The sequence below is a fragment of the Thermobia domestica genome, chromosome 3 (assembly GCF_964235325.1).
Source record: "Thermobia domestica chromosome 3, izTheDome1.hap1.1, whole genome shotgun sequence".
Classification (NCBI taxonomy): domain Eukaryota; kingdom Metazoa; phylum Arthropoda; class Insecta; order Zygentoma; family Lepismatidae; genus Thermobia; species Thermobia domestica.
The window spans coordinates 139,198,664-140,173,381 of record NC_137456.1 but is presented as its reverse complement, the minus strand read 5'-3'; the positions used below and the strand labels follow the sequence as shown (position 1 = coordinate 140,173,381).

Sequence of the window (974,718 nt, the reverse complement as noted above, 5' to 3'; positions counted from 1 at the left end):
AAGTGTTGTTAAATATCAGACACGTCTGTCTTGGAGGGGTAAAAACGAGAAATTTCTGTTTTACTATGCTCACTTAGGCTGTAACTTATATATATATATATATATATATATATATATATATATATATATATATATATATATATATATATATATAAGGGACGATCAACTGAAACCCGTTCAGTGGTCATAATTCATGAAATAAATTTTATTTCGAGCGGAAACTTGTACACTATCTACAGGCGTCTATGGTTAGGATGAATAAAAAATATTGTTCAGAGGAAGTCACCATAAGCGTTGAGACACTTGTCCCACTGTGTCACTAACTTATAAATGCCGTCCATGTAAAATTTGGACGGCTATCAAACCAATCACGCACATCGCACAGCGTCCTGAACCTCAGCGTCAAACTGAAATCTCTGATCTTTCAATGCCTTTTTTACAGGCCCAAAGATGTGAAAGTCACAAGGTGAAAGGTGAGGGCTGTAGGGCGGGTGCCGCAAAATTTCCAACTTGAATCGTTGAAACAAAACCTGCACTTGGTTTGCAACGTGTAGACGCGCGTTGTCATGCAACACAATGATTCCAGAGGCCAATAAACCAAGGCCTTTTGTTTTTGATGGCTCTCCGTAATTGTGTCAAGGTCTGATAGTAGCGTGCGGCGTTGATAGACTGTCCTGGTTCCTTGAAGTTGAGCAATAATGGTCCATGGCAATCAAAGAACACACACACCATAACTTTCCCCGAAGATGGTTGCGACTTGAACTTTTTGGGACGCGGAGATGAGGGGTGTTTCCACTGCATACTGGAAGACTTTGAACTCGGTTCAAAATGATGGCACCAAGTTTCATCCTCAGTAACAATGCGCAGCAAGAAGTCGTTACCATCCAGTCGTTAACGTGACAAACGTTCAGTGCCGCATCCCATACGCTCGAACTTTTGGCCTTCCGTCAACACCCTGGGGATCCACTGCGCGCACAATTTATGATACCCCAGATATTTCAAAATTTTCTGAGCAGTACCATAACTCATGTTTAACCCGTTCGCTATGGATTGAAAACTAATGCGTCTATCCGCAGCCATAGCCGCATTCACCTCTTCACGCATGTCTTCTGTGGCGACAACATAGGCTTGACCAGGACCGGGATAATCAGTAGTTTGTTCAAGACCCTTCCGAACATTCTGGCCCAGTTCACCACCGTTGTTCTGGAGACGCATGCATCACCATACGCGTTTTCCATACACCGGAACACTTCAGCTGGTTGACAACCTTCCGCACGCAGAAACTGGCTGACGGCACGTTGGTCCTGTTTGAACGGCTTGGGGATCTTAAGCGCTATCCTTGACTCGTTATACCTGCAAAACGGAAACACCTATCAACAACATTCCTACACCTAACACACAGGAACATTAGCCATTACACACTATTAAACAAACAATATTCTCCCACTCACTATACCAATAATGCATGGAATGAACGGGTTTCAGTTGATCGCCCCTTATATATATATGATGTTTCTAGAGCTTAGTCAATGTTATCTTTTCCTGCAATCATAACAAAATTTACTGAGACTGGTGCCTCCCTGGAGCCAACGTGCTCTGTTTCCAAGCAGCTCCAAAAGCTGGGCTACTTGGAAAATATATTGTCCTTTTTATTGTAGTAAGAGCTGTGTGAAAGATGGAACTATTTGAAAAGAACCATTTGCAATATCACACTTTCCTGAGAAGATTGATGTGCAACATGGCTACGTTTCTTTCAATAGTAATATGTTCCTACGCTGTTTTAAATAAAAAGGAGACCTTTTTTTTTTTCTTTCTTTTTGCTTAGCCTTTTAGTTAAACACAATAAATTGTTGAACCAATCTAATCTAACTACAGTGGTAAGTTTGTCTTCCTGAATGTCTACAGAATCAGTAAAAAAAATGTTTTTGCAACATGCTTTTATAAACGGTAGTATTTCAAACAATGCAAGGGAAATTTTGGCAAATGGCAATACACGAATAAACTCTTGAGACTTCTTTAAGACACTAAAACTTGTCCTACATAATTACATGAAATTTATGTATGTATCAGATCAGTAATTGCCTTACATTTGGTATACAAAATTACCTGGTACCAATTTTACAAAGTTAACTCTTTGAAAAATATCATATGGTACTGTTATAACAATAATAATGTAACACAGTACGATAAGGACAAAAATTCACATATTGAAATTCTTCGCAGCAAAATCATATGGAAAAACTTGTTCTCTGCGGTTGTAGGTAGGTTCATGCAAAACTTCAATAATGTCATCGTTGTCTATCCCCTGATCAACATCATCAATTTTAGTAGATAAACGGAAGGAAATAAAAAATGGCCACAGATTGTCCCAGAAAAAAAAATGGAAATGTAAAACTAATTCGTCTTGTTAGGAAACTTCTGAAAGCAATGATATTTAGCACAACCAGGTAAAAATCACTTTTCGTTACGGAAACACAGAGACGATTTACAGAAAATTTAAAAAAAACACAAAAACGTATCAATTGCTGTGAGATTTTTTAGACCAGTCTATGAATAAGACGCAACACTTATGAAAATCCGTATTGTTTCTTTTAGGTGCCTACTTTTCATTCGTCTGGAAGGAAAGGACGTATCTGTCATAGTTCTCTTATTATTATAACACAAAAAGTGTCTGCTTTCCAAATAGCTCCATGTTTCCCAAGTAACCCCAGTTTACGGTATATATACCTAGATATATATATACTTAGGTTTACGGTATATATATATATATATATATATATATATATATATATATATATATATATATATATATATATATATATATATATATATATTGGTGGAAACACCGGCGAAAATCCTCTTTTGGTATCTTCCGAAGTTCAGCCCTCGCGTTGGTTTGAATCTATTCTACAGTAGCAAAACAGATAACTTTTAGACCCATTTCTAGCTTTAGGAAAAGTCAAACATTCGATGGTGCTAAACTTTAAGGCTAACAAAATCTCTGAAGCAGATTTCCTCCCAATTTGCAGATGAACTTGGTGTTTGCACGATTGCTCCATCCGTGAAATTACGTCTACTAATCATCACACACTCATGCGTTCAGCTACATTATTCGTACACTAGCTGTTATGGCCTGTTCACACTTGTCATATTCATTACAGCCTGAGCCTAAGAACAGTACTGTACAAGATTAATTGTGATTGCAACACAAATGCCGTATATATATATAGGGTGGAAAGTAAGAACATTAAGAAACTTTGGGAGGCGATTCCTTATATGAAATGAAAGGAAAAAGTTTTAATAAACGTGAGTCGAAAAACGTCTCCTTTCAGAGTTATGAACCACCGAATATTCGAAAAAAAAAATACATGTTTCAAAACACCCTGGTTTAGAAACTATAGGGCCTATCCCAAGCGATTTAAGGAATTATACAAGAAGTAGTATGCATTCTGTCTAAATATCCATATTTCAGAATTCAACGGTACCAGCGTAACGAGCACCATTTGTATTTAAAGGAGTATCTCTATACCTCAACTTCCTTTTTACAGTTCGTTTCGCCGATAACGGAGGATGGTGAAACAAATCACCATATTTAGACAGAACACATACTAGTTCCTGTGTAATCCCTTAAACCGCTTGGGATAGGCAATATAGTTTCCAAGCCAGTGCGTTTTGAAACGTGATTTTTCGGATATTCGACGATTCATAACTCTGAAAGGAGACATTTTTCGACCCGTGTTTATTAAAACTTTTTTTCTTTCATTTCATATAAAGAATCACCTTCCAAAGTTTTTCGGTGTTGTTACCTTCCACCCTGTATATACACTGTATGTTCTTCTACATACCTATTTCTAAATTCAAAATATTGTACAATACGAAAATGATAATTTAAGGACAAAGAAGAAATGGAAATTGTTTGCATCGTTGCATTAAAAAGAAAAATCAAATCCATAGGCTATCTATTAGCTCATCTTTGATTTTCTTTTCATTTCCTTAGTAACAAAGATAGAAAACTGTACTGTGTTTGGTTAGTAAGCCATCGTATTATCTTCAAATGTTAACCGGGTAGATTTTTATGAACAGGTGTATCAGTTGTTAATAATAATAATAATAATAATAATAATAATAATAATAATAATAATAATAATAATAATAATAATAATAATAATAATAATAATAATAATAATAATAAAGGTAAGCTAATTGAAAAAAGGTGTGTATAAGATATGAAAAAGGAAATGTATCATCTGACGATAGATGTCTGGTGTAATAAAGAGTAAGGGTGGTCTTTATATACTTCCTGCAATTTCTCATTAGACGTGTTAGCACCATTATTAGATGGCACAACTAATGACTTACATCAATAATGATTTTTTTTGTTCTTCGTTCGTGTAATAATGCGTGAGGTGCTAAAGAAGAGATAACACACAATAGTCCACATAGAAAAACTTATACCTTTATTAAATTATCTTCTAATAGATCAGTAAAACAAAAATGATTCTGATGATTCTCCGTGTTTATTACCTAATGGAGATCTATAAAGTATATCTGCAACGGACGATGTTTAAAGATAAACTATTAAAGAGTTTTTCGTAAATTATTATATACTGTATCTGTTTCTTGAGGGAACATTGATTTCCAGTAATCAAAAAATCAATATGTAATAATTCAGTTACCAAGTGTGACTGTGCTGAAATAGTACAGAAATGTTGCTCTCTATTCGTTGCTTGATAACCGCTAATAAAATTAGTGATCAAAAGTTTTGAACTTTGTACGAGTTTACTTGTTAAATTAAGTTTCTTTTCTGTTCGAATTTATTGTTTTACTTACAAGAAATGCTTTCAAACTCTGGAAACAATAATAAAAAACATACTTAAAATTAAAGTTTCCGAATTAATATGGTAATTGTAGATGATTACGAATCATTATCTATAGTGTGAAAAGTGCTATAAAGAAAGACTTGATGTAGCATGTTTTAGTATCGTTTTTTTTCTTTAACTAGTTGTTTTCAACTAAGCAGTCGTTCCACTCAGTTTAGATTCAAATCATAGTTAAAAGCTCTAATTGTTATTTATTTATTTATTTATTTATTTGTTTTTGAGTTAGTTCATTAACCAACCCAAACTCCACACCAGACTGCTTTTCCTGCAATTATTTATACCTTGTTATACACAACATTATGTGATTTAAAACATTCAGTAGCAAACAATAGCGTTAGTAATTAGTGTTGTAAAAAAAACGTTTTTTTTTCTGTGAAGTTTTTTTTCAATAAAAAACATCGTTCTTTTTCATGTTTTTTTTCAAAAGTCTGTTTTTTTTCTGGCAACTATTATTTATTGATTTATGTTGCAGATTATTGAAATAATCAACAGAACTTGAGTCGAAGCCCTCGTAACTTACAAATCTTTTGTTTCTTTGAACCTATACGAGCAAAATTGTGTGATTATTCCTTTCGGCCCCAGGTCATTTTTGGCGTTTTCCTACATTCCCAGTTAGTCACTTATTGCTCAAAAACTATTCATTCCATTGATATGGTTAAGGCCTTGTTTTTAAGAAAATGGATGTGGCTATTTTTTGGTGTAAGTTGTATTACAGTGTTGCCAACGGGTGGGAAATTATTGAGGGAAATATAGGGGTGAAAATTTACAAAAAATCCCTAACCGAATTTCAAAAATTTTTTGTATCTAGTATCACTGCTGCTATATGGGTTCAAGTCACCTAACAAATATTTGGTGTGTTGACAAGGTACAGTGAAGTCCTGAAGTCGCTGGCTTCCATTCAAAGAGGGAAAGAAAAAATTCTGTCATACACATTAAATTTTGACACTTTTTACGCCTCAGAAGCAAAAATCAAATATGCCGGGGTACAGCTTCTCTAATTACCCTATTGAAACTTTTTGTGGTGCGTTCTATAGGGCAAAGAGGAAGCTTTCAGGTAGTGGTACGTTTGTTTCAATGTAGCCAGTAAGAGGGTAATAATAGAGGGGAAAAGGGAAATTTTCCGAATTTTTCACCTAATAGCGGAAATTAATTGTTTTGGCTGGAAACACTGCCATCAGACAGACGTAAACTATCTGAAAATAAACCTTAGTGCATCAAGAATATATCCTACAAGTATCATGGCAATATATAACAAAGTAAGCATGAAATTAAAAGAAAAATCTCTTCTACCTCAGAAATTCACCATTTTCTTACCATTTCCAGAACATGGTTTATTATAAACGTCAACTTTACTTCCCCTAATTATTCTAGTAAAAGTTTTTATGGTGTGCAGTGTAGGCTAAGAGTGAGGCTGTTACACACTCGTACATTTGTTCGAATGTAGCCAACAAGAAGGAAATAATAGAAATAAAAAAGGGCATTTTTCCCAAAATTTGCCCCTAAAATCTGGAATTAAAATTTGTTGTAGTTAGCAACACTATTATCAGACACACACAAACTATCTTAAAATAAGCTTTGGTATCCCTCTAATATATCCTACAAGTATTGTGACGATATCTAATAAAGTAAGCATGTCAATTAAAAATATTTCATTCTACCTTTAAAAAAATCACAGTTATCTTTCCAATTAGAGGACAAGGTCCACTGTAAACCTCAACCGTACTTCCCCTAATTATTCTGTTGAAACATTTTATAGTGCATTGTGTAAAGCAAAGACGAGACTTCCAGACACTGGTACGTTTGTTCCGATATAGCCAACAAGAGGGAAATAATAGAGACAAAACATATAATTTTTCCAAAATTTCCCCCTAAAATCTGGAATTAAAATATTCTGTAGCTGGCAACACTGCTACCAAACAGACGCAAACTATCTTAAATCAAACATTGGTACACCACTGATATATCCTACAAATATTATGGCGATATTTAAGGAATAAAGCTTCTAATTACCAAAAATATATTACGGTAAAAAAAAAAGTAAGGGAAAACTAGAAAAATCAAGGGCTAGAACCTAAATACGAATTTTACGTGCGCCCCCTAATTACCCATTGTAACGATCTGTACTTTCGTTTGTTAAGTAAGGACAAATGTTCGATTGGCGTAAGTTGACTTGCACTCGGACGTACAGGTACGGATTTATAAACAAAAATTTCTAATTTTTTGTCCAAATATAGGAGAATTTTAATTTTCCTAAATGGCAACACTGCGCGCAGGCCCGTCCAATTGATGTCAACAGTTAGGTATCCATCCGAGGTATCTACCTGGCAAGTCTTAAGGATGTCTTTCTACAACGAAGGAAGCTACAGGAAAAAAAAAGTAAAGGAAAATCGAAATTCGAAAATTCTCGAATTTTTGACTGGGGTGAAATTTGAGAAAGAAATTCGACACCAGAAGAAAAAGAAATTAATATGATAAACTATAAACCAACCACATTTTGCAAGAATAATATCCCGATATCTTAATTAGTGTCCACACTTGAGCGGATTAAACAAGTGACACACCTGTGTGTGCCACTTTGGCCACCTGGGCCACCGAGTATACATTTGATTACATTTTTTGACTACTAACTCGTGTTGTTGTTGTAGTTATAGTCTCGACTAATAATAATATCGTTGTAAACAATAACTTTATAAGGAAAATTTTCTCTTCTTTTTACATCTTAGTTCCAACACTGTTGGTGAGAAATGTAGGGTGTTTCAAAATAAATTTTGGGGTTTTAAGTCTTAGTAGTAAGCAATGCATCAAGTAAAAGAGCACCTCAAACAGTTTTTGCTACAAGTGTTCAACGTGAGATTCATTCGTCACACGGCACACATCTAGTCGATAGGCGAGAAAGGCCCATAAACTTTCCGCCATATGGCACAAAACACATTCAATTTAGGGGAGTTTCGTTTCAATTGTACCATCTCCAAGGTGACCAGACGTCCCGTATTAGCCGGGACAGTCCCTTTTTCTCAACCGCTGTCCCGTTTTTTTCTGATTCTCAAACGGGACGCCTAAATGTCCCGTTTCTAAGCAAAAGTGACCCAGGTGTCCCGTAATTATTATTCAAAATATAAATGGTCAATGCAAATTCTACACCCTTTCGTACCAACACTCATTGGGAAGGTTCAGCTGTGTCTGGAATTTCTGAATGTTCCAAGCATGGCTTTACTTCATCAGCCATCAACTTTCCATTCCGCAGTAGATAAAATGCCAGGTCAAACATTTACAGTTTTTGAGGTAATTTTTGTTTTATATGATTTAAAGAAAAATTTAGCTTCAAAATCTCTAGATTGCTTCATTTCGGTAGCTGCAAGGAAAACTTCTGAGAATTAGGATAGGGGAAGTTTTATTTCTGAAGGAGCTAAGATTCGCCAGTATGTTCACACTTTCTATCAAACTGCAGTGGAATATTTACATAAGTGAATAAAAAGCCCATGAAACTTTTGAAGCAATTTAGTTAGATTACGCTTTAAGGTGTACCATGTTAGCAGGATATACAAAAACTGTAGACTTTATTCAGGAAAATAGTCCTTTCGTTCAGAATGATGCTACTGCTCTTTACGACGACTGCATGTATTTAAAAGAATACTTGACACCAGAATTATTGACTAAGTGGAACTCAAATAGAGTATGCTCTCACAAGTTCTGGGTAGAAGTATTTTCCCATTTCTGTTCTAACGTACCGTACTCAAATCTTCTAAAAGTTGTGGAGTTCCTTCTCTGTTTACCCGGGACTAATGATCCAACTGAACGTGTATTCTTGCACATGAATGTTTGTGCCCCTCCCCCAAAATACAAATGAAAGTTACGATAGATGATATAGTAAAGAATAACGGATGTTCAATAATTAGGTAAGTAGTTTATTAGTAGTTGCAAGTACTGTTGGATAGTACTTAAGTTAGAAACGATACTCGTACTTGTGTATTTTATAATTGAAAACACTAGTGAGTCCCAAAATGCAACCTGGAACTCAGATATTTAACCCCCGTCGCCGATTCGTAAGCGTCCCGTTTTTGCAAGTAAAAATTCTGGTCACCTTGACCATCTCCTGAGGATTTGCTGACGGTCAGATGCAAACATTATGAGTGTTCACATTAGCTCTTAGATGAAAAGTCGATTTATCACTGAAGACGACACGATCCAGAAAATCTTCATTGTTATGCAATAATATTTCACTTGCAAAATTGGCACGTAAACCGTACTCTGTAGGCTTTAGACCTGTAGCAACTGCAAACAATAAAGACGTAGTTGCAAGCGTCTCCTTAATATTCTTCACACAGACGGTTGCACTGTACAGGTTCTGTCTTTATTAAAACAAAAAGCTTTCTGCTCTCTAGTCTTCATCTTTGCTACTTGCTCTTTCTAACGGCAGATAGAAGAAACAACGCATGTATATGCGTGCGTACAAAACTGTTTGAGTTGCTCTTTCATTTGATATAATATTTATAATTGTAAGTTAATTGTAATAGATACTACAAAGTTTCAAAACCCTAATATTAATTTTGAAACACCCTGCATTACTTCAAATTGAGTCATCCTATATTCAGGTCCTAGTCAATTTGTCGCCTCCCCCTTTCTCCAGAAACAACAAATCTTAGAAGTCATGATTTTAAGTATGCTACTCCAGCATGAACAACAAAGGTGAGGGTAAGTGCAGTCGCACTCAGAAAGGCTTAAATACTTACTAAAAATGCAATTCCGTTGTGTCTGTTTTTTTTCTTTAAATGTTAATCTATTATGATAGTGAAAGATAAAGCAGAGGAAAGATGGTAATCCTTTTTATAGAATTCACTATCGAGCTTCAATCTCAATGTATCAGTTTGCAATTCCAGTGCAACTAGCTCTTTTATCTTTATATCTTGATTTTTCTTCTACATCTTCTAACATTTAAAAAAAAAACTTGTTTCTATCTTCAATGATAAGGAACTTGCTTCTGACAAAAAACAAGATTACTTTCATATCAAAACTGTGATAACTTACTAAATGGAACAGATATTCGCTACTATTCGAGAATTGAATTTTTGCAGTTGACAACAATCAAGCAATTTGTGCTCGGATTTATTCGACCATTTGTTTTAGTATTGTCCATGTGGCCTTAAACTAATGCAACCTAAACATAATTTATGAATGTTGTATTCAAATAGAAGGTCAGTTTAGTAAATGTAACTATCATCATCATGAAGTCTGTTTCCAACAAGAAATAATTAATTTAAATAATATACTTATGACAGAATTTGTCGTACCATCCAAGCTTGCCGTTCCACGCAAATGCACGTATTGCATATATACAGTGGCGTATTTAGGGGGATTCCGGGCTTAAGCCCCTCCCGGAATCTTACTATAGTAAAGTATATGAAATATTTTGCAGAATTTTCACATTTTCAGGCAAATGCCCCCGAAAGTTAGCAAAGCCTCTCCCGAAACAAAATCGTAAATACGTCACTGCATATGTGGTAGAGCCGGCTCTGCATATCATATATATCTAGTCGACAAGTTATTTATATATGACATTTAGAAAAATACTATTAGGCAAATTAGTATTAGTTTCTATCTTTAGTCAAATTATTGGAATTTTATACTGTTCGTAACATTATTTTCGTACTTATTAAAGGCCTGCATTCACGAAAAAACAAAATTCCATTTCTACTTTTATTTCTTAGTTGATATTGATGAAAACTGCTGAAACCCGAATTGTTAATAGGTATGGTATTCATGTAAATTGTAAAATATTTGTAGCGTATCAGTATCTAGCGTTTAATTTATGTTGCATTTTACGGTGATTACACCTACATAAAAATATTTCATACTTAAATAGACGTAAGATGCATTACAAATGACTATTTGAAAAAAAACGAAATTTAGAAAAAAAACGAGAGGCAATGTTTTTTTTCTAAAAAAAACGTACATTTCTGAAAAAATACGAACCGTTTTTTTTCTATTTACAACACTATTAGTAATAACATCTCTTAGAGTCAAGAAGGCAAATGATAGCCTAGGTAGCGAGAACTATTAGTATGAATATTAACTTTTAAGAATTAGCATGAAACACAATTGACGTGTCTCACGTCGTTGAAGATGTGAACCCTCGTATGTATAATTTTTTTCCGATTTTGAGTTTTTGGCATATACCTAATGAGATAGCAATAACCCATGTTTAAGCAAACCCTCGTGCATCACAAGATATCGATTGCTGAGAAACAATCGATTACAGCATTTGCTTGCATGTCTATTGTTGGCAACTTCAGATGATATCAAGTATAACAGTGAGTTCAAACAGCCATATTGAACGTATTATAGCCATATGTGCTGTGATGAGGGCAGCTGTATCAGTGTGTTTTCAAAGAATAAAACGCCTTTTAGAAGATCTGAAATGTTCATGTTGTGAATAGATATAGTGACGTTTATTCCGACTCCTGAAAAACTAACAAATTGGACATGCGAGGTATCACATCTTCAACGACGCTATTATTGTTGATCACGGATTACATACTTCTGGCGACGTAAAATTCCATTTTTATCGATTTTCTCCAAAACTACGTACATGTTGACACCTGTTAGCGTCACTCAGGCAGTTTATTTGAAAAAAAAAATCGTGAACCTAAGATAGAGTCGTAATGAGTCAAATAGAATCGATTGAACCTAAAGTTTCAAATGACACATCTATCTTAAGTATTATTTTCAGTAAGAAGAAAATTCCGCCCATTGCCGCATCTGACTCATTTGAACAGGAATTTTCTCCATGGTCGCAAATGACGTGGCCGCAAATGACCTTACATCTATCTGTTAGTAAATTCATCAGGAAACATAAAGCTGTTTTTATTTTCTTTCTTGATGACAGTAATGCCCCTCTGTATCTGAAGAAGAACTACGAAAACCTGTCTTCAGATTTGGAATCAGCGTCCTCCATTTAATCTGGAATTTAATTTCTGCTATTTAAAATTAGACGTTTTTATAATTGCTTCTCTCTTGGTCCCTTGAAGTATAAAAACAATCCAATCCTGCTTCTTAATATACCAAAATATCAAGTCACTTATCGCTAAGCAACTACAATAATAAACTTATTAACGAAAGAATAATACTATAGCATTAACAATAAATTTGGAGTTTCTACAATTATGTGACACTAGTGTCTGACATTTATAGCCAATGAAATATGTATCAGTTGTTGCCAAAGGTACATTGAAAATGAAATGAAATCTTTCAGTTCAACGTCCCACCATTATACCCTTTAGGCTAAGGGATACGGATGATTAAGGCAAGTGCATGATGATGAAACATTTGGTGAAATGAGAAAGTGGGAGAAAACGAGACTTATACCGAAAAATCCCACGGACATGATGTTGTCCACCACAAACTTACTTTGCCGGAATCGAACCAAGGATCCCAGGTAATAGAGGTTGAGCCTTCTACCACTGAGTCACCGTAACCCTAAAAGGTAAGTTAGATTGAAGATATGGAAGTAACTATAAAAATAGTTAAAATTATATTATACGAATTTTCAATATTATAATAACAGAATTCAGGGATAACCATAAGAATACAAATAAAAATACACGAAAACAATGGAGGAAATCGGAGGAAATCAAGATAAATAAGAAACTTAATCTGCGAGAGGAAAAGAATATAATATAAAATAAAATTCTTTTAATCAAGAGAACGTCTCTAAAATAGTATAGAGGAATAGAAACCACACACATAATATAGGAAAAAAAATTGTTTCTACTTATGTAAGTTGAATCATTCCTCAGAGATTAACTAAATACTATTCGATTGGTTCCGACATCTATTGCACATTAATAAATCCACACTCTAACTAGAAGCCACTGCTATAACCAGTGTTTCTTTCAGAAACAATGTTTCGGGGGGAGGGCACACTTAGTATTCCGGGGGAAGGGGCACTCCAGATACTATTCTATTTATTATTATATTAAAAACGTATTATTTTGGTCTGCTCCGGGGGAAGGGGATACTCTGAGAGCTTCCGGGGGCCAGTGCTCCCCCAAAAACAGGTCTGGACGAAACACTGGCTACAGCAAATATGGTTGCCGTTCATCCTGATTTTGTCGGGACAGTCTTTTGCTTCGAAAAAAGTTTCGACTTCCATATTTGTTGATAAAGTTGGTAACTATTATTATTATTATTATTATTCAGCTAATGTTCTTCCTATTTTTTAAAACAATATCTGAAAACGCGCTTCGTATTCGGGATGTGAAATCATTAGATTCTTAAAACTTTAAAAGTCAGCTAAAATGAATGACAATGGAGGTGTTATATTAATTTGTTCTCTGATCGGTTTAGCTGGCTCAAAATGACCAAAAGGTTCAATATAACGTTAACAGCAAAGAATTGTTATGTATATCACCAATTGTAGGTGACAGTGATAGTGGAGGGAGTGGTAGCTACGGGGAAGTAGTATCAATGGAAAGAGAGCAATTCCTTACACAGCTGGAGATTTTAGCCATAACTAACTGGAAGTGCAGTGACAACGTAATAATATGTTACCATTGATTGGCTTTGTTCGGCTTACCCTTATTCCTACAAATCAGTGTTCAGCAAATTTTAAACCAAGAACAGACAAATAAAACACAGTTCTGACCAGAGCAGAATGAAATATATTAAAAACTATACTTACAATGTGTTACAGTTTCAAGGACCTAACGTCCTCTTCATCAGACACAAACACTCTCTGATGTTTGTGTCTGATGAAGAGAACGTTAGGTCCTTGAAACTGTAACACATTGTAAGTATAGTTTTTAATATATTTCATTCTGCTCTGGTCAGAACTGTGTTTTATTTGTTACTCTACTTATCCAGAGCCATGGAGCTTGCTCATTAAGAACAGACAGCAATCTTGAAAAAGAAAATGAAAGAGGAAAATTTTAAAAAGAAAATGAAGCGAATGTGCACATTTAGAAAGACATGACTGCAAAATCATAAAACGAAAACTGGCTAGCGAAATGTCATGACGTGTCACTTTGCGTTCCAAAACATCCCAAAGGTGTTCTATAGGATTGAACTTAGGACTCTGTGCAGGCCAGTTCATTACTGGGATGTTATGGTCGTGTAACCACTCCGCCACAAGTCATGCAGTATGAACATGTGCTCGATCGTGTTGAAAGATGCAATCGCCATTCCCGAATTGCTCTTCAACAATGGAAAGCAAGATGCTTAAAACATCAATGTAGGCCTGCACTGTGAGAGTGCCACGCAAAACAACAAGGGGTGCAAGTCCCCTCCAAGAAAAACACGACCACACCATAACACCACCACCTCCGAATTTTACTGTTGGCACTACACACGCTAACAGATGACGTTCACCGGGCATTGGCCATACTCACACCCTGACATCGGATCGCCATATTGTGTACCGTGATTCGTCACTCCACACAACGTTTTTCCACTGTTCAATAGTCCAATGTTTATGCTCCTTACACCAAGCGAGGTGTCGTTTGGCATTCACCTGCGTGATGTGTGGCTTATGAGCAGCCGCTTGATCATGAAATCCAAGTTTTCTCACCTCACGCCTAACTATCATAGTACTTGGAGTGGATCTGATGCAGTTTGGAATTCCTGTGTGATGCTCTGGATAGATCTCTGCCTATTACACTTCACGACCCTCTTCAACTGTCGGCGGTCTTTGTCAGTCAACAGACGAGGTAGACCTGTACGCTTTTGTGCTATACGTGTCCCTTCACGTTTCCACTTCGCTATCACATCAAGCACAGAGGACCTAGGGATGTTTAGGAGTGTGGAAATCTCGCGTATAGACTTCTGAAATCTCGCGTACAGACTTCCAATCACTTGACCACGTTCAAAGTCCGTGGCCCCATTCTGCTTTCTCACGATGTCTAATAACTACTGAGGTCGCTGATAATGAGGACCTGACAGCACAATGCACCTAATATGAAAAACGTATGTTTTTTGAGGTGTCCGGATAATTTTGAGCACATAGTGTATATGTATGTAGTGTAGCCAAAACCCAAACTATCAAACTTAGTATGATGTGCTTATTCCGCAAAAAAATGGAAAACCCTCTTTAGGGGCCGTTAAAAATTTTGTGGCCCCTGATGCAAAAAATCCAATATATTTCATTCAATCAAAAATTTTCTTTTACGCCTTATATCTGAAGAAGTACATATAGTGTAGTCAAACCCAAACTATCACTTAACTCAGTTTGATGTATTTATTCCGTAAAAAATAGGAAAACCTTGTTTAGGAACCGTCCAAAAATGTTGTCGTCCCTGATACAAAAACTATTTATTGTCCAAGGTTGCAATTTTTATTGCATTTTTTGATCTATTCTTAAAATTCTTGGCCAAGACCGCAATCTTTTGATCTTTTTTTTTTTTTTGGATCATTCTTAAAATTATTGTTTCCTGCAGCGTATCGTCTGCTTAAAATCTATGAATTTCTTTGCGGATATTTTCTACCTAAGGCCGAGGAAACACATCCTTTCATTTTTCCTGTTGCAAAAGACCAAGAAAATCGAAATGATGCTGAGCTGACACTTCTTGAAAGTTACATAGCCCATAGCTATTTCTCACATCATTATACGAATCATGAAACGAAAGCTATTGCAGAATTGGAAGACAGCACAACGAAATCATCTGACGTGTACAACAGTTTATAAAATTTACATGCAAGTCTGAAGTTGAGATTTCAAGATGCCTTGTACGGTTTTAAAGTGAATCAAAGTTTAAAAGAGCCTTTTCGGTCAGATCAAGATTTCTTTAAGATGGATACACCACAAGTTTATCAGAGAGCTTGGAATATTTGGAAAAGTGATTTGGTTTTGAAGTTTCTCCTTAGACAAGCTTCTGTATGTTAAGTCTCAATAAAAATAATGCAACTTTAGGAGGAATGATTGTGGAAACAAATGGACTCAAGAGTTGACGGTGATTAGCTATATGATGCATATAATGTGCTTCGAAATGTTGCTGAAGAGCTAATTAAAATGGATTTATAGACAGACCAGAAAATGCTTTTCTCCAACTCCAGTGCATCAGATTTACTGAAGATTGTGAAATTTGTTCTATCCATTCCAATAACTAACGCCTTCTGGAACCGGGTATTTTCGGCAATGAAAAAAAAAAAAAAAATTATGAACAGACGAAACAAACAGACTACAAATTAAAACAGTGGAAAGTGAGACCATGTGGAATACAAACTACAATATGACATATACGGTGACCATAAAATTTTCAGCTGAAAATGGAACAGGAAATGAGAAACAGGACAGTGCGTAAATTAGTTCCTGTTTACTTCAGCAATACCTAATAGATTTATATTGAAATATAGCATATAAACCATAAAATATAAACAGCATTTAACTTACAATATAGTAGAACATGATGTTACCTGCATTTACTCCTTTGTTCTAGCTCGAATCCTTGATATTACATTGGTATTATAATTATTATTGAATTGATAATATCTCTGATATTATGATTATTAATACTTTTACAAGGAGTAAGGATGTTAGGTTTGTTATATACTTCTTTTACTTGCATAAAACGTGACAAAAACTATTACTTTTTTCTATCTACTGACGGGACGGCCGGAACATGCCTCTAAATTGGGACTGTCCCGGTCAAAACGGTTACGTATGGTCGCCCTACATATACGGAATATTATCACTTCGTAATCGGTAAAGATCGAGTTCTCAAGGCCAACAAATAACCAGAAATATACATTTGAATTGGAGTAGGGGTAGACCTGGGAGTGTCAGCATCTGAAGCAATAATAACAAAAATTGGCACTATTCCTATAACAAAAAATATATTAAAGTATTAAGATTATTAATTATTTCTATTTTTTACTTTACATGTTTGTAGGTACGTAACCATATTTTTTATTACATGTTATATTTCATTGGGCCTACATGATTTGAATTGTTTCACTTGCCTTTTATCAATTAGATATTCATGGGGAGTCCAGGACACAATCGAACGCAGTTCAAGTACCAAAATTGTGTGCACGAGTATACGTTCAAGTACATGGAAATGCTAACACTTAAAAAGAAAGTTAGGAAGTTATTTATAATATCTGGACATAAATCTTTAAAACTTTGACAGAAACTTCGAATAGAGATCTTAAAGATGAAATATGTCCAAAATGAGGGAATGGACTTGATTCTCTTGTGCACTGAACGCGCCATATGATTTGCTCTTCATTATAGAAGTATTTACGGAGAAAGAAACACTGCTTTTTCTCCTCCTAATAGCTGCGTTAAACATCTCTATATTTTGTTTGATAAAATTGCAGCTCATATTGAGCATCGCGATGGTTTGTTTTGGAAAGGTGGCAACTCTTTGAAGTATGAAAATATGAGGTATGCCTTAAGATATCATATGGTTCAATAGATATTTATAATTATAATTACAATTATTGGTCCGAACTACTTGTATCGACCAGGTTGTGATAGTAAACAAGTGTAGATTTATTAAAGAAACAGATTCAGAGATTCGCTTGATGTGAGCTTATGGATATGCTCCATATCCATAAGCTCTCATCAAGCGAATATCTGAATCTGATATTTAGAGAACACTAAATAACCTAAACAGCAAATATTCGAGTGAACAAAAGTTTAAAATATAGATTAAATATAATATGCAGGGTGTTTTAAAACAACACCGACAACATTTGGGAGGTGATTCCTGACACCAAGATAAGATAAAAAGTGTTGACCAACTTGGGTGCACAATTGCTTCCTTTTGGAGTTATAGACTGCCGAAAACATGGAAAAATTAACTTTAACCCGGCAGAACTCGCACTATTTTTATAACGCGAGAACTCGCACCAGTCTTTTAGACCGATTCCAATAAAAGATGTTGTAATACGTAGAAAATGCTTGTCTTTTGTTAAAAAGAGTACACGTAAGACATTTTTATTTTGAGGTACTGATATGGAAGTCATCAATACCTTTTTCTTGCTGAGAATACCCACGAGAGTTAAATTCTGATCTATTAGAAGTGCTTCTTCGAGAGGTATGGACTTGAACCAGTTGTCGGTTGTTATATTACGTCCACTATTAGAAATGGGCTGGATCAGTCATTCAACTAAACTCTTGGAGCTCTTATCAACTTGAAAGGGGCAATTTGGCTGCTTAATACTGTACAATTCCATGTTGTATGCGTAAAACGTAGGCAAGTCTGCTAGCACAGATAATTTCAAGCCATGTTTGTTCGGAATATATTGCCTAAACTTGCATTTTCCAAGAAAGGTTTCCAAGCATTCGTCAATATTAGACATTCACTTGGAGAGTAGTTTGCCTTGCACCTTTTTACAAATCCCCTCTGATGGCCGATAGGTTGTCCAACTCTTCCTTTCTTCACGATTTGTGACATCGTCTAAGTGTAATGCTCGCAACAGAAATTGAAACCTGCTCAGGGGCATGATCAATTTCAACCTTTAAACTCCTGTTCCATCACAGAGCTCCTTCTTGGCTTCCCGGCGGGAGTTCATGTGGTTCGGATTCCACGTTAATCAGTAGGTCCACGTCTCATATAGCCTCGCTGCTGAACGGGACGTAAAACTCAAAGTCAGTCAGTCAGTCAGTCCTTCTTGGCTAAGCGGTTAGCGTACGCGCCTTTGGCGTGGGAGACCCGGGTTTGATTTCCGGCGGGTGCTCATGTGGTTTGGATTCCACGTTAATTAATAGATACAGTCTCACATAGCCTCGCTGCTGAAAGGGACGTTAAACTCAAAATCAACTCACCTCAACTCCTGTCCCATCACTAGTCCATAGGTCCTTCAGATTGGTACGGTTACATTTCAAAAGATCAACCAAATAAAGAAGACCCATGAGAACATTTTGCTATGCCAAATCTAGATGTTCAGCATCTCGTTCTCTAGAAAATTATTTTTTATGCCCATTAATCCAAATATTGTTATATTGTACTATCTTCGCAAGAACATCATCTGGAAAAAATAAGTTCCAGGAATTCAATGGAGCTTCAACATTTCGAGCTTGATGAATGGATCCTACTAAATGTGTTACAATGTTTTACACAAGCAGGAGAAGATTGTACAATGTTGTGACGCGAGAACTCGCACTCCATCGAAACGACCGAAAACAAACAATACAGCTCTCTAATTATCGTAGAGGCAGTGAACAATGTTTACCTGATAATGGGGTGGTAGGGGAGATTGCAAAGAGCAAAGTCACGGCTGGCCATGAACCTGTGGAGCATTTCCGAATAGTAGTACCAACTTAAATACATCTTCCGTCTTTCCCCCCATGCGAGTCGTCGCGGGTTGAAGAACCATAGCTTTCAAACTATGAGACCTACCGTAGTTGGGTCAAGACTTCACTTAGGAAATAATATGAGCCCTAACCAAAAATCCATGTTTCAGAATCCTACGGTACTTCCACAACAATTTTTATAGAGGGAGTTTTTCTAATGTAATGGCATGTAATTTGAAGTACTCACCAACCACCTCTATAAAAATTGTTGTGGACGTACCGCAGAATTCTGAAACTTGGATATTTGGATAGAAGACATACTAGTTCCTAAATAAAGTCTTGACCCGACTACGGTAGGTCCCATAGTTTTGGAGCTATGGGCCATTAAATTTCACTTTTTCATGTTTTCGGCAGCCTATAACTCCGAAAGGAAGCATTTGTGCACCCAGGTTGGTCTATACTTTTTGTCTTATCTCTATGTCATTAATCATCTCCCAAATGTTGTCGGTGTTGTTTTGAAACACCCTGTATATTCTCTTCCAATATGATGTTATATAACAAAATAGAAGATTATTAACTTCTTTGAATTATATCCCAAGAGTGGCAATGCGTAGCGTAGTCGCTAACGCTCTCGCCTTGGTGCGAGCGATCTCGGGTTTGATTCTCGATGGGGGCACTCAGTCGAAAAAGTATAAAAAGCTTTTTCAGGCCAGCCATCCTGAATGAGATTTTCCTGGTTTTTCCTCATTCCCACCAGGCAAATGCCGGAGTGGTACCTAATATATAGGTCCCAGGCCGCTTCCTTCCTTTCTTTCCCCGGGCAGCGTAATTGCCGAGGAGCGTCATCCCTCATACATAACAGGCTAACATGGCCATAGATGCCGAAAGCCGAGAAATCTAAATCCTAAATCCTAAAATCCTACATCCTACGACTCGCCATATATATAGTTATGTGTGAAATTCTTAACTTGTTGATTTCATTTGAAACGTTGTACAGAAGAATGCTGTGTGAACGATTTTTACTATCTTTATCGCTACTTTTCATTACAGTGACACTCTCGCCACATAACATGATCTAGTTCGCTTAGTATGTAAAACATCGAAACCATATTAATATCAATGGAAATAACAGATTCTACTCTACAACTTTTATTATGGATGAGTTTTTGATATCTTTAACGGTTTCATAGTTATGTGCCAATTACTATAAGTAACAAACCGATTAGAACGAAATTTTGGGAAGAACAGCCGCCATATTTCAATATGATGGCATCATTGCAGAACTTTACGAGCTTTTCTCACTTCTATGATATATTACCATCAATTTGATACAATAACAAAGTTCCTATCTTAATTCTGTGAGAAGATATACCTGCGGGTTCAAAGTAGGGTGTTCAGTTCCAATATTTAATATGGCGGCTCAAAATGGCGGGAAAGTACAAGTAAGATTTTGCTACACTTTTGATATGTTGTTTAGATTGCTTTTCTCTATCATCAAATCGAGAGTTTCTGTTACAATCTTTTTCCGGGTCAAACCTGATTTTGACTGGACTACCTGGCTGGTTACTGTAAGACGGTACCCTATCATCTGCATTTTCTGTTTGTGTTTTTCGTCATACCAGTAGCTAATTTTGTTTGTGTATATTGAGTGTTCACGTATTATGGTTGCTGCATATATATATCATATTATATGCCTAACAGAAGTCTTACTAATCACAAAAGCTGCCAATTCCAGAGAACCATTTTCTGATCCATGGTATCTCAGTGTGAATGTTTTCTATAGATACATTCTAAATTGACATCTAATATCGTTTTGACTTGACAACACTTGCTAGTGGGATAGCTCAAGAGCCTCGTTGTTTATTTCATTTTATTATCTTTAAATTATTAATTTAAGTAGCAAGTAGCACAACCCTTTAGGAGGCAAGCAACTTCACCGGGAATCGAACCCGGGATCAATTGCACATATAACACACACGACTGTGACAAAAGATAAAGGTTAGCAGGATTGCTGGGAAAGATGTAATCTTTACAATTAGCAGCGGTGATCAATATCTATTCAGATGCAAAATCATTGTGGTGGGATGCAAAGTCATTACGTATGCTCTTTACCTCATGTGTTCTTTTATTAAATTATACTTACGAAAATCTCGATTCAATTTTAAAGTGCCTAAGTTAACATTGTGCTAATCTCTGCGTTTGTAATTTAAAACATTGATTAGGGATGTGCACGAGACGAGTCGAGACAGGATTTTCCTGACAAAATTCGAGTCGAGACACGGCTCTTCCAATAGAGAAATATACATTTTTCAAGTTGAGACATCACTTTTACAGCACATTTTCGAGACGAGACAGACACACACATCTTGTCTCGTGCGCATTCCTAACATTGACTGATACAAATAGTTATCTAGTTAGCTATAAAGAGCAAGGGAATTTAACGAACTGTATCAAGTAAAAGATACATATATCAAAATTTTGAAACAAATTTGCAGAGAAATGTCATTCCATATGGATGGATGAAATGGGATGAAATAGATTAGTTTTCTCACCAAAACATCACTTATACACCTTGTTACGGTAACGTTTTGTATAACCAGCTGCAGGCTGTTAAAAATATTGAAAGCATTACAACATTTGCTTATAGTTTATAATGTTCTGAAGAAACACTGCAAGTTAATTACAGACAACGTAGTCTATTATTGCTGAAGTCATATCACTTAAGGGAAATAAATATGTCATTAGGTAAATATATATGTTTTTCCATTTAATTATCTACTTCATATAACACTGGATTAGCCAGATGTTCATTTCTGAGAATGCATGCCACAGAGAATCTGAGAAGTGCAAATCAAAAAATGTTCTTTTTAATGAGGCTTCAGCTGAAATATACCATCGTCTCGCACCTATTTGCTAATGACGGTTTCTTTTACTTCCTTTCACTACAGCGTTTTCTTCATGCTATTCCTTTCCTTGTTCTTCTTCTTCTTTTCTCTTTTTAAAAGTTTACACATGTATGCTACATAATTTTCCATTAACTTTTTCTTAGTGAAATAACTGTAATGCTCTTTATTTATTTTAACCGCCTCATACATAAAGTTAATATGATGTTAATTTCTGCCTTAATAGTTTAAAAGACTGGCTAGTACAGTTCATTACTTTGCTAACTACAAAAACTACTGGGATATTACAAATTGCATCAAATAAAAGTTAGTGAAATAAATGATATACTTTCAAAGAAATGTGATTACATGCAGATGGATGAAGTGGAATGAAATAGATATCTTCTTCAATACATGCTGGTTTATAAAGTGTGTATTTAGATATCATACCCAAATAAAAGACTCATGTACTCGTGTACGCTTCCAATTCATTCCCAAAATAGTGAGAGTTTTTTTTTTTTTTTTTCCAAGATATCGTGACTATATTTAATTATTATCTTACAAGATGGTAATAAACATGAAATTGAGCCTTATAATTTATTTCTAATATTTTTTACTTGTCGTAAAGGCCCTCTTATAAGGAGCAGACCCTCTCCCTCTAAATTTAGCTTGGTTCCCCAGAATTTGAATACACTTCCTTCGATCTTTGCTTGGATACCTGATGATGAAAAATACCTACTATAGGGAGCTAGCTTGTTTACCAGCGGGGGCTGAGGTAGAGGGGAAAAAATTCCAACATGCTTTCTGCCTGACTCTTGCGACACTCCCTTACCCTCCTTCTATATGCCAGCGTTGCCAGGGGTAGAAAATTGTCACGTGAATGTCATTCTGAAGAGTTCGTGTGAGTTGGTTATTTTTTGAGTGCTGTTGTGGTTGCGGTTTTATTGCTTGTTAATCATTTGACAATGGCTTCACAGCGTAAGAGAGGGCAAACTATACACAGCGAAGCTAGGGAAGTAATAAGGAAGGTCATAGTGCAGTGCGACGAAGAAGCGAGGGAGAAAAAACTGAAGCATTTATTATCAAATCCTAATTTGCGTGTATCCACCTATACAGGGATCTCTGTGCGAAGTGTGACAAACATACGGAAAGAGGGAATGGACGCTGGTGAATCATCACTCACCACTCCAGGTAAAAAACGACCTAAAGCGGAAAAGTATAGGTTTCATTGTGATGAATTTGACAGGCGCGTTATACGCGATATTATACAAGACTTCTATTTGCGGAAGAAAATTGTTCCAAGTGCACCAAAGTTATTGCCAGTCATCAAACAAAAAGTTGATTTCCCGTGGAAGGTTCACACTTTACGGCGGTTGCTTCATAGTATGGGGTTTCAGTGGAAAAGATGCAGGAGTAATAGGAAGATTCTCATCGAGCGTCCAAATATTGTGAATTGGAGGGGAAGGTATTTGAGGGTCATTAGAAATTACAGGTCACAAAATAGAAATATCGTTTACATACACGAAAGTTGGGTAGACAACAATCTGACTTTTGGGAAATGCTGGCAGAGTGAAACTTTACACGGTGTGTCTTCAAACCCGAGTTCTTCGAACAGGTTGATCTTAGTGAATGCTGGAGCAAGTAGTGGGTTTATTGATGGGGCAAGTTTAACTTTTAGAGCAGGAAGGGCTTCTGGGGACTACCACGGACAAATGAACTCACTTAATTTTGAGAAATGGGTTACGGAAAAACTTGTCCCGAATCTTCCTAAAGAAAGTATCATTGTTCTTGATAATGCTCCCTACCACAACATACAAATTAACAAACCACCATCAAAGTATGCTGTAAAACAGGAGATGATGAACTGGCTTCAAGACAACCAAGTTCCATTTTCCCAAAATATGAAGAAGTTTGAACTACATCAGCTGATTGAACAACATAAGCCACAGGAGAAAGTATATCGCATTGATGAATTATTGAAGATCAATGGTCATAACGTACTTCGCCTTCCGCCTTACATGTGTGAACTTAATGCCATTGAACTAGCTTGGGCAAAAATCAAAAGAATTGTTAGGGAAAATAATCCAACAGGGGATTTGCCTTTGACTAGATTGGAGGAAGTGACCAGAGATGCTCTGAAGTCTGTGACACCGGAGGATTGGGAGGGGTACAACAAACACGTGATTAGAGGGGAGCAGCAGTTCTGGGAGAAAGATGGATTAATAGAGGATACCATAGATAATTTTGTAATTGAACTTTTTGGTATTGACAGTGATGATGATGATGATGATATAAGCGAAGAGGACGAGAATTCGTCTTCGGATTCTGAACTTGCTCAGCGCATGTCCGATAGTGATGATTAGAGACCGGATGTTAGACAAAATGTCTGTTCTTTAATATTAAAAATATAATCAAAAATAACGTTTTGAAGTTTAAATCGGAGGTTATAGTTTCAATTTAAGACAATTTTATTTTGCCTATTTCGCCCGTTCCTGCCTAAATAATTGCTTTAGTGCCTAATATTGCCTATTCTATGAATTTTCTTCCAAATTAGACTTTATTGGGAGAAAGTATATAATTTAGAATGTCAAGAAAGGATTCTGCCTCTTCCGAGAAATATAAGTGTTGTTTATATTGATAAGATGCCGTAAAACTTTGGACTGCTATGCGTACTGATAAAGTGCTGTAAAAGTTTGGATTGCTGTGTGTACTAATAAATATATAAAATTTGGACTGTTATGTACAGTGAAAAAGTGCAGTAGAGAATGTATTTACCAAATATACTCGGAATATATGGCAAGCTTCGTTTTCATATATACAGGAAAAGAAGATATTCACAAAGAGGTAGCCTATGTTTCTATATTCTTTGAACATTATCTAAGACGTGAATTTATTTTTTTAATTGTATTGAGTACGTATCTTCATTATTTTGAGTTACATTTTAGTGCCTATTTTATAAATTTTAAGTGCCTATTTGCCTACCTATTTTCTAGGTTTTTAATGCCTAAACATCTGGTCTCTAGTGATAATGATTAATTGAACGTAAACATAAAACATACCGGTATATTCTTCATTGCACTTGTAAACTGTTACGTGTTAATAGGAATGTATAAATTTATTTATTTCAAGTGATATTTATAAGCTCTGTAATTAGATTGTAAATAGATATATTATACAAAGACAATGCTATTTTTAGAGCCATCTTCGAAAGAGGGGAATATTCTTAGATATAATTATTATTAATAAGAATTAAAATTATTATTATTATTATTATTATTATTTATTTATTTATTTACTTATTTATTTATTTATTTATAAGAATTAACGCTCTAAACGAGCTTAGAAGCTTCTAAATGTAGAACCTACACTTTTTCTTGCATAAAGTGGGATTTGAACCATTCCATTCAGCTGTCCCCAGGGGAACTGACCCCTTTATATTGGAATCGGGGACTAAAATGCTAGACCACTCCGCCACGCGAGTGGCTATAAAATACAGAAGTGAATAATATGCAAAATGTACCCAAATACGGTAACTGCTTATGCAAATTTGTAAATGACGAGTTAAAAAATCTTTCGATAGCGATTGCATGATGTGCATAAACTCTTTGAATTAAGTGAGTATTAGGTGATTTTTTTTACAACGAACTGGCAACCCTGCCCAGGACCGTCGAGTGACCGTTTCGTGGTGACGTGAGTGGGGCACCTGTCAATCAACTTTGAATTCCTCAGCCTCGCATTAAAGCTAGCTCCCTACTTTACCTGAATTGGAGCACACAAAGTAATACAGAAATAGGCGCCGCTAAAGACCCATTGATAATCACTCGATAAAAATGAAATTTTGTTTGAAATTGGGTTAGCAGACTTCCCGTTTTCAAGGGATTATTATTATTATTATTATTATTATTATTATTATTATTATTATTATTATTATTATTATTATAATCATTAAGAAAGTCGTCTGGTATCTCAAGAGAAACGGAAACGGACGCAAAACGTTCCTCTTGAAAAAAAAAAAAAACTCTAGTTACATCGTAAACCAATAGTTTCTATGGACTTCAACTGTGTTTTCACGGAAAGAAGAATTTCAGTCATCACAAAAAAATAATTCAAGAGACAATCGTTTCTGGTTTCTGTTAAATGTTAAAAGATAATATAAAAGCTAAAATCGGAAATTCGGATAATATAAAAACTAAAATAAATAAAATAATCTGGTCACTTTAAGAAACTAGAGACTTTTTTCCCCACTAGCATGATAAGAGGACTGTCAGATTATGCCAGTTTACTGAGTGTTACTTTTTTTTTTTTTTTTTTACTTTCTAAAATCTAGTCACCTTATTTTAAATTTGTTTGAATCACTAGTTTTTCAACTACTTCTTTTTAAAAAATAACTAAAATCATTTAAAATAGGAATAAAATTCCCGTTTTTAAAAAACGTTATGCATTTAAAGAATATGAGCAAAAAAAAAAAAAAATCTTATAATTACAATAATGGTAGAATTTCAGGTGTAACTAATAGATAAACCATTTCATAGAAGACAAAATCTATATTTTGTAGTTTGTTTCATAAAATCTGTCTATTTTTAAAAGTATGCTTTTCAAAAACGAAATAAAATTTAATGAAAATCTTCTAATAATAATAACAATAGTGAAATGCATTTAGTCTGACTATGTAGGTTATCTACGTTTTTTTTTTAAATATCTTTCTCTCTCGATACGGAGTGTTTTAAAATTCCATTCTGTTTTTTTTTTTTTCCTTCCGTAAGAGTGTTGTTACAAGATTTAAGAAATTGATAAACAAACAATTTATCTTCAAATTTGTTGATTAGTATCTTCTGGTTTTTACGGAATGTATTATTTCTCAACATACACTCACTGTATTTTTTAGGTTTATTAGCAAAGTTGGCATAATGTTTACTGTAAACTTATATCAAGATTCTACTATGTTAATTGTGTAGCAAAAAAGTCCAGAAATGAGACATACACCACTAAAGAGAATTAAACCGAATAAAATTATATGAGTGATTGTAAATTCTCATGTGTAGTTTTCGAGAAAATTAAGAGAAACGAATGTTTCTATAGATGCGCCACCTACAGATTGAACCAAAATAAGGTAATCTGTTTAACTTTCTCCAACTTTGGAGTTGATACAGTGTCCTTCAATTCAGACCATCATTTTACAGTTAAAATTCAAATATCCCAACTTCAGTCATCTGAATCAGCAATTATTCAAGTTCTAAATCAAACATTAAGAAAAAGAAAACTTAATTGAAATCTAAACTGTATGTATTCGTAGAAAAAACTTTTTATCCCCTTTGAAATTGCTATTTAAACTAATGTTAAAACTTTTGGAATTTTCTATTTTTTTTAAAAAAACGTAAGAATCATTTTCAAGGTATGTTAGATCTACTTTTTTATTAAACACAAGCGATTCTAAAGAATATTTTTTATCTCACAACCTAATCATTAAAAAAAAATGATTTCGTTCGTATTCCTGCATATCCGAATTCGATCCAGAACTCATTAAATTTAAATAGTGAGCTAATTAACTAGTTTCACTATATTTGTCTTCCTAACAATTATTGAAATCTGATATTTGCCAGTTTTAGTTTTTAAAAATTTGACGTTCTGTTATTTTCTGTCCAGACTTCGCTGCATTAGCGTCATTTCAGATTTTGCTAGAATGGGGACTAGATTCTCCATTTGTACAAAAAATATCTCGCTTTTTATTGGTATGTACTTCTCAACTTCAAGAGGGCTACTGCCCCGATTCCTTCCCCAAATAACGTCCCTGTTCCGCTATAAGAAACAATTCATCTACACAGAGAACAGGATTAACCCCGTATCAGACCCGTAGCCAGCCCAAAAACTTAGGGGGGGGGGCTGAAGTTAGGGGGGCCCGTTCCAACCATATGACAGTTCATCACCATATTATAGTTCTTTTGCAAGCCTACTGTAAAACTTTTAAAGGGTCAGGAAAAATTTAGGAGGGCCGGCCCCCCTAGACCCCCCTAAATACGGGCCCGCCCCGTATCTCCCATTCTAATACCGTATTCAGCATATTGATTTTTCTTAAAGTCTTCGGCTAAATAGACAGTAAATAACGGTGGGAGAAAGCCAATGCTTCTGTTAAATTCTCCTTCAAGCTACACTTGCTTCTGTCTTTCCTTTATCTCAGGGGTAAAAGTGGATATGAAAAGGTAGGGGGACGCATGACGTCAGGCCGTACCCCGTTCCTATCTTTGCCCATTGTAATTTTTAGGTAGCGGGGAGACGCCATAGATATTTTTGGAAGTGGGGTAAAGGCGTTTCCCCCGCGTTTTCCTTCACTTTTACATATGCTTTTTCCTATACTAAACTTTCACCATTTGTTTACTTATAAATTTCTTATAAGTCTCCTGGTTTTCCAATCCAGACCAAACAACCTGCTTTAGCACTGCCATGAAGTTATCAAAGGTGACCACAGGTGGTACCTTATTTCATAATGTGACTTAAACATTTTTATGAGATTGAGGAAACATCAGTTTATACATTGAGAGCTGCAATAAATATATATCAAAAACTTATTAAACTGATGGCGTATAGAGTCGAGTTTTAAGTTAATTTTAGGCACACAAAGGAGTACTTTGGGGGAATTCGTACAAACTTTTGTTTTTAATTCTTTTAAAAATTGAATTACCAAACTGGTTCAACTGAACGAACAAATTTCATCATTGACCGAGTCCAAGCCATAATTTATTTACGTAACGTCTAATATAGTGGTATTATTCTGCTGGTTAACTTGAACCAGCAACTAAAATTTACGAGTTCCAAGAACGTATTGCAACTGTTCCACCTTTATAAACCAATAACTCAGTGCGTATTTAGCACCGGGCCGGGTTACCTACTTACCCCATTTTTTCAATGAGAAAAATAATTTAAGCTATTATTTTTATACTTCTTGAAAGATTACAGGGCTATTGTTTAGTTTTGGGGGCCCAGCTTTTTCACCTACTTTTCTGCGATATTCTATTTCGATTCGATTTTATGGTTTCATAAGTTTAATTAGGTACTGACAGTGGCGGATCTAGAAAGTAAAAATTGGCAGGGCTAACCAGACCCCCAACCATGATAGGTATATCATACGGTTTACTATAGAACTCAACGAACCCCTGTGGGGCTTTTAACTCGTTCCTACTACTACTACTACTACTATACTACTTTGAGCTCCGTGCCTAAGCAGTTAGCATAAGCGCCTTTAGCGCGGGAGACCCGGGTTCGATTCCCGGCGGGAGCTCATGTGGTTCGGATTCCACGTTAATCAGTAGGTCCACGTCTCATATAGCCTCGTTGCTGGAAAGGGACGTTAAACTCGAAATCAACTCAACTACTCTACTACTACTACTACTACTACTACTGCTACTACTTATACTATGGATCCTAAGAATGGTATTATCAGGTTTTTAATGCAGTATTGCATTGCAGTTTGCGACACAAAATCATAAAAATGCGATGCAAGCAAAATTATTGCATCACAACATGCGATACAGTTTAAATCAAAATTTATTTCAGAATTTAACTTCTTTTACAACAACAACAAGTATATATTTGTCTTTCCTTCAAGACAGAACAGTTCCCTTTCCATGTCATATACTATTAAACGTCCAGTGCTAAAAATACCTCGCTTCAAATCCAAATATTGTCTCTTTAAATGTATTTTATGTTTCCAATCACACAAGTCAATCCACTACCACTAGACACCATATTACTGAAGAGTCATAGAATTGACGGCGAAGATACCTTGTGTACCTCGACATTATATTGTGTCTGGGTATAAAAGCGCCTTACTGAGATTTTGAGATGCAAAGCGTTTCGGAACGGAACTTTAGCAATACCCTCTTTTCTGCCCTTCTATCTTCTCAAAGTTGTTTCCAGCTCTGGTAAGAAGTCCATAAATTACGCATCTAGTTTATTAAATAACATTGGTTCAGAAATATTGTTTTTGGATTCCATTGAAAATGAAGAAAGAGTTGAGTTGAGTGGATTTTGAGTTTAACATCCCGTTCAGCAGCGAGGCTATATGAGATGTAGACCTACTGATTAACGTGGAATCCGAACCACATGAGCTCCCGCCGGGAATTGAAAAGCAGCGTTTGATTTAGAACTTTCGGAAAACTGGGGAAATAAACTGTATTCGGGTAGTATTTGGCTACAATATCTGTTACAAAATGAACATTTGTGAGAAATTAACATATTATCTCTATAGTGTAAAATGATTTTCTTCGTAGATAACACAGTTCCAATAATCCGTTTTGTGATAGCGATACTGATTCAGCACTTAACGAAAAGCTCGATATGAACGCATTTAATACAAGCTAGCCTATCAGCTTGCACAATCTATAGGACAAAATTATCACTTTAAAAAAAAATAGCGCAGCTGGAATCACTTTTCTTGTGTTGCTTTACATTATCACTATTGTTAGTGACAAACAAAAATGGTCATTTTTATTATTTCCTATCCACATAAAACAAGAAAACATATATTATTATTATCTACACTAGCAAAAAATTTTCTTGGCAAAAACCAAAATCTAGATAAATAAATAAATAAAGTGATATATTTGCGGTCATTTTGCGAGTATACAATTATATGTAGGTCTATAGTCGTAAATGACTCTACACGTTACTGTCGGCAATATTTTCAATACTTTCTTCAGTATCTTGCATATGAAATTCGTATGAACTCAAAGTCTCGCACAGTGGCGGATCTAGCCCCGGGGCCGGGGAACATAGGCCCCTCCAGTTTTTTTTAGAGAAAAAATAATTTAAACTATTATTTATATATTTTTGGAAGTTTATAGTATTGTCATGATATACCTGCCATAGTGTGGATTCTGGCTGGTCCCCCCAGTTTTCACCTTGTAGATCAGTCTCTTGTCTCGCAAAAAATTTGAACCAACTGGACTATAAGCTGAAGTGATAAAAATCTACTACCACTTCCGATTTCAATATTAAAAGAGAAAATATTACGCCATACATACCAAACTTCTTCAAGTAGTGTACGCCTGAGGCTGGTCTTTAAAAGAAAAGTCTTTGAAGTGTGTGGGTAAAAACGAAATTTTGCTCTTCAGCGCAAGACAATAATGATGGATCTTGTAAAAAATTCATATACAAGAGAAACTGAAGTCAAGGGGGTTGTTTACATTTGCGATTGTACGAACACCGCAACTATATCCAGTAACATCGAGTATATAGCAGAGAGCCTCAAATTCTTACCACTTACAAACCACATTTACAAATTCTATTGTTTCTATTATCTCGTATTGTTGCCAAGTGGATAAAGTATACTTCCATAAAGTTTCGAATTTCCTCACTTAACAGCACTTTACTCGACTTTTGTGGCATTCCTTGTGACAAGTGACGGAGGAATGGGAAGAAAGAAGAGAATAAATGATTGACAAAACAGAAACACACTTTGCAAAATAAAAAAATAAAAAAGAGCGTGGTAGTGATGCATACAATTGAAGTAATGTATTTTTACGAGGGCAAATGGAGTACTGTTTAAAATGTTCCGTGTCTGTTGCAGGGTTGTTTTGTTTAAAACAAAATGTTTAAAACAAATGATTAAAACTTGTTTTAAACAATTGATTTTGTTTAAAACAAATTTTATATACATTTTAAACATTTTGTTTTAAACACGTGTATTTTTTGACCTGTTTTAAACATTTGTTTATTTTTATTTTATTCTATTTTTGTAAAAAAAAAAACTGCCAGAAAAAGAAAATGGTGAAAAAGTGCTTCCAGGTCCGTGGCCAGGGAGGGACTAGAGGGAACACAGCCCCCTCTAAATTATTTTTGCTCCCTCTAAAAAACACGCTGAAGAAAATTTTCAAACTGACACAAAACCAGTGAAATTCTTGCTATTATAATTACCAAATTAAATTCAACTTCGCGAATTCTACCCATTTATGTGTAAAATTATATGTTTCTTTCCTAGATGCACCAAACATATTCAACTATCTTTAGCCATTTCAAGAATTTGAAACCATGCCATGTTATTGCAACCACGACAAGCATCCAAGAATACCAGGTGCACTTCCAAACAACAGTATCATAGTCCACAACGTTAGTTGTGAATATAAATAACTTGTAATGTCTCTCTTATTTTGGAAGGTAGAAAATTGAGTACAAATGTTCAATAAAACACATACTTCTATTTTGTATTGATATAATCTAAAGTTACTGTAATATAATTTTGTTCTAATGTTTAAGAAATAAATACTTCAATTTTAATTAATATGAAACAAATTACCTCGCAAAGAGCTCGTATTAAGCACACAAAAATGAAACAAAAAAATTACGTTCGATTATACATATATAATAATATTCTCTTTTAAGTTTTTCTGTTATTAAATGCAAGTGTTTTAGTCTCAGTATTTTTATCTCACCATTCTTAGGAGTTAATACAAACAAAAAGCTGTAATAAAGGCTTACGAGAAATTAATAATTTGTAAAACAATACTATAAAATAGCCGTACCCGTAGTCTAGTGAATAGAGCGCGCGTGTTTGAATGTGATCTCAGGGTTTGATACCCGTGGAATTCTTGAAATCGAGAGCAATGTGGTGGTTCGTATTCCACTTTAACCTGCAAGCTTCGCGTTTCTTATAGCCTCAGTACTGAAAAAAAATGTGCTAAATTTTAACAAACAAACAAACAAGTTGGCCTTCTACAAAATGAGAATGTGAAGGAAAATATTTTTTTTTTTTTACTTAGAAACATAAATCAATTTTAATGAGTATATAATGATGCCATTATACAATAAAAGTTAATTGGAGTGTTTTGTTGTGACAAAAAAGTCTATGTCAAAATATTCTGTTTCTGCAAATGGAACAATCCTGATTAATGGGAAGTGTGCTCACTCTAACATTCAGTTAATTAGCTTTTGTTTAGTGTAAATACGACGTACAATGACGTTCCTCATCTACGTTTACCATAGGACTATATTGCGCCAAGCACCTCAATTGTATTGGATCGGAGTTTTTTTTTTTTTAATCTTTGTATGTTAATGATCAATGTTCTTAATCTTGAATTTGTGTACTGTAATATTGTCAAAACAGGATATTATGTATAAAAGAAACTATAGCTGTTACAAATTCTGTAAATAATAAATAAGTATGTAATTTTATGGTGTTGTGTCCTGTCTTAATCATTGCCCCCTCAGTATTCACTTCTGCTCTCCTAAGAAATCAGGCTCGTCATTCAAAAGACTATTTTCTCATTCAAAAGACTAGGCTATTTTCTTCCCATCTGAATGTTTTGATTTCTTGTAGCTACAGCAAGTCAATGTGGTGATCTACAATTTATTTTGTCTCCTTTTCCCCTTGTTTTTAACGTTTCTTGTATTGTTTAAATGCTTATCAGTTAACTTGCGAGAAAGTGTCGTGGTTGAAGGTTAGACTACTTATAGAACTGATATTGAAAAATAAATAAAAGCATTATCATGGAAACAAGTTTTTGTGTTGTATTCAGAAAACAAAGGGTTCTTTGCTAAATTGCGCCTCTGAAATATCGCAGGCATTCGTTGACACAGTACATGTTGGTTCTCAGTTTCCATGCTACATACTTTAAAGAAAGAAATAATCCGAAATGAAAGAAAGAAAAACTACGTGACAAGGTGCAATCTAGTTTCATATGATTGTCGCTGGAGATAGGCGTCCGTTTAGAGGTCGTCCGCCCACTATTCTGAATTTCAGATGTTGGGAGCCTAAGGGTAGAGGCATGCCGAAGATACCTTGCGATCGAGGTCGAGGTCGCGATGGATGAAGGGCGCACATAGCGAGGAGGTCGCACCCTCGCTGTGTGACGCATGTGAAATTATTCCGTCAGTGCATAAAAATCACTGCAAAACCACATTTTAAAATTGAAAGGATCAGTGTATAAATAGGGATGGACGCGAGACGAGATATGAGAAATACCAAGGTCTCGTCTCTTGTTTCGCAAAAATATTTTAGTCTCATCTCCTATTCATCTCTATCAATGTTCTAAACCAAAAACTTTTACCTTTTATTCAATTTTCTGTGAAGAAAATGCCTTCTTTCAGCACTCAGGCGAGAAATCGATCCTAGTAAAATTTAATAAATAAATAAATCAAGTATGTCTTCAGGTTTCGAGGTGGAGGGGTATTAACTGCACCAAATGAAGTTTCGGCACTGCAATTCCATTATTCGACATTTCCTCTCTATGGATACGTGCCTGTCTTTACAGGCATTTCTTTACCTTATATCAATAAAGAATTTAGAAGAAACCCTTTTTATTAATCTCGGAATGGGATGGTCATGGAGTTTTTAAGCATAGATATGATTAACAGTAACTTCTTTTTTTTCTTTAAAAATTCTACAATTTACGGACATAAGCCCCCAAGTTCCCTCCCTGTGACTGCCACTGCCTTATATAATACTATAGTACTCGCGCCGAGTCGTGAAGCTTGACCTAGATCTACCGATTTCACCACCCAATAGAACGCGAGGGTGTGTTCCGGTCGTCAACCCCCACCCATCAAATTTTGTCAGTGTCTTCTCTCGCGCTACACGGAAAACATCTCCCGAGAATTCAATGTTGTCGGATTGGCGTCAAGTTCTGTTTTGTTAAATGTTTTTGTTGCGTTATGTTTTCGTTGTTACTATTTGTGCTATTGTTACCATTTTAGAATAGTTATTACAGTAGTTATTGTTATGCAGTGTTATTATTGGTAAGTTTTAAATGCCTTTTTTATATACTCGTTTACTATGTCTTCAAAGTTTGGCAACATAGTTGGTGAATTTCAGCTGTTCGACATTTCCCCAAGTGTGCGCTTGGGAAGCGGCTCCACGAATTGTACCGAAATTTTCCGATGTGTTGGAGCTCAAGCAAAATATTTCTATGATTGGTTTAAAGCCCAAGCTTCACTACTCGGCGCGAGTACTATAAGCTACAGTATAATTTCCAAATAAATAAATAAATAACTTATCTAACATTCCCATTTCAGTTGCTAATTTCTTCCATTCTCTATTTAATACGTGCCTATTATGATGTTGTTTGTGTTTCTTATTCAATATTGCTGGAACATTCCTCATTAGTTCTATTAATATGTCTTTCATAATCAAATATAATAGTGCAACAAAACCTCTCGAGTATAAACACACACAATCCTCTGCAAACGAAATTCTAAACAAATAAAGACTTTATTCCGTGTAACGCTTCAGGGAGAATCAATGAAAACACAAGCCACAGTGATGCTTCCGCTGAACATCGATGTAAAAACAAACTCAGTTGTTCATCATCGCGACCACTAATTCACCCTAGCGGTCGACCTCTAGGTCACGATGTAGCGTACATCTTCGGCATGCGCTTACTCATTTGAATCCATGGGTTTGTGCCAGTATCGATTGTGCGACCGCGACTTAAACCTCGAAATCGATCGCGAGGTATCTTTGGCATGTCCCTACCCTAATGCAGATTTACTGAGTAAAGTCTACACAAAAAATTGAAGTCCTTATACCGAAAAAATATGGACTTTGATCACCATATCTATTGACCGTAAGGAACTATAGGCCTAAATTGTTCTCTTGTATATCTTTCGGCCTAGGATTCCAAAGGTTTCACTACTTTCGAGTTTCGGGCCTACTTAAAATTCTGGAAATTGGGCCTAAGCAACTTTCCAGTTTTGATCATACATATTTCATCCGTATTTATTCGGTGTAAGGACCCCAAACTTGTTCTGTTGGACTTTGCTTATCAAAAGGTTTTTAAACTGCCTTACTGTCCCCAAAATCTGAGATTCATGGTAGGCTGCCCTCTTGCTCCCCACTGACGCCCCTGTCTAGTGACAATCATATGAAACTATCTCACACCCTTTGACGTGGATTTAGTTTCATTTATTTCGGACTCTTGACTGCGAGGATATTACGTTTTGAAATAGAATTCATTTGCTGAGCGAAACTGAACCTTATTGAAAATGGACTTGGATCCATTGTGTTCTGAACGCCCCAAATATTACTTTTCTTCAATAAATTATTGACTTGGAAGAAAGGCAACCAATTATATAGGCTTGCAGAAAATATCCTAAAGTTAACACAACGTGAAATGTGCTTCAAATATTACTTTTCGAAAATTTATTATTTTAAAATAATTTTATTAGCATCAGTGTTCTGAAATAGTAATCAAATTTTGCAATTGAAATCTCCCCCGCCTCCACGAAACGTGAGTTTAGCCCCTAAGGGCATAACTAGGAAACGTTCGGAAACAGTAACCCAAAAATGACTTGTCTTAGGGCTAAATAACCGCACAAGCGTATTTCTGATAAAATTCTAGCCTTAAAACATGTAAAATGACTCCCTTTGCATTTGAAATTACGAATTGCAATCAAAGATGGCTGCAATGATATTTGCCATCGCACCATCTGATGTATCAGACCACTTTCAAGTTTCATCATCCTCCCTCAACCCGTTTTCAACACACAAGGGTGCTGAGGACTTTTATTTCACTATGTATATCGATAGACTGTAAATAGACTGGAAATCTCCATAGTAAATAGATTTTAAAATCTACCTAAAAAGCTTATTACAACCAAGTAAGTACTTATGAGAGTTACTGGCAAGAGGGTGTAATAAAAAGGGGTGTGATATGAAATAAGTTGAGAATTACTAATCTATACTGAAATATTCAGTACCCAACACAGTGTAGTCTTAACCGGGATAAAATAAATTAAAAAGTCGGTTCCAACCAGTGGTGCTATTCAGATGGTTCCGACCAGTTCGCAAGAACCGGTTGTTAAATATTTCGAGTTCGCAGAACCGTTTGTTATAACCAGACATAATAGTAAATTTTACCCAGTTATACCCAGGAACTGTAAATTTTAGTTTAACTATCTTTGTTTTTAAATTTCTCACAGCTAAAAGGTTAAACAAATGATTTCGTAGAACAAAGTATAAGCGGTTTATTTCTTAATCTCAAATGCTCAGATATCAAGAATAAAAACTGGGATCATATGAGTGTAGTGATGAGGGTGACTTACGTATATTTGAAACCCATGCATATTATCAACACTTGCTTATCCATTGCTATATTCTTTGTGGTGGACAAACACCGTGCTCGTGGGTTTTCTCGGGGTTCTCCCTTTTCCTCCCACTTTCTTCGTTCCACCATTTCATTCATTTCTCATCATCACCGTCTCCTTTAGCCTAACCGGCATAACCGTGGGACGTAAAACTAAAGATTTCATTTCATTTTTTCCATTGCTATATTAAGGACTTTCCGATACTTTTCGACGACCATCTATATTGGGTAATTTGTTTCCTAGATATTTGCAGTAGTACCTAATTTCGTCACACCACCTTGTATTAGAATGCTGTGTAGGCCATTTCTTGTCATTTGTGGCATTCAGTAAAAAAATTGCTTTTGTCTACCTTGTACGGTTTGTTTCCTAAGAGTTATATTTATCTATCCATCTACTATCTCTCTGTGTGTATATATATATATATATATATATATATATATATATATATACAGAAACGGTTGTTAAAAAATTACAATAACATCACTGGTTCCTAGTAAAGGGCAAGAAATCTTAACAAATAAGTCATTACACGATTTTGAAATATATGTTTAAAACCATGTTTTAAACTGTTCAATTTCTTTTTTGAATGTTTGTTTTAAAACATGTTTTAAAACATTTTTAACGTCTTTTTCATGTTTTAACACGTTTAGTTCTTTGTTTAAAAAACTTTTTTTTTTTTTTAAAAAAAAAAAAACTGGTCTTACCAGCACAATGTATTGTTATCTTACCATACAGTGTGTCCATAAAAATACCACCATATTTAAAGTGGTATTACGTCGCTTTGGATAACAATATTTAAATGAAATTGGCCACATTTGAAGGAAAAACTCAAATATTTTTGTGTATGTCAACAATGGACAACAATGTCGATAATGGAGGGGATCAAGCATGGAAAAAGTAAATTTATTCATGTTTACTTTGTGATTAGTCGATATGGGTTCATTGTTGGATATTTAACACCCAGTTGCTGTTTCTGCTAGAGGACACTTGGAATACTTTTATGTTTCTGTACTGTTGTGGATGCCATAATATGCTAACATACATTTATTTTCTTTGGTTGTGTTGTCCTGTTATTAAAGAATAAATTTTAAGGAGTTATGGCGACCTCACAAGAACGAAGTTGGTATATTTTGGAATATCACAGCACGCTGAGTCTAGTGCAGGTTCAGGTGCTTTCAGGCGAAGGTTCCAACATCAGGCTCCTACACAGATTTTAATTTTGAAGTGGTATCGTGATTTTGTGAATCGTGGCTGCATATGCCATCAAAGGAAAGACCATTCAGGGAGACCAACTGTCAATGCGGGAATTGTGGAACAAGTGGCCTCCTATGTCGCCTGACGTACCGTCTGTGACTTCTTTTAATGAGGTTACGTAAAGGATTATGTCTATGTACTCCCATTTCCTCAAAACCTGCAAAAGGTGCAAGTTTGTATCAGGACTGCCATTCAGTCTATTTCATCAGATATGTTGGAGTGTGTGTGGTGTGAATGAGAATATCGTCTTGATGTCTGCATCGCCACTCATGGGGCCCACATTCAATGTTTATAAAGTATAGTAAAATATATTTGAGTTTCTCTTTCAAAGCGACGTAGTCACTTTAAAATATGATAGTATTTTTTATGAACACACTGTATTACAAGTGTGCGCAGAGAATGAGGTAGTGCTTTAGCTTTTAATTCCGTAAATAAAATGATACACGTGTAACTATAAAAATATACTTTATGAAGTACAACATTTACCTATATCTATTTCATCTAGAGTTTAGTAAGATTGATTTTTAGAAATTAGTATAGAAACCATTTTTATATTTAAGTTGAGTAACAATTGTTCATTACGTTTGAAAGTGAATAGTAATTTAGTATTACAGTAACAATAGTGATAATAAACTTAGGCAAATAAATATGGAAGTAGAAGATAAGATTTTCCTTTCCGTGCTTTCTAAATACTGAACTAAAACCTCGGAGCAGGAAGTGCACCCACTTGTACGCACTTATATTGCAACCTCTGCTTTTACAGGCCCCCAACCGTTGCAATTAGGGTTGCCAGACGTCCGGCTTTTGGACATAAAAATTGATGTCTGGTTTTGTACTCAAGTCGGATGCGCTTTTGTCCTTTTCGAGTTTTGAGACTAATTAATGAAAAACAATGAAATGAAATAAAATATTTGAGTTTTGATGAGAGATGAATGAAATGGTGGAATGAAGAAAGTGGGAGGAAACGGGAGAATTCCGAGAAAACCCACGCACACGGTATTTGTCCACCACAAAGTATTAATGAAACAAGTCACTAATTAATGAAACAGGGATGATTCAGGAGAAGAATCAATAAAACAGGTTTTCAAGATGCTTAAAATATTGCCAGAATGGAGATAGGATAAATAAGTTGTTAGTACCATGACTTTATTAAATATCACGACTTAAAGTATTATTAGTATTGCTGCCTGTGTCAATTATCATTTTATAGTTGTACTTTTTCTATTAGTTTACTTTAATAATGTGTTATTTTCAATATTATTTTTTCTTTTTCTTTAAAATGTGTTGTTTGATATACTTTGGGAGCAAGCTTATGTTTCGGTAAACGCATTTTTTTTAGTGATTTTTTTTAAAGTCAAAGTGTCCTCCTCTTTGATTTTACAAATCTGGCAACCCTAGTTACAATGTCTTTGTTAGACCAAATTTCATATATTTGTTGTCAGAATTTTACTCAAGATTTTCGCACATTTGAACATATTATTTATATTGGGGTTTAATTAAAATCATGTACGAATTACTTGGTTTCAAAGTTACAGTCTTCATCAATAACTCGTGCCTAAACGTTAAGAGAGAGAAACAAGAAGAGGAAAATACGATATAAAAGCTTTTTCTTTTCTTTAAATAAAAGCTTCAAGCCAACAAGTTGAGAATTCCATTGGTTTCTTCGGTTATACATAAGCGATTTAAACAACAAAGCTTAGAGGAATTTAGTGGTGAGAAAAGCTTTCGTGCAGCCAAACACTAACAAACATTAATCAGTAGACAGTCATTTGTCGAGCGTCGTGGCGACGTTGGAATAGGAGATGTGCATTGTAGGCGGAAGATGTCGTGAACGGTTTCACTGCACGCAGGGCCAATTATGGTCGTCACACTTTTATAATAATTTACCACCACTGGCTGCTGGAGCCACTAGTTACACAGGCAACAACTAACAACAAACTCATTTTCTTAATAAAACGGCAACAAACATGGGAATTAAAGGCAACGTATTGCTTGATTTCCTATTATTTTAAGGATTTTTGTTCAACAGAACGTTTGTGTGCAACTTTACATAACACCATGTAGAGTTAAGTTTTACAAATTACTTTTGAACATACAAAAGACTTCAATCTGTTATCTATTCTGTTTACATAAAATCAGTGTACAGTCTAGGGGGCCTAACAGGATACTGAGGTCTCAAGGTGTAACAATTCAAAATGGAGGAATGACCCTCTTTCCTCATCATACACAACTGTGATAATCTGCAAGCTGTAATAAACAATAAATTTATTAAGTTAATAAATAAACAAAGTTATTAAACAAGAACTTAATATCTAATTCAACTGTAAGTGGCCCCGTGTGGCGTAGTCGCTAACGCTGTCACCTTTGGTGCGAGCGGTCCCGGGTTCGATTCACGACTTCTTGTAAAGATATAATTAATAATAACAAAGAGGCAAAAATTGAACTGAATTTCCCTATTTAAACATGATCTATAGTTCATAGTACTGCTAAGTTTAAGAGTCAGCTCCTTACCCAATGTAATGTCAAGGATTCGAGCTAGGGCAAAGGGGCAAATGCAGGCAGCATCATGTCCTACTATATTATACGTTAAATGATGTTTATTTTATAGCTTATATACATTATCTCACAATATAAATGCGAAGGTAAACAGAAACTAATTTCCGCACTGATCTGTTTCTCATTTTCTCATAATTTTTAGAAAGAAGAAACCTGTCCGTTTTCAGCTGAAAATTTTATGCTCACCATAGTTGAGGGGGGAAATAACCCTCCCGTCGGTAATTCACACCCAGCTGCAGAAACATACACTGTATTGCTGTACTAGTACTGTACTATATAAAACACGCCCTATGCTACGCGTAGCTTTTTAATCATAGGAAAACATAATGGTAGAGTTGTGTAGTATGGACAACTTGATAAAGTTAAGGGGGACGCAATGGCTCAGTGGTAGAGCGTTCACCTCTGAACTTTGGGGTGGACAAACATTGTGTGCGTGGGTTTCCTCGGGATTCTCTCGTTTCCTCCCACTTTCTTCATTCTACCATTTCATTCATTACTCGTCATCATAGTCTCCTTTAGCCTTACCGGCACAACCGTGGGACGTAAAACTCAAAGATTTCATTTCAATTTTTCATTTTTGATAAAGTTAAGAAAAAGTAGATCTTTTTACAACTTTCATGAATATAGTAGATCTAAAGGTTTAGATACCAACTTCCATATTTTAGCTATCTTATGATAAATAGGAAAATAAAAGTGAAATGAAATTTCTAACTCCATGTTTCACGCTTATTCTTTTTAACTTAAAAGGAGATGGATGGTAAATGAAAGTGAACGATTATGGAAGAATTTGTGGAATGTGAACTAATAGCGGATCTAGCAAGTAAAAACTGGGGGGGGGGAGCCAAAACCCATACTATAGTATATATATATATATATATATATATATATATATATATATATATAATGTGTATACTATAAACTTTCAAAAATATATGAATAATATCTTACATTATTTTTGTGACTCAAAAAAACTTTGCGGGCCTAGCTCCGCAGCCTCAGGCTAGAACCTCCACTGATTTGAGAACATGGAAGAAAACAATAAAACTCCGTTAAAACCTGCGAACACGATGCTGTTCATTACAAGCACACATGATATGGAATCGAGCAGCACACCCTTCGCAAAAAAGGTGAGCATATTATCACTTTTTAAAAACAATGTTTATTGCAGCTTGTTACTTACAAATCATGAAATAGTAAGAAGTCACAATCTTTTACTAAAATAACATAGTTTACTTGTAAAATCGAAGACGCTCACCTTGGATACTAACGTATTGAAAACCTCTGATTTGTTAAATGATAAATAAATTTGTAGATAAAACTCTACTCAGTGAAACATTGTGACACGATCCGTGGATATTAACTTATGACCTCTGAGTTAGAAGTCCACCATTGATCCATCGTGCTCCTCTAGGGAATGATTATAGTTTTTTACCTTCGTATATCATATCTTCACGTCAAATGAGAATATTCAGAGATGTCCAAATAGTTTCGCCTGAACCTTAGTTACATAGAGTTAAATTCGTCACATATCTCATTTAAAGTAACGTCATTACTTTCACACATTTTAGTACTCACGACTTTTGACATTAAGGGATTAAAATACTAGCGTTATCTCTAAATTGAGTATTCACCACGACAAGGGGTACGGGACATAGAAATACAACCACAAAGCTCTTCAGCATAAATACACCTGCACATTAAATGAATCTGTGAGTGCAAGAACGGCACTAGTCCAAGATCACATTTCATGAATGTGGAAACTATGTTATGCTGTTCTATGCACGAAATTCTTTTTTTAAATTACGTAACAACTCTTACAATCCATAGGAATGTGTTGTATCATGCATTCAACAACTCTTTGACGTTCAGTATAATGGTTTACTTTGCACTTGTACTGATTGCTCTTCCACCCATCAATTCAAATAAAATAAAACCTCATATACAAAGTGTTTCAAAACAACACCGACAACGTTTGAGAGATGATTCCTGACATCAAGATAAGATGAAAAGTATAGATCAACCTGAGTGCATAAATGCTTCCTTTCGGAGTTATAGGCTGCCGAAAACATGAGAAGATGAAGTTTAAGGTCCAAAGCTCCAAAACTATGGGACCTACCGTAGTCGGGTCAAAACTTCACTTAGGAACTAATATGTGCCCTATCCAAAAATACATATTTCAGAATCCTAAGATACTCTCGCAACAATTTTTATAGAGGCAGTTTGGCTACTGGCATATAATTATAAGTACTCACCAACAACCTCTATAAAAATTGTTGCGAAAGTACCGCAAGATTCTGAAACAGGGATATTTGGATAGGGCACTTTGGTCAAACTACTGTAGGTCAAATGGGCTATGGACATTTAAAATTCACTTTTTCAAGCTTTCGGCAACCTATAACTCCGAAAGGAAACATTTGTGCACTCAGGTTGGTCTATACTTTTCGTCTTATCTTGGTGTCAAGAATTACCTCCCAAACGTTGTCGGTGTTGTTTTGAAACACCCTGTATAGGTAGTGGCGTCGCCTTGTGCAGTTCGCAAGAGCATGTGAACCATCAAATATCATGCGCTGTTTGTTGCTCCTTAAGATATTTAATAATGTTTAAAATATTTATATTGTCATTTCGTTTCTATAAAGATAACCAAGAAAGTTCTGTCACTTTTCCACCCATCACATCCGAACAGCGATATGTCACCTAAGAATAACCTCTAAGATAAAAGCTAGTCCCAAGAAGTATCGACGACCTTCTGCCAACGTTCTGGAAGGCCAAGGATTCCATCACGATAGAACTTGGTGGGCCATGAAGCGAAGAAGGTATCAAGTGCATTTTGCACTTCTATTAAGGATTTGAACTGGCGTCCTCTAAGGTGATTGTCCAAGGAATGGACCAGGTGATAATCGGACGGTGCAATGTCCGTGGAGTATGGCAGATGCAATAGTGTTTACCATCCAAGGCGTAGAGTAGTGTCCCGGGTCATACTAGCCACGTTGTCCTGTAACAGGAGGACCCCTTTGCGATTCAGAAGTGATGGCTCCAGAGTTTTGAGGTTTTTGTTTTTTTGAACATGGCTCAACTGCTGACACAGTTGCTTTGATGCTTAGATCAGCTGGTAGCAGTTTCCGATGCACGATGCTGCGAGCAATTCACCAAAAACACAGGAGGACCTTGTTCTGGTACCGTGCTGGTTTCTGCTGGTTTTGAACCGGTTCATCGAATGCTAACCAATGATGACAGTGCAGTGGAGCTTCGTACAGGACCCACTTCTCATCACATGTCAACACCCTGTCCAGAAATGGCTCCTTCCTCTGACGATACAGCAAAGAAACACAGGTGTTTCCTCGTGTTGCTTTCTGGCCCGGAGTCAAATCGCGTGGAATCCATCAATCCAACTTGTAGTGCTTCCCAAGTTGATGGAGGTGCTGCCAAATGGTTTCTCCACTCACACTGAATTGTAGTCCCAGTTCCTCAAATGTCTGACCACTGTTCGCCTCAGTTGCTACCTGAAGATTTTCATTTTGTATATGTGTTGGTCTTCCGGCACGTGTTGCGTCTTGGAATGTTTCATCACCGTCCTTAAACTTGTTAAACCACCGATGCACTGTCCGCGTAGTTACGACACCCTCACCAAAAACCTGGCGTGTCTTCCGCCCCGCTGCAGCGGGTTTGACTCCAGTTTACATTCATACAGCATACACGCCCTTAGGACGCTCTGTAGAGGTCCCATGTTCACTCTGCCCTTACGCGAGTTCACAGTGTAAATGAACTGCCACAACCAGGTACTATATTGGATATATCCACACCAATAACTGATCTTCGCCTTATCTCCAGTCGTATTCAACTTACGGTAGGAGAACCAATTGAACTCGGACCTCCACAAAAGCGACAGAACTTTCTTGGTTACCTTTATACTCTCCGCTTGCTTTACCCCTTGGATATATGCATTCCATCATCACACCACGTTCCCAACAGAGCTGCGAGCTTGGTCGATTCTTCTGTATGTAGTACAGAATGGAAGCGCAGGCAGCTCAGAGGATAAACTGCGGTCTCCTGCATTCAAATCATGATTTGAACGTACAGCGTTGGCAGCTATTGTTGACTAATTTCCAGTACGTAATGTGGCACTTTAAACAGAATCAAAGAATAAACTATAATTTAAAATATAAGCATATAGTAGTATATAACTCATTCTTTCAATCAGTTATCTACATTTCTTATTATCATTGAAATTAATCAAAATAAACTAGTTCAACAAACAAAATTACGGCTTTCCGAGGGGAATGGAAGGTTAAGAATTCTTCCACAGAGATTCTTAAGTTAACGCAGAAGAAAATTTAATTTATTTTCAAAATATCATTTTATATAAATACGTATAATCTGAGATTTTTCTTTAAACTACGGTTTTCTTGCCTAAATAAACTGAATGTTTGTAAGAAAAGCGAATAGCATATCAAAACATACTGTACTTTGTAACATTGCCACAATGGTAAAATCTTACCTACTGTATTGTGGGAACCTGAAGGAAATTTTGGAACTGATTTTTCTATTTCAACATTCATCTCGAACACATGGGGAAAAGGAAAAGACGAGTATTGGTATGTGCAGTAACGTGCGTTCAGCTGTAACTAGTGATGTGAGGTGGAAAATTTTCCGCGGAAAATTTTCCGCTATATTTTTCCGGAAAATTTTCCGTTCTAAAAAAACATCAGTAATCAAGTAACAATTCCTCAGCAATCATAAAAGTTTTTGAATTCATGTACAGAAATGTAAAAAAAATGAAAGATCGTTTAAAGAATCTGAAAATTTTCATCTCTCAGACAATTTTCAGTACTATGTAGGAACATGTGAAACAAATTTTCATGAATCGAAGAATTGTCTGTCCTGTACAGTGATGAAAATTTCCGGAAAATATTCAAACGGAAAATTTTCCGATTCATAAAAGCATACTCCATTTATTCCTACATCGTTGTTTAGCCGTGATGCGAGGTGGAAAATTTTCTTCTATATTTTTCCGGAAAATTTTTCGTTCTTAACACACATCAATAATCAACTAACAATTCCTCAGTATTCATAAAATAGATTGAAATCATGTATAAAAATGTCAAAAAGTGAAAGATCGTTTAAAGAATCTGAAAATTTTCATGGCTCAGACAATTTTCACTACTATGTAGGAACAAGTGAAACAATTATCATGAATCGAAGAATTGTCTGTCCTGTACAGCGATGAAAATTTTCCGAAAAATTTTGAAACGGAAAATTTTCCGATTCATAAAAACATACTCCACGTATTCATCTATCGTTTAGCCGTGATGTGAGGTGGAAAATTTTCTTCTATATTTTTCCGGAAAATTTTCCGTTCTTAACAAATATCAGTGATCAAGTAACAATTCCTCAGTATTCATAAAATTGATTGAAATCATGCATAAAAATGTTAAATAGTGAAAGATCGTTTAAAGAATCTGAAAATTTACATGGCTCACTCAATATTCAGTACTATGTAGGAACAAGTGAAATAATGTTTCATAAATCGAAATATTTTGTGTCTTGTATGGAAAAATTGAAGAACATTTTATTAGTCGGAGAATTTTCATAATTTTGAAGAAATAAGTAAAACAACTTTTTGTGAATCGGAAAGTTTTATTGCTCTGTAGAAACAAATGAAAGAATTTTCATAGATCGGAAAATTTTCATCACGATGTAGAAACAAGCGGATGTAATGGAAAATTTTCCACCTAACATCACTATACTTAATATCCAAAACTGTCCGGATTATGAAAAGTGTTTTCACTTGCTTCTACATCGTGATGAAAATTTTCCGATTCATGAAAATTCCTCACATTTGTTTCTACAGAGCAATAAAACTTCCCAATTCACAAAAAGTTGTTTTACTTTTTGCTTCAAAATATAAAAATTTTCCGACTCATGAAATGTTCTTCTATTTTTCCATAAAAGACACAAAATATTTCGATTTATGAAACATTGTTTCACTTGTTCCTACATAGTACTGAATATTGTGTGAGCCATGTAAATTTTCAGATTCTTTAAACGATCTTTCACATTTCAACATTTTTATGCATGCTTTCAATCAGTTTTATGAATACTGAGGAACTGTTACTTGATCATTGATATATGTTAACGGAAAATTTTCCGGAAAAATATAGAAGAAAATTTTCCACCTCACATCACGGCTAAACAACGATGTAGGAATAAGTGGAGTATGCTTTTATGAATCGGAAAATTTTCCGTTTGAAAATTTTCCGGAAATTTTCATCACTGTACAGGACAGACAATTCTTTGATTCATGAAAAATTGTTTCACTTGTTCCTACATAGTACTGAAAATTGTCTGAGCAATGAACATTTTCAGAGTTTTTAAACGCTCTTTCACTTTTTAACATTTCTATAGATGATTCCAATCAATTTTATGATTACTGAGGACCTGTTACTTGATCACTGATATTTGTTAAGAACGGAAAATTCTCCGGAAAAATATAGAAGAAAATTTTTACCTCACATCACGGCTAAATAACGATATAGGAATAAGTGGAGTATGTTTTTATGAATCGGAAAATTTTCCGTTTCAAAATTTTCCGGAAAATTTTCATCACTGTACAGGACAGACAATTCTTCGATTCATGAAAAATTGTTTCACTTGTTCCTACATAGTACTGAAAATTGACTGAGCCATGAAAATTTTGAGATTCTTTAAACGATCTTTCAATTTTTAACATTTCTATACATGAATTTAACCAATTTATGAATACTGAGGAATGTTACTTGATCACTGATATTTGTTAAGAACGGAAAATTTTCCGGAAAAGTATAGAAGAAAATTTTCCACCTCACATCACGGCTATACAACGATGTAGGGATAATTGGAGTATGTTTTTATGAATCGGAAAATTTTCCGGAAAATTTTCATCACTGGCTGTAACACTTATGAAAGAAAGGAAAGTTTTTTTTTCTTGGAGGTGGGGCGGCACAGACACATTAGTGTCTTAGTGGATTTCAAAGTGGCAAAAGGGAAAACGTGTTTTGTGGTTATATACTGATTGATTTGTAAATGCTTTCTCTAGTATTTATTATTTCTTTTCCATAATTCCCATCAGCTATGTACTGCTAGAATTTTTGGTAGGTATACAGTCTACACTTTTCAAAATTATAGCTTATACTCATCCTTATATCTCCATTACATCCCTTAATTAAAGTAAATATAAATATATATGCTGAATTATAAAGATATTAGGTGGGCATATGCTATACACTCTCCTTGGTAAGTTTATAATGTTAGGTTTTTCCAAAATACTTTCTCAATACTAAAATACTTTCTGAATCTAAAGCTTGTTCGATACAGAAGTATTTTTCTTTTTTCTAGATTTCTTGTAACAAAAATTGTTAGCCTATTTTGTAGAGAATTCTGTTGAGCGATTGCAAACTACTGCATATCATTTAGTGCACTGACGGATTGTGAAAGTTTAGAAAGAACTTAGAACATAATTGATCAAAGTTAACTATCAGCTGGAAGTGAAAACTAAACTGTGTAGAAATTTCAAAGTTCAATTTAAAGCAATAAATGGCTGATAGATTATGAAATGAAAATATCATTGTTTTGCTTCTTTCGCGTCTTATATGAAGGGAATTAATTAGCAGTGGATCTGAATTGTGTAACATATTTGAAATATCTGATTGAAGAAAATAAAGGAGTATAAGAACTGTAACAAACACATTAAAACTATGCTGAATTTAACTAGTGTGAGCACCAGGGACGCACCCACAAGGAGATTGTAGATATTGTTATTGTTATTGTAGATACAGTAAACACAAGCTTGTCAATGCGGTTTGACATGAACAATAGTGCTTTTTTTGCTGACCTAGCTATTCTTGATCCAAAATATTTCCAGGATATTAGAAGCAGAGGACTTCAACCAGCTGCACTTGAACATTTAGCTAAGACATTGACATATTTTAAGTCGCATATCACAACAGATATATTAAGAACGGAACTGACCAGTTTAGCTGATCCTTGGGAGAGAGTGAAACAGTCCCCTTTAGATAAGTATGATGTAATGAAATTAGGAGAGGAGGTTGAAACCACGCATATCTCTCCGGATGACTTCACTCAGAAGAAAAAGAGTATTTGTTCATGTCAGGACTGTTGTGTTTGTTGCAGACTTTTGTGTATGTACGTACATATATAATCTTTTGACAGAAGCTTATTGTAACATAGGATTTGTCTACAAGTACATGCTCACACTTTCTTTTACACAGGATATGAGAGAAGCTTGTCTGTGTTAAAATTCATCAAAAAAACACTGAGAAAGTTTTTTTGACCCTATCACAGGATAAGTTGGAATTCCTTATGCTTGTGCGGAGAAGGAAATGTTTCAATATAATGAGGTAGACATGATAGATAGTGTATAGCCCAGAAAATGATGTCCTAAAAAATTACTCATAACTTGAAAATGCAATCTGAAAGATATGTACGTATGTATCAATGTTTGCCTGTAGCTATGTGTTCATATTTCTAATTCACTTCACTACTTCATAAAACTTGCTAAAATATACAACAGCCAGCCAACTCCGAAAATTTTGTTTTGTATGAAATTGAAAATAAAAACCTAAATGCACAAATCTTTCTCTTAAAACGATTGAATACCTATACTATTGTGACGATTGTGTGCTAAAGAACATTGAGAATACAAAGCACAAAGTCGACCTATCTCGAATTAAATATAGTTTCATTTACAAGAGCATATATTCCTTAATTTATAAAAAGCCAATTTAAAAAATATAAAATTATAAAAAGTATTATTGGATAACAAAAAAACAATTGGGGCTACTTTTTTTGAAAGGGGCCGATTGATGGAATTGTTCCACAGTGAAATTTTCATCCCAGTCCGCCCCTGACCGTCCCGTCGTGGAACTAATGTCCACTAGCACCAACGATGAGGAATAGATCGTTCTTTGCTTTACATTCTTATTGCGAATTAACATTCGTTGTACCTGCTGTGTACATTTCTTTTAGCACCATTTCGTTCAAATTTTAGGCGCTAGATACCACAAGTACGTTTTTTTTTTTTTTAAAATAGAGAAAGCTTACTTCGACACATGTCACATTCATGTTTATGTTGTTGAACAGAGAATTGAGCAATGTAGATACTGATGATATTTTGGAATTTTTTCACAAAGATTCTGGACCTAATAATTTTCTAATACAGTAAAATATATATATACTCATAGCCGTATATATGTGTATATATTTTAAGGCATTTCTTCTGTGATATGTATATGTTTTAAGGCATTTCTTCTGTGATTGATTGGTTAATGTTGATTATTGTTTATTGCTTTCTGGATATTTTCAATAAGAAGAAGCTTTGTTTTGTATATAATTAAATACAGACTAATTATTTCTAAGCAAAACCATTATACGTATTTTCATTAAAAAGTAAATACGTGTTACAGTTTCACGAACCAGCGTTGCCCGATCTAGCATTCACCAACCAGGAGCTATGGGGGCCATTCTTCCCCCAACTTTTTGACAACTTCACCATCTTTATTTCTGACTTCATGACCATCTTTGTTTCTGAAATGAAAGGTCCGAGATCGACCAAAATTCTGCACCCCCCCCCCCCTCAGTAGACAATTCCCAACTCCGCTTATGCTGCGAGGTAATTTTCTTTCAAAATATGTAAACAAACACTTTGCATTCATTTTTACGATATATACGCCATTGAGTCTGGCAACGGCTGCACTAGTTTAGTTGAGTTAAAGCTTTGGAGCGTAAAGTATTGAGTTCTATCCACGCATTCTTGCGCTCTGCGTATTTTAAGTTACGTTATCGTATCTCAACTTCGTTTTTTTTTTTTTTTTAGAACTCCTGAATTAGTAATTATGAGGATCTAGCATAATTTGACCGAATCTAGCATAATTTCGATCAGGTTTTGGAATAATTCCGAGCTGTGAGTCTGGCAACGCTGTCACCAACTCTTTGGCTTCATCAGACACTATGAGTTACAGAATAACTGTACAATGTTATATACATACACCAGCTAACGTACGACATCTTTATTCTCTTCTAAGATGACTTAGCTGGTATAAGATTGTACAGTTATCCTGTAACTCATAGTCTCTGATGAAGCCAGAAAGTTAGTTGGTGAAACTGTAACACGTATTTAATTTTTAATGAAAGTATAATGGTTCTGCTCAGCAAATAAGTAATGTGTATTGTTTCCTGTTATTTATTGATCGATTCTTCCATAATCATCTCAGTTGGAAAGATCATATCAATTTAGAAGTTAATATATGGCGAAAAATCAATTTGTTTCTCGATTTACGAGGAACCAACTGAAGCCTCACTATGAACCCCATACTTTGTACGTACCAGGTCTTTGTTCGTCTTACTCTTACTCATGGATATATCACCTGGCTATCCACTCCACCAAAGTTTTATGACAGACTACAAGTCGTCGAACGTCATGTCTTCTGCCTTGTCTATTCACTACCTACACGAACTCTAAAAATCTATCGCCCTGCAACTATCCCTACTCTTTTATAGCATTTCTACCGTCTCCGCTGTCGCTACATTCAATACTGTATCAACGCTGCTTACCCGATCTTTCATGAACTATTAGATCAAACTCAAGCTGTGCCACGTTACCCATATAGACCAGTTTATCATCATGCACTCCACGAACGTGATGAGACCACTCCTCTCTACAACCGAGATCGTCGCATTTACTATCACCATCTGCACATCTATTGCGCATAAATTTATTCATGCACTCTTTTGTACTCACTAACAGAGCTCCATTGTCTCAAGCCGCAATGAGTAGCCCCAAAGCAGATAGGGATGTGCACGAGAGAAGATTTGTGTCTGTCTCGTCTCGAAAATGTGCTGTAAAAGTGATGTCTCGACTCGAAAAATGTATATTTCTCTATTGGAAGAGCCGTGTCTCGACTCGAATTTTGTCAGGAAAATCCTCTCTCGACTCGTCTCATGCGCATCCCTAAAAGCAGAAGATTCAAAATCCTCGTCTCAGATAACATCACGTCTCCTTATGTTATGTGAACAACATTTCATTGCTACAATCACTTCATCTTTCCTAGTATTCTTATGTATTAATGGCAATAAATCAATAAATAAATAATTCCTTATATTGACTCCTAATACCTTTTTATTACACACAAATTGATGTCACTGGCACAAGAGAAGGCGTTACCTTCTGTGCCTGCCCATGTATAGATGGGAATGAAAGTACACTTTTAAAAGAAATCTTATTTATTGTCACTATCTGTATAACAAGTACGAACAAAATATTTTCTTTTATACTGTACTAAAAAGTGTTAACGAAAAAGATCTCTAAATGTTAAAACAGTTACTGTAAATATAACAAATGATATATCTTTTGAAAAAGTGTGCTTTGTAAGTTTTCAAAAAAAGTCTTTAAAACTAAAAGAACCTTATCAATATTTTTTTCTAGGAAGTTTTGAAAACAAAAAATAATACGTCTGCTGAAAAGAAAAATGTATTTTAAAACCCATCCGCAAAAAGTTTACTCATTTACTCTAGAAGCATTATGGTAATAATAATTATACCGCTAAAAGGCCATTTTGTCGGGCATTCAGTGAATCTTTGTTAACAAACAATAAGGTAAGACTAGCAATGACCGAAGCATTGGAAGTAATTGTAATAATAATAGCAATAATAAACCTTATTTTCTAAGCAAAATGTACTTTACTATCAACGTAAGGAATCTTTTCTACACTAAACAGGGTAAAAAAAAATCAGTAATTACGAATGTTTCGTGAAGGTCTATGTATACACCAAACATATTTATTGCACGCACCCATTATTTGAGAAGTTACTTACCTTGGTAATGTCGGTAAATTGTGCAAATGAAAAAAAAAATCATACATAAATAAATGTTTGTGCTTTACAAGTTATATGTCGCTCATATTTCAGAGCACTTTTTTCACTTATTTTTTTGTTGTTAGATTACATATGAGAAACGTGCTTATAATTACTCCACACAACGCAATTGTGGGTAATTGCGTGTGGCATGAGTCTTATGGTGTACAAATATTCATATGAACATTTCCATGTATATATATATAAATATGTGTAATACCATCATCATCATCATCATTCTGTTTATTGTAGTCTCTCTTTGCTTTTTTGTGGCTCTAACAATATACTTTTAACAAATTAGTTTTGTCAAGAATTTTATACGTGCCAGTGCAGATGCCAACACGCACGTGACGCTGTAAAGTTATTATCGACCAATTATTACAAACTTCTGCTACATACATACAATTGTGCTATATTTCAACTTTCTTATCCCTTAATTGTGCATTGTACTTTCACAGTTTTCATACTTACTGTCAAAAATTTAGTACTAATAATAATAATTTAGGACCATAATAATTTTCATCTTTGGTTCTGTTGACTGAGTGCAAAAATTTTACAATATTATTAATGTTAAACGATATTTTTTTTAAAAAAAATCCAAAATCCATGGGCACCCGAAGGGGGCAGGGGGCCCGGCTCCCCGGTCACGAAAATGAATACGTAATATAATAAACCACGTATATTAAATACCAGAATACAAAATGTAATATAGAAGCCATGGAGATGCTTCCCCCTAGAAAATTTTCTTCCGGCACCACTGGGCGTGCATATAGACCCTACCTATCGAAAGGTCTTATTGAACCAAACAAAATTATATTGGTGAGTGTAAAATCTCGTGATTAGTTTTCGGGAATGAATTTCTTACCGACAAACTTTAAGAGGTGATTCCTCACATCAAAATAAGAGAAAAAGTTCATACGGACCCATGGCGAAAAGAGAATAGATTTCAGAGCTAGGGCTGTCCAAAATCACGAAAAAACAAAATTTCAAGAGGCAAAATTTCGAAATGCAGAGGCTGTAGATGGTGGTCCTTATCAGCGTAAAGGAAGTCTTGCATATGCAATCCAAAAATGCATATTTCATTAATATTCAATGGGTTTACAGAGTATTCCCTGCAGGGTGAAATTCTCAGACATGCCATCAACCGAATTTTGAGATATGCTCTGACTTTATATTGGTCCAAAGTAGGCAAACGATAAGCCTTGATAGTAGTGAACACGGAATCCTTTGGCGCGATGTCCGAAGTGTTAAGGATCGTCAGCAGCCCGGTCTCTCGTACTCGGGAAAACGCATGCTGCGATGTTTTCTTTCACGCTTATAAGTGAAGAAAACGTGAAATATACCGTGACAAAAATACATACACGTTATTCCGTACACAAAAATCATGGAGCTGCTGGGTCTTAACACTTCCGCCTTCCCTCTGAAGCATTAGGTATCCATGTTGTCAAGGCTTCCTCTTGCTGACTTTGGACCCTTCTTCAAATCAGGGTGTATCTGAAAAATCTATTGAGAGCATATTTGAGAATTACCGGTATACCCTGTGGGAAATACCCTCTCTTCCTATTGACAATTGATGAAATACGCACTTTTGGATTGTGTATGCGTGGTTTCCTTTACGCTGATAAGGACCACCATCCACAGTTTCTGGGATTCAAAATAGGGCCTATTGAAATTTAGCTTTTTCGCGACTGTGGACAGCCCTAGCTCTGAAACTATGCACTTTTCGCCATAGGTCCATATGAACTTTTTCTCTTATTTTCATGTGAGGAATCACCTCTTACAGTTTGTCGGTATAGTTCATTAACACCCTGTATATATATATATATATATATATATATATATATATATATATATATATATATATATATCCTTTACGCGTTGCATAGTCGCTACCATCTTGAACTCCAACACAAGAAGTCTATCGCTGCATCGATATACTAACACTCATACCACATCTCTATCGTTTTCGGTCTCGTTATAGCAACCAACTGTATTAGAGACGCTCACTCGATTCTCTACGAACTTCTCGAGCAGACTACAGTCTTATCAATTTATACTTATTCGCCAGTTGACCATTTTCGCTTAGGCCCGAGCCCGTGCAGACCTCTACCATACATCCTGTTTAATCGGGATCGCTCCATCATTAAAAACAAAATATTGTCCCCGTGTTTTTAAGAATAACACATTTTGTCTTTTTTTGCCTGTAACAATACACGTAGATAATCCCTTAATACAGCACAGTACTTCTTGTCACTGCAAGCAACCACACGATACCAATATAATTAGACATTTTTCAGTATTATCTCTTTACACTCTAGAGACAATGGGAACAGATTCACTATTACGATTAATAAGGAAGCTTTACTCACCTTTTTAGACTTAAAAACTATGCTATGCATAAGTGTCACTATGCATAAGGAAGACTTAAAGAGGGGCTTTGTCCGTCCGTCCATCCGTCTATCGACAGGTATCAGAGGAAAAACGGCAAGAGATATTGAGACTTTTTTTAAATTCTATTAAACGTGCAATATATAAGTCCCATCTCTGTAAAGTTGTAAGGTGTCTCCTGGTTCGTATTTAGTAATCTTCAAAATAATTCAAACGCTTTAATTAGCTGGTTTTTAATACTTAACCATGAGAAGCGTACGTACATAATCAACTTTCTGCATATACAACAAGATGTCTACATACATGTACACTTATTTACGACGTTGCTATAGCAACAACTCTCTTTTTAGTTAATGATTACAAAAAATAATGTCTCGAAGTCTCTATATGTCTTTCTTTTCTTTATACATAATATTGCTCAAATAATTCGCCTCTGATCCCTTTCTGTAAATTGGCACAGATTGCTAATATTACATACAACGTTATCGTTTTAGATGTCGCTCGGACGGGACTTCCATAATAGTTCTACTATGAAGGAAAGGACCCTGGCTTAAATGTCATGAAACATTTACCTTTTGAATAGCCCTCATATATTTAATATCACCTCTAATACACATATTCAACTTTTCCATTTATATTATATAATATATTATAACATTACACATTTTTATATTTGTCAATATATCTTAATATTAATAACGACGAGTTACAATTATCATGAATAAGGCTATTCAAAAATTAAACCTAACTGATAGTTTCATTCTAGGGTACAAATTAACTATTCCTTCATATACAAACAACATTATTTACAAACAAAGATCTTCATAATATTAAATATTGATAGGATCAGAAGGCAACAAAATTAGAACAGATAAACACATTGATGATTATCATTTAATACATTAATAAACTTTGAAAAATTAAGAGATTCGATATTCGTTATTCTTATTCTTTCCATATAATAAGGTGCATCTATTTTATATAAGTTTGTCATTACCTTCATACGTTTACATTAAAATTATGATCTTTTATTTTTAAATATTTATAATATTCATATAAGTAATTATGAGATAACTTTGCAAAAGACATGAATCACAAACATAATTACATGACTTAACATACATTATAATAATAAATCGAATAAAGAACATAATAACAATAGACGTAAGCAAAGGTCGATTTAATACAAATCCATCGGACGCCTTTTTGATAGTTCAGGTTATACGTTCAAAGGGTTCAATTAAGCAACATTGTATAGCACAATCTTGTGTACGTGCTTGTCTTTCATAGGATGATACCATATTTTGATTCCTATTTACGAAATTTCTGCCATCTGCGAATCGATTTTGTGAAGATCGGCGGTAACTATTACTTCTACTGAAATTCCTGTTGTTATTTCTAAATTTCCTAGCTCCATTTCTATAATTAGGTTGCGTTTGATTTCCGGTACTATTATAACTACTCATTCTATTATTGAAACTACGAACATTAGAATCATTTTCAGGTTCTATATCTTCATTACGAACAGGAGCATATTGTGTCTGATTACGTACATAATTACCCTGACCTCTATCCTGCATTTTATTATTATTCTGAATTGCAGACTGACTCTCATAACTCTGAATGAGCATAATTAAATGGTTGAAGTTAATGCACTGTGCCGACATTAACAACTGTTGTAGTCAAAATGGCAATAAGATTCTAATGGAAGCTATAATTCGGGATTCCGGATGGTTTGGATTTAATGATCTTAACTCATGATATGTCGATACTATGAATTCAGTAATGCTCCGGTGTAATTTTGGATTGTAGTGCTTCGTTCGCAAAACGGCCTCTATTCGCTACCATAAAATCGTTTTCATAATTTGATAGAAGAGCATTCTTAAAATCGGAATATGTATGAAGACTACCTCTAATAGCTTTAAACCATGTTAAGCAGGGTGGTAACAAGATGTGCGGTAATAATTTTAAAAACTGAGACTCATCTACACCCATGAGCTCACATTCATCCTGAAATTTTTCGAGAAATGCCCGAGCGGGTATATCTCCTGGCACGCCACTAAATTTTGTAAGCGACTTAACTTCGCTAAATCGCAACTGTTTACCTGTGTACGTCTTCATACCTCTATTGGAGATGTGTTTGCGCCTGGATGTTTGCCTTACTCTACCTTCTCTTTCACTACTCTCTGCACCACTCGAAGATTCATCAAGTTCTAAAGTTGTTCTGGGAGGACGATCAGGTACCCAACCTGTGGCTGTAGGATGATTCGTGCCTTCGTTATCCTGAAATGGAGTTTCGGGAATACACCTTTCCTTGATGAAATTTACTTCGTCTCGCAGTAATTTAATATGATTTTCATGGGCATTAATCGTTGATTCTAAAACATCCATTGATTCTTGAATTTCCGTGTTCTTTTGTACTACTTTTTCTATTTTCTCATCGTACTTCTCGAATTTTTCCACTACATGATGGTTCATCTGATTTAATTGATGTTGAACACGGTCCCATCTGTCTTCATTACATTGATTTAACTTCACTATTTTTTCGTCAAAGTTGTTAGCTAACTGTATTATCTTCTGGTCCAATTTTTCTTCAAACTGTTGAATTTGTTCGGACTGATTCCTTACTTGTTGCCAAATCCTTTAAAATGTCTGTCAAATTTTCACTAGGAGTCGATTCAGGATACACATTCTGTATTATTATTTGTCGTACTCATGGCTATATTTCGATGAATTACTTTTCCACTTCTCAATAGGGTAATACTAAGGTCGCGTTGAAAGCTTGCCGTTTTTACTATCCTTCGAAACGACAATTAAACTCCCGGTGGTACAACGAGATACTTTGTATAAATTGATAATTACTTGTATTTTTGGGCAGAAAGTGCTTCTACATAAGCACTATACCAAATATAATGTTATTTTAAAAATAACAAAAGAAGAATGTTTTCAAAATATATATAAAAACATACATTATAATATAATTAGTTGCTATGTTGTTGTTTATAGTTACCTAACAAACATGTACGATTGCAATACAGTCTATGTACACCTTGTCTCAAAAAGGTTGAGCGCATTCTTTATTGGTGTTTTGAGGCAATAATTTTCTAAGTCCAGCTTCGGGTATCTTCGGGAAAAAGTAAGCCAGGTTCGAACCTCCAAGCCAGCCTTTGCAATCGGGAAAAAGTTTGCAGATGTGTTTTTCTTCTTTTCAATATAATAGGACTTGTTACCAAGTGTTTAAAAAAGCAACATTGATTGAAATACTTAATGATACAATATTTCGAAATTTTTTTTTTTTAATGTCAGCACATGCTTGTTTGTCATTTAGCTCTCCATACGTAATGGAACATTTAAAGACGTTAAAGAATCTTTCCATACGTAAAAGAATGCTCAAAGTTAAGAAATATAACATAATTATCGCCTGAGTACTAAAATAAAAGTCAAAGTAGAATAGAAACAGCGTTTGTAATGGATATGAATGTCATAATTATCTTGAGATCCATTATACATCGCTAGAAGCAGAGTTCTGGAAGTCCTTGTGCTAGCTCATTGGTAAGCTGTCGGATTTCAAATCATAAGGTTGTGAGTTCGAATCCCGTCTAAGTTAATCTTTTTTTTTAAATTATATTTTCCGCAATGCATGAAAAATTATATAAAATAATTACATTAGAATACATAAGTTGTGTATATATAACATAATCATTGCAGAACATAGTAATTATTATGTTTAAAATATAACATCTGAGATAATTTTCACAGTAGGTCGGTATTATATATGAGGATGTAAATACAAGTTAAGAAACTCGTTCAATAGCAATAAATAAATCATGTAGTGTATTTATTTGCAGCTATTTGTCATATAGAGGGTAATTCTCAACATTCATAATACAGAATGCCATTTATGTTCTTGAAAAGGTATTCGATGCATAAACAGAAGGTATAAACAGATAATCCAAAGTCGGAACGCTCGCAAAAAAAATTCATGAACCCCAAAGGTCACGTGAGCAGACTGGAATTGTCCTTATGAAGCATGCCACAGCAGAAAGTCTTTACATAGATTTTCAATTCAATTCCTGATATATGCTTTTGCAATGTGGAAGTGCCTTGAGTCGCCCTCTCTCGCTCGCTCGCTCGCTCACTCTCTATTTATACAGAATATAAAAGTGGATTTATGTGTGCATTTCAACATAATTCTGATATATCTAGAGCAATTTTAACTATATTTCTTACAGTCTGGAAAAAGAGTACTGTCGGGATACATATCAAAAATGCTAGAAACGGGTCGATATTAGTATCGAATCCATAGTTTCGTGGTCGCTTAGGTGAATAGTTCTACTTTCAATTCAAGTCCAATTAAGCTCCCATTAGTACCCAGGGTGGTTACGTAGCGACATAAAGATATCGAAATCATTCGATATTAGAATCGAATCGTAAGTTTTCAGCGCCGCTAACAGTGCAGCATTTCCCATTAGTCCACATTAATCCACATTTCACATTGGTCCCATTGCCTAGAGGGCAACATATTTGCAGAGAGCAAAGTTTAAAACTTGAATAATATTTTATTTTTTTCCGTATGAAAAAGTTATAAATCAAGAGCAAATATACTATTTCACGAACAATCCTCTTTTACTATTCTAATATGTTTAATAATAGCGTAAGAAATCTAATAGTAATTCAGAACATGTTTCACAGTTGTTATTTTTTGTTACATAGTTGTAGCTGTAGCATGTAGTGAGTGGAATTTAACTGTAATAAATTCACTAATTAACCATATTCGAATTAAGTTTTATTTTTAAGTTCGGGATGAAGGGGCGGAGAAATATGTAGTTATTGGGGGCACCGAGCTTTTCTACATTTTACTTTCAAGATCTCCATTTTTCTTTTGTCATTTGTTCTTAATAAAAAAGTTCAGTCACTTTTGGATTGTCATAGGATAGTAGGAGTTGGATTTTGGGATGCAGCCTGTGAGATTCTAGAGGAGCTAACTGCTTGAAAAAATATTTTTGAATCATCTGTAACATATGAAATAAGGATATGCATCATAAAAAATTGAAAGTAACTATGTCTGCGTAATCATCACGGTCAAATTGCAAAGTCAAATGAATTGACGTTTGGTATATAATCAGGCTCCAATCCCAACTGGGAAGTTATCATACGCGTGTCACTTTCATTATAATACATATCCTTAGGGGGAGTAGAAGTCCGATTTTTTGCGAAAAATTTAGTATCTCACAAGCCGTTCAACTGAGAGCTGAAATTCAGCATATAACTCTTTATTTAAAATAAAGAGAATATGTCCTGGCATTTTTTAAAATTATCTTTTATGAGCGGGGGGACGGGGGTGCACTTTCTATATATTGGAAATTGGTAGTGGGTTGATTTGTAAAAATAATCGAAAACGATTGATATTAGTTGAGAAACAGATTGAGTAATGCAAACTAAAGTTCTTTTTGAATTTTATACCCACTGCTTTCTATTTATAATTGTTGAAGCTGGTGTTTAATATATGGAGCGTTCCGAGCATAAGGCAATCAAGCCATAAAGTTAGAGAAAAATGGCCATAAAATTTGTAGTCTAAACTTAATTACATGGGCATTTTCAATTAGTACGGCGTGCTTAATTATATAGAAAATTAGTTTCTCTCTCTCTCTCTCTCTCTCTCTTTTTTTTTTTTTTTTTTTTTTACGTTGGTCTACTTTTCCTTGATTTGAAACTTTCAAACTTCACCCTATTTTCTACTAAAATGTGTCTGTAAGGCAACAAAGAAATAATTATATATGATAAATTTAAATTCATTTTAATTTGGAAGATGAGAAACACTTTGCCATTATACAATATCGTAAAGGTCAGACCCACCAGTATTGTAACAGAGAGGTGCTTGAGCCATTAACGGTAGAAATTCAAACTCCGATAAGTGATAATTTCACAGTCTTGTTTTATTACAAGTGTAACCTCTTTATTTAATGGAGAGCAGGGGCGGATCCAGGACCGACTTCTGGGAGGGGCGGTGGGTTGTCATACTGCTACTTTTAAGGGCTTCAAACTTTGGGATGGGTTTTATTTATATATGTAAAATAAGAAAGTTTCCTCTTCTGGGGGGGGCGATCGCCCCCCCTGAATCCGCCCCTGATGGAGAGGAGGACGTGGGCCATCGGTCAGAGTTGATGTCGATGGATTTTGGTGGGTCGGAGTTGGTCACAATGGTTCAGAGTGGTTCATAGTTGGTGGTGGGTCAGAGTGGATCACGATGGTTGATGGATCAGAGTGGGCCAATGGGGCATTTGGGTGGTGGGTGATAGTGGGTCATGATGGGTCGTGGATCAAATTTTCATTGACCCACACCATCTCTGGTTAAAATTGTACTAAAGATAAGAGGCACCGAAGATGCATGTCGGCTATTATGCTCAAATTTTGCGCATGGATAGTACTCCACCAGAAAGCAATAAATCTGAAACGGTTCACGGTATGACCTCCTAGAATTCGAGATGTAGGGGTTTGTCTGATTGGCTAAATTAAGGCGTCAATGATTTATCCTTCAACAACCAAGCTTTTTATGATCGTTTCCGTGAGGAAGTCAGAAGAACACGTGCCTAGTAATCGTAATATTGATAGTTTGCGTCCACCCCGGGTATTTGTTTTGTGTGTTTTTTTTTTTTTTTTTTGATTCACCTAAATATAAACAAATCACACATATAGGCATTAGTGATGAGCAAATGCAAGACCAAGACCAAGACCCGGGTGGTCTTGGTCTTGGTCTTGGTCTTGCACATGCGGTCTTGGTCTTGGTCTTGCACTGGAACCCTCGGTCTTGGTCTTGGTCTTGGTCTTGCACACTTAGTCTTGGTCTTGGTCTTGGTCTTGCACACCCAGTCTTGGTCTTGCTTGCAAGAGTCTTGCAAGTTTTGCGTTTAAGAAATCTATGATTTTCATAAGTAAATTTTACTCTGGATATAAGGGATAATAAATCCTACATTGCGTCAATAGTGAGGGAAATACAATGTATGTTTCTAAATGTAATATATTTTACCTTCGTGTAAGTATGATGATACTGTACAACATAGGCGATGACCTTTACTTTTTTTTTCAATGGGTGATTACGCTTCACTATTTATAAGATAAATCACAACATTTCGTAATATTTTTATATGTTTTAACAGATCCAATACTCCACTGGTTCCCAAACTGGGGAGGCTACCCCTGACAGTGAGACGCATGAAAGAAAACCAAGACAGCACAGATTACTGAAATACCATAAATTGCAAAATTATTTTTACACTCTAAAGGCGTCAGATTTTTTTCTTTCCAACCACGATTAGCTCATCTTTGTATTGAACAAACTCCCAATTAAATATTGAAATTTCGTTTTACGGATTCTAATATGTACTGTATGGGGCAGAAACAAGGACATTACGCAAAAACGATTAAACAATCAGACTTTCGAAATGTGGGCATGGAGAAAAAAGGAGAGAATCAGCTGGGTTGAACGGAAAACGAATGCGAAGGTTTTAGAAATAGTAGCAGTAGGGGATAAAAGAAGAATTTTAGATGTAATTAAGATGAGGACATTGGCTGAGGAGGAACTGTATTATGAGGGACGTGCTAGAGGGAGGGGAGGAAGGAGATTTAGTTGAAGAAAGACATTAAGACAGAAAATTGCTACGTTAAGACGAAGAGACTAGCTGAGGACCAGTCATCGAAGCTTCTCAGCTGCAGCAAGTGACCTGCCAATAATGACAGAATAGCTATTATTATGACGATGATGATGTGAAAGTGGAAGGAAACGGGAGAACCCCGAGGAAACCCACGCACACGGTGTTTGTCCACCACAAAGTTCACTTGGCGGGGGCTGGGATCGAACGAGGGACCCCAAACACCAGAGGTGAACGCTCTACCACTGAGCCACCGCGGCCACAATATTTTAGAATAATTTGAGTGTAAACTGAAAACGACTGAACTGTCTATGTCTTTTGTGTAAATTCAATTTATATAAATACTTTAGACCTACATTAGAAATACATAATAACGGCATCAAATTTCAAGTTATTTGAAATAAGTACGAAATCACTCTCAGTTGTGAATATAGATTATTTATTATTGTATACTGCTATATCGTTGAATCCTAGATATGCCGTATACCTAAGGGGGCTATAAGTTATATTATAAGTACACATTAAAAATTTCCAACGGATGCTTGAACCTCAGAGCCAAGGCCATACCCATGTAGGCGGCACCTATGGTGTACGGAATTGCCGATGTTCAATACTACATTTCTTTAGTTTTGGAAGAAGAACACTACTAATATGTTTTGAAATGAAATGAAATATCTACTTTAACGTCCCACGTTTTTTACACTGAGGCTAAGGGAAACAGTAATGATGAGAAATGGTGGAATGAAGAAAGTACGAGGAAAAGGAAAAACCCACGCACAGGGTGTTTGTTCACCAAAGAAGCTCACATAGCGTAAGCTGCGGTCGAACCAGGGCCCCATGTACTAGAGGTGAATGCTCTGTCACTGAGCTACCGTGTCCATAACATGCTCTAGTTTATTTTTGCTTATCCACTTCTTATGGACACAACTATTCTTCGTATGATTTCCCAAAATCCAATCATGGGCCGTCGTGAATGATCAAATGATGACCAAGTAAATCAGACACTGAAGTTATTAGCTTGTAACAATTCATAGAATTATGCTGTCGGTCGTCTCGTGAACAACCGATTCAAAAAACGACATACTGTAGCTATATGTTACAGGAGCAGATCGACTCACATGCATTGCATAAACTACTGGGAACACATTCACTCCGGCGGTATTTTTACTGAAGCCAAGAAGTTCACGTGAAAGATGTAATGATTTTCCCCCTTCCTTTTTACATTCTATAAAAAATCAAGTAGTACCATACTTGTGCAAGACTCTTGCGCAAGAGTCTTGGTCTTGGTCTTGGTCTTGCAGGTATGGTCTTGGTCTTGGTCTTGGTCTTGCACCCCTTGGTCTTGGTATTGGTCTTGCATCGGGATTCCTGGTCTTGGTCTTGGTCTTGGTCTTGGTCTTGCATGCAAGACTCTTGCAAAAACTGCAAGACCAAGACTCTTGCGCTCATCACTAATAGGCATTTTGACATATTTTGGGAGAGTAATTTTGTGGTTCGTTGGCGTTTCATCGCGTCTCTGCTGCTGGTAGTAAAGTTTTCAAAATGGAACTTGGGCCACCACGGATCGTCGCTGCGGGGCCACCAATTTCTGGCGAGAGGTCAATAGTTGATCATCTGTAGTCCACCGACGCTTACAGCTTAGAGTAATGAACGATGTCTTTGCCTTGTAGAGTTCATGACTACCGACGTCGGCAGTCAACTAGCTTTTAGTATTCCTTTACTAACCATCTATTGTTCATGTTTGTACACGGTGTTGTCATAATAATAATAATAATAATAATAATAATAATAATAATAATAATAATAATAATAATAATTATTATTATTATTATTATTATTATTATTATTATTATTATTATTATTATTATTATTATTATTTATAGTAATAGTAGTATAATTGATGATAGAATAATTATTGTCTATGTATTGTCTAGGTAGGACTACACACAGGATTTGGCTCGTTTTGGTTCGACTTGACTCTAATCCGAGTCGAGTTGGAAGACATTTTTCGCGCCGAGTCCAAGAGTAGACCTCAAAGATGTCTGTTTCGAGTCGAGTCTAGTTTCAAAGAAAAATCGTTCGTGCCCATCCCTACTAATGAGAGCTTAATCGGAGTTAAGCGAAATTGAAAGTCTCACTATTTATCTAAGCGACCCCGAAAACTATGAATCTAATATCGATCATTTTCTAGCAATCTTTTATATGTATCCCCCTCCCATTCACCATAGGTAACCCGACAGCACTCTTTTTGAAACCATAAGAAATGTGGTTAAAATTACTCTAGGCCAGTGGTTCTCAATCTAATTCCTATCACGATCCCCTTTTATCACACGCTCTTGCCAACGACCCTTTTATAATATGTTTTATAATAAGCTAGTGTGGGATTTTTAACATACCTATTTCTATAATAGTAGAATCCATTTTTTTGTTTATAGTGAACAGTGCCATGGGAAATCAGCGCCCGGGGCGAGAGTATAGTACGATGTCACCGTATATATGAGTGACGTCGACAGACTAGCTACGAAGCGCCACCATGGTTGGCACGAAGCTCAATAACATTTTCAAAATAAACCCTACCTTTCCTTAATTTTGAGCACATTTTATTACGTTTTTCCTTCTATTTTACACATGTGCACATGCACTTTCCTAACATGAGTAACACACTTCCTCCGAAATTTGTGGCCCCTTTTTTCGGCGCCCGGCACTGACAGTGGATACAGTAACTGTAATATCTATATTCCCAACGACGAAGGTGCTGGTTCAAGATGGATGTTAAACTCCTTCATTGAAGAGGCCATTAACGTATCCGATCTAAGCCCACAACTTCTTGACCAAATAATAGAATGATCATGCGACAAGTCTTTGCAACTGTTTTTTTGTAACGAAGACTTGGACAAGTTCTGCCTGATGAGGAGAGAAGAATATCCTGGTCTGGGCATTGCTGCTTTAAAAGTAATAATTCCATTTGCTATATCGTACTTGTGCGAAAGTGTTTTTTTTTTTTTTATGGTAAACATTAAAACAAAGATAAGAAATCGCTTATCAGTTGAAAATGGCTTGATAATGTTCGTCATGAAGATTGAACCGGACATTGCTGCACTAGTGAAATTACACCAATCTTAGGTGTTTCATTAGGTTTTAATTTTAATTGTATTTCAATGTGCAGATTTTGTTGCATGTGTATTTTTCTAGTATTTCTATATACAGTTCTTATTAGTTTTATATCATACCTCTTTGATTTAAATTCATTTTTAAACAACTCTACTAACTAACTAACTCTATGGCCTATGGAACCCGGAGGTTTAATGCCGCGTTCACAAAAGCTCTACACTGACTTCTATCCTTAGCTAATTGGACCCAGTTTCTACTTTGTATTCTTATCTCAGCGAGATCCATCTTAATATTGTCCTCCCATCTGCGCCTAGGTCTTCCTAATGGTCGTTTTCCGATTGATCTTCCAGTCAAGATTTTGAAAGCATTTCTACTTGCTTCCATTCTAGCTACATGACCTGCCCACCTAAGCCTTCTAGACTTGACGACCCTAACAATGTTGAGTAAACCGTATAAATTATGTAGTTCCTCGTTATGAAGTTTCCGTTCCCCATTCCCGTTCCTCTTGGGTCCGAATATTCGTCTAAGGATCTTGTTCTCAAATACTTTCAGTCTATGTTCTTCCCTCAGATTAAGCGACCATGTTTCGCAACCATACAGAACAACAGGCATGATTATCGTTTTGTATATTTTAAGCTTCAAATTTCTCGACAGAATTCGCGACGACAAGATACTTTGAACCGAATAGTAACACGAATTCTACACCCTTTGATAATGTTCAGTATATCAGAACAAAATTAAAAGTAATATTTAAAAATAATTTCTGGTATTAGATTCTAACTATATTTATATCTTCCGCCTATCTTCGCGATCCCCTAGGGGCCGCGACTTCCAGGTTGAGAAACCCTGCTCTAGGCATACATGAGTTATGTTGGAACATACATACATACACTTTTATGTGTATAAATGCAGATAAGAAAGAGTTGAGAGAAAGCGATTAAGGAATTACCGCTCTCAATCTCTTCACTTTACTTTTGCGATTCGCGAATTTCTTACGTGACAGTTTGGGGTTAGCTAGTTTTTTTTGTCTTGGACCACGATCCGATTTTCGATATGCTCTACCTAAATGCTGTAATGCGAATATTGAGAAGTTATCTGCGATGAAAGTAGCTGCAAATAAATACATTACATAACTTATTTATTGCTATTACACGATTTTTTAAATTTGTATTCAATATTCACACATAACACACCGACGTTCTGTCAATACCTCAGATGTTATATTTTAAAGATAAGAATTACTTATGTCGTGAAATGATATGAATATATATATTCAACTGATATATACAACTGATGATATGAATATATATATTCAACTGATATATACAACTGATGAATTGTAATGTAACTATTTTACATAATTTTCATGCATTGAGGAAAGTAGAATATCATAAAAGAATTTCACCTGAACGGGTATCGAACTCACGATTTTAACGCTTGGTGGTGTACCACTGAGCTAACATGACCGCTTTTCGGAAGTTGCTTCTGAAATATAACTGAGCTCATACGTAAATGCTCTTTTCCGTATGGAAATCACAATGACGAAACGAGAGTGGGAATACATAGTCTCGAAATATTGTATCATTAAGTATTTCAATGTTACTTTTTTCTACACTTAATACCATTTCAACATGTCTTATTATATTTAACAGAAGGAAAAACATATCTGTACATCGTTTCCCGATTACTAAGGTTGGCTTTGGAGGTTCGAACCAGCAGCTTTAGTTTACTGTTTTCCGAAGATACCCGAAGTTGGACTTCGAAAGAGTTTGTCTCAAAACAGCTATTATCATATCGCTCAATCTGTTTGGTATATGGTATATGTTTTTATACGTGTAAAGTCAGTATAACAATTCATTCTTTAAACAGCTTTTCGTATGTATTAATATTCCTTTATAAAAACTGTTTTTTATATCATTATTACGGCGCACCATTTTCAGATTTCTTTCGCGAGTCGTTGACCAAGTCGTTCCCCACTAGCGTTGCCAGACTCACAGCTCGGAATTATTCCAAAACCTGATCGAACTTATGCTAGATTCGGTCAAATTATGCTAGATCCTCATAATTACTAATTCAGGAGTTTAAAAAAAAACGAAGTTGAGATACGATAACGTAACTTAAAATACACAGAGAGCAAGACTGCATGGATAGAACTCAATACTTCACGCACCAAAATTTTAACTCAGCTAAATTAATGCAGTCGTTGCCAGACTCAATGGCGTATATATCGTATAAATGAATGCAAAGTTTTTGTTTGCATATTTTGAAAGAAAATTACTTCGCAGCATAAGCGGAGTTGGGAATCGTCTGCTGGGGGGGGGGGGCAGATTTTTGGTCGGTCTCGGAGCTGTCATTTCAGGAATAAATATGATCATGAAGTCAGAAATAAAGATAGTGAAGTTGTCAAAAAGTTGGGGGGAGAATGGCCCCCATAGCTCCGCCCATGCCTCGGAGTTAAAGGATTAGAAAACCCTGGGTGGAGCCACAAAATAGCCCAAAGACGTTTCGAACTTACTTCGGAAAATAAGACTGCCTGTATGGTTTACCGACTGTATGAATCAATGGAAGAGGATACATTTCTGCCGTTCTTTTTCTTACCACGACCAACTTCTTTCTCATCTCCAGGTTTTACGGCTTTTTGATAAACTTGCTGAAATTGTGCTAGATTTGGGCAGGATGCTAAAAGCAAGATGCTAGATGCTAGAGAAATGCAAATTATGCTAGATCTAGCATCATTATGCTAGATCTGGCAACGCTGTTCCCCACAATAGGCGTGTCGTGCAAGTAACCAATCACACGTCAGGTACTAGCTTTTACCTATTGCTTCCTTCTCACAGCTCAGAACATTGGTAACTATGGATAGACGTACAGCAGTAATTACTTTATAGGAGTTGGAAGGTTATTCTGCAACTGCAGCTAGCAGGCGAGTAGGTGTCCCGGCCTCTACAGGAAGGCTATGGATTCGGAAATATGGCGCTACAGGTCAGACTGATAATTTACGATCTCCTGGTCGTCCGCATGTGTCAACCGAAGCCCAAGATGCGAGATTAGTAAACGAAGCCCGGTTAGAACCACTAAGGACGTCTAGACAGCTAAGGGAAGTTTCTCTCTTTCCTGGTAGTAAGCATACAGCTCTGCGAAGACTTCGTCATGCTGGGTTACGTGGCCGTGTTGCTGCCGTGAAGGAAAAACTCTCAGACGACCACAAAATTTACCGTCTCGCGTTTGCACAGGCGAATGTGGGTCTCAATTGGGAAAACGTAGTTTTCTCAGATGAATCCATATTCACAACATCAAAGGAGGGACGCCGTTTTGTGTATCGTCCGAGAGGCACCCGATATGACCATGGATATGTGGCTGCTTGTAATCGCAGTGGCCATGTATCTATTTTATGTTGGGGTTGGATTTCCAGTCGCGGAGCAGGACAGCTTCATAGAATTGAAGGACATATGGACAATGCTCAGTACTTAGACATTATCAGTAATATCATGGTGCTATCTGTACGGGTATTTCAGCCTGATGGTGTAATTCAGTTCCAGCAATACCAGTCGCCAATACATACTTCCCGTGTGATTCAGGAATGGTTCGCAGGGCACCCTGAGATTGATTTAATCGACTGGCCGCTCGTGGAGCAGACCTCAATCTCATGGAAAATATGTGGGCAGAAGTGAAGCGTACTCTAAGGGAAAGTTGGCCTGAGGCAGATCCACCAAGAACTCAGGATGACCTGTGGCATCTTGTTTCCGAAGCATGGCTGGAGGTAGGGGAAGGAGATAGATTTGTCACCCATGTAATAGATTCCATGCCCAGAAGAATGGAGCGTGTAATAAATTCAGAAGGGTCTTGGACACAATATTAATGTCCCCGCCTTAACTCCCGAAAACAGCCCTTTTCAGGGCTACCTAAACGCTTCTGAAAATATTTCTAGAAGTAAACCACTCCTTGTATCCGATTTCTGTGCAATCCTACTAACAAAAGAATGATAATTAGCTGTAGGCTTTGAACTCAAGACCTCTTTATTGGCAAGTCAGTACTCTACCAGTGAGCTAACATGAACACGCAAGTCCAAGCTGAAGAAACACGACTTTCAATTTCTGGTATTCGATGACAATGATGCTCATATACTTGGCAAATGTTGTATTCAACTTGGGATATTCCGCAACACACACACACACACACATAAACAAAGCGAAAGAGAGAGAGAGAGAGAGAGAGAGATGAATATACAAAAGCATATTCAACGTATTGGAATGAGACTCTAAGTAACGACATTCCGTTCTAAAGAGAATTTGTGTTTCTTCCCGTGACGTTAAGGGGATCGGGAAAAGTTATGTGTCTTGAAGCAGGATACGACTTTGGATACTCTGTTTATACACTTTCTATATCCGTAGGAATATATTGTATTTCACGAATGTAAATGACATGCTGTAATGAGAATATTGAGAAGTTACATCTGTATGACAAATAGATGCAAATAAATACACTACATAACTTATTTATTGCTATTAAATGATTTTCCTAACTTGTATTTACATCCTCATATATAATACCGACCTACTGTGAAAATTATCTCAGATGTTATATTTTAAACATAATAATTACTATGTTCTGCAATGATTATGTTATATATACACAACTTATGTATTCTAATGTAATTATTTTATATAATTTTTCATGCATTGCGGAAAATATAATTTAAAAAAAAGGATTAACCTAGACGGGATTCGAACTCTTAACCTTATGATTTGAAATCCGACAGCTTACCAATGAGCTAACACAATGACTTCCAGAACTATGCTTCTAGCGATGTATAACGGATCTCAAGATAATTATGACATTCATATCCATTACAAACGCTGTTTCTATTCTACTTTGACTTTTATTTTAGTACTCAGGCGATAATTATATTCTATTTCTTAACTTTGAGCATTCTTTTACATATGGAAAGATTCTTTAACGTATTTAAATGTTCCATTACGTATGGAGAGCTAAATGACAAACAAGCATGTGCTGACATTAAAAAAAAAAATTTCGAAATATTGTATCATTAAGTATTTCAATCAATGTTGCTTTTTTAAACACTTGGTAACAAGTCCTATTATATTGAAAAGAAGAAAAACACATCTGCAAACTTTTTTCCCGATTGCAAAGGCTGGCTTGGAGGTTCGAACCTGGCTTACTTTTTCCCGAAGATACCCGAAGCTGGACTTAGAAATTTTTTGCCTCAAAACACCAATAAAGAATGCGCTCAACCTTTTTGAGACAAGGTGTACATATTCGTTCAAAGAGAATCAACGAATAAAATTGTTTAAAACGTATCATCGTTTTGTAATTTCAATATAAAAGGTGAGAATACTAGTAAATGTAATCACGGAAGATATTTTAATATGTAAACAAATACTACCACTCAAGATCTACTTATATTATTAGCCGAACCAGGTTGATGACTACCTTTGGTGAGTCGTTGTAAAAATTTTGGTTTACCTCACCCGGGACTCTTGTAAATTCATATCCCGAAGTAAAGTAAGGGTGAATTTACTTCTGTAATAAGGTTAATGACTACAAACTTGACAAGACTTAGAAGTGGTAGAATAATCACGAGAAAAATGAACGGTGAGACAATGGAGAAAGGAACCAGTGATAGTGATAACGGTGAACGAAGTGCAGCACCAGGAATGACATTAGAAGACCGAATTTTATTAGTCTTACAGCGGCAAGAACAAAGCCGAAAAGACGATATGGAAGCCATGAAGCAGGAATTAAAGCAGACGATGGAGCAGAAGTCCGAGGAATCCAACAGACAATATGAAGAATTAAAGCAGACGATGGAGCAGAAGTCCGAGGAATCCAACAGACAATATGAAGAATTAAAGCAGACGATGGAGCAGAAGTCCGAGGAATCCAACAGACGATTGGAGCAGAAGTCAGAAGAGACGAAACAATTTATTATTCAGGCAATGAATGACATCACCTCGCAGTTTGATGAAAAGTTAAAAAGAATATCTGAGGATTGCCAGGATAATCAAAACCATCTAATCCAAGAAGTCAGTGGTGTAAAAAGGGATTTGGAAGTAATAGAATCTTCTGTACAGCAACAAAAGATTCAGGTCACTGATAACTCCAACCAGATACGTGTGAATACACAGTTGATAGCTACCTTACAAGAGAAAATCAGGACACTACAGATCAAGGACAACACATACCACAACAGCATGGATAATGATCGTGTAGAATTCCCTTGTTCACAAGAGATGACTTCGCCTTCACCTGTATCTTATGAGGACATTATTTTGGAAGAAATTCATCCGAGAAGTACAGATGGGCGGAAAAGAGATGGCACAACTACACATCACGCCATAGGTAGGAATTGTCACTCAACAAGAACACGGAATGATAAAAGGAAGGTAAAGTTAAGCGTAAAGATGAGTGAAATACGTGCTATGAGTAAGTTCAGTGGTAAATGTAATGAGAATGCTACTTCTTTCCTAGAAAAATTTCAGGACGAGTGCAATATAATGTGTATAGATAGATCACAATATATGAAACTAATCCCTCATTTATTACTCCCACCATGTTCTTTATGGTTTAAAGCAGTACGAGATCACGTTAGTACGTATGAGGAATTCAAAGCAGCGCTAATCGCAAATTACGAAAATGACTTTTTGCTTGCAAATAGAGATGCCACGATTAGAAACCAACATTTCAATCCTCGTTTGCACAAATCTGTTGTCGAGTTTGTTGTAAATACATACAACGAATTAAAAGTCGTAAATCCATTGCAATCGGAATCTAGAAGCATAGCATCAATTCGAAATTTGCTACCGTTTAAGTTACAACAGATCCTGTTTTCTACCCAGTGTATGAGTTTTAACCATTTATTAATGCTTGTTCAATGTTATGAAACTCAATACCATGCTCTGAATCAACAAGCAGAAATAGGCAAAAGTAAAAATAATTCAGATCATTTTGTACCTGTTCGGAATCTAAATATCCGTAGTGTGAACGATACGGAACACAACCTAAACCGAATAAATTCAAGCAATCAGAACGATCAAAATAGGCAAAGCTATGTTGGTAATCAACCTAACCTAAACAATCGTGACAATAATTATGTCAGACCATTCAACCGAAGTAGACACAAAAACAATCGAAATACATGGCGAAATTCTAGAAATGCTACAAATTCTATGTATAGACATAATCGTTGTTCAAGAGATGGCATGTCGTATCAAAATCAGAATCACGACGCAATACATGTACAAAATATTGCGGAACCTAATCATGATAGTGCAGTACAATGTACTTTATTAGAATCATATGCTAATACAAATTTAAACTGACTCTAGTTAATGAAGTAAGGGTTAAACTCATACCAGCTATAGATTCTTGTGAATATTTATTTTTAAGTCTATGCGTTAATATCAATAATGAAAACAATTCTTATGACTTCGATATACAAGCATTATACTTGATAGGATTAGTTAATGAACTCATAAATATTTTTTTCACATTTGTTCCAACAAATGATAATTTTCAAATGATTTTAATTCTTTCTTGTTAATATGAAGAATTATAGTTCGATTCATTAAAAGCAAAGGTTATTTATAGTATATTTGATTTATGTTGAAACTTAATTGTCAAAGATTATGTTAAGTATATGATTCATTCTATTAAGCTAATTATTCAACGACTGTCTTTATGCGCTACTTTATATATTACCCAAATAAGATTCTTCTATATTCTGATGCCTTATGGATACAATGTATATTTTAAAACGTCATCTAACGTAGTTATTATATAATGCGCCCTGGAGAGATCAAATATTATTTCCATAACATAACCGTTTTAATAATGATTGAAACTGCTAATCATTGCGACTTATGTTTTTAAAAGTAATTTGCCTCTTACGATTTTGACTTCGCACCCTTCGTTAATTATATAAATAAGCGACGACGTTTTAATAATAAAATATATATATTAATGTAATAAAAGATAAATGATAATGAAATGAAAGATTAATTATAAATATATTTATATGAATGAAAATAAATAATGTTATATATATGCGAGGGTCGATCAAAATGTATGGGACATAATTAATGGAATATTGTTCTTATAAACGGACCAGTGGTTCTTAAATATAAAAACCAAGCTCCCTTGTAACTTTTATATTCAGTCCCATCGTCGGGCGACATTTTTATACAACGAGATACTTTGTATAAATTGATAATTACTTGTATTTTTGGGCAGAAAGTGCTTCTACATAAGCACTATACCAAATATAATGTTAATTTAAAAATAACAAAAGAAGAATGTTTTCAAAATATATATAAAAACATACATTATAATATAATTAGTTGCTATGTTGTTGTTTATAGTTACCTAACAAACATGTACGATTGCAATATAGTCTATGTACATATTCGTTCAAAGAGAATCAACGAATAAAATTGTTTAAAACGTATCATCGTTTTGTAATTTCAATATAAAAGGTGAGAATACTAGTAAATGTAATCACGGAAGATATTTTAATATGTAAACAAATACTACCACTCAAGATCTACTTATATTATTAGCCGAACCAGGTTGATGACTACCTTTGGTGAGTCGTTGTAGTGGTGAGGCACCAATTTTTAAGGGGTTTTTCCTGGTTCGTACTTAGTAATCTTCAAAATAATTCAAACGCTTTAACACTTTCTTACCTGGTTTTTAATACTTAACCATGAGAAGCGTACATAATCAACTTTCTGCATATACAACAAGATGTCTACATACATGTACACTTATTTACGACGTTGCTATAGCAACAACTCTCTTTTTAGTTAATGATTACAAAAAATAATGTCTCGAAGTCTCTATATGTCTTTCTTTTCTTTATACATAATATTGCTCAAATAATTCGCCTCTGATCCCTTCTGTAAATTGGCACAGATTGTTAATATCACATACAACGTTATCGTTGTAAAGTCTGTTTTCAAACCAGTCACTGATTCAAATTAATCATTTTCGGTTTCATCGTTCATCGCCATAGGGCAAAAATGGTAACAGATAGTGAGAAGCAATTTTTCGCATATCGATTCAGCATCTCAAACAAGATATCATGGGCACCCACAGCTCTCTACTAAAAACGGAAATGGTTCAAATTTACTATTACTTCCAGTTTCAATATCGGTTTCAACGTTTATTGCCATAGAACGAAAACGGTACCATTTAGTCTCAAGGCAGCATACCGTCACTACTCAGAACACTGTACTGAAGCCGAAAGTAGTTTTAATTTACTATTACTTCCAGTTTCAATACTTATTTCCGTAGAGCAAAAACTATAAATGCTATTAAGATTTTTTCAATCGATTCAGTGTTCAAAGAATAGGTTCCACCTTCTGCATTAACCTTCTACTCAAACCGAAAGTACATCAAATTACCCGTTTTCGGTTTCAATGTTTATTGTCATAGAATGGAAATGTTAATACAGTAGATAGCGACAAATTACCATCAACATTATTTTCGGTTTCAATCCTGATATTCAGGAGAAAAACGGTAAGAGATATCAAGATGCGGTTTCTCGCAATTGATTCACAGTTCCAAAAATAAGTTCCATTTTCTACATTAACTCTATTAAACCTGGAAGTGGGTAAAATGAGGCACTTCTATTTCAACGTTTATTACCATAGAATGAAAACGGTAACAGATAGCAAGAAACACTATCAATTCAGTCTCCAGGCAACATATCATGATTATCCTAAATATATAACCCAAAACCAAAATTAGTTTTAAATTTACTGTTACTTCCGGATTCAATATTGTTTTCTGTAGAGCAATAACAGTAAATGCTATCACGATACTCTTTTTGCAACAGATTCGTGTCCCAAGAATAGGTTTCATATGCTCCAATAATACTCAATTCAAGTCAAAAGTAGTTAAAAGTAGCCATTTCCGACTTCAATGTTTATTGTCACAGAACGAATACAGTAACAGATAGCAAAAAAAAAAAAAAAAAAAAAAAGCTGTTTCTTGCAAACGATTGGGCGCCTGAAGGCAATATAACACGACTATTCAGAATGCCCTACCAAAACCGGAAGTGGTTCAAATTTACTGGTCTAGTTATAATACTGAGCAAAAACGGTTAATACTATCAAGATACTCACGGACTTTATGCAATCTAATCAGCAAAGAATAAGTGTTTCATTTCCTTCTTTAGAACTCTATTCAATTTGAAAGTAGTTGAAGTATATAAATACCTTTATTGCCATAGAAAAAAGACAGAATGGATAGCGAGTAATTGCTTCTTGATATGGATTCAACGTCCAAGGGACAGGTTCTTTTATCTTAGTACTGTATTACAACCAGTACTTATAGATACCAGTAGTTATAGGTATACTAACTACTTCAAGTTTGAGTATTGAATTCACATAGTTCGAAAGAGTTAGTTTCACACTGTAAAACGGTAACTTGTTAGACTTCTAAACTATGTTGTGCATAAGTATCGGAAGTTTTATATAGATTGGCTTCGTCGTTCCATTCGTCTATCGACAGTTATCAGAACAAAACATTTAAGAGATATCGAGATGCTTTTTTGTTTTAATCGATTCAAGGTCCCAAGCGTAGGCTTTCATTTCCGTCTATTCAAACCCGAAGTTGTTCAAATTAGCCATTTCCGATATTAACATTTACCGTTATAAAACGGAAATGGTAAAAGATAGCGTGAAGTAGTGTTTTTGCAAACGATTAAGTGTCTCAGGACAACATATCATGACTATTTATAACATTCTTCCCAACCAACCGGTTCAAATTTAATATTACTTTCGGTAAATCAGTACTGATTTCCATACAACAAAAACGGTAAGAAAAAACGAGGCGCATTTTTGTGCAATAGATTCAGCGTCCAAGAAATAAGTTCTATCTTCTTTTTTAATCCTCTATTTGAACCGGAAGTGGATCGAAATAACAATTTCCGGTTTCAACATATACCTTTAAAGATAGAAAGAAAATGGTAACAGACAGCGTGAAGTAGTGCCTTGCAAACGATTCAGTGTCTCAAGACAATATAGGCCTATCGTAAATATTTACAACACTATCCCAAAGCGAAAGTGGTTCAAATTTACTATTATTTCCGGTTTCAATACTGATTTTCATTGAGTTGAAAACGGTAAGATTTATCGCGTTATAATTTTTTTTCCAATCAATTCAGTTTCCTAAGAATAGACAGTATCTCTTCTGTTAACCAAATACTCAAACCGTAAGCGATTCAAATTAATCATTTCCGGTATCAAAATGTATGGCCATAGATCAAAAAATGTTAATAGATAGCTACAAGCTGTTTTGTGCAATCAATTCAGAACCTGAAGAGAACATATCACCACAACTTGCAACATTCTACAGAAACCGGAAATGGTTGAAATTTACCAATACTTCCGGTTTCAATACTGATTTCCATAGAGCAAGAAAGGCAAGAGATATCGACATGTGGCACTTTTCAATCGATTCAGCGTCCTAGAAATAGGTTCCCTCATTTCCTTAACTCACCTTTCAAACCTGAAGTAGTAAAAATTAGCCATTTCCTTTTTTCAAAAATTAGCCATTACCCTTATAGAACGGATACGTTAACAGATAGCGCAAAGCGGTTATTTACAAACAATTCAGTGTCTCAAGACAACATATTAAAACGGGTGTGTCTAATTTACTGACCAGAACATTTTCTTGGCCACCGCCAAAACTATGAGGGCCACCAACTTGAAATTTTCACCAAATATGCCCCTCAACACCCCCAATATATCCAGCAAATTTCATTCAGATATCTCAATATTTACTATATATCTATATCAAAAAATTGTTAAAATTTTGGTATAACTTGGCCACCGCCAAAACTATGATGGCCACCAACTTCAAATTTTCATTAAATATGCCCCTCAACATCCCCAATTTATCCAGCAAATTTCATTCAGATATCTCAATATTTACTATTAATTTATATCAAAAAATTGTTAAAATTTTGGTATAATTTGGCCACCGCCAAAACTATCAGGGCCACCAACTTCAAATTTTCACCAAATGTGCCCCTCAGCACCCCCAATATATCCAGCAAATTTCATTCAGATATCTCAATATTTACTATATATCTATATCAAAAAATTGTTAAAATTTTGGTATAACTTGGCCACCGCCAAAACTATGATGGCCACCAACTTCAAATTTTCATTAAATATGCCCCTAAACATCCCCAATTTATCCAGCAAATTTCATTCAGATATCTCAATATTTACTATTAATTTATATCAAAAAATTGTTAAAATTTTGGTATAATTTGGCCACCGCCAAAACTATCAGGGCCACCAACTTCAAATTTTCACCAAATATGCCCCTCAGCACCCCCAATATATCCAGCAAATTTCATTCAGATATCTCAATATTTACTATATATCTATATCAAAAAATTGTTAAAATTTTGGTATAACTTGGCCACCGCCAAAACTATGATGGCTACCTACTTCAAATTTTCATTAAATATGCCCCTCAACACCCCCAATTTATCCACCAAATTTCAATCAGATATCTCAATATTTACTATTAATTTATATCAAAAAATTGTTAAAATTTTGGTATAACTTGGCCACCGCCAAAACTATGATGGCCACCAACTTCAAATTTTCAATAAATATGCCGCTCAACATCCCCAATTTATCCAGCAAATTTCATTCAGATATCTCAATATTTACTATTAATTTATATCAAAAAATTGTTAAAATTTTGGTATAATTTGGCCACCGCCAAAACTATCAGGGCCACCAACTTCAAATTTTCACCAAATATGCCCCTCAACACCCCCAATATATCCACCAAATTTCATTCAGATATCTCAATATTTACTATATATCTATATCAAAAAATTGTTAAAATTTTGGTATAACTTGGCCACCGCCAAAACTATGATGGCTACCAACTTCAAATTTTCATTAAATATGCCCCTCAACACCCCCAATTTATCCACCAAATTTCAATCAGATATCTCAATATTTACTATTAATTTATATCAAAAAATTGTTAAAATTTTGGTATAACTTGGCCACCGCCAAAACTATGATGGCCACCAACTTCATATTTTCACCAAATATGCCCCTCAACACCCCCAATACATACCCCAAATTTCATTGAGATATCTCAATATTTACTATATATCTATATCAAAAAATTCTTAAAATTTTGGTATAACTTGGCCACCACCAAAACTATGATGGCCACCAATTTCAAATTTTCACCAAAAATGCCCCTCAACACCCCCAATATATCCACCAAACTTCATTCAGATATCTCAATATTTACTATATATCTATATCCAAAAATTGTTAAAATTTGGTATAACTTGGCAACCGCCAAAGCTATGATAGACACCAACATCAAATTTTCACCAAATATGCCCCTCAACACCCCCAATACATCCACCAAATTTCATTCAGATATCTCAATATTTACTATATATCTATATTAAAATATTGTTAAAAGTTTGGTATAACTTGGCCACGGCCAAAACTATAATGGCCACAAACTTCAAATTTTCACCAAATATGCCCCTACAACACCCATTACATCTACCAAATTTCATTCAGATATCTCAATATTTACTATATATCTATATTTAAAAATTGTTAAAATTTTGGTATAACTTGGCCACCGCCAAAACTATGATGGCCACCAACTTCAAATTTTCACCAAATATGCCCCTCAACACCCCCAATACATCCACCAAATTTCATTCAGATATCTCAATATTTACTATATATCTATATCAAAAAATTCTTAAAATTTTGGTATAACTTGGCCACCGCCGAAACTATGACGGCCACCAACATCAAGTTTTCACCAAATATGCCCCTCAACACCCCCAATATATCCACCAAATTTCATTCAGATACCTCAATATTTACTATATATCTATATTTAAAAATTGTTAAAATTTTGGTATAAATTGGCCACCGCCAAAACTATGATGGCCACCAACTTCGAATTTTCACCAAATATGCCCCTCAACACCCCCAATATATCCACCAAATTTCATTCAGATATTTCAATATTTACTATATACCTATATAAAAAATTCTTAAAATTTTGGTATAATTTAACCACCGCAAAAACTATGATGGCCACCAACTTCAAATTTTTATCAAATATGCCCCTCAACACCCCCAATATATCCACCAAATTTCATTCAAATATCTCAATATTTACTATTAATTTATATCAAAAAATTGTTAAAATTTTGGTATAACATGGCCACCGGCTAAACTATGACGGCCACCAACTTCAAATTTTCACCAAATATGCCACTCAACACCCCCAATATATCCACCAAATTTCATTCAGGTATCTCAATATTTACTATATATCTATATCAAAAAATTCTTAAAATTTTGGTATAACTTGGCCACCGCCAAAACTATGATGGCCACTAACTTCAAATTTTCATTAAATATGCCCCTCAACACCCCCAATTTATCCAGCAAATTTCATTTAGATATCTCAATATTTACTATTAATCTATATCAAAAAATTGTTAAATTTTTGGTGTAACTTGGCCACCGCCAAAACTATAAGGGCCACCAACTTGAAATTTTTACCAAATATTCCCCTCAACACCCCAATATATCCAGCAAATTTCATTCAGATATCTCAGTATTTACTATATATCTATATCAAAAAATTCTTAAAATTTTGGTATAACTTGGCCACCACCAAAACTATGATGACCACCAACTTCAAATTTTCACCAAATATGTCCCTCAACACCCCCAATATATCCACCAAAATTCATTCAGATATCTCAATATTTACTATATATCTATATCAAAATATTGTTAAAATTTTGGTTTAACTTGGCCACCGCCAAAACTATAATGGCCACCAACTTCAAATTTTCACCAAATATGCCCCTCAACACCCCCAATATATCCACCAAACTTCATTCAGATATCTCAATATTTACTATATATCTATATTAAAATATTGTTAAAATTTTGGTATAACTTGGCCACCGCCAAAACTATAATGGCCACCAACTTCGAATTTTCACCAAATATGCCCCTCAACACCCCCAATATATCCACCAAATTTCATTCAGATATCTCAATATTTACTATATATCTATATTAAAATATTGTTAAAATTTTGGTATAACTTGGCCACCGCCAAAACTATAATGGCCACCAACTTCAAATTTTCACCAAATATGCCCCTCAAACCCCCAATATATCCACTAAGTTTCATTCAGATATCTCAATATTTACTATATAACTATATCAAAAAATTCTTAAAATTTTGGTATAACTTGGCCACCGCCAAAACTATGATGGCCACCAACTTCAAATTTTCACCAAATATGCCCCTCAAAACCCCCAATACATCCACCAAATTTCATTCAGATATCTCAATATTTACTATATATCTATATTAAAAAATTCTTAAAATTTTGGTATAACATGGCCACCGGCTAAACTATGACGGCCGCCAACTTCAAATTTTCACCAAATATGCCACTCAACACCCCCAATATATCCACCAAATTTCATTCAGGTATCTCAATATTTACTATATATCTATATTTAAAAATTGTTAAAATTTTGGTATAAATTGGCCACCGCCAAAACTATGATGGCCACCAACTTCGAATTTTCACCAAATATGCCCCTCAACACCCCCAATATATCCACCAAACTTCATTCAGGTATTTCAATATTTACTATATATCTATATTAAAAAAAGTTAAAATTTTGGTATAACTTGGCCACCGCCAAAACTATGATGGCCACCAATTTCAAATTTTCACGAAATATGCCCTTCAATACCCCCAATACATCCACCAAATTTCATTCAGATATCTCAATATTTACTATTAATCTATATAAAAAATTCTTAAAATTTTGGTATAATTTAACCACCGCCAAAACTATGATGGCCACCAACTTCAAATTTTCACCAAATATGCCCCTCAACACCCCCAATATATCCACCAAATTTCATTCAGATATCTCAATATTTACTATATATCTATATTAAAAAATTCTTAAAATTTTGGTATAACATGGCCACCGGCTAAACTATGACGGCCACCAACTTCAAATTTTCACCAAATATGCCACTCAACACCCCCAATATATCCACCAAATTTCATTCAGGTATCTCAATATTTACTATATATCTATATTTAAAAATTGTTAAAATTTTGGTATAAATTGGCCACCGCCAAAACAATGATGGCCACCAACTTCGAATTTTCACCAAATATGCCCCTCAACACCCCCAATATATCCACCAAATTTCATTCAGATATTTCAATATTTACTATATACCTACATTAAAAATTTTTAAAATTTTGGTATAATTTAACCACCGCAAAAACTATGATGGACACCAACTTCAAATTTTTATCAAATATGCCCCTCAACACCCCCAATATATCCACCAAATTTCATTCAAATATCTCAATATTTACTATTAACTTATATCAAAAAATTGTTAAAATTTTGGTTTAATTTGGCCACCGCCAAGACTATCTGGGCCACCAACTTCAAATTTTCACCAAATATGCCCCTCAACACCCCCAATATATCTAGCAAATTTCATTCAGATATCTCAATATTTACTATATATCTATATCAAAAAATTGTTAAAATTTTGGTATAACTTGGCCACCGCTAAAACTATGATGGCCACTAACTTCAAATTTTCATTAAATATGCCCCTCAACACCCCCAATTTATCCAGCAAATTTCATTCAGATATCTCAATATTTACTATTAATCTATATCAAAAAATTGTTAAATTTTTGGTGTAACTCGGCCACCGCCAAAAGTATCAGGGCCACCAACTTGAAATTTTTACCAAATATTCCCCTCAACACCCCCAATATATCCACCAAATTTCATTCAGACATCTCAGTATTTACTATATATCTATATCAAAAAATTCTTAAAATTTTGGTATAACTTGGCCACCACCAAAACTATGATGACCACCAACTTCAAATTTTCACCAAATATGCCACTCAACACCCTCAATATATCCACCAAAATTCATTCAGATATCTCAATATTTACTATATATCTATATCAAAATATTGTTAAAATTTTGGTGTAACTTGGCCACCGCCAAAACTATAATGGCCACCAACTTCAAATGTTCACCAAATATGCCCCTCAACACCCCCAATATATCCACCAAACTTCATTCAGATATCTCAATATTTACTATATATTAAAATATTGTTAAAATTTTGGTATAACTTGGCCACCGCCAAAACTATAATGGCCACCAACTTCAAATTTTCACCAAATATGCCCCTCAACACCCCCAATATATCCACCAAACTTCATTCAGGTATCTCAATATTTACTATATATCTATATTAAAAAATGTTAAAATTTTGGTATAACTTGGCCACCGCCAAAACAATGATGGCCACCAACTTCAAATTTTCACCAAATATGCCCCTCAACACCCCCAATACATCCACCAAATTTCATTCATATATCTCAATATTTACTATATATCTATATTAAAAAATTCTTATAATTTTGGTATAACATGGCCACCGGCTAAACTATGACGGCCACCAACTTCAAATTTCCACCAAATATGCCACTCATTACCCCCAATATATCCACCTAATTTCATTCAGGTATCTCAATATTTACTATATATCTATATTTAAAAATTGTTAAAATTTTGGTAAAACTTGGCCACCACCAAAACTATGATGGCCACCAACTTCAAATTTTCACCAAATATGCCACTCAACACCCACAATATATCCACCAAATTTCATTGAGATATCTCAATATTTACTATATACCTATATCAAAATATTGTTAAAAGTTTGGTATAACTTGGCCACCGCCAAAACTATGAAAGCCACCAACTTGAAATATCCACCAAATATGCCAATCAACACCACCAATAAATCCACCAAATTTCATTAAGATATCTCAATATTTACTATATATTTGTATCAGAAAATCGTTAAAATTTTGGTATAACTTGGCCACCACCAAAACTATGATTTCCACCAACTTCAAATTTTCACCAAATATGCCCCTCAACACCCACAAAATATCCACAAAATTTCATTCAGATATCTCAATATTTACTATATATTTATATTAAAAAATTGGTGAAAGTTTGGTATAACTTGGCCACCGCCAAAACTATGATGGCCACCAACTTCAAATTTTCACCAAATTAGCCCCTTAACACCCTTAATATATCCACCAAATTTCATTCAGATATCTCAATATTTACTATATATCTATATCAAAAAATTGTTAAAATTTTGGTAAAACATGGCCACTGCCAAAACTATGATGGCCACCAATTTCAAATTTTTACCAAAATTGCCCCTCAACACCCCCAATAAATCCACCAAATTTCATTAAGATATCTCAATATTTACTATATATCTATATCAAAAAATTCTTAAAATTTTGGTATAACTTGGCCACCACCAAAACTATGATCGCCACTAACTTCAAATTTTCACCAAATATGCCCCACAACACCCCCAATATATCCTCCAAATTTCATTCAGATATCTCAATATTTACTATATATCTATATCCAAAAATTGTTAAAAATTTGGTATAAATTGGCCACCGCCAAAACTATAAGGGCAACTAAATTCAAATTCTTACCAAATATGTCCCTCAACACCCCCAATATATCCAGCAAATTTCATTCAGATATCTCAATATTTAGTATATATCTATATCAAAAAATTCTTAAAATTTTGGCCTAACTTGGCCACCGCCAAAACTATGATAGACACCAACTTCAAATTTTTACCAAATATGCCCTTCGACACCCCCAATATATCCACCAAATTTCATTCAGATATCTCAATATTTACTATATATCTATATTAAAAAATTGTTAAAATTTTGGTTTAACTTGGCCACCGCCAAAACTATGATGGCCACCAACTTCAAATTTTCACCAAATATGCCCCTCAACACCCCTAATACATCCACCAAATTTCTTTCAGATATCTCAATATTTACTATATATCTATATCAAAAAATTCTTAAAATTTTGGTATAACTTGGCCACCACCAAAACTATGATGGCCACCAACTTCAAATTTTCACCAAATATGTCCCTCAACACCCCCAATATATCAAGCGAATTTCATTCAGATATCTCAATACTTACTATATATCTATATCAAAAAATTGTTAAAATTTTGGTATAACTTGGCCACCGCCAAAACTATGATAGACACCAACTTCAAATTTTCACCAAATATGCCCGTCAACACCCCTAATACATCGACCAAATTTCATTCAGATATCTCAATATTTACTATATATCTATATCAAAAAATTCTAATATTTTGGTATAACTTGGCCACCGCCAAAACTATAATGGCCACAACTTGAAATTTTCACGAAATATGCCCCTCAACACCCCCAATATATCCACCAAATTTCATTTAGGTATCTCAATATTTACTATATATCTATATTAAAAAATTGTTAAAATTTTGGTATAACTTGGCCACCGCCAAAACTATGATGGCCACCAACTTCAAATTTTCACCAAATATGCCCCTCAACACCCCTAATACATCCACCAAATTTCATTCAGATATCTCCATATTTACTGTATATCTATATTAAAAAATTGTTAAAATTTTGGTATAACTTGGCCACCGCCAAAACTATGATGGCCACCAACTTCAAATTTTCACCGAATATGCCCCTCAACACCCCTAATACATCCACCAAATTTCATTCAGATATCTCCATATTTACTATATATCTATATCAAAAAATTCTTCAAATTTTGGTATAACTTGTCCACCACCAAAACTATGATGGCCACCAACTTCAAATTTTCACCAAATTAGCCCCTTAAAATTCCCAATATATCCACCATATTTCATTCAGATATCTCAATATTTACTATATATCTATATCAAAAAATTCTTCAAATTTTGGTAAAACATGGCCACCGCCAAAACTATGACGGCCACCAACTTCAAATTTTTACCAAAATTGCCCCTCAACACCCCCAATATATCCACCAAATTTCATTCAGATATCTCAATATTTACTATATACCTATATCAAAATATTCGTAAAATTTTGGTATAACTTGGCCACCGCCAAAACTATGAGCTTTCCATTTAAAAGGTCTAAATCCACTTAAATTTTTCGCCACTAACAGCTCAAATTCTGAAACTCGGTGCAGAATTTGAGTAGAATTTGAGCTCTCAGAAGAAACAACTCCCAAAATTTGAGCTTCCAATTTAAAGGCTCTAAGTCCATTTCAAAGGTGGTCCTGCAAACTTCACGCTGCAGGACCACCGAAAACTCAAATTCTGGAACTATGTTCAGATATTCAGTAGAATTTTAGCTCACAGAAAACCAACTCCCAGAATTTGAGTTCTCGATGTAAAAGATCTAAGTCCACTTAAAACTTGCGCCACTAGCAGCTCAAATTCTGAAACTCGGTGCAGAATTTGAGTAGAATTTGAGCTCTCAGAAAAACTAACTCCCAGAATTTGAGCTCTCAATTTTAGTGATCTAAGTCCACTTAAAACTTGCGCCACTAGCAGCTCAAATTCTGAAACTCGGTGTAGAATTTGAGAAGAATTTGAGCTCTCAGAAAAACCAACTCCCAGAATTTGAGCTTTCAATTAAAGGCTCTAAGTCCATTTGAAAGGTGGTCCTGCCAACTTCACGCTGCAGGACCACCAAAAGATCCACCAATCAAGATAATGAATCATAGATTATCTTAGAAAGCACTGTTTCCTTCAACATTTCTTCTGCACACACATTAGGGTCTAGTAAAACAATCATATCTGGGACTCATGTTTTACCATCTGAATATTTGGAAGTAATGGTAGCCTACAGTAACTAAAGGTTCAATAATTCGAGATAAACAAAGAAAAAGAGGCAAATATAATTTTAAAATATAGTTTATAATGTGGATTTCTTGTGTTTCATGCAGTGGCGGCGATTGGACTTTAAAATTTGGGGGGCAAGACATGATCCGAATATTTCTATATAAATCTTAGTTCCCTTGTTGTTTCTAACACTTTGACGAAATGTTGCATAACTAATAGGATACTATTTTTTTCTGTTAAAATACCGTATATCGTATTTCATATTTTATTAACTAAATTGACGAGAGCAACGCAAGTAGGTACTAGCCCTTTGTACTCTTAAACAACAAAAATGTAACAAGAGATTTGATTCCTTGCTCATGAACATCCTAAAATTCAGTCTGGAAAATTGTGTGATCAGATTATTTAATAACAAATGCAAAACAAATAAATAGAAATAATAATATTAATCATAGTAAAGAATAATGAGGATTGTTTTGCAAATGTTATGTTGATACTGTGGATAAATGAACAACTTAATTTTTAATTCCACACAGGTTATTACTCTTAGAAAATGAAAGACAGTAAATACTACAAGCATATACTACAACATTTAAAGAAATATTTGCCTCTGCAGCTTCCAGAAACATATTAGTTGTCATTAGGTGCAGTCTTCACCTTCTTGTAACACATCAAAACATAATACGAGGGTCATTTAACTCGAACTGGCAACACTGCTACGATTGGAGTGTCATGTGGGCAGGAGACAAATGACGAACATAGTGTGTTCCGTTGATGTGTACGAGTCAATTCAACGCTATTACGGTACCATATTACGATGTGTGTGGCTAGTAGACATTGTTAAAGTGATTGTTGTGTGAAATACCGCCGTAACGCAATGTTCACGCTTGCAGAACAGTGTGTGTTTATGAAATTCCAGATGGTACGAGGGCGAAATGCTAGGACGATTCACAGAGCATTAGTACAGGCCTGTAGTGAAGATGCTCTACCGTATCGGATAGTGGCCAGATGGGTTGCAGCATTTCAGGCGGGACGACAGTCAACAGACAAAATGCACGGTGGAGGGCATATGCGAAGGCATACAACCAATCCAGTACAGACTCTGTTACGACGATGGGGTTAGGAGGTACTGGAGCACCCGCCATATTCCCCGGATATGAGTCTCTGAGACTCCACAAGAATGAAAGAATCTCTCAGGGGCAAACGTTTCAGAGACATTCCCAGCATTGTTCGTGCCTTATGGCGCACTGTCAACACCTTCTCACAAAGTGGGGCTTTTGATAGGTATTCAACGGTTACCAGACATCTGGCGAAGGGTTCAACAGGCTGGTGGAGATTACATCGAAGGACTATAAGCTTCTTGAGGTGAGTGATTCACTGCATTCCATTTCACAACTATGTTGCCACTTCGAGTTAAATGACCCTCGTACTTAGCATCACTCCACACTCCAGTTATACAAAATAATCCTAAAACATAGAATTATGTTGAATTCACTAAATTTAATTGTATATGCTCTCGTACACCCCTAAACACAGCACTTAACTCGTATATTACACTGCAAAATAATGGAAAAGGTAGAAGTTGTTTCTTATTACTCTCCTTTTAATCAATAATCCTTAGTATTAGGAACAAAAGAAGATATTTTAGAAACTGTCGATTTTTTTTTTTTTTTTTTTTTTTTTTTGCAATTAAAGCATAACTTGTGAAAGATTTTTTTTTTTCGAAATATTCTCTCAATTTGTTTCAAAGTGGCTGACTAATATATCGAGCCCTTGTAAGAAGTAGTGAAGACTATGCTGCAACTGTTGTGCTCCACGGGAAGACAATCAATACTTATTCATGCAAAGACAAGCATTATATGGCACCATTTTTTTTCTATGGACCAGTAATACACACAAAAACTTTACATTTCCAAATGAAACTATATACATTAATGGGCTACTTCAAAAAAGTGGGGGGGGGGGCAACTGCCCCCCTTTGCCCCCCCTAATCGCCGCCCATGGTTTCATGTTTTTGTTCCCCTTTACCATCCGTCTTATCGTTTCCTTTTCTAGACCTATTGTAACCCCTAACATTTTCAATCGCATCACTAAGACTAATGTATAAGAAATAAGACAGAAAAAATTATGCCAGTGAAGATAGAATATTTGTATGCTGCGACCGAATTAAGTCAGAGTGTACATATAAAACTACGGTATATAGTATAAGAGTGTACTAAATTTCTGAAATGTTTTCGTAGCCATATTTCACAATTGTATAATTTATTATTAGTCGATATGAGTTTACAAGAAATTTCAAGAACTGGATAAAAGCCTTTGTAAAAATTTTGTTGGTTGCAGTTCAAATTTGTATCTTGTAATTGAAACTTCTAACTTGTAATTCTAAAAAAGTCTAGTTTGCTGCTTGTAGTATAAATAAATGGCGTAGAATCTAAATTGTAGTAGTATTACAATCATTTTGTACTTTAAATATATAGCTTGACAGCTACCTATTTGAAGTTGCCGTATTACAATATTTGTACACAATAATGTGCTGAAGCCGTAACGATACGTGCATATTTTTGTAAGTTTCGAAGTATGTTTAAAACATATTCTTCATGCATTCAAAAGATTAAAATAACTGCTCACGTTTAGTTTCAAACACTGTTTACAAATCCTCAAGGAAGTATTTTAATTGGGCAGAACCTCTCATACAAATTTCGAGGTAACTGTACATATAGTAATCCAGGCTTTTAGGAATTTTAAGTTTACTGGGTAAGAAGAAGTAAATTCCTGGTTTCCAAAAATGTGTTCCACTTGACTACAACAAAATGAAGTGGTTTGGAAACAAAGTGTTTTTTTTTTTTTTCTTAAAGCTTATATTCTACTCAAATTCTGGAACGAGTTTCTGAATTTGAGCTTTTGATAGTCCTGGTACGATGCGTTCAAAATTGAATCGATGAGTAGAAAAACGAGAACATTCCAAAAATAAAGGATAACATTCCATGATAACAATTTCTCTATAACTAAATATCCAATCCCATTACGTTTTTGGATTTTTGCGAAATGAAAGGTTTTAACATATGCTACAAATCACCCATACAGATTTTTTGTACGTAAACAATGGTATTTCCGGTAAGCAGTTTTACTTTTCGTTTTTCGAAAGTAACGTGTTGGGGAATGTTCTCCTTTTTCTACTCACTGATTCAATTGCATCTTTTAAGTGGACTTAGACCCTTTAAATTGAAAGCTCAAGTTCCGGGTCTTTTTTTAAAGCTCAAATTCTACTGAATATCTGGAAAGAGTTTGAGAATTTGAGCTTTCGGTGGTCCTGCAGCGTGAAGTTGGCAGGACCACCTTAAAAATGGACATAGAGCCTTTAAATTGAGAGCTCAAATTCTGGGAGTTGTTTTTTTTGAGAGCTCAAATTCTACTAAATATATGGACATAGTTTCAGAATTTGAGTTTTCGGTGGTCATGCAGCGTGAAGTTGGCAGGACCACCTTTCAAATGGACTTAGAGCCTTTAAATTGAAAGCTCAAATTGTGGGAGTTGGTTTTTCTGAGAGCTCAAATTCTGCACCGAGTTTCAGAATTTGAGCTGTTAGTGGCGCAAGTTTTAAGTGGACTTACACCTTTCAAATTGAAAGCTCAAACTCCGGGAGTTGGTTTTTTTGAAAGCTCAAATTCTACTGAATATCTGGACAGAGTTTCAGAATTTGAGTTTTCGGTGGTCCTGCAGCGTGAAGTTAGCAGGACCACCTTTCAAATGGACTTAGAGCCTTTAAATTGAAAGCTCAAATTCTGGGAGTTGGTTTTTCTGAGAGCTCAAATTCTACTCAAATTCTGCACCGAGTTTCAGAATTTGAGCTGTTAGTGGTCCTGCCAACTTCACGCACCTTGTCTGTGTATGCCAACATAAATTAAATTCATTAACTGCGCATTTTGTGTCTCGCTTATGTTTGGGCAGCTTCACATCTCTAAAAATCTAAAGTTCGGTTCCCAATCAAAACCCTTTCTTTTTAACAGTATTTTAGTCAAAAACTATTTTTTTTATACTCATTGTTTATTCTATAATATAAAATATTCTCTTCTCTCTTTTTTATTTCAAAATACTAACGAAAAAATTACTGCTAATCGTTACTGCATCTTTAGTGCTTCTAGAAAACATATAGTTCAGTAAGTGTTTCACTATTAATGTAGTTATGGCCAATTACATGTTATGAAACTCTCATAAGATATACATGGGGAATTATTCATTGCCTCAAATTCCAGCAAAATTCAAAAGCACTGATAATCTCTTCTAGTGCAATCGTTAGTGCATTGTTAGTGCTTCTTAGTGCACCAACATCTAACTTTAATGCTTCATTAGTGTAGGTTCTACGAGTAAAAGAAACATTGGGAGTAAGCGTGAACTTTGCCACCGCACTTCAAGCACTGACAAAAAGAAATAGTGAAATTCGTTAGTACATCGTTAGTGCTTCTAGAAAACACTAATAGTTTGGTTATTGCTTTAGTACTAGTGAGGTTATGGCCAATTACACGTCACGAAACTCCAATAAGAAATACATGGGGATTTTTTTATTGCGTCAATTTTCCGTCAGATTCAAAAGCACTAATGATCTCTTCTAGTCCAATCATGAGTGCTTCTTGGAGCACAAACACCCAACATTAGTATTTCAATAGGTTGGACGCCAGAAGCGAAAAAACATTAGCTTCCCAAGAAAGCACTAACGATGAAACCTAGTGCAATCGATAGTGCATCGTTTGTACTTATAGAAAACACTATTAGTTTCGTTAGTGCTTCAATATTAGTTTAGATATGCCTAATTGTATGCAAGAAAAACAGGGGAATATTTCATTGGGTCAAGTTCTCGTGAAATTCAAAAGCACTAATGATCTATTCTAGTGCAAACGTTAGTGCTTCGCTAGTGCTTGCTAGTGCACCAACTCTGAACATTAGAGTTTCTCATCTTGAATGTTTTTGTGGGGAGGAGCTAGCATTGCTAGAGCTTTATAAAACACTAAGAATTGTCGTTAGTGCTTTAATGAATAATGCTGACAGGACTAAATTTAAATTTATGGAATTTTACACTAATTGTCCAACAAAGGTGTAACTGCCAATGGTTAGTGCACTGTTAGTGCTCCACAAAACGCTAATCTCTAACGTCTGTGCCATCACGGTTTAAGAGTTATTAGATCTAATAAATAACTTGGGCGGGGTTAACTCCAGGTTTTTCAACTTTTACACAATTATTGTAAAATTTGATAAATTTTAATTGAGTTCCGTCCGAGTTATTCACTAATACCTCTTAAACTATGATAGCACTATCATGACTGCTTAGTATTTTTAGAACACTAAAAAAAGCACAAACCTTTAGCGATTACCCTACTTTTTGATGGACAATTATTGTAAAAATCGATAAATTTAAATTTATCCTAATTAATAACTCCTAAATTATGATAGCACTAACATTAGTGCTTAGTTTATGGAACACTAACCGCGGGTATTGTCTTATTCTGCCTGTCAATTAGTGTAAAATTGTATAAAAAATTGAATGATTTGAAGCCCGTGTTGTTCATTAATAACTCCTAAACTATGGTAGCAGTAACGTTAATGCTTAATGTCATTTGCAGCGCTAACAGTGCACTAACCTTTGGCGTTTATTGCACCTTTGTTCGACAATCATTGTAAAATTCAATCATATTAAATTTAGTCCTTCAGGAGCGAGGCTATATGAGATGTGGACCTACTGATTAACGTGGAATCAGAACCACATGAGCTCCCTCCGGGAATTTAACCCGGGTCTCCCACGCCAAAGGCGCGTACGCTAACCGCTTAGCCACGAAGGAGTTTAGGGCTAAAAAAGTTGACGCTAAATATTGTTAAATTGGCTTCAGCTCACCAAGCTCTAAGTAACCATTAATAAAGAGAGGGAATATTAATATTCCAAAAAATAATCTTACTGTAATTTGTTATATCTTTAGTTCGTACGAGCTCGTAATTTTACAGAAAATAAGTCAACAGCGTCGAATTTTTGACACAGTGAACAGCCAGTGCTGATTTTTTATTTCTTTTATTTCTATTATTATTTCTTTTCGTTAAGAAAAGTCATCTACAGGCAATAATGCGAATTATATGATATACTTTTAAACATGGTAATTCTTCTACTGGTTCTATCAGAACAGAGGTTAATTGTTCATGCTATTGTATTACAGTGGACTTTATGTTCCTACAGGTTTCCATCTGTTTTTTTGCGATAAGGTGACTAAACTATTTGCTTTTCTTACAAAAATGTTATATATATTTTTGCTTCGTCCAATGCTTATATTGAACCTTGTGCCTTGGTAGATTGGGTTAAGATGATAGGGGGCGTTCAGAACAATCGAATTCACCCAAAGGGGCCCTACACTCGAAAAGGTTGAAAGCCACTGCTCTAACGAATGGCACTATTTTTTCTTAGTACTTGAAGTAGGGGCGGTCAGCGTGTAATTACTCTCTATTATTGCTTTGGTTCTAGAGTGCTATACTGATGAAGTACAGTGAAACCTGTCTTCAGCGGAATCGAGCGGGACTCGCAGAAATTTCGGTTAAAGACAGGTTTCCGCTTAATGGCGATAGACCTTTCCTTTAAAAAATATATATATGCTTATAACGGATATATTGAGAAAATATATTGATGTACGGAACTTGTTCAACTACAGTACTTTTTCCTTCTACGGATTAATACCCCCAAAAAAACTTAAAATAAACACAAAATATGCTGTGCACATTTTCCTTTATTTTTCCCAATAGTCAAGCAGGATTTTTTGCATACATTGCTACTACTTGGCTGCGGTATACTTCAGGACACAGAAAAGCTTTCTCTGGAATTTTGAAAGTCCTCTGAGCTCTTTCCTCCTTGTTTTCACGACACGTGATGGAGATATATAACTTCTGCTTTACCTCAATTCCTTTTTTCCAGAACTTTGTTTTGTCAGTTTTCTTCTCATTTTTGTTGGCTGTCGCTAGTTGCTACACAAGCGGAACAGAAGTACGCCTACAAAGAAGACTGACAGCTGACATGCTACGTAGGACTAGCGAAAAATTGTGGGAGCTGAATATGAGTAGTGATTGACGAAGGTCAACACTACCCATAAAGATTTAACAAAGAACGAAGTATTTATCGCAGACAGTATATGTTTACCCTCTCACAGGATGGTTAAAAATTTTCTAAACGATGTAGTCTGAAACTCAGAATTTTCCGTTAAAGGTTTATTTTGCTTTCCGTTGTCCGCATAACACAGTTTCCGCTTAATGAAGGGACTTTTACATGTCTTTTACTCCAAAATCCATGGGACCATGAAATATTTCCCTTTAAGACAGTTTTCCGTTTAATAAAGGGTCCGTTGAAGGCAGGTTTTACTGTACTAGAGGTTGGTGCACTAAGAAGCATTAACGACGCTCTAAAGCATGGCACTATTCTTTCGTTAATGCTTGAAGTGGGAGCAGCGTGAACTTGGCCCCTAAATGTTTTTTACTTGTAGCACCGACACTAATGAAGAACTAACGTTAAGTGTTGGTGCACTAAGAAGCACTAATTATTCACTAACGAAATGCACTAGAAGAAATCTGGCGGGAATTTGACGCAACGAGAAATTCCCCATGTATTTCTTTGGGAGTTTCGTGATACAATTTTTCCATATCTACACTAATGATGAAGCACTAACGAAACTATTAGTGTTCTCTAGAAGCACGAACGATGCTCTAATGAATAACACTTTTTTGTTAGTGCTTAAAGTGGGGGTCAGCGTGTAATTACTCTCTATTATTGTTTTGGCTTTAGAGCATACTAACGAAGCACTAGTGTTAGAGGTTGGTACACTAAGAAGCACTATCGATTGCATTAAAGTGATCATTAGTGCTTTTGAATTTGGCGGGAATTTGACGCAATGACAAATTCCCCATGTATTTCTTATGGGAGTTTAGTGACATGTAACAGGCCATATCTTAATTAATAATGAATCACTAACGAAACTATTAGGGTTTTCTAGAGGCACTAACGATGCACTAACGAATACCACTTTTTTCTAGAGTCTACACTGATCCACTAACATTAGGGTTTGTTGCATTAAGAAGCACTAACAAATGGCACTAATTTTTTAGTGCTTGTAGTGGGAGGCAGCGTAAACTTGGCCTACAAAGGTTTATTTACTTGTAGCGTCTACACTAATCAAGCACTAGCGTTTGAGCTTGTACACTAAGAAACACTAACGATGCACTAACGAATGACACTAATTTTATCGTTAGTGCGTCATGTGGGGGCCAAGTTCAGGCACCTCACCGTTTATATTAGTTGCCCTTACATAGAAATACATAAAGTTTCTAACAAATCATAATAAACTTATTCTAACAATACCTTAGTGTAACAATTAAATATATAATTCATATAACGATATAAAATCTAACAATATAAATTTTAAGATTGCATTGACAATTAACATATATTAACAATGTAATTATATGATATTGTTACATATTATAAATTTAAATTTTTGCAGATAACAAAATAACTAGATTTAATTAACATTGTTTGAGAGCTATCTAAGAATGGGTATATCGGATATCTCAACACTACATTTGGGTAATTACACATAGGCTATACAAACGAAAAACAGTTACATTGAAAAGAAAAGAAAATATTATGATAATTGTAAATGCACAAATCAGGCCCATTATTTGATTTTAAGATATTTAAATTCAATTATCATAACAATAATATATTCTAATAATTATTCAAATATTTGAAACTTTCTATGGTTAGAATGAGGTACTTATCATTTGTTGCAAACTATAAGGTATGTATAAATGCAGTCAGGTAATAAACAAAGAAACATGCTTATTAAGATTTACCATTTTTTAAATAAAATAATTGTTTACAACGGTACGATAATATCTGTCACAGAACCGAGATCTGAAATTGTAGCATTTTCCAATAACGCTTACTTACTAGAGTAGGGTTGCCATATTTCAATTGAAAAATGAAACGATTGTTTTTTAGTGAAAGATTTAATCTTAGGGTACGGTTATGCTGAAATTTTCCTTTTTAATCCTTTGTTTTTGGTTTCCTATCAGGAATCTTTCTTCATAGGACATCAAGTTTACGCCAAGTTTAGCGATCAGTTTTTCTCACTCATGGCAAATCATGGCTGCCAGCGAAAACCTTCCAAGAGTTTCTGCAGATCAGGCATCAACAGGATATTTGAAAACTTTTATGCTGCTTATTCCTTATTGTGCGATAATATTATGAATCAAACATGTTATTATGGTCTTCACATCATTCATTTTCAGAACACAACTCTGAAATTTAGTTTAGAAGTGAAGAAATTACAGCAGCGAATGCCCTGAACAATAACTTGAAGTAAAGATAACATCGCTGAGCTACTATGTGTGAGAATGAATAGCCAATCAGCGGGCTGTGCACTTGATCTTCCACTGCAAAACACAAACATTTTTTCTTGAAAGAGGAAAGGAGTTATGAAACTTCACTCGGAATCTGTATAACGAAGTTTTATTTTAACAGTGTGTTCGTTTTGCTTTTTCTGTCTCGTTTAAGGAGGAAAAGGGAAGGATGAAAAATTAAATTTTTGGTATAAAAGTACCCTAATAAAACTCTTTGAAATAAAATGCCATATATTTATTTATACCAAAAACTAAAATAATAATGTTGCATTTCACAGAATACTCCACTTCTAGGAAGAATAAAATTCTCACTCGTAAGTACACATTCACAGAATCCACTACACGTCGTGGTTTAATTTTGACAGATTTGAAGTTCAACTTCCAGCAGTTTCAACGTCATTTTACCCCTTTCTTTATTAAATCATGGATTGTCGCAAGTTTCATTTGAAACAAGAACTGAGAGCAGAAATAATACTTTTCTTAAGTAATTCATTTGTCACATAATTTCGGGAAATACCAAAGCTTGTCCGAGAGGTCGGAAGAGTAAGTTGGATTTAGAGAGACTCCCGGCTATTTCGGGAGAGATGACAAGCCTACTATTAACATCAGTTTTACAATTTACCGTTGAAGTTACTTCTCTCGTTTGTACACTGAATATACAGTAAAGAAACTTTCAACTGCAACATAGTATTGCAAAAGGCAAAGACATACTAAACTAGCCTCTTCAGTTTACTGCAATTCTTCTTTAGCAGTACTGCAATTCTCCGCGGTGGCTCAGTGGTAAAACGTTCACCTCCGGTGCTTGGGGTCCCTGGTTCGATCCCAGCTCGCGCCGTGTGGACTTTGTGGTGGACAAACACTGTGCTCGAGGTTCTCCCCTTCCTCCCACTTTCTTCATTTCACTCATATCTCATTATTACCGTCTCCTTTAGCCTACCCGGCATAACCGTGGATTTTCACTTAAGGATTTTTTTCATTTCATTTTCCACATTTACAACATATACATTCAAAACAATTTATACAATAATGTAAAACAATATTCCTATATTCATAGAAATAATGTAATTAAATTATCCATTTAAACGTAATTTAATTGATAATTTATTAAATTGTAAATTGGAAAAAGAAATTCTTCATTTCTCTGAATAATAAAAATCAAAATTTCCTTTTCTATAAAAAAAATCGAGGAATTGCTGAATTAATTTTGTCTCTTACTGCTAAGAAACATTTTTTCACGTTTCAATGCTGAACATGAAAATCATCTACAAGTCGGAGACATTAAAAAACGTGGTGAACAAAATCGATAAAAAATAACCGGTAAAACACACTGGTATATGGTAAATATTATGATAAATGAAAAAAGAGAATATATTGGGGTTATTGAGTGATACATTTTCGCCAAATTCCAAAATGCAGACCATTAGAGTTTCGACTGAATCAAAATTTTAACCGGATTCTGATATACATACCGTAAATATTATGATAATTCACTGAAAGTTAGTGGATATATTCGCAGTACTCAGAGATATAATTTTTTGATATAGGTATATAGTAAATATTGAGATATCTCAATGAAAGTTGGTGGATATATTGGGGGTGGCCATTAATCTATTTGGGGAAATTTTCAAGTTGGTGGCCCTCACAGTTTTGGCGGTGGCCAAGTTATACCAAAATTTCAACATTTTTTATATAGATATATAGTAAATATTTAGGTATCTCAATGAAACTTGGTGGATATATTGGTGGTGTAAAGATATATATTAGGTGATAAATTAAAGTTGGTGGCACTTATAGTTTAGGCGGTGGCCAAGTTACACCAAAATTTTATTTTTTTTTAATATAAATATATAGTAAATACTGAAATATCTCAATAAAATATGGTGGATATATTGGTGGTGTAGAGGTATATATTTGGTGAAAATTTCAAATTGGTGGCTCTCATAGTTAAGGCGGTGGCCAAGTTAAACCAAAACTTAATTTTTTTATATAGATATAAGTAAATAATTAGATATCTCAATGAAAATTTCAAGTTGGTGGCCCTCATAGTTTTGGCGGTGGCCAACTTATACCAAAATTTTAACAATATTTTAATATAGATATATAGTAAATATTGAGATATCTGAACGAAATTTGGTGGATGTATTGGCGGTGTAGAGATATATATTTGGTGAGAATTTCAAGTTGGTGGCCTTCACAGTTTTGGCGGTGGCCAAGTTAAACCAAAATTTTAACAATATTTTAATATAGACATATAGTAAATATTGAGATATCTGAATGAAATTCGGTGGATATATTGGGGGTGTTGAGGGACATATTTGGTGAAAATTTGAAGTTGGTGGCCCTTATAGTTTTGGCGGTGGCCAAGTTACACCAAAATTTTAACAATTTTTTATATAGATATATAGTAAATATTAAGATATCTGAATGAAATTTGGTGGATATATTGGCGGTGTAGAGAAATATTTTTGGTGAAAATTTGAAGTTGGTGTCTATCATAGTTTTGGCGGTGGCCAAGTTACACCAAAATTTTAACAATTTTTAAATATAGATATATAGTAAATATTGAGATATCTGAATGAAATTTGGAGGATATATTGGGGCTGTTAAGGGGCATATTTGGTGAAAATTTGACGCTGGTGGCCATCACAGTTTTGGCGGTGGCCAAGTAATTCCAAAATTTTAACAATTTTTTAATATAGATATATAGTAAATATTCAGATATCTGAATGAAATTTGGCGGATATAATGCGGGTGTTAACGGGCATATTTGGTGAAAATTTAAAGTTGGTGTGCATCATAGTTTTGGCGGTGGCCAAGTTAAACCAAAATTTTACGAATATTTTGATATAAGTATATAGTAAATATTCAGATATCTGAATGAAATTTGGTGGATATATTGGGGGTGTTGAGGGGCATATTTGGTGAAAATTTGAAGTTGGTGGCCATCATTGTTTTGGCGGTGGCCAAGTTATACCAAAATTTTAACAATATTTTAATATAGATATATAGTAAATATTGAGACATCTGAATGAAATTTGGTGGATATATTGCGGGTGTTAAGGGGCATATTTAATGAAAATTTGGTGTCCATCATAGTTTTGGCGGTGTCCAAGTTACACCAAAATTTTACGAATATTTTGATATAGGTATTTAGTAAATATTGAGATATCTGAATGAAATTTGGTGGATATATTGGGGGTGCTGAGGGGCATATTTGGTGAAAATATCAAGTTGGTGGCCTTCATAGTTTTGGCGGTGGTCAAGTTCTACCAAAATTTTACGAATATTTTGATATAGATATACAGTAAATATTGAGATATTTCAATAACATTTAGTGGATATATTGAGGGTGTTTAGGGGAATATTTGGTAAAAATTTGAAGTTTGTGGCCATCATAGTTCTGGCGGTGGCCTAGTTTTACCAAAATTTCAACAATTTTTTGATATAGATATATAGTAAATATTAAAATATCTGAATGAAATTTAGAGGATAAATTGGTGGTGGAGAGATACATATTTGGTAAAATTTCAAGTTGCTGGCTCTCATAGGTTTGGCGGTGGCCAAGTTAAACAAAAATTTTACGATTATTTTGATATAGGTATATAGTAAATATTGAGATATATCAATGAAATTTTGTGGAGATATTGGGAATGTTGAGGGGCATATTTGGTGAAAATTTGAAGTTGGTGGCCATCATAGTTTTGGTGGTGGCCAAGTTACACCTAAATTTTAATTTTTAAATATAGATATATAGTAAGTATTGAGATACCTGAATGAAATTTCGTGGATGTATTGGGGGTGTTGAGGGGCATATTTGGTGAAAACTTGAAGTTGGTGGCCATTATAGTTTTGGTGGTGGCCAAGTTAAACCAAAATTTTAACAATTTTTAAATATAGATATATAGTAAATATTGAGATACCTAAATGAAATTTGGTGGATATATTGTGGGTGTTGAGGGGCATATTTGGTGAAAATTTGAAGTTGGTGCCCCTCATAGTTTAGGCGGTGGCCATGTTATACCAAAATTTTAAGAATTTTTTGATATAGATATATAGTAAATATTGAGATATCTGAATGAAATTTGCTGGATGAATTGGGGGTGTTGAGGGGCATATTTGGTGAAAATTTGAAGTTGGTGGCTATCATAGTTTTGGCGGTGGCCAAGTTATACCAAAATTTTAAGAATTTTTTGATATAAATATATAGTAAATATTGAGATATCTGAATGAAATTTAGTGGATATATTGGGGGTGTTGAGGGGCATATTTGGTGAAAATTTGAAGTTGGTGGCCATCATAGTTTTGGTGGTGGCCAAGTTAAATCAAAATTTTAACAATTTTTTGATATAGATATATAGTAAATATTGGGATATCTGAATGAAATTTGGTGGATGTATTGGGGGTGTTGAGGGGCATATTTCGTGAAAATTTGAAGTTGGTGGCCATCATAGTTTTGGCGGTGGCCAAGTTATACCAAAATTTTAACATTTTTTGATATAGATTAATAGTAAATATTGAGATATCTGAATGAAATTTCGTGGATATATTGGGGGTGTTGAGGGGCATATTTGGTGAAAATTTGAAGTTGGTGGCCATCATAGTTTTGGCGGTGGCCATGTTTTACCAAAATTTTAACAATTTTTTGATATAGATATATAGTAAATATTGAGATATCTCAATGAAATTAGTTGGATATATTAAGGGTGTTAAGGGGCTAATTTGGTGAAAATTTGAAGTTGGTGGCCATCGTAGTTTTGGCGGTGGCCAAGTTATACCAAACTTTTAACAATTTTCTAATATAAATATATAGTAAATATTGAGATATCTGAATGAAATTTGCTGGATATGTTGTCGGTGTTGAGTGGCATATTTGGTGAAAATTTGAAGTTGGTAGCCATCATAGTTTTGGTGGTGGCCAAGTTATACCAAAATTTTAACAATTTTCTGATACAAATATATAGTAAATATTGAGAAATCTTAATGAAATTTGGTGGATTTATTGGTGGTGTTGATTGAAATATTTGGTGGATATTTCAAGTTGGTGGTCGTCATAGTTTTGGCGGTGGCCAAGTTATACCAAATTTTTAACAATTTTTTGATATAGATATATAGTAAATATTGAGATATCTGAATGAAATTTGGTGGATGTATTGGGGGTGTTGAGGGGCATATTTGGTGAAAATTTGAAGTTGGTGGCCATTATAGTTTTGGCGGTGGCCAAGTTATACCAAAATTTTAACAATATTTTAATATAGATATATAGTAAATGTTGAGATATCTGAATGAAATTTGGTGGATGTATTGGGGGTGTTGAGGGGCATATTTGGTGAAAATTTGAAGTTGGTGTCTATCATAGTTTTGGCGGTGGCCAAGTTATACCAAAATTTTAAGAATTTTTTGATATAGATATATAGTAAATATTGAGATATCTGAATAAATTTTGGTGGATATATATATGGGGTGTTGAGGGGCATATTTGGTGAAAATTTGAAGTTGGTGGCCATCATAGTTTTGGCGGTGGCCAAGTTATACCAAAATTTTAAGAATTTTTCGATATAGATATATAGTAAATATTGAGATATCTGAATGAAATTTGGTGGATATATTGGGGGTGTTGAGGGGCATATTTGGTGAAAATTTGAAGTTGGTGGCCATTATAGTTTTGGCGGTGGCCAAGTTATACCAAAATTTAACAATATTTTAATATAGATATATAGTAAATGTTGAGATATCTGAATAAAATTTGGTGGATGTATTGGGGGTGTTGAGGGGCATATTTGGTGAAAATTTGAAGTTGGTGTCTATCATAGTTTTGGCGGTGGCCAAGTTACACCAAAATTTTAAGAATTTTTTGATATAGATATATAGTAAATATTGAGATATCTGAATGAATTTTGGTGGATATATTGGGGGTGTTGAGGGTCATATTTGGTGAAAATTTGAAGTTGGTGTCCATCATAGTTTTGGTGGTGGCCAAGTTATACCAAAATTTTAAGAATTTTTTGATATAGATATATAGTAAATACTGAGATATCTGAATGAAATTTGGTGGATATATTGGGGGTGTTGAGGGGAATATTTGGTGAAAATTTGAAGTTGGTTGCCCTGATAGTTTTGGCGGTGGCCAAGTTACACCAAAATTTTACGAATATTTTGATATAGGTATTTAGTAAATATTGAGATATCTGAATGAAATTTGGTGGATATATTGGGGGTGTTGAGGGGAATATTTGGTGAAAATTTGAAGTTGGTTGCCCTGATAGTTTTGGCGGTGGCCAAGTTACACCAAAATTTTACGAATATTTTGATATAGGTATTTAGTAAATATTGAGATATCTGAATGAAATTTGGTGGATATATTGGGGGTGCTGAGGGGCATATTTGGTGAAAATATCAAGTTGGTGGCCTTCATAGTTTTGGCGGTGGTCAAGTTTTACCAAAATTTTACGAATATTTTGATATAGATATATAGTAAATATTGAGATATTTCAATAACATTTAGTGGATATATTGAGGGTGTTTAGGGGAATATTTGGTAAAAATTTGAAGTTTGTGGCCATCATAGTTCTGGCGGTGGCCTAGTTTTACCAAAATTTCAACAATTTTTTGATATAGATATATAGTAAATATTAAAATATCTGAATGAAATTTAGAGGATAAATTGGTGGTGGAGAGATACATATTTGGTAAAATTTCAAGTTGCTGGCTCTCATAGGTTTGGCGGTGGCCAAGTTAAACAAAAATTTTACGATTATTTTGATATAGGTATATAGTAAATATTGAGATATATCAATGAAATTTTGTGGAGATATTGGGAATGTTGAGGGGCATATTTGGTGAAAATTTGAAGTTGGTGGCCATCATAGTTTTGGTGGTGGCCAAGTTATACCTAAATTTTAATTTTTAAATATAGATATATAGTAAGTATTGAGATACCTGAATGAAATTTCGTGGATGTATTGGGGGTGTTGAGGGGCATATTTGGTGAAAATTTGAAGTTGGTGGCCATTATAGTTTTGGTGGTGGCCAAGTTAAACCAAAATTTTAACAATTTTTAAATATAGATATATAGTAAATATTGAGATACCTAAATGAAATTTGGTGGATATATTGTGGGTGTTGAGGGGCATATTTGGTGAAAATTTGAAGTTGGTGCCCCTCATAGTTTAGGCGGTGGCCATGTTATACCAAAATTTTAAGAATTTTTTGATATAGATATATAGTAAATATTGAGATATCTGAATGAAATTTGCTGGATGAATTGGGGGTGTTGAGGGGCATATTTGGTGAAAATTTGAAGTTGGTGGCTATCATAGTTTTGGCGGTGGCCAAGTTATACCAAAATTTTAAGAATTTTTTGATATAGATATATAGTAAATATTGAGATATCTGAATGAAATTTGGTGGATATATTGGGGGTGTTGAGGGGCATATTTGGTGAAAATTTGAAGTTGGTGGCCATCATAGTTTTGGTGGTGGCCAAGTTAAACCAAAATTTTAACAATTTTTTGATATAGATATATAGTAAATATTGGGATATCTGAATGAAATTTGGTGGATGTATTGGGGGTGTTGAGGGGCATATTTCGTGAAAATTTGAAGTTGGTGGCCATCATAGTTTTGGCGGTGGCCAAGTTGTACCAAAATTTTAACATTTTTTCATATAGATATATAGTAAATATTGAGATATCTGAATGAAATTTCGTGGATATATTGGGGGTGTTGAGGGTCATATTTGGTGAAAATTTGAAGTTGGTGGCCATCATAGTTTTGGCGGTGGCCATGTTTTACCAAACTTTTAACAATTTTTTGATATAGATATATAGTAAATATTGAGATATCTGAATGAAATTAGCTGGATATATTAAGGGTGTTAAGGGGCTAATTTGGTGAAAATTTGAAGTTGGTGGCCATCGTAGTTTTGGCGGTGGCCAAGTTATACCAAACTTTTAACAATTTTCTAATATAAATATATAGTAAATATTGAGATATCTGAATGAAATTTGGTGGATATGTTGTCGGTGTTGAGTGGCATATTTGGTGAAAATTTGAAGTTGGTAGCCATCATAGTTTTGGTGGTGGCCAAGTTATACCAAAATTTTAACAATTTTCTGATACAAATATATAGTAAATATTGAGAAATCTTAATGAAATTTGGTGGATTTATTGGTGGTGTTGATTGGCATATTTGGTGGATATTTCAAGTTGGTGGCTTTCATAGTTTTGGCGGTGGCTAAGTTATACCAAACTTTTAACAATATTTTGATATAGGTATATAGTAAATATTGAGATATCTGAATGAAATTTGGTGGATGTATTGGGGGTGTTAAGGGGCATATTTGGTGAAAATTTGAAGTTGGTGGCCGTCATAGTTTTGGTGGTGGCCAAGTTATATCTAAATTTTAATTTTTAAATATCGATATATAGTAAGTATTGAGATACCTGAATGAAATTTGGTGGATGTATTGGGGGTGTTGAGGGGCATATTTGGTGAAAATTTGAAGTTGGTGGCCATTATAGTTTTGGTGGTGGCCAAGTTATACCAAAATTTTAACAATATTTTAATATAGATATATAGTAAATATTGTGATATCTGAATGAATTTTGGTGGATATATTGGGGGTGTTGAGGGTCATATTTGGTGAAAATTTGAAGTTGGTGGCCATTATAGTTTTGGCGGTGGCCAAGTTATACCAAAATTTTAACAATATTTTAATATAGATATATAGTAAATTTTGAGATATCTGAATAAAATTTGGTGGATATATTGGGGGTGTTGAGTGGCATGTTTGGTGAAAATTTGAAGTTGGTGGTCGTCATAGTTTTGGCGGTGGCCAAGTTATACCAAATTTTAAACAATTTTTTGATATAGATATATAGTAAATACTGAGATATCTGAATGAAATTTGGTGGATGTATTGGGGGTGTTGAGGGGCATATTTGGTGAAAATTTGAAGTTGGTGGCCATCATAGTTTTGGCGGTGGCCAAGTTATACCAAAATTTTAAGAATTTTTTGATATAGATATATAGTAAATATTGAGATATCTGAATGAAATTTGGTGGATATATTGGGGGTGTTGAGGGGCATATTTGGTGAAAATTTGAAGTTGGTGGCCATTATAGTTTTGGCGGTGGCCAAGTTATACCAAAATTTTAACAATATTTTAATATAGATATATAGTAAATTTTGAGATATCTGAATAAAATTTGGTGGATGTATTGGGGGTGTTGAGGGGCATATTTGGTGAAAATTTGAAGTTGGTGTCTATCATAGTTTTGGCGGTGGCCAAGTTACACCAAACTTTTAAGAATTTTTTGATATAGATATATAATAAATATTGAGATATCTGAATGAAATTTGGTGGATATATTGGGGGTGTTGAGGGACATATTTGGTGAAAATTTGAAGTTGGTGGCCATTAAAGTTTTGGCCGTGGCCAAGTTATACCAAAATTTTAACAATATTTTAATATAGATATATAGTAAATATTGTGATATCTGAATGAAATTTGGTGGATATATTGGGGGTGTTGAGGGGCATATTTGGTGAAAATTTGAAGTTGGTGTCTATCATAGTTTTGGCGGTGGCCAAGTTACACCAAAATTTTAAGAATTTTTTGATATAGATATATAGTAAATATTGAGATATCTGAATGAAATTTGGTGGATATATTGGGGGTGTTGAGGGGCATATTTGGTGAAAATTTGAAGTTGGTGGCCATTATAGTTTTGGCGGTGGCCAAGTTATACCAAAATTTTAACAATATTTTAATATAGATATATAGTAAATGTTGAGATATCTGAATAAAATTTGGTGGATGTATTGGGGGTGTTGAGGGGCATATTTGGTGAAAATTTGAAGTTGGTGTCTATCATAGTTTTGGCGGTGGCCAAGTTACACCAAAATTTTAAGAATTTTTTGATATAGATATATAGTAAATATTGAGATATCTGAATGAATTTTGGTGGATATATTGGGGGTGTTGAGGGTCATATTTGGTGAAAATTTGAAGTTGGTGTCCATCATAGTTTTGGTGGTGGCCAAGTTATACCAAAATTTTAAGAATTTTTTGATATAGATATATAGTAAATACTGAGATATCTGAATGAAATTTGGTGGATATATTGGGGGTGTTGAGGGGAATATTTGGTGAAAATTTGAAGTTGGTTGCCCTGATAGTTTTGGCGGTGGCCAAGTTATACCAAAAATTTAACAATTTTTTGATATAGATTAATAGTAAATATTGAGATATCTGAATGAAATTTGCTGGATAAATTGGGGGTGTTGAGGGGCATATTTAATGAAAATTTGAAGTTAGTGGCCATCATAGTTTTGGCGGTGGCCAAGTTATACCAAAATTTTGAGAATTTTTTGATATAGATATATAGTAAATATTGAAATATCTGAATGAAATTTGGTGGATATATTGGGGGTGTTGAGGGGCATATTTGGTGAAAATTTCAAGTTGGTGGCCCTCATAGTTTTGGCGGTGGCCAAGAAAATGTTCTGGTCAGTAAATTAGACACACCCTATTAAAACTATTTACAACACTAGCAAAATTTTACTCAGCCCCTAGTGACCTAATTACCAACCTCTGGATAGCCTTCATCAGCTTTGATGAGTTGGAAGCCTTATCAATTCTTCGTCCTTACAGCGTTCTTTGAGAGAGTGAAATTTCCAATAATTTCAGGCAAATTTTGTACAAGACTAAGCAAATAGGGAAAAAGAGGGATTTTAAAGGTAAAATGCTGAAACTCAAATAAATAATTGGGTTGAGTTGCAGACTAAATTTTATGGATTTACTTCCCTACTGTGTGATATTCAGTGTAATTGATAATACACAATCATAAGCGGGCAAGAGAGGGCAGTTGCCTCTGTACTTTTAGAAATGACCCCTTAATATATATAGTTTCATTTGGAAATGTAAAGTTTTTGTATGTATTACTGGTTTATAGAAAGAAATGGTGCCATATAATATTTGCCGTTGCGTGAGTATGTATTGTTATTTTGTCTTCCCGTTGAGATAAGAATGCTACTGGAATTGCGTTTTAATTGAAACTCAAAGCAATATTAATATTGGAATAGTGTACTTCTTTAAATACTTGTAATTTTTACTGTGCTTCATTTTCTAAAAGTAATAACATACATTTAATAGCATGTGTGCAATTAAAAACATAAGCTGTTCATTAATCTCCAGTTTCAATACAACTTCTATAAAACAAACCTCATTATTTATTACTGTGAGTAATATTACCTTTTCTATTTATTTGATTTGCAAATTTGATATGAAATAATTTGATCATATAATTTTCCAGACAGAATTTTAAGATGTTCATGAGCAAGGAATCAAATCTCTTCTTACACTTTCGTTGTTTAAGAGTTCAAATCGTGTTAATTTACGAAATAAAATATGAAATGAGATATACGGTATTTTAGCTGAAAAAGATAGTATCCTATTAGTTATACAACCTTTCGTCAAAGTGTTAGAAACAACCCGGAAAACTAACATTGATATACAAATATTCAAATCATGTCTTGCCACCCCTCTTTTAACGTCTAATCGCCGCCACTGTACACAATCATTCAGTTCTCTGAGAAGACACCTTTTATGTTGATATTCCTAAATAACCTTCATTTCCTTTCGCGTCATCACGTTAGTATTCATGAAAAAAAAAATGTTGCTCGCCCAATTGAGGGCACGAAGAGGTAGCCAGGGAGCGCAAGCTACTAACAGAAATAAACTACATTCGTAATTACAAAGATTACGAATGTTGTAACCAAGAGGTGTTACCACACAAACACAAAGTAGCTATTGAGTAAGAACTGTGGTTCCATTAACAACAAATATGATAGTACACTACAATGCTATAAAAATGTTTTGCTGGACATAACATTAATTCATAATAATAATAATAATAATAATAATAATAATAATAATAATAATAATAATAATAATAATAATAATAATAATAATAATAATACGGTAATAATAATAATTATTATTATTATTATTTATTTATTTATTTATTTATTTATTTATTTATTTATTTATTTATTTCTCAAGCCTACGGAGCATTGTATGATATAGTTTAAAATCGTGCTTAACCCTGTATAATTTCAATTGTTTGCATTTTTTATTTCTGTCCAACTAACTTGCAATTATACAAATGAGAAGCTCATACGGGTCTAGGACACTTCGCCCAATGGACAAAACCCTTAATGGACAGATTATCCAAAGGACAAATCACGTAAAGGGAAAATCACCAAAGGACAAATCACGCAAAGGACAAATCACCCAGTGGACAAAGCTCCCAAAATGAAAAATCACTCGATGGACAAATCACCGAATGGGCAGATAACCCAAAAGTCAAATCCCTGAATGGACGGATCACCCAAAGAACAAATCACCAAATGCATAGATTCACCCAAAGGTCAAGTCATCCAAAGAACAAATCACCAAATGGACAGATCACCCAAAGGATACATCATCAAATCGAAAGACCACCCAAAGGACAAATCACCCAAACGACAAATCACCTAAAGAGCAATCCTCTCGATGGGTAAACCACCCAAGGGACAGATCACTCAAAGGACAAAATCACCAAATCGGCAGATCACCGAAAGCACAAATCACCCAAACAACAGATCACACAAAGATAGATCCTCTCGATGTGTAAACTACCCAAGGGACAAATCACTCAAAGGACAAATTACCAAATCGACAGATGAACCAAAGACAAATCTCCCAATGGACAAATCATCCAAACGACAGATTTCCCAAAGAGTAATCCTCTCGATAGATAAATCACCCAAGAGACAGATTACTCAAAGGACAAATCACAAAATCGACAGATCGATGAACCAAAGACAAATATTCCAATGGATAAATCACCAAAACGACAGATCACCCAAAAGAGCAATCCTCTCGATCGGTAAATCACCCAAGGGACAGATCATCCAAAGGTCAAATCACCCAATGGACAGATCATCCAAAGGTCAAATCACCCAATGGACAAATCACCAAATGAACAGACTACCCAAAAGACAAATCACCCAATGAACAGATCACCTAAAGGTCAAATTACCCAATGAATAAATCACTAAATGGACAAATGACCCAAAGGTCAACTCACCAAATGGACAGATCACCCAAAGGATAAATCTCCCAATTGACAAATCACCCAAAGGACAGATCACACAAAGGTTAAATCATTCAACGGACAAATTATCAAACAGACGAATAACTCAAAGGACAAATGACCCAAATGACACATCACCCAATGGACAATTCACCCAATTTTCAGATCACCCAAAGGTCAAATAACCGACTGGACAAATCACCAAATGGACAGATCACCCGAGGACAAATAAATCAAATGATAAGTCACTCAATGCCCAAGTCACCCAAAACTCAAATCAACAATTGAACAGATCACCCAAAGGACAAATCACTCAAAGGAAAAATCTCCCAATGGATAAATCACCCAAGGAACAGATTATTCAAAAGACAAATCACGGTATGAACAGACCATCGAAAGGACTTACCCAAAGGATAAATCACCCAAAGGACAGGTCAACCCACGGACAAATCTCCCTATGGACAGATCACTAAAGGACAATTTACCCAATGGACAGCTAACCAATATCAGATCACTCAAAGGACAGATTACCCAAAGTACAAATCTCCCAATGGACAAATCACCTAATGAACAGATCATCCAAATGACAAATCACCCAATGAACAGACTATCGAAAGTACAAATTACCCAAAGGATAAATCACCCAAAGGACAAGTCAACCAACGGACAAATCTCCCAATGGACAGATCACTAAAGGACAATTTACCCAATGGACAGTTAACCAATATCAGATCACTCAAAGGAAAGATTACCCAAAGTACAAATCTCCCAATGGACAAATCACCTAATGAACAGATCATCCAAAGGACAAATCACCCAATGAACAGACTATCGAAAGTACAAATTACCCAAAGGATAAATCACCCAAAGGACAGGTCAACCCACGGACAAATCTCCCAATGGACAGATCACTAAATGACAATTTACCCAATGGACAGCTAACCAATATCAGATCACTCAAAGGACAGATTACCCAAAGTACAAATCTCCAAATGGACAAATCACCCAATGAACAGATCATCCAAAGGACAAATCACCCAATGAACAGACTATCGAAAGTACAAATTACCCAAAGGATAAATCACCCAAAGGACAAGTCAACCAACGGATAAATCTCCCAATGGACAGATCACTAAATGACAATTTACCCAATGGATAGCTAACCAATATCAGATCACTCAAAGGAAAGATTACCCAAAGTACAAATCTCCCAATGGACAAATCACCCAATGAACAGATCATCCAAAGGACAAATCACCCAATGAACAACCTATCGAAAGTACAAATTACCCAAAGGATAAATCACCCAAAGGACAGGTCAACCCACGGACAAATCTCCCAATAGACAGATCACTAAAGGACAATTTACCCAATGGACAGCTAACCAATATCAGATCACTCAAAGGACAGATTACCCAAAGTACAAATCTCCCAATGGACAAATCACCCAATGAACAGATCATCCAAAGGACAAATCACCCAATGAACAGACTATCGAAAGTACAAATTACCCAAAGGATAAATCACCCAAAGGACAAGTCAACCAACGGATAAATCTCCCAATGGACAGATCACTAAATGACAATTTACCCAATGGACAGCTAACCAATATCAGATCACTCAAAGGAAAGATTACCCAAAGTACAAATCTCCCAATGGACAAATCACCCAATGAACAGGTCATCCAAAGGACAAATCACCCAATGAACAGACTATCGAAAGTACAAATTACCCAAAGGATAAATCACCCAAAGGACAAGTCAACCAACGGATAAATCTCCCAATGGACAGATCACTAAATGACAATTTACCCAATGGATAGCTAACCAATATCAGATCACTCAAAGGACAGATTACCCAAAGTACAAATCTCCAAATGGACAAATCACCCAATGAACAGATCATCCAAAGGACAAATCACCCAATGAACAAACTATCGAAAGTACAAATTACCCAAAGGATAAATCACCCAAAGGACAGGTCAACCCACGGACAAATCTCCCAATGGACAGATCACTAAAGGACAATTTACCCAATGGACAGTTAACCAATATCAGATCACTCAAAGGAAAAATTACCCAAAGTACAAATCTCCAAATATACAAATCACCCAATGAATAGATCATCCAAAGGACAAATCACCCATGTGTATTGACAAAGCTTTGGAGATTGAGACGGGCTTCGTTTGTCCACAAAATATTCCATGGCCATTCATTTGTCAACCTCCATGCGAGCAAGAGATTCTAGAGTAAAAATATGTCTCACTGGCAAGTCAGCAGGAAGCAACTCCTGAACATGCGTAATTTTGTATGGATTGCAATGCAGGATGTTGCGTAAAATTTTGTGCACCGTGATCACAGGCATGTCTAAAGATCGGGCAATTCCCCGTGCACTGCAGCTTTGCACACCACTGCTCGTGCCTTCCTTAATGATGTGGCGACATCTACTGACATAGAAGCAATTGATTTCCTCCCTCTGAAAGATTTCACTTCAAAGGAACCTGTCTCTGGAAAAACATGGGAGTCCTCCCGGCAACAGGACAGGGGCGATCCTCGCACCCCGAGTCACCATAATACTTTTCCCTCTCCTACAGCTACAAGACGACACTACTACAACGACAGAGACCATGATAGCAGCAGCAACGCCCTCCCCCATGCCCACACGCAGAAACAACCAACACAATAGACGACGGATTCCTCCAGCCCTTTCCCCAGAAGTCAATGAAATGGGCAGCGTCTGGGCCAGTTTCATTATGGTGGAATTTAGAACTGCGTGCCGCAATCGCTACTCAGTCCTGTCTTCAGTGGAACAGGATCAATCAACATTTTCCCCAGATGAATCATCCACATCAACGCAGAAGTTATCATGAAAGAAGAAGAGACCGCAATTTCCCACCCCCTCGAGCCAAACATATCTTCCCCATATTCATTTATAGTGTCACCAAACAGAACGCGTTGGTGAAGTCACTGGCAGCAACCCTGAAAGCCCCCGCAAGGCATTATTCGACAAAGACTATGTTAAGCTGCACTGTGCCACAATGAGGGACCATGCAAAAGTCGAGGCGTACTGCATGCAGCGGAACCGTCCATATCCCACTGAGCTCCTTAAGACATCTCGCTCCCTCAAAATGGTCGTCATTAAACTTACTATTGACACGGGCCCTGAGGACATCAAGAAAGAACTTCAGTCACTGGAACACCCTGTCCTAGGTGTCCACCAGCTAAGAGAAAGACCAGATGTAGAATGGTTCTTTTTATCAAATTAGTTGCTGTGCCATTAAAATACATCAATGTATCCTTTTATGTACTTATCTTTAAAATGGAGAAGTGTATATATACCTTTTACACAACTTTCTGTTATGTCTGCCAAACTCACTCAATAAAACTATTTATTTTTGGTTGTCCTGACAACGACATTCCAAAATCCTATTATTTAAAAACATTTGAATATCTTTTTATAGACATTATATCTAACTTATTTCTTTTCCTTTCTCTTTTTCTAATAGTAGAATCAGCCTAGTACATATTTAAAATACCTTACGGCCCAAAATTACAAGTTAATAATCGTTACAAGTAAAAATATACAACATACCGTTGTAGATGCACACAGGAATAGGCCCAATTTTCCCCTATTTCTCGTCTCGTTCAAACGAATAGCCGACAAGCCTAGCATCTACGAGCTCAACCACCTGCTCTGGTACCGAGTAGTAGTACAGGCGTACAAGGAGAACGTCATACTGTAGTACCATTGCAGCCAAAGCGTTGGATACTCCCAACAGATCTGTCGTGCAACAGCCCGATGCGTTAAGTGCGGAAAACTCCATGTCACCCAGGAGTGACCAAAGAAGAACCGCGACACACCAGCAAAGTGCGTGAATTGTCAAGGTGCACACTCTGCAAACTATCAGGGGTGCCACTACATTCCTTAATGATGTGGAAGAAAAAGAGAGCAGGCAAGAGGCAGCAGATCTCACCCCTGGCTGCCGGCCACTCCAGCTTCGCCCTCAGCAACGAACAAGCCAAGACCACCGAAACAGACCACAAAGCAGCCCCACAACAAACAACCACGAACAGCCAGTCTCCAACGCCAGCAGTGCTGCCATCCACATGCGCCGCAACACCTGCACCAATGCATCCACCATAATCAAAACCGCCAAAGGAAGCTGAGTCCAGCAGACCGCAGACCCAGACCGCACAGGAATCCCAACAGGCCACAGACACCTCCGCGTCGGATACACACACCGCAGCGTGGGATTCCAGCCTGGCGTCATCGATTAATGACATCCTCAATCTTCTGACGGATCTTAACGTCAAGAGCTTCCTCCAGAATCTCATGGAGGAGCTCAGAAAGATCGCCGCAGCAAAGGACACAGGCACGAATCTGACTACTCTCCAAGACGTCGCTGAATCCCTCATCGATGATGGCATACACTAGTTCCGCTGTACTTCGAGCTATCCGAGTGGTCTGCTGGAACGCAGAAGGAATCCATAAGCAGAAGACGGAGTTCAAGTACTTCCTGGTTCGTGCAAATTTAGATATAAACTTGCTCTCAGAAACACACTTGAAGCTCCACCTTCCCTCAGGGTCAGAAATTACACAACATACAGGAACGACCGACAGGACAGAAAAGATGCAACGACGATCCTAATCAAAACACAGGTACCACACGACAATCTACAGCTTCCAGCAATGTAGTCTGCTGAAGCGACTGGCATCACGCTGCACTCATTAGATGGGCCACTCCACATATCGTCAGTGTATAGAGCTCCAGACAACAGACTCCATCTCCCGGATCTCATTCTTCTTCGCAAACTTACACAGAGTACTCCTAGCTTGTGACTTCAACTGTAAGCACACGGCGTGGCACTCCAGCGTGTCAAATGAAAACGGCAGAGCTCTCCACCGAGCATTCAGGCATACCGACTGGAATGAATACACTCGCCAGCTGGCGGCTATGATTTACATAAGGCTCCCAGTGAATACACCGGAAGACAGGATTTGCTGTGCAAATCATCACCACAGCCATCAAATCAGCACATAGACTTGCTTCAACTGTCCAAAAGAAATAAATTCAACAGCAGCCTGAAGATCTCCGCACAGCACCCTAATCCGTCTCAAGCGATGTTCCAGACGAAGATGGCAGAAAACCCGACACCCGCAATAGAAGTCCTTGTGTAATGCCTTGACAAAACGGGTGAAAAACCGACTCCAGGGACTGGCATACACTGTCTGGGATCAGAAGATTCGAGCCACGGATGCACCTTCAAAGGACTTCTGGCAAGTACTGAGAGCCAGGGTTGGCAAGGTAATTTACTTGTTACGTATTTTACATAAATTACGCGTAATTTACTAGTAATATACGTCATGTAGAAAACCAGTTTTTTACGCAGACGTAGAAAACTATATTTCTTTCATTAAAACTAAGATCATTTTGAATAGTCGGTTATATTATAAGCTTAGTTTTCTTATTTAAGCATTAAAACATTATTACCTTCTAAACATTATATTTAAAAGTAATGATTTCATGCCAAATCATAGTAATAAAAGATAATTTTGGATAGCCCCTCGCCGTCCCACTACTACTTTCCACCTATTAGCGCACGCACAGGCACAATCACCCAACATATAAGTACACACATTAAAAATATGTGTTGGTTCGGATGTGAGGTGCCAGGTAGCCAGAGCCGAAACTACTGTTACCTAACATCACCCACACAAATAAAATAAAAATAATTGAATTGGAGTGGCTGGGAATATTTAAATCAAAAGAGACATTTGCATAAAATGCAAATTACAAGACATCTAAATATGATTTCTTCCCTCTTGGAGATAAGGTACTCTCCTGCAAGAGCCGCCACTCCCTTATGAAGTCGGTAGAGCAATTTTACTTTAATGGTTTTGGAACAGCAGATCTCAGGGTCATCTGCATAACAGTCATGCTCAAAGACGCTACTATAGTGAGTCAGTTAAACTTTTCTAAAATAGGTTAAAAAAAAATCTATACTTTAGAGTTTACAGGTAGCAGCCTGTACTTGAACTCACTATCTCATGACTGTTATATGGTTCCTTGGGCAGTAATTTCTCTCTGAGGCCCCATTCAGAGAGCCGGTCCGACATACACAAATAAGGGAAAAATGCCTCCTTGTATCACTCTCCTGAAAACAAACATTTCATTAGTACAGGTACTCACCCTACAGCAAATTGAACAGACAGGAATTCTAGTAAGAGATAGTAGTTTTATTTTCATATGGACCAGGAACATAAGATGTAAGTTGTGAAGAAACCACACTCCAATACACTGATATTTTATAACCTTTCACGTAGTGCACTACCACACACACACATTTTAGATATATTGATATATTTTATATATTCATCACTATTTCATTTCTTTAAAAAAAAATAACAAAAGGAAGGTAGGATGAAACCTGATGTTAAAAAGGTCTGTCTGACCTTTAAAATAAGTAATAAAATATATATATATATATATATATATATATATATATATATATATATATACAACTTCTTATCTCCTCATTTTGTGAGTTTATAGTCTCTAAGCAGTTTAGAGAGGAGAGAAATATATCACATTTAAAAGCATATTTATATCACTGTGTAAATAAACACACAGATTGAAGATAATAAAAAAACTTAATACACTGATCCACTGTTCATATGTTCACTAGTGCTGTTTACAAGTTCTAAGTTGAATGTCGCAGAGTCCTTCTACATTGTCATTCCACTGAAATGAGAAAGGTTCCTAACAAGATTATGGTACACTGGATACTGTCGTTTCACAAGGGGACGTGTAGTATCTCTTATAAACAAGCACATTAAATGCTTGAAGCCTTGTTCACAATGTCCAAGGACAGGCACGGCGTAAAAGCTTTACCAGCCTAGGTTTATATCTCTACTTGAGATATTGTACATTATGTATTTCTCCCATACTAGAAGAAGTAGGTTTTCCCATATAAAAGAGGGTTGCTTGACAAGAGTCAAAATACGTAGTCTCTTTTGAGTGTCAGTAGCACTCAGAGAATGAGCGAAGATTAACTGAATATAAATGTTAACTTTCCATTGTCACTCGTTGAATAATCACCACTGATTAGTATGCACTACAGAAATGTGTATGGCTTCACACATTCTGTGAATTTATTAGAACTTGATATAAAAAGTTGAGTTCTACACACTCGCGTATACTGTTGTTCACAGGACCTCCACGGGAACCGGAAGATTTGTTCTCACGCTGTCCTGGGTTAGAAACAAACTCTCTGTAGGTGAAGTCAAATGACTTCCTTACTATGAAAAGCTATATGTTGTCGCCACTCGATACTAACTTGAACTCCCTGTTCTCTCCCGAAAACAGGTATATCTAATCACCACAAACAAGGAAACGAGGAAACTCGCTTCCTCCAGTCTCTCTCACAAAAGGTTTTGTCCCTTCAGGCTATTCTCACAGGTGGTCCTTACTGCAAACACTAGTTCAGTTGCTTCTCGAAGCAACATCAACCCTTCAACCCCTTTGATATGTGCTGCCCTAAGTGACTTGCGGAGAATTTTGAACTTTCTGCTCCTAGCAGAAATCTTGAAGAGTTTATCAAAACAATAAGTTTCCTTCACTTATTTTACACATATGGAGGTAGAAAAAATATGTTAACATACACAAAAATGAATAACAATACTTATACAATACATTGACATTATACATACACACTGTCATCTCTCCCAGAAGCCGAAGTAAGCTCAATTTCCATTGGCTGTCCTTCAAAGCTGTCTGCAACTAATGCCACCATGTTTGCTTGGAGAGGGATGTAGGAAACATCTTTGTTTTAATTTACTTTTGAAAATTACAAGATCCAAATGTCTTGTACGACTAGGGATTCACGCTGATAAAATAAATCAGAATTTTATGCGGTATTTCCAAGAACGTGTTGAGCTTAGTACGTAAATATTAATATTTTTCGTAGAAAATAAGTCAAAACAGAGTATACATTTTTAAACTGGTGTTGCATCTCGGGAAACAAGCTAAAGGCTCGCTGGCTGACTTTACTGGTCTTCTGAGAAGAGGGGGGAGGAAGTGACGCTAGTGCTCGCTACATAGAAAATCACACCTATAGAAAACTAAAATCTCGCATGTAGAAGCGAAAAAGTTTACGACTTTTGAAACAATACAAACGGTGTGCTTCGACCCACTGTATCAACGTCAGTGTGGTTCCACCAAGGAAGTACATAGGCTACTTCCTGTGTATAGGGATTCTTATTTAGTTTCTATTCTGGTGATTTCTTCCATGGTGAGTTGTGAGGACCTCACATCTTGAATTCTTGGCGACAAAAAGTCGGGAAAGAAAAAAAAACTTCTCTCAGCGTTTGCTCTATCTTCCAGCGTTCTGAAATTCATGTATGATTCCCATAGAATCTGCTTATTTCCTTTTTCAATTAATCCTTTCATATATGATTTAAATATCATTTCTTCCTTCATCCCCTGTAAGCTATGCATAATGCAAACGACTCAGTAATTAGATGCAACCCATAAATACACTATAACTTGCCTATAAACAGGAATAAACATAAATGAATTAGATACAATATGATACAATATTGTATTAATATTTACATACTATGCTCGGTGTTTTTCACTTCATTACTCATAATAGCTAATTAATATGCACTGAAGATGCTAAATAAAGCAAATAATTATACCACAAAAATATTATATTTACATATCAATATTTAAATGTGCCCTTCATCTGCATTTCGATATGCAGATGATGGAGAAGGACATGGGCCTTCTACAGTATTTTCCCCCCTATGATTCTAGGTGCTGTACTTTCTAGTACAGGACGTAGATCATAAGGAGGGCACATTTCTGTTCCTGAAAATATTGGTACACAAGACATCCAAGGTTAAAAAAAAGTCAAAGTTAAACACACAGTAAACATAATAAATGAAATAACAATACACAAAAGCTAAATAGCGAGAATTCAGTGTTCCCTAAGCTTACATAAACATAAATGACATAGGTTCCCATATATACACTAATACACTAATACACTAGTTCACTGAAATATACACTAACACTAACACTATTTACACATGTTGTCAAATCCAGTAAGTGATGCATAGATGTGTGACCTGTTTCATCTCTATTGACCAGTACCACTGTGATCCTTTTCTTCTCTAGACGTGTAAGGCTTCAAGAGAAAAGCATTCCTCGTCATCTTAACTTCTTTAGTCCTGGATCCCCTAGTGTGTACATATTATGACCAGTGGCGGCGACAATCTGCCATGGTCCCGAGTACAAGAGTAAGAGCTTCTTTGACACACCTGCTAGAGCATCCGACTTGGGGAAAACTCTAGTTAGAACAAGGTCACCCACTTTGTACTCTACAGTACGGTGTGACTTGTCGAAGTTACGTTTTCGTGCAGCAGCATTCCTTTTGTGGTTCTTTCTAGCAATTTCAATGTAGTACTGCACGTCATGGCGCTGATCCACTTCTTGGATTTCAAACAGCCTGGCTATGTCTCTAGACATAGACTGCCCAAAGTGACACTCAAAGGCTGACACGCCAGTGGTCAGGTGTTTGGCCGAATTTAAGCACTTCTCAATTTTGTCCAAGTATTTGGGCCACAATCTTTGGTTATCATGGCACAATTTACGTAGTAAACGTACTGTTGCCTTGACGGCGACTTCTGCCATCTCACCCTGGGGATAATATGGCGTCGAAGTGATGTGCCTGATACCAAGATTTGCTAACTCAGTTTTCCAGCGGTTAGACTGGAAAGGTGACCCTCTGTCTGTTAAGACTAGTTCCACACTAGGGTTAACTTTTAGGTACTCCTTCAGTTTCCTTATGGCAGTGGTAGTGTTTGCCTTTCTACACGCGTACAAGCCAATGAGCTTTGAAAATGCGTCATAAAATACTAATATATAATGGACTCCCCCAATTCCCTTGGTTAGAGGCCCTAACCAGTCAGCGCAGGCCAAGTAGCCTGGCTTCTCAACTACAACGGGATTCAGTGGTCCTGGACGATAACATTGGGGAGGGTTGCTTTTTTGACATAAATCGCAGGAAGCACAAAATCGCCTCACACTTGCCCTCATCTTCGGCCATACGAAATATTCTGATAGAAGTGGGAGTAGTTTGCTGGCCGACATGTGCCCTCGATCTGAATGGTAATAATCGAGCAGTGGAACTACTAACACTTCTGGGATGCATATTCGGACTCCTTCCCGGTCACGCTTGCATAAGCGCCCGTTCAAAACTTCAAAACGGTGACAAGCACCATTCACCTTTGGTGAGTCCGTCTTCTCTTCGACATCTTTCTTGATCTTGCCGTAGACAGGATCTGAAGACTGCATCTCCGGTAGTATGGCTATCATCTTCCTCAACTCACATGGGATTTCCGTCAGGATGGACATCAGCGACTCCTGGAGGATAGGCTTCCGTGCAACACTGAGGTCTTCTTCTGTGTGAGGAGGGTACCTAGAGTGATAATCACTCAGATTCTCATTTGACTTGACAAACTGAAATTCGAAATTGAAGTTGGAGAGCAGCATCGCCCACCGGGTGATGCGCTGGTTTGTAAGTCTACAATAGAGAATAAACTTAAGTGCAAGGTGGTCGCTGCGTATTATGAATTTAGTACCAACTAAGTACTGTTTAAACTTCACAACCCCATCTATTAGTCCATAAAATTCCTTCTCAGTTATAGAATAATTTCGCTGCGCTGCATTAAACACACGTGATGTAAAAGCAATGACACGGATATCATCATTATCATCACGCTGGTACAACAGAGATGAACACGCTATGTCACACGCATCACACTCTAGAATCAGTTGTTTGTCAGGCAGGACGGTCTTAAGCACTACTTCCTCCTGGAAGATCTGCTTGATCCTCTCCATCGCTGCCTGATGTACTGGTTCCCACTTGAACCTCACATTCTTCTTTAGAAGTTGGAACAACGGATGGAGAACTTCTGAGTACTTTCTGCTAAAACAACGATAGTACTGGCAGTAGCCAATGAAGGAACGCAGTTCCTTTACGTTCCGTGGTGTCCTAAAACCTAACACCGCCTTCACTTTCGCCGGATCTTTGCCGATACCGGATTGCGAAAGATGGAAACCAAGTATGTTCAAAGATTTTCTGGCAAAATTACACTTTTTCAGCCTGAGAGTTAGGCCGCCCGCAGTGAGTAAACCCAACACTCTGTCGAGGTGTACTAAGTGATCATCGAAGCTCCTGTCGGCTAAAATTAAATCATCAACATAAGCGCCGCAGTACTCTCTAGCTTCAGATCCAATCAACATATCTAATGCTCTAACGCAAGAAGCAAGGCTCTGTTTTGTCCCAAACGGAAGTTTTTGAAAAACATACGAAATGCCTTCATGTAGGAACCCTAGATATTTCTGGTCACTCTCTTTCACTTTAATCTGCAAAAATATCTCAGTTGCATCGACGCAGCTGAACCAAGAATTATCGCATATGTCTTGGAGAACAGATAAGGGTGGCATTGGTCTGTCGGAAAGATCACCTGAAATTTTGGCCAGAGCTCGACCATCTATACAGACCCGAATACGTCCGTCACTCTTTGGTGTCACTACCAGAGGGTTAATGTATGCTGTAGGCATCTTCTTGATCACACCCCAGGCTTCCCAACGCGAAATTTCATTCGATACTAAATTCCTGAATTTCTTTGGGTAAGGATACAATTTTGTCTTGATGGGACGTTCGTCCGTTACTCCAATCTCATGCTCGTAGTTAGCTATGCAACCTGGCTTGACATCAAAAAGCGCCTGGTGCTTTAAAAGAACAGCTTTCAAACTTTCTCTTTGGGAGGCTGAGAGATCTGAGTAGTTCGAGACAAACTCCTCTATATCTGAATGGGAGGCACGTGTGTTCACTTTCATCCACTCTTCTGGTGGGAATACATGAACTGCCATTTCTTGGGCACTTGGGAATCTACCATCATCCAAGTTTGGGGCACGAGCGGCCTTTTCTCTGCAGGTCTTATGCTCATTCTGTGCGCTAACCCGTATGGCCTTCCGTCTTTCGTCTGATGGGGAAAAATTACACTCAAAAGTATCTACTTCCTCTATAAAACTATAAGGTTTCTCGCACTCGCCATTCAATTCTAAACAACGAACTACTAGATCCTCAGTCTCGCAATCTACTGATCTAAACTTCACTTCTACATCATGAGGATGTTTGAGATGTAGAAGGCCGGTGTCATAATCTAACACGGCACGAGATTCTGTAAAGAAGTTGGAACCTAAAATCAAGGATCTGTTCAGACCTGAAATAATAATGCCTAGAGTATGAAATTCCTTCCCATGTATCTGAATGACTAACAGCGTTTGGCCAATGATCGTCGCTGATTTACTTCCAAAAGCCGACGTAACCCGTATATTCTTCGCACTCAAAAATGCGGGTGTGGGGTGGCTATTTGAGACAGTGTCCCAAATTTCTTTTGAAATAGCTGAGCAAGTAGCCCCTGTATCCAATAAAGAATTAACCTCTTTTCCAAACAAAAGTACTTTTATCTCTGGTAGTGAGATGACGTTATTGGAAGGTAGTTCCTCATTACTAGAATCAAATAAATTCTTAAAAATGCCATTCGCCTGTTCATATATAGCCCTATCTAAATCGATGTGTTCTCCTGTCTTACTCAATAAAGTTAACTTATTTTCCAACATGCCTTCGCTGAAATGCTTCTTTGCCTTAATTTCTAAACAAATTTTACAATTTTCTTCTTCTTTTCCTTCTACATTTTCAAAAATTTGTTTTACTGCGGTTTCACATGAGTTTTCATCTAAATGTATATTTTCTACGTTTTCTTCTAAATATCGCACATACTCGGAATTTAAATTTGACAACTCAGATGTACTCGTTTTCTCCATTTCCATCTTACCGTTGTTCCAAGCACATGCGGACAATCCTCATTCTCTGGGAGCAGAGGAAGAGGATTGGTTACTCCTGGTATTGTTTTGGTTTTGGCTGGTAAAAGGAGGCGCACGGTCATATCGTTCTAACAACTGAATTTCCTCGTCCTCGTGACGGAAGGAATTTCCTTGTGGTCTATCCGTGTTGCGCATTCCACCCCTCCTACCGCGGGCTCCACGAACGTTTTTGTTGTTGTGGGTGGAGTGGGAGTTCCCCCCACGTGACCAGCCAGACGACCCACTTCCGCTGCTCTGGTTGCGAGGCGGGGAGCGCTGGTGGTTGTTTTGGTTCGTGTTGGAATGTCTCTGTCTCTGGTAAGGACGCTGGTTCTCTCTCGTTCTGTTTTTCTTTCGAACAGCGTGCTTACCACTGTGGCCAGAGGGGTTATTGTCCTCATTTTCCACGCTCACTTGGAGCATGTTGACCCCTTTCCTCTGGTTGTTTTGGTAAAACTGGTCGCGATTCGTCATCGACGACTGCAGTTCCTGTACCAAATTCAAAAGTTCTGCTATGGTCTTAGGGCGAGACGAGACTATCGCCCTGAACAGCCAATTTGGGAAGTGCCTCGGAAGTACCTTTAACAAAGTCGCATCAGACATGCGGGGCTCCAATATACTATTTTTGTGTAACAAATCCAGCAGATATTCTGCGGGGGATTTGTGTACACGATTGTCGAAGTGGGAGGTGAGAATGTTCGCTCTTAGGTTCGCCAGCCGCTCTTCGCTAAGGTAACACTGCCTAAAATTGTGTACAAATTCTTCATAGGTGCGGATTTTGCTACGGTTGAGCTGGAACCACTGATAGCAAGTATTCCTGACCGCTCTAGGTATGAAACTTAGTCTCATCTCGTCCGGTACTCCCGTGACCTCAAAGTACCGGTCGAGATCTTGAAGGAAATTAAAGGTTTCAGTCTCTGATTCGGTCCACATGTACACAGGTAAAGTGACGTCCCTGTGAATGAGACCTAGGGCAGTAGCTAAGCTGTGTCTCGTCTCATGGGTACATGAGCGAGACTTCGATGGAACAGGTTCTGTCTCGTGGGAAGTAGCGAGGTTCTCAGGTTGAGAACCGGGCAGATCGCGACTCGAGGTGTTGTTTGGTGACGTAGGACGTTCTTGTGCACTGGAGACAGAGATGTTTGCGAGTCTCCCCTCAATCACCTCGCTCGTCTCCTTTTGTATGGAGTTCTTCCACTCCTCCATTTTCTTTTCAAGTTGTGTGCACACCTCTTGCACGGTATCTTGCATCTGTTGGATGCTACCGTTGCATTCAGATCTGATCTCCTCGAGTGGCGTGTCCTGCTCTAGTTCCCCCCTGATCCTGGCTAGTTGGGAAGCGAAACTCACTTCCACTCGCCTGACCTGATTATTCAGTTGGAGTGTGGTCTGTTCGACACGCGACGAGACCCGTTTTACACTTTCAGAAAGCTCTGAGTAATTTTCTTCTAATTTCCTGGTGGTTTCAGTGACACGTGAATTGAGATCTTCCCGAGCGCCTTCAATCTCCCCCCTAAGCTCGACAGTGGTGACCTCTAGTCGCTCAGTCAACTCCCGTTCACACTGCTCAAGTCTTGACGTCATGGACTCTAACCGGATTTCAAGACGAGCATTGACCGCCTCTATAGCCTGTTCAATCCTCTCGCTATTGTGTCTTGTTTCATTTTGAACCTGTACTAGACTTCTATCTAATTTCTCTAACCCTTTGGAGCTTTCTTCTAGTTTCTTTTCTAAAGTTTTCGCATTTTCCTCTTGTCTTCTCGTACTTTCTTCTAGTTTCAACTCTAACTTTTTCTCTAATCCTTGAAAAAGCTCCCTTAGCATAGCTGCTAAATGTTCATGACTTCCTTATTCCCTAGAGCTACCATCAATTTCGGCTGGGCTAACTTCGCTTTGATTTTCTCTGACTTCTTCCCTTTCCTCCCGCAATGGTACTTCCGGTGCCCTTCTTTTAACTGGTGGGACCGTTTCTACCGCATCAGCATCTCCCACAACGCTGACCGGGCGCTCGCTAGCGCTCTGCGCTTCAACAATACTATTCTCTTCTGAGAGCTCACCAGCTCTCTGAGCGAACTCTTCAAATACAAATTCCGTGTCCATTCTTTCTAATCTTCGAGCCTGTGCTCGCGTTAAAACCATTTACAATTAAAACGGAATTACAAGGTTTCTTCCCCCCAAAGTTAAAAAAAAAAACTGAATTCTCTAAAACACAGTGATGGTAATCAATAATATTCAAACACAAATAAATTTCAAACACAAGACACCTTCGTTCTTGGAAATTTTACGGGAAGAGAAACAAAATATATACCGAAAATTTAATACAAACTGTATGTCGACCAGTGAGTATATAAAGTATACTCCATGCCCTTAACGCTGATGGCGCCAATTATTGTGTGGTGCCAAAGCGTGAGATATCATGCCCTCCAGCTGGGTAGCCACTTATTGTGAGGTGCCAGGTAGCCAGAGCCGAAACTACTGTTACCTAACATCACCAACACAAATAAAATAAAAATAATTGAATTGGAGTGGCTGGGAATATTTAAATCAAAAGAGACATTTGCATAAAATGCAAATTACAAGACATCTAAATATGATTTCTTCCCTCTTGGAGATAAGGTACTCTCCTGCAAGAGCCGCCACTCCCTTATGAAGTCGGTAGAGCAATTTTACTTTAATGGTTTTGGAACAGCAGATCTCAGGGTCATCTGCATAACAGTCATGCTCAAAGACGCTACTATAGTGAGTCAGTTAAACTTTTCTAAAATAGGTTAAAAAAAATCTATACTTTAGAGTTTACAGGTAGCAGCCTGTACTTGAACTCACTATCTCATGACTGTTATATGGTTCCTTGGGCAGTAATTTCTCTCTGAGGCCCCATTCAGAGAGCCGGTCCGACATACACAAATAAGGGAAAAATGCCTCCTTGTATCACTCTCCTGAAAACAAACATTTCATTAGTACAGGTACTCACCCTACAGCAAATTGAACAGACAGGAATTCTAGTAAGAGATAGTAGTTTTATTTTCATATGGACCAGGAACATAAGATGTAAGTTGTGAAGAAACCACACTCCAATACACTGATATTTTATAACCTTTCACGTAGTGCACTACCACACACACACATTTTAGATATATTGATATATTTTATATATTCATCACTATTTCATTTCTTTAAAAAAATAACAAAAGGAAGGTAGGATGAAACCTGATGTTAAAAAGGTCTGTCTGACCTTTAAAATAAATAATAATATATATATATATATATATATATATATATATATATATATATATATATATATATATATATATATATATATATATATATATACAACTTCTTATCTCCTCATTTTGTGAGTTTATAGTCTCTAAGCAGTTTAGAGAGGAGAGAAATATATCACATTTAAAAGCATATTTATATCACTGTGTAAATAAACACACAGATTGAAGATAATAAAAAAACTTAATACACTGATCCACTGTTCATATGTTCACTAGTGCTGTTTACAAGTTCTAAGTTGAATGTCGCAGAGTCCTTCTACATTGTCATTCCACTGAAATGAGAAAGGTTCCTAACAAGATTATGGTACACTGGATACTGTCGTTTCACAAGGGGACGTGTAGTATCTCTTATAAACAAGCACATTAAATGCTTGAAGCCTTGTTCACAATGTCCAAGGACAGGCACGGCGTAAAAGCTTTACCAGCCTAGGTTTATATCTCTACTTGAGATATTGTACATTATGTATTTCTCCCATACTAGAAGAAGTAGGTTTTCCCATATAAAAGAGGGTTGCTTGACAAGAGTCAAAATACGTAGTCTCTTTTGAGTGTCAGTAGCACTCAGAGAATGAGCGAAGATTAACTGAATATAAATGTTAACTTTCCATTGTCACTCGTTGAATAATCACCACTGATTAGTATGCACTACAGAAATGTGTATGGCTTCACACATTCTGTGAATTTATTAGAACTTGATATAAAAAGTTGAGTTCTACACACTCGCGTATACTGTTGTTCACAGGACCTCCACGGGAACCGGAAGATTTGTTCTCACGCTGTCCTGGGTTAGAAACAAACTCTCTGTAGATGAAGTCAAATGACTTCCTTACTATGAAAAGCTATATGTTGTCGCCACTCGATACTAACTTGAACTCCCTGTTCTCTCCCGAAAACAGGTATATCTAATTACCACAAACAAGGAAACGAGGAAACTCGCTTCCTCCAGTCTCTCTCACAAAAGGTTTTGTCCCTTCAGGCTATTCTCACAGGTGGTCCTTACTGCAAACACTAGTTCAGTTGCTTCTCGAAGCAACATCAACCCTTCAACCCCTTTGATATGTGCTGCCCTAAGTGACTTGCGGAGAATTTTGAACTTTCTGCTCCTAGCAGAAATCTTGAAGAGTTTATCAAAACAATAAGTTTCCTTCACTTATTTTACACATATGGAGGTAGAAAAAATATGTTAACATACACAAAAATGAATAACAATACTTATACAATACATTGACATTATACATACACACTGTCATCACTCCCAGAAGCCGAAGTAAGCTCAATTTCCATTGGCTGTCCTTCAAAGCTGTCTGCAACTAATGCCACCATGTTTGCTTGGAGAGGGATGTAGGAAACATCTTTGTTTTAATTTACTTTTGAAAATTACAAGATCCAAATGTCTTGTACGACTAGGGATTCACGCTGATAAAATAAATCAGAATTTTATGCGGTATTTCCAAGAACGTGTTGAGCTTAGTACGTAAATATTAATATTTTTCATAGAAAATAAGTCAAAACAGAGTATACATTTTTAAACTGGTGTTGCATCTCGGGAAACAAGCTAAAGGCTCGCTGGCTGACTTTACTGGTCTTCTGAGAAGAGGGGGAGGAAGTGACGCTAGTGCTCGCTACATAGAAAATCACACCTATAGAAAACTAAAATCTCGCATGTAGAAGCGAAAAAGTTTACGACTTTTGAAACAATACAAACGGTGTGCTTCGACCCACTGTATCAACGTCAGTGTGGTTCCACCAAGGAAGTACATAGGCTACTTCCTGTGTATAGGGATTCTTATTTAGTTTCTATTCTGGTGATTTCTTCCATGGTGAGTTGTGAGGACCTCAGATCTTGAATTCTTGGCGACAAAAAGTCGGGAAAGAAAAAAAACTTCTCTCAGCGTTTGCTCTATCTTCCAGCGTTCTGAAATTCATGTATGATTCCCATAGAATCTGCTTATTTCCTTTTTCAATTAATCCTTTCATATATGATTTAAATATCATTTCTTCCTTCATCCCCTGTAAGCTATGCATAATGCAAACGACTCAGTAATTAGATGCAACCCATAAATACACTATAACTTGCCTATAAACAGGAATAAACATAAATGAATTAGATACAATATGATACAATATTGTATTAATATTTACATACTATGCTCGGTGTTTTTCACTTCATTACTCATAATAGCTAATTAATATGCACTGAAGATGCTAAATAAAGCAAATAATTATACCACAAAAATATTATATTTACCTATCAATATTTAAATGTGCCCTTCATCTGCATTTCGATATGCAGATGATGGAGAAGGACATGGGCCTTCTACACGGATATGTTTGAAAGTATCAAGTAACCGTTTGATTATAACCATTTATTGTTATACCTTTGCAGCTTTTAATATAAAACTAGAAACATTTCAGTATACTTTGAAACTTCTATTAGAAAAGAAAAAGAAAAAATGAAATGAAATCTTTGAGTTTTACGTCCCACGGTTATGCCGGTTAGGCTAAAGGAGACGGTGATGATGAGTAATGAATGAAATGGTGGAATGAAGAAAGTAGGAAGAAACGGGATAACCCCGAGAAAACCCACGCAGACGGTGTTTGTCCACCACAAAGTTCACTTAGCGGGAAAAGAAAAAGAGATTGATTGTTAGGCTCATTTCACCTTCATATTACACACTAACACACACACATAACTGATACGAAAAATACTGAACAGAATATTGAAATAAAAAAAAATTAGAATAAACTGATTTGTTTTTCTTCCACGTCCCAACGATACTACATATACCACTTCACTTAGCACTAGGACATATTGAATTTTCGATGTAAAAGTTATTAGATTCTCATTTTAAACACACACAACTGAAAAAATATAAAAGCACCCAACAGAACATTATACTACATTTTTCGGAATGAACTTATTTATTTTGCTCTTTTCTTCCAAGTCCAACAACAACACTAAATATATTACTTCCCTTAGCACTTGACTATCATTTGAACTTTTAATATAGATATTTGTCATGCTCATAATAAATAGACAAAACTGAAAAACATACTCAACAGAATATTGAACTACTTGTTTCTTCGTTGTTTTTGGAAAGAAACAATTTGTCTCTCTTCCTAGTTCGAATACTGAATAGGATATATTTCAGGGGTGCCCACAGAGGGGGGCTATGACGCAAACTGCGTCATTGAAATATTTGGGGGAGGGTTTAAAATCTATATAAATATGTTTGATGGGGTGTAAAAATTAATCGAAAAGTTTTTTTCATGGAAGAACACCCACGGATAGACAATTGAGAGGGGGTGCGTCATGGATATGAGGGGGGCACCACTATATATTTCACTTGGTTCCAGTAACACTGAGTATATAATTTCATTTAAAATTTAGCCATTATTTTAATTCTAAAAAAAATGTTACATGCCATTTCAATTATAGTTTAGTACAATTCGAACACAATACTCTTAATCACACTAATATTCATAACTTGAGTGGTCTTGTAATTTGAGGGTGTAGTATATTTGAAGTAGTTTCTTCAAACGTTCGAAACCGGTTCCTTGTGGCGTTATGTACAAAAGATCAATTTGATAAAAGTCTTTCAATTTGCACTGAAGATGCTAAGATGTTCAGTAACTTCATAGCAAACTCCGACAACTTCTTTTGTTGCCGAGTAGCGAAATACCAGAATGTGCGTGGTGTTGTAATTCCCTTCTTCATAAGTTCTTCAAATTTTGCACATTTTCCCCGATATTGCTGGTAGCTAGTTATTCCTGAAGGACCGAGATTTTTCAACAGAAACTCCTCTACTTGTTCGTAATGCTTTTCACAGACATTGCAGAAAGTCGTTACAAATGGAGACCACGAAGGCTTACCATTGTTGTTGTATTGCACAATAGTTTCTCCCACGGTTTCTCTGGCATAAAACTTTTCTCGATTACAGAGGGTTTAAAACATGAAACATGATGAAATGGGTTTTGAACAGTCACGAGTGCAAACCGTATTATACAATGCTACTTTACAAAGCCAATACAAAATTCCCAGTTTATGCTTACGGATTAAGTTTTGCAAAATCCAGCTAGATTCCATACTATTTTAGGAAGAATTTTTTAAAGCTCAGCGCGTAGAAGGTTTTCTTTTAATTTGTAGACCTGTTTCTAATTTTTTACGTACTTTACGTATTTTACGTAAATTACACGTTTTTTACACGTATTTTACAAGTCACGTAGAAAACCTTTTTTACGCGTAATTACCCAACCCTGCTGAGAACTATGTCACGTTCTTCAGTCCCGCGCCATACCCAACCGATAAAAGGCTAGCAGGGACTAGTCTACAACCCAGAAGAACAGGCAACAGTCTTCGCAGACCATCTGCAAGCTCGAGACGTTCAAGCTGAACTACGCCCAACCGGACGGCACTACAGAAGCAGAAATACAAGACAACCTGAGAACCCTTCAGAAGGAATAAGACCTTCCGCCAGAAGACCTGGCCATTCCGATGGAACTGGTGAACATCATCAAATGGCTCCAGAATCGCAGAGCAACAAGACCAGATGCAATACTACTGCTTAACACTGAGGCATGCCCCGAAGTAGGCTGTGGTACTCCCTACAAGAATTATCAACGGGAACATGAGGACTAGACACTTTCCCCCGCATGGAAACAAGCACGGGTCATTATGATCCCAAAGGCCACATTACATAGGACGGAACCAAAGAACTACCGGCTTTCCTGTTTATTTTCCCACCTGGGAAAGTTAGTGGAACGAGTCTTCAAAGAGGAATGTTCAGGAAAACAATTTAATCCACCAACACCAATTTGGATTTAGACCAAGCCACAGCACCACCCACCAGCTTGTCAGGGTAGTGGACAAGATCATACTACAATACAACGAAGGAGGTCACACCCTGGGTCTATTTCTCGATATCAAGAAAGCTTTTAACAGGGTGTGACACGAGGACTCGTCCACAAACTGTGCCAGGCGGGACTACCACCATATGAAGTCCGAATAATTCAGAGCTACCTGACGAATCGCCGTATCAAGGTCTTCCGAGCAGCTGCTCCCCTCACTGATAGCAGACTGATTCAAGCAGGAGTACCACAGGGTCTTGTCTTTATCTACTTCTGTATTCACACAACACAGCAAACATTCTGACGAACTACGGGACCTTCTTTGATACCTATGCCGATGATAAAGCAGTCTTCACACAAAACCTCAACGTCCGATATGTCGAAAGGGCAATGCATCACAAAACTTGAAGAGTGGACACAGAAGTGGAAAATCAAAATAAATCCAAACAAAATTACTCTGGTTGGCTTCACCCGAAGGTACACGGTTAGAGCTTGTAACAGAGAGATGTATAGAAACATACTACAAGTAGTCAATGAAGTCAAGTACCTCGGGGTCATCTTGAACCACCGACTGATGTTTGGACGACACCTGTCTGCCACTGTAATCAAGGCAACGAGAAGACTCGGAGCATTGATGTCCATCTTACTCAGTGCTTGATTCTCCCATGAAACCAGGAAGAACATTACTCCATCTACCCATGACCACTTCTTCTGTATGCCCACCCGACCTGGAACACGCTTCACCCTACCACCATAACCAACTCCAAACCGTGCAAAACAAAGCTGCAGGGTAAGACATGAAATAGGTACAAGGATAGCCCAAATCCACGAGGATCTAGAGTTCACGTTTCTCCAAGATGTCTGAAATCAGCTCTCAGTCAGATTCTGGGCCACCATCTGCAGCCACACCAATGACAGCGTCGCAGCCATTGGAGCAATCAGGCCACGACGTGAAGCATTCAGGATGCCACGACAACCGTAGGGACCCCATAATCCACAAAGAAGAAAAAAAAAACTATTGGGTCTCTGCAACATTTGCAACCCTATAACAACACATAAGCAGTACACAGAAGCCAAGAGCATCAGAAATGCAAGGCAAGTGCTCAGGCTCGAAACTTGAAACACTAAAACCCACCAAGACAACGAACGATGTCTTCAACATTTTCTTCAGACATCAGAGCTCTATTCACTCAGCAGAATTCCTGTCGTCTCTTCTTTCTGAATTGATGTCGACGCGATATTACAACATATTTATCATTATCAGATGTTTCTTAACGTCTTAGCAATTGTAGTTTTTTTTTTTTTTTTTTTTTTTTTTTGTTCTGCTGATCGGTTGCTAACCCCATTGGTCCTTCTTAAACTAGACATTTTCCATCCTCCCATGCAAAAAGCCGTTCTATTGTATAGACATATAAATGCATTGAAAATAGGAACTAAAACTGGATTTATTCCATGCTATAAGCATACATCTTAAATTAAAACTTATAGAATGTACATTTAAGCATTAGTATATGCTCTAACCTTTGAAATATGCATTTATATGCACTACAAAGCTTTAAATTCGAACTGTATTATTGTTGTTAGAAACTCCTTAAAAGTTTAACAGAGATATATATAAGCAAACAAGATATGTATTTCCATAAAAGTCCGATGTGTATAACAAATGCAATGTGTCGTGCGCATGAATATCTTTTAATTTGCATAGTATGCCGCATACAGCACCAAAGTGAAAGTTCCAGAGTGTATCAATAGAACGTGAACCTTACAATAAGAATCTCAGCAAGAAACTGTATTTCCACAGGCTAATACTAAATTATATACCCATGTAATGTAATATTATATATATATATATATATATATATATATATATATATATATATATATATATATATATATATATATATTCTATAACTTAAGAGACCAGAGGGCTTATGGTAGGAAATGCAAACGCTAGCCACTGGTCCATATCTTATGCCATGGCAAATCAGTTGTATTAGTGTTATATACTACATGTCTCCTGAGTTACTGCATTCGATTTCTCATGTAGCTGTTCTTGTATTTACATGATGTTGTTGGTTGAAGGGGATAGAGGGAAGATAAATGATTTACTGCATTACTTTACAGGGTTGCCAGAATATAGGAGTAATAAAAATCAGTATAGGTAGTCCTGTATTCTGTAGTTTAATCCCAACCATTCCAGCTAACAACCCAATTTTACCGAAAGTGGCATTTACCATTATGTCCGATTTGTTTATTGGGCGATTTGTCCTTTGGGTGATCTATCTATTGGATAGTTTGTCCATTGGGTGAAGTGTCCTAGAACCAGCCGGAGCTTCTAATTTGTATAATAGGAAGTTAGTTGGTCAAAAAAAATAACTAAGTAAATAAATAAATAAATAAATAAATAAAACAAATAAATTTGAATAATTGAAATTTTTAATTAAGCACGAATTAACCTATTCATACAATGATCCGAACTCTTGGGGAATACCTAGTAGTAATAATAATAGCAATAATTATTATTATTTCCATGAATTCATCTTTATTTCCAGCAAAGCATTTGCATACTATCGTAGTGCACTATCATGTTTGTTGTAAGTGAAACTACAGTTCTTACTCAAGAGCTAATTTTTGTTTGTATGGTATTTAACACCTCTTTGTTGCAACATTCATAATATTTGTGCACCTTTTGCTTTCTCTTCACGTCTCTCAGTGGAGGCGATCTACAAGTTGGGAACTTTTTTTTCTTTTAGAATACTAACGTGAAAGTGATAACGCAGAAGGAAATGATGTGTCATTTGCAACTATCACCTTAAAGGGTGTCTTCTCAAAGAAGTGAAGGATTGTGTATTATCGATTACTCTAAATATCACGTAAGAGGGAAACAAGTCCTTAAACTTTAGTCTGCAACTTAACCCAATTATTTCTATGGGTTTCAGCATTTTGCCTTTAAAATCTCTCTTTCCCTATTTGCTAAATGTTGTACAAAACTTGAAATTTTGGGATATTTCACTCAATATGCGAACCCCTGCTTATGTAAAGATAAAGAATTGAAAAAGGTTAGAGCACATCAAAATTGATTATGATTATTCAAAAGTCACTAGAGGCTGAGATGTAGCCCTACACATTTCAAGACCTCTACAAGCCCAAAACTAATTTTTGTATGTGTGTCTGTCTGTTCGTCCATCCTCCGGACACAAATTTGGTCCCTCCTCTAGAGGCCATAGCGTTCAACGTATTCGTAACAAAATTTTAAACTTAAGATTTTTTAATTAATATTCTGCAGGTTGTTTTTCGAATCTTCTTCTTACCCAGAAATTAAGGATATCTTATAAAGGAGGAAAACATTTTTAAAAAAATGCTATTTTCTCCGGAACGGAACTAACTATTATTTAAAAAAATCATACATAAGTATTTAATTAGCAATCCTGTATTATGGCATAGATAATTTCTCTGGGAACAATCCAGAAGGAGTGGTTTCTTCTTAAGGATGAGCTTTTCTCGGACGATGTTCTCAGTAACGACTCAGACGATTTTGTTCATATTCGATAAAAAAAAAAGTGAATCATTAATAGATTGATAATGTTTCTTTTGCCCTAAAACAAATTCACTAGAGGTAATTTACTCTTGATAGGAATTATTTTCTTGCGATTTTCTCTAAAACGACTGAAATTGTTTTGTTTATATTTCATAAATAAAAGTTTCATTACTTACCTAATATTATGATTTATTCACTTATCCTGAAAAAAAAGAAATTAAATTAAAAGTAGTGTAAAACGACTCAGAAGATTTTGTTTATATTTCATTAACACCCTACAACGTGATATAACTCATTTGTCTTAAAAAAAAAAAAAAAAAAAACTGCAAGAGATAGTTTACTCTGAGTGACTTTTTTTTTCTCAGGCGATTTTGTTTATATTTCACAAATAAATATTCCATTAATAACTTGAGAATTAATTCACTTCTTTCTGAAAAATCTATAAGAGGTAGTTTGCTCTTCGGGGGTGAGTTTTATAGGGTGATTGTCTCAAAAACGACTCACACAATTTTGTTCATATTTCATAATTAAATATTTCATTAATAATCTAAAAATAAGGCATAACTCATTTGTCCTGAAAATTCCACAAGGAGTAATTTAGTGTGAGTTTTTAGGGAGGGGGGTGGTCAGGTGATTTTCTCAAAAATAACTCAGACGATTTTGTTCATGTTTCATAAAGAAAAATTTCAGTAATAACCTCAGAATGTGACATAATTCATTTGTTCTGAAAAGATAGTCAAGGGATAGTTTCCTCTTGGATTTGAGGTTTTTTTCTGGAGATTTCTCACAAGTAACTGAAGTGATTTTGTTGATATTTCGTAAGTACATGTTTCATTAATTATCTTGCATTTCATTAATACCTCATTTGTCCTGTAAAAATATGTAAGAGAAACTAGTTTACTTTTGAGGGTGAGTTTTTCAGGCGATTGTTTCAAGAAGAACTAAGGATATTTTGTTCACACAATTCGCTTCACATTTCACAACTAAGTACACGGAAAAAAATGAATAATCCAGTCGGCATGTAAATGCTGTTTTTACCAGGTTACGCGGGTCACCACATTAATTAATGTTGTTTCATCCGTTGTACGATCTTCACCACCGTCCAGCAAAAATTTTGTATTGTTGGACCACCATTTCAAATCTAGAATTAACGCCATACCCATTCCGACGGTGGTAACTTACCTATATAATGTTGCTACCACCTTCCTACGACTGTCCCCTCTTGGTTCTTTCTAAATTTGTGACTCCCTACCTTACGAGCGTAATAAGACGTCATATCACTCTATGAGAAGGAAAGATGTTTCTAACACGAAATCCAGACGCCGAACTCCAGACTTGGCATGGTGTTCCCACCTGCTGTACTTTTATACATGAAATTACATTACTTAACGAGCGCACCCGCGTAAATACGATGTATCCACACGGAAATCCTAGTCCTTTTTTTCTCGTGTATTTCATTAAAAACTTATGATGTAACGCAAAATTACTTCTTATGAGAATACCCACAAGGGGTAATTTAGTTGTTCGGAGAAAATTTCTCGAAAACGCCTTGTAATTGTATTCATATTTCACAAACAAATGTTTCAGTAGTAACTGCAGCATAATATGATCTAGTTTAAGATATTGAGCAATAAAGTTTACTGAGGTAGACTGTTCCTTTTATTCATTATATTGAGACAATCCATACAATTCTTAGTCGTACGAGATTTGAAACACTCGAAATCTAAATAAAACACAAAATTTAAAAATGTATAGAATAGATAGACCTTCCGCTCTACTCACTTGACACCAGTGATGCTATTCAGTCGGTTCGCATCAGTTCGCCGGAACGGGTAGTTAACAACGGCGCTGACTTTCCAAAATTTATGTGGGTGCATATCAATGGCGGGGCGTGTTAGCCTATATGTTTAAAAGGAAGTCCCTATATTTGATTGATTTATTTTCAGTTAAAATATTTTATGAACACTGTCATAAAGGGCTGTGCTGTGATAAAGTAAAATATGCCTGTACTGTAAGGATAAGTTGGGGCTGCCCTATCTCAGTTGTTAACATGGCTGACTTAAACGCAAGAGAAACGGGTTCAAACCCAGGACAAAATTAACATTTTGTGGGTGCGATTTATCCATAAGATTATTTGTGTGGGTGCCGGAGTCCCGGAGCACCCACGTAGTCGGCGCGCATGGTTATTAAAATATTTTGAGTTCGCAGAACCGTTTGTCATACCCAGACATACACACACACACACACACACACACACACACACACACACACACAGACACACACACACACACACACACACACACACAGACGCGTAAGATATCAAGAATGAGTGAAGTGGTGAGGGCTATTTATATTACGAACACTATTATCAAAAAATGTCGATCCATTACTGGGTTAAGGTCTTTCCAATACTTTTTGACAACAATCTATCTTGACAACTCGTTTCCAAGATATTCGCAGTGATACATAATTTTCTCATACCGCCTTGTATTATGATATCGTGTATACCGCTACTAGTCGCTTGTGGTATTCAGTAAAAAAAAAAAAAAAAAAAAAACATTGCCTTTGTATACTTTGTATGGTTTGTATGGTTTGTATGGTTTGTTTCCTAAGAGACTTATATTTATCTATCTACCTATCCATCTACTACCTCTCTCATCTGTCTCTCTCTAGACCAGCGTTTCCCAACCTTTTTCAACTTGCGGCACACTACGGGTGGAACTTGATTTGTTGTGGCACACTCATAGATGATATTAATATTATTATTAGTTCTAAATATAAAATACCATGGTATATATATATATATATATATATATATATATATATATATATATATATATATATATATATATATATATTTGTAATTACTGATCTTCTCACAAAAAGAAAGCTCGATCACTGTTTTGTTCCCTATGGTAAATCATTATGCTTAATTTTCATTCTAATTTAAAGATAGAAAACAATTGAATGAAATATAAGACACGGGTTTTAAAAACACACTTTTTTTTTTCGAAAACAATATCCAACCTTTCACTAAAAAGGAAGACCACTAAATAACGAACGAACAAACAAATCTCTTGTACTTTGAAGATACAAATGTAGGTAAATTGTATGCATGTTTGCTTTGTCGAAAGAATTGAATGATATTTTAACATTTAGTTAAATAGTCTGCAATAATAAAGAAGCAAAATGATCATAATAATAACAAATACTTTTTTTTTACAACTTTAAAATGTACAGTAAAGTAACACAGCATGAAACTTTATAATTCAAATATGCTTCAAATATAATTCAAAAATTGATTAACATGGTAAATAGTGTATACGTTACAATTTTTAAATAATATATGAAGGTTAGAATTGTTCAATAATATTAGTAATGTAACAATTTTCTCAAAACATTTATTGAAAGTTACAATTGTTCATCAATGTATGAAAATTACAAATTTTGAAAAATAAGTAAGACAAGTTAATGCACGAAGCAAAATTAATGTGCAACTATCCGTCAATTGTGGACGGATAGTTGATAAACAAACCCTCATATATCGTGTCCCGGAGTTAACAGTTGTAACCTATTCTTACACTTGATTGTGTTCATTGCAGAAAATCCTGCTTCAGTTAAGCAGGACGTTGAAAAGGGAATGAGAACTTTCACAGCCTTTGTAGAAATAGCTCGAGATTCTCTCCGGAGAGAAATCCACAATGATGCCATGTCTTGCTGTGAGTGCTGGAGCTTCAAACCTCGGCCATTCCTCACATCAAACAATGCACTTTCTTCCTGGACATTTAATTCTTCTGACTGTATGACAGAATGCGCAAAGTCCTTCACACAGTAATGTATGTACAATAATATATTACAATTGCAGTAATTTTTTTCCAATGTAGCGGTTCATAGTAATGTGAAATACAAATATACATTTTTTTCATGTCTTTCAATTTAGTTGCCACAGAATTAATAATTTTCTTTCGATTTTCTCGCGGCACACCAACGGCCCATTCGCGGCACACCAGTGTGCCTCGGCACACTGGTTGGGAAACGCTGCTCTAGACAGAACTGGTTGTTATAAATTAAAATAGCACCACTGTTTGACACACTGGAGATAGGGGAAAGTTTTATCCTGCGGTAAATAATTCTATCAATCTTTTCTAATGTTAAAGAAAATCACAGTTCGAACTGGGTTTTGTAAAGTTGTTTGTGAACCGAAATGTCCATACCCGAAATTGTTTCTCCTATGGAAATTAATGTAAATACAATTATATAAATGATTCATTCTGACACAAACATGGTACTGGTATTTTTTTAACATTTTTATATTTTGTGTTATAAAAAATACAGAATGAAAATAATGTTATCCTTTTAAAAGGCTAAAAACACACACAAAAACACATAATAGAACACAAAGTACTTTTTGATCACAACACTCTGACAGATAATATGTACGGCAAACATGCAAAAGCACTACTGGTTGTGTCGCCAAACATAAGGAGCCAAGGGGCCCGAACCACCCAAAGTAAATTTGGACCCCCAGAATTTGAATTATGTTTACTTACATATTTCAACAAAACTAAAATAAATTAACGCCTCCCCAAGAAAAGTCATTCAGAAATCGGCGCCACTGACTAATGGAAGTGTGGAATTATAGGTACATGTGTGTGTATGTGTGTCTGTGTTTGTACTCCGAAATATTGTTCGTAAACCAAGAGAAAAGTTGCTCACGAAACGTGTTCCTTAAACCGATTTGTTCAGCTACCGACAAGTTCATCTCATCGTCGTCCACCTTTATAAATATGTGATATTGTCATCTTTGCTTAAGACAATCGTACTTTGTCGTGTAATAACATTTAGGACCAATCTTATTTTAAAGCTTGAATTACAGTTCTACCTATGACTAAAAGCTATTTCGGTAGCTTAGTCGGTTAAAACGAATCTCTCAATCCACTTAGCGACCCGGTTGAATCCTTGGCGGGTGAGATTATTTTCTCGTTCCGATCCGATTCAGAAATTCACATTACCTTCATAAAGCGAGTAATCGTGTGGAAATACAACCTGAGCGCTGAACTGACTACATGATCTTTCTATCTACGTCGAGGTCTATTATCTGTTCCGGCTTACCTCTAAATGGAGATAAACAAAATTATTCGTATCCTTCCGCTGTTGTTAAACACTATGATTGGCTGCTGATGCGTTATTCCCAGTCTTTCACAGGGAAGAATAAGTTATATACATACTTGCATTTTAACAATCCTGTAAGGTACGGAGTGCTTGCAGCAGAAAAAAAAATCTCTAAATGTTATTTAAAACACGCGCAAGGATTCTTTGAATTTCGTTAGTAAGAAGAACTTATTAAAACACGTTTAGCACAAGCTGATTTAAACTCCTACGTAAAGATTTTCTTTGCTGTGTTTTACCACAACACTCGCGGAGCCAGGATTCATACCAGCCATCTTTCTGACTTAAAAGTAGGGATGGCCAATTCCGGAATTTTTACTTTCCGGAATCCGGAAAGTAAAATCGGAAAATTCCGGATTTCGGAAAAATTCCGGAATTCGGAAAAATTCCGGAATTCGGAGAAATTCCGGAATTCGGAAAAATTCCGGAATTCGGAAAAATTCCGGAATTCAGAAAAAATCCGGAATTCGGAAAAATTCCGGAATTCGGAAAAAATCCGGATTTCGGAAAAAATCCGGAATTCGGAAAAAATCCGTATTTCGGAAAAATTCCGGAATTCGGAAAAATTCCGGATTTCGGAAAAAAATCCGGAATTCGGAAAAATTCCGGATTTCGGAAAAATTCCGGAATTCGGAAAAATTATTTTTTCTTTTTGTAATCCTAAGAATTTTGTTCAAATGCAAACGAACAAATTTCCTTTTTGTAATCCTAAGAATGTATGATGCAAGTTAAGCTGAAACTTATATCTTAAAGTATACACTACTCAATCTTCCCATGGTTAATGAGATGTAGTCCAAAAGTACGATGTACTCCTAATATTTAATTTTTGTTTTACTGTGATATTGTCCAGAGGTAAGACATATATTACACTGAGATAAACAACTTGACATAATGAAGATGTTATCATACGTAGTTTTCCAGAAAATCATGAGAAACGATTTTTTATGAAGTTAAAATATGCGTCGCTTGTTGCCAGTGTAATGCAATTGATAACTTTAATGCTGGAATAGTCTTCTTCTTCTTCTTCTTCTTCTTCTTCTTCTTATTATTATTATTATTATTATTATTATTATTATTATTATTATTATTATTATTATTATTATTATTATTAATCGTTTATGTACTGTAAAAGAAAAATATGAACCGTTAAGTAGTATATTTTATCTTGTTTTTTGATATCTTCTAACAGTAATAACAAATTGCTTGTAAATACGCAATGATTATCAAGGACAATGGCATATTAATGTAAGGACTACTCTGCAGACTAGCAATAAACAATAAACAATAACATAAACAATAGTCCCAAAAAAAAAGTAACTAACTTGGGCACGTCAGAATATTCGCGAGAATATAGGGACGCATTGAGACTAGCAAAAAACGTGGTGTTATTATTACTCAAAGGGCCGTACGATGGAGGCTTTAACGTTAATGTTAATGGCACCAATGAGCACTTACTTGCTCTAATGGTTAACCTCACTTTTGAGATGATTCTTAGAAGTGGGCGTGTTGGCATGCAGTTGGAGTACTAACGATTTGCGTCACTATCGAACACTAACTTAGCACTAGCGACGTTTAAAGTCGAAATTGGAGTCTGACATAAGTGGCTTGTCAACTTCACGGACATTATATTTTCCTTGAATGCGAGAATTTTGCGCCCTACCACAAAAATAGGAAAAAATGCACTCGCAATATATTTGCACTGGAATGTTTGCGCCCTACCCCAAAAAGAGGGGAAAATGCGCCGGCTATATATTTGCACTGGGATGTTAGCGCCCTACAATTCAACTTATTATTGTATTGTGTAAAGTAACTTCCACTCGCACTTGAACTAGGCTTGCCTCTCATCGTCTCAGTGAGTTACTCCATCCGTTATAATATTCCGAACAAATGAAAAAAAAAAATACAATTTTAGTTCACTAAAGGGCAATCCATACAAATACAATTTTTCATTATACTACAAAATTTACAATAAACGTATAAATGACTGATATATAATTATTTATTAATATAATCAAAGAGTATAATTTAATCTACAAAAGGCTGTTTGGCTCTACCCAGATATCTCTGTTCACAATCCTTGAGAGTTGTTTGGCTTTTCAGGACACAAAATATAGAAAAGAAAATGTAAAGTGAATGTAAAATCAGTTCAGTAATATTATCAAGAAAACTATGTACAGTGTGTTTACTTGCTGGAATTACACTTCAAACACACAATTGCGTTCAGTCGTTCTTTCAGGAAAAATGTTCCGGGGGGCACATTTAGTATTCCGGAGGGGGGTCACTGCTGGTACTATTCTATTTATTATTATATTATAGACGTATTATTTTGGTCTCCTTCGAGGGGGCACTCTGAGAGCTCTGGGGAGGCCAGTGTTCCCCCAAAATCATCTCTGGAAGAAGCAGTGATTGCGTTGATCCGTTGTGTTCTTTTGGCTTATATTGAAGTTTATTCTCCCCTTATATAGCCACAATGAAAATAAATCACAAATGGCATGGTTGTGGGGGGAGGATTGTTTATGCTGTAATGTCAGCCCCTCCGAGGAAATGCGTAAGCTCCAATAGGTTCTTTTATTTCGCAGGTCTCAAACTTCCCGGTGGAGGTACATCGCAGGCGCAATTTTCCCTGTTCTTGAGGTAGGGCGCAAATTTCCCAGACGCAAAATTCTCGACACCGTTCGAATGACCTCGGAAGACTATATCTTTTTCAATACTTTTTTATAATTTTTTACTCGAGATTTCTTCATAGCTTCTTATTAAAATACTTACTAATATATCCTCATTTTATTGTCCTAACCAATCAATATGGGTATGGTGTCAGTAAAATATTTAGATTGATCGAGCCTCTGGTGTGTAACCACAGTATCATGCCCCCATTAGAAATCTTGGCTAAACGAATCAATATATGTTGCCAATAAAATAGTTTAGAATGATTGAGCCCCTGGTAAATAACCATAGTATTTCGTGACAGACCCCCCCCCCTTCCTATTACCATATTCTAGCTACGTGCCTGACTCAGCTAAATCTCTACATTCTTTACCAAGCACACATTTTCTAAAGCGGAAAATGCTCTCTAAATACCTAAGCTCATTATTTTCAGCAGATGCACAAACTGGGTAACATGCTATCTACATGAATGTTATATATGTCGATTACTGGAAACCGCTTCTCGCTATCTATTACCATATTTACTATATAATGATTAACGTTAAAACCGGAAATGGTTGATTTGTACCGCTTCCGGTTTGAATATTACATTCATCAGGGAACTCGATTCTTAACTATTGACTCTGTACATCATGGCCAAAATTGATTGGTAATCCATCAGATAGTTCTTGAGACTGTTTGTTTCACTGACGGACAGAATGAATATATGGCTATAGAGTTTTGATAAACTAAATTCGTTAATGAGTGATGATGGAACAAATATAAGAAAGGGAACCAAGAGTACCACCGGGAAAATTTTCGAACACAAAATTAGCCATCGAAAACCCACATGTCCTGGGTTAGAATACCATAGATGAAAACTCTACCACTGAGTCATCAATCACCCGCTTATTAGTTTTGTTAACTATTATATTAATATAAATTAATGAATGCCTGCTTATGTTAATTATTGAACAATTACATTGTATACTTCGTAAAGTCAATTTGTATTTACTGTACATACAGTGAGCGCAGAAAGTGTTCGTACACCTATGCTATTGAAACGAGAATGCCTGCGAAAAAGAAACAGAAAATTTAAGAAGTGTAATAACACACACAATATGAATAATGAAAACTAAGCTTTATGAATATATCAATAAAGAACCACAAAGACAAGTTTAATGGTCAGAAAGTAAATAAATTCCGTAGAAAATATATAGAGTAGACGCAAAAAGTGATCGTACACCTGACGTACGAATACGAAACAAAGATACCACAACTGGGGTTCACTAGTATTCACCTGAGTATACACCTCTGTATAGCATGACGAGTAACAGAATGAGTTTAGTTGTGAATAGGAGTGAAAAAACTGCACGGTGGGCTGTCGAAATGGGAAGCAACCGAACAGAAACAAATGAGGAGACAAGAAAAGTAATTATTAAAGTGCATAAGAAGGGTAAGTCTTTGAGAAAGATAGCAAACCTCAGGGGCAGATCCAGAGGGGGGCGATCGGGGCCATCGCCCCCCCCCCCCACATGAGGAAACTTTCTTATTTTATATATAAATAAACCCATCCATAACAAGTTTGGAGCTCTTAAAAGTAGCAGTATTACTGCCGACCGCCCCTTCCCCAGAAGTCCGTCCTGGATCCGCCCCTGTATAGAGTAGCCACAATCGAGTATTTTCCGCTGTATGTTTGGAGTCGTTGTCTTGCTGAACAATAAATTGTTTTCAAGAACCATCTTCTGCCCACTAGTATGGAGATATTCCTTTAATATGTTAATATACACTTTGTAGATCATCACTCCATCGATAAGGTGGAGACGACCCACTCCTGAGGCACTCATACAACCCCAGACGAGCACGGACCCTCCTCCGTGTCTTACTTTAGAGACGAGATTTTGAGGATTCATCTCTGTATTCACCTTGCGCCATACCATACGCCTCCCATTGGACTCGATAAAATTAAATTTATTTTCGTCCGAAAATATGACCCTATTCCAGAAAGAAGCCTGATCCCTTATCTTTATACTCTTTTTCAAACTTTAGTCTCTTTATACGATTTGTCTTGTTCACCCAGAACATTTTCCTGGCTATCCGACCATGATACCCTGCAAATATTCCGCACTGTACTGGCTGATACTTTAACACCGCGTGTTTCCAGATCCGTTGCCAATTGCACAGCACTACTTTTTGGAACCTTTTTTCTTTCCCTAATAATGTAACGTTTAACTTGTTCACTCAACACTCTTGGTCTTCGAGTTCTTTTTTTATTATTTTTTTTATGGTTTCGCACAGTGATAGAAACATTATACATCGCAATTATTGTTTGTACTGTTGAACAAGGCCTGTCTGCAAGGTTTGCCAGGGGCGGATCCAGGACGGACTTCTGGGGGGGGCGGTCGGCGGTAATACTGCTACTTTTAAGAGCTCCAAACTTGTTATGGATGGGTTTATTTATGTATAAAATAAGAGTTTCCTCTTGTGGGGGGGGGCGATTGCCCCCTCTGGACCCGCCCCTGACTCTATAATACCTTGAAACAGCTTCGCACACCTCCCCAATCCCCAGACATGAACCCCATAGAACATCTATGATCTGTTCTGGAGACAAGAATCAGAAGGCACAGCTTGTCTACTAAAGAAGGCCTAAGAAAAGCTATTCAAGAAGAATGGGACATAATCAGTCCCGAAGCTACAGAACTACGAACTACTACAGGTGAAATCAATGCCACGAAGATTACAGACAATCATTAACGCACAGGGTAATCCCACAAAATATTAAATAACGTAATATACTTTATAAGCATTAATTCAAGCATAAGTGTACGGTGACTTTTTGCGTTTACAAAAAAGGAATTCTCTCTTTTCTTCTGAACAAAACAGTGATTGTGTTTGTTTGGCCTTTCTCTTGTATATAGAAATAAAATGTATGAATGTGTAGTCTTAATTCTGGTTATATATATATTTTTCCACCTCCCGTTCTCATGCTAGCTGTTTTCAATATAAACTATGCACGGTGTACGAACACTTTCTGCGCTCACTGTAGGTATGTTGACAATAAGCGAATGTTATTAGAATATTTGTTGAGATTTATTTTCCTTCACTGCCTTTCGCCTGATTAAAAAGTAGTTTGCAGTGCTTTGGAGCAGCTGCAGGTGGGAACGCGATAATGTTTGAGACATACCGGCGACTTTTTTGTGTGTGAAAATAAGATCTTTCTCATAAAGTAGTAAATAACTGCAGTAGCAATTGTCTACGTAAATGATAAAGACATATCCAACTACAAGAAATTAATACAGTATATATAGCCTATTCATTATTGTGTTTCTCTTTTAACAACTACTAGCTAAGGATGGCCAATTCCAGAATTTTTACTTTCCGGAATCCGGAAAGTAAAATCGGAAAAATTCCGGATCTCGGAAAAATTCCGGATTTTTTCTGAATTCCGGAATTTTTCCGAAATCCGGAATTTTTCCGAATTCCGGAATTTTTCTAAATTCCGGATTTTTTCCGAATGTCGGAATTTTTCCGAAATCCGGAATTTTTCCGAATGTCGGAATTTTTCCGAAATCCGGAATTTTTCGGAATTCCGGAATTTTTCCGAAATCCGGAATTTTTCTGAATTCCGGAATTTTTCCGAATTCCGGAATTTTTCTAAATTCCGGATTTTTTCCGAATGTCGGAATTTTTCCGAAATCCGGAATTTTTCCGAATTCCGGAATTTTTCCGAAATCCGGAATTTTTCCGAATTCCGGAATTTTTTCCGAATTCCGGAAAGTAAATTTTCCGATTCCGGAAAACAAAATTTCCGGAATCCGGATTCCGGAAAATTTTGGCCATCCCTACTTAAAAGCAGAGGGTTGGCTGGCATCATAATCTCTGTACATGTTTAAGCGTAATGCTTCCATTATTATTTGATTATATATATACACACTCGATTGCAGTATTATTATAGTTTGTATTACATTTTTGTCACTTTTATAAGAATGTCGTAGTCTTATAAGCTTGTTTCTTTGTAAAAGTAATAATTAAAATTATTTTGCTGAGGAGTACAAGCGTCGGTAGGTCAACAGTAGGGATGGCCAAAATTTTCCGGAATCCGGATTCCGGAAATTTTGTTTTCCGGAATCGGAAAATTTACTTTCCGGATTTCGGAAAAATTCTGGAATTCGGAAAAAATCCAGAATTCAGAAAAATTCCGACATTCGGAAAAAATCCGGAATTTTTTCTAAATCCGGAATATTTCCGATTTTACTTTCCGGATTCCGGAAAGTAAAAATTCTGGAATTGGCCATCCCTAGCTAGTAGCTGTTAAAAGAAAAACAATAATGAATATATATATTTGTATTAGTTTCTTGTATTTGGATATGTCTTTATCACTTACGCAGACAATTGCTACTGAAGTTATTTACTGCTTTATGAGGAAGGTCTTATTTTCACACACAAAAAAGTCGCCGGTATGTCTCAAATATTATCGTGTTCCCACCTGCAGCTGCTCCAAAGCACTGCAAGCAAACTACTTTTTAACCAGACGAAAGGCAGTGAAGGAAAAGAAATCTCAACAAATATTCTAATAACATTCGCTTATTGTCAACATACCTATGTACAGTAAATACAAATTTATAATATTTGACTTTACGAAGTATTCAATGTAATTGTTCAATAATTAACATAAGCAGGCATTCATTAATTTATATTAATATAATAATTAGTAAAACTAATAAGCGTGTGATTGATAACTCAGTGGTAGAGTTTTCATCTATGGTATTCTAACCCAGGAAATGTGGGTTTTGGATAGTTAATTTTGTGTTCGAAAATTTTCCCGGTTGTACTCTTGGTTCCCTTTCTTGTATTTGTTCCATCATCACTCATTAACGAATTTAGTTTATCAAAACTCTATAGCCATATATTCATTCTGTCCGTCAGTGAAACAAACAGTCTCAAGAACTATCTGATGGATTACCATTAATTTTGGCCACGATGTACAACAGCGTTTCCCAACCGGTGTGCCGCGAATGGACCGCTGGTGTGCCGCGAGGAAATCGAAAAAAAAATATTAATTCTATAGCAACAAAATTGCAAGACATAAGAAAAAATGTATATTTTTGTATTTCACATTACTATGAATTTCTGCCACGGAAAAAATACTGTAATTGTAATATATTATTCTACATCTATTACTGTGTAGCAGACAGTATTTTGGCTCATACACATTTCCACGGTTAGCTGCTATGTTACGCTTTAATTGAGAGTCATACTAACACCGAGAAATGGAAGCACTTGTACGGTACGCGTCAAGCGAACGTTCGTAGAACACTCATTCGCACGTGAATGACAGAACAACACTTTGTTCAACAGGTGTGATATGACTTCGACGCATCGCAAACTGCACCAGTTTTGGTTAAAACAGCAAAGTTAAAGGTACAGCTCAGATGACGAGAAAAACCCTAAAACAGGGGAAGCAGTGAAAGGTGAACGACACGGTCAAGTCCATCTTCGGTTTTTGAGGTGTGGTCTATACTTACAAGTAAACCTTACGTTTGGGTGAATCGAGTTGCTGACTGAGACACATATGAGAAAATAGTACTAAATGTGGTCAGTATTTCAGTGAAGTTGTAGGTGCGAAGCTCCAGGGGTTAGGAGATACCCACGTTGAAGTTATGGTCAAATTTCCTATTAATAAGGTGTCAGTTTTATGCGTTTTGTTTAAAACTTTTGTCTGATTCAAAATGGCGGATTTGAACATGGCCGCCATCAAGGTAACTCTTACCATAGACCTAATATTTATCCACCTGCTTTTAATTTAATTATTATCATTAACATAAAATTTAGAAGGTGGGGTAAAGGAATAATACATATGCTGCAACAATATTTAATTTCCCTTTAACTTTTTACCAATTACGCGTAAATCAAAATTAACATCACCATTGTTCTTCTAATTAAATTTGCGCCTTAAATCATGTATTACATGACCTATTCCTATTTTAAAAATTTAACCTTAATTCAAAATGGCGGATTTCAAGATGGCCGCCGTCAGGTATACCCTTACTATATGACTTCCCCCTAGTCCTAATATGTACCCACATATTTGTTATACACCTTTTGTCGTTACAAGAGGTCTTACAGAGCTTTCACCTCCAACTGTATGAAGACTATTCTGTACTTCCATGTGATGTTCTGGTAGCTGTATCTCCTAAACCCCTGGAGCTTCGCACCTACAACTTCACTGAAATACTGAACATATTTAGTACTACTTTCTCATATATGTCTCAGTCAGCAACTCGATTCACCCAAACGTAAGGTTTACTTGTTAGATGTCATCTGCTACTATCTGTGTGCTATTCCGTGGTGTCATTTGAAATCCCCGTGCGAAAAGTGGGCGAGCCCATACCTACATCACACTACTTCTGTTAGGGTTCTTCTCGTCATCTTTGAGCTTGTACAAGACATTTGTTTGTTCGTTCGTTATTTAGTGATCTTCGTTCTTAATGAAAGGTTGGATACTAACTAACTAACTCTATGGCCTATGGAACCTGGAGGTTCAATGCCGCGTTCACAAAAGCTCTCCACTGACTTCTATTCTTAGCTAATTGGATCCAGTTTCTACTTTGTATTCCTATCTCTGCGAGATCCATCTTAATATTATCCTCCCATCTTCGCCTAGGTCTTCCTAATGGTCGTTTTCCTATGGGTCTACCAGTCAAGACTTTGAAAGCGTTTCTACTTTCTTCCATTCTAGCTACATGACCTGCCCACCTAAGCCTCCTAGACTTGACGACCCTAACAATGTTGGGTAAACCGTATAAACTATGTAGTTCCTCGTTATGAAGCTTCCGCCATTCCCCATTCTCGTTCCTCTTGGGTCCGAATATTCTTCTCAGGATCCTGTTCTCAAATACTTTCAGTCTATGTTCTTCCCTCAGAGTAAGCGACCATGTTTCGCAACCATACAGAACAACAGGCATGATTATCGTTTTATATATTTTAAGCTTCAAATTCCTCGACAGAATTCGCGACGACAAGAGATTTTGAACCGAATAGTAACACGAATTCCCTGCTTTTAGTCGACATTTAATTTCTTCGTGAATATGATTTTCGTCTGTTAATATTGATCCTAAATATTTGAAAGTATTCACTTTATCAAAAGTATTATTTAATATTTTAACGCCTCCACAATTTGCCGTATTACGGTCCCGACGCACTTCCATGTATTTAGTTTTCTCTGCATTTACTTCTAAACCCATGTCCCTGCAAGCGTTTAATAATATCTCTGCATTTATTTCTACTGTTCTCCTATCATCCCCTATTAAATTTACATCATCAGCATATGCCATAACCTGGTGAATACCGTTCAACTCTAGGCCCTGGTTGCTATCTCTAACTGTAGGAAAGGTTGGATACAGTTTTCGAAAAAGAAAGCGTATTTTTAAAAATCTGAGTCCTATATTTCTTTGCAATTGTTTTTTTATTTTAAAATTAGAAGAAAAAATAATCATAATGAATTAACATAGAGGAAAACCAGTGATCGAGCTTTCATCTCTGTGAGAAGGAGATCAGTAATCACAGAAAAAATAACATGGTATTTTATATTTGCAAATAATAATAATAATAATAATAATAATAATAATAATAATAATAATATCTATGAGTGTGCCGAGAGAATTCAAGTTACACCCCTGCGGTGGCTCAGTGGTAGAGCGTTCACCTCTGGTGCTTGGGGTCTCGGGTTCGATCCCAGCCCCCGCCAAGTGAACTTTGTGGTGGACAAACACCGTGCTCGTGGGTTTTCTCGGGATTCTCCCGTTTCCTCCCACTTTCTTCATTCCACCATTTCATTCATCACTCATCATCACCGTCTCCTTTAGCCTAACCGGCATAACCGTGGGACGTAAAACTCAAAGATTTCATTTCATTTTTCAAGTTACACCCGTAGTGTGCCGCAAGTTGATAAAGGTTAGGAAACGCTGATGTACAGAGTCAATAGTTAAGAATCAAGTTCCGTGATGAATGTAATATTCAAACCGGAAGCGGTACAAATCAACCATTTCCAGTTTTAACGTTAATCATTATATACTAAATATGGTAATAGATAGCGAGAAGCGGTTTCCAGTAATCGATATATATATAATATTCATGTAGATAGAATGTTACCCAATTTGTGTATCTGCTGAAAATAATGAGCTAAGGTATTTAGAGAGCATTTTCCGCTTTAGAAAATGTGTGCTTGGTAAAGAATGTAGAGAATTAGCTGAGTCAGGCACGTAGCTAGAATATGGTAATAGGAAGGGGGGTCTGTCACGAAATACTGTGGTTATATACCAGGGGCTCAATCATTCTAAACTATTTTATTGGCAACATATATTGGTTCGTTTAGCCAAGATTTCTAATGGAGGGGATCATATGAAATACTGTGGTTACACATCAGGGGCTCGATCAATCTAAATATTTTACTGACAACATACCCATATTGATTGGTTAGGACAATAAAATGAGAATATGTTAGTAAGTATTTTAATAAGAAGCTATGAAGAAATCTCGAGTAAAAGAATATAAAAAAAGTATTGAAAAAGATATAGTCTTCCGAGGTCATTCGAACGGTGTCGAGAATTTTGCGCCTGGGAAATTTGCGCCCTACCTCAAGAACAGGGAAAATTGCGCCTGCAATGTACCTCAACCGGGAAATTTGAGCCCTGCGAAATAAAAGAACCTATTCGAGCTTACGCATTTGCTCGGAGGGGCTGACATTACAGCATAAACAATCCTCCCCCCACAGCCATTCCATTTGTGATTTATTTTCATTGTGGCTATATAAGGGGAGAATAAACTTCTATATAAGCCAAAAGAACACAACGGATCAACGCAATCACTGCTTCTTCCAGAGATGATTTTGGGGGAACACTGGCCTCTCCAGAGCTCTTAGAATGCCTCCTCGGAGGAGACCAAAATAATACGTCTATAATATAATAATAAATAGAATAGTACCAGCAGTGACCCCCCTCCGGAATACTAAGTGTAAGTGTATCCCCCGGAACATTTTTTTGAAAGAACGACTGAACGCAATTGTGTGTTTGAAGTGTAATTCCAGCAAGTAAACACATTGTACATAGTTTTCTTGATAATATTACTGAACTGATTTTACATTCACTTTACATTTCTTTTCTGTATTTTGTGTCCTGAAAAGCCAAACAACTCGCAATGATTGTGAACAGAGATATCTGGGTAGAGCCAAACAGCCTTTTGTAGATTAAACTATACTCTTTGATTATATTAATAAATAATTATATATCAGTCATTTATACTTTTATTGTAAATTTTGTAGTATAATGAAAAATTGTATTTGTATGCATCGCCCTTTAGTGAACTAAAATTGTATTTTTTTCATTTGTTTGGAATATTATAACGGATGGAGTAACTCACTGAGATGATGAGAGGCAAGCCTAGTTCAAGTGTGAGTGGAAGTTACTTTACACAATACAAAAATAAGTTGAATTGTAGGGCGCAAACATCTCAGTGCAAATATATAGCCGGGCATTTTTTCCTCTTTTTGGGGTAGGGCGCAAATTTCCCGGGCGCAAAATTCTCGCATTCAAGGAAAATATAATGTCCGTGAAGTTGACAAGCCACTTATGTCAGACCCTAATTTCGACTTTAAACTTCGCTAGTGCTACGTTAGTGTTCGATAGTGATGCAAATCGTTATTACTCCACAGATAACGTATGCTTTTTAAATAATGGATATAGGTCTTCTAACTGCATGCCAACACGCCCACTTCTAAGAATCATCTCAAAAATAAGGTTAACCGTTAGAGCAAGTAAGTGCTCATTAGTGCCATTAATATTAACGTTAATGTCTCCATCATACGGCCCTTGGAGTAATAATATGACTTTAACAACTTTATACATCAGGCTCGCCTTATTAAAATTAGCCAAACGAACACGATAACACCACGCTCTTTGCTAGAATCTCAATGCGTCCCTATATTCTCGAGAACATAATGCGCATTGTGGATATCCCCTAACGTGCCCAAGTTAGTTACTTTTCTTTTGCAAATATTGTTTATCTGTTATTTATTGCTAGTCTGCAGAATAGTTCTTACATTAATATGCCATTGTCCTTGATAATCTTTGCGTATTTACAAGCAGTTTCTTATTACTGTTAGAAGATATCAAAAACAACAGATAAAATCTACTATTTAACAGTTCATATTTTTCTTTTACAGTACATGAACGATTAATAATAATAATAATAATAATAATAATAATAATAATAATAATAATAATAATAAGACTATTCCAGCATAAAAGTTATCAATTACATCACACTGGCAAAACGTTTTCATTATGTCAAGTTGTTTATCTCAGTGTGATATACAGTATGTCTTACCTCTGGACAATATCACAGTAAAACAAAAATTAAATATTAGGAGTACATCGTACTTTTGGACTACATCTCATTAACCATGGAAAGATTGAGTAGTGTATACTTTAGGATGAAAGTTTCAGCTTAACTTGCATCATGCATTCTTAGGATTACAAAAAGGAAATTTGTTCGTTTGCATTTGAACAAAATTCTTAGGATTACAAAAAGAAAAAATATTTTTTCCGAATTCCGGAATTTTTCCGAAATCCGTATTTTTTGAATTCCGGAATTTTTCTGAAATCCGGAATTTTTCCGAAATCCGGAATTTTCCGATTTTACTTTCCGGATTCCGGAAAGTAAAAATTCCGGAATTGGCCATACCTAGTCAACAGCAAACCAACGTGCATTATTCTTTGCGCAACAAGAGTTCGCCTCTGACAGATAACTGCATCTGTTGTTGTGAATAGTGTGATCAGTGACGTATTTACGATTTTGTTTCGGGAGGGGCTTTACTAACTTTCGGAGGGGGCTTTGCCTGAAAATGTGAAAATTCTGCAAGATATTTCATATACTTTACTATAGTAAGCAAGATTTCGGGGGGGGCTTAAGCCCGGAAGCCCCCCCCCCTAAATACGCCACTGAGTGTGATGTATTTACAAAATAAATATAACGTCTGAAAATTCTAAAAAAAAAACTGTAAAAGAAAAGTGATTTAACATAATTTATAGAAGTGGATCACAGGAAATACTCGGCGCTTTTTGAAGACGAGGAAAAGAATGTGGGAAGCAGCCTATTTATAAAAAGAGGGTTTCGATATAAGAAATTTTCAGGAAGGAAGATTTTATTAGAGAGGAAGAATACATTTGTTATGCGCTGTCGTTTCGGGTTATATCGAACCCTAGAAAATAGTATGGCTTGACGAAACATGAATCAATTCTAACCACTTAAGTAGCAAATGTGGACTGACTCGACAATTAAAATTACAATGTCTGTCCTGATTGGTAAAGGAGGGAAATTGATTTTATTGCATACAGGCAAATGTGAGGGCTTCATTCCAAACTGTCATCTGTTTAGATCACATAAGACAACAGGCAACAGATATTTACGAGACGAGATCATTTGGTGCTGATAATTTTCTTTTCTGATGCCTGTCTTCCAGTAATTCTAAAGAAAAAAGATCTTTTAAGTGCATGTTAGCACAAGAACTCGTATTTGAAGTATATGAAAGCAATAACTTGCTACATTTTGGGAAAGTTGGACAGAGAATATTTGCATGTAGCTTTGCGTATCGTTGTTTAAAGGTAAGTTCGGAGAGATCGTCTCCATACAGCCTTCGAGGCACATACGAGAGCCATCTTTTAACCTTATCATGACTTATGATTAAAAAGTTATACAAACTTAAGATGTCGGCAATAATCAGCTCTGAATACTTTTGGAAGTTAACAAGCAAAGAAGAGTCTATAATTAAAACGTAACACTTATATATGCAGTATCCGGGGCACAAAACACATGAATGTATTTGCATAACAATAGATACGAGAAAGAAATTGGACAAATTACGTGAGAAAGATGATAACACGAAAAGAAAGATAAGCAATTAATACTAAGAAACAGAGATTCTTGCACGATTCATACCTTTTTAAGGTAATTACAATAACTGTAGCACGTTAACTTATTTTTCCCTTCCTAAACAGATTGAACAAAAGAATTAATGGTACAAATAATGATACTGTATATATGGTTCAAAATTTTTGAGGTGAAATGTATACATTTCGCAGGTTGGTTTGTGCACTGACTGTAAGTAGATTTCACATAGGAAAGTTTAGGTGTCTTTCTTTACATATATAAAGTTATGTTTTTGTGCTCATTTGTATTAATTAGGTATAAATATTTGTTGTTGAGTTTTGCGTAGACCAATTAAGTTAAAAAGAAATAATAATGTAAATATGTCGGAAAAGAATTAAACCTTTGTGAAGTGTCACGAACTTTTGTAGATTTTTTTTAAGAAACTTCTTTTTTCCTTTCAAAGACATCAGGAAATCTCCGCCGACCTTCTCCACGGAATATCTACGGTATTGCGCACATATCAAACCTGAAATATGGTTTACTGCTTAGCCAATTCAATTTGCGTTGTAATTATTAGGCTTCTAAATAAACTGTGCTATGCCTAAGAATCGAAAGTTTTATTGAACGACTATATCGATCTGTCCGTCCGTCTGTCTCTCAATAGATATCAGAGTAAAAACATTAGGAGATATAAAAGAGCTGCTTGTCAGAATCGATTCAGTGTTCTTACAATAACTTCTATCTCATAAGTTATTCAAACCAGTGCTGGTAGAGATTTACCATTTTTAATTTCAATGTTGATCGCCATATATCAAAAACGGTAAAGAGGTAGTGAGAAGCGGTCTTTTGACGATTCAGCGTTCCAAACACAGGTTCCATCTCATCTATTAATTCTCTATTCCAACGTTTCCCAACCGGTGTGCCGTGAATGGGCCGCTGGTGTGCCGCGAGGAATCGAAACAAAATTATTAATTTTATAGCAATCAAATTGCAAAACGCAGGGAAAAATGTATATTTGTATTTCACATTACTATGAACCTCTACTAGGAATCTACAATTTTAAGTTGCATACCGGCTTACTGTTATGTACATTTCTAATGTTTAAAAAAAAGTATTTATAATTGTTATGACCATTATTGCTTCTTTATTGTTGCAGACTATTTCGTAACCTGAAAATTTAAAATCTCATTCAATCCTTTCGACAAATTACCTACATTTGTGTTTTAAAAGTAAAAGAGATTTGTTTGTTTGTTCGTTATTTAGTGATCTTCCTTCTTAGTAAAAAGTTGGATACAGTTTTTAAAAAGAAAGAGTATTTTTAGAAACCTGAGTCCAATATTTCATTGCAATTGTTTTTTATTTTTTAAATTAGAATTAAAATAAGCATAATGATTTATCAAGGGGAAAAACAGTGTTAAAGCTTTCTTCTCTGTGAAGAGATCAATAATCACAGAAAAAAATAGGCTACCACTGTGTTTTATATTTACAAATAATAATATCTAGAGTATGCCGCGAGAATCCAAGTAACACCCGTAGTGTGCCGCAAGTTGAAAAGGGTTGGGAAACGCTGCTCTATTCAAATCGGAAGTGGTAGAGATTAACCATTTTTAATTTCAACGTTGATCGCCATACAGCAAAACCGGTAAGAGGTAGAGCGAAACAGTCTTTTGGCGATTCAGCGACCCAAGAATAAGATTCCTTCACTCCATTATCTAAGTTAACTAACTAACTCCACTATCTCTCTATTGAATCCGGAAGTGGTTGAAATTAATGATTCTTTGGAGAAGTGTGTTCCGAACACATGCGTCTTTATAATCCAAGAAGTGTATGATGGATGTAGGACAGGAATGAAGAGTGCGTTTGGAATAACAAGAGTCACAGTTAAACTGGTACTTCATCAGGGATCGACTCTTAGCTCATGCCTCTTTGCAGTTGTGATGGGCGAGCTTACAAAGGACATCCAAGAGTTAGTACTTTGGAATATGCTTAATATACTCTGGTGCTTGGATCCCGGGTTCGATCCCAGCCCCCATCAAGTGAACTTTGTGGTGGACAAACACCGTGTGCGTGGGTTTCCTCGGAGTTCTTCCGTTTCCTCCCACTTTCTTCATTCCACCATTTCATTCATTACTCATCATCACCGTCTCCTTTAGCCTAACCGGCATAATCGTGGGACGTAAAACTCAAAGATTTCATTTAATTTCATATGCTTTTTATGGACGAGATCATGCTAGTGAGTGAAACGAAGGCAACATCGCAAAAGAGATAGATACCTGGAAAGGAGTATTGAAGAACAAAGAGTTTAGAGTTGGTTTCATTAATTTCATTAATCTACATTACCCATTTAATAGAATTGTAATCGAAAATACAAGAGCAAGACCGGACAAAAAAGAAGTGGTAACGATGAGGAAAAGAAAATGCAAGAACAGAATATGTAAACAGCAGAATTTGCAGCAGTTAGACAAAATAGCGAGAAACGACAGGCGTATTAAATAGGGCACCAATATTCCTTGATAAAGTTTACAAAACGGAAGTTAAACCCCCTAATTATGCGGAGCGGAATGTTGAACGACGAAGAAGAAAGAGCAAGAGGAGTTGCACGTTACGGAAATGAAGATGCTGCTTAAGAATGAAATCATCCGAGGAACAGTAAGACCGGAAGTAGAAAAGCTACAAGAAAGTGGAGTTCGATGTTTTGAACATATAAGAAGACCTTCGAAATACGTAGCTCACTGAGTCTATGGGAAACGAGCACGAAGCCGACCAAAGAAGAAGTGAAGAGAATGTGGGAAGAACGACATGATGCAATGTGATGTCACAGTAGATATGACTCAAGATAGAAACAGGTGGAGAACAGTGAATTGAAAAGCCGACATAAGCTAACTGGGGAAAAAAAGGTATAGAAGAAGGTAACGTTGTCATACAGGCCATCATAGATAGCAAGAGCAGTTTTCTGAAATTAATTAAAAGTCCCAAGAACATATTCCATATTTAATCCATTCTCATTACTAAAACCGTTACTTGGATCTCTTTACTCAGACTAAAAAAAAAGGAAGGGTGTAATGAAAAATATTACCCGCTGTAACACCCGGGGATATTTGCTAGATTGTGCTAACAATAGACAGAGAGCAGATTATTGGTCTACTATGTTGACAGAAAAATACTTGGCTCCAGTGGCAGCTCGTGCTTTGAATTTTAGGTGGTGCACATAAATAACGTCACCTTTTCCATTATTATTATTATTATTATTATTATTATTATTATTATAAATAATATTAATTTAATAATAATAATAATAATAATAATAATAATAATAATAATAATAATAATAATAATAATAATAATAACAGCGGTTTCTTCATCGCATGCTTCAACCATGCAATGGAGAAGCTCATTTTGTATGATTTTTGATCTACTCTTGAAAATTGTTGCGCTTTCTAAATTATTCTTGAGAGCGAGAGACTTAAACTAATTAAACCACGAAATACCTGGATTTGAAGAAGAGTCTGTTTCATCATGTCCTCTTAAAGCTAGTTCTAAGGTGCCACGAAACCGAATGTAATTGATGATTCTATTGAGCACGTACCTGTTTTGCATCACTTTTTGATTGTGATTCTCAATGGACCGACTATAACCAGCATCTAGTTAAGCAGCAATACTCACATTTCCCAACATAGTGAGATTAAGAACGTGTTTTATATGAGCTGACGAATTTTCATGTTTCTTGATTTTGTCGTGCAGATGCTGGATATCCACACCTGTTTTACTCCATACATCTTGACTTGACTTGACTTGATTTTGAGTTTAACGTCCCTTTCAGCAGCGAGTCTATATGAGGCGTGGCCCTACTGATTAACGTAGAAAAAAATGAAATGAAATCTTTGAGTTTTACGTCCCACGGTTATGCCGGTTAGGCTAAAGGAGACGGTGATGATGAGTAATGAATGAAATGGTGGAATGAAGAAAGTGGGAGGAAACGGGAGAACCCCGAGAAAACCCACGCACACGGTGTTTGTCCACCACAAAGTTCACTTCGCGGGGGCTGGGATCGAACCCGGGACCCCAAGCACCAGAGGTGAACGCTCTACCACTGAGCCACCGCGGCCCCCTGATTAACGTGGAATCCGAACCACATGAATCCAGCCGGGAATCGAACCCGGGTCTCCCACGCCAAAGACGCGTATGCTAACCGCTTAGCCACGAAGGAGCTCTCCATACATCTTCCCCCGCCCCGAACAACAATACGGAAAACAAAGAATTTTTATTTCACATCCACATAACCACTTAAGCTGTTCGTACAAGTTGGGATTAAACTTCGTTGTAAATGTTCGTCTCTGATTTCTATCCGATGGTTTTCTTAAGTAGCTCCCTTACTGAAGTTCTTTTTGAAAATGGCTCGTTCAACAGAGACGTTACAGAATTCATTGCCACTTCACGTATATAAGGGACAGACACGTAATTATGCAATTACAGCAACCATGTTCCAATGAACAACAAAGACGAACGAACGTACGAACGTACGAACACACACAAACATAAAACACTACAAAGTCTGCTTTAAAATCTCACCCCCTCTCCCAATTAACGCCGTTTTTCTAAAACCTCCTTTCCAACTCTCTCATCCATCCATACACACATGAAAAGGAAAACATTCTATCTATGCTGCCAAATTTCTACTCATTCAGATACGACTGTATTAAATACTGACACCTTCAATTTGTCTTCTCTCTTCACGGGGTCGCCTTTACTGTCTTCATAGCTGCCTTCACCTTACTTGCTTGACAGAACCAATAGTTATAACCACTTGCCAATCTCGCATTTAGGCAAGGTGCAAGGTTGTTTGCCCCTTTTGCCCGTAGTGACTTGGTTACGGCACACAACATTGTCACAAAGAAGCAGACCATTCACTTTCAGGCAAGAACCGTGTCAACCAATACAGTAGGGGGAGGGACGGTGGAGAAGTTCCAGTTTCGAAGCATTTTCTTTTGGAGAAGTTGTTTTTTGTTTGGCAGACTTGCTCGCAAAAGATCTGAAAGCATATGGATTCTTATGAGGAAGTGCACGGCGTGATAATCCCTTTACTGCCCAATCCCCACAGTGGCCCAGATGTGGAGTTTGTCAAACTCCCAAGCAGAAACAAGTAGCCATCCTTGTTTCAAATGCTGACAATAAAACGAAAAGTGATTTATCACAAATAAAAATTGAAAATATTGGAAGGAGGTTTGTATATACAAACATGCAAACATTAAGAGAAACCGCCACTGCTTGGCTCATCTCACTTCGTTGAAACAAAATAAAAAAGTTATATTTTTTCTTGAGGGGCGCTTGACCCCTTCTAAATCCACCAGAAGCCTAAATAGTTTAACATGAAATCCGCTGAACTAGATACGCTCCATCTTAAAATAAAATCGTCACGAAAATTTCACCCAAGTAATGGTCATCCTCTCTGGTAAGCTTTTTAGAGTAGACTATCGACCATATCGTCCAATAGTATATTAGATTTTTTTTTTTTTTTTTTTTTTGAGGTAGTGACTTCTAGTGAATACCGCATGAGAAAAAATAGGCTAAGGGAGACGGATGATTAAAGCATGTGAATGATGAAGGAAGAATTAGTAGAATGATACTGTGGGAGGAAAATGGAGTTCCCCGAGAAAACTCACGAACACAATGTCGACAACCAAAACCTTACTTGAGCGGGGATCGACTCCACCTACAAGAGGTAAACACTTTATCATATAGCCACCGTGCCTTTCACCACATGGGCAAAGCGTACGGCAGATCAATGGTAGAATGCTCACCTCTGGTGCGATGAATTCTTGATACGTTCCAGGTTACGTGCGATTTTTCTCCAGATTCTCACGTTTCCTCCCATATTCTCATTTGACCATAATTATGACCAATTTGACCATAGTTATGACCTTTTGTTCTCCTATCAAAAACAATCATATTATACTTGGAGAAGATTTTTTCGGCATCAACACTCGAGACCTGAAATCATATTGAATGAAACGAGCTGACAGCAAATGAAATGATACAATGTCAACTTCCTTATCCTTACTGATGAGAACTTCAATAACCTTACTTTTAAATTCACTGTAAGCAACCAACAGATCATGAACATTTCCACCACAAAACACAGTCAAGGATTTAAACAACAGTTCAGTTTTGTTGATGTCTACATCTTTATGAAGTGAAACAGTTTCTGGATCAAATATCTCACAGAGCTTTTCGTAAACTCTCCACACAGAATTGTCATCACTTGTTTGAGTGTAATTTTGCAGCCTCATCAATACTTTTGATACGCAGGTTTTCAACTTTACTTCAACTTCAGTCTAGTGAGAAGCACAATCCTTTTTAATTAACTCTGCAGTGGCATACCCAAATTTTCCTACTTGAGCTAACTCTAACTTATTTTGCAAGTTTTTCATTTTCCCGACAATAAGGTAAGCATATCGGTCCCGACTGGCCTTAGTGACGCACAAAGAGACGTTGAAAATCCTAGAAAGTGACATCACGCCATTCCAGCTTACGGATTTTATAGAGCACTTAATTTAGCGTCGTGCACGTTTTCGGTAAAAACGCAACGATTTTTAAGTTAAATAATGTTGGAAATGCACTTTTTAGTTATTATTGGCAATAATTAGCAAGAATACCACTTTTTCGCTTTTATCCGGATTTATCGCTAGTAATACCAGATTTTGCAAAAATTCGCGATAATATGAACGTGATTTCTGGCTCTGAAACGAAAAGTTTGAGGTTTTCGTGAAACATATAGGGTAAATGTGCCAGTCCTCGACCACCTAACTCATTTTCTTATCGTCCTTAATTGTTTTTCACTCAATGGAACAACTTAGGAGGATGCAAGTAGCTCACACGTGTTCCTAAAACTAGAGTTTATCTATACTTTATCCAAAACTGAGATAACTTATACCATTTATGTAATATTAGTCGGAGAAACTCCAGTAACTGATTTCTTTTAGTGTTCGGCCATTTTTCGTTAATGTTCGACCGCCTACTGCTTAGTCATCGACCACTACTCGGTTAATGTGCTTTTAATTACAGTATGAAGGCTAAAGCATAACTTTACCAAACTAATAGCATCTGTAGATGTTACATCACTAGTTTTTCAAGTATCACTTCGCAGTTTCGCACAATAGTCGCTGAGATTAAGTAACTTTGTGATAGTTTTATCAAGAAAGGGCCCATCAAATTCATTTAAGGTTCAGTGGAATGCAGCACCAAACATGCTTCGTCTTCTCTGGGTTGAACGGCTATAAACCCCATCTTCTAAATTAGTTTTTAATAACTAATTGTGTTGCTACCTTGTATATCGCTCTTTTAATTAGTGGTGCAGAAATAACACGTGTAACATCTTACTCAGTTTCCATGTAGAACTCTCGAAAACGATTTGAACACCGATACGTCGCAGGGTTGAAGAATATGTGTGCTGTTTGGTGGAAGGCAGTAGAGTACTATAGCATGGCTGGAACAAAATTCGCTGACTTCCATTACCAAGTGATTCTTGTGGCCGTTGATTAGCAGAAGGACTGGTTTCCTAATAGAGGGATCATTTACCCATTTTAGGAAGCCGTTTGCTATCCATTCGTAGTGTTTCACTTCGCATCCAGCCGCTATCTGATCTGACCTGTCTATGAAAATCTCTGAAGAAACTGCACTGATGACTTCCTTTGGAAGATGTCTTACATACAGATATACGACCATCGGGGATACAATTTCTCCTGCTGCGGAAAAAGTTCAAAGCAGTGTTAATGTTTCTTTCTCGTTGCCCTTCACCTCGTACATATTTTTCCACGCTTTGGACCCCAACGCCTTTCCTGATTTGTGACATAGTTTAAAGCTGGATTCATCAGCATTAAATATTCGCTCAGAATCATTTAGAATGTCAGATTGTCCCGTTTGTTTCAAGTATTTCTCAAGGTCCTAAAACCACAAGCGAATGTTTCCCTCGGTTACAGCGTATCGCGCCTTGTTCAAAGTTTAAGGACACGATTTGTGGGTGTCTCCACAAGTAAATGTAGTACCAGGTTTCACCATCTCGATTGTCTTTGAACGGCGTTTTGCGTTTTTCTGAATCGGGTCTATTTTTCGCTTTTTGGGACTGTGACCATGAAATTTATCCACCAGCGTTACCCGAGGAATTCCATAGATTACTGATGCCTTTCGTATAGAGCGTTTTTTTTTTTTTTTTTTTGACAAGCCTCCAGAGCTTTTTGTAGTTCCTCGTTTGAATAAGCTGGCAGTTTAAGCTTAGGCCTACTCACTCATTATCTCTGAAAGAAACAAAACTTCTTAAGGACATGCAAGGAAAACAGATGTATTCCAGACGTAAGCTGATAGTAGCTATTCCGCTAACAATATCTGAATGCGTTCCACGACGAAGCGAGAATAGTGTAGTACAGTACTAAACGAATTTGGCCAAATATAATAAATTTATTATTCAAATTAAATGTCATACCCTAACCGTGCCGTTAATTTTCCATGAAAATGTTGGGAAACTACATGAATATTCAGTTACTTAAATTTGAATTTACTTTATGGCCTTTAGGCATCTACGGTTCCGACCGGGATAGGGTGGGGGAGAGGATGTTGGAAGTTAGACGGCCAGGCCCTATTTTGAAGATACCATCCCAGCATTTGCCTGGTGTGACTGAGGAAAAACCCGAAAGAACTCAGTCAAGATCGAACTGAGGACCTGGGATCGAACTGAGGACCTGGGATCGAACCGAGTACCTTCCGAATGCTAAGCCAACGCTTTACTATTTTTTCAAAATTCATCTCAGCCTGAATGCTCCTCGAGCCGATTGGAGATAACCCAATCCTGACAGGGACACGAACACAGAAATATCGAGGACAATTAAAAATACCCTTGCTCTTGAGAGGGATTCGAACCCTCAGTGGATTGCATTACCACTGAGTCACGGCCATTCGGTGAATATTCATGTGTTAACGGTAAGACTCAACAGATGATTATACAAATGTAAATTGATCACTGAATTAGTGTTTGAATTAAGAAATTGTGCGAGAAAGTACAAACGCAAAGCATGGTCGAACACTGAGAAACAGCTTATCTTCGACCAGTACAAATGTATTACGAAAAGTAGTGGTCGAACACTAGTAAATGTCTTCGTTTCCATTATAACTTCAGAATTGGTAACTAGGTACCAGGCACGTAGCCAGGATTTCGTGAAGGGGGGGGGGGGTCCGTCACATGTAATACTGTGGTCATCACACCAGGGCCTCGATCATTCTAAACAATTTTACTGGAACATATATTGGTTCGTTTAGCGAGGATTTCGTAACCGGGGAAGGGGGGGGGGGAACATGAAATTCTGAAGGCCCAGGAGCTCGATCAATTTAAAGTACTTTACTATCAACATAAATTGGTTTGTGAGGATATGTTGCTAAATATTTTAATAAACTGTGAAGAAATCTCGAGTAAAATAATACCAAAAAAAAAAAAAAAAAAGTATTGAAAAAGATTATACAATATTTACATTCTTCCTCTGTTTCTTCAAATATGACAATTTTCCTTTCAGTATGATCTCAACTATTATAAAAAATAGATATTCACTATAAAAAGTACATACTCAAAAAATGTCTTCTAAAATATTTTGCAATATCTGCGTTTCTTTTTCTGTTGAATCAAATGTTAACAGAATTTTCTTTCCACACATATTTTTGTTTTTATTATTCCGTCATCAACTGTCTGTTTCAAATGACAGGTTAAAGGAGCAGTAGAAAATTGTTTTTGAAATAACATGTTTGATATTGTAAGGATGCGATGACGAAAAATTATGATAAAAATAACGTCCACGCTGTTACACACGGCACTATGCTTTCGGAAGCTTGAAATCTCCCTGACTAGTAGCAGAAATTCTGAGAATTCCGCTACTTTTCTAGAAATTTCAAATTCCCTGACTCTTCCAGGATATATCGCTCACCTCGCAACCATGTATTTCAAGTAATACAAATTTCCTCATAAGAAAGAGTAACCAAAAGCTTCCTGTAGTTTATTTTTAACGCTGATCCTTCTTTTTCTCATTTCATTTTGTTTCATCCTTCTCTAAGTTTTTTTTCATTTTTGGACTCGAAGGGGGGGGGGGGTCCGGACCCCCCTTGGCTACGTGCCTGTAGGTACTCATTTCAAGCAGATGAATCGAAAATAAGTCGTTATCGACATTTCTACAATTTTTCAGTGCTCGACCACCCTGTGGTCGAACACTAGTTAACAAAGAATATTTCATAAGTCATTGTCCGACCACTACATTTTATTGATTTATTCTTCATACCTTACAGTTATCACTAAAATTTAATTTCTAAAATGTGCTCTACAGTTCCATATAACAGAATAATATGTGCATTTCTTACCTGGTGAGATAAAACTATGGAAAAGCACGAAAAACAGGGTGCTGTCGTTCCCATTTGCAACAGATTAAAGTTGTCAAAAACTCCGTGCGTCTTCCGTAGACATACATTTGATTGGCTATTACCGAATGCATGTGCAATATATTTTGACAGTATCTTTGTGATTGGTTCAGAATACGCTGCAATTCAATTATAACGGAAAAGCATGTTTTTTTTTATCAGAAAATAAGCCTAATATATGGTTTTAAAGTGAAAAGTGGTCGGCAACTTGGGGGTGGTCGAAGACTGGCACAACCACCCTACATATTTTTTTTAACGTTTCGCACATATCGCATTAGCGAAAAAAGTTTCGTCTCTAAGTATGACCAATCTAACCAATTCAACCATAATTATAACCAATCTGATAATATTTATGACCAGCCTGACCTGACCATAATTAATTATGACCAATCTGACCATAATATTTCATAATTTGAATAATCATTCATAATTCATTCATTAATCGTACGACTGATTTTGCCTAAAGGGCATACGCGTGGTACATTAAACTATAAATTTCATTTCGCTTTAATAATCGTAAGAGTGTTAATTCATATTGTTTGTAGGTACAAAAATATGACTTCAACATTAGCTACATTTCTTCGTTTGTGTATGCGTGCTTCATTATGAAGCTCCGTCAAACAATGAAGACGAGAATTTAGCAGAGAAAAAAGAGCCTTAAATTCCGTGACAAGCAAAATTTTTCAGTTTCCGATAACGATCAACAAGGTATCACTAACCACACATGCATGTAAGAAGCCACAGATAATGAGCAAACACATTTAAATATTCTGTTTCTTCTTTTTTAATTCTAAAAAAAAAGAAGAAGAAGACTAAATCTCATTATAATGAATCAGTTGGTGTTTCATTACATTTTGGGAATTAATTCCAAGAAAAGACGTCAACAATAATAAATATCACAAAGGTGTTAAACATGGAAAAGTTTTACTCCAGGGCGTGAGGAGAGGATTGTGTAACGCTTGAAGAGTAACAAGGATATTTTAGACTTATATGGAAATTTAACTCAATTATATACGATTAAACTAGCTTTTTGTATTCTTACACTACAAAATCTACAAGTTCCAATGTTGCAAACACATTATCATGTTTTCCCACCAAATCAAAAATATAAAACTACTAGAACACCACTACAGTACAGTTTACGAAAGCTAGCTTCTGACAATCCGACAGAGCTAGTGGTGTACTGATAGCGCTGTTGTAAAGGCTCTGTATTTTGTAACCACTAGCCGAGCATGCTAGTGATGAAAGTCACTATTGGCGTGGGTTCAAATCCGGCCCAAAGAAAGCTCTTTTCATAACCCTTTTTTTTCTCATTAAAACAAGACTGGAAATAATATTCAAAAAAGTTATTTACCGAGCGGGTTAGAAATAAAAGTCGCTTTTGGAATGGGATTCAAACCTGACCCAAAGAAAGTTCTTTAAAAAAAAAAAAATTCATAACACTTCATTAAAATAAGCGTGCAGTTTTACTATATGGATCTAAATATAAGAAGTAGTAGTAGTAAAAGTAGTAGTAGTAGTAGTAGTAGTAGTAGTAGTAGTAGTAGTAGTAGTAGTAGTAGTAGTAAAAATAGTAGTAGGAGTAGTAGTAGTAAAAATAGTAGTTGGAGTACTAGTAGGACAGAGTTACAAACCCCGTAGCGGTTGGTTGGATTCTGTTCTCGATATCAAATGGGCAAATTAAAGACTTGCCCAAATTTTTCTGTATATTTTACATGACAAATTTAAAACAGCTAGCTAGGGTAGCGTGCGAAAAAAAAAAAAAAACAGGGTAGCGCGTGGATACTGAAACGCTTGGGATCTGCGAAAATGCCTCCGACGACACACTTAGGACGCTTAACAAGTCTTAATTCCATAATCGCAATAGTGTGATAGAAAGGTATGACGTCTAAATAATAAAAGACCTAATAATATTATTATTGCTTGTAACAATGGCGTGCGTAAGGGATGAATTTCGGGATTCATTTTCCTTTCAGCCAGATATTGTGGAAAAATAAACGTTTACTAAATTATGATTTTAGCACGACCTGAGAGGACATGAGATTGTTTCACTCTTCCTCCCCTTCATTTACCAGGCCAACATGTTTGGCTCTACATATGTTTGTGAAATTTCATTTTCAAAAATGATATTTTTTGAAGAACCAATATCGCTCATGATTAATTTCCACTCACTTTGAAAACATTCTTCGCATAAACTGCTCCCCGTGTGAACCTAAGTTTAAGAAACTCACTCAAACCCACAAATGTAATTTCTTCCATTGATTTTTCAATACCCTTACACCTGTCTATTAAAATGAAGTGAAATCTTTAAGTTTTACGTATGACGGTTATGCCGGCTAGGCTAAAGGAGACGGTAATGATAAGAAATGAACGAAATGGTGGAATGAAAGAAAGTGGGAGGAAACAGGAGAACCCCGAGAAAACTCACGCTCACGGTATTTGTCCACCACAAAGTTCAATTAGACCTAGCTGGGATCGAACCAAGGACCCTATGCACCAGAGGTGAACGCTCTACCACTAAGCCACCACGGCTGCACCTGTGTCTATTGTATTTCATATTATTTTGTGAGCGAAAATTAAAATTAAAAAAATTAGTAAGGAATATGAATTGTTTTTTAACCGCGATAAAAAATTTCAAAATTCGGAGCCCCTCCCTTCTGCACTAGAGTTTTTCATTAGCCATTATACTAAAAAAAAGTTCCCTACTAATAAAACATTAAAAAGGCACCACATTTGGTGTGAAAACCATTAAATTGGCAACATTGATCAGTTTTCACCTGTTAGAACAAGAAAAATTCTTCCAAAGTAGAGCTTAGTTAAAAAGAAAAAAGAAAACATCGAGAAAAGATGAAGAGATAAAACGGAGCAAATTCTTTTTTGTTGGAAGGAAATTTTCTTGTTCAGGTAAGCAAACAGAGGCAGAGCAAGTTTTGTGGTAGTTTTGGGTGACAATTAAGATTTATGTATGTTTTTCATTGTCACATAAATAATCTGTCGACAAAACTTTTTTAATCACATGTTAAAAAAGAAAGACAAATGAATCCTTCAACTAAAGATTTATCAATGCCACAAAGAAATCGATTCAATTGATTCTGTCTGCTATTGATAACCTAATCGGGTTTCATCCACCCAGCACTGTTCCACACATTGACGTGCTCAGACCTCCAGATTAGTGGACTTACGTCTGAACTTACCTTCGGGTGCGTTATCTTTTAGCAAAACAATCAGAAAGACTGGGCTGGAACTTGTAATTGGAGCGGGTTGAAGTCAATTGTTTCTAGGACAATAGATATATTACAACCAAATCCTTCTGGTCAATCAGCTTCTTAAGCCGATCATCTCTCGTCAAGAGCGATTTTTACCGCAACAGAAGAGTTCCATTTACAAGAGCAATTTATATGAACCCTCTTCACACCGAACACCTCTCCGCTCGAACGGAGACCACAGGTTTTCGTTAGAAAATATTATTTTACTCTTATTATCACGTTACTAAGAAATCGTGATTCGTCGAATTAAAAATATTTAAAATTTTAACAAATACCGTGGTAGCCAAGAAGTGTTAATAATCTGAGTTGATAGGAACGGCCGGTGAAAACCAGGAAGTCAAAAAATATTTGGTGCAACCCTGCAGGTATACTTCGGGTTTTACTTGAGGAGGCGAGATTCTCCGCCGATATAAATAGTTTTCCGCCTTTTCCATTAGTAAGGCCCTGTTTAATAAAACTCAAAGTATGCATTTAAATATGTACTGAAAAGTTAGAAAATATTCACTATAAACAATATGATTTACTATGTTCACTGTGTGCAGGATGAATTTCTTCAGTATGCTACCAAGATTAAAAAAAAAAAAAAAAAAAAACTGGTGTCAAACTTCGTCAACTATGTGTTTCATAAAGTTTATTCAGAGAGAGAGAACCACAGAGAGAACAAATCAACATATGGACACAGAAACTGAAGAGCCAAAAATGGAGAACATATAATTCTGTATTTGTTAAATATATTTTCCCCACTATTTTCTCGGTTATCATATGCCACAAAGGAGAAGTTTTACTTTACAGCGGTGATCCTATCGCCGCGAATTCTTTCTTGTACACAGGCTTCGCTGTTTAGTTGAAACTACGTACATTTAAGTAGTTAGAAGATGTTTTATTAAACTGTTAGATTATAAACATTGAGATTTAAAAAAAAAAGTTTCATTCCAATCCGAGGATGGGCAGGTCGTACAAGGTAATACCTACTCTGTGGCCCGAATGTTTTCAATATTATGGTACTTAAAGTTTTAGAACATGCCACTGAAACTTACCCTTTTCTTTACCACTTAAAAAGTTACTCTTGAAGTTAGAGTGAGAATTATATTAGAAGTAAACTTCCGGTAAAATATTCTTTCTTTCGAGGAAAGATTTTGTTTTATAACATTTTTTTCTTTGACTTACTTTCTTCCTTTCTTTTTCTAGGAAAATACTACCTTGAGAGTCGCCTACAGGTAGGTGACTAGACTCCATCTTCCGAAGCACTAATTCATTTCTGTCGATAAACAAGGGCAATAAATTCTTAGGAGAAAAATTAGGCATTACAACAGTTCGACATTTCTCCTTCAATGCATTAATCTTTTTCTAAATTCCCAACCAGAACGTTTCGGTCACAGAAGTATCTTTTCCTTTCCCATTAACACAGATTTAAACAATATTATTAAGCGCTAAGGAAAAAGAAAAGAACGTCCTAAAAATGAAACCTCTGTCAATCTTAAGTTGAACAACGTGATATACTTTGTGCAGCCGCGGATCCAGGATATGATCAAGGGAGGGGCTAACTATAGTTTACCCCCTTATCCAATGTAAAGAAAGTACAATTGAAGCCCTTTTTATCCAGTGTATACATGAGCGTCAAGGGCGGGGGGGGGGGCTATAGCCGCCTGACTGTGCGCATGAATATCGGAGTCTGCAGCGGAGAGAATTATCCCGTCCTGCTGGATTTTTAAAAAAATTGTTCTAAGTATAGAATTACAAGAAGAAAACATGTCTTGAGGGTGTCATCTGTGGCATCTTTTAAGTACTGCGAGCCTTAGCATACTGAAAGTAAATTGCTGGAAATCAGAATGAAATTTTGTTGTGAAATGACTTGATGTTAGACCGAAGTAAATTCGTTTTGTGTTCGTTTCAGCTGCAATGCCAGATTACTTTCTTGCAACTGAGTCAATCAATTTTCCGTTTCTCTGCAGGTATTTAAAAATCACATTCATCTTTACAAAAGCACAAGTGAAAAATACTGCTACTCTGTATCATAGTCACTTTTCCGGTAAGAACAAGCAGAATCACACAGAAAATATATTATGAAACTTAAAGAAATAGTTATTCTTCTTACAGAAGCTGTTTAGAATTACTAAACAGTTTATTATAGCCATTAAAACAAAATATGAATTCTGCTCTGCCTAAAAACGCGCTTTTAGGTGTGAAGTTTGGAGCTGCACTTCCCTCAAATAATCCTTACTTGCATATTAATTTCCTGTGTCGAAAGATTAGGCAGTAGGGGAACTAGGTAAAACTGGAATTCTCGTTCTACCTAAAAAATAGGATCATTGAAATATTTTCTACAAACAGCTGGGGAGGCCTTTTTGCAGAACGGGAATGAATCATCTGGATAAAGGCAGACGTCGATTGCATCTTCTATAAAATATCTTTATTTTTAGAGCTAATTCGGACAGTATATTTTCCTTGATATTTCTTAATATTGAGAAGTGTTTGAGGAAATATCATATTTTAAAGGATATTTTACATCAATACTTTACATTTATGTTTGAATTTAAATATTAAGTCCGTAGTTTAGTGGAAATTCTAATTTCAGTGGAAGGATGGCAAGTATGCTTTGGTTGTTTCAAAAATGTTTCTTTTTTCTCATTGCCTCATATTACTTCCATATACAGGGTGGCCCAAAAGTAGCTATACATCCCTGCAATGATGAAGTATACCATTCCAGTTTATTGGTTTATTCGCATCGGTTGTTCCGAGCTTAAAGTATAAGTAAAAAGACATTAAGAACAAATAATAAGGAAACTTAGTCTACCTGATGGATAACAAATATTATATCAAATATAGTGAGCTGATCAGTCCGGAACATATATTTACTTTTGGGCCACCCTGTATATTTATTACGTACTTGAGGAGTTAATGTATTTGTTTTATAGAGTCGATGCGGATTTATTCTTGTTATATTATGTATTAGTTGTCGAGGGCGTCTCTTTCGTTTAGTTTTGTTATCATATACGATTGTTGAAGTTAATTTGACTTGAAAAGAAAATGAAAATAACAGAGAAATTGCTGCACAAAGTAATTAGTTGCTATTCTGGAAAATACATAACAGTAAATACATAAAGAATTGAAATTATGTTGAGAAGAAGAACTCTACATGACAAGAGTATACTTTTTAATTGTTTGAAAATGTTAACACTTTAACCGAAACATGAGTTTTAGGAACGTTATGAGAAACACAAGGTCTCAGAGACCCATTAGTCAATTTTGTATTATATTTACTTTCAAATATATTTAAGGTCTTTTATAATAAAAGGGCCAAATAAATTTAAACTGTGACAAGCAACCAGGGTTGCCACCATTGCGTTTTAAAATTTACCACTGGATCTTTGAGACCCATGTTTCGTAAAGCTCCTTTGTCACATATAACAATTTATTACAGCGATGGAATGATTTAATGTTTGTTTGTTTCACAAAAAAGTTTTACATTCAACGGAAAACAACTTATCACTAAAGTGTGTACACGAGTATTCTCACACAATTTTGATTAGGTTCCACTTATCTTTTCGTTGTCTTGAAAATCTTACGCGTATACAAGAAATTTCACGTAAAATCAGTACCTCTGGCCACATTGCTATATGTCTGACGTCACTTGTAACCAACGAAATATAGTTTATAATATTGCCGTCTGCACCAGGGGCGCACCCACGGAGGAGTCCACTGGGACGGACCCCTCCCCAAAATTTCTAATTCAATATACATTTGTACACTTTCTCAATGAAACCCGGAGATTCAATGCCGCGTTCACAAGTGCTCTCCATTGACTTCTCGTCTTAGCCAACTGGATCCACTTTCTGCTTTGTATTCCTATTTCTGTGAGATCCATCGTAATATTGTCCTCTGTAATCTCGAGATTAAGGATGAGCAATGGTAATAGTGGTGAGATTAATGATATGTATAATAAAATGAATTTAAATATGATAATGAGTTTAATTTTGAATAGCATGTAAATTATTTAGCAAAGTTGGTAGAGCAAATAATTATAAAGTTGGTAGAGCAAATTTAAATTAAAATGGTAAATATATTACGTGAACAAAATGAATTATTATTACTTTAAAATTTTGAGAAAATATGAGACTCTAATTTACAAGGCCATTAACGTGGTTTTACTTCAGGTGAAACGAGACAATACTATCCCCCACTCACAAAACAACATGAGTGTTTTGCTTAACCATGTTTTGCTAGGTTGGAACAACTCCAGGACAGCTGGAAAAGACATATGGTACTGACACATTTTACATACCTTGATTGACCTCCTGGTGAAGAAATGATGAATTACGATTTTATTGAGATAAATGAATTTAATATGCAGTAGGCACACGTTAAGAAACAAACGTTAAGAAGTTACAGAGAGAGAAAAACAAATACTTTTGTTTACGAATTTCGAGGTTAGTTTTGCCGAAAAGTTTTATACTTGTTATAGGCCTTTTTTGATTTTGTTAAAAGTTTGTGCACGTTACATCATATTTTTTTGATCCTGGTTTCTGGTGCTTGTTTTGGATTCCATGTTCTTTGAATCCCGCGTTGGCCTCACTATCTTCCCTTTTAGTGAGACGTATATTCAACGTAGGCCTCGTTTCTCTTCCCATTAAAATGAGACTTCCTGCAACACTGATGTTTCACCTTGTTGACCGCTCCCGAAAGGACTGTAGCGTTCTTACTGCTGTGACTAGTCCTTCTTGCAGTAAGAAGCTAGTCTTTTAGGAAATAAATTCACGTTTCCCATTCTCACGGTGTACGTAATTTAGTTTGCCTGCGTGATAAATGCTCGTTTCGCCTAACTAGCGCGATGCAGCCCGTTAAGTGGCTTATGAGCGACTAGCTCATTTTCATTACCCTAATACAAAAGGGAAGATGACACTGACTTTATGCATAACTTGTTTAACAATTGTTCGTAGTTTCTGTTTTCAAAGTTTTTGCCTTAAACTCATTGTAAAAGTTCTACGTTGACAAAAAGAAAACTATCATCGTTCTGTACCAATGTACATTTCTGGATACGACGAACTTCTAACTTATAGCGTCGAATAGTTTAGAGCATGACCAAGACTTTTATGCTCTTAAAATTTGTAATAATCAGTCCCCTTTGCTTATTCGCAAAAATACTATCATGAGCAAAGCACCGCGATCACTTTTATTTTCGACGTAATAGTACTGAATTTCCAATACTTGAAGAGCACGGCGAGCGTTACTTCCCCTATCGAAGTCAAGACACGAATTACCAATACTTGAAGAGCACGAAGAGCGTTACTTTTCTTACCGAAGTTCAGAACTGAATTACCTAGTCTCTCCGCTGCTATTTTCTTTTAACAATCCCTTTGTAGTTGCCAAAATTTGTTCTCGCTTCCCACCGCGATTCTTATGACGGGGATGTTTCCGCGAGAGGGGGTTTCACCACTGGTTGTTGTCCTTCCTGACCTCATTAGTACATTTTGCCTATTTTTCACTTCGATTACATAAAACTGGTATTCGATATTTAAATTCTATCCCCTACACTGTAGTCTGCAAGGATCAGGCTATCAACTGATATATTACACTTATAGGAACATTCAGCAATAAAGATACAAATGAACTATTAACACTATTTACATACTTTGAAGTTGAGTTGTTTTCAACCTCACACTCTATTTACGTCGTGCTTCCACCTGTCGGGATTTCTCGTAGGCATTTTACCTGTATGAGAGGTTTTCTCAACTCAGGTATCCACCCGATTTTCATTGTTTTTCAGAGAATGAAATGTTTGTTAATATACAACACATTAAAATAAGTAACTATACGTACAAATACACACCCTAGAAACATATGACAAGCTGTCATTTCATTATTAATATAACATGATTTTGTTTGACGTTGGTGCTAGTTTTCTCCCCAGGACGTCATCTGCTTCGACAAGAACATTGTCGCTATTCCATCTATCATGTCTCTTCCCCAGGTTCAAACTGTTGGACTTGCTATCCTGAATCGAAATAAGCCATTCTTTTACCAGTTTCTAAAGCATTCAAGAACGCGACTAACTTATCCTATATACTACAATACCGAAAACTTCAAGAAAATGCTTACATCAATAAAGAATTATTTGCGGAAGCATATTTACAAACAGGGGTGAAGGTTTCTACAAGGAATGCTCTCTCCCTACTTTTCCTCTTCCAAGCAGCCGAGAAGTTCAAAAATCCTTGATCCGTCCTGGCTGGCGGAAAAGTTCGTTGAAAACCCAAGCCAACGCAGATATAGGTGTGAGAAATGGACAACTTCGCATTTTCTTACACCTCTTTGTATTCCTTATTTCCACATGTATCTCTTAACTCCAGCAAACGTTTTAACAATGGCTGTTCTCGACATCGTGTCTCCTGTATACAACGTCTCCGACTGCAGTAAAATTGTCGACTATGCCTTTTGTGTTACTTTAGGTATATGAAATCCAGCCATGTATACTCCTACTTTGATTAATAGAGTTAGCAACGAGGGACCATATGCTTCAAACTCAAGTGTGTTCTCCTCATGTAGACAAACGCTCTTGTCTTTAAACTCTTTTCCTTTCTGTGCTGCGCTTCAAAAGAGCTGAGTTCTACATCTTTATGTGTTTTCCTATATAGAATATTTCTGAAGCTTTGCATTGAAATTATCTATCAATTTAAATCAAGATTAATAAGATTCTAACTCATTTAAATCCTTCACATAAATCAAAATGATATAAAACACTAACAATAACACACATAAAAATGAACTTAAATCTAAATTGTTGCTTCCACAACTAATCCTTTATTTAACTACCTAAATCTATACTAAAATAATCATATGCAAAAATGAACATTCCATACGCAAATTAATCAAAATAATTATATGCATGAATTAAATACCTAAATATATAAAAATTTACATATGCTATTGTATGCTACATACACATCCCATCTACCTATGTCTCCCTAATGGACGTTTCCCGATTGGATTTCCAGTTAAAACTTTCCCCATTCCCATTCCTCTTGGGTCCGAATATTCTTCTCAGGGTCTTGTTCTCATATTCTTCTCAGAGTCTTGTTCTCAAATACTTTCAACCTGCGTTCTTCTCTCGGTATAAACGACCATGTTTCGCAACCATACAGGACAACAGGTATGATTATCGTTTTATATCGGGTCTATTTTAAGCTTCAAATTCCTTGACAGAAATCGCGAAAACAATAGATTTTGAACTGATTAATGATACGAATTATCTACTTTTAGTCGATATTTAAATCCTTCGTGAATATGGTTTTGGTTCTTAATATTGACCCGATACTTGAAAGTGCCCAGTTTGTCCAAAGTATTATTTGAAGTTTTAACGATTAAGATCACGACGAACATCCATTCAAGATAAAAACATTAAAAAAATGAAATGAAATCTTTAAGTTTAACGTCCCACGGTTATGGCGGTTAGGCTAAAGGAGACAGTAATAATGAGAAATGAGTGAAATGGTGGAATGAAGAAAGTGGGAGGAAACGGGAAAATCCTGAGAAAACTCACGAGCACGGTGTTTGTCTACCACAAAGTCCACACGGCGCGAACTGGGATCGAACCAGTGACTCTAAGCACCGGAGGTGAACGCTTTACCATTGACCCACTTTCAATTGCCCATAAAAAGACTGAAAGTTTTTATTATTGGTGATTTACTTAAGTAATGATAACGAAACCGTACAAGCATACCAAGTTTCAAGTTGTTATTCCAATTCCAGATACTCAAAATATGAGATTATAGGTTTAAAAAAACGCCCATTTAAATAACATGGGGGAATAAAAGTTACCATCATGCCAAATTTCAACTTTCCATGTCAACTGGAAGTATCCCTTTATTTTATGTCAGTCAGGATAGGTTAGGAGGTCTCGTCTACGTTTGAAAGCCCCTGATACTTTATGAGGCGTCGTTTTATTTACATCTATTAAACCCTTTTGGTATTGTCTATTATAACTGATCATCTGCGAAGATTTTCTCTACATTTTGTTTCACACCTTTAAATGTCGAGAACGAACATTTTCTCCTCTTTATCCCTTTACATTAAAAAAAAAAAAAAAAATGTGTACTGGAAGGTAGTGTCACCTGTGGTTGTAACCGCCATATCACAGACAAGACTTTTCCTTGTCCCAATAATTATCTTCTATTTACTCCCTATTAGTAACGTCATCACAACAATTAATAGTATAATAATAACAATTTCCTTTTGTCACTTTCCTCCCATTGTTGTAATTTCCTTTTTTGCTCGTGGGTGTCTGCCTATTCCTACTTCCTTCAACAGCATCCAGCAGTTGTTGAATGGTATCAGCTCCTCCACCAACCTTCATTAAAGAACTCTTGTTCGGCGACAACCTGGTTATTCATTGGCACCTGAATTCTGTTGTTATTTCTCTATTGTTCTTCTGAAAAGCCTCTGCCATTGTTCTTGTCGTTGGTGTCACATTCTGTGGTCCACCTTTTTCTTCCTTTCTTCAGTGCAAAGGACCATTGGTAACTTCTGTTAAGTTTGGTTGTTGATGCGAAGCACTGCAATCAAAAAAGAAACAAACACAGTGTTACCATAAGATGAAATTTTGTGTGTAATCAACATAATAAATAGGTATTGGGCAAAGTAATTAGTTTACTGGGTTGGCTGCAAATGCTACAGTGTTATAGTATACGCGTAGATTCTAATAGGAAAAGCAATTTTCATTCTAAACGGATATATTCTGTTACTTGCAGTTATAAATTAAGTTGTAAAATAGTAAAGAAACCTTGTATTGTGCACTGGAAATTAGTTCTGAGTACATTAATATTAAATATGTGCATTGGGTTATAAATTGTGGGTAGCAGGGCCATAACTTGTGGGGGGGGGGGGGCAGTGGGCAACTCTCACCCAGGTAAGTTCCCTGCCGTTCGAGGGGGGCCTATTTTAAGACAAAATTTTCTTACTCCAGATACGATAGGAGCATGAAATTATAAATGAAGCATCAAACAGGTTCACTACATTACATAAACAAAATAGCACACAACAGGTAAATAAAACAAAAATGAGTCGTGGTTCCATTTCAGTAAAAAATGTCTCTATTAGGGATCCTAGAAATAATATTTATTCGGGACCCTAGTAATTAATTTATCATGTATGGAACGAGCCAGACCTTGCCGTGCGGGAGGGCCCACAGGCACAAGATGGAAAGGGGGGCCCAAAAATTATAAAATCAACTTTCTTTAGGGGGCTCAAATACACGTACTAATGCTCGCTCCTCCAGAAAAAAATCTAAATTACGGTGCTGGTGGATAGTCTATTAAACAATAATATTCTAGATCAGAAGTTTTTGTTATGACAACGTTAACCGAGTCATTATTAGTTGTTTCTCCCCAGTCTTCGACTAAAATTGCTTGTCAACTAAATAGCGGTTACACAAATATTAATAGAATTAAATTGAAGGAATACAATTGAAATTACAAAATATAAATCGTCCATTATTGTAGAAAATCTCAAATATTAAAGCCCAGATCTAAATATGGTTACAAGGCTCGGGTTCAATTCTCGGTGGGAACACTCGGTCGAAAAAATGTAAAATCTTTTCCAGCCCAGTCATCCTGAATGAGGCTTTCCTTGGTTTTCCTCATTCACACCTGGCAAATGTCGGGATGGTACGTAATATAATGATCAAAGGGCACTTCCTTCCTTTCCTTATTCCTTAATTCCCCGGGTAGTATGATCGTCGAGGGATGGTCATCTTTCATACGTGACGGGCTCTCATCGTCTCAGATGCCGAAAGCCCAGAAATTCAATTTCTAATCCTGAATATAGATACAACCCTTGTTCTATTTTCGAGTAATTAAAAAGTAAAAAATGCAGTTTTTAAGCTACACTACACTGTTAAAATACATTCTTAAATCTGAGAAACCCTTTCTTATCTCTGCGCCGAGAATATCTTTCCTTAGAAACAAGAGTTTGAAACTCTCATTAATGAGAAATGAAGAAAAGTAAGTGAGGTTGTATAAAACGGAATAAGAAAATATACTGTTACTTTCTTTATGAATGAGAATTTCCAAATCTCACTTCTAAGAAAATATTGTCTCGGTGCACAGATAAGAAACGGTTTCTCAAATTTAAGATGTTATTTTTAACAGCGTAGTTTAAGTCTAGAAATTACCTGCATGCTAGCGCGATCTATTGACGACAGGCAGGCAACGCAGATACTGATACCTATTACTACGACTACTAACAATTATGAAGTAGTGGTACTGACAAACTGAGACATTTATTTTTTATAATAAGGGTATTGTAGGTAAATTGTAAATGAAATGAAATCTTTAGTTTTACGTCCCACGGTTATGCCGGTTAGGCTAAAGGAGACGGTGATTATGAGAAATGAATGAAATGGTGGAATGAAGAAAGTGGGAGGAAATGGAAGAACCCCGAGAAAACCCATAAGCACGGTGTTTGTCCACCACAAAGTCCACACGGCGCGAGCTGGGATCGAACCAGGGACCCCAAGCTCTACCACTGAGCCACGGCGCCCAGTAGGTAAATTGTATTATTATTATTATTATTATTATTATTATTATTATTATTATTATTATTATTATTATTATTATTACTATTATTATTATTATTATTATTATTATTATTATTATTATTATTATTATTATTATTATTATTATTATGCAGATCCTAGCTTGATTCGTGGTAGGCCCCTTCATCATGAGGAAATGAGAATACCATTTGAATTAAGAGAAAAGAAATTCGATCTAAAATACTGGAAATAATGATGTTAGGAGTCGATGAACTGACCACACATTTCTCATTTAACCTCAGACATGGGTTGTAGTGCAGGGAACTTTTTTTGTACTATGCACTGTAATTCTGTATTGTCTGCAAGAGTGTTTTGACCTGTAATTATATTCACACGTTAATATTTATGTTTAGAAAATGCCAACACGATCATTTTAACTAAAGCAGATTGCAACGCTGTCGGATGACTGTCATACAAAGGTGTCAAAGCCAAGCGTTCTAGTTCTTTATACTCCCAACTGGGTGTTTATAGATTTGAATGAAAATTCTTGCGTTATTCAACCATGTTTCCCCTTTATTTAATTATTGTCCTCGATGAACAAGGAAGAGAATCAAACTTCACAAACCATCACTTTAAGTTGTCTGCAAATGTCACAACGCCATAGCATTATTACTTTCATAAAATTGACTTCTTTTTGTGGGACATTTTTCTTTTCTCAAGAGCATATCAACCATTACAACAAACACATCCGTTTATTGAAAAAAAAAAGTCTCTCATTCATTTCCAATGTGTCACCCAAAGGCAGGTACGTATATTTTCACAGAATCCAACAGCTAATATTGAGCTGCCTATTGTTCCCTGATATTGTTTACCTTATCCTGTTTGGTTACTTACATCGTGTACACCTTCTGTAATACCGGATAGGTTATAAATGGCCTATTCTTGTTTTCTTTGTAACAAAAAAAGAAGTGTAATTACATAACATTGAATATCAATATGCTGTATACCCATATTCAGGGAGTTTTGTAATATCATTTGGGTTTTATTGTCAACTCCAAAATGTCTACTTCCGCTGCTCACACCATATACTAATATTGGAAGACAAAATTTTGATCAACAAAAGGAGTCTTTTACAGACCTTTTATATCCAAAGTAATTCATAAACACTTTCCCCCCCCCCCCCCCCCCGAAGTTCAGGTCTAGCTAAATTGCTTTTTTTTCACATTTGGAAACTGTATTTATTTACCTCGTTTTATCAAGATTGCTAGATTCGTTAGCGATATAATGGAAATCAGTCCCCGTATAAGCTAACAAACACAGTATTGACACGATAATTTGAGTTCTCGACAATTAGACAATCCAATGTTCTGTGTTCTTGTTAATCTGTAACATCCAGAAAATACTTAACCTTTCAAATTCGTTCGCAAACCGTCTTTGAAGCCAGTTAGGCTGTTGTATTTCTAACAATGTATTGCTATACCTAGGTATGATCCGCCGATTTGATCCTTCAGCTCACTGCTTCATCAATTCCGACATCAAAATAGGTGCTTGCTCAAATAGCACACTAAATAATATCGTACTTTTCTTCTCTCTTGAATTCATGAACAAAATGAGAGTACTCGTAGAAACTAAACTATACTTATACCAAATACTGTAATTAGGTTGTAAGGTGCCAAAAATAAGGTTCATGTAATGCCGAGGAAAATAAGACGTGAACATGTTTGGTTTGAATAATATGAGGTATTTTACCATGCGACACTATAAATCCTCTTTTAGCCGGATTGGTTCTCTTTTCGAGTCTCAAAGATGACCTGGTCAGCTATTTATTTATTTATTCATTCATTCATTCATTCATTATTATTATTATTATTATTATTATTATTATTATTATTATTATTATTATTATTATTATTATTATTATTATTATTATTATTTTCGTTCATAAACGTATATTACCAACAATTAAACGGGTTGAATTTGTTACTGACAGACTTTCTTTTATTACTCTTAAGGGACGGTGGTGTGATATTATTGTTTTAAATGTACATGCCCCAACTGAAGATAAGGATGACGATATAAAAGACAGTTTTTACGAAGAAGTGGAACGGATATTTGACCAACACCCGCGATACCATATGAAAATTCTATTAGGGGATTTCAATGCGAAGATAGGACGAGAGGATACTTTCAAACAAATTATAGGGAACGAAAGTCTGCATAAGGAAAGTAATGACAACGCTGTTAGACTCGTGAACTTTGCAACATCTAAAAACCTAATCGTGAGGAGTACAAAATTCCCACGTTGCGACAAACACATAATCAAATTGATCACGTTTTAGTAGATAGAAGAAGGCAATCTAGCATAATTGATGTCCGGTCGTTTAGAGGGGTTGATTGTGACACTGACCACTACCTGGTAGCAGCGATAATACGAGAGAGGTTATCGTTGAATAAAGGTAATATTCATTGTCCGAAAACGGAGAGATTCAATTTAAAGAAATTAGAAGAGAGCCAGGTAATAGAGAAATACCAGATTGAAGTTTCGAATAGATTCTCGGCTTTAGTAGATTCGGAGTGCACTAGTGTTGAGGATACCTGGGTTGAAATTAGAGATAGCATTAAAATTTCAGCAAAGAAAAATTGGGACACGCGAAAATACGTAGGAACAAACCATGGTTCGACCAGGAATGCATAAAGCTAGCAGAGAAGAGAAAACGGGCAAAATTACGCTAGCTACAAAATCCGAATGAAATAACTACACAAAATTTCGCAGATATCAGGCGGGAAATTTCCAAAACTTTTAGAACAAAGAAACGCGATTTTCTGAAAGCTAAAATTAAGGAACTTGAAGATAATAGTAAAAATAAAAACATCCGGGACATGTATAAGGGGATAAGCGAATTTAAGAAAGGCTATCAACCTCGTGCTTACATATTAAAGAAATCTGACGGTACAGTTCTCACTGATACGGATAGCATCTTAAATAGATGGAAAGATTTATTTGACGATTTGCTTAACACACAACCAAAAACTAGTGTGCGTGGAGAAAAGGAAGTACACACCGCAGAACCGTATATTCCAGGACCCAACCGAATAGAAGTAGAAACCGCTATAAAAAATTAAAGAAACACAAATCTCCAAGTGTAGTTGAAATTCCGGCTGAGTTAATTTTAGCTGGAGGCGAAGTATTGTGGAACAAGATACACAAACTCATTCTCCTTATCTGGAACAAGGAAGAATTGCCACAAGAGTGGAAACAATCAATCATTGTTCCAATTCACAAGAAAGGCGACAAAACTGATTGTAATAATTATCGAGGCATTTCTCTTCTGTCAACATCCTATAAAATTCTTTCAAATATTCTATTAGCAAGACTGACCCCATACGCAGATGAAATTATTGGAGATTATCAGTGCGGATTTAGACGAAATCGATCAACTATCGACCAAATATTTACCATTCGCCAAATACTCGAAAAAAGTGGGAATACAATACTCCGGTACATCAATTATTTATTGATTTGAGAAAGGCGTACGACTCGGTTAGGAAAGAAACATTATACAACATTTTTATAGAACTTGGAATATCGAGAAAGCTAATTAGATTAATTAAGATATGTTTAAATGAATCCCAAAGTAAAGTCCGAGTAGGAAAATTTTTGTCCACGAGCATTCACGTCGAAAATGGCCTGAAACAAGGAGCTGCGTTGTCGCCATTATTATTTAACTTCGTTCTGGAATACGCTATAAGGAAAGTCAAAGATAGCAACCAGGGCCTACAGTTGAACGGTATTCACCAGGTTATGGCATATGCTGATGATGTAAATTTAATAGGGGATGATAGGAGAACAATAGAAAGAAATGCAGAGATCTTAATAAACGCTTGCAGGGACATGGGTTTAGAAGTAAATGCAGAGAAAATTAATTTATTAATGTTAATATTGTTATTGGTATATTATGAAACGTTCAATTTCCAAGGAAATGCAACACATGCAGCTGTAAGCTTTACTATAAGGGGTATAATACGGTTTCCGGGGTTGATGTATTTCAATCAATTGCACATATGCAACCAATCAATCTACTCTTCTTGACGAAAGAAGCGATAAATACCAGAAATGTTCGCTTCTGGTAACCTACTTTTAGTAGCTGAAAAAGCTGAAAATACACAATCCCTGGAAATTGTACACGTGTACTGGTAGTGGGTAATCAAAAATGACTTATTCCAGTATCGATTACTTTCCTTCGTTCATATATACTATGTGACGTATGTGTGCAGTAGAGACCTGCACGGGCCGAATTGGGATCCAGCCCGAACGTACCTAGGCCCGGCCCCGAAAAGTTTTGGAGATTTTCGGCACGAGCCCGGCCCGGCCCGGGCCCGATAAATTTTAAAAGTTTTTGGCCCGACCCCGGCCCGATAATTTTTTTAAAAAAATTAGCTCGAGCACGAATCTTTCTCAAAATTTAGTACTAAATTTGACCTAACCCTCAGAAACATTTTCTAAACTTTGGTTCACAACCTGACGCTTGCCTTCCGAATGGTACCATTGCCTGTTAGAACTTTGCCTGTCATCGAGGGAACAAAAACTCCATTCCCTGTAACAAAAATCTAACTTAATTGATTTTTAGCATAAAGTGAAGATGGCAATATTGTTTAGCGACAGGAAAACATTCCCACCCCGTCTTGTCATATTTTGGGTTCAGTGAAGGTCAAGGTCAGAGCTCAATTTACCGCATAATGCCTGCAATCCTCTATAGTGAAAGTGGAGCCGCTAAGCAACACAAACTGTAAATAGCTATTGCATTCTTTGTAACATTTTTCACGGACACGCTTCTTCAACGTTTGGCTTTATTCCAATTATCGTTTAACGAAAGTCAATAATTATTAAAGAATTGCAATTGATCAGCCCCAGCCCGGCCCGACCTGAAGAGAAATCAGTATCGGCCAGCCCAAGCCCGGCCCGTGCAGGTCTCTAGTGTGTAGTCGCTGGATATAACCCATCCCCGGAAAGTAAATTAGGTACCGTGTACAGAAATGGGTCTCCGCAAGTGACCAATTCCGATACTTTCACCGACTACACTACGCGTGCTTCTCTTGGGACTTTTACTGATGATGTCAATACTGTCATAGTTGTTGCCTCGTTTGTTGCAATGTGTGGTCTACAAGTTTTAAGTCGATCTGCCATAGATACAATTTCTTGGAATGCCTTCAGTAATTTGAACACAGTACCATTGTTAATGGGAGTCCTTTCCAGATGATGGCAGCTACCTGTAGCTTAATTCTCCAGAGATCAGCACAATCTCAATGCGCTTTGCATGCGTCAAGATTATATTCTACTAGTAAGTCACCTGAAACGATACAAAAGAAAAAGGGTTTGGGTACAAAACCTCGCGGCCAGAACCTCGCGGCGACAACCTCGTGGACCAAAACCTCGCCTGGCCAAAACCTCGCCTCCCAAAACCTCGCGGCCCAAAATCTCGCCAGGCCGAAACCTCGCCTGGCCAAAACCTCGCCGCCCAAAACCTCGCGGGACAAAATCTCGCCGGCCCAAAACCCCGCCTGGCCAAAACCTCGCCGCCCAAAACGTCGCGGGCCAAAATCTCGCGGGGCCAAAACCTCGCCTGGCCAAAACCTCGCCACCCAAAACCTCGCGGGCCAAAATCTCGCCGGGCCAAAACCTCGCGCCCCAAAATATCGCCATACCCAAAATCTCGCCTGACCAAAATGTAAATGTTCCAACAGATGATAAGGATGACGGTATAAAAGACGCTGTTTCAGAAGAAGTATCACGGGTATTTGACCAAGTCCCTCGATACCATATGAAAATTCTATTTCTGTATTAGAGGATTTCAATGTGAAGGTAGGGCGACAGGATGTTTTTAAACTGGTTATAGGGAAAGAAAGTCTGCATAAGGAAAGTAATGACAACTAACGAGGTTAGTTTCGTGAACTTTGGAACATCCAAAAACTTAAAATTTTAACAAAAATCTAATAATATTTATGAAAATATGAAACAATATATGAGTTTTTACGACGTCCCTTGATTATGTCCTATAGGTTAAAGGAGACGTAGATGACCAGGATGAAGGAAATGATCGAATAAAGAAAGTGGGAGGAAACGGGAATAACCCAAGAAAGCCCACGCAAACGATGTTTTGTATCTTATTATTATTATTATTATTATTATTATTTGTAATGTGGAATTGCATAATAGGAAACACATTGGGTAAATTTTAAAGAAAAGTTTCATTCGCGGCGAGGTTTTGGCACGGCGAGATTTTGGGCGGCGAGGTTTTGGCCCGGCGAGATTTTGTCCCGCGAGGTTTTGGGCGGCGAGGTTTTGGCCACGCGAGGTTTTGGGCGGCGAGGTTTTGGCCACGCGAGGTTTTGGCACGGCGAGGTTTTGTCCCGCGAGGTTTTGGGCGGCGAGGTTTTGGCCACGCGAGGTTTTGGGCCGGCGAGATTTTGTCCCGCGAGGTTTTGGGCGGCGAGGTTTTGGCCACGCGAGGTTTTGGCCCGGCGAGATTTTGTCCCGCGAGGTTTTGGCCGGCGAGATTTTGGGCGGCGATGTTTCGGCCGCGAGATTTTGTCCGTATACCAAGAAAAAGTCATAGCTTCGTAATGGTCAGCGCTAGACCTAAAATAGCAGTGTCATTTGCTACGAAAGTTTCCTATTAAAATGACATTAATACTCACCAGCCAAATTCAAGATGACAAACGTCATTGTGATATGTCCTCGAACATTTTCCTCATCGCTATTTCCCACTTAACATTGTTACTTTGGTTATAATTTGCAGCGTTTACCACTTATTAGAGTATTTCCGCACTTTCTGGACCTTCCTGCACATATTAATTGGTCTACGCGTTACAGAATTATACATGAACATACACATATTTAATGCTATCATTTATTGAAGAGTTTTACGGTCTAATTCCAAAGACTGTAATCAGCTTCTGATAAAAAAGAGTTACTGGAACCTTTGAAAAAGTACACTCTTTGAAACTGCAAAAAAAAAAAAAAAAAAGGATAATCAAAATCGGTACATATCTATTTTGAAGGTATAATGAGGCCGGTTAAAGACGATATTGGCACTTTCAGCCATTGAAGAGTTTCATAGCAGTCTAACTCTGAAAATTATTGTTAGATCCTTATGATATTCAGGAAGTCATGACCAGGTGTAGATAGATTATCATGTTTCCTCAATGATTTGCAAGTTTCTTGTTTGTTTGTAACAGTCTAACAGTACAGTAGTTGGTAGCCATCCAGATGTTAACACCGCCCAGTACCGTTAGTGTTGCCATATTACGTCATAATGCCGGTAAATAGATGTTTTTTTTTTATGACACGCTATTATCACGGCAGTGTTATGTCTTCACTTGGTGTCAATGTCGTTATTTTGAGAACGATACATTCCTGCTCAGCATACCAATTAGCATTCTCATTTGTCCGAAGAAAAAAAGCCACAACTGACTTTAATTTCTGATTTTTCAGGTATCATGAAAACCAATCTTCACCTTCGTATGTTTATAGCATTCGTGAGAAGAAGTATCGAACACACACCTCACAATTTACATCAAAACCATCTACAAGAACAGGCCTCTGGGTGGGAGTTTCATTTCGTTCGCACTTATTATTCAAAGGTTCTGATACTGCAAAGTTCGTGTTGCGCGACGTCATGGACATCCTGTAACTCGGAAGACTATCGTTAGATCCTTATAAAGTTTGTATGAGACCACAAGTAAAGAATATCCCTTTAAAAAAAAAAAACATTTAACAAAATCGGTGAAAGCTGTATGATCATATACAAAATTAATAATACACACCGTCAGCCGTTCAGGAGTTTTATGCTCTAGCTCCGTAGACTATCGTTAAATTCTATTGAAGTTTGTGTAGGACAACAAAGAAAGAATATACTTTGAAACAAAAAGAAAAAAAATATCAAAATCAGTACACCTTTGTTGACTTTATGCGTGATGATACAACTATCCTATGAATACTGTCAGATATCGAAGAATTTCATATTCTAGCTCTCAAGACTGTCGTTAGATCCTTATGAAGTTTATATGGCATCACAAAGAAACAATACTCTTTCAACCAAAAAAGAAAGAATAATAAAACTTGGTGTATCTATATCGAAGTTATGCTTGAATATATGCATATTATAGTCTTTTAATTACAGTTTTCACACTACATACATTGATGTGTTTCATATCCTAGCTCCAAGACAATCATACTAACGAACTTTATTTTGACCACTTTCGGTATATATATAGTTATGTACCACGTGCTTGTGTTTATAAACACCCAACATGTGCTTGTGTTCAAAAACATGTCCTGTTATTTATAAACAACAACCACGTGCACTTTACTATAGAGAACTACAGTTGCAGATGGCGGAGACAACAGCGACACCTCCAGTTACATGACGACGAGAGGACAGCAGTGCCACCGCCACACTCGAACACCTATAGAGAATTGTATGGACAGCTACCAGTCTGCGATTGTTCACCCTTCCTTTTAGGTTGCTCGGAGCTCTAGAAGATATTCAACTCAAGCCTCTAGTTTGCTTTGAATTCTAGTCGTCCCTTCCTCCCGTTTCGGGATTCCCAACCTCAGTAGCTTAGCTTATTGCGGAGCTCTGTGACTTTCAACCCCCTCTCTGCTTGCTTGGGAGCGTTGGAGATTCCTAATCCACTCCACTTAGCTTGTTGCGGAGCTCTGTGGAAATCTTGCCTTAGGCTAATCGGGCCTAAGGTCACCTACCTCTACCATATATTAGAGGGGAGACAATTTTGGACTATAACTTACTCTGTCAAGCTTTGTCTACAGAGGGAACTTTACAATATAAAAGGGTCGAATTGATTCCTCCTCCTTTTTTGAAGTAGGTTAAAAATATATTACGTTAGTTAAGACGAATGTAAGTGCGATGTATAATAACAGTATAATAAATATTAAGAAATAACAGTGTTGTCTTCCTCCTAGTTACTGAAATTATAATTTTAATCGTGGACCACTCAGTCTTTTTTTTTTTTTTGTTTGTTTGTTTGTTTTGAAAAGGCAATTCTCCTACATTATTTGTAATCGTTCATTGGTACGTTTTATAATTTTGGATGCTGTTGATAAGTTATAAAGAAATTAAAATGAGTCCACTTTTCCGTACTGAAACCAATTCTTTATGAATTAAAGGTTTGAAGGTTCCTCAACCGTCCCAGATGAACCATAATGGTTAACATTTTTTAGTTCAAGTGGTCACGGGCTCGATAAACGCATTACGGTAGTTCGGATTTTGCCTTTAAAAAGTAGGTCCATGTGTCATATAGCCATGATGATGAAAACAGACACTAAACTTCAGGCCCGAACCTCATCTATGTTGAAAACTTGATCAAGATTAGTCGGGTAGTTGAATAATCACTTAACATTTGGACATTTTCGACACTGTGCATATATCATCCTGGAAATTATGTTTTACAGCTATTCATTCAACATGAAGACAAATCCATTGAATGATATTTTGCGATTAGGAGTAAAGGTCAAGGAATATTCCCACATACACGATAATCAGTGGTGAGGTGTGGAATATTTGTCTGGTCATCTCAAGTTTTCCAAGCAACGGGGCCCTTCTTTCAGTAAAAGAATGGGGACGGTAATTTTTCTCTGCAAGTTGTAAATCATTACCCATTCAACTATAAAAGTTGAGTGAAATTTCTGAAACATTTACTATGTTGATAATTAGCACCATCTTTGGTTTCTATCAATTGATTTAAATAGAAAATCATTTTTCTACTTTGAAATGAACTGCGATTTGCAATAGTTTTGTTGTATTCATTTCTTGTTCGTGTCTATTGAAATATATCTTACTTCTTGAAAATTAAACTTCGTGATATTAATATTCACTAATCAAGTTCAATTTACTATTTCAAATAGGAAGGAGGATTTACCTGGGGCTAAGATTATTTTTGGAAAGACTCGTGCCCAGCACTTTTCATTTTTCAGTTTTTAAGGATTTTAGCACACTGTTAAATATAAAATTCTATGACACTTATAAAAACAGCATTTCTTTATTATTATTATTATTATTATTATTATTATTATTATTATTATTATTATTATTATTATTATTATTATTATTATTATTATTATTATTATTATTATTTCAGTGTTGTAAATGAGCGCACTCATTTGAGCTAGCTCAATACAGCGCGCTCGTTTTTCTTGAATTTTGTCATGAGCTAACTCGTTTTGAAAATGTGAGCGTTGAGTTAACTCGAAATATAGGTGAGTTTGAGCGTAAAAGACGCTCAATTTCACGCTCAACACTGGATATTGTTATTTTCACAAACTAATGTAATCGTCCATTTGTACGTTTGCTGTCGTCCGATCTCTGAGAAAAGACTTTAAATACTAGTTTGTCATTAAACAAATGCTGCAGGTTAGGAAGGTTAGGGCTAGAAATAGCTCGAGGCCACTGAGAGTGCATCTTTCAAGTAATATTCGTTTACTTGGCGTCAGTTATCATATCACCTCAGTACCTTAAAATATAATTTAGTTTTTGAATTTCTCCATGTAATAACACAACGTAAGTAGTAGGACAAGAGGTTTTACATTTTTTTTGTTTTCTTTTGTTTCCATTGTAATGTTAACTTCTACCGTCTTCCGGATTAAATTATTTATTTTTTGCAACAAATGAATTATGCATCAATCGGATTTTCGTTTTTTTTTTTTTTTTTTTTTTTTAACTTTCGGGGGACGATAGGAGAGAAAAATCTATGGCGATCGAGATTAACGGATTTACACGCTTCATGGTCCCTATATACCGAGAAATTGCTTTTTAGAATATCCATCTGTCCATTCATTGATTTCGATGTATGTATATACATTTGCCTAGAGGCTTTATTGTTTTAGATAAGCACAAAATTTAAAATGTAAGCTTTTTATAAGATTGTTAGAAGAGTCTTTATAATTTTCTTCCTAACCCCCAAAATAATGGTAGATTACTTAAATATATATATATATATATATATATAAATGTGATTTTCAAAAAATTGTTGTAACGATTGTTTATATTGCATACATGAATACTTCATTAACAGTCCTATACTGTGGTACAAAAGTCATTTCTTTCGAAAAAATCAAAAAGTAGTAATTACTTTTGTAAGTGATTTATTATTACACTATTTTATCCAAAATGATTGAAGCGATTTCGTTCATATTTCATGAAGTTTACAATATTATTAGAATTTCACGAAAACGAAATCCAAAGACGAGACATCTCTCTCTCTCTCTCTCTCTCTCTCTCTCTCTCTATATATATATATATATATATATATATATATATATATATATATATATATATATATATATCCTTTGAATTGAACAAAATAATATGTATGAGTGGAAAACTCATACCGTACGTAGTCTCTGAAAAATAGGAAAAACTAATTAATTTGTAAATCTAAAAATTGACGCCGTACGAGAACCGTTCTATACTTATTAAAGTGAAACTGATGTTGAATTATGTTCTCATTATGCTCTTCATTATGATAATAGGAAGATAATAGCATAGTATGCGTAATAAGATATAGTCTAAAAATATCATAAACTCTGAAATTTTAATTTCTGTCGAAATAAAATATTGTCCAAATATAAAGGATATACATAAAGGATACAAATATAAAGGTATATTATACAGTTGACAGATAACTCCAAGTGAGCAAGATAACATCCTTAAGGGTAAATTCTAATGTGTAGTTTTTGAGGGGAAAAAGTAACTTTTGTAGCGCTAAAAAAAAAAAAGTGTCATTCGTTTCCAATAATAATTAAAAGGTTTAATTTTACTAAAATAAATTGTTATATAGGCCTATTTGTGCACCGTATGTGTAACAAAGTACAGTGTTAACTAAGAAATTGTTATCTTATCTTCACGATAACACAACTACTCTTTACGCACATACTACCGGCAAATCTTTCACTAACAACCTAACAATAACGCAAAACTTATTTTTTGCTTTTTAAAAAATCCGTAACAAATAATATACGCTTGAGACTGAGTTTTTCTCTGTTGATAATTCTCAAATCGAATCAGGCGATTTTGTTCATATATCACAGATAAATATTTTATTAATAACCCTATAAAGATGCATATATTGCTTGTAATGAAAATATTTACAAAAAGTAGTTTACTCTTGGCAATTTTTTTTAGACATTTCCTCAAATTTGGGCAAACAAATGTTTTCAATGTTTTAATGTTTCCAATACATTTACTCTATTAGCAGACTGCTATTACGCTAAACACATTTGCTATTTCGCTAAACACAAATATATTTGTTTCATAACACGCAGGAAGGTGCAAGGGCTGAGAAAGCAAAGGCAACTGAGGCTTAAGATGGATCATCACCCGGAAGTCAGTACATATTTTAGCTCATTCCCTTAACCACTACGCAATAAAACGTTACATATTATAAATATTGTACTATAAGATAAAGTTATGTTTCAGCTAGAACACAAGACGCTGATTCATTTGGTTGTGTCTTCTGATATCGAAAAAGATAACAAATAAAAGAAAATATTTGATTCGTTTTACAATGAGCACACAAGATGGCACTTGCTGTTAGATCTTACTAGAAGTGCTCAATTTTATGAAATGTTTATTTGAATGTATAAAGTACTTTAAAGTAACGACCTTATTACAAAATAGATATATTGTTTGACCGTTTTTAGTGTTATGTTTCACATTTTATTTAAATATTAATTTACATTTAAGGAAATAGATTTTGAGAAGAAACTTGCGCAGAACGCCATAATGCGTTGTTGCCAAATTTGTACTTTTAATTCCTGGATTCTAGCGTTGCAGTTCGAGGAGCGGAACTTAGCTGTGAATTCCGGTAAGGGTCGAAAACTCATTTCTCCAGTACGTATCCAAACAGAATTCTATGATTACTTCTTTTATTATCTGGCACCAGTAAACACTCGACACTACCTGGCAACGCCGCACTATTCAAGCAGTGTTTAGCATAGCACCGAGAACATCTAGTGTAAAGATGTCGAATTCACACAGCTTTACAATACTTCAGACAAGTGTTTATTATGTGTTAGGGTACATAAGATGAGTGGAGTGCTTCTCTTATGTAGCCACATTTGGAGGTCATTCTACTTTATTAATGTAAATACAAATTTGCTTGTTTTATAAATCCGGACCTTTTTCAATCTATATCATTGTAAATATTTTTAGTTATTAAATGATCAGAGCGTGTTTTCCTTACGTTGAGCGTCAGCTCAAAACCAAATGAGCGTGAGTTGAGCGAGCTCCTTTAAAAAGCTTGAGTTCGAGTTTGAATTAACTCATTTTTTATACTCTGAGTTTGAGCTGAGCTAAGCTCGTTTTAAAAGTGAGCGTTTACAATTCTGATTATTATTATCTGAGTTATTGATAAGTAATGAAACACTACCTATAAATCTGGAACTGTCTGATTTTCAAATAACAAAAACTAGTTATTGTTACCGTTTTGAAAGATCTAAGTACTTTCTTTTTTTCTATAAAATGTCCACTGTATTTCGTAATGTTCTTTTTCGCAGTGGTTCCTTCACGGTATACTACTTTGCCTGTGTACACCATTTGAAAATGGCTGCCTTAGCCCAATTTGGATTGCCGTAGGATTTCTCTGTTATAATCTAAGACAAGAAATTGATTTGGAAGGTTTGCTATCTTCTGTTTTATATTTAATTAATGACGGATTGCACCAAAATCTACTAAACTACTGGCAACTGGGTTTACGTGGTCAGTAAGGCGTCTCATCTACCAATTAAATGGACCAGCTATATTAATCTAGTAGAGCTGGTATTTGTTGCTGCTTGGAGTCATTCGGCCTCAGTGTTGCATACGAGACATGAACAAACAAGAAAATAAGGTTTTATCGTTTCGTCTCGATTTTTAAAAAACAATTTCTCGTATTGTTTTGTAAACTAATGTAATTACAAAATGCCTGATTTTTTTTTTCTTAATTTCGTCTAGAAGTTATCAGATGCCTTAGAGTCACGAGAGGTCTACGAAAGTAGTGACATAATAACGTTTAAACCATGCTTATTATGTTATTATATGTTGCAATGACTTGAGGTACAAGTACTTTATCAATTTATGGTGTTCATACAACAAAATCACGTAGTTCTGAAACAGTGCTTGAGATCTAAAACTTGAGCGCATTATTACTCTACGAAACTCGAGAAATGTATTTAAACTTATGTATCATCATTACTCTTACTGGTTAACTGGACATAAACACTAATGTTAACCTTCTGTAACTGGAGTTTTATACTCTGTTGAGGGTACAAATAAATAAATAAATAAATAAATAAATAAATAAATTGATTCTCTTTCATTATTGTCTCGAAAATGAGTCTAGAATTTTCATGCCTCTCATTTCGTCTCCAATTTAAAAAGCTAGCCTACTTCTCTTGTCTCACCTCGTTTTCGAAACTAGAATCGAGATGAGAAATTTCTATTTCCGTGGACAACACAGTTCTTCCTCTGTGAAATAGGTAACCGAGGTTAGAAATAACATCAAACTAATATACGGGGATATGTATAAATGCATTAAATTATGAAATGAAATCTTTAAATTTGACATCCTACGGTTATGCCGGCTAGGCTAAAGGTGACAGTGATGAGAAATGAATGAAATGGTGAAATGAAGAAAGTGAATGGAAAGAACCCCGAGAAAACATACGCGCAGAGTGTTTGTTTAACACAGAGCTCAATTGGCGCGAGCTATGATCGAACTTAGGACCCCACGCACAAAAGGTGAACTCTACCACTGAGCCACTGCGGCCTGGTTTTAAATTATATGAAGGTGTAGTTAGTCGAATTATTTAGTATTATTAAATATTTCATTACAATTTTGTATATTAGTTGCTTCTGTGTTCCATGTCCTTCTGAAAACTTGCCTAAGAAGAAGTTGCTTGAGCAATATACCATACACATTAAGATAATAATGAAACTGTGATGTATGTTCATAAACAAGTGTTGCGCAGATCGAGAAATTATTTTATTTGAAGAGCGGATTAACTGATAATGCACAGATCAGAAAGCAGAAAAGACCAAACCTTACAATCTTCCTGTGCAGCTGTCATAAATTACCAGTATGCAGACCAGAAATTCAATTAGTTAAACAGCACTCAATGTCTGCTTGTGCTTTGTATCCCTAATAATCTTTCAGGTGCTCTATTGTTTAGATGGGAGATTGCTAACTCACCATTCAGGTAGATCCGTTCTCTTTTCTTTCTTTCTTTTTTTGCGTACGGTATTAGGCAGGTGGTGGCCTACTTAGAGGTATTTCGGAATGTTCCTATAATTCTGGACCATTAAAAATATCATGTCCATTAACTCATCATTTAGCGTAAGCAACAGACATTTAGCAGATGTATTGTCGTGTTTTTGGTCCTATTTTGTTCTTTCATCATTTACTACGGCAAATAACATAAGATAAGTTATTAGTTGTGGAAATAAAAGCTTTTAGCACAACCTGTACAAATGTTTGAACTCATAAGAAGTAGAGGGTTGCAGCCAATGGGGGAGATTCAAGGATCATTTTACGAGATAACATCAAAGGCATATTATTGATTGATTAAAATAGTTTAACATCTTTTTTAGCACCGGAGGGTGGCAAGGTGGTTCGGTGGTAGAGCGCTTACCTCTGGTACGTGGAGTCCCTGGTTCCATCCCTGTCCAAGTAAGTTTGTGGTGGACAACATTGTACTCGTGGGTCTTCTCGGGGATACTCCCGTTCCCTTCCACTTTTTTATTTCACCAATTATTCATCATCATTCACTTGCTTTAATCATCGTCTTCCTTAGCCTAACAGACATAAGCCTGGGACATTAAATTCAAAAATTTCATTTTCATTTTTTTTTTACCAGCGAGGCAATCGGGCCAAACTATTTAAAGTGAAACCCAAACTGACACTAGGACTTTTTTTTTTTTTTTTTTTTTTTTTTTTACTCAAGGTAAACTTCCTCACTCGGAATCAAGGACGGGGCAACGCTTCTAAATACTACTTGTGATAGCTATTACTAAATGATATGATACTAAAGAGACACAGGTGAAATTTATAAAGGAATAATTAAGAAGTTTGGTTTACCTAAAAACTGCTTTATATATTTACTTTGTCGGTACGACCGTCCGGAAGACACAAAATCTCAATAACTACTTGAGGTATCACAATTAATTTTATCCAGGATGCACAGGGGCAAGAGTTAAGAATAGCGTTCATTTGTAGAGGTAATCCATCCTGTTAATCCAAGATATGAACAAAAAATTCCATTTTCCATATATTCTTGTGAGAGTAATTATGGATATCATTCTTGCTGGATAGATTATCCGCAATGCTTTTGAGATTACCGGGTTAGTATAAGTCAGGATAGAAAATAGTCTGTTTGTGGAAATATAACGATAAAATGAAACTGAAAAATCTCGTCAAATCTAAAGATTTAAATATTTTCAGTTTCCAAATATTCATTCGCCCTAAAGTATATTACATTTAATTTGAGATAATTATTTAAACCTGAGCTTAGTAAAGTTTAACTTATTAAGGAGCTTGGATTATCGAAAATCTAACCAAACAGTTTCACGTGGTGGAATTAAGAGAGGAGATTAATTCATTTCGTCATTAAGATCAAAAAGAAGAAGAACACTTAAAATTCTAATCTGAGGAAATCGTCTGTTTATCACGTAAAGTTTAATAAATATGAAACGAAATCTTTAATTTAACGTTTCGTGGTTATTTTGTTTTAGGTTAAATGAAACAGAAAATTAATTAAATCTTCATTATTATAATAGAAATGAAATGAAATGAAATCTATGAGTTTTACATCCCACCGTTATGCCGCTTAGGCTAAAGGAGACGGAAATGATGAGAAATGAATGAAACGGTGAAAGTTTGAGTAAACGAGAGAACCCCTAGGAAAACCCACGCACATTGTGTTTGTCCACCACAAAGTTCACTTGGCATGAGCTGAGATGGAACCAGGGATCCCATGCACCAGAGGTGAACGCTCCACCACTGAGCCACCGCAGCTTATTACAAAAGAATTGGTGAAAATTAGAATAGAGAAGGAAAGGGGAGAACCCCGAGAAAAACAGGGATAAAATGTTGTCCACCATCAAGTCACTTGTGTATCTAAAGAGGGACATGGCAGCGCTTTCCTCTTGTGTGGTGAGGTTCCTAGTTCGATCCTCGGCCAAGTAAGTTTGTGGTGGATAACATTGTGTCCGCGCGTTTTCAAGGGGTATTCCCGTTTCCTCCCACTTTCTCATTCCACCAATTTTTCCATCATCATTCACTTGCTTTAATCATCGTCACTCTTTGCCTAATGGACATAAACGTGGGACACTAAACTCAAAGATTTCATTTCATTTTCATGTATATCTAGAGGAACTGAAGGAGCTATGGAATATCACTTTGTATCTCAGATGTAAGTTGGTAAATTTTTATGTGAAATAAGTAGACCTACTTTTTGTGCAGAGTTATGATTGATTTAATGGTTTGTAGTCTAATATATAGAAATGAAACTGATTTTGTGCGATATCGAATCACAAGAAAACCTCTGAATGGTTTGAAAGGAATTTCTGAATGTAGATAGGTGATAGCCTACCTACAAATTGGACTTTTTATCAAGACATTTTTATAAAAATGCGTATCCTAAATGGAGTAGGCTATAGTGACTAGAACTTACACGAATAAATTGAGTATCTCATAAAACTGTCAAGTTTTCGAAGATGAAATTCGGTACATCGGTACATAAAGTTCTCATTAAATGTAAGCGGAAATCTGTCCCGGTGTTTTCGAAACTAATTTCCATTTTAAGAGAGGAAGTAACCACTATAGTATATATACATACATACATATATATATATATATATATATATATGTAAAATGAAAGTCACTATGTTTGTGACTTAATAAATCTTTAACCACCCAACCGATCTCGATAAAATTTTCAACATAGATGAGGTTTGGCCCTAGAATGGTTTTTATCATTTCATTTTGATGGTGTAACTTACGAGAGGGGGATATATGTATAACAATGATCGAAATGACCGATATTAATGTCGAGTCGATAGTTTTCTGGGTCCCTGAGATGAACAATGACACTTCCGTATGCATTTTAAATCGAAATTTAGCCCCGCAACTTGGGGGAGGGTATATATATATATATATATATATATATATATATATATATATATATATATATATATATATATATATATATATATATGTGTGTGTGTGTGTGTGTGTGTGTGTGTGTGTGATCGAAAATGGCCGATATCAGAGAGCGCTTAAGTAATAGTAAAAAGTGAGTGATTAACGGAACATATTACTATTTTTTCTTATTTTAATCTCTCATATTCTAATTATTCTTATACATAGTTTGAAGCGAATTTTTGAACATAGTATCCACCTCAAGTTGGATTTTTATCATGTAATTAATTCGCCCATTGAATCAGGATACGCCCATTTGATTAAAGAGCGCATCCTAAGGGAAGTTCAAAACATATCCCAAAATTAAAATATCATATGGAGTTTTAAAATCATTTCACTGTCAATGATTTGCGTATTCTAAGGGGGAAGAGTGTTCAAATAATATACATAAATATATTCTTCCCCTGCGAAGAACAGTCATTTTAGTTAGTAACTGGAGGACCACAAAGTTTTGGAAAATAATTATTGAAAATGTGAAGGAAGATAAAAGAATGGAGTTCTGTCATTATACACTGAGAAAAACTCGTTCTCCGGACACCGGTATATTGTACAAATATACGGAATCCTCTTTCTTACTACAGAAATCATAATGGAGCATACGTTATCCATATGCTACATACGCACTGCCCTTAGATGTTACATCATGCCGTTGCAGGATGTCTAACATCTAATAGTTTTCCGTATATCACATGCTTATACATACTTATGTTACATTCTTCAGCTATATGTTATATACGTCCATTTGTATGTGAGATCCTGACCGCCTGTGTTGTTTCATACGGAATGTACGTACAGATGGAACACTTATACGGAAAGTATTATAAAACATGGTTTTCAGGTATACGTTTGCTGTACCTTAAGTCCAAACAGTATAGGATTTACAAATGTAACATACGATTTTAGGTACGCCACATACATTTTTTTCTCAGTGTACTCTGCTGTTTGTAAACATTTCAACACCAAAAAAGATATATGAGAGAAACAAATTTATATTTGCACCACGGATTTACTATAGTTTTAACAGAAAATTATCAACGTAGTATAGACTTATTTCTTACGAACAGATTTTTTTTTTTTTTTTTTATAAGTCTATATATCCCATTGAATTCTCTACACTTCAGTAACGTACGCAGAATTTTGATAATATGGGTGCAGATTGAGAGAGGAAATCAAAAGTACCTACATGCAAATAATAAACATATTTATGCATATATTTAAGAGAACAGCATGCATGGATACGTGTACCTGCAAACTATGGATGAGTTAAAGGAAATATCTGAGAAAATGGAAGTGTATAAGAGTACTTGTTTTACAATGTAAATTACTTACATAAATATATTCCCATATATGTCCGGTTATTTCCCCGAAACAACATGGCTTCTTGCCAAAATAAAACTCAACAATAACAAACCTTGTTAAATTTACTCATTATTTAGCTACAGAAATTGCCAACAAAAATCAAATGGATGTAGTGAGTATAGACCTTAGCAAGGCTTTTGTATGTCATCAATCACGATATACTGTTAACTAAACTCACTATATTTAACTTTACATATAAGTTACATTAATTTATAATACCCTATCTTCGTGAACGTTAACTCCGTGTACGTTACAACAGCGCTTTGTCTGAACCATACACAACTTACCCTGGTATTCTGCAGGGTTCGAACGGGGGACCTCTGTTGTTCTAATTACACATAAATAATTTACGTGATATAATACAATCGCAGAAATTGTTATGTACAAGTGGCTTTAACATTTATTATAGGCCTACTATAACTTCTGAAAGAGATGCTGTCGCATTACAATGTGATATTAGCCCACTTTATGAATGATGGAAAATCAACGGGCTAATGTTAAATGCTAAAAAATGCAGCTTAGTTTCGTACATTAGAAAAAAAAAAAGCTTATTTCAGTTTCAATACCAAATCGATAATACTTTATTAAAGACAGTTGAACATATCCGCGTTTAGAGTAACAATAAAATCAAATCTTTCATTTGACCTTCATATTAAGCAAATAAGTGAAACATATAGGAATCTCGGATTATAATGAGGTTCGGAAATTCACTTGAAAATCCCGATGTTCTTAAAATACTGTATTCTGCTTATGTACGCTCTAAACTAGTGGTTCTCAACCTAATTCCTATCATGACCCCATTTTATCACATCCTCTTGCCAGCGACCCCCTTATAGTTTCTGGTTTGTAATAAGCTTGTGTGGGATTTTTAATAGAGGGGGTGAGAGTGAGATGTCTATGCGTCGAAGATGCCTACAAATGCACTACTTGGAACTTACGCAATGAGATGGTAGGGGAATGCCCGCAGCAGAGAGAGAGAATTGTATGTCTGTTATTTTACCAAAACCATAAGGTGATTGAGGTAGTGTATGAACGAAGAGAAGAAAAAGTGCGGTAAGTATCCTTTGCTATAGCTAAAAATAGTTGGTGAAGTGCACATAAGTCGTGGTTAATAAGTAGCTATTAAAGTTATTATTCTGAAACTGGGAACGAAACATGAAAACAGGTTTTGCCATGAACTGATATGAGTCAAATGCAGTTTGAGGCACATGGCGTGTAGATAAGGGATTAGGCATCTTGAACCGCTCAATGGGATAGATGCCTAAAAAAGTGCGGTGCAAGATGCCTATAACGTTTGAGTTGCATGCTGTAGTTCAAGATCCCCAAAGCAGCAGAAAATGCAAGAGAAATATGTGGATACCTGCAGATTGATACAAATGTAAAGCTAATATAACAGTTGCTTTTCCCATTCGATATACACGATTATACTGCTGTCATAGTGACTAAATATTCCCCATTTTGTCTTTGCAGATAATTCCACGGATATATCAACGAATGTCTCAACGAGCGGAGTGGTCGGAAGAAAGCTTGCAATTCACAGTAGAATAACTACAAACAGGAGGAGTGGATGCATTCTAAGCATCACAATTCTACTAAATTCCGTCGATGTCAATGAAACCGTCTCCAGATGAACGCACGTGTAGAACACTTTATTGGTGTTAAAGGATCTCCAATGAACCAAGTTAAGTCTGGCGAAAAAGGTGAAACCATTTCTGTCATTAGAGCAGAAGATGTCTTTCTGCCTCCTACATGCATTTTTAAACGTAAGGACAAAACGCAGGAGTGGGCAGACTCTATACCCAATGGTGCAACCATAATAACGAACGAAAAATCTGCGTACGTCAATTCTGACATTTTCATGGCCTTGTTACAGCAGCACTTCATTCCGCATAGACCTGCGCAGACTGGGAAGGTATTATTCATTCTTGACGGCCACACTTCCCACTATACAAACCCAGATATGCAAAAAAAAAAAAAAAAAAAAAAAAAAAAAAAAAAAAAAAAAAAACCTCCCATCTGCTGATGCTGAAGACATCGCCTGACCAGCTTTCACACGAAGATAACGCCAACAACTCTGATTCTTCGAAAAATGTAGAGTTGACCACTGCAATTCAAACGTCTCCGCAAGTATCTTCCAATGATATTGGTCCTGTATCAGTTCTCACTCCAAGAAACGCCAGATGCAAATGACAGGAGTGTGTATTAAATTGGGATGTTCCAAACACGCTTGCGAAAAATTATCCACCAAAACTATCAACACCTGGGAAAGAAGGAAAAGTACTTATGCTGCACAATCGGATAACTATTGCAGTGTTTGTGAGCTGTATTATTTTGATCCAGATAGTCCTAACTAGTAAGTGGATTAGATAAGGAAATTGCCTGTCAGAAATGCTCTTATGCTACATGTTCTGAAGATCCTGCTAAGTGCTCTAGTTGTTTGTAATCGTACGGACTAAGGAATCTTAGACCTACTTGTTTTTGCTTACAGGTTAACTAGTAGTTAAGGTTGTGCTCATGTCACACTATGTTCCAAAATAATACACCACATTACGTTTACAGGTGTCTGTTTGTACGTTATAGTTTTCTGAACATTTCTAGTGCCTAACGGTTTAACATTTCTGACATTGTATTCATTGTTCAAATGTTTATTGTGCTTTCTGGTATTGCCTTAATGTTTACTTAATATATTATAACTGTATAAAAATTACTTTGTTTTCGTAGTAAAGGTACGATTTTCTTTACGTTCGATGGTTTTTCCTATAGTGTGTTGACTGTTGTATTATTTACACGCATTCCATATAGTTTTTTGTGTACATTAGACTAAACCGTTTTCAGTATTGTATCGGTACATAATTTACTAGACATCAGAATAAACAAAAGTCGTTCTATTTCCAATCTTACGGTAATAGCCATGCCAAAAAGGTGTGGCATCTTATCCACAAGAAATAGACGTCTTATACTGACAGTGCGACAAAGATACCTATTTGGAAATGTTTACTTATCCGCCCCTCTATCACTTGTTGTATCTAGTTCTTTCACGACCGTCACACAGGGTCTAGCGGAAGGACTAAGCTACTTATCCTGTAAGTTTCAGTCTTCAACTCGTATTTTTCTGTTTGCTATTATCTTTAAAAACTATGGCATCTTCCCCCAACCCACTCTATACCTATTGCGGAGATCTCACGATATCCATCTATTTCTATAATAGTAGAATCCATTTCTTGTATATATTGGATACAGTAACTTTCCTAAAAGCGAATGCATTAAAATCAAATTTCGTCACTTCGTTTATATTACAAATATCGAATTCGATCCGTCATATTGTTTCAAAACAGAGGCCGTTTGAAAATTTTAAAACTTCATAACTCCCGTAATTTTGGGTCATATGATATAAAAGTAAAATGATTTCTTAGTTTGGTTTAAAAAAACTTGGACAGTTGTTAAACATAGTTATTGCCTATTTTAAATGACTTAATAATGTGCATCACGAAGATTGAACCGGACGTTGCCACACTAGTGAAATCACACTATGCCCACCTATCTCATTAGCTTTCAATTTTAATTGTATTTCAATATGCAGATTTTGTTGCATTTGTATTTTTCTTGTATTTCAATGTGCAGTTCTCATTAGTTTCACAACGTACTTCTTTCATTTAAGTTGATTTTTTAAAACTCTGCGCCTATTGAAAATGTTTAGTAGACCTATTTTTTGTTGTTCTTAACAGTATGCCCAAAGGCGCCCATCAGGGGGAGCAAAGTGGGGCTCTCGCCCCCCTAAGAGGAAATTGTACTTGGGAATATCGAAAACCCAATAGAATTTTTACATTAGTTACAGCAAAATTTGAAACTATATTTGAAACGTTGCTTATACTTGCCCTCCTTGGAAACCACAACATGGGCGCCCTTGAGTATGCCTATGTATAAAAATAAAAATGTGCCTATCAGAACAAAATTCAAAATAATACAAAAATATTTTCCTGCATTAGATTCTAATTATATTTATCTCTTCTGCTTATCTATGCAACCTCATGAAACCCTCTTGCGACTCCGTAAGGGTCACGAACCCTAGGTTGAGAAACTCTGCACTAAACTAGAGTACGCAGAATAATTTGACATCTCTATGTACTAAAATCGATTCATGTATACTTAAAGTAATACATTTTAAATTTGCACGATTTATATCCTATAAAGAATCAAGCATCTCTCCAAGATATGAAAAAATACAAAGACCTTTTACAACTCTACTTACTAGAGTCACTTGAAACTCGGAGAACTCTCATTTGTGCTTTATACATAAGTTTATATATAGTTACATTGATTCATGATACCTACTATTTGAAAACTACAAAGTGTCCCAAAAGTAGGTATACAGTCCCGTACTGATCACTCATGGCATTTCATATCATTTCCTCTTGTTATCCATACAGGTATTGATTTAGTTTCTTCCCTATGTGTTCTTAATTTATTTTCACTTATACCTTAAGCTCGGAACAAACCAAAGCAAATACATTCAATTTATTAATAAATTAAAATGTCATACTTGATCGATGCTGGTCTGTATACTTACTTTTGGGCTACCCTGTACTTTCACATTCACAACGACAGAACCTCGCCTAATAACTTTTCATCTGACGAAACAACGCACAAATTTAGATATATTGCCTGTTAGAAGAATGCAATTCCAGCAGAATCAAATTCGACACATATTTAATTCATATAGAGCGTCATATTTATCAAATGCAGATAATGTATAATATGTATAATGTATGCTAATTGTTTATTAGTAATGTTACAACATATAATTGGATTCTATTATTAGATGTACTCCTATTGTGTTCAAATAGAAATAAATAAATTTTATTCTCTAAAAAAGAAGTACATCAAGATATTTTATAACTACGGAATGAAACCATGACCTTAAATTCTTCAATGAAATCTCCAAAATTATGTTAACAGAAATCAACTTTTCGAGAAAAAGCAATATGATTGAGCAACATGAGGCAAACACAGAAAAAAAAAATAGATATTTAAAATTTAATGAATTGTTGAAAACATGAAGACTGGTGTTCATGTGAGTGCAGCGGCCGTCTATCTTACATCGACATTTCACATAGCTTCAAAAAAATTTATAACCACAAAAGATTCAGTTCGAACTTCGTTGTTTTGTGATTGAAAATATATAGAGTGGTCTTTGATTAGTCATTAGAATCTTAGAGATGTACAGAACCTGTCGGAAGGGATTATGGAAGCCCTGGAAGTACATAAACCTCCTTTCCTAAAGATTTTTAAAGAGTTTGGTTTACCAATTAAAACTCGTCATATTTACATTTCCTGCTTATGTGCCTGTCCGTGTGCCCGGGAGACAAAGAAAAAAAAATCTCAAGAACTTACTTCATGGCTCACCATCAATTTTGCCATGGGTGTACAGGGTCCAAAGTTAGGAATCGAGTTGGTAAGAGTGATCTACAGACCGGAAGTAGTAGAAATCATCCATTTCTAACTTTAACATTGATCATTATAAAGTAAAAACGATAATAAATAGCAAGAAGTGGTTTCCTGTAGTCAATTATTCATATCAAAGATGTATATATATATATATATATATATATATATATATATATATATATATATATATATATATATATATTATCTACATTTTAATAACTCTACTAGACCCGGAAGTAGTAAACATCTACTACCACTTTCGGGTCTAATCTTAATTGAGAAAATATTACACCATATAAACCAAACTCCTTTACGTGGCGTACACATGATACAGCTAATTGTTTTTCCTCTAATACCTGTCGACGAATAGAATTGTTCAATAGTCTTTTTATTCCCCTTATTTATGTATAGTATAGTATAGTTACGAGAAAGAGTTAAAAAGTGCACAGTTTTAGCATGAGACACAGACATATTTCGTCTATATGTGTCTCTTCAAATATTAAGAAATTAATAAATAATATTTTGATTTGAAACAAACAAAACTAAAAACTGAAAAATTCAAATTATTACATTCTGTTCTTCAATAGTTCGTAAGTAAATATATTGTATGTATAAGTATGTATGTTTGCAAACTGTAAAAAGCAATATATAAAGTTAGAGCTAGATACAAAAATACTATTTATATTAATGGAAACTATTGCTTAAATCGTGATCTATCATTATATATAATTTTGGGACTTTTCACAACTGAATTTTTGCTGCACCATCTAGTACTACTATATAGACCATATTCATAAAAAGATTGCTTCCAGGAGCGAGTTTTCACCTTATTTAAACTATGCTCATATACTGAGATTTCCGTAATTTTATTAGTTCTTCAGAAATCGTAATGATCGCAAAGAAGATAAGAATATTTTATTGAAGTTGTTGCTAGATTCCATATACCAAAGGAATGACGAAGCAGAGAAAATTTCAACGATAACTTCTGAAGAAATCTCAGAATTTTTCCTGCAGAATTTCACTGTCTCTGCTGCCGGTCCTATACGCAAAACGCTTCACAGTTACAGTTCTCGTTTTGTTCGAATATAGATGCCCTTACTAAAACTTATATAAAATTTACCATTTTTTTTTGTTTGTTTATTCATAAGTGAAAGGAGATAATAAGATGCAACTTACCACAATCATAGGTAATGTTAAATATGAACCTGAAGAATATTCAGTGTTGCCATGCATAGAAATTACAGTGTTGCCAGAAAAACAACGCCCCTAAAATCTAAGCAGCGACTAGAGGATCGACCTCAACGGCATTTCACTACGTAGGCCTATTATGTTGTTTTCGTTTGCTGTGAATTACTTTTTAAATAATAGGTGTATTTAGTTTGTAATAAACAAAATAGTTTTAACATACAGTTATTAAAATTAAATAATAATGTTATTTAAAAAGTAGTTATTGAAAACCAAAACAAGATTATAGTAACAAAATGCAGTTGAGTTCGTTCTTCTACCTACTGCTTTCACTTAGATTTTTAGGGGAATTGTTATTCTGGCAACACTGTAATTTCTATGGATGGCAACACTGAACATCCTTCAGGTTCATATTTTCTGTTGTAGAATAACATTTTCTATAATTGTGGTAAGTTGCATTTTATTATCTCCTTTCAATGGTAAATTTTGTATTATTTTTAGTAAGGCAGGCTCTTAACAATAATGAATAGAATCGTACCAAGTTCACACTTCTTTCAAAAGTTTCACAATTTATGCAGAATAGAGGGCATATTCGAGCTACGGGATTTATAATTTTGAATTAGTTGTAGGATCAGGCCCAAAACCAGCCAAAGAGGTTTGGGGGGCCATGGATATGCTAGGGAGGCCAAGTCATTAAAAATTCAGTTACAAATATCTAAATTGTGTTTTTTGTATTAATAATAGCATTTGGTATTGAGGTCTGAAGGGGCCACGAAAAGTTTAGGGGCCGCCCCCCTACATCCCCTCTGGTTGCGGGCCTGTGTATGATTAGATTTTTTACTGTCTTTACTCGAGTTTATTATTGTCACGCATGTACTGATTTTCTTTCGTGGATGTCGTTATATGTATACATATATATCTTCATTTGATTTCACATGATTCCTTGCACAAGAGTTAACATTGGTTTTGGAAACTTTCGTTTCGAATCCTTTATGAAACATGATAAATAAATAAAAGATCGTGTTTTATATAATACGGTATTTCCTATTGGTATACTATTCAGGATCAACATAGAAAATAGTTACGTTTATTGTTGTCCTAGCTAGAGATCAATGTTGCACTATCAAATGGAGTACCTAAGTTCGGATTCCATCTTAAACCGTAGATTCACACAATACTTTACGGCTCATGATGATTTTATTGTGTAGTCCGGAGTGATTCATCTCCCGGAGCAACGAATTTTTTCCTGGGGCAATTCTCCTATCTTGTTCAACTAAGGTTACCAATACATATTTCTGCAGTTCTACTTTTACCCTTTCTGTGTTTAAAATCTCTAGGGATAAATCGTCAGAAATAATCACATCAAGGTTTACAGTGACCCTGACAAATCATCATTATAAATGCTGTTCCTCTTGAAATATAGGATTTAAAGATTAGCGGATAATTGAATTTATACTAATTGCTAATGCACCAACTAACTAACTAACTCTATGGCCTATGGAACCCGGAGGTTCAATGCCACGTTCACGAAAGCTCTTCACTGACTTCTATCCTTAGCTAACTTCATCCAGTTTCTACTTTGTATTCCAATCTCTGCGAGATCCATCTTAATATTGTCCTCCCATCTGCGCCTAGGTCTTCCTGATGGTCGTTTTCCGATTGGTCTTCCAGTCAAGACTTTGAAAGCGTTTCTACTTTCTTCCATCCTAGCTACATGACCCGCCCACCTAAGTCTCCTAGACTTGACGACCCTAACAATATTGGGTAAACCAAATAAATTATGTAGTTCCTCGTTATGAAGTTTCCGCCATTCTCCATTCCCTTTCCTCTTGGGTCCGAATATTCGTCTCAGGATCTTGTTCTCGAATACTTTCAGTCTATGTTATTCCCTCAGAGTAAGTGATCATGCTTCGCAACCATACAGAACAATAGGCATGATTATCGTTTTGTATATTTTAACCTTCAAATTCCTCGACAGAATTCGCGACGACAAGAGATTTTGAACCGAATAGTAACACGAATTCCCTGCTTTGAGTCGACAGTTAATTTCTCTGTGAATATGATTTTCCTCTGTTAATATTGATCCTAGATATTTGAAACTATCCACTCTATCAAAAGTATTATTTAATATTTTAACGCATTCATAATTTGCTGTATTTCGGCCCCGACGCACTTCCATGTATTTAGTTTTCTCTGCATTTACTTCTAAACCCATGTCCCTGCAAGCGTTTAATAAAATCTCTGCATTTCTTTCTATTGTTCTCCTATCATCCCCTATTAAATTTACATCATCAGCATATGCCATAACCTGGTGAATACCGTTCAACTCTGGGCCCTGGTTGCTATCTTTGATTTTCCTTATAGCGTATTCCAGAACGAAGTTAAATAATAATGGCGACAACGCATCTCCTTGTTTCAGGCCATTTTCGACGTGAAAGCTCATGAACAAAAATTTTCCTACCCGAACTTTACTCTGGGATTCATTTAAACATATCTTAATTAATCTAATTAGCTTTCTCGATATTCCAAGTTCTGTAAGAACGTTGTATAATGTTTCTCTCCTAACCGAGTCGTACGCCTTTCTAAAATCAATAAATAGTTGATGTACCGGGGTATTGTATTCCCACTTTTTTTTCGAGTATTTGGCGAATGGTAAATATTTGGTCGATAGTTGATCGATTTCGTCTAAATCCGTACTGATAATCTCCAATAATTTCATCTGCGTATGGGGTCAACATTTAAATTTATAGAGAAAATTTCTGACCTTGAACGTATTTCTATGAAGACCAGATTTGCGACATTTTGGATTCGGTTATTCATTCATAAGGATTAGAAATCATACTTATCATCTACATGGTCGAAAATGCATGTACTAAAGCTGAATAATGTAAAAAGACTAATATATATATATATTAAATAGTATAAGTCTCATAAAAGGCCAAAATAATACTTTTGAAAATACTAAAGAATTTATCACTATGTATACTAATCAATGTGTAATATTTTAATGTAATGATTTGTTTATAAACTTATTTACGTATACTGGCTGCACCTGTAGGTAATACAAGTCAATGTTGTTACATATAAAGTAGGTACACATATTACACGAATTACTTATATTATTCCTATAAAGATTTTCCAGACTTTTATATTTTGAAAATCACAGAAATATTAAATAAATTTCTAAGCCAGTAAATCTTTCAAAGTCTTAAAATAAATTGTACATCTACTAGCAACAACTCCATTCCTAAAAATCACTTAAACTCAGCACAATTTTATGTGTATAACATTTTAGTTTTTAGTTTCTTTTCAAAATCATTTAGAGACAGGAATTGCAATTCTAACAAATATATCAGTTAAAGAATCTGAACTTCCAGTGAAAGCAACACCCAGAGACACTCATTTTGCTATTTAAAATTAGAGCAGCATTTCACGCTGTCATTAACCAGTACTATCAATAGTTAATGTAAAGTTTAGAATTATTGTTAAAATTTAAATTTCTATACTAATTGGTATATTACTATTAACCATATCAAAATACGAACTCAAAACTTTGTATACCAATTCAAAATCAATTTTCAAATCGTCAAATCAAGTCTGTCTATACAGTACACGTGCAATCAAACACACAAAAATATCACAAACACTTTCATTACTTTATTTTACATTCACTGTATTTAAATTAAAGCTAGTTTCTTTACAAAATCACATCCTCCTATACATGTTTCAAACTTACCATAAAAGTTTAATTTGAAGAAATCTATGTAATTAGGAATAAATTACAAAAAAGAAAGAACAGAGTTGAGTTTAACGTTCCGTTCAGTAGCGAGCACATGAGCTCCCGCCGGAAATCAAACTTGGACCTCTCACACCAAAGGCCCGTATGCTAACCGCTTACCCACGAAGGAGCTCAGAAAAGAAAAGAAACAAAGCTCCTACAAATGCTTAACTTATTTATTGTTCCTTTAAACTAAACAGTTTATAAACACCACCACATCTCTTTAGTAACTTAAAAGAGAAGTAATTAAAAATCGTCATAAATATTGATTGTTTAATTTCGGTTACTAAGTTTGTAATAATGTTATCCAAATCTCTTTTCAAGAATGCCTTTCTCAATGTTTAGAGTAATTTAATGAAATAAATTTGAAGTAAATTTCTCTCTGTAATAGGTGAAACACTACAAAAAAAAGGTCCTCTCTCCCAAGCCCACGAAGGGTGCGATATAACAAAATTGAAAAACAATTTTTTTATTGGAGTATATTATTTAATGACTTCCGTTCTTTAAACGTTAACAAATGCTCTCCATCGTATTCCTAAATCACTTTATTAGTTTGTTGATAATATGAATCATGTAACACTAAGACAATCAATCACTTTATTAGCTTGTTGATAATATGAATCATGTAACACTAAAACAATCAATCACTTTATTAGTTTGTTGATAATATGAATCATGTAACACTAAGACAATCAATCACTTTATTAGCTTGTTGATAATATGAATCATGTAACACTAAGACAATCAATCACTTTATTAGCTTGTTGATAATATGAATCATGTAACACTAAGACAATCAATCACTTTATTAGCTTGTTGATGATATAAATCATGTAACACTAAGACAATCAATCACTTTATTAGCTTGTTGATAATATGAATCATGTAACACTAAAATAATCAATCACTTTATCACTTTGTTGATAATATGAATCATGTAACACTAAAACAATCAATCACTTTATTAGTTTGTTGATAATATGAATCATATAACACTAAAACAATCAATCACTTTATTAGTTTGTTGATAATATGAATCATATAACACTAAAACAATCAATCACTTTATTAGTTTGTTGATAATATGAATCATATAACACTAAAACAATCAATCACTTTATTAGTTTGTTGATAATATGAATCATATAACACTAAAACAATCAATCACTTTATTAGTTGGTTGATAATATGAATCATATAACACTAAAACAATCAATCACTTTATTAGTTTGTTGATAATATGAATCACGTAACACTAAAACAATCAATCACTTTATTAGTTTGTTGATAATATGAATCATGTAACACTAGAACAATCAATTATTTTATTAGTTTGTTAATAATATGAATCATGTAACACTAGAACAATCAATCACTTTATTAGTTTGTTAATAATATGAATCATGTAACACTAGAACAATCAATCACTTTATTAGTTTGTTGATAATATGAATCATGTAACTCTAAAACAATCAATCACTTTATTAGTTTGTTGATAATATGAATCATGTAACACTAAAACAATCAATCACTTTATTAGTTTGTTGATAATATGAATCATGTAACACTAAAACAATCAATCACTTTATTAGTTTGTTAATAATATGAATCATGTAACACTAAAACAATCAATCACTTTATTAGTTTGTTAATAATATGAATCATGTAACACTAAAACAATCAATCACTTTATTAGTTTGTTGATAATATGAATCATGTAACACTAAAACAATCAATCACTTTATTAGCTTGTTAATAATATGAATCATGTAACACTAAAACAATCAATCACTTTATTAGCTTGTTGATAATATGAATCATGTAACACTAAAACAATCAATCACTTTATTAGTTTGTTAATAATATGAATCATGTAATACTAAAACAATCAATCACTTTATTAGTTTGTTAATAATATGAATCATGTAACACTAAAACAATCAATCACTTTATTGGTTTGTTGATGATATGAATCATGTAATACTAAAACAATCAATCACTTTATTGGTTTGTTGATGATATGAATCATGTAACACTAAAACAATCAATCACTTTATTGGTTTGTTGATGATATGAATCATGTAACACTAAAACAATCAATCACTTTATTGGTTTGTTGATGATATGAATCATGTAACACTAAAACAATCAATCACTTTATTGGTTTGTTGATAATATGAATCATGTAACACTAAAACAATGTTTAAGATCTACGACTTGAGTGAACTAAAATTTCCAGTCTACATGTAAAATGAAAACTTACATTATCGCACTTGTTTTGGGACCTCAAACTTACATTACCGTAACCTGAGACCGGATCGACATTAGCCCTTATCTAGAATCGAACCCTGGCCTCGCACTCTAGAGTATAATAGAAGAGTAAAATACTTGATACCCTGTTCATAGCTATGACATTTCACATATACAATTCTTATAACATAGTTTCCCAATAGAATTTCAAAAAAAAAAGGGTTAATAAGGGCTTATTAAAAATGTTCTTAGCTTCCGTGTATAATATAAGCAAACAAGAAGAAGAAGGAAAAGAAGATCCAGTACAGAATTTGAACACACGAACATATAATTAACAATCTATTAACCCAAACCCAGAACTATTTCCTACGCTACTTCAAATTTATTTTGAATTAAATTGTTTCCTAGTACATACTAGATTTTGTTTACAGTCAAGTGTGAGTTTGTGGCGAATAATTGGAAATTACATCTCTTACAATGTACAAACTTATTTTTCAAACAAATCACAGTTTTTACTTCACAGGTTTTTACTGATGTAAACATGTTGAATCTGTAAAATGATAGGCGTTGCTATGATCGTTATTAATAAATAAGCTACAGTAGAATTGTAATAACAATTAGTTAAACAATTACATTTGTTGAAGAAAGTTAACTAATGATAATCTCTTAACGGGGTTTTAGTGGCTCATCGAGATTTGCTTTTTTTTTAAAAAAAAAAATAGCTAACATGTTTTGTATGTGCTCAAGAAACTTATTAGTGTAACTAAGTGCATTTGCAAGTTGAGATCTGGGTTCCAGTCCCTAAAAGTTGGAATTCTTAAACATGTTGCAATTTCAATTTCAATCTATATTCAATGTGATAAGCAATTAAATATAGTGTGAAGAAGGAATGAGTTGTTGAAATGACAAAAGTGGCGGGGAGTTGGGGAGGACCACAAATGAAGACAAAGATTTGCAAATTTATTTCATTCAATTTTTCCAGCTTTGATATTTTCCGTTTATTTCAATCAATTTCTAACTCATGTTTAATCATTGGTGTTTTTGTTTCTTGTCTTAGTGAAATAATACGTTATACACACAGCGAGTTATAATGTTTTGATATGGGACTCTCATTGGAAAACATGCTTCAAACAATAGAGGCTAATCTTTAAGTAAACAGTTTTTAAATCGATTATGCACCAAGAGCCTGTTGCAGAGGAACTGCTTAAAAAGTTACATTTTAGTTGTGTTGTATCTATCTAGCGTTTGTGATTCCAGCAAAGATACTTAATTCGATCTAATGGAGTTATGTCAGTCAGAGGTTCAATAACTTTTGTTGGTGACTGTACAAGAATACCATATCATGTAATATTCTTTACATAAGGGTATTTCAAATTTCTATATAAGCAATAAGAGTTTTCACTTCTTGGCAAAATGTTTGTTAACTTGTAAGTAACGTATCTTAGTAATTTGAACTGGATTTTTCCTACTTTAAGGATTTGCCTGAGTTTCAAACAAACATTGTATATTCATGCTTGGAGTGAACATAAGTTTGTTACAATTTTTGAGTAGTAGTAGATTTAGTTGACGTTCTACTGTTTCTTAGAATGAACCCAAGATTTTTGTCTGTTTTATTTGTTATGCTATCAATATAAGTTCCAAATGGAAATGTCGTATCTCCTGTATTACACAATTGTACGATATCAGAAAAGAAGTTTAGCTTAAGCAATACATGAAAGAAATATCTGTACAGAATCAAGTAAGGAATATTTAGGCAATGTAAGGAAAGAAGTATTTGGACAACATGAGGAAAGAAGTATTTGCAAAATTTGAAGAAAGGAATATTTGCACAAAATCAAGGAAGGAATATATAGTCAATGTGAGAGAAAAAGTATTTGGACAAGACGAGGAAAGAAGTATTTGGACAATAGCAAGAAAGAAATATTTGAACAAAATCAAGAAAGGAGTATTTTGTCAATGTAAAGAAAGGAGTATTTGGACAATATGAGGAAAGAAGTATTTGGACAATAGCAAGAAAGGAGTGTTTGCACAAAATCAAGAAAATAATATTTAGTCAAAATCAGGAAAAGAGTATTTGAAAAATATGAGGAAAGAAGTATTTGGACAATAGCAAAAAATATAACGACTCACTAAGAGTAGTCGTCAACCTGGTTCGATAAAGTAAGATGTATAAATCTTGAGTGGTAGTACTCATTGACAAGTAAAAAAAATATCTTTAATAATTATATACCATTATTCTCACCTTTTCTATTAGAATGATAACGTCGATGAACGTTGCTAAAATGGTTTATTAGCTGATATACTTTATAATATATTTTTCTTCAAACTGTCAAGCACACAAACTTGATGAATAGGTATCCATAAACATTTTCATAGCAACAAGTATCCCATAATATATATTTTACATATATTAAAAACATTCTTCTTTTGTTATTATTAAATTAACATTCTATTAAGTATAGTGCACATGTATGAGCACTTTCTGCCCACGGTACAGGAAATTATTACTCTATCCAAAGTATTTTGTTATATAAAAATGTCGCCCGACGATGGGACTGAATATAAAAGTCATGAGTGGGCTTGGCTTTTATCTTCAAGAACCACTGGTCCGTTTACAATAGTGTTCTTAACTTACATATGTTCTTTATATTTTGATCACACCTCGTATATATCTTCATTACATTTCATATATATATATATATATAGATACATTTATAACAAATCTTTTCACTTCATTAATACTTATCTTTTATTATATTAATTATATTTATTTCATTATTATCAAAACATCGTCGCTTATTAATATAATTAACGAGGGTGAAACACAAATTACTAAGATTAATAGTTTTGAGCATTATTAAAACTGTGATGTTATAAATAATGTTTAATCTTTCAGGGCGCATTAAATAACAAATAAGTTAGATGTTGCATTTTAATGTATACATCGTGGCACTAAAATGTCATAATAAAGAAGAATCTTGTTCGGATAATATATAGGATAGCTCATAAAAACAGTCGTCGAATAATTAGTTTTATAGAATGGATCTTATTCTTAATATAATCTTTGACAGTTAAGTTTTCAACACAAATCGATCTAATATAAATAACCTTTGCTTTTAATCATTTATGAATCGAATTATAATTCTTACATATATTAAAAACATTTGAGAATTATCATTGATTAATGAGAATTAAAGAAAATTAAATTGAATAAAAATAAAATAAATGTTCATGAAAATCTATAGCTGATATGAATTTAACCTAATTTCATTAACGGTAATCAGGTTACGTTCGTACTTGCATACGATTCTAATAAAGTACATTGTACTGCACAATCATGATTAGGTTCCGTACTATTGTGTACATGTATTTCATCGTGATTCTGATTTTGATATGAAGTGCCATCTCTTGACCTCCAATTACGTCTATTCACGTAGTTCGCTGTATTCCTGGAATTTCGCCATACATTTCGTCTATTTTTAAACCTATTTTGATTATATGGTCTAACATATGGATTGCTACGATTAATTAGGTTAGGCGGATTCCCTACATAACTTTGCCTATTTTGCTCATTTTGATTGCTAGAATTTATTCTGCTTAGGTTGTGTTTCGTATTATTCACACTTCGGATATTTAAATTCCGAACAGGCACCAAATGATCTGAATTATTCTTATTTTTACCCATTCCTGCTTGTTGATTCATGGCATGGTATTGAGTTTCATAGCATTGGACAAGCATTAATAAATGGTTGAAACTCATACACTGTGTGGAAAATAAGATCTGTTGTAACTTAAATGGAAGCAAATTTCGAATCGATGCTATTATTCTCGATTCCGATTGCAATGGATTAACGACCTTTAATTCATTGTATGTATTTACAACAAACTCTACAACAGATTTATGCAATCGAGGATTGAAGTGTTGATTTCTAATGGTGGCATCTCTATTCGCAAGCAAAAAGTCATTTTCATAATTTGCGATCAGTGCCGCTTTGAATTCTTCATAAGTACTGATGTGATCACGTACTGCTTTAAACCATAATGAACAAGGTGGGAGTAATACATGAGGGATTAATTTCATATATTGTGATCTATCTATACACATTATATTGCACTCGTCCTGGAATTTCTCTAAGAAAGAAGTAGCATTCTCGTTACACTTACCACTGAATTTGCTCATAGCTCGTATTTCACTCATCTTAACACTTAATTTTACCTTCCTTTTATCATTCCATGTACCCATTGGGTGACAGTTCCTATTCATGACGTGATGTGTCGTTACATCATCTATGTTTCGCCCTTCTGTACTTTTCGGATGTATTTCTTCCAATATAATATCCTCATCAGACACCGGCGAAGGTGAGTTCATCTCTGGTGAGTGGGGAAACTCCATGCGATCACTACACATGTTATTACGGTATGTGTTGTCCTTAACCTGTAGCATTCTAATTTCTTCCTGTAACGTAGCTATCGACTGCGTATTTGCTCGTATGTTGTTAGCATTATTGATGACCTGGATCTTTTGTTGTTGAACAGAAGATTCGGTTACTTCTAAATCCTTTTTTATATCACTGATTTCTTGTCTCAGGTGATTGTGATTACCCTGGCATTCCTCCGATATTCCTTTTAACTTTTCCTCGAACTGCGAGGTGATATCGCTCATCGTCTGGATAATTAATTGTTTCGTTTCATCCGACTTCTGTTCCATCTTCTGTTCTATCGTCTGCTTCAATTCTTCGTATTGCTTGTTAGATTCATCAGACTTCTGTTCTATTCGTCTACTTAATTCTTCGTATTGCTTGTTGGATTTTTCGGAGTTCTGTTCTATCGCCTGCTTTAACTCGGTAGACGTCTGCTTCAATTCTTCATATTGCTTGTTGGATTCTTCAGAGTGATGCTTCATCGTCTGCTTTAACTCGGTAGACATCTGCATCAATTGCCGCTGTAAGACTAGCAAGATTCGGTCTTCCGATGTCAATCCTGATGTTACACTAGGTTCACCGTTGTCACTATTAGTGGATTCATTCTCCATTATTTCAGTGTCCATTTTCCTTACAATTATTCTACCACTTCTCAGTATGGTCAAATTTGTATTCATTAACTTAATTGTAAAAGTAAATTCACCCTTACTTTACTTCGGGGTAAGAATTTATGAAAAATCCCGGGTGAGGTAAACCAAAATTTTTATAACGACTCACTAAGAGTAGTCGTCAACCTGGTTCGATAAAGTAAGATGTATAAATCTTGAGTGGTAGTACTCATTGACAAGTAAAAAAAATATCTTTAATAATTATATACCATTATTCTCACCTTTTCTATTAGAATGATAACGTCGATGAACGTTGCTAAAATGGTTTATTAGCTGATATACTTTATAATATATTTTTCTTCAAACTGTCAAGCACACAAACTTGATGAATAGGTATCCATAAACATTTTCATAGCAACAGCTATCCCATAATATATATTTTACATATATTAAAAACATTCTTCTTTTGTTATTATTAAATTAACATTCTATTAAGTATAGTGCACATGTATGAGCACTTTCTGCCCACGGTACAGGTAATTATTACTCTATCCAAAGTATTTTGTTATAAAAAGGAGTGTTTGTTCAAAATCAAGAAAATAATATTTAATCAAAATCAGGAAAGGAGTATTTGAAAAATATGAGGAAAGAAGTACTTGGACAATAGCAAGAAAGGAATGTTTGTACAAAATCAAGAAAATAATATTTAGTCAAAATCAGGAAAGGAGTATTTGAAAAATATGAGGAAAGAAGTATTTGGACAATAACAAAAAAGGAGTGTTTGTTCAAAATCAAGAAAATAATATTTAATCAAAATCAGGAAAGGAGTATTTGAACAATATGAGGAAAGAAGTACTTGGACAATAGCAAGAAAGGAGTGTTTGTACAAAATCAAGAAAATAATATTTAGTCAAAATCAGGAAAGAGAATTTGGTCAATCATACCGGTAGAGGTATCAAACGAGTAACATTAAACAAATAGAGAAATTAATTCTTCCTTGTTACCTTCCAAATCATCAACTGAACAGAGAAGATATATTCGGTTTTAAAATACGACAAACACATATAATTGTTTGTTTCCAGTTACAGTATTTTTGCCTTAAGGACAATCATGCACCGGTGCACTCTACTTATATTTCCCAACTTCTATAATTTTCTAGTAATGTCGTGCATATTTGTTTCACCTTAATTACTCATATTTCAAGGAAAGAGAAATATGAGCATTTTTAGCAACAAAAAAAGTAGGAAAAAATACAATTTTAAGAAAGCTTATAAGAAGAAGAAGAAAATAGGTAGGAAATTTAAAAGCAAGAGAAAGGCAGGTAAAAAGGCAGTTAATTATGAGATGGCTGTAAAGTGCTCGTTTAGAGAAATAATATTCCTTCTTATCTCTGCAGCTGTCAGCGCCATCTATGATTTTCGACTGTTAAGCAATTCTTTTCAATCAGTGTTAAGTATATTGCAGTTCATGGTGACGTGTCGTTAGATAGGACCACCAAGCAAGTAAAAAAAAACAACAACCCTTTCTTTCTCTGTCTTTTTTTCTAATAATCTGCTTTTAACAAGGCTCAAATGAGAATGTTCCTTTTAGCCTTTTTAAGACATAACTGTGCATTTATGCACGTGGAAGGTTTTTTTTCTCCTTTCTTTTGTTTTACGTTTTATGTACAGGAAGTAATAAAAAGTAAGTACTTGCACATAGCACTGCCATATCTATAGAACTTAAAATTGTCTACATTACATCTTTATTATTATAAACTTCTTTTATTAATTTTGACAAAATAATGACTCTAATCATTCTTCTAAATTCATGTCATACATAATATTCCCTTTCAATTGATTACGTTAGCTATTTAATAACTAGATTATCAAACAATTTTTAGTAATATTATTTAATTTTATTAGTGCATATTTTAGATTACCAAGCTATGCTATTTATGAAAATGGGAAGAATCATAGAACGGATATGTCCGTTCATCCGTCTGTCGATAGTTACCAGAGCAAAAACGTCAAGCGATAATGCAAAATTGTCTTCTAATATAGATCCATATTTAGCAAAAACATGTTTCAACCTCCTCCCTTATCCGTCTATTCCAATCGGAAGTGGTAGAAATACAGTTTCCGGCTTCAATATTGATTAACTAAAACAACATTGACATAAGATATTGAGAAGTTATTTTTAAAGATGTATTCAACGTCGCAAGAATGAATTCTGCTTCTACCTCTATCACTCTAGTGGAACCAGAATTGGTTTAAATTTAAGAGCACTTCCGTTTTTTATTTTGGTTCTTTTGTGACCAGAAGTAGCATAAATCTACTTATCCAGTTTCAATGGTATTCGTCTTGGAGGGAAAACTATAAGAAATATTGAGAAACAATTTTTTGACATGGGTTCATTTACTTAATGTTACTTGTTTGATACGTGTATTGGTATAGTGTACAAATATTCCCTTCTTGATTTTGACTCAATATTCTTTCTTGATTTTGTGCAAGTATTCCTTTCTTGTTATTGTTCAAATACTTCGAAGCTACAAGTTTTCTTTTTCTTTTCTTTCTTTTTTCTTTTTATTTTATTTTATTTTATTTTATTTTATTTATTTATTTATTTATTTATTTATTTATTGTCGTTGTTGAACTCGTGTTTCATGCGGGTAACAGGTATACAGAGAACATGTTGAGCACTATTAATTGAAAAGTGGTTCAACAGTATTCGTTGAAAGGTACCAGGATCGACCTAAAGGCAATGAAGGTACTGATGTATGCTATCACATTCAATTTACCGATCATCAATCATTACTTGGATTGTTCATAAAAGTGTGAAGGAGAATTGACCTGTGCTTTCAACATTTCAAGGATAAATTATTTTCAATGTTTACAGTATGGGAGTGTTTTTATGTATCTCCTTTCTATAGTCCAGGTCCAGCCCCGAGCGACTTTTTGAACGCACGATATAATAACTAAAACACTTATTCATTCTAATAGTATAAATATTTCATCACGTAGAAGTATAATACGCCAACTATTTAAAGAACATTAAGCTTATTAAGTACATTTTGGAATCTGGTTTCAAAAGTTGACACGAGACTGATTCGATAAACAGCACAGTAAGCAACTTATTGTATAGAACTTATTTCATTACGGTTAATCAAACTATGAAAATGGCATTTGGATAAAATCACAGAAAGACATTTTAAGAAAATCTATTATCTTTGATTTAACAAAACTGCATAACAACAAATAGAGATATCGTACATTTTTACGGCATTGAAAATAAATAAATAGATAAATAATAACTATAAAAAATTGGTTTATTCATGCGTTTAAATCTCATTCCACAGTTTTATTTTGTACGACTCTTCTTTTACATTTTTACATGCTGGTACTATTTATTTTTAGCCAACAACATCTTGATTACGGTTCTAATCTTTGTTAAAAGAAAAATCGTAATATATATATCAGAAAGCCTGAGCATCAAGTGGAGTTATAGCCCCTATAGTCCCCATTATATATATATATATATATATATATATATATATATATATATATAGACAAGCGCAGATCCAAGGCCCCACCCCTTGACGCTCAGGTGTACACTGGATAAAATGGGCTTCAATTCTACTTTACATTGGATAAAGCAGCAAACTAGGGTTTAGCTCCTCCCTTGATCATATCCTGGATCCGCGGCTATATATACACTATGTGATCAAAAGTATCCGGACACCCCCCAAAACATACGTTTTTCATATTAGGTGCATTGTGCAGCCACCTACTGCCAGGTACTCATTATCAGCGACCTCAGTAGTGATTAGACATCATGAGAAAGCAGAATGGGGCGCACCGCGGAAATCATGGACTTCGAACGTCGTAAGGTGATTGGGTGTCACTTGTGTCACAAGTCTGTACGCGAGATTTCCACACTCCTAAACATCCCTAGATCAGTGTGTCTGATGTGATAGTGAAGTGGAAACGTGAAGGGACACGTACAGCACAAAAGCGAACAGGATGACCTCGTCTGTTGACTGACAGAGACCGCCAACAGTTGAAGAGGGTCGTAAAGTGTAATAGGCAGACATCTATCCAGACCATCACACAGGAATTCCAAACTGCATCAGGATCCACTCCAAGTACTATGACAGTTAGGCGTGAGGTGAGAAAACTTGGATTTCATGGTTGAGCGGCTGCTCATAAGCCACACATCACACAGGTAAATGCCAAACGACGCCTCGCTTGGTGTAAGGAGCGTAAACATTGGACGATTGAACAGTGGAAAAACGTTGTGTGGAGTGACGAATCACGGTACACAATGTGGCGATCCGATGGTAGGGTGTTGGTATGGCGAATGCCCGGTGAACGTCATCTGTCAGCGTGAGTAGTGCCAATAGTAAAATTCGGAGGTGGTGTTGTTATGGTGTGGTCGTGTTTTTCTTTGAGGGGTCTTGCACCCCTTGTTGTTTTGCATGGCACTCTCACAGCACAGGCCTACATTGATGTTTTAAGCACCTTCTTCCTTCCCACTGTTGAAGAGTAATTCGGGGATGGCGATTGCATCTTTCAACACGATCGAGCACCTGTTCATATTTGAGCGGCCTGTGGCAGAGTGGTTACACGACCATAACATCCCTGTAATGACTGACTTGAAGCCTATAGAACACCTTTGGGATGTTTTGGAACGTTGACTTTGTGCCAGGTCTCACCGATCTACATCGATACCTCTCCTCAATTCAGCACTCCGTGAAAAATGGACTGCCATTCCCCAAGAAACCTTCCAGTACCTGATTGAAAGTATGCCTGCGAGAGTGGAAGCTGTCATCAAGGCTAAGGGTAGGCCAACACCATATTGAATTCCAGCAGTACTGATGGAAGGCGCCACGAACTTGTAAGTCATTTTCAGCCAAGTGTCATGATTCTTTTGATCACATAGTTTATATATATCTATATATAAAACCATGTTCAAAACTTTATGAAAACACTCATTTTTGTTCTGAAAGTTAACTCTCCAATATAACTTTTGTTTAATTGCTTAGTGAAGTCAAGAGTCCTTTTTCGACACTGAGACTGTGTAAAACATGGTCCTACAGTTTAGGGTGAATTCCGAACCTTCGCCAGAGGGTTGGGGGAAGGAGACGGGTGCCCCTCAAATGGCATCAACAGCCCCCAAACATGTTTTGCAATGTAGGTCAAGTAATTTAAAACTATTATTTTCGGTACATAAAAAGAAAATAGCTGCCAACCCAAAAGTGTCTCTAACCCTCAGCTTACACCCCGTCAAAATAAAGCTGACATCATCAAAACTGATTGGACTTTTTTATATATTATAATTAGTAGCTATTTATACGAGACACTGAAGTCCGTGACACGCAGGAATCGGCACCAGAGCCTGGCTCCTGATGGGATTGGATTTTCAATAAACATTAATCTTTTTAATTGACTCTTGACAATAGAGCTGATTATCATTTGATTGATTGTAAATCTTTGGAAGTACAGTTCTATACAAATTGAAGCAGTGCGTCCTTCATATTTCGTAGTTCTGTTCATATTTCGTAAATAAACGTTCCCTTAATAACTTCAGCATAATGAGTCAGTTTAAGAAGTTTGAGCGAGAAAGTTCAGTGTAGTTCCCCGTAACTTTTATCATTCATTGATGTCGAAAAGAAAGGAAGTTTCATTTGCAAATTTCACGTTTCTTGATAGGCCTGGACACCTAAGAGTAAGTCACTTTCACTCTTTCATGTAATAATACGATTGCCATCCTTTCTCCTTTTAGGGGTGGAATTTTAAAAAGAAATGCTGAAATATACATGTTTCCCTTATTTTTATTAATAGTTAATATAACGAGTTTTACAACTCCAATTTAGGCTAATTCTTACATTAAGCATTTTCTGAATAAATAGTGGGAGATCTTAATATTATACATATTGTACTCGACAAATCATCTTCATCATATGTATTCTGCCATCAGATCATTGTCGCAACTGAGAAGCTTCCATACAACACGGTCTTTCACTAATCTCTTCGTCTTCACATGCGATTTTTCTGTTTTGATATCATCCATTAAACGTAGTATTCTTTTCTCCCTCCCTCTCTTTTCTGGCACCATGCCCTCTAGCACATTCCTCATGATACAATTTCAATTCCTTTTTAGATAATGTTCCAACCAGTTTCTCTTCCTCTTCTTAATAATATCTAAACATTTTCTTTTCTCTCCCACCGTGTCTAAGGCTCCCTCATTCGTTTTGGTCGACCCAGTTATTCCCTCCATTCTTCTTTACACCCACATTTTTCTAATGATACATTGAATGACAACAACAACAACAACAAAAGTTTATTGGACTCTGTCTCTCCTACTTAAATCGTACAGCCTCTAGGAGTTCTTTTTAAACTTAAGATTCTGCAAGGGCAAGGGTAACCCAGTACAATTGATATGTGCCGTATAGAATGACACTATATACATAAAAATATTTTAAAATATAAACCATTAGCTTATTTCAGAACAAGCCTTTGGCCCGTCTGCAAATTACCTTCACGCTAGGCTGAGTTGTACTATTCTAATTAACGTGAATAAGTGAGACATCTTGCATTTGTAATAATTATTAAGCATATGTAAATATTTGCGCCTAGATGTTTATGCGAATCTTTATCTTTTAAAAGATAATTGCATATGAGCGTTACTTACAGACTGAAAAGGTTTCTGCATTACAAATAGGACACAACAATATTAATACGTAATGTGAACTATAACATAAAACAGAAACACAGTATAGCTTAGTTGTACAGATAAAAATAACTTGCTTGGTAGATCTTTTAAAAGCTCTTGCTGTCCAAATATTACGTATTAAGAAAGCTGCTCTGATTAGCAATTTGCGTGATGTTGAGTCGTTACAACTTGGCGACACTAAGAATACTTATTACTAAGATGACATAAGTGTAATTTTTAACTATTAGAGGTTAGCGTAGAACGTCAATTGGTACTTTGAGTTTCTTTATTGTCACCGCGTGTGTACTCATAACCTTCGTGTTGTTCAGTTTTCAAATGTTCTTGTCGTCGTCGTGCATACAGTGAATACAGAGTGTTATTCACGTATCTTATATATATATATATATATATATATATATATATATATATATATATATATATATATATATATATATATATATATATATGGTAGTACGCAACGGTACGGCGTACTACCATCTTTTTTTTAATTAGAATGGAATATTCCCTCTTCTGTCTTAGAAAAAATGGGGTTGACGAGCAATTTCGGAAATATCAAATAGTAAAAATATAGTTTTATTGTAAATGAGAGATTTAATTGTTTTCCTTTTCCTTTTTTTCTCTGGAGTTTCGAATCTTTGTTTCTCCTTGAAGGTAGTTAATTGTATTCAGGGACTAGAAATATTTTATCCATCCTATCTGTCGCTCACTGGTATGCCCTCGCGCCTCCTTGTTTTTTTTTTTTTCTTTTTCGCACGTTAATACGAACAATAAAGGCTCTGAACCAACCAGATTTCTTTTTACTGAAAAGACTGACCTCCCATAACGAAATAATCCCAACAAATTTGTCTGTCGCTGAAGTTCGAATAAACTGAAAGCCAATGGAAAAGTTCTATTTGGATTCTAACTCTGTATTTCCTCGGCAGAGCGAGCGTTTGCTCAGTTCCTATTTTAATCTATCCAATTAATTGTTTTTATTAATTAGTAGGAATTGGATTAAGTGAGAATATCTCCTCCTTGATTCTTTTTCTAAAAGTTTATCGACCATTCCATTGTAACGGATGTTACATTTGGACGAATAGAAATTGTTATAGAAATGTCCTTACTGGGTCAAGATATATCAAACTGCCTCGAAACATCACCGTTTGTCTGTGTATTTTAGTAAACACTTAATTCGTTACATATACATGATACCACAACTCAGTGAGAGTGAAAATGTGGCGTAACGGGCGTTACAGCAATTGGACATGCACTTTCAAATGCATGTAAAGTTAAGCCAAACTCTGCGAACGTCCAGCTCAAAATTTGTTTCCAATTACACTAGTTAACAAAGGTTTTGTTACATAAAAGGAAATACCTGTTCTTAAAGGAACTTTTTGCGCTGAATTCGAATATGCACTCGGTTTTTCTCCATCACATACGATTTTCCCATAACAGACGGATTTTCGGGAAAATCCCTCAAAAATTTCCCTTTTCGTTTCTTTTACACCCCAAGATCTTTTCCCCTTGCATATACTAACATAGAAATTATACCTGAGTATACTTTGATTCATATTTAACAAACCCTCCAAGTTTCGTAATAATCGCTTTATTCTTTCTAGAGAAATAAATATGTTTGTATGTATACTGTGTGTACTGTTTATTGCACCTTATAGTAATGCTTCCAGATCTCTTAAGTTGAGGTAAAACGTTTTGCTTTATTACCACAAACACATATATAAAATATAATACAATATAATTTACAAGTGTGACAATTTACAATAAACAATAATACAAATGTACCAAAAGGTCATGGAAAGACAATCAAAACTATCACAATATATGAAACTTCCATTTGGTTACAAAAACGTACACTACTTCCTTCTTTTGTAAGAAATGTTGCATTCTCTAACAAGACCCCAACAATAGTCCCCCATCATTGAAGGATCCCATCGTCCCTGGTACCTTTTCTCCATTGCCATTATATCTTGGTGGAATCTTTCCCCCTGTTCGTCGCTGAGAGCACCTAGGTTAGCAGGAAAGAAGCTGAGGTGGGAGTGCAAAAAGTGGATTTTTAAAGACATCCTACAACCCAACTCTTTGTATTTCTGTATCATGTCCTGTACGATTTCTGTGTAACTCTCAGCTTTCTTATTGCCCAGAAAGTTGCGCACAACACACTTAAATGCTATCCAGGCAGCTAGCTCAGCACTGTTTAACTTGCTGTCAAAGCTATCATCAAGCATTAATTTCCTAATTTGGGGACCAATAAACACTCCCGCTGAAATCTTAGCATCACTCAGGTTAGGGAACTTATCTCGCAAATACTTGAAACCTTTACCAGATGTGTCCATGGCTTTGACAAAGTTTTTCATAAGTCCTAACTTGATATGAAGTGGCGGTAGTAATATCTTATTAGGATCTACCAAAGAAGCGTATTTGACGTTGCATTCTCCAGGTACGTAATTCACTCTAGGTTCCCATTCCTTCACTTCATAATGTTTGTCATCAGCTCGGCTATCCCATAAACATAAAAAACATTGGTACTTCGTGTAACCGCACTGCAGTCCTAATAAAATACCAACTACCTTGAGATCACAACATATTTGCCAACAATGGTCCTTGTAATTTATAAGATTTAGCAAAGTTGACATGGTGTCATAGGATTCCTTAATCTTCACTGAGTGCGCAAGTGGTATAGAAGGTTTTATATTTCCATTATGTAAAAGGACAGCTTTAAGGCTGACCTTTGACGCGTCGATAAATAACCTCCATTCTTCTGGAACGTAAGGAATTCCTAACTCCGCCATCAACCCATTTATATCCGTACATACGCACACATTATCTTGCATTGAGAAATAGCTTGAAAATTGAACATGCCTTTTCCTGTACACTGATATGTTCGTTTCTGCATCCAATAAGTTCCACTGCTGGAGCCTTGATCCCAGAAGTTCCGCCTCTTGTTTTGTCAGGTGCAAATCACGGACTAGGTCATTAAGTTCACATTGCCGGATGAAATGTGGCTCGCAAACACAGTCAGGGATGAACGTTGGATCCTTGGATGTACATGTTGATGTCGATGGTTCATCAAAGTCATGATCATCATCAGAGTCTTTTGGCCATATCTCTTCCCAGTTGGTAGGGGGCTCGGGAAGTGGAAGTTCATCCCCGTGCGGAATAGGTCTAATTGCGGATTTAACGTTGGGATAACTTATTGTGTATTTGCTTTTTTTTAGAATGTCCCTTAACTACTGTGAGACAAAAATAACAATCATCCAGATGGTTGGTGGGTTCTCTCCACACCATTGGTACAGCAAATTTCATGAACCTCCGTTTCCCTTTCGTCCATGCAAGTAAAGTGACGTAGCACGACGCACAAATTATGTTGGGTGCCCAAGTTTTGTCCTGATCTCCCACACGACATCCGAAATATATATAATATGGTAGTTTCACCGATGGCGTAATGGATCTACACTGTCCTTTAACTACAAACTGGCCACACACATAACAAAAACTATTTGGTGAGTTAACACACGAACGCCGTCCTCTTGACGCCATTGTACTGATCACAAACTAAACTTCTGGTCTTAGTTGGGTATAATGCCGTTAAGATCAAACATGAAAGCACTCTTAGCAGCAAAGACAACTTTGAAACTGAAGTAGTGTTAAACCACACGTCAATATAAAAATGTTCAAAACTCCCTCACCAGGTGTCAAGAACACAAGAAAGAAAGAAATGCGCGGGGGTAGGGGGGAAACGATACCGTAGTGGAAAATTCAGACTGCATTAGTTCATTGTTGTCAACAATGAGTCTGTATTCCATTCTTTCTTTCTTTTGCATTCTGTTACATTTGATAACAAATATTGATAACCATTTCATGAACAAAACGAAAAAACTTGGAGAATTGTATATATATGTATTAAGATATACATATACTGTACGTTTAAAAAAAATATACGTTGGAAGTACATTCTATTTTTATACACGTTTCTAATTTACAGAGAGCAATACAAGTGTGTTGTTGACTATTGTAAATATTCATTTTTATGTCTGTGTTTGTAGTAATAAAGCAAATCGTTTTTACCCCAACTCAGGAGATCTGAAAGCATTACTATCAGGTGCAACAACAGCATTACTAACAGTGCACACAGTATACATACAAATATATTTATTTCTCTAGAAAGAACAAAGCGATTTTTACGAAACTTTTAGGGTTTATTAAATATAAATCAAGGTATACTTAGGTATAATTTCTATGTTACTATATGTAAGGGGACAGGAGCTCGGGGAATAAAATATCTGAAAAAGGGAAATTTTTGAGGGAATTTCCCGAAAATCCCTCTGTTACGGGAAAACTGTACGTGATGGAGAGAAACCGAGTGCATATTCGAAATTCGAATTCAGCGCAAAAAGTTCCTTTAAGATCAGGTGATTTTTCTCATGTAACAAACAAAAAGTTTAAATTTGTTAACTAGTGTTATTTGTGCACTTTACTGAAAGTATGGTGTTGTGAATATTACAAACAGAAATTTCATAAGTGTAATGGCTTTTTTTTAAATGTTCAATACCGTAACGGGTGTTACACAAATTGTAACGGGTGTTACACAGTGCAAATGAACTTAAACTTTCACTTTTAATGAACATATTATGTAAAGAACAAAATATTACAATGTTAATAGATAAAAAACACAAAAATAGGAAATAGGAAATAAAAACACAAAATAATAAACATATAAATCAGAACAATATAGGAAGGTTCAGTATTAAATATGTAGGTCTGTTGATACACTGATCATCAACAAAGGTAAATTCTTCTTATGTTTCAGTAACATTAACTCTGGAACTAAACTGCTACACAACTTTACGTTATTCTTTAATTTTCATAATCAGATTTGGCAGTTTACCAATCACGTCATGAAAATGAATTATATTGTGCCGTGCTGGGAAAATCAGTGCCCGGGGCGAGAGTATACGACGGCGCCCCCGTACATATTAGTGAGGTTGACAGACCAGCCGCTAAGCGACGCTATGGTTGGGGGCGAACCGTAAGAAAATTTTCCTTCTATTTTATATATGTGCAAATGTATTTTCCTAACATGTGTAATATTATAGGACCAATTCCTAAAACAGGAAGAGAATTTAAGTGCATACTAATTTGTACTGATATGTGAAGTATTTTCTCTCTTTTTTTCTTTCCTTTTCGTTTCCTCCCGAATTTTTCGCCCCTTTACTTCGGCGTCCGGGGCGGTTGCCCCGCTAACCCCTCCTTACGGCATGTCACTAGTATACTTTCTAAATTTCGGCGTAGTTCAAATTCCTTTTCGCCACAAGATTTCAAGAACATAACTCAAATATCACCATTTTCATCCGTAAGTCCTTGACAAATTCCAACTTGACGATAATCTTTGTTATTTGTTTCATCTTTCATTGCCAGCAAGACAACATTACAACACAAACACCTTCTTTCCGCAAAGGGCTGATCACAACTTCATTCGGAGTCTGTGTACACATAATTTTAGTGTAGGTTTTTTCTGGTTTCTTGATGAAAATCTGTCGCGCAGCAGCCTCTAATGATTTGCTACACGAAGACTTCTAATAGCATCGTATTGGACTTCTGATAAAGAAGTAAGTAGACTTCTAGTATGTTATGAGTATTCAATTGAAATATGACGATTTTATGATATTTAATCACTACTCTGAGTGTGCGATTAACGAGGGCATGAGAGGGAGTCCCCCATCCCACGATATCTCCTAGATGTTATTTTCTCTGGAGTGCACCTCATCACCTCCGGTTCAATGTCCCTTAATTTGCACATTGTTCACCCTTACCATAATTCATGTTTTCAGAAGAGGACTCTCTATAACTTTACTAACTTCAAATTCCCTCTTTAGAGTCTTAGAGCTAGCCTAAGTGTACAAAATGTCACTGTCAAACCAAGCTAACAATTCACGTGTAACACCCGTTACATTGGCAATGTAACACCCGTTACGCAGTTATTGATTATTAAATGATAAGTATAATGATATTAATTTTCCTGTTGTATTCCCCGTGTGCTCATTTTTTCTTTTGCAAAAGATAGACTACTTCTGACTTTTAGTACAAGTTGTATAGAAAGAAATATATATATATTTGTAATGGGCGTTACATAATTACATTGGTACAAAATGTAGTCAAATAGTAGACTACTTAATATACTAACAGCTTTAAAACTCCTGAGATTCAGTTCCTAAGGTGTACGTGTTTGTCTACACTGCAGTGCAACTGAATCAAATGCTTATCATGTGTTGATTAGGGGTGTCCAACAACGTTGGTAAATTCTCCCTTCGACTGGCTTCGTACAGCATGGAATTTCAATCGCTCAAAAAGACAAAAACAAAACTTTTTTAACAAGAAATCGATCTGCATAGTAAATTTTGAACCTTTCTGGTCATTTTTATATAAATAACGAGCAAAATATATTTAAAACCGTTTTCTGTCCTTAGGCTCATATTTACGTGAAATGGCCGTCATCCATTAATTTAGTAGAGATTTGTATAAGAACTTTTTGGTAGCATGATAAGTATCCTGAAGAACATTATGTGAATAATGTACACTGCATGCGTGTTGTTACTTAAATTCAGAATTTCTGGATCTCTTGATGCCTTTTGAGAACAAACAATTGCAACTTATTTTTACTCGTTTACAAAAAGAGGAAACAGAAAGAAACAAATCACTAAGAAATATTAATTATCATTACGTTTATTGTATTATAAAACTAAGATAAAAGAATCAGACATTTTAAAACATCTTGATATATATTTACGCAGTGGCGTATTTAGGAGGGTGGCTATCGGGCTCAAGCCCTGCCCCCCCGAAATTCCAGGTACAACAATAATCCTTCTTACCATAGGAGAAATATAAGTGCTTATTCACGTGTTGTGCACAGCTCCCCCCCCGAAACAAAATCCTAAGTACACTACTGTATGTAAGTAAGAGTTTTCAGTTATATGACCGCAGTGTTATGCTAAAGGTATGCAACTTTTTAACCATTATAAATATGAAGTCCAACGCACCAGCACCTCAGATTTATAACGGTTAACTTTTAGAAATAAAACGCTGTACAAACACACACAAAATATAAATCTAGAACTATATCTATCTATCTATCTATAGACAGATAGATATAGATATAGATATTTTTAATAGATAGTAGTAGATGTTTTTTTTATAAGATGTGAAAATTATAGTGTCGTTTCCAGCAATAACATTATGAAGATATGAAAAAAAAAAGGTAAAACATGATATATTATTTAAAATTACATATTATTGGGAATTTTGTGAAATGTATATGTACTTTATTTCTATAACATTATAATAAGAATTTTGGTTGATGTATTACAAGTTCTTGAAATTTCATAATTTTAAGCAGCGTTGCAAACTTTGCCAGTATATGCCATATCTCAAGAACGATTTGAGATATCAAATTGCTGTAAGCGGCAGTATGATCTTTACGTCCGTTGAAAACCATCGATATGATTAGATGTGGTACTAGTCCATGCTCTTTTTGGATCAAAAGATACAATATATTTCAGACAGAAATTTTCTTGTAGGCCTTATATCTAGAGAACTACATATACTGTTGCCAAACCAAAACTACCACTTAACTCAGTATGATGTGCTTATTCAGTAAAAAATACCAAAACTCGATTTAGGGGCCATTAAAAATTTTTGTGGGCAATGCTCCAAAAAATCCAATGTTTTTCATTAAATTATAAATTTTCTTGTAGACCTTATATTTGGAAAACTACATATACTGTAGCCAAACGAAAACTACCACTTAACTCAGTATGTGCTTATTCCATAAAAAGTATGAAATCTTGATTTAGGGTCCATTCAAAATTTTTGTAGTCCCCCATCCAAAAAATCCACTATTTCATTCAATCAAATATTTTTTGTACGAGAACTACATCTTATCTCGAGAACTACATATAGTGCAGCCAAACCAAAAGTACCACTTAACTTAGCATTGTGTGCTTATTCCGTAAAATAAAATGAAATCTCGATTAGGAACCATTCAAAATTTTTGTGGTCCCTAATCCAAAAAAATCCAATATATTTCATTCAATCAAATATTTTCTTGTACGCCTTATATCTGGAGAACTACATATAGGGCAGCGAAACCAAAACTACCAATTAACTCAGTAAGATGTCCTTATTCCGTAAAAGAAAGAAAAAAAAACGAAATCTTGATTTAGGGACCATTCAAAAATGTTGTGGGCACTGAACCAAAAAATCCAATGTTTTTCATTCAATTATAATTTTTCTTGTAGGCCTTAAATTTGGAGAACTACATACACTGTAGCCAAAGCAAAACTATCACTTAACTCAGTATGGTGTGCTTATTCCGTAAAAAATATGAAATTTCTATTTAGGGTCCATTCAAAAATTTTGTGGCCAATGATCCAAAAAAATCAATATATTTCATTCAATCAAGTATTTTCTGGTACGCCCTATATCTCGAGAACTAGATATAGTACAGCCAAACCAAAACTACCACTTAATTCAGTATGATGTCCTTATTCCGTAAAAAATAGAAAATCTCGATTTAGGGACCATTTAAAATTGTTGTGGCCCCTGATCCAAAAAATCCAATATGTTTCATTCAACCAAACGTTTTCTTGTACGTCTTATATCTGGAGAACTGCATATAGTGTATCCAAACCAAAACTACCACTTAACTCAGTTTGATATGCTTATTCCGTAAAATATACGGAAACTCGATTAGTCTAAAGACCGTTCAAAAATTTTGTCGCTCCTGACCCAACATCTAATTATTGGCCGAGATCGCAATCTTTTGATCCATTTTATGGATCATCCCTAAAATTCTTGTTTGATACATAACTTTTTATAGATAGAAAAGATAAACTTCGATGGAAAATCAAATATTCAAACTCTTTTAACCTTCTTTCTATTTATTCAAAAACTCCCATACTAATGTCACAGTATTGAGTACTAAGGTACTTTGAATATTCATTGTCCCATCCCTCTCACTGGCATTATCACTCTTGTAGAAACCTCAAAAAGTTTGGACGTTTGTTGATGTTTGTCATACTATAGTGTCCTAGTTGCAAACGCTGAACAATAGGGTTAATAATATATGATTTCGTTTAATATGCAGATTTAAAAATTATAATAATGTGATATTGATAGAAACATAACTTTATGATGGCTGGCAATATTATTAGTCTGGTGGTATTGTAGATTATATCAAAATGTACCTCTTATTATATTTGCAGGGTTCAAAATTTCAGTGTTTTCTGTTTATTAGTTTAAGAATTATAAGGCGTTCCAAGGTAAATGGTCCACCCTGTATATAACAATTCTTGCGGCGGAATGTGTGCCTGTCAAAAGTACCAGATTAGCTATCACTGAAAGTTTTCAGGATATTCACTGGATACATACTCTATACATATGAATGCAGTTTCTACGTTAAAATTATTCTACAGAATTCTTATTTCTTAAATGTTTATTTACACATTCACTCAAACAACATTAAACAAATATTCCACATACAGTAAACCTAACAATTTTGTACAAAATTAAGGTATCTTTTATGTAACTGGAAAGTTTCGGCGATAAAACAGAATAATTCCAGCTATAACGCCATAAAATCTATCTGAACTATTTTAGGTGTACTCCTAACAATAGGTGTTCATTTTACTCCAACCTCACTCACCCTCGCACTCGCAGTGGCAGCTGACCCTCGCTCTCGTTCACCCTCGACGTCGCGTCATTGTGGGCGAGGGAACTGAAGGGTGGGAAAGCCCTCGGGAGGGTCACCCTCGCGAGGATGAATATCTCTGCTCCTAAGTATGTAAAGGTAAGGGTAATTATATTAAAGAATTCACTTAATTTTGTTAATACTTGATATAAAGCTAATTACATTGTAGGATCCACTTAATTATGTTAAAGTAGGTGGGTTAAAACTTCTCTTTGGCTCAAATACTTAAGCAACACTATAGCAAGAATTATCAGTAACTCAGTGGCGTGCCGTGACTTTTCTCACAGGGAACTAGGTTCGAAGAGAATGTGTGCTGTAGAGTGGACGTCCTGAGTAGTATTGTTGGCACCAAATAACACAATGTTTCTGTAAACGCTTCTTCAACCAAGCCTCTTTGTAATTTCAGTCACAATTTTATTTGAAAAATCTAAGAGTCTGTAAACCTATATTAATTCACTCCGCAAATTGTTAAAATTAAAAAAAAAAAAAACTCCCGTAAATTGATTTAAACAAGCAATCAGGAAATCGAGATTTCAAGCACTGAAAATTCTTTAAATCTAACAGCTCAAGAAATTGTAACTCACTGAGATCTTGAAATCACAGTATCAATAATGTCATTGAAGATACGCACGTATTTAATTTCTGAATCTTTGAGTCATCTACTTTACGTCTTTTATTAGAAGGTTCCCATTGTCATTCAATTCTACTTTTCTATAAGTCTTCAAAATCGTTTCTTGCATTTCTAAGTTGAGATACCATCTTTTGTACTTTTGGATGCAATATTTCACATCCAAGGTTTTACTTTAAAGAATGTTGAATAGTATATCCGTGCGCGAAAAAAAATGACTGAAAACTTTTAGTATAAATGCAAAATCGAAATCCTTCAATGATAACTCACACATTTTTTTTCTTTTTTTCTTTTTTGTAGTCATGAAAGCTTCGGTGTCGCAATTATCTGAATCTTCTACAATGTTCTCAAAACACCGTAAGAGTTATATTTGATTTTCATTTACTGCATTCACAATTCTGGATTTGTAATTCTATCTTATATTGGCAACCGTTGGAAATCGCTTAGTTACTTCTGATTCAGCAAGCGCGTTACTGCGTTTCGATGAATTTGGAATGCCACTTATTCTAAAAAAAAATATTTTACATTCCTTGATGTGATTAACAGACTGTGGAACAACGAGATTGAGTCTGTGAGCATAGCAGTGTATGGTGAGTGCACTCAAACACCATTTCACAAAAAATTGTAAACCGTTCAAATGTCCAGAAAATATGGCAGCTCCATCCATAGCCTAGTGCTAGAAGCTTTTGCTTACAATTAAAGTGAGAGAGAACTTCGAAAGCATGCTCACTTCGAGCAGTCGCAGTGCAATCACTAGTAACATCTGCAAAACAAATAAATCTTTCATGTATTACCATCTTTCACGTACCGATTGAATGTTGAGAGATCTTTGCAATGTCCGTAGTTTTGTCCAACATTATTGCTGTAAGAAATGTATTGTTTATTTCTGACTTAATTTTATCCAGAATTACTCACCAAAACATTTAATAATATAATTCTGAATTCTGTTTGATGTTCCTTTAAACACTCCCATGCTGTGAAGATGACAAGTCAACATGGGCGCCCGAACAAGAGGGCAGGGTGGGGCCCGGACCTTCCTCTGGCTCACGAAAATGCATACGTAATATAGCAAACCACGTACATTAAATACCAGAAATACCAGACGCAACATAGCAACCATGGAGATGGGCCCCTCCCTAGAAAATTTTCTTCAGGCGCCCCTGCAAGTCCATTTAGTGTCGTACTTATAAAGTAACTGAATTACTTCAATATAATTTCCCTAATTGACAGAATCTTCCTGTTTGTTATGACTTCTAAATGATAGCTCTTGTTTAGCCATAAAACAAGAGGAATAAATCAATCGGTTCATTAGTTCTCGGTTTGAATCAACTTCTGCATTGCTTGCTCAATTGAAAATCAATTCTGGATTTCCCGAAAGTTTTCAATTTAGTTATTTTGGGCAGGTGTGAATAACATTTTTCTTGTGAAAATTGTTCATGTCACAAAAGCCATCATTCTTGCACACGTCCTTTTCTATGCGGAACAGAATACAAGGCCAGCAATACAGTTTGTTTCTTGTCTTACATGCAGTTAACTATTACGAAGAAGCAAAATAATCCGTTTTGATATTATGTATATAATCTTTCATTTTTGTCTAAATGGAAATGCTTGGAGTTGTTCTACCACTGGTTATTATTTGTTGCATTTCTTGAAAATTAAGGAATCCAATGGTCCAGAATACAAGACTGAAACGGCCGATCCCCACCCCTACTGTCCCCTATACCAATTGAAGTAATATCACTGCTTGCGCCATCGCTTTGCTGCAAGGGACTCGATTTCTGAGACGAGTCCCCTTCCATACTTTATTCTTCGAGTCATTTGCAAAGTATATCGATAATCTAAAAATTTCACACTTCCCTAGATTTCTTAAAGTGTCAAGATTAATACTGTAAATTTAATAGCGTTAAAACTATTAACTGTAAAAAGCAAACGAGCATTAAATTCGCTTACGACAGAACGCCCGTGCTTAGAGCTTAGACAACATAATATGAGGACTAGCTGGCTGGACCCTGTTCCCTTCCCCGAGAAAAGCCGATTAAAACCCGAGCGTTTCCGATATCCACTTCGCTGTCGCACCCAGCACAAGGGCGTTGACTATAGTTGTGTCAGAACAATTGAAATAGTGTTATTTTACGAAAATGGAGAAATACAAACAATGTTTTCGTTTTCTTTGGTATATATTTATCACAAAATACTTTAATTAAAATGCCAGAGGACTAGCCTAGTCCCCTAGTCCCCTTGACGGCACGCCGCTGCAGTAACTGTAACACAATGTAATAATACATTAACTAACAAATTGCACTTCTTTGAGACTCTAAATGAAAACAATTCAAATTGTTTTCTTCATCTTAAGAAAAAAGAAAGACTATTCGCTTGTTCATATAATGTTAAAGTCGTTAAAACATCTATGGTAATTGTTTAATGAGCATTGAGGAACCGAAGGGTCATTGAGTTTGTTGTGAGGGCTTTCTGCACAATTGAGGGTTCAACGGTTGGTAATTGCTTGATCAATATCTTAGTATATGAACATCCATAATCATGACTGATGGTAACCTGCAATTAACATAATTTCCAGTTCACCATTAACATAGTTTAATTACCTATAAATGCTTAAATTATATGTTTTAATTAATCATCCGTTTTTCTTTGCCATTTCTTTATTGCTTGTTAATAATCCTTCATGATTCTTGATGGTTAGATAGATATACTCTCAACTGACGTATGAATTACTCTGAAGGTTTCTTTGGTGTTGAGTTCGTATATGCAATTTTGCAAAGAAAAAAAATGGACAAAAGTTATTAACTGATATTATGTAATAATTAGGAACAAGTAAATACTAAATCATAAAAGTTATATTTGGTCCTTTTTTCCATTACTCCATTTTATTGACAAAAGTCATCGCTTTAAGAAGTGCTCTTTTATCTATTTGAAAATAGCTTAATACTTTACAAACTACTAACAAAAAAAAAAAAAAAATCACAAACCAAAATTTCAATACACTGTATTTTAAACTGTGGTACAGTTTCGGATATCTAACGTATCCTTCATCAGACACCATATAAACCTATATAACATAAATGAAGATATATATATATATATATATATATATATATATATATATATATATATATATATATATATATATATATAGTCATTCTTATGAAAAAGTCTAAATTTTATTGGCTGAAGCCTTTAACCAATCCCGTAGGTCTCCGTGTCCATTTTCCAACCAATCACGTTCCGCCATTTTTGGTTCTTATTAGGGTCTTTTTCAATTTCATCTTGTCTACGCTATCCAAAATTCTCTGCCATAATTCATTAATAGGTAAGCCCCCGGTCCAGTTCATCAGCTTATGTCTTCCTACCTTCTTTATCCAATCTGCTTCTTTCCACTTCCTTATTATTATTCTCTTATCCGTCTCCAATACTTTCGTCTTATCTTAGTTAATTTCGTGATTAGTCTCCTTAACATGTTTGTATATCGCATTTGTATCTATTGAAGAAATTTGGGGTTTCAAGAGTTGGATAAAGGCACAAGGAAGGATACCAAGAATGAAAGGTTTCTCAAAATTACATAAGAAAGAAGTGAAGCTTAGACCCGTGCTGGACTGTAAAGGGAACTACTGGGAGCCACTAAAGAAGGAGTTGAGGGATATTTGTGAAACTATAAGAGAAGGACAAGAATCGAGCTGCGTGAGGAACACAGAAGAGACCAAGGAAGTGTTAAGGAGAGTGGATCTTAAAGGAGGCAGAATACTTATGTTCAGTCTGGATGGTAAGGCTATGTTCCTGAGCCTTAGTAGAGAATCAATAATAAGTGTCATAGAGGAAGAGATGGGAAGTAGTAGTATCAAAGGATGGACAAAAGGGAAGGTAGTTTAGGCTCTGAATGTACTACAGGAAAACAGTTATTATGTAATATTGAAAAGATGGTAAGAACAGGACAAAGATTGAGTATAGGTTCAAGCCTGAGCCCAGTACTGGCAGAAACACTTATTAACAAATGGGAGAAAAAGGTGAAAGAAGAAGGGGTAAAAATTTAATCATGTTTTGTAGGTATGTGGATGACTGCCTAGGCTTGTGGAAAAGGACTAGGAGACAATTAGAGAAGTTCAAGGATAGTGTGGAGGATAAAGAGAAAGACATAACCTTGGACATAGAGTAAGAAGAAAATGGAAGCATAAACTTTTTAGACATGAACATAATGTAACAGGGAGAGGGGCTGGTTGCAAAGTGGTACCAGAAGGAGTGCACAGCGGTAGTGTTCTGCCACAAGAGGAGCGACACAGATAGGAGTACGAAGAGGAATTTAATAACCAATATGATAAGAAGAATAGAAATGCTGGAGAACAAAGAGGGAGGGAGGAAGGAGAGCGTAGAGAAATTCTACAGACAGAGAAGAAATGTTACAGCAGGAAGGAGTTAGAGAGGGAAGAAGAACGCAGGAGGGGAAAGAAGAAGGAAGAGGATGAGAGTGGAAGATGGCATGGTATAGAAAGCATGGGAGAAGAAACGGAGAAACTGAAGAAGTTACTTAAGAAAGAGGGGTCAGAGCTTATAGAAGGAGTTTAGATAACTTATTGAGATCAATAAAGAAGAAGAATAGAAAAGGTACCAGAAAGATTAATGAAGAGGAAGAAGGAGTCATCTACAGTTTATGGTATTTAGACTGCGATATGTCATATGTAGGAGAGACGGGAAAGAGACTGAAAGAAATTATAAAACAACATAAAGATGATAAAGATGATGTGAGGAGGAAGAAAGATACCAATTCGTTATATACGGTAAACATGTTAAGGAGACTAATCACAAAATTAACTGCGATAAGACTGAAGTATTGGAGATAGAGAAGATAATGATAAATGGAAAGAAACAAATTGAATAAAGGAGGTTGAAGAGATAAGCTGATAAACTGAACAGAGGGTTGACCTATTAATTAATTATGGCAGAGATCTTTGGATAGCGTAGAGAAGATGAAATTGAAAAAGGCCCTTATATGAACAAAAAATGGCAGAACGTAATTGGTTGGAAAATGAACACGAGCACCTATGGGATTGGCGATAGCGTCAGCCAATAAAATTTAGACTTTTCATAAGAATGACTATATATATATATATATATATATATATATATATATATATATATATATATATTAGAGTGGGCCGAAAAAAAATCTTTATTTGAAACGCTATACTGCGGAAAACTTGTCTCTATGGTAGATAAATGAAATGCAAAAGAAATATATATATATATATATATATATATATATATATATATATATATATATATATATATATATATATATATATATATATATATATATTTTTTTTTTTTTTTTTTTTTTGCTTACGTCTGGCGGTAGCGCAATGACCCTAAACTTTGAAAAAATATAGATTTTTATAACTTTTCCAATACATGAAGAAAATTCAAATAACTTCTATAACAAGTATCTATAGTCAAATTTCAATAGAGAAAATTATAGAAAAAATAAATAAAGGAAAAGGAATACATTTTACAATGTGTTAGTAGCGCATTACACTTATTAAAACACTTTTGTTTTTAACAAAAATTGACATTTTGAAATATATGACTGATTGAAACCTACAAACTGTTTAGTGATTTTATTATATTAACCACAGTCAGTTTTTCTCAAGTTTCGAATATTGTGGCAGACAAGTTAAATCTGTGTTTGATAAAGCTTCAATGCCAACAGCAACGCCTTACAGAACTGTTCAGTTAATAAATGCATACCATGTCAGTTATCGTAATCTTATGAAGTCCTTTGAGCGGGATAAGGAAAAGTTCAAAAGGAGAGTTGAACACTTCAAAAGACAATCTTTGTTACTGTTTGATGTCTCTGCATGTAAGTGCAAAATAACATTTGACTGCAATTGCCAAAAGGTCACTGATACTGAGGTCTGTGAGTGCCCACTGTCTATTATCTGTAACTGTGAAAAACCAAAAAAGATACCCATCATTGAATTAAAATTCTTGTACTCCAAAAGAAATTTGGGCATAGGTAAAATTAGAAGTGTAACAGAACAAAAGAGATTACCCAAAGATATGAAAGAAAATTGTCTGAACATAAAAGAACTCAGTCCAATGTTAATTTATTATCACAGCCATCTTGTTCAAAATACACAGATACAGAAACTCTCCTGTCAAAAGAGGTAGGCAGTGATTCGTCTGAAAAGATAGAAGATAGCAACGATGAAGATTTCGAAGAATTTAAGCCTGAGAGTAAGTCACCATGGCAGATGCGCATTACATTGAAAAATACTGCTCTGACTAGTGATCGTATTGGAGTATCAGATAGAGGAACGGCGGCTATCACTTCAAGTGTGTTGCAAGATTTTAGTCTCGTAATTGATGAAGACCACACCCATGTTATTGACAAAAATAAACTTAGAAGAGAAAAAGTGTTAACCGCTCAGAACTCCAAATACAGAATAAGGACAAACATAACCCACTTCAAGGTATATATTTTGATGGAAGGAAGGATGACACCCTCGTGAGTGAGAAAGTAAACTCAAAGCAGTTTCGAAGAACTATAAAAGAGGAACATTACTCAGTTTTACAAACACCTAATTCTGTGTTCGTTGGTCATGTTTCATCATCTTCTGTTTCTGCTCAAAACGGTGGCTCAGTGGTAGAAGGTTCACCTCCGGTGCTTGATCCTCGGAGGCGAACCCTGGTTCGATCCCAGCTTGCGCCGTGTGAATTTTGTGATGGACAAACACCGTACTCGTGGGTTTTCTCGGGTTCTCACGTTTCCTCCCACTTTCTTCATTCCACAATTTCACTCATCTCTCATCATCACCGTCTCCTTTAGCTTAGCCGGCATAACCGTGGGACGTAAAACTTAAAGTTTTTTTTTTTTTTACAAAATAATTAGTGGGTTGGTTGATAGTCAAGAACTCTTACAATCGTTAAGTTTTCATGTTAGGAAGCATAGTCTATCATTTTACTGTTGCAAATCTAATACACTTTTACATTAAAACTCACCAATAATAAAAATTATTAAAAGAAAACATAACCTATCTATATATATAAAAGAGAACGCACAAATCCTTTGTTCCCTCATCACGCTAATACGGCTGAACCAATTTCTTTCATTTTTGGGGGGTTATTATGATTTGGACCCTAGATGGTTTTTATCATATCACTTTAATTTTTAATTACCAGTGTCTTGAGATAATTGACCATTCAAGTGTCCATACGTACAAATCCTTTGTTATTAGTTCATCATAGGTAAAAATAAACGTATTTATATGCAACCCGCATGACCATGTGACTCGGCGGATTAACATAAATGACAGGCGCTATAATTTTAACATTTACTGCAATTTGAAAGCGAAAAAGTAAAAATTATCTAAGTAACAAAGTTTATTGCGTTCCGGGGTGACCGCAGCGAAGCGGGGTGAACGCTGCTAGTTACTTAAAAAAAAACTTTTGTGATGTCGACTTTACGATAATGATTGAACATTATACAATTATATTAAAAAAATGTATTAACAAATGAGACAATAAGTTTTGTATGTAATGTTGAACAACTTATTTGAAATGAAGAATGTACACTATCCATATGTGTACTTTACAAAAGTAATGTAAAATAAATGCGAACTGTTATACAGGTATAGCTACGGTTTGCACTTTGTTCATATATTATGGACTTTTAATGAAACTATGTATTGATTCATGTTATGTAATGTTTGAATGTATATACAATTTTGTTTCATTTTTCTGTATATTTATTCTTTCTTTTTCTTTTTTTATTCTGTTATTCATTTTACTATTTAGTATACATACCAGAGTAATGTTAAAATTTAACTGTAATACCTGTTGTGAAGGTTGCAATAGTTCTGTAATAGATATGGTGATAAAGAAATAAATTAAGAATGTGTAAAAATAATAGTTTTATTAAATTGTTTCTTATTTCACTTTTGCAGTTCATTATACATCATGCTGTTGGTTCCTGACGTGATTCCAATGTATTTTTAACGCACATGAGCTGTGAGCAAATGTTTTTGTAACAGAAATATACTCAAGGAAATACAGTGTATGAAATGCTGTATTTTTCCGTATGGTGTGTGAACTTTATTCTCCATTTTTTTTTAAAGAAATATAGGGATGCAAACTATAAATGGATTTATTTATTCGGGCTTAACAGGAACGTCAGCGATGAGGCGATTTGTTCCAGTCACGAATGGATAGTACAAATTTCGAATCTATAATATATATAGGGTCTATATATATATTTAAATTATTATTTTATCTGTTTTTGCTTTAAGTATGTTAATGTAGAAATTCAAGTTCGAATCCAATAGAGAACGTTTGCTACTGCTGAGATAATCTGGTTTCGATAAGTCATAAAATCAGAATTTAATCTAAAAGAAAGTAGCGGCATCCTTATACATAATAATATTCTGGAACATGGTAATCGGATTTTTTTTAAACTTACACATAGATAGCAATTGTTGTCGATCAAGATATCAAACAAAAACAGGGGTATTGCTATCAACAAAAGCGACTGTGTTCATGATAGGTGCTAGAGACTTTATCATTATAGATGAACAGCATGAACAGCACATTATCATTATACACTTTAGCGAGAGATAGCAATATGCCTATTTTTGGAAAGAATGTTGGAAAACCACTGAAAATTAATCCCGAAAGAAACAATCAATTGAAACAATAAAATTTGCATTAAAAAGTAATACTAAAAATTTCTTCTAAAAGTTTAACCCAATAACCTGGAGAGTGAATTATATACTGCAAAATACAGTAATTTACAGGGCATAACTGGAGCACTGCAGAATTTATTTTATCACGAAAAGCTGTATGTGCATAAATTTGAAAACTTCTGAAAAAAATAAAAAAGGTAAGTGCAAAATAACAAACTTATCTTGTTAAGCATTATATCAGTTTATTATTTTCTAATTTTTATTGCATTATCTAGAATAGATGACAAAACATTACATATTAATTGTTTTCTCTTTATGGAATTATTTTTATTTATATATTTCTGAAAAAGTGAGATTTTAGAGATACGTTCCCTCAAATCGTTGACGAATGATTAGCTATTTTATAAATGCAGTTTGTACTTACAAATAAATAGTAACTAAAATTAATGGAGTACAAATGTTTCAGCACTTGGAAAACATACTAATGCGAAATTTCTAATTAAACGTCCCATGGTTATGCTCCGAGGCTAAGGAAGATAATGAATAAATTAAATGGTGGAAGGAAACGAAAGAACCCAGAGGAAACCCACGCACACGGTGTTTGTCCACCACAAAGTTCACTTGGCACGAGCTGGGATCAAGCCAGGGAGCCTACGCACCAGAGGTGGACGCTGTACTACTAGCGCATCGCGGCCCCCACTTAGTAGTTAGAATGAATCCAGATTTACATTTACATATAAATTCCCATGTAAATAATCTTTTCCGGAGTATGATAACTTTGTATATCAGGCGCACCATTTGGGGGTGGGCAATACCCCACTATGTGTAGGACTATGAATTATTCAATGTATAATCAGTGAAGCATTTAAGAGCTCGGCGCTCCTAGGCACTTTTGCTATCGGCGCCCCCAATAATTACACGTTTCACCACCCCTTCATTCCTAATTTGATACTTGAAGGGTCGGGGAGACCACGCTCACAGAGGAAGATAACCATGCTGTATCACTACTGCGTAGATGCAGAGCGGTTTTAAGTTAATGTAGATGACAGTTTCTTGTGTTCATATTTATTACCGCATAGAATCAAAGTGCACGGCACTTCTATCAAATGTAAAAACCCTCTATTTGCTCTTATTTTTTAACTTTTCCACACGAAAAAATTTTAAAATATTTAATTTTTAAATTTTGCGCTCTAGGCACGGGCCAAGTTGGTCTAATGGGAAATGTGGCACTATGTATACTAGTGAATAATTATACACTCTTATCGGTGGAAAATCTTAAATCAAAATTAAACCTAATAAGACCGCTGCTTTACAGGCCCATATCCAAGGGGATTTTAGGGGGGCAAGCCCCCTAGATTTTTACAGCCCCCCTAAAATTTTCACCGTAGGCTTGCAACTGAACTATAACATGGTGAAATATAATCAAGTTGGATCGCCTCCCACACACATATTTTTGGGCTGGCTACCGGCCTGCTGCTTTATATAATGTTATAAATAACCTTTCTTTCAATTCAAGATAACGTATCAGAAACTTTAAAGCCTAATAATAAAATTACATTTTATAACCTAGCTTATGAGTAATTAAAAGATTCTGCTTTAAATTAAATCGTGAATTGTTTTTCAGATCTATTCCTAAAATCGGATCATTAAGTTTATTGATGAAGAAACGCGTGAAGATCTGTTTCATCAAAAAAGTGCGTAACTTACAGCGTCGAAAAATGTAGGTGGAAATCGTGATTTGATCTCTCTTACACAGAAACTTCCTAATTTTACTTACTCCCCTCTACCTTCTTTTTAGTTTTCTATAAAAATACATTTATGCATAGCCTATTAAACGTTTTGTTAAATTCGTGATTGCTCTAAGGAACTCAAGTTAGTGTGTCTGCCCAACAATAGATAGACTCCACTTTTTAAAGAAAGTATCATGATTGTTAGAGCAACAACCATGCTTTTCTTAAGAATACATTTCTAATTTGTGGTATGGCATGCAATGATCAGAATTAAGTTATCGGAAAATAATTGAGGTCAGTAAATACTTGTAACGCATATGTTCATTTCTCAGAACTTACTACAGAGGTTGATCCCTTTCCATCGGAACCAGTGACGACGCCAGCTTTGAGTTCTTAGGGGGGCAAAGGAGGGGCAGATACAATTTTCGGGGGGGGGGGGCTATTTGCCATACCAAAAATGACATATTTATTACGTTTGACTTATTTTACATTACACTGTGTATTCCGTTGCTGTTTTCATATTAGACTTATATGATTATAAATTAAACTTATTTCAAGTAAAATTTGTAACTAACAAATAAGTAACGTCTGCACATGAAATATTTTTCAATGAAATTTTTGAAGCCTAAACATAAATTGAATTACTTTAGCGTATGCAACAAGTAACACATGCATCTAGTACTACAATGCTACGTCTCTCTCTCTCTCTCTCTCTCTCTCTCTCTCTCTCTCTCTATATATATATATATATATATATATATATATATATATATATATATATATATACAGAGAGAGAGAATTTGAGGAGCTGCTGAAAATGTCGTAGTGCAATCCAGAAGGAGTGTAGGTACTAGGTAGAAAAATGAAACCTCGTTTAGAAAAACATATCTCTGTATGTACAAATATAAATTTTCATATTAACACTTAAAGACCCGGAGGGGATTTAAATGTAGAAACGCTTGGATCCCGGCCATTTTAAATGTATTTTTAAAATTTTGTTACTCAGAAACTACCCTTTTAAAGTGAATGAAACTTTCAGATTCAATCGAATAAAAATGTACTAATATAACAGAAAAGCAGTGATGCACTTAGCATTGATACCGTTGAATACAGTGTTGCAAACTTTAAGGAATATTTTTTGTATGTTGGAAATCCAATTGAAAGATACATTGTCCGATAATTTCGTGCAAATTGCAAACGACCATACAACTAAATGTAAATAAGTTTAAATATACACTACACATCACAATATGTCACTCCGCCCCCTCCTCTCCCTTTTGATGACATGTTAGGTGCGAGGACGTTTAGAAGCGCGGCGCGATGGTTGAGAACTAGTGCTAAGAACAGCATCGAGTGTTGTTTTCGTGTCACTGTCGGAAGATTCTAGTTGTTTTAATATTGTAGCAATGTCTAAACATTAGATTCATCGTCCGTTTCAAAATCATCGGAGTCAAACTCGCATCTATTATTTCCGTTATTTCTCCGGGCGAAAATACGCCACTATCATAAGAACGACTTGTTGCGGTGGTATTCATGGCCAGAAGCTCAACTAAAAAGAGGAAGTGAAGAATAAGCAAATTACAAGAAGGATGTTGAAACAACTACACACACTTCCATTGGCTTATAAAACAGGAGAAAAAAAATAACTACATGATTTTTTTCCTTCTGAGTACGCATATCTTTTTGGGGAATATACACTTGACACAGCATGTCATATAAATCTACGCAGTACGTGACCTGTAGGCATGAAGGTAATAAAGATTAGTGAAAAGTAAACAGAAGGGACTAGCTGTATGAAGCTGTTGGCTTCTTTCGTCAACTGCGTGCTGAAGTGCGGGAGCTGGCCTTGATGGGTGCACGGCAACTAAAGTTGTCTCCGGGACTGAACGCCTCGTAACAAGAGGGCAACTATAGTTGTCCATGGGTCTTTAAGTGTTAATAATGAAATTCTTATTGTTTCTCAGGCCTCTGAAGTGATTATGTGTACCCAAACAGATAATTTCACAAACATCCAGATCCTAACTGTTATAACATTTTTGTTCCACCAAGGAAAGTCACTGAAGTAAATTAATTAGGAAATCATTGAAACACCACGGGACTCCCCTCAGTTATATACAGTGGTGAAGAAGTAAGTGGCTGAGTATAAACGTGACGATTTCTCAACAAATTATGCTTTACATCCAAGATGATTAAAAGCAATGACTCTTCCCAAAATAATGGATGCAATTTGTGACATTATTCTTGAAAATTGCAACATTTCAGCCAGTGGTGGATATAGCCCGGGGCCGGAGGGCCTAGGCCACCCCAGTTTTTGAGTGACAAAAATAATTTAAGCTATTATTTATATAGTCTTTAAAGTGTATAGTAAACTCACGATATACTTATTATAGTCTGAGGTCTGGCTGCACCCCGCTTTCTCAATTCTTACCTTCTCAGCAAAACTTGTGTCAGAGATTGTGAGCATTTCTTTTGAACGCGTCGGTAGCATAATTCAGAATGGCTTGGGTATGCGCAAGTTCTAGGCATAATGGGTTCCCAAAAAATCTGTCAGGAGAATAAAAGAGTGACGGCATTAAGAGAAGTCTTCTTCCAATTTGACCGTAATGTTGATCAATTTCGCTCACGAATAGTAACCATGGACGAAATATGGTTCTACCACTATGATCCTGAAAAGAAACAACAGTCAATGGAGTAGTAGCACTCATTTCTCCTTCGCCCCAAGAAGTTCAAGACACAGAAGTAGGTTGAGAAAGTGTTCGCAACATTCTTCTGGGATAAGTATGGAGTCGTACTCATAGACTACTTCCGCAACGGTCAAGAATTTAATCCAGAATCTCTACATTACTTACAAAACTGAAAGAAAAATTCCAAGTTCAACACCACGGAAAATGAAAAGAGAGGAATTATGTTCCTTCAGGAGAATATACCTGTCCATCAAGTCCCTGCGAACACAACTGACATTGCATAATCTAGGATTTCAGTGTCTAGATAATCATTCTTATTCCTCAGATTTAGTTCCATCTATTACGTGTACTTATTTCCCAAACTTAAATAACACTTGAAAGGACGCCATTTTAGATCTGATAGGGGTAGTACTACGAACAGTTGTGCGAGGAAATCTTCAGATTTTTTAACTTTTCTGCAAAAACTGGAGCACTATACAAGATACTATATTGACTCTCGGGGGAAGTGTAGAAGAAGTAAAATTTCACCATTCCACGTGCACTCCTGGGTTGGGCTACGAATTTTTCAGCAGTTCCTAATCAATATAGTAGACATCACGTCAGTACTTTGAAACAAAATAAGTAAGGGAGCACTAGTATATACCAATTACCAACTAAAGATTAGCACTCTGACAATACGTTTTAATGGGAATCAATTTAATTCCATAAATTTATTATCATTTGGAGGAAGGGAAAACACAACTCTTTTTATCCCGTTCAAAAAAATAAGCCCTGGTAGTTGCAAACTAAGCTGTTATAAGCACATCCTCTGAATAGTGAAAGCTGAGAATAATGTTTCAGAAAAAAGAAGTACAGAACCTTTAAATAAAACAAAATATGAAACTGAAAACTTAAAACCTGGATAAATATAAACAAGTTACGTAACTGGTTTTACCTTTCTTTTATTTCCAATCGAAGTTGATCCAATAAGAAGAAAACAAATCAACGAAATCTAGTATTGTTCGCTAGGCACGATAATTAAAAATCATAAGAAAGAAATATAACTAAAATTTACCTCAAAAGACGCTAAATTAGAGAACATAAATATGCGTGCATACCCAGACGCTCAAAGAAGAAAGCTTGAGGACTAATCTACCACATAGTAAATGCATGGAAAGTAGACTACAATTTGACAATAAGATTGGTTATGATACTGATATAAAATACTACATGTAGAATGTTTAAAGATTGTAGAAGTCTGGGGGGGGGGAGCAGTCTAAGTGGCAGTCAGAGGGGCAGAAGTAGCTACTAGGGGGGCGATCGCCCCCTTGCCCCCCCTCTGGCGTCATCACTGATCGGAACAAATTGAAGTTTACATTATTCCATTAAGGACCATTACACAACAGCACAGTTTTCCTGCGTTAAACTTATTGGTTGCTGATGCATAAGAGGCATTGTCCCAGTCCTTGGAGGCTTTCCAGAAGTAATTTAAGTGCGAACTCGAACCCGACGCCGTTTGAGATATCCAAACCTAAAACAATCAATGAAATCACATTTGGACTCTTCATAAGAATACTCTTGAACGGAATAGCATGGATTGCGGCAGCCATGCATCGGTAGAACACCAACGATATTTTAGTCATGCGACTTGTAACGTTGATCTGGTGCAGTTCAACACGATGAGTGTCGTCGCCATAAAATGCTGGTATTTTGTCTGAGTGAACTTGGGCGTAAGACATGTTGTTGATAATAAAGATTAATTTTTTGATAGTCTTTTCGCCCTTACGAGTTTTGAGCTTCCTTCTGCAGCAAAAGAAAGTTATAACTTTAAAACATTTCGAGAAACTTTCTTTGCATTGACTGCATTGCACAAAGTTAAAACAGTTATCACTATTTGAAAATTATCAACATCGTTTTTTCATATAACTCTACGATTAGTAGTATATATTTACTTAACTATCAAATATATATAATTATGTATTAACAAATTATTTTCTTTATAGGTACGAAGATTATACAAGAGTCATTTATACCTATAAGCCATCTACCCTATTTCTGGAAGGAATTGGTAAGTCAATACTGTAACCAAGGTAGGTAAATATCACCCCATGTTCTGCTACGAAATAGTGCCTTACTAGAATTTTACTTATTATATACTACTGTATAATTTGAATCAATTCATGCTACTATTATTGACATCGAGTTTTGGCGAGAGAATACAGGAAACCGATGGGTCCAAACCCGATTGCTGTTGCATATTTATTGTAACTTCCATGGTATCAAAAAACTTACACAAGTAATCAATAACTAAACAGTATGGTTATGGACAGGGCCTTCGCGTGAGCGGGGCGACCGGGACGATGGCCCCGGGCGGCCCGACCAGGGGGGCACCGGGACGACAAATGAAGAAATTCAAGGAATTCACATTATGTTGGTAAAAGATTTTTTTAAAAAAAAATAATGCTAATTCAGATATTTTAATAATGATCAGGCTACGTGTGAGTAAAATTTATTTACTTAATTCACAAGGACAACATAATAGGCTTAATGCCCAGTTATAGTGTCGTGTATAATATATACATTATTATACATACGCAAATATACGTCGTCTAATTATACAGAAGTTATTGCTTGGCAAATTCTTTTAAACTTGTTTCCTGACATACTAAATACATCTGCTACATGAAATCTAATCATTTCGTTATATGAAGCACACATTCTCCAGAGAGGAGACTTATGTAATATGTTAGTTGTTGCTTTTCTACAATAGAATGTTCCAGTGTTTGCTGTTCTTCTTACATGTTCGAACACTTAATAACACTTTTGAAACTGGGCCGCGGTGGCTCAGTAGTAGAGCGTTCACCTCTGGTGCTTGGGGTCCTGGGTTTGATCCCAGCCCCTGCCAAGTGAACTTTGTGGTGGACAAACACCGTGTGCGTGGGTTTTATCGGGGTTCTCCCGTTTCCTCCCACTTTCTTCATTCTTTAATCATCATCACTGTCTCCCTTAGATAACCGGCATAACCGTGGGACGTAAAGCTCAATTTACTTTTGAAACTAATTCTGGGCAATCAATTTTACAGTTTAATAATTTATATAAGTACAACAAATCAAATATTCATCTCCTTTTTTGTAATGTTCGAAAACTAAAATTCGTTACTAAGTCTTCATAGGGTACATATTTTGGGTAGGAACAGGTTTCCTTATATGCAATCATTAAAAAAAAAGAAGAAGAAGAAGTTAAACTGTATATTTTCTATTGCATCAGAGTACTTACTGATGTTTGGTGTCCAAACAGTACAACAGTATTCCAATTTTGATCTGACATACGAAAAATATAACTTTATAAATGTTGATTCTTTATAGAAATCCTTTCTTATCCTATAAATTAAACCTGGGTTTCTATACGTACTACTAGTTATTGCGTCAATGTGATCAGCAAAGGTTGGTTTGCTATCAAATATAACTCCTAGATTTTTGATAGTATTTGGAGTAGACAAGAAAGTGCCGCCTATTATATAGGTAAAGTTTTCTTTTCTCGTGAAAGATACAGATTTACATTTTGGACACATTCAGGACTAATTTATTATCACATCATATTTGAACTCTTCGTAGATTCTATTAAAGTTTCACACAGTCATCAATTGAACTGACTTCGGAGTATAATTTGAGACTGTTGGCAAAAAGAACTTGAGAAGTTTTAATAGACAGAGGAATATCATTAATAGCAAGAAGAAAGAACAGGGGACCTAGATTACATCATTGAGGGACTCCCGATAGAGTATTAAACTTGAAAAATACCAGCAATGTAAAACATTGTTTAGGATTATTCAACTGTGACTCTCTCCAGCCCTCTGTGAGATTTTTTTGTTAAATCCTGGAATTTAATATTCATATCGTTGTCTGTGTATTCTATGCTATTACTTCGTTGATGTTTATCAAGTTTAAAATAAACAAGAATAACACTTTATTTCAATAATTCAAAACCTGTTTTCATTAACTTCTATGTTTTAATTGCAAAAGCCATTCACTTTTTAAAAAATGACATAATACTAACTTATTTTATCTTACATTATGATCTCACATTCTATATTTAAATCTAGGAGTACAGAATAAACTCTGGTTGTTTCTCATAACACAGTGAGGGGGAGGGGCGCCTTGGAATTCTCGCCCGGGCGCTTACAAACCACGCGACCGTCCTGGTTATGGAAAGCTTGTTCACTTCTACATTGCGTTAACACTAGTAAATACACCCTTTAAGTTTTAAACTTGAAATTGCATATTATCGTGCTATATGTACGTTTTTGTTAGTATTTACGATTCCTTACAACTTCACTTCGTTTATCTTGTTGATATGAATTTATCTCTCTCTCTATCTACCTATCTATCTATCTATCCATCTATCTATCTATCTATCTATCTATCTATCTATCTATCTATCTATATATATATATATATATATATATATATATATATATATATATATATATATATATATATATATATATATATATAATATTTGTATTTGAGTTTGCGTTTGTGTTTGTTATATAATTTAATTTGTTCTTCCTTTTCTTCTCAGATCAAAGACGTCATTTTTTTAGAACCTTATTGGCAACTTTATGAATCAATCATATAGATTATTCTCAATAATTTCAGAAAGAGAATATTTAAAATAACACAAATTAACATAACAAATAAGTAAAACACTGGAATACTCGTAAAGATGAAAAAAAAAAAAAAGGAGCAACATTCGTTTTGAAATGACAAGTTATACGAGAAACCGGTTAGTTTCAACTTGTAACTGGTGGTAATGACAGCATTTAAAGCGTTACATTACACTTAACGTGAGCTCCAGATCATGATTTGCACTTGAATCTGTTACCGTTGATATGTGCACAGACCACCTTGCAAGATCAATTCTCTCAGTATGGACGGTACTCACCACAGTATCTTGCCTTTAACTAGACAGGACCACGCTACCAACCGCGGATTCGTAAGAATAGAGCCCGAAGAAGATTTGTTTTGTTGAATTAAGTCAAGAGAAGCAGGATGCGACGGCACGGTTGCTCACCATCCCAAAAACTGTGTTCCAGGAGTGTTTCCAACAACGGCGGAAGCGCTGGGAGAAGTGTGTGGAGATTACATTGAAGGAGATTAGTGTTTCGGATTTCCAAATATATATATATATAATTTTGTCAACTAAAGGTTTGAACACACCTCGTATAAGGTGGTTTTGTTGAATTTTTTCTTGATCCAAGAACTTTCTCTTCGGTAGTCCGGCTTTCGTGATTTTTAAAGGCTTTTAAGCCGTTAGATATGAGATTTCTTACTTTTGGATCGTTTGAAAACAGACGTGTTAGAGGTGTCGTGTCTTCCGTTGATTAAATGCACATGTCTATTCTGCGTTTTTCATTTTCGTTTGCTTGAGAATGGTGTCTTAGTCATCTTTGAATGCTTTTAGTCCGAATTACGGACGCAAAATATCTGATAAGAACACTCTTTCTTCTAATTCTTTGAACCGTATTTGGACATTATGATCTATTACATAAATATTTCTGTCAAACATAGGTAGTTTCTTCTTGAGACATGTAGTAAAAATACCCGATGATGTACTCAATGGATTTAATTTTTGCATACGAACGAGTAAATTAAACTCATTTCTTCATGTTCTTTAGTAAGACTATTCATGTTCTTCTTGAACAGATTCTACTGGTGTAGTTTACAATGAGGTATATTAATGAATTTGTTATTTCAGAGATTCAAGATGGTTTTTCTGAGTTTTATCTATTTCTTAATTGACATGTTCAACTTTCTTGTCTTGCTCTGATAGTATACCCTTTTTTCCTGATAGCAGGAGTTTAGCTGGATTTGATAGCAAATTATTATATCCCTTCCTTTCCAACTTTGAATCAAATAAACTCATGGTTGTGAGAGAAGGAAATCTACATTACGGGGCTATTTACCTAAGTAGGTCACCGAGAGAGAAGCCAAACATGAAAGTCGTAGTGTATTTACAAATGGAGGATTTTCTTTAAACAGGGACAACATACAATGTTGCCTCCTTGCAGTGTTGCCCACGAGATGAGGCAAGAGAAAATTCTTCGTGTCAAGCTACGAAGCAGACAAAGCTTTTCCAATACAAACATATACACTCTTCGAGATGATACTCTACTTTCAGGACATCTTTTCGAGACGAAATGGCCCCAAATCTCATTTTGTGGGCAACACTAGCTCCTTGCAACAATCATTCTGACATTATTTGTTAACCAACATGGAAGAAAGTTATCCATAATTTCCTGCGTTTTGCTGTGCTTTGATTTCGTTACTTTTAGTTGTACTTTGTTCATCTCATTATATGTTGATGCATGGGATGTTATGTTTTGCTATGGATATGTTCTATATACATTTCTTTGAATTTAAATTATGAAAAACTTTTGTGATCATTCTAATTTATGTATTTTACATTTGTAATAAACAAAAGCAATAATTCAACAACTGTCGACATCTTGGGCCTTATGCAGAGTCGTTTTGACGTATGATTAGCGTCATATTAAAGGCCTGATTACTGCAGGAAACATTTTTAATGGAACCCTTTAGTATGTCACTAATCAAGCGTCAGAACGACTCTGCATAAGGCTCCATATATATCTAACATTTAGTTCCACAGTGCTAAGTGGTTCCAGGTTCACTTTCCTGCGATGTCACTGCTTTTCGGACAAGACTTAACTATAGGCCCATATCTATAGTTAATTTATTATATTATAATATTCATTGTATATTATTATATGTTTATTATTTATCATATATGGGCCTATAATTGTAAGTTGTTTTTATTATAGGTTGTAACTATAGGCCCATATCGTCATTGCTGAAATGGAATGTTAAATTCGAAGCATCTAAAATACATGTATCGACCAGAAATACCAACTATAAATACAAATAATTTTTTCCAAATTCAGATTTCTGCATCTTTTTTTCATTTGTTGTTCAATTACACAAATATATGCTACGAGCTCGAATGTTCTTTCGACAATCGCAAAGGACCTTCATCTACCTCCTTTAACTTCTCTCTTCCCACATATACAAACAAACAAACAAACATTCCTTCACAGACATACACAAAAAAGTCCCATCCATTAATAAAATGTTTTCATCTTTTAAACGGTATAATGGACACCTCAGCGGAATACTTATGAAATGGAAACAGGCCCGCAACCAGCCACAGAAGTTTGGCGGGCGGGGGGGCATATGTTAGGGGGCCTAAGTCATTAAACATTCTCTTACTAATAGCTAAATTGTGTTTCTTGTATTAATAATAGCATTTTGTGTTAAGGTTTGGAGGGGCCACGAAAAGTTTAGGAGAGGCACGACGACTCCCTAACCCCCTCTGGTTGCGGGCCTGAAAGGAAATAGGGTAGACAATGTTTGCTCCATCAAAAGACAATTCATTTCTTGCTATGGTCTTAGTATAATGGTCTCGTCGGATTCTGAAACCTTCACAAAGGAGCTACTTCTTGGCTAAACAGTTAGCGTACGCGCCTATGGAGTGGGAGACGCGGGTTCGATTCCCAGCGGATCTCATGTGGTTACGAATTCCACGTTAATCAGTAGGTCGATGTTTCATATAGCCTAGCTGCAGAAAGGAACGTTGAACTCAAAAATTCAATAGCAACGAACCTTCACAGAAGATATATTTTCTCCATTCCAGGTGAATATTACTCCGGTTTCCGATTAAGAAATTTAATCTCATTTTCTTTCTTACACGCTAATATATTTGTTTTCTTTAAAATATATTCGTAAGTTGCGAAGTCAATCCACTAAAAATATTAATGTACATATAAAGACAAACTAAATTACCGCAAAATTGCAAAATGTTTGAAGTTTATAATAATGTACGATCTTAGGCCTCCCAATTAGTTACTTTTCATGGCGCCCGATTAAGTTACAAGAAAGAAACTATTAGTTAACCAACGAACAGATTAGTCAAAGATAAGCACCTGACGCCATTAACACTAACCTCCATACAAACAAAAGAAGAACGAACAAAAAAATAATGTATCTCTCTCACACACGAGACCTTGAGAATCATTTTCATGCAATGCAGATATTATGGAGGGCAAGAAAGTAGAAAAAATGTTTAAGTGAATAAGTGAATTAACTTATAATAAAAAATGATATCGTTAAAAAATTGTATAGGGAAGAAAAAAAATCTTCCATTCTGTACTCATTATTCTTAACGAACATTAGTGCTAAAAGAAGGGAAAAAATATTAAGTCTGTTAAAAGATACCGTAATAATAAAATTTATTTAACACTTATTAGGCGAAAGATCTCATTTTTGTTTTTAAGAAAGGGGGGATAAGGAAAAAAGATCAAGAAATAGCACACTTTCAATTAAAGCAGCATTAATTTTGATCTCAAGTCAACGTCGCTATATGAGATATGTATCTCTCAAATTGGGATATCAAGTTTATATTCTTTAGAGATAGGGGGAGAGGGTGAAGGAATTAAAAAAGTAAGATCGTCTTTTGTATAATTTAGAAAAAAAAAAGAAACTTGGTAAATGAGAATCTATTATAATTGGCGTATCAACTCCTGCTTTTTTTCCCCCTTGTTCCAGTATGTTTTTTGGTATACAGATAATTTTCACGCTTTGGTGTTCAAAAATGAAGAGGAGAACAGGAGGATGAACGAAAATTATATCTGAGGAGGTGATCTTGGGTTTGGCATGCTTGAGCTGTTGTTATACAGATGTGTATCTCAATACTAATTTTTGCTCTTTTTTTTTTTTAATCATTTATATACACACACACACTCATTAACATTAAAACGTTTCATCGTTTAGTTAGCACGAAAAGAGCTTCTTGGTATGGTCTTTTTTAAAAGGAAAAAAAATGTTTCGTGTTTATCCTTACACTTGAGTAAACGTAATTTGGTGTGAAAACAGAAAAAATCTGACTATTTTCCAACTTTTTTCTTCATTTAGAATTATTGTCATTATTTTAGCCAGCTTTCATTAATTCATTACTTACAACATCGAATAAAACAACAATATTTAAATTTCTCGGAGTTGGCTGAGTATTCTAACGAGTGCATTATGTTGCATTGCATGTCTATATAAAAAATATACGAGGAAAAAAGGCGTTGCACTAAGTTCCCTTTTCTTTCTGTAAATGAGCATATTTGCATATAAGCAGTTTTGCTTATAATTTGTTCACATATTATATGAACAAAAATGAAGAAGTCAATGAAACTCCCGAGCAACAATTACTGCCACACACATCTTCAGAGCCATTGTTGCTGCCCCTTTGTTTACTGGCTCGTTACGCTGCATTACCTTGCATTATTTTACTCTATGTTGCTACTCTATTATTATACAGCATAAGAGTTTTGAAGATCGGTATTTTCTGTGCTAATTTACTATATAATACCTCCTCATATGAGGCATAGAACTACTCTTTGATACTAGATACCAAACGAATTATTACACAGGAGCACTATTTAAGCTGAATTAAAAGCAATAAGGGGTCATCGTCCAAGGTAAGTAGTTGCTATGCAAATTTCTAATCTAAATATAGCGAAGATAAATGTCCTCGCTACTGGTGATCACATTAAAACATAATCGATCTCAGAATTTAACATAAATACAAGTTTGGACGCATACAAAGCAAAATAAAGCAGTTTTAATTAGTATTAGTCACAGGAGTGTCATTAGGGAAGGCCATCTAGGCCCGAACACTCCCTGTGTTTTGCTTTCAGCAAAGGGAGGGAGGGGGGTTCTAAAGACGACACAGAAGCACAGTAGTGAATACAGACATACTTCGACATTATACATTCACATACAGGGTGCGGAAAAGTCCCGAAACGATCCAATATCTCGCGAAGTATAAAGATCAGCGAAACAAAACTAACACGTGTTAAATAGTTTTGAGAAAGCTATCCAATTATACCAAACGTAATCCCCTATCCCCAACCCTCTTCGGGGATACCGGGGTAACTTTAAAATTTTAAATAGGAACCCCTATTTCTTATTGCAGATTCGGATTCTCCAGAAAAAGTGACAGTGATTTGACCCAAAATTGAAGTGTCTTCGCAGATGGTGCTTGAATCGACACACACAAAAAATGGTAGTGATGAGCGCAAGAGTCTTGGTCTTGTAGTTTTTGCAAGAGTTTTGCATGCAAGACCAAAACCAAGACCAAGACCAGGAATCCCGATGCAAGACCAAGGGGTATAAGACCAAGATCATACCTGCAAGATCAAGACTCTTCCGCAAGAGTCTTGCACAAGTACCGGTACTACTTGAATTCTTTTATAAAATGTAAAAAGAGGAAAAATCATTGCATCCTCACTTGAATTTCTTGGCTTCAGTAAAAATACCTCTGGAGTGAATGTATTCCCAATAGTTTATGTAATCCGTGTGAGTCGATCTTCTCCTGCAGCATATAACTACAGAATGTAGTTTTCTGAATCGGTCGTTCGCGTTTTCTGTAGTTATTACTGGTTTTTAAGCCATATAGGTAGGGTTGCCAACTCTGAAAAAATAAAAAAACGGCACCCCCTCAAAATCTGCTATGATATACCTCTGTTCGGAAAAATGAAATGAGATCTTTGAGTTCTACGTCCCACGGTTATGCCGGTGAGACTAAAGGAGAAGGTGATAATGAGTAATGAATGAAATGGTGAAATGAAGAAAGTGGGAGGAAACGGGAGAACCCCGAGAAAACCCACGCATACGGTGTTTGTCCACTACAAAGTTCACTTGGCGGAAGCTGGGATCGAACCCGGGACCCCAAGCACCAGAGGTGAACGCTCTACCACTGAACCACCGTGGCCACCTATACCTCTGTTTGGATCCATCCATGGGAAGAAAATGTACCATCGTGAACAAAAGCATTAGCACCTGTATTCTGCATATCCTTAGTACATTCACTAATAAGCTTAATAGATGCATTGTTCGATAAATGAGAAACTGAAATCGGCATTGATCATTTTATTGCATTTACCAGTAATTGCCACTTCTTTAAAATTATCGAAACAGATGAAGAAAAGCATATTAATCCTTATGTAACAATTTTGTGTTTGGAAAATGAAATTTGTTCTTTAAACTTGTACTTCAACTACAGGAAATTACTTTAAGAAGTCTTTTTTCACTCTCAATAAATGTGTAAAATTCCTTACAAGTTAATTTCAAATTTTCCCTGATACATCCCTGTTTTCTCTTTAAAATTATCAAAACAGATGATGCTGAAAGATGATAGTTTGGATTTTCACAATGAAAGTTACTTCTAAAATCTATACTTCGAACTAGATGAAATTGCTTCGAACTAGATACAAATTTGAAAACAAAAACCGGTTATATAGGGACTGGTAAGAAGTTTGTCCGGTCACCGGCTTTAATCAAAATAACAGCAATATTTCCGGCCAGGCCGGTCATTCATTCAAGTCAAAGCCTGTTGCACACAAAGAAATGTATCATTTGTGCTGGATTACGATGCATTCCTGAGTTTTTAAACAATGAGGATTACTTATCGGGAAATCAGACACTATTCTATAGGTGTGTTTAGGAGGTACTTAAAAGTTAGCAGCAAATTTAATATAAAGATCAATAAGAGAAAAATAAAAGTTATGAGATGCGTTAAAAAAGAAACAAATAAAATGAAGATTAACAAATAAGATCATCTGGTGGAAGAGGAATATTAATTTTGTTACTTATTGTTAGAATAACAAGGGATAACAGAGGCAAACAAGATGTGAGACCCAGAATAGATCACTAGAACGAGTTTAAAGAAAAACAAGAGCTTCTGACCGGAAACATTGAATAGAATTGAAGATAAGGCTAATGAAACCATATGTATGGAGTGTGGCGTTGTATGAATGTGAGGCATGAACTCTAGAATAAGAAACACATAGAATGAAAACGTTCGAAATATAGTGCTACAGGAGAATGTTGAAAATTGGGAGGTTAGATAAGGAATTACATGAAAAATTATGGACATGGTAGGAGAGAAGAAAGAGGTAGGGCTGAAGAAGGTTTTGAAAAAAAAAAGAGATAAACTGATTGGACACTTATGCGACATAGAAGAATCGAGCTGCGGTATTAACTATGGAGGAAATGTAAGAAGGGAAAATACCCAGAGGAAGACCGCAGTTGAAATGTACGGACCAAATAAAGAAAAATGTAGGGAAAAAGATATGAAAATGGAAAGTCTGTCTCAGGATAGAGAAAAATGAGAAGCTGCGTCAAGCTCATCGAGATATTGATGATCCGATAACTAACTAACTAACTCTATGGCCTATTGAACCTGAAGGCTCAATGCCGCTTTCACAAAACCTCTCCATTACTTCTGTCCTTCCTTAGCCAACTGGATTCAGTTTCTACTTTGTATTTCTATTTCTGCGAGATCTATCTTAATATTAACCTACCATCTACACCTAGGTACTTCTAATGGTAGTTTCCGATTGGATTTCCAGTTGACACTCCGAAAGCGTTCTTACTTTCTTCCATTTTGGCTACATGACCTGCATATCTGAGCCTCCTAGACTGGATGATCCTAACAATGTTTGGTAAACGGTATCCTACTGAACACTGGTTGCCAGCTCTAAATTTCTAGCCGCTAATGGCGACCTGGCAACTTTGAATTTTGCGCCCTGGTATATGGTATATTTTTTAATTGACACTAATCATTGAACGGTTATCCTTAAGCAGAATTTGAATTTCCTCCTACTAAATGAAAACTTCCACTAAAACTACTTCCAAAGGCCAAGTATATGCATTTTTAAAATGAGATGAGGAAAACTAATCCTGGAGGCGAGCAAGAATTCTTCGATAACCGAGATGAGACTAGACTTCTATAAAAGGTTATGAGACGAGACGAGAAAATCTTATTCCTCGTCTCTTCCCTTCTCGTGAGCAACAATACTCTGAGCTGAACATTTTTGTTTAGTTGTAAGTTGGAATTCTTTGAAGGGCATGCCATATAACAATACGGGTATACATATAACCTCACTGCTGAAAGAAACGCTAAGCTTAACTCAATTCGATCCAATGCACCACTGAGCTGTCTCGGGCTATATGATTAGCGTAAGCACCCTCGTAAGAGAGATCTGGATATGATTCTCGATGGGAGCTCATGTGGTCCGGGACTTATGTTAAACTGTCTCATATAGCCTTGGTGGTAAAAAAAAAAAAAAAAAAAACAGTAAGCTCCAAACCAATTAGGGGCACGGTAGCTAGTGGTGTTAGAGGTTCTTCATTCGATCTCAGTCAATGTGAGTTTCTAGTGGTGTCTGTGGGTTTTCTCATTTCCTACGCATTCTCATGTAACTCATTCACTTTAGTTGATCATCAGTCTTCTTTAGCCTACAGGGCATAATCGTCAGACAATAAACTACAAATTTCACTAAGTTTTCCAATCCAACCAACCAATTTATTTCGGCAGCAACGAACATTTGTGTTTCTGTTAGATGTGCAGAAATATTATAATATATTAGCAAGGCGAATAGCATAGTAACACATACGCATACATTGCACAGTACTGCGATACCGTAGTAACCTCCGGACATTACTACAGTATTATCATCATGCTCTCTCTTTTTGGCTACCATATCCTATTGACAACTACTTCTTCTGCCATTTTCGTTACTTTTAACCGCAAGGAACTTCCTTGATGCGGTTGACAATCTTTTCGTGTCACAAAGTTTTCTCACTTCTTGTGACAACCCAGTTGTTGACTAATTGTAAAAGTCTCTGGGTTTGAAAGAAAGTAAGCTGTTAGTAACCTTGTATGAGGTAGTTCCCAACCATTTTCAGTTTGTGGTAACTTTAGTTTATCAACAGCCTTCTATAGCTGTCCAAACATATTACATTCTGAAACCTAATAAACTTGTGTGTAAAATTAAGAAAGACAAAAACAAAACGTATCCAGCACTGTTTAATTCCACTGTTTTCACTGTGAATTTGCTTAGTGTAAATAATAACAATTCATCATTACAAGCAGAAATCATTGTGTTAATGAATTTTTTTTGTTAACTTATCCTAACTGATGTGTCTACTCGAAGTCAACTTTGGTAGTCATCAGCATTACTGATAAATGGTCACGAAAGCTGACGGAAACTCGATCCTCTTGTCATACAAAATTACCATCATTAAGAATTTTTTCTTTCTTTTGTGAAAGATAAAAATATATGCAATAGTGTTTCGAAAGGCCGAGTATGTTTAGGCTTCACAAGGTGAACAACACTTGTTGGAAAAATTTTTTAGGAATGTTTTTTTTTTCTGTCTGATTGTAATCAAGTGTCTTTAACTACGCGCAAACATCGTATGTAGTTACCCATATAGATATAATAATAACAAAGAAAGAGGCAATAACGTCAACAAAGGCGAGAGATAAAATAAAAGACGAATTGCCAGCATTTTTAGAGTGGCCGTGCGTGTTGTGTAAAATGTTTGCCTTTTCAGAGAAAAAAAAATCTTCTTTTGAGTTCTCTTGTCTCTTGTTCAAGAAAAAAAAAGCGCATGAACAACACCCATTCTTGTTTAATTGAATGCAAATTTATGCTCATGTCCCGATATCTATCTTTTCCCTTGGTTGCTTTTGGTGTGCGTAAATGTCTGTTTCCATAGTATAGTATGGTATGTGTATACTGTGTATATGTAATTCTTCGCAACAAACCATTTACTTATCATACCATGCGTGATCATATAAGAAATATCGTAAAGAAAAAAAAAAGAACAGCAAAAATGACGGTACCAGTTTTTTTTTCCTTTTATGCTTAATGTCTACTTCATCTTGGAAAACATAGGTAATTAAGAGCGTCTCCTAACTATACACCCTCGCCAATCCCCCTCCCGCTCATTTTTTGACGCATTTTTCTAAACTGTGAACGCAAAATGGTATAATTGCTTCTCTCCAAGGTTTAATGAGTTTTATATTGCAACAAAATTAGTTGTAATAATAATTATAAAAAAGAAGAAGAAGAAGAAGAAGAAAAGAAGAAAAACTTGTCTGTCCAGGTTTTGTGACTGTGCAGCCAGTAGTGGCTTTTGACAATCACCTTGGCCACTAAAACAACAATTGTTCACTGAAGCTTGGCGTCTTGAATTCAGCACTCTGTAATCTGTGAAAATGATTAATGTTTATTGTGTTTTATGTTGGTTTACATACGAAGACAAAAAATAAGAATAATAATGATAATTTAACGTCTGTTGTTTATTATTCATTTTAATTTTCTGTAAACTCTTTGTTTTTTTATTGTTGTAAAAGAATCACAATATACTTTTAAAAAAACTAAAGCGTGATTATTCCAGTTTTCACTGGTATAATTAAAAATGACTTCAAAAAATAATTTTTCTTCTATCTGGGGCCTCATTCCGTCGCGGTTAGCTTTAAACGCAACGAAAATTTTGCGTTTTAGTATGCGATTATCAGCATAGAAGTTATAATTAATTGTTGCATTATTTGCGATTTGTTGCGATCCGCAAAGTTTGCGAATATCGTTACGGAATGACATCCCTGGTAACTCAGTGGTAGAACATTCAATATAGACAAGCAGGTTCAAACCAATAGTTTAAAAACAATACTATACATTTAAAATCATTATTTTGAAAAGAGACAAAAATAAATTCATAAATGCTCTATAACTTTATAGAGCATCGAGTAAGAAATGACTTGTTTAAATAGAAAATAAATATTGTGTCTCAAGTTATCCATATTGAAGTAGCAAACTTTGTCCGTTACTGGTGAAAATGATAACGTTATATAGTGGCTGTCCGAAAATCTTATTAGGGAAATCCATGATGAGAAACGATATTCATATGCCAATGATGCCATAGAAATCATAAGTAGACTCCAGGTTGGCTGAAATTGAAGAAACTTCTTCCAGAAATCGGTGACAAGCTTTCTGTGACCACAGCATCAATATTCAATGATGATGACTATCATCAAATGTATTCTGCCATTACTATCAGGACACAACTGTGAAGCTTCCATGCTCAACGGTCTCCTGCTAACCTCTTTGTCTTCACGTACGATCTTTCTGTTTAGTTATCGTTCATCAATGGTAACCTCCTCCGGCCCCCCTCTCTTTCCTGCCACTATACCCTTTATCACGTCCCTCATGATGCAATTCCTTTTTTAGCCAATGTCTCAACCAGTTTCTCTTCTTCTTTTTAGTAGTATCTAAATTGTTCTTTTCTCCCCCATTTCTAACATCCTCTCATTTGTTTTCAGCTCAATTTAGATAATTCCCTCAATTCCTTTCCACCCCTGCTGAGCTCCTCCGTGGCTAAGCGCCTTTGGCTTGGGAGGCCCGGGTTCGATTCCCAACGGGAGCTCATGTGATTCGGATTCCACGTTAATCAGTAGGTTCGCGTTTCATATCGCCTCGCTGCTGAACGGGACGTTAAACTCAAAATCAATTCCTCTTCACACCCATATTTCGAAAACTTCCATCATTTTCCATCACTTTTTCGTGATGTCCATATTTCTTCCTCATACCTTTCAATGAGGCTCTTTTGAAATGTAAGGCCAAGACACTCTACTTCATAGGGATAGAACATACCTTCGGAGTGATACCTCCTTCCAAACTCCTGTTAGAACCTTTCTATTTCAACTGTGCCCTGCTGGCGCTGCTGTCGATATGTGTTTGACCGTAACTTCCTCGAAAGAGGATAGACGAGTTGGTCTAGTCGAGATCTTTTGGTTGTTAGATGCGGAAGAGTTGCCGCAAAGATTTATTTTTCAAGGACTTCGTTGTGCACTGTCTTGTTGGCCATTCTAAGTTGCCTACGATCTTCATCCGTCAAGACCAAACGACTGAATGACAAATTGGCAACACAGCCGAGGTCATTCACTTCTTTCCCCTAAGCAAAGGGAGAGTTTCCTTCATAAAAGAGTTGCGGACGTGGGACCAAATTATGTTTCACATATTTTGCGAGGGCACACTTGAAACAGAACGACTCTAATCTAGTTCACAGCAATAGTATTTATTCTCTAGGTCAGTCATTTCCAACTGATCACTGTGTAACGTGAGTTTGCTGCCATGATTTCTAGTAAACCTCACAAAGAGGACGAGGGACAGAAAAAAAGTTGGCGTTGATGAAAGGCAGTGGTGACAGATAAACGAGAAAGTCGAAGGCGTAGTCTATGGTTTTGCAGATATATCATTCGTTAATCTATGACTACTTATACACAGCTAATCCTTGTCATTGTGTTCGACTTCCCTCCTCTTTTTTGCTGTCCCTGATTGTCTCTATCATTTCACCGATCCAAAATATGTGCTCATAAAGTGGTGAGTTGGAACTGGCATTATAGACACTAAGAATAATTGCAAAGTTTTGTTTTACTTTTCGTCAATTATGAAGGAAAATGGTGCCAATTTTACAGTTAAGAATTCCCGTTCATAAATAAATAAATAAACAAGTAACAGTGCCATGTGTACATTACGGAAAGAAGTTTGGTTTGTAAGGTGTAATATTTTATCAATATTGAAACTATAACTTCTTAGTAAAGATATTATAGGGGAGAGCAATAAACTTTTGAAACGCTTTGCTGATGGTAGAGAACCGCTTCTCTCTATTTAAAGGGTTGGATCATAAATCTTGGCATACGTCTGATCCACGACATACCTGTATTCGTTTCAGTACAATGAAAGCAGGTTAAGGTTCAAAGTATGGTCTTTAGAGTTGGACTGTCTGCAGCCACCTTTCTGCCAGTTCCTTGATTCCAGGTATTCTCCTTAAATGTAAAGAAGTCCACCTACTGTTGTTTCCACCTCTTGCTGGTTGGTGAAGAATCGTGATTTCAGGAAGTGTGCCATGGAGCAATACACGACGGAGCAAGGTCAGGATTATATGCCAGGTGTAGCATCAGTTCGATGCTATTCAGTTCGCTGAACTTTTTGTAGCGCTTCTCTAGCCGAGTGTGGATTTGCGTTACGCAGTTCCAGTAAGGCGCACTTTCGGTTCAACAATGGAGGATATTTTTGGTGTAGTTCAGCATACACCTGCTCCAACTGTTCGAAATAAAGATTGGCATTTATGGTAGGACCCTTAGGAACGAATTCGAAAAGAATTATCCTCTTACACGTATTTATGGTCGGAACGGTCTTATTTAACGACCGGTTCTGGAAGATGGTTTTTGCTTAACCACTGGTTGAGTAAATCGGATTCGGGAAAACATGGCTTTTTATCACATGTGACGATCCATTTCAGAGAACGCGGATTTTTGCAGTGATTGTCGGCACCTATTCATTTTCCTCTTGATCTGACAAGGGAACATTCCGATTTGGTTAATTCAATTACTGAAAATGATTGCTAGCACTGGATTCACCAGCAAAAGAAACAGAGAAAAACTGGGTGTTTAGTTGCAGACCGTATACAGGGTTGGAGATAAGTGAGGGCAAAGTGCGAAGGTAGAACACAGAATATGTCTAGAAATGCCATATTAGTTATGAAACGAGTAGAGGGATTGAGGTCAAATGTTGGATATGAGGAGTGTATGTACAGCTCCACCGAATAGACATAATGTGAATCATGGGCCGCCATGTTGGAATTAGCGCAATTAGAATATACGGGAAAGGGGTCATGTCGTATATCGCTCTTGACGCACACCGTCTATTGAAATCAGTAGTGGCCAATACAGTTTGAGATCTATGCAACAGGAATCGCTATGGCAATGTAGTAATACTGTCGTAAAGGTGACGTAAATGAGGAACAACCACAAACGTGAATAATTTCACTTTCCAGTCAACAAGCTTTCCGATCCATTAAATATTCGTTAATATTCTGGCAAAATGCAAATACGACCAAGGACAATCTGAAAGACTTCATGACTGGCGTTTTCTAGTCTTCTATAGAGCAAACAAAACTTCTGCTCCTCGTTAATTCGTGGAGAATCAATAAAGACGAAGAGTTGGTGCAGAAACCGGACAACGTTGAACTTACCCGACTTCTTATCTCTGATGGTTGGCGTCACTCATACAACCGTTGGATGAGTTCTTCCGCCCATATAAGAATTTCGTAAAATATATAGCACACCGTTTTTCTGTCATCTAACTTCAAAATATAACAAGACAACTGTATTAACTTGCAATCACTCACACTAACATCAAGGTTCCAAGTTATGATTAATTTACTTTAATTTAATTTAATTTATTGACATATAACACAACAGGCACAGGCCTAATTACAGTGTTACATAGTATATCGTTATACAGATAATATAGTTTAATAAAGCTATTGGTAATAATTACATTTGTCTTACAAAATTAATAGACTTCTTAAAACTACCTACATCCATTGCCAGTAAACCCAGGTTGAAATTTTCTTTAACTAACCTGTTGTAGGTTGCACTAACTCTCCATATAGGAGATCTGCTTAAAACGTTTGTTTTCGCTGTCATACAAAAAAAATGTATTTTTCGAAGCCGTGCGCAATTTAATGGATGGTGCTTCGATACATATTTTTTCGTTAAGATCAGGACAGTCTATTTTGCCGTGAAAGAGTTTGTGTAAAAACAATAAATCAATATTTCTTCTCCTGAGTTCTAATGTTTCAAAATTAAAATTTTCAACAAGGTTAATGTAGCTTTCAAATTTTGGATAGAATTTTGTTTTCTTAAGGGTAAGAAGCCTTAAAAACTTATTTTGAGTACGCTCAATCAAGAATGAGTATTTCTGTATATTAGGGTTCCATATATTACTACAATATTCTAATTTCGACCTGACGTATGCATAATACAGCACAATTAAAGTTTGATCATTTTGAAAATCTTTACTGACTCGATAAATATATCCAAGATTTTTGTAGGCTTCTTTGCAAATAGTTTCAATATATTATAAAGGTTAATTTTGAGTCAAAAATAACTACCAAATCCCTTATAAAATCAAGCTTTTTTAGTTTTTCCCCTAATATTGAATAATTATATTGAATATATTTTTCTTTTCTAGTGAATGTTAAATAACTGCATTTACGAACATTTAACTTAAATTTATTGTTTTTACACCAAATTTCAAGATTTAGTAAGTCACTCTGAAGTTCTAAACAGTCCTGAATTGTTTCAATTCTGTTGAATATTTTAAGGTCATCAGCAAACAGTAGATTTTTAGAAAATTGAAAGCACTCAGGAAGATCATTTACCGCCAAAATGAAAAGTAGAGGTCCCAGATTCGAGCCTTGAGGGACTCCAGATGTTGCATGAAAGATTTGAGATTTATGATTACGATACAGTACAGTTTGTTTACGATTTTGAAGGTAGGAAGCAAAATATTACAGAGTTGATTTCGAGAAGTTAAAGGATGCCAGTTTGTTTAAGAGAATGCCATGGTCAATGACGTCAAATGCTTTAGAAAAATCAGTATATATGACATCTACTTGTCCTTGCTTGTCAAGTTCCTTCGAAATGTAGTCTGCTATTAGTGCTAGATTTGATACAGTAGATCTGCCCTTCAGAAATCCATGTTGACTGACAGATAATGCAGGTTTAACATGATCCATTATTCGCTTATGCAGTATATATTCATACACCTTGGCAAACGCAGATAAGATAGAAATTGGTCGGAACTGTTCAATGTTACTAGTTGAGTTGTTTTGGGTATTGGACACACAACTGACTCCTTCCATTTTTCAGGAAAGGTACATGTTTTTATAGATAAATTAAATATAATATTCAGAGGTTGTAAGAATATATCTGAACAGCCTTTCACAATGTACGTTGGGATCATATCTGGGCCACTTGCTGTTTTCGATTTCAACTTCCCTACTGCTTCTTTTATTTCTTTTTCAGATATGAGAGGTAGTGAAAATATATCAAGAAGAGCACTGGAACGGTCATTTAGAGACATGCTCGATAAGTCATAGTCCGCTCTTAAGGAGCCATAGACTGAACTAAAATGTTGCCCGAATGCTTTAGCTATGTCCCTATCATCAGTAAGGTCGTGACCATTGTATACTGTATGCGATCAGAAGACAAGTGACGCGATTTATTTTTAATGAAGGACCATAATAATTTCGGATCATTCTTCAATTTATCTTCTGTGCTGCTTAAAAACTCTTTATAAGGAGCAGTTATTTCTGCTTTAATTTCCCTACGCAGTTGACGAAATTGCTCTTCATGGTACTTAGTGTTGCCTACACTGAGACGACTTTTTTTTACGATGATAAGTTTTACGTTTAATTTTATTAATAATATTCGGGGTAAACCATGTAGGGTAGATTTTATTAGTTGCTCTTTTACGGGGAATGCAGTCATCAAATATTTGATACAATACTTCATAAAATAGATCGACAGCGTGATTGACATCCTTAATATTCTCCAGCATCCCCCAATCTACAGCTAATAGGTTTCGGTAAAGTTTTTCAAAATCTGCTTTCCTAAAATTATAACCTACTGTGTTAGGCACTGTTTTAAGTTTGGTTGAATACAATGCTGTAAACTGAATAAGAAGGGGAGGATGATGTTTATCTTCTATTACCAGTGGATCGCATTCTCTTTGAACTGTAACTTTTGAGAGATTTGTGAGAACAAGATCTAAGGTTCCGCCATTGCTATTAGGAATATTATTAATTGAAATCAAATTAAAGAGGGACATAAAATTGTCAAGACTTTTACATTTAGCTGATGTCATTAAATCGAAATTTGAACTAGTTATTTGTCGTAGATTCAGATCCCCTATACAAAAAATTGTGCAACCCACAGGACAATTTGATTCTACAAATTCAAAAAACTGTTCATATATATGAAGTGGTGAATCAGGCTCTATGTAAACACTACAAATATACACGGTAATTGACTTCAAAACCAGTTTGACAATTACACTTTCAAAATTAGTGTCCCAGCTATTTACTTTTTGAATATTATATTTTTTAAGCGCAGCAAACAGCACTCCCCCACCCTTAGCCTTTTTTTGTAGTTCAATATTTCTGTCTTGCCTCCAGACCACATACCTATCATCAAAGAATTCTGAGTCAGAATTATTTGTCGTTAAAGAAGTTTCTGCCAAGCTAATAAAGTCATAAAAGTTAGATAAAACAGCATTATGAAAACAACTGGCTTTAGTACGCAGGTCATTGACATTTTGAAAGCACAAAGAAAATGTTTGATTTTGATGTTTTGATTTTCGTGGGTCACTGATTCTACCAAAAGAATAGCTACTTACTGGAAATGTTGGCTTTTGCTGTCTCTGATGGCAATTTTCCCGGCCATTTATTTTGGCGCTTGAGCTGCACCTGAGTGCGAGGGTCCTGTTGTTTCCCTGCCCCGCCTAACACTGCCTTCCTTTTGTACCCGAGGGGTCATCCACCTTCCGTGTTTTCCGCCTTTGGATTTCTCTTGAAAGCTGTTTTCAGTATTGCTAACCACGCGCACTTTTTCTCTATCCACACTCTTGCCTTTATCTTCGTTACTGGTACACACCACAGAATTATTAGAAACACTAGCACTAGCACTAAATTCACTTCTCTTGTCATTTTCATCACTGCTACGACTTTCGCGGAAAATTTTAAACACTGTATTACTTGTTGTGTCAGCACGATAGATATCCCCTTCAATCTTCAGTTTATTAAACACTAACACTGCGCACCTTCCTTCCTTCCTTGCCTCTTGTAGTTTTCCAGACAATAATCGTCTTTCAGCAAGCACTTTTTCTGAAAACTGCTCATGAATATACACATGGGATCCCTCCAACTTGGATTTCGCCTCCAAAATTTCTGCTTTCTTTTTGTACCGCAGAAATTTCACAACTATATCCGACTGGTTACGGCCCCTACCTAAGAGATGCGCACGTTCTATGTTATCATGTTCTATGTTAATCCCCAACTTTTTCTCTATAATATCTTTCACAGCCGCCTCACAGTCTTTCCATGATGGTCGCAAGCCTTCACATTTGACCTGCACATTTCGGAAGATAAGATTGTTTCTCTTGCTCTGATTTTCGTTATAGTCACACTTCATTTCAAGTTCATCAATTTTCTGTCGCAAATCACTGTTCTCGTCCTGCAAGTGAGCCACTTTTGCTTCTAGATCTTTCACTTCCTTTGAAAGGTAATCAAACTTCGACTGTAATTTGTCAATTTTTGCATCAATTAATCCAATCTTGTTCACGTTCGGTTCCATGCTGTTTAACTTTAGAAGGATGTCTTCTATTTTTTGTTCAAGAGCTTTGCTCACTGGCCCTGGATTTGTTTCAATGTTACCTATCAACAGCGCTATCAGCACAATTGCTAGGCAGATCGCCTTCCCACTTCTATATTTCTCCGTTGTTACGAGTTCTTCCTTCGAAACTTTCATTTCGAATGCTGCACTGAACCTCCCTATAGCAGCGCGCCACTGCTGAATTGTAATGCCCATTGGGATGGAAACACTGATCACTCAAAGCTAATCCAAGACACGTCTGTTCTCTTCGACGACTCAATTCTTTCTACAAAACTGAATATTTGCAAACAGAACCTGACACATTCATGACACCTGTCGATTACTGCTACAATTTCAATACATGAGACAGCTGTGACGAGCCCGATTGTCCATCTTTATCGTTTTTCAAATGTGCACACTATTGTCTTCCTTTTTGTATCAACTTCACAATCACTCTTAAGTTCCATAACAGTTGCAATTAAACGGAGGTCTCAAACTGTATTAACCACCATTGATTTCAATAGACGGTGTGCGTTAAGAGCTATATGTCGCGTGATCCCTTTCCCGTATATTCTTCTTGCGCTAATTCCAACGAGGCTTTTTAGATGTCCTCCATGATTCACATTACGTCTAATCAGTGGAGCTCTACATGCATTCCTAATATTCATCATTTGATTTCAATCCCTTTCAAAATGAACATGGCACTTCTAGACATTTTCTACGTTCTGTCTTCGCACTTTGCCCTCACTTATCTCCCACCCTGTATACGGTCTGCCACTAAATACCTCTTTTTCTCTGTTTCTTTTGGTGCTAAATCCAACACTAGCAATCATTTTCAGCAATTTAACCCTAGGACTCCCGGTGGGGTCCAATGGATCCCAAAACTATGTTTGACAGTTCGTCAGTATTATTTTCCGGGATTCTAAGGGTTAAATCACCATGAATGTTCTCTTGTGAACTGGGGTTAATCCACATGACACAAATGCGCCAGCTTCTAATGGTGTTCCCGAGTTCGTGCAAGGTGACGCACTACAGTGGACTGGGACGTGTCTAGTTATTTCGACAATCATCGTGTGCCGGTGGATGGATTCTTGTCAATGATGTGTCGTATGATTTCAGAATCTCTTGCTCTGTTGCGGCCGGATCTTGACTAATCTTCGACATTTCTACAGCTTGAACGAAATTTCTGAAATGTACGAGTTGCTGAGCTGTGTGCTTCACTGCATCTTCCTCTTTCGCATAACAAATGTTTTGGGTTGCTGTCGCAGCCTTGTGTTGAACACTCATCTTCACTGCCAGTGAATACTGATTGAAGATGTGGAGTGGCGGCCTCCATATTAGATAATCCACTTATCACACTACCTCCTGGTCAGTTCGACCTTGTATTTACGCTCAATCGCGGAGTATACACGTGTCTGCTGTTTGGGTTGTGGAAATATTGCAAGATGCATTACTTACCATTGTATTTATGTTTTTAATCTATTGCAATCAACCTTAAAACCGGATGGAATTGGTTGACTTCTGCCACTTCCGTTTTGAAAACAGAGTTAAGCGAGAAAATTATTAGAATTCTTAGGTTAGGTTAAGTTAGGTTAGATTCGGTGAATCGATTTCAGAAACCGCTTCTCGCTATCTCTTATCGGTTTTTCAATCTGTGGATCATTATTGAAACCGGAAGTTGTAGTGAATTTCTATCATTTCCGATTTTAATAGATAGTTAAGAACGGAGATGAAATGTATTCTTAAAACGCTTAATCGATTGCAGAAACCGCTTCTCGCTATCTCTTATCGGTTTTTCAATCTGTGGATCATTATTGAAACCGGAAGTTGTAGTGAATTTCTATCATTTCCGATTTTAATAGATAGTTAAGAACGGAGATGAAATGTATTCTTAAAACGCTTAATCGATTGCAGAAAACCGCTTCTCGCCATCAGTTGCCGGTATGCTTTTATAGTGGTTAAAGTAAAAATCGAAAATGTTAATTTCTACCATTTGTGATTTAAATATCTACAGTATCTTAATCTTTGACCGTCTTTATACCGATCAAAATTGATGATGATCTATTAACTGTTTTTTGAGATTTCTTGTCTTCCTAACGGGCACACGGACAGGGTAAACCACACTCCTTATAGTCCGGGTACCAGACAGAAAACTTCTTTATGCGTTATGGCAAAAGTTTTAAATGATTAATTTTGATAGTTTAATATGCGTGGATTTCGAAACTGCTTGTTGCCATTTTATCACCATTGGACAAATTTAAATATTCAAGATGGCGTCCACAGGCACGTAGCCCAGGATTTCGTAATACGGGGGTCCGTGACGAAACACTGTGGTTATCACACCAGGGGCTGGATCATTCTAAACTATTTTACTGGCAACATATATTAGTTTGTTTAGCCAGGATTTCGTAATACGGGGGAGGATCGTGACATGACATATTGTGGTTACACACCAGGGGTTAGATCAATCTAAACTATTTTACTGGCAATATACCCATATTGGTTTATTAGGACAATAAAATGAAGATATGTTAGTAAGTATTTTAATAACAAACTATAAAGAAATCTCCAGTAAAAGAATATTTTTAAAATATTGAAAAAGATATAGTCTTTCGAGGTCATTCGAACTCGGTTCGTCTTGTCTTCTTTCTCCTTATCTTCGTTTAAATGCCGTCAAAGATAGCAATGAGATCTCTTTGACGGTAAAGACATCCTATAAAATGGATCAGTGTTGCTGCGAAATTGGACGCGTAACTGGAATTTATATTGCCAGGCTCATATTTTTGGTGATTGTGGGTATTTCTTAAGTTCTACCTGAGAGTCTATCTGATCGAACCGGTTTATCGATTGTAATTTGTAGTCCATAGGATTAGCATGGAGCTATAGGGAACTCGTAATGCTACGTTCCAATAATGTCCATTTTAAACTTGAACCCCTTCCGTTTCCTCACACAAAGCTCGTCATTAGAAAAGAGTAACCAAACTTTTGCTGTAGTTTTATATTTTAACGCTGATTCTTCTTTTTCGCGTTTCTTTTCGTTTCATCGTTCCTTAATTTTTCCATTTACGATTTCGAAGGGGTGAGCCGGATCCCCCGGACTCACCCCTTGGCTACGTGTCTGGCGTCCAATATGGCAGATCAAATATACATATTGTAAATGTAAAGCGACTTCTGTAAACAAGGTGTCATTTTCTCTGTTTTCTGGGTCATTTAATTAAAAAATGAAGTCTATTTCTTAAACGAAGCTATAGAAATCTAAATATTCAAGATGGCGTCCAATATGGCGGATCAAATATGCATATTGTAAATGTAAAGCGATTTATGTAAGCAAGATGTCATTTTCTATGTTTTCTGGGTCAATAAATTCAAAAGTGAAGTCCATTTCTTTAACGAAACTATGGAAATTTAAATATTCAAGATGGCGGATCAAATAAGCATATTGTAAATGTAAAGCGATTTCTGTAAACAAGATGTTATTTTCTATGTTTTCTGGGTCAATAAATTCAAAAGTGAAGTCCATTTCTTAGATGGCGGATCAAATAAGCATATTGTAAATGTAAAGCGATTTCTGTAAACAAGGTGCCATTTTGTATCTTTTTGTGGTCGAGAATTAAAAGCGAAGGTTTCTGAATGATAAAACGAAACTTTTATTTTCCAAATATTCATTGAGTATTTATTTTTTACGGTATTCATGTAACAGTCAAGACAACATGAATATTATTATAAATATCTTCTTCTATAACATCACACATATTTTAAAATGTCCTCAACATTAACTAATTAATCCTCGTTAGCTAAAGGGTCAATCCATGCTAAGTGATCGAGAAAAAGAAAAATTGCTTCTCGACCTTTTCAAAAAAGTCTAATTCGTTCAGAAATGTTGAGTCGATATAAGAGTACTTCAAAACCACAATTAATTTTTTTTGTACAACTAATGGCGACGCAGCGGCTGCCGCCATTTTGCGTTTTCTCGATTTCAGGCGTTTGCGTTGTTTTGAATATCTCAATATGTATTCCTAGCAAATTGAAAATCGCTGTCCAACTTGTGCACAGCTAAAACTTTGTCCTCTTAATATTTTTGCCTAAAACCACTTGAAAGGGGTCAAATAAGGGCCTTCAGTTAGCAACATTTTTGGACATTGAAGACATGTTTGGGAAGAGACTTCTACATGAAGTAGTGCATAAAATCCATCTGGAAAACTTTGCTCAAGTTTGAAGACCACAGATTTTCCTATTTCGTAAGCATTCTCCACGTATGCCTCTTGAGATGCTATTTTTCCGGATACAATATTTACTAATCCTTCATGGTAATCTACTGGTCTTAAAGGCTGTATGAACATCTCTAACTTCCTTGCCAATTTTTCCTGTCTTCATATTCACGAATAATCCTTCCTTTGCTCTCTTCTTTGTGATACAACGTCTCCTTCGGTCTGACATTGTTCCTCAAATTGCATAGATCGTTCTGTAGTTGGTTTGTTACAAGCATATTCAAAGCCTGTCGTTTCACAGCAGCACAATTCATTGTTATATCTCTTAAGGAAGTTTTTCTTTCACCATGTCCATATCTCATAAAAGTGTTTTTAATCATCATGTCTGATCATATCTTAGGTGCATGCCTCTTAACATGTTTTCCACTCAAGAAGTGTTCAAGGCATTCTTTAGGCATTCTTTCCATAAACCTAAGATATGTTATAGCATATTACAAATAGTTCCACTAACTAGCAGCGGCAAAGTAACACGAGATTTCAGAAGGCAATCTTTCAAATGTGTAGACACCAATCTGCTTCCCTTTCTGTACTCACAAATGACATCATCAATAAAATAGCCTTAGTAAGGCATCAGCAAACCCACAAGCGAGTAGCGTGACTTTGTTTACTCTTTTTCTCCAAATATTCCATTATACTTTCGAAATTTAAGTATGTTTTCAGTCATACTTTCGTTTAAGAAATGTGCTTCATTTTTGAATTCATTGACCCAGAAAACATAGAAAATGACATCTTGCTTATAGAAATCGCTTTACAATTACAATATGCATGTTTAATCCGCCATATTGGACGCTACCTTGAATATTTAGATTTCTATAGCTTCGTTTTAGAAATAGACTATTGAATCCTTTGACTCAGAAAACATAGAAAATGACACCTTGTTTACAGAAATCGCTTTACATTTACATCATGCATATTTGATCTGCCATATTGGACGCCATTTTGAATATTTAAATTTGCCCAATGGTCATCAAGCATCAAGCGGCATCAAGCGGTTTCGAAATCCACACATACTAACTATCAAATTGAATCATAAAACCTCTACCATACTGCAAAGGCTACTCGCATTTTCCCCGTTTGGCACCCGGACTATTAATAAAAAACCTTAGTCTATCCTCTTCCCTAATTTGTGTTATTGTGAAAGTTAGCAACACTTGATAGTATTTATTTTATCTCGAAGCAATTACTAAGAATGTAGAGGCATGTTTCTTCAGTGACAGGGTGTTTTATATATGTTGTTGGTGGTAACAGTAGTCATGGTTTTAAATTAGAGAAACAAAAAAGAAGAAAGACCTGCTCCAGGGATATAAAAAGGATGGGGAAGGGGTCAAGACGAGAATTCAGCACACACACACACACGTAAAAGTACTAACAGGATATATATATATATCTTACATATGCGCTTGTAAGCACATATGTGTAGATTAGTTTCAGGAGCCAGCTATTTCATTCCAGACTTGTCTGATAGAATCCCTTTGCGTGATGAGTCGAGCGCCAGCATTCCATACACTCGTTCGGCGCACGACATATGAGCTACTGGTCTTACGCCTTCTTTTTAACCCGATGAATCTGTTCTTCTCCCATGTACGTTAGAAGAAGAAAAAAATACCGCCTCAAGGGATTAAATTGAGGGTTGCGCCGATTTAATTTGTTTGAATGATTTTTCCCTTTAAGTTGGTATAATTTTGATATTACAGCAAGATATTTTAGTCTTGTGAACAACAACAACAATAGCAATAACAATTATTATTATTATTATTTCATAGAAGTACTAATTAATTTTTAAAAGGAATGTAACCAGGCCCGTATCCATGGGGGTCTAGGGGGCCGCACTCCCTAAAATTTTCACGTTAGGCTTGCAAATGAACTATAGTATGGTTAGATCGGGTCCCCCTAACTTCTACCCCCCTCCCTACATTTTTGGGTTGGCTACGGGCCTGAATATAACCTATACCGAAGGACTCCTTCGAAGAAGTATACAAAATTTGACATTAATTCATTAATAGTAATGATAGTTATGATTATGTGTATACGTTTGAGAGAATGTTCTAAAGTATCTTCTGCTTTGTTACTGCAGGACACTTCACATGCAGGGTGATCTGTCTTCGTTTTTTCATTCCTTTGTGTATGTCGACTTTTACTTGGCATTCAACCAGTCCTTCTCATGTTTCATGTACATATTACTATGTTCGAACTAATTGAAACATTTCTATATTACACATTTTGGCATGTGCTAAATTACTAGTGGAATCATGCTATACGGATGATGGTTGACATGCTGAAAGATTTGTTTCTCCGTTCCCAAAAATAAAGTCAATAGAATACTGGCAAACTGATCTCTGAGTGGAAGAGTGCTGCATGTGCAAGCAAGATGTCGGACTGCAGCAGAGTCATGTTATTTGTTAGAGACATGTATAGTCAGTGATGCTATTCTAATCTTTTAACAACCGTCTCTTTCTCTCTCTCTCTCTCTCTAGACTATATATATATACATAATTATATAATATGTAGGGTGTCCCACCAGCAAAGTGCCATATTTGAGGAATGATAGTATTGGTCATGACAAGCAATCGATCGAGATATCGATGAAAACACCACTTTATTTTGTACACATTGCTTCGAGGATACATATCTCGAGAACTAATGAAGACATTGAAGTCATTCAAAAACGTGTTGCAGATAGGTAGCACACGTAATAGGCATTACGGGTCATTCACATATTACGTAACGCTATTTTTGATCAATTTTACCTCCTCCCTTTCCCTTATCCCTCTTCGTAATGCAAGTCTAAACCCTTTTCCCTTTGCTACGTAACGCTTTTTGATTTTTGTTTTTTCACCAATCTTGCTTATTTTGAGGTTTATCACAATAAAGAAAAGCAATTCTAATGGCAGAACTTTTCGTTATAAAAGCTTTTATTTTGAATATAGGTCTATTTGTAGTGTTTTTTTCACCAACAGATCAAAATATTAGAAAATGGTAGTACGGTAATAATATTTTGACCCCATACGGTTGTTTAATTACCCAGTCTTAATTCTTCGAAATTCCATACTGCTATTTTCCCAAGAAGATCGCCCCCAACCTCTTAGGTCATCGATGATTGGCAAGGAGGAAGTTCTGCAGGAAGATGCAGGTGAAACAGCATCTACAGAATTGACATTGACATTTATTTCTGGAATCCAGGATGTTTCCCGTATTTGAAGTTTCCCAGTGTCGATGGTACAAAGAAGTTCTCTTCCCCAGATATCACAGATTCGACGTGGCTGCACATGTGAAGGAACAGGGACATCTCGTTTGTGAATTTGTTTTCGGCCATCTTCTTTAGACTTCAGTTTACCCCTTTTTAATTTTTTCTTGTCCTAAATCAATGCCAGGATGCGAATAAACTCGATTTCTCTTGTAAAATTCAAATCTAAAGATAAAAAAATTCAATATGAGATGAATATCCGACGAATTCGTTTCTTAATATATTATTTTGCTTGGATCGTTCTGTCGCGAAAAATATTATTTCACGAAAAAGAGTTTCTTCTTTTTCAGATGAGAAACTCCTTGGAAGAATAGAGTGGATAATGATTCAAATCTAAAGTTTTAAATCATATTTTCAGAAATAGCAATACGAGTGGAAACCGATGGATTTTGAAGCGGTAATTACGATCGCTAACAACTAACTCCGGAAAAGCGTGTACCGCAAATGCATTGCAGCGATAACCACGAAACATAGCTTTATTGTATGGCAATACACTCAGTGATGCTGGTGTCTAGTAGTCTTCAAATCCCTTCTGCATGATTCTATTTATACAGGCTATATATTGTCAATTTGTCCAAAAAATATAAATATTTATTTATAAAAAATGAAAAGAACTGAATAAAATTATTTGTTTAAAAGATTGCATATAAGCCTGAGAATAAAAATAAAATTACAGAAAAAAAAACACATCTAACGAAGACATTAACCGCCTCCTCCCTCGTGTCATACTTCATAAGCAAGGCCGAACCCCCTCTCTCCCTTTGCCGCGTTACGTAATGCGTGGACCCTTAGATATGTATCACATTCATTACACTCACAGATCCCAGTATCCCGGAATGCATATTCAAATATCTATCTGCCCATTCAAATTTCTGTGCGCCCATTGAATTGGAAGAATTGAAAGTTGTTTGTTTTCACAACAATATAAGCGATCGGGAAAAGTATAGAGGTATAGAGGTGAAAGTATAGAATGAATTTTCACTAATTTATTTGGTTTCTTTCTAACGTTAAAAGGGAAAAAGTTACGGGGTACAGGAAAAGCATGCTTAAGTAGAAAACGCAAGAATGCAATAACATAAAGGTAACCAACTAAGGTAAGTGGACCAATTTCGTTTGGCTAAATGGTACTATAACACGAGTGCAGTAAACGGCAACGTATACATGAAACTTTTCCCTTTTTACGTCATAGAAAATCTTTTGAATCCACTATTTAACAGCGGTGGAATTCAGGGTAGCGATTACCGTGTTACTGACACAGAATGGCATTAATCCCCTTTGGGGATCCTATGGTACAATTTGTACCATACGTGTTTTTCATGGTACATTGCGTTATTTCTCTTCTATTTGAGCTTTTTCGTCCGGTTTTTTTTTTCCAAGTCCAGAGGCCTTGTAGAAGACATTACGTATGGTTTCAGACCGCCCTGCCTCCAGACATAGCAGGTGTTGACGTCATAAGTCAAAAATTTCTTTTCTCATTTACTAAGCCTATGTTCAATATTTTTTGGCGGGCTTATTTTTCCACGTAGAAGATTGAAATTTTGCACAAACATTCAGTCCACCGAGTAGTATTTACCAGATTTTTTTGTTCCGATGTCAGTGCTAAAACGGGGGGGGGGGACCAGAGGGGCAAAAGGTTGAAAAAGGGATATTTTTACCCCCAAAATCCCGTTTTTCGTCATTTTCCCGCCTCACATACATGATGGGGACACGTGAGTCATACCGTCTGAAAGGCAGTTCCATTCTGAAGAGAATGACGGTCGAATTATTATTCTAGAGTAATTAGGGACGTCTCAGTGAATTTTTTTCAAAATATACTTCTGTATAGGGTAACATGGGAAATTTTCTGAATTTTTTTGGCGGGCTTACTTTTGCACCTAGAAGATTGAAATTGTGCAGAAACATTCAGCTCACCTAGTAGTATTTCTCAGATTTTTTTCAGATCTCTGCATTAAAACAGGGGGGTCCAGAGGGGGAAAAATTGAAAAAAGGGATTTTTAGACAAAAAATCCCGTTGTTCGTGATTTTCCCACCTCACATACATGATGGAGACACGTGAGTCATACCGTCTGAAAGGCAGTTCCATTCTGAAGAGAATGACGGTCGAATTATTATTCTAGGGTAATTAGGGACGTCTCAGTGAATTTTTTTCAAAATATACTTCTGTATAGGGTAACATGGGGACATTTCTGAATTTTTTGGGGGCGGGCTTATTTTTGTACCTAGAAGATTGAAATTGTGCACAAACATTCAGTCCACCGAGTAGTATTTAACAGATTTTTTCAGATTTCTGCGTTAAAACAGGGGGGTACAGAGGGGCTAAAAGTTGAAAAAAGGGAAATTTAGACCCAAAAAATCCCCTTTTTTCTGGAATTTCGCGCCTTAGATACATGATGGAGACATGTGAATGGTACCGCCTGAAAGGCAGTTCTATTCAGAAGAGAATATGGTGGACACATCTCCCTAAGGTAATTAGGGATGTCACAGGAAATTTTTACCCTGAGATCATAGTGTTTTGTGGTAATTTGGGGCATTGTGGGAATTTTTGATAAAATTTCTCCCGCCCTTACTATTCAAGATAGAGACTTGAAATTTGGCACACACATTCAGTATACTAAGTACTATTTATCAGTTTTTTATATGGCTACGTTCACACAGGGAGGTCCAGGGGGGGGGGCAAAGTTCGAGAAAAAATTTCCCTCCGAAATTTTCACTTTGACATTTTTTATGGTATGAGGTACCATACCATACATGGTATATGGTATGAGCATGCAAGTGGTACCATTTGAAAGCGAGCTCTATTTTGAAGAGAATGAGGTATGAACCATGATCCTAGGATAAATAGTGATGATACAGTAGCTGCTTGACTGAAAGTCTAAAAAATAGCCCAAAAAGCCCGGATCCGGAAAGGTTATACAATCCATACTGAGCGACACATTCTTGTTCAACATCATTATTTGTAACCAGCATCATACTTGTATGCAGGGATAAAGGTGGATCCGAAAAGGTAGGGGGAAGTATGACGTCATGCTGTCCCCCAGGCCTATATTTGCCCATTGTATTTTTAGAAAGTGGGGGGACGTTCCATATATTTTCTGGAACTGGGGGACGACGTCCCCCGCATTCCCCTTCACTTTTAGCCCTGCTTGTATGAACTAATGCGGTTTACGCTTATAAATGTTTCACAAGAGAGAAATTTACTCACTTTACTTGAAGAAGATTAGGTGAAATTTGGAGCACTTTAAAAAGGGGTTATTTTAAATTATATATGTTTTCTTATGTTATTCTTATGTGTTAGCACGTAAGAACAGAAGATGGCGGAAGAGCTACTTGGGTAACTGTTGTTAGATAATTCACAAGTTTACAAAACTATTATTATGACCGATTACAGAAAACAAAGAATGTTATTCGTTGTTTGGTATAATCACCAAATATAGTGCGTAAATCTTTGCTTATCCGAAAAAATAAAAGCCAGCAAATTCTCGCAGCCAGTACGTAGTTATTTCTAATAGCTCAGAAAGCGATGTCATTGATGTTAAATTAACACATAACTAACTGTTAAATTGGTCTCATTTTGTGTGTTTCAAATAGATATAGACTGATAGGTAGATTTATACAATGTAGGCCTAAATCTGATAGTTGCAACTCCAAATTCTGACACATTTTAAAAATTTAAATCTACACAAAAATTATAGTTCTACGAAATATTTTAAATTGATTTGATTTGATTTTCAGTTTAGCGTCTCTTTGAGCAGCGAGGCTATATGAGACGTGGACCCAAGGGCGCCAAATTCTCTGTAAATTTGGGGGGGGGGCATTCAGATGCAGAAGGTGTATATATATGAAGATTTTAAGACAAATTACACTCAAATTATGCCAAATATTGTACACTCATAATAACAATAGGGGAGCCCACAGGAGCTTTGGAGGGGAGCCCCCTCGGCCCCCCCAGGATCGGCGTCCTTGCATGGACCTACAGTTTAAAGTGGAACCCGAACCACATGAGCTCCCATCGGGAATCGAAGTCGGGTCTCCGACGACAAAGGCGTGTACGCTAACCACTTAGTACGACGGAGTTCATATTTCTAATTAAGTAAGTTTCTATATAAAGAAGTCATATTTACATCCATAATGTATTTATGCTTAAAAATGCTAGATTAAACTCAATGGTTGGGCACTGCACAATCTCAGTTGTCAAAAACGTGAGCAAAAGTAAAAATTGTAATTTAATCTTCCTAGTACATTGCTGTTTTTGAGATCGCTCATGTGGATTTGATATATGTAACCAAATCGCGGATCCAATATGGCGGACTTAAAATGAAAAATACAGGGTGTTTCAAAACAACACCGTCAATATTTGGGAGGTGATTCTTGACAGCAAGATAAGACAAAAAGTATAGACCAACCTGGGTGGATAAACGCTTCCTTTCGGAGTTATAGGCTGCCGAAAACATGAAAAAATGAACTTTAAAGGTCTATAGCTCCAAAACTATGGGACCTAGCTTAGTCGGGTCAAGACTTCACTAAGGAACTAATATGTGCCCTATCCAAAAATTCATATTACATAATCCTAAGGTACCCACGCAACAATTTTTATAGAAGGAGTTTTGCTACGGGCATATAAGTTGAAGTACTCACGAACTACCTCTATAAAAATTGTTGCAGAAGTACCACTGGATTCTGAAACATGGATATTTGAATAGGGGACTTACTAGGTCCAAAGTGAAGTCTTGATCCAACTACGGTAGGCCCCATAGTTTTGGTTCTATGAACCTTTAAACTTAATTTTTCATATTTTCGGCAGCCTATAATTCCGAAAGGAAGCATTTGTGCACCCAGATTGGTCTATACTTTTTGTCTTATCTTGGTGTCAGGAATCACCTCCCAAACGTTGTCGGTGTTGTTTTGAAACACCCTGTATATCGATTTCATTAACAAATTATGTTGCGGGTCTCCAAGATCGCTTATTTTTAAAGCACAAACTGGTGGACTCAAATGTCGGTCTTAAAATTAAATAAAAAATTCGATTTTAAGAATAACAATACTTGGTATGAAGAGTTTCCGGAATTGCCGATTTTGAATTTTAATTAAATTAAGCATTATGACAAAATAATTTCATTACTACATTTTGTTGATTACTTTTATTCATTTTACATTAAACGCAAAGAAATCGTGCAGTTGGCTCATAAAAATGAATTTATGCATTGCCACAAAAGAATTTCGATAAAATTTCTTAGTAATACAACAAAATCGCTAAAAAATGGAAAATGATGAAAGTGGAATAATAATAATAATAATAATAATAATAATAATAATAATAATAATAATAATAATAATAATAATAATAATAATAATAATAATAATAAAGCTCTTAAAAGCACAAAATAATTCAGTACTATTAGCTATCTATGAAATAGCTACTTTTTGTTCTACAATGATGAAGAACGATTTATTGAAGTCAGAAAAGTATTGTTTGAGGCTGGTTTTCGTGGGAAGTTTGACTTATACACATTTTCTACTTTTATTATTTAAACTGGGAACGATTTTAAGCGGGCAGACAACTAAATATTTTTCAAAAGCTAACAATTTTTCTTTTGCCAGTTTTTCGTAAACGAAAAGATATAATGAAATGTAACTTACCTCAATAATAGATAATGTTATTCTACACCCGAAAATACGAATCCGAAGAATTTTCAGTGTTGCCATCCATAGAAATTACAGTGTGACCAGAATTTGAATTACCCAAAAATCTAGGTTAAGGCAACGACTAGAAAAATGAACTCAACGGTAATTGATGACTTATCATGCTGTCTTTGTTTCTTGTTAACTACTTTTTAAATAATATTTGTATTTATTCTGTAATAACTTACATACGTTATTACAAAATAAATATGTTATTACAAAATCAATACTAATATTATTTAAAAAGTAGTTAACAAGGAACACATACAGCATGATAAGTCATCAATTGGCGTTGAGTTCATTTTTCTAGTCGTTGCTTTAACCTAGATTTTTGGGTAATTCAAATTCTGGTCACACTGTAATTTCTATGGATGGCAACACTATGGATTCTTCTGATTCGTATTTCCGGGTGTAGAATAACATTATCTATTATTGAGGTAAGTTACATTTCATTATTTCTTTTCATTTACGAAAAACTGGCAAAAAATGCAAAATATTTAGTAATATGCCCCCCTTAAAAATAATAATAATATTATAAATGCTCAAATAATTTAACAACATTCACATTTTATTTGTACAGTCGAAGTATACTTACTTTTCTTCGTTGATTTCATTTGGGAAAATTGAATTAACTACAAAAGCAAAGAAATAAAACACGATTAAAAACTGCACTTACTTCCATTCTGAGAATCTGAGTTCGACGCTCAATTAAAATATAGATAGATTGTGAGTCAAAAGTCTTTGGACACCCTTTGAAGCTGAAAGGGAACAAGTAAAAAGTGAGCATGGCAACTGATATTGGGTGTGCGGTCGCAACTTTTGGAGTGTATGCCGATCATTGCCGCCATCTTGGATTCAAGTTGATCTTTTAATTGAGAAGGGGGACATCTGACATATTAAATAACACTAACTCCAGCTCATAAATGCAGTGGTGTAGTTATATTTTGTCAATGTTGGAGGGTTCGGGAGTTGTAAAGGCCCAAACGTGGAAAATGATATTGAAACTGACATAATCTCTCTTTGTTGCAGATTATCAAAAATGGGTCTGATAAAGGCACAAAACTTGGAATTCATCCTTATATCCGGGCAACGCACAGCACGGTCGCTCACATGATTACCAAATTCCAGGAGACTGGTCTGTTGAAGATAGGCTACGTAGTGGGCGATCAAAGACTGTCACCACTGAAGAAACAGCAACGAAGGTGATAGCATCGTTTCTGAAATGTCCTAAACACAGCACGTAGTGTGCCATTGGAATGTGAAGTAAGTCAATCCTTAGTCATCCCCATATTGCACACCTATCACTGGCATCCTTACAAGCTGCACGTGCTACATAAACTTAACTAGGATAACCCTGATCGCCGGTTGGAGTTCTGCATCTGGTCTACCGAACAAAAGGAATAGGATCCCTCTTTTTCCAAGGGCATACTGTTCAGCGATGAGATGTACTTTACTTTGAACTGGAAGGTCAATCGGCATAACTGTCGAAACTGGTGTGACACAAATCCCCACTGGGTCTGGGTTGACTCGAGTAGAGAATATATTCCAGAAAAGGGTGTGGTGTGGAATAGGAACACCCGCATCTATGAGCCATTTTTTTTATCAACACCTTAATGACAGTACAGTACCTGATGCTGCTGCAGGACCTTGCGTTTCCTAGTGTACCAAATGCAGACGGCAGCTTTCCATCTCATTTTCAGCACGATAAACCCCCCACATTATGGAGTTGGGTGCATGAATGGCTAGATACACCTTCCAGGAAAGTGGATTGCTCCCGTGGAGTGGCCACTCAGATTCTCTTATCTAACGCCCCTTGATTTTTATCTGTGGGGACATCTTAAGAAGATTGTGTATACTTAAAGAATCCACTATTTGAGACACCTTGAGACACGCATCAAGCACACCTGTGACCAAATTTCATTCGGCATTCTTCTCCGTGTGCAGTCCGAGTGGTTGCGGCAACCACAGTTATACATTGCACGGACACCACATAGAACCTAGGGGTCGCAATGGCTCAGTGATAGAGCGTTCACCTCTGGTGCATAGTGTCCCTGGTTCGATCCTAGCTCGTGCCAAGTGGACTTTGTGGTGGACAAGCACCATGTGCTTGGGTTTTCTGGGGATTTTCCTGTTTCCTCTCACTTTATTCATTCCTCTCACTGCATTCATTTCTCATCACCATCTCCTTTCGCCTAGCCGGCATAAGCTTGGGGCATAAAACTACAAGATTGTTTATTTACCGCATAGAACCTATGTTGGTCTATTGTCTATGTCAAAGATTTTTGATTCACCCTTATTTGGACTGTCAGGTATATTCATCTGGTCGTTTCTAACGATTAATATGTCAACATAACTATCGTATTTAGGTCAACATAACAAAGCCTGTAAGTTAAAATTTTGATTAAGAGGGTTTCGCCATATTTTTGGCTAATCAGGACAACTGTACGCCAAAGGGACCAGGATGCGGGGCTCATCATATAAAATAATACATTTTATTTTAGGGTACAGTCGCGTGAGGAATAGAGCACTCATCTTTGGTGCGTGGGTTTTCTGGTTTGATTCCCGTTTGTATCTAGTGGGCTTTGTAGTAGATAAGTACCGTGTAGATTTTTCTCGGGGTTTTCCCATTTTCTACCACTTTCATAATTACGCCATTCATTCATTGTCATGTCACCTTCTCCCTCAACCTCGGTGCATAGCTCTCTTTTATGAAATACTATAAATAAATTTTGTTTCTCATACTTTATTGATGCTGCCGCTTCATTCAGTCTGCACAATAACGTTCTTTGCAATGCTCTCAATCTGTGGACAGTCACCTTGAACTAAGTTTCTTACATCCAACCCAGTTTGCATCTTTCTCGCCAGTCTTTATTCTATCACATATGTATGAACACCTAATATTGATTACAAACTTAATCAAGGACTGAGCATATTTAAGCCAAACCAAATAAATAAATAAAATAAAAAATAAGTAAAATCGCAACGCTAGTTAATTCCCACTTACTTTCTTCTTTCGCTTCTTCACTATTTTTCTTGAGAACAAAAACCGAGGGGTGGGAATTGTAATGGAATTCTGTTAAAAAGGCACTATTTCTCTTTGATCGTGACCCAAGGACGATTATAAACAATTTATCTGTCTGTGTTTTGACCTTGTAGTTCTCAGGGTTTCTCCTATACATGCTTCCAGATATCCATGCGTCTGAACCCAATGCTAATCACTGACACGATCTCCAGTTATTTCATGCTTTCCTTCAAAATGACAACAAACTTAATAAATACAAATGCGCATTTTAGTCATTAATACGTTACCATTTACAAAGAGAAACATGAATGTAAACCGGCAATTTACGAAAGAAATAACAAACTTCGCAGTTACTTATGTGATTCTTGGAGCTTTTAAAATATTGCTTTCTATCTGTACCTATCTTGCGTATTAATTCTACAGCATTATTAGTATTTAACGGGAGGGGAAAATATCCATAGACGTCACATATCCCAAACAATAGATCTCTGAGCTGAATAAAATGATACAGAAGAGCGTAAATCCTTGTACTTAGCTTTCACGAAAACTGAAGAAAAGTTGTATTTTGTTCTAAAACTAAAAATTAATGATGTGGGATAAGCAAGTCACAAATAAACAGAGAAGTAAAATGAATTTAATACTGAAGTATACACTAACCATGCTTAATGTGTGAAGTGAAATGAATCTAATACTGAAGTATACACTAATAATGCTTAAAATGAATTTAATACTGCAGTATTCTTAAAATGAAAAGTAAAATGAATCTTATACTGAAGTATACGTTTCTCATGCTTAAAATGACAAGTAAAATGAATGTAATACAGAAGTATACACTGAGCATACTTAAAATGAGAATTAAAATGAATCTAATACTGAAGTATACTCTAACTGTGCTTAAAGTGTGAAGTGAAATGTATCTAATACTGAAGTATACTCTAACCATGCTTAAAATGAGAAGCAAATTAAATCTAATGCTGAAGAATACACTAAACATGCTTAATATGAGATGTAAAATGAATATAATACTGACGCATACACTAGCATGCTTTTTATTATGAAACTACCAAGACGAGATTGTAGATTGGCACCTCTCTTCATAAATTCTGCATACTTCAAGCCCTCTTTCATTCCAATAATAAAAACAAAAGGTGGAACGTGTAGCATCTATTAAATTTTCCAAAGCTTAAATTTAACCGGCCATTACAAGTAGTACTTTATTCATAGTGTCAAGGTTTATTTCTTCTAGCACCTTGTGCACACCCTTTCCTCGCACTTTAGGCTACCCAGGTTGTTAATCACTGGTATAGTGATATATAACCAACGAGATTTTTGAGGGTAAAATTTTCATGCGTAGGCCTAGTTTCCGATGAATTCAAGAAATCGATTTTTTATTGTGCCAGAAAATTTGTGGTTCGTTGCTAAGCTGATACAGCTAATAGTTTTTATTATTCTGAAATATATTATTTATTAATTTATTTATGCACTTACATAAAAATGCACATTATTAACTAGCAGGTTGCAGCTATTTGTTTAATTTCTCCCAACAGTGAAGAAACATACTACATGTAATATATGTGGAAGCGTGAGGAAATCTCAACTATATCACACAGGTATTACAATAGGGGCACCACCTACTTGAATGACTCGCTCTTCTCTTGCTCCAAATTACCTATCGAAAGAACGTTTCATTGCGTACGACAAAAGCAAAAATTACCGCTAGGTGGCAGAGTCAGCCGAGACGTGTTTTTTTAAAAATAATTTTTGATGGAGCTGATCTACTTACATAGCATTAATTTTATCTATTTTCAGTAAGAGTTTTACTTCCAATCAATAGACAAGCAAATTCTAAATATCTATTATCACAAAGTAAAGGAAAGACAACACAAAAAACAGCGCAATATACATATAATCGTCATCAGCCGTATCAAACAGTAGTAGCAAATTATTAATTTTAGCAGTGCTTGCAAAGCAATGCATATTTCGATCATTAACTAATTATAATCAAATATCTTTTGTAATACTAGCGTAAAATATGCAGAGAAATGTTTAAAAAGTCTCATAGTTTTGTTATATTTATTTTTGGCAATTGATTACAGAGAAAAGTAGGTAGTAAAGTTGTATAATTTATATATTAATCTTTTGGTAATTAATTAATGAACTTCGGACAAAATCACATTTGATCATATATAAGTCAATATAATGTTGCTTTGGAACAAACAGAGCATAATTAATGCATAATGCATTAATATTGTCAATCTTAAACAGAAAAATATCTCTTTGATGTATATATATATATAAACACCTGAAATTATATGAACTCGGGAGCTTGAACTTTCCTTTGGTGAACTTCTGCGTACGCCTCCAATGATAACAAGTATTTACTACGTGTATTTTATTTAGTATTTTGGGCAAAAGTGCTTTAATGTATGCACTAGCTATACATTAATAGAAGAAGAAGAAGAAGAAAATTATACAATTGATGTCATGAATAATGTTGATTTTGGTAGTGTTTTTATATTTCTGTCGCTAGATATAAATATTAGTTTACTCGTTGTTAGGACAATCCGTTGCCATGTATCTCTTTATATATATAAGTGAAGAAGACGCGATATAATATAGCCTAGAAGTGTATTGAATTGCTGTTAAAGCAATTAATAACAATTTTGAAATATAGTGCAATTTGAATGATTGAAAATAGTGTGTAATCACTGAATAATCATCGTAGTAAGTAGCAACAATATTTTATATGGTTATACTACGAGATATTCTTAAATAATTCGAACTGAGGTGTTATCGTTATTCACCACTAAGAGGAAGAACCATGTAATATCTTGTAGAAATTTGTCACATATAACGAAATATACAAGAAAAATAAATTGTTAAGCATGTACTTATTACTATATTAAAAAAGGAAAATGTATTTATAATATACTGTTTAATCTAAGGAAAACGGGTGATTAATGGAAGTGAATAAATTGGAAACAATTTGCTAAAAGGAGAGCGTAGGAAGGAACGGGAAAATCCACGAATACGAGGTTGTCTACCACAAATTGATAGGACTTAGGATCGAGTCAGGGACCCCGTGCAGCAAAGACGAGAGTTCTACCATTGGGCCGCCATCGTACTCTTTTTTTTTTTTTTTTTTAATAAGTTTACACAACAGAAGCAGGAGAATCATACAATGCAAAATCATATATGCAAATATAATTGCTGATTCCTTTTCAAAGAAAATAATTTGATATTTAAAAAAGAGAAGATTTAACAAACATTTGAACATTTAAAATAATCATTTTCCTTAAGATTTTAATTTTATGCTTCTAATTTTATAGCATTCGTCAGTTTTGTTTTGTATGAACCCGTCTTTTTTTTTTTTTTTTTTTTTACAGTATAAGGGAATAAGTAAAGAACATGAAAAGGAAAATAAATAAATAAATAAATAAAAATTTATGTAGTTTACACACGAATTGTCTTATGACATTAAAATGGATTTTGTGGTAGCTAAAGGAGTGACCTTTAGAAATTATTGCTTCGTTGCTTTCAAAACATCCTATAAACAAAAGTTAATATCTTTTTTTTTTTTTGTATCGAAAAGAAGAAGAAAGAGACAGGGAATTAGAAGTGTTAGAAGATAAAAAATATTTAGAAGAAAAAGTTTTGTAGCATTGAAGACCAGATGGGGGAAAAATCATTAAACGTTATAATAATAGCAAAAGTTTTATGATGCTTAAGATTTTATGATGGAACTTCTCAAGTACGGATTTTTTTTTTTTTTAAGTGGACACTGTGACCGCCTACAATTGCGTCGAAATGGTACAGCTATTTCATATTCTTCCTTCTTTTTGTATCTTCACGGCAATAACAATAATAAAAGTATCTATCCTCTTTCTTCATAATATTCTACTTCTGAAATAATGATGGACGTTCTGGTTATTATTTCGGAATCCTTTTCCCCCCAGTATCCAACCGAAGAACAGTTCATTCGGAGCAGGTTTGATCAATTTACGGTACTAGTTCCATTTTTAAACCCACCTTTTTACCTCTATTTCCAAATGAAATGAAATCTTTTAGTTTCACGTGCCGCATTATGTCGGCTAAGCTAAAGGAGACAGTGATGACGAGAAGTGAATGAAATGGTGGAATTAATAAAGTGGGAGGAAAACGGGAGAACCGCTAGAAAACTCACGCACATGGTGTTTGTCCACCACAAAGTCCACTTGGCGCAAGCTGGAGTCGAATCAGGGATCCCATGTATAGAGGTGCACACTCTACCACTGAGTCACCGCGGCCCCAAGCTCAATTTCCAAAGCTTATAGTATAAATATTAATTCACCAACAACACTTTTTTTCCCCTTACTTTAAATCTCTCAAATCAAATTTCAAATTTTTCCCGGACAATGAGTGTCATGTGAAGCAGAGCGAGAGAGAGAAAATGAAATTACTGCACTTGACCCATTGTCGTACTCAGGAACTTTTTGAGGGGGTTGGAGCCAGCGCCGACCTGAAAATATTTTCTTAAGGAGCATACCGAACTTCATGCACTAACTTAGATAAAGAAATATTAAATATATGGTTGCGATATTAATTTGGGTGCGATCTTCAGTGTTACGTCATCTTGGTGGAATTTTTGAGCTATGTGATCATGTTTCCGTTTCTCTTTATCATTGTTTGAGTAGAAGCCATGACCTCTTGGATAATTTTCGGTACTGTAATAATATAACGTTAAAACCATACGACTATTTTGATGAACGAAATAAATAAAAATCCGTACTTTCATATTTTTAAATGGCGAAACACAGAATATATAAAATCAAATGAAATCTTTAAGTTTTACGTCTCACGGTTATGCCGGTTAGGTTTAAAGGAGACGGTGGTGATGGGAAATGAATGAAATGGTGGAATTAAGAAGGCGGGAGAAAACGGTAGAACCTCGAGAAAAGCTATGCATACGGTGTTTGTCCATTACATAACTCACTTTGTGTTTTGTCCATCAGAAGTGAACGCTCTGCCACTTTCAATTCATCATTTGAATGATAATTTGTTCAAAATACGTTCATTTATAATGGCATTCTTTGCACTTTATAGAAATAATAATAATACAATTACTGTGCCGTATTTGGTTTGAATGTATTTGAATGTTCCCTGTCGCTACTCGAGATACGAGCCAAGAATACAATTTTCCTGAAGAAATACAAGAGAAAACTTATTTTTACCAATAAAAACAGATATACTTGCTGAGACGAGAGAGTCTTGTAGGCAATCCTAGAATATAGATAGATCCTACTGTACAACAACATATCTAATAGAATAAAAATATAAATCTGCAATATCTACGCTTAGTACCGACAGTAGCGTCACCATGCGCCGCAGCTGTAAAATATTTTGCTTCACCGTAGTCGACGGCAATATCCTCAGTACTTAATAACCTTATTAGAAGATAACCCATTAGACAGTACACTTAATCCCGTCTCTTACATGAGAGAAGTTTGTATGTCTGGGGGAGGTAAGTAGTACATGCATACTTTAATAACAGGCATTGATGATTTGTTGCTATAGTGTTGCTATAGTAACGGTTGAAACTGTCTCGCCTCGTATTATTATCGGAATAGCTCTGTCTCGCTCCGTACGTTGTTATGAAAATCCAGTCTCGTCTCGTCTCGTCTCATAGGTAGCTCCAAGTACTTAAAGGTTTGCGATGACTCAGTTTCAGAACGCTCACTTCTGGTATATGGGGTTGCTAGTTCGATTCCAGCTCCCGCTTTTCATCTCATCATTATTGTTTCCTTTAACATCGAAGCATAATTTTGAGACGTTAAACTAAATCCTACTTAATAATCCTATCTTCCTACGGCCCCTGTGCTACTTATACTAATGTTGCCTATGATTGGAGATATCGGAGCTATGGAATTAACCAAAATAAAAAAAAAAAAAAAATACATTACAGAAGATGCGAAGTAATACCGGATAGTAGCTAACAGTGACAGTCACTGTTCCGAAATACGGTACAGTTCCATTTTTCAGTCCTTGTTCTATTTCTCGTTTCTGTCACTTATGTTTTTTCTTTCTCTATATTGCAAAGAAATGAAGAAAGGCAAGAAGAAAAAAGGTCGAAAATAAAAAATACATAGAAGTGAAAGGTCACATCATAAAAATCGCTTGTTATCTTGTCCTTTTTCCAACAATTAACGCTATTTATACCATGCTTTAATCAGATGATAGCCCACAACAATAAACTATAGAAAAGTCATCACTGTTCAAGCTTAATTGCTATTATTTATTTCCAAATGCATTTTCTTCTGGTTGAATTTTACGAGTTCGAGAAATGAAAGAAGATCGTTAAAGCATTAAAAAAATATATATAAATATTTAATGCTTGAACTTCTTAAACAAACTCATTTCAAAAGAGAAATAGAAATGTGTAAAGAAGAGGCTTCATCTCAAGTGTGACCAATTGATATTCGTGGTGACGTGGCTTTCATAATCTAAGCCACAACAAAAGAAGGACAGTTAAGCAAAGATTCATTTCTTTAGAGAAATTTCCAGTTATTTAGATAACAACTGCATTAACCGACCAGCACTTAAAGTTTTCAAATATTACTTCGTCATTGTCATTCTAAATAAATTGCTACTCACCTTTCCTTATATAATTTTTGTTTGTTATGAGTTTCTTCCTTTGTAGGGTGGAGGTTGTATGAGACGGGCTTGGGATCTAAATTACTTACCAGTAGTAAATAATGATCTGTCAGGTAACGGTTGAAATGTCAAAAAATGTGTGCATGCTCGTAGCACCTGAGTTTTATTTAATACTAGTTGAATATACCTATTCTTCGCATTGGATAGATAAAATATGTATGTAAACAAACCGAACGAAAAAAAAAAATAGGGGTATGGGTCATTTTCTACTACTATTACATATCCCGGTATGTAATACACCTGAAACACCTCTGGCCCCCAGCCGATGAAGGCTGTATTTGGAAGTCAACGCCTATGGGATTATCACCATTCATCTCAGCGAACGCGAAAACTATGGATTTGACACTAATATCGGCCATTTTGGACAATTTTTATATGTCTCGGCACCCCCTCCCTTCCGATGACCCCAGGTCTGCAGCCGAATGGACTGAATGTGTTCGAAGTTTCACCATTAACCTCAGCGACTCCGAGAATTATGGATTTGACACTAATATCGGTCATTTTGGATAATTTTCACATATCTCTGTAACCCCACCGCAGGTGACCGCCGTACAGTGGAGTATTTAGTCTTGAAACCCGGACAAAAATATTTACCTTTTAGTATCATAAAATAATCAATTAAATTAAATTAATTTGTGTTTGCCTACAGTTCTAAAGATTCATTATAGCCAAAACCTGGTCCTGCAGTTTTGAACAGTCAGGAAAATCAGGGAAATTATATTATCCTGTGTATTAATTATTCTTTTATTGTTTTAAATTGTCTCTGGTAAATACTTTGAAACTTTTTAAGAGAAAATTCTTAGTTTTGCTACTAATTAACATTTACTACATCAAATAATGGATAAAAAAAGGAACATAAACATAAAATAGAAACAGCAATACACTTTTTTTTAGATATACTGTACAGGGTGTGGACGCGGGCTGAATATATGGGCCGGGCTAAGTATTTGAGAAACTGTAAATGTTGTCGATCCGAAGTCAATTGGGATCAATGTTGATGGTAGGGGGAAACATTATGACGTGGTTAAGGTTGTCGTCCGCCATCTTGGTGGCCGCCATATTGGAATCAATTTGTTTATTTTAAATGGCAATATGGTCATGTGACATATTAAGCAACACCCCCGTTTGAAGGGAAATCCACTGGTAAAGTCAGTTTTCCAAAAATTGGCAATGGTTTTGAAGTTGTAAATTAATTTAGGATAGGTTATGTCATCTTTGAGACTTGAATTTTCTTATGTGTAGAGCATTGTATGGACGGAAACAGACTGTCTCTACTTTTTTCTTGTAGGTAGGATGGGATGTTAATTCGAAAGGAAAGAATCGAAATTATCCTTTTGGCTGGAGGACGCGATTAGGATGTCGCTCATTGAAGACGGCTGCTATTATTGCTAAACTGCGTCCTCTAAATCGAAACTGTTTCTTTCCAGCCTCAACTGCCTCTTTTCAGAGTTGCTCAATAGGCAAAATAGCATGTTTTATGATTGCTGGGCCACGAATTAAAACTTTGTGTAGGGCTGGAGTCATCGGATACCAATTATTTAGTTTCACATAAAGTTCTGCAGTGGCAGTAACGAAGTTCTGAAATTTCTCCACGTCTATTTTATGGCCACTTGAAATTGCCTACAGAATAATCTTGAATTTTTTATATCAAGTTTAAATCCACACCAGTTATTCGGGCAGAAATTTCGTGGTCAGCAAAATACCTCCTTGAAGAGTTCGTATTGTCATGGCCTTGCTTAGGAACGTCCACTAACAAACTCATGTTTTCTCTGAAATTGGCTTGAATTTCTTTTCTTCGTCTCTTTAACTATGGTTTTCTCTTCTTCTGATTTACCTTGCCATTGTTTAATAGGGATTTTGTAGGCTAAGTGTAATATTGATTCGAAAAACCTGATTCTTCTATGAAGGACAGTCAATCCAAACAAGGACAAACATTTCATGCATCATAATTCATGGTGCAGTTTATGAACTTAAAAGTTTCAGTAAATGTCATTTATTGTAGAATTAATTGCATGAAGCCCTACTTGAATAAATTAATTCGACTTTTCTGTATAAACTCAGTCAACTAAAGATTAAACTCATAGGTTTATATCAGGGAACTGCTGTAAGGCCTTCTGAACTCACGTAAGAAACAAATTAGGTAAAATTTATATATATATTTTTTTTATTTTTATGGGGCAATTTTGGGCAAGATTTTATTCTTGGACTAAGTTAACAAAAGATTGAACTTTTAAATGCAAGAGGAATCATTGATTAACTACAATCAGAACATAAACAAAAACACTTGGCAACTTATAAATTTTATATTTTTTTCTCGCAAAAAGCTCTTGACATTTCATTACTTATTTAACCATTAAGACTTAGAGCTAAAATGTTCACATATCATAAAATTAAAACTTCTATCAATGTCCTTTAAAACAATACAGTTTTTGTTGACAATGATCTTAATGCAATTTATAAAATTAATACCTGAAAAACTGTAAACGCGCCACACTAATTTAAATTCGCATGGCCGTAAAAATTGAATGACTTTAGCAATTATTATTTATGTTCATTTCATATTTTAATAATGGAATTTATGTTTACAAGATCCGCCAGTTATGGAAGAACAAGAAATAAACTGTATTTCATGTATTTTTCAAATTTTATTTTTTCGACTTTTGTCCGGGTTTTAGGGTCAAATACTCCACTGTGCGCCGGCCCACATACAATGGTAGCTGAATTTGTCATCGCTAATGGAAGTGTCACCATTGATTTCAGCGACCGCGAAAACTAAGAATTTGATACTAATATCGGTCATTTTGGATTATTTTTACATGTGTCGGTATATCTATTCCATTCCATCCTCCCCAGTGATCTCAGGTCCGCAGCCGAATGGGATGAATGCGATCGGAGTTTCACCATTGATCTCAGCGCCAGCGGAAACTAAAAATTGGACACTAATACCGGTCATTTTCTACTACTTCTACATGTCCCGGTAAACGATCCCCCTGAGACCTCCCTGGTTCGATTAAAAAAAAAAAAAAACGCTTCGTCTTGGTCTGGAGCCTGCACCAAGGTACCCGTGATCAAAATTTGGTAACTCTCGGTCCACTCGTCTGGTCCCCAGACCGCACACAGACAGACAGACAAACACATAAACAAACTCCTTATTTTTTATATATTAAAAGATATATAGGAAATATGGACAGAAAAGCACATTCTTAACCAATTTGTTTAGGAACTAAGAGTCTGTCTTATCTGTAGTATATTCTTTAATGAAATTTATAGTACAAATCTACCTAAATAGTTGACACCAAAATTGACAAATTTGCGGTGTTCGAAGGTGTATCACCCAAAGAAAGGAATGTAATCTGAAACTTGATTATTTGAGGTGTGTAGCTACTTAAACGTACTACCTGAAAAACAGAAAATAAATACTGAGAGGTGCTTCTTTTACAAGTTACAATGTTTCAAAAACGGAAATTTTCAAAAAGATCAAAATTTGAGCACCCTGGGACAAAGTTTTTTTTTTTTTAATTGAATGTTGACATAAGCCCATTATCTTGTACTACAAAGCTGTGCAAACGTCATGCTTGAGATTTATCTACAAGCTAAGTTATAGCAACAGCAAAGTGGTAAATGGACAAGCAAGTGCCAGACTTGGACCGAGTCCATAATTTTATTATTGATTGTTATTGTTAAGTTTAAAATGAATTTGCTGTTGAAAATAGATACGGTAATGTTCAGTGTTTGAACTATGATAGTATTTTAATGTTGTCGCCAATGGGAATAGATTAATAATGTATAATTTATTTCTAAACGCCTACTAAAGAGCATACTAAACAAGTTTTAGCTATATAAGTGATTAATTTCATACCTCAACAGTGGTGCAGTCGGTAGGATCGCCAGTTGATAGTATTTGCCTGTTCAACGTGTCATACAATATTGGCTAAATCGTTCTGCAAAGATACAACTAAGGATGTAATTTGGAAAGAGTATAGTGGCATTTGTCCCATCTGAGTTCGAGAAATACATTATTTTTAATGAATTGTATAGTTAGTATACTACGAAAAACGTGAAACTCTTATGTCGGTGGAGAGTCTTTGCTCTCCTGGCAAAATCTAAAATGACCCTACCGAACACTCAACTTTAGAAAACAATACCAGATTCGTAGTGAGAATCTAATACTTGTATTTAAACTCAATAACAACGATATCAGTCAACTGGTAACATTTTAGTACATTCTACGAGAACGTCATAGTTCTTCCCTTACTTTAGAAACTACATTATTTTGCAATAACTAATGACAATATCCTTCCTAACATACGTTAGAAGGTTTAATGTTTCAATTTTCCCAAGACCATTTAAAAGGAATCATCTTCACTTATCATTCAACACCACAAACTAAGCTCCTTGACCGATTTGGAAATTATGTGACAATTATTGGTACAAGGAATTTATTTTTATTATTTTCGTCCCCGTGTCAGAGAGAAACTTTTAAGTGTTTCATTACTTTACAAAATACAGAATATGAAATTCATTCCACTACGAAAAAACTGTACAAATTACACTTCACAAAAGAGATTCTATCGCATGAGTGTATGATGGTCAATGGTACTTACAATGACATTAATTACAAACTTAAAGAAGTACGTACGTGTAACATTTTATTATCCGCAAGGAACATGAACTGCTTTTACGAAAAAAAGAAAAATAAGACTAGACTTGAATGCTCATGAACAATGTTCTTAGGAAACCAAGTGCCTTAGAATCTACAACAACTACTGGCAGGATATATATATATATAATATTACCCTGGAATTAAGCTAAGAAATATCTCAACTACTTAATGACTACAAATAAATCACAGTAGGATCATAAACAGGACCAAGAGTGGCAAATAAGTTGTAAATCATACAGCAATAATTTTGTTTCAACCAAAACATGTGTGAATGGTGTTGACAATTGTAACTTTCATACAAACTTTGTTATAAACTAGCGGGTGAATAAATCTGAGTTATTTATTGAGTGGAACTTTTTTTTTTTAAATTCAAAGCTAAATGAACTATAAATAATTTTCTAATTATCCATAATTTCAAGTTATTCACGTTAATTTAAGATTTACATTATGTCAGCTACTTCACGAAAGACAAGTACGTTTAAATGTAGTACAATATATTTTTTTTCACTTCTGGACGACATTTTATTCATCTCTAAATTGTGTTAATATCGATATATGTTAAACATCAAAACATGTATAATATATTTAGCAGTACGACAGCTTTTTTTTTACAAACATATGCATTCGAAAAAAATAAAAATAGCTATTTCTATTTTTACAATATATTATCTATTCTATGTACAATATATTATCTAGTTGAGACTATATTTTCACTTATTATTGTTGAGTATAAAACATCGTTTCTTTCGTTTTTGTGAGTGATTTGTAAAGTCATTTAGCTTGGCTTGTGGATAAATCTCAAACACGAGATGCATACAGCAGTATAATACGCGATAGTGGGTTTATCTGTCAAAATGCAAGGTTTTTAAACATTGTTCCTAGGTGTCCAAAATTTTGCCTTTTTTTGAAATATTTCTTTTTTGAAAATTGTAATTTGTAAAGGAAACAACTCTCAGCGTTAATTTTCTTGTTTTTCATATAGTATATTTAGGTAGCTACACTCCCCTCTCAAACAACTATGCTTAAGAATACGTTTCTCTTTGGTGTGAAATGACTTCGAATATCAAAATTTAGTTAATTTCGATGTCAACAGTTTAGATAGATTTGTATTATTTCGCGTACACGTTTCATTTAAGATGTACTACTAAACATAAGATAGACTGTTTTTTTTACTAAAATTGGCTTTTGTTTCATTAGCATAGGGCTTACCAGGCTCGAGGAATATAAGTTAATGTAAACTTTTACAAACGCAAGAATTAGTACTTGTTGTCAAACAAAAATGGCTGCCATTGAAGTTAGAAACATGATACATAAAAATGAAAATTATTATTTTTGGACTTTGTAATCATGTAGGAATCCACAAGGAAAAAAAATCATTTGCTTATAAAATGGCCAAGCAACTCTCATTGGCTCAATTCATATGGATTGACAATATACTTAAGTGTTTACCTCTTAAGTGATAGCGATACAAGCTTAATTTCTATCGATATGACCTTCCTGAAGAGTAGCCAATGTTTCAAAATATATTGATTCTATACTGAAACTGGAAAATGATAGATATATCATCCTCAGTTTTAATAGAAGGATAAGGTCGGAGACGGAACCTGTTCCAGAAACGCTGAATCCGTATCGAAGAAACATTTTCTCAATATCTCTTACAATTACTGTCCTATGAGAATCAATATTGAAACCGGAAGTATAGAATTAGATTTGTACCACTTTCGGTTCAACAGAAGAATAGAAACTAAAAGAGAATCTAATTTGATCTAATTTGGTATCCTGAATCCATATATACATATACATTATGGTCAGTGGCGGCGATTGGACGTTAAAAGTGGGGGGCAAGACTTGACGGGAGATTGTATAACTAATAAGGATACTATCTTTTTTGGTTAAAATACCGTATATCGTATTTCATATTTTATTAAGTAAATTGACAAGACCAATGCAAGTATGTACTATAGCGCTTTGTACGATTAAACAGAGATTTGATTCCTTGTTTATGAACATCTTAAAATTCAAAGCGGCTGATTAATATATTGAATTCCTGTAAGAAGCGAAAGTATGCTGGAATTGTTGTGTTCCACTAGGTTAATTTTTGGGTTATTTTCCGTGGCAATTAAAACACAATTTCTGCAGCTTTCTGAACTCCACAGAAGGACAACCATTACGTACTCACGCAACGCCGAATATTATATGGCACCATTTTTTTCTATGAACCAGTAATACATACAAAAACTTTACATTTCCAAATGAAACCATATACATTCATGGGTTACTTAAAAAAATGTTGGGCAACTGCCCCCCTTCGCTTCCCCCCTAATAGCCGCCCATGATTATGGTAAGAAACTATTTGAACCAACTTCGGGAGCTGATTTCCGACACCGAAAAACCAGCGTGAAACTTTGGTCATTGAGGGATAGTTTCGGCGATATAAGGTGTCGAAAGCATGGGAAAACGAACTTTAGAGAGCTGCAATTCAAAAACAACTCAACGTAGAGAGTGTAGCTTAGAACATGACACTCGAAATCGTACCTCCTCGATTGAAAAAATGTATGTTTCAAACCTCCGCAAGATGTGTGAAAGGTATTCTCCAAAGGTACTTATGGATTCCCTATAACCTGGCAAGTAACCCTTATGTTCCTTCGGGGAATTCCTGTCTCAATAAAAATGCGAGAATTGACATGTTTACTCGTCTAGTTTGAAATTTAAAAATGTTTCGGAAACGAGAGGAGGATTTTTATCGTCTTGTGCGCTACACTATTTGTGAGATGGCAGAGAGGAAATTGCCTTCCTCGGGTTTGATGTATACATACGTTTTTGTTTAATCAGTAATAAGAATACAGTTAATGAAAAAAATTGCGAAACCTCTACTTACTCGTATGTCTTAGAGAATTTTGTCCTCCTTAAAGAAAACCTGAAATGACGTTGCACTGTTCAATGAACTATATAATTGTGCCAAACCTCCAATCAACGCCTTTCCCCCCCCCCCTTAAAGTGTAACACGTTTAATCCAAAAGAAAATATTTCGTGCTAAGGTCATGTTCCTTGTAATATTCTACTTATAGTTGATTGCTTATGCGATACAACAAAAAAGTGTCACCGTACAAATTAGTCAAAAAGAAAATTATCAGAATAAAAACAAACCATAATAATATTCCAAACTAGTTAAGGCTAACAATAGGGAAAAAAAAAGAAAGAAGAAATGAAGCAAGTCGCCCAATAACAAGAATACGAGAATGACCACAATAATTATTAAGATCACAGGGACAAAGGAGGTGGAAGAAAATATTACATGGGTTCGACCACGAAGTAACCATTCAACCAAATTGTCTGGACACGCGATACTTTTTTTTCGCTTCTTTTTTGTTGTTTTGTACTAAAAATATAATGCGTGCGAATGCCAGTCTGTCCATCCATACCTTTTATATATACTTACGTATTATATTGCGTGCAAGTTTTTGTTAAGTTCAATGAAATTCATATTCTTTTTTATTGAGTTGTTTGTTCCAATACACGTAATTACGCATTACGGGCACACAAAGCAGAAATTTAGTCTTATACAAGGTATTTTTCTTATAGCATTTCCAGCACCTGAGCTTTGTAATCAGACATGTAATTTTTATTGGTGTTTGAGATCCTAGTACTAATAATTACACACTACTTACTTGTGTGGTTTTTCATCTAGACACACACATACACACAAAAATTAAAAATCTTGTATTGTAGATCTTGTGTTATTTTTCACACTTTGCAATTTTCGACGTAATCACATCCTACAATAATAAGTGTCGTTTCCTGTCACTGTGTCGTTGAGTCTTGTTTAGGTAGACAAATTGAGCATTTGTTACTCCCATGACGCCACAGAGTCAGTTCTAAAACCCCATTTGATTTTCAAATATAAGTTTCCATCTTTAAAATAATAGAAACAAGGTTAATCTAGCTTTGCTATCTTAAATAACTTAAGCTAGAAATAGAAATCGCTGAGCAAAGTAACGTTTATTTTAAAAAAATAATAAATGTGTAACAGTTTCGCTAACTAAGTCCTGTATTCCGTCAATTTTAAGTCCTGCATTTCAATTCATGACACTGTTTTGCTCTTTTTCAATAAATATGGCTTCTTTCCACTTTGTTACTAACGTCTTTTGTTAAAGTTTTAACATTTCAACCTCACACCAATTAATATCATGTCCTGTGTCCCTCACGTGATTAAAAATGGCATTTCTGTCTCTTCCCAATCTTATATCATCTTTGTGCTGTTTTTAACACTGCAGTGGTCGCGCGTTCTACTATTGTAGAACAGGTGTTTTATTTTTAGAATCCTGAGCAATTGGCAACACGCTCGACCTTAAGCGGTTATGTACCTTTCTCCGAAAACCTTCTGTACATTCGAGTTTATTTTCAGCGCTTGTTCTCTCATATGCTCCGATTTGTTAACATGATTTCATAAGTGTTCTACTATTGTAGATCGCGCGACTATTGGCGTACAAGTTTGTTTCGTATTAGTGCTTTATTTCGTTTTACATTTTCACGTTATTTTTGTGCAATACGTGTTTGTAATATATGAAATGTCAGTGCATGACAGAGAACAAGTGCGTCTTTAGTTAGAAGAGGCAGAAAGTGACTGTGAAAGTGCATTTGGGATTGAAGACATGTAGGAGCTCGAGGAAGATTTTGATGAAGAAAAAGTTGAGTGCAGTGATACCGAAGATGTACGAGGACATATACCGGAAGAAGAAAAGGAAGAAGAAAATATACCAGTACAAGCCAGTGTTGAATTCATGGATCTTGCTGTACCACCTTCTGTCGATACATATGCATTTTATATCGGTAGAGAGAAGAAAGTAGAACCTTCTCACTGCTATGTAGATTCCATAATGCCAAGAAAGTCACGAACTCGCAATTTGAATATAATACCAGCTTTTCATAGGCTTGGCCCACAAAGCATCTTTTCTATGCCTAATTGATGATGAATTGATGAAAAAACGTAGCTGGTGTTAATGCTCTTAATATATTTAGAACAAATAAGAATAATGAGAATGGCAGACGAAAGAATTTCCTCCATGGTCTAGGTTTTGATCTAGGTGATAAAACCAGCAATAAGTCAACGTTTAGTCATGGAATCCTTGCCAAACGACCTTCGACGCTGAGGAAGATTTCTGTTTGGCTTCAGTGAAAGTGTTCCATTACCACAAGACGGAGATTCTGGATTTGGAAAATGTTTCCTTTGTCGCCATTCTCGCAACAAGTCAACAAGTAAAAACTTTTGGAAAATGCCAGAGATGGGTATGAACAGACCAGCAGGAAAGCGTGTGTGACGATTGCTTGGAGTAGGCAGTCATTCAAAAAGAGTACATGAAATCATTCTACCTGTACGATGTATAATAGGAAAAGACTTATGCTGTTATATTAACACTTATACTGAAACACTTGTTCGATTTTCAGTTCAACATTGTTATATATTAAATACGATATACCAAATGTTTATTTCTGTCAATGTTCTTGTATTAATCAAATAATGTAATTTTAAAATATTTTAAAACGTGTATACTACTATAACTAACATACCCAAGACAGAATATCGCCAAAAATCATAACGCTATAGAAAAATACTGATGTTCTACAATAGTAGAACGCGCGACCACTCACGTAAAGGTGGAGGGCGCGACCAACGCAGTGTTAACCTTTCTTTCAGTTCTTTTCCCGTTTCACCAATATAACAATTGTTACATTCACTACACTTTATTTTGTAAACTTGACGAACAATGGAGCAAATTATTGGAAAAAACTTGGTCTGTAGCTAATTTTTATGCCTGTCCAGGAAGAGAAAGGGATTTATGGTGTTTAGTTTCACTTTTGTCAACTTTTATGATTGGCTGAATCCGTTTTAATCAGCGTTCAGATCCATTTTCCGGGATCCTGTTATATTTAGAAGCAACTCTCTCTTGTTTTTAGTGTCTGATGAAGCTAAGTTCGCGAAACTGTTATACATTTATTATTTTTAAATGAACGTTGGTTTGCTCAGAGATTTTTATTTCTAGTTTAAGATTAATCTATTCCTGTGTCCACAAACTCGAATTTTGAAAATGATTTTAACAATAATACAATGAGTTTTAACCCTTATCCGGGCAAGCGGGGCCTCCCAGGCCCAGTAGCTGCATATATATTTTTTTCGAATTTCTCAATAACCATAAATATTTCGATAACATAAAATTCTGAATTCTTCTATCTTTAGTCGAAGTTAAAGTCATGAACATATCGAGTTGGTAAGGCTAATAGAGTTGGTAAGGTCCCGGTTGCCGTCTACGTTACAAAAATAGCTTGCCCGGACAAGGGTTAACGAAAATAGTACTGTATTAACAAATAATAACAACAATAATAATAACCTATATCATTGTATAAAGAAATAGAAGTGAATGACGCACTATCACCTAGGTCGTAGGGGACACGGTAGCTCAGTGGCAGAGCGCTTATCTCTAGTGCGGGGGCCCCTGGTTCGATCCCGGGTCAAGTAAGTTCGTGATGGGCAACATGGGGCTCGTGGATTTTCTCGGGGTAATTTCATTTCCTTCCACTTTCTAATTCCACCAATTCATCCATCATCATTCACTTGTTTTAATTATCGTCTTGCTTCACCTAGGGCATAATCGTGGGACATTAAACTCATAGACTTCGTTTACCTTGCTCATACTACTATAGATAGGATGGTCATACTACTATAAGTAGAAATGTTAACCTTGTTCAGAATATCCTTTTTTACACGAAAGCAAGGAAAAGGATTTTTTTTTTTTGGAAATGTGTATCCTAAGAAATGTGGAAAAAAGGTTCATTTTGTTCCCTCGAGAGTATGTATCTCATAAATCGCTGAAGTTAGAGGGATGAAACACGGAATATAAACTCTTCATTACAATAAGGCGAAACGTGTTTCAGTGTTTTCAAAAATTCTGCTTCTAAGAGAAAATGAGGAGCTTTTTCTACAATGCTACACACTTTCACACATTGCCCTAATTTATTCACAAAACACCGATTGTAAGAATTCGCTTAAGTTGAAAATATGAAATTCCGTATACAAATTCTTAATTAAAAAAAAAAAAAACTCGTAATAGAACAGGTGTTTCAGCATTTTCGAAAATTCCGTCCTTAAGGTGGAAAAGATGAGTAATTTTTCCGTTCTAAGTATACTAGATTTTCGTTGTTGTTGCTTCTTTCTAGGTCTCCTGCAAGACGTCTATCTCCGATGTCGTCAGTATTTCAGGACAGTGTCGCCGGTATACAAATACAGGGTGTACCAAACTCCATATTGATTTATTTATTTACTTTACAGACATGGTTTCGGTGTCATTTTAGATTCAATGTAGCTTCCATTGGTGATACCGCACATATCCCATCTAAAGTCTCAGTTACTCTACAACGTCTTCAGACGTACGGTGATGACTTAAAGACTTATTGTGTCTTACCAAACATGCAGTTACAATAAAATACTTATGCCACTGATAAATAGTAGGTCTACTGGGATTACTTTTACCATACTTTGTACGAAAATTACGTTGTACAGTTGTCACAGATTTGGATTCTTCAAAACAAAACACACAGTTAGCACGCTCGGGAGCAGTAAAGGCAGCTACTGTATCTTTGCTGCAACTGCAGCTAGCGCTTGCGGTGTCTTGTTTCTGAACTAATGTACCACGTGAGTCATAATTTGATGTATTTTGCTACGAAATGACACAAAAACCATGTCTGTAAGATAAGTGAATAAATCAATATGAGTTTTCAAAATTGTAAAGTCCTTTTTCATATACTTTGTATAAGTGCAAGTAAGATTTCTAGTGCCTTAACGTGAGAGAGTGAATTGTGTTTGTGCTTCTTATGTTCTTGGTCTCGGGCTCAGGTGCTTGTCCCGGATACAAACCCGAGAGGTGGTGCAGATCCCACTTTTAATTACGGGCCCTGTCTCATATAGCATTGATGCTGAAAAGAAAAAATCGATCCATTTACATGCATTGTGAAACAGGTCACATGTATTTTGAGAAGGATCTAGTCAAGTTCGTGGGGATTATAATGTCATCTGCTTGGCCTTCAAGAGTACAATGCAAAAGTTTTCTTAAATGTTGCCTAAAGGTTTTATGGAATCACACACTGTTAAATATTTTCCCCTTCTTAGTTTTCAAGATGTCAGATTGATATTTTGCACACGCATTGCGTATACTACTTAGTGTTTTCAAGTGATTTTGAGATCTGTACGTTAACACAGGTAGGGATGGGCAGGAGCGAATTCGAGCGAGTTGTCTTTGAAACTCGACTCGACTCGACTCGAAACATACATTTTCGAACTCGGCTCAAGCGAAAAATTGTTAAAACTTATAGGGTGACTGCCAAACAGACTCAGAACTGATCGGCCTGGGTTTAGGGTTGTAAACGGCTCTGCTCTCAGCTCATTTACTATTGAGCCGAACCGAGTAGTGAGCCCAATAACTCACTCAACCGAGCCGGCTCGTGACCTCGGCTGAATTCAGCAAATCCAAGCCGATGGCTCATCCCAACCAAGCTGACTCGAGCTGATAACTGCCCTGAGCCGAATCGAACCTAGCTGATGGCTTACCCCAACCGAGCCGGATCGAGCAATCGGGTCAATTAAGCCAAGTCGAACCGAGCCGATGGACTCGTTTCAACAGAGCGGTTCGAGCTAATGGCTCTCCTGAGCCGAGCCGTTGGCTCATCTCAACCGAGCCGGTTCAAGGCATCGGCTCAATTGAGCCAAACCAATGACTCATCCCAACTGAGCCAGCTCGAGTTGTTCGCTCAGTTGAATCAAGCCGAGCCGGTTGACATCAGTACCTGGAATGGGGTTCTGCTTGGGCACAAAAATTCGAATTTGCAGATCTCAGCCTTGATGGTAAGAACTACAATACATACTTATCTCTCGTTATAAAAATCTATTGTCGTCTCGTTATTGAAACGAGATGTGATGCGAACACTCGAGCAGTGTCCCCTCTCATGAGCAACACTAAGAGTATTCCACATTACTGCTTATATTTATCATGGCTTTTGCTTTCCATCCTAATCACGAAATAATTTCAAAACGATATAAAACGAGCTGAACGAGCCAACCATTTATTAAGTTTCGAATTGAAACTCGACCTCAAAAGTAGTGACTCGACTCGGAACTCGACTCGAGAAAATTACCTTTGACTCGACTCGTTCCCATCCCTAAACACAAGGCAGGTCCAGAGGATCCTAAACCTTTGAAAAAGGGATTTTTCCAGAAAAAAATCTCCATTTTCATCGAATTGCTCTTTTCAAATAGGCCCTATACGATAAAAACATGCGAATGATACCATTCGGAAGGTTGTTTTATTCTAAAGAGATTGAGGTACGAACATGATCGTAGGGTAATAACTGATTATACAGTAGCTGCTTGACTAAAAGTCTAAAATCTCAAAATCCCAAACTCTTCCGATAATAATCCCTCTCGTGATCCTGATACCTTGACTTCGCTATCTGACAACGAAATATACTTAACTTGAATTCCCTCTACCCCACTCCACCCCCGCAAAAGTTACATAAAAATCAACAGAAGTGCCTCTTTTCTCTCCTTAATCCCAACGTGGCTACCTCATCATTTACCTATCAATTCCATTTAAAGAAACTGAACGTCGTGAAGATTTAGCGGGAAAAACTGAGATGTGAATATAAGCGCGTGAAGAAATTCAGTGACATCACATTTTTTAATCATAAGTTTTGTGATACTTCGAGACACACGTGTGTACTTGATGTGGTCTCACTACAGAGTAAAAGGAAGTTTCTTGTAACACTTCGTCTCTTATATGTTCATTATTATTATTATTAAGCCTACTACTACAGAGATATTCATGGTTTTTAGGTAAAATCAAACAAGAAAGAAAAGTCACGAGAGCATCTACAATGCATCAGCTTTATAATATGAATGCAGTGCATGATTACGATTTACAGTGTTATTCACACGTTTCTCGTAAAGAAATTACCAAGACAAAGAATTAACATTTCGTACCTTGTGGAAACAGAAAATATGGAGACTGCTTCAACAAGAATCCATAGACTTTCAATGTCTTTCATTATCCTAGATCTATTCCTTTCCTTCTTTCTCTCTTTCTTTTATGTTTGGGAAACGGAAATATTGACAGTTCAATCAATGGTACGAACACGATTAAAATAAAACACAATAATAACCTCCCACGGCATCTTTGCAAATTCTTCCTTGCGTGCAACAAAATAATTGCAATGCATGAGTAAGAAGACTTCCCACAATGCAGTTTAATACTCTTTTTCTTCCCGTCTATATATTTCAATACAGAACATTTCTTTATTTTTATTCCACGATTTATTTCCAGTCAATAACCCATTACGAAATTTATAATATTAAGCCTTTTTAAATGTCCTCTTCTCATAAAATTTTAATTATTGTGTAAGGAGCATGATGTACTCAAAAGGATTAGGCTTTACTCACAAGGGAACCTTCCGAAAATGATAGTTGCAGTGAAAGATGTGATCTATGCCAATTGAAAGAGCTGTAACAGAGATGTTCATTCCCAAAAAACTAGCTGCCCATAGCAATAATCTTAAGAAATATAAGGGGTGGAAGTTCGGGAAACAGCAAGGTTGGACAAGGGGGGAAAAGTGCAAATTCCGCAAAAAAAGGGGACACGGCAAAATACAATGCTGACAAGTGATGTATAGAAAGAGACTTGCCATAATAGGGAACAAATGAAGGCCACCAGTGGGGTTAACAGTGTTGCCAACTGCAATGAAAAGTACATGTTTTGCAAAGAGCACTATATGAAGTGAGTGCAATATGCAGTGTCAATCTGTCATGTAGAGCATAAGATATGACGTGTATAATCAGTGGTACAATCTAACAAAAGAGAATAGAAAAAACAGAAGGACGAAAAATACGGAAAAGACGGAGTTGGCCATAATGCGCCACATTTGATCACGAGCTGTGCATATTAGAATGAACAAAACAAGAAAGCACCAACTATGCAGGAAACCGACGTACCTAGAGTCGAAAAGAAAAACGAGCTCCAAAGTTGGCAACACTGGCCATGAAAATCCAGACAATTCTAATATAGTTAGGCCACTCGATTCACAAAAAGAAAATTCCGGCAACAGGCATTAGCCTTTGCATCATTTGTACATGCTTGTCCACATTGTACGAGCAATTGTTCGATGAGACAATGGCCCAAACTGAAGATACATTTGCAGTGAGAACAGCGGAATACTGCCAATCCGTCACACATGGTACAATGATCGGCTGTGAATGTCTCGAAACAGTACTCTAGAGGTGTCGCAACCTTTGGTGGTCTTTCTATCACATATCCACACCTGTAGAAAGCAAACATAATCAAAGGCTTGATCTGCTGTGTGTTGCTGTCTGCAGTACTATCACCGCCTATATGATATATCCAGAGTATCCCACCTAACGCTGCGACTGAAATAGTTTCAAAGCGAAAAAAAAATGTGACACATCCAGTTGCTCAGGAATGTACCCATGTCAGCGGGCGACAAACTTCTGTGAGACGCAAGTGCCCCCAAGTCCCCCATCATAGGGTCCCAGGGGCCAATTTCAAAATTTCAAATAGCACCATCGGTCGAGTTATATTTCTTTCGATAAATCTTGGAAAATGCAACAACGCATATCAGAAATATTTACTATATGGGATTTCAAAATAGCCACCAAAAATATCTGCTCTGTGACAAGAACAACGTGCATTTTTGGCGGCCATTTTGAAACCCGTGCTTCATATAGCAAATGTTTCTTATAGGCGGTGTTGTATCTATCCAGAGAAATATCATCCGCCCCCCATATCCCATTTGAAATGTTGCGGTTTACCCCTCGAGCCTTATGATGGGGGCCCTGGGGGACTTGCTTCTTACAAAGTTCTCTTGGCCCTCGACATGAGTACATTCCTGTGCAATTGGATTTGCAACATCTCTTTTCGCTTCGCAGCAATTTGAGATCGCAATTTTCGATGCCATGTTAAGACACAACATATATTTGTGGCGGCCATTTTGAAAAACATGCTTCACAAATGTTTCTTATAGATGTTGTTGCACATTCCATGATCTATCGAGAGAGGTTCCACTCGGTCCATGGTGCCATTTGAAAATTTGAAGTTGGCTCCTGGGGCCCTATGATGAGGATCCTGTGGGCACTTGCTTCTCACAGATTTTTATCACCCCCTGACATGGTACATTCCTGCACAACTGGACCCGTCACATTTTTGTTCGTTTCGCAAATCTTTCAGGTCACAAACTTTGGTGGGACACCTTGTATATTTCCACATACGACCCAACCATGACATAATGTTTACTTCTATTATCGGTTGTTGGCTCAACCCAACCATTTCATGTTCCCCGACTTGACATTGCCTCAATCACTCTAGATTGATGCATTCCGAGTGATGCCTGTTGCCGGACTTTTCTTTTTGTGAAGCGAGTGGCCTAACTATATTAGACTTGTCTGGATGTTCATGGCCAGTGTTGCCAACTTTGGAACTCGTTTTTCTTTTCGACTCTAGGTACGTCGGTTTCCTGCCTTATTCGGTGCTTCTTGTTTTGTTTATTCTAATATGCACAGCTCGTGATCAAATGTGGCACATTATGGCCAACTCCGTCTTTTCCGTATTTTTCGTACTTCTGTTTTTTTTCTATTTTCTTTTGTTAGATTGTACCACGGATTATGCACGCCATATCTTATGTTCTACATGACAGGTTGACACTGAATATTGCACTCACTTCATGTAGTGCTCTTTGCAAAACATGTACTTTTCATTGCAGTTGGCAACACTGTCAACCCCACTGGTGGCCTTCATTTGTTCCCTATTGTGGCAAGTCTCTTTCTATACATCACTTGTTGGCATTGTATTTTGCCGTGCCCCCCCCCCCCGTTTTATTTTTTTTTTATTTTTTTTTTTTTTTTTGCAGAATTTGCACTTTTCCCCTTGTCCAACCTTGTTGTTTCCCGAACTGAGCCTATTGCTATGGGCAGCTAATTTTTTGGGAATGCTCATCTCTGTTACAGCTCTTTCAATTGGCATAGGCCACATCTTTCACAGCAACTATCTTTTCGGAAGGTTCCCTTGTCAGTGCTGTATTTACGATTTTGTTTCGGGGGGCTTTGCTAACTTTCGGGAGGGGGGTCTTTGCCTGAAAATGTGAAAATTCTGCAAGATATTTCATATACGTACTTTACTATAGTAAGTAAGATTTCCGGGGGCTTAAGCCCGGAAGCCCCCCTAAATACGCCACTGGCTTTACTTATTATGGTTAATCAGTCTCAGTACTGAAGCCCGTGTGTCAAATTGTAATACTTGACTTTACACAGGATGCTAGGATTCTCTCGTATTACCCATCTGACAAGTCAATGCGTTTGTTTTGTGGAGTCACTGTTTTTATGTTTCTGTGGTGTTATTGGTTGCAGAAGTTGTCGGAAGGAAAAGTATAGTAAGAGTAGTTTTCTGCAGTACTCTATAGCAGTGGTTCTCAAAATAATTCCTATCACGACCTCCATTTTATCACAACCTCTTGCCAGCGACTCCCTTATAATATCTCGTTTGTAATAAGCTTGTGTGGGATTTTTAATATACGTATTGCGGAGAACTCACGATATCCAGGGGTAAAAGTGGATATGAAAAGGTAGGGGTATATGACGTCACGCCGTCCCCCTTGCCTATCTTTGCTCATTGTAATTTTTTTAGAAAGTGAAGGGGACGTTATAGATATTTCTGGAAGTGCTGAAAGGACATCCTCCGCGCTCCACCTGACTTTCACTCCTGACGATATCCATTTATTTCTATAATAGTAGAATCCATTTCTTGTATATAGTGGATACAGTAACTTTTCTAAAAGCGAATAGATTAAAACGAAATTTGGGCAGTTCATTCATATTACAAATATCGAATCCGATCCGTCATACGGTTTCAAAAGGGAGGCCGTTTAAATTTTTTAAAACTTCATAACTCCCTTAATTTTCAGTCATATGATAAAACAAACAAAGTGATTTCTAAGTTTAGTTGAAATGTTGGACAGTTGTTAAAAAAGTTATTGAGCATTTTAGTTGAGGTGATAATGTGCGTCACGTAGATTCACGTAGATTGAAATCACACCATGCTCACGTATCTCATTAGTTTTCAATTTTAATTGTATTTCAATATGCAAGTTTCCTTGCATTTGTATTTTTCTGGTACAGTATTTCAATATGCAGTTCTTATTAGTTTTATATCGTACCTCTTTCATTTAAATTGATTTTGAAACAACTCTGCACCTGTTGAAAATGTTAAGGAGACGTAATTTTTGTTGTTCTTAACAGTATGTAGCCTATCGGAACAAAATTCAAAATAATATTTAAAAATATTTTCCGGTATTAGATTATATTTATCTCTTCCGTTTAACTTCGCGATCCCAATGAAACCCTCTCACTACCCCCAGGTTGAGAAACCCTGCTCTATAGGGTTGCCAGATCATAGGAGCAAAAAAAGTCAATACATATGGTCCATTTCTTGTTTTTTGTGTTATAATATTGTTAAAGAAGTGGTAAACAGGAAAAAAATCCCCACACAAAGTGTTGCATTCCGATATTCTGTTACGATGCCTCATCCCGGCGAAATTAAAATACCGCTAATTTTACAGTAATTATGTGATATCTTGAAGTAGAGAAAAGATAATCGAAATGTGGAACAAGAGCGCCCTAGACAATATCATTTTACATGAGATACCGTTATCATGACTCACTTATCTGCTTTCGATTTCGAACAATTTTGAAAATCGGCATTTATTTTCCCGTTTCTAAACAGCTGAAAACGGAAAGCCACTAGGTGACTTGTGATAACGGTACCTCACGCAATATAAAATTGTCTAGGGCGCTCTTGTTCCACATTTCAATTATCTTTCATGTATCTGAAGATATTACATAATTACTGTAAAATTAGCGTTATTTTAATTTCGCCGGGATGAGAACTCTTAAATTGGAACATGTTAAAATTGTACAAAGGAAAGAAAAAGTGGACTCATATTGCATTTACTAAAAGGACAGAAAGAACAGCTTGTGCGATGGATAGAAATTTGAGAACTATTATTAAAATTTGTATATTTTATTCAGTCATACTATTCAAACTATATGCATATAAACCAACAATATAGACCAGTGGCGTAGGCCAAGGGCTGATGCACTCAGGTCCACAATCTTTTAAAGTCTTTCCAGCCTGAGAACAAAGTAGACAGAAACAAAGCGAAATGTATTACTCTGCGGCCCACACGTGCTTCAGCAGCGAGAGACGTGAACAGCAAGATCGTCTGCTTACTTACTGTCGTCGCATAATTTCCAAAGTGTAAGGCTACAGTTGGTTGGTAAATAATTAACGCACTGCTACTGACTACTCCTATGTTGGAAATAAGATTTTCTTACATCGTTATATAAACGAGATTGCCTCTGTCTCTGTTGTCCTCTTTTGTGTTTTATAACACGAGACGAAAATGGATTATTGTCACACATCGTTGCTATGGAACTCTGTATTCTACAATAATTTTAAATGAGTTGGGTAGGCGTGCGAATGCATACGCATGCGCAGTAAATACTATATGTCCAAATAGAGGTGAGGTTGAAATAAAGCTACATCTGTTGTTAAATATCACATACATTGCGTATATTATCACAAAATAGAGGACAAATTCAGATATCTTTATTTTAAATAAATATTTTAGTAGGGATTATATTGCGGTAGAATACTAGTGCAGTGAGACCAACAACCAATCATTGGTCATCAACCCACTGGTAGTCAAGTGGTTTTGTTTACATCTACTTTTTTCTAAGGCTGGAAAGAGAATAGTATAGTGATATCAAAAATTGATTCTGCTAGTATGCAGTATATTGTACAGTCATGTTAAAGAAACACTTCCCATAATCTCGCTTTAACTTTACATAAGACTTCAAGAATTTACTTACTAATACATTATTCTAATATTAAGTAATATTAATATATTACTTATTCATGTATTATTCTTCTTTGGGGGGAGGAAGAAAACTTTTGCGCCAGCATATACATAAAAATTTACCTACTGTGGGTGCGAGTAGAGCATTAAAACAGAAATATGATGCTCATTTTTTTTAATGTTGGTGTTGACCCATCATCATGAAGGGCAGCGGTAGCGTGGTACAACGCTTGCCTCTGGTGTGTGCTGTCCCTGGTTCAATCCCAGCTCGGGCCGTGAACTTTGTAGTGAACAACCATCATTGTGTCGTTTTTCTAGGAACTTCTCGTTTTCCCCACTTCCTTCATTCTGCATTTTTTTTCATTATTATAATAATCTCCCTTAGCTTTCAAGCCATAATTGTGGGACGTAAAGTTGAAATATTTCAATTCATTTTGTTATTATCATGAACCAATTGGAGAACTACATGAATTAAGAAATAGCAAAGCCAGGTCCACAAATAATGATACCTGAGAGCTTGATGCGCTGACCAGTCATCACCCAGTTGAATGTGCTTCAGCTCGCTAGTAATTCCTTCATGAATTGTAACAGGAGTGAGTTAAATATGTCTTTCTGTCTGTTAATTAATTTCGTCAATGTTTAAAAACCATATGACTAAATACCTGAAAAGAATAGATATAACGTGTTTGTTATCTGTCTGCCCGCAATTCGGCTAACCTTTATGTAATGAAATAAAGTCGCTACTTAACGTATTGTCGCAATAGCACGTGAAACTCTGTCCGGCAATGCGGTGAACATTTTAGCCGGTGACGCATGGTTCGTGCGTTGGCTTATATCTATATAACTACATCTATATCTATGTATGTATGTATGTATGTATGTATGTATCTATCTATCTATCTATCTATCTATCTATCTATCTATCTATCTATCTATCTATCTATCTATATATATATATATATATATATATATATATATATATATATATATATATATATTGATGTAGACCTTGTTCATTTCAGCGCTATGACTAGCCGAATATTTGTACAGGAGAAAGAAAGCAAAAGTAGCCATAACTTAAGAATATAAATGCAGCTGATATCAGAAAAGAAGAAATTAAAGACAAAATAGAAAGAGCTTAGGAAGAAGAACAGATACATAATATTTATATCTAATTCGTTTGGTTCGATTCAATTTCTTACCGGCTTTTGGAGTTTATTTTATTTGTTTGGCAAGAGAAGGGTGGGGGAGTGAATGCTGAGATAGAGTTACGACTTGCTACAATTTGTTTCGTCTTGTAACAAGTTATAAGACAATTGTAGCTTCCGTAAGGAAGTAAGGATATTAGTTAGCAAATAGGGTTGTTTATTAGTTACAGAATTTAGATTTAATGGCAATATTTCGACGAATAAGTTAATAAATCATACGCACATATAAAACATTGATTTGTGGTATCAGTGATTCAGCTGCTGTCTAAATATTGTGTTCTGTTTATATTCAATGAGTTGATATAAAATGGATATTATTGAATTAGTATTCCATATAAAGGCGAATGTATATGAGTCGATAGTGTACCATAGTACATTTTTTAATTGACTACAGTGGTCCACTCTGTATTATCGTCATAACACTCAGTGAAGGAAAAAAAAATCTTATAATCATGAAGTAGCCAGTTGAGAATGCTCGAAGAGCATTGACAAAACGAACTTAAAAATAGTTAATTTTTATTATTAGCTTCTATAGGCTTTATACCAATTGTTCTAGGTACTTTATTATTATACTCGTTAAACAATTCTTGTAATATATTTATACATTTACAATATCCGTGAGTACTAAAGTTTTTCCACATGTTTTGTTTAAGAGATCTATTAAAACGTTCTACTTATTAGCCTATATGTTGTTTTACGAAGAGACATGCTCAAAATGGAGAGCTTGAAATTAATAAAAAAAGAAAAAAAATCACAAAACATCATCTCTTTAAGATTTACGGTTCTCGAGGTATATGGCTTCTTAAATCTCCCGAAATCCGAAAGTTTTTGGCCACTATCTCGGGAATGGTAATAGTGACGCGAAAAATTCCATCACTTCTTCACATTGTTTTTGTTGCTCTATCGAGTGGAAGGCTCAAAATTAAAAAAAAAAAAAAGAAAAAAACGTAAATAACACACACACACACACACACAGAGAGAGAGACTTAGAGAATTCAGTAACGATTTTTTTTGAAAATGCCATTTCTACTTTAGTAAATTTAAAATAAACTACTCAAATAATGAAATAGTAGACTTGCTAATTTTGGTGCCTTTCAATATAAGCTAGCCCATTTGGTTTCTTCATGCTATGCAATCATATCATTTATTTATCCAATATTTCTTATACTAAATTATACTTTTTGCAACGTAATTTGCGTTAAGATGCGCAGTTAATCATCTTGTGATTTTATATGATGTTCTACGCGACTGGTGTAGAACAAAGGAATACAGAAAGGGGAAAATAACGTAAACATCTACATATACAAGAAAATGAAGTTGTAAGAAAACAAGTTATCCCTATGTTCTTCAGATTATAAGGAAAATAAAAAAAAATAATAAAGGAAGTATCCACAAAATATGACCAAGACACACCAACAGTAAATGTGTTTCTTGTTTTTCCACAAGCTTATTTAAGACAGATTAACTATGCGATAAAAGACGGCTTTCTTTGAAGCTTTCTGTACCTATACATGTTTTAAAATATATGGAGAGGAAGTGTAATGAAATGATAAGATCAACACACAAAAAAGGGGATTTGCAGTACCTGGGGGGTGTTAGTGTAATAATAATTACTAAACTAAAATTAACTTTACAAATGAGATTGACGATTTAAAAATGAAATTGCAAGCGCTTAAGCACTGAAACGCTTAAGGTTAGTTCGACTAAATGTGAGAAATCTCATATGTATGTGTTATAAGAATATATTTCTGTTAGTTTACTAAAAATAACTAACTGAGAATACTCCAGAACGAGCTTTAAAAGAATTATTTATTCTTATTAACTTCTACAGGCGTTATACCAATACTTCTATGTACTTGATTATTATACTCATTAAGCAATTCTTGTAATATATCTATCGATTTTTAATTTCCTTGAGTACTAAAATTTTTAAACATGTTTTATTTCAGGGTTCTCTATAAACGTTCTACCATATGTTGTTATACGGAGACGCATGCTCAAAATGAAGCGCTCAAAATTGAAAAAAATTAGCAAAATATAATCTCTCCATGACTTACGGTTCCCGATGTATGGCTCCTTGAATCTCCCGAGATCCGAACTTTTTTGGCCAATATCTCGTGAACTATGGCCAGTTGGACAGTGGCCACCGGTACCAAAATGTTCACCATCCTCTTGTGTATTGATCAACACCATTATCATCTCGTTATGACTTTATGGTTCCGGAGATTTGGCTCCTTAACTCTCACAAAATCGGAACTATTTTTGAAAGGAGGGGCAAGATCTCGGGGACGGTAAGAGTGACGCCAAAAATTATCTCCTTTTCTCAGATGGTTCTTGATGATTTATCGAACGGAGGGCTCAATCTTGAAAAATTCGTGAGCAACACACACACACGCACCTCCCCCCCCCCACACACACACAGACATAGAGAATTCAGTAACGAACTTTTTAAGTTCGTTGAAAATAATAAAAAAGAAAGAAAGAAATATAACGATATGTGTATTTTTATACTTGTATTTTATACTTGTAACTGATATTTCAACAACATCTTTGGGCAAAATGTGCTTTCAATCGATGCATAAGCTATTAAAGAAAAGGAAGAAGAAATATATAGAGAAATAGGATATATAAAAATGTAATTGGTTAGCTGTTAATATATGTTGCTGCTTTTGTATTAATATAGAGACTAATTGTCATAGCAACAAAATATAAATAATATATAATTCCAGAACCATCTTGTAAAAAACTACACGCAAAAATCTTTAAGGTGTGTATTTATTGTAGTGATTATATGCCATAATAATAAAAAGGGAAATATTATAATGCAATGTGAAATGTTTTGTGGTGTTTTAGTGGTCTTATTTATATACAAATATTAACTGAGAACCTTTATATAAGTATCATCGTTATAAAATGTTGGTGGTTTGCCGCCAGGAACCTTAAGAGATCCGGACGAAGTTTAGTAGACAATCTCTTAAACAGTAAAATACAAGTGTGCAGATTGATTTTAAGGCTACATAGTAATTTTGATAAAACAAATATCAAGACGGAGTATACTTTAATACGGAGTGGCACAAAAATTTTCAGGGATAGTAAAATGAGTCTTCCTGATATTGGAAATACATCTGAATCAGATGGCAACAGGGAAATGAGCTTTTCTGACCTGGCCGATATCATTAAACAACAAATGGAACAATCGAAGCAACAAATGGAATGAATCAACCAACTTGAGGGTCAATTAAAGCAAAATTTTGGTAACCAAATGGATCAACAAACGGAACAAATGAAACAACTCGACAGATAGGACAATTAAAGCAGGATTTTAGTGGTTGCATGAATCAACAAATGGAACAAGTGAAACTTGATAAGAATTGAACAAAGTGACATTAAAATGGATCGTATTTCACTGAGATGCAAAATTCCATCGAAGTGGAAGAAACTGTAGTTAATGATACCCAAATAAGTGAACCTGAACCTTCCACAGAAACTATGGAAAATACAGATCCTGAATTTGCATCTACGAAGAAGTATGACATCATTGATTTAAATGTACTAATGTGCTTTGCTGAGTGTTCACAAAATATACTGCGGTATTGATTGAATTAGATTATCCCGACTTCTCTCTTCATTCGAATGTGTTTGATGCCTGACTGATACTGTATGTAATGAAGATTTTAGTATGTATCAATATGTGGTAAATTATGATCATCTTCGTCTAGTGAATGCTATTGACTGCTTGTATTCACGATATATTCAATATGATATTAATCCCGGAGATGAAATAATGGTAATACAACCGTTCAATGATATGTACACGACTTTGGTTCATGTAGCAGGAAGAAAATTGATCCCAGTATCCGTGAAATTCAGAAAGAAAACGTGTGTTCCTACCAATGTTTGTAGTGATTGGCTGATTGAGTTGAACCTGTTAAAATGTTCACTCAACGAAAAGACCAAAATGATAGTAGTGAACGATCCGATGGTGCTTTTACAGAACGTGATGCAGTGTGTTGACTTCAATCATCTAGGTATGACATTGCAAAGTTTTGAAAATCTCTTAATGGTGCAATACTAACCTGAACAAAACTAACCTTAATCGAAACCAAGTTCGAAATATCCATGTGAGATTAAAGTGTGATCCCAATGTAAAAGGGGATGTTAAATTCACGTGTACCGGTAATGTAACCGACCTTAATTACATAAGAACAAAAATCGTGGTAGGACAATTGACCGTGAATATTGTGGAAAGAATAGGTACAGATCTGTTAGGAGACACGACATTTCTCCACCAGTAAAACGAATGAGAACCGAACCTAATTTTACCGGTAAGATAACCGAACGTAGCCTTAGTGGTAACAGTAATAATAATAGCGTAACCTAACCTAATCCTAGTGGTAACAACAATAGCAAACGCATTACACTTAGAAAACATGTAATCATTAGATCTAATTTACCTCGAAGTGAATTGCGTGGAAATTCCATAGATGGTACAGATTCTCAAAATAGGTAACAAAGAACTGTAGATGTAAATAACACGCAAGATTGTATTCCGATTTATGATTTTCAATGCACCTTAAACGAATTCGTTGGTCATGTAACTTAAGCTAAAGTTACGGCGTCCGAGGAAACCGTATTCAGTTGATTTTTGTTGTACTTTACTGTAAATACCGTTATGATTTCGTTTGTTATTTATACTTCATTTGAATTCTATGAAGATATAAATAATATATAACAAAAAATTCGGAATGTGAATAATACTTATCAAAGTTATGATAACTATACTAATTCCTAATATGATAATTTCTATATTTATGTTAGTTTATGTTATGATATTGATTATCGTGTTTTGTTCTAGATGTCGATATTTCGTTTATAAATTGCATTTTGTTTGAATATAAAGTACCTCGTGTTTTGTTCTAGATGTCGATATTTCGTTTATAAATTGCATTTTGTTTGAATATATAGCACCATTGATCCTTTCTCATTTAAGAAAACAATCATAAAAACATCATAATAATATCATTTTCGCAATCTTCTTAGTTTTGCCCAAGAAAATGACATAGATTTTGTTAACTTTCAACTTGTAACACGTATCAATGGCCACAAAAGGATCTAAAATCGAACAGCTGTTATGCCGTATTCCGAATGTACCTTTATGTTCTACGTTAATGTATATATTTAAAGTGAAAATAATTAAGATGTTATAGTAAAATACAAAAATAATATTGTTGTGAAAATGAAATATGAGATATACTGATGATGGGAATTATAATTTTATATATAGAAGGGTCATTCGGAAAGTTCAGTACTTCGTATGTAATAGTTAACGACCCAGGATTTCTCTTTTTATTTTCAGAGAAAAAAAATAAAAAGGTCCATTTCTTCAAGGCGCCATTATATAACGATATGTATATTTTTATACTTGTAACTGATATTTCAACATCATCTTTGGGCAAAATGTGCTTTCAATTGATGCATAAGCTATTAAAGAAAAGGAAGAAGAAATATATAGAGAAAAGGATATATCAAAATGTAATTGCTTAGCTGTTAATATATGTTGCTGCTTTTGTATTAATATAGAGATTCGTTGTCATAGCAACAAAATATAAATAATATATAGCTAATTCCAGAACCATCTTGTAAAAAGCTACACGCAAAAATCTTTAAGGTGTGTATTTATTGTAGTGATTATGTGCCATAATAAAATGGGAAATAATTATAATGCAATGTAAAATGTTTTGTGGTGTTTTAGTGGCCTTATTTATATACAAATATTAACTGAGGAAATTTATATAAGTATCATCGTTATAAAAGGAAGGAAAAAACACGTAGTTTGCTATTTATATGAGATTATTATTGAAGTTTCCTGATCGAAAATAAAAATCTTTTATTGAAACAGGGAAATTTCCATATCTTTGTGACGGTGAAGCGAGGCCAGCTAATGCCACAAATTTAGGATTTCTCTCTCTCGCACACACACACATAATATATATACCTGGTGCAGTCAGGGACGCCCGCAGCATTTTTTTCAAAGGGTCCAAAAGTCTGATTCCACGAGGAAGGAAAGATGGAGGCCAATACACAGCAGCGCAGTCGCGTATATACTTACACTTTCATGCGTGCATTCATATAATACATAATACAAAATAACAATTATTTAAGTACATATCCTTATTTTAAGGTAACGAAGAAAGTTATGTCGCTTTATGTGGAGGTCTGTGTTCAATTAGCCCTCACACTGTAACTTGAAAGCTAATGGAGATAAGGCGAAGGTCAGTTGTTGGTGTGAGTATATCCAACATACTACCTGGTTGTGGTAATTCAGTTACACCTAAACTTGCGTAAGGAGAGAGTGAATATGGGACTTCCACTGAACGTCATAAGGGTGCATATGCTGTACGAGTTCAAACTGGAGTCAAACGCCGCTGTAGCGGGGAGGAAGAAATGCCAGGCCTTTGGTGAGGGTGTCGTGACTACGCGGTCAGTGCATCGTGGACTAACAAGTTTAAGAACGATGACGAAATACTCGAAGACGCACAACGTGCCAGAAGACCAACACATGCACAAAATGTACATCTTGAGGTGAACAGTGAACAGACATGTGAGTAATTGGCACTACAATTCAATGTGAGTGGAGAAACAATTCGGAAGCACCTCCATCAACTTGGGAAGCACTACAAATGGGGTCGATGGCTCCTACATGATTTGACTTCGGGCCAGAAGGCAACGCGAGCAGACACCTGTGTTTCTTTACTGTATAGTCTGAGGAAGGAGCCATTTTTGGACAGGGTGTTGACATGTGATGAGAAGTGGATCATGTACAAAGCTCCACGGCGCCGTCATCATAGGTTAGCAATGCACGAACCGGTTCCAAAACAGCTGAAATCAGCACTGCATCAAGAAGTTCCTCCTGTGTGTTTGGTGGAGTGCTCGGGGCATAGTGCATCGGGGACTGCTACCAGCTAGTCAGAGCATCAATGCAATTGTGTACTGTCAACAGTTGAGTCGTGTTCAAGAAACACTCAAAACTCTGGATCCAGCACTTCTGAATCTTCCTGTTACAGGACAACTCTAAACCCTATATGGCTAGGATGACCCGGGACACCATTCTACAAATTGGATGGGAGAGAATATTTCATCTGCCATACTCTCCGGATATTAGACTGTCCGATTATCACGTGTTGTATTCCTTGGACAATCACCTTAAAGGACGCCAGTTCAAATCCCTAGTAGAGGTGCAAAGTGCAGTTGATAGTTCTTTGCTTCACATCCCACCAAGTTCTACAGTGATGGAATCCATGGCCTTCCAGAACGTTGACAAAAGCTGATGGGGACTATTTTTTATCTTCGTGGTACGTCTTAGGTGACATATCGATGTTCGAATGTAGTAAATGAAAAAGTGACGGTACTTTCTTGGTTACCTTCATCACTACAGGAAATAACACATTACTCAACAAGTTCGTAGGATGATTGATGAAACAACAACTCTTACGCAAAATTCGACTTTGTTCATCAATATAGTCTCCTTCAAGAAAGATACATTCCTTCCTATGCTTCTCTAACATTTCAATCTCTTTTTTTATAGAACGATTTATCTTTAGTCTCAAAATAAGGTTCAATTTGACAAACACTTGTTTATTGAAGACAAATCTCTTTCCCTGGAGCATTCTTTTTAGATCCACAAACAAATAGTAGTGGCTGGGAATCTGATCCGGAGAATACAGTGGATAGGGAAGAAATTCAAAGTGCAATTCGCGCAATTTTGCCATTTTTGAGATCGGCTTGTGGCACTGTGCATTGTCATGGTAAATGAACTCTTTTGTTCTTATTCCTTTCCGGAATTTCTTTCTTCAAACGTAAAAATAATATCATATAATATTTGCTATTGATGGTTCTTCTTTTCTCAAGGTAATCGATGAATACAATTCCGTGTAGATCCCAAAATATGGAGGCCAGAAAGCTTACCAGCTGACATTTGCGTTTTTGGGAGCTTTGGGTGGCTTTCGCCGATTGCTATCCACTCGGCTGACTGCCAATTCGACTCTGAAGTGTAGTGAGGGATCCACGTTTTGTCCAATGTCACATATTGCATGAAGAAAGTCCTTTTAATTGCGTTGAAACAGCTCCAAACAACGCTCTGAATCGTCGATTCGTTTTGTTTTTGGTTGACTTTGAGCAAATGTGGTACCCACTTCAAACAGGGCTTTCTCATAAACAAATATTCCTGGAAAATAGTAAGCACACTGCTTCTAATATCTTTAAGGCGTCAGCTATCTCACTCAACTTCAATTTACGATCGGGAAAGAAATATTCCTGGAAAATAGTGAGCACACTGCTTCTAATATCTTTAAGGTGTCAGCTATCTCACTCAACTTCAATTTACGATCGGGCAAAACTATTTTAGGTATTTTTTGTTTTGTTTTGTTTTGTTTTCTGGAACAACTGTACTGAAGAGTTTAGGCGACCAGAGCTTTCAGGATCATCAATGCTTGTATGGTTACTTTTAAACTTAGCAAACCACTTCTCTACCATGTGTCTCGATGGAGTAGAGTCTGAATAATACTTGTGAAGCCATTGCTTTACTTGAACGGCATTTTTTTTTCATTAAAAAGCAATGCTTTATCAGTAGACGAAATTCAGATTTCCCATCGTTTTGAAGACTACACAAGAAACTCACTGAAACCATTGTCACTTGTGATCTAAACGTCAGATTGTTATGAAATTTTGACACGTATTATTATATGGTCAGTACTTCTTCAAGACCATATGATTTGTGAATAGTAGCGACATCTCTATGTCGCCCTACGAACTTATGGAGTGATGTGTTAAACTTTAGGTCTAGTATTTAATAGAAATATATTAAGTACAATATCGTATGGGAGAGCAAATTAATATGTCTTGATATGTATTTCCAAAAGCTGAACAATTGGAAAATCCAAGAGGAGGGACAATTGCAACTTTTGACTCCAATGCGGGCGGTCATGCACCCAGCCAAAGGCGTTTGCAAGGAAGGGGTTTCCGTGTTTTAAACTCCCTTTCAACAAGATTGGTTGGTTGGATTGAAGTTAGCATCCATTTGAGCACCGAGGCTATGTGAGATGTAGACCTTATACAGTTTATGGTGGAAACCGAATCACCGTAATGCGTTCAAATTTATCAAGGCTGTTTCATCGGAAATCGAATTCAGGACTCTGCGCACTAAAGGAGCGTGCGCTAGCCACAAGACTAGCAGAAGAGGGCCGCCCCTTTCAGCAAGAATACCATATTATAATATGTGTATAAAAATGATTACGTACAGTTTGCCACGGTATCATTTGCCATGGTATTGTTCTTGCTAATTTATCTTATATCATAATCGTGAAGATTTACACAAAATCGACTCGTAAGCTAAGGATTGCGAGATAACCATATTATAACATTCAAATCCATTATATTTATAAACAAAATATTGACAAGTGGTCTCAAGCTCGCTATTTGATTACTGTGCTATCGGTTGTTAACACCGCAGTTAAATTTATTCAAGTTGAGTTCAAGCACTCGAGGTAATCATTTATGTGTTTATAAACTCGCCAAAATTGATATGAGATACCATTTGTGTATATTTGAATGCACAGACAACTTTTAATCTAGACATATCATCAAGACTGTCCATAAGGGGGGTAGCAACCCCGACAAAAGTCGAGAACCCCAGACCTTCGGATGGGGGTTACAAAAGTTAACTTTTCTTTTAATTTTTCGTAACTTTCTTAGAGGTTAAATTAAACAGAAAGCGCAACACTTGCGGTATCGACATTTGCGGTAACGTGACATTTGTGGTACTTTGTGTATCGACATTTATGGTACCGGGACATCTGTGGTACCGTGAAATTTGCGGCACTTCGTGTATCGGCATTTGTGGTACTGGGACATTTAAATGTATTGATATAAGTAAAGAGTAAAGGCTAGAATTTACTTTTTTGTTTTACGTACTCACTCATGGGTACCGAAATTCTGAGTAGGTTGTTCCAGGTTCTTCATTCCGGAAACGGAATTAATACTTTAATCATTACGGAATCTTGGAACTATAGCTCAGCATTTCAGAATTTCGAAAACTCGGAATTCTGGAATCTTGGAACTTCATTTAAGGTTTTGGATGGTCAGAATTAAGGAATCTCGGAACTTTAGCCTAACATTTAGGAACTTCAAACATTCGGAATTCCGGAATCACGAAATTTCGAAAATAAGAATTTCCGAAAAATACCTATTACGTTTTATTTTTTCTCTTTGAAACGAAATGAATACGAAGCGTGCGCAGTGCTACGTCGTGGAAATCATCAGAACTTTTGAGTACCTATAGGACTTCAAACGAGGAAAAGTGGCTTTATTGTCATCTGAAGAGCAGAATGAAGAAGGAAATTTTGGAACAAAAGAGGAAGGAAGAAAGAAAGAAACGTCATTAAGCAAAGAAAGTCTGGTAAGAAGAAGGAACGTGATTCCGTTTCTAGACTAAGTTGTGAGGTAGAGTCGTAACTATTTCAAAAGTTATCTTAGAATATTATCAGAACGGTGAAGAACCAGACAAAATCCATTTGTCAGCAGGTATGGGTAACACGGAAACAAGAGTTAGAAGGATGTGACAAATTAAGGGAGAAGAGTGTGGAAGTTAGAACACGAAGGTCATTTTGAAAGCAAGAAGTTAGCTTCCAAATAATAAGCTGGAGATGATGTGGTAAATATTTGGACAAAGTGTTCTTTAAGAATACTAATTATGTATTATGTGATTTGTGTTTATGTTGGGTACAGATTTAATGCTTAGTTATGGTTTACAAATGAACTGTTACCTTTTCGAAATAATAACTCATGGTCAAGTTGTGTTGGGAACCTGTGCATAGTTCTGGTCAATGGTTGTTAGAGAGTATAGTTGGAGAGATTGCAATTTGCACTATAATCGCGTAATAAAGAGCGATATTGCTATAAACCTAATTGAATGTTGAATAGTAGGCTTAGTGATACTACAAGTATTGGTTTCTTGAACATCAGCAGAGTAGATTTGAGATCAACCAAAAGAGGATAATGATAATTGATTTAAAAAAAAAAAAAACAATTACGTATCTAGTTCTGAAAATATGTGTTGAAAATGTCCTTAATTCCAGTGAAGGTAAAATAAATAAATACATAAATAAAAGAAAAAGGAAAGAATACGTGAACTCAAGCTTGCAGCAGCAACTAATACTAACAATCTTTTATGGTCTTTGGAATTTGCAATAAAATTAATGACATGCAAACCGCAAAACACAATATAATGAATTTATTTTGTTGGGTGAGCATTGTTTCTACTGCTACATAAAACTCTAAATGATAAGCATGTTTGTTATGCTTTTAGCTCAAAGCCTAAAATAAACGAAATTCGATTATACCTTTATCGATGCCTTCAATTTCCACGACATAATAGTTTTGAGTGAGCAAGATTGTTCACAGGTTTTTAAAGAAGTTTCAGAGAAATTAAAATTGTTACCTTTAATTTACGTTGAGTTTGATTTATTATGAACCATTTGCTTTTACTTGGGGTTAGAGCACATTTTCCAAAATACAAGAAATTGAACACAAAGAAATCATGAAGGAAAAGTGTTTGATGTTTTAGTTATAAACAAAATACTTATGTCCAGAATCTTAATGATTTCTGAACATTATAAGAAGTACGTGTGCAGAATGATATCAAAGGAACATCAGTTGACGTGTGCAATTAAATATCTTGGCAACAAAACTTTAACTGCTCAATTATTGTACCTAGGTAGATGATATCTAAAATCATAATTCTCAATCTATTCCTTCAACTTTCCAAATATCATTTTGAATCCAAACAGGGAAGAAACTCGCCATCATGCATCTTTCGTGTTGCAGTAGTGCCCCATTAGCTATGATACATGTTTAAAGATTTCTACCAGGGGAGGGGGAAATTGCCATACACTACGACTTACAGTGAGAGCAGTACTACAAAAATACTAATACCGCACACTTAGCGCTATCGGTGATATGTTCCAGGTGAAAGTTTCCCCTGTGCCATACACTGAAATCATCACTGGTTCCAGCATTTTCGATTTCGACTTTGCAGGACAGAGAGAAAGATCTATTGTTGCTACTAATAATATGCGAAAAGTAATAAGTTTCATCATAACAGCTAGATTTGTCTCTGTTTTGATGTAGATTTCGTAATGTTATTTGAAGATTCAAGAATTATGAAATTTTGTAGTTATGAGATTAAGGAATTCTAAAATTCGAAATTCCAAAATTCCTTAGTTTCGATGCCGAAGATACGAAATACCAATGTTCCTAGATTCTGATATGCTGGACCAACGTAAGTCGTAGAACATTCCAGAATTTTAAGATTATGAAATACCGGACTAAAGTTCAATTCTTGAATTTCCAAATTTCGAACTGCAATATCGTGATTGTGGAATTTAGAGTTTTCGAAATTACGAGATTTCGAAAATTCGGGCTTAAGTTTCCAGAGTTCAGAATTCCGACCTTGCTAAATTCCGAGATTATTCCGAAGTGTGGGGCTAAAGTTTCAAGATTTCGAAATTCCAGAATCCGAAACACTCCTAGTAAATAACTTGTTAGTGGGTGACTTCTTTTGTAGCCTGCTGGTTGTGGACGCCACAGTCAAGTGATTACTTCTAGAAGCGCTGATCAAATAGTGGAACCCCAAACAACACAATGGGCCCTGTAAAATTTATGAGTTTAAATAAGGCAGAAACGAAAATAAAAAAAATATGACAGACGTTCGATAGGAATACTGTGTATGAGTGAGTGGACAGTACAACGGTACAACGGTTAAGCAATTCTTTTTTAGAACTAGGTATTCTATCAGTTCACAAGCCCTACACATCGAAGTATTCTCTGGGGTTTTCCTTAGTGCGAACTCGACTTCCTTCGGATAATTTCTTTTCCATATTTCACTATTAATCATATCCGGGATAAAATATTTTCACAGATTCTTCTACTAAAAGGTCAATAAATAAACTATATTATACGAAAGTATTTCCAAAAATTTGCGGCCAGACATTAAAATACCGCGCCACTGACAATGAGCCGTTCATGGTAAATATAGTGTCATCTATGGAAGAAATAATGTATCAGTTTCAACTGTTTGACTGTAGTAATTTGAATCAGGCGCTACGCGTTGAGCTCACATACTGTATGACAATGCTCCAGTGCACACGCCGTTGTTGCCAAGTTTTGCCGTGCTAAATCTGGACTGTAAGGTGAATGCTGAATCTTCTTTCTCGAGGTCACAGTCTGTCGCTGCTACCTTGGCAACAACAGCCATGTGAAGTAGGTCATGATCATGCGGTAGGTTAGGGGAAGACAACGCACTGTGATTGACTCAAGTTACTGCCTCCAATGAATTGACGCAGCTAGACAGTTGAATCTTATACATTACTTCTTCCATTACACTTAAAATATCCTCTCAATCAGCAAGTACTGCCACTAAATTGTGGCTCACAGTATCCAAGAGCCAACGTTAATGTTGAAGGTAGGCAGACAGATCAAAACATGAACTTTCAACCTGCATGAACTTTATTACATTTCAACTTTCAGACCTGCTGTTGAAATAAAGTAACAAAGGATTCATCGCACCATATTACGTGTTTTCAATCATTTGTGGGCCGTTTTGCATGTTCTCAGCACTATTGTCCCTCGCTAAAGCATTGTTGCCAGTGATCAATAGGTTGGAAATCGTGATCAATAGGTGGATATGATTACTGCAATACGCTGTTCTAGGTGTTCTTGGGTACAGTAGTTACTTTTGCCGCATTCGCTCTATGGTTCTTGATGGCAATATTTTCAATGGTCGGCAGCTCCTATTGTTGAGGCTACTCCTCTCCCTCTCCAATATTACTCTTCGCCGATATTATTTTGAATGAATTTTGTAGGTCGTTATTATCTTGGACACAGTTTCTCGAAATACACATTGCACACTTGTCACCTTAGATACAATTACGCCTACAAAACGAGCAGGTGTATTATATTTTGCAACACCACCACCTGCCTGCTTTAACGCTCGCTTCCATTCTACCCTGCCTGACTTACTACGGCGAGGAACTGCGCATGTATTCTTGATGTTATCATTTCATACGTATTATGTGCTGCAAATTATAGGTGTTTGTATTACTTTGATAATCATCTGTATACTTCATCTTTCTTCGGCAGAAAGCCTGCTGTAATTGGAGCAACATCGGTGTCCTAGACAACAGATAGGTCCATGGTTAACAAAATTTAATCACAACGAGAATAAATAAATATACTACAATATTTACACTAATTGAAATTAGCGTTATAACCTGCACGAAAATAGAAAATCCTTCAGAAGAACTGTTCCATCAATATTTAAATATAGTAATCTCCATTCACCGTCAAAGGAAGTTGGAAATTTTGGGAAAGTCCGTCGTTCATGTTAACCTCACATTCATTACTTCTACTTTGTTTGTGCATAGATAATTAATCCAAAATATAAAATTTGCAATTTTCTAGAAACTTCAGTTTTGAAGAAGTTCTTATCGTCTTCTAACAAAACTTAAATGCTACTATCTTTTGAGCTTTACTAAACTAATTGAGTTTTTTTTTTATTATTATTATTTAATGCAATTCTCGAATAGTTTCTTTACTTTAGTTGTTTTAGATCTCGTGAACATTAAACGGAAAAGCAAAAACAAGTTTTACTGCAGGCTGTTTTCATAAGTCTCGAAATGAGATGAGAATATGCATGTGTTGCAAACAATACGTTTTACGGATCAGCAGGCATATACGAGGGGCTCATAATAATTAGGTTGAGGCTAAGGGCAAACATAACGATTGCAGTAAGCACCATCATCTGCCACCTTCGTATTGGCGATATTGTATTCAATGCTTTTATCGGGGGCACGGTGGTTCAATGGCAAAGCGCTTACATCTGGTACGTGGGGTCCCTGGTTATATCCCCCGCCAAGTAAATTTGTGGTACACAACATGGGTTTTCACGGGATATTCCCACTTTCTCATTCCACTAATTCTTTCATCACCATTCACTTGCTTTAATTCTTTTCCAATGTTCTTATTTCAAAGGAATATGGTGGAACGATACATCATCATTGTCTTTCAAGATAAAACGAATACTGAAAAACGTTTTATCTACCTGCGAGAGTTTAGAAATAAGGAATGTTTATTGAAGTGTTTTCTTGAATTCTGGAACTGAAACGAAATGATATTATTTCTGTGAACTTAAATGATTTGTTAGAACAAATGTGATTCAAGCACACAAAATGCGAGTATTGACAATCTGGAAATTGCTTATCAAATATAATACTAATGTTCCCTTCAGCACTATAAGCTTACACGTTTAACCCAGTTCACTGGTATTTCACCAAGCACAAAATTTATTAGCCATTAATTATCTTTATCAAGTGAGGAACATCACGAATTTTATACTGGTGAATAATTGTCTTTTGATGCCTCGGAAGTAAAAGTCAAAAAGCATAAAATCAGATGACCGTGGTGGACATTCAACTGGTACGCTTCAGGGCAACGACTAACCTGCAAACTGTTAAACACAGGCGTACCATCAGTCGAGGAATAGTTCATTCAATAGTAGCAACATGATTTAATTCGTCATCATTGATTTAAAGTTTAAAGTAGCCTTTTTACATTCAAGGAACATATGCGTCACATTTATTTAAACTGGCCTAAAATTGTCCTGGATCATTTAAAATGTTTCACTTTTCGTCTGTCACAAAGTCAAGGTGTAGTTACCAAGGTGTCTACTAACCGGAGGACAAGGGTTCGGTCCCAGCGAGATGGACGTTGCTCGTCAATACGTTACAACAACATCTTCATAAGTCTATCCGATTGTGTCGTCGTTCTATCGTGTTATATTTTCTTCTGAATGCCTATTAGCTATGTCAGGTATTAAAATATAATAGGACATGCCAACTAGGTCAATTAAGGTAAGGCTCTCACACTTCGGCTCGGGCGGCAGATTCTGTACTACTTAAGGTAATGTAGTTAGCAACACAGACTGATTTTCTTTACCCCCACGTTTCCTCAGGTGAATTTCGGTAATTGATCGATATATCGATATTTTTAGAATATCGTAATATTAATACTGAAAACTTTTAGAGATCGATATACTGTTTTTATTTCCTACGTAAAGATGTACAATATTTTCATATATCGATGGAAATTTTTGAAATATCGATGTTAAAATCTTTTACTGATCGATATATTGTATTTACTCTCCACGTTTCCCCAGGTAAAGATAGGAAATATTTCGATATATCGATGGATATTTTTGAAATATCGATATTAAAATGGTTTACTGATCAATATATTGTATTTACTTCCCATGTTTTTCCAGGTAATGATGTGCAATATTTCGTTATATTGATGAATATTTTTGGAATATCGATAATGAAAACTTTTACTGATCGATATATTGTATTTACTACCCACATTTCCCCAGATAAAGATTTGCAATATTTCGATATATCGATGGACACTTTTGAAATATCGATATTGAAAACTTTTACTGATCCCTATATTGTCAGTACGTTTCCCACTTTCCCTAGGTAAAGATATGCAATATTTCAATATATCGATCGATAGATCGATGTTGAAAACTTTATGCCGATATTTTCAATATATCGATAATGTTTCGACATTTTGTCGATATCAATCTTCGGTATCCAAATCCGTATACCACGCATCCTTATCCTAAGCGATCCATCCTATGAAGGACAGATCAATACCTGATCGATTTTTAAACGAGATGTAAATCCAATCTTCATCGGGGATCCAACCTAGACAGTCAGATTAATAAGAATACGGCTTATCAACTACACCAACGCTGTTTTAGTGTAGGTGTTTACAGTATAATATTTTATGGGTTAAAGATACGCATACGCTTGTTTTTTGTTTTTTTTTTAACTCTTCGTAGTCCAGTTTCATACACATGTAAATCATTATTATTTTCGGAAAGATCAATACAAATATAAAAGATACAGACAAAGACACAAACAACTAATAAACCGTCCTGTTTCGAAGGTGGGTCAATCATGCCGCTAACAATATAATATTACAATGCACTTTTTGTTGAAGTTAATTCTTCAAACAACACCTGTCAGCAAATTAGTAATACAACTTAAGGGCCATTACTAGATACTAAGGATCCTCCCCCCATCATCTAAATTTATCAAGACACAAAAGATGGAAATGGATAAGATATAAAGACGGAACAATTGATTACTGTTGACATTAGATACAAAAAAATATATTAATAGTATGATGACAACTGATCTGTCTTTTGCCAATGTAGATGCAGGTGGTCGCATGAGAACAAAAACCTACAAAATCCCAATAGCGCACACCACCTTTTGTTCCTCAATGTGTACAGCTGCTGCTGTATCATAAACGGTATGGCAGCCTTCGCAGAATATGTAGAAGGTATCTGTTTGGTTTGTTTCACCTTTGACTATTAACCTTAAATTACTATGGTATGAGTCAAAAGGACTAATACTTCCGTCCCATTTCCCTAAGTTAGGTAGTTTTGAATTTGCATCATATATTGCTAGTAAAATTTATTAAAAACGTAAAAACTCTACTTTACTCACTGAAATGGCTCAGTATGTATAACGGTGTCCCTTATTTAGGGTAATTTCGTGTTGCGATACACACACCCGCTAAATGTATTTTATGTGACCGTAAACAGCTAGTTATTAACCCGTGTTAACTTGACGACAAAGTCATGAAAAGACATTTCCACATTATAATATAATTTAGAATGTCAAAAAGTGATAACGGAGAAACTAAAAGAGACAGAGAAACGAAACTTTGCAGGAAGCAACTAGAGAAAGAACGGCACGTATCCGTGTACAGACGAACATCAAGGAGTGAACAGAGTTGCTAACCGAAGAGAAAATTCTGATTTTGTAAATCGACTGACATAAATTAGATATCATTATTGGAAGAAACCACAAAAACGACGAAAGAGATGGTAAACGCAGATCAGTGTAGCAAACTTATCGGGAAATAACGTGCAATATGTGTTTAGTGCAAACGCCGCGGCACACACAGGGAGTGAGGTAATAACGTTTTGTACACCTTAAAATAAATATTGACAAGAACTATTTACTCTGACTCTAAGTCTAGAAGGGTCCGTTGAACAATGTTGCCATCAACAGAAGAGAAAAGTTGAGTTTGGAAATGTACAATAACTCGGAAAATGTCACTAATGCAGTATGCTTTGAAACGTATAATGCAAGGCGGTAGAGCATGAGCAGCAGTACCGTAGTTATGTGAGATGGATAAGTCATGTACTGACCGAGATATTCGGTATCTTGTTACAGCTGAGAAGTAAGGTTTTCAAAAGATGGCAAAGCTGCGTACTCCAACGGCGTTTTCATTTAACATATGTGCCACCTTATTTCTCGAAACGTTTGCAACAGTGATCTGCGTTTACCATTTCTTTTGTCTTTATTTTCATTGTTGCTTCCAATGATGATACCCAATTTAGGTCATTCGATTTACAAAAATAAAACTTTCTCTTGGGTTGGCAATATTGTTCATCCAGTGATGTTCATCAATACACAGGCAGATGTCTTCCTTTCTCTAGTTGCTTCGTGCAAAGTTTCGTTTCTCTGTCTCTTTTAGTTTCTCCGTTATCACTTCTGGACATTCTAAATTATATTATAATGTGGAAACGTCATTTCATGATTTTGTCGTCAAGTCGGCACGAGTTAACGTTCTTGTAGGGAGTTAGCATACGCGCCTTTGGCATTGGAGACCCGGGTTCGATTCTCGGAGGGAGCTCATGTGGTTCGGATTCCACGTTGATCAGTAGGTTCCGCAGAATACATATAGCGGGAGTGCGTACCGCAACACGAAAAAACCCTAAATAAGGGACATCCTAATATATATATCAGCGTCTCCCAACCTTTTTCAACTTGCGGCACACTACGGGTGTAACTTAAATTCTCGCGGCACACTCGTGCGGATATTATTATTATTATTATTATTATTATTATTATTATTATTTGCAATAATAAATAATAATAATAATAATAATAATAATAAGATATACATGGAAATCACCAATAGACGGCGGAAAATATAAGATAGACTATGTTATGATTCAGGACAGGTATCGGAATAGCTTAAAGAACGCGAAGACCCTTCCCGGGGCTGATATTTTCTCTGATCATAATCTTGTGCTGGCCGAAGTAGATATTCAACTAAAAAATGTAGGCAGAAGAAAAGTAGGTAACAAAGTGTTGAATACTGAAAAGTTGAAAAACGAGGAAATAAGAAATCTTTTCGCTGAAAAATTCGAAGAAAAATGTTCAAACGAGGAAAGAATAGGCGCAGGTAGTAACGCACGGTGGGAACATATTAAACGTTGCTTACAGCAGGCTGCAGAAGAAGCAGTAGGTTACCGCGAACACAAAACTGCTAAGAAACCATGGGTTAGGGAGCAGATGTTGCAGAAAATGAGGGAGAGGAAGATGTGGAAACAGGTTGATACAGAAGAGGGCAGAAAGATGTACAGAAAGTTAAATAATGAATTACGAAGAGAAACAGACAAAGCGAGGGAAGAGTTTTACAAAAGAAAATGCGAGGACATAGAAGAATTAGAAAGAGTTGGGAAATATGAGGAAATGTACAAGGAGGTGAAATCTATGGAATTTCGGAGGAAACAAGGGAGTATTATGATGGCAGTAGAAAATAAGAATGGGAAGGTAGTCAGCGAGAGAAATGAGGTCATAGGAAGGTGGAAAGAATACGTTGAAGACTTATATGAGAGTAGGGATAGACCGTGTAGCCTAAATGTTGAAGTGGAAAATGAAGTAGGCGAGGATGATAAAGGATTTAGTATTCTTCGGGATGAGTTTGAAAAGGCTATATCCGAGATTAGGAATGGAAAGGCAACAGGAATAGATAACATTCCAATTGAATTCATTAAAAATATAGGAGACAAGGGAAAGAAAGAATTGTGGCGACTATGCAGTGAAATATATGAAACAGGAGAACGGCCAAGAGACTTTCTGAAAACGATCTGATACCGATGGCTAAGAAATCGAACCCAAAGAGATGTGAGGATTATAGAACTATTAGTCTCATATCTCATGCAGCTAAAATTCTGCTCCGAATACTGAACAGAAGGTTATATGGAAGAACAAATAAAGATGTTGAGGAAGAGCAGTTCGGGTTCAGAAGAGGCAAGGGCACAAGAGATGCTATTGGATTATTAAGGGTGATCGGTGAAAGGTTTATAGAAAAAGGGAAAGAGGTGTATGTTGTATTTATTGATCTAGAAAAGGCTTTTGACCGCGTAAATTGGGAATTGTTGTTGGGAGTTCTAACAAAGATAGGGTTGGAATGGAAAGATAGAAGACTAATGAGAAACTTATACATGAACCAACAAGTAAGTGTTAGGATAGGGGAAGAACTGACGGAAGAGAGTGCAATTGGAAGGGGAGTTCGACAAGGATGCTGCCTCTCGCCAACACTATTTAATGTCTATCTAGAAGAAATAGTGAAAAAGAGCCTACATGATGATGATGGTATTTCGCTAGGAGGTAGAATGATTAGATGTATAAGATTTGCAGACGATATGGCGCTTGTTGCAGAATCTGAAAAGAAAATCAATAAAATGTTAGAAAAATGAGAAAGAGCTTTGAGGAATATGATATGAAAATAAATGTTAGAAAGACAAAAGCCATGGTAATTGGAACGAAGGGGTCTGTGTCAAATATAAAAGTAGGAGGGAAGAAAATAGAACAAGTGAATAGTTTTCGATACCTGGGTAGTGTTCTTAGTAATGACATGAAATGCGAACGTGAAATAAAAGCAAGGATAGGAATGGCGAAAGAAGCCTTTAAAAGAAAGAGAAGTCTGTTTTGTGGGACCTTGAACAAAGAGTTGAGAAAAAGACTCATAAAATGCTTCGTGTGGAGTGTTGTACTGTATGGGACGGAAACGTGAACATTACGTAAAGGTGACGAAAATCGACTGGAAGCCTTCGAAATGTGGGTGTGGAGAAGAATGGAAAGAATTATTTGGGTCGAGCGGAAAACGAATGAGAGAGTGTTAGAAATGGTGGGTGAGAAAAGAACACTTCTAGATATTATTAGGAAGAGGAATAGAAACTGGTTGGGACATTGCCTAAGAAGAGATTGTATCATGAGGGACGTCCTAGAAGATATGGTGGCGGGAAAGAGAGGGAGGGGGCGAAGGAGACTACAATTAATGGATGATATTAAAACAGAAAGATCATACGCGAAGACGAAAAGCTTAGCGGAGGACCGTGGAGCATGGAAGCTTCTCAGCTGCAGCAAGTGACCTGCCAATAAAGGCAGAATATTATGATTATTATTATTTGCAAATATAAAATACCATGGTAATTATTTTTCTATGAGTACTGATCCGCCCACAGAGATGAAAGCTCGATCACTGGTTTTCCCCTATGCTAATTCATTATGCTTATTTTTTATTCTAATTTTAAAATAGAAAACAATTGCAATGAAATATAGAACTCAGAGTTTTAAAAATACCCTTTCTTTTTCGAAAACTGTATCCAACCTTTCCCTAAGAACGAAGATCACTAAATAACGAACGAACAAACAAATGTCTTGTACTTTTAACTTTGCTGTTTTAACCAGAACCGGTGCATATTATTGCAATCACACAGCTTGCGATGCGTCGAAGTCAAAACACAGCTGTTGAATAAAGTGTTGTTCTGTCATTCACGTTCGAATGAGTGTTCTACGAAAGTTCACATGACGCGTACCGTGCAAGTGCTTTCATTTCTCGGTGTTAGTATGACTTTTAATTGAAGCGTAACATAACAGCTAACCGTGGAAATGTGTACGAGCCGAAATAGGTGTCTGCTACACAGTAATTGATGTAGAATAATACAATTACAATTACAGTAATTTTTTCCATGGTAGAAATTCATAGTAATGTGAAATACAAAAATATACATGTTTTTCCCATGTCTTGCAATTTGGTTGCTATAGAATTAATAATTTTGTTTCGATTTCCTCGCGGCACACCGGTTGGGAGATGCTGATATATATATATATATATATATAAAATTGATTTTAAATACGTTCAATTAATAAAAAACATTAAGTTCATTCTACCCTATGTCATACTGGTTGTAGGATATGGTATTCTCACCGAACAGCTTGATAGGACCCATACTTCATAACGTCTGTGGTGCGTAACATAGAAACCTATTAACCAAGTTATTCAATTAAAACCATGATCTTATATGGTCTGAAATAGAACCAGGGACAGAGAGAGTAATATGCTTAGATTTGACAAAAGATAACATTGGAAAAAAGTGCCAGAAGATTTGCCATTGGAAAAAAGTGCCCCTATCTTAACTAAAATTAATAATTAAGAAAACGAAAATACGCTTTAAGAACTTTGATTTACTGAAACTCTTTTATATATTTACCATACTGCCTATGTATGTGTGTAAATGTGTATGTTCGTGTGGGAGACAAACAATCTCAGCAACTACTTCATGGATCAGCTTCAACATTGGCCAGGATATAGAGAGTGTCAAACGTTAGGAACCGAATCCATTAATGGAGGCAATATTCAAACCAAAAGCGTAGAAATCAAGTTTTTTCGATTTTAACGTTCATCACTATAGAGCAAAAATGGTAATAGATACCAAGAAGCAATTTTCCTGTAATCAGTGAAGTGTCTCAGGAAAATATTTTAACTTCATCCGTAGATCTCTATTAAAAACGGAAGCGATAGAAATTTAGTATAACTTCCCAGTTTCAATATTGATCTATACAGAGGAAAAGTGATCAGAGATACGAGAAGTGTTCTTTTTAAAGAGATATATTGTTCCAAGCATAGGTATTACGTTGTCTTTTAATCCTCTATTTAAACCGGAAGTAGTAGAAATCAACCACTTCCGGTTTTGATGTTGATTGTTAAAGAGCAAGAACTGTAATATATAGCAAAAAAGTGGTTGTGCAATCAAGTGAGTGCCTCAAAAATTTATTTCATCTTCATTCTAATCTCTGTACTAAAGTGGTACAAATCTACTACAACTTCTGGTTTCAATATTAATTGATAAAATATCATATGCTATACAAACCAAACTCCTTCATGTGTATACGTGATATTCTTACTTGTTTCATGCTATAATGGTGGTTAGTCCACGTATTGTTCAATTGCATTCGACAGAACGTAACAAATTTAAGACATTGACAAACCTTTCCCTGTGTAATTCGATCAGGAGTTAAGGATGTAGCCATAGCGTCATTTCAAATTGCGGAAAAATGAGTTTCACGTTTTGTTACAATTTATTAAAAAGTATGTGTTTCTCAAACTTAGGTAATCATTTTTCCTGCTGCCCTCTTCAAATAACGCCCCTGAGTGTAACCTTCGTTATTCTCTTTCTCATTATGTACCTTGTTGCAAGCTAACAGTTATCGATATTAACCGGGAAGATCTCTCGGCGAATAGCTGAAAGAAAATAAGGTTTGTGGTATTCATTACATTTTAATTACAAAGAATTCCAAATTAAATTATTATTTAAAACATTTATATATTCTAGGTCTATTCGATTCTCAGCGAGAGCTCATGTGGTTTGGATCCCACGTTAAGCTGTAGGTTCTTGTCTCATATAACCTCGCTTCTGAATGGAACGATAAACTAAAAATAAAATAAAATCAGCTGCCATGATTACTGTATAGTCGTGAAATTGATGGTGAATCCGTAGAAAGAAATAGGATCTTCCAGTACACACACACACACACACACACACACACACACACACACAAGAAAACTCGTGAAAATCATAGTGAGTAGTCCACTTTAGAAAATCAATATTACTTTATTATATTAGGAATTTAACAACATTTTAAGAAATGTCATAATTCAGAATAATTTCAGTGCATTAACTATAGTATAAATAAACTCCATGGGTCTGGATTTCATTTTTCTTCTCTATCACTTCTAATAATTTCTCCCATTGCTCATGTATATTTATACCACTTGTCCAGTTCATTAAGTTCTCCTCTTGTTCTTTCTTTATTCTTCTCGCTTCCTTCCAATTCCTAATAATCTTTCTTTTTTCTCTTTCTAAACCTCTAGCCATTTCCCAATCTATCTTAGGTCCCGTTTCTTTCACATGTTTGTAAATAGCATTATTTTCTCTTTTCATTCGAACATCATCTTTATGTTGTTTCAATCTGTCTATGAGCCTTTTTCCCGTCTTCCCTATGTATTTCAAGTCACACTCACTGCATTTCACTTCATAGATAACTCCTTCTTCTTCCTTCTCTATATTGCTTTTCCTCCTTTTCTTTTTCTTCCTTATACACCTCAACAACGTTTCTCCTCCTTTTCTATATGTCTTAATACCTCCTTCTCTTAATAACTTCTTTAGCACTCCCGTCTTTTCTCCTGTGCTCTGAATTCCATACCACTTCTTTTTCTTAATCTTCTTTCTTTTTTATATTTGCTAAAGAAGAAGTGCTCTACCACATTTCTGTGTGTAACCATGTGTAACGCATACATTTGTGCTCCAGTTTCAATGGCACACACAGCACAGGCCTTCTTGCATTCAGTCCTACTCTATTGTGCCGCCGACGAACAGTTTCACGACTCACGCGTTGTCCTGTAGCCTGAAACAACTCATTGGCCAGTTGAGAGCATGAAGCTTGAGGGTTACGTTTGGCAGAAATTGTGAGAAATCGGTCCTCGACGGCCGACGTCTTCTTCGGACGGCCTCCTCCATGACGTCTACTGACTTCACCTCCATTTTGCAAGCGACCCCACAGCCTCGTCACAACACTTTTGTTCATGTTGAATTCCTGTGCCACTTCCACTTGCGATCGGCCCAATTCCAACCGTCCATTTATTCGCCCGCGGTCAAAGTCACTCAAATGTCGCCTACCAGCCATTGCAAGGTGTGTACCCCACACAAGAACCACTAACTCAATGCTTGGAGCCTCGGACACTACTGGGATGTGAGTACGCCTCATGGCATAAGTTGTTCACCGCGCTTGCAACGATGCTGCTAATGCGATAGAGTGGGTGCTCGCCTTGCCTGTGTGTCTGTGTATATGCATGCCACTAACCAGTGTTGAATGGGTCCCACACGTCACTTATACCACGTTCTCTCGGGTTGGTTAAGTTTTGTGAAGCAGTGTATATTAAATACATGATTACCTTAATTCAGTAAGTACGCCAGAAATTTTTACTTAGGGGGGTGTTCAAAATAAAAGGGGGGGGTGCTCTCAGAATAGTGATATAATTTTTAAACAAACTCAAACAAGAAAACAGTATATTTTGTTACGCAACTATTGCAATATTATTATTATTATTATTATTATTATTATTATTATTATTATTATTATTATTATTATTATTATTACTAATAATAATAATAATATCAATTCTTTACAGTGGTAGGTTCAATAAAGTAAGATCACACATTTGAGTATTTAATATTATTACTAAACTAAGTAATACAGTGAAACCGATTCCGTGAATGAGAGTTCTCCCTAAAAGGAAGGTTCTCTCTCACAACACCACGTCACACATATTTATGGCATGGAAAAATAAGAAAGTTTGTTCTCTTACGAAGATGTCCACTATTGAGAGATGCCCGTTAAGAGAGGTTTCACTGTATTAGGAATTAATCTCCACTATTTTACCTAGTAATTACATGTGAATTGATTACACACGCATTATTGTAGTTAATTATTTCGCAAAATTCTGCTATTTTTTCAATTAATTCACCCCAGCAAGTTTTAGTGGGTGATTTTTTCCCTATATATATATATATATATATATATATATATATATATATATATATATATATATATTAGGAAAAAATCCCTCGTCCCACGCTGAAATCACATTCGTTTAGTAATTAACACATTGGCTACCAACGTCCCATATATGGGACACAGCGGATTTTAAGAGAAACCGATTCATAGACAGAAACCGCCACTATAGACCGGTCATAAGAAAATTACTTTACCCACAGACCATCTGCTAGAACGAGACCGAGCGTCTCACACATGGGACGCTGGTCCTTGGTGAAAACCAATGCGTCCCAAATATATTTTTTGTGTCGGTAGCGAACGTGTTAATAGTGCACATAGTTCCAATTTCATTTCATTTAATATTCTAACACTGTTGTTAACGTTAATTGTTGTAATATTATTTGATCTCTTAATCTCTGTTCCTGCCCCTTCCTGGCTACGTTATTGGCTCTGAATATCTTTCATAAGAAAATTATTCATTGATTTAGTTGTTTTCCAGAAATCCAGTTTTTCAATTTACAAATATGTTGTATCTTCCTGTTTTGTCTTCTTTAATATACCCTAATTTTAATAATCCCTGGGCTCATAGTGGTCTGGTCTCTTGTAAATAGTTGAAAAAGCGACCAAACAATGGCCAAAAGCACATGAAAAAGTGACCAAAATCTCATCATGCCCCTTTTTCCCTTTGTCAATTTCTGCATCACATCTCTCTTTGTTTGTTCTTTTGTTTCTTCTTTACTTCTTTTTGAGCTTCCTTCTTTCTTAGGTTTTCAAAGTATGATTTGTAGTTACGGTGAGCAGACTTAGCAGTAAGCTTCTGAGTAAGTGGAACCAGTTCTGGCCTATTTCCGAATTTCTTCATCCCAGACATTATATTTAGCTTCGCATTAAGAGTACTCAAAATCGTGAAATATTCAAATTCATCACCTACTCTTAAGAAGAACATACAAGAAGCATAACACAAGACGGACATAATGAACCACACAAACACACTCACTCAACGTTGAACGGAGCGTTAATTATTACGAGAGAAAACTAAAAGATTATGATAGAAGAAAGAGTAGACACAGAAGGGTTCTCGGCCCCACCTTGAGAGCTTAAGCATCCAACAACCGTCCACTGTGCTTTAGAAAGAATAAAAGCTGAAGTGAGAATAAAGCTTGACTGTTTCACATGTGGCAGCAAGTTCTGAAGTTTTCAGAAGGGTAATGAGTAGCAAATTTCTGCCTTTTTCCATTTGTTTTTATATTTTGCTTAGAAAACTGCCAATGCAAAACATAAATCACACGATAAAGTCACTTTACCTTTCAAAAAAGTAACTTTTAGTTACAAATTTGAAAAAAAGAGTAACTTTTAGTGACCAACTTGAAAAAAAAAAAACAAATTTTAGTTTTGAAAAAGTAACTCGCTATGAGCCCTGTTCCGCTCAATGAATTTACGTGAATAAAAATATACTTTACAAAAATTAAGCTAGCGCCAAATGCGTTCCTGCATAACACTAGACTCAGTCTAAAAATATATATAATTCTTACTTCGATCGATCTCTTCATTTCTAAAAACGTCTTGACTACACCCTTGTAACGTCCGTCCGTTGATACACCACTTGCAGAGCAGGCTCGAAACAAGTCACAAAGCTTTGGGGTCCATGAATATGTTAGGAGGTGTCAAGTCATTAAAAATTCTCTTATAAATATCTAAATTGTGCATTTTGTATTGAGCTCTGGACTGGACATGAAAAATTTAGGGAGGGCCAGGCCCTCCTTAGCCCCCTTCTGGTTGCGAGCCTGTTCCAGAGTAGCACTTACCATCTGGTGTAGGCTTATTACTATATTGTCACATTTTTCCTTATTGAGGAGGAGGTAGGTGAATGACAGCTCAAGACGTTGCCAATTTCATTAATCTGCATCTGTCCATCAATCTCTTTTCTCGGAAACGACCGCGGAGCCCAGGAGGGTAGGTATCAGCGGTTTGTTTTGTCAATTGTTTCGATCGAAACACTGTCCGAAACAATGAGGTCATGTGGTTCTCGAAGCCATACATGAGAAAGAGGTCGCTTCTTATTTTAAGGTGAAGTAAATAAATAAGAATATTGCCTTCTTTCCTAAACGCTAACCCTTTTTTTAACTTGATGTAATAAATAACCTATATGATACTGATAGATACAATTGGATTTGGGGGAGTATTCCTTTCTTATCCAGGGGTGTGTGTAAAGAAATTTGGAGGGGTGTTAGGGGGGTGTTGGGGGGGTGTAGATTACTCCCTGCCTTAATTGATTTTATTATTTTCCTTATTTAGAATACTGAAAGAATTCTAGAATTAGAAATTAGAATTCTAGAATTAGAACTATTAGAACTAGAATTCTAGCGTTAGAAAATTCTTCTAACGACTGTGAACAATCGAAAAATAATGTCCCGAGACGCTACTGCTATGCATACCTTCTTGCGAATTACGTCTGCATGACAATTTGTGATGTAAACGAATGCTAGATAGCACTCTTATGTGTTCTTTGCGATTTGTGCCAATTTCATTGTTAACGGATTTCTTTTCTATTTCTTGAATACTCACTTTCTAAGTCAAGATTTGAGAAATGGAAATCTAGTTGATTTTTTAAGGGAAATGCAATTTGTGTCAGATGATAAGTCGCTGCTGGCGTGTTCTTCCATTCATTCAGTGACAGTTCTCGTATTTAATTGAAACACAATTAATAAAATTGAATTATTTAAATTATCTGTTTTATAGTTCTGATTAGCGTAATTACTAATATTAAATCCTGTTTTTTTCCGGGGATAATATTAAGCTCTTTCCATTTCGTCTTCGATATTGAATGCAAGTGAATTATTCAAAAATATCCCAAAAATCTATTTCGTTTCCCTTAGGATATGTAATTCCCAAAACAACAGTTATTTGCAGCCTAGGATGTAAGGAGAATAATTATAGAAAACTACAGTTATTGAATGGAAAAACGTGTTACCCTTACTATGTTTAGAAAGACAAACACAAAAGTAACACCAGGCTCCCAAGTTCCAAAATTATGTGAAAACAGTTAGTAGAATTAATTCTTTGTTACTTGAGCGCTAGAACCAGAGATCAATTCAGGGAGAGTCCAGGGAAAATTTCTGTTCTCATAAATAAAAGTTCTGAATTTATTATATACTGAACGAATGACACTTAGGGTACAGCAGGGTAATTCGAATAGGCGGGGAATTTGAATAATGTTAAGCATTTTGCCAGCTGGAGTGGAAACACGGCTCGCCATGTTAGTGAACCTGTGGTGGGTTTGTAGGTGGTGGTTTGCGGAAGTTGCTCTCAAAAATACAAACTATTCCTGCGGTTCTGAAAGCTTACACTATTTTTTGCTAGCTGCAAGATAAGTATGAATATGTCTATTTTTAGGTCGTTATAATTTTTAACGTTGTTTCTTTAAGCTTTCCTTATTACTAATTGGATAAAATGAAACCGCTCTGGATTATAATCATATCAGTAGCATATGGGGCATTAATATACCGTACGCTGGCGTCAACTAATTAGCAGTTTTCATGCCACGTTGTGAACGGCATATTTGTCTACTGCGGTTCAATTTGGATAATTCAAAACGGGGCAATTTGACTACGAGTGAAATTAGAACTATAAGCATACTATTTTATATTTGTTTGTCAAAAGCCAGAGCTTCTGGTATTAACAAGGAAACTGCGAATTTTTATTTTGACTTACTGGAAAAATGAATGAACGAGTATGATCTCCATAAACCATCCTAACCGTATTTATAATATGGACGAAAGTAGACTCCTTCTAAATAACAGACCCCTAAAATTCTTGCAGAAAAGGGCAGAAAAGCGGGCGCGGGGGAAATGTAACGGTGTAGCATGCTGCACTGCCAGGGGGTCTTTATACTTCCTGTAGTAATATTAAAAGGGGTATGCCAAAATCCGAACTTTAAAATCCAAAACCTCACTCACAACGTTTGTCCTTAGAGTTCTGCCAAAGTCATCACATCGAAACGTTTTATCTACCTCCACACACAACACACGTATTACAACCACTTGATCGCTCTGTTTTTAAGGTCATCAAGAGACAACTACCTGGATTTACCAAAACCCGAGCTCAGTGATTAGTAAATCTCAGTTCTGCATTTTTTTCACTGAAGCATGGAAGCGAACAGCTTCTGTTGGACTGGCAGTTAATGGGATTTTATGTACCGGTAGACTATATACCCCTTTAATCCACAAGATATTGAAGAATTTCGATTCGCCCCTTCGGAAACGTGTGGCCTTGTTACACATTTTGAGGAGCAGTCTTCTCGGGAAGAAGATCTTAACAACGCGCCTTCTTTTTCCGGTCATGGCTCTCAAAACTTTGTCCCAACGAAGCGTATAGATGAATCCATACGATAAGTGCTTCCTAGCCCAGAAAAAGTTTGTGTGCAGAAGGGAGACGTCGTGTCACAGGAAAATCATGCCACTCAACTTCTCAAAATATTCGGGTATTGACAATAAAACAACTCCGAGGAAAGACGCAAGCATCGGGTGCAACAAACTCCAAGGACACAACAAGAAAGAAGAGTGCTAATACAGAACGTGCCAAGAAAAAAAATGAAAGCTCGGAAGAAACTGATATTCTCTACCCCTTCCAGTGACGAAGATGTAGGCCTAAGTCTAAAGATGCCTGCAGGCAATGAAAGTCAAACATGGAATTGCTGTATTTGCCTTCTTAATTACTATTCAGAACGTTCTGTTAGAAACGGAGACTGGATTCGTTACCAGCGTTGTAAGACATGGTTCCACGAAGTCTGGTCGGTCAGTAGGTCGAAAACAGTTTATCTGTTGTCGTTGTCGTTAAATACGAACGATGGAATATGAATTAATCTATTACGGCTCTTTGCCTTAGACAGTGTTCCTAACATTTTTTAGTGTAGGCTACAGGTAACGCATTTTACAATTTATGTACTTCTTTGCATTCAAAATTAGCATATTTCAACTACCGTAGAATTTGCAATCTAACTATTAAATAGTTTAAACATTATTTCTATAAGACTTGCTTATTTTGTTGGTTATTCATATTACCTTACTTCACTGTTATATTTAATGATAATAGTGCATTTTAAATCTGTGCAAATTTGTGTATCGTGCTACTTATAGTAAAATATTTTTATGCTGAGTTGGCAACACTGCTTCACCTATGGCAACAATATTTTATGGTTTTTGATAGGACATTTTGTTGTCATTATATTGTGCAACTTTTGTTTTGATTGCTTTAACGGTTTTCAAGATATTTACTTTAAACGTACATAATTTCATGATATAATTGTTTGGCTATTCAAATTTTGAATCCCCATAGATCCTATCCTTCTGGTCCATAGCACCTTAAATTTTGCTCATGTTCATTTTTCATGATGCTCTATCATATGTGCTATGTAGCAATCATATTTTAGCGACAACTTGTGGGACCCTCCCGTGTCAGATACTATCTTAAGAAAAATTGTTAAGTAATAGTAAAATTCAAAGTTTTTGTTCACAATTTTGTATTTGAATACCAATTATAGTTTCTGAGATATATGAGAAAATGTCTGAAATTATTCAAATTACCCCGCTGTACCTATGTTTACATCACCCATACCATCAGTTTTATCAAATACTTTTTATTCCAACTCACAAAAAGGCTGGATTTCAATAGTGATCCAAAATTGAAAGGTGCACTCTAAACCAATTTTACAAGTCAGTCTCGAAAGACAAGCTTGCTAATCCCATAATCCTTTAAAAAGTGCAGAGACAATTTCTTCTTTCTAATCTCCCTTTTCTCTAAAGTGTTCACATTCCTCGATTTTTTGTTTTAGTTTGTTTTTTGATTTACGTCTGATGGTTATCCCATGCCCTTTAGGTTACAGGAAACAGACATTTAAAGAAAGTGAATGATTATAAAAGTACATTTTCTGTGCTCTTTCACTGGAAATCGAACACGAAACCACTTGAAACCACACGAACACACGTACTAGCCACTAGATAAGTAGATAGCTTTTCACATTTCCCGAGGGAAAACAAATTAGAATTCTCTCGTGGCTGAAACTAGATGCAATAAGTTATGATTCAACCGATAAACGCACATTTAATCGACAAACGCAATCATTATTAAGTTCCTTGAGCTTGTATAATAACACTATCCATGGCTTTGGATGGAATATTGTAACAAAAGAAACACTGACCAAAGCTTCCACACACACACAGTATTTTAAACTATAATATGCTACAGTTTCGGATTTCTACCATATCCTTCATCAGACACTATATGGACACTTACAGACATATATATAATCATCCTTATGAAAAAGTATAAATTTTATTGGCTGAAGCCTTCTCGACATCCAAATTGGGAAACTCTGCTCCAAACTATCAATCCTAAATTAATCTATTAGTCATTCCTGCTTTTTACAGGTTGTTTCTGTTTTATTATGAAGTCGAATAAAAAGTACATTTTTTATACAATCTGCTTAATGTACAGTAAAAGCTCTCTGAATTGATAGTTGTGCTATGTTGTTGTCGCATTGATAACTTCCATGCATGTGTTGCTATCCACAATACGATTTCATTACTCTAGGAATAGTGGACCATTCATACATCCAATCAGTGGCGTTAACGCACAAGCACAGTAGGCACGTGCCTAGGGCGCCAGCGCTGAAGGGGCGCAAGAAAAATATATTTAAAACATCAGTTATCGAAAAATCGGTCTTTGTTTACAAAAATCATCTAATAGTCTTATTTTATAATTTTAGGATAAGGCACTAATCTAATATTTCACTTGCACTTTTTTTTAAAAAAAAACACGCTGTGCAGTTTTGGTGGCAATAAGGCAACAGTTTCATTTGCTGAAGCGCCCATCTGTGTACACATCGTATTCGCTTCCTTTCTGTTCTCTAACAGATTAAAAAACTAAACAGAGGGCGCTGTCGATTTGGATTTTTTAAAGGATTGTAGTTGGAGCACTGCATTTCAGTGTTTGTTTGAAGTACACCCACATAACAAAGAAAGAGACAGTTTATCTAGTTGTATGTTTACGTTGTTAATATGCCCACGTCGTGTCGATAATTGAATCAGTATCAGGCCCGTAGCCAGCCCAAAAATTTAGGGTTGGCCCGACCCAATCATAATATACTTCATCACCATATTATAGTTCATTTGCAAGCCTACCGTGAAATTTTATGGGGGCCAGCCAAAATTTAGGGGGGCCCGGCCCCCTTTTGCCCCTCGTGGATACGGGCCTGATCAGTATATGTGGTTTAAGAAAGAAATCAGGTGCAGAAACACGCAAGTTAAACAGAGAGAAGGAGGAAAACGAAAGAGAGCAACTGAAGAAAATTTCTAAACTCGAAACGTTCTTTAATGGCAGGTTATAAGACAACGAATACATCAGCATGATACAGTTGCGGATGGTATCCAGAAAGAATACAACTTGAATGTATCAATGACAGTGGCCCAGATGGGGTTTATGCTTTCAGTTCTCCAGAATATCCAGTGACTTTGAAAAATACCGAAAGTTCGACTGGCCGGTAAAAGAAACGACACTTTGGACTCACAGGGAAAAGTTTCAAACGAAATAGTGATCACAGATTTTGAGAGTAGGCATACCGATACCCATGTTGCAGCTCACTCTACTACTACAGAAAGGAAGGTAAGAAAATTACTGGTAATCTGATACACGTAACTTCTTCGTACAATAGACCTACACATGAAAATTTTGCAAATTTGTTTGTATGTCTTCGCATCTTCCATATTTAGATTCAGTTATCCGGTGCCTTTATAATCTAAGCCCTATTATAAAGATAACAATAAAACTATTCATAGTAGGATATAAGTAAGGTCAAATATGAACACTATTCATAGTCTCTCTTGACTGGCACGGTGTCAAGTTTTGTGCAGATGGACAACCGCCCATCCAGTAGATACTCTTGCCCACTCCTCCGCCACTCTTAACAGAATTAGAATAATGTAGGGCAGTATACTATACTTCAAAATAAATAATTTTGAAGAATTAAAGATATTAGTCCTTTAGCAGAACACATACCTGTTTTGTGCCTTCCCTAGATCTTGTATGAACTTGTGCCGCTGAATCTTGTCGTAACGCTATTTCGTTTTTTGGTTTACTGCAGAATCAATATAACTTCTCAGCTTCAGACAGAAGGTGGCAATTCTACTAAAACATTTGAAGCCAGGATCAACTGTCCTGAAAAGCTTATCAGTAACTTGATCAGCAAGGATAGATGCGTGTAAAGCATTTTCCACAAGCTACACTGAAATTTGTGTAGCCCTGGAGCAAATTGCAAGTGACAACAAATTCGAATAGTTGAGGTGCTACGTGTATGAAAGCTGCAAATTGTGATAAGAACATCCCCGTTGGTACAAATAATGTTTAAGGTTTTACAATGAAATTAATTCGGGGAGGCATCGTCTGAACGCAAAGAAATTCAAGATGGAGGCCATATTTCAAAATGGCTACGCGGTTACAGTTTTTCTATTATACGTAGCAGGAATTGAGTGTTTGGTGTCATTTTATAGGTTTTTGAGGTCAAGGATTACATTTTTTGTGTTAAAAACGTGTTAGGAATTATATATATAATTATACTGTATATATATATATATATATATATATATATATATATATATATATAATATGCTTTGCGATAAGGAAACGTTATGATCACAAGTGCAGGATTTTATATTTCTGGTTCCTTTATAAAATAGTAAACTTGTTGTAAGAAATGCAACACCCAACAAATCCCTGTTTTTATTTCTTTATTTTTATTTTCAGATTTGAGTACGTGAAGGTGGCAATCGAAAATGGCAAAGCGTCTCCAACTAGTTCCTGCATGTGACCTGGGAGATAAAAAAACTAAAAGTGTTGATTGGACAAAGTGTATACTGTGTCAAAAGATATTTGATGAACATCTAGTATGTCCTGCAAATAACCGAAATGCATCTTTTCGTAACACTGGATACGCAACACTTCCGAATAATTTCGAAAACTTTCAATCTATTTGTGCCTTACCCAGTAATATGGGTATAAAACTATTTGATGAAGATAACTGTGGAGTAAAAAAACATTTTTAAAACGACAAGCTAAATGGCACAAAAATGTATCTTAAATTATAACTCTACAATGTTCGAATGAGCAAAGAAACGGAGGCTTAATGAAGGTGACAAAGAGTCTACATCATTATCACATGATCGTAAAGACCGATCAAATACTTCTAAAGAGATGTGCTTCTTTTGTGATGGTTCTGCGAAAAGCAAGGATCAATTGTTTAATGTAACCACGTTACAAGTAGATCAAAAGGTGAGGAAGTGTGCCATTGAACAAGGAAATAGTGTTCTACTAGCAAAAGTTAGTGGTGGTGATATGATTACTCTAGATACAAAATACCATGCAAAGTGCCTAAGAGGATTGTATAACAAGTGTCGGAGTAGTCAATCGACATCAACTTGTAATGTTCGTGTATATGAAGGAGTAGTTTTTGCAGAGTTAGTTAATTTCATGAAGGGAAGTATGAAGGGTTCAGATGAAACGCAACCAGTTTTCAAGATAAAAGTCCTGACAAAAATGTACAAGACAAGACTAATGTAACTACTAGGAACGGATGAGAAAATGCCAGATGTATACACCTCAAGATTACGACAGAGGATTCTTGCATATTTCCCGTATATGACGGCACTAATGTCTGGCAGAGAATATATATTAGCATATGATAAAACTGTTGATGATACCATGTTGGAGTCTTGTAAAAACGACCAAGATTAAGACGCCCTTGCTCTGTTGCGTGTTGCTAAAATAGTAAGGAAAGAAATACTACAACAAAAGAACGCATTCAATGGTGATTTAGATGCTGAATCCCAACGTAAATCTGTTCCTCGCTTCCTACTTGCCATTGTGAATGTGCTCTTGTATGGATCCAAAATTGAAGACAATTAAGTTGTTACACAGAATCTTTAACAATATCGCAATTGCTTTGTTTTAATATACAATCCCGAAAACCAACTGGAAACATATTGAGGTATGAAACTGATAGAGAACCTCCGCTGCCAGTTTACATCGGTCTTTCAATATTTGGAAAAACAAGAAAAAAGAGATAGTTTAAAAGCTACATTCACTTGAACTTTCAATCTCCTACATTCACGTGCTGGAACTCTCAACAGCGATGTGTGAACTTGTAAATGTCAGGTACCAAGAAGAAAAGGTATTGCGTCCATCCATCAAAGATATATTCTCAGTTGGAGCGTACGATAACATACACCACAATCCTAGTAGTTCAACTTCAGACCGTTCGTTTCATGGGACAAGTATATCAATATTTCAAAATCAGACACCTTAATGTTTAGGAACAGTAAGGCTTATATAAGATATACAGTATGACATAAGTAACTTCAAAAAGGGAAGTGTGCCTAGTCTCCCGGACGAGTTTGCTTTAGTGGAACCAGTAATCCTCAAGTCAAAAGAACCCACTATTCCAAGTTGTTCTGATGTTACATTGAAACTCATGCTGACACCCACTGCTACGAATGGGAAGAAAGAAGAAATTGCATGGCTAAAACATGTTATCAGCGAGGATATCGACATTGGACTTGATGCATCGTGGGCTGCCTACCATGCTTGTAGACAAACAGGTTCAACTGATTTTGTTCCAGGAATATAATCACTTTTACCATTATTCTACAAAGATTCATCATCAATAGCTATGATCAAGCATGCGATGAACGTAATAAAACGAGTTAAACAATTTCTTAACGGAAATCAAATTCCTGTCATGGTAGTGGATCAACCACTGCGTTATCAAAAGTGATTCAGTGGAATTATCCAGACATGTATGGTGAGAAAAATTTCATGGTGATGTTTGGTGCCTTCCACATCAAACAAACTTTTCTTAGAGTTTTGGGTCAGTGGATGTCAAGAAGTGGATAAAGCGCTGCAATTTCCAGTGTTGATATTGCATCTTCTAGCGCTGCAGAAAGCTATCTCAAAGTAACCCACGTAAAGAAAGAAAGATGAATTTACCAAGTGACTGCAGCAGAACTATACCATTTGTTGCAATATGCTTACCACCAGTCTGGTTCCGAGCTTGAATTTGACATATGGTGACGAGCTGCAGACAGTGTCATGTTCAAATATTGGATGACTTGCCTTGATATGGAAATCCTATTGCTTCTCTTTGTTCGCTCAATTAGAGAAGGCAACTACTTTTTGTATCGTCACTGCTTAAAAGACATGATTCCTTGGTTTTTTGTCCTGGATCATCATAACTATGCCCGTTGGTTACAAGTCCATCTGAAAGACCTTTTTGATGCAGAGTCTCAACTACCAAACATACATCGCTCCTTTTCTTCTGGGCAGTTTGTGGTAAGAAAATCAAACAGAATCTTCATAGCAATCAGCATAGACCAAGCACATGAACAAAATAACGCAATAGTGAAAAGTGATGGTGGTGCAGTAGGGCTGACTCAGAATCCATCAGCACTAAGACGTTGGATGTTGCCGGGCCAGAAATCTGTCAGTTAATACAGGAATTTGAGAGTGGTATTCAGCTAAAACCTGAAGTAAACAATCGACGCCATCATGAGCAGTACCAGTCCTATCAAGTAAAATATGTCGCGAAGGTTCAAGCATTTTACAACACATTGACAGAGTTTGGAAATCCATTTTTAGAAGAAGGTGAAAATCTTATTGTCATCGACAACAGAATTATCGTAGATAAGCAAGTTAACGCGTCAGTTTATTCGGCACAGTCGACTGGTATTAAGCTATTCCATAGTTTCATAGAGGAAAAATTAGTAAAACCGTCTACAACAATATTTCAACCTTTGAAGAAGAACAAAATATCCCTGTTTAGCACTCCTGCAAAGGACGCTAACAAACACAATAGTATACTTAAGACTTTAAAAACAGATATTATGCTGTTTTCTAGACTCTTTATAGCTACACAGAATCGTCAGTTGGATATGAAGAATTTTTTAAAGCACAAAAAGTAACCATTTCCGCCTGCATTTTCAAGTAATGGCGAATTTAGATTAGGCAGTAAATCTGACTTAGATTCTGTAGACAAGAATGATAATGCTTTTCCTGGAACTTGTGATGCTATAGTTTATGATGGTGCAGTTCTTACTAACATTTTAAAACCACATTCCTCAAGAACATTTGGTGACTACTATATGAACACATTTCATCTTCACATTTGTAACGACATTGAAATTTTGCTTGTCAAAGAACTGATTTGATTTGGGATAGATACATTACACCAAGTATTAAAGGTGAAGCTCGACAGAAGAGAGGAGCTGGAACTAGGAGACAAGTGTTTTCGTAGGTTACCTAAACATTGGCAAGATTTCTTGCGGAATTCCAGTAACAAAGAAGAGCTTTTTACTCTACTTGGAACATTAGCTGTAAATAATATTACAAATATTCAATTTCTAACTACTACAGGAGAAGAAGTTAAAGGCAATGTTACTGCACGAAGTTCTGTAATTGGTGCTCATTGCCTTAGCCATGAAGAAGCGGACACAAGGATAATACTTCACCTCCAAGACAATGTAGAAAACGGCTTCAAAAATATTGTTATACACATTGTAGATACCGATGTCGTAGTCTTAGCAATCGCTTACTTCTTTCCCTTGTTAACAAAGGACCTGGATAAACTTTGGGTTGCATTTGGAATAGGAAATAATTACAGATTTATTCCAGTTCATGCTATAGCTGAAGCAATGGGAAGCGAAAAGGCTATAGCTTTACCAGGATTCCATGCTTTTACGGGTTGTGACAACATTCCAAATTTTACAGGGAAAACAAAAAAAAATCAACTTGGAAGACATGGATGCTGTTTAAAGAAGCCACTACTGCATTTTCTTTCATCTCACAACCTCAAACTTCCATTTCAACAGCAATTTTTGACATTCTTAAAAGATACGTGGTGCTACTATACTGCTCAACCAGTAACAGTAGAAGTGTCAATGATGCGCAACAGGAGTTGTTCATGACCAAAAATCGTCCCCTTGAAAGTCTGCCACCGACAAAGAACGCATTACAAAAACAAGTGTTACGTAGTGCTTTCCAAGCTGGACACGTTTGGGGACAAGCAAACGAATGCACAATATGTTTGAGTTTTACGTACCACAGTTATGCCGGTGAGGCTACAGGAGAAAACGCACAATATGTGTACCTTCTCCAGCCGACTGGGGATGGTGGTTGGATGATGCATCATGGCACGTGAAATGGTCGGATTTGTCAGAAATTTCGGACTCATGTAGAGAACTAATAAAATGCACGTTCAAAAACTATAGAAACAAGTGTGGACATGTTGGACTGTATTGTACACTATTATGCAACTGTAAGAATGAATGTTAACAATGAATGAATGTAAGAATCAATGGCTGTGGTGCTTGTTGATGTGTTTTCGTTATGGTCTAGAAACATTGTTCAACTTCAGAAATATTCAGTTTAAACTTAGCATTACATCATATATTTTTGGATAAAAATAGTGTATAATGATTTCGCCTATGTTTCAATTTAAAAAGTATATGTAACAGAAAAACACCTATAGCAATTCCTAACTTGTTTTAAACATAAAACTTGCAATCCTTGACCTCAAAAACCTATAAAATGATACCAAACACTCAGTTCTTGCGACAAATAACAGAAAAACTGTAACCGCGTAGCCATTTTGAAATATGGTCGCCATCCTGGATTTCTTTGATTTTAGACAATGCCTCCCCGACTTAATTTCATTGTAAAACCTTAAACATTATTTATACCAACGGGGATGTTCTTATCACAATTTGCAGTTTTTCGTTGATTTCTGCGATGTAGCACCTCAACTAGAAGTGATGCTGATGATCACTGGTGAAAACTACACCTGTTAGAGTCGGCATTGATGCGTAATATCTGGGCAAAGATCATGGAGAGATTCGATAAAACACTACAAGCATTGGTGTGAGTGAAGTAACAGAAGTAATTGCAGTATTGGAAGCATATTTGCAAATTGTTCGTACGGAGTTCGATGGATACGAAGAGGAAGCAAAGAACATTAAGTGGATGTCAGGAATATCTGCATGGCAAGGGACGGAAGAAAAGTACGAAAGCTGCTCCCCATGAGGCAAAAGAGGGAGAACATGTGTTTACAGGATGAGAGCGATTTCGTATGGAGACATTTAACGCAATTGTGGATTTCCTCATGGCTGAATTGTGCAGAAGGAAAAAGGCATACAACATGATAAAATGAAAAATGTAATTTTCTCGCAAAACTGGATAGTGTGGACTGTGAAACCATCTGAGCAAAAGCGAATGTATTGGTTGGCCCTTACAAAGATAACTTACATAGTTTTTCGAATGAATGTATTCATTACAGAGCTCACTTGAAAGTGTGTGATGTAGCCATCAAAACTGCATCTGAAATGTTGAAGTACATTAGGATAAAGAAACTTGAAATCATCTTTCCCAAGTAGATATTTTCATACGAATGTTTGTATCTGCGTCATTTACGGCCCAGAATGCACAACGAACAACTTTCAGCTCTTAGTAAAATGTGTAATGAAAGCGAACTGTTAAGAAAGATAGATTTTGAACCAATTGTTAGTATATTTGCAGACACTAAAGCCAGGAAGAAGTGTTTACCTCTGTAACAAATATCGTACTATTCCCAGTAACTGTTGACGTTTAAAGGTAAAAAGTGTGTGTTACTGTCCATATTATGACATTTCAAGATAGCCTATAACCACTAAGATTCAAAGAGTAATAAATGATTGTTTTATGTAATATGATGAACGGAGGTTTCGTGTACTGCTATGTATATATTTTACATGAATTGTGCAGGTGTTTTATGAGAAGTGCGTAGGTGATCTTGGGGAGGGGGCGCCTTATATCAGAGTGCCTAGAGGCGCCAGAAACCTTAATCCGCCCTACATTCAATAACAACTATATCATTTATGGCGTTCTTTATTAAACGCAAACAGATCAGGCGACTTATAACCATCTTCACTCTCAAATTCCCTCGCCCACAATGACGCAAGGGTGAGTACAAATTCTTAACACGAAGGCGAGGGCAACGGTCAACTCCCTTCGCGAGGGCGATCGACAACTCCCTTCGCAAGAACTAGGATAAGTTCCCAATACGAGGGCGTGGACCAACTACCACTGCGAGGGTAAGGATGCACGAGGACGAGGGCAATTTTCTAGTACGAGGGCGAGGACGAGCAAAGTCGATGAACAACTCCAAGAGGCTGAGGGTGACGGAGGATGAGGACCAACTGCCGCTGCGAGAACAAAAGTGAGGTTGGAATAAAACGAACACTTATGCTTATAATCTAAACTACAACTTTGAAAACCGTTCGATACACTACAGCAGTGAGACTCTCTTGTTCTCCGCATTCTCGCAGTAACTGTGGTAAACACAACACGGACGCCCCAGCCAACATCGGCACTAAATCGTTGTCAGGTAATAACACACCATCCCGATTTTATGTTTCTTTTTCTCACAACTTTGATAATTGGACCTCATTTCCTTGTGTTCTGAACGCCCTAACCATAAAGCTATTTGGAATTAGGAATACCGCTAAAATAAAGGATACATATTAATTACATATGAACTACTGTAATTAATTTGGAAACTTCTGACAACTGTTACACTTTATTCATCCCAGTAACTTAGTGGTGAAATTTTATTCCAAGTGGTATAATTTCACCCAACTCCTTACGATCTCACACCCTGGATGTGGTCATCTAGCCCCCAATTATTAGCAATTTGCTGAAATTTTGACTCCAACTAGTGAATTTAGGAGTATCTCCGGGGGGATTTTGAGTAAATGGGATGGGACTGAAAGTAGTACTGCGGAAATACTAGTAACTGGTGTTGAGCATGATAAGAAAAATTTCCTCGGGGGAATTTTATAATTCCGGGGGTAGTCTTCCTTAAGTGACCCCCGAAATTATCACTGTATTCAACTGTACCATATGAAAAACCAATATGGCTGCAATATAAGAACTGTTTTCATAGTACAACGGAAAACTTTTTTTGTGAGTGCACTTCATGGAATAGCTTTTCTAGATTATATCTGTGTAAGCAACAACTAGTATTAAGGCACTGATAATATCCGGAGCAAACCTTAGAGCGAACTTGTAATCTAAAGAGAAGTGGCTCATCACGATGACATGCAGAAACAGAGGCGTAAAGAGCAAATAACTGACCCCGCTGAGTCGGTTTATTCATTCTTTACTGATATCAGTAGCAGTGCTTTGAGATTGCAATATACATTCAACACTTCTATGCACGTGTAAATGTGTTTTGTGCTTACACGCATCAGACAACTTGTCAAATAACCAGTTTTATTGTTTATACGGTTTCCTTTGTTGTTGGCATTTCGACGTCCACCTTCGTTATCAATTGCTATTACTGCTAGTTTATTTCAATTATCAGCAAATAAAAAAAGGAGAGAAATCACGTTTCTTAGAATCAGTACAAGGCCATTGCACTAATGGAAAAGAATTACTGCTACACTCAATTCCATTAACAGCCCAGGGCTGGATCAGCACACCATATTGATCTTACAAAGTTAAACTAGAAGCAGACAACACGTTCATAGAATATCCAACGGATGATAATGGCGGATCTAGAGGGAAATCATATCAGTAAGAATTAATTTTTTTAGGACAAACGAAAGTAGAAGCTTGTGCAGGACAGTCCTTCAGCAAAGAGTGTCCCAGTGCATCTTCCCCTACTTTTCCCCATGTAACGAGATTTTTTTCTTTCTCGAAAACGCGACGAAAGTCAGGACGAGAAGCATCTTTATAAATTTGAATAGAGACGAGGTCACGGTCAAAAATTCTCCTGTATTTTTTTCCTTTTGCTTTTTAGTTTTCTTAGTTTAGTACTTCCAAGTGCCTACTGCTGGTTCATCGGATCCTGGATTGAACGCACTACCGTGATTAGATCCCATTTTAAACGTAGATCTGGTCTTATATATACCTTTGCTACTGATACAGGACGTAAATACAAATCAATCCTTTATTCTATTTCGCCTAACTGTACTTAACCCTCGAGTAGTCGCGCCGCGGTCAAAAGCACCGCAGGGAAATTATTTTTGATCGTGTGTCCATTCTGTTCGTCCGACAGACATCTCCGTCTACTTAATCTTACCCCTCACCTTCCCAAACATTCCTGCTCAATCACTCCGTTATCCGTTGTTTAGTTTAAGTACTAGTGATTGTTTAGTGATTCTGCGGTGCTTTCCACCGCGCGCGACTAACCGTGTAATGTTTTTTCTCAGTGTTTCGCTCTGCACGTGACCTTTGCTTTGGAGATGTTTTAAGGTTTTTAAATATACATATTATTTTAATAGACGGAAGAGAGGTCGACAGAGTTAACAAACTGATACCAAGTGTGAAAAAAGAGAAAATTAGACATGAACAGCTTAAAAGAACGATATATATATATATATATATATATATATATATATATATATATATATATATGAACACGAATGATGAAGTGAGGAGTCTGCGAGCGAGTCTGAAGATCGTAAACCCAGAAATGACCAGCAATTCCCCGAATGTAGTCACAGCAGGAGAGGACGAAATAAGCGACGACGAAGTGTAGAACAGTGTAAATTTGAAGATAACCTAAAATAATTCAATATAGTGCTGTATAGGTGGAGTTTCAAAATAACAGGACCGTAAAATAATTCAATGTAAATTTGATTTGATTTCAATTTAGCGCCCTTTTCAGCATCAAGGCTATGTAAGACGTGGACCTACTGCTTAACGTGGGATCCGAACCACATGAGCTCCCACCGGGAATCGAACCCGGAAGTCCTACGCCAAAGGCACGTATGCTAACCGCTTAGCTACGAGTGAGCTCTAATTCAATGTAAAATGCGCTGTGAAGCTTTGTTTTAGTTTTATCTTTATACAGTATATTTTTTACTAATTTACTATTGCATTCCTAATTTTAGACGAACCAGAGTTGACAAAAACAAAAGATCGTCATCAGATTTAGAATTTTCAATAAAACCAGTGCGTAGCTATCTATCTAAAGAAATATGTAACGAAAAAAAAAATTATTACAAATAAGAAATAAAAAAACAGTACATGCCTAATTGTAGGTTCCTTTAATAGTTATTACTGTAAAACGTATTATAATAATAAAAATGTTATTCCCTCTTAGTCAGAAAATATACAAAATTACGTTTCTAATACAAGAAAAATGTTTAAAACGATATTTGCAACACATTATGTTCGTGCGGTCCTTTTGACCGCGCGCGACTACTCGCGTTACTTTTTCAGCGCGACTTCTCGAGGGTTAATATGTTCTATTTTGGAGGGCAATGTACAAAAACAGACCAAAAATTTATCAAAACAACATGTGGAAAATGTAAAATATTGTAATTTAGTTACCATATTCTTTTCTTTACATTTTTGAAAACAAGTGCTGGGTAATTTTACTACGAATACGTTAAAATGTACTAAACACAATTAATTTCGTGTGAACGGAAGTAATAGATATTTCGTTGTTACATTACGAAATGCGGCTATCCAGGCGATTACCAAAACCCCCCTTGTTCTTCCCCCTTGTTGGGAGATTAGGAAGATGTGTTAAGTGCGTTAGTAGGTACCGACTCATGGCAATATGAAAATTTAGAGTTGAGTTAAGTTGAGTTTGAGTTTAACGTACCTTTCAGCAGCGATGCTATATGAGACGGGACCTACTGATTAACGTGGAATCCGAACCAAATGAGCTCCCACCGGGAATCGAACCCGGGTCTCATGAAAATTTAGATTAAAGGAAGAAAGAATTACCTTCACTGTTCATTATTCTGTTCGTTTATATGACTTTTGTAGGATTATATTAATTATTCGCTTATGTTGTCTAAATTTTATGTATGTGTTTATATTGACGCCATTTTAAGTGAAAATCGTATTTGGTATTAAAGTGCATGTCTAGTGATATGTTTTGATAATTATTTGTTTGCAGTATGGATATAAAACTTATTTATATGTGAAAATGTTTATGTGTAGTTAGGCCTATCTAATAAGCCTAACGCTATATACAAAGTTCTTGTTGAAATATCTACTGCAGCACCTAATAGCAGGGGTAAAAGTAGATCTGAAAAGGTAGGGGGACGGTAGGTAGCGGTATGACGTCACGCCGTACCACTGCCTATCTTTGCCTATTGTAATTTTTTAGAAACTGGGGGATGCCGTACATATTTTTTGAAGATGAGGACGGCGTTCCCCTTTACTTTTAACCTGCCTACGAGAAATTTAAATACATGTAACACATGATTGAGCAGAAAGCTTGGAGGTTCTCGCAGATATTTCGCGGTCAAATTACTTGCTATATGGAACGTAGCCTATTGTATCTCTTCCGCGGCGCGTGCATTGATACGCATAGGATAGTTATTCGCCTTAGCGATATACTTGAATACTTTTTGTTCTTTATGCGCTAGAAGGTGCTGGTGCTTTGTTTTACAAGGAACGGACATGAACCTGTCATCCGGACATCCCAATCATACCCAGTCCATTCAATAAACATAAAGATATGTTCATACACAAAACATTAGGTGCCGTGGACAACGGAGTAGATCTAACGAGGAAGGTCCATAAACCGTGAGAGTTGAATTTTGATGAAAATTAGTGACAAGATTCAGTTCGAGTTACTAAGTAATGTAGTAATAGTCACTCGATGCGCAAATGCTTCGTTGAGCTGCTACACCGACGCCATCTTGAAATCCTGTAGGCAATGTCCAAGAATACCCTTTTAGCACAAAAATGAAAAAGCTTTTGATATATCTGACTTCAGTATTGTAAACCAAGGTAAATCATCTATATGTGAGAGTACTTCCAGTGCATGACCGCCATTTTGAAAGGCGCCATATTGAATCGCCGTCAAATATGATAAATGGCAAGGGGGTCATGTAGGGTATCAAATAGCACTGGAATTTACTCCTGAATTCATTTCCGTAACCAAAATTTAGATATCTGTTTTCACTTCAGAGTTAAGAGCTCTCTCGCTCACAGGAACATACAAAAACTGAGCAAGTAAAATTTGTGATATGAAATGCGGTCGTGCAAACACTTGCATGATTTTAACTAATGCAATAGTAGTTATTTGATCTACAATAGCTACTATACTAATCAGATCTTGAGATTAGTGAGAGATATCGTTAATTAAATTGAAATGCCCGTAGTGAAAAATGGAATAGCAGCACTGTAACAAATTATACCTATTTCAAAATCGCTATATATATGAGTCTGTGTGTGTTGCGATTATGGATAGCATTTAAGTGCTGTAATATAAGTTAGGTGGAACGGCACATATGGTTTTAAAGAATCTGTCTTGAAGTTATTAGAAAATTAATAGAAAAAAATATTAGCCTACTAACCTTTTGCTCTTCAATTGTGATGATGGAGATCCAAAACGTAGTGATTAGCACACAGCATCATGGAGCAGTGCAAACACTTAACAAATACACTTTCGTCACAATTTTTATGACCACAGACACTATTTTCTACTACTCTTCAGGACATTTGTAAATGAACCAACTATTGCTCCTGTTACGTACTCACATTTCTGCCATGCAAATGCAAGCATGCTCTTTAGGACTGGCGCACAAAATTGATGATACACAACAGAATGCATTTTCTTTATGAAAATTCTGCCATATAACTTGTACACCGAACAAGTGAACACCTGCTACAATCAGTTATTTATCACAGTCTTGATATGAAAACTAGTCTTGCCCTTATTATAAGCAAGTGTTTTATCGTTAAAGGTGGAAAGATGCAGATATTTAATTATTTTATGTTGAAGGGAAAGGGAAGAAAGAGGCTTGTTTTATGGATTGTAACTTGGAATTGAATCTTGTAATAATCTTTACTGCCACATATTCTTAGCAGTTGTGCATGCATTCTCTTATCACTAATAGCAGAACAGACACAAGAAAGTGAATTCTAAGTTTCCAGGTGTATCTTCTAAGAATTGGCTGTGAACTAATAATTTAAATCTCCTTCATTGTTCAGTGTGGCAGCAATAAATCGATTGTATTTAGAGAAACTGTCAATAAATACATTAAAGTATTTTAACTTCGTAATATGCACGGTAAATTATAGGTCGTCAAATATGAGTATTGGAAAGGAACGCAATATTCTGCAACAATGATGGTCTTTGCGTTAGGTTTCTAGATTGGAGAATAAAACTTAACACACTATAATGGACCACGTAAAAATGCCTAAAAGAGATTTTTGGTTTGATACAATTCAATGTCCCACACGCCTGCTACGCTAAAGAAGACGTGGACCTACTGATTATAGTGGAATCCGAACCATTTTGGTCGTTCAACTAATATATACCAGTTTATATAATTTTCTAATATATATCCGAACAGTCCTTTTGGTATTCTCTGCTTGTCAGTACTATTAGGCATGTGTTTCATCGACCAACAGTCTGTTCCATTGCACTTTGAAATAGGTATAACTCGTAGCATGCTGATATTCCATTTTTCACTACAGAAATTTCAATTTAATTAACGATTTCTCTTACTAGTCTCAAGATCTGATTGGTATAGTTGCTATTGTACTGCATTAACTACTGCATTAGTTAAAATCACGCAAGTGCTCGCACGACCGTGTTTCATGACAAGTTTAACTCGCACAGTTTTTATATGTTCCTGTGGGTAAGAGGGCTCTTAACTCTGAAGTGAAAACAGATATCTAAATTTTGGTTACGGAAATGAATTCAGGAGTAAATTCCAGTGCTATTTGATACCCTACATGACCCCCTTGCCATTTATCATATTTGACGGCGATTCAATATGGCGCCTTTCAAGATGGCGGTCATGCACTGGAAGTACTCTCACATATAGATGATTTACCTTGGTTTACAATACTGAAGTCAGATATATCAAAAGCTTTTTCATTTTTGTGCTAAAAGGGTATTCTTGGACATTGCCTACAGGATTTCAAGATGGCGTCGGTGTAGCAGCTCAACGAAGCATTTGCGCATCGAGTGACTATTACTACGTTACTTAGTAACTCGAACTGAATCTTGTCACTAATTTTCATCAAAATTCAACTCTCACGGTTTATGGACCTTCCTCGTAAGTCCTTGAGGCCCATTAATCCTGTTAGTATAAAGAAAATCGTAGGCTCGCAGTCTAATAGCTATTTGCATTAACACTGTTCATTGGAAACTCATGGTTTATATTTTATTCTCTTCAGTATGAAACAAGCTTTCCAGAGCTGCTAAGATGTATTGGAGCCCCTAACGTACTTAAACCGGGAAAATTGAGAGAATGTTGGGAAAATTCCCTCCAGAAATTCCTCCCATCAGCTTTGGGTCCCTCTGGAGTGGCCCTGGATAAAAACACACAATCCAAATGTATTTAAAAAATAGTATAGGGGACAAAAAATGTGTATACCAAGTTGTGTATTGCTAGAGAGAATAGATATGAGGGGAAAGCGTGTATTGGTACACGAACTTTTCCTTCATATCTATTCAATCTATCAATACAAAACTTGGTATACACATTTCTTACTACCTATACTATTTTTTGAGATACATTTGGATTGTCTGCTTTTACCCGGAATCACTCCAGAGAGGTACAAAGTTGATGGTAGGGATTTCTGGACGGAATTTTCCCGACATTTTCCCAATTTTCCGTGTTCAAGTACATTATGGATCCCAATACATCACACCTTTAGAAAGTTTGTTTCATGCTAAAGAGAATGAATTATAAACCATGACTTTCCAATGAACAGTGTTGATGCAATAGCTATTTCACTGAGAGTCTACGATTTTCTTTATACTAACAGGGTTAATGGGCTCCAAGGACTTACTCCTTTGTCCATGGCACCTAATTTTTGTGCATAAATATATCTTTGTTATGTTTATCGAATGGAATGGGTTTGATTAGGGTGCTGGACAGGCCCGTATCCAGGAGTGCTAGGGGGGCCGGGCTCCCCTAAAATTTTCACTGTAGGCTTGCAAATGAACTAGAATATGGTTGGATCGCCCCCCCCTAACTTCAGACGGTTCCCCCTACATTTTTGGGCTTGCTACTGGCCTGTGTCCGGATGACATGTTCATGTCCTTTCCTTGTTAGATTAAAGCACAGAGGATATCGTGAAAGCAAGAAAGATATTTTTAAGCTGTTTTAAGAAATATCCTTAATAAAAGAAATGTTACCAGCGGTTAATGCTGTAACAAAGAAATCGGCACTGGTTTAAAGATACGCACATCATTACACAATATACTGCAATATTAAATATTGTTTTAAATATGTTGTTGTTATCACAGTCTTCACGAGATGTGCAAGGATTCTGATAACTTCTAGATAAAATTAATCAAACAATGAGATCATAAATTTTGCACATAAAGTTACAAAACGCTAGGAGAAAACTTTCCGTAAATCGAAACAAGAGGTGAATGAATCCTTCGAGAAACAAATGAGAAAAGATTTCTGCAAAATTTACCAGAACGAGACGAAAATAAATCCTTATTTCTCAGCTTGGCTCATGAGCAACTCTAACTCCTCACGTTTTGACTTTGCCTCTCTCATCTTTCAGACAAAAGTTTCTGGAAGATAGCCTGATTGAATTGATTCAAAAATTAAATTAAGACTTGCTTTAACTCTTATTATGGTTTAAAACATAAAATGTTCCACAACTTTCGTTTTTTTTTTTTTCCTTTTGAATATTGCTTAATTTTCCTTGCAAGTTTCCAATTATCTTTACTGCTTGGAGTTACAATGGATCAATAATGAGGGAATGAATTCTTTCCCCAATGATATAAAATATAATAGTATATTCCGTGAAAATATCGTAAAAATACTTCAATTTTATAAAACATAATTTATGTTTATTTCGATGTTAGAAACCTATTCGTATAGTTTGTGATTGAAGTTATTAGACTTCCAAAGAATGCTATACGTAAATATCGGAAATGTTATAGAACGGTTACATCATTATGTCTGTCTGTTGACATATATCAGAGCAAAAACGGTAAAAGGTATCGAAAAGCATTTCTTTGCAAACAATTCAATGTCTCAATCCATAGGTTGAATAGGCTTCAATAAGAATTGCGAATAGGTTTCATTTTCTCCATTAACCTCTTATTCAAACCAGAAGTGGTTGAAATTAGCCATTTCCGGTTTCAACATTCTTCGCTGTATAACAAAGACGGTAATAGATAACGATATATATATATATATATATATATATATATATTGGTAATCGATTCAGCGTCTCAAGAAAACATATCATCACAATCCCCAACTTTCTATCAAAACCGGAAGTAGTTGAAATCTACTGGTATTTCTGGTTTCAATACTGGTTTTCAAAGAGCAAAAACCTTTTTTTTTTTTTTTTTTTTTTGCAATCGATTCAGTGTTCGAAGAATATGTTCCATATTCTAGGCTTTTTCTTTCAAACCGGAAGTGATAGAAATCAGTCACTTACGGTTTTCACGTTTATCGCCGTAGAACAAAAGTGGTAACAGATAGCTACAAGTTTTCTGTTACAATTGGTTCTGTGTCTCAAGAGAGCAGCAGGTAATCACTACCTCCAACATTCTACTGAAACCGGAAGTGGTTGAAATGTGCTAGTATACTACTATCGGGTTCAGTATTAATTTTCATACAATAAAAATAGTTAGGGATATAATAAAACAGTTTTCGTCACAAATTCACCGTCCCAAGAATGAGTTTTATCTCGTATTTCATGTATCTGTTGAAGCTGGAAGTGGTGAAAATTACGTTTTTTTTTCGGTTACAACACTGATTGCATAATGGTTAAAATGAAAGTAGTTAGCGACAAAGAATTTTAAGTATGGATTCGGCACTAATACTATGTTTTATCTCTGATTCTTTTCGTGTATTGTAACCGGAAGTGAGAGGCATCAATTACCACTTCTGGTTTGAAACATAATCTCCATTGAGCAAAACCAGTAAGACAAAGCAAGTAATAGGTTTTTAATAAGGATTCAATGTCGGAAGAACAGGTTCTATCTTCGCTCTTATTTCTCTATTGTTACCAGTAATTATGGATGTACCATTTCAAGTTTGAGTATTGAATTCGCATAGTTTAGAAGTCTATCGTGGTTTTACACTGTGAAATGACACTCACTTGTTAAAATTTGAAGAAGGAGACTCATTTGCTTCTGCAATTCACAGTATCACTAAATATGACGTTAGAAAACTAGAGTTAAAAGCTACGAAGAATATAGGATCAAACTAAATGCCAGAAAAACAAAAGCAACAGTGGTTAGAAAGAAGTGTTCATCAAATAGAGAAATAGGAGTAGATAAAGTAGAAGAGTTGACTAACAAGCGTTCGGTGCCTTGGTACTAAGTCTATTATTAGTGAGGATTTCAAGTTGGGATCATGAAATGATAGCATGGATAGGAATGACGAAAGAATCACTTTAGAAAGAGGAAAGATATTTATGTTTGGATTATTGAATGCCAAGGTAAATAGTCCCCCCCCCCCAAAAAAAAAACTCTTTAAATGTTTCGTGTGGAATATGATACTTTATCGCGCTCAAACATGAAAATTACGCAAACGAGAAGAAAAGAGGAAGAAGCTGAAAGATTTTGAAATATGGGTGTGAAGAAGAATGAAATTAAGCTGAATTGAATAAATGAAAAAACGAAATGAAATCTTTAAGTTTTACGTCCCGCTGTTATGTCGGCTGGTCTAGGCTAGATAGAATGAAGTGGGAGGGAACGGGGGAACCCCCCCAAAAAACACGCACACGGCCACAAAGTTCAGATTGCAAGTGCTGAGATCGAACCAAGAACTCCATGCTCTAGGGGTGAACGCTCTATCACTGAGCCACAACGGTCCTACTGAATGAATGAAAAAGTGTTAGAAATTGTAGAAGGTAATCACAATTTTAGATTTTATTAAAAAAAGAGAGAGATAAACAGCTTGGAACATTAACTGGGAAGAGAGTGGAAGCTGTAAGGGACGTGATAGAAGGTACGGTGCCACAAAGAGGAAGAGGGAAAGAAAAGGGTTACAGGCGATGAACTGAAGAGGTTAGCTTAAGTATATGGTACAGGGAAAATTCTTAGCGGCAGATGACCTGCCAATAATGACAGAATACCTATGATGATAATCAGCAGATCCCGGATTTCCATGCACAAACTAACTTCGAGATATGCATGCAATATGCACGAAAAGTATCAAACATATGAACTGAAATATGCATTAAAAATTAAGATATGCACTGAAATATACACTAAGAAAATAAAATTTCAATTTCTTACAAAAATATCTTACCTTAGTGATCTCTGTTGCAATGAACTATGAACGCCTTCCTTAGGTTTTCTTCTGTAAACCCTCTGCGCTTATCAGTGAAAAACGTTTTGTACATAAGAAAGTTCCTTTCTACATCAGTAGAAGTCAGTGATGCATTGAAAAACACCACATGTTTTCTTGTGTTAGAACTTCTTCCAACTCCATGTTTTCACCATTAGGGTTAGGCTATTTAAGAAAGCGTTTTTGATGCGTTACCCCCTGTAGCGAACATGGCCAAGATGGCTATTCAGTAATTTTACTTTCACCAGAGTTGTATATCATACTGTGAGCCAGTCAGGGTTTCCGGGTCTTTTTGGCAGGTCCAGGTATGTAATAGCAGACTTCCAATACTCTGCACAAACCATCTTCCAAGCAACTGTTTCTTGCTACAACCCCCTTGCCTCTTTCCTTTTTTTCCCCTTCCCTTTGAAATCTTTTATTTGAAATCTTAGCAGGCGGTCTATTGTTCCGAAGCGCACTAAATACGCTCGAGCTGATGTTTTCTCCGCGTTTTTATTGCTTTCGCGTTTGTGATTAGCCATCTACATTTAAATACATGGTCAGCGTATTCCAAGCGTACGCATGAGCAATAAACACGTTTTGCGATCGCCTCAAATAGCCGGGTACTTAATTGCATTTGCAATATCACAGATTGTTTTGTACCCGAGATTTTTGCCTAATAGGGGAAAAGTTTATCTGATGCTATTTTCGTAACACCGTGAGTTTCACTGGATAAAGTCTGCTACAGTTCACCGACAAGGATAGTGAATCCTGCAAAGCATTCTAACGGGATTCCAACTATCTGATAATTTCAGGTACCCTCGAGAAGTGGTTGTGTTGTCAGTTGCAGAGAAATATTTTTGTGACACATAAACAGCGGTTGCATCATCGGAATTTAGTGGGTGTACAACTGACTTCACTTCATTTAAGTTATCTGCATAATACGACACATCTTCTAGGCACGAGCTATGTCGGGTTAAAACTGGTTGCGGAGGTAGCAGTTCATTCTTCGCAACTTGGCGAAAGATACGTACGTTTGATGGTGCTTTCACAAATGCTTTCTTTACATTTGATACAAGCGCGTCTACTTCCGAATATTAGCATCTGATTGTTCCTACTACGCGATAAAGACAGTGTGAAAGACAAGTCAAATGGAGTAATTTAGAATACAAAACTTTTTTCTATTAGGTCTATTCTATACAACATTTTATTTTACATCTGCGTTTACAAAGTGATTCGGTTCACTTCAAATATAACGTACTCTCTTGTGATATACTCTGAGATATGCTGGTATGCCGCAATAAAATTCGGAAATATGCAGTATCCTGCAAAGTTTACGAAATATGTATGCACATCGAAATTCACTCAAAATATACACTTATATGAGCTATCATACGCGTTTCAAACAAATCCAGGGGCGGATCCAGGACCGACTTCTGGGGGGCGGTGGGTTGTCATATTTCTACTTCTAAGGGCTCCAAACTTGGGATGGATTTTATTTATATATATAAAATAAGAAAGTTTCCTCTTCTGGTTGGGGGGACGATTGCCCCGATCGCCCCCCCTGGATCCGCCCCTGAACAAATCCTTACAAGTCCGTCGAAAAGGGAAACTTTCCATACGTTTCTGCATATTACTATAAACAAGCATTTTGCATATAAATCCGGGTTGTATGATCAGATACGCCTACAGGAATTTTTTTCCAAGGAAGGGGGTAAAAGACCTACAACTGAACAAAGTCGCCAATATACACATCTTGATGTATAAAGTACTTTTTCATATAAAACAATTACTGACGCACATTGCATAATTTCATTAACTACAGTGGATGACTAAAGACATCTATTTTCTTACAAGTATTTCAAAGAAAGGAATGCGTTTCGAAAGTTGAGCAATGCGCTCCACTGAGGGTTTAGGTATATATTTAAAAAAGACATTACTTCTTAGTGTGAAAGAAAGCCGACTACTGGTATAAGCAAGAATATACACTCACACACACGCACACATAAACACACGTAACCAAAGGAGGAAATTGAAAACTAGTTATTGATTGTCGGATATAAGCAATGTAAGAAATATTCAACCCAAAGGCTAAAGAAATAATGATAATAAAAAAGGACAAATTGAAGGGAAAAAGAAGGTGGAGGAATGAAGAAAAATAAGAAGAAACGCCGATTAGAAGAAGATAAAAATGGAAGATAAAGATAAAGATTGAGATCTGGGAGTGGCTAAAAGGTCCAATAATCACGTTACTTTGAATTTGGAAATTACACACCAGATCTTGGTGGCTGGATAATGATCAACCTTAACGGATGGAACTCTACTATACTTGCTTGGTCAGGTGTAATAGAGTCATTAAGATTGCATTCAGTTTTCCTTACAGGGAGGGTGTGAGGGAAATAAAGGAAAAGAAAGACTGTCTGTGGATGGAAAGAAAGAAAACAAAAGGACACAGAATCAGAAACAAAACTGGAAAAGGAGAAGGAGCAGAGACCATTTCTGGAGAGTGTCCAACTTGACCCCGCCTCCCTTTATGCATGCCGGCAATCTTTGACTTCGTCCTTCAACGCACAATTCGGTTTGAATTAAGCACCGACCACTACAGTTTGTCAGAGCGAGTCTTTTATTCCTAGGCCGGCTGTCAAATCAGCTTTTCGCATTCGATTGTAAAAACTCGGCGGTCTATTTATGTATGTTATGCACTATGCCTTCGTAACGAAAAAGAAGGATATGGTTTTAATCCGTATGTGGCTACTGTATAGTACACTGCAAGTAACATTTATCTTCTCATATACACACATGCATAGGCATATCTATATGTGATACACTCGTATCAAATAACAGTATTAAACAGGACATATTCTTCTATCATAATTCATAAATACAAAATGGTCTCTGAGTAACATAGTCGGAGATGTAGCTGAAAGTAGGCTAAACATCAATCATGAACTCTTACATACACACACACACACACACACACACACAAAGTAGAACAGTTTAATCTTGTTGAATGATGATAGTCAGTAATGATTTCAAGGGATAGCCAAGGGAGGAAATTCCTCGCCTTCCAGGTATCTCTCCAATCGATCTCAACCTGAGTTATATGCATTTCTTAATGTTACTTTCACCCCCCTGTATATTAAAATTTTCTCCGGAGGAAATCTGAAATCAACACTGATGTTAGTATTTTTTTATTTTTTATTTTATACAATTGAAGCGTTTGATGCAATAAGGGCGTAAGTCTGAAACATGCAGTTGGAGAAAAACGATGTTGAAAATTTAAATAGTATTTTTTTCTTTTTTTTCTTTTTCTTTTTTTCTTTTTCTTTTTTTTTTTTTACATGAGACAACGTAATATGCAGCATTTTATTCCGATATTGAATTGAAATGTTCCCAGAAGGCTAAACAAGCATGGCAAAAGCCACAAATGCGTTTAATCCAAAAAGGGCGTAAGCTAGCTTACGCCCTTATTACATCTAACTCCTCAATTATTTCATCTCGTGTGCATTAGGCAGGACGCTACAGAGAAACTTTGGGAAGATAGAGTACTTTTCAACTTAAAAGTGGTGTTTGGTGTCCCGGGTATACTTCCGGAGAGGGGAGGGGGCAGACACAACCCTCTCGAAGTTGGTCAACCTTCTTCCTGGAGCATTAATTGTAATTACGCAGGACCATACTGGCCAGGCGGGAAACCGGAAAATTTCCCGGTGGGTCCTGGACGGTGAATATTTTGCTGGCCCGCCGATTCGTATACTAAGTAGTGGTTATAGGTACAAAAAGTCACATGTCACGCACTCCTCGCTGACGGGAGTAATGGAACGGAGGATGATAACTCGTCGAGTACCGGCAATACAATCAGCTAATCCCATACCAACATTGCAGCCATGATGTTGCGAAAACAGCCTTTCACATTTTTCGTAATTCAACCCTTGAAAAGGTCCTGATTTTCCAATCTGTTATATAATTTTGCTAATATTCAAATATTCAGCTAATTTGAAATCTCAAATGATGCCATAACTTGAAACTAAATAATAATTTACATTTCACAGCACCATTGTTTTCCGTGCAGAAAATATAAAGGATCGGATTAAAGAACATTGAGGACCCTGAGTGGGAAAATAAAAGGGAACCCATCAAAAACTTTTATGATGGGTCCTCTCTCAACATGGTCAAAAGGGATAGGTGCTGACTGCCACAACCAATTATTGGTGCTGACTGCCACGACTGTCGCTGATTGCAAATATGAAGGTGCTGACTGCCACGATGGCGTGCTGACTGCCACGAGCCTGGGAGAAACTGTATTTGGAAAGAGAGGAATTAATCCCTCATACAAAATTTATGATTATTAATTAATTTAGTAGGGATTAATTTAGTAAACATCACAGCAAATCTATGTGGCATCCTATAAGTTACAAAGTTGCTCACTAAGTGGAACGACATACACTTGGATGTTTATAAAGGGATTGTCTTTTCTGTTATATGTACAATTTGCACATTTCATTGTTTATATTCAATGTTTTATTGTATTATTTAATGGATATGATGGTCTGAAGCCAGCTGACAAGGGAAGTTTGGAAGAAGCACTCGCCTGCAGAGAAATAAGCATGTCATTTGAAAGACCAATTCATGCTTATTACAACAGGTAATAAAACTCCTGTACGTTGAGAACTGTTTGAGATCTTCAGCTTGGAAATTTATATGAGAAAATGAGTGGATGCACGTTTCAACGCGTTAAGTATTCTCACCCATGGCGAAGCCTGATGGTTTGAACTTGCTATTGCTTGATCACTAGGGTTCATTTACAGACAAATTGTCCATTACAAGTTGCATGACGGATGGCAAAGACCTAATGGTTGAGAAGATACCAAAGAATTGCACATGATGTGTTTTGATGTGTTTTGATTCCGATCAATCAAAGATTATGCAGGAGGTTGTACATAGTATGAATCTTCTTCATCTGGACGTTATAATGTACCAACGAAACAATCAAATCAAATAAAGTTCGTGTCCATACAAATCACTTCCGATCACCGCGATACATTGAATTGTTTCAGTTTGCGTTCTGCAAGGCAGGTTACGAACAAATTATAGGCCTATAACTTTTGAATCACTTGTCGAATTTGCTTTTTGCTTTGGTTCTGCGAACTGTTCTCTTGACGGATGCAACACAATTCCACATATAAAATGTTCATGGTGCAAGGGAATATTTTGCCTGCGTCATTTCTTCATAAAACAGAAGAACAACAGTGATCAACTTTCATCTCTAACCTATGATTATTGTAAACAATGTAATGACTAATTGTATCTAACAAAAGCGTTAGTTATTGCAAAATACTTTTTTTCTGTTTTCCGATAGCTTTCAATTCATATGTCAATATTCGTTACTAATTATGTTGTACTTGGATAAGCTTGCATATGTGCATTATTTTTATTCATATTAGTTTCATTTTTCTTGTATATAGTTTAGTGGTTTAGTGAATTCTTTGTGATTCTTTTAGTGATTTTTCTAGTGAGTTTTAGTGAGTTGTGTTTGCATTGGCTGGCAACAGTGCCTTCAGTGTGCTATTCAAGTGGGTCTGTGCATTCGACAATGTGCTTCGAAGTTCAACTAGACAAGCATATTCATTAATAGTTTCAGAAAAGCATATTTATTCATAGGTTTTAGAGAAATACTCATGTTCATTAATATACAAGATTCACATGTTCTTAACAGTGTTTTAGAGTGCTACTCAGTTTATGTGTGATCGAAGACAAAGTATGATGGTTAGCAAGCAACATGTGGTTTAGCTAGCAGCAAGCAACGATTACTGCAGAAAGATGTTAAGATAAGTAATTCATTGTACTAATATTTAAGTATTATATCAGCATATTAACATATGAACAAAGCATGTTATATTTATCATATTAACACATGTACCTTTAAATAAGAATTGAAGCAAGTAACATCTAAAATATTCGTCAAGTCTTATTTCTCGTTCCTTCATGATATCTGGGTAAATCAGTAATATGGGTTTAATCATACAGTTCATTTGCTGTGGTTGTGATATGCATGAGTTGTAAATAAAGTACATAAACATATCACCCCTTCATACATCAACATTTTTTGGTCCTCCGTCCACCGGATGTCAGAACGAGAAACGTGACTTTGCATTGTTTGTTCTCGTGTGTGTTTGTGTGGGTGCTGCTGTCATAAGCAGGACAAAGCTGTTCATATTAGTACAGTGGTGTGTGTGCATTCAACCCAGCTGAATTCAAGGTTACATGTTTGTAGGTCACTCAGAAGTAAAAAAAAAAAAAAAAGAAAGACAAACAATGGCAGAAGTGCAGTTGGGTCAATTAATTAAGAAACGTGCTTCGGTCAAAGGTCAGGCAACAAGAATACAGACATTTCTTCAAAAACTACAGAATGAAAATAAACCTAGCATACAAGAAGCAAGAACGAGGCTAGTTGCACTTGAAGGGGTTTTTATTAAGTTTGATGAGATACAGTCAGAAATAGAGCTCTTGGATGAGACGGGTGAACAAGAAACGCACAGAATTACATTCGAGGAACTGTATTATGATTCAAAGGTTAAGTTGCAAGAATTTATTGATAGTTTTGAACAAAAAACGGATTCAGGGACAGCAAATAACAAAGCTGCAAATTGTGGTAGTAGTTCAGTACAATTGCCTAAAATTTCTTTGTCCATATTTTGTGGTAAATACGAGGAGTGGTCGCCATTTAAGGACATTTTCATTTCCCTTATTCACAATAACGAATCATTAAGTACAGTTTGTAAGTTTCAATATTTGCGCACATCGCTCAAGGGAGAAGCGTTTACATTAATAGCAAATCTGCCTACAGTAGAAGTTAATTACGAAATCGCATGGAAGCTTCTTGTTGAACGCTACGAAAACAAACGGTTGATAGCTTCGACATATGTACGAGGGTTGCTCAATATCAAGCCAGTAACGAAAGAAAATGCTAAAGACATTAGACAATTTGTAAATACTGCACGTAGTAATTTTCAAGCCCTTGAAGCATTGAATTTGGACAAACCTTTGCATGACGTACTACTAACACAGCATTTAGTAGAAAAACTTGATTCGGCAAGCAAAAGGGAATGGGAAGCTGAGCAAAGTAGTGACTCCTTTCCATCGTTATCGGAATTATTTTCATTTTTAGAAGGTCGTTGTCAAATGTTAGAAAATATTCGTCCTACTCAATCTGAAAGTACTTATGACAACAAAAGTGTAGATTCCAAAGCAAAAAGAAAGAATAACAGTCAAGTGAATGCGTTTGTTACTGTGCTTCCAAATGCATGTAATATTTGCCGTAGCAAAGAAACGCATGCTGTTTTTCGCTGCCCAGAATTTCTGAGTGCCAACATTAATCAAAGAAAGGAGCTCGTGAAGCAAAATAAATTATGTTTTAATTGCTTAGGTAATAAACATCAAGTAAGGGCATGCAAATCAAGTGCTTGTAAGAAATGTAATTTTAAGCATAATACACTGTTGCATGAAGATACTACTAAAGAGGCTACTAACAAAGACAGTTCAAGCAAAACAAATAACAATACTACTAACGTACCTAAAGTTAAGGAACAGAATCAGGTTCAAGTTCAACCACAGGACTCTTATTGCTCATTTAAGATTAATTATGGTCAGCAAGTCTTATTAGCAACAGCGTTAGTTAACGTAACAGACACTAAAGGTCGTTTTCAACAATGCAGAGTGTTATTAGATGCAGCGTCTCAATCGAATTTTGTAAGCGAAGCTTTAGTTCATAGATTAGGCCTCAAGAAAACGAAAAATCGTGTTCCCATTAGAGGTATCAATTCTGTAACCTCCGAAGCTCAGTACAGTGTTAAAGTTCATATTTATTCAAGAACATGTGATTTTAGTGCAGTGGTCGATTGTTTAGTATTGCCAAACATTACAGGTTGCATACCTTCTAAGGATATTGATTACAGTAATTGGAACTTGCCAAAGGATATTTGCTTAGCCGATCTAAATTTTCATCGCTCGTCGTCAGTAGACATGCTTATAAGTGCGGGGTTATTCTACAGTCTCCTTGAGCCAGGCCAGAAGACTAGAAAAGGAAATTATCCAGTTTTGCAGGAAACGAAGCTAGGATACGTTGTCGTCGGAAATATGCCTTCAATACCCGAAGAAGCCAACCAGTCGGTAATTTCATGTTTTGCTCAGATGGAGACAGACTTGGATACACAATTGAGAAAATTCTGGGAACTCGAAGATCTTCAGACTAAGATTTACACGCCGGAAGAAGAAAATTGTGAGAAGCATTTTTTAAAAAATACAACCAGAAATGGAGATGGAAGATTTATTGTCAAATTACCAAAGAAGGAAGAGAATGCAGCTTTAGGAGAGTCTTACAACATGGCACTACAAAGATTTAAGCAGCTTGAAAGAAGATTGCTACAAAATCCTGAGTTTCATAAACAATATGCCGCCTTCATGGATGAGTATTTAAGTTTGGGTCACATGCGAAAGGTTACAGAAGAAGACGTGAACAGCAGCAGCAGTTGTTATCTTCCACATCATCCTGTATTCAAGATGGACAGTACAACAACTAAATTAAGAGTGGTTTTTGATGCAAGTGCAAAAACGTCTAATGGCAAATCATTGAATGACATTCTTCAAGTTGGGCCAATTGTTCAAGATGACTTGTACTCCATTATTTTAAGGTTTCGGTTGTATCCAGTTGCATTCACAGCAGACTTAGAGAAAATGTACCGCCAAATATTAATTCATGATGAGGACAAGGGTTTACAACGCATCCTTTGGAGAAATTCAGTAGAAGAACCGATCCAGTCGTATGAGTTACAAACAGTGACGTACGGGACTTCGTCAGCATCCTTCTTGGCAACAAGATGTCTGAAGCAAATAGCGGAGGAAAATTCCAAGGAATTTCCAGAAGCAGCAGAAGTAATAAAACACAATTTCTACATTGATGATGTGTTAAAATCAGTACCAAACGTGTCAAAGGCCTTAGAACTACAGAAGGATCTTATTAATATTTTAAGCAGAGCAGGTTTCAAGCTTTGTAAATGGAGTTCTAACAAAGAAGAAGTACTTCAAGGAGTTCCTGAAGACTTCAGGGAAAAACAACAGCCAATCATACTTGGTCAGCAAGACGGTGTTAAGACTTTAGGAATAGCATGGATTCCATTAACAGACAAACTTATAATTTCGAACAAAATTTGTAAACACGGAACTGCAGTAGAAAGTAATGTTGCAATGACAAAAAGACAAGTCGTCAGTATAGTGTCATCTATCTTCGATCCATTAGGTCTAATCGCTCCAATTGTCATCAAATACAAGAATTTCTTACAGAAGTTGTGGAAAACAGGGATGGATTGGAATGACCCATTAGACACAGTCCTACAAGTTGAGTGGAATCAATTAATGTATTGGTTACCTGCGATGGCGAAGATACAAATTACAAGAAACGTAATGTCTTCGGAGAACGTTAAGGAAATTCAATTACATGGTTTTTGCGATGCAAGTGAAGAAAATTTTGGAGCAGTAGTGTACATCAGGGCTACAGACGAACAAGGAAACATTGAAGTCAATTTACTTTGTTCAAAGTCGAAGGTTGCACCACTGAAGAAGCAGACTTTGCCTAGATTGGAATTATGTGGAGCACTGTTACTTTCGAAGCTAATAGACAAAACGCTATCCATATTAAATATAGAGGTCAGTGGTATACACCTGTGGACAGACTCGACGATAGTTTTGTCATGGATCAAATCACCTCCCAATCGTTGGAAGACATTTGTATCCAACAGGGTGGCTCAAATTCAGAGAATCACATCAATCAATCAATGACACCACGTGCCTAGTAAAGAAAATGCGGCAGACATAGTTAGTCGAGGAGCGGATCCCAACACTCTTATTCAGTCTCGAGAGTGGTGGCATGGTCCAGAGTTTCTTCACAGAGCGGAATGGCCATGTCAAGAACAAAATGAGCCGGCTAATATTCCAGAAGAGAAGAAAGTCATGATAAGTTTGGTGGCAGTTCATGAAACAAGCTTTATGAAAAGATATTCCTCGTTAAACAAAATGTTGAGAGTAGTAGCATATTGTTTGCGATTCAAACATAATTGTCTTTCCAAGAAATCAGAAAGAAGAACCGATAGTCTTGACGCTTCGGAACTTCGTTTAGCGTTACACAGATGTATCAAGATAGTACAACATACTACCTATCATCAAGAAATATTGAACTTGCAGCAACAAATGGAAGTTTCAACAAAGAGCCCAATCAAGGATCTTTTTCCATTTCTGGACACGGAAGGAATGCTAAGAGTAGGAGGAAGATTGGAACATTCAAACTTATAGTACGACAACAAGCATCAATTCATCTTACCTGCAGGACATCATTTCACTCACCTGATAGTCAAAGAAGAACATAAAAGGTTGCTTCATGCAGGACCACAGCTTCTTATTGCATCTTTGCGTACAAGATATTGGATTCCAAGAGCTAAAAAGATGGTCAAGGCAATAGTACACAATTGTTTGGTTTGTTTCAAGTGGAGATCAACAAGTTCATCACAGTTAATGGGACACTTACCCAAGGAGAGAGTAAATGAAGCAAGACCATTTGTACACGTGGGAGTTGACTATGCAGGATTCTTTTATGTCAAGCCCACGATTCGCAGCAAAATTCAAATGAAAGTCTATGCAGCGTTGTTCATCTGTTTAGCCACTAGAGCAGTTCACATAGAAATAGTTTCAGACTTAAGTTCTCAAGCCTTCATCGCCGCATTGAAGAGATTTATTGCTAGGCGAGGAAAATGCTTATCTATCTGTAGCGACAATGGTTCAAACTTTGTTGGCGCCAATCGAGAATTGCAACAATTTTTTGAATCCAAGACTAACCGAAAGGACATCCTGGAATACTCAGCTCAAGAAGGTTTAGAATGGAAGTTCATTCCTGCCAGATCTCCTCACATGGGGTCATGGGAAAGTTCAATAAAATCCATGAAGTACAACCTACGGCGTGCAGCAGGAACAGCAAGTCTGACATACGAAGAGTTGAATACGTTACTTATTCAAATTGAAGCCATTCTAAATTCAAGACCATTGACAGCCATTTCCAACGATCCTACAGATCCAATGTATCTCAGTCCAGGACATTTTTTGATGGGAGCTACACTTCTCAGCCTTCCGGAACCAGATCTACTGGACGTACCTATCAACAGATTAGGAAGATGGCAACGGATTCAACAAATGAAGCAGCATATTTGGAAACGTTGGTCAAGGGATTACCTCAACCAGTTACAACAAAGAAGAAAATGGAAGTCAGCTCAGCCTAATCTACAACCGGGCATGGTCGTATTGTTAAAAGAAGACAATGTTTCTCCTCAAGTGTGGAAGTTAGGTGTGATTGAAGAAGTTCATCCGGGCAGTGATAATTTAGTGCGAGTGGCAACTGTGAAGTGTAAAAGTGGCATTTTTCGGCGTAGTGTTGCTAAGCTAATTCCTTTATCCCTAGAATATTAATTGATTGTGTCCAATCAAGGAGGGGGAGGATGGATAAGCTTGCATATGTACATTATTTTTACTCATATTAGTTTCATTTTTCTTGTATATAGTTTAGTGGTTTAGTGAATTCTTTGTGATTCTTTTAGTGATTTTTCTAGTGAGTTTTAGTGAGTTGTGTTTGCATTGGCTGGCAACAGTGCCTTCAGTGTGCTATTCAAGTGGATCTGTGCATTCGACAATGTGCTTCGAAGTTCAACTAGACAAGCATATTCATTAATAGTTTCAGAAAAGCATATTTATTCATAGGTTTTAGAGAAATACTCATGTTCATTAATATACAAGATTCACATGTTCTTAACAGTGTTTTAGAGTGCTACTCAGTTTATGTGTGATCGAAGACAAAGTATGATGGTTAGCAAGCAACATGTGGTTTAGCTAGCAGCAAGCAACGATTACTGCAGAAAGATGTTAAGATAAGTAATTCATTGTACTAATATTTAAGTATTATATCAGCATATTAACATATGAACAAAGCATGTTATATTTATCATATTAACACATGTACCTTTAAATAAGAATTGAAGCAAGTAACATCTAAAATATTCGTCAAGTCTTATTTCTCGTTCCTTCATGATATCTGGGTAAATCAGTAATATGGGTTTAATCATACAGTTCATTTGCTGTGGTTGTGATATGCATGAGTTGTAAATAAAGTACATAAACATATCACCCCTTCATACATCAACATTTTTTGGTCCTCCGTCCACCGGATGTCAGAACGAGAAACGTGACTTTGCATTGTTTGTTCTCGTGTGTGTTTGTGTGGGTGCTGCTGTCATAAGCAGGACAAAGCTGTTCATATTAGTACAGTGGTGTGTGTGCATTCAACCCAGCTGAATTCAAGGTTACATGTTTGTAGGTCACTCAGAAGTAAAAAAAAAAAAATGAAATTTGACATGAAATTTACCACATACTTGTCTTTGCCGAGTATAATTATACACATACTAACATTATAAGAAATACCGGGCGAATTCATTATCAAATTATATTACTAGAACAACATAATTATAATCATGTGACAATAATTTTGGACATGAGTGTACATACAGAGACCTGTTTACCTTTGTTAGATGTTGGTCTGAACAACAAGCTCCTAAGGATCATCTAGTTTCTTTCATGCTTCTTGGCGTCCAGTAATGTTACGTCTAGCAACTTTCTCTCAGGCTCGTGGCAGTCAGCACGCTATCGTGGCAGTCGGCACCTTGATATTGGCAATAAGCGCCAGCCGTGGCAATCAGCACCAATAATTGGCTGTGGCAGTCTGCACCCGTGGCAGTCAGCACCCCACCGTCAAAAGAGCCCATAAATTATATAGGAGTGACTCATGTCATGTTTTTAAAACTTTTATGGTAAAAATGTTTTCAATGATTTAAAAAACATTTTGAAACCCATTGGTCACTGTTAATACAGGACAATGGAGAGGTATTGTATTTGTATAAAATAAGTTACTTCTGATGATCCATATATGTGTTTGCATATGCAACAGGGGATTCCTCTGCCGTGTCGTGACAAAACGCTGTAACTTTGGCGAAGAAGTTTTGCGAAAATGAGCCTTAAAGTTTTCATCCGAAAATGTGATCTGTATCGTGTAGAACCAGTGTAACTAGGCAATAATGGTCAACCAAACAATTTTCACCAAATTTAATCACACAACATGCATTTACGTAACATTACATGTAACCACGTGTTTCCAAAGTCAAGATACACTATTTTTACACGATACAGATCACATTTTCGGATGAAAACTTTAAGGCTCATTCTCGCAAAACTTCTTCGCCAAAGTTACAGCGTTTTGTCACGACACGGCAGTCCTATGAGGGGTTCATAGCACAGGTGCACCATTGTTATTTTAGAGGGAGATGTGAAGCAATGGAGCTTGTGCAGATGATTGTGCAATTGCAAGAGAAGAATGGGAGATTTGGCATTACGTCAGAAATTACTGCCTAAAAGAAGTTTTAAATCTGCATTTTAAGACTTTTAAGTATATTTGATCCGAGTCACACTCCCGGACCCCCTTTTGTTGTCGGGAGGGGGCAGTACGTAGGTCTATATATGAGTAGGCTCCCTAGGAAGTACCTTTCTGGTGGGTTCTTGGGTTGCAGTACGGCTCTGCAATTACGTGTTACTTCTGTTCAGGCCACTTCCTTTAGTACACAATATCAAAAAGACGATTGTCTATATTCCTCGTTCAACCAAACTTGTTGAAGTCCACCATTTTCGAATTTTCAATATTTCTTGTGTTATAATAATATCTTAGTGGATATTTTATATTTAATGTAAGTGCCCTGGAAGGGTAGATGGCCAACTTCTTGGTTGTCGGTGACTGCAATTGAAAAACTGGGAATGTTTCTCAATCGAAGGCTCCTTTCGACCTAGGTCCCGAGGATACATATGCAACATTGTAAATGTTACGTTAACAATCTGAAGCTTCTTTGTGTGTAATGCTCAAGTTTTATGGTTTCTGAGGATCACCTGGTCACGAGTCTGTCCAGGATGCCAAGTATGGTGAGCCACGTGGCTGGTGACTTCTGGATCACGGATCAGGAAGATGTTGACCCGTTTCACTGCTGTTCGGCAAACGACTACGCCACCTCTTTAATAGTAACATTGTTTATATTGTGTATTTCACTGAACTTGTCGTGTATTTCACTGGAGTGAGATGATCTATGGGACTTCAAAATTTAAGTTCCTGAATATGTAGATTATAAACATGTACATACAATCGTAATTAGATCGAAGTGCATAAAAGGGAATTACGAGGCAAGGGCGCCCATCAGGGTGGCAAGGTGGGGTGCCCGCCCCCCCTAAGAGGAATATCGAAAACCCAATAGAATTTTTACATTAGTTACAGCAAAATTTGAAACTATATTTGAAACGTTGCTTATAGGCCTACTTGCCCCCCTTTGGAAACCCTTGTTACGAGGTGAATTACAAGAGAGGAAAAAGGAAAATAAAACGTGAGAAGATTGAATTAAAACAATGAATATCATTTCTTCTAAATGTATGTTCGATAATATTGGTAAACAACTGCACGTAATACTTCGAAAGTTTTCTCTATTATTTCTTCTATTCTAATTTATCCCACATTATAAAATTCATCCAGATTGAAAATAGACCAGCATCAGCATCTACATGAAAAGTAGCACTTCTTGTCTGAACTAATCTCTCAATACCATAAAAAGACTTATTCTATAAGCAGATTGCACTTTTCCTAGGCAGAGGAAATTCGTTTTTTAACCCACAAGAAAGCCTAGAGACCTGAAGGAGCAAAGTCATGATAATAGCGCAGAGGGTAAGGTCGCTGTAGTGCAGGGGCGGAAGCTATTTGAAATAACTGAATACATACGCTAGGCAAGTGTATATTAGGTGTTACAGTATGCAGTGCTTTCTGGCCTATGACAGACACGCTTATATGTTGTATTTACCTTATTACACACTTACAGATTTGCATCTTGTATGAGATCTATAGACGCTACTCTTTCCTTGTGAGTAATATATTTTATCCGTAAAATGTATATTGTTCTCAATGTCCACCATAGAATTTTAATCAGTTTAAATTCTTACATTTCATCCTAGCACTTCGATGAAAACACCCAATTAGATTTAGTAAAAAACTATTCTCAATTAATAAATTCTCCTTGGAAAACGTACGGTACGTAAGATTGATTCCGCAGTACAGTCTTTTAAATTTCATGCCTATTTATGTATTGCCCAGAACTCCGTTAATATGCTAATTCCTATCTGAGGATTTTATTTCTTCTGTAATCGATGTTCAGTGATAGAATAGAAAAAGGCGACTTTTTACGTATGTCTATATTACATCTTCTTTAGCATTAAACACATTCCGAAAAACAATGAATCAGGTTCCTTTGTATTCTTCTTAGCCACTTCCACTCCATTAAATTTAATATATACTGCAAATTAGCCGTCAAAAGACTACATTCCATTCACGCATTTTGCCTACCCGCCTCTTCTCGTTCTCACTGTTGCACAAAGAAAGCAGATGAAGAAAAAAGTGAATTATTAAAAGAAAAGAATTCTTTTAAAAGAAAGAGTACGTTGGAACAAGCAACGCATCCGAAAAAATGATTGGTCGTCGCCATATAGCTACTGCTTTAAACCATAGCTTCATCATCTTTCCAATGATCTCTGGTTGCACCAGAATTTAGAGATAACATCTAACAGTGTTCATTCGATTAATCACGGCATATTAGGCGCTCAGACACTAATAACCTAGCGGTCTCTGTTTCCTTTGTAAAGAAGAGAAGATGCGGCTTGTATGTATAGATGTGTGTGTATATATAGATATAGATAGAAAAGCGGCTTCCAGTTCAAGGGATAAAAACCGAAAGAAAAAAAAAGTTGATAGGAGCTACTATATAACTAGCCCATTGGCGCAAGAAGCGTACGTCGGTAGACAGTTTTGTTTCGTCTTTACTTAACTTATCTTGATGTCCGAATCAACATGATCACTTACAACACATTGCTTCTCTCTCTCTCTCTCTCTCTCTCTCTCGTATCCTTTTCTATCTTTCCTCTCTTTCTACTTCTTCATAAAAACCTTTTTCTCTTCTCCTTACTTCCAATTCTTACAATCTCTCACTCTCTCGGTTATCCCTTTTATTTTCATATATACAATCAAAATATTTTTTAAAAATTAATTTTAAAATATATCGAACTCATACGTGGCTAAGCGGTTAGTGTATGAGCCTTTGGCGTGGAATATCCAGGTTCGATTCCCGGCGGGAGCTCATGTGGTTCGGATTCCACGTTAATCAGTAGGTCCACGTCTTATATAGCCTCGCTGGTGGAATGGACTTTACACTCAATTAAACTAATTCTATAATATTATTATATTGCGTATTACGGGGAGAAAAATATCCAAACATGAGATATACCAATTGATAAATCCGATTAAGCTGAACAAAATATGAATATGTGTAAATTCTCATGCGTAGTTGACGAGTAAACTAGTATTTTGCAAACCCAGAAACTGGTACACTGTGAGTTAACATGCCATCTATTAAGATGGAACTGATACTGAGGTATACCCTAATCAAAGTTTTGTTAGGTAACATTTTGTGGCACTAATAAACTTAATCTGCACCATATCTTATACTGCCTTGCCGAGACATTTCTAATATTACTACGTCAATACAACAGCCAAGAAAATGTTAACCAAAGCAGCAGTGTCCCTACAATTGCATCCTGTGACAATTGTGATCAACTGAAACTGACATAACTAAATTATTATTATTATTATTAGACTATTATTATTATTATTATTATTATTATTATTATTATTATTATTATTATTATTATTATCAGTAGTAGTAGTAGCAGAAATAGTAGTAGTAATAGGTAGTAGTAGTAGTAGTAGTAGTAGTAGTAGTAGTATATAGACGCAATATTAGTGATTTCTCTCGCACTTTTTTCGTGTCTGAGACTGGCAAAATAGTTGGAACCCCGGCCTATGCTCAATTGTTTGGGCGTGTATATATTCAGTGTTGATCATCAGTTTGTGGTATTTTTTTATTTATTTATTTTGACACTTTCTTGTCTAGTACTGCTATTACAGACCATATATGAACATGAAGTATCAGTATAATTATGCATCGTCAGTTTCACGGTGAACTGTGCATAAATCCAGATTCAGAGCATGGACAAACACAAAAGATCTCAGGCATTTTCTGAAATAACCAGTAACTTCGAACTTCTGAATAATTCTCCCGGTTGCCTCATGTGTCTTTCATACATACACATACTAACTTGGTAAACATTCCAAACAGTTCCTTTATCTTGTATTCTCGTACCATGTTTTTAATCCTGCGTCTTCACTGGTAGAACAACCATTTACCCACAGGAATATTTTCGTTTTCTAGCTACTGTTGTACAAAATAATTCAAGAGTTCTACTAACTCTCAATTACTAGGAGATTCACAGGTGATGAATAAACTGCTTTCACCTGGGTTGTTTACCCTGGAACTACATTAATTTCATACTTGGTGCTTTCGAAGTCAACATGAATAGCAGGCTCATAACCACTGAGGGGTTAGAGTAAGCAGTGTCTACCCTAAATTATTTTTTGTTTGCTCTAAAATAGAATGCTGTAAAAAAAAAAGTTTATTTATGAAATTTTATTTATGAAATTCAGTTTAGCACATTTTACTCATTTCTACGTAAAATTATATGCTTATTGCTAGATGTAGAAAACATTTCCCATTAGCCAGGCCTTTTCTCACTCTAAGAATTTCAAGTACCCTCTTATTGCATAATCAAACATCAAAAGCTTGGGGCCAGGTGCATTTCCAAAGCATAGTTGCAATTTATTTAATTTTCATTAAGTGCGAAAATAAATAAACTGTAAAGCTGGCCCATATTGCTAGGAAGTGATCAGGGAGACTTAGCAGCCCCTGAGCCCAACTTAGGCCCCATTGTGGCCATCTTCAGCTACCTTAAACTTTCAGTTGTTTGTTTAGACAATTATATGTTCAAAAAATAAGCAGGTAAGATTCTAAGGCGAAAAGGACCTACAGCTGTTACAGATTGCATAAATTAATAAACAGTTTCATGGTGTTCCTTGATATGTGTCATTGCCCTTTCAATATTAATTTTTGTCCTCTCTAAGAAATCAGGCTGGTTGTGGCCCTGATGAGTAATAAAAACTTGGGTAAATTATTTACTGTAGCTCTTAAATGCGTTGAAAACCGTTTGCGAATCCTACTGATGTAACTTTCAATACTATACGTACCAAATTAACTTTAGTAAGTAATTTTCACATTCAACTGTCTTCGGATTTTAGCTTCAATATTAGTTATTAATCCTAAATTTCACTGCGTCTTCTTCTTTCACCGAATGCCTTTGGCTACTAAATTATCGCACATCTGGGCAAGTGACCATGTTCGGCGAATCAGGAATTCCTGTTTGGAAAACAAGCATCCTCTTCGCCTACCAAATTTTCCGTTCTACGGTACTTATTCCCGCCTCTTGATTTTCTTTAATTCAAACATTTACCTTTCTTTATAACTAAACGATGTAAATATTCTTTTGCTTTAATAACTCAAGTCCCGTTACGTTGATATCCGTGCAAGTTGGTGTGGAACGCGAGTTTCACTTACCTTAGTTTTGGTGTTACTGAAGACGGCCGATTTGAATCACAAGTAACAATGGTCAAAAGTATGATAGGAAAAACGATAGAAACCAACAACTAAGAAATAGAAACAGAAGAGTAGAATGGACGAAAGAAAGAAAAGAAGAACGCAGTTCTTACATGGAATGAAATTTGACAAATACAGTATTATTTCTGTACAAATAGCACAAGAAAATGGAAATTCAATGAAATTCTTAGAAATGGTAAGAAGGATTATTGTTGTATGTGCAATGCGAAAAACTAAAAAATTTATTTCGGGGAGCCTTGAGTCCGATAGCCCCCCTAAATACGCCACTGATTCTGTATAATCCATTACATCATTCCACACGTTGCCAATATGCATAAAAATAATTTGACAACTCAATCTAATAATTATTCAAAAAATAATTTGAGAAACAATCTGTGGATAATCTTAAACAATTACATCAGGCAAAAAAGCAGTTACGAGTTATGAGAAAAAACTTTCATCATTTCAATTGTCGAAAGACTGATATCAAATTCGAAAAAAAATGTATATATTATATGTAACTGAGTTTATTGTATGTAACTTGTGATATTTAAATTACTGCTCAAAATCAAACTCAAAGTATAAAAATACATCATACGACTGTGCCTTCTAAACAGCAAAAATGTTTTACATCTAGGATCACTACCTAGGTACGCTATATGTAAATAAAAATTATCAAATAAAATCATATTTCAAAATAATCGTATTTGCAAACTCAGCTAAGAAAAATAAAATAGAGACTCAGTGGTTATTATCCAAAGTGGTGATTGCGCGAACGTGAATTTTGTGGACTTTGCCCGAAAGAAGAATATTGTCGTGGCTTTCCCCTAAAAGAACTGGTTTTTGCTCAGAGGCACAAAATTAATCACAGGACAATGAAGTGGATACCTTTTCTAATGTATAATACTAATCCTCATTGTAGTGGCGTAGCCAGAAAAATATAATTATTATTGATAATTTTTAACTTAATCTTGTTTTCAATAGCAATTTAATACGATAAAAATATATAACAAATCTTTCTCCCCAGTAAATAAGATGTAAACTCAAATATAAGGATCACTTATAGAAAAGTGGAAGGGCAGTTACTAGGATGCATGGTAGACTCACATGAGAGATATAAACAAATGCTTGTTTATGATTAGCCCAAACTGGCAAATATAAACAAATCCTTATCTCTGATTGGTCGAATGCCTGTCTACAATATTTATAAAATAGATTCGGCCTCATGATTTTCGTCGAATGAACACGAGTAGAAAATCAGTTCGGGCAGAAAAAGACGACAGGGAATCTCCAAGTCGGGCGGAAACCATGCAACGTAAATAGAGTCTATGTGATTACAAAACTAGAATTATGTAATTCTCCAAAATATGCAACATGAAAAATTAACAGAAAGTAACCGTTGAGTGATATGTCGACACAGGCTGCAGACAGTGCAAAATACTCTGTCAGAACTGCCTATCATACAGCTTTAGACCTCTTCTCCCGAAAGATGATGTGTCACGTTATCCCTTTTACTGCTCTTTGCACTGGTCTGCTCTTTGCCAAGTTCCATAAAGGGAACTTTTCTCAAACCATTGTCGTAATAACACGTCAAATCATTTGAAAAACGTGCTGCGGATGTGTTTAAACAGTAACTTTAGGCAAATAATCAGATGCAGCTTCGAAATGACGCCTTGTCTGCTACAGTAGTCAATAGGTGCGCTATATAAATTGAAAGAAAAAACTTCTACAGCCATGGACACACTACACGTATATGTAAAATAAAACTGATTTTTAAATTAACAAAATAACACTTTTGCTGCTTCCGAAAAGGAATCTTGTCCGTTACAGTAGTCAAGAAATACTGCAAATCGAAATAAACATATACAGTCGCTGTAAACCGTAGGGCCTTTCATATAAACCGAAAGAAACAAAGTTCTACAACTATGAACAAGTTGCATGTAAATAAGTGATTTTTAAATAAACAAATGCAAAGTCATGACATTAAAATAAATATTCATATATACAGAGTAAATTGAGAAAATGAAAATTATTTGTGGTCACAGTCAGGCCCGTGCTGGCCCACCGGGACACCGGGACGTGTCCCGGTGCGCCCTCCGAAATATCACAGTATAAATAAAGGTACAAGTTTTTAGTAATAATTCTTATAGTTTTTATTGGTAAAGAACCCTGAAAGATGGAGTGCGCCCTTTGCATTAGGCGCCCTTCCGAGACCACATTAAAGATGAACGATTTTATTTACTCTTCTGCATAGCACAGTTCTGTACAATAAATACACACAGTTACTGTTGGCGAAGAACCCGTGAAAGGTACAGTGCGCCCTTTACATAAGGCGCCCTACGAAACATCACTTCGCACCCCCACTAGAAGAGTGTTACATCTCCGAAAATAGCGATTTTGAGATAAACCTATAATCTAGTAAAGAAAAGTGCGCTCTTTCACCTGTAAAAAAATTATAATGATATCTCGTCTGGTTTCCGCTTGGGAGCGTTAATAACGGTCATCGGTTTTGGGTAAATGACATCCTACGAGTGTCTAGTAGTGTTGCATCATCTATACGTCAGTAGTGAGCGAGCTTCCGAAGGGTGAACGTCGCTGAGGACAGTTACATCTCAGTTGCAACTGTATTCGGCTGAAGGTAAGTTACTTTTTGAATTCTCTTCAACAGATGACCGTTACATATGCAGATGCAACTGTATTCGTCTTATATTGTTAAATGTTCAATTGATTGCATTTTGTAGAACAACGTTATTTATATAGATACACCCATATTCGACTTCTTGGAAACAGTATTTATTTCCCATCTCACTCTTCTTGTTGTAATCTAACATTATGTAACAGTCATCTTTTACCTAAATGGGAGGTAAATGTAGGGTATATTAATGTAAAAGAATATTGATGTTTCTAATAATGTACCTACTTTACAGTTACATCACTTAGCATTATAACACGACGAAATATTATTACATCTTCAATAATGTCACTTTAAATTTATCGTAATACTATTTTCGATTTTCCAAGGTATGCTGTTTCCGACAACACATTTTTCGTAAATATCCCTTCTAAAAATCAATTAAATATCAGAATAGTATAAGAGTATCTAAACTTCGCTGAGGCTCACGAAGAATTATTATTATTATTATTATTATTTTTACAGGAATAGCATTGTTGTCTGTTTTCATCTGCATTTTCTAACTTACAGAAGTGGGATTGTTTCTGGTATTGGGTTACTGTCTGCTGTTTATTCCTCCAACCGCAAATGTTGTAGGGAAATTTAACCATAGATATTATGGAGAATTAAATCCTCGTATTTCCTTTTATAAGGCCCTTTTTAGACGTTATGATAAATCATCAAGGGTGGAGATTTTTTTATCATATGCAAGAGAGATATTTTCTATTCACACACGGCGATATCGCTCGGAGATATTCCTCACAGAGGTCAATAGGGTCTGACATCTTTCGGAGGTTATGTGAACTATTTCAGAAAAATACAGGGCCACGATGTTTGCTTGAGGTGTGTGTGTGTGCGTTTCTACCTGCCACTTGTGAAAGGACAATTCCTGTTTCTTGGTAATTTGTGTTCCCGCCGTAGTAAAATAAAGAGCTTGAAATGGAAAAGAACTATTATGCGGCTTTTGCAATTATCATGTCCGTAGCAATGATATAATTGTGTTTATGTTTAAAAAAGAAAAGAAATATAGAACGGTGTTGCCTATTTAGACACTTAAGAATCGTTAATAGTAAGCTGAAAAACGAGTGTCATTTTATTGCTGGGGTTTTTAATTCATTTTTTGTATTTGTGTCCACAGAATATATCTAAATTAAAAGATAAAATATACATTCTTGTCCCCAGTGGCGGCTCGTAAGTATATGATATGGTAGTGCCAGAACGTGCACAATGAAAAAGCGTATATACGTAAAAAATGTACATGTAAAGGCATAAATAACATTATTTTATTACAATAACACACACACACACACACACACACACACACACATATATATATATATATATATATATATATATATATATATATATATATATATATATATATATATATATATATATATATATATATATATATGTATATATATAAATACCCTCCATTCCAAAAGAAACCGAACGTTTTAAAAAAAACAAAAAAGCAATGTACATTTTGGAACAAATCATTTTTATTAATCAATGTATTCCCCTTCTGCATCGATACACATATTTGCACGCTCCAACAAGTTGTCAAACGACTTCTCCATGTCCTTTATTGGAATGGTCTTTAGGACGGCGGTCGTCGCCTTCTCAATGGCATCAATCGATGCGTGCCACTTTCCTTTCATCGCCAAATGCAGTTTCGGGAACAGATAGAAATCGCACGGAGCGAGATCTGGTGAATAGGGCGGATGATGCAACCGAATAATGTGATTTTTGACCAAAAATTCAGTTACAAGTCGCGAACGATGTGATGGTGCATTATCGTCCAAAAGAGTCCAACTGCCGATTTCGCGATATTCGGGCCGAATACGACGAATTTTTGCCAGCAAACGCTTCATGACGCCCAAGTAAAACTCTCCAGTGACTGTCTGGCCGGGCTGAACAAATTCATTGTGGATAATTCCTTTTGAATCGTAAAAACAAATCAGCATGACCTTAACTTTTGACTTCACCAAGCGACTTTTTTTGGGTGTTCCTTCATCCGGCGCTCTCCATTCAGCACTTTGCCGCTTTGCTTCGGGCTCATATTCAAAACACCACGTCTCGTCACCAGTTACAATCGATTTCAAGAAGTTTCGATCCTGCGAGCACTTTTAACGATGTCTTTGCAATGCGCAATTCGATCAACTTTTTGGTCTTCGGTGAGTTTGTGTGGTACAAACCGCGAATTAACCTTCTTAAGGCCCAAAACTTCGGTCAAAATGCGGTATGCGGTTGTTTGAGGAATGCCTAATTCCATTTCACTAACTTTCACCTACGATTTTTTGTTATGTTTGATGAATTCACGCACTTTTTCGATGTTTTCTTCCGATAATCCGGTTCTGGGATGGCCTGATCTTTCGTCATTATCCAGCGTCTCTCTACCCGATTTGAATCGCCTGAACCACTTGAATCGCTTGAACTTGCGTACGGGATAGACACTCATCACCATATGCAGTTTGTAGCATTTGGTGCGTTTCACTAAAAGTTTTACCCAGTTTAACACAAAACTCAATTGCAGCTCGTTGTTTGAAACTCATTTTCCAACCGATGTACACAACACACTGACAGTTGAAACGCAATAACTTTGTTGCCGTGCATCCAAATGTCATGACATTTATACCAGTTGTCAATGAGGGACTACGCCATCTACCGGTAAAATATTACAACAGATGGCACTAGTGGTACTATTTGTTTTCAAAAGTTCGGTTTCTTTTGGAATGGAGGGTATATATATATATATATATATATATATATATATATATATATATATATATATATATATATATATATGTGTGTGTGTGTGTGTGTGTGTGTATTTATTTACTTAGAATAAAGTTGTATGTGTAAACTTATAAACATAAAGCAGATTTTGTCCCCCCTGCAAACACACACGGAAAACAAAATAACGCATACATCACAACCAAAAATTCAAACTGTTTTTCAAATATATGTTTATGTTAAATTGATGTAATCTTTCCTTATTATGGATCACTTACGTAACACACAATTTTAAATTAGGCATTGACTTTCCTAAATTTTTAACAGTTAGTTTGTCGTCATAGGGACGAAAAAGGATATTTCAGTATATTACTTCCCGCATTCATCGTAATGTATTGTCCTGGTTTCAATACAAATATAGAGAAAGAAAACAGCACTACACTTAAATACACAGCATCAAAACTTCGCAAAAATATATAATTGACAAGTTACATACACACACCACATTCAATACCACTCAGGCGCACAATGTGTTTATGTTTCAATCAGGGGGGAATCATACCTGCGTTGGCAACACAATAATGAAATAAACTCCAAATCGATTTTTGGGAGGGTCAAATCTAGATGGTACATATTGATATGAAATAAGTAACTAGTTTGGAAACACTGCAATGGGAACAAGTAAATCAGGAGTCACGTGTTAGAATTCCAGGCGACTTTACCTCCAAACCCAAGATCTCCTTTCCTAGAGCATCAAAATATAAGACGAAACAAATCTCCCGCTTCGAGCCACCTTCGATCGTGGCACAAAATGCTAGTTATTTCTCCGTACTTTCCTCCTGGTCTCCAACTACCGAGCATGCGCACAAACCATTTTTAGAACAGTCGGGAGAGCACGGGAGAACTTGGCACCAACACAGTAGAAATACATGTTGGTATACGTACTGCTAGCGCGCGAGTAATTCTGAGCGCATTCAATCACTGAGCGCTACTCAGAGCAGCTTCTCGTGAGCAATGATGACGTTGCAAGGAAAGTATTGTGCATAAAATTAAAAAGTTTCTTATTTAATAAGATGCAAATATTATTTATATTATTTTTTTGTATTATTTGTGGCAGTGCCATGGCACATTGGCTCCCCCTCAGCAGCCGCCGCTGCTTGTCCCAAGTATTTAAACATACAACACCCTCCCCATATATATATATATATATATATATATATATATATATATATATACCTTGTATACTAATCCGTAACTACGCAACTTCTCGTTAAATCTTTTAGGATTCATGGTATCTTTAGATACCATGGCGTAAGTGTTGTCTTTGACCGCTTATTTAGGTTCTATAACAGATATTTAGGCCGGCTTTTTTTATTGGTCAAAAAAAGGATGCATTTTGGAATCAGATGGTCATCTTGGTGGCGCCAAGTGGGGACAGAGGGAAGTGACTTATCCTTGAGGAAATTTCAAAACTTTTTCAAGCCTTTAGTTTCTAACATACCAGATTGAAACTTTGCACACGGATTGTGTGCACCTTTGAGTAGGCCTGTTTCTCAATTCTTTAGATCCATGTATACTCGGGCCCGAGGCTGAGGGTCGCAACTATTCCGAGGGGGCGATTTTTTCAGAAAAAATTATGATTTTTATCAATTTTTCCGCTTTAGGTGTACGATACGCACATGTGAGTCATACCGTTGGAAAGGGCTTGTTATATTGAAGAAAATAGTGTTTGAACCATGACTCTAGGCCAAATAGTAACGACGCAGTAAATTTTTATAATATGATTGAGTTGATTTTGAGTTTAATGTCCTGTTCAGCAGTGATGCTATGTGAGACGTGGACCTACTGATTAACGTGGAATCCAAACCACATGAGCTCCCACTGGAAATCGAACCCGGGTCTCCCACGCCAAAGGCGCGTACGCTAACCGGTTAGTTATACGTGCGTGTGTGGCCTAAATTCAGACTTTCAAAAAAAATTTCATCCCTTTGCTTTCAAGATACAAGATTGAAATTTAGCACACGCATTGTGTACGTAATACGTATTTTCAAGAAATTTTCAGATCCCTACGTGAACCCAGGGCCGGGCCAGAGTCAGTGTCGGATGTAGAAGGTAAAAGTCGGGGAGCCAGCCAGACCCCAGACTATGATAGGTATATCATGACTTTACTATAAACTTTCAAAAATATATAAATAATAAATTATTTTTTGACTCAAAAAACTGGGGTCCTAGGCAGGGCATGATTTAGGGAGGTGCAAAAGTGCACGTGCACCCCCGCGTTGTTGTAAATATATCGGCCGCGGTGGCTCAGTGGTAGAGCGTTCACCTCTGGTGCATGGGTTCCTGGTTCAAACCCTGCTCCCGCCAAGTTAACTTTGTGGTGGACAAACACCGTGTACGTGGGTTTCCTTCCACTTTCTTCATTCCACCATTTCATTCATTTCTCATTCTCACCGTCCCCTTTAGCCTAACCGTTATAACCGTGGGGCTGAAAACTAAAAAAGTTCATTTCATTTCGTTGTAAATGTACACTACCTAAAGTAAGAAGCTAGCAGAGAGCTTTGCAAAATAAATAGTTTAAGTCAATTTTCTGAAGGTTGAAGGAAAAGAATTCATCGAAATCAGACACTTAGCATTTCCAAAGGAATTTCTCATTCACATCACAGATAAAGCATTTAAAAAAACTCAAATTTAATTCAAATGTACTGGTAGTTATTGGTGCACCCCCTCAGAGAATCCTAGATCTAGGTCCCCCGGGCTAGAGCCGCCACTGGCCAAAGTGGTGAAGTGTTTCGGGGGGATCCTTTTAAAAAACCGTGTTTTCCCGAATTTTCCGGCCCAGGTGTATGATACGGACATGTGAGTGGTATCATTGGAAAGGGTTTGTTATACTGAAGATAATGGCGTTTGAACCATGACTCTAGGCCAAATAGTAACGATGCAGTAAATTATATATATAATGTAAATTTTGCAGGATTTAAATTTAGCACACGTATTGTGTACATAACTACGTATTTTCATAAAAAATTCATATCCCTACGTGAACCCAGGCTCGAACTAGAGGGATGCAAAAATTTCGAAAAATCGAAAAATCTCCCAGTTTTCCTCGATTTTACAGTTTCTGGTGTATAATACGGACAAAGGAGTAGTACAGTTGGAAAGGATGTTCTATTCTGAACAAAATGAGATATAAAACATGATCCTATGATAAATGATCCCATGATCTTAACATATTTCAAATTCTATCGAATATCAAATTCATGGTGTATATTTCAAGGTGAAGTTTCCCCATCTATTCAATAAACTTGTATTTCAGCTCATAGAGGCAAATATTTTTGCTAACTTCATATACCCTGCATTTCATTGCAGTTTATTTTATTATAAACCATTACTTAATTCTACATATTATAGAACTGTTCATAATATTTGTCAAATTACCTCCGACATTTTCAACTATAAATGTATTTTTTTTTTTTCATTTCTTTATATAACGAAATGTAATGCCATAGTGACATTTTGCACTATGCTCTCTCTTTCGTTACGAGCTAAAGGTGACTATTTTATTTCTAAACGAAAAATAAAATTAGTTATATTTAGTTCCAGAATTAAAGATGATGGAAACCAATGAGCTGACCACACACAAAACAACTTAAATCCATCTTCTTGACCATAGCTAATTAAGGACTACAATTGAATAGCATTCAATTTATTTTTGAGCTGTAAACATATTCGTAGCTTTTATTAATACTAAAATCTAGAACAGTTTTACGCTTGTAAAATTCTACTTCATTTTGTTCGCTTGACAATAAATATATAAATACTTGCAGAATATCGAATCACATCTTAAACTGTAACTATATTTTCCTGTTTACTGGAGTCCTGTCTGGTCAATGAAAAAATAAAAATAAAAAAAAAGTGGGACCCAATGAGCTACGGAATAAAATACACAAGTCACCTACTATATACAGTATATATACAGGGCCGGATTTAGGGGGTGCAAGGGTAAACGTGCACCCCCTTCCGTTGTAAATATACACTACCTAAAGTGAGAAGCTAGCAGAGAGTTTTGCAAAATCAATAGTTTAAGTCAATTTTCTGAAGGTTGAAGGAAAAGAATTCGAGACCAGACACTTAGCATTTCCAAAGGAATTCCTCATTCACATCACAGATGCCTAAAGGCATTTGAAAAACTCAAATTTAATTCAAATGTACTGGTAGTTATTAGTGTACCCCCCTCAGAGATTCCTGGATCGGGCCCTCTATATATATCCGGGCCAGAGGTGGACAAAAAATCTAAAAACACTTCATACAGGACACGTAAGTTTGGCCCTCCACTGTACAACACGTGTTCCGGTTGCCGATCGTTCTTTTGTTTTCAATGTGTCATGTGGACCTTCCTCTTCCGTTAGCAGTAACAAGTTCACCTGTGAGTGTCGTGGTGTGAAAGTGGTGCGGTAAAATGGGCGACCTGACAGACTTCCAAAGAGGCATGATCGTTGGTGCCCGTCTGGTTGGGGCTACTGTCAGATAGGGACCGGAGAGCATTAAAAAGGATTGTAGCAGCTAAAAAAGAATACCACTGCAATGAAAATTACGTCTGAACTCAATTCCGGCCTATAGAACATGGTTTCATCGAAAACAGAGCCCGACGGGAACTTCATAAAACGAAAATTCATGGCAGGGCCGCTATCGCCAATCCCCTAGTCACAGCAGTAAATGCGAAGAGGCGTATCCAGTGGTGCAAGGACCACAAGGCGTGGACTTATGAGCAGTGGAAACACGTAATGTGGTCCGATGAATCGACCTTCACCTTGTTTCCAACAACCAGTCGTGTTTATGTATGGAGAACACCGTCGCAGGCCTAGGATACAGACTGTTGCTCCCAACTGTAAAGCATCGGGGTGATTCTGTTACAGTATGGACAGTGATATCGTGGTTTTCTGCAGGTCCCATCATAGCCCTGCATGGAATGATGAATACTAAGGAGTATGAGGCCATTTTGGGGGACCAGGTTCTACCCATTGCCCAAATATTGTTCCCTGGTGGTACAAAATTCCACACACCACGATTCAGGAGCTCTATACGTCCATTCCACGTCGGATCCAATCTGTTTTGGACGGAAAAAGAGGCCGCACACCATACTAGGTATGATTTTCACACTTTTGTAAACGTTTTAGATTTTTGTCCAATCCTCCCTATATATATATATCGGGTGAAGCATTTAAAATTGTTTTTGGGAATATCTTGAAAACTGCAAATCGGATTTTAAAAAAGTTGCAACAAAAGTTGTTCGCCTCGAAGGGGAACATCCAAAGATACCACACGCGACCCCCTGCCCCCACCACCCGGGGGAGGGAGGGGCAACTTTGAAATCTTAAATAGGAACCCCCATTTTTATCGCATATTCTGATTCTCCGTGAAAAAATACGTAACTTCTGTATTGAACATTTTTTCGGTACGTGATAGATGGCGCTGTAATCGACAAAAACAAACATAGTACAAACGAATGACCTAGTTATTGTTTCAATTTTCTAAAGTCGGGGCTATCTTGCCAGATTATTAATATTCAAAGTCTAGTTTGGATTTTAGTCATATTTTCCGTTTACCATTTTTCCATTGCTTACTTGTATTTATTTTATTCATGTTTATTTTCCTTTGCAATTAGTATAAATTAGTTAACGTATAAGTGTAATTAGTTATCATTATTGTATTTTTTCCTTTCATTAATTATTTCATAATACAATTATATTATTACTGGTGAGCTTATGTCAGCGACCCATACCTTATATATATATATATATATATATATATATATATATATATATATACAGGCGCGGATCCAAGGAGGGGCTATAGGGGCTATAGCCCCCCCCTTCTTGACGCTCAGGTATACACTGGATAAAAGGGCTTCAATCCTGCTTTACACAGGATAAAGCGGCAAACTATGGTTTAACCCCTCCCTTGATCATATCCTGGATCCGCCAGTATATATATATATATTTGTATACCTTTCGAGTCGTCGTCTGGAGACATAAATTGCACTATGTAGCAACGTCGCAAATAAAGAACCATAGATTTAGATGTATCAATCTATCAAATAGTTATATCGATTCTTTTCCAGATGGCAACTAAAGTCGATATTGATTGATACTGGCATCTCTTATTAGTGAAGCAATCGATTTAACGCTTTGTTGTATTCGTAGAGTAAGCTAATGGCTTCAAGTTACTCTGCGACGTTGCCACATAGTAAAATTTTGATTCCCCATAGAGCCTGAAGGAGGCCCCGGTGGGCATTTCATCATACAACATTTTCGCTTTATTGTGACCTGCAGAAGAGTGCTCTGTGGTCCGTAGGCACCATTTTTGGAACACCCATAGTTTATATTATAATAATCTTAAGTGTTCTTGGAAGAAGATAAACCTTTCTAGCCTAATGGTTACTATTGGTTAAAGAGCTCGCCTTTGGTTAAAATATTTAATCTGACATTGTAAATTAAAATACAATTTATATAGAAGTGAAATAAGTATGAAGCATATATATATATATATATATATATATAGAAGTATCTATATACGATTTCTGAATTCGGAATTGAGTCGAGTTGAGTTGATTTTGGGTTTTACGTCCCGTTCGGCAATAACAGGAGGTAAGCACTAAAACGCTTGATTGACAAACCAGAGTAAGAACTGAAAAATAAAACAATATTGAATAGCTTTACAACAAGGGTGGCTAACCTTTCTTAAGTTTGAGCGCTACTTTTCATTTCTGAAATCACTAGCGATCTACTGATTAAAATATAGACTAATAATGAGGACGTAATGGACAGTAAAAAAAAAAAAAAAAAGGAAATACGATTCATAAAATTAAGATTATTTAAATATTTAAAAAAATAATTAATTCATTTTGATTTTCTCAGAAACGTTCATTTGTTATCAGAAACTAGCAATCAGACCATCGAGATTGGTATGCTTGATTGATACAAACAGTAAGACAGACCAACGTGGGCTACCTCTCACAATTACTTGTAGACTAGTAGACCATGGTTGATGTGTCCATCTCTGGTCCCCAATAAATTTATGTGGAAGAATTATTGCAAATACTGTATTTAATTTTAGGTTTATAATGACTTGTTTCGAAGATATGGACAAAAGTTTCAATCAAGGACGTGCCGCTTCTGATGTATGCGGTCTAGGTTTCAATTCTCGGTGCTAGTCGGTTTTATCTCATTTTAAACTATGGATCTACCTTTGCTTTAGCCGAGGTTAAATTTCATAAATCAAAGCAAACCAAATCGAACGGCTAATTTGTTGTAGTTTTCGTAGTTTGGAAAACTATTCGCATTTCATGAACAGAAAATGGGGAAAAGATATTTCTTTCCTTTTTGTCAACAGAGCAGATCACAGGACGACAGGTATAAGCAAATTCTTAGCAAAACCTGTTTTTTCCGCTTTCCTTCCAAGAAGCTGGCAGCCAAGGAGGGTTGGAAGCGGTGACCTATTCATTCCTTTGTTTCTCTACGGGGGGCTATACCTGGCTTGCATGCGATAAGTTGAACATGTCGAACTTATCGCATCGTATCATATGCAGGAGAGATATCATGAGATAAACTAATTTAGATGTGATGATTTCTGAAATTTATCTCTACCCTTGATGATTTATCATAACGTCTAAACGGCCTCTAAGGCATTGCGCATGTTGAAGCCGATAGAAACAGCCATAGTTGCTGTGGCTGGTGCTATGAAGAACTAAAGCAGATAATGACGTTACGAGTGACATTACGCTGACATCTAGTTCATGCCTTGACGTCTGCCAATTCCAGCTTCAAAAGCACGCCTCCATAAGTGCTCTATTATGTTTTCTCTGTGAATTTAAGTGTATTTCATTTTCGTAGAATCCGAATCACTTTTGTCTCCACCGGACATAATGGTATTAAAAATTATCAGAATGCCAAACATATGTATTTTTTTTTTCAGATCCATTATTATAGTTTTGTTTTTAATAAATACTACCTTGATTATTAAAATGCAAAATTGTAATTTCAATTTGAGACAAAATAATCTCAATTCCCGTGTGGAGCGTTCATTTCATTTTTAACTTTCTCTATTCATTTCCAGGAGCTTCAGGTTCATTTTGTATGCTACATGACATTGGTAATTTAATGTAAAATAATACTAATCAATATTAGAATTTTACGATGTTATTTTTTTATATCTTTTCAGAAAATGGAACGCGGACGACGTATAGTGGATATGGTTTATGATGGGCTATCCAGTGCACACAAGAATGAAAGTTATTCTGGTAATGATTGTAAAGAAAACCTAGAGCAGACTGAAAGAACTGAAACTACTGGTTTAAGATTTGAAGAAGGAGAGTGTTGGAAACCAATGCCTTTTGAATACGACTCTTTTTTCCAATCGGTTGATTATCGAACTATTAGAAATTTGCAAAACAAGTTTTTCCCTAAGTGTGACAGTTCCGTGCAACTTCCAGCAACACATTCTATCGAAAAAAGGTCTCATCTAGACCAACAACAGTGGCGTGATTATATTTTGGATAGTGATGATCCAGATAAGGATCCAGACGTGCTTTCAGAAGATCTTAGTAGTTCATCTTCTGAAGATTATGAGAACTATAGAAAGCAGCCGCCTTCAAGAAAACGGCGGTCGCAAGAAATTAAAAATACTTCTGCCTTACTATCTCCCATAGATCATGCGTCGACGGAGTCAAAGAGCAACGATGACTCTGGTTCATCCGATACCACGAAACGAGGAAGAAAACGAAAGGCAGATCCATCATTATCGAAAGAAAATGTTGTAAAACAACTTAGAAATGCTGGTCAAAAATATGTATCAAGGACTACACATAAGGAAGTCGCAGCCAGATCATTGAGAAAAACTTGTCAGAATTGTAAGTTTGCTTGTTCAACTAAAATGGATGAAGATTATCGGAGAAAGATATTATCAGATTTTTGGGAAATGGGAGACATTAACCGTCAAAGAGAATTTATTGCAAGATGTACCACACAAGTAAACAGAGGAAGAAGAACTACAATAACTAAAAGAGGTTTATATGTGGCGTACTATTTCTTCAAAGGGGAAGAAAAAATACGTGTATGCAAACATTTCTTTATGTCCACGTTAGATATAAATCACAGATTTGTTAGCACGGTAATGAAGAAGAAATCAGAAGATGGTGTTATTGAGCAAGATTTAAGAGGGAAGCATGATCGCCATCGGAAAATACCCGACGAAATAAAAGATGATATGCGGAAACACATTAACTCAATCCCTAGAATTGAGAGTCACTACTTGAGATCATAAAGTAATAGAGAGTATATCGATGGAGGAAAAACTATTGTAGGTATTTACCGTGATTATGTCGAAATGTGTAAAAAAGAAGGAAAACAGTACGGGACACAATCACTGTTTGAAAAAATTTTCAATTTCGAATTTAACCTAGGCTTTTTTGTACCCAAAAAAGACTTGTGCGAGTTGTGTGTAGAATATTCCAATGCCAAATCTGCTAATTGTGTTGACGCAGAGCTTACATTAAAATATGACATTCATCTAAAAGAGAAAGATCTCTGTAGAGCAGAGAAAGAAGCCGATAAGAGAGTGGAATCAGCTGGAGTCATCGTCTGTTGCTATGATTTGCAAGCAGCTCTGCCAACACCTAATGGTGACGTATCACTCTTTTATTATAAGTCAAAACTATCGACATACAACTTCACCATTTATGATGTCAAGAGTAAGGAAACTGTTTGTAATGTGTGGCACGAGGGAGAAGGAAAAAGGGGATCTATTGAGATTTCAACTTGTGTATACAAGTACATGGCAAATATTTCTGAAAAGTCTCCAAATAAGGTAGACTTTATATTTTATTCAGACAATTGTGGAGGACAACAGAAAAATAAGTACTTATTTGTGATGTACATGTATGCTGTTTACAAACTGGACAATGTAAATAGCATCACACATAAATATCTTGTTAAAGGTCACACGCAAAACGAGGGTGATGCTGTCCACTCTGTGATAGAAAAAGAAATTAAAAGATCACGTAAGGCTGGTGCAATTTATGTTCCTTCCCAGTATTACCAGATAATAAGGAACGCCAAAAAAATAAGCCATATTTCAATGTTGTTGAGTACGCTCATGAAGATTTTGTGAATTTCAAGGATCTAGCTGATAAAGTAGGCAATAATTTCAACGTGAATAGTAAATTTGAATGCTTCAGTTTCAATGACATCAGAGTTTTCAAAGTTGAGAAGGATAACCCATTGAAGTTTTACTACAAAACATCTTATGGTGCATCTGATTTCGAAGAAGTGTTTGTTGACCAATCTAAACGTACGACTCATGAAGCAAGAACCACCCGAAAGCATACTGTTTCTGCGACCCCAGTTTCCTATTCTGGGATTGAGAGATTCAACGTATGGGGAATAAAACCAGCATACAAAACACCTCCGGGCATTCCTGCACGAAAGAAGGAAGATCTTATGTCTCTGGTGAACTGCTTCGCCATACCACAAGCTTATAAGGGTTTTTATGCATCTTTGAACATCACAAAATAAACTCAATTCTTAACAATTGGAATTTGTAAATTTTATAATAGTCTGTTTCAAACTATTGTACTCTTTAATGTTGTGATTATGTTCCATTAAGGTTACACCTCAGTGATAACGAATTGTGTATCCTTTTATTAAACTGCATTACACTCAAGAATTATTTTTAAAATCTGTTTAAAATTATCACACACTTTAATGTTGTAGTTATAATATATTTTATTAAGTTTACACGTTCAGTGATTCCGAATTGTGTTTTTATTGAACTGCATAACACTTAAGAATTATTTTTAAGGAAAAAATCCTCATTATTCTACTATTGTAAATAAATAGAAGCTGCATAGATTTGTTAATAAAAAGAATGTGTGATTCATGTTAGTTTTCACTTCAAGATTTTTTTAAAAATATTTTTGAAGATACTTATAACAAAAGTTATACTATATTTTTTGTTTATTTTTTTGTAATTCACCTACTATATTTTTTAATATCTTACTTGCACATCACCATCTTTCACCCCAATCATACATTAGACGTTTAGAGAGAGAGAATTGGAGCGGATGTGGATAAGAGAGCCATAAAAATGTGAAAATGTCATGAAAATTCCATTATATTTTGTATGTTATATCTGCAATTACATGAAAAGTCCAATTCGAATAGTGTTACATCTAAGATTATTACATTTTTTTAAGTAATAAAGTTGTTATACTGAGGTATTTTCTGTTAGCGCATGATCGTTGATGTTTAGGAAGTCCCCTTGCAGCTATACAATCACCGGCTACTTGTACTTGTAGCCAGCAGAAAGAGCTTAAGCTTCTTGAAATTTCAAACGCCGTTTTCTAAAAACATTAAATTTCGAGATGTAACACTCTTCTAGTGGGGGTGCGACTTGTAGATAAGTGGTTTTAGTTATCCTGTATACCACCTTTGTTATACCTTTGTTATCCTGTATACCACCTTTGGTATACAATAAATTCAAATACTGACTGGTAGTACAGAACCTGTGAAGAATACAAGGCGCCCTTTACATAAGATGCCCTGCGAAATATCACATAATTTTTTAAAATTTTATTCTTCTGTATTTCAGTTTTGTATTATAAATTCATACAGTTGCTATTGGCAGAGAACAGATAAAGGGTATAATCACTTACAAAAATATTATAAAGTTATATAGCTATAAAGCGAAACAATGTGATACATCAAGAATAGTTCGGATAGTCAAACGTACGATACATTTATGTAATCCTACACTGACACTAGTCTCTAATTTACGGTTTTTACGGCATCGAAGCTTTCACAGTCTTAATATGCATCCATATATTCGAGCATATTGACTGTTCCTGTGTGTTTTAAAGCAGTGTTCGGATAATCAGTACCTGTTGTCACTAGCGTGCGCAGGACATTGGGAATGTGGGTGCCAGATCTAAAGTACCACCAAATGGAATGTCGTCCTCCCTCCGCCTTTCCCCTAAGAAAAGATAGCGTCATTGCACCCGACGCTGCGTCGGCGACGAACGGCACACATGCAGACGGGAAATAATTTACACGTAATCTCTTCTCAGTTTGTAATAATTCTACATAAAAAAGTTTGACTAATGGGGGTGCCAAGGCACCCATGGCACCCACGTTGCGCACGCCTATGCCTGTTGCATTTCTGAAATATAGCTGTATTAATTTCCGTAAAATGTGGTCTTCCTGTCACTACGACACGGCGCGTCCTCAGGTTGTGGATCGAGGAGAAGGCCTCTGGGATATAGAGGTTAGCTGCGAATATACTGAGTAAGCAGTCGCGGACAGACAAGGGGTGATAATCCAGCTTGAGAATTGGGTATGAGGCTAACAACCTCATCCTGTAAAAAAAGGATTGTTCAGATAAGTTCGCAGAATCCTCGGATCAGAACTGATAACTTGGCACGAACTCGGCAAAGTGAAATCGACATGAGATTTGGAACATGGAATATAAGAAGTCTCTATAGGGCAGGCGCGTTAAAATTTGTAAAAAATATGAGTTTAGAAATAGTACCTAGTAGGATATCAGGAAGTTAGGTGAGAAGGAAATGAAGGAGTCAAGTCGGAAAATTTTACGTTCTTTTACGGGGAACAAATTAAAAATTACCAACTAGAAACAGGGCTATCAGCAATTACATAGGTTGAATTTGTTAATGATAGATTTTCTTTTACTTCTCTTAAGGGTCGGTGGTCTAATATTATTGTTTTAAATGCACATGCCCCAACAGAAAATAAGGATGGCGATTAAAAAATATAGTTTTTACGAAAGAATAGAATGGGTATTTGATCATCTGCAATACCATATGAAAATTCTGCGAGGGTGAGGGTGCGCGAGGGCGAGGAAAAGCTTCGACGAAGAGGGTGAGGGTGCGCGAGGGCGAGGACAAGTTTCGGCAGCGAGGGCGAGGGTGCGCGAGGGCGAGGACAAGATTCGATGGCGAGGGTGAGGTTGCGCGAGGGCGAGGAAAAGCTTCGGTGTCGAGGGTGAGTGTGCGCGAGGGCGAGAACAAGTTTTGGCCGCGAGGGCGAGGGTGCGCGAGGGCGAGGACAAGCTTCGATGGCGAGGGTGAAGGTACGCGAGGGCGAGGAAAAGCTTCGACGAAGAGGGCGAGGGTGCGCGAGGGCGAGGACAAGTTTCGGCAGCGAGGGTGAGGATCCGCGAGTGCGAGGACAAGCTTCGATGGCGGGGGTGAGGGTGCGCGAGGGCGAGGAAAAGCGAAGGCGCGAGGGCGAAGAATTCAATAACGAACTTTTTAAATGAATTAAATGTAGACACCGTAAATTGATAACACTTAGTGTAATCCACTTCATCGAAGTCAGTTATTAGTTGATCAATAATTTTAATTGATCTTAAATTAGGATTATCTTATAAATCACTACTGTTAATGGTTTAATTGAATTGTCAATTTTGTAAATAAAATCTCATTCTAAGATAATTACATTAAGTGTAAATCGCAACTATCTAGACCAGCCCACAAACTGTTTTTAATTGAAATCCTATCCGTTTTCCAAGTACCCAGTTGCAAAACTACTAAGTCAATACTGAAAACTAAAAACGAAAATATTTATTGCAATTAAACGATTAACACGATTGGTATTATTGGACGGGAACACATTGGCTCAGTGCTACAGCCAATCTCTGGTTTCAGGGGTCTCTCGTTAGATCCCAGACCAAGTGAGTTCGTGGAGGACGATAGCGTATACTTGGGTTTTTTCGGGATTTTCCCGATTCCTCCCGTTTTCTCATTCCACCTATTCTTTCATCATCATTCACTTGCAATTCCATCAGTCTCCTTTAGCCATCGAAGGCATAACCGTTGGATGTTAAACTAAAGATTTATTTTTTATTTTATTTTATTTTATTTTATTTTTTTTTAATTTTAAGATTGGTATCTCTGAAAGCGTTTTTAATATAGTGTAAGAATATGCAGCGCACAGTCTTGAAAAGGGAGACTATTTTGGGCGTCCAGTAGGCTTCTTTCTGTGATCTGTTACCCTTCATTATCGACGTTTTTATTATTTATTATTATTATTATTATTATTTATTTTTTTTATTTTTTTAATTTATTTATTTATTTATTTATTATTATTTTTTTTTTGCTGAATAGGATATTAAAATAGAATGATTTGTTTCTATATCGCAAGTTTTAAAGCTCCCTGACAACTGATATTTAGTCAGCAAAGCATAGGAAAACTTAGAAATAAAGAAGCAAAACTACCTGAAGTATTCGGCTATGGTTCATCTAATCATGGGCGTCGTAACGAGGGGCTTGGGTGGTCGCGTTCCTCCCAGATTTTCGTCACACGTATGTAAGCAAACTAAGAAAATAAAAACATATATTCAGGGGTGTAGTCGAGAGTATACGAAGGTGTATTGCTCAATCTTAGTCATTTGCGCATACTTTCTGCTTCAAGGCGTGTAGTACTATATTCAAAACTAGCATATATAACCTGTGAAATTTTTAAGACTAGCGTATACTCTGTGAAAATTTTAAGACTATGGTGAACGCCGTGTGAAATTTTAGGACTTGAGCAGGAAGTTTTTGATAGTCTATTATTGCAACACAGCCCCTGCCCGCTGCAGCCCCTAGTTATTCGCCTCTACTTTCTAAACATTTTTCTATATATTTTACATCCTTGGAGTTGGTGGCCCCGCATCGTGGAGGATGTGGGGACATTATCTAAGCCTTTGGTCAAGTGACCTTACATTTGGACCTGTCAAGTGACCTTACATTTACATAGATTACTATTGAGATAAGTGGGTAAAACTGAATTCAAGTTTACACCTATAATTTCATGATTCTTAGTGTTCATCCTCCCGAAGGGGAACTTTCGAGAATGTCCTCAATTCTAACTATAGAGAAACGTTCTCACACAACAGAATAAACAATTTCAAACCGTTCATGATCTATATTTAGAAAAAAATAGCACTCTACTAACGTAATTTGCTGTTTTGGAAAATATAAGTTTTACTTATTAATATCTGGGAATCAGTCGATCTGTCTGTATTTTGACGTATTAGAGTTAATGTCCCTTTATAATTCATCACCGATGCCGATGCTAAATGGTACGTGAATCTATAGTTTATGGTAGGATCCGAACCACCATAATGCGTTCAAACTTCACTGAAGGGAATCGAACCTGAGACTTTTGCTGCAAAGCAGACATGCTTGCTAGACACTATACTAACTTCCTTTGTATATTTCAATATCATTAACTTTCAGTAATCACCGGTAACCGACCTATAACCAGAGTCGAAGTCTAAGAGGGAGTTATTGAAAATGTTTAATTATCCTAATTTTTATGTAAATATTTCACTTTAGAATATTAGCGTTTAAATACTCCTCTCCCTCATACAACCATTACACACGATAATACTATGTAACAAGCAGTAACGACTACATATTATCAGGTGCAACATTTAATCAATCAACATATAACACATAAAGCTTATAAAATTTTAATTAGTCAGCTGGATTACATCTTATGAAAAAAGTTGAATAATTTCCACCTTATATGTTAGTTGTTTGACGTAACGTAAGCATGAAGATAAGCTTAGATCTCTGTTCGAAATTCACATTGAAATGATATTCGCAAAGAATCTTCAGTGGGCTGAATCTCTTTCGTTCCAGGTTGGCTACAAGACTGCGATAATCGTAGGACGTAAAAATGAAGATTTTATTCCCTAGTCAGAATTTTTAAACTATCCTATCTCTTCAAGTCAATAATTGTCTGTTTTGCATTATTACTTTTCAACCACAGAGCAAAATAATTCAGTCACTCTACTCCTGCTTTAATGATGTACCGTATGGCAGCGTGTAACAAATTGTTGCGAGGTCCTGGGCAAGAAAAGTTTGTGATCGCCCTTTCAGTTTTTAATTGCTAATTATAATAAAATTTCTGGAAATCAATTAATCTACACATTTAATTATTTGTGCTAAAGAAAATAAAGGTTTGTTCTCTTACTTTCCCGTTCCACCATTTCTTTCATCATTATTCCCTTGCAATTTCATCCATCTCCTTTAGCAGTTACATAACTCTGGGGCGCTAAACTAAAGATTTCATCTTTTCTTTCATTACTACAATCTTAAAGTTTGCACGTATTAAAGTTTGCACGACATTATTAATTGTTGAATTGGTGGATTTACAAAAGTCAGTGCTAAATCATTTTAGGCTCGATAATAATCTTTCCAAGGCCCCTGGAGGCGCTAAGCTCTGAGCGTGCCATTTAGGGAGGAACGGTGGCTCAGCGATAGAGAAATTACCTTTGTTCGAAGGGTCGCATGTTCGATTCCCGTCCAAGTAAGTTCGTGGTGGAGGACATCGTGTTCGTGGGTTTTCTGGGGATTCTCCAGTTTTCTACCACATTCTCATTCAACTATTTCTTTCATCATTCACTTCTGTCTCCTTTAGCATTTAGCTTGCATAATCGTGGGATCTTAAACTAAATATTTCATTTTTCATTTGCCTTTACGTATTTGTAGTGTAAGGAATCCTTGAGACAACGTTTGAAAGATATCATTTCATAATTGTGGGAATTACTGAAAATAAACTTTCCAACAATGATAGCTGCCAAAAATGAACCAAGACCAAAGTGATAAAGTGCACAAATTGGCCCCTAGGGTAGTTTCTTAAGACAAAGTTTCATATTTATGGCAATTATTGAAAAAAATTCAAAATTTTAACATTGTTAAGGTAGGACAAATGTATCTCTATTAGTGGTGAATATTAACAATATTTGAGCATCGAAATTAACCTTACAAGCACGTTGACACATTTCAGTTTATATTTTAAAATACCAATTAACTTAGATTCACATTCAAATCAATGAAGTCATTCATGTTATAGGTTAGAGTGGGTATATATTTCCGAGTGATAATTCAACAATAGTGTTCTGAAGTATTTTATTTGTTTGCTGACGAAGTTTCAAAATTAAGCTCTTTAGATCTTTCCCTTTGAATTTGTTCAAATTCCTCGCCCCCCCTGGATCCGCCACTGACGATAAGGAAATAATTCAACAAATAGGTTGAATAATTGATGCTCTGATCCTCACGAAGGAGGCCCTCTCGAGGTCTCCTCACCCTCAATTACCCTCGCCCTCAATGATATGAGGGCGAGGGTGCGCGAGGGCGAGGAAAAGTTTTGAGCACGAAGGCGAGGGCGAGCGAGGATAATAGACAACTCCTATCGCGAGGGCGAGGGTGCGCGAGGGCGAGGACAAGCTTCGATGGCGAGGGTGAGGGTGCGCGAGGGCGAGGAGAAGCTTCGACAGCGAGGGTGAGGGTGCGCGAGGGCGAGGACAAGCTTCGATGGTGAGGGTGAGGGTGCGCGAGGGCGAGGAAAAGCTTCGACAGCGAGGGCGAGGGTGTGCGAGGGCGAGGACAAGTTTCGGCAGCGAGGGCGAGGGTGCGCGAGGACGAGGACAAGCTTCGATGGCGAGGGTGAGGGTGCGCGAGGGCGAGGACAAGTTTTGGCCGCGAGGGCGAGGGCTGTCCACCGCCCTCACCCTCGCTGTCCACCGCCCTCATTAGTATCCCAGCACGGCCCTGGTCACAGTTACTAACCATCTAATCCTCTATATAAACGCAGTGTGCCACAGCAACAACATAGTGGTTTAAGTCAATGTGACCAGTACGAAGTCTATCCTTGAGTACTTTAAGGCGTTCGTTTATACGATTCCGTTTCATCTTTTGTGGCTTAGAATAATATCCAATTTCCAACATGGACGGTAATGTTTTGTTTTCTGCTGGTTCCTCTTGCATTAAGGTAATAAACATGAATATATTTGGACGATCAGTAATTGACTTTCTCCTCAACTTCGAATGTCATCCTTTCAAATTATTATTTAATTTAATTTAGAAGTTTTTTGGAAAGGAAAAAATATTGGGTACCTAACAACATCTAATTGGAGTGTAACGCTCGATGACGATACGCATGGCTTTCCATGAAATTTGACAACATCGTTGTGTGCCTATGCTACTGAGGCACAGCGCACACTAGACGCTCTTTTCCAGATGAGGTTTCCATACCTACAAATCTAGAACGTATCCTCATGTTTATTCTACGAAGGAGATTATGAAAGTAAATGAAGGGTACACAAATTTCGTGGAGAAAATTGTGAGCAAAACGAAACATTCATTAATAGCAAAGGTAATGTGTGAGGCTCAATGCGAGTACCTTTGTTCTCTAAAATGAATCTAATTTGGAGTTTAGTTTCTAGGAAAAAATTTGATTAGTGTCGGAATGAAAAGAACATTTAGCCTCAAAACAGACATTCAGACGGGAGAGCAGAGTTATAAGCATTTGTAAAGAAACTGCAATGGATTCAGATACATGTCAATGCGGACTTAAACTTTTCCATCCCAGTTCGTCGTAATTGGCACCAACACTCACACAAACACTTCACTACTACACAGTTTGTAGAAGTTATTCGGTGGCACTTATTTAGTCCATAAAGGTGAATGGAAAGTCCTCTAATTCATTGGACATCAAAATTGCTAGAAGATCAATCCTGTGCGATGACCAATAAGGAGTCGGGGTCAAAGCATCATAGGCGGCTAGCAATCGTCTTTTCCCTTCTCTTCTGCGAGGGCAATGTTTTTCGGGAGGACTTCCCTCTGTTTGGGAGGATGTCGAGGGTATCTTCTAAATACTCTGAAGGCTCCAAAGAATTGTAAAACAGTCTTTTTACGTATTGGATATCTTCTTCCTCATATTAAATTTGTCTTTCGATGATTAAGTTAAACAAATAGGATGAGCTCGCACACGGAGATCTTGCGCGACTGAGTTTTAGAGGCAGAAGTCATCATGTTACAAATCTTTGGTCCTATTTGTAGCTTCGTATGGCGTTCTTCGAGGGATGAAGTTTCCATATCTCAGTAAATTGATTTCCTGGCGATGGGAACGGTCTCTTCAATGCATTTCTATCTTAGGTTTGCAGTTTCGTTGAATTTTTTCAATCTTCTGCTCTTTCTGCATGTCTGTTTCCCGGCTAATGTTAAAAGCCGATTTAATGAAGTAAGAAAAGTAATTGTTGCTATGCAATGAAAATTAATTTGGAATAGTTGCGTTTTTCTCCGATTATTTCCTTTTACTCGTTCTTATTTATTTTTGCTTTCTTTCTATAAATTACATTTTAGATGAGTTTTACGACATTGCCCAAATTATCCATACGAAAATGAAGATTTAGATGAGGAAAATCTCTTTCTGTATACAAATTCCCATTAACTAGTTTTCGGCCAATCAAGATTTGGCGAAGCAGGAATTCCTGTTTTGCCAAACATGGGCGACTGCTTACGCGTACGATAATTTCGTAGCTTAAGGTATTCGGCTAAACAGTCAGGAAACAAATTTCACATATCATTAGAACTAATATTATTCACAATTCGAACAGTTCATATTTATCAAATGTCCTTCAAAACAAAATTATTTTAATTGTCTCTGTTTTTCACTTAATCGCAATTGTCGCTGATCGCAATTATCATATATTCAGAACAGTAATCTTCAAGTTGGCGATACTATTTTGTTTTTTGTTTTTAAAAAAAGAAAAGCAAGGCATTTTTTCCACTTTCATTTTCTTAAATATATATATACACACAAAGTTGTATTCATACCTTCCACACATCTTATTCCAACTAAGGGGGTATCCGATAATCACCAATATTAAATATTTAACACAATATCAGTTCATAGTCTAAATACCTATCCGGACTTGGACTAGGATTTGGATTAGTAACCGAGCATGTGTTACTAATCTAAAATTGCTCTTGGCTTCGGTGCCAGTGGTCCCGGGTTCGATTCCAGGTGGCGACACAGTCGAAAAGTTATAACAGGTTTTTCAGGTCAGCTATCATGAATGAGGTTTTCCCTTTGTTTCCCTTATTTACATTAGGCAAATGTCAGAATGGTACCTAACATACAAGATCCCAGGCCGTTTCCTTCAATCACTATTCCTTTCTTCCTTTCCCATTTCCCGGAATAGAGTACTCACCGAGGGACATCATCCCTCATACGTCACGAATTTGTAAGTATACAGTAGGAGGTAACCAACGTAAGGGAACGAAATACTAAAATATAGAACATACGATCCACTTGAAATTCAATGAGTAACGTTCAAATTTGTCCTGCATCTTGTTCATCTTCCTGCTTTTCAATGTCATTGCTGGGAGACTGTCAAGTTGATCATGATATTGTTGGACCTCACAGATGACCTGGGTAGGTCAACACCACTTTGAGTAATGAGTATTCTTCGGAACTCCCAATCTTGAGAGAGAAAGTGCTATGCTTTCTGCATGCGTTGTACTTGAAGATTAGTGTCAATTTACATGGCCACAAATTGGAAGAGGCTCCGATAAAATAATGCACAGAAGAAAGAACTGGACCGTTTTCAAATCATCTAACGACTGTATCAAATGCCCTAATACACGTAGAAGAGCTACAGTCTTCTAAGGTCTGCTCATTTTTCGAGAAAGAAAGCCTTTTATAAATTAGGAAGAAAGTATTTATATTTCTTTAGTTTTCTTTCGGAAGTCAAAGTTAGATCCACTTTGAGAAACCATAAATATGACTTTAAAAAGACTTAATTATTCCGGTAAAAATAAGTTACACTTACACTTCTATAGGGTCTGACAGACGTGATTTTTTGGGGCGAATATTGACTTTATTTTTTATTTTATTTTTTTCAATTCCATGGATAGGTTCCGTTCTTTGTTTAATACAACGTTACCAATATGTATATGAGCTCGTTGAAGGATTAAACACATAGCTGATGAAAAGTTACTAGTATCATGTTTAATATGATACTGGATGAGATTTTTTTTCACGAAGACAATGACTTATTTTCTTCTGCCCTTTTTGCTGCTTTCATCTCCAGATATGAAACGTAAAACTGCACTCAAAATAACTGTCACCTCCTTCTTCAACATCTTCACTATCCATATATTTCCTCAAGACAAGATTTGTTACTAATGGCTGAGTGACCAATCTTTTCCAATTGGTCTTCGCTTTCAATTTCTTCGTCTGTTTCCTCTTCCGACAGTCTTCAAGACTGAGCAATCTCCTTGATACTTAGTACTTGCTTTGATGTTTTCAAGTAAATTGTAATTTTACATACACACTGCACCAGATATTTGTAAAGTGTCATGAATTTTATTTATTTAAAATAATGTAATTTCGTTCACATTGAAAGATGAACTACCTGGAAAAAGTAATGCTTTCTCTAGGATCAGTTTCATCTGCTTTATCGTTTTGAGAGTTCTATGTATAAAACACAAAATTTATAAAAACAAAAGCCAAAATGTATATGTAAATTGAATTTATCTTACAGTTCAATTTTAAAGAAGTACTAACGCTTATACTGTAATGAGGAACGTATATTTCAGACTCCAGATAACTCACATCGCGAAAAAGTCTCAGTCTTTCTGTGTGTGTCTAATAATACAATGATAGTTCACGCCAAACTATGAAGGTAGACAAGAACCTAAAGACGTCATCTTTTTAGCATTTTTAAATTCAAAGAGGAACATATGACGGCTAAAGTCTGTGAGACCCCACTTGAGTTCAAAGTAACTGCAGTTGCGTGTAGTGTTGTAAAAAAAGTTTTTTCTGTGAAGTTTTTTTCAATAAAAAAACGTTCCTTTTCATGTTTTTTTTTCAAATGTCTGTTTTTTTTCCTAGGAACTATTATTTATTGATTTATGTTGCAGATTATTGAAATAATCAACAGAACTTGAGTTGAAGCCCTCGTAACTTACAAATCGTTTGTTTCTTTGTACTTATACGAGCAAAATTGTGCGATTATTCCTTTCGGACCCAGGTCATTTTAGGCATTTTCCTACATTAATGACTTATTGTTCAATATATCTAATCATTTACCCGATTGATATGGTTAAGGCCTTGTTTTTTAGAAGAGGGATGTGGCTATGTTTTGGTGTAAGTTACATTGCAGTGCTGCCAACGGGAGGGAAATCTAGGGAGTGAAAATTTACAAAAAAAATCCCTAACAGAATTTCAAAATTTTTTTTGTATCTAGTACCACTATTGCCATATGGGTCCAAGTAACCCAAAAAATCTTTGGTGTGTTAACAAGGTGCAGTAAAAATCTAAAGTTGCTGGCTGCCATACAAAGAGAAAGAAAAAATTCTCTGTCATCATATAGGGTCTACATGAAATTTTGATACTTTTTACGCCTCAGAAGCGAAAATCAACGGATATGCCGAGGCTATAGCTTCTCTAATTATCCCATTAAAACTTTTTCTGGTGCGTTCTGTAGGCCAAAGAAGAGGCTTTCAGGTAATGTACGTTTGTTCCAATGTAGCCAGCAAGAGAGAAATAATAGATTGGAAAATGGAAATTTTCCAAATATTTCACCTAAAATCGGGAATTAATTGTTTTGACTGGAAAGACTGCCACCAAATAGACACAAACTATCTTCAAATAAACCATGGTACCCCAAAAATATATCCTACAAGTATCATAGCAATATCTAACAAAGTAAGCATGAAATTTAAAAATTATATCTCATTCTACCTCAGAAATTCACCAATTTCTTACCATTTACACAACATGTTTTATTATAAACCTCAACTGTGCTTTGCCTAATTGTTCTACTGAAACTTTTTATAGTGCGAAGTGTAGGCTAAGGACGAGGCTTTCAGACAGTGGTACCTTTGTTCGAATGTAGCCAACAAGAGGGAAATAATAGAGACAAAAAGGGAATTTATCTAAAATTTCCCCCTAAAATCTGAATTAAAATTTTCTGTAGCTTGCAACTCTGCTAGCAGATACACACAAACTATCTCGAAATAAGCTTTGGTATCCCTCTAATATGTCCTACAAGTATCGTGACGATACCTAATAAAGTAATACATGTCATTAAAAATACCTCATTCTACCTAAAAAAAAAAAAAAAAAATCGGTTATCTTTCCACTTAGAAAACAACGTCTACTGTAAACCTGAACTGTGCTTCCCTTAATTATCCTATTGAAACTTTGTATAGTGCGTTGTGTAGGGCAAAGACGATGATTTCAGATACTGATACATTTGTTTCGATGAAGCCAATAAGAGGAAAATAAGAGACAAAACAGATAATTTTTCCAAAATTTCCCCCTAAAATCTGGAATTTAAATTTTTTGTAGCTGGCAACACTGCTACGAGACAGACGCAAACAATCTCAAAATAAACATTGGTGCACCACTAACATCCTGCAAGTATCATGGCGAAATTTAAGTAACAAAGCTTCTAATTACCATAAATATATTACGGTAAACAGAAAAGTAGGGAAAAACTAGAAAAATCAAGGTTAGAACCAAAACCCGAATTTTTCGTGCGCCCCCTAATTACCCTATTGTAACGATCTGTACCTGCGTTTGTTCAGTAAGGACAAATATTCGACTGGCGTAAGTTGACTTGCACTCGGACGTATAGGTATGGATTTATAAACAAAAATTCGATTTTTTGCCCAAATTTAGGGAAATTTTAATTTCCCTAGTTGGCAACACTGCCCACAGACCCGTCCAATTGATGTCAACAACTAGGCATCCATTCGAAACACATACCTGACAAGTCTTAAGGGGGTCTCTCTACAACGAAAGAAGCTACAAGGAAAAAAGAAATAAAGAAAATTCGAAAATTTTCGAATTTTTGACTGGGGGTGAAATTTGAGAAGGAAATTCGACACCCAGAAGAAAAAGAAACTAATATGATAAACTATGGCCCAACCAGGCACGTAGCCAGGATTTCGTGAATGGGGGGGGGGTCCGTGACATGAAATACTGTGATCATCACACCAGGGACTCGATCTTTCTAAACTATTTTACTGGAACATATATTGGTTCGTTTAGCCAGGATTTCGTAACGAGGGGGGGGGATTGATATGAAATTCTGAAGGCTCAGGAGCTTGATCAATGTAAACTACTTTACTATCAACATATATTGGTTTGTTGGGACAATAAAATGAGGATATTTTGGTAAGTATTTTAATAACAAACTATGAAGAAATCTCGAGTAATAAAAGAATAAAAAAAAGTATTGAAAAAGATTTTACAATATTTACTTTCCTTTCTTTGTTCATTCAAATATAACAATTTTCCTTTCATTATGATCTCAACTATTATGAAAAATACATATTCACTATTATAAAAAGTACATACTTAATAATGTCTTGTAAAATATTTTACAATATCTGCGTTACTTTTTCTGTTAAATCAAATGCTAATAGAAGTCCTTTTCTACACAAATTTTTGTTTTTATTATTCCGTCAACTATTGTCGGTTCCAAATGACAGGTTAAAGGAGTAGTAGAAAATTGTTTTTGAAATAACATATTTGATTCTGCAAGGATGCGATGACGAAAAATTATGATAAAAAATGTCCATGCTGTTACTCAACGGTACTATGCTTTCGGAAGCTTGAAATCTCTCTGACTAGTAGCAGAAATTCTGAGAATTCTTTAACTTTCCTATTAATTTCAAATTCCCTTACTCTTCCAGGATATCTCGCTCACCTCGCCACCATGTATTGCAAGTAATACAAATTTCCTCATAAGAAAGAGTAACCAAAAGCTTCCTGTATATATATATATATATATATATATATATATATATATATATATATATATATATATATATATATATATATATATATATATATTTAATAATTTTTAACGCTGATCCTTCTTTTTCTCATTTCATTTTGTTTCATCCTTCCTTACTTTTTCATTTCTGGTCTCGAAGAGGGGGGTGTCCGGACCCTCCCTTGGCTGCGTGCCTGGGTCCAACCATATTTGGCAAAAAAAAAAAAAAATATATATATATATATATATATATATATATATATATCCCGATATCTTAATTAGTATCTACACATGAGCGGATTAAAAAGTGGTACACCCATGTGTGCCACTTTGGCCACTTGGGTCCGAAATTGTTATTGAACACATTGATTACAGTTTTTTGACTAATAACTCGTTTTGTTGTAGTAGTTATAGTCTCGACTAATAATAATAACGTTGTTGTAAACAACAAGTTTATAAGAAAATTTTCTCCCCTTTTTACATATTAGTTCCAATACTGTTGCTGAGAAATTCAGGGTGTTTCAAAATGAATATCGGGGTTTTAAGTCTTCGTAGTGCTTATTACATTTTAGGTATATCAAGTAAATAACATACATCAAGTAAAAGAGCACCTCAAACAGTTTTTGCTACAAGCATTCAACGTGAGCTTCATTTGTTACACGGAACACATCGAGTCGATAGGCGAGAAAGGTCCATAAACTTTCCTCCATATGGCACAAAACACATTCAATTTAGGGGAGTCTCGTTTCAACTGTACCATCTCCTGAGGATTTTCTGACCGCCAGATGTGAACATTATGAGTAGAGTCCGGATTTTTATGTAATATCAACTCCCTAAATATGTAACAAACAATCGCTTAAAAATGTAAGAAATATGTAATATGATATAAGAATATGTAATATTACATATGTTACATATTTATAAAAAAAACGTAATATTAACAAGCGTGTGACTATGCAATATTTAAACGAATTATGAAAATAAAAAGAAAAATCTACTACACTTTATCCTGCTTAATGCAAGTCCCACAATGAAGTGAAATGCTTGAACGGCTGAGACAGCCATACGTCACTAACGTGACTGATTGCAGGATATTAAAAATCAGACGCGAATGAAGGAAGATGTGAATCGACTAGAGAGAAACAGGAAAGCCCCGAGAAAAGCAATGCATACGGCATTTGTACGTCAGATATCTCATGTGGTGTGGTGTGATCCCGTTTCAAATCTAGAACGTTTTACACTAAATGGGCATCCGTCATAACGGCCCAATCTTCAAATGTATTATACGCAATATACAAATTTAAATACTAAAAGCAACTTAAGACGAAATGTATTGTTATATATATATATATATATATATATATATATATATATATATATATATATATATATATTTCATGAAGGAAAAGCAGTCCTATATCTTTTAAACAATACTAGCTGAACTAAGATTGAAGAATATTTCCACTAATGAACATTATTAATTCGAAATAAAGTACTTACAAAAGATGTGCCTGCAGTTCAGCTGTATCGGAGTGTTTCACTTTGCTTGCTCGACACTTGACGGGAAAACAGACATTCGTATATCAAACCTTGTGCCAATCTGGTCCCTCTGTGGTTAACTTCATCAGACGTTTTCTCGTCACTGAAATATCTGCGGTACCAGCTAGGCACCACTTATAGAAGTAATAAAGCTCCTCGGGCACAATATTAGCTGTGTTTTCTAACAGAGACCCAATGAATGTCCATGGATTTGACGGGAAAACAGACACTCGTATATCAAACCTTGTGCCAATCTGGTCCCTCTGTGGTTAACTTCATCAGACGTTTTCTCGTCACTGAAATATCTGCGGTACCAGCTAGGCACCACTTATAGAAGTAATAAAGCTCCTCGGGCACAATATTAGCTGTGTTTTCTAACAGAGACCCAATGAATGTCCATGGATTTGCACGTAAGACGAAGTTTCGGATAATCTTTGCTGCTGAATTTAAATCCCTCATGTTTCCGCTATCTTGACGTTCCTCTGCCTCTGCTAATGCCATGTCTTTTATTACTTTAAGCGACACTCTGTGAGCTTCATTCTTTCGTTTTGGGGCACTAAACTCTACCTCAACGTGCTGAAGCTCTTTCTCTAAGAAAGTCCTAAGTTGCCTCCTGTTCTTCATTTCAGTTTCCTCTAATCCGTTGGATATGCATATACGTTTGTACGTGGACTCCAGTACGGACATTGTAATCACATTGCGTTCCTTTAAAGCATCTTCCACCACTTCTATAAACTCAACGTTCGAAGCCAATTCTGGCTTGACTTAATTGTTCTGACCTATCATCACCTGATTTATCCGCTCGAAGCTTGTTAATAACATGAATGTTCCAACAATTCTTGTGATACATCTTCTATGACATGAGCATCTGCAGGATTAATGCTCGCATTAATTCGAACTCGAAGCTTGTCGTCGTTGGTTAGTTTAATCGCCTTTAATAACTACTCTCCAGCAATATCTCTTGCCACTAGATGTAAGGAATAATGCTTAGTCCCCCCACGATCACAGAAGACGCAGTTACCTTTGTTGTATGTTGGTGTCCGGGCTCTGGAAAAAGGTATAGCTGATCCACCAGCATCCTGTTGTTCATTATTATCTTTATCAGACTGAGAATTCCCAGATGCTCTTAAGACGTGAAAGTCCACTGTTCATATATTTATGTAAACAAGGCTACTAACTTATCAAAAACCATTTTCACACTGCGTTATGACATTACCATTTTATTGCAGTACGTAACAAATTAAACTTTTACACTCCTTAAAAATTATACATACAGTCTTCACGAGATGGATCCTCTATTATGAATTGTTTATTTTTCGTTACCATGACAACTAAAACTCACATCATCAAATCACTATCTTAACAAAATATCATCGCATAACGATGGAAAAGAAATTAGTTATATTTCTCTTTTTCTTATTGTTTTTCTTCCTTTCTTGAGCAGCTTGTGCATAATTTAAAAGTACATTTTGCCCATTAGCACAAATAAAGATATAATAAAGATGTTAAAAATACAATATCGTTGTACTTTCTAGTGGTGTTTTGGTAGCAAGTTCGATTCCATTGGGCATTATTCGATTTAAAATCCTCATCAGTTACATCACTCAGCAACCTTTTATTTCACGTTAATAGACTGTCTGTGATTCAATTCTGCTCTTTGAGAGATGCAGTTGTAGAGTTTTTCATAAATTGAATCCGTTTTCATTACCACCAGAGGTTCGCTTGTTTGTGTTTGACACACAGTGCATAAGTCCCAATCAAATTCTGTACATCGCCACCTTTTTGAACTCGACTTTTGCAGCTGCCTCCATTTGAAGAAATTCCACTTCTATTTGGAAACACAAATTTTGGTCCACTTTATTCCTGCAATGAAAAGAGAAAAACAAGTTTTAATGTGTGAAATTCAGAAATACAACAACAGCAAAAATTATTATAATATTACTATTACATTAGGCAGTTTATTGCGATTTCAAAACAGCTTTTCGCAACTCCCTAGCACAAATAGTTTTTCACTTTATGACAATTTCTTCGAAACGAATAATGTTTTTGAGGTCCGTCATTTTTATGACGTCATCACGTGATCAGACGCGATTCCCAAGGTAGCATCAAGTGATTTTTGTATCCTTAGACTTCATAGAAACTGAAAATCTAGGTGTGTTGCTTTCTTCGCGAAGGAGCACACGGGATGATGTAAGGTACTCCACTAAGAATCGTGACGTGTGAGTTACATGACTCATACAGCCAAAAACGGTAAACAATATCCAGCCGGAGCCTTCTTTCCTCTCTTGCTGTGGCTAGATGGCTTAAATCCTTAAGGGTGACCACTCGGGTTTATATAATTACAAAGCAAGAGCTGTTCGAATCGTGTAAATGAACTCAAATTACCACCACGATTAGTTTACCCTAATTAGTAACTCAAAATCTATTCAACGTTTTTGTAGCGTGTGATCTATCAAGCAACTCGCCTAGATGAGTAGTTGACTAATATATAATTAACGTACTGATCTGACAACGTATATAGGTGAAATCGTGGAAAATGTAGAAATTGAAATACGTACACCGAATGTGTCACATCTAGCCATAACAATGAGTCACATTTTAGTTCTGATACCAAAAGACTTACTGTTGACTAAATATTATTGATATGCTTTTCTTAACTTTATAAGTCTACTAATATAGGATATTTATAGTGAAATAATCATCTTTTGTGATCATTACTATAGGATATCTAATTGAGTAGTGCATATTATATTCGTAATCTACTAGTCATGAAGGTCACTTTGATATATAGGATATATAATTCAAGTTGTCCGATGTATTTCAAACCCTGAAGGGAGTGGGATTAGGGATGTTCGATAAGGCTGAAGACCTATCGAACTTCGGGAGTGAAAATTTATCGAGTTGTCATCGGTTACTCGAAACCGTTCGAGTATCTGAAATTATCGAAATTTCGGGTATTATCGAAATTTCGAGTATTATCGAAGTTTCGGGTATTATCGAAATTTCGAGTATTATCGAAGTTTCGGGTATTATCGAAATTTCGAGTATTATCGAAGTTTCGGGTATTATCGAAATTTAGAGTATTATCGAAGTTTCGGGTATTATCGAAATTTAGAGTATTATCGAAGTTTCGGGTATTATCGAAATTCCGAGTATTATCGAAATTTCGAGTATTATCGAAGTTTCGGGTATTATCGAAATTCCGAGTATTATCGACATTTCGAATATTATCGAAGTTTCGGGTATTATCAAAAGTAGTGATGAACAGTTCGGTTCCTTCACCTCTCCAATGATTTCTTCTTGCAGCCAAAGTAGTCAAACAACTTTTTTCATCTGATAAGTTATTGCAAAGTTGTATTTGTCGAAATCATATGTAAAATTATTTTTCTGCCTGCCCGTTATTGGCGCAATCGGCAAAGTGACTATTAGTAGACTAATGTTGTCTTGGATTCCAATTCCATTCGGGTCATGCAAGTTTTCTCTTCCTCTTTCTCTCTTCTGACAGACTGCTTAAACCTTGTACAGATCTGTAGGGAAAAAACTTTTCCTTCACTACATTGCTAAGGAGAGAAGATATAAAATGAACACTCTGCATATATGTAATACATATTATATACAACTATGATAACCTCGAATACATCGTTTCTTTCGAAAACTCCGATAATCCCGAACTTTTCTAAATATCCAAGAGACTCGACAAATGCGATCATATTGATATATTTCTGTATTTGCTGCTTTCAAACAATTCGACATTCTCGAACAGTTCGAGTGTCTCGAAGTTGTCTAATGGTTCTTACATTTCGAGTGCCTCGAACACTTCGAGAGTCCCGAACATTTCGGGAGTCTCGATGATTTCGAGAGTCTCGAACATTTCGAAAGTCTCAAACATTTCGGGAGTCTCGAAAGTTCGATAATTAGATAAAATTAAAATTCTTTATCGATTAAACGGTTTTGACATGTTATCGAATTGTTATCGATTACTCGATTATCGGAACATCCCTAGGTGGGATGACTTCCGGGCAAGGAATTGAAACTTGTTTTGGAACTTACACGACAAACCCTTTCAGGAATTATATTAGGTTATTCCCAGATTAAATGTTCAACTTTGAAATCAGCCCTGGTGAAATTAAGAAGGTGGGAAACAACAATAGAAATGATTTCTCTTAAACTTTCATCTGAGGCATCTTACTACTGATGGGCATACACCACCTTTGGTATTTTATCTGATAGGTTGTAATCACAACGGTGTTCAAACTATGCGTATGATACATGAGTACTGTGTTAGACTATGGTGAAACTGCGGAAGAGAATTTATGTAATTTAGTAATTTAATACGTCTGCATCCAGGGCCGTGACTTGGGGGGGCAGGGGAGGCAACTGTCCCAGCCAAGGAAGCTCCCTGGCGTTCGAGGGGGCCCATTTTAAAACAAAATTTCCTTACTCCATAAATTATAAATGAAGCATCAAACAAGTTCACTACATTGCATAAACAAAACAGTACACAAAAGGCAAATAAAACAAAAATGAGTCGTGGGGCCATTTCAGTAAAAAATGTCTACTACTAGGGGTCCTAGAAATAGTATTTATTCGTATGGCTTTGAGATTTGTCAATATTGTCCACTTAATTCATTTGTCATGTAGGTCTATGAAACGGGCCCAGAGGCGTAACTAACGGCCCCGCAGATATTGCCGTGCTGGAGGGCCCACGGGCTCCGGGGGAACATAAAGATTAAGAGAAAGACGGAAAGAGGGGGCCCAAGAATTAGTAAAACAACTTTCTCTAGGGGGTCCAAATACGCGTATTAGTGCTTCCCCCCCGCCTTCAGAAAAAGATCTAAGTTACAGTGTTGCGTGCATCTACTGGAATTTGGTTGAATGTTTTACCATATTCCAAACTAACGGTTACAAATTGATATTCATACAATCATTAGCATGTTCAAAGTACCGGTACGTATTCGTATACGTAATTCTTAGATATTACTCTATGGAATGCAGTTCAGCTTTAAGACAAAGTATTATAATAGACGCAACATAAAGGAACATTCAGTTTAATTATGTTTCTTCCCGGCATTCTGGAGACAGATTTTTTGATTTATTTTGTATTTATTTTAAAATGTAGACATTTCTTCTAAGCATCTTCCGGGAGAGACAAATATAATTAAACCCCAAAAAAGTAAACTATTAAAACCAGAAGTAAGAGCAGTTTTTGAACAACAGGAACAGTTTGAAAAGTCTTTATTTTTTTTTTTTTAATTTAAAGACTAGTTACAAACACGCACTTTCTTTCTTTATATATATATATATATATATATATATATATATATATATATATATATATATATATATGGACATCAAATTTGCAAGCAAGTTCTTGTGGCAAAGAACTGTCGGAGATGCAATTGCATATTTTAGAAAGAAGGAACCGGACTGCTGTAATTACTGTAATCAACCCAGGACATAATTTTGTCTAATGAGTCAAAAAAGAAATCATTTTTAAAAAAAAAATTTTTACAAAGGAAATTAAACTGCTTCATGTGTGACTCGGAGTATCCCTTTTGTTTAGAAAAAAAAATTCACTCAATTATATAAAATGAACGCAAACGTATCTAAAGGGGAGCTTATTGCTGCTTTATTTGCAGTATTTAGTGCAGGTGTAATTGTGACTGCGTATGTAAAAGATGTTGTTTTAAAAAAATATAATTGTAATATTTCCCGTTTTAAGTAATAGTTAATTTTCTGCATTGTCCATATGTCTCGAAGGGTTACAGAAGAACATTGCCAAAGGTTAACAACGAAGTCACGCTTCTACTATCTTTCAGATGGAACAAAGGCTTAAATAACGTTAATTGTTGGACTTAAAGTTAGCGGCAGGTCATGACAAGAATAATGTATATCGTTGGGATAGGTTTGATTTTTGGTTTTCGACACGCTAATCTACGTAGGAATATCAAGAAAGAATAATTATGGAAACAGCCATTAAAATCACAATGAAGAAAATTACAATTGATTGGAGATGACGAAACGTAAATGAGCAAAATTTACAGAAGAAAAGACAGAGATTTGTTTTATAATGCAAATACATAAAATTACTGGAAAATTTGAAAATATTCAAATAAATATTGAACACAGCAAATTGTTTTTATTATTATTATTATTATTATTATTAATTTTATGTCCTACGATTCGTCACTTTAGGGTAAAGGAAACTATTACAAGTGATTGGTAACCAGTGACAGCGAAACTGGCTTTCAGACCCTCGTAGAACTATATATATATATATATATATATATATATATATATATATATATATATATATATATATATATATATATATATATATATATATATATTAGTAGCTTCATTCCATCCTGCTACGAAACGCGGGATTTCCGGGTCCACAACCACCACTGGTGATAATGAAATAGCTGGTGAAAATACAATACATTAGAGAACATCTATGTAATGAATGGAATTCAAATAGATATTGCTATGTTTAGCCTAATGACTTATAATCTCCCACTACTATGCTTGAAATCATTTGTAATATCAATACCTTTTCCTCTTCTCTCCATTTGCTCTGATATCCGTCAGAACTCCAAATTATCTTCAAACAACAAACACTTATCTTCATTAATCAAGGTAAGACCGACACCCATGAATTCACACACAGACGTTACGTCTGTGAAATTGTCCCACACATCTAATGAATTTATATTTTTTATTTCTACTTCGTTAATTTATTGAGTTTCGCAAAAATACACTTTTTTATTGTAGGATGAACGAGCAGACCAATATCACGATTAAAACAATTTTTAACATTTCTTCATTTAATATCGTTAGTTTTTCATTTAGTTTACGCTAGTTTTGCTAAAACTATTGTTAGTTTCGCAAAAGTGCACTTTTTATTGAAAAAATAACGTTTCCTGCTAAGTGAGAAACTAGCCCTCCTATAAAAGATTTTCATAATTTTCCACCTCATATCGTTAGTTTACGTTAGTTTTGCTAAAACTATCGTTAGTTCCGCAAAAAATACATTTTTTATTGAAAGAATAGTTTACCTCGAAGAGTGACGTTAGTCTGGCCACAGTCAATTGTCATAATTTTCCACCTCATACCGTTAGTTAACGTAAACCAACGATAAACTAACGATATGAGGTGGAAAATTGTTTAAAGGCGGGCTAACTCCATATTTGGCGAAAAATGTCATTTCTCGAATAAAACGTGCACTTTTGCGAAACTAACCATAATTTTGTCAAAACTAAGCGAAACTAACGATATGAGCGGGAAAATTATGAAAATCATTTATGGGCAAGCTAACTTTACGCTTATCGAGACACTTTATTCTTTCTTTCAAGTGTTAATTATAGTCTTAGCAAAACTAACGTAAACTAACGACATGAGTGGAAGAATATTGACATTCGTTTGGGGGTGGGGAACCATGAAGTTGGTCTGCCCATTTATATTTCGAATAAAAGTACATTTTTGCGAAATTACGATAGCTTTAGCAAAACTAATGTGAACTAATGATAAACTTACGATAGCCTATCAGGTCCAATATTTCTTCCAGACCTTTTTTCACTGAAAAAAAGGGCTTGGTCAGGAATACCAAATTTGTTTGGTCAGAGCATTTGGTCACTTTTTTTGGTTAATTTAACCAAAATTTGGTCATTTTGACCAAACGTGTTTGGTCATGAACACTATATTTTTTGGTCAGACCATTTGGTTGATTAATTTGGTTATGCGAACCAAATTTGAACTGATTTGGTAATTATTTGGTTTTCCTGACCAAAATGTTTAGTGACAACGTCACATGTGTTTATTTGCATTCTGTGTAAACATTTCGATTACGAAAGTGTGGATCGCATTAGCGCTTTATACCGTAAAAATAAAAAGGAAAAGAAAACGTAGGGCAACAATCATAAGGGACATGTCTTGGAAGTAAAAGAACTGTGTGTAAATGAGGTTGGTTTGCACTATACAACTTTCTCAACGAGTAATTTTCACTTTTCAACGACGTAATGGATGCCTATGTTATAAATTTATTAAGAAGCTGGAATTTACCGCAGCTAATCGACATGTTTCAAAGTAAGTGTACTTTTTCGTATATAGGCTATTAATTTTGCTGTTAGTTCATATGTACTTATTCTATTGGCTGTAAATTTGGCGTATCAAATACACCTTTGGTAAACTTTACAATGCACGCCCCAGCTGCGCATCGATATGTAGAACCGCTTTCAAAGGGTGTAGAATAGAGTAGGGTAGGGTACATTAGAGTAAGGTAAGAGTAGGAACGGGTTAGCTTAAGGTTAGGGAATTTTTGATCCATTTTCATAGAATTAATAGAGAGGAATTTCTCGCTTCAAAGTGAGTACCGGTATACCACCCGGAGCGGGCATTATTAAGTTAAACCTAGGCCCTTACATATAGATAAGGGGGGCATTGACGACACTAGAGCAGGGTATAAAATTGCAGGGGCAAGAGTTGGGGTAATTTCTATTACCACTAGATACTTCCGGAAAGGGGTAAATAAAGTGACACTAACGCTGGTAGTTTGCAAAATAAATTGGTCCATTTATAGTTTACAGATGAACAAAATTCTAAAGTTTACGGAAGAAATATGGTGTATTATTTAGTTTCTCCTCCAGATCACTTGGTATTGACTCTGACTTACTTGGTAGGGGTTACCATTCGTTATTTGTAAATATAAAGTAGTCATGAGTATAAGTACAGTGCGAACGTATAGCATAAAAAACTACGCATAAAACACTAACCAACTTGTGCTATATGGACACGGAAAACCATTTATGCTATCGAACAGAGTCAGAACAGAAGCGTAGCAGCGGGGCCCCGACAGTTAGAAACGATTTGCGTCCGTAGGGAGCAAACGCGTCAGCGACGGTGGGTATTCGCATAAACGAGGTAGTTAACAACAGCTTACTCTAAGTCACAGTACTGGGTCCTGAGCCGTCGATGGATTTGGGAAAGATACTAAATGTCATCCGAAATATAGCCTAAAGCATAATTTTGAAAGAACATTTCATGGAACCCAAATATAGAATCCTTACCTTTGAAATCGATATTTCTCGTGACATACGCTGATAAAAGCGTGCATTTAGCGGGGCGCGGTGGCTCAGTGGTAGAGCGTTCACCTCTGGTGCTTGGGGTCCCGGGTTCGATCCCTGCCCCCGCCAACTGAACTTTGTGGTGGACAAACACCGTGCTCGTGGGTTTTCTCGGGGTTATCCCGTTTCCTCCCACTTTCTTCATTCCACCATTTCACTCATCTCTCATTATCAACGTCTCCTTTAGCCTAACCGGCATAATCGTGGGACGTAAAACTTAAAGATTTCATTTCAAAAGCGTGCATTTTTATTTTCGGTACACCACTCGAAATAATCGTTGAAAAAAATATAATTTTTACTAATTTACTTCTTAGTGACCCCTAAAACACTTACGCTGGGCGACATGAAAATATCTCACTTAATCACAGGTAAGTATCGATGGCCCCACCAGAAGTAATTGTGAAAAAGTCACAGTTCTTTTACGATTTGCGTATAAATAAATCTTTCTGATTGTCATAAATATACAGTGCATAAAAGTAACCTGTGCTAGGTGGGCACTAGGGGGCGCGGTGGCTCAGTGGTAGAGCGTTCACCTCTGGTGCTTGGGGTCCCGGGTTCGATCCCAGCCCCCGCCAAGTGAACCTTGTGGTGGACAAACACCGTGCTCGTGGGTTTTCTCGGGGTTCTCCCGTTTCCTCCCACTTTCTTTATTCCACCATTTCACTCATCTCTCATCATCACCGTCTCCTTTAGCCTCACCGGCATAACCGTGGGACGTAAAACTTAAAGATTTCATTTCATTTTTTTTTTCATTTAGGTGGGCACTAAAAAGTGCGAATGCTATCTAACAGTCAGGGCAAAGCAAATTTGGTGGGCCGAAGCGGCATCGCAGGGAGCGGGCACGTCAGTGATGGTGGGTATACGCGTAAGTAAAGATATGAAAAGAAGTGGGATATTGCAATGATACGAGTTTCAATAGCACTTGTCATACTTTGACACTAGTAACGCTCCACTTGTAAACGTAAAATTCAGCTTGTGTACACTATGTCATATTTCTTCTGTAAATTTTACAAAATTGTGCTTCCGTAACATGAACCACTATCCCCTCCCTATATATATTCGAGTGTATACTTCTTATTAGGTAACTTCTATTAGGTATTCGGAAAATATTACATTCTTCAAAGCATTCAGAGAATAGTGTATTATCTCCAAAAGATAATTCTGTGGTTTGGAGCAAAACGACCAATGTCAGAAATTGCAAAGAGGAGAGAGAGAGAGAGAGAGAGAGAGAGAGGAGACAGGCTATGATTTCTGCATAGAACCTTTCATTGTTTGTTAGAAGTACATAAGTCGTTGAAAACAATCGGTTAGCATTAGACTTATTGTTATCCATAGGTACTCGTTATGCACCAAATTACAAAATTATTTGCATGAGTTAAAAATGCTCTTAAATTCTTGTTGTTGCTTCTATACCATTGTAACTTTTACAGTATGAAGCTGAAGTATGAAGTTACCATGAACATTTTTCTCTTTAGCTTTGCCCAAATACACCCATTTCTGTAAAGCCCAAGAAAAAAAACTGGGGTGAGCAACTTCCTATACTCTTTGTGTGGCACATGATCGCGTAACATACCAAATTTCGCTTGGTAGTGTAATAAAACTTAAATGCTTTCACCACTGTATAATTCTTTTTTGATATTCAGTAAATATCTGGTTACTTATAAACTTTCAATCTACATTTCAGAACAGGAAATCGACGAAGCAGCATTTAATTCATTAACTGATGAACTAATTACTCAGTTAATTCCCAAAACAGGGATACGTGCAAAGTTCTTAGCAAAATTTAAGGAATTTGTAGAAACAAACACAGTTGAAATTTATGATGTGCTAGATGACGGTTCTCTCTCATTTGCTTCACCATCAGTGTCAACGCCAGATGACTCAGTGTCAGTTCGATCTGAAACTACAGAAAGCAGTTGTTCCATGCCAGCACCAACTAAAAGAGGAACTGATACGATGCTGAAACGAGAAACAAATTTCTCTACAGAGTCTCGGAGTCCGAAGCTCTTCAAGCTGACAGATTTTGTAAGTGTTCTGTCTTTAGTCACTTGAATATCAATTGATACAGTGATACTTATGCTGCACATATGAACTGTGCAAATGTGATTCATTATCAGTCGAAATGTAAAAGATTTTTGCGTTCACTTTTCAATCTGGTGACAGCCTGCGTGTTATTTATTCCATCTTTGTTGGTGCAAGTAACTTTTCTCGGGATATCAATCACGTGTGCTCGTTGTCCAAAGTTTCGAGAACAGACGTTGTTCTCATCATCAGGGTCAGTATCATGAGAACAATGTCTGTTCTCGAGACTTTGCACAACAAACACATCACCTGGCTGATACCCCGAGAAAATTTATTTGCATCACGATACGAGGAAAGCATCAGATGCATTGAAAGAGTTTTTGTAACGTCCCACGGTTATGCCGTTTAGACTAAAGTAAACAGATGATTAATGAAAGTGAACGTTCGCAAATGTTTTTGTGCTCACACCGGGAATTGAATCCGGACCACATACATCAATGATACACCCGTTATCCACTAGAGTAGCTGGGAGGGCGAGGAGATTGGTATTCAGTTATATTTTCGGTTATTTCAATTTAAGCGAAATGACACCACGATATGCAGGATCTTTAAAATTGTAAAGGAACAGGAGGAAAAGGTGGAAACCTTAAAGGTACTACCTCAGTATTTATTAACTACAAGTGAAAATACCCGGATTCGATTTCGTATAAAATTTGATCTAGGTAAACAGCATCTCTGCTCTTAAGTTCCTAATCATAATTCGTTTGTATTTATTCCGTCTCCTTTAGCCTATGAAGCTAAATCAACTGTTGATATATGGTCGGGAAACATTTGACAAGTACTTTTGACGAAAAAGATTTGAATGAAAAGATCTTCTCGGGAGAACTCCGACAAATCCACACACACGGTGTCACTTAGCGCGATACGGAATCAAACAAAGTATCTCACACGTCAGAGGTCAACCCTCTACCACTGAACCACCGAGGCCCCGATCATGCTTTAAAAACTGCCAATGATTTACCTATTTTGTGCCAGGGTTTGCAAGAACCATGTTTTAAAAAATGGTTTAGTTTTTTTGTTTTTTCCTGCTAATTGAACGTATGGAACACATTAATATAAGTCGATACTAACCTGAAAGTGTTCCTGTAAGATTAAAACGTGGTTCTTCAATGTTCATATGTATTTCTGGCAAAAATATCGTGTGCCTTTCATCAGGATGGCTCAAAATGTAAAGTGTATATGCGTTCAAGCTGAGTATTTCAATAGTATAAGGTAATAATGGGACTGTGTAGATATTCTTACTGTTTACAACATGAAACTACAGTCGAGAAATTTTTCACCTACTCTTCAGTTAAGCAACCAACTAATCTATTAAGGATTAAATAATGCACTAAATTAATCGATACTTAGTTTCTATGTGTTTCTATTTACAAGACTGAACAAGTCCAAATTTTGTATGCTTAATCTTCAAATCCTTCATTACAAGAGTTACTTTGTTGATAAGAAATCATAAGTAGCATTTATTAATAAATATTTTTGCGACTTTCTTCGTCGTAGATAGTCATTATACTTATATAGTACCACTATTACGTTATACCATTGAAGTACTAAGCTAGAACATGTAATTTACATCAGTTCTACATGTTTGAAGAATTAAACCATTCTGATGAAAGGCATTCGATATTTGTGCCGGAAATATAGATTACCATATGAAGGCAAATTTCAAGTTCAGCTTCACAGGAACAGTTCCAGGACTTTTTTTTTGTAAATATATTTCTTTCTTTATTATATATTACATATGGATATAAATACTTGTACAGAAGACTTATGAAAATATAGAATCATTTTAACTGATATTTGAAAAAATATAGGAATTTATTTATTGAGTTTTTAATGTAATGCAGATCTGTTTGGTAAGTTTATTCTTCTCTTTCAGAATGTGGCATAGATATTGAAAACAGCTTAGCGTGGCTAAAGCATAGTGTCGAGCCCTGGTAGGAAGTACTTGATCACTGGAAGAAAACGTTGAAAGTTCGATTCAAGCAAGAGGGCAAAACTGTTCATGAAATAATTTCAACTTGGCCAGCATTGAAGCAGCCTTTGGGATATACATTGGTAAGATTCATTTAATTAACCTGCATTCTGTTTTACTACTAAGGACTGTGTTGTTACTGAATAGGCCATAATTTACAAGCATTGAATTATTCTTTGGGGCTGAGAACACTCATACAAAATCTTTTGCTCACGTCCAGAAGTTGATTTTTTCATAACGTACTTTTTAGAACAGAAGTTTTCTTTAAAATTGTGTCGCGTTTGACAAGAAAATAGTAAAAGCCTTCAGGATAGTCATACTGAATATTGAAATGACATATACTAGTGTAGGTATTTGTATGTGTGAGCTAATAGACCTTAGTTGTCATAAAACCATAATAAAAATATATATAAATGGTGGACATGAATTACTTCCTTGTCCTCTTATGTAATATCTGTTCATGAATGTTGAGATATCTTGAAGCAGGTCTGAACTGCCTGTAGGTTGGTGGTTATCGGTTCGATGCCCGGTAGGTGTATAATTTTATAAAAGTAATTCAGATTCAACTACAAACTATAGATTCCTTCCTGTTTAGCTCCGGTGATGAAAGAGGATAGAGGCAATCAATGAATCTGGAAATTTTTTGCAGTTTCCTTTTCAAAAAGTGAACATTTTGCATTGTATTTAGATTGCATATTAAAAGAACTAAAACATGTCTAATAATCTTTTTTGCTGGTTCTTTATAACATATTCATCCACATGCATGTAACACAAAGTGGGAAAGGATTAAGTTCAGTTTATTAGCAACTCGATCTTCCTTTGAACAACTAGATGAAAAGCTCAATCGCAAGTCTGAAAACAAATACTCTAAACCTAAAATTATTGTTTTCATTTTTAAGACGCATATGATTACGTGGCCATACATTACGAACACGTGCACTGACTTTACCTTGCAATGGAAAGAAACGTATCATATTCAGTAAAATAACAATTGAGAACTGAGTTCTTACAACACGATGTCACTTGCTTATGAAAGCGAGATCTCAGAAGAACAATACTTACATGACTGATAAACAATCTTTCTTGTGATTGCGTACCAACCAAGCATATACGTACAGCAATAGAAACTTTGACGGTGATTTTTTTAAATGCATGAAGTACTTTTGGATTCAATAAGTCTTTTTCTTTTACTCAGTAGATAGCAAATAGTGGTTTTATTGTCTGATAAACGCTAACAATATTGTAGAATTTTCTTCACTTTGTCCTTTGACAAATTAATATGAAACCCTAGCGGCCTTATTTCAGAAAGTAGAACCTTGGCTTTACATTCGGAAGCTTCCGGGCTCAAATCCGGTCATCGTGACTGAAATTTCCGTGGATTTTTCCTCAGTCATTCCAGCAAATACCGGGATGGTACCTGTAATATTAAGTCCAGATCAATACTTTCCCCATCCTTGCCTAATCTATCCGAGTAAATAGACCTTTGTTTACATTAACCTATATAACCAAAAACCATTATAACACGACGAAAGCCCGTGATGCCACAACCTCAATATGGGTCTAACTGGCAATTATCGTCAATGTAACATCTTCTTGCACTACGTTTCTGGCTTTTGTGGTCTACTTATTTAAGCTACCAGTAAGTCAATTTCCTCAAGATGTTGGACAACACCAGAGGAAAGCAGGTTGAATTTGAACCCAAGTCCAAGTCCATAAAAGTACACGCTGTAACTAGTAGTTTGTATTGAAATTGTTACAGTTAAGAAATTTCATTTATGCACGTAAAGGAAGTTGTGATTCTTAAAAATTAATGAAATATTGTTATTAATGTAAATGTTTTAATGCAATGGAATTCCATTTCCAGATTGATCAAGATTTCAAAGACTTATATCCTGATCATACATCCTTGTTCGTGAAATGGGATTCTGTCAGTAAAAAATTGGAAAAACTAATGAAGAAACGGCTACATGACGCTCCAGCAGTCGAACTTTTAAGTCTGTTAGACACAGAAAGTGTTACAGAAGGTAATATTATTTTTGTGTTCTTTAATTCTTCCTTTGTTTCTGTTTCATTAACTTGAAATTGTAATTACTTGTATGAATGAAGTAGATTTTTCTATCTGCAACAAGTATGCTGTAATGATCATATTAATAATTATACATTGGTTGTAAGTAGTAGACACTATACGTACAATATATACTCAGTTGTTCAGCATTGATTCAAAGAGTAGATCTCATTTCTCCAGATAAGCCTCTATTCAAACCGGAAGTGGTATGAATCAGTCGTTTAGGGTTTCAACATTGATCGTTATAAATCAAACATGGTTATTGATAGTTAGAAACTGTTTCCCTGATTCGATTTAGCGTCTCAAGTAAAGTAAACACATTAACCGGTGTTTCTGTACAAAAACCGAAAATAGTAAAGCTATACTACTACTTCCGGTAAAATAGTGGCATCCATACAACATCCGATTTTTTTTTCTACTGAAACCGGGAGAAGTAAAAACTAGTAGTTATTGTAGTTTCAATTTTGATTCCTAATAATTATAACGGATAGCAGAAATCTGTTTTTCTTATAGACTCAGCGCACGAAGAACAGATTATCTCTCTCTCCCTGTATTGGAACCGAAAGTTATGTGTCTACTACTTGCGGTTTTGTTATTAAATTGGCATAGTTTTTAAGTCTACCATAGTTTCAACTGTAAAACAAAACTCACTCATATTTAGTTACTAATGATTAAAGATATAATTTTTATAACACTGCAAAATAGTTCACTACTAAAAACAAAATGACTTTCATTCATATAGTTCTTTCTTATCCATCACAAACATTGCAGATTTGTTTCAAACCATTACGCATTAAAATTAATATAGAAAATAATGGAATTGATTCACAGAGCTGTAATGGGTGGGGCATTTGCCACTGCAAACTACTGTCAAACGTCCGGTAGGCATTTTAATCGAAATAGTATATAATTTTTAAGATTTTATATGGAAGATATAATAATGCAGGAGTCCGCGTATAAAAAACAATTTCGGTAAAAATATTTTTTATTTTATATTCTATTGTATAGTTTTCATTTTTATTTTTAGATACCAGATCCAGTGTACTACTTTTATTGCTTGGTACCCTGTGTAGGTCAACATCACATATAAAAACATCGAAGAAAATTTGGAAGCCAACTGTGAAAGAGTCTCAGGATAGTTTCTTCTGTCATGTTAATGTAAGTAAAGTATATTTTATTCTATTGATTGATCATGGTCAGCCAGATCAGGTGTCAACTACGTATGTTTTGTTAAGAAAATAAAGTTACGTCTTTTTATGGATCTGGCATGGGCATGAATAATATGAGAATTAGATCTGTTAAATCAATATTTCGGTGGAGAGAGGCAATGAAAATCTTAAGAGGGGCAGAAGCGGGGTCGCACTTGCTATTAGCCAACTAGGCCCATCCCTGGAGTGCAAAATTTAAAAACTATTGAGATAAACTCTCACATTTCATTTCAAACTCTTTATAAACATCTGATTGGCATTATATTTCATACAGAAACATAACTTAGTTTATTGTTAATTTCAAATAACGTGAGGAGGAGAGAGAAAGAAAGAAATGAAGTGAAATTTTTAAGTTTTACGTCCCGCGGTTATGCTGGTTAGGCTAAAGGAGACGGTGATGATGAGAAATGAATGAAATGGTGGAATGAAAAAAGTGGGAGGAAAGGGGAGAACCTCAAGAAAACCCACGAGCACGATATTTGTGCACCACAAAGTCTACACGGCGTGAGCTGGGATCAAACCAAGGACCCCAACCACCGGAAGTGAGCGCTCTATCACTTAAACACCGCGCCCCCGAGAGAGAGAAGTAGATTATTATCCATTGCTGGCTATCCATAATTATCCAATTGTATCGGGCGTGGACGAAAGGTTCAGTTTTCTAGAATACGTAACACAGTTCGTAGTCCGACTGGGATTTTGGGCTATGCTTGGAGATCACACAGCGAAGGTTCAACAACTTGTTTATTAATAGAGTTGGTCTTCTTCCCCTATCTCCGATCATTAAGTTCGGAGGACTGTAGCGTAAACTAAAGTAATTTGTGCCAATCAAAGTGGTATGAAAATGTTCTCGCCAATAATTCTCCCCCCACACACACACACACACTCTTCAAAGACACACGTTGGAAAGAAAATTAAGGTTACGCCAAGAACCCTGTTTTCGGAGTGTGAAGCTGAGCTACGACGTTTCATTACATGTGAACAAATACGAACTCGATACATTTATTTAATAATAACCAAACAGTGGCCGCGGTGGCTCAGTGATAGACCGTTCATCTCTGGTGCATAAGGTCCCGGGTTCAAACCTTGCTCCAACCAAGTGAACTTTGTGGTGAACTAACACCGTGTGCGTGGGTTTCCTCGAGGTTCTCCAGTTTTCTCCCACTTTCTTCATTACACCATTTCATTCATTTCTCATCACAGTCTCCTTAAGCGTAGCCGGCATAACTGTGGGGCATAAAACTCAAAAATTTCATTTCATTTTAATAACCAAAATCACTTACTGAGCATAAATGTGATCTATTCTATATTCTCTGTTGGTAAATGCTAGTGAGGAAGTTCTTAAGTCTATTTGAGGACAAGTTGTCGAGTTTTCGTAATTTAGTAGCTTCTGTCCTTGTTTGAACGTATCGTTTTTGTAGTCAGATATAAATAGCTTTTGAAAACCTTTGCAGCTTTTAAAGCATTTAAGAGCTTTTAAAACTTTGCAGTATTAGTATTACTTACCAATTTTTTAGCTTCAAAATAACATATATTTATAGGCGCAAAATGCATATGTCATTGTAAATGTACAATAAATAATGCTTCAGACTATTGAGGAAGCAGAAATGTCTTTGTTCTTATATGTAAGAAAAATTATTTAAGTATGTAACATGATCAGTTAACCTCTCTCTAATTCCAACAGGTAATGGGTGATGTTCAACCCTTCATGGAAACGAGAGACAAGAAGTTATCGATGTTGGGTTTAACACGCCAACCCTCAGTAATTGTTATGGGCTCTTCTTTAAAAGACATTCAAGGAACGTACGTGATAATAGACAACACCCTTTATCTGCTAGACAACGTGCTCAAGGGTGTGGACATATGTTTTAAAACTTTTTTTGTGTTTAACGCAGAATACCCTAAAAAAGGGGAACATCTTTGGCTTCTTCTGCAAAAAGCGGTATATGACATAAGTACTCCTCACGATAAACAGATCATGAGTGTAAATACACTATTGTTGGACATGATTGGTCTTTAAAACAAACTGATGTGAAATACCGGTATTTACTGCTCCATCTTTTCAAATAGGGTGTGATATACTGTTGAACATTTTGATTCAAGAACATCACGAGTTGTTCCTAAAAGTTTTCAATGAACCTTTGAAACCAAAGTACCATTTTATGTGTCATTATCCGATGATAATGCGTCAGTCAGGACCGTTAGTTCACTTATGGAATATGAGATTTGAAGCAAAACATAACATTTTTAAATCTGCGTCATATGTAACTACGTCACGAAAGAATCTTACATATACTTTAGCTTTAAGACACCAGTTAATACAAGCAGAAAGAATGTTAAGTCAACGAGGACTAAAGTCTTCCACAGTATCAGTCGGGCCGGGAGAAGAAATACTAGTATCATCACATACTGATTTTATACATATAAATGACATTCTTCCTAGCAGATCTTTCGAGATGAGTTATATACCACGATGGGTTTCAATTAAAGGAACAATGTATAAACCAGGCATGATTCTTGTTCTTGATATTCTCAGTCACTTTCCTGTGTTTGGTAGTATTACAACTATTTTAGTTAATCGAGAAGAAACTGTAGCTTTTGTATGCAAAGAGCTAGAGACTATATCTTTCAATGAACACGTGTATGCATATGAAGTAAAAAAAAACAGAAAAGCTGGTCTGTGTTCTTCATAATAATATAGTTGAGGTGAGTCCTACTTTTCTTGTAGCATTGGGTAACAATATGCTCTGCGTTCCTTTACGAAATGCGCTTTAAAGGGATAACTTGAAGGCAATCTTGGCTTGATTGTGTAGCAATATTAAAACTTCCAGTTAATTTAGAATTTGTCCAAGCAAAGAATTCTATTCTGTGACTAATAATACTACATTGCTGTTCCTAAATGAACGGGCTGTTATCAGAACAACATATTTGTTCAGTTATAGGATGATTGTCACACAATAAATAGTTATACGAGAAATTAAGAATGGTAGTAATAAGTTAGTAGGAATGAATGATTTTTTAAAAAAATGTGAATGTTGAAGAATATATTCTCCTCTAACAGCAATGAAGAGCTTTCAGGTAATGCACTCATGAAACCTACATTTCAGTTGTAAAACTTGAAAAGTCGTAAATTATGTATCTCCCAAGCTTCCACTGTGTTTATGTATCGTCCAATAGCTTAATTAAGACTAGTTTCTTGCTCAGTTAAGAATAGTTCATAATTTATTTGAAAGATCTTCAATGCTGTTTGCTGGGAGTAAAATTATAGCTTAAATTTTCCTATATTTCTTTATCTTTTTTTGTTATAAAGATTTATATTTGGCCTAAAAATGTTATTTTATTTTCAGTAAACAGTTGATAAATGTTAGTATCATTGTTTAATTTTGAAAAGATTTATATTTGGCCTAAAAATGTTATTTTATTTTCAGTAAACAGTTGATAAATGTTAGTATCATTGTTTAATTTTGAAACGATTTATATTTGGCCTAAAAATGTTATTTTATTTTCAGTAAACAGTTGATAAATGTTATTATCATTGTTTAATTTTGAAACGATTTATATTTGGCCTAAAAATGTTATTTTATTTTCAGTAAACAGTTGATAAATGTTAGTATCGTTGTGTAATTTTGAAACGATTTATATTTGGCCTAAAATGCTTTTTTATTTTCAGTGAACAGTTGATAAATATTAATATCATTGTTTAATTTTGAAACGATTTATATTTGGCCTAAAATGCTATTTTATTTTCAGTGAACAGTTGATAAATATTAATATCATTGTTTAATTTTGAATTTAATATTTTTGTTTAATTTTGAAGTCTGTATGGCTCAGTTGCTATACTCAATTATAATAAAATTCTTGTGTAGAAAAGTATTTTATGTACATTCTTTATATCTTAAATTCGTTCTACTTTTCTCCAAAAGTTGATTTATAACTTTGTTCATATATGTGTGTACATGTATTAGAACTTTATGAAAATGTAGATGTATTTATGTTCATGCATGATATTCCAGGAATAAACCGACAAGCCTCGCATAGTGTGTTCAGGACCTCCGTATAAGAAAAAGAGTTTATTTGCAACTTTGATCGGAAGCGCCTAATTATGCAGATGGAACCAATTTAAGGTAATTGAAGACATACAAGAGTCAAAAAATGCGTCTGAGCCGTGAGTGGAACCCGGGATCTTCATCTTACCATGCAGACGTGCTACTCAGTCCGCTCTCAGTAACAACTATACATTCTTTCACTCTTTATAACGATGTTGTTCCACAAGGTGGAAGAATGTATGGCTGTTCTGGGAGCGGACTGAATGGCGCAGTGGTAGCGCATCTGCATGGTAAGCGGGAGGTTCCGGGTTGGAGTTCCGGTTCAGTTATATGTTTTTCAGTCTTTGTATATCTTTGATTTCGTACCTACAAAGGGTCTGGTGTGACAAAATTGGTTGTTTTCTCAATTTATCAATATATTAATGTAATTATTTGAATTGATCGTAGGATACTACATTGAATGAAACAATCGAGGAACTTTGCACACGGTTGAGTACCTCGATACGAGAGGGTTGTTTTAATTTGATCTGAAACGTTTAATTACGGAAAAGTATGTATGTTCTACTTACCTTAAATTGGCCTAATTTCTGTAATTAGGCTTTTCCAACCGAAATCGCAAATAAACTCTTTATTTATAGTGAGGTTCTGAACACGTGTGCGATGTTTCTCGGTTGTTTTATTCATTGTAGCCACTCCTGCGATCATTTCTACTGATTATCTTAAATTGGCCCCAGTTCCGTAAATATGTATTTCCGACCAAAGTCGTAGATAAACTTTTTTCTTGTATTAACATTTTAAATACGTATGCGAAGTTTTTTAGCAACTAATTTCTAATTTATTTTCAAAAATCTTCAATGTTGTTTACTGGGAGTAAAATTACAGTATAAGTTTTCTTTAAGTTCTTTACGTTTTTTCTTGAAGTTTTGAATTTGATCTAAAAATCTTACTTTCAGTACTTTAACAGATGTTAATATCATTGTTTAATTTTGAAACCTGTATGACTCAGTTGCTGTTTTTTTACTATTATTATTTACAATAAAATGATTTTGTAGAAAAATGTTGTGTGTAAATTCTTTATATATTAAATAGTTCTATTTTCCTCAAAAAATTGATTTGCAACTTTGTGTACATATACATAGAGTTTTAAATTTACATGTATTCGTATACATATTTCGTATGTTGCTTCAAAATGTATATGTAAATCTTATTTTTGAAGAAGTTCTTAGTAACTAGAAGCAATAACTTCTAACTTTATATGTGGGTTACCGCAAAAGTCATGGCAACTTTTTTTTTCTTTCTTACGAAAATGGTCACGCATCAAAAACTTCTGAAATATCCAAATGAAGGTTAGCATATACGTAAACGTTACATGTAAGGAATTGTGTAAACATACACATCTCCATCAGAATATAGAACGAGAAAAAAAAGTAAAAATGATTGTTCGTATTATGGGAATATGTATTTATATCCAATCTATACGTAATATTTACATATGTATTAACTTTCCATTTGCATGTTTAAAAATTTCTTGCTTTGTTACCATTTTCGTTAGAAAAAAATTTCCCATGAATTTTGTGATAACCCTCGTATTATTTTCAGTTTAGTACCTATAGCAACAGTCTTTGGTAATTGCTACCAAATGGTTTGGTCAAATTCACTAAATACGCGTTTAGTATTTGCAACCAAATTATTTGGTTCCAAGAACCAAATTTCGTTCATTTTAACCAAATTTTTGGTATTCCCAACCAAATTCTACTTGTTTGGTCATTATTTGGTCAAAATTACCAAATGCATATTTGGTACTGGTAACCAAATAATAGATTCCTGCAACCAAACAAATCGTGACCAAACGATTTAGTGCTGGTGACCAAGCGTTTGGTTGGCGCTATATTGACCAAACGATTTGGTACCCAGGAACTATTTTTTGGTCAATTTGACCAAACTTTTTTTTCAGTGTTTGGGGGGCACTGCCCCTTTCCGGAGCTCTGATAGTGCTCCCCCGGAGCAGACAAAAATAATACGTCTATAATATACTAATAAATAGAATAGTATCAGCAGTACCCCTCCCCGGAATACTAAGTGTGGCCCCAGAATGAAAATCATTTATAGACGGGCTAACTTAGCGGGAAACTTTTTTTTCAATAAAAATTGTATTTTTGCGAAACTAACAATAGTTCTAGCAAAACTAATGTAAACTAACGATAAACCAACGACGTAAAGATATAAAAAGATAAATTTATTTGGTGGGTGGGACGAATTCACAGACGTACACATCTTGACGCATCCGTGCACATAATAAACTTAATGTAAAACATCGATTATTTAAACATATTATATAACTTCATTGCCTAAACAGATGTACCAGTTTACCCAGTACAGTCCCGGATTTAAATAATTTATCCTGCCAGGAATTGTTCTTAACTCCAAATGACTCGATTTCCCTCCAAAACTTAAGTTAATATTAGGGTAGCTATTCGTCCCGGAATCCTGAATTGTCACGGAATCGAGATCTGTGTCCCGAAAATATTTCTCGGGACGCTTAAATGTCCCGGACTTCAGCGAACAAGAAAGAAAGGGAATATTACAGTTTGTTTTTTTTTCACAGGATTACGTATATAATTATTCTCTTCAACTTCCGAGTATGGCAATTCAAAAGTTTAAAAAATAAATAAATAAATAAATAAAACTTGATTACATAAAACATAGATTTAATTAAGTTCACGATTTAACTACTTTGACAAACAACGAAGCATTCGTATCACTGGGCCAGGGACAAAAGGTTTTACTGCTCAATCTTCTTGTTATCTTTAGTACTATGTTTCAATCTGCATCTTTCTTCTGAAATATTTTACTCAATAATACTGGTATACAAAATTTTGCTTATTAGTATTTCTTGATGAATTTTTATGTATTTTGACCCCCTGACCCCCCTGCCACTTATTTTTATGTAGTGTCAATATTTTCAGTGATATAAACGTTTTAATTTTTCTATCTATACTAGTTTATGCAGATGAATTTGCGTGCATGGTGTATTTCGATACTCGCTAGGTGTTAGTGCATTTGTTATTAAAGATAATTGTTCTGAGTAGCAAACAGAAAACATAGATTCTAAAGATTCTAACAGAATTGTAAACTGATTAAATAGTCTAAGCAATAATTAAGAAGTAGCCAATTCTGGTAGTAATGAAATGGTCGCAAAGTGCTGCTTCCACATTTTCCACAGTTATGTTACCGTATAAGTCTTTCTGAGTGAACGTGCATGTAGTTAAATGCCAGTGTGTAGTTAATAAATTTTAGCAACGTCTTGTTGGTTAGGAAGTGCAAGTTACGTGCGGATTCCTTTTGTTATGTGTGTTGATACTATATTGGTCCGAAAAAGGTGAAGCATAGGATTGTGCCTGGAACAAAATTTTGTGCAGCCTATAAAGTTTACTTCGAAATGGCGGTTGGGGATCTTGACAAGCGTGGCGGAATGGCGTGGTAATTGCAGGTCGACGTTGGATCATTGGTTGTGTGGGTACAACGATAACGTTGTATGTAACATTAGCAATCTGTGCCTATTTACAGAAAAGGATCAGAGGCGAATTATGTGAGCAGTATAATGTATAAAGAAAAAGAAAGACATATAGAGATTTTGAGATATTATTTGTGTAATCGGTAACTAAAATAAGAGTTGTTGTTACTATAGCAACGATATAAATAAATGTACATATACATAGACATCTTGACGAGTAAATAAGTGTGTGTATAACAGTAGCGTATCGTGGTATTCCGAAGTAGGGATGCCAAAGTTAGTCACTTGCACGATACAATATTATTGCAATCAGCAATGCATAGCTATTCCGAGGGGAAATATAGGGTTATGAAAAATTTAGAAGGGAGGCCGCCCTAATTGGTGGCCTAGTGGGACATATTAGGGTAGAAGCCAATAAGCAATTATCTCAGCTTCTTGACACTACCGTTGTGACGAGAAAACTCGACCCCACTGTTGTATAAACATTGTTTCCAGTATAGTTCCCTTGGGCAGCTTCTTTCTCCCCATACCATACTTCAATCTCGTTTTTGAAAAATTCGCCCCTACAAATTTGTCATCTTGGTTCCGGAACTCAGGCCCCCATTCGTGAATATGGGTCTGAGTGTATATCATTTGTAGATGTAAATAGAAAGTATTTAAACCAACTCTGGGGGCCTGTTTCTGCGTATGTATTTCGTTGTCAGATATCCAGATAATGAAGGCAGTGAAGTAAATCTGTCTTCAACATTCGGTGGACGGGGAAGACCGTTCCCATATTTTTTTAAAAAAGCGATGTTCAAATATTTATGAAGTTGAAAAACAATGCTGTGGAGGATCAGGGGAGCAGAGTTGTCTTCAACATTGGGAAGAGGACATATCTGAGGGTTTTTCTGGGGGGAAGGGGAGATGAGACTTAAATTACAGTAGGTGAATCTGTAGGTGATTTCTGAGGTGAACCTGTTGTATATTATACGAACAGGCGATGTAGATGAAATTGTAGTACATATCAGTATTAAAAATCAGTGCCGTGAACACATTCTGTAGTCTGAATACATGCATATTTATAATTGATATGTTTCTACTTATGCATCCACAATGATCCAAATTAAAATTTTAGGACACTTGTTTTGTAATAATATAAATAATGACTTCCCCAAAAGTATGGAAGAAAATCAACTATGTATGGCGCAACAATACTCTTATTTGAGCAAAATTATGATGATCACAATACAGGAATTAAACAAATAGCTGAAAATAGACTAACAATAATTAACGACAATGAAATATTAAAGAATACGATTTTTTAAAAAATGAAACAAGTGAAGGTACATCAATTTCATCTCACTTTCCTTTGTGACAGTCGTATACAAATCTTCACAATTTCAAATCGGATTATTAGGAAACACAGTCCCCTTGTTCCAAGATTGGAGAGGACATGCTCCCCTCATCTTCCCGGGATATGTGCTAGTGACTGAAGGGCCCAAACAATCTTTGCGAGGAGCGGGCAGTGCTGGCTCTCTTGACCTACCAGATCGGTGACCGTGATTCTACAGAATGTTTTATGTTTATGCTTGTGTGTGTGAGCTCCCTCAAAGAGTTTCTGGCAACGCCACTGGACATACTTTATATTTATGAAGAAGATTAATAATTTGCCTTTAATTACGATGCATTTCATTACGATTAAAGCATAATTATTCTTATACTATTATTTACATAACTGACTTGCTTCAAAAAGACAATTAACTAACCATTTCTGTTTTGTTCTATCTCCTTGATAGCGCTCGTACGTTCTGTACAGAAACTATAGCTTAGTTCAAAATAGATAGAGTTGGAAATACTTGAATACACCAGCGTATAACTAAAGCAAAATGTAGGGTTGCAAGGGATGAGGAGAGTAAGAAAGCAAGTAGTTGGGCATGCGCATTCAACAGAAAGCAGACGAAAAACCCGATGCTTACAGTAGGCTTGGAAGCCCAAGGAACATAGCATACGACAAGAGGAAAGACAGAAAATGTGCATTTGAGTGACGCGAATGCGTAGGTTCCGCTTGTCACAGTAAGGTGAGACGGTGAGAGAGCGCATCCAGAAGATTGCAGTGGGAATAATTGTGATAACAACAAGCAATTTATATATAATGAAATACGTATTTTTTTCTTATTAATAGGGGATGCCGGGCATACCGGCGTTCCCTTACGCTACGCCGCTGGTGTATAAAGGTCTAGATATTTTGTTGGATGTGCAGAAAAGTTAATTATGTACACTTCTCATGGTCAAATATTAAAAACCAGTTAAGAAACGCTTTGAATTATTTTGAAGATTAACTTAAGATACGAACCAGGCCCTTACATGGGGATAGGAGAAGCATACCGTTTTCCATTCCGCGACTGTAGAGAGAACCTACCAACCATCATGATGATTGTTATTTTTGCATGATCGACTTGACACACACAAGAAAGGCAAGAACAGACGTCAGCTACAATACCCAAACATACCATCGTACCGACCACCTGTTCCGCATAGTGAAGAACTCCCTATTCCCTCACCTCTGCCCCAAACGGTTTTCATTCCGACAGTTCAGATAGTTCGTTCGTTTTGGAAGAAAGTGAGAAATCTCATTTACTGAACCAAAAAGAACTAGATGATCTCATAAGAGATCTACAATTACCGAAAAACAAGTCCGAATTGCTAGCATCACGACTCAAAGAGTGGATCTTTCTACTTCCTTCCTGCAAAATATCTAAGTACAAAAGCAGACACCAACGTTTCTTCGTTTATTTTGCTATTGAGGATTCATTGTGCTATTGTACAAATATCGGTGGTCTTTTTAGGGCCAATGGGTTTCAATATAAACCAAAGGAATAACAACTATTCATGGACAGTTCGAGTACTATTCTGAAGGCTGTTATTTTGCACAATGGAAACCAGTATCCTTCAATCCCTGTTTCATATTCCATCCACATGAAGAAAAATTATTTAAGTGTGAAGCTGATGGAGAAAATTAAATATGAGGAACATCAATGGGATGTGTGTGGGGATTTCAAAATTATTGGTTTTCTTCTTGGGTTGCAAAGAGGTTATACTAAATATTCCTGCTTTCTATGTCTGTGGGACAGTCGGGCAACTAACCAACATTATGAAGCCGTGTGGCCTGAAAGAACGGAGCTTATTCCAGGATCACATAATGTGATAAATGAAGCATTAGTGCCCAGGGAGAAGATTCTCATGCCAACGTTACATATTAAGGTGGGATTGGCAAAACAATTTGTGAAAGTTCTGGATCGCAATTCACCTGCCCTACAATGTATCAGACAAATGTTTCCAGCTTTATCAGGGGCAAAAGTTCTGGATGGAATTTTCATTCGTGTCATGCTTAATAGTGTTACACGTAAAACGGAGTTGGCAAGAAACGCTTGGGAGGCCTTTCATAAGTTGGTGACGGGATTTCTTGTTCATAACCGAAGTGAAGCGTTTAAGACACTCATTGATCAATATCGGGCATTGGGATGTAGAATGTGTTTACAATTGCATATGCTTCATTCACACTTGGATTTCTTTAGGGAGAATTTAGGAGGTTAGCGAAGAGCACGGGGAACGTTTCCATAAGGACACTGAGAAAAAAAATGTAGGTGGCATACTTAAAAACGTAGGTTACATTCGTAATTCCTGTAGTTTCTGGACTTAACGTACAACCGTATATAACATCCTGCAGCAAACGTATAGCTGAAAAAGTATGTATTATACGTACTGTCTGCACAAGTGCAATGACGTCATTCGTGTGACGTTATCTGCAGTAACAAGTATATACGGAGGTAATATCTAGCTTTGTGACGTCAGGGTCGTATGTAGCATGTGGGTTAATAATGACGACATACACTGACTATCAGGACGGAGCATGATTTCAAGAAGTATGCAATATACGTTCTGTACGTATGTTTCTTGCGTTCAACCCCGAGACAGCATCTATATTGTACTTGTGCCCCATACGTACGACTAGATACAGTATACGTATTGTACGTATGTATTATACAGATTTTCCTTATGTCGCACACAGCTTGTCCAGATACAGCATACAGAATATCCGTATGCACCATACAGAGTGCATATATGTAGCTTACAGACTGTCTGCATGCAGCATATAGATTATACGTATGTCGCGTACAGGTTGGCCATATGTAATGTATAGATTGGATGTATATAGCTAATAGGTTGTCCATATGAAATATACAGATTTTACCTGTATCGAATACGTATTGCCTTCTTGTAATGTATGGATCGGACATATGCAGGATCTAGAGTGTACGTATAGTGCACCATTATTAAAGTGCTGCAACATACTGCAAAGTGCATGATACATTCTTACTGTAATGTTGTCAAATATTGTTTTACTCTGTATGAAAACAAAAATAGCTTAAAATATGGTTGATCTCCTTTGTGCCAATAATAATAAAATTAACAATACTACACTTTTCAAATCTTAGTTTGGAGCAGTGAAACTGTCCAAAGAAATGTATTTACCTGCAGGGTGTCCTATAAGTTTGGGCTTCCTGCTAATTCGTTGGAAAGCTACTGCAAAGTCAAGTGTTGAAAAGTGACACAAGCGTTAATTTTAAAATTATGGGCACAAAGCAGGGGCGGATCCAGGACGGACTTCTGGGGGGGGGCGGTCGGCGGTAATACTGCTACTTTTAAGAGCTCCAAACTTGTTATGGATGGGTTTATTTATATATAAAATAAGAAAGTTTCCTCTTGTGGGGGGGGGGGGGGCGATCGCCCCGATCGCCCCCTCTGGATCCGCCCCTGGCACAAAGGAGGTTAACCATATATTAAACTATTTTCGTTTCCATACAGAGTAAATCAATATGTGATATATTACTGTAAGAATTTATCATATGGTTTGCAGTTAGTTAGTTGCAGCACCTCAATAATAATGCAAAATGCACAGCCTTATACAATCCTATATTCAAACTCAAACAAGATTTACGTACAATCATTTATTAAGCTGTTATAATCCATTGCTTGTACGATATAAAGATTATTTTACCTCATTCTTTTCCTTAATAGTATCTTCTACTAAAGTGCAGTTGTTACCACAAGAGGCCTGAATAGAATTTTCCAGAAATAACTTCTCTGTACATTTTAATTAACAGGTATGTCTTTTTTTTTTTTTTTAATGTCGCAGTAATTAAAAGTGTGGTGTCAGCCGGAAACGTATTCGCTTACAATATGATTCCTACTCAGTACTCGCCATTAAAAATGAAACACCAAGAAGGAGACTGGGTAGATGCGCCAAAGTTCCCAGGCCGATACCTAATAGTAAGTGCAGAATACTCTTAAACGTTCGCTGTATTCGCTGTGTGACAACGTGGTGACAGCGGAGGCGTTGTGCAGCCATCGACTAAACATATTTATTCTTCCCTGCTATAGACATTCTGCAAATTTGGACTTTCCTTGATGCATCCTTCTTAGTGCAACATTTTAAGGAAAGAGCAATTTAACAGTCTCATACATTGCTTAAAGAAAGAGCAATAATTCTCAGAATTACTCGGAAGATATATATACACAATAATTTAAAACGGTTATTTCAAACTTTGCAATTCAAAGCACGAAAAGAACTATAGATAAAGGAACACTGATTTTAGCCAAATAGTAATTAGTAAACTCAATCACACTCAGTACCATTAGTTGCTTGGTGTTATCCGTAAGTCAGAGATCACGGTATCTCATTTCGTGTAGATTTTTGCATTTGTTTAACGCTAAAAATGTATTTTATCGCTAATTGAACCCAGTACCATATATATACCGACAGGACGTACCTTAGTCACAAGGTGACATGAGTGAAACACTAAACTATTCGATTGACACCTGCGGCCTACAGCGATACATTCCTATTATAATTAATCTGTACCCATTTTACCAACACTGATCAGAGGCGCAATAATTAAGCATATAGCTTAGATGTAATTAAAAGAAAGAACGCTGTTATTGACAGGACATGTTGTCATGGGAAAAGACTATGACAAAAACTATCAGTTTGTTATTGACAAGATTATTAGTTGTTATGGGAAAGATCATTACTGAGTTATACACACGAAATTGGAAGATATGTACAAAAGCTATGGTTGCTGTTGATATTTCATGTACGTATAAAACAGAAGAATAAATCGACGATATCTGGACACAATTCATGTTTATGGTTAGTAATTAGTAGTTGATATATTTATTATAATAACGTAGTGATTTAAAGGTACATAAACGAATCAGGGCTAAAGCGAAGTGTTTTTATAATATATTTCGTTTTATCTGGTGCCGAAGACACGGGACTATACTATACTATTTAGTTCCGAAGAATAGTAAGAACTGAGTTTATGTGTATACGTATTTTATGAGTTTCACTACTTTGAGAAGTGGGAAGAGAATCCAAAGAATTAGCAATATGCAGGATTCCGAGATTGAAGAAGTACCCAGTATTTCAAATGAAACCATATCTGGAAATGCCGTAACTGTGTCTGAACATTCCTATTCTAATCTTATTGATATGTTTAGTCAACTACTAGATGAAAAGCTAGAACAGAAATTTGATCAACAACAAAAATTGTACGATGAAAAGCTAGATGAAAAGCTAGATAAAAAGCTAGAACAGATACTAGTGCAGCATAAATCTCTTGCAGATAAAGTACAAGGTGTGCAAGAGAATTTTGACCGCTTGCAACACAATTTGAAAGAAAATTTGCAAGTATTAGCTGATGAAGTTACCATCAAAATTACAAATGATATGACACGAGAAGTTGATACCAGGTTTCAACAATTTAGTAACAAATGGCAAGATAGACAGGATCAACTAACTCTAGAAACCGAGTCGATAAAGAAAGTCGTTGAAAACATGGAATCGACGACAGCCCAACAAAAAAGTCAGATAGCGAATATTACTGCCCAGGTCAATTCACATAGCATACTGATATCCAACATACAAGAGGAAATCAGATCGTTACAAGAGAGGGAATGTGACTACAATAATCCTATGTATAAGGAGGCTTTGGGTACTCCCAATCAACAGGAAACATTGCATCATCAACAGGAAACATTGCATCTTCAACAGGAAGCATTGCATCACTGCCCGAGAACTCCATTAATAGAAACTGACGGGATATCTTCTTCTAAGAGTTCTACTGATGATGGTTTAGTTGTGGAAAACCACAGAAGGCGATTCCAAAGTCCAGATCGCAAAAGGAGAAAGGAGATAAATAAGTGCGAAAGGGTTCCAGACCATTATCAACGCCAACAAAAACATAACTATAGCAAAATAAATGTTAAGGTCAGTGAAATTAAGGCCATGACTAAATTCAGCGGTAAGTGTGACGAAACCGCAAGCTCGTTTTTAGAAAAATTTGAAGCAGAGTGTGAAATTATGGGTGTAGATCAATCTAAATTTATGAAGTTGTTACCACATCTGTTACTTCCTCCTTGTTCCTTGTGGTTTAAGGCTATTCGCGACCATATAAAATCCTACGAAGAATTTAAACGGGCCTTGTTGGCTAATTACGAAAATGATTTCTTGTTAGCTAACCGTGATGCGATGGTGCGAACTCGACACTATTCACCTCGGGTCGATAAATCTCTTACGGATTTTACAATCAATGCATATAATGAACTTAAACTCGTCAATCCGTTTCAGCCCGAATCCAGAATAATCGCTTCCGTACGCATTTTATTGCCGTATAAATTACAACAAATTCTGTTGTCAGCTCAATGCGTAAACTTCAATCATCTCATAATTTTAGTTCAAAACTTTGAGAATCAATTCCCGAATCCTAATGGGAGTAATCGTAATCCATCGAATCCGATTGCCGTCAGAAACTTGAATATAACTAATGAAAATACCGAAAATCTTCGCAGCGATGAGAGATCACGTGACAATACTGGCATTGGAATTAGTGAGAGATCTGTTATACGTACTGGAACTGGAGCCAATGGAAGATTCAATTCTAGCGGTAGAAATGGAACGAATTATAATAATCCGAGGAACAGTTGGACGAACGGGAGAAACTTTCGTGGAAGACGCAATTACAGTAACAATGTCATGCATACCGGTGTAACTCAAAACAGATGCAATTGGAGATCTCGAGATGGCAGGAACTGTCGGAATAGGACCGAAGTAATAAATGAAACAGGAAATGGATCAAGAGAAAATAACCAAGATTGTGGTGTTCAATGTACTTTAATTGACTCGTTTATTAATCATAATTTAAACTAAAACCCGCTGTTAACTAAATTAAACTTGGATAACAATTCTTAATTTATTCTCTCAGATGTTATGAGTTGTGTTATGAATACTTCATTTGGACTTTATATTTGAGCAACATGTTATGATGTGATTAATTTATCTTACCTTTGTATTAACTTTGAATGTTATGTTTACCTTTATTTTACTTTACATGTTCAAAAGAGATTTGATTGTGTTAACTTGAAATCCATGACAGTGAACTTAAATTGAAGCTTTTAAATGTAATTATTACCTTCTGATCTTGTTGTTGACGTGTGATATGATGGCAATCTTAATTGTAAATAATGTTGTTTGTATATGAATGTTATCGCTCGATGTAAAAGAGGAACAATTAACTAGTAACTCTGTGTAAGTCATCAGTTACTTATAATTTTGAATAGACCCACAAATAATATTTTTTAATGAATCGACGCTTTATGATATGTGATTAGTAATAAAAGAAAAATGTTGTTATAAATGAATTGATATATATATGGAGAAAGAAGAGAAGAGAAAACTACTTATATTGATGTAATAATAATAATTAATAGGAGAGTTGATTTAGTAATAATTAGTACGAGGGCTATTCAAAAGGTGAATGTTTTGAAAATATACAGGGTTCTTTCCTTCACTATAATACTGTTACGGAATTCCCGTTCTGGGCGACATTCATACAGCGATACATTCCTATTATAATTAATCTGTACCCATTTTACCAACACTGATCAGAGGCGCAATAATTAAGCATATAGCTTAGATGTAATTAAAAGAAAGAACGCTGTTATTGACAGGACATGTTGTCATGGGAAAAGACTATGACAAAAACTATCAGTTTGTTATTGACAAGATTATTAGTTGTTATGGGAAAGATCATTACTGAGTTATACACACGAAATTGGAAGATATGTACAAAAGCTATGGTTGCTGTTGATATTTCATGTACGTATAAAACAGAAGAATAAATCGACGATATCTGGACACAATTCATGTTTATGGTTAGTAATTAGTAGTTGATATATTTATTATAATAACGTAGTGATTTAAAGGTACATAAACGAATCAGGGCTAAAGCGAAGTGTTTTTATAATATATTTCGTTTTAGGCCTTGTCAACACTAGAGAAAGTTACAAAGTGATTAAGTAAATACGGAACATAGTTCATACAAAGTATAGCGATGTATGAAGTCTCCGTTTCATACGACTTGGATAAAGGATACACCTGAAATAGCAATAAAGAAATATATAATGATTTCTCTGGATAATTTGGATTAGTCCAGAATTCGAACACACACACGCTGGTAAGTCCAACATTTTTTTTTAACTTCTTTCTTCGGATTCCCAATAAAGTTGACTACTGAAAAGCTGAGTTATAGATTCTGTATTAAAACAACACCTTCGCTAGACATGTTCAGTATACACATTGTCTTACATACAGAACAATACATTAGTTATTAATGCATGTCTGAAATAATAGTGCTTCGTATAGAATTTTACTTCATCCAATCGCAATAGCACAAAGATAAAAAATATTGCTAGGGATAATGTTCTTATTACAGAGAAAAAGAATTAAAATGACTTAACATTAACAATCATTTTCTTTAAACAGAGACAATATTTTATTATAATTTATGGAAGAAAGAAATAATTTGTAGTACAGTATCTTTATTAGGGTTATATATTCGTACAAAATAATGTAAGTACAACTGAGTCTGTCTTCAGAAAGGGCGTACTTTTAGCCACAACCTACACTGCTTCTTTTGACTGTCTTTCAAGCAGAATCCTGGTTTGATGCACGAAATACCTGCAACAAAATTCAGAAAATATTTAAAATGTTATATTCAGTGTGCTTAATTTGGTTGTACTTAACAATACAAAGTATCTTAACATTTTTGAGATTAAATGGACAAAATCTGTTCGGTCAGGTATGGACTTTTGGGTTGCACGTAAAAAAACTATGAAGTGTTTATTGATGCTGAACAACAACTCAAAATGTATTACCATTCAAAAGTAAGTGGGTACCTCAATGGTGTTCGGGCTACCATGGGGTACCTAATGTCTGTATTTTTTAGATATATGAAAATATATGTCTCTAAAATGTAAGGAACTGACATCTGTTTACCGAAAACCTCAACTCGGTAAGTCTTATGGATATCGAGATATGGGAAAATAAAGAGCGACACTACAGAACTGTGGAGTTTGCGTACTAGATGGTGCAGTTTCGGAAACGTAATTACGAGGGCTTACAACAACCTCAAAAGTAGTTTCAATTAAATACACTACACACGCCCTGATGGGGGTTTTCGGGTACCATGATATTCCCAGAACTCTCATTTCTAAATATTCTAAAATATGTCTTAATAACGTTTTAAAGAACGTTAGAGGTGTGTGTTTACCGAAACCGCAAGTCGGTACGCCTAACAGTTACCGAAATATGGTGAAATAAAAAGCGACACCATAGGTACGTGGAGCTTGCATATTAGACAGTACAATTTAGAAAATTAATTAAAATATTACTATCAAGATATTGTCAAATAAAGGGAGGATCCATATAGTTATGGGGTTTTCGTGTTAGGTGGTAAAATTTCCGAAACCGGTCATGTAAAGTTAATAAGCATCAGTAGCAATTTCATCTTAAAATAATTAGGTATTTCCATGGAGTTTAAGAACATCATGGGGTCTACCAAGATTAAATTTTAAAAGTTTTGTAAAATATATTTTGACATTTGTAAAGAGTATTAGAAATATGTATTTACCTAAAAGTTCCAGCTAGTACATCTAGCAGCTAGAGAGACACCATACAATAAAAGCGTATTAGATCTTGAAATTTCAGAAAACAATTATTGATCCTAACAAAAGTTAAATAAGATGGTACTTATATGGATTAAGTGAGTACCTCAGACTCGTCAGTACAATTTCGATCGAAAGATTAATTCGGCTCTAAATTTTCTTTGGACAATTCCAAGCGTTCATCGGGCTCTGAAATAAAGTGAACATTTTTTGTCAATATCTAATATAGCAAGCGAGATATAAGGAATTATGCATTTTATGACGTCGTAAAAATAGAGACCCACATGGATTTGTACTTTTGAGTATTTGCTGTAAGAAGAAAAAATTTCAGAAAACAACCGTATATACCTTAATAGACAATTAAATGGGCGAGGGCACGATGGCTTAGGGGTAGAGTGCTTACCTCTAGTGTATTGGGTTCTTGGTTCGATCCACGGTCAAGTCAGTTTGTAGTGCACATCGTATTCGTGGGTTTTCTCGGGGTACTCTCTTTCCTCCCACCTTTGCATTCCATCAATTCTGTCAACAACATTCACTTGCTTTAATCATAATCTCCCTGAGACTAAAATGCATAATCGTGGGTCGCTACACTGAAATATTTCCTTTTATTTAATTTTAAAATTAAATAGGGAGTTAAGTATGATCGTATCTCTACAGGTTAAGTGAATACTCCAATAGTTTCTGCAAAAAAAGATTAGTTAAATACCCTACCACTAAGCTACTGTGTCCCCGCCCACTTAATTGTCTATTAAGGTATATACAGTAGATTTCTGAATTTTTTTTCTTATAGGAAAGAGCCAAAAGTACAAATCCGTAAAGATCTCTATTTTTACGTCATAAAATATATAATTCCTTATATCTTGGTTACTATCTTACAAGGGAACCTTCCGAAAATGATAGTTGCTGTGAAAAATATGGCCTATGCCAATTGAAAGAGCTGTAACAGAATTGTGCATTCCCCAAAAATTAGCTGCCCATAGCAATGGGTTCAAGAAATATAAGGGGTGGAAGTTCGGGAAACAGCAAGGTTGGACAAGGGGAAAAGTGCAAATTCCGAAAAAAAAAAGGCACGACAAAATACAATACTGACAAGTGATGTATAGAAAAAGACTTGCCACGATAGGGAAAAAAGGAGGTCACCAGTAGGGTTAACAGTGTTGCTAACTGCAATAAAAAGTACATGTTTTGCAAAGAGCACCATATGAAGTGAGTGCAATATTCAGTGTCATGTAGAACATAAGATGTGGCGTGTATAATCAGTGGTACAATCTAACAAAAGAAAATAGAAAAACAGAAGTACGAAAAATACGGAACAGTATTCCGCTGTGTTCACTGCAAATGTATCTTCGTTTGGACAATTGTGTCATCGAACAATTGCACGTATATGGACGAGCATGTATATACAAATGATGCGAAGGCTAATGCCTCTTGCCGGAATTTTCTTTTTGTGAAGCGAGTAGCCTAACTATATTAGAATTGTCTGGATTTTTTATGGCCGGTGCTGCCAACTTTGAAACTCGTTTTTCTTTTCGACTCTAGGTACGTCGGTTTCCTGCATAGTTGGTGCTTTCTTGTTTTGTTCATTCTAATATGCACAGCTCGTGATCAAATGTGGAGCATTATGGCCAACTTCGTCTTTTCCGTTTTTTTCGTAATTCTGTTTGTTCTATTCTCTTTTGTTAGATTGTAACACTGATTATACAAGTCATACCTTATGTTCTACATGACACTGAATATTGCACTCACTTCATATAGTGCTCTGCAAAACATGTACTTTTCATTGCAGTTGGCAACACTGTTAACCCCATTGGTGGAATTCATTTGTTCCCTATTATAGCAAGTCTCTTTCTATACATCATTTGTCAGCATTGTATTTTGCCGTGCCTCCCCCCTTTTTTTTTTTGCGGAATTTGCACTTTTCCCCCTTGTCCAACCTTGCTGTTTCCCGAACTTCCATCCCTTATATTCCTTGAACCTATTGCTATAGGCAGCTAATTTTTGGGGAATGCTCATATCTGTTACAGCTCTTTCAATTGGCATAGGCCACATCTTTCACTGCAACTATCATTTTCGGAAGGTTCCCTTGTTAGATATTGACAGCGAATTTTCATTCTTTTGCACAGCTCGATGAACCCTTGGAATTGCCTGAAGAAAACCTAGGACTGAACTAATCTTTCGATCGAAATTGTACTGAGGTACTCATTTAACCCATAGAAGTACCATCTTATTTAATTTTGTTGCCACCAATAATTGTTTCCGAAATTTCAAGATCTCGTACGCTTTTATTTCACAGTGTTTCTCCAGATGTTAGATGTACTAGCTGGAAGTTTTGGGTAAACACATATTTCAAATACTGTTTACAAATGTCAGATTATATTTTCAAAAGCTTTTAAAATTTAATTTTGGTAGACTCCATGATGTTCTAACACTCCATGAAGATATCTAATTACTTTAAGATGAAATTGCTACTGGTGTTTATTAACTTTCCATGACCGATTTCGGAAATTTTAGCATCTAACACGAAAACCCCTTAACTGTGTTGGTCCTCCCTTTATTTGACAACATCTTGATAGCCGTTAGTCATATTTTAATTCAATTTCCGAATTGTAGCGTCAAGTATGCAAGCCCCACATACCTATAATTTATTCCCCCCCCAAAAAAAAATCAGTTCTTTACATTTTAGAGACATGTATTTCCATATATCTAAAATGCAGAAATTAGGTACCGCATTGGAACCCCATTGGAGTACTCACTTACTTTTGCATAGCAAGGTAAAAACGCCAGTGGTTCTCACTTTAAGTTTGAAAACATACTATTTTGTCTCTTCTCTGAGCATCGTGAATCTGTCGGAGCTGTACCATAGTTGGAAAGACTCACTGATCCTTCCTATAGTGACCATGTAGTCAGAATTCAAAAAGGAGTAGCCCTTGAAGGAAAAACAATATTTTAAAATCCTTGCACCAGTAGTCGTCACCTTAAAATCAAAATGTTCCAGTAGTAGTCAGGATTTTCTACCAGTGTTCATCACTCAAATAACTTGACAATTTATTCAAAAACGCACTGTGTATCAGTTTAGGGTTGAGAATACAATATAAAGTAGTAAGCTTAATAACTTTGCATCACTTTTAGCACTCAAGAAAGAAAATAAAAACGTTTTTACATACTTTTTAAAGCAATTTCAGAAAGAAAAATGTTAACTGAATTCAAAAGTTAACTGTATATCACTTCCACGTTAAGAGTACAATATTAAATACTATGTTTAATAACTATACGTCACTTTAAACTCTCGAGAATGAACATAAACGTTTGTACATACATTTTAAAAACAATCTGAGAAACAAAATAAGTTAACTGAATTCAAAATTTAATTATACATCACCTTAAGCTTAAGAATACACTATAAAATGCTGAGATTAATAAAAAATGAAATCTTTAAGTTTAACGTCCCACGGTTATGCCGGTTAGGATAAGGAGACGGTGATAATGAGAAATGAGTGAAATGGTGGAATGAAGAAAGTGGGAGGAAACGGGAGAACCCCGAGAAAACCCACGAGCAAGGTGTTTGTCCACCACAAAGTCCACACGGCGCGAGTTGGGATCGAACCAGGGACCCCAAGCACCGGAGGTGAACGCTCTACCACTGAGCCACCGCCCCCCCTGAGATTAATAACAATGCATTACTGAAGAATGAAAACAAAAATGTTTTAGCTACCTATATTGTATTTACATGTTATTTCTCATTAACATTTTTTTTTTGATAACTCATGATCAAGTCTAGGGATGCGCAAGAGAAAAGATTTGAGGTTGTCTCCTCTCGAAAAGGTGCCGCGAAAGTTGTCTCGTCTCGAAAACTGGATCCGTTTCTATTGGAAAAGCTCTATCTTGTCTCGAATTTCGTAACAAAAATTGTCTCGTCTTGTCTCGTGCGCATCCCTAATCAGGTCCATAGCCAAAAACTTCATTTCGGAGGGTGCTCGATAGGGCTTTGGGATATCCGAATTTAGATATAGATAATCGATGTCGACAAACTATCGAAACTTGTTCGAAATATCGAAAAATACAGCAATATCGAAATATAAACAATATCAAAAATCGAAAATATAGAAATATGAAAGAGATCAAAAATATGGATATATCGAACAAAAATGGATATATGATCTTGGAATACGATTTGGTGGAATAATGAGGGAGAAAAATAATCATTGATTAAATATTAAATTGAAAAGAAATAAGAGCCTGACGCTCAAATACTTATCTATCCGGCACTCATCTTGATCCCCATAAAATATCATGAAGTGCTTCATTGATTCTAAACCCAATAATAGTAATTTAACAATAAACACAATATATTATTTACTACGCACCTTGAAATGTAGAAATTAATGATTGTAATCCCCAGCTTTCCAATAGACCTTTGATTTCTCCAAATGAAGATTCGGATATCTTGTTTCTTCTCAAGCAATAATGGGTTACAATAATCAGTTGCAGTCCAAAGCCAAGTCACTAAGTTAAGCATAAATATAAAAGAATTCATTAGTTAGATGCATACAAAATCCTACGCATGTAAATCCGAATCTACTTGTATTAAATTGTAAATTTAAACAAACTAAATTATACTACAGTTATAGTGACATCAAACATACATTAAATAAGGTATACAGGGTGTCTCAAAAGTCCCCTGACATAGGGAAACTCTGTTATTATCAGAGTTACAACAGAATGTAGGAGGGAAAAGCATATCCAATTATGATGTTTTCAATCTAAAGTGAAGGAATTTTTAAAATCGGATGACCCGTTTGCGCTGTACACTCTCTATGCGCCCAATGTGAAATGAAAATGCAACGCTGCCATTTACCTGGACCCACAACAGAAGTGAGTGAAGTTACTGTCTTTTACGCTAACATGTCGATGGCCAACCCCCGTTTCAAACAGTAACTTCATTCACTTATGTCGTGGGTCCAGGTAAATGACAACGTTGCATTTTCATTTAAAATTGGGTGCATAAAGAGTATACAGCACATTCATCTTGTCCGATTTTTTAAAAAAGTGTTCACTTTAGATTGAAAACGTCATATTTCGAGATGTTTTTCCTCTTACATTTTCTCGTAACTCTGATAATAACAGAGTTACCCTATGTCAGGGAACGTTTGAGACATCCTGTATATATCATAAGAGGTTCCTTTCTTAATTCTACACGGATGTGGTTTCATTGAATGTGAGGTGGGTGATACACATTAGGCCTTTTGGGAGTACGTCACACGGACGACCGTAATTTTGTGTTCAAAATTTTTATGAACTGGTGGGATATGTGATACATATGGCCACGGGCTAGAATTTTCTCAGTATGTCAAATATGCAATCAGATTTCATGCAGCTTAATTTGGTGAAAAGCTATTGCCAATTGAACGTTACATTTACCTCTTTCTTGCAGATGTTGAACCATGTCGTTAGCACGTGAGAAATGGATCGAAATAATCAAACTGTGGGGCGGGAGGAGTATATGTGCAGTGGTTGCCGATTGCAGAGTCATCCACAATGTGACTCTGTGTCACATGTTTCAGTGTCACAGTAATTAATTAAATTTGAGAAGACGGGCACATTCGTGAACATACATCGTAGCGGTTCAAACTCGCGGGACCTTGTTCCTTCCCCATTTTGAACCGGTACATGAAAATGCCATTTACTCCATGTTTGCCTGCGCCGATTTTGAAAATTCCTTCACTAATCGATTTCTCCCGTTGAGTACTACAAGAACCAGTTAAAATCTCGCGGGCCCTTTATTCTTCCCCATTTTGAACCGGTACATGAAAGTGCGATTTTTTTTCATGCTTGCCTGCGCCGATTTTGAAAATTCCTTCACTAGTCGATTTCTCTCGACGAGTACTACAAGAATCAGTTAAAATCTCGCGGTCCTTTTTTCTTCCCATTTTGAACCGGTACCTGAAAATGCGATTTTCTTCATGTTTGCCTGTGCCGATTTTGAAAATTCTTTCAGTAATCTATTTCTGTCGTCGAGTACTACAAGAATCAGTTAAAATCTCGCGGGCCCTTTTTTCTTCCCCATTTTGAACCGGTACATGAAAATGCGATTTTCTTCATGCTTGCCTGCACCGATTTTGAACATTCCTTCACTAATCGATTTCTCTCGTCGAGTACTACAAGAATCAGTTAAAATCTCGCGGTCCTTTTTTCTTCCCATTTTGAACCGGTACATGAAAGTGCGATTTTTTTTTCATGCTTGCCTGCGCCGATTTTGAAAATTCCTTCACTAGTCGATTTCTCTCGACGAGTACTACAAGAATCAGTTAAAATATCGCGGTCCTTTTTCTTCCCATTTTGAACCGGTACCTGAAAATGCGATTTTCTTCATGTTTGCCTGTGCCGATTTTGAAAATTCTTTCAGTAATCTATTTCTGTCGTCGAGTACTACAAGAATCAGTTAAAATCTCGCGGGCCCTTTTTTCTTCCCCATTTTGAACCGGTACATGAAAATGCGATTTTCTTCATGCTTGCCTGCGCCGATTTTGAACATTCCTTCACTAATCGATTTCTCTCGTCGAGTACCACAAGAATCAGTTAAAATCTCGCGGTCCTTTTTTCTTCCCATTTTGAACCGGTACATGAAAATGCAATTTTCTTCATGCTTGCCTGCGCCGATTTTGAAAATTCCTTCACTAGTCGATTTCTCTCGACGAGTACTACAAGAATCAGTTAAAATCTCGCGGGCCCTTTTTTCTTCCCATTTTGAACCGGTACCTGAAAAATGCGATTTTCTTCATGTTTGCCTGTGCCGATTTTGAAAATTCTTTCAGTAATCTATTTCTGTCGTCGAGTACTACAAGAATCAGTTAAAATCTCGCGGGCCCTTTTTTCTTCCCCATTTTGAACCGGTACATGAAAGTGGGATTTTTTTTCATGCTTGCCTGCGCCGATTTTGAACATTCCTTCACTAATCGATTTCTCTCGTCGAGTACTACAAGAATCAGTTAAAATCTCGCGGTCCTTTTTTCTTCTCATTTTGAACCGGTACCTGAAAATGCGATTTTCTTCATGTTTGCCTGTGCCGATTTTGAAAATTCTTTCAGTAATCTATTTCTGTCGTCGAGTACTACAAGAATCAGTTAAAATCTCGCGGGCCCTTTTTTCTTCCCCAAGCCAATATTTTTTTGTATATTTTGAATGTATTCAAGTATGGAACAAAAGTATTATATAATTCCCTTAGTAGGCTTCTCAACTTAATATTTTTCAACTTAAATTTTATTTATTTTAATTATTTATTTTCTTGTGACTCAATATTTAATTGCAATCGTTCATTGGGGAGAAGGGTGGCCATTCTCAAATATATAAATATAGTATTCTTAAAATTTATGTGTTCTCGTACTATTAGTTTCTTCCACTAGACCTGGAAATTGCAAAATTAATACCTGGAAAACCTGCAAAATTCAGGGAAATTGAGTTCCATATTTATGTATGAACACTGCTATTTACAATTTTTTTTTCGAATAGGGAGAACTGTACGAAAGGGTGGTTTGAGAATAGTATAACAGTAGGTTTCTGGGAGTGTTGTTCGAAATGAAATCTTTAAGTTTTACGTCCCACTATTATGCTGGCTAGGCTCAAGATGACGGGGTGTTGTTCGGTGGGGGTCAATGTTGCCAATTTTGGGTAAAGTCGCTAAATAAGGGGAATTCGACCTCAACGATAGCGTAGGGTGACCATAAAATTTTCAGTTAAAAACGGGACAGGTTCTTGCAACACTAGACTTTTAGATCTACCTTTGTTCTTATCAGTGCCTTGATATCAGAGTTCCCCCTCTCTCTCTTCGTTACAGAGCGGGTACTTATGAAAAAGGAAAGACACGTTGAAGTTTGTTTAACACACAACCAACTGCTAAAACCTCTGCTGCCTTTCGAGCAGTACTGCGAACTATAGAGTATGTTTAATATAGGGATTTTCAGTTCAATTTTTGCCGCTTTGTTATTATTAATACTTTTAAAAGGAGTAAAGGTACTGGGTTTGTTATTTACTTCTTTCATTTACATAAAACGGGACGAATACTACTTTTTTCCATCTACTGACGGGACGGCCGCGACACGCCCCTAAAACGGGACTGTCCCGGTCAAAACAGGACGTATGGTCGCCCTACGATAACGAAAAAAAAAAATTCCGATTGGAGACTTTTTTGGGTGATTTTTAAATGACGATTTACCTACTTACACATTTAGCGACTTTTTGCTGCAAACAAAATGTTCATCTGTAGAGAAGCATTATTAGTTCAAAACAGTTTTTACGTTCTTTTTTTCTATTTGTTTGTTTTAATCAGCGCAAGTGATGAAGAGTTTGGAAATACAGCGTACTCACTACTCCACAATCCTGCATTGTTATGTTACCCTTGCCCTCTAACGAAGAATAACTACAAACTTGATGTCCTTTAGTTCGCAGAGTTTCCGTTGAGAGACACACGTAATACATCATTACCGATAGCAACAAGATTAGCTATAGATGCGTAAAAAAAGGCGAAGAAGGTGTTTGTTATATTTGTCCTCTGGGGTCTTTTAATTATTCTGCACTTTTTCTTTTACAAAAAATTGCTTAACGTAAGTACTGTAGTGTTAATTATTTCGGAACTATTTTGACCACAACATGAACAAAAGTACCCGAAACAACCTGAAATGATCCCTGAATTAAAGGATTGGTTGCGCCCTGTTTACAAAGATGTGAATAGAACCAGCGGCGCAAATCTGTCTTCAACATTGGGGGGGGGGAGGGGGGTAAGACCGTTACCATACTTTTTTTGGCGATGTCCAAAATACTTATGAAATTGAAAAACAATGTTGTGGAGGATCAGAGTTGTCTTTAGCGTTAGGAGGCTGCAGATTTGAGGCTTATTCTGGGGGACATCTCACGTTCCTTTGTAGCAATCGGACAAAAATCATCAAATTTCTCCCAAAAAACACATTTCAAATCGGATTATTTGGAAGAAGTCCCCCTCAGTTCCAAGATTGGAGGGGACATGTATCCGTCACCCCCCCCCCCCCCGGGATTTGCGCCAGTGAGTAGAACATATTGTTTAGTTTACATCTACAACTTTTACAATGCTTATAGACAATGAATTTCTCGATTATTTCTTATAGCGACTTTTCACCCAAAATTGGAGTCGTCACCTCTCGTTTCGCAAACTTATTGCCAACATTTTAGAAACTGGTTGCGGGGAGAGCTACAATGGATGATTCAAGTTATTTCGTCGCTTCCGCTGTGAACCTAAGTACAAGATTCCAAAAGTCACATTTTTTTGGTTCCAAACAATATGTCTGCTGGGTGAAAGCATAGACTGGAATGTGTTGCCTTTCCTACCTTATCTTTAATCCCATAGTAGCTCCTTTCCCAAAGTTAAAAAAATGCAATTCTTCCTTTCTCAATAGTACTTATGACCCAAAGTATTACGTAAGCATTGTATGTCACTTATGTAGCTCACAGAGCCGCAGCTATGGGCGAGCAAGCAAAGCACGTGTCCCGGGCGCGTGGTTGGAGGGGCGCCTAAAAGAGAGGTTATATATTAGTACTTTTCCTGGCGGTATTTAATACTTTTCATCAGAGTGCGAAATCATGAAATCAAAGTGAGAGGAAAAAATGAAATGAAATCTTTGAGTTTTACGTCCCATGGTTATGCCGGTTAGGCTAAAGGAGACGGTGATTATGAGAAATGAATGAAATGGTGGAATGAAGTAAGTGGGAGGAAATGGGAGAACCCCGAGAAAACCCACGCACACGGTGTTGTCCACCACAAGGTTCACTTGGCGGGGCTAGGATCGAATCCGTGACCCCAAGCACCAGAGGTGAACGCTCTACCACTGAGCCACCGCGGCCCTAAAAGTGAGAGGAGACTGGAGGAGTGAAGAGAGAGAGAGAGAGACAGAGAGAGAGAGAGAGAGAGAGAGAAGAAAACGCTCGCACTTTTACACTTCAAAGTAAATTAAGTCATTTATTTTTTCTGTCCCCCTCCTCCCCCTCCCCTAAGTTCTGTCAAAGTAAATAGCTAAAAACACTCCCAGGCCAGAACCGCATCTACGTTGGAAATTTGATCGAGATCGGTCGGTCGGTGCAAGAGATTAAGAAAAAATGAAATGAAACCTTTGAGTTTTACGTCCCACAGTTATGCCGGTTAGGCTAAGGGAGACGCTGATGATGAGCAATGAATTAAATGGTGGAATGAAGTAAGTGGGAGGAAATGGGAGAACCCCGAGAAAACCCACGCACACGGTGTTTGTCCACCACAAGGTTCACTTGGCGGGGCTAGGATCGAATCCGGGACCCCAAGCACCAGAAGTGAACGCTCTACCACTGAGCCACCGCGGCCCCCGGCCGGGAATCGAACCCGGGTGTCCCACGCCAAAGGCGTGTTCACTAACCACTTAGCCACGAGGGAGCTCATCTGTGAGGCAGTGTAAACCCCCCAAAAAAGAAAGAAAATAAACGCACACTGGATGTTTGCGCAACTGAGGATCAAAACATTCTCAATGGAGTATGAGAAATAGTAAACGTCAATCAATGTGTGCTTTTGCTTATTCATTACTTCGTTAATACTTAATTCCTTCTAGAAATAGTGAAACAATACTATGAAGAAACACTAATTAAACTAATAACAATTACGTTGTATTTCTTACCATACCGTTTTTACCACCCATAGAATTTCAATCTAGCACTATACTGCATTAGTCACGCCGTAACGAAAGCTGAAATTCAAAGACCTGGCACTCGTTAACTGTTGAAGCTGTGTTGTAGCTACCTGTATATCACGCGGCTTGCGTTGGTACTCCTCAACATAAATACGTCACAGCCCAAAGCCAGGAAACATCACAAACAGAAGACAGGGGCACAAGCAGTGCCTGACACTTCACGAACTCAAACCCACCAAGACTCAACTCAACATGACCTTCAATTACGTTCTAGAAACCAAACCAGTGCTAAGGCACAAACTCACCAACTTCCTATATGAAAACACAAGAAAAAATCTAACGTTTTGGTTCCAAAGTGATGACATAACAATAATACTAAAAAGGTTTTAATTTTCAGTAACCCAAACATTAATTAACTAGGGAACATAACAAAGCAAAAATAAATAAATAAAAATAAATTAAATTAAAAAATAAAAACCTGACAAGTAAGCTCTCCCTGACTACTTTTTTTTTAAATTTCAGTGAGGCTGTAAAATATGTCAATATCTTCGTTATATATATATATATATATATATATATATATATATATATATATATATATATATATATATATATATATTTCATTGTAAACAAGTTCTTTAAACAAAAGAAAGCTCTGAGAGCGCTTACCTCTGACGCGGTAGGTCCCTGGTTCGATTCCTGCTCCCGACAAATAGGCTTTTGGTGAACACTGTAGTTGTGGTTATTCTTAAGACTTTCCAGTTTCCTTACATTTTCTTGATTCCACCATTATCATGTATCTCATCGTCACCTTCTCTCTTACATTGATGTAAAATCATGGGGCGTTAAACTAAAAGAAAAAAAAATCTTGCAAATATCCTAGTAAAAATGAGTTTTCTAAACTACACTAGTGGCCCCGCGTAGCGTATTCGCTAACGCTCTCGCCTTCGGTGCGAACGGTCCCGGGTTCGATCCCGGTGGGGGAACTCGGTCGAAAAAGTATCAAAAGATTTTAAGTCCAGCCATCCTGAATGAGGTTTCCTTGGCTTTTCCTCATTCACAGCAGGCAAATGCCGGAGTGGTACCTAACATATAGGTCCCAGGCCGTTTTCTTCCTTCCCAAATCCAAAAATGAAAATGAAATCTTTGAGTTTTACGTCCCACGGTTATGCCGGTTAGGCTAAAGGAGACGGTGATGATGAGTAATGTATGAAATGGTGGAATGAAGAAAGTGGGAGGAAACGGGAGAACCCCGAGAAAACCCACGCACACGGTGTTTGTCCACCACAAAGTTCACTTGGCGGGAGCTGGGATCGAACCCGGGACCCCAAGCACCAGAGGTGAACGCTCTACCACTGAGCCACCGCGGCCCCATTTTTCCCCAATCCATTCTTCCCTTCCTTTCCCCGGATAGTGTGATCACCGAGGGAAGTCATCCCTCATATGCGACGGGCTAACAAGGCCATTGATGCCGAAAGCCCAGAAATCTAAATCCTAAATCTTCACTACACAAGGGAATTTTCGCGCTGAAAACGGTTTATTAGCAATTGTGTTAAGCAGCCCTGTAGTAAAACTGCTCCAAGTAATAAATCGTCACATATAAAACGGAATGAATAAACACATAACATTCATTTTGCTACCTTGAAATGTAAAATGTTTCAAAACGTTAATATTCAAAGATTTCTCAAAATTCAGATTCACCCATTCCATTGTCCTCAATCATTAACGAGTTTTACAATAGTAAGAATTGTATTCATAAACTACATTACTTACTTAGTACTATATTAAAGCAAGTTACACTAAAAGAATATATAATTAATGGAATATTTAACTAAAGTAATAGTTAACTAGTGTACTTACCCAAGCATTTGTTTCCTTCCTCTCTTCTTTTCCGTTTGTAAACAACCTCGTTTCGCAAGCAAAAGACGGTAGTTCAATGACGTCAGCCATGGCGAAAGAAAGAGGTGTCTATAGGCGGCCTGGATCTCACACACAGATGGACGTATTTAACATATAGCTGAAGTATTTAACATACGTATACGTATGTAAAATACGGAAGATTGTTAGATGTCAGACATCCTGCAGCGACATGATGTAATATCTCAGCGGGTAAAAGGCAGTACCTATGTAGTATATGGATAAAGTACGCTCCGTACAGATTTCCTTAGTAAACATAACGAATCCTTGTATTTGTACAATATACCGCTGTCCGGATAATGGATTTTTCTCAGTGGACATTCAGGTAATGGAAAGCAGATATCAAGGAAGGTGGGACTGTGCAATGATGGGTGACTATATTTGGGGGTTAGTCCGTGAAGAAGTGAACGTTTCCCACAAAGATAAAGAACTAGTAACCTTCACTTTTGATTGCGGAATTCCAGTACGTATGAACATTTTCCTCCGATCTCAAGTACTTTTGTATATTTTTTAAATAAGAAATGTAACATTGATATATTTTGGTATTTATGTATTGTTATGTAGATTTTTGTTACACAGAAAGTTAATGTCCAAAATGTGTGTTATGTTTGTAGTTGAATGTTCCTATAAGATACAATTGTATAATATGTTACTGTTTCAATAAAATGTGATATGCTTATATCATCACAAATTTTGACATTACGGGAAAATAACTGCCATACTCGTGTTCATCGGGTGCAAATCATTAAGAAATCAAAGAAAAATCAACAGAAGCACGACTACAATGTTTGTATTATGCTTGTAATTCAATGTTCTCATAAGATACAATTGTATAATATGTTTCAATAAAATGTGATATGCTTATATCATCACAAATTTTGACATTACGGGAAAATAACTGCCATACTCGTGTTCATCGGGTGCAAATCATTAAGAAACCGACAAAAAACCAATATAAAGTAGCTCACCGAGCGAAGTATTTCAAGTGGTAGAGCGTTGGCTTCGCATTCGGGAGGACGTGGGTTCGAATCCCGCTGCCGACCATCCTGACTGAGGTTTTCCAGGGTTTCCCTCAGTCCTACCAGGCAAATGCCGGGATGGTATCTACTAAACAGGCCCTGGCCGATACCTTCCCAAATCCTTTCCATTGTTATTGTTGTTGTTGAATATCCAGTGTAAAATGGCCTCTGAGCTGTATCTGGTGATTGTTAAATAAATAAAATAAATAAATAAGTAAATATAAGCATGACCTTGATCAAAATTTGTATACCAGTGTAATCCCTGACCGATATTTTTAGTAATTTTCAGCTGACCATTCAAGAAGAAAAATATATTGTTTTAATTAATAAAAATCAACAGACAACAATGGGAAAATGTTAGAGTATTTTTAAAAAATAGAAGCTTATGAGGGGGAGAGGGGCGTATACATAGTAGCGTCCCGGAGTTTCATTTTCGAAATATGGCAACCCTAGTTAATATCATTCCTGCTATGTTAAGAAAAAAAAAAAATCCCGTTTCTCATCATCGATACTTAAGTTATAGGAATAATCTAACTGTTACTTACTTTTGGTGGGGAAAAAATGAAATGAAATCTTTGAGTTTTACGTCCCACGGTTATGCCGGTTAGACTAAAGGAGACGGTGATGATGAGTAATGAGTGAAATGGTGGAATGAAGAAAGTGAGAAGAAACGGGAAAACCCCGAGAAACCCCACGCACACGGTGTTTGTCCACCACAAAGTTCACTGGGCGGGGGCTGGGATCGAACCCGGGACCCCAAGCACCAGAGGTGAACGCTCTACCAGTGAGCCACCGCGGCCCCCTTACTTTTGGTGACTTTGAGTACAGTATTTAATTTATTCTATTTCAATAAGAAGTATCTAACTAAGAATATACTGTAAATTGTCATAAAGTGTTCTTGCTTTTCAGTCTCTATCGAGGAAGTTCGATCCTTCTGTTAAGTAGTGATATACTGCAGGAAAATTGCGGGTTTTAACACCCTTCAGCAAAATAGTATACCAAAACATTTATTATATTAATATATGTATATAATTACACCCAGTGATGTAGTGCTAATTTTTTAGGTGGGTATACGCTCCATTCCTTGTTACACACACATACACATATCTATATCTATATCTACATATAAATATATATATATATATATATATATAGATAGATAGATAGATAGATAGATAGATAGATAAATAGATATAGATATAGATATAGATAGATAGATAGATAGATATGGGGTGTCTTATAATTCTAATTACAGGCGTTAAAAGTAGACACGAAAACAAGCAAAAAAAAAAGTTTATTATAGTTAAGTCGCAAGTGGCGTTCTTTCCGGGTTATGAGCGCGGGAAAGTGTAGAAAATTGAACTCTGAACATTAACAGCACAACAACTAGAAGAAACAGTATGGTGAATTTCAGACAAAACCATACTTCTATTTTCGAAAAATATCACATTCAAGATATTCGGGAAATTACGGAAGATTTAATTAAACTTTGTCCCATTCTATCCACAATCATCTATGAGATCTTAACTTAATTTGTGAAATTATGTATCTACTTTCCCCATTCTTTTGAACTTGGTATTTTCTGACAAGACAAGTGTGTTTCCTCTGAAATTCACCATACTGTTTCTTCTAATACTATCAGTCTTTGCGCTGTTAATGCTCAGAGTTCAATTTTGTGCACTTTCCCGCTTTCATAACTCTGAAAGGAAGCAGTTTTCAACTTCGGTGTAATAAACTTTTTCGCTTGTTTCCGTGGTTTCTACCCTTGAAGCATTTTTTTTACCAAGTCATTTTAAATAAAATTTTCTTTTGTAGAAAGTAATTGAGAACACAGTTCTAAACTGAAGGAATCAAGCATTTTACTTTATGCTTTATTTTGGAACATTATGCTTTATTATGCTCTTAAAGACATAAAAACTTGCTTATGTGAGTAACTGTCTAAACTAGAAATAAGTTACCAACCATGAATAAAATATTCTGTTATGCTTTTTTAAGCTTTATGGTTGCACTGCCAATCAGTGTTTCCTCAATTAATACTAAAGAAAAATCGGTCCTTATAGTTAACAGATAGTTATATCTTAGAAGTTATGGAATATCCTTGCTTATAGGCAACCTACACTGGCTCTGCGCGTATCGGTTGCATTAACAATCTGGTTATGTGTATGAGGTAACAAGAAAAAAAACCTTGATAGAAGTCTGCATTTCGGAGAATAGTAACCGAACCACTCAACCTATTAACCAGAGGCAGAGAAAAAGATTACCTTCAATATTAGAAATTAATTTAAGACCTTATTTGGCTCTCTGCTTTAGGCCAATTTATTGCTCAAATAATCTCTGGTGCCAAGTTAGAATCGGGTAGTATCGGTATTCCCATCTAAAACTTTAGTTCAATAATTTATTTCGATTCGAGGTTTCCCGTCAGCAGCGACTCAAAAAGAAAAAATAACAAGCTACAATCTTACCAAGCGAAGTATCCCAAGTGGTAGAATTTTGGCTTCGCGTTCGGGAGGTCGTGGGTTCGATTCCTATTCCTGACCATTCTGACTAGTTTTCCTCAGTTCTACTAGGCAAATGCCGGGATAGTACCTACTAAGCATGCTAGCCGACACCTTACCAAATTGTGTGCCGCAGTGGCTCAGTGGTAGAGCGTTCACCTCTGATACGTAAGATCCTTGGTTCGAGTCCAGCCCGCACCAAGCGACCTTTGTTGTGAACAAACAACATGTGCGTGGATTTTCTAGGGATTCTCCCGCTTTCTCCCACTTTCCTCATTTCACCATTTTCATTCATTTCTCATCATCACCGTGTCCTGTAGCCTAGTCGGCATAAACGTGGGACGTGAAACTTGACGAGTACATTTTTTTCCTTCCTAAATCCTTTCCATTATTATTATTGTTGTTAGATATCCAGTATAAAATGGCATCTGAGCGGTATGTGGTGATTGTTAAATGAAATAAATACAATAAAACAAATACGCACCCTGGAAAAAGGGGAAAGTAGCTAAAGATAACAAATGCTGTCCTCTTAAAAGTCTTTTCTAAAAGGATAAAAGTTGTAAACTAAAAAATGGGAGTTTTTCTAATTTATAAAATTAAATTTGAATATTCAAGTTAGTTCTTTTTATTAAAACTGAGGAAGCAAATAAGAAAACCCGCAAGCCTAACTCCTCTAGGTAAATTACAACTTCCGTGATGAGACATTTTCTTAGATGTTGAAAGGTGTTTCATGACTGCTTATTAAATTATTAAATCTTGAGCACACTGTCAGACAAAAGGATTTTAAAAGGACGTTGCCTGGAGTTACAAGTTATTATTAACTCCCTGTGTTATTCCCAAGGATGTTATAAAATAGAGGATTTGCCCATATGTATCTTCATCATATGAACTCAGTGAAGCCGAAAAACAATCGAGCACCGTATGAGTCGGCACGTTTGATTGGCTTCTCTCGTTTCCGCCATGATTGTTGGCTCGAAATGTTGCGATCTTAGTGGCGCGGAGTGGGCAGAGAAGGTGTGGCGAAATTGTGACGTAGGGCTTCACGATTTTGTTGTATGGGCAGATCCTCTATTTTATAACATGCTTGGTTATTCCAGCATTCACTTAATCCGTCAAAGAAAAGCTTGGAGAGAATAGTGAGGATGGATGGCTATCGATTGTTTAACAATAGAATTACCCGAACAGTTGTTTTAAGCGAAATTTAAGCCCAGGGCCGTTCACACAGGTGTAAATTCCAATAATAATAATAATAATAATAATAATAATAATAATAATAATAATAATAATAATAATAAGTCAAAAAGATATGAGAAAGCCTTTGCAGATCAGCTGTCCTAAGAGAAATGTTTCTTCATTCACACCAGACAAATATCGGAATGGCACCTAAATTACAGGCCCCAAGTAGCCTCATTTCCAATGCCTTTAACGAAGGACGTTATCCTTCTGATATCTGCGTCATCAAGCCGGAGATGCCATAACAACCTTTATAATATGAAATAAACTTACGTCTTTGTCTGAAGTAGTAGCTGGCAAATTAACATGTTCTTTGGATTTTTCTTTACTATTTCTTGATGTCTTTGCTTTTACATTTCCGTCAACGGAATTTACACAGCTATTGTCTCTTTTCCTTTTTAGCTAATTTTCTAACACCTTCTTGGACATCTTAGAAATTGCGAACAAACTCTTAATTAGTCAACCCAAACTACTAAGCAAATATTTTAGAAGTGACGGCTGTACTGAAATGATCAAAAATTGCTGTAACATGCTTATACACTACAAGTCTTTCCTGACTTTTCTTTTCTACCCTCATCTATTAACAAATTTTCTTCAAATATTTTTTATCTGAAGAAAAACGAAACAACAAAGGAACATGTTTACTGTTACCCTCTCCCTTTTTTCCCAGTAGGTTGCGGAAAAACCACTACTAATACTAGCTGCAAAGTATTTATCGAAATCAATCGTCGCTTTCTTTGATGTCAATTGCGGCTAAAAATGAGCAGTACTAATCCGAGGTTCGCTGTTGTAGTTGATGGTATTGGGAACGATGGTGAATGCTTCAAATTAAACCGACGATAAGTCACGTGTTTTGTTACTTTTGTTGTTGCTGAAAATCCTTCCGCGATTAGAAAGGAACTGGCTCGATCCCGTATTGCCTCACTCAAAGTGTATCCAATTGGCAAACTTTGAATTTGGATCAAAGAGGGATGTCATCGTTACGTCAAAACAGAACAAGTTCAATGTTACCACTTGAATATAGACCCTACACCTACTCCTCCCTCCTCAACACTTCGGGACCATACGAGTGGACCGAAAGTTACCAAAATCGTAACTTAGTCGTGATAATCGGTTCTGACTCAAAAATACGAATTGTAGGGGGAAAATATGACCTAAAATGTGTTAAAAGGTCTTTCTAAGAAAATATTCAAAAATTTAAAAAAAGAAAAGAAAAAGAGGTTGCTACCCGTCTTTCCAATCTGCCTTTTGCAGGTCAATTTACGGTCGAATCTGAGGATCCTGTAGTATTTGCTTACTTTTAACAAGTTTGGGCTTTTTTTCGATTGGAAACATTTTTCCCTCAGGAGTCTTCCAAAATTGCCGATCCTAACATTTCTAACTCAAAAATACGAATTGGGGGGAAAAGTATATTTAGAATTAAAACAAATTGGATGAATTGGTCCCGAAGTTTTGAATTAGTATATTCAAGGTCAATTTACAGCTGTAAGACAAGAAAAACGTACCCTTTTCAATGGTCTTTGAAAAAAAACTTTTTGGCGTGAAATTATTCCCCTCCCCCTTAGAATTCGAAATTATCACAAGGAAACAGGGGCCCCGAGAAAAAATGTTATAGAAATCTTATACTTTGCCTAGCCATACATTATTATTTTTATTACTAATTTAGGCTAAATTCAGTGGCGGATCTAGAAGGGAAAACATGGGGGGCTGCCATAACCCAGGCTATCATAGATATATCATGAGTTTACTATAAACTTACAAAAATATATAAATAATATGTTAAATTTATTTTTGTTACTCAAAAAACTGAGGGGCCTAGGCCCCCTGGCCCCAGGCTAGATCCGCCACTGGCTACATTATTCTATTGATTGCAAAAGGGACCTGGATATATCACCTTGGAAATTCAGCTGCGAATATATGTAAGGTACTATTGATAAGAGAATTAACTTCTTGTGTTGAGTGTTTCGTCTCGTATATTGTAGTGAAATGTTTTAACATGTTTTTTCTTCAATATCTTATGACTACACGAAATTGACTCAGATCCTTTCTTCAACCACCTATTCAATTACATTAAATTTAGCGTTATCTATGTGTATAAAAAGTACAAATTATCTTACCTTAATGTTACAACCAACATTTCTGGAGGTTGAATAAAGTTCCTAAATTTTGAATGCTGCCTCTGCAGCTGGGTCCGTACGCGATCCAACAACTCATCAAAATATACGATAGACATATGAAAGCAATTAAAGAATTTTCCTTCGTCTTTCCTTAATTGTGGAAACAGTATAGAAAAATCTCCTTCAAGATACCGTTTCTCTAGAAAAGGGTGAACCCATATGTGTCTCTGACGTTTTTTTTTTCTGCCTGTGTCTTAACAAGGCGAGTAGAAAACACGTTTTGCGTCTGTCCATTACAACCACCACAACACGACAAGAGTTACAGAGTTTTGTTTCTTCAGTTGCACAGCAACCCTGCTCCCATATTTTTTCATCCACGGCAAAACGCCGGATAATATGAAAGGGGCCGAAACCGGATCCGGCAAATCGCCGGATAATGTGAAAGAGGTCTTAACTTTATCTGTCGCTGATCTTTAGAAACAAGAGTTCCCAATACAAACATTTTAATATAATACTAGAGGTCAGCTTTCAGAAAGTGGGACAACACAATGTAACATTTCGAGTTAAAAGCATTGCACATTCAGAATGCTGTTTTCCATTATAAAAGTATTCTCGGAAAATTCGATTCCTACATCTCCGAAAACGAAAACATTTTAAAAGAATTTAGACATAATTCGCAGCAACAACCTGACGACCAGCTGTTTAGTGATTTTTTGTTTTTTTTGTTTTGAAATGCAGTACATGAAAAGCAATTGTTGCTTGTTCCAATGAAATGACTATACTATGTGTCAAATGTAGCGTATACCCGCGTACTTCCTAAATGTTAGGTGGCTATACGATAGTTTCCAAAAAGGTGGGTATACGCCGTATACCTGCGTATACCCTCCATTACATCCCTGATTACACCTGAAAGTATATAAATTCGAGAGCTTAACGCCCTCCCTTGCTAACATTTTTCCTTGACGAAATTTTGCTTATGGTACTGCAAAGTGTGGTATTATAGGGAGCTAGCTTGTTTACCAGCGGGGGCTGAGGTAAAGGGGAAAAATTTCAATAATTTTTCTGCCTGACTCTTGCAATGCTCCCTTACCCTCCTTCTATATGTCAGCGTTGCCAGGGTTAAAAATTTGTAATATGAATGTCATTCTGAAGAGTTAGTGTGAGTTGGTTATTTGTTGTGTGCTGTTGTGGTTGCGGTTTTGTTGCTTACTATTCATTTGACAATGGCTTCACAGCGTAAGAGAGGGCAAACTATGCACAGCGAAGCTAGAGAAGTAATAAGGAAGGCCATAGTGCAGTGCGACGAAGAAGCGAGGGAGAAAAAACTGAAGCATTTGTTATCACAGCCTAATTTGTGTGTGTTCACGTATACAGGGATCTTCGATAGGGATTGCATAATTGCATAAACTCTTTGAATTAAGTGAGTATTAGCTGAATTTTTTGACAACGCACTGGCAACCCTGCCCAGGATCGTCGAGTGACCGTTTCTTGGCGACGGGGTGGGGAACCTGCCAATCAACTCTGAATTCCTCAACCTCGCATTAAAGCTAGCTCCCTATAATACTAATATATAAATGTACGAAATACTATAGTGCGTGAGTAAGAACATTTTAAAGTGTTTTGACATATTACAACGAACTGAAACTTCCTTGAAAACCTAGGGTAGCACTTATACTTTTTGCCCCGAAAGCAGTATTTTTTCTCTCATTTGGACAAACATTATGATCTCAGACAGTAGATTTATTTGATTTTATGAAATTCGTTAGACATCACTGAAATAAGTTTATCAACAGTCTCCTTGAATTCTTGGTGAAATTACACGTGTTTTTGTTACTGTGTATTCCACGTTCAGCTGTAGGAGTCACGGCTTATATAGCCTCCGTATTGAAAAGTGACGTTCAACTTAAAAAAAAATATATATATATACAAGCCATCCCTAAATGTATTTTCATGGTATTAAAACCAAAATTAACTTACTTTGCGTACCGGAAAACCATAGACAACCTATTTCATAAATACAAATAGGTTTATTATTCGAGTTCAGCTTCGGACAACGAAACATTCAGCTAACTACTACTCTAATTATACTGAATCTTGAAGTAGCTACTTATTTTAATTGAGCGGCTCGGGGGAACAGAATGGTATGTAACATTTTCTAACTCCCAAGTAAATTACCGAGAAAATTCAACCCTATCATACAATACAATGTAATGACATATGCCAAACAAGTTTTCCCTGCCATCTACAGGGACACTTTCGACATTAAACCTCTTACACACTATTTTACAGGGTGTCCAATATATAATGCAACCCGGAGTTTGGGATAGTAGAACTTACCAAAATAAAGCTTTATTCATGCATATATTTTAAAACTAGGAAGCAACGATTGAAGTACATTAGGAACCACACTGTGTTGCCAGACGTTGCCGAAGGTGTAAATCGTTTTTTTTTTATTTTTATTTAGCAAAACATGTAAATTGACTCATAACTCATACGTATGGATGTTCCATCGTTAATTTTCAGTTTATTTAGTTGGAGTAGCTTGGAAACTATGGACCAAAAGAAAGAATTTTTAGTTTTCACCGATAACTAATCGGATGAGACCTCTGTAAGGAGGAATTAGGAAAATCGTAGTTTTCATAAATTAACACTCTGAATTGGCAACATTGCTGATGTTTCAGTAAAGAAACTTTCAAATTACCCTGATAAAACTTTTACTTACATGCACCCGGTAACACTGTTATTCATTTCTATGGGGCTACTTAAAGCAAAAGGTATACAAGAAGAATTCTCGAACTATACAAGACCTGGAAACGAACATTCGCAGTGCCATTGAGAATATTAACACTTCTACTCTTCGTAAAGTTGCTGCCAACATGGTGAAATGTGTGAACCAGTGTTTAAATCAAAACAGGAAACACTTCCAGCATCTGCTGTAGAGCTGATAACTAATTGTGTGGTAGTAGCAGTGTAGCCGGGTGCATGTAAGTAAAAGTTTTATCATGATAATTTCAAAGTTTCTTTTTCATTGTTTTCAGAAATTGCATAATGTAGATAGATACTTAACACACCTTTTGATGCACTGAAACATCAGCAACATTGTCAAATCAGAGTGTTAATTTTTGAACACTATGATTTTCCTAGTTATTCCTTACAGAGGCCTCATCCGATTAGTTATTGGTGGAAATGAAAAATTCCTTTTTCTGCTCCATAGTTTCCAAGTTACTCCAAGTAAACAAACTGAAAATTAACTACAGAACATCCATACGTATGAGTTATGAGTCAATTTACATGTTTTGCAAAAAAAAAAAAAAAAAAAAAAAAAAAAGATTTACACCTTCGGCAACGTCTGGCAACACTGTGTGGTTCCTAGTGTATTTCAATTGTTGCTTCCTAGTTTAAAAATATATGCATGAACAAAGCTTTATTTTGGTATAACCATTATTTGTGTATCGCTTCGGGTTCAAAAGTTCTACTATCCCAAACTCCGGGTTGCATTGTGTTGGACACCCTGTATAATTCGACCCAGATGCATTTCACTAAAAGCTGCACTTATCATTATGCTTCTCCAAGCCGATCAATTATTTTAGTATTTGTTCCCAACTCATGCTATAATTATCTATGAAAAAACTTCAGAAATATGAAATAATACTTTTTCATGTTTCTTTTTGGAAGCTCGGAATCATAAAGAGTTAATTATATTGAATCTTTTGAGCTAAAGATGAGAAACGTTTACTGCGTACAATGGGTTGTTCCTCAGATTGACTTTTAAGATTATATACAGTATCTATATGTGTTTCTTCTGTTAGTTAACATTTCATGTCAAAATTCTACTATAAATACAGTACTCATTGAATTTCCTATTTGAACTAAATATAATTCATAAACAAATAATCTTATCGAGAAAATATAATGATTCTTGGCTTTAACAAAAATCAAGCATCTTTAGCTCAGATGCTTAAAAAATGTTCGCTTGATTTATTAAAAGTAATCGTTTTAAATCTTATCAATAATAATTATAGTTACGCGATTAACTCGTTCCGAGAAATAATCTCATAACACGAAGACCGCCTCGTAGTGAAAAGGAAGAAAATAACTAGAATTTCAATCTGCAATGAAATATTTTGGGTCTTAAAAAATATACACAAGTATATGGTATATAGTTAAAAGTCACATGATGTAGGAACTGCTTGTAGAGAAAGGGCATGGTAGCTCAGTGGTAGAGCACTCATTTCTGATATGCGAGGTCTGTGGTTCGATCTCGCGCCATGTAAGTTTGTGGTGTACAACATCGTGTCCAAGGGTTTTTCTGAGGCCTTCCCCCATTCCTATTCCACCAATTCGTCCACTATCATTCACTTCCATCAATCATCTGTCTGGTTTAGTCTACAAGCAGTGTCGTGGCGTGGGGAGCAAGCGGGACGACGGCCCCGGGCGCCGAAGTAAGGTGCGGCAAAATTCGGGAGGAAAAAAGAAAAAGAGAGAAAGAAAAAATTACTTGGAATATTAAGTTTATTTATTTATTTATTTTGTTTTGTAGTGAGTCAGGATCATTTTCTTACTCTGTTGAAGACTCTAAGCTGGAAGGCTGGTAATTTTAGGCTTTTGTTAGAAAATGATCTAGACTTCTTCCCTTCTCTGCACAGTTTCTTATAGCAGGCCAGATAAAACTGAATCTTCGTAGAAACTTTGACATTTCCCTCAGTATTTGAATAAGTCTCCTCAATGATCTTAATTCCATTGTTAATGTCCTGAAAGATTTCAGTCAGTTTTAATGTACGAAGGTGTTTGATGAGCTCAACACTAAGTTCTCCCTTATTATCGTTTTTCCTGTTATGTCTTATTCCAAGAAATTATTCGTTTGTGAATTCTCATGAATGAGATTGGAGCAACGTCCATATTGGCCTCGCCTGACTTTCCCAATTCCATAAACTCCTTCTTTAGTGGTACCTTAACCTATACAGTGTCAAAATTTGATTTTTCCAGCTTAAATAGTTTGACCTGGGAATTGATCAGTCAGTTTGAAGACTTCTTTTATATATACACAGTATGTCGGAAAAATAACAGGACTTTTCAAAACGAATTCGGTACTTTACCAACCACAGTTCTCTTTGTTCAAAATACATTTCTTCCGCATCAATACGCCGCCTGTCACGTTCAACCAGTGCTAGCATAGAGTTTTTAATGTCCTGTTTCGGAATCGCCTCAATGACCCTCGGCACGGTAAAATGGACGTGTGTGACATTATCATAAAATGTTCCTTTCATGGCCGATTTTAATTTTGAGAATAGAAAATAGTCACTCGGGGATAAATCAGGCGAATATGGAGGATATTGAAACACACAGATTTGCTTTTTAGCCAAAAAGTCACGAACTACGACGGTTCTGTGACATGGTGCATTGTCGTAGAATAAAGACCAATTGCCCGGCGCTTGATACTCGTGCCTTACGCGAACGATTGGCTTCCACAAACGCTCCACAATACCCAGATAATATTGGCCATTAACAGTTAGACCATATGGAATGAATTCCTGAAGTAGAATACCTTTGGAATCGTAAAAACAAATAAACATTGTATTCTCACATGACTTTTAAAAACGCAATTTTCTTGCTTTCGGAGAACCTGGGGACCTCCACGTAGCACTTTGGCATTTTGTTTGTGAGTCATACTTGAAGCACCAAGTCTCATTACTAGATACAATTGATTCCAGGAATGTTCTGTTCCATCTGGCTGTTTTAATCAGGTCTTTACAATGTTCAGCGCGAGGAAGTTTTAGGTCGTCTGTTAAAGCGTGCGGAACAAATAGAGCACAGACCGTCCGTTTCTTTAAATCCTTTGTCAAAATTTCGTGAATCATGTCTTTCGTCGTATTTCATTCATCCGTCATCCATCACACAGTCGAATTCGCATCGTGGGCGATCGTTTCACGCACTTGTTCCACAAACTCATCACGAGTTTTGTTTTTCGGTCTGACTTGGCTTTTGGTCGTCTTCCAAGGACTCACGACAGTCCCGGAATTGCGTATACTACTCGAACACATCTGTACGTGATAAGCATTCATCATCATATATTTGTTTCATCATTTCCATTGTTTGTGTAAATGTTTTTACCTAACTTGAAAGAAAATTTAACATTGCTTCTTTACTCCATCGTGTGTTTGTGACTGGGTGACACCAGATACACTCATCCTTCTTGCTATATATAATGAGTCTTTTTTTCAGAAATTATAATTTTATTTTCATTATCGATCCCGAATAGGTGCACTGATAAAATATTTTATAAATAACTAGATTTGAAAAATACATATATATACATACATATTCATGTACATTTTGTTTTCAAATGATAGCAATATATTACTTAATTTACATTTTGGTATATGAATTAAGCTCTCTCTCAGTTCAACTTCCATCCGGTAGAACTGCTCTATACGATATTCTCCGTTACCAGTACATCCTTTCATACTTATATATATATATATATATATATATATATATATATATATATATATATATATATATATATATATATATATATATATATATATATCCCGACAAAATCATGTGATAATTGTGAAAGACACGAAAAAAAAGAGAGAATGTAAAAAAGAAAAAAGATAAAACGATGGTGCGTAGAAAAGAATGATATGAGAAAATGGCAAATTCTGCATATATACGAGTTTTACGTCCCACGGTTATGCCGGTTAGGCTAAAGGAGACGGTGATGATGAGAGATGAATGAAATGGTGGAATGAAGAAAGTGGGAGGAAACGGGAGAACCCCGAGAAAACCCACGCACACGGTGTTTGTCCACCACAAAGTTCACTTGGCGGGAGCAGGGTTTGAACCCGAGACCCCTAGCACCAGAGGTGAACGCTCTACCACTGAGCCACCGCGGCCCCTACATATATATTGCTCTCTCTCTCTCTCTATAGCCTCCTAGAATATATATATATATATATATATATATATATAGAGAGAGAGAGAGAGAGAGAGAGAGAGAATGCTAAAAAAATACTATTCTACAATATTCACAGATTAAACACTCTTCACAACATATTCCTTCCCTTGAATAAACTTTTAAAGCACACTTTTTAGTGATATTATTCTTTGCTTAATTTAAAAGGACAAAATCTCCCCATCTACTAATTGAGTCTGCCATTAATAATCGATTAGAATCATACACTATTTTGGTATTCCTTGCACTTACTCAAAAATAAAATATCCATAAAAAGAAATAAATAAGAATAAATGGCTATTAAGTATATCGCATACTATTTACAATTCTAATCACGAATGGGCACGCGGAGATTTTAGTTTGGTAACACGAAAGTAAAACGTGCAACATGATTGATGGAAGCAAAAATCTTGTAGATAAACACGAAACATTATCGTAGAAGCCTGCCCCTAATTACTGGGTGTAGTCATTGTTATTTATATATGTATTAAATAATTTTTTTTTAAAAAAAGGTAACAAATTGCTTTTCAAAGCTCAACACTTAAGACCCGCTAGAAATTTCACGAGAAATGTGTGTGCACTTGCCTTATGGGCACTGTCCGTCAATAGCTACTTGTAACATGCATATGCTTTTACCTGACCAAAGCTGGTTAATTTTCTTATCATTAAGAACAGATATTGGAACATGGTTTCGGGCATGCAAACAATGTTGGTTTTACAGATTACAATCTGCAAATTTGAGAAACCAGTTGAGTTCTGGTTTAGTATAACAAGATTGTACTTACATATATCAGATCATACAAAAAAATGTGAAAACAAAGAGTTTCTGACTCAAGGCTAAATTACCAGTGAACACAAAGATAACAAAATGAATTACGACAGAAATACGATATTAATCATTAATTTGTTTATTGTTTATTGAGAAATCAACTTAGTCTTTGAATTCCATCGTGTATGATGTCAGAAGTAGATTTGCAGTGTTGTAGTCTGTAAAATGTCTTCTACCTGCCAACCAGACGCCTTGATTTCGATCCCTGGCGGCGGCGAAATTTCTTTCCCGTTCTCTATTTACTCACCCTAAGTAAACTGAGTACTTGGGAGTAAAGACGATAAGAATGTTGTGTTGGCTGCAGAATACATCGCCGCCTGTACGCGTCAAAGCCAAGAAATTCTGAAGCCTTATTTGTACCTAAGACGTAGATATTCTCGTCATACCCCAAAAAAGAGACTTTTTTTTTTAACTTTTGGATATATTTTAAAAGCCAGTAACACCCATCACTTATGGTTCATATCTCCTCCCGTCTCTCAAAATTATGATACAAGCCTTTGAAGGACTTATTTATTTAATTTTATTTATAGCGAAGTTAACACACTGTGCTTTGTCTTACATAGCAAATATAACTTAAAATATACAAAATACATAGAAGTAACATGATAACTAGACACATACTGGTAATCTGTCTCGAGAAAATGGATATCCTTTTAAATATGCAGTTAGTTGGTGAATTTTAAATTATATTCGGGACACAATTCCAAAGCCGTATAATGCCTACTGAAAAATATATCGAATAACATTTTGTTTTACGCTGTGACATTTTTTTAAAAGACTCACAAGAACGTTTCTAACATAAGAATTGAAATTGATGATACAAGTTATTCATGTTGACCAACCTTCAGAAATTTGTATAACGCAATTAAACACTGGTAAGACTTGAAAAGTTGACACAGTAAGCCACTGTAAATTTTTCCTGTAAGAAGTCACATGATTATATAATATTGCTTAAGACTAAATATAAGTCGTATGCAACTGTTTCGAATTTTTTGTAATCGAATCGCACATTCTCCAGTTAAATCTCGATATGCACAGTACCGTAACAGTTAAAGTAAACTAATACTAATGAACAGAGTCGACTAGTGTAATTATTGTCTTAAGGAAGTTTTTTTTTTTTTGTGTGTGTGTGTGTGTGTGAGTGTGAGTCTCTATGAGAAAAAACTGAATAACTCTTTCTGCATATTTTTCTTTTACGATCTGATCAGCTAAGATTTCTGTCAATAACGATTCCCAGTTTGCAAATTGTCTCACGTCATAGTAGAAAATTGCTTCTGGGTTGGAAAGATAATGTGGTCAGCAGGTCGTCGATTATTCCTACAACGCCGTGTAAGCATACCAATGTTAACACCATTTATTGGCCAAATTCCGTGGGACACTCTACATTTTAGGGACGGTACCGATACCGAGACGGACTTTTATATATCGAGACGAGACTGAGACCGAGACAAACCTCTATAAATCGAGACGAGACCGAAATGAGACTTAGGTCAGTCTCGAAAGTCTCGGTCTCGTCTCGAATATCGATAATGATAGCTTTTAAAGTTGACCTTACTCAAAATTTGTTTCGTTGCTGTGTTCAATAATATAGGATCGGTTGACTAATATACAGTGGCGTATTTAGGGGGTGGCTATCGGGCTCAAGCCCCTCCCGAAATTACTTTTTGATATTTTTTTTTTTTTAGCATTGCAGGTATAACACAAATGTTTCTTACCCAATTCTCAAGCCTCTCCCGAAAGAAAATCCAATGCTAATGTATATAGCCTTCTCTCTCTCTCTCTCTCGCTATATATATATAGCCGCGGATCCAGGATATGATCAAGGGAGGGGCTAAACCATAGTTTGCCGCTTTATCCAGTGTAAAGAAAGTAGGATTGAAGCTTATTTTATCCAGTGTATACCTGAGCATCAAGTGGGGGCTATAACACCTATAGACCTCTCCTTGAATCCGCGATATATATATATATATATATATATATATATATATATATATATATATATATATATATATATATATATATTAAAAATGATGAAATTTTGTACCATGTTGTGTGAAATATTGTAAGGGAAATTAGTCTAGATACTCTGCAATACCATTAGATAAACAAGCAGTGTTGCTAACGCATTTTTTCGCTATTGTATTTTCTCAAGTTGCACTATGTAAAGTATTACATATTTCTAATTTAGATATTGAATAAAACCACATATAACATACATTATTCAGTGTAACAAAGGACAATACAGTACCACTAACATCAAGATTTTGGAGATCTATAATAACTCAAATGGCATGGACTGTGCAAAGCGCATTAATTGTATCTTAGCTTCAAATATTATGATCATGTTAGGCCTAATGTATTTCGAATGAATGAAGGAACAAAGTTACAAGAAATGGAAAATTTAACATTTTTTAAGGACTTTTTACTTCGAAAATGTGCTGACTTATCACGTCTCATCATGTAGATGCTTCCACAAAACTTAAATGATCATAATGCCATTTACAACTATTATTATTTCAAACCGTTTCAAAGATACCAAACACATGGGTAATGATTGTTATACTGCTTAAAATGACGTAAGAAACGAGGGGTTGGAGGGAACATAGCGGAGATACAGTACAGCAATTTTTACACATGCTTTACATATTTCTGGAACGGATTGAGATATAAAATTCTGTAAACGGTAATATGATTTTTCCGTCTCTTCAAAACAATTTATGTGATTAGAAATGAAACTTATCTAAGAAATTTTTCGATATAAACCTTTTTGCAAAAAGTCAAATTTTCAATTCCTTGTAACTTTGTTCTAGGGATGGCCAATTCCGGAATTTTTACTTTCCGGAATCCGGAAAGTAAAGTCGCAAAAGTTCCGTAATTCGGAAACATTAGGGATTTCGGAAAAATTCCGGAATTCGAAAAAATCCACAATTTAAAAAAAATCGATTTCGGAAAAATCCGAAATTTTCCGACAGCGGAATTTTCCGAAATCCGGATTTTTCTGAATTCCAGAATTTTTCCGAAATACGGAAGGTCAAATATCCGATTTCGCAAAATAAATTATCCGGATTCTGAAAAATATTTTTTTCAGAATCTAGATTCCGGAAAATTTTGGCTATCCTACCTTTGTTCCTATTTATTCCTTTGTACCTCATACCATAATCGTAGTATTCAACACAAGTGTGGATATGCATTGATCTGTCCATCCATCTCACTTGCATTATTATTGTTGTAGAGACCTACAAAATTTTAGACGTTTGTGATACTGTAGCATGTTTTTACGACACTATTAATACCGTTAGATTATATACTATTGTAGTTTGTCGATGTAACGCGACTTCTATTTTTGCATACCTATGTGAAATTATGACGTTACTATCTTTTGAATAGCTAATTTGCATATCTCATTGAAATAAAGTTACAAGGGATTTTGTACCCTGATTAGTTAAATGCATATTGTAATGTTTATGTGAGTAGAGACAATGACAGTACGGGATTCTAGCCCTTCATGTAATTTATTTTATAAAAATATTACAAAAAATATTCTTTCTATCTACGAAGAAAATATCTTAAAATCTTCCTTATGACCAGTGAGGTGAAGAAAGGAAATGTTTTATACGGGAACCCTTGAGTTCATAACAGCCTCCAGGGCGTCTTGCACAGTGAATTCAGGATACAGTACTTTTTGGTAACTTCTAAGCTCATGCCAGATTCCAGAGATTTGGTTGTGGTTAGGAATCACCTTAGCTCGTGGCAGCCTCCAGGGATTTAGGGTCCAGGGCGACCTCAGAAGCAGGTGAAGGTTAAGTGATCAGTGGCCAATTGATGTTTCTGTCCTCTTCTTGTCCATTTTTATAGGCCATTTCTAGGTGGTTCGTTCCTCTTCAGTTCGCGTTGTGCTGTCGTCATGTCTTCTTGATCTTATGTGTATCATCTGATGTACTGATGCTTCTAAACAATAGCACATGTTGCATCAATAACATGTGCTCGAACTGAAAGGTGGGGATCCTTACTTTGTATATTAATATCATTTATCTATGTCTAATTAATAATATTTAATTAGTAAAGTTATGCTCAATTTCTGCCAAGAAATAAGTTTCAAATTTTCAAAACTTCCTCACTCCCATCTTACAATTCGGCTAGAAAGTCCGGAAGAACAGATAATTGACCCAATCACATTAAAACAATAATTGCGAACTCAGTTCCATAGTTAGACACTAAAAATTGCATTTTTCTTTAATATATCTACAATACATAAGGTGGAAACAGAATAGAAACCTGAATGGTTGACTATTGTTGAAATTTGAATACCTTTGTTGAAGGTATTTCGGAACGATAGCCGTAAAATTCCTTTATGACCAGGAATCTCACAAGTTTTAAGGGTAATCGTCGCTTAACCCTTGTTGGATAAATGAAACCTAACGAACTGTACTCGGAGTTTAGAGAAGAGTACGAAATATAATAATTTCAATGTTATTAATAATTATAATTAATATCAGTATTTACTCTTCGAAAAGAACCTCGTAAAACATCTTTATGCCACTCTTCATCTAAAAGTTTTTCTACAAATAATTTTTTCTTTCACCGATTTTTTTTATTTTACAGAAATACATAGGTACTTTGGCAACAGCTAGTAGAATGAAGAGACAAATAACTCCGATGGAAGCAGTTTATATAAACGGCCATCCAGAGAGATATTTACAATTTTTGTAGTAGCCTAATCGGAGAATAACAACTCCATGTTTTAAGTAAAATGTATAATAGAAGTGTCTCTATTCAATTGTTTCACACATATCTTCTATTTACAAATATTTCGTAGCAATATAACTTTTTGTGTAGAAACAGACTCTCAAGCCTCGTCTTTGGTTGCAATGTTTAGAAAACTTATTGACACTTTCGCCACCAGGTGGTTCCACACGCTAGAGCGGTGTCTAACGCTCGTAGCTAACGTCCATTGGATAAGAAACACTAATGTTACTTATTCATCATAAATATCATAATTTATAGATTAAAATAAAAAGTGGTAAACAAAAACATGATATTAAAATAAGTCTAAAAGATGGTAGTATATTGACAAATAGTCATGATTAACTAATATTTCGTCTTTATTTAAACATTAAATGTTAAACATAATGTTTAGGTATGTTGGATAAAATAGTCGTTAAAACAATGAACAGATTTCTTTGATTCTTCAAAGACTATGAGATAAGGAGCGAGCATCACTTCTTGAAAGATTCCGGGGCATAGAGTAATAATATAGAAGCAGTGTTCCAGGGGTTAACAAAGCCATGGAGGAATGAAGGGTTGGTGGAGTTTCGTTAGTGGCTGTTTGATATCAACAAATTTTGATCGAAAGTATGTAAATTCTTTGAAATTGCGATTTTTACAGTCATTTAAGCATAATATGAAAGGAAATGATAATAGAAGAATTTTCTCAGCTCAGGTTGTGAAAAAAAGCCCTTGTACAACAGTAGCTGTATATATACAAATGTATTAATATTTATAGAACATTTAAGCAAAATCCTTGTAAAAACCTACATTTCACTTTTTTTTTATCTATTTCACTGTGATGTGATAAGCTGGGGAGTTAAGAAGTACCCTAACATATAGCTTTTTATACCCTTGTACTTCCTTTTCAAAATTGCGCAAATACTAGTTTCACAGCGATATAGAAAATGAAGTAACCGTGGTCAAGTTAAACATTAACAATTCCGTAATAAAAATCAGTATTAACATCAGCACATAAAAAATATGTACAAATACCTTTTTGTGCAAGAACTACACTGCAATGTAGACAAAAGTTTCAAGTGATCCCTTGTACAGGATTATGTTTATTTTATTTTGAGCGTCTTCGCTTGGCTTGCCTTTTGTAGGTTACATCTGGAGCATCCCTTGCAATAGTCCAACAGTAGTCGGCCAATATGTTAGAACTCCACTTTCCCTCATATCTCTTCTCCATGTCTGCAATATCTTGATGGAAACGCTCACCATGTTCGTCACTTATTGCTCCACAATCTTCGGGAAAGAAGTCTAGATGTGAATGAAGAAAGTGGAGTTTCAGAGACATATTGCAACCAAGATTTTCGTAGCACAATAACAACTTTGCTATCAGTTGTTTGTAATTTGTTGCTCGGTGTCTTCCCAAGAACTGTGAACAAACACTCTTCAAGCTTTCCCACTCAGCTTTCTCCTCACGTTGGAGAATTTCGTCGAACTTGTGATCTTTGAATAGTTGCCTAATCTGTGGCCCTATGAAAACACCCTCTTTAACGCTGGCATCACTTAATCGAGGGAATTGTTCTCTTAGGTACTTATAGGCCTCATCCTCTTGGTTCATGCTCTTAACAAAACTTTTCATAAGACCTAATTTAATATGTAAAGGGGGAAGCAAAATTCGGTTACGATCTACCAGTGGTTCATGCTGCACATTTTTCACTCCCGGCTGAAGAGTTTCTCTGGTATTCCAATCACTTTTGCTGTAATGAGATCCACGATCTCTACGGTCCCATTTACATATAAAGCAACAATACTTTGTATACCCTAACTACATACCTAGCAACAGTGCTATTACTTTAAGGTCACCGCAAATGAGCCCCTGAATATCGTAATATTTAATGGCTTGAAGTAAACGTTTCAAGTTTTCATAAGATTCTTTCATATGAACTGCGTAACCTACAGGAATTGAAGGAAGTTCATTTCCAATATGTAAAAGCACTGCCTTTAAACTCACCTTGGACGAATCTATAAAGAGCCTCCACTCCGTAGGTTCGTAATTAATTTTAAGTGCCCTCATGAGACCATTTACATCTGTACATGCCACAAATGTGTCTTCCATAGTAAAAAAAGAAGTGAACATCTTTTCCCTATTCCGATACACTGAAATATTTACTTTTTCCTGCAATAAATTCCATTGCTTTAAGCGTGAAGCTAAAAATTCGGCTTTGCTTTTCGAGAGGTCCAAGTCTCTGATTAGATCACTTAGTTCCTCTTGAGTAAGTCTAAGTGGTTCACATGGAGGTTCTTCTACAACAAACGTAGGGTCCTTCGAAGTACTTGATTCAGGAGCTTCAACTTCTTGATCATCATCAGAAAAAAGATCGTATTCTTTAGGTGGGTCAGGAACAGGTAGTCCTTCTCCATGTGGAACAGGGCACATTGCAGAAGGAATGTTAGGATAGATCAAGTCCCGCTTCTTCTTCGTGGAAATTCCCTTCTTGACGGAAGGAACCATACAAAAATAACAGTCTCTGATGTGGTCGCTTGGCTCCCTCCAAATCATGGGCACTGCAAAAGGCATTGAGCGCCCCTTCCCATTAATCCAATTTCTTAGATTGCTGGCACAAATGTTACACACAATGTGGGGTGCCCAAGACTTATCTTGGTCTCCAATTTATAACCAAAGTAATATTGATAGGCTTTTCTTATTAGTGGTGTTATAGTCTGCTTTTGTGAGGAAAATGTCACTTCCCCACACATGCGCACTGTTTACACAATTTCGCGGCTTTTTGGTTATTGAAATCCTCAAAATGTCACTTGAAATAGTTCCGACAACTATTTAAAAATATACGTTCGAAATACCAGTATTTTTGCGTACTTGTAGTTGTATTTTTATGTCCTGCACTACACAAACGTCACACCCAAAACGCTGATAACTGCACTAAACCTGTCTTTTCTAACAATAGCAGAACACTACTGACATAAGGAACACAATGAAACCAAGTGTTCATATAGTTTCTCCAGTGTTGCCGGATCAGTGTAACATTTTACCCCAAACCAAGTGAATATATTTATTTTTAAAGCGTTATTATTAGACATGCCTGTAAAACGAAAAGTAGAACTAATATTCGAAAATAACTTTCAAATTCGTGATCAGCACCACAAAATCAATAAGAATTAGCTGATTTTGTTCAATTTACATTTTCGTTGTTGAACAGTGAATCGATGTCAGGAGTTGAAAGCTAGCAGTGTCTGTTTCGCGTAGTTATGCGTCTATCCGCAGGACAGTATTCAATGTTTTTGCATTTTCTGTTTTACACTAAACTAATGATTTAGTTAAGAGACAATTACATATTTATTTACAAAATGTTTTGATTCAGTGCTTTTATCAGCAATGGAATACCAAGTGTTTTCAGCAATGAATAATTTTAATCACATAATATTTTTATAATGGACAAATTGAAATGTTGGATAAACTTCACACCATTGCATACATTAATTACAATGCAACAGTGACTTAAAGTGTAGTGATCTAGCATAATTACTACCGTATAAAAATTTAAGGAAACTGTCAAAGTGTGTTCAGGATTTCAGTGACGAATTAAGTTATTGATTTTGCAACACTCACTGCTAACTTCTCGCTTTAGGTAATGTATATTTACAACGAAGGGAAGTGCACGTGCACCTTTGCATCCCCCTAAATCCGGCCCTGTGGACAAGAATTATAAAAATATTCGGTAGTGTTTGTTTGCACCACTACGGCTTACGTATTATGATACAGATATGAAACGTAGATTTAAGCTATACATTTTCATATTCCTGGACATTTGGCGTCCGAAGTAGATGTTACTCCGGACGAATTGTTTAATTTCCGGAATCTCCGGGAGAAACCCAGATGAATGGAAACCCTAGTTGGATATCAAGTTCTAACCTACGCTACATCATTAGCACCTCAATTTACTTTCACTCTAGGCCCAGCAAATTGGAGCGTTTTTGCTACTGTACGCATACTTCCGGGGGCATTTCCCCGGTGCACTTCCAGGAGCACAAGCTAAGATAAAATTAAAATGCGGTTATATGTACGGTGACCATACGTCCCGAGAAAGTCGGGACAGTCCCGATTTTAAAGTCTTTATCCCGACGTCCCGAATAAAGATCCCAATGTCCCGAATAATTGATGGGGAAAAATAAAATCTTTTACATTGGGTTTTTACTTAGAGAATCTGAATAACTTACAAAGGAGGAACACATTTTATTTACGTGAGATCACAAAATTGGTTTATAGTTTATAACGATACTTGTATTTCAACCTTTATTTCTATTTGTGGGCAGAATATATTTTTTTTAATTATGCACAAGCTATTCAAGAAAAGGAAGAAGAAGTATATGAAAAAAGGATATATAGATATATTTTCTTTGCAGTTGATATACGTTGTTGTTTTGTTATAATAGAGATTCGTTGTCATAGCAACGAAGAATAGATAAGATATAATTCCGGATCCATCTTATATAAAACTACATATCCAATTTAAGGAGTGAAGTTATTTTATTTGTGATGTGCCATAATAAAAGGTAACATTTAAAATGCAATGTGTAAAATGTTTTATGTTGGTTTTCGTAGCCTTGCTTGTATGAAACTAAAAACTGAGGACCTTTGAGTAACGACGTTCTACATATATATTGGTGGTTCATCGCATAACTTTATTTTGAATGAGTTTTACGTTATATATAAATTTCGTGGTTTTGCCGCCAGGACCTTAAGAGATTTGTATGAAGTTTAGTAGACAATTTCCTCACTAATAAACTCCAAGTGTACAGATTGACTTAAGGCTACGTAGTGATTTTGTTAAACGAAATATCAAAACGAAGTATACTTTGTTTAGGAGTAGCACAAAATTTTTTAGAAGTATCACAATGAGTCTTCCTGATATTGGAAATACATCTGAATCAGATGGTAACAAGCAAATAAACTTTTCTGACTTAGCCGATCTCATTAAACAATTAAAACAAGATTTTGGTAATCGAATGGATCAAGAAACGGAACAAATGAATCAAAAAATGAAACAAATTGGTGAGCGAATGAATCAACAGATGGGACAATTAAAGCAGGATTTTGGTAATTGAATTGATCAACGAATGGAACACATGAAACAATTTATACGTAGGTTCATCGAAGAAATGTCATCACAAGTTAACATGAATGCTTCAAATGAACCTGAACCTTCCATAGAAACAACAGAAAATGCAGATCTTCAGTTTGCATGAGTGAAATTTACTGAGTTTTTGCAAAAGCATACTGCGGTATTGGTTGGATCAGATTATCCCAACTTCTCTTTTGATTCTAATATTTTTGATTGCCTTGCTGATACTGCGTGTAATGAAGATTTTAGTATGTATCAATGTGCGAAAAGTTATGGTCATCTTCTAGTGAATGCTATTGACTGCTTGTATTCACAATATATTCAACATGATATTAATACTGAAGATGAAGTAATGGTAATAGAACCGTTTAATGATATGTACACGACCTTGGTTTATGTAGCAAGAAGAAAGTTGATCACATTACTTATGAAATTGAGAAAGAGAACGTGTGTTTTCACCAACACTTGTAGTGATTGGTCCATTGAGTTGGAGCTGTTGAATTGTTCATTCAACGAAAAGACCAAAATGATAGTAGTGAAGAATCCGATAGTGCTTTCACCGAATGCGGTGCAGTGCTTTGACTTCAGTGATCTAGATATGACATTGCAAAATTTTGAAAATCCATCAATGGTACAATACAGTACTAACCTGAACCAAACTAACCTTAATCGAAATCGTGGTTGGACAAATTACCGTGAATACTGTGTAAGGAACAAGTACAGCTCTATTAGGAGACACAACATTTCGCCACCAGTAAAACGAATGAGAACAGAACCTAAGTTTACCGATAAGATAACTGAACCTAATTCTAGTAGCAACAGTGATAGCTATCGTGTAACTGAACCTAATCTTAGTAGCAACAGTAATAGTAATCGTACTATACTTAAGAAACATGTAATCATTAGATGTAAGTCACATCGAATTGGATTTCGTAACGGTTACATTGACGGCAGAAATTCTCAAAGTAAAAAGCAAAGAACTGTAGATGTAAATAACGCTCAGGACTGTATTCCGGTTTGTGACTTTCAATGCAACCTAAACGAATTCGTTGGTCATGTAACTTAAGCTAAAGTCACGGCGTCCGAGAAACCCGTATTCAATTGATTTTTGTTATACTTCACTGCAAATACCGTTATGATTTCGTTTGCTATTTGCATTTCATTTGATTTCTATAAAGATAATTCAATGAATCAACAAATGGAACAATTCGTACATTTATGAGCTTGATAAGAACTTCTTTTGTTCAAACCGTAACACTAATTTTTGTTGTAATATTAATTATTGTATTATGTTCTGAATATTGTCGATATTTTAATCTTAATTTATATTTTGTTTGATTATATTCTATATTTGATCCTTTCTTATGTAAATGTCATATATTTTCCACATTTTTTTTTTCGTTCTGCCCGCTAAAATGATATAAATTTTTGTTAACTTCAACTTATATTATGTATCAATGGCCACAAAAGGACCTTAAAATTGAATAACTTCTATCTCGTAATCTGAATGTACTTTTACATTATCAACGTTAAAGCATATGAATATTTGAAATGAAATTGATTAAGATTTTAAGATAAAATATGAAAATAATATTGTTATAAAAGTAAAATATGTTATATGATTATGTGAATTATAATTTTTATATATGTACGAGGGCCATTCGGAAACTCTAGCACTTAATATGTAATAGTTAACGGCCCAGGATTTCTCTTTTTATTTATTTATTTATTTTAGAAAAATGGTCCTTTAGTTCAAGGCGCCATATATAACGATACTTGTATTTCAACCTTTCTTTGTATTTGTGGGCAGAATATGCTTTTTAATTATGCACAAGCTATTCAAGAAAAGGAAAAAGTATATGAAAAAAAGATATGTAGATGTTATTTCTTTGCAGTTGATATACGTTGCTGTTTTGTTATAATAGAGATTCGTTGTCATAGCAACGAAGAATAAATAAGATATAATTCTGGATCCATCTTATATAAAACTACATATCCAATTTAAGGAGTGAAGTTATTTTGTTTATGATGTGCCATAATAAAAGGTAATATTTAAATTGCAATGTTTAAAATGTTTTATGTTGGTTTTCGTAGCCTTGCTTTTATGAAACTAAAAACTGAGGACCCTTGAGTAACGACGTTCTATATACTTGGTGGTTCATCGCATAACTTTATTTTGAATAAACGTCGTTATAAGTTTTTCATCGACAAATTTTTAAAATGTATTTGTGAACTAAATGTGGTAAGAATATTAAATTTATTCTTTCGTCGCTGTGCAGTTCTCGCGACTGTCTTAGTTTAAACAATGAATGGGTTGGCTGCACTTGCAGCTGCACTGCCTCTCCCCTCCAGATCGTCAGCTTAAGTTCAATTCAGTTTGACATTTGTTATCACCTGAGCAGTGCGCTGTGCTTCGTCGAGCTTTGTTTATTCGTTTAGTGAATTTTGGTTCAATGTTTTGTTGTTGTTCTGTTTCTTTTTTCGTAAACATGAATGGTGATAATAAGGGCAAGAAACGTAAGTGTTCATTTAATGGGGAGTTAAGAAAGGAATATCCCTTCTTAAAAAACGTGACAATAACGCACATGTAACATTTTGTACTCAGTGTTCAAGTGAGATTAATATTGCTCATGGTGGCGTCTCCGATATCAAACTTTACATAGAGTCTAAAAAGCACCTGGCTGGAGTTAATGCAGTAGCGATGAAAACTTCAATGAGTAAATTTATCACTAAGAATGATTCCACCAAAAATGATATTTTAGCAAAAGAGGTAGCTTTTGCGTACCACACTGTAAAGCAAAATCATAGCTTTAGATCCTTGGATTGTACTAGTACATCTAAACTTATTTCAACACTATTTGAGCCAAAATACTCTTCTGCAAGAACGAGAAGTGAAGCCATAGTAAAAAATGTTTTAGTCACAGAGCGTCAAAAGCAGTTATTAGTAATAACTTATTACAGGAATTGAGTGAAACGTCTTGTTTTACTGTGATGGTTGACAGCTCAAACCATGGTTCTGAAAAATTAGTATCAATCGTTGTGAGATATTTTCATGTGTCTAGTGGAATTAATGTTAAAGTATTAGAGGTTGGAACATTGCCTGGTGAAACGAGTGATCAGCTTAATGAGTTTGTATTTTCAGTTTTGAGCCGCAACGATCTGGTTGAGAAATTAGTTGTAATATCTGCAGACAATACTAATACAAATTTTGGGGGTGCAAAAAAAGAAGAGTCGCAATAATCTCTTTCGAAAATTATCAGCAAGCACTAAAAATCCTTAGTTTGCGTAGGATGCATGGCTCATGTTGTCAATAACTGCATTAGCAATGCTGCTGATACACTTCCTGTTGATGCTGAGGTAATAATTGTGAAGTTGTTTAAGTTCTTCCACATCTACACAGTTCGAGTGGCTGAACTGAAAAACTTCTACGCATTCATTGATGTTGAGTACCAGAAACTATTGTCTTATTCGAACACACGATGGCTCAGACTTTTACCTGCTTTAGAACGTGTTCTACAAATGATGGAGCCACTCAAAAACTATTTTTCTGCCCAAGCGAATCCTCCTGTGGGTCTAAAATATTTTTTTGAAGATCCAAATGGAGAATTGTGGCTTTGGTTTTTACACAATTGTGCAACTCTTTTCAGCGATGTTGAGAAAAAAAAAAGATGGAAGGGATAAAGTATCAGCAACAGATGCAGCACGTGAATATTTGGTTTTATATACGAACTTGATTGACAGAAAACAGTCCTCATTTCTACCGACGAAAGTTAAAGACCTTCAAAGAAAGAATTTTGCTGCAGGACAAGGCTGTGACTTACAACAGGTGAAGGAGACTGTGTCTTCTTTTTATGACCATTGCACAACCTATTTAGATCTTTGGAAATCAAATGTAAACAGCTTTAGTCAACTGTCTTGGATAGATTTAAAGAGGCAGCTAAAATGGGAAGAAGTAGAAGAAAATTGGACTCTTTTTCAGGATAGTATGTCACCTATTTCATTTGACGATTTGTTTAACGAACTAAGTGTGCTGAACTCGTATCTTACAGACACTGTTTTGTCAGATGGACAAACCAGAAGCTTTCATTAGAACAAAGATGGTTAACCATATTCCAGAACTTGAAGAAAGATTATATAAATGTTCCTAATCTTAAGATGTTTGTTGAGTTTGTTCTTTGCTTCCCGGGAACAAATGCTTCGGTTGAGCGGGCATTTTCAGTATTAAACAACTTTTGGGGTGCTCAAAAGTCCGTGATGTCCATTGATTGTGTAAAATCAACTTCAGTAATACAGATTAACTGTTCACAAACGTGTACAGAAATGTACCAGAACATCAAGAAAAACAATAATCTTTTAAGAGATCTGGCCTAATCAGAGAAATATGACTGGAAAGAGCTCAAACCGTCTTCCTCTATGAACGCTGAAAAAGAGTAGTAACATACAGTGAGCCCAGAAAGTGTTCGTGCACCGTGCATACTTTATATTGAAAATAGCTACCATGAGAACGGGAGATGGAAAATATATATAAAACCAGAATTAAGACTACACATTCATACATTTTATATCTATATACAAGAGAAAGGCCAAACAAACACAATCACTGTTTTGTTCAGAAGAAAAGAGAGAATTCCTTTTCTGTAAACGCAAAAAGTCACCGTACACTTATGCTTGAATTAATGCTTATAAAGTATATTACGTTATTTAATATTTTGTGGGATTACCCTGTGCATTAATGATTGTCTGTAGTCTTCGTGGCTGTGATTTCACCTTAGTTTCGCAGCTCTGTAGTTTTGTAGTTTCGTAGTTCTGTAGTTTCGGGAGTGATTAAGTCCCATTCTTCTTGAATAACTTTTCTCAGGCCTTCTTTAGTAGGGAAGCTGTGTCTTCTGATTCTTGTCTCCAGAACAGACCATAGATGTTCTATGGGGTTCATGTCTGGGGATTGGGGAGGTGTGCGAAGCTGTTTCAAGGTACTATAGAGTAGCTACAATCGAGTATTTTCCGCTGTACGTTTGGAGTCGTTGTCATGCTGAAATATAAATTGTTTTCAAGACCCATCTTCTGCGCACCAGTATGGAGATTTTCCTTTAATATGTTAATATACACTTTGCGGATCATCACTCCATCGATAAAGTGGAGACGACCCACTCCTGAGGCACTCATACAACCCCAGACGAACACGAACCCTCCTCCGTGTCTTACTTTAGGGACGAGATTTTGAGGATTCATCTCTGTATTCACCTTGCGCCATACCATACGCCTCCCATTGGACCCGATAAGATTAAATTTACTTTCGTCCGAAAATATGATCCTATTCCAGAAGCCTGATCCCTTATCTTTATACTCTTTTGCATACTTTAGTCTCTTTATACGATTTGTCTTGTTCACCCAGAACATTTTCCTGGCTATCCGACAATGATACCCATTCTCTCTGCACATACCCATTCTCTCTGCACTGTACTCGCTGATACTATAACACCGCGTGTTTCCAGATCCGTTGCCAATTGCAAAGCACTACTTTTCGGAACCTTTTTTATTTCCCTAATGATGTAACGTATATCTTGTTCACTTAACACTCTTGGTCTTCCAGTTCTTTTTTTGTTTCGCATAGTGATAGAAACGTTATACATCGCAATTATTGTTTGTACAATTGAACGTGGCCTGTCTGCAAGGTTTGCTATCTTTTTCAAAGACTTACCCTTCTTATGCAATTTAATAATTACTTTTCTTGTCTCCTCACTTGTTTCTGTTCGGTTGCTTCCCATTTTGACAGCCCACCGTGCAGTTTTTTCACTCCTATTCGCAACCAAACTCACTCTGTCACTCGTCACTGCTATACAGAGGTGTATACTCAGGTGAATACTAGTGATACTCAGTGTGGTATATTTGTTTCGTATTCTTACGTAAGGTGTACGATAACTTTTTGCGTCGACTCTATACACTTTCTATGAAGTTTATTTACTTTCTGAATATTAGACTTGTCTTTGTGGTTCTTTATTGATATATTCATAAAGCTTAGTTTTCATTATTCATATTGTGTGTGTTATTACACTTCTTCAATTTTCTGTTTCTTTTTCACCGGCATTCTCGTTTCAATAGCATAGGTGTACGAATACTTTCTGCGCTCACTGTATGAACATATAAACTAATCTAATATGCATTTCTTTTTCTTTTACTCTGTCCATCAGTTATTGCTACGTTCGATCTTTATAATAATTAGTAGGAATAGTGCCATTGTTTAATAGAGTAATGTAAGTAAACATAGCAAATAAATTACAAACTACTACTATCATGTGAACAGGTTTGGATTTTAGCTTAATAATAATAATAATGTTTCATGGCAAAAGAGGGTTGAGAGTTTAAGCGATAAGAACGGTGGCTGAGTCACGGGCGTCGTTAGCGGGGAGGATCGGGGGACCCATCCCCAGATTTTAGTCAAATGTATTAAAACATGTGGCATATATAGGGGTATATATAACTTTTGGTGGAAAGATAATTTTGATTTTGATTCATCCGACTCAACCCTGCAGAATTAAAAAGCTAACGACGTCAGTGGCTGAGGAGACTGACTTTAAAAAATGTCCCGATTTTCACTAACAGAAATATGGTCACCGTAGTTATATGTTACTATTATGGAAAGCATATCGTTTAGCAAATAGTGACCCAGTGTACTCTTCACATTTTGATTAATCTCCCTTCCCCCAGTTCTTCCTGAAAAAAAATCTGAAAGAAAGCCTGATCAACTGGACATTCTCTATTGTTATTATGTGGTTTAGTAAAATAACAATACGAATCATAAGAACAACACTTTAGCATGTAACTAGAGCAGCTAACAAAGGTTGTGTGCAATCGGTTGCAGACAATGAACTCAACAATGTTTGGAGAGTGAATATGTAGGCAACAGTCTGCCACACGCCTGTCCAGTCCATCCATCCATCAGCAGAAACGAATACCTCGGAGGCAAACAATTCTTCTCCTTCTTGTTTTTCCATTCAGTTGAGTCCACTGAGTGTTCGCACCCTCACTCCTACCCCCTCCCTAAACATTGCACCTGCTTTCTCACCTTAAAAACTCTCTTAAGATGCTGTTGTCAGATACAATACACGCAACCTTCAACAAGGAAACATTTACAAGTGGTTTCGGTACGCAAAATAATAGTAGGAAAAAGAAAAAAAACTCGCTTCTATCCTTCAGTGTTTTTTGAAACTGTCCAGTATAATAGACACCAAACATGTTTGGCAGTCCCTCACTACTTTTTTTCCCTCCTATTTTATTCTTGAAATCTTTCGTGTTGCACCTTACACCATTATTTTATAATTATAAAAAAATTATATAAGTTACACAGCAAAGCTTAACTGTGGGGATACGTTTTTTCTATTCAATATTTTCAAAAGAAGATAAAATAAAATAAAGGCACAAAGAAAAGAAAGAAAAAGGCAATAAAGAGCGCAAAGCAAATATTCAGTGGTTAAAGAAATCACGAAATATGTTCTAAATTTACTAGCTAGAAAGGAACTTGAAGCAAGTAGTAAGGATGTTAGATCCACATCCAACCTGATATATTTGTAGTTCCCGCTCGGTCAAGGCACTCATAATATATATTACAACATTATATCTTACAGACGTAATAAGTGATAATTTCTTGAGATGTTGATAATATCCAGATACTCTTTATTCTACAACTTTCAGGTTCGATTCCCGGTGGGGGCACTAGGTCGAAAAACTATAAAAAGCTTTAGGCCAGCCATCCTGAATGAGGTTTTCCTGGGTTTTCCTCATTCACACCAGGAAAATGCCGGGTAGTACCTCACCTATAGCTCCCAGACTGCTTCCTTCCTACCCCCAATCCTTTCTTTCTTCCCTTTCCCCGGATAGTGTGCTTGCCGAGGGACGTCGTTCCTCATGTCTGACAGGCTAAATGGAATTAGATGCCGAAAGCCGAGAAATCTAAATCCTAAATACCCTAAAAATTCTTCAATTTGTGCTTTTTTCACAGCTTCAACAAAACATTAGTTCTACACCTCAATTACTATTGTACTATTTCGATCGATAGCGTGCATTCATTTCTTATTCATCTTCGCTGTAATTTTGTCTATTTAGTATTTTACTACCGCTGTGTGTGTGTGTGTGGGGGGGGGGGAGGTTTAGGACAAATATTCCAATTACAAAAACGGACAAATCCCCCAAATTTCCTTTTGTATAAATTCCCCAACGCACAGCGCCAAACACCTGTATAGTATAGTGAACAGGCAGAAGAGCAACCGAGAAGTGTTTAAGAACATATAACAAGAAATTAAGAATATAATGGAAGAAGATTTAATAAAAAGAGCTGAGGTCTTCGCTCATCTAAAGGAAGACATGGGTAAAATAATAATAAAAAAAAATAGTTACTAGAGCGTAAACGGTTATTTAACTGAACAGTTTGTTCATTTTAGGAAAACAAGGAGAAGATATTAATATGTATACTGCAGTCTTAATTTAGACGAAGAGAAAAGATAGAATAGTAGGTGACTAGCTTGGGCGGCGGTAATTTCGTCACCGGAAACTTCGTCACCGGAAAGTTCGTCACGGTAATTTCGCCACAGGTAATTTCGTCACCAAAATATTGCCATATAGGTAATTTCGTCACCGAAAATTTTGTCACGATAATTTCATCACGGGTTTCTTTTAGAGCATAATACAAGTACAAAGAATGAACTCGAAAAAGTTTTTGAAGTTGTTTTCTTTAATCTTCAACTGAAGCAAAACTATGCAGCATAATGAAAATAGATTATTATTATTAAATAAAGAGTTACATATTTTAGATATCGTATTTGAGACAAGAGATAAAAGTTTCCAGTAATTCTATCACAGAAATATTATCATATAGGAAATTTTGTAACGGTTATTTTTTCACCTTTCTTGAACTAAATAGAGGCAAACAAATGAGCAAAACAGTTTACGTTATCTTAATCAAACTTGGAAAACAATTCAGTTCGTGTTGAACTCTACAAAATTGAAGTTTCGGGTACTCGACGCAGGTGCAAGCACCAGTAGAAGAAAATAATGCCAGCTTCAGCAAATGTTGAAAGCACAGGCAACATGGGAACTAATGGGTTTATATATCACTATTTACAAATATTAAGTTTCGCCAATATCAAAATTTTAGAACAGAAAATAGAAACAAATATAGGAAGATATGTCAATCCGTTCATTTTCCCGCAAACTGGACGAAAATTTGCATCGTACTTGTACCATTCTCTGAGCCCAAACTCTTGGACCTTCCTCCACGTTAACTGAGTCATGTGAGAAGAGTGATCGTTTTTAGGAGCTATTGAAAGAAGAATATTATATTTCAACTCTGAGTAAACATTGGCAAATTGTTATTGCATATATGTGGAGAAAACAAATTTATTTAAAGGAAGAAAAACGTATAAATATGTCTGGAAGTTTTCTTTAAATAGCATTATGGAGCTATTGAGAAGTGAAACGTGGATGATGGAAGGGAACTTTTCAAGCTCCTAAAAAAAAAAAAAAAAAAAAAAAAAAACTTATTATTTGAGGTGAGACTTCCTTTACTAGATGTACGCCCTAATACAGAGCAAGACATAAAATTCATATGAAGAACTGTTTCGTGAGGAGGCGCATCAGTGAAGTGAATTTAATGAATATCCGGACCCTGTAACTGTGGTTATTGGATTTCGAGATAGCGGAAATGCAGACTGTAAAAGCAACTTTTGGAAATTCAACTCGTGTACAGCGTTGCTTTTGTCACCTGACTCACTCAACGTGGAGAAAGGTCCAAGAGATTGGATTCACAGTACGGTACAAGAGCAATGAAAATTTTCGTCTATTATGCGAGAAAATGAACTGATTGGCATTTCTTCCCATAGCGCACGTGCATCGATTAATACAAGAGTCTTTGGAGGAAGAGCGGGAACTTCTGGACTGTTCTGATAGTACTTACGTGTCCGGCACATATTGCCATGTTAGAGCTCGATCTGGAAATATTCGTTTACACAATGTGCCCCCTCTATATCCTCCAGACACCTGGAATGTTCACTAAGCCACCCTGAACAACAATCCTAGAACAAATAATATTTGTGAATCGTGGAACCAGAAGTTTCATCAACTGGTAGGAATATCCCACCCAACTATTTGGAGGTTTATTCGTGGAATTCAACAAGATGAAGCAACGGTTTCACGGTTTCATGTAAAACGCTTATGGTATTATAACGACTTACATTTTCTTCACTATTTTCTGTTTGGAAATTTTGATATTGGCAAAACATAAAATGTGTAAATAGTAATATACAAACTCATTAGGGGCCATTTTGCCTGTGCTTTTAACATTTACTGAAGCTAGCATTATGATCTTCTACTGGTGTTTGTTCTTGCGTCGAGTATCCGAAACTTCGATTTTGCAGAGTACAATACCAACTGAATTACTTTCCAAGTTTGATTAAGATCAGGTAAGCTTTTTGGTCACTTAGTTTGTCTCTACTTAGTTCAAGAAATATGAAAAGATAACCGTGACAAAATTTCCATGCTAATTAATATTTCTGTGATAGAATTACTGAAAATTTTCTCTCTTATCTCAGACATAATATTTAAAATAATATGTAACTATTGTAACTATTTATTTAATAATCTATGCAATTTCAACAACTTTTTCGAGTTTATTCATTGTGTCATGTTCTATAAGACACTGGGCATTTTCGGTGACAAAATTACCGGTGGCGAATTTACTAAGTCAAAATTTTCGGTGACGAAATTACCTACATGCTAATATTTTGGTGACGAAATTACCGGTGACGAAATTACCGTGACGAAAATTCCGGTGGCGAAATTCCCGGTGACGAAATTACCTAAGTTCACTAGCTTGCTGTTAAGCGTTGTTAAGCAACATTACAACCATGAATTTATACAAAGTATTAATGGAGTTTCAGATGGGTAGGTCATGTAGCCAGATATGAAAAAAAAAAAAAAAAAAAAATAGAAACGCTTCCAAAGTTTAAACTGGAAATCCAATCGGAAAACAACCATTACGAAGTCCTAGGTGCAGATGGGTTGACAACATTGAGCAGGATCTCGCAGAAATAAGAATACAAAGTAGAGAATAGATCTAGTTGGTTAAGGATAGGAGTCAATGGAGAGCATTTGTAAACGCGGCATTGGACCTTCGGGTTCCATAGGGAATAAGAGTTAGTTAATTATTTTAATGGTTTCAATAGTTGATAGGAGGATGTCAGTTATTTATTCAAGGTGTATATTAATATTAAGGCAGGTCGGACCCATTACTGACAATAAGCGACGTGATATGCGAATAAATACCTTTACGAGAAGAATGCCATTTATTAAATTAGTTATTTACAGTTGAATTTGTAAAATTAATAGCAAAGCTCAACATGTGATTTATATTTATTTTAATGTACCGTGCAATAGTGTCTTAAAATGGATGTTGCAACTTGAATACATTCCATATTTTATTACGCCTACGAAAAGGGAAAGTCTTATAGAATGGTGTCATTCAACGGGTATCAGGGGAAAATGATCAGTGATAACAAGACACAATTTTCTGATGTAGATTCAGCTTCAAGAATAGATTTCATTTTAGCCATTTTTCGTAAATTGAAACCAAATTAGTGGAAATCCAGCACTTCCGTGTTTTAATATTGGATTATCTTAAACGTAAGCATGTCCGAAAAGATCGATGACGAGTTTTTAGGGCTTTCTATTTTATTTTATTTTATTTTTCGAGTCCGAGTACGATTCTACACGCCTTGATTAGTCTATATACCAAATTTTAATTTGCACAAACTAAGGGGTCAAAAGTTATCGGATTCCAAATTTTGTAATAATAGAGGCTTATAAGGCTTTTGTCGGGTCGCAGTGGCACAGTGGTAGAGTTTCGTCTCTAGTGCATGGGGTCCTTGGTTCGATCCCAGCTCGCACAAAGTGAGTTTTGTGGTGGACAAACACAATGTGCATGGATTTTCTCGGGTTCTCCCATCTTTAAAAAATCTGGAGTAGTACCGGTAGCTAGTTGGCAATTTGCAACTTCCGGGCATTTAATATGAAACACCTTTTCGGACTTTGATATTATAGAATATGTGACAAGAGATAGCGAAAATAACAGATTCAACTTCTAAAGAATAGTTCTAGTCTCCGAACTATGTAGATTTACCAATTCCGGTTTCAATATTGGATAAATATAATTTAGAAGTTTGAAATAATTTTAGAATTTTATAAAATTACGTAATTTTACTTGTTACCAACTTGCAAAACTGTTAACTTGCTTCTGTCTCAAAAATCATTGCTAAAAAAAATCTAATCCCTTGAAGTAGAGTGTGGATAAAATTATTTGTTTGTGATGTGTACAACCATATATATATATATACAATTGTAAAATTAACAGATGCACTTATTTTAATATTTGATGGCTAATTTAAAACACAACACTTCTGGAAACAGTCCAAAAGGCTTATTATCAGTAAAATATCTTAAAAGAAGGGATTTGTTTTTTATTTGGACAGCCAATAAAATCTAATTGTGACTGAGTAGCTGTGAGGTTTGTAACTACAACTGTGAAACTTTTCGTTTTTTAATAGTTTTAATTTTGTGCAATAATGTAACATGTAGACACAAGAAACGAATTAAGATTCGCACAACTACAGTTTATCTTCTTCTTCCTCTAAGCATCTGCATAAGAAATTCATGCTAATTGGAAGTCGGAAAGGTTTCTTTTCTCTCTTAAAATAATGGAAAATTTTAAAGAAATAAGACACAAGACAGGTGCTGAACCAAAATTATTTTTCCTTTTGTAGTACCGCCACACGCTATGTACACAGGTTTAATTTATTTTTAAATAATTATTCCTTTTGTTTAAAAAAAAAAGGAATAATTGAGTGCATGGTGTAACACGAGACTTAGAAAAAATTACTTGAATCAGAAGTAAATGTAAAGTTGAATCAGTCTTATAAACTTCGAGAGTGAAATATCACACTTGTGCATCATTAGCGTGTGTAAATATATTCAGTTTTCAATGTGGAAGCTTAAAAAATACACTATTAAAAAAGTAAATATATATAAATAAAATATTGAAGTATACTTACTCATTATAAAACAGCTGCAGCGGAGTTATCATAATGGTTCAAGTGTTAACCAACAGAACCACACACATTGGTTTTATGCATATTAAGACGTATTTTTTTCAATGACATCATTACATTTTATTGCGGGAAGCTGGTGAATAAGGTTATATAATATGGTAATTCGTCAACTATACTTATGTAAACCTTTCCGTGATCATTGCTTTTTATTGATTGTTTTAACGAAAAAAAATAATTGTGTGTGTACATGGCAACCCTCTTCTCTTCACTTAATTTTTTTTTTTACTTTCTTTACAGATATGCAGTGAGTTACTTCTTCTGTCTTTTTTGGTATATTTTATTGTACTTATTCAACTGTAGAGTTAACACGGAAAAGCACTTCCAATTAATATCATAATACTAGTTATATGTATGTAAATATACTGTAAAAATTGCAACTTCTAATTTGAAAAAGTAAGTGCTATTTTTCTTTTTTTAAATTGCAAGTTTAGAGAACTTTATTCAACTTGTCCATTTATCTATTTATTTAGCTTAACATTTTCGATTAGGCTTCATCTTTTGTTAACGACACAACTTCCTTTTAAACAGTGGCCCAAAAGTAGGTACACACACTTACATATACCTATATAAAACATACAGGACTGTATACGTACTTTTGAGACACTCTGTATAAGCCTACCATACGTTCCGTAAAATACGGGACAGTCCCGAGTGTCCCGCATCCCCATAAATTTAGTCGGGACAAGCAAATGCCGTATTTTAGTCTCGTCCTATTTCTGCTGTCAATATCAGCTTATCGACTTGGAACCCTGTTATTACTAAATGAACAATAAGTTGTAACATGAAACAGCTTGGAGAAGTTATCATTACAAAACTCTTACCGATTCCATAGCGAGCAAACCAAGACTAAAGTCGCAGCATAGAGTTGCAATTGTCCGTTACCAGTCAAGGGGATCTGAAATCTTTGATAAAGTTCACAAGCTGAGTTGTCGTTGATAATACATTACAAGTGAAGTGTTAAAGTTTTGTATCAACAAGAATGCCTAAACGGAAGTGTATTTTTTTTTTTTTTCAAATTTGAAGCATATTCAGATGGAAAAATTTCATATAAACGCAAAACGCTCATAAGAATTCTCTAGAAGCATAAAGTTTCTTGAGAACAGATTGTACCACAAGTTGTTCGTTTACTTCTTTGTAATCATTTCAGATAATGCAGTGAAAATGTTTCCCCCAAAATGTATTGTGTTGGAAAGTTTGGAGGAGGGGGTGATCAAAAGTGTCCCGTATTCTGATGAAAAAATAGGCTTATTTTTAAATTCATGGTTATCTCTGTCTACAGTAGATCAATTTCCCAATACCGATATGGGTTTGTATCTTCGAATATTAAAAACTAAAATCAGGAGGATGCTCTCGAATGATTGTTAAAAAAATAGCTTTTGGCTCTAACAAAGTCATTAATCATGCCAAAATTAAATTTTCAGAACTAATGCAATTGAAAAGGCAATGTGTTCTTAAATGACAATTAAAGAATAAGGCTTTATCTCTAACATTGGATTTAATGGTGTTAAAATTCAATTTTAATAACTAAATACAACTCATAATTATGGAAAATATTTTGAGATTAAAGATGTTTTAGCAGTTATGAACTCTTGGCATACACCCTCCATTCCAAAAGAAACCGAACTTTTGAAAACAAATAGTACCACTAGTGCCATCTGTTGTAATATTTTACCGGTAGATGGCGTAGTCCCTCATTGAAAACTGGTATAAATGTCATGACATTTGGATGCACGGCAACAAAGTTATTGCGTTTCAACTGTCAGTGTGTTGTGTACATCGGTCGGAAAATGAGTTTCAAACAACGAGCTGCAATTGAGTTTTGTGTTAAACTGGGTAAAACTTTTAGTGAAACGCACCAAATGCTACAAACTGCATATGGTGATGAGTGTCTATCCCTTACGCAAGTTTACGAGTGGTTCAGGCGATTCAAATCGGGTAGAGAGACGCTGGATGATGACGAAAGATCAGGCCGTCCCAGAACCGGATTATCGGAAGAAAACATCGAAAAAGTGCGTGAATTCATCAAACATAACAAAAAATCGTCGGTGAAAGTTATTGAAATGGAATTAGGCATTTCTCAAACTACCGCATACCACATTTTGACCGAAGTTTTGGGCCTTAAGAAGGTTAATTCGCGGTTTGTACCACACAAACTCACCGAAGACCAAAAAGTTGATCGAATTGCGCATTGCAAAGACATCGTTAAAAGTGCTCGGCAGGATCGAAACTTCTTGAAATCGATTGTTACTGGTGACGAGACGTGGTGTTTTGAATATGAGCCCGAAACAAAGTGGCAAAGTGCTGAATGGAGAGCGCCGGATGAAGGAACACCCAAAAAAAGTTGCTTGGTGAAGTCAAAAGTTAAGGTGATGCTGATTTGTTTTTACGATTCAAAAGGAATTATCCACAAAGAATTTGCTCAGCCCGGCCAGACAGTCACTGGAGAGTTTTACTTGGGCGTCATAGTTTGCTGGCAAGAATTCGTCGTATTCGGCCCGAATATCAGTTGGACTCTTTTGGACAATAATGCACCATCAAATCGTCCGCGACTTGTAACTGAATTTTTGGTCAAAAATCACATTATTCGGTTGCATCATCCGCCCTATTCACCAGATCTCGCTCCGTGCGATTTCTATCTGTTCCCGAAACTGCATTTGGCGATGAAAGGAAAGTGGCACGCATCGATTGATGCCATTGAGAAGGCGACGACCGCCGTCCTAAAGACCATTCCAATAAAGGACATGGAGAAGTCGTTTGACAACTTGTTGGAGCGTGCAAATATGTGTATCGATGCAGAAGGGGAATACATTGATTAATAAAAATGATTTGTCCAAAATGTACATTGCTTTTTTGTTTTTTTTAAAACGTTCGGTTTCTTTTGGAATGGCGGGTGTATATGGCCATGTTCACAGCACCGACTTGAAGAAAATACTGGGGGGTCTAAACAATGAAAAGATGTATCACCATATTCAGCCGTATGCTTGATGAAGGCCCTCTTCCCCCCTTCCCAGATCTCGATCCGCTACTCCGCTGCAAAGTTCACGCTGCATTGATCTTCACTTGTCATATCAGTGCTGCCATAGTGTTGGTTGAAGCTTCACTATTAAACACCGGTTGTATTAAACACCGTTTTCTATCGAATAAGAACGTTGTTCCTAATATTGAATTAAAAGCACAACAAAGTTTACGACAGGAATTTCTGTTCCTCTTTGTTAATTCTTCCTCGACTGAATTATATTTGGGGGGCGAGAACCCCACTTTTAAGGCGATGTTATACCTTTTGCCACTGGTTTCTCAGTCCCCATAAGATAACATGTAAACTTTACTTCATAAATATCTAACGAAATATGGTACGTAACAACTTAAAATTTTTCATATGTATACAGAAAAGCAATAGAAATGAAATGATTGTTTCAATTTCACGCTTAATGACGTAGATCAAGAGTAATAAACTTTTTAAAGTAACATTGTAATGGACTATATATTAAAGGTTGTGTGTTCCAATGTGATCTTCGCGAACAGATGTCCTGCTGACAGGCAGGTATTTCCCTCCCCCTCTTAAGTCCTTTTCCAATGGGTATGGTAGAACGCCGCGGGGTGCCACCCTCATCCCATTTCTTTCCTCCGATAGATTTTCTGTAGATGTTACACAGAAAGAATATTTGCTCCCAAGACATTTTGAAATATTTGCTTCTTGCGATTTCATGCTGTATGATGTATACTGCGAAAGCAAAGATCAGGTAGAGAACGCAAATTTCTTCATTACTAGTAACTCTAGTTAGATAATTAATGCTAACCACTAATTTCATATGAGTACGTTCCAACTCTTTGTAATAACACTCCCTCAACAGTAGAAAATAGGGGAGAGTATATACTTTGAAGAGGAGAATCAACAATTTGATACAGATCATGGTTGAAATTTAGCTTTCCTTTGCAGCACTAAGTTTGTATGAGACGTTTGCATGGATACAAACTCTCTCTAGTAACTGGGATTTTAAATTCGTGACAGGTAGTTACTTCTACTTTCTGGCAACATTAGCTATTCAACACATATTTTTCTGGGTGTAATAAAAAAAATCAACTTTACTTCAAGCTAAATTCAACAGATTGAAATGATGGATTGAACCCGATGAACCAACTTTCCCGGAATAACCCTTTGGGGATCCCATGGTACAATTTGTACCATACGGGGTGTTTCATGGTACATTGCGTTATAACTCTCCTATTTGAGCTTTTTTCGTCCGTTTTATTTTGTTTTTTGTTTTTTGTTTGTTTTTCAAGTCCAGAGGCATTGTAGAAGACCTTACGTATGGTTTCACACCTTCTTGCGTCGAGACATAGGAGGTGATGACGTCATAATTCTAAAATATATATATTTTCTTTTAATATTGCGGGGCTGGTCTATGTTCATTATTTTTTGGCGGGCTTATTTTTGCACGTAGAAGATTGAAATTTTGCACAAACATTCAGTCCACCGAGTAGTATTTATCAGATTTTTTTTTTTAGATTTCTGCGTTAAAACAGAGGGGCAAAAAGTTGAAAAAAGGGATATTTTTACCAACAAATCTATTTCTTCATGATTTTCCCGCCTTAGATACATGATGGAGACAAGTGAATGGTACCGCCTGAAAGGCAGTTCTATTCTGAAGAGAATGATGTGCGACACATAACCCTAGGGTAATTAGGGAAGGCTCAGGAAATTTTTATCAAAATATACTTCTGTATAGGGGAATTTTGGACATTTTCGGTATTATTTTTTGCGGGCTTATTTTTGCACGTAGAAGATTGAAATTGTGCACGAACATTCAGTCCACCGAGGAATATTTACCAGATTTTTTTCGTACTTCTGTGTTAAAACAGGGGGGTACAGAGGGGCTAAACTTTGAAAAAGGGAAATTTTACCAAAAATCCCTTTCACGGGATTTTCCCGCCTTAGATACATGATGGAGACAAGTGAATGGTACCGCCTGAAAGGCAGTTCTATTCTAAAGAGAATGATGTGAAAACCATGATCCTAGGGTAATTAGGGATGTCTCAGGGAATGTTTAAAAATTTCCCTCTGTATGCGGGAAAATGAGACTGTCGGTATACATTTTTTTGGCGGGCTTACTTTTGCACATGGAAAATTGGAATTGTGCATAAACATTCAGCCCACCTAGTAGTATTTATCAGATTTTTTTCAGATCTCTGCGTTAAAACAGGGGGGTCCAGAGGGGCTAAAAGTTGAAAAAAGGATATTTAGACCCAAAAAATCCCTTTTTCGGAATTTTCCCGCCTTAGATACATGATGGAGACACGTGAGTCATACCGCCTGAAAGGCAGTTCTAAGCTGAAGAGAATGATGGGCGAAATATGACCCTAGGGTAATTAGGGATGTCTCAGGAATTTCTTTTACCTGAGATCTTGGCGTTTTACGGTAATTTGGGGCATGGTGGGAATTCCTGATAAAATTTCTCCCGCCCTTAGTATTCAAGATAGAAACTTGAAATTTGGCGCACACATTCAGTATACCAAGTACTATTTACCAGATTTCTTTTTAGATGGCTACGTTCACACAGGGCCGCTCCAGAGGGGCCCAAAATGCGAGAAAAAATTTCCCTCCGAAATTTTTCTTTCGACATCATTTTTCCCGCTCCTGGTATATGGTATGAGCATGCAAGTGGTACCATTTGAAAGCCAGCTCTATTCTGAAGAGAATGAGGTATGAACCATGATCCTAGGATAAATAGTGAAGATGCAGTAGCTGCTTGACTGAAAATCTAAAATAGGTAACATTCTAAAAAATACAATAACCCTTCCCGTTCGTCTGTCTAGTGGCTAGCTCGCGTACCTTTGGATCACAGATTTCGGGTTCGATACCCGGCGGAAGAGCCTTGAAATATGTATCAACAGACCACTAAGGACTCGGATTCCACTGAAGGCTCACGTCTCTTATAACATCGGTACAGAAAGCGACACTAAACTCTAAACCCACCAAACCAACCAAGCTAATGAAGAACGGACATAGTAATGTCACTATAATTTAGACTACGTGAACGATTTTTTAAAGTTTTCATTATGGTAATAAATATAAGTGGAACTAGGGCCTCGAATATTTCTAGATCGTGTTACTCGAAAATAAGCAAATATAATATATACACATGGTGTCAGGAAATAACTTCGGGATGTGAATCCTCGGACGAAAACATGAAAAAGCCTTATTATTATTATTATTATTATTATTATTATTATTATTATTATTATTATTATTATTATTATTATTATTATTATTATAACATCATGTATAACCAAGAAAGTAGGCGGGGTGTACCCGTATACTAAAAACTAGTTGACTTCCGATCTCGGTCGCCGAGAAGTCTTCAGGAGGCAAGGCCATTGTTCACGAGGATCTGGGTTTGAGTTCCGGAGAAGCAAATATTCAGGCTCGAGCCAAAAATTGTTAAAAGTTATAGGGCGCCGGTCAAACATGTTCAAAACTGCTCGGCTCGGGTCTAGGATTGTCAGTGGCTCGAGCGGCTTGGTTCATAGCTCATTCACTATCGAGCCGAACCGAGAAGTGAGCCAAGCCAACAGCTCACCCAACTGAGCCAACTCGAGCAATCGGCTCAGTTGAGCCGAGTCGAACCGAGGCGATGAACTTGTTTCAACGGAGCTGGCTCGAGCCGATGGCTCATCTCAGCTGAGTTGGTGACTCGTCTGAGCCGAGTCGATAGCTCATCCCAACCGAGCAAGCTCGGGCCAAAAGCTCAATTGTGCCAGTCGACGGCTCGTCTCAACCGACGGCTCGACGAGATACGAGTAATGTTCCTTGTCGTGAGCAACATTAAAAGTATTCCACACTACTGCTTACATTTCTCATGGCTTTCGCTTTCCAGTCTAATCAGACCATTATTTCAAAACGAGTTAAAACGAGCTGAACAAGCGAGCGATTTATCAAACTCGACTCACTCGAAACTCGACGTCAAAAACAGTGACTCGGCTCGGAACTCCACTCGACTCTAAATTTGACTCCTTTGACTCGACTCTAAATTTGACTCGACTTTCGAGTCGAGTCGAGTTTTAGCTCGACTGGCTAAAATTATCCAAAATTATCCAAAGATCCAAAATTATTTTCCTATTGAAGTTCATAGAATTTGTATGTGTATGTTAAACAAACAATTGATTTAAACCAATAAAATAATATAAATGGTTCAGAACCAGAGTGAACTGAATTGATTCATATCTTTATTCACTTCTTATATTTATATGCAAATTAAATTAGGTCGCTAAATTTTTGACTCTGTGAACTAACTTGGAGGAATAAAGTATATCTTCTGTACTTTGTACTGATTTCACTTGTGCAGTTTTTTTTCTCTTCTTGTAAAGTGATTCTTAAAATATTCACAAGTACAGTACACGCAAGATCAGTACAATATATCTTTATCAGGTGTTTTCAGTGGATGAGTCTGTAGAACTGTCACTTTTGTAATCAGGCAGGGGTCCCAGGTTTGAGCCCAGCTAAAGGACAATTTCTCTCCGATTCAAACAGAGTAATGGTTTGTAACCCACTTTAAACTGTAGGTCCCGTCCTTCACAACCCCCCTGTTACATAAGAACGGGCTAGAAAAAACTTATTTCTATCCATATGTAATCTAAATAAATTAAAAGTTTTGTAGCCATGGCCCCTTCTTTTAAAAAGAAAAAATGAATAACTGCAACTTGAGGGTGCTAATTCGACTGATCTCGGTCTCAGTCTTAAGAAGTGACCGCAAACCGGTCTAACTCGAGGTCAAAGGTCAACTAACTGTTTTCGCTCAGAATCAAGACTTTCATTACAAAAATGTGTTTTATACTTGCCGCTTTATCCCAACTTAGGCTCTAGCCCAATCTATCTTATTCTCTTACCAATTTCTTAACTGTAACTGTGTGAACCAAATAACCTCTCAGATGTTTAAGATTTCTTATCCCTTATTACAAATCTAAAGTAGGTTTTATTCATGCAAATAATCTTATGTATTAGTTTCCCTAACTCACTCCTTTGTTCAGACACGCTACTCAATTTGGCTTATTCAATCTTGAACAGTAATGAATTGTCAGACTAGTAAATAATTTGTGCTCTACTGATAAATCATTTGTAAAACTAGTTACATATGACCTCGAGTTTGATTTATTTTATTGTTTAAAAAATAGAGGCCACGATTATCCAAAGATAAAGAAAATGCTTCAAAAACAAGTAGCAGTGCCAAGTGTATAACACGCAAAGGAGTTTTGTGTCTGTGGTACGATATTTTCACAATTAATATTGAAACTGGAAATTGTAGTAGATTTCTACCCCTTCCGGTTTCAGTAGAGAGATTAGACTAGAGACGAAATATATTCTTGTTACGCCTAATTGATTGCAGAAAACCGCTTCTTATCTATTACAGTTTTTATTCTATAGCCATTAAAGTTAAAATCGGAAATAGTTGATTTCCACATCTTTTGGAAGACAGAATATAGTAGTTATTTTTAGAAAGCTGAATAGAAAGCAAAAACCCGCTTCATTCCTGTTCTATGGAGATCACTATTGAAACCGAGGTTTCAATTGAAGACCACAAGAGGAGATGAAAGGTACACCTGAGACGCTTGAGAGCTGCTCGATTGGAAGAAACCGTTTTCATCTATTTTTTACCGTTTTTGCTATATATAGATCAATATTTATTAAAAGCAGAAATTATAGTTGATTTGAACCATTGTATGTTGTAGTAGAGTTAATAATAGAGATTAAATATATTCTTACGAAGCAGAAAACCTGATCTCACTACATATTGCCGTTTTCAATCTATGGTGATCAAAGGTCAAACCAGAAATGGTTTATTTAAATCACTTCCGGTTTGGGTAGGTGGTTTTAATGACAAATAAAATTCCTTACTCTTGACTATATTTTGACCAAATTTGGTGATGATCCATCAAGCAGTTCTTTAGTTTTTTCTTTTACTTTTTCTTTCTTTTTTTCACACACGTGCACACACGGGTATGGTAAATGATAAAGGAGTAGGTAAACCAAATTCTAGTTATTCAAAAACCAAACAAGGAAAACTTGGTTTTTGCCACCCCTGCATACAATTAATCCATTCTAACCACAGAAGCGTCGCACTGTCTGTTTTCTATGATAAATAATATAAAATGAAATGAAACCTATCCTTCCAGAAAACAAAAGATAGGTAAATAAGAAACATTTATACTTTTCTTCGTTGTATAGTTTTGAGTGGCAGAGAGATGAAAGCTACTGCTTGGAAGAAGAATCCATCCGTTTCAAGAAAAAGAAAAAAAAAGATGTAGAAAAGCAATTGGAAACATAGTTCGATACTGAGGTTTCAAAGATCATTATCTTTGTTCTACCAAGTATTTTGTTGACACTTGAGTCACTCCAGTTTCCATTGAAAAGGCAAATTCAGGTAGTTGCCGTCTGGGGCGGGGAGTGGTAGGGGAAACTGCTCAAGGCGTAAATGATTATGAAAATGGAGGGATAGACATGAGTTTCGCTGTTCAAATTGCCACAATGCATCCTTCCCCAGCATGTGTTCTTCAAAGAATGTCACCCGTAGTAATTTATGAAGTATGAAAGTGGTCTTTGAATCTTTACCTAAAATAGTGATTTCGTTATTACGGAAGTAATTATTACAATTAATCTAAGTCATTAAGTTTAAAATTGAGATAACCATCACCTTTGTATTGCTCTTTGGCATTCGTATAGAAAATTGCAAGTTTCTAGGTGCAGTATTTTGTAAGATATTTACGAATTAAATTTTACATGTTACCTTATGGAGATTCTGAAGCCTCTGATGATGGGTAGACACCCCCTTAAATATTGGGGGGCCAAAAGTGTCCTGACCTTTTGCCCTCTGCCCCCAAAAGTCGGCGTCTATGGCCATGTTAGCCCGTCGTGTATGTTGGATGACATCTTTCGGCGATCACACTACCTGGGGAAGTGAAGAAGAATGAGACCTGGTATTATGTTAGGTACTATCCTCATTCAGAAGGGTAACCTGAAAAGGCTTGTATACCTTTCCGACCGCGCGTCCATACCAAGAGAGAATAGTATTGAATGATGGTTAACGAAAGATTTCTTACTTTTAATACAGCCATTAATTATGTTAAAATTAATTTTTAGTAAATCATTCTTATCTCCAATACAATCATTAATTACGTTAAAATTAATTTTCAGCACGAAGTAGAATCGTAAACTCAAAGTGTTGAAGGATTGTAAAGGAGTCACTTTCATCTCTAATACGGTCATTAATTACATTAAAACTAGATTTTCTAACATGTGAGAGTCACACCACAGTCGATCATTAGTTTATATTGCATAGATTACACACAACTACCTTCTCTTCTTTATACCTTCATTTAGACAAAATAAAGAGTTTAATAAACATGAAATTTGTTACAATAATATAATATTGTAATGGCAAGAAATTTTCATTTCATATAATTTTTAGTAATGCTATCACGTGCGCGATCTCTCGGTTACAAATCAAATACATGGCTCAGGAAGCTTTGAAAACAAAGCACAAGAATGCAACCGAAAGGTCAGAGGATGTTTACGAATGATTTTCAAGAAAAATAGTCCTTATATCAAGTGGCGGATCTAGAAGGTATAAACTGGAGGCAGGTGGAACACAGATTATGATAGGTATATCATAAGTTTGCTATAAACTTTTAAAAATATATAAATAATATGTTTAGTTATTATTGTTACTCCAAAAACTAAGCGGGGAGCTAGGTTTCCCCGCACCTGGGCTATATCCGCTACTATTTATATCCAACATAATGTTTCCCTCATTGTACAGGGTTATTATTATTATTTTTTTTACTAAATCTATAAAAGAAAGTTAAAACACTGATCTGTCATAACTTATCACATTCTTTATACATTGTTTAGAGAGGGCCACGGTGGCTTAGTCGTAGAGCGTTCACCTTTTGTGCTAGGGGTGTCGGGTTCAATCCTAGCTTCCGTCAAGTTAACTTTGTGGTAGACAAACACCGTGTACGTGGGTTTCCTCGGGTTTATCCCGTTTCCTCCCGTTTAAATTTCGTCCCAAAGTTATCAGAACCCTTGTGAGTCACGACAGGTCCACGTAGGGTTCGATATAGCATTTAAACCATATTTATTATTGGAAAATACTGTATTGTGTAATGACTTGTGTATCTTTAAACGATTATAAATGCTTTTCATTTTGTACGTATACATTCTATTAATTTATATTTTTCTACTATGATACATGTAGCAATAAGAAAACAGTGTTTGAGATCTAAAACGAGTGAACTTGTGTTGTCCTCGAGAGTTGAGAAATTTCTCGTCTCGTCTCGTATTTCAAAATGAATTTCTCGTCTCGTTCTTGTGGGCGAGAAATAAGCAACTTTTCATCTCGTGAGCAACACTACTTCTTCCTTCGTCTTGCATTTCGACCAGATAACATAACTTTGTTATTATGCAATGAGCATGTTGGCTTAATGGTATGGCTCACTATGGGCACGGAATTTGGATAGGACCAAAGGAGACAGGGCGTCGTGAAGTTTGCTTAGCCAGACGTATTTGTATTAAAATTCTCATTGATGTCTTGTTAAATAGTATCTGACAAACCTAACACCATCCGAAGTTACGTGAATCCTCCTCTAAAGTTACGAAGAAATCGCGGCCACTCCCATCACTCCGAATGCGAGACACAGGCCCCGATCTTGAGGAAACTTGTCCTCAAAGTAAGGTAGTCTCAAAAGATCTGAAAAATGAAATGAAATCTTTGAGTTTTACGTCCTACGGTTATGCGGGTTAGGCTAAAGGAGACGGTGATTATGAGAAATGAATGAAATGGTGGAATGAAGAAAGTGGGAGGAAACGGGAAAACCCCGGAAAAAACCACGAACACGGTGTTGGCCCACCACAAAGTCCACACGGCGCGAGCTGGGATCGAACCAGGGACCCCAAGCACAGGAGGTGAACTCTCTACCACTGCGCCCCCTATCTGATAACGAGACACATATACCTAAACAGGTGTTCCACCAAAGAAAAGAAAGAAAGAAATCAACGCTCTGAACCCATTCAGTCCATGCACGTTTGTGATAGAGAATATTGTGCCCGTGCGTTTTTCTCTACAGTTGTCTTCTACATTGTTATGAAAGAGCATAATTGTGGGACGCTAAATTAGAAAATTCTTTTCAGTTTCTAATATTCTCTAAGGTGGACACGGTGGCTCATTGGTAGAGCGCTTACCTCTGGTGTCGTTGGTTCGATCACCAGCCAAGTAAGTTTATGCTGGACAATGTTGTGTCCATAGGTCTTCTCAAGGTACTTCCATTTCCTCTCACTTTATCATTCCACCAATTCTTCTATCACCATTCACTTGCCTCAATCATAGCATTCACCAGCATTCACTTCTATCACCATTCACTTGCCTTCAACCTTAGCCTGAAGGACATAATAGTGGGATGTTAAAGGAGCAGTTCGAGTTAAAAACAAGTTCGGTGCAATAGAAAGAGTAACAAAAAATAAGAGACCCGTATTTTTTTATATCTTGATAGGCCGTCTCGTTCAGCTTCTAGAGGCATTTGTTTCTGATGAATCGTAAATGCTGACGTCACTAGTGGGATACGCGAGAAACTCAATGTGAGTCAGCAACCACTCCCTTCTGCGCAGCTGATAAACCTTTAATAGTGCATTGGATTTAATAGATTGTGTTTTAGATTTGTTAGCAGTCTTGCTCTGTGTTGAATTCTTGAGGGACGTTTTCGTTAGTTGATTTTCCTACAGCATTAGTATAAAAAAGAGTAGAGAGAGAGAGCAGTAATTACGTTTGTTGTGCGAAACAGTGTTTCTTCCAGACATGTTTTTAGGGTGGCACTGTTTCCCGGAGCTCTGAGAGATTCCCCCGGAGGAGACCAAAATAATACATCTATAATATAATAAATATAATAGTTCTGTGTAAAAATAATGTGGCCGCCCCTCCCCCCACGGAATTATTTTTTTCTGAAAGAAACACTAGTGTGAAGTAGAAAACACGTGTTAGTACAGCGCGTGCTGTGTCTGTGAAGTGAAGTAGAAATGCCTAACACCTGCTCTGCTGTGTTTTCGGTTGTAATTCTTGTGCAATTAAAGCTGAGGACATAAAGTTTTTTTTTTTTAACCTTTCCAAGTCGTGAGAAATCACCACATCGATATAAATTATGGCTCAAGAAAATCAATGGGTAAAAATGTACCAAATAAAATCACTCGTGTTGCAAACATCTTGAAGAGCCTGCCTTCGAGAAGTCAAGTTTACTGAAAGAAAAGTTAATGCCAGCGGCGGATCTAGGCTGGGGCTGGAGGCCTAGGCCCCCGAGTTTTTGAGTGACAAATTTGATTTAAAGTATTATTTAGATATTTTTGAAAGTTTTTAGGAAACGTGATATACCTATCATACTCTGGGTTCTGAATCCCCCCCCCCCCCGAGTTTTTACCGTCTAGATCCACTTCTGGCTAATGCCAGGAGAATTATTTACACGTAAACTGAGAAAGAATGCTGTTCCATGTATATTATTGAAAGGTTTAAAATCCGAGCCATTGAACAAGCACCGATCTATGTCCATTACCAACGTACAAATATCGTACAAGACGCAATTGACGGCTATAGTCAAGACTAGGCATTAGGGAGTAATAAAGACGATGTCACTCATGATTATGAAGATACTGCTTTAGAAATAAGCTATACAATGGGAATTAGGGAGTGAAATATACCGGCTTATAGAAGGAATCAGTGACGATGACTGTTCCTCAAGACATTGATTCATCGTTTAATTTCTCTGTATCATGTGACAATGATGATGAAACGGGTGATGAGAGTTGTCCCGCGGACAGCTATGCGAATAAAAGAAATTTAACCGGTGAAGTGTTTTTCGTATTCTGGCAAATTTTACAGATGTTATTTCATTTTTGTCTCATATGTTGCGCTCCTGCGCACAAAATTATAGGATCAGCGTTAAAAATTGCAACAAAACGTGAACATACTTATGTTTGGGAATCGGAAGAATGATTAAAAAAAAAGGTACTTAAGTGTTGCAGCAATGTCGTCCACCATCTATTTACATGATATTGGTTTCGATTTTTTTTTTTTTTTTTGAAACGCTGAACTTACGCTTTATAGGATATGTTTTATAATATTATAAGAACGTTTGTACAGCCCACCATCAGATATCATTTTCTACATGCAGATCATATTTGTAAGTCTTTGCAATCAGTTCTGGAAAAGGAAACCACACTTAGAACGTGCCACTGCACATCTCACAAACGAAATGCTTGACACTGTGTAGTATGCAAGCATGCTCTCGCTCCTTGACCTCCTATGACGTCATCACAAAATCTTTCTTCCTCTGTTACTCGCTAACGACTAAACGTATCGCGATCAAACACCATTCTTTTTAGAATTTTCAACTCTACAAATGGAAATAAATTGTAGAAAATGCATTTCTAAGTCGAACTGCTCCTTTAAGCTGATAGATTTAATTTAATTTAATTTTTATTATTCTCCACACCCACCTTTTGGAAACTTCCAGTCTTTTTTTCGATGATTTTTTTGTATTGTTTATCTTTTCCCTGCGTGGATTACAATATTCCAAACGAAGAATTTTATATATATATATATATATATATATTAGCTTATTCATGAAATACACTTATCTTCTTAAATGTGATTTCCCGTCTTTGTATCTTTCCTTTTATCTCTAGTGAAAGATAAATCAAATTTAGGTTAACATTGCCAAGCGTGGAGGAAGAAGAATTTCCTGAGACAACAAATTTTATTGGATCAAAAGATCGAATATATTTCAGGCAAAAATTTTCTTCTAGGCCTTATATTTTGACAAGTACATATAGTGTAGCCAAACAAAAACTATCACTTAACTCAGTATGATGGGCTTATTCCGTTAAAAAAAAAAAAGAAAGAAAACTGTATTTAGGGGCAGTTCAAAATTTTTGTGGCTCCTGATCCAAAAAATTCAATATCTTTCCTTCAATGAAACTTTTTTGTACACCTTATACCTGGAGAACTACATACGATGTAGCTAAGCAGAACTATCACTTAACTCGGTATGTCGTGCTTATTCTGTAAAAAATAAGAATACTCGATTTAGGGGCCCTTCAAGAATGTTGTGACCCCTGATCCAAAAACTAATTATTGGCTATGATTGCAATCTTTTGATGCATTTATTTGATCATTCCTAAAATTCTTGTTTTTATTTATTTTTAGCAGAAGTTGAAATGGATTTTAAGAGCTCTGCAGTCCTTCATATTTTAAATGACTCTCATACCATCTCTTGGGTACTTGTTAAATTAATTCACTCCACTGGCAGGTGCAAAGAAATCAATGTTTTTTTTTCATCCATAGTTATTACTACCAAAAACTTACTTAACATAATCCTTCGGTAAGTGACTATAGAGAAACACGAACTTTCGCACGAAACGGTTACTGTTCCTTTGTTGATGAATTTAAAAAAAAAATTGTTAAAACTAAATAAATAAGTGGATAAACCTAAATTCACGCTTTAATCATTAATTGTACTGTACAAATTCTTTTCCAAAGAAAGTGGTCGCGTGCACCTGTTGTATGAAGCTTACGTGCTCTTCGGAAAAGGTGTTCGACTTTTTGTGTTAATACAAGGAATCTCTTTCTTTGGGAAAAGAATTTGATTTTCTTTTCTTCTAGTCCTTCTTACTTCAAAAACTATATTTGGCATAAGGAGAGCTTATAAAACATGAAAAAAGTAAGCAAGCTTAATTTTGTAGCATCCCCGCTCGTTATAAATATACACCATCTACAATAAAAAGCTAGTAGTGAAAATAACAACACTTTCTGGAACTTTCTGCCATTATTTTTCTGTTTGAGGCTTAAGGTAAAGCAGAGCTCTGCAAAAGCAATATTTTAAATCGATTTTCTGAAGGTTGAAGGAAAACAAAAAATCACCAATCAAAACAATATAACATTTGTCAAGTAGGGAAGAAAACAGAAGTGAGGAGGAAAGAAGATTTTTTTCATGCATATCACTTGCGAAACTCTTTAAAATATCCCCCTTCCCGTTCTATGTGTCAGCGTTGCCAGGGGTAAAGAATATTGTCGCATTTCACTTTGGAGAGTTGCAGTTTGATTGGTTATTTTGGTAGTTATTTGTGTACCCTCCTTAGAAAATCCTCCATCTGACCCTATATACATACATACATACATACATACATACATACATATATATATATATATATATATATATATATATATATATATATATATATATATATATATATATATATATATATATATATAATATTTCAGGACAAAAGTAACGTAAAGTGTAAGTGTAGTTAGGTAACAAATCCTTTTTTCATAGATTCTAAAGTCTTGATTAGGGGTTTGAATAATTTCTTTACTTTCATTACGTATTTATTTACTTATTTATTTCTTAACCCTCTTCTTAGTCTGGTGCCTGTTGCACTTATCTTTCGCTCAATATATCCCAGGTTCGATTCTCGTTTGGAAGAGCACTATAATGGTTCAGATTCCATTTGAAACTGTAGGTATCATAATATATAACTTCATTTAGTCCCCGATTGTTTAGTTGCTACCACACGCACCTTTCGCTCACAGGATCCCGGGTTCGATTCTTCGTGAAAAAGCATTGAAATTTGGTTCGAATTTCATCTTCAATTGTAGATCCACATCCGGTACAGTCTCAGATCTGAAAGGGAACGCTAACCTTCAACAAAACAACAAACTGTACAACATCACTGGTGATAAATGGAGTAAATACACATTGGTAGCTGTAAGCACCTATCGTTACTGGGTGAAAAGAGTAAGAATCCGTCGTTATTCGGTCATAATTTAAAACCCTGATACAAAGAAAGTAAGAAGAATATTTCCACAACCATTCTATTACCTAAATGTTTATCTTCAGTGGTTATGTAACCGTGCACCCCAAAATGTAATGCTGGTTGCGTACAAGGCAAGCGTTCTTAGGAAACAGTCAACATGGATACTTTTTCTATACATCCCCGAGTCTAAAATTAAAAAAAAAAACTCCTTCGTAAGCGATTAGATCTGATGAACGTCTATGCGTGAACAAAATTTGGTGTTGGACATTCGGTCGAAAAACTGTAAAAGCTTTTTCAGACCTGCCAAATTGAGTGAGCTTTTCCTGAGTTTTCCTCATTCACACCAGGTAAATGCCGGTATGGTACCTCACATATGGTCCCAGGCCGCTTCCTTCCTTCCCTTTCCCTGGATAGTATGATCACCGAGGGACGTCATCCCTCATACATGACGGACTAACATGACCATATATGCCTAGAGCCTAGAAATCCTAATACTAACATTAGCTGGCTCTAGGTCATTCTTTTCTATGCAAAATTGAGATGACGGAGACACACACGCACACAGACAGCATGATATACACATTCTTCTATATATTGGTATAGACTTACATAGCACACGACGTCCCAAGGACGTCCCATTTTGATCCCAATTATTCCATATAGTTCCCGGGATTATAGGGACAATGAGTAGACATCCCATGGACGTCGTGCATGGGATAACCTAAAGGATTTGTACGTATGGTGTCAGTGGGACGTCCCGGATGGGACAGGAGATCTCAGGGAATTCCCATACCGGACATACCTAGAACCACATTATCCCACGATTTACCAGTGGACATCCCTTTGAGGTTCCGTTGAATATCCCATCTTCCGGGATATTATCGGACGTCTGGATACCCCGAAAGCAAATTCGGATGATCCTGGGATGCCCCGTTGTCCATTGCGAATCAGTCTTCTCGGACGTCCCATAAATGTCCGTGTGCTATGTGGGAATATGGAATTTTTTTTTGAACAAAGATGGACTGAAAATACGTAAAACAGCCAAAATTACGTAGCAGACTGTCTTTTTCTGAACAAATGTCTTTAAAAAAAGCATTTTAGAAAGCTGATCAAGTGGAACTTCTTAATGGTTTCTCTCTTATGAATTGATAGCTAAAGATTGATTTTTTTAATTAATTTATTTATTTATTTTTATTTTTGTTTTTATTTATTTATTTATTTATTTTGGTATTCCCTGAAAATAACATCCAGAAAGAATTAGATTTCTCAGTAGGAGAATGTGTTCGCAAATCTTTGTATTCTTTACTTATCATAACAACTCTATAAAATATAGCATTTTCATCAAAACATTCTAACCGACTTTTGAAAAAAGCGCTAAAGTTCATAAAACCACTTTAAAAAGTTATAATTAATTAATGACAAGTATGAAATTATATTTTAAACTTAATTTTATTCGGCATTCACTTCTTTGGCTTGGTACTGTACAGACTTCAATTTATTTTGGCAGGTTTCTAAAGTTATTTCCTTTTTATCTGTTAATGCTTTTAAAATTACTTTTTCTTTTTAGAGTTTATTTTAAAAGTCGGTTAACCCTTTTAAATTATGATGGCACAACACCTGTGCCATGGCGTCGACCTTCGGAATTTGCTTTATAAGTAAAGCTTTTTAGACCGGGTTTTTTGCATTCATTCAAATATGGAAGCATCATAGAACATATTTTATGGGCATTTTGCAGCATCGTGTGGTCTGTCTGGGTGCTGTGACGTCACAAACATGGACGATGGGTTTGAGAAGTTTTTTCAAAAAAATCCCTGACACATTACTATTTACCCTAGAACCATGGTTTGATACCTCGTTGGTTTCGTTATGAGACAGGCTTGCAAAATGTACCTCTCAAATTTCCCTATCGTGTACCAGAAGCGGGAAAATCTCTTGCAAAATAGAAAAAAGGGGATTTTTAAAAAAATTCCCTTTTCCCAATTTTTATCTTCACAGATACGCGATAGCAAAATTTGAGTGGTACCATTTGAAACGCTGCCTTACGCTGAAGAAAATGAGGTATGACTCATGTTGCTATAGTCAACAGACGTGTGTCAAGATAATCTCGATTTTTAAATGTTTTTCATGCTTTACACATTTTTAGTCAATTACTTTAGTAAAGTATCTACAGTATTATCACTATCTATTCTAAAGTCATGATACGTACCTTTTTTTTTTTTTGGCATGAACCAGTCTTTCAAACGGAACCACTCGCATGTTTCTATCATGTACCATAGTGGAGAAAATTTGCAAAAAGGGAATGTTTTGTCAAAAAATCCCTTTTTCCCCGATTCGCGAATTTTCTTCACTGTGGTACATGCTAGAGACATGAGAGTGGTACCGTTTGAAAGACTGGTTCATGTCAAAGAAAAACAGGTACAATTCATGTTCCCACAATGAACAGTCTTGATGATGATGTTGATGATAGTATAGAAATTCACTAAAAGGTATTATCAAGGGAAAATATGTAAATCGGCTGTAGCATCAAAACTATTTATCCCAGGGCCACTCTTTGTATCTCATTCTCTTCACCATAAAGCAAAGTTTTTTTTTAGTAGCATTCGCATGATCGTATCCTATACCAAAGGGGAGATATTTGCGATAAAAAGGGATTTTTTAAAAAGAAAATCCCTTTTTCCCAATTTTCCCGCATTTGGTACACTTTAAGGAAATTTTACGGACGCAGTTGAAAACACTGCTTTATTAGAAACAAAACGGGGTATGAACCATATTTCTACGATAAATAGTCTCGACGCAATAGATGGTTGAGTGAAAGTCTACAAAATACCTAAAAAAAGCCATAATTTAAAAGGGTTAATACTTTCATAGATAGGTTTTATTTTTGTGTTTTCAAACTCTTTTCTCTGTAAGTTTCTTTATTGTTTTACTTTCCTACTTTTTCGTTATCCCAATATTTTAGATCTATATCTAACCTTACTATAAAATGGATCGGCCTATCAAACATACCTGAACAAATATTTTTCTTCAAATCGGTCAACGCGTCACGGAATTATATGTGAAGATAACTAAGGTCTTTCATTATCTAGCTATGAATGCTATCACTGACAATTTACAAGAGACCACCAGAAAAGGAATATTCTTTCAAAAAAAAATAAATAAATAAATAAATAAATAAAAAAATAAAAAAAATCGATGCATGTATCCCCAATGATATAATGGTAAAATTTTCGTAGTTATACACCCAACTATTTTCAAGAATTTACCGTAAACCCTACCCCAATATACGGTCGTTTTTTCGTAAATTTAAGATGAGAATACGCTGGACTATATAGTCAGATATTGAATTTTGTTAACCCTTGCTCAAAGATAATTAAAAGGTAACACACCAGATGTCAATGCGTAGCAAGATGAGAAAGCTCTCGTAACTAAGCTACTGTAAGATTAATAGCTTGCGTACAATCTTAAGTTAAATTATCCTTTCACGTGAGTTGGAATATTAATTTAATTCTGACGTTAATAGAGGCCTAAAACTTCTTATTCTGCAAAATAGAGAGTTTCACAACTACTTATGGTTTTTCAGCAGAAGCAATTTAAAAAAAAATGCACTGTTAAACAATTCTATAAAGTTGACTCTGAACCTTATAACTTCATTAATACTAAAACTATTGATTACACCCTTTATAAGCAAAGTAGAAAATGTTTTTAAAGTTGTTGCAGAGTGTTTTCGATAGGTATTTATTTGCCATTTTAGAAACATACAAAAAGTACATATGAACCATATGGATATAAATACAGGATGTTAATGAACTATACCAACAAACTTTAAGAGGTAATTCCTCACATCAAAACAAAAGAAACATTTCATATGGACCTATGGCGAAAAGTGCGTAGTTTCAGAGATATGGCTCTCCAAAATCGCTAAAAAGTCAAATTTTAAGAGGCTCTATTTCGAATTCGAGAGACTGTGGTTGGTGGTCCTTACCAGCGTAAAGGAAGACACACATACGCAATCCAAAAATGCATATTTCATTAATGTTCAATGGGTGTACAGATTATTCCCTGAAGGGTGTAAATCACAGACTTGCCATCAACCGAAATTTGAGATATGCTCTAACTTTATGATTGGTCCAAAGTAGACAAACGATAAGCCTTGATAGCAGTGAACACGGAATCCTTTGGCGTGATGTCGGAAGAGTTAAGGATCGTCAGCAGCACTGCCTCTCGTACTCGGGAAAACGTATGCTGCAATGTTTTCTTTCACGCTTATAAGTGAAGAAAACGTGAACTATATCGTGACGAAATACATATCATCACACGTTATTCCCAACACAGAAACATGGAGCTGCCGTCTCCCTAACACTTCCGTCTTCTCGCCGAAGCATTGAATGTCCATTGTTGTCAAGGTTTACTTCCTGCCTACTTTGGAACCTTCTTGAAATCAGGGTAAATCTGAAAACTCTATTGAAAACATATCTGAGAATTACACCCTGTAGGTAATACCCCCTACACCTATTGAAAATTGATGAAATATGCACTTTTGGATTGTATATGCGTGGCTTCCTTTACGCTGATAAGAATCACCGTCCTTAGTTTCTGGAATTCGGAATAGGGCTTTTTGAAATATAGCTTTTTCGCAATTTTGGTCAGCCCTAGCTCTGAAACTATGCACTTTCCGGCATAGGTTCATATGAACTTTCTATCTTATTTTATGTGAGAAATCACCTCTTACAGTTTGTCAGTATAGTTCATTAATACCCTGTGTATATACACATAACGGGCATTATAGCATTTTCTATAATCATAAAAATGAGGTACGAAACGCAGGTTAGGAATCTATTGAAGTTGACAATTAGCTGACCTGAAGGGCGTTCATAGACTCGTAATTATGTCCAGAGACATATTACTCAAACCTACCAGACTAGTAATATTTGTTCAAATACTTATGATACTAGTGTAAACATACGAATGTGTGTTTCTCAGTAGAGAAAATTCCTAAAGTCTGCGTACTAGTGTTACAGGTGCTCCTGACATCCTTTATCGGTGATGTTTCACAAAACATTAGTGTGGCACAGTTAGCTTGTATAAACAAAAGAAACACCTGTATAAACACCTGTATAAACGACAGAACTTTCTATAAAGGTAGAAAGTTCTGTCGTTTTTTGTGGAGGTCTGTGTACCACTGGCCCTCATACCATGAATTGAATGCGAATGGAGATAAGACAAAGGTCAGTTGTTGGTGTGGGTACATCAAACATACTACCTGTCTGTGGCAGTTCAGTTACACCGTGAACTTGCGTAAGGACAGGGTAAACATGGGACTTCCAAAGAGCGTCAAAGAGTATGTATGCTGTACGAGTTCAAACTGGGGTCAGACGCCGCTGCAGCGGAGCAGAAAATATGTCAGGCCTTTGGTGAGGGTGTTGTGACTACGCGGACAGTGCAGAGGCGGTTTAACAATTTTAAGGACGGTTACGAAACACTCGAGGACGCACCACGTGTCGGAAGACCAACACTTGTACACAATGAAGGTATTCAGGATGCAATTGAGCGAACAGTGGCCAGATATGTGAGGAACTGGCACTACAATTCAGCGTGAGTGCAGAAACCATTCAGCAGCACCTCCATCAACTTGGGAAGCGCTACAAGTTGGGACGATGGGTCCCACATAATTTGACTCCAGGCCAGAAGGCAACGCGAGCAGAAACCTGTGTTTCTTTGCTGTCTCATCTGAGGAAGGAGCTATTTCTGGAAAGAGTATTGACGTGTGATGAGAAGTGAGTCCTGTACGAAGCTCCACGGTGCCGGTGCCGTCATCACTGGTTAGCATCTCATGAACCGGTTCCAAAACAGCCGAAATCAGCAGCACCAGAAGAAGGTCCTACTGTGTGTTTGGTGGACTGCTCGTAGCATCGTGCATCTGGAACTCCTACCAACTGGTCAGAACATCAATGCAACTGTGTACTGTCAGCACTTAAGCCGTGTTCAAGAAAAACTCAAAACTCTGGAGCCAGCATTTCTGAATCGCAAAGGGGCCCTCCTGTTAAAGGACAACGCCAAGTTCAACGTGGCTAGGATAATCCGGGACACCATTCTATGCCTTGGATGGGAAATGCTATTGCATCCGCCATACTCCCAGGACACCGATTATCACGTGTTCCATTCCTTGGACAATCACTTTAGAGGACGGCAGTTCAAATCCTTAGTAGAGGTGGAAAATGCAAAATGCACTTGATACCTTATTCGCTTCACAGCCCACCACGTTGTACCTTGATGGAACCCATGACCTTCCAGAAAGTTGACAGAAGGTTGTCGATACTGATGTGCACTATTTTTGATCTTCCAATTATGTCTTAGGTGACATATTGATGTTCGAAGGTGGTGGGTGAAAAGGCGAAAGAACTTTCTTGGTTACTTTTACAATTTACTAGTAAATATCCAGAAGAAGTTGGAGATCTGTAGCACATTTGTGTAATTGCACAAGTATAAACAGCTCTGTGTTTTTTCTATTTAAATAATTATGAAGAATCTGAAAGCGAGTGCAATCTGTGGCTAAGCGACTGTACATAAAAAACAAAAAAAGTCAATTATTTACCTAATATCGCCAATGAAGGGAACAAATGTTTAGTTGATGGAACCAAATTTTTAAGTATAGATCTTAAGGAAGAAGCTCAAACAATTTATTCCCATAATTTGGAAATCGAGTCGAGTCGATTTTAGTTTAACGTCCCTTTCAGCAGAGGCTATATGAGACGGGACATACTAATTAACGTGGGATCCGAACCACATGAGCTCCCGCAGGGAATCGAACACGGGTCTCTTACGCCAAAAGTGCGTACGCTAACCGCTTAGCCAAGAGAAAACTCTAAATGCAAATTAGTAAAGATATATTTAATGTACAATTTTCAGTAAACAGAACTCTTTAAGGTTGTATTATGAGGGTTAAATTTCTTCTATGCACCATTAAAAAGAAGAAGAAGAAATATGTAATTTCGTAAATTGTAATGCAAGAATTCACACCTGTCAGAGAACATTATATTTTATTATTCTTTATTTTCTCTTCATCTCCTCCTCCTTTAATCTTATACTACCTTTGTTCTTGTCCTTTGGTTATTATTATTATTGACATTTTACAAAAAGACTCTTCAAACAATTTGCGAAGAAAAGTTACAACATAATAGGTTCCTTGTTAACCTCAGAATATACTGGAGAACCCTAATTATATGGGATTTTTATTTGAGCTATTGTTCTGTGCCTGTAGGTAACAGAAGTTTTTAACAAGTTCTTTAAGACAGTAATGTTACTACAAATATTAGTCTTACGATGATGATTTTCTTATGTGCACTTATTTTCTTTCCTTTTTTCCCCCCTAAATCTTCTCATACAAGTTCAATGAATACAAACACTTTTAACCAGATCTTCATATCCCACCCTCTTTCTCCAACCTGCTTCAGAAACGGAAACATATAGGATCCATTATTTCACGTATATTCAGTTTAAAGCTTTTTTTTTTTTTTTTTTTGCATGTGTTTCGTTTCGTGGTTTCGTTTCTTGTAAGTTTATTGCTCTTGTTATTCGGTTTTGAAACCTTTCAATAAAATCATCATCATGTAGTAATGGTAACGTATGCTGGAAGATTATATTACTGCCCATTATCTTGTTTTAGGTTTCTTTTTTCTTAATGCTTATGTATCATCTGTAAAGGATACTTAAACCGAGTTAACACCAACCAATTGTATCTCTTCTAGTTTTTGTTCCGTTCATTCCTTCAATATATACGTATATATTTACGTACACCCGTAATGAAAAGATCAATACGGTGGTTAAAACGTTCAACAGCTTCATTGGCAAATACTTGGTATGCAAATAACTTCGTATCTTTGTATGCTGTATTATGTTTTTGTCGAAAGAAATTGCAGCTCAAAGAACTACAATAAAGTATTCTAATATTAACAACATTGCTTTCTTTTTATTTATTTTAACTCACATCTTGCTCCAACTAAACAGAGACAATTCACAAGTAAGTAGAAGTCTTGAATTTCAGGAATTTTAACTTGTTATGAATAGGTCTGTTCAGTGGGTGGGGCAAATGGGGCCGTTTCCCAAAGCCCTGTGTCATAGAAGAATCAGTTAGACCCTTTTAAGATAGGTAACAATTCTACTATTTTAAATCCAATCTTGGGATTTAAAATACCTATCAAAAGAACCATCATTTGTGAGATATTTTTACTAATGTAAGGTCAAGTGGGGTAATTGTGAAACAAAACAATATATACAGCAAAAACTGCTTGGGTTAGAAACATGAAAAAATGACATTATATATGTTACACGTTTATCTTTGAAAATAACTCAGATGCTTTTCGATATCACATTTAGTTTTCCTGTTAAAAATCAAAACATGTGTTTCAAAATAGCCCCTGCATTTGGGATTATTTTGAAACAGCAATGGGGCTATTGTGAAACACCTGCATAATTTACAGGATTGAATACTCTAAATAATACTGGGGGCTATAATACAATGCTTTGCTTGTAATGTTTCACATGGTAAATTATCTCTGATAGTTATCTAGTTATTCCCTATCACAAATTAAATGAATAGTAACTCGTGTTTTTGGTATTTACTTCATCAGTAATAACTTTGGAAGTGATGATGGAGAGCAGATTTGGAGTTAAGAAAAATTACTTTCATATTCTGTCTTCTACCAAGATTCCTTTCTTTCCATGGAAACCGGCATATCATGCAGAAAATATCAATTATAAAATATCATACCATTTTCGTAATTATGAATCTTTCACAGCTTGTACTGAACAATAAACGTAGACACACATACTTCTGTTGCATAACATAAAATTTCCAAGTTTATCATGTTCTCATTTGAGTACCTACAATCAGTTCTAGCTTTTACACTTCAAACACATCTTCTCAAAACAGTACTTACATCTATCACAGACATTACCATTGCGGGAATAGATAAAATACCAACGATATCCGACACTTTAATGAATGAAATACCAGTTTCGACAGGTTTAAAATGTTTTGTTGTTCACATCTGATTTGAGACCTACAACTTCAAGTTCATCATGACCTAGGACTCTAAATACTATCACAATATAACGATATGTGGTACTATATTAGCCGACCTTCTTTAAAATTTTCAAGAACAAAATCTTCTGATCTAATGCAATCTGTTACAGTCCTCTCTGTCGACGAAATCGTCAAGTTGTGGGTCATTCAAATTATCATCATCAGAAGATGCTGTCAGACAAACAAGCATTCTTCAGCAAGCATCAGCAAGGCATTCTTCGTAGCTGCTCGAAGAGTCACGATCCTTCTTCTTGAATGCTCTACAATGTAGTGGCACTGAAACATCATAGTTAGCATACAGTCCTTCATATATATAAATGTTGTCACGTTTCATAATGGCCCCACACAGTGTTTCATAATATACCCAAACTATGTTTCATAATTGTCCCACTAACATGATCTGAAAATCCCAAAATATCCTGTACAAGAATATATATTTAATTAGTGAGGCATTTGATATACGAGATACGGGATAACAAAAGTTTTGCAAGAAGTATTTAAAAAAAAATCCTTGAAAAATGGAAGATTTCAGATTCCATTTTTTCTTTCAAAAACTGTCATACTTTCGATATTTAAGATATATGCAATAGATATAGCAATAAATTTGCTGCCTTGGCATATTTTGTTTGAGACTTCAAATTCAGAAATTTCTGAAAAAATAGGGGTGTTTCACAATAGCCCCATTTTTTCTGTGTTTCACAATTACTCCACTTGACCTTATACTAATCATGTAACTAAGTGCATTCATAGTGAATATCAAAATGACAAAGTTGATGCAAAATAATTTATTCATACTGGATACGAAATTTTCATCGAGAGCTCCGTAAATTGACCGCACGACCCTGATTAAAAATGTACATTCGCATATCTTTTGAAACTTTTGTGTAGTAAGTAGCATGGTTTCAAAGAGAATAAGCTTGTCTTGAATTCATCGTGACACAGAATGTAGTGATTTCTAATGACAGAATACTTTGTTGGCTGACACCAAGATAGTATAGCTCAGAAGTAAATTGCCCCGTCACTGCTTCTCTGCTCATCGTTGATAAAGTAATTCGTGGGTCAATTTAAAACAGTGGGAATGGGAACTGTAGATCGGTATAAGACCAGCATCACAATAAACAAGAATTACAGACTTGGTGTTAAAAAGTAATCTGGCGCTAAGGAATATAAACACGACGTTATTTTTTAAAGTAAGTTGTGCAGAGCAACGCAAGCAATGAAAAAATCGTCGTCACTCGTACGACGTTACAAACTCTACATATGTTCAGAAAACAGACTGGGCACTCAGTCAATCAGAAGTCAGTGTGCTGTTAGAAATGACCTTAAGAAACTTTACCTTGGAGAACACGTAATTGCGAATGATTTCCCTTTATGAATTCAAGCTGCATGATTCTGCACATCTAGCTACGTTTAGTACACTCTCTCGTTGAACCTCTTAGGGTCGATTGACGGTGTGGTGTCGACGGAAATAAAGGAGCTCGCACAATCCTTAAGGAAATTGGATTTAGGTTTAAATGTTTGAAACCGTGATATGCTGTAGATATTGTGATTTTGAGAAAAAGTCTCAATGGACACAACCACCAATTACTGACCATTTGGCCACTACGGAGCCACATTTTTGAAAACAGCAGAATGTTACGATATTCTGGTATTTTGAGAAATTGTATGAAACCCAGAAAAGATTTAGTTTATATCTCATCCCACAACCTGGAAAAGGGATGGGGAGAATAGCGGCCAACACCATGTAAGCATAGCTAACATCCTGATGTTCATCTTGCGGAACAAAGGAAAGCCCTGGAAAACCCTAGATAGGATGACCAGCCTGGGCCGAACCTTGCGAATGCGAACAAATTCTCTATCACTTGTCCTACTGTTGCTCGCTAGCAACAAATTAACAATTTTACTCAGGATCACAACATCTACAACATATCACAGTTTCATTCATTTTCACTGAAATCCACAATATACTTATATAGAGCTGTTTTCAAAAATCTGGACTTGAAGTGGCCAAACCGAGAGTGTTTGGTGATTGTGTCCATTAAGATTTTTTTCTCAGGATCACAATATCTACAACATATCACGGTTTCAGTCATTTTCACCAAAATTCAGACTATTGGTATCTTCGGATGTTTTCAAAAAAGTGGCTCTATAGTGGCCAAATGGTGACTGATTGGTGGTTATGCCCATTGAGACTTTTTCCCAAAGATAACAATGTCTGCAACATATCATGGTTTCAGTCATTTTCACAGAAATCCAGAATACATTATCTTCGTCTGCTTTCAAAAAAGAGGCCCAATGTTCAGTAATTGTTGTTTGTACCATTGAGACATTTTCTCAGGAACACAATATCTACAAAAATATCACGGTTTCAGTCATTTTCACCAAAATTCAGACTATTGGTATCTTCGGATGTTTTCAAAAAAGTGGCTCTATAGTGGCCAAATGGTGACTGATTGGTGGTTATGCCCATTGAGACTTTTTCCCAAAGATAACAATGTCTGCAACATATCATGGTTTCAGTCATTTTCACAGAAATCCAGAATACATTATCTTCGTCTGCTTTCAAAAAAGAGGCCCAATGTTCAGTAATTGTTGTTTGTACCATTGAGACATTTTCTCAGGAACACAATATCTACAAAAATATCACGGTTTCAGTCATTTTCACCAAAATTCAGACTATTGGTATCTTCGGATGTTTTCAAAAAAGTGGCTCTATAGTGGCCAAATGGTGACTGATTGGTGGTTATGCCCATTGAGACTTTTTCCCAAAGATAACAATGTCTGCAACATATCATGGTTTCAGTCATTTTCACAGAAATCCAGAATACATTATCTTCGTCTGCTTTCAAAAAAGAGGCCCAATGTTCAGTAATTGTTGTTTGTACCATTGAGACATTTTCTCAGGAACACAATATCTACAAAAATATCACGGTTTCAGTCATTTTCACCAAAATCCAGACTATTGGTATCTTCGGATGTTTTCAAAAAAGTGGCTCTATAGTGGCCAAATGGTGACTGATTGGTGGTTATGCCCATTGAGACTTTTTCCCAAGATAACAATGTCTGCAACATATCATGGTTTCAGTCATTTTCACAGAAATCCAGAATACATTATCTTCGTCTGCTTTCAAAAAAGAGGCCCAATGTTCAGTAATTGTTGTTTGTACCATTGAGACATTTTCTCAGGAACACAATATCTACAAAAATATCACGGTTTCAGTCATTTTCACCAAAATTCAGACTATTGGTATCTTCGGATGTTTTCAAAAAAGTGGCTCTATAGTGGCCAAATGGTGACTGATTGGTGGTTATGCCCATTGAGACTTTTTCCCAAAGATAACAATGTCTGCAACATATCATGGTTTCAGTCATTTTCACAGAAATCCAGAATACATTATCTTCGTCTGCTTTCAAAAAAGAGGCCCAATGTTCAGTAATTGTTGTTTGTACCATTGAGACATTTTCTCAGGAACACAATATCTACAAAAATATCACGGTTTCAGTCATTTTCACCAAAATTCAGACTATTGGTATCTTCGGATGTTTTCAAAAAAGTGGCTCTATAGTGGCCAAATGGTGACTGATTGGTGGTTATGCCCATTGAGACTTTTTCCCAAAGATAACAATGTCTGCAACATATCATGGTTTCAGTCATTTTCACAGAAATCCAGAATACATTATCTTCGTCTGCTTTCAAAAAAGAGGCCCAATGTTCAGTAATTGTTGTTTGTACCATTGAGACATTTTCTCAGGAACACAATATCTACAAAAATATCACGGTTTCAGTCATTTTCACCAAAATTCAGACTATTGGTATCTTCGGATGTTTTCAAAAAAGTGGCTCTATAGTGGCCAAATGGTGACTGATTGGTGGTTATGCCCATTGAGACTTTTTCCCAAAGATAACAATGTCTGCAACATATCATGGTTTCAGTCATTTTCACAGAAATCCAGAATACATTATCTTCGTCTGCTTTCAAAAAAGAGGCCCAATGTTCAGTAATTGTTGTTTGTACCATTGAGACATTTTCTCAGGAACACAATATCTACAAAAATATCACGGTTTCACTCATTTTCACCAAAATTCAGACTATTGGTATCTTCGGATGTTTTCAAAAAAGTGGCTCTATAGTGGCCAAATGGTGACTGATTGGTGGTTATGCCCATTGAGACTTTTTCCCAAAGATAACAATGTCTGCAACATATCATGGTTTCAGTCATTTTCACAGAAATCCAGAATACATTATCTTCGTCTGCTTTCAAAAAAGAGGCCCAATGTTCAGTAATTGTTGTTTGTACCATTGAGACATTTTCTCAGGAACACAATATCTACAAAAATATCACGGTTTCAGTCATTTTCACCAAAATTCAGACTATTGGTATCTTCGGATGTTTTCAAAAAAGTGGCTCTATAGTGGCCAAATGGTGACTGATTGGTGGTTATGCCCATTGAGACTTTTTCCCAAAGATAACAATGTCTGCAACATATCATGGTTTCAGTCATTTTCACAGAAATCCAGAATACATTATCTTCGTCTGCTTTCAAAAAAGAGGCCCAATGTTCAGTAATTGTTGTTTGTACCATTGAGACATTTTCTCAGGAACACAATATCTACAAAAATATCACGGTTTCAGTCATTTTCACCAAAATCCAGACTATTGGTATCTTCGGATGTTTTCAAAAAAGTGGCTCTATAGTGGCCAAATGGTGACTGATTGGTGGTTATGCCCATTGAGACTTTTTCCCAAGATAACAATGTCTGCAACATATCATGGTTTCAGTCATTTTCACAGAAATCCAGAATACATTATCTTCGTCTGCTTTCAAAAAAGAGGCCCAATGTTCAGTAATTGTTGTTTGTACCATTGAGACATTTTCTCAGGAACACAATATCTACAAAAATATCACGGTTTCAGTCATTTTCACCAAAATTCAGACTATTGGTATCTTCGGATGTTTTCAAAAAAGTGGCTCTATAGTGGCCAAATGGTGACTGATTGGTGGTTATGCCCATTGAGACTTTTTCCCAAGATAACAATGTCTGCAACATATCATGGTTTCAGTCATTTTCACAGAAATCCAGAATACATTATCTTCGTCTGCTTTCAAAAAAGAGGCCCAATGTTCAGTAATTGTTGTTTGTACCATTGAGACATTTTCTCAGGAACACAATATCTACAAAAATATCACGGTTTCAGTCATTTTCACCAAAATCCAGACTATTGGTATCTTCGGATGTTTTCAAAAAAGTGGCTCTATAGTGGCCAAATGGTGACTGATTGGTGGTTATGCCCATTGAGACTTTTTCCCAAAGATAACAATGTCTGCAACATATCATGGTTTCAGTCATTTTCACAGAAATCCAGAATACATTATCTTCGTCTGCTTTCAAAAAAGAGGCCCAATGTTCAGTAATTGTTGTTTGTACCATTGAGACATTTTCTCAGGAACACAATATCTACAAAAATATCACGGTTTCAGTCATTTTCACCAAAATTCAGACTATTGGTATCTTCGGATGTTTTCAAAAAAGTGGCTCTATAGTGGCCAAATGGTGACTGATTGGTGGTTATGCCCATTGAGACTTTTTCCCAAAGATAACAATGTCTGCAACATATCATGGTTTCAGTCATTTTCACAGAAATCCAGAATACATTATCTTCGTCTGCTTTCAAAAAAGAGGCCCAATGTTCAGTAATTGTTGTTTGTACCATTGAGACATTTTCTCAGGAACACAATATCTACAAAAATATCACGGTTTCAGTCATTTTCACCAAAATCCAGACTATTGGTATCTTCGGATGTTTTCAAAAAAGTGGCTCTATAGTGGCCAAATGGTGACTGATTGGTGGTTATGCCCATTGAGACTTTTTCCCAAGATAACAATGTCTGCAACATATCATGGTTTCAGTCATTTTCACAGAAATCCAGAATACATTATCTTCGTCTGCTTTCAAAAAAGAGGCCCAATGTTCAGTAATTGTTGTTTGTACCATTGAGACATTTTCTCAGGAACACAATATCTACAAAAATATCACGGTTTCAGTCATTTTCACCAAAATTCAGACTATTGGTATCTTCGGATGTTTTCAAAAAAGTGGCTCTATAGTGGCCAAATGGTGACTGATTGGTGGTTATGCCCATTGAGACTTTTTCCCAAAGATAACAATGTCTGCAACATATCATGGTTTCAGTCATTTTCACAGAAATCCAGAATACATTATCTTCGTCTGCTTTCAAAAAAGAGGCCCAATGTTCAGTAATTGTTGTTTGTACCATTGAGACATTTTCTCAGGAACACAATATCTACAAAAATATCACGGTTTCAGTCATTTTCACCAAAATTCAGACTATTGGTATCTTCGGATGTTTTCAAAAAAGTGGCTCTATAGTGGCCAAATGGTGACTGATTGGTGGTTATGCCCATTGAGACTTTTTCCCAAGATAACAATGTCTGCAACATATCATGGTTTCAGTCATTTTCACAGAAATCCAGAATACATTATCTTCGTCTGCTTTCAAAAAAGAGGCCCAATGTTCAGTAATTGTTGTTTGTACCATTGAGACATTTTCTCAGGAACACAATATCTACAAAAATATCACGGTTTCAGTCATTTTCACCAAAATTCAGACTATTGGTATCTTCGGATGTTTTCAAAAAAGTGGCTCTATAGTGGCCAAATGGTGACTGATTGGTGGTTATGCCCATTGAGACTTTTTCCCAAAGATAACAATGTCTGCAACATATCATGGTTTCAGTCATTTTCACAGAAATCCAGAATACATTATCTTCGTCTGCTTTCAAAAAAGAGGCCCAATGTTCAGTAATTGTTGTTTGTACCATTGAGACATTTTCTCAGGAACACAATATCTACAAAAATATCACGGTTTCAGTCATTTTCACCAAAATTCAGACTATTGGTATCTTCGGATGTTTTCAAAAAAGTGGCTCTATAGTGGCCAAATGGTGACTGATTGGTGGTTATGCCCATTGAGACTTTTTCCCAAAGATAACAATGTCTGCAACATATCATGGTTTCAGTCATTTTCACAGAAATCCAGAATACATTATCTTCGTCTGCTTTCAAAAAAGAGGCCCAATGTTCAGTAATTGTTGTTTGTACCATTGAGACATTTTCTCAGGAACACAATATCTACAAAAATATCACGGTTTCAGTCATTTTCACCAAAATTCAGACTATTGGTATCTTCGGATGTTTTCAAAAAAGTGGCTCTATAGTGGCCAAATGGTGACTGATTGGTGGTTATGCCCATTGAGACTTTTTCCCAAAGATAACAATGTCTGCAACATATCATGGTTTCAGTCATTTTCACAGAAATCCAGAATACATTATCTTCGTCTGCTTTCAAAAAAGAGGCCCAATGTTCAGTAATTGTTGTTTGTACCATTGAGACATTTTCTCAGGAACACAATATCTACAAAAATATCACGGTTTCAGTCATTTTCACCAAAATCCAGACTATTGGTATCTTCGGATGTTTTCAAAAAAGTGGCTCTATAGTGGCCAAATGGTGACTGATTGGTGGTTATGCCCATTGAGACTTTTTCCCAAGATAACAATGTCTGCAACATATCATGGTTTCAGTCATTTTCACAGAAATCCAGAATACATTATCTTCGTCTGCTTTCAAAAAAGAGGCCCAATGTTCAGTAATTGTTGTTTGTACCATTGAGACATTTTCTCAGGAACACAATATCTACAAAAATATCACGGTTTCAGTCATTTTCACCAAAATCCAGACTATTGGTATCTTCGGATGTTTTCAAAAAAGTGGCTCTATAGTGGCCAAATGGTGACTGATTGGTGGTTATGCCCATTGAGACTTTTTCCCAAGATAACAATGTCTGCAACATATCATGGTTTCAGTCATTTTCACAGAAATCCAGAATACATTATCTTCGTCTGCTTTCAAAAAAGAGGCCCAATGTTCAGTAATTGTTGTTTGTACCATTGAGACATTTTCTCAGGAACACAATATCTACAAAAATATCACGGTTTCAGTCATTTTCACCAAAATCCAGACTATTGGTATCTTCGGATGTTTTCAAAAAAGTGGCTCTATAGTGGCCAAATGGTGACTGATTGGTGGTTATGCCCATTGAGACTTTTTCCCAAAGATAACAATGTCTGCAACATATCATGGTTTCAGTCATTTTCACAGAAATCCAGAATACATTATCTTCGTCTGCTTTCAAAAAAGAGGCCCAATGTTCAGTAATTGTTGTTTGTACCATTGAGACATTTTCTCAGGAACACAATATCTACAAAAATATCACGGTTTCAGTCATTTTCACCAAAATTCAGACTATTGGTATCTTCGGATGTTTTCAAAAAAGTGGCTCTATAGTGGCCAAATGGTGACTGATTGGTGGTTATGCCCATTGAGACTTTTTCCCAAAGATAACAATGTCTGCAACATATCATGGTTTCAGTCATTTTCACAGAAATCCAGAATACATTATCTTCGTCTGCTTTCAAAAAAGAGGCCCAATGTTCAGTAATTGTTGTTTGTACCATTGAGACATTTTCTCAGGAACACAATATCTACAAAAATATCACGGTTTCAGTCATTTTCACCAAAATCCAGACTATTGGTATCTTCGGATGTTTTCAAAAAAGTGGCTCTATAGTGGCCAAATGGTGACTGATTGGTGGTTATGCCCATTGAGACTTTTTCCCAAGATAACAATGTCTGCAACATATCATGGTTTCAGTCATTTTCACAGAAATCCAGAATACATTATCTTCGTCTGCTTTCAAAAAAGAGGCCCAATGTTCAGTAATTGTTGTTTGTACCATTGAGACATTTTCTCAGGAACACAATATCTACAAAAATATCACGGTTTCAGTCATTTTCACCAAAATTCAGACTATTGGTATCTTCGGATGTTTTCAAAAAAGTGGCTCTATAGTGGCCAAATGGTGACTGATTGGTGGTTATGCCCATTGAGACTTTTTCCCAAAGATAACAATGTCTGCAACATATCATGGTTTCAGTCATTTTCACAGAAATCCAGAATACATTATCTTCGTCTGCTTTCAAAAAAGAGGCCCAATGTTCAGTAATTGTTGTTTGTACCATTGAGACATTTTCTCAGGAACACAATATCTACAAAAATATCACGGTTTCAGTCATTTTCACCAAAATTCAGACTATTGGTATCTTCGGATGTTTTCAAAAAAGTGGCTCTATAGTGGCCAAATGGTGACTGATTGGTGGTTATGCCCATTGAGACTTTTTCCCAAGATAACAATGTCTGCAACATATCATGGTTTCAGTCATTTTCACAGAAATCCAGAATACATTATCTTCGTCTGCTTTCAAAAAAGAGGCCCAATGTTCAGTAATTGTTGTTTGTACCATTGAGACATTTTCTCAGGAACACAATATTTACAAAAATATCACGGTTTCAATCAATTCTATGGAAATCCAATTTCCATAAGAATTGTGCGGGGTCCTTTATCAAATAAATGAAGCTCCAGCATTCTCGGGTTATCAATGTTGTGAGACGACGATTCTTGGGAGGAAGTTTTCGAATTCAAAAAGTACGATCTATTTCTATAATACAAGATATAAAAGGCTGATTCCCAAAGTATTTGACATTTCATTGAATAGCCTCCTATATGTTATTTAGTACATAAACAGTGGTTGAATGCACCTCAAGAGTAAATATTGTTTGGCATAGTCTGTAATATAATATTTTATACAATACAGCAAAACAATGAACAACGAATCAAATTTACACCTACTACGGAGTTCACCACCTTCAAGAACAGGTAACTTCAACTATAAAGAGAGCATACACAGCCATGCAACAAAATTAATGCCAACATGTGTCAGGTGAATAGGTACGGCATCCCATTACATATACAGTGCATGCTATCGACCTCGTATCTACATTTTTTATGGAATGGCAAAATGGCGAAAGTGCAAAACCTCGTATCTCCATTTTTTTCATGGAATTTTAGATGTTGGTTGCATTCAATTCCCCACATCTGAATCTACGCGTCTGCAAAAGCTCGTAAACGAAAACCCAATAAAGAACGTGAAAAACTAACGTTTAATACGTCATGTCGCATATAAGATAATGTAAAAGCAGAACGATTTTATTACTCTCCTGAAAAGTTTGGTTTTGGTGAGTTACTAGGTTTAGCATTTTCCATTTTAAGATAGTCGGAGGTTACAGATATCACTAATGATTTAAATGACTGATAAGGCTAAATGTTTTAAACTATGAATGTTTTATAGGTAGAGACTGAGTAAACGGGATTAGTTTTCTCCTTCACTATTTTATTACAAAAGTGTAAAAGTTTAAACAAGTTTATTAAACAAAATCCACTTTAATAAACTTAGTCCTAAGATCTACGAGTATGCATGCTCCTTAATTTATTGATAGTACATTGATAAGAACGAGTGTTTGGTTAGGCTCAAGGCCCGCAGCAGCCAAGATAAAGGTTAGATATGGCTGGTTGTTCTAATCCAATGCAATAGGAACAGGATACTCAAGGCCCATAGCAACCTAGAATAAGGTGAGGACGCTCAAGATCACAACAATCGAAAGAGGGGGGTTATTTGGTCTTAAGGCCCACAGCAACTGGGAGAAGGGTAAGGAGTTGATATCGAGGATTTCAGCGGGCGAGTAAAGGTAAAGATGTGTCTCAAGATCCCCAACAAACAACGGAAGATGACCAGTTCCAACGTAAGCTGATGAGGGTGAATGCGGTTCTCCTCCATTTATACGGACATTTCGAGTGTTTCGGATTTCATTAGAGGTTGGTGTTGATGTCGTTCATTATCGGTCCGTTCATACTTGGTATGTCGTCTGTTTGTTGCTGTTGATGATTAGCACGTGGTGGGATATTACACCTCCCTGGTAAAAGTAAAGAAAATCCGAAATTTTTTTTCTAGAAAGAAATTGTAAAACGGGGAATCAGCTTCGTAAAATAAGCATTTTGAAGCACAAAGAAAAACAGTTATCACATTAAATGATGAACACTAGACATTGTTACACTTATACACTGAAATACTGGGATGTTGGGAATGCTGTAAGGGACAATGTGGTTACATAGTGAGAGTGCATCTCGATGATCTGAACTCGTGAAAATAGTCCTCAGCTCAAGCAGGATCGGTGGGTCTTCCTCGTCTCCCTCAAGGCTGAGGTTACAAATCAATCGTGGTTCTGTTTAATATTTATAAATTATTCCGCTGATTAATATCTAAAAGTCACTGGGACGCATTGTTTGTATATAAAGGGTGGTTTTGAGATTAGAGGGTTTGCCTCTGATTGGTGAAGAAATGCCAATTATTGATTGTTGCAGTGGCGGTTTTGATGGCAGTCTCCTTTAGAGGATACATAAAGTACACTAAAAACCAGATAACGACAAAGACTATTTGGATAAACACTTACAAGATTAGGATTTAGGATCTAGATTTTGGACTTCCAGCATCTAAGGCCATTTAGCCCTTCACGTTTGAGGGATGACGTCCCTCGGCGAGCACACAACCCGGGGAAAGGGAAGGAAGAAAGGATTGGGGAAGGAAGGAAGCGGCCTGGGATCTATAAGTTACGTACCACCCTGGCATTTTCCTGGTGCGAATGAGGAAAACCCAGGAAAACCTCATTCAGCGTGTCTTGGCCTGAAAAAGCGTGTTACAGATTTTCGACCGAGTGACCCCACCGGGAATCGAACCTGGGACAAGACTTACAAGAGTAGCATACAAGAAGAAAGATGGGAGTCATTTTTAGCACTGCAGAATATAATCGCTTTCCAGAATCCGGCAAATAAAGCTTTCGCGAAATGTGTTCCCTTTCCACAATGCCATGGTTGTCTCTTCAAGATCGTTGATCATTCCGATAACATTTAAATACCGGTTGCATGATTTTAATAATAGTATGTAACCCAATACCAAATTCAAATGGTATGCAGATAATTTTTACATATGGACTAACTGAGAACTTAAAGTAGCGATATTATATATAATTTCAATGAGAGATAAAGATATGACAATAATATTATATTTATATTTAGAGTTAAAATCTTCCAGTTGATAATAAATTCGGTTCCCATTTAATGGTAGAGTATAATTTCTGTTATTTATTTTGTCATACTTTTCTCAAATAATCATTTTACTTCTTTTAATTTAAATTATTCTTTTAACTTATGGTCATGCGTCTAATTTCCATAACTCTCTCCGCACAAACATTTATACCTACCTAATAGTTCTCAAATTATAAAATATATAAGTGGCTCTGGAAAACAATGTTATGACAAATTTTCTAACTTTCGAGTAAACTAGGGAAGAAGGTTCAACTTTCCCATTCAATTCAATGCAGGAGCCGCGGTGGCTCAGTGGTAGAACCCACGCCTCTGCTGATGGGGTCCTTGATTCGATCCCAGTTCGCACCAAGTAAGCTTTGTGGTGGACAAATACCGTGTGCGTGGGTTTTCTCGGGGTTCTCCCGTTCCTTCCACTTTCTTCATTCCACAATTTCATTCATTTCTCATTATCATCGTCTCCTTTCCCCTACCAAGCATAAACGTTGGACGTAAAACTTAAAGATTCATTCAATTCAATGCATGACAATTGCTAAACAAGTTTTCTGTACCATTTGCTGGAACAATTCCAAAGTTAAACTACCTACATACTGTTTTAGGGTTCAATCTCATCTTATTGCACCTAGTAACTCAATTTCATCGAAAGGTGCGCTTACCATTACGTTCGCCTGAACCGGTCAAATACACATTGTAACTTACAGAAATAAAATGTTGATTGAACAAAATGTTAAGGAAATGATAATAAATGCCTACATCGTTCCAATTGGCTGTTATACACTGATTCGCGGCCAGAGCGTCAGCGGGCAAGTTCGAGTGAGCAGTGGCACATAACGCTCTATGTCTATTAGCGCAAATTAAAACATAGATTTTGCGTTACATTGACATAATCCGTTATAGAATGGAATCATTTGTTTTCTCATGTGGTATGATAATGTATGCTTATATTTTGCTCACAGGATGGTGCTTATTTTGCTCAACAACAGCCTCTTCTAGCCTCTCGATCACTCTTTGACAGGAAAGAATTTTCTTGAAAATCAAGCCTTCGCATGGCATACTTCAGACCTTTTGCGTCATGGAATTAAATCATCGGCTGAATGTTGTCAAAAGGGCACGGCTAGATCCGGAAACAAATTTGGCAACCAGACATTGTAGTTTTCACTTTATTGGCAAATGTCCCTCGTCGTAGGGGATCTCTATATGTACGAGAGAGCTTTGCGAATATGATAATTACACGTAATATGATAATTACATAATATGATAATTACAATAAAGGATACTTTTATATGCTGATAACGAAGTACAAGGAACCATGTTCACCAATCAAGATCAGTGTAAGTGTACGGAAGCTTACAGGTTTACTCCAGGTGTATGGGTGTGTGTGGTACTTATTGGTCGAATCTAAACCAAAAGAGTGCAAGTAACCCATTGCATAGGATGAAGATCGCTATATTTAGTTGTCGAATTCGGCCAGTAACTACACTCGCCAGATATGAATGAAATTTGTGATCAAGTAGCCCATCGTCTAAGGAATGAAGACCACTATATTTGTTGTCCGCGCTCGCCTAGGGACAGGCTCGAATCAGCTCTTATCGCCTTGTATGTGGTACTTTGTTTGCACTTTATATGGCAATTAATGTTTAAATGGTTATAAGGAGTAACGGAGGATATGTTCTTAGAGCTTTGTACGCCGGGAAAGTCTGAGTTCGGTTCAACAACTATCTTTCTCGTTGTTCTAACAACCATAAAATAGTATGTTGTTTGAACTTTTGTTCTTTTACTTTGTATTAAAGTATAATAATCTTATTATATTATACCATCTATATTTGAGGTCAGACAAGAATTTTGTCAATGACTGTAGCTACAACAATGGAGAACGTAAATAGATGCAACACGCCTAGTTTTATGTTCGACAAGCTCCTTCAAAGCATTCATATAAATACGTTCAACTAAACTGATTTTTTTCTAACATGACGGCTTATAGGTATAGTTAACGTGTATGTCTTCAGTATGAATTAGCTACTCTTGTATTCAGGCACCGTAATCAAAGTCAGAGCATAACCAGGCTGAAGGCAATAATTATATGCGCTTCAAATGGACGTTAAACGCTGTTTTCAAAGCAGTAATAGTGTTGCATAGGTCTTTGTAATGTACCCTTTCTCTTTTATACTTATAGCCTATGTTTTAACTTGCTCCTTATTATCTTTTCTTTTTTAGTTTCTTTGAAATGTCGAATATACATCTCTACTCTTCTGAGTTTCGTGCTTAAACGTATAAAACGTAGATCATAAATTATCTGCTTAACTGTCTGGAGATAGGTTAATGAACTAATTTCATTACTAACTCACTCGTTTTCTTGCGTTTCAAAAAAGGGATTTTATTTGCTCATCCAAATGTGTAATTCTGCATTCATTTATGCTTTGTGTAAAATACAAAATGAAGTATCCCATTAAATAATAACCCTATAGCTATGTATTTTAATAGTCACATTCAGTGGAGGAAAGAAGATATAATACGGCATTGATTTATGAATGTGTGCACTTTTTTTCATTCATGCATTTCTCGTAATAACAAATTATTAATTTTAGCTTTTGAGACAGCTTAGCAATCAAGAAGAGATCTGTATTTAACTCTTGTAAAAGAACGGGGTCGTCTCTTTCATTCACAAATTTATGTTGCCTATTTCTCCTGCTTTCTTTATAGAGCCCGGGAGCAAATCATCTTCCGTATTGCCAAGATTTGGTTCTACTACAATTATAGTAAGTATTAGATTGAATAGCCATAATGTATGTATTTTTTTTAATTCTTCTTTTACAACAGCAATGATGATAAGAAGTAACCATTTTCTTCAATCCTGACCTACTCTCTTCCAAACAAACTGATTAATTTTCTTACCTTGACTGAAGGCATATCAGTATTACTTGATGTTCTCAATCTCCGAATTATCATATTACGAGTTTCTATCTTCATATCAGCTTGCTTTTTGGATATTCTCTCTTTCTCTCTCTCTATGGTCTATGGAACCAGAAGGTTCAATGCTGCGTTAACACAAGCTCTCCATTGACTTCTATCCTTAGCCAACTGGATTCAGTTTCTACTTTAGAATCCTATTTCTATGAGATCCATCTTAATATTGTCCTCCCACTTGTGCCTAGGTCTTCTTAATAGTCGTTTTTCGATTGAAATTGGAGTTATAACTTTTAAAAAAAGCATTCCTACTTTCCTCATTCTGGTTACATTACCTAACCACCTGAGTCTTCAAGGTTTGGTGACCCTGACAATGCTTTTGTAAAGATACAATTTCAGCAATTCCCTGCCACGAAGTTTCCACCATTCTCCATTCCTGTTCCTCTTAGATCCAAATATTTGTCTCAGGATTTTATTCTCAAATACTTTCAGTCTGCGTTCTTCCTTTTGGAGTAAGCGATAGTGTTTCGCAAACCATACAGCACAAACAGGTTTGATTGTCGTTCTAAGCATATTATATTTTAAACTTCACATTCCTCGACAGCATTCTTGACGACGAAAGATATTGAACGGAATAATAACACAAATTCACTGATGTCAGTCGACATTTAATTTCTTCGTGAATATGGTTTTTGTCTGTTAATACTGATTCTAGGTATTTGAAAGTATTCATTTTGTCGAAAGTATTATTTAATATTTTGATGCATCCATACTTTGCAGTATTACGATCCCGGAGAATTTCCATATATTTAGTTTTTTCTACAATTACTTCTAAACCCATGTTCCTGCAATTGTATCTGGATATTGTATTCCAATGTATTTTTGAGTATTTGTCAAATTGTAAGTATTTGATCGATTTCGCCTAAAGTTTTGGAATATTAGGTAGTGTAAATATAGATATGCAAGACAAGTAAAGTACTGAATTGGAATCAATCAAATGTGTTCTTTGGGAAAGCAGAAGTCCCCAATCTTTGCACGGGAAGAATGAGGTTTATCAAATATAAAACGAAAAATTTGAATAATGTAAAAAGTGTATTTTTTCCCTTATTTAGAAACTGAATTCTTCTTAGAGGAAATTTCATTAATAAAGAAATTGTTCCCTTATTCCTTTAGAAGTGGAATTTCGAAAAGTCTGAAACAGGCATTGAGTTGATTTTTAATGAGTTTGTAGGGATTCTTTGGATATTTTTACCAAAATATCGAACTTCATTTTACCTTCCTAAGGATAGGTATTTTAGAAAATCATTCCTCATTCTCTGTTCTCATGACAAAGTAAGTTTTCTGGCCAGATTTCACATTTCTAGCTGTAATGGTATTGTCGAGTATTGATGAATAAGTCAGTTTTTTCTTTCTATATTATAATATAGAAATAGGTGATAAGTTAGTTTTGAAGAAAAAGATTGGGAGATATGCAAGGCTATTCAAGAATTGATTATGTACTATTTATTAGTGTCTTAGCCAGAAATTCATCAAGAGGGATTCAGAGCATTAGCATATATATATATATATATATATATATATATATATATATATATATATATATGTGTGTGTGTGTGTGTGTGTGTGTGTGTGAATAAGTCAGATTTTTTTTTAGCCAAGTGACCACTTACGACTAAATATTGTAGTTTGGCGATAGAGCTTGCATAAATTAGGTCTGTGTAAGAAAACAATGGGGACTAGACCTGAAATTTCCTGTTCTGTGTATACTGTATAGAACCTAAGCAGAAGCTCAGTAATAATGTTTTTCTTTTTTTAATGCCTTTTATTCACACACGCAGATAGCAAATTTTGACACATGTGCTACGGAGAAAGATCTGAGAAAGATGAAAAACACAACATGTAAGTAGTTTTCTGAAATATTATGAAGGGCTAAATATAGAGGTTTAGGAAGTAGTTATATTCAAAGAAAAGTATATATAACTCTACAATATAACTTTACAATACTTCTTTTATGTGATAAATTATGGAAAAAAAACTTCGTAATATTGAAATCACAAATGAAACATACTCCATGTAAGCAGAATACATTTTCAGTATTATTGCATTATGGGAGGCTTGAGTCGGGTCTACCCAGCCCTGGCTACGCGACTGGTATTCATGGTATCACTGACTTTTGAAGCAAGTATATGTAAACTTCCACACTTTGTGCTGCATGCATTTATGTGTAAGTTTGTCTGTTTCGTGTTAACTTTAGTAAACTTGATCCTACCTAGGTACTTTTATGGAAAGTAGCAGTGCGTATTTGGGGCTTCCTTATGTTCCTCTATTCCTTAATGTTAAAATTGATCAGAAACAGTATATTAAGAGGAGATTGCCCATATGCAATCCCTCCCCAAGTAGCTGTAACCAGGAGATTTGTCTATGGCTCATCGCACAACGGGTATGACCTATTACCATGCTTTTGATTTTGGTATTAGCAACCCTACAGGAATTTGAGGAAGAATATACCTTTGCTAATGAGCTCACTGGGAGTCGATCCTATCCTTACCTGGGGGAGAAGAGCATTGACCATAGCCATTCTACCAAATGTATCATTGGGTTCTGGAGTAAGCACAAAGTGCCTCAACCTGTACTCAATATGTAAAAGAGAGGAAATCCCGTATTGTTTAGACGGTTCCACCAGGAAAGGGGGGAAAGAGTGATAGAGTGACAAAACGGGACTAGAGAAAGGTTCGTATTACAGGAATCAGGGTAATACTTTCCGATCCCTGTGGATGAGGGGGAACTGTGCAAGAAAATGGGCCAATCTCAAACCCAAAAGGACACTTGACACATGCCATCAGGTCCGGAATGAGATCAAAAGGATCTCGACATGTTCGTGGTACCTCTATGCGGAAGGCGGTTGTCATTGAACGATAGAAGGCAGGACCGGGAATGATCAAGCTCCCTTGGGCTCACTTGCGGCTCCCGGATTGTGTTGAACTCTGTTGGGTTATGGGCAAACCGTGGTATTCGGTAGCGAGTACATGCACATCCGAAATGTTAGCTAGCGTTAAAAGCCCCGGACATCATGCCTGTAGAGCATGGAAAAATGTGACTCGCTAGCAGTATCGACTCCACCTATGGCATAAACTGGTAGGCTAGGACCTTCGTCTAGCCGCACAGTGAGCATATCCCACTCCCTAGGCAATTAGGGTTACTCGCTCTAAGCAAACACCAAGGTCGAAGGAGAAACCTTGAAGGTGCACTGAGTGCACGAGAACAACAGAGTCCAATGATCACGGAAATACGGGCCAGTCTATAGGCTGTAATTTGTTGTAGGTGGCAGATCACTCTAATGTGAGTCGATCCTACCAGAAAGACTGAAAGAGAAATTGACTTCACCACCTTCTTCATCGTGAATATCTTAATATCAAATATCACCGTGAAAAAATCTGAGAAGAAAGCAAGTGGTCGATTTGCGCTCAGTGATTGAAATTCAAATTCAAACAAGGAATTTAAATCGTACGATTCCTATCCAGTGCTAGAAGAGCATCTACCTGCTACAGTAGAAGGAAGTCAAGTATGCGTGGGTAATAGTGAAGACGGACTATTGCCCAGAATTTTAAAGATCAATGAGAACAAAATTCAATCAGACAGAGATACGAGGGTAATCCCAAGTTAAAGGCCTCCAAAGCAGAGTAAAATGGGTTGGCAACACTGTTGTGTTTGCTATTTCTCTTATTCCCAAACTAGACTGCTCACACCTCGCTGGGTCGCACTGTTTTGGCTTGACATCAGTTGTAATACAATTTCCGCTTGGTCCTACTGCTAGTGCGAAGTTCGCGCAGTTATTCAGTTTTTGAACGCAAAGATGCTAAATCGAATGAAATTCATCGCAATTGATGGACGTATACCGTGAGTCATGCGTGAATGTAAAAAAATGTCAACAAGTTGTATAGGAAATTTGCAACTGGCTTACTGAACGAAATTCACTACTATGAAAAGAGTAGGAGATCGTCACAAAAACAATCGCGAAGGTTGAGCAAACAATTACTAGCAACTTTTTCTTAAGTTGAAGAATTTTTGGCCGCATCACGCTTCAACAACGACCATGAGGTGAAAATGAGAATCAACCTTCCAATGGAGGCAAGCTGGAATGACGTGCGCTAAACAATTACGGTCACATTTGCAGACCGATTATCGTTAATTCAGGCTGCCAACCGATTACCCTAAAATTTATGGTATTAGTATCAAAGTTATGGTAATGGGGCATAAATACTTCCTTTTTATGGCCTATAACCATAAATTTTACAGTGATACCGTACATTTTATAGTAATCGGTTGACAGCCAGAATTGGCGGTAATCAATCACTAAATGTGACCGTAATTGTGCACTGTGTGGGCATTGAAATCCTACCACATCGCTTTCCGACCGAAATGACGATTATGTAGAAAATTATACAAATGCACAAGCTTTAAGAGGCCTTATCACTGCGAAATTAAAATACTGCTAATTTTACAGTAATTATGTGATATCTTCAAATAGATAAAAGATAATCAAAATGTGGAACAAGATCGCACTAGAGAATATTATTTTGCATGAGATAGCGTTATCATAAATCACCTAGTAGCTTTTCGTTTGCAGCCATTTAGAAACGCGAAAATAAATGCCGATTTTCTAAATGTCTGGAAATCTAAAGCAGATAAGTGAGTTGTGATAAGATATCTCATGTAAAATAACACTGGTATACAAATTTTGATCAAGGTCATGCTTATATTGGTTTTTCGTGGGTTTCTTAATTATTTGCACCCGATGAACACGAGTATGACAGTTATTTACCCGTAATGTCAAAATTTGATGATATAAGCATATCACATTTTATTGAAACAGTAACATATTATACAATTGTATCTTATGAGAACATTGAACTACAAGCATAATACAAGCATTGTACTCGCGCTTCTGTTGATTTTTCTTTGATTTCTTAATTATTTGCACCCGCTGAACACAAGTATGGGAGTTATTTTCCCGTAATGTCAAAATTTGTGATGATATAAGCATATCAGATTTTATTGAAACAGTAACATATTATACAATTGTATCTTATAGGAACATTGAACTACAAGCATAACACATTTTGGACATCAACTTTCTGTGTAACAAAAATCTACATAATACATAAATACCAAAATATATCAATGTTACATTTCTTATTAAAAAATTACAAAAGTACTTGAGATTGGAGTAAAATGTTCATCAAGTACTGGAATTCCGTAATCAAAAGTGAAGGTTACTAGTTCTTTTTCTTTGTGGGAAACGTTTACTTCGTCACGGACTAACTCCCAAATATAATCACCCATCATTGCACAGTCCCACCTTCCTTGATATCTGCTTTCCATTACCTGAATGTCCTTATGGAAACGTTCCCCGTGCTCTTCGCTAACCTCCTAAATTCTCCTTAAAGAAATCCAAGTGTGAATGAAGCATATGCAATTTTAAAGACATTCTACATCCCAATGCTCGATATTGATCAATGAGTCTCTTAGCTTGGTGATAAAACGCTTCACTTCGGTTATGCACAAGAAATCCCGTCACCAACTTATGAAAGGCCTCCCAAGCGTTTCTTGCCAACTCCGTTTTACGTGTCGAGCATGACACGAATGAAAATTCCATCCAGAACTTTTGCCTCTGATAAAGCTGGAAACATTTGTCTGATACATTGTAGGGCAGGTGAATTGCGATCCAGGGCTTTCACAAATTGTTTTGCCAATCCCAGCTTAATATGTAACGTTGGCATGAGAATCTTCTCCCTGGGCACTAATGCTTCATTTATCACATTATGTTCCTGGAATAAGCTCCGTTCTTTCAGGCCACACGGTTTGATCATAATGTTGGTTAGTTGCCCGACTGTCCCACAGACATAGAAAGCAGGAATATTTAGTACAACCACTTTGCAACCCAAGAAGAAAACCAATAATTTTGAAGTCCCCACACACGTCCCATTGATGTTCCTCATATTTAATTTTCTCCAACATCAGCTTCACACTTGAATAACTTTCCTTCATGTGGATGGAATGTGCAACAGGGATTGAAGTGTACTGGTTTCCGTTGTGCAAAATAACAGCCTTCAGACTAGTACTCGAACTGTACATGAACAGTCGCCATTCCTTTGGTTCGTATTGAAAGCCAATTGCCCTGAAAAGACCACCGATATCTGTACAATAGCACAATGAATCCTCAATAGCAAAATAAACGAAAAAACGTTAGTGTCTGCTTTTGTACTTAGTTATTTTGCAGGAAGGAAGTAGAAAGATCCACTCTTTGAGTCGTGATGCTAGCAATTCGGACTTGTTTTTCGATAATTGTAGATCTCTTATCAGATCATCTAGTTCTTTTTGGTTCAGTAAATGAGACTTCTCACTTTCTTCCAAAACGAACGAACTATCTGAACTGTCGGAATGAAAACCGTTTGGGGCGGAGGTGAGGGAATAGGGAGTTCTTCACTATGCGGAACAGGTGTTCGGTAGGATGGTATGTTTGGGTATTGTAGCTGACGTCTGTTCTTGCCTTTCTTGTAGTGCGTCAATCGATCATACAAAAATAACAATCATCATGATGGTTGGTAGGTTCTCTCCACAGTCGCGGAATGTAAAACGGTATGCTTCTCCTATTTCCACACAACCAACGATCCAACGTCGACCTGCAATTACCACGCCATTCCGCCACGCTTGTCAAGATCCCCAACCGCCATTCCGAAGTAAACTTTATAGACTGTACAGAATTTTGTTCCAGGCACAATCCTATCCTTCACCTTCTTCGGACCAATATAGTATCCGCACACATAACAAAGGGAATCTGCACGTAACTTGCACTTCCTACCCGACAACACGTTGCTAAAATATATTAACTACACACTGACATTTAACTATACGCACGTACACTCAGATAGACTTATACGATAATATAACTGGGGAAAATGTGGAAGCAGCACTTTGTGACCATTTCACTACTACCAGAATTGGCTACATCTTAATTATTGCTTAGACTATTTAATCAGTTTACAATTCTGATAAGAATCTTTAGAATCTATATTCTGTGTTTGCTACTCCGAACAATTATCTTTAATAACAAATGCACTAACACCTAGCGAGCATCGAAATAAATGCACGCAAATTGATCTGCATAAACCAGTATAGGTAGAAAAATTAAACGCTTATATCACTGAAAATATTGACACTACATAAAAATAAGTGCCGGATTCGTGTTCAGGAGGCCAAAATACATAACAATTCATCACGAAATACTAATAAGCAAAATTTTGTATACCAGTGTAATATTGTCTAGGGAACTCTTGTTCCAATTTTCGATTATCTTTGATCTATTTGAAGATATTACATAATTACTGCAAAGTCAGTGATATTTTAATTTCTTAGTGATAAGGCCTCTTAAGATGATATACCCAATATTGAAAATAAATGTTTCTTTGTATTGTACTTTTGAAATTACTCTCGTATTGCAGGGGTCTGCTGATAAATTTTGATATGATACCTGTCCTGATTATCCGCTCTATTGGAAGACTTTTTCCACTACATTCAGTTTCTAGGTATGAAACTCCAGTAAGCATAGATAATGGCAGTGATTGATGATAATTGGCGGTGAGGGTAATATGGAATAAGGTACCCACCATAATAAAGCCTGAGGTCAACCAAGGGAAGGCATAATAGATTGGCATCGTCTCAATCATCTTAAAAGATATACACAATGTGATGAACACAATTTTCCACGAAAATTTCTGTAAAATTTACTCAATGTTGATCAAATGTAATATCTACATTAGGTTTTTCAGTCTACCTTCACTCCCAGTCTACGTCAGTTGAAACTATTACTTCTCTTTTCACTTTCCCAAAATTATCCGATTGTGTGTCGGATTTGACAATGGGATCTTTTTTTTTTTTTTTTTTAATTCCCATCAGTCAAGCATATGTTGGACGAAAGCAGGTGAATTCTGTTCATCTTTAGGATACAACAGGGACGGCGCTAAGGGTGGGCGGGGGTGGGCAACCGCCCACCCGATGGATGGCCTCGCCCACCCATCCGCCCACCCCAACAGAACAGGGGTGTCATTAAAGGGGGACAGGAGGGGGCAATTGCCCCCCGCAAGATTTTGAGGAATACATATACTTTATCGATTGTCTACTAATATACTAGTGCAAACTGTGAAAGTCTTATGTTGTTGGTGTTCTTGCCCCCTCAAGCGAAGTCTGAAATGACACCCCTGCAACAGAAGAAGAAGAATAAAGGTGACCAGTGCCGGATTTCGGTTTGATGGGGCCCTAAGCTATTGAAGATAATGGGGCCAATTTATTTCTAGCATTCTTTTTCAGCGACAAAATTTCGCCTTTTCTGTTTGAATATATGCTATATGGTAATTTATGGACCTAATACATATCTATTAAGTAAATACGTTTTCGTGTATATTTCGTTAACTTAACTTACTGTTTTGAATACATTACAGAAAAACTGTAAAATTTGTAAAATTAGCGGTAGTTTAATTTGGTACCAATAAAGTCCCTTGCCGATCTTTTTGCACCAACTATGATCCACGCTCCACGCCATGCTTCTACAATATGTGGAGACCGCATCATTTCTCATTTCAAGTTGTTTCTATTCGGTTTGGTAAAGTTTGAAACGTTTCCAGGGATCCGTGTAAGTAAATACAGTCTAAATATCATCCAGGGTTGGTAATTACTGCCTGAAGCTCAACTAATCGTGTGAGCTTTTTCCAGGTCAGGTTACTGGAGTAACTCAAAATGGAATGCAACCCTCGAAGATTACACAAGGTGTAATACGACACAAATTCGCTGGAACCAGAGGCGAACTTAGAAGGTTTAAACTGGAGAAGGGGCAACTAAAACCCAGATTATGATAGATATATCGTGAGTTTACTCTAAACTTTCAAAAATATGTAATGGCTTCAATTATTTTTGTCACTCAAAAAACTGGGATCGTAGACCTCTCCGCACCTGGATTCGCCCCTGCCTTTAGTGATCCATTATCGCACTCTATAGATCACTATATGAGCTCCTCCGTGGCTAAGCGGTTAGCGTACGCACCTTTGGCGTGGGAGACCCGGGTTCGATTCCCGGTGGGAGCTCATGTGGTTTGGATTCCACGTTAATCAGTAGGTCCCGTCTCATGTAGCCTCGCTGCTGAAAGGGACGTTAAACTCAAAATCAACTCAACTCTATAGATCACTATGAAAGTGCTCAGTGCCAAGTTCTGAAAGTTATGAAAATACTTCTGCAAACTACTTTTCATACTTACGTACAGCGAAATAAAATAGCTATAATTTCGCGATGTAAAGATTATTGCCGCTTAGGGCTTTAATTCCTTTATATTTTACTATTATTTCGCGAGCTTGTCGTTTTATGCCTTCTTCTTAAGCATCCACTGTTACCAGACTCAATTTCTTGTCGAATTCCAAATAGTACAAGAAAGGGTAGCACTAGAGTTCTATCCGCATACAAGATACTGTATCACTTATGCTGTGAAGTCTTATTAAAGTAGCTAAGTGTAATGGCTGGAAAACAGGGTCCCGATTACAGATGGGGCTCTGAAACAAAATCCCCATTACAAGCGGAGCTGGGAAACGAGGGTTCCATTATGGGAACCGGTCAAAACTCCCACACTCAAGAAATGTCAAAACGCCCACACAAACGGTCATAACCCCCACACAAATGGACAAATCTCCCAAACACACGAACGGTCATAACCCCCACAGCCAAAACCCCCACACTCAAGAAATGTCAAAACTCCCACACGATCGGTCATAACCCCCACACAAATGGACAAATCTCCCAAATACACGAACGGTCATAACCCCCACAGCCAAAACCCCCACACTGGTAATCGGTCATAACCTCCAACGGTCATAACTCCTACACAAATGGACAAAACAGCCACACATAGCAACGGTCACAATCCCCACATAAATGGACAAAACCCCCACACAAATGGACAAAACTCCCACACAATCGGTCAAATCTCCCACACTCTGAAATGATCCTGGTTGTATGTCTTGCCCTTGTACTTTTTAATAACATTTTTTATTTCACTTAAACCGATGTTGAAACTATTCTTCTTGCACTGTTTTGTAATGACAGAAACACTAAAGTGGGCGTCGAAAAGAGCCGCAACAAAGACGTGCAATCACGGTATTTTCAGAGTGTGGGGGATTTGTCCGATTGTGTGGGGGTTTTGTCCATTTGTGTGGGGGTTTTGTCCATTTATGTGGAGATTGTGACCGTTGCTATGTGTGGGTGATTTGTCCATTTGTGTGGGAGTTTTGACCGATCGTGTGGGCGTTTTGACATTTCTTGAGTGTGGGGGTTTTGACCGTTCGTGCGTTGGGGGATTTGTCCATTTGTGTGGGGGTTATGACCGATCGTGTGGGCGTTTTGACATTTCTTGAGTGTGGGGGTTTTGGCTGTGGGGGTTTTGACCGTTCGTGCGTTTGGGGGATTTGTCCATTTGTGTGGGAGTTATGACCGATCGTGTGGGCGTTTTGACATTTCTTGAGTGTGGGGGTTTTGGCTGTGGGGGTTTTGACCTAGACCCTCCATTATAAGCGGGACTGGGCAACAGAAATCCCATTGCAGGCGCGTTGGAAAACAGGGCCCTATTACTTGCTTCATGAGAGCTTAATACATAACAGTACAGAACACCGTTGTTGTATGTGCGTTTTATCTTATTTGCTTTTTCTTATTATTTGGAAATGACATTACAGTCACTTTTTCTTTAAAATTTTTGGGGCCCCCAAGAGAGCTATAGCTTGTTTAGCTTATACGCAAATCCGGCACTGAAGGTGACATCCTGTACTTCACAAGCAATAGGTATTACTTTCGATTGTAATGTAATAGGTTCTATGACTCTGTTTAACTCTGCAATGGACAATGATTTTAAGACAGATACTTGTAGTAATATAATGGATGCCAAAAGTCGTGATTAATGAATTGAAGTTTAACACACACGCACAATCGTGCTATTGAAACGCCAGTGTTTGTATGTGCTGCACTGAAAAAAAAAAGTGCTTTCTAAAAAGCCAACTAAATAATGGACAGAGCTGGCCAGTATTATCTATTGTCTCATTTTGAGAAAGAGAGGGAGGACAGTAGTGCTTTGTGTCAAGGGCGCCGATCCTGGGGACCCAAGGGGGCCCGGGCTCCCCCAAAGCCCATGTGCGCCCCCGCATTTTATTTATGAATATACAATATTTGGGATAATTTGAAATCAATTTGTCTTAAAATCCTCATGCATGCCTTCTGCATCTGAATTCCCCCCCCCCCAAATTTACAGAGAAATCGGCGCCCTTGCTTTGTGTTGGCGCGATAGCTTCTTATAAGAGGGTTCCAACTTGCAATTGTTTACAGCAATGTACCACATGTCTTTCCCGTGTGGCATTAAACAGATTTGTAAAAACCCTTATTATAGCATTGTTGAGTTGATCTCTGTTGCGTTCAGAAGTCTTGGCGGTCGGTGCTTGTTCAGCTAATATGTCGAAAAAATTTAGCGATTTCTTCTCAGGCTCGGTGTCTTTCTCGTGTTCAAAGAAGCGCGATTTTCAATCCGTTGATGCTAGTGATAATCCGTCTTCTTCAATGGGGAAAAAGACAAAAAATACAAATACATGTGACAACCAGGATTTGCAATTTGAAGTGTTCGATTTCGAGGAAAGTGAAAATGAACTAGATGTTGGAGAGAGCGAAGACGACAGCATTGCTTCTGAAGTTACTCATTTATATTTTTTGCCTCTTGCTTTCTTGTAATAAATACTTCAAAGATAAAAATGTTTGCAGCAGCCTATTTTATCCTTGTTTTACTTTACCTACTTATTGTGTATTTTATGTTATTAACGAAAAGTACAGTATTATCTGTTAGTCTGCGTTGTTTGAACCTTCTTTTATTTCTATGCATTCATGTGCATTCTTGGAAGGAGAGGAGTTAAAGCAGTCTCGAACTTCTTCGACTACACAGAACACACCGTTATTATTATTTAAAAAGCTGAAAGTAGAGGTAGTGTGTGTGCCACGCGGAATTCGGTAGGTCGAGCATATTGCCACGAACTCCCGCAGCCCATCCTAAGTCCTTCATTTCTTCAGTCTTACCAGGTGAATGCTGGAATGGCACCTTCTATAAGGCCAACACAGATGTTCCACATCCTTGTTTCTCCCCTATCTCGGTCTGAGCCTTAGCTAACTAAAGAGTATAAAAATTGAAATTTAATTATTGTCAAAAAATGTCTACATTGCCCAGTTCTCATTTTCGTTGTTCGCCCACCCAGCAACTAGGTCCGCCTCTTTCCGCCCACCCCATCAAGCGTTCCTGGCGCCGTCCCTGGGATACAACATTATATTTGGTTCTACTATTTTCTGTACTTGTTGTATAAGCTGATTGGTTGATTGATAGATGTGTTTAGTTGGGACGTCGGCTTCTAAATTGTTTGTTATTGGAACGAAAAGACTTCTTATTTGTTTAAAGTCTATACTGAAATTTTCACATAATTTACCTCCCTCATATTTCTTAGTATCTGCACCAATATTTTATTAATTTAATTATTAAAAAAAATATATGACTTTTAACCAGGAATTGGTTGTCGAAAAGGGAAAAGTTATTGTTCTATCATTTACATTTGAAAATTTTATATAAAAAAAATTCAAAAATCTTTAACGATTATCGTGTGATAATATAAATACATAATTATTATTATTCATTATAAAAAAGACTGATGGAAATACAAGTTAAATAAAGTGAAAAAATTGTTGGATTAAGCATTTACAGCATTGGGCGGAAAGTGTTTACCACTTTGACAACTAGCTGGAGGAAGTAGTAAATAAAGGGACTACTGTTGTGGCTGTGAAATTTATTTTTATGATTGATGTTAAATTAGAGGATTTCAAGCAATTATTTTACGATGGTTGGCTCGTGTATTTGTTCAATTGGTTGTACTAGTGGTCTCGGCATGATTCAGCCTTAGACATGTGTGAATATGGAAAATGCTGAACTATAATCTCGCAGTAGCTTTTTCCCACGTAGTTGTGACTGGCACACGTGCATATATCGCATACACAGCGGTGCAAATCTATCTTCAACATTGGGGCTGGTAAGACCGTTCCCATATATATATATATATATATATATATTGGTAGGCCACGTTCAAAATATCTATGAGGTTGAAAAAATGCTGTTGAGGATCAGGGAAGCAGAGTTGTCAACATTGAAGGGCGGGCAGATTTGAGGCTTTTTCTGGGGGGACTTCAATTTCATCTCATTTTCCTTTGTAGCAATCAGACACAAATCATCAAATTTCTCCCCAAGAAATAATTTCAAATTGGATTATTGGGGGGACAGTCCCCCCAGTAGTCCCAAGATTGGAGGGGACATGTCCCCCTCATCCACCCGGGATTTGCGCCAGTGCTCATACATGGTGATTCAATTGAGTGAAAAAGTTATATGCTATGACGAATACGTAGAGCTTTACTATAGGACACATAGGGATTTTATTATTATAACAACCATGGCTAGATGGCCTTAACACAATAGATATAATGATATTCCTAGAGTGGTAATCATGGAATTTTTAAGTTAAAAAGTTGGTAAAGCAGTCTATTCCAAACAAAATATAAGTGAAATTTTTTATGGTTAGAAAAGTAGGTGAACATGTTTATAGTTACTGCTTATATTCAAAAGTTAAGAATTCAAATTTTGGTGTTCATTGTTCTTGAATCAATTTCCCGATGCAGGCACGAATGTTTGGTGCTGACTCTTTATTGTGAAGCAACTACAATGTCAATATGTTGACAAGACATTACCTGACCTCATTATTCATGTGCCATAGTGCCAGAGATCAATGTTTCTTGTTTGATTCTACCAATTCCAGTGTAATGAGGACATGCTTACATCCAACTGCAAGGAACTTGGATTGAAAGCAACTGGTAACTTTCAAGAACATATTTCATAATATCATTCCTCAAGGTTTTACCTCGGATTTGAAGAACAAGTTTTATCGAATATTAATCTTCAAATAATGGCTCCATATATGGAAGAACGGAACGCCAACACGAAGTTTCCATAATAATATTAAAATTACGACTTGGATAGGAATTATGGTAAAATGTTATTAAGCTAAGTGCAAATACAACATTCTAGAGTTATGCCTTAGCTAAATAGCATGTGTACCGATCTTTACTATATGGGAACCTCAGTTTCTCAGTGAAAGTAATGTGCTTAGTATTTCAAAGTGCAGGACTTATAAAGAAGTCTCGGTGCTCTAAAGTGACGATCAACTGAATTAAATTTAAACCAGAACTTTAGAAAACCAAAAAATGGATCAAAAGATTGAGATCTTAGCCAATAATTGGTTTTTGGATCATGGGGCAACACCATTTTTGAACGGCCCCGAAATCGAGTTTTCGTATTTTCTACGGAATAAGCACATCATATTAAGTTAAGTGATAATTTGAATTTCGCTACTTTTTCTAGATATAAGGCCTACAAGAAAATTTTTCGGAAGAAGCACATCATACTGAGTTAACTGATAGTTTGGGTTTCACTACACTGCATACAGTTTTATATATATAAGGCCTACAAGAAAATTTTTTAATTGAAACATATTGGATCTTTTGATCCAAAAATAATGAATCTTATGGTAAATTTCTGAATATTGTTTTTGATTGAGAAACAAATTACTATTGAAACATCCAACCAGATAATACTGAACAGGTATAGCGCATTTTAGGAAATTTGAAACAAATGGTGAAAATCTGTAGTTCTGGTAGTGTATGTTCTTGAACTACAAGAGCCAAACAAATAAAACATTATGCAAGCACAATATCAATGGTTAAGCCATATATTGCCTTATGAGTAGCTAATTTGCATATTTCAGTCATATTCCAAACAGCACGATTTCACTGGAACTTTCAAAATGTGTCATATAACATTATTCGAAGGAATGCTTTTATTTGTGATTTGTAACTGGCATAAACATTCACTTCTGTTTAAACGCTAGATAAAAAAGTGAGTAACCTTTGAAATTATTATGTTGCTGTATGGAATCATGATATTCCCAAAGGGTATATGATACAAATTGTAAGTGAAATATCTAGTACTTGTAAAAAAAATCTGATTTCTGGGATCAAATTACATTTCATGACAACCATACAACAGTATGTTGTATATTTTACTTGTAACAATCGTAATTTACTTGTAATTTTGGATCATAATGTATTTTAAAATATATACTAGGCAGATTCTGCTAATAGAAGAAAAGAAAGACCAATGAATAGTATAGTTATAATGTTAGTATATAAAGAAATATTCAAACGTTTTTATGTAATCTAATCTTGATGTCGTCGTCATGACAACAAAAATAAATAAAATTCATTCAGTTGGTGAAGTAGACATCTTAGAAATTTGTGTAGAAAGTAAGCTGTACGCTTCTCATTTATAATTATTAAACAAACTGTACAAAATAGTAATTTTGTGTGTTAAATGGCTCAATATTAATGTTTAAGAACCAGACCTTATCGTTATAAATTGGAGCCGAAACGCCGAGGGAGAAAAATAGTTGTGTCGTTTAGAAGATCAGTAAAGCGGCCAACATTGAGCCTAACATTAATTTTACTATTTTGAGAAGTGGCAAAGTAATAAATAGAAATGTTATGAGTGCCACGAATAAAGAAGTGACCGATAATCAAACTATCCATACTGAAATGAATTCCTCAGAGAACATGATAGACGTCTTGAGGGAAATATCCCCAAAAAATTAAGGATCAAGCTCGACGAAGTGATGAACAATTTGAAAAGTTAGACCAAAAAATGAATCCACAAGCTCAACATTTTGACGAAAAGTTAGAGCATTAGCAGCAATGTAACGATGTCAAATGGGACCAAATACAACAACAATTAAATCAGATGAACCAGCAAATTGCAGTCAAATTTGAACAATATGATGAAGAAATGGAAAAGATAGTACAGGGATTCACCGAGGTTCAAGACTCTGTAGATATTATAGAGAGAGCGGTAAATGAACACGCCAACCAAATCAAGAAGTTGCATGATGAAGTGAACTCTATTAAAGAAAAGTGTATTCACGAAAGTTCAGTGCGAAGTGGTGGGCACACGGATACTGTACATCCTACATCTACCGGTTGGGAATCTACGTGCCATCCCAGAGCAACTTTTGAAGGTAATGAATCTTCGAGTTGTAATGAAAATAGTACCGAAGTAGAAAGAAGAATGAGGCAACCATCCCATCAGAAACGTAACCACTACAGGTCTTTGAAGGCTAATACAGGTAAACCATTACCAGTGAAGTAAAATCACTTACTAAATTTAGTGGTGTACCGGAAGACATACCTGCGAGGGGGTTCCTTGAAAAATTTGAGGATGAGTGCGAATTAATGGGCGTAGATGAGTCTCAATTTTTAAAATTATTACCACACATATTATTGCTACTTGTTTAACCTGTAAAGAACAGTATGTTGTATATTTTACTTGTAACAATCGTAATTTACTTGTAATTTTGGGTCATAATGTATTTTAAAATATATATTAGACAGATTCTGCTAATAGAAGAAAACAAAGACCAAGAAATAATATAGTTATAATGTTAATACAGTAAAACCTGTCTTCAACGGACCCTTTATTAAACGGAAAACTGTCTTAAACGAAATATTTCACGGTCCCATGAATTTTGGAGAACAAACCGTGTAAAACGTCCCTTCATTAAGCGGAAACTGTGTTACGCGGACAACGGAAAGAAAAATAAACATTTAACGGAAAATTCTGAGTTCCGGACTACAGCATTTAGAAGATGTTTAGACATTTTGTGAGACATATACATTACACTGTCTGCGATAAAATGTTAGTTCTTTTGTTAAATATTTCTGGACAGTGTTTACCTTCCCCAACCACTACTCATATTCACCCCACAAATTGTCCTTAATCCCCGCAACTTAATCAAAAATCATACGGAATGTCGGAAAGAAGAAAACGAGATAGAGGAAGAAGAGAAATACGATACCGAGTTCGAAGAAGAGTGTAGAATAAATACATATCAAGATGCTCTCAGAAGTTTAAAGGAACTGAAAAATTTGTCTTACGGAAAAATGATTCTGATTCACTTAGTATAATTTTTCAGGCTAAAGTGTATGCGGAAAGTCAAGCAGCCAAGCAGCAATGTACACAGAAAACCCTGCTTGGCTATTAGAAAAATAAGGAAAATGTGTGCAGAGCATATTTTGTATTCATTTTAATTTTTTTGTGTATTTATTCGTAGAAGAAAGAAGTACTGCAATCGAACAATGTACGTAGAGCAATATATTTTCTCAGTATGCCCCTTTATAAGCATGTATTTTTTTAAAGAGGAAAGGTCTACCTCCACTAAGCGGAAACCTGACTTTAACGGAAATTTTTGCAAGTCCCGTTCGATTCCGCTAAAGACAGGTTTCACTGTATATAAAAAAATTAGTTTTCCACGGATCCAATTGGGATATCAGTTTTCTAACACGAATTTCGGTCTTAAAAGTTGAATATCGAATTTCGGTTTTAGAAACCTCAAATAGGTTTTTCTTTAATTCTCAACTTTTGCAATTATTGATTATAGGTTTTCCGAAGAAAAAGATAAAATAAAGCTAGACAACAGTACTAAATAATGAAAGATGCTCGTTCGTTTCGAGCTACAGAATATGATGTTCGTGCAAACGAAGAGGTTTTCTCTTTCAGCATCAGATGGCACAATATACCAAGTACGTTCTGACATCTATAGGAAGTCCTGGGAACTACATACTAACTACCAACGTCCCTCGAACTCTTTACGTACGGTCTAAAGCACGAACTGCTTTCTCGGATAAAAATAGAGTAGTTCCCAGAAATTCTTGCTAAAAATTCACGGTAACACAGAGGAAGTTATTAAAATAGCCAGTTGATACTATGAGAAAAATGATTTGTCAAACTTCGTTGCTTGAATAAATCTGCACTTTTTTTCTACGTGTATTAGCACTGTGTGTTTTACATTACTATACTTTTCTCATAAAACTAAGAAATAAATTTTCTTGCTTTGCATATTATCGTGAATATTCTTCTAATAATGTTATTCCTTTTCTGCTAGTGCAACCAGACTTCCAAACAACGTTATACATAAGTGTCGGAAGATTTATCGAACAACTATGTCGTCTGTTGACAGATATGAGAGGAAAGAAAAAAGATAAGCTATCGAGAACTGTTTTTTTTTTTTTTTAATTCATTCAGCGTCTCAAGAATAGGCTACATCTCCTCCGTTAACTCTTTATTCAAACCGGAAGTAGTACAACTTAGGAATCGACTCAGCGTCTGAAGGAAAGATCCATTTTTACTCGCATGTCTACACGAAAACCGAGTGTGATAGAGACTAATACTTCCGGTTTCAATATTGATCTCCATACAGCAAAAACAGTAAGAGAAAGCAAGTAATAGGTTCTTCTCTCTACTGCAACTAGATGTTATAGATGCAATATTTCAAGTTTGAGTCTTGAAATATTATGGGTTACTTGTCTACTATAGTTTTACTCAGACCAGTAGCCAGCTCAAAAATGTAGGTGGGTGGGGGGACGGTAAAATTTAGGAGGATCCGATCCAACCATATTATAGTTCATCTCCAAATTATAGTTCATTTGCAAGTCTATCGTGAAAATTCTAAAGGGACAAAATAAAAATTAGAGGATTCGGCCCCAGTAGGCCCCCATGGATCCGGGCTTGGTTTCACACCATGAAACGAAACCCACTAGTTTCTATTCTGTAGCAACCTTAATGAAGTAGATAGTGATACCGTAAAATTTGGAAAGAAAAGAATGAAATGAAAGGAAATCTTTTAGTCCGTTGTATAATTATGCCCTTTAGATTAAGGAAGATCATACGCAAGTGAATGGTGGTGGTAGAATTGGCGGAATGAAAATGTGGGTGAAAACGGGAGTACCCCGAGAAAACCCAGGGACACGATTCTACCGTAAACTCATTTGACGGGTGATCGAATCAGAAACTAAATGCACCAAGGTAAGCGGTGTGCCACTAAGCCATCGTGCCCCACAAAACAGGTGGAAAGAGTAAGTTGTGTGATGACATATTAAAAATATTTCGTAAAGTATACCAACTCTTCTATTGCATAAGCTCATACTCCCTAACTAAAAGTCTCAGTTTAAACTGGGGTCCTTTCAAATGCCTGCTAATTGAATAAAATATATCTCTGTACTTACCCATATTAAAGCTGTTGAATACCGGCGCCATCGTGGCTTTTCAGTCCATTGATTTCTATTTCGAACTATTCTTAAACGTTGCTTATTCTTGCCCCCTTCCCCTGGAAACCACAACATGGGCACCGTTACCTTTGATATGAACAGCTTAAAGGTCTGGTTTTACTAATTGAGTTTGTGAATATAAGTGGTGTACACAAGGGTTTAATCCTTCTGGTAATTATTGAAAATGTGAAATATATTTTATTGAAAATTTGATAATTACGTAATTATTGAAAACCGGTTACAGCGACAACTATTAACAAAACTGTAAATTAATTGAGATCAGTTGACTCTAGAAAGTTCATTGCAAACTTTCGTTAAAATACTTATAGGGGTCTATGTAATTTGCTGTGAATAAAGATTAACCCAATTACTACACGATTTCATTTCCGCATTTAGTTAAACAATTTCCTTGCATTTTGGGAATTATGTATAAGAATGCTTCAGCGTATTTCTTAATTATGAGGAATTAGTTTTTTAAAAAACTAGTAACAGCAATAGGGCTCTCATGTATAGAAAGACGAACGTAGAGCATATTTTGCGAAATATGATTTGGCAAACTTATACTTCATCCATTTGTGTCTCTTTAAAAAATTAAAATATTTTTTTGCAACTAGCAATAGTAACACCTTGAGAGAACTCATCAACATATTTTACGATCTTCATTTAAATAAACTTCTTTCTGCAGTCCGAACTAGACTTCCTGCCCTCAAAGCAGATCCGGATATTTTGGCAAAGCTTCACTTCATTTCATTCATAAATGAAGATATTAAATACAAAATTAACAAACAATACAGGACCATACCCATATGAGGTTCACCCCATTCAACGCTTATTGCCTATTTAATCCGCCAACCAGCACTCGCCTTGTTTGTAACCATCATCTGCATTTATGAAGTTACATTCTCAACATTCTCCACATCCTGCGTTTCCATCTCTTCCACATTCTAGCACGAGTCATCAACAGTTACCTAAGTGAAGGTGCGACAGTTGCCCTTCAATATCACATATGCGTTTACCACATATGCTCATCTAGCTGATATAGGAGACAGGGGTTCCAAACAAGAACCCGGTACTCCCACATGGAAACAGTCAGATACAAGAAGAAGAAGACAAGCTTACAATAAGACAGGTTTGCAATTGCAAGCGGATTTCGTTTAATTTTGTTTTTAGCATTTAAAGTACATACAGTATTTTCTAACAGCTGCTGAAACGATGGCCCAATATTAAATATTTCATTTACATATATTATTATATATTTATTATCAGCGCATATACAGTAGGGTGGAGCGAATTTTTTTTCGAAGTGCAGTATTAAGTCACTAGTATAATAGTTTGGTGGATGGAGATAAGAGGGTACAGAACGAAATCAGGACGCGCGCTCGTGGAGGTGCTAAAGTCTTGTATACACGACTCCAAAAGTGCATTACTACCTGCAATTCTCGTTTTCCTGCAATAGCAGGCAACCCAAAAAGCTTGGCGGTTGGGTTGGTTTCGAATTCGAAAGGCGCTGGACCAAACCTCAATTTTGTAATAAATATATCAGTGTGGCAAACTGCAAATAAGGGAATAAAACAAATTATTAAAAATGACAATAATATTATCGTGAAGGAGATGGATGACATCAAAAGTTACAAAATGATCTTACTTAAGCAGTTCAAACAAGATGAATGGAAAGAAACCTATATCAGAGGAAAGCATTTCTCTCCTCACCTCCCCCAAAAAATCTCATAATAAAGAAAAAGTTACATAAAGTTACGTAAGTTTTAATATAAAAGCCCCACTCTATATTGTGAAAGTTGACACCCGAAACGCAAGAACAACTGAACCAAAGTTAATGAAATTGTGCACAGATATTGTAGACATAAAAGGAGGGAATACGAGTTTCGTATTTTCCTGAAAAAAAAACGGCTGGGTGGGGCACGGACCCCTCCAAACCTTTGATCACGAAATATCAAAACTGCTAATAACAGTATGTCAGAAGTGTGTAAAAGACATGAAGAATTGCAACGGAACTTTTTGTATTGAAAATACGCAAAAACTAAAGGAATACGGGTTTTTTAAATTTTCTGCGGAAAAACGGATTTAGGGGCAAAAGGTCCCACCCAAAATTTTGAAACTTAACGTCCGAAAGGCAACAAGAAGTGAACCGAAGTGAATGAAATTAAGTGTATTTGTTGCAAACGTAACATGAGGATACGAGTTTTGTATTTTCCTCGAAAAAACGGTTGGGTGGGGCGCGGACCCCTCCAAACCTTTGATCACGGAAAATCAAATGTGCTGGTAACAGCATGTCAGATGTGTGTAGAGGACATGAAGAATTTAATCAAACTGTGTGAATGGACAATACGCAAAAAATAAAAGAAAACATTTATTTAAATTTTCTGTGAAAAAAACGGTTTTAAAGGGAAAAAGCTCAAACCCAAAATTTTGAAAGTTGCTGCCCGAAATGCAAAAGGAAGTGAACCGAAGTGAATGAAATTGTGCACAGGTATTGTAGACAAAAGAGGAATCCGCGTTTCGTATTTTCCTGGAAAGAACGGTTGAGTGGGGCACCGATCCCTCCAAACATTTGATCTCGAAAAGTGAAACGTGCTAGTAACAGTATGTCAGTCAGATGTATGTAAAGGACATGAAATATTGAAACGAAATATCTTGTATGGATAATACACAAAAAAATAACGGAACAGAAGATTTTCTATGTTCTTCGTAAAGACGGTTTTGGGGTCAACCTCAAAATTTTGAAATTTGACGCCCGAAAGGTAAGAAGAAGTGAACCGAAGTGAAAGAAATTTTTCACAGGTATTGTAGATATAAAATGTGGGAATACGGGTTTAGTATTTTTCTGGAAGAAACTCATTCGGTGGGGCACTAACCTCTCCAAACCTTTGATCACGAAATATCAAAAGTGTTAGTAACCGTATCTGAGATTTGTGTAAAGGACATGAAGAATTGAAACAAAACTTTATGTATGGACAAAAAAATAAATGAATATTGTTTTTTATTTCCCGCGGAAAAACGGTTTTAGAGGGGAAAAGCTCCCACCCAAAATTTTGGAAGTTGACGCCCGAAAGGCAGAAGAAAAAAATGAAATCTTTGAGTTTTATGTCCCACGGTTATGCCGGTTAGACTAAAGGAGACGGTGATGATTAGTAATGAATGAAATGGTGGAATGAAGAAAGTGGGAGGAAACGGAGAACCCCGAGAAAACCCACGCACACGGTGATTGTTCACCACAGGGTTCACTTGGCGGGGGCTGGGATCGAACCCGGGACCCCAAGCACCAGAGGTGAACTCTACCACTGAGCCACCGCGGCCCCTGAAAGGCAGAAGTAAACCGAAGTGAATAAAAATTTTCACAGATATTGCATACGAAAAATGAGGATACGAGTTACGTATTTCCTTGGAAAAAACGGCCGCGTGGGGCATGGACCCCTACAAACATTTGACCACGAAAAATAAAAGTTCTAGTAACAATATGTCAAATGTGTGTAAAGGACACAAAGAATTGCAACGAAACTTTATGTAAGAACAATACGCCAAAAATAAAATAATACTTTTTTAATGTTCTGCAGGAAAACGGTTTTAGGGGGCAAAAGAACCCACCACAAAAGTTTGAAATATGACGCCGGAAAAGCAAGAAGAAGTGAACCGAAGTGAAAGAAATTTTGCACACATATTGTGAAAATAAAATGTGGGAATACTAGTTTTGTATTTCCTTAAAAAAAAAAAACTGTTAGGTGGTGCACGGACCCCTCCGAGCATTTGCTCAGGAAATATCAAAATTGCTAGTAACAGTATATCAGATTTGTGTAAATGACATGAAGAATTCCAATGAAATTTTATGTACGGGCAATACGCAAAAAGTGTAGAAGGGTTTTTTCTGCGGCAAAATGGTTTTAGGGGCAAAAGCTCTCACACAAAATTATGAAAGTTGACGCCGGAAAGGCAAAAAGTAGTGAACCGAAGTGAATCAAATTGTGCACGGATATTGTAGACATAAAATGAGGGAATATGAGTTTGCTATTTTCCTGGAAAAAAGGGGTGGGTGGAGCATGGACCCTTCCTAACGTTTTATCACAAAATATCAAAAGTGCTAGTATGTCAATTGAGTGTCAAGGACATGAAGAATTGCAACATAACTTTGTGTATGGACAATATGCAAAAAGTAAACGAATACAGGTTTTTCTAAGTTCTGCGGGAAAACGGTTTTAGGGGCAAAAGCTCCCACCCTAAAGTTTGAAAGTTGAGCTCGAAAGGCAAAAAGAAGTGAACTAAAGTGAGCGCAAATGTGCACATATATTGTAGACAAAAAATGAGGATACGGGTTTCATATTTTCCTGCAGAAAATGGTCGTGTGGGGCACGGACCCCCCCTAACCTTTGATAACAAAAATTAAAATGCTAATAACAGTATGTAGAAAGTGTATAAAGGACATGAAGAATTGCAATCAAATTTTTGTATGGATAATACGCCAGAAATAAAGCAATACGGTTTTTTTATGTTCTGGTGAAAAATGGTATTAGGGGGAAATGCTCCCACACAAAATTTTGAAAATTGACGCCCGAAAAGCAAAAAGAAATGAACCGAAGTGAATGAATTTCTACACAGATATTGTAGACGTAGAATGAGGGAATACGGTTTCCTATTTTCCTGGAAAAAATGGTTGGGTGCTGCATGGACACCTCAAAACCTGTGATCACGAAATATTAAAAATGCCATCAACAGTATGTCAGATGTGTGCAAACAACATGAAGAATTCCAACATAACTTTGTGTATTAACAATACGCAAAAAAAATGAATACTTTTTTTGTTCTGTGGAAAAACGGTTTCAGGGGCAAAAGCCACCACCCGAAATTTTGAAAGTTGACGTCCGAAAGGCAAGAAGAAGTGAGCCGAAGTGAATGAAATTGTGCACAGATATTGCAGACGTGAAATGAGAATACGAGTTTTGTACTTTCCTGGAAAAAACAGTAGGGTTGTGCGCAGACCCCTCTGAACCTTTTATCACGAAAAATCAAAAGTAATAGTAACAGTATGTCAGATGTGTGTAAATGACATGAAGAATTGCAACATAACTTTGTGTATGGACAATACGCAGAAAGTAAATGAATACGGGGTTTTTATGTTCTGCGGGAAAACGGTTTTTGGGGGGCAAAACCTCCCAAACAAAATTTTGAATGTTGACACCCGAAAGGCAAAAAGAAGTGAACCGAAGGGAGCGAAATTGTGCACAGATATTGTAGACATAAAGTGAGTGAATACCGGTTTCGTATTTTCCTGGAGAAATCGGTTGGGTGGGGCACCTACCCCTCCAAACCTTTGATCACAAAAAATGAAAAATGCTAGTAACAATATGTCAGATGTGTGTAAAAGACATGAAGAATTGCGACAAAACTTTTTGTATGGACAAAAAATAAAGGAATATGTTTTTTTTTGCGGAAAGACGGTTTTAGGGGCAAAAGAACCCAAAACCAAAATTTTGAAAGTTGACGTGCGAAAGGTAAGAAGAAGTGAACTGAAGTGAATGAAATTTGGACAGATATTGTAAACACAAAATTAGGGAATTCGGTTTTCGTATTTTCCTGGAAAAAACTGTTAGGTGGGGCACGGACCCCTCCAAACCCTTCATCACGAAATATCAAAATATCTAGTAACAGTATATTAGATGTGTGTAACGGACATGAGGAATTGCATCAAACTGCGTGTGTGGACAATACGCAAAAAATAAACGAATACATTTTTAATTTTTGGTTAAAAACGGTTTTGGTTGGCAAAAGCCCACGTCTGCAATTTTGGAATTTGATCCCAAAAGACAAGAAGAAGTGGACCGAAGTGATTGAAATGTGCACTAATATTGTAGAAGTAAGGTGAGGGAATACGTGTTTCGTATTTTCCTGAAAGAAAAAAAAACTTGTGAGTGAACCGAGGCGTTGAATTGCGGGAGAAGTGGACCGAAGCAAAAGCAATTGTATGTAGATATTGGATATGTAAAATATGGCCTTCCGTGTTTCACAAGTGCCGTGTCACATCTGCCGATTTCTTCAAATTTGGCAGATCAAGTAACAGCAAACACAAACAGTATAGCGTATTTTGTAGTATTTCAGGAGGCACCTTTAATCCTTACAATGTTTTTTCAGCATAAAGAGAAACACGTGTCGATTTATTTCCAGTTTGCTATTGATATGCCAAATTTGAAGCAAAACGGATAGGAAGACTTGAGAAACACGAGAGCCCTTATTTTACATATAATATCTACACACAATTTGATTTGCTTGGGTCCACTCCTTTCTGAGCTATTACGGTAATATTTTCTTTTTTTTCGGATGGGACCTAGGCCCCAACACTGTTTTTCCGCTAAAAATAAAACATGTTTCATATACTGTTTTGCAAATAGTCCCTTTACGAAGTTTCGTTGCAATTCTCCATATTTTTTAGGAACTTTTGCGTATGCTTATTTGCACTTTTGATATTCCGTAATCAACGGTTAGAAGGTCCGTGCCTCACTCAACCGCTTTTCCCAAGAATTTAATTCCATTTTTCCAATTTCATTTAATTCGGTGCACTTCTTCTTGCATTTTGGGCATCAAATTTCAAAATTTGGGGTGGGGGCTTTTGCCCCCTAAAACCGTTTTTTCCGCAGAAAATAAAAGAAAAACCGTATTCGTTTATTTTTTGCGTATTGTCCCTACACAATGTGTCGTTCCAATTCGTCATGTCCTTCAAACACTTCTGTTATTAGCAGTTTTGATATTTCACGATCAAAGTTCTGGAGGTGTGTGTGTCCCACCTAAACGATTTTCTTTTTTTCTGGAAAATAAGAAAAAACGTATTCCCTCATTTTAAGTCTACAATATCTGTGCAAAATTTCATTCACTTCTGTTCACTTCCTCTGGTCTTCTGGCCTTAACTTTCAAAATTTTGGGTGATAGCTTTTGCCCCCTAAAACCGTTTTTCAGCACAAAATAAAAAACCCGTGTTCCTTTATTTTTTGGTATGTTGTTCATACACAAAGTTTCGTTGCAATTCTTTGTGTCCTTTACACACATTTTTCATATTGTTATTATCACTTTCAATATTTCGTGATCAAGTTTTGGAGGGGTCCGATCCCACCTAACCGTTTTTTTCCAGGAAAATACGAAACACGTGTTCCCTCATTTTATGTCTGCAATATGTGTGTAAAATTTCGTTTACTTCGGTTTCCTTGGTTTTTGCCTCTGGAGCGTCAACTTTCAAAATTGTGGGTGGGGTCTTTTGCCCCTTAAAACCGTTTTTTTTCGCAGAAAATAAAAAAACACGTATTCGTTTATTTCATGTGTAGTATCTATCTTTCAAATTTTATCAAAATCGGAGTGTTACGTTTCAGAAGTGTTGCTTGTTAATAATAATATTTCTTTAAAATTGTATGAACAAATAGAGGGAGTTTAAGCGAAAAATTGGGATCAATTGGAACTTTCGGCTCCTACCAACATTGAAAGAAATGACAGCACAAGTATTTGGATGCAAGGTAGACATGAAATTTAAAACTGAGATTTCACTATATTTCTGTCATGATTTTAATGCACACTGCGAAGTTTTTAAATGCTAATTAAGTCAGGATTTCACATCCAAATGAAGTTGGAACATAATAATTCATGTTAGAAAACCCGAGTTGGCAATGCGAATTTGAGATAGCCGATACTTTAGATAGCATGGGGAAAAGGTGAAGACTGTAACCTAAGTGTGCGGCCAAGTGGGCTGCGAGGCGATTTAATAAATTGGATGTCTTCTACTCGGCAGAGTCCACCTCAACCGTTTCATTTTGTTTTAAAACAAAACATTTTTGTCATGAGTTACATTTAGGGATGCGCACGAGACGAATCGAGACAGGATTTTCCTGACAAAATTCGAGTCGAGACACGGCACTTCCAATAGAGAAACATACATTTTTCGAGTCGAGACATCACTTTTACAGCACATTTTCGAGACGAGACAGCCACAAATCTTGTCTCATGCGCATCCCTAGTTACATTAGCACACACTACATGAGTGACAATCTATATTATGATAGAATATACTATGAGCTTTAATAGAAAAAGTGTAGACACTCGATAATTATTTTACATAGTAAGATTTCAATAGATTCAGTGCTTGATCGTGCCGTGTATGAAGTTATGAAATATGAATTGGTTTCAACAGGCGCGGATCCAAGAGAAATTTTATAGGGTCTACACCTCCCCCCCATGACACTCAGGTATATACTGGATAGAGTGGGTTTCAATCCTACTTTATTTACACTGGGTAAAGTTGGAAACAATGGTTTAGTCCATCCCTTGATCATATCCTGGTTCTGCGGTGTCTGGCAGTATCTGGTCAGAACTTGCTGTTCTAGAAGCCTCAGGTTCATTCGCGATAAAATAGTTTTTCTGCATTATGCACCTTTTTAAACTATTTTCAATATTTGTATGTATCTTCAGGTAAACCCTCCTCGAATAGTTTGATTTATTGAATACTGCATTTCTGACAATGCTTCCATATCAAACAGTGTATGTAGTTTTTTTTAACATAGAATTGCATACGCCAAAACAGTAGAAAACATTCTCATTGTTATAACTTTTCTTGAGTTGATTTTGAGCTTAACGTTAATTTCAGCAGCGAAGCTATATAAAACGTGGACCTACTAATTAACGTCGAATCACATGAACTCCCACCGGGAATCGAACCTGGGTCTTCCATGTGTTAACTTTATTTGAATTTGGACTCCAGCGCTCTCAAGGGGACGGTAGACTTGCCACCTCTGAGTTTTTCAATGAATGTATTTCTTAGTAATTATTTTAATTTACTTTTGAAATGGTGTAAGCATTTTTTTTAAATCCTTGAATTATACGTAGTCAGTGTTGAATACAGGTTTCATTTTTGTACGTGGCAATAGTAACTTCCATGGTCCCCTCTCTTCTATCTCTAGACACAGAAATATTGTTTTTAATAACCGCCAAATTACGATTTTTATCAATAAAGAGTAGCTGCCCTACTAACTCTTGTATCGATTTCCTGCTAAGCAAAGATAAAGTGAATCTGAAAAGGTAGGGGAACGGTAGGTAGCGGCATGACGTCACGCCGTCCCCCATGCCTATCTTTGCCCATTGTAATTTCTTAGAAACTGGGGGGACGCCGTACACATTTTTTGGAGGTGGGGGACGGCGTCCCCTGCATTCCCAAGCACTTTTACCTCTGCTGCTAAGTATTAATTGCTGTAAGGACTAACGAAAAATATTATGTGGTAATACTACTACTACTACTACTACTACTACTACTACTACTAATAATAATAATAATAATAAAGGATCTGAATGATAAATATATTTTTTTAACTTTCTAATACAATCCCTGTGGGCTTTCGCGAATCTGGATGTATTGTTTTTATGAGGAATAAAGAGGCTTCAAACAACGATTTGTATAAAAGTCTTATTAGGCCTTGTAAGCAACTCACAACAGACCTTGTGTCTGTTTTTTTGTTTTTTTAGCATAATGTTACAAGCCACAGAAGCCTGCGAGCATTTTGCTTTGCCTGAGTGTAGCTTCGGTACTAAAATCAAGACTTTCGTTCTGTCGTTGGCACGTGTCGAATCAGCTTGTTTGCTGTACGATGTTTTGCCTTCAGGCGATCGACTAGATAGCTAGCTAGAAGTCAAGAAAGAAAAATAAACAAAACGATATGCTTGTTTCATGGAGATATGCTTGCTTCTTGGCATTAAGTGTTTGAAAACCAAAACTGTTCTGAGTATCCATTTTGTTATTTCCATAATAAGTATAAAGGCAAATGTTAATTCTCATATATAGTAGTGGTAAAGCTGAGGGGGAACGCGAGGGAAACGTTATATATATAATAACATAGCATATTTCTTTCCAAAATTTTATTTAAAAAAAAAACTATTTATTTTATAGAGTTCAAAATTCGGCCAAATGTTTATTAGTATTAATATTGCATGTTAAATTTTACTTTTTCTTGCTAAGGTAATATTAGAGTGCGCTAATTAAAAAAATAATTTTCTTCCATTTAAAAGCTGTTTAAGATATTGGCCGCATTTTGCAACAGTGCAGAACAGCAGATAGGAAGCTAACCAGGTATATTTCTTTCTTTCTCTGCCCTCGCTAGGTCACGTGCGTGAACTTAGGGTTGTCCGCGGAGAAAAAGAAACCGATGGAATGCACATTGACAGCAGATAAGAGCAAAGTGTGTTTAGTCTCTCTTCATAGATCGTAAAGATTTCCTTGATTCTACGTAAACATCTCCGCGAATAATTACCTGTACAAGAATATTGCAGCTAACAACGTACGATAGTTTCAGAAAATCTGTCTATGTTGTTTTCAAGTGAGGGAAGTCTATTCATCTTATAAAATGAGTTTCGAACTGTAGAGCGTAGAGCAAACTCGCTTATTTATTGCATCAACTGACAAAAGTTTACATACAGATCAAAGAGAAGTCTTAGGAAAAACGGACGACATACTAAATGCTGGTACTTACTGTCTGTTAGGTATATTTATATCAAAATTGTCTAATAAATCTAGAAATGAGTAAAAATAAAGAACGGTCCGTACGATTCTTTTACTATATATATATTTTATTTACATATCTGCGTTTTGAATGACATCGAGAAGCCAATTTTTTTCCTTTTTTAAAAATCAAACTTGAGACTACAGGGGCCTACGTCTCGAAACTACTAGTCTTGTAATGCTAGTGAAACTTCTCAAAATCAAATATTTTACACTTGTATATACTGTAAAAAAGCGGCAAATTAAAATTGTCAGCAATAGTACTTAGAAATGAATTTTACTATTATTCTAGTATTTCGGCGTCATGATAGTTGATGGATTCTCAAAAAACATTACAAGACGAGTAGTTTTGAGAAGTAGACCGCTGCTGTGTTAGACACACACACAACTGGCGAGTAAATTTAAATGCATTAATTAATATTTATTTTAGAAAACGAAATGTCAAACGGCCATTTTATACCGAAACATTAATAACAAAGTCAAAGAAATGTGGAAATCAGGCAGAGCATATGTGGGGAGTACATCATCCTGGTGATATTCGCCTGGTGGGACAGAAGAAAATTGTGGGTGAACTTTAATAATAATAAAAAATTGCTTCTTGATATCACTTATTGATTTTGCTCTATGGATCTATGGATTTGATTTTAGTTTGATTTCAGCTTCGAGTTCCGTTCAGCAGGGAGGCTCTATGAGACATGGACCTACAGCGAGGGAATACGAACCCACCGGAAATCGAACCCGGGTTTCCCGCGCCAAAGACGCGTATGCTATCCACATAGCCTGAGGGAGCTCTATGGAGCTATAGGGATCAATATTGAAACTGGAAGAGTAAAATTGTTTTACCATTTCCGGTTTCAGTAGAGAGAAATAGGTGAAGATGGTATTTTTCTTGAGATGCTCAATCGATTTTCGAAAACTGTCGCTACCAATTTATTTTTATGGCGATCAATGTTAAAAACGAAAACGGTTTATTCCTACCACTTCTGATTTCAGTGCAGGATTAACGGAAGAAAGAAAGCTTATTCTTGAGACGTTGTTTGAATTCCCGAACACTTCTCGACCTCTCCGACAGTTTCTACTCTATGAAACTCAATATTGAAACCGGAAATATTAGTAAATTTCTACCACTTCCGGTTTTAATAATGAAATAGGGTATAGGTAGTAAATTTTCTTGACGTTTGATCGATTTCCGAAATCCTCTCGTCCCTAGTTATTTCCGTCTTTGATTTATGGCCATTAATGTTGAAACTGGTTGTAGTCGATTTTTACCATTTACGGTTTAAATATAAGGTTGTTGGAGGAGACGGACACGGAACCTATTCTTGGGGTGCTGAATGGATTCCAGAAAACTGCTTCTCGATATATCTATTCGTCTTTGCTCTATGAAAATCAATATTGAAACTGGAAGTAGTAGTAAATTTCTACCAGTTCCGGTTTTGATATAAAGATAAGGGTAGAAATGGCACATTTTTGAGGGACATTGAATCAATTCCCTAAACTTGCTTGTCGCTAGCTATTATAGTTTTTGATTTATGACCCGCAAGTAGTCGATCTCTATCACTTCCGATTTATATAGAAGATTGACGGAGGAGATGGAACCTATTCTTATGACGCTAAATCTATTCCGGAAAATCCTTCTCAATATTTTTTTACCGCTTTTGGTCTGATACCTGTCAACAGGCAGAGCCGTTCTATTAGATTTCCAATACTTATGCATAACATCGTTTGGAAGAATAATAAACACAGAAAGAAGAAATATTATTCATTAAATCTATTTTCGTGCAGATTAAGGATATGGGAATTTCAAGAATTCTTTTTGCATCAGTTATTATGCCCTGAATAATAACGGGGACCATAGTGGCTCAGTGGTAGAGTGCTCACCTCTGGTGTATGAGGTTCCAGGTTCGATTTCAGCGCGCGCCAAGTAAGCTTTGTGGTGGACAAACGCCATGTGCGTGGGTTTTCTTGGGGTCCTTACGTTTCTCTCACTTTCTTCATTACAGCATTTCGTGTTCATTCTCATCATCACAGTCTCCTTTAGTGTATCCGGTATAAGAGTGGGATATAAAACTAAAAGACTTCATTTCATTTCTAAATAATAACCTAATGCATTCTACAGCGTTATATTCTTGGCTAATAACCAATAATAGCTTACAGATTGATGATATGCTTGGAAATTGATATACCATAAAATCGATTATTCATGCAAAAAATGCACCATCTCCCAGCTAGTCACTACAAGCAAGAATGATATCTGCTTCGTTCAGATAATGTTCCTCATGATACGAGACGAGAAGTAAGGTTTTCTCGTCTCGTCTCCTAAGTTTAATAGGTCTTGTCTCGTCTCGATCCTTGAAGACTTCTTTCGCTCTTGTCTCGAAATTTTATTGCTCCGTTTTGTTAATTTATGTTCAAAAATTTATGTTTTATATTTTTCTTAATTTCAATTAGAAGTTTTCACAACCATTTCGCGTCACGATTGTTCCATGAATAATGCGACATAAGAACATTTAAACCACATTTATTATTGGAGTAAATTGTGTAATGACTAGGATATTTTAAACGTAGATAAATGCTCTTCATATTCCTTTTATATCATCATTTGTGTTGTACGTATGATGCGAAAACGTAATAATGAAATTATTTCTATGGGTATTAGCCCGATAGTCCCTAAATACGCCACTGATCAAAATATTTTTTCATAATTTTTAGTCCATAAATACAAGTTACACTTCATAATTTTACTAAATACGTATGTTCATTGCATTGTTCATATAGAACAATATCATGGTGATGGATCAAACTTTCTAGTGCTGTATCTCAGTTACATGAGTTACAAGTTATCCGCCTACATAAATAAGTACTTCGTTTTTGAGTTGACGGGTTTTATCCGTAAATTTTCCAAAACAAGTGGCCACCTAATTCTTGTTCTGTCTCTCTATTTAATTAAATTATTTGGTGAGCGTGAAATGTAAAGATCTATTTTCGACGCAAGTGTTAATAAGCCGGGAAGTAACTACTTATCTATCTTTCTTTTCCTCTTTTAAAAATTATTAAAATCACTTATGTTCTGTCTTGTAGTTTATTTATAATAATTATTATTATTTTCAAAGTGTACAGTGAATATTTTAAATATATATTTTAAACATTCTATACAGAAGAAATCCCTAATGCAAGGTTTGGTCCCGCGAGAGTTTAGATGGCTAAGTTTTATCCCTCGAGGATCTAGCAAGGCTAGATTTCGTCTGGCAAGATTTTCTTTATGTGAGATTTTCGCCAGGTGAGATTCTGGGCCGTAAGATTTTGGTTGCGATGTTTCATTCGCAAATCATCAACAAATTTGGGTGGATATACGGACCAATATAGCTTTCTGTGGATATATTTTTATTAATTTCATGCAATTTGTGATCATTCCTCTGCGACAAGGCCGTTACTTTTCATGTGTCGGCCAAATGTGATTTAGAGTTTCATAAGATTGCTCAGCGGAAAATAATAATTCAAGTTTGCGACCAACCGATAATTGGTTCTTTATGTAAATCAGCAGAGTAGAAGTGATACACATTACAGGTATTTTTCTCTAAAATTATGAAGTATTATGAACTACATAGGGAAAACAAGAATAAACGTCTCTTTGTTCAAAAGTGACGCAATTGTAGATTCCTAAGAAGTAACGTAACGTTGGTCAGAAAACTGAGTCAAAATACTAAAACACACACACACACACACACACACACACACACACACACACACATATATATATATATATATATATATATATATATATATATATATATATATATATATATATATAGAAGAAAATTGCTGTTTAGCCCCCCTTTTGGGGGTGTAAACACAAACGTTCATTTTTCCTTATGGGAGATTCAATGTTAAATTTTGGAAGCAGTTTTCTCCAATAATTATTCGTAAAGATTTTGGGGCAAATGAGTTGTATTTGTTACGAAATGCAAAAACACTCATTCACAAAGCTAGTAAAGCCGTCTCAAACATTATTTTGGGAAGCCCTCCTTTCGGGGGGCAAGGGGCGTAAAAAGCTGGTGATGTGTTACCAAAATCTCAAAATTTATTTTCGGAGTGCCAGTAAACGTCAGATTAATCACGAATGTCACAGAATCAATGCTCCAATGCTCCTTACATGTAATAGTGACTGATAATGAGGCTACAGTCCCCTTTCAAAAGTAAGAAAATCACCATAAATATCCTTAGTAGGGACATACGAGAAGAAATTTTTTTTGTTAATTAATGTGAAATTTGGCGTCATTGTAGCAAAAGAGTATGCATTTTTGAAATCTGGAATGCTATTTTGGTAACGCGCCGCCTTAGGGGGCACAGGGGACGAAGCATTAGATGATGTATCTTTATAAAAATTCAAAATTTTGTTCCGGAAATGCCAGTGAGCGTCAGATTTTTCACAAATGTCACAGAATTAATATTCTAATGTTCCTTGCATGTGCCAGTAACTTATGTGGGGCTATAGCCCCCTTTCAAAAATAAAAAAAACACCATTTATATCCCTAGTAGAGACATACGAGAAGAATGATTTTTCTCAATTAATGTGAAACTCGGCGTCGGGTTAGCAAAGAGTTATGTATTTATCAAATCTGTAATATTTGTTTTGGTAATGTACCGCCTTAGGGGGCACAGGAAATGAAGCATAAGTTATTGGATCTTTTTAAAGTTTCAAATTTTAGTTTGGAAAATCCAATGTGTGTGAGATTGATCACAAATAATACAAAATTAATATTCCGATGCTCCTTGCACGTGCCAGTGACTGATATTGGGCTACAGCCACCCTTCCAAAAATCACATAATTTACGGTAAATATCCTTAGTAGAAACGTACGGGAAGGAAGTAAATATGCTTTACAATTAATGTGCATTTTGTCATTATGGTAGAAAAATGTTTTAATTTTTTTTAAATTTCGAATCTAGTGTTAATGAATATCGTTTATCAGTGTATCAGATTGAGAATATAGCTTCGTTTTTTTGGCATCACTGGAATATAATCAAAGAATTTTGCGTTTTTAAAAACTAAATTGGTCTCTTCTTATAGCATAAAATCATACATAAAGTTTCCAGCATATTTTTTGCACACTTAAGCAAACCAGCTCGAAATAGAACACAAAATGACAATGGAAAATGCCCCAGGTACCACGAACAAAAAGAGAAGTAATATTTTAAAAATTAAAATATTGTTTTCTTTATTCATAGAAAAAGCGTATCTTTTCCCTACTTCTTCCACAGTAACTTTATGATCCCACTTTCCACGTACTAGCCTACTCGTATACTGCACATGTAAGCACGTCAGGAAATCGTATACTATGGACACATGGTTATAGTAAAAAGAAATGTCTCGCGAGGGATAAGGATTAGGTTGAGTCAGGCTATACCATAAATCCAAGAAAACATATTGTCCCTTTCTAAAAACAACACTTTTCTTTGGCTCCGTTGTCATTAACTAGATTGCTTAAATATTTCATTAATCTAAGTATAAGACAGATAAAATGAACTTACTTTATTCGGCATGCTCTCGTAAACGAGCAAGACATGAATGAATTAATGCGATTTACTAGAGCCACTGTGAACACCTTCTCCAACATATCTGGATGACTACGCTCTGGACAATTATTTGTTTTATGTTGCCCAATAAGGAGGAATGAACGTAATAAAATTAAGACACATGCACCATCAAGGATACAAGCGAAAGAGTGTTATTGTATTTTCTAACTAAAAATGCAAATTTACCTATGTCACACTCCCATTAGGCAAAAGAAATTCTGAGTCCACACCCCTAAAAGAAATCCACATATGGGTATTATCTTATTGTCACAAACATTTATTTTCTAAAAAATAATGCCAAATTTCACATTGTAAAAAAAATGCTTCTGCCAGTAGGTCTTTGCGTGAGAATAATCATATTGAATTTATGATGCTTTTCAAAGATAGCTGTAGTAACATATTAGTCACTGGCACATAAAAGCACTACGGAGTATTGATTCTGCGCATCTTGCAACTAATTTGACACTCATGAGCACTCCCAAAATAAAATTTGGAATTTATATCAGCCCCCTCCCTATGATCCCCAAAAGTACCAAATTACCCTCCGTGCCCTGTGCCTCCTATTCCCAAAATAATATTCCAGATTTTTACTAGCACAAGGTCCAATTTCACATTAATTGACAAAATATAGCTTCTTCCGTATGTTCCTCCTAAGGATATTTATTACAAATTATTAATGTAATTGTTGAAAGGGGGGCTGTAGCTCAATATCAGTCACTGGCACATGCAAAGAGCATCGGAATATTAATTTTGCATTATTTACGATCAATCTGACACACGCTGGATTTTCCAAAATAAAATTTGAAACTTTAAAAAGATCCAATAGCTTATGCTTTACCCTCTGTGCCCCCTAAGCCGGTACATTACCAAAATAATATTCCAGATTTGGTAAACGCATAACTTTTTGCTAATCCGACGCCGAGTTGCACATTAATTGAGAAAAAATCATTCTTCCCGTATGTCAATACTAAGGATATTTATGAATATTTTTTTATTTCTGAAAGGGGCTATAGCCCCATATAAGTCACTAGCACATGCAAGGAACATTAGAATATTAATTCTGTGATATTTGTGAAAAATCTGACGCTCACTGGCATTTCCGGAACAAAATTTCGAATTTTTATAAAGATACATCATCTAATGCTTCGTCCCCTGTGCCCCCTAAGGCGGCGCGTTACCAAAATAGCATTCCAAATTTCAAAAATGCATATCCTTTTGCTACAATGACGCCAAATTTCACATTAATTAACAAAAAATTTCTTCTCGTATGTCCCTACTACGGATATTTATGGTGATTTTCTTACTTTTGAAAGGGAGCTGTAGCCCCATTATCAGTCACTCTTACACGTAAGGAGCATTGGAGCATTGATTCTGTGACATTCGTGATTAATCTGACGTTTACTGGCACTCCGAAAATAAATTTTGGGATTTTGGTAACACAACACCCACTAGCTTTTTACGCCCCTTGCTATGTGAATGAGTGTTTTTGCATTTCGTAACAAATACAACTCATTTGCCACAAAATCTTTACGAATAATTATTGGAGAAAACTGCTTCCAAAATTTAACATTGAATCTCCCATAAGGAAAAATGAACTTTTGTGTTTACACCCCCAAAAGGGGCGCTAAACAGCAATTTTCTTCTATTTCCTTTAAAAATTCGAAAAATTCAGATATTTCTCAATAAGAGTGCCAAATTTTATGTTAATGGTGTGAAAACTTCATCTTCTCCCAGTGCTGTAGAAAATTACACGAATTATGGAACAGTCTATATATATATATATATAATTCAAAATTACGTTTTCAGTCATAAGTAAAAAAACATTTCATTTGTTTACCTTTGGAATACCAATATCTAATCTAAATGATCTAGACCCTCAAAAGTATTGTAATATTTATTTATTAATTTTGTATATTACTGTTACGCACAAGCCTAAAATGCCATGATTTGTTCTTTCATTTTAGCAGATATTTCTTTTAAAGCTATGTTTTTTTAAGAAACATTTCGTATTTTGGAATGCAAAATGTTGATGATAATGCTTTTACAATAATTTTGTTTTCCTTCTGTCGTATCTTCCTTTTTCACCTCGCAAAAGTTGATGTATGGTCAAAAATGGTTGGAAAATGAAAATAGGGATATTTCACCCTGTTTGAAACGTCTTGTTATAAAATACTGAACTTAGAAGGTAAATTCTGTACCACCAGACATGTCAACTCTGACGCGAAATCGTAGCAGTTATAGTAGTATTAACTGTGGTCGTAGTAGTAATAATAGAAGTAGTAGTAATAGAAGTAGTAATATTAGTAGTATTAAAGAACAGGGTGCGGCACGTAAAACCGGCCCGTCATAATATTCTGGTATATTGTGTTTTTGGCAACACTTAAATAATCTACCTTCCTACCAAGAGATGGCGTGTCGAGGTCGGGTCGACTTCCGTGACCTGCAGCAGTCACGTGCAGCCGCAGCCAGTGAAACTTGTCGAAACCAGTTGAGAAAAAGGCCTCGTTGTGTTGAGCCGTGTGAGTGTCAGTGTGTGATAATACCGTATTCGATACCCGAGCTTGTTGCCATTGTTGAAGGGTTCATTCTCACTGGATCTTTTGTGAAAACAAAGAATTTGTTTCGGGAGAAATTTCCAGGACGTTCTGTGCCAGAAAAAAGCACCATTCAGGAATTGATTGAAAAATGGCGGCGTACAGGATCGGTTCAAAATGCTCCCAGGAACAGACGACCATCTGTCTGCACACCTGAATTAAAGATGCAGGTGGAGGAGATAATGACAAGAAGTCCTCGAAAGTCAACCAGGAGATTGAGTCAACAGGTTCATGCGAGTGAGAGAAGTTGCAGACGTGTTTTAAGGGGACTGAAGTTAAAACCGTACCGGATAAGTGTTGTGCAAGAACTGAAGGAGCCTGACCTGCAGAAGAGGGTGTGTTTCTGTTTATGGCTGTTGAGCAATGTTGCCAGTGGTTTCTTGGATCCACTAATGCTCATCATGAGTGACGAGGCGTGGTTCCACCTGTCTGGGTACGTAAATTCCCAAAACAACCGGTATTGGTCGACAGAAAATCCACACGCAATCCACCAGGTACCCTTGCATGATGAGAAGATTGGTGTTTGGTGTGCCATTTCCGCCACACGCGTTATTGGGCCCATATTCTTTGAGACGACAGTGAACAGTGACGTATATGGGAATCCTGGAGGAGTTTTATACACACTTGACCGAAGAGGAGCGTCAGTTATGTTACTTTCAGCAGGACGGTGCAACATGCCACACATCAGCTGCATCATTGTCCCTTGTGCATGAGATGTTTACACCAGAGAGGACAATCAGCAAAGGCTTGTGGCCTCCTCGGTCACCAGACTTGTCCACGTGTGACTTTTACTTATGGGGAGTGTTAAAGGGAAGAGTATACGAAACAAATCCACACACAATTGAAGAACTCAAGACCAGGATCCAGGATGTCACCAATAGCATTACAACACAAGAACTGACAAGGGTATATATGTATCTCCTCAATCGTGCTCACATGTGTGTTGAAGTGGGCGGAGGATACTTTCAGCACCTGCTGTGAAGGCTGCTGTGAAGGTGAGTAGTCATATTCAATACATTACATTTCATTTATGTGTTGTAGTTAATCATATTCAATACATTACATTTCATTTTATGCGTTCACTTTACGGGCCGGTTTTAGTGCCGCACCCTGTACTTTGCATTCTTGAATAAAGAGTCAGTTTCCCAAACACACTACGATTAACATGACTGACAGTAAGACCGTACGAACACGGCAACGGCAGGGGTAGTGGAGGACATTTAAGGAAAAAGATGACAACATTAGTTTCCAACCCGTATTTGTGTGCCCGGGCCGAGCAGGGCCGGCGTGGCTTGGCCCGGAAATACATGCGCCAGGTTCGGCCCTATAGCATTTGTGTCCGGGCCGAACAGGGCACGCCCAGCCAGTGCAGGGCTCTGATTCATATCCACTGCAAAGGCTGTTTTTGTTCTATTTTGACTTTTATTTTAGTACTCAGGCGAGAATTGTGTTCTATGTCTTAATTTTCTGCATTGTTTCACATATGGAAAGATTCGTTTACGTATCTAACTGTTTCATTATGTATGGAGAGCTAAATGTCAAACAAGCATGTGCTGATATTAATACAAAGTTTCGAAATATTATATTATTAAGTATTTCAATCAATGTTGCTTTTTTATACAATTAATAACAAGTCTTATTATATTTAAAAGAAGAAAATCACATCTGCAAAATTTCTCCAGATTGCAAAGATTGGCTTCGAGGTTCGAACCTGGTTTACTTTTTCCCGAAGATACCCGAAGCTGGACTTAGAATTTTTTGCCTCAAAATAGCAATAAAGAATGCCCTCTACCTTTGAGACAACATGTACCTTTCGGGAGTCAACTTTCAAAAGTTTGGGGTGGGTTCTTTTGCCCCATAAAACCGTCTTCCCGCAGAAAAGAAGAAAAAAGTATTCCTTTATTTTTTTGTGTATTTGTCCATACTAAAAGTTTCGTTGGAATTCTTCGTGGCCTTTACTTACTGCACTGTACTGTACTGTTACCAGCATTTTTTATATTTCGTGATCAAAGGTTTGGAGGGGTCCCTGTCCCTTAACCGTTTTTCTCAGGAAAATACGAAACCGATATGCCCTCAATTTAAACCTACAATATCTGTGCAATATTTGATTCACTTGGGTTCACTTCTTCTTACCTTTCGGGCGTCAACTTTCAAAACTTTGGTGTGGGTTCTTTTGTCCCCTAAAACTGTTTTTCTGCAGAAAATAAAAAAGTATTCCTTTATTTTATTGCGTATTTGTCCATACAAAAAGTTTCGTTGGAATTCTTCGTGGTCTTTACACATATATGACATACTGTTACTAGCAATTTTTATATTTCGTGATCAAAGGTTTGGAGGGGTCCCTGCCCCCTAACCGTTTCTCTCAGGAAAATACGAAACCCGTATGCCCTCAATTTAAACCTACAATATCTGTGCAATATTTGATTCAATTTGGTTCACTTCTTGCCGTCTTTCGGGCGTCAACTTTTAAAATTTTGGGTGTCTCTCTTGCCGCCTAAAACCGTTTTTCCGCAGACAATAAAAAACCCGTATTCCTTTATTTTTTGCGTATTGTCCATACAAAAAGTTGTGTTGCAATTCTTCATGTCCTTTACACACATCTGACATACTAGCACTTTTCATATTTCGTGATCAAAGCTTTGGAGGGGTCGGCGCCCCACACTTCCGTTTTCACCAGGAAAATACGAAACTCGTATTCCCTCATTTTATGTCTACAATATCTGTGCACAATTTAATTCACTTCGGCTCACTTCTTCTTCCCTTTCGGGCATCAACTTTCAAAACTTTGGGTGGGTTCTTTTGCCCCCTACAACTGTTTCTCCGCAGAAAATAAAAAATGTATTCTTTTATTTTTTGCGTATTGTCCATACAGAAAGTTTCTTTGGAATTCTTGGTGGGCTTCACACACACCTGACAATCTGTTAATAGCACTCTTGATATTTCGTGATCAAAGGTTCAGAAGAGTTCGGGCCCCATCTATCCGTTTTTTTTAGTTTTCTTTTAGGTAAGTACGAAACTCGTATTCCCTCATTTTATGTCTACAATATTTGTGCAAAATTTCATTCACTTCCGTTTACTTTTTCTTACTTTTTGGCGTCAAATTTCAAAATTTTGGGATGGGGTCTTTTGCCCCATAAAACCGTTTTTCCGCAAAAATAAAAAAAACCGTATTCCTTTGTTTTCAGCGCATTGTCCATACAAAAGTTTCGGTGCAATTCTTCATGTCCTATAAACACATCTGACATACTGTTAGTAGCACTTCTGATTTTTCGTTGTCAACCGTCTGGAGGGGTCGGCGCCCCACCCGACTGTTTTCTCTAGGAAAATACGAAACCCATATCTTCATTTTACGTCTGCAATACCTGTGCAAATTTCATTCACTTCGGCTCATTTCTTCTTTTCTTTTGGGTGTCAACTTCAAAATTTTGAGTGGGAGCTTTTGACCCCTAAAACAGTTTTCCGCAGAAAATAAGAAACCAGTATTCATTTATTTTTGGTTATTTTCCATACACAATGTTTCATTGCAATTCATCATGTTCTTTACACACATCTGACATACTGTTACTAGCGCTTTTGATATTTCGTCATCAAAGGTTTGGAGGGGTCGGCGCCTCACCCAACCTTTTTCTTCAGGAAAATACGAAACTCATATCCTCATTTTACGTTTGTAATATCTGTGCAGAATTTCATTCACTTCGGCTGTCTTTTTACCTTTCGGGCGTCAACTTTCAAAATTTTGGATAGGGTCTTTTGTCCTCTAAAACCGTTTTTCCGCAGAACATTAGAAACTCATATTCCTTTATTTATTTATTTATTTATTTTTTTTTTTTTGCGTATTGTCCATACAAAAAATTATGTTGCAATTCTTCGTGTCCTTTACATACATCTCAAATAATGTTACTAGTACTTTTGATATTTCGTGTTCAAAATGTTTGAAGGAGTCCGTGCCTCACCCAAGCCATTTTTCCAGGAAAATACGAAACCCGTATTCCCTCGTTTTAAGCCTTCAATATCTGTGCAATATTTCACTCACTTCGGTTCACTTGTTCTGACCTTTCCAACTTCAAATTTAAAATTTTGGGATGGCTTCTTTTGCCCCATAAAACAGTCTTTCCGCAGAAAATAAAAAACCCGTAGTCCTTTATTTTTTGCGTATTGTCCATACAAAAAGATATGTTGCAATTCTTCATGTCCTTTACACACATCTCAGATACTGTTACTTGCACTTTCGATATTTGGTGATCAAAGGTTTGGAGGGGTCGGCGCCCCACGCTTCCCTTTTCTCCAGGAAAATACGAACCCTGTAATCCCTAATTTTATGTCTACAATATCTGTGCACAATTTCGTTCACTTCGGCTCAATTCTTCTTACCTTTCGGGAGTCAACTTTCAAAATTTTGGGGTGGGTTCTTTTGCCCGCAAAATAATTTTTCCGCATAAAATAAGAAACAAGTATTCATTTTCTTTTTGCGTATTCTCCATACACAATGTTTCGTTGCAATTCTTCATGTCCTTTACAGACATCTGACATACTGTTACTAGCGCTTATGAAATTTCGTGATCAAAGATTCGGAAGAGTCCGTGCCACACTTAACCGTTTTTTTAAGTAAATGCGAAACCCGTTAACTCTCATTTTATGTCTACAATATTTGCGCAAAATTTTATTCACTTCGGTTCATTTTTTCATCCCTTTTGGCGCCAAATTTCAAAATTTTGGGATGGGGTCTTTTGCCCCATAAAACCGTTTTTCCGCAAAAATTAAAAACCCGTATTTTTTGTTTTCAGCGCATTTCCCATACAAAAAATTTCGTTGAAAGTCTTCATTTCGTTTACACACATCTCACATAGTATTAGTAGTATTTTTGATTTTTCGTTATGAAACGTTTGGGGGGGGGTCGGCGCCCCACCCAACTGTTTTCTCTAGGAAAATATGAAATCCTTATCCTCAGTTTACGTCTGCAGTACTTGTGCAAATTTCATTCACTTCGGCTCATTTCTTCTTGTCTTTCGGGTGTCAACTTTCAAAATTTTGGATGGGAGTTTTTGACCCTAAAACAGTTTTTCCGCAGGAAATAAGAAACTGGTATTGATTTATTTTATGGTTATTTTTCATACAAAATGATTCGTTGTAATTCTTCATTTCCTTTACACACACCTCACATACTGTTACTAGCACTTTTGGTATTTCGTGATCAAATGTTTGGAGGGGTCCGTGCCCTACCCAGCCGTTTTTTAAAGGAAAATAAGAAACCCGTATTCCCTCATTTTATGTTTATATCTGTGCAGAATTTAATTCAGTTCGGTTCACTTCTTCTTACCTTTCGGGCGTCAAATTTCAAAATTTTTCGTGGGGGCTTTTGCCCCCTAAAACTGTTTTCCGCAGAACATTAAAAACTCGTATTCCTTTATTTTTGCGAGTTGTCCATAGAAAAAGTTTCGTTACAATTCTTAATGTCCTTTACACACATCTGACATACTGTTACTAGCATTTTTTATATCTCGTGATCAAGTTTTTGGAGGGGTCCGTGCCCCACCCTACCTTTTTTTAGGAAAATATGAAGCCTGTATTCCCACGTTTTATGTCTGCAATATCTGTGTACAGTTTTATTCACTTCGGTTCAGTTATTCTTGGTTTCGCGTGTCAATTTTCAAAATTTTGGGTGAGGCTTTTATATTAAACCTTTACTTTATGTAACTTTATTCTTTTTTTCTGCGGGAGAAGGAGAGAAATGTTTTTTTCTGATATGTGTCTTTTGTCATTCATCTTTTTTGAGCTGCTTAACTAAGATCGTTTTGTAACTTTTGATGTCATCCAACTCCGTCAAGATAATAAAATTGTCATTCTTAACAATTTGTTTTATTTCCTTATTTTTCAGTTTGCCACACTGATATATTTTTAACAAAATTGAGGTTTGGTCCAACGCCTTTCGAATTCGGAACCAACCCAACCGCCGAGCTTTTTGGGTTGCCTGCTATTGCAGGAAAACGAGAATTGCAGGTGGTAATGCACTTTTGGAGTTGTGTATACAACTGTTTGGCAGCCTGACAATTGTTGTTAGTGCAGGGATGCAAATAACTACTCGCCCGCTTGCCCGGGGCGAGTGGTTCATCGGTGTAGGCGAGCATTTAATGTCATACAGAAGGTAAATAAATTATTTCTATTGTGGGATGTAGGCTACTAGATTTCTTCTTGGGTTAGTAAAATTTTGTTGCTTATTTGTATCCCTGTATTAGTGTGTTGTATGAGTGCTCGGGATACGTGTCTGGTTAGCGGCAGTGTTGCTACGTTAGTGATTTGATTAGTTTTTCGCTTTTGTAGTTACTGATAGGTTTATTAGGCCTATCTACCACTGTATTACAGCCTAACATCTGGTATTTTTGTTTTGTGCTATAAAGAAGAAGAAAGATGGCAAAAATCAACCAAGTAGAATATGTCAAGAGGAGAAGAGATGTTTCGTAGTGCCAAAGATCGAGACTGGAGAACGCTCCCAACTTACGATGACGTTATGGCATGTTTTTTATTTACGCGTCAGCAGCTGAAGGAGTGCGGAAGTAAAGAACCAGCAGTTAATTTGATTTCCAGGAAGGTAACAGAAAAAGTGGAAGACATTTGGTAGCGTGTTTCAATTCCTGTTGTTTCGCTCGGCCGTGTATCAATAGTGATCAACAGTTACCACAGGGAACTGAAAAATATTTTAAAATTGGCAGTAAGAGGGAGCATGAAAGAAGAAATAAATTACAGGAATTGAAGAAGCAGGACAATAAACCGTTTGATATAGCAGCGCAAGTGTTTAGATTTCACGGTTCGTTGTTGTACAGGACACTCAAAATGGCTGAATTTGGAGATAGTGTTTTATCAGACCAAAGGATAAGTAGAAAAATGGTAAACGGTAGTATTGATGTTACTTGGACAAAGAAAAGAAAAGAAAGGAAAGCCAAAAAGCAACTTGCGGTCAAACTTTCAACCAAAACAGTACCAGTTACATTATTGAATCTTTAGACTCCTCGTCATCTTTGGAAACAAGAAACGAAGGCAATAAAGAACACGCTAAAGCTGGAGGAGATCCTGATTTTAGTTGGAAGTATCCTTTAAAGAGAAGAAAGCAATCACAGATTAGATGCATAGAAATGAGAAAATTCCTCCCAACATTAGCAGAAGTGAAGGAGAAAACCGGTGTGACTGGAAGAACAATTGCAGGTGTTGCTACTGGAGTCCAGAGCAGCTGCAAAACATAATTGATAGAAGTAAAATATAAAGAGAGGTTGCGAAAAATCGTAAAATTGTAAGAACTAAAGTGACTGTTAATAAAGAGAAACCTCGTACCATCTATTTTGATGGGAAGAAAGACCTAACACTCGTAATGTCCGGCTCCGGAAGTCATAGAGACATGAAGAGGAAAGAACATTATTATGTCCTTGAAGACCGTTTCAGCATCAGCAAAGAATATTGCTAGTTCCATCTGCCGCGAATTACAAGAAAATAATGTGGACTTATCAGATATGGGAGCTATCGCCTGTGATGGTACTAATACTAATGTTGGGTCAAAAGGATGATGATTAGAGTGCTCGAAAACCATTTAGAGAAGCCCTTGCAGTGCTGCATAAGTTTATTGCATATCATTGAACTACTACTTCGTCATTTACTGAAAGAAATCAATGATGTAACTACTGGTACTTAGTCTGGTCCTGTAGGTAGATCATTGGTGAATTGTGAAACAAATCCATTGTGCAGCTTCGGAAAGATTTCTTCAGAGCTCCCTACATACCTAAACGTGCGTCATCTCAGTTATGATCAAAGATATTTGTATAAAATATGTCAATTTGTCATAAGATGAGGCTGTGATAAAAACCTAGCAGATAAGAAACCAAGGAAATTTGCGCATGCTCGCTGGTTAACAATGCCTCGCGTCTATATATATCAACGCCAAATTCTTCAGAGGAGCTCTAAACTCTCGTAAAGTTTGTAGTAAAAGTATATGCACCAATGTGGTTCAGCAAAAACTGAAACCTCTTGCCAAATATGGAGCTAAACATTTGTTCTTGACCATAAGACTTTCAAGATGTTTGCAAGAACTATACAAGACTTCTGTCATTAAAGTAATTTCCAGAAATGCATTCTATGCGAATCCTGAAAATATTCTTATCACCATGAATGGTGACTACAGATCAGCTACGCGAATCCTTGCTGCCGATAAGATCTTCCTATTCAGAAAACAATGTAAACGTTGTGAAACTCGTTCCTTCCAAGTGCCAGTGTTAAACTTCGGGGCTAGTAATTACACAGAAATGATAAACTAAAATGGGTGTAACAACAGAACCGCTAATACTGACTCATATCACAGATGATAGATTGCGAGAAATCTGCTCTTGAGAAAGTACAAGTGTTGATATCCCTGAGTTTCCATGTTATACGCAAGCAGTGTAAAGATTACTGGAAATACTTAGTGAAGGTTCTTGGTCAGTATGTGGGCCACGAGAGATTTTTTTATTCGTTCCAAAATTGACTTGAGAAAAAACATGAGTGCTTTTCAGATAAAGTCGCAGTATTTTGCTTGAAGACGTGAATGAAATTTATGAAACATTCAATCTAATATTGGTGGGTGAGTGGGTGGGAATTCGATGGCAGCCACCTGGTGAGTTCTGGGTTGATATGGCCTGTAACATAGAATATGAACTTCGATAGCTTTAGAAATCCACCTGGACAGGACAACGAATCTTAACACCTTCAAATTACAGTCTCCTTCAAGCGAAGAGCTGCCTAATAATTATACAAATGAACAATAAATGTGTATTTATTTTTAAAATATCTATCAAACTTAAGACCCATTGCGCCCCTGCTAAAGAATATTTTAGAGAAGTTTCCGGTGGTAAAATACTGCAATATGATGCAACTTTTACCCCACATCCGAATTCGAATTTAAAAAAATTTTAAAAAATTGAGCTCTTTTCACTCATTTATAAAATTATCAAATTTAAGGCCCTTTGCGCCCCGGCTAAAAATCATTTTAGAAAATTGAAATTTTGTATGGTAAAGTACTTCGATATGATACAACTTTTGCCCCCTATCCAAAATCGAATTTCGAAAAAAAGAATTTTGGCCTCTTTTCACTCCACCCTAATATACAGTTTACGTATTAATTTACAGCTATAAGTTGATCATCATTTCATCATTTTAACTCTTTCAAAACTTATTACGTAATTCGATTAAACAAAAACCCACATTCGCATTTATATAATAGTTTTATACTGTATTTTACTAACAGCGAAAGATCGGTATGTTTGGATCATTTATTCTTGGTTCTAGGTCCGCCAGTCCTTTATCATGTGAGACATATTCATTGAAACGTTCACGCTTCTTCACGTTTCTTTGGTCCCAGAAATGAACTCATTCGTTTTTCCTTAGGTTTGTCTAGAGGCAAGTGTATTTTTACTCCATTTTATGACTGGCAATAATAATATGCACATTGCTTGCATCAAATATATAATTAGCATGTAGAGGACACACATAAGGAATTGTATAAAGAGAAGTTAAAAGTTTAGGTATTGTATGCAGATGGACAAAGCATTTAGGAGGTATATTATAATCAAGATTGAAACCAAGTAGCTACAACTGGTAATAGTAGAGAGCATGTCAGACATACACGTAAACGTTTCTCTTTTTTAACCATGGTTCAAGTCTCATCTACGAAAAGTTACTTTATGTAAAGATTCTGCATTTCCTTGTCAAATTCATCAATAAACAAGAAAATTATGATACCTGACGCATCGTTAGAAATAGTATATTATATGGTATACGTTATTTACGCACATATGTTCTTGTCTTAGGTGGTTGCAAAACTTGCGAACTTGCTTTCAAATAACTGACTGCGAAGTACGCGTAATCAAGATTTGTTTTTCCTTCTTTAATTGAAAATTACACTACCTTCACACGACGGCTCGCACGTATCTAAAATTCTTAACCGGATTATGTCCTTTTAAAAATTATTCTTAAAAAGAAAGACAATGAAAAACAAAACAACTAATATTTTTGATCGCACATATCAGTAATCCAGTAAAATTAAAAGTGAACATGGCGTCCGTCTCGTGGTGTAAATGGTTATTGCGATGGTCTACTAACTTGAAAGTTGTAGGTTTGATTCTGTTGTAAGAACGCTTTTTTTTTCTTATTTCTAGCTTAACAAAAGCTTGCTTCCATTTTCTACTTCATCCTACTAATACCCGTGGCGAAGAAGGTCTCCAAATAATCCTTTACAGTTGTTTGGGCAGTAATTGTCGGTCAGTTAGATTATGTTGTGTTCGTACATTCACGATGACAGATAAGAGAGTGCTGTAAAAAACTAGTTCATTTTTCGTTTTGGTAACTGGTAACGAAATTGTAACTGGTTTGTTTCACATTGTGATTCAAGAAAATTATCATAAGGAAAAGCGGTATGGGATTTTAGTTTAGAATGATTCGCCATGGGGAGATGGTATAACTACTTTAGTATTTAAATATATGACGCCTTATGCCTATCTATGTGCATTACTCAATCAGTTGTAACAGAACAAGTCCCGAAGCAAAAATACGAAAGACATCCCTTTGTGTCAACCAAGCTCATTACAGAGACGATAAAGTTTTATATGCTTAAGATTCTAACCCACAACATTTCTTATTTCAACTAGAATAGCCCTGAAATGGATTGCATTATGGATATTGGTTAAAAATATATGCTGAAAAGCTGGAAGTTTCTGTACGAGGGAAGTAGTGAGTAATAAATAATAATCTGCTGTATATTTGCCTCGTAATTTGAAATTCAGTTTCAACTAACTATATGTTACTGTGTGCAATACGATGTTTATCTGATGTTTATGAAAATTTTGAAATAAAATCGAGAGAGTTCGCAATTTCTTGTGAACTTTAAATTGCGTAAAGTAGGATGCTTTTCGATCTGCTAAGTGGTTTGTATAAATTGGAGACCTAATCCGATATTGTAACTCATTTCCATACCACAATTGGTATATCTTATCTTGAGTTCGATTTCAGTCAGAGCTGAGTGGTTCGGAACCCATATTATACTATAGTCCCTGCCGTTATATAGCCTGAGTGCGGAAAAAGGAGTTAGAAACAGAAAGAATCCAATTGCGTCAAAGGTTGGAGCAATCAATTCGAAATGTCCTAAGAATTCCAACGACAAGAGACTAAATTAAATAACGTGATCATACGAAGTTAATTTTCGTAATGACAATTCTATAAAATAATAAAATGTTTGACATGGCCAATCAAGCACTGCAAAATTTATTAACTTAAAAAATGTTTCTTTGAAGAGTCGAAGTGCTGCCTTTGGATTGATAGTTTATTGCCTTAATCATTAGACTATGACCACTTTATCTACAAGGCGTTGTCACTGACAACTTTACTGCCAATTCCAATCTGTGCCACTGCTTCTAATCTTTTAAGCTGTTTTTCTTTACTTTATAGATTGTTTGGTAACTTTTATGTTATTGTCACTTAACTCTAATATACATAATTTGTATTTACAACTTCTGTTCCTCTCAAGCGTGTGTTTCATACTTTCATTGTCTCCACCAAACTGCATATTTTGCTGATTTAATTCTTATGTTCTCCATACCAGTCGGTACAGGGATGTCAGACTTAAAAACATGTATATTTTCTTAACAGACAGTACTGTACGTACAATATTGTTTGTGAGTTTCGATTGCTAGCAGTAAAGAAGTATTTTGACAAAAAAAAAAAAAAAAAAAAAAAATCAGGATTTGTAGCGTACCTCCGATAACACTGGCCGCTTAAACACTTATTTATTTTGGAACCTCACAATCATACGGGGTTCGATTATACTTAAACATAATTTGAAAACGACCTAGCAGCAACTTAATAAAAGCTGATTTCGAATAAAGTAGTCCAATTTTTCATCCATTCTTAAACACTGGATACGTTTATCACTAAATACATCGATATTTCTCATCCCAAACAAACTGTCTATCTTCATAATAAATTCGAACTTGTCCGGTCACTCAACCTTAAGTTGCTCAATGCTCAAAACATAAAATAGGACTAGTGAAATGTGATGTATGTGGTTGGCCTCATAAAAGTGAGAATCACAAGACTATGGTGACCCAGAGAACAACTTACCAAAGGTTATCCATAACAACGATCCCTGTCAGGAACAGGAAAGTGTGCCCATCAAAAAGCCAAAAAGATGGAAAACCACGTTTACCTGACTTTTTCTTCTCTTGAAATCAGCTACAAATACATCATACTGGATTTCACTCAACTCCTAGCGAAGCATAGAGATGGGCGATACCACGCAGACTGAAACACTTCTAAATTAAAAGAGAAGTTGTATTTATATTTATGACTGCCCTCCTGTGAGATTTTACGAACTCTCTGGACTTATTATTAACCGGTATAAAGAAGTTCCAACTTTTCTCATTACAACATAATAGATCTATATATGAAAATAAAGTATAATCATCCTGAAGATTACTCCACGATTAAGGGTGTCTGTGATCAAAATTACCTCTAATACGCCACATATGTGGTGAAATCTCCTATTTACTTCAAGCTTTTCATCCGCAATCTTCAACTGATATAGCACAATAAAGTAATTCTAGTGAACAAAGGTTATTAAGTCAAGATTGTCCAGCAGCTCATTAGACTTAACCAATACAAAGGACCACAAGATACAAGAAAGATGATTCCGCTTCCGCCTCCGCTTTTCATTCTAACTTTTCCACGGTCACTAGAAGCAAAGAAGATATATAAAAAAGATTTATTATAAAACTTCAAAAATCTGCATTGAAGGTTATAAGAAACGAGTATATCCAATGCTACAAATACCAGAGGACAAGTCACACCCAGAACACTTCCCAGTCAAAACTTCACTGTATCAAATGAACAGAACACAGCGCATACACCTGTCAAAAAAAAAAAAAAAAAAAAGAAAGAAAAAAAAGGCAACCAAATGTGTCAACTGTCACCGTCTTACCCCATAAATTTCCCTTGATGTTCAGTAACCAAACGGAAACTGGCAACCAGAAAGCCAAAAGTCGAGGGAAAACTTCGATCTATAGCACAATTTCCCCTCCAAAAACACTAACACATGAAGCTGAGGAAAATACTCAAGACACAGAGGAAAAAATTCAATGTGCAACCTCCTCCAGTTTTTAAAAGACTGGAACTTGTTTTCCGTGTTGAATCAGCTTAGGTTCTATACAGCGCGCTTGAAACATGCTCCGAAAGATAATTTCAAGACTGAGGGTCATCCTGGAATTTCTTTTGAGATTTCTGAATACACACAGAGAAAAACAGATAAAATGTCAAACAGTGGAAAATGGGACCATTTGCAGATGGGTGACGACACTCGTCTCGACCATACCACACAGCAAGCACGAACTGGCAGATATCTTAAGCCAATCACGAACTAACACCATTATCTGTATAAGTTAGTATAATAGCACTAAAGGTCATTGAGTGCAAACTTCACTGCAGCACCACTTCATATTCAACGAGATTGCGACAGTTGGTTTCCTATAAATCATCTAAAGACGAAAAATGGCGTCATCTACACCGCATAGGTCTATAGGAGGCAAAAATTTAAATACCTGCAAATACAAGAAACACAGAACTATAACCGCTCAAAGCCGTTAAGTTAACCTTCGAATAGCGAACAGTGATGATTAATTGAAGTGCCCCGGGAGGAGAAATTCTTATTCGGAGCAACCGAGTTTTTGTTTGAGACGCGACCATATCTTCTGTCTTGCTCAATGCCGATTCCAAGTATTTTCCCAGTACTTCTTTTTATCCTCAGTATATTGAAATTGTCGAAGACCTTCTGAAACCATCATTGCAGTCGTGTCAAGCATAAAATGCTGTACCTAATACCTCTTGAGGAGAGGTATATATTTTAACCTCTTCTTGACAATGTATCCTTCGGGATACATAATGTTTTTGAATATTTTTGGTTACTTTGTGACTACCTATTCTTGGCAATGTATCCTATGAGATACATTACGTCACATCCTTGTCTAAATAAAACATGTAAGTAAAATGTGCAATTATGTCTTATTTTACAACTATTTGACACGGAAAATGCATGCAGTATTTTTCTGAGCAACGCAAGTTTTCTTGCCAAGAAAAGGGTTAAGTAAATGTATTGATAAAACAATGAAATACCACACAATTACATTTACATGTAGGACAAAGTAGTATATTTTGCTAGGAGTCCTATCATCTTTATTTAGGAGTGGTAAACATACACTTACATTCAGTCAGTCAGCCAATACTCGTTTAAACTTTCCGAATAACTGAAAGTAAAGATGTTATTTATCATATTCTTTTCGATAAATTACAATCCAACATAGAGAATCGAGGCAAGTCTAATGAAACATGCTATAGCATTTTAATGATAATTTTATTTAAAAATATATATTGAAACAAGGATTGAGTAACATATTAATTGAACAGATTAATTTCATATAATTCCACAATATTCCCTCATTGCTCTTTGAACATCTTCAGCTTTAGAAATATTTCAAGTATAAATTTATTCTTTTGTACTTTATTTGCTTTTTTTTTTAAATGAAAGATTCCTCACCATTCACTCGGCCTAAGTTTCTTTATTCATTTTTTTAGTTGTCAAAGTGATCTGCAGGCTTAAATAAATTAAAGATAATTTTCTTCATAATGTCTTCTACGTATGTTCTTAATTCTTTGTGAACATTGAATAATTACGGTGTTCACTTCTCATTGCATTCTTCATAATAGTTAATATCTTTTCTATTTTAAATATTTCAAGAAGAATTTAGTAGTTTGCGTATGTGCACCCAATATAGCAGCAAATTGCACACTATAATCTGAAAGAAGCATAACAGATGCCACTACGTACTTTTGCATTTGTTCTTATTAGCAATCGGTTAAAATAACTTCTTGTAGGACAGGACTTCAAGCGCAATGAAATGTTCTTGAAAGCATCATAAAATCAATTTTTGAGCTATTGTATAACTCCACTCTAGTCAGTGTCTAAAGTCTCATACTGAAGATGCAACAATTTTTTTGAAAGAAAAAAAATCCTTTCATATTTCTCTCAAATTAAGCAACATCGTTGTACAAGTTGCGTATAGATCAAGTTGTCAACATCCAATCTTTTAAACATGCTCCATACATCAAGGTAGCAATATAAATAACATTTTAAATATATTGCGTAAATCAAATTAGCAATGATCATAACCTTGTAATGAAGTTACGTAGGTGGGGTTAGCAAAGACGATAAACTTTTAAAAGAAGTGATGTAAATGACATTACCAATTACATAACATTTGTTCAGAAATACTTTTTGATTTTTGTAACTAAGCAAGGAAATATCAATTGTTACAATGATTTATGTCAATGAAGTATTCATATAGCTACCTAAACACTCAGGCAAGAGAAAGAATACTGATTGCCTAGTACAAAATAAGAGGAGGTCTCCATTGCATGAATTGAGTGTGTACATATTTTAAATTGTAGTTACCCTTAGTGACCTAACGTGGGTTCCTGTCACCACAGCATAGCGCCTCCTCAAATTAGGGACCGAGGAGAAGGCTTCTAGATATAGAGTTCAGCTACCAATATACAAAGTATTTGAATAAGCAATCATGGACGGACAAGGGGTGCTCCACCAGCTTGGGGGTTTGACGTGAGCCTAACAACCTCATTCTGTAAAAGAAAGGTACTTGTTCAGAAACATCCACAGGTGTCTCGGATCACGACTGATAACTTGGTACGACTTCAGCAGTTAAATGGAAATAAGATTTGAAATATAGAATATAAGAAATCTTTAAAGCGGAGACGCGTCAAAATACATAACAAATGAGTTACAGAAATATAAGACAGACTGGTAGGAGTTCTGAAAGTTAAATGGAAAGGAAAGGGAGCAGTGAAGTCCGGAAATTTTACCTTCATGTATAGGAAAAGAAATAAAAATCATCAAATAGGAACAGGGGTTTTCCTTTACAAACGATCGACAATTAAACGGGTTGAATTTGTTAATGATAGACTTTGTTTTATTACTCTTAAGAGTCGCAGGTGAAATATTATTGCTTTAAATGCACATTACCCAACAGAAAATAAGGGTATCGATATAACGGGTATTTGATCAATTCCTGCAATACCATATGCACATTTTATTAGAGGATTTCAATTCGAAGGTAGAACAAGAGGGTATTTTCAATCTAACTATAAGGAATGAACATTTTCATAAGGAAAGTAATGACCACAGCGTTAGGCTCTTGAACTTTGCAATATCCAAAATCCTTATCGCGAAGAATATAACATTTTCATATCGCAACGTTCATAAATACATTTGGGCTTCACCAGATGATAAAACACAATCACGTTGATCATGTTTGAGTAGACACAAGAAGATAATCTAGTATAACTGGTATTCTGTCGTTCAGAGGAGTTGACTGTGACACTGATCACTACCTGGTAGCAGCGTTGATAAGAGAGAGATTATCGTTGAATAAAGGAAATATTCAACATTTGAAAACGGAAAAAGTTTAATTTAGAATAATTTATCGTATATTAATTTAGAGTAAGTACCTTCGTTAATTTTGATTTAATTTGAGTTTAAAGTCGCATTCAGCAGTGAGGGTAAATAAAGTCGTGTAGGATCCGAATCACATGGCTCCCACCGGGAATTAAATCTGACCCCGAAGACACGCTCATATAGCAAAGAAGAAGCTTGGCATCTTGAGTTAAGAAATGTCATTCTTGGAATCATATGGTAGGTTTTTGTGGTACCCACATGACAAGAAGAGAAGAGAATTCTCTCATAACTTTTGTCAATTATCATCTTGTCTCAATTGTCGACGAATTCCTTGTCGTATTGTCTCGACTCTCGGAAAACTTTTCTCGTCTCGTCTCGACTCGTTTTCTAAAGATATGCACCAAATTTATGTAATCATTTTCTTCTTAATTTCGTCTTAAAGTTACCATAATCCTTCCGTGTTACAAGAGGTCTATGAGGGATGTCATATAATAACACATAAACCGTATTTATTACTGACGGATATTGTGTAGACTCCCTAATGACATACATATCTTTAAACGTTGAAAAATTCTCTTCACTGTGTTCGTACTATTACTTTATCAATTCATAGCTTTTATACTATGACTCATGCAACACTAAAACATAGTTACAGAAGACTGGAATTTGAAAATGTACTTCTTGTCTCGTCTTGACGAAAACCAAGAGGAGATGAGAAATTTATCGTTTCGTACGCAATATTGTATTAATATGAGTAGCGGACATCATTAAAGCACTATAAAATTTTTACAGTAATGCTGTAAAGCTAAGATTTCGGCTATTTCTGGACCATCGGGTCTCTATCCGGGTTACCAAGTGTGCTTGGGTCAACGATATCTGAGTATGACGTTGTTATGTGTAGATCGTGTTGAACGTTGGCCAGATTACGTTAGTAAATAACGAGGTGATCCAATAGTGGGTGGCAATGCAGTAACTAGCAGAAATTGTTTTCTTTTATTGTGGAATAGTCCGTTTCTGTTCATTATATTAAATAGCGGAGACGAATTTCTTGTATCTTATACGAAAAAAATAATGGAAATTAAAACTTATGACTTATATTTGATACTGAACGTGACTATAACATGTTGCATAGCTTTATATGTTCTACTTCTTTCAACTTTTTGAAGTTTATGTGCTGTATTAATTCATTCCGCAAATGCTACATAATTTTAGCATGCATTTTATTTTAATGTTTGCTTTTTAGGACATAGAGCAGTGGACGATCTTCTAAGTAAATACATTATTAAACAAATATCTACAGTAGTACTCTGTGTTGAGGAGAAATTGGTTGAACACAGGGTATATCTATCTGGAATTGTCATTTATTAAATTAGATACTTTGTCATGCCTAATAGAGATAAACAAACTGGTTCCAATTAAACAATAAAACCAAATATTCTTATAGGAGTAAAATATTAGATTGGTGCTAATGAAAGTTTTTACGAGTGACTTAGTTCTTCTATGTGCTGTATTGCTGACGCGAGTTTCCCATCAGTCATCATACGGACATTTAATCTACATCAATCTAATAATACATTGATAATACAAGTATATTGAGATTTTGCAAGAGCAAATATTTCTTAATTACTTCATTTTCGGCTATTTTCACGGGTAAACTTTAAGTACACTCATAAATGGCTCAAAGGTACACGTGAACTTTAAGCGTCTCACAATTTTACCAGAATATTATTTTGAACGGACAGTTACCAAATAGCAATTGATCCTTTAGAAAATACTTCATACACTAACAGAATCGCGGTTCATCTCCAACAACAGCGATTGACTATAAATTCAAACTACGATTTGTGACAATGTCAGTCTTGTTTTATTACAATTGTAAACACTTTAGTCAGTACAGAAGAGGCCGTGAATCGTGTTCAGAGTTGATGACGATGGATTTTGGTGAGTCAGAGTAGGTCACAGTGGATGAGAGTGGTTCATGGTGGGTGGTGGGTCAGAGTGGGTCATGGTGGGTCAGAGTGGGTCATGGTGGGTGGTGGGTCACAGTGGGTCGTGGGTCACGGTGGGTGGTGAGTCAGCGGGTCGTGGGTCAAGTTTTCATTGACCCACGCCAACTCTGCAAAAAAAAAAAAAAACACGACGGGCGAAACCCATACAACGACCTTAATTTGCAGTCCATCTCTGAAAGTTACAGCACAAACTCAAATCTACTTCCTTTCTTGTTCCTGGCAAATATGTAGATGACACGATCGTAACCAGACAATATCAGTTCTCCCTTCTGTCTTTCATATAGAATTGGATTCAGCTAAAACTGTCACGAAATTCAAACACCTCGTAAGGCATTTTAGTGTACCGCCCCCACCTCGTTTCCTGTCCTTCTACGTTAAGTGGCAAAAAAAAAAAAAAAAATTAAATACATGTTTCATTATATTAAATGAAAATCAAATTACCAACTTTCATGTCTCTAACCGTAAGGGATTCCTAGATATGGGCATCTTATAATAATAATTTCTATCCATTTTCTTCCCTTTTAGGCAAAATATCAAAAACGCTGAAATACGTATTGAATTATTTTAAGTGAGAAATTCATATACCAAATTCCATGATTCTAACCTTCAAATATTCTTAGATATTGATATCTTATTACAATAATTCTAATCCCCACCCTTTCTCATTCCACCTCTTTTCTCTTCATTTTACTAAAGTATCAGAAAGCGTTCAAATGTGTGTCAAATTATTTTAAATAAGAAATCCAAATGCTAAATTTCAAGTTTCTAACCTTAAGCGCTTTGACCTATGCGAAGATCAGTTATTAACTCAGGGCTTCGTCTTTTATATATGAATTATAATAACATCTTCTGTTATTTCCCAAGGAAAGATGAAATACCATTAAAAGTCATAATGAATCCCTGGCCCCTTCCTAATGTCTACATGTTAAACCCCAAACGCCACAGCTCTCTTTGTTAATCTATTAGCTAGCGAACGTACCTTTGATCTTTGATGCATGAGGTTCTGTGGTTTGATTCCCGGTGAGCAAGGGCGCCGATCCTGGGGGACCTGGGGGCCCGGCTCCCCCAAAGCTCATGTGGGTCCTCCTATTGTATTTATGAAATACAATATTTGCCATAATTTGAATGCAATTTGTTTTAAAATCCTCATATTTATATCTTACGCATTTGAATGGACTCCCCCAAATTTACAGAGAAATTGGCGCCCTTGCCGGTCAGTGAGCATTAAACGCACTAAAGTGGTTCAGATCCAAGTTTAAACTCTAGTTCGTGTTCTATAAAACATCGTTTTCGTCAAACGACGTAAATGGATACCAATCAATCAAGCAACCTAAAAGTCTCATCTCAGGTTCAGAGAACTTTTCGGTAAGGAGCGCTGAAGATTCTATATTTTCTTTATTCGAGGTAAAAGTAATTGAAGTTTCGACACCCAAATTCCATTTCCATATCCTTTTTCTAAGACACTATTTTAAAATATACATATTTAGTTCGCCGTCTTACCCTTCATCCTACAGCTGTGCGTGCAACGAATGAATCATATTCTCGCTCCTTTGGGGCTTACGCTGACCGGCTCAAGGAAATAGGGGCAGAAGTATTCACAATTCTGTATTAATACCAGTAAGTAATACGATAAAATCACTATTCTAGTTCTTTATGATTGTTATTGAGCCTTAAGAAAACGATAACTCCTATGCTGCAATTCATCCATTTATTTATATCTTGTTGTCTTAACAACCTTCTATTGACAATCATATTATTTAAAACATATACAAACATATAAACATCTTCCTTTTTTCTATCGATCTTATATAATTATATTTAACATATTTCTTTTTCTTCTTCGAATGGCATAATCAGTCTAGTACATATATAAAAATACTCTTCGCCCCAAAAATTTACAAGTAGTAAATATACAACGTATAAAACGTATCGTTGTATAAGTACTAGGGATGGACAAAACTGGTTTTTATAAAAATCGGAAACCGGTTTCTAGAAAAACCGAAACTCGAAAAACCGACATTCCGATTTTTTTCAAAAACCGAAACAGTTTCGGTTTTCTCTAAAACCGGTTCGGTTTTTGCCGAAACTGGTTTTGGTGAAAACTTTTGGAAAACAAAACTATTTCTGCGGAAACGGATTTGGTTTAAGAACAACAAAACACTATTCTTGTCAGGAATAGAACAAATTTGGGAAAACATGAAACGGTTTTGAAGAAAACCGAACCGGTTTTGGAGAAAATAGAAATCCCGTTTCGGTAAAAACCGAACCGGTTTTCCTAAAAAACCGAAAAACCGGTTTTTGTGCCCACCACGAGTAAGTACCATACATTTTGATTGGATTCTGCTAGTAGACCCTATTGTACACAGATTGGATCGGTCGGGAAAGACCATCAAACTTGTATTTCCCAACGATAAATGATGGAAGTAAAAAATAAAGGCATTTGGGGGGCGCTTGCCCCCTACGACCCCAAACCCATGGATCTGCTAATGTTGCTGTAACATCTGGTACAAAATTTTATCGGTGCTTTTCATTATAGACTGGAATATTCTCTTTCAAATTTCAAGAGGTGCCACTGTGCAGCGAGTAGGCAATATTCAATATGACATGTGCAAGCGATATTATTAAGTTTAAGAGACATGTTATTATTATTTCTTAATTTAACTAAACACAGATTTCAAACTAACTATTAGATTCGACTTCCATAGGAACAGTTTCAAGAGACATAAATAAATTTCGCCTTGTACGGATCTGTGACTGAGTCAAGAAAATTAAGGGCAAGGTTGAAAATCCGATGGATCAAGTTTTACTACGTCTGGCAAGATCGTAGCCCTCCGACTTTAAAAAAAAAAAATTAACAATAACTAGATCATTCGCTTGTACTACTTTTGTACCGAAAATATTTCCGTCTGTACCATTGTCCTTTTAGGGTTACTTGGGAGGTCAACTAGGGGGGCTATCTTGGCGTCAAGATAGGGTCCCCAATTATCAACTCCTCTTTTCGAAAACTATCAGGGTACAAGCGGTACAAACAATGTGCTTTCGAATGGTGAATTTCAATTTTTTGTGCTGTGATAGGGAGGGGGGCTATCTTCGCACCAAGATAGCCCCTCAGTTGACCTCTCAAGTAACCCTATAATGAAAATGGTGCAAACGAAAATATTTTCGGTACAAACAGTACAAACGTAGTACAAACGAATTACAGTAGTAATCGCATGACTTGGTCTCACTTTTTGGCCCCTGGGTCCCTGCCCCTGGGTCCCTGCCGGGGTCAATGACCTAGGGGTACCTAGGACCACCCCCTAAAATTTGGCAGGGGTACATAGGACCCCCCCCCCAGGACCCATGGTCCCTGGCCCGTGTCAATGACCTAGGGGTACTTAGGACCACCCCTCTAGATTTTGGCAGGGTACATAGGACCACCCCTTAAATTTTGGAAATAGCCAAATCTAAAAATTGGGTGTGGTAGCCTAGGACCACAGTATGTACCTCTATCAGTATTGGGTGTCTATGTCGTTCCCTTTTATGAGTAAAAAATTGCCAAAAATTCAAATTTCGGAGGTTTTTGACCTAATTTATCCCCTTGGATGAGGTATTATTACCCTATATGGTTATATGGGCGTATACAGGGATTCATTCCCTTTTATAAGACATGGGTATATTAATGCACCCCTTGAAATTTTTGGGAGGGGTACTTTGGCCCACCCCTTCAATTTTGGAAATTGCCCAATTTCAACATTGGGTATTATAGTACAGGACCCTAATATGTATTATGATAAATTTGGGTGGTCCACCTCGTTCCCTTCTAGGGGTACAAAATTGCCAAAATATAAACGTAAGCAATACGTAGTACCACGTGTTTGGTTTTTGGTCGATTTTATCCCCTTTGATGAGGTTATTATCCTATATAGTTATATGGTCATGTATAGGGGTCCATTACCTTTCATAAGATATGGGTATATTTGTGCACTCCTTTAAAAATTTGGGAGGGGTACTTTTGGCCCACCCCTTAAATTTTGGAAATTGCTCATTTTTATATATTTGGTATTATAGTACGGGACCCTAACATGTATTATAATAAATTTGGGTGGTCCACTTCGTTCCCTTTTAGGGGGTACAAAATTGCCAAATTTTAGTACAACCACGTGTTTGGTTTTTGGTTATTTTATTCCCTTGGATGAGGTCCTATTACCTTATATGGGTGTATACAGGTGTTTATTTCCTATTGTAAGACGTAGGTACATTTGTGCACCCCGGCAGGAGTGCCTTGGCCCACCCCTTAAATTTTTTTTGGAAATTGCCCAATTTAAACATTTGGTATAATAGTATAGAACCCTAATATAGATCACTATAAATTTTTCGGTGGTCTATCTCGTTTCCCTTTTAGGGGTATAAAACTGCCAAAATATAAACGTAAGCATTACGTTGTACCACGTGTTTCGTTTTTTTTTTTTGACCTAATTCATTTCCTTGGATGAGATCCTATTACCTTATATGGTTGGGGGGGGGGCGCGGTGGCTCAGTGGTAGAGCGTTCACCTCTGGTGCTTGGGGTCCCGGGTTTGATCCCAGCCCCCGCCAAGTGAACTTTGTGGTGGACAAACACCGTGCTCGTGGGTTTTCTCGGGGTTCTCCCGTTTCCTCCTACTTTCTTCATTTCACTCATTATCACCGTCTCCTTTAGCAAAACCGGCATAAACATGGGACGTAAAACTTAAAGATTTCATTTTTTTTACCTTATATGGTTATATGGCCATGTATAGGAGTCCATTCCCTATTATGAAACATAAGTACATATGTGAACCCCCGGGAATGGTACCTTGGCCCGCCCCCTTAAGTTTTTAGAAATTGCCAAATTTAAACATTTGGTATCATAGTACTGGACCCTAATATATATTACTACAAAATTTGGGTGGTCCACCTCGTTCCCTTTTAGGGTGCATTTTGTTCCGCTTTAGGAGTGAACCTTGCAATCGTCCCGAGTTTGATTCTTGGAAATGTTGAATTTAACGTCCCCGCGAAAACGGTGAGAGATGATAGGACGAAACATGAACTTACTTGACTGAGGATTGAAGCAGTGACCTCATACAGTAGAGAGACAAGCGCTGAGCCATCGTACACGTGTGTTGATTACTATGCAATAGTCCCGAGTTTGATTCTTGGTGCTAGTTTCAGGAAATGTTAACGTCCCACTTGAAACGATGATGAGAAATGAGAAAACATCATAAACTTACTTGCTTGCGGATCGAAGCAGAGAACTCACACATCAGAAAAAAAAAAAAAAAAAACGCTGAGCCACCGTACTCCATTCAGTGCGAGCAGTTTTGCGTATGAAAAGAACATGAACAGATTATGTTACATTACTACACATTTCTGCTTGTTGTTACGCATAGAAGCTTGTTATTGTGAAATTGCAGAATCTGCTTTTACTACATCAGCATTTTTTTTTCTCAGCTGACGGACTTTTAAAGCTCAACTTTACATTTTTGTAAAAGACAGTTTCGTAACATATCGATGAGTGTTACATTTTTTCAATCAAGTTTAAGGAAAATGAATCACATTTTAGATGTGTTAATTTGAATGTCGTAAGAAACTAACGAGTCAACGGTATGATGTCATGATCAAAAAATTGCGATACTAGATGTCGTAACGATTGATGTGTAAGGAGAAAAAACGTGAATAATGTCACAACCAATCAGATTGCTTCTTACATCACGTTTCGGCTCATGATACATGATGAAAGCTGTGTTTTCATTGGTTCTCCGTGATGTCATTGATTCATTTTCCTCGTTTCTGATTGGCTGATAGTGTTGTCACTTTATAGTTGAACACGTTTCAGACCTAAATAAAATTCTTAATTTCATTTTCAAATCCTACTTCCACGAAGTTCGTGAATGAACGTAGGTGTACCTCTAGTGACAGCGTGACTTTACTCCGTTCCTTGAATTTGAGGTAAGTATCGACTGCGTTTTCTTAACATCAATGGAGTGTTTTTTGCATGAGGATAACATTGTTATCATTGTTTTATTTTAGTATGAAATATTTAGCAAATGGAAGAATAACTTGACCGGGGATCGAATTAGGAATCCCACACATTAGAAGTAAGCACAAGAAATTTGTTGATTTTGGTTTAGCGTCCCTTCAGTAGTGGGGTGCTAGGAATACAGCTTAATGTTGAATCTGAGCGCATACTGGGTGTTGAACCCGGGCCACATCCCACACATTAGAAGTAGGCACGAGAAATTTGTTGATTTTTTGGTTTTAGCGTCCCTTCAGTAGTGGGGGGCTAGGAATACAGCTTAATGTTGAATCTGATCGCATACTGGGTGTTGAACCCGGGCCAGAGGTGCGTAACGCTAACCACTTAGCTCAGTTTCTGAAAGTAAACAAAGAAACTACGCACGAATTTGTTCCCTACAACGTGAGACGTGGACTTGCAGTTTAATGTGGGATCTGATCTCCCGCCGAGTCTTTCTTGCCTTAGCTCGAGAAAAGCAAGCGCATGAGATTTTGTTTTCGTTTCATGTTCGTCATATGTTTTAAAGTTCAGTGTCAGAGGAAAAAATGCTTACTACAATGATTCTTTCAGCACAGTTAGAAAAACAATTTCATTCATTCTTTTTATCACTACAGAAACTTAGGTCATTTACATGTTGATGTTGGTCCGGGTTTGATTTCCAGTATGACGACAATAAAAATTTTAACAGTAAAACTATTTGAGATATGATCATTCTTTTAGGATTGATCGTGTAGTCATTTTGATAATGTAGTGATCTCTGAATTCAATTTTAATTCGTGCTTTTTTTCTCTTTTCGTTTTAGATATTTGTTTTTCTTTGCCTATTCCTTTTTTTGCTTACCTTACCTTTTTTCCCTATTTGAATATGGCTACTTCTGGCTTTACTGTCTTGCGAGAAATCAATAGACATTATCGGCGTTTTAATCTTGAAGGACGAATGCTGGAAATTCAAATTAATGCTCCGACCAGTGGCACCGATATTGTGGAGTGGGTTCAGGCCTCCTTTCAACAGATGTTGGATTATTTATTGGAAAACGTCGACGAATCATCGATGGTTGGATTATCGATTTTATCCCACGATGAGAAGAACAAACCGTTTTATCTATCTTTCCGGCATGCAAGTAATTTGACACTGGAGACTTTATGGGCATCCTTTGATCGCATCCTTCAAAGTAACGATAGTTTTCTCATGAACGAACCGTTCATTGTCCATTTTCATCATGTGGATGTGCCCCGTGGATTTGGATTGGTGCGTCGAGGTCTTTTATCAAACGACGAATTATTAAAGTGCAAGAAAGGCATTCTACGAGTAAAAAACACCGACAAGAAATGTTTAGCGTATGCGATTGTGATTGCTATTGGCCTAAAGAAATATAAGGATACAAATAAAAAAGTTTACGATCAATATCACAACCAGAGAAAGTGTGTTGTTATTCCAGCCGTACATGAACTTTTGTCCAGATCATCAGTGAATTTAGAGCATGGGGGATCCGTGGAAGAATTACGACAATTGCAACGCTACTTGACAAATTATAAACTTACCGTGTACACCAGCTTTTCCGGAGAAGATATTCTGTATGAAGGGCCTGGTGGCGAAGACAAAATTCCAATCAATTTAATGTGCATCAATTCTCATTATGACATCATCACGTCATTAACGTCGGTTTTTTCTACCAACTACTATTGTGCTGCATGCCATAAAAAATATGATCATCGTAATGCACACGTCAAGAACTGTTCGGCCATGTGTGAAAAATGTTTGCAGAAACCGCCATGCAGTAAGACCAATACGGAGAAGCAGTGCCTAGAATGCAATCGTGAATTTTATGGTGAAACATGCTATACAAATCATCTGACTGTACCATACCATAAAGGCCAACCAATATGCAAGATGGTGAAACAGTGTTCCAAATGTCTACGCATTTATTCGTTTGTCCATACAGGGGAAAGAAAACATGATTGTACTGATTATTTTTGTAATGTGTGCCATAAACACGTTACGTCTACCCACCAATGCTACATGAAGCCTGATACGACTCAATTAAAGCCTGGAGTTCCATCAGTGTTACATGCCAAGAAAGCTATGATTGTCTTCTATGATATCGAAGCCACACAGGATACTTTCTTCGATGAAGACACGTTCATTCATAAGCCCAATTTACTGGTGGCCCAACAAGTATGTTACAACTGTGTTCAAGATGAGGATATACATCATCCGTGTGAAGTTTGTGGACAGCGAGAACATATTTTTCAAGATGATCCGATCAATGCCTTTCTTGCGTATTTACGTCAACCACGACCCAGCATCAAACTTATTGTATCTTTGGCACATAACTGTAAGGGATATGATGGTCATTTTATTCTTAAATCTTTAGTGGAAGAACATGAATTGAAACCTACTTTGATCTTGAACGGAGCAAAAATTTTAAGCATGAAAGTGAATCACTTATCGTTTATTGACTCCTTAAATTTCATGCCAATGGCTTTAAGTAAATTATCCAAGGCATTTCATTTACCCGCGACCAAAGGATATTTTCCACACTTTTTTAATACTGCTGCAAATCAAACGTATGTGGGAAAATTACCGGACATCCATTATTATGGTGCAGATGAAATGAAAGTGGATGAACGAGAAAAATTCATGACATGGTACAACGAACACCAGAACGATACGTTTATTTTCCAAAAAGAATTGGTAAACTATTGTATCCAGGACGTCAACGTACTTCGATTGGCTTGTATATCTTTCATGACCACTTTTGAACAAGAAACTCACGTCAATCCTTTCCTGGAGGCTATCACTTTGGCGAGTGCGTGCAATTTAGTATTTCGACGAAATTTCTTAAAACCTAATACTATTAGCATTCTTCCTGCACGAGGATACCGTCACAGAAACAATCAGTCACGGATTGCTTTGCAGTGGCTTGCCTACATGGAAGAAAAAGAGGGCCATTCAATTCAACATGCTGCGAGAGGAAAGGAAGTTTATGTTGCTGGTTTTCATCTGGACGGTTACTACAAAGATCCTGACACTAAAGAGGAACACGTGTATGAATTTGAAGGGTGCAAATTCCATGGCTGTCCTCTATGTGTCCCTACAGGCCGTGATCAACCCATTTATGAGAACTCCGAAGAAACAATGAACTATCGCTACGAGAGAACACAGCGTAAAATGAAGTTATTACGATCCATGGGATATAAAGTACATGAAATGTGGGAATGTGAATTTCGTCAAGTGTTAAAATCCAATCCAGCATTGGCCTCTTCTTTAAGCACACATCCTTATACTAATAAGACACCATTAAATCCAAGAGACAGCTTCTATGGTGGCCGTGTTAATGCCATTAAATTGTACCACGTCGCAAATGAAAATGAAGGCGAAGAAATAAAATTCTTGGATATCGTCTCCCTGTATCCTTATGTGAATAAATGTGGACGGTATCCAATAGGGCATCCACGAATATATCTACAGGGAGATCCAGAAATGCCCGACATTCAATATGTCAACGGATTGGTCAAGTTGAAGATCTTGCCTAGCAGAAATGTGTTTCATCCAGTGCTGCCATTTCGTTCAAATAAGAAGTTGTTGTTTCCACTTTGTGCTGCCTGTGCCACAGCATTAAATCAAGATTCTGAATGTACACATTCGGACAGTGAACGAAGTCTAACAGGAACATGGGTGTCCTATGAAATTCAAAAAGCCATTGAACTTGGGTATCAAGTCATTGAAATTTACGAAATTTGGGATTACGACATCACCGTATATGATCCAGAAACCAAGACTGGCGGATTATTCAGCGAATACATTAATACATTTTTGAAATCTAAGCTGGAAGCTTCTGGTTGGCCTGCCAATTGCGTCACCGAAGAAGAAAAGCAGCAGTATATCCAAGTGGTACAACAACGGGAAGGCATAACTTTAGATGCAGCAAATATAATGACAAATTCAGCACGTCGTAGTCTTGCAAAGCTCTGTTTGAATGCCTTCTGGGGACGACTCGCTATAAGAGACAATTTCAGCCAAACGACCATCATTAACGACCCCAAAGAACTGTATCAAAAATTAACTGCTCCAGACATAAAAGTCAACCAAATTTTACCTGTTAACGATTCGATGTTATACCTTTATTGGCAGTATGAAGATGATGTTCCAGTACAAAATCACAATGCTAATGTTGTCCTTGGAGCATTTACAACGTGTCAAGCTCGTCTGGAACTCTACAAATATTTAGAACTTCTGCAAGAAAGAGTATTATATTTCGATACAGATTCCGTAATATTCACGCAGCGACCATCACAGCCCACAATAGAACCAGAAGTATTTCTTGGTTCAATGTCAAATGAACTTGAATCAATTGGACCAAAAGCATACATTAAAAAATTCGTGTCTGGTGGCCCAAAACAGTACGCCTTGGAAATCTACAACCCCGACACGAAATCAACCAGTTATGTATGCAAAATTCGTGGATTCACACTCAATTATACTGCAAGTCAAAAGTTAAATTTCAATAGTCTGGAGCAAATGATCATAAATCAATCGAGTGAAAAAATCTCCATTAGCACGCCGCACAAAATTTACAGAACCCACGATCATCATCTTGTCACAAAACCTGAAGAAAAGAAGTACAGTTTCAACTATAAAAAACGCCGATTAATACCAGACACATACGAGACATTGCCCTATGGGTATAAAAAAGCCAGAACAGAATAACAGCCATATTTTCCCCTAATCCCACCAACATCACCTCCCAAAGACGGGGCAAAGAATCAACGCAACACGGGACATGCTTCAACGAGGCCACAGCGGAAACAAACCTCAGATGACATCACCTTGCAGAAACCCGTGGAGAAAAAAAAGGAATTCAGGTACGTCACATTTGCTTTTCTTTTCTCACCTCACTCTCTCTTGATCAGTTAGTTCGATGTTAATAATCTGTTTTTCTTCTTTCACAGGAAACAAAATAAATATTACCATGTATATTCATATGTTTTATTTTCTCTTTACAGAATTTGTACCCGTCACGGACACGTCTTCCTTTGAAGAAAAAAGAAATTCTGTATTCTATTTCACATGCTAAAAATAAATGTACAAAAACATGATTCTGTGTTTTTATTTCACATCCTAAAATCAAATTCTTTTTCCTGTACTGCGATTTCAATTTCTTTTTTCTGAATCAGTTTACCGATAAAATAAATCAATGTTTTGCGAAAAAAAAAAATCAAACTAAATTTTTGTTTCAGAAAATTTTTTGTGTACGAAAAAAAAAAACTGATTCAGAAAATTTTTGTGTACGAAAAAAAAAAAATGTTTTCAGAAAAAATTTTTGTGTACGAAAACAAAATTCTGTTTCAGAAAATTTTTTTGTGTGTACAAAACAAAAACTGTTTCAGAAAATTTTTATGTACAAACAAAATTCTGTTTCAGAAAAAAATTTTTATGTACAAACAAAATTCTGTTTCAGAAAAAATTTTTGTGTGCAAAACAAAATTCTGTTTTCGTCACGAAACTGCTCCGACTAAATGAATCGATTCATTCTGATAGTGTTGGCAACACTGGAAAAATTTCGGTAAGTATCGCTCAGACCCTGAGTTACAGCGAACACAACTAGATTCGAACCAACAACCTTACATGTCTGATTCATCTCTAAATACAGCCAACTAAACAATAAGATTGTGTGTATACGTCAATGCTAGCACTGAGTCAACAAGGTTTTCTTCAAGGTCAAAGTTGCACACGAAGTAAAAAGATGACAACGCAGATCTTCTATCTTTCTATATGAAACATAAACCTAGTGTAAACTGCTCGCACTGAAATGTGTAATGTAACATAATCTGCTCGTCTTCTTTTCATACGCGAAACTGTTCGCACTGAATGGAGTACGACGGCTCAGCGCTTCAATCCACAACGAAGTAAGTTCATGTTTCCTCCTATCATTTTTCATCATCGTTTCAAGGGGACGTTAAACTCAATATTTCTTAAACTAACACAAAAATCGAACTCGGGACCATGACATAGTAATCAAAAAACTGAACTTCTCAATGGGCCATAGTGGCTCAAATATGTGAGATCTCTGCTTCAATCCGCAAGCAAGTAAGTTTATGATGTTTTCTCATTTCTCATCATCGTTTCAAGTGGGACGTTAACATTTCCTGAAACTAGCACCAAGAATCAAACTCGGGACTATTGCATAGTAATCAACACACGTGTACGATGGCTCAGCGCTTGTCTCTCTACTGTATGAGGTCACTGCTTCAATCCTCAGTCAAGTAAGTTCATGTTTCGTCCTATCATCTCTCACCGTTTTCGCGGGGACGTTAAATTCAACATTTCCAAGAATCAAACTCGGGACGATTGCAAGGTTCACTCCTAAAGCGGAACAAAATGCACCCTAAAAGGGAACGAGGTGGACCACCCAAATTTTGTAGTAATATATATTAGGGTCCAGTACTATGATACCAAATGTTTAAATTTGGCAATTTCTAAAAACTTAAGGGGGCGGGCCAAGGTACCATTCCCGGGGGTTCACATATGTACTTATGTTTCATAATAGGGAATTGACTCCTATACATGGCCATATAACCATATAAGGTAAAAAAAATGAAATCTTTAAGTTTTACGTCCCATGTTTATGCCGGTTTTGCTAAAGGAGACGGTGATAATGAGTGAAATGAAGAAAGTAGGAGGAAACGGGAGAACCCCGAGAAAACCCACGAGCACGGTGTTTGTCCACCACAAAGTTCACTTGGCGGGGGCTGGGATCAAACCCGGGACCCCAAGCACCAGAGGTGAACGCTCTACCACTGAGCCACCGCGCCCCCCCCCCCAACCATATAAGGTAATAGGATCTCATCCAAGGAAATGAATTAGGTCAAAAAAAAAAAAAACGAAACACGTGGTACAACGTAATGCTTACGTTTATATTTTGGCAGTTTTATACCCCTAAAAGGGAAACGAGATAGACCACCGAAAAAATTTATAGTGATCTATATTAGGGTTCTATACTATTATACCAAATGTTTAAATTGGGCAATTTCCAAAAAAAATTTAAGGGGTGGGCCAAGGCACTCCTGCCGGGGTGCACAAATGTACCTACGTCTTACAATAGGAAATAAACACCTGTATACACCCATATAAGGTAATAGGACCTCATCCAAGGGAATAAAATAACCAAAAACCAAACACGTGGTTGTACTAAAATTTGGCAATTTTGTACCCCCTAAAAGGGAACGAAGTGGACCACCCAAATTTATTATAATACATGTTAGGGTCCCGTACTATAATACCAAATATATAAAAATGAGCAATTTCCAAAATTTAAGGGGTGGGCCAAAAGTACCCCTCCCAAATTTTTAAAGGAGTGCACAAATATACCCATATCTTATGAAAGGTAATGGACCCCTATACATGACCATATAACTATATAGGATAATAACCTCATCAAAGGGGATAAAATCGACCAAAAACCAAACACGTGGTACTACGTATTGCTTACGTTTATATTTTGGCAATTTTGTACCCCTAGAAGGGAACGAGGTGGACCACCCAAATTTATCATAATACATATTAGGGTCCTGTACTATAATACCCAATGTTGAAATTGGGCAATTTCCAAAATTGAAGGGGTGGGCCAAAGTACCCCTCCCAAAAATTTCAAGGGGTGCATTAATATACCCATGTCTTATAAAAGGGAATGAATCCCTGTATACGCCCATATAACCATATAGGGTAATAATACCTCATCCAAGGGGATAAATTAGGTCAAAAACCTCCGAAATTTGAATTTTTGGCAATTTTTTACTCATAAAAGGGAACGACATAGACACCCAATACTGATAGAGGTACATACTGTGGTCCTAGGCTACCACACCCAATTTTTAGATTTGGCTATTTCCAAAATTTAAGGGGTGGTCCTATGTACCCTGCCAAAATCTAGAGGGGTGGTCCTAAGTACCCCTAGGTCATTGACACGGGCCAGGGACCATGGGTCCTGGGGGGGGGGTCCTATGTACCCCTGCCAAATTTTAGGGGGTGGTCCTAGGTACCCCTAGGTCATTGACCCCGGCAGGGACCCAGGGGCAGGGACCCAGGGGCCAAAAAGTGAGACCAAGTCATGCGATTACTACTATTACCTAGTCGTTGTTTCAATTTTCTAAAGTCGGGGGGCTATCTTGCCAGACGAGTTTTATTAGTAGTTTTAGATAATGAAAGTTCTCTGTCGAGCCGCGCAATCATGTCCGGCACTAATTTTAAAATATATGCCAAAAATTGGTGCCCAATTAGTGCTGACGACCTGGAACGTTAAAAAATATGCCATTAAACAGACGCCAAAAAACAAAAAAAGAGAAAAAATCTCGATGGGGCTAGGTTCACGCGTTTTGTCCAAGCAAGAAACGTTTTGTACCATTCAAATTAACGAAGGAAGGACATTTCAAAATTTGGGCCAATTCGATCACCTGTAGTGTCACATCTTCAGATTCGAATTTTAACTAGCTTGGTGGTACAAAATTCTAGAAAAATGGGGAAAATTCTAAGCTTGTAAGAACTCGAATTTAAAGGAGTTTCACTACTGGTGATAAAAGTGTCCAAAATTTTGAAATAGTCGTCCTTTGTTAATTTGAGTGGTATAAGTTTTTTTCTTGGTTGGACAAAAGTGTACAAAAGTTGGATTGAATTCTAAGCTTGTTAAAACTGTAATTTAAAGATGTAGCACCACATATGCTCGATGTGGCAAGAATTTCAAATAGTCCTCCTTTGTTAATTTGAGTGGTACAAAATTGTTCTTGGTGCTACAAATATGTACAAAAATCGGAAAAAATTATGAGCTAATAAAATTTTAATTTGAAGATATCGCACTATAAGTGATCAAAGTGGCTAATTTTGAAATGGTTCTCCTTTGTTAATTTGAGTGGTACAAAATGTTTCTTTTTTGGACAAAAATTGACAAAAAGTGGACAAAATTCTGAGCTAGGTAAATTGAAATTTGAAGATATCGCACTACAAGAAAATGGACCCGAAATTGACGCCAAAATTTAAAAGGCTGGGGCTAGAAGGAGCGTGTACTTAGTTCTACCTAGACCAGCACTAATTTTAAAACATATACCAAAAATTAGTGTTGAAATGATGATGATGAATAAGCGTACAAATATAATTTGTGCAGTTCTTACAACGTAGAAATTTGACCAAAATTTATAAGAAGAGATGGTGCTTCAAGATAGCAATACCTAGTTATAATGCAAGTCATGTAAGAAAAAAATGTGTTACAATTATGTTAATCAACGAGTAAAAATATAAAACGTGTGGCGTAATTATAACGGAGAAAATGATGCCAAAATTTAAAAAGAACGGATAGTGAGCGTCAAGCTCTCTACACAATTACCCGATCAGAATGGAAGGAAGTTGATTAATAAGGATAGAAGCAATAATTGGCTGTTACTACAACGAAAAAAAAAATGACAAGAATTTGGTAGGAGGGTAGGGCGAAGCGTGATCCTACGCCAAATATTTAAGCGGTCAGAATGGAAATAAGGGCAAATCTTAGTGCTGAAAGTGTGCTGATAAATTAGCATGAAAATAAATTTTGTTCCGTTATTACAACAGATTACATGGACATCACGTAAAAATGATGAAAAACGACTGGAAGCCTTCGAAATGTGGGTGTGGAAAAGAACGGAAAGAATTAGGGCTAGTTGGGTCGAGCGGAAAACGAATGAGAGGGTGTTAGAAATGTTGCGGAGAATAGAACACTTTTAGATATTGTTAAGAAGAGGAAGACAAACTGGTTGGGATATTGCCTAAGAAGAAATTGTATCATGAGGAACGTCCTAGAAGGTATAGTGTCGGGAAAGAGAGGAAGGAGGCGAAGGAGACTACAATTAATGGATGATGTAAAAACAGAATGATCATACGTGAAGACGAAGAGGTTAGCTGAGGATCGTGGAGCATGGATGCTTCTCAGCTGCTGTACGTGACCTGCCAATAAGGGCAAAATACCTATGATGATGATGGTGATGATGATGATTACAACAGAGGAACGTGCTTCAAAATTGGAAAGGAAAATTTGGTATTGTGAACCTAGACCTTCCCAGTTAAATAGCTTAGACGATTACAATAGAAACAATGTCAAGAATCAGTGCTGAAATTGTGTTAATCTATAAACATAAAAAGAAGATTTGTATACCTTACTTATACTTCAACGGAGAAATTGGCTCCAAAATTTGGAACGACGGAGGAGGAGCGCGAACCTGACCTCATTCAGTTAACCAATCGGAAAGGATTTGGTCTGATTTCAGTTAAGCGTCCCTTTCAGCAATGAGACTATATGAAAAGTGGATCTACAATTAAACGTAGAATTTGAATTCGGGTTTCCTGCGTCTTTGAGATATGCTGTCCATACAGCCAAAAGGGAACTCCTGGAGGGATAAGAATGCAAACAAAGAAATCAGAATAGAAACGAAATCGAAAATAAATCTTGAAGACTTTTAAAAATCATGATTAATGATAACTTACCAGAAATGGCGTGGGTCAATGAAAACTTGACCCACGACCCACTGACCGACCACCAATCGTGATCCACAACGACCCACTGTGACCAATAACCCACCATGATCCACTCTCAACCACCAACTACTATGACCTACTCCGACCCACTACCCATCATGAACCATTCTAACCCACTGTGACCCACTGTGATCTACCAAAACCCACTGTCATCAACTCTGACACATGATCTACGGCCTCATCTCTACTGACTAAAGAGTTTACACTTGTAATAAAACCAGGCTGTGAAATTCTTACTAATCGGAGTTTGAATTTCTACGGTTAATGGCTGATGCACTGCTCTGTTACAATAACAGCATATCTGACTTTTATGATATAAAATGGTAAAGTGTTTGTCATGGTCCAAATTACGATGAATTTCAATTGAATTATTATCATGCTCTAATTATTTTCTTGTTGAATTATCAATACTTCTCAGTGGAAAAAAGGAGTAAAATTTGAAATTTCTAAATCAAGGTAAGTAGACCAGCGTAAAAGGAAAAAAAGTATAAAATTTTCTAATTTTCCGTACAGTCCAAACTTAAAATTTCCGTGTAATTTAGGTTACAGTACAAATTTTATATCTATTTTTCTCACAAGTTTATGGGTTGATTGCCTTGTGCTCTGGAAGCTCCATATAATAAACATAAGCTTCAGCAATTATTCTTAGAAAGCAACGGATATATGAAGCGAAGCACTGTATTTTTTGTTTCTCAATTAAATTGTTTCTGAATTTGTTTCTCAACTAATATCGATCGTTTTTGATTATTTTTACAAACCAACCTACTACCAATTTTCCATATATAGAAAGTCCCCCCCCCCTCTCCATAAAGGAAAATTTAAAAAAATGCTAGGATATGTTCTGTTTATTTTCAAAGAGTTAATACACTGAATTTAAGCTCCGTAAGTTCAACGGCTTACGAGATACTATTTTTTCTTTTTTCTTTTTTTTCTTTTTTCTCTCTTTTTTTTAAAGCGAAAATTCGAATTTCACTTAGGACATGTATTATAATGAAAGCGATATGACAAATAATTTTCGAGTTTGGATTAAGGCCTAACTATATACCAAAAGTAATTTCATTTGACTTTGCAATTTGGCCGTAATGATCAGGCACACACAGATACATTCAATTTTTTATACACGTGTATAATAATTTATATATTACAGTGATTCAAAACTGTATTTTTTCCAATACTTAGCTTCTCTAAACACTCACAGGCTGTGTGTCTCGAAAGCCAAGTAATAGTATGAGCCCTATTGCTATTATTAAAACTACAAATATCAATATGGAAAGGTGCTGAAGTTCTTTTTCCACTTAGATATACTCATCTCAGGTAGGTAAGCAGAAACATGAAAAAGGAAGAGAAATTGAGGCCTTGAAAGTACAACGTAGACAAATTTATGTGTTCAGAAGATGCTGTCTACGGTGCAGTGAGCAGTGGGTCGGTATGTCAGAGTGAGTCGGTGAGTCGCAGTGGGTCGCATACTGTTGGCCCACGACCCACTGATCCACTCAGAAAACTGGATCCACTTGACTCACTGACCCACCGACCCACTGACCCACTCCATCTCTGTAAATTACTTAGGCCACCTACATAAAATCATGAAAAAACGTCGTATCACACAGGACCACAAACGAAACATAGAGAATGTAATCAGAATCCATTTTCTTTATCAACTATTTTAAAGAATTTCAGCCTATTTCAGAGAAAAATTCCTGCATCATCTCATCGGGAAATTTAGGATTCCATTTTCTCTTGATTTAAAGATAATGCTATTAAATGTTTTGCATACCTTTTGGCTTTCTGCTAAGAGCACTAATTTTATTTCTATACGGCATCGTCAGTATTATTATAGCACTAAGTTTTGACATACTTACAAAAAATAGGGCAACATTAGCGAAAGTGGTGTTGGGCTGTCCTCACGTAAAGATAGCCCCCATGGACTTCTAATAATGCAGCACTAATTTTGTAAACAATGCATAGAAAAAAATAGTACTGTTTATCTAATCATGAAGTTGAGCAATCAATGTTTTGTTTGATGATTTCACAATTATACTTTCGTATATCATTTGGCCTTCGTCTAATAGCATTAATTTCTTTTATATGGTATCGTCAGCACTAACTTAGCAGTAATTTTTTGCATACTTTCCAAAATGTGTGCTTGATTAGGAATAGGAATTAGACTTATGGGCTCTCAGCATCAGCAATGTTACCCAATCACATATGAGGAATGATGTTCCTCGGTGGTCACATTATTCAAGGAAAAGGAAGAAGGAAGCGGCCTGGAACCTATACGTTAGAAACCACCCCAGTATTTGCCTGGTGTGAATGAGGAAAACCTAACGCAGGATGCCTGGTCTCAAAAATCTCTTACACTTTTCGACCGAGTGTTCCCACCGGGAGTCGAACTCGGGACCACTCACACCAAGGGCGAGAGCGCTAGCGGATTTATGCCTCATTAACAAAAGTGGATAGCATTGCCTTCAGGTAAAGATAGCCGCACACACTTTTAATAACGCAACACTAATTTTGTAAATTATGGCCATAAACAGTGCTAACAATACTGAATAAAAAAGAAATGCTCTGTTTATGGAGTCGGTCGAGTAGGTGAGATGAGCGCGACAGTAACTACACCAGTACAAATTCTCACGTTTGTGTAACAGTGCGAATTCTTTATCATTATAGGACTTCAGAACCTAGCCAAAATCACACTGCAATTAATATTAAATCATATGCCAAAAGTTGGTGCCAACAATACCGCATAGGAAGAAGATTAGAACAGTTCATTTCATCGAGAAAATAAAGGTTCAATTGTTTTCTGTGATGATGATGATGATGCTATTACAGATTTTTGTATATCTTCTCACTTCCTGATAACAGCACTAATTTAATACCAACTTTGTACACGACTTTTTAATTTTTTTAGACGTTTGTGTAACAGCACATTTTTTTTTTATCAAAGTCGTAAGCATCAATTAGGAATTAAATTTTGGCATCTGTTTCAAAATTAGTGCCGGAGTGGGTCGCGTCAGTGGTGAAGATAGTCCAACTCACATTAAATAATGCAGCAATAATTTTGTAAACTATGTCAAAAATTTGTGCTAAATTAGTGCTGACAAAACCACATAGAAAGAAAATTAGTCTTATGTACCATAAAAATGAGGATCGATTGTTTTCTTTGATGATGCGCCCATATTAGATTTTCGAATATATTTGGCCTTCTGAGAATGGCACTAATTTTCTTTTTATACGGTATCGTCAGCACTAATTTAACACTAACTTTGTGTGGAGGTTTCATCTGAATCAGTTGAGTGGGTGGGTCTATTTTCACGCTGGCCCCACCTAGACCTTTTTTGTTTTTTGACGTTTGTGTAACAGCACTAATTTTGTTAACTATGAAAAAATTAGTGCTGACGATACTGCATAGAGAGAAAATTAGTAATACGTATAGTATCATAAAAATGAGGATCGATTGTTTTCTTTGATGATGTTGCCATATTAGATTTTCGAATGTATTCGGCCTTCTGATAATGGCACTAATTTGTTTTTCATATGGTATCGTCAGCACTGATTTTACACTTACTTTGTGTGAAGGTTTCATCTCAATTGGTTAAATGGGTAGGGTTAAACGTGATCCTAGCCCCACCCAGAATCGTTTTTTTTCTTGACCTTAGTGTAATAGCACTAATTTTTTAACGTTATAGGTCGTCAGCACTCATTAGGCACTAACTTTTAACATATGCTTCAAAGTTAGTGCAGGTTTGGGTGGGGTAAGGATCACGTGAAGGCAGCCCACCCACTTTTAATAATGCAGCACTAATTTTGTAAACGATGCCAAAAATAAGTGCTGACGATACTGCGTAGAAAGGAAATCAGTGCTAAGGGATCTATTGTTTCCTTTGATGAGGCCGCCATTAAACATTTTTAAATATATTTTGGCCTTCTGATAATAGCACTAACTTTCTTTTTATGCAGTATCGTCAGTACTAATTTTATACTGACTTTGTGTAATAGGTTTCATCTCAATCGGTTGAATGGGTGAAGCTGGCGTCAACCTAGCCCCAGCCAGAATCTTCTTTTTTGTTTTTGTTTTTTTGACGTCTGTTTAACGACAAAATTATTTTAAACATTACTGGTCGTAATTGGGCACTAATTTTTGGGATATATTTTAAAATTAGTGCCGGCGTGGATGGGACAAAATTCATCTCGCAATCATATTTTTCGCTATCCTTCTGGCAAGCATAACAATTCCTAAGCTCATTTCTGTAGGTCATATTTGAGAAAAAATAATTGTTACGAAGCTGATTTGTTATCTTGCAGGACAAAACGATTCACGAGGGAATCAAGTAAATTATTTACTACACAAGTGGCGTATTAAGGAGGGCTTCCGGGCTTAAACCCCCCAAAATCTTACTTACTATAGTCAAGTATATGAAACATCTTGCAGAATTTTCACATTTTCTGGCAAAGCGCCCCCGAAAGTTAGCAAAGCCCCTCCCGAAACAAAATCGTAAATACGCCACTGTACTACACAATCATCAAACTTACATTGTCTATTATAAAATTTAAATTTCTAGAGCTTCAGACGGATATGGTGGATCATATACAGGTAACTTTCTTATCAATGTAATGGGAACATATGTGAAAAGTGAAACGTACCAGATCGTATAACGTCGAAACCACCTTTTACCCTCGGAACATTTATGATGCGACGTGCAATGGAGACATTGGTGTTCTGAATGGTAGTAAGTGGAACACTACAACAGTGCAATGGAACACTACAATGCATCATTCAGTTCCATGAGGGATGAAGGCGGAAATCTGCTGCGGATTTAGGTTTCTAAAAGGAACCACAGATGTTTAATTATATTCAAATAAGGGAATTGGGCTGGCAAGAGGAAGTATTCAACTTCATCTAAATATTTCACGCAACGTCTCCAACAGGTTTCATTACCTAGGTATATAATCCTGAAGTATAATGTAATTGCCAGGAAAATCAAACCTGAACCATAGGATGTACACTCATGTCCAAAATTATTGTTGCATGTCTATAAATATGTTGTTGTAGGAATATATTTTAATAACGAAGTCGACTGGTATTTCTTATAATGTTAATATGTCTATAATCTGCAAAGACATGTATGTGGCAAATTTCATGTCAAAATAGCAGCAAATAAGAACAATAAGACGAAAATAAAACTTCCTTGTCCATTTAGCAACATTTTGTTTTACTCATTCTAATTTTCGTATTTATAATTCTTTTCCTATGAAATTTACCACAAATATACATTTCCCGATTATACACATAGTGTCAATATTAAAAGTACTGTGCAAAACCATCATCAAATTATATTCTTACAAAAAACAGTTATAGATATGCGGCAATCATTTTGGACAGGAGTGTACAGCGGGTCCCAGAAATTCTTGAGGTACAAAATCCGTAAGATAGGCAACCCAACTAACGCCTACTCCAAGATTAATTACGCCTGGCAGTAGCTAGCACAGCAGCGTCAAGTTGTACGTTTTGAGGAAAATAACTGTAATAAAAATAACTGAATATCACTGAACAGTAAGGCATATAATAAACTAACTTTTAAGATATGAAGAAATAAAAATAAAAGCTTTGCTACAAAAATACCTACAAAGACCATAATAAATTCAATGAGCTCCGAAATACAAAGTAACGAAATAGAGTACAAGATTCAGTCTATAACAATTTTTACTTAATGAACGGACATAAACTATTTCGAGAATCGAGATAAAAAGAGAAATATTTACGATACTTTCGTTCTCGTCTCGATTTCCATCTCCAAAGCGAGACGATAATTTGAGTTAGCCTTGTCTCGTTTTGAATGTAAACTGTTAACTCTCTTCTCAATTTTGTTTATTTTGTTTTAGAAACGAGATGAGAAATTCCTCTTCTCGTGAGCAACACTAACCAAAACAGAAATATTTTTGCAAAATGTTACATTTCTGGGTGTAATATTATGCCCTGAGCGATAATAAGCTCCTAACTTTTAATCTTTTATGATATAATATTAATTAGTTTATTATTATTATTATTCCTGAAGATTTGATAGTTCAAGTATTGAAATATCTGAGTATTCAAATATGAGAAAAAAATAAATCGTATGTCATCGCCACCAAAAATCCTAAAGTAAAAAAAAAAAGTACTGGTCGTTGCTGGATCCGATTCGATTCGACTACCTTCAGATTACTGGTCGATCGCCTTGACCACTTAACCACGATTACTATGCAGCAGTTGATTTGTCTTTAGTTTGTTTACGAGTATAATACACGCGCTGAATTTGATTCAAAATAAAGGTGTTTTGTATTTTGTTTTTAAAAAATCTGTAATATTGATAATTTAATGAATACAGTGATATAATGCCCCAGAGTCAATTACATATTCCTGTGTTTTACCAATTAATCTGACTATTAACAAGATACTGTTTTGGGCGAACAAAAAGGCTCTTTATTTAGGCGAGCGAAAATCTGTAACGCATTAGATGGGTGGTTAGCGTTGTGGTTTTCTAATCTTGGGGTTCCGGATTCGGTTCTTCCCCTTGACCTTTACACTTTTTAAAATGTTTTATTTACAAGGCTGAGCTCCAGTTGGATGCTGCTATATTAAAGATAATCTCCAGGGAAGAAATTCAGTGATGATGTAATCCTGAAATTAGAGGAAGGGAAATGAATGGAAAAAACGTGTTAAAGAGTTAATTCTGTTAATGGTTCTATATTTGATATCAACCGTTAATTTCGTGCATTTTTAAATTGTTGTTTATTGACACTATATTTTCCTCTTTTCTCCTTGTGTCTCAATGTGTAAATTTGCACAAGTATTAAACAAATAACGAACCCTCAGTTATATTTGCAACCTAAGGAGAAATACGCTTAGTACGGGTACTCGTTTACTAGTTCCTCTCCCTAAAAAAATAATTAAAATATTAACTTACATGTATGGAATATCGAGTAGAGATAGTTACCTCCAAAGTCCCGTTATATCGATAATTTGGTAACAGATTGAGTTTAATGAGAAACTCAGGTGAAGCAATTGTCTAGCTATGTATTGAAAGAAAAAGAAAACGCTAGGACTCGTATAGCGGGGGAAAAGTCCGAAGATGTGTTTAAGTTGGAACCACTACTCGGAAACGCGCCACAGGTTCATGGCCATCCGTGACTTTGACCTTTGTAAACTCCCCTTTCACCAAATTATCAACTAAACATTGTTCATTGCCTTTACGACAATTAGGGAGCTTTATTGTTTGTTTTCGGTCGTTTCGTCCCAGTGCGAGTTCTCACGTCACAACATTGAACAGTTTTTTCTTGCTTGTGTAAAACAATGTAACACATTTACCGGGACCCACTCATCAAGCTCGAAATGTTGAGACTCCATTGGAATCCTGGAACCCATTTTTTTTTTCAGATGTTCTTGCGAAGATAGTACACTCTACCAATATTTGGATTAATGGGCATAGAAAAGAATTCCCTAGAGAACGGGATGCTAAAGATCTAGATTTGCCAAAGCAAAATGCTTTCATTGGTCTTCTTTATTTGGCTTGTCTTTTGAAATGTAACCATACCAATCCGAAGGACCTATGGACTAGTGATAGTCTCCCCGCCCAATCCCAATAAAAAAATGAAATCAAATGAAAGGTAGGAACGACCTTAATAAACGTTTTCAGTTTCGCATCATGTTACGAGTCATTTCATGCAATAGATGTTACGGTAATATTTATTTATGAAATATATACAAAAATATCATAGATATTTTTTTAGGAAATCTTTATCCGAAGAAACCTGATGCTCCAAGTGTTGATTAAACCCTTTTAGATGTTCCTGTGAGAAATAAATTATGGCATATTGCAGGCTTGTTAATTAAATATTTAGTTATGAACAAGAAGCATCGTGTGAAACCGAAATTCATAGTAGATTTCTAATAATTCTGGTTTTAGCATAGAACTCAGAATAAAGATGGAACATATTCATGTAATAGCAAATCGATTGTAGAAAACCACTTTTTACCCTATGGTAATCAGTTTTTACGCTATAGTGATCAACTTGAAACGTAAATGATTCATTTCTACAACTTTCAGTTTGAATAGAAAGTTAAGCGACGAGTAGTTTTACTTTCTTAGAAAGCTAAGGTGATTTTTTTAAAAAAAGTTTCACGCGACCTATTATATTTTTTTACTCTATAGGAATCAACGTTAAGACCAGATGTGGATGATGTCTGCTTCTTCCGGTTTGAACATAGCCTTAAGAGATAAGATGGCATATTTTCTTAGAACAGCTAAAACGATTCCAAAAACAGCTTCTTTCTATCACTTATTTTTCTTCTTTTGTGTAGATTAGTGATCGGTACGCAGGCTACCAAATTTTTGCCCATCCGAGCAACGCTGCGCTTCTTTGCCACTCTTGTATGGAATAACCTGTATTGACTTTAGCGTTGCCAATCAAGTGATAGTAAAGTCATTTTGTATTGCAGGTGACCGAGTAAATTGAATAACATGCAGCATTTGCTTTTGTCTCTCTGTCCCCTCCCCATCTCTTGTTGTCTCTCTGCCCCCTCGGACCATTTAAACTCAAAACAGTATAGGATGGGAGATCCCGTAGTAGTGGAGATTATTTATGATAATTTGAATCGACACATGATATTTCCCACAAGACGGCACGAGAAATAAGGTTTTCACGTCTCGATCTCGTAAATTTTGTAGAAGTCTTACCTTGATTCTCCAATGAGTCTTTCTTATCTTGTATCGACTCTGAAAGAAGTAAACTCCCCTTTGTGAATTTGTCCCACAAAATTGACTTATACTTGGTGCGATACTATAGGATTGTTAGTGGAATAATGATCTATGAAATTTATGCGAAACCATTAGAACTATTTTCAAAAAAAATTTAAATTTTGATTTTCACTCTTCAGTTAACTGCCGAGGGAAAGTAGGAAAATTGGAAAATTATATAAAGATCTTAAATTTAAAGCTTAGTTTGGATACATGGAACTGTATGGTTTCTAAGCGAGTAGACATACATTAGGACGGATGGAAGGACAGACATCCAAAAATTTCTTTTCTTAGCTGTAGAGACCTCGAAAGATGTAAATTTATTAAAATGTTGGACTTTTAATTTGTTTTTCATATGGTCACAATAATATTTTATTTTCTTCTATCTTTGCTCAAAAGCAAAAATATATTTTAAGAAAATAAAATAAAGAATAAAATAATAAATAAACAAAGTGTTCAATAGTAAGACTATTCATGGCTTTGGATTAATTGTTTTAACAAAAGAGACACTGACCAAAGCTTAAAACTTTACTTTATTTTAAATTATAATTTGTTACTGTTTCGGATATCTAGCATATCCTTCTTCAGACATGATCGAAATTAATGAAAATACAGACATATATATAGATATATGTCTGTATTTTCATTAATTTCGATCGTGTCTGAAGAAGGATATGCTAGATATCCGAAACAGTAACAAATTATAATTTAAAATAAAGTAAAGTTTTAAGCTTTGGTCAGTGTCTCTTTTGTTAAAAGTGTTCAAGTTTATACTTGTGCAAAAAATTTAGCATCAAAAGTTAAGTTTATTAGACTTCCAAACAAGGGTATGCCTAAGTACAGGGAGCGTAAAAGGGAATTATGTTGATGAATTCGGTCGTCTGTCTGAGTGCGAGAAATATCTTTATTTGAATTTGGAAACCGTCTATGTCTTCGTGTGCGGACGTTGATATTGGATAGAGTAACACTAGCATTCAAGTTTACTATACCACATATGTGATAGTGACCTACACTTGCCGCGCTTGAGCTGGCCAGCTCCGCTATTGGCTTGGTTTGTGCTGACACTGCTTTATCTTCATGTCGGGACGTGGTCGGGCCGATCAATTGCAATTCTTTAATACTTATTTCCTTTCCTTAAAAGATAATAATTGCAATAAAGCCAAACGTTGAAGTCAGTGTGCACGCAGGTGAAGAGAAAGCATTATAAATAATGCAATATTTACAGTTACTTAGTAGCAGCTTGCTTATTGGACCGGACCAGACAACCGTGAAGACAGATCCATCATCAATGATTTTGTGCAACAAAAACATTTTCTTTTAGGCATACTATATGATGTGCGCACTAATTTAGTACTTAAAATATGCTTTCAAATTATCATGCAATCTCCCTTCATCTGTGATACTTATATTTAAATTAACTCATCCGTACAATCGTGTCCCCAGTATTCTTAATTTGGATATTTAGTCAAATCAGCTTCTAAAAAATTTTATTAAAATAACTATTGCAAATTAAGAAGATAATTCTATGCATGTACTAATGACACTTTTTCTTTCTTTCTATCCTCATTGAGTTAGTTTTTTTTTTATAAATGTAATGCAAACTATTTGTGTGTTTCATCTCTTACATTAAATTATTGATGATGAGTTATAAACATTTATTGTAAATATCCCTATTATAACCAGGATTCTTCATTAGACCAGCTAATGTATCAATTGTCACCTTCATAAATTGTTCCATAGGTGAGAGGATACCTGCCAATTTTTAAAACCACTTTATTACAGCACTTTCTAGAAAGCTATGACAAATAATATATTATTTAATACTAATTATTTTCTTATATTAATGGCAATTAAGTTTAAAGTGTAATATTTGTAAGTATAATATGTTTAATTAATTCGTGTATTTTTCTCTTTGTTGCATCATTTCGTGCTTGAGATAATGTACCGGTATTGCTTTTATTTGTAGTAGTATTAATTCTCTATGTTGCTTTTACATTTGTAATAGTAAATACGAGGACATTCAAAAAATTCCTGGAATTTCGTTGTAACTATTTATTACCACAACATAGGTACACATTCACTTCATCGTCTTCAAAATAGGATTCTTGAGAACTCTCACACTGGTTTCATCGCTTTTGCAATTGCTGGAAACAACGTTGAAAGTCCTGTTTTAGTACGTTCCGAAGTTCAGCTGTCGGATTGGTTGTCTTCTACGTTGGCAAAACTGCTCTCAGAAACGAAAATTTCTCTTTTCTACCAACCTCCTTACTCACTGGATTTAGCACCCCTAGATCAAAAAAATGCCTCAAAGGCAAGTGTTTTCCCACCGGTGTAAACATCCAAACCAACGCGGCGGCTGAGCTTCGGAACATATCAAAACATGACTTTATCGTTGTTTCCAGCAATAGCAGAAGTGGTGGAACAAATATATGTGTGTTCTCAAGGAGCCTGTTTTGAAGGTGATATGAATACAGTATGTATCTATATCATAGTAATAAGTAGTTCCAATGAAATTCCGGGTAGTTTTCGACTGATCCTCGTATTATAACTTAAGTTACGTAAAATAAGCACGGTAGACTTCCTTTATCTGTCCTAGTTTAAGAACGAAAAGTTTCACACATTTTTTGAACGGTCTTCTCAACTTGTTGCACTTTCGTAAAAATTTCAATTTCTCATGAAGTAGTTTTCTATGGAGAACTAAATAAAATGCTTTAGGTCTAGCTTCTCATATTTATGGAATATTAAATCAAGTTAAATATTTAAAAAAAAATAGATTTACGTTTCATGTCCATTTCTAGTTTGCTTTAAACTTGTATGCACGTACGCATATACAGTGAACAGTGAGCCACATAAATTCTTGAGGTACAAAATCCGTGAGTTAGGCAAACCAACTAACGCCAGCTCCAAGATTAATTACGCATGGTAGAATAGCTAGAACAGCAGCATGAAGTTGCCCCCACCTGTTAAAAGAACAAATCCTAGGCTTTTTGTGCAAGAGTGAGGCGAAACACTGGTTGACGAAATGACAAAAGGGAGTCTTTGGATACTTGTACTTACAGTATACAGCACAGTACTAGAAAAAATATACGGACACCAGAGGCGCCGATGAGAAGATAACAGTCAGGGGACTTAAATAATCTTATAATTGACTCAAATGAGGGATTATATAAACAAGTTAACTTCCTTCGAATGACTATACATATATGCGTATCAAATAATATACGGATCAGGGCCGTGCTGGGATACTAATGAGGGCGGTGGACAAGTCTACTAAAAGGGCGCCCATACAAACGGGAATATATATATATATATATATATATATATATATATATATATATATATATACTTTGAAAGAAAGTATAGATGCCTTTCTATATCAAATTTGTTTCCGTATTAACTGTAAATAGCTAATTTGTGGAAACCTTGAATCGAAATCCTCTTTACTAGAGAAAAACTTTTTAGTTCCTGTAATAACATTTCTGTCAAATAAAAAGCAGCTAAATGTATCAACAACTTAATATAGCTCTATGGCCTATGGACACAGGAGATTCAGTGCCGCATTTACAAAAGCTTTCCATTGATTTCCGTCCTTAGCCTACTGGACCCAGTTTCTACTTTATATTTCAATCTCTACGAGAACCATTTTAATATTTTTCTCCCATCTGCACCTCGGTCTTCCTAATTTTCGTTTCCCTATTTGGATTTCCAGTTCAAACTTTGAAAACGTTTCTAATTTCTTCCATTCTGGCTACATAACCTGCCCATTTGAGCCTCCTGGACTTGATGACCCTAACAATGTTTTTGTAAACGGTATAAAATTATGCAGTTCATCATTATGGAATTTCCGCCATTCCCCATTCCCGTTCCTTTTGGAGTTCGAATATTGGTTTAAGAATCTTGTTTTCAAATACTATCAGTCTGCGATTTCCCCTCAGAGTCAGTGACAATGTTTCGCAACCATACAGCACAACAAGCATGGTTATCGTTTTATATTTTGGGCTACAAATTCCTCAACAGAATACGTGACAACAAAAAAATTTTAACTGAATAATAACACGAAATCCCTGCTTTAAGCTGACGTCAAACTTTTTTTTGGTGTGTGTGTGTGTAATTATGGATTTAGTCTGTTAATAATAATTCTAGGTATTTGGAAGTATCCACTTTGTCGAAAGGAAATATTATTTGGTATTTTAACGCGTCCATAAAATTCAGTATTACGATCCCGACAAACTTCCATTTATTTAGTTTTCTCTGCATTTGCTTTTAAACCCACATCTCTGCAAGCGTTAAGTAAGATTTCTTCATTCTTTTCTATTGTTTTATCATCCCCTATTAAATTTACATCATAAGCATACGCCGTAACCTGGTAAATATAATTCAGCTCTAGGACCTGATTCCTGTCTTTGATTTTCATTATAGTGTTCTCCAGAACAAAGTTAAATAATATTGGCGACAACACATCTCCTTTTTTTCAGGTTATTCTCAACGTGAAAGCTCGTGAACAAGAATTTCTCTACTCGAACCTTACTTTGGGATTCATTTAAACATAAGCTACCTTTTTCGGTATTGCAAATTCTGTGAGCATATTGTACAATGTTTCCCTCCTACTCTAGTCTAAAATCAGTAATTGATGTGCCAGAATATTGTATTCCCATTTCTTTTCAAGTATTAGTTGAATAGTAAATATCAAGTCGATAGTTGATTGATTTTACCTACATTCGCTCTGATAATCTCCAATAATTTCATCTGCGTATGGATTCAATCTTGCTAATAGAATGTTTAAGAGGATTTATTGGGTGTTGACAGAAGAGAAACGCCTCAAATTACTACAATCAGTTTTGTTGTTTATCTTCTGAATTGGAACAATGATTGATTCTTTTCACTCTTGTGGCAATGAGTTTATGTATCTTGCTCTACAATTCCCCCCCCCCCAGCTAAAATTAAGTAAACCAGAATTTCGTCTACACCCGGAAATATGTGTTTCTTTAATTATTTAATAGCGATTTTTATTTCTGTCTGGTTATGCTGTATGCATTTCACTTTCTCCACGCACATTGGACTTTGGCTATGTGTTAAGCAAATCGTCAAAGAAATCTTTTCATCTATTTAAGATGCTATCCTGATCAGTGAGAACTGTTCCTTTAGCTTTCTTTAATTATAAGCACGAAAGTGATAGCCTTTCTTAAGTCCGTTGATGCATTTATACATGTCCGGAATGTTTTTATTTTTTACTATTATCTTCAAGTTAATTAATTTTAGCTTTCAGAAATCCCTTTCTTTGTTCGAAAAGTTTGGGAAGTTTTCCGCCAGATGACAGTGAAATTTTATGTAGTTATTTCGTTCGGATTTTGTAGCCAACGCTGTTTCTTCTGTTTTCTCTTCTCTGCTACTTTAGTGCATTCCTGGTTGAACCATGCTTTGTTCCTAGGTATTTCTGTAAGTCCCAATATTTCTTTTGCTGAAATCTTAATGTTATCTCTAATTTCAACCAAGTATCCTGAATACTAGTGCACTCCGAACCTTCTAGAGAATCTATTCGACACTTCAATCTGGCTCCCCTCTCACCTGACACTCCTTTAATTTCTTTAAATTAAACCGCTCCGTTTTCAGATATTGAATATTTCCTTTATTCAACGATACTCTCTCTCTTATTTCCATAATCAACTCCTCTGAACGACCGAACATCAGTTGTGCTAGACTGTTTTCTTATATCTACTAAAACGTGATCGATTTGATTATGTTTTCCCGTCTGGTGAGGTCCAAGTATATTTATGAACGTCGCGATGTGGTAATTTTGTAATAATCACGATAAGGTTTCTGGATGTTGCAATGTTCACGAGTCTAACGCCGTTGTCACAACCTTCCTTATGCAAACATTTATTCCCTATAATCGTTATGAAAATACCCTCTAGGCCTACCTTCGCATTGAAACCGCCTAACAGAATTTTCATATGATATTGCAGATTATCAAATACCCGTTCTATTCTTTCGTAAAAACTTTTTTTATTGTCATCCTTATTTTCTGTTGGGGTGTGTACATTTAAAACAATAATATTATACCATCGACCCTTAAGAGAAGTAAAAAAAAATCTATCATTAACAAATTTAACCCATGTAAGTGCTGATATTACGTATTCGTTTGTGAACGAAAAGCCCTGATCCTAGTTGGTAATTTTTAATTCGTTCCTCGTAAAAGAACGTAAAATTTCCCTACTTAACTCGTCCATTTCCTTCTCATCTAACTTCCTGATATCCCACTAGGTCCATCTTCTATTTCTAAACTCATTCGTTACATATTATAACGCGCTTGCCCTATAGAGACTTCTTATCTTCCATGTTCCAATTCTCATGTCAATTTTACTTTGCTGAGTTCGTGCCAAGTTATCAGTTCTGATCCGAAAATTCTGCGAATATATCTGAACAAGCCTTTTTTTGTTTTGTTTTGTTTTGTTTTGTTTTACAGGATGAGTTGTTAGCCCCACACCAAATCCCGAAGCTGGAGGATCATCCATTGTCTTTCCACGACTGCTTATTCAGTATATTCGGAGCTAACCTCTATATCCCAGAGGACTTCTCCTCGATCCACAACCTGAGGACGCGCCGTGCCGTGGTGACAGAAAGACATTTTACGGAAATTAATATAGCTATATTTTAGAATTACAATAGGTACTGATTATTCAAACACCGATTTAAAACACACAGGAACAATCAATATGCTCGGATATTGAATGCATATTAAGACTTTGAAAGCTTTGATGCCGTAAAAATCGTAAATTAGAGACTAGTGTCAGTGTAGCATTTTATGAATGCTCGTACGTTTGACTATCCGAACTATTCTTGATGTATCACGTTGTTTTATAGTTACAGAACTTTATAATATTTTTGTAAGTGATTATACTCTTTACCTGTTCTCTGCCAATAGCAACTGTATGAATTCTAAAAGGCGCCTTGTATTCTTCACAGCTTCTTTATTAACAATCACTATTTGAATTTATTATATAAAGCTGGTACACAGGATAACTAAAACCACTTATCTACAATGTGATGTTTCATAGGGCGCCTAATGTAAAGTGCGCACTGCATCTTTCACGGGTTCTTTACCAATAAAATTGTAAGAATTTATTACTAAAAACTTGTACCTTTATTTATACTGTGATGTTTGGGAGGGCGCACCAGGACACGTCCCGGTGTCCCGGTGGGCCAGCACGGGCCTGATACGGATATATTATGCGGTATATGTAGTAGGTTATTTTTTTAAGTAAATATAAAGCTTTGCGCTGAGTTTTGAATCTATTAACAGATCAATTAAAGTATGGATGGATCATTCGGGGGAAGAACCCAGCCCCCAATGAAAATTGTGGGGGTCTAACAGAGCCTGAACTCCTAGGTTCCGGAGCCATTGATTGATACGTATACTACTTCGAAAGAAGAACTTATCCGATTTCATTATTCGTTAAATGACTTTTGAAAATGCTAAATATTGTTATGCAGTAATTTATTTCTAAATATTAAAAATCCAAATTCGATAACACTCAAACGAGTTGGAGACTTATCCGTACTAAGCGTATTTTCCCTTAGGTTGCAAATATAACAGGGTTCCCAATTTGTATAATATTTGTGAAAATTTACACATTGAGACACAAGGAGAAAAGGAAACAATATAGTGTCAATAAACAACAATTTAATAAATGTACGAAATTACCGGTTGATATCAAATACAGAACCACTAGCAGAACTTATTCTGTAACTTGTTTTTTCCATTTAGTTTTCTTCCTTTATTTTCAGGATTACATAATCACTAAATTTCTCCACTGGACATTATTTTTCATTTAGCAGCATCCAACTTTAGCTCAGCCTTGTAAATGAAACATTTTAAAAAGTGTAAAGGTCAGGGGGGGGGGGGGCAACGGAGCCCGGAACTCCAAGATTAGAAAACCACAACGCTAACCACTCATCTAATGCGTTACTTATTTTCGCTCTCCTAAATAAAGAGCCTTTTTGTTCGCTTAAAACAGTAGCTTGTTAACAGTCAAATTGATAGGCAAAGCACAGGAATATGTAATTGAGGACTCGGATTGCTCAGTCTACATTTGGCCAATTTCGACTTACCTAAAAATTTAGAAGTATACATGGTGCCAGGTTCGTAAGTGCTCGATGTGTTTCCCTTGGTTCCTAACAATAGCCCGACAGCGTAATTTCCACTCTAATAGGTTCTCTGAAGAACTGGGAGGGGAATCTTGTCCCATTCCTTTTGCACAGCTTTCCAAAGTCCTTCCACAGTTGTCACACGCCGTTTTCCCAAAGCGAGCTTCAGCAATCCAAATCCAGAATAGTTCATAGGACTTGCACCTGGAGATTTCACAGGTACCTCATTGAAAGGTATCACCTATATACCACTTGCCTCCTCCATCTCCCTGTAGAATGCGAGGGACGATTGTGAGGTATATGATGAGGCCTTGTCCATGTGAATGCGCACTAGGTTGACGTCATTTCCATACATTGTTGGAATCTCATGCTCGTAGATCAGCCGCATGATTTGCTTCTGAAAATATTGCAAATTTATTTTGCAGTTCTTCGCCACCCTACGAATCTTCAGTTTACCTCGGTAACAGTAGCCAGTAACGACCATAAACCCTTTGGGGAAGGATTCTTTACAGACACGGATCCAACTTCTGAAGTTCTTGGTGCCTTTCTCTCGGTACATGATGGCTCTCGGTTTGCCGCAGTCGGAAAGGTAAATCCATACTTCATCGAGCGTTACGACGTACATGCACCTTTGTTTTGCCAGATGCCGTTCGTACAGCTTCCGGACGTTACACTTTCGTTCCTTTTGGTGGGCATCCGTGAGAAGACGGCCACGAGCGTTCATGACTTTTTCCAGCTTGAGTTGATGGTGTAACGTCCGGCTCACAGTTCCCAAAGACACGTCAAGACGATTAGCCATACACCTTTCTGTTGGCGGATTTTCTTGCATTGCCATTTTGCGAAGTTTTCTCTGCATGGTGGAGGTGGCGTTGGTGCATTCCCGCTTCCTAGGCAACTTCGTTGGTGATCCAAATTGTGGAGCTTCGTTGCCCTTGTACTTTTTAATAACATTTTTTATTCCACTTAAACTGATGTTGTAACCATTCTTCTTACACTGTTTTCTAATGACATAAGCACTAAAGTGGGCGTCATAAAGAGCCGCAACATAGCCTTCCCAAAACAGGCTTAGTTTGGGCAGCATTTTGGTCACAGAGCGGAAACCCACACACTTGGAAACAAATTTAACACAACACTCACAACAATGGTCCTGTTTTGTGCGTTGTTGTCATCCGCGCGGAAAAACAACTCCGTTCCTAGGAAGCCACTGCACAACATTGCAGGACGCCACGAGGCAGGTCGGGTGAGTCCATTCTACCCTTGAGGGGGAAAGAACGAAATCGGCCAAACGTAGGCTGAACAACCTCTGTATCATTGTATTCACTAAATTGTCAACATTGCTGTTTTTCTACAAACAAAATACAAAGCTCCCTTATTGTCAATCAAATACAAGGCGCATAAGTTACATTCGTAAACAAACTAAAATGTATCAATTACCGCGTATCGGTGGCATCTAAGAAGGATGCAAAGCTACGGAGTTCGGTCTTAGCGACCTTTCCTGCTGAGTTTCTCCACCTATTTCCGGCTGTGAAGATTTTTTTACAAGGTGGCCAGTCTTATATCTAACTTCCTTCTAGGAATCACAATTCAAGGAAACAAAAAAGGATGTAAGTGATGGAATAAGTATTAAATGGTTAGAATGTAATTATTTAATTACATAACTAATAATGGTAAAAGTACTTTCAATTACACCGGAAACTGAATCCATTATATGAACTAGCTAATCCTTAACAGCCTATAGTTTTTAACCTCGATAAGTTATTTCGTTAAAATATAGTAAAGTTATTTTACGTAAAGCTGGAGATAACCCCTTTTAAAATTATCTTTTGTCGTTAGCTGAATTTACATTCTTAAAGAAAGTTCGTTGTCGTAATTAATCCTTATTACGAAAGAAAGGGTAATGTCTCCCCTGTGAGTAACGCCAATTCTTAATAGTTCATAGTTATGCTTAGACACTAATAGATATCGCTAACGTGTAGTCAACTTGCATTTAAAGCTATTGTGACAATTTAATTGCAACTTAAAAGTTGTAATGTTTCAATTTAATCATTTGAAAATAGGACAAGGTCTGTGATCATACTTAGATTTGAGCATTAATACTCGTATTTGTGTATTTCTATAGCAATATATTGTGACGATGTAAATGTAACTCATAACTGTATTCTCACAATTTAAGTATTGAAACCGTATAATAATGATGAAATGTATGCTTTGCTGATTATTATTATGATAAGGGCCGTAGCTATATTTAGATTTGAACATTAATTTTCGTGTAACCGCAAGTTAGTGCACAGACTTAAAAAAAAAAAAAAAAAAACAAATGTAAACAATTGGAACGTAGTCAAGCAATTTTAACCTATAGCGTACACAGTCAGCCGAAGGGTTCGGAAGGGGGGACAAATAGTGATAAAAAACTCTTTTAGCCTTCCCCCCGGGTCTTCCCCTCGGGCCTGTGGTCAGCGTGGCTGTAGGTTCGATTTCCGGAGGAAGAGCATTGAAATTTAAACGCATTTCACTTGTTTGTATCCCAGTTTAAACAGTTGATTCATGCCTCAAATGGTCCCGGTACTTAAAAGAAAATATTTCAGTTTAACGTCCCACGATTATGCCCATTATACTAAGAGAGACAGATGAGTAAGACAAATGAATGAATGAATAATTGGTGGAATGAGCATGTGGGAGGAAACGGGAGTAGCCCGTGAAAATCCACGGACACGATGTTGTCCACCATAAGCTTACTTGTTCGGAGATCGAACCAGGGACCTCAGGGTAAGCGCTATACCACTGAGCCACCCTGCCACCTTCCGCTACTAAAAAGAAACACTAAAAACCAATAAACAAGCAAAATGCTATTAAGAAGTTTCATTAGTGCAACGCGATCTGTCAAAACACTTAAACAATATGTATTCTGACTTCTTGCTCAGGTACGATTCAGTAGACCCTGCAAGATTCAACTGCTAAATGAGTAATTCACTGATGATGATAATTTTCAAGAATAAACATATTTTTTTAATCTTTTGCAGATACATTAACATATTTACTTGCTGTTTACTAATAAAGCTTCAGATATAGCACTGAAGTTATTTATATTGTAAGAAATTAATAAAACACGAGAAACTGTTTTAGAAGGAAGTGTGTTAAGATTTTATATCAAGGCGCTAATTTCAGTGTTCACCTGATTGTTTAGTTAGAACCGGTTTAAACCAAAATATAATAATAATGATAAAAGTTTGTATGTATGCAAAAAATTAAAAAAAAATATCCTTCCCTTTGATGACGTCAGCACATCCTTTGGAGATTCCTGAACACACGTGAACAGCACGTCCATTTAGACAGCCCCCCCACCTCGTCAAAATAGGTCGAAAATGGTGTCAATCGTTTGTGCATCGTTTGTGCAGAAATGTGCAACACAAATTTTCGTTTGTGCAACAATGAACAATAAGCTAGAGCGAAAACAAAGTGGGGGCTGTCTAAACGGTAGCCCCCCACCATGTCAAAATTGGCCGAAAATGGTGTCAATCGTTTATGCATCGTTTGTGCAGAAATGTGCAACACAAATATTCGTTTGTGCAACAATGAACAATAAGCTAGAGCGAAAACAAAGTGGGGGGCTGTCTAAACGGTAGCCCCCCACATTGTCAAAATTAGCCGAAAATGGTGTCAATCGTTTGTGCATCGTTTGTGCAGAAATGTGCAACACAAATTTTCGTTTGTGCAACAATGAACAATAAGCTAGAGCGAAAAAAGTGGGGGGCTGTCTAAACGGTAGCCCCCACCTTGTCAAAATTAGCCGAAAATGGTGTCAATCGTTTGTGCATCGTTTGTGCAGAAATGTGCAACACAAATTTTCGTTTGTGCAACAATGAACAATAAGCTAGAGCGAAAACAAAGTGGGGGGCTGTCTAAATGGTAGCCCCCCACCTTGTCAAAGTTGGCCGAAAATGGTCTCAATCGTTTGTGCAGAAATGTGCAACACAAATTTTCGTTTGTGCAATAACGAACAATGAGCTAGAGAGAAAATAAAGTGGGGGCTGTCTAAACGGTAGCCTCCACCTTGTCAAAATTGGTTTAAAATGGTGTCAATCGCTTGTGCATCGTTTGTGCAGAAATGTGCAACACAAATTTTCGTTTTTGCAACAACGAACAATGAGCTAGAGCGAAAACAATGTGGTGGGGCTGTCAAAACGGTAGCCCCCCCACCTTTTCAAATATGGTGAACAATGGTGTCAATTGTTTGTGCATCGTTTGTGCAGGCAGTGCAACACAAATTTTCGTTTGTGCAACAATGACAAACGAGCTATAGAGAAAACAAATTGGAAGCTATCTAAATCGTAGCCCCCCACCTTCTCAAAATTGTTCGATAATGATATCAATCGTTTGTAAATCGTTGTGCAGAAATGTGCAACACAATTTTTTTTGTGCAACAATGAACAATGAGCTACAGCGAAAATGAAGTGGAGGGTGTCTAAACGGGAGTACGTCCACCTTATCAAAATAGGGCGAAAATGGTGTCAATCGTTTGTGCAGAAATCTGCAACACAAATTTTCAGTAGGTATTTAATTCATTTTGTCTTTTAATTATAAACCACAAAATGCGCATACATACATAGCATGGGTCACACAACATAATTGAGATATTCACGAACAAAATTGTTTTCTTCCACTTGTTAAGTTCTTTAAAGTTAAGATTACTACTTTAATGTTGAATTTTGTTTTGATTCTTACTGGTTTCACACTAGCTGTTTATCACCCCGGTGGTCTTGGTCTTGGTCTTGGTCTTGCACATGCGGTCTTGGTCTTGGTCTTGCACTGGAACTCTCGGTCTTGGTCTTGGTCTTGGTCTTGCACACCTAGTCTTGGTCTTGGTCTTGGTCTTGCACACCCAGTCTTGGTCTTGCTTGCAAGAGTCTTGCAAGTTTTGCTTTTAAGAAATCTATGATTTTCATAAGTAAATTTTACTCTGGATATAAGGGATAATAAATCCTACATTGCGTCAATAGTGAGGGAAATGCAATGTATGTTTCTAAATGTAATATATTTTACCTTCGTGTAAGTGTGATGATACTGTACAACATAGGCGATGACCTTTACTTTTTTTTTCAATGGGTGATCACGCTTCACTACTTATAAGATAAATCACAACATTTCGTAATATTTTTATATGTTTTAACAGCTCCAATACTCCACTGGTTCCCAAACTGGGGAGGCTACCCCTGACAGTGAGACGCATGAAAGAAAACCAAGACGGCACAGATTACTGAAATACCATAAATTGCAAAATTATTTTTACACTCTAAAGACGTCAGATTTTTTTCTTTCCAACCACGATTAGCTCATCTTTGTATTGAACAAACTCCCAATTAAATATCGAAATTTTGTTTTACTGATTCTAATATGTACTGCATGGGGCAGAAACAAGGTCATTACGCAAAAACGATGAAACAGTTAAACTTTCGAAATGTGGGCATGGAGAAAAAAGGAGAGAATCAGCTGGGTTGAACGGAAAACGAATGCAAAGGTTTTAGAAATAGTAGCAGTAGGGGAGAAAAGAAGAATTTAAGATGTAATTAAGAGGAGGACATTAGTTGAGGAGGAACTGTATTATGAGGGACGTGCTAGAGGGAGGGGGCGAAGGAGTTTGTAGTTGAAGCTGCCAATAATGGCAGAATAGCTATTATTATGACGATGATGATATGTTTTGCAATATTGACCAAAAAAGAGAGAAAAAATTAAAATAATAATAATTAAACCTTTTAATATTTTAGAATATAAATGAAATTAAATTTGTGAGTTTTACGTCCCACGATTATGCCGGTTAGGTTAAAGGAGACGGTGATGATGAAAAATGAATGAAAATGGTGGAAAGAAGAAAGTGGGAGGAAACGGGAGAACCCCGAGGTAACCCTCGCACACGGTGTTTGTCCACCACAAAGTTCACTTGGCGGGGGCTGGGATCGAATGCGGGACCCCAAATACTAGAGCTGAACGCTCTACCACTGAGCCCCAATATTTTAGAATAATTTGAGTGAAAACTGAAAACGACTCAACTGTCTGTGTCTTTTGTGTAAACTCAATTTATATAAAAACTTTTGACCTGCATTAGAAATACATAATAACTGCATCAAACTTCAAGTTACTTGAAATAAGTACGAAATCACTCTCAGTTGTGAATATAGATTATTTATTGTTGTATAATGTTATATCGTTGAATCCTAGATATGCCGTATACCTAAGGGGGCTATAAGTTATATTGATAAACAATTGTTCAACGTATAAGCATCCAACTATGAAATCAAACTTGCGGTCACATGCGCTAAGTTTTTGTCAATGTCATGAAAATGTTATTTCAATATTAATTTTATAAGTACACATTAAAAATTTCCAACGGATGCTTGAACCTCAGAGCCAAGGCCATACCCATGTAGTCGGCACCTATGGTGTACGTTGCCGATGTTCAATACTACATTTCTTTAGTTTTGGAACGTCCCACGATTATTACACTGAGGCTAAGGGAAACAGTGATGATGAGAAATGGTGGAATGAAGAAAGTACGAGGAAACGGGAAAACCCACGCACAGGGTGTTTGTTCACCAAAGAAGCTCACATAGCGCAAGCTGCGATCGAACCAGGGCCCCATGTATCAGAGGTGAACGCTCTGCCACTGAGCTACCGTGTCCATAACATGCTCTAGTTTATTTTTGCTTATCTACTTCTTATGGACACAACTATTCTTCGTATGATTTCCCAAAATCCAATCATGGGCCGTCGTGAATGATCAAGTGATGACCAAAGTAAATCAGACACTGAAGTTATTATAGCTATATGCTGTCGGTCGTCTCGTGAACAATCGATTCAAAGAAACGACATACTGTAGCTATATGTTACAGGAGCAGATCGACTCATGGATTGCATAAACTACTGGGAACACATTCACTCCGGCGGTATTTTTACTGGAGCCAAGAAGTTCACGTGAAAGATATAATGATTTTTCCCCTTCCTTTTTACATTCTATAAAAAATCAAGTAGTACCATACTTGTGCAAGACTCTTGCGCAAGAGTCTTGGTCTTGGTCTTGGTCTTGCAGGTATGGTCTTGGTCTTGGTCTTGGTCTTGCACCCCTTGGTCTTGGTCTTGGTCTTGCGTCGGGATTCCTGGTCTTGGTCTTGGTCTTGGTCTTGCATGCAAGACTCTTGCAAAAACTGCAAGACCAAGACTCTTGCGCTCATCACTAATTAGTGGCAGACAATTGCGTTATTTTCGTGCGTCGAGAATCTAATGCACGGGACCCGAGTTGAATCGCATTCCAGATAAGCACGATGGGGTTTATATCAGGATTCTGGAAAGACCAGTTAAGTCGTGAATCTTTCCTATATGCTCTTCGAACGATTCAAGGACAACATTAGAGAGATATGATAGCGTAGACCTTTTCACAGCCACTTCCCACAAAGTCACACACAACTGGAGCCGTCACGGAGCCCTTCAGAGGGCAGGAACACACATGGTGTTCACCCGTGGGTCACTTACCTTCTTTCCCATGAGTTTTTATAAGTCATTGTATGTTAAGTTTGAACTCTTGTTTACACTAACCGTAATATAATAGAATTAAACTTAGTGTATTTTTTTTTCGAAACAAGTAATGATCATTCATGAAGTTCCTTTGTTCAAAGTTTTGTTCCATCAACAGACAAAAATACTGTAGATCTACTGTACAGAGAATACGATGCAGCACAGAATGGAATTCTATACAAGTAGACCCTACATGAAAAGCAGTAACTTCGATAAAATAATAACTAATTTCTTAAAATGGAACACTGATTGCGGATCACTGGACTAGAGGAAGAGATTTTGAGAACTAAATATCATACAATTCAATGTTGCTCAAAATTCGTGTTCACGACCTCGAATGGTTCACAATTGATTAAATAACATACTGGTATAATTGTCGTATTTAGTAATTACATTATCGAAACTCTCTGATAGTAAATATTGTAACAATTCTTATTCAACTTAGCATATGTTAAGACTGCGGTGTTTTCCTGTCTCTGATTTCTTCCAAACGTTTATGAAGTAGCAGTATTAAGTTCCACAAAGTTGATGGTCTAAATATAACATCTCAAATGCGTATTTAAAGTTAAGTTAATGTTCAGTACAATTCATAGTGAACTTTATAGGTGAAAAGAAATAATAAATTAGATCCTGTTGAGCAAAGTTATTTCGGAAGCTCTACTCCCACATCCTTAAGATTGGGGAGCTCAGCCCCCACATCATAAACATTTTGGGGCTCGAGAACACTAAGCCCCATGGGATTGGCGCCTTTAGTAGAGAACTTTCTAAATAGCAGCCACCATTATTTTCTAGCTCATTGCTCACTCTTGGACAAAGAAAATTTGTGATGAACATTTCTGCATAACGATACATATACAACTGACACTACTTACGTCTGATTTTAACAAGGGTGGGACTACAGTTTAAACAGCCACTTCCTTTTTTGTTCAAGCACACTGATCATTATTACACAAATGAACCCATCTGCACAAATGACAGACTATAGACTACTCTTGACACGCTGAGTGAATGCCTTTAAGACAGTCCCCACTTTGTTTTTGTTCTAAGTCATCGTTCATTGTTGCACAAACGAAAATTTGTTCCGTACATTTTTGGACAAACGATGCACAAACGTTTGACACAATTTTCGACCAATTTTCCAAGTTGGTGGGCTACCGCTTACAAAGCCCTCACTCTGTTTTCGTTTTAGCTCATTGTTCGTTATTGCACAAACGAAAACTTGTGTTGCACATTTCTGCACAAACGATTGGCACCATTTTTGACCAATTTTGAGAAGGTGGAGGTGCTACCGTTTAGACAACTCCCAGCTTTATTTTCGCTGTAGCTCATTGTTCATTGTTAAACAAACGAAAATTTGTGTTGCACATTTCTGCATAAAAGATTGAAAAAAATTTCGACCAATTTTGAAAAGGTTGGGGGGGGGATACTATTTAGACAGCCCCCACTTGGTTTTCCCTCTAGCTGATTGTTCATTGTTGCAAAAAAGATAATTTGTGCTGTGCACTTTTGCACAAACGATTCAGAAACGATTGACACTATTTTCGACCAATTTTGACAACCTGGGGGCTACACTTTAGACAGCCCCCACTTAGTTTTCGCTATAGCTCGTTTTTCATATTTGGACAAACAAAAATATGTGTTACACATTTCTGCACCAAATGCACAAACGATTGACACCTTTTTCGACCAATTTTGACAAGGTGGATGGCTAATGTTTACACAGCTCCCACTTTGTTTTCGCTGTAACTCATTGTTATTTGTTGCACAAACGAAAATTTGTGTTGCACATTTATTCACAAATGATTGACACCATTTTCGACCACACTTGAGAAGCTTGGGGTCTAGAGTTTAAATAGCCCCAATTTGTTTTCTGTCTAGCTCATTGTTCATTGTCGCACAAACGAAAATTTGTGTTGCACATTTCTGCACGAACGACGCAAAACGATTGACAACATTTTCGATCAATTTTGAGAAGGTAGGGGTTACCGTTTAGACATCCCCCAACTTCGTTTACGCTCTAGCTCATTGTTCGTTGTTACAGAAACGAAAATTTGTGTTGCATATTTCTGCACAAACGATGCACAAACGATTGACACCATTTTCAACCAATTTTGACAAGGTGGAGGGCCACCGTTTAGACAGCCCCACTTTATTTTCTCTCTAGCTCATTGTTCGTTGTTGCACAAACAAAAATTTGTGTTGCACATTTCTGAACGAACGATACACAAACGATTGACACCATTATCGACCCATTTTCAGAAGGCGGGGTGGCTACGGTTTAGACAGCCCCCACTTTGTTTTCGCTCTAGCTTATTGTTCATTGTTACACAAGCGAAAATTTGTGTTGCACATTTCTGCACAAACGATGCACAAACGATTGACACCATTTTCGGCCAATTTTGACAAGATGGTGGAGCTACCGTTTAGACAGCCCCCACTTTGTTTTTGCTCTAGCTTATTGTTCATTGTTGCACAAACGAAAATTTGTGTTGCACATTTCTGCACAAACGATGCACAAACAATTGACACCATTTTTGGCCAATTTTGACAATGTGGGGGCTACCGTTTAGACAGCCCCCGACTTTGTTTTCGCTCTAGCTTATTGTTCATTATTGCACAAACAAAAATTTGTGTTCCACATTTCTGCACAAACGATGCACAAACGATTGACTCCATTTTCGGCCAATTTTGACAAGGTGAGGGGCTACAGTTTAGACAGTCCCACCTTGTTTTCGATCTTGCTTATTGTTCATTGTTACACAAACGAAAATTTGTGTTGCACATTTCTGCACAAACGATGCACAAACGATTAACACCATTTTCGGCCAATTTTGACAAGATGGTGGAGCTACCGTTTAGACAGCCCCCCACTTTGTTTTTGCTCTAGCTTATTGTTCATTGTTGCACAAACGAAAATTTGTGTTGCACATTTCTGTACAAACGATGCACAAACGATTGACACCATTTTCGGCGAATTTTGACAAGGTAGGGGAACTAACGCTTAGTCAGCCCCTCACTTTGTTTTCGCTCTAGCTTATTGTTTATTGTTGCACAAACGAAAATTTGTGTTCCACATTTCTGCACAAACGATGCACAAACGATTGACAACATTTTCGGCCAATTTTGACAAGGTGTGGGGCTACCGTTTAGACAGCCCCCACTTTGTTTTCGCTCTAGCTTATTGTTCATTGTTGCACAAACGAAAATTTGTGTTGCACATTTCTGCACAAACGATTGACACTATTTTCGACCTATTTTGACGAGTTGGGGGCGCTACCGTTTAGACAGCCCGCAATTTGTTTTCACTCTATCTTATTGTTCATTGTTGCTTAAACGAAAATTTGTGTTGCACATTTCTGCACAAACGATGCACAAACGATTGACACCATTTTCGACCTATTTTGACGAGTTGGGGGGCTACCGTTTAGACAGCCCCCACTTTGTTTTCGCTCTAGCTTATTGTTCATTTTTGCACAAACGAAAATTTGTGTTGCACATTTCTGCAGAAACGATGCACAAACGATTGACACCATTTTCGCCCTATTTTGACTAGGAAGGGGGGCTACCGTTTAGACTGCCCCCGACTTTGTTTTCGCTCTAGCTTATTGTTCATTGTTGCACAAAAGAAAATGTGTGTTGCACATTTCTGCACAAACGATGCACAAATGATTGACACCATTTTCGACCTATTTTGACGAGTTGGGGGGCTACCGTTTAGACAGCCCGCAATTTGTTTTCACTCTATCTTATTGTTCATTGTTGCATAAACGAAAATTTGTGTTGCACATTTCTGCACAAACGATTGACACCATTTTCGACCTATTTTGACGAGTTGGAGGGCTACCGTTTAGACAGCCCCCACTTTGTTTTCGCTCTAGCTTATTGTTCATTTTTGCACAAACGAAAATTTGTGATGCACATTTCTGCACAAACGATGCACAAACGATTGACAACACTTTCGCCCTATTTTGACTAGGTGGGGGGGCTACCGTTTAGACTGCCCCCGACTTTGTTTTCGCTCTAGCTTATTGTTCATTGTTGCACAAAAGAAAATGTGTGTTGCACATTTCTGCACAAACGATGCACAAACGATTGACACCATTTTCGACCTATTTTGACGAGTTTGGGGGCTAGCGTTTAGACAGCCCCCACTTTGTTTTCGCTCTAGCTTATTGTTCATTGTTGCACAAAAGAAAATTTGTGTTGCACATTTCTTCACAAACGATGCACAAACGATTGACACCATTTTCGGCTAATTTTGACAAGGTGGGGGCTACCGTTTAGACAGTCCCACCTTGTTTTCGCTCTAGCTTTTTTGTTCATTGTTGCACAAACGAATATTTGTGTTGCACATTTCTGCACAAACGATGCACAAACGATTGACACCATTTTCGGCTAATTTTGACAAGGTGGGGGCTACCGTTTAGACAGCCACCCCCCACTTTTTTCGCTCTAGCGTATTGTTCATTGTTGCACAAACGAAAATTTGTGTTGCAAATTTCTGCACAAACGATTGACACCATTTTCGGCTAATTTTGACAAGGTGGGGGGCTACCGGTTAGACAGCCCCCACTTTGTTTTCGCTCTAGCTTATTGTTCATTGTTGCACAAACGAAAATTTGTGTTGTACATTTCTGCACAAACGATGCACAAACGATTGACACCATTTTCAGCTAATTTTGACAAGGTGGGGGGCTACCGTTTAGACAGCCCCCACTTTGTTTTCACTCTAACTTATTGTTCATTGTTGCACAAACGAAAATTTGTGTTGCACATTTCTGCACAAATGATTGACACCATTTTCGACCTATTTTGACGAGGGGATTGTCTAAATGGACGTGTGAACAGCGCCAACCGCACATAAAGCGGAATGTCTGGGTTATATTTCACTACGAGTACAACGTTTCTTAACGCCGATTGCTGTAATGTTTATTTAGATATCAAGTAATATTTGTATACATTATATTTATTGAATTTTAATATTGATGTACAATATTATTGTATGTTTAAGAATAATATAAATATATATTTTTATACACAACTTTTGTAAATAATATTGTAAAAGAAACGAAGTTACAGCCGTCCTATCTATATTTGTAAAAGGAAACCGACTGCTCTGGTTTTTGTAATGTTTAGATAAGCTTTTTTGCTCTCCTTCTTTCTCAGATGCAATTTTATCTACTGGTAGAGAGACTTTTTTTTATGTCATTCGCAAAAGAGAGTAAAGAGAAGCCATTAGTATAACCACTTGCGGTGGCTTTTTTTAATTACGTGGAAACTTGTTTTTCTGAAGCGCAACCCAAGATTATTTTAATCCTTTTTTTGTAGTGGAGCAGAAATAAAATATAGAAATTTATTTTAACGAAAATGTATAAGGATTAAAATTGTTCGCGAACATACATTTAATTAATATTACTTGTTTAAGGACATTATTTTGTGTGAGATTGAATTTGCTGCTAAAATGTTTATTTTTACAGATTGTCTACGTATAAATAGTAGGGCTCCTATAAATTATAATAAGTAAATTTTAAAATTCGTACAATATTTATATTCTTGGATTTCTTTTTCTGTAACTGTGTGCGTGGGTTTCCTTGAGGTTCTCCCGTTTCCTCCCACTTTCTTCATTCCACCATTTCATTCATTACTCATCATCACCGTCTCCTTTAGCCTAGCCGGCATAACCATGGAACGTAAAATTAAAAAATTTCATTTCATTTCATTTTCTTTTTCTATAGTAATTTTGGTTGCGTGGTTTCGTTTTTGTGTCCTCTTCGGGTCCCTTCACGAGGTCCGTCTCCTTTCGGCTTCCTCCGGTGTCTTCCGTGTTGACTTCTATTCTGCTTCATTGTTTGTAATCAATAACACATGTTGTATTGACTTGTGCTTCTGTTATGATGTGGGGATCCTCACACCTCCACACTGAAAAAAAGATCTGCAAAATTATTTTTGAGAAAAATATATAGTTGTTATTAATAAAAGTTATTTGCACCACAACACTGATACATTTGAAGACACTGTATAGACACTATAAAACACTATAAACACTATGATACACTGGAAAATCACTATGAAAAAACTTGTAGTATATATGCAGTAGTAATAACACTATAGGTCCGTCCCATCTGAGCAGGATCAAAGTAGTTACTATCATTTCAGTCAGAGAGGGTAGAAGTGTCATCACTGTAATTAATAAATATATACCAGTTCATTAATGGTTAAAATTAGTACCTATGTTTTTGTTACATCCGGTATTTGTACTCTGTATTGGTTGAGTCTAGAGATTACTAGTGTTCACCGGTGAGTTAAGTCTTTCTAATGGTAAAGATAATTTTAGCCAATTAGTTAAGTTTTTGTTTTGTAACGGAGTTAATACAAGATGAGGCATAAATAAATTATTATTAGAAATAAGAAAAGGATAATTGTTGGTTTAGGATTTGGAAAATTTTCGTTAAAAGGAAGAAAATAGAAATCGTGAATTTTTGGTCACTCTGTATAATGATATTAAGAGCTTGATTTTATGAACATAAGGAGGAAAAATGACGTAATAAGCATTCATGTAAATTCGTATTAAAGGAGCGATGCTAGAAACAAGAAAGCATTGTATTTCGAACTTGCAAGGATTAATGACTTTTGGAACTAAAAAGAATGAAAAAAACGTTGATTTGCATTGTGCGAGAAAAACGGAGATACTGAGGTAGTGAAGTTAAATAACAGAATGAGATACAGTTTATAATTGAAATAAAGAAATGCGATATTATGTTAATGCATCTTTTTTTGTTCGTTTCTTCTATTGTTACTCCATCTTCTGTCCCCAGTAAGTACTTGGAATTTTGATATATTCTTTTTCTTGCGTTTGTCCCTCTGTTTGGTCCTCGTAGAATGGCTTTAAGCGGTCCACCGCAATTTTTTGAATTCTGTTCCGAAATTTAGGAGGTAATTCCATATGATATAAATTTGGATTAAGTTTCTCTAAGATTCTTGCTGGTCCTTCGTAATGAATGGTAAAGTGCTTAGGTAAACCGATCTTTCTTGTAGGGTAATATACTAAAAGAAGCTTCCCTGGATTATAAGATGCCTGTTTATGGTACTTGTCATAGAACTTCTTTTGTTTAAGATATGCCTATTCCAGGTTAGTTTGCACTTCCTTCCTGATGGCTGCTAATTTATCTCTGTCAACTTGTATGTGTTGTTTAGATTCGAGCGTACATTATGTCGGCATCCTAGGTTCGTATCCAAATAATAACAAACTTGCTGAATATTTGGTCCCACCTTATATGTAAGTATTGATGCTAAAGATAACGTTCGGTAGCCATTTCTCTCAATCCGTATATTGTTCTTGTACAAAAAAATTGAGACAATTTTGTATAGTTTCGTTGGTTTGCTGTACTAATCCTATCGAAGTATGATTATATGCTGGTGAGTATTTATATGTGAAATCGTACTTCTGCGCTAAGTGTTGCAAACGAGCCGCTCCATATACTGACTGTTGGTCCCAATACAGCATTGTAAATGCTCCGAATTTTAGAATGATGTATTCTAAAAAATATCTCTATATTTTCAGCATTTATTGCGTCCACGGTCTTTGCAATAACATAACGCATAGTTAATTCTGTGTCTACTAATATGTATTTATGTCGTCCCTCCTTGCTTGAGAATGGCCACAGTTCATCATGTACCCATGTTGTTCCTACATCCCATATAGAGTGATGTAGTAATTCGGCCTGTTTCTTTTGTAGTAGCTTCTTTAGACGTGAACAGTCTTGACACGTACGTATTTTGCAAGCAGGATAGTTTTTGTGATGCGGCATATAAAATTTCTTTATGGCGGTTTTATAGGATTTTGAGAAACCAAAATGAGGATTGATTGCCTGGCGGTGGAAGGTTGTGAACCACAAGTTGGCTAACGATTTGGGTATGCATAGAAGATATAATAAACCATAATAATGATGGTTTTGTTTCCTGTATAATATGTCGTTTCTAAGACAAAAAAATCTTGCTGATCTAACTGTGGAGATTTTGTCCGGTTCTTTCCCCTTTAAAATAGTGATAATGTCCTTGTAATTGTCGTCCTTACGTTGGTCTCTTGCGATGCTTGATAGAAAGTTATTATTTTCTACTTCTATAGTATTGATTTGAAAATTATTTGATCTAAATGCATAATAATCTTCACCTTTTTCTTCGCTATTTTCCTCTTTTCCTTCTTCTTTCTTGATATCTTGTGTTTGTTCAAGCCTACTAATTATATCTGCTGGATGATTGGACCCTGGTAAATACTGTATATTGAAATCATAATCGGCTAAGAATAATTTATATCTGGTATATTTCCAACTTTATCACGTTGTGTGTTCATCGTTGATATGCATTTTGCGTCTACGTAAAGATTGTATTTTCTATTTAGTAGAAAGTAGCGAAATTTCCGCAAATTATATATGAGTGCGTATAATTCTTTTTGCCAAGTACTAGCTTTCTGTTCACTTTTCGTCAATCTTCGATAACAATATGCAACTACTTTCTCAGTATCAGTTTTTGGGTCATAGCAAGCAAATATTCCAGCTATTTGCATTTGAATACTGACGCTATATACGCGAATTTCTAGAGAGTCGTCAAAATTCCACATTAATCAGAAGATCCACGTCTCATATAGCCTCGCTGCTGAACGAGACGTTAAACTCAAAACCAATTCAATTATTATTAGGAAATGCATCTCCCACACAAATTACGCAATTTTTAGAAATGACAGGTTGTTCAATTCTTGAACTATCGTACGAATTTTCTCTGTATTTCTGAGTTCCATGGCTGGATTAATCCATCTGCACGCCCGGGGCTAGAAAAAATATGTGTCCCCTGTTGACTTCACATAATACATTTTTGTGTACATATTTTTGGTCATATTTTATTTTATAATGATGATTGTATCTTCATGATTGTTTTAGGATAGACAGTTAAGATTTTGATCAGAGTGTTCACCTGGAGGCCCGGGGCTATAGCGGTCTAAGCCCCCCTTAATCAGGGCCTGCTGAGTTCCATAAACTATAACAATCGAATACAATAGATGTGTAAACAACGCAAAAATCAGATGAAAGTGTAAATAATATTGAGTTTTCTAATTCATAGTAAAATGTTAAACTGAATTGTTCTATAAACTCATTCGATTTTTTTCAAGAAGAAGGATGTAATGTTAAATAATGTGTCAAAATTTTCAAAAAAATATTCCGCAGGTGAAAAACCATACACAAGAAATAGAAATAAACAAAATAATTATTACGATTTTTCCCGTTTACTTCAATGACCAAATTAACATTCGTCTTCGTTATAATTCTACTTTTATCCTTGTGCTGCCATCTCTTGAGGAATTTCTCAAAATAAAGTTTTGTTGCAGAGTTGCCCTACCATCTGACGTTGAACTGTGGAACTAAAAGCTCTTTAAGTAAGTGACGTCGTAGTATTATAGAGATTTTGAAAAAGAATCGTAATAATTTGAAGAACATGCGAAATAGCAGAACTAACGAAACAAAAGACGGATGGTGATATTCTTCATCTCTCCCTCTTGGTTCGATACTGTCTGTGTTGCAACATACACATTATTCTTTGCTCAAGCTTTTCACCTTGTAACAAATGTGTTTAATTTCACAATATGATACAACGGTAGACTTTCAAACCAATGATGATTTCCGAATGTGATAGAAACAAGAAATATCCCTCCACTCCACCCAGAGCCACGAAATTCCACCTTAGGAAATCTCCGATCAAGAATGGTTAATTATATTTTTACAATACTATTTTCAACCCCGTGTATTAAAATTCTCAAAGAGGAAATTATCTTAAATCGTCACTGTTAAAATCTAGGAATATAGACCTCAAACCGTAGTAATAGCTTTACCAATTCTGATTATATAATAAAGATAAGGTTCGACGTGGTAACTATTCTTAGGAAGCTAAATCCAATCAAAGGATCATTTCTTAATAACTTCTATAACTTTTGTTTTTTATATTTGTCGGGAAACGGATATCTCATACCGTACTTATTAATACCATAGTGAAAAATTCTAAAAAAGAATTAAAAATAAGATAAAAGTTACGGAGCATCTTATTAAACTTGTATAGTCCCTCATTTTAAATTGAGTAACATCAGCCAACAAGAATTACGATGTCATTTATGAAGTGTAATCTAAACTATAATAGGTATTTTCTAAAATTTTCGGTCGAAGTAAACTGACAACCGAGAGCAAAGTAACAATTCTGGATTTATTATTTCTTGAGGAATAACTTTCGCCCTTTATACAGCTGTTAATTAACTACTTAGTTCTGCGAAATTTGGTAACTCGTTTGAGTCGTTTCTGGGAGAATTATTTGAGAAAAAACTTGACTAACTTTTGTGGATTTTTTTCTTCAGAAAATTGATATACTTCATTCAAGTGTTCATTTTATTTTTATTTTGTTCCTACATATTTCTGGACATGACCGACATCTACGGCCTTAAATTTGTCACGTATGAGGGATGGATTCCTCCATTGTGCACACTACTCAGTAAGGGGGAAGAAAGTAAACGGCCTGGAACTTGTATATTAGGTACAATCCTGACATTTGCATGAGGAAAAGTCAGAAAAAAATCATTCAGGATGATTGGTCTGAGAAATCTGTTACATCTTTTCGACTAAGTGTCTCTACCGGAAATCGAACCCGGGACCACTCGTACCAAACGCGAGACCATCAGCGACTAAGCTATACGGGTCAATCCAAAGGGTTGTTATATTTTAATGGAAGATATAATCTACCTGAATAAACTGCAAGTAGCAGTGTGGGGTGTAAACCACGAGAAGGAGTTTGGTTAGTATGGTGTTATATGTGCTCAATTAATATTCAAACCAGAACTGGTGGTAGATTTGTACCACTTCCAGTCTTAGTAGAAAGATTAGACTAGAGTTAAGATGAAATATATTCTCGGGACACTAAAATTATTGCAGAAAACCGCTACCAGCTATCTTTCATCCATTTTACTCTACAGAGATATAGGTTGAAACCGAAAGTACTTGATTTCAGCCACTTCCTGATGTAATAGGAAGATCAGACTGAAAATGAAGTACATTCTTGGGACGATTAATTGGTTGCAGAAAACCGCTTCTCGCTATTTATGGCTGTTTCTACTCTCTAGAGATGATTAAACAACTAAAACAGGAAGTGGTTAGTTTCTTTCCCTTCCCGTTCGAGTATAGGGTTAAAAAAGAAGAGGATACCTATTCGTAGAACGCTAAATCTATTCCATAACACCGTTTATCGTCATATCGTATTATTTTTGCCCTATGAAGATCAATATTTAAGCGAGTTACAGATGCAGACGAAATGTATTGTTAGGACACTTAATCTATTGCAAGAAACCACCATTGCCGTTTTTGCTCTATAGTGATGTACGTAAAAACAGGATATGTTTGATTTCTACCACATCCGGCTGATCTTACCTTCACCAACGAATATTCCTAACTCTTTCGTCTCTGCATACTGGCCAAAATTGATTCTGATTTCTTTTGTCTCCTGGGCGGGCGAACACACGAACAGTGAGGGTAAGTATATAAAACAGTTTTAGTAAACCAAATTACTCAATAAGCAGGGCCGAATTTAGGTGTCTCCAGAAAAAAAAATACTCCGTTTTTGCTCTGCTGTTGAACCAAGATCTCTAAGTTGAATATACAAATTTAAGTTATATAATTCTGCATCCATGTATATGGGACATACGCAATATACATAGTAAATTAAATTCCAATCTCAGTTATTTACACAGCATAAAAATTACAATATATCCCAATAATATGCTAAATATGTTATTAAATAGTTAAATCTGATAATACATGAACAAATAATTAAAACAGATAAAATTTTAATAATGATAGGGAAATGTGCACTCATCTGCATTTTGATATGCAGATGAGAGCTGAGGGTACTCGGCTCTATACATAGGGAGGGGTGCAAAGGTGCATGTGCACCCCACCTTTCGTTGTAAATATGCACTACCTAAATTGAGAAACTAACCGTGAAACTAGCATCACTTTCCGAAAATTTCTGCTCATGTTTCCATTTGACCTTGAAAGAAGGCGAAGTTTTGCAAACTCAATAGTTTAACTCAATTTTCTGAAGGTTGAAGGATTCACCGACAGGAGACATTTAACATTTCCAGGGTAGTTTCTCATTCACACCACGGATGCCTAAAGGCATTTTTAAAAAAAATCAAATTTAATTCAAATGTACTGGTAGTTATTGGTGCACCTCCGTCAGAAAATCCTGGATCCGGCCCTGTCAATAAGTACTCCAAAACTTATTCAATACTCTTCAATAAAACTCCACCACTTTTATCAGAGATCTTCAACTTTACTCTGAGAAGTGCAGATTAATCATTTTGCTTTTAAGTGAGTTCTCTTATATTGCTTCACTGAAAAGCTTAAAGAAAGATATTCCATTCTCTAAATTTTGATCCTTGGCCTATATTTCATTACACGATGTGATTTTATAAAACAACTTAAATTGTAGCATTTAATAGAAACAAAAATTTAAAACCAATACATAAAAATCATGACTTTAGGTCGGGGTACAAAATTAATCAACAAGCTAGTTTCTATGACCAGACAATAATAGATTCTGCAAGTTCCACTTGTTTATTTTGCTAACTACATGAAATGTTCGTTCTACACATCTTGATAATACGTTTGTGGGAAGTATTTGATCCCCCCCCATTTTTCAGCTTAGAATATGCATTTAAATGAAACTGTAATGATAAAAATTCGAATAGTTACTTCCTCCTATCATCAATCCCTCCATGCCCATGGAACTTGAACTTAAACGAATCAAAATGTCACAAACATCCCAGAAACTCCAAAACTATACATTACACAATAATATGGGCCGTTTTGAGTATTTTTACATGATGATTGAGAGGGCATTCGGACTTACACGACATCAGGAATGTCGTTATTCATATTGGTGACTCTGAAAACTATGCATTAGACACTAATATCGCTCATTTAAGATTAGTTTTGTTCATGTCTTTCCCTTCCTATCTTGCATTTCACCTCCCATTTAATGGGAAATGAATTTGGGTTTAAAACTGCAACGGCATGATCCCAATTATCCCGAAAACTATGGACTGCACAATAATGTCGGATGTTTTCGAATACCTCATTCTTCACTCCTTCTCCCCCCCCCCCTGCTGCCGAAATTGTGATAAATTTCTAAGTTAGTGTATAGTCCACTCACATACCAAAAATAATTGGAAGCGGTCTAGAGGGAGTAGACATTCTTAGCTTTCAGTTTTATTTAAATAGGAAATCTCTTCCTTCCCTTACCAAAAGGAAAATTTTCAACTACGCTAGGGATTGTTTCTTACTTTTAAGAAGGTTTTTATATATCGGCGTTTGTCTTAAGTTGATGCGATCGTAAGATACACAATTTTTTGCATAAATTATGACGCCCATTCCCCCATTAGGATACCATTTTAATCAAAGTAATATGATATGAAAAATCACAGTTGATTTGGTTGATAAATATATCGAAAAATTCACTTCAAATCTTTCCCCTGATTCAATACACATACACATAGAAAAACTTTCTATTTTATGAAGTATTAGATAAGATACAGCAGAACCGCTCAATAATCTGATTCCAATAATTCACGTAGTCTTTCATGCTTTTATTAGCAACTAAAACCTCTCCTTTGTATGCACGTAGCTGTACTATATAAAGTTATGGTATATGCACTACACACAGAACCACAGACGCGTTAGCTGACACAAAAAAATGCATAACTTTTGTGACTCCAGCAAAACGTTTAGATGCATAATTTTTAAGGATGCAACTAAATGCATAATGAAAACTGGGTTAATTGATGCACTTGTGTGCATAAAATTTATTATGCAGATAAACGTTTTGCTGAAATCACAAAATGTTATGCATTTTTTTGCCTCCTACTGAAACATTTACATGCATTAATTGAAACAATGGTTGGTATCGCTGGTTGCATATTCCCTAAATATACAGGATTTCCAAGGGTGTGAAAACGATTAAATAAATTTAGAACACTACTAATAATATGTAATCGAGGCTTTTTGGGTAATGCAGGACAGAGTACAGATATTCCATATTACATGAGAGCCTCTACGGCCATTTTGGAAGTAGTCATACTGGATTTGAGTTAATTAAGTGAAATATAGGCTTCACGATACACTACTATTTTTGAAATAAAGTGTGATTTTTAAAGACATTAACAAGATTGTTTTCTATATTCTTTGTTAACGAAATTTTGATCACATAGGTCTAGATACAAAAACTTGTCATTGTAAATTTATGATCATAATTTTGTTCAGGATGCAAACAAGCAGAGAGGAAACTACCATAATATCGTTACGAAATCACACCTTATTTCAACAATAGTATCGGATCGTAAAGTTCCCATTTCACTGAATTAATTAAAATCCAGTATGATACCTTCCAAAATGGTTGCAGAGGCTCTCATGTAAAGTGGAATATTTTCACTCTGTCATGCATCAGACTAATAAACCTCGATTTCATAGTTTTGGTAGTGTTGTAAATTTATTCCATCGTTTTCACACCCTTGACAACCCTGTATATCAGATGTGCAATATACAATTTAGGCCACTCAATTTATGAGATCCATCTAAACTATGTCACAACCATTATGAGAAAATAGTTACAAAAATAAGGCCTTCAAATAGTATATCTTACAAGTCAAAAAAGGAAAAGAACTCAATTTATTATACCTAGTTACATAGCTTTTTTTTACAGGTTGCTCTACAAGAGCAGTTTTGCCATTTTCACTAAAGCTAAAATCCCAAATTATCTTTGGTGAAATAAAAGAACATGGGTCAATGTTAGAAAAATCGTACCGATAGCAAATCTAGCGATGGGAAACACAAAACTTTACAGAGTAAAAAAAAAAAAAAAAAAAAGGAAACTACCAACTCAGATAATAAATCAAACTTTGTATGTTCTCTGAATCTTTCTATTCCTTTTTTATAATATATTTTAGTATACTAATTTATGCCCGTTTGGCCTTTTTCCGTTTCGCCTTATGCCCTCAAAACATTTTGCCATACAACCGATAAGGATGTTATCTTAAGGCGGAAGGGGAATTCCCGTTTGGCCTTTTCCTGCTTGACCTTATAACATACAAGGGAATTTTCACTCTGTCTCTGTAACAAAGAGGGATTTATCTTATTCTCAACTGCAACGTCTCTTCTATTTCAGACAAATTAAACTCAAATATCTTAGAACATAAATTTTATTATCACACCCGAAATAGCATATCATGTTTCTATGTGGATATAATATGAAACAGCATCAGTATATGAAATTACATCAATTTCACTGTTCTTAAGTCTATCTTTTAGGCGGTGAATCCTGTCGTCAAACCGTCTCTACCTTAGCTTTCTAAGTGTGTTTTCTGATAACCACCTGAAGAAGTACTCGCAATCTTTCATTTTCACGTTGCCTGTCTTTCATTAATTCAATGAAAGAATGTATGTCTAAGTGATCCCTTGATGCCTTTCTTCGTAATTTGACGTGCCATCGTCTTGCATTGTTAGTCATTTGTTCTTGATCGTTTTCAAAGTGATTCCACAAGTCACTGCAAATAGGTAAAAATACATCATTAGCACATTAAAAATTCAAAGGATTGCAGGAGAATCTACGTTGGAAAGTCGATGGCAAAATTTTGGGTGAACCTAATTTATTTCTTTTGCAAAGCAAAAGAATGTGTTCTTTTGATAAAACAAATCAGTGAATGTAGAATCTTCAATACATGCACGTCGCAAGAAAATCTATATTACACTTTACATTAGGTGTTAATGGAAAAAATGCTATACTGTAGAGTGCTCGGGATAGCTTAATTAATGATTTAATAATAAAAAACAATCATTAAGTTTTTGCACTAAACGCCATCTATTTATATAGGAAAGAAAACATACTTACAGAGAAAATAACGTGTCACCATCATCCAGCCAAGTGTCTATAAGACAATCATGGAACTCCTCCTTCATAGAACGTCAGGCGCATCTTCTTGCAAACGTACAAACACTACATCTAAATGGGAAGTTGGTACCAGAGGCTGTGCTGCTGCATGGCGAATCCATCTTTTTACTTCAGTGTTCTCTTTGTACAATTGAGAAAGTTCTAACTGCTGAACCTTCCTCCAAACAGACTGAGAGAAGTGGAAGGAACATCCTGTGATTTTAACCAGGAAATACTTTATTTATAGCATTGATTGCTACTTTCTTAAGATCAATAGAAACTTCTTTCAATTTGAAACGCAGTCCAAATTTCTCAGCTTCTTCCATGATTATCTCCAGTAATCTTACTGTGTCTCTTGCTTTTTACTGGGCAATATGCAGAAGAGGAGAACAAATACCTGGCCGAAATATTTTCCGTGCAGGATGTACATTTGGGAGAAAAAGAGAGGTACAGTCTTAAGTGTCCCTCCATTACAATCCTGTCGCACTGACACATAATTTTCAAAGTTCCAATAGTGCCGAAAACCTGTTGAAGATAGAAAGACTAGAATAAACAACACAGACATTCTAAAGAAAATGCTTTAATATTAATATTCTTACTCCTATTACTATTGTCATAACAGATTTTCACGATTTCAAAAAAAAAAAAAAAAAAAAAAAGAAAAAAAGAAAAAAAGAAACAAGAAGAACGTAAGAAATGATAAACTATTTTCTTGATTACTAAAATATAACTTACAAGAATTCTACTGGTGTCATCGCCTTCATCCCCCAATAAAAGATTTTGCCGTCCTACGTTTCGCTCCACGATCCTTCCACATTCAATTTATTCAATCTTTGCGATAGTGGTGCCCGGTTCATGCTCGTACGTTATATAGAGAGTGTTTAACGGCACCAAAAATAGGGACAACATATGTAGTTTCACCACAGTAATTTCCCTTAGCAATCTTCTTCCTGGAGAGAAGAAAATAAATTCATTTTAAATATCAACAGCAAAAAAAAAAAAAAAGAAAAGAAAAAAAAGAAAAAAGAAAATAAAAGAAAGAAAAAGTCGTACTTTCCCTCTAGAAACTAAAGACAGACGGAATATTGCTTAACTACGACCGGTTAATTGTGTTACACTATAAATAAAAAAAAATGGACTATGTATTTGTGTGCTAGCTAGGATGCCATTTAAGAAAAGTTACACATCTAAAGTTCTAAAATAACTTTTGGAAAAGTTGCACGAGTAAATATTAGAAACATGCAGAGAAGCTTCAGTGTCAAAATTACTTATACCTTATTACAACTATTATATATACTTACCTATACTTACCTATATGTCTTAGTAATTGTTGATGTTCGTTCTTCCGCCGCTCTCTTCTTCATATGTGAGGTACAAATACAAGGCTACATGAGCAATTTTTTAAACAGTGACGCAGATAACACAAAATTCTGAATACTTGCTTTGATTATACGCTATTCTGTTCGTTCAAACGTAAATACTACTAGCATTACAAATGTTTTCCAAAATGACACTAAATTTCCCTATCATAACTTGAAAATTCCCTTCACTGGTGTAAGGCGAAATGGAAAGGGCAAAGGGGAATTCCTGTTTCGCCTTACAATCAAATTAGCAAAGGCGAAACGGGAAAAGGCCAAACGGGAAGACATCCAAAGTTTCATTTTAAAATCATCTGAAAGAATTGTTCACTTACATTTCCCTGTTTTTAATTATTAAAGATATATTTTGCAAACGGACAAATACGTGGACGTTTCGAATTAGGTACAAAAATATGAAAACTGTTCTTGTGATGTATAATTACAATATTCTGAAAAAGTTATATTTCTGGGATAAAAGTCTGTAGGTCTATAGTAATTTACCATGTTAAATTCAAATCTGAAATCAGAATTTCGCTATCAGGTTTACTTTCTCAGTAATATAGGATGTTACGTAAGTACACGACGCATGTTCTAAAAAAAAAAAAAAAAAAAAAAAAACTGAAAATGGAACAGAAACTAAGACGTTACTGGTTTAGCCTGTAGCATGTTTTCTAGTATGTGTGTCTCTTGTCTCTACTGACACATTATCAGTAGCCTTCTGATATCCTGAGTTATGTTTCTTTCATTTCCCATTCATGAAACTACGGATTTTAATTAAAAATGAAGTAACAGTCAGTTTAAATCTCATAATCAAATTGAATTCATTGGAAGAACATAACACTAGTGGAAAATCCTGTTAACCTCTGAAAAGTTAACCTGATAATGATACCAGAAATTACATTTGAAATTTCCTTTCCTTATTATACGCTGTGTTAAAACGGCACCATTCACATTTCCCTATCATGTCCCTGAAACGGAAAGTTTGAGGGGAAAAATAAGGCTTTTGGTAGAAAAAATCCCTTTTTTCTATTTTGGGTCCCTCCGGAACACCCTGTGTTAACACACAGATCTCAAAATAAACTGAAAAATACTAAATGGTGTACGAAACGTGTGTACAAAATTTCAAGCTTCTCTCTTGAATAGTAAGGATGGGAGAAACAAATTACCAATCAGCTAAGAACATCCTCACAGTGGCCCAGATGACTCAAAAAGATTCGGATGTAATATAAAAATTTTCTGAGACATCCTAGGGTCATGTTTTACACTTCATTCTCATCAGAATAGAACAGTCTTTCAAACGGTACCATTCATATGTTTCCGTCATGTATCTGAGGCGGGAAAAATTGCAAAAAATGGGATTTTTGTTAAAATATCCCTTTTTTAGCATTTCTGGACCCCTCCCCCCTGTGTTAACACACAGATCTCAAAATCAACTAAAAAATGTTAAGGGCATAGTGAATATGTCTACAAAATTTCAAGCTTCTATTTAGAACAGTAAGGTAAATATATATATATATTAACACATGTGCTAAGAATATCCTCACAATACCCCCAAATTCCCGCAAAAACGGGAAATTTTCTAAGACATCCCTATTTACCCTAGGATCATGGTTCGTACCTCATTTCTTTTCAGAATGGAAAGTACTTTCTAACGTTACCAATCACATGTCTTCATCATGTATCTGAGGCGGGAAAATCTCGATAAAGAGATTTATTAAAATATCCCTTTTTAAAACCTTTTTACCCGTTTGAACACAACTTGGGGCACCGCAGAGATCTGAAATATATCTGTAGAATACTAAGGAGTACACTGAATGTATGTGCAAAATATCGATCTTCTAGGTGCAAAAGTAAGCCCGCCAGAAAATAATATGCCCACAGTACCATAAATTCCCGTTTAAAACAAGATCTCAGGTAAAAATTTCCTGAGACATCCTTATTTACATTAGCATTATGGTTCGTACCTCATTCTCTTCAGAATAGAACAGCCTTTGAAACGTTTTCCATTCGCATGTCTCCGTCGAAATCTGAGCGGGAAAATCGAGAAAAAGGGAATTTTTGTTATAGGTGCAAAAGTAAGTAACTCAAAAAATAGTAAAAAAAGGCCTAACAAAAAATTCTTTAGTTTTAAGTTATGACGTATCACACCCTATGTTTCGACCCAGAAAGTCGTAAAACCATACGTAACGTGTTCTAGAACGCTTCCACTCTAGAAAAAAAGCTTTATTAGTACTTTTTAAATCGAATAATGAAAATACAACCCTAACGTATAAACATATACGATATATGTAAGGGTTAATGCCGTGCTACTGTTTTAACCTTCAATTTATTTCCTGCTCAATAGTAGGCATACCCGTGGTTTGTCAATATTTACTCAATATCACGAAATCGGGGCTTTTGGCCCGATACTCTAACCAAAACATCACAATTACGTGACCATGTGTGACTTTTAGTAGATACTCAACTATTGGTATGTGCAGGACAAGGGCGCCGTTTTCTGTGTAACTTTGGAGGGCCCTATGAAAGATATGCATTAGTAGAAAGGAAAAATGAACGACCATGTACTGTAGAAATAGGAGAACCTGCTTCAACTTAGCAATTTGGCCCCCCTCGTTAGAGGACCATTTCAACTTTGGGGGTCCCAGACCACTAAACCCCCCAGGATCGGCGCCCTTGGTGCAGGAATAACAACTTATGCGAGTTAAATGAAGTTTTTCTAAATAATCAACCTTCACCTAATAAGAATATTAAGTATTATTATTATTATTATTATTATTATTATTATTATTATTATTATTATTAATAATAATAATAATAACAGCGGTTCGGAGTTCACGCATGCATCGGATATATTTAATGAGAATCAAGCAGCCACTAGCATGAGACACTTCAACATAAAGTATGTACTGTAGTTAACCTAAATATTTCTTCACTCCTTTGTGGATTTTTGTAGGAAACGAGTTCCTTCTGAGAATCCCTTATGGCTTTGTCTCTATTCTTGTTGCTATTTTTGTTTTGCTAACGGTACTTTTCTTAATAACTACATACTTGCACTACATAACACAATAATATCGTATTTTAATATACACTTACCTCCGTTTTTCTAAGCAGACTCCAGCACTAGACAAAAGAACACACACAATAACAAGTCAGAATTCGCTCCACAACAACACGAAAACCAGTCGAGCATGCGCAGTAAGTGCTGGAGACTAGCTTCAAACAAAACACGACAGGTGACGCTCAAATCAAGAAGAAATGCATCAGTACCGATGCAAAGATCTGCATCAATTGAGTAATCTTAAACCACAATGCATTTATATGTCTCAAATGACCCATTTTCTATTTTCGATTGTTCTCTAGGGTTGAAAATGCTGCGCATCAGTGACAAAAACGAAATTTATACATATTAACGAGCCATTTGATGCACGTAAATGTTTCAAATTTCCTGTGATGCACTTGTAGTTCTGTGTGTATTAACGTTTGACAATATAGTACTTTCATCACTATCTGAACGACGACTTTGGTCAGCATAAGATTTGAAGATTTCTCTTAATCTCTCCAAAGTATGGTTTCATAAATGTAGAAGATTTTATACGTTGAATGTCTATGTCTGTGCATCTGTTAATCTGTCGGCAATTATGAGAGCAAAATCTGTAAGAAATAACTGGTAGTATTTTTCTTTTTAGTGTTCCAAGAATAGTTTCCATATCTTCCTTTAAACATTTATTCAAAAGCGGAATTGCTAGAAATTAACTATTTTTGGTTTTACCATTAACTCTCTATAGGACAATAACGATAATATATAGCAAGAAGTGATATTTTTGAAATCGATTCAGCGTCCCAAGAATAGGTTCCGTTTGTATCATTAGCTCTCTACTAAAACCGGAAGTGATAGAAATCTTTTACATCTTCTAGCAACAGTTTTAATATTCTATTCTCATAGTTTGGTAGTTCTGCCGTAGTTTCATATTTTGAAACAAAATTCGCATTTTAAGTTTTCCGTAATAAGCACCAAATATAGCTTAGAAGATACGACTAATTTAGTACTGTTTGGATATGGTGTTAAATTTCAACATCAAGTTTCAGCAACAAGGCTGTAGAAGTGATGTAATGTTAAAATTTTTGTACCGTATACTCATTCCCATATACGTTTGTTCTTTCGTAAATTTAAGGTGAGAATATGCTGGAGTTTGGACTATAAACATTTTAGGTAATCAGTATACCTAATTACAATCAATTCCTGCAATCTTTAACCCGTACATGCCTTTATCTTTGTTGTTTTGTATCTTTATTTAGTTCGGAAAGTAGGTAGTTTACAAACTCTTCGTGAATTTAGTGTCATTTCTTTTTTGCTGACGTCCCATTGGCTAATTATGATACTGAGTCGAAAACGACTTGGGGGCCAAATACATAAACTTTAGTAATAACACAACACGTAAGTGGGCTGGTTTCGACCCGGAGGGCTTAAGTGGGTTAATACGATTCAAATATTTTCATCTGACTTCAAACGAGAGACATTCACTTAAACAAAAAGTCATAACCATTTAGTCTTTCAATGTAACATTCTCCTTTGTGGTCTATCAAACTCAACAAATACGTGAAAAACAAAGTGGCGAAAATCAAATGACAATATGCTGAATAGTTCATTCATTGCAATGTAACACCCCTTCTCAGCATAAAGGTTGGAAGAGATAAGAAATTATTTAGAATGGAATGATTTCAGATAACTGTTTCTAGATAACTGAAATTTAATTTATATGTATCACAATTTTAATCTGAATACAGAGTGTAAGATTTTAATGAAATATTAGTAAAAAAACGTCATTTAACCAGGAATTGTTAAGTCTGTTTTCGAGGGCAGCTACTAAAGAAAGGATGTACTGGTAAGTGCTTACATATATTTTATCTTAAAATATGAAAAAATAATTTGAAGAAACCTGTTGAAACTATTTTCGATTTTGTGTTTTAGGGGAGGAGATTAGGAAGTAAAAGATTTTCCCAGGGGTAAAAGTGGATCTGAAAATGTAGGGTGTCCGATGAAAATGTCCGATCAAAACTAGAAATACTGCTGTGATCTGGAACCCATCACAACAACAATACCGACACCAACTGGAAAAGGTCCAATCTAAATTTATCAAATACTTGACGTACAATTCATACTATGAAAATTATCTAACATTAATAGACAACTTCCGTATTCCTACACTTGAAGAAAGATGAAATTTGATAGATGTGATTTTACTCCATAAAATGGCACAAAACGAGTTTAATTGTACGGATCTCATATCAACACTAAATTTTAATGTCCCGACACTGAAAACTCATCCTGATAACTCTGGCCTATTCTATTGCAAAAAAGCAAGGACTAACGTATTATAGAAGTCATCAATCTAGAAAATGTGTTCTACTTATAAGAAAATGTGTATCGAACACAAAGAAATTGACATATGTAATATGAACTCTAAGAAAACTATTGTAAATGTATTATGCAATGCACCAACACTATAATTGGGCTTATGCCTGTTGTGTTGATGGCAAATAAATAAAGAAATAAATAAATAAACAAATAAATAAATATTTTTTCCTCATTAGCATAACTACAATGCCAGTAAGACTTCCTAGAAAAGAATAAATCTTTCTGAAAATTTGTTTTTTTAGAAGTATTGAGTGAACACTGACGCGCATCCAAATATTATTGAGGGAAGAATGTCCCAAGGGAAAGATTGCATGGCATCCAAACTAAGTGGACTTTCTTGAAAGCACCAGTTGTGAAGACAAAACAAATAAATTCTTTTAAAAATATTTTGAAGTTTGGAAGAGTATTCTACTTATCTCTTTTGATGTAACACTCAGAGAGACTATCACGGTTATATACGTAGTACATAATATATTTTATTATTTGTCGTTAGTACTCTGATTTTCAGCACCACTAGTTACTGCTGGCTCTCGGCATGGCAGTTTTCTATCTCTTAAGGTAATATTCCAATTGAATGTAGATGTTGGGGCGACACCTATATACGTATGATGCCTCCATCAATCAACCTACATTTACGGGAGCGAAAGACCTCATACAATAAAACCTGAGGTTAAATTATGCTTTTCTCGGCAAGAAGGCGGTTTATTTTAAAACTTTATGTTCATCAATATTATTTTTATAGGATACTTAAAGATTAGAGGAATACTTATCATCCTGTGGACATTTTAAAAAAATATATAGACTAAAGATTCATTGCAATATACCTATTTCATTTTCTTCTTCTTGCATTGTTTTACATGGCTCTTGGATTACTATTTGCATGAGGATCAGGTTACCTCAAAAGAATAAGTAAACCGTAATTCAACATTTTATTTAGTAACTTCTACTAAGCTAGTAAAATATACGTATATATGCATACATATATTTGTAAAGTATTGTTATAATCATTCCTTCTTTTAGTCAAAGAAAATAAATTTCGTTTTCGTCCGACAAAAGGTGGAACATTCTACAAGTAAAGTTTGTTTGAGAAATTCATCAAGAGATGGCTTTTCAATGATGCGTAGAATCTACAAACATAAAATATGAACTCCTACTTAAATCCTGAGATTCGAATTCAGAAAAAAGTACCATAATTAGTTTCTATATTTTATGTTTCTTGACTATTATTTTTTTAAATCTCCATGCCACTTTTGTATACTTTTGATAAATTAATCACCACTGATACCGAACAAAATGCATTGATATAGAAGCAGGTCAGCGTGTAAAATCCAACAATTCTTCTGTGTATACAGCGCCATGCGTTTAAAAAACTTTGTTATAGTGTTTAGTAAAATTTTCAAAACCAACTATGTAATAGAGCTTTTTAATTCTGTATGTAACAGCGACGATCTTTCTCCAGCAATGATAAGTTGTTATGCTGCACCAGCATTATCACTCAGCATTAGAGATGCAAAAAAGCCGGCTTTTTTTTGGAATCGATGGTTTTTTTTTTTACATAAAAAGGGGAAAAACGAGAATTTTGGAAATTTTGGCTTTTTTCATTTTCATGATTTTTCTATCTAAATAGCTTTCTTATAGTATATTCTATAGTTAGATAAGAATTCCATGACCTAAATGTCATATTTCGCTCTGAAATTCACCATCAAGATGGATGGGGCACATATTTTACGAATTAAAGCTAACATGAAGAATGTAGTATTTGAGGGCAATTTTAGAGGCTATTTAACTCTATTTTAACTTTTGAGTAATCGATATTTTTTCTTCTTCTCTAGATCATTTTAGTTTGTCATACGTGTTTCATTTCTAAAAGCTTAGTACTCTAGCTTCTATTGCAAAAGTTAAACTTACGTTTTTCTATATATCCGTCAAAGCGTACGCTCTTCAATATATCCGTCAAAGCGTACGCTCTTCAATATATCCGTCAAACCGTACTCCACATTTCTGTTATACTGTAGTTGTACAACGATTTAGCAATAATTTTCCGGATACAACCTTGAATACCAATTTATACAAATAATGAGTAGCGGATTTAGAAAAGTTCTTTGGAAGGGGTTTGTCTGATTGTTACGTTTTCTAAAAAGTCACAATTTTATTTGGGAGGTGCTTGAAGTTTATGAGTACAGACATAACTAATATTTCGTTTCGTTTATATGTTTAGCAATAATCTTCCGGATACAACCTTGAAGATGATTTTATACTGAGAATCAGTGGCGGATTTAGAAAAGTATTTTGGGAGGGATTTTTCTTACTAATGTTTAGTTTTTCTAAACATTGGTAATTTTTATTTGACGGGAGCTTAAAGTTTATGAGTAAAGGCATAACTAATAGATATTTCGTTTGTTTTAGACATTCCGTAACTTTGGGGAACAGGCTTCAGTCCGAAAGACCGACCCCCTAACCTTCGCAAAACCATCACTGCTGGTAATTAGTAATAATAACGATTTAAAAACAATAAGAAAGGAAGTCGGCCAACTCACAGTACACGCACTATTTCTACATTCCCAGATGGAATGAAGAAAAGCTTTGTCAGAATGGTCGAATGCTGGGTTGAATCCCGGACTTCCCGATAGAAGCGCAAAAGCTAACCACGCAGTCATGTTTGTTGTGCAGTTGTAGCTTAACTTAAATAATCCGTAGTCCTTTTTTTTGAGGGGGGGTGTTCCGTAATGATATATTGAATCCCTCCTGTTAAAAATTCAGAAAACTTGAGGATTGGATAAACCATGATGGTGGTTATATAAAACTTAACTGTACAATTTCAAGAATATACAGAACCCAAAGCTCTAGGTGTGCAGCCTTTAAGTGTATCATAAATCTAAGTACTTCTCTTATGTTTTATTTTAATTTTATTTTGTTTCAAAAATAGGGTATGGAATATTTTGAAGTAAAAATACTACATACAATTTTGCTAGTTATTTGTGTATTGTTTTAAAAGAAGTGTTTACTTTTAGGGTTGGATGGTTTACACCAGCTGTTTTAAGTAACTGGTTTAAACCAAATAATAATAATAATAATAATAATAATAATAATAATAATAATAATAATAATAATAAATAAATAAATAAAAAGAACGAAAAATTCGAATCGTGTGAACTTCATGGTGACGTTTCCACATATCAAACCATCTGCATTAGTTTTATTTCCTTTTCACCTTTTAATCAAGGTGTCTCATGTTCAATTTTCGGTCGAACCACAACCCTTCTTTCATGCTTAAACCAAGAAGCGGTTCGGGTGTCGCTTTAAGCGAGTCTTCTCCTTGATAACCTCGGTATTACGTAAGTGTGTTAAGCCTAAACATACGAAATGAAGCCAAGGTTGCTTAAATATATTGATAGAAATTGGCTAAATTTATCGATTGCCTATGTAGCTTCCAACATTAGCTTGGATTAAACTTTCAATGATATCTACATACTAAATTTGTATTTTAATACCTCAGTTTTAGTGTACGTTGACCTTTAAATTTTACATGAAAAGCAATAACAGGATTTTCCCGTTATTGTTTTACATTTAAAGTAATGACGGGATTTTCCCGATGGCTAGGGCGGGAATTTCTCAATTTAAGAAATTTACTGACCGACCTTCTTTAAGCTTATGGGACCTCTTCCAGCATAACCCCGTTGTTGGATAATAACACAGGCGAAACAAACTTACTTCTGTGAATATGTAATATAAGTACATAAAGCAAAATATCTAAATCAAAAAGCCTGGTTTAAACTTCCCCCAAAAAACAGTTTTTTGACATTTTAAAAAACAAATATGGTTCTTGCCAACCCTGCTTACTTTTCTATATAGGAGGTTAGAACATTCTTATTATATACATTGGTTAATCCTTTGGAATTCATAATGTAAATATGTTGAAGAAAAATTGTTTGAAATATCTTTCCGAAATTCATGGTTTATTTTCGAGATTTTATCTTATTATCAGCATCAACCATTAATTAAATGACTTTTGTTTTATGGAGAAACGAAAAGAAGTCTGCTTCATCAATTTAAAGCAGAATTTTGAAAAAAGCCCAAAATTTCCCAAACAAAAAAGCGAAGCAGAAAAAACCGAGTTTTTTTTTCAAAAAAAAGCCGGTTTTTTTTCGAGCCCTTGCATCTCTACTCAACATTACAATTTCATCAAACCTGACTTCCAGCAGGATGGGGAAATAATAAGTAATTTACCCACTCTTGAATTTTGGAAGCAGGTTCAGTTCTTCAGATTATGTGTTGAAATAGATGTGCTTAGTCACACAATCACTTTTATATTAAATATTACAATATATTCACTGTAGTTAGAAAAGTTATGCAACGTGCATGTGTAATTGTTTTACACGATGTATTATGTACACATATGCATCAAAAGTTGTGTCTCTTTTAGCGATTACGTCTATGTAAAGTTTTTCCTATGCTTAACTAGAATATTTTACGACTACTTTAATAGAAAACTGCAAGAACCATTTTAGAAAACTTAGTTATAATTTTTGCACTATCTTCTGAGCCCCGTTCCCTGACATCTTTGTCGATTCTTTAAATTCTTTATTTCTCTTTCTCCTTACTTCTCTTTTTTATCATTTAGAATTCCTTCGTTCATTGATTCTTTTTTTTTTCATATCCCATGTTTAATGTTAAAAACGCAAGCTCTATGTGTTTCAACCCGATGCGTGCAGGTAATACTCATTACTGAAAATTTCTTAGATCAGATATCTGTTTAATATATATATATATATATATATATATATATATATATATATATATATATATATATATATATATATATATATATATATGGTCTATTTTGTATGTTCTGTTGCAAGGGAGCAATTATGCAGGGTTCACCTCGTCCGCGTCTCCCTCAAAAACTTCGTAACTTGACACACATTTGTACACTTTCCTAATAAAACTGTATTTGTTTAGCAGGGAAATAATTGATGTAGGCTAAAGATTTGACCTCACTCATCATTTGTACTATTTATAGTATTTCGTGATACAAGGATCTAGTTTTATCATATTTACTGATAATATAGGTTAAAAATTAATTGTTCTTTTTCTTTCGGCTGTAGAATAACATCCGTTCGTTATTATGTAAACATAGTATCTTGTATTAACTCTCCAGATAGAAATTTCTTGATTCGCAACTGTTCTGTTGCTATTAAATAACTATCTACAAATCTCTTCTACTTATGTGAACTCATAATTTTTCTATTACAGTTTTACACAATTTACGCGTGCAATTCTGAGCGAAAGCAAGTATATCCGTAAATCTAACAACCTGGGTGTAGTTTAGTCTTACATCGTACGGGAACAGAAATTAATTTACACGCAATACCATACTATAATTTAATATTGTAACATTCTAAAAAATCAGTTATGGGTTAGTTTATTAATATTTATATTTAAAATAAATTGTAAAATCTTTTAATTTTAAATTTTATAATAAATTGCTGTTATTTACTGGTGTTGCAACCAGCTTGCGCTAACAAAGAAACAAAAGCACACATACTTTTTAAATACACATTTTTTTACTAAGGAAAATAAAAGTGATATGTAAACAGTGACATGGTAGAGTCGGAGAAATATAACTTTTTTCTCGTAAGACTCAAACCTAAAATATGCAAATAAGCAGAAGAGAAGAAGATTAACGATACGGAAAGAAAGAGCTCGTAGACAGACTTGAGAGACAGCAATAACAATCTATATTAAACTTACAGTATGAACGTCACATTAACCAAGTACAACATCTCTAAGATTGGCAGTAAGTAGTCACAATATAAAAAGTGAGATAGAAAACGTCAGAATGCGCATCAAAAAGAGTGCTATGTTTGTAGTACAGGATCCCCTGTCTTGGCTAACCGGGGACGTTCAAAAAATTAAAGTGCACGATGTGTACTTTGATACATCATTGAAAGAATAATGGTAAATCAAACAACTTTTGTTGGGTGGAGTACTGGTTACCAAGTTTTCACCATTCTGAAATTTTTACTTGTCACATAAACCTCATAGTTAAGGTGTGGCCATTTCGTTAACCGTGCCTCACACAAAAAAATATTTTAGTATAAAAGTTGTTTATTTTTCGATTATCCTTTCAATGATGTATCAAATTACATACTTTACAATTTAAAATCTTCCATTGACCCCAGGACCTTTTGATGCAACTGAGGCTAGAAGAGTACTCAATTCGATGCACCTTCCGACATTTTTCTCTCACTTTTCGTTTCTTCTTTTCATTTGTTTACTTCTGAGATAATACAAATTTTGATGTCTAAAGAATTCCATGAAAAACGAAGACACCAGTCATTATTTCAGAAGAAGAAGTTTATTCAGTTCCGTAGAAAATCTAAGTCGATGATATCAACTGCTTATAGAAAATATATACACAATTTTGAGAACTCAAAGTTGATCCAAAAGTATTCTGGTCTTTTATAAAAAGTAAGAAGAAATCCATATAACTTGTAATCAAATGAAATATGGATCCATTATTCTTAACAATAACAAGTCAATAACTAATGGTTTTGCTCATTATTTTGGGAGGGTGTTTGCGCCTTCTACTCCTTCAAATTACAAAAGTAGTGTTTCAACAACAAAAATTGTGCAATGTATTAATATAAATGATGTTTCACTTACAGAATGCATAGCATCAATGAAGAAGTTAAACGCATTCAAATCTATGTATACATGATGGCATTCTCGCTTATATTTTTAAGGGTTGTGCGGATATTTTTCAGTATCCATTAACTTTTATCTATAATCTCATACTAACAACTGGCATTTTTCCTGATCTTTGGAAACATATTAAAGTTACGCAAATTCTTAAGAAAGATAAACATAATCAAATTGAAAATTACAGACCTATTGCTTTGATTTCAACACCTTCTAAAATCTTTGAACAAATTATTTACAATAGAATCTTTATGCTGAAATCTTATATCACAGCATCCCAGCATGGTTTTTATCCTGAAAGGTCCACGTTAACCAATATTCTTTCATTTACTCAATTCCTATCAGAATCACTAAATGCCAATCACTTGGTTGATGTAGTATATACTGATATCTCTAAGGCATTTGATAAATTAGATTACTCTCTTTTATTGGCTAAATTAGATTACTTTGAGTTATCTAAGAACTTATTAAAATTGCTATCTTCATATTAACTCAATCGGAAATATGCAGTTATTTTCAGTCGTACACAATCTATCCATTATATAGCTTCATTCGGCATTGCACAAAAATCTAATCTAGGTACTTTGTTATTTTTACTTGACATTAGTGACTTACCATCTGTTATCAAACACTCACAGTCGTCACTTTATGCTGATTATATAAAAATTTACGAGCAGATTAACTCAATCACAGATTCTGATAATCTACAACAAGATATTGATTCTTGTTATTAGTGGTGTTACTAACAATTTGCCATTTTATATTAATAAGTGCTTTGTCATTAGGTTTACTAAGAAAACGTGGTTCAAAAAACATGATTATAGTATCAATGGAACTCTATTGGGTAACAATCATGTTGTTGTTGATTTAGGCATTACATTTGATACTAAACTGTCATTTAATTTACATTTGAGATATTTAATATCTGAGTCATATAAACGTTTAGGATTTATCATAGGAACAAGCAAATCTATGGCTGACGCTTCTGCAATAACAACTTTGTAATACACCTTTTTACTGAGTAAACTTCAATATGTTTCTGAAAATCGGAGCCCTTATTTTGAAACTCACATTGATGACTTAGAATGTGTTCAATATAAATTTCTTTGTTATTTGTATTTTAAAAAGTACAATAGATCAGCTAAACTAAATAGAGTATCTTATTCTGCTTTGTTGTCAGAATTTTCTATTCCTATGCTAATTACTCGTAGATTGTACGTACAAAACATTTTATTGTATAAGATTATTAATTATTTTCTGGATGTTCAAGATTTTTTGTTGCAATATATTAAATTAAATGTAAAATCTGTACGTCTGAGATTACATATACTATTTTCTATAACCAGGTCAAGTATCATTCAGCATCGACATTTGTCAGCAATTTAATTATATAGTCTTCACAATGAGTTAATTATGAAGGGTATAAAGATTGAATTTTCTATGCCCTATAATCAATATGCCTCTATAATTCGAAATTATTATAAATAACAATGTTCAATGTATAGCAATGTGCTTTGAAATTTATATATCAATAGTCACTCTTGTATCTCTATCATTACCTCATCAGTTTCTTTTATTTTTCATGTATTTAATCATTATTTGTATTATTTGTATTAGTATTTTTTACTTTTTGAATTCCTAGCATTATTTTCTTGTATCATATTCATGTATTCACACATCCTTATAATTTGCTAATACCTCTTGAAAGTCTTGGATTTGCAGATTTTCTCTTAGCATTTTGTATGCTTTCTTTCTTGTAATTTAACTTGTGTATTCTTTTACTTACCACTTGTTAAATGGAGCATATAGCTGAGTCAAGGGTATTGAAAATAAATAAATAAATAAATAAATAAATAAATAAATCTCAGCTGTCAGTCATTTATAACTTTGAGACCTTTTATTTGAGTGTTCAGAAATTTACAACTAGTGGTGCCTGTTTCGTAAACGGTACTTGCATGAAGATTCTTTCAATGACCCCTCCAATGATGTAGAATATTACATATCTTGCTACTTAAAGTCTTTCGAAGGCCCCTCAGGGTCTTATGATAAGGGGGCCTGCGGTACAAGTAGGATATTCCATTCAATGAATCTTCTGACATTTTTCTATCTCAATTTTCGTTTTATTCTTCTATCTTCAACCGTTTGTGATTTATAAAGCACATTATGTTTGATCTAAAACATCCAGTATATATGAAGGATGTTTTGTTTATGCATATTATGGATAAACTTAGATTACCAAATAATTACAAACGAGTGAAAAAGTAATTGTGAAACTTGTGACAATAGGGATTCAATAAAATTGGAAAAGATCAGCAGAAATTGTTGATAATAATGAACGAAAGATTTGGACAGAGTAAGATTACATTATTTTACAAAATTCTTTCAGTCTCCTTCAAAGTACTCTCCATTAAATGCGATTCATTTCTCCCATCTTCTTTCCCACTGTTTGAAGCACCTATGGAGCTCTGGAACTTTTATATCGTCCAATGCGCTCTGCGAAGTTTTTTTTACAGCCTCTACACCATCAAAACATTTTCCTTTTAGATTTTTGTTTAATACTCGGAAAATGTCATCACGTTGGTAAAAAGCTTGGATCACTTTCAATCTGGTTTTTCAAGTCCTGGCTCAAATTCAGATGAATGATTTGGTCCTGTGTGAGCAGGCGAGAAACAAACTTAGCGGCAACATGTCTCATTTGCAAAACCTCACGCTGACACGAGCTCCAACTCACTCCTGCCTGTTTTGAATTATCATCGATCATGAAACGACGGTCCTCGCCGATTTTGGGGCAGATTTGTTCGATGTTTTCGTCGTTTCGAAATGATGAAGAGCACCCAGAACGAGCATGATCTTCAACACTCATCTCACCACACTTAAAGCGCCCAAAACACTCAAAAAATTGTGTGCCGTTCATAGTATCCTTCTTGAATGCCTGTTGAAGCATTTGGTAAGTTTTCGTTTCCGATTTTCAAAGTAGGAAGCAAACCATTCCTTGTTGCTTTGACTCTGCCATAACGATTTAGCAGGCGGCAAACGAGAACAGTTGAGAAAAACAATAATACGATCAAACGTTAACTTCCTACGCAGACGCCGCTTGGCCAACTGATCTGGGAAGGTCTAGACCCACCTAGCAGGAGAACTCTCTACTATGCCTAGGAACGGCAGCCCTCTTTCAATCCGGTTTCTTTTGCCCCCTCCCCTTCGTACGTATAGTGACTACAAATTAACTGATAAAACCTTATGTATCTTTGTTACTTACGCTTTTGGATTAAATAAAATAACGCAAGTTAAAACTTCATTCTTCTTGACACTTAAACAGTTTCTGTGCTAATGTAATAATGTATCTTTGTCAACTGTTAACACTATCGTTACTCATATTTAAAAATAGAAGAAACAAAGGGAAATTATATTAGTACTTGGAAAGAAGCCTATTATGCTTGAATAACAAGTAAAAGGAAGTAAAAACTTAAAAAAAATATAAAGCAACAATTTATATCAAATAATATATGGATCATTCTCATTTAACTCCGGCAGGTCATGCAAGAAAACCGTCAGAAATGACTTTCAAAGAATAAGAAAAACAACATTTTTGTTATGATCTTTACTACTCAGAAAGGGTTCCATATTTTGGCGCACACTTTTTCATCCCCTTTTTGCAAAAAATTAACGTTTTTAGAAACACATCAAAATTCATGTCACTTACGTTACCCTATGCGCTTCTTCACAGAAGCGAGGTATTTTGAGCTTCTGGAAGTGGTTTGATTTGCAGAACTAGACAAGATATGCATTATGACGTGAAATAAATATTACTTAACAGCTTTTATTGAAGGGAGTTTGCTGCAATGTACGAAAGTAACATATGTGACAAGCAAGTAACATATGTAACATGTACCTACAATTACTATATTAAAGTTCTGATTTAAGTAGAACAAAGAGAAGAAAATTGACTTCTACAACATTTCTCAAATTCCAGTATGAACTTTCCCATTTTCTTCCGTCTCAGTACGTGCCTATTTGCAGATAAAATATACCGAATGCGCAGAAAAAAATATATCCTCTTATGTTATTACCAACATTTAATTTAAACATGAAATAAAATATTTGAACTTTTGCACTAAACGCGCTATTGCGTTTAATAATTTCAGTACAGTAGTAGTTCAGCCAAATAAATAAAAAAACTGAATTGTTATGTTAAAAAAAAACAATAAGCCAATCTAAGACGATACATGTATTTTTCTACTTGTACTTTGACATCTTTGGGCAGAATGTACTTCAAATTGATGCACAAGCTATTTAAGAAAAGGATTTGCTGTTTTGTGCTAAAATAGAGATTCGTTGTCATAGCAACGAAGAATAAATAATATCATAACAGAAGAACCATTTTGTGTAAACTACATGCACAACTTTTTTTTTGTATAAATGTTTAATTTGTTACACGATATAATAAAAGGTAATATCTTGATTCAGTGAACGAAATGGTTTTAGATGAATTAGTAGCATATTAATTGCTATATAAAAATGTATATGAACTGTGGGATTTCGCCGCAGGATCGTCGTTATAAATCCTATGAATTTTATTGCACATTCAAGTCCGTCGATCGACGTTCGTTTTTCATTACATTGAAAGAGAAAATTATTCATCAGTTTGGAGATTGTTATTTATATAATTGTGCTCTAGAATGACAATTATTGATCAAATATTTCTTGTTGCCAGAGGCGTTCTTTGAAATCACATAAGTTACTATGGTCACGTAAGCTACTGAGACATTTGGTAACGTATGTGACATTTTATATATTTTAAAGAAAAAAATATCTGATAACTAACTTTGAATGCAATTTGTTTTAATACTTTAAAAACTATAAGGCAGTGCTTCAGAATATACTAAGTATATATATATATATATATATTTATTTATTTTAGCAACACGAACAGTCCTGAAACATTGGTAACTTACGTGACACATATTAAACCTACTTACGCATTCATCTACATGTTTTCTTCCAAAAAAATTAAAAACTTATAACGAACATCAACGCTACTGACTACAGTAAAGAATGAAACATTCAGAGAAGAAAATTATCCATGTTACCAAAGGCGCCCATCAGAAGGAGCAAGGTGGGGCGCTCGCCCCCCTAGAGGAAATTGTACTTCAGAATATAGAAAATCCAATAGAATTTTTAATTAGTTACATCAAAATTTGAAACTATTTTTGAAAAGTGGCTTATATTTGCCCCCCTTTGAAACCACAACATGGGCGCTCTTGCATATCACGTTGTATTTCCTGTCATGTATTGGAAATTCGTAGAACCAAATAGTAACACTAGAAGGACGAAGCGGTCAATTTGACAATTTTTTTCTAACTTTTCCCATTGCCTTTCTCTAACCACTGGACTTAGAAATCTGAAAGTCCGTGACTTTTTATCATTAATAGGGTAGACTATGTATAAACATTTTGGAGACTGTCACATCATTAGGGGGGTGCTACGCCGCAATACCCCTAGAAGGACCAAGCGGTCGATTTGACCGCTTACATATACTAACACTGAAAACATATTTCATTTGCATTTAGTGGTTCGTAATTTCGTTGCGATTGTGGTGTGTGAGTCATTGTTATTTTAATAACACTCTGCACGTGCGGGCGTACACCCACAATATATATATATAATGAAGAATTGCTCACTAAAGGGAGTACCTAAATAATAAGAATAACACTTCAGTTGGTACAGTTGGGCCGAATCCTTTCGGTAGCCAGCCAAAAATGTAGGGAGGAGGGAGTTTCAACAATATTATAGTTCATCACCAATATTTTAGTTCATTTGCAACCCTACAATGAAAATTTAAGGGGATCTAGTAACAATTTAGGGGCTAACTGGCCCCCTAGATCCCCTGTGGATACGGACCTGGGTCGAATCGAAAGGAAATTCCGAAAGGAAATATCTCCTAAAAGAATTGGCAATTGTATACCACTGATATTTACAAAGACATTAGCAACAAAACACTGACAGTATATGAACGCAAGAGGAACAAGAGTTTAGCTATTTTCAGTACTATGCATAAGACAGTTCGTGTGTCACAAGATAAGAAAAAGGAACCTGAGACTGTACTTTATTATAACAAAACAAAATTTGGTGTCGATGTCGTTCACCAGATGCTTCTGAAAAGCTCTGTAAAATTATCCAGCAGGAGGTGGCCGGTTCATGTGTTTTATTAATGTGATGGATATTGCATGTCTCAATTCCTGGATTGTATATAAGGAAACAACGGTAAGGTATATAAGAAGAAGACAATTCCTGGGACAGCTCATGGAATGTTTGACTAAAACTGACCATGTACAGGACGAGAGTGATAGTTTCTCAGCAACCACAGTGCAAAAAGAGAAAACAATACCAAATTCTGCTATGTAATGGCAATAATAACACGGATGCGTGCAAGGTATGTAGAAGTGTGTTTGTGACAAGTGTGTCGGTAAGATCAGGTGGCAAGTGTTTTGTAAGAAGTGTGTTTCTTATTGACTGTTCACTTTGGAAGAGAGACTACAATAGAAGAATGATTTATGTGTAAACTGTTTCCGTATAAAACATGAAAACTGATTTCCTTCCCGACGCAGTATAGATACTCTGTGATGAAAGAAAGTATTGCAAAATTATTTCAAATATAGTTGTACTCTTTTAGTTAAAAAGATATTAACTTTTTACATGTGGCTATTATAATTTTGCACACAATACAGGATATTGTAGCGGTAATCTAAAACATTTGCCACTAAATTTCTTTACAAATGACATTTTAAAATTTAGTCTAAAATAAATACGCGGCGTTAATACTTTTCTTAAAGTTATATCCCTTATCGTAAAAATGTATATTTGTATATGGGTGATTCTGAAATTAAGAAGAATTTTCAGTCCCTCTGATTTTTTAGCCTCTATTTATACAATATTAAAGTGACAAATTATTAAATAAAAAATAATATGTACTTTATGTTCCCAGAGTTTAACATTTATTTTATTTTTCTGCTTTTAAAAAGCAAAAAATATGTAAAATGTAACCTCCGTGGAGTGTCCCCACCAACATTCTTCAACATTAACAGAAGAGAAAAACATGTTTTCACTAGAAAATTCGTGAAAAATCCGCATACGTTACTACTGTAAGGCATAAATAGTGAAACTACCTAGCAAGAAATTAAATTTTAAGGTCATTTTCATGGCCTATTTAATGAGAAAATATTGTCCCTGGATTGTGAGGTAACCTCCATGGAGTACTTTTAAAACTACCAGAAACTCTACTAGGAAGCAACACTGTCCAGTCTCTAGATCTGAAAGTGAAGCTCAGAGCAGCCATTTTGTGAGTGATATGTTGATAAGTGTGTGTGCAGTATTGTGTTCGTGAAAAATCTTCACATCTTGTGGAAAATAGATGCGTACTCTTTGATCTTGTAACCTCCATGTATTTGCTAGTTTTATTATTAAAAATGTTGAAAATGTTTTTTCGATTAATTCACTAGTTAACAAAGGTTTTGTTACATAAAAGGAAATACCTGTTCTTAAAGGAACTTTTTGCGCTGAATTCGAATATACACTCGGTTTTTCTCCAACACGTACGATTTTCCCGTAACTGAGGGATTTTCGGGAAAATCCCTCAAAAATTTCCCTTTTCGTTTATTTTACACCCCAAGATCCTGTCCCCTTGCATATACTAACATAGAAATTATACCTAAGTATACTTTGATTCACATTTAACAAACCCTCCAAGTTTCGTAATAATCGCTTTATTCTTTCTAGAGAAATAAATATGTTTGTATGTATACTGTGTATACTGTTTATTGCACCTTATAGTAATGCTTTCAGATCTCTTAAGTTGAGGTAAAACGTTTTGTTTTATTACCACAAACACATATATAAAATATAATACAATATAATTTACAAGTGTGACAATTTACAATAAACAATAATACAAATGTACCAAAAGGTCATGAAAAGACAATCAAAACTATCACAATATATGAAACTTCCATTGGGTTACAAAAACGTACACTACTTCCTTCTTTTGGAAGAAATGTTGCATTCTCTAACAAGACCCCAACAATAGTCCCCCATCATTGAAGGATCCCATCGTCCCTGGTATCTTTTCTCCATTGCCATTATATCTTCGTGGAATCTTTCCCCCTGTTCGTCGCTGAGAGCACCTAGGTTAGCAGGAAAGAAGCTGAGGTGGGAGTGCAAAAAGTGGATTTTTAAAGACATCTTACAACCCAACTCTTTGTATTTCTGTATCATGTCCTGTACGATTTCTGTGTAACTCTCAGCTTTGTTATTGCCCAGAAAGTTGCGCACAACACACTTAAATGCTGTCCAGGCAGCTAGCTCAGCACTGTTTAACTTGCTGTCAAAGCTATCATCAAGCATTAATTTCCTAATTTGGGGACCAATAAACACTCCCGCTGAAATCTTAGCATCACTCAGGTTAGGGAACTTATCTCGCAAATACTTGAAACCTTCACCAGATGTGTCCATGGCTTTGACAAAGTTTTTCATAAGTCCTAACTTGATATGAAGTGGCGGTAGTAATATCTTATTAGGATCTACCAAAGGAGCGTATTTGACGTTGCATTCTCCAGGTACGTAATTCACTCTAGGTTCCCATTCCTTCGCTTCATAAGGTTTGTCATCAGCTCGGCTATCCCATAAACATAAAAAACATTGGTACTTCGTGTAACCGCACTGCAGTCCTAATAAAATACCAACTACCTTGAGATCACAACATATTTGCCAACAATGGTCCTTGTAATGTATAAGATTTAGCAAAGTTGACATGGTGTCATAGGATTCCTTAATCTTCACTGAGTGCGCAAGTGGTATAGAAGGTTTTTTATTTCCATTATGTAAAAGGACAGCTTTAAGGCTGACCTTTGACGCGTCGATAAATAACCTCCATTCTTCAGGAACGTAAGGAATTCCTAGCTCCGCCATCAACCCATTTATATCCGTACATACGCACACATTATCTTGCATTGAGAAATAGCTTGAAAATTGAACATGCCTTTTCCTGTACACTGATATGTTCGTTTCTGCATCCAATAAGTTCCACAAGTGTGTTGTTGACTATTGTAAATATTCATTTTTATGTCTGTGTTTGTAGTAATAAAGCAAATCGTTTTTACCCCAACTCAGGAGATCTGAAAGCATTACTATCAGGTGCAATAAACAGTGCACACAGTATACATACAAATACATTTATTTTTCTAGAAAGAACAAAGCGATTTTTACGAAACTTTTAGAGTTTATTAAATATAAATCAAGGTATACTTAGGTATAATTTCTATGTTACTATATGTAAGGGGACAGGAGCTAGGGGAATAAAATATCTGAAAAAGGGAAATTTTTGAGGGAATTTCCCGAAAATCCCTCTGTTACGGGAAAACTGTACGTGATGGAGAGAAACCGAGTGCATATTCGAATTCAGCGCAAAAAGTTCCTTTAAGATCAGGTGACTTTTCTCATGTAACAAACAAAAAGTTTAAATTTGTTAACTAGTGTTATTGTTAAAATAGCAGTTTTCCTACTAAAAACGAAGTCATTGCATATATAGTCTTCTAGCTTTGAGTATTATTCTGTCTGAAGTGCACTTTTGTAACCTTCATGGAAGTAACCTCCATGGTTTCTATTTAGCATGGAGGTTACACATGATCCATGAAGGTTACTATAATGAGCAGTTCATGATATTGAGCTTCTTATTGAAATGCTACCTATTAGAGCTACCCGGAGGAAAAAATCCAAAAATTCCATCATATGTTTGCTAAACATGCTACTATAATATAGATTACATATTGTTTTCAATAATATATGATTTGGTTGATGAATATTGAATTAAAATTTAATTAAATGTTATACATGAGTAAAATTTCGAAATATAACATCTGTACCATTTGTTGTTGCTTATCTCTTTGAACAAAAGCACTAAATGTTTGAAGTTAGGTGTTAGGATGTGCACTTTGTAGAGTCCAAGCTAATAAAAACAGGTTTGTTGCTGATTAAATCTGGATTATTAAAATTATTGATTTACTTTTTTATTTTATAGAGAGAATGACATTAAGAAAAAAAGAATGCTAGTGAAAAAGTAACAATGGAATAAAAAAGCGTAAATTGTAGAGAGAAAAAGCCAAGTAAGGTATCAGAAATAGAAAAGAGAAGAAAAATGGAAGGAGAATCAGAAAGACGAAGAAGAGAAAAAATAAAAGCAGATTCTGTATTATACGAAGAATTCAAAAGAAAAGAGAGATACAAAGCCAGTACTACAAGCGGAATGATTTAAAAAAATAGCAGACATGAGTAAACGAGAGAAAAGAGCTCAGAGAAAAAAATACGTGAAAAAGTTAGAAGGCATAAAGAAAAGGAAAAAACGAAGAAAAGAAGGAAGCAGTAAATAAAATGCTGGAAGAGGCAACTCCTCATGACAGTGATAATGGTGGTAACAATCCAAATGTCGTAAGGAATGATATTGTTGGGCCTAATTTTGACCGGGTAGAAACTAGCCGAATGGAAAGTGGTAAGATAATTAGAAAACGAAATAAAACTAACAAGGAGAAAGCAGACTTTGGTAAATGAGCTTCGGGGTCATTTTTCGCGAAGTGGTAGTGCATATTTAAAGTGTTAATATTACAAACTGGGAGAGCGCAACAGCCAAAAATAACGGAGTAAAAGCGTCTTGAAGTTTCCGACTGGCCGCATATCTCGTACGACGCATGAAGTTATCAAGTAACGGCGTGGCAGATTGAGGAACATCTACGACTCACGTGCAAAGGGTGCCGGGTTCGGTTTCCGTCCGAGTCAACTTTACTTTTTTTTTTTTGCTTCAACCAACAAAGTAGCCATTTGTAGCTACAAGTAAACTATTAATTCTCCATATGTTTATAATGAATAAAACAATAGATATGTTGAAATCAGTTGTAAAATCCTTCAATGTTCCATGTTAACTATTAACAAAATGTAATCTATTCCGTAAATATATTGATATCACGAGTTATATTATGGTTGCCCCAGTCATTGTGTAAGAAATGTTCTTCACGCTTCGTATTTACATCTGTTCACAGTGTGCGAATTACAACTGAAATGAGGGGAGCAATCTCCTTTGATTATAGCTACCAAAGGGGATGGAAGTGCCGTCAAGTGACATGGGGAAGAAACACATTGGCATTAAATATGCGCAGACTAAGCTGCTTTCAATGTAATCCTGACACTAAATACAGTCATTTTCATGAGGGACAATACAACTCTGTGCCTGCTGTCCGTGGATTCATGGGGAAAATCCGTTCTCCGGACAGCGGTATATTGTACAAATATACGGTATCCTCTTGCTTACTATAGAAATTAGTACGGAGCATACGGTACGTTACCCGCATGCTACATAGGCACTGCCCTTAGATGTTACATCATGCCGTTGCAGAATCTCTGACATCTAACAGTTTTCCGTATACCACATGCATATACTTCTGTTACCTTCGTCGGCTATATGTTATATACGTCCATTTGTATGTGAGATCCTGACCGCCGACATTGTTTCATACGGAAAGTACGTATAGATGGAACACTTATACAGAAAGTATTATAAAACATGTTAAAACGTTTTCAGTTAATCGTCTGCTGTACGTTAAGTCCAAAAACTACAGGAATTACGCATGTAACCTATCTTTTTAAGTACACTACCTACAATTTTTTTCTCAGTGTGTTTCAACCACAAAGTGTATTCTTCTATGTAACAGCATTCATGAACTGCTACAACTTGTTTTCAGATCTTCGTACTCTTACTCTAACCTAACGATGTTCAGAAGTTTCATTATAGTTACGTGTTAAAAGTTCCGTATTTTTACTTAACTACTGCACCCAGTACCAAATAAATCTAAACAAACGTTGTGTTATCAAGATGTGTAATTCGCCAGTGACAACGAAAACGATGCCAAATTTTTTGGGATATCGACAGAACTTACACAGCAAACTCTTTTGTTATGTTGAAGTTATGTACTCCAGAAACACCATCAAACATTACGTGGCCTTAAAATGTCGACTAACATCTCCGAATAAAGTGGAGTTTTCTACAGAATAGAGGCAGAACTCATAAATCTCTTTCCTTCAAAAGCAAATAGAGCCGCTGTGGATACTAAAGACATTGTTGCGTGATTGGGACAGCTTTTCTTGGAAAATAGAACAATCCGGTTTACGTTTACTGCAATTTTAGCTGTGTGCACAAGTCTATATTAAGCATTCAAATTCAAAATATTACATTGCCTTACATTTTACCAGTGAATAAAACATAAATATATCTTCACCGAGTATGTTTTGTAACCTCCGTGGATATTAATGTAACCACCGTGTTTGTCAAAATAATAAATTACCATTTAAAAAAAAAAATTCTTGACCTCATCCACTGTAATGATTGTATTTGTTTAGCCCTTAGGTGTGTAAAAAATAAATTATACATTATTTCTCCGATTTTAAAGATTTTTCCAATGCCAAAATTCCCCTTAATTTCAGAATCACCCATATATTACATACTTATAACACTGTAGTAAAAATAAATTCGACTATACTATGTAAAAAAATATTTCTAGTTAGTTATTACGAAGTAATTAAACCATTGAAAATTATGGTTAACAAATTGAAAATCGGATGCCATAAAATAATACCACAGAAGATGTCTGACAAATCGCCAATAACCCATTTTCACCTTCAAATATAATATAGCGGTCAAATTGACCGCTTGGTCCCCGGAGGAGGTAAATTTTCCCCGTCGTTCTAGTACAGACAATTACAGGACAGAAGTGTCATTAAAAAAAATAAATAAAAAAAATAAAAAAAACAAGATAGTAAAACAGAAAGTTTATATTTTTCATTTCTATAAAAACTTCTGATTACGATCGTAATGATTTTATTTTGCTTCTCATACTTGTTAATGTAGAATAACTGCTTCAAATTTTGAAAATGTTATTGAGGCAAATAGCGTATATGATGAAATTAGTAAATTTTATATTATTTTCAAATAACTTTGAAATATATTTCCCTGCTAATTCTCTTCCAAGGATTAGCAGCAGCTATGCTGTCTCCCTTTAAAATAGAAACTGGATAAATTAAATTTTGAACATCCTATGCAGTTGGACATAGCGTGCCGGAGTTAAGTGAGAATGACCCATATATATAGGGTGGCCCAAAAGTAGGTATACTCATGCATTGATCAAGTATAATATTCTATGGATTGCTTTGGCTGTTCCGGGTTTTAAGTTATAAGTGAAAAGACGGTAAGAACAAATAAGAAATTAAAAAAATGGTCTACCTGTTTCATTATAAAATACAGTGAGCTGATCGGTACGGGACTGTATGCCTACTTTTGGGCCAGTACATCTTTTACCTATGTTTTGCCTAGTTTCCGGTATTATCACGTCGGTTTACTTTTATGTGCACCATTCTGGATTCATCGCGCAACGATTCCGAAGGCAATACTTTTGCAATTTGTATTTATTGTGGTAACCGAGAGTTTCTGGCTTCAGTATACGCTTGTCCCATCATCAACCCTGTTGCTTGCGCTTAAAGTCTTTTGAAGACCTACGCAGATACGTTCTTCTTACACAAGCAGTGTCTGATCATCGACTCACAAAGCCTAGTAACCTTACTTATCAAGGTGAGAAAATGGAGAAAACGCATTATAAAAATCGAAGTGGGTGAAACAACGGTAGACACGCGTCAGAGAAACATACATTTTCAGTTCATGCCCTATTATTTCTATAACGCTACTATCGCCGAACGTATAATGTTACTATGTATCGTGACACGGGGCACATCAGGGGTTACTTTGCACAAAATATGAAAAGAGTTGCACAGTCCTCTGTCGGTAAAATCATGAACTGTAAAGAGAAAGTCTCAACTGCAACCGTAAGATAGAACATCTAACTGTATTTTGGCTAACTATAATATCGGCGGTTAATTTCAGTTCTAATTACCGGGAGGGTTTGTTGTTCTAGAGGTATGGAAAGCAGTCACTGTAAAGGTCGCCAAAATTTGAAAGATATCACCTACAAGAATTTTCGTTAAAGTTAAATCAGTTTCTTAGAATACTACTGTGTATAATGGGGCTTTATAGTTGAAATTAAAATAGTAAAACTGGGAGAAGGCGGTTTCAACCTCTAAGCGGGGTAACATCTTATATAGGAAATTACTACTGCTGGTACCTTCTGCCTTCTAATTTTAGGTAAATTTCCTACTTAGGTAGATTCCGGAATGCATTTTCCTGTTGGAAAATGAATTATGAACAGTGACGAACCCAGAAAATTAGTTTGGGAGGGGTTTCACTCAGAACAGCTTAGTTTTTCTTTTTTTCTTTAAAGAAATCATTAGACTTTTGGGGTGGTGGTTGAAGCTTATACGCATAGGAATAACTAATATTAGAGTTCTTTTAAAAATATAAATCATGCAATTTGGGTGGGCTTTAGCCTGAAAATCTCAAACTCCGTAAATATTTCCTGATTACGTTTGGGATGATATTCTCGGGCATAAAGAGCAACCAAGGCAAATCAGTTCACGGGGATTTTTTTTTCTTTTCCTGGGTTGGCATTTTTGTGGGCCATATGCTAAACTATCAGAATGTGGTTCCTGTGGCGGTACCAGGAAATACATAATTTTCTTTACAAATATCGATAATTCATACTATGTACTGGTATCAGTACTATCATTCTAATATCAATATTTCACTTGCACATTTTTTTCCTTTTTTCCTTATCTATATATATCGTTTGTCAGTTACATGCGATTTTCTTTAAAATTCCTTAATTCTGGTGCAAAGTAACCCCGTCTTACGGTATCTATTTATATTTTATGGTTACTACCAAACTTATGTTGTCAGCACTGATTGTGAAAATACAACGCTATGTTGTTTTTGCATTCTTTCTCTCTTTTGTGATTTCTTATATGAGAAACACAATAGTGATATTTGTTGCACACGCAAAAATGATTCCTATGAAGCGGAGTTTTAAATAAGTGGGCTATATAGTTATTCACGATAGAACTATAGTCGATACTTCTAATTATAATATTAAATTGGTTTACTGTGTAAAAAGTGTGGAAAGAGAGACTACAACGTAATCGTTGAGCCCTAGTTCAAATAAGTGAGTTGCACACGTATTAAATTAGCACAAAAACTGCAAATGTTGCTTTGTTCGTATGTATTTATTGTATAGTTAAAACTAGGCTGCTTACAGCCATCTTACTACCAAAAGTTATATCGTTGCTATCGTTACACAATCAACATTCTAAGATACAAAACATTTATATATTTATAACTTTTTTTAAAAAAAATATAACTTCTTCTTCTAACCTATATAAAATAATTAAATAGTTGGCTAGTTTATAACACCTTTGATTAAAATATCTAAATGGTGCAGGTAAAGAATAATACATGCATGCCGAATAATACATGCTGTCGTTCTAAGACGCGATAGTAAATAACACCAATGATGTTTTCAGATTTCCCGGGGAATTTTAAAAAAGCCTAGGGGCACAGCTCTGGTTCAAGAGAAGTATGGAAGGACACAAGAGATGTAAATGGATTAATAAGGGTGATCGGTGAAAAGTTTATAGAAAGAGTGAAAGACGTATGGGTTGTATTTATTAATCAAGAGAAGACTTTGGAGCGCGTGAATTCTTGGGAGTTTTAAAGAAGGTAGGGTTGGAATGGGAAGCTCCAAGATTGATAAGAAAGTTATGTATGAACCAATAAGCAAATGTTAAGAACAGAGGAGAAAATGACAGGGAAAAGTGCAATTCAAAGCAGAGTTCGACAGGAATGCTATCTGTCGCCAGCACTAATTAATATCTATCTAGATGAGATAGTGAAAAAAAAAAAGAGCCTATATAAGCAAGACGGCATTTCGGTAGGAAGTAGAATGATTAGATGTATATTGTTTGCAGATGATGATATGGATTATACCTTATGCTGCGCTGATAATTCTTTCGGGACCCACCTTGCACACACCCTCCGAAAATTTAGCCTGTCATGTAAGATGGAAAACGCTGAACCATGACTGATATGTAAAGTATTGCCGATTTCGTCCAATGTGATTCGTCTGCTTTTTATCACCATACCCTCAACGAGTTTCAAATTTTTCTCAGTCGTTGACGCCGATGGCCTGCCCGAGCTTTCCCCGTCACATAAAGTAGTTCTTTCCTGTTTGAAACGATCTATACATTAGCAGATCTTGCTTCGCGATAATCAACTATCACCAAACTGCACTTGAATTCGACGAATAATTTACGCAGGATTAACACCTTCCTCAAACAAAAAGCGTATCACTGTCCTCATTCCCTCCTTGGTGTAGATCTACAATGGAGCTGCCATGTTTCTTTAACGGTCTGCTACACTTCAATGACTAACGCGGGAATAAAAGCGACACGTTTCATAGAAGTATTGCAGACGACACCAATTCAGCGCTGGATACTAGCAGTGTTATCAAAACCTAGTGCGAGAAATTGCAAGTCTTTTTATTTTTTTGACTTCCCCTAGTATAAAAGAGTTTTAGTAAACCAAACTCCTTAATAAGTATTCTAAAATTTATTCAGTAGTATATACAGTAAAGTCTACAATATAGTTCCATTCTTTTTATCTCTAATTTTCTACATTCTCTGAGAAGTATAGAATAATCATTTTACTTTTAAGAAAGTATCTTCGTATTGCTTGACTAAAATACTTAAAGGAACATCCTTCGTTCTCTAATTTTGACCCTTCCACAATATTTCATCAGGAAGCATAATATAATAGAACAACTTAGACTGTAGCATTTAATGAAAAAAAAAATCATTTCATAAATATTATGACGCTACATCAACAAATGCAATTAATGAAGAAGCTAATGTTTACGGTCAGACAATACTAAATTTCCTCATCTACTTTTTTTTTTTTTTTTTTTTTTTTTTTTTTTTTAATAGTTGCTAACTGCTTGAAGTTCTTATTCTTCACATGGGGAGAAAATGTTTGTGGGGAGTATTTGATTATTTTTCGGGTCAGGTACACACTTCAATGAAAATGTAATGATAAAAATTCGTATTGTCACCTCTTCCAATACTCAAACCCTCTTCCCTTCTGACCGTGTCGATAGAAACTGAAGTTAAACGACACCATCTCACTAATCATCCTGTGCCGTAGTGATCTTTACTTTTGCGTATTTATTGGTATTATAGAGTAAAGTGAATTTAAAAAGGATTTAAAATTAGAAACAGCGCTGTTTCCTTCTTTTTTTTTTTTTTTTGTAACCTATTCACCTTCCTTTTTATTCCACTACATTATATTTTTGGGTAATAGAGTTTGGTGTTTTCTTAATTTAAGTGATCTGGTACTATGGTTAGAGTCTTTTGTCAATATGGCATGTGATAGCTATACTCGAGTTTGATTGGTTGTTTATCCTTCCGATGAAGGAGCCTTGAAAATAAGTGATTGGGCCCGTCACTTGTTCTCTTCGCGAGGTATGTGTCATACCATATTTATTATTGTGTTTAGTATATTTTATTTGTGAATTTAAAATCTTATTCTGGGTTTTCCGTGAGTATATATATAAAAAACATGTAGATAGAAAATTGTTAAGTATTATAATTGAACCATCAGTTTAAATGTTGTTATTGAATTCAGGTGATATAAATAATTATATTTTAAATATGGTACGCGATGAATATGACTTGTTGTAAGGCAGGAGCCATCTTTGAATTTCACTTCATACAACATGTGCTTGATGAATTTTTCAGTAATTATAAATATCTTATGGTTTTTGCATGAATCGAATTTATTTAAATTTACTAGTGGTTGAAAATATATTTCAAATCGGACGAAACTTTTTTTGAATTTCAAAACTCGTTGTTCTATTCAACATTACGTATTTTTTGTTTTTATTACAAATAAAATTTCTTAATGTTATCTGGATTCTTTTTGTGTTGTTTATCAAGTAGTGTTATTATGTTCCTGCAACCTTTGAAGACATATTATTATTTGCTGAGCTTTAGCATACCATTATTTTTCAGTAGCCTACACTTTTACGTGCGCTAAGCGGCGTTGTGAACCACATACCTGGCCGGAAAACTCTTCTCGGAGGGGCTAATTGTTTGAGTACAGAGAAGGGAACGTAAAACTTTCTTTCCTGATTTTCAAAGATTTAGTTTTTCTGGGAAGGGACGGTAATGGCAACATTACTATCCTTGGCTGTTACAATCCCAACGACTCGAAACAAATGCATTAGACACTAATAAAGGCCATTTTTGATTACTTTTATATGCCGATTGAGGATTGGACTTAAACAGTATTTTGAGTGTCATTCATTTAAGTGACCTCGAAAACTATTAATTATATACCAATATCTTTTGTTTTCGAATACGTTTCCGAGTTCACCGTTCCTATCGAATCTCTTACTCCTCCTGCTGATGAGGAATGAATTTTTGGCTAAAACGACATCGAAAGTGTCACTATTCGCATCGGCGACTACGAAAACGATGGACTCCACACTAACATCGGCCATTTTCGATTATTTTTGTATGTCACTACTTCCTATCCTAACCCCTTTGCTGGAAATGTGATAAACGCCTAGTTATTGCTTAATCAACTCACGTGCCAAAATAAATCAGACTCAATACAGCGATTTCAAATTGTATTTTCGTGATTCGATCACACACATGATGATTTTTCTTTTTATAAAATAGTAGATAACATATAGCAGCGCCACTCAATAACTTGCTCCCAATATTTGGGGTACTTTATCTCCCTTCGACTAGGAGCAAACACTTTCTTTTTATGCATATTAATGAACACCACAAAAGTTAACGTTTGACAGTATAGTACTTTCATAATTGCCTGGAGCATAAAGACTTTGTCGATCAAGCGTAAAGGCTTTTTGACCAAAGACGTCTTAATTTTTAAGCTCCCAAACGATGCTGTCCATACGTGCGAGAAATCTAATAGAATCGCTACATCAATCTATCTATTCTTCTGTCGACATTTATGGAAGCAAACACCGTAAGAGAAAGCTGAAAGTATTATTTGAAAATACTTTTAGCTTCGCATGTCCTCCTTTAATTGCCTATTCCAAAGTGGAAGTGCTGAAAATGGACTATTTTCGATTTAACATAAAGCCTCATAGGACAGTAGTGGTAATATATTGTAATAAAACTTATTTTTAAAATCGATTCAGCGTCTCAATTTCTCTATAAATACCGGAAAGAGCAGCAGGTTTAATACTCAGTTGTCATAGTTTGGAAATTCTACCGAGTAGTTGTGATCTGAAACTCACATTTTAAGCGTTCTGTAATAAGCACCTAATGTAGCTCAAATGACCCTTGTGAACCTGCCCCCCCCCACCACGTTGTACAAACGATTTAGTTGGCTCATTTGAAAGATTTTCGTTTGTACCGGATTGTACCGTAGTTTGTTTCGTTTGTACCGTTCTGAATTATGAAAAATTAACGAAACAAAATGGGGGCCCAGATCAAACAGGCCCCAAATCACGACTTAATACACCGGGTACACATGATTTTTGTATGTCACATAAAAGTACTTGGTTAGTACAGGATTGTACCACAAAGAGTTTTATTTTAGCCAAAATAGATTGTGAAAAATTAAGAAAACAAAATTGGGGGTCTGTGTGAACCTGGCCCCCCACCACGTTGTACAAACGATTTAGTTGGCTCATTTGAAAAATTTTCGTTTGTACCGGATTGTGCCGTAGTTTGTTTCGTTTTTACCGCCATAGATTATGAAAAATTAACGGAACAAACTGGAGTCTCAATTCAAGCAAACATTCTAATCAAGTTTTAAAACACAGGATACATATGACTTTCGAGAAATTTGAATTTGTCATGGCAGGTCAACCTGGCCCGCACATGTTTGTTTTCTTTCCAATTCGAATCAGAGCGTCACCAAAAATTTGTACCAGTATGTATCAATTTATAGCATCAAAGTTAGAATTTGTACCGCCATCAATTTCGAGAAATTTGAATTTTTGATGGCAGGTCAAACTGATCTACAAAACATATTTTTATTTCAATTCGAATGAAAACGGTACCAAAAATTTGTACCCAATATATACCAATTTGTACCAGCAAAATAAGAATTTGTACTATTACCAGATTGTAGACGTTTGAATTTTTGTTGGTGGGTCAAGCTGGAACGCACTTCATTTTCTTTCTAATTCGAACTAAAAATTTGTACCCAATATATTTACCAGCAAAATTAAATTTGTATACCCAGTTATTTCCAGAAATTTGAATTTTTGGTGGCAACGTCAAGCTGGCCCCCACAATTTATGTTCTTTCCAATTCGGGTCGAAATCGTATCGAAAATATGTACCTAATATGTACCAATTTGTACCACAAAAATTAGAATTTGTGCAACTACCAATTTTGAGAAATTTGAATTTTCAATGCTCGATCCAACTTGACGTCGAAACCTGGCTTGCCAAACACATTTCTTTTATTAATTCGAATCAAAATGTTACCAAAAATTTGTGCCAAATAGATATCAGTTTGCGCCATCTATAAACACCGAAGACAAAATTATTTTAATAAATTTCTACGGTGTACCAAATGTTAGAAAGAATAAAGGAAAGCATTATCACAAAACAAGTTGTTGGGTAGGCGGCAGATTAAATGGATAGCATTGGCATTTGTACAACTTGGTTGGGGGAGAGAGAGTCAAACATCTACATATGTTGAGGACTCCAAAATATTTATGAGTAGGTGATTTTTTCCCCCAACCATTTGTGAACATGGACAATATTAATTTTTATTATAGAACTCATTCAGAGGATCAGTTCTGTGAAGTCGTCTGTATCCACTCATATCTCCGTTTCGAAAACAGAGTCTAAGTTCTAATTTTGCTTATACAAATTTTTACAAATTCAGTTACCATCAATAATGCACTCCAGAGATAAAATGTTTAATGGAAATAGTAACAAATTCATTTGCGAAGTAGTGATGTCGAATTAAAAAAAAAAATGCGTTTCTCTGGTTTACCTTGAGATCAAATAGATACATATATTTGAGTAAGTATTTCAGATTTATTGAATTGGTGCAGGTATAATGTAATACTTTTTGTTACAAATTGTCTAAAAAAAATTGGACAATTTTCATATGAATTCTGAATAAGCCTTTGGCCTGGAAGAGTTGACTTGGTGATAAGTTGGCCGTTCGTTGAATAACAATTTCTAATCTTTATTCGTACATGATTTTGCTCATGCAAATCATAAGCAAATTTTCCGTTCCAGTTTTATGAATTGCGGGGAAATTTGGTTGCACGTCCTCGTTCGAATCGAATACGATTTTGATTGAATACAAAAAAAAAAAAAAAAAAGGAATTGCCCTGCCCAGGAAGACTGCAATGAAAATTTAAATTTCTAGAAATTGGAATTCTAATTTTGAGAGTACAAACTGGTACTTACTTGGCACAAACTTTTGGTAACATTTTCATCCGAATTCGTAAACCAAATGTGTTGCGCGAGCCAAGTTTCGACGTTAAGTTGGCTCCAGCATTGAAAATTCAAATTTCTCCAAATCGGTGAGGGTACAAATTCTAATTTTATTGGTAGAAATTCATACGTATCGAGTACACAATAATTGGTACCGTTTTCATTCGAACTGCAAAGAAAAATAAGTTATGTGGGCCAGTTTCACCCGACACCAAAAATTATAATTTCTCGAAATTAGTGGGGGTACAAATTCTAGTTTTGGTGATACAAGTTGTTACATATTGGCTACAAGTTTTTGGTGCAGTTTTGATTCGAATTGGCAAGAAAAAAGTTTTGTGCTCGCCAGCTTGACCTCCTACCAAAAATTCAAATTTCTCGAAATTGGTGAAGGTACAAATTCTTATTTTGGTAGTTCAAATTGGTACATAATGGGAACAAATTTTTGTAAGATTTTTGATTCAAATTGGAAAGAAAGAGTTTGTGGGTCAATTTGAACCGGCATCAAAAATTCAAGTTCCTCGAAATTGGTGGGGCTAGAAATTCTAATTTTTGTTGAAAAAGTTGTACATATTGGGTACAAATTTTTGAACAATTTTGATTCAAATTGGAAAGAAAAATAAGTTGTGTAGGCAAGTTTGACCTGCCAACAAAATTCTGTCTGACGTGACCTGCCACGCTCCACGAAATTTCTTGGGATATAAATTCTAATTTTGGTGTTACAAATTGGTACACATTGGGTAAAGAATTCTGGTACCGTTTTGATTTGAATTGGGGAGAATAAGTATGCAACCCTACTTGACTCGCCATTAAAAATTCAATTCTCGCGAAATTGGTGAGAGTGCAAATCATAGTTTTGGAGGTACAAATTGGTACGTATTGTTTACAAAGTTTTAGTACCGTTTCCATTCGAATTAAAAAAAATGTGTTGTGTAGGCCAGTTGAGGTCATACTGATCCTCCATTACATTCCAATTTTGTCGAAATAAGTAGTGTGTACAAATTCTAATTTTCGTGGTACAAATGGGGGCATAGTGGGTACAATTTTCTGGTACCGTTGTGATTCGAATTTGAAAGAAAAATAAGTTGTGCAATCCAGTTTGACCCGCCATCATACCTAAAATTTCTCGAAATTGGTGGAAGTACAAGTTCTAATTTGGTAGTACAAATTGGTAAGTATGGGGTACAATTTTCTGGTGCCATTTTGATTCGAATTGGAAAGAAAAAGAGTTGTGTGGCTCTGCTCCACCCGTTATCAAAAACCAAATCTTATTCGATATTGATGAGGGTACAAACTTTAATTTTGGCGTTACAAATTTGTACATATCGGGTAAAAATATTTGATACCGTTTTGATGTGAATTTTAATGAAAAATAAGTTGTGCGGGCCAGTTTAACCCACAAACCTAAATCTAAATCAAACTAAAACTCTTTGTCTTACAATCCGCTACTAACCAAGTACTTTCATATGACATACAAAAATCATGTGTACCCGATGTATTAAGTCATGATATGAGAGCCTGCTCTATGTGTGACCCATTTGTTTCGTAAATTTTTCATAATCCAGAACGGTACAAACGAAACAAAGTACGGTGCAATCCGATACAAACGAAAATCTTTCAAATGAGCCAACTAAATCGTTTGTACAACGTGGTGGTGGTTGGGGGGGGGGCAGGTTCACACAGCCCCCAATTTTGATTTCTTAATTTTTCGTAATCTATTATGGCTAACATAAAACTCTTTGTGGTACAATCCGGTACTAAGCAAGTACTTTCATATGACATACAAAAATCATGTGTACCTGGTGTATTAAGTCGTGATTTGAGGGCCTGCTCTATGTGTGACCCATTTGTTTCGTAAATTTTTCATAATCCAGAACGGTACAAACGAAACAAACTACGGTACAATCCAGTACAAACGAAAATCTTTCAAATGAGCCAACTAAATCGTTTGGGGGGACAGGTTCACGCAGCCCTCCCAATTTTGATTTCTTCATTTTTCATAATCTATTATGGCTAAACTAAAACTTATTGTGGTACCATCCTGTACTAACCAAGTACTTTCATATGACATACAAAAATCATGTGTACCCGGTGTATTAAGTCGTGATTTGGGGCCTGTTTGATCTGGGTCCCCATTTTGTTTCGTAAATTTTTCATAATTCAGAACGGTACAAACGAAACAAATTACGGTACAATCCGGTACAAACGAAAATCTTTCAAACGAGCCAACTAAATCGTTTGTATAACGTGGTGGTGGTGGGGGGGGGCAGGTTCACACAGCCCCCCAATTGTGTTTTCTTAATTTTTCATAATGTATTATGGCTAAAATAAAACTCTTTGTGGTACAACCCTGTACTAACCAAGTACTTTCATATGACATACAAAAATCATGTGTACCCGATGTATTAAGTCATGATATGAGAGCCTGCTCTATGTGTGACCCATTTGTTTCGTAAATTTTTCATAATCCAGAACGGTACAAACGAAACAAACTACGGTACAATCCGATACAAACTAAAATCTTTCAAATGAGCCAACTAAATCGTTTGTATAACGTGGTGGTGGTGGGGGGCCAGGTTCACACAGCCCCCCAATTTTGTTTTCTTAATTTTTCGTAATCTATTATGGCTAAAATAAAACTCTTTGTGGTACAATCCGGTACTAAGCAAGTACTTTCATATGACATACAAAAATCATGTGTACCTGGCGTATTAAGTCGTGATTTGAGGGCCTGCTCTATGTGTGTCTCATTTGTTTCGTAAATTTTTCATAATCCAGAACGGTACAAACGAAACAAACTACGGTACAATCCGGTACAAACGAAAATCTTTCAAATGAGCCAACTAAATCGTTTGGGGGGCAGGTTCACACAGCCCTCCCAATTTTGATTTCTTAATTTTTCATAATGTATTATGGCTAAACTAAAACTTATTGTGGTACCATCCTGTACTAACCAAGTACTTTCATATGACATAAAAAATCATGTGTACCCGGTGTATTAAGTCGTGATTTGGGGCCTGTTTGATCTTGGTCCCCATTTTGTTTCGTAAATTTTTCATAATCCAGAACGGTACAAACGAAACAAACTACGGTACAATCCGGTACAAACGAAAATCTTTCAAATGAGCCAACTAAATCGTTTGTACAACGTGGTGGAGGGGCCAGGTTCACACAGCTCCCCAATTTTGTGTTCTTAATTTTTCATAATGTATTATGGCTAAAATAAAACTCTTTGTGGTACAACCCTGTACTAACCAAGTACTTTCATATGAGATACAAAAATCATGTGTACCCGGTGTATTAAGTCGTGATTTGGGGGCATGTTTGATCTGGGTCCCCATTTTGTTTCGTCAATTTTTCATAATCCAGAACGGTACAAACAAAACAAACTACGGTACAATCCGGTACAAACGAAAATCTTTCAGATAAGCCAATTAAATCGATCCTAGGACAATGTGGGGGGGCTGCGTGAAGTTGGCCCCCCACTTTGTTTTCTTAATTTCTCATACTGCAGTACAGTACAAACAAAAATATTTGAGGTACAAACCGGTACAAACGAAGTACTTTTTATTGATATGCGGAAATCGTTTGTACTGTGAGGTGTGGGGGCCAGGTTCACAAGGGTGCTCAAAGGATATAACTAATCTAGTAAAATTTGGATATGATGTTAAACCTCGACATCAGTTGCTGAAAACAGCGACAATACTATGGATGTGATGTAATGTTAGAATTTTTGGTAGGTATATGCTAGATAGTTTTAAAAAAAATATATTGCAGATGTCCATTATTGTATACTCTAGTTCTTTCATAAATTTAAGGTGAGTGTACACTAGACTATAAACATTTTAGGTGATTCTATGCCTCATTACATCCCTAATTACAGAATTACAAAGACTTCCTGTATTTTTTAATTTTTTTGTAATATCGACAGCAGACATCAAACACGAGACATTGTATCCGAGGGTTGTTCTTTTGTATGTAAGAAACAAACCAACAGATGAGTAAGGACTATGTTGAGTGATTGATTGATCGTGGTTTAAAACCACTTGTCAGCATAAACGCAGCGAAAGACTGGAAGTATTGTTTAGAGCAGTATGATTCGTAGCATTTCTAGAAAATTAGAAGTTAATTCGTGTATATAACAATTTCAATCTGAATACATCAAGTAAGACTTTTACAAAGTTTTAGTGAAATAGAAAGTTGTTTAACAAGGAGTTGGTAAAATTGATCATGGAGACACCTACTGTACAAAGAAATATACCGGGAAACCTAAGCTGTATGAAAAGAAATTTGAAGAAATCTGTTGAAATTATATTGGCTTCCATATTGGAGGGTAGTGGATTAGGAAGTAAAAGTGAGTGAGTGATTTAGCTAGGTCTCAAATTTCCAATAATATTTAAGTGCATGCGTCATCATCATCATCATCATCATCATCATAGATATTTTGCTATTATTGAGAAGCTTCCATGCTCCATGGCCTTCCGCTAATCGTTTCCTCCTCACGTACAATTTTTGGGTTTTGACATCGTCCATTAATTACAGTCTCGTTCGCCTGCAACTCTCTTTCCTGCCACTATGCTCTCTAGTATGGTCCTGATTATACAGTTCCTTCTTAGCGAATCTCCCAACCAGTTTCTCGTCCTCTTCTCAATAATACCTAAATCTGATCTTTTCTCCCCTATTATTTCTAGAACCCCCTAATCAGGCACGTAGCCAAGGGGGGGTCCGGGGGGTCCGGACCCCCCTTCGAGACCAGAAATGAAAAAAATATGGAAGGATAAAACAAAATGAAATGACAAAAAGAAGGATCAGCGTTAAAAATTAAAAAAAAAAAAATCAGGAAGCTTTTGCTTACTCTTTCTTATGAGGAGATTTGTATTACTTGCAATATGGTAGCGAGGTAAGCGAGATATTCTGGAAGACTCAGGGAATTTGAAATTTCAACAAAAGTTATGGAATTCTCAGAATTTCTGCTATTAGTCAGGGAGATTTCAAGCTTTCGAAAGCATAATGCTGTTGTGTAACAGCGTGAACATTTTTAATCGTAATTTTTCGTCATTGCATCCTTGCAGTATCAAACATGTTATTTCAAGTACCATTTTCTATTGCTCCTTTAACCTGTCATTTGGAACCGACAATAGTTGACGGTAATAATAAAAACAAAAATTTGTTGAAAGAAAGTTCTGTTAGCAGAGAACTTCATTTGATTCAACAGAGAAAGGAATGCATATATTGTAAAACTAGTTGAATATACACATGCTTCGCACAGGGGCTGTATTTGGAAGTCAACGCCTGTGGGAGTATCGGGGGTATCGCCATTGATCTCAGCGACCGCGAAAACTATGGATTTGATACTAATATCTGTCATTTTGGGCTATTTTTTATATGTCTACCCGCTGACTCCCTACCCGCATACAATTGTAACAAAATTTGCAAGTCATTGCTAATGGAAGTATCACCATTGATTTTAGCGACCGCGAAAACTATGGATTTGACACTAATATCGGTCATTTTGGATTACTTTTATATGTCTTGGTATCTCACCACCCCCTTCGGTGGCCCCCGACCCGGAGCCGAATAGCGTGAATTTGGAAATTAATACGATAGGAGTTTCACCATTGATTTCAGCAACCGCGAAAATATGAATTCGACACTAATAGCTCAAGCGGTAGAGCGTTGGCTTCGCATTCGGGAGGTCGTGGCTTCGAATCCCGCTGCCGACCATCCTGACTGAGGTTTTCCAGTGTTTCCCTCAGTTTTACCAGACAATGCCGGGATGACACCTACTAAATAAGCCCTGGCCGATACCTTCCCAAATCCTTTCCATTGTTAATGTTGTTGGATATCCAGTGTAAAATGGCCTCTGATCTGTATCTGGTGCTTGTTAAATAAATAAATAAATATAGGTCATTTTCTACTACTTTTACATGCTCCGGTAAACGCCCCCCTGAGACTCCCTTGGTTCTAATTTCGACAACAACGTTTAACTCTGGTCTGGAGCCTGGACCAAGGTATTCGTGACTAAAATTTGGTAACTCTCTGTCAATTTGTCTGGTTCCCAAGCCGGTTCCGGTAAACGTCCCCCTGAAACCCTCCTGTTTCGAAATTAAAAAAAAAAACGCTTCGTCTTGATCTGGGGCCTGGGCCAAGGTACCCCTGACCAAAATTTGGTAACTCTCGGTTTACTCGTCTGGTCCCCAGGCCGCACACAGACAAACACACAAACAAACTCTTTATTTTATTTATATTAGAAGATAGTTTACAAGACTTTTTATAATAATTGAGATCATAACGAAAGGAAAATTGTTATATTTGAATAAACAGGAGAAGGACGTAAATATTGTAAAATCTTTTTCAATATATATATATATATATATATATATATATATATATATATATATATATATCTATATATATATATATATATATATATATATATAGATATAGATATAGATATATATATATATATATATATATTTACTATTTTGCTCGAAATTTCTTCATAGTTTGTTATTAAAATACCAACATATCCTCATTTTATTGTCCTAACAAACCAATATATGTTGATAGTAAAGTAGTTTACTTTGATCAAGCTCCTGAGCCTTCAGAATTTCATATCAATCCCCCCCCCCCACTCCCGTTACGAAATCCTGGCTAAACGAACCAATATATGTTCCAGTAAAATAGTTTAGAATGATCGAGCCCCTTTTGTGATGACCACAATATTTCATGTCACGGACCCCCGCCCCCCCTTCACGAAATCCTGGCTACGTGCCTGCCCTAATTTGTTTTCCACTCGACCTAACTAATTCTCTCTATGCTTTTAGACAACACACATTTCGAAACCTGCCAGTCGTTTTTAATCATTTTTGCGTAATTGTCCATGTTTCTATTCCGTAGAGCACAATATTACACACGAAGAATTTTATGGGTCTTTTTCTTAACTGTTTATTCAAGGTCCCACAGAAAAGACTTTTCTTCCTCCTGAATGCTTCTTTTATCATTTCTGTCATTGATTATTTTGCAAGTTCGCACTTCATATCATCATTTATTTTGATGGAAATTTATCCGGCCCATAACTAGATGTACTTCTCAAAAGGAAGCAGGGAATCAGAAATGAATACTAAAGGAGCTGAAATGATGACAAAGGTATCAAGGAACACCATGAAACTGTGTTATTTCGTTATTCACTTATTCATGAAATCTTTAACAGAGCTGTAGATCTTTCTATAAAGGATATGCAGGGTGCATCAAAAACTAAGTCCGTTGTAAGTAAAGATATGAGAAAATGAAAAGATGAAAGTTGCTGGAAATAGTGTGCGTTATGTTAAAAAAAATGAGACAGCAACGTTTAGAGTCATGTAAGTTTTTCGAATCGAAAGTAAAGAGTTTCAATATGTATCACACATTGTTGTGTGATGAAACCTGGAATATCTCGAATCTGTTTCCTAATAATGCTGTATTGTTGGAATGGTGAGCACCTACAGGAACAACCTCCTGAACTGGTAATATTGCTTTATGCGATTGAAAACTTTCTACAATTTTAGATTGAAAATCGTTAATTTCCAACAACTTTCCTCTCTTTCCAATTTTTTGGTATCTTTACTCGTAAAAAAGTGGTCCTAGAAATTTGATACACCCTGTACTCTACTGACTAATATCACGGTATACAAATCCGAGTACAAGGAGTTATAATTAACAGACAAATGTTGAGAAAAATTGAATGTTATATAATTCAATCAATGAAAGTAAGAAAAGGTTTGGACATAACAAATAGTTTGTGTGTGTGTTAAGGAGTAGCTTCCGTGCATCTGACGAAAAGCATATCAAAAACTGAAACGAGTAAAATCCACTAAATTGAATTTGATTCATATTATTTCAAAACTTTCTAGAATCTGTTTTAAAGAGTTAAAATATAATTTCACACTGACACATTCCGCTCTTGCTCGTCCCTACTTACGCGCATGAATTTTAGTTTTAATACATTCTCAGTTATTTTTCGTAAATTTACTTTTCACATCCAAGATGATATTCAAGATGTCAAGTTTGAAGAAATTTATTTGGGGCCAACAGGAGAAAAAGATCTCGGAGGTGCTAATAATCTTTGTGAAATTTACGAAGCCTACCCTTTACGTATTGTTTTTAAAAACAAAGATAATTTAAAATACAATTAGAGACGACTATAGGAAATTCGAAGTAGGCCAAAAATTGTGATTAAATGGCATAAATCTATTTTTATCTGAAACGAGAGAAATATGTAACTTCATAAGTGGGTCTTGACTTGGTGGAAAGCCGTTTGATTAGTTTTCCGTGGAAGAACTTACAGGTTCACGAAAAGTTTGCATTTATCGTTTTGCTTGCTAGAAACAAGTTTAAGTTTTAGTATCACTCATTTAAAAACAAGTAAAACTGGTTTTGAGGGAAACAATTTTACAAAGAAAATAGTGATATATAGGGTAGACTTTATTATTTCCCTCCTCCTCCTCCTCCTTTCCCTCCTCCTCCTTATTCACTCCTTCTATATTGGTTTCATATAAGACTAAATTAAACCGTGAGAAAAAATAGCTCAATTGAATAATATTAATTGATGTCCCAAGTAACTTCAAATTTTGAACGTATTTACAGTACACAATATGAGGAAAAGATACCTTGTAAGTTTGGAACGGCTAGATGAGTGACATCATATCTTGTATAGGGATAAGGTAGGGATAAACGCATCTATAACTGTTTAGCGGCTTTTTTGAAACCTACCACTTTGGAATAACATGCAAAATTTTTAACAAGAAGGGGATCCTTTCACATCTATTCAGGGTATTTATGCACCACAAATGCACCTATGACGTTATTTCCTACTTAATAGTTACTACCTTCAAATATTTGTTTAACTTACAATTGTCCTTCCAGATACACACAATAGCTCTGTCCAATATCATATACTGAATTCACAGAGAAAAATCCGTTTTCCGGCCGGCGGTATATTGTACAAATATAAGGTATCCTCTTGCTTACTATAGAAATCAGTACGGAGCATACGTTATCCGTATGCTACATAGGGACTGCCCTTAGATGTTACATCATGTCGTTGCAGGATGTCTGACATCTAACAGTTTTCCGTATATCACATGCATATACTTATGTTACCTTCGTCAGCTATATGTTATATACGTCCATTTGTATGTGGGATCCTGACCGTCTACATTGTTTCATACGAAAAGTACGTATAGATGGAACACTTATACAGAAAGTATTATAAAACATGCGTTTCCAGTTATACGTCTTTTGTAGGTTAAGTCCAAAAACTAGAGGATCTTTTTAAGTACGCCACCTACATTTTTTTCTTAGTGTATGCGTTCAAAAGTTGAGGTCACATTCGACACCATTTAATATTATTCAATTGAGCTAATCTTCCTCATTGGCTATTTTGGTGTTAAATAGAACAAATTTAGGGGCTGAGATTCAAAATAATTAACTTGAAAGTCAAACCTCAGAAAGAAAAGTTCGTCTATCAGATATTTATTGAAAAGCAGAATAAGAAGGAAATTACAGAGAGCGATTTAATAATAATAATAATAATAATAATAATAATAATAATAATAATAATAATAATAATAATAATAATAATAATAATAATAATAATAATAATAATAATAATAAAGATATTCCCATACATCAAATTATTGCATTAGAAAATTAAAAATGTAAATCGTCACTAGCATTGCCGCAATGCCAGTGAGACTTCCTAAAAAAGAAGAAATCTTCCTGATAATTTTTGTTAGATACTTAGGAATATTGAGTGAACACTGACGCGCATCCATATATTCTTGAGGGAAGAGAGTCTCACAAAGGAACCTTCCGAAAATGATAGTTGCAGTGAAAGATGTGGCCTATGCCAATTAAAAGAGCTGTAACAGAGATGAGCATTCCCAAAAAATTAGCTGCCCATAGCAATAGGTTCAAGAAATATAAGGGGTGGAAGCTCGGGAAACAGCAAGGTTGGACAAGGAAGAAAAGTGCAAATTCCGCAAAAAGGGGGGCACGGCAAACTACAATGCTGACAAGTGATGTATAGAAAGAGACTTGCCACAATAGGGAACAAATGAAGGCCACCAGTGGGGTTAACAGTGTTGCCAACTGCAATGAAAAGTACGTGTTTTGCAAAGAGCACTATATGTAGTGAGTGCAATATTCAGTGTCATGTAGAACATAAGATATGACGTGTATAATCAGTGGTACAATCTAACAAAAGAGAATAGAAAAAAACAGAAGTACGAAAAATACGGAAAAGACGAAGTTGGCCACAATGCGCCACATTTGATCACGAGCTGTACATATTAGAATGAACAAAACAAGAAGCACCAACTATGCAGGAAACTAACGTACCTAGAGTCGAAAAGAAAAACGAGTTCCAAAGTTGGCAGCACTGGCCATGAAAATTCAGACAATTCTAATATAGTTAGGCCACTCGCGTCACAAAAAGAAAATTCCGGTAAGAGGCACTAGCCTTCGCATCATTTGTACATGCTCGTCCACATTGTACATGCAATTGTTCGATGAGACAATGGTCCAAACAGAAGATACATTTGCAGTGAGCACAGCGGAATACTGCCAATCCGTCATATATGGTACAATGATCGTCTGTGAATGTCTCGAAACAGTACTCTAGAGGTGTCGAAACCTTTGGTGGTCTTTCTATCACATATTCACACCAGTAAAAAGCAAACATAATCAAAGGCTTGATCTGCTGTGTGTTGCTGTCTGCAGTACTATCACCGCCTATATGATGTATCCAGAGTGTCCCACCTAACTCTGCGACTGAAATAGTTTCAAAGCAAAAAAAAAAAAAAAAAAAAGTGACACATCCAGTTGTGCAGGAGTGTACCCATGTCAAAGGGCGAGAAACTTGTGTGAGACGCAAGTGCCCCCAAGTCGCTCATCATAGGGTTCCAGGGGCCAACTTCAAACTTTCAAATAACACCATCGGTCGAGTTATATTTCTTTCGATAAATCATGGAATATGCAACAACGCATATCAGAAATATTTACTATATGGGATTTCAAAATGGCTGCCAAAAATATCTGCTCGGTGACAAGAACAACGTGCATTTTTGGCGGCCATTTTAAACCCGTGCTTCATATGGCAAATGTTTCTTATAGGCGGTGTTGTATCTATCCAGAGAAATATCATCCGCCCCTGTTCCCATTTGAAATGTTGCGGTTGACACCTCGAGCCTTATGATGGGGACCCTGGGGACTTGCTTCTTACAAAGTTTTCTTGGCCCTCGACATGAGTACATTCCTGTGCAATTGGATTTGCAACATCTCTTTTCGCTTCGCAGCAATTTGAGAGCACAATGTTCGATGCCATGTTAAGACACAACATATATTGTGGCGGCCATTTTGAAAAACATGCTTCATATAGCAAATGTTTAAATTTTGTGTTGTTGCACATTCCATGATCTATCGAGAGAGGTCCCTGTTGCCATTTGAAAGTTTGTAGTTGGCTCCTGGGGCCCTATGATGGGGATCATGGGGGCACTTGCTTCTCACAGACGCTTATCATCCCCTGACATTGGTACATTCCTGCACAACTGGATCCGTCACATTTTTGTTCGTTTGTCAAAACTTTCAGGTCAGAAAGTTTGGTGGAACACCCTGTATATTCCCACATAAGAGCCAACCATGACATAATGTTTACTTCTATTATAGGTTGTTGGCTCAACCCAACCATTTCATGCTCCCCGACTTGGCATTGCCTCAATCACTCTAGCATTGATGCATTCCGAGTGATGCCTGTTGCCGGAATTTTCTTTTTATGAAGCGAGTGGCCTAACTATATTAGACTTGTCTGGATGTTCATGGCCAGTGCTGCCAACTTTGGAACTCATTTTTCTTTACGACTCTAGGTACGTTGGTTTCCTGCATAGTCGGTGCTTCTTGGTTTGTTCATCCTAATATGCACTGCTCGTGATCAAATGTGGCGCATTATGGCCAACTTCGTCTTTTCTGTATTTTTCGTACTTCTGTTTTTTTCTATTCTCTTTTGTTAGATTGTACCACTGATTATATACACGTCATATCTTATGTTCTACATGACACTGAATATTGCACTCACTACATATAGTGCTCTTTGCAAAACATGTACTTTTCATTGCAGTTGGCAACACTGTTAACCCCACTGGTGGCCTTCATTTGTTCCCTATTGTGGCAAGTCTCTTTCTATACATCACTTGTCAGCATTGTATTTTGCCGTGCCCCCCTTTTTTGCGGAATTTGCACTTTTCCTCCTTGTCCAACCTTGCTGTTTCCCGAACTTCCACCCCTTATATTTCTTGAACCTATTGCTATGGGCAGCTAATTTTTTTTTTGGGAATACTCATCTCTGTTACAGCACTTTCAATTGGCATAGGCCATATCTTTCACTGCAACTATCATTTTCGGAAGGTTTCCTTGTCAGAGGAAAGGTTCGATGGCGGCCGAATTAAGTGAATTTCGTGAAAGCGCCAGTTGTACAGGCAAAACAAGTAAATTCTTTAAAAGTATTTGAAAGTTTGGAAAATTCTGGATTCGACAGAACCTGTGGGTTCTCACTTCAGTGTATACCTAGCTGGACTTTTATTTATATCTTTCGATCTATTGCTCAGGGAGATTATCACAGCAACACAGTACACGTTTAATTTGATGATTGCTGTTCAGAACTCTAATTTCCAGCACCATTAGGCCTAGTGACTGCTGGCTTCCGAGATTGCAATTTTTTATATCTTAAGGTAATTTTCCAATCGTATGTGGATGCTGGGGCGACACCGATATATCTATGCAGTTACTGATAATCAAAACTGCTTACACAGCAGCAAAAGTCCTGATTACACATACCTTTATGCCTTTCTCAGCAAGAAGGAGGTTTATTTTAAAACTTTATGTTGATCAATATTAGTTTTGTAGGATATCTAAGGATTAAAGGAATACTTATCGTTCTGTGGACAATTTGAAAAGAAAAATAGATTCATTGAAACTTGCGATTTTCGTTTACTTCTTCTTGCATTGTATACGCCAACCTCTTGAATCACTGCGTGAGATTGAGGTTACCTCGAAGCAATAAGTAAACCATAATATAAAATATTACGTAGTGATTTCTAGGAAGCTGGTAATATATACACTGTAGTGCCGCAAATTCGCAAACTATTTTTTGCGAATAATTATTTCTTTTCTTTTTATTTTTTTTAAACCTGCAACAGAATTCGTATTCCATTTACTTCTTTTAAAAATACAAATTCGTGTTGAGTGTTCTTTTTTTCCCTAGCTGGAAACCAGACATCCTGTCTGCCTTCACCGAGTTCCCCCTTTCTGACCTGTAGGTCAACCGCAGTTAAGATAAACATTCTCCCCTTCTGGTTCGATACAGAAGCTTAGTTTTTTTTTATATATTGATGTAGTCTTTTAACAAGTTAGATTATTATTATTAGTGGTAGAATACTGTTAAGAAAACCCATATAGTTTGTGTATCTTTAAAATGTCATTTTAGCTTCTAAAAAGAAGATTCTTTTTCGTTCTTCGAAATATTAAATATATATGTGTCTTGATCAAAAACAAGTAAGATAAACTGTCGAAGGGTCTTGAGTTCATTAAGTACAAAACCTTTCAAGTTTGTTACTTGAAATCTTTTATGTTTAGTATATGTTTATAGTTTAAGATACTATTTGTACAATTCTCTGTAATATCTCGATGTAACCTCATTCTTCCAGAGAAAGGGGCTCACACACATAAACTCAAGGACTACACATCACATGCACACGCATGCGCACTCACAAAATCTTATCTTTTGCCTGGCTCCGCCCAAGGCACCTTGTTCTAGCCAATCTAGATGTTAATGGCATGGCTCGTTCCAATAGCTAGCAACTCCACCCCTCAGAGTGGAACCCTTCCGAGTACTTGTGCACTCGAAGTCGTGTGTAAAGCCAATAATATTTCTTGTCAGGATACTGGTCCCCCTCGGGCTCCGCCCTAGGTACTTTTTAGATCTCCACGCATGCTCAACCTCTGACCTTACGGTCCTCGTGCAACGTTTGCTCACGTTACTATTTTGCACACAGACCGTAAATTGGTGCCGCTTGCACCTCCGACCGAGGCCCTTAAAAACGCATGTTTTGGCCTCTCTCGTCGGACAACGTCCCTCTCCTGAACCCCTCAGAGACGTGCAGACTACGAGGAGTACGCAATTCGTTAGGTACGTCTCAGTTCAGGAACTTATCACGAAGAAGTCTCTAGTTGTCCATCCCTCTGCCTTCCAACCTCTCTGCCTCTACGGAGGCCTGTCTACTCACTCTATTGGTTACATACCTTACTACCTTGGTTTACCCAGTACTTGGCAATCTGTTTCTGAAAGCTCGATGGCTCAGCCAGGGTTCTCCCATAATTGCTGGTCGGCTTAGGAAACTGACGGTCAAAGTACTACCCTACCTAATCCTCACAGTAACTTGGCAATCTGTTTCTGAAAGCAAGACGGTTCAGCCAGGGTTCTCCCATAATTGCTGGTCTGCTTAGGAAACTGACGGCTAAAGTTACCTCCTTCCGAACTTGGCAATCTACTTCCGCAAGTTTCGCTTCAGCCCGGACTCGCTCCAGAAACTGCTGGCAAGCTTAGGAAGTTGACGGCTAAAGTTCTGTCGCACCCCTATTTGATGTGTGTTTTGACAGACTCTAAGTTTATTGCTTAGCTGGCCTAAACGCACCGGTAATCAAATAGTGACTCCCTGTTTGATGTCTGTTCGCAGACCGGTAGATCAAACGGTAAACCCTTACACCTTCCTTGTTTGATGTCTGTTCGCAGACCGGTAGATCAAACGGTAACCTGTTCCTAACCTCTGGTAGCCTACCCTATTTGATGTCTGTTCGCAGACCGGTAGATCAAATAGTATACCTCTTACCTACCTACCCACTAGGACTGATTCGTGCCCTCCCAGTCTAGTGCAGTTCTGTTTTATTTTTGAAAAGTGCTACAGTTAGTTTGTTTTATTCAGTGACATTCAGTGAGTTATTTTTACTACCTATTGGAACGTCGCCACGTAAGTTAAACTCTCTTATATATAGACACAGTACTTACACTATCGCCCCGGCTCTGGTTCTTGTAATTTGCTTAGAGCCAATAAACTGCAGGCTTACTGCAAGGAACATATTTGTCGAGTTTTGTTTCAAGAGATATCCCAAAGGATTGTTTGGTTATAAAACCTTAATCAGGATAACGATTCCATTGTTTCCATTAGAAGATAAGTCTTGGCCACGGCCAACGCTACCGTGTAATACTAAGATTCTTCAGACTGTTTTGTTAGCTGAGTTCCTGTTTCCAGTATAACTTTACCGCTCGAGTTATAGTTGGTGTTTTGCAGAAACTTTGGTTGACTAAATAGAAGTATTTTGGGAAATTACAAAACTCTCTTGTGTGGGTGCCGGTCTACGCAAACGCATACCGCCGGCCCGCCACATAATTTGGTGTCAGCTTTGTGGGATATCTTGAACAACCTAGGATATCGTGAACTTTTTGCACAGCCTTAGGATATCAGGAATAATCGTGACATCGTAAACTTTGATACCAGTTAAAGTTATTTAAGTGAACTGTGTTTTGTGCATGTGCATTTTGCATGTGTGGTATTTATTGTGTGCTGAAAGTTTTTCCATTTGTTTAACTTTCATTCCATCCTCCTTGGCGGAAGCGAAAAAGGGAAAAGGACGCTTTTGTTGTTTGACTGGCCATCAATCAGCAAAACATCCTGCTCACTGTATCGTGACGCCAAACGCACATTAGTGATTTCAGTTCATTAGTGTTTAAATAAGTGCAGTGCATTTTAGTGTTGAAATAAATTCCTCGTGATCAAACATACAGGTGATAAACTCATCGTGAATTTAGATTTAGTTAGGTTAAGTGAGAAATTCCTCTCAGAAACCATTATTGCTCAAACCTTCGAGTTTTCGTAAATCTAAGAGGTTCATTCATTTATTTAATTTGTTATTTCTACGTTGAAACGTAATTTGAATTTTTAATCATGGCAGAAGCTGACGGAAGTAACGTACAGCCAGAATATGTTAAAGTTTCTCAAGCAATTCAGGTTATTGCAGAACCATTTACAGGAGATCGTTCTAAGTTGAGGCAATTTATTGATAGTTGTGAAATTGCTCAAGGGTTAGTTAACCCCCGTGACAAACCTGTATTATTGAAGTTTATTAAGTCAAAAATTTTAGGAGAACCTAGAAATCGTATTTTAGTTAGATTGAACGTAGATACTTGGGAAGCAGTTAAGACAATTTTAGAAGAGAATTATGCTACACATAGATCTATTGATTATTATGCTTGTTTATTGTTTTCTGCCAGGCAAGGCAAAAATGAGGGTATTAGCTCATGGGCTAGCAAGTTAGATACAATTCGAGCTGATCTGAAAGCTGCTGCTTCGAAAATATGTCGTGAAACTGAAAGAGCTGGTGCTCATTCACTTATTGATCATTTGACAAAAGCATCTTTTGTCCAGGGAATTAGCGATCCCCGCATTCAAACAGTAATTCGTGGTAAAAGTACAGAAGATGATAGTTTCGCTCAATTAGTAGATTTCGCTCTAGTTGAAGAATCACACATATTGTCTCAGAGACGAAAGCCATTAGATTCTAAGAATGAAGATAGGGCAAATTCTTCAAATCATAATCATAAGTCAGAGAAGAAAGGAAATAGGAAATTTTCCCAGAAAAAGCATTCTGAAAGTAAATCTAGAGATTCTCATAACTCTTCTCATTCCCGTAAGGATAGGAGAAATTTTAGGAAAAAGGTTCATTGTTTAGAAGATTGTGATCATTCAGTAGACTCGCATGAAGAACCGCATGATAAACATTGTAGTGAAAATAGTGACAAATTAGAGGATTCCAATTCTTGTTGTGCTTTACGTTGTACACACTCATATCATTGTCGTGAAAAGCGTACCCATACTTGTGCTAAGAAACGTATCCATGTTTGTACCCGAAAGAACACAAGTTTTCCGCGTTGTTCTCATCACCGGCAAACGCGCAGTCCTTCTCCGCGTAGTTCTCGTTGCCGCAAAACGCGAAGCCGTTCCCCGCGTCGCATTCAGTGTCGCCCAGCGCGAGATCCTTCTCCGCGCCGTCCTCAATGTCATCGCCCAGCGTGTACTCATTCTCCGCGTCGCACTCAGCGTCGCCGATCGCATAGTCATTCTCCGCATCGCACTCAGCAACGTCCAGCGCTTAGTCCTTCGCCGCGTCGCCCAGTGTATGTGTGTCCTCAGCGCCGTACACCGCGCAAACCTTCTCCGCGACCAAACCCGAATAATGTCTCACCGCGTCGTCATCCCGTCGTTGATACGCATGATTGTGAATTGAAAGAGAAATGCCGTGCTGACCACAGCACCAAGCCAAAATCTTGTAGCAAGAATAAGTCTTTATGTTGTTTATCGAAACACAACTCCTCCAGAGTTAAATTAGAGAAACGTGTTGATAGTAATAGAAATCAGAATGATAATGTTAAGAAGATTTTCCTTTGTTCCACTGAACAAACGAGTAATAATTGTACGAAGGTGTCCCCACCTCAGAAACCTGATCGAAATTCTGTTAAGTCTGATACAATTGGACGTTACGCCCAATTATGCGAATGTTCCACTAAGAGTATAATCGATGAAAAGGGTAAAATTAAAGTACGAATGATGGATTTAAATAAGAATTACGACATGTTATTAGATTCAGGCTCAGATCTATCGCTTATTAAGTATAGCCATTTACGTGAGTCAATGTTGAGAAAGATACATAGATGTGACTCCACTCCAGTGCATGGATTCAATAATTTTCATGCCCATACTTTAGGTACATTAGATCTTAGATTAGAAATAGGCAAGAATAGAGTGACTCATACTTTTCATGTAATGCGTAGTGATTTATTACCTCCTAATGTAGCCGGTATAATAGGCAGAGATTTTCTTCTTGAACATCATTGTGTAATTTCGTATGACGGACAAGCTGAATTGAAAATTGATGTAGGAACTAAAGTAAAGATCCCAGCACGTACTGAAAAGCTAATTGAAGTTAAGACTGAAAATAATGGGATAGGATTTTTGTCCAAACGTACTTTGGCAGACGGTGTATTCCTGCCAGACGCTATAGTTAAAGCATCCGATAACAAATTATAACTAGCATTTTGAATTTAACTGAAAATGAGGTAGACGTACAAATTCCTCCAATCTCTTTAGATTTTGAACCACTTCTTGATATGACAAAATCTCATAGTGTTTATGCATTGAGCAAATCTGACAATGCAAGTCAAACTAAAGGATTAAAATCGCGTTTAAAAGTACTTAGGCAGAACTTGCGATTAGACCATTTGAATCCAGAAGAGAAAGCGTTAATACTGTCGCATTGTGAAGAATATCATGATTTATTTTATTTAGAGGGAGACAAACTCTCCTATACTGATGTGATTGAACATAGCATCCCCATTCATCCCGACAAACGAGGTACAGTCGTGACTCAGAAACCGTACCGTATTCCCGAGGTACATAAGGCAGAAGTACAAAATCAAATCGACAAGATGTTAGATGAAGGTATAATTTCCCCAAGCAAGAGTCCTTGGAATTTTCCAATATTAATAGTGCCGAAAAAGATGGACGCATCAGGCAAACCTAAGATTCGTATATGTTTAGATTTTCGTAGGCTTAATCAGATTACTATTGGAGATAGCTTTCCTTTACCGAATATTACCGAAATACTAGATCAGTTAGGGCAATCGAAATACTTTACGACCTTGGATTTAGCCAGTTCGTACCAGCAGATTAGAATTAAACCTGAAGACCGTAGTAAGACCGCCTTCAGTACACCATATGGTCATTACGAGTATAATCGCATGAGCTTTGGATTATGCGGTGCCCCCGCAACATTTCAGAGAATGATGAATATTGTTCTATCCGGATTACAAGGATTAAAGTGTTTTTCGTATTTAGACGATTGTTGTATCTATAGTAGAGACTTAAAGGACCATATGTCAAGATTGAAACTTGTATTTGATAGGTTTCGAACCTACAACCTCAAACTTCAGCCTGATAAGTGCGAATTTCTTAGAAAAGAAGTAACATATTTAGGACATCAAATAACAGATCAAGGTCTGAAGCCAGACCCTCGCTTAATTGAGAAAGTGTTACATTTTCCGCATCCGAAAAATGTCAAGCAATTGCGTGGATTTTTAGGATTAAGTTCTTATTACCGTAGATTTATTGAAGGCTATAGCAATATAGCCAAACCCCTCACTCTTTTGTTAAAGAAAGATGTTCCATTCAAGTGGGAAACCAAACAAGAACTAGCGTTCCAAACTTTGAAGGAAAAATTGACATCACCACCTCTCCTTCAATATCCTGACATGAGCCGTCCCTTTATTATTACCTGTGACGCCTCAGAAGTCGCAATTGGAGCTATCTTGTCTCAGGGCCAAATTGGTCAAGACAAACCAATCGCTTACGCTAGTCGTACACTAAATAATGCTGAAAGAAATTACTCCACAACCGAACGTGAATTACTTGCGATAGTTTGGGCTGCCAAGCTATTCCGCCCATACATCTTTGGAAAGGAAACAACCTTTGTGACTGATCATAAAACTTTGCTTTGGGTGTTTAGTGTAAAAGATCCTAGTAGTAGACTTTTAAGATGGAGAATTAAGTTAGAAGAATATAATTATAAGATTGTTTATAAAGCAGGTGTCCGTAATACCAATGCTGATGCATTGAGTCGTATTGCATATTTAGACCCCGATCCAGAAGGTCAACCTTCTACCCTTGACGAAGAAACCAAGAATAGGATTTTGAAAGAGTTTCACAACCTTCCTACCGGTGGACACCAAGGTATTCATCGAACTATAGCTAAAATCAAATCGTACTTAGAATTGAACAATATCGATCCGAAATCTTGGAACAGACTAAACACCGATGTCGAAGAATACATAAAGAAATGTGAGTCGTGTCAAAAGAACAAACTCACCCAACCTAATGTCAAACTTCCAATGGTTTTGACCACCACTCCCGAAGTAGTATTTGAGAAATGTGCTTTAGATCTTGTAGGGCCGTTTCCTGAGAGTTCTCTCGGAAACAAATACATTTTAACATGCCAAGATGAATTATCGAAATATTTAGTGACCATTCCCCTACAGCAACAAGATGCAGAAACCGTAGCTGAAGCCTTTGTGACGAAATTTGTTTGTGTTTTCGGTATACCTCAAACCATTTTAACCGATCAAGGTACTAATTTTATGAGCGATACCTTTAAGAAAATGTGTCGCATGTTCCAGATTAGGAAACTACATACTAGTGCATTCCACCCTCAAGCTAACTTCGTTGAAAGAGTTCATAGATCCCTTGCTGAGTATCTGAGGCATTATGTGTCTGAAAACCAACTGGACTGGGACGTCTGGTTGCCATACGCTGCTTTTGCTTACAATACAACTCCACATTCAGTAACTAACTATACTCCACACGAGTTGATGTTTGGCCGGATGGCTAACATCCCTGGTATATTACAGAAACAAACTACCGACATTAATTACGCGTATGATGATTACATCAAAACCCTAAAGCAGAAGCTTCAGAACAGTTACGAGTTAGCTAGAACAAAACTGAAACAAGCTAAGGTTAAAAACAAAGAACAATATGATAAGACCGCCTCTCATAAAGAACAATTGTTTAAAGTAGGCGATCAAGTGTTACTTAAAGATGAATCTGTTAGAAGAGGACGATCCAAGAAATTGGGTTCACATTGGATCGGTCCATACAAAGTAGTTAAAGTTAAAGGTGTTAATTGTACTATTGCTAATCGAAGAAAAACATTTGTAGTTCATGCTAATAGGTTAAAGTTATATTATTAGTAGATACTATTAGTAGGTAATGTAGTTTCCATTTTTGTTCGCAGCCATCATGAGACATCCTCTCTCGTTGTTTGCTTGCTTGGCGGTAATTCTTCCGATTATCCAGACAGCAAATGTCACTAGCTCTCAAATTCAGACAATAACAAATACTGTTGGTATATATTATGACTTCTTAGGAGAAGCAGTTTTATATAACAGACAATGGAAGCTTGTGACCTTTGTTAATCTGTCCGATTATGAACAAACTTTGCACCGTGTCTCCACCTACTTGGGAACAGCAAACGAACTATACAAATCAAGAGTTATCTATTCCGATCGTTCTCGTCGAGAACCTCGATTAGACGTACTTATCCGAAAACTACACAAGGTTGAGCAAACTAATTCAGTCATAAATCAAATTGTCAAAACCAAGGTGAAAACCAAAAGAGGAATATTTAATTTTGTTGGTGAAATATCGAAAATTTTGTTTGGTACTTTAGATTCTCAAGATGCTACTTACTATACAGAACAAATTAGTAAATTAGAAAATGAACAGTCAAACTTTTTGAAATTAACTAAAGAATCAATGACTATTGTAAAAGCCACTTTGAAAACTATTAATAATACTGTGTTGTCTATTGAACATAATGAACGAGTTTTACAAAAAGGTTTAGAAGATGTTAAAAGAGAAATTAATGCTCGTAGTCAAACATTTATGCATTCGATAAACGAACTTGAAGTGAAGGTCGAATGGGATAATTATCTGCATTCTATTTCACTTATGTTAGAAGAATTAGATGTCGCATTTGAAATTTTGTTACAATCCATTCTAAATGCTCAATCTGGTATTTTATCCCCCCATGTAATTACTCCTAAAGAGATATTAGAACATTTTAAATTAAGCGCCTCTGTGATTCCACAAGGCATGTCATTACCCATTCCACCTGGCTCTTCAATAGGTTATGCATTATTAAAAATTGTAGATTTAGATGTTTTCATCAATCAGAAAATTCTTGGTTATGTTATTAGTTTACCTTTGACTGATGGTTTAAGATTTAATATGTATAAATTAATTCCATTTCCAACTGAGCTTAAAGACAATAAGTATTTCTTTATACAACCTCAAAATCCGTATTTGATTATTGAAGTATCAAAACAATATTATGGTAAAATTGATGAACATATGTTTAATACTTGTAAGGAATTAACTTCATTTTCAAGGGTTTGCAAACAAACATTTCCGTTAAAACCTACACATAGTAATGAAGACTGTGAAGTAAAACTTATTGATTTTGTTAAATCAATTCCAGCAGATTGTAACAAACGTATAGTAGAATTAAGAAATATTTTATGGATTTCATTAGATAATAATGAATGGCTATTTGCTTCGCCATTCCCAGAAAAATTAACAATAGTTTGTGGAAATGATGTATCGAAAACCGTTTTGATTCATAAAACTGGAAAATTAACTTTAGATAAAAACTGTAAAGCTTATGGTCCAAATTCCTTAATCAGTTCTCAGGAAATATATGTAAGTAACAGTACAAGTAAAGATTTGCTTCCACTACTAAATGATAGCATTGATTGTTGTATATTCTCAAACTCAAAGATCAATATTAAGAATATGGAATTTACTTTGCCGTTAAATCATATCATACACAAAGTTACAGATTTACAATATGCCAGCCATCGTGTTGAGGATGTTGAAAAATTAATTAATGAACAAGAATGGCAGATAAGACAAAGTAATCATGTATTTTCTTATTCTATTTTGACTTATATAATCATGTTTACTATTCTGATATTTCTTTGTGTGTATTGTAGTTTTAAGTTTAATTGTTGTAGACATAGAATTAAATGGTGTAATTCAGACTGTATCAGAACCATATGTTTTAAGCCAACAATCATTGCAGGTGTACAATCAAATAGTCCAGCTCTTAATGCCACTTATCGAGCTGCTTCTGGTGAAATAACTTTTAACGAGGAATCACAAGATGATTCACCTCATCTCAATCAAAGAGTTACTAGGTCTAGGAACTATCGTTAAAATTTAATTTTGGAATTTTTTTTTCTTTGATTGTAGTTAGTACGAAAAATTTTTTGCCTTACAGTTAAAATTTTTCTTTCCCTAGGAGGAAGGACTGTAGTGCCGCAAATTCGCAAACTATTTTTTGCGAATAATTATTTCTTTTCTTTTTATTTTTTTTAAACCTGCAACAGAATTCGTATTCCATTTACTTCTTTTAAAAATACAAATTCGTGTTGAGTGTTCTTTTTTTCCCTAGCTGGAAACCAGACATCCTGTCTGCCTTCACCGAGTTCCCCCTTTCTGACCTGTAGGTCAACCGCAGTTAAGATAAACATTCTCCCCTTCTGGTTCGATACAGAAGCTTAGTTTTTTTTATATATTGATGTAGTCTTTTAACAAGTTAGATTATTATTATTAGTGGTAGAATACTGTTAAGAAAACCCATATAGTTTGTGTATCTTTAAAATGTCATTTTAGCTTCTAAAAAGAAGATTCTTTTTCGTTCTTCGAAATATTAAATATATATGTGTCTTGATCAAAAACAAGTAAGATAAACTGTCGAAGGGTCTTGAGTTCATTAAGTACAAAACCTTTCAAGTTTGTTACTTGAAATCTTTTATGTTTAGTATATGTTTATAGTTTAAGATACTATTTGTACAATTCTCTGTAATATCTCGATGTAACCTCATTCTTCCAGAGAAAGGGGCTCACACACATAAACTCAAGGACTACACATCACATGCACACGCATGCGCACTCACAAAATCTTATCTTTTGCCTGGCTCCGCCCAAGGCACCTTGTTCTAGCCAATCTAGATGTTAATGGCATGGCTCGTTCCAATAGCTAGCAACTCCACCCCTCAGAGTGGAACCCTTCCGAGTACTTGTGCACTCGAAGTCGTGTGTAAAGCCAATAATATTTCTTGTCAGGATACTGGTCCCCCTCGGGCTCCGCCCTAGGTACTTTTTAGATCTCCACGCATGCTCAACCTCTGACCTTACGGTCCTCGTGCAACGTTTGCTCACGTTACTATTTTGCACACAGACCGTAAATTGGTGCCGCTTGCACCTCCGACCGAGGCCCTTAAAAACGCATGTTTTGGCCTCTCTCGTCGGACAACGTCCCTCTCCTGAACCCCTCAGAGACGTGCAGACTACGAGGAGTACGCAATTCGTTAGGTACGTCTCAGTTCAGGAACTTATCACGAAGAAGTCTCTAGTTGTCCATCCCTCTGCCTTCCAACCTCTCTGCCTCTACGGAGGCCTGTCTACTCACTCTATTGGTTACATACCTTACTACCTTGGTTTACCCAGTACTTGGCAATCTGTTTCTGAAAGCTCGATGGCTCAGCCAGGGTTCTCCCATAATTGCTGGTCGGCTTAGGAAACTGACGGTCAAAGTACTACCCTACCTAATCCTCACAGTAACTTGGCAATCTGTTTCTGAAAGCAAGACGGTTCAGCCAGGGTTCTCCCATAATTGCTGGTCTGCTTAGGAAACTGACGGCTAAAGTTACCTCCTTCCGAACTTGGCAATCTACTTCCGCAAGTTTCGCTTCAGCCCGGACTCGCTCCAGAAACTGCTGGCAAGCTTAGGAAGTTGACGGCTAAAGTTCTGTCGCACCCCTATTTGATGTGTGTTTTGACAGACTCTAAGTTTATTGCTTAGCTGGCCTAAACGCACCGGTAATCAAATAGTGACTCCCTGTTTGATGTCTGTTCGCAGACCGGTAGATCAAACGGTAAACCCTTACACCTTCCTTGTTTGATGTCTGTTCGCAGACCGGTAGATCAAACGGTAACCTGTTCCTAACCTCTGGTAGCCTACCCTATTTGATGTCTGTTCGCAGACCGGTAGATCAAATAGTATACCTCTTACCTACCTACCCACTAGGACTGATTCGTGCCCTCCCAGTCTAGTGCAGTTCTGTTTTATTTTTGAAAAGTGCTACAGTTAGTTTGTTTTATTCAGTGACATTCAGTGAGTTATTTTTACTACCTATTGGAACGTCGCCACGTAAGTTAAACTCTCTTATATATAGACACAGTACTTACACTATCGCCCCGGCTCTGGTTCTTGTAATTTGCTTAGAGCCAATAAACTGCAGGCTTACTGCAAGGAACATATTTGTCGAGTTTTGTTTCAAGAGATATCCCAAAGGATTGTTTGGTTATAAAACCTTAATCAGGATAACGATTCCATTGTTTCCATTAGAAGATAAGTCTTGGCCACGGCCAACGCTACCGTGTAATACTAAGATTCTTCAGACTGTTTTGTTAGCTGAGTTCCTGTTTCCAGTATAACTTTACCGCTCGAGTTATAGTTGGTGTTTTGCAGAAACTTTGGTTGACTAAATAGAAGTATTTTGGGAAATTACAAAACTCTCTTGTGTGGGTGCCGGTCTACGCAAACGCATACCGCCGGCCCGCCACAACACATATAGTATATTTGTAACGTTTTGTTACAACTATTACTTCTTTTGCTTATAGGAAATAAATTCGCATTCTTCCGACAAATGGTGAAGCATTGTGTAAGTAAAGTTACTTTTAAAAAAATCCTCAACAGATGACCAAACATTGAAGTTGAGAACTTACAAAAGATAAATTTTAACTCTGATTTGAATCTTGAGATTCGAATTTAGGAAGAAATATACCATCTCGTGTAATTTTAGTCTGTTGACTCATTTTTTCATCTCTTTGCCACTTTTGTAGAATTTTGATGTTATTTTTCACTAATAGTTAATGAAATAGGATGGTATAGAAACAGGTCAGCGTGTTAATTCAACAAACTTTATGATTTCGTCAATCAAGATGTATACTACGATTACTGCTTTTTCATCTGTGTCTAATAATGACAACTTTCCTCCATCAAAGGTCGGTTGATATGCTTCACCAGCATTGTCCCGGAACACTATAATTCTATCAAACATCATCACCATCACAGTGGGACAGGAGGAGGTGGTTGTCCACTCTTGAATTTTGGAAACAGGTTCAGTTCTTCGGAATGCGTGTTAAAATAAATGTGCTTAGTCACAGTCACTTGCATTTTAAAAATTATGGTATATTCACTGAGTAAAGTTATACAACTACACTAATCGGACTACACTTGTATGAAGAGCTTTTGTCATTAGGGCGTAACTAGGATAGTTTGCTCGGGGGAGAGGGAAACATGGCCATTTAGTTAGAAAATTGCAAGAACCTTTGAAAAGACCCTGATATAATAATTTTTCTATCTTCTAAGCCCCCTTCCTCGACCTTTTTGTCATTTCTTCAAATTCTTTATTTCTCTTTCTTGTTTTCTTCTGTGGTTTCCATGTAGGATATCTCCCTTCACTAATCCTTTTATTTTCATATTCCCATTTCATTTTCAAGAACAAAAGTTTCAGTATTTTTACCCGATATTAATATGTAATACTAATTAGCAAACATTTCTTGACTCAGACATCGGTTTTAAATTATATATTTCGTTTCGTGTTGCTACTTACTAACTACCTACACTTATTTTCTAGTTATGAAATGTCATAATTTTCAATTACACTTTTACACACAATTAGGCTACTTGTGCAATTCTGAGCGAAAACGAATATGTATTCGTAAACTTTAATATCACGATTTAGTTTATACTTACGTCTTATGGGAACATAAATAAATTTACATGCATTACTATATTATAATTCAATAATGTAAAATTCTACAAAATCAAATATGGGTTAATTTATTATTTACTCATTTTTATATTTGGAATAAATTGAAAAATTTTAAATTTTATAATAAATATTTGTTGTTTATTGGTATTACGTATTAATTATACAAGTCTGAGCTAACAAAGAAACACAAAAACACACATAATTTTTAAAACGCATAAGATATTTTTAAACTAAATGTAAAAATGGCAGAGTCTGAGAAATATTTCTGCTTTCCCTTAAGACAAACCTAAACCTCCAAATAGACAAAAGAGAAACAGATGTACGATACAGAAAATGATATCTCGTATACGAAGGGATAATAATAAAGGTCTATATTAAATTTCTAGTATAAACACAACGTTTACCAAGTACATCACTAAGATTGGTGGTAAATGCAAATTTCTATTTGTTAAGTTACAATGCACAAGATATCAATTTTCCATTTCTTATATAAATGAAGGCCAATTTTATGTTAGTTCTCTTAAGGATTCTAATTAGCCGTGGTTTACAATCCTCACAATATAAAAAAGTGATCTAGAAAAATATAGGAAGGCGTATCAAATAGAGTGGTATGTTTGTAGTACAGAATCCTCTGTCTTCCATCCCCGGGGGCCACCCGAAAACTTAAATTGCACGATATTTAGTTTGATACATTATTAAAAACAGAATGGAAAATATAATTGCTGAGTGATGCACTGCTTACCAAGTTATCGCTATTGAGTTCTGAATTCTTTCATACTGATATAAAACCCACAGTTAAGCGGGTGTAACCATTGGATTCTGAATTCTTTAACAGTCAGATAAAATTCACAGTTAATGTTGGCCATTTCGTAAACGGCGACTCACAGAAAAAAGAATCATTTTCTAAAAGTATGCCAACAATATGTTTCATTTTTATCCTTAACTTTCTACTAAAACTGGAATTTTTAAAAATCCACTACAACTTCCGACGAAGCGGATTTTTGGAATGGATTTAGCGTTCTGAGAATATGTTCCATGTTCTCTCTTAACAACGTATTCAAACCAGATCTAGCAGAAATCAGCCACTTCCAGTTTTAATGTTGATAACCATAGAATAAGAATCTAATATACAACGAAATGTGGTATTCTGTGGTTAACTAAGCGTCTCAAGAATATATTCTGTATTCAATCTAAACTATCTCTCTCTACTGAGACCGGAAGTGACAGAAATAAAATATATCCAGTTTAAAATTTTATTGTTATTAAGTAAGACGGCGATAGATAGTGAGAAGCTATTTTCTGCATTCAATTATGTGTTCCAAGAATGAAATTTTTAAAACTCGAAGTGGTAGTTTTCTGCCATTTCCAGTTAGAGTAGAAAGGTTAGATTCAAGATGGAATATGAAATGAAATGAAATCTTTGAGTTTTACGTCCCACGGTTATGCTAAAGGAGACGGTGATGATGAGTAATGAATGAAATGGTGGAATGAAGAAAGTGGGAGGAAACGGGAGAATCCCGAGCAAACCCACGCACACGGTGTTTGTCCACCACAATGTTCACTTGGCGGGGGCTGCGATCGAACCCGGGACCCCGAAGATGGAATATATTCTTTTGAAGCTCAATTGATTGGAGAAAGCCACTTCACTCTATTTCTGATCATTTTGGCTCTACAGAGCTCAATAAACCATAAAACTGGAAGTGGTTGATTTCTGTCACTCCTAGTCCAAATAGAGAATTAAGAGAGAGAAAGATACCTAGAACGCTAAATCGATTCCAAAAAAGCACTTCTCGCTATGTCTTGTTGTTTTGCTCCATGTAGATCAGTATTGAAACCGAATGTGTGAATTGGATTTGTGTCACTTCCTGTTTTGGTGGAGGGTTATGTACGGAGAAGGCAATGTATTATTGGTAGGCTTAGTAGATATCTGGGAAACGCTTCTTGCCGTTTACTACCGTTTTCGTTCTATAGTGGTAAACGTTAAAAGCGGAAATGGTTGATATTGACTACCTCCAGTGGATGGACCATCTTTATCAACGAACGCGATTCCTAATTTTTAACCTCCTCTACATCATGGTCAAAATTGATTCTGAATTTTTGTTTCCAGGAAGGGTGAACACGAACAGTGAGGGGAAAATATATAAAATAGTTTTAGTAAACCAAACTCCGTAATATGTACTCCAAAATGTATTAAATACTATGTACAATAAACTCTACAGTATAATTTAACCATTTTTATCTCGAAGCTTTTACTATTCTCTGGGAAGTGTAGAATAATTGAATCGCTCTCTGTTAAAAGGGCGTATGTGGAATAAAAAAAAATGTCCGCAAATGACTAAAACTGTTTTCTTGCGAGACGGTTTGGTTTATGTAAAAAAGAAAAAATGCTTTATATTCATAACACATTTCAATAAACACACGTCCTTTTAACACAAATTGTTACATCTACCTCTAAAATATTTATTTCTTTAAAAAAAAAAGTTAAAATTGTGAAAAATGTTACATACGCCCTTTTAACAGAAATCGATTCAATTGTTTTACTTTTAAGTGACTTTCCTTGTATTGCTTTACTAAAAAGCTTAAAGGAATAATATCCTTCCTTCTCTAATTTTGAGCCTTTCACAATATTTCATCAGGGGGCATAATTTTATAAAACAACTTAGAGTGTAGCACTTAATGGGGGAAAAAATCAAATCAATTCATACATAACACGACACTACATCCAAGAAACAATCAAGAAGCTAATGTTTACGGTAACATAATAATAAATTGCTTCATGTTTTACTTTTAAAAAAATATTCGCTAACTGTCTGAAATCCTCATTTTTCACATGGGGAGAATATGTGTGGGGGGAGTATTTGAACTTTTTTTTTTTTTTTTGCTCAGCTACGCATTTCAATGAAACCATTATGATAAAACTTCGTATTGTTACCTCTTCCAGTTCTCTAAGCATCTCCCTTCCCAACTCCGCGTCGATAGAAACTGAAATTAAACGACTAATCTGGAGTGTCACTAATCATCTGAACGACTCCGAAACATATGAATTACACACTAATATAGGCCGTTTTTGATTATTTTTTGCATGTCCATTGAGGGTGAATTTGGACTTAAACGGCATCTGGAGTGTGATTCGACCCCGAATACTATGCATTAGATACTAATTATCTTTTGTTATCGATTACATGTGCGTGCCCTGTTTCTATGCTATATGTCATCCCCCCTCTCCATGATGATAGGGAATATATTTGGACTGAAATGGCGTCGAAAGTGTCACTATTCATCTCAGCGACAGTGAAAGGTATAGATTGCACACTACTAACATGGGTCGTTTTCGATTATATTTATGTCACTCTTTCCTATTGTTGGTAGGTATGGAATGAGGCCACAGGCTGTTAAGGTTTTGAGGTAATAACACATGCACATTAATTGGTTGCTAGAGAATACACTGTGTAAACAGTTAGTTCATATAATGGAAATAGATTAAAATGGATTGATTAAAACAGGTAATGGATATGTTTATTTAGTATTTGAAAATACTTCAATATAGGAAGTGCAAATATGATGTGGACGTAATATGGTAATAAATGGATTTAGTGAATTGGAATTAATAGTCTTTATAGTTGAGTACCAATATCAATCTATCAGACAGTATTAGTCTCTACACATTTGGTAAGTGATTTAGGCAAATATATCTATGAAAAAGATAAAGGTGTAGATTAAGTTAAGAGGTCTACTATTGATTACTCTTGAGAACCTAACTTAACCTTGGTTATCAACATTGGCGCAGTCGACTTCGAGCAAAGCTTCCTAACACAGATATTATGGCAACTTTTTCGAGTTTGGAGCAAGATCAGAGACATGATTTATTGTTGAACAACTCACACATCACATACAGTAAATGGGCATATATTCTAGCTTTAAATTTCATTCTATGAAATATAAGGAGAACCAAAATATCGTTCAGTTTGTTACAGAGCTTCACAACACAGTTCCAACATGTGTATTTCAGACATATCAAGATCTGGCGTTATGTAATCAATTAATTTTTGGATTATCAAGCAACCGAATCCGAAATTTGTTACTTTCTAAAGACAATCTAACTTTTAAAGAAGCAGTACAAAAGGCTTGTAATTTGGAGTGTTCTAATACCCAAATTTTGTTTAAGCAGATGCAGAATAATCAACAAGAATTAACAGCAGTTTGTCAACGATGTTCACAATTAAATAAAGATCAAATAAGACAGTTTCCATGTAGGAGGTGCAAACAATTTCATGCTTTCCGTAACTGTCCTGCATATGGAAAACAATGTTTTTCATGCCACGGAAATAATCATTTCTCGTACGCCTGTAGATACAAAACTTTTTCGAACAGAGCACAGCAGTTTAAAACAAACATAGTGCAAGGGAGTGACGATAATACTGGTCAAGTTAGTGATACCGACATTACCTCTAAAATCTTTTTGCCAGAAAACAAGAATGGTGTACGTTTGCAACAAAGAACGGAGCATTCTATTTTTGGTTTGGGTGTAAAGGAAACAGAAGTACAATACGATGTTAAAAGTTTTGAACAGGACAGTTCAGTAATCAGCCAAAAAGAAGGCAATCAAGAAATAAATATTAATCCAGAGGTAATTGAAGAATTACAGTCTAAAGAAGAGGGCGAAGTACAAGACAAGGATGGAGATATTACAAAGTATGAGAAGAAAATTAGAAAGAAAGGAAAGAAGAGTAAGAAATTACTGGAAAGCCAAAAGACACCAAATATTCCTGAAAGCAAGTCTAGTTCGGCTGAGGTGATTAACAAGCAGAATACGGTAGAGGAGATTGTCAAAGGAACAAACGAAATGGCAGAGGAGAGGAAAATGAGAGTAGAAAGAGAAGAAAAAGAAAACATAGGGCTAGTAATTTGTAACTGTAAATTCGAATTGATGCGAGGTTTGGCAGATGAATTGAAAAAAAGAGATGACGTTTTGGAACAAGTTAAAAAAACGAAATGGAACAATAGAGCAATTGGTTATTGGTGAATTAAAGAAACGTGAAGAAGTGCTAGATCAGTTGCGAGCTGATATGGTAAAAATAAAGAAACAGCTGGATGTGCATGCAATGAAGATTGAGAATTTGGAACACAAGGTTGACTCGTGGTACATGCATTTCGACAATAGCTTGAAAGAAGCAATATACGGTGAAAAGAGTTATGGAACTGAAATTAACTCATTAGTATTGTTGAATTTATCTGTGATACAGAATGTAATTGTTAATGTAATTGGAATTAGGTGCTGTTCGATTACCTATTCTCTGACATATTGAAGGAATATTTAATGGGTGCCTAGAAGATACAGTCTATTTACGTAAAGAGGGGAGAGTGTTGGTAGGTATGGAATGAGGCCACAGGCTGTTAAGATTTTGAGGTAATGACACATACATATTGATTGGTTGCTAGAGAATACACTGTGTAAACAGTTAGTTCATATAATGGAAATAGATTAAAATGGATTGATTAGAACAAGTAATGGTTGAAAATACTTCGTTATAGGAAGTGCAAATATGATGTGGGCGTAATATGGTAATAAATGGATTTAGTGAATTGGAATTAATAGTCTTTATAGTTGAGTACCAATATCAATCTATCAGACAGTATTAGTCTCTACACATTTGGTAAGTGATTTAGGCAAATATATCTATGAAAAAGATAAAGGTGTAGATTAAGTTTAAGAGGTCTACTATTGATTACTCTTGAGAACCTAACTTAACCTTGGTTATCAACACCTATCCTCATTTCTACCTCCATCCTAACCCCGTTGCCGAAAATGAGACAAATGTCTAAGTTAAAGCATAGTCAATTTAAATACCAAAAATAATCAAATTCGCTGCAGCGGTTTCAAATTGGTTTTCGTGATTCGAACACTTACAAGATGGCTTTTTCTTCTATAAAATATTAGATAACAGTATATAGCAGCACTACTCAATAACTTTTTTTTCAAAAATTAGATTAGTTTATCTCATTAATAGGCTACTAACAGCGAAAATTTCCCTTTTTATTCATTGTTGAACATTACAAAATTTTAAACATTTAACGTTTGACAATGCAGTACTTTCATTACTGCCTGGAGCAGGCCTGTATTCAGGGGGGTCTAGTGGGACCGCCCCAGTAAATGTTTGCTGGCCCCCCTAAAATTTTCACAATAGGCTTGCAAATGAACTATAATTTGGTTGGATCGACCCCCCTAACTTCAGCTACCCCCTACATATTTCGGCTGGCTACTGGCCTGGCGTGGAGAATAACGAATAACGACTTTGTTGCCCAAAGGTAAAGCTGTGTGTACTTTGTGGTGGACAAACACCGTGTTCGTGGGTTTTCTCGGGGTTCTCCTGTTTCCTCCCACTTTCTTCATTCCACCATTTTTCATTCATTTATCACTGTCTCCTTTAGCCTAACCGGCATAACCGTGGGACATAAAACTCAAGAATTTCATTTCATTTCATTTCCAAACGTAAAGCTTTCGCGATCAAAGACCTCCTAATTTTAGACACTCTATCTATACGGTGTCCCGACAAAACGTACCAGCGACAAAACGTACCACTTGAATTTTCGCGACAAAACGTACCACTTTTGACGACCTGTCATAAATGACAACCTATCATGGAGTAATTAAAGCGTTTCTGATATTTATTCCACGACAAAACGTACCACTTACATAAATTACAACCTGTCGTGGACTAATTAAAACATTTCGGATATTTAATCCGCGACAAAACGTACTACTTCATGTTAAGAAACTACTTCCTCATGAACAGGTAAAACAACGGCAGTATAAGGTTGAGAAGAACAGACAGGTAATGTATCGAGTTGTCAAAGTCAGAAACTAATTGGTAAAAGAGGGCTCATTTACAGAGGAAATGTAGCAGCCTATAAACTGAAATACACAGCTATAGATCATGGAAACTTTTGGGATATTATTCTTTTCTTAAGCAAATTTGATCTTCCGCTTAAAAGTAATTTAGATAAGGTCACCGAGAAGAGTCATATACGAGGAAGTAAGCAGGATAGTGGTCACATAACTTTTACTAAACACGGTGAATTATGTTTTGAATGCTATCAGCACACTTATCAGAGAAGATATTTCGAAAGAAGTCTCTCAAGCTTCAATATTTTCTGTTCTATTAGACACTACTCAAGATATAGTAGTTTCAGGCCATTGCTCTGTTGTTTTACGGTATGTTGTTAAAATGGTTGTTAAACAAAGTATTGTTGTCATTGTAAAATGCATATCTACCACAGGACAGTGTCTTTGCGGTTTACTACTGGAAATTCTGTAGAAGTTGAACCTTGATATTAAGAAGTGTATTTGAAATTCAACCGATGGCTCAAGTAACATGCAAGGACAATATTCGGATTTTTTCAATTCACCTATGATCAGTTACACGTCTGATCAGTTGATTTTGAGTTTAACGGCCCTTTTAGCAGCGAGGCTATATGAGACGGGACATACTGATTTGCGAAAAATCCGAAGCACATGAGCTCCCGCCGGGAATCGAATCCAGGTCTCCCGCGACAAAGGCGCATACGCTAACCGCTTAACTATTAAGAAACTCAGTTACACGTGTGGTGTTACGCTCATATACTCAATCATGTCGTATGTGATCTGACAAAAAATTGCATTGATTCTGTGTCATTGTTCTGCTGAATGACTGTGCGATATTTATGCGTGAGTCTTATCAGCGAATGTACATTTGGAAGATCAAATGTTAACAAAGGCGTCTTACAGTTATTGCGGAAACAAGATGGTAGAAAACACACAGTTTTTCAGAAAAAGGTTGGTCATTTTTTGAACCCAAAAAGTGCTTTGTATATAGAGTTGACCATAACAATTAAGAAAATTGCTTCTACAGAAATTATCAAACCAAAAGCTAGGTGTAAAGCGAAAGGATATATAAAATATTTTCTCAAGTTCAAAACAATTCGGACAGCACAAATTTTCCTTAAGATATTTCAAGTGACGACTTCTCTGTCAAACTATCTCCAAACAGAGGGTGCTGCTAGTGTAGTCCTATCGGATGGTGCAGACTATTCTGTTCCAACTGAAAGAGTAGAGAAATGGTTTTGAATCCGTTAAGAATGCAGCATTAAGCTTTGCAGAATGGGCCAATAACAAATTTGAAGACTTAGAACGTGATTTCTTTTTCTATTGACCTGTCGACAATTCGCCTTCAGAGATGGACAAAGCTTTTTCCTGTGAATATAAAGATGAAGCTGCTTCTATCCAATGACCAGGTACTGCATCGAAGCATTCAACACACAAAAAAAGAAATCTTTAAGTTTTACGTTCCACGGTTATACCGGTTAGGCTAAAGGAGACGGTGATGATGAGAGATGAGTGAAATGAAGAAAGTGGGAGGAAACGGAACAACCCCGAGAAAACGCACGAGCACGGTGTTTGTCCACCACAAAGTCCACATGGCGCGAGCTGGGATCGAACCAGGGACCCAAGCACCGGAGGCGAACGCTCTACCACTGAGCCACCGCGCCGCCCACATTCAACACAATATTGAACTTGGTAGTTTGCAGAGTTGGCGTGGGTCAATGAAAACTTGACCCACGACCCACTGATCCACCACCCACCATGACCCACTCTGACCCACGACCCACCATGACCCACCACCCACGGTGACCCACTCTGACCCACCACCCACAATGAACCACTCTCATCCACTTTGACCTACTCTGACACACCAAAATCCATCCTCATCAACTCTGAACACGATACACGACCTCTTCTAAACTGACTAAAGAGTTTACACTTGTAATAAAACAAAACTGTGAAATTGTCACTAATCGGAGTTTGAATTTCTAGTCAATCGCTCAAGCACCACTCTGTTACAATAACAGTGGATCTGACCTAAGGTATAAAATGGTAAAGTGTTTGTCAGTGAGGAAATTGAAACAGTTCGAGCTGGGGGGAAATTAGTGTGTGCCTAAAATATACTTGTACTAAGAGAGTATTCTTTCAAGTGTTAATTTCTGAACGCATTCCACAAGAAACTTCTATTCGCAGGAAAATACCCCTGTGCAATATGGAAAAGGTTATGGTTTCTCAGTTCACAGTATTTTTCTCACAAAAGACTTGAAAAATCAGTTGTTCACAGGGTATAAAGGTGCTCGGTTACCCTCTGTAAGAGCATCTCCATAAAGTATGCTCATAATTGTAATTTGTGTAATCACTAAAACACCATGTTAAATTTAAGTTACAAATATGCATAATTGCAATTATTATGAATATTTATTCAAAGTAGTTTACCTAAAGCAGAGAGTTACTAAAAATTAGGTACAAAGTTGAATAACACAAATAAGCCATTAGTAATACAAGTATACATTTTCCGTAACACGTAATTTTCCACCTTAAAACAAATCTGAAATCGGATTTATTTCCTGTTGGTAACTTTTTGGCGGTAAATCATCCGCAGTGGAATGATGTCTATCCTTCAGCCAAGAAATAACTAGCTCGTCTACTTTGAGCTTGTCTAGCGGTGGACCATTAACATTGATGAGCAACAAGCTAGACAATGTTTGAGCACTTAGTCTATTTCTAATATTAGTCATCTGTAAATTCATAAGGGGAAATTCCCGTCGCACTCTGTCGTGGAAATTGATAATATTTCTACCCGATTTCTATCCAACTTCTCATCGACAATGTACTTGTTAGACTAAAGTCTGATAACGATTTTTCTTGGTTAGGTTTGAAATACTCAGCAAGAAGTATCATCTCTCTATCACCATACATCTTTTCCATATCGACCATGTCAGTTGGTAATGTCGACCCATGTAGAACATTAACTTCATCTACCACGCCTTTGATAGGGAATCTTGTGAATAAATTATCAATTAAAGCCTGATAAACTGGTGATTTCTTATTTGTTTATAAATTTAATTTTTGTAATTACACATGAAGGTTTGATACCACTACCAAGTTCCCTCCCCCGTCTAGAAAGCGAAAGGGAACGAGGTTCCTGGAAAGTGTTCAGAGGTGAATGGGAATTTCCCTCCTTCAACTTCAATTACCACACTGCTGTTTGCCATGTGCCAAATTACGATGATTTTCAATTAAATTATCATAGTATAATTATTTCCTTATTGAAGTATCAATACTTTTCAGTGGAAAAAAAGATGAAATTTCAAAGTTCCAAATCAAATAAGTAGGCCAACGTAAAGGGAGAAAAAGTATAAAATTTTCCATATAATTATGCGTACAATCCAAACTTCAAATTTCCGTGTAATTAAGCTTACAGTACAAATGTTATGCCTATTCTTCTCACAACTTTATGGGTTGATTGCCCTGTGCTGTAAGCGCTCCAAATAACAAACATAAGCTTCAGCAATTATTATAGCAGAAAGCAATGGATATATGAAGCCAAGCACTGTATTTTTTGTTTCTAATTTTTTTTCTTAAATAACATCGATCGTTTTAGATCATTTTTACAAACCAACTCACTACCAATTTTCCATATATAGAAAGTTCCCCCCCCCCACACACACACATAAAGGAGAACCTTAAAAAATGCTAGGACACACACTGTTTATTTTCAATAAATTGTTAATACACTGAATTTCATCTCCGTAAGTTTAACGGCTTGCGAGATACTCATTTTTTTTCGCAAAAATTCGGATCCTCACTACCTTCTTAGGATATTATGCATTATAATAAAAGCAATATAACATCCCAATTTGGATTAAGGCCTAACTATATACCAAAAATAATTTCATTTGACTTTGCAATTTGACCGTGATGATCAGGCACACATAGTTACATTCAATTTTTTTATATAATAATTTATATATTACAGCGATTCAAAAATGTATTTTTTCCAGTAGTTAGCTCTAAAAACTCACAGGTCTCGAAAGCCAAGTAGTAGTGTAAGTCCTATTGCTATTATTACTATTAAAAATATCAATATCCAGAAGTGCCTGAAGTTCTTTTTTCACTTGGTTAGATATACTCACCTCAGGTAAGTAGACAGAAACAAGTGGAAAAGAAAGGGAAATGAAGGTCTTGAAAGTAAAACGGAGACAAATTTATCAGTCTTCAGAAGATACTGTCTACAATGCAGTGAGCAGAGGGGGTCGGTAGATCATACTGGGTCGGTGGGTCGCAGTGGGTCATGGTGGGTGGTGGGTCACAGTGGGTCACGGTGGGTGGTGGGTCACAGTGGGTCATGGTGGGTGGTGGGTCACAGTGGGTCATATGTTGTTGACCCACGACCCACTGACCCACCCAGAAAACTTGACCCACCGACCTACTGACCCACTCCATCTCTGGTTTTGAGTATTTCATCAAGATTCAAGAAGCAATGAACGTCCAAGAACTTCCAGACGTTCCTTTCGATAAACTTACACATTTCCTGAAAAACTTCAGTTAAGAAGTTTCCAAGGATACTATAAATGTATTGTATTCTCTTGGACTTTTGAAGGACGTGGATATCCTTGAAAGTCAGTCTTGATGACGAGCACAACCGAGGAAAAATGACTGTGCTGATGGTGCAAGTGATTCAGAATTAGGAGAAAATACATTTATTTACAAGTGAAGCGAATGCAAAACGTGTTGCAAAATTGTCCAATGTGCTGCTTTTTAATTTTGCAGAATTGTAATTTGTGCAGTAATACTTATCCAGGTTTCCAGCATACAAATTTTTATTGACTTTGCCCGTAACTCAGGTAACATGTGAAAGAAATTTTTCAAAATTGAAATAAACTGAAATACATTAAAAATAGGCTAACGAGTACCATGTCTCAGGAACATTTGAAAACATTTTGTTGATGTCTATTGAAAAAGATTTATTAAAAAATATTTCGAATGCAAAAGTGACAGATACAGTAGCATCAAAAACTAGTATACTAAAACATCTGCTAATTTTGTAATATAGTATACGTTCTCCTTGAACTTCATATAATATTTTGAACAATTCGGAATAATATACTGATGAAGGAATATCAGGTTTTAATTGTCAATTGTTAATACTATTGACTTACTGTAGAAAGAAAACTGTGCAATTGATTTGTGACATTGAGATGCTGGTGGCCCTTGTGGGAGAAAGCGCCCGCGCCCCTCTAATAATACCCTGGTCCAAAGTCTGGATAAAGTGTGATGGAAACCAGCAAATATTCAAATATTGCATATGCAAGATTCTTGCTGGTTTTGGCCTGGCGAGAATCTTGCAGGTATGGTCTTGGTGTTGCGAGAATCTTGCAGGCATGGTCTTAGTCTTAGCCTTAGTCGTAGTCTTGCATCGGTACTTTTTTCCCCACCAATCTGTTCAACTTTTAACCTTATTTTGGTCGATATATATATACTTATATACCGTCCTATCAAGTGGTACGTTTTGTCGCCTGACATTATTTGATGGCTGATTGGAAGACTCTTCGGAAGTAGCCCTCCAGGCAAGTGGTACGTTTTGTCGCTTGTCATTATTTAATGTGTTTTTAGAAAACCCTTCACAAGCAGCCCTCAGGGCAAGTGGTACGTTTTGTCGGTGGTACGTTTTGTCGCTAGTACGTTTTGTCGCGTATTCTATCTATACATGTGAGAAATCTTATAGAACGCTTCGGTCGACAATTATAAAGGAAAAAAACCGTAAGAGAAGAATGGAAGTATATATTTTTTAAATATTGTTAGTGTCCCATTCCCTCATTTAAAAGTTTATTCAAAAGGCAATGTGCATGAAATTGACTGTTTTCGGTTTTAAAATTAACCCTCATAGTACAATAACGGTAAGATATAGTGATAAGTATTTTCAGAGTCCCAATTTCTCTGCCAACACCGGAAGGAGTATCAGTTTGAATATTAAGTTCTAATAGCTTCGAAGTTTCACTGTAGTTTCATAAAGTGAAACAAAACTCACATTTTAATAGTTCTGTAACAAGCCCCTAATGTACCTTAGAATACCAGTATACAAGTAATCTAATCGAGTTGAAGTATGGCTCTAAACTTCAACATCAGTTTGCAGCAAAATGGCTATAGAAGTTATGTAATGAAGTTAGAACTTAGAAGTTAGAACTTTTGATAGGTATACGCTAGGACGTTTTATAGAATATATATCATATGTAGTATACGTCCTCATAGAACATTCTCGTATATGCTAGTTTTTGTTTCCTAAGTTTAAGGTGAGTATATGATATATTATATACATTTTAGGCGAGGTCCCATTACATCTCTGACTGCACGGTTACAATGATTCCTTGTATTCTTTTATTTTATTCTAATATCGTCACCATACAACTAAGGCAAGCCATGGTGCCCTTGGGTTTTCTCGGAGTACTGTAATTTCCTCCTACATTCTCATTTCACGATTTTTCCATTATTATCTATTGCTTTATTTCCCTTAACAGTGGAACATCAAATTTATAGACTTAACTTTCATCAATCGTCAGACGTGCGAATAGAAAATACATGCTCTAACCTTTCGCTCTGTGATGCATAACATTCATTTGGAATTGGTCTAAGAACTCATATTAGAACTTTGAGAAGTATGCTGAACGGTTGATTAATCACAATTAGTCAGCATCGAACGCTACACGAGTATGAAAATATTGTTTAGAGTAGGATGATCTAGGTGCATTTCTACAAGACTAAGTTATTTTGTGTTCGTCATAATTTTATTTTCATTACAGTTCCTAAGATTTTCATGAATTTTTGTGGAAGAAATAGCCATTTAACAAGGAATTTGTAAGACTGACTTTGAGGACACCTATTATACAAAAAAATATGAAAAAGGTTTTTATCTTGAAATGTGAAAAAGAATTTGAAATAATCTCTTGAAACTACCTTCGGGTGCGTATTGGGATGTAAGTGATTTAACTAGATCTCAAATTTGAAAAATTTATTGAAGTTCGTGTCTCAATTATTATAATTAGAGATGTTCTGCATTATTGACAGACCACTTGCTGCAACTGAGAAGCTTGCATTCTCCACAGTTTTCTCCTAATCTCTTCGTCTTTACATATGATTCTTCTGTTTTGATATCCTTCATCAATTGTAGCCTCTTTCTCCTTTCCTTTTCTTTCCTGCCACCATACTCTCTAGCACGTCCTTCATGATACAGTCTCTTCGTAGCCAAGGTAGCAACCAGTTTCTGTTTCTTTTCTCAGTAATATCTAAAATTGTTCTTTTTCTCCCCAACTATTTCTAGCAGACTCTCATTCGTTTTCCGCTGAACTTAATTAATTCTCTCCATGCTTCTCCGTAATTACATTTCGAAAGCTCCCAGCCGTTTTTCATCATTTTTGTCTATTGTCCATGTTTCTGTGTCATACAGTACAATAATCCACTGAAGCATTTTATGAATGTTTTTCACAACTCTATTCAAGGTTCCACAAAATATAGTTTCCTTTTCTGCTATAGGCTTCTTTTGCCATTTCTGTCATTGCTTTTATTTCACGTTTGCACATCATATCATCACTAAGTGGGAACAATTTATTTTGATGGGACTTTACCAGGTTCCCAGCCAGTTCTATTTCTTAAAATGCGGCAGATATGCAGAAATGAATACTAGAGGAGCGGAAATGGCAATCACAAATACATCAAAGAACACCATAATAAGAAAGGATATACATGGTGCATCAAAAGTCCGGTGCTAGAAGTAACTCCATTATGAGTTAAGATAACTGCTGTGTTGTTGGAATAGTCAGACTCACGGGAACATCCTGCTGATCTGGTAATACTGCTTTATCACTTAACACAGGACACTAAACCTGTGTGGAAACCAAAGATTGATGCGATTGGAAAGCTTTCACAACATTAGATTGAAAACCGCCAATTTCCAACAAGTTTCTCCCCTATCCATTGTTTTTTGTATCTTTACCCATAAAAGAGTTTGCCTATGATTCTAGAATTTGGATACACCTTGCACTATATTGAAAAGTATCACGGTACATAAATTTCAGTAAAAGAGTTTATCATACAAATGTTGGAAAGAAATACAATTGTACACAATTCAATCAATTACAGTACGAAATGGTTTGCGATTAGCAGGTAATTTCTTTGGTGTGTATTATGGGGTGTGTTTGGTACATTTAGTAAGAAGGATATCATTTTACGCTGAATCGAGCGAAATGCGGTAAATTAAATATTTTGGCACACAAAAATTTCTCAGATTCCGTATTTGGTTTGAGTTTATTTCAAAATTTTCTACAACCTTCCATTTTAAAGGGGTAAAATATAGTCTATGGCCTTCATCTCTTGCTATAGCTCGTTCTTACGTATACGCCTGAAATGTATCTTAAAAACGACCTCAATGATATTCGTGCAACTTACTTTTTACATTCAGGATGATGATGAACAAGTTGTCAACTTTGAGAAAGCTTATTTCAGGTCCTTCGTAGAAAAAAGCTTTTGGGCAATGTTAATAATTTTCATGAAATTTACTAAACCTACCCTTTAGATCTTAATTTTTAAAATAGGAAAAGAAAGGTAATTTAAAATGGAATTAAAGACAACCATAGGAAATTCGGAGTAGACGAAAGATTCTGCTGAAATAACATAAATCTCTTTTCCAACACGAGAGAAATACGTAACGTATTCCTAAGCACGCCTTGGCTTTGTGAAAAGACGTTTGACTAGTTTTGTGAACAGTTATTTAGCAAGAGTTTTGTAAAATGGCTGAATTTATAGTTTTTACCGCTAGATTTTTTTTTTTAAATTTTGATATCACTCATTCAGAATCGACTAAGGCAAAACTCGATTTAGAGAAAAATACTTTTATAACCAATATAAGAATATATAGGGTGGTTCTTACAATTCGACTTCCGAGCTTTTTGAGTTTCTCCCCTCAAATTGGTTCCATAGACCAAACTATTCCATGAGAAAAATTACCTTAATCGAATATTAATTGGTACCCCAAATGACATCAAATTTTTAAGGCATTTTAGTACACAATATAAGGCAAAGGTATCTGGATTATTTGGAACAGGTAGAAATAGTGATATCATATCTTGGAGAAATGTAACGTAGTTATCAGCGGCGTAGCGTAAGGAAACGCCGGTATGCCCGGCATCCCCTGTTAATAAGAAAAAATACGTATTTCATTATACGGTGTATATATAAATTGTTTGCTTGTTATTATCACAATTATTCCCCCTGCAATCTTCTGGATGCGCTCTCTCACCGTCTCGCCTTACTGTGACAAGAGGAACCTACGCATGCGCGTCACTCAGATGCACATTTTCTGTCTTTCCTCCTGTTGTATGCTATGTTCCTTCGGCTGTCAGGCCTACTGTAAGCATCGGGGTTTTCGTCTGCTTTCTGTTGATGCGCATGCGCAACTACTTCCTCTCTTACTCTTCTCATCCCTTGCAACTCAACATTTTGCTTTAGATATAAGCTGACATATTCAAGTATTTCCAACTCTATCTATTTTGAACTAAGCTATAGTTTCTGTACAGAACGTACGAGCGCTATCAAGGAGATAGAACAAAACAGAAATGGTTAGTTCAATGTATTTTTGAAGCATGTCGGTTATGTAAATAATATTATAAGAATAGTTATGCTTTAATCGTAATTAAATGCATCGTAATTGTAATCATAATTAAAGACAAATTATTAATCTTCATCATAAATACACACTATGTCCAGTGGTGTTCCCAGAAACTCTTTTGAGGGAGCTCACACAAACAAGCATAAACATAAAGCATTCTGTAGAAACACGGTCACCGATCTGGTAGGTCAAGAGAGCCAGCACTGCTTGCCCCTCGCAAAGATTGATTAGGCCCTTCAGTCACTGGCACATATCCCGGGGAGATGAGGGCGACATGTCCCCTTCAATCTTGGAACATGGGGACTTTGTTCCCTAATAATCCGATTTGAAATTGTGATGATTTGTATCCGACTGCCACAAAAGAAAGTGAGATGAAATTGATATACTGTACCTTGACTTGTTTCATTTTATAAAAAAATGTATTCTTTAATATTTCATTGTCATTAATTATATTGTTAGTCTATTTTCAATTATTTGTTTAATTCCTGTATTGTGATCATCATAATTTTGCTCAAATAAGAGTATTGTTGCGCCATACATAGTTGATTTTCTTCCATACTTTTGGGAAAGTCATTATTTATACTATTACAAAACAAGTGTCCTAAAATTTTAATTTGGATCATTGTGGATGCATAAGTAGAAACATATCATTTATAAATATGCATGTATTCAGGTCACAGAATGTGTTCACTGCACTGATTTGCAATACTGATATGTACTACAATTTCATCTACATCGCCTGTTATATAATATACAACAGGTACACCTCAGAAATCAGATTGATCTACCGTAATTTTAGTCTCATCTCCCCTCCCCCAGAATAAGCCACAGACATGCCTTCCTCCCTCAAATCAACCCTCCTCCCATTGTTGAAGACAACTCTGCTTCCCTGATCCTCCATAGCATTTTTTTCAACTTCATAAATATTTTGAACATCGCTTAAATATATATATATATATATATATATATATATATATATATATATATATATATATATATATGGGAACGGTCTTACCCGTCCCCCGAATGTTGAAGACAGATATGCTCCTCTGTCTTCAGTATCTGGATATCTGACAACGATATACATACGCAGAAACAGGCCCCCAGAGTTGGTTTAAGTACTTTATATTTGCATGTACAGTCAGCGACAGTAGAAACTGGAGGTTGGATACATAAGAAATGATAGCTTTTTCCAGTAGCAGAATAGTTTCACTCGATGTCTGATAGTTGGCAACCAACATGACAGCAAATACGTGCCCGAAAACATAACATGCCAGGATTTTCCTCCATTTGGAGGAAAAAGTATTACTATCTGAGAGCATCATTTAGAGAAACAACCACGAGATAAATATGCAGAAAATCCATTCACTTTAAGATCAAAGAGATAGGAATTAATAAAAAGGAAACGAAAAGAATAATACGCATCATGCAGAGACCGAAAAAGTATGGAAAGCTAAACAAAATGAGAAAAGAAGGAAAGAGGGAAAGGAAAGAGCAAAAGACATGGGAATAAATTAAATTTTAACACTTAAGGATAAACAGTGTCCGTCTTTCCTCCTGCCCGCTGTATCCGTCCTGGTTTTTCTCCCTTCATAGCATAAATCTCATTCAGCATCAAACGCGAACATCATTTATAGTGTATAATTAATTGAAAAAAGTTAACTCCATCCAGGCCGAGACTCGAACACCGGACCCTTAGAACGACAGTCAGACGCTGTAACAACTTACCTACACACGCCATGTCATCTCCGTGTGTTTATAAACCAGCCATTACCAGCGCTGTTATCAAACGTCTTAAATCTGCCATTGTCGGGAGTTACCCCAGTTACACTTGAAGTTTGAATTTTATTTACGGCCTTTAGCCATCTACGGCAACAGGCCCCATGTTTAAACTAAACGCATTTGTTCTGTAGATTAAAATCAAGAATAACTTAATCTATACTCTTACTTGCTGTTGTCTATATATATATATATATATATATATATATATATATATATATATATATATATATATATATATATATATAGAGAGAGAGAGAGAGAGAGAGAGAGAGACAGAGGTATATAAAAATCGGATTAATGGGGGTTAAAAGAGTGATTTCGTAACCTCGAAATGGGTCTTCAAGACGGTGATCGCATCACTACTGACATCTGGTAGCCGTGTTAGGTAACACACACATTAGAAATAAAGCTTCGAAACCATTAGTTGCACGTTGTGCCGTGGATAAGTCCGTAAGATGTCTGCTTGTTGAGTAAGCAACTCGAGTTCGAGTCTCGAATGCACCAATTACGTTTTCCTTCAAAATACATTTCTATATTTTTATATATGTTATTAATAATTGCTTTCTTGCATTTTTTGTAAATTACCTTAAATTAGTGAAGGTTCAGTAAAATCAAGAAGGTTAAAATACATATATATGATTGGTTTATCCGTATGTACAGTCCAGAGATGGAGCGGGTCGGGGGGCCACGGGTCAACAGAACGTGACCCACTGCAACCCCCCACCCACCAGGACCCACTCTGTCTTAACAACGTATTACGACCCACAGACTCATTCTGCTCAGTGCATTGTAGACAGCTTCTGAACACTAGTGAATTTGTCTACTTTCAAGGCATCCTTTTTCTTTTCATTTGTTTCTATTGACAAAAGAACTTGAGGCAATTTTAAATATTGATATTTGCAACTGTAATAATAGCAATAGAACTTATTTGAGACGCAGCCTGTGATTTCTTAGAGGAGCTGACTACTGGGAAAAATGTTTGAATCATGTGTAATATATGAATTAATATATAAAAAGATTGAATGTAACTATGTCTGCATGATCATCATATCCAAATTGCAAAGTCAAATGAAATGATTTTTGGTATATACTTAGGCCTCAATCTCAACTAGGAAGTTATCATACATGTATCGGTTTCATTATATTACATATTCTAAGAGGGTCCGAATTTTTGCGAAAATTTTAGTATCTCACAAGCTGTTCAAGTTGGAGAGCTGATATTCAGTATATTAATTCTTTATCTAATATAAATAAAATAAAGAGTTTGTTTGTGTGTTTGTCTGTATGTCTGTCTGTCTGTCTGTGTGCGGCCTGGGAACCAGACGAGTGGACCGAGAGTTACCAAATTTTGGTCAGGGGTACCTTGACCTAGGCCCCAGATCAAGACGAAGCCGTTTTCTTTTCAAATTTCGAACCAGAGGGGTCTCAGTGGAGCTTTTACCGGAACCGGCTTGGGAACCAGACAAATAGACCGAGAGTTACCAAATTGTAGTCACAAATACCTTGATTCACGCTCCAGATCAGAGTTAAACGTTTTTCTCAAAATTCGAATCAGGGGGTCTCAGGGGAGCGTTTATCGGGACATGTAAAAGTAGTAAAAAATTTCCAATATTTGTGTCGAATTCATAGTTCTCGCGGTCACTGAAATCAATAATGAAGCTCTTCTCGAAATAAACTTCCAAACTCACGCTATTCGGCTCCTTGCCAGGGGTCACCGCGGGGGGGGGGGCGAAATATCGAAACATATAAAAGTAATCCAAAATGACCAATATTAGTGTCAAATACATAGTTTTCGCGGTTGCTGAAATCAATGGTGACACTTCCATTAGCAATGAATATCAAATTTAATAACAAATGTATGCGGACCGGGACTCAGCGGCAATGGAAGGGGGGGGGGAAAGAGATACCGAGACATGTAAAAAAATAGCCCAAAATGTCCGATATTAGTGACAATTCCATAGTTTTTGCGCTCGCTGAAATCAATGGTGACACTTCCATCGCGATGACTTGCAAATTAAGCTACTATTGTATGCGGGCCGCGGCTCAGCGGGGAGGATACCGAGACATGTTAAAATAGCCCAAAATGACCGATATTAGTGTCAAATTCAAAATATTCATGGTCACTAAGATCAATGGTGACAATTTTATTAGCGATGACTTGCAAATTTAGCTACCATTGTATGCGGACCGAGGGTCACATGTGGGGGGGGGTTACCAGATGTAAAAATAATCCAAAATGACAGATATGAGTATCAAATCCATAGTTTTCGCGGTCGCTGAGATAAATGGTGACACTTTCATTAGCGATGACTTGCAAATTCAGGTGAAATTGTATGCGCGTCCGGGTCACATGTGGGGGAGGTTACCGAGACATGTAACAATTATCTAAAATGACCGATATAAGTGTCAAATCCATAGCTTTCGTGGTCGCTGAGCTCAATGGTGAAACTCCGAGCGCATTCACCCAATTCGGCTAAGGGCCGGAAGTCACGGGGGGGGCGACACCGAGACACGTAAAAGTAATCCAAAATGACCGATATTAGTGTGAAATCCATAGTTTTCATGGTCGCTGAAATCAATGGTGACATTTCCATTAGCGATTACTCAAAATCAGCTATCATTATACGCGGTCCGGAGTCACCGGGTGATACCGAAACATGTAAAAATAATCCAAAATGACCTATATTAGTGTCAAATCCTTAGGTTTCACGGTCGCTGAGATGAATGCTGATTCTTCCAGAGGCGTTGACTTCTAAATACAACTCCCATCAGCTGGGGACCAGAGACGTTCTTTTTAAATTTCAAACAGGGGTGTCTCAGGGCGCGTTTACAGTGATATGTAAAAGTAGTAGAAAATTACCGATATTTTATCGTTTCGTTGTTCAGTATGTTTACATAGATATTTTATCTGACCCTTGCGAAAAGTGGGTATATCAGCTAGTTATTAATAAATGCAAGATATAAATTATTAATAATATACAGGGATAAAATTTTTAAAGCTGACGCCCGAAAGGCAAGAAGAAGTGAACCGAAGTGATTGAAATTGTGAACAGAGATTGCAGACGTAAAATGAGGGTACGGGTTTCGTATTTTCATAAAGAAAAACGGTTGGGTGGTGCATGGACCCTTCCAAACCTTTGACCACGAAATATGAAAAGTGTTAGTAACACTAGGTCAAATGTGTAAAGGACATGAAGAATTGCAGGGAAACTTTACGTGTTGACAATACGCAAGAAATAAATGAATACTGGTTTTTATTTTCTGCGGAAAAACGGTTTTAGAGGGCAAAACTATCACCGAAAATTTTGAAAGTTTACGCCCGAAAGGCAAGAAGAAGTGAACCGAAGTGAATGAAATTATGCACAGATATTTTACAAAATAAGGGAATACAAAATAAGGGAATACGAATTTCGTATTTTTCTGAAAAAAAAGATAGTTGGGTGGGGCACGGAGTCCTCCAAACATTTGATCACGAAAACATTGTAAGCGTTAAAGGTGCCTCCCGAAATATTATAAAATACTATGTATACTGTTTGTGCTTACTGTTGATCTTCCAAATTTGAAAAATCAGATGGATACACTTGTGAAACACGAAAGGTCTTATTTTACATATCCAATATCTACACACAATTTATTTCGCTTCCGTCCACTCCTTCCGCCACCAGACGCCTCGGTCCACCCAATTTTTTTTCTTTGCAGGAAAATACGAAACATGTATTCCTTCATCTTACCTCTACAATATTTGAGCACACTTTCATTCACTTCGGTCCACTTGCTTTTGCCTTTTGGGCGTCAATTTTCCAAATTTTGTGTGAGGGTCTTTTCCCCTTTACCGTTTTTCCACAGAAAATAAAAAAACGCATTAGTTTTTATTCGCATATTATCACTACACAAAATTTCGTTGCAATTCTTCATGTTCTGTAGGCACTTCTGGCATACTATTATTAGCACTTTTGATATTTTGTGATCAAAGATTTGGAGGGGTCTGTGGCCCACCTAACCGTTTTTCCAGGAAAATACGAAACCCGTATTCCCTCATTTTATGTCTACAATATATGTGCACAATTTCATTAACTTCGGTCCACTTGTTATTACCTTTCGGGCGTCAACTCTCAAAATTTTGGGTCTGGTTTATCGCCCCCTGAAACAACTTTACCACAGAAAATAAAAATACACGTATTAGTTTATTTTATGTGTAGTATCTACCTACCAAATTTTATCAAAATCGGAGTGTTACACTTGGGAAGTGTTACTTGTCAGTCATTGTAGAATTATTTTCCTTGTTTTTCCATCAATAAGAAATTGCCTGACAAGTAAAGGGTCCAAATGGATGACTCGAGTTGCGGGATGACACTTAGTGCGACTGATAGAGGATATAGAAATATGTATATGTGCAAACTTATAAGGGCTGAACGCCATAAGAAACGGAGGGGGGTCAAAATTGATGGGAGGAGGGCTATGCTATGTTATTGAAATACATCAAATAAACAATTGTATCATGAAAATAGTGAAAGATAGACAATGCAAACGGTGATAGTTTCTCATATTGACAGAAGACAAATGATCGCGAACCTCTGGCGGCACCTTCAAATCCGCCATTTTGAAATCTGTGATAATATTGGAAATGGAAAGGTAGTGATGTGATATATCAGTTAGGGCCAGCATGTTCTCAAAAGTCAATTATGAACTTTAGTGATCGGTATCTGTACTTAGTTGTTAGATTTAGGATAATCATCATAGTTATTTACGAAAATCTAGGAGACTGATACTCGTATGTTGAAAGTTTGGACTATCACGAAAACACATGTAAGTTGAACATGTCTAAAGCCAAGAAAACTAACCTCGAAATTTGATATCCAAGTTGTATATTATTATATTTCACTGTCGAATATCAAATTTCACTGTTAGTTTTCTTGGCTTGTAGATATGAGTTATTTTTTGTCCATAATACGACTAATAATGTTAAAAGACTCACAGATCAAATTTAGTTCGTACCCTTAGCATTTCTTACAATTAACGTTCAATTGTAGTTCTTGGCCTTTCAAAATTATGAGCCTCATGACTCCTTCTTTCTTACAAATATTAGTATCAATAATATAACCTATTGAAAAATTATCTTAACGGTAACCCACCGACAAACTGTAAGCAACCCCTATAAAATGAAATGAAGTATTTCATTTTAACGAACCACGATTATGCTCTTTAGGCTAAGGAAGACAATGATTAAGGCAAGTGAATGTTGATGGAAGATATGATGGAATGAGAATGTGGAAGGAAATTAAAGTATCCCGAGAAAACCCACACATGATACGATGGTGTCCACCACAAAGTTTCTTGGCTGAGGATCGAACCAGAGGCCCCACGTACCAGAAACAAGTGTTTACCACTGCTTCACCGTGTCCTTCCCCAATCCCTAAGAGACGCGGGCATACAGTTAAGAATAACTGACATAAAAAAACGTACTTACCATTTTCTCACAAAGTAAACTCCATGAATCCCACATTCTGACCGTTTGTACTTCTTGTATGTTGGTTTATCACAAACATTATTTAGCATATCGATACATCTGTCAGAATAATAGTGTTTCCTCCAAAGTAGGAGCAGGTGACTTAGTGATAGAGCGCTTACTTCTGGTGCGGGATGGACCTCGTTCGATCCCAGACTTAAAGTTTGTAGTGGATACCATCGTACCCGTGAGATTTCTCGGAATTATCCTGTTTTCTCCTACATTCCCATTTCACGAATTATTTCCCAAAAAATTAGCTTCCATCCATTACCTCTCTTTATTATTGGATCGGATTTCAGTTTAGCATCCCTTGGATAGCAAAATTACATGAGATATGGAGCTACGGATTAACGTGAGATCCGAAATGCTTGCGCTCCCGCCGCGAATCGGAGCCGGGTCTCCTTTGCGAAAGTCGCAGACGCTACCCAATATCCATGCGTGATCTCTCTGTCTTCATTAGCCTAGAAGGCATAACATTTAAACTTTATGGACTTCATATAATTTCAGTTCTTCCTTGATAGCCAATTCTATACTGAGGCAAAGTAGATCAATCAAATGTGTCCATCTTCCCTTTTTTATAATTTTAATGATGTTCTTGTAACTTTGACCGTGTTCTAAGATTCCTGTTAGTTGAATATCGTATTTAATTGTAGTTAACTTGCCTCGGTCAACGTTTCATAAAATATCCCCATAATTCTTCAATTTCTTTGAGGTGACCATTGTGCTGCTTCTGTGCCATATCGAGTTGTGCATTAATGGAAGCCATGGCTAAAAATAATATACATTTCCTTTCCCCCGACTTCGATCCGACATTTTGTTCTCGAGTTATCGCTGTTTTCGGCATTTTTGCGACTGGTTTTTGTCTGGTCATAGCGCCAAAAGGAAGCATTTGTGCACCCAGGTTGTCTTATCATGGTGTCAGGAATCAGCTCCCGAACGTTGTCAGTGTTGTTTTGAAACACGCTCTATATTTCTATCCTGTTTCTGATTAGTTTCTCTTTGCCAATCAATTTCCAGTATTCCCAAAACAAACCAAAAGTGAACTAAATTCACTAAATCGCCTACCCCCTATGCTTTCTTCTTGTATAGTACTTATTATATATTTATATTGTAGTTGACAGAGATTGCCAATATTGATTGAAATATCTGGTTAAAATGCTAGTACAATTCCCTCTTCAGTACAGAAATTCCCTCCTTGCATCCTACCGCAATTTTAGGCGAGATGGGATTAAGTAAGATTGGAATTCCCATCTCGCCTAAAATGATAGACATTCTTATCTTGGAGATATAAGTGGCTGATAAATCGTTAGGCTAAGTGGGATTAGGCTAGATGGGATGGAATCATCTGAAAATGTAGGGGGACGGTAGGTAGCGGCATGACGTCACGCCGTACCCCATGCCTATCTGTGTCCATTGTAAATGCTTAGGAAGTGGGGGGTCGCCATACCCAGTTTTTTGGAGGTGGGGATAGGGTCCCCCGCGTTCCCACGCACTTTTACCCCTGCTGCTAAGTATTAATTGCTGTGAGGACTAACGAAAAATATTATGTGATAATAATAATAATAATAATAATAATAATAATAATAATAATAAAGGATGTAAATGATAAATATATTTTTTTCAACTTTTATTACAATTGCTGTCTGTTCCGTGAATCTGGTTATATTGCTTTTGTAAGGAATAAAGAGGCTTCAAACAACAATATGATTTGTATAAAAAAAGCCTTATCAGTTGTATTACAAACTCACAACTGACCTTGTCTGTTTTTTTTAAACACAATGTTACGAGGCACAGAAGCCACCACGCCTGCGGTGTGCTTGCTTTTTTGCCTCAGGCAGCTTCAGTACTAAAATTAAGACTTTCATTCTGTCAATTTATGTGTAGCTATCAGTCAACCACACAGGTTCTTTGCAACGCTGAATTTTACAAGAAAGGTTTTGTCCATCGGATAGGAAGCGAACGAAACCCATCGTACGTTGTAATCCCTTCTCCTCTTTTGCACAGTGTGTGAAATTTAACTTGTATACTGTAGTAAGTTACAGAAAAGAGAACGCTATTTTTTTAATGACATTATCGAATAAGATTGACCACTATTACAATATATTCAAGATGAAAAATATTCATTTAACAGTCGTCGTACTTAGTTGTCTGCACTGAAATTCCCATAATGTGCTTTCTTTTTTTTCAATATGCCCTGCGAGCTTCTTCGTGGCTAAGTGGTTAGCGTACGCGCCTTTGGGTTCGATTTCGGTGAGAGCTCGTGTAGTTCGGATTTCACGATTAATCAGTAGGTCCCGTCTCATATAGCCTCGCTGCTCAAAGGGACGACAAAATCAACTCAACTCATATTCAGCACCATAGGAGATATAACTCCGATGGGAATTTTGTCCCTGGAAAACCTCCCAAAATCATCAACGGTACGAAATATGTCTGCAATGCAAGATGTCAATCATTTCCAACTCTATCCTCTGTGACCTAGTTTGCTTTTCATGTTTTCAGTAAACTAGACAGACAAAAGGAAGAATAGAGGCTTTCTTCCAGAAAATTGTGTTCGAAGGTGGGGGGTCACACAGGCCCGTATCCATGGGGAGTCTAGGGGGAAGGGCTCACCCTAAATTTTTACATGAGAATGATTTATGAGCATTAAAGTAGTCAGCCATTAAGATTTTTTCTTTTTGTTTTAGGATGATACTAGATTCGACTCCTGGTGTAAGCTCAACTTTCAGTCCTGTGTCATTTGCATGTCTCGTTTCATACAGATTCGTTGAAAAACCTCTAAACATGTGCTATGACTAGTATGCGAACTAGGTTTTTTTAGCAAGAAAGAGAAATTTCTTGCTTTAGACTCTGCCCTGTAATCCAGTTTTTCTGGAGGCGAGATAGTATGGTTGGGAACGGCCAATCAGATTCAAGTTCCGAACCCACATTAAAAAGACCTTCCTTTATAACCTTGGTGTTGTATAAGGACGAAAAACAAAAATATACTGATAGCTCCAGTAATAGATATTATGGGAAAGAGATTTAAAAAATAGGTGGTTTTGAAATAGAGAAAGGACAATACCTGAGCTTTATTAGTATTACTAGCATATATTACCCGCTTTGCTAAGTTGAAATGAAAATTTAAAAGCTTAACTCCGTATTTCATGTGTTTAGTACCCGTGAAATATGCTGTTTTCGTTTTTAATGGCATCGATTTAAACAGCATCGGAAAGATCATTGATCATCTCGGCGACCCCAAAAATCATGGATTCGACACCAATAATGGTCATTTTCGATCATTTATATGTATATTTCCTCCTCTCCCATATTGCGGGCCAAGGCATCGAAAGTGTCACTGTTCATTTCAGCGACCCCCCACAAATGTGGATTCAGCACTAATTATCGGTCATTTTCCATTATTTTTAAATATCTCTTCCTTCCTCTCCCCCAAGTTGTGGGGTTGAATTTGAATTTAAACGGGATCGAAAGTACCACTGTTCATCTAAGCGACCCAGAAAACTATAAAATTGGCACTGTTAGTGGCCATTATCGATCATTTTATATATCACTTTCTCCCCTTCCCGCAAGTGGCGGAACGGATTTTGCATTTAAACCGGATCGAAAATGTCACAGTTCATCAGAATGATCCCGAAAACTATGGATTAGGCACTAATATTGGTCAATTTTATTATTATTATATACAGCTCCCCCTCCCCCGTGCTGTGGCACACAGAATGAGAATTGTCACTGTTAATCTCAGCTACTCCTAAAACTATTGACTCGACACTAATATTACTCAGTTTTGATCATTTTTAAATGTTTATACCCCTCTCCTTTATTTTACCCCCCTTCCCAACTATTAGGGCTGAACTTGGATCGAAACAGCATCAGAAGTGTCACTGCTTGTCTCATCGGGCCCGAAAAATATGGATTCAACACTAATATCGGTCATTTTTGATCATTTTAAAATTTCTCTTCCTCTCGCCCTCCCCTACGTTGCTTTATCAAAGTGAACAGCCTAAAGTAATCTCTGTCCCTACACTCATGTATGTGGAAAATTTGATTTAGATCGGTCGGGTGGTTCAAGAGTGATGAAGTCACAAAGGCATATTTTTTTTTACATATATCTCCCCCTCCCCCTCCCCTACATTGGCTCGTCAAAGTGAAACGATAAAAAAACACCCAAGGCCCGAACCTCATATTTGTTGAAAATTAGATGGAGATTGGTTGGGTGGTTCAAAAGTTATTAGGTTTTATTAATTTCTATTTATATGTCCTCCTCCCCACTCCCTAGGATGTACCGTTAAAGTGAAATTACAAAAATGTTTCCAGATCCAAACCTCATATATCTTGAAAATTTGATTGCGATCGGTCGGATATTCAAGATATAGTTCAAGAGTTATTAAGTTACAAAAATAGTCACTTTCAGTCTTATATAAATTGATTTTTATATATCTCCCCTCCTTCTCCGCCCCCACGTTGCTCCGTTAAATCAAAATTACAAAAACGATCCCAGGCCTGAGACTCATGTATGTTGAAAATTTGATCAAGATCGGTAGAGTGGTTCAGGAGTTATTAAGTTTTATTTATTTTTACACCCCCTCCCCCTAAGTTCTACCATCAAAGTGAATAGCCTTCAACCAGCCCAGCCGTAAAACTCATCCATGTTACAAATTTGATCAAGATCGGTGGGGCGGTTCGGGAGTTTTAGAGTCACAAACATATTGTTTCTTAATTATATATATATTAGTAGTGTCAAATCTAGATATTTTCAGATGGGGGCAACGTGTGCCATGGCCCGCAACATGGGGGAGGAGGAAATATACATATAAATGACCGAAAATGACCATTATTGGTGTCGAATCCATGATTTTTAGGGTCGCCGAGATGATCTTTCCGATGCTGTTTAAATCGATGCCATTAAAAACGAAAACAGCATATTTCACGGGTACTAAACACATGAAATACGGAGTTAAGCTTTTAAATTTTCATTTCAACTTAGCAAAGCGGGTAACATATGCTAGTAATACTAATAAAGCTCAGGTATTGTCCTTTCTCTATTTCAAAACCACCTATTTTTTAAATCTCTTTCCCATAATATCTATTACTGGAGCTATCAGTATATTTTTGTTTTTCGTCCTTATACAACACCAAGGTTATAAAGGAAGGTCTTTTTAATGTGGGTTCGGAACTTGAATCTGATTGGCCGTTCCCAACCATACTATCTCGCCTCCAGAAAAACTGGATTACAGGGCAGAGTCTAAAGCAAGAAATTTCTCTTTCTTGCTAAAAAAAAAACTAGTTCGCATACTAGTCATAGCACATGTTTAGAGGTTTTTCAACGAATCTGTATGAAACGAGACATGCAAATGACACAGGACTGAAAGTTGAGCTTACACCAGGAGTCGAATCTAGTATCATCCTAAAACAAAAAGAAAAAATCTTAATGGCTGACTACTTTAATGCTCATAAATCATTCTCATGTAAAAATTTAGGGTGAGCCCTTCCCCCTAGACTCCCCATGGATACGGGCCTGTGTGACCCCCCACCTTCGAACACAATTTTCTGGAAGAAAGCCTCTATTCTTCCTTTTGTCTGTCTAGTTTACTGAAAACATGAAAAGCAAACTAGGTCACAGAGGATAGAGTTGGAAATAATTGACGTCTTGCATTGCAGACATATTTCGTACCGTTGATGATTTTGGGAGGTTTTCCAGGGACAAAATTCCCATCGGAGTTATATCTCCTATGGTGCTGAATATGAGTTGAGTTGATTTTGTCGTCCCTTTGAGCAGCGAGGCTATATGAGACGGGACCTACTGATTAATCGTGAAATCCGAACTACACGAGCTCTCACCGAAATCGAACCCAAAGGCGCGTACGCTAACCACTTAGCCACGAAGAAGCTCGGAGAGCATATTAGAAAAAAAGAAAGCACATTATGGGAATTTCAGTGCAGACAACTAAGTACGACGACTGTTAAATGAATATTTTTCATCTTGAATATATTGTAATAGTGGTCAATCTTTTTCGATAATGTCATTAAAAAAATAGCGTTCTCTTTTCTGTAACTTACTACAGTATACAAGTTAAATTTCACACACTGTGCAAAAGAGGAGAAGGGATTACAACATACGATGGGTTTCGTTCGCTTCCTATCCGATGGACAAAACCTTTCTTGTAAAATTCAGCGTTGCAAAGAACCTGTGTGGTTGACTGATAGATACACATAAACTGACAGAATTGTAGTACTGTCTGCCTGAGGCAAAGTCTTAATTTTAGTACTGAAGCTGCCTGAGGCAAAAAAGCAAGCGCACCGCAGGCGTGGTGGCTTCCGTGCCTCGTAACATTGTGTTTAACACGTTGGCCGCCATGTGCATAATTCTGATGCACAAATAGCATGGTGCTAAATACCGCGAAATATGGCTTGGCGGCTAACGTGTTAAAAAAAAAGACACAAGGTCACTTGTCAGTGCTTAGTGCTTAGTTTTTTTTCTTTTATACAAATCATATTGTTGTTTGAAGCCTCTTTATTCCTTACAAAAACAATATAGCCAGATTCATGGGAACCCACAGCAATTGTAATAAAAGTTGAAAAAAATATCTGTATCATTCAGATCCTTTATTATTATTATTATTATTATTATTATTATTATTATTATTATTATTATTATTATTATTATTATTATTATTATTATTATCACATAATATTTTTCGTTAGTCCTCACAGCAATTAATACTTAGCAGCAGGGGTAAAAGTGCGTGGGAACGCGGGGAACCCTATCCCCACCTCCAAAAAACTGGGTATGGCGACCCCCCACTTCCTAAGCATTTACAATGGACACAGATAGGCATGGGGTACGGCGTGACGTCATGCCGCTACCTACCGTCCCCCTACATTTTCAGATGATTCCATCCCATCTAGCATAATCCCACTTAGCCTAGCGATTTATCAGCCACTTATATCTCCAAGATAAGAATGTCTATCATTTTAGGCGAGATGGGATTTCCCATCTTACTTAATCCCATCTCGCCTAAAATTGCGGTAGGATGCAAGGAGGGAATTTCTGTACTGAAGAGGGAATTGTACTAGCATTTTAACCAGATATTTCAATCAATATTGGCAATTTCTGTCAACTACAATATAAATATATAATAAGTACTATACAAGAAGAAAGCATAGGGGTAAGCGATTTAGTGAATTTAGTTCACTTTTGGTTTGTTTTTGGGAATACTGGAAATTGATTGGCAAAGAGAAACTAATCAGAAACAGGGTAGAAATATGGAGCGTATTTCAAAACACACTAACAACGTTTGGGAGCTGATTCCTGACACCATGATAAGACAACCTGGGTGCACAAATGCTTCCTTTTGACGCTATGACCAGACAAAAACCAGTCGCAAAAATGCCGAAAACAGCGATAACTCGAGAACAAAATGTCGGATCGAAGTCGGGGGAAAGGAAATGTATATTATTTTTAGCCATGGCTTCCATTAATGCACAACTCAATATGGCACAGGAGCAGCACAATGGTCACCTCAAAGAAATTGAAGAATTATGGGGATATTTTATGAAACGTTGACCGAGGCAAGTTAACTACAATTAAATACGATATTCAACTAACAGGAATCTTAGAACACGGTCAAAGTTACAAGAACATCATTAAAATTATAAAAAAGGGAAGATGGACACATTTGATTGATCTACTTTGTCTCAGTATAGAATTAGCTATCAAGGAAGAACTGAAATTATATGAAGTCCATAAAGTTTAAATGTTATGCCTTCTAGGCTAATGAAGACAGAGAGATCACGCATGGATATTGGGTAGCGTCCGCGACTTTCGCAAAGGAGACCCGGCTCCGATTCGCGGCGGGAGCGCAAACATTTCGGATCTCACGTTAATCCGTAGCTCCATATCTCATGTAATTTTGCTATCCAAGGGATGCTAAACTGAAATCCGATCCAATAATAAAGAGAGGTAATGGATGGAAGCTAATTTTTTGGGAAATAATTCGTGAAATGGGAATGTAGGAGAAAACAGGATAATTCCGAGAAATCTCACAGGTACGATGGTATCCACTACAAACTTTAAGTCTGGGATCGAACGAGGTCCATCCCGCACCAGAAGTAAGCGCTCTATCACTAAGTCACCTGCTCCTACTTTGGAGGAAACACTATTATTCTGACAGATGTATCGATATGCTAAATAATGTTTGTGATAAACCAACATACAAGAAGTACAAACGGTCAGAATGTGGGATTCATGGAGTTTCCTTTGTGAGAAAATGGTAAGTACGTTTTTTTATGTCAGTTATTCTTAACTGGATGCCCGCGTCTCTTAGGGATTGGGGAAGGACACGGTGAAGCAGTGGTAAACACTTGTTTCTGGTACGTGGGGCCTCTGGTTCGATCCTCAGCCAAGAAACTTTGTGGTGGACACCATCGTATCATGTGTGGGTTTTCTCGGGATACTTTAATTTCCTTCCACATTCTCATTCCATCATATCTTCCATCAACATTCACTTGCCTTAATCATTGTCTCCCTTAGCCTAAAGAGCATAATCGTGGTTCGTTAAAATGAAATACTTCATTTCATTTTAAAGGGGTTGCTTACAGTTTGTCGGTGGGTTACCGTTAAGATAATTTTTCAATAGGTTATATTATTGATACTAATATTTGTAAGAAAGAAGGAGTCTATGAGGCTCATAATTTTGAAAGGCCAAGAACTACAATTGAACGTTGATTGTACAATGACTGACAAGTAACATTTCCCAAGTGTAACACTCCGATTTTGATAAAATTTGGTAGGTAGATACTACACATAAAATAAACTAATACGTGTATTTTTATTTTCTGTGGTAAAGTTGTTTCAGGGGGCGATAAACCAGACCCAAAATTTTGAGAGTTGACGCCCGAAAGGTAATAACAAGTGGACCGAAGTCAATGAAATTGTGCACATATATTGTAGACATAAAATGAGGGAATACGGGTTTCGTATTTTCCTGGAAAAACGGTTAGGTGGGCCACAGACCCCTCCAAATCTTTGATCACGAAATATCAAAAGTGCTAATAATAGTATGCCAGAAGTGCCTACAGAACATGAAGAATTGCAACGAAATTTTGTGTAGTGATAATATGCGAATAAAAACTAACGCGTTTTTTTTATTTTCTGTGGAAAAACGGTAAAGGGGAAAAGGCCCTCACACAAAATTTGGAAAATTGACGCCCAAAAGGCAAAAGCAAGTGGACCGAAGTGAATGAAAGTGTGCTCAAATATTGTAGAGGTAAGATGAAGGAATACGTGTTTCGTATTTTCCTGCAAAGAAAAAAAATTGGGTGGACCGAGGCGTCTGGTGGCGAAAGGAGTGGACAGAAGCGAAATAAATTGTGTGTAGATATTGGATATGTAAAATAAGACCTTTCGTGTTTCACAAGTGTATCCATCTGATTTTTCAAATTTGGAAGATCAACAGTAAGCACAAACAGTATACATAGTATTTTATAATATTTCGGGAGGCACCTTTAACGCTTACAGTGTTTTCGTGATCAAATGTTTGGAGGACTCCGTGCCCCACCCAACCATCTTTTTTCCAGGAAAATACGAAATTCGTATTCCCTTATTTTGTGTGTAAAATATCTGTGCATAATTTCATTCACTTCGGTTCACTTCTTCTTGCCTTTCGGGCGTAAACTTTCAAAATTTTCGGTGATAGTTTTGCCCTCTAAAACCGTTTTTCCGCAGAAAATAAAAACCAGTATTCATTTATTTCTTGCGTATTGTCAACACGTAAAGTTTCCCTGCAATTCTTCATGTCCTTTACACATTTGACCTAGTGTTACTAACACTTTTCATATTTCGTGGTCAAAGGTTTGGAAGGGTCCATGCACCACCCAACCGTTTTTCTTTATGAAAATACGAAACCCGTACCCTCATTTTACGTCTGCAATCTCTGTTCACAATTTCAATCACTTCGGTTCACTTCTTCTTGCCTTTCGGGCGTCAGCTTTAAAAATTTTATCCCTGTATATTATTAATAATTTATATCTTGCATTTATTAATAACTAGCTGATATACCCACTTTTCGCAAGGGTCAGATAAAATATCTATGTAAACATACTGAACAACGAAACGATAAAATATCGGTAATTTTCTACTACTTTTACATATCACTGTAAACGCGCCCTGAGACACCCCTGTTTGAAATTTAAAAAGAACGTCTCTGGTCCCCAGCTGATGGGAGTTGTATTTAGAAGTCAACGCCTCTGGAAGAATCAGCATTCATCTCAGCGACCGTGAAAACTAAGGATTTGACACTAATATAGGTCATTTTGGATTATTTATACATGTTTCGGTATCACCCGGTGACTCCGGACCGCATATGATGATAGCTGATTTGATTAATCGCTAATGGAAATGTCACCATTGATTTCAGCGACCGTGAAAACTATGGATTTCACACTAATATCGGTCATTTCGGATTACTTTTACGTGTCTCGGTGTCGCCCCCCCCGTGACTTCCGGCCCTTAGCCGAATTGGGTGAATGCGCTCGGAGTTTCACCATTGAGCTCAGCGACCACGAAAGCTATGGATTTGACACTTATATCGGTCATTTTAGATAATTGTTACATGTCTCGGTAACCTCCCCACATGTGACCCGGACCCGCATACAATTTCACCTGAATTTGCAAGTCATCGCTAATGAAAGTGTCACCATTTATCTCAGCGACCGCGAAAACTATGGATTTGATATTCATATCTGTCATTTTGGATTATTTTTACATCTTGGTATCCCCCCACCCCACATGTGACCCTCGGTCCGCATACAATGGTAGCTAAATTTGCAAGTCATCGCTAATAAAATTGTCACCATTGATCTTAGTGACCATGAATATTTTGAATTTGACACTAATATCGGTCATTTTGGGCTATTTTAACCTGTCTAGGTATCCCCTACCCGCTGAGCCGCGGCCCGCATACAATAGTAGCTGAATTTGCAAGTCATCGCGATGGAAGTGTCACCATTGATTTCAGCGAGCGCAAAAACTATGGAATTGTCACTAATATCGGACATTTTGGGCTATTTTTTTTACATGTCTCGGTATTTCTTCCCCCCCCCCGTTTGCCGCTGAGTCCCGGTCCGCATACATTTGTTATTAAATTTGATATTCATTGCTAATGGAAGTGTCACCATTGATTTCAGCAACCGCGAAAACTATGTATTTGACACTAATATTGGTCATTTTGGATTACTTTTATATGTTTCGATATTTCGCCCCCCCCCGCGGTGACCCCTGGCAAGGAGCCGAATAGCGTGAATTTGGAAGTTTATTGCGAGAGAAGCTTCATTATTGATTTCAGCGACCGCGAGAACTATGAATTCGATACTAATATCGGAAATTTTCTACTACTTTTACATGTCCCGATAAACGCTCCCCTGAGACCCCCTGATTCGAATTTTGAGAAAAACGTTTAACTCTGATCTGGAGCGTGAATCAAGGTATTTGTGACTACAATTTGGTAACTCTCGGTCTATTTGTCTGGTTCCCAAGCCGGTTCCGGTAAAAGCCCCACTGAGACCCCTCTGGTTCGAAATTTGAAAAGAAAACGGCTTCGTCTTGATCTGGGGCCTAGGTCAAGGTACCCCTGACTAAAATTTGGTAACTCTCGGTCCACTCGTCTGGTTCCCAGGCCGCACACAGACAGACATACAGACAAACACACCAACAAACTCTTTATTTTATTTATATTAGATAAAGAATTAATATACTGAATATCAGCTCTCCAACTTGAACGGCTTGTGAGATACTAAAATTTTCGCAAAAATTCGGACCCTCTTAGAATATGTAATATAATGAAACCGATACATGTATGATAACTTCCTAGTTGAGATTGAGGCCTAAGTATATACCAAAAATCATTTCATTTGACTTTGCAATTTGGATACGATGATCATGCAGACATAGTTACATGCAATTTTTTATGTAATAATTCATATATTACACATGATTCAAACATTTTTCCCAGTAGTCAGCTCCTCTAAGAAATCACAGGCTGCGTCTCAAATAAGTTCTATTGCTATTATTACAGTTGCAAATATCAATATTTAAAATTGCCTCAAGTTCTTTTGTCAATAGAAACAAATGAAAAGAAAAAGGATGCCTTGAAAGTAGACAAATTCACTAGTGTTCAGAAGCTGTCTACAATGCACTGAGCAGAATGAGTCTGTGGGTCGTAATCCATTGTTAAGACAGAGTGGGTCCTGGTGGGTGGGGGGTTGCAGTGGGTCACGTTCTGTTGACCCGTGGCCCCCCGACCCGCTCCATCTCTGGACTGTACATACGGATAAACCAATCATATATATGTATTTTAACCTTCTTGATTTTACTGAACCTTCACTAATTTAAGGTAATTTACAAAAATGCAAGAAAGCAATTATTAATAATATATATAAAAATATAGAAATGTATTTTGAAGGAAAAAGTAATTGGTGTATTCGAGACTCGAACTCGAGTTGCCTACTCAACAAGCAGACACCTTTCCGACTTATCCACGGCACAACGTTCAACTAATGGTTTCGAAGCTTTATTTCTAATGTGTGTGTTACCTAACACGGCTACCAGATGTCAGTAGTGGTGCGACCACCGTCTTGAAGACCCATTTCGAGGTTACGAAATCACTCTTTTAACCCCCATTAATCCGATTTTTATATACCTCTGTCTCTCTCTCTCTCTCTCTCTCTATATATATATATATATATATATATATATATACTGTGTATAGACAACAGTAAGTAAGAGTATAGATTAAGTTGGCTGATTTAAGACGTTTGATAACAGCGCGGGTAATGGCTGGTTCATAAACACACGGAGTTGACATAGCGTGTGTAGGTAAGTGGTTACAGCGTCTGACTGTCGTTCTAAGGGTCCGGTGTTCGAGTCTCGGCCTGGATGGAGTTAACTTTTTTCAATTAATTATACACTATAAATGATGTTCGCGTTTGATGCTGAATGAGATTTATGCTATGAAGGGAGAAAAACCAGGACGGATACAGCGGGCAGGAGGAAAGACGGACACTGTTTATCCTTAAGTGTTAAAATTTAATTTATTCCCATGTCTTTTGCTCTTTCCTTTCCCTCTTTCCTTCTTTTCTCATTTTGTTTAGCTTTCCATACTTTTTCGGTCTCTGCATGATGCGTATTATTCTTTTCGTTTCCTTTTTATTAATTCCTATCTCTTTGATCTTAAAGTGAATGGATTTTCTGCATATTTATCTCGTGGTTGTTTCTCTAAATGATGCTCTCAGATAGTAATACTTTTTCCTCCAAATGGAGGAAAATCCTGGCATGTTATGTTTTCGGGCACGTATTTGCTGTCATGTTGGTTGCCAACTATCAGACATCGAGTGAAACTATTCTGCTACTGGAAAAAGCTATCATTTCTTATGTATCCAACCTCCAGTTTCTACTGTCGCTGACTGTACAAATGATATACGTACACACTCAGATTCATATTCACGAATGGGGGCATGAGTTTCGGACCCAAGATGACAAATTGGTAGGGGCGACTTTTTCAAGAACGAAATTGAAGTATGGTATGGGGAGAAAGAAGCTGCCCAAGGGAACTATACTGGAAACAATGTTCATACAACAGTGGGGCCGTGTTTTCTCGTCATAACTGTAGTGGCAAGGAGCTGAGATAATTGCTTATTGGCTTCTAACGTAATCCACGCATTTGCTTCTGTATGTCCCACTAGGCCACCAATTAGGGGGGCCTTCCTTCTAAATTTTTCATAACCCTATATTTCCCCTCGGAATAGCTATGTATTGCTGGTTGCAATAGTATTGCATCGCGCAAGTGACTAACTTCGGCATCCCCACTTCGGAATACCACGCTACTGGTAGTTATAACTGCATGTATTACTGTATAGTACTATTATAGCGGCCGTCTTGAAGTCCATAGCCTTGGATTCGGATTCAAAATTTTGTAATAAAAAGGGGATCATGTCACATTGTTTTCGGGTACCTTTTCACCACAAATACACGTATGAGGTTATTTCTAACTTATCCTTAATCCTTAAGTTATAAGTTATCCTTATTTGAAAATAGGTATTATCTTCAAATAAATGTTTATTAACTAAGAATTGTCCACAGCAGCTTTGCCTTATATTGTATACTGTAAAAGTATTCCAAATTTGAGGTCGCTTGGGACACCATTTTATATTATGGAATTGAGCTAATTTTCCTCATGGGTTACTTTTGTGTGATGTGGAACCATTTAAGGTGTGAGACTGAAAATGACTCGGAAGTCAAAAAATAAGAACCTTCTTTATTTTATATATATATAACCTCACGGAGGGAAGGTTGTCCATAAGGACAAAGGAAGGATATTGAAAAGAGATACTTAGCAAAAATATGTTCCTATATACATCAAATCAGTGTTTGGAACTTTGAGACAATTAACTAAGATACTGGTTTTTCTTTGTGTTTATCTTCAATACTATTGTTACAGTTTTAGGAAGACTTCCTAGAAAGGAATAAGTCTTCCTGGAAAGTTTATATATATATAAATTTTGAGTGAACACTGGCGCGCATCCAGAAATTCTTGTTGGGAAAAGGGATTCCAAAGTTCAGATTGGATGCCAGCCGGACTTAGTGAACTCCACGTGAAAGCAATCCTTGTGCAGACAAAACAAATAATCTATTTAAAAGCTTTATGAAGTTTGGAGTCAGTACTCCATGATCCCGAGTGGCTGTTCCTATTTGTGTATAGACCCTATATAGATGCGAGTTTTACTTAACCCTTTCCATCTAGCACTGAAGAAAACTATCACAGCAAGATAGTACACATTCAACTTGATTATTTCTGCTCTGTACCTGATTTCGAGCACCATTATTGTTGGCTTTCGAGATTGCAATTCTTTATCTCTTTAGGTAGTTTTCCTATCGAATGTAAATGCTGGGGCGAAACCGATATACTTATGCGATTATCAATAATCAAAATTGTTTTTATGGAAGCCAGACTTCAAATCTTCAAATTATGCCTTTCTAGGTATGAAGCCAGTAGCCTGGGGCCGGGGCAGGCCCGTATCCACGTGGGGGGAAAGGGGGGCCGGGCCCCCCTAAACCTTGGCTGGCCCCCATAAAATTTCACGGTAGGCTTGCAAATGAACTATAATATGGTGATGAAGTATAATATGATTGGGTCACCCCCCTAACTTCTAGCGCCCCCCCCCCTAAATTTTTGGGCTGGCTACGGGCCTGAGCCGGGGATGCCTAGGCCACCTATTTTTTGAATAAAAAAATATTTGAGACTCTTATTTATAAATTTTTGAAAGTTTATAATAAGCTAATGATATCTTAGGCCTCCTATGATTTTACCTTCTAGATCCACCACTGCAAGGAGACTTCTTTTAGAACTTTCTGTTGATCAACATTATTATTTTTTAAGGTATCTAAAGATAGGAGGAATATTTATCTTCCTGAGCAGAGCTTGAAAAAAAGTAAGGATTCATTATAACATACCTATTTAATTTCTTCCTTCCGATATTGTTACATATCAACCTCTTAGAACAATACTTACATAAGGACCAGGTTACCTCAAAAGAGTAAGTAAAACGTAATTTTACATTTTGTTTAGTAAATTCTAGGAAGCTACTATCTACTGTATGCAAATATGTCTATTTGTAATGTTTTGTTGTAAGATAACCATACCTCCTTTTACTTAAAGAAAATAAATTTCGCTTTCATCCGATAGATGGTAGGACATTCTGCAATATAACTTAAGGAATTCCCCAACAGGTGCCCACACAATTATGTTTAGAACTTATAAGCAATAAAATAAAAATACTGATTTGAATGCTGAGATCCGTTCAGAATTAAAAAAAAAAATAGTCGTGTGATTTATGTCTTTCATGTCTTTCGAATATCATGTTTAATCTACTTGCCATTTTTGTAGAATTTTCATAAATTATTTCTCGCTGATAGTTAATGAAATGCCGTAGTATAGAAACAGGTAAGCGTGTTAAATCTGTCCAAACTCCTAAACCTGGGTGTTGGAACCTGCGGATTATAAGCGGAAGAAATAAATATAATTAAAATCTAACAGCGGAAAATAGTTTTAAATATTATTTGGAATTTTGTTCTGACGGACCTATTTTTATTTTTGTACATACTGTTAAGAACAACAAAAAGTAGATTTACTAAACATTTTCAAAGGTGTAGAGTTGTTTAAAAGTCAATTTAAATGAAAGAAATATGATATGAAACAAATGATAACTGCATATTCATATATCACAAAATACAAATGCAACAAAATCTGTATATTGAAATACAATTAAAACTTAAAGTTAATGAGATACCTGAGCATGGTGTGATTTCTCTAGTGTGGCAATTTGTCTGGTTTAATCTTTGTGACGCACATTATCAAGTCATTTTAAATACTCAATAACTTTTTTTTTAAACAATTTCCAAGCTTTTTAAAACCAAAATTAGAAATCAGTTGATTTCTTTTATCATATGACCCGAAAATAAGGAAGTTCTGAAGCTTTAAAATTTTCAAACGGCCTCCATTCTGAAACAGAATGACGGATCGGATTTGATATTTGTAATATTGAATGAACCGACCATATTTGGTTTTAATCCATTCGCTTTTATGGAAGTGACTGTATCCACTGTATACAAGAAATTGATTCTACTATTGGACAAGTAGATGGATATTGTGACATCTCCGCAATAAGTATAAAATCCCACACAAACTTATTAAAAAATATAAATTATAAGAGGGTCGCTGGGAAAAGGATGTGAAAAATAGGGGTCGTGATAGGAATTAGGTTGAGAACCACTACTATTGGCTATATGTGATGTTTTCTTATAGCCATTCTCCTTTTACTTGAAGAAAATAAATTTCGCTTACGTCCGACAGATGGTAGGACATTCTGCAAGTGATGCTTCCTTGAGAAATTCTCAACAGATGGCCAGGGCCGTGCTGGGATACTAATGAGGGCGGGTGACAAGTCTACTAAAAGGGCGCCGATGCAAACGGGAATATATATAGAAAGGCATATATATGCACTTTGAAAGGAAGTATGGATGCCTTTCTATATCAAAATCACCACCAAATTTGTTTTAGTATTAACGTAAATAGCTAATTTGTGGAAACCTTGCATCGAAATCCTCTTTACTAGAGAAAAACTTTTTAGTTCCTGTAATAACATTTCTGTCAAATAAAAAGAAGCTAAATGTATCAACAACTTAATATAGCTCTATGGCCTATGGACACAGGAGGTTCAGTGCCGCGTTTACAAAAGCTCTCCATTGATTTCCATCCTTAGCCTACTGGACCCAGTTTCTACTTTATATTTCAATCTCTGCGAGAACCATTTTAATATTGTATAAACAAGTGTAATAGGTGTTGCTTATCGGTAAGTTGTAGCACCTAGTGGACACGGATATGTGCGTTATGCGGCTTGGAAGTGAGCCGCAGAGTTCTCGTATCGTTGCCTGAGCCAATTCGATCCATAGCTGCTGCAAATCGTCTCGAGATTTTGCAGATCAGCAGCGGCACGGGTTGTCCAAAACATGCTCAATTTGTTAGAATTTATGTGACTTTGCTGGCTAGAAATGTTATCTATGGACTGGTATGACGTATACAATCCATAGAGAAACGTGCCGTATGTGGTCGAGCGCTGTCTTGTTGCAAGATTGTACCAGAGTGCTCTCGTAGGAGCGGTAACATGTGCGGACGTAGAATCTCATCCATATATCGCTGGACTGTAAAGTTTCCGAGAATTATTACTAGAAGTGACCGGAAGTCATACGTGATGATGCTAGGATGTTATGCTAGTGTGCCGCTCCACAATATTGGCTGAATATAACCTCTTGCCCGACGTCGCCACACACTCACACGATGATGATGTGTCCTAATGTACACTATTCTATAAAATATGCATATTTACTTTTCTGTTGATATTAGCTATTTTTATAAAACCTAGACATCGTTATCCGTCTATTTTCCTAGTGTCTTTAGGGGAGACAACAGGCCCCTGTATACTATTCTATAAAATATGCGTATTGGTTTTTCTGTTGATTCCAGCTGTTTGTATAAAACCTGGATATCGTTATCCGTCCATTTTCCTCGTGTTCTTCTCCAGGGGTGACAACAGGTCCCTGTATCGTCAAGCGGGGCCGCGGAGGCTCAGTGGTAGAGCGTTCACCTCTGGTGCTTGTGGTCCCGGGTTCGATCCCTGCCCCGCCAAATGAACTTTATGATGGACAAACACCGTGTGCGTGGGTTTTCTCGGGGTACTCCCGTTTCCTTCCACTTTCTTCATTCCACCATTTCATTCATCACTCATCATCACCGTCCCCTTTAGCCTAACCGGCATAACCGTGGGACCTCAAGGATGTTTAATGCAGCATTAGAAATATTTTTTTTTAGTTGAAAATGAACAAGGCGCATCAATTCGTCGCAATAGCAATTCACTGATATGGGGCGGTACAATTACACTGCGTAATAATATTTTTTCACTGTAGTAGTCTAATTTCAAACTGTAACTGTGGGAGGTCGCATCAGTATTCGCAGAAATTGCGGAACGTAACACAACCCAAAAAATGCAAAAATCAGTTATATGCGGATTATAGCAAACTAAAACACGGATTATGGGCGACAGTGACGCAACCATTACGGAATAAAGGACCTAGGTATCTATAAAATAGTGCAAAATTTAAATACGGTAAAGATTAATATTATGTATTAGAAAGTGTGATCACTCATTCGTCTGTGACTACTTTTGTGCCCATTGAGCAAGAGCAGTTCTTTTTGAGCAAAAGTCAAGACAGCATTCTTCTTTCAGGAAAAAGTTATGAAATTCACGAACTGACAATCACCATAACGAGCAAGAAACCACGAAGCCCTCTTGTTATCTCTTACCGTTTTCACTCTGACACTTCCCCACAGTCGGATGGACACAGCCCTTCTATGAAAGTTCCCATACTCAAGGATAACATCGCTTGAAAGTCTAATAAAAGAGTACTAGAAAGTAGAAGGTGTGATAAAAAAAAAAAAAGTACGGTGAATGATTTTCTTTCAGCAGCAACTGCTGTTGCTGTAAACCATGTGATATAATTTATGCGATAACCTGATCCGTCGAGACAGGCACCGTCAAGTTGGAACACGTTCTGAGTTGTCAGTCAACGTTCAGAGACGCTAGAATGAGGTTGTGTTTTAGCGTGTCTGTCGAGCATAATGGATTTCGAGCAAAGTGTGAACATTAAAGTTCTGTTTCAAGTTGCAAGAAAACGCCAAAGAAACTCACGAAATGTTGCAGGAGTGTTGCCACGAGACGAGACGAGACGAGACTTTAGGGTGTCTCGTCTCGTCTCGTGCAAAGCATGTCTCTTCTCGTGTCTCGTCTCGAAAATATGTGCTCATCCCGTCTCGTTTCTCGTCTCGAGAGGTTCTGTCCCATCCCATCTCGTCTCGTTTCGTTTGTCTTGTTTTGTCTCGTCTTGTCTCGTATAAATATAGCAGCATACCATGGGAACGAAAGTAAAATGTAGCAGGCTGCACCATGCTAATCAAGATACAACTAAGTTATTACCCAGAACACACAAGACAAGAAATGTTACGGTAGCTACACCGTGAAGCCTTCACCTCTGGTGTATGTGGTAGTCGGTTCGATCTCGGTTAGTGCCATGTGAGCTTTGTGGTGGACAAACATTGAATGTGTGTGAGGACCGCGGTGGTTCAGTGGTAGAGCGTTCACCTCTGGTGCTTGGGGTCTCGTGTTCGATCCCAGCCCCGCCAAGTGAACTTTGTGGTGGACAAACACCGTGTGGGGTTTTCCGTTTCCTCCCACTTTCTTCATTCCACCATTTCATTCATTACTCATCATCACTGTCTCCTTTAGCCTAACCGGCATAACCGTGGGACGTAAAACTCAAAGATTTCATTTCATTTCATTTTTCGAATATGTGTGTGTTTTCTCGAAGTTGTCTAGTATCCTACTACTTTCTTCAGTCCACTAATTTCCCCATCATCATCCATTCGGCCAAAGTTGCCTAAAGGTCTTAAAAATAAATTCAAATAAGCCCACAAGGCAAGGACAAATAGTTTATAAGATAATATATCTCTGCTGTTCGTTGTCTGAGGCTTCTCGAACTTGGCTTTTTTTTTTTTTTTTTTTTTTTTTACATTCTGAAACTGAAATTTGTTTCACCAGTTTCAATACACGAATATACAGTAAAATGCTCATAGGTACGTCGAAGATGAAGACACTAATGTCAAATAATGTTTACACGACAAACACAGTTCGATGTAAAGGTGTCACCATCCCCGATACTACCGTATACTATCAACCCACTTGCTTTATAGTGTATATATATATATATATATATATATATATATATACAGGGTGTTTCAGATAAAACGTCCAGTGCTTATAAATCCGAAACGGCTGAGAATAAAAAGATGAAACAAAAACTGAGATAGGAAAATGTCATAGGGCGCATGACATGGTGTTGTCGTGGTGACTCACAGAGCCCTCCTTCAAGGGGGCCCAGGGGCCAAATTCAAATTTCCAAATGGGAACACGTATTGAATCATACCTCATTCAATAGTCCTTAAAATACGAAACAACTTTTGTAGGAAACAATTTTCGATTTGGGGCACCGTTTTCAAAATGGCCGCAAAAGTCCTGTATCAGTTTGAAGTTGGCACCTAGGCCCCCTTCACTGAGTTTCCTGTGGGTCACCACAACAACACCACTTGATATGCTTTATCATCGTTTCTATCTCAGTTTTTGTTTCATCTCTCTATTATCAGCCGTTTCTGATTTAGGCCTATAAGCACTGGACGTTTTATATGATACAGAACCCACTTTTTGCGACCATTTTGAAACGGTGGCCCAAATCGAAAATGGTTTCCTACAAAAGTTGTTTCGTTTGTCAAGTACTATTGAATGAAGTATGATTCAATACGTGTTCCCATTTGAAAATTTGAAGTGGGGCACTGGGCCCCCTTGAACGAGGGCCCTGGACGTCTCCACAACAACACCATGTGATGTGCCCTATCACATTTTCCTATCTCAGTTTTTGTTTAATCTTTTTATTCTCAGCCATTTCGGATTTATAAGCACTGGACGTTTTATCTGAATACGTTTTATCTGAAAGAATACATATATATACATACATATACATGTACATTTTGTTTTTAAATGATAGCAATATATTATTTAATTTACATTTTGGCATATGAATTAAGCTCTCTCTCTGTTCAACTTCCATCCGGTAGAACTGCTCTATACGATATTCTCCGTTACCAGTACATCCTTTCATACTTATATATATATATATATATATATATATATATATATATATATATATATATATATATATATATATATATATATATATATCAGAGAGAGAGAGATGGAAAGATATCGTATTTATCCGTGTATGCCGTGCACCTTTTCTGCACAAAAACGAAGTCAAAAAACAGGGTGCGCGGCATACACGAGGAAATGTAGAATTGACTGAGCCACCAAGGATTTAAAATCACGGGGAGTTTTTATTAGCCTAATACTGGAATATTGTGAGTATTTTTACAAGAGTAGAAAAGTTTTAATATAAAATGACAAGTTACAGCTCATCTTTCCTCTTTGCATCAACCGGCCTTTCAAGAACTACTTGCGGCGACTGTACACTGAATGGATGGCAACTGCAGTACACGAAACTACGCCAACTGGCCGAATTAAGAAACCTGCACTCCGCCTTTTGTGCAAATGGATTATTGAAGCAAGGAATTCAATTCCAGAGGATCTTGTCGTCCGCAGCTTTAAAAAATGTTGCATTTCCAATGCCAGCGATGGGAGCGAAGACTTTATTTAATCCGATGGTGATACGTGCTCCAGCTCCTCGGCGACGAAGAAAGCTAGGCACGGGAGTGATTTCTGTTAATAATCACAGTATTGTTGGATTGTCTCTGTGTATTAAATATAACAATTTTAATGATTAAAAGTAGGATGAAAAATGCATTGTACCTTTTTTTTTTTCAGAAAATTGATGTGCGCTGCTTACATGAGTTTATTTATTTATTTATTTATTTATTTCAATTTTAACGTTCCAGAAATTGGGGGTGCCCCGCTTACACGCGTAAATACGGTATATAGATAAATAGAGAGATAGATATGTGTGTACACTTTGATTTCATATATTCCAGCCTTTAGGTTTCACAGTGTTAACCCATACCAATCAAAAAACTACTTTCCATTTTAGCATGTTTAGATTTGTTGCAATTATTTTTTTTTAAAAAAAGCTCGGAACCAAATAATTTTATTGAGTAATGGAAAGTATTTGATTGAAATTTTATATGTTACTGCACAGTAAGCTCTACTTAAAGTGCCATAGTAATGGGAGCTGAACGACACATCGGACGAAAGAATGCTTGGAGCCAGTCTTCACCTCCATGGTTCAAATCTGTTCCCATAACCGCGGGATGTGCGATACTATATGGTGGTTGCCCCGTTTGTGTAACAAACTTATGACAGTACACCCAGATTAGCTAGTGGTCTAAAAAAAAAGTTGATATTTGGGTGGCCATTTTGGATTAAAGTTTCTTATATTGTCGTCATCTATTCGCAATCATACAACGTACATCTTTATACCAAGCCGAGCGGTCTGCGGCGATAGACCATCGGCTTGAAGTCCCAGAGTTGAGTCCCGGAAGGGTCATGTGTATGGATTTTAACAGCATTTGTTTTTTTCGTATTGTGTCGGGGGGGGGAAGTCGTACGGGATAAAAGGATTTCAGTCTGAAAAAATTGGAGAGAATATCCTCCCCCAAGATAGTTTCATGGGACTAAGGAATTAGTAAAAAATATAGGATATACATTTTATAGCAGGTTTAAAAATATGGTTTGGGTATTCTATTTCTTTTCTGTTAATTATGATCTTCAATGTTCGAATTTTGATCATTCTCATGATATTTTCTGCTTTCAACGGAGTTCCATGATCATTATACCAAATGTTCTTTACATTTATCAAGTTCGAAAGGTTTTATGCGCCTGTAAGAAACCATTTTTGAAGATAATTCAGGTCCTAATGAATATTATTCACTAGGAAAGGGAAGTATTCCAGTCCTCTCAACATGGAAGCAAAGGGCAATTTCGCACTCTGGTCAGATCAAACATTTCCGCGCAACAAAAGGAAGGCCCCCCTGTAAAACCTCTTCACCTCCAGTGGTATTGTTAGTACCATAAATTTGCTAAAAGCAAACAATTTGAAGGGTTCGTCGACAGTATCTTTGCTTTCCTTTGTCCTTCGACCGGTTTCCAAACAAAGAGGTGAATTTTACAACATGACTGCTGTATAATAAGCGAGCAATTGGTAAAATGGTATAAGTGTGTTTTTATGTGTATGTGTGTGTGAGTGTGTGTGTGTGAGAGAGAGAGAGAGAGAGAGAGAGAGAGAGAAGACAAAATTTTAATTGCAAGATGACATACTTCAACTGCCGTTTTCGGTTCATATAGCAAAAAGAATACCGCAACTACAGCCTGGGATGAGTGTAGACCTTACCCAGTTTTCCAATTGAATAGCTGGTGGTGGTAGTTCAGTTTCTTGACCTTGTAGAAATCTTCCCTGTCTTTGATTTTGTTTGTCACCATTCCAGCCAGAAATGAAAGAAATGAGAATTCCTCAGTTTACAGCAAGGGGAATTGGGGACAAGACATTAAGGATGATATTCCTGGAAGCTCATTGTTTCTTCTTGAAGTATCACGATTGTTTCATTCAATAGACAGTGGACACTTTTCTATGAAGGCTTTTCAACATGTTTTCTCACAAAGGGGATTTTCCTTTTGCAACCTATATGACCACTGGCAATTTCAATCTTGGCCATTCCCGCCAGCGTTTTCATTTTCGAGACGGGACAAGTATTCTGTCTCGTCTCGTGTCTCGTCTAAAAGGGTTCTGTCTCGTCTCGTTTACGAGACCAGACGAGACGAGACACTAGAAATGTCTCGTCTCGTGGCAACACTATGTTGAAGTTGGTATGTGGTGATAATGCTGTAACTCTGAAGACTGTTTTACAAGTGGTATGAGGGATTTAAAATGGAAATGACTTGTTAGAAGACGAGCAACGCTCGGGACGCCCATTAACCTCAAAAAGAGAAGAAATGGTGCAAAAAGTGGCAAAACTTGTTCGTTCAAACAGACTAATTTGAGATCTTACCGAAGAACTTAGCAACTCCTATGGCTCAGTGCAAAGGATTTTAACCGATACTTTACAAATGAGACAAGTGTGTGTGTGTGTGTGTGTAAAATTTGTTCCTGTGCCTCGCTTTCGATTCGCGAGTTTTTGGCCGGAAAAAGTGTTCCTGTCTGTCCATATCCGCCTTACTAACCAGATTTAGCACCATGCGACTCCTGGTTCTTCCTAACAATTAATACTGTGCTTAAAGGAAAATGTTCTGACACCATTCCTGACATTGAGAGGGCCACGACAGAGCAGCTGAACGCTCTTCCGAAAGAAGCTTTCCAGAAACGTTTCCAGTCAAGGATTCAAAGTTGGGATAACTACATTGCTAGCCAAGGACAGTACTTTGAAGAAAAATAAACCAAATTCCATGTAAGTTTATTACTTTGTTTCTAATAAAATTATTGACCGTATTTTTTGAACACACCTCCTATGTCTTCATAAGGAGCTCTCAGATTGACCCAAGATTTGTATTATAACAAGAGCCATCTGAGTAGAGGTTTCTATGATCTCTGCTTTCAGATGTTTTATTATTTGAACTATTTGACAATACGTCCTCACTTTTCAGTGACTCCGAAGGTGAAAATCCATGAGTGTTATTCGTTGCTCAAATAACATCTATCAAAGCACACAATAGTATTGTACTAATGGAAGCATCGGATTGTGGTCCGTAGCTTTTCCAAGCAAGGGATCATCATATTGAATATACGAAAGTGATTCAGGAAGTAATGCCTCCAAGCTCACTACTTGGCCAACATTACTACAAACATTCTGAACTGTTTATCCTTGATGCACTGATATTTAAGCTATAAAATATCATTTGTTTCACATTCCTATCTCTTTTCGCTCCAGAGTAATGTAGAAATCCATGGCATGCAGTGGTGACGTCCGTTTGAAACAGTGGGCTGTCATTGAATTTCTGACTGCGCCTAGGTTGTGCGCCTAGGAACGTTCATCGCTGGCGACGAGTCGTGGACACACCATTACAACCCAGAAGCGAAGCGTCAGTCAATGGAGTACCAGCACACGTCCTCTCGTCCGAAAAAAATCAAAGTCGTCCCATATGCTGGCAAAGTGTTTATGACATTTTACCTCGTCCTGCCCATAATCCGGATCTTGCGCCCTGAAACTTTTGTCTCTTCCCCAAACTTAAGGATCATCTTAAGGGCCAACGCTACAGTTGTCACGCGGAGGTGGAAGGAGCAGTTCGGCAATAGTGTCGCCAGCAGCCACCACAATTCTTCGCCGACGGCATGAAAAAACCTTGTTTAGCGTTGGCACAAGTGTGTTGTCCGTAATGGATACTATGTTGAAAAACGATGCCACCATTTGTAACTGACATTGCAAGCTTTCCACTAATATCTGTATCAGTGTTATCTTTCACACACAAATAAAGGTATCACTTTCTGAATGACCCTCGTACATATCATTAAATATCACTCTTCTGGTAAACTGACTTTTGAATTACCCTGTGGAATAATGTCGTCTAAGATTCAAAGTAAATTAAAATTTAACACCAAATGAGTCTAGATTAACTGATAATTTTTCTTCTTTTCAAGTACGAGTTTCAGGGTTCGAATCTTCTGATCGAGCATTCTGACTGATATTTCTGCAAGGTTGTTCTCCGTGGCTAAGCGGTTAGCATACGCGCCTTTGGCGTGGGAGACCCGGGTTTGATTCCCGGCGGGAGCTCATGTGGTTCGGATTTCACGTTAATCAGTAGGTTCATGTATTATGTAGCCTCGCTGCTGAACGGGACGTTAATCTCGAATTCAATTCAACTGAAGGTTGTTCTTATGAGTACTGAAACAAAATCTTTAATACACAGAAACAGGTTATTTTTTTACTGAAATTTCTTTGTTTTCATTAGTATGTATTTCCTGTGTAAAATTGTCACACGAATGCAGGGACGTACGCAGGGGGTGGGTCCTGGGGGTCTGGACCCCCAAAATCAGAACTTTTTTTTTGCAAATTTAGTCTAATTTTAGGATCAATTTTGGAATTTTTAATATAATTTAGCCTGAAATTGTGTTTTGACCGTCCGAAAACCTTTGGACCCCTCCCGAAACAAATTCCTGTGTACGTTCCTGCACTAATGTATCTACTGAACTTCCTTTAAAAAATCAAAAAATAAAACACCTTTTTTTTTGTTTTTAAGTTTTAGCTGGATAATTTTATTTCTGGTTTGAACATACACTTCTTCATGCGTTTTGTGACGGCAAAGTGCGAAGTATTCTTTCTAAGTATGCGTCGAAACGTTGAGTGGCAGAAGCTGCTAGGGTATGAACATCGATCACCACTCAGAAAAATGGTTCGTAATCTTGAAAATTTGATTTTATAGTTGTCGCAGCTCCTTGGGAAGTTTTCAATGAAGTTGAGGAAATGGAGGTTCACCCTAAGCGAAACTGGAAATCTAACCATCCACTCACTCGCCGAAACATGTTCATGTCTTCACTTTGAATTTGAACAAACATCTTCTTAATAACATATATATATCCATGTGATGAAATTTCTAACGAAATGTTAGAGCCATACACAGAAGATCCTTTGGATGGACCTTATGTCTGTGTTGTTCAATGGGAGCATCTAAGACGTTCCTTTTGATATGTTGAAAAAAAAATGAAATTACATGTGTGATCCTTTTAATAACTGAGATAATCAAACATGTTGTTACTCCATGAAGAAGCGTAATTATAAGGATGAAATCCAAAAATGTAAAGGTGTAAAGGAATATCCAAAGAGTTTGAATTTCTATTTATGGGTAATATTCAAGTTACATTTCTTCACGTTTTGTTAAGTTGTCAAAATACCAAGTCTTCTTTCTAGACATTCATCGAAATGTTGAGCGGCAGAAGCTGCTGGGGCTGGGGAAGAACAATAGAGCACAACTCGGAATATTGAGTTCTTTATCTTGACAATTTTACTATAGTCTTTCACAGCTTCTCTTGATGTTTTCAATGAAGTTGAGAGAATGGAAGTACACGGAGTCTAAGCCAAAATGGAAATATAAACAACCATTCATCTCGCCGAAATATCTTGAGAAAATGCACTTTTCAATTCTACTTTTTTTGTATAAACTGTCAGCAACACGCTTACAACGACTCACCAAAGGTAGCCGTCAACCCTGGTCCAGTTAATATAAGTATAACTCTAGTGGCAATACTCATTTTATACCTTAAAATATCTTCTGATGTTATATTCACCAAGATGATCACCTTTTTAACGAAATTACAAGTTCATGATAAATATTAAATAATTTATTCTTTGATTACCCTTTTCTTTAACGTATATTCACATAAACTGTCTTGCAATCAAACATGCTAAGTCAAACACATACATAAACACCGACATAGCAACCAACAAACAATAATATATATTTCCTATAAAAAAAATTCTTCTTCTATTATTTTAATTAACGTTATAACATGTATAGTGCTTATGTAAAAGCACTTTCTGCCCGACAATTATGAATCGATACAAAGTATCTCGTTATATAAAATGTCGCTCGATAAAGGGACTAAATATAAAAGTTACATGGAAGCTTGACTTTTATATTTAAGAACCACTGGTCCGTTTATAATAATAACATGATAATAGTTGTGTTCTTTACATTTTAATCGCCCTTCATATATAACTTCGTTCAGTTACTTTCATATAAATACATTTATAATAAAACTTTAATTTCACTATTATTTATCTTTTATCATTAAAAAGTCGTTGCTTACTAATACAATTAACGAAGGGTGCGAAATCTAAAGCATATGAGATAATTACATTCTAAAACGTAAACTACAATGATCAATAGTTTCATTCATTATTAAAAACGGTCATGTTAAAAATGGTTAATCTTTCTAGAGCGAATTATATAATAATTACGTTAGATGACATTTTAAAGTATGTATCATATCAATAAGGTGTCAGGATACAAAAAAATCTTATCTGAGTATCATATAAGATGATACATGGGTACAGTCGTCGGATAATTAGCTTAATAGAATGAGTCTTATATTGAATATAATCTTTGACAATAAAGTTCCAACACAAATCAACATAATATAAATAACCTTTGTTTTTAAAATCATTTAGAAATTAATACTTGTTAATGAAAATTAAAGAAAATTAAATTAAGTCAAAATCAAAAATAAAATGTAACCTATCCTCGGGCGAGCGAAAAGAAGGAATTAAATTTATTTTCACACAAACAGATGTCTTAATTTCCTTCATTCTTATTTATTTGAACAAGAATGTTAGGTGCGACTAACCTTTTTACCAGCTGCATCCATTTTTCTCTTGTATACTGGGTAGGCCTCCAAACCTTCAACTCATCTATATTACGAAGTCCAATTGACGTACCCGTTTTAGCGTTCAACAATTCAAAAACTTTAGGGTTTATTTCCTTGAAACATAAATAAGGACCTGAGAAAACATCACAAAATTTATAAATCTTCTTTAACAACGCATTACTTTGTGGGTGTTGTTTAACGAAAACTAAGTCATTGACCTTGATTCGATATTTTCCTTCTTGTAGAGATTCTAATTGAGAATTACGCTTCAAAAACTTGTTGTGTCTTCGAATTTTTACCATATTCACTAAACTTGAAGAATCTACGATTGCCGAATCTTCTAACTTGACATTAAAATGTTGTTCCACAGGGAAAATCAAATCAGACCCGTTATGTACGTTAGCAGGAGACACGCCCAATGTGTCTGATATCGAATAATTCAAAAGATACGTGATTTGATTAACATGTTTAATCCATTCGTCATGTTTGTCTTTACAAAAGTGTCGAAACAACATACCAAAATTAGATGCACATTTTCTACAATACAGCTGCTATTTCTGAATCATTACAAATACATCATGTGAAAGATTGTTTTCATTATTGACATTAACACATAATTTTGAAGGTAAACATTCATAAGAATCAATAGCTGATATGGGTTCAACCCCTACCACATCAGCTGCAGTCAGTTTAAATTCGTACTCGTGTATGGTTCCAATAAAGTACATTGTATTGCACAATCCTGATTATGTTCCGCATTATTATTTTGTACAGGAATTGCGTGATTGTTTTGATTATGATACGAAGTGCCATCTCTTAAATTAAAGTTACGTCTATCAATACGGTTTACAGTATTTCCAGAATTACGCCATACATTTCGTCTGTTTTGGAACCTACTTCGGTTAAATGGTCTGACATAATTATTATCACAATTAGTTAGATTAGGTGGATTTATATCATATCTTTGCCTATTCTGATTATTTAGATTTACTCTATTCAGGTTATGTTCCGTATTGTTTACATTACGGATATTTACATTCCGGACAGGTACTGACCTAATGTTATCCGAATGATTTCTAATTTTACCTACCCCCGTTTGATTATTCTGTGCCTGGTATTGACTTTCGTAATATTGAACAAGCATTAGTAGATGATTGAAGCTTATGCACTGTGTAGAAAGCAGAATTTGTTGCAATTTAAAAGGTAGTAGATTTCGGACAGATGCAATCACTCTGGATTCCGATTGTAGTGGATTTACAATTTTTAATTCATTGTAAGTGTTCACAACAAAATCAACAATAGATTTGTGTAGGCGAGGATGAAAAGCTTGGTTTCTAATCATAGCGTCTCTATTAGCAAGTAAAAAGTCGTTTTCATAATTTGCGATCAACGCTGCTTTGAATTCCTCATATGTTTTGACGTGTTCCCGTACTGCTTTAAACCATAAAGAACACAGTGGGAGTAATAAATGAGGGATTAGTTTCATATATTGAGATTTATCTATACACATTATACTGCATTCATCCTGAAATTTTTCCACGAAAGAAGTAGCATTTTCATTGCAGTTGCTACCACTAAACTTACTCATAGCTCGTATTTCGCTCATTTTTACACTTAACTTTATGTTTCTTTCACCATTTCGTGTTAAATGGAAATTTCTACCTACTGTGTTACGCGTGATTCCACCATCTCTTTTCCGCGTGTTATGCGTGGTTCCACCATCTCTTTTCCGCCCATCTATATTCCTTTGTTGAATTCTTTCCAAAATAATATCCTCATCGGATGGGTTATTTGAAGAAGAAGTAACACAAAGTCCATGTCGGTCTGCATCGGGTGGATGCAAGGGCATCTCTCGTGAATGAAGGAACTCCAAACGATCAGTAACAACGTCGTTATTATATGCATTATCTTTAATCTGTAACGCCCTAATTTCCTCCTGTATGGTAGATATCAATTGTGTATTTGCACGTATTTGGTTAGAATTATCTGTCACCTGAATCTTTTGCTGAAGAAAAGATGAATCTATTACTTCAAAATCTTTTTTTACAACATTAACTTCTTGAATTACATGATTATAGTTATCCTTGCAATCTTCAGATAATCTTTTTAACTTCTCATCAAATTGTAGCGTGATGTCTCTCACAGTTTGGGTTACAGATTGATTTATTTGTTCTAATCGTCTACCCAATTCTTCATACTGTCTACTAGATTCTTCGGATTTTTGTTGTACCGTTTGTTTTAATTCTTCAGACATTTGAGCTAAATTTTGTTCCTGCCGCTGTAATGCTATTAGAATTCTGTCCTCTAGTGTCGACATTCCAGGTGTAATGGGAGCTATATTCTGCTCATTGTTAACACCGTCAACAGTTTCATTCTCTACTGTCTCACCAATCATGACTTTTCTTATGATTACTCTGCCACTTCTAAGAATTGTTGAGTTAGTATTCATGAACCTTCTTATCAAGGTAAATTCACCCTTACTTTAAACTTCGGGATATGAATTTACAAGATTCCCGGGTGAGGTAAACCAAAAAATTTTACAACGACTCACCAAAGGTAGCCGTCAACCCTGGTCCAGTTAATATAACTCTAGTGGCAATACTCATTTTATACCTTAAAATATCTTCTGATGTTATATTCACCAAGATGATCACCTTTTTAACGAAATTACAAGTTCATGATGGATTGAGTATAGCCCGCTCCCCCCAGTGATTTTTAACGAATCATAGTGATTCTAACGATTCATACTAGTTCGTAATGAATCGGAATCGCATGTTATAAAGATTTTATGTAAATCTTGTGGTAAGGAAGCTTTAGTATGAGTAGTAGTAGTAGCAGTAGTAGTAGTATTAGTGATAGTAGCAATAGTAGTAGTAGTAGTGGTAGTTGCAATAGTAGTAGTAGTAGGAACGGGTTAGAAGCCCCGCAGGGGTTAGTTGGGTTCTGTTCTCGATATAAATAGTAGTATAGTAGTAGTGATTCTTCCAGTTCCGGTGACAAAGAACTGGGGAGAGCGGGCTATACACAAGCCTTCATGATAAATATTAAATAATTTATTCTTTGATTACCCTTTTCTTTAACGTATATTCACATAAACTGTCTTGCAATCAAACATGCTAAGTCAAACACATACATAAACACCGACATAGCAACCAACAAACAATAATATATATTTCCTATAAAAAAATTCTTCTTCTATTATTTTAATTAACGTTATAACATGTATAGTGCTTATGTAATAGCACTTTCTGCCAAACAATTATGAATCGATACAAAGTATCTCGTTATACGCTGTGATTATAGATTGTGGTGAATTTTCAAACGAAAAACTAAATCCATACACAAAGTGATCCATTGACTGGATTCAGAACCTTGTGTTATCTAGTAGGGGCACCCAGAAAGTGGTTTTTACTTTCAAAGGAGACAAGTAAAACAGGTGTAATTGTGACTGAAATTGGGTGCCCCTACACCTACATATACGAGAAGAAATGTTTACATAGTAAACAGGGCAGCCGAAACGTGTTTAACTGGGAATTTGGGTTTTATTTTATTTTTTTCCTTTTTTTTGTAAAAAAAAGGCTTATTAAAGGGGTTAGGGTGTTGCTAAGCGGCAGGTGCCCAACGAGGCAATGCACCGTAGCAAACGCTTGGTCATATTGGTGACCCTCTCACGCAGTGTTGTTCTTGGTGATCTATTCATCTTCTGTAGCATCTTGAGGATGTCTTTTACGGTCTTCCTTTCTTGCTTGTAGCATTGTTCTACCATCTTACATTGATTGTCACAAGTAACCATAAAATCCATGTCAGGAATCATACCTCTGATTAGATTTATACAGGAAATAAGTGATTTACCGAATAGATGATCTTGTTGGTTTCCTCATTAATATTTTCACGGTAAGTGTCAGCTAACGGAGTGCAGAAGTCGTACCACGCAACCTCTCCTTGTAACTTCTGAATGCTCTCATGGACTTTTTGAACCAGTTTGTTATAATACTTGTCAAGCAGTTTAGCTGCTTCTAGATGAACTTCGTCGCACCTCAGTTCGAGGAGATCTCGTAATACTCTCTGAACTACTTCATATGATGGATTCTCAATGGATTGCGCAAATATAGCTTGGACTTGGTGTTCTATAGCATCAGTGGAGGAGCTATTTTCAGTTCTTTTGGCTCTGGCTGTTCGTAGTAACATTTGGTTCCACCCCTTTCTTGTTCCTGTTAATGGCATAAGACTATCACCGTGATCTACATATACCAGTACTCCTTGGTTGTTAATTTCGCTATCTTTAACAAAATCATCCTTGTTGAGTAAGTCTTGTTCAAGTAGTTCTCCTGTTGGTGACTTCTGTAAATGGGTTATAATATCATGCTCAGTTGCAAACATCTGTATAAGTTTTTGAGTGTATATACGATCCTTTCCACACGAGTTCTGAAGTTGGTGATTACGAGATTCCAAATATTCTCGAGTTTCCTTTGAACGGAAATTCGGAAAAGGAGTGGCAAACTCGTAACAATAAGGCTCTTTGATGTTGAGTTCGTAAGTTAAGTAATTTTTGTATGTAGGAGCGCGAGCATCGCCAGTGTGATTATGTTCATATTCTCCTGAATGTGTTGTTAGATCTTTCTCTATCGTTGTAAATGAATCTTGAGAACACTCAGCTCTTCTGTTAGAGCTAAGTGATTTTCTTGATTGTATCTTCTCGCACTGCTTGTTATTGGAGAATTTCATCTCACTCAGTGATCGACTTTTTCTCGGTGGTAAAGACGGAGAGAAGCAGTGAGAACTACTAAAATAAGCTTCCTGTGTTGGAGATAAACCGTTATCAGTTGTTATTGTAGTTCTCGGATACTGTAATTCCAACGACGGAAGAGACTTTGACGCCTTCGTCGCATTAAATACCAAAAAATTGTTATTCTTGGGGTCCACGATCAAAGCTGAGCTTTTGGCCGATTCGGACTTTTTAATGCAGATATTACCTTTGGGAGTTAGCGTTTCTTTCCCACACCTGATTGTCACAACTGGATAATAATAATTCAATAGGGCAAATTCGGTCATACGTGCTCTTACAATGCAGTATCTTATCACAATTTGTTGTAGAAACAACGTTCGATAGGTTTCCACCAGAGATGGAGTTGGTCAGTGAGTCGGTGGGTCAGTGGGTCACTGTGACCCACTGTGACCCACCACCCACCGTGACCCACTGTGACCCACCACCCACCGTGACCTACTGCGACCCACCGACTCAGTATGATCTACCAACCCTCTCTGCTCGCTGCATTGTAGACAGTATCTTCTGAAGACTGGTAAATTTGTCTGCGTTTTACTTTCAAAACCTTCATTTCCCTTCCTTTTCCATTTGTTTCTGTCTATTTACCTGAGGTGAGTATATCTAACCAAGTGAAAGAAGAACTTCAGGCACTTTTGGATATTGATATTTTTAATAGTAATAATAGCAATAGGACTTACACTACAACTTGGCTTTCGAGACCTGTGAGTTTTTAGAGCTAACTACTGGAAAAAATACATTTTTGAATCTCTGTAATATATAAATTATTATATAAAAAATTGAATGTAACTATGTGTGCCTGATCATCACGGTCAAATTGCAAAGTCAAATGAAATTACTTTTGGTACATAGTTAGACCTTAATCCAAATTGCTTTTATTATAATGCATAATATCCTAAGGAGGTAATGAATATCCGAATTTTTGCGAAAAAAAATGAGTATCTCGCAAGCCACTAAACTTACGGAGCTGAAATTCAGTGTATTAACTCTTTATTGAAAATAAACAGAATGTGTCCTAGCATTTTTAAAAATTATCTTTTATGTGGGGGGAGGGCACTTTCTATATATGGAAAATTGGTAGTGAGTTGGTTTGTAAAAATGATCGAAAACGATCGGTTATTTAAGAAAAAAATCAGAAACAAAAAATACAGTGTTTGGCTTCAAATATCCATTGCTTTCTGCTATAATAATTGTTGAAGCTTATGTTTATTATATGGAGCGCTTACAGCACAGGGCAATCAACCCATAAAGTTGTGAGAAAAATAGGCATAAAATTTGTACTGTGAGCTTAATTACACGGAAATTTTAAGTTTGGATTGTACGCATAATTGTATGGAAAATTTTACACTTTGTTTCCTTAACGTTGGTCTACTTACTTTGATTTGGAACTTAGAAATGTCATCCTTTTTTCCACTGGAAGGTATTGATAATTCAACAAGGAAATAATTATACTATGATAATTTAATTGAAATTCATCGTAATTTGTCACATGGCAAACAGCAGTGTGGTAATTGAAGTTGAAGAAGGAGGGAAATTTCCATTCACCTCTGAACACTTTCCAGGAATCTCGTTCTCTTTCGCTTTCTAGACGGGGGAGGGAACTTAGTAATGGTATCAAACCTTCATGTGTAGTTACAAAAATTAAATTTATAAAGAAATAAGAAATCATCAGTTTATCAGGCTTTAATTGATAATTTATTCACAAGATTCCCTGTCAAAGGCGTGGTAAATGAAGTTTCTGTTCTACGTGGGTCGACATTGCCAACTGACATGTTCGATATGGAAAAGATGTTGTATGGTGATAGAGAGATGAAGCTTCTTGCTAAGTATTTCAAACCTGACCAAGAAAAATCGTTATCAGACTTAAGTCTAACAGGTAGATTGTCGATGAGAAGTTGCAGAAATCGGGTAGAAGTATTATCAATTTCCACGACAGAGTGCGAACGGGGATTTCCCCTTATGAATTTACAGATGACTGATATTAGAAATAGGCTAAGTGCTCAAACATTGTCTAACTTGTTGCTCATCAATGTTAATGGCCCACCGCTAGACATGCTCAAAGGAGACGGGCTAGTTATTTCTTAGTTGAAGGATGGACATCATTCCACTGCGGATGATTTACCCCCAAAAAGTTACCAACAGGAAATAAATCCGATTTGAGATTTGTTTTAAGGTGGAAAATTACGAGTTATAGAAAATGTATACTTGTATCACTAATGGCTTATTTGTGTTATTCAACTTTGTACCTAATTTTTAGTAAGTCTCTTCTTTGCTTTAGGTAAACTACTTTGAATGAATATTCATAATAATTGCAATTATGCATACTTGTAACTTAAATTTAACGTGATGTTTTAGTGATTACACCCTATAAACAACTGATTTTTCAAGTCTTTTGTGAGAAAAATACTGTGAACTGAGAAACCATAACCTTTTCCATATTGTACAGGGGTATTTTCCTGCGAATAGAAGTTTCTTTTGGAATGCGTTCAGAAATTAACACTTGCAAGAATACTCTCTTAGTACAAGTATATTTTAGGCACACACTAATTTCTCCCCAGCTCGAACTGTTTCAATTTCCTCACTGACAAACACTTTACCATTTTATATCGTAAAGGTCAGATCCACTGTTATTGTAACAGTGGTGCTTGAGCGATTGACTAGAAATTCAAACTCCGATTAGTGACAATTTCACAGTCCTGTTTTATTACAAGTGTAAACTCTTTAGTCAGTTGAGAAGAGGCCGTGGATCGTGTTCAGAGTTGATGACGATGGATTTTGGTGAATCAGAGTAGGTCAAAGTGGATGAGAGTGGTTCATGGTGGGTCACGGTGGGTCAGAGTGGGTCACGGTGGATGGTGGGTCAGAGTGGGTCAGAGTGGGTGGTGGGTCATGGGGGGTCACCGTGGGTGGTAGGTCATGGTGGGTCGTGGGTCAGATTGGGTCATGGTGGGTGGTGGGTCAGTGGGTCGTGGGTCAAGTTTTCATTGACCCACGCCAACTCTGGTTTCCACTCCCAGTATCATCCAAATTACTCTACTCATGTTCAAATTATTCGGGAAAATGTATACGCAAAATAGTTCCCAAATAAGTACAGATTGTTTGCCTCTCACTTCAGTAACCAAAACAGACTCCACGACGTGATCGTAACATACCTTGTTTGTTATCTGCAGCTGGTTGTTGAGGTTTTTCTTCACTTCATTTTTGGGGCTCTGCTCGTCTTCTATAATATTAACCACGACTTGTGTGATGAGGTCACCAACACTAGCAAGTTTAGCAACAACATCTTCAGGACTTCGACCATCTTCAATCAACATACCTACCATCGCGTTAAGATTTTTGCGATAGGAATTCACACAATTTTCGATATATAGATTGATTTATTCATTGTGGACTGTGGATGTCACAGAATGATGGAGTGTGCTGACTCTTTCTTCATCCATCTTCTTAAATAAAGCTCAATATATAATACTACAGAAGATGACTAATTGGCAGTTATAAACATCCGTTTTAACGTCACCTCAGGTACGGTCAGGTAATTAAAAAATGGCACAATTAATCAACAATATGAAGAACTGTAAGTTATGGAGTGAAAGTATTTTACATCGTAATTATATTGTCATGGAAATATAGTTGTTGGATAGCTAACAATGAAGAAAAGTAAATGATATTTAACCATGATAGCTTACAGAATACATATACAGTGAAATCTCTCTAAAGCGGACAGCCATGGGGAATCAAAAATTGTCCGCTATAGAGAGGTGTCCGCCTTACAGAGGTTTCAATATTTTCTTATGTAAATTAATAAACAAGGTAATATGCAATTAGAAAAGAAAATACATGAATCACGTATTTATGAATATTACCAAAATGTTACTGTACCTGCATTATCTTGCGACACCCAATTTCCTATGTTCGAGGCACAACATGGGAATAAGATGTTATAGTTCTCTGCACTTTACACTTATTGCTACTTACTACGTTTTCGGTGTGTTGCTTTAATTTGTGAGTTAATTGCAGTCCAGTAATGACTTTTTAAAAATACAATATGCGTAGCCGTGGTCAAAAATACCAAAATTGTCTTCTGCTTGGTTAGAGATTCCAGCAGGATAGTAGAATTATGGGTCATCCCAAACAGTGGGCAACCTTCAATCACTTTTGTTTCTGAAACAGGTTGGGTGGGAGTGGAATGCAAGCAAAGGACATAAGGTTGTTGTGAAACAGAGACCCTTCCTCAGGGTTGCTGAACCGACAGTTGAGGAGGCAAAATGTTGTCACACCCTCATGTTCTTCCTTAGTGACATAGTATGAATTACTAAAAATGTATTTATACTGTACTTTTCAACTTGTTTTTAGAGAAAATGTCCGTAATAGGAGGTAAATAATACCTATAAAAGACAAGAAAGACTGTCCGTGTCCGTACTAGAGAGTGTCCGCTTTAGAGAGGTTTGCCAATATGCTTTTTCCCATTACAGTGTTTGGGGGATTACAAAATATGTCTGTTATAGAAGGTGTCCGCTTTATAGAGGTGTCCGTTAGTAGAGGTTTCACTGTATATGGAAGATTATGCTTATGTATTAGACAGACATTCGATTCAATCATTAAACTTCAACTGCTGTAATAAACACATTCTGATTTATTAAACATTTTTTTTTTACCGTTTTAGAATTCAAATATTATTAGTAGTATAATTTCGTGGTATCCGCATTTAGAAGCTGTACAGATTCGGAACCTTTATTTATTTATTTGTTTTCACAATGGAATGCTCTCCTGTTTCAGGACTCGCATTTACAAATGCAAGGGAGAGGAGACTTTAACTCTCAATGTTCATAGGTTTCCTTAAGAGTCTTCATCCCGGCGAAATTAAAATACCGCTAATTTTACAGTAATTATGTGATATCTTCAACTAGATAAAATATAATTGAAATATGGAACAAGAGCGCCCTAGACAATATTATTTTGCGTGAGGTACCGTTATTACAAGTCACCTAGCGGCTTTCCGTTTCCAGCTGGTTAGAAACGCGATAATAAATGCCGATTTTCAAAATTGCTCGAAATCGAAAGCAGATAAGTGAGTCGTGATAACGGTTTCTCATGTAAAATAATATTGTCTAGGGAGCTCTTGTTCCACATTTTGATTATCTTTTATCTATTTGAAGATATCACATAATTACTGTAGAATTAGCGGTATTTTAATTTCGCCGGGATGAACACTCTTAAGAAAATTTTCCTCTACTGACTCAAAATCTTCTCTTTTCTTATCAAATTTTTCCTTGTTTGGTGAATGTGCAATTCCCTTTGACAGAAGTAATGTGATAACACTAATTTATCTATATTAAAAGAAGTGTTAACCACATTTGTTTTTTCATTTGCCTTTTCCTTCTATTCTTTTTTCCTTTTTCCTTCACTTTTTTTTTACAAAAATACACATAAACGCACTCAGCCAAAAATGGATGCTAATTATGTCATTTGCGCACATACATACACACACACACACACATACACACACACACACACACACAAACTATTGTTATTGTATTGATTTATGACTGAAGAACAAAGAAATATTTAAGGATTAATATCATGGTCAATCAGTCAGGATAAGAATTTCCCTGGATTTTAACACTTTATCCAAAAATTAACTTTTTCCCTTCTTTTTGCTAAATTTACTTACGAAATTTCCCTATATTAGGGAAATTTTCCTCAAAATTACAAACACTGCTTTAAGTGAGATGATGTAAATGAAATATCAACAGTTTTATTAATGTGTTTGAGAAGGGGAGGGAGAAAATATTTCCTGAAGCTTTTTTTTTTAATATGATCTCATTTTCTGAGTTTTACTTTCTAAGGGATTACTAACATAAAGTATTCGTCACAACTTTGCGTTTTTAATATTATATCAAACTACGTAGACATTTTCAATGTAGCCGAGATATAAAACATGTTTATTATTACCTAATTATAGATTTTCCTTAAATTGTTGCATTTCATGCTGAGATGACATATATAGGATTTGTTCGGAAAGTAGCAGGACTAATTTTTCCCGCTAAAACATGGTGAAAAATGGGATGTTACTGCGCTGGTTGGATGGTGGTGGGGTCTTAGCTACCAGCGCAGTTGCCAGTCATCTTCAAGCCTTCACGTAGTGTAGATCGAGTTTAAGGTGAACTCATTTCAAGGTGCCTTGTTATCTCTACAATGAATCGTTTGTTCTAGTAGCGTTGCGCAGTGAAGTTTTGTGTCAAACTTGGTCAGTGTTGCCAAATCAATCAGTTGGAAAAGCAGGAGATTCGAAGATAAAAACAGGAGAAAGCAGTAGACATTTACAATGGTGGCGTTTGAATTTAAATCCGGGGGAGGGGGAATAAAAATTGCCATTATTAAGGGGGCAGTAGTCAAAACAAGCAGTCCAGAATTCATTTCCGATTAACTACGTTTAGCAAATAAAAGGGAAAGTCCCGATTTATATTAATATTATTTGATACACACGTGTGTGAAGTAAAACGTAGTGAAGAGCAAAGTGGAGTGGGAAAATGCCATTTCATGCACGTAGCGATAATGTAGCTATATGGTACGGTCACACGTGATCGTGGCGTAAGACGATTTCTTGCTGACGATCGTGGAGAAATGATCCAAGCCACTCTTCCAACCCAAGTCCCAATCTAAACAACACTTACTTGTAAATCTTACAGAAAGTCAGAATATAGACGAATCTTATAGAAAATGACGTACAGTCGTATTCTTTGGATTCATATTATATACAATAAAGCTCTATAACTATATGTTCTACAGAGCTTTGTGCACTATAACAGAGAAATTTCGTCTTTTTATGTGAGGAAACATTGAAAATTCAATATTAATAATAATATATTTCTTCAACTCCTCGAAGTAAGAAAAAAGCAGGAGATTATTCACTTTTCATTTTCTTTCGCAGTAGATCAGTAGAACGTAGAAAAAGCAGGAGATCTCCTGCAAAATCAGTAGATCTGGCAACACTGAACTGGGTGAAACTGCGAGTGAGACCCATTACATTATCAAGACTACTTATGGGAGTGATGCCATGTGTCGATCAAGTGTTTTTGAATGGCACAAATTGTTACGGGATGGAAGAGAGCAAGTTGAAGATAAACAACGGTCAGGACGCTCTTAAACGGCAAAAAGTGACGACATTCCGCGTGGAAGTACTTGAAAGACTGAGAAAACGAGTCGCCCGAGTACCTCCAGCAATCGCTGCATCATGGATGTTTCATCACGACAATGCGCCGAGTCACACCGCCTTTGCTGGCATGGGCTTCCTGACCAAGCATGGCATGACACAGCTTCTCCAGCCACCACACAGCCCAGATGTCGCTCCTGCAGACTTATTCCTCTTCCCCTGACTGAAAAGGGTCATGAAAGAATCTGCTCGGTCCAGTCCATTCAAGACGCCATAACGAGGGATCTGAAGAGTATTCCAGTTTCTGCATTCCAGAGAGCCTTCGGTGATTGGTAGAGTTGCTAGAAACGTTGTATTCATGCAGAAGGGGCATATTTTGAAAACAATTAAGCCGATGCGTCAAAATTGTGAATAACCTTTTTAAAAATCAGTCCTACTTCTTTCCGGACAAAACCTATCCTTTTTCTCATTTTTCTTCCTCCCCCATTGTCATTCTAATGGTAGAGCGCTCACCTCTGGTGCGTAGGATGAATGATACGATCCAAGCTCCCGCCAAGTGGGCTTTATAGTTAACAGAAAATAATGTCTATGAATCTTCTTGGGGTTTTCCCGTTTTTTCACTTTTTCCAGCTCATCATCATCATCCATCTCCACGAAAATAAAATTTTAATCCAAAATTAAATTTATAATATTGTTACGAACTACGCTAAACTCATTTATTGGATCAAAAGATCCAATTCACTTCAATCAAAGATTTTCTTGTACGCCTTATATCTGGAGAACTACACACAGTGTAGCCAAATTCAAACTCTCACTTAACTCAGTATTAACTCCATAAAAATAAATAATTAAATATGAAAACTCGATTTAGGGGACGTCCAATTTCTTGTACGCCTAATATATGGAGAACAACATACTGTGTAGCCATAACTTAACTCAATATGATATGCTTATTTCTAGAAAATGCGAAAACTGTATTTAGGGACCGTTCAAAAGTTTTGTGGCCCGTGATCCGAAAACTAATTATTGGCCAAGATCGCAACCTTTTTGATCCATTTTTTCGGATCATTCCTGAAATTCTTTTTAAACTTTTGCCCGTGATAGCAATTTTTAGCTCATTACTCTTTAAGATGTCTTGCAAAGGACAGTCAAAGGGGACTTTGGTTATTTCAAAACTCATTTATATGATTAACTTCAGAGTTTAATCTGTAAAAACTGCCTACAGTAAAAAATCTTTTGTAATTCTGTCTTTGAATTTGTTTCCTCGTTCGGAAGTCAACTACCTTACACAATGTCATTGTGTAAGTTCATGCATTTACACTCAGTATTTTCCTGAAGGTACACGTACCTACAATTTCAGCACGAGTGTATTAAGTGCATGACCTCACCACTAGTCAAAGAACAAAGCGACTTCGATTTCCTAAGTTGTGGCATTGCGACGTTTGAACAGAGTAAGAAGAGGATGCCGTATCTTACGTAGGAACAGTACTGTATTTAAGAATACTGCAGTGTGTCACCTACGGAACTTGTGTTATATCAAATAACTACGTATTTGTAAATGCAATAGTCATGATATGGTACTTGAAACATTTTAACAGGCAAGAATAAACATGAATTACACCCATTGAAAACATTTTACGAAACTCTATTATTTCATTTTACCATGAAGAAAATGTTGATGAATATTTGTATAAAATGAAGTGAAATTAACGAAATCAGCAGCATTACTTTTCTAACTCATCGCGTATACCTCCTTTTGGACCACCCTGTATAACCGACATGTTTTTACAATTGTAAACAAATAGTGGCAGAGGTCATAAGGAAACTACCCATTTTGGAAGAAAGGAATAGGACTCGAAAAAACACGAGGAAATCCGACAACCCCTCCACAGCTTCTTCCAAGAGGATGGCTATAAAACTGGATGACGGGATTAAGAAGTCATTAGTGCTAGTGCTAATTCCTCACCTTCTTCAACGTCTTCTCCTTAGGTCGCCATAAGCTACGAAGACTTATCCCTCAATACCTACTCCCGATGCCACCGTGGGCTACGGAGTGAAAACCTCTGATATCTGTTCCTGAGGCTGCTATGGGCTGCGGAGTGTAATTTTACCACGTCTGAAGCCGCTGTGCGCTAAGACAAAGTCCCACCTACCCAAAGCAGCATTGTACGCCAAAAGGAATTATTCTTATTTTACACTGAGAACATTTTACATCATTTAACGACATAGAGAAAAACTTATAGAGACGTTGCACAAAAAAATATGTAAGACATTTACTTATAATAAAAGGGTGAAAGTCCCGTGTACACTATTTTAACTCTACCTAAAGAATATTGCAATATTTAGACGTCGAGTTGGCGTTTCCAAATAAATCCTAAGCTGATATACACACTCCAACAGATATTTGTACAGTGTCATGTATTTTACGAAAATTTCAAGATCATTCCTATTTGAAAATGAGCTAGCCTCAGAAGGTAACGCCTTTTCTAAGGTCAGTGTATCCTTTCAAGGGTTCTATGTATAAAACAGAAAATTTATAAAAACAACTAAAAATATACATTTAATTCAGTTTATTATTCACGAAGTTCAATGAAAAAAAATACTAACGTTTATACGCTGGTGAGGTTATTTCAGGCTCAAACAAATCATACTGTATTGCGAAAAACTACAGTACTTATTTTTCTTTCTAAAACAGATACACAGATGAGTAAGCATATAAAGCTACACAATGTTGAATTAGCTAGAAGTCACTAAGTATTACAGAATCCTGCTAATAAAGACATCAAAAGGTTTGTTTATACTATTCCCTCACAAAAAATGTCCCTAATTTGTGAACCAGCTTTTATGCTCAGCATAGGAAATCCTACATGTCTCAACATATACATTACGCTATGCGTAATTTGAATTTAAAAGACTTAATTTTTCCTGATGCGCTGCATAATGAGCTGTTACTGTCTAAATGGATAGTATAAACTAGTGGTAGGCACAAAAACCGGTTTTTCGGTTTTTGGTTTTTAAAAAACGAAACCGATTTGTGAAAATTTTCAAAAAACGGTTTCGATTTTTCACCGACACCAGTTTCGGTTTTCTCCAAAACCGGTTCGGTTTTTCGCCGGATTCGGTTTTCTTCAAAACCGGTTCCGTTTTTTCCAAAATTTGTTCTATTTCTGACCAGAATAGTGTTTCGTTGTTCTCCTGAAACTAAATCCGTTTCCACAGAAATAGTTATACGTGTTTCCCAAAAGTTTTCACCGAAACCAGTTTCGTTGAGAACCGAATAGGTTTCTGGAGAAAATCGAACCGCTTTTTCTAGAAAACCGAAATGTCGGTTTTTCGGGTTTCAAATTTTAGAAACCGGTTTCCGGTTTTATAAAAACCGGTTTTGTCCATCCCTAGTATAAATCGAGCTTGAGATTGACTAGAGACATCGCTCGCATGCACAATACGTACAGATAACATACACCAAGTACGTTAAAAGAAACTTTGAACTGTCATATATACATTTTTATTTCTCAACCTAAAAGTTTAACATTTCAGGGCCTTGGAACATGAAAGACGAATCCTGAAGTTGGGGTGTTGAAAAATCAAGCTGGAAGTTTTGCAAGTACATTAAGATAGCAAGGGCGAATCTTTGTTTATCTAGAAACTGTGAGAATATTAAGGGTAAACCAGTATCTATGTCTTGTGCAGACCTGTCTAATGCAAGGAAAGAAACAAAAACTAAAAACCGATTTTTCGAGTTCGCCCTTTCTCTTCCAAGGTCCTGATTTTTGGGGAAGAGTACAGTCCAATATAGAAAATAAGTGTACGTTCTGGTCGAACAGAATGTTCTAAATAACAGTTAAACTAAGAATTTGAAATGGTGGCGTTAAGCATTGATACATTTCTAAGTGCGAATCACGTTTGCTAACCTGCTTTGCACCAAAGTGCCTAGCGGAATTTCTGCGCGCACCTTTTAAATCATCCCAAAGTTTGTCCAGATTATGTAATTTATGACGGGAAGCCTCATGTTTTACTGTACTCTATAAACATTAAGCGATGTATGATCTGGAGAGAGTGCAGGAAATTCGATTGGTCCCCTGCATCCTATCCGCTGGTCTGCTACATTTTGATCCAGGTATGTTAGCAGATCTCTATAATAATGCGGCGGGGCGCCATCCTGTTTGTAATAAAACCTATCATTAGCGTACATTCCACGAATGGCAAAGGAAAATGGAGTGGAATGCATTGTTAGGTACTTTTCTTCAGTTAGAATACTGTCAAAATAGAAAGGCCCAATGAATTCCCTAGAAGACAAATCCAAATAAATCATGCATTTACTCCAAATAAATTTGCAGTCTTTTCAAGAATAATGTGAAATCTTCATCCCAGTACACACAATTATACCAGTTTACAATTCCATGGCTCAGTGGTAAAGTGCTTACCTCTGGTGCGTGGGATCCCTGGTTCGATCCCTGGCCAAATAACTTTGTGGTGGACAACATCGTGTCTGTGAGTTTTCTCGGGATACTCTCTTTCCTTCCATTTTCTCATTACACCGATTCTTCCATCGTCATTCACTTGTTTACGTCATCATCTCCCTTAGCCTAACGGGCATAATTGTAGGACGTTAAACTGAAAAATTTCGTTTCTATTTTTAATTTTCTTCTTCCTGTATCTTTTTCCTCTTATATCAGAATTAATTATCATAATAATTAGAGGGTGTCTCATAAAGAATATACGTATTACGAAGAATTATTTTGTCTGACTATCGAACGCTGCCCCTCGGCTCGGCCCGAGTTTGCGAAGTGCAATTCCGTGATTACGGTGCAAAGACGTTTTAGGTTGAGGTACGAAATTGATCCTCCGAATGGGTAGAAAATTAGCAGATGGTATCGATAATGTGTTTCGTGCGATATCCCGATCATCTGTTTAGGCCCATTCTTCTTTAATGGAAACACGGTTAAAAGTGAACAATATCTCGCTATGTTACCAAACTGGTTGTTTCCGAGGCTGCACGAAGACAGCTTCATTTTAAAAGAAGACGGGGCACCCCGTCACTGGAGTGGCCAAGTACGTGAATATCTGAGTGAAACTCTACAGAATCGTTGGATTGGTCGTCAAGGAGCTGGCGACTTAGCATGTCTCAGCTGGCCTCCACGGACACCGGATTTGAAACCCTGTAACTTCTTCCTGTGGGGTTTCGTTAAAGACAACTTTTATGTACCATCACTCCCACAGAACCTGGATGAGTTAAAGAATCGGATCCGTACTGCCATAACATCAGTGACGCAGGACATGTTTGCCCGAGTATGGGAGGAATTTGAGTATCGATGTGATATTGTTCGGGCCGCTGATGCAGGACATATTGAACCTCGGTAATTTGAACTTTGAACTGTAATTTGAACTTGAGAGGTTCGTAAATATGTGTGTAAAATTTCATATTCGTATGTCTTAAAGTTTAATAAATACATGCATTCGCAATACGTATATTCTTTTTGAAACAGGGTGTACTTTCTCCTTCATTTTCCTTATTGCTATGGTAGCCTATGCTTATATTATTTTCTAATTTTAGTTAGCATCATTTTGCTGTTACAGTACAAAAAATTTAGCAACACTAGAGCTTATTTATTTGATCTGTGCCTCTTCTGGCGCTGCAGTCCATGTGTGCTTTCCTGTACGCCCCTCAAAAGAGGTGGGAGAAGTTGTTGTGGCCGAGATCTTTCAATTGTTAAATGTGGAAGCGTTACCAAAATGAATTATTTCACGGACTTCGCTGTCCTCTATCTTGTTAGGCATTCTAAGTAGCCTACGATCTTTATTCGTCGAGACCAAACAACTGAATGACAAATTGGCAACACAGCTGTGGCATTCACTTCTTTTCCGTAAGCAAAGGGAGAATTTCCTCCGTTAGAGGGATGGCGGGGGTGGGGCCGAAGTATAGTTCGCATACTTTCCGAGGGCATAGATGAGATAGACAGGCTGTAACCTGTATTAAGTACCCGGCTATTTGAGGCGATCACAAAGCGTATTTATTGCTCATGCGTACGCTTGGAATACGCTGACCATGTATTTAAATGTAGGTGGCTAATATCAAACGCGAAAGCAATAAAAACGCGGAGAAAACGTCAGCTCGAGCGTATTTGGTGCGTTTCGGAAGAATAGACCGCCTGCTGTTTAAAAGATTTCAAAAGGAAGGACAAAAAGAAAAGACGTGTTGCCAGGCAAGGGGATTGCAGCAAGAAACAGCTGCTTGGAAGATGGTTTGTACAGAGTATTAGAACTCTGCTAGTATAGACCTGGACCTGGCAAAAAGACCCGGAAACTCTCACTGGCTCACAGTATGATTTACAACTCTGGCAAAAGTAAAATTACTGAATAGCCACCTTGGCCGCGTTCGCTCAGGGGGTAACGCATCAAAAACGCTTTCTCAAATAGTCACTCTGCAAGTCTCCCACAAAAGTACTGTTAAAAATAAACAAAATCGCCTGAGCCGTTTTTGCAAAAACCTTTTCAGAAATTCCCGGTATTAAACTATCTAGCGTGTTTTTTTTTCGGTGAAAATAACTTATACCGTATAGTAGAACTGTTAATGAAATATGTGGTCATGAAATATGAGGAGAGACACCTGAGTCATTTTTCACGAAATTAATTGAAAAGATTCCACCCTCAAGAGTAAACCACAGTTTGTGGATTTTCCATATATAAAAAAAGTTATTTAAAAATCAGCGGCGTACCGAAAGGCAATTTCCAAGTTTTAATATGCCTTTCAACAAGAGATAGTGCAGGAACACTGTTTATAATATTAGAATATATATATATATATATATATATATATATATATATATTGTCACGGTACGCCAAAATTCAGTAATAGAATTCAATATCAAAATTCATTTATTTTTATTAATTGGCTAAAAAGAGGAAAATTAAAGTATTGTTTATAAAGTGACTTGTAGTCAGAAATTAGTTATGTTGCAGACAGACAGATTATCACATAAGATTACATAGTGCTTATGATTGTTGTTTTCATTAAGTAACAGACACGAGTCTGCACGTGTCCCAAGAGTATAAACAAATACTGAAGCAAGAAGAAAAATGTAAACTCTGTATAAATTTGTGTTCACAATAACACATTCTCAAAATTAGGTAAAATTGTGAAAATCGCAGACGTAAACTGTCTGGAGTTTTGGTCAATGAGAGAAAATGCAGAAACTGCGGTTTCAGCACATAGATGTATGAACTACGGAATTTGGTAAGAGAGAAGCAACAAATTCGTCATAATGAAAATTGACATAAAAAGGTTATGTCGGACTGAATCAGGATCAGTCCCAGAGGATCCGTTAGGAGATCAGTTCTTAGGATCAGTTCTTGTCTCTGTAGCAGAGCCACATCGAGTTCCAGTGGAAACCCATCCCTGTGTTGGACATCGACTTCGAACTCCGTGTCCAGGGGTTCGACTCCAGTATCCATCGAAGGTATGTAGTAATACATCTCTGGTTATTCTCAATTGACTGAATCGCCATCAGTTTTATTAATGTGATCAAGCAATTTCACTTAACAGAACATCACAACATAATACACCTAACTCTACTAAAGTAAAGATAATAAATGTCTAATTAAAGTTAATTGCTTACATAGTAATTAATTTATAACGTTCACATGTTAAACATAAAATCCTACATCGTAGGTTGGTGGAGATATGATTATAATTGTATTCCTGTCTACTTTGGATAGTAGACAGAAGCGGCTTGTATCGTGTCACTAATTCACTACATCCCAGCTTTAAAGGCACGACACGATATAAAGTTGATATGGTCGAGATGCTGTGAGGCTTATGCCGTGTAGCGATCCTAGTAAATCTAGCTCTATCATTAGTATGGTGGAAAGCGACCGTTGGTTCGGTTCCCGGGTTGTTCATAATTGTAGAAATAAGTTATCTATTAAGGACATGGTACAAGAGACTGTTGTGTCGATAGTAAATAATAGTATAGTCACTAGGCTATAAGCATGGCTATAGGCCATAAGGGTAAATTAACCCACACCACCCGCCCTCACTGGGTGATAGAATTAGGATTACTACTATTAGAAATGTTGTTACCAAGGCAGCAGTGCTGTCACCATTGCTGTTCATCCAGCGAAATGCTTGGATGCTATGATAAATATTCAGCGCATTTAGATATGTAAATAGTAGATAACAAACTCACCAAATGTATATAGATTTTAGTAATTATAAGGTTAAATAGTTATAGAATGGGATAGGTAAATTAATATAGTTATAGTAATTGTAAGAATAGGTTAATTAGTGTTAAGAATAAATATAACAATAGGTTAAGTATGTAAAAGGGTTAAGGAGATTTATGTTAGTATTTTGATTAGTAATTAAATAGGTTCAGTAATTTATTAGCAGTTCTAAAAATGGATTTAAAAGATGTAAGTTAAAAAGTAAATATTGTGATTTAATTTGACAAGTAATGTGTCTTTATGGCATAATAAAAAAATAAATTATTAAATTAATGAGTATAATAAATAAGAATTTAAATTTTGAGAAGAATAAAAGAAATAAGTCTAAATAATGTGATAATGGAGAAGAATGGAATTATAAGTAAGATGCTATCTAGGAAAATAAGATCAAAAAGAAAAAAGAGACAAGATAGAATGAAATCAAGGAATGAGTGATGAAATTAAGGTTTAGTGATTAGTTAGTTAAAATTAGTAAAGATAATGACATAATTAGGCCAACATCTCAATAGAGAATGATCTAGGTAGGTAAGAAATCACATTCTCGTGATGTTGAATTGGGCGTTTACCAGACCTCTCATAAGAATTTTTATTTATAAAAAGCACATAAGTCTTCGGCGGCATTAAGGCGGTACAGGTAAGGAAAGAGTTACCCATTTGTCGTTCTGGAAAGGGGTGGATTTATTTTGTTGTTGTGTATCTGACCTATCTAGTAGAAAATCTAGAGAGAGCAAAATTTTGAATTATTTTTAGATATTAAAATTTAGGCGTAGTAGTAAAGGATAGAGTTTAAATATTAAGAAAAATAGATGTTTAAGAAATAGAGAAATAGGGAAAATAGGTTTTTCTATCTGGCTTTAAGTTAGAATAGTTAAGATCTAGGAATAGGAGAAGTAGACGGAAAAAATACTAATCATGAACACTTAATTCAGAAATGAGAGAAAGAGAAGGAAAGAGGAGAGAAGGAAAGATCTGGAAAGAGGAAGAGAATAGAAAAATAGATAAGATAATAGAGATATAGATAGCAAAAGTTAATAGAAGAATAGAATAATGTATATTTAATCAAGGATGTGACAATCAAGATTATTATTAATTTTGAAGAATTATATTATACCTGAAAATGACTATTATTATATTATTATATTATGATTATATTTTATTAATGTTAATATAAAGAAGAATAAAGCTAGCTAAGTATATACTAGTTGTAGTAATAAAAGTAAGCAATATAGAGATATAGCTATATGAATATAAATGAGAAATAAATGAAGATTAAGTAAGCTTACTAAGAAATAATTTAGGGGAAAAGAAATATGACTTGGCAATTTCCAGTCTAGAAAGTTACCCTTAAGAGTTATAGAACATACGGAGACGGATTAAAGAATCATGTTTAAAAAATGATCGAAGATGCCGTTTCAAAGATTAGGCCATTTGGCAAATTAATTATTATTTATTATTATTAAGATTATATTATATTATTAATTATATTATTATATTATTAATTAAAGAACCGATATTGACGACAACTTGCATAGTTTTTATGTTGAAAGGCCATCGACTAAAAACGTTGAAGTTTATGACCAGGATTGTGAATTATAGAATTACAGTAGGACATATGTACTAATTACTAGGCATAGTGATTATTGATATAACATCTGAATGTAATAAGTTATCAATTTTATTGATATACCCAATTTTGTCAAAATAAATAAATAAATAAATAGATAATAACACATTTTGAAGTATGAAGAAGAGTGGAAATTTGAGTTATAATAGCATTAAACAATTTTTTTGAAAAATAAATAAATAAATAAATAATAATGATAATAATTGTACTAGTAAAACAACAAAAGTTAATAAATAGGAAAAGTTAAGTAGCTGTATTCAAAATGGTGTTTATAGATGAAATTGTGAGCAGGGCCGCAATTTGACTTCAAAAGCCCAATCCCAGGTTCGAGGAAATACGAATCTGCTTCGATCAAAACCCTAATCTATAAATATATTTTGTTTACAGTGAATAGTGATAAAATGATTAACATAATAATAGGAATAAATAAATAAATAGGTGACGGGACCCATATATAAAATAATAATGAAAACATTTTGATAAAATAATAAAATTGTCGAGTTATAAATAAGTATGGATTTAATAATAAATAGCAAGTAATAATAAAATAGAGTTAGGTACTTACCCAATAGCAGGTAGAGGATATTTATATAATGGTGAAGGTTGAAAAAAAACAGTAACACACTTAACATTACCGCACAACACATAATTAAAAATAAATATGCACATTTTTCACTAACACAATGATCACATTGACAACAGGTGAATTCATGATTTGAGTAATTAGAATGTATTACTGCATAAATCTTAGTGCAGTGAATGATAAAATTTAACCGATTGAACATGACTTGACGTGGAAAGATGTGTGTTAGAAAAAGGACGTTCTCATTCAGAGACGTGGCAAGGATGCATGAATCGGTCAAGGTTAATCGGAAACGAGAGAAGGAGAAAAGAAAGAAAAAGAAAAAGTAATTTTTGTAACATCAACATTTAATCTAAAAGCATTGACACAAAGTTGACACAGAGTTGCCAACCAGGTAGCTCAAAGTGGGTCAAGTTTGTAAAAACAATTGTGCTATTTCATTGTTGATGTGTTTGAGTGTTTGATAAAAATCAATGTAGAATAAAAAGTGGAAGTGCGTAAAATATATTATCATGTAAGTGAATATACAATTTAAATGTGAGTGCATCGTTATGAAGTTCCCTAAGAAAGGACTTAGGATGGATAGAATTGTTAACGTGTTGATAAATGTTGAAGATATAAAGACTTCAAGTAGTTGTGTGTTGTTACGATAGATGGCAGGTAAATGCAAAGAACTGCTATCTGACATATTTTGCTCTGTATAATGAAAAAGACTAATTGGACTTTGAAAAAAACCGTGAGAATTATTAACTATCAATTTTTTTGCTCAAACTGAACATTACAATTTTGGCTTTTATTTTTAAAATTATATGTGTAATCAGTTATATGTACTATGAATTAATAATATGGAAATTTGTATACAGGAAGTTCTCCAAAAACCGATCTTATTCATAAGATCTAGACGTCATCGGAGATGCCTCAGTTTAAAGTGGGAGCGTGTCACGGTACGCCAAAATTCAGTAATAGAATTCAATATCAAAATTCATTTATTTTTATTAATTGGCTAAAAAGAGGAAAATTAAAGTATTGTTTATAAAGTGACTTGTAGTCAGAAATTAGTTATGTTGCAGACAGACAGATTATCACATAAGATTACATAGTGCTTATGATTGTTGTTTTCATTAAGTAACAGACACGAGTCTGCACGTGTCACAAGAGTATAAACAAATACTGAAGCAAGAAGAAAAATGTAAACTCTGTATAAATTTGTGTTCACAATAACACATTCTCAAAATTAGGTAAAATTGTGAAAATCGCAGACGTAAACTGTCTGGAGTTTTGGTCAATGAGAGAAAATGCAGAAACTGCGGTTTCAGCACATAGATGTATGAACTACGGAATTTGGTAAGAGAGAAGCAACAAATTCGTCATAATGAAAATTGACATAAAAAGGTTATGTCGGACTGAATCAGGATCAGTCCCAGAGGATCCGTTAGGAGATCAGTTCTTAGGATCAGTTCTTGTCTCTGTAGCAGAGCCACATCGAGTTCCAGTGGAAACCCTCCACTGTGTTGGACATCGACTTCGAACTCCGTGTCCAGGGGTTCGACTCCAGTATCCATCGAAGGTATGTAGTAATACATCTCTGGTTATTCTCAATTGACTGAATCGCCATCAGTTTTATTAATGTGATCAAGCAATTTCACTTAACAGAACATCACAACATAATACACCTAACTCTACTAAAGTAAAGATAATAAATGTCTAATTAAAGTTAATTGCTTACATAGTAATTAATTTATAACGTTCACATGTTAAACATAAAATCCTACATCGTAGGTTGGTGGAGATATGATTATAATTGTATTCCTGTCTACTTTGGATAGTAGACAGAAGCGGCTTGTATCGTGTCACTAATTCACTACATCCCAGCTTTAAAGACACGACACGATATTAAGTTGATTTTATATATATATATATATATATATATATATATATATATATATATATATATATATATATATATATATATATATATATATACTAAAATCCTGAAACAATATAAACTTTGGAAAGTTCCCCTTGATGAAACTCTGTGTACGCCACTGTATTTTATATTATACAGTTGTTACTATGTTGATCATGAACAAGCTCGATCTGTTTTCGAGAAATTCGCAGTTTTTGATGCTCAAATTCCAGTAATACACCGTTATTTTTGGAGGTAGGAAGAAAATTTGAAACTGTTTCAACTGGAGAATCTTAAAAGCTTAAAGCTTAACATTTGGTCAAGATACGTTGAACGGCATAGTCTTTAGGCGAATGTACGTAGTACATCGTGACGAGCGGGCATCCAAAAATCACTTTGCCCTGAAATTTGCAAAGCCACTGAGATATCCAATTCGGCTATTTCCAGGATTATTAGAATTTACCACAATTTCTTCTCCCATATCGTTGCTCTTATCGTCCCAAAGTTAAAAAAAAAATGCAGAAGAAGATACTTCAAGACTAAAAGACCCCAGTTTATGGTTCTTTGAAAACTTAAATGCCAAAATATCAATAAGATATATGGAAACACCGTATCATACTATTGTAACACTACAGTCACGCGCCATCTTCATCGCAGAGTGCAACCAGGTGTGGCTATGACTTGTAGAATTCATAGTTCAGAATGCTGCTTGTTCAGAATGCCGCTATCAACTTCGCAGATCCTCTGGTTATGGTCCCCTGTATGTCAGTGGTGTACAGCATTTCGGCGATTTGATACTATGCCTCATAATTGAAAAACTAAACTTCTATAGGCAACCAACTTCAATAATAATGTAAACGTTGCACAGAAATTACACATAGTTGAGGATATGTAACAAGAGGACATACCTGGGATAATTGTCATTACCCGTAAGTAATTCAACAGGTAAAATCCCGAAGTTGATCGTCCGTTTCTAGCAAAATTTTGAAAATTTACCGGGAAGAAATGAATAACTTGCTTGTTTGTGTGCTTGATAATGTATAAGGAGAGCGAAAGTTGTGTTTATTTTCTTATATGAACGGTTCTAAACATGGAACCTTTTGACAAGCGGAGGGAACTACTTGGCGCAAGGTTACCTCATGGTAAGATTATGGGAATGTAATGAGCATTTGTTTTGTGAACATGGCTGGTGATAATCAGGAAAATCTATTAAAAGTAAGTAAAAGTCATGCCTTAATAAATCTAAAAATAGATTGTAGAAAATGCGGTAAAAAAAAAACTGTAAAGAAACGTGGAGAAAGTTATACTTGTCAATGTAACGGTAACATAACCAATATGTAGGCAAGGTTCTAGAAGACAGACCCCCCCCTTCCTATTTAGTTGTAATAAAGACACAAAATAACGTGCCCTGCGGGCTCTAACCCGCCTTCACTCGCTAACGCTCGCCCGGCAATACTATTGGAATTAAATATTAAACTTTGTTACACAAATGAAACAATTATTACGCTTTTAGCCAAAAACTAGGCGGACGACCAACTTCGGAATAAGTGTCAATTCAACTATGTATGTCACTGACGTGATTCACACAGATAGAGCACGGATACCATATTCATAAAAGGGAGTATCGGCTGCAAGCTAGTACTCGTAATGGGGCGTTTACACTTGGTCGATTTAGTCGCACGGCTAAATCGACTCACTGCATTAGCGACTAAATCGAAGCAACTAGGCCGAATCAGATCGATGGATATGTTCAATTGTTTCAACCGAAATTGATTGCTGCTTGTCGACTCGCTCTGCTCTGGTCGATTCGAAATCGACTGGCAATTTTAAAGATGTCCAAGCAAAAAGTAATTGGTACAATTTGCGGTGTTATAGCAGAAGAAAATAGAATCGACCACAGAAAATAGAACGTCTTTCAATTCAGTTGCTAGTCGATTAGTCGCTTTCGATCAACAAGCGATTAAGTTGAAGTCTTGGTTACACGGTCGATTAAGTTGAAAGTGACGTTACATCAGGTACGTAACTCCAACTCAGAGAAATCACCATAACAATATATCTGACTCTACCTTCATCCTATGTGATAATACTTTATGGGAGCCTTATAAAGCATACAGTCTTAACATTAAATATCAGGGTTGTCATCCTTTACGGTAATTAACAATCTAACGAATTTCAATTTTAATGTATTCCTCAACTCAGAGTGTAATGTTGTCCCGGACCTAGCAGTTATCAGCGGCTGGGGATCCTTAACTAAATTGCTCAACATTATGTTCATTGCATTACACATTTCAAACTTACAGAACTTTATATTAGTAATATAAATAAAGATTATCCCATTTTCTCTGACGTGGGATAATTATATTTTCAGTTTGGCATTTATTCCGAAGTTGGGCGTCCGCTTTCGCCAAGTTTTTTCGCTCTTATCTCCTTTTCACACTTTCTGCAATTTGTTACTAGATTCATTAATCCGTGCTCAGGGCCGGCCTTAGGTGGTGCGGGGCCCGATTGGGAACATTTTGCGGGGCCCCGGGTTTACAACTAACTTGCACCAAGGTTTATAGAACATATATATATTGCTCTCTCTCCCTACTGGTTTAGTGGTTAGTGCGTACGCCTGTGGTGTACAAAATCTTGAGCCCGATTCCCGGTGGGAGAGCATACAAAATGTACTTTCATAATTACTCCCTTTCATTAATCATCCTTGATTATTTGAAAAATTCTTGGTGTCATGTCTTCTTGGCGATTATTGTGGTACCCTTAGATTTGATGATTGAGGGTAATGTAAAAATTATCTAAGGTTGATGGTATGATGTTTAGCTTCTTCTGTAGAATCGAAATTTTACATATAGTTTCAATAACAAACTTTGTAGCACTGATAACACATAACAAATTTCAACTTTCAAAGATGTGACGAGATAAAACAATGCAATTTTTACCAAATCACACGTCCTGCAAACGAAAATTCAATCAGTTTTTTTTTTTTTTTTGTATTATCCTCAGATTTTTTGCTAAGATGATGATGATTAACTGCTGAAAGGAGTCAGTGTTATTTGAGGTATAACATAAAAGGTGTTTATGAAGATAAATTCTAAGTTTCAATGAAAGAAATACATGTATGTCATACTAAACATTGCAAACATATCATTTACAAACTTTCTGTATATCGTTATAGCGTATTCAATACAGGGTGTTTCGGAAAAAGCCGACAAACTTCGCATGTGTTCAGAGCCTCAATACAAGAAAATCCACAATTTTAATAGAAAACGCTTAATTACGGAGATAGGGATAATAAAAGGGTAAGAGGAATGACCAATTCCAGTAATTACTTTTAATTAGCTCTCTTTCTGTAATCAAGCGTTTCCGACCAAAGTCAAAGAAAAACATTTTTTTTTGTATTGAGATCCTGAGCACATATGATAAGTTTGTCAGTTTATCCCCGGAACACCTTGCATGTTTACTTATAAGCTTGATTAAGAAAAATGATTAACCGCAAAGACAGTTTCGAAACATTTTCTCGTTTCTATGTTCTGGAGTCCTCTTTCAGGAGGAACTAAGAATAATCTCTCATCATGGACGGGTCCAATTTCCCTTCATAACGTTTTTGCATCTTCAAAATGTTCTGGTGAAAATGCTTACCCTTCTCACTGCTTATAGCAGTTAATTTTTGACAGAAATAACGCAAATGAAAATGCAGACAGTGAGTAAATTTTAAAATAAATATTTCATCCTTGTGCTTCCCCATTTTTCAAGAAGGTTCTGTACCAGTATTTCATAGCTTTGTTCACATACAAGTAAACCTATCGATGTCGAAATCTAGTTTCTTGAGCAAACTTGTCAGAGGAGCGTGGAATATAAAGAAACAACCATAAGCAAAATTTAAGGTACTTCCGTCCATAAAGACGGCCACAGTGGCCGAAAACCTGATTGATCAGAATAAGCCATAACAATGTGTTTCAAGTTTGAATATTTCATTTTATTTGTAAAACGGGTAAAGGGATGAAAAACAAAAGCACAATAACCGACACAGGGAGGAAGCAGACATCTATTTGAGTACGCTAGTGGGAACCTAATGTACGCTAGTGGGAACATAGTACGTAGCTACTTATGCAAGGAAATCGTTATAGACTGCAGACAAAATGAAATGGTGACAGATGATCATAAGTCTTAAGCAACTGATGGAGGATGAATGACATATTTTCCATTGGATTATTGGAGTTAGAAGACAAACCTTCATAAGTAGCCAAGTATTGAGTACCGAATACATTTGGTTTTCCTAACTTGATTTAAAAAAATACATCCACGGGATTTTCGGAGGAGAGTGCAAAGTTTGTCTTCAGGTTTTGTATTTTTTAATAAGAGAAAGGATATGCAAAGAAGTCGCACTGAGGCTGATTTATTTGATACCACCTTGGTATTCGCGGTATATCACATGTCATAATCAGTAAGAACGCCAGAAAGTTTTACTTAGTGGGAGGGTGAGCACCCAGAATAATGATTTACATTTTTACACAAATTCAAAGAAAACAATCTTTTTAAGCCCAGGGATGGATGCAATGAAATTTGGAGGAGTGTTGTTAGTGTTAGAGGTGTGCAAAATACTCCTTGGACATAATATGTATTTTTACAATAGAAGTTGAAACGTAAAAAAAAAAAAAAGAAAAAAGAAAAAAAGAAAGAAAGAAACTACTGCAGCTAGGGATGGGCACGAGTCGAGCTAAAACTGGACTCGACTCGAAACTCGAAGCAAATTCTGAGTCGAATTTCGAGTCGAGTCAAAGGTAATGTTCTCGAGTTGAGTTCCGAGCCGAGTCACTGTTTTGAGGTCGAGTTTCGAGTCGAGTCGAGTAGAGTTTGGTAAATGGCTCGCTCGTTTAGATCGTTTTGAAATCATTGCCTATGGAGGGTGCGGTGGCTCAGTGATAGAGCGTTCACCTCCGGTGCTTGGGATCCCTGGTTCAATCCCAGCTCGTGCCGTGTGGACTTTGTGGTGGGCAAACACCGTGCTCGTGGGTTTCTCGGGGTTCTCCCGTTTCCTCCCACTTTCTTCATTCCACCATTTCATTCATGTCTCATAATCACCATCTCCTTTAGCCTAACCGGCATAACCGTGGAACGTAAAACTTAAAGATTTCATTTCATTTTGAAATCATTGCCTGATTAGACTGGAAAGCGAAAGCTATGAAAAATGTAAGCATTAATGTGGAATATTTTTAGTGCTGCTCACGAGATGGGACACTGCTCACATCTCGTCTCGTCTCAATTAACAAGACGACAATGGATTTATGACGAGATAGCCTCAAATGTCGTGAGCACCAATAGCAGTATATACTGTAGTTCTTACCATCAAGCCTGAGACCCGCACGGTCGAAGTTTTCAGCCTTAGCAGAATCCGCACCCGGGTAGTGATGTCAACCGGCTCAGCTCGGTTCAACTGAGCGAAAAACTCGAGCCGGCTCGGTTGAGATGAGGCACCGACTCGGCACAGGTGAGCCATCGTCTCGAGCAAGCTCGGTTTGGGTGAGCCATCAGCTCGGTTCGTTTCGGCTCGAGCCGGCTCGGTTGGGTAAGCTGTTGGCTCGGCTCGATATTGAATGAGCCATTGGCAACCTTAAACCTGGGCCGAGTAGTTTTTGAACATGTTTGGCCGGTGCCCTCTAACTTTTAACAATTTTTGGCTTCAGCCAGGATATTTGTTCCTCCGGAACTCAAACCTAGAACCTCGTGAACTATGTCCTTGCCTCCTAGACTTCACGACTACCGAGGTTAGCAGTCAATTAGTTTAGTATTCAGATACAAACCAAATAATAACAATAATAATAATAATAATAAGTTACAACGATAACGTTGTAACGTTGTATGTAATATTAACAATCTGTGCCAATTTACAGAAAGAGATCAGAGGCGAATTATTTGAGCAATACTATGTATAAAGAAAAGAAAGACATATAGAGATTTCGAGATATTATTATTGTAATCGGTAACTAAAATAAGAGAGTTGTGGTTACTATAGCAACGTTGTAAGTAAATGAACATGTACGTAGACATCAAGGTATATAAAATAACAGGTAGCCCCAGTTCGCGATTAGCGTTCTGATTGGCTCCCTGTCCGTGACGTCATGTGGAGGTATCGGTGAAGCTTTTTTTCGTTTGCCTACTTGTTACACTTCGCGCTTGATTCGTTAAACTGGATTCAAAACATAATTATGATATTCCTTGTCTTTCTAAATACAAATAATGAGTTATTTCTACTCACAGATGAGACAATATAATGTAATAAATTTATAAATACCGTCAATAATGATTAATTATCTATACAAATAAAAATGAATATAATGTTTACTCGCTAATTTATTCTAGACCTTTGGATCGATTTTTATAATTTTTAGTACCGTAGATGAGTTGACCTGGGCGGTATTACTTTGATTAAAGGGCGAATCCTAAGGGGTAGAAGGGGTTCAAAATTTGTACCTAAATACAGTATCTCACGAACCTATCAACTTAGAAAGATGAAACTCGGTATATAAACTCCTCATTAAGCTCAAAGAAAAACATGTCCCATTGTTTTTGAAAATTTCCGTTTTAAGGGGAAGAGGGGGCATTTTCTATTCATTGTAACAATGATTGCTAACTTCTCCTCGACCAACTTTAACGAGTTTTGGTACTTTAATGCAGCTAGGCCTAACTTAGGATCTTATAATTTTTTCGCTCGGGATGAGAGCAGATAGGAAGGAGGTGACAAATAATCAAAAACAGCCGAAATTGGTGTCCAGTCCATAATTTTCAGGGTCACTGAAAGGAATAGTAACCAACCCGATAGCGTTTAAAACCAAATTCCTCCTCTTTGGGCGTGAGGAAGGGTGGCATTATGGATTTTTGTCATTGCACTTTCATTGAAACTTGAATTCTAAGGGTGGAAGGAGTTCAAATACTTTCCATAAACCAATCCTCTCAATAAGAACATTTCAGGTAGTAAAACACATAAAGCAAACATTATTCGTAATTTCAGAGATTCAGGGTATGTAATAACAAATTAGGTTAGGTTATGTTAGAAATCTAATCTACCCTAACATAATATAACGGAATCTAACCTAAGTTAGGTCAGGTTAGAAATCTAACCTAACCCGTTGTATTTAGTGTGTATTAACCAAATTGTCAGAAATCGTGACTGCAAAATATTTCCTTTACATTACTAATATTTGTTTATTATTTAATATAACACATTTTACATTAGGTATTACAGGTTATAAGTTGCACAAATATCTATAGAGTAGTATACATACATAAAAGAACCACATTCACAGGGGAAAATTTGCAGTTATTTGTCCTACACTTTGCCCTTCGATTTATCGGAATTTAGTTTTTGTGGCTGAGCCCCCTCTCTCGGTCAGCCCTTCAATTATAAGAATATGGTAAGAATGCACTTTGATCAGAACAAATGATTTTGTCACACGATGTGGCATTCGAGAAGGAATAAAATCAATGTGATTTGTACGTAACAGGTACGGTTCGGTTGAACAAGATTTGATTAGGTTAGATTAGGTAAAGTTAGGTAAGGTTCGGTTCGTAATAGGTTCCTATGAATGTTCTGCTCCAAGTGCACTTTGAGCACTTTGCTAGAATAATGTTTCAGATACTTAACAAAACTTAACGAAAATCATTTAAACTAAAGAATATATGAGAGTATACATTTATACACTCATTGGTACCCCCTTCCACTTCGCTTTACGTACATAAACTCCTTAAGCTTCAGGCCCTCAGAAACAAATGTCATAAAAGTAAAATTAATTATTGTTGTTACACACCTGTTTTCCAACTTGACTAGTGTCTAGTTTATTTTTTCCCATGCTAGTTTGGTATCAATAATGAAGGAATAGCGTCAGATCTTAAACACTACTTTTGCAGGAAACTTAGAAGCTCGTTTTTTCAAACTCTTTGATAATCCTCTGGTGAAAAGTGAGCAGAACATATTCGTGCGTTATCCACATTAAAAGTGTTCTTTCGCTTAGAGCAGGAAATTAATTTTCTTCGAAGTTCATCATTTTTAGGGAATCGATGGAACATTATTTCATTTGTATTACTATCTATGTTATTAGAATGAGCTACTGCACAAGTAAGATAACTTTTCCCCATCTTGAAACAGTAGTGTTATTGTTTATGCAGAATTTCACTTATTTTGAAAAATACCGCGATACCTCCACGTGACGTTACCGACCGCAAAGTATCCTGGGAAAAATGAGAGCAGAAAAGCTATCCCGAGAGTCCCCTGCGTAGACATATTGTCGAGTAAATAAGTGTATGTATAAAGGTGTAGACATCTTGTTGAATATGCAGAAAAGTTGTTTATGTACGCTTCTCAGGGTCAATTATTAAAAACCAGCTAAGAAAGTGTTAAAACGTTTCGAATTATTTTGAAGATTACTAATATACGAACCAGGACAGACCCCTTACAAAGTTGTGTTATTGTAGTATCATTGATGATAATTATATTGTCTATGTAGGATACTTGAAGAAAATACTTGAAACTACACTCATCAATTGGCTCGATTTTGCTCGACTCGACTCGAAACTCGAGTCAAATTCGAGTCGAGTGGGAGGAAATGTTTCGAGCTAAGCTCAAAGATATCTATTTCGAGTCTATAACGAAATACTTTAGTTTGCATAATATTTACCTGTACCGTGGACAAAAAGTGTTCATAAATATGTAATATACTTAGTAGAATGTTCATTTTTAAATTAACAAAAAAAGAAGAATGTTTTTAATATCTGTAAGAGAGATTATTATGGGATAGTGGTGAATACGTACATGTTATGTGTTGATCTAGTCAAGTGAATTTATGTATTTTACGATCTTAAAAAGAATATTAAGACATATCAAGCAATAAAGGTGAGATTAATAATCTTTAATTATCTGAGTTGATTTTTGCATTGAGAAAAGTAATTATCGCTTCGTAATTTATATGTTACAAAACGAACCAGGTTGACGACGATTATCTATAGAGTCGTTATAAAAATTTGGTTTACCAAACCCGGGACCTTTTGAAAAATTCAGTTCCCGAAGAAGGAAAGTAGGGCTGAATTTACTTGGATATTACCATTTATGAATACGAACTTAACCGTATTACGAAGCGGTAAGGTCATCAAAAGAAAAATGGATAGTGAAATAGTGCAACAGGAATCTAATACCAGTAATCCAGATGAAATGAGTGCAACGCCAAGTTTGTCATCTGAAGATCGACTTTTGTTAGCTGTGCAGCGACAAATTATGCAAATGACGACTGAGATAAAACAAACCATGGAACAGAAGCTCATTGAATCTAACGCAAACATGGAACAAAAGTTCTATGAAGCTAACCAGACCATGGAACAGAAGCTCATTGAATCTAACGCAAACATGGAACAAAAGTTCTATGAAGCTAACCAGACCATGGAACAGAAGATAGAATTGAAATTCAACGAAGCTAGCAAGCAGTATGAGGAATTAAGTAAACGAATAGAACGGATAGAACTGAAATCAGACGATACGAAACAAACAATCGTCCAAGTGATGAATGACATATCCTCGCAGTTTGAAGAGAAGTTAAAAAGGTTATCCGATGAATGTCAAAAAAAGCACGATCATCAAAATCATGAAATCTGTGCTGTAAAAAAGGATTTAACGTCAATAGAATCTTCCGTTAAGCATCAAAAGATCCAGTTGGCTACTATGCAGGAAGAAATTAAAATGTTACAGGCTAGAGATAACATCTATTGCAATAATCAGGGCAGTGATCGCTTCGAGTTTCCCCGATCACCGGATATAAATTCGCCTTCGCCGGAATCTGAGGAGGATATTGTATTAGAGGAAAATTGCCCGAAGATCACTGATGAACGAAATATAAATGGTATCATGACACAGCACGCTAAGGACCGGAACAATCACACCACCAGAACAAGGAGTGAGAAAAGAAAGGTTAAGTTAAGTGTCAAGATGAGCGAAATCAAAGCCATGAGTAAATTTAGTGGTAAGTGCAATGAAAATGCTAGTTCTTTCTTAGAGAAGTTCCAAGACGAATGTAATATAATGTCTATCGACCGGTCGCAATATATGAAATTAATACCCCATGTATTACTCCCACCTTGTTCCTTATGGTTTAAGGCGATACGTGATCATATTAGTACATATGAGGAATTTAAAGCGGCATTGATCGCGAATTATGAAAATGACTTTTTGCTGGCAAACAGAGATGCCACTCTTAGAAATCAACATTTCAATCCTCGATTGCACAAATCTATTGTAGAGTTTGTTGTAAATGTCTATAATGAATTAAAGGTTGTTAATCCCTTGCAATCGGAATCAAGAATAATTGCATCGATTCGCAATTTGCTTCCATTTAAATTACAGCAGATCTTATTTTCCACACAGTGTATGAGTTTCAGTCATTTATTAATGCTTGTACAATGTTACGAAACTCAATATCATGCTATGAATTTAACACAACCAGGAATGGGTAAAAATAAGAATAATTCAGATCATTTGGTCCCTGTTCGGAATTTGAATATCCGAAGTGTGAATAATAATGAACCGAACCTAAGACGAATATACTCTAGCAATCAAAATGAACAAAATAGACAAGGTTATGTAGGGAATCCACCTAACCTAAGCAATCGAAGTAGACACAAAATTAATAGAAATACATATCGAAATCCTAGAGCTACCAATCCTATGTATAGATATAATCATTGTTCACGAGATGGTACTTCGTATCCAAATTCAAATCATGATGAAAGACATGTACAACCTAATGTAGAACCTAACCACGATTGTGCGGTACAATGCACTTTATTAGATTCATATGCCAGTGCGAATGTAACATGATTGCCGTTAAAGAAATTATATTACATCCATGTTGATTATAGATTCTTGTGAATTTTCGTTTTAAAGTTTGTGTTAATATTAATAATGAAAACGATGGTTATAAATATTTGAAATGCATCTAGTTAAAGAGTTAGTATCACCCAACATTCTTGATCAAATAAATAAGAATGAAAAATAACAATAATAATGAAAAATGTGTTCATTTAATAACAAAAGGGTGTCTTTTGTTTCTTGTAAAATAAATTTATTTACTTCCATTTGATTATTTAAACGTAGGTTATGTGTAATTTTTATTCTTTCTTATTAATATGAAGAATCATAATTCAATTTATAATTAGTTAAAGACAAAAATTATTTCATATTAGATTGATTTGTATTTAATTATCAAAGATTACGTTATAAATAAGATCCATTCTATAAAATCAATTATTCAATGATTACCTTGAGTGAAATTCTTTTTTTATTTTTTTGGACATCTTAGTGCTACTATGTATACATTACAATTGCAACCTCTAACTTATTTGTTATACAAGGCGCCCGAAAAGAACAAATATTATTTGTCATATCATCGTTTGTATTAATGATCGAAACTAGTAATCTTGATAGTTTGTATTTCACCCTCGTTAACTATATTTATAAGCGACGATGTTTTTAATGATAAAGAATAAATAATAATGTAATAAAAGAGAAATATTAATGAAATCAAAGATTTATTGTAAATGTATTTATGTGAATGATAATAACTAATATTTTATATATATATGAGGGTTAATCAAAATTGTAATGTACGAGGTGTGATCGAAATATAAAGAACATACGTAATGTAAGAACATTAATCTAATCAGACCAGTGGTTCTTGAATATAAAAGCCAAGCCCACTTATGACTTTTATATTCAGTCCCTTTATCGGGCGACATTTTCTATAACGAAATACTTTAGTTTGCATAATATTTACCTGTACCGTGGACAAAAAGTGTTCATAAATATGTAATATACTTAGTAGAATGTTCATTTTTAAATTAACAAAAAAAGAAGAATGTTTTTAATATCTGTAAGAGAGATTATTATGGGATAGTGGTGAATACGTACATGTTATGTGTTGATCTAGTCAAGTGAATTTATGTATTTTACGATCTTAAAAAGAATATTAAGACATATCAAGCAATAAAGGTGAGATTAATAATCTTTAATTATCTGAGTTGATTTTTGCATTGAGAAAAGTAATTATCGCTTCGTAATTTATATGTTACAAAACGAACCAGGTTGACGACGATTATCTATAGAGTCGTTATAAGTCGAGTCGAGTTTTAATAAAATCTCGCCCTAACTCGCTCGTGTCCATCCCTGACTATAGCATTAAATTCAGAAAATATTTGCGTATGCCCGGAAATTCAATACAAACTATTCATTTACTAGTTAGAGAAAGGCCATTCCCTCGCTTATGGATATTGCAATACAGGTTATGGATGTACCTGTTTCGCAATATATCGTTGTGTGTACTTGACAACCAATAGTAGCAGAGGCATCTTAACGATACCATAGCCATTTGGCCTGGGATCACGCAAGCATTGGAGCCCCGCGAGCAGAATGCCATGTATTAATTACAAGTATTAGGAGCAAAATTTAATCATAGGGACCACACCACACTTGTTTACTCTGGGGCCTAATATATATGCTGTTAAAACGGCACTGGACAGTAGAGTAGACGGCAATAGCGCGGGTCCCCCTTAGGCGCGGGGCCCGATTGGAAGCAATCGGTCCAATCAGCTTAAAGCCGGCGTTCTCCGTGCTCTTCACAAATTTTTAAAAGATTTTGTTCGTTATCAACGTATTGCTTTACAAATGTTAAAACTGTTACTCCATTGCCCTTGTATATACAATTGCTCGAACCTTTCCAAGATCGGTCAGATATATATTCACACTTTGGCTACGTTCACCACAAACTTCCACCGATCTCCCACCATGTGGCACTCGTACAGATTTCCGTTGCACCACAGGACTGACTGTTAGAGCCTGTACATTCGTCTTAGGAACAAATTTGAGACAAACTTTTGTTTTGGATGGCATGGTGGATTGGTGGTAGGAACATAAGGAACCTGATGTCTATACGACGTTGTTTCAGTAGAATTTTCGACGATACCATTGTCACAGTTTCCATAGGAATATTGTACCATTCCTTATGCAATGTAGAACTCAGTTCAGGGCATCTAGGATAAAGTAGAAATTCTGCTCTGGACTTTGAGCTACAGAGTTGATCACCAGCGTTCTACAATGTTGAAATCTGGGATTTGTGTAAACCAGGAGAGTTACTGTGATTCCCCCTAATGTTAATTAAACCACGCCTTAACTGTTCTAGCAGTGTAAATTAGAACTTTGGCCAGGAATATCTCCCAGTAAGTAGCACTTGTGCGATAAGTCTAAATTTACCCTCAATATCACTTGATAAACTTAACCTTCGAGATTCGCTCTATGACTGCTTTACCAAGTGTAACTGTTTCGAATCTAACTAGCCTTGACGTATAAACCTGTATACGCTTAGACTAAATACAAGAATGAAGGCTGCTCGAAAACGTATGCGCGTTAGACTTAGAGATTCTCTCTTTCTGTGGCTTTGCCAAGTGTACATTTTAAGTCATAACTGACAGAAATGTCAACTTAAAGAGATTTAAGGTTAGCCTTATATTATATTATTGGCAAGCGATCGAGGAACTAGCAAGTTTGTTATAGCCTTGGTTAGATCTACAGCTATTTAAATTCAAGCTTGTGCAAGCTTATAGACTTAATCTTGAAGGCTTGAGTACGGCTATTAAAGGTATGGTTTTATTAGGGACGCACCACAGGATGCACATGATCACTGAAATGTCCACATAATCATCAGGAGTAGTATGTATATAAGCGTAATCACAGTACTCATGAAATACCTGGAAACAGCGGCTCATAGCATCACAGAGCAGCCACCATAGGTCAAGCTAGGGAGGAAAGTTTCAAGCATAATTTGTTTAAACGCACAAAATACATAATCACATCCTATTGTTGGCAATAAGGTGAGAGAGAACTCATCGGGCCATATTAAAAGTTTTCAACGTCGATGTAGTTTTCGAAATCATTTTTCTTTGAGCTAAGTTGTTGCTGGTGATGATAATCGATTTGAAAATTGAAACCCAATTCGTGGGTATTTTTGTTATATAACTCACATCGTAATACGATTATCGCAATAGGCCGTTCCAGTAGCTAACTGAGCTACAGAATACTTTTACACATACTCTCTACGGTCGATGGTGACGAACCTCTTCAAACTCGCGAATCACTCTCATTAGGGACTCTCTTCCATTCACTTTTAGACCCCACTCTTTGCGAATATTGTCCTGTCATGAATTCTGTAGGCAAACATCACCTTAGACACAGTTCCAGTTCCTTCATGACACATCTAACACACGATCACCTTAGATACACTTTTGTGCCAACTAACCGTGCACCTACAGTTTAGCTCATTATAACTAGGATACGTCCCCGTGTTCATTTCCACCTGTTCACTTCAACATATTTCTGCGTAATCCCCTCCTGATGTACTAAGGATGATCACCTAACATCTCATTAACCCCATTTCATACATCTTACATAGTACTTAACTAAAGTTGTTGCGATTTAAATGTCCGCTTTCACGTCTGTGCAATCAACCCTCTACAACGCAATTAGTACATGGACAACAGCATGCTCTAACAACAACAACCGAACCACAACATGTCTAATGAGCTCAGGAACATTTTGGAAATTGACCCTAGGAAAAGTGCTCTTGTAATTGCAGACAAGTTATGCATACGAAATTCCGTCGTTTGGTGCGTCTACACACTCGGTAAAGTGAAAAAGTTGGGCTCATGGATGCCACATGAGTTGATACTGGCCAACAAGGATCTGAAGGAGTACTGTTCTCCGAGTCTAAGGAATAACCAGTAAAGTTTCCAGAATCAGATCATCACTTCTAGTGTAAAATGGAATTCGGTACGAAATCGTAAACGGTCAGGACAGTAGATGAATAGCTATCAACGTCCAGAACAGTTTCCGAAACTACACCTCTACCAGATATTTTGTAGATATGTTGGCTTCTGTTAAGACTGATTCATTATGTTTTTCTAAGTCGAAGCGAAACCATTGTTATGGATCGTTACGGTACTGAACTCCATGAACTCCACGTAAACTTATTCATAAGCATCCTACAGCATCCTACAATGGTCAAGAACACAAGATGTGTTCACGTTGTACAAAACAGTATGCCTATATCAGGGGTATAGAGGCAAAACCTGCTAAATTCATTTTTCAATTTTGTCAGGAAACGAAAAGAAAGTGACTCACATATGCTTCAGAATTGTTAAGCAATTGATTTTCTTATTGGTAGACTTCACTTATCTGCATTAAGTAGTGACCACTAAACAAGAAAATTGTTCAACAATTCTGAAACATAAGAGAGTCACTTTTATTTCGTCTCCTGGCAAAATTGAAAAATGGATTTAGCAGGTTTTGCTTCTCTATCCCTGATATGTCGCTCAAAGTATGGTGTAGACTCTCCATATGAAGTATGAAAGTTTTTCTCACCCACTGTATTCTAACAGCATCTCTTCTAGCGACTTCTAGCATTTCAATCACTTCTTGACAGGGAATACTTCCATGATGAGCGGGTGTGTAAAGTTTTACTGAGGAATGATTCGTATCCCCGATTTGAAACTTCTTTCCTCATGGAATCCAATTTTTGGCTGCGCGATGGCAAGTGAGACTACTTTGACTGGCCGGATGTTTTATTTTCATTTTTGGGAGGGGTCCTTGAAAGTAATAGTATATATGAGTTTAAGCGGGGATCAAATTTCTAATATGACCTATCAATTTTATGAAATTCGGTGAAATGTTATCCTGACGCAAGAAGGTAGCTTAAACAATGTAGACTTGATCCATTAGCCTATACCGTATAACATACGATAGCTGCATACCAATAGTGAATTGTAGAGTTTGAACACATCAAACCTGTCAAGCGTAACAGATAGCAATTCCATGCTAAAACATTTTTTACATGAGTAAATCAATCATTTGTATTTGAAAGAGCTCAGAAGTTACAAAATGCACATCTATTTTCTTAAAATTAATACAAGCACAATACGTTCGATATTAATGAAGTAATTTGACTACGAGTAAAGGAGTAAATGGCGAATTAAATAAGTTCACTTTCCTTCTCAAAAGATAAGGAATGGATAATTCATTTTCGCTAGCAATTGTTATTTTTTTAAAGTAACTTCTGTCCTCTTGTAAATGTTAATACGCTGGTTATTCTATTATTTCGTTGAGAAAAATATAATTTTTAATCACAATACTTAATGACAAAAAGGTAATCATTTTTATTTGTAAACAATTGTTATATTTTATTGAGTTACTTTTTAACAATAATGAAAATTCCCCGACAACGAATAATTTTACATGGAATGGATTATGTTTGTGAAACAAAATATTTTGTAAGTAGTCTATTTCTGCACATTTGTTAATAAGCCATTTAAATATTTTATTTTTCCAAAATTAGTAGCAAAGCTATATGAGGTTTCAAGAGTTTCAAGTAGTATAAATATTGGATATACTCCTACATCTCTAACCCTCATACGCTACGCAATAATCTGATTAAGATTTCTCAAAATTATACATTGTATTGATATAGTAAGAATGTTAGACAAATAACGTAGTACGTAGAATGTTAGACAAAGAGAGTAGCTATACTTAGTGGAAAGTTTAAGCCTGTATAAAATATACGCTCCATGCACAAACGAAGTAGATGTAGTAGGTATATGTAGTTTAAAATTTGTTATTCATCGCCTTTTCTTAAATAAAGCCAAATAGCAGCATGAATCATTGCTGAGGTAAACTACGGAAAATACAGATCCATCGAATAGTAAAGCACTAGACTAAACGGTATTAAGAAAAGAGATGTTATCATGTCGAAGAATCATGCTCATAAGCTCATGCCTTCGGCTTATGAACCCATGTCAGGAATCGATACACGAATATAGAACGTATAGCTAGTTTCATTTAGTAATCAGGTAACTTTACTTTTTATTTTATTTATTTTTGTTTTACAAAAAATGTACAAGTGTAACCTTTTTCTGGTGAGATTTACAATGTGTAGAAGCGATTAAGTCAAATGCCCAAAACTGAAGCAGTTACAAAATGTTATTACCAGTTATGTCCTGTTGCTCTCCTGTTATTCAATAATTTTCGAACTGTTCTCTTGTAAAACTTATTTTTCACAACTTACCAGTTTATTCATTGGAAGCAGTCATATAAAAGCAACAGTAGCGCAGTCAGCAAGTCGTACATCCCGCAACTAGACAGTTCGGGTTTGATCCCCAGTAGGGGCAGGAAATTTTTCTCGTTCCGATGCATTCTGAGATTCGTCCAGCCTCTCTTAAATGGGTAACTGTGACAATCTGGAAAAGTAGAGGAGGCTGGAGCATGGTGATGTAGGGCTGCCACCATTTCAAAGAAAAAATAGAAATACTTTATGCAACTAATGGTAGGGGTAGGTGGAAGAGGGTTAAACGTACCAGCGGTCCTTTTTCCGTAGTAATGTAATATATGTAATATATAGTAATGTAATATAAATTTTTCTAATGAGGAGCATATATAGTGCAGTTTAAATATAGTACAGTTCAATAAAAATGTGTCCAATTAAATTACTTTTCGAAATTTTGAGTCATTTAAACTAATTGCAGAACAGAAAGTGAATACAACTCATCCAATGTCATTTGCAATCCAATCAACGAAGCTTTTTTTAGAGGAAAAAATAGTTACAAAACTAAACCTGTCCCATTCGATGGTACTCTGCAAGTACCCAAGTAGCACAGTCACGTCATAAACACGTCTTTTTTTGGGGTTCGAATTCAAAATGACGTCTTTTGAAAATTTGGAACGTCTTTATCACGTACCAAAATGGTAACAAAAATGACGTGTCAAACATGACCTAAATTGTACGTGTTTATCACGTGCCAGAATGGTACAAAGAATCACGTGTCGGACATCACCAAAAATAGACGTCTTTTTTAGGTGCTAAAAAGCGCGGACGTTCCCCGTACTGTAACTGCAGTTTGAGCAGTGCATGCTGGGAATCGTGAGCCATTTGCGGAATCGTGTTTTGATGGTATTGTTTGTGAATATAAATAATGTGTTTTGTTAAAGTCACCTGTGATAAAGGTCAGCTTTAAGACAAGTAAGTATAATTCCTATCCTATTCCTATCTAGGTGCATTCTGTGTAAAATTCAGCAGATTGAGTATTCTACGGTTTCTTATTACAGTGTATTAAAATACCGTAGAAAGAACGAGGATACCTACATTAGGTTAACATTTGCAGACGCCTGTATCAAATTAAATATTTTAGGTAGAATACTATAGAAAATGTTAATAGTGAAGGTAGTAAAATGATAATGTATGTGTTTTTATTTTCAATAAACCGTATATGGTAGTGAGTATGCATGGGAAAGTATGTCATTCTGTGGTGCAGTTTTATTATACAGATCCGTAGATTGTAAAATATACGAAAAAAATTGGACAAGTCTTTAATTTGCCTATTTCATGTCGAGAACAGGACCAACCAACCTCCGCGGGCCTTCTAACCCGTTCCTACTACTACTACTTATACTATGAATCCGTATAATAAAAGCTGCACGCTTTGTGGTACTATTTGCCAAGGCGAAAGACTGATAAATACAAGCAAACAACGAGATGACAGTAAGTGTATGCTTTTGGAGGCATTACTGGAACAGACGGTTCTACTAAATTTTAATACATTTCTTACATTTTCAGGTTAGGTTAGAGCATTGTATTTCCTATAGCAGAATATTCACTAAATGAGGAGCTCCATTACTACTTGCAGATTGACTTCACGGGGGTTAGTGTAAATATAGAGTAGACGCATGGGGCAAGGTACTAGAACACAGGTACCCCTTCCCACTTAATTGTAACAAAGACAGAAAACAACGTGCCGTGCGGGGCTCTAACCCGCCTTCACTCGCTGACGCTCGCTCAACAATACTATGTGAATTAAATGTTAAACTTTGGTACAGAAAAGAACCAATCTAGCTGTTAACCTATATGGGGGGGACTTGTGTTCTAGAACCTTCCCGACGCGTAGCATATTAAGTACAGTGCATAAAACACGAAATAACTTTTGCTAGGTGTCCACTAAAAAGACAAATGCATTCTATTGGAATCAGTGCAGGAGTACAGCAAGAGGGCCCGAGCGGCAACGAGGAGGTGCGTTCGTAGGGAACAGGCACGTCAGCGACGGGGACTATGCGCGTAAAGAAGGATAATGGAAAAGCACACTTACGCTTACAATGATTTCACTATCACTCAAAATGCGGCTTCACTCGAGCAGACGGTTCTACCAAATATAAAATTTATAGGTAAAATATTATAAGAAACATTTTTCGTAAAGAAATGAGAGTGTGAATATAAGTAATTACTGTCAGTGTACAGCATATTGAAATGAATTTTAAGTGATCAGTGAAAGTATTGCATATGTAAGTGTGGTCTTCCACTATTCTCGTTTAGACGTATATTCCCCGTCGCTGCCGTTCGGACCCTGTTGCTGTGCTCCTACCCCTGCTTTTTAGTGGGGAGCTGAAATAAATTGGTTCGTGTTTTATTCACTGAAATTGTTACGCTTTACGTCCACGCTGTATTTGTACTGAGGCCTGAAGTCAATCTGCAAGCACTAATGGAGCTTCTGATTTAGTTCATGCTCTGCTAAAAGAAATGCATTGTTCTAACCTGATATGAAACTGTAAGAAATATGTCAAAATTTGGTAGAACCGTCTGCTCGAATAATGCCCAAAATTCATTTCAATTTGCTGTGTACTGACATTAATTACTGACATTCACACTTTTATTCCTTCACAAAAATATGTTTCACATCGTATGTTGCCTATGAATTTTCTGTTAGGTAGAACCGACTGCTCGAGTGAACCTCTTTGGGAAATGACCCTCGGCAATTGTTGCAATGCCAATCGTGTATGACTTCAAAGTTAGAATCAACGAGCCCTATGGAAGTTCTAACCCCTTCGCTCACTCAGTTATGTTTTGTTTAACCTTTTGTAGCACTACTGTCTTAAATCTAGTGAAAAAATCCACAAAATAGATGAATATTTGGTAGACCCGTTTGCTAAAATAGTGCCCCCATTGTATATGTGCATAATCAGTGGGAGGATATTACCCCAGTTGAGACAAGGTGACCAGAACTTTTACTTTCAGAAACGGGACGCATACGAATCGGCGACGGGGGGTGGGGTGACTTCCACATTGCATTTTGGGACTCAGCAGTGTTTTCAATTTACAAAATACAAAGTAAGAATGATAACACAGCGTTTCTAACTTAAGTATTACCCAACAATACTTTTAACTACTTCAACACTCATAATTCCCACTCAATTTCCACTTGAACCACAGAACACTCAATTCTCATTTGAATATTCAGAAGTTCTAGGCACGGGTGAACCTTCCCAGTAAGTGTTGGTACGGAAGAGTGTAGAATTAGCATTGGCTATTTATATTTTGAATAATAATTACGGGACACCTGGGTCATGTTTGCTTAAAAACGGGACATTTAGGCGTCCCGTTTGAGAATCTGAAAGAAACGGGACAACGGTTGAAAATAAGGGACTGTCCCGGCCAAAACGGGACGTCTGGTCACCTTGAGTTGAGAGTACTCTCAAACTGCAACCATCGCCCTGCTGCACCTACACACCCTCACAAGACACTTGGCTACCGTAACTGTGCTACAGAATTCGGTGTGGAAATCATAATAATGTAACGGGTTTTTGACTGTTCGAATATTTTGTTCATTAATTGAGTAGACAGCTCCCTCGCATTTTAGATTACAGTACTTACTCCAGTGCCAGCATGTGATGATGGATACTTATCAATGTTGCCACTGAAGTTCAAAAAAATATATTCCAGCTCAGTTAAGTATCCTCTACATGACTATATTATTATGATTTCCACTGCTAATCGTGAAACGATTCAAAGGAAACCAAATGTCTTATTAAGGGACCGTGGTTGGGGGCTGGTGCTGGTTTCAGTCAGATGTGTTTAAGAGAGCTCTTGACATAGGGAATATCCTCCTAATGTTTATGCGCACATTAACAACGGAAGTCTCTTTGGGTCAAAAACCTGCTTTCAGGTGGAACACCAATTCCTCATCATTAAAAAGAAATGAAATTAAATATTTAGTTCCACGCCCCAGGAAAGGCACCGAGCCTAAGGAAGATGGTGATAATGAAATGTGAAAAATGGTGGTATGAAGAAAGTGGGCGGAAACGGGAGAGTGTCGAGAAAACTCAGGCACATGGTGTTTGTCCATCACAAAGCCCACTTGGCACGAGCTGGGATCAAACCAGGGACCCCACGCACTAGAAGTGAACGCTCTACCACTGAGGCACTGCAGCCCCATCAGTAAAAAAAAAAAATACCTCATTGCTTCGGGGCTTACATATCTGCTGCCACCAAAAGGAAGGTGTGTACACAACAGGGGCGGATCCAGAGGTGACGACTGCCCCTCCCAGAGTAGGATATTTTTTATTTTTTTTAAAAAAAATAAGACATACCCCAGAATTGGAGCTCTTGATTTTTTCAAGCTTGTATTATAAATGTAAGATAAAAACTTTTTTTTTTCACGTTGCAGAATTTAAATGAAGCAATACATAGCAAGAAATTACTTGCCTTGGTGTTTTTGGTCAGAAAATGTCCGCGTTCGAAAACGCAGGTAGTCATTTGTGTTCTTTGTGTTCAAGATGCGATATTTTACGCTCTCACTCCGTTCTAAAAACCGATCCCTGCTTCTTATGGGGCCGCGGTGGCTCAGTAGTAGAGCGTTCACCTCTGGTGCTTGGGGTCCCGGGTTCGATCCCAGCCCCCGCCAAGTGAACTTTGTGGTGGACAAACACCGTGTGCGTGGGTTTTCTCGGGGTTCTCCCGTTCCCTCCCACTTTTTTCATACCACCATTTCATCCATTACTCATCATCACCGTCTCCTTTAGCCTAATCGGCATAATTGTGGGACGTAAAACTCAAAGATTTTCCGATCCCTGCTTCTTGTTAACAACGGGCAGACAATAATCCATAAAATCTATCTGTCCACAAGTTCGTCAATATTTATTTTGCGTATCTTTCCATTTAAGAAGTGGCCATTCCTGCATCGAGGTTGGGACGATTTCGGACTCTTCTTCACACCTTCCTTTACGCTGAAAATATCCAGAACAGAAAGCATGTGAAATTTATGGCTGATATTTTCCTGCCAACTCATTTTTCTTTCTATAAGCTCTGTTTTTTTTTTTTTTTTAAATACAAAATGTAGTAAAAACCCACTTTACTGTTTACATAAAATTAAACTGCTTCATTTCATGTTAAATGTATTTAGTCGTTGTAATAAGCCTAGGTGTAAATACTTGTTATTTGCCAAAATAAGCCTTGTATGTACTCCCACTTTCCAGAGCGTGTGGCCAATGCTCCTGCAAATGATGAATTGATCAACAGCAGACCACCTGACCCCTTTCTGCTCGTCGAGCTGCTCTAGAAATATCACTGTGGAGGATGACATACATACCAAAGTTGCGACAGGTGAGTTTTTGACATGTTATTTTATAATACCCATGTAAGAAAATGCCGAGTAAGAAGAAAAGAAAGAAAGTAGTAATATTTTATTAGTACTTAACTAAAATAAAATAATTGTTGAACAAGGCAATACTTTTATATAAATGAAATATTCAATTTAACGTTCCACGATCAGGCACTGAGGCTAAGGGAGTTGGTGATGATGAGAAGTGAATTAAATGGTGGAATGAAGAATGTGGGAAAAAATTGGAGAACTCCAAGAAAAGCCGCTTGAAGTGAGCTGGGATCGAATCATTGGCCCCAAGCACCAGAGGTGAACGCTCTATCACCGAGCCACAGCTGCGCCAATTTTATTTAAATGTAACTGTTTCAGCAACTACCCTTGTCTTCTTCAGGTACACTCTATTTATTTATTTATTTATTATTTTAGATTTTTAAAGGTTTCCCTGTTTATTAATTTTTATTCCTTCAGCAATTATTTTATTTGACTTGAGTATTTATATATAAGCAAAGCTTTAATATGGAATGTATCACATGTTATAGTGTTCGCGCTTTTTTTTTTTTTTTTTGAATGGATAAAAGTACTCCTCCCGAAAATATTTTTCTCAACAGAGGGGTAAAATATAATTTTCACCAAAGAGAAGTTTTATTATTATTATTATTAATAATAATAATAATAATAATAATAATAATAATAATAATAATAATAATAATAATAACTGCCGCAACTTCTAACCCTGCTCAGAACAAATAATGTGACGATTTTCACCCTACTGCTTGTGACAGAATTCTGGTTCTAGAAGTCTTATTTTTTAAAAATACTCCAGTAACAAGTGAGGGGGCGTTTGCTCACAATTTTTTTACTTTTCGGAATACATAAGTTATACACCATTTTGTTTGTATCAATATCGTATCAATATACTTGATCGTCACTTTTAGCTCACATCCTAAAGTTGGTCTTGGAGTGGCATTTTATATTGTGAGCACATACGTAATGTAGCCTTCTATGAGTGTTTCAGAATTATTTGTCATGTATCTGTATATACAAAGTCTTATATCCCCCAACTTGTTTGATCCTCCTGAACAATCAGAGTTAACAGCTGCAATAAAATCAAAAGTTAAGCTATTACAGAATAACTAAAATTAATGGTAGTTTAATTTCGCTGTTTGGAAGGCCGTTAAAAGTGGGACTTCATGCAAGCGAGTGCAGTAACTAATCGTTTTATTGCGTATTGATTGTAGTTACACATGACGTATTGTAATTATTTTTTAAAATTTTCTCCCTACCTGAAAAATTGCACTATGATTGTTCATGATTTTTTTTTCTGTTTCAGTGTTCCTATCTGTCATCGTTGGGAGGAAAAGGGACCTTTCTCTGATGCTTGGTGTCCAAAGAGCTGGCGATGGAATTTAACTCCCGCGGAAAAAAGAGCAAAGTTCACGTTGTGCAAACTAGCCTTAAAGACACTTATCATTCGTGAGTAAAAATAAAGATCTTCAAATGAACAGATGCCACAAATCTTCAAAATGTTAGTAGAAAGATATTCACTTCCATCTGCCTTGTTGTTTGAGGATGAAAAGGATTCGGCATGCTTGAAACATGTTGACCTGTTCCTCCTCGCTTTGTTGGAAATCAATGTAAAGGCATCTCTTTCGAAAACTAAAAGATGGAAGAAACTGCTACTGGTATAATAGATGGGATAATAAGTGGGATACTTACCGCAGTCCCCATTTTTAACCTACTTAAGCACGTGAGGCTTTTTTGATATGATGCTGCATTTCTGTACTTTCAATAACTATGAAAGGTGTTTTCCTTCATACGAAATTTATAGAAAAATTTGATTCTTTTTATTTTATATTATTAAAAGATCTCTGTAAGTTTTAGATTATAACCAACAGATTTGCATTGTCTACATATTTCTTGTTTGTATTACAAATAATAAAGACAATCAGTGTTTCTTGTTGCATTACAAATAGCATGAATATTATTTTATACGACAAAACGTGCACATTGTACATATAACTAATAAATGTAGAATTCAAATTAATGGTTATGTGTTTTCGCTTTCATCCCTCAGAGGTTAATTAATTTTAAGATGTACTTTCTTTTTCGATTTTTCACCTCCAAAATAAAGGTGTCTTAAATTGGAGTTATAAAAGTTTAGTCCTAAATTTTGCACTGTCAATAAAACTCATTGTTCTTGTGTATGTGAGTGTGTGTTGGATGTGGGTGGTTGTGTTTGTGTGTATGTGTGCGCATACTAGCGTAATAATGGATAGCTATAAAATTTATGGAAGCACGTGTTGTACCGTAATTTCATTAAGAAGAAGGTACTAGTAAATACACATGAATAAATTCCAGTGACGAAATGAGTGGATTCTTCTTAGTACTAAGGGCCGCGGTGGCTCAGTGGTAGAGCGTTCACCTCTGGTGCTTGGGGTTCCGGGTTCGATCCCAGCCCCCGCCAAGTGAACTTTGTCCACGTAGTGGACAAACACCGTGTGCGTGGGTTTTCTCCGGGTTCTCCCGTTTCCTCCCACTTTCTTCATTCCACCATTTCATTCATTTCTCATTATCACCGTCTCCTTTAGCCTAACCGGTATAAGCGTGGGACGTAAAACTCAAAGATTTCATTTCATTTCATTTTCTTAGGACTGTAAGTACAATGTTCCTTTATTTTTCCATTTCATTCTTTGTTTTTACCATGTTTATTCGTCTTTTCTCATTCTTAAAAGTTATGTAGGGCTTTTTTTTTTCGCCAAGGGTGAGTCTTACATTCGAGGGCTTTTTTTTTATGTTTTTCAAGTCGATTCAATGCGTCTCGGTTTTCTTTTTAATGTATGGCTTTAAATTTATCCTTTCGTGGAGCAAGCGCTGCCGTTTCTTTCCTGTTGCATTAGGTATATAATTATTCCTCGACAGCTATTGTATATTCGTTTCTTAATGTGTAGATAAATATACCACACATTAAGGCGAATATATACTCTTCAATAGGCTAGTATCCAAATACTAAAAAAATATAAATCAACAACACTAGAGGTGGTTAATTGGATATGGAAATCCCCAATCCATAGATAATACGAACATTCGGAGAAGCGAAATTTCCAAATTCTTGGTACAGACCAATCAAATAGACCACAATACTTTGACGTTCCCCAATGTGTGCTTCCGAGAGAGGGTGGTGATGTATTTCGCTGTGGCAAGATCTAGGGTTCTTAGGGTCTATCCTGATCTGTTATTTATTACAATAACCTAGTGGTCTTACTTATCTGGTATAGGAGCTTGTAAATTATTATGCAAATTACAACACAATGGTGAAAAATCAAGCAGCAGCCACAAGGATAAATTTATTTTCATTATTGTTTTTACTTATAATAATCGTTGTCCAGTTGTTATTCGTAGACTTTTTTTTCCAAGAAAAGTGTTGCGGCCAGAGATCAGTTCAGAACTGTCAAGAAAAAAAAACGCAGTTAAGAAAATAGAAAAAGTATGATTTTTTCTTTTTTATCATTTTTTTAAAAAAATGTGTTGTAAGCTGTGTGTTTTAGAGTAGATATTATTATTATTATTATTATTATTATTATTATTATTATTATTATTATTCAGTTTCATATGTCCAAATAATCATAAATTGATGTGTATCCAGTGTTGACATTAGGAATCTCAATCTATGTATAGTAGGATCTCGATTATTCGACACAGTTTCAGGGTTATTTGTTTCAACCACTATTCAACCGATCTATTTCAAAATTTACAGGGCCAGAACTAGGTAGCTCTAGTAGCCTAACCCCTAACTTTGGTGCAAAACGGTTGAATAGGGGCTGGTAAATAGCCTCAAAAGTGTGGCGAATAATCGAGGTAGTACATGGATTGAAATTCCTAATATCAAAACTACGGATGCACATCAATTTCTAATGGTTTTGACATTTGGAACTGAACAATCCTGTCAGACTTCCATGACATTTGAGGTAGCGAGAAGCAAAGGGGTGTAAGTGACATTTTCAATAGAGTATGTATGTCTCTAAAATGGATTCTGCATTGCAAAACATACAAACTGCATAATGAAGTTCGGCGTAGAGCATTCATGGGTAGACTTTCTATTGGACTGCGACGAGCTTCACAATCCAGTTTGTATATTTAGCTGTGCAGAATCCATTTTTGAGACATCCATACTTTATTGCAAATATCGCTTACACCCCTTTGCTTCTCGCCGCCTCATTTCGAGAACGCCCCTTCCCCCCAATTCTAATGAAGGGTGTGAAAAAGACGTGATCTACACGTGGAAATCACGTAAAAAAGACGTGATTTACACGTCATTTCTATGACGTGTAAAAGACGTCATAAAAATCACGTCATATTCTATGACGTGTAAAAGACGTCATAAAAATCACGTCATATTCCCGGACATTTCCACGTAGGAAAAGACGTGTAAATCACGTCATGTTCGGTGTATTTTACGGTGTTTTACACCAAAAAAACCACGTCTTTTCGACGTCGGTGTGCCGCTTGGGTAGTGTTTAGGATGAAAAGTCCCCTCTTCTTCCGCTTCCCCCATTCCCCCTATAGTTGAAAAACAGAGTTTTCATTATAAAATGTATTAAAACCCAACCATTGCACCTGCAATAACCATTTTGCAACAAAAAGAATCTACATTTATCCCGCTTATCATAGCTAAGACTACTTTTCAATTTCAACGGTGCAAAAACCAGAAAATTTATGTTCAATTAAGAAAATATTAACATTAATGCATTACTTATAATTGAAGTAACAGTGTAAAATTTGTTTTAATCGAAAAAGTGGTTGACACGTAAGTTGTAGGAATTATAATAAACTTTCACTTGATATAAAATACAATATATTACAGTTAAACCTCTCTAAAGCGGACAGCCGTGGGGAATCAAAAAATGTCCGCTATAGAGAGGTGTCCGCCTTACAGAGGTTTCAATAGTTTCTTACGTAAATTAATAAACAAGGTAATATGCAATTAGAAAAAGTATTTTTGCATGAATCACGTATTTATGAATATTACCAAAATGTTACTGTATCTACATTATCTTGCGTTATCCTATTCCCTATGTTCGAGCACAACATGGGAATAAGATGTTATAGCTCTCTGCACTTTACACTTATTGCTACTTACTACGTTTTCGGTGTGTTGCTTTAATTTGTGAGTTAATTGCAGTCCAGTAATGACTTTTTTAAAAGACAATACGCATACCCGTGGTCAAAAACACCAAACTTGTCTTCTGCTTGGTTAGAGATTCCAGCGGGACAGTAGAATGATGTGTCATCCCAAACAGTGGCCAACTATCAATCACATTTGTTTCTGAAAGAGGTTGGATGAGATTGGAATGCAAGCAAAGGACAGAAGGGTGTTGTGAAACAGAGACCCTTCCTCAGGGTTGCTGACTAGACAGTTGAGGAGGCAAAATGTTGTCACACCCTCATGTTATTCCTTGGTGACATAGTATGAATTACTAAAAGTGTATTTATACTGTACTTTTCAACTTGTTTTTAGAGAAAGTGTCCGTAATAGAAGGTAAATAATACCTATAATAGACAAGAAAGACTGTCCTTGTCCGTACTAGAGAGTGTCTGCTTTAGAGAGGTTTGCCAATATGTTTTTTCCTATTACGGTGTTTGGGGATTACAAAATATGTCCGTTGTGGGAGGTGTCCGCTTTATAGAGGTGTCCGTTAGTAGAGGTTTCACTGTATTACGATTGTCGGGAGGATGGTGAGAAGTTTGCAAGCAGTGCATCCTATCATTAACAACAGTTTCATGCTGCCTTTTGTATGTCTGACAGTGTACATTCAAACTCACTATCCTGCATGACAGTTTTCATTTGTAAACTAATGAACACGCCTTCTTTTATCTCTGTGTCAGCGTCACTTAGGCTTGGGATTTTTGTCCTTAGGAGCTTCTCGATTTAATGCATTGGCGAAGATTGTCATCAAACCTAGTTTGATGTATAATGAGGGGAAAGAAAACATCTTCAGGGTTCCCAATGTTGTGATAAGAATTAACAATATAGAGCAGCATTGCCTTCAGACTTATTTTACACGAACCAATGAACAATCGCCATTATGCTGGTTTGTGTTCATGGTCATACTTCTCAAATAAAACATTAACGTTCTTACAAAACACAATTCCTCCAGTCTCTAAAAAGTAAGATGAAAAGTTACTCTGTCGCGTTCGAAACGTGATAGTTTTGAATTTCTTTTCTTTTTCTTTTCTTTTTTTTTTTTTTTTAATGGATAGTATTCCTCAAATCGAGAGCACAAAATGTCCGCTTTTGTTTTCGATAGATTTAAGTTTCGTACCAGATCGTTTAACTCTTCTTGTATGATGAGATGTGGTACACATGAGAGGGATGGTGACTCGAAGTTGACGCCTTTGTTGCTTGAACGTCCTTCTTCTACATGAAATGTACAATTTTCGGGAGCTGAAACATTAAACGAATTCACAATTGCTTTTTGCGTAATATACGAAATGTATGAATATGGTGTTTTTTTTTGGGGAACACTATACATGATATACGAAGAAATGAACTGTAGATTTGTGCTTTGCTTGAGAAAAAAATAATTTAGAAAAACATTTCTTAAACAAAGGACACATTTTGCGTTGTGTAGTGTTACCGGCAAACAATGCATGGCCAAACGGTCTTGTATTTTGCTGCTGGCGCAATTAATGCTGGCAGCTCTCTGGCTATAGAATTGACGGAACTCTAATCAACAGCTCAGAATTTCTGTTGTGGGCATGTTTTTAGTTGTTACCTACCCGCCTCTGTTGTTACATTTCCTATTTCTTAAAGACTCTGTATAATAATGTGGAAAGTTAAGTCCTGACACAAATTTGTAAGCTGTTGTCAGCTTTTACTACCTTAAAAAGTGTACAGTTTTCCTGAACAGAGGAAAGTTCATTATGCATTTTGTAACTAAGCTACAAGAGTTCTACGTTCAAAGTAACGGGCACACCCACCATGTCAACTTTTGCAATATTCCATTCTACTAGTTTCTCAACGTAGCTACAGGAAAAGTATATGAATGAATGCGTAGAGTTGTCCGTGGCTGAATGGATGCCCTCCCCGCTAGCCCAGTGGCTAACACATGCACCTATGGTGTACGGGATCCCGGTTTCGATTTCCGGTGGGAGAGCCTTTGGAATTTTAACTGTCCTCGATGTTTCTGTGTTCGTGTCCATGTCGCTCTAGGTTAATAGAAGAACGGGTTAAGCGAGTAAAACAAGTAAAAATCTAGTAATAAGTAGTTAAGCAAGTTAATGAAGCACGTTCAATGAATCAATTAACTTTTTTAAAAAATGGATAAAGTTATGGTGCGATAGCTGAGAAGTTCGTGATGCGAAACTCGTCTCGGAAGCTGAAGATTTTTTAAAATTCTTAGCTGCCCAGATCTTAAGATCTTTCTCTCCCTTCGTAATCATCGGATGCTCTAAAAAGAGTTCTCCACCTTAATTCGACAACTGCCTAATATTATCATAGCATTTCGGAAGCTTTTCTTCTTCTGTTTTACAAAATCACAAATTTCATCCTAATATGGATGCTGTCTGGTCATTTTTTTCTCCAATTCTAAACTTGCGTATATAAATCATCCCTCTCTGTCTCCATATTTGAATCTCTCTCTCTCTCTCTCTCTCTCTCTCTCTCAATGTCGTCCAGTATGAACTCACTTGGCTTGAAATCAAACCTTCAACTCTGGAAAACCAAACCTAAGCGTTCTAGCAATGTGTCATCTTAACTGTATAGGCTTGTTGCTAAAAGGAGCGTCGTTTTACACGGTGTAGATTTTGTTTCGGAGAGAGGGGTTCTCCACCGACATAAGAGTTTCATTTTTTTTATATATCAGTGTTTTACTATATATTTTATCAAACTTTACGTGTTTATCAAACTCAAAAGAGGGAAAATTACACCCTCCTGTCCTGCCCAAGTGACACCCCTGGAAGATTTGCTTGGAATTACTAAAAATATGAAATTAATCATTGAATAATATTCATTTTTCCATTTTAGTCAGTAGTTTTTAGCGATCTACGCCCGAATTACAGACATTGGAAAGCACAAAACTTACTGCCGTTATGTTGGACAATTTACATAAGTTTCATAAGGAACATCTTCCTAGCTTGACGTGATATGCAATCTTTGAAGAAGTGTAAGAATCTAAATGGAGGCGTTTATGAAACTATGGGAACATTTTGTGGCATTTTTTCTAATTCAGGTTCTAAAAGGGCATTTCAGAACAAACGAATGAAAGACACATATTTAAAGCTATAAAGCTTGTAAACTTGATTCTTGCTTTTCTCCATCTGAATGAAAAGAGTATTTTATGTAACACGGACTGCTTCAGACAAGGAGAGGGGAAACAGGAGGGCGAGTAAGATTGAATACCAGTAGCAGAAAGTCAACCGAGACAAGTGTTTCTGGATGCATAAGCATACGGCGCAAGAGTTTATTAGTAATTTGGACTTAAACATTTGGTAACAATTTCATTGCTTCGATCTGTACGTTCTCTGAAGTCCATAAATAAAATATCATAAAAACAAACGTTTCTTCAGCCCTTTGACAAGTTTTGTCTTTGTAGAGTGGTTTTCCTCATATTGTTCCACTCACTGCAACATAATTTTGTGTTTATTACTCGTCGTGACATATCACAAACATTCGTTGTCAAGGAGCAAAGTGGATGAGTCGCGGAGCGCTCACCTCTGGTGCAAGGACTTCATAGTTCGATCCCAGGCCATATGAGTTTGTAGAGGACAACATCAACTCCGTTCGTTTTCTCCTGATTCGGATGTTTCCTCCCATATGATCATTCCACCAATTTTTTTAATAATCATTCATTGTCATTAATCATCCGTCTCCCTTAGCCTACAGGGCATATTCGTGAGACATGAAACTAGAAATTTCATTCAGTAATCAGTCAATTGTAACTAGCTTGCTATCATTGCTGTTTTACCATATCTGTACGTTTCTTTGGTTTGAATGTTAATTCATGTGTTCAAGACATTTCAGTCGATCTGTAATGTTCACATGGACTAATACACGTATAAACAATTAACAAGTGTGCTCCATTGGTTAAAGAAAACGATTGTAAGTACGAATACATTATGGTGAAATAATATTGTTAATGCGTAAAGTAGTTCGGTAATAGCACTGAAGAATTCTCAGTAAATTCATGAAAATGATTATCGACTTAAATTTTTGCATTCAAGTGTTGAACTCAATAAATAATTTAAATATTTATGCTTTGAGAAATGTTTTCTCGTGGGTAAATTTTATCGAGCTCCTTCTGAACGTATAGATAGTGAATCTACGACGAACTTGCATACCAGAAATCAGCGCTCTGCTATCAAATCACTTCACTTTTATATGGTTGATTTTTTTTTCGTAAAAATGAATAAAATTCACATTTTACGTATAGATACTAAATAGAATTACTACCACAACTGCCTTCGTATGCTTTTACGTCTAGCTTATCAGAACTACAAAACTTAAAAACGGTATGCAAAATGATAATTAGAGTTAAATTTAAGTTTCGTTTTAAATAAATTATACATCCAGTAAACAAAAATCCAAGATCACTTTATCAACATATTTATAACAAAACTAGCATCAATTTCCCGTCTCGCTGGGTTAAATTAAGAAAAAGTAGTAACATGTTCCGTTAGTCAGTCAGTTCTCACTATTACTAAAGTGCTCTTTGATACCGCGCATTTTCGATGATTTTTATATATCCCCCTCCGATGATATAAACGGCATCAGAAGTATCACTGTTCATGTCAGCGATCTTTAAATCTATAAATTCGGCACTAACATTGGTCTATAGAGTCGGTCATTTTAGGTCATCTTTATACAGGATGTCCCAAAAGTAATGGTGAAAAAATGAAACCACAGGTTTCTGACACAAAAACAAGAAAAAAGTTTATATGGCATATAGTCCGAACGTGGACAAGGACGGAGCTAGACAGCGAGTGAGGGGACAAACGAACTTCACACTTCGAGAAGGAAACTTGTTGATTTATAAAACCGCATTGAAAATACATGCTAACGCTTACGCAACAATCCTTGAGTGATGGAATGCATTCGAAACTCACGATTAGCAGGTTGTATAGATGTGGGAGGACAGCACTTTGAACATCTTCGGTAGTTATGTTTATTGTTACCACGTATGACCTAGTAGTTTGTAGTGCTTTTCTGCGTAAGATATTACGTTACAAATACAGTACGTTGTTGTGGATTCTGCCTGTTATTTCATTACATGATACGGCTAGTTATACTTGATCATGTTCTACTCTCTCTCTCTCTGCAAGTTCCTATCTGATATACCACTTACATTTGTTTCTTTGAGATTACGCAACCATACTAAGAGATGTTTGATTTGACTCCCATTGTAAATGTGCGTGCAGTTGTGCCACGGATAACAACTTTTTTCTGTATGATTTCCATCTTTACTGCACCGTTTCATTACCTCTGCTATACAGACATTCGGTGAATCTCTAAATGACGTGTGGAGAATCTCTGGCGCAGCTATGTAACATGCGTTTAACATGTCAAGCCGATATGATTTTTATGTCTTTGTGAACTCTCTTTCTATCTCCTATCACTATTCCGCTGACAGGTTGAAGCTCCTCTCCCCTCACATTCAAAGCTGTCTAGCTCCGTCCCTATCCGTTTCCGGACTATATGTCATATACACATTTTTTTCTTGTTTTGGTGCCAGGTGTGGTTTCATTTTTCACCATTACTTTTGGGACATCCTGTATATCTCCTCCTCGCCCTCTCCCAAGCTGTGGAGCTGCACTTGGATCTAAACAGCATCATAAGTGTCACTGCTCATCCCAGCAACCACGAAAACTACGGATTCGACACTAATTCGTCATTTTCAATCATTTTTAAATGCCTCTCCCCCTCCCCTGCCCTAAGTTACACCGTCAAAATGATATGACAAAACCCATCTCAGGTTAGAACATCATCTATGTTGTAAATTTGATCGAAATCGGTCTGGTGGTTCAAGAGTTAAATTTTATTTATTTTTATATATCTTCCCTCCCCTTCCCTTCTCCTAAGTTTTACCATCAAAGTGAAATGATAAAAACCTCTCAGGCCCGAACCTCATCTATGTTAAAAATTTGATCGAGATCGGTCGGTGGTTCAAGAGATTAAGAGTCACAAAGATAGTCATTTTCAATTTTATAATATAGATTCGAATTCTATTAAGTATACGCACCGAAGAAACTTTGTCTAACAAGGGAAAAAAAATACTTAAAACAGAATCAAAGCGGGTAATGACTTAAAAAAACAAAGGGCAATACACCGTATTCCGTATCAGTTTTACAATATTCAATTTTAGGTAACAGAAAAAAAAAGCTTTGAAGAAAATATTATTCAACAATTTCAGATCACAAATTTCAGTACAGATGTATATACAAAATATTCGTAATTGTAATGGCAGTCATCATTTCAGAGTAGCAGTGATATGTGGTCAACGAAAGCAAGTTTCTTCTTACCAAATAACACTCCGAGATCTTTTTTTTTTTTTTTTTTGATAGTAACTCTTTCAATATAACTGTTATGCTACAATTCAATGCATCTTGTGAAATTAATGTCAACCGATTTCTTACACTATAGTCTAGTCAATATATGGTTTGATCCCCAACAAATTGCAAGAAAAGCTTTTTTTTTTCTTTTTTTAGTTTTTTTTTTATAGACCAACATTGCTTCACACCCGGTAGTTTCCAGTTTTTGGATCTGTGTTCGGAGAAAATCTTTGCACATTCACGCAAAAAAAAAAAAAAAAAAAAATTCTTGTTAATATTTTCAAAAACTGACTTTTTTCCAATACCAAAAATTCGTTAAGTATTATCTGATCCAGTGAAGGTATATGCAAATAACAGGCGTGTACATGCATCTATCCCCAGCAAGGTCTTCAAGGCAATAATGTTGTAAATATGAGCTTTCACTTTGTCTGATCGTAGATACAGACTCTTGTTATCTGTACAGCCATAACAGAGAAGCAATATTAGTAGAACCGTATCTTCCCCGACGAGGGTTGTTGACTGAGTAAGTGACTTAACATCAACATCTGCATCTCCCTCTGCTTGTATTCCTTGGCATCCTTTCGATCTTAGGCGCACAGTAATCAATTTTATTAATAATTGTTTGTTGCTTCCATTGAAGAGAAAGTCATCCTTTTCCTCAGCAAATTTTGTTGCTTGTGTGACATTAACTACTATTATTGTAGTTGTCTTCATTCTGTCCTCACGAGTAGGTTTTCCATAGCCATCGAAAACCAAGTTGTTTTTCCATATCGTTCTGCAACAAAACATGCATAATGATCTGCAATGTAGCTGTACTTCCTTGAGACCAGTTAGACGTATGTAAGAGGGAACCTCCATCCGAAGCATACTGCTCAGTATAGTGAAAAGGCTGAAGGATGCCGCCATTCGTAAGAGTAACATGCTTTCTTAAGGCAGGTTTGTCTGCCTTTCTAAGTTTGTGTTTAGCTTCAAATAATGCAGAAGAGTATGGAGAAAGCTCATACTTCATCACCTCATTTAAGTTTAAATCTCCACTCTGAGACACAACCAAGCACCGTTGAAACAAAAGAGCAGGATCTATCGTTTTGTTTTCCGATACCTTACCAGCCTTTGCTGATACAAATGTGATTGCCTTAATGTTGCGTTTGTGTGCATATGTAAATGTGGACTGGCCTTCCATTTGAGCAACAATGTCTTTATCGATACTGAAAAACTCATGTACATTCATATCATTATCTGTATTTATTCCAGTTATAATATTACGCAATTCCACTTCCTCAGACAGTGGGGAATATAGTTCAAGCACACTACCAATTTTACCCACATCCTCTTTATCACGAGCTATTCTTGCAGCAGTTGCCCCTTCGTGCTGTAAATTAGTAGTGTCCCACCAGCAGAAAAACGTGCTAAATATGATGCTAATATTATCGTTTTCACAGAGTCGGGAAACGAGAGTAGTGCAAATATCGGTAGTTGGTTTGAATTAGCTCGTTTTAATAACTGCAAGAAAAACAGACCGCAGTTGGCAATAAACAAAATGAAATTAGTTATTTGTTCCGTGTGCAGTGAAATTCGTTCTCCTAACGTAGATAGTATGGAACGCGTACGTATCGACAATGCATTTATAGACGGTGTTTCTGCAACTAATCCCAAGAAACTTCATGACAAAATTGGTGATCATGGAATATGCAAGTCCCACCCCAAGTGCATGGAAATAATGGATAATCGGAAGAAACAGCACCTTGAGGAATCCATACAAAAAAGCAACTCCAAAATGAAGAAAAAATTAGAACAACAGCAGCACTCATGCGTACTGCATATATAATTGCTACAGAAAATCTGTCTTTCTTGACACATTCTTCTTTGGTTGAACTTCAGAGATTAAATGGGGTTTTCGTGGGAAATATGTTATACTCCGATCACGCATGCAAAAAACATGATAATGTTTATTGCCGATGAGATGAAAAAAAAGTCTTGTTAAGTTTATTGTGTAGTCAAGGGAAAATGTTAATATTTTAATTGAGAGCACGACAACATCTAATAAATTTTGTATGGTAATTTATTTTCGTGTAGTTTTTGAAGGTGTTGCGTTTAACTATTTTTTGAAATTGTCGAACTTGACAACACTACAGCAGAAGCTATATTAGGAAGCTTGTTAGAGACTTTACCTAACCATGCCATAACGGAAAACGTTCTGAAGAATCGCCTTGTGGGCTTAGCCACAGATGGCGCGGCAGTGACGCAGGGTTGTTACAATAGAATTGCAACAAGATTATGTGAACTGTTAAACAACGACTTAATTGTGGTTCACTGTATGAATCATAAACTTGAGCTTACAGTTCAAGATGTGATTAAATCTGTCTCTGATGTATATCATATGCAAGCATTTATGGATGCTTTATATTCAGTATTTTCTCATAGCCCACGAAACCAGAGACTACTTAAACAATTATCAGACGAACTGTCAACAAATATTCTAAAATTGGGTCGTGTGTTTGGAGTACGTTGGATTGCATCTTCATTCAATTCTGTGCGGTCACTGTGGGAAAGTTCCATTGCATTGTGCAGTCTTTTGACTAAATGTAGTAAAGATACAGTAAAACCTGTCAACTTGGCTACCTTTCTAAGTTGGCCACCTGCTTATCTTGGCCTGGTTTATCTTGAATCTGCATTTTCCCATAAGACATTCGTTACTTATTACTCTGTAAGTTGGCCACCTGTCCATCTTGGAAGTTGGCCACTTTGAAGCAATGTTACCCTATGATGATAATGATAAATTTAACTGCTTATATTGGCCACGCAAAATACTGTTTTGTTATTTTCCTTAACTCTTTCGTATTCCCATATGAGAGGCAGATGTTCTGTATTTGTCACTGGAGATAAAGAAGTATGGATTTCCACTATTTTGCTCTTAGAGGTCACTGGCCAGAACACTACCCTGATAAAGGGGTGTTGAAGGAAGATGTGAATAAGAAAAAGCACGTGCAGGTATTCAGGAAATAGTTGTACGTATTTGTTCACCCTGTCTGTTTTGGTAACACCATTAGCTATATCGGCTCCTTTCATCAGTGGGAAGCTTTAGTAATTCCGGAAAATTCTCAAGATTAAAGCTAACCATTTCAATTGTCAACTATTTGCACCTGATGACTTGTCGAATTGTAGCGGAGGTTTTGAGACATTAATTCTCATAAGATTTTCTGAAAACATCTTTTGCTCCGAGGAAACACTTGTAACTCATTAACAAGAGCTAGTTAACTACAAAATTAGAATGTGGATATGTGCAAAAAAAAAAAAAAAAAAAAAAAAAAAAAAAAAAAAAATAAAAGAAACGCCTCTAGAATGAACCATTATAAACAAATGTTATTAATAACTGATTTCCTATTTTTCGAAAAGTATCTACAGATAATATTTGTGACAGTTTAATCAGTTCAGATGAAAGTTTCTTACTCTACAAACAGCAAAAGAGCGAATTCGGTTTCTGTATGTGTGTGTTCACTGGAAGGGAATGTGTTGAATTCATGAATTCATAATGGATTCAAAACGTACAAAGTTGAATGAATTGTGTGTATTAACCATACTGTAGTATTTTTTCTAGTAATGTATATTGTTATGATTACTCTATGTACAACATTTAAAAGTAACTGATGTGTCATTGCTTATTAAAATTTTACAATCAAGTAATACTAGAAATCCTATTCTAAAAATACACAAATCACACTTCTTTTCTGTAAGTTGGCTACTTTTTAATGGAACCGATGGTGGCCAACACAGACAGGTTTCACTGTACATCCCGTCCGGTGCGTGAGAGATCGAAATCCGAGGATTTAGTAAAGAAGCTAATCAGCTGGTTATTCATCAGGGAATTTATATTAATCTATGATGCTCTTGAAATTTTGAAAGGTCTTTCGCTCCATTTGCAGAACAGAAGTGCATCTGCAGTTGAAGTCAAACGAGAAATCGATTTGGTATATCAATCAATTTGCGCGTTAAAGACTGTTGATCCCCAGAGATCAAGAAATGCTCTTAATGAATTAGAGCAAAGAAACACATTCAAAGGAGTGTCCATCACAAAGCCTACTGCTCAGTGTTGCCAACAAGTTGATACAAAAAGTCGCTAAATACGAGAGGAAATGACTCCAATTTTGAGTGAAAAGTCGCTAAAAAAATTTTCGTGGAATTTTGACTCATATATATATATATATATATATATATATATATATATATATGTGTGTGTGTGTGTGTGTGTGTGTGTATGTATAAGATAAGTGATCAATTCAAGCCATAGTACTATCTACGCTACAAGAACGTATATGAAATGCTCAGACCTATTGTATAACTGACAATAATTTCACTTTTATATATTTTTAACTTTATGATCAATTTTGCTTCAACGAAATTAAAAGTGAGTTCAGAGAAACGAACAAAATTAAAGATCTAGAAAAATATCTTACTTCACTTCTATTCACGCTTCTACAGATAATCTGTTTGCTATCGTTAATGTATTATTTGTGCCTCTAAACGGAAGCTCTGTAAACTAAAGGACATTAAAAGCTGGAGTTGGTCCCCATTAGAAGATAAGAGACAGCAATCAAAGCGGGAATATAAAGATAAATGTTACGTAGCCTACTTTCCCAGCTCGTCAACATCTGAACTGATTCAAATAAGCAAAAGAAAAATAAACATATATCTGAACTGATTCGAGTTAATAGTACTTATTTTAGGACAAGTTCGCAGCGCAAAAGTCGCTAGATTTGTAAGTAAGTCGCTAAATCGTCATTCCAAAATCACCAAAAAAGCCGCTAATCGGAAAAATAATTTTTTGTCGCTACCCTGGAAGGCGAATCCCCTAGATTTAGCGACTTTTCCCCCAAATTGGCAACGCTGCTACTGCTAGTGATAAAACAAAATTTGACACTTTCCGATTGAAATTTCTTCAGTTCCTTTTAGACAACATAAACTCCCGTTTTCCAAATAAAGACTTTTTCGTTGATGCTTCAGTGTTAAACCCTGCTTCTTCGCCTGTTGATCAAAATGAACTAGTGTTCTTCGGAGACGATGCCATCCCTCGATTATCCAAATTGTTGAAACAGTCAATGAATTGTGTTTCCTTCGTAGTAAAAGAATTTCGTTTGTATAAGAACAATCCTTTTTATATGCCTCCAGCTGTTCAGGAACTTAAGAAAACTGTGGGAGTAATAAATACCGATATCAACTGCAGAATGGGAACGTGGGTTTAATGCTATGAATCAAACATTGAATGATCTGAGGAATCGTATGCAGATTGTAACACTTAGCAAGCTCCTTTTTGTATCTATAAATGGTCCACCTTTGCGTTTCTTTAATGACGAAAAATATGCAACAATGTGGATAAAATTGAAGCGTCACAGTGCTACAGACAATCCTACCGAGAAAGCAAGAAATGTCGAAGAATGTTCACATGCATCTCGCCTTTTCAACTAAAACGTAAGTAATGTTTTTCTTTCTTTTTTTTTTTAAAAAAAAAGAAACTTTAGTTTGTTGTATGTACGTACTTTTCGTATTACTCTATCTTTACTACATTTTCTGTTATTGTTTTGTTACTTTTGATAATTGAATGTTTTGCTTAGCTAGATTTTGAATTTGAACATAAAACATTACACTGATTAGAGGAGGCTCCAGGAAATATTTTTGGCCATCTCACAACTTTGAAGCCCCACTGCCCCTAATGTATATGCAAATGCACTACACATTGTGATCCACCTATCTCCCCACTGGTAAATTAACAAATCGAACCCTGCACTGTAGACTGTTGCTAAGATCTCGTTCAGTCCACTGTCTTTCACTAATGCAGCTACAGCACCCAATAGATTTATTAAGATATGGAAACTTCCAAGTAACAATATGACATCTTTTAGGGGCCGCGGTGGCTCAATGGTAGAGCGTTCACCTCTGGTGCTTGGGGTCCCGGGTTCGATGCTAGCCCCCGCCAAGTGAACTTTGTGGTGGACAAACAACGTGTGCGTGGGTTCCTCTCAGGGTTCTCCCGTTTCCTCCCACTTTCTTCATTCCACCATTTCATTCATTACTCATCATCACCGTCTCCTTTAGCCTAACCGGCATAATCGTGGGACGTAAAACTCAAAGATTTCATTTGATTTCATATGACATCTTTCACTCGAACATTCTCTTCGGCTGAACTCACGATTTCAGAAGCTTTCCAAAGCAATGACTAGTCAAAGGTAACAACAGCTGGCATTTTGAATTTCGCTGCTAGATCACATATAAAATTGAGAGTTGACAAAATATATGTCTTGTCTCCAGGGTACATATCAATCGTGGACAGGAATTGCACAGATGACTGGTCCCTATGTGTACATGAAGGTGCCTACAAACTGCAGCGAAAAAAAAAATTCGTGATATTATTATTGTACTTGTTTTCTTTAATTTATAAGAACAATTCAGATACTTCTCTTTATAAAATTAAAGTATTAAATAAAAGGTATGTTGCCTTACATGACGGAGTTCAGTGTTATAAAAGACAATATTCTCGCCACATAAAATAATCTAGCTCGCTTAGTTTTTAAGATAGAGAAATTATTCTGCTGTCAATGGAAAGATGACATTCTACTCTATAACGATCATTTCGGATTTTTTTTTGAAAATTTAACGGTTTTATAGTTATGTGCCAATAGATAACGAACCGAATATAACGAATTTTTTTTAGAAGAACGGCCGCCATATTTAAATATAGAGGCACCATCACAAGACTGTACCACCTTTCCTTATTTATATCATCTACTACCATCAATTTGACACAAGAAAGAAGTCTCTATCTTAATTCTATGAGAAAATATAATTGTTTTTTTCAAGAAAGGTGTTTAGTAACAAAATCCAAAATGGCGACCAAATGTACGTCTAATTTTTGCTAATTTTTGGTATGTTGTTCAGAATGCTTTATTCTACCAGAAAAACTTTTAGAAAAAGCTTTTCTTGCAATTTGTTGGGGGTATAGCCCTAATTTTCCTTATATTTACTAACTATAATTAACTATGCTTATTCTTATATTTTTAACGAAGATTCCCGGCAATGTTTGTTGTCTAACACGATTTAAATAAAGATTTGTCAATAAATGTTCTTCTTTCTACTAAAGTCTCCAGAAACTGAACTAATAATTTTAGTCACGTGAATAAAAACCCTTTGAAATTTTATAACAATAATCTTATGAAATATTTCTATACCGTTTCAATTTTGTCTATAAATGTCTTGAGAAGAAAATGCTTTCTTCATACTTTGCCATAAAAAGAAAGCGAGAAGTAGGAAGAATTGATCGATGATTAAAAAAGAAATAGAAGAAAATTTTGGGAGTTACAAGAGGAAGCTGAAGATTGAGGAACATGGAATAAAACATTCTCGGACGCAAATCTATTAAAAAAAAAAAAAAAACTCATTACTCCCAGGATCTGCCAAAAGGCAGAATATACTTAATAATAATAATTTCAGATAAGAAAACCAAATTCTAGTTTCGATCTAAGTATCTGATAAAAGTATATGTAAGAAAACCATCTATAAAATCAGGCCAATGGCTGAATACAAAAGAAAAAATGAAATGAAATGAAATGAAATTTTTGAGTTTTACGTCCCACGGTTATGCCGGTTAGGCTAAAGGAGACGGTGATGATGAGTAATGAATGAAATGAAGAAAGTGGGAGGAAACGGGAGTACCCCGAGAAAACCCACGCACACGGTGTTTGTCCACCACAAAGTTCACTTGGCGGGGGCTGGGATCGAACCCGAGACCCCAAGCACCAGAGGTGAACGCTCTACCACTGAGCCACCGCGGCCCCTGAATACAAAAGAAGGAGGCACGGTGACACAGTGGTAGATGGCTTACCTTTGGTGCGCGAAGTCCCTGGTTCGAATCCCGGTCAAGTAAGTTTGTGGTGTACAACATCGTACTCGGGATACTCTCGTTTCCTCCCACTTTCTCATTCCATCATCACTCACTTGCTTTAATCATCGTCTCCTTAGCCAAAAGAGCATTATCGTGGGACATTAAACTCAAAATAAAAGACATTGATTTTCTTGTGGATTGCATTATACAGGGTGGGCCAAAAGTAAGTATACACCCCTGCATTGATCAAGTATAACATTCTAGTTTAGGAATTTATTTGCTTCGACTGTTCCGGGCTTAAGTTATAAGTGAAAAGACGTTAAGAACAAATAATAAACAAACTAGGTCTATCTGTTAGATAACAATAAGAAATGTTATAAAATACAGTGAGATGATCAGTACGGGACTGAATACCTACTTTTGGGCCACCCTGTACATATCATTTATATGATTACCGAATCTCAATTGTCTGTCAGATGTAACACCTAAATGTTTAATTTGTTGTTATTTATTATCATTAATATTAATATGTATATATGTTTGTATAATATATTCTTATGTATGGTGAGTTATTAATGTTTTCAAACTTTCGGAATACTTTTAATTTGGAAAAGGTCTGTTCGCATGAAAAAGTAATGCATCCATAAAATAACTTCCTGGCTACACCGCTTTTTGTAGGCCTTCAAGAGAAATCAGTAATATCCCAATCCTTGATGAAAATAAGGATAATTATAATACGATTATAATATAATAATATAATATAATTATATTATAATTAAATCGTATAATATAATAATTATAATATAATTAACTTTTGACAAACAGATATAGTCATGCTAATTTAACAGAAACTTAAAATAACATTCAATTTCTTCTTTCTACTAGTAGACGTACAATCTTAGTGGCACAATAAATAGGCTACAGGAATAGAAATAGCATAATGAAATCTCTAGAAATATAAATAAAAATGAACATTTTTGTTTTGGATTATGTTACAAGAATTTTCTGAAATTACTTTTACATTAAAATTACACTTGTAGTTATGATATTGTTCGCTTGTTTCTCTTGTACTAGATTATAATTAAATATGAAAATAAAATGTGTTGATTTCTCGAAAATGATTTCAATGATTTTCTTTATATTTCATAGAGCAATAGTTCATTCAAAACACTATGCTGTGGTACAAGTCATTTTTCTAGGAACAATCTGTGTAATAGTTTATTCATAGCGGTGAATAGTTTTCGGACGATTTTCCCAAAACCGACTGAGGCGATTCCGTTCGTATTTCATAATAGACATCTCATTAAAAATCTAATAATGTTGACTTAATCACTTTCATGAAAATATGCATAAGGTTTCTTTTTTCTTTCTTTTTAATTTCTTAAATACTACTCATGTGATTCTTGTTCATAATTTATACACAAATATATGATTAATACAGTAATCCAAATATATGACAAATCATTTCATATGAAAATATTCACAAGAATATTTACTTTCAGAGTGAATTTTCTTCGGATAAAGTTTTCCCAAAAGTTTGTTCATATTTCATAAGAAAGTGTTCCATCAATAATTAGTAGTGAGAACGTTTAGTGCCGTACCCTTTATTTTCCATTTAAATTATTCTTTGATTGGTGTGTCAACAGTGGGAATGGAGCTCACACTTATAATAGAAAGAATTGCATACCCAAAATCAGTGGTTCTCAACCTTTTTTGACTGACGGCAACTTTACTGAACTTCCATGACATGGTGGCACAATTGTTTCACTCTTTCATTATAAGTAATAATAATATATCTATATTATAATGACTCTACATAGCACTGAGCATTATTGCTACCACTGGAGGTGTTGATTGGTACAGTCTGTCTCGATTTTAACTAATTATTATTAAATTCTCTATGATTTTTAAATTCCAAAATTTCGCGACACACCTTAGGGAACTGCGTGACACACCAGTGTGTCGCGACACATTGGTTGAGAACCACTGACCTAAATATGTTATTACTATGAACCTGAAATGAACAAAATCTCTGCAGTCTGGGATACATGGGTGTCAGCTTTACTTTCTCAATAATTTGAAGCTGTTCTGCTGAACTTAGGGATCCTGAATTAATCTCATATATGAGGAACATTCAAATGAAACCTGGTCAGTGCGTCTAACTTTGCCTTACATGTAAGGTGGCACCACGTAACTGCGGGTATGGTGGCGCCATCGATTGGTAGAGAGACTGACGCGTGCGCACCGTTTGACATTGCACACAGCCAGTGTGGTTTCACGCCGAACAGAAGGTGGTCACACAAGTTATCGTCCACTACCGAACATGCAGGCGAGTAAGCAGGAACAACGAGGAGTAATTCGATTTTTGGCGGCGGAGGGAGTTGGAGGCCGTGAAATATATCGACGGATGAAAGCTGTGTACGGTGACTACAGTCTGAGTCGTGCAAGTGTTGTTGAATGGCGCAAAAGATTTCTTGAGGGGCGCGAGTCACTGGAAGACGATGCTCGTCCTGGACAGGCTCATCTTGTCATCACACCGAGAAATGATTGCAGAAGTGAATGCTTTAGTCTTGGACAACCGCAGAGTTACCGTGGACGAGATTTATCGGTTACTGCGTATTAGCGTGGGCACCGCTCACACCATAATGCATCAACACTTGAACTTTCGAAAAATTTGTGCGCAGTGGTTCCCCACCAACTGACAGCCCAACAGCGCTATACTCGAATGGCGCTGTCTTTGAGTCATCTGCAACGTTATCATGAGGATAAATACGGCTTTCTGTTTCGTATTGTCACAGGGGACGAAACATGGTGTCACTATTTTGAACCGGAAAGCAAGCCTCAGAGCAAGCAGTGGAAACATGCGACTTCACCACCTCCAAAGAAATCAAAGGCCGTGCACATCAGTTTTGGTAAGGTCATGATGTCCTTCTTTTTTAACCACAAGGGCTCACTGCTTGTCGAGTTACTGGAACGGGGTACCACCATCAATGCCCAGCGTTATCAAGCCACTTTACAGAACCTTAGACAAGCCATCAAGTCGAATCACCCAGGCATGTTGTCTAATGGCGTTATACTCATGCATGATAACGCCCGCCCACACATGGCCAATGGGGTGAAGACGACATTACAGCAGTTTCGGTGGGAAACGCTGGAACATCCACCGTATAGTCCCGACCTTTCACCATGTGATTTTCATGTGCTTGGACCTCTAAAACAAGCTATTCGAGGATATCGATTCACAACGGACGACGAAGTGTGTGGATCCAACAGCAGGCTACTAGCTTCTTCAAGGATGGAATCGACCGGCTAGTGTCGCAATGAGATAAATGTGCCAACAGTTTTGGCGACTATTTTTGAGTATGTGTACTGTGTATCACTACATGTGTGAGTATGTGTAGTGTGTATTACTACATTTTTTAGTTAATACAAGCGTTACCGTTACTTTACACTAGTGACCGGGTTTCATTTCAATGCACCTTATATAAGTATTTTCTCAATTATATCTTGAATATCGTAATTTATTTCTAGTTCGAAGGGAGTCAGTGGGAGTTTATCCCTGGTCATCTACCTACTTGACATTGTAACAAGCCTTAAAAAAGGAAGTTGGTCATCTACCTACTTGACATTGCAACAAACCTTAAAAAAAGGAAGTTGGTCATCTACCTACTTGATATTGTAAGAAACCAAAAAAAAAAGGAAATTGGTCATCTATCTACTTGATATTGTAACAAACCTTAAAAAAAAGGAAGTTGGTCATCTACCTACTTGATATTGTAACAAACCTTAAAAAAAAGGAAATTGGTCATCTACCTACTTGATATTGTAACAAACCTTAAAAAAAAGGAAGTTGGTCATCTACCTACTTGATATTGTAACAAACCTTAAAAAAAAGGAAGTTGGTCATCTACCTACTTGATATTGTAACAAACCTTAAAAAAAAGAAGTTGGTCATCTACCTACTTGATATTGTAAGAAACCTTTAAAAAAAGAAGTTGGTCATCTACCTACTTGATATTGTAAGAAACCTTAAAAAAAAGGAAGTTGGTCATCTACCTACTTGATATTGCAAGAAACCTTAAAAAAAAGGAAGTTGGTCATCTACCTACTTGATATTGTAAGAAACCTTAAAAAAAAGGAAGTTGGTCATCTACCTACTTGATATTGTAAGAAACCTTTTAAAAAAGGAAGTTGGTCATCTACCTACTTGATATTGTAAGAAACCTTTTAAAAAAGGAAGTTGGTCATCTACCTACTTGATATTGTAAGAAACCTTTTAAAAAAGGAAGTTGGTCATCTACCTACTTGATATTGTAAGAAACCTTTAAAAAAAGGAAGTTGGTCATCTACCTACTTGATATTGTAAGAAACCTTTAAAAAAAGGAAGTTGGTCATCTACCTACTTGATATTGTAAGAAACCTTTAAAAAAAGGAAGTTGGTCATCTACCTACTTGATATAGTAAGAAACCTTTAAAAAAAGGAAGTTGGTCATCTACCTACTTGATATTGTAAGAAACCTTTAAAAAAAGGAAGTTGGTCATCTACCTACTTGATATTGTAAGAAACCTTTTAAAAAAAGGAAGTTTGTCATCTACTTACTTGATATTGTAAGAAACCTTTAAAAAAAGGAAGTTGGTCATCTACCTACTTGATATTGTAAGAAACCTCTAAAAAATGGAAGTTGGTCATCTACCTACTTGATATTGTAAGAAACCTTTAAAAAAAAGGAAGTTGTTCATCTACCTACTTGATATTGTAAGAAACCTTTAAAAAAAAGGAAGTTGGTCATCTACCTACTTGATATTGTAAGAAACCTTAAAAAAAGGAAATTGGTCATCTACCTACTTGATATTCTAAGAAACCTTAAAAAAAGGAAGTTGGTCATCTACCTACTTGATATTCTAAGAAACCTTAAAAAAAGGAAGTTGGTCATCTACCTACTTGATATTGTAAGAAACCTTAAAAAAAGGAAGTTGGTCATCTACCTACTTGATATTGTAAGAAACCTTAAAAAAAGGAAGTTGGTCATCTACCTATTTGATATTGTAAGAAACCTTAAAAAAAGGAAGTTGGTCATCTACCTATTTGATATTGTAAGAAACCTTAAAAAAAAGGAAGTTTGTCATCTACCTATTTGATATTGTAAGAAACCTTAAAAAAAAGGAAGTTGGTCATCTACCTATTTGATATTGTAAGAAACCTTAAAAAAAAGGAAGTTGGTCATCTACCTATTTGATATTGTAAGAAACCTTAAAAAGAAGGAAGTTGGTCATCTACCTATTTGATGTTGTAAGAAACCTTAAAAAAAAGGAAGTTGGTCATCTACCTATTTGATATTGTAAGAAACCTTAAAAAAAAGGAAGTTGGTCATCTACCTATTTGATATTGTAAGAAACCTTAAAAAAAAGGAAGTTGGTCATCTACCTACTTGATATTGAAAGAAACCTTAAAAAAAAGGAAGTTGGTCATCTACCTACTTGATATTGTAAGAAACCTTAAAAAAAGGAAGTTGGTCATCTACCTACTTGATATTGTAAGAAACCTTAAAAAAAGGAAGTTGGTCATCTACCTACTTGATATTGTAAGAAACCTTAAAAAAAAGGAAGTTGGTCATCTACCTACTTGATATTGTAAGAAACCTTAAAAAAAAGGAAGTTGGTCATCTACCTATTTGATATTGTAAGAAACCTTAAAAAAAAGGAAGTTGGTCATCTACCTACTTGATATTGTAAGAAACCTTAAAAAAAGGAAGTTGGTCATCTACCTACTTGATATTGTAAGAAACCTTAAAAAAAGGAAGTTGGTCATCTACCTACTTGATATTGTAAGAAACCTTAAAAAAAAGGAAGTTGGTCATCTACCTACTTGATATTGTAAGAAACCTCTAAAAAATGGAAGTTGGTCATCTACCTACTTGATATTGTAACAAACCTTAAAAAAAAGGAAGTTAGTCATCTACCTACTTGATATTGTAACAAACCTTAAAAAAAGGAAGTTGGTCATCTATCTACTTGATATTGTAACAAACCTTAAAAAAAAGGAAGTTGGTCATCTATCTACTTGATATTGTAACAAACCTTAAAAAAAAGGAAGTTGGTCATCTACCAACTTGATATTGTAACAAACCTTAAAAAAAGGAAGTTGGTCATCTATCTACTTGATATTGTAACAAACCTTAAAAAAAAGGAAGTTGGTCATCTATCTACTTGATATTGTAACAAACCTTAAAAAGAAAGGAAGTTGGTCATCTATCTACTTGATATTGTAACAAACCTTAAAAAAAAGGAAGTTGGTCCTCTATCTACTTGATATTGTAACAAACCTTAAAGAAAGGAAGTTGTTCATCTACCTACTTGATATTGTAACAAACCTTAAAAAAAAGGAAGTTGTTCATCTACCTACTTGATATTGTAACAAACCTTAAAAAAAAAGGAAGTTGTTCATCTACCTACTTGATATTGTAACAAACCTTAAAAAAAAAGGAAGTTGTTCATCTACCTACTTGATATTGTAACAAACCTTAAAAAAAGGGAAGTTGGTCATCTCACTAGTTGATTCCAGTCTATTACCGAAAAGAATATATTCAAATTGGCAAATTTTTGGATTAAGGAATCATTTACTGAAAATAAGTGGTTCTGTGCATGTTACGCTTGGGTGAATGTAAATCATTGCTGACGAAAAAAAGTGCTGCCTTCAATCCTGTGGGGCTCTTAAACGGATGTGGAAAAACAACTGGAAAATGAATTATTATTAATATTAATCTCAATATGCATACTGCATGGTCGCATAGGTAAAAGTCTCTTTCCTACGTCATTTTGTTACAAGGCTGTAGATGAAAAATGACTAAATGGAAAATCTAAATTCAACGTTTTGTGGAAAGTTTTTACCAGTAGTGGCATGTTACACTGCAGTATACATAAGTCTCCTTTGTTGGGAAATCAGTTAATTAAAAAGAAGTCATTGAAAATTTTAATAGGTGACTGTGTCTACGAGAAAAGAATATAATGGAAAGCCGAATGACATTTTTAAGCTAACCCCGTTCTACCTGTTGTTGTAAGTCATTCTTGTAATTCTTGCTTTGAGAATTTATAAAATGAATTTTGTAACCTGTATCAACACTTTATACAAGTTGGTTTACTAGACTGCTATTTAAAAATTACTCTAAGAATTACTAAACATCTAATTACTTGATATAATAAGAAACCTTACTAAAGGTGAATGCAACTCTTAAAATCACTGAGTTAGTTTATTAAAATATCACGAATGTATATTTTCGCAAGGTATAAACGATATATTTTTTAAATTTGATATTAGAGCTTTTCAACTTTCTGCTTTTGAAAATCGAATTTAATTACCTTTGCTTTCATAAAGTGAATAACTGAACTGACTCACTAAAGGTGCGTTAGCTAGAACATGTTACGACAGAAAGAATTTTGTTTCCTGCCATCTAGGTATGACTATGGGACTTGTATTCTTGAAACACGAATTCCTGCCATGAATTTGCACTAACTCTTTTCATAGTTTATGCTTCATATAGATTTATGTTTTGACGCATTTCCTATTTTCAATTTACATCTATCTATCTATCTATCTATCTGTCTATCTATCTATCTATCTATCTATCTATCTATCTATCTATCTATCTATATATATATATATATATATATATATATATATATATATATATATATATATGTATAGAGAGAGAGAGAGAGAGAGAGAGAGAGATATTGAATACGCTTAGGATACCTATGTGTAGCGTTTGGCCCAAGGACTTATAAAATAGAGGAACTGCCCATAGTTATATTTGCCTCCGTAACACGGTGAAGCCGAAAAACAAGTGAGCAACGCTAAACCTGATTGACTTCTCTCTTTTCCGCTATTAATGTTCACTGAAAACATTATTTCCTCCGTATGTGAATATGTAGTGTTTATTGCGTTTATTTTTATTTAAATCTTCGTTTTAACATACAAAATGCTTACATGTGCAGCTTACGGGCTCGCGTTCATTACCTTCAAAAATTCCTACTCCCGTAAGACTCGCACTTACTTGAGCTTGCACTCACATCCACCAATGAGGGTCGGATTCACCGAAGCAAAGAAAAAAGAAAGTGGGCCGAGCTCACTACCTTCGTTGGAGCAGTCAAAGGCACGGTACTTAGACTTGAACTTACTACATTCAGTGAGGCTCGCGCTCACTAATCTCAATTGGGGTTGGGCTCATTACCATCAATGGGCTCGTGCTTAATGACATCAACAAGGTTTGTACTCATTTGTGTTTGTATTCATTACCTTCAGTGGGGCAAGCGCTCACTATTTCTAGTTGAGCCTTGCGCTTACTCGGGCTCAACCTCGTTATTTCAATGGGATTCATACTCTCACTAGCCTCCTTGGAGCCCGCGCTCACTAATTCCGTTCTGGCACGCGCTTACTTGGGCTCAGGCACCTACATTCCGTGGGACTCGAACTCACTTGCGTCAGTAGGAATTGTACTCATTTGTGCTTGGGTTTACATCATTCATTGAGGCTCGCGCTTACTCGGGCTCGGGCTCAAATCCTACAATGAGGGTCGCACTCACTAGGCTCCTTGGAGCTCATGCTCTCTATTCTCTTTCGAGTACGCGCTTACTTGGCTCGGGCTTACTAATCTCAATTGGAGTCGTGCTCACTTTCGTCAGTTGGACTTTAGCTTACTGATAACAGTGGGGCAGACACTCATATGGGCTTGGGTTAATTACATTAAGTACGGTTCACGCTCCCTACTCTCGTTAAGGCTCGCTCTTACTCGAACATGAGCTCCATCCTTCAATGAGGCTTGCACTCAATCTAATTGGAGATCACGCTCACTAATCTCTTTTGAGCAGGCGCCTACTTCGGATCAGACTCACTACATTCAGTAGGACTTACCCTTTGCAATTGTCGATTCTTCCTTGCTCTTTGACTTATACATTTGATAACAAACAAACACATAGAACTCACTCTACGTTTGCAACACATTACGTTGAATGTTACCAGATCCTAGCTGCGTACTATAGAAATATTCCTTTCAATAATTTCGTATCTAATTTAGAACATGAATAACAATCAGTAACAAATGTGGACAATGATTTCTATTGTTAAACTGTGGTTTGAACGGTTTTTTCTGACTATATCAGGATCTTGTATTGTTTTATGTAGGTTGTGAAATTTATATGCTAGCGTTCCAGAGGATTACACTCTTTATTTCGGGCATAACTTCTGATATATATATATATATATATATATATATATATATATATATATATATATATAGGGTAACTTCGGCAAATAACGCCAGTCGGGTAATAACGCCATTTAAAGCTTTCCACAGTGCTAGCATAAACACGTGGTTCGTAAGGTGACCGCTTATGAGTGTGTGATAAACAGTGATGCCTGCTGTCTTTGTAGACACAAAGACTAGAGGTCAGCCAGGCATCAGTAAAGAGAAACCGGTGAACAAATGTTGACATGACAGCCGCGGAGCAGAGAAAACAGCTCGCAAATTTTTAGTGTCAAACGAGGTAGGCGAATTGTTTGGGTAAAAGTGAGATTTTACTATTACTAAAGGTATGTGTTGATAGGGCTGTACTTGCATAATATTATGATATAGATAAAATATGCAGGACCGCTATTCTTGGTATGGAAATAATGGTCAAAACAAACTCTATTGTTTCTGAAAATAACACCACTATCGCGTCGGGAAATAACGCCACTCCATCTAATCACTAATAGAAACTAATACTAGCGTTAAAAGTTTTTTTCTTTGTCGTAATGGTAGAGCCGGAAAAATCTTGTTTTATGCTTCCATGGCAAGACACTCGAATATCGTGTGCAGAAAGGCGGAAAATTTGAGCTATGGTAAACTCATGCGTTTCAACGGATCTATACTGAACGAATTGTATACGTTATTGGGAAATACAGTTTATGCTATGAACCTTTTGTGACAATCCTGAACTTATTTACAATGCAGATGAAATGCAGGACTATACTCGTAACTAACATACAACAGAGTCTAAAAATTTCGGCACCGAAAGGGAGCAGCGAGTACTTAATGCCACACATGGCGCAAAAGGCTGTTAGTGTTAGTGCGTGCACTAATCTATCAGGTTCAAATTAGATCTCTCCGATGGTGTTATACAAAGGAAATAGTTTGGTGAAGATCTTCCTCCAGGTAACACCTATGCAATGACAACTAAAGGCTATGTTACAAAGGAAGAATTCCGTACTTTCAACTTACATCAGATCCCTGTCCAAGCACTGCTTTGTTTTTAGATTGCCATCGTAGTCATCTTGATATTACCATTTTAAATGCTGCTGAGACCATGTATATTAAACTGCTGTGCTTGTCTGCACATTGCACCCATGAACTTCAACCGCTTGACAAGAGCTTCTTCAAATCGTTAAAATTGTACTGCTCTGAAGAAGTTGACAGTTATCGACGAACGCATCCCGGAATAACACTTGGGAAGCTACAGTTTCCAAAACTGTTTTCACAGGCGTGGTTCCGTTCAGCAACACCTCAGACCACAATTTCAGGCTTCAGCGCTACAGGGCATCCCTTTAAGAAAAATGCTATACCCGATGTCGCTTTTCCCCCAAATGATGTCTCAGAGCAACAGCAACCTCCACCAACACCTCCAAGCACATGGCCAGCCTCCATCTTTCCTTCAACACCACCGAGTGCCCACTCCATATACGAGCTTCTGAATATAGCTAAAATTACTAGGAGCAAATCTCATCCCAACCTATTCGCAAGAGCGGCCCTTTCACTTCTTCTGGCACGAAGAAACAAGCATCCCCTGGAAAGACGAAGGATGGAAATATGCTCCGTGGTGATTCTAGAGCATATTACTATGATCTCAGGGGTATTAAATCGTTTATTCATTGTATTGAATGCAACATTTGGTTTCAGGAATTATGTGTTTCTGACAGCATTGTTAAATGTGGCTTCTGAATATTTGTGACGCTGGTTGTGCATTATTGTCTGGCTCCGACGAGTAGTGCTCCATATGACTGCAGCTGTTAAGTTAAGAGGTTCGCAATCATCAGAAGAGTTATTGGTTAACGACATGTACGATGACTGAGTTTTGTGTACCAGCAAAGCAGGTAGCACATTTCCAAGAACATTGTTGAGTTGTGTTCAAAATGTATTTCGTTACGATTCCAACACCTTTCCGTTGTTGTAAAGCAAGTGGCGTTATTTGCCAACACATTTGGTAATAACGCCATCTCATACTCACTCCGATTCTCAGTGCATTGTGGTCAACATTTTGTGTGTAGAATCTTTGGTTTCTCATTGCATTATAGCGGATGGTTCACTCCATCTTCCATGTAATTTGCACGGTTCTACATATAAAAAACACTTGAACACCAGAACAATATGTTGAATCGGTGGCGTTATTTGCCGATGTTACCCTATATATATATATATATATATACTTGTGTGGGGGGTGAGTGTGTGTGTGTGTCTGTGCACTATTTCATCGCCAGGAACAAAAGGTCAACGAAAACGAATTATTGTCAGGAAGTCCCGGTCGGAAAGAGGAATTGCCGCCGTCGACGGTGGCGGGCCGCCGGAGGCAGCCGGCACTAGCCCGCGGCGGCACGACGTTCTACTTTTACCGAGGCGGCAAGCGGTCGAAAATGGTAAAATAAAATGCCCTTTGCCGACTCTTTGCCGAATGTTGCCGACCGTCAGAGTCGGCAAAACAATCGGAAAGGCCTCTTCCCGACCCTCTGCCGACTCCTTATGCCGGCCTCCTTTCGACGGCGGCGCAGGCGCATTTACTGCGCCTTTACGGCTGTTTGCCGACTGCTCGGCAAGACAACTTTCCGACGGCGGCGCCGGCGCATTTAATGCTCATTTCCGGCTGTTTGCCGAATGCTCGACAAGGCAACTATTAGTCGCGGTCGAAAATCGCGCTGAAAGACGCCGGCGTCCAGCGCCGGCAATCTGACCGCGGCATCTGGTCGGCATGGACAAATTGTCCGACTGTAGGCGGCAGAATCCTGATGGGGATGGGACTAAGCAAGATGGGAATTTTCATCTTGCCTAAAATGGCGGAAATTCTTATCTTGGAGAAATCAGTAGCTGATAAAGTTAGGCGAAAAGGAAGGACATATTGCAACACACCCGTCTTGCTCTTTTATTCCCCTCTTAATTTGGTTTAAAGATTCCTGTGTTCTAATTCTATTTGTGCTAATCAAAAACAAACGATAGAAATTAGAGAAAATGTAAATTTGGAAGCAATTAAAAGTGGATTAAACACGCTTATGTATTTAGTAAATAGGACGCTTATGTATTTTGATATAGCTTATGATAGATTTTCATATCTCATATGAAGTGCACATAGTATGAATGTTAATGAACACGTGATTCAAGCAATTTTAAGCCCAAGTTTGAGTAAAAAGTACCTAGCTTACTCGAAATGGAAAATGGTAAGTCGAATGTAGCGCGTTTTCTATTGAAGCAACGTAATTATGCTATGGAGCACTTCTGTCGAGGAGCGCTAGAGATTCGAAATACCATTAAACCCTGACCTTGTAAGATAGTTTTTAATTTTGAGCAGACAAGTGTCACATAGTGCTAAGACGAAGGAGTAAATATGTTGTTGAAGTTTAGAAGTTGATTTCTGGGACAGGAAAATGCGAACACTTCTGTTGCTTGGTCTGTCAGAATCAAGCCACCATTTCTTTGCAGAATTTTTCCATTTCCAAAGCCTTCGTTACAATCTGGCGAACCATTCCCTCTTCATGTTCTTTCTCTCACTTCATTCATACACTCTGTCTTTGAACTGAACGTTAACTTTGACACGTTTTTACTTTTTATCCCGTATTTGCATTTTTAGGTGTTCATTTTCTGTAATCGTGGACATCTTCCCTCCATTCCTTAAACCGCCTATGCTATTCAAAATATTTGCCATCTACATGAAATGTTCATCATAAACTTATCGTAATATAGCCTGGATAAAAGTGAGGGGGAACGTGGGGGCATGCTGTCTCCCCGCATACTAAAAATATGTACGGTGTCTCCCCAGTTTCTAAAAAACTACAATGGGCAAAGATAGAGAGGCGGCGTGACGTCATGCCGCTCCCTACCGTCCCTTTACCTTTTCAGATCAACTTTTATCCCTGAATATAGCTATTAGTTCATTCGTACTTTTATCAACTTCATGCAATATTTTATTAACTCTCTGTCCAGATTTATGTTACTTATCCTCAGCCACCAACGCAACGCATGTGCGGGTTATTTCCATTACCCTTGATATATGCTCATCGCCGAGAATGATTTCGGTGGTGACGACAGACTCCAGTGGTGAGGAAAACGGAGGACGTTCGTGTTCAGTGATCAGTCATTTTTATCTCAAGCATATTGGCGGCCATATATGAGTATCCATAGACATGCAGCTGTCAGTTCGCAGAAATATAGAAGTGCAAAAATATAGATGTGTTCCCACTTGTCATACGTGACCTATGTCTGAAAGATGAGTAGTAATAAAATTCTGTTAATGAATAAAATTCTGTTAATAATAAAAAACTAATGAACACATGAAATACCCTTATTTTCATTTCTAGCAGATCCAATTTTGTCCGGTAGGTGTCAGCCGCTGGAGAATTTTTGCTGCCATCTTATGGGGTGATATTAAGTTTTAGCATTCTAGAATTATACATCACTCTTTCAATAATAAAAAAAAATTAGATATGAACAATTACAATTAAAGTCGCCGTTACCTGTGAAAATGTTAACGGATTGATTCCATTAACGAACCCGGTTGAGATAATCGCTCTAGCTATCTATTGCAAGAAACAGAATCCAAACATTCACTTTCGTTCAAGAGTTATCGTCCGTACCAGCGGCGCAAATCTGTCTTCAATATTGGGGGACAAGTAAAACTTTTTTTTTGTTAAGCGACGCTCAAAATACTTGTGAACTTAAACAATGTTGTGGACGATCAAGGAGCAGAATTGTCTTCAACATTGGGAGACAGGCAGATTTGAGGCTTATTCTGGGGGGACATCAATTTTATCTCACTTTCCTTTGTGGCAATCGGACACAAATCATCACATTTTTTCCCCCAAGAACACATTTCAAATCGAATTATTGGGGGGAGGACAGTCCCCCAGTTCCAAGATTGGAGGGGACATGTCCCCCTCATTCCCCCGGATTTGCGCCAGTGATCCGTACTAACATCACAATTTTATAATTCCCATATGTGTGGTCTTAATAAGGAAAGAACTAGCGGTGCTTCGTAGAAGAGAGTGAATCATTACTGATAAACAAAGGTAAGAAAGTGAAATTCTGCTTTACTGATGAACTAATAATTATAAAAAAGATATAAACTTTTCTTTTAAAAAAACCTCGGATTTATTTAAAACTGAAAATCATGTTGCATTGTACTATTGGTCTTAAAGTTATGTTCTGCTAATTAAAATAATTATTAAATAAATATGATATATTGCTACTCATTTGATATTTCTGGACACAATTGATCTTGACTTAGCTTATGTTAGCCTGTTAGCAACGGCGCGAATTTCCTTGTAAATTTGGAGGGGGGGAAGGGCATTCAGATGCAGAAGGCATATATGAGGATTTCAAGACAAATTGTATTCAAATTATGCCAAATATTGTATATCCTTAAATACAATAAGGGGCCCACATGAGCTTTGGAGGACCCGGGCCATCGGCACCCCAGGATCGGCGCCCATGCTGTTAGTCAATACATCACTACAACACCTACTTGCGTTACATTGTGCACATTTAGATCCTGCTCATGCACATGGCACCTACTTTCATAGAAAGTATTACCGTGTTACGCTTTACGTATTTACCCATCAATCCAAATGTATCAAATTAATAAACCTTACTCGATTTTGTAAGCTGCAAGTCTGCTCAGAAAATTAGATATGTAGTTCATTCTTCTCATAAAGAACCGACATGAACGTGTCATCCGGACATCCGAATCAAACCTAGTCCATTCGATTCACAAAAAAAAAAAAAAAAAGTGCCATGGACAACGGAGTAAGTCCCTGGGGGCCCATTAACCCTGTTAGTATCAAGAAAATCGTAGACTCGCAGTGAAATAGCTATTGCATCAACACTGTTCATTGGAAAGTCATGGTTTGTAGTTCATTCTCTTCAGCATGAAACAAGCTTTCCAGAGGTGCTATGTATTGGGGTCCGTAACGTACTTGAACAGGGAAAATTGGGAGAATGTTGGGAAAATTATATCCAGAAATTCCTTTCATGAAATTTGGACCCCTTTGGAGTGGCCCCGGGTAAAAGCACATAATCCAAATGTATTACGAAAAATACTATAGGGTTAGAAAATGGGTGTAACAAGTTTCTTTTTGATAGGCGAAATAAGTATGAGGGGAAAGGCTTATACCAATACGCTCTGTACATATACGAAACCGAACCTATGATCTGACTTATGAAACCACAATAGAAAAAATATAAACGCAATACTATTTATCCTGATATCAAGATTTGTAGCACATTCTCTGTAGAATGAAGCAAGCGTTTTAAACAGCAACTGTGCTATTGAGATAAACCCAGGTTATCCACCAACAGCCCCACCAATGCCCTTTTTATTCTCTATTAAGTTCTTATGGTGTCATACTATATGAAGGGTACACGGAAAGAAGGGGCTAATCGACATTTTACATTTTTGTCAGGAGAAGCAATTTAAAATGTTCATGGGCGCCTTCTTCTTCTTCTTCTTCTTTTTGTATAAATGTTTTTCTTGTGTAAATTTCTCTGTAACAAGTCACTTTTTTCAAAATATTCGTAGTGCATGTAGAAGTACAAACTAGTACCAACAGGTAGTGTCCATATCGGCTTTTTCGCAAAAATTGCAATGAGCTCCTTTTTTCTGTGATCCTTCATCCCTTGTTTTAAGGATATACCTCCTATTCGTATACCTCCTAGCATTTTTCAAGGTATATTTTAATTGTGTACTAATACCAGTGTGCGACTTACCAGAAGGATGAGGGAGAAATCCCCCTCTGAAGAATTGAATATTTCCCGTAAGTTTTGAAGTTCCCCATGTTAAATTTCTCGGATGCACTTTATCCCCCTGTAAAATGGACTTTAATTCTCACACTGACTTTACCGGCACTTGTATCGCTTTAGAGGACGAACAACTAATATATTATGTTCTCTTTATAGCTCAGATCATAGGTTCGGTTTCGCATTATAGAGCGTATTGGTATATACGGTAACCTTTCCCTTCATACCTATTCCGTCTATCAAAACAAAACTTGGTACACTCATTTCTTAACCCCTATAGTATTTTTCGAGATACATTTCGATTGTGTGCTTTTAACTGAGGCCACACCAGAGGGAGGCCAATGTTGATGGCAGGGACTTTTGGAGGAGATTTTCTCGACATTATTCCAGTGGTTCCTGTTCAGGTAAGTTATTGGCGCCAATACATAGCACCTGTGGAAAGCTTGTTTTATGCTGAAGAGAAAGTCGGAAAGTCATTGGAAACCACGACTTTCCAATCAACAGTATTGATCAGTGGTCAAAGTGAGACGGTATGCGGTGGTATGTCATACCGCCTCTGGTTTTTCAGTGAAGACATACCGTCTCTGGCTTTTCAGTGATCAAGACATACCGTCACTGGAAAGTGGATGCTAATATACCTTTAATAAATACACCACCGGATTTATTAAAGACATTTTTACACACAATAATTGACAAATAGCTTTCCACGTCAAAGATGCTATTTCTTATGTAGAAACAAGTTCTAAGTTAGTCTTACCAATATTTTTATTTTTCCTACCTTTCGTTTTTAAAATGAGGTGTCTATAAAGAAATTCACCCTTTGTTCCTACGCAAGAACTTGTGTTGGTTATCTTAATTGCAGATAAGGATCACATGACAGAAAGAAATGAATCATGGACCAAGTCCAAACAAAAAGTAGTGTACAGTGATGCCAATTTAGCCTATTTTTGGCTAAATCTAGCATATTTGAAGAGGCATTTAGCCATACAAATCTACGAAATGCTTATAGCCTTAAATATAGCTTATTTTATAAAAATCTTTTACCATTTTTCGCTTTTTATTAGCCGTTAAATTAATTTTAAAAATACTTTTTCTTTGATAATAAAATGTAATTTCTAAAAATTAGCCTATTTGTCATTATATATCTATTATCGTATTGATTGATATCTCTAGACAGAGGGTGTTTTATTACGCAACAAATGCTTGTTTTTCTTTCTTCTCTCTCTCCAACCACAGATTTACAACTACTCTACTTAAAAATACTTATCGACTCAGAATTTTAATGTCACTTCTGTAACGGCCCCGTTTGCAACTTTTTAATTATTTTAATTTTCGCATTTCATTGCAAGAATAAAAGTTTTCTAATACAAATTTAGTAAACTGTTCAGTCCTTCAAGCCTCAGAGATGGATTTTGCTTATTAAAGAAAACAAGTAGGATATCTAATTAGCTTGAAAATCCTCACTGCAACCATGATGATTCATGATGATTGGGTGTATGGAAAAATAAGAAGTGTTTGTAAGGGCTAGACTGTCGAAAGAAGTACTGCTGAAAATTGGGACAATGGCAGTTTAGACAAACGCAATCAATCCACAATCCAATGATGGTGCGTCCAGTTCCAGCGCATCGGCTAGCTAAGACTCTTCGTTGATGACATATTTCAATTTAACTGATAATATGGCTGTTGACTTTCACAAATCAGATGAGTTGTTGATGGATATTATTGTAATTTAAAGTCGTAAAATTCAACATTTCAAATTTTACTATAACTCACTTATAATTCTACACACAAAAAAGTGATTTAAAATCTACAATGTGGGTTATAGGTCAGCAATTCAAAATCTAGCCATTTTTCGCAAAAAAAGATTATTTTTGAACACCATTTAGCCTATTTTCTTCAGAGGTTGTTGGCAACACTGGTAGTGTATTGAAGCGACTCGCTTAAACTTAACCCTGGAATACACAGACAAAAAAAGCTTACGTGAATACACAAGTGGGGTGCCAGCGCACCCCATATAATTAAACGCTACTAAAATTATAATACACGAACTTAAATATATTTATTTCACTTTATCAATTACAAAAATACAAAATAGGAGTTTGTATGTATTTTTGAACAGACACAGCTTTTCCTTACTGCACGAAATGCAGACTTCCTTTCTGTGCTCAGCACAGACAGCCTCTTTGCATCTGAAACAAAAAGATTTAGTTTTGCTGTCCTTATTCCTAGGGCACATTTGACATCGTGCTTGCTTTGGAAGACTAGAGTTGAACCAATTACAGGTAACAGCTCTTTTTGAATTCCAAGGATATTTCTGATACCAATAGACAAATTAGTCGGAAGATTCTTCTTGAGGCGCTCCAGCATGTAGGGTCTAGCTAACTGCAACCCAAGTTTTTTTTAGAAACTCCGAACGGATGGTTGAGAATTCCATTTATGATCGTTTCTTCCTAATATAGAGGCTCCCCTTATAGCTGGATCATTTTCGATGTTACCCTCAGTCTCACTTGTGTCACTTCCACTAATTTCATCATCGACTTTCGATTATACTTCAATATTGTCATCGGACGCTCTGAAATTACCTTCAGAATCATAATTTTCTTCTAATGTGTTCAGTATAAAGTCTGTAAACTTGCTTGAACCTGTACACACTTTTGCCATCATGCAATTAAACAAATATGCACGCAATAATATGCACGAATTTCGTCAAAAATTGAATTTCACATACGTAAATACACAGGTGGGGTGCTGGAGAACCCCACCCCTTGAATATATTCTCTTCTAAAACGAGACAATTTGCTTCACACCCACCACCGTGAATGTCACGCTCCAATATAAGAATACACGGAAGCACCAACCAATGTGCCTGAGAACAGCCACAATGCCGATGAATATAACGTCTGGGGTGCTCCAGCACCCCTCTGTGTATTCCAGGGTTAAATCGGAAAGTATTGTTATGAATTCGTCGGGACTTATTTTGTGCTCACAATGATAAAGAAATCCATGAGTCTAGTATTTACGAGAAAAAATATAGTTTATGCAATCCAAAAATCTGTTGTTTTCATTAAAAAAGTATATTTGTGTCTTTCTAATTGGATAGCACTGTAAATGCGTGTGCGGTGATTGGGTGCGTGAGTGTATCCCTAATATTTAGATCTTTGTGGTGATTGTTCTTAATTCAATCTGATATTGTTAGTATGCTTCCCCAACAAATTCATTTATCAGGAAGTTAATCCTCATAACATGATTATCTAACGAAAGCATATTGGAAGGTCAAATTTGAAGAACATATGTGGCTGACATACAATAATGGTTGATTCAGTTGTTCTATATGTCCAAGTGCGAAGGGAATTTGGGGTCCATTCAAATCTGGAATTCCCTTCCCACCCCATCAAAGGGAAGAGGGCATAGGTGGATTTAATGGTTGTCCACTGTGGAGAGGGGCGGACCTTCTGGGTGTCTGGAATACCTCTCAATCGAGTGGAGGTCCTGTGAGAAATTGTTTACAAATTGTTAATACAAAAACTCGGTTTTTGAGCATTTTCGTGTATAATTCTCTATAAAACAACATAAGGTTATATTTTTTTTTTTTTCAAAAAAAATCTCAGAAAGCAGGAGCAGAGGACAAACCCTCTCCATGCTCCCTTTCCTCGTAACTACGGATAAGTAATCTCATAGTTTTGAGTCGTTATGTAAATAGAAATGCAATCTTTCTTTTAGGCAACATACCCTCATTGCATTTCAGCATTTAGATAGCCGGTATGCAGGGGCGGATCCAGGACCGACTTCTGGGGGGGCGGTGGGTTCTCATACTGCTACTTTTAAGGGCTCCAAACTTTGGGATGGGTTTTATTTATATATATAAAATAAGAAAGTTTCCTGTTCTGGTGGGGGTCGATCGCCCCGATCACCCCCCCTGGATCCACCCCTGCCGGTATGTCGAATCAAAATTGTAATAAAACACCGTCTCTGCTTTTTTCCCACTTCGAACACTGGTATTGATACAATAACTATTTCATTGTGAGTCTACCATTTTCTTTATACTAACAGGTTAATACGCCACAGGGACTTACTCCGTTGTCCATGGCACCTAATTTTTTATGCAAGAATATATATTTCTTGTGCTTATTGAATGAACTAGGTTTGATTTGGACACGTTCATGTCCGTTTCTTGTCAGTATAGCTATAGGGACACAGTGACTTGAGTAAAGATCGCTCACTTCTAGCGCGAGAGGTCCGTGGTTCGATTCCAGGCCACATGAGTTTGTTTGTGGTGAACATCATGACAGGTGGACATCATGACAGAGGGTTTTCTCGAAGTTTTCCTATTTTCTTCCATATTCTGTTTGCTCCAATTCTTTCTTAACAATTCATTTCATTACTCAACTGTCTTCTTTAGTCTACGGAGCATAATAATGGAGCGTAAAACTGGAAATTTACATTTCGTGGCATACTTACTGAGATATTCATGAACTCTGTTAATAACAAATAAGCGAGTTGGTTTTCGCTTCACATTATTCAACTGCAGTACGATGCTACGCTAGACTTCCAATCATGGGATCCAATAAGTAAGCCGGTACAGATAGATCTGTTTCCGGATTCAAAGGAAAGACAAGGTTGGGAATGAAGGGTATTAACACACACACACACACGCACACACATACACACACACACACACACACACACACACATATATATATATATATATATATATATATATATATATATATATATATATATATATACAGGGTAGGCCATTTTAATTAATCCACGGAAATATCTGAAAAATGGTAAAACATACAAGAAATGTTTCAAGTACACGTTATATATTGCTAAAGGGGAAACCCAATTCCGCCAAAAGTACCCCTCTCCGCCCCCCTAAATGGGGGTAACGGGGGGTAACTTTGAATTGTCAAATGGGAACATGGGTCGAGTAATACCTCGTTCGAAAGGTCTTGGAAAACTAAGTAACGCTGTACCAAAAGATGTTCTATATTGTGCATTGGTTTCAAAATGGCCGCCATAATATGGTTCGGAAACTCCAGTACCCGTAGTGTGAAAAGCATGGAAGGTAAATGAATGGAACAAAATTGAAATACGTAAATATCATAGGGCATATCGAACGGTGGGTCCATGTGATCCCAGTGGCCTCCCTAAAGGGGTCTTGGGGGCTAACTTCAAAATTTTAAATAGTAACATGAATCGAGTGATACCTTGTTCGATAAATCTTGCAAAATCTAACATATTGCAGGAGAAAACGATTGATGTGAAATGGCAGTGTTCTCAAAAGGCCGCCGAAACATAGTATCCGTGTCACAGAAAAAGTTTAGTACCCGTAGTATGAAAGCGATTGGAGATAAATCAACAAAAGAAAAACTGGAGTAGCTAACTGACGTAAGGCACATCGAGAGGTGTTGTCGGGGTGACTCCAAGGGCCAACTGAAAGGTATCCGGGGCCAACTTGAAAATTTCAAATAGCAGCTTGAAGCGAGTAACATCACGTTACATAGACAAATTAATATCAAACAGCTTCTGTAAGAAAATTTTCGACATGAGACACCGTTTTCAAAATGATCGCAAAGACATGATGACTGTGTCTAAGAAAACATCTAGTGTCCATAGTATGAATACGGTTAGACATAAATGAAAATAACGAAAATTAAATAGGAAAACCACGGAGACGTTCCAAGGCTCGAGAATAATACAACAGAGATAAAAATATTAGAGTAAAATTGCCATAATGTATAGAGAGAAATCCAAGTCCTGCAAAATAATCTCTCCCTGCGCTCTGTATGAGAGTGGTTTGGAAAGTAAACTGAAAGTTCAAACGAGAACTCTACTTTAATTCGTAAATTAAGTCTAACCTTACAAATAGGTATGGTGTGGTTGAAACATTTATTTGTAAGGATGACGCTATAGTGACTAAAAAAAGAGAAACTTTTACGCAATGCGTGCTGGTTATTCAGAAAGCATTTCGGGGATATACGTACAGACCGTTTCGTCCCTCAAGCTCACAATATGACATGAATGCTAATAGTTAATCAAAATGTAACTGTGGCCATCCGCGTTAACTTAGTGCACCAATTCTCTATGCATGAAGTCTGCCTTCCAAACAGCATTGGGTAGGTCAAGCGTACGCCCGAACCGTTGTCCGGTCGGACATTGAAATTTTGAAGTTAGTCCACAAGACCCCTTCAGGGAGGCCACTGGGATCACAGGGATTACATCATTCGATATGCCCTATGATATTTACGTATTTCAATTTTGTTCCATTCATTTACCTTCCATGGTTTTCATACTACTGGTACTAGAGTTTCCGAACCATATCATGGCGGCCATTTTGAAACTGTGCACAATATGAAACATCTTTTGGTACAGCGTTACTTAGTTTTCCAAGACCTTTCGAACGAGGTATTACTCGACCCATGTTCCCATTTGACATTTCAATGTTACCCCCCGTTACCCCCATTTACGGGGGGCGGAGAGGGGTACTTTTGGCGGAATTGGTTTTCCCCCTTAGCAATATATAACGTGTACTTGCGAAATTTCTTCTATGTTTTATAATTTTTCAGATATTTCCGTGGATTAATTAAAATGGCCCACCCTGTATATATATGTATAAAACATGTCACATATTAAAATGTAACTGATACTAAAGTTATGCCATCATAAAGCTTTTATCAGCGCCGTAACTTAGATTTTTTCTGAGCGGAGGCAAGCATTAATATTTAGGTCCCCTAGAAAAAGGTGTTTTGGGCCCTCCCGCTGAATTCGAAAATAGGCCTCTTCTTTACATCTTCTCTTACTCGTTGTGGTCCCCCAGAGACTGTGGGGCCTCCCTCACGCCCCTGGGTCCGTCACATACATGACAAATTAATTAAAGGAACAATATTGACAAATCTCAAAGCCTTACGAACAGAGCCGTAGCTAAGGGGGGGCCAGCGGGGTGCCCGCCCCGGGCGCTGACAACAAGGGGGCGCCGAACGAGCAAGGAGAAAAAAAAGTTGTGTTGGACATGAATAAAAGACGAGTCGCCCCCAGAAAGTATTGGCGCCCTATTAGATCAATATTGCTGTCGGTTATCAATGAAATACATAGATTTCTTAAAAATTTTCTTGCTCGCTTCGCTCGCAATCCAAAAGTTTAAGTAAGTCACAACAAGTTTTTACTTATTACTTAAAGTTATAGATGATTTCTTAATGACATGTGGTATACAAGGTACCGAGTAATGACTTATAGTGTACGCAGGAGCATTTTCAAACTCAGAAACGAGCAAAGTCGTGTTCGGCGTTTTGACAGTGATGAGTTTGCTTAGTTCAAAACGTTTTTCTACCCCTGGGGGCTCAGTGGTAGAGCGTTCACCTCTGGTACTTGGGGTTCCGGATTCGATCCCAGCCCCGCCAAGTGAACTTTGTGGTGGACAAACACCGCGTGCGTGTGTTTTCTCGGTGTTCTCCCGTTTCCTCCCACTTTCTTCATTCCACCATTTCATTCGTTACTCATCATCACCATCTCCTTTAGCCTGACCGGCATAACCGTGGGACGTAAAAATCAAAGATCATTTCATTTTTTTCCCTATCCAATCCGATTAATCACGACGCACAGTGGAGCCAAGGCACTGAATTTTTGGCAAAAATAAGAATTCGCAATATGAAGCAGAAAATTGAAAGAAAACCAATTAGTTTGGTGTGTGCAGTGGCTACAATAATGTTATTTCGACATTTTTTTATCAAAAACATAGAGTGTTACATCATAAAAGGAAATATTCCTTATATTCGCGCCTAAATAATATAACAGATTATATGATTGGCATAAACAAACGCGTGGGCAATATGCTTTGATTTGGCAACTTACGATTGACTTACATTCTTACGCATGAAAGGAAAAAGTGTATTTATTCTTTTTACAACTGAAGAGTAATAAAATTGAAGAAAAGTTCTTGCTTCTCAAAATTATTTCCAAGTTGTGGAGGATTCGTTATGACAATGAAGATGCAAGGACGCTTCAATACATAAAAATTATCTCATCACAAGTTCTCGATATATATCAGATGTATTAAACATGTTATGATTTACAAGCATCAGTAACCTGTTCAGCTTGTTTCATATATTGCATCGTGCATTACGTGGGCTGATTTCAGGGCTTGATTGGAACACTCTGAGCTGGAGCGAGCGGAGGCTCATTACAGTTGATTCCAATGTCACTTCTGTGCACGCATCGCATCACAAAAAAACGCAATACTGAATTGATCAACACCATTTTAAATATGGTTCTACCTTATGGTCCATAGATTGTTTGGCAAACATTGACGTTTCAAAATATCGCCACCATTAATCACACATGTTTGACTAGAGTTTAGTTCTGTTGGCGAATGCCAGAGAAGTATGATTGGATGTTGGTAACAAGATGGGTCCTAGGAGGCGAAGCACCAAGTAGGTTTGGCGGCAAAATTCCCAGAATCGATCTATATTCAACTTTGTCACTGCGTGCATGGGGATCACACGTCTAATAATCTAACACTTGCTCTCACATTCATCCCACCTCAATTCAAAAGCAGCGTTGCATCCAAAATGCGGTTTTCCTCAAACATTTTCATGCGCTATATTTCCCAAAAGTGCAAATATGTGCAGGTTTTCACTTTGCATACAGTAAGAACAATGTTTCCGCTACGATATATTAAAAAATCACAGACATAACATTATTATGCCATATTTTCTACTAAAATGCCATTCTATCGTTTGACTACAGTTTATACGTTTTCAGTACCACAGCATTTTCCAAATATGATATTAAGTAGGGGATAACCATAGGGATATGATACTGATATTAACATCATTTCAAATATGATTATTGATTACACATTACCTCAACATTCTAAATATACAAAACGATACCTACATGTCGGTCGTGTCACCATGTTTACCAGTCACGGAATATCTACACGCAATGTAGGAATAGTCACATTCAAAGTCAATTTCCTATCTTCTGTCACTAAGCAGCACCTTTCCTGCTTCGGTGGATAACCAAATTTACACGTCCCATGAATTCATTGTAAATAGCTATCACTTCCTTTCCTGCACACTATCTTATGTGTACACTATTAAGGTTTCATTATAGCAAATTATATCAAGTCAATCTTTTACTTCATTCTTCGAGTTTTTGCTAAGAATTGCCTGGTTTGGCCCCACTGTGCGACGTTGAGAATGAAGGTATGAAAGAGAGAAAAGTGAAGAGACACATTCAAGCTGCTGTTTGCGAGGGAATATTAAAAATAAAAGTAAACGAGGGAAACAATAACATTTTCGAACTTCAAGCAGTTGTAGAATAAGGGCTTAAGGGATCAGAACTTAGCCCGACGAAGTTCGACTTTTTTACACACACTAATCACTACCAATGATTTATTTTAAAATTCCATTGACATATCAAATGCTTCCAATTTGGAGGAATTTATTGAGGTCATTTTTCATCAACTTTTTATATCGGCACCATATTATTTTGTGTATGCGTGTCTAGTTGTGTGATATTTTTATCTATCTACATACATACAAAACATAAGTACACACATTCTTCATATATGTACGTGTTAGTGTATTTTAATATGTTAATTAATAATAAGTACCTTAAATTCGGAACTTTCATTCATTAAGAAAGTAAGTAATTACTATAATTTCAGACATAGGTAGTAGCCAAAGTATATTTTGGATTTTAAGTACAAACATTGAACATATTCTTCACCTCCATCGATCAATATTTAGAAATTCACAAAGAAGGATCCTTCTGAATTTCCATTACATTTCACAAAATATTTTTTACCGTTAAGAGATCGAAATTAACATACTATTGATGTGGTCACATACAGAATAAAATTAAAAAGTTTACAATTATTACTGGAAACTAATACTGTCACCCATTTGGAACAATTTAAAAGCACATAGTTTTTAATGTATTAAAATTTCATTTCTTATCAATAGTATGAAATGTAAATAGTAGTAACTTTCCATAACTGTTCTCCTAGCGAATTTATATACAACCAAAGATAGTTTTGTCAAGTTTAACAAAAAGTCCAAATTAAGACTCTCGAAAACAGCTCTTATTTGGAAAAGAACACATAATGATCGTTTTTGGTTGTTGTAATAGTCTTTCCAAGAAGATTAATAAAAATTCAGCGTAACAAAAAAAGCTGCTTTTCTTATATATATATATATATATATATATATATATATATATATATATATATATATATATATATAATGATTACTAAAGTGAGTGTTGGGGCGCTGAATTCTACTTCGCCCCGGGCGCAGAAATCTCTAGCTACGGCTCTGCTTACGAATAAATATTATTTCTAGGGTCCATAATAGTAGAATTTTTTTTTCTGAAATGGTCCCACGACTCGTTTGTTTTACCTTTTGTGTATTGTTTTGTTTATGTAATGTAGTGAACTTGTTTGATGCTTTATTTATAATTTCATGTTCTTATCGCATATGAAGTAAGAAAATTTTGTCTTAAAGTGGGCCTCCCTCGAATGGTGGGGAGCTACCCTGGGGGTGCAGTTGCCACCCTTGCTTTTATATTATTATTATTATTATTATTATTATTATTATTATTATTATTATTATTATTATTATTATTATTACTATTATTATTATTATTAGTAGTAGTAGTAGTAGTAGTAGTAGCAGTAGTAGAAGTAGTAGTAATAGTACTGAAGTTGGAAATCGCCAGTACACACTATAGTTAATGGGACACAGCTAAAAATTACAGTGGACGCTCTCTTAACCGCCCTTCAGATTAACCGTCCATCTTCCAGGAAAAACATTTTAATAAATAATTATCTTTAATTTGCGTTATCAGCTAGCTCAGAGCTTAACAACAATGTACCGTACAATAATAAAGATACCTAACTAATCGATCAGATGATGCTTTTGTCTTAATTTTATTTCGTTCAGCATTTTTTCACTCAGTCGTATTTTTCACTTTTATACTTTTCTTCAGTAAATACAAACATATCTTAAATTACTGTATTTTATGATTTAAAGTGGTGATAATCAAGTACTTTAATAAATACAGTATATACTACGGTATATACAGTATTGTACTTCATTCAATTGAGTGTTACTGGAGCAGTTTGTGGGTAAAGCATCTGATTTTGGTAGTTACATTTTCATAATTAATAGTATAATTCTATTTTTAAACATTATAGGGATATTACATGATTGAAAGCCTAAAAAATTGCAATTTTCGTTTTAACCGACTTTTTCGTTATCCGACCCAAGCTCGGTGGTGGCCGGTTAACAGGGAGTATACTGTATTAACTTGTAGGGAAAAGTACAAAATGGGACCCTTATATATTTTAGTACATAAACTAAAACTATCAATGATAAAATCGCAAGATGTAAATCAAAATCTTGAGTGGAATGTTGGTTACCACAAAACAGGCCTTTTGTATCACAAGAACGTTTATTTTAACAAAAAATAAGGTAAACTGAAAAAGAACAGAAGTCCCCGTTTTATACTAGTCGGGTATAATGGGGTTTCCTTTAAAAACTTATCAAAATACTTACAAAACTTACAAATATCTTGCTTAAAACATTTTAAATCTTGCTTGCAACTTCTTTATATCTTATACACATATCTTGCTTACAACTATTAAAAAATGAAATAAAAATGAGTTTTCCTACTAAAAAATCAAAACTAATTAGCAATAAAATATTTTTGTCTAGTAAACAACATTTTAAACTTTACGTGCTACAAAAGTCACAAACAAATGTATCATCATCTTCGTCCAAAGGCATCGTGTACCCACCCATTGCAGCCAGAACAAGCAATCCATCCTTCTTTTGCTTTTGAATGAGTATAGAGTCCGTTGCAAAAAATACAAGCAACATCAGAATTCTCTTCCGACGATGAAGACAGTTTTGTTTTCCTCTTGGATTCAATTTGTTTGACTTCAGATCTCTAAGGCTACAGCTCTTATCAGACAAGATCTCTTTTTTCATTCTAATCCGTTTGCTAATTTTTCGTTCCTTACTGTAGATCCTTTAATATGTGTTTCTCGAGGAGTAACCTTATTAAACAACCTTTTGTTTCTCGAGGAGTAACCTTATAGGGCGCCGGCCAAACATGTTCAAAACTGCTCTTCTCGGGTTTAGAGTTGTCAATGGCTCGAGATGCTCGGCTCACAGCTCATTCACTATTGAGCTGAACTGCGAAGTGAGCCGAGCCAACAGCTCACCCAACCCAGCCGGTAGGTCACCTGAACCGAACCGAACCGAGCTGATGGCTGACCCCAACCGAGCCGGTTCGAACCTAGTGTTGCCACGAGATATCTCTCGTGTCTCGTCTCGTCTCGTGACACGAGACAGGACTCTTTGATGCGAGACATTTTTTAAAATTTGTTTAAAAATTTATTAACTCGTGGACTGAGTATTTTCAAACTCAAACACTACATATTCAGTTCAAGTCAGGCGACTTCTACAACAGCAGACGATGGCGGGAAAGGCCAAAATTGAACCTGCCATAAGCATATAGTTTGCAAAAGGAAACCCTCTTTGTGAGAAAAAAAGTTGAAAAACCTTCATAGAGAAGTGTCATCTGTCTATTGAATGAAACAATCGTGATACATGAACTTCCAGGAACATCATCCTTTATCTCTTGTCCCAAATTCCCCTTGCTGTAAACTAGGGTATCGGGTTATTTCCTCAAGTACGTTTTCCTCAAGTCCAGAAAATGTGGGACATTTCCTCAAGTGCCTTATCTTGATATTGATCATGAACTAGAAATCCAAGACAGAGATGCAAATTTTGGCCAACAGCCAGAATGGGGGGATATGATTTCTATGTGTGATAAAATAAATACAATATTACCACTGGTTAGATAAAATTTTACTATTAAATTTTAAGAATGAAGGGCTTTTATATCAAAGGACATCTGAATATTCCTAAACTATATAGACTACACAAGCTTTCAATTTAGAATTAAATCATAGCAGTTTCAACGTTTTCAGTATCCCATTTGAATTACGAAGGCAAAACCCTACATCTGAACCATTCAAAACAAAAGGTTTCTTTAAATGCTCAATAAATAATTACAGGCGATATTGTTTTAAATAAGTTGTCCTATACGCACGATTGTCTCAGTAAATCATATTAGTTTCTTGGATTGAGTATAATAGACCTATAATTCGAATCAGCTGATTGAAGAAAACTATAGTAAATTTCTCCAGTATTGAAAACAAAACAATATGGTAATACACAGTGGTCGAGGTGAGACGATATACGGTGGTATGCCGTACCGCCTCTGGTTTTTCAGTAATGAGGACATACAGTCTCTGGTTTTTCAGTGATCAAGACAATATTTAAATGACCAGAGGCGGTTTGGGACTCAACAGGTATGTTGAGTCAAAATCATAATAAAACATACCGCCTCTTTTTTTTTCACTTCGAACACTGGCAGTACAGATCTCGATAAAAGTAAGTCACACTATTATTTTTAAAAACATTTATCATTGTTTTCACCAAATAATGAACATGCATCACAAGATCTTTTGATCTAGTTGACAGAATGAGATTCAGGATAGATTTCCTGTAAATAAAACCCTGGGATTGCTAACCAAAAATTATTTATTATTATATGTTTAATAAGAATGTTATGACCTCATAAATTTATCGTGTTATGCTTAGCACCTAAATATACCATATCAAAACTCTTACTATTCTATTTCTTAGTGCTTCCCATGTTCTAGATTAGTGCTATTTAACCAGGGGTACATGTACCCCTGGGGATACGCGAAGATGTTTCTGGGGTACGTAATGCTGCCCCTGGGGGTCTGCTGGAAATGTCCGTTGACAGTTCACTGCAAATGAAATTGGATAACTTGTCAATTTGTGACTTTTGTATTTATGCTCGAAAAGAGTAAAATGAAATTAGTGACATTGCTATTTCACAACTTCTTCCATTCCATCAACATATGTGTGTTTCTCTGCATTAACATCAATAAAAACGAAACACAGAAATTGCTTGAATCCAGAATCAGCTCTGATTCTCGCACTCTCGAAGATTCGACCAAGAATAGAGTAGTTGGCGTTCCGGAAACAAGCTAAGTTATCTCATTAACAGGTTAGGTCTAAAGTTACTTTTAGTTTTTGAATTTTTAACATTGTCTTCAGTGTACGAATTATCAGGGAGAATGAGGCGAAAATCCGGGGAACGGACAGAATGGCAGGAGGACAAAATGGCAGGGGACATAATGGCAGGAAATAATGGCAGGAGGACAAAATGGCAGAGGACGAAATGGCAGGGGACAAAATGGCAGGCGGACGAAATGGCAGGAGGACAGAATGGCAGGAAGTTAATTTGAATTGTCGGGTTTTAAGCTATTTTGTTTCTTGCTTGATAAATGAAGATTTCAACATAAATTTTCGCTTTATTCATTATGCTCCAAAATTCGAACTGCTAATAATATTTCAATTCTAATTGACAGTCATCTACAAACACCTTACTACTGCAAGCTTTCTCTTCATACCAGCAGTGTCTTAATGAAAGAAATTAGTTTTAGTCATTTTCTTTTTTATATATATTATTTAAGATCTTTTCGGGTATTACTAGAAGGAAGCAGCTTTTATCTTTATTTCTCACTGTGATCTGTATATGCTCAAGTGAAGACAAACAGTTTCAAAAGTTATTGAAGTTATTTGCAAAAGATTTTAAGTAACACGCAAAAAAGGAAAATAGATACATCCTCCATATTAACTTTCGAATAAACTAACCTCGGTATTTTACAAAGGATCAGATACTTTCTGTGGCAAAGAATACGAATTAAAATTGGTCGATTCGACTCGTTCCGAAGTTTTTGACGAGAGGATATGTAGGATGTGTACTCATTATTTTCTGGTGACTGTCTCTAGTATTTTTAAGTCTATAAAACATGCATAAGGACAAATTCAACGGAAGCTCGGGGCAAAAATCATCGGAGGAAACAAATTGTAGAGTACTTACAAGAAACACTAGAACTTTCGGTAGACATAGAATCTCCCGTTTTCAAAATATAGGTATGATTAATTGTATATATGTCATATGATAAATTGTATATATGTCATATGCAATTTGATAAGGTAATAGTATGAACACAAGAAAGAGCATTTATCAACGTTTAAAGATACGCAAGTCATTACACAATTTACTTAATTAATAAATATGATTTAAGTGTCGTTATATCAATCTTTCGTGGACTCGTCGTAACCTGGAAGAATTCTGATAAATTCTACATGAATCTAAGACGGAAATCATGACACATTTAGTACAAAAATTTACAAAACGAGACGAGAAAATTTTAATTCGAGACATAATTTTTACAGACATTTACGACACGAGACAAGAAAACCTGAATTCTCACCTCGTCTTGAGGGCAACGCTATAAGCAAGTAAGTTAGAAATCAAATATGCACGATCATGGTTCCTTTAAGCTGCACTAAGCTGTAAATATACTCAATATCGCATTGGGGGTGAAAGGGCAGCGATTAAAGTGGAATGCCTGATAATTTAAGGTTCCTCATAACTCCAGTAAAATTCAGGAAAAAATCTCTGAATTACGAAAAAAAGAAAACATACAAAATACATTTTCAAGGTAACTCTTACAGCCTTTACCTTATTATAAGATTAATGCTACTTCTAAAACTGATTTGATTGAATATGTATTTGGATAACGAAACTACTTTCATAAGTTTTTCAAAGTATCAAATTTGAGAAGAACGAAGTTTGTCTTCCACTGTTGTTATCTCATTGCTCATAGATACCAATGATGAAATAATTGGTCGAAAATCACGCGGCCGCTTCTTACATCAATTCATGAAGAAAATTAGTTCCAATATTAGGTACCTAAGTTCATTATTAACAAAAAAAAGCCTCTTGCAACCATGCGTAGCACATTTTAATACTTACACTTGGAATAAAAATATGACTGGATAAAGACGATTGCCTTTGGCTTTGAATTTCATATGTGAATAACAATATAGGGGTTTTCAGATAGAGAAGGGGGAGGGGCAGGTTTTATTAAACAAGATCGTACATCTGAAATGTTTTAACTGGGTCTAGGAAAATTCTGTGTAGGAAATTTCGGTGTAGGAAAATTCGGTGTGCAGAAAATTCGATGTACGGAAAACTCGGTGTAGGGAAATTTAGGTGTAAGGTAGATTCGGTGTAATACATATTGATTATTACCACTTACGATAATTTACGACACTTCATATTGTGAAATCGAAAACCATAAAATGTAACGAATAAAATGTTATTACCTATTTCAAGAAGTAATAACAATTTATTTTTTTGCCTTGAGTCCAATACCTCTTGCATGTCTTTTGCGAGGTATTACTATAAACTACTTTTTATCACACAATGAAGCTGACATTTTTTGTCATAAATAAAACAATTACAACTATAAGTTCAGAGAATAGTTATAGGAACAACAAAAAGCACCTTTCCTATAGTACATCATAGAACATAATCAAGGTGATTCTTTTAAAACTCACGGGTTTCATTTGGGTCTAGAATTTCTAACTGAAGTCCGATTTTCATGCGGTTTGTGGCAAATGATCCAAGGAACGTTAGAAGATTTATGGAACTATATTTACTGGTTTAAATTCATTTGGGATAATATCGGCCATGCCTCTAGAAAAACAGCAAATATTCCCCACTGTACCGAATTGGAATTAGGAGAGGTGCGGTGTGGAGATTTGAGTTTCTTTGTTAGATGGCACCCTGGTGACGGTCAATAAGAAACAGGAAACTGGGCCGTTGTATTGAGAATTATGCTGTGCTACTGTATCAATATGATCAGGACACAGTTACAATAATGTACTCTTTGGAGCAACGTGATTTTATCGTTAAAAAGTTTTTGGAGAGCGGGATCTGTTGTTGCTATGCAAAGGACATTTACACGCAACTTTGCCTCACGTTCTGCCTCAGACAGGAATATAATATGGTCGTTAGTGAATAAAATCCAGGAAACATGATCGCTTCTGAGTAAGACAGGGAAGCATCGGACCAATTACTCATGATGTCCGTCTTAACCACAGATTGATGTTAATATGCAGAAATCAAACCATTAGCTTGTTTATATATTCCTTTTCAATTGTTTGTTGAGCTTAAGCAAAAGCTAAACAAATACTGTAACCCTATTGGCTTCTTGTTCACTTCTCCCCCAATCAGACACTTCGGTTTGTTTACCGTAAGTTAAGCTAAACAAATACTGTAATCCTATTGGCTCCTTATTGACTTCATCTCCAATCAGAGCGAGACATTTTAGTTGCATTTATTTTTACAATTATGAGCAACATATGATAAATAAATAAACTATGAAGATTTTGAAGAATTTAGATTTAAACATTTACTTATAAAATATAAATAAAATCGTTAGAACTGTTTTTTAAAAATCTTCAATTTTCAACTTTACTCCTCCAGTAACCTACATCTATTTTTGGATATCGAAAATTCTAGAACAGCATTAAAGCTTGAGTTTCAAATTAAATGCTGGTACATTGAATGCAGTGGCCTCTATGCTTCGCTAAATCATATGGGCGTACATCGAAAAACTAATTTTTCGTCATGTACGAGTCATGAAATATTAAAATCCGTCGAAATCTAGAATTCAAATTATTTCACGACCACAATTTCTTTTTTAAATTTGTTGTAGTAGACAGTAAAAGTGCGTTCTACACAAAGTTTGTTCTTAAAACTAATACGCTCATTTATCCTCAAAGATGAGTTTTTAATAAATCCTACGGTCTACTTCAGTTTGAACTTAAAACTAATACGCTCATTTATCCTCAAAGTTGAGTTTTTAATAAATCCTACGGTCTACTACAATGAATCTTTCTTTACACCTAACATTCCCCACACCAAGTTTTCCGTACACCGAATTTTCCTATACCGAGTTTTCTTACACCGAGTTTTCTTACACCGAATTTTCCTACACCGAAATTTTCTACACCGAATTTTCCTGCTCCCGTTTTAACTATAGGCAACTTGTACTTGCAGGCTAAACTCAGTCTTCTGAAGTTAAACGACAAATACCATTAATACGTTTAAGAGAATAACATATCAGCATTATTACATACTACAGACACAAAGATACCACTAGGCTCCCAAGTTTCAAAATTATATTGTGTGTGAAAGCAGTTAGTAGATTTAATTCTTTGTCACATGATAGCTAGACCCTGAGAGAAATTCAGAGGGAGTCCACGGGAAAATTCTTTCTTCATAAATAAAAGTTGTACTACTCAGAATTATTATAAAACCGAGATATCAATTGGAAGATGGTTAAAAAGAAATAAATTTAAGAAAAAAAGTTAAGACATGGATAACTGATATTTACCCTCTTTTACACTCTTGGTTCAATTTAGCTGTATTTATATGCTTTGGACATTTGAGGTAGAAACGAATAAATCGAGAACCGTTACCTACTAACAAACACAATAGGTAAAACCTAAAAATACGAACCCTACGAGTTATAATTTTTGCGAAATTAACTTCCTGCCATTTCGTCCTCCTGCCATTTTGTCCGCTGCCATTTCGTCCGCTGCCATTTTGTCCTCCTGCCATTATGTCCCCTGCCATTATGTCCCCTGCCATTTTGTCCTCCTGCCATTCTGTCCTAAATTCGAAAATCCTCCTTAGTAGAACTGGATGTCTCCCATATATTTTTAAATTCCTCATGTTAATTTTTTTCGAATGTGCACTTGTCCCCCTAAAAATAGTGTTTTGATTGGCCCACAGATTGTCATTTTGTTGGGTCTCTCTTTGTCCCCCTTTTTAATCAACAAAACGTGTATTAAGATTAATAAGTTCATTTTGATTCAATTTCTCTTAAACAGCTTCAGGAGTCACAATTGAATGGCGAATTGTGTCTAGAGGTACCCGAGAAAAAAAGGTTGAATAGCACTGTTTTTGATCATTGTTTTATACAGCATAATAATGTCTTTTGCTTATTCTAGATTCATTTAAAAATGTAGAATATCATCAATTCTACGTCGAATGTCTTTTAAAAGAAAACTGTTAATCTCATTAGAATTTGTCGTGTTTTCAAATGATGAAAATTTAAATAAATAAATAAATAGGTATTATAGAACTTTTGAGGTACGATACAACTGTAAGTCCCCGACAGTTACAGCTTCAAATCACTGAAGTCATAAGCGATTTTAATAATAAAAATGTTTCTTCTAAGTGCAAGGTTTTAAGTGCTCAAGGAAACTTATTTACTTTGAGTTCAAGATACAACCGGAAAGTCTTTTCACTTTGAAAGATTAACAAGTAAAAGAAAATTTCGGAAAAAGCCAGCGAGGAAGGTATCATCGTGTTAAGACTGAGAAAATTAGCCTGCCTAATCCGGATATACAGACTTGAAATTTGAATCAAAGATCTCACGATTGAAAAGAGCAGCACAAACTGTTTACCTCACACTCTTTTAACTTGATCTTATACAGAACTACTAGTAAGCTTACGTGTCTACAGAAAGTTTGACCAATGAACTAAAGTTTGAATTAAAATAGATAATTTCCTTCAAAAGTGATAATAATATATAATTTATTCAACAAATATTGGAGGAACATGGTTCCAACAGTGTCAATAGAAACTCGGCAATCGATTAATGTAGCTTCACATTGTCCGTGTGACTTATTCCATATCACAATACTTTACCCAGCACTTTTAGATTTAAGGGATTTAAAGAATAAATCCGTGTAGTGATTCTGCCTTGAGATTTGTTTCTAAAGAACAGTTCAATGAATTCATTGTAAAACAGACATTTCATACTCTGCAGACATACTTTACGTTCATTTTCAGTTGGATTAATATTATAAAATAAATAACATTATATGCAATTTTGTTCGATAAAGTATGATTTTTTTTTACACCCTGCAACCCTAGTTATCAGCAACAGCTCAAATAGCCAGCAGCGAAGTATCACCCCTCTTCTTTCTTGTATTAGTTAAGAATTTCAGAAGTTGTTCTCCTTCTTTTGGTTAATAATCATCAGATTAAGAAGAAAGATAAGCACTTGAGGAAATGACACCTTTCTGGAAAGTTGGGGAAATAGACAGTTGAGGAAATAACCCTATTTCGTAAACTAGGAATTATCATTTCTTTATCTTTTTTTTTTCATTTCTAGCTGGAATGATAAACAAAACAATGACAGGGAAGATTTTTACAAGGTCACTAAACCGAACTACCACCACCCATTCAATTTGAAAACTGGGTAGGGTTTACATTTGTCACAGAGCAACTAACCCCGAGTCAAGCAGACCAGTCAATGGTGTCAATTAGACCGCGTTGCTACTTTACATGAATCTAGCGGCCCGCCAAACAGAATGTTGAAAGTTCTGGCTGAGGTGGCAGAAGAGATCAGACTACATTGGTCTTTATTATCTCGTGGCGGCATTCTTCTTGTTAAATGCACCGAAAACGGAAATTCAACCACGTCATCTTGCAACTAAAATTCTGTCTTCTTTCTCTCTCTCTCTCTCGCACACGCACACACACACACAACGTAAATTTCCCCTCTTCATGGGAAAGCCTGGTGAAGGATAAACAAAGCCAAGAGATCGTCGATGGCCCCTTCAAATTGTTTGCCTTCAGTAAAATCACATTGTCACGTTAGAACTTGTAGCTGTCACAAAAAAAAAAAAAAAAAAAAAAACAATCTTGAAACCCTACCATATTTCACCGTGTACACATAGCCCCTAGAAAGGGTCATAAAACATTTTTTCCATCTTGCAAGGAGTTGAACGATGCGCAACTTTCTGGGGCGTCTTGCTTGCTACCTGCTATCGCCCTTCCGCTGACATAAAAGAAAATCCAGTTTCGCCGCTTCCGAAACAACTGATTCTTTTGGACAGGGAGAGGGAGTGCGCCAAAATACACGTTTTTAATGAGGAGGTTCACTGTTTGTCCACTAGAGTGCAGTGCTGCATGTGTGGAGAACCCTTTCTTGCCTTCAAGAAGTTGTAACATATAGAGTAAATAGAAAGATCGGGTTGAAAGGGTTTTTTTTTAATGACATCTACAAGACGTGGCAATGTGGCTTAAGTTTATGATTTTAACAATAACATGGAGGTGAAGAGTTTTTACAGCGGGGTCTTTGTTTTGTTTCGCGGAGATGCTGGGTCTGACCAAAGTCCGAAATTGGCCTCTGCTTCCATCTAGAGAGGAGGGGAGTATTTCCCTTTCCTAGTGAATAATATTAATTACAACCTGAATTACCTTCAGAAACGGTTTCCTACGTGGCACATAAACCTTCGAACTTGATAAGTGTAAAGAACATTTTTTATAATATTCATGGAACTCCGCTGAAAGCAGAAATATTTTAAGAACAGGCAAAACTCGAACACTGAAGAACATATTTTTAGAAATGAGATACTCAAACCATATTTTTAATGTTGCTATAAAATGTATAGCCTATATTTTTACTAATTCTTTACCCCCATGAAAGTAGCCTGGGGAGAATATCCTCCCCAAATATTTCAGACTGAAATCCCTCTTATCCCGCACGATTTCGCCCCCCTGATACTGATACGAAAACACAAGTGCTTTTAAAATCCATACTAGGTATGGCCACAAAGTTCCGGTTCCGACGGAATCGGCTCTGCGAAGAACCGGTTCTCGTAAATCCGGTTTTCAGAACAGGTTCCAGACCTGGATCCGAAAACCCGGTTCCAGAACCGGATCTCAGGAACCGGTTCCAGACCTGGATCTGAAAACCCGGTTCCAGAACCGGATCCTAGAAACCGGTTCCAGAGTTGAATCTGAAAACCCGGTTCCAGAACAAGTTCCAGACCTGGATCCGAAAACCCCCAAAGACCCATAAAGGAGGCACAAAGTTCACCTTCAAAACACTGCAAAGAGGACCATGAGCTTGTGTCCTCCCCGCCCAGACCCGCTTGTGCCAATAGAAAAAAAATTGGTCCACCAGTGGATGTTTAGCCAAATGAGTTGGCCAGTTTGCCTGTTTAGCCAATGAGATTGTCAGTTACCCAGTTTATTTAGCCAAATGAGACAAGCGGCCGCCGCCTGGGCGCCTGCCTGTCGCTTCCACCATTTCATCTACCCCACTGTTCACATCCTGCCAGCAGCTCGGGTTTAGCGTACAGATTGTCACAAAATTTCGGTTCCAGCGGAACCGGTTCTTGGAGATCCGGTTTTCAGAACCGGTTCCAGACTGGATCCGAAAACCCGGTTCCAGAACCGGATCTTGGGAACCGGTTGAAGACCTGGATCCGAAGAACCGGTTCCAGACCTGGATCCGAAAAACCGGATCCGAAACCGGATCTTCTAGAACCGGATCCGTTCAGACCCGAAAACCTGTTCCATCATTTGGCGCACTTGCCAACCAACCCCAAATACTATAGGCCAACTAACCCCAAGCCCATGTTGTGCAACGAAGTCGTAATTACTCAGCAATTGTTTGGCATTTACGTTTTATTGTTTGAATATCCATAAAAGCAAAGTTCAGATCTAACTAATGCTATATTACTTACTTCTGTACTCCAAGTAGTGACGATTCTGTGATATTGTAACGGAGAACTGAAAATAATATTTCAGACTGGCAAAAACACTCTTTATCTAATAGACGCCATAATCCGCAAGTTACAAATTCCATATGAAGGTGGCAGCTGCATCCATAGGTCGCTCTTTTATGACAGCAGCAACAGCTCATTGTGTTAATTAATGAAGGAGTTATATGCAGTTCGTCAACCAGGCCCTGCTGCCAACCAGTCCCGGTCTCCTCTACTCTTGACACAAATGCATCAAGATACTTCAGTGAGTGAGTTTTTCAAAGACTTGTGCCAAGCAATGATAGCAGCAAATATTCCTTGGAACAAAGTTCAAGTGCCAAAATATCGTGCTTTTCTGGAAAAATACTGCGGGCGTCGAATTCCTGATGAATCCACTCTTCGAAAGTGTTATCTCAAAGTTTGTTATAGGGGAGCTATAGATACCATTAGGGCAGAAATAGGTAGTTCATATATATTTGGATTTCTGTGGACGACACAACAGACGTTTTGGGACGTTATGTAGCAAATCTAGTGATTGGAAAGTTAAGTGAAGATGCTCCATCTAAATCCTATCTTATTGCGAGTAAATTGCTGGAACGCACGAATCATTCCACAATTGCTCGCTTTGTAAACGATTGTCTTAAAGTGTTGTGGCCGGGAGGAGTTCAGGAAGAAAAAGTCCTTGTTCTCTATACAGACAGTGCAGCGTACATGTTAAAAGCGGCTAGAGTACTTACAGTTTTTTACCCTCACTTAATTCGTTTCACCTGTATGGCCCATGCTCTTCAGCGTGTTGCAAGAGGTGAGAGACAACTTTTGCGAAGTAAATCAACTATCACATACATAGACAGCAATTTTGGTTGGCTACCTACAAGCATTAAAAAGCTAGAGACTGTTGGGAGGCCTCTTCCGGAATCCATGGAAATCATAGAGGATGCAAAGAGACTGCAGCAAGGTGTGTGTGGAGATGTAGGAGAAAAAGTTAGAAAGAAACTAAATGCAGTGCTGGAAAGAAACCCGGATTACGACAGCCTATTGGCAGTGTATGAGATTCTTAGTGGTGAAACAGGAACCTGCCCTGAAGATACTTCCTCCAACTATATTCCTGTTGAAATACCTTCCTGTTACCTCATGTTATGTGGAGAGATCATTCTCTGCATACAAGAATATTTTATCCGATCGCCGACAAAATTTTACTTCTGATCATTTGGAAATGTACTTTCTAACCCATTGTGCAACAACAAACAGTTGAACTGTAGGCACATCTTTTGTAAATACTTTATTTCAAATTAAAAGTGTTCATTAGTGGAAATATTCTTCAATCTTAGTTTAGCTGGTATTGTTTAAAAGATATAGGACTGCTTTTCCCTGCATGAAATAAATATATATAAAATAATACATTTCGTCTTAAGTTGTTTTTAGTATTTAAATTAGTATATTGCGTATAATTCATTTCAAAACTGGGACGTGGTGACGGATGCACATTTAGTGTAAAAGGTTCTAGATTTCAAACGGGACCACACCACGTGAGATTTCTGACGTACAAATGCTGTATACATTGATTTTCTCGGGGCTTTCCTGTTTCTCTCTAGCTGATTCACATCTTCCTTCATTCGAGTCTGATTTTTATTTTCCTGCAATCAGTCACGTCAGTGACGTATGGCTGTTTCAGCTGTTCAAGCATTTCACTTCATTGGGGGATTTGCATTAAGCAGGATAAAGTGTAGTAGATTTTCCTTTTTATTTTCATAATTCGTTTAAATATTGCATACTCATACGCGTGTTAATATTACGTTTTCATAAATATGTAATTCTATAATATTACATATTTCATACATTTTTAAGCGATTTTTGTTACATATTTATGTACATATTTAGGGGGTTGATATTACATAAAAATCCGGACTCTACTGATAGTATACAGTAGTGTCGGAGATGGTGACACCTAGCTGCGGCACTGAGGCCAGTGCATTTACATCGAACTTTGTTTGTGGTGTAAGCATTACTTGACATTAGTGTCTTCGTTTTCGACATACATATCAGCAATTTATATTCGTATATTGAAACTGGTAAAAACAAATTACAATGTTTCAGAATGTATAAAACAAAAGTCAGGGTCGGGGAGACTCAAAAAACTACCAACAGAGAAATATTACCTTGTAAACTATTTGTCATTGCCTCGTAAGCTTATTTGAATTTATTTTTAAGACCTTTAGGCAACTTTGGCTCACGCAGAATGGATGATGATGGGAGAATTAATGGAATGAAGAAACTGGTAGGATACGAGATAATTCCGAGAAATCACATACACTCGATTTTTGTCCACCACAAAGCTCACATGGTACTAACCGAGATCGAACCGACTATCACACGCACTAGAGGTGAATGCTTCACGGTGAAGCTACCATGACAATTCTTGTATTGTGTGTTCTGAATAATAAGTTTGTTTTATCTTGATCAGCATAGTGCAGTATGCTACATTTTACTCTCGTTCGCATGGTATGCTACAATATTTTACGAGACAAACGAGACGAGACGAGACACGCTTTGCACGAGGCGAGATAGTCTGAAGTCTCATCTCGTCTCGTGGCAACACTATTTGAACCATCGACTCAGCCGAGCCGAGTCGAACCGAGCCAAAGGACTCGTTCCAACGGAGCTGGCTCGAGCCTATGGCTCATCCCAATCGAGCCAGCTCCAACTGTTTACTCAGTTGAACTAAGACTAGCCGGTTGGCATCACTATCCGGGTTGGGCTTCTGTTTGAGCTCAAAAATTCGACGTGCAGGTCTCAAGCTTCATGTTAAGAACTACATTATTTACTTTGTATTGGTGCTCATGACATTTGAGGCTGTCTGGTTATAAAAATCTATTGTCGTCTTGTTATCGAGACGAGACGAGACGCGAGTAGTGTCCCCTGTTGTGAGCAACGCTAACAGTATTGCACATTACTGCTTACATTTCTCATAATTTTCACTTTCCAGTCTAATCAGGCCATGATTTCAAAACGAGCTAAAACGAGCTGAACGAGCGAGCCATTTATCAAACTCGACTCGACTCGAAACTCGATCTCATAACAATGACTCGACTCCGAACTCGACTCGAGAAAATACCTTTGACTGGAGTAGTGCCCATCCCTATTACTATCCGGCAAGGATAGTTTATCAACCATTTCCTTACTTCTTCAGAATAGTAGCTATTTAGAGGTGCCATGAAACTGACATACAGAGGTTATAATTTGTGGATTGTGTGTGGTGGAAAGCAAAGCAAAATTACATTCCTTTTCTTTGCTAGATTGACAAGTTTTAAGCTTTTGACACGTAAATTTTGACCGCCTAAGAGAAGTAGTACAGGTGTCTCAAAAGTAGGATTTGTAAACTCCAAAGAGTTATTAAACCAAATAATAAAAAAAACTTCTTATTTATCCAGTCACCCTCGTGATACACTGCAAATAAACTAAGTGGTACATCATCCATCAACATGGGATTTTCCCTTTTATGGGGGAAAACAAACATGGTGGGCACAAAATTACCAGTTGCATTCATACATATTTCTGCAGTCATTAAAACCCCTCTTTCAGATGATTTCGAGGCACCTACTTGTTTTTTTTTTTTTCCCCTACGAAGAGCAAGCACTTTAGATTGCTTATTCGGTATTATCATGATTCCTGTCTCGTCAACATTATAAATATCATTTGGAGAGAAATGATATTGTTCATCAAGAGATTCCAATAGATCAAAAAACTTTTTAACAGCTTCGTGATTAAATCCATTTGCCCTAGCAATAGATGTCTTCTCAGAATTACGCAAAGAAAGGTTAGGGTGCTTACAGAAAAAACCGTACAGCTTTTCCATCAAATTTCTTCTCCCTGTTAAACAAGTGGGAAACACGGTTCGCTTTATCCAATATAACGTAAGAGAATGTAAATCGGTTACTGTCAGGCCAAATAGTCTTTCTTCTCGTGTTAGTATGTGCTGAACTAGTTTCTTCCTGATTCTTCGAGAAAACACTTTCGAATCTTCCTACACGTTTCGCTGCAGCCTCTGCAGAAGACAAGCCTATCTATCGTGCCTTCTGTAGGCCCTACTTTTCTTTCTAGTGTCGTCTTAGGGTTGAATGTTGCAGAAGCTCTTCTGTAACCCATTTCACCTTACAGGACAGCTTAGATCACTCCAGCCATTTTTGCTTCAGAGCAACTTTATCTATCCGATTTTCTCTGATACCGCCCAGAATCTGCAACGACAAGACAAGAAACGAACGCTGACATTAGCATGGGTCATACACATGTAGGTACAAATGCAGAACAATTTTAAAATACAAGTGCTTGTCTTCATTTTATATTTCACTCTTGTACCTAGGTAGATCTGTTTTAATGCCATATACCGTAGCACAGCCCTGTACTATATGATTTATAGTATATACCATATCTGACTTTTACAGTGTATACCATGTAGTAACCAAAGAAATGTGTGTGTAAAAATCCAGGAATATATGAAAGCAATAGGTTTAGGCTCGGGTTCGATTGTCATCAGGCAAAACTATAGAATCAGGTACAGCTAACAAAACACATTAATTAAGGAAACATTTTATGAAATTATGCTCTACTGTTGTATGTTGTTAATTTTAACCGGGTTGCTTCTTCAGCCATCGCCTCAGCACTGGTCTATAATGTGCCGCGCTCTCGGCCTCGAGCGGACTGTAATACGTGAACTATAAGTAAATTATAATGATGTTACATGTCGTCTAAAGGGACGTCCCCAATTTGTACTACTTTCCATGTCCCCGTTTTGGCAGATTGTGACATACATGGAAAAACATGGGTTCCCTATGCTCATGGGTTAGATACTCCAAAAAGTGAAACACGCAAACAACGACTTAAATCTAATAAATTCATTAGTATACTTACCAAATTTATTTCTACTTCTAATTAGGCAGTAAATCAAATAGTAGGCAAGCGACACATTGCAAAATATTTCGCAAAAAACTTCAAAACAATATACATACACACTAAATGTACAGTGATGTTTATATTCCTCCTAAAAATGGTTTAATTGTGGCCTTGAGCAATAGTACATAGCCTTGCCGCTGTAGGCAGCCAGAATCATGTAGAAACAGCATGTCCCCGTTTGAACCGCCGTCCTCGTTTTATACAATTCTCCTCTATCTTTAATTTTTGTTTAATTATAATACGGTTCAAAGATAAGACATATATAGGGCTCCCGTATTTCTAGACTTAAAAAAAGAGAGAGAAACATACTCTGAAAAAGTATACACGACTCCAAAAGTGCATTACCACCTGCTATTCTCCTTTTCCTGCAATAGCAGGCAACCCCAAAAGCTCGGCGGTTGGATGCGAATTCGAAAGGTGTTGGACCAAACCTCAATTTTTTAACAAATATATCAGTGTGGCAAACTGAAAATAAGAGAATAGAACCAATCTTTTAGAATGACAATTTTATTATCGTGACGGAGTTGGATGACATCATAAGTTACAAAATGTTCTTACTTAATCAGTTCAAACAAGATGAATGACTAAAAACATATCAGAGGAAACCATTTCTCTCCTTCGCCCCCAAAAAGGAATCTCATAAAAAAAAGTTATATCATGCAAAGGTTTAATATAAAAGCCCCAATTAAAATTTTAAAAGTTGACACCAGAAAGGCAAGAACAACTGAACCGAAATGAGTGAAATTGTGCACAGATATTGTCGATGTAAAACGAGGGAATACGGGTTTCGTATATTCCTAAAAAAAAAAAAAAGGTTGGGTGAGGAAAGTACCCGTCCAAAACTTTGATCTCGAAATATAAAAAGTGCTAATAACAATATATCAGATGTGTGCAAAGAACATGAATTGCAGCGAAACTTTACGTATGGACAATACGAAAAAACAAAGGAATACGTTTTTTTTATTTTCTGCAGAAAAACGGTTTTAGGGGGTAAAAGCCCCAACCCAAAATTTTGAAAGTTGACTCCCAAAAGACAAAAAGAAGTGAACAGAAGTAAACGATATTGTGGACAGATATTGTAGATGTAAAATGACAAAAAAAGGGTTTCGTATTTTCCTTTAAAAAAACGATTGAGTGGAACAGGAACCCTCCAAACTTTGACCACAAAATATCAAAAGTGCTAGTAACAGTATGTCAGATGTTTGTAAAGGACATGGAGAACTGCAACATAATTTTGTGTATGGATAATACGCAAAAATAAACGAACACGGGTTTTTTATGTTCTGCGGAAACACGGTTTTAGGGGGCAAAAGCCCCAACACAAAATTTTGAAAGTTGACACCCGAAAGGCAAAAACAAGTGAACCAAAGTAAATTAAATTGTGCACAGATATTGTAGATGTAAAATGACAACAAACGTGTTTCGTATACTCCTGCAAGAAAGGGTTGGGTGAGGCAGAGACTCCTCCAAACCTTTGATCACGAAATATCGAAAGTACTAGTAACAGCATGTCAGATGTGTGTGTAAACGATATGAAGAATAGCAACATATTTTTGTGTATGGACAAAACGCCAAATACAAACGCATACAGTTTTTTATTTTCTGCGGAGAAACGGTTTTTAGGTTGCAAAAAAATTCACCCCAAAATTTTTAAAGTTGACTCCCGAAAGGTAAGAAGAAGTGAACCAAAGTGAGTGAAATTTTGCACAGATGTAGCAGATATAAACTGAGGGAATACGAGTTTCGTATCTTCCTGTAAGAAACGGTTACGAGGGGCACCGGCCCCTCCAAACCTTTGATCACGAAATATCAAAAGTGCTAGTAACAGTATGTCAGATGTTTGTAAAGGACATGAAGAATTTGAATGAAACATTTTGTATGAACAATACGCAAAAAATAAACGAATACACGTTTTTTTCAATTTTCTGTGGATAAATGGTTTTAGGGGGCAAAAGCTCCCACTCAAAAATTTGAAAGTTGACGCAAGAAAGACCAGAAGAATTGGACCGAAATGAATGAAATATGCACAAGTATTGTAGAGGTAAGATGAGGGAGTATGTTTCGTTTAATTCATGAGAGAAAGAACTGTTGAGTGGACCGAGGCTTTGAGAGGCTAGAGGGGTGGACAAAAGCGAATGAAATTGTATGTAGATATTGGGTGTGTAAACTATGGCCCTTCATGTTTCACATGTGTCGTGTCTCTATCCGATTTCTTTAAATTTTTCAGATCAACTACAAGCAAAAACAGTGTAGCGTTTTTTTATAGTATTTCAGAAAGCACTTTTAACCCTTATAATGTTTTTGCGCATAAACAAAATGACGTGTCGATTTATTTCCAGTTTGCTCTTGATCTGCCAAATTTGAAGCAAAACGGATAGGGACACTTGAGAAACACGAAAGGGCTTATTTTTTATAGGGTGTATATAATATCTACACACAATTTCATTTGCTTCGGTCCACTCCTTCCTGCGCTATTACGGAAATATTTACTTTTTTCGGATGGGGCCAAGGCCCAACAGTGTTTTCCCACTGAAGGTGAAACACGTTTCATTTATTGTTTTGGAATATACGAAGTTTCGTTGCAATTCGAAATATTCTTTAGAAACGTCTGACGTATGCTCATTTGCAATTTTGATATTTAGTAATCAACGGTTTAGAAGGTCCGTGCCTCACTCAATCGCTTTTTCCAGGATAATACGAAACCCAATTATCTCATTTTACGTCTAAAATATTTGTGCACAATGTAATTCAATTCGGTGCAGTTCTTCTTGTCTTTTGGGCCTCAAATTTCAAAATTTTGGGTCTGGCTTTTGCCCCCTTAAAACCGTTTTTCCCCAGAATAAAAAACGTATTCGTTTTTTTTGCGTATTGTCCCTACACAATGTGTAGTTCCAATTCTTCATGTCCTTCAAGCACTTGTAACATATTGTTATTAGCACTTTCGATATTTCACGATCAAAGTTTTGGAGGGGTCTGTGTCACTTAAACGGTTTTCTTTTTTCAAGAAAATAAAGAACCTGTATTCCCTCATTTTATGTCTGCAATATCTGTGCACAATTTCATTGACTTCGTTTGACTTCCTCTGTCCTTTCGGGCCTCAATTAAAAAAAAAAATGGGTGAGGGCTTTTGCCCGTAAAACCTTTTTTCCCCAGAATATAAGAAAACTGTATTCCTTTATTTTTTGGGTATTGTTCTTACACAAAGTTTCGTTGCAATTCTTCATGTCCTTTACACACATCTGACATACTGTTACTAGCACTTTCAATATTTCGTGATCCTCCCCACGAAACCCACCTAACCGTTTTTTTAAGGAAAATACGAAGCACGTATTCCCTAATTTTGTCTGCAATATGTGTGTAAAATTTCGTTTATTTCTGTTCAATTTCTTTGCCTTTCGGGCGTCAACTTTCAAAATTTTGCGTGGGGGCTTTGGCCCCCTAAAACTGGTTTCTGCAGAAAAGAGGAGGTACGTATTCGTTTATTTCATGTGTAATATTTACCTGCTAAATTTTATCAAAATCGACGTGTTACACATCGGAAGTGTTACTTGTTAGTAACTAATATTTCTTTAAAATTTTGAGGCGCGGTGGCTCAGTGGTAGAGCGTTCACCTCCAGTGCTTGGGGTCCCATGTTCGATCCCAGCTCGCGCCGTGTGGACTTTGTGGTGGACAAACACCGTGCTCGTGTGTTTTCTCGGGGTTCTCCCGTTTCCTCCCACATTTTTCATTCCACCATTTGACTCATCTCTCACCGTCTCCTTTAGCCTAACCGGCATAAACGTGGGACGTAAAACTTAAAGATTTCATTTGATTTTTTCTTTAAAATTTTATGAACAAATAGTGGAAATTAAAGATTATATAAGCGAAAAATTGAGATCTATTGCAAGTTTCGTCTCCTTTCAACATTGAAGGAAAAGATGGCACAGATATTTGGATTCAAGGTAGACATGAAATTTGAAACTGAGATTTCACTATATTTCTGTCATCATTTTAATGCACCCTCTAAAGTTCTTAAATGCTAATTAAATCAGGATTTTGCATCCAAATTAAGTTGCAACATAATAATTGCTAGAAAACCCGAATTCGCAACGTGAATTTAAGATTAGTCGATTCTTTAGATAGCATGGAAAGAAGGTGAAGAGTGTAACCTAAGTGTGTGGCCAAGTAGGTTGCGAGGCGATTTAATAAATTGCATGTCTTCTACTCTCCAGAGTCCACCTCAACCGTTTCATTTTGTTTTAAAACAAAACACTTTTATCATGAGTTACATTAGCATACAGTATGAGTGACAATTTATATTAATATAGAATATACTATGAGTTTTAATAGAAAATGCGCATGCACTCGATAATTATTACGTAGTAAGATTTCAATAGATTCAGTGCTTGATCGTGCCGTGTGTGAAGTTGTGAAATAATTATCGCCCTTCCCTTGACGCTCTGGTATACACTGGATAAAATGGGTTTCAATCCTACTTTATTTACACTGGATAAAGTTGGAAACTATGCTTTAGTCCCTACCTTGATCATATCCTGGTTCGGCGGCTAGGTTTCCGAGACGAGACGAGATGTCTCTTGAAATGCCTCGTCTCGTCTCATGTCTCAAAAATGCAAACATAGTTTTTGAAACTGTTTAAAAATTTATAAAATCGGAATAAATTATTGCCTTCGAAAGTATACCAGCGTTTATTATTTCAAATGAAAACTATCCTAAAAACAAGGAATACCTAAAGTTATTTTTTTAATGATTTTTACAAACAGCTTTCTTTTCCATTTTCCAATCGATTTAAGTTTAAATATTTTGTGATAGTGTTCCAGATTCAAGTAAAATGTTAAACAATTCATTGAGAACAGTGTTTCAGAAGATTTCATTCCGAGGGCTGGTGGTTATATGTATGTATAAAAATCCTTTATAGAAATACAAGTTCTCTTAATGCCAGTTTCATCAGTGACTAACCATTATTTCATGAGTTTTCTCGTTCCGAACAAAGACACAAACGTGTCAGCCTTTTTCTGTCTGAGTTTGAAAGGATTCTGGTTTGACAATAAAATTTAGTTTCTTTTTAGTGTTTTATGATGTTATTCGAACCAAAGCCATTTTTGGAATCGGAAAGTCACATAGGTAGCATTTCTTAATAATTTATTTCATACACACTACAGATAGTACTATTCATAGCATTTTAATTACACAGCACATAGTTCCTTGACATAGTCGGAAATCTTTGGTTATAGCAACATTCAGTATTACCAATGGGCATTTCCCCTCATCCTCCTTGTAATTCGCACACCGTCAACAGATATAGAACATTGTTGAACATTTCTCGAACCACTTCATCACACTCCTGGTCTTGTGACATGGTGCATTTTCTTGTCGAAAAATGCCACTACCGTTGGGAAACATGGTTGTCATGAAGGGGTGTACGTAGTCAGCAAGCAGTGTGCGATACTCCTCGGCGGTCATTGTGCCTTGCTCGAGCTCCACTAGACACATGGGTGCTCAAGTGAATGTTTCCCAGAGCATTATTATTATTATTATTATTATTATTATTATTATTATTATTATTATTATTATTATTATTATTATTATTATTATTATATTTGAAGTAAAGTCAAACATCACGACATTAATTATTAGTTTTAATTAACTGAATTCAGCTGAAAATTAAATCTTGATTTCGAAAGATTATCTATTAAGTTTATCCGTTCTGTACCTTTCTAAAGTAATAAATGCTGGAATTGGTTTCAAGGCTGTTTCTGAGTGAATACTTTCTTCAAAATAATATTAAAAATTATAGAAAGATTTTCGAGACATTCGAGTCGAGTCGAGATTTTTACGAAGTCTCGACTCGACTCGTGTCTCGACTCAAAAATTAGAGTCGAGAAATACGTTTGTCTCCAGACGTCTCGAATTTTACAAAGTGTGTCTCGACTCAAATTCCAGTCGAGACTCGAGACATGTCGACTCGTTCGCATCCCTAAATATTCATATTTTAAATGTGCAATACTACCTCGCGAAAAATGACACTGAATTAGTTTACCAAAGTGTACTTTCTTGTTAGATTAGTAATCTTTGTTCTTCAAAATGTATTCCTATCTATTCCTATTTATTATTAATAATTTATTTCTTGCATTTAGTAATAACTATGAGAAAAAAACCATTATTCGCATGGTGGCTGTTTTTGGAAGTCAACACCTGTAGTAGTATCACCGTTGATTTCAGCGAGTGCGAAAACTATGGATTTGACATTAATTTCGGTCATTTTAGATTTTTTTTACATGTCAGGGTATCCCCTCCGGTACCCCGACCCGCAACCAAATGGGGTGAATTTGGAAGTTAATGCAATCGGAGTTTCACCATTGATCTCAGAGACCGCCAAAACTATGAATTCGACACTAATATCGGCCATTTTCTACTACTTTTACATGTCCCTGTAAACGTCTCCTGAAACCCCCTGATGCGATTTAAGAAAAAAAAAAGAACGCTTCATTTTGATATGGGACCTGGACCAAGGTACCCGAGATCAAAATTTGGTAACTCTCTGTCCTCTCGTCTGATCTCCAGGAAGCACACAGATACATATAGTAATGCGCACGAAACGAGTCGAGACAGGATTTTCCTGACAAAATTCGAGTCGAGACACGGCTCTTCCAATAGTGAAATATACATTTTTCGAGCGAGACATCACTTTTACAGCACCTTTTTGAGACCAGACAGCAACAAACCTTGTCTCGTGCGCATGCCTAGATACATACATACATACAGACAGACACATAAACAAACTTTTTATTTTATTTATATTAGATTAGGTGTATTTCAAACAGTGTTTCTTCCAGAACTGTTTTTACGGGGGACTGCCCGTCCAGAGCTCTGAGAGTACCCCCGGAAGAGACCAAAATAATACGTGTATAATATAATAATGAATAGAATAATATCAACAGTGTCCCCCGGAATACGAAATGTGACCCCCGGGAACATAGTTTCTGAAAGAAACACTCATTTCAAAAACAACAGATAGAACCAACGGCGCCGACTTTCCAAAATGTATGTGGGTTTATATCAATGGCGAGGCTTGTTATATGTTTTCAGGGGAGTCTCGATATTTTTTATTGATTTCTTTTCAGTTAAAATCTTTTATGAACACTGTCATAAAGGGCTGTGTTGTTCTAAAGTAAAATATACCGGTAATATAAGGATAAGTTGGGGCTGTTCTAGCTCAGTCGGTAACACGGCTGAATTAAACGTAAAGAAACAGGTTTAAATCCGGGTACAAGTTTAATTACTATAATACATATTCCCAACATATATAATCATGATATTTAGTGTATGTTTTCAACAACTTACATAATGCACATTGAGTGCAGGAGACAGTGATTTTATCAACACGTTACTCAAAGAAAATACTACATTCATACAAATTAAAGTGAAAAAATCATCATAAAAGAAAATAATTTTAATGCTATTGCAGAAAGAACTTGCAAGGATTTTGTTGTGGACATAAACTATAAAGTGACTAACTTAGTGTGTTCCTTGGTTGCCTTTGTACAAACACATTTGGAAAAAACAATTATGCTTTAGAGGTTAGAAATTTTAACTTCCATCTCGATGTTTTAATTGTTTATTTTTTGATAGTGGCAAGTGAGAAATATTTATTTTATGTTTCTATGAACCTAAAAATCTTGCCTGCAGCGCCCTGACAAGATTACTAGTGTGAGTGCTGGAGACAGGGAGCACCCACGTAGTCGGCGAGCATGGACAAAACAACCCATAGCATTTCTTACACAGCACATGGTTGTTTGGCATAGAACGTTGCTACTATACTAACGAGTTCCAGCTAGTTAAGCCTTTTATTAACAGCCGGAGGCAGTATTCTGTTATATCGTTGTAGTGAGTCGCGTGTTAAAATACTCTTAGTATTAGCTTTTTCATTCTTCTATTGACCTTGAAGGACAAAACAAATGCCTTTCGAGGAATACAAGCTCCCTTTAATTCATGAAATTGATATAGAAATGACCTTCCAACCTATGCTGTGCATAAATGCTGGAAGTCTTTCTAAAACGAGCGGAACGAGCGAGTCATTTATCAAACGGCTCGACTCGAAACTCGACGTCAAAAACAGTGAGTCGTCTCGGAACTCGATTCGAGAAAATTACCTTGGATTCGACTAGAAACTCGACTGGAATTCGAGTCGAGTTTTAGCTCGACTCGTGCCCATCCCAAGGCATTAGAAAAAATGGCAGCTTATTATTATTCTGCTCAACTAATTATATAATAATAACAATGTTATGTAAAATTAAAAATACAGAATATAGAGAAGCGTAGGATATGCAAACTGATATGAAAGAACTCCAATATTACATATCATCAACAAACTATTTTCTAGTAGTGTAGTAGGCCTGCTCATTAGAACAGTTTATTCATATTAACCCCTTACTGTATATCGTTAATTATGGTACTCTTGTTTTCAGGGTGCGAATTACCGAGGGGATGAGGGGAATTTTCCCCCTTAATCACATTTTGTTCCCCCCCAAAGATATCAACTGAAGTATCCCCACCGGGGATCCTCGCTTTCCCCCCCAAAACCACGTTACTTTCATAAAATACATGTTCTCAGCGAGGAAAGGAGTATTAAAAATATAAAGAAAGAGAGTTTCTAACGAATCTCTTACTATAGGAAGACGAAAATCGGCATTTAAACTCCTTGTTACAAATCTGTAACCACGTGGTGCATCGTTTTCGGAAATTCCAACTCTAGCAAAAAAAAAAAAAAAAAGCAAGGGAAATGCTACAATATATCAATTTCCCATTTTGTGTTCATAAACTGGCAAATGTGAGTAAGCATTTTAGCTGTTTAAATTAAATCTACAATATATTTAGCAGTTGGATTCACTTGGATCTTCTTCATTCCACTTTGTTTGATATGCTATTTTATTGGGAAGAGATTTGAATATTTCGCAAATAACATTTCCATAAACTTATTCTTCTCGCTCGAAGAATGAGCATTTCAACTAGTTTGTGTCTGACCTTTAAAGATAGCTCCAGCCCATATTTTTAAACGAATTGTGTATTCAATTTTTTATTTTTAGAATATATTTACAGGTCTTTTGAACCTGTATTAGGAACCTAGACATTAGCGCAAGCCTGTCTTCAACATTGAGGGGGAGGAGGGTAAGACCGATCACAATCTTTTTAAGCGATGTTCAAAATATTTATGAAGTTGAAAAACTGTTGTGGAGGATCAAGGGACCAGAATTGTCTTCAACATTGGGAGGCAGGCAGATTTGAGGCTTATTCTGGGGGACCTCAATTTCATCTCACTTTCCTTTGTTGCAATCGGACACAAATCATCACTTTTCTGCCTCCAAAACACATTTCAAATAAGATTATTGGGGGGACAGTCCCCATCAGTTCAAAGATTGGAGGGAACATGTCCTTCTCATCCCCCAGGATTTGCTCCAGTGAACCCAGAAACACAATTTTAGGAAGCTAAAAATCAAGTTTAATTATGGGTCACAATAGTTCAGCGAGCGATCAACTTTTATATGCAGATTTATAACTTTAATCTATTTAAGGTTACATGGAAATTGATCCAAGCTTGGCTTGTAGATTAATAGACACCTTTCACGGTTCACAAACCAATCATCTTTCCTAAAACTGATAGTTCTAAGACTGATCAGTTGGTTCATTGGGAGTGTAACATCCCTTTCAGCACCGATACTACATGAGACATGGTTCTACAACTTAACTTGGGATCATAAACTAAACGAACTCCCATCAGAAATCAATCTCTTGATAGGGTTGATTCCATAAATGTTACATTCTTTTCATTCTCACGTGAATGTTCCCAAATAGAATATGACCTTCCAGAATACATACTGTCTTTCCACTCGGTATGAACACTAGTTTATTAATCACATTCTCATTAAATAGTGGACATGATTTCTTTTTTCAACATACTGAAACATCTAATAATACAAGCAAAATATGCTAATATTGTTTCTTTTCTCTTTACGTTTTCACACAGATTAGTATTTCATTGATAACATTGTGTTTCAAAAAAGGTGTTCAGTTCACAGTTAGGACAGAGATAACACAGCCACTTGAAAGCGACTCAGGTTATATTGCTTTCCTCTTCTGCCTAGTCGTTTGCTCTTCTGCCCTCAGGTTATATTGGACAAACCTGCTGCTTTCATTTCAATTACTTCTATATTTAGTTTCGGATGTAAGCTTAGTTTTAAATTTTATTAATGGAAAGAAATCTAGAACATCGTTACTTTTGATCTACGTAGGTAGAATCATACTTGCAGCCTTATAATACTACCTTACACATGAATTTAAAAAATCTAACAGAATGACACCATATATAAAATTCTAATACCACAAGTAATGTTCTTTCGACGAAAAGAAAAAAAGGCACTTGAAGATTTGAACATGGATCAGCTGATTGGTAGGATAGAGCGTTACTCACTACACCACACACTCACGTGCTTGTTTTCTTGCTATACACTTTAAACATTCAGCATATGATTTTTGTTTCTGTCGTCTTACCGTATAACAGTTTCTCTGCTTTCCCTGCTTGTTACACTGTTAGTGTTATTTGTTGTGTAAATTGCATTTGCAAACGTAATATATTTTGTTGTTTTACCAGGATCCACAGCTTTAAAAGTTTCTATGGTTAGTTACATTAAGTCAAATGATTTTCTTATATCTTCCATCGCTTCAAGGGACAAAAGATACTTCTCGCTGGCGATCATCCTCTTTCCGATGATACTACCAAAGCCAAAGCCTTTGCAACCCATCTCCAAGGTATCTTCACCCTAACTGCGCCTGATCCGATTATGAGCCACCATCCTAATGATCATGTTAACCTTTCCTCACCAAACTTACAACCTCACCTTGATCATCAGTTTAATCCAAACAATCCACTCACTGTCCCCATCACTGTCCCCGAAATCTGTCAAACCGTCTCTCGAAAAAAGGACACTGCCCCCAGCATAGACAAAATCACATATCGCCATATCAAGGAAGGTGCTTATACCTTACATTACCTCCTTTTCGTTATTTTCACCTTCATCCTTCGCACTGTCTTTTATCCAATACCCTGGAAATCTTCCACCACATTAATGATTCTCAAACCCAACAAACCGCCGCACTCTGTTTCCTCTTATCGCTACATCCAACTCATAATAGTATTTAGCAAAATTCTGGAATGTATCCTTGTCACCCGTCTTCACACGCATTTCACTGCTTATAATTTACTCCCTCTCCATCAAGCTGGTTTCCGCCCTTCCTTTAGCATCTCAGATCAGCTTCTCCGTCTTACTACATTCATCACTAACTAGTTCAACAGTTCCAAAGCTTCATGTCTTCTGTTATTTGATCTTGAAAAAGCTTTCGACAATGTATGGTATCTGGGTCTTCTCTATAAACTCTTTCACTTCAATCTACCTTATTGCTACATTCGTCTTATCTAACACTTTATAGCCTGCCGCCTTTGCTACGTATCCATTAATAATCATCTATCTCATCCCATTTTCCTTCATTCAGATGTTCGACAAGGCTCAACTCTCTCACTCCTCCTCTATCTACTTTATGTAGCAGATTTTACTACTCTACTCGTAAATGTTACCCTTTTTCAATGTGCTGATGACACTGCCTTTCTCGCTACTGGAAATACTATCTCTCACCTTAATATCTTACCCCAACCCGCCATCGATTCCTTTCTTTTTTGGTGCCACATATGGCGATTTACCATGAATGCCACAAAAAAACCCAGGCGATCATCTTTTTACCACCTAGCAAACGGTCCCGTGTTTATCATAACCCCGACAACTTCCATCTTCACATTTCTCACACTCTTTTGCTCTCAGTAAAACAGCCACTTACTTAGGCGTTATTTTTGATCATCACCTCAAATGGACTCCCTACCTGAAGTATATCTGTCAAAAGGCCTATTCTCGCCTTAACCTTCTTCCTTGCCTAACCGGTACCACATGGTTCTTTTATGCTTCGCCTCTTCTGAATACCTATGAATCTTTCCTCTGTCAGATCCTCACCTATGGCTTTACTGCTTGTTTAGCTGCTCCTCCCTCCTTAAACAAACGCCTTCAAATTCTGGGACGCCATGTACTCCAGCTTGCTTTTCGAATCCGCCTTCCTAGCCCCACCCGTGATTTATACAACCGTACACCACTTCCACATATTCTCTATCATCTTGAAACACCCCGCTTACAATATATCTCTCAGCACTTACAGAACCACAATCCGCTTGTCTTTGACACTTTGTATCCTCGTCGCCAAAAGTGCCTTTACATCGCCGTGACGGGTATGTGACAGCGCAGTACATTAAAGAAGGGATGGTTGCATAAGAATTTGTGATTAATTTTGAAGAGTTTTTATTTTGACTAGGAAAATAAAGTAGGTATAGGGAGTAAAGACACAGATTTGAAGCATCAGTGCACTGTCATCTCTGAAAAGATTCGTATTATTGCCTTATATGTTAAGTTAAACACCACAACATCTGTCACTGATAGCGTAGATCATCTTACTTTTTAAAATTGCCTCTGTAGACTATTTGTCCATACATTAATCTCCAGACATGATGTATAGAGAGGAGAAAGAAAGAGATACAACATCTGTAAGATTTATGTAATTCATTAAGGGACTATAGGAAACGACTAAGCTAATTACTGCTACTAGCGCTTTTTAATCTTCAGGGATTTACTACATGTTCGCAAAACATTATTCTAAGTCCTAAATCTGTGCGTGAATTATTTCATTCGCCTCACTGTAATTATTTTAGAATGGAAACTGATTACGCTGAACGTGAAAATGTTTCTCGTAAAGCAAGGGCCGTAATAAATGTAAATAAGGTTCTCATTATTATATAAAACACATAAGTATTTATTCCGTGTATACAACAATATAATACAGTAACTAAGCAACATCATAATCACTAACGCCCGCAGGATTTTTTTCAACGGGTGGAGGGGAAGTCCGATATAGAATGTTTCGTTTTATTCCCTATATATATTAACAGTCATAACATTTATCATTGATAGCGTATATCGTCTTTCGCCACTGTAGCTTATTAGTCAGAACATTCATCTCCAGACATGATGTCGAGAGAATAGAAAGAAATAGATATGAACAGTGGTGTAACTAATTTTACTGCGCCCTGGATCGATCGATCATCGATTTACTCATACTCCCCCAGGCCGTCTGCCACAGGTATTTCAGCTGCTGCGTTATATATATGGTTCCATGTCAGAAGGGCCAAACAAAAGGGCAAAGACAGAAAGACCCGAGTCAAAAGGGCCCTGCGTCAAATGGGACCGGGTCGAGATGGCCCCATCGCTACAAAAGGGCCCGAGTCAAAAGATATCCGCAACAACAAGGCAGAGTCAAAAGACCCTGCGTCAAACGGGCTCGGATCAAAAGGGCCCGAATCAAAACGCCCCTCATAAAAAGGACACGGGTCGAAAGGACTCCGCAACAAAAGGGCTCGAGTCAAAAGGCCCCGAATCAAAACGACCCTCATAAAAAGCCCGAGTCAAAAGGGACTGCACTACAAAAGAGCCAGAGTCAAACGACCCTGCATCAAAAAGGACCGAGTCAAAAGTCGCCGAATCAAAACGCCCCTCATAAAAAGAACCATAGTCAAAAGGAGCCCACGAGAAAAGGATCCGAGTCAAAGGCCCTGCGTCAAATGAGCCCGGGTCAAAAGGGTCTCTGCCACAAAAGGGTCCGTGTGAAAACGACCCCACATCAAAAGGGCCCGGGTCAACAGGTCTCCACAACATAAGTCCCGAGTCAAAAGGGCCCGAATCAAAACGCCCGTCATAAAAAGGAGCAGAGTCAAAAGGGGCCCCGCTACGAAAGGGCCCGAGTCAAACGGCCGTAAGTCAAAAGGTCGCGGATTAAAAAGGCCCTAGTCAAAAGGGGCCAAATCAAAATGCACCTCATAAAAAGAGCCCGGGTCAAAAGGGTTCCACGACAAAGTTACCTGAGTCAAAAGACCCTGCGTCAAACGGACCCGGGTCAAATAAAGCCGGAGTCAAACGGCCCCGCGTCTAAAGGGCCCGGGCCGAAAGGTCTCCTCAACAAAAGGGCCCGAGCCAGAAGGCCCGAATCAAAACGCCCCTCATCAAAAGGGCCATAGTCAAAAGAATCTCACGACAAAAGACCCGAGTCAAAAGGACCTGCATTAAACGCGCCTGCGTCGAAATGGGCCCCGCTACAAAAGGGCCCGAGTGAAATCGGCCCCACATCAAAAGGGACCTGTTGAAAAGGTCTTCACAACAAAAGGGCCCGAATCATAATGCCCCTCATAAAAAGGAGCCGAGTCCAAAGGGGTCCCCCTACTAAAGTGCCCGAGTCAAACGGCCGTGCGTCAAAAGGGTGCTGGTTTAAAGGGCTGGAGTCAAAAGGGGCCGACTCAAAACGCCCCTCATAAAAAGAACCCAAGTCAAAAGTGTTCCACGACAAAGGGACCCGAGTCAAAAGGCCCTGCGTCAAATGGACCCGGGTCAAATAAAGCCGGAGTCAAACGGGCCCGCGTCGAAAGGGCCCAGGTCGAAATATTTCCTCAACAAACGGGCCCGAGACTGAAGGCCCGAATCAAAACGCCCCTCATCAAAAGGGCCCGGGTCGGAATGTCTCCGCAACAAAAGGGCCTGAGAATCGTTTGTTAACACAACGCAAAAATTTGAGATTTAGATAGCGATAATAAACATAACAATTATAATGATGTCTGCAGAATTCTTGTGTATACTGTACGGAATGACAACCAACGTCAGTAACAGAGGCGACTCTTGAGAGAAGTGACATTGGTAAAAATTAACATTTTACGAACGCAATCTACAAGAAGTTAACTGCACAAATGTATGATGGGATTTCATTTACGGTGGAAAACATTAACGGTCTCAAAACAAAAGATCAAACAAAACTAGTGATGAGCGCAAGAGTCTTGGTCTTGCAGTTTTTGCAAGAGTCTTGCATGCAAGACCAAGACCAGGAATCCCGATGCAAGACCAAGACCAAGATCAAGGGGTGCAAGACCAAGACCAAGATCACACCTGCAAGACCAAGACCAAGACCAAGACTCTTGCGCAAGAGTCTTGCACAAGTAACGTTTCGGTGGTAGAACAGTCACATGTGGTTATACGGGTCCCTGGTTGGATTCTAGCATGCGCCATGGAAACTTTTTAGTGGGCAAACACCGTGTGCGTGGGTTTTCTCGGTATAGACCTGCATGGGCCGGGCCTTGCCAGAGACCCGAAGCCCGGCCCTACCCGCGGGCCGGGCTTGGGCGGGCCGATTCTATTATTTCTTTGAGTCGGGCCGGGCTTGGCGGTCCGACACTGATTTCTTTTCAGGTCGGGCCGGGCTGGGGCCGATTAATTGCAATTCTTTAACCCTCGAGAAGTCGCGCTGAAAAAGTAACGCGAGTAGTCGCGCGCGGTCAAATGGACCGAACGAACATAATTTGTTGCAAAAATCGTTTCAAACAGTTTTCTTGTATTAGAAACGTAATTTTGTATATTTTCTGATTAAGAGGGAATAACATTTTTATTATTATAGTAAGTTTTACAGTAATAACTATTAGAGAAACCTACAAATAGACATGCTATTTTTTATTTCTCATTTGGAATAAAATGTTTTTGTCGTTACATATTTCTTTAGATAGATAGCTACGCACTGGTTTTATTGAAAATTCTAAACCTGATGATGATCTTTTGTTTTTGTCAACTTTGGTTCGTCTAAAATTAGAAATGCAATAGTAAATTAGTTAAAAATATACTATATAAACATAACAATAAAACAAAGCTTCACAGCGTATTTTACATTGAATTAGAGCTCAGTCGTAGCTAAGCGGTTAGCATACACGCCTTTGGCGTGGGACTGCCGGCTCGATTCCCGGTGGGACCTCATGTGGTTCGGATCCTTCGTTAAGCAGTAGGTCCACGTCTTACATAGCCTTGCTGAAAAGGGCGCTAAATTGAAATCAAATCAAATTTACATTGAATTATTTTAAGGTCCTGTTATTTTGAAACTTCACCTATACAGCACTACATTGAATTATTTTAGGTTATCTTCAACTTTACACTGTTCTACACTTCGTCGTCGCTTATTTCGTCCCCTCTTGCTCTGACTACATTCGGGGAGTCGCTGGTCATTTCTGGGTTTAAGGTCTTCAGATTCGCTCGCAGACTCCTCACTTGGCCTTTCGTGTTCACTCATATATAAATATTTGTTATGATCTTCCTCAGACAAAGCTTCCACGAGATCATGTCGGCTGATTTATCCAAATAGTCAATCCCTAACATTTCCCTCCGTTGTTTTAAGCTGTTCAGTTCTAATTTTCTCTTTTCTCACACTTGGTATCAGTTTGTTAACTCTGTCGACCTCTCTTCCGTCCATTAAAATAATATTTATGTTTATAAAGCTTAAAACATCTCCAAAGCAAAGGTCACGTGCAGAGCGAACCACTGAGAAAAAACATTACACGGTTAGTCGCGCGCGGTGGAAAGCACCGCAGAATCACTAAACAATCACTAGTACTTAAACTAAACAACGGATAACGGAGTGATTGAGCAGGAATGTTTGGGAAGGTGAGGGGCAAGATTAGCTAGACGGAGAAGTCTGTCGGACAAACAGAATGGACACACGATCGAAAATAATTTCCCTGTGGTGCTTTTGACCGCGGCGCGACTACTCGAGGGTTAATAATTATTGACATTCGTTAAACGATAATTAGAATAAAGGCAAACGTTGAAGAAGTGTGCCCGTGAAAAATGTTAAAAATGAAACTTCGAAAATTTATCGGGCCCGGGCCGGGCTTGGGCCAAGAATTTTAAAATCTTATAGGGCCCGGCCGGGCTCGGGCCGAAAATCTCCAAAACGTTTCGGGTCCGGGCTGGGCCGCGCCTACGTACATTCGTGCTGGATTGGGCTCGGGCCGAAAACTTCGGCCCGTGCAGGTCTCTATTTCTCGGTGTTTTGATGTTCCCTCCTACTTTCTTCAATCCACTATTTCATTCATTTCTCATGAATACCGTCTCCCTTAGCCCCGATGCATAAACGTGGGACGTTAAACTAGATATTTCGTTTCGTTTTAAAACATATTAGTGGTGTTTTCCTTCCAAAACTAAAGTGAAATGTAGTATTGAACATCGGTGATACCGTACACCATAGGTGTCGACTACATGGGTATGGCCTTGCCTCCCAGACTCAAGCACCCGTTGGGAATTTTTAATGTGTGCTCATAAAATTAATATCGATATAACATTTTCATGACATTGAAAAAACTTAATACATGTAACCGCAAGTTTGATTTCATGGGCGGATGCTTATACGTTGAATAATTGTTTATCAATATAACTTTTAGCATCCTTAGGTATACGACACATCGAGGATTGAGCGATATAACATTATCCTACAACAATAAATCTATGTCATAAAATTGAAAGTGACTATTTTTGTGACTCCTAATTTCTTGAACCACCCAACCGATCTCGATCAAATTTTCAACACAGATGGAGTTTGAGCCTGGGAGTGTTTTCATCATTTCACTTTGACGGTAAGCTTAGGAGAGGGGAGAAGGGGGAGTTATATAATAATAAATAAAACTTAACAACTTCAACCAAACGAGTAATATCGATCAAATTTTTAACATAGATGAGGTTCAAGCCTGGAATGTTATATGTCAGTTCACTTTGGTGGTAGAACCTAGGAGGAGAAGAGTTATATAACTTAATAACTCTTGAACCACCTCACCGAACTCGATCTTATTTTAAGATAGATGAGGATCGAGCCTGAGATGGTTTCTATCATATCACTTTGATCTTGAAGTTTAGGGGAGAGGGAGAGGAAAGATATTTAAAAATGATGGAAAATGACCGACATTGAAATGGAATCTATAGTTTTGGGGACCGCTAAGGTAAACAATGATACTTCCGGTGCTGTTTAAATCAAAATTCAGCCCCGTACCTTGGCGGAGGGGAGGGGAGATATATAAAAAATGATCGAAAATGGCGAATATTAGTGACGAATCCATAGTTTTCGAGGTCGCTGAGTTGAATACTGAGACTTCCTATACCATTTACGACCAAATTCAGCCTCGTAATTTGGGGAAGAGGGAGATGCATAATAATGATTAAAAATGACCAAATATTAGTGCCGAATCCATAGTTTCGTGGTCTCTGACACGAACAGTGACACTTGTGATGCCGTTTAAATCCAAATTCAGCCCGGCAACTTGGGGAGGAGGAAGAGAGGGAAACATAAAAATAATCGAAGATGACCGATATTAGAGAGCGCTTTACTAATAGTAAAAAAGTGATTGACTAACGATATATATATATATATATTATTTTAGTTTAACCCAACAAAGTAGATACTTGATGCTAGTAATCCATATTCACAAGTGAGACTTCAAATAACTTGGAGTTTGATGCCCTTATTTTGTATTTCTAATACAGGTCAACAGTATTTATATAAATTGAGTCTACACAAAAGACATAGACAGTTGAGTCGTTTTCAGTTTTCCCTCAAATTATTCTAAAATATTAAGAGGTTTGATTATAATAATTATAATTTTAATTTTCTTTCCCTCTTTTTTTTGTCAATATTGCTAAACATATCATCATCATAATAGCTATTCTGCTATTATTGGCAGGTTATTTGCTTCAACAGACAAGGTTTGACGTTCGGTGGTCCTCAGCTGGTCTCTTCGTCTTGACGTGGCAATTTTCTGTTTCAATACCTTCCTTCAACTAGTCTGCTTCACTCCCTCCCTCTTTTTCCTTCCACAATACTCTCTAGCACGTCCCTTGTAATACAGTTCTTCGTCAGCCAATATCCTAAACAGTTCCCTTTCCCCCTCTTAACAATATCTAAAATTCTTCTTTTTTTCTCCTAGTGCTAATATTCCTAACACATTCGTTTTCGTTCAACACGGCTAATTCTCTCCTTTTTTCTCCATGCCCATGTTTCGAAAGTCTGCAATTTTTTCATCGCTTTTGCGTAATGTGAATGTCTCTGCCCCATGGAGTACATATTGGAATCAGTAAAACAAAAATTCAATATTTAATTGGAAGTTTGTTTAATACAAGAATTAGCTAATCGTGGTTGGAAAGAAAAATCTGACGCCTTTAGAGTGTAAAAATAATTTTGCAATTCATGGTATTTCAATAATCTGTGCCGTCTGATTTTCTTTCATGCGAAACAGGGGTAGCCTCCTTCAGTTTGGGAACCAGTGGAATGTTGGATCTGTTAAAAAAAATATATATAAACAGATTACGAAACCCTGTGATTTAGGCATAGCTTATAAGTAGTGAAGCATGGGCACCCATTAAAAAAAATAAAGGTCATAACCTATGTTGTACGCTATCATACTTACACGACGTTAAATTATATTACATTTAGAAACATACATTATATTTCCGTTACTACTGGTGCTTTGTAGAGTTTATTATCCCTTATATCCATAGTAAAATTTACCTATGAAAAGCTTGAGATTTCTTAAATGCAAGACTTGCAAGACTCTTGCATGCAAGACCAAGACCAAGACCAAGGGTTCCAGTGCAAGACCAAGACCAAGACTCGATGTGGAGGACCAAGACCAAGGCTCGATGTGCAAGACCAAGACCAAGACCAAGACCTTGCGTTGAGTTGAGTTGAGTTGATTTTAGTTTAGCGTCCCTTTCAGCAGCGATGCTATATGAGACGTGGACCTACTGATTAACGTGGAATCCGAACCACATGAGCTCCCGCCGGGAATCGAACCCGGGTCTCCCACGCCAAAGGCGCGTACGCTAACCGCTTAGCCACGGAGGAGCTCAGACCAAGACCTTGCATTTGCTCATCACTAAACAAAACACATCAATCACTTTTTGTTCATTGTTATGCATATTGTGATTATCATTATTATTATTATTATTATTATTATTATTATTATTATTATTATTATTATTATTATTATTATTATTATTATTATTATTATATTACTTTTATTATTATTACCATTTTTATTAATAATAATATTTAAGGTCAGTGGTAGCCCATGCCTTCAAACCAGTATACGCCACTGTTTGAAACTATGAACTCTACATTAACATAGGTCGTCTTTCGATCATTTTATGTTCGAAGGTGTGCATGGGTGCCTTACCCCTTCCCCCAAAGCATGAAAAGCAAACACAGCCAGGGGCAGAGAGAGAGAAACACACAGAACACACAGCTCGCTGTGTAGCTGCAAGAGACCTATGGGTAACTATAGTTGCCCTCTTGTTACAAGGTGTTGAGTCAGGTAGTATCAAGGTCAGTTCCTGCAGTTGAACACGAAGTTGACTGTTAGAAAACAGAAGCATATAACTAGTCTCATCTGTTTACTTTTCACGAATATTTTTCACCTTCATGTGTACAGATCACGTCTGGCGTACATTTAAAAGGCATGCTGTGTCAAGTATATATTCCCAAAAAGATATGAGTAATCAAAAGGCAAAAACCTGTAGCTACTTTTGTTTTCCTTTTTCTATTAGCCAGTGGAAGCGTTGTTTCAACATCCTTCTTGTAGCTTGCTTAGCACTTTCACTTCCTCTTTTTAGTTGAGCTTTCGGCTATGAATACTAGGGATGGCCACATTTTTTCGAAAAATACTTTTTCGAAAAATGAATTTTTCAAAAACGAAAATTTTTTCGAAAATACGAAATTTTTTCGAGAAACGAAAAACGATTTTTTCGAAAAAACGAAAACGAAATTTTTCCGAAAACCGGAAAACGAAAACTACCGAGAAACGGAAAACGGATAATTTTTGTAAAACAAACTGAGTTTATTTCATTTGTTAGTACTTCCAAACTATAGTATACTATGCATACGTATAGGAAGTCTTATAGAAGGGCTATGTTCATCTGTCTTCCTATCCATCCGTTCGTCTGTCAGCTGGTATCAGAGCAAGAGCGGCAAGAAATAGCGAGAAGCATACATGTAAGTTTGCAACACGAATAGATTCATCTAATGCATTTGACTTTTATTTAATAATCCAGAAGTGGTAGAGATCTATCGCTTTCTGCTACATTGTTGATCAACACAGAACACAAACGGTAACATATAGAATGACGCGATTTTCCAGAACCAATTCAGTGTCCCAAGAATATATTCAATGTTCGCCCTTATTACACTTGCAGCTTAAGCTATGCATAAGTGTCGAAAGTCTTGAGAATGGCTTTGTCCGTCTGTCTGTCGAGAGGTGTGAGAGCAAAACAGTAACAAATATTGAGAAGTCGTTTCTTGCGGTCGATTTAGAGCCCCTAAAATAGGTTCGATCTCCTAAATTAACCCTCCATTTAAAACCGTAAGTGGTTCTAATACCATTTTTGGTTTCAATTTGTATCGCTATAGAACGAAAATCGTAATAGATAGCGAGAAGCGATTTGTTGCAAACAATTTAGCGTCTTAGACAACATACAACTATCCACAACATTTAATCAAAACCAGAAATTGTTTATATTTACTATTATTTCCGGTTTTAATACTGAATTACGAGATATCGAGATGTAGATTTTGGCAATCGATTCAACTACCTAGAAATAGCTGTACCTTTTCCATTAATCCTCTATTCAGATCGAAAGTTGTTTAAAATAATCATTTTCGGTTTAACATTGATCGATATAGAACAAAAATAGTAATAGATAGCCACAAGTGTTTTTTTTTAATCTATACAGCGTCTCAAGAGTATATAAGCTATATATCTCAACGCACAATACTATCGAAATTGAAAGTGGCTGAATTTACTAGTATATTCAATAGGGATTCGATACGGATTTTTATAAAGCAAAAGATTGAAGAAATAGTGATGCGGTTTTTTGCGATCGATTAATCGTTCTAAGAATAGGCTCTACCTTCTCCCTTGATCTCTATTCACACCAGAAGTGGTTCAAATTAACGATTACAAGTTTCAACATTAATCGCCACAGAACAAAATTGGTAATAGATAGCGACAAGTGGTTTATCTACAATCGATTCAGGTTCTCAAGAGGAAATACAATTACAATCCACAACACTCCACAAAGGCAGAAATGGTTGAAGGTTATTACTATTTTTGATTTTATAGGTAATACTAATTTCCATAGAGCAAAATCGGTCAGAGATTTCGAGATGCGTTTTTTAAAATTAATCCAGCATCCCAAGAATAGATTCCACCTTCTTCGTTAACACTTTATTTGAACCGAAAGTGTTCAAATTAACCATTTCCGGTGTTAACACTTGTCGCGATAAAACAAAAGTGTAATAGATAGCGACAAGCAATTTTCTGGAATCAATTCAGGGTTTTAAGAGAACATATCTTCATAACCTGCACCACTCTTCTGAAACGGAAATGCTTGATATTTACTACTACTTTCGGTTCCAATACTTATATGCATAGAACAATAACTATAAAAGATATCGAGAAGTTTTCTGAAATCGATTCAGCGTCCTAAAAATAGATTCTGTCTCCTCCCTTAACCCTCTATTCAAGCCGGAAGTGGTTCAAATTAGCCATTCCTGCTTTCAATCTTTATCACCATAGAACAAAAACGATAAGTGATAGCTAATAATGGCTTTTTGATATGGATTCAGCATCCGAGGAACAGATTCTATCTTTGATTTTATTAACCTATTCCAAACAAGAGTTTTAGTTGTGCTACTTGTTGTACTGAAGTTTTGAATATTCAATTCGCATGGATTGCAAGTCTGCCTCAGTTTTACACTGTGAAACGAAACTCATTTGTTTCTCTACAAAAACAGGAAAAAATGTATCACAATCAGGGGGGATCCAGGGGTCGATCGCCCCCCAGAAGAGAACACTCCTATTTTATATATAAATAAAACCCATCCCAGAGTTGGAGCTCGTAAAAATAGCTCTAAGTAGCAGTATTACAACCCCCCCCAGAAGTCCGTCCTGGATCCGCCCCTGATCACAACTCCCGGTTTCAGTATTGATCACCATAGAGCAAGCGAGAAGCATGAATTCAGTACCTTCGCAATAGACTATGTCCAAGTTTTATCCTGTGGTAGAAATTTACTACCACTTCTAATTTCAATAGTGATCACCATAGAGCAAAACTAATAAGAGATAATGAGATATGTTTATATATATGAATCAAGGATTCGAAGATTGTCATATCGATCGCTATCCCTCTACGTAAACCGGAAATAGTGAGAAACTACCATTTCCGATTTCATAGTAAAGAAGAGGCGATAACCGGAAGCAGTTTTTGATATGGATTCTGTGCCACAATGGTAGTTTCCATCTCTAAGTTTAATGCAACCGAAAGTGATAAATACTTACTATATCTCTGGTTACAATCTTTCTTTCTCATAGAACGAGAGAAGTACTAGGAAGCGACAAACGTTTCTTTTCAATATATAATTTTATAATTCCAAGAAAAGAATTCAAGCCCTGCAACTGGTCTAGTGGTTAGCGCGTATTCCTTTGATGCACAGGGTCCCGAGTGGGAAAACATTGAACGTGTTATGGTGGTTCGGATTCCACTTTATAATGTAGGTCCACGTCTTGTATAGTCTTGCTCAGCTCTGAAAAGGGACGCTGAACTTCAACAAACAACCAAATAAAAAATATTTCATCTTAGTATTATTCTTCTACTGAAGTTAGTAGCAGTAAAAACCAATGCGAAAACGAAGACCCACCTATTTAAAATTTGAATTCTCGTTTGATGAGATTATTATAGTCAGATACTTAGTTCTTTGTCTTACCGTATATAAAACATCTTTAGAACAAATAAACCATTCAATAGTATTTTGTTAGTATTAAATTGCCTATTTTTGAAAGCAATCAAATTGTTTTTGATACTGACTTAATTAGTTATAGAAAATAAGATAAATGAATGGGGGATCTTAGTGAGAAGTCTTTAGTATCAGTACATATAATCACTTCATGTTTCATATTTTGTTAAAATCAATTGTTAAAAGTCAATTTATTACAGAGTTGCCTGATACTATCACGATCAGTTTATACAGCATCCTTCTATTTGGTAATTTATTAGTCTTTTTTTACATTATAAAATATAATGTCGGGCTAATTGCTGTATCGCCGGACTAATTTTAGGAAATTTACCGGGTCAATTGGAGAATTTATTTAAGTTTATGAGGAAGAGTGATTGAAAGTCAGGTAAGGGGAATAGTAAAAGCTCAGATAGTGATTGTATTTGCTGGTTGTTTTTGATGTTGTAAGCGGCACTGTATGTGGAGACGGATGGACTGTTTCGCGGAGAGGTACACTTGTTTTACTATACGGATCCATAGATTGTAAAATGTATAGATAAATTTGAGCAAATCTTTAAGTTGCCCATTTCATGTCGAGAACAGAAACCAACAAACCCCTGTGGGGCTTCTAATGCGCTCCTACTACTATCACTACCCCTACTCCTACTCCTCCTCCTAATACTACTGCTACTCCTACTTATATTATGGATCCGTATAATAAAACTGCGCACCTAATAACATAATCTAACGTAACTTAATGTAATCCAACCAAATATAACCGAATGCAGTATATTTTGTTCCAGTTTTTCGATTTTCAAATTGATCTGGCGATTCAGCAGTGATGCCATATTGTCGATAACACATTAATAATCACTAGTAAATGATTATTTTTTAATATTCTGTAAAATATAAATTTGACACTGTTTACCTTTGTGAATTATTATTTCTAATTTATATCCCTCAAGAACCGAGAACCAAGGGTCTGTGGATCACAATATTTCATGCTGAGGTCGCACACGTACTAGACTTGTTAAAGTCCATGACCATATCAACTTTGGCCAATATCGGATGAGATTAACGCGTTTTAATGAAATTTATTCATTTAACTAAGTTCAAGTCCAAATTTTCTGAACAGTATTTTGAGAAAAAATACTCCTACAGGCTAGTCAGAGCATCAATGCAACTCTGTACTGTCAGCAGTTGAGCCGTGTTAAAAAAAAAAAAAAAGACAAGACTCTGGAGCCAGCACTTCTGAATCGCAAAGGGGTCCTCCTCTTACAGGACAAAGCTAAGCCCCACGTGGCTAGGATAACCCGGGACACCATTCTACACTTTGGATGGGAAACACTATTGCATCCGCCATACTCCCCGGACATTGCACCGTCCGATTACCACCTGTTCCATTCCTTGGACAATCAGCTTAGAGGACACCAGTTGAAATCCCTAGTAGAGGTGCAAAATGCACTTGATTCATTTTTCGATTCACGGCCCACCAAGTTCTACCACGATGGAATACATGGCCTTCCAAAACGTTGGCAGAAGAAGACTATTTTTGATCTTCCAGGTATGTCTTAGGTTAAATATCGATGTTTGAAGGTGTTGGGTGAAAAAGCGACAGATCTTTCTTGGTTACCTTTATAGTTACTAAACTCGTCAAGATCTACCACCTTATCAAGTTTGGTAAAAATTGGATGAGTTCCATCTTTCGCGCTTTAATGAAATTTCTTGATTTCACTGATTCCAAACCTAACATTGATAGCTAATAACTCAGGAACAAAAAGTCTGCACATCATAATATTTTATATGAGCTTCCATGCACACCAAGCTTGTCAATATTTACGATCCTACCAACATTAGTCAAGATCATTTGAGTTTAATCAAATGCGACTTAGTGAAATTTCTTGATATCACTAACTTAAAACACAAATTTGATTAGCAATAACTCTGGAACCAAAGTCCCAAACACCATAATATTTAACATGTGTACTAAATACATTGCAGTCCATAACCATACTAATTTTGGTCGTGATTGGATGAGTTTCGTCAATAGTAGCACTACACACTATCCTTTCATTAGATCGAGCTCCTCCGTGGCTTAGCGGTTAGCGTACGCGCCTTTGGCGTGTTAGACCCGCGTTCGATTCCCGGCGGGAGCTCATGTGGTTCGGATTCCACGTTAATCAATGAAATGAAATCTTTGAGTTTTACGTCCCACGGGTATGCCGGTTAGGCTAAAGGAGACGGTGATGATGAGAGATGAATGAAAATGGTGGAATGAAGAAAGTGGGAGAAAACGGGAGAACCCCGAGAAAACCCACGAGCACGGTGTTTGTCCACCACAAAGTTCACTTGGCGGGGGCTGGGATCGAACCCGGGACCCCAAGCACCAGAGGTGAACGTCCACGTTAATCAGTAGGTCCACGTCTCATATAGCCTCACTGCTGAACGGGACGTTAAACTTAAAATTAATTCAACCTTTCATTAGATCCAAATCCAAGGAGCACGGTAGCTCAGTGTTAGAACGCTTACCTCTTGTGCATTTGATCCCAGACCAGACAACATCGTGTCCGTGTATTTTCCCGGGGTACTCCCATTTCCTCCCACATTATCATTCCACGAATTCCGAAAACTTTTCGAGAAACGAAAAATCATCAAAAAAGGGAAAACGAATTTTTCGAAAAAAATCTTTTCGAATAAACGAAAAACGATTTTTTTCGAAAAACGAAAAATCTTTCGAAAAAACGGAAAACATTTTTTCGGAAAATGAAAGACGAAAAAATTTCCGAAAAACGAAAAACCTTTTTTTTCGAAAAACGAACGAAAAAACGAGAAATGAAATTTCCGAAAATCGAAAAACAGATTTTTTGAAAAGGCCATCCCTAATGAATACCACCGCGACAAGTCGTGGTTCTTATGATAGTGGCGTATTTTCGTCCGCAGAAATTATGGAAATAATAAATAATGTAAACTCCGATGCTTTTCAAACGGACGATGAATGTAGTTTGTACGAAGATTCTAGCATCAATTTATGTGACACACATACCTCTTTTCATATAACATCGCTGTTGAACGGGACGTTAAACTCTAAATCAAAACTCAACACATACCTCTTTCTATTTAAAAATATTGTGTGGTATACAATATTCGGAATTCAAGATGGCTGCCATGATGTGCACTAAATCATTTATGTCGTTATTATTGTTCTGTCCCAATACTTTTCAGTAACCCTGTATAAAGATCCACATGCCTTCTCACAGCAAAATTAATCTAATGTTTTCCACAGAATATTTTTCATACTAATATGTATTTTTATACTTTGATCCAGGAGTAGAAATGGAATTCTAGAAGTAAGGGAAAAGTCAGCAATAAATAAAGTATGATTGAGCTATGTCACGAGAATACAAACTCAGAAAGACGGTAGTTAGGGGCGGACTGGCCAGGGCCCTTATGTCGCAATCGCGGCCTAGGCCCTCTAAGAAAACAATGATGAAAGAATAAAGAAAGAAAGAGAAAGAAAAGCTAAAACAAAAGAGAGCTAAATAATTCGGTAGCTCAGTGTTATTATGCTACCAACACACACTTCTCTTCCACCCTTCCATCAATCAGTAAGTTATCTTTTTTAATAGGGTCCTTTCGTTACTAGATTTGTGGCTAGGTCCATCTTTCACTATGGTCTTTTATTATCAGAAACTGTGATTTAGTTTGTACCTGGGGCCTTGGGCCCTTCTTTCAATATATTGGACAGTTGAATCCTTCTTTTATTACATTGAGAAGTTGGGGCCCTGGGCCCTTTATTCATTATATTGGGCAGTTGGGGCCCTTCTTTCATTTCATTGAGCAGTTGCGGTCCTAGGCATGTTTTTCATCATGTTGAGCTGCTGGGACCTGGGACCATTTTTCATAATGTAGGGTAGTTGCATCCCTTTCAAGGTTGAAGACTGGTGCCTGGTTTGTAGCTGGGTTCATATTTAACCACAGGCTGATTGGTTCTTTATGGATGTTAATACACCTTGTTGGTCTATATTTGATAATTCAAAAATGGGAAAACAACGCATTTTTAAAAATTTATTTTCTATCAAAAAGTTTACAAAATAACAGGAGAAAACAGTGGAAGACGCCAAGAAAGCGGGCATTTCAACATAATGGTTGATTCTATCCAATATGTTTCAGGGCTTAATCAGCTGGCTATAGTAATTCTCTGCGTTATAAACGGTCAAGTATTTGAGCGGCTGTTAGTAGTTGTCGTAAACAGCTTGGGCGTCTCTGGCGGGGGGACGATGGGGACGCGTCCCTCCAATATTTTGAAGTACAAAATATTCAATATTTTGTTCTAATTTAATTTATTTACTAACGGCAGAATAACATATAAATGATAATAATTATATTTATTTGTCATATAATATTCAGGCTGTGTAACATAGTTCTTGATATGCCTCACGGGGTCCGTGAAGGTAAGCAGAAATGTAACAAATGGAATTAAAGATAATAAACAGGTTGGGCTAGATAGTACCATTTAAACAACTTTCTTTGATGTCCTCCCCAAATTGTATATGCCAGAGACGCCAGTGGTAAACAATGACACTACAAGACAAGTAACTTATAATGAAATCAAAAGAGTACTTTGTGACAAAAATGTTTTGATGCTTGTGATGATATTGTAAGTTGCTTTTTTGATGGAGCTGCTAACTTCAGTGGATGCTATTAAGGAGTTAAAGCATTACTGGAGAAGGATAATCCTGAAATCATTTACACCCAATGCATGGCTTATGCTCTTAATTTCGTTATGACAAATTCGACTGAGTAGATACCTGAAGCTGCAAATTTATTTGAAACCAGTGCCATGTTCTGTCTGAATACTACAAAAGAAAGGATGTTTGTAAGAAAATGATTGATGCAAGCCACGAGGGACATGACAGACTACGAAAAGTTCAACAAGTTGGTACAACACGATGATGGAGCAGAAACAAGGCACTGAATGCAATAGTGGACACTAATGAGTTTCGCTACGAAACATGAAACCAAGACAAGGATGACTTTCTATCATCAAGATTTCTTTCATTTTTATTGTTCCTCAGTGATGATGTACAGAACAGGGGTTTTAATGCGAAATGAAAATTTTAAGCTAAACTTTGCTGAATAAATGGACAGAATTTAACACTGCAATTAGGACTTCTATGTTTCAGGACTTATTTACGGAAACGGAGCCTGTTTCAAAATACCTGCAGTCTCACGGATTGGACTATCTTACTACCTGGTGATTTCTAGACAATTTGCAGCAGCAGCTTCAGAAGAAAATAGAGGCAAAAGATGTCTGTTTAATGCTTTACGAAAACACAAAAATATTTTGTGTGAAAATAAATCAACAGCTTGCGCAATCTGGTGTAGAGATAGCAATGGAAAAAAACTTTTTGCACAGAAGAATCTTAAAGAAAAAGAAAATGCCAGGAGAGCAGATGAACTGGAAAAGAACTTAAATATAAGTGCAAATGATTTATTCAGAATAAAAAAACTTCAACGAAAATTCTGAATACAGCTGTTACATGTGTCAGTGATAGATTTCAGCAGCCGAAAGAACTCCAAATACTGGAACCTAAGGACTTTTCAGAAATCAAGAAGAATGGTGTATCTGCAAGAGCTTTCAGAGTTCTTCCGAAAAAAAAACTAAATATAAAACAGGAGAAAATATACAAAGAGCTTCAGCAGTTCTCTGTCGTGTATTTCACTGTCACAAAGCGTTCTCGTTTTTGATGATCCTGAAGAGAATGATGCCCCTGAATCCGTAGAAGATGATGATGATTATGCATCTGAGCATGCTATGGAAAATGGAACATCTTTGGACGGGATTCACGGTAAGAGTGATAATGATGCTGCAAACACCTTGTATAAAAATTGTTTGTCATGTGCAGGGAAAATTTTGCACCAATTTCCGTCAGTCTAGTTGCTTTAATAATTTATACATTGTATACAAACATGGGTTGTCTCTACCATGCACACAAGTGACATGTGTAAGGTGCTTCTCAAACTTAAAGTTAGAGTAAACAAATCTCAGAGCTAGTTTGTGTGAAGACATTTGGACACATTTTTGCTAATGAATATGGAAGAGACATGTTAAATTTGGTGTCTGTGAACAAAGTTATTCAGAAACTCCGCGATTCATCAGCTGAACTGCAAAGAATCTTAACTTTTTAAAATTATTAGTTGTTTCGTGGTTCAGCAGTGTTTATCATTTTCAGTAAAACTGTCGTGTTCATTCCACAGTCAAAAGTTATTATTAGTTGTTTAGTGTTACAATTTTTAGTAAGCTGCCCTGTTCATTCCATAGTAAAAGTTATTCGCTATTATTTTTTTAGTGTTTCAGCTACTATAGAGAGTGTCTCAAAAGTCCCGTGACATACGGTAACTCTCTTATTATCAGAGTTACAACAAAATATAGGCGGGGAAACGGTCTCCAAATATGATGTTTTCAATCTAAAGTGAAAGAATTTTTCAAATCGGACAAGCCGTTTGGGCTGTACACTCTATATGCGCCCAATGTTACATGAAAATGCAACGTTACCATTTACCCGGACCCACAACATAAATGAATGAAGTTACTGTCTATTAAAAACATTATATTTGTAGGCGGTTTCCTCTCTTACATTTTGTTGTAACTCTGATAACAACAGAGTTATCCATGTCAGGGGACTTTTTAGACACCCCGTGTGGCAATGCAATAATAATTATAAAATATTCTCTTGAAAGTTTGTTTCTGGAAATTCTGTGTTGCTGTGTCATCAAATTTTCAACGACCAATGATAAATTATAGCTTGCAAAAACTATCAAGTAACAACGAATTTACAACTGCACAACGCGATGGCTCATCGCAGATGTTCATTGTACGCAGTGGCGCAACCAGGATTTTATTTCTGGAGGGGCCAAGAATATCCAGTATAGTAGTCTGCAAACGACGTGCTGCACCATTTGATGTGGACAAAATTGAAATTTTGAATTCTCCTCATTACAAGCAATTTAGTTATCCTTATTATTAACATGCTAAAAAACCTTAAAATGAAAATTCCAATTCACAAATTCCCTATAATTAACGGTTACAAGTTTTAAAATTTGCGCTATAATAAATATTTTGAACATCTTTATTTTTGCATAAAATGACGCACTCTTTACTAACATTTATTACTCTAAGAAATTAATGTAGGGGTTTTCACTAGGTATTTCTTCTTTCGTACAGTGCTTTGACTTAATTCAATATTCATTTATGCTTTGATCTATTTTGAAATTTCACCACAATTTGTCTGCAACGCTGCTGTATAAGATAGATCAGGTTTGCTTCGGAGAGGACATGGGCCACCGAGTTCATAGCTCGTTGCGCCACTGATTGTACGTTATTTTAGAAATTGGTGTTATAGTCTGAGCTTCCTCCATAGTAACCGCGGCCTAGGCCCTAATACACCCAGTCCGCCTATGACGGGAGTGCAAGCAAACTTTCATGGAGAACGACTTAAGCGATAGCGATTGTTCCAAAACAATCAACAAGCAAACAAAACTAATATTATCATTCAAATTTCCTATTTGTTATTAATAACCACAGATAAATTTCCTTCATTTGCATAAACACTTCAACTTACTAAGGGGACACAATCCTCTTTTGCATGATTGATCTCCACTCTTGCTTTGATCTCAAGCTTTTTACACGTGGAACCGTATTTACCGGGCCCTTTGGACGCGGGGTCTTTCTGACTTGTGCCTTTTTGACGCAGGGCCATTTTGACTCGCACCCAGTTGACGCCTGGCCGTTTTGACCCGTGCCCTATTGTAATGGTGATCCTTTTGATCAGGGCCCGTTTGACGAAGTTTCTTGTTGACTCTGGCCCTTTTGTCGCAGAACCCTTTGGATCCGGACCCTTTTGACGCAGCGTCCTTATAACTCGGCTCCTTTTGTTGCAGATCCTTTTTGACCCGGGCCCTTTTAACGCAGAGCCATTTTGTCGCGGAGACCTTTTTACCTAGGCCCTTTCGACGCGGGGCTGTTTTGACTCGGGCATTTTGTAGCGGGCCCCTTTTGACTCGGAACCGTTTGACACAGGGCCCTTTTGACTCAGATCCTTTTGTCGTGGTACTCTTTTGACCCAGGCCCTTTTTGTGAGGAGCGTTTTGATTCGGCCCCTTTTGACTCGGGTCCTTTTGTTGCGTAGACCTTTTGACCCAGGCCCTTTTGATAGGGGGCCATTTGACTCGGGTCCTTTTGTAGCGGGGCTTTTTTTCACTCGGGCCCGTTCGACGCAGAGCCCTTGCGACTCGAACCCCTTTGTACTGGGAACCTTTGACTCGGGTCCTATTGATGATGGGTGTTTTGATTCGGGTCCGTTTGACGCGGGGCATTCTGACTCGGGTCATTTTGTCGTGGGCGTTTTGATTCGGGTCTTTTTGACTCAAACCCTTTTATTGCGGAGAGGTTTGACCCGGGTAATTTTGACTAGGGCCATTTTAACTCGGGCCCTCTTGTAGCGCGGCACCTTTTGACACGGGTTCATTTCAGGCAGGTCTCTTTTGACTCGGGCTCTTTTGTCGTGGGACCCTTTTGACGCGGAGCTTTTGATTCTTGCCCTTTTGACTCCTACCCTTTTCTTGCGGAGAAGTTTGACCCAAGCTCTTTTTTCACGGGTCCCTTTTGACTCGTGCCCTTTGTAGAGAGGCCACCTTTGACTTCTGCTCTTTTCTTGTGGAGATCTTTTGACCCGGGCCCATTTGACGTGGGAAAGTTTTGACTCGGGCTCTTTTGTAGCGTGACTCTTTTGATCCTGGCCATTTTCATGAGGGGCGTTTCGTTTCGGCCATTTTTTACTCGGGCCCTTTTGTTGCGGAGACCTTTTGAACCGGGCCCGTTTGACGCAGGTCGCTTGGGACTCAAGCCCTTTTGTCGTGGGACCCTTTTGACTCGGGTCCTTTTAATGAAAGGCGTTTTGACTCGTGCCCATTTTTGCGGAGACCTTTTGAACCGGGCCCTTTTGACGCCGAGCCGTTTCTCTCGGGCCATTTTGCAGCGATGCCCCTTTTTGACCCGGGGCCTTTTCACTCGGGTTATTTTGTCGTGGGTCTCTTTTGACACGGGCTCTTTTTATGAGGGCCGTTTTGATTCGGCCCCTTTTGACTCGGGCCCTTTTGTTGCGGAGGCCTTTTAGCCCGGGCTGTTTGACTCGGGTTCTTTTGTAGCAGGGCTCTTTTTCAGCCGGGCTCGTTTGAAGCAAGTTCCGTTTTACTCGGGCCCTTTTGTCATGGACCCTTTTGATGAGGGTCGTTTTGATTCGGGCAATTTTGACTCCTGCCCTTTTGTTGCGGAAACCTTTTGACTCGAGCACTTTTGTTGCGGGGTCATTGTGGTCTGGCTCTTTTGTAACATGGTCCATTTTGACTCGGGCCCTTTTGACTTGGGCCCTTTTGTTGCGGAGACGTTTCGACCTGGGTCCTTTTCACATGGGCCATTTTGACTCGGGCCCCTTTGTAGCGGGGCCACTTTCAATCCGGGTCCGTTTGAAGCAGGGCCGTTTTGACTCGGGTCCTTTTGTTGCGGGCCATATTGACTCTGGCCTTTCGGTCTTTTCCCTTTTGTCAGGCCCTTTTGACATGGAACCGTATATATAACGCAGCAGCTGAAATACCTGGGGCAGGGGGCCTGGGGGAGTATGAGTAAATCGAAGGTAGATCGATCCAGGGCGCAGTAAAATTAATCACATCACTGTTCATATCAATTTATTTTTTGTTTCGACATATCTGGAGATCAGTGTTCTGACTAAAAGCCTACAGCGGCGAAAGACGACATACGTTATCAGTGTTATGACTGTTAACGTAATATATATAGGGAATAAAACGAAAAACTCTATATCGGTCTCCCCCCCCGTTTGGAGAAATCCTGCGGGCGTTAGTGATTATGATGTTGCTTAGTTACTGTATTATATTATTCTATACACGGAATAAATACTTATGTGTTTTATATAATAATAAGAACCTGATCTACATTTATTACGGCCCTTGCTTTACGACAACGAAACATATTCATGTTCAGCGTAATCAGTTTCCATTCACAAATAATAACAGTGTTGCGAATGAAATAATTCAAGCCCGAACATGTCGTAGTAAATTCCTGAAGAGTGAAAAGCGCTAGTAGCAGTTGTTAGCAGTTTTTAACTTAACATATAAGACAATAATTTGAAAAACTGTGAATACAAATCTTTTCAGAGACGACAGTGCACTGATGCTTTAAATCTATGCCCTTACTCCCTATACCTACGTTATTTCCCTAGTCAAAACTAAAACTCTTCAAAATTAATCAAAATTTCTTATTCAACCATCCCTTCCTTAGAGTACTGCGGTGTCACATACCCGTCACGGCGATGTAAAGGCACTTTTGGCGACGAGGATACTTTGACGCCACCTTCCGTAAAACAAAATTATTTCGCCATCTTTACTTCTGTATCTTTACTCTTCACTCTCTACTACTACTCCCTACCGCCAGAAAGCATTCATCTTTCTCTCCTCGCCGATTTAATCACTCATCTTGATTCATCTTTCAGTTTTCAATCTACTGCACCGTAGTCCTACTGTTTCACTGGGCCTCCCACTGTCTAGATCATGATCTAGAGTAGCCCTGGATCAGAAGATAACATGCATGTGTCTACTCTAACCACCTCCCTGTTGTTGTGATGTCTACTGCACCTCATTCTTATTTCCTCCCATCCTACTTGAATAATTATGGTTAAAGGCTATAATGTCCTTGCAGCTCAAAGACAGTCCCGCTACTGCGAATTGATGCTTCCCCCCACATTGTTTTTTTTTTACATTTTATATGCAAATGAAGAAATAAATAAAATCTGGTTTCCACCATCCCACCATTTACCTTTCTCCGTCAGATTTCTTTTCCTCTCTCATCCCTAAATAAAAGTTGTGACTTTTGGGCGGGTGCTAGTCGTGTGCGGCTGGCAAGAAACAAATCGTTTCAGTGCACCAAGAATAAACCTCATTTGTGCTGTAATAGCTGTACCAAAATTGGAAGTTGTAGTAGTTTTATTATTCAGTTCTCATAGTTCGGAAATTCTGCCGTAGCTTAATAAGTGAAACGAAACTAACATTTTAAGCTTTTCGTAAGAAGCAGCTAACGTAGCTCAGACGATACAACTAATGTAATAGATTTTGTGTATGGCGCTAAACTTCAAGATCAGTTATCAGCAACAAGACTATAGAAGTGATGTAAAGTTAGAATACTTGATAGGTATACGCTAGACCAGGGTTCTTAACGTCGGGGTCGTGACATCAAGAGGGGTCGCAAGAGGGTTTGATGGATGTCGCGGATATAATCGGAAGAGATAAATATAATTTGAATATAATGCCGGATAGTATTTTTAAATATTATTTTAAATTTTGTTCTAATAAGCATATTTTTATTTTGATACATACTGCTAAAAACAAAAAAATGTCTACTAAACAGTTTCAACAGGTGCAGATTTGTTTAAAAATCAATTTAAATGAAAGAGGTATGATATGAAACTAATGAGATCTGCATATTGAAAGACCAGAAAAATACATATTTAACTAAACCTCCATATTGAAATACAATTCTAATTGAGAGCTAATGAGATACCTGAGCATGGTGTGATTTCACTAGTGCTGCAATGTTCGGTTCAATCTTCGTGACTCACATTATCAAGTCCTTTAAAATAATCAATAACTTTTTTTAACCATTTCCAGGTTTTTTAAAACCAAAATTAGAAATATCTTTGTTTTTTATCGTAGTTTTAAACGTTTCAAACGGCTTCCATTTTGAAACAGTATGACTGGCCGGTTTCGACATTTGTAATACACTGTAAATGAACTGACCAAATTTTGTTTTAATCAATTCGCTTTCAGGAAAGCTACTATATCCACTATATACAAAAAATGGATTCTATTATTATAGAGATGGATGGATATCGTAAGATCTCGGCAATAGGTATAGACTATTAAAAATTTCACACAAGCTTATTACAAACTAAAAATTATAAGGGAGTCACTGGTAAGAGCATATGATAAAATGGGGGTCCTGATAGGAGTTACGTTGAGAACCACAGCACCAACACAACTTACAGGTGAAAAGGTGGTGGAGTGACGTGGGATTATCAAATGAATTTAAATATTAAAGAAGAATACCAATAAATGCTCTTACTTACTCAAATTCCCACTTGGAGTGCCAAAGGTGACCTCCTCCTGGATCCGCCACTGCCACACTTGATACCTTCATGAGCATGAGAAAATAGATAAGTAAACAAATAATATCTCAGGGTTTTAATTTCAAAATATCTCAGGTATTTTTGTGACCGCAGCTATGGTCTCAGCAGCTACTTGTAAAGGGTATGGCAAATTCAATAAGGTTAAAAAACACAATATCAAACAAAACAGGTAGCAGCCTGTTATGTACCCTTCACACTCATAGTTGGGTCTCTTTGGTTCTCTGGGCATAAGCCTTCCTGGGCCCCATTCAGGAATGTGGTCAGAAATACTAGAGTAAAGGAGTTAATATTTCCTTAACTCTCCATCCTGAAAGAAAACATCAGAATTAGGAATAGGGTACTCACCACACAGGAAAACAGAAACCCTCTCGCTAGTGGTAGTTGATAGAAATTTATTTCCAGCTTGAAGAGCAGGATGAATGATGTAACACACACTGATTTCATTTGATACACACTTTCTGGTAATATTATTGATGAGACTTAATTTCTCTGGTGCACCATTTACACACACTGATATTTATATTCGGATCACACTTAAACACAGATTAATAAATATACACTAGAGATCTTTCTGACCTCTGAAATTTGTAAGCTTCACGCAAACAGAAGAAAAAATGCTCCTCATTTTTAAGAGTTTATTGTCTCTCACTGTCTCTGTATAGAGGTGAGGAGTAGAGGAAAATAATAATAATAATAAAATAAAAAAAAATTAAATTAAATTTGAATCTTGTTACACAGTTCCATCTTTGTTGATCTGATGAAAGAAAGTCCATTTCCTTCATAGTCTCTGCACTCCTGAAGGGACTTGCAATGTTTAGGAGAACGTAATCACACGCAGGATACTAGTTACGAGTTATCATGTTAATGGAATCTCACTGTCTCTGCACGGTGATGACGTAACTAAAAGCACGACGCCAAATCCAGTCAAATCTGACTCATAATATATGTAGCACAAACAAATACGAATATTGGTAGTCTCCTTCTTAAAAGTTCAGGAGGGCACTGTCATTTTATTGGGACAGGCAAATAGATCTCAAATGAGACCTGTTGAAATCTATTTTTATCATTTTATGTTGAGAATTTCACTGCAGTGCCAATGCACTATATGAATGTTAAGTTAAAACAGGTTATGCTTTTCAGTTTTTACACTGCATGGCCAGCATAGCCAGCGATTGGGTGTATGATAATTACATACAGTGAACACATGCCTACACAACGAAGTGTTTAAGAATTCAAATAAATTGTACAGTTTTCTTTTAACTTCTTAAATGTATCACATATTGGCTTGTGTATACCAGCTATCACTAAGTAAGTTTTACTATCACATCCGGTTCGCGGTACATGCAATATCATGTACTATGTTCACAGAGCTCCTGAGAGTCGACGATTCTACACCGCTCTGGGACTTACGACGAACTGAAAATCAACATGTCACACAAAACCTTCAAACTTCTGTGGATTCTTGGAAATGGAGCGACTCGCTCTTCCAAGAATAGAAACTAACAGTTTTGATAGCATGAGGCTAAAATGTGTGTGGTCTCTCCAGTCAGCAACACTTGGAACTGTCAAAACTGCTCTTGTGAAGAACAAACAACTCGTGACATGTGCTTCCACCATAGCAACAAGCGGCAGTTTGGAAAGCTCCTATCCAAAACAGTTGCCTATGACAGGAATTATGCACACCAAACTTATTTCACTGTTAGTAAATATATAGAGATTAGTAGAACATGGTTAAACACACATTAGGACATAAAAATATATACAGAACATAATTATATAGAGATACACAGTTGACGTTACATATTTTATGCGTAGGGAATATTTTTTCCATGGTCTCTCTCTGTGCGTCTGCTAATTCTGGCTGCCATCATCCAAGAAAGAGAGAGAGGGAAACACCTGCTGATATTAGCAAATTTTGAAAATGTCCACAAGATCTAAATGTCTTGTACGTGGGGAAACACGATGATAAATTAAATCATGAATTTTAGCGGTCTCTCCAAGAACTTGTGAGCGTAATACGGTAATATTAATAAATTACACATGAAAATAATCAAAATAAAATCCAAGAATTCAAACGTGCAGTGCATCTCGGGAAAAAGAGAGCTAGGATGGATAGCTGAAAATAACGGCTGACGCTTGGGTAACGCGTAGAGCTCGGGAGGTGCGACATTGTTTTAAAATGTGTGAAAAGCACACGTATATAAATTGAAAATCTATCATAGCGACGCTAAAAATTTTATGACTTTTAAACAAAGCCTGGAGTGCGTCTCGCAAGCAATGTTTCCAGTATACTTCCTATTAACAATCTTTTTGTCCTTCCGTGTTCATCTAGGTTATTCTTGTCCTTCTTAGTAGTCAACGACCTCAAACAGACTTTCAGCTCAGAACGCTGTCGCCAAGAGAGAAAAAAATCTCTGTTCAAGCTCTCTCTGCATCATGAAACTCAAGACTTCAATACACGAAGTAACTAAATATAATATATTTCTTCTTATCTTCTCATATGCAGAATATGTAAATCCAATGATGCATGTAATTATTTCCATTCCTATTTCCCGTTAATGAGATGCACGCAGATGCCTAATGATATTCATAACTTATGATAAATAAATGTATATACAAGAATAAAATATATACCAAAAGAATATTATACTATCGTATTACGCTCGGTGTTTACCCATTAGTTATTCATAATAGTTACATGATATGCAAATGAAAGCTAAGTAACAAGCAAATAATTTATTCACAGATTACCATAAATTATCATTTTAATAGGGAAATGTGCACTCATCTGCATTTTGATATGCAGATGAAGGAGAGGGCACTCGGCTCTCTACAATAGTCCCCCCTTTGATACTAGGTGCTGTATTTACTAATGCATGACGTAGATCAACAGGGCGCACATTTCTTATTACTGCAAACAATCAAAAGTATATTACACAATACACACAATGCAGAGAAAGACATAATTACTAAACAATAAGCTACATAACTAAGTATTGAGAATTCAGGTAGCCTTAACTTACACTAAGCCTGAATACAATGTTCCCAATAACACAATACACAAAATCACTAATCGCTAAAACACAATAACACTAAGCACTATTTACACTATGGTGCGTCACAGTTCAGGTATTGGATGCATTTTGTGTGATTTCGTTTTCCGTCTCCTCTTTACCAGTACCACCAGTATTTTCCTCCCTGGAAATATACTTTTTCAGTAAGAAAGCATTTCTCGTCATCTTGATCTCGTTTGTTGCTGGGTCTGCTAGTGTGTACATATTCTTGCTAGATGCTGCAACAATTTTGCATGGACCTGAGAATAAGAGGAGAAGCTTCTTTGAAACACCTGCTAGAGCATCCGACTTCGGAAGTACTATAGATAGTACAAGATCACCCTCAATGTAGACTATTGTACGGTGTGACTGGTCAAAGTTTCGTTTTCGTGCAGCAGCATTTTTCTTATGGTTTCTCCTTGCTATGTCAACATAATACTGCACGTCATGGCGTTGTTCCACTTCTGGCATCTCAAATATGCGTGCTATGTCTCTTGACATAGATAACCAAAAATGGCATTCATACGCTGACACGCCAGTGGTCAGGTGTCTCGCCGAATTCAAGCACTTCTCAATTTTGTCTAAATATATGGGCAACATTCTCTGGTTGTCATGACACAATTTACATAGCAACCGTACAGTTGCCTCAACAGCCACCTCAGCCATTTTTCCCTGGGGATAATATGGTGTGGACGTGATGTGCCTGATACCAAGTTCTGCAAGCTCTCTTTTCCAGCGCTCAGACTGGAAAGGTGACCTCTGTCTGTTAAGACGAATTCAAAACTAGGACTTAGTTTTAGATATTCTTTGAGCTTTCGTACTGCGGTGGTAGTGTTCGCCTTCCTACATGCATACAACCCCACTAGCTTGGAGAATGCATCGTAGAATACAAGTACGTAGTGGACTCCCCCAATTCCTTTTGTAATTGGCCCAAGGCAATCTAAACATACCAAGTAACTTGGCTTCTTCACTATGACGGGATTCAGTGGTCCCGGACGATAACACTGAAGTGGGGTGCTCTTCTGACACAATTCGCAGGAAGCACAGTATTTCCTCACGCTTGCTCTCATTTTTGGCCATACAAAGAATTCTGTCAGAAGTGGAAGTAGCTTACTGGCCGACATGTGCCCCCGATCTGAATGATAATAATCGAGCAAGGGAGCTACTAACACTTCTGGGATGCAGATTCGAACTCCTTCCCGCTCACGTTTACATAAACGTCCGTTCAGTACTTCGAACCGGTGACAAGCACCGTTCACTCTTGGTGAGTTCGTCTTCTCTTCAACTTCCTTCTTGATCTTCCCATAAAAGGGATCAGAAGACTGCATCTCTGGCAGTATGGCAATCATCTTCCTCAGCTCACATGGTATCTCCGTGAGAATGGTAGTCAATGACTCCTGGAGGATAGGCTTCCTTGCAGCACTGAGGTCTTCTTCTGTGTGAGGAGGGTATTTTGAGTGATAGTCACTCAAATTTTCATTAGACTTGACAAACTCGAATTCGAAATTGAAATTCGACAGCAGCGTAGCCCACCGGCAAATGCGCTGGTTCGTAAGTCTGCAATATAGAATGAATTTTAGAGCAAGGTGGTCGCTGCGAATCTTAAACTTTGTCCCAACAAGATACTGTTTGAACTTAGCAACCCCATCAATGAGTCCTGCGAACTCCTTTTCTGTCACTGAGTAATTTCTTTGCGCCGAATTGAACACGCGTGATGTGAAACCGATAACGCGAATTTCGTCGTAGTCATCACGCTGGTACAATAAAGAGGAGCACGCGAAATTACAAGCATCACACTCCAAAATCAGTTGTTGATAAGCAGGACGCTCTTGAGCACTACTTCCTCCTGGAAGATCTCTTTAATCTTGTCCATCGCTGCCTGATGTTCTGGTTCCCATTTGAAACTCACGTTTTTCTTCAGCAGACTGAACAGCGGGCAGAGAGAGCTTGAACAGAGTTTTTTTTCTCTTGGCGACAGCGTTCTGAGCTGAAAGTCTCTTGGAGGTCGTTGACTACTAAGAAGGAGAAGAATAACCTAGATGAAGACGGAAGGATAAAAAGATTGTTAATAGGAATTATACTGGAAGCTTCCTCTGTATAGAATCACTAGGTGGAAACATTGCTTGCGAGACGCACTCCAGGCTTTGTTTAAAATTCATAAAATTTTTAGCGTCGCTATGATAGATTTTCAATTTATATACGTGTACTTTTCACACATTTTAAAAGAATGTCGCACCTCCCAAGCTCCACGAGTTACCCAAGCGTCAGCCGTTATCATCAGCTATCTAGCCTAGCTCTCTTTTTCCCGAGATGCACTGCACGTTTGAATTCTTGGATTTTATTTTGATTATATGAGAAGATAAGAAGAAATATATTATATTTAGTTACTTCGTATATAGAAGTCTTGAGTCTCATGATGCAGGGAGAGCTTGAACAGAGATTTTTTTCTTTGGCGACAACGCTCTGAGCTGACAGTATGTTGGAGGTCGTTGACAACTAAGAGGGAAAAGATAAACCTAGATGGGCACGGAAGGACAAATAGATTATTTATAGGAAGTATACTGGAAGCTTCTTCTGTATAGAATCACTAGGTGGAAACATTGCTTGCGAGGCACACTCCAGGCTTTGTTCAAAAAGTCATAAAATTTTTAGTGTCGCTATGATAGATTTTCAATTTCTATACGTGTGCTTTTCACACATTTTAAAAGAATGTCGCACCTCCCAAGCGTCAGCCGTTATCGTCAGCTATCCAGGCTAGCTCTCTTTTTCCCGAGATGCACTACGTGTTTGAATTCTTGGATTTTATTTTGATTATTTTCATGTATAATTTATTAATATTACCGTATTACGCTCATAAGTTCTTGGAAAGACCGCTAAAATTCATGATTTAATTTATCATCGTGTTTCCCCACGTACAAGACATTTTGATCTTGTGTGATTGTTGTCAAAATTTGCTAATATCAACAGATGTTTCCCTCTCTCTCTTTCTTGGCATGATGGCAGCCAGAATTAGCAGACACGCAGAGAGAAACCATGGAAAAAGTTATCCCTTACGCATAATATATGTAATGTCAACTGTATATCTCTATATGATTATGTTCTGTATATATTTTTATGTCTTAATGTGTGGTTAAACATGTTCTACTATTCTGCGTATATTTACTAAGAGTGAAATAAGTTTTGTGTACATAATTCCTGTCATCGACAACTGTTTGGACAGGAGCTTTCGAAACTGCCGCTTGTTGCTATGGTGGCAGCACATGTCACGAGTGGTTTGTTCTTCACAAGAGTAGTTTTGGCGGTTCCAAGTGTTGCTGACTGGAGAGACCACACACATTTTAGCCTCAGGCTACCAAAACTGTTAGTTTCTATTCTTGGAAGAGCGAGTCGCTCAATTTCTGAGAATCCACAGAAGTTTGAAGGTTTGGTGTGACATATTGATTTTCAGTTCGTTGTAAAGTCCCAGAGCGGTGTAGAACCGTCGTCTCCCAGGAGCTCTGTGAACATAGTACATGATATTGCATGTACCGCGAACCGGGTTTGATAGTAAAACTAAGTGATAGTTGGTATACACAAGCCAATATGTGATACATTTAAGAAGTGAAAAGAAAATTGTGCTATCTATTTGAATTTTAAACACTTCATTGCTAGGCATGTGTTCGCTATATTTAATTATCGTACACCCGAACGCTGGCTATGCTGGTCATGCATTGTAAAAACTGAAAAGCATAACCTGTTTTAACTTAACATTCATATAGTGCATTGGCACTGCAGTGAAATTCTCAACGTATAATGATAAATATAGATTTCAACAGGACTGGTTTGAGATCGATTGGCCTGTTACAGTAAAATGACAGTGACCTCCTGAACTTTTAAGAAGGAGACTACCACAACTTTGTTAGTGAGTCGGGTGGATTTTGACATTGTTCACTTTAGTTACGTCATCACCGTGCAGAGACAGTGAGATTCTATTAACATGATAACTCGTAATTAGTATGCTGCGTGTGATTACCTTCACCTAAACATTTCAAGTCCCTTTAATAGTGCTCAGACTATAAAGGAAGTGGACTTTCTTTCAGCGGATCAACAAAGATGGAACTGTGTCACAAGATTAAAATTGAGTCAATTGTTTTTTTCTTTTATTTAATTTTTGCATTATGTTTTCTCTACTCCTCACCTCTATACAGAGACAGTTAGAGAAAATAAACTCTTAAAATGAGGAGCATTTTCTGTTTGCGTAAAGCTTACAAATTTCAGAGGTCAGAAAGATCTCTAGTGTGTATTTATTAATCTGTGTTTAAGTGTGATCAGAATATAAATATCAGTGTGTGTAAATGGTGCACTAGAGAAAGTAAGTCTTATCAATAATATTACCAGAAAGTGTGTATCAAATGAAATCAGTGTGTGTTACATCATTCATCTTGCTCTTCAAGCTGGAAATAAATTTCTATCAACTACCAGTAGCGAGAGGTTTTCTGTTTTCCTGTGTGGTGAGTACCCTATTGCTAATTCTGATGTTTTCTTTCAGGATGGAGAGTTAAGGAAACATTAACTCCTTTACTCTAGTATTTCTGACCACATTCCTGAATGGGGCCCAGGAAGGCTTACGCCCAGAGAGCCAGACACCCAGCTATGAGTGTAAAGGGTACATAACATTCTGCTACCTGTTTTGTTTGATATTGTGTTTTTTTAACCTTATTGAATTTGCCATACCCTTTACAAGTAGCTGCTGAGACCATAGCTGCGGTCACAAAAATCCCTGAGATATTTTGAAATTAAAATCCTGAGATATTATTTGTTTACTTATCTATTTTCTCATGCTCATGAAGGTATCAAGTGTGACAGTGGCGGCTCCAACAGGAGGCCACTTTTGACACTTCAAATGGGAATTGAATAAGTAAGAGCATTTATTGTAATCTTCGTTAATATTTAAATTCATTTGATCATCCCACGTCACTCCACCACATTTTCACTAATGATTTGTTTTGGTGCTGTAGGCCCTTCACAAAAGAAGTGGCTCCGCAGCGTGAAGGGCGAAATAAGTATTGGTGCTCTAGCCACTTCACAAAAGAAGTGGCGCACATAGAGTAAAGGGCACTTCATTATTTTCTGGTCAGAATACTTTTTGGCTATAATTTTCGTTTCATACTTTTAAATATTCCCCCAAAAAATTCCAAGAACTTCGGTATTGGTTTGAAATGTCATTTTGAATGTTTCTTGTTTATGTGTTTGATTTATGTGAATTCTTACATTGTATGTTTTAGAGAATTCAGGCTTTAGAAGTTTAGGGGGAAGTAATATTGTTATTGTGTGCCTTAAGTTATCCATGATTATTATGAGAGCGCAGTCTAGTAAAACCGTCAAAATGGAAAATCAGGGTGAAATTTAGATTTCGCGCAGAGCGCTGATGAGCGCGCCGAAGATGTTGGGGTAAATACTGATGGGGTGGAAACGGTCCCGCCGTCCCCCAGTAGGGAACCGGAAGTGCCTCGCCGGGAAGAACAGATATTAGAACCGACTGTCCTACCGAGTAGTGCGGATAGCCCAATCATGACTAATATTGGTAGTATTAGTAGCCTAAATCTTGCGGCCACATTAGGTGAGCTTTTACAGGGCCAAAGGAAAATTGAAGAAAGTACAAAACGACTAGAAAGTAAGCTAGAAACAAAATTAGAGGAGAGTACAAAGAAGTTAGAGGAAAATTCCAGAAACATAGAATGCACGTTAGAAAGGAAAATACAGGAAAGTGCTAGGAATTTAGAAAACAGTTGCGGGAAGTTAGAAAGGAGTTTGGAACAGGTCCGTAATGAGACGAGACAAAATACCGTGAGATTAGAGCAGGGACTAGAACATGGCCTGGAGCAGGTGCGCAGGGAATCTCGAGAAATTCACCAATGTCTCAAACAGGCCATTGAGAAGAGTAATGCCCGACTCGAACTCCAGTTAGAAAATGTAAATTCGAGGCTTGAGCACAGTGAGCGCCAGTGAGCTGAACGGTTGGAGCTTACCACCGTCGAGTTAAGGGGGAGATAGAAGGCGCTAGGGAGGAATTAAATTCCCGTGTTGCTTACACAGCCAGCAAGCTAGATGAAAATTACACTGAGTTGTCTGAGGGTCTGCAGCGCGTCACGTCTCGTGTCGAACAGACCACACTTAATCTTAATAATCAGGTCAGGAGAGTGGAGGTGAACCTTGACTCTCAACTACCCAGGCTTGGGGGGGGAGATCGAGCAAGAGACGCAGCTCGAGGAGATCCGTTCCGAGTGCAATGGGAGTATCAGGCACATGCATGACACCGTCCAGGATGTATGCGATAAACTGGAGAAAAAGATGGAGGAGTGGAAAAACTCTGTACAAAGAGAGACAAATGAGGTGATTGAAGGATGTCTTGCCAACATCTCTGTCTCATCCACTCAAGCGAGGTCTCCATCCCGGTACGATTCCTCAAGGCACGACTTGCCCGGTTCTCAACCTGAGAACCTGGAAACAGCCCGCGAGACTGACCCTATTCCCTCAACGTCTCGCTCATGTTCTCATGAGACGAGACAGAATCTGGAAACAGCGCTCGGCCTTATTCACCGAGAATTTACCCTGCCAACGTACTTTGGCACTGAATGTGAGACTGAGACCTACAACTTTGTGCAGGACTTAGATCGATACTTCGAAGTCACGGGTGTACCTCCAGAGATGCGATTGAGCTTCTTATCCAGGGCATTGCGAAATACATCGTACCAGTGGTACCAAGTAAACCGTGGTAAAATTCAGACCTACGAGGATTTCATCACTCAGTTTAGGAATTGTTACCTAAGCGAGGAACGTTTAGGGAACTTAAGGGCAAATATCTTAACATCGCATTTTGACAGTCGGGTGTACAAGTCACCAGCAGAGTACCTGTGGGATTTGTTGCACAAGAATACCATCCTCGAGCCAAGGATGTCAGATTGCACACTTTTAAAAGTACTTCCGAGGAATTTCCCGAATTGGTTGTTTAGGGCCATCGTCTCGTCTCGCCCGAAAACAATAGCTGAGCTGCTAAACTTGGTTCAAGAGCTGCAAACCTCGATAACAAATCGAGAGCAGTTGTTTCTGCAAAACCCCATAAAGACCAAGTTGTGTCCTTACTATAAGCGTTATCGCAATCAGGTATCTAATGAAATTTCGAGATGGCTAGCATGGGGAATTATACGCAAACAACCTACTGCGTACATTAATCCTTTGGTTGTAACTGCAAAGAGCGATGTGCGTATACGCGTGTGTATCGATGGTCGAGCGTTAGCCAAGATTTCAGGGGATTTATCCGACCGGCCCATGCCTCTCTTGTCTGTTCTCCAAGACATCTGCGATAAAACTTGGTCCAGTTGCGTGGATGTAACGGAAATGATTTTATAAATAAAAGTCAAAGAGAGTGATCAGAAATATCTTGGCTTTTTACACGAAGGAATTTCCTACGTGTTTCAAAAGTTACCTTTTGGCACCAAACAAACTCTTGCCTCATGTGTTCGTGCACTTGATATGATTATTGGGACTGAAGCACGTGAGTACTGCGGCCAATATGTAGATTACCTGATCTTGGAGGACAGAAGCTTCAGCGATCACCTGGAACACTTAGACAGAGTGTTGGGTTTTCTCACTGCAGGTGGCCTAACCCTCAGACTGAAGAAATGTAATTTCGCGAGAAAGAAACTTAACATACTTGGTTTCGAGCTTTCTCAACACGGTATCGGCAAAGATTTGGAGAAAGTGAAGTCGGTGTTAGATTTCAGGACACCTAGGAATGTGAAAGAACTTAGATCATTTATAGATTACTGCCAATATTACCTGTGCTTCAGCAGAAAGTACTCGGAAGTTCTATATCCGCTGTTCAGTCTGCTGAAGAAAAACGTGAGGTTGAAATGGGAACCAGAACATCAGGCAGCGATGGACAAGATCAAAGAGATCTTCCAGGAGGAAGTAGTGCTCAAGAGCGTCCTGCCTGATAAACAACTGATTTTGAAGTGTGATGCTTGTGATTTCGCGTGCTCCTCTTTATTGTAGCAGCGTGATGACAACAACGATATTCGTGTTATTGGTTTCACCTCACGCCTGTTCAATGCGGCGCAAAGAAATTACTCAGTGACAGAAAAGGAGTTCGCAGGACTCATTGATGGGGTTGTTAAGTTAAAACAGTATCTCGTTGGGACAAAGTTTAAGATTCGCAGCGACCACCTTGCTCTAAATTTCAATGTTTATTGCAAGCTTACAAACCAGCGCATCAGCCGGTGGGCTATGCTGCTGTCGAATTTCAATTTCGAATTCGAGTTTGTCAAGTCTAACGAAAATTTGAGTGACTATCACTCAAGGTACCCTCCTCACACAGAAGAAGACCTCAGTGCTGCAAGGGACCCTATCCTCCAGGAGTCATTAATGACCATTCTCACGGAGATACCATGTGAGCTGAGGAAGATGATTGCCATACTGACAGAGATGCAGACTTCTGATCCCTTTTATGGGAAGATCAAGAAGGAAGTTGAAGAGAAGACGAACTCACCACGAGTGAACGGTGCTTGTCACCGATTCGAAGTACTGAACGGACGTTTATGTAAACGTGAGCGGGAAGGAGTTCGAATCTGCATCCCAGAAGTGTTAGTAGCTCCCTTGCTCGATTATTATCATTCAGATCGGGGGCACATGGCCAGTAAGCTACTTCCACTTCTGACAGAATTCTTTGTATGGCCAAAAATGAGAGCAAGCGTGAGGAAATACTGTGCTTCCTGCGAATTGTGTCAGAAGAGCACCTCACCCCGTCATAGTGAAGAAGCCAAGTTATTTGGTATGTGTAGATTGGCTTAGGCCAATTACAAATGGAATTGGGGGTGTCCACTACGTAGTTGTATTCTACGATGCATTCTCCAAGCTAGTGGGGTTGTATGCATGTAGGAAGGCGAACACTAGCACCGCAGTACGAAAGCTCAAAGAATATCTAAAACTAAGTCCTAGTGTTGAATTCGTCTTAACAGACAGAGGGCCACCTTTCCAGTTTGAGCGCTGGAAAAGAGAGCTTGCAGAACTTGGTATCAGGCACATCAGGTCCACACCATATTATCCCCAGGGAGAAATGGCTGAGGTGGCTGTTAAGGCAACTGTACGGTTGCTATGTAAATTATGTCATGACAACCAGAGAATGTTGCCCAAATATTTAGACAAAATTGAGAAGTGCTTGAATTCGGCGAGACAACTGACCACTGGCGTGTCAGCGTAGAAATGCCATTTTGGCTTATCGATGTCAAGAGACATACCACGCATATTTGAGATTCCGGAAGCGGAACAACGCCATGACCTGCAGTATTATGTAGATATAACAAGGAGAAACCATAAGAAAAATGCTGCTGCACGAAAACGAAACTTCGACAAGTCACACCGTACAATAGTGTATAATGTGGGTGATCTTGTTCTATCTACAGTATTTCCGAAGTCGGAAGCTCTAGCAGGTGTTTCAAAGAAGCTTCTCCTCTTATTCTCAGGCCCATGGAAAATTGTTGCAGCATCTGGCAAGAATATGTACACAATAGCTGACCCAGCAACAAACGAGATCAAGATGACGAGAAATACTTTCTTATTGAAAAAGTATATTTCCAGGGAGGAAAATACTGGTGGTACTGGTAAAGAGGAGACGGAAAAGGAAATCACACTAAATGCATCCAATACCTGAACTGTGACGCACCATAGTGTAAATAAGGCTTAGTGGTATAGTGTTTTATTGATTATTGTATTTTGTGTATTGTGTTATTGGGAACATTGTATTCAGGCTTAGTGTAAGTTATGGCTACCTGAATTCTCAATTTACTCATGTTGCTTATTGTTTGTAATTATGTCTTTCTCTGCATTGTGTGTATTGTGTAATATACTTTTGATTGTTTGCAGTAATAAGAAATGTGCACCCTGTTGATCTACGTCCTGTATTAGTAAATACAGCACTTGGTATCAAAGGAGGGACTATTGTAGAGAGCCGAGTGCCCTCTCCTTCATCTGCATATCAAAATGCAGATGAGTGCACATTTCCCTATTAAAATGATAATTTATGGTAAATTATGAATAAATTAATTGCTTGTAATTAGCTTTCATTAGCATATCATGTAACTATTATGAATAACTATTGGGTAAACACCGAGCGTAATACGATAGTAATAATATTCTTTTAGTATATATTTTATTCATGTATGTACATTCATTTTTCATAGGTTATGAATATCATTAGGCATATGCGTGCATCTCATTAACGGGAAGTAGAATGGAAATAATTACATGCATCATTGGATTGATCTATTCTGCATATGAGAAAATAAGAAGAAATATATTATATTTCGTTACTTCGTATATAGAAGTCTTGAGTCTCATGATGCAGGGAGAGCTTGAACAGAGATTTTTATCTTTGGCGAAAACGTTCTGTGCTGACAGTCTGTTGGAGGTCGTTGACTACTAAGAGGGAGAAGAAAAACCTAGATGAACACGGAAAAACAAATAGATTGTTTATAGGAAGTATACTGGAAGCTATTACTAACAGTGAAACAAGTTTTGTGTACATAATTCCTGTCATGGACAACTGTTTGGACAGGAGCTTTCGAAACTGCCGCTTGTTGCTATGGTGGCAGCACATGTCACGAGTGGTTTGTTCTTCACAAGAGCAGTTTTGGCGGTTCCAAGTGTTGCTGACTGGAGGGACCACACACATTTTAGCCTCAGGCTACCAAAACTGTTAGTTTCTATTCTTGGAAGAGCGAGTCGCTCAATTTTTGGGAATCCACAGAAGTTTGAAGGTTTGGTGTGACATGTTGATTTTCAGTTCGTTGTGAAGTCCCAGAGCGGTGTAGAACCGTCGTGTCCCAGGAGCTCTGTGAACATAGTACATGATATTGCATGTACCGCGAACCGGGTGTGATAGTAAAACTGAGCCCGAACGCTGGCTATGCTGGCCATGCATTGTAAAAAGTAAAAGCATAACCTGTTTTAACTTAACATTCATATAGTGCATTGGCACTGCAGTGAAATTCTCAACGTAAAATGATAAATATAGAATTCAACAGGTCTCATTTGAGATCTATTTGCCTGTCCCAGTAAAATGACAGTGCCCTCCTGAACATTTAAGAAGGAGACTACCAAACTTCGTATTGGTTTGTGCTAGATATATTATGAGTCAGATTTGACTGGATTTGGCGTCCCGTGTAGAGACAGTGAGACTCTCAAAACATGATAACCTCGTAACTAGTATCCTGCGTGTGATTACGTTCACCTAAACATTGCAAGTCCCTTCAGGAGTGCAGAGACTATAAAGGAAGTGGACTTTCTTTCATCAGATCAACAAAGAAGGAACTGTGTAACAAGATTCAAATTTGATTTAATTTTTGTTATAATTTTATTATTATTATTTTCTCTACTCCTCACTTCTATACAGAGACAGTTAGAGACAATTAACTCTTAAAATGAGGAGCATTTTCTGTTTGCTTAATTCTTACAATTTCAGAGGTCAGAAAGATCTCTAGAGTGTATTTATTAATTTGTGTTTAAGTGTGATCAGAATATAAAGATCAGTGTGTGTAAATGGTGCACCAGAGAAATTAAGTCTCATCAATAATATTGCAAGAAAGTGTGTATCAAATGCAATCGAGTACCCTATTGCTAATTCTGATGTTTTCTTTCAGGGTGGAGAGTTAAGGAAATATTAACTCCTTACTCTAGTATTTCTGACCACATTCCTGAATGGGGCTCAGGAAGGCTTACGCCCAGAGAACCAAAGAGACCCAGCTATGAGTGTAAAAGGTACATAACATTCTGCTACCTGTTTTGTTTGATATTGTGTTTTTTTAACCTTATTGAATTTGCCATACCCTTTACAAGTAGCTGCTGAGACCATAGCTGCGGTCACAAAATCCCTGAGATATTTTGAATTTAACATGAAGGTATCAAGTGTGGCAGTGGCGGTTCCAGAAGGAGGTCACCTTTGAAACTCCAAGTGGGAATTTGAACAAGTAAGAGCATTTTTATTAATATTCATTAATTATTTAAATTCATTTGATAATCACACGTCACTCCACCACCTTTTCACTAATGATTTGTGTTGGTACTTTTGCCCTTCACAAAAGAAGTTTCGCCCAGTGTGGGGCTCGAACCCATGACCCTGAGATTAAGAGTCTCAACACACACTTTCATTTGATACACACTTTCTGGTAATATTATTGATGAGACTTACTTTCTCTGGTGCACCATTTACACACACTGATATTTATATTCAGATCACAGCATTAGGGTACTCACCACACAGGAAAACAGAAACCCTCTCGCTACTGGTAGATGATAGAAATTAATTTTCAGCTTGAAGAGCAAGATGAATGATATAACACACACTGATTTCATTTGATACAAATTTTCTGGTAATATTATTGATGAGACCTTATTTCTCTGGTGCACCATTTACACACGCTGATATTTATATTGAGATCACACTTAAACACAGATTAATAAATACACACTAGAGATCTTTCTGACCTCTGATATTTGTAAGCTTTACGCAAACAGAAAGTGCTCCTCATTTTTAAGAGTTTATTGTCTCTCACTATCTCTGTATAGAGGTGGGGAGTAGAGAAACATAGTACAAAATTTAAATAAAAAATAAAACAACTCAATTTTAAATCTTGAGACACAGTTCCATCGTTGTTGACCTGATGAAAAGAAGAGTGGATGAAAGTGAAGACTCGCGCCTCCCATTCAGACATTGAAGAGTTTGTTTCGAACTACTCAGATCTCTCAGCAACACAGAAAGAGAGTTTAAAAGCTGTGTTGGCTAAGCATCAAGCTTTATTTGATGTCAAGCCTGGTTGCATAGTTAACTACGAGCATGAGATCGGATTAACGGACGAACGTCCCATAAAGACCAAGTTGTATCCTTACCCTAAGCGTTATCGCAATAGTACATTCCCGTCCTCGTTTACGCTATAATACTCGCGCCAAGTCGTGAACTTTGGGCTCTAAACGAATCATAGAAATATTTTGCTTGAGCTCCAACACATCGGAAAACTTCGGTACAGTCCATGGAGCCGCTTCCCGAGCGCACACTTGGGGAAACGTCAAACAGCTGAAGTTCATCGACTATGTTGCCAAACTTTGAAGACATAGTAAACGAGTATATAAAAAAGCATTTAAAAATTACCAATAATAACACTGCACAATAGTAACAACTGTAACAACTAGTCTAAAATGGTAACAATAGCATAAATAGTAACAAAGAAAACATAACGCAACAAAAAAGAATTAACAAAACGGAACTTGATGTCCATCTGACAACACCGTACTCTCGGGAGATGTTTTCCGTGTAACGCGAGAGAAGACACTGACAAAATTTGATGAGTGAGGGTTGACGACCGGAACACACTCTCGCGTTCTATTGGGTGGTGAAATCGGTAGATCTAGGGCAAGCTTCACGGCTCGGTATGAGTACTATAGTTCTTTCGTAAATTTAAGGCGAGAGTACCCTGGACTATAAACATTTTAGGTGATTATAACACTAATTACATCCCCTGACTATAGGATTACAATCACTCCCTGTATTCTTTAATTCTATTCTAATATCGTTACCAGACATCAAACGCGAACTACCGTGTCCGTATGTTTTCTAGGGATACTCCCAATCCCTCCAACACTTTCATTCTACCATCATCATTCATTTGCCTTAATCATCATTCTCCCTTAACCTAATCGTAAACCGTTAAACTGAAACTGAAAGATGCCATTTCCATCAAACACGAGACTATCCCATTGAAAATACCCGCGCTGAACTCCTCTTCTATGGTATAACAAACTCAAAAGGAAAACCACACAATAGAGTGAAACTGCAAAGTATGCCAAGTACTTCGTTGATCGTGATATAATACTGCTTCTACTCATAAGAGCTACGCAAGACTAGGAATATTATTTAGAGAGGGATGAATTCAAAGCATTTCTAGAAAACTGGAAGTTAATTTATATGTACCACAAATTTATTCTGAACATATTGTGTAAGATTTTGATGAAATTTTAGTGAAAAGAGTGTTATTACACGGAATTGTTAAGTCTGATTTTGAGGACACCTACTGCACAAAAGAGATATAAAGAGAGACACCTTTTCTTTTATCTTAAAATATAGAAATAACAGAATTTCAAGAAATCTGTTGAAACTGTTTTCGGCTGCATGCTTTAGGGGAGGGAATTAGCAAACAAAAGTAAATGATTTAGTTAAATCTCAAATTAGTAAAATTTATTTATAGGAATGTGTCATCATTATCATCATCATAGGTATTAAGCAAGTATTGGTAGATCACTTGCAGCAACTGAGAAGTTTCCATGCTCCTTGGTCTTCCGCTAACCTCTTCGTCTTCACCCATGATTTTTCTGTTTTGATATCGTCCATTAATTGTAGTCTCATTCGTCCCCTTCCTCCCTTTCCTGCCTCCATACCCTCTACCACGTCCCTCATGACAAAGTTCCTTCTTAGCCAATGTCCTAACGAGTTTCTCTTCCTCTTGTCAGTAATATAGGAAGATTGTTCTTTTCCTCCAACATTTCAACCACCCATCATCCGTTTGCCATTAGACACAATTAATTCTCTTCATACTTCTCCACACCCACATTTCGAAATCTTCCAGTCTTTTTCATCATTTTTGCACAATGTCGATATTTCTACCCCACACAGTACAATACTCCACAGGAAACATTTTGTCTTTTTCAACTCTCTATTGAAGGTCCCACAAAAGAGACTTATATTTCACTTTCGCACTTCATAACATCAACTAAATGGGAAAAATTATTTTGATGGAACCTTACTAGGACAGTAGCCAGCTCTATTTCTTAAAAAGGGGAGCAGGGGAGCAGAAATGAATACTGGAGGAGCAAAAATGAGAATGACAGGGACATCAAGTAATACCATGAAATTTTAAAATTATTTATTCATTTATTATTTATGATTTTTTTTTTTTTTGACAAAGCAGTAGCTCTTTCTATAAAGGATTTACAGGGTGCACCAAAAGCCCAGTGCTATAACTAACTCCTTTATGAGTAAAGATAAGAGCTGTATTATTGGAATAGAGACCACCCATGGGAACAGCCTGCTGCACTGGTACTATTCCTTTATCACTTAACACAGAGCACCTTATCAGTGTGGAGCCCAAACGATTAATGCGATTCAAAAACAATCCACGATATTAGATTGAAAACCTCTAGTTTCCGACAACGTTCTTCTCTTTCCATTTTATTTTATTTTTATCTTTAATTATAAAAGTGTTGGCCTATGGTCCTAGAACTATGATAGGCCTATACCCAGTATTATACTCACAAATATCACGGTAGAGAAATCCGAGTACGAGGTTTTATCATTAACAAACAAGTGTTGGAAAGAAATACAATGGTACATAATTCAATCAATTCCAGTGGTTTCGGGATAGCAGTTTCTTTATGCCTGTATTATGAGTTATGTTTGGTACATCTAGGAAGAGGCATATCAATTTACGCAGAAACAAGTGAAATGCACTAAATTGAATTGAATTTGTACATAAAGTTTCTAATATTTCATATTTGGTTTGAGTTTATTTCAAAAATCTCTACCACCTCCGGTTCTAAAGAGGTAGAATCTAATTTAAGGCGGGCATATCATTCTCTATAGCCCATCCCTACTTACGCTCCTAAGCATATTTTTGAAAGCCGTCTCATTGATCTTCATGAAATTTACTTTTCACATTCAAGAAAATGTTCAAGATGTCAACTGTGAGAAAGCGTATATGGAACCATTATTAGGAAAATATTTTCGGAGGTGCCAATATTGTTCATGAAATTCATTAAACCTACCCTTTAGCGCTTCAGTTTTTTTAAATGAAAGTAGCTTAATATGTAACTATTGGGCTAATCCATATGAAGTAGTCCAAAAATGGTGAAAGTGGTTGCTCGACCATCTCCGAAAATTATAAAAAAAGTGGAGTTTGATGAATTTTGTGTATGAAAAGGTCAATAACACGAGGCACGGAAGTACAATTGTTCTTGAATGGCGGCCATCTTTGTTGTCGGCAGAGTGTCATTTTCTGCAGTTACAAGCGTTTACGAAAACCACATTTCCTCAGGACTTACTAACCAGAAGAAGATGAAACAAAAACGCATGTGAACAGAAGAGGCCAAGGTACACGGAGAATATATAATCTTGTGCCCAAATGGAGATTCAGGGTTGCAAACTAATACATGAAATCACCAGAAAAGTACAGAAAAGTGCACGTTTCAAGGGGCTGTATTTTTTAATGGCATAAAGGTAGTGGTTCAGAATTTATGGTGTGAATACTAGGGCATATACAGATTCTTCAGAATAATTCACAGCTGTAATATGACTGTTGGCACAGAGTTATGGGGGTTCGAAAGTTGGGGTTTGTCATTTTTATGGCATTTTTGGGACTTAATATCTCAGGATGGGAAACTGCTAAAAATTGATGCTGCAGCCACAACTTAGTTCTGTATGTTAATAAACTAGTACAAAAAAATCATGGCTGATATTACATGGGGAGCAAAGTTAGGATAATGTTAAGAAAGCACGTGCATGACAATGCCAAGTCGGTGCAACCTTTTACGTTATGATCCGATGGGTATTCATTCTACTTTATCCGTTTGAGGAAACAGGCAGCAGGTGGCAGTGAAATCTCGGCCTAAATCACGTTAGAGTTACCCATCTGCATTGTTTTTTGTTATCTATGCATTTATCCTCCAAATGTCAGTCAGCCGCTTGGAGTATCCGTCAGTCGTTTTGCTACGGCCACAGTGGAAGGTTGTGTTGTGCGCTGAAAATGACCTCGCAATGTTCTGTGGTAAATGCAACTAATGAGGAATGCCATAAATCTATACTCGCGGCGACCTTATTCTGACAGCTGAGATACGCAGCTTCAATTCGGGCGACTCCCCGCACGTTATATAGTTCTTCTCGTTACACACGAAAAATATTTCTTAGGAGATCAATTCAAAGAGCTAATTGAGTGTAAGTACATAAACATGTCAATACAGGAACAATATTTAAAATAAAAGGTACTAGTTTTGTTAGTAACGGGCTATGAAAATGACGTCACGATTCAGAATCGCAAACAGAGAAGGAAAGAAAGGAGTGAAAAGCCGGCAGCTAAGGTGCGAGTCTGTTGCAAGTGTTGCTATACTTAAAAAAATCTTATGTCAAAAACAGAAGATCAGTAAAATTAGAAATAAGATAGGAAATGGCTTAATATTTTTATATATAAATTAAATATAGTAGCTACCCCGTAAGAAACTTCTTTGTCTGCTGCTAAATGAAACGAAAAGAAGGATGGAACTCACGTGTAACTTCTGTAATTTTTGTGCAGATGGTACCAATGCTCTGCCAAACATCGTCTGCGGGTGTGCGTTAGTATGGGTACGTGGATGTAGTGAAACTGAAACCATGGAGAGGGTTGAGCGCAAAATTGAAAACATGAATGAATCCGAATTATTACCTTCTCAGTATTATCGCAAACACGAGGAAGGGTAACGTCTTCAAAGTCAAGCAAAGTAAATTTTCATCAATGTGTGTGCTCGACTGAGAAAAATGCACAGACAAAACTCTTGTTGAAATCGTTGATACGATTGTTGCAGGGTCGCTGCTTCTTTATTCATTGCCAATTTAGAGTCCCGGTGCTTTCAGAAAAAAAATGTATTTTTAATTTATTATGTTGGAGGGTGGCTACTCGTATATTTCTGTTTATGATTGACCTTTTCTAGATAGACATATGAAGATAACTTCATTTCTTATCCTTTGTAGCCTTAATTAATCGAATTGAATAAGCAAAATAGTGTTCGTGCTCTCGGGATTTAATTGTGAGGGTTGCAAATACATCACGTGAGGATTTCCAATACATTTATTACTATTGTCGTGTTTTCAAGAATTATTAAAAAGAAATAGAACAAGAAACATATTTTACGTTAGCGGCAGAAAAAGGAGAAGAAATCACCGCTCCGCGCGTATCAGCTGAAACCTCGAGCAGCGACAGTTGAAACACACAAACAGACACACATACAAAGGCTTCCCTGTGAAAAGGTTCGTACGCCAATATGTCCTTGTGATCCGGCTCTCAAGTTAACATTGCGTTTAGCATATGTATGGTGTTTGTGCAAAGGAACTAAAGTATATTTCGGTCTTGCAAACAGAAAGTCAGGAGCTGCTTCGTCTGCGAATTTGCTGTGAACCTGTGACAGTGTGCAAGTACCATGAAATAAGATATTTAGGGCAATACGTATAACCATCTGTTTGGTGGTAACTGTGTTGTGACCCAATGGACATTCATAAGAATTCTATTAAAAAGGGACTTCGAAAAATTCTCGTTGAACACATGCTACAAGAAAAGAAGACTGGTGTTCAGTTAATACTAGGAAAAACACTTTGTCCCAATTGTTACTCCGCAGTGTTTGCATCCAGTACAAGTAGCCTGGAAGATCAAAACATAAACAGCGATGTTGAATTTGTTCCGTCAACACCCGTCTTAGAAACTTTAGATTCAACATGTTGTACGTTAGGATTACCACCACCGTCAAAAATATGAAAAGTCTGTGCAGAGAAAAGGAAACGTAAGCTTGAACGCAAAATGGATCAAGTGTCACAAACGCTAAGAAGACAATTAGAACTTGCCTTCGAGGAAACTATTGAAGATGAAGACGACAGCGTACAAGTGTCCTCGGATTATCAAATCCTGATACGTCAATTAAAAGAGAAATGTACCATTGCTACCAATTAAGAAAAAGTAAAAGTCTTAAGTTTGCTCCCAACAACATGGCCTCGTAAGAAGATTGCAACTGAATTTAATGTTTCAGAACGTTTTGTCAAGATTACTAGGAAACTGGTGAGTGAGCAGGGAATTTTACCAGATCTGGGGCACAAGCAGGGAGTATCAGTGTCACCAGAGACAACAGAAAAGGTTCTCCATTTTTATGAAGACGATGAATGCAGCTGTTTGTGTCCAGGCAAAAGAGATTGTAGAGCAGTACGTCCAGGAAGTGTGAGAGTTCAGAAACAGAAACGACTGTTGTTATGTAACCTGAACCAGCTGTACCTGTCATTTAAACAGAACCATTCAGAATGCACAGATATTCACAGGGCTACGTTTTTTGCCATGAGACTTAAATGGTGAATTCTTGCTGGTGCTGCGGGTACTCATAGTGTCTGTGTATGTATGTACCACCAAAATATAAAGTTAGCGATTGATGGGGCAAAACTAAAAGTTGAATACAAGTATCTCCTTGAGTTACTCGTATGTGATATTAACAGCAATGCTTGCATGATGCAAACATGCGAACACTGTCCAGGAAAAGCTGCCCTTCTGTCGATGTTTGTTGAAGCAATGGGTTACAGTAGATAGGACTGAACTGATTACGGTAGTCAAACATGCGGACGAATTTTTTTAAACACTATGTGAGAAACTCGAGGATCTCAAACAGCATCACTATATTTCCAATGTTCAAGCACAATACCTAAAATACAAGAAAGATAATCTCAGTGATTCTGAGTGTATAGTTTTGGCTGATTTTTCTGAAAACTATACATTAATCATCCAAGATGCCATACAGTTCTATCATTGGGTAAATCAGCAAGCCACTCTGCATCCTTTTGTCTACTACAACCAACAAGGTAGAGAACAGAAGCGCTCTTGTCTCTGCGTAATAAGTGATCATTTAGCGCATACTACTGTGGCAGTTCACGTGTTTCAGCAACATCTTATCAGTCATATTCGAGAACATTTACCACACGTAGCAAAGATTACATACTTTTCTGATGGTGCGTCCAGCCAGTACAAGAACAAGAAGAACTTTGTCAATCTGTGTCACCATCAAGCAGACTTTGGGCTCGAAGCCGAATGGCATTTCTTTGCTACGTCACACGGTAAAACTGCATGTGATGGTGTTGATGGTGTGACGAAGAGAGAAGTTGTAAGGGCTAGTTTGAAGAGGTCAGTTACTGATTAGATCCTTACACTTTACGATATGTTTCAGTTTTGTTCAGAACACATCAAGGGGATCACGTATATCTTTGTTTCCACTGAAGTCGTGTCTCAACATGAAGACGAATTGAAAGAGCGATTTGCGAGCTGTCAGTCCATTCCAGACACAAAAAGATTCCATCGTTTTACCCCCATTTCTGAACATACCTTACGATGTTAATGTTACATCAACAAGTGACGAATTCCAGGAGTTCCTTGTTGCCAAATGTGTGTCCGTAACACACAGAGAACTAATTCTGATTTTTGTACTGCTTTGTTGCTCGGTCAGTACTAATACACAGAATACCATCGTCATGCACGTGCTTTCTTAACATTGTCCTAACTTTGTTCTCCATGTAAAATCAGTCATGATTTTTTTGTACTAGTTTATTAACATACAGAACTGAGTTGTGGCTGCAGCATCAATTTTTAGCAGTTTGCCATCCTAAGATATTAAGCCCCAAAAATGCCATAAAAATGACAAACTCCAACTTCCAAATCCCCATAATTCTGTGGCAACAATCTTATCATAGCTGTGAATTTTTCTGAAGAATCTGTATACGCCCTAGTATTCACACCATAAATTCTGAACAACTACCTTTATGCCATTCCAAAATACAGCCCCTTAAAACGTGTACTTTTTTGTACTTTTTCTGGTGATTTCATGTATTAGTTTGCAACCCTGAATCTCCATTTGGGCTCAAGATTATATATTTTCCGTGTACCTTGGTCTCTCCTGTACACATGCGTTTTTGTTTCATCTTCCTCTGATTAGTAAGTTCTGAGCAAATGTGGTTTTCGTAAACGCTTGTAACTGCAGAAAATGACAATACGCCGACAACAAAGATGACCGCCATTCAAGAACAATTGTACTTCCGAAAACATGCCTCGTGTTATTGACCTTCTCATACACAAGGTTCATCACATTCCACTTTTTATAATTTTCGGAGATGGTCGAGCAACCTGCTCTGGACAACTTCATATGGATTAGCCCAACTGCATGGGAACGGACTTTATTCCAACGGGCTAACTTTGCAATGACCGCTCCAGCTGGTGTACTCACTCAGAAAAGATAAATGAGACCCTATTAATGTTACGAAAATGGATCAAAACTGTAAAAAAAACCTTAAGCTAACCCGTTTCTACCCTATCCCACTTATCCCTATCTTACTCTACCCTACTGCACCCTACTCTGCTATACCCTTTTAAAACTACCCTACTTGTCTATCTGCAGCTGGAGCGTGTATTGTAAAGTTTACCCACAATTAATTTTGTATTGAAATAGAAGTGTAATTTTTTGCTCATAATGCATTTTTCGGAATTGTAAAGTAATACAATTTTAACCATTATGGAAAACTAACAAGTGAACCAGTCCCAGCTCTCGTTAGCAAAATCAGGCGTACGTATTCGTACATAATTTAAATTTAATGGAAATTTCGTCAAAATTTCAAGTGAATTATAAGCTCTTATGTACTCACGTATCAATATATTGTTTCATAAGTACTATAGATGGCTTTCCGCTGGAAACTGAATAGCGATAGAAGTGTTCTAAGTTATTACTATCTTACATCTGTCAATTTAACCATAATATCATCTTATTAATGAATGTTTTCGTAGTATTGCGCTGGGTTCTGCTGATAGGTAATTTCATGGTGTTTTCTTAGGGATATGTTTAGACTTACATAAAATAAAGAAGCAAATTCGACGAGAATTAAAGAAATAAAATGTACTTTATTCATGTTATTAATGATTGTAGTGGCCCTATATATTGTAGTTAATGAGAATGAAACTATGGATAAGAATGATAAAATAAGTATACGCAAACGAATAAAATATAAATAGTAGTGTTTACTAAAGTCATAGTCTATAGAATATGTCAACTGTTATGATTGGAGCTTTGTAAACATCTTTATTCAACATTGATGCATTATGTGTCGCAATATTAGCAGATGTCCTTGCATGCGTTATCGACCTTTAGATCTAAAATGTCTCATGATGATTCGTCTATGATGGTGACGATTACTGAAGTCTACTAAAAAATACTTACACACTCATATTACATTAATAGTGCCATTTCATCCTTGGAAGTTTGAGCTGGAGTTGTTTTTTTAAAAAATTGCTTTCTATTATTCTTGAGGCATATTTATTTACGTAAAGAATGAAACTATATGATGTAAAGCTTAATAAATGTTCAATACTTATAATAAAAGTAATATCATATAAACAAAATAATGAAATTATGGAAAATAATGGTAAAAGTTTACGATAGCACAAGCAACCTTGTTAACTACAGCGATACATTAATTCACGTACTAATCGACATTATTTCCTAATTATTTCAGGCAGCTATTACAAATTCCATTTGCAGTCTAACATACCGTATATGATATTATAATCTAAATGATAAATATGATTAACCAATTTGTTTGTAACACTCTTTTCTGAAACCGCCAGTACTGAAACTAATCAACACGAACAACGTGTATTTAACTAAGAACATTCGCTGACTACTGACAAATAGCGTACACACCTTTTTTATTACTATACATTAATAGTCTTGTTAGATAAATCAATCACTAGAAGACAGTCGGCGAATCTGAAAGAAAAGAGAATATTTTAGTAATGTGTACAGATAATGGAATATTATGTTATGTTATGTATATATTCGTTTTCTATGTTTATATTATATTTTTTATAAACAAAAATTTTGTTACAGGTCCAATTGATAATAATAATAACACTAGTTAACAAAGGTTTTGTTACATAAAAGGAAATACCTGTTCTTAAAGGAACTTTTTGCGCTGAATTCGAATATGCACTCGGTTTTTCTCCATCACGTACGATTTTCCCGTAACAGAGGGATTTTCGGGAAAATCCCTCAAAAATTTCCCTTTTCGTTTATTTTACACCCCAAGATCTTGTCCCCTTGCATATACTAACATAGAAATTATACCTAAGTATACTTTGATTCATATTTAACAAACCCTCCAAGTTTCGTAATAAACGCTTTATTCTTTCTAGAGAAATAAATGTTTGTATGTATACTGTGTGTACTGTTTGTTGCACCTTATAGTAATGCTTTCAGATCTCTTAAGTTGAGGTAAAACGTTTTGCTTTATTACCACAAACACATATATAAAATATAATACAATATAATTTACAAGTGCGACAATTTACAATAAACAATAATAAAAATGTACCAAAAGGTCATGAAAAGACAATCAAAACTATCACAATATATGAAACTTCCATTGGGTTACAAAAACGTACACTACTTCCTTCTTTTGTAAGAAATGTTGCATTCTCTAACAAGACCCCAAAAATAGTCCCTCATCATTGAAGGATTCCATTGTCCCTGGTACCTTTTCTCCATTGTCATTATATCTTGGTGGAATCTTTCACCCTGTTCGTCGCTGAGAGCACCTAGGTTAGCAGGAAAGAAGCTGAGGTGGGAGTGCAAAAAGTGGATTTTTAAAGACATCCTACAACCCAACTCTTTGTATTTCTGTATCATGTCCTGTACGATTTCTGTGTAACTCTCAGCTTTGTTATTGCCCAGAAAGTTGCGCACAACACACTTAAATGCTGTCCAGGCAGCTAGCTCAGCACTGTTTAACTTGCTGTCAAAGCTATCATCAAGCATTCATTTCCTAATTTGGGGACCAATAAACACTCCCGTTGAAATCTTAGCATCATCACTCAGGTTAGAGAATTTATCTCGCAAATACTTGAAACCTTCACCAAATGTGTCCATGGCTTTGACAAAGTTTTTCATAAGTCCTAACTTGATATGAAGTGGCGGTAGTAATATCTTATTAGGATCTACCAAAGGAGAGTATTTGACGTTGCCTTCTCCAGGTACGTAATTCACTCTAGGTTCCCATTCCTTCACTTCATAATGTTTGTCATCAGCTCGGCTATCCCATAAACATAAAAAACATTGGTACTTCGTGTAACCGCACTGCAGTCCTAATAAAATACCAACTACCTTGAGATCACAACATATTTGCCAACAATGGTCCTTGTAATTTATAAGGTTTAGCAAAGTTGACATGGTGTCTTAGGATTCCTTAATCTTCACTGAGTGCGCAAGTGGTATAGAAGGTTTTTTATTTCCATTATGTAAAAGGACAGCTTTAAGGCTGACTTTTGACGCGTCTATAAATAACCTCCATTCTTCTGGAACGTAAGGAATTCCTAGCTCCACCGTCAACCCATTTATATCCGTACATACGCACACAGTATCTTGCATTGAGAAATAGCTTGAAAATTGAACATGCCTTTTCCTGTACACTGATATGTTCGTTTCTGCATCCAATAAGTTCTACTGCTGTAGCCTTGATCCCAGAAGTTCCGCCTATTGTTTTGTCAGGTGCAAATCACGGACTAGGTCATTAAGTTCACATTGCCGGATGAAATGTGGCTCGCGAACACAGTCAGGGATGAACGTTGGATCCTTGGATGTACATGTTGATGTCGATGGTTCATCAAGGTCATGATCATCATCAGAGTCTTTTGGCCATATCTCTTCCCAGTTGGTAGGGGGCTCGGCAAGTGGAAGTTCATCCCCGTGCGGAATAGGTGTAATTCCGGATTTAACGTTGGGATAACTTATTGTGTATTTGCTTTTTTTAGAATGTCCCTTAACTACTGTGAGACAAAAATAACAATCATCCAGATGGTTGGTGGGTTCTCTCCACACCATTGGTACAGCAAATTTCATGAACCTCCGTTTCCCTTTGGCCCATGCAAGTAAAGTGACGTAGCACAACGCACAAATTATGTTGGGTGCCCAAGTTTTGTCCTGATCTCCCACATGACATCCGAAATATATATAATATGCTAGTTTCACCGATGGCGTAATGGATCTACACTGTCCTTTAACTACAAACTGGCCACACACGTAACAAAAACTATTTGGTGAGTTAACACACGAACGTCGTCCTCTGCACGCCATTGTACTGATCACAAACTAAACTTCTGGTCTTAGTTGGGTATAATGCCGTTAAGATCAAACATGAAAGCACTCTTAGCAGCAAAGGCAACTTTGAAAGTGAAGTAGTGTTAAACCACACGTCAATATAAAATGTAGAAAACTCCCTCACCAGGTGTCAAGAACACAACAAAGAAAGAAATGCGCGGGGGGAGGGGGGACGATACCGTAGTGGAAAATTCAGTCTGCATTAGTTCATTGTTGTCAACAATGAGTCTGTATTCCATTCTTTCTTTCTTTTGCATTCCGTTACATTTGATAACAAATATTGATAACCATTTCATGAACAAAACGAAAAAACTTGAAGAATTGTATATATATGTATTAAGATATACATATACTGTACGTTTAAAAAAAATATACGTTATAAGTACATTCTATTTTTATACACGTTTCTAATTTACAGAGAGCAATACAAGTGTGTTGTTGACTATTGTAAATATTCATTTTTATGTCTGTGTTTGCAGTAATAAAGCAAATCGTTTTTACCCCAACTCAGGAGATCTGAAAGCTTTAGTATCAGGTGCAATAAACAGTGCACACAGTATACATACAAATATATTTATTTCCCTAGAAAGAACAAAGCGATTTTTACGAAACTTTTAGGGTTTATTAAATATAAATCAAGGTATACTTAGGTATAATTTCTATGTTACTATATGTAAGGAGACAGGAGCTAGGGGAATAAAATATCTGAAAAGGGGAAATTTCTGAGGGAATTTCCCGCAAATCCCTCTGTTACGGAAAAACTGTACGTGATGCAGAGAAACCGAGTGCATATTCGAATTCAGCGCAAAAAGTTCCTTTAAGATCAGGTGATTTTTCTCATGTAACAAACAATAAGTTTAAATTTGTTAACTAGTGTATTATGTTGGGTTCTAATCACTGATCTGATAAATTCGATGTATGTTTTCTATTTAATTACTTATATGTTCTAATCAGTGACGACGCCAGAGGGGGGCAAGGGGGCGAGCGCCCCCCTAGTAGCTACTTCTGCCCCCTGACTGGCACCTAGACTGCCCCCCCTAGACTCCTACAATCTTTAAACATTCTACATGTAGTATTTTATATCAGTATCATAACCAGTTTCATCGTCAAATTGTAGTCTACTTTCCATGCATTTACTATGTGGCAGATTAGTCCTCAAGCTTTCTTCTTTGAGCGTCTGGGTATGCACGCATATTTCTGTTTTCTAATTTAGCGCCTTTTAAGGTAAATTTTAGTTATACTTCTTTCTTATGATTTTTAATTATTGTGCCTAGCGAACAATAGTAAATTTGGTCGACTTGTTTTCTTCTTATTGGATCAACTTCGATTGGAAACAAAAGAAAGGTAAAACCAGTTACGTAACTTGTTTGTATTTATCCAGATTTGAAGTTTTCTGTTTCATATTTTGTTTTATTAAAAACTTCTTTTTTCTGAAACATTATTCTCGGCTTTCAATATTCAGATGATGTGCTTCAGGGCTTAATTTTTTGAAGGGGATAAAAAGAGTTGTGCTTTTCCTTCCTGCAAATGATAATAATAAATTTATTCGATTCCCAATAAAACGTATTGTCAGAGTGCTGATCTTTCGTTAGTAATTAGTGTATACTAGTGCTCCCTTACTTATTTTGTTTCTAAGTACTGACGTAACGTCTACCATATTATTTAGGAACTGCTGAAAAATTCGTGACCCAACCCAGAAGGAGTGCACGTGGAATTGTGAAATTTTACTTCTACACTTCCCCCGAGAGTCAATATACTACCTTGTATAGTGCTCCAGTTTTTGCAGAAAAGTTAAAAAAATCTGAAGATTTCCTTGCACCACTGTTCGTAGCACTTCCCCTATCAGATCTTAAATGGCGTCCTTTCAAGTGTTATTTAAGTTTGAGAAATAAGTACGCGTAATAGTTAGACGGAGCTAAATTTGCGGAATAAGAATGATGATCTAGACATTGAAATCCTAGATTATGCAATGTCAGTTGTGCTCGCAGGGCCTTGATGGACAGGTGTATTCTCCTGAAGGAACAGAATTCCTTTCTTTTCATTTTCCGCGGCGTTAAACTTTGAATTTTTCTTTCAGTTTTGTAAGTAATGTAGAGATTCTGAATTAAATAGCTGACCGTTTCGGAGGTAGTCTATGAGTGCGACTCCATACTTATCCCAGAAGAATGTTGCAAAGTGCCTAGTTCTGTGTCTTGAACTTCTTGGGGCGATGGAGAAATGAGTGCTACTACTTCATTGATTGATGTTTCGTTTCAGTATCATAGTGGTACAACCATATCTCTTCCATGGTTACTATTCGTGAGCGAAATTGATCAGCATTACGGTCAAATTGGAAGAAGAGTTCTCTTAATGCAGTCACTCTTTTATTCTCCTGACAGATATTTTGGGAACCCATTATGTTGAGAACTTGAGCATACCCAAACATTCTGAATTATGCTACCGACGAGTTCCAAAGAAATGCTCAGAATCTCTGACACAAGATTTGCTAAGAAGGTAAAAACTGAGAAAGCGGGGTGCAGCCAGACCTCAGACTATAATAAGTATATCGTGAGTTTACTATACACTTTAAAAACTGTATAAATAATAGCTTAAATTATTTTTGTCACTCAAAAACTGGGGTAGCCTAGGCCCTCCGGCCCCACTGGCTAAAATGCTCTAATTTTCAAGAATAATGTCACAAATTGCATCCATGATTTCGGGAAGAGTCATTGCTTTTAATGATCCTGGATGTAAAGCATAATTTGCTTAGAAATCGCCACGTTTATACTAAGCCACTTACTTCTTCACCACTATATATAACGGAGGAGAGGAGGAGAGTCCCGTGGTGTTTCACTGATTTCCTAATTAATTTACTTCGGTGACTTTCCTTGGTGGAACAAAAATGTTATAACAGTTAGGATCTGGATGTTCGTGAAATTCGCTGTTTGGGCATACACAATTATTTCAGAGGCCTGAGAAACAATAACTTCCATTATTAATATGAAAATTTGTATTTGTGCATACAGAGATATGTTTTTCTAAACTACGGTTTCATTTTTCTACCTAGTACCTACACTTCTTCTGGATTGGATTACAACATTTTCAGCAGCTCCTCGTAAATTCTCTCTGTCTCTCTCTCTCTCTCTCTCTCTCTCTCTCTATATATATATATATATATATATATATATATATATATATATATATATAGAGAGAGAGAGAGAGAGAGACGTAGTATATAGTACTACACGAATGTGTTACTTGTAGCATAGCCTACGCGAAAGTAATTCAATTTATGTTTAGGCTTCAAAAGTTTCATTGAAAAATATTTCATGTGCAGACGTTACTTATTTGTTAGTTACACATTTTACTTGAAATAACTTTAATTTATAATCATATAGGTCTAATATAAAAACAGCAGCGAAATACACAATGTGAGATACGGACAAAATCTCGCGGCCGAAACATCGCCGCCCAAAACCTCGCGTGGCCAAAACCTCGCCACCCAAAATATCGCCTGGCCAAAACCTCGCCGCCCAAAACCTCGCGGGACAAAATCTCGCCGGGCCAAAACCTTGCCGCCCTAAACCTCGCGGGACGAAATCTCGCCGGGCCAAAACCTCGCGTGGCCAAAACCTCGCCGTCCAAAACCTCGCCGTCCAAAACCTCGCGGGACAAAATCTCGCCGGGCCTAAACCTCGAGTTGCCAAAACCTCGCCGCCCAAAATCTCGCCGGGCCAAAACCTTGCCTGCAGCTTAATAAAAATTCAGTGAAGTATAAGAATATCTGCTGCTTTTCTTATAAGTAAAAAATAAAAAAGAAACGAAGAGCTTGGTGTGGCGAGAATAGGGGCACCGAATTCCACTTTGCCCCGGGCGCCGAAATCTCTAGCTACAGCTCTGCACTCCCCCTCCCTTTTGTTGTGCCGACAAAGTGAAATTATAAAAGACATCCTAGGCTCGAACTTCATATATCTTGAAAATTTGATCGAGATCGGTAGGATGGCTCAAGAGGTATAATGTAACAAACATAGTCATTTAATTTTTATATATATAGATTTCCAAAGCATGCATTAGAATTTTTCTTGTCATTATTTTAATGTACTTATGTGTTATTACTAAATATATACATATAGTAATATATAGAACATTCTACATTGAAGAAATCGTCGTGAAGAGGTTTTATCCTGACGACATTTCTTCCCAGGCGACACTACGTCTCGCTTAATTTAGACCAGGCGAGATTCTGTGTCGTGAGATCATTACAACAAGATTTTGGTCAGGCGAGATTTTGGGTATGGCGATATTTTGGGACGCGAGGTTTTGGGCGGCGAGGTTTCGGCCCGGCGAGATTTTGGGAGGCGAGGTTTTGGCCCCGCGAGGTTTTGGGCTGCGAGGTTTTGGCCAGGCGAGATTTTGTCCCGGAGGTTTTGGGCGGCGAGGTTTTGGCCAGGCGAGGTTTCGACCCGGCGAGATTTTGGGAGGTGAGGTTCTGGCCGCGAGGTTTTGTACCCATACCACACAATGTAATGTAAAATAAGTGAAACGTAATAAATATGTCATTTTTGGTATGGCAAATAGCCGCCCCCCCGAAAATGTATCTGGCCCTCCTTTGCCCCCCTAAGAAATTTCAGCTGGCGTCGTCAATGGTTCTAATGTTCGATTCGTTGCGATACGGGTCCTCCGCATTCCGAATTTGGATGCGTTACTACTGTTTGGGGCTGGGCCTTGTTTAAAGTCGCCTACAACGGATTCTTTACACTGCCCGTTGGTTGACTTACGGATATATCTTGAAACTTATTTCCATTGCGCGTTAAAACTTCAATCTATTCACCGTTTTCTATCTCGTCTACGTTGAGAACGAAGAAGGAACAGTGAACATTAGTAAATAAGTGACATCATCGTAGTATTTGAACGGTTTGAAGAAAGAATGGTCATTATAATTTAACGCATTTTAACTTTCTAATTTTTATAGGAAATAAAATTTTAAAGTATAAAGTACTCATTAAAAATGACCTCGTATAAATACTGACGCAACAGGAAGATTCCTGGTATTAGAAGAAAATGGGAGCAAATGTATCTTCAATATTTCATTAAATGTTTCTTAGCAACGGATGCGAAGATGAGCGTTCGTTTAAACGAAGATGATAAGCCTTAAAATTTTAGCATCCTTAAAACGAAATATTAACCAACAGAAACGCGAACACAAACACAAACACACACACACACATACACACACACACACACACACACACATATATATATATATATATATATATATATATATAACATTAAAACAAATTATTAAACAGATTTTCCTCCTTAAAGAAATACGTTAGCGGTGTCCGTTGACTGACTTAATGTAGACATACGTCATGCTAAGTGCGATTCCAAGTATTCCGATGCAGCAGCAAAATTATCTGAACTAAGAAGAAGTGAAATGTCTCAAAAGCTACAAATAGGACCATTGCCAAAGACATGACAATTATTTTTTTCGAGAATGGTAACGAATAAAATAATTCTGAAGTATGCAAAAGGAAGGTTAGTTCATATGTAAACATTACCTGTAGGGACTTGGATAAACACACTCGCCACCATAAATATACAGCACGAGAAAAAAGACTAATTTTTTTGTCGTTTCAAACATGTTTTACTGTTAAGTGTAACAGTACACAATAGTACAGGGAAGGAACACATACAGCCAGCCACAAAAGTAATTCCCCCCCTTAAGCGCTCTAATTCCATTACTTGGGGTCCAGGTCATTTGCGGTTGTGAGAACGCCTAGACAGATGCAACCCAACTTACACGTAACTTTTCTCGTCACTGACAGCAGTTGGTAGCACTGAGTTAAGTCTGTATTGAAGTAAAATTGTGAGTAGATCATGCACGAAACATTTCTCTATTCTGAGATCAATCCCTCTGGTTCAGAGCATGTTGTTCAATGAACATCATATGTTAATCTCAATATTGCTGTGTATGTAATGTATTTTTGTCATTATATACTTTATAATCAAAGAAATAAAAACAGTGATCACATATGAATCAGAAAATGCTTGAAAGTAGCTGAAAATATCAAATCTAGAACAACTACTGGAAATAACTTTGTAAATGATTACCTCCATTGAGAGACCTTCTCCTCATTCCAACATCTTTATCTTTCTGGAGGAGAGAAGATCTTGCTTATCAGACTGAGTATGCATTGAAATTGAAACAAGAAAACTTGAAAAAGCTTCAGCCTAGCCGGGACTTGAACCCGGGTCCACCAAATAGAAGTTCAATGCGCTAACCACTTTTTTAAATAGTATTTATTGAGCAATTACATAATAGTTACAATAATAACAATTAGAAAAAGGCAACTAATAACAAGAAATACAAAAAATAAACATAGACCAGTAGTTAAAGAAAAAAACATTAACAGATCGCCTGATAATACTGAGCAAACCAGCGATGACGTTGGGGAAGAGGTATACGCAAAAGAGAATAAGATAACCAAGAAATGTATAAATCCGGGGAGAAATCCCTAGAAAGATGAAGAAAAAGATCAGCCGTTGTAATTGTCAACCACACAACAAAATTATGTTTAACTGGAGGGAAGAAAACAAAACCGGGACGCAAAATCACATTGTCACAAGTTATATATTCGGTACCAGTGTGAAGGATTCTGGCAAGAATCTGAGTATATTTTTGCCAAAGAGGGTATATCCTAGTACATGTATGAAGACGATGTGAGAGGGTGTCGATTTGTCCACAAATATGACAGAGGGAAGCAGGAGAGATGCCCAGGGTATAAGCTCGTGCATTTGTTAAAAATAAGTTATGCACCAATAAATACCAAAGCGAACGTAAGGGGGAAGATAAAACCGGGGAACCAATGTTGCGCCAAATTTGAGGCCAGTTATTATTAGGAAATTTACGTACTATAAGCGGAACGCAAGAGGGAGAAGTATAATATTGATATAATTGTGAAACGGTCATATTTTCAAGCCGAGCCCGTGCGATAAAGCCATATGCAATATCGAGAACTACCGTTTTTAAATAAGGATAGGTCTGTGACCATCCATGAACGGAGACAGGAGCATTAAGCGTCACGTGACTCAGACAGCGCATGATGTATTGTGACGAAAAGGAATTGCTAAAAACACAAAGCAATTTACAGGTTCTATGAAGAAAAAGACATCTGGCCTGTAAAGCAATGTCCTTGATACCAAGGCCTCCAACAGAAGGTGGACTGCAAACTACCTGGCGATTTACCCGAAGAGTATGTTGATACCAAAGAAAATATAACATATGTTTGTTTATTTTGTTAAGAATGGCAACCGAGGGCAGGAAAAGTTGCAGAATAAAATATAAAATACTAAGAGCATAAACCTGAATAAAAGTGGCACGTTCAAAAAGGGTAAGATTTCTTGTTTTGTGTTGATAGAATAAAGTAACCAACTTAGAAACAACAAGATCATAATTTACCAAGATGGTATGTTTAACGGAGGGATACTAGGTAATACCAAGAATTTTATGACAAGAAACAGATGTGAAGGGGGAAACAAAGGATGTATGTGCTTGGTCGGAAAGGCATAACAATTTAGTTTTATCAACATTGAGGGTCGCACCTGATACTTGACTAAATAAGTGCAAATTATATTGAATCGTATCAAGGTCACTTTGAGAATGAAAAAAAGCTAAAATCATCAACGTACGTTTGTAGTTTGAGAACCGCCTGATTAAGACAAATGCCATCAATTTCACGATAAAGTTTACTAATAAAAGGCGTAACTGCAATGCTGTACAAAAGGGTGGATAAAGGACACCCTTGAATTAGACCACGTTCAAGCCGAAATGAAGAAGTAAGCGCTCCATTAAGTTTCAATTGTGGCGTACGATCTCTATAAAGAGCACGGAGTATATTAAAATAACTGGTGCCCAAATGTAATGCATCCAAAACACGAAAAAGATAGTCATGATCAATTTTATCAAAGGCCTGGGAAAAGTCCTGGGTACTTAATATTGCTGTGGCGCGAGTGGGATAACGCTCAAAAAAAGCGATGGTGTCACGAATATTTGATAGCGCCAAATATAGGGGGTGTTGGACATCATGACCAAATTGGGCAAAATGTAAAATATTTGGAAGGAAATTACGTAAACGAGAAGCAGGAACTTTGGTTAAAAGTTTATAATCACAGCAAGTAAGACTAATAGGCTGGTACTGTGTGACACAAGGGGAATGAGACTGTTTCGGAAGTAAAACTATAATACTATGCGTAAGAGAGGTTCCTAAACGTAAGTTGACACGAAAATCATTAAAAAGATTGGTAAAAAAAGGAACAAAAATATCAGCAAAAGTTTGATAAAATTCATAAGGAAAGCCATCCACACCACTAGATTTATGTTTTGGCGCGGTCATTATAACATGCTTGATTTCATTTTCCGTAAAAGGGGCATTCAAAACATCTTGAGCCGCAGTTTCTAAGGGAGTCAACTAAGAAAACAAATCATCAGGGCACGGAGAAGAAGGATGTCGGCTATAAAGACGGGTATAATAACGGGTAAAACAAGGAGCAACATTGGTTCCCAACCATAAACGACCCTCCTCATCTTGAATCTTACCGATTAGAAGTTGTTTGCCCCGACGTCTTTCAGCAGTTACTTGAACCAGACCGGGAGATTCAGTGGGCTAACTCGAAATAAGTTTACTCCTCACACTAATACCGTTAACTTTGTACGATGTAATGATAAAAGGAAAGCTTTCACCTGTTTAATTTGTGATAAAACAGGAGCCCCTTGTTGATAAGCAAGATGGTAGTTATGCAAAAGTCGGTAATAATAATTATACTGCTCATGAAAGGTTTTGCTTCGCTCACGACAGTAGTCTCGACAGAGACGTCTAAGGGTAGGTTTACCCCGAGAGTCCCACCACTGCATAATGTTACGCTTACGTAAAGATTGCTTCCTTATTTCATTCCATTTGTGTCGAAGAAGTGCTTGAAAGGATGGATCAGCCAAAATACTAGTATTAAGATGCCAAAAAAAATATATATTTTCGTAGATATTGTGTTACAGGTAAATTAACAGTTAAAATAACAGAATGATGATCAGAAAAACAGACTGGGATCAGTTCTATGCTCTGAACATGAGGAAGCAAGGATGCAGAGATGAAAAAAGCATCAATGCGAGATGCTCCTTGAGAATGAACATACGTATAACCCGGATCGTGAGGGTGGAAATGACACCAAACATCCACGAGACCAAATTGAGTAAGAACATGAAGCAAATTAGTGGAAGGGGTACGGTTCTGTAAGGAATCTTGAGAACCGGGAACTTCATTGTGATCACCTCCCCAAATAATAGATCGAGTACCAGCATGCAATGCAGTAACAACGTCATCGCTGAAAAAAATATTACGTTGAATACGGTTTTGCGAGCCAGATGGACTATAGGAATTACAAAGGTGTATAGTTTCCAAATTGCCAGTAATAATGCGACCATCAGGATAATTATAAACCTGATCGAGGTGTAAATCACTGCGATAAATAAGTGCAGTACCTGTGCCTGCTACAGTTTCATTACTAATAAAAGTATAATTATATAAACCGTGTAAATCAGTAATTTTAACCTCTTGGGCAAACAAAATATCAATCATTCTAGTATTAATAAAGTCAGCAACTGCATCCTGTTTCGTAGCGGAAGAAAGTCCGTTAAAGTTTATAGTACCAATCCTAACACCATACATAATATGGAAAATAGAAAAGTAAAAATGTAAAACATACGGGAGTAATATACAAAATGCAAAGCCTATGCACGAAGCAGATAAATTACCACACCGCAAAAATTTAAACTCAAAAAAAAAAAAAAAATAACCAAAAATTAAGATGGCGTTTCAGCATTTTGGTTGGACGAAAAGGAATGTTCATTAGACACAGGGGGCACCTGTGGTTGCGAAAGTTGTTTAGATCGCGTGCGGAGAGGAATACTAGGTTCATCAAACAGAGATGAGTCAAGCACTTTTTGAACTTTAGGAGCTTTACTGTCAAGGAGAGGGCATTTCTTTTTCTTCGAAGTATCCAAAGGTACCATCTCAACATTCATCACACTAGGCAAATTTGTGGTGAGAATAACAGAAACACTAGGAGAGGTAACAAGTTCCGGACTAGATACTGCAGCGTGTTGTTCATGTACTGAGTGGTCACTTGAAACGTTCACTGAGGGCGTTGAAAGAGACGAGTCCACTACTAACGACATCGCAGCAGCAGCCTCTAAAGTATTATCCGAACTTACCTGATTCAATCCAGAAGAAATAGAAGGTAGTATCACACCTTTGCTGGAAACATCATTAGGCGAAATAGTTCCAGAAGATTCCTCTAAAGAAGGAGCTCTAGGGGTACTAAGTGAGGGAGGGTTATTCTCCACATCACCATCAGCACTAGTAGTCTTGACTACGGAAGAAGTAGAAAGTACAGGAAAAGCACTGAAGTTAGTAACATCTGGAACAGCTTTAAGTTACACTGGAGGCGAAGCCAAGCGTTAATTTGACTCGGAAGGTAGTCGAGAACCTCCAGAAACCGGAACAGTCACAGGAGCACGTTTAGGCAGTCGTTTATCACATTGCGAAATCAAATGCTGATCTCTATCACATCGCGCACAGGTTTTAATTTGTCCAGGATATGTCACCCATAAACGAAGACCATGGACTGTGACATATGACGGAATGTTCTTTCTGAGGACGATCTTAAGTAATTTCCGCCCGGTACGCACCGGGTAAAAATGTCCAGTAGAGTAGAGTTCATCGGTAAGACTTAGAATTTCCCCATAGGAGAGAAAAACTTGTTTAAGGTGTAAATCGGAAAGTTCCATTTGAACCGCATGAATGCGGACCAATTTAATCAAATATGAAGCCGAATCAATAGGTAGGTTATACAAACTTACCGCATCAGAATACTTAACAGTATCTGTAAATACATTTAAAATGCGTTCACAATCTTCCTGAATTTTTAATTTAATATATAATAGCTTATGTGGAAAATCCATTTCTATGCTGAGCACCGTTTCCAGCGGTAACCCAAAAGTATCCCTAATCCACTCATATAAAATAATAGAAGTGGCACATTTACCACACTTTGAAAACTGATACGAAGTGTATTGAGGCGAATCGTGTTCAATTCGAACTTAAGTCAGAAAACTGGATTCAAAAAAAAAAAAAATTGATATGTGATAATAAGAAGAACAGGTGAAAAATACAATGAAATTCAGTCAGATAACATACACACACAAAAGAGGAACCGACACACTACACTAGCAGTAGTAGCTGCTCGAAAGAAACACCAGTGACCTCGAGCGAACCACGCCGAGAACCAGCTCACTCGGCTACCAGCCACGAACTTCGCCCACTCACCCACCGCGCCATTGAAACTTCCACCCAAATTAATAACTAGTTAATCGTTTCATGGGAAATTATAAACAAGATACTCAAAATAACAAAAACAAACAAATATAAACAAAATATAAATAAGAAAATAAGCAACTTGTGTGAGTGTGTTAATAACTTACTCGAGATTTCCTTGTTTAACTCAAAAACAAGTTATATAGACGTTCCTCAATGAGGAAAATATCAAGAAACGTTCTTCAAGTTGAGGCTACGCCATTGGCAGAGCCATAACTTGTGGGGGCAGGGGACAATGCACCCCGCAAAGAAGCTCCCCGCCGTTCGAGGGGGCCCATTTTGGGACAAAAGTTTCTTACTCCGTATAAGATAGGAACATGAAATTAGAAATGGAGCATGAAATAGGGTCGGTACATTACATAAACAAAACAGCACACAAAAGGTAAATAGAACAAAAATGAGTCTTGGACCCATTTCAGTAAAAAACGTCTTCTATTAGGGGCTCTAGAAATAATATTTATTCGTCCTCTTCGAGAAATAATATTTATTCGAGATTTATCAATATTGTCCCCTTAATAATTTTGTCATGTATGGAATGGGCCCAGGGAGTAACTAACGGAACCGCAGACCTTGCCGTGCGGGAGGGCCCACAGGCTTCGGGAGGCCCATAAAGATTAAGATAAAGTTGGAAAGAGGGGACCGAAGAATCAGAAGAACAACTTTTTCAAGGGGGTCCAAATAAGCATATTAATGCTTGACACCCTCAGAAAAAATCCAAGTTACGGCGCTGGTCATCGGTTGCAGGGATTGTCGCGATTTACATTACATTTCGTCTTCTACATAACTTCTAATTTCCAAGGAAGAAAAGACGAACTTGTAAACCAAATTTGAAGTATTAGTTTAGGAAATAAAATGTTTTGAACTTCAAAAATCGTTTCCTGGAAGATTAGTAAAAATGGACATTTCGGTTTTCCCTTGGACTCTTCAATTATTATTACTTTTTTTTGAGGGAACACGGTAAGAGAACACGCCATTCTCATCACAGTACAAGCTTAATAAACACGCATAGTTTCATAGGCAGTTCAAGTTTTTTTTCTACCTCACCTTTGTTTTTTTTCTACCTGCGCCTTCGAAAGACTGAGGAACGTCAACTGAATGTTTTATTGACGTTTTCTCAAAGACACACCACAGATATATCCATGTGGTGAGTCCACAACAGTACAGTCAGCATGCATCCACAATCCACAAAGGTTACACCGATACCAAAGTTTGACGCAAGTAGGCGTATTACCTACCTTATAGGTCTAGCCTCTTTTATAATTTTTGGCTGGAGAAGTATTCCAAATGTTTGTTAGGAATGGCGATCACGATGATGGTAAACCGATCACGTTGATCGGCATTCCCAACATTGCGCCATTTTAAAATTGAGCTGGTTATACTTTAAAACGCAGTTTATTTGAAATATAACTATGTCTTGTGCATTAGATGTAAATATAACTTTTTATGAATCTTAGTAACTTCAAGATCTTACAACTTAAAATTGTACGTATCGTGAGTTGAAATATGCAGATCCTTATAAGAAAATCAACAAAAACAAATTTCATCACGATGTAGACTTCCGTCTTGTCTGACAACTTCCTCGACAATACACAAGAAACCTTGCTACAAGAGTCAGATGGCAGCACTAGTTTGACTTTTCCTCGGGTCACGCAAGAGGGCAAAGTGGGCTGATCGCCATTCCCTTCCTCTCCCCTACGTATAAATTCATCGGAGAGATTTTGGAATCAAATAATCAAGAGTGATGAATATCTGAGTTAGTTCATTCTCGAAGCTTGTGCTGTACGTAGTTTACTGTTAGTCTAAGAAGGAGTCCATCCAAACTATGCAGTGCGCGATTTCTCCTACCCAAAAGGAAAGTTCATACTTGTAAAGTAGGAGAGGTGGAGAAGTGTACTTATTGAACACAATGAAAGGAGAGATTGCGCATGCAGGATAAGTAGCATATCATGCGTGAACGTTGTGCTAGGGAGGGTAATGAGAAAATCTGTGATAATATATATATATATATATATATATATATATATATATATATATATATATATATATATATATATATATATATATATATATATATATTATTTGTAAATGTTTATACCGGGTGGTTTATTCTCTTCGTTTCACAGTTTTCAGTTATGTTTTTAGTAGTTCCAATATTAAGTAATTTATCTCATAGTAGCATACAACACTTTGCTTTAAGTCCAGTCATATTTCTAAAACTCATCATACTAGGTTGTTTTTGCAGTGCCGTTGTCGACTGAAGTCTCACCTATACATGTGCGTGATCTCACCTGTCCCAGTAGCAGAGATTGCACGAAATAAAATTGTAGGCTACTATAAAATCAATGCTATGTGCCAAAATGAAAATGTTGAATAAAAACCAAGATTTTACCTCAGAACTGATGGCATATAGGCCCAAACGCATTCATCTGGCGATTGTTTGAACTACTTCTGCAGTAAATACTATATGGCCCGATTTTAACTGAGTAGTGTTAGGCATATAAGCCATATTTTGACATTTAAATGAACTTTTCTATTTTTGGCACTTAGCATGGATTTCATTTCCAGTCTAGTTTTTGAAAAATGAGTCAACACCAGTAAGACAGTCGCTTGTACCAAAGAGTATTCCCGTCCTTCTAAATGAATTTTTACAAAAACGATCCTTAACACATTTTCCAGGCCAGGACCTAGAAATACGTAATTTTCTATTGACCAAGAAAGGACTAGATACACCATTTGATAAGAATCGATGTCCCGTCCACCGAAATTAATTTCATACAAGTATGTAGTTTGTCCTGTAAAGAGTAGTAAAGAGCATTAATTTATTTCTCACAATGAAAATCACTACTAACTCGTTTCACTACGCTTTATTTTCTGAATTTCCTATCCCTATTTAAAATTTATTTCTCTTTGTACTTGTTCAATGGAATTATATAATTTTCAAAGCAAAAATATAGTAACTCTACGTGATGCTACAATAGTTTTTTATTATGAGTGCTTCTCGTCATTGGGCTATTTAGCACGGTCAGGGCATGACGAGTTAGACTCGTCATTTCAGCGCAAAAAGATTAAACACATTAACCCAATCAACATGAAAATTACGTTTACAGTTTATCCTCAGATTCTATATTACTTCAACACAACAATACACAGCATAGTGCGAGGTAAATATTTATGATTGTAATATTTCCTGTTGCGCTTTCTAATAAAACTTAACATTTATAACTTTATCTTAAATATAAATTAAGTTAATTTATTATTTGTGTCATTCTAATTCTAATGTAAATAAAAGGCACAAGTTATTGGAATTCCAAACAAACTTAAATTTAAACTTTTTAAAGATATAATAACACTACTTTTCTATAGTCCTCTATCAAGCATCTTACTTAATTGACATAGGGACAATTTTACTTGTACTGAAGCAATAACTTGGTAATGTCATTTTTTGAGACGAATATTTAAGGTACACTGAGAAAAAAATTGTATGTGGCCGTACGTAAAATCGTATGTTACATTTGTAAATCCTGGAGTTTTTGTACTTAACGTGCAGCAGAAGTGTAACTGAAAACGCATGTTTTATAATACTTTCTGTATAAGTGTTCCATCTATACATACTTTCCGTATGAAACAATATAGACGGACAACAGTGGCGTATTTACGATTTTGTTTCGGGAGGGGCTTTGCTAGCTTTATGGGGGGCTTTGCCTGGAAATGTGAAAATTCTGCAAGATATTTCATTTACTTTCCCTATACTAAGTAAGATTTCAGGGGGGTTAAGCCCGGAAGCCACCCCCCTAAATATGCCACTGGCGGTCAGGGTCTCACATAAAAATGGACGCGTATATAACACATAGCTGACGAAGGTAACATACATATATGTATGTAATACAAGGAAGTTTGTTAGATATCAGACATCTTGCAACGGCGTGATGTAACATCTAAGGGCAGTGCCTATGTAGCATGCGGATAACGTATGCTTCTTACTGATTTCTGTAGTAAGCAAGAGGATTCCGTATATTTGTACAATATATCGCTGTCCGGAAAAAAGGATTTTTCTCAATGTAAGCTTAGTATTAAGAGTATGATATGGTTATATGATTTTTTTCTTTAAAAAAAAAAGAGAATGCAGGACAACGTACAGTGTATGACATTTTTGTTTGTTTGCTTGCTTGCTTTTATTTTCTGTAGCAATATACTCATTATTCATTGTTGATGCTTTTCAGCATGTAAGCAACTTAATTTATTTTGAGTTGATTAAAGTTGGACGCCCTTTTCAGCAGCGAGGCTATGTAAGACTTGGACCTAAAGCTTAGCGTGATATCTTAACCACGTGAGCTCCTCCCCGGAATCAAACTCGCGTCTCCTGCGCCAAAGACGCTTACGTTGCATATTTTTTCTACATAGTCATGGAGTGAATTCGACAAGTGAGTTTAAATTCACAATGCGTCAGTATCGCACACTCCAAAACTCAAAACTATGAGAATCTAGTTATGGGAAAACTGAAGTTATTGGGAAGCTGTACCAATTAAAATCTCATTAGGAATGGTAAAAATGAAATTAAATCTTTGAATTTGAAATCTCACAATTATACTCTTTAGGCTAAAGGAGACAATTATTAAGACAAGGGAATGATGATGGAAGGTTGGTGGAATGAGAATGTGGGATAAAACAGGAGTACCTTAAGAAAATCCACGGATAGATGTTGTCCACGAAATAGAAAGTTAGGACCGATATCGTCAATAATAAAAAAAAAATGTTTCTTAATATTTCATACAATTCTTGCTTTGATATTTACTCGATTTTTGCTCGACACACTGTAAAAACTGTATAGTTGGAATAACCCAGAATTCTGGGTTGAAAAAGTGACAACCACGCCGTATTGTCTTAGAAATCAGAAAATATGGTTATAATAACAATACGAGAAGTCAAAACTAGTAAAAAATAAAAACCTCTGGCATGACCTGGATTCGAACTCACACCGCGCGGCTGTTAAGCGCGTGCGTTATCCACCAGACCAACCGGAATCTTAGTTTAGGCTGTGTGATAACAAGAATTACAGCATACTTTGGAAGCAATTGTTTAGTCACTGAATTTAAAACAAGTCAATTAAAAAAACTAAACCAAACCAAACATCACCCGGAATATTGAATCAATGCCATTAAAAGCTAGTTTAGTACAGCAGCTATTTATCAATGTTAACGTATGTTTTGAGAGAAATTTTCTTCACTCTTGGCGAAGTGCACTGCAGTTCACTCAGTACACTTCGCCAAGAGTGAAGACAATTTCTCTCAAAACATACGTTAACATTGATAAATAGCTGCTGTACTAAACTAGCATTTAATGGCATTGATTCAATATTCCGGGTGATGTTTGGTTTGGTTTAGTTTTTTTAATTGACTTGTTTTAAATTCAAAGTGACTAAACAATTGCTTCCAAAGTATGCTGTAATTCTTGTTATCACACAGCCTAAACTAAGATTCCGGTTGGTCTGGTGGATAACGCACGCGCTTAACAGCCGCGCGGTGTGAGTTCGAATCCAGGTCATGGCAGAGGTTTTTATTTTTTACTAGTTTTGACTTCTCGTATTGTTATTATAACCATATTTTCTGATTTCTAAGACAATACGGCGTGGTTGTCACTTTTTCAACCCAGAATTCTGGGTTATTCCAACTATACAGTTTTTACAGTGCAGATTACAACAGTATGTTGTATATTTTACTTGTAAATCTCATTATTTACTTGTAATTTTGGGCCACAATGCATTTTAAATATGTACTAGGCTGATCCTGTTTAGTAGAAGAAGAGAAAGAAAAATAATAATGTTAATATATAAAGAAATTCAAAAAAGGTTATTTCGTCGTCATGACAACATAAAAATAAATAGATTTATTCAGAGTTAACTATGTAGACATCTTGAAGAAAAGTGTGTAGAGGTAAACTGTACACTTCTCATTTATATTTATTAAACTAAGTATATAAAAGATAAATTGATGTATGTTAATGGCTCAACAATAATATCTATAAGGACCAGGAAACGTTCTAAAATTGGTGCCTAATCGCCGAGAGTGAGAAAAGAAGTGCATCGTTTAGAAGAATAGTAAAACGAGCACCATTGAGCCCCACATCAATTTCACTATTTTAAGAAGTGGAAAAATAATAAACAGAAATATCATGAGTACTACGGATAGTGAAGCGACTGATAACCAAACTGTCCAGACTGAAAGGAATTCTTCAGAGAACTTGATGGATGTCTTAAGAGAGATATCACAACAAATTAAGGACCAAGCTCAACAGTTTGAGAAGTTAGACCAAAAAATGGATCTACAAGCCAGGCACGTAGCCAAGGGGTGGGTCCGGACCCCCCTTCGGATCCAGGAATGAAAAATATTAAGGAAAGATGAAACAAAAAGAAACGACAAAAAGATAAATCAACGGGAAAAGTATAAAGCTACAGCAAGCGTTTGGTTACTCTTTCTTATGACGAGCTTTGTGTGGAGGAAACGGAGGGAGGGGGGCTGAATGTCGTAACAAACTAATATCGATATGTTGCCAGTAAAATAGTTTAAATTGATCGATCACCTGGTATGTAACCACAGTATTCCATGAACCCTCCCCCCATAACGAAATCCTGGCTAAATGAACGAATATATGCTGCCAGTAAAATAGTTAAAATGATGAGCACCTTATAACGGTACGTTGTATATTTTTATATTATTTTAGGCAATAAGCATTTGTTTTATATGTACTAACCTAGGTTATGAAGAAGTTAGTTACAAATATATAATTGTCAAGTTCACAAAAAGATATTCATATGTTAAAATAATGAAATTGACAATATCAAGTTGGCAGGCAACCAGATAAACAAAATACATATATAAAGAAATAAAAGATGGAATCAATATAAAAGAGACGAAGTGTGTCATTATTGATGGCTCAAGTTTAATTACAAAAAGAACCAGTTGTTTATTTCGTTGTAAATGGTGCAAGAAACCCGGGATGGGAAGAAGAGAAAAGTATCGTTTTTGAAGCATTAGTAGAAAGCGATCGTGATTGAGCCATACAGTAATTGTTTATTTTTGAGATGAATGTTAACGAAGTTTTAAAGGAAGTATCTCGTCTACTCAAGCTGAACAGTTCACCAAAGTGAACCAACAATTGGAAGAGTTGAACCAAAAGGCAGATCAGCAGGCCCAACATCTTGATGAGCAACTAGAGCAATTACAACAGCGTAACGACGACTTACAACATCAACTACAACAGATCCATCAACAAATTGACGGCAAGGTAGTACAGAGAGACATCGAAGTACAGGACTCTGTAGACACTCTAGAAAACAAGGAGAAAGTAAACTTTCAATCTGTATTGGTAGATTTTGTTAAGTCTTCACAGAAGTATACTGCCGTATTGATTGGAACAGATTACCCTGATTTTTCCTTTCAGGCGAATAACATTGATTGTTTTATGACGTAGCGTATAACGAAGATTCTGGTAGGTATCAGTATGCTACAAGTTACGATCATCCTCTTCTTGAGAACGCTATTGATTGCTTGAATTCACAATATATTCAACATGATATCAATCCTATGGCTCATCTAGCAGAAGATAAGTTCTTTCCAATATTCGTGAAACGCAGAAAGAAAACATGTGTTCCTATTAGTGCTTGTGTTGATTGGTCGAGTGAATTAAATCTGTTGAATTGTTCATTCAACGAAAGGACCAGAATGATCTTGGTGAACGGTCTGATGGTGTCTTCGCAGAACGTAATGCAGTGCGTTGGTTTGCATCATCCAAATGTAATATTGCTTAGTTTTGAAGATCCATTAATGGAGCGACACAGTACTAACTTAAATCAAACTAACCTTGGAAATCAAGTTCAAAGTAATCATGTGAGGTTGAAGTGTGACCCCAATAAGCAAGAAGATGTTAAGTTCATGTGTACCGGTGATACAACTGAACTTAATCACAGAAGAAACAAAACCCGAGGAAGGACAAAGTACCGGGAACATTGTGGAAAGAAGAGGTACAGATATGTTAAGAGACCTGATACTTCGACAGTAGTAAAACGAATGAAAACAAAAACTAATTTTACCGGTAAGGTAATCGAACCTAACCGTAATCAGGTAACTAAACCTAAACCTAGTTGTGACAGTAACAGTGGTAGTGATTGTACAACCGAACCTAATTGTACCGGTAACATAACGCAATATAATTACGGAAGAAACGGAAAACATTGCAGGCCAGACTATTGTGTAAAGGATAAATATAGATCCATTAAGAGACACAATATTTCATCACCTGTCAAACGAAGAAAAAATGTACCTGATTTAGCCGATAATACAACACCATCTAAACACAGCCGAAATAATGCGATTTGTTTGAAACGCTGCGCAGATGGCAGGAACTATTATAAGAAAAGTAAGAAACGTAGAACTATGGAAGTGAATAACGTATAATGCTGTATTTCTGTTTGTGACTATCAGTATACCCTAACTGAATTTGTCGGACATGTAACTTAGATTGCAGTTACGGCGTCTGAGGGGACCGTACTCAATTGATTTTGCTTCAACTATCATTATGATTTCTCGGTTTTACTTTATGTTATTTAATCTTGAGTTCATATGCTTTGATGTTATGTGTGTTACTTAATATTTGTGTTCCATACTATTTATGTGTTTTTCTTATGATTGCCAACATATAACATCAATCTCCTTATTTATGTCATGATGTTAATAAGATGTTAATTAATATGCTATGTCCTGATTATTATCGATAATTCAATCTCAATTTATATTTTATTTATTCATATGCTATATTTGATCATGTTGTGTTCAAAGAACGACTATATGAATATCACATACTTCTTTTTCAAAACCTTCTTCATGATGCTCAAGTAAATAATTATTAGATTGTAACAAAGCATGTAATGGCCCCGAAAAGGAATCAAACAACTCGTAAAAGCATTTAATGGACCCGAAAAAGGACTTAAATAACTTCCTAATCTAATTTCGAATGCGCCTCATCGTCGATGAAACGTATAAATATATGAAGATGATAATAAAGTTTAAAATAAGTATGATAAATAAATATGATAATGATATTGTTATAGAATTAAATATGATATATGTATGTATAATTATATGAATTGTAATATTTAAATATACGAGGTTCATTCAAAAACTCGAATAATTTCCATATGTATATAAACGGTCCAGAATTCTTTTCCCGTTTTATGATAGTTAATGAATAAAAAGGGAAATTCCGTTCGGGCGTCATAATATACAACGGCACGTTGTATATTTTTATATTATTTTGGGCAATAAGCATTTCTTTTATATGTACTAACCCAGGTTATGAAGAAGAAGTTAGTTACAAATATATAATTCTCAAGTACACAAAAAGATATTCATATGTTAAAATAATGAAATTGACAATATCAAGTTGGCAGGCAACGACATAAACAAAATACATATATAAAGAAATAAAAGATGGAATCAATATAAAAGAGACGAAGTGTGTTATTATTGATGGCTCAAGTTTAATTATAAAAGGAACCAGTGTTTTTTCGTTGTAACCTGGTGTGATAACCACAGTATTTCGTCACTGACCCCCCCTATTGCGAAATCCTGGCTACGTGCATGTACAAGCACAACATTTTGATGAAAAGCTAGAACAATTGCAGCAACGCATCGACGGCAAATGGGACCAAATACAAGAACAATTAAATCAGTTGAAACAGCAAATTGCAGCCAAATTTGGACGTTATGATGAAGATATGGAAACGACGCACCGTACAGAGATGCACCGAAGTTCAGGATTCTGTAGATATTATAGAAACTGCGGTGAATGAACATGCAAATCAAATTAAGCAGTTGCAGGATGAAGTGAACTTAATTAAATAAAAGTGTATTCACGATAGTGCAGTGCGAAATGGTGGGCACACGAATACTGTACACCCTACGTCCATCGGTGTTTTGTGTCTGTTGTGTCTCGTAATGTATTATTCGTACCGGTAAAAGAATATAACATTGCATGAGTTTATAGTGCAGTGAATATGATGCATTGGATGACGAAAGACTTTAAAATCACAATATTTCATAGTTTTGCTATCAGTGATGTTCATAATGATTTAAAAGAGTTTATAATGCATACTGTGTTTGGTAAAAATCGGGTAATTTTTACGAAATGTTACCCATTTAAAACAATTAAAATCGTAGTAAAGGGAGATTTATTCCCTTCTTATCGGACCAGTTACACTCCAAGCAGTATAGGATAGGAAATACTGATCAAAGCAGTAGAGATTTATGATAATTTGAATCGGCATATGATATTTCCCACAAGACAACACGAGAAATAAGATTTTCACATCTCTATCTCGTAAATTTTGTAGAAGCCTTATCTCGATTCTCAAATAATTATTTCTTATCTTGTATCGATTCTGGGAAAGAAGGAAACTTCCTCTTGTGAATTTGTCCCAGAAAATTGACTTATACCTGGTGCAAAACTGTAGGGTTTTTAGTGGAATATTGATGTTTGAAATGTATGTGAAATCGTTAAAGCTATTTTCGAGGACATTTTAAATTTTGATTTTCACCCTTGAGTTAACTACCGAGGGATAGTAGGAAAATTGGAAAATCTTATAAAGATCTTAAATTTAAAATTTGGCTTGGATACGTTGAACTGCTAGTCCAGTCAATAAAGGCCAAAAAGAGGCTTTTGTCGGGACTAATTAGTATTACCTGACCAGGATATTAGTGCGGTTTTTCGTGGAGGGCGCTAGTGTTGTGTTTACATCAGTTTCTAGGTAAGCGCGGTGGGACAGGGGAACGGAGAGCGTCACTCTGCAGTGTATCCAACGATTTTCAAAAGTTGCAGTTTACATGTTATAAGTAGCCTAATCTGTTTCGTTTAATAAAGAACTCCATAAATTATATAGTTGTTATTGAATGCAGTAATGGTTATTCCTGCAGTAATGCAAATGTATTGTGGATAATAGCATATGCATGGAAATTAAGAATTTAAGAACAAGATAGCACACAAGTGAATTTCTACCGTGTATTAAGCAGATTATATATAAAAAATTGATTACGTTTTATTTGATTTCATTATAAAACAGTAGAAACCTGTAAAACTCAGTAATAAGATGTTAATGACTAAAAGATTAATTATGGGTTGGTAGCTTAGATACTTGCGCAATATATTGTAACTGTAAGTTTAAATCAAGTTAAGGCTCGCGATGCTTGTATTTGTTTTAATGTAGGTCTATCGATTGACAACTAAATTATTTTCTTGAGTTGTAGCCAAGAAAGAATTCCGATACGTTTCCACCGAGAACTGTGGAAGTTCTCTTCGTTGGTCTATTGGCTAGCGCATGTGTCTTTGTTGCGCGTGGTTCTGTGAGAGCCCAACAATTAATTTTTACAATCGTTCACTTTCATTAATCATCTGTCTCCTCTAGCATAAAGAGCATAATCATGGGACGTTAAACTAAAGAAATTTCATTTTTTCAATGAATGTAAACCCTTTGGGGGAAAAGGAAGTGAAGAAGAAATTTTCCTTAATTTTTTAAAGGGCTACGGGATTGGATAGCTTGTCTTTCGGGATTGCTTTGTAAAACCTGATTACAATGCATCTTTCTTTTAGGATTATTATCGTAATCTAGCCTTTTGGTAAATGTGAAATAAAAGCATCAATAAAGCATCAGCATATGGGTAATGTAAGCATAAATATCATTGGTTCAATACACAATAAATTCACAACTTTTATTTATGAGTATAGAAATTCCCTTTGAACTCCCTCTGAATTTCTTTCAGACCCCAGGTCTCTTGTGACAAAGAATTAGTTCTACTATCTGTGTTCATACACAATATAATTTTGAAACTTGGGAGCCTAGTGTTGTCTTTGTGTCTGTAATAGGCCTACATAATCATTTGTCGATTGACTTCAGAAGACTGAGTTTAGCCCGTGAGCATAAGTTGCATATAGTTCAAACATATCAGATGTACGGTCTTGTTTAACAAGTCCTGTGTGCACATATGAAATTCAAAGATAAAGGCAATAAATCGTCTTTAAACAGCTGTATTTTTTATTTCAAGTGTAAGTACTAAAATGTGCTACGTATAGTTCCAAGAGGGGATCCTTTAAAAAAAAACTGAACTTTTTACCTAACATTGGCACTCATCTTCTTCTTCATGATTTGATGTAAGAAGCGGCCGCATGATTTCCGGCCAATTGTTTCATCGCCGGTATCTTTGAGCAATGAGATGGCAGTGGAAGACAAACTTCGTTCTTCTAACTTGATATTTTGAAAAACTTATGCAAGTGGTTTTGTTACTTAAATACATATCTATTCACTCTAATCAATTTTAAAAGTACCATTAACTTTATAATAACATAATGAATGTAAGAGTTACCATGAAAATGTATTTTGTATTTCTTTTTTAATATGAAATTCATTTTTTTTTCTGAATTTTACTGGAGCTATAAGAAATCAATTATCAGGCTCCCCACTTTAAATTTTAATCGCTCCCCTACGGCCCCCAATGTAACATTGGATTTATTTCTTTTAAATAAATTTTTCAAAATATGGTAGAAATACTGGATTTTTAAATTACCAAACCATGCTAAATAATGACAGGTTAGATATCAGAGAAAGTTATCTTTATCTACCATCTTACTTAGGGGCGGATCCAAATCTCCTTCGGAGGCGGTTAGATTATCAGTTTCTCTGTCACCAGTCTTTTGCAGCACATCCGAAAATGATCTCAATGCAAATTTGTTACTGAAGGTACTGTCAATCGATCGATCACATGGTCCAAATTGGTAGCAATTTCGAAGACACCTTATCTCAAAGCTACACAATAAAACTTGCTGTAAACAATGAAAGCGCAGTTGCCAAAGTATAACTTTGATTCACAAAGATGAACTTCGAGGTTTTGTTAACAGATGAAGTAGGAATTCCTTACACTCTAATGCTACGAAGTTCTCAGTGTTCCTTTGTACAACACTGAGGTTAGTTTATTCGCAAGTTATTGCCAAATTAATATGGAGGGTGTATGTACTTTTTATTTGCAGTCCCTTAAAATGTTCTGAAAATAACTTACATAACTTTTGAAATTGTGTTTGTCTTAACTTGAACATATGCGTGAAGTGGTTTATTATGAACAGGGCAAAAACAAAAAAAAAAAAAAAAAAAAAAAAACTGTGATAGATTAATTACAAGTAATCCGGTTAGAAACACTGTTGTTTGTATTTTAGTTCCAAAACCGGCCGCCCGCACTCGTTCGCTGGTCAGGATATAACAAGCTGAAACTTTGCCAGTTATTACAACATAATAAGGGGAGTATTTCCTCAAAAGTCCCCAACCCTCCCCTCTTGTTTCCCCCGACGGCCCTAAACATGCAAATTTGCATACCTACATTAAAATCAATAACTTGATTAAGCCAGCTCGTATCAATTTGTTCTTTTTTTTAAAGTTAGGTTTCTCACATTACGTTCTTTGAATTATGTGTGTTTAGCTAAAGTAAGTATATATGGCGCTATTGAAATAAATTGCTGAAAAAGTAGATTTTTCAATATAGGCTAGTGTTCAACATTTTTGTTATTATTTCTAAAAACCTGATAACGCTGCAACAAAATGTTTCAAATAAAACTTTTAGCTTGTTTTATTAGCTTTAGAATGATATACGCATTAATAGGTTTATAGGAAAGGAAACGATGTCCATAGAGTTCTTACCAAATGACTGCAAGTGCGAAAAGGCATCCTGCCGCGCAGGCTAGGCGTAAGCCGTAAACCCAGCTTTGAAACTCTCTACCTTCATACGTCAGTTTCAGTGGGAGATTTATGAAGTTTGTATGTGCTATGTGATTTTGTGTAATAAAAATGAGAAGTACTGAATGAGCATCTAGTAGGTTCTTTTTTCTATAAGGTTTTTGGTTTAGTAATATAATTTGAAATGTAGGCATATATTACTATAACTTTTGTATTCTGATTTGTTATCTTTAACTAGAACGTAACATTTTGTTTACATGCTCATAATCAATTTAGATTTTTGATTTAAAAATTCTACAGACAAATTTACGTTAGGTTTAATTTCAAAATAGCAGTTTCCAAATGCAAGGCAAGCATTGAAAGGTTTAATCACTACATGATTATTCACAGTCAATTAAAAAATAGTACAAAATATATTGTAAGGATCCCCACATCACGACAAGAGCACACGTCAACACAACACGTATTATTGATTGTGAACAAGCTAGCAGACAACAAGCCTACACGAAAGACTTCGAGGAACACGGAAAGAAGACGAACCTCACGGAAGGACCCGAAGAGGACAGGTGAAAGCCGGATTACCGAGGGACCCAGCATCAGTCGTCCAACTGACCAAATCACCTACGCCGCCCTGAGGTCGTACTGGACTAGGCGTACACCTATCCTTCCTGAGGTCGCACTGGACTACGGGTCCTTTCTACAACCATGTCTCGCGAAGCTGCCTTGAGCTGACCGGCTAACCTTCAAGACTTACCAGAACCGGCAGGTGCCTTGGAGACTGCCTTCAGAGAAGGGGCAATGTGCAAAACACCCATTTTCCTCTCATCTTCGATAATAACAAAGACAGACACTATTTTAGCCTTTGTAAATCAAAGACATTCTGTATTTTACAAATTTTATAATAAATTGGTGAATCGGACAAACCTCGGTCCGTTATTGACTCTAACTAAAGTCATTACATGATGATAGGCACCGGAGTTTTGTACGGAACGCTCGTTTTATTAACTTTTAAGCATGCACTGATAAGGGCAATATGAAAATCCATCTAAGTTTAATATCTATCTTTTCTTTCCTTTTTCTTTCCAAGTGCAATTTATACCGGAAACAAGATCAGGTAATCAAACATACAGATCAGGAGAGAATAACACAAATATGACAGACTGTGCATCTAATATATCCTTTAACATGCCACATTTGACTAAGTATGCGGGACACTTGGACGAAGACCCGGACAGATTTTTTATACTATTAGACCATATGGCAACCATGCAGTCATGGTCACCGGCCAAGAAGAAAGAAATTTTACCGATATATCTACAAGACATAGCAATAGATCTCGTGTTACAATTCAAAAACCAAAATAAATTTGATACGATGTCCTATGACGATTTAAAATCTAAGTTAGTAGCATTTTGTACGCCAAAGGTCCGATCGTATAAAGCAGAATAAGAATTGTTCGTGGTTCAACAGGGAATGGATGAGTCCATAGATTCATACTTTTTACGTAAGCTTCGAGCAATAAGGTGGTTACTACCGGAAGCGAACAGAAGATCCATCATTTATCCTTGGGATTACAGAGGGATTTCCTTAATAAGAGAGCATTAAAAAGGTTCGAGACAGTAGATGCCCTACAGACTAAATTAAACACTTTGGAAGCCGCTAATGACCTTTTGAGGAAAAGAGAGCATGCAGAGCTATCACAAAAACTGCACATGCTACACGGCCAAAATCGTATACCTAACCCGCAGAATATACCCTATGGCTTATCAACCGAACCAAAGGCAATATGTCCTGTACAACAGCTATATCACCATACCTATCCTGTACAAACGCAACCTGTTACAAACTGTTAAACAGCTATGTATTATCTGTCAGGAAAGTAAATGTATACACGACTCCAAAAGTGCATTACCACCTGCTATTCTCCTTTTCCTGCAACAGCAGGCAACCCAAAAAGCTCGGCGGTTTGGTTGGTTGTGAATTCGAAAGGCGTTGGACCAAACCTCAATTTTGTAACAAATATATCAGTGTGGCAAACTGCAATTAAAAGAATAAAACAAATTGTTAAGAATGACAATTTTATTATCGTGACGGAATTAAATGATATCAAAAGTTAGGAAATTATCTTACTTAAGCAGTTCAAGCAAGATGAATGGCAAGAAAGAGATACCAGAGGAAAGCATTTCTCTACTCCCCCCAAACAAGAATCTCATAAAAAAGATAAAGTTACATAATGTAAACGTTCAATATAAAAGTTCTACCCAAAATTTATAAAGTTGACACCGGAAAGGCAAGAACAACTGAACCAAAGTAAATGAAATTCTGCACAGATATTGCAGACGTAAAAAGAGGAAATACGGTTTCGTATTTTCCTTAAAAAACGGTTCGAGGGGCACGGACCCCTCCAAACATTTGACCAGGAAATATCAAAATTGCTAGTAACAGTATGTCAGGTGTATGTAAAGGATATGAAGAATTGCAACATAACTTTACGTATGGACAATACACAAAAATTAACAAATATGTTTTTTTAGAATTTTCTGCGGAAAAACGGTTTTAGGGTGCAAAACCTCCCACCCAAAATTTTGAAACTTAAGAGAGAGAAGGAGTGACCCACAGCGGCCGGAATATTGCTGTTCAATTTAACATGGGATCTCAATCATTTTTTAAAGGAAATCATGGTTTCATTTCGTTGTTTCGCAAAAATGTATCAATAGCTCACTCAATATGATGCATCTCATTTTAAAGGTGCAATTTGAACTCTGTGCGTGATATTTTCTTCTGATATATACAGATAATTATAATCCAAATTTCCATAAGAAAATGATCAAAATTAGGGGGAAAAGTCTTCTGTTTTTTTTACAGTAAGGAAAAGAGCTAAAAACTTCGGACTTTTTTGAGAATGGAGTACTATCTTTGTATTTGTGCGCTACAGTACTATTTTTTCGCTGTTTCCAAATACATCCATTACACAATCGATGAGAAATTATATCCTTCATCATTGAATCTACAGAAATCAGAAATCAGATTTTTTCGTGTTCACGTACTTGACCGTCTAACTGCTAGATGGCACTATAGTCATTCCTCATCCCACTTTCCTTCTCAGTGGAAGCCAGTCCTTTTGAAAACCTACTCTGAACTTCTTAACAGGGGCGGGAGGAAGGAAACCATTGTGAAGAACGGGAACTTCAAACACGAGGAATGGCAAAATTTATGACCTCTTTAGTTGATGGTTTCTGTTCCAGCAATACAGTGTATTTCTAGATGGTTTCTATGAGAAGTAATTTAGGAAGTCAACTTTTCGACAAACATTTGTGAAGGAGAAGCCGAACCAGTCTTCGTTTATGTATTCCAAGAAAGAAATGAAAATTTCCTGTGGGACTGAGAATATACATGCAAGAGAAAAGATAAGATACATTATTATAATCTTTATGGTAGATTAATCCCCGAAATATTCCTTCTTTACCTGTCAAAAAAATCAAGAATAATATAGAGCTCTTTCATCAGCTTCCATCGTACAATAAGAGACACACGCATATTATATACATCAAGGCCGGCCTTAGGTGGTGCGGGGCCCGATTGGGAACATTTTGTGGGGCACCGGGTTTATAACTAATTTGCACCAAGGTATGTAGAGCCTATATATATATATATATATATATATATATATATATATATATATATATATATATATATATATATATGGTCTAACTCAAATGTCAATACAGACAGTGAATGAATTTTTAAAATACATGTTTCACCCTTGTGCTTCGCAATTTTTAAAGAAGGTTCTGTACCAGTATTTCATAGTTTTCATCTCTTACAAGTGAACTTATCGATGTCGAAATTTAGTTTCTTGACCAACTTGCAGAGAAATGTAGACTATCAAGAAACGAGCGTAAGCGAAATTTAAAGTGCTTCTGTCCATAAAGATGGCCGCAGTGGCAACAAACCTGACTGACCAGAACAAGCCATAACAATGCGTTTTAAATTTGAAAGTTTCGTTTTATTTGTAAAACGGGTAAACGGATGAAAACCAAAACCACATTAACCGACACCGGGGGAAGTAGACATCTATTTGAGGGTATGCTTATCATGGCTGCTATCTTGTGTCTCACTTAACTTCTATTTTCTTTTTAATAGGAAGGCGGTCACATGTAATATATCAAATTGGGGTAGACGTTTACGAGAAATACAGTGGTGCAGTTTATGTTTCCATAAGTTTATATTTGTACGACATACTGAAATACACATTGATATAAATTAGTTGGTTCAAAGATTCTTTAACAGCTGTATCTTTTTGAAAACAATTGAAGTCAGGGAAACCTAATGTACGCTAGTGAGAAGATCGTAGGTAGCTACTTATGAAAGGTATAATCAGCTTGAAATCGTCATCGACTGTAGACAAAATGAAATGGTGATGAAAGGATTACAAACTTCAAGGAACTGATTGCAGATGAATGACATATTTTCCATTGGATTCTTCTAGTTAGAACACAAACCTTCATAAGCAGCCACCTATTCAGTATGCACTAGTATACATTCGTTTTTTCTGACTTCATTTTTCAAAAGAAAAAAATCCACGGGATTTTTCGCAGGAGAGGGCAAAGCTTGTCTTCTGGTTTTGAATTCTTAATATAAATATAATAAGAGAAAGGATATGCAAAGAGCTCGCACTGAGACTGATTTATTTGATACCATCTCGGTAGTATCACATGACGTAATCAGTAAAAACGCCAGGAACTTTTACTTAGTGGGGTGTTTATAAAAAGGGTGTGCACCCAGAATAATGATATACATTTTTCCACTAACTGAAAGAAAACAATATTTTAACGCCCAGGGATGCGTGTAAGCAAATTTAGGGGAGTGTTAAGGTGTGTAAGATACTCCCTAGACATAAGATCTATTTTTACAACAGAAGTTATAAACATAAAAAAACTAAAAAAAACTACTGCAGCATTAAATTCAGAAAATATTTGCTTATGCCCGGAAACTTAATATAAACTATTCATTTACTTGTTAGGGAGATGCAATACCTTCCCTTGTGGAGTCCATGGATATACCTGTATTGTAATATGCTGTTGTGTGTACTTGATAACCGAGAGTAGCATAACAGATTCACTTGACTGGGGACCTCGCGAACATAATGGCATGTATTAGGAGCAAAATTTAGTCATAGGGACCACAACACACTTGTTTGTTCTGAGCCTAATATACTGTTAAAACGGTACTGGAGAGTAGATTAGACTGGACAGTAGAGTAGACGACTCTAGCGCGGGGCCCGATTGGGAGCAATCGGTCTAAGGCCGGCCTTGATATATATACAGTGGTGGATCCAGGATATGATCAAGGGAGGAGCTAAACCATAGTTTGCCTCTTTATCCAGAGTAAACAGAATTGAAGCCCATTTTATTCAGTGTATACCTGAGCGTCAAGGGGGGGGACTATAGCCTCTATAGCCACTCTTGGATCCGCACCTGTATATGTATACTATTTACAGTGCCGGATTTACGTATAAGATAAACAAGCTATAGCTTAGGGCCCCGCTCTCTTGGAGGCTCCGAAATCTAAAGAAAAACTGAATATACATTTCTACAATATAAGAAAATTTAAAAAATGAAATTAAATTTGAATATACGTAGCAACAGTGCTTCCTACTGTGTAGCCTACATTCATGGGGCTCCATGTAATTAATGGGGCTCCTTCTGCTAGTCTGCTTCCTAAATTATCTCTAGTTTCTTTATTTCTGTATGTAGGGTGCCTATGTTCATCTGGACACATAAAGGGCCCCATTACCTTAAACAGCTTGGGGCCCCACTAAACCTAAATCCGACTCTGACTACCTATTTATGCATGTTTTCTCTCTCTCTTTTCGAAGCAGTGTTTCTTTGATATTGCTTCCAATTCTGGCAGGTTTTACCAAGGGGGAAGAGTGCTTACTCATTCCAGGCATTCAAACTAGGGACTGGACTACTTGCTTCCAACATTCCGTCCCCCATGTATCCTTGTCTGAATCAATTGTCTAAAGCCCATAAAACACCCAAATTCAAGTGTAGATATTGCTCATCAGTGTCGACACCTAAACATTTCTCAATCAACGGTAGGGGTGTTTGGTACCCTCAATCTGTCTCCCTCTTATTAGCGGAGAAACACTCTATATTCGGTAGTAATTCTTAAAAAGAAAGTGCGCTCTAATGTATGTAGTAACGCATAGGGAACTAAATTTTAATATACCCTAGTAGTATAGAAACGCATCATACGGTACCTTACCAAAATAAACACCCTATGGCAAGGATGGAAATATTAACAATAATAAAGAAGATAATAATAAACATTTTAAAGAAATTCTTTCATTAATCAAGTCGCACTTAAAAGTAAAAAACAATTTTGTTTATGCATGACTTAAAAAAATGAGATGCACTCTAACACAGGATTAAAGTTACTTT

General features: G+C 36.2%; 6 protein-coding genes, 1 long non-coding RNA gene and 1 other non-coding gene across 11 annotated transcripts; 6 read left to right on the top strand and 2 right to left on the bottom strand.

The window, feature by feature from the left end:
* Positions 1–23,149: 23,149 nt before the first annotated feature.
* LOC145681970 (uncharacterized) lies at positions 23,150–24,355 on the top strand. The gene has a single exon (XM_081753570.1). It carries the CDS (start codon positions 23,150–23,152, stop codon positions 24,353–24,355), a length of 1,206 nt encoding a protein of 401 aa, XP_081609696.1.
* Positions 24,356–170,490: 146,135 nt separating this feature from the next.
* On the bottom strand, positions 170,491–791,929 carry LOC145680770 (uncharacterized). 2 transcript variants are annotated; one of them, XM_081751756.1, is made up of 3 exons: positions 791,688–791,929; positions 415,667–417,568; positions 170,491–175,979 (listed from the first exon to the last, which is right to left on the bottom strand). In XM_081751756.1, exon 2 carries the CDS (start codon positions 416,390–416,392, stop codon positions 415,943–415,945), a length of 450 nt encoding a protein of 149 aa, XP_081607882.1. In that variant the 5' UTR covers positions 416,393–417,568; positions 791,688–791,929; the 3' UTR covers positions 170,491–175,979; positions 415,667–415,942. The 2 variants fall into 2 exon arrangements, with proteins under 2 accessions (XP_081607882.1, XP_081607883.1); XM_081751757.1 differs by lacking the exon at positions 791,688–791,929 and adding an exon at positions 510,786–510,914.
* Positions 373,796–375,757, top strand: LOC145681969 (uncharacterized). The gene is made up of 2 exons (XM_081753569.1): positions 373,796–374,344; positions 375,536–375,757. Exons 1-2 carry the CDS (start codon positions 373,796–373,798, stop codon positions 375,755–375,757), a joined length of 771 nt encoding a protein of 256 aa, XP_081609695.1.
* On the top strand, positions 375,908–376,921 carry LOC145681968 (uncharacterized). Its single transcript, XM_081753568.1, has one exon. It carries the CDS (start codon positions 375,908–375,910, stop codon positions 376,919–376,921), a length of 1,014 nt encoding a protein of 337 aa, XP_081609694.1.
* LOC145680769 (uncharacterized) lies at positions 423,465–437,225 on the top strand. 3 transcript variants are annotated; one of them, XM_081751754.1, is made up of 5 exons: positions 423,465–423,790; positions 428,786–428,964; positions 430,746–430,905; positions 431,974–432,104; positions 433,836–435,175. In XM_081751754.1, exons 3-5 carry the CDS (start codon positions 430,833–430,835, stop codon positions 434,169–434,171), a joined length of 540 nt encoding a protein of 179 aa, XP_081607880.1. In that variant the 5' UTR covers positions 423,465–423,790; positions 428,786–428,964; positions 430,746–430,832; the 3' UTR covers positions 434,172–435,175. The 3 variants fall into 3 exon arrangements, with proteins under 3 accessions (XP_081607880.1, XP_081607879.1, XP_081607881.1); XM_081751753.1 differs by lacking the exon at positions 423,465–423,790 and adding an exon at positions 426,589–426,852; XM_081751755.1 differs by lacking the exons at positions 423,465–423,790; positions 433,836–435,175 and adding exons at positions 426,591–426,852; positions 436,165–437,225.
* On the top strand, positions 603,788–609,666 carry LOC145680768 (uncharacterized). The gene is made up of 3 exons (XM_081751752.1): positions 603,788–604,416; positions 605,286–609,348; positions 609,490–609,666. The coding sequence occupies exon 2, from the start codon at positions 605,348–605,350 to the stop codon at positions 609,191–609,193; it is 3,846 nt and encodes a 1,281-aa protein (XP_081607878.1). The 5' UTR covers positions 603,788–604,416; positions 605,286–605,347; the 3' UTR covers positions 609,194–609,348; positions 609,490–609,666.
* On the bottom strand, positions 725,474–725,544 carry TRNAR-CCG (transfer RNA arginine (anticodon CCG)). The gene has a single exon. It is a non-coding gene; the product is annotated as a tRNA-Arg (tRNA).
* Positions 791,930–811,333: 19,404 nt separating the features above from the next.
* Positions 811,334–818,246, top strand: LOC145681519 (uncharacterized). The gene is made up of 3 exons (XR_014130798.1): positions 811,334–811,703; positions 815,984–816,110; positions 817,439–818,246. It is a non-coding gene; the product is annotated as an uncharacterized LOC145681519 (long non-coding RNA).
* Positions 818,247–974,718: the final 156,472 nt, after the last annotated feature.

Coding starts and splice junctions, on each gene's coding strand:
- LOC145680769 (XM_081751754.1), top strand. CDS start 430,833: ATGAAGAAACGGCTACATGACGCTCCAGCAGTCGAACTTTTAAGTCTG. Junction 430,906..431,973: donor CACAGAAAGTGTTACAGAAG/GTAATATTATTT, acceptor TTTTATTTTTAG/ATACCAGATCCAGTGTACTA. Junction 432,105..433,835: donor GTTTCTTCTGTCATGTTAAT/GTAAGTAAAGTA, acceptor TAATTCCAACAG/GTAATGGGTGATGTTCAACC.
- LOC145681970 (XM_081753570.1), top strand. CDS start 23,150: ATGGACGCTGGTGAATCATCACTCACCACTCCAGGTAAAAAACGACCT.
- LOC145680770 (XM_081751756.1), bottom strand. CDS start 416,392: ATGTCCGTACTGGAGTCCACGTACAAACGTATATGCATATCCAACGGA.
- LOC145681969 (XM_081753569.1), top strand. CDS start 373,796: ATGGCACTACAAAGATTTAAGCAGCTTGAAAGAAGATTGCTACAAAAT. Junction 374,345..375,535: donor AATTTCCAGAAGCAGCAGAA/GTAATAAAACAC, acceptor TGTCTTTCCAAG/AAATCAGAAAGAAGAACCGA.
- LOC145680768 (XM_081751752.1), top strand. CDS start 605,348: ATGGCTACTTCTGGCTTTACTGTCTTGCGAGAAATCAATAGACATTAT.
- LOC145681968 (XM_081753568.1), top strand. CDS start 375,908: ATGGTCAAGGCAATAGTACACAATTGTTTGGTTTGTTTCAAGTGGAGA.